At 43.9% G+C, this 1,130,839-nt stretch overlaps 76 protein-coding genes, 5 long non-coding RNA genes and 1 other non-coding gene across 198 annotated transcripts; 34 read left to right on the top strand and 48 right to left on the bottom strand.

Moving 5' to 3' along the window:
* Nucleotides 1-103,662: 103,662 nt before the first annotated feature.
* On the bottom strand, nt 103,663-114,962 carry LOC143369940 (adenylate kinase isoenzyme 5). Of its 3 annotated transcripts, none has more exons than XM_076814452.1 (12): nt 114,758-114,962; nt 113,683-114,208; nt 110,274-110,441; nt 109,927-110,037; nt 109,368-109,510; nt 107,899-108,081; nt 107,456-107,578; nt 107,127-107,286; nt 106,357-106,625; nt 106,029-106,193; nt 105,099-105,381; nt 103,663-104,876 (listed from the first exon to the last, which is right to left on the bottom strand). In XM_076814452.1, exons 2-12 carry the CDS (start codon nt 113,702-113,704, stop codon nt 104,617-104,619), a joined length of 1,887 nt encoding a protein of 628 aa, XP_076670567.1. In that variant the 5' UTR covers nt 113,705-114,208; nt 114,758-114,962; the 3' UTR covers nt 103,663-104,616. The 3 variants fall into 3 exon arrangements, with proteins under 3 accessions (XP_076670567.1, XP_076670568.1, XP_076670569.1); XM_076814453.1 differs by lacking the exon at nt 114,758-114,962 and adding an exon at nt 114,276-114,634; XM_076814454.1 differs by lacking the exon at nt 114,758-114,962 and adding an exon at nt 114,348-114,634.
* Nucleotides 114,963-120,527: 5,565 nt separating this feature from the next.
* LOC143369704 (E3 ubiquitin-protein ligase MARCHF2) lies at nt 120,528-125,989 on the bottom strand. Its single transcript, XM_076813980.1, has 4 exons — nt 125,690-125,989; nt 123,657-123,820; nt 122,464-122,705; nt 120,528-122,133 (listed from the first exon to the last, which is right to left on the bottom strand). Exons 1-4 carry the CDS (start codon nt 125,844-125,846, stop codon nt 121,893-121,895), a joined length of 804 nt encoding a protein of 267 aa, XP_076670095.1. The 5' UTR covers nt 125,847-125,989; the 3' UTR covers nt 120,528-121,892.
* Nucleotides 125,990-126,755: 766 nt separating this feature from the next.
* Nucleotides 126,756-169,468, top strand: L(2)37cd (general transcription factor IIIC subunit l(2)37Cd). Of its 3 annotated transcripts, XR_013085615.1 has the most exons (10): nt 126,756-127,017; nt 127,229-127,397; nt 127,524-127,700; nt 127,775-128,354; nt 128,477-129,052; nt 129,136-129,344; nt 129,416-129,599; nt 129,691-129,872; nt 132,490-132,610; nt 169,220-169,468. XR_013085615.1 is itself a non-coding variant. In XM_076815512.1 (8 exons), the coding sequence occupies exons 2-8, from the start codon at nt 127,254-127,256 to the stop codon at nt 129,852-129,854; spliced, it is 2,034 nt and encodes a 677-aa protein (XP_076671627.1). In that variant the 5' UTR covers nt 126,757-127,017; nt 127,229-127,253; the 3' UTR covers nt 129,855-129,952. The 3 variants fall into 3 exon arrangements, 2 of the variants coding, with proteins under 2 accessions (XP_076671627.1, XP_076671628.1); XM_076815512.1 differs by lacking the exons at nt 132,490-132,610; nt 169,220-169,468 and having other exon boundaries at nt 126,757-127,017; nt 129,691-129,952; XM_076815513.1 differs by lacking the exons at nt 132,490-132,610; nt 169,220-169,468 and having other exon boundaries at nt 126,926-127,030; nt 127,243-127,397; nt 129,691-129,952.
* Slf (C-type lectin domain-containing protein slf) lies at nt 129,943-147,771 on the bottom strand. Its single transcript, XM_076815518.1, has 4 exons — nt 147,615-147,771; nt 145,064-145,196; nt 132,906-133,085; nt 129,943-130,907 (listed from the first exon to the last, which is right to left on the bottom strand). The coding sequence occupies exons 2-4, from the start codon at nt 145,194-145,196 to the stop codon at nt 130,525-130,527; spliced, it is 696 nt and encodes a 231-aa protein (XP_076671633.1). The 5' UTR covers nt 147,615-147,771; the 3' UTR covers nt 129,943-130,524.
* On the bottom strand, nt 162,778-168,586 carry Stam (signal transducing adaptor molecule). Of its 3 annotated transcripts, none has more exons than XM_076815515.1 (10): nt 168,159-168,586; nt 167,306-167,466; nt 166,476-166,721; nt 166,090-166,165; nt 165,783-165,992; nt 165,548-165,667; nt 165,291-165,479; nt 164,988-165,214; nt 164,673-164,902; nt 162,778-164,293 (listed from the first exon to the last, which is right to left on the bottom strand). In XM_076815515.1, exons 1-10 carry the CDS (start codon nt 168,199-168,201, stop codon nt 164,179-164,181), a joined length of 1,617 nt encoding a protein of 538 aa, XP_076671630.1. In that variant the 5' UTR covers nt 168,202-168,586; the 3' UTR covers nt 162,778-164,178. The 3 variants fall into 3 exon arrangements, with proteins under 3 accessions (XP_076671630.1, XP_076671631.1, XP_076671632.1); XM_076815516.1 differs by lacking the exon at nt 168,159-168,586 and adding an exon at nt 167,697-167,999; XM_076815517.1 differs by lacking the exon at nt 168,159-168,586 and adding an exon at nt 167,704-167,997.
* A 2,972-nt stretch (nt 169,469-172,440) lies between the features above and the next one.
* LOC143370299 (uncharacterized) lies at nt 172,441-173,280 on the bottom strand. The gene is made up of 2 exons (XR_013085589.1): nt 172,996-173,280; nt 172,441-172,582 (listed from the first exon to the last, which is right to left on the bottom strand). It is a non-coding gene; the product is annotated as an uncharacterized LOC143370299 (long non-coding RNA).
* An 860-nt stretch (nt 173,281-174,140) lies between these two features.
* Nucleotides 174,141-176,375, top strand: Nd-51 (NADH dehydrogenase (ubiquinone) 51 kDa subunit). Its single transcript, XM_076815554.1, has 7 exons — nt 174,141-174,292; nt 174,469-174,536; nt 174,628-175,296; nt 175,372-175,604; nt 175,660-175,863; nt 175,932-176,126; nt 176,267-176,375. The coding sequence occupies exons 1-6, from the start codon at nt 174,244-174,246 to the stop codon at nt 176,116-176,118; spliced, it is 1,410 nt and encodes a 469-aa protein (XP_076671669.1). The 5' UTR covers nt 174,141-174,243; the 3' UTR covers nt 176,119-176,126; nt 176,267-176,375.
* A 120-nt stretch (nt 176,376-176,495) lies between these two features.
* On the bottom strand, nt 176,496-327,741 carry LOC143370429 (pseudouridylate synthase RPUSD2). 2 transcript variants are annotated; one of them, XM_076815546.1, is made up of 8 exons: nt 327,603-327,741; nt 326,600-326,815; nt 232,037-232,141; nt 224,845-224,932; nt 207,587-207,809; nt 186,552-186,639; nt 180,351-180,527; nt 176,496-180,035 (listed from the first exon to the last, which is right to left on the bottom strand). In XM_076815546.1, the coding sequence occupies exons 1-8, from the start codon at nt 327,654-327,656 to the stop codon at nt 179,283-179,285; spliced, it is 1,704 nt and encodes a 567-aa protein (XP_076671661.1). In that variant the 5' UTR covers nt 327,657-327,741; the 3' UTR covers nt 176,496-179,282. The 2 variants fall into 2 exon arrangements, with proteins under 2 accessions (XP_076671661.1, XP_076671662.1); XM_076815547.1 differs by lacking the exons at nt 326,600-326,815; nt 327,603-327,741 and adding an exon at nt 293,771-294,435.
* A 237-nt stretch (nt 327,742-327,978) lies between these two features.
* On the bottom strand, nt 327,979-330,278 carry Nesd (SHC binding and spindle associated nessun dorma). Its single transcript, XM_076815548.1, has 5 exons — nt 330,006-330,278; nt 329,028-329,945; nt 328,761-328,965; nt 328,416-328,679; nt 327,979-328,339 (listed from the first exon to the last, which is right to left on the bottom strand). The coding sequence occupies exons 2-5, from the start codon at nt 329,930-329,932 to the stop codon at nt 328,079-328,081; spliced, it is 1,635 nt and encodes a 544-aa protein (XP_076671663.1). The 5' UTR covers nt 329,933-329,945; nt 330,006-330,278; the 3' UTR covers nt 327,979-328,078.
* Nucleotides 330,279-330,407: 129 nt separating this feature from the next.
* LOC143370444 (ADP-ribosylation factor-like protein 2-binding protein) lies at nt 330,408-331,573 on the top strand. Of its 3 annotated transcripts, none has more exons than XM_076815584.1 (6): nt 330,408-330,533; nt 330,670-330,756; nt 330,817-330,923; nt 330,991-331,076; nt 331,163-331,259; nt 331,330-331,573. In XM_076815584.1, exons 1-6 carry the CDS (start codon nt 330,515-330,517, stop codon nt 331,420-331,422), a joined length of 489 nt encoding a protein of 162 aa, XP_076671699.1. In that variant the 5' UTR covers nt 330,408-330,514; the 3' UTR covers nt 331,423-331,573. The 3 variants fall into 3 exon arrangements, with proteins under 3 accessions (XP_076671699.1, XP_076671700.1, XP_076671696.1); XM_076815585.1 differs by having other exon boundaries at nt 330,429-330,537; nt 330,689-330,756; XM_076815581.1 differs by having other exon boundaries at nt 330,442-330,533; nt 330,646-330,756.
* Nucleotides 331,487-334,903, bottom strand: LOC143370424 (nuclear pore complex protein Nup93). The gene is made up of 7 exons (XM_076815537.1): nt 334,545-334,903; nt 334,130-334,310; nt 333,090-334,053; nt 332,692-333,016; nt 332,270-332,626; nt 332,087-332,204; nt 331,487-332,007 (listed from the first exon to the last, which is right to left on the bottom strand). Exons 1-7 carry the CDS (start codon nt 334,769-334,771, stop codon nt 331,696-331,698), a joined length of 2,484 nt encoding a protein of 827 aa, XP_076671652.1. The 5' UTR covers nt 334,772-334,903; the 3' UTR covers nt 331,487-331,695.
* A 195-nt stretch (nt 334,904-335,098) lies between these two features.
* Nucleotides 335,099-340,143, top strand: Cyld (ubiquitin carboxyl-terminal hydrolase CYLD). Of its 2 annotated transcripts, none has more exons than XM_076815543.1 (11): nt 335,099-335,867; nt 335,950-336,091; nt 336,160-336,396; nt 336,930-337,105; nt 337,182-337,298; nt 337,375-337,598; nt 337,684-337,856; nt 337,929-338,225; nt 338,389-338,400; nt 338,471-338,687; nt 338,767-338,906. In XM_076815543.1, the coding sequence occupies exons 1-10, from the start codon at nt 335,388-335,390 to the stop codon at nt 338,665-338,667; spliced, it is 2,055 nt and encodes a 684-aa protein (XP_076671658.1). In that variant the 5' UTR covers nt 335,099-335,387; the 3' UTR covers nt 338,668-338,687; nt 338,767-338,906. The 2 variants fall into 2 exon arrangements, with proteins under 2 accessions (XP_076671658.1, XP_076671657.1); XM_076815542.1 differs by having other exon boundaries at nt 335,106-335,867; nt 338,285-338,400; nt 338,767-340,143.
* Maf1 (repressor of RNA polymerase III transcription Maf1) lies at nt 339,130-342,258 on the bottom strand. The gene is made up of 5 exons (XM_076815580.1): nt 341,258-342,258; nt 341,029-341,169; nt 340,543-340,824; nt 340,313-340,432; nt 339,130-340,227 (listed from the first exon to the last, which is right to left on the bottom strand). Exons 1-5 carry the CDS (start codon nt 341,338-341,340, stop codon nt 340,158-340,160), a joined length of 696 nt encoding a protein of 231 aa, XP_076671695.1. The 5' UTR covers nt 341,341-342,258; the 3' UTR covers nt 339,130-340,157.
* Nucleotides 342,259-342,414: 156 nt separating this feature from the next.
* Wdr59 (WD repeat domain 59) lies at nt 342,415-347,772 on the top strand. Of its 6 annotated transcripts, none has more exons than XM_076815533.1 (21): nt 342,442-342,642; nt 342,771-342,820; nt 342,913-343,048; nt 343,117-343,330; nt 343,397-343,530; nt 343,634-343,783; nt 343,857-344,016; nt 344,088-344,167; nt 344,238-344,304; nt 344,379-344,587; nt 344,647-344,910; nt 344,987-345,137; nt 345,203-345,396; nt 345,468-345,601; nt 345,685-345,894; nt 345,961-346,087; nt 346,482-346,511; nt 346,612-346,650; nt 346,956-347,119; nt 347,223-347,469; nt 347,550-347,772. In XM_076815533.1, exons 1-21 carry the CDS (start codon nt 342,589-342,591, stop codon nt 347,679-347,681), a joined length of 2,946 nt encoding a protein of 981 aa, XP_076671648.1. In that variant the 5' UTR covers nt 342,442-342,588; the 3' UTR covers nt 347,682-347,772. The 6 variants fall into 6 exon arrangements, 5 of the variants coding, with proteins under 5 accessions (XP_076671651.1, XP_076671648.1, XP_076671646.1 ...); XM_076815531.1 differs by having other exon boundaries at nt 342,445-342,642; nt 347,223-347,476; XM_076815534.1 differs by lacking the exon at nt 346,612-346,650 and having other exon boundaries at nt 342,445-342,642; nt 347,223-347,476.
* A 713-nt stretch (nt 347,773-348,485) lies between these two features.
* Ahcy (adenosylhomocysteinase) lies at nt 348,486-352,310 on the bottom strand. Its single transcript, XM_076815566.1, has 6 exons — nt 352,028-352,310; nt 351,174-351,364; nt 349,788-350,129; nt 349,306-349,521; nt 348,976-349,202; nt 348,486-348,861 (listed from the first exon to the last, which is right to left on the bottom strand). Exons 1-6 carry the CDS (start codon nt 352,053-352,055, stop codon nt 348,564-348,566), a joined length of 1,302 nt encoding a protein of 433 aa, XP_076671681.1. The 5' UTR covers nt 352,056-352,310; the 3' UTR covers nt 348,486-348,563.
* A 51-nt stretch (nt 352,311-352,361) lies between these two features.
* Trnal-caa (transfer RNA leucine (anticodon CAA)) lies at nt 352,362-352,481 on the top strand. The gene is made up of 2 exons: nt 352,362-352,399; nt 352,437-352,481. It is a non-coding gene; the product is annotated as a tRNA-Leu (tRNA).
* A 706-nt stretch (nt 352,482-353,187) lies between these two features.
* Hecw (Hecw ubiquitin protein ligase) lies at nt 353,188-360,543 on the bottom strand. Of its 3 annotated transcripts, XM_076815530.1 has the most exons (10): nt 360,334-360,543; nt 359,518-359,662; nt 358,388-359,442; nt 357,929-358,219; nt 357,662-357,860; nt 357,027-357,562; nt 356,603-356,940; nt 356,327-356,527; nt 355,302-356,261; nt 353,188-355,203 (listed from the first exon to the last, which is right to left on the bottom strand). In XM_076815530.1, exons 2-10 carry the CDS (start codon nt 359,618-359,620, stop codon nt 355,092-355,094), a joined length of 3,795 nt encoding a protein of 1,264 aa, XP_076671645.1. In that variant the 5' UTR covers nt 359,621-359,662; nt 360,334-360,543; the 3' UTR covers nt 353,188-355,091. The 3 variants fall into 3 exon arrangements, with proteins under 3 accessions (XP_076671645.1, XP_076671643.1, XP_076671644.1); XM_076815528.1 differs by having other exon boundaries at nt 358,388-359,662; XM_076815529.1 differs by lacking the exon at nt 360,334-360,543 and adding an exon at nt 360,081-360,276 and having other exon boundaries at nt 358,388-359,662.
* A 1,160-nt stretch (nt 360,544-361,703) lies between these two features.
* Nucleotides 361,704-362,845, top strand: Rpl32 (ribosomal protein L32). Its single transcript, XM_076815586.1, has 4 exons — nt 361,704-361,841; nt 362,077-362,201; nt 362,309-362,461; nt 362,645-362,845. The coding sequence occupies exons 2-4, from the start codon at nt 362,109-362,111 to the stop codon at nt 362,801-362,803; spliced, it is 405 nt and encodes a 134-aa protein (XP_076671701.1). The 5' UTR covers nt 361,704-361,841; nt 362,077-362,108; the 3' UTR covers nt 362,804-362,845.
* An 81-nt stretch (nt 362,846-362,926) lies between these two features.
* On the bottom strand, nt 362,927-374,819 carry Esp (Epidermal stripes and patches). 2 transcript variants are annotated; one of them, XM_076815544.1, is made up of 11 exons: nt 374,260-374,819; nt 366,860-367,038; nt 365,859-366,112; nt 365,537-365,738; nt 365,241-365,461; nt 364,842-365,013; nt 364,566-364,733; nt 364,317-364,478; nt 364,094-364,234; nt 363,875-364,020; nt 362,927-363,795 (listed from the first exon to the last, which is right to left on the bottom strand). In XM_076815544.1, exons 2-11 carry the CDS (start codon nt 367,035-367,037, stop codon nt 363,439-363,441), a joined length of 2,001 nt encoding a protein of 666 aa, XP_076671659.1. In that variant the 5' UTR covers nt 367,038; nt 374,260-374,819; the 3' UTR covers nt 362,927-363,438. The 2 variants fall into 2 exon arrangements, with proteins under 2 accessions (XP_076671659.1, XP_076671660.1); XM_076815545.1 differs by lacking the exon at nt 374,260-374,819 and adding an exon at nt 368,388-369,022.
* A 2,547-nt stretch (nt 374,820-377,366) lies between these two features.
* Nucleotides 377,367-403,405, bottom strand: Axn (protein axin). 4 transcript variants are annotated; one of them, XR_013085618.1, is made up of 9 exons: nt 402,771-403,401; nt 383,061-383,216; nt 382,002-382,806; nt 381,448-381,612; nt 380,426-381,105; nt 380,002-380,312; nt 379,580-379,878; nt 378,922-379,502; nt 377,367-378,845 (listed from the first exon to the last, which is right to left on the bottom strand). XR_013085618.1 is itself a non-coding variant. In XM_076815538.1 (8 exons), exons 2-8 carry the CDS (start codon nt 383,146-383,148, stop codon nt 379,376-379,378), a joined length of 2,475 nt encoding a protein of 824 aa, XP_076671653.1. In that variant the 5' UTR covers nt 383,149-383,216; nt 402,771-403,401; the 3' UTR covers nt 377,367-379,375. The 4 variants fall into 4 exon arrangements, 3 of the variants coding, with proteins under 3 accessions (XP_076671653.1, XP_076671654.1, XP_076671655.1); XM_076815538.1 differs by having other exon boundaries at nt 377,367-379,502; XM_076815539.1 differs by lacking the exon at nt 402,771-403,401 and adding an exon at nt 391,643-391,787 and having other exon boundaries at nt 377,367-379,502.
* Nucleotides 403,406-403,817: 412 nt separating this feature from the next.
* Nucleotides 403,818-410,463, top strand: Hs3st-b (Heparan sulfate 3-O sulfotransferase-B). The gene is made up of 4 exons (XM_076815292.1): nt 403,818-404,554; nt 405,706-406,326; nt 406,807-407,297; nt 408,908-410,463. The coding sequence occupies exons 2-4, from the start codon at nt 405,821-405,823 to the stop codon at nt 409,030-409,032; spliced, it is 1,122 nt and encodes a 373-aa protein (XP_076671407.1). The 5' UTR covers nt 403,818-404,554; nt 405,706-405,820; the 3' UTR covers nt 409,033-410,463.
* Nucleotides 410,464-411,217: 754 nt separating this feature from the next.
* LOC143370318 (UNC93-like protein) lies at nt 411,218-456,706 on the bottom strand. The gene is made up of 6 exons (XM_076815287.1): nt 456,097-456,706; nt 440,395-441,128; nt 435,843-436,062; nt 417,839-418,001; nt 415,445-415,712; nt 411,218-414,174 (listed from the first exon to the last, which is right to left on the bottom strand). Exons 2-6 carry the CDS (start codon nt 441,110-441,112, stop codon nt 413,855-413,857), a joined length of 1,689 nt encoding a protein of 562 aa, XP_076671402.1. The 5' UTR covers nt 441,113-441,128; nt 456,097-456,706; the 3' UTR covers nt 411,218-413,854.
* A 3,419-nt stretch (nt 456,707-460,125) lies between these two features.
* LOC143370319 (lipase 3) lies at nt 460,126-468,590 on the bottom strand. Of its 4 annotated transcripts, none has more exons than XM_076815290.1 (8): nt 468,476-468,590; nt 466,318-466,577; nt 464,544-464,724; nt 463,944-464,058; nt 461,866-462,109; nt 461,617-461,775; nt 461,315-461,542; nt 460,126-460,409 (listed from the first exon to the last, which is right to left on the bottom strand). In XM_076815290.1, exons 2-8 carry the CDS (start codon nt 466,435-466,437, stop codon nt 460,257-460,259), a joined length of 1,200 nt encoding a protein of 399 aa, XP_076671405.1. In that variant the 5' UTR covers nt 466,438-466,577; nt 468,476-468,590; the 3' UTR covers nt 460,126-460,256. The 4 variants fall into 4 exon arrangements, with proteins under 4 accessions (XP_076671405.1, XP_076671403.1, XP_076671404.1 ...); XM_076815288.1 differs by lacking the exon at nt 468,476-468,590 and adding an exon at nt 468,176-468,306; XM_076815289.1 differs by lacking the exon at nt 468,476-468,590 and adding an exon at nt 468,141-468,263.
* Nucleotides 468,446-473,597, top strand: Rig (gem nuclear organelle associated protein rigor mortis). The gene is made up of 15 exons (XM_076815286.1): nt 468,446-468,765; nt 468,841-469,199; nt 469,278-469,601; nt 469,673-469,928; nt 469,998-470,226; nt 470,304-470,388; nt 470,462-470,834; nt 470,920-471,238; nt 471,325-471,558; nt 471,638-471,785; nt 471,864-472,121; nt 472,184-472,394; nt 472,464-472,670; nt 472,745-473,168; nt 473,247-473,597. The coding sequence occupies exons 1-15, from the start codon at nt 468,457-468,459 to the stop codon at nt 473,474-473,476; spliced, it is 3,966 nt and encodes a 1,321-aa protein (XP_076671401.1). The 5' UTR covers nt 468,446-468,456; the 3' UTR covers nt 473,477-473,597.
* Nucleotides 473,598-473,929: 332 nt separating this feature from the next.
* Nucleotides 473,930-475,373, bottom strand: Nup37 (nuclear pore complex protein Nup37). Its single transcript, XM_076815293.1, has 4 exons — nt 475,162-475,373; nt 474,796-474,993; nt 474,328-474,692; nt 473,930-474,246 (listed from the first exon to the last, which is right to left on the bottom strand). The coding sequence occupies exons 1-4, from the start codon at nt 475,309-475,311 to the stop codon at nt 473,994-473,996; spliced, it is 966 nt and encodes a 321-aa protein (XP_076671408.1). The 5' UTR covers nt 475,312-475,373; the 3' UTR covers nt 473,930-473,993.
* A 527-nt stretch (nt 475,374-475,900) lies between these two features.
* Nucleotides 475,901-483,611, bottom strand: LOC143370225 (ATP-dependent RNA helicase p62). Of its 3 annotated transcripts, none has more exons than XM_076815035.1 (8): nt 483,552-483,580; nt 483,299-483,394; nt 482,349-482,390; nt 480,986-482,011; nt 480,484-480,662; nt 480,345-480,404; nt 477,279-477,515; nt 475,901-477,163 (listed from the first exon to the last, which is right to left on the bottom strand). In XM_076815035.1, coding segments are annotated over exons 2-8 (1,644 nt in total). In that variant the 5' UTR covers nt 483,301-483,394; nt 483,552-483,580; the 3' UTR covers nt 475,901-477,065. The 3 variants fall into 3 exon arrangements, 2 of the variants coding, with proteins under 2 accessions (XP_076671150.1, XP_076671151.1); XR_013085579.1 differs by lacking the exon at nt 475,901-477,163 and adding an exon at nt 478,930-479,365 and having other exon boundaries at nt 477,375-477,515; nt 483,552-483,585; XM_076815036.1 differs by lacking the exon at nt 482,349-482,390 and having other exon boundaries at nt 483,552-483,611.
* Nucleotides 483,612-484,346: 735 nt separating this feature from the next.
* Nucleotides 484,347-490,561, top strand: Mys (position-specific antigen beta subunit myospheroid). Its single transcript, XM_076815034.1, has 10 exons — nt 484,347-484,557; nt 485,988-486,153; nt 486,218-486,518; nt 486,603-486,831; nt 486,937-487,021; nt 487,095-487,742; nt 487,829-488,140; nt 488,209-488,409; nt 488,495-488,998; nt 489,066-490,561. Exons 2-10 carry the CDS (start codon nt 485,989-485,991, stop codon nt 489,129-489,131), a joined length of 2,511 nt encoding a protein of 836 aa, XP_076671149.1. The 5' UTR covers nt 484,347-484,557; nt 485,988; the 3' UTR covers nt 489,132-490,561.
* Nucleotides 490,562-492,656: 2,095 nt separating this feature from the next.
* LOC143370226 (uncharacterized) lies at nt 492,657-496,837 on the top strand. Its single transcript, XM_076815038.1, has 7 exons — nt 492,657-492,848; nt 493,292-493,610; nt 494,899-495,024; nt 495,097-495,193; nt 495,336-495,486; nt 495,608-495,736; nt 495,886-496,837. The coding sequence occupies exons 2-7, from the start codon at nt 493,372-493,374 to the stop codon at nt 496,185-496,187; spliced, it is 1,044 nt and encodes a 347-aa protein (XP_076671153.1). The 5' UTR covers nt 492,657-492,848; nt 493,292-493,371; the 3' UTR covers nt 496,188-496,837.
* Nucleotides 496,838-498,080: 1,243 nt separating this feature from the next.
* LOC143370227 (tRNA methyltransferase 10 homolog A) lies at nt 498,081-499,593 on the bottom strand. Of its 3 annotated transcripts, none has more exons than XM_076815039.1 (5): nt 499,271-499,593; nt 498,857-499,166; nt 498,578-498,724; nt 498,416-498,521; nt 498,081-498,355 (listed from the first exon to the last, which is right to left on the bottom strand). In XM_076815039.1, exons 1-5 carry the CDS (start codon nt 499,456-499,458, stop codon nt 498,108-498,110), a joined length of 999 nt encoding a protein of 332 aa, XP_076671154.1. In that variant the 5' UTR covers nt 499,459-499,593; the 3' UTR covers nt 498,081-498,107. The 3 variants fall into 3 exon arrangements, with proteins under 3 accessions (XP_076671154.1, XP_076671155.1, XP_076671156.1); XM_076815040.1 differs by having other exon boundaries at nt 498,081-498,296; XM_076815041.1 differs by having other exon boundaries at nt 499,282-499,424.
* Nucleotides 499,594-499,828: 235 nt separating this feature from the next.
* On the bottom strand, nt 499,829-503,309 carry LOC143370223 (uncharacterized). Of its 3 annotated transcripts, none has more exons than XM_076815032.1 (3): nt 503,172-503,309; nt 500,974-503,082; nt 499,829-500,835 (listed from the first exon to the last, which is right to left on the bottom strand). In XM_076815032.1, the coding sequence occupies exons 1-3, from the start codon at nt 503,194-503,196 to the stop codon at nt 500,171-500,173; spliced, it is 2,799 nt and encodes a 932-aa protein (XP_076671147.1). In that variant the 5' UTR covers nt 503,197-503,309; the 3' UTR covers nt 499,829-500,170. The 3 variants fall into 3 exon arrangements, with proteins under 3 accessions (XP_076671147.1, XP_076671148.1, XP_076671146.1); XM_076815033.1 differs by having other exon boundaries at nt 499,829-500,577; XM_076815031.1 differs by having other exon boundaries at nt 499,829-503,082.
* Nucleotides 503,310-503,617: 308 nt separating this feature from the next.
* On the top strand, nt 503,618-507,061 carry LOC143369518 (tetratricopeptide repeat protein 17). Of its 2 annotated transcripts, XM_076813555.1 has the most exons (5): nt 503,634-504,085; nt 505,637-505,940; nt 506,046-506,306; nt 506,566-506,718; nt 506,860-507,061. In XM_076813555.1, exons 1-5 carry the CDS (start codon nt 503,793-503,795, stop codon nt 507,016-507,018), a joined length of 1,170 nt encoding a protein of 389 aa, XP_076669670.1. In that variant the 5' UTR covers nt 503,634-503,792; the 3' UTR covers nt 507,019-507,061. The 2 variants fall into 2 exon arrangements, with proteins under 2 accessions (XP_076669671.1, XP_076669670.1); XM_076813556.1 differs by lacking the exon at nt 506,860-507,061 and having other exon boundaries at nt 503,618-504,085; nt 506,411-506,709.
* A 482-nt stretch (nt 507,062-507,543) lies between these two features.
* LOC143369519 (NECAP-like protein CG9132) lies at nt 507,544-510,388 on the bottom strand. The gene is made up of 3 exons (XM_076813558.1): nt 510,136-510,388; nt 509,250-509,646; nt 507,544-509,151 (listed from the first exon to the last, which is right to left on the bottom strand). Exons 1-3 carry the CDS (start codon nt 510,219-510,221, stop codon nt 508,900-508,902), a joined length of 735 nt encoding a protein of 244 aa, XP_076669673.1. The 5' UTR covers nt 510,222-510,388; the 3' UTR covers nt 507,544-508,899.
* A 952-nt stretch (nt 510,389-511,340) lies between these two features.
* Nucleotides 511,341-520,713, top strand: Sa1 (stromal antigen). Of its 6 annotated transcripts, none has more exons than XM_076815493.1 (20): nt 511,341-511,484; nt 511,810-512,015; nt 512,219-512,385; nt 512,450-512,628; nt 512,720-512,893; nt 512,960-513,164; nt 513,239-513,568; nt 513,655-514,260; nt 514,331-514,673; nt 514,751-514,984; nt 515,062-515,254; nt 515,337-515,523; nt 515,596-515,900; nt 515,991-516,202; nt 516,284-516,450; nt 516,912-516,963; nt 518,935-518,970; nt 519,175-519,351; nt 519,444-519,528; nt 519,907-520,713. In XM_076815493.1, exons 2-20 carry the CDS (start codon nt 511,837-511,839, stop codon nt 519,922-519,924), a joined length of 3,849 nt encoding a protein of 1,282 aa, XP_076671608.1. In that variant the 5' UTR covers nt 511,341-511,484; nt 511,810-511,836; the 3' UTR covers nt 519,925-520,713. The 6 variants fall into 6 exon arrangements, 5 of the variants coding, with proteins under 5 accessions (XP_076671608.1, XP_076671607.1, XP_076671609.1 ...); XM_076815492.1 differs by lacking the exon at nt 511,341-511,484 and adding an exon at nt 511,492-511,683; XM_076815494.1 differs by lacking the exons at nt 511,341-511,484; nt 519,444-519,528 and adding an exon at nt 511,492-511,683.
* Mud (mushroom body defect) lies at nt 519,570-527,647 on the bottom strand. Its single transcript, XM_076815490.1, has 11 exons — nt 527,475-527,647; nt 527,117-527,205; nt 526,981-527,042; nt 522,308-526,899; nt 521,939-522,237; nt 521,682-521,854; nt 521,449-521,603; nt 521,265-521,354; nt 521,128-521,190; nt 520,936-521,049; nt 519,570-520,811 (listed from the first exon to the last, which is right to left on the bottom strand). The coding sequence occupies exons 1-11, from the start codon at nt 527,505-527,507 to the stop codon at nt 520,740-520,742; spliced, it is 5,742 nt and encodes a 1,913-aa protein (XP_076671605.1). The 5' UTR covers nt 527,508-527,647; the 3' UTR covers nt 519,570-520,739.
* A 579-nt stretch (nt 527,648-528,226) lies between these two features.
* LOC143370255 (uncharacterized) lies at nt 528,227-528,743 on the bottom strand. Its single transcript, XR_013085582.1, has 2 exons — nt 528,636-528,743; nt 528,227-528,430 (listed from the first exon to the last, which is right to left on the bottom strand). It is a non-coding gene; the product is annotated as an uncharacterized LOC143370255 (long non-coding RNA).
* On the top strand, nt 528,731-530,220 carry LOC143370253 (uncharacterized). 6 transcript variants are annotated; one of them, XM_076815130.1, is made up of 4 exons: nt 528,731-528,859; nt 529,570-529,774; nt 529,854-530,003; nt 530,080-530,220. In XM_076815130.1, the coding sequence occupies exons 2-3, from the start codon at nt 529,574-529,576 to the stop codon at nt 529,992-529,994; spliced, it is 342 nt and encodes a 113-aa protein (XP_076671245.1). In that variant the 5' UTR covers nt 528,731-528,859; nt 529,570-529,573; the 3' UTR covers nt 529,995-530,003; nt 530,080-530,220. The 6 variants fall into 6 exon arrangements, with proteins under 6 accessions (XP_076671245.1, XP_076671242.1, XP_076671243.1 ...); XM_076815127.1 differs by lacking the exon at nt 528,731-528,859 and adding an exon at nt 528,934-529,081; XM_076815128.1 differs by lacking the exon at nt 528,731-528,859 and adding an exon at nt 529,074-529,206.
* LOC143370252 (thioredoxin, mitochondrial) lies at nt 530,217-531,624 on the top strand. The gene has a single exon (XM_076815125.1). It carries the CDS (start codon nt 530,217-530,219, stop codon nt 530,643-530,645), a length of 429 nt encoding a protein of 142 aa, XP_076671240.1. The 3' UTR covers nt 530,646-531,624.
* Nucleotides 531,625-532,025: 401 nt separating this feature from the next.
* Nucleotides 532,026-542,030, bottom strand: Pcx (pecanex). The gene is made up of 16 exons (XM_076815119.1): nt 541,910-542,030; nt 541,591-541,818; nt 541,003-541,246; nt 540,569-540,844; nt 540,119-540,471; nt 539,896-540,039; nt 539,617-539,828; nt 539,266-539,522; nt 535,834-539,138; nt 535,301-535,762; nt 535,087-535,231; nt 534,754-535,012; nt 534,321-534,674; nt 534,135-534,247; nt 533,768-534,042; nt 532,026-533,639 (listed from the first exon to the last, which is right to left on the bottom strand). The coding sequence occupies exons 2-16, from the start codon at nt 541,741-541,743 to the stop codon at nt 533,358-533,360; spliced, it is 6,834 nt and encodes a 2,277-aa protein (XP_076671234.1). The 5' UTR covers nt 541,744-541,818; nt 541,910-542,030; the 3' UTR covers nt 532,026-533,357.
* A 218-nt stretch (nt 542,031-542,248) lies between these two features.
* Nucleotides 542,249-553,665, top strand: LOC143370250 (mitogen-activated protein kinase kinase kinase 11). 2 transcript variants are annotated; one of them, XM_076815120.1, is made up of 13 exons: nt 542,249-543,255; nt 543,356-543,590; nt 543,683-543,900; nt 543,992-544,332; nt 544,429-544,609; nt 544,712-544,860; nt 544,953-545,125; nt 545,419-545,665; nt 545,744-545,863; nt 546,510-546,713; nt 550,684-551,095; nt 551,182-551,517; nt 551,590-553,665. In XM_076815120.1, the coding sequence occupies exons 1-13, from the start codon at nt 543,074-543,076 to the stop codon at nt 552,314-552,316; spliced, it is 3,525 nt and encodes a 1,174-aa protein (XP_076671235.1). In that variant the 5' UTR covers nt 542,249-543,073; the 3' UTR covers nt 552,317-553,665. The 2 variants fall into 2 exon arrangements, with proteins under 2 accessions (XP_076671235.1, XP_076671236.1); XM_076815121.1 differs by lacking the exons at nt 550,684-551,095; nt 551,182-551,517; nt 551,590-553,665 and adding an exon at nt 546,798-549,506 and having other exon boundaries at nt 542,254-543,255.
* A 2,949-nt stretch (nt 553,666-556,614) lies between these two features.
* On the top strand, nt 556,615-558,630 carry LOC143370254 (galactose mutarotase). Its single transcript, XM_076815133.1, has 9 exons — nt 556,615-556,684; nt 556,742-556,924; nt 557,008-557,156; nt 557,227-557,454; nt 557,525-557,689; nt 557,752-557,852; nt 557,921-558,029; nt 558,101-558,301; nt 558,399-558,630. Exons 1-9 carry the CDS (start codon nt 556,615-556,617, stop codon nt 558,489-558,491), a joined length of 1,299 nt encoding a protein of 432 aa, XP_076671248.1. The 3' UTR covers nt 558,492-558,630.
* On the bottom strand, nt 558,202-561,849 carry LOC143370251 (ATP-dependent DNA helicase DDX11). 2 transcript variants are annotated; one of them, XM_076815123.1, is made up of 6 exons: nt 560,918-561,846; nt 559,818-560,839; nt 559,524-559,747; nt 559,269-559,448; nt 558,985-559,200; nt 558,202-558,900 (listed from the first exon to the last, which is right to left on the bottom strand). In XM_076815123.1, the coding sequence occupies exons 1-6, from the start codon at nt 561,604-561,606 to the stop codon at nt 558,643-558,645; spliced, it is 2,589 nt and encodes an 862-aa protein (XP_076671238.1). In that variant the 5' UTR covers nt 561,607-561,846; the 3' UTR covers nt 558,202-558,642. The 2 variants fall into 2 exon arrangements, with proteins under 2 accessions (XP_076671238.1, XP_076671239.1); XM_076815124.1 differs by lacking the exon at nt 558,202-558,900 and having other exon boundaries at nt 559,070-559,209; nt 560,918-561,849.
* A 498-nt stretch (nt 561,850-562,347) lies between these two features.
* LOC143370270 (putative palmitoyltransferase ZDHHC24) lies at nt 562,348-564,161 on the top strand. Of its 3 annotated transcripts, none has more exons than XM_076815183.1 (2): nt 562,348-562,465; nt 562,545-564,161. In XM_076815183.1, exon 2 carries the CDS (start codon nt 562,643-562,645, stop codon nt 563,498-563,500), a length of 858 nt encoding a protein of 285 aa, XP_076671298.1. In that variant the 5' UTR covers nt 562,348-562,465; nt 562,545-562,642; the 3' UTR covers nt 563,501-564,161. The 3 variants fall into 3 exon arrangements, with proteins under 3 accessions (XP_076671298.1, XP_076671300.1, XP_076671301.1); XM_076815185.1 differs by having other exon boundaries at nt 562,350-562,465; nt 562,538-564,161; XM_076815186.1 differs by having other exon boundaries at nt 562,355-562,465; nt 562,551-564,161.
* On the bottom strand, nt 563,798-567,163 carry LOC143370266 (sulfhydryl oxidase 1). The gene is made up of 3 exons (XM_076815166.1): nt 566,496-567,163; nt 566,002-566,254; nt 563,798-565,923 (listed from the first exon to the last, which is right to left on the bottom strand). The coding sequence occupies exons 1-3, from the start codon at nt 566,767-566,769 to the stop codon at nt 564,534-564,536; spliced, it is 1,917 nt and encodes a 638-aa protein (XP_076671281.1). The 5' UTR covers nt 566,770-567,163; the 3' UTR covers nt 563,798-564,533.
* A 134-nt stretch (nt 567,164-567,297) lies between these two features.
* Nucleotides 567,298-571,347, bottom strand: Tra2 (transformer 2). 11 transcript variants are annotated; one of them, XM_076815178.1, is made up of 5 exons: nt 571,186-571,347; nt 570,118-570,624; nt 569,604-569,818; nt 569,410-569,504; nt 567,298-568,604 (listed from the first exon to the last, which is right to left on the bottom strand). In XM_076815178.1, exons 1-5 carry the CDS (start codon nt 571,198-571,200, stop codon nt 568,594-568,596), a joined length of 843 nt encoding a protein of 280 aa, XP_076671293.1. In that variant the 5' UTR covers nt 571,201-571,347; the 3' UTR covers nt 567,298-568,593. The 11 variants fall into 11 exon arrangements, with proteins under 11 accessions (XP_076671293.1, XP_076671290.1, XP_076671294.1 ...); XM_076815175.1 differs by having other exon boundaries at nt 567,298-567,904; XM_076815179.1 differs by having other exon boundaries at nt 569,410-569,501.
* A 549-nt stretch (nt 571,348-571,896) lies between these two features.
* Nucleotides 571,897-578,291, top strand: LOC143370267 (protein Loquacious-like). Of its 4 annotated transcripts, none has more exons than XM_076815168.1 (7): nt 571,897-572,096; nt 572,906-573,230; nt 573,484-573,604; nt 573,680-573,974; nt 574,542-574,691; nt 574,819-574,930; nt 578,155-578,291. In XM_076815168.1, the coding sequence occupies exons 2-7, from the start codon at nt 572,915-572,917 to the stop codon at nt 578,289-578,291; spliced, it is 1,131 nt and encodes a 376-aa protein (XP_076671283.1). In that variant the 5' UTR covers nt 571,897-572,096; nt 572,906-572,914. The 4 variants fall into 4 exon arrangements, with proteins under 4 accessions (XP_076671283.1, XP_076671285.1, XP_076671282.1 ...); XM_076815167.1 differs by having other exon boundaries at nt 571,898-572,096; nt 573,469-573,604; XM_076815170.1 differs by lacking the exon at nt 574,542-574,691.
* Nucleotides 574,772-577,547, bottom strand: Mthfs (methenyltetrahydrofolate synthetase). The gene is made up of 5 exons (XM_076815187.1): nt 577,377-577,547; nt 577,005-577,260; nt 576,859-576,906; nt 576,550-576,778; nt 574,772-574,954 (listed from the first exon to the last, which is right to left on the bottom strand). Exons 1-4 carry the CDS (start codon nt 577,485-577,487, stop codon nt 576,606-576,608), a joined length of 588 nt encoding a protein of 195 aa, XP_076671302.1. The 5' UTR covers nt 577,488-577,547; the 3' UTR covers nt 574,772-574,954; nt 576,550-576,605.
* A 9,016-nt stretch (nt 578,292-587,307) lies between the features above and the next one.
* On the top strand, nt 587,308-750,543 carry Dh31-r (Diuretic hormone 31 Receptor). 6 transcript variants are annotated; one of them, XM_076815801.1, is made up of 15 exons: nt 587,309-587,670; nt 589,389-589,978; nt 617,149-617,214; nt 637,531-637,601; nt 638,218-638,341; nt 684,288-684,398; nt 733,167-733,273; nt 739,371-739,462; nt 740,120-740,246; nt 740,741-740,967; nt 746,391-746,561; nt 747,252-747,375; nt 747,966-748,007; nt 748,094-748,177; nt 749,818-750,543. In XM_076815801.1, exons 4-15 carry the CDS (start codon nt 637,599-637,601, stop codon nt 750,004-750,006), a joined length of 1,401 nt encoding a protein of 466 aa, XP_076671916.1. In that variant the 5' UTR covers nt 587,309-587,670; nt 589,389-589,978; nt 617,149-617,214; nt 637,531-637,598; the 3' UTR covers nt 750,007-750,543. The 6 variants fall into 6 exon arrangements, with proteins under 6 accessions (XP_076671918.1, XP_076671916.1, XP_076671913.1 ...); XM_076815798.1 differs by lacking the exon at nt 637,531-637,601; XM_076815804.1 differs by lacking the exon at nt 637,531-637,601 and having other exon boundaries at nt 587,310-587,670; nt 749,799-749,990.
* Nucleotides 638,365-645,891, bottom strand: LOC143370529 (UDP-glucosyltransferase 2). The gene is made up of 6 exons (XM_076815796.1): nt 645,727-645,891; nt 644,572-645,200; nt 641,148-641,564; nt 640,419-640,650; nt 639,884-640,112; nt 638,365-639,425 (listed from the first exon to the last, which is right to left on the bottom strand). The coding sequence occupies exons 2-6, from the start codon at nt 644,974-644,976 to the stop codon at nt 639,128-639,130; spliced, it is 1,581 nt and encodes a 526-aa protein (XP_076671911.1). The 5' UTR covers nt 644,977-645,200; nt 645,727-645,891; the 3' UTR covers nt 638,365-639,127.
* LOC143370530 (UDP-glycosyltransferase UGT5) lies at nt 649,066-658,608 on the bottom strand. The gene is made up of 5 exons (XM_076815797.1): nt 657,572-658,608; nt 654,343-654,780; nt 652,276-652,507; nt 651,753-651,978; nt 649,066-650,857 (listed from the first exon to the last, which is right to left on the bottom strand). Exons 1-5 carry the CDS (start codon nt 657,971-657,973, stop codon nt 650,578-650,580), a joined length of 1,578 nt encoding a protein of 525 aa, XP_076671912.1. The 5' UTR covers nt 657,974-658,608; the 3' UTR covers nt 649,066-650,577.
* Nucleotides 662,787-678,900, bottom strand: LOC143370035 (uncharacterized). The gene is made up of 16 exons (XM_076814630.1): nt 678,837-678,900; nt 677,075-677,513; nt 676,429-676,848; nt 676,121-676,352; nt 675,747-675,972; nt 675,156-675,429; nt 673,600-674,058; nt 672,995-673,414; nt 672,688-672,919; nt 672,149-672,374; nt 671,290-671,563; nt 667,859-668,287; nt 667,046-667,465; nt 665,803-666,034; nt 665,397-665,622; nt 662,787-664,681 (listed from the first exon to the last, which is right to left on the bottom strand). The coding sequence occupies exons 2-16, from the start codon at nt 677,483-677,485 to the stop codon at nt 664,405-664,407; spliced, it is 4,758 nt and encodes a 1,585-aa protein (XP_076670745.1). The 5' UTR covers nt 677,486-677,513; nt 678,837-678,900; the 3' UTR covers nt 662,787-664,404.
* Nucleotides 684,495-689,522, bottom strand: LOC143370525 (uncharacterized). 4 transcript variants are annotated; one of them, XM_076815789.1, is made up of 3 exons: nt 689,127-689,522; nt 686,873-688,550; nt 684,495-686,842 (listed from the first exon to the last, which is right to left on the bottom strand). In XM_076815789.1, the coding sequence occupies exons 2-3, from the start codon at nt 688,517-688,519 to the stop codon at nt 684,905-684,907; spliced, it is 3,585 nt and encodes a 1,194-aa protein (XP_076671904.1). In that variant the 5' UTR covers nt 688,520-688,550; nt 689,127-689,522; the 3' UTR covers nt 684,495-684,904. The 4 variants fall into 4 exon arrangements, with proteins under 4 accessions (XP_076671904.1, XP_076671901.1, XP_076671902.1 ...); XM_076815786.1 differs by having other exon boundaries at nt 684,495-688,550; nt 689,127-689,514; XM_076815787.1 differs by lacking the exon at nt 689,127-689,522 and adding an exon at nt 688,970-689,113 and having other exon boundaries at nt 684,495-688,550.
* Nucleotides 690,381-701,467, bottom strand: LOC143370528 (juvenile hormone esterase). Its single transcript, XM_076815795.1, has 8 exons — nt 701,212-701,467; nt 695,709-695,997; nt 695,283-695,468; nt 694,762-694,958; nt 692,259-692,412; nt 691,676-692,002; nt 690,901-691,045; nt 690,381-690,774 (listed from the first exon to the last, which is right to left on the bottom strand). Exons 1-8 carry the CDS (start codon nt 701,350-701,352, stop codon nt 690,612-690,614), a joined length of 1,602 nt encoding a protein of 533 aa, XP_076671910.1. The 5' UTR covers nt 701,353-701,467; the 3' UTR covers nt 690,381-690,611.
* Nucleotides 750,544-750,816: 273 nt separating the features above from the next.
* On the bottom strand, nt 750,817-753,971 carry LOC143370536 (transmembrane protein 19). 2 transcript variants are annotated; one of them, XM_076815820.1, is made up of 7 exons: nt 753,851-753,971; nt 752,933-753,343; nt 752,728-752,838; nt 752,103-752,390; nt 751,899-752,003; nt 751,617-751,832; nt 750,817-751,539 (listed from the first exon to the last, which is right to left on the bottom strand). In XM_076815820.1, exons 2-7 carry the CDS (start codon nt 753,081-753,083, stop codon nt 751,385-751,387), a joined length of 1,026 nt encoding a protein of 341 aa, XP_076671935.1. In that variant the 5' UTR covers nt 753,084-753,343; nt 753,851-753,971; the 3' UTR covers nt 750,817-751,384. The 2 variants fall into 2 exon arrangements, with proteins under 2 accessions (XP_076671935.1, XP_076671934.1); XM_076815819.1 differs by lacking the exon at nt 753,851-753,971 and adding an exon at nt 753,493-753,750.
* A 5-nt stretch (nt 753,972-753,976) lies between these two features.
* Nucleotides 753,977-754,519, top strand: LOC143370545 (uncharacterized). The gene is made up of 2 exons (XR_013085653.1): nt 753,977-754,081; nt 754,234-754,519. It is a non-coding gene; the product is annotated as an uncharacterized LOC143370545 (long non-coding RNA).
* Nucleotides 754,520-756,981: 2,462 nt separating this feature from the next.
* Nucleotides 756,982-765,310, bottom strand: P5cdh1 (delta-1-Pyrroline-5-carboxylate dehydrogenase 1). Of its 2 annotated transcripts, none has more exons than XM_076815793.1 (7): nt 765,087-765,310; nt 759,698-759,911; nt 759,185-759,619; nt 758,330-758,740; nt 758,059-758,237; nt 757,805-757,993; nt 756,982-757,734 (listed from the first exon to the last, which is right to left on the bottom strand). In XM_076815793.1, the coding sequence occupies exons 1-7, from the start codon at nt 765,128-765,130 to the stop codon at nt 757,500-757,502; spliced, it is 1,707 nt and encodes a 568-aa protein (XP_076671908.1). In that variant the 5' UTR covers nt 765,131-765,310; the 3' UTR covers nt 756,982-757,499. The 2 variants fall into 2 exon arrangements, with proteins under 2 accessions (XP_076671908.1, XP_076671909.1); XM_076815794.1 differs by lacking the exon at nt 765,087-765,310 and adding an exon at nt 759,989-760,007.
* LOC143370544 (uncharacterized) lies at nt 761,095-763,199 on the top strand. 2 transcript variants are annotated; one of them, XR_013085652.1, is made up of 4 exons: nt 761,095-761,343; nt 761,422-761,560; nt 762,000-762,793; nt 762,867-763,199. It is a non-coding gene; the product is annotated as an uncharacterized LOC143370544 (long non-coding RNA). The 2 variants fall into 2 exon arrangements; XR_013085651.1 differs by having other exon boundaries at nt 761,422-762,793.
* A 2,124-nt stretch (nt 765,311-767,434) lies between the features above and the next one.
* On the bottom strand, nt 767,435-770,957 carry Prp40 (pre-mRNA processing factor 40). 2 transcript variants are annotated; one of them, XM_076815792.1, is made up of 8 exons: nt 770,805-770,957; nt 770,262-770,490; nt 769,794-770,187; nt 769,267-769,704; nt 768,715-769,183; nt 768,028-768,630; nt 767,782-767,928; nt 767,435-767,706 (listed from the first exon to the last, which is right to left on the bottom strand). In XM_076815792.1, the coding sequence occupies exons 1-8, from the start codon at nt 770,805-770,807 to the stop codon at nt 767,509-767,511; spliced, it is 2,481 nt and encodes an 826-aa protein (XP_076671907.1). In that variant the 5' UTR covers nt 770,808-770,957; the 3' UTR covers nt 767,435-767,508. The 2 variants fall into 2 exon arrangements, with proteins under 2 accessions (XP_076671907.1, XP_076671906.1); XM_076815791.1 differs by having other exon boundaries at nt 767,995-768,630; nt 770,805-770,956.
* A 381-nt stretch (nt 770,958-771,338) lies between these two features.
* LOC143370524 (uncharacterized) lies at nt 771,339-778,558 on the top strand. Of its 2 annotated transcripts, XM_076815784.1 has the most exons (10): nt 771,339-771,821; nt 771,962-772,049; nt 772,591-772,760; nt 772,834-773,175; nt 773,233-777,076; nt 777,154-777,470; nt 777,634-777,663; nt 777,832-778,134; nt 778,204-778,257; nt 778,439-778,558. In XM_076815784.1, the coding sequence occupies exons 1-9, from the start codon at nt 771,735-771,737 to the stop codon at nt 778,225-778,227; spliced, it is 5,205 nt and encodes a 1,734-aa protein (XP_076671899.1). In that variant the 5' UTR covers nt 771,339-771,734; the 3' UTR covers nt 778,228-778,257; nt 778,439-778,558. The 2 variants fall into 2 exon arrangements, with proteins under 2 accessions (XP_076671899.1, XP_076671900.1); XM_076815785.1 differs by lacking the exon at nt 777,634-777,663 and having other exon boundaries at nt 778,204-778,558.
* Nucleotides 778,559-778,654: 96 nt separating this feature from the next.
* On the bottom strand, nt 778,655-780,994 carry LOC143370539 (transmembrane protein 177). Of its 10 annotated transcripts, XM_076815826.1 has the most exons (4): nt 780,589-780,639; nt 780,038-780,482; nt 779,738-779,877; nt 778,655-779,661 (listed from the first exon to the last, which is right to left on the bottom strand). In XM_076815826.1, exons 3-4 carry the CDS (start codon nt 779,848-779,850, stop codon nt 778,881-778,883), a joined length of 894 nt encoding a protein of 297 aa, XP_076671941.1. In that variant the 5' UTR covers nt 779,851-779,877; nt 780,038-780,482; nt 780,589-780,639; the 3' UTR covers nt 778,655-778,880. The 10 variants fall into 10 exon arrangements, with proteins under 10 accessions (XP_076671941.1, XP_076671948.1, XP_076671946.1 ...); XM_076815833.1 differs by lacking the exons at nt 780,038-780,482; nt 780,589-780,639 and adding an exon at nt 780,868-780,994; XM_076815831.1 differs by lacking the exons at nt 780,038-780,482; nt 780,589-780,639 and adding an exon at nt 780,868-780,959 and having other exon boundaries at nt 779,738-779,905.
* On the top strand, nt 780,919-783,657 carry LOC143370533 (uncharacterized). Of its 2 annotated transcripts, XM_076815811.1 has the most exons (5): nt 780,919-781,344; nt 781,524-781,802; nt 782,372-782,729; nt 782,810-783,227; nt 783,292-783,657. In XM_076815811.1, exons 1-5 carry the CDS (start codon nt 780,919-780,921, stop codon nt 783,506-783,508), a joined length of 1,698 nt encoding a protein of 565 aa, XP_076671926.1. In that variant the 3' UTR covers nt 783,509-783,657. The 2 variants fall into 2 exon arrangements, with proteins under 2 accessions (XP_076671926.1, XP_076671925.1); XM_076815810.1 differs by lacking the exon at nt 781,524-781,802 and having other exon boundaries at nt 782,390-782,729.
* A 135-nt stretch (nt 783,658-783,792) lies between these two features.
* Fl(2)d (Pre-mRNA-splicing regulator female-lethal(2)D) lies at nt 783,793-790,265 on the top strand. Of its 4 annotated transcripts, none has more exons than XM_076815805.1 (6): nt 783,793-784,497; nt 785,231-785,597; nt 787,671-787,795; nt 787,885-788,063; nt 788,154-788,308; nt 788,396-790,265. In XM_076815805.1, exons 2-6 carry the CDS (start codon nt 785,366-785,368, stop codon nt 789,112-789,114), a joined length of 1,410 nt encoding a protein of 469 aa, XP_076671920.1. In that variant the 5' UTR covers nt 783,793-784,497; nt 785,231-785,365; the 3' UTR covers nt 789,115-790,265. The 4 variants fall into 4 exon arrangements, with proteins under 4 accessions (XP_076671920.1, XP_076671922.1, XP_076671921.1 ...); XM_076815807.1 differs by lacking the exon at nt 783,793-784,497 and adding an exon at nt 784,566-784,587; XM_076815806.1 differs by lacking the exon at nt 783,793-784,497 and adding an exon at nt 784,876-785,012.
* Nucleotides 790,266-790,781: 516 nt separating this feature from the next.
* Nucleotides 790,782-792,815, top strand: Sod2 (superoxide dismutase 2). Its single transcript, XM_076815838.1, has 3 exons — nt 790,782-790,963; nt 791,907-792,196; nt 792,276-792,815. Exons 1-3 carry the CDS (start codon nt 790,926-790,928, stop codon nt 792,602-792,604), a joined length of 657 nt encoding a protein of 218 aa, XP_076671953.1. The 5' UTR covers nt 790,782-790,925; the 3' UTR covers nt 792,605-792,815.
* A 172-nt stretch (nt 792,816-792,987) lies between these two features.
* Unc-104 (kinesin family member unc-104) lies at nt 792,988-828,306 on the top strand. Of its 17 annotated transcripts, none has more exons than XM_076815772.1 (29): nt 792,988-793,376; nt 809,001-809,173; nt 809,681-809,763; nt 810,210-810,288; nt 810,777-811,122; nt 811,230-811,485; nt 811,997-812,154; nt 812,488-812,627; nt 813,092-813,130; nt 814,901-815,035; nt 815,280-815,726; nt 815,812-816,014; nt 816,102-816,219; nt 817,037-817,188; nt 817,736-817,914; nt 818,533-818,670; nt 819,643-819,780; nt 819,889-820,007; nt 820,219-820,588; nt 820,676-820,766; nt 820,838-820,953; nt 821,090-821,645; nt 821,737-821,926; nt 822,280-822,527; nt 822,718-823,020; nt 823,602-823,889; nt 823,955-824,091; nt 824,161-824,262; nt 824,459-828,306. In XM_076815772.1, the coding sequence occupies exons 2-29, from the start codon at nt 809,074-809,076 to the stop codon at nt 824,559-824,561; spliced, it is 5,334 nt and encodes a 1,777-aa protein (XP_076671887.1). In that variant the 5' UTR covers nt 792,988-793,376; nt 809,001-809,073; the 3' UTR covers nt 824,562-828,306. The 17 variants fall into 17 exon arrangements, with proteins under 17 accessions (XP_076671887.1, XP_076671882.1, XP_076671886.1 ...); XM_076815767.1 differs by having other exon boundaries at nt 817,016-817,188; nt 820,222-820,588; XM_076815771.1 differs by having other exon boundaries at nt 817,016-817,188; nt 821,105-821,645.
* Nucleotides 828,307-828,681: 375 nt separating this feature from the next.
* On the top strand, nt 828,682-830,739 carry LOC143370537 (bifunctional methylenetetrahydrofolate dehydrogenase/cyclohydrolase, mitochondrial-like). 3 transcript variants are annotated; one of them, XM_076815822.1, is made up of 5 exons: nt 828,682-828,997; nt 829,081-829,135; nt 829,291-829,475; nt 829,573-829,941; nt 830,025-830,739. In XM_076815822.1, exons 1-5 carry the CDS (start codon nt 828,991-828,993, stop codon nt 830,372-830,374), a joined length of 966 nt encoding a protein of 321 aa, XP_076671937.1. In that variant the 5' UTR covers nt 828,682-828,990; the 3' UTR covers nt 830,375-830,739. The 3 variants fall into 3 exon arrangements, with proteins under 3 accessions (XP_076671937.1, XP_076671936.1, XP_076671938.1); XM_076815823.1 differs by having other exon boundaries at nt 828,683-828,993; XM_076815821.1 differs by having other exon boundaries at nt 828,682-829,135.
* LOC143370535 (glyoxylate reductase/hydroxypyruvate reductase) lies at nt 830,463-833,653 on the top strand. Its single transcript, XM_076815817.1, has 4 exons — nt 830,463-830,944; nt 831,069-831,389; nt 831,464-831,921; nt 832,563-833,653. The coding sequence occupies exons 1-4, from the start codon at nt 830,757-830,759 to the stop codon at nt 832,688-832,690; spliced, it is 1,095 nt and encodes a 364-aa protein (XP_076671932.1). The 5' UTR covers nt 830,463-830,756; the 3' UTR covers nt 832,691-833,653.
* LOC143370538 (mitochondrial thiamine pyrophosphate carrier) lies at nt 832,732-834,574 on the bottom strand. The gene is made up of 5 exons (XM_076815824.1): nt 834,496-834,574; nt 833,970-834,124; nt 833,734-833,886; nt 833,411-833,613; nt 832,732-833,346 (listed from the first exon to the last, which is right to left on the bottom strand). Exons 2-5 carry the CDS (start codon nt 834,087-834,089, stop codon nt 832,878-832,880), a joined length of 945 nt encoding a protein of 314 aa, XP_076671939.1. The 5' UTR covers nt 834,090-834,124; nt 834,496-834,574; the 3' UTR covers nt 832,732-832,877.
* Nucleotides 834,431-835,503, bottom strand: LOC143370541 (uncharacterized). The gene is made up of 2 exons (XM_076815837.1): nt 834,988-835,503; nt 834,431-834,880 (listed from the first exon to the last, which is right to left on the bottom strand). Exons 1-2 carry the CDS (start codon nt 835,465-835,467, stop codon nt 834,665-834,667), a joined length of 696 nt encoding a protein of 231 aa, XP_076671952.1. The 5' UTR covers nt 835,468-835,503; the 3' UTR covers nt 834,431-834,664.
* A 75-nt stretch (nt 835,504-835,578) lies between these two features.
* Frg1 (FSHD region gene 1) lies at nt 835,579-837,613 on the bottom strand. Its single transcript, XM_076815836.1, has 6 exons — nt 837,554-837,613; nt 837,289-837,479; nt 837,144-837,220; nt 836,768-837,060; nt 835,862-836,061; nt 835,579-835,777 (listed from the first exon to the last, which is right to left on the bottom strand). The coding sequence occupies exons 2-6, from the start codon at nt 837,366-837,368 to the stop codon at nt 835,630-835,632; spliced, it is 798 nt and encodes a 265-aa protein (XP_076671951.1). The 5' UTR covers nt 837,369-837,479; nt 837,554-837,613; the 3' UTR covers nt 835,579-835,629.
* A 348-nt stretch (nt 837,614-837,961) lies between these two features.
* On the bottom strand, nt 837,962-841,955 carry Shc (SHC-adaptor protein). Of its 5 annotated transcripts, XM_076815813.1 has the most exons (12): nt 841,683-841,952; nt 841,462-841,597; nt 841,042-841,400; nt 840,877-840,947; nt 840,737-840,797; nt 840,484-840,657; nt 840,231-840,394; nt 839,915-840,153; nt 839,685-839,837; nt 839,472-839,599; nt 839,275-839,385; nt 837,962-839,186 (listed from the first exon to the last, which is right to left on the bottom strand). In XM_076815813.1, exons 3-12 carry the CDS (start codon nt 841,138-841,140, stop codon nt 839,052-839,054), a joined length of 1,335 nt encoding a protein of 444 aa, XP_076671928.1. In that variant the 5' UTR covers nt 841,141-841,400; nt 841,462-841,597; nt 841,683-841,952; the 3' UTR covers nt 837,962-839,051. The 5 variants fall into 5 exon arrangements, with proteins under 5 accessions (XP_076671928.1, XP_076671931.1, XP_076671927.1 ...); XM_076815816.1 differs by having other exon boundaries at nt 841,042-841,167; nt 841,589-841,955; XM_076815812.1 differs by lacking the exon at nt 841,683-841,952 and having other exon boundaries at nt 841,462-841,676.
* Nucleotides 841,956-842,408: 453 nt separating this feature from the next.
* On the top strand, nt 842,409-845,017 carry Mus81 (mus81 structure-specific endonuclease subunit). The gene is made up of 6 exons (XM_076814451.1): nt 842,409-842,913; nt 843,007-843,314; nt 843,381-843,594; nt 843,671-843,875; nt 843,958-844,079; nt 844,727-845,017. Exons 1-6 carry the CDS (start codon nt 842,551-842,553, stop codon nt 844,970-844,972), a joined length of 1,458 nt encoding a protein of 485 aa, XP_076670566.1. The 5' UTR covers nt 842,409-842,550; the 3' UTR covers nt 844,973-845,017.
* Nucleotides 845,018-846,547: 1,530 nt separating this feature from the next.
* LOC143370181 (odorant receptor 13a-like) lies at nt 846,548-849,236 on the bottom strand. Its single transcript, XM_076814922.1, has 8 exons — nt 848,658-849,236; nt 848,391-848,507; nt 848,202-848,319; nt 847,873-848,137; nt 847,516-847,611; nt 847,336-847,426; nt 846,917-847,261; nt 846,548-846,840 (listed from the first exon to the last, which is right to left on the bottom strand). The coding sequence occupies exons 1-8, from the start codon at nt 848,760-848,762 to the stop codon at nt 846,787-846,789; spliced, it is 1,191 nt and encodes a 396-aa protein (XP_076671037.1). The 5' UTR covers nt 848,763-849,236; the 3' UTR covers nt 846,548-846,786.
* A 3,946-nt stretch (nt 849,237-853,182) lies between these two features.
* LOC143370183 (odorant receptor 9a-like) lies at nt 853,183-855,502 on the bottom strand. The gene is made up of 9 exons (XM_076814924.1): nt 855,350-855,502; nt 855,102-855,227; nt 854,909-855,026; nt 854,565-854,826; nt 854,149-854,265; nt 853,962-854,052; nt 853,754-853,890; nt 853,519-853,651; nt 853,183-853,417 (listed from the first exon to the last, which is right to left on the bottom strand). Exons 1-9 carry the CDS (start codon nt 855,383-855,385, stop codon nt 853,364-853,366), a joined length of 1,074 nt encoding a protein of 357 aa, XP_076671039.1. The 5' UTR covers nt 855,386-855,502; the 3' UTR covers nt 853,183-853,363.
* A 2,342-nt stretch (nt 855,503-857,844) lies between these two features.
* LOC143370184 (uncharacterized) lies at nt 857,845-860,743 on the top strand. The gene is made up of 2 exons (XR_013085569.1): nt 857,845-859,042; nt 859,124-860,743. It is a non-coding gene; the product is annotated as an uncharacterized LOC143370184 (long non-coding RNA).
* Nucleotides 860,744-863,622: 2,879 nt separating this feature from the next.
* On the bottom strand, nt 863,623-874,279 carry LOC143370182 (uncharacterized). The gene is made up of 5 exons (XM_076814923.1): nt 874,130-874,279; nt 864,993-865,110; nt 864,649-864,910; nt 864,233-864,349; nt 863,623-864,136 (listed from the first exon to the last, which is right to left on the bottom strand). The coding sequence occupies exons 2-5, from the start codon at nt 865,048-865,050 to the stop codon at nt 863,818-863,820; spliced, it is 756 nt and encodes a 251-aa protein (XP_076671038.1). The 5' UTR covers nt 865,051-865,110; nt 874,130-874,279; the 3' UTR covers nt 863,623-863,817.
* On the bottom strand, nt 872,215-881,745 carry LOC143370033 (uncharacterized). Its single transcript, XM_076814629.1, has 15 exons — nt 881,377-881,745; nt 881,167-881,289; nt 880,999-881,089; nt 880,797-880,930; nt 880,568-880,700; nt 880,454-880,500; nt 879,577-879,824; nt 874,377-874,561; nt 873,937-874,054; nt 873,612-873,873; nt 873,195-873,311; nt 873,008-873,098; nt 872,800-872,936; nt 872,564-872,696; nt 872,215-872,462 (listed from the first exon to the last, which is right to left on the bottom strand). The coding sequence occupies exons 1-15, from the start codon at nt 881,694-881,696 to the stop codon at nt 872,409-872,411; spliced, it is 2,193 nt and encodes a 730-aa protein (XP_076670744.1). The 5' UTR covers nt 881,697-881,745; the 3' UTR covers nt 872,215-872,408.
* On the bottom strand, nt 875,352-879,296 carry LOC143370178 (odorant receptor 9a-like). Of its 3 annotated transcripts, XM_076814919.1 has the most exons (10): nt 879,228-879,290; nt 878,974-879,135; nt 878,706-878,831; nt 878,517-878,634; nt 878,189-878,453; nt 876,642-876,737; nt 876,462-876,552; nt 875,933-876,069; nt 875,725-875,857; nt 875,352-875,648 (listed from the first exon to the last, which is right to left on the bottom strand). In XM_076814919.1, the coding sequence occupies exons 2-10, from the start codon at nt 879,076-879,078 to the stop codon at nt 875,595-875,597; spliced, it is 1,125 nt and encodes a 374-aa protein (XP_076671034.1). In that variant the 5' UTR covers nt 879,079-879,135; nt 879,228-879,290; the 3' UTR covers nt 875,352-875,594. The 3 variants fall into 3 exon arrangements, with proteins under 3 accessions (XP_076671034.1, XP_076671033.1, XP_076671032.1); XM_076814918.1 differs by having other exon boundaries at nt 878,189-878,634; nt 879,228-879,293; XM_076814917.1 differs by having other exon boundaries at nt 875,352-875,857; nt 878,189-878,634; nt 879,228-879,296.
* A 4,587-nt stretch (nt 881,746-886,332) lies between the features above and the next one.
* On the top strand, nt 886,333-888,875 carry Tfiis (RNA polymerase II elongation factor). 3 transcript variants are annotated; one of them, XM_076815451.1, is made up of 4 exons: nt 886,333-886,587; nt 887,139-887,316; nt 887,403-887,758; nt 887,840-888,875. In XM_076815451.1, exons 1-4 carry the CDS (start codon nt 886,519-886,521, stop codon nt 888,173-888,175), a joined length of 939 nt encoding a protein of 312 aa, XP_076671566.1. In that variant the 5' UTR covers nt 886,333-886,518; the 3' UTR covers nt 888,176-888,875. The 3 variants fall into 3 exon arrangements, with proteins under 3 accessions (XP_076671566.1, XP_076671568.1, XP_076671569.1); XM_076815453.1 differs by having other exon boundaries at nt 886,333-886,595; XM_076815454.1 differs by lacking the exon at nt 886,333-886,587 and adding an exon at nt 886,680-886,875.
* A 143-nt stretch (nt 888,876-889,018) lies between these two features.
* On the top strand, nt 889,019-895,023 carry Rubicon (run domain Beclin-1-interacting and cysteine-rich domain-containing protein rubicon). Of its 2 annotated transcripts, none has more exons than XM_076815448.1 (8): nt 889,019-889,669; nt 889,992-890,143; nt 890,228-890,411; nt 890,487-892,078; nt 892,156-892,338; nt 892,415-892,597; nt 892,673-892,796; nt 892,898-895,023. In XM_076815448.1, exons 1-8 carry the CDS (start codon nt 889,490-889,492, stop codon nt 893,096-893,098), a joined length of 2,799 nt encoding a protein of 932 aa, XP_076671563.1. In that variant the 5' UTR covers nt 889,019-889,489; the 3' UTR covers nt 893,099-895,023. The 2 variants fall into 2 exon arrangements, with proteins under 2 accessions (XP_076671563.1, XP_076671561.1); XM_076815446.1 differs by having other exon boundaries at nt 889,021-889,669; nt 892,673-892,826.
* On the bottom strand, nt 894,033-899,222 carry Cycb3 (cyclin B3). Of its 2 annotated transcripts, none has more exons than XM_076815449.1 (8): nt 899,083-899,222; nt 898,254-898,455; nt 897,335-897,589; nt 896,933-897,268; nt 896,302-896,748; nt 896,040-896,195; nt 895,668-895,948; nt 894,033-895,562 (listed from the first exon to the last, which is right to left on the bottom strand). In XM_076815449.1, the coding sequence occupies exons 3-8, from the start codon at nt 897,554-897,556 to the stop codon at nt 895,511-895,513; spliced, it is 1,494 nt and encodes a 497-aa protein (XP_076671564.1). In that variant the 5' UTR covers nt 897,557-897,589; nt 898,254-898,455; nt 899,083-899,222; the 3' UTR covers nt 894,033-895,510. The 2 variants fall into 2 exon arrangements, with proteins under 2 accessions (XP_076671564.1, XP_076671565.1); XM_076815450.1 differs by having other exon boundaries at nt 898,254-898,378; nt 899,083-899,218.
* Pex1 (peroxisomal biogenesis factor 1) lies at nt 899,146-907,097 on the top strand. Of its 5 annotated transcripts, none has more exons than XM_076815444.1 (15): nt 899,146-899,278; nt 899,845-900,060; nt 900,195-900,309; nt 900,481-901,462; nt 902,196-902,410; nt 902,580-902,736; nt 902,807-902,969; nt 903,276-903,435; nt 903,907-904,220; nt 904,291-904,355; nt 904,433-904,492; nt 904,565-904,751; nt 904,824-904,997; nt 906,751-906,863; nt 906,928-907,097. In XM_076815444.1, exons 1-15 carry the CDS (start codon nt 899,186-899,188, stop codon nt 906,998-907,000), a joined length of 3,087 nt encoding a protein of 1,028 aa, XP_076671559.1. In that variant the 5' UTR covers nt 899,146-899,185; the 3' UTR covers nt 907,001-907,097. The 5 variants fall into 5 exon arrangements, with proteins under 5 accessions (XP_076671559.1, XP_076671558.1, XP_076671557.1 ...); XM_076815443.1 differs by having other exon boundaries at nt 903,904-904,220; XM_076815442.1 differs by having other exon boundaries at nt 903,276-903,450.
* Nucleotides 907,098-923,853: 16,756 nt separating this feature from the next.
* On the bottom strand, nt 923,854-930,867 carry LOC143369517 (uncharacterized). Its single transcript, XM_076813554.1, has 2 exons — nt 929,942-930,867; nt 923,854-925,028 (listed from the first exon to the last, which is right to left on the bottom strand). The coding sequence occupies exons 1-2, from the start codon at nt 930,142-930,144 to the stop codon at nt 924,251-924,253; spliced, it is 981 nt and encodes a 326-aa protein (XP_076669669.1). The 5' UTR covers nt 930,145-930,867; the 3' UTR covers nt 923,854-924,250.
* Nucleotides 930,868-1,011,939: 81,072 nt separating this feature from the next.
* Nucleotides 1,011,940-1,039,646, bottom strand: LOC143369678 (uncharacterized). The gene is made up of 5 exons (XM_076813911.1): nt 1,039,156-1,039,646; nt 1,036,261-1,036,526; nt 1,024,451-1,024,645; nt 1,018,901-1,019,058; nt 1,011,940-1,014,393 (listed from the first exon to the last, which is right to left on the bottom strand). The coding sequence occupies exons 1-5, from the start codon at nt 1,039,158-1,039,160 to the stop codon at nt 1,013,848-1,013,850; spliced, it is 1,170 nt and encodes a 389-aa protein (XP_076670026.1). The 5' UTR covers nt 1,039,161-1,039,646; the 3' UTR covers nt 1,011,940-1,013,847.
* Between the last annotated feature and the right edge of the window lie 91,193 nt (nt 1,039,647-1,130,839).

Below are 1,130,839 nucleotides of genomic sequence, written 5' to 3'. Positions count from 1 at the left end.
ACCTTTTCCAGATCTTCGGCCGTAATCGAAAGCGATCGAAAAGCACGCCGGTTCCGTGCAAAACGCTCGCTCGCGGATCGGTACACGCCGGTGAGAACAGCGCCGCGAGTGCATCATCAAGTGTTCCCATGGATGCCGTGGTTCGTTGTCGGAAAAAATCCATAACGTCAGCCACTAGTAGGCAAAGCACAATCCTATTGGCTCTCTTCCCGCGGCTCGACACCCGCGCGTGGAGAAGGGGCACAGTGTCCAAGCTGAGGAGTCCATAAGCCAAGTTTTCGAGGTGCATCCAGACGTGGAGCGTTCGTGTCCGTTGTCGCATACGAGCAGGAGTGTTTCCACGTACGGGGATGACTCGGTAGACGGCCAGCGGACAGGGATCACCGTAGACCGCGGCAAGCACAGTTTTGTTATGAGGATCGTATAATATTCTAGTCAGACTTGCGGCTGTACAACGGGCATCGGCATCCGCGCGCTGAATGACAATTCGGCGGATCCGAAGCGCTGGGTAATTGCCAGTTTAGCCAATCATTATAACATGTACGGTGGATATGCTGCGGCGCTGACAGGCCTCGAATAACCGGCAGTTAACGGACGGTGGACAATCGTGATCTACGCGGATCGCTCGAGAATCTGACAAATTCGGGAAGGTGGGCCGTCGTGGATGGGACTTTTTAATATGCCGCGGACGACTCACGGCGCGGCTTTGAATTCTGTATTCGGAGGATTTCGGTGGACGTTTGTAGAGTAGATTTTCGCGAGAGAGGTGTATCCACTAATTGCCTCGCGGCGAGTTTAAGAAATTATTGCCAGAATGTTGAAATGACGTGACTGGAATTAGATTCATTTGATCCCACCCTAAGAAGGGATCGACAATCGCAATTGCATGCCTGAGGGCGAATCGGGACGCGATAAATTATTGCAAATAATAATGTCCTCGCGAGTCGAAGAGGGTGCTCGTTAAACAGAAGGCAGTACAATCGTGCTGCTAATGACTACGGAGCACCAGAGTTGTTTCTTAGCGTAACAACGCCAGCGACTGTAGATACTTCGTCACGTGTAGAGGATGTACGAGTCCTGGCGAATCATTAGTAAGGTATCCGCCTTAAAGGCTGGTGCTTTCTTCTTCTTTCTTAGCTCGACGTTTTTGCAGATTTCAATCCCTAGATCTGCGCGATTGCTTAAATAAGCGTACGTGACTCGCCCTTTGTAGTATAATTACAACATCTCATTTCCACCAGTCTCCTTCGGTAAACTGACCAAAGGGAAGACGAAAGAAGACGTTTTTCCTTATATAGACTGTTCCATAAATCATCTCTTGCAGGCTATTATTTAGGTCCGGGATTTTATTTCTATTTTCATTGTCGTCCTAATAGCGTAATATAATTGCAGAATTAAGATGATAAGAGTACGAGTAGAAGGAACAGAAGAGAATTAGAAATTCCTTCATTAAATTAGAAGAGAGAACGATTAGAAGTTGAAAGGTATCACTGAATTGATTTAAAATCCGAATTTCTGCTACACCCTTTTGGAGCCGATGGTCTTTCTATTTTTACCATCCACGCAGAAGAATGAACAATAAGCCCGGAGTATCCTGCATGAATTTCTGCAAGGGAACTGCATAACCGTTCAGCTCGCGTGGGTTATTCTCAGTATAAATGGATATTGACAAAACCATCTAATTAGACCTGTAGCGAATATGCCTAAGTGAAAGGTTTGTAGGCGTGGCAGGAAGTGCACAATGGATGGGAAACATGATAGCACACATTAAATATATATGACCGCGAAAACCTGGAGCTAAGAAAGTTACAATACCGCAAAAGGATAATTACTACGCGCAGCATTATTCTTACGGCTGGCAATGCATTTTGATTAGAAACCATGATATTTCCCTTGCACCGTTACCGAACGAAACTTTCCACTTCGACGCTGGCCCCGCGATTACGCTGAGCCTGCAAATTTACGCACGCCCAGGATTTAATTGCGCCCCTAAGTTATATTTAATATCGCGGGGATATCACCCGTTACTGTAACGCGCCCCGGTTACTGTAAACGCGATGCATTATGCAAGCTATTCTGAAACGTGCACGTATCGCGTGCTCATTAGTCAGAAAAATTATTGCGCCGCCCCAGAAACGATCGCGAGATCGAACGTATTAATGCGTTCAAGGAACGTATGCCTGTGTAACGTTTCGAGGCTCTGTTTCAGGAACCGTGCGACGTTTCGCGGAACACAACGGCTGGCAAGCGGCCGTCGTGCAAGCGTTAAAGATCTGACGCCACTAATGACGAAGTTTTGTGGCCACGTATTGACACTAACTGATCACGAAAAGGAGGACGAAGAAGTGTCGATGATTCGCCGTGTCATCCTGTCGGTTTGATAAATAGTCGACGCTAATAATACAATGCATATTTCAAACCGGAACGTGTGCACGACTTTTATTTTCACGCTCCTTCCCATTAGAGGCCCTTTTAAAATCGCTATCGCTTCATCCCCTTATCGATAAAGAACCGTTGCTAAATACATTCGTTACGACTCCAATCTTCCTTCGATCTCCGCACTTAGAATTCAATGATCGTTCGAATATACACTCAAGTTGTCATGTCAGTCGTCGCTGGCGAGGCGACTTCGTACAGGAATAAACTTTCCAGATAGGGTAACGCTGCGTTAATATCGCGCGGCAAAAAAGTTTACGAAACGACCTCCCAATTTCGGCGTGAACTGTCAATCAACTCCAACAGCAGCTACAGCGATACTTCGGCGAAGCCCCACGTATCCCGTTCGCTACCTGCGAAATCATACTCGATGAAAATATTCGCGCGTTCGTGTACCGAGAAATCGGGGCCCGGTACAAGAATCTCCGAACAGAACCGAACAAGGGCTGGTCGTGCAGGCGTTAGGGATCCGATGACGCTAATGACGAGGCCATGTGCCGGCGTATTGACGCTAACTGGACTGACCACGAAGAGGGAAAGCAAGGGGGATACGAAGAGGGAGAAGAAGAAGAAGTAGAAGATAAAAGGGGAAGAGGTGGCGATGCTTTGCAGTACCATGTAGACTGTTGCACGGAGGTAACGGAGGTAACAAACGTCTCCTCGAGGCTTCGGAAGGCAGAGAGAAGAGGGGTCCGTGGCAAAGGGCTCCTTCGAGGTGAGGAGGCCGTTTTTGAGCCGCGGAGATGATTTACCTTACAACTAACAATATCCCTCCTTACGGCCCCGCAGGATTTATTAGTTCTCTCTCTTTCCTTTAGGGTTTGTCCGTAGAAGGTGAGAGGCAGATCCTCGCGAGGAGGGTCGCGGCCGAGGGAGAAGGAAGATGAGAAGGCCCCAGGCTCGAACCCGGCACCTCATTACCCGATAATTTACTACGCGAGTAATTAACTGGGCACACAAACGGTGCCACGTTATATACACCCTTTGCGCATATATACGGCCCAGGAATATTCCGGGCTCTGCTCGGTTCTACAGGCTCATATATTACCGCGCTGCGTCCTCTCGCCGATCTATTTACCCGTTCGTTTGCGCGTGATGGGCATTCGACATGCGAATCCATAGATACTTTCGTGCTGCTGACAATAAGTACGTAAATGATATGGGATGAGTGGCGCCGTGAAAAGGACACAACGTTATATATGTACCTGGGCAACTCTCAGCTGGGCGTGCAGTATACTTAGAAGGTAATTAGTAGACGTCGCGGCTGATTGTAATTTGAAAAAGATGTTGAATACATTTAAAGAAGAATTTTCCTTCCATATCTACACACTGCAATTAAGAATAGAATTAATGTAAGTAGAAATCTATTTCCTCGTCAGTCTGAAGGTACAACTTTCGAAGCTGATCCTGTACGGCAGGATGCCAGAAATTTAAGAGGGCGCTCAAAGTAATATTCTATTAAAGAAATATCCTTATTCCATCTGTTTGCATTCGCTCCGCGATTATGAGTCCCGTTGGTCCGCGCGACGCATGAATATCCCGTGCTCGTCATTAGCGTCGAATCTACCGCGAGTCTCTGCGCCGATCCCCCGGCTTAGGGTTCGTAAATATGGACTAGATGGCTGAAAGCGGCCGTGCGCCGGCGAGGCGAGGCTTCCCGCGAAAGACGTACGAGAACTGAAGAAATCGCCATTTATAGGCGCTGCCGAGGTGGCTGTGTCGCTTGTTATTCGTACGAGCCCCGGCACGTTCCTGGATTTTTCATTTGATACGCATTTTACGATTTTTCGCGTGCGACTAGCCTAGCCTCGGCTTCTCTGTACGAGTCATCAGATCGAGGCTGGCTGCATGCTAATCGATCCGCCCCGATGCGGAGAGCTATGCATGAGGAATGGTTTGCCGTGCTAGGGCTACAAAATCGATCGGCCGATTTTCTTTCAAGAGAACCGAATGCCGATCGGGCCGGGGCTCGGCCCGTTGTCATCGTAATTTTCATTACTGTGCGCGCTTCTGCCGTGAATCAAGCCCTACGACGCCGGTATACTGATTCCGTTGGGAGCACGTGGACGTGATTGATAACAACGCGCACCGGTACTTTTCCTTTCCCACGTCGCGTCGCGGCCAATCGACGCGGTGCCAAACTTAATTTATTAAAGGTAATATGTTATCATTTTCTGTTAATAAATTTTTGCCACATCGGGCAATAATTTAACAGTGCCCGGGCAGATTAATTTAAACGCGCCGCGGCGCGGGTTGTTACGGGTACGATAAATATTCCCATAAATTTACGACGACAATGTAAACCATATTTCCGAATTTATCATCCTCAGCTATTAAACGAGGAATTCTAAGCAGACGCGGCCGCTGGTATTAAAATAAAAACGAAGGTGGCCATCTCCCCCCGCACCCCCATCCCCGCACCGTAATAAATTGCTCACAAACGGTGGACTCTCTTAGGAGACAGTAGTTTATTAATAACCCATGAGCACCACTGGCTGACACCGTGTTGTCCACCGACACGTTAGCGAGGAGGATGCATACGCTGCGTTGCAGAGGAGTTTGGTACGCGAAGAGGGCACTAAAATAATAATGCCCGCAACTATAGGACCCTCCGGGGGCTTCGTCGGCCATAGGAGAGGGCGCGAAGAGGCGAGATGCGTGCTTAGGCCCGAAGAAAAGGCGTCGGAGCTGATTAGAATGAGAATAGACGTGGGTGTGGATGCGTTGTTAAAGCCGAACGTAGAGGGAAGGAGGGAACGGGGGCCCCCGGTCGAACAGAGAGGGTAAGGAGCGAAACAGATAGCGGGAAAGAGAACGAAGAGATGAGAGATAGAAACGAGCAAACTAAATAATAACCCCCCACTTTGGCCGTCACCAGCCGTCCTCCGAAACCCGAAAAGACCACCCGGTGTAGCGCAAGAGGACGAGACGTTGCGCCAAGCCAACAAGTGGGCTCAGGTGAGCCGAGGTGAGCATTTGAAATGGTAATTACGGGCCCAAACCGACGATCGCTGATAAAACGATTTCGAGTGGTCACCCAGTTAGATGAAGTTTTACGTGCACCCTCCAATCGATAACACCTACACCTTGCTTTCACATGTACCGTGTTTATTGACTCAAACACCACGTTTACAGCCACCCCGATGCATTCCGTGCAACTCGCATTAAATTCACTTAATAGGCTATGGAACGTAAGATGTGTATAAGTCTTCTTCTGTGGATGCTGAAATTGATTCATACGGCAAGTTGAATGGATACATTGTCCATTAGGTATATATGCTAAGGGTTGAGAACAACCATGGGCGTTTTGATGCTCAATGCCGGAATTTAATTATTCTTTCACTCATGTTGCTCATCTTGGACACAAGGATCATCGGGCGTCGGTGCATTATGCATACGAGAGCCTGAGAGCGAGACTTATGAAGGGATCTGATTGAGTTCTGAGTAAATGGCATCTGGTTAGCCGAGCTGCTAATTAAACACCCACATGGAGCTCTGGCTCATCGTATCAGCATCGCCTCGACACAAAACCGAAGACTGCTTGGGAATGTTTTTTAAAATTTCTGCGACCGGAGAAACATCATAGTCTCCTTCCCCTTGTTCAGGAAATGTTCCTTCCGATCGCAAAGCTCCTTACCAAAATGCCGCTGAAAAATACTGTCACGAATTACGCTGTGGTGAAAAGAATGCTGCACCACGACGGCTCGTTAACTAAATTCCCAATCGCGGCGCAATAATGCCGTTTAATTATTCGGAGTATTCGTGGGCCTGGTTGCATCCATCGTATCCCGATATCTCCTCCTCGACACGCCGAACACCGAACGCCGGTACATTATGTATACGAGAGTCGAGAGAGGTGAGCTTATGAAGGGATCTGATTGAGTTCTGAGTATATGGCGTCTGGTTTGCCAAGCTGCTAATTAAACACCCGCGAAGAAGGCCCCGACACACAGGCACACAAATCACACACCGGCTTTGTCTTACTAGGCTGTCGCCCTCTCCTTCGTTTCGCATCTCCTCCTCCGTTCGTCTCGCTGTACCTCGAGCAGCACTCTCTTTCTCGCCCCTCTTCCTGCTTTCTTTGCTCTCGCTTCCGCTGATTGATATTTAAGCTTGAGTTTAACCCACCCATGATCTCCCTCCCCGGCCACCCTCATCCATGTCCTACGGGGTCGTTAGCGAGCTGCTGCTCCTGGTACTGCCGCTGCTGATGTTCCTGTTGTTGATGTTGGTGCCTGTGTCGTTGCTGGTGATTTCAGCACACCTGGCGAGGAGGCCTGCTTGGTACCAGCACGGCTGGTGCCACCGAAGCAATAGCGTATACCTCGATTAAATCCGTTTCGCTCGGCGAGGCCAGGCGTCCTCGCGATGGCTGCCTTCTGCTCCCCACGGCCTAAGTACTTATTCCAGTTTCTCTCACTGGCAACGGGATCGAAATGCAGATTTATGGAGGAGGCTAAGCTGCCTGCGTAACTCACGGCACGCACCGCGATTTCAATATAATTATTTACGAAACCAACGAAGCCGCGAAGGATCTCGTGGAGAATACTCGGGCGATTTTGTCGAAGCGGAAGGAACGTATATTACGATCCTTCTTTAGACACTAAAAATTCGATATCAAAAATACGAAATCGAGCGCCCCGACATTCGGACATTAATGAAACCCACCGCTTATTACAAGTTACGCTCTACCTTAAAACGGGAATTTCTACCGAGCAGCTATTAAAATACCTGCTGAATTCCGGGGACTTGAAGAGGTCACGTTAGAGATACAGTGCATAATGGAATTTTAACAGCGCTAAAGCCTCCTGCAAAAAATCCAATATACTCAAATATCCAGCGTGCGAGACGAGAGGTATTGTGTACAATTACGAAAGCCTTTTATGAAGAATATTACTTCGTAACGGTTCGATGGATTTCCAGAGGAAAGCGAGCGCGAAGCTTCGAAAATCAAGATCGACACGTTGAACCGAAGAATGGGCCGCGACCATAAATCTACATCGAATTCCCCAGGTCGCGCCGCAGCCTCGCTTCCAGAATGCGCCACGGCAACCGCGTCAGAAGGGTTATATACGGCTGGCGTGGCTTTTTACGGCAACGCTTTGTCCGAAGTAATTACACGTGTACGGTCGAATCCTCGCGTACGTTCGGCTACGTACGAGCGGCCGAGACAAGAGGTGTTCGAAGTCCAATAAACGGCCGAAGACACGTGTGGATTCTCGCCGCTTGGGAGTCACCGTGACTGGCCTTCGTATGTACACGTATACAGGGTTGCGTCAAGAGTGTAAAAGGTTGCTGTAAGTCGCTCGGGGAACCCCAGGACGATTCTCCTCGATCCTTCTTGCCGGACAGGCACGTATAAAGCACCTGTTGGTCGGTCGAATCGCATGCGTTCTTTGCTTTAACCGGCTTGTATATACCGTGCATCGCGCCGACCCTTTTTGCCACTGGGAACAGAAATATTTTCACAGCTGACCGAGCATCGCCGAGAGCGTACTTGGCACCTCGTGCCTGACGGACACACTTCGGCTAGATCGTATGCGAAATTCCTCGCTCCGCCTATTCCTCCATCCCCTTACTCTTCTAGGGCAATCTTGTCGGTCTCGCGGAAGGTCGCCGTTGAATTACAGGACGCGGAATACACCCACGTCGGTTTAGCTGTCGGCCAGCCGGGAGTATCGTAATGGTCCTGTGATATTCAGCTCGGCCGCGATGCTTAATAACGACCGAGCGCAGGACGATGAAATTTATCCGATAGGATACTTTTGTAACGATCCCGCGAGAATAGAGAAGTCGGCTTCATTACCGCGTAATACCTGCGGATTATGCGCAGTTATATACGGCTTTCTATTATCCAAAGTTTCAATTTACCGCACTTGTGCGTGCGATCGCCGCGTTCCTTACGGACCGGCCATTTAATTGGAGAAAATAGACGCGCCGCGGATCGTATCGCGCACACACGCTCGTGGCAGCGACCAAAAAGATGCGAAGTAACGTGTAATTATACGGTGGGTGTCTCTCGTGTATCCGCGCCCCAACTATCGTCGAACACGAACCATTAACAAGTTCATAATCGTGCCACCAGCGGTTATCCTTATACACGATACACCGGGTAATTGATACGAGATTTCGAGGAAGCGCGTATCCGTCCAAGAGCCGCGAGCTTGCGAGAAACAAACGAAAAAGGAAGAGACCGATGCCACCTCTCGTTGGCACCTTTTTGGCGCTGCGCCTCTGAGCCACCCGGATCAACGTCCGTGAAAGATAACCACGAACAGTCTAACATACCAACGGCCGCCGGAGGGTTCTCCACTCGAGGTGGCTGGTAATTTATACGTTTATCTCATTCCGTCAATATTTAAAGAAGGACGCGTTAAGGAAGGTACAGGCCGTGAGGAGCCTCCTAAAACCCGCCTCGGGATCCCATTTGGGAGAGGCCGCGGGGAAAGAGCTTTCGTCGCAGCAGTTGGATTTATGTCAACGTGTGCCGCGTGTAATTTAACGGTAATACGTGCATCATCGTTACGGCTTGGAAGAATTGCGCTCGGGTAGCGCTGATCACTTGCCTCGGAACGCTAACTGTACAGGTAGGTACTCTGTAAGCAGAACTGGAGACCCACTTTGGCGGAAGGAGTAAATCCGTGCAATCGTGTGCAACTATGTAACGAAGCGTGTTGATTAGCTAATACAGATATTCAGAAATACAGCGAAGAGAACAGCCAAGTGCGTGGCGGCGGAGGGGTGTAAAAGAAACGAGGAAATGCTTGTGCATTCGCGTGTCGTAATAGATAGAGGAAAGCATAGGGAACGAGAGGATCAGAAATGTATCTCGTCTCGTTGCAGATAGGGCTGCGGCAGCGCGATGTTAGCAAACTGTGCATTAGCATCACAAAGACTGCATCTGCAGCCTTTGCCAGCGCCGCGCGCCGCTTGCAGATCGCGTGTGACCGCGCGTGTGCGGCACGTACGCGTCCATGTACCTGCGCGTTAATGCCGAAATGAATTCGCCTATGCACCGATTTCGTGTCGCGCAACGGTGACAGAGAATAAGAGCGGGCAAGCATTGTACGGCCGGAACCGGCTCGTAATTATCCCTAAACACAGTAATTAACGTTGGTGGGACGAGTTCGGGGGTGTCGCGCCGGCGTTTTCACCCTTCTTTAACCCCTCATCACGGCCATTATCGTCGAGGTTGTGATTATACGACGGAGACACGGCTCGAGGCAGGAGAAAAGGAAAGACATTGAAAGTCACGTCAGACCAGACGCATGGATTAATTCTACTGGAATAATGAGCGCTCGCGCGTGTAGGAAATTAGTCGGAGGAAAATGCTCCCCGACCAGTGTGTGTCCACCCACTGTAGCTGGAGTTTCATTGTGACCATGCCTAACGTAACAGATGCACGCTCAAGTTTTCATTCTATATGCAGATATATGCACAATAAGAACCCATATTAGCAAAGTTACGTGCATTTAATTCATTGAACGACTATGTTGCTTCTATGATCGACGCATTGGTGTTCAGATAATACTTTGCAGAAACTTTTTCGCCGATCTCAGGTTGCAAATACTCCACGCGTTGTTACTGAAAGTTCTACCATTCGCTACTCTAACCTTCCAGCTCGCATATCGCGGTCGTTGGATTCATTGGCCGCAGTTATCGCGCGATCTCGTTGGTGCAGCAACAGGGGAGAGAAAAGAATCAATAAGGCTCCGTTGTATCCACCGTGGCGACTAAACGCCGGATTTAATCGACACCAGGGACGAATCGACAGTTGGCGGTAATCGCGGGACAGGCTCTGATGGAACAAGAGGCTCAGGCGAGCGCGGCGGGGCGGCAGAGTGGAGGGATGATTGTGCACAGTACCGCGTATAATTAGCGTAATAAGTAGTTTTTTGAGGCGGGGCCTGGTGCAGAGGGAAAACAAAGCGATGGCTGGAAGGCAGCTAATTTTGATCCAGGATCGGAGGACAAAAGGAGTTAAAGCGCGTGTGTGCGTCGATAGGGCAGAAGCAGAGGGAGGGACGGAGGAGGAGATGGCTAAAAGGAAAAAGCAGCGCCTGACGCACATCCTCCCTCGTCCATTCATTCTTTTTCACCGGGTCCGCTCGGTTTCGAATCAAAAGGCGGGGGCACCCTTTGGGTCCGCGAGGCCGTGTTTTTTTCTCCTTCTATCTCGCTCTTTCTCTCTGCACGACCCCCTTTATGCGCGGCCGGTGCCGACAAAAGAACGGGGTGCGCGCGTGCACACGAAGACAAGAGAGGCGTGTGGTAGGGGGGGACACCCGGTAAATCCCGACAATGAGCCAACCGGTGTACGAGCTGCTCGAAAACGGATTAATTACCGTGTGCCTCCGTAATTAGCCCCGCGGGAACGGCCTCTCGCAGGGCCCTCTATTTTTCGGGGCCAGGCCGCGTAATCGCTGTGCGCGCTCGGCCCGATCGGACTCTTTCTTCCTCTCTTTTCCTTCGCGACCACACCGCCGGACTCGTGTCATGAACGTTCACCAAACAACTGAACTACACCCCGTACACCTGTTACTAACATTTCACGGACCACGTGTCCCCCATCTGCGCTCGTAATGATACTTTACATCCTCGCATAACGGAATTTCGTCCACACGTGTGCCAAGTTTACGCTTCTCTATTGACTTACGAGCATTACACGTCGAGAGATTCTTCGATTTTTAAGCCAGCCTGCGACTGAACGGTTTAAACTTTAAACCGGTGACGAACCTCTTCAATCAGAAGCGAGCAAGCCGAAGCATTACGCGTCCCACTACACGGCCATCGGATAGAAGCAAACCGTGAAGATTTCTGCGAGATAACTCCGCCATCGAAACAGCAGTGCATGCTCCAGAGCACGCGATATCCGTCCGAATTTACGAGTCGCGCTAAAGACGTCGCGACATAAACCGGTAACGATCTTCCCGTTTTCGAGTGGCCGACGACAGCCAGGACCGAGGAGGGGGCTCGAGGAGGCGATACACGCATGCGAATGCAAATTGCGTAAACAGAGAGGGACTGTTAAGCCGGAATACCTCACGGACGAGCATAAACGCGCAACATGTGGATTATTGGTATCAAGCCTGAGAATAGATGGCGACTGTCATAATGCGAGAAAATAAACTCCCATCAACTTTGTGCACGGGCTCGGCCACAATTCTTGGGTGCATTAACGCCAACGGCGTCGGTTGGCTGTAACGTAAGATCACGTACCAGCCAGCTGCCTTTGATACCAGGAATTAGCATAAGTTTTAACGCGTCCCTGCTACGCGTATGTATATTCATTTCATCCTCCTCGAGAACTCGCGCATCCGCGGCGCAGGGAGGGAGCATTTGTCTTCCCTTTACACCCTCTAACGCGACGTATCTAAAGTACGCCGGGACGTTACGAGGCTCAACCTCGTCCGTGCCGATCCGAGCTGCGTGGCTCTCCTTCCCTTAACGCGATCGAAGGCAGTGTCGTCAGGCTGCGCGTGGATAGCTGACTAGGCCGCGATATCTTGTTGTATTAATGCCAACGGCCAGCGCAGCGCCGTCACGAGAGAGGGCATGATAATCGGGTAGGCAGTATACCTGGAATTAACCTGCCTCCGAATCATCGATTTTCTACTTATCGGCTATCTTCGGCATTCCCTCCACTTTCGTCCGGGCATTCCCTCGACGCGACCTCTTACCGGTCATTATACAACGTTCTGTTAGCCCGTGCTCGCGAAGCCTCTAACAGAGAGCTGCACTTAGCTGTTTGCCGCGCATGCACGCCGCTGTGGTTGGTGCCGATGATGAAGAAGAGGACGTTGCTGCTGGGCCTCGTCGACTCCCTGTATCGATACGCTCGATCGTGTTCGCATCGGAGATCGCGTGCCCATGCGCAACGGTTCCGCGAACGACCAGCTCGGGTAGCAGTCGTGAGTGATCGCTGATATAATGTGTGAGAATTTCGCGCTGACTGAGATTCGCAGCCTCGATGAGGAGTATCGAGGAGGAAGCCCGGGACATTGCATGGTGGCCTGCCATTGCTCCGAACACGTCGATCGATGTAAACATTTCATCTTGCGCCTGACTAACTGTTCATGGACCATTTCGTGCATCTAATTCTTGGCGCGGTGTGCATGCTTGCCAGCAGCGAGATTTTGTAGGTGGCGGGGCTACCATTTGGAGGGTTGATTGCAAATAAGCTTTGGGAAATTCAAGTTTTTAGGAAGAAGTGTTTATGCGAGGAATGGAAAACAGTTGAGCATTACTTATGGGTTCTCTTAAATTATTATTCAGAGACAAAATCTGGGATTCCACCTGCAACCTGAAGCCAGGAATCCACCTGGAAGCTAAGCTAAGCTAAGCTATGTTTTAGCTTGGCTTTTGGTGGAAACGATTCCGTAAGAATGTATTGAATCTAATTTTTTTAAAACGTAGCATGGCATAGCATAGCACCGCATAGCATAGCTTAGCTTCTATATGTATTCCCGGCTTAAGCTAAGCTTAGCCATGCTATGCTATGCTACGTTTTAAAAAATTAGTTTCAATACATTTTTGTGGAACCGTTTCCACCAAAAGCTAAGCTACGCGCTGCCATGCTGTGCTATGTTTAAAAAAAATAGCTCGATACATCATTTTTCACCAAAAGCTACGTTTCTGTGCTATTCCTTGCTGTTTTTCCGAAACATCAATCGCTTTTGGTGGAAAATGATGTGTTGAAGTTGTTTTTTGAAACATAGCATAGCATGGCACAGCTTAGCTTAGCTTTTGGTGGAAACGGTTCCATGAAAATGTATCGAAACTATTTTTTTAAAACGCAGCATAGCATGGCTTAGCTTAGCTTAGCTTCCAGGTGGATTCCCAGCTTAAGGGTTGCGAACAGAGAACTTCTTCTTTCTGTAAAACAGTTGAAGACGGTAGCATTGTACTGACAAACTCTTAAGTTTGTTTATTCGACATCCTTATTTTCAGAACAAGACATAATATTTAATATCTTGTTACTCCTAAGAAAAATGGGGCCAGCTACCACTTCAGGGCATTGTTACAGGAGGAACATTTTGCTGTCCTTGCCAATTATAGTAGACCAGTGGATAGAACGTTGCAGGTTCCAAGAATCTCTATAATTGGAGCACAATGTAAATGCACCTTACAAAACTTGTAACAACAGAAACATACAGGTTCGAGAAGAAAGTAATGCTTGAAGTTTGATTATTAGAGGGGGGAGAAGTGGTGAGCTCTTCCTGCGAGATAACGACCGCAAGGGGGGCCAGAAGAATCTCAGATCCTAGTAACTTCTGCTAAGAATATAACAGCTATAATTAAGAAGATGCCCCTTGGAATGAGAACTTTGCTAATAACTCCAGATGAGACGCTACTTCTCGGGGCTGCTCGTGCTGTGGTTCGCGTTCCTCAAGTTTGTTAACTCTCGTAAGCTTGCCGCTTGAAGAGGAAGAGTACCGGGGCGGTATATGGTGAACGAAATAAAGGGAGTTTCCCTTGCGTGGAGTGAGTTTTTGGTGATTAGATTAGACTCCGCTCGCCGATGGGCCCAGCTGTCCACCGGAATTCGCTCAAGAATCTGCCTAAGTGGATGAAACCAACGAGGAAGATCGCCCGCTCGATTCGCTTCGCCGTAATGAACGAACCATACGAGTTCCAGGAACTTCTTTATTGCTAAACTTTCGACCTGCACCCTCGGTGTAATGATCGGTGTTTAGCGGTAAGAGATTAAAAATTTATCGACAACGTTCGGCGTCTATAGAGAAAACACCCGTTGGGCGGTTCGATTTGAAACTACGTGGGAAAGAAAAATGCAGGATTTCGAATGATCCGGAGGAGGATATTCGAGCACGTTCGGCAACGTCAGCAAGTGTAACGAGGAAAGCCTATCTGAGAAAGTATGTATTTCAATTTAGGCCTAAGATTGCCAGAGCATGATCGAAGCGGCGCCGTTCGCTGGAGCCGAACAAATCGAGGAAAGAAATCGTGTAAAATTTTGTAATCACCGAGTCCACGATCGGTCCACGTACGATTCGAAGACCTGGCGGGCAGCGCATTCCGAAACGAGACCGAGAGTTAAATTTATTCGAGTGATTTCCATTGGTCGGCCCGAACGTACCACGAGTCGTCGCAATATCGGTCGACGGGGAAAGAGCCGGGCGGGAAGGGGGGCAAGGTAGGGCACGGCGATCGATAACAATAATAATGGGAAATGATCGCGACCGCAGTGGCACGTGATCCAATGACTATGCCCAGGAGGCGATGCCTCATTATTTCGATTTCCAAGCAACTAACCAGCGACCTTAGCAGCCTCACGAAATACGAACGCCTCGCCCCCCCTTCACCTACTCCATCTCCTCGTCATCATCTTCATTCTTCGTGCGAACCCAATCATTCGTCCCGGCCGATCTGTACGCCCTGATGCATTCGACCTCGAATATCTTACGGCCCAATAATCGAATGTTATAATTGCAGGCTTAACGACGATTCCTGTATCGATTTTTGCAAATCGGACGCTGCGAATAATGCCCCCGAGATTATCTCGAAATACACCCGGCGTCGGGGGAGAAACCAGCGTCCGAGCAGCCAAGATTGAAAACTGTTATGGAAGAATCGACGAAAGTGTAATACAAGGAGATATCTTTTCAACGCAGGCGATAATTAAACACGTTCGTTACGTTCAAAGGAACGTTTGCTTTCGCCACGAAATTCTGCGGAGCATTTGAAGGAGTAACCGTCGGTTTACCTTTGTCCTTTTTTCTCCCCGTCCGAGATCAAGATTACCCCAAGATTTAACGACGTGAAACATAATTACACCAAAGCTGTATTGCGAGAGTACCATCCTACCACGAAGACACCGGAATATTGACCCCGGCGCGGAGAGTGCACCTGCAGGGGCTATATGCAATCTTTGCGCATAACGACTCTACCGAGAGGAATATATTCTTCTGGAGTATTGCATTTCTATGCTGGATATATTAGAATAGAAAGATAGGGGCTTCGATATCTCGTCATTGCGCGCGGAAATAAGGCACCGGAGTCAAGAAAGAATCCGTAGGGGCAGATAAAAGTAGGAGAGACCAGAGAATGGAATACCGCAGGTGGAAGTTACCGCGAACGTGCTGTAGAAAAATGTCCGAAGCCGCCGTGTGAGGTGTAACTGTGTGGTTCTTTGTTCCAATACGGATAGACCGCGGGGTTCGAAGGTTATGGGGTAATTATTCGGGATAACGACCGTACAGTCCATTTCTCGGATACACCTTTTCCCACCGTCCAGAGACGCAGCTCGGGCCTCGCGGCGCTTTGTCGAGGGCATTCGAGGAATCCAACGGAAGAAACTGCGAAAGTCGACGTCGGTTCAAGTTTCATTGACCACGGGTACCCGGCACCGAGGCTCGGAATGAAGATTATATAATAACGAAACAACTTGCTCGGCCGATCACGGTCGAAAAGTTTGATAGCCAATGCCCCCCCCGTTTCTCGTTTTTTTTTTCTTTTCCATTCCTCCCCTACGAGAGACCTGAAAAGCCCGCGGGTCACGGGTTAAGCGGGCCTTCCCGTGACAAGGCCCTCGGGACGCGTTCCTCGGCAGGATGCGGCCCCGGCCGGGCTCTACACACCGAGGCCCTCGGTTCCTGTGATAAAGTGCTCATAATGTTTTTAACGAGTAAGCTGCGCGTAATTTTATAATTCGGCCGTGGCTCCGGCCCCATGGTATTTCGAGAGTGGATATAATGATTCGATGATTATGCGGCCATATCTCACCCACGGCTTCGTCCCAAGGGAGATACAGCCGGTGAGGAGATCGCCGTCCCGTCCGTCCGGATGGAAACAATGTCGGTGGACCCTCCCACGCCACGTACAGGGACTGTACCACGGCGAGCCGGAGTAATTCCCCCAATTATAAAATTATTATCCTGCGGTTGGCACCCCCGGGCAACACGCGGGACCAGCCTGGTCTCTACTCTCCTCTCGGCCTCGTTCGCCATGCTCCCCGTGTACTCTCCGCTCTTTATTCTTCCTTCCCTCTCCTCCGCCTAACGTCTTCCATCCGGCTCTCGCCGATCCTCGTTGATTCGCGGATCAGATGCTGCGCACGTTTGCCGCGAAAGATCGTCCTCCGCTCTTCTGCGGCCGATCCGGATTATTTTAAATTGATTAACCCAGCCCGCCCGTATTTGGCCCCGGTTTTTCACCGCTTTGCACGCCGATGCTTTCGGCCGTGGGACCCGTCGGGCGGATAATTAGCCCGATAACTATGCCGATTATGATCGAGAAACGGAAAACGTCGTTACGCATTCGGAGTGACCGATCTTTCTTTGGTCGAGTGCAAGTAATACAAGTGGTGCCTGAGGAAGAGGAGGATTTATTCGGCACGAATGTAATTGGGATGAGGATGCGAATACTATTACAAAATTCGTGTGTAACGAAAGGCTTGATGAAAGTATTGTTTGGACATTCTTGTTGCCTATTGGTGGGTAAAGTTAGTTGGGCATCAAGAAGTAGAGTAAGATTGGATTAAAATCAGTTTTATATCCGTAATGGCTTCATGAATGCGGGAGTCATTATGAATTCTGAACTATTGGTGGAGTTTTCTGGAAAATGGTACTGGGAATAACGATTCATGGCAGATCCAAGCGCAGAAGAAGAAACAGTAAGAAGGAAATCAAGAAATAATAAGATCTTCTCGTTTGTAATTCTCAAATCACTGAAGATGCCCTTCTTACATCTCTGCTTGATATTCTTTTTATGGCACTGCGGAATGTCGTTCTGGAACCATTATAGAAGTAAACTAGAAGGCTTACGCTCCTGCGAGGATCGCATTTTTCAATAAATAAAGAGACAGAATAACCAGGAATTAGCGAACCACTTTCCCGTGTCGTCGCCAAGTTTTCTTTCTATCCCGGAGAACTGGCAGTAACGTTGTCGCTAAGGAGCCATTTATAGGAGAATTTATACCAGCCGTTAGGGTAGAGAAGATCGAGTGTGGAAGGGTGAAAAATAAATAAATATAACTGGAGCAACCCGTGCACACGGGGATTCTTTCTTAAGTCGAGCTCGTTCATAATCTTGCCAGTAGCTGTTGGTGACTTTAACCGAGCAACGTCTCTGTGTTCCATCGCCCGTAACAACGTGTGGATACGTGCGTGAAATTTCGGCGAAACAGACAGGGCACTCGAAAAGGCGTTTCTATTAAAGAATGACAACCACAGGGCGAGCAAACGCGCGCACCCTCCTCGATAGAACAATTAATGTCAAGGGGAGCAACAACGGAGATCGACGTACGAAGTACTAAATCGCCAACTATTGTTTCAGCCGGTAGGAGAAGCACTGCCACGCGTACGCGCGACACACAGGCTGTTTAATTAACGTCTGAAAGAGGGAGAGGTTGGAAGGCAGGAAATGAATCTCGCGGAAGAAGAAGTAGAAGAAGGAGAAGCTTGTTTAATGTTCGAGTGTTCCACTACTGAATCAAGAGAACTTCGATAACCCACCGTCTTCCGGAAACTAGCGACCCGTGCTCCTCCAAAGGAGTCACGATCCGTCACGTTCATGAACCATTAGTCTGGTCGTCGAGGTTCCTCCCGTAAGAATGAACGACGACGAGGGACGGAGAAAGAAGGAAAAGCACCGATGGTAGGACGAGAGACGACGCTGGTCCCCGTGGGTGGGGTGCTCCCGCGAGTTAAAAGGACAAGAATGTTTGACAGCCATTTTTCAGTGATCACACCGAGTTAGTTATCGACCGTCGGGATCTCTCACCCCCTTCTCCAACCCACCCCCACCTCCCCGACACCCTGTACAGCGACCCAATCTCAACAAGCCAGCCTTCGTTTCCCTTCCTTTTCTATTTCTCATCGTTGCCAATGAAGAGAGAAGTTATCTCTCATCTTCTCCTTCTCACGTTCGCCAGCGCACACGGGCCTCCTCCGGCCCAACGTCCAAGGACCTTACGCGCCGGTCTCTTTCCCTCGCTCGAGCCACCCCCTGCTATCCGCGGTCACCGGGTCTGACGAGCGAGCCACCTCGGAAAGGGGCCTCCTCTCTCCTCTAATGCGGGGCATTGTACGTCTAGTTAACGGCGATCCGCCCAGCGCAACGTGATTCATTTTTTACTTCCACGAAAAGTTTTTTGATTGATCGGAAATTAGGGACTTTAAATACCACCCCGGGGCACGACACGTCCGAATGGAGATCGTAATCGATCCATCGGCGTGGGGCGAGGGGACCTGGTATCTCTTTGTGAGATGCCAGCAGCGTCGATACGAGAGACGAGTACACATAAATTCACTGCTCGTCCCGCGTCCATCGCGTTTTCGACTCCGCCGTAACGCTCGCTCCTTCTTTCCTGCCAATTGACGAGCGTGAAGGCTTCGCTGCTTTCGTGGACGATGCCCGCCGTAGACCCCTCGATTACCCATAAATCTGCGCTAAAGGTTTGAGACCGGCGACTTAAATGATGGACCGTCTTTCTTCCTTTCCTTCCTTCGGGTGATGCTCAGCGGCAGGATCACCTTGAGCAGCCGCGAATGGAACGCAAAGTGCCTCGGCCGATCCTGCGCTTTTACGGGTTCCTCGGCTCTTGGTAATTACTGGTATTCTTTAAACGCCGAGCATTTTCGAGGCGTCCGCACTAAATCATATAAAATCGAAACCGTCCCGTTCTATCTACAATCAAGGAATACCTACCTCGCGCGGACGCGGCTGCAGCGGGACGTCGGACGGGTGGCTGGAATCGGCCGAGTGAAAGAAGGTATTAGAGAACGAGTGTAACGCGTGCAGACACGCCGAAGACAGCCATTGAACAAAATGACAGTAAGCGTATGCAAATATTGGACATTCGCGAACACATTATTGAAAATGATTTGCAAAGTAACGACAGTGATGTAGCAGTTGTCGAAGATAATGATGTAAAGAAAACTCTTCGGATCGCACGATTGCTAGTTGAAAAATAACCGACCGACGTCTGCAATCAAACTGATCTGATTACAGGATCGAATGGTACCCTTCCGCGGAGCTTTCGATATGACTCTTTTCATTCCTTCGGTAACAGTTGAACGAGTAAAGTATTTCAATTCTGATCACTCTCGCCTCAGACGTTATTCATTAAGACACGTGAATTAATAACGCCCGCGACTCTCGCGACAAGTGACGTTCCCTGGCAGATAAGTGAAGTTTAAATATTCATACAGCCGGAGCGAAATAAACGACGAAACAGCTGTCAATGGATTCCTAACAATCGCTAAGGTCGCCGGACGATGCTCGAGAGATCTCACTCGATAACAGCTACGACAGTTTTGCAATAAATCTTCGTCGCTGGCCGTATCGCCGAAAAATCTTTTCAATTCCAAATATCCGCTGGGTGCCCGACCTATCTCCCACCTCTCTGCACGAACCGAGGAGAGTCGATCACACGCAAGGTCTCGCAATTAACGAATCAGATACGGCGCGACATCAAAAAGACAAATGACCCCGGCGAGATGGGAGCGGATAAATGCGTTCTTTTTCTTCCTTTTCTTTCCTTTTTTCGCCGTGCCCACCCCTCGCCTCCTCTCTTTTTCTCCCAGCTCACTCGCGCTTGACGAGTATGAATCGGGGATCTGATAACCGAAGAAACGGTTCGAGCGCTCGGGGTATGGGGCAGCCGAGAAAGAAGAGAAGGCGGCGGAGGAGGGCGGCGGAGGGGACGGGGCTGAAAGGAGGGAAAGGAAGGTGGATGAGTATGAAAATTATTCTTTGGATGCGCGTACGAGGCACACACTTGTCAAGATGGCGCATGGAATTAATTAAATTAAGCCTGCACCTCCCTCGAAGAAGATAACCTGACTGACAGAGATGACGATTCCCTGGTCGATTGGAGAAGGAGAGGCGAAGGATGCCGGCAGGGGGAAACGAAGACCGAGAGGGATCTTCGGTTCGACATCGAGTGCAAGTCATTCCAGTCATTGGCTGCCCCATAGGAATCTTAGCTGTTAGTGTGTACCCTCTCGGAACGAAAGGGCCATATATGCGTGTGGGTGGACGAGGTGTGTTTTGACGTTTGCCCTCACGCCAGGTATTCTCGTTCCTCTGACCCCGTCGTGTCGGAATTCGTGGCGTGCGGAACGCTCTCCTAACCAGTCTCATCCGCGGATTTCATCTAGTTCACGAGAGGACGCCTGTACATAATTCTTTTCGAGGGCAAGATGATCTAGACATTGAACGTTTGCTTCTCTATAGCGCTGCTAACTCTGCTATATTTTTTTTTTTAATTCTGTGGCTAATCCCCTATCAGATAATTAGGCTGCTCAAGAAACTCACAGTTCCTTGATAAACGTCACAGAATCCTCATTTCTATACGAGTCTATCGCTCCACTCAGAAAATTACCCAACACAGCTCTAACGCTCCACTCGAAAGAGTGACCTCAAAATGAGGCCTTTTTTAGCCTAACCCAGACCTCTTTGGTCCCACGATTTTGGAACTGAATTTTGTGCCATATGATAGCTTATGATGAGACATCAATCCCGATAACTTTGCAAGTTGTGGTGATAATTAGTTTCTGAGATATGAGAGGTGAATAGTTCGATGTGTAGAGTTTTATGTCATTCCGATAATTTAAACAATTATTTCCAGGGGTTTTGCTGACTGCTAATAACGAATTTGAACTTAGATTTTCAAAATTCACGAAAAAAAAATCAAATGGCCAATTCAACATTGTGGACGATATATTAAAAACGCACCTACTACACAGACATTTATATTTCTTGATTTCTTTTCCGTGAATTTTGAAAATCTAAGTTCAAATTCGTTATTAGCAGTCAGCAAAACCCCTGGAAATAATTGTTTAAATTATCGGAATGACATAAAAGTCTATACATCGAACTATTCACCTCTCATATCTCAGAAACTAATTGTAACCTCAACTTGAAAATTTGTCGTGATTGATGTCTCATCATAAGCTATCATTTGGCACGAAATTCAGTTCCAAAATCGTGGGACCCAAATAGGGGCTATTTCTTGGGTCACTCTTTGCAAGAAATCAAGGGAGAGCCAATCCTGGGATATTGCAGCTAGGAGGTACGTACCTGGGTAATGCAGGCTTGTTGACACTTGGCCCCTGGGCCGCTAAATCGCTTTGCAGTTAAGCATCCGAAGGGCTAAACGACTCTCCCCTGCGGAGCGGCAGAATAACGCGGGAAAAGGGGGGAAGTGGAGAACGGGTGGAGACCGTGGCTTCTCTTCCACTTTGGGCAAAGTGTTAAACAGAGAAATGCTGAAACAGGGACAGAGCGAGCGCGGGAAGAGCGGCGGGTTGCCGGGATAGAGGATGCAAATGCTCATGCCAGCCATCAAAATCTAATTAACCAGCGAAAGAACGGTGCCTGGGCGAAAGCCAAAAAGGTACGGGACGAAGAAGGTGGCCGAGGGGGTGGAGAGGTTTAGCAGTTCGAAGGTGTCGGAGACCGGTAAGGTTCCCTTATGCATATGCCAAGTCCTTTCCACCCACTCTGCTCCTATTGCCCCCCCTCTTGCACCGCCGCCTTAAACCTCCTCCTTCATCCGAGTCTACACGGGGCGAGAGGACCAGAACAGAGAAATCTCTATAGCAAACGTCGTTGCGAGCCGGGTTTATGTCGCTTGCCGCATATAACACCCTGCAGCATGAAATTCGTCGGCATGTAACGGGGGTCCTAAATTTCGAGTGTGTACTCCTGAAGGAAGTGTATGGAATCGAGTCATGCTTAAAGTTTATCTACGATGGCGCTCGTACGTTTATTTATCGGGGAATATATCTCAGCTTCGTCGTGTAAAATATGGCTGGGTTATGTTTCACACAATAGCGGCTATCGCGCCAGTTCCCCGGGAATAATTTATATTGCTTGGCCCTACGAGCTTTATCAGTCAGAGTGCGAAATCCTTGGAGGAAATTGCAAACAAAAGAGGGAAGATTGGAAACCACGTATCCTTGCGACTTTGTCAAATGGGAGAAAGAGGAAGACTAAATTAAGGCTATGTCCACGAGGTTCGTGTATCAGCGGTATCTAATTCATCAGATTGTTTGTGTAACACAATTCTTCTTCATCTATGCTTATATAATTGTTGTGTCACTGATTCATCACCGTCCAGCCCAAACCGCTGACCCTACAAACATGAAATTCGGAGGGTATATTCCTTTTGCGACGTAGGTGCTAGATAAGAAGGGATTTTTTGAAATTCCAACCCGAAGGGGGTAGAAACGGGTAAATGTGTTTTCACGGATTCCTTAATATCTCTTAGGCCCTATGAGATATCAACTTGGTTTTTACTTCGAAAGGTTACCCACACGAATGCCTAAAAACCAATTTCATGATTTTGCCCTAATCAACCTCTAAGGGGGTGGTGAAAAGGGGTGAAATGCGTTTTCATGGAGCCCTTAATACGGTACTACCTAGTTCGACCATTATTCTTCATTGCCGCATATTATATAAATTTGACCAGATTTCGAATCAGTAACCGTATCGTTCATCTACGATGGCTGGTTTGAAATTGTCAGAGAAAATGCAGCTGTAGACGAGAACTTGTGTCGAGGCTTTGTGGGCTGAAGCCTCGGAACTGGAAGATTCTACGATACCTTTGCACCGTACTACATGTTAGCATAAGTAGTTGTACCTTTATTAAGATTATTGATGCAAGATCAGATCTACAAACCGGATTAGTCAGCTCCTTCGTTTCTCTACTCTTTCTCTTTCCCCATCTTTTACCACGCGTGCTCCCCTTCTGCTTTGACCATTCTACTCCCAAATCTACTTAAAATTATTCCAAACGCTAACATCGTTGGACTAGACACGTGTATAATACTTTCACAAAGGATCGGAGACATTTCACCTTTCCTGTAACTATTGAACGATCCCAACGTTGCACTTCAATACTCTTCAGAAACACCAACAAGCCACAACAGCCTCTGTAACAACTTCAACTCAAGCTGCTATCTCTAAATTCGAGGACCTGATAGTCTCTCCATACAAATAAAGAAAAGAGAATCCACAAATAATTTTCGAACCGTACGATCCTCGCGCAACGCACAACTGTCTGACTCAAGTGATAATTGCATTTCTACAACGAATATAGGGAATTCGTTGGAAGAGACCCGGCGAACGAAGGCGCAGCAGCGACAACGGATAAATCTGCCTGTTCGCAGAGGAATCGTTCCTCAACGACGAAAGTTCACCTGAATTCTGGGACCATTTTGGATGCCGATCTCTGTCCAGCTGGACCACCGATCGGCAATCGAAGATCGAAGTAGTTTCCGATGTCAACGACTGCGACCTCCGGCGTCTACCGCGGCCTGTTTCCAAGGATAATTCGCGATTCATGTCGGCCGTAACTCTTCTTTCTCTTTCTCCTTAGCGGAGCTCTCGCACTCGCGTCCCTGCCCGGAATTACAGGCGGATTTACAAGGAGCGGCGAATTTACAAGCCGGCCAAGAGTGGCCTTTCCTGTTCGCCGATGCCCGCCGCCGAGCCCTGAAATCGTTGGAAAGTACCGAAAAAGCAGACCGCGAGAGAGCACAGCCGGAATGCTCCGAAGAAACCGCCTGGCGATTATTTCGAACACGCCCGGCCGCGATACAAAGTCGCAGGCGTGTGCGCTCGCGCCGCTCCGGCGATTGATCGTAAAAGTTCTGTAACGTCGCCGCGAGAGCGAATAGAGCGCGATATCCCTGTAATTGCTCAATTTATCCCCGTGATTATTGTAATTCGCCGCTGACGAGTGCGGAGGAGCGACGGGGGGATCGTGCCAGCGTCGGTTACACGCGGAGTCGAACAGAATCTCGAGGGGGTAACGAAGATCTTGCCACACCGCGGGCTTCTACGTGGGCGCAGGGGACGATTTTTGGGTGCACTTCGATCTACCGCGGTGATTATTGTAATTTTGAATACTAAATGCGGAGGAATCGGTATTCTTGTTTCGACACTTTGCGATGGAGGAGTGGACGAGGCTGTGAGAGCTAGTGGCAAGTCTATTCCAGGCTCTTCCGAGTATATGGATAACTGCTTGGAGAGATCCACCGTTGGATTACGGAGCATAAAATAAAATTTCACTTTCAGCCGCAATAAAAGCGCAAACGCGCCGGGGGGCTATGGCCCGGACGCGTCAGGCGCAATCCTCGAACATGAAAGGACATTAAAGCATCGAGACACGCCCTAGAATTTGGTCAATAAAGTCATCCTTTTTCCATGTCCCTGCCGTCGCCTCCTCTGTTCTCCGGTGCGCGATACATCGACATTATCGCGGCGGACACCCAGTATAGTCGCGGGCGTCCTAAAACAACAATGGAGGCATTAAGATGATCTACGGCCAAGTCGCTTGACCCTCTGATTCAAAAAAGGTGTTCGAATCCACTCGCCGGAGGAGGAGAGAAATAGAACGACCGAAGGATAGAAAGAAAGAGGCGGGAGGATTGAGCGGGCAAAAGAAAAAGAGAGACGACCGTGGTACGTTCGTGTGGGTGTCAGCTTAATGTTCCCGGTCAGTTGTGTTGGCGACCGTCGAACGACTCAAGTGTGAGTCCGGCCTTTAACTTCCTCTGTATGCGCGCGCGAGCGTATTTTTGGGCCTGATTAAATATATATTAGGAGTGAGAGAAGAGCTGGGAGAGGGGACTCGCTCACGGCGGGGGGTGTGGTATTTTTTCAACAGGGCGAGCAAGTGAGGGCCCCGTGGCCAAAGGGTGCGGTCCAACACTGGTACCAAAACCGTGAACGAACATGTGCCCTAACGATGCTTTTTTCTCGGTACCATTCCTGCGTCGTTATTTTTGCCGAGGAGACCAAGTAATCCCAAGTTAATCAACACACGGACGTATGTGCAATTTGTAGAATCTCTTATGAAAATACGTGGATATCATTGTGACTGAAAAATCTAAATCTTCGTGTTCTATATACCTTCATTTTGAATATATAATCATTATAGAGATACTATATGTATCATCGCAAAAAATTAAATCGTTGATTTTATGCGTAATTACTAGTAATCAGATTACTACACATAATCCAGATGAATGTGACTAGGCATTTTCACAAAAAATATAATGCTAGCTAGTAAGTTACTAGCTCTACTGCTCGGCTTCGCCCGAAATTTAGATTCTGATTTTATTAAAAATAATTTCATTTACTGTTTTTTTTTTTGTGAAAATAGTCACATTCATCTGGATTAGTTAGGCATAATGAGCTGGAACACATTTCGTGCCCCACAGTTTACCGTTCGAAAGTTTTTAGGCAACAGACAAACATTCAAACACTTTCTGCTTTATATATTAAGATGCCTAAGATGATGAATTACAATTGTTTTCGTTAATTCGTCAACTCCACAACTCTCTGTGTTCGAAATGATACAAGAGAAATGAATTGCCGATCAGCGTAATGGAATGGTGGAAAGAAAAGCTTCGAAGCAACAGGGGAAGAAATACCGAATTAATCATCAGCTGTTGTGCTGTCATTAAAGGGCAGAAGAATATCATTAGAAGGGACGATGTAGGTCAGCCTCGGCTGTGATTGTGCTTCTCTTCGTTTAGAAATATGAGGAAGGTGCCCTCCCAAGTAGCGATGACCGTGTCGCGTCTCTGAATTTATCTTCGGCTCATTAATAAGGGACGACAAGCATCGATAAGGAAGTAAGGACTCGGCTAGAATGGGCTAAAATGAAAGGAACGACAAACGACTGTCGGCGGAAACCTTACAGCAGGTAGCCTCGTCTACGAGTAGGTTGTAGCCTAATCGAGTTCCTTCGTCGTCAGTTATTAACTCGCTACCGGGTGTGCGTGAAAATGTTCAATTGCCTAATGAACCGATCGTAAATACCAAAATTTATCTCTGATAGAAAGCATATATCAAATGGCCCCAAGCTTTTCACAGAATTACTAATGGCGAGCAGGACCTTTTACTACCACTAAACATAATACATCAACATATATTATGATATTTTATGCGCAAGAACCTTAGACTTTTTAATAAGACGAATGAATAATTTTCTGTTCCTTAACCGTTTGAAACGATATAATAATATGCTTAGTTCAGTATTTTGCACTATATTTTTAGAATCTAAATGCAAGAGGTAAGGAATGATTGTTTCAATTAAAGAATGAATCAGAAATATGAGATTTACGCTTGTAGACATTTTTCAGTGCGCAAGCCGAAACGTCTTGCATTGTTTAACGATATTGCATTAAGGAGGATGTTACGTGGCTGGAGACGGTAAGAGGGAAAAGAGGGTGGAACAGGGAACGGTATTGTAGCGAGGTCTCTGGTCAGATAAGTCATAATAGTGGCTCGGCCGACGTTGTTAATAGTCAACAGAGGATCACGCCGAGATAGCGCGCTAATGCACGCATTTATTTGAAATATTAAACCTCGTGGAAAGGAGAAGGAGCGGACGGAGCCTCTTCTTGCTCTTCCCCCTGTTGGGGAACCAACCTCGAAGGGAGGAGAGACATGGGAAGGGAAAATTATAAATGACGATAATTAACGAAGATCTTAACCGCTCACTCCGTGACTTTGCAGTTGTGGCTGGTGCACATTCAGAGATTCTACATTGAATGCCTACTGTGTAATTCTTTGGTTTCCTGACTTTGAAGGACTTCCTATCAAATGCTAATGAAATTCTTCAATCGTAATAGAGTATACGAAAAATGCAGAGAAACTATGAGGATTCCTACATTCATATTTCGTCTACGATTTCGGCCAGAATTAAAAGGTGTTATAAAAATTCAAGCCTTATAAAATTTCCTGTTTAATAAACGAACCATCATGGTTGGTGAGAACGGCTATATTAATATAATTCATGTACAACTTTCTTTTCTCCGCAACGCTTTTTAATAATGCCATTCCCTTCATCTGCATCGCCTTCCATCGAGCAGAAGAAGATTCCCAGACAGGCTGATCAAATCGACACCGAACAACAGTGATACCGCCATTATCTCGCTCCTTCTCATCCCTTCCTGTTCCATCCTAATTATTAATGTGCTCGAACGAACGGATAATCCTCACAATCATCGTCCATGTATTCAGGACCCCTCTTTCTCTACCTCTCCTTATTGAATATGAGTGATTAATTAAGAACACCTCGCAACCCGCTGACTCGTCATCCGTCCCCACCCATGCTAAAAACAAACTTTGAATATCACGTCCAAGGATTCTCCAAACGAACACGCGAAGCAGAATTATTCCTTGTCAAGTACAAACCGTTTAAGCTTCAGAAAATTGCGAAAATTACGGTGGTTTACTTAATGCGAAATATTAAACGAAGCTCCATCCCCGAGCACCCCTATGACTATTCCAAGCTCAATGCTCTCTAAGGACATCCGTAAGGACCCTTTGTTTCGTAGTTGCATCCCAACGGTGTTCAGCTACATAGAGACCTTGTTACGATGACTCGGAAAAAAGAGGCGGCGACGAAGACAACTGATACAATATTCATTTACTGCTACGTGTGCCTATGTTTCATAATGTCATGGTGGAAAAGGGGTTCGGGGGTGGGCTGAGGGGAAAAGAGCAAAAAGAGACAGATGAAAGAGAGTTGCATTCAAATGAAGGAATGCCGGGGGCGGTGGGATGGGGGGAGGATAGGTGGGACCCCCGGATGACACTTCTCTTAGGTGATTTATACTCGTTGGTCGAATGACCATCATCTCGTGGAAAGATCTACAGGATCTCAGAGTCGCTTAGTTAGCCCGTGGACGAAGGATAGTTAGCTCCTAGGATGGCTCAGAACAGGGGGGGATACAACAGAGTCTTTACGCATAATGGGAGGCCTTATGTAACGTGAAACATATAATTCCGTGGCACTTTCGTTACTCTCGGGTAACACTATCATTTATTTAAGCATCGGCGTTCATTGCGCCGTTTACAAACCCTAAACTTATGTTTCCCTCTGGTCCAGCCGTATCTGTATTGACAGTGTAGCAGGCTGAAAAATCGCGAATCGATTATGCCCTTCATTTACATAGAAAATTCATTTAATGCCATGTTTGGCATCGAAATGGAGGGGCAAATCGTTGCAATAACAGCTTCGCTTACATTGTTACTGGGCAGTTTCGTTTATTGAACTGAGTTAAACATTTCCAAGTAATGGCAATCCTTCCGTCTTACTCTTGATTCCACTGCGCTTTCGCGTGGAACATTATGTTTAACGAAATCGTGTGTACTCAAAACTGAATTGAACGCAAACAGCGGAATGAAAAATGCGCGTGTACTTTAAGGCAGCCGGGGAATTAGCATACCAATTTGTACATGGTTTCAACGACCGGTACGGTGACAATGCTGAGTGGCATATTCGTCGAGGCAAATAGGGGTGAAGTAGCATGGGTATTATAGACAGACATTAGGTTCAAGCTACTTTTCCCATTCTTTCTTCAAGGTAAGTACACGAGCGAGTACTCGCATTAACTGTGTAAACAACTACTCGACTAACAAGTGGTTGGATAGGAATTAGTGTTTTAACGCCAGGAAGAGGACGCGGAAAGAAAGAAACGGAAGTGGCGTCGCCAGTCTCGAGTGCCACCAATCGGATTTTTGCTACTTCCCCGTCGACCATTTGCCGGACTTTTCCCCTGCCTTGTCAACGGACCAAAAGGAATCTTAGCAAAATTTCTAACGAGACGATCCATTTCGAAGGGAAGCGGAAGAAACTCGAGAAACGTACCTTGTACGTTTTGACGGTAATATTTAAGAAATTTACTGATTTGGTAATTACTGAATCCCGGTTTAAGTAGAAGTGTGCTGCGAGCAAATTGAGGATCATTAATGTTTAGAGAACGAGTGTAATGCAATCAACAAGTGTAATGGCAGCTTGCTGGACGGCAGAAAAATGTGGAAACCGTAGAAAGCGGTTTGTTTATTAGACTATAAAGTGGCCTGTAAATTATGTGGATTGCGAAAGTGACAATATCTCGGATTATGAAAGTTATAAACCATAGATCTTCACGCTCGATTTGTGACCATTTTTCGCCAGCGACATGCTTCCGTGATAATTCGTGAAAGTCTCGAGAAAGCTGCGAGAAATTAGAAGAAAATCGTTTTGCGGCCAGAATCGCTCGTTTGACTACACGCACCACTGATTATTAATTTCATGCCTCTCACGCTCGCTTGTCGTATTTCAGATAAGGCTATCAAAATTTCGCACTTGTCTAATTTATACGACGATTAATGGAGTTACGGATCAATAGGAGATAAGGGACATTTTTAATGCACCGTCCACGCGTAGATACATATATTTTCAATCCACCTTCGCTGCACGGAACTGCAATCGTTAATTAAACACACTGTTTACATTGCATCTGACGTCGATAATTACCAGACGAAGGAAGCTTGTGTATTAAAGGAAATGGTGAAATGATGTTCGCAGGAGACAATGGATAATTATGCAAATCAAACGAGGCAAACTGCAAAAAGAGAAGGAATAAAAATGGCTCTAATAGCGCCAGTACAAGCCACCCAAATAATTAAGTGGAATACACGATTGATGAAATACAGTTTTTTTTATTTTATTCCACACCTTAGTGTTATCAGCAAAGCATTGAAAATCAAGCAGATTCAGAAAATTTCATCCGGCATATAAAAGTTGTCTCACTGCGCATGGAAAAGGACGTTTCGCGTGGCAAAAAGAGAAGGTCTGATTTGACAGTCATCGGTGTGGGAAACACGTCGAGTTTGAGGCTAACGAAGCTGCAGGCATGTGTACACACAAAGTCGATGTCGAGGGTTCACGAACCGTGAAGCAGAGGAGGAAGAAAATAAATGGATGAGGAGGAGAAGCGGAGATGGAAGGCAACGCAGAAGAAGAAGAAGAAGAAGAAGAAGAAGGAGGAGAAGAAGGAGACGAAAAGAGAAGAACCGGCGCCACCCTTCGAAACGGAGCCTTGTCCTCGTCTTCGTGGTGTGCAGGCTCGCGCGCCAACTCGCGGGGGTAAACAGACGAAATTATATCGAAGAAAAATTACCCCGAGATAATAGTGATTAATGATCTGCTGCCACGCGCGTGTGCGTGGACAGGGCTGTGTGCGTGCTTGTCGGTACGTTGATGCCCGGTAAAATATGATACTTGGTAAACTCTGCACCGTTCTCCTTCCTCCTCTGTTGCTCTTCCTGCCTTTTCCCACTGGCAAACTGGCTTGCCATCTACCGTCCAGTTTGGCGACAGCGGAGGAACACCGAGGAACGAAGAAGAAGAGGAGGGGAGCGAAGGAATTGGCAGAGAGTAATCTTCTCTAATTAACACATTAAGACTAATCAGAGCCAGTTGGGTTATTCTCGTTCGAGGGCCCACTCGCCTAGATTTAACGTTCCACCTAAATTAATTCTAATTATTACCATGCCCGCTGTGAGCCGTATATTGGGATCGGCGTCGCTTTCGCCAGTCGAAAATGCCACAATTGACCTCGCATTAAGCTACTTTGTCTGCGAGGTCTTTGTTTCGAGAACAGCCTGCCCCTCTTTGCTAATTTTATCACCTCCGGAGGATTTCTGACTTCCAGCCTGCGAAAGAGATTTATAAATTCAGGATAGCGATAGAAGGAAGAGGAGATCTCACCATCTGCGTATCTTTCGCACCACCGTACGATCGAAATTATGTAAAGGCACCGACCCCAGCGGTGGAATAAACAGCTACTTAGAGGCAAACCCACTGTGCTCCGTGCGCGAGAGTCGCTACACGCGATAATTAATAATCGTCGGAAGATCCCTTTGTACAGGCGAACGAGTTTCCGAGAGGGGCCCTCGTGGACGAGCATAATAGCGACCATACGAAAAAATGAGAGCTGAAGATCACCGTCGAGATCTGACCCGAGATAGCAGGCTGGGCCTTATACATTCGAGCGTGCCGGAGGAGCGGGTATATCTCTACCTATGTAAAACACGTGCCCAGAAAATATTTAAACCAGTTCCATCCGCTCCCTCTCAACCCTCTTTTGTGGGCCACGAGGCACGAAAGGGTCAGTCATTGTCATTGACAATTCAGTCGCGGAACGTTTGTTTTTACCACGCGAAACGATATCTTCCTGCTGCGTACAGCTATTTTTGCTCGCCGCGAGATTTACCGTATGACGTGCTCGAGGAATTTAATTCTACTCTTCAGGAATATACTACGATTCGGTGGCAGAAGAACCATCGTCTGTGCATGTCACTCTGGGGGTTTTGGAATTATATGTACGAAATGAAACGTAGGACGAAACGTTCAAGTTAGAACAACGCACGGTTAAGTCGGCAGCGGTTTGCCCCAGGGTGCAAACCCTAACGCAGTATTTTCTATTTTCACGCATCGTATTCTGTTTTGTATTGCGCTTGTATCGATTGCGACGCATAACACGACGTGGACTATAGTTTACGTATTATGGCAACCAAGACAGAGTGTTATAGGGGTGGTCCAGTGTCTGACAAGGAGTACTATAGAGGGGTGGTCTGCTAGACACGGAACATCCAATTACGATGATCTGAATCTAATTATATGGAGATAGTTTTTAAACACTTGAATGGTTTCGTTCGACGAGTACAATGATAATTTCTTTTCCCATTCGCATTATCCTTATAGTAATTAAGGTAGCTAAGGTATCAATATTTATTCACTTTTTAATCATTTCCATCTAGAGTAATTAAAGGCTTTGGTTACTTTTTTAATTAACCATATGCTTGTTGAATACAATACTGGTGAATTTTTTAAAACAAAATCTATCTACTGTGATAAATGTTTCTTTGTAATATTGTCAACGGAGAAGATAATTGAATGCTCTGTTTATGGCGGGTCAGTCTATAGGTAATGGATATACGTATATAAAGTAAAACATAACAGATGTAATCCTAAATATGTGAATATTGGGGCACTTGTTTCTGTGATAAAAAACAACAATAGTTTCATAAATACTGTTACTATTGTACCTTTAATTTGAATGCAAAGTATGTTACTCGAATCAAAAGACAATCAGAAGGTTCTATTAACAAATAAAAAGTTTGCCATATTGCAGACGCCGGACAATTAGAACGACTGTTACATTTATGTTAAAAGATGAAAAGTATACAGATCACTCACCGAAATCCACGAAGTACCATCCATCCAAATGCACGAATTCTCCATAACGATCCTTGATCGGCTGTTTCTGGCGACAAGAGGACAGCTCGAATCTCACACTAGAACGATAACACAAAAGTTAATTAGGTTAAATATACAATCGTCACTCGAGTATCGAATAGATTTAATCAAGAATGATATCGTTAATATTGCGCAGGTGATTGATACAATTTGAATGATTAAGGAGCAACCTACGTATCTTTTCCAATCGACACTCATTAATTATCAACGCTGCCAGTCTAACCAAAGCCAATTATAGTTCCCCATGCATAGATTATACACAAGAAAATTGAAGAAAAGTCAACTCTGTTAATTAATTGAATGTACTTTTTAATCGTATCACATTTCGGAATAAAATCATTTTTTAACTCATTCAGAATATAATACCTTCTCCGCCAAATGATGCTCTTTCGATGACAATTAATTGTCTCTTATTATTTTCCACAATATAGATTCGTATTATAATTTTGACTAACATGGATGATCCTGGTACAACGTTTCAAAAAATATATACCTATATTTTTTTTATTTATTTAATTACTAGTTTTACTACTCGGCTTCGCCCGAAATTTAGATTCTGATTTTAAAAAAAAATTTCTTAGTGTTTTTATGTGAAAATGGTCACGTTCGTCTGCATTAGTCAGACATAATGAGCTGATGCACATTTCGTGATCCCAGAATTTATCGTTCGAAACTTTTTAGACGACAGACACACACACAAACATATAGAAGCTTTCTGCTTTATATATTAAGATTTAATGCCACATCGCCCGTTAGGGTATTAGTGACCACAAAAATATATTTTGCTGTCTGGTGAATTTCTATGCAGATACAAGATTTTCTACTTTCAAATCCCATCTATTCCCGCCACACACTGAACAATACAAATTTGAACGTGTGTCATGGATAGCAATTATTTGATTATGAGGTTATATATTCATTGCAAACGCTGTTCATCCTTTCTTGTTTTCTACCTGTATCAAGACTGCAAATCGAAGGTATTTGTGTAGCACTTTATCACATATTCGCACGGATATACCAATACATATGTAGACTCGGCACATTGTCGAATGTTTATTTCAACAAAAACAAAAGAAAATCTCACCTGTCACCGAACTGTTTCGCCGGTATTGCGATGTAATCCCGTTTGAAACATCCACATTGACGATTGTTGTCACCTCTGAATTCAAAACAGTTTTCCGTCGAATGTGACCTGTACATATTGTGGACACCTATAGCACAAAAGTATGTTGCGCGAGTTTAACGATTCTACGAAAGTCATTCTTACATTCTTGGAACAAATACGTATTTAACGATGTAACTGATATTTAAAATACTCATAAAACTCTGCAGTTGTAAGAAACTTGGGTATTGAAAAGTCAAGTACGTAGTTATAATTTGCATAAGATTTAAACATTTTCAACAACGAGTTACTATTGCATAGACTCCTTAGAATATTTTGTGTTCTGCATTTTAAACGAGAGGTAATATTGGTAGCTATTTAAATTTAATTCCATATTAGTAATAAATGTGTAAATTTTTTTGTGTGAATTTTTCTTCTATAAAATCAGAATCTAAATTCCGGGCGAAGCCGAGTAGTAAAGCTAGTATACAATACTGCCCTCTTTAGTTAAAATGTCCTATCTGACATTTCGAAACAACGGAGAAAACTAAAGTTTTATCATTTACTGTGTACCGTCCTTATTTACCTTCATTCAAATTAAAACATGTTTTCATTATTTCGTAACAGCCTAATATAATTGTTTGTAATAGGTGTACCGGCAGGTAATGTATTATTAACGTACCAATCAATTAATTGTATTAAATAAGATATTTTAACCGTTCGGAAAGAAGTTAGGTTAAATACATTAGACTGTTTATAGATCTTTACGAAGCACATCAAGTTTTCTAACCTTACTTGAAAGGTAAAAGACGCGTGGAACTTCAAATATTTCAACATATCTCAAAAAATAAAAAATGCTAGATAGGACAGTTTAATTAAGTAGAACGGAATAGATCTCAGAACTGTCTGTTTTGATTTCAAGAGGCAAACCTGTGTCGCATGGAACGTCGCGAATAGTTTAAATCCACTGAGCACTTTGATACCTCGAGAAACGTGTTTAAGCACAGTGTATTCGTGTAACATCAATCTTTCTAAGGATATCGAATAAACTCCGAGTATTTCCGGTACCAGGTTAGCATTAATAGCTCTCCTGCGAGTGTTGGAACTTTCGATGCATTTCACTGCAATAGGGTATTGCCTGCCATCTATCGGCTGAACTACCAACTGGTTTCTTGCACAGCAAACTCCATACCGCTTTTCAATTTGCCGCGCATTTAGTATACGGTCGGGAGTAAATACGTAGTGTGATTTGTAAGGATTGTTAGTTAAATATTCAATATTTCATAAACTCGTGGATTTTGGTATTTTACGACATAAAGGATGTACGAATGGTGTTCTAACCTCTGAAAGGTAAATATATGTTATGTAATTCTTTGTCTATTTTCCTGTTATTTCTTAATCACGAAGGAAGAGGCTGTATAGGTTATATTTTAAAGTTAAGAACTCGTTTGCTTTTACAGGTTTCGTCAAATAAGTACAGAATATTGATCCAGTACAACAATGAAAGATTTTTTGATACAATCAAAGTTTAACGAAACCGTCGTGAAAGGGTGAGTAGAATTTTTCTAATAATATATGAATATCTCAATGGAATGTACTGTGTTTATTCGGTTATGCCATATTTCGTAGTTCTCTGATATACGAATATGGCATATATCGTATTTTGTGAACAGAATATATTTTAATGTAAATATGTGAATACCTTTTATTAACTATTTACACTCTGCAATGATACTTCTCATTTGATATCATAATTAACATTAATCGAAAGGAAAATGTCGTTTCATTGAATACAATACGTTAAATCAAATTTGAAACAAGGAAGAAGCTAGCAAAAATAATAAAAAAAATCAAATTTTTCGATGTCTTTATTTTACGTGGAAACATATTTATTTGATTTATTTTCCTTAAATTATTTAAAGTGTATAGTAACAACCAAGTATTTTTTTATTCATAGAATATTTGTATGCAAAGGATTGTTTATTATTAAAAGAGGTAGAAAGAGTCATTAATATACAAAAGTAATATAAGGACAACACGAAAATTATATTTCATCCTAGAAACTTTCTACTATTCCTTTACCATTTTTTAAGTTTCAAATTTTATAATTACGTTTCTATAATATGAAAGTACAGGGGCACATAATTTGATGGAATCTTAAAATTAGAAGTTGTTTCAAATTAAACAACTTGTTTTCGAGAAAAGCAGCTCTAAGAATGAATTTTTATCTCCAAAACTTTGTAAAAATGTCACGAAGTTTATTCTTCTTTTATTTTAATTTACGTTCACGTTTATTCGAGTTTCACGACACGTTAATGATATGCATGATAGTGTGCACTAAGCATACAATGGGAAATATTAAGAAGTTCTTAATAAGAACCCTTTTGAAAGCTATTTCTTTCAAGCAGAGCTAGTTCTTTCAGCTTTTTAAAGCTCTGGGATATAACAAGAACCAGCGACGTTTCTGAATAATTCCTTGAAACCGCGAGGAATGGTAGGCTGCCATTAAGAGCTAGGACGCGAAAGACGTTTTACCCGGATAAATATTTGAAACGTTCCCTGACAGTCTTGAGAGGTTCATTACGAAGGATTACACGACTCATATCGAGGACTTAGAATTCTCCTTTCGCGCCAGGAGACATGATTACAGTCTTTGCAAACCTATTCGAGCGCAGAAAATTAGTTCGCTGAGCTTTCATTCTTGAACTCTCAATACTCTCTGTAATCACCCTTAGACAGTATTTTCAAAAACGAACGTTTCTTATTCGAAGTAATTTCAGTGTATCAGATTCTCAGCAATACCTTTAGAATATTAATAAATATTTGTACCTAAAGGAGTAACTACTACTCGACCTTTTCTAAAACTTAGGAAATCCTTCTTTTAGCATTTTAAGTAACTAGATTTCATTCACTCGTCCTTGAACTTTGCAGAAATAGTTGTGCTGTACACATGGATACATTTATTACAGCTTCCCTTATTTTTTCATCATAAAATTAGGTGACATTGAATTTTCATCTATTTCCTCAAAGTAGGTTCAATCCTTCTAGGTACACTTCAATTTAATATCATTTATTGAGCCATACCTTTCATCCAGTACAAGTTACAACTTCTTCCTCCTGTAACTTACCCTCCGCCACATAGAGCACGGTTCCCAGCGGTCGATACCCACGTGAACGTTCACCTTAAAAAATGAGTTATTTACGCGAACATATGATTCGCGTGGGTATTGAGGAGAACATCACAATAACGGGCGAGTAGTAAATTGCAGGGGAATCCAGCGAGTAGAAAACGCGGTTCGGAACAATGTAAATTAAGAATGCCCGAGCCGTTCGAATGGAACGACCGATTCGAGGATCCGCCGGTTGCCATTGCCCGTTTCCTCGGGTACTTTATTTCATTTTAGCCAGCCCTGGGAACATGTTAACATAATATTGTTCGGTAGGAATGTCCGAAAGTCTCGTCATTACACGATACCCGATGCGCGCCGAATATTTAATGCGTCCCCAAAACCATCCATTACCCCAGCGCACGATGTCGTGCGCGGCGTACACTTTTTCATTTCTCGAGATGTTGATATGCATGCCCGCTGCTGCATACACGAAGGAAATGCATAAGGGCACGGCCGAGCTGTACGTATAACGCGGGCTTCGAATTCGGTTCAGCTAAAATTAGCATCGGCGAACGCTATAGGACAACACCGTCTGGGTAATAGGCATTTAAGGCTTAATGTATGCATTGAAAACTATTAGGTATTCAAATACACGGATTGCATTACGCTACACTATAATACCCGACTTCCTCCAGCGGCTGGCTCCGACGAAATTGCCACTATTATTCTTATTATATTTTATTTATTAGCCACGCTGGCCTTAATCCATCGTAATGGCATCGATACAGGCGTTCGTGAATCGTGATACTATGAACTGCATAGGAGCTGTCCCCTTTAAACTACTCTACGTATACTCTTGCTACAGAATCCACGAATGCATCGGTGACGATTAAACGCACCGTGGAAGTCGATTTAATTCAACATACGTATAGCAGTTTGCTTTGGAATCTTTATAACGAGAGCTTCAGAGGGATTCTAGTGGGCTATGAATGTTATTCTGCTAACGTCACGTGATTCCCAATTCCCACCGAAAATGTAAGAGAAGTTGCGCTTTAAATTCGAGGGGATGCGGCATTGGGCCTTCATCCCGCGTATCGTGGTAGTAATTTTAATTAACACGTGTTGCCCAAGAAACCCTCGCGAGCTCTAATACGAAGGCCGCCGATTCTCGCGGAGGCCTTCGGTTCGGAGAGGTCTGATTCGATTCGCTGTTACAAAACTCGTTACACGACGGCCGGTGTACCGAGGTTTCTTACAAGACAGTGGCCGTGCTCGACGTTGAAGAAGGCGTTTCGCTTCATTAGCGATAAGCCCTTTTTCCTCTTCATCGCCGTACCGACGAGTTTTTCTGCGCCGCGCGTTTTTGACTTCACCCGCCTCGCGACTTTATGGGCCTACGCGCATTCCTCGTTGATCGTTCGAAACCAGGTGCGGTACTGTCATTAAGGATAAATCATACTTGAAGGATGTACGCTCAAATGTCCGCGATGATTGTATCGCAGCACCGCGATCTCGTTACTTAAGCCTTTCACAGTATCAAGCTGCTTCTCTTGTTCCTTGATAATCTTCAGATTTAATAACGAATCGTAGCATGCACGATGCACACATTGTGCTTCGACCCTGAATTTAGTTTTCTCCTTCGTGAAAGGCGATCGTTGCAAACTCGAAACAGCGAAAGGCTGCAAAGGTGCTTCCGTCAATATTTAATCAGTTAGTCAGCCACGGGTGATTCGTTAGCATCGATCCTGTCGTCATAAAGAGTTCCTCCACACAAATCCTTGAAGCTAGCTTCCACCGATCTAAATCCCCCGTGTTCTTCTACGCGAAAGCCGCTCCACGGGTGAGAAACGCAGGGAATCCGTGCGTAAAGCGTATTTTGCAAGTAAAAAAAGGGACAGGTGTCTTGGACGCCGGGATCAGTGGACGCTCCGGCCGAAGCCGGCAACAAAGAGCCGTATTTTTCGGTAAGTGTGTCGAGTGGTGTCGACAGTGAAACGGAACCTGGAGGCTGTCCGGCAATTAATTTCGCGGGGTTTCGGCGAACGGGTCAGAAGAATTGTCGGAGGGATTCCTGAAACCGAGAACCGATATCGGATCTGGCCCTTTTCTGAGAGCCGCTCTTTTCCGCCCGATGCCGATCTAATTAATAACGGATCGGCGCCTGATCCCTTGCTCCTCTCCCTCTTTTGTCCGGCTCCTTCCACCTCCTCTGGCAGCCCCTTTAGTGCCCTGGCAGAGTCAGTCCCGGTGACTGGACGGGTGTGCTTCGATTTAAATTGAAACGTTCGAAACAAAGGAACAGTGGAGAGAGAGCACGAAATTAAACAACCTGCAATATCTCGGCCAGGCTGTGCCACCCCACAAAGGCGTGTTCACACCCGATTAGGCACAAGGTCCACATGCTCGAGAGTGGGCGTCAGGAGGGGCATCCGATGAACGTATCCTATCGGTAACGCAGGAATGTCTAATAACGAGCGCGCCAGCTCTCGCTCCGGCGAGCCACCTCGTGCATCGACTTGAATTCACTGAATGAGATAGGGATCCCAATCCCACCGGGGATGCATGCGAGCGCTGTAGCTGGGGCAAAAATGTGGCACTTCCAGCCTCGTATCCGCCACTTGTATATACGAGCGGTACACTCGGGGCCAGATATGAATTACTTGCATCCCGCACGCGTGCGTGTGAATACGAGGAGGAATAGTGGCCGGGCTAGGGAGGACCGAGGAAAGATTCTTCCACGCGGCTTTACACGGAAATGGGAAACAGCTTGCCGATGACCGAGTAAGGGAAAGGTACGCAGGATGTGGGCAATTATACGGTTTAATGATTGCGCCGTGGCCGAGGCAAACATCCGCCGCGGCACACTCGTTATTTTGGCAATTACTACCTAATGCCACCCATTATTCCACGTACCGCTGTTAAATAGGCAACGAAGCGTGCACTGTTTCTACAGATTTTAATGCAATTAGCATCTTTCCAGCGGGGCGATAAGATCTTTCCACCCTTTGCTTTCGTTGCGTTTGCTCGACGTGTCCATCGGCTGGCCCGCGGACGTTATTGTAATGTTGTTTGTAAAAGCAAATTGCACGCCCACCGAACGTTCGGTTACATCGTCTGGAGTGGAATGGAGGCTTGAGAAATTAAAGCTAAGTCCGCAATCAATCCTGAAAACGCGCTCTCCGTCGCGCGTACCTTTGTGTAAAGAAAGTCGTTCTGAGAAGTGAGGATAAGAGAGGCCGAGGGTCGGCGGATGAAAAGGAGCCCGGGGGTGGGTCAGAGATTCCGGGGTGGTAGAGTTTTTAATCCGGCAGGCCGACCCCCGTGTAACCATTCCGTTTTTAAATTAAAGAAATAAAGGAAAGATCCCCGCGCTGGAAAGCTCGAGGCGGCGGCGGAACTCATTTGCACTTAAAAAAATGACAAGCCATAAAACTAACACCTGGAGAACGTGGAGGACCGACGGCGAGGGAGAGAGTAAATACGTAGGTTGACTGGAGAATTTTCAGTGAGGGGCAGCCGTTAATAAATGAACGCTTGCTTTATCGGGCGGAAGCGATTCTGATCCCGACCATTTTCTCGTTTAAATCTTTAATGCTGTACCTGCCAGTTTCTTTAATCGGATTTTTAATTGGTGCGATTTGCGCTACATTGAACCCCCTTCATCACCCTCTATATTTAGTTTTATTATTGCACCCGACGTCTTACGGGGTGGATTTCTCCCCTCCCTACAAGATTCTCATTACACTTTCCGCGTCTCTCGCTCCTGATTGCGTTTGTGCCTACTATCGCGCAAATGCTTCTTCTTCTCACCTACGTTCATTCCAGATAATTATGAAAGGATCATGAACTCTGTTACCAAAAGAATCTTCTTAACTTAGACAGTTAAGTCTAACCATTCTCTCTGCATAACAATACAACTGCAACTTCGTGACGGAGAGCAAGAAAATTCGAAACTCCAACTCATGATCTGTCGAAGGCCAAAAGAGAATTTTGACAATAGAAGGGGAATAAATCATTTTCTCCCACGATAGACTATGCAGCAAACACGAGTATGCAGAGTAAGGGACGGTCTTTAGACCGTTTTATCGTCGAAATACTAGAAGAGGAAGAGTACTGGCAGAGCGGATTACCAGCACGACGAAAATCGGTAGCATGCAACCCCCCTCGTCCTCCTCTGACGAAACATCGCCGGAACATTGACGGTAGTAATAATCGCAATAATCACAATCGCGCCAGGGCGCGAGCCAATTTGAATATGAATCCAAGTGCGAACAATGTCATCGCGTGGATGGGTGGGGGATGGCAGGGGTTTATACGTGCCGTATCTCCCCCACAGATCGACTCCTGCTCGGTACTTGCTAACTGTCCGGGACTGTTAGTTAGTTAACTGGCCCGCCACGATGACAGTCACGTACTAGAGAGAGCATTCGAATCCGGAACTCTCATCAGAATCAGCGCTCGCTACGTTTAACCCGATAATTAAACTCGCCGCCACCCTCTGGCTCGTTCCATCGGGAGAGGCCTCCCCTGATCCCCGCCTCTTTCGCCGTGCTCACTCGAACCGTTTCGACGAGGGAAATCGTGCGGTCCGGAATTTGCATTCGCAGATTTCGTTTTCATCGGCGAGCGGACGTGTTCGCGCCTCTAATCCGGATTATTTCTAGGGTAGTCACTTCGCGTCACTTGTGATTCATTACTCGGAGGGTGGAGGAGGCCCGATGGTTACACGGTGACGATTATTCTCTGATTACGGCAGAATCACGATCGAGGAACGAGATCGCGCAAAGCTATCGTGCAGGGGAATACGTAGAAATAAAAATTCTCGATTCGTTCGAGGCGATATGCTGCTGTAGGACTTAAAGGGTCGTGCTCAGTCAGGAGGTCGAAAAAAGGGTGGTCTTTGGAAATTTTTTACTCAAAAGCTATAACACATTTGTCAAAAAATCTTGTTTCCTTTTAAGGATTGCATCTAGTACCGTGCATCGTAATTCTTTTATTTAAAAATATTTATCAATAACTAAGTTATGGTCCATCACTCGAAGGTTCTCTAAAAATAAAGGCTTCTGTGGTGACCACTGCTGCTCGAAAGTCGATCATCTGAAATAAAAAATTCAAAAGAATTTACTTATTATATTATATTATCTAGTATTTATCTAGTATTATATTATATTATATAGTAGTTATTGATAAATATTTTTAAATGAAAAAATTATGATGCACGGTATTAGATGCAATTTTTGAAAGGAGAAAAGATTTTTTGAGAAATGTGTTATAGCTTTTAGGTAAAAAATTTCCAAAGACCACCCCTTTTTCGGCCTCCTGACTGAGCATGACCCCTTAAGGGTTTGAAATATTTCAAGTATGCTTCATAGTAATTACTGACTTTACTACATTTAATAATTGGTACGTTTTTCACTGCTCTTACTGTTGCTTTACCGTGATATCAGATACAAGTTTCAATCTCTGAGTTTGCACACTGTAGAGTCGAATGTTGAATAAGCTTCTAGCGAAAGTGCCTCGCTTCGAGATATGTAACAGAGAAACAAAGTTACGTAGTTAAAATTGTTCACGCTTGCTGTTTGTCAAAGTAATCGTCATAGTTTTAATAGGAAGTTGGAGAGGGTATTTCGTTCGGGTCGAACAGAGAGCCGAGTAGACCCTACACGAAGACCAAGGTTGTAGATCCCATAAAAGGGTCGCGTGGCTGAGAAACATTCGCGAATTGGATGGTTAGGCATCGCTAGGCAGTGGCGATAGTGGTGACTGGCCCCAACAATTACATCCGAATAAAAGCAAATAAAATCCTCCCTAAGAGGGAAGCCGGGGGTGGTTAGTCGTCTGAGTGGGATGGACGACTCACCTAGGGGGAGGGTGGACGGGGGTTAAAAACAAGGCTAGACCAAAATAATGGTTAGATCCGCCGTAGGAGATAGTTGCCAGGGGTAATGGAAAAGAAATCGTTTAAAAATAGGACTTTAGGTAGCTGATTCGACCGCGGTTCCGTGACTGCCACCGTTATGCCAGAATTCACATGCTTGATGTGTGTTGTTCTTACGTGCCCTTACCTGCATCGAGTACGCTTTAACCCTCGACCCCCTTCATTCGTGGCTCGTTCGTCCTGGGAGGATAATACTCTTCGAGTGCAAATGAAATACCTGTTACAAGGATGGCTAACCCGTGTTGTAAATGAGAAACGTCAACAGGTCTCCGCCTCTTTGTTTTTGGAAGCGGCGAATCCCAAGGAAGCTAAGGACGCCGAGTCGAGGGAGCTTAATAAAATACGCAGAGGCAATTGCCATGCAACATAAAATAGGTCACGGGCATTGAAAGGAAGTGATAAGCATGAGTAGATAAAGGACAACTCGCTACATCTGTTGGCGAATGCAGGAACTAACCAGTGGCCGGCACCCCCTCTGGTTCGAGCGATCAGGGGGTTGGTTGCCTCGGACCACTTCTTCGGGGCTATCGCGTTTTCTTTTTCTCCCCCGAAGGAACCAGCCAAACATAGCGCCGGGGCGAGCAGGAATAGGAGCAGGAAGGACCGAGAGGAGGTTTAAACGAGGGAGGAAGAAAGGCGCAGAATGTAGCTAACGTAGCGACGGCTAGTTAGTATGCATAGTGCGGGAGTTGGCTGGGAATGAAACGTCAACCCGAGACTCGTCATGCTAGCCTCGTGCTTTCGTCCTTTCCAACGACTTTCGTCTCTACGGTTCCTCCGTTTCTATCCCCGCTCGATCGAGCTACCCTTTGCACGCGTTTCCCCTACAACAACATCCATACCATTACGATTCTTCAAATTGCTTCCCTCGCTCGGAAAGTAAACCACTTCTGCGCGATTTATCATGCAAATGAATTTGTAATCACCACCCTTTCGCAATTTCCTTCGAATTAAAGGCTCTACACGTTTCATTGGTGTCTCTAACAGGCGACTCATTCAACATAGATATGTTGGAGGATTTTTGTCGTGGGTGCGGTGCCAGAAGCAATTAGGTGCAGGCTTTGTTTTTTATTTTGTTCCATTTTATATTATTGCATGTGCGTCCCTGAATCTGCAGAGAATGTTTGCTCATTTTTACGACGAATATTCTGTGCACGGTAAGCGTTACTTTCTCGAAGGGTGTAATCGGCTTTCGGATACACAGCAACAGCCATTGCAAGAGATCCTCGTCAATTGTGAAAGGGTTAGAAGGTCCCGCGAAGACGAGGGTGCGTGATCACTTGGTGAGATCACCATTACGTTAGCACGCCAATTAGGGGTGAACGAGGGAGGAGGGTGATGAACAAGCTGCAGGGCAGTGGATCACGCATCAGAGGGTGGTATCGCTTGAGTTAGTTGGTTAACAATGCTAATAATAACTCAGAGAGGCGATGAGATAGAAGAGAACCCTTTACCAAGGGTTCCGTTACGGTAGAGCAGAGCTCGCCCACTTTGCTGGACCATGAAAAATCATACTACTCTATTATCGGTAAAAGTCGACGAAGTCAATGGCCAGAAAGTCACCCGCGTAAAGGCGCACATGATAAACATATTAATATAATTACCCATAAAATGGTTTCCAGTTCCATTTCCACGACAATTCAAAGTTTCAACGTCATTTTTGTAATAATTGAAACTTAATCTGTATATTCTTGAGAAGCATCCCCTTAGATACACCGTGCAGTGTATAATGCCTGTCATTTGTAGGAAGAAAATTGCGTATATCGTTACGCCAGAGAACGAGACACAAAGCTTAATGACGTAGGGAACTCGAATCTCCCCCAGCTGGTTCGCTTTGTCTTTGAAAGTCAAAAGGCTGGCAGAATTTCGCGGAAGCTTCCGCCTCGGCTCTGCGAAAGGGGTTGATTATTGAATCCAATTAAACCTCATTCATGCAGGGCTAATTATCATCCCCGCGGGTTATGCATGACTACGTACGCGCGTATCGCGCCTAATTCGGCCAATCGGCACCCAACGGCGGGTCGTTAGCCGCTTGTTTCGAGTATAATGGCGAGGTCGCGCTGCGAAGCGCATTACGATCGTGCATGATTTTACACAGTTCGGCTCCATTGTGCCCGTGGTAATCACGTGATTTCGTTAGCGATCCTCGTTGTTCATTCCGCGCCCTCCCCCCGCATTTGTACGCGGTGCCCGCTGAATTTTCAAGTAACTCCCAGGGAAGAACATTATCTTTAGGAAGCGACGCGACGAAGGGACGGATAAAAGGACCGAGCGCTTGAAAGTGTCGCCGCGTACGTTTTTAATGTTAAAGATCGAAGAGGGTCCCATAATTTTCACAGATGGGGGACGATTTGCGCACAAACGGTAATCCTCTCTGGGCGAAGTCCTTCATGAATCACCTTGTAAGCCGGCAGAAGTGTGTGTGCACACCTAAAGAAGACCTCGTACTACATCTGACTGTCCTCCTGGACACCGAGGACTGATCTAGATGGGTGTTAGCAAAGGGGACATCGAAGTAGCAGGTGAAGGGGCGGGGATGGGGGACAAGATAAATTCAAATCCGGGACTCAGAAGTCTCGAACCTCAAATCACGTTCCACTCCTATATACATCGAGGATCATCTCTCTTTGACGCTGGCCAACCCCTTACACGGTTACACCCGTAGCTGTCATCCCCTTACTTATCCAATGTCGGCCAGAAGACGGCCAGGGCGCGTCCCAGACTCGATTTCAAAAGACACGCGAGATCTATGGCCCCTGTCCACTCTGAAATTTGCAACGACACATCCTGAATAAAGTGTTCGTGAATTACGAACGAGAAATTCGCCGGAGGATCGTTGAGCCACTTGGATCCTTGCTCTTATTCCGCCGGTGGAAATCGATGCAGCGCTGAAGATGAAGAATCCGGGGATCAACGACAGTGGAGTTTAAGGAAATTATTTCACACCTGGCGGCTGTTCCAATTAATCGGGACAAACCGACACGCCGAACCGTTCCGAGGCGCGCGAACACGGCGAGCGTACTCGAATACAGCATTTTTATCGCACGCACCGCGCTCCCTCCTGAACGATTTAAACGGTCATCTGCATTCCTTGCTTACACGTACGCGCGATCACATGCGCGTACGCGAAAAGAATGAAAGAAAAAAACAAATCCGCCATGTGGAACATCGCGCGCGAACGTCATGACAAATTCGGAATAAACAAATGCGACAGGACAGAATGGAAAATAACTCGGCTGACACAGATGGCCGTTGCTCAAGGGAGCAGATACGTGCACATGTACCGTATGCACGCGAATATGAAAGTGAGCGAGCAACGACTGCGTTACAGGTGCGTCAGGCCTGTGCTGTTGGCCCCGCGGAAGGATAAGCCTGCCTGAAAAGAATTTCGTGGCGCCGCGACCGCAGAATTCCTCCCACCGGAAGCGATACAAAATATTTCGAGTACCGTTACGAAACGTCACGCATGCACGCGAGTTCCTTTAACCTGAAGAAAAAGAGGAAGCCGGCGGGGAGTGAGGGAAGAATCGAACTCGCTGCAGTAACTATTCAATCTACCAGGAGGACGGAAGCAATTTTAAAATCGCCTTCTCGGCTACCAACGGCAGGGGCGGGTTGGTCGAAAAGCATGGCGGGCAAGAATAGCAAGACCGTGGAATAAATATTGGATGTTTCTGATACTTTAAACAGTAACGGATCACCCCGTATATAAACAGAAGCGGGCATGCACACGGAGAAATCCATATACATGGTGGAGGGGGTGCAATATTTAGAGAGCACGGGAATCGAACGCTCGCGCCGTGTGCTGTGCCATCAATATACATGATCTATACACCATTTCGTTTGACCGTGTGTGTGTGTGGTCCTTTCGCGCGGGTCTGCGCACACGTACGGGCGCCCGTGGGCGCACATGCGCGAGCGATATCCGCGGTTACCAAAGTTACGCGAAGCTTCATACGGAAGCTGCGCCCTCCCCCTCGCCACCCTATTTCCAGAGGGCCGAATTTGCATACATACGACGTCACACACGGCCCGCTTTAATATCTCCGGCCACGACTGGAAATTAAGTCCCGAAACCCAAGCCGATGCGCGCGGTACAATTGGACTAGCAAACGCCCGCCATGCTGGCATTCGCCCTCGCTTCCGCTGTTTCGCCCCGTAAACGCGGCTGCTAGAGCGATCGGCGCTAACTGATAACGCCACGGGAAATATTGTGGCTATCAAGCATCCTCCGGTTCACCGGGCGATTTATCTATTAATCATGTTCTTCGCACTTTCGCGTTTTAGAGAGGCCGTCGTTGTTTCAGTATTCACAGCGTCAGCTTTGTCTTCCCCCGGTATCATTGGCACACGGACGAGCCCGGATCGGCGAGATTGATGGTTCCGTTCCGAAGCCATATCGGTTGGTTCGTTACCGTTGTAAGGAAATTTCTTATCCGGCCGAATGAAAACGTACGTCTTTACGAGGTACTTAACGACCCCTCGGAGTCCCGAGCGTTCTGTCAGCCGCTGTTTCTTCTGATGCCATTCCAGTTGTTCGATGGAAAAATGCAATCGCCTCGGCAATAGTTAATGGACTCCCGCGGTACAAATGGCCGATCTAGATTCTGGAATGCTCTCGTATGACCGTGGCATTCTTTCCCGATGCGTATCTGCGTCACGATCTCCGTGGGCTCAGTGATCTCATCAAGGATACCGATCGTTTGTGCTTGGTTGATGAACGATTTAGATATCAACATCGGCTCTCGGTGCCCGGGAAGATTGATTATCGCCACGGCTAATAACCCTACGGTCAAAGAGAAGACGTCAGCGGGGACCTGCTCGGCCGTTTAGTCGCATAACACACATGACTTCATACAGTTATTAAGTCGCCGCGTGGCATTGAAAACAATGGACGGGTTAATACATCATCCAATCAAGCGATTGATCAAAAAATCCAGTTGACTGGCAGTGGAATCGAGCGGTGCCCGGCCATGATCGGCAATGAGATTTCTAGACCAGCGACCAATATTTCTTTGGTATTCCTTCCACGTACTCTCGCGGCGAGTCCGTAAATCCTGTCGCCACTCACCGCGTCCTCGGTTCCACTCGGCGAGATCCTAAATACCAGGACAACGAAGAGAGGGCCGCGGATCTCCAGCTGGGCCCCCGAAGGATCCCTTCGACCTGTGCGCCACACACGCGTAAAATATACACGAGCCTGTGCACGCGTAGGAGACGTAGCCGACGTATAGAAGGCACACGGGGCCCCAATGGCTACCATCACTCGCTTTATAATTCGCATATTCCTTTCCCCTTGCGCCCTCTTTCCCTTATCTCTCGTCGGGATCTACGGAGGGCCAAGGAGAATCCTCCTTCCAGCCTCCTTCCCTTCCACGAACGGTTCTCTATCTCCGCCACGTCCTTCCTCTTTCACCTCTCGCCCACCCTCCCGCCCTCCTATCGACGTGTACACATCGTCGCGCTGCCCGTTGTTTCTAATAGACGATTTGAATTTTTGAATATATTTCGGCTCCCGGCTCCGCTTTGTCCCAGCGATCTGTCCCCGTGCTCCTACCTCCCGTGTGCTCCCTTTCGGCTCCTCTAACCCTCCCCCTCGGTCACGTTATTATCTACCGTGCCGCTGCCGATGGTGACTGTCATCGTCTTTTCGGTGCCCGGCCGGCAAGGGAGAGGAGTCAGGCCACGAAGGGAATGATTTTGAAATATTTGTCGCCGCGCATAAATTTGGAGGCGGCGGTCTTGCATACTTAAATATGGACCGGACCTTCTCTCTTTCTTCTCATCGTGCTTTTCTTCTTCTCCTTCTCCGCCCGTGGTCCTCTTATTCCTCTTTTATTCCACATCCACAGCTCGTGCTCCGCGCTGCTGCTGACTCTTACCTCACCGCTTCTCTCCTTTCTCGTTTTTCCTCTCCTTCGTTTCGGGTCCCGACCTCCATTGTCTTCGGAGCGCTAATAAACTATCCCGGGGCCACCCCGTGCAGATACCCATTGTCGTTATTATTGTTCCTGCTCGCGAGTACGAGGAACGAATCGGGCAAGATTCGCCCTCCGCTCGTGCGTTATGGAGTTTGAAATTTTCAATTGCTTGACAATCACTGTCACTTCCTCGATCCTCTTCTATCTTACAGCCTCGAATCTTTTGGCAGATGGCAGACGATTGGAAGCAGAGAGACTAGCAGTGTCGCAAGGCAATAATTGCCATAGACCTACGAGACATAAACACAGTCACGTATGTGTAAGAAAATGTCACCTCGATCGTCTAACGTTATTCTATTATTTCAACGATCCTATTATGCAGATGATAGTATCTGTAACCAAAGGTGCGCACCCGGTCGTTCTCGATCCGACGATCTCATCGTCCACCTTAAGTATCCGGATAAGATTAGATCCCCGGAGGACGTTCCCGACGACGTGGTCTGTCGTAGAAGGCGTTTGCAATCGAGTCACACTTAAGAAGACGCGTTGGTAACATTATATCCACCCAAGTGCCTTGTAGGGAATCCGGAAAATTAAGATTACCAGATAAGGCCGGCGGAATCGGGGGCTTCGTGCCGCTACGACTTCATTTCGAATACACGCTCCCAGCTGCACGCAGCCGTAATGATAATCGTGTAATACTCGTAACGCTGATAACGACCGGTAGATCGGGAGAGTGGTATCTCGTTGGGCCGGAAGGTTAGAATCGAATAGAGCAGGGGGCATAGAGTAGGGAGGATGATACAGGAGTAAAACGGGAGCTGACTGTAGCGGCACGCAAACTTCTCTCTACATTGGCCTCCGAATAAAAAGGATGCCAGGTGTAATATGAGATTCTCGTATAGTAGTGACTAAGATCTAATCTGCTGTGTCTGTCTACGAGGGGAAACACTAGACACAGAGGGAACACTAGCGGACAGGCGGATGGGGCCTACCAAACAAGAATCTCGAGCTACCTTCCTGGAATAAGGAGTCTCGCGGGTCTTTCCAGGTCAGCATCCTCAAAATATTACAAAATTTTGCTCTTTCTCGTGTCCAACGATTCCACTGCGTTTAACATTTCTCTTTCAATCTTTGAACCTTATTATTTCACGCAATGTCTACGTCAAGAGGAATTACTAAAGTAACTACAGCCGTAGTTAATGAAATGATTGATATCAGTGTATATTTCTGAAGATGGGAAATATTATCAATAAGTTTCGATGGTTCTTTATTATTGAACAATATATACTGTCATATTGCACGTGTGACAGTGTATTAAAATACTGCGAGTGACCTAGAGTTCCAAAAATTTATTTAATTAACCACAGCAGGTGCGCCAGATTTACCTATTTACGGGCAGGTGGATTTCGTGCAATCGCTACACTGTCGTAATTCACACAAGCGTTACTTAAATTACCCGCCCAATTGAAATTGTAAATTTATTCGGCAGCCAGATCGTTCGCTTTCCAAATGTCGCGCTGCCCTTTCCGTCACAAATAAATTCTTAAATTGGTCCCTTCCGCTCACGGACAATTAAGCAACTGGTGACAAAGCTCGAACAGCAGGCAAGCGTTTCTTCAAATTTCCATGGACTGCATTCCCGTGACACCTATCTTCTCATTATGTAATTGCACTTGCTACGAAGTTTGTTATAAAAGTACAGTTCAATTTCACCTTACAATCTAACAGCATGCCAGCCACTATTTAAAGCATATCTCTTAGTTTCGACGAAGGATCATTGAAAGATACGATCAGTTCCTTCCGAGAACGAGGGGATTCTGTAATTTCGGAGTCCTCGACGAGTCCTGGAATTAGAAGCGATTATGTCGGCGAGTGTAAATGGGAATCGTGTCGATTAGCATATTTCGTTGACCGGCTGGTCATCGGGGCGCAACAGATCGTGGAGGAGGCGAGTAGGCTCGTTGCGCGGTATATGCTGGTAAGGTGTCAAGGGGGATGAATGGAAACAAAAGACCGATCAGTATCAACGCGCGCGCGGTACTCGTCACGGTTTCTGGCTGACCCTTTCCGAGCAGCCATGGGGCACCGTGCGTGTCGGTCCCTCGATCGTTATCTGTCGCTTGGATTGCGACGAAATTTCATGAAAGCTCGGTCTGCTCTTTTGTCACTGACAATATTCATTAAATCAATTGCTATGCAGCTACTTCCTTCGCGCAGAACTCCATTAACCTTCTCCGAGCACTTTCCTGCCAAGGTGAAGGTATTCTGTCGGCAGACTTAGCGTTACAATATTCACTTGCCTAAGAAGTTCAATCCCCAGTGTTCCTCTTAAGAAAAGATTATGAGAATCACGCGAAACGAAGGGAATTAAGCTCCCTTTGTTCTCGTTCCAATGAAATTTAAGCAAACAGGATATATACCAGATTTCATAAGCAAACACTCGCATTACAATTAACACGATAGCTGATCAGCTTCACCCCCAACACCGCACAGTTACTGGGACACCATAAATACAGTCTAACGTTTAAGAAAACTCAGATTGAATCGATTCCTATGGGTCCGAGTCGATTAATGTCGGCCGTGATATCGCGAATTTATGAAGACACCGTATATGCAATTACTGTATCGCGTGGCCACGTACGACGTCGCACAGGCGTACTTTCAGACATGGATGCGCACTGTTCTACGTGTGCCCAAGAAATTGTACATGCACTCGCGATATTGCACATGCAGGTACAACGTTGCACGTGCACGCACCTCGAGGTACATCATCACACCAACGTGAGTGCACGGATGCACCCGCCGGCAGGTCGCCGCGCTATGCAAGTGGGAGTTGAATGGAATGCTGGTAGGAATGCAGGGCTCCTCCCTGCAGGGCGCACGGTGCATTATAGAGTTACGAACTCTTCGTTGCAACGGGTGGGCCTGACGATTTCGAGGCTCTCCTCCCTTTCTTTTTACATTCGCGCGGCTTTCTGCACGTGCTCGTGGAATGACGACAACGGCACGAGGCAAACCAAGTGGCCTTTTTTATCAAGCCTTCGGCAAACATTCGCTGACACTTCGGAAAGTCACTTGTTATACGAGAAATCGTGTAATTCAAGTGGAGTGGAATGAACTTGTTGTTTAAGATAGAAATTTCACAGTTGTCACGGTTTGCACGCATTTGGGTAGGAACGCGGTGCTTTGTTGAAGAAGTCTCGAGGATTGGAGATTAATCGTATCGTCTAATCGTAACAAAAGACTTTTTCTCATTTTATTTCGATCGATTTAATTTTATAGATTTCTCGACAATTTTATATTCCTTTTTCGCAGCTCTGTCTCATTGGAACAGATCTTTAGAGAAATATAAAGTTCGTACGCGACACAGCTGTCGAATTGAGTATCCACGAGTGTCCTTATCAAAGAGGCGTGTTGATAAGCCGTCTCCAAGCTTCCATTTCGAAGGTTGCAAATTTCATTTCTAAAGACACCCGTTGTGCAGTGGTGAGAACAGTCGAAACGGAATGAGTATCTGGCCCGCAACAACGTCGGACTTCGGAGCATTTAAAATTAATTTGACCGAAACAAAGCGCGATCGATCAATAAGTATTGTTGGCACAGTCCGACGGGACGATCGACGAACGTCACGTTGCGAAGGGTCGGGATGAGAAGGATAGGTGTGGGGCGCCCCACGGGGTTTCAATTTTTGAATTTTCGGGCCATTAATCTCGCACGTCACCGACAGCGCCGAAGTGTGCGTGCATCAGGAACAACCATTGTTCTAATTCAAATCAGTCCGATCCGATCTCTAACGCTGGCTCACTTCTGGCCTTACCTCTTTCTCGCTCCGCTCTGTCCACCACTGTCTCTGTGTCTAACATTTACCCGTTCGGGTACGCCCGGACGTACGTACGCCCGTCCTGTGATGTATTATAATAGATTCGTTGCCTCGGAATCATGCATTTCCCCTCGAACCCCATTACGCAAAATGTACGGATTGCTAAACAAATCTCTGTGTTCCTTTCTGTTCCTTCCTCCTGACCCTCGGGCTGTCCTGCTGTCGTCGTTATCGGAATTTCAATAGACGTTTATGCAAGTCGATGAAGGAACCTTGACATTCGAGCGACTGACGCTAGAAGATCGTTGGCAATCGATACCCTTTATGATTCAAATATTTCTCGATCTTACTCGCCTGGAACTCCGTAAGAAATGAAGTGCTCACATCTCGAACCAGCAGGCTGTTTTCCGCCGGTTTCTGGAAATATAAACGATGCGCCGACACGTATCTTCTTCTCCAGCTAGCCCCACCCCCCCACCTCTCCCGGTCTTTCTTTATCGTCACATTACAAGCCGTATCGTTAAAATATTTTTCGGGACGGCTGACTCGCGGACGACCGCGAGATTGATCTAACCGTGGCAACAAAAGAGAGTTCTCGCAGCTGACATGCAAGCGGAAATATGAAACGAGCTAACGACTTTTTGGCCAGCTACGTTCACATGTTCTTATCGAAATCCTTCCTGGAAAAGGTCCTTGACAGAGAGTGGCACTTCGGGCCAGGAGTGATCCCGCGAGACAAGAGAGTGGTCCTCTCCTGTCCAGGTACTCGAAATTAACCGGTCGGCTACCCGTCATAACAGCCACTGATACGCGCCAAAAATCCGTCCGCCGTTCCGGAAGCGACGGTATAGGTGCGCGTCTGTTACGAGGTAGGCGGGAATAACGTGGCCCGACGTTTTAATTCAAGAAATTTTTGAATGGAACCGCTTCTGAGTTGCCGCGGAGCCAGTCGAGCTGGGCACTTAACAGGCATTTCGGGGCCTTCCACGCACCGTGGCCCCGCTTTTATCCATAATTTCATCTTAATTTCAGGCCAGTGTCTGCGGTGCCGCCGTCGCATTCAGGTTTATGAAATTCCCCGCGGCATGACAGATGGTTCCGGCGTCGTCGTACGTGATTCTCTCTCCTTTTACATATTTCCACTCTCGCCTAGCGTCTTCCTCTTTCGCCTCCCCCTTGGCCGCTCTCTGTATTCGCGCGACGCGCTCGGTTTTCTTTTCTCGCTCCCGCCTTTTTTTCTGATCGTACCAGCCGATTGCGCGCCTGGACCAGCTCCTCCAGTTCGGTCTTCCTCTCCACCTCCTAAGTTGACCGCCTTCTAACGCGGCGCCGCCATGAATGGGACCGAGCGCGACTCTTGTAATTCAAATATTTGAATTCATTAGGCGAGCCACCGCCGGTACCCTCGTCCCCCTACGAAGCGGTCTTACCATCCTCGTTCCGCCGTCCCCCGTTCGGTCATCTCCTCTCCTCCCGATGTTTCGCTCCGTCCTCGGTCCCTGGGCCGCGCATGTAACAGGCCCCCGCTATTAGTGGGGCCCCTCCCCGCCGTTGTCTTCTCGTAAGCACGTCCGTTACATGCGTGCCCGATTTCACGTTTCGTACAGATGGGGGAATAAAAAGTACGCACTTTTATGGTAACACGCCGTACCCTGGCATTCCCTGCCTCGTCTCGTATGCAGAGATTCGTTCGTATTCCGGAACCTTCCGTTTCGAAGGCTTCGTCTCGACGGGAGTCATTCGTAACGCCTTACTTCGGCTTTCCTCCTTATTTTTCCACAATTTACATTTCATCTCCCGACCAGGCCGCTGCTTCCAACGGCTAATGCATCCATTTCAATCGATGATTTCTGCGCTGCCGTAGCCTGTAACGACTCCTTGGAGCACAGCGAGCACTTACGAAGACAGAGTTCAGGGGGCTGATAATTCTAAAGAACGTAAATAAAACTGCACATTTTAGCAACACTATTAAGGGGGGAGCCCTATTTAGGACGCTAGGAATAAGGTGATTTTGGGAATTTTTTTTCTGAGAAACTGTCGAACAGATCTTTTCCAAACTTTCAGGGTATTTTAGTTCACATTCGAACAATAATAATTATTTTTTTCGTTACAAAGTGTTCGGTAGAAATGGAGATATAGGAATACGTTCGTTAGGACTCGCGCGCCGGAGTTGCAAATTTGCGATTGTAATGGTGGCCCAAATTCTTCCCTGAAATAAAAAAACCAAGGTGTTTCTTATTTCTAGTATAATTACATTGTCGATGGACCTATAACTTCGATAAATAAATTGAATTGAACAACTCTTTTTCCACAAATAGTACGAAATATCTTGGAGCAGAATCGTAACTTTTTCTTTCAAGTCCCACCAATTTGCCAACTTTTAACTTTTTTCCCGTTTGTTAGGTTCATCAACAATGTAATTGTACTAGAAATAAGAAAATCCTTGTTTTTTTTATTTCAGGGAAGAATTAGGGCCACCATTACAATCGCAAATTTGCAACTCCGGCGCGCGAGTTCTAACGAACGTGTTCATATATCTCCATTTCTACCGAACACTTTGTAACGAAAAAAATAATTTTCATTGTTGGAATGTGAACTAAAATACCCTGAAAGTTTGGAAAAGATCCGCATAGCAGTTTCTCAGAAAAAAATTCCCAAGAATCACCTTATTCCTAGCGTCCTAAATAGGGCTCCCCTTTAAGCAACCAGTTCCGGATCGTCTGAGAACGGATGCGAAATCCTCCTGTTCCTCGCAAAACATACGCGACAAGGGGGACTCACGCGGTTAAAACATTTATCGCTCGTAATATAACGCGCTGGTTCCGCGTGAAACTATCCCATGCATCTCGCCACCGTATTACGTTTGGTTGCGCGTACGTACGCCGAGGTACGTGCGAATGCAAGTGTACCGTTTTTTATGGTAACAAGTGCATTCCGTGAGTGCGCCCAGGATTCTGGGAGGCCGGGCATCGTGTTTTACCAACGATCCCGTCGGACGTGCTTAACGAACTAACGCGCTGATTAGAAAACTCTGCGCTGGCTGCGATCGGGCCGCATTGGCAATCAACCGATTGTCCCGATAGAAACGTTTGTCGCCTGGAAACGACGCTGCCGGGCGACCACCGGCCACGTCGTTCCGTCAAATGGAGCAGGCAGACACTTCGCGGGAATCCCGATGCCCTCTTCTTTATTCGAAAGCGAAGGAACACTTAGCGCCAGGTGCGATACAGTCCTAAGCTGCTGAACCACCGTGGACTTTACCGGTCGCTGTGGATTCCTGTCACGCGCACAGAAATCGCTCCAACCGCTGAACAAAAACGTTTGCGTAAGAAAGATGATGTTTCAATCCACGACACGGCTCGCACTTAAGAATTTGTTTCCAATAGCACGGCGAACGTGTACACTTCGGTCTGCAGCGTGTATTTTTGCCTCCTTCGGGTGATAGTAAAAAATGATCGTTTGTAGTGACGTCTATGGTTCCGAGAGGGTATTACGAAGGCTTTGTGAACTACGTACAATGAACTGCATGCGGTTCATTCTTTTCAATTTTGGGGTTAAAGAGGCAAGCTTGTTTGTTTAATTCCTTAAGATTTGCGATAGGTTTAGAATGAACAATTGATATCAAATGACTTTTCAAGTGGCAGTTGAAAGCAGGAGTCGAATGAAAGTGTTAGAATTTTAACTGTAATTTTATGGCTATTATTTTTTCTGTTTTCCGAGAAAAGTCTTGAAAAATGCAGTGTATTAACTGAAACTTTTATTCCATACATTTTCTGTAAATGAGAAACATTAATTTTTTTGAAAGTAAAAAAGTTCTAGTTGAACAGAGACTTATTCTACTCTGTAAAAGTTAAAGTTGTGACAACCAGATTTCCTGAAAATATTCTGAAGTTGAAACCTTAAACCTATCGGTGAAAATTATATAAAAATCACAATGTGCTTTCTCTTCTATATTTATCCTGCTCCGAATTCCTCAAATAAGGCTAATTAAAAAAATATTCCCAACTTCTATATTTTGCCGTTAAATATCTATTGAAAAATATATTATCCTCCAGAACTTTAATTAATCGAACATAAAATAACTGTTAAAACTGCACTCTCACATCAGGATAAAAGTGTTAATGTACAAAGTTAACTTGAAGCAGAAAAGAAACGATTACAAGTTAAAAGTGTCGATAAATAACTTTAATTTATAAAAGTTAACTGTTTCATTCGACTCCTGGTTAAAAGAAAACTGTTTAGTGTACTTTTCGAGTATGCATAGATACGATGGACTTCTGAAGTTCATTACTCGAGAACTATGTTCAATATGATAAGAATTTCTCGTCGCAGTTCTTGGTGATACCACGTACATATTTCGGCTCGTCCTCGACAGACACAGGTTCTGTGCATTTACAATTGTTTAAAACGGACGCTTCTTCGGAATATACCCACATGAATATCTTGCCCATTGTCGACCTGACTGCCTCAGAAAACAGATTGTGCATCGCTCTTCCACTCCGTCGTTGTTCTGTCGACTTCGTTCCCTCGACCCACCTGCGTTTTGTGACTGACTTTGTCCTGTAGGATCATGATGAATGTTCAACCTGGAAGTAGACATCTTCATGAAGATGTTAATGGTGATTGACGGATGCCCTCTGGTGGTACAGTCGGACGTAAAGATGAATCGAATTTTTATCGAATATCCCATAATGCATACATTACAGATACACGAAACTAGGAAGCTCATACTTCACAGTTCCCTATAAATTTACACACACGTCTGCCTTCCCTAGAAATGAACGGACACGCTTCCACTCGACTGGATAACAAAAGCAATCTATCAACGTATCCCCTGACTACATTGAATGAACTGGAAAACAGTGGAGTCCATCAATTGGATTAAAACGCGTCAAGGATGCTCCAATTTAATAACACTCCTTGCGTTCAACTTGAAGAGCTCACCGATCCCTGAACTATTAAAAGACGAGCTATTTTAGAAAGAAATTCAAAACAGAACAGCATCGTATACATAACTAATAACTATTTAGAAACTACTGGTTACCTTCGACGCTGATCCAAATGATTTCAAATTTTCCTCGTAAAGCGATGTCACCGTCGCTCCCAGCTCGGTATAATTCCGTGGACATAATCGATAGAACCCGGGGAAAGGGGCAGAACGAGGAGATGGCTTCTCGAATCTCTTCTCGTCAGCCGAACCGCTTCACTCGGGGAGATCTTACGTCTCGTTACACACGTCTGCCGTGTAACTACCGTGCGCGGCTATGGGGAGTCCTCCACGTGCAACAATCTCCAACACGTATCGGCGGGGTATGCATAATAAATGAGAGAGGTACGCGTCGGTTAGCGTTGGTACCCGTTAAGCACCATGTTTCGTTTTCTATCGACGCGGTCATCTCTAATTCGGCGTGGGCGATACACTTTTCTTCGTATTCCACGCCGAGAGACACGATGGGCACCTTTGTCGTACATGGTCATGTAAGAAGTTCGGGAAGGAATAGCTGCCCCATAGAGCGCGTCTAGGAGATTACGGCAATAATGAGGCCGTCTGAAAGCGTTCCCATTGCTGTTTATTGCTCCTTTCTTGGAATACATTACGGGGATGCATTGAATACATCGCATGCTCGATTTCGGGCTGGCCTGGGATCATTATTCGCAGAAACGACATTGTACCGGAGTTATTTGTGGGGTTAAATGTGTGGGTGGAATGGAGCAAATTATGTTTGTTTCGAGTAACGGGTTCTTACCGTGTGAAAGTCTTGTGAAGTAGTTCCGGTAGAGATGGACCAAATCCCAAAATTCTATTTACCTACTTACTTTCGCAGCTATTTATAAAGACATTTTGTTACAATCATGACATGTCCTAGAAAAGAAATATAGTTCACTACGAGAACTTCCAACTCTAATATTTAGTACTGTTAAAATATTTAAGTTCGATACCTTTTTAAAAACGTAATTCATTTTTACGTCGAGGATTATGAACTAAGTGGAGAGAGAATTATTAATAAGTTTCTATGGAGTCCAATTATTTTCAATTGAATTTTTATTCCATTATTAGCGCGTTCGCCTCGATACATTCCGAGCGTTATTCTGTAATAAATATATTTGCCTGTACATAGATATTTAGGTGCACGGGCACCTGCATTATTCAAGCAGAAATTTTAATCATCGCCCGCCAGTAAATCCTATTATGTCTTATTATGTCTGGCATTCCTGAGCCGAGCGGCCGGCGTTACCCTCCGGTGCCGGTGCATGCTAATGATCATTCGATGTGACACCAAGCTGAAAAAAGAGGTGCCGTACATTCATCGATAGCAGCGATCAACACTGCCGATATTCTCAATCCGGTACTGGCCGAAAAGAAGAGCAGCGAGCGCCTTGCGCTAATAACACACCTCGGCTGTAACATTCTCGCCCCCGTAATAATTGGTTGCCATGCTCGGTCGCCGTTCGAAGAGCGATGAAGATCTCTCCTCGTTTTTCTTCTCGTGCATTAATAACACCACTGGCACCGTGCGCGACCACACCGTGTGTAGCGTACGCTATCTTTTACGGGCACTGTTTTGGTCACGATGTTTGGCATCTAAAAGTGTCAGCTGATTTTCACTTCCTTTTTCCTAGCAGAGCACGTCGCCCCAGTATGTTAATATACATAAAAGTCTTCAATTATTTCATTTTATCGATGCCCACCTGGAGTTAGGAGTTAGAAGGAAACAGGACCAGAGAAACGATATTTTATAAATCAATATGTGTGTGGCATACTGTTCAACAGAACAATTATTACGGTTCGATACTTTGTTATAGAGTGCCTGTATTTCGCTTGAATACAATATAGAACGTTTCTAATAAATTTAGATTTTGTCATAAAATTTAATGAATTTTTAGTTTCCATAGGGTGGATATTTTGATGAACATAATTTTATAGTTAAAATTAGACAGTATAATAAATTTAGGATAGTAATAATTGATATAAAATTTATTGGAGGTAAATCCACTTTATTAATAAAGATATTATTTGAATTAAAATAATTATTTAAATAAAATTCATTTAATTTGGGGACTAATACGTAACTTAGTAAAGATATTGATATAATAATTATTCCCATAATTAATAACAGTTCATTAATTTTAATTTTAAGAGTAAAGAAATATAATTATTCTCCCCAATAATTGAAATAAAAATTATGTATAAGTAGATTGATAAATTTATTAAAAAATCCTGCGTTCCAAGCGTTTTAACACTGTGATTGAATCACTCTGCTTCTACATCTCTTCGGGTATACCTGGGTCGACATTTTAATGGACCTCAAATCTCGCTCATAATTCCTAGCAAGAATCGGTGTAAAGCTCGGCGACGTCACGAAAGATGGGCATTCTGAGTGGAGAGGTGTAAGTTAGCTGGGCGATAGGCGCTGCAGGACGCTCGCGGACTAATTTACAAAGATCTTATTAATGCGCGGAAACGCATGTGTCCAGGCCAGGGGAATGCCGAGTAAGGCCGACACCGCGTGAATTTAAATTGTCCTCTTAAACGAGGGCGCCGGTTGTCTAGCGGGAGGATCTCGCTCACGTACTCGGACACGTTTCTCTCGGGGACTTGTAGACTCGTCGGTATGGTTACGTGTACACGTACAGGAGCTCTGGTTAAAAGTGGTCAGAAACGGTTCTCCTTGTACAACGGACGCGATTGTCTGAGTATCATTCACGAGGACGAGCTCGTTTACGATAAATATGTCATTTGAATGACACTGGTTTCATATCGCCATAATCTGTCGTGAATTCGTGCAAGCAGCCTTCTTCGGGGCTCTCCTGTTTATCGCCACTCTGAATTCATAAATCAGCCTCTATCGTTGCGAAAGGGATTTCTTTTACGGAATGGATGATCATGAAATGGGTGAAGTTTTATATATTTACTATTGTACTCTGATTATCGCGTCTGATGCCTTGTAGAGAAGTTAGTTGATATCGTGGAATACAGCTTTGTTGTGAGATATATAGCTGGCGAGAATTTTAGGTTTGGATTGGACGTCATATATCTTTCTGATAATCCCCTTTTGTATTTATTGCAATACTTGTATGTACATGCACTCACAACCCGCATGAGTATCTGCTGCAAATTTTCACACGCACTTTACATATCAAGGGAATGACTTTTACCAGTATTTATTTCTACAATAACACGCTTACGAGCACGCGTAACAATTTCGTGACAATAAAGTCGCGTTATCGTCGATGATGCTCAAGTTACTTTTATTTCAAAATAAGCAAAATCCCATGCTGCCAACGAATGATACCGTGCATCTATATTCGGCATACATCTGTATCATGTTTCGCAACGTGGGCTTTATACAGGTGCTCTTTTACTTGCGAGAAAATACCGAAGAGTCGTACTCGATGTCGCACCGATACAGTGAGAAAAGTGGGTTCGCGTGTACATCCTAAAGAGATAAAGGTCTATCTACTTCACTGTTACAATATAGAGTGTTTCATGCCTATAGATTCAAAGTTAAATGGTTCGAACTGTTACTAAGTTCATAAAGAAAGAAAAAATAGTTTTAATAAATCTACCTAAATCTACAAATTCTTAGACGTTGATATTATCTCCTATTTCTACTTGCACATTCATTTCTTTGAATTAAATGCAAAATACGTTCCCAGGGAAATTGCTGAAATAAAGAAAATGTACAGGAATATCTCTTCAGTATTGTTTGGGAATGTTACGTCACCTTACTGTTAATAATTAGAACAATTTTTACGGGCGAAATTCAAAGTATATTACTTACTGTTAATACCCTGAACTCCCGTCACATCAGTCGCACTAGAATTCCAAAAACTATATTAATCAGTATCTTCCTACGAATCTGAAACACCCTGTATACGCAGCTGTTTCCCTCACAACGCCAAATTTCGCATTACCCGAATGAAAATGTTGGGCTTGCATACTAAATACACAAGCCTCGTTGGAATTGTCATTCCACGAGGAGCACCATTCTGCATGCATCGTCTCGAATGCGATTTCCCTTTTGTCAGCGATATTGCAGCGATGCACTTTAGGCGTGTGCGATGCAATGGCTGCCTAAAGTCAGGCGCTGCATCTCAAGTGCAACATTATAACAAAATGTTTCCTTAACAGGACGAAATGTTACTCAGAAGCTATTAAGCGACAGCTTCAACTATTAATGTTTACCGAATATTCCGACTATGCAGATGTACCATAACCGTTGTAATTACTACGCACAGTGTACACATTAATGAACTTTGCTTAACAAATTTCGCAAAACGATTCCGTCTTCGTGACGCCTGTAGAATTAAAGTAAAGCTACGTTTCCGACGCTGCAACGTCGAGCCATAATTATTCCCTTGCCGAGCGTTTGCATTTATCTACAGAATGATTAGGCGTTTCTGTTCGCGCCTAGCACCGCGACCGATTACGATTCCAAGGAATCAGTGAAAGAACCCGTGCTCTTACATGGTCGCTCGTTTCTCCCTCGGTCACCAACGTCTGAGGAAGGACACGAAGAAGGAGAGGAAGCCGAGTCCGCCGCGTACCGGAGAACCCGGGAGGCTGCTTAGCACACAAAGAAAGTTCGAAAAGTCCCTTCTTGCCAACCTTTTTGCCCTCCCCCCGTTCAGCTTGCTCCTCGACTTCGCCGCTCGGAGGAGCGAAGGTTTGTCCTCTATCCCGTTTCTTCCCTCTTTCTACATCCCCCCTCCACCAGGGTCCTTCTTTCGCTCTTACGCTCTCTTTCGCTGCCCTCCCGCATGCTAATGCACGCACGAAGCGCAACTGTTCTCGCGGCCCTCCGCTCCTCTCCTGCGCTCCTCCCCGGTTCCCCTACGTCTCTTCGTTTATTTGGCCAAATTTGATTCACCAACGAGATCCGATCTGACATCCCGATCGCTTCTTGTCCTCCGGCTCTTCTTTCTCCCTTCTGCCGGCCGACTCGCGTCTAGCGCGCTCTCTGCCTCTTCTTTTCGCCCTTTTATACCGCGTCCCGCTTCATCCAGATCGTCGTCGCCGTCGCCGTCGTCGTCGAGTTTTTCTCTCGACACCGTTCCAGCTCACCGCTTCACCGTCACTGGCTGCCTCCGATTCGGTCCACCGAATTAGGAGCTCGCTTTTTGGTGGTCGGCTGGCTCAATTTTTTTTGCCACCTTCTTTCGCCACCGAGCACCGCTTCGTAATGAGCAGGAATTTTCCTAGCCACGGCATGACGTCCCCGGGCGGATGATCGTCGCGGTGGAAAGTTTTTTAAACACCGTCCCCTGATATGGATTGCCCGTCCGTTCCTCTCCGCGGATAGTTCAACTTTTTACGCAGAAAAACAGAAGCTCGGACGTAACTCGCCTCATGCGCCACATACTCGCATTGGATGGATCAGACGCCAGGGCAATATCTCCCTTTTAAGTAATAAGTTCGGCTGATCGTTTGCAGCATGAAATAATTTAGTTACCGGCCGCTGGAGTAAATATTCCTCGGCTCTGGTGAGGCGTCGTTAATTATCATTAGACCACAGCGGCGTGCTGCGCTTCGATGAATTATTATGAATACCATTATCGGCGCACTACATTCGTTCCGCGCGGAGCGCAGCGTCGCCGGAGCTTTACACTTAACGAAGCCATAAATACCAGGATCGAGAGATACAAGCGATTGTACACGTGGTGCAAGTTCGAGGTAAAGATGGTGAATACCACAAATGCGCGCTCTTCGGTCCCCATTGTCCGCTACGTTTAAATTTGAATCGCGGGGAATCTGATCGTTTATTGTTTAAATTTGTAGACCCACTCTTAATTTGAATTTAAGATTATTCGCTGGCGCGTTGCGAGACGATTTGACTTGGTGATGGTCGCCAGCTCGCCTTCCTATACCTATCCTCTCCGTCTCTCATCCCGGGCTGCTCTCCTCCCTCTCTCGTTCTTTTGCTCTCTTATTCCTTCTATGTCTCATTCGTCCCTGCTTACATATACGCTTGCGATATATATATATATGGACATATATCGATGCGCTTCTGATTTGTTATACTTTCGCTTCAGCGTTCATGAGTGTGCGCTTCACTTTTTCACATTTAACACTCTCCTCAGCCGTAGCTCAAAGAATAAACAGATGGATGTATCTGCATCCGTTCGCGTTGATTCCCGGCTTCCTTTTATGGAGATTCCGCGTGCTACCAGGAATATTTACTTTAGACCATTCCACGTATTCCCTTTCCGCTTTGTTTCGTACCTAGCTTCTGCCGCGGACCAAGCGAATTTTGAATATTTAACCACTCGAAATCTTCGAGCCCAGAGGATCTTGCTCCTCTTGACAGCGTTGCATAATTGAGTCGTTTAAACGCAAATCCGGTTACGCACGACTTTCGAACGGGCAAAGGCATTCTGCTTCCTTGTATGGTTGCATAAAACCGAAACTTCATTCTTCACCTTCTCCCTCCTGCCCCTCATAACTCACTCCCCGCCAAACAGTTCAGCGATAAAAAATACGAATATCAAGAAAATCTTTGGAAAAAAAAACGGCACAATAAATCGTGAAATTTCGCTGCTACGCCCAGTGTCGCAGCACGTCCACTGCGAGTAATATTGCTGCCGACTTTTGCGCCGCGTCGAATTTTCCCGCGTGCGCGCGCCAGCCGTCGAAGGTAATAATGGATAAAATGCGTTACAAAATCCTTTTCTCACTCGAGCCGTCGAGCAGGAATATTATCGCCGTTGTTGCTCGGCCGGGGAAGAAAAAAGAAATCAGCGCCGAGAAAGGAATAGAACGAAGTCGGGTCCAGCGTACAGTCCCGCGTGCTCCGCGGGTATCTCTTGGCCGTGGAGTAGTCACGCGACTTGCCGGACGCTCCGGAGCCTTCTCCACGGACTGTACTTATCTACATGGCATACCAAATGGGGATTCACCATGGCGAGTCGCAGGATCTCGCTGACTGACGTTAGTCAATCAAACCGGGGAAAAAACGCTCACCTTGGCGGACGCTCCGCTGAATTCCTACCAGCGGTGCTCCAGTCACAGCACCCTCGTCAAAACGGCCACCGATACTTTGTATTCCGGCCGTGGCCAATTGCCGTTCCAACGGATTAACATTAAAACCGGAGCGTCATTAAGACATGCCGCGGCAACTCGATATCCGCGCGAATCCGTCAGCGGCCGCGCAACCGTGGATCCACGGGGCGTTTAGCGTGTCCCGTCTTATGATAATTTGATCGGGGTAATTACTAGAGAGAGGGCCTGATGGGATGCAAAACGGAGTGGAACGCCGGGGTATCCACCTGGAATCTTGCCGGGGCAATTTTTCAGGGCGCCCGGCATTATCTATTTACCATGTAGAAAGAAAAGAAGAAACCGGAGGCAGCATGACGAGCTGCCCCCGGTTTTCTTCCTAATTGAATTAAAGTTTGATCGCTCCACGGCCGTCCGCGGGCTTTATGCCAACGTCCACGCCGGAATAATGGAATAATGGCGGAATGGCGAAAGCTGGAGATCGAGATCGGGGGAGTCCTGGTGGCGCGGGCAGCAGGTGACGCTGTCTACCTTGCTCGTCCCTTTCTCCTTCCCTTTCTTCGTCTCTCTTCCCGTTCGATTGGAATAAATTTAAATTTAAGCGCGCGCATCTGTTACATCCCCCTGGCTGGTTAATTAAGAACGCTTAAACGGGGCTGCTTCCATGCATAGCCATTATCAGTTACCATTTATTGTGTAGGATAGAGCGCGTAATGCTGGGGAGAACGCGAGCCACGCATCCATTCGGTTTCTTTTAAACTTGCTCGTGATACAAAAAGTGTAATACAGAGTTAACCTATCGTTGCAGTAGGTGCAGCAATTGCGAATGGAAATACTTTCATCCGAACCATCGGATGATGGGGATAGAAATTTGCAACTTCGCCCGGCAGTGCCTTTTTTACGATTGGTTCGAGCGTGCTTTACGTATTTCACCGTTCCGGGGGAAAAAAAAGATGAAAGACTGTGGGAATGGCCAGTGGTTGCAGCCAGTTTTCTGCCGGCTCGTTTGATGCCGCCTCTCTTGATTCGGCGAGAGGAATTAAGCGAATTTGTATTCCGAATTATTCATAATTGGACCGAGCACTTTGTGCGGTGTTCTATGCTCGGCGGGACGGATCAAACGGCTCTTTTGCAGGCTAATTCGATTGCAGGGGAATTTGAATTTGAAATCCGCACGGCGTCGGGCCGGGAGGCGCGCCGATTGGACGAATGATTTTTCGCCGCTGTGAAAGTCAATATTTTTAAAATATGAAAAGGCCAATTTGGTAGTAAAATTTCAGCGACTGCTTCGAATTCTGCGAGAGGGGGGAAAAAATACGATTTCGTAACTGCCCTGTACCGACGAATAATGTTAGCAGGTCCATGGGAAGCGTTCCGTAAATTCCAGGAATTACACGATGCGTTTGCAGCCGAAAAAATTGTTTCCCTCTCAGTTCTGAAACCACCTCCGTTTCTAATTTTGTTACAAATACAGAATCGACTGTGACTTAACATCCTTTCGATCCTACGTTCGAGGTTTCCACCCTCTTTTGCTAGTCTATGCCGTAAGGTTATTAAAATGAGAGAAAACGAGGTACGGTTGCCAATTCCCCTGAACAAAGTGGCCCATCCCTTTTCATTAAGCTTCGCCATTCCTTCGTGCGCAGCGTTCCTCTGCTTTTTTTCGAAACAGCTATGGCCCATAAGTAGAGACACACACCTAGTTATTTGCCTGTATAAATATGCAGAGGTAACTCGGGCGCGGCGTGAAATACGACGTAATAAAAAGTACCGTAAGTATTTTCAGCAGGATCCACCCAGAGTTAGGTGGGAGCAGGCGACAGAAACAGGAGCGGACGCGAGCTGGAAGGGGCTTTTAAAAATGAACTCGGTAACTTTATAACTTTTTAGAGGATTACGTCATTAGGCTCCCAGCAGACGCGGCCCCCAGGTTTTAATAATTTAAACAAAATTACCCTCGCGCACCGCGGCCAGATAAATTAAGCTGGGAAGAAACGAGGCGATGCTTTTCTCCGCTCGCTTGCCTCGCGCGGCCGCATGAATCTCTACCTAATTTTCGAATCAGAGCGATTGTCCGTGATATTATACCAGAAATCTCTCGCCCCCCTTCGAGCACTGCTTGGTACACAAATTCCGCGATAACTGTCTACTTGTCGTCTGGCTATTAATATATCAAGACCCTTCTCTCTTTTGTTATGGACAATTAAATGCGCACTCTGGGACTTAAACTGGGAATTATCGTTTGCTTAATTAATTCCATCGCGTGGGAAAGGAAAATACTTTTCGAGAGAGGAAACACTTAACATAATCGTATTGCTGGGTCATAATTTAGCTTAATTGTACATTAAGCATTAAGGCAGAGAATTTAATAAGCATAATCTACTGCGAGGACATAACAGGCTTACAAAATCATTCATTTAGGTAATCGTAGAATTTGTTTATATAATTCCTTGGTACTTGAACAAGAGGAGTGTCAATAATTTGATACTGGACTGACGAATATTTAGAACATGAAACTGCATAGACGAAAATTCGACCAGAGCTCGCGTAGTAGAAGTAGAGCGCCTCTTGCGCGGCCAGTCTGTTCACCACTGTCTTTTTTCACTGCGCGCCGAGTCTGACTCGAAATAGCACGAGCGTCGTAGTTCGGAGATTAATCTTCCCTAGTGTTTCGTAGAGTACGTACATTCGTCGGGGGGGGGAAAAATGAAAAGAACAACAGTTCGGAGGTGTTTGAAATGTGAAATATAGTGGCAACGCCGGCGAGGGGGTCGAGTTCGGTTCCTTTCGTTTTATTCCGACGGTGGAAAGGGCGAACGTCAACAGGGTCGTTCGTCAACTCTCAGAGAAGTGCGGTAGTCTGGCAGAGGGGAGGAAACGGATTATGTTAGTTAGAAAAAGAAAAACGGCCATTGTTGGCCAGATGCGATACTTTGTCAAATGAGCTTCGCTTTTCCTTTATCGAAGAGCATTTCGTCTTTTCCCGCGGAGCTTTTAACGCTAAATAAACCGATGCAAACGATAGAATCCTCCTGCGATGAATCACAGTGTATAAATTCGATTTGTTCGTGTGATCAGTCTCGCGGATGGACATTCGAGTGGCGTTTAACCAGCCGAGAATTGTCCCCGTGTGCCGTTATTAGCGAAGTTACTATAATTAAATCTAGCCAACCCATTTTGGCGAGAAGTTTATCGCCTAACGGCCTCCTCCTTTTAAAATTCCAATTCCCCCCGCGGTGCTCGGTCTGGATACACACGGCGCACGTTTGTTACGCGGGATTGGATTTAATTAAGGATAAAATTAAAGCCGGGCAGAGTAATTGCGCGATTAGCTGTACCGTGCGGCAATCCAATCTGCGGATTTACCGTGTGGCCAATCCAGGCTCCTCTTGAAGACGCATTCGAGCAATTTGCATGGAATCTGCATGTCGATTCGATTCGCAACAAAGGAGACTGCTTGCGCGATATTACCAGCATTACCACTAGCAAACCATTAATTCTGAATAACTTTTACATACCCACCGAGTATTATAAAACGTTCATTAAATGCTCCTCCGTACCGCTTAGCAATGCTACCTGAGCTGACATTGTCTTCGACTCAAACTCTTCAAATATATGCCCGACGCTACCTCAATATTCCAGGGGTGAGTCTCCCCCAAACCATACCCCCAACATTGCACTCCTCGACGCCACCTGTACTCCCAATACTTTCCAGACAAATTCACCCCCAAAAAAACCGGACATTCCGTCGATAGGGGATGAAGATCCAAAAGGACCAGCATAATTCGCTGCCAAGGATCTGCACTCAGACCCAACGATGGAGGAAAGCCCAGAGTAACCTCCAATCAGACCGTCCGCCTTTGGCACTCCTAATTAATACCTTGGACGTCCGGACGGGGGTGAAGCGTGCCGGTGGAAACGGCGTGATATCATTTGTTGGTGGGCGTCTTAATTAATCCCCGAGTATCCGCCTTTGGTGGATCGGCGCGAAAGGGGCAGGGCGTGGCTCTCCAGTAGAAACAACTGAGCGAGTGCAGTGCTGCCTTCCTCTGCCCCAGTGACCCCCCTGTCCGCGCTCCCCAGACGACCAGGTCCCCTTTCTCCCCCCGGTTGCCGGCAAACCAACACCCCCCTTTCGCGTCCTCCTACCCTTCTGTGCCGCTCGTTCCGCCGGCACGGATGTCACGTGACCGGCCGGCAGCCAATCGACGCCCGCTAATGAGCACCGCTGCGCCGCAGTTTAATTAATTGCACGCGGTGCTGCACCGGTAGGCTCGATCCGCAGTTGCGCAAAATGCACCCGACGCCGGCGAGCGGACATTGGATCCGCTGGATACCGATGGGCTCTCGATTGGGCCGGTTCAAGGCCGTTAGGAAATTTGAAAATGCCTGGCCGATGATTGTTCCGCGTTATACAGGATGCAGGCAACGAGACAGAGGAGCATGAGGGATAGGATCGATCGCTTCCGTTGACAGCCTGCGGGATATAATTGTACGACGAGGACTCGAATCCATCCGATAGCTGGAAATTGTTTCGTTGCGTAGATCCAAAGTCAGCTCACAAGTTGATAGCGCTCCAAAATTAATCTTCTACCGTAGAAGCTCTTAGGTAGGCTGGTGCAACGGTCTCTCTACTCGAATTCAGTCAGACATTCAGTAGAAACAGTGTTACGCGGACAGACTTCCTTTTGCCTCTGAATTTCGTTCATTCCCCAAATTCGCGGTAGTTTCCGCACTTATAAGTTGATAATTATGAAAACCATCGAAATTCATCTCCACCCAGAGCGTGCTTGGTTTCACCACGCGCGACTATCCGCGTAACTAATATTCAGAAGCGTCATCGCGCTCATTTAACACAGAAGAGCAGGGCGTACGTGTGCGCGCATAAGCCGGCGCAACCTGACACCAGTGACACCTACGTCTTGTATATCGTGGGCGTCGCGTGATTCTGGCAAAAGAATTCTATCCGCGGCGAGAAATTCCAATTCACCGGGCAAAGAGGAACGGGTATAGGTACCTGCATCCCTTCATCCCCGATGAAACGCGAACACACGTGCCGGCTGGGGAGGTCCTGTGTGTACTGAGACGCGGCTGGGTGTGCGTCAGTTTGACGTGTATAAAGATACACAGGACCGGTAAAATCTACTTTCCTGTCCCGAGCAAACTGAAAATTGATCCAACAGCACCCTCCCCCCACCCGCGTCTGCGATACACCAGTAACCCTTATAAACGTAATGCCTGAAATTGCATTCGGTGATAAAATAAATTAATATCCGCTCGGTAATGCCTTAGGTTCCCAAGGGTCTCATCGATGACTCTTTCGGTTTACGTCCTATAATGGTCCAGGTTTACGATCCTCCTCGGCTGGCGTATCGACGGATGGAGCCACGCGCCCCGGAAACGTAACTGGATAGATAAATTTTAGATTAATGCATCACCAGGTAGAAATATACTAGAAGCGAACCGCCTGCGGGGCTCGTCAAGGGACGATACAATTGCTGGGAACGCGACAAAGCTGAAGAGGATCCTGTCACCTCCAACCGTTTCCCTAGCAGCCTCTAGTGCCGGCCCTGTAACACGTACACACGTTAACGGACACGCACACGGACGCCGGGCACAACCACGAGCGCATTACTACATACCGATGGTATGCATCGAGTGTCCTTCTATTTCCTTAAAATTCCGATGGATCGTATGCCCCCGGCCCCCGAGTGTGCTCCGCTCGCTGGCTCGCACGCGCACACACGGCCGCGGCGCAGCCCCACACGTGATCACACCGATTCCCATCCACACGGCCGGGCTCCGCTCGTTAGGCGTGTGTGAGTGGCGCATACAGGGCAAAAAAAGAAAGAGAGGTCCCCACCCCCCCCCCCCCCCGAGAGGAGAGCGAAGGGGAGAGAGTGCCGGGAGGACGGAGGACGAAGGAAGAGAGGAGTAAGAAGAAGGAGAAGAGGAGGACGAAGAAGAGGAAGAAGAGGGTTGAGGAGACGAGAGGACGACGCCGCCGCCGGTGGTAATGGTGATGGCGAATGGCGATGGTGGTGGCAGGACGCTTTCCTGTGTCCCTGTGTACGTGCCCCCGTGCACGTGTGCGCGCGTACGTGCGCGCGGATGTGTGTGTATAGGGATTCCAGTTTAAAAATACAAATGGAGTATCGAGCTTTCGAGGAACGTTCCGCGAGGGGTGTGCGGCGTTCGGTGGCGCTCAGGGGCGGGCGAGGACGTCGATGGGCCGGAGAGGTGGGGAAGATATTTCAAAAATCGAATATTGATCAGAGCTGCCAATCCTACCCTCTGTAATCCGTACGTGTGTGTTGGTCTTACGTATCCCTTAGGTGCAGCCAGTGTCTGCGCTCTCCCGCTCTCGTTCCTTCAACTTATGCGAGCCTGTGTCATCTTGCTGCGCTGATGCGCGTACCGGCGGGATTCGAGGCTGAATGCTGCGAATACGTACACATCGGCGGATCAGGTGGTTTTCATTGCGACATTTACTATCGATGGGTATGATCGAATAAAGGAGGGGGAACATAAATCGTATTATTTCGAAAAATTAAACCTCACGTCAGTGAAGGTCGAAGGAATTTGTGTCGCTGCTGGTGCCTTAGGTAGCACTCTGCTTAGCCATTCTTTTGGATCATTTTTCAATAGGATACCTACAGTTTTGTGCTACCATCATTATTCCTCAGTGTCAGTTCAGAGACAAAGAGCATCATTTACTTTTAAGGCTAATACATATATATTAAAAGAAACTCTACTTCCTCAAAGTCGGTGTGATACAGTTAACATTGAACTATCGTTTAACTAACCCCGCTTTAAAATTAAAGCTACAGAAAAATTTGATTTCGTGAACACCAGTCTAATTTATGCAGGATCTTTTGATGGGGAGTGTCTCATGCGTTGTCTCATTAGGGAACCACTTCTTCGCATTATAAACTATCGTATTCACGGCTTCGCTGATTTCACACCTCTCTGTAACTCATACACACTGGAGGTCACTCCGCTTTTCCGCGAGTGCCAGAGGGTTCTGAGTGTATTCGTGGACGTACGACACGAGGTCCGGATGCGAGCATGTAGGGGAAAGAGGAGAGTGAGAAGAAGAAGGAAGGAAAATAAGGAAGGAGGGGTGGTTCTCAGATTACTCACCCTTATATATGGGTGCCGCGGGCGAGAGAGGGAAGGGATGAAATCTTTTAATGGCAGCCATCCAACCGCTCCCCCTTCTTTCTCCTCCGTCGGCCACCTCCACCCGTTTCCCCCCCAACCGGGCTTTCCTTCGCCATTTCCGTATTAGCTATTCTTATGTCCACCGACGAATGCTACCCCTACGAAGGACACCCTTCGAGTAATCGCATTTTAAATTACCCGCGTAGGTATACAAGTGTACATGGGCATATATACTTGGGTATGTAAGGTGGAAATAGTCGGGCGGGAGATCGAATGTCAGTGTACGTCGCGGTCCATGTACAGGTCACGACGTACCACAGTGGGGAAATTTTACGATTTTATGGCCAAAACCACAAAAATAAATTTTTCAATTCGACAAAATAAATGCAAATGTCAATTGAAGAACTAATGTGAGCATCAAATGCCTCCAATTTTACTGTTAAATGTTTTAATACAAAGCTCGTGTAGACTCTCAAATATTTATGTTCATGTGAGGTTAGAACGATCGCAAAGAATTAATCTAGATTTTCGAGTTACTTCAAACATTTATATTGTACTATCCAAAGTTCCGAAAATAATTTGAATGCATGGATTCAATTCCTGGTGGTGCGTAAGATATCTTTTTGTCCTCAAAATAATTATGTTTCGGTTTTTAATACGCAATTTATACAATTTTTAAAGTAGTGCTTTAGAAATAACATTTTCATATAAGAATCAATTTTCATTACATAAAATACTTATAAATCCCATAATATCCTGCAATGATTTTCATTTCTATTTTACGTTGAACTATTTTGATTCTATAAATGCAATTATTAATTGTTAATAGTTGCTAATCTTGTAATTATATGCATTTTTTTAAATACTATGCAGTGTTTCTTGTCTGACACACGACATAACTGTGACCGAGACAGGTTCACATGTTATACATTACAAACCTTTTTATTCTTTTTTAAACTATTTAATTCCTACTTTGATACTCTGTTTGATTGTTTGTATTAATAGATTTCATGTTATTTTACAAGTAATATCAAGTGGTTACGCACTAGATATTAAAAAATTTCAAATATATGCTGTAGAAATAGCAAAATTATTTGCTGCATTATATCCTTGGTACATGATGCCTACTACTGTACACAAAATTTTAATTCATGGTCCTCGCATAATCGAAAATTCTGTCATTCAAATTGGACAGCTTTCAGAGGAAGCTCAAGAAGCACGGAATAAGGAAATTAAAAAGTACCAACAAAATTTTTCTCAAAATTGCTTAAGTGAAAAAACTATAGAGGATGTTTTCAATTGGCTTCTATTATCGTCAAATCCACAAATTAGTAATTTAAGAAAACTTCCCGATAAGATATTGAAAAGCTTGTCATCATAAGCGATAACCCTTCTTCTATGCCCTGTTGCACTGTAGCAGAGGCATGCTCTGACAAAGAAAAAAGCGATTCCGACTGGGAGTACTAGTTTTAAGGGCATATAATTTCACAGGCTTAAGTGTATAAATGTAAATAATAAAAAAAAATTTATCGTTCGTAATTTTTGTAAGTGCTGTTTTCCGGATAATTTATTTCCCCATATATCAGAACGTAAAAGTGCCGAATTTTATATATTAAAAATAAGTTTTCAGGTTTCGACCACGAAAATGGATATAGTTCTTCAATTGACATTTGCATTAATTTTGTCAAATTCGAAAATTTCATTTTTGTGGTTTTGGCCATAAAATCGCAAAATTTCCCCACCGTGCGTACCATCGAAATAACCATCTAGGTTATCATGAGCTGCGAATTTCAAATGCACCTGCATTAGTGTCACGAGTTCAGCTACAGTCTCTTCCCCGCAATGGCGTTACCCGTGTAAGTAAATCGGCGGGCATAGCGATAGAACTCCGTGGCCTTCCCAAGATCTTCCATTCGCCTCTACGCTCATAATCATCTGAGATCGTTAACGTTGACTTTCCACGGCAAATATAATTAAGATGCGAGTCATATCTCGAAAGCGCTCCCGAGACAATCCGCCATAAGGAATGCTCGCGTAAAGTGCACGGGAATCGGAGACAACCGTCCCCACGATTCAAACGTCTTCTGCCTAGCAGCGACGATTTATCCCGCAGACCGTCGCAAGAACCAAATTGAGAGAATCGTTTAAGGGTGCAAGAAAGCACACCATTCCGGGCTCCGCGCTTAACCAAAGCATTACCCCCGACCGGTTTCAACTTCGTCCCCACTATCCCTTCCTCGGCCCACACCCCGTCGGTTCTGTAACTTCTTTTCTTCGCGGGGAGACAAAACACTGGCGTCTCGTGTGACAGTGCAAAGAAAACAGTAACAAAACACCCCCTGGATTTCCAAGCCCCGTCTAACAAACGAGTCGTGGCGCCCTCCCCTCCCACCGTCGTCCGTTCTCCTGCTCGCATAATGGGGGTGACAGTGGTGCGTGTGACGTTACACGGGCCTAGAAGCATGCACACGTACACGCACGCACTCATACGGGAACGAGGATCCGCGTCCGCGAGCATCGAGCTCGAAGGAAAAGCCGAGGTCCTGGAGGAGAAGTAAATCCATATTTTACACCACCACCACCGGCAGTTTCATCTCAGCCCCACCAGGGCCAGCGGGAGCACTACCACCACCACCGCCACCATCACCACCGCCACCTCCGACACCGTCACGCCGCCTTCGCTTATTTCGCTAGCCCGCCAACCTCTCTCCTGCTCCCTCGCCGTCACCTCCACCGCCCACAACTTACATACATCCCCTTAAAGATCACGCGCCCGCTGGAGCCGCGGGAGGGGTTAAGTCCAGTCGCTCAAAGGGGTGTTCGGCTGCGTCTTCGACCGGACGCTCGTCACCGGACCATTTTTTCTCCCCCACTTTCCAGGGGGGGCAATAATGACGGAAGCGTTGTAATATCGCGCACGTATCGCTGGGCGAGGGTGGCCGTGTAATTTATGGAATTTCATGCGCTCGATATTGCCGGCGAAGTTTGGAAACGCTCCCTCGGAGTCGTCGAAGACGTGACTGCGAGTAATTGAGATCATCGCGCGCCTGATACAGCGCGGACTTATAGACGGCTTGTAGCTCGGATACCGGTAAATGTAGTGTAAAATGTTACACAGCCGTATATTTTTGCCGAGGTTATCGAGGAGACCCCTTGCAGCGAAATTGTCGCTTTGGAATTATCATCGCCAGTACCTCGAACACGTAAAATACTGCAAGGGGTCTGGCATTTATGGGGAGCGGGAATTACTTTGGGAAATGAGACACGAAATGTACTTTTATTTCGGCGAAAGACTGTCTAGAGTGTACAGTACGTTTCGAAACGATGGGAGTGAAAGTTGGAGAGTAATGTATAGGAGGAAATATCTTCAAGAATGGTACTTCCTTCAGCTATGCATGTATGATCATGAAACGCGCAAGAAAAATGAAATAGAGTTCTAATGTATTATAGACGAAGTATAAAACTCTTTGCGAAAGTTTCGCGAACTAAATATTCCACAATGTTTACAGACATTGTGCGATACTTTCTCGCGAAAGGGACACTGGTGGACAGCTATTGTCGCGATACAGTTATCAAACCGGATTACAAACGTCACCTATGCCCGGCATCGACATTAATTGTTAATGCTTTCTGTCAACATGGCCGTCGCGTTAGCAGTTAGTCCAGTCCCGGTGTAATCCGCAGTTAAAACAGAACTGGACACTGACCGATCGTTGCTAGACGAGTTGAATATCTGGTTGCCAGGGCCTAACGAGATTTCTAGATCCAGATTAATTACTTGGTGCCCGCGTCACTCTGGCAGAAACGAGATAAATCGCGACTGGCTACCGAGACCGTTACAGCGGAGGGTAATATAAAAAAGCAACGGCTGCGGGGCCGGTGATCGTTAAAACCGTAAAATCGACACATGGGGTCGTCGCAATCGGTCCCCGGCAAAGATCAATAATTCGATCTCGATATAAATTCGACGGCGGGGGAGGGGATCGTTTCTCATCCGCTGGGGTCGCAAACGTTCCTCATGGATGGGGTTGAAACCGATCGCCCTTTTTTTTTCATCGATCACCCTTCCCGCCCGATGCATCGCTTGCCACTCGCGTCTCCAGAATCTAATTTTACCGGCGGCACGTTGAAAGTATATCGAGAAAATGCGACGTAACGTCGATACTCCACCTTTTAATAATTTCTGTTTCATTCTACTGAAACTTATCGATTATTATCGCTTAGGCGTGGGTCTTCGAGACCCTCGGTCATCTTACATCGAACGATGCTTTCGAACGTGTTTTCTGTGCGCTACACTTTTTCGATAAATAATTAGTGTTAGCTGGTTCGTGGCATGGGTAGTTAGTAGTGTTAATACAGCCTTCAATTTGATGAGCCACTGTGTAGTTCTAATACATACGAGCTATTTTATAAATTTTTACGAGAAAAATTTAGTTTCACCGATTCTCTTCAAAATTACAGCATTTGTCGATAACCTGGCAAAAACAAAGTATGCTAAATTTCAACTGCCTATGTCAAATAGTTTCCGAAATATTTAATCTTAAAGTTTCGAAAATTCAAACAATATCGACTGACGCGTCATCACTTAAACTGTAATATCTCGGTCATTTTTAAAGATAATGCCACCGTCTTGGGTTCGTTTTAAAACTGAAGGAATGCTTTCTCAACACGTGTATAAAATATTTTGTTTATTGTTAATAATCTTAACAGTAATCGATGTCAAAGTTTCAAATCGTGATTTGACGTCGTTCCCACCCACGGTCCGGCTTGAAAAAAATACCATTCGATTCGTTAAGTCTTCAACTAATAAATGTCTTTTTCAAAAGAGTGGAGAGATTTTGGTAATAGTTAATAAAAAAATAAAACCTACGATAGTGCGCACCACTTGGAACTGCACGGATCCCATGGTCAGTCCGCACGCACGCGTTTTCAAAACAATAGCCTAGCGTAGGAAAGCATTTATATACAATGGGTTAAAACAAATTTTTCTTTCAGTGCTTTCGGTATTCTCGAGAAAAATAGTAGAAATATCTGCACACCATATAAAATATTAGCAATAGTGGCTCTGGGTTATCGTCGATGAACAGTAATTATACATTCTTCATCCTGTTGTGGTGCGACGATTATCATATTTGCGTGTCTGATTCAGCGATCTAAGCAAACCTTTTTGTAGTTTGATGCGCTAAAACTGATATTTTTTTCCACGCACGTCGGTGGTTCCTGGCATTACGAAAGTTTTCATCGAACTGTCGCGTGGCATCGCGACGGGAATACTAGAAATCGGATGAAGGTAGAGCACCGAGAATCCAATAGTCGTGAGCAGAACAATGTCGTCACGATGCTCAATAAAAATTGGCATGGTTTTATTACGCAGTCCAAGGGTTCGAGATACCGGGAAACCGTCTGATGAGTCGACTCGGAGATCCTCTGGGAACTACTCATCTTCGCCCCCTTGTTTTCCCATGCTCTTATAGCAGTTGTCTTTTCTACGATACACTGCCCCTCTGTCCCTCTACCTATTCCGAGCATCTCTTGTTCACGCGTTCGAGATTACTTCTTAATTAAGCTGGTACACAGCTGGCAGGCAAGTTGGGTCGTTTTTTATTTCCAGTCAATTGGATGAACCTTCTGCAAATGTATGTGCAAGGTAAACCGTAAATGAAACCTCGGTTTCTCAGGAAAAATTAGAGAAGTTGAAAATAAGAATTTACGAGTTCCATAAGCTGATACACTTTAACAAGACAAGATACTTCTCTATTAAATACTGAAATATTAATTTGTGATTTTCTATACTGGCTTAACACTATTCACTATGAGGTAAGTGACTTCTGATTCGAAAAAATGACTGTAGCTGTGGAATTCGGGTACACGGTATCGCGTCGACGCAGAGTTACTCAGTCGTTTCGTGGAAGGGACAAGGGGGTGGTTTCCACGAGGGCTAGGAAGATGGAAAGCAGAGCGAAGAGGGTTCCCATAAGAGGAACGAAACGAAACAGCTGAAGCTAGAGAGGTTTATGAAAGCAAAACGATAGCGAGACGTGCGTTGCGTATCTTACCCCAAGTAAACTTCCACCAATCCCTTGTTCCAGACGTGACGTCTGTTGCTCTACATATCAACTTCTCAATCATACGTGCGCGACATCACCCCCTTACAAGTTGATAATTTTACAACCCCGCAAGCTAAAAATAAGATTGTATGGAAATAAAGATTCGAAAACACCCCTCAAGAGATTTGTTCCAAACGGTTTTATAAAAGTTGAATCTTTCATTCTTTCCAATATCTTCGTTCCTCTGAGCAGGATAAACAATAATTTCAAATTACTTGCAAACTCACAATGCAGAATGCCCTCCCCTTTGTTACCGAATGTATCATTCCTTATCCATTAATAGGAAAAATATTGGAGCAGCACAATGGTAACACGTTGTACGAATTAGTCACGAGAGGCTGGAAACGTTTTTCGAAAAACTTCTCCTGCCGAGACACGTAGGGGACTACCATGGTCATCCATAAAATCCGAAGGGTACGAGCGACAGCTACCCCTTCTCCCTGCCGCCTCGTATCCCGAATAAACTCCCGGCACGAAGCTAATCATATTTTCTAATCCAGCGCTGAAAGTGGAGGGAATGGCGGGCGTAGGAGGAAAAAGCTCGCGTTGCCAGCTATCATATAATTTTTCCGACAAAAAGCACTTACGCTTCCTCGTCCCCTGCTATAACCTATCCACCCTCTTGGTAACATGTTTCGCGCCGGACGAGGACAGAAAGCCTGAAAGGAAAGAGGAGAATTTATATTGAATTCCGTGGAAAATTTTGCAAGCCCCGTAGACGTTCGACGCTTAAACTCCAAAGTGGCGTTTTGCTAATGCCAAAATCCTTTTACACTGCGAGGTCTGCGCTCCCACCTTCAACGCTCGGTTTAATAAAAAAGACGATTTCTGAGGACATGCGTTAAATTAGCATTGGATAAATCGCTATCGAAATACAACATAAATGTATTCTAGTTTTGCATCAGAATCGAAGTGTGAGGGGCGGATGTTCCTAAATACATTATTTATTAAACATTACTTAAGCTCAGGCGTTTCTATAATCAAATACGTGATAGCAATTCTCAGATAATTTCGCATCGTATAACCATATTGTACTTTTACGAGTCACGTAAAATTTGATTGTTCATGCGAGATCGTGGTGAATGAACACGAAGAAACACACGTGCCGCCATCTATGGACAAGTATGCCGCGGTGGTTTCTCTTCTTCGAGTGTGACGACCGTTCTCCAGTGTTGATCGCCAGCAAGAGCAGTTTCCACCATTCAGCGGAAGCCACCTTTTACGCTTCGCGGCAGAAATCAATACTCCAATATGCATCGCGCGTCCAATTAAGCTGCACCGATACCTGCGTATAACGACGTGCATACAAACGAGCGTTGAACAGTAGCGGGAGAATTGCACGTCTCTGAATTGAAGCGCAGGTGTCGCAGGCTGCCGTAAAAATTCGTCCCTAACAATCCTGTCGAGCGATCCTCCTGGCCCGCCGTTCGCGTCCTCAGAAATTAACGGGAGAAATAATCGGCAAACTCTGGAGACCTTTGAATCCCTTTCAAAGAACTCCACGAAGAAGAAGTTACCCCGTACCGGGCGCGGAACGTGTAACGAGCTGGCCCGAGGGTACGCGGGACGGAGGAGGGGGTAGGTGGCCAAGGAGGGAAATGTGTCGGAGGGGGTGGCAGAAATTAAGTCGGTTCCCCACCTCGACGTTCCTCGAAACGACACCTCTTTTTCCTCCTCTTCTTCTTCCACTACTTCTTCCTCTTCTCCTTGTCGTGCGCTGGATTCTGAAATAAGCTCGCTTCCTCCCCGCCCGGCTCCCCCTCGCCGGTCCCCCCCCCCTTCCAGTTTCAGCGACTTCGAGCACCTTTCCACACGAGAGCACACGCGTGTGGCGCGCCCACACTGACTCCTCGCGCTGCTGTCTCTGCGCCTGTACGTGTACGTGTGTCAAATCCCCTAGAAGGGTGGAGGACCTGCGCGCGAGGGGTAGGTGGTACCAAAATGGCCGAAGCCGCACCCACAACCGGCGAGTGGGGGCGATTCAGGGGAGTCCGCTGCGGGTGGGGAATTACACACGAAGCGACACACGTGCGCGGGAAGAGGCTGACGCGGGTGAACGAATGTGTGCGGGGGCCGGTGAACCGTGTGTGCGTGAACGGTGCAATGGTGTGCGATACACGCCGGTCACGATGTAACCCCGGGGATACCGAGTGGGAGGACACAGACCTGAGCATACCTATGCGCTACTCGAGAGGTGTGGCTCGGTTACTGCGACAATTAAATCGGTTAATTAGATGGGCTAATTAATTAAACGTTAATTGCACCTGGTTATTCAGAGACGACGATGCCTGGGAGGAATCGAAGCGCGACGGTTCCTTTCCAACGCTTTGCACGGGTTCATTCGAAGTCAGCGCATTCTCCGTTTCGTAGCAGTAGCTGCTGTCTGGGTAAAATTATATCAGTGATGAAACTGTTAAGATATGCACACGGACGAACCACGAATTTATATGTCCTGACGTAGGAGGGGTGGAAGAAGCGAACGAAATCTACGCCAAATGTATTTCAACGTTCCTATTTGCGACGAAATATTATAGTCTAACAGGCGAATGTATCATAAATGGAGTTCGAAGTACAGGCTGTTGCAAGACATATGTATCTTCAAATGCACGCAGCATTTCAAGGCCGTCACCGCGCGTGGAAAAGAGAAACTTCATGAAAAGCGTGTGACTTCGAAAAAGAATTGTATTTCCTTGTAATACCTGAGCAATAATATCCCCTGATCGTGAAATTCCCAACCTAAAGCCAACCAAAGGAGAATGCCTTTGAGACTCGCAGAACGGACGGCGTACCTGTTTATGTAATGAAAATCCTTTACAGACGCCATTCGCCGGACTGTCAGTAACAAACAACGTGGCCAAACTTAAATCGCGCTTTCCTCGAAGTCGAAGGATGCGATGGAAGTTTCGTTTCACGGGAAGGAGGGGGGCGCGGGCAGGCAGGGTAGGGGGAGGGACGATGAAGGGTGAGGTCTCGTCGAACCCCTGAACAATTGCCGCTTCAGCAATAGCACGAAGGCAATATCGTTTTCCCCGAGGAAGAAAAACATGCAGATTCGATCGATCGCGCAGGAGGTCGAAATTCCAGCGTGTTCTGGGGGCTTCCTGCGGCAGACAGAGTGTCCTTTTTTGTCGCCCTAAATGTCCACCCTCTTGCCGGCAAAAAAAGGACACGGGAGACACGCACGGGTCCTCGATGCTCGTAGGGGGATGGGGATAGGACGTGTGTGCGTGTGTTATTTTTTCCGAGGCATTAAGCTTGCTTTCCTGAGGGTAGGGATGCTTGTTCTCCGATAGGGATGAGGTATAGTTTAGTTTAGGGATTCCACACGAAACACAGTCAAGGACTCCGCTTCTGTAATACGCTCTCCTGTTCATCCCGCGACGGCCTCCGTCGTCTCGAAAGATTTGTCATGGGATTCAGCAACGTTAAGCGTCGGGGATTGTCCTCGTTAAAATGGAACGATATTCGAAGCTGTCGCCGCCGCCGGTGCCGGCTTCGATTTCCTTATGAGCGCGTTTTCCACGCGCAACGGTGTCCTTAGAGAGCCGCGCGATCTATACTCCACTTTCGTGCAGGGAATTTATCAAATATAAAGCCTTTAGAAGCAAATGTCAGTCGATTAGAATCGAGGTGTGTTCGTTTCTTATTTCAGCATCTTTTCAAAGGAATATTCAGATTCCACGCTAGTAATTCTGCCTTCAGCTATGATCTCTAAAATCATCTCACTTAACTTTCATTCGCCTGAATTTGAAGCGTCTAATGTGCGGTTGAAATTTCTTTACGAAGCGACAGAGCGCTATTGTTCCTCGTTCTCGTGCGACCCAGCCGACATCCATCCCTGAGCGAAATAATTCGGTGGCTCTTCGATCGTCGCACTCAGGCGAATTCGCGTCGTCGCGGAAAGAGTCGTCTGGAGAAGAACAGGACTCGGCGGATGGGCTTTTTACAATCACAAATGTGGCTCGGAGTTAACTCGGCGATTCGTTCTTATTGTTCGAGCGGCCGACGTAGGTTCGCAGACTGCGCCGTCGTGCCAGGCCGCTTGTCCAGACCCAGTGGGAGCGAGAAAGCCAGACTCGATTTCCATTCATTTATTTTCACCGCCATTTCATTGATTGCCACTGCTCCTCGTCGCGTGCCTCCTTCCTCCGGGTTTCCTTCACTCTAATTCCCGGCTTTACTTTAATCACCAGGAGTGCAGCCCTCGCCGTCTTGTTCCTTGGTCCGGGTCAAGTGCTTGGTAACCCATCCGACAGTATTTTGTCCCGCGGCCTCGCTCCTGTCGTGCAAATTCTTCTAGACAAAAAGGAAGTTGTCGTTCACTCGAGTATACTCTCCGGCCGATGCTTGCTCCTCAATGCGCCGTTCTTCAGGGAAATATGAAAGTGCCCCGAGACCATTCTGGCCACTTTTGTCTCTGGAAGATATGCAGGCCACGTCTTCATTTGCCGATGGAGGATCCCGCAATGTACATCTACCGCGCGGTTCAATCATTTCACGAGCTCCTTTGAGATGTTAAGTGTTATGCTCTTGGACTTTTTGTGGTAACTCCTCCGGCTCCTGCTGTAGGGTTAACGCTTTTTGTCTTCCCGGAGATTGCTTCCTTTTATTGCACTGCTGATTGATTTGGGATAATGAACCACACATTAGGCACGATGGGAGGATCGTGAAGTTATCATTGACGTGTCCGTAATTATCAACGTATCGCGTTGGTTGTAATTACAGTGACAAGTTACAAAGACATTCCTAGCGTAATTAAATCTGCTCCATAACTTCTTTCACACAGTTCTGGCAAGCTTCCTAGTGTCTTTTTGTAAAACCTCTAACATTCCTCCATCACACAAGCCACCGAACTCCATTTTCGTCTCTCTTGTCACTGCTTGAGCATGGATAAGCCGTTTGACCGAGCCAATCAACACGTCCCAGTTGATCTCGATTACCAGGCACTTCTGGAACAAAAAAGACAAAAACACTGGGGAGAAACAGAGAAGGGTATGTTGAGGGATCTGCGTTCATTAATAACTGGCCGGGGCGAAATGTGTTTTTGGCAAGGAAAGTCACGTATACCGAATAAATGGTCAGGAATAGGTGGGCACGAGTGGTTCGGAGGGTGGGCTTAGTAACTTCTGACGTTAATGGCAGAAGTGGGACGCATAAAGCACGGGAAATCTACGGAAAAAGGCAATTTATGGCGCCGTGCAAAAAATAATAGTATGATAATGAAAGAAACGTATCCCGGCGTGTGTGCACGTGCACGCGCGCGCGCGCGCGCGTTAACATGCATCCTCGAAGCAAGCGACGATAGGGAAAGATAGAAAGAGACAGGAGGAAGATAGTGGCGCCCTTCCCATTTTCTGCCAACTCGACGTAGGGGGTTGACTTCAGGGGTGGTCGAGCGTGGTCCACAGAATGACTAGAGCGGCACAGAGGGTGGGAGGGAGGAGGAGAGAAGACAGCAAGGATAAGGGCAAATCCACGCTTATGAGGCACGCCAAGACAAAAGCCTCCATTTCGGAAGAGCCAATATACGACCGGGCTGCAATTCGATATAAATGCATCTGAGCTGATCGTAACTTCCACGAATCTTAAGAGAGAAAAGGAGAAACAGATGCATGACGAGAGGGATGGGAGGTACAGGGGGTGGCTGAAGGGGGATTAGAGGAAAGTCGAAGGACGTCTTCGTTCGAACAGAAGGGTCCATCAATCCGCTATGTGGATTAATTAGGAGACCCAAGGATTATGGATTTTCTCATCCGCAGAAACAACATTCCGGTTTGCCCTGCACTTAGGGAAAACTGGGGAGAGAAAGGCACGTATAGCGATCTTCCTTTGCACATCGGATGTTCAACATTAACCCTTCCTAATCTGCGTACTATCGATATTACCAGTTATAAAGATACAAATGCTTTACGAAAATAATTGGAAAGGGTCCAAGTCAGCGATCCTTTAAGGGGTTACCGCAGTCAGTAAGGTCAGAAAAAGAACGATTCTTTGGGAATTTATTTCAGAAAGTACATGCATATTTTTATGCAAAGGTTTTTGTGTTCAGATGAGGGACACTTTAACTGGTTATTATATTATGTTTTGGTGTAAAAGTATTTATTTATTGCAAAATTACAACTGATTTCCCGGAAGCTGGTTTTAGATACACGTTTCGCGGCGACCAACATTATTCGGAACTGAATTATCTAAAATCAAAAAACGAAGAAGATTTAGGTAGTACAATAGTTTATCTAGTCGTTAATAGTTCCGTTTTATAAAATATTAATCTGGAACAAAATGGCGCATGTTGAAGGGGAATGATCGATTTTCGTAGAAAAAAAAACACTCATTTTTCATGTATAAAATGGGTTTCATGTATAAAAAAGTCTGCAAAAGTTTAAGCCAATGGATACAGTGGTTTCCAAAATATCTCGCTCACCGATATCAACACAGCTTTCGCGAGAATGGCTGTTATTCGTTCATTTTGTAATGTTTTTCTATAAAAAAAAAATACTGAGAGTTGCTGCATATATGTACTTTTAAAATAAGCGAATAGTTGTAATAAAAGATACAGTGGATATTCCGCAAAAAATTCTTGAAAATCGCGTTCGTTTTCGAAAGCTGACTAGGCATAACCCCTTAACGCGCACCATACCCGACAAAGATTACGATTTCATTCTTCCCTTACAAATTTCATACACATGTAAATACGTGGTTTAAATGGAGCATCCTTCACAGGAGTATCCTCGATACGAGACCGGGGTTAAACGAAAAATTTTGATAAATTCGTGCCAATATCAGCGTAGAAGGCGTCGTCTATTTTCGCGGGGAGAAGCAATTCCGAGCGTAAATCAATATACACTTCGACAATACGGAAATTCGAGCAATACGCGCGGCCACAGAGGAACCAATCTGAACCCAAAGATTCAACAATCACCGTCGCTTTCGCGTTTTGATCCCGGTATAAATCTAACGTCGCGACATTCCCAGCAGGTCGTGCGGCGCTGTGGCGGGAGGGCGGGGGGGTGGGTCAGCGCCGGTGAAAAATTCCACGCGATTTTCCCCGCAGTTTTTCGACGGAAGAGCCATTTTTGTTTGCCGCTTATTCCTCGTGGATATAAGTCTTTGCAGTGAAGCCAGTGGAAGCTAATCTAATCCTCGAGTGTATAGTCGGCTCAGCGTAGATACAGGCGTGCATCGAGATACACACACTCGCGGGGGCCGCGAGCAGGAGACACAAAAGTAGAGAGAAGACGTTTGTGTAATACCTGAGAGAGGTTTACTCATACTCGCGCGCGTGAGTCTTGAGAGCACGTTATACATGTGTTGGCTGGGTGTGTGTACGTGCGCGCGTGATGAGGGTGGCGTAGACAGAGGGAAAGGGGGGTTGGGAGGAAGACGTGGATCGGGAGAGGGTGGCGGAGCCAGCAATGGCGCCCCGCACGGGCGTTTATTATTATGATTATACTTGATATCCCCTGCCCAAAGCAGGGCCAGCCAGCCAGCCAGCCAGCCTGCGAAACTTTCCCTCCTTTCCTTTCCGATATTAATATTATTTTTGCCCGGGCGTAGCGGCCGCCATATATCTCGCTCTGGGCATAAAATCCATTCCCCGTTCCCCCAACCACCTATCCGGCTCGCCACCCTCTCACCCCCTTCGAGCTGGAACGAGAGAGAAGGAGAGAGAGGCAGAGAGGGAGAGAACGAGGAAGAGACGAGGATCGCGGAGGAGAGAACAACCCCCGTTTCCGTCTCCCTTTCGCCTTCGTTCCCCCTTTTCTGTCCTCTTTCTCGCTTTGCCAGCCACGACTACACTCGGTTCTATTATTAATTAATGGCGGGCCGGCCATTTTCTTTTCTCTGCGTCCAGTCCTTCGTCTGACTCGACGTTCCTTGAGAATTCCTCGGGGCTGATTAACGTGTCTGCCGCACGCCCACTCGCGGCAACGCATTTCTATGGTCCAGGTGCGCGCCGACCAATCAGCGCCAATGCAGCAAATCAGTTTATTAGATATGCGCGAGTAATTTCAGAGATAGCTTAAGATTACCGTGCCAGGGGTGTAAGCGCGATTGAGCGAGATCGGTCGCTCGGCAAGTCCTCCGATTCATACCCTAACCCCGAGGTCAACGACCATCATCTCGACTTCTCTGCTTTCCAATCTATCGGATAGCTTCTTTTCCATTTCAAAATTTTTCTATTTGCCTGCCCCCTATTGCCCACTTCCCGGCTATCATTACCGAGAGGTGTAGCCGTGCTGGTAACGGGGCTAAGAGGAGCTACGACTCCTCAGCGAGACCAGCGAAAAATAATTCGTCAGCAACGGTGGCAGGTCGGAGTCACCTTGGAACCGGGGCTGGACCGATTGGTGGATGAGCTGGTTGTCTTCGTGGAAGGGCGCGGGTGGTTTCCGGGCTCCGTGTGAGAAATTTTAAACTACGATCACCTCGAGGGTAACCCGACGGCGGTACATAGGAAAGAGGTAGGGGGTCGAGGGGGGTTTGTATGGCTCGAGATCGACCCAGAAGACGCCCATCGCCAGGTTCTACGTGCAGGACATCATAGGACACGGGGGTTGAGAGAATTGCTCATTTGTTCGCCATAGTGACGGGGCCGGAGGATGCCCTGTAATGTCCTACAGCCTCCTTCTACCTTCTACTCCTCCTACCACACCATCTCCCTCTTCCTCCTCTACTCCTCCTTCTTACTCTCCTCGTCCTCCTTCGCCTTCTCCTTCTGTACCATTCAACGCTCTCGCTCCTCCGTCGTGGCGGTGTTCGATCGAAATTCAATTTCCACCGGGCTACCCCTCTCACCTACCACCCCACTTCTTCTCTACGCCACCCTCTGTTCCCTTCTTCTTTCGCTTCCTTCTCTCCATTCGGGGAACCCTGAGGACCCGGGAAAGCAAGCCACCGGCTGCATTCCTTGCAATAAATTACGCGGCTCAATTATTCACGGGAATCTCCTGCGCCTCTGTTTAAGACGTGGATGTTCTTTTTTCGCATCCCCGCTAGGCCTTTTCTCACGAGAACGAGACACGAGGGTTGAAACTCTGCCTGGATAGCAGCGTATGGTAACTTTGGGATTGACACTGTCCCATATTCGATCATCCTTGAAGCATTGCTTTAATGTTTGCAGTAGTCGTGCAGATGGTACTTCTAGATTCTCAGTTCAATGTACAGTGGGTATCATAATTATTAGAACTTATTAAGAAATGTGAATGAATTAAAGTATCTCTTAAAACAGGCACCATTTGAGAACCTGCGATATTATTATTTTACATGTGATGAAAGTGGTTCATTTTCTTCCCAATTTATTCTATTCGTGATGAGACATTGTGAAACTTTCCAGATATTAACAGTAGAAGTAAAGTCAAGTGAGCATTAAACAGCTAATCTATTACTTAATTTACTAATTAGTATAATAAAGTTGTTCTAATTTCTACTATCTAATTGATAATTCTTCTTGCTACTAATATGCAGAAATCATAAAGATTTATTAACTTCTTTCTAATAATAGAACTTGCTATGAAATTGACAGTAAAGTATTTCCTTTTAATCAGCAGCGTTTATTTATTTAATAAAATACGTCGAAATCTACCGTATTACACATTCGTATGGCCGAGTGCTTTACATTGAGATGAAGCCATGGAGAACCGACCCACCATCAAGTCAACCCCACCCACTCCGGATCGTACCTATTTAAATAGCTTTTTTCCAAGGGGAGTTCGAATGAACCCCACCCTCTTAGCTTCCTCCATTTCGGAGCAATGCACTAGTTACTGCGAATTCCGGGACCCTTTCTAAATCTAAATTATGCAACTAGCAGGTCTGCCGCCATTTTCTGCGCATAGCACTGGTGAAATAAAATTGTTGAAGACAATTCTGGTTAATGAAGTAATTAATAAATAGATCCATGAATAGAAACAGACAGTTTATTTATTTTGTAAATCAACTTCATTGTCTTCGACGATTATTAATTCATTATATCATAAGTTTTAATATCCCAATAATGTCACGAACTTCTCCACTAATTACGTCCCTCTAATTCCTCCAGATTTGTAGACAGAAGTATGTGCATAATTCACATTCAGCCTGCGTCGCGATGGGCTGATTAACAAGATCTCATTCCACTAACACTTATTCCACTAATAAGTAGAACAAGTAAACGACTCCACACTTGACAGCAAACCCAGATAAAATCCATTGCTTACTCTAATCCCGAGATTAGGGAAGTATTGTACATCCACCCCTAACCTCGTTACCTTATAAATTACGGTACATACAACTGCCACGATTATCACTGCTCAGCCTTACCAAATATAAGGGAAGCGAAGAGTACATAGTGGCACTGAATTTTATGCATCATCCAGAGCGATTTATAACGAAACGCGCGGAGGTGCGCGGGGCTGAAAGAGGCGTCAAGGAACACAGGACGACGACGTCGAGCGGGGGAGAAGAAGGTCCTTTGCACACAAAAGCAATAACGGCCTGATATTCTACGCGGGATCGGAGCTCCGTTGTCTCGGCCATCCGTTTCGCCATCAGACCTTTTCGCGAGACCGAGTCTTTACCGGGGGCATACGAGGGTGGCCGCAGAACAAATACATTAATTTCGCTCCCCACCCTCCGCTCCACCCTCCTCGCGCCACATAAGCGCGAGGCTCTCTCGCACACTGTTGCGCGGCCCCGTTCCCGGCCTCTTCCGTGAACCGTACGTACGTGCACGCATACAGGGCCGCGACGCGTGTGCAGATCCACACGTAAAGGCCCGGGCTACCACCTCCATCAGCGGGCGCGCACACCGGCGCACACGTACAGACGCATACGTGCACATGTGCCAATGCGCGTCCTCTGGCATATAAGTAAACGGGGTGCAGAGTGTATGAGGAGGGAGGGGGTTGGGTAGAGGGTGGTGTGCGGTTTCCATGGAAACGCCCAGTCCCTCTCTTATAATTATATGGGGAAAAATGGCTCGCGGACTTTTACCCCGCGTTACACCCCCGCCCCCATTCGCTCTACTCTTTCCCCGCTGACTCTATCTTTTTCTCCCTGTCTCTCCCCTACCCTGGCACTCCGTTCTCTTCGTACGCTATCTCCGCGCTTTCCTCTCCAGCTCTCTTCTTTCGCGTCTCGTCCGTCTTCTCGCGCTTCCACTCTTCCTCCTTCCCCTTTGAATTTTTCTACCGCCACCCCAACCCCCCAGTCCCCTCCCCCAGCCCTCATCCGGTTTCACCTCGTCGTCTCATCGCGCCGCGGCACCTACTTTGCCCGCCTCGGGAATATTATGCTTGCACCTCACCGGGGTGACTGTGTAACTATCCTTAACTCGCTTTAAGGCTGACTGCTCGACGTCTCTTGGATTTCACGTTACTTCCCGGCAACGGCCGCCCAGCCATGGCTCGTTTCGAAATTCCTCGCCGAGGCTGAGCAACCCTACCAAGGAGTTTATGGGGGTAAATGAACGCGACGCTTCGAGTGGTCCGTCAGTGTGATTTTTTGGTACCTTCGGAGAGTCGCGGTGGCTCTGGGGTGAGCTTTGAAGTAAGCTCGATGCAAGTTGCTGACGGGTGCAGTCTCCTTGCACGTCTTTTGGAATTAATTAATTGGTATACACGTTGACAGACTGTTCGACACAACGTAGATGAATTATTCTTGGTTCTTTCACTGGTTCTTCCAAGTAGAAGAAGTGGTGTAAATATGGGCTAGTTGAAGTATTAGGTCATAGTGGGCGCTTCACTCCATCGGCAAAGGTGTAAATGTACGACTGAGAAAGAAAAAGAGCTGTGGGAAACAGATAATGGCTTACATTTGTTTGGTTAACACGTTGTGTTGCATAACGTCTGAAAAGAACGAACGAACGAATCTGAAAGTTTTATTTTTTTTTTTTAATAATCAGGTGAACTTAAAGTTAATTTGCTATGAGCAGTATATTGTTGACATTGTAAGCTTGTTTCCGCATAATTTTTGTAATGAACAGCACCGCGTAGTACTGACTTTTACCGCTCTAAGCGTCCATTAGCAAGTGGTCTAAATGCGAGCTACCAAGCTGAAGACGACTTCAGCAACGTTGAAACTTAAGGTAAAAGTACCTATTATGGAACGAAATTTCGGAAAGATTAGAATTTTCATCAAATTCGAGTTAATAAATTTACAAAATGTTAAAAATCTTTTAACTATATAAAAGGTCAGTTCTTTTAGAAATAAAAATGACTTTTTATAACTTAATCTAATGTATAAAATTAATTTTATTAACAAAATACTAATAGGACTCGTATGTACCTATTATGAAACAGTATTTCCGCACCTGTAACGCTGTTCCATAAATTATGTCCCCATTATGAAACAGGGGAAAACACGTAAATCTACTGCTTTTAAATTTACTTTGTTATTCGATTCTAGTTTTTAAGGGTTTTAATTATATAAAGACGGAAAGAACAAAGTGAAATTAATTCATAACATGCACCACATAATTAAAAAATGACGTATAAATTTATGACAATTATTTCAATTTTAAATCAATTTTTAAAAATTATTTGAGGTAGGAATTAAGCAAATAGAAAAATCGACGAGGATACGAGTTACAGGTTGTGCAGAAGACTTTTCTCTAAAGACACAGAGGGAGAACTTTTGGTGAAGTGTCTTCAGTGTTATATGTGGGCACACCATGCCTGTGCAGGCGTTGAAAAGTGACTACTAGACAGTTCTTCACTGTTCTTTTAGATTATTTTAATAGTAGCCCATATTTAGACCCCACTTTCAAAACTGAAGATTCGTACTGTTGTTTTAAATATATAATTTGAAACGAACATTATTTTTTTCACCTTACTTCAACTCCGTATCATAAAGTAAACATATTGAACATATAGATTCAAGTCTTGGATTATAAAAACCTTCAACAGGTGTTGCAAAAATCCTAAAATAAAAGTGGTAGCCCATATTTAGAGCACTTTCTCTACTATCAATCACGTGAGAAGTACCATCAACCGAAGAATTCAGTCAAACGAAATTCCTTAAAATTTCCAATGAGCAATGACTCCTGTTATTGATACTGTTAACAGTCGGATTGCAAATAGTTGCCATCAATACCAATCGATACTTCAACTAAAATGCAGCAGTGAAACCAGCTGCAAGGAATAGTAGCCCCGGGACGGGCTTATCCCGACGCTTTACTCACGCTTTACTAACGCGTCACGGTTAGCATTTAACGGCGAAACGTAACAGCGGGGCACCGATACACCGAGCAAGCCCTCATTTCAGGCTGGTCCTCTAGATAACGGGCATTGCCCGAAAGATAGAGGGTTGCGCCTGTATATTCCGCGTGCACACACGTGGCCAGAGCCGTGTCCACTCGGGGGTGTCTTCGGCGACGAAGTAGGAGGGTCAACTGCGGAAAAGAAAAAGAGAGAGGGAGCATATTGCTCCGAAGTAATCCTACTTGATCGCGGTTTTCGGTTTCTCCCGCGTGTACGTGTGCGCCCGTGGCCAAACAGCCCGTGTACGTGCCACGCACACGGTCGCCGCGATTCCCGTTGGTGTGCTCATCTTATAGAGGAGACTAATACTCGTGCGTGAGAGCTCGAAGGATTACTGCCTTAGGAGCCGCCCTGGCGTTCCTCTCCCACCTTGCCTCGCGAGCGAAGGACGAGGAGAGTCTTTAAATACCCTCGGGATGCGAGTGTCCTGGACGCCGGGAACGTGTCCTGACGACAAAAAATATAATTTCGCCTGAACGCCACCCACAACCCCTCCGCCGGCACCCCTTTCCGTGGCCTCCCAGGATCGAGGATTAGACGTGTTCGGTCGAAAGCTCGATACTTGCGGACTGCCAAAAGCGTGGTGTGTCATATATGGGGGCAGCTTCAAACAAGATTTTGCAAGCTGGGGTGAAATGGGATAAGGTGTTGTTATAATGACCCTTCTATCTATTTATGTCTTCCAAATGTTGCTAAAGTGTGCTCTGTCGCAATAGTTAAACCAAATCTAGTAACTGTTAGAGTTTCCCAGAGCTATGAATGTTGTTCGTATTAGTAGTAATGAAGACTGTGAGAATGGTACATTTTAAGCTATGCCTGTGAATATCGAGCAAGTTAAAATACGTAATATCGATCATCGGTTTTTAAGCGTTCGCCCATACTAATCTATCGAGAATCCTCTGTTCCGGTAGGCCATGCGAATGATTAGTCGATTTAATGAAATAATCCCCTTTGATCGACCTCCTTCTCTGACCTTTCCGCCCCCCTCCGGCCTTCCTTCGGGATTCCCTGGCATCCTCAAAGGGAAACACTTGAACCAGAACGTTTTAATTGCGAGGCCCGCAGCGATCTCACTGTTTCCACTTGGCCTGCGAGCGATCTACCGCGATAGAGGTAGGGAAATACGATGGAAACGCTTCTTAAAAACTTAGTGAAAAATCAAGGAAGGCGATAGGTTCTTTGATTGCGAGGAGAAGAAATCGCTCGCGTGTGTGCGTGTGCTCCCCCTTTGCTGGACTACTTTTTAATCATCTAACTTTCTCGATCTACCAAGTCGTTTCCCTTCTCCTTCCCACAAGCTTCATTTTTAATCGATAAATTTAATGTAGGTCGCTTGACACTTTTTGGCAACGCGAGCTGAACTCATAAATATGCAAATCAAGCCGTCGTGAATTTGAAAATGGGGATCCTTGGTAATGAAACTGCCCGAAAGTAGAGGATAATGAAAATAAAAAGTGGCTTAGCAATAAATTTCAAGGGGGAAGCTTTAATATTTTCCTTTCCTTTCAAAATATGTAGATGAAAAAGTAATTGATTGGCTGGGTAATTTACAGCGTACGTCGATAATGATATTACACAGGGAGGAAAATTGTTTATTCTTTGTGCGCATTTATTGCACTTTACATAAGCTTTCAGAAATATTTAAAGAAACATGTTGCTCAAGAGGTACCATTTACTATAACCGCTTCGCGTTACATGTTCAAGATCCTGTTATTGTGCGAAATTATACAATTTAGCTACATCGTAAAGACGAAAATGGTATAAAAGCAGTTTAAGCAACGCAGAGGAGAAATGAAATTCTAGAAAAGTCTGATCTCTGACAGTGCACGCATTCAAATGGAAAAATAATCCAAAATCACACAATGCAAACACCATTAGCATAATATATGACGAAACATTAAAAGACAACACTTTCTAACCCCAGAAATGAAATAAATCGACTCCGTAGCGATTCAACTTCGCGAAATTGTAAGGTTCACGCACGAGGACGGGTTTAGCAAAATTCTCTGGGCTACAGTTGAATGAATGATACATTACTATCTTGAAGAAGAGATATGACCCGTTAAAGTGCAGGAATACAAGGAGACCGGGGATTCTGAAGAAAAAGGGAATACAAGAATGCAAGAAAATATTAATAATTATGTTAATGTCGTAATGCAGGACTCGGCTGAAAAGCGGCGGAGGGAAGGGGTGGCCCTCGACGTCAGAATATCTCCTTAGTTCCCTCCGATGGGGCTGGCTCGACGGGGGTGTGTGGGTGGGGATGGACCTTCGCGTATTTTTATCAATATCTCGCGAGTTGCGCCTGCGCACCATCCAGCATCCCTTCCGACGAACCCTCAAGGTTCACATGTAGAAACAGGCAGAGAGAAGGAAACGAGACAGAGCAGAGTGGGAAGACAGAGACGCGGCGAGGGTAAGGGAGGAGAAAAAGGGAGAAGAAAGGTGTGCAGTGGTGTGTGCCACGGCAGCGTGCATACGTGCCAGCTCCTAATGAATGTGTGCACCATGGACGATGGTGTGTTGGTGAGCGTGGAGGCGCTTAAGGACCCCCAGGACAAAATGGAACCCGCTTATACTCCGTCGCCACTGCAAAGTGCATCCTTTTCCAAGATTCCCTTTCTTTCCCGCCGTCTTCCTCCTCTTCTTCTTCTTCTTCCTCCTCCTCGTGCTTCTCTTCCTCCTTTCTACTCCTTCTCCAACCCCGTCCGAGGGTTCAGGTATTCCCTCATGCGAATGCAAAATCAATGGAGCTTCTTGAGATAATTGCTACGGTGGATACTGGCGTATCTAAAGCGCCTTCGAGAGGGAAGTTTATTTCCTGGGCACTCCTCGAAGACGTTAACTCTAGTATCGATCCCGCTTATTTCGCAGTCCCGTTCGCGTCACTTTATTACCTCGGATTTTTAATTAAACGCGCGTAGATAGCAGCTGGAATTCTATCATCTTGTTAGCGAAACCAAGTCGTGCTTTAACGAAAATCAAGGATTCTCTGTTACTGGTCATCGCTACAAAGCACGCTCTGCTCCAAGGTTTCTAATGTCCCCTCTCCTTCTTTTCTTCTTTACGATCCTATTTGCCTTCCTTTCTCCCCGCTCATTCTTTCGCTTCGCTACCAGGTATTCCCTCATGCGAATGCAAAGTCGGCGGAGCTTTTCAGGATAATTGCTGCTGCGGGACTCGATTCCAGACATGAATATATTTCGAGCACTCGAAGAAAGATTTCCCTCATAACCGAGAGGCTGCACGCAGTAATCTTTTCTTTTCAAACATTCCTTAAAGTAGCATCTTGTTCGTTATCGTTCATGAATATACTTTGAGTCTTTGCAACCCAGAAGACAGTAATTTTAGGTACGCTTCTTACGGTGATATTCGTTTAGTGATTTATGGTGGAATTTAAACTCGATTCCCTCCTCCCGAAGAATCATAATTATTCAAAAAGTATCCTTCAATTCTTTTTTTCAATTTTACATTCTTCGTATTTCACATTCAAAATTATTCTGCTTTATTCCCTGACAAGTATACAATGCAAGTTAATTGCAGATCTGTAGATGCATGGAGTAGCTTCAACATTGTATTAAGAAATTTTAATTTCATTTTACAAATGCTCCCGATTATTCACTTATAATGCACGAACAGTACAATGTTTGGATGCCAGAAAAAATACTGCGGCCTCTTTCCTCTTTTCGTTGGTTACCTCGTTTTATTCCTTTCGCCGCCGATCGGTTCTTCGGCTCCTTAATTATGAATCACCACCGTTATTTACTTTTATTTATCGTTATACGATTCCGCTTGATTTATCTCTTCGAAACTTGCGCCTATTATTCCTGTTTTTGTGCCCCGCTTGAGATCTATTATTTCCCCGTGACAATCTGCTTTCTCCTCTCTCCCTTTCTCGGCGTTTCGGACTTTTTCCGACCGCGAGGCGTATGTGCTTAAGACTTCCAGACAAAATAATTCACGAGGCCCGCTCTGAAATCAATAGCTCATAAATATTCGCGCAATCGCGATTATATCGCATTCATAGATTCATCGAGTTACACTAAACGAGCCCCGGGCAAGATTCTTCTCCCGCAGAACCAAAATCCGTGCCACAGGAGAGATTTTTAACGTTCGCACAGCTTTAAGGACACTTGTCGCGAATTAAAAGCGACTGCACTTGGAAATCACGTGTCTCGTTAGGAGTAAGTTTGTATACGCTTCGTTTTAATAATGGGAGAAAGAAGCGAGGGTGTCAGAAAGAGCAAATGTGTAATATTACTTCACTGAACTGTTCGGCTTAATTCGATGGTAATTAAACAATTTCAGAATCTCACTTTTTACATGCTTCTAACCCTCGAGGTGGTAAATTCGTTGAATCATTCTGTATTCGCGAAACAGATTGAAATAATAATGAAGGCAGTCCCAAGGAATAGGCAGATGAACTGAAGGCTCCCCATCCAAGATTGGAATTTTTTTGTTCAGAACTTCAGTGTATCTCTGCAGGTTGCCTTTTGGCAAGTGCAGTTTGTGTCCGCTAGTCTGCTAAACTTGCGTAGCACACAAAGGTGTTGGTATCATTTAGTCAACTGGTGCAGATTGAACTTCGAACTGCATGGATCAGGTTGATTTTTCCACGATACATTTCCCTTAGAATTCTCAAATATGACGAAGAGACTCGTTTTTGTAAACCGAAAGTAGCAAACTGCAGACCTCTACTATCTGCCATCTGTGGCCCTACCACCTTTCGCGTGGCGGATGTTCAAGGCATTCACCTACATTTTCAATCTCTCCAAACCACTCTTACGTCACACGTTCACCCACACCGTCTCCCACAAATGATGTATGAATGCCTCGAGCTACTTCAGTAACTTCACTTTTAGCTTCAACGTCCCGCAGTACTCAATAACAGCGGTACATTAATTTTCATTTCACCGTGGAGCTTACTCTTAAATGCAATTACTAATACTTGCAAAAAGCCCACGTCATTGACTCGGTTATTCCTGCGAACATTCCAAACGCGTTGCGCCCACCGAGAGCAACGCGCGTGCTCCAATTACCATCAGCTTAATGAAATAGTCTTGATTCCATGATCATCGGGGATATCCCAGAAATTGCATTTCCTCCTGGAGGATATAACGCGGATATATCAGGCATGTATATACAAGTATATACACATTTCTCTCTCCCCTCACGGTTGCACTCTCCCTCCTTCCATTCTCAGCTGGTTCCTCTCCTTCGGGGTTCTCGCTCGCTGCTCGCAGGAGATAGATATTATTTTCAACGTCGTGGCGCGGGTTGGGATGAGCAGCGAGAAGGAGAGGGTTCGGCAAGGGGGTGGCCCGGGTGTTTTGCAGTGCGAAATACCCTCCATTACACCGTGGGCGTCGTATATAAGAGATTATTTTTCTTTTCTCTGGCCCCCTTCCACCCCCTCGCTGCCTCCTTGCTCCGCCACTTCTTTCTCCTCCGTGTTTACCTTTCTTCCCTCCCTCATCTTTCTCTTTCGGAGGCCACGTCGACGTGCCAGCAAGTCTCCGAGAGCGTATCGCGGGAGGGAGAGGAAGGGGATGAGTCTCGCAGAGGGTAATGTCCAGAAAAGCTGGCTCCTTGCTCTCTTCCCTTTTCTTTCCCTTCCACCTCCACCTCCGCCAGCACGGTTTTTGAGAAATTACGGAAAATTAGTTCCATGATGAGCCCGCTTCGTTATCTGTCTCATCTTGTCGCGAGGAAGATATGTCCTTGAAAGAGACGGTAAGCGGGGGCGAGGAGAAAGGAAAATTAACGTGGGGGGCACCGGGGGAGGGGCAGTATAAACGACAAACGAGTTCACGACTCGTTCGCGAATGTTTTAATCTCGGGAGACCGTGGAGAGAGGAAAAAAGCATTTTCTTTTTAATGAAAGGACAGAAAGGCGGAGGGTAGGCAGCGCGAAGTCGAATCTCTGATTCTCTTGGCCCTAATCCTGCATTTCGTTTCAGCTAGCCTGACGTCTATGGAAATTACACATTCTTCCTGAATATTTCCCGCGAATGCCATTAGCCGAACGGTATTGAATTTTTGGCATTTATTGAAGAGCATTCCTGCCCCCTTTCGTACACCATTATGGATTAATGCTTATGGGAAGGAAATATGCGAGTTTAGAGAAATGTGAAAGGAATAATCGGAAGTTGAAAGGTAATAGTTGACGAATCAAAAAGGAAAATGCCATGGATAATAAATTGTCCCTTAAAATCTCTCCCGCTAGTTGGAACGACGAGAACTACGCGTTGTAATTATTCTACACAATGATATTTTGAAACCAGACTTCAAAAGTTAAGTGTTCAATGAGATCGGAAATAGGAAAAAAATCATACAAACCAAATCTTGGTCTGCTGAATGAATACACACCATTATAACAATTATTTTATAACAAACACCACTACTCTTGCTTCTCATTTCACGACACTTTTAACACTGTACAACTGGTATTCCAGCGTTATATCATGAGCTGGAAAACTTTTTAGTAATCGACGCGGAGAAAATATAGAATAGGACGATCGGAGCCGGGATGAAATTTTCCAAACGCTCACCGCACCGAAGTGAGCCAGGTGAGTGACTGACTGCCTGAAAAATTTTGCTTTCCTAGCTGCAGGGGTACAGATGCTGGTCTATAAAAAAAGATCTCCACCCCAGGCACGGGTGCCCCCGAAATAAAAAAAACGCTCCCCTCTCAGGAAAACCCTTGTATAAAAACCGAAGGGGGTCACTCACCTACCCAACCTGGGTAGCGAGAGCTTCGAGGTGTTCACGAAATTTTCAGACCTACCCGTATCGCTGCAGCGTTCGATGAAATTATTTAACGATAGGATAAATTCTTTACTGAAAACTTCTCCCAACATAAAATAATTAATTCGACTCTATAATATTTAAAATACTTATATTTCACATGAATTCTTCAAATTAATATGTAATAAACGTATACATACTATTTCTAGTTCCTGCTTTGAAAACATAATTTATTGATCTTAAGGAGAATAATGAAACAGGAATAAGAACTAAACAAGTAATATTCGATTTTGAAGTTATCGAGGGAATCTTCGAAGCAATACTCGAACTATGTGTTCAATGTACATATTACTTTTTAAAATAGATAGATGGGGAATAATAAATTTTTCAAAGTTCGTCGTAATTAAAGTATTCAGATTGAAGGAAATAGGAATGTCACTCAGTGCATTAATGATCATGCATGTTTTTGCAGAGTGTATAATCGACACGGTAAGATATTTTTTAACCGCGGAACCGAGGCCCAGTTCTTTTCTGCGATTGTGAGGTATGCAACGGTACCCCCGAGAAGCGCGTGCCCTACGTTTTTTTTATTCTCACGTTGCTACCCCCTCAGAATTTACGAGCCGCTGGGTGGTTTCACGAGGCCCCACACTGGCCGTCATCAAACACTCGTTATTTCTGTCCATCCGGGATTATGGGATTTTCAGGATTTTTTCTCGAGGAAAAAGTCCTATATCCAAGTGTATCTCGATAGGATTACACGACCGGCTCGCCAGAAAATGACCACCATCCGTATAATCTTCGGTGGAAAAAAATTAGCGATCACGGTGATCGCACTCGAGTTCCAGGGTTTACGTAGGTATCAGGCAATCGTAATCCGTATGTTCCCAGCTGGACAATCGAAAAATATGACTACTCGGAATTTTCGAGAGAAGTTTAGTCGTTCGTCCACAAATATCTTTGCATTGATTTTCACAGCCTTCCTACAACTTGTGATCGTTATTTTCGCTTTATTCCTTCAATCCATCGAATTGCATAGAACATGCAGTACATGATACTAAAATCTTTGCAAGGAACTTAAGTGCGTAAAGTTGCACGTAATTTTGAAGCTATACATTTCTGTAATTCATGTCTAGGAAATACTTCCGCAGCAGTGATTTAATTTTGTGTATTCCCAGACCTACTTGCCAAATTAATTTATTGAATACCCAGTTCGAGTATGCCGGAAACACGGTTCTAACCTTTTGCGAAAGGGGAGAACACCCCTGAAAGAAAACGATCGGTTCAATGAGACATCCGTATGTGGAACGGGACGTGATCGTGTGCGCGCGAAGCAGCCGATCGGTTTCGGGAATTTTTTTTGCGAAAATAACGGCGTTCCGGCGACAGAGAAAAGAATGTGAAAAAAATGGGAAACATCTGTCGGTCCTCGATCTCTATCGAACGGTTCGAACCATTTCACTGAATACCAGCGTTCAGCAGCGCGTCCTTACCTAGAAACCAGCTGAAAATAATAATTAAAACGACGCTATAATCTAAATTAACATTACTTATCTAATTACTCCACCAATCAGTGAATAATTATGATACTTATCATTGAAAAATTACCATTAGAAATTGGTAAAAGAAATAAATTTACTGGTATACACGAGACATTCAACAACACTTTTATTTTATTACTCACTATTAAGTAAGTAATAAATTTTTTTCAATATCAACTTAAAACTTATTTAACCTCATTAAACATTCAGATAAGACGCGCACCCCAGTTGCACAGAATTCATAACCCTGGAACTGTAAAAATTGATCATGAAGTAGGTAAAGATCGATGCTGAAGTATTCGCACCGACAAATGCACAATATTTTTCTACATTATCCGTATAAATAGTGGAACCGCACGTGGCAATGGCGGAAATATTGTCCTGGAACGATGCTATCTCGTGGAAATGAACAATTTTCATGATCGGAGAGACGCTATCCCGTGAAACGCCGGGGGGTAGCGCATGAGAGAAAGAGGAGGAAGAAACTATTAGTTCCGGTGTTGCGAGGGGGTGCGCCTTTTTTTTATATACAACGGGGGTGGGGAGGATCGTCATCAGGTTCCATGGCTGGAGGTGGACGTGGACCTCCCTCGTAAGGTTTCACCCTCCAAGGACTCGCGCGTTGCCTTCCACGCTCATTTCATAAATTCTAATTTATCGTCCGCAGAAAATTGGATCCGACTAATCCCGACGATCGATGCCCGGCTACGTTCGCGTATCCTGAACGGGACGTCGATGCGAGTGATGCACGATTGTATCGGGGCACCTGGGTGGGAAAGAATGCTCGATTGTTTCCCGTCACGATTAATTTCGAAAACAATTAGGAAAGGTGCACTTCGGTTTCAGGGGTGAGCTTGGGACGTTGGACAACGCGCAGTAAATTTTAAAAATACTTGAGAAGGACACATATCTGTTACACAGGTTCTAAGCTACTGAATTTGTGTTTCGATGAAACTTCTGTTTGATAATAACACTGTTACCGTGTTGCCTGCTAATACTGCGTATTTAAATAGTTGCACTATCAGTTTCAAACCTCTCCTTCAAAAACTGACACTTACGATTAAAATTCCCCAATACAAGCATCGTGTTCTTCCTTTTAGCACCCTTCTGGTTCCAAATTATATTCAGTGGGCACTCCTAGGCGACACTTAACTGTGCCACATTCAGACTGACTTGTTCCTGCACACGTCATAATTCATACATAATTATATCGTAGGAATTCAAGAAACCCCTTGCAGTGCACAGCAGCGTAACGGGGTTAAGGATATTTAGCGCGTGTCCTTCGATTAGACCCTCTCCCCCCATTCCTTTCTGCATGTCCCAGTGTTTTTTTTTTCCCCCGTCTCATGCCGAGAGACAGCCGCCTGTTTCTCCGCGCCGGCCAATTTTCGGATGTGCAAACACGACCCATTGTCCTGGCGCACGCGCCCTTACGCCGATCTTTTTCTCTCTTCCACGCGGCGGATAACTCGGGAGCAACCCCTTTCGCGCTCTCGCTCCCGCGCCCATTTCTCTCTGTCCCTCCCCGCGGGATTTAAATATGCAAAGCGACTTTTTTTCTTCACCATCGCGGTGCGCTCCTTCCCTTGTTTGGTCCACCGCGCCCACATAATTACCGGGTGGCAGGAAAATAACGGGCAAAAAACGGCGGACCCGAAGCGGCGTGGAGAGAGACGATTCCAGTGGCTAGAAAAAAAAAACGGGAGTGAAAAAAGACGATATCGCAATTAGACTGGTTACAGGGGTGCATAGTATCCCACAGCGTGGCAAAAGGGGTGGCGCGCCGGGACTGTAAACTCCGCATTATGTTCGTGCGTTAGTATGCCTCGTGGGGGCTAATGCGTAGGCACTGAGCGTGTTATTATTTTTTTTTTTTTTGCCCAACGTGACCAACTTTTTCTCTAAGTACTTTTGATTTATGGAAACGTTGGAATAAAATCTACATTGAATAATGCATTGTGAACGATGCTTTGTAATGTTTTTATCATCCAGCAATAATATACGTTACATGCGGTACACTTATTTTAAAAGAATACTGGAAATCTCGTCACTTGTATCCTAAAATGTTGTATAGAAATAGGACGCTCGTCTGAAGCGTAGCGTATTATTTAAAATATCTGCCATTGCAGAATATTTCTGCCCGAAGCGTCACAGGCCGCGCTAAAAGACTCGAGCGTCGTATTTTCAGCGACTCATTAATCCGCACCCCTTGTTACGCGATCACCGTCGACGGAATACAATTCGTATCGGTAAGACTTTCAAGTGGTTGACTCGAGAAACGGTCCGTGCAAGGAATTAATATAAAGGGTGTGTCGGACGGATTAGTCTCATTATTATTCCCGGGCAGCTTCGGTAGCGCGCGGTAAGAAAAAAAAAAGAAGTGGAAGATTAACGAGCAACGAGCCCTTATGAGCCACCTCGACGCCTCGAAAATCACGAGAGACAGAAGTGAAAAACCGCAGAGCGGAGGAAGGAGAGAGTGGACGAGGAAACCCCCTGGCAGAGGGAGAGAAAAAAAAAGATGAATCGCGAGAAGGTACTGGATATCGCAATTAAACAAGCCGCCAACCCTACAAATTGGGGGTTGAATTTTTTTAGAACCTCTAGCAGGGGTCGCCGGAGCCCTTAAAACATCGTGGACCGGTCCTGACAAGGCATAGAGGGGCAAACACCGTAAGGAGGGTGGACGGGGCAGGGGGCGACTCGCGGTACTGAAAAAAATCCATAGGGGTCCCCTGACTTTCCCTCTCTCTCACCCCCTAGCTTTTCAGGCTGAAAAAAAAGAGGCACGGTGGTGCGGGTAGTGCGAAAGTTGCGGGGTTTTACAGCTCGACGGAGGAACGAAACTCTGCGAGGGTGGTGCTGATGGAGGTGGTGGACGCGTTAAAGGGAAAACAGAGGCAGCGCGACATTCTTGGACTCCTTCGAAAACATGGCCGCATTCGTGGGTACTGAGAGCCTGGCGACCTGAATGCTTCGGTTCAAGCTTAAACGCAGCGAATGCAACGGGCAAGAGAAACAAATCATAAGCTACGTAACATAATGTTATCCTGAGGGTAGAAGACGCACAGAGCTACAGTTTAACTTCAATTTAAATACACTCGTTGGTGGGTCATGATTTATAGTACACCATACTATTCTCTTAGATAGTGACACGTTCAAGATATCGATCCATTAAATTGAAATAATATTTGCATGTTAAGCTGGTGCTGAACTAATCGAAGCGGGTCTCGATCGCGTCTAGAGTTGGAGAGGGCACACGTGACTCTTGACATGCATTTGAATTTGTATGCTGCTCGAGGAATAACCGTTAAATATTCTACAATGATTGATGTGGAAATCCTGAACACGATCATTCGAAGGTTTCTTCCCTTCTAACGTGTACGAAATAAGAATTCGTAGGCCCGGGTACACTTGCTGCTTCCGGAATTCAGCGAGTATCGCGTTCGCAAAATTTTCAATATAAGGGCTGAATAATAAAACGACGCCCTTCCATTAAACTTTTAAACCGGCTGATAATTAAAAATTTATGCCCGGCAAATCGGCCGCATTTCTAATGGGGGAAAAAAATCCATAGAGTGCGACCGCGCCCATCATATATAATAGACGATCTTCCCTTCCCGTCTGCCTTCTCATCTCATCTGGACCGTTCGTCTAACCACCACTCCCGTTCTCCTCTCCGCCATCCGCCTTACGCTTCGGCCCACTCCAACCTACTTTCAAATCAATATTTAAAGAATTGCGCCTTAATAACCCTCGCGGAGTAGCGTAATGGCGGGGCTTTGAACTACCATCAACCACCTGCAGACGGGCACACAAAGTTCTCGATGAAGCTATCAAACGTATATACAGGAAGGGATTATATCGATAGACAATAAAAGGGTGAAGAATAATTTAAGAAAGGAAGTTTAGTTCTCTGTACTATCGACCGAGGGTTACGCTTTCCCTTCAAAAGCACAGACGAGGTATAGAATAGACCTACCAACACAGACCAGGTCTATACCTCGTCGGTGGTGTCGCCACCTAAACTGTGTTACCGAACTATAATTTTTTTTTATGGGAATACCACTGTAGACCAGTTCTGGTCCATTAGCTACAGCTTACCATATAGAAATGCTTTACATCTATGGCAGCATACAAGAATACAAAAATAGTTGTGTTCAAAGGAGGGATGCACCTGTCCCTACTTGTCCCTCAGCTAGGGAGCACTTTAATGTGCACTTACCGACCCATAATTTGAAGACCGAATGCAGCGGCATCTGCTCATGAACAGCGTCCAACTCAGGAAATACTCCGAAGTGTGTTGAAATGCTGAAAGGGTTGCGTGCTTGTACACGCGTGACTTGTTCAGAGCGAGAGTTTGACATGCCCATCTACTGTTCGTCTTGCTCCGCGGTTCGAAGCGCCCTCAACAGGCTGCTTTGCGCGAATTGCAGGGACGTCGAAATAACGTGAACCAAAAATGTTAAATGATCACTTTTATTGTTACATATTAAAAATTAAGATAAATTACCAAGAAATTAATACTGAAATTAAGTGTAAGAACTTATTCACTTAATACATAACTTTATTACGACATAATTATGAACGGCTCCTTAATGAAGCTGCCAAAGCAACTTCGATTCACCTCAAATTTAAATTATTCACATATAGTATACGTCGTAGGTAGATACTTAATAAAATAATAATACTCGCTTGGTGAATTCTGAAGATAAATAAACTTCGATCAGAAAAATAAACTTTCGTTTACGTTCTTCTCGTTTGCAACAAGACAAGGCAATTAATAAAAGTCCATCGTGTTCGTAATTACAGCCAAAATGGTCACACGTCAGATTACTCGATTAGAAGATGCTGCAGGCTCACTATGTACATTTCAGTAGAAAAAATCTTTTAAGGTACTTCTCCCGAGCGATTTGTACTCTCTGAAAACTTCGGTTAATCTTCGATCTTATCACAAACGAGCGATGTGATCTACCGTCGGATCAGATAACGATATGTATGTTAACGCCACTGTAACTTACACGTCTCACTATTTGTAACCCTATTTCATGCAATCGATGCCTAGAAAATAAATAATACTCATCCCTTTCGAAATACTCTTAAGCATAATTAGTCTCGAGATTCCCATGCCTCAGCGTTCCACTCGACATCTCACTTATTATAACGCTCGTCGCTAGACTCGATTACTTATTCTACCCCCGCGAATCCGACTTCGCGTTTGGCTCTCCTTAACAACCTCCATTAACCCTATTTTAAGTCGTAGTCGTCTCAAGGCACGATTCGAATTGTATAAGTTTTCGTCAGAAGGGACCTTGTGTGCTTTCCCAATTTCTCATCGGCTATCGGCGTCACCAGCGTTATAAAAAGACGGGGCGATATTAAAAATAGTTTGGACGCTTTGATTCTTATGTACGGTTACATGTGCAGGTTCTGCTGATACCCCTCCACTTCGTTGTACATCTTCCTTACAGCGTCCTTCGCGTTATTGGGCAAGTAATTCTGCACCGCCGGCGCGACCTTGTTGTTACTCGACGCGATACCGTTCGCCAGGTGCGCTACACCATTCTGCAACATGTGCGCCGCGCCGTTCGCGATGCCGTTCTGCACACGGGTGGTGCCATTCCTCTGGGTCTGCTTCGCGTTATTCCTCAACCCATTGGCAATTAGCGCTGCTCCTAAATTACAGAAACGACCATCAATCAGATTTCTTCGACGCACTCCACCTTTCAGCAATTTTTATAGAAGGAGCTTGATGATTCTTGGAGAAGTCACGAATGAGGGGGTGAAAGAGTTTCTTTTACAGATGATCATACTGGTTTGTAAAGGGAAGTGTCTAAAGGATATGTTTGCATTTTCAAGTTTAAGATTTATTTATTTTTTTTAAAAAAGGCACTTACCCCGCAAACTTAGTCCATTTAAACCTTCGGTAGACTTTACCGTTTTTTCGACATTGGACTTTCCCTCGATTATTGGCTTCGAAATGCCGTTTGCTATGATCGTTTGGTCTTCCTTATTGGGAGTCGCTGGGGTAGAGTTGGTATTACTCTCGGCTTCGTGCACTGTTGGTGACTCGGGGCCGTGTGGATCGTCCTCCTCGATTCGCCGCGATTGAGTCATTAATTGATACAGCGCTGCTGCAAATTCGTGTTGCACGCTTGGTACGTCTGTGTCACCATCGATCTGTATTCAAGGGTATCTTTGATTAGTTATTCGAAATTAGTGTGCTCTTATCTTTAATATAATAGAAAGAATAGTTTGTACTTTGTATAATACAATTTCTACAATGATCTGCGTTTAACTTCTAAAAATATTCTACACTGTGATGGAATCTTAAAATTTAATTACTTTCGCGTAATTAATATGGAAATACAGTGACAGATCTATTTCGCGAAGTGTTAGAAATGTTTTTAGTTCCTATGAAAAAGAATAATCGGATTGAGTATACATGTACTACTCGACAGTATTTTTTGGCGAATACATAATTAATTAAAAAATAAATACCCAAGAAAAGCCATGTACAATATTCTTAAAAATCACGTCAGAAGTAAGGAAGACAGGGAAAACAATTTGAATACGCGACGTACAACTTTGGAAAACTTATAACGAGGGCTAATTTATTGCGACACAGTTTTTTTTACGTTAAAGATTATCGCTTTCAACAGCCACTTATTTACCGATTCCTAAACTTGAAACAGTACGCCATCTACTTTCAATAACAGATAATTTACAGCAATGCCATCAGATGATACACTATTTACTTTCCACGAATATCTCTGATCAATCGATAAAAAATATAGTCGAGCAGTATATTTCCTGGCTATACTTACAATTGTTAAGCGCTTGCCGTTATCCAACGTTTTCAACATGGGCAACGACACCTCGCGGAAGAGATCCAATCTTTTTCTAAACGCTGAGACACTGTCGTCTAGCCTCCCCCTGCCAAGTTGCAATTTCGAACAATCCAATAGCACTAAAGGTGGCCGTTGACCGAACTAAAAGTCGAGATTATTTCAATTTGATGAATTCACTAAATAGTAAATTAAAATTAGTACAGAAACGTGAAAGTAACTGCGATTTTTATTTAGAAAATTACGTGAAATCGGTATCGCTAATAAATTTCTAGTAAAGCATGATTGAAGGCATAGTAGTAGGTACCTTATTTTCAAATTCTTGAACTTGGTTTATGTCTCTTGGATAGCCGTCTATTATTACGCCATCAGTGTCGCGGTTTAATATTATTTGTTGCTCCACTACTTGCATCACGAGGTCTTGTGGGACTAATTCCCCAGAAACAATAGCGTTCTTCACGATAGTATTCAGCGACGCCAGTGTTCTGAGCAACACACCTATGCTCACGTGGACCCAACCTGGCATATTTCGAACTGCTTGGGTGCATAACTTTTCTTTGTTACTTCCTGGACCACCTATTGGAAATAACATTCAAAATGATATGAATAGTACAATACAGTTTAACATTAAATAGTATTCATATTATGGGGTATTAAAAATACTGAAAACAAGTCAGGCGTAATTTTAAGATTCGATATTTCATATTTTCATATCGAATCTTAAAATTACGCCTGACTTGTTTTCAGTATTTTTAATACCCCATAATATTTCATATTCTCATATTAAGAAGTTGGAAATGTCAGATTCTTATTTTCCGAATTTAATTTCCGTGCTTCAATAGCTGTAGAATAGATAGAAAGTTACATTCAATCGGAAAAAATTGGGGAACGTTTATATTGCTTAGTTTTAAAGTAATCAAGGGAAATATATATGGCAGGTACTAGAATTATTTTTTTAGATAATCGGTAGATAAATTTCTGTTATACGTACAATGGAGTAAGCTATTGTAAATCGAAGAACTAGGAGTTGCGAACGAAAAGAGAGATACAATTGCTTTGCAATTTAGAAAACCTTACCTATAACCCAGATGAACGGAGGTAGTCCTTTTCTAGTTCTGTCTGCAGTTTTTGAAGGTTTCGTGTTCATCGGAACAGGTAGTTGAGGAACTTCCGCTACCTCCTCCTTTTTGTAGAGTGGTGATTTTGAAATCGATTCTTTTCTCCTTTCGACTTCCACCTACAATTTATTCCACGAGAGTTTGTATATTATTAAATTATGAATACACTTTTACTATTTTATATCTAAAGGTACTCGAAGGAGGTTTTATTTAAAGAAAGATGTATTTAAATAGTTAGTTCACTCTAAAAATAATAATCACTGGCGTTACTTTCAAAACACAACATACTTCTGCTTCTAATGACTGAGGAACATTATTTTCTTTCACTCCGCCACTCGATAGGCCGAGAATCTTGAAAACTGCTTCGCGAAAATCAACATAAACCTCGCTTGGATTTCTTTCTCCATTTACCTGCGGATAAATAATGATATTGCAATTACATGGATTATTAAACATAACAGTTACTTCGAATTCTTGTCTCGATTGAAATATTTTATACAGTACTATCGCGTAAATACTTATCTACTCAGTGATTTAGTTACTTATTATCTGAATATCGATCGCTATTATTTAGAAATAGCTGGCATTCTTATTAATATAAATAAATACGAATTATTTGTTAATAATAGTGATTGATAACTAACTAAATTATTAAGTAGATCATTTCATGCGTGATAGTACGATAATAAGATGTCCGAATTGATTAAGAATGCACGAAGGTGTTTAATTACCTCTAATAACATTCCATTCTGATCGAAATACTCCGCGACGGGCATAACGTTCCTATAAAAATTGTAAAGTTCCATTCTCGCTAGCTCGATGACGACTTGCCCAAGCTGCGCGCCAAAATCGATTTGCCTTTCGAGGATCTCCTGCCTCCAGGAGACGAGGATCACGCCGTTCACGATTTTTATCTGAAAATATATTTCTTCTGAATTCGTTTAAGCGTACGGGATATTTCGAAAACTGGCTTCAGAATTTATAGCGTAAATGGTATCCGTTAAGCCGACTAAAAAGCAAGAGCTGCAAAAATCAAACTGCTGCTCAAAGAGTTGAAATCACTCTGAAGGAAGTAGAGATTCTATTTTAAGATTTTCCGTTATAAAATATTACAACTTATCGAAATAAAGAACCTTCTAATCATCGTTGAAATTATTAACTCGAATTAGGAGGAATTTTGTCATAAGAGATAGTTTTAATGAACATTTTTCAAGCTATAGGTATCAAACTTTCCTCCTAATTTTTTTAAATTATTTACTATTTTTAAACATTCCCTTCGTTCTTAATATTCTTCGACATTTCTCTCCACAGTCGTCTTTTAAATTTTTCTGCCAACAAATTTGATCTGTTAGATAATTGGGAAATGTTATTTCTTTCATATACTCCGCAGTTATTGTACAATATCAACAAAGTGAATATTCTCGAGTTGCTTAGACCGTAGGAATCAATCATAATGTTCTAACATGATGCACGATCTGTGACTGACGTATACTTTATACGTGTTTGAGCAGCAGGTCAATAGAACAGGTCAGTCGGCCGTAGAAAGGAAGTTATACAAATTTTGCTTGGACACCTTCGATTCAGGTCAGTTTTTCTTCGTTAGAACAGCGACCTTGCGATTAAACTCTCGATTATAGGAACGTACGTGATAGGAAAGTTGCATTTATTGCTCTCTATGCACCTATCGCTTTAATCATTATCATATACATATAGTCAGACACTGAAGTTTCAGTCTCATAGTCGTAATTTTATTTCATAATTCTTGTTTTTAAAAAGAATTTAAAGAATTTTCTTGAATAAAAAGAATTTAAAAAATGGAGAATAATATGGTGTTGAAAGTGTGGGAAAAGATACTAGAAATGAAGGAAATTACGAACTTGACTAATGACAAAAAAGATTTTTTACTTATTTTCACTTTTCAACCGAACCTTCTTTTACAGTAGGAAAAAATATATGCGAAAGAAAAATTCCTTTAAATGTTTTAATAATCCTTGAAATTTAGAAAGGGTGATGTAACATTGAAAGCCTGTGGAGTTTTGCTATAATTTAATCAGGAGCGATGGATTTGTTGTGTCATAATTTGAAGTGTCTTTCGTGCAATTATTCTGATATTTTAAAAATTCTCAGAGGAACTTAAAGTACTTCATTACTTTCAAACTACTGCAAAGTGGATTGAGAAGTTTAATGACTAATGACTCACTTTTTCGGCGTATTCGACTACGTCCCGCATATTACGAGGATATCCACTGACGAGAAAGACTTTAGACCCTGGAGACATTTTTATTTCGAGCATGAGGACCTCTGCGACAGTTTTACTGCTGAGCTGTCCGAAATCTTGCATGTCTATAAAATAAATACATAATATTTAGATATATAAATATCAGCCGAAACAATTACGTGTAATTTTCAAAAAAGAATTATAATATTCTTATTAATTTTTAGAGAATACAAAATACTATGTATGTGCATATAATATTGTTTTTACTCGTGAACATTACCTATATGCAAACAGAAATAATTTGCATTTGTATATTATTTCAATTACCTATGTCCATTTTTATTTTCACTATAAAAAGTCACTATTTGCTCTTACAATAAAATTAACTGCTTAAAGACGCTTCATAAATTACAACTAATATTAACAAAGTTTTAAAAACTGTTTTTAATAACATATAATGTTGATAATTTTACGTCAAATGCAGATTTTTTTCATTAGGCTATTGGTTTATCGTCACATTATTCACTTATTGTTTGCATACCATTTCCTAACGCGTATTGTTGCAAGAGGTCCATCATGTTGATATGTGTTATGCCCTTCTTTTCTTGCATCAAATTATCGCAATGTGTCACCTTTCCACTACCGGGGCCGCCTGAAAAATATTAAAACATTGTTAAACGTAATCGAAGTGATTCGACACTCGTGCAGCAATTTTACTTAAACTTTCATAGAAACCTTTACAATTATATTTCAAGGGGATAAATTTTGAGTTCCCACCCTGTACTAAACTAAAACCACTTTCACTTAAATTTGCAAGCAACTCTGTCGAATTTTCGTTGGTGTTTTACATGGAAAACGTTTCTTAAAAATTAATAATCGAATACAAACCAAGCACAAATATGACTGGCACTTTTGGTACTTCGAATTTGACTGGACCAACGTTCTGTTGTGGAAAAGATCCATTCGGAGGGGTTGCCAAGAGGCCAGCCTCTCCCCTCCATTTTCCTGCACTTCGAGCATCAGCCTCCTCGAACACCTGCGATCCATTTTGTTGATCTGCAACCGAGTTTTCATTGTAAATAACTATTATCCTCGTGAATACTTTAAAATAATAGAGGGTGGGACACTCGAGCCGAAAATGTGCGCCTGAATATGCTCGTTGCGTACGAACATTCGAAGACGTGTGGTCAACACAAATTGCCTACTTAAGGGGCAAAGATGATAATGGGAAGATTACTTTCCACAATCATTGCTCCCAAGTTTTCTTAGCCACCACTGTTTATCTCCTTCTTTTTCAATGGTGTCGTGTTTTCTTTTACTATTTACTTATGTAAGGCAGGGTGTAATTTGGGGGATAATCGAAAAAGAGCGATTTGTACTGTAAAAATTAATGGCAAGCGTAGAATTAAATTGTTCCGCGCGAAGCTTCGTTTTCGAGAAAATTGATTTTACCGATTAGTCGTAAACACGCCTGGAAAAGAATGTGAACGTCGGAACTTTTTGTTATGGAACAATTAACTTTTATCGATCCAGCTTCTTTTCATGTAAAAGTGCATCTATCGAGGTGCGCGGGAAAATGTATCGCGTGCTCGTTGGTTCATTTAAAAATCCATAACTTTCTAAGAAATGCAGATTTTTAAGTAATATTCTAGAAAACTGATTCTCGAGAGGTTTTATTTTGAGAAAATGCAAAAGGGAAACAGAACTAGAGTTTGTCAAACTGTCCAGGTGTATTTAACCCCTTAAGCACTGAAGCTTTGAATATTCTACTTGAAGCTTTAATATCGTAGATCGATTTAGAATTCTTTGTAAACGTTAGTTAAAAGTGTTTATGAACGGGTGTTTTCTAATATCTGTGACACATAAATGAAAATTTCCAACGCTGCTTTTAAAGTGAACGTGATGTTGTCAAATCCATGTTTACCATTGATTTCCAAACAATTTTTTATTGAATAAAATGATTTAGTACTCATAAAAAGTACTCATTTAAGATAAAAGTACTCATTTAAGTATTTTAAAAGTAAGTAAATATTTTATTTAAAATAAACCGAACCGGTGCGCCGATAACATTTACTTTTAAGTTTTAAAATGTTTTCATTGAATCATTCATTTCCGTGGTAGCTGAGGGGAACGAGGAACACAACCATAACTGTAATCTAAACGCGTGTACAAAGGTTAATACGATGACGATACAAGTACCATGTCATAGTGTAACGTTACTTCTGCAATATCGATTAAAATGCACGTGCAAATTGTCCGCATTGTTCTTTTCACTCTACAGCCTACAGAAACGGGTCTGATGTCCGAGCATTTACATGAAGAAATACATGGTGGCAGCTATTCGATGAAAAATTGTTTCTACATAAGGAGGAAAGTCATCAAATCGTGACCAATGTGATTATTTTGCTATTAAAATTTTGAATTAGTTTAAACATTACAAACTTTTCATTGAATCTAAATTTAAATCGTGAAAATAATTGAAAGATAATATTCTAATAATACTCCGAGTAGTTGTCAGTATGTTTATAAACATTCAAAACTCAGTGTTAATTGACTAATAGTAATATTAGTAATCAGGGCATTGTAGCAAAAGTTATAATTTCATCCAAGTCAAAATTTTTTAACGGTTGTCTAAACAGTTACATAAGTACTTTTCTAATGGTCATCCACATTCCACACCAATCAATAAAAATAAATAGCTTTGAGTCTCCTCTGGGTAGGATTCAAAATTTTTATTCATCAACTGCTTTGATAGTTTACAAAGTTTTAAGTTTTAGTTTGGCATTGAGACCGTGGAAACTCAGGAAATTTATTGAATTCCGTGAGGACGCGCTACTTTTCAGGACTCTGCTTAGTATAGTTTATCGAGCCATCATTGCATAATGAATTTTGTAAAATATTTTGTAGCAATGTAACTGAGGTTATGCCCGGAGAAACTTTCTTCGCGCGGTCAAGACTTGGCTCCTTTGGTACTTTTTCCCTGTTCCGAAGCAACGGGTATACAGCACGTATGACTAGCTAACGACAAGTGTCGTGAAGGTACTTGCAATATTGATTCTGCTACATGACTCATACCAACAGAACTTTCTTTGCAGTCATTAAGATGGTTGTTTGTGTTAAAACTTTTGGCCCTATAATAAATTGCACTGCTTCTATACAAGAATTTATAATGAAGATAGTGGTCGATTACGTAAGTCGCAATATGTGTTTTAGTGTTATTAATTTTCGATTTATTCGACGATCGAGGTATTTCTAAGAATTGAGGGCTCATTTGCATCTCTGAATTTAGCAATAATATTAACTGTACGTAAAATGTGATTGGGAATCGGTTTGTAAACTGACAGAGTACCTGTGCTCTTTAATTTATAAAATGGTAAATTTTAAACGAAGAAAATATTAAAACTGAATAATAATGATGTTAAAAATAAATATTGCATTCCAGTTAACAGAAAAATGATTTTGAGAAACAGGGAGAAATGTTTCAATCTCGTATTCTTGAATTTTCAATTTTATAATTAACTATCGCCAATTGTGACAGTTAATATTAACCGTAATTTTGTTAAAGGAATTATTTCACTAATTAAACTGGTTGTGAATTACTCTCTACTGTCGAGGAAAAGCAAAAAAAAAATATTGACGATAAACGAGGATGAAAATCAAATATAAATGAAAGAGAAGGAAAATGTCAGTCTAATCTTTTAAATATATCCCTAAAGGCCTACTTATAATGCCAGCAGTGAAACACTCTGTGTGTAGATATTTTATATAAAATTACTTATTTTTTAACAGACAAATTCTGCTTGTTCATTATATCGACGTGTACACGTGACTTGATGTAAAGATGTGTTTCTATTCCTGTTTTGGGAAATCGTTGGAAGACTTATTGATCGAATAATATGTGTAATGTCAAGTACAAGGTATACATATGTGGGTCACACGTGTGTCTTGATATCACATCGTAACTTAACATTCTGAGGCGACACATCTTTCAGCAAAAATCGAGGGGGATTTAAAATAATGTCTCGAGTACTTGAATTATTTTACGATGTTGATTTGATAACAGGCTGCAAATGGTCGCTACTCAGTGTAGCGTAAGAAATCAATTCCTCTGCACAACTTTAAACTCTGACAAATCGCACAGTCGAAGATGTTATCAATTCGTGTTATCAATTCGATTTCTATTAAAATTGACACTGAATTTTCTCGCGAACGTCGGTAATTCGAGCCACGCAACTGCAAGTGCAATTAGCAAGTGGAAAGACATTTAGGTAGAAAAAAATTCGCAGTAGGTACTAACCAGTGTCCAGGCAGATGCCCATAGTAGGTCGTTCGAAGGATGGTAAGATCCTTTCACGGCCATTTACTCACATGCTTCCAACTAACCGATTCACTTTCCCGAACACGTTCCTCTGAGACTCCTCGAAGAACTACGTGGGTGTACTTTTCACATTAGAAGCCCTTGCGTCCGCGATACTTTTCGATACTCGTTTCTCCAAAGCGTTTGCACTCCCTTAAGTCCCTCCTCAGCCGCAGCAGCTATCGTTTTTTATATAACTGAACCATTAGTCGATCAGCCGTGAAATATGAGCTTAGGCCCAGGGTAGCGACGGCCCGAAGAAAATTCAGGCGGGATTCGCAGCAATCCGACGTGCACAAGGTTGAGCGGGCAAAATTTCCTCAGCAAAATCTTCAGGATGTAAGTCGACAGCAACAGGAACCACATGTAGCCGACGATTTCTCGCACATAATTTAGTATCCGTAGCCAAGAGCACGTTCACCTTCTCTACACCTCTAACACTTCCGCCAGCTGACCATCGAGGAATCTGCAAAGCAAATAATTCACGAATAACAGCATAGTAACGCCTCGCACTAGACGCAACAGAAACATACAACAAGCCTGACTTAAACCCACGCTGCTTCCCCCCCAACCTTCGATTATTTACACGGAAACATATAACCCACGTCTATCTAATTTCCCGAGGAGATCATTCCTGTTCACACGTTCCCCGGGGAGTGGCGAATTCCAGCTGCAGCGAGCTCGGCGGACTTGCAAGCTCCTTTAAGTTTCGAAGCACCCGGAGCGACAAGTGGCGTGCAAGCTCGTGGGGAAAACAATATCGGCCGATGTGTTGTATCGAAGAGAAATCGATCGAGTTTATCCTCTCCAGGAAACATAGCGTACGCGAGCGGAAAGATCACTCGACACGGGCAGCATATCACTCGGCTTAGAGCCTTGAATAATCCCTCCCTGTCGCGGCACGAATGTCAGAATTGTGTTTGCAGTTCCCTCGAGCCTGTTCATTGCCACGTAGAGCGGCTGGTATTGCCCGTGCCACCGCGACGTCGTTCACCGATGATCCGCGCGAACTTACATAATGAAAGCTCCTCGAGCAACGTTTATCCTCGGCCCCGAAAGTTCGCTCCCTTATTGGCGCGGCCGCGCACGGTGATCGGTCACAGAGAAGGAGTCCACTCGAATCCCCGTTTCGGTCGCGTGTCGTGGATACGTAAGCCGCGGCTGGTACCGCGAGGCTTCCGCGTCGGAACTTTCACGGGCAGGCTTCCTCGTCGCGGCGTGATAATGCTGTAATGGATTGGCAGAAACAACTAGAGGTCGTGGCAAGAGTCAATCGTCTCCATAGAGACGCCCATGCGCAGCTAATCCTTTCCACGGCCGTGCCTCATACATGTGTTTTGCATACATTTGAGGTAATGAGTACCTTTCCGCCCCGGCCGTAACGTTGCGCCGGTGTGGGTGCGTGGCCGGCAGGTTCAATGTCAAGTTCCTCTCGTCGAGACGGTTCTCAAACGTGGAGGGTAACTAGCGGGAAATGGATTAACCTTCCACGCGCAGTAGAGGCAACATTCTCTTCTTCTTCTTCTTCGCATTAACGAGACAGATGACGATTTCCACGCTCGGGACTAGAAGCGCTCTTCTTTGGGCAAAAGGAGGGTGGTAAATGGATGTAGATGGAAATTAGGGTTGCTTGTTGCGTTGTCTTGGTCTCTGTCGAGGTGCACGAAAATTCAGGAGTTAGTTTGAATCATTGAATTGGGTGTCTTAGGAGTGGAATGGGCGAGGATTGTGTAGAATGGGGTGGTTGGAAAAGGGGGTTGTATTTAGGAATTTAAAAGAGGCGAAGTAGTCAATGGGTTGCTTTAGAATTTATTATAGATGTTTATTGAATATTGAAGGGTCGGTGCCTGGGTATATTTTGATCCGTAGCGACTATTCTACTTTTAGACGACTTTCTTTTCGTTAGAGTAATTCATTTTTCCTAGTTCTGTCTTACTGTTTAATACAACGCTCGGCGGAGTTCCGCTTGGGTCCAGAAAGACCCAAACCTCGACTTCGGAGGACTAATAGAACCCCCCTATAATACCTACCCCTTTTGGAAAGAGGGTGTTAAGAAATGCACCTCTAAAGGGTAGTTTCTTTTTCCAGTAAGAAATATTTTCTTTCCCCGTATATATCGCTATAATAGATTTTAATAAAACGACGATGGAATACATGGATATTCCATTCGTTTTTAACGAATCGAATCTGAATATATATTCGCAACGTCTTCCATGCTTGTTATTGAACGCGGTATGTCAATAACTTCCATTGTATTCCACGCGCCTGGCCACACACGTGGTAATACTACTGGAGTCTGACACGTCATACCTCCACTGCGTCACGGTACGCTTTTCTTCATTCATTACGGCTAGGTTCCACGCGAAATAGATGTAAATTCGTATAGATATAATTCACACAGCCAGTTCCTTGAAAGCAAATATACATATTACCCACAAATATAAAACGATAAATTACACGTGCTGTTTGTCTTTCTTTTCGTAGTGTTATCCCTAGTTGTTCCCTTCGCAGACCTAATAGTGAGACCTGATAATTCCTTTACTTTATGTTTGCAATTAGCCAAATTATTATTAAAATTAACCTAAAACTCTAAACTCTATAATAATATGAGAGTTGATGCAGATGATAGCCTCCGATCTTACAAGGGATGTTAGGTAACCCCAAAATTCAGAGAATTATCAACTTTGTGTGCAAATGGAGTAGTTCATCCGCAAGACAACCCTATTTGTTGTTGCTCCCACAGTCTTAGAGGGTGAAGTCACCCTTAGAAAAAATTCAGAATTTTCTTTTTCGTGGAAATCAATCTTTTCAAGTTACTTAGACCATCGACCCTTAATTCGATAATTATTTTTACGTAGTTTTGTAGATATAAAAACTATGCAACTTCTGTTTAAATTTCCTTTTCACATCTGTCTCCGTTTACGAGATATTCCATGAAAAAGAAACTTCTGAACTTCTTTCTAAGGGCGAGTTCACCCCCTAAAACTGTGGCACCAACAAAAAATAGGTTTGTGTTACGGAGCAACTACTCTACTTGGACACAAAGTAGCATTTGCTGAATTCTCGAGATGCCTAACTTCCCTTATTAGATCGCCGGTATTATTCATCCCACTACGCAAACTTCTACGGTCTTCGGCCTTCGACGGAACTTCATCACACCTCAGTCGTCTGTCACTGTCTACCTTCATTCTTCACGCCCCAAAGCTTTGTTGCAAAGGTCATGTTACATACTTGCAAGGCTGCGGAGCACACGCCTACATACGTCAGGCGCACTTCGAACAGAGTCACCGTAGATTATCGAGCAGTATGTAAAATTGTTTTTCGCCCACTGCAACAATTTCGATCATGATCATACAGTGCTCGAAGCTGGTGGCATTACATTGAAAGCAGCAGGTGGAAAGGGGAAATGGAAGTATAGCATGTACTCATACCGCGAATCCAGTCCACGTAATTCTTCGTAACAAGAACTGTCATAAAAAAATTACTACGTCGTTCGTGGAACTCGAGTGCCTTGGATATCTGAGAAATATCCCAGACAAGACAGTTTGGGGGCGTAATCTCTAGCTAGGGGTCATTTCTTGTTTATCAAGTTTACGCTAATAATAATCGTAATACCCTTCACGGCAAATTACAATAAAAGCGAAGGAAACGTCAACACCATTGGCATCGATTAAATTATTTAACACTGTATCCATTATACAGCTGCTTTCGGTCTCACATGTCGCTTCTCCCATGCATAATTCTTACAAGGTAAGCCAGTTAGGTATCCACGCCCTTTTTCCAATGACATGCACCCCTGTGTGGCAAGGTATCACTTGTCTGGAAATCGTCCGCTGTAAATCTTCCTGCCTATCGTATCCATTGAAAAGATAGAAAAATATTTTGGCCCGTAACTTTTTATTTTCCATTTTTAAAATAAGATCTTTAAACACAGAGGCTTGAGACAACTTAAAAACAATTTCTTTCGTGCAGCAAACTAGCAATAACTCGTGTGATTTGTCACATTGAATTCCAAATCAAATCAATTCTATCAAATCATATTGAGCGCCAAATCTCCAAACCCTGTATCTAAATTGTAATGATTTTTAAGCAAATGAATGGTAAGAATTTCGACTGAAATATATTTTGAAAAAGTCGGCGTTCATTGCGAAATTGACTATGTTTCGTGAATGTAAAATTTGTGTAGCTGTTGATGCAGGAACAAAATGAAGAAATAACTTATATCACTTTAGAAATGTCAGGTGTCGTAGTAAAATTAATTTCAGGAATATGAGATGTGATAATATTATAAAAGAGTGTTATTTTGTGTCTTCAAGGTTGTAAGTGTATTTTTAAAAAGACGACTGTAAAATGAATCCTAAGGCAATAGGAAGGTTTGATTCCCGGACCTATTAAAAGAAGGCAACAACCAATTCAAAGAGTATGTGGCTAGAAGAGTTCGGGGATGTAGAACTTTACAACGAAACAGTAGCTTCATTTATTGTTTATGCATAATAGGATTATTGACGTTTCATTGGCTATGTAACGAGCAACCTTTGCTATTTTACTTAAGTCGAGGGCATCCATATTGAATATGAGTGTCGATACAAATTTCAGCATAACCAGTAACGTAGAGAGAGAATAATTTAGTTTCTAAACTAAAAACGAAAATATCTCCATTTCCTTTAAAGTACCTCTTTATGTGCAAATATTTTTAGACGGCAGAGAGGAAAATAGAATTTTATCTAGTTTGTAATAAAATTATACGGCAGACGTGAGACATTATACAATATAATAATAAATATTATTTTCTGTTCTTTGAGCAAAAATTACACGCCTCGATTCTACTCAGATAATTTTCTTTACATTTTTTTTTTAAATATTGTACGACCTTCTGCTTCTATGATTACATATATTTAAATCTGCATTCGCTTGATCGGAATATTTTAACATTTCCCTTAACCTTAATATCTAATCGCGCAGAAGACTGGCATTGGTATGCATGTTTCAAGAAGCATTAGAAATATTGATACCGTGTTTTCCTGTTTGGAATGTTAGGGTAACATTTGTATCGTCATTCTGTTCATGTGTGATTGACATAAATTAGGCTGGCGGCGTTCTAATATTTAGCAGCGTAGCAATTTATTAAATATAGTTGTTTAAGCTCTTTGGGTTAAATATTTTATAGACAGTTCACAATTGAAATTGTTGCATAATTAGTTTCGTGTTTCTTTCGTCTTTCGTTTAGCAATCCAATTTTTGTAAAATATTCGGATGTGGTTCATAATTACATTCAGAAGTTCCAATATTGTTTTCTTTTTTTGGAAAGTAACTAGTTTATTACTCGCAGTTTTATAAATACAAATAATTTTTTACTGTTTATCATTTGAACAATTTCTATAAATATACTATTATTATTTTTATTATATATTATTAGGCACAGAATTATCATTTTAATACAGAAAAGAAAGCAGGAGGTAGTCAATGTAATATTAATATAATTATTCAAGTTTGATACAACTATTACCATATTTCATGATTATTTACTCCGAATGTAGGCAATAATATAGTCCAATTTTATTACGTACTACATATTGCGTTCTATAGGAGTCATAGAATCTCTTTGGTAGTTTTTCTAGGAAAACTATAATCACACCACTTAGCGTTAAAAATTGAATTTACTGCTTTTCTAGAGGATCGTTTACCTATATCATTATATTGGAGGTAGAGCTCAGATAGTAACTAATCAATATATTTCGCTTACTTCCTATTACCATAATGTTATGTAACGTGTCTTATTAAGTATAAAACTTTTTTTTCAATTACGAAATAATAAATTATAAGATAATAGGACTCTATAAAACTGGACTTCATATAACGTGCATATAGAGTTAAATGACAATGATATGTATTTATATTGATATTTCAATTTTTGTCTCTTATTTATTCGAATTAATAAAATCATATAGATATTTCAAGTTAATTCTCAGAATTATTGTAATTCAAATTAATACATGTAAGTAATTTAATTCAAATAACTAAATAAATTAAGTTGGCATTATTTTAACAATTAAAGTGTTTCATCTTAACGATTACAAAATTATTAGAAATCCCAACACGTGAAGTTCGTATTACAAAGATATTAAAATATTTTGCTTTTTCAAAACTGAAAACATTTTGAACACTTCGTAGGATGTGTCGTCTTCGTCATTTTTGAAGAATTTTCATAATCCTATAATTTAGAAAATACATATGTTTAACTTTTTTTAGTATCTATTTTAAACCTTCGTTGACACTCTGGGTGTGAGTCACCCATAAGCTGATTTTGACGCTCTGTACCTTCTGTATGTAAAATAATAACCTACCTTTTTCCAAAGTCGACTAACTCTGCAGATTTTTAGCTTCTAATATTGGAATATGTAAAAGTTATCAATTTTTTTAAGATTTTCTTCCAGTTTTCTCGACACGTGGTAATCTAGATTTTTTTTACAAAAACTGTGATGAAATTTCAATAAAAAAAAACTATTGGAATACATTCTACAGACCTTAAAATTAACCCATGATTTTTTCCATAACGATTGGATTCTACAAATAAGAATGGCAGTCGTTCAAAAATTGTTCTGGGTGTGAGCCACCCAGGTATGTCAAAGTTGATCGAAAAAGGAGGTGTGTCAACGAAGGGTTAAAATAAAATGTACATATAATTTTATAAATTGTAATCACATAACGCTACAGCTCCCTTAACTTCACAATTAAAAATACGAAAGAATAGTGCAAGAAGATCGTAAAATAAATAGAAAATGGGGTAGTATAAAAAAAATCTTTATATAAATTATAAAATTACAATCACAATTATTGATGCTTCTATTCTTCGTAAACGTTTCAGCAATATCACAATTCGATGAACTAACATAATGCTTACGATATCGACGGTACAATCAAATCGTATAAGTAAATATTCTATAAAAAAAACCATCTATAGAATTCGAGTTACTCTTAACAGTCTCACTGAAATCCTTTAATATTCAATCGTTCAGCCCGAAGACGTTTATCTTAAAGGCATTTATACCCGTTCTATGCTTTCGTGAAACATATGCATACTCGTTAAGTACTCACTAGCAGTTCTTTGAGTGCGCGCTATGCGATACGAAAATAGTTCCCTTAAATATGTGTTACTAAATACTGCTTATTTGGACGCAACAGATGAGAATGCATTAATGAGAATAATATTTAGGATCACGTAACATTCGATTAAGCTTCAATACTGAGCTAAGATTACCTTTAAACACGAGCTTATTTTCACACGAATACACTGATTTAACATGAAATTTCAATTGTAGAAGTGTATCACTGCAAGTAAAAGAGAATAACTTTTTTATAATATAAAAGCATTCGTGTAAAGTTTACTTCGATTTTCCTTATGAATATCCCTTCTGCTTCAATTTTTCGAGCCAAGCGTGAACGTCAGTCTGACATTTAAATTTCCAGAAATCTCTAAGTACACTTTTCGAGTTACTATTTAGTGAAACTATCCGCTGTCTGTCACTTCGATCAGGTACTCCATCACGCGGGTGTCCGTTAACGTCGTTCATTACGTTATTACAACATTAACGCACCCTTTGTAAACTTAGTATGAAAAAATCTTACATTAAGTCGATCATCAAAATATTCGATAGTGTTGCGATCTGTTGCACAAAATATCGATCGATCACAGATTTGACCAGAATATATCAATCGCTTATTAGTAGTATATCCAGCTTTTAGTCGATTAAATTTCGATCAACTACGGAAAATATACTAGTAGATCTGCAATTTTAAAAATTTTTTTTACACACTTGAGCTTCTCCTCAAATTGACTTCTGCATTGGAAGGTTTTCAAACGCGGTGATTTAATCGACTTTTAATTGATTCTGAATGTACTGATCGTGCATATAGCGATATACAATATGTAACATCTACAAACAAACATCGCTCCTTGTTATAATAATATGTATCCTGATAATGACAAATTCTAGGCGATTTGGTCTGCAATCATGTCTCTCGAGAAGCTATTTGTGTTCTACGAATTCTCGTTAAAAATTTTCACGCAAAAAGATTCGTTATATTCTTCTCGCAAAGTTTCGCATTGTAGTCAGATCCTTATCGTTCGACTATTAATCGCGATATTTAATTTACACGGCCGTAGTTTGATGTTGTAAGGAACAAGATAGATCGTCGTTAGTAAACGAAGGGAACAGCCAGGCTGTAAATGGATTGCTATGTGATGGATTATTGCTGTTGTTGTTCTGACCCAACTTCCAAAGTGTTTTAATTTGCGACTCTGGACGCGACGATCCCTCAGACTTGTGTTTCACTATTAATTTCACGTCCTGATTTCTTGCGCACCACTGTTGCCAGGACTTCAAGTGGAACCTGTAAAGTATATTTGTATTAATATGTAATATTTTAATTTCCTAAAAATGGATATTTCCTAAATATTTTTTGTCAATAATTCCCAGTATTGTGCACACAATTTTGATGAAGAAGATAATTATTTGGAATTTGAAAAATAGACCGTATCCGCCATGCGACTGAACTATTCGCCATTTGAAACTTCGGTGTGGTACCACAGCTCCCTTCGATTACTAATTGCATTCTATTTTGTACAAAGAATAGGCACCACTGCATTTATACAGTTGTAATTGCTTTAATATCGAGATATGACATTCATAAATTCTTCCACCGAGAAACCATAAATCGTACCTGATTGTGACGATTAACCACAGAAAGTATGTGGCAATCAGCATGCAGCAAAGAATGGCCAAACCTGTGCCTTCCCAGAAGCCAAGCCTGGTGTAACCAGAGGCACCGATTCCACAAAAATATGTCGCTGCGACGCACAGTGGAGTTAAAATAACTAGGCATATCACATCGCCTGCTATGCCTTGTGGCCCGTGAATACTTCTGGTCGTCCACCACTGTCGAAAAGATTGCAACAATTTGTACTTCGTTAAAAAGCGAGCACAATATAAATTAGAATATTACAATCTATAGTTACTATGGCTCCTTCGCCCGCTCAAACATGTTACAATGCATTACGATGATTAATGTTCAAAAAGCATAGTTAATAATATCGTTCTCGAAAAGTGGACAGGCTAAAAAAACGTATACTGTATGCCTGGACTATGATAATTACAAAAATTCCAATTTGAGCGTGATTACTTTTTTAACGTTAAACGAGTATGTTTACAAATTGGTTGCAGACACTTTGAATGTATTTCTGCGTGATAATAAATAGATAACGTCGGGATATCAAAAGCCAATGCGATACGCACGACGGAACTGCTATTTCTTTATCATCGAAGTTAATATATCTTCACTGATATAAACATGGGTACAGGTAGCATTAAAATAAATCAACTTCCTCGAATTCCTTCAAATTAATCTCATTCGAAAATTGTGCTCGCTGAAGCACTCGGACCTTCTCTAGTAACATCTTTACTGGCACGAATATTTGTTCGAAAATTCCTAGGTCTGTGCTTGACAGGCATTTTCTACTTGCGGAAGAAAGATTCACTTTTGATAATACACTGGCGCATTTTATTTTTACCAGCAATATTACTATTCTTTTGTCACTGGAAAAGCATATTGCTAGCGTTATAAAAATCGAAAATCATCTCCGGATCTAACAAAGTTACTCTTTCGATCTGACTATATAATTTGTTCTCTAACTTCTGAACTTTTCCTTCTTTATTATTTTGTACACACATTCGATTAAAAAAATCTCTGTGCCTTCATCTATGAAAACACTATTTCAACCATCAGAGCTCCTTAAGTTCCTCTTAAGAACTGTTAATATTGTTAAAGATACAAGAGATATTCAACAGCGAGCTGTGCAATCTTACTAAATAACTAATATCTTACTAACAAGGCAAAAGATTTACATAGATCTTCACCTGACAAAATGGTTTGTTCTTCTTTCGTATCACAAACGAGTATTTACAAATCTCGCATCGATCTGTATTCGAGGTAGACAGCCATTTCTCCAAACAACTCGTGTGTATCAAGCCCAATGATCCAGAGCATTCGCAGGGATCTATTAACTCCTCCGTGCCTTCATCTGCGAAAGAATCTCTTGTTATCAATCATTCACTGCGATTTATTTCGATTACTTCAGTACAGCACTTCAATTCGTGCTAGCTCTGCTATATTTGCGATTGCTCCAATATCGAAATTTACGAATCCTGTGGATATCAATCTGGATAATCCTGAGATGTAAATCTGTGTATCCAAATAGTTTTACCTTGGTCAACCTTATCACACGACCTTCGGTGCACTATTAATATACAGATAACTCCACTATCGCGTAACAATAATCCACATATATAGTTTCGCTCGCCAGTTATGAAAAAAGTGTATCGAAAAGTGCTTTAATAACTGTGCCGCGTCGATTTTACAACTAGAGAAATCCAATTCACAAAATAATTAGAATTTCTCACTTATTTAGTATCGGCAAAATTATTCTTAAATAAGATACCGCAGTTGTTTATCATGTGTAAAGTTCGTCGCGAACGGATACATATAAATATTAACATCGCCGTTTGGTAGCATATGCATGCAACTGCACGCATATACTATATTTGTACTTTAGGTATGTATATTCTCACGTTCGTGGTAGTTCGTCGCTAATCCATGCTGCATATCGTTTCATCACGGAACATACCCGTGAGTCACTCGGAGTACATTTCGAGGCGTCAGTGGATTTTTCACATCGTAATATTGACTCATTAAGAAAGTACAAGTATAGGGAGATAGCGAAAGGTCGATACACCTGCAGATTCTACAACTAATTGGTCGAAAGTCGAAGTCAGTAATGATTGAAATAAGGCGAATGTCCCAATTTCTGCTCATATCCCCATTTCTGATCATTTCGTATTTTTCTTATTATTATATGCGTTACGTTTGCACTACAGTTGCAAGAAAATAATTCTAAATTACTTAAACATTTACGCGAGGGTTGCACGAGCTTGGGGCAATACATACATCGCTATTTTTCATGAGCAGAAATACGGACATTTAGAGCATTATATATTTAATGACAAATTACTAATAGTTAAACATCTTGAAATATCGTTCTTAAATAGTTTCTGAATTGTTTGATTTATTATTAAAGAATCAATCAATTACTCTGCAAATTTTCATCGCAAACAAATTTTTTACACTTCTTTTATGGCAAGGTACCTCTTAAATGAGCAGAAATTGGGACATTCGCCTTACGTAACTTATTTACAGTTTCACTTCCGTTTCACTTCTAATATTTACACAATCGTTAAAAGTACAAGCACGTATACAAATCAGAATTTTCTTCCCACTAAACTGGCATCGAACAAAATAATAAAAACGACTGGTGCAATTCCTTTAACACGTTTATTCCCGCTCGTTTAATTACAAAACACATTTCGCCACACGTGCCTCGTATTGACTGTGTGAATAACCTGATAGAGAACGATAAGAAAAGCAATTATCGAAACTGAATCACATAACGGAAGTCAACGTCCTTCGAGAGGGCCCCTCCGGTCTAATGTCACTGCTTCGTTTCACTTTTAAACACAAACCCTCGTGCCCCAACCTAAACCCGTATTCCGGACACACTGTTTACACTTTCACCTTCCTCCGTCGCTCCACGCTACACCAGCAATCAGATGCCACCAGATTACAGTAGAAACAAAAGCCAGCAAACACCACTACTTAGCAGGCGCTAATAAAACCTTCGCTACTTGTCAATTTTATTACAAAAATTATTCAGCGAAGCAACGAATATTCGATCACTGCCTAAACTCGTCAAACCTCACCGGCACTCCTTCCACTGACACCAAACGTGTTTATCTTCGAGCTACTCCCAAATTCGTCCACCAACGGTGGCCACGAGAAGCGCGAATAAATCGCGCGGCAAAGGAGAGTAAAAAGTAACCTGTAAGCTGGTGTGTACCTTCGTGGCAAATTCGACAACAAACAGAGCAGGCGCCCCGTTTATCTGGCGTCATGTTGCGCCTGTACAAGGGCGACGAGGAAGAGATTTTCGGCGTGTCGTTGGTCGCGGCGTCGCCGGACACCGCCGTCGTTGCACTGCTCTGTTGAAATTCCATGGGACAACGAGACCCGTTATCGACCTATTATCGAGGAATTATCGCCGGCTATACGTTTGTCGCCGGATGTCGCGGCAGCGTTGTTAGGACGGAGACCAAACGGCGCGGTGGGCCCAGGAGTCCCACCGTTACGCGAAGTGGGCTCGGTGGGTTTATCCTTGACATAGTCGGGGAATTGTTTCCCTTCCTATTCTGTCAGAGGGACGGATCGTACAGAGGAGGCGTGAAACCGAGGTGATCGGCGCGCTTGAAACGTCTGGAGGAGCAGGAGACTATGAAGCTGCTGGGTCCTAGTGGGCTAATGCAAAGTAGTTGCACGGAGGACTCAGTTGGATGATCATTCTTATAATTAGTAGTATATACTCTGTACTATTTATGAGCGGTGTAGAAAATCGGTACGATAAATAAAGGAAAAGTAAATTAATGATGAAGGCAGGCTTAATTTATTTACCAATTTTTACAATCATAGGGAAACTGTTGAATGAGTTTCTGAATTTCAACAATAGTACTGTATGGAAGCTTTAAATTTGCTATGTAGTGTACTATATGCTATATAGTATGCTTTGCTTTTAATTTAAATGATTTTTTAAATTGTGTTAGTTATATTTTTGATAAATTTAAAATACTATAATCGTTTGTTGATAATATTCGAATTGTTTAGTTTTATGGACGTAGTATGGGATTCTATAATATATTTCTATACTTTGAAGCGCGATATTATTCTCTTTTTCCAATTTTATTTTTACAAATACTTTATTACGAGTAATACACATAATAATTATTCGTAATACAATTTTTGCCAGTCTTAATGTACACGTTGAAAGAATTCTATTAAATATTAGTCGTTTAAATATTCTTTTTCGCATCTTTAGAGTTGCATACTTGCGTTTAGAAACGACCTGGGTCAAATTTAAAAAGTTTGTGAAGCCTGTACGTAGGCAATCCGGACTACGTATGTGTATCTTGCTCCACGATTCTTAACCTTAAATTATATATATATTAGTTACTCCGTGAATATAACCTAAAATGTGATGGACACAAAGTGTAGCGTTTAAAAGCAGCTGCGTGTTATGAAACATATGCATTTCATGAAATAATAATACTTCAACGCAAGATTAATGATAGAAAATAACTTGCACATGCTGTAATGAAATTAACCTCGTAATTATATGTAAGTATATATAGTACAACGTTATGACGTTCGAGCATTTAGGCGCGTGAATAAAATCAGATTATAATTATAAAAAAAGTAAAAAGTAATTTAACAATACACATAAATGCAACGTTCCATTTCAATATTCTAATATTTTCTGATTATACACGTTGACACGATAATGCTTGCAAGAATGTGCTGTCTGAAAGTCCAATCTTCTGACTTGTAGGGTATAAGTACAAGAAAAAAGTAATATGAGCGAACCAAGTGACACTAGCGACGAAATTTCTTATACACAAGATGATAAAGACGAGGATTTCAAAATCGAAGATTATCGTAAAGAGATTGATAGCGATGATTCTTACTGCGATATACCTGAGACTAATAACGATGATAATGTAAGATACCAAATGGATTTACATTTCTTTTCTTTGTTTCTTGTTAATAATACGTTGTCAATGCAACGCAGCGTACGATTTATTATCGCCGTAGTGGTAACAGCTTTTATAAATATTGTTGCGTAGACCTCTGAAGGTAATCAGGAAGAAGCGTGCGAGGAGCATGAAAATGATTATATCGGGCCAGTCCTTCCCGGCGGTCATAGGTTCGACAGAAAGTTTCTTTGCATTAAATATCCTGGAAACGTAATCAATGCGGATAAAGCTATACAGACATTGGGGGGCCTCGGCAGCATTACTACGGTATTGTCTTTTTGTGTGAGAAAAAACAAAGGTGTAAGGATTTCTAATGGCTGTTATTAATTACACATCACTAGGCAGTGAACACTCCGAACCGACGTTTGGAATTAAGGTTTAGACCAGATGATATGTACTGCAAACCGACTTGTGGCGATAGATATAATACTAAGGGATTCTTGCTCAGAGTCAGAGTTAAAAAGTCCAGAGTAAAGAAGGTAGAAGAATTCGAGGGGAAGAAAACGGAGAAGCAATCTACGGTTAACAAGAACACGGATAATGCTCAAAGTGACAATAACGTACAGAATAATGGGGATACGGTGCAGTCGCCAGATGCACAGGGCACTGAATCTCGCGACACCAATACGGAGAGTAAAAATGAAGAACGAGTTATGTCTGAATTAGCTGATCAAGTACACAGTTGCAGTCTTAGTAGCTTCGATTGTACTCCTGGCCCCTCGCATAAAAATTTGTTCCCTGAGGGTATTAAAGACTTCCAAGATTTATCAGTTGATAATGACACGAACTTTATAAAGAATAAGAAAAACATACCACCGACATTCGATCGTAATAAATACGAAGACCTTTCGGAAGATAAGGATTATGAATTGCCAAAATTAAAAGTTTTGGGGAGAGTTGACACAGAATTCAGATTCACAAGTATGCATTTCAGTTCACTTGGATAATAAAATAATTTACTTCTTTTCGTAAATATGGTTGTGTTTGATAAGATTCTCAGTACTACATAGCACGTTGTACATTCTGGTAATAATATGTTTTAGATCTCTGTGACTTTCAGTATTTACCAATGACTCAGAAAAAAGGAGACCCTAAAAGATTAGAGTGTATATACGATAAATTCTGTCCAACTAATATACCACATTACTCTTGGTTAAAGAACGACGTGCCTTACTTCTTTCCACCAGCTGCGTTCAGCAGAATGGATACGATACAGCAATACGTACCAAAGACCGAAGCCAACTCGTATCCGGAGAATATAATTGGAAAGAGTAGAAAACGAAAGTCAGGGTTCTCTAATTTCATTTACTTTTCGACTCCGGACGTTCCTACGAAACCGCCAGTGGGCATAGAGACAGCTCTGAAAGTGAAATTCGTTCAAAATGCACACTTCGACCAAATGCGTCAGATTTTCGAGGACCGGCCAATTTGGTCGAAAAATGCAATAATGTATAAGACTAAGTTTTCTAATGACCGACTGAAAATTCTACTTCCCTCCGTCGCCTATTACTTCATGACCGGCCCGTGGAAGATTATGTGGGTAAAATTGGGGTACGATCCAAGAAAGGACATTACTGCAAGGAAATATCAGACTTTAGATTACAGACTAAAAGCTATGCGTGAGTTCTTTTGAAATAACCGCTAGTTCGGACGAAACTGCGATTCTCCCTTGAAAATTCGTTTATTCGTCTTCTATGCATAGACGGTTTGGGATCTACTGTGAAGTGTAAGAGGAACTACTCAGAATACACGTTGCCATACAAATCAACGCCAGCTGCGAAGCAAAAAACAATTCAGCCGAGTGGAAGTTCTAGCCAAGAGCAGAGCCATAAAAAGGAGCAAGACTATAACGAAAACGTGTATATTTATCGGGAGGGAACGGTACCTCCGTCGAGGCAAATGTTTTATCAGGTTCGTACCAATTATCTTACCACCGTAATATTCATAAGTTTCGTTTGAAATTGAGTTTGAATTTTTTTTAGTACTGCGACGTCCTTGTAGAGGAAATACAAGAGATGTTAGCAAAATTGCCGGACCCCCTGCCCAGCACAAGGTGTCACGAGAAAAGGGGCTGGCTGCCAAGTGGCTTTGATGTACAATGCAGAGAGATCATTAATAAACAAGTTCGGTCTGTTTTGAGGAAGCAAATGAATATCCCCGAGGATCGTACGTATTGATAGTTTAGTTTAATGTAGGTTTAAGGAGACTGGAGAGAAGGAGCAAATTTATCTATGTTATTGTAATATTTCCTTTGCAGATCCCGTGTTCTTGCCTCGGAAACGTAAACGTGGAATTAAAATAAAGCTTAACAGACTGAAAGGTAAGAGAAAGAGAAAGAAGGTCGAATCGGTTTCCAGCGCAGAAGAAAGCGAAGAAAAAGACGATGAAATTAAACCCAGCGATATTCCCACGGAGAACTGATAAGCTTCATTGAAATGTGTAAGTTTACCGTTAAGTATGGTTAATTATTAATTTTCACGGTTCGTGAGATTCGGCAAATGAACGAGACTTTTTAAATACCTACGATTAAAGTTTATTCATAAATGTATACAGACTGTCAGCCAAATGTCTATTAATAAATATCTTTACACCATTAATTACTCATTAACGGGTACCGTAATTACAAATTAACCGCATCATAAGAATTATTACTGAATTCTGAAAAATGAGTGCATGGAGGGTGCAGCGACGAGACATATTCTATAGGTGCTAATTATAAACCAATCATTTTAATACTCGCAGTACACTTTAACAATATTCGAATCACAACCAAATGTCTATTGAGAAATTTATCGCGTTTGCCTTTGCACTTTACGTCGATAAACAAGTTCCTTCGTGCTACGTATAGTCTTCACATATTTAATCTAAAAAATTTCCTCTCTCGTTCACTGTTGTCTTATTGCTCCTTAGTTTTCTCTCAGCGAATAGAAACGTCTTACTTTCCAATACAGAATTCAAGGTGTCGTGAGTCCCAAACAAGTTCGAACATTGTTTCTGATTTTTCTTCCTGTTTGGTTGGTGTCTCGCCTAAGCTGCGACAGAGGCAATTGGGACAGGTGCTGATGACGTGGACTGTTGAATCGCGACGCCTTTAAAGGCGGAGGCCAGGGTTAGTACTGGCCACATAGTTCAAAAGCTCGTCGGAGTCTTCGCAGACGAATGGTTTCTGGTGATAGCAAGCCACGTCGTGCCACGTGATGCCGTCCTTGTAGACGTTGTTGAGAACGGACAAGCAGGACTCGTTGGTGCCGTTAATGTCGAATTCAGCGTTGTCAGGTTGCCTGACCTTCTTGTGGCCAGTCTGGGACCATGGATTGAAGGACCAGCCTTCGGGGACCTGGTTGGTTGGCGCCATCTTCTTCCTGTTCGCCGACCAGAACCAGCCGTAAAGAGCTTTGGGTTCAAGGTCGCGGCGATTCTCGCAGCCCTTGAAGTCACAGAGACGCCCGGATGTCCAAATGTAGGGAACATCATCTGTGGAGCAGAGAATTCATTAACGCAAACGTGTTGCCTTATTTTTTAGCAACAGAACGTTTACAAGATAGAGTCTGAAATTATTGGTGTTTGTAATTTGAAGTTATGGTAATAATTCAATTCGGAGTAGTCATAAAGTAAGTGTGAAATTCGCGGTAGTGTCTAGGTAACGGTGAAATATTTGGAAGTAAGAGTTTCATAAAAAAAAAAAATGAAGCGTGATAGTATACATCTCCGTACGAATCTAAGAAATTTTATGCGAACGAATCTCTTTCTATTTTCCATAGTTTGAGAAATAATTGCGTGAGTACAATTAAACCGGTCGTACCGTATAACTCAGATGAAATCTCTGATCGTATTGTTTCGTTCTTACACGCACACATATGCGCTCGAGAGATTGATGCGTTTCGTGATGCAACTGTGTGCACATATATAAAAAGATGAGATTCCTTAGCCTCAACCTACTTAGATCCTTCGTCTCACCTTGGGGATCGTGTCGTTAACTCGCTAACTCGTAGGTTCTAAAGCCTCGACGTCGAATAAAAATTGTAACTGTCCTTAGAAAGTCGATCGATTGTATGCAAATAAGAGATAGAAAGAAAAGCAGAAAACACATTCTCGGCTTGTACAAGCGAACGTTCTCGATGCTGAAAGAGAAGTACTTATGGGATCAGAGTATAATTTTCGAGATACCCGTCCGTGTGATAGGAGAATATCGACCCGGAGTACTCCTCTATCGTGAGGAAACATCGTGGCCAGAGATGCGATGTTGCAAATCACGCGAAGTGACGCTGAAGCGCCGCTTCGTGTCGGCGGCTCGTTCGTTTCGAAATTTCTGAATTATTTGCCTGGCGAGAATGAAAGTTACGTTAGGTAATAAATCGTTCGCGAAGCTGGCTGCTTCTGTATCCTCGATCCTTGTCGAACTTTCTAAGCCAGTTACGACAGGGCGAAATAAATTCATGCTCCTCTATGTTCCTCCCGAATTTATCACGCCTAATGATGCTTTTTACATGAAATTAGTAACTATCATCGACTTGGTTCTTTAAATTCCCACCGTCATTTCGGTTTCAGTCTAAGTTCCAGGTAATAGGTACTTCGGTTGGCTTTTATGATAGTTTGACAGCGAATTCGATGTAAAACAGTTTTAGAAATAATGCATCCATTAAACATTGTCCTTTTGAAATGTTTCAAAGTAGGTATTTGGATGCTATGCATATTCATTTGTATTTTTTAATTAATACGCGAGCTTGGAATCATTTAAAATTCTTGTGATAAATTAATAAACTACGCATAAACGAAACTCCTCTCTTGTATTAAAATCTTATAGAAAGGACATACTATGAATATACTCATTTATTCTTCGTTGCCATCGCTCAGAATCGATTTCACTTCTCGTCACTATTAAAATGTCTTTTTAACGTCCCCACTTATAAGATCGAAAATTGATAAAGTAGATTCTCTAAACGTAACATTCGTCTTATTAATGTATATTCCTTTAAACGCGTTTCTTTTCTCCGACTTTAACTGAATGAAACATTCAGTATTTTTCTAATCTGAATATTAATTATTATTCTCACAGTTTCGTGCGTTCTGAGGTACAACACGAAAGGTGCGGCCAGCCATTTGAACTTTCCGTTGTTTCTGCGATAGAGCCCTGCGTGAAAGGATTCTAACGAGCATTGCGAAATCGGAGTCATACGGTGAGTGACAATAAACATAGGAAAGATAAGTTAATTGCGATGCAATTAAGATATATGTACGCTCGATCTACGCGAGACTAAAAAGCTTTTGCAATCAGGTGTGAGTTATTCGTGGTACGCGTCCATGTGTCTCTGAATAATGAATCATTCTTATTCTCGCAATTGCTGTCGCAGGATCCTCTAAGAGCGAAGTGGGTCGCCCTCGTTATTCTTCGTGAATGAACGAACGGATGTGACGAATCCTTTACCTTTCGCAAAGTAAAAATAGCAAATTGAGATGTTCGGTTGTACTCACTTTGCTGAATGAGTCTGAAGATCACATTGTTCTTGTCTTGAGTTTCTATCGACACGAGGTCCATGCAGTATTCCCTGCAGATGTTTCTAGCATCCAACCAATCCACCCTCTGATTAGCGTGAGCTGGAATGTGCCCGCTGTAGAAGTAATTGCGGCCTCTGTAGTTGAATTCCTTTGGCCCTGTAGGCAGAACAAACGAAAGTTAATTCTCTTCTTCTGATCGAATCCATGCTCAACGTACTAGGACTGTAAAAGTCTCGACGTCTATGTTTCGGAATCATCTAACACCTTTTCTTTCCGTTACCTAATCTTGGAGAACCCAGGACTCTGCAAACAATTCAGCTCTTTTATTTCAAGCAGAAAAGCAGAGTAAACGATCCTCGTATCGAAACTACAGTGTAGTGGTCAGAAGGAACTTTAAGATCAGATAATTCCATTAGAAAGAATTATATCTTAATTACAGATTTGGGCCATTTTAACCGCCACTGTAAGCAATCACGAGACTGTTTTTGCTGGATTTAAAGTCATATAAAAAATGGTAATTACGTCCAAGCTGACCAGTTGTATCACGGCGTTTATGATGAAGCAAGAACAATTATAGAGCGTTTTTTGAAAGAAAAAAAAAACGAACGTCCCGTTCGCGATTCAATTATGTACATCTGCCGCGTACACAGCCGAGGCGGATTTGTAATCGGAGGCACGTGATTATCGTCCGCTTAAATGTCAATGGTCTGATACTTTTTCGCGGGTGTTTATGCAGGAATGCCTCTCTCGCCGGCAATTTACGACGCGTGTCTCGTTATGAGAACCTAACGCTACGGTTGCAAAACACCTGCTCCTATTGAATGGTGCTGCAGGACGCTTCTGCTTTTGGCATAAATTACGCGTGCTCTTCGTGACACGATTGATATCGCGACGTCTCCACTTGGCTCCAATATATTCTGGCTCCTGACACGCCAAGGCAATAGCGACTGACTGTTACTTCGATACCAGCACGTCTGCTTCGTTTATATATTATGTTTACTTATGAATGGAATTGTCAAAACTCGGGGCTTTTCAAATGCAATTTTAGAAAAGGGTCCACTCTGATTCAAATTCCACAGTGTTTGAAAATGCAATGGAATTTTTCTGATTAATAAGCAAAGTTAAATACTTGAAATAAATTGACAGAATGCTTTGAAAAGAAGAATATAGTATGCAATCTAAAATTGAATTTGTTTATTAACTGGGCGTCGTATTACAGTTTGCAAATTCTAGTATTAAGAGTACTGTGACTGACTCTTGTATAAGCTACGCTTTTAATTCGAAGCATCCACTTTTTTGCTACTTTCATTTCTGAATGGAAAATTGATTGGATGAAGCGGATGGTAAATAAATTGCTTATAGATGCTTATAAATACAGCATTAGAGAGATTGAAGTGGAACTGATCGATGATATCACAATTTTCAAGTCAATCGTCTACTTCACGATTGCCACCTACAGTGATTTCTAAACAAAGTAATCCTCTCAAAATTATTCTTTCCAAATGGAACTGGGTGTTTCATTAGCAAGCAGCAATTATTCGATCATTAAAGCTAAGCACTTTGTACACGGCGATTTTCAGAAAGCAAATGCCACTGGCAAGCTTCGTTTTACCTCGGGTTTCTATACGCTCGTTGTTCATATTTAGCAAATTGTAAGGTGCGAGTCAAAGTGAGACGCGGAGTGTTATTTAAAAGTCATCAGGTCCGACGCAGGTCGATTTCGCGTTAATTTCGTGTAATGGGGGAGACATGGTGTCGTGTGGCGTCGGTTCTTGTGCAATACGGTATCACCCATTATACAGAATTGATTATGTCAGAACCTGTTATTTCAGATGATACAGGAATAGTCGTGCCTTGCGCTCCTATCGCGTATTTATTACGCGTTTCATTGCCCATAGCGTTACAAGGGAACGTGTGATCAACGCTTGACTTCGGTCAAAGTAATCACACGTTACCTTAGCGCTGGGAAAAATTGCAGAAAAAAAGAACGGTTAAATTGCAGGTTTCTTCTCTGATATATCACGGAAAACGGAATCTCACGGTGAATGTCATTGCGTGGCTGCCTTCTGAATGATTACAAAATAGACGTCACTCTGCAGCTCGACGCTAGATACATTTTCCCTCAAGGATCATCCACGAGCGTTAAACTGTTTAAATAACACGTGATCTTAAAGACTGAATTTATCTACTAATACGTAGTTATCTACTAATATATGAATATATTAGATTTAACTACTAGTATATTTGTTTTATTTAAATTATTACTGGTAAATTTATGGGATATATTAAACTAAATTAATTAATAATTTAATTAACCCATAAGTAAAGGTTACTTGTTACTCATTATTCCATAAGTTTAACCAATGGCACTAAAATTTAATGATCTTTTTCATTCTCCACTTTAGTCTTCCAAACCCTCTGAGCCCTCAGTTCACATATTTTTCTTAACGAAGTCATTTCAGACGAGGCATGTTTCTAAAACAACGAATGCTTCAGAGGATAACTAGGATTGTTATTGTCAGATATATTTCTTCATCTTTGATTATAGCTTTTCATAGCCTTTTCAATGATTTCAACATCAGCCATTTCGTCACTTATAACCCATTACTCCTGTGTCGTAAAATTCGTCTAATAGTGCTCAAATTATACTGTTCGGTCAATCGAGCGTTTGATTAAGTGGAGATTCTACTGCACCAACAAATGTCGAAAATAATAGTCAAAATTTGAGTTGCTCGCTACTAATCTCCATACGAGCAATTTAGAAGGCGAGAACTGTTTTTAAAATAAGAAAAATTGAAGACTACTGTAGAGTATGGTTATTTAATGGACATTATATTGAAAGCAGAGGTAATTCGAGGATCTGTGGGGTGCCTTGACCAAGAAGAAACATGGTCTGTCTGAAGAATTGCGACATAGGCCAAACTCGTGATGCTCATTGCCAGAATAAATTTACAGAAGTTTCGACGAGAAACGGGGGAATCATTACGGTTACGTCTTGCTATTAAATAAACAACACGTCCTTGAATATTTTATATTCGATAGAGTTTCGTAGATTTTTCAATGTACATTGTAGATTTCCGATTAAAATCCTCGAGCCAGACAGATTTACAGATTTTACATTAAAACTCTTTTCCGGAGAACATGAAGTATTTGTATTTCTAAACTTAAATTAGCAACAATTCTTCTTAAAATATTAATCTTGTTTACTGACGGAGAAAATACTTCATATAAACTTGAGAATTTCTTATTTTCAAATTAGATTTTAAAACCTGCTTAATATTAATTTAATTCTCCATTAGTTAATTATGATTTAGTATATCGTATGCTTCTAATAATAAAATCAGGAATCACAATTTTTACCTCATCTTTACAAGTTACAAAACAACCAGTAGTTATTCAGTGCATGAGTAAAAAGAGTTAATTATTTCCTTTAGTGCCACACCAACCCTTAAAAGTACTTTGAATGTATGACCAGCGATGGAACGTCATTGAACGCGCTTTTCACTCCTTTCCGCGATAAATTTCCTGTGTGGAAGTTGTACAATGGATGTTCGTAACAATGCACGCAGGAACAATTATGGTATCGTGTTCGATCACGACTATTGTATGCCTCATAATATTTCAGAAACTATTTCCGTCCCCTGCAATCCGTATTTCCTCCCATTTCCCTTCTGACGAGTGACGATTTTCCTTTACTTATATAAATGATTGAATTGAACAATCACCCCTAATCATTTCTACCACCGCTCCAACCACGTTACGAGTTCTTGACCCAGTAACTCATTTTCGTGCCCTCAAACTACCGAGTCCGCGTTTACTTTGGTCAAGTTGATCGACGTCTAGACAACAGTTTACCCCTATTGCGACGCTGGCGCGTGTCCTCGGTGTATTTCGTTTAATAACGCAATTGCATAATTCCTTAAACACACAAGGATAGATTCTCGTTTCTTATGGTCAATTAAATACGCGCTTCTTCTCCCCCTATTGTATGCAGCAATGCGTACACGTCTCTTCTTTCACGTATGCAATGGAAAAAGCAACCGGCCTCCTCTCTTTCATTCCATCGTACACTCGCAATTTACGATCGTTATATCACCGTTCATTAAACATTTATGCGCCTTCAGAGGCGCTCGCACGTCTCACGATTGTGTCAAGGAACTCGCGATAATCGCCTTCGCGCGTGCAGTCCTCTTGCTCCAGAGCCTGCGTAACGGTTTCCCTCTTTGGAAATTGCTATCGATGCCTTTGTCGCTCTTACAATATCGATTTGAAATACGTCGAATGTCTGGTAGACGTATTAATACACGTTTAGCTTGATGGATGCACAATGGTGGAATGTTGTGATGGATCTACTTACTTAGTAAACAATAGTTGTGTACAGAAAACTTAGTCGGAATTGAAAATCAATGCAGTGAAATGCAGGGATGTTTTATTGTTTAAAATTGGGCCACTGAATGCTCGTTGTAAATTTTGAGTAGGGTTCAAGTAACTTTGAAAATGTTTATAATTATGTTAAAAGTGCTCAAGAGTCCCTTTCTACTTTTATCGTTCAGTGTTTCTAACGAACTCGAAGAGAAAATTATTCAACTTCCAATTAAGGGTAAAAATGATAAACAGTAAATAATTGTGATTATTCCTAGTGGCCAATGAATGATATTTCTTTAGTTGATCAGAATTACGTATATTTGTTTATGAAAATTCCTCTTGTAAGGCGAATAATATAAATTATATTGACAAATGTTCTTCTTTGTGCTAAAAGGTTTATAAGTATTGGCAAAAAAGACAGAACACTTGTCATTTATTCAGCAATAGCAAACAAAATTAATTTCTTCGCTTGTTGGTTCTATTCGAATATGAGTCGTCAATTTAGGACGAAGAAAGTGGACTTAATTAATCGATGGACAGTGGATATCTGTCACTTTTACATTCACTTCCGGCACGAGTGATCGACCACATTTCCATACTAGTTCTATTGTCCAATAGGTATGTGTATGCCAATTTCGAAAAGAGATATTTCATTTACTATCGATTTGGTCTTATGTCCTTTCCAAGCAACTAACAGCATTGATTAAAATTAATTTCTAGAACACTTAACAAAAGACTCGCAAAACGATCAGTAATTAATTAGAATTAGATTGTGATTTTTTTTTAATTCAACACCTTCATGACAAATGACACAATATTGCGTCAAAGTCAACGTTGTCATCACTGATGAAACTTAAAAATATTTGTACAGTAATCTTCAATTGTAAAAATTGTCAACTTTTCTATTACAAAAATGAATTTATGTGAAATGAATAATTAACATCATAGCCTTGGTAAAAAGCAGAGCTCTTAGAAACAAAATTGTGGGGACAATAGAATTATCACAGAATATTTCACAAAATACCCCAATGTAATATTTAATAAGACACCTAAAACGTAGACAAAAAAGTGAAGTTCACCATTAATTGACTTCTATACTATTTAGACTGTACAAAGTTTCTCACAATAATTATATACGAAATTTTGGGGAGAAACTCTTAACAGATTTATGCACAGCATCTAATGAAAAGAATTGAAAGAATAATGCCAGGAGGCTGACGCTGTTAAGATTGCAAAGTGGTCTTCAGCCACGATGAGCACCAAAGGAATGGAAAGTCCTCGCTTTCACGTGTCATTACCTGCACGTGTTGTTCCCCGGGCAGGTGTAACGACATCCGAATGTTTAAAAAGATATCCAGAGACGTTTAATTTATGCGAATGAAACAGTCAATATTTGCAGTCAGTGTTTGCGTGCACTGAAACGTGGGGTTTACATATGGCGTTCCTCGGAACGGAAAGAAGAAAGTGTGCAGCCCACTTTTTGGGAGTCGTTGAGTGAAAATATTTTCGAAATTTCAGTCTGAGAACTTTTAAATGAGAAAGTATACAGGCCAAGATTTTTTTTTATTTTTCAACACATTTTCAGACCACTCATTTAAAAATATTCCTTTAGTAAAATGTGAACAACGGTGATTCAGTAATGGTACTTATTTAAGTACAAACGTGTGAATAAACACTGCAAGTCTACTTTGAAATTTGCAAACATTTTTTTACTTGAATGATTATATAAATGAGGCACCAAATATTAAAGTACATCACTCACTGTTGTTACATTTAAAATCAACATTTAACATTTTACTTTTTTTCTTTGCATGTAATATATAAGAAAGCTGACTTGTTATTATGATTATTATCGACAGTCCTCCTACATACGCGAGTTTGACACGTCAAGTGTCGTTTTGTACAAAGAATACTTATAATTCATTTGCAAACTCATAAGCAAACCCTAGACACTGTAGAAGCTTCCTGGTTAAAGACGAAGCCAGAGGAAAAGAAAGCCAAGTCGGAGGTAAAAGTTTTTCCCGGCACAGAAGTCAATGCGTTAACTCGAATCGCCCCGCCTTCGAGGACAACTGGTTTCTTTTTCCTCCCCACAAGGGCGTCCGGAGACTTTTTTTCCCAGAGGGAAGGCAACTAGGGGGTGACGGTAAAGAAAAATATAGTAATGAAGAAACAACCCTGGCGACGACATCGACGAATTGAATTAAAAGGAGTACCCTTCTTGCTTTCTTGGACCCATTTTTTAGTGCCAATTTAAAACAGAAATATTACAAATATTCACTTTTTTAGTATAAACTTGATAAAGATCAGTTATTAAAAATAAGCGATTTTTTTTCAAAAGCCAGGGGAGGTAAACGCCCCCTTTGACCCCCCTTTCGGACATCTATGCCTCCCCATAACAACAAGTGGGTATTTTGAGACAGACACTTATCCGTTCTAATGCAATATTTCGTGGGAGATTGCTAGAAAATTTAGCAGCAGCGAGATTTCAAGTTCTTGTCGAAATCAGAGCACTCTTCGTCTAAACACTCGCACTTAAATGCATCGAATTGAGGGCTGAAGGGAAAGCGGGATTCGCAGAGAGATGAACGCGAGCTATCGTTAAAGACTGGTCGTTTTGCGCGCGTATAACGAGCGGCCGAGGAAGAATTATGTTGCAGGAGCGGCGTTGTTTCGTTTCGCAACAATTCTTGACATTTTCGTGGTGGCTGAAGATCGGCCTTTTGTGAGGTTGTCAGTCGGACTGCCTCGCGAGGAACACGTTGCGACAGCTGATTGTTCAGCCGCACTGTCATACGTTGCTTTAACGGTAATTTGATAGTTAAGGTCTCCCTCGCGTCGAAAGGGTTGCGCAATTTTGATTAGAGACCACTTAAGGTGCCTAGGACAAGCGTAGCTGACATGTGCGCAGCGAGAATCTTTAAGGGCATCTATGGCCACTTCTTGTGAGTCGTGAGCGGTACTTCAGATGTATTTACGTATTTGGTAACGATGACGTTGTTTTGAAGAAGGTGGACGAAGGTAGATGTGTGAATATGTACGGAATAACAATTTTATTGTAATGCAAAGAAGTGTTTCGTATGAAGGGGCCCACAGATTCCGTGGAATGTAAGTTGGGACTCTAAGATTGGATGGAATATACGCGGCAGTCCTTAGGTTTGGTGGAATATATTAAATTGAGGCCCTTAGATTTAATGGGATAGAGATTGGGTCTCTTGAATTTGATGGAATGTACGTGGGAGTTCTTAGATTCGATGGACTACAAGTTCAGGCCCTTAAATTCGATGGAATGTACGTGGGAGAATTTAGATTGAGCGGACTATAAGTTGAGGCCCTCAGATTCGATAGGGCCTTTATAAGTTGAGGTCTTTTCACACGGAACACTTCTGTGATTAAATACTGACATTTTAGATGTAAGTACTTGCTCATCCAGTAGAGGCAAAGTTCGTACATGATTTTTTTTTAAAAATATAGAAACTACATATTTTTAAAAGAGGGAATAAGTATGTAATTGATAATATAATTAAAGTTACCCTTTGAGAAAGATTTCTAACGAAAGAAAGTGGGAAGAATAAATCTCACAAGATGAATCTCATTAGATATTGTGTTAAATATGGGAAGGAAATGATGATTAAATCGTTCCAGTTATTAAGTCCCGGGGTTACCACATAAAAAATAAATCGACCGAAGTAATTCATAGTCTATGTACTTCAGCTACAACTACTTCACACAACTTCATGCTTGGAAACATTATACTAATCATAATTCTGTATCCTTAAATTACGTTTGTGAATATTAATAACATGCCAAATAATAGGTAATGTAATAAATAACACTTACGTAACACTGTATAATTCTCCAACTCAATTACTTAGGTATTATTCAATTATACGTATCATTACGTGATTGAGTTATTTGTGAATTATGATTGCATCATTGAATTATTATTTCAAAGAACTCTGTAGGCACCCATTTCTAAGGAAAGAAATCCACTTTCGATGATTTCATCAAATCGACACGTGACTCGTGTTTCTCATTGTTACCGAGCTAGTACATGGATGCAACTGCGTCACATCACTCTCCGTTGGATGATCGAACATTCCAGGAGTGCAAGCATGCAATCATTAGGATGTAAGATGATTGTGGTCGTATCCGAACATCATTACGTTGCTCCATTGCGGCAAAGGTGATTCAGTCCCACGGTCTACGTATTCGTACCTCTCGGGTGGTTAAATACCGTGGAAATGCGAGCATTTTGAAATTTTCTGATTATTTATGATTACAAATTTTATATACTTTTTTACACCAGTTAATTTGTTTCCCCGTTTACTGCAAGATATTTCGAAATAGACGTCATAGTCAATAGAATACACTTGTTATTGTAGAATCATTTATTTTGGAGAAAATTAATTGACCAGTTACTTTATATTCCTTTAAAAGAATGGGTTATTCGATCCCATTGAACTAAAGGCAACGATGATTCATTTTTATTGGGATATTTATTCCAGTAGATTTGTTTATGTAATTAATATCCAGTTCTGTTCGATGCCCAATTTTTTTTAGAGCCTTCACGTAATGAAAAATCATTTTTTATTGTTTACAAGAATGATGGGAATTTATTACTCTCACGCAGTGTGCTAGCTTCCTCGAGAATAGTATCTTTGTAGAACTATCATGTTCTCAGAATTTGTTTAACGTATTTCACAATGATTCTATACGGAAGATTTTAATAGACGCGTAGATGCTCGTTAGGTGGTCGAAGAATGGATTTTGAAAGAATACTGGATTTCGTTAAATATGAATAATTCGCGATGAATTATAATACGAGATCATTATACTCCTATTATAAAAAATCAGAATGAGAAGAAAATATAAATACGCATTAATTCCAGAATTACTAAACTGAATACATAATTTCATAAAAATTTATCTTGGGAACATGGGATGATCTTTTAAGCGTGGTGGTGGCATATTGGATTCCCTAAGATTCTCAAGAATAATTCTCAACAAATTCTTATATTAACTAATTAGTCTCACATTAATACTCGTTTTTATATATTCAATAATACCAACTCTGTGTGCACACTTTGCTCGAAACCCTTGTCGCAATAATGTGAAAATTGACACTAAATTGTGCGCAAATTAGCCTCTTCGATTGGAGAAGAAGCGGAGTTCAGTGTAAGCGGGAGAAAGTGCCTGTCGTTAACCGCATTTTTCATTCAAACTAAAAGGAACAATATCTCTCCGTAATATTTATAAGCGTTCGTCATTTCGAGCATTGCGTCAAGTAAAAGTCACACCGACTACTAAGATATTCGAAGGAATTTTAAACAAGAAATTTAGTGTCATTAAGCTACAAATCATCCTTTGTTCTCTGTGAATGATGCGAACAAATTTCTTTCCCGTGTACTATCAGAGAATCCATTATCCGATGTCGCTTAAGAAACAAATTGACGTTCCCAATATGTACGTCTCGACTCTTTGTAATGGACGAGGCGAAACACTGTGCACTCAGTATTACGCAACAGGAAAGTGTCGTCCCAGACTCAAATTGGTACTTTTTTTTAACCACTTGCGCTGGAAATGTCGGTCCATACAGTATCACTGGCTGTTGAACAAGCATCACCAACATATTTAAATGCAGTATTAACAGCATAACTCATCAACTCCATGAAATATAAAATTAGAAGAAAAAAAAATCTAAATTTCTAAGTTAGAATTAAAAAATGTGCAGAAAGTGGACTAATCAGATTGCCTACTCTGAGGATCAAATACAACTTACAATTAATTGCAAGTAAACTGATAAAGTAAATATCCCCTATCTATTTAAGTTTTAACTAAATTAATTAAAATGAATGAATTCCTTCGTATCAGTAGCGCACCCAGAGGAGACTGGGCAAGGGGACCTGGCATCCCTCAAAGAAGAGGGTTTGCAAAAAGAAAAGAATACTGGATTTTATTCTTTAAATAAATTTTCATAATCCTACCTACTGAATTTTATTGAATTTGCATTAAATGAAGTTGCATTAAATAAATTTTTCTCAAAAATATTTTTATCCGTTCAACTCGGCTCCCCCCAAGATTAAATCCTCAGTGCGCCACTGCTTCGTATTGTATATTTCAACTAGAAATTTGTAACAAACCATTTACGAGCCTACATTTAGATTTCTTCTCCATTTTTTATCATCGAACCTACCGACCCAGTTTCGCTGAGAAATCCTAGAGAATCCCTTGAAATAGTAATAACATTCTAAGAAGACATAGTGTACATTGTTGCCGATAGTGATCCACGCGGTTCTAAGGATCGTGGGACGCGGTTTCGAATTGACATAGACAAGTTTCACCAATTATGGCGCGCAAGAGGCCAGCACGTGTTCATGTGCACGGCGTGTCTTTCCATCCCGAGTGGTTCATTTCGTACCTTTGCGTATCCTCGTTAATTATCGCGGAGCGATTGCGAGATCCGTGCCGGGAGATACCTTTTGCATGCTAGTCATGAGAAAGTGCATCGAACGCGAACGATGGGACACTGGTTTTGCATTCGCCGTCGCCTGGGCGACCTGTTAACGAGTAGACAACGGGGTATATCTGGTGGAACAGATTTAGCGATGTCGTAAACACAGTTGGTAGCGAAAGTGATCGCATACTTGAGTTTCTAGAGTGGAGCCTTCCGCCGTGTGCGGAGAACGCCTGCGGGCGTTCAGCGAGTATGCTTAACGAGTAGGGTTTAAGTAATTCCGCACACGGCGTACGTTCTTTGCTTGAATCTCCGAAACCTAAAAGACTTGTCGCTCTCAGTGCCTGAGGCTTGCCTCTGGAGGTATGTTAAACCCCAGGAGCATGCCCTCAGGCCTGGAACTAGCGATCCCGGGTTCCCGAGCTGGCTCACCAGTTTTAACTAAGCTTATATTTTTTAATTATCAGATTCAACCGTTTAGCGTGCACCACGTGCGGAAACGCACCTGTTGTATTCGTTAATCATACCCCCTGAACGCCTATGGGCGTATTCCGCACAGATTGCCCGTACTGATCAAATGCTGTTGTAGTGCTGAGAATTGGGGTTAGATAATGGACAGTATCTAACTGTCTGCCTCACAGAAGCCTGTAAGGGGTGACTCTCCCGCTCAGCTTTCTCCGAAGAACCTCAACTCTGATTCGAATCACGCTTTGCGAGATAAATTTATAATACGCGAATTAGAATTCAGTTCCTGAATTCATCGCGGTGACCTAATCCCCAGTCAGCGACGGCACTCGACGGTCTGATTCACCGCTCCGGCGTATTCCTTACACCGATTCTTCCAGCAACTATGCACTCGTCAGAAGTGAATAGCCAGGTGCGTGGTTGCACAAGAGGCCGAGTAGCTCGTGGCACGGGCCCCCTTTTAAAAATACACGATCGTCAGAGATTGCGCGAGAGTCTTCTTAGCGCGTATCAGCCGCTTTAACCTCGATTTCTTCCAGTCACCCGGAGAACGTGCCAGTGCATCCAAATGTCCCGCGGTCGCGGAAGCGCGGAGGTGTCGTTTGGGCAGAACGTATCGCGGATTTCAGGGCATCGATTTCAGAAACGACACGCTCGGAAGCTCGGGACGCCTCGGCGTTGATGGCCACATAGTGGCTGACGAGAGAAAGTCTCAAAGGTGAACGACAGAGAAAATGCCACGATTTGGGAAGTGGCCATTTTATCTGAGCCTATGTCGCAAACAGCTGGGCTAGCTTCGGCTGCCCTAGAATGCACGTCGAAATTGGAGAATGGAAAGTCTACTTACGGTTCGAACACTTTTGCGGTATGGGCAGGGAGAGGAATCTTCCTGGTCTATTGCTCGGCGGCCGAACTTCGTTTATTTGCTGGGCGCTCGCGAACGCCGCGAGTAGTATCACGGCCAGTGGCACCAAGATCATCTGAAAAGCAAATAGACTTTTAGGGTACCTCGGGAAGATCACCTCTAAAAGCAGTAGCAGTTTATTTTTCGTCGGGAATTGGAATTGATTGTCAAACTTTGCTGTGTTTGAAGACTTTTGTAATTGGGCAGTCTTGATATTTATTCAGGCATACAAGCTGCCTTCATGTTCGAATATTGCAGCAGTTTTAATATTCAAAGACTGGAGCAGATCTGATATTTAAAGATTCGAGTACTTGAATAGCATACTCCATACTTGTATACCTGGAAGATCGCAATATTCGAATACTTATGATGTGTTTAAAATTCTATAATTCATTTAAGGGGTCATTCCGGTCAGACGGATTGAAAAAGCCGACTTTTTTTAAACATTTTTCGAAAGTAGGTACATGTCCTCAAGAATGTACTGTTAAATTTACATGGAAAAATTTCGATTATTTTAGCTTCCACAGAGGCATTTTGTAGGGGGTGTAGAGTCTCGACCTCCATAGATGAAAACTTCCGACGCGTTTTTCTCGAAACTTCATTTTTTCGCTTTCAAAAGCATTTCAAAAGCAATAATTTTATTAGTTTTATATTTTTTCTTTACTGTAGAACTGTAGTTTAACAAATAGAAAAAAGTTTTATTGCATTACTATAATTATTTTCGCCGCAATAAATTCCTGAAAATCGCTGAATTTAACGGCTCAGTAACCGGAATGACTCCTTGACATCTACTTGAGTACTCCTTTAATAATCGTGTTCCTTAAATATTCTTGATAATTGAAAAAAAAGCTACGGCATGTCACAGTATAAAGCACAGTAGATTTAGCTAAACAGTTCTGCAATTGCGTTTGAAGCAAAGATCCTACTATTCTGAATTTCGCATCGATTCCGGCACGAAAGTTCTACGATAAATTTTTTTATGAATTCGAAGCGGATCCATCGCGAGACGTTCAGGGTTGAAACGAACGTTATCCAAATTGGAATATTGATGAATCGCAGAACAATTAGGAGCTGATTTTAATTTTAAAGTAACGCGTCGCAGGAGTGTGCAATTTCTGTTACGTCGCGGTCAAAAGCTGGTGAGAGTTTTATTGGTTAAATGATAAGAACAAGAAGAGAAGGACATGACAGGAAGATAAAATCGTGACTCCGTGTATACGCTTAAATAGTTTCCTTAAGTCAACGCGAGTTTCTCTCAGCGAGTGTCAATATAACGATGCTGCGCGGTACTTTTTATTGATAGAGAAATGCGTAGCCTGCCTTACTCGCGAATTCTCGCGTTGATGTGATCACCTAACCGAACTCGATTTTTCTGCCTCTCAACTAACGATTTAATAGTGCCTCGTATGGCGTAAGGCGATGATTTTCAAACCAACGCGCGTGACTTCCTGGTTTCTCTGGATAAAAATAAGACAATGCACGAAATAGAAGTCTTGCTGCGTAAAGCAAGTAAAAAGCAAAAATTTGAAGAAATAAATTAGGAATGGATTACTCTATCGTGGAGGAGATTTTTATTTCAGCATGAAAATTTTAAACAGAGTGGGGAAAATCTGTATTATTCTTTTTCAGTAAATTCACATACGAAAATGAAAAGTTAAGGGCAATGTATGTTAGCTGGTGAAAATAATCTTTTTCATTCATACTTCTACTCAATTTTTTCATACGATAAACAAAATGCCTCTTCCGCCTCGTAACTCTCAGTCCTTCGAATTCTTGTACCTATCTCTATCCAAAAAAGTAATCAATTTATATCGAAACGGTACTTTTCGCACAAACATTTTAAGCGGTTCAGTTACACCCTAACAAAGGAAAGATATAAGGGCAATTTTATTTACAAGAGACATTTTACGGCTTGCGATTTGTATTTTCACCGAGTCCACACTTTTCCTAATTTTCTTTATTCTTAAATTTGCACTGCCTTAGCTGAGTGAACGTATCCAAAATATCAATCGCGAGCTACAGTAGCGTCTCAAAAAAAAGATCCTGATATTCCTGGAACAACGAATTCCTTAACTTTTTCTAAGAAAAACTTAGGAACTCTTCTGCATCAGACACTTTTGTGCCTCGCGATTGATATGTTCCATTCATCCCCTCCTATTTTTTTAAAACCATTGCTGTATTTTTCAACGGAATGCATCCAAGATACCAGAGAGCCACAAAACCGTCCCGCGTGAAAACGTCCTAACGCCCCGTTTGGAAAGAAACCCTACTCCGCAGAAGTCTAGCATTATTCGCCTTTGAGCTTGCCGTACAAGAGCAAGAAGCACTTGCTCGTCGCGAAACTCAGTTCTTGTCACGTACGTGTCCGCGCACACTCTCTAAAGCCGCCGTTTAGCACGCTGCGATCGACATTCCGCTGGCGAATCTCTGGATTCGCGAAGTCGAAGGGAAATGGAAGCGAACGCGCACTGCATTTCTCATTCTCAGCACTCACCTTGCGTCACTTCTCCTTTTCGCTCGATTCTTTCCACTGTCTGTTCTCTCCCTCTCTCTATCTCTCTCTCTCTCTCTTAATAAACGCGAATCGAACGAAGTGTCGGACGGTTAAAGAAACGTGGTCACTGATAGGATATGAAGAGACAGGCACCTTCGCCGTCGATTATATAGAAATGGTCCCCACCAGGCCGTAGACTCATCCCACTCTGAGTTACAAGGACTCATCCGAGACTCCTCTTCGCTTGACCTTACTCATAATTAGTCTAACAATTGGGGGGTTAGAAATCTTATTTTTCACGCATCTCCTGGACGGGACTCGGCGTTCATTCGCGGTGAACAATGAGGCGAATCCAGGGACGTCTTTTCGCCACTTAGACTTCGATCATTCATCGTTTAATTCGATTCCATTCGCGGTGTTTGAGGTAAGCTGGCAGTTGGGGGTGATATGATAAATTTGTACCAGTTAGAGGTGGTTTTAAATTACTTTCGCAGTGAAGATAATTGGAATGCAAATTTTACGCAGCATCCTATATCGACACGTTCGCCAGCTTTGCTAACGTTCGTCTTAAGTGAAAAGATTTAATGAGCGAATTGTTCGGGAGGGATTCTGTTTCTGTTTGTGCAAATAATGGAATAGACGATATTTGAATTCTTGCAGGTACTATAATTAGTACTAATTTAGCATTGTAATTCGAAATGGTAATAGATTTCTTATTGACTTGTTCAATACAGCTGGTGTACTCAAAGAAAAGTTTAAATGCATGGAATTAGATATGAAAATTGAACATTTTTTTCATTATTTTTTGCTGAATATTTCTTACATATTTTTTTTTTAATTACCATACCATATGAGTGTATAAATATCTAATTACTTGTGTAAGTAATCTCGTCAATTTTTATTTTTGTTATTTTTGTGAAGAATTATAAACTGTTTCATATATTCCTCAAGATACAGGTATTTATTTGCACGCTGAACTTGAAATTATTATCATTACAAAGGTAAAAGTTTGAATCTTGAGGATTTACAAAATGCATGATGGAAGCGAAATGATCCAGCAAAATTGATGATGGAACCCTTCAAACTAGGCTTGTAGGAGTAGTAAACTTGTTTTTGCATTATGATCACATGCTTCAGACATGTTTTTCTAAGAAACCTTATGAACAACAATTATAGAAATTGGAATTCGGTGACTATACATCTTCGAGAGAAGATTTGACGGTTCCTCACCGCGTGATACTATTAGTTGTCCTTGACGGTTGCCTGAAGAAGTATTCTCGGTCTTTTATTACTCTGTTTCGCGTGCTTTTAAGGCTCTCGTTCATATATTTATAAAGTAAACATACGCCTGTAAGAATATTATTCGAAACGTTATTCGAATACATCAAATCATGAATACCATTCATGAATATCAATCAATCCTTACAGGAGATTGAGCAATTAAGGAAAAATCGTTTTCTTGGTTGCAGTTTATTCTCTGGAAAGAAAAAGTACTGCAGGAACAAATTATATTCATTTGAAATAAACACAAATTCTTTTTCGTAGGTAATTAAAATTTTTACTTTGTGACTCTTTCGACGATACTTTCCATATTATATTGTAAAAAAGTTTGACTTTGAAAATTGTTTCACCTGGGTAGTATTAAAAATATTAATTGCATTTGAAAATATAATCCTTTGCATTTCTATTTCTAATGAATGCACCAAGTATGAAGAATTTTTCTTTTCCTTTTCGTTCGTTTGATTTTAATCTTTACTGGGGTAATTGTGCACTATTAAACCCTGTTACATATTATGTGCAGTAAAACATAGAATTATGAGATAATGCATAGTGGAGTACGTTCGTATAAAAGAGTTGCTGCAAGAAATATATTTAAAAAGTGGTGGTGTTGCAAGTACATACGAGTCTACGCTGCACTTTTATAGTTCCCTGGCTATTTGTTAGAGAGGAGTCGATAATTAACAGTTGACCTAGAAGAAAAGTATTTCCTCTGCATTCCACTGCATTTATTCCCAAACATATTTTCACACAAATTAAAGAAGTAAAAAGAAAGCTGCACGCAGCTTCTACCGGACTTTAACCATTTATAAATCTTGCAGCTATTCTTACTTCAGCTTTTACTTCATATTAAATATCCAAAAAGATAAACAGAAATTAATGCTTCACGGAATGAAGGATCAATGTTATGTAATAATTAAAGTGCCACATAAAAATTACTTTAATGCCATACGCGCTTTAAAATTGTCTTCCATGGTAATACCGTTATTACGTTGCCTTAGAAGCTTGTAATTGTAATTCATGATGTAATAATTTTCCAACGGAAGCATTTCAAAATTAATTTCCAACGTAATAAAATTAATCCAATACTCGGTGTGCGTAAATATTAATATAAACACGTAATCCTGCGCGTGGCTGGAGCTGTTACGCAACACCGCATCAGATTACATTTCCATTTCAATCGGTACACATTTTCGAGTACAAGCGAAGCTTATTAAATTAACCGTCAAAGGTGCTCGAGGCGTTGTCTTTAAATTTCCATCGCGATTTATATTATTACATCGAAGTGCATACAATGAAGTTTCTTCACCGTTTTAAAAAATGGTCCTTATGGAATTCTTACAAAGTCAAGAAAATTTATAACAAACAAATACCTCCATACGATAATGCAATATATATATATATATATATATATATATATATATATATTTCTTTCCAGAAACTTTTAATACCTTTGAAACTATAGAGCACACACAAAATATTTCTCTTCGATTCTCAGTGATTAGTACACTCAACAGTATTAAATTGTTAAGAAAGTTTCTATTATGCAATGAATTAAACTTATTATTTCGACGAACAGATACTTGCAAAGCGCAAAAACGCGGTTGCAAATTTTATGGATACCAAGTGACTGTTATTATGTAAGGTAAAGAGCCGAACGCCCATAATTCCCAGAGATCTCGTGAAAAATAAAATGGAATCGCGTCTGGTCCCGGAGCATCCGAATTTCAGAAAGGAGCATCGTTGACGTACAGCTCGAGCCTCTTCGTGGGTGACCTTGAGGATGCACCTCGTCGTTAACTTTCACCGGAGTAATCGAAGATACCGAGAGGAACAGGATCGTAGTCAATGTCAGCTGCAGTGCTGCTTCTAGTTCGGTCCAGGTGCGATTTTCTATATTTCATGGGCAGTGAGTAAACGTTTCAATCAAGTCGCCCCTATTCACTTAACAAACCCTTGTATCCTTTTTTCTGAAGTAGTTGTCCACTTTGACCCAGCTTCCATTTTCTACCTTTGGCCCAGCTTTTATTTTCTTCGTAGGTAACCAGCAAATGCTTGAATAAAATTGCTCGCATTCGCTTTAAATTTCGTGGTATTCTTCTTTCTTTGATCAGTTACAATGTGAGTCGCAAACAGCATTCTGACAATACATGTAAGCGACGATTCTTTTAGATCGTTTATTGAGATTAATTAACCTGGAAGTGCGTATTCTTCATTCATGGGCGTCCGCAGGTGGAGGGTGGCGCAAAAGGGGCAGTTGTCCCCCTGGCTTTTGAGAAAAAAATTGCTTACTTTTCAAAACTGATCTTTATTCAGTTTGTACTAAAAAAGGGAATATTTTAAATTTTTAATTAAATTAGCACTATAAAATGGGTTAAAAAAGGCAAGAGGGGTATATTTTTCTTCACCATCGTCCCAAAGTTGCCTCCCTCCTCCCTGGAAAAAGAATGTTTCGACATTGATGTTCCATTTTAACAGTATAGATGAGGTTTGTAGGATTTAAAGTGCGAAAGGGGGACAATGGAGTATGTAGGACACTCTCTGTCAGAAAATAGTTTCTAACACTGAAAATGCTGTTTCATAGTTCGTAAATTAAAAAGACTTTGCTAGATGTTCAGCGTTTACTAGGTATTTATAATGTTTTGCACCAGAGATACTTTATTGAATTCTTAGAAATATTATCATTCCAGAGTGCAGTTAATAAATATTGCAAACAGATAGGAAGTTTCGCTGCGAAGTCCTGTTAAAACGTAGAAAGCAGCATTAAAGGAAGCATTGTTGTAGTTTTATTACAAGTAGGCAATAGAAGGTACAGTAAAAAGTAGGTCGCTGGTTCATCGACTCTTCGGGAGCGACTCGATTCGAGGGATCAACGAGAAATACCTTCTTCAGCTAGCATTTTAGGTCTGGTCGGAAGTTTGTTGAACCTAAAGCGATGAGGTAATAAAAAAAAAATACAATAACACGTGGTTCGTCTATGGGAATGTTAATGCTTCACCTTGGGACCATCGGAGGTGGCCGCCAAGGTAACAAATCGCTAAGATTCGATTCCACATACATACACATACAAACATTTCCATAAAATGTGTGTTAAATGAAAGTTACGAGAGAATCCACGACCGTTGTGCAAAAAACATTCCTCACGAATACACTTCCACCACAAATTGATTAAACTGCAAATTCTCGCGTGGAAAATTTGTCAATTTATAGCTCAATTTTATAATATATAACTTTTATCGAGGATGACTAATAATTAAGAGTTATCGAATCATTGCCGCTACCACATAAAAATATATAATAAAAGTTATAAAAAAATTTCATTACATACATAATGTATCATTTTAAACACACCTTAAGGTTCCAGTGGCTCACCACATTAATCATCAGTGAAACGTCCTTTAAAAATATTTCTACACCCCTTGATTCAATATTAAACTAAAACCAAGGAAGAAATTTGCCTAAAGTGCAAAAAATTCAACGCAATCCATTGTTTTTATCAGCTTTTAATGTCCCACATAGAGCCTGGACTCCACTATGGCGGTCCACGATCAGCCATGCAATAAGGGTCGGCGAAAATAATTAATTAGCGGGACGATCCTTGAATTTTGTCGGATCCAACGGACGCCACTCGCCATCGGGAATGATAAACGAGCGAATCGGTGTAAAAGTTGGCAAACATCTTTACGGGTTCGTCTCAATCGGCGTAGGAGAAAGGCTTAAGGTCGCGGAATTGCGAAATTCCAGAAAGCATTTGTTTTCGACCCTCGTGCCGTTAAATGTCGCGGTACTTCATTCAGATTAAGTACGCCCAGCCGACAGGTACCTTTTATGCATCCTTGCATCGACGAAATCTCTGCCTTTTAAACGGGCGATCGCGATGCGTGCCGTCTTAAATAATTTCGGTTGCATTCTCGCTCCATACGTAATGATTTGGTAGTGATAAATTGTGATTAATTTTTCACTGGGCGCTCGTTGAGAATACTTTCTTGGCCTGTTATTTAATTCGATAGTGCGTAATTATCGTCCAAGGAAATATAGCGCGATTGTTTTTGAGTGATACGTTGACTTCTGTTTATTTAGAAATATTGAAGGGGTATTTCTTGTCTAATTAAATCGTATGAACGAAGCAAGGTGTTCTAATTTTATCTGAATCTTATTTCTTGGGAAATAAGCTTTATGAAAATTTTGTTTCATTCTTCGTTTTCAGATTTGTCGAAGTATAATTATGCTTGCAAATACGGGGAACTGTGCACTTTAGGTCTTTTTGTTTAAATGCACCTAAGGAAGTCGTGCAACTGTGTATTTGAATAATGCAAAGTAGCTCCTTGCGAAATACTAGGAGACTATGAGTCCATTTTTATTATGAAAGGGAGATTGTATAATTCACATACGAATCAGATAAATTTTTATCGCAGTCCGAATTATCTCAGAGATATCTTCCCTCCGAGACTTAACAAATAACGGGATGCACACAACAAGCGAAAGTAATAACACAGTTCTTTAAACCACTTATTACCTATCCTCGAGAAAGTTCCATTGGCTTTCGAGACATTCACTGGTTAAATTAAATTGTTTATCGTCTTAGCATATTTTTTGTTATAAAACGACTGTAGCAACACGAAATTGCGCCTAAATCGTTTCATCGCTGAAGCAAGTAACAAAGTACCTATAATTTCTAATCAAAGTGGAGGAAACTTTATGAACTTTGCCGACCAAAAAACGCTCTTCTGGTTTCGTCTTTTACCGATCAACGCTTTCGAAACTGAGGAAATCGTGGGGTAAAGAAACTCCCGAGGCAAACCTTATTTCATCAATGAAGGAGCACAGTTATTACAAATATGTGTAAGAGAAATTCAGTTAATTGTAACTCGGTTCGTTAGCTTCGCGATGCTGGCATTAATTCGGCGGCGACACTTAGCTTTATCGCATTTAAATATGCACGATTACCGAAAATGCACCGTTCCCGGCGAGTGTAAACTATAAATTATACTGATATGGAGAAATACTGAAGCACACTCTTACATAGCGTTTCAATATTGCATCGTGGATTTTGTTCAAGCCATTGCGCAATTATTCGTATTGCGAGACCGAGTTTCCTCCGCAGCACTCGTGACAAATCAGACTTTTCGCGTGCTGAAATTAAATTAGAAAAATTTGGAAATACACGAATAAAGTAGGTTTCGCAAAACAATTACGACTGAAAGAAGAAATTTTAATAAACATGGGAGATACGTGCCTGTTCCGCTTTTCAATTGCCTACATGGCGTTTCTCTATTCCCAACACTGTGAATCAAAACCAATGAAAATTTTTAGGGACTGTTTCGGAAGCTCTGAATCCTTACTAATATATCAAAGTGAAACGTTGTCTGTTTGTGTTTGTCCGTCTTTTACGCCTAAACGACTGAACGGATTTCAATGAAATTTTGAATATGCATTACGTACGTCCTAGATTAGATTATAGGCTATTTATAAATATGCTATCTAAAATAATAAATAATAATAATAATAGTAATTCCCGGGTGAAACCGGGTAACAGGTCAGCTAGTATTTCAATGAAAAGTGAAGCGTTCAAAATATAGAAGGCATGTCTTTATTTAGGAATTGCCGAGGTTGGACGATTAGAGTCCTTCTCTAGTATTTGCTGTCTTTGAAAAAGGATAATTTTTTAGTGCCTCGAGTGTGTTGCGCACGTGGGAACGGGGCTTAACACCGAAGTCATTTTCCTCGGATTTTTTGGCGAAATATGTAATAGAATTGCGTATGTAAAACAATAAACATTGTCTGAGGACAATGGTGTGAATAACTATGCATCTCGATAGCGTGATTCCGTCTCAGCACGCTAATTACGAAAGTGGCCGCTACAATTGTACGTTTCCTCTTTACGGAGAACCCTAAATCGCCTCGTTTTCCTCGAGCTTTGCGATGATAAGGCTCTAAAACTTTTATCGTACACTCTGTTGCACCGGACACTGAACAATTTGCATTTTTACATAGTGCTACGCTCAAGAGGAATGAGAAGGCGAATGACAGGGCACGAAGAATTCTTTTTCATTTTCATCCACAGTGGAGACTTTCTCTGCCTAGAAAACTGACTATATTGTTTTCTCCAAGCGTGTAAAATCGCTGCTATAGCACCTCTGTATGTATATTACCTCTAATTCTAAATAACTATGCACAACTATTTTCTGAATTAATGGAGGTATGGAAAAGTTACTGAAAAATTGATTTAAAAGTTCTTTTCTCTTGCTTTGTTCTTTTCTCCCTGTTTCTATTTGGTTTTGTTTCCTTTTTTCTCTCTTTTTTTTTGTTGTCTCTACTATATTGTACTTTCTATTATTCTCTTATCTTTATATTATTTAATAAATAAGTAAAAAAGAGGAAATATAACGAAACCTTGATCATGACGTTCCAAAATATTTTTAAAAACCGCAGTATCCTTGTCTCTTACTGTTTCGAGCTTCATATATCTCATAGCTGGAACAATTCTCAATGAAATGAAAACGCGAGTGGGTAAAAAAAGAACCAGGGTCTATAGTGCCTAGGGGAAAGGAAACGAGAACATGATTGGGTTAAGAAAGACCCGGGAAATGTATTAAGGGCAAGGGAATGAAAACACGACTGGGTCCAAAGAGACCCGGCGACCATAGTAGCTATAACAGCAGAGGTGGATTTAACAGGGCGGCTGATGAGCAGTTGCCGCCTAGGTCCCTGCACAGAAGGGCCCAATCTCCAAAAAAAAAAAAAAAAATTATGATTAGGTATAGGTATCCAAACGCTACATTTTTATTTAACTGTAGACATAAAAATGTAGCGTTTGAATACCTATACCTAGGCGGCAACTGCTCATCAGCCGCCCTGTTAAATCCACCACTCCCAAAAATTTCTTTCGTACTATTACACTTAGCCCGTTTTTTTGTAAACTACCTCTTCATCATTTCCCCCCAAAAATGGGCCCCTCGGAACGTTCGCCGCCTGGGCCTTTTTTCTTAAATCCGCCACTGTATAACAGTACTACAATAGAAAACAAAACGTATCAGTTTGCATGTTTCCAATCGCGTCAGGTCTTATTAGGCTCCTTCCCGTTTCCATTCTCCAATTAGCTGCGAGGCGCTTTTCTCACGGAAATGGGATTCCGCAATATGTACCTACCTGTAGCAGATGGAAACGCGCGCGCGCGCGAACGATGCTAGATGCACGAAACTTTCCAAACGCTTGCACTTTTTCGGCACGCATGCGCAGCGGTTGCCGGCTCCGCGGAGGTCGCCGTATAAATTAATCGAAAGAATGAACGTGTAAGTACACTGTTCTGCAAGGTCGTTGATCCCCCCGAGATCGCTCACGATCGATCGGTATCGTGATCGTTCAGTCATCTCGCCTGCACGTAGTACAAGTTGCAAAACAGCGCCGAACGCTGTTTTGCAAGTCCGTCTATCGCTGCGGTTTCGCAAGAGCCTGTGCAGTGCACGCCGCCATAAATCGAGGATGCACGTATTCCAGGATATCCCACTTTTACGAATCCCTCGCGCTACAGACACCGCGTCTACTGCACAGTCTACTGCGCACTGTAAAGGACTCTTTACGCGGAGTATTGACGAGCCTTTGCTTCATGCTGGTAATAAAACAGGCGACATTTTTTTAAATGCGAAGGAAGCTTTTATTATTAAATATGTGTAAAGGAGGAAACACGACGTATGCAAATGTTTGCGCGAGCTTCTGTACGAATGTTCGCAGCTCCCGATCATGAGTACATACACCCTTGGACTAGAAACACCAGGGTGAATTTAGATAATTTTTTTTTCATTGGAAATATATTTTAATTTGACAATCTTTACGCGTATATTAAAATACTTTAGGTAATGTAATAATTGTGTAAATTTAATTCGAAAACTAAGAAGATTGAATATTTAATAGCAATTTTCTTTGGGCAGTTTTTTCAGTACAGCTTCCACGGTAACAAATATATCTCTGATAGTTTTTATCCGAAACACAAAAAGTCTCTTAAAAGTTAAAACACATAAAAGAATCCAGTTTCTAAAAATATCAATTTTTCGCAAAATACTTGCCATTCGAATACAGATGTGTCATTTTGTAGCTAAAAATCGTCCGTTTTTTAATTTATACAAAATGAGATATGACGTTTCACAGAAGCCTATGACAAAAAGTAAATAATTCTATCGGTGCTCTAACCGCTGCTCCAAATTTCAACAGAATCAGCCCATTGGGATCTCGAGAAATCTTGGTTACCGTTTTTTAAAGTACAATGTAGAGTATAATTTATTAATGCAGTTTTTACCGCAGTAGCAACGTTATTGGAGAACACATCGATAACCACTTTTCGTATTAAAACACACTACATTGTTAACACGTGTTGAATTATTATGATCAGAAGAAGTTTCAATTGGGGAATGATGTATCCTGCGCAGGTAATGGAATATTCGAGTGGTGGTGGTTCCACTGCGTTCGTATTTCGATTTCGAGAAATAGGTCAGAGGTTGACGCGATTATCGTCCCTGAGTTCTCTATATCAGGGCAGAAGATGCTTTCGCAGGCAAGGACAGCTGAAACAATTACGAAAACCACATCTCCGTGTAACCGTTGGTTCTTGATGATGATCACTGCGAAAAAAAAAATGTAGACCAACCCGAGATACATCACGACTATATATAGTAAACGGACATAATCTGTGCCCAAAATGGGCAAAACACGAACTAATGTCTCGTTGGTACAAGCCTTACCTTTCTCTTTCACGAGATTCGTGTAAAAGTTATTTTATTCACAAGTTATGTAACTTTTTAAATTTTGGAGCGCGTAATTACTCGTGGGTGGGGCAGCGTAAAACATTTCCATGTGCAGGGTTCGCAATGAGGTTTTAACCCTTCGTGGTCACACCCTCTTATAATCACAAATTCGTCACACGGGGTTCACTGTACCCCAGCGACATTTTTTGAGTTACCATTTTCGTATTTTTGAATCTATTAACTTTTCAGTGATAATTGTACGTTCGTAATACTTATACAATCATGGTCTAATAGTCTTTTTCTAGAAATGTAAATTTTGATATGATAAAATTTGTAGTTGAAAATGAGCGATTTCTCCACGGTTGTGGGAAAAAAGCGATTTTTTAATTTTTTTTTTCTTGCGATAAATCCCCTCTGGAAGCCGTAAAGACACGACATTTTAACTCGAAAATTATTCTTGGGGTACAATACACCCCGCGTGACCACGAAGGGTTAAAATCCAGGTGACAATCATATTTGAGAAGACAGTAGGTACTCTTCCTTATTTTATAGGTGTCGCTGCTTGTTTTAACGAATACGATAAATTCGATTATTATTAGAGCCTTCGGAAATATATTTTTTAAGAAAGGAAGTACAAAAAAATGCTTCACCGTTTCCCAGAAAAAGGAAGAAGTAACACGAGGTTAACGATCGTCATTTAAATGATCGTCATATTTGACGCGCTTCGTCTTCGACCTTGTTGCTCGAGGGACAGGAAAAAGGTCTCTGTTAACTCGTTTTCAAGGACTCGTAATTTTGTCGGGCTAATGAAGACAGCCGAAAATTCTTCTTAATTATAATAGCATTGCCCACTGCGAAAGGTGGGCCCAAAATTAAGCTACGCACCCATCACGCATGAATTTATATTAAACGGTTTTTATCGAAGGTTGTACTCGGTGAAACGTAGACGAAAGGCCTACATTTTATGCGTAAAATTTAACGAGCCTGTGTTTATGATAATTTCGTTTCCCTTGACATTTTTAACCCGTCCAGTTTCTACAAAGAGCTCGGGTATAGAAAACGAGAAGTCAGATTTGCAATTTTTGTGAGAGATGATTCGTAGAATTTAAGTTTATTTACTAATTCGACTTAATAAATATTTCTTTAATTTCTAATGCAGGTGTGTGCTTCTACGGAACGTGAAAATCTGTAATAGATTTTGTGCAAGACTACCTTAGTTCATTTTTTTTTATTCTTATTTTGAATTCTTTCTACTTGTATTTGTCGAGTAAATTATGTTTTATTATTTCCATCTTGAATCCTGCAAAAGGTACTCAAGTATCTTCCATTGAATAAAGGAAATGCTATTTAGCTTGTCAGTAATTACAAAGTAAAATGAATCATCGAATGAAATTATGAATTTAACAAGCTTTCAGAGATGTACGTACAGAACGTTGCAGGATGCAGATAACTATGAGTCATTCGTTTTAATTAATCTGCTACATTGCGAGATGTACTCTGTAAGTACGAAAGGTAGCAAACAATGAATATAATTTTTCAACTGCAACACACCATTACGTTCTCCGCGTTTACGATTTGCAAACGTCCAGGTAGCAAATTATTTTCACGAGACGAATTTCATCTAGCTTAATTGGTCAGCCTTAATACGACAGCTAAACTGCGAATTAATTTTCAGCCTCGCGTGTCAAAGGAACCCCTATTTCTTCATTCGCAATCTAGTAGAATATGTAACACAATATTACGCAATCTCGTATCATTTTAATTCAATTATTCGTCCCACTTAGCGGTGTACTCAAAGAAAACAGTATCGAAATACTGTAACATTTAATCATTAACTTCCATCTGATTATTCAAAAATGTTTAACGCCCTCCTTTGCGTTTCGCTAATGCTAAAGTTATATTAATTTATTACACTTTGAGGACATCCTATTCCCAGTAATCGATAATTAACATGCCACATCAATTATTTGGAGAAAATAAGGAATATGTTCGAATAACCGATAATCAATAATGGCCACATAAACTTGTATCTAATCGTGAAAAATTAATAGTCGCGGAAATAAAGGATCTGGAATGTTAATGCCAAGGCTGTTTTGTTCATTGTCGATCCAAGAAATGCCACTGCCAAGGGAGGCTGCTCATTATGCTATCGATCTTCAGTCAGATTAACAATTATGACTACGCGTCGATCGATCAATAACGAATCAAATCGCCGATATCCTGATCCGCAACATTGCATAAGGGCTTTGATATGACACTAAACTTTGTAACAATGACCACCGTCGCTATTCAAACGTGATCATTGTCTTTAATGCCATCATTAACGCCTCTGCCTCTTTCCTTTCCCACGTTATTACTGTATCCAAGTTGTTTCCTCCGCCTGTAACGTCGACGCGATTATCTCCCCCAGTGTCTTTCCAAATACTACGTCTACCCAACCTACCTCAACTTTCCATTAATAAACATCCTTTGGAAACAATCACATACGACTTTTATATTTTCCTAAATCTAAATTTGAATAATTACACTTGTCACGAGAATTCATGATGATATATATTCATATCACTTGAGACACGAAATGAGCTGAACAAAATGTGTTACCTTTATTATCAAAATAAGTAATTTTTAAAAAAATTGAAACTGACTTAAAAAAAATACAACTGCACTGATAATTAAAAAAATAATGTTTTTCCTTATTTAATCTACGGCTCTCAATTTTTTTCAGTCGGCGCCCCATCATTTGCACTGTGTAAATCTGGCGTCGACTTAAAAAAATTGAGATCGTAGATTAAATAAGGGAAAAATTATTTTTTACTTTTCAGTGCAGTTTTATTTTTTTGAAGTCGGTTTTAATTTTTTTTAATTTTTTATTTGATAGGTTTATTTTATATATATTTAAAGCTTTATACAATTCATTTAACTCGGTTTCGGGAAAAAACTAAAACTACTTTTCTGGAACATAAATGATAGAATTTGTATTTAAAATTTGGTTAAACAATATTACGTAAGACGCTACCTGACTCCCCCCCTTGTAAGAAAACGTAAGAAATTCGCGACCCCCTCCCAAAAAAGCCTTACGTAATTTAAGGCTGACCCCAACCCCCTCCTTTTTGAAGTCGGTTAAAAAGCAACGTTAATGGCACCCATGGACGCATTCACCATTCGTTATTTTTACAGCATTAGAATAGATGCCTTTATACCTGTCCTCCGTTCTCCAGTCGTCATCGACATTTAACACTATAATCTATTCTAATTGCTCTGGCAAATACGATTGACTTTACTCAGAAACGCGGAGAAGGATGATTTATAACTGAATGCCATCAGGCGGTACTGCTTTTCTTCTTGTTTTCCTATATTTTCACAATAAAGTCACCGTTTAAGCGATCATAAATCTTGAGTCACGAGGTATCGTGCACGAGCAGACGGCGCTGGGTAACCGCGTCCAGGGAAGGAAGATGATGAGATTTCGAATGATTCCTGGGAATCGCGATCATTGTAAGAGGCGACGATCGTGGCCGCAAAAGTATCAGAAGGCCGGCGGAGCGTCGATTCGTCGATAAATAAAGAGAGAGAGAGAGAGAGAGAGAGAGAGAGAGAGAGAGAAAGAGAGAGAGAGAGAGAGAAGGAAATATGTAATAAGCAGCTTGTACTGTGTACATTAAGGATTTACAAATTAATGGATGAAGGGAAGAGCGACGTATCGGAACGTAAATTATGATCTGTAATTGGCAAGGATGCCAGCAATTAAGGCAGAAAGTCATGTGTCGTGATAATATTGCCGTCGGTCTCTAAAACAGGAACATAACTGCATAATTTTAACATACTATTATGCATTTAACAGGAAGAAGAATGTTCTTGGAATAAATCGCATCCCCCTTTCGCTTTTGTACTGCGTGTAAAAACGTACCAAGGACTTTGATTTCGCTACGTTTTCTAAGGAATTGCATTGAAATTGTTAGCTTTTAAAAATGTAACTTTGGTAATAAAAGCGTGCGTTAATCTTTCCAAGATTTTATAATTCTTTGGGGATTATAATTATTGGAGGATTTAAATCGTAAGAAGCGATTTTGTTCCCAAGAATTCTACGTTTGGTTCAAATAATTCGCGCGATATTATATAGACAAGAACGAAAGCTGGAGGCGCGTAAAAAATTGTTATGCTGACCTCTCGAAAACAGAAATGGAATTAGCAAACCGGAGATACTCTACTCTGTCGGTAGGAATACCGACAGAGGCAAGTATACCCGCAAAAACTCCTTCTTACCGATCCCGGGACGAAAGTGGAAAAATACGGTTCGTTTACAACATCGCGTATACGTACACGCTATTCCTAGCTTGTGTGAGCGCACGGGTAGTGGCCGCGATATGGGCACACAATCATTGCCACCATTTATGTAAATAATGAGAGTTTAATGGCAACATAACATATACAATTTAAATTACATCTGTTTTTCATAGGACCCGACCCTTTCTCGCTTTCCACAATTTTTTTCCTATCTCTCACACATTCTCTCCCTTTCAACCTCTTTGCGGGGTACATATACGAAGTACAGTACACAATTGTTACAAAAGATCTACGCGTTTCATATCTTCCTTCCATGTTTTTCACTTATTGTATCCGTAACCGACTTAGCTTTTAAGGATGTACTTATTGGACCTACCTTCAAAATGGTACCAAGTTGATGAAAATTTGTGATTGTTCTTTCTAAAAAATTTCATCAACTTGGTACCACTTTGAAGATAGGTCTGATACTTCCTTAAACCAACACTGCTTTAGAAGATTCCTACACGACCTTACCATCTTTCCATGCACAGTCAACAGAATTGTCTTTTGTTCAAGCTTCTGTCGAGCAAGTACATATTGTACTAGCCTGCCAATATGCCCTGCCTCTTAGCAAATAATTATACCCAGACCTTGTTTGTATTCTCTGGAAACTTTGAAACATATCGTCTTGTTAATCCGAGTTAAATGCTTGTGAAATTATTTATCAAGGTTGTCAGTAAGAAACTAAATTGAGGAAACGAGCAGGGGGGGAAAGTTGAAAAGAAATATATTCACGGAAAAGTTACCTCTAGCTAATTACCTTGTTAATTCGTAGAAGGTGTAGTTAAAAGTATAAGTTACTCCAAACCATGTTAACGCGATGATGTAGTATACGAGTTTTATTATCAGAACTATGCGCCTTCTATTACTATCTGTTAGGTAATATTCATATAAACAAACATAGAATCGTAGTTTCTTAAATTTTATCATTTCTCTGATTTGCTACTTTATTCTTTAAATTAGAAAATGCTTTATATAAGATACTTTTCAAGCATCTGTTTCATGCACCCACTGCGAACTTGTGAGTAAGAATGAACCGATTCATCGAGATTACCACTTTCTTTAATAGACCTTCATTTTCGTACTTCGATAAATCCTAAAACCGGTTCGATACTTGCTAACACTTTTTCCTTTCTTTCGACACTTTCGTGAATTTAGTTTCAGCTTTCTGAACGCAAACTTCAGTTACGAGTCACTTAAAATCGAAGGTCTACTAAAGAAATTTATAAGAGTTCCCTTAACCTAGTTCCAAGTCGCCTTACTATTACACCTTATTTTAATGTAATTTTAAAAGAATACAGTCGTCATTCTCATTTGTTCTCCTCTCGTTTTAACACGGCAGACTTCTCTCTGCGAACGCAACTGTGCGAGTATTATGCATTAACAATTCATAGAAAGCTTCTCGCAGCCTCGCTCAACAAACAATAGGAAATAGTTTTACTATACACAGTGGACAGACTAGACCAGGTTAAGACGTCTTGTCGCGATAATTGTAGATTTCCTTCGACAATGTTCGATGCGGCAGCTCTTAAAACCACCGCGATTGTATATCCGAAAGAAGATTTGTGTATGTTGTAACAATCGCATCTCAGGGCTCATTTAGATTCACTCGTTAAGAATGAATGACAGTAAAAAAAAACTATAAAATAAGGTGATGCTTTCGATACAGTCTCCACGCTTCGTGTACTATTGTAATTATTCCGCGAACGACAGTGCAGCTCTCATAACTTACGACAAACGTACAACGTTACAGAAATGATTATTAATAAGTGACAAGAGGGTCACGAGACATCTCGCCATAAACTTAAGATTACATGTCAGTTTGTAAGTCGACGATCCTATTCCACCATTTATTATTTTAATTTCACTGTTCGAGTACAACAATATTTCAAGTCGATGTTACATAGCGGTAAATCGCAAAATATAATATCGGACGCTAATTCGGCTAAAGGAGTACGTTATTTAAAGTTTTTAAAAAGAAAAGACTAATAACAGTTGCTGAAGATAAAGAAAGTGAATCACGTTCTTCTAATGTATTTCCGATCACTTTGCCGTGTATACCCTCTACATAATAAGCTTACACGATAAGTTCCAAATGCAAAACTTCCATCAAAAACCCAGTATCTTTGGCTACTTCGGGTATGTTTATTTAAATAATTATAATATAGTAATATTGTACAACTTGAGTTATAGTACAGGATGAATTTGAAACGTGTAGCATCCCTTTACATCATGTGCTGCCCGTTTGGCGGGGCATAATGAGTCTGTTGGTTTACCGGAGGTCCTGTCGGTCCTTGTGGACCATAAGGTCCCGATATAGAACCAGTTTGAGGTGGATATCTGTTACACACCGTCACGAAATGCACATTTATCAGTTATTCTTCAGTAACTATGCACGATATTCCAACGCAACCAGTTTCATTCAATAACATTTAACTATACGGAATATATACTAACGAATCCCTCAGATCTCTCAAATATAAAACTTGAAAAGTTTTCATTTCCAAAAACCTTTTATGCATAATAAGCACTAAGAAATTTTAAATCATCGTCAGGTTCTCCAAATAATAATGCAAAATGAATAGTTTCATGCAAGATCGAAGTTCTCATAATAATCTATGAAAGAATGTTATCACGAAAAATGTAGAAGAAAGAGTTTTTGAAAGGGAAGTATCACGTCAGACACAAATAATAATGTTACACTTATATTAACACATACCCTTGATGGGAATAAGGAAGGTTACTTTGATCTAGCACTGGCGGGCCTTGGGGATGTCCTGGAGCATGTGGATGTGGGCCTGATTGCACGTGATAATGCTGGGGTAATGTCATGTTCGGCATGCTCGCAGGCCCCATGTATTCATTGGTTGGGATGCTGGCGCTGTATGGCCCGGACGAACCACCTCCAACAGGAAAAGGCTGATGAGGTGGTGGCACCCCATTGTATATCTATCAAGAAATTCGAATACTTTTAATATAACCATTTACGAGTACCATTTGTTCAAAGGAAATCGGAAGATGCCCCGATCCTTACATGCGGCGGCGGTGGTCCCTGATTTTGAAACTGATACGGGTTTACGTGGGCTGGCATCTTGGGCAAGGTATAATTAGACGGTGTAGGAGGCGGAGGTTCTCGCATTAATGTGTGGTATAAATTAAGGGCGTCCACCAAATCAGAACTTAGTTGTGTTAGCTGCGCATGCCTCCTATCTACTTTTTCCAAAGCTGCGTCAATTAACGGCCCCATTGCGGTGACTTGTTCTGTAAGACATTATTTCGAGTCAAAACTGCTGATGGAACGCAAGATGAAGTGGACGTGAAAGTTGGCTGGCATTACCTTCTAACTCGAGCATTTCTTGCGGATCGGAATTGTCGCACTGGGGATCAGCTTCGTGTAACAAGTGTAGAAGTTTGTCCATTTTTCGTTCATCTATTTCAACCTCGATCACTTCCGGCTCCCTCTTCACCGTTTTCACTTCTACTTCTTCAGCGAACTGAACCATTTTTTTGTTACTGTGCTCTAACTCTGCGCATGGATTTATACGTAGCGTTTTACTATCGATTGTGCACAGTTTAATATATGTAGGATCTTACTTGTGAACTGTTCAGGCTCCACGGATAAATCTGCGGTAACAAAATTAGAGGGGAAAAGTCCCTCTCCTCTGTGATTACTGCCTTTCCACCAATTCGGATCAGATTCATCCAAAATGTTAACTGAAATTCAGGCGATAACTTCATTATTGTATCGTATATTATACTTGAATTTTCTGTGGCTGTAAGTAAAACGTAACACTTTCGGAATGAAATTTTAAATGGACTTGTATCGTACTTATTTCTCCAGCTAAAAATGTTAATTCATTGTCTTCGGCTGCCTCGAAATCGTACAGAGCACGGACTTTCCTGCCTTCTGAATTGCTCGAAGCACTAAGCGCCGAGCTTACGTTTGGATATAAACTTGTACTCTTTTTCGACGCTGGTGAACTATGCGAAGAAGATGCTTGGCTTTGTGCTTTAGTTTCTTTAAGCGACAGTTCTATGGCTACGAGCATGAAAGAAAAAAGGATAAGTTTAAATTTATAGTCGTGATACCATTTTATACTTTAAATCAGAAAGTAGTTTTAAATACTTAAAGGCACCTTTTGCGATATCTTCTTCTTCCTGTGAATTTGTTACTACGTTTGGATCTTTACTCAGAACACTTGTACGCTTCGGCTAAAAATAGATAATCGGTTCGTCGAATGTAATAGTTATTCAGGTTTAAGAACATTTTAAGTTTATAACACTTTAATAGGAAACAAGTATACACAAAACGTGATAAATGTAATTCTACACGAATATTGGTATTAGATTCAATGAAGTAATTACTCGCTTGACGAATGACTGCAGGAAAAACACAGCAGGACATCAATAAGCGATAGCCTTATCTTACTAGCAACTATTTGAACAAAAGACTGAATGCAGCTGTGCATATTTTGCAGTGAACGCAGATCTTATAAAGGGATTTATAAATTAGAAGACTTACCGTGTCCGACGCGGAACTGAAATCGCAACCTTCATTTTTAAGTTTATTATATAAGCTTGGAATTAAATTTAATTGAGGATCAGTTTTGAAGTCATTTTCAGCCCACTTCTTTAGCAGTCCTTTCATTCTATCCACAATCTTTGGCTGGGACTGGTTCATGAGTTTTCTTAGATCATTCTCAAAATCCCGTGAGGCAATTTCCAAGTGGAATGTCTTTCCACAATTGCTGACACATGCGTCCAACAACTAGATGAAAATTAAATATTAGCATAGCAGTTACAAATATAAATGTATAACAAAGTAACTAATCGTAGAGACGAAAAGCAAATGATTCTTTGCGTAAACGTAAATCGAATATGTGGAATACAGTAAAGATTCTGCTTAGATTTGTGATATTAATCAGACTCATATTGACCAGAAAATTGTTTCGAGCTAAAAGAGAAAAATCATGTAAGAATTTAGAAGATAAAAAGAACTGCATAATTTTAATATTTCCAATTTGTCGAGCAGAATCTAATATAATTTCAACAATTTTTAATATAGAAAAAGAACTAAGCTGCAACATAGAATAGCATATTATTCAAACCACACCACCGTCAGTATTTGCAACCACTAATGTAAAGATAGTAATACAGAGGACTAAACACGCTCGTTAAGTCGTAGTCAATCGCCTACGCCCCCGATGAGTCGTTGCGTTCAATTTTTTCAGAAACAAAGCTGTATAGGAACAAATGTATGCCACATTGTTTACTACACATTATGCCCCACCCTCTATTTTAATGACGTCCGTTACATAAGAAAAATTGATATATTTCGCAAAGTGTACTAACTGTTAACGCTTGCAGGACAATGTGTGGATCTGGAGAATAGAGTCTTTTAACGATCGATCGCAGGCAATCCTTTGCATGTTGGGGAGAGGTTCCTACTTTGTCGCAGATATCCATTATTTTTCCCCATTCTTCGGTCGTATTCTTCTCGCAGGTTGCCTTCTCTGTTACAACAAATCGTAATAGCAAAACCATGAAATACAATGAACAAACATAAGAGACTTAAATCTGTTTGGCACTGCTACGAACGCTAACTGCGGGTAAGAATGAAGCAGCTCGATAATATCCTAATACGCGAAGTCACCGGATTCCTATCGTACAGTACTCGAGTACCTTGGACATTAATTTCACACAAGCTTTTCCAAAGCGTAATCTTATTAATACTTCGACATACCGCTTACATAAAACATCCTACAATTCCACTAATCAAACTAGAATCCCCTGTCCCCCCATATGCGAGCTTGGAAAGAATACGTAATACCACAAAGAAGTTGAAGTCTCAAGTTTTTGCAGCACTCCTCTGTACATTAGAACATTATCATCGCGAATATAGATTTCTTCTAGGAGCGCTGTGCACAGATCATCGGTGGCGGTGGAAAAAGGAGGACGGAGGTAATTCGTAAAATCTGCTGTCTTAATTGGAGGTCAAATGTCAACAACCGCTTAATGCGTCCATGAAACGCAGAATTTCGATATCTCCAGTGGCGAAAAAACCGAGCAAGGTCGCGGGGGGCGGGTAGGGGACGATGCGCGAGCTCGTTACGGTGCTGTACACTAATTTCCGCGGCTGTGGGATCGGTAATCAAGAGTGATGGTTCTAAGTGAATTAAGGCTAGGGAGAACGTCTGCCACTCACCGACGTCAGCGTCGAAAGGCGAGGATGTCTGGAAAAGGCCCATTTCGCCGTGGATTCCACGAAGGGGGTCCGTTTCGACGGTTACGTCCGTTACGCGCTGTCACAGGATCGCGTTACGTTTCCCTCTGCGCATCCAGCTGATATTTACTCACATACGCGAGACCGAATGACTAATAACATTCTAATCTACCATCGAGGGACATCTTTCCTTTCGACCTGCCAAAAAAGCTCGATACTATCGAACCCGCCTCGAGTGTGATGTCAAACCCGAGCGCTTGACGGCGCGAGATTTACGGTGAACCGAACTGTTGGGCGCGCGAGTACTTCGATGCGAGGGGAATTATGCATGCTCGACGTTTGGTGTAACCGAACTCGTCGGAGCTATCAGAAATTTGCGCAGTTTAACTCTTTCGAAAGAAGACATTGAAATGAACATCGACAATCGATACATCGTAAGGTGGTTTCAGGTACCGGCGCCGGGCTGCCGCCATCTCAGGGTGGGTTGTGCAAGCGCTCCGTGGGAGTACTTACCGAGCGAAGTTAAAAGGAACGGGGAAAAGTATGAACATGTTGGGCGGTATTCTCAGTCGCTATTTATTCTTAAGCAGATGCTTAAGGGGGTAGACACGTCACGTGACCTAGTCAATTCGGCAGGTCGGTATTACAGCATTTTTTCCTACACAGAAATGGTAATACCGATAGATCGACGATTACCCGGTGAACGCGAGAGGGAGCTGTTTGCTATTTCTGTATTCTATTCTGAATAAGGAAAGAAATTCTCAGCTGTTCCGTTATACTTATAAAAATTTAAACGGAAAGTCGGCTGGTACTGTAAACGTAGAAAATTCATTGTACATTTCAATTACTTGAAATGTGCTTATGCTACACGAGAAGCGGCCAATTCAGCAACTACCTACTCTGAAATCTGTTGAAATGCTGTGCGTGTGTGCGTGCTTGTTATGTGTGACATGTTTAGAGTTTAAAGTGTGCCGATGCGATGTAATTAATCTCACATACTGTAACTAGAGCAATTATTAATCGTGTATATTTCTGCTTTACAGGTAAGGAATTTTTACATAGAAGACGTTAAACCGGCTGCATTTTCGACTGGGTTCATTGATATGAAATTTGCACAAGATACTGCTTCAGCCGAACCCAGACCTAACCCAGACCTTTTTTTTTTTTTACGTGGAGAAATCCCTAACGGTACCCCTAACCCTCCCCTAAGCCAGACCTAACCCAGTTACACTTGTAACATTTCATTGTATTGCATTTCACTTATTTGAATAAATTGCAGTTAAGTGGTAAAAGAGTTTTTTTATTTAACGAGCATTACTTACTCCTTCCTATTCCAAATCACATATAAAAGATATGCTAAAAAGAACACCTAAAAAGATCCTTCCACGCAGAGTGGTTTTAAAAATCTTCGCATTAAAGCACTACTTTAAATATGCCATTCACTACTCTCAAACTCTATCGACTTTCGTTCAAGGCTTCTACTTCTCTTCAGAGACATTACTTTGCGCTACCTCTTTCCACGTCATGTTATCCTGTTACGAAGCCCAATTTTGTGCATTCTGAAAATTTTTGCAGGTTTTGGCCCAGGTATCAGGAGAACATGTAGTGAAAAGAGGTATTCTGAATTTCAGCTGCGAAGGCATCCTCGACTCTCTCTCCGAAGACGTTACTTAGTGCCACCTCTTTCGACGGCATGTTCTCCTGTTACAAAGCCCAATTTTGTGCATTCTGAAAATTTTTGCCAGATTTTGGCCCAGGTATCAGGAGAACATGAAGCGAAAAGAGGTATTCTGAATTTCAGCTTCGAAGGCATCCTCGACTCTCTCTCCGAAGACGTTACTTAGTGCCACCTCTTTCGACGGCATGTTCTCCTGTTACAAAGCCCAATTTTGAGCTTTCTGAAAATTTTTGCCAGATTTTGGCCCAGGTATCAGGAGAACATGAAGCGAAAAGAGGTATTCTGAATTTCAGCTGCGAAGGCATCCTCGACTCTCTCTCCGAAGACGTTACTTAGTGCCACCTCTTTCGACGGCATGTTCTCCTGTTACAAAGCCCAATTTTGTGCATTCTGAAAATTTTTGCCAGATTTTGGCCCGGGTATCAGGAGAACATGAAGCGAAAAGAGGTATTCTGAATTTCAGCTGCGAAGGCATCCTCGACTCTCTCTCCGAAGACGTTACTTAGTGCCACCTCTTTCGACGGCATGTTCTCCTGTTACAAAGCCCAATTTTGTGCATTCTGAAAATTTTTGCCAGATTTTGGCCCAGGTATCAGGAGAACATGAAGCGAAAAGAGGTATTCTGAATTTCAGCTTCGAAGGCATCCTCGACTCTCTCTCCGAAGACGTTACTTAGTGCCACCTCTTTCGACGGCATGTTCTCCTGTTACAAAGCCCAATTTTGAGCTTTCTGAAAATTTTTGCCAGATTTTGGCCCAGGTATCAGGAGAACATGAAGCGAAAAGAGGTATTCTGAATTTCAGCTGCGAAGGCATCCTCGACTCTCTCTCCGAAGACGTTACTTAGTGCCACCTCTTTCGACGGCATGTTCTCCTGTTACAAAGCCCAATTTTGTGCATTCTGAAAATTTTTGCCAGATTTTGGCCCGGGTATCAGGAGAACATGAAGCGAAAAGAGGTATTCTGAATTTCAGCTGCGAAGGCATCCTCGACTCTCTCTCCGAAGACGTTACTTAGTGCCACCTCTTTCGACGGCATGTTCTCCTGTTACAAAGCCCAATTTTGTGCATTCTGAAAATTTTTGCCAGATTTTGGCCCGGGTATCAGGAGAACATGAAGCGAAAAGAGGTATTCTGAATTTCAGCTGCGAAGGCATCCTCGACTCTCTCTCCGAAGACGTTACTTAGTGCCACCTCTTTCGACGGCATGTTTTCCTGTTACAAAGCCCAATTTTGTGCATTCTGAAAATTTTTGCCAGATTTTGGCCCAGGTATCAGGAGAACATGAAGCGAAAAGAGGTATTCTGAATTTCAGCTGCGAAGGCATCCTCGATTCTCTCTCCGGAGACGTTACTTAGTGCCATCTCTTTCGACGGCATGTTCTCCTGTTACAAAGCCCAATTTTGTGCATTCTGAAAATTTTTGCCAGATTTTGGCCCAGGTATCAGGAGAACATGAAGCGAAAAGAGGTATTCTGAATTTCAGCTGCGAAGGCATCCTCGACTCTCTCTCCGAAGACGTTACTTAGTGCCACCTCTTTCGACGGCATGTTTTCCTGTTACAAAGCCCAATTTTGTGCATTCTGAAAATTTTTGCCAGATTTTGGCCCAGGTATCAGGAGAACATGAAGCGAAAAGAGGTATTCTGAATTTCAGCTGCGAAGGCATCCTCGATTCTCTCTCCGGAGACGTTACTTAGTGCCATCTCTTTCGACGGCATGTTCTCCTGTTACAAAGCCCAATTTTGTGCATTCTGAAAATTTTTGCCAGATTTTGGCCCAGGTATCAGGAGAACATGAAGCGAAAAGAGGTATTCTGAATTTCAGCTGCGAAGGCATCCTCGACTCTCTCTCCGAAGACGTTACTTTGTGCCATCTCTTTCGACGGCATGTTCTCCTGTTACAAAGCCCAATTTTGTGCATTCTGAAAATTTTTGCCAGATTTTGGCCCAGGTATCAGGAGAACATGAAGCGAAAAGAGGTATTCTGAATTTCAGCTTCGAAGGCATCCTCGACTCTCTCTCCGAAGACGTTACTTAGTGCCACCTCTTTCGACGGCATGTTCTCCTGTTACAAAGCCCAATTTTGTGCATTCTGAAAATTTTTGCCAGATTTTGGCCCAGGTATCAGGAGAACATGAAGCGAAAAGAGGTATTCTGAATTTCAGCTTCGAAGGCATCCTCGACTCTCTCTCCGAAGACGTTCCTTAGTGCCACCTCTTTCGACGGCATGTTCTCCTGTTACAAAGCCCAATTTTGTGCATTCTGAAAATTTTTGCCAGATTTTGGCCCAGGTATCAGGAGAACATGAAGCGAAAAGAGGTATTCTGAATTTCAGCTTCGAAGGCATCGCCTTAAAGTAGCAAACAAGAGCTACGCCTTTCATGGGCCTTTAAACAGTTCGCGGTTAATGTGATGCTTTTGGAAGATTCGAAGCTTGTAATTTCTGAATGCAAAATTTGTTCTGTTGCAAAATTTTCTTAAATATCGACTTATTAACAAAGGAAATCTATGATATTCTTAAGGAAATACCATAGATATTTGGAATTTGGATAGGAATATGTAAAAGGTATTTGTGAATAATAATACAGTTTGTTTCAAGTTTCTTTCATTTTATTTGCATAAAAGGCCTTTACAGTGTTACAATAAAGTATAAGGTATATAAAGTCACTATTTTCTTGTGATTACTATCAAGGTTTCCATCATTCCGTCAAAATATTCCGAAGTTAAAACCTGTAAGAAGAAAAATATGTTTAGTAACTTGACTTGTCTATTATTGAACATGGGAGAAACGTTACAACATAGTTACAAAATAGTCTTGGAGAAATGTAACAATAAATAAAAAAAATTTAAAGTGTTCCTATATCTACCGCGAATTACTTTTTTATTCCTGTTACTTTAAAAATAAATAGAATATTGAAGTGAGATTATTTCCAGTATTATTCCTTTCATTCATTTTTATATAATATCATTCAGTATAGTATGTCCTCCTCTGTACTTGGTTACAATAGCATGTCCAACTTCCAAGCATTATTGTCGAGTTATTATTATAATTTTGCAGATTCTAACTTATACTACTAATTACATACTTTCAGTGATACCTATATTACAATAATGCAAAAAGTATTTATGTAATTATAAAGTACCATTGAATGTTTGAACCTGTTTTTCTCAAAAACGCTAAAAGTGGACATACAATATGTGTGCACTAATTGTAAGCCATCGATGTACAATAGGAAATTTTTTTTTAAGGTAGGTTAGTCCGTTGTTGTTCTAACTGCCTGAATTACTATGACATAAATACGACAGCGATTTCAAGTGATGTATATGTAACGATAAAAGCGTTAATTTAGTAAATGTATACAATTCCCAGCAGTTCCTATGTCAATGTATGCCTAAAATGAATATAACCTAACCTAGAATCGTCTGAAAATGCATACATTGACTCCATCATGCTTTTATTGTGGCTCGTATATCCAGCTATCGCTTCAGTTTTGCTATGAATCCACGTTGGCAGTCCTCCCGAGTAGGCGCCATCTCGTATCTACTACCTCAACTAAGTTTGTCACGTGACTTGCTATGTATTATCGCCAATATGGCGGAACTCTGATTTGGGAATGTAGTCACGAGTTTTCGTTTTTCGTTCTTATACGAGCAGATTTTGGTCTGGGAGAGGTCTCATTCGAAAGAAGAAGATTCAATGCGGAGCGCTCTGCTCACCGTTTGAGTCACAAAACTCTTTTAGTGACCTAAAAATGCTTGGATTCTGCGGGTATATTTTGTCGACTTTTGCTTTACTTTGGACACTGATATTATTACATATCAACACAATCTCGTTGAACCATGAGCAGAGCGCTCCGCATTGAACCTTCCTCTTTCGAATGAGACCTCGCCCAGCCCCAAATCTGCTCATATAAGGACGAAAAACGAAAAATCCCGAACCCATGTTTCGGGCCAGATTGTGTCGGTATACAGCGCGCTGCATTACCCGTGTCTACCCCCTTAAGCATGCGGCATCCTCTACTAACCTAGTAGCTAGTGAAGGATGCCGAATGCTTAAGCATTTGCTTAAGAATAAGTAGCGATTGAGAATACCGCCCGTTGTTTCGATCCTCCACATTTCGAAGAGTCATCTTAGTTCAATAGTCTTAGGACTAGATGGCCATAGCGTCTTTAGTCCAAAGATTCTAATTCCCGTTAAAAAGCAATAAATTAACAAAATCGTCAAGCAATTTCGTGCATAACAGATCTCAATCGGCTTGATTGAAATGTGAGAACCATCGAAATCACGATTAAATGAATAAAAAAAATCGTTACTTATATACATATGATTGGAGAGGCCAGGAAGCTTGTAGCAAACTTCAGGAAGTCCAAAGAAGTCTGCAAACGGCAAGATGGCTGGTGCCATAGTGCGTTGTTTTCAGATCCCGAGGAGGCAATTGGGTAAGATTTCACGTTATTCTGTTTCAAACACACGCAGGGTCTTCGAAATATTCGATGTGAATGAGGGCGCGTCGAATGTCGACACTCCGTTGTTTCAACCCTTCCCCAGATTTTCGATATTTTGCGTTAGTATTAAGACAAGGTTATGTAATTAAAGGGACTCGTTCGCATTTAAGGTCTCCTTGGATCAACTTTGACCCACCAGCAGCAAAGAACGCTCGCCGATGCCGCGCCAGACGCGAAGGTGCGATCGTTTAATACTTTCTCACCGTTAACGTATTACGCGATGTTTTGACACTGTTCTGATGCTCCTCTCCTCTCGATTTCGTTTCCAGAAAAGGGGTGGTCCTCTGGCTGACCAGGACCGTATCTTCACGAACTTGTACGGCAGGCACGATTGGCGGTTGAAGGGCGCTCTGAAAAGGGGAGATTGGTATAAGACCAAAGAGATCTTGCACAAGGGCGCAGACTGGATCATCAACGAGATCAAGGTCTCCGGTCTGAGAGGTCGTGGTGGGGCTGGCTTTCCATCTGGCATGAAATGGTCGTTCATGAACAAGCCATCCGACGGCCGGCCAAAGTATCTAGTAATAAACGGAGACGAAGGAGAACCAGGCACGTGCAAGGATCGCGAGATCCTGCGCCACGACCCGCACAAACTCGTGGAGGGCTGCCTCATCGCCGGTCGTGCGATGGGAGCTTGCGCGGCTTACATCTACATTCGCGGAGAATTCTATAACGAGGCTTCCAACATGCAAGTCGCCATTGCCGAGGCGTACCAAGCTGGTCTGATCGGAAAGAACGCGTGTGGCTCTGGCTATGATTTCGACATCTTCGTGCAACGCGGAGCCGGGGCATACATCTGTGGCGAGGAAACAGCTCTCATCGAGTCTATCGAAGGAAAACAGGGAAAGCCTAGGCTGAAGCCCCCTTTCCCAGCCGACGTGGGCCTGTTCGGATGCCCTACAACCGTCACCAATGTCGAAACAGTCGCCGTGGCTCCTGTACGTATTCAGCGTCATTGAGAAACTTGTACGACTAGAGAGTTCTGTGTCTAAAATTAAAATTTCCTTGTATAGACCATTTGCCGGAGAGGTGGAACCTGGTTCGCGTCATTCGGTCGCCCGCGTAATCACGGCACCAAACTGTTCAACATCTCGGGGCACGTGAACAACCCGTGCACGGTGGAGGAGGAAATGTCCATTCCTTTGAAGGAACTTATCGAGAGGCACGCTGGAGGCGTGATCGGTGGGTGGGATAATCTGATGGGTGTGATTCCCGGTGGTTCCTCCACTCCCGTCATTCCTAAAAGGTACTGAACTGGCAAACAAAAATGAGTGCCTTTAATCATCTCCACAATCTTGCAGCGTCTGCGACACAGTATTATTGGACTTCGACGACCTGGTCCGAGTGCAGAGCTCCTTCGGTACAGCGGCTGTGATCGTTATGAACAAGCAAACAGACATCATCAAAGCCATCACGCGGCTAATCAGTTTCTACAAGCACGAGTCCTGCGGCCAGTGTACTCCGTGTCGCGAGGGTATCAGCTGGATGTACAAGATCTTGAAGAGGTACGCGAGCGGTTGATCTAGCTCCGCGAGACGCGGTATCGAAAGGTATTAAGTACGTGTTTCTTCAGGTTCGTCGAGGGAGAGGCCGAGGAGCACGAGATAGACATGCTGTGGGAGCTGACCAAACAAATCGAATTGCACACTATTTGCGCGCTGGCCGACGGTGCCGCGTGGCCAGTACAGGGTCTGCTCAGGCACTTCCGGCCGGAAGTAGAGGCGCGCATTAGGGAGCGCAAACAAGCTAGAGCGAATTGAAAATAAAGGTAGCGACCAGAAACAGCGGAATTTTCCACACTATTACGAGTTGACTGTGCGAAATTGGGGGGGGGGGCGGGGGGCGGGGGGCGGGGGACGCGTGCCGACCTGTATAAACCTGTAAGAGTGATTTTATATTTATTTTCAGTGTACATATGCGAATCCACTCGCGCGACGTAGTCACGTTTCCTATGTAATTCCGCCGGACCCTGGTTAAGTCTTGACGGTTCGGCGAATAAAACAGTTATTGAAAACGATACTCGTTTGCATTTCTGCGTGGGCAATTGGATAGGCCGCATCGTAGAACCCCCGAACTGAGATTTCGATCGTTGCTAGCGCGGCGAGCTTGAAATAAGGATAACTGGACAGGGGACACATACCGAACGATACTTTGCATTTATTCGTCCATTATACAAGAAAGAATTCTCTAGCGCTAACGTTCCGCTGACTACGGTACAGATAATAATGTCGCTCGGATACGGTACAATGTGCGTATACAATATATATATACATATATTGTGTATATATATATATCGTATACAATACAAATATATATACATACAAAAGCGCTCGCTTCATTTACAGACCGATGTTTTCACTCTCTCCCTCTCTCGCTCTCTTATACTGTGCCATTTAAGTCGGGGGACTGTCTTTTTAGAGTTTCGTTCCTCTTTATATACCTTTTTTTTTCATTTTCTTTATTCTCTCTTTCTCTCTCTCTCTCTCGCTCTCTCTCTCTCTATCTCTCTCTCTCTCTCAATATCGAGTTAGTTTACTTAAATAAAGTTAAGCTAGCCATTACAATTCGGAATAGCTTGTGATCACGACAAGGTATCCCGGTGAGTTAGTAAGCGCACACACTGTCTTTTATGATAGGTCCGTTGTTACGTTGTATCTCCCTCCTCTATCTCTATCTACCTAAAATCTCTGTCCACTTCTCTCCGTTTGCCTGTTGCTATCGAGAAGCCCGAGAGGGGGCCGGGAATTTCGCGCAAACACCATCGGCGGCGTCCCTTGCTCTTTATCGTCTCGTCGAACCGACAAATATACATTTTATTCGCGACTATTACAAAGGTTTCGTACAAAAGGTTCGCGTTCCCTTTCCGTGATCACGCTCGTTACGATCGATCTCGCTTGTTCCATGCAGCAGAGTGTTTCGCATGGTCCGTGCCCCTGTGCAATGGCTCCGCAGACGTTCTACCAACCGAAGCCATCGGCTACAGTTGGCCAAACTGCCATAAAGTACTGGCGCAGATAGCTAGACACGAAGACGAAAGATATCTTTGACCCGTTAAGCTCTTACATACCCCTGCCTCCGCGAAACGGAGGGATAGAAATCCTCGATTCCCGTCGCCCCTCGCGGGCACTCTCGGCGCACGATAAAACCCTATGATAATAGCCCCGCTAGAGGAGACGAACGTGACACGTAGCAAAATAATGTACGACGTTAATCTCGTTATTTCACTCGGTTTCGATTGTACTTGTTGCTATATACCATTCCACATAAGAGTAGACCTACGTCCCCACCGATTTGCAACTGATCCGCGCAGCTCCTACTACTGTCAGCGCACGCGATTGGTCGTAGCGCTTTCTCTGTCGGTTTTCGACCAATCAACAGCTTCCGGAGAGTCATAGTTGCGCGGAACGAGTCTACTCTTAAGTGGAATTCAGTACAGTCCTGCCGCGTCCGTTTCAGGACGCGCTGGAACAAGGTACACGATATGATTTCAAGTGAAGCTCTCTCTCTCCCTCCCTCTCTTTCTCTCACACTCTCGCTCTCTCTCTCTCTCTCTCTCTCTCGCTCTCTGTGTATCTGTTTCTCGCCGGACGCGCTCGCTCTTTGGCATGATCGTTGGCTATCCTCTGGCAAGATCATGCTTTTGTCGTTGGAGACCCCCGCCGCTGGACCTGCGCCACTATTTAGTGTCCTGTATATTTGTATACATATATATTATACGTATATATAGTACATATAATCAGCCATAAAAATAGACGCGATTCTATTGCGGTTCGCCTACGTCAGCCCCCTTTGCCTGCGCGGCTCTCGAGGATGATCATTGAACGCTGGTCGACGACGATTCTATTATGCCTCCTCGTTTCCTACTGACACCGTGGCTACGTGGATTTGACAGGTTCTAGGGAGCTGCGTGAGATTTCTGGAAGGTTTGGGTACGACGAAGTAAATCGGTACCGTCGGCGAAGGGTGAAGCTAGCAGCCGAATAGATGACGCTCGATGGCCAGTGGCCAACGCAATGCAACGCAATGGACTCCCTGCTGCTTAGTTTGTCTTTGTTGGCTTGTGAATCATGTGTGTAAGAAAGGTGGGAGTTTGCGCGGGAAGCAAATAAAGAATCGAGAACCTCTGAAACTAGCGTTAGCAGAGTGTAATACTTCCTTCCTCCGCTCTCAAAGAAAATCAATCCTCAGGACAGCCCACGTGTATATAGAGCGCTCCTTCTTCAAGATCAGAGGCCGTCGAATCGCATCCTTGACACGCGACCTCAGAAACAGAAAAGACGGGTAAGCTCCTCCGCCCCCAGTCCACGTGATCAATCAACAACGCGGATTCGATCCATCTGGGCGCCAGTGGCTGACAGTTGCATCAATCTTCTCTCGTGCGCTTCAGTGGCAGTGACTTTTCGACCGTCCCGTTTATAGAACCAGCTAGAATCGTTCCATCGCCTCGTACCAGGTTGGATGGTTCAATCGGTCAAACGACCCTGTCCCACCACGAGCCCGTCAGGATCTCGAGTCCGCTCTGGACTCCCGTCAAACGACACCCCGGTACCCGCGAACTTAGATCTCCCACCCAAAATCAGTAAACTAAAATCTAGCTACAAGCTCGACACCCCGTACGACTGCAACTCCACACAGACAGCAGGGGAGCACCTTTACGATTGAAAGGATAGCCTCTCCGAGGGGGGGGGCAGGTTCGCCGAGAGACGTTCTCAGAGCCTCGAATCGAGCGCAGACACCTGGGCGCGACGGCTTCTCGTCGAAGACCAACGTCGAGGTCTCACCGCGAGTCCAGCGACCTGGTCACAGGGGTGGGTACATGTACGATGGTCGAGATCGCTCGCTGGCGGATGGAAGGCACGGGGTAAGGATATCAAAAAGGGGTACGAAGGGTGGTGACAGCTCGACGATGGCTCCTGAACCGGAACTATCGGTCCACCTCGGCCCAGTCGCTGGCTGCCCACGCGGGCAGCGGGGTCTCGTACTCCCAGCCGGGGCCGCAGTAGCGCCACGCGTGCAGATACATCACGAGGTCAGAGGGCTTCGGGTCTCTGTACTTCACTTTGCACTCGTAGCAGTGCGGGTCGACCGTCATCTTGTCGTTCGCGAAGCTGGAGTCCGGCGGCTCCGAGCCGGTCTGGGTACCAACCGTCACCTTCAGCGACGGCTCCTGCTGCTGTTGCTGCTCCTCCTCGCCCAGGCCGGGAGTCGAGGACGGCGACGTGCCGTCCTTGTCGTTGCTCAGCACACGGTCCTCCATGTCCAGCTTCGGCTTGAACAGGCTCATCTCCGAGTCCCCGTCCATGCCCAGCCAGTTCTCCGCGTTGTGGATGCTGATCAGATCCCTCACCAGCTCCTCGTCGCTCTTCCCGATCTTCCCGCCCTTCCCTTTCTGCGGCCCGAACACCACGTGGTTGTACAGAGGGTCGTTCACCACCGGGTAGCCCAGGTACTGCAGATGCACGCGGATCTGGTGCATCCGACCCGTCTGCGGCTTGCACAGCACCACCGACGACTTGCCGTTGTAGCTGAGTCGCTTGAAACGGGTCACGCAGTCCTTGCCCTTCTCCGAGACCTTGCACACGCCGATCTTGTACGACACCACCTCGATCGGCTCTGAGCAGACCACCTCCTCCTCGGGGAACTCGCCTTCCACCCGACACACGTACTGCTTGTGGACCTGCAATCCGAAGGAAGGTTTCGGTCAGTCAGTTTCGATGAAAATTCTCCAGTTATAGGCAGCAGCGATTTAGACTTTCGATATCGCGAATATTTCCAAGATCGCTGGAGCTAAAACTCCAAGCGCGACTTATTAGCCACCAGACTTTCACGAGCACGCGTTTTATTAGAAGCCTCCGCCGTGTCTTCTTCTAATGCATTATAGATCCCGCGTACTCCCTTCGTCGACCTCATCACGACTGTTTAAGAATTCAGTAGAAACTGCCAATCGAGACCAGCCAGTTTCTCCCCCGGTCACTGGAATTGCGAAACGAACCTGTCTGTTTCTTATTTGGTGCTCCATCTGTCTCGCCTTCTTCGGCGTCCTACCGAAAAGGAGAATACCGCTGGTCAGTCTGTCCAGCCTGTGGATCGTCCTGAGGTTCTTCAGGTTGTACTCCTTCGCCAGGATGAAGACCACGGTGTTGTGTCGATACCGTCCGCACGGGTGCACCTGCAATCCCAAGATTAACTTGATTTATTTATCGTGGGGAGCAGAACGGAGCGGGGGGGCAGGAAGAAGCTAGGGCGGAAGATTGAGAGACATCGATAGAACATCTACCAACGATGCCGTAACTGGAAATACTTTGGGAGAAGAGGGAAGAAAGCTGGGAGATATTTCAGTGTTTGCGGCAGGCTTGCAGGTCGTTCCCAATAAATTCGATCTGATGGAATCGATCCTCAATGCTCCGCGTTATTGCATTACGTCGATTATTTTCAGCCCTTCTTGATGCTCGTTTCTAGACACCCACACTTTGCTTCCTCCTCATCGCCCACGCCAGAGACACTGCTCCCTAATCGAAGGGGACGCGATGATCCGCCAGGCGAAGAGACCGTGCCAATCAAACCCGCGGAACGTTTGCTTTAAAACGTTGAACTGCCACGAAAGGCGCGCTGCCGGCGCCCTGGAATGAAACCCGAGCCTAAGGCTCGATTCCCATTGGCCTATTTGTATATTACTCAGACGGACCAGCCTCGGCAGACCGCGTGACGCGTGGCGCAAGTGCACACACGCGAACGCACCTGCAAACACGCGATCACGACCCATTTCTCCCGGCCATTCGAAGTAGGAAATAAAAAGGAAAAGAGGAAACGTGATCCGGTCCGACAAAAGGGGAACGATTCGGCGGCCGCAGCGTTTGCTCGGCCGATGTTTGTGCTCGCGGTGTGGACACGGGGACTCTGATCCAGGGCGGAAAAAGCGACCGAACGATGGCCTAGAGCGGAGGGAGGGCCTTCCCCCGTTACACAGCGGCAGGGGTTTTAATAAATGTTTGTCCACTCGAGGTGTCGAACGGGCGAAACAAAGGGGTGGCTTTTTGATTGGCGTGTAATGGTCAGTGCAGGTTCTCTGTGACTTTAAACTGTCGGGAGGTTGCTGGAGGGGACAAAGGTTTGCTTGCTCTAGGTGCTTTAAAGTTATTTCGAGAGATAGAGTTAATAATGTGATGGATTGAATACGGTGGGCATGAAAATAAAAGGGAATGCAGCAAGATTTTCTGAAGAGTTAAGAGCAGATTTTCGCTAACAGCCCCCAAAGTAACTGATGTTTAAATTTTATTTTAAAAAACTGTTTGTCATGTTAGATTAAACTCTTTTGGGATATAAGGAGGCATCTTTGAACTTGCAGAAAATACTCTTTTTTTATGTATATCCTTCTTATTGTTTATTAATTATTGTGTAATCTTGTCCACCTCTTCGACGATGTAACTCCTGTTGACGGAATGTGTACCACGTATCACAGTCATCCGATTGCAAAAAAAATAGAAGTTTGTTAAAGTTAGATAGTTTACGCTGGGATTGGTCCACTTTAACGGAAAAAAGAATGAAAAATTGAAAGAGATATAGCGTGTGAGAGAAAAAGTAAGTTTTTTCCTTAGACAAATTTTTCACATTATTCTTCATATCGACGAAAAAAGTATTGCAAATAAACACTGAAATTAAAATTTTAGGTCGAGTCCCAGCGTAAATTATTTAACTTTAAGAAAATTTTCTTCTTTTTGCAGTCAGATGACTGTGATAGGTGTTACACCTGACGCCAACATCGTCGAAGAGATTCCACAATAATTAATTAATAAAAAATAAGGATCGACATAAAAAAAATATTTTCTGCCAGTTTAAAGATGCCTTCTTATATCCCAATAGAGTTTACTACAATATTAACAATAGTTTTTATTTAAAAAAATCATAAATTTTGAGGGCTGTTACACGAGAATCCCCCCTTAAGGTGCAAGTAGTATGGATCCGTTTGTGGCCAGGCAACGGCGACCCTGCTTATTATCGAAAGATAAAGGAAACCGTGATTCTAAATGTAGTGTTAATTTCTCTACTGTCCAATCTAAGTAGTCAGCCACATAAATTTCCAATGAAATTCCAATACCTTTTCCTCGACGTTAAAGTATTAAACACTCTAACCCCTTTCATTACAAGAATATATATCCCAGCGCTTAACAAGCAAAGTGCCACTTGCGGTCCAATAGCGCGCCAGGAACGTAGCAATAAATCCGAAGGGTTCGTTGGAACATCCCGAGTAGACGTTTCTCGAAGGAAGGTCGATAGGGTTGATGGGGCTGGGGACTATTTAAGGTGTAAACAGCGAATAAACGGGATAATAAACAGGAAGTAGGAGGTCGTAAAGACGCGCTGACAGCCGACTGACAACGAGGGCCACTCGATTCGCTGGATAATCCCATGCTTTATCCCTCCTCCCCTTTGTCCGCTCTATGCTCGACCCGATCACTGCGCAGCTCGAGGAATACACGTTGCAAACCCCCTGCCTTTCAGGTCGGACTATTTTTTACCACGGTTAAGAGGCTTTCGAGGTGGACTTAATTATTTAAGGCGATTGCATCGGGGATCGAGCATTGTTGCACGACGCGCTCTTCTATCTTTCCTTCCCTTTTTTCCTCTCTACCTCGACTCGAAGAGGCTCCGATGAAACGGTCGGCTCGAATGGCTCCGCGCCGCGAAATCTCCACAGGTGGGGTGTGCTTGAAATTTGAACGACGCGGGAGCCGTGTGCGGCGAGATTTACCGCGCTCGAATCGCTCGAGTTCGAGGTGAATTTGAGAATCTCAAACAACGGGACGCGGCAAGAATCTCCCGTTTTCCTTCGCAACGGCTCTGCGTCCAGTGCATTGCCCCTCGTTACAGAACACAGCCACAAACGATACGCGAGTCAAAGAGAGGCTAATATTAATTAAGCAGGCGAATGAAATTTGTATACTCGCGGAACAGGGTAGACGACCGCGGGACAGGTACGCCGTAAAACCTAACGCGCTTCCCCACGCGTTTTCCGCCCCGGGGGCAAAAGGCTGGGGAATAAAACCGACCTGGCCATTGTTCCTCCGTAATTAAATGATCATTTCGCGGCCACCAGAACGTTTTTGCGCTGATTAACTGAATCCCCTGAATGGTAATTAAGTGTCCCTCGATGTTTGGCTCGGTGTAGTTTTGGCTGCGCTCTCCCCCGTACAACCGGGAGGGTTGTAAATCGAACGGGACAAAAAGCTGGCTACGTGGAACTCCGCTAGCTTCGCGACGACCCAAGAAGCTTCGTACACTGCGCCATTCGCGGATAGTAACAAACCCGATCACTTTGCTCCGCTGTCTCGTTTAATTGGTGTTTGAAATTTAGACTCTATGGTTTCCCGGAGATCCGTCAGGCTCTCGAAGAGCATCGATCCTTGGAATCGTCGCGATGACTCCCCGCGATCGCTTGCGAAATAACCTCGGAGATGCTATCGCGCTTCGCAGAAAGCCTTCGACGGATAGAAAGTAGGCAATTTTTCTCTAAATTATTTTCCCATTAGCCTCGCGTCCAAGCGTTACGAAACCCTTAACGATCCTCGCGGTGACATTTCGCAGTGGCTGACACCGAGGCAGGAATGATTTACCACGCGGATCCAGCAGCTACGCGCGTCGCGTAGAATTCCAGCAATTTTAATCAGACTCATCGAACAGAGGCGCAATTTACGTCTGGCTGTTACGCGACCCCCAGCCTCCGGGGGCCTATAATTTTCAATTATAACGCGATTACGGGAAAGAAAATTGAAAATCGGAGACAAAGGACGCTCGGACACTGAGCCCGGCTCCGTTTCCAAGCGTCCCACGCTTCGTTTATCGAGCGTGCCTTCCATTCCCGTCGACCTTTAGCGAAAGATTACAGGTAGAATTTAATTGCGAAAGGCGGGGGATTTTTACGAACATCGCGTGCGAGAATGAATTCGAGTTTGGGAGTTCGAGGCACGGATCGAGGCAACGATACTTCATTGTACTCGCTGGCATTTGAAGGTACGGCGCCTTTCCACTGGTGTACCGACCTCTGGCATTTCCGAGCAGCCGTGCGTTTAACTGTTTTCACCATTTTTTGGAGCCCCGAAGCGCGGGGAGAGACGAGAGTTCGCGAGTGAATTTCGTACGGCTATATCTCGCTTGCGCCTTGCTGGAGGAGCTAAGGTACACTCGCTGGCTTTCGATTCTAGTCCCAAAGTAAATTCTGAAAACCTGAAACCATTGATCGCGCGTGGATTCGCGCGACTGTTAAAATCACCATCGGCAAGCGAGGATCGGTTATTTGCACAGTCGCGGAATCCTCGAGCGACGCATAAAGGAGGTTACATGTGCGGACGAGAGGAGACGTTCCAAGAAAAAGGTTGTTAGTAAAAGGAAAGCGAGGATGCAACGGTTGGAGGCGGGTGCGATGGGAGCCGCGAGGGGGAAGGGAAGAGTTTGAAATGAGCAGGTTCGGGGAGGCAGAAAAATAATGGCGATGGTGCGTGGGCGAAGGTGTCAGCGGGAAGAAATGCGTTACGAAGTTGCCGTTCGATTATTCATAACCGTTTTGTCACGTCCAGCCGAAGGTTGTCGGCGCTGGGCGATGAGTAACCAAGCCAGCTGGCGAGGCCGGGGATAGGAAAAATTAGTAAAAATGCAGAGCCTGCGTGCGGTTAATTGCGCGAAGCGGAGGAAAACGGAAACTTACCGTGACACGGAAAAAAAAAGGTGTAAAGGTAAGGACGCGGGGATATCAACGACGATCTGGCGCGCAGCGGACTCGAACGCTTCCTTCACCTTTTTCCGATCGTCTTTCTACATTACAAAATCGCGACGGATACCGCGGCTTCGCGGGGAATAAATTATAAACCCTTCCGGCTTCGGAATGACTGTCTGTCATCTGTTCCCTACTTTGGTATGCTAATTGAAATGCTTCGAAATTTTAGGATATTGTTTAGATGCTCTTCTGCCTGCTTAATTCTCCTCTTTACATTTACTGAACACTTGCTTCTAGTATATACAGTAGCAAACAAAAAGTTACCACTTTTTCGAACCACCCTACTTTTATTACCTTTCAATATCAACTCAAAACTGCAGTGTGCGCCTAATATACATATTCTGAAAGAGAATTGAAAGCTGTATAAAAATCAGTTACAGTTGAATTTATTTAACTGACAAACAAAAACCCTACGTAACATTTAACAAGGCAACGCACTTTTAAAGCCAACAGAAAGTTACCACTTTTGAACATTAATAAAAAAATCTAATACTTTGTGGAGGCGTCTTTTGCTTTTAGGACAACCTAAAAAGTTACGAAAGGTGGTAAGAAGAAGTTTAGGTCGTTGACCTCAAAAATGTGTTACCCCGTTCTATGTTATATAACACTTTGTGTTTGTCAGTTAAATAAGTTCAACTTTAACTAGGTTCTATACAGCTTTAAATTCTCCATCAGAATGTGCATATTAAGCCTACCAGTCCCAAATGTATGCTAAAAAATAACAAAAATAGAACAAATCGAGAGAGTTAGTGTAGTCCCTACACCCCTTCTACTTTCTAATTCTTTTATTAACTCCCTCTTCGTCCCTTTCACACTCCATTGCACCCGCAATCTTCCTCTACGTTATCTTTCCCATTTCCACTCCCTACACGTAACAATTCTATCCCTTCTCCCTTATCAACCCTCGTCCCATCCCTACTCTAGCATTCCCTTCCTTATAAAACTCCATTCGAACCCCTCTCCGCCCCCTTTCATCCACCCTATTCTCCTATCTCTAGCCTACTCCCCTTGCCTCCCCCGGAATCTGCCATTTTCGCCAAAGCAGCCTCCCCGTATCAGCGACTTATCTGGTCGCTAACTACCAAACGAAGCCCCGCGAACATTTCAGCCACCCCCCTCCCGGGTGACGGCGGGCAAGCGAACGGTCCAGTTGCGCTCCCGGGCTAGAAGCAGCGCTCGCAGCGATGAAATCGCGGACGATGGATACCCGGCGGGGCCAGGCGAACTCGGGGATTGATCGTACGGGAGCCTTCGGGCCAAAAATAATCGGCCAGGGCGCGGGAAGCGAGCTAGCTAGGCGTGCAAGCGAACAAGACGAGCAGGCGGACAATCGCGCGCGCCAGCGCGTACAATCGTCGCGACGGGATGCAGAACGAAGCGACAGAAGCGTTTTTGGCAGTACAGTCCTGGCAGTACACCACTTACAGGGATGGAGGCGGGCTTGTTGACCACGACGACGTCCTCGTCCATGTGTATCACCGTGATCGGCTCCGAGGTGACAGGCACCTCGTGTCTGCAACACACCAATCGCAACCAGCTTAACGTGGCTTTGTTCCTCTTACGCGTACCTCCTTTCTCTCTTCCCACCGTTCCAAATACCACGCTCTCTCGTTCACGAGAGTTCTCTCTCACACACACACACGCGCACACACGGACAGACAGACACAGAGACAGGGAGAGGTTCGAGCATCGTTCGTCCATGGGATGTTCGCCATGGACGAAGGAATGCGCTCGCCCCGGTGCTCGATTCATCGAGCATGCTACGTAGGCGCAGCCTGGGAGACTGGGCTACTGTCAACTGCGTATTACTTTGACGTTGCGAGATGCGATGTTGTCGGGCCAGGTGCAATTGTAACGGGACGTGCCAGGGTGTTGTATGGGGAATGGTACGCGAGTGCTAAGTGTCTTCGGGAAGGATTGAGAATGTAAGGTTGTTTGTATGCACTTCTCTTGAGCGTCCTGCGTGGAGGAAAGAGTACACCGTATGAGATGCGAGTGCTCGGTTACTTTAGCTGCTAAATAAACACCCTACAATCCACTTGAAACCAATCCTCACCCCGATCGTGAAAACCGAGCTCGTACTCCGCGCCGCTTCGCGTCTAGTTCCCCCGCACCGAGTCCCCCCCGGAAAATGAAGTAAAAACCTGGCAAAAGGGAGCGAGCGGACGGCTGGTACAGGGCCAGATGATTCCCCGGTGAAACGGAACGCGCTCGATCGAGTGTTCTCCACGGTTGAGAAAGTGGAAACCGCGTAAGCCGAAAGTGGAAACCGTTGCACCGTGGTGCAACCCTTTTATCTCTGACGGCCAAGCTAAACAGGTTAATGGGGAAACGCGGCGGGTAGGAGAGAAAGAAACGGCGGAAAGCTGGGGCGGGATGAAAGAGAGAGAGAGAGAGAGAGTAGACGCGGCTGGCGAGGGGGAGCGAATGAGGGACGAAGAAACACGACAGGTGGGCTACGTACATGCACACGCTGGCGACTCCAATTACACGTTCCATCTACCTAATGCATTCCACTCCGTGAAACTGCAGTCGTCGTCGCATGCACGAGCATTCCTGTCCCTCTCCAGCCGTCGACAATAAGGAAGCCACGGCTGGAGAGGCCTGGAGAGGTTTCATGCTTCCTCGGCGGCTGCCACGAGAATTTTCGAACGCCTCTGTTCATCCTTTCCCCCTTTTCTTTCCACCCTTCTCGCGTGTCTCTCCTCCGGGACTGTTCTTTCCCCCTTTGCGCGGCTCCTTTTCTTCCTTGACCGCGCCGCGGCCGGGCATTGTTAACGGGGAACACTCGCCGCGCTGGCTTTTCAGATAACTCAATCCCGGAGTGGAGAAAGTGTACCGAGTTCGCGAGTTTATTAAAGCTGCGAAGTGATTTCCGCGAGCCACGGGGCAGACTTCCAGAGCTTCGCGCGAGGATGTTGGCTGACGAGGGTGAACGGGGTTGGGAACATCGAGTTCACTCGAATTTTGCGTAGAATTAGTGTGCACAGTGGACGAAGTACTAATCTCGAGCACGAAACAAGTGAAAAAGCTGAAAAAACGTGTCCTCTCCTTAAGAGGGTATTCTACCCAAAAATTCTATTTTTTTTTATTGTAAAATATTTTAGGGTTTCGAAAATATGTCTCTAAAATATTAAGGTGAAATTCGAAAAACTCCCAGAGTTATAGGGGTTTAAGGCCGCAGCGTGGCCGGCAGTCGTTCCTTCGACCCTTGTATCTTGTAAAGAGGCTATGACTGCCAGCAGAGAAGAGAGAGCTGCCCAACATGATTTTTTTGAAGCTCAGGAAGGTTTCCTCTACGGTTCTGGTATACGAGATTAGGGATAAGTTACAGAAATTAGTTGTTATCTACCGCAACTTCAGTCGTATAGGTCGTACTGCATGAAACACTTTAAACGCGCTTTTCTCGAAACAATTTTTTTAGATCGGGCGCACATTTTTCTCAAAAACTACTGGACCGATTGAGCTAAAATTTGACACACATTCAAAGTGAACGTGTACCTATAGTCGGAACTAGAATTATATCAATAGTTTTGATACAACCTTCCCCACACCTTGTTTTAGCTCAAGAAAAGTCGAAAAAATCAAATATAAATTTTTAAACAGCTGTGATTTCGGTAACAATGTCCGGACTTGGTTACATCTAGTTCGGGCGATAACTACGCTCATATAGATTAAAAAAATCTTTGGTACTTTCGTTTCAGATGACTAGGACGGCCGCAATTCGTGCACCCAATGGGGCCGGTTTTTGATGACGTGACCCACGCTTCGGCGTGTAACTTGTACAAATTTCAATATAACACATTCCAAAAATTTGTGTTGATAGTTCAAACACTACTAAATATGTGTGCAAAACCGCTGCCCTGTAGGTGCGATAGGTTTTCCAGAATTAATTTTCAAATATCACCTTCAAAAACGAGTGTCTAGACTAGAATACCCCCTTAAATGTCTCTAACGTCACGCAGCAACTTTCACCGTGGAAACTTCATTGTGTCCCCGACATATCCCTGGCCATTCATCCGAGCTGGGTATCAAGACATCAATCTAGCATTACGAGCACGTAGCCCGTGGCTTCTGCGAGCAAGACGCGAGCATAAAACCGTTGTAATATTCCGCAAGAGCTTCCCCTGGCTGTCCTCTAACCTGCGCGAGTTGGGCCATAGTTGTTCCTGGGCTAAGCGCAGCTCGAGCTTCGGATCCGCTAGCCCGTTTCCACGATTAAAAGATCAACAATCTACAAAATTCCCCGCTTCCTAGAACCGCATAGTCGCAATTCAGCGAGAGTCGCGTTTTTGGCTGGATCGACTCTTGGCGTCCGAGCAGTCTCGGAAGATCGGCTTATTTATTATCCTTCGTCGCTGAATTTAGACCGCGGCCAGTGGGCACGCGTGACGGAAGCTTTACGGTCGTTAAACAAACGTCGCCACGACAATGTCCGTATCGAATCGAATCCCTGTACCGCGATTCGATTGCGCAACACTCGGGGATCAAAGTGGCGCGCTGGTATAAATAATTTCGGGATTCCTTGTCCTAGAACCGCAAGGTGATAGAATACACTTCGTCTACGACGAGAAATGCATCTCGCGCGAGCTTCTCAAGCTGTTTCTGCTTCGTGGTAACCAGAGGTCTCTCGATTGTCCTTTCTTATAATTGGAAAAAGACAGCGCGAAGACGCGGCAATGTTTAACATCCAATAGAATACGTGGCTAACGAAGGAAAAATTAAATCGCGTTTTATCCGCGGATAAAGATTGCAATTCGGAAGAGCTCGGCTTTCCTGCTGAATGCAGAATCAATGAGAAACCTTTGGAATTCATGCTCCACCCTACTGAGCTCTACAGTCGCCCGCGATTCTCGAAAGGGGAACTCGTTACATCGAAATCTTACTCTGTTAATTGACGAACAGATGGATTGCTTGTGGTTAACGGAGGGGAAAGGAAAAAGAACAGCTTCCACCCTTTCGTTTCGCGGCTTCAAACGCGCCGAAACTTCGACTCGCGGTTTTACGGGTCCGCGGTGAACAGGAATGCGAAACTCCAAGGAAAAGTTACTTCAGCGGCTGCATGTTTAGCGCGAAAATCCTCGAGGCTCGTTTACCGTCGGCTGAAAAATCACGGATATAATTAATCGTCGCTGAGACTCAACGACGGGTCATTAAGATCGCGTCGTACATAGTAATTGGCTTCGAGCTTCGATAAAAACCCTGCAACCCTCGACGAGCGATTAAACGTTACGCGTCTGAGAAAAAGAGGGGAGTAATGGATAACAACAGGCGTTCCCCATTTTTTTTTTAAGGAACTGCCATTTTTTTTATATTGCTGGAGACTCTTAAGGGTACTAAGTAGGCAGTCGTTCCTGTCTAAAATGAAGCATTTCTGTTACAATTAATTACAAAGAAACAAATTGAAACTGAGACTTGTTCTTTGGCATGAAGTTTATTAACATCGTAAGCTTTAAGAAGACTTGTTTGTTTTGTCAAAAATATGCATTATATATGACGCTACAGATGGATTTTTAAAGAGGCTTTTTAAAAAAAGTTTCTTTTGTTTTGCAGTGATAACTCAAAAATGGAGGTTCCAATCGATTAAAAACAAATTCGAGCATCTTCACAAAATGTGTAGTTTCGAACCGGACCTAAATTAAAGTTAATGAAAACTCTTATTCTTTATGAGAAGAAACTCAGACCTCATCTTTTGGGGCTTGAGAGATGGTAAAACCTCACCAATGGGGTTTTAGTTTCTTTTCATAAGGAATAAGAGTTTTCATTAACTTTAATTTAGGTCTGGTTCAAAACTACACATTTTGTGAAGTTGCTCGAATTTGTTTTGAATCGATTGAAACCTCCGTTTTTGAGTTATCATTGCAAAACAAAAGAAACATTTTTTAAAAAGCCTCTTTAATGATCCATCTGTAGCGTCATATATAATGCATATTTTGTATTAAACAAACAAGTCTCTTAAAGCATATGATGTTAATAAACTTCATGCCAAAGAACAAGTCTCAGTTTCAATTTGTTTCTTTGTAATTAATTATAACAGAAATGCTTCATTTTAGACAGGAACGACTGCCTACTACCCTTAAGAATTTCCTTGAAGGTGCGAATCCACGATGAGATTCTACATGAGACATTTCATGCAACTAACGACAGAATAATTTAAAAATAATAAACTAATTGTCCCTTGAGATTAAAGTCTCATATGAGCCACGATACTTTTGTCTCATCGTGGAATTGCACCTGAAGAGTACCTGGAGGCATCGACTGCAGCCACGTTCTTCAATCCGAAATCCATGAATCGATATGGAGACACCATGGAAGACCCTTCGCCCTTCGTTCAAGTACCGCGGCAACGAGAATCGCGCAAATTACCGTGTTCCTTGGCGAGCATAGTAGCCATCCTGGGGTCAGCGTTTGGGGAACTGGAAACACGACTTGCCGGCCGACCAACGACGATTCCACCCTCTCGGCTCACCGCCCCGAAGATAACCGCGGCGGAGTCTACCGCGAGCATCCCTTATCTCCCCAAGTTTCCGTCGGGAGGATCCTTTCCAGCCGGGGCTCGCGATCGCTCGAGTTATGACTGAACTAATCGAACTATCCATCCGTCGTCCGGCCCGTGAACTCGGCCGGCCACGATCGGAGGGCGAGAGCTCGAGGTTACTGGCTCGTTAAAAATTTCATCCGAGAAGCTAACAAGATACGGGCAAAGCTTCGCGGAACTTATATACAATAGCTGGCGTACAACGCCGCCCATTGATCGTGGACGCGGTTGGACGTGGAAGGCCAGGAACCAGCGCGTGTCTACCGCGAACCAGCGCGCCCGACGACTTATTTCGGGAGCCAGGCGAGCGCGATAGACAAGGCGAATTGCGAAAATGCTTTTTGGCTCTCAGGGACGGGGTTCGTTGTCTGGCGCGCTGTAAGTGGACAATTACCCAGCCGCCACTTTCGAAACCATTCGGGATCGCGAATAATTGGCCGACGATAGCTCGCGACAGAGAGGAAAGATTTAAGGGGGCCCTGTTTCCTGGCTACCAGGGGACTCGTTGTCATTCCCGTTGACATTTTGTTGGCGCCAACTGTCGAATGGGTCGACACGCGTGCCCGGGAAAAATGTCAAACAACGTCCGCGCGGCGGAAAATATTTTTAATCGCCCGTACCTCGCGGTCGATCCGAGGCCCGCCTGTCCACGTATATATAATACGTCCCCTCGGTTTAGACGGCGGCAGGTACGCGTGAAACAGCCGTGCATATTTCATCCGAGATGCGTGTCACGTCGGTATGTGACCCGCGTTAAATTTGGAAGGTGCACCGCGCCGTGACTACAACGCCACTCTCCTCTCTCTTCTGCGCCGGGTCTGTTGCACTTTTCAAATGTCAACCGACGCTGCTACGTCTACGTGGGTTTAAACGTCGGCTTCGATGGAAACTGTGCGCCTCCGCAGCGAGACCTGAGCCGTTGGCTCGCTGCTGGCTTCGATGCAACGAATGGGAGTGTTTCGTAAAGAGCGAGGAAGGGATGGCATTCGTTCGGTGGGTGCGGATTGCTTCTAAGGGAGGCTGGAAGTAGCGTAGCCAAGGCAGAAGACGAAGTGTTCTGGGATTTATTTGTTGAACTTCGAATTAGATGTAAACTAATGGGGTTGCGAGTTAGGGGTGGGATCGTAGGGGTATATTCCAGATCAATTCCAGAGGTCAGGGACAGGCTGGTTTCCCCCAGATTAGGTGCAGATTCGCTTTAGATTAGATCTAGATTAGCTTTAGATTAATTTTAGATTGGATCTAAGGCAAGCGCGAATTAGTTTTGGGTTAATTCTGCGTTAAGTCTATGTCGTGTCTGGGCCACCTTTAGATCTGGTTGAATTGGAGCAAGGCTGTGGATCAGTTTCTGGCTTGCTCTAGGTTCGGAGGAAACTTTATACGCCGCAATTGATACTGCAACGAAATATTCATGAGCGGGTAACTGTACATGGGCAAATGTCTCTGTGCCCACGTGCAGCGTGGAAGAAGATTATTAGAAACGCTAATTCGAGGCAGGAAGGCTCCTGCTCGTTCAGCTCGTCCTGGCAGGAGCGTCGATCCAGGGACGTCCTCGTACACGTCCCTGGTGACACGGGAAATTGGGTAGGATGATTCAATTAGCCAGAAGCGGTTCCGTAGGCGAACGATCCGCTTCCGTCGGACACGTCGCGCAATTTCGCACAAGAGTAGCCTTTAGCAGTGAATTAGAAACGCATTTACCTGGGTAAACGGAGGAGACCGTTCCTCAGTCCTCGCATTCCTACCAATAATTTATACAACCCTTCCTGTCTCCAGAACTTCCCTCGAAAAACCCACGAATAAATCCCACGATCGATTAGAAACTCTCCGAGACTCGCATCGCGACTTCCAAAACCAAAGAAGCGCGATTCGCCATTCCGTCGACTCTATTTCCATCGAAACTCCTACGATGCTTTGAGTAATGAATAACGCAACGAAGACTTCTCCTCTGAAAGTCTCCGTCGCCCCAAAGGAACGTTTACTCGATCGGATGCAACTCGAGCCCGTTTAAAACGGTTCCCGAACCGTGGAGCCCGTGTTTGCATAAAAATAAGCCGCCAGTTAGCGAATCCCAATTATTTATTCCACGACCAGCGAATAGATCAAGAGCCCCGGCCCCCGGGAAGCTGTACAGAGGACGGATAACGAAACTATGGAGATTTCAGTTCCTTCTTATCGACACTCGATTATCTTCGAGGGGGTCTAAGGGGGCTCCCGAGTGGCGTCTAACAAGATCGACGAGAACTACGAAAAGCTACGGCGTAACGGGTAATTGGAGAGGAGGATGAGGTCTTCCCTCGTAATTGTGACGGATAAAAAATTCTTCAGGCCCCCCCCGTGCAATTAAATGCACGCCAGGTCTGGGTCGGTGAAGGGACTGGCTTTGTCCTTTCGCCATCCACCGATGATCGCTTTGATCCAGCCAACCCGCGGGAACTCGAGGATCAGATTATTACTAGCTTTTCGTGGTTCGTGACTGCAGCCGACAGCCTCGTTCAGGCATTATACCTCCACGCTGAACGTTCAAAGAGTGCTCAAGTTCCACTCGAGCCGTATGCAAAGTGACTAGCAAGTTTCAGGATGAACGTCAGGTGTCTATGCTAATTTCCCTGCGTTTCGTTTCGCGCGAAAATTCCTGGTAAGAGTCGAAAGAAGACCCGGGAGCCCGCCGCTACCGCGAGGAAGTTCAACGTTTCGTTCGATGCTGCGGTTTGGGGGGTGACAGCCGGCGACGAGCTGGGGAAAATAGAGCCGAAGCGGACGGCGATAAATTCGTCGGATCGGAGACAAACTGCGCTTAGCCGCGAGCGTGTCGCGACGGAACGCGCGTTTGTGTGCGCGGCAAGCGAAACGGAAGCTGCACTTGTTGCTGGGATTGACGCTGGTGGATCGGTGACAATGTTTGGCGAAGCGGGTTGCCAAGAAATACAACCGGCCGTCGTCGTTTCTGCGGAAGAAGGGACAGCCCCGGAACGGTGGCCACGATATCTCACGACCCGTTACGGAAGTGAACTTGTTGCTGAATTTGGCAGCCGCGTCGGCAAGTTGCGGAACAGCGGGTCGCCCGGCTGAGTTGTCTTTGCACCCCTTAGCCTCCCTTAAATTTACACCACCTCGGCCATAATTCAGGGACGGGGCTGGAAATTCGTCGTCCCCCCCGGCCGAGGAACATTCGGCGACAACGCGATGCATTCGCGCGTAATCTCAGCCGTCTGGTGTCGCTGGCAAACAGTTTACTTTCGGCGTAATGCATTCTGTCAAAAAAGTACCGGGAATTGGTCAATGACACACAAAATATGTATTATTCATCGAAATTTATTGTATTACCTTCGAAGTAGGCCCCTTTCGAAATAATATATTTATGACAACGAAGAACCCAATCGTCAAAACATTTTTTGAACGCATTTTTTTTAATCAACTTCACTACTCGCCGCGAATTCTCTTTTGTGTCATCTATCGACTGAAAACGGGTGCCTCGAAGTGGTAATTTCAGTTTTGGAAAAAGAGAAAAGTCGGCCGGAGCCATGCCAGGGAAATACGGCGGCTGCTCGATAAGATTTGTTGAGTTCTTGGCCAGAAATTCGTTCGCGATAATAGCCTTGTGAGATGGTGCGTTATCGTGGTGCAACATCCATGAGTTTTCTTTCCACAAATCTGGTCTTTTTCGACGAATTTGCTCTCTCAATTGCCGCATAACGCTCAGATAACATTCTTTATTTACTGTCTTACCTTGTGGCAAGAATTCCCAGTGCGCAACACCGCGGTAATCGAAAAAAAACTGTCAAAATCACCTTCACTTTTGATCGACTTTGACGTGCTTTTTTCGGTTTCGGCTGAATTGGAAGGCGTCATTTCGAAGCTTGTTGACTGGTTTGCATGTCAAACTTGTAAAGCCATGTCTCATCACCAGTTGCAATGCGTTTTATGAATGTGGGGTCGGAATTGACTCGTTCTATCGTGTCTTCAGCGACCTTAACGCGATTGAGTTTTCGCAGAAAATTCAGGTCTTTCGGCGCTAGTCGAGCGGCAACGCGTTTCATGCCCAAACAAGCGTTTAAAATGGTACGAATTGATTCGTGAGACACAGAAATCTCGGTGGCTATCTCTCTCAGACTTAAACGACGATTTCCAGCCACCGTTTCCTTTACTTTAGCGATGCGAAGTTCAGTCGAAGACGTCGATGGCCGACCAGAGCGAGGCAAATCTTCCACCGCATCTCGACCGCTTTTAAATGCACTGTACCACTCATACGCGCGTGTTTTTGATAAAGTCGATTCACCGTAAGGCTTATGTAACATTTTCCGCGCTTTGGCGCACGAAATCCATTTGCAATGGAAAATTTCAGACAGATCCTTTGTTCGATATTTTTATCCATTGTAAAAATCGCAAAACGCACCTGAGATGAACGGACACAATGGCGCACTGTAAACAAACTAAACGACAAGTGACGCTCAAACTCCGCGTGAGTACAGAGGATAGTTGTGCCGACTTAGCGACAAAAAGAATTTCAACAATCCCTTTAAGCGAGCTTTTCAAATGATCGATTCCCGGTGCTTTTTTGACAGAATGTAGGGTAGTGTCCCATTTACTGTCAGTGTTCCTATTACTGCCACTTTATTTATTTCACTTAAAAAAAACGTAACGTATAAAGAATAGACGTACAAAGAATGTACTATAATAATAAGAAGAACAGTCCCAATTTTATGATAAATTCTTTTTTACGCTATTCCTTATACGTTGCGTGTTTATTCAGTAAAATAAATGAAGCGGCAGTAATAGGGACACTGGCAGTAATTGGGACATTTACCCTATCTCCGGATGGAAGTCTTCGGCAACGGGATTTTAGGGACGGTGTATCTTTGGAGGGACTCGGATCTGGGTCTTCTTTTGACAGCGTACTCGCGTGATTAAACAACGCGCCCGCTCCTGAAACCGTCGCCGAGCGATTTCCCAGCGCAGGCAGCGCGATACTCCCGAAACGGGAGCGTTAAGAATGGATGATACCAAGTGAAATCCGCCGATTTCATTCTTCTCGGCCGGTGCTTCCTTTTTCATCGGGCTCGCAGCCGATACGGGCGCGTTCCCGCGCCCTCCTTTTCCCCATTTCCGCGACGGGGGCCAGCCACCGGCTGGAGAAAGGGAGACAGATGGGTGGAAAAGTTGGCGAAACAATGCGGCCGACTTGCAGCCGGTAGAAAAACCGTGGAAATCGAAGGAGCGCGGCACAAAAGCGACTTAACCGGAAACCAGGTGCGGAGAAAACGAGCGCAAGAAGACGTGGCACGAAACGAGCTCGATGATACTTTTTAGCATTTATAAAGACGAGAAAAAAAGGAATCATCCTCCTCTATCCGTATCGAGACTCTTTGTAGGGGGTTGCTTCTTTGTGCTGCCTCGATGCCCTACCCCGTCGAGTGAAAATTGTTAGAATACGTGGATGCTGACGAGGAGTCCTCCGAGCGAGGGAGGAAAGAAGAACTGTAGCAAAAATATTCCCCCTGCTCCGAGGGGCTGGGGACGGGGGCGAAAGGTGCGGTTGGTGGCGGGCGATGAAGCGCAAGTGGCTCGTCGAGTCGGGAGTTTTGCGATTAAGAAGGTAGAAACGACGCGGCGGAGATTAGGGCTGAGAGAGATTGATGACGAGCTTGCAAGTTCGGATGGCTGACGAGACAGCAAAAATATTCGGCTGACGGTTTGCAAGGGTTTCAGACGTTCGCGGGGAGAGAGGGGCTCGAATCGGGGCTGCTGAATTTTAGACAGGAAGATGCTCGAGGGGGTTGATTCGCGACTGATAAGGGGAATCGGAAATTGTGAACGCTTCTGAGGGGGAGGATTCTTCCAGACCAGCTTTGGAGATTCTATGGCACACGATGGAGAGCGTTGTAATCTGAGAATTCATCTGCAATCATCTGCTAAACATAGAACTCTCGGCTCGCGATAATTCACGAATCCTTAACCGTGGAAACTCGCGTCCCCTCGTTCCTCCGAGATTCTGTAGGAACGGGGATCCACCCTTACTCGGAGATCACAATAAAATGCCAAGGTGAGGAACAGTGACGTAACAATTTGCTTAACGAAGCTGCCTCGAGCTGGTTAATCTTTAAACATGGAAGGCGCCCGGTGTGCAATGCAGTCGCTGCTTTAGTTGCCAGTCGAAAGGGGAGGGCGGTTTGGAAAGGAGGGGTAAGCGTGTTGCGGGTCGAGGGCGAAGCCAAAGCTCGGCGACAGGTTGATTTATTAGCTCGGACCTGGTGCACGATGATATCTGCAAGGATCGCAAGTCGGTTGTTTTCGGGCAACACGATATCTGTTACAGTCAAGAAGCAACCCCCTGCGGCTGGCCTAACTTTATCCTGCACCATCTTACCCCTACGTTCTGACCTATCGTACACGCAGTCCTGCACGCACCCCCCTTTCTCGAATCGATCTTCGTCCTAGTAACTTCCACCACCTCGCTCCCCGCAACGCTCGCGCCTACGACACTTTGCTCCTCGCTTGTGGGAAATCGAGATTCGTCGGGGGTTACAGAGGACGGTATTAAGGGCCGCCATAGACTGCAGACCTCGAAGGGCAAAAAAGTACGCGGGACATTTCAGGACTCGAGGATTAATTAATAATATCGCGAGCCGCAAATTACTGTAACTCGTGAGTCAGAATTTTCAAAACATAATAGCCTGGGAATTTGCAGGATTCGCAAAGTGCAGCGGCAATAATTCACGGAGGGCGTGCTAATTCGCAAAGCGTAGTAACACTAAATCACGGAATTACCGAAGAACATTAACGGCGAATCATAAAGCTCGCAAAGTACCGGCAATGAAACGAAATTCAGAAAATACGCGGCGGTTCGACGCATGCGTAACAAAGAGCCGGGTAGCGGCGAGCACTTCTCGAGACGGACGGACCGTCGGAGGAATTAAACACCTACGCGCACCGAAAGGTGGTCGAATTGACAGGCAGAATTGGAGGAACTTTTTTCGCTCCAGTCCCCGTCCTGTTTTTCGCGTGCTATTTCCAATCAGCTCGGTTCAAACGACATCGTCGCGGAAAGCCGCGCGCTTCAAAGAGTATTTCGAACAGAAACGGACGCTCGATCCGCGATCCAGGGAATAATTTCACTCCGCCCGCGCGATTTTTTTTATTTTCAATCTCGTAACCCGACTGAAACGTTCGCCGGTATTCAAATCGCTCTGGCGCGAAATATATAAATTATGAAAGGCCCATTCGTATTGGAAAAAGTGTCGCACGGTTAAATCGAAACTTTTACCGTCCCCGGTCACGCGCAAGCTTCAATGGACCCGCAATATACGTCTCGGGATCGATCAATCGCAAAGCCATATTTGTACGGTCGCATTTACAGAGAGCTGGAGCGGCAGAGAGCTACGATATTTAATTTTATTATTACAGAATTATTACGTCCATCTGACTCCATTCGCGATTGAAACGTGAGATATTTTTCCATGATGAAACCGCTTGCTATTCTTGAGAGATGATATTTCTCTAAGAAAATTAGCAAACACGTTTAAACCTACACGATAGAACGATAATTTTCTACAGAGTTTCTGCATGAAACAATCTCGTTCGAAACAATATATCGCACTTAAAAAAAGTATTGTCACGTACTCTTTGATCCTTTGAATATAAACGCCATTAGTCAATGCGCCACCATCTACAGCATCCTTCCCTCTGTCATCTCCCCGTTTCCTTCCTCCGCGTTTCTTTCCCGCCGCGTCATATAAACACAAGCCGACGAGGATGCACTTTCATCGCGAACACTCGCAAGGATTCTGTCAGCGACGGGACAAAGGCGATTCATCATCCGCAGGATAAACAGATTCGCCCCCGAAGTAATTAATCTTGCGGAGCTGCGCGCCACAATCTCGAGGCGGTTCGAGGGGTTCTTGTCCGTGGGCAAAGTTGATGCCTCGTCGTACGGTGTCGTGTGTCCATCCGATGGCCACCTAATGCATGCAGGAACTAATTCGGTATCCTCATGAAATGCAAATTCGCCCGGGACATCGTGCGGAATCGCGACGGACAGGAGGGTGTCGGGCCACGATACGGTCCCCTGCTCCTCGTTTGTTTTTAACCGAGGCGGGGGTGAGGCGTGACGAGCCAGGGGTTGTAACTTCTCGAATCTTCAGAAGTGGAGAGGAATTTCGGGAACGCGAGGTGATCCGATAGCTCGGATTTGCACGGTTTGCACCTCCCGCGTGGGAGTCTGAGGAAGTTGGGGCAACAGGGCTGATTCGGTTCGGCGAAGTTTAAGAAATTTGGAAATTCAGTCACGTTTAGGGTACCGAGTTACTGCGCGTCGATAGGGGAAGGAACTGCCGCATTAGAGTGGCCAGATTAGAGGCAAGTAGAATAGAATTAGAGCATCTGGATTAAAGTTACAGAGGTTTCCAGACTGAAGCTGCAGAGAGTGAAACCAGAGAGCATTTGCGTTTGAGAATGCTCCACCATCGCTATCCACGAAGCACGTTTCCAACCAGAGGAAAAATGTGCTCTACCAAATTCTGCGCTGCGTTTTCGATGGCAGAACTGATTCGATTTCAGCAGTAAATTCCAGTAAAAGTATGTAAATGCAAGGGGGAGTCGCGTTTATGGGGTCAATCCAATTCATGAGCCGGAGACTACATGCTAAATTTGGATCATTACCATCCCCGCTGCCAGTTGGAAAACATGCAAATGTTACACGTCAGATCACTCAGAATTCCATGTATTATTCCAATTGATTTCTCTACTATGAATCTTTTAAATACAAAGCTGAGGAGTCGAATCCAATTGGAACGCGAGCTCTCTCTGCCACGCGAGGTTTATGTTTGTTGAAAGCAAATAGAAAAAGTGACTTTCGACTGGAGAGTCGAGAAACGAAACGAAATGCCAGCGTGCCCTGGCATACGTCGAATCGCTATGTTTGGGGCGTTTAAAACGGTCGCTCGTTAAGCATCGCGCAGAATAATAAGCGTGGAAAGGGCGAGCTCTAATAAACTGCTCAAGGAACACTCGAAACGTGATTAAAGCGCAGTTGACATTTCGCCTAGCCTTGCACCTGTAGCTCGCTCCGTTTCAGGGGATGAACGAAATTCCGACTGCAAATGGACGGAATTAACACGACCCTCTCTCGGTACACAATCCTCGAAACTTTGCCCCTCTCCGGCCCCCGCGGCGCGCCGATGTTCGACAATTCCTTGTATAAACTGCCGCCTCCGTGAAATTCGTCATTCAATTACGCGAACGCTTTGTCTCGTAAAAATCCTCTCGAGGACGCTTCAGTGAATCACGCAAAAAGACGAGTGCAATCAACCGTGCAAGCGGCTTTTAAGCAGCAACTTTTCGCACGCCAACGAAATTATGTCCCAGGCGCTGCTTGGTTCCTCCTTTTATTCTGATTAAAATGGAAACTCCTACTGCTTCTATCGCTCGCACTAAACAATTACACAGAGAAATAATAAACACTGTGCACTGCAGTGTCCCCTTGAATCGCTGTTATATAAAATATCTGATAAAGGGATGGAAGGAAGATTGCTAAAAATTTTCGATATTTCCATTTTGTAGTCGCGCAAGGTTTCCTCTCCGCGAGGAAGAATTGTAGTAGTGGCTAAAAAGGACGTTACTGCCGCGGTGGCGAGGGCGAGCCTAATGCGCGATTAAAATTCAACGATCGAGGGGGGGGCCAGCTCGTAATTCGCGGGAATTAACGCCGACCGGTGTACAGCCGCGTAACTTTCGCCGAAAGCTTATCCCGAGAGTGGATGTTTGACAATTCGTTACGCAAACTACGGCCCCCTCTCCCCCATAGATCCCACGGATACGGCGACCGATTTCGTCGGAATATCATTTCCATAATCTCCAGCGCCGACTATGAAACGCCGTGGAGCCGGGACGTGATCAAAAGCACTATCGGGGAACTTGCGTAACGCGAGGGGATCGCTTTCGACAATGAGACGGGCATCCTTTCGAAAGACAGTCGCGGAGCATCGGTCGGGGAACTGATTCTTCTCGAAATTGAAGTACAGGCTGGTGCAGGAGAGGGAACGAAATTAGATCCTGCTGGATATAATTGGGAAATTGTCGCAGTGGACGCTCCCAGAACTGGAGAATGTGGAGATTTCAGATCTGAGGGACTGTGAAAATTCGCGAGTGCAGCGGCAGCAAGATATGGCACTCGAAAGGAGCAGATATTAATCTGCAGATTACTGGAGGAACGCAGTAATTTGCAAATTGCAGTACAAGCAAGCTCCGGATTGTAGGGAGCACAGTAATTGGTAAGTGTCGATACTCGGGGGCATGAAAACTCGGGAAGATTCAACGACTCGACCACTTGCGTAAGTTGCAAATTGCGGCAATCTCGAGTTGTAATGATCCAGAAACACATTTCCATGGTCGACATAACAGCTGGCTGGGTTACTGGGCTGGCGATACGCACACCGAGGCTGAGGCGCTATCAGCCGCGAGATATTAAAACAAACCGCTGGCAGCGTGTCAAGAATCTCAAGCAGAGCCCTCTCGTTGGGCGATATTACGTCAAACGGTGCGCCAAAAGCCAGGCAACAAAGGCTTTTGTCATCGGTACAGATGTTGCAACGCGAAGACACGCCTTGTCAAAGATACCAAGCCCGATCGATCGCGAAAGAAGCTATTATATCAACACCGGCATCGCCAGTCGTCGATGATCGAGCAAACTATCTTTCGGAAAGCGAGCAGAGACGCGGCAGTTTCGTTTCCCTCGACAGGGTAGTCCTCTTGATCCGCGATCGATTGTCCCCTGTTCTCGTTAGCCGATACATCGCTAACACTGCTTTGTTTCCACCATCAATCTTCCCCCCGCGACGTCGCAATCTCAATTCCCTAAGGATCAACAGAGCACACAGGTTCCTCCTAATAAAAATCAAGCATCGCGCGTATTTCCAAGCCGACAGAGATCCGCCAGGCCAGTCGAAGTCCTTGTAACTTATCTAATTCGCGAGGGACGCGAAAAATTAAAAGTTGCCTCGTTCCATGGGATTTCGAAACGTCCGAGCCTCCTGGCGGGGATTAAGAGCCCAGATAGCATTAACTCGAGGAGGGATATCGGGTTCGCTGAGCATTAAGCAAAGAGTATTAACCGAGGAATATTAAATTGAAACTCCGCGGAGGATTCTATCGATCGACGAATCTAGGGAGCGGGGCGGGTCAACGGTCCCTCTGATGATCAACATTTATCTTCGAGGACCGTCGATGAAGAACGCTCGACTTTTCTCGAACGGATCTTCCTCGTGGAATCGAGAGGCGGCCCTCGGTCGCGGCCTCGGCCATCGGGACGGGCAATTAATCCGCGGAACGTCACGGCAATTAATACTCTCCTTATCGCTGCAAGACGATCTCCCTGGCTGTGTCTAGGTGACGTCAGCATCCGCGTTTTATTGCCCGCCGCGAATCAGAGGCCGACCCGAATGATCTATTCGCGCGACCTTCACCCGTGGAAACGGGTTTCTCCCGGCGATCGAGGAGTCGCCGTTGCAAAATCCCGCACCAGGGAGACGATATCTTTTCGCCGCGGCCGATAGATCGCCGCTATTTACAATAAGCGAGCGAGGCCCAGTGGCCTGGATATTATGCGCAATGATTTCAATGTCGCGGGCAATTTAGATGCAAATCCACGGCGAACGGTAGTTAGTAAGGAAAGGCAGATCGTTGCAGAAACGAGATACAGGTTCTTAGTCAAGGTGGAAGAAAGAGGAGGAGCCTTGAGAGGTTAATTAATCAGCATGGATCCTTAACTGCGAATAGGGTAAACGCACCACTAAATGAACAGTTAAGGGCAGGTTCCGGTCTAAAAGTCGAATTTTTTTTATTTTCGGTTTTCGATTGTTCAACCTTTCAGGAATACGTGTTTAAAGAGATTTGTTGGAATTCGTAAAATTCCCGAAGTTATAGGCATTTGAGTAGCGGCAAATGCATGGGCGCAACAACCGGCCACTTGGCGCTCAGGTGAAACTTTAAACGCGTTTTTCTCGAAACAGTGTTCTCAAAACGCTGGGACCTGTATCTCCAAAAGTTATTAACCGATTCGACTGAAACTTTTTTTATTTTGAAGAGTATACTTCTGGATAGGAGAGAAACCAGACAAAATTACAAAAATTTGAAAATTTATAATTTTCAAAGGCGTTGAAAGACGAAAAATATAGGGGAAAAGCGATTTCAAACTTCAAGTGCAGTTATTTTCTAAAAAATGTCATTTGTAATTTTTTCTGGTTTCCCCCCTAGCCAGAAGTATATTCTTCAAAATAAAAAAAGTTTCAGTCGAATCGGATAACTTTTAGGGATACAGAAAGAAATCCCACCGATTTGGATCAATTTTTTGACGCCTTGACTTTAACGACTCCCCAGTGCCGTCTGCAGTGATTAATTACAAAACAAAAAATATATTTCTATAACTTAAGACATCCTTAATACAATGCAAAAAATTCCATTAAATTATATACAGTAGTTTTCCTTGAATTAATTCCTAAAAATCACCTATTTCTTGGGGCTCTAGACCGGACCTCCCCTTAAGGCTAATGAATGAACACTATTATAAAATTATCTTTGTAGCGCGATTGATCCCACGTGCTGCAAGAATTGCTTAGATATGAAGCAAGAAAGTAAAAGAAGTCTCTAATTAATTAGTTGCTTGTTTTAATAACTTATTTTACTCATTTTAATAAAAAATATCCACACACCGGTACGTGTTCATTTACTGGTGCATCCACCTTACTACTGTGCAACAGTACCTACGTAGGTACATCAATCCCTAGACGAAGATGATCTATTTGGAAAGTCTCCTAAGCAGAAATACTGTGCATCATACATTCAATTCGCAAGCCTCCCATACATTAAACATCGATTCTATTCTTCGAACTGTTAGCTGATGGTTCGATCAATCCACAGAAGCTGGCACAGTATCTCCATCGTTTTCGCCCAGGGATCAGCGAGAAATGTAGAACACGCTTGCCAAGGTCTCATTAAATTCACGGAAGAAGAAAGACGCGGTTGGATAGAGGCTGAAAGGAGACTCCCGCGGAATCACCGCCGCGACGCCGACGTCTCTCATTCTGTCGGCTATCCTTGGAGCGCGAGTGCAAAAATCACAGCCTCGTGCCGGTATACGATAACTGCGCGGCTGATAATGGGCGCCTCGTTGAGCGACCACGCGTTTAAAAAATGACGAGGATTCCTCTTGCATCCGTGCCAAGGATACCGAGCTCGATCGCGGCGGTTCCTCGACGAGCAGAACGAGGATAACGGGAGTCCCGTGTCATTCGCACTTGGAAACACTCGGTGCCAGTTGCTTCAGCACCGTGTCCCCTCGGTTTTAGTATTCCGCCCGAGCGGTTCGACTGTAAGTGATCCTCCATGGGAGCACTCAGCCGAATCCCCTTGGATCTCTGATTATGTTGGATTTCGTTAACTACGTTTTATCGCGGGCAGCTCAATCCCTGCGCTGGGTGCACGATAGTTTATTCATGGAGGACAGATGAAACGTTCGAGGGAAGCGATTTCAAGTTAAAGCCGAAGCAACTTGGAAATTACGTGAATTCTGTTTCACGAGGTATAGTTGCAATAAGGGAAGCGTATAAAGAGGATCGATCATTGCGTAGATTGGGATGAAGAAATTGATGAGTCTAAGGGCATCGAGTCGAAGCTAAAGAGTGACTTTGTGGAGTACTATTTTATGGAAGTTTCTTACGAGGGGAGGCCGCGACATCTGGGACACGGATTTTGATGAATCTCATATATGTTGTAGTGTAGGTGTAGTAGACCAATGTATGTCTCACATGTTGGGTCCACTACCCCAGAGTTTCCGAAATATTAATAAAAAAAGATGTTTATGCGTTGACGAACAGAAGCGACAGCGAAGTTTATTGTAATGATGAATAGCGGCGCTTGTAAAGGGCAGGTCTCGCACCGGAACTTTCACCGGTTCGATTCTCACTGGGATCATTTTTTTTCTATAAATGTATTTTGTATTGTTTTATCCCTCAAAAGATAAAGTACTATTTTTTACATTCTAAAATATGACATTTATCGTAAAAACAAAGGAAACAATAAAAATTCAGTAAAAGTACATTTTTTTGTTCTAATTTCAGGTGGAAATTGCACCTGATTTACATTTAGAAAAATGTTTCTAGTGTCTGTTAGCTTACAAGCATACCATGCGTACTGTATCATGTCAATATAAATTGGCGCTGATGGCTGGTTATGAATAATTAAATATAATGTCAACTAGAAACTAATTGTACAATTAAAAAATGTACCTGTAGCCATACATCTTTTATTGAATGTGCATGGCGTCGTGAATTTTATTGTTTCATTTGTTTCACGATAAATGTCATATTTTAGAATGTAAAAAATAGTACTTTATCTTTTGAGGAATAAAATAATACAAAATACATTTATAGAAAAAAAATGATTCCAGTGAGAATCGAACTGGTTGAAAGTTCCGGTGCGAGACCTGTCCTTTTCACGCGCCGCTATTCATCGTTACAATAAACTTCGCTATCGCTTCTGTTCGTCAACGCATAAACATTTTTTTTTTATTAATATTTCGGAAACTCCGGGGTAGTGGACCCAACATGTGAGACATATGAGCTGTTTATTTTGAAAGTGGCCTAAGTCCATTTGTCAATTGTTTTTTGTTGACTCTAGTAACTTGTGCAACTTGAAGTTAGTATTAAAAATTTATATACAAAAAATGTTTAAATATAAATGGACTTAGGCCACTTTCAAAATAAACGGCTCATATATTGGTGTGCTACACCTACACTACAACATATATGAGATTCATCAAAATCCGTGTCCCACATATCGCGGCCTCCCCTTGTTAGACGAACACCTCTGTGGGGCGCCGATCTAGTCGCGCGACTCGAGAAATAATTTCATCGTTTCGAACGGTTGGAAAGGATTTGCCACATCGACCGTTCCCTCTCTGTTTGTCAGGAGGAATAATATTACCGCGGCCGAGCGTTTGGCAAATTTGACGACGACGAGTCTGGTTACAAGCACGCGTACGACTGTTTCCCTGTGTGTGCGTGTGTTTTTTTTTTACATTCTCTGTTTGTACAGCTTTTTCGCGCAACGATCGCGTTCCCAGGTCTGATTTCTAGCGATAAAAGCTGCTCAGCATTCGCGCAGCTTCTGCGCCACTCTAAACTCTTTTTGCCATCTCGAATCCCCGCGGGGCGGGGATCAAGATCGATCGCCCCGCTGATCGTCTAACTTCAAGCGAATAATCGAGGCAGTTAGCAACTTGTTACGTGCCTATCCTCGTGGCGACGGAAAATAGTGGAGTTCGATCACTAATTCGGAAACAAGAGGTTTCGAGGAAAAAGTTCGACGTCGGCAACCACAGTGACCTCCTGTCGAGGTCTTTCAATTGCAAATTCGATAATGCCAGTGTCTAGCCACGAAAGGGATAGGATCTCGGTCACTTAAAATCACACTTAAAACAGACGCTACACTTAATTCACCATCTGTTGCTCTGGGTACAGATACAGACCACTTTCCACTGATTTCCGCCACCCACGTGATCTGACTTCGAGGAAAAAGACTAACGCGAATGTGTATGGTTCGAGATTCCTCCTCCGTTATATCTACGTCTAATTTATACGCGACATTCAATCATTAGAACAGACCCAACTACGCTCCAGTTCAATGGTTATTCAGACTTAATCTGTGGGGCTCAAATCACAATACGGCCTAACATTTACTTGACTACGTATTATTCAAACACAGCTTTATAATAGGGTTTGTTAATTACGAAGTAGGGTTTCAGTCTCGACAAGTTAATTAACGACTACTCAAGTTCGTTTGGCTTCAAAGGGGTCTGGCCGTTTCTGGCCGATCTGTTTCGCAACTATACTACGCATACGCCAAATGCTATCGCTTGGTTCAGCCTTACCTGTGAACGACGTTGGCCAGAAGATCATTGTGCCGTAATCTGTAATCGACGTCCACCTTCTGATAGTTGACAGTCAGCGTCCCAGCGCGGATGCATCTCTCGTACTCTTCCGCGGGATGCGCGCGAAACTCCCTCGCGAACACCTCGAGGATCTTCTCGCCCACCCATCTCCCTTTCGTGAAGGTGGTGAACGTGAAGTAATAGGGGTACACTTTGCGAAGACCTGCAAGAGAGGATGTTACAATGTGATTAAACCTATGCCAAGGGATGTTCCCTTTGATTATGATAATACGATGCAAAGTAGGGGGTTCCCTGTCGCCTGTGGCTTTCAGTCTCCCGAGATCAAAGGTAAAACTGTCCAGCACTGTCCTTAGAAATGCGGCAATTAGGTTCTAGCAGCGGAGAATGCTTTACAATTAACCGGTGCGAAGATCGAAGAAACTTCAACGAGATCGATCGTAAATAAAAAGGAAGCTCTCGTTACAGTTTCAATAATTTTAGAATTTCATTCTATTTGTCGAAGCCCTCCTGTTCGTGAATACAATCGATCATTGGGACCAATAGGGTACAGGTAGGTGTACGGTACTGGAGCGTTCAATAAAAAGTGTCTCGATTGAAGTGCATCGAATGCATTTCCAGCGAAACAACAGGTGCAGCATGCGACTGCATGTGGGATAATAAATGAGGGGCGATATGTACACCATGAGGACGAAACGCGATCGCGTAAGCGCAAATGGAGAATAAGAACGAAAGCACGAAACGTTCCTCAGTGGCCTTCTAACTCCCCTTATTACGATCTTTAAATAGTGTCCCGTGTTCGCGATTGTTTCGTAATTAATATCGAATTGGCACGACCGACCAGGCCAAGCGAGGTTCTCTGATCCGAAAATAGGCCTCCTCGCACAAATCGCGTAAATCACTGTAAATCCAGTCGGTGAGCGAGCAATTATCGCGATTAATCACTGAGGAAACTTTCACCCACCGCACGCGTAGTTCCATGTTGGATGCTGAACAAAGACGATGATATTTAATCGAAAGGAGAAGAGACTTCGTCCGAAGAAGACGAGACTACCGATCGCACGAGCGCCCCAGTTTCGCCTGGATGAAAACGATTCGAAGTACGCGGCAAAAGGAACGAGAGACGCGGCGACTTTTCGCACTGATAAGCACAGATGACTTACATGGAAGCGAAGAAAGGGAAGAAGCTCCTCGGCGGTGCCGTCGAAAGCCAGAAGCAAACGGTTTTTGAGGTTTCGCTAACGATTCGTGCGCGACTGCCGCTCGCAGTCCGTCCCCTCCCGCTCTCCACGCGGCACTGGCGCGTGGAAATTAATTCGACCTTTCAAGCCATCATCCCCATTCGACATTCACTCCCTCCCAAAATGGATTTCGATACCTTCCAATACAGGCAACTGTTTCTGGTTTCATTTCGACGAGGCTTCTATACAACGCCGGGAGCCGCGACTCGTATACCAGACGGGGGAGTGAGAAGAGTTTCAAAGGGACTAGACAGCCGAATATGTTTAAAAAATATGCTTGCCACATATGAAGGGTAAGGGGAAAACAGGGAATGTCACGAAGCAGGGTTATCGAGAAAATTAAGATTTAATTAGTCCATCAGTAAAGAAACAAGGTTCGATGAATTTAATTTTCTTATATCCCATTTTTTTCTTAAATAATTTCTTGTTCTGCCTTGGCGAGAGAAGCTTATGCTTATTGTTAGGCAAAGATTGCAGCATTTTGTATTTTGTTCCAGTGCAGAGTGGACTTTTCCTGTTTTTAACCAGTAGAGGCTAGTCGATACGTTATTCTGTTTTCAATTTTTTTCATTTGTATTTGAATTAATTACTTAATAACAAACATGTCAAAATATACTTTCGTCCTTCCTCTTTAATATATAGTAAGCGAAAACTTGAGGAAATACATACAAAAGGAATGAAAAAATGTTGTTTGGACGATCAATACGGATGTATCAAAACTATTTACTCTTTCTCTATATGAACGAAAACAGTTTAAAAACGATTGTTAACGTCAAGGTACGCATACGCACGCTGGATCGTAGTAAAGAATTGAACAACAAACTTCACGCATCTCGCTCAAGTGGAGGTACATATATACGGTGTCGAGATAATTCGTCTATTTCAACCTGCCCCTGTATCAACTAGCCCCGGTCTATCTCTCCCCTATACCAAATCTTTAACGTTATCTTCCTGGATTATTTGAACTTTGAAACCCTTCGTGATTCGACAATTCTGTAGCCTGAGTTGCCACCAACAAAATATGCTATAAATCGTAAAATCACGAAAAACAAACATTCCCTGTTTCCCCTTACCCTTCGTATATACTTCCAAACATCCAGAATCTCCACTTCAGATTCAGCCGACCTAACTTCTAATTCACCCGCCTGAATCAACTTTTTACCCGGGGAATAGAAGAAAGCCATCGTCACCGAAGAGCTTTCCGAAGCACCCGATCGTTGAACGACGGAAAATCGGAAATTACGTTGCAATCGATCGCGGGGAAGGAAAAGGACAGCGGCCAGGAGGAATCCCGTAACAAGGATACGGCTCCTTAGAGCGAGTCCCTTTAATCGTGCTCGTCGAAGAGCTTCCGATCCCGTCAACGATGAAATCACAAAGGGGAAAGGACCGTTGGAATCGTTCGGCTCCATTTTCGCAATTAAAATCATTTTAATTAAACACGCGGACAGGTTCGATCGGCTCGCTCGGCGGGGAGGGTGGCGGCTAAGGGGACCCCTCGCTGCCCCGCGGCGGGAGGAACGGGGCGAGGGGTCTTTTCCTTGTCAACGGCGGGCCGGAAGAAGAAAAAGATTACCCTGCAATTTATGGAGCTCGGCTTGAAGTGGGCGTGTCGCCGGAACGAGACCGTCCGCGTGCTCTTTAAAGCGCGAAAGAAGGAACTTTATATCGCCGTGAAAAGCCTTGTTCACGCCCGCTCCGCGCTTTAATTAATTGAAATACGATGATGAGCGATAAACGGACATCGGCCGGGAGATTTCCGCCAGGCGCCACTCGATGGTCTAACAAATTGAAGAGGCACGACACGGGGGGGAGTACACCCTCCGGGAAAGGGGGAATGTTAAAAATACTCGGCTGAAAGGGTGGCTTTTAAGAAAATGGTAAGCTACGATCTATTCTGTCCTCGTTCGATCGATACCAGATAGGGACATGTAGCAAGGTAGAGAGGGGAGGTCGAAGGGGAAGAGAAAGTCCGTGGGGAGGAGGAGGGTGATTGAACAAGCAAAGGGTCGGAGGTTGCAGAAAAATGGAAGGAAAAAGGCTGAGAGACTCCACTGAATTCCGTGGGCAATCGTCCACGGAATTACAGCGATCTGTGCAACCAGGAATTACTCGCGGAAACCAATCGGGTCCTTTTAGTCGACCGTTCGATCGGCTGGCCGAGGATACTTGGTGAATTAAAAGGAAACCCGAGCCGCAAATTTGGGCGGCCCGTTGGAAAACGAAGGGGTATAGAGGCGGAAGAAATTGCGAACACTGTAGAGGGCTGGGAAAGGGGGAATAATCGTCAAAATAAATTCAGAGATATTCTTCCTCGACGCGGAAACGCTTCAACGCTGAAACTATCGCTCTCCGAAGTGTAACCCCTGATTAACACCCTTCGCAATAGCAAAATCGAGTCCCATCGAGAAGCAAAGCCGAGGAAAGGGACCGATCTCCTCGAAATCCATCGCGATCTCCTTCCACTCTCTGATACCGTAAAATGGGGGAACATTGGCAGCAGGGGATTACATTGGCACATGCCTGGGTTAGGTACATTGGCACCTATACGCATGAACATATAAAGTCGCATTCGAGATCGAGATTTTAGGTACTCGATTGTTTCAACGTTTGCGGTTAGATATCCAATAATCGCCTGTCAAATAGGTAACTTTGTTACGTTATACGTTATATTGTTAATAACATTAGATCGCAATAATGCCTAGATCTTATACAGCGACTACCGGGAAGAGGAAGTATAAAGCATTTATAGATTCCGATCTTGATAAAGCTTTAGCTGATGTTAGAACTGGAATGTCTCAACAGCAAGCTAGTAAAAAATATAATAGATAATAGATTATAATATAATAGATTTTAGTTAAGATGTAAAAAATAAAATAAAATAAACAAATTTAAGTGTCGATGTATCTAAAGGTTGGAACCGACAGGTCCAGTAATTTAGTCGAGTAGCGAGTAATTTAGTAATTTACGATTGTTTTATTAAACTACTCGACTAAATTGTAATATCCACACACGAAAAATGATTAAATTATTTGCTAATCGACTAAACTACGGGACGTATCTGAACCAGTCTTTACTGACTTCAGAGTAGTAAAACTTAACCTGTTATTGCTATTTATATGATGCGCCAATGTTACCCCGTACCGGCTGGAATTTAACATGTATTAAAGAAGAAAATGACAAGAATTTTATGCATTTCAACACTTGTAGCACAATAACGAAACATGCAATGTTATGATAGGATACTTAAAGCAACTGTAAACATTTTAATTTTTACATTATACAACAAAATGTATCAAAAACCTGCCAATGTTCCCCCACTTTACGGTACCCCTCAATACCATCGAAAATCATACCCAGCGAATCCCTCCGTCGACCGGAGAGCCGCGTACGTCCCCGTGGGCGCAAGAATGCGACAAATCAAGCGAAGAATGCCGCGAGGCGAACAAAAGGGGGCAGAGAACGACGCGGAATAATAGAAGGAGGATCGAAGAAATCGGCCGCGGTGGCCGCTAAGGAATAAAGAGGGCGTCGAAACGAGCGGGGGCGGCGGTTGCGCGAACCAGCTAGGGGAGGGTGGTTTCAGAGGGTGCAGAACCCACTCCAGCGTGGATCTGGATTACGCGGCGGCCGCGAAACGTGCCAAGAGGCGCAAAACCGACGACACACAACGGGGGAAAAGGGGATTCCGAAGGTTCTTCAAAGATCGTCGGAAGGGTTGCGCGCGGGTGGGCGGGGCAGATCTCGTCGAGGAGACAATGCGTCGCGAGTTAAGCCTCCTCCGGAAACTTTGTCAGTTTCCTCGAGAAGGAGAAGGAAGCGCTTTTCGCCTACCACGCGCTCAAGTGTGCCTCGACGACTTTCCCTCGTGCTCGATTCGAGCCTACCACCCCGTTCGCGCGCTCGCGAAACTCGTCACCCGGGAGGAGGGGACCGGGGAGGTTGGGGATCCGAGCTTTGCGGCCCGTAATTACCGAAACTGTTATTAATCGACGCGATTCCAGCTGGCACACGCCACCGTTTCGTTCGACGTTCATTTTACTCGAGGATACATTTCACATCGGCGGGGGTGGCGGTGGTTTATGGGGCCGTGGGATTCGTGCGGTATTCGCGCGTTTCGTGTTTGGCCGAGCCGCTTCGCGGAACGGCGAGTAATTGGGAGTTAGAGGGCGCTGTTAGGGGAGATTCAATGGATTGTTAATATCGCTAATGTGGTTTCGTAATTTAGCCAAAGGGGGCTGCCCGATATTTCTTCCGATAATTTACGAATTCCGTAGCTGGTGATATATGCCTCCGCCGTGTAGGATTGTCTTTGGGCAACTACCTGTCCCAAATCCATTGAGCTTCCAAAACTCGTGACGTAACGCGGCCGAGCTATTCCACGTCAAAACGAATAGGTGAAAAATTTAGTTTCACCGACTCTCTTCAAAATTACAGCATAAAGTACAGTATAAAGTATTTATATACGATGGGATAAAACAAATTTTTTCTCAGTATTTTCGGTATTCTCGAGAAAAATAGTAGGAATATCTGCTCACCATATAAAAGATTAGCAATAGTAGGTAGCAGATATTCCTACTATTTTTCTCGAGAATACCGAAAATACTGAAAGAAAAATTTGTTTTAACCCATCGTATATAAATACTTTCCTACGCTAGGCTATTGTTTTGAAAACAGTGCAGTTCCAGACGGTGTGCACTATCGTAAGTTTTATTTCTTTATTAACTGTTCCCAAAATTTCTCCACTTTCTTGAAAAAGGCATTTATTAGTTGAAGACTTAACGAATCGAATGGTATTTTTTTTCAAGCCGGACCGTGGGTGGGAACGACGTCAAATCGCGATTTGAAACTTTGACATCGGTTACTGTTAAGTTTATTAACAATAAACAAAATATTTTATACACGGGTTGAGAAAGCATTCCTTCAGTTTTAAAATGAGCCCAGGACGGTGGCATTATCTTTAAAAATGACCGAGATATTACAGTTTAAGTGATGACGCGTCAGCCGATTTTGTTTGAATTTTCGAAACCTTAAGATTAAATATTTCGGAAACTATTTGACACAGGCCGTTGAAATTTAGTATACTTTTTTGCAAGGTTATCGACAAATGCTGTAATTTCGAAGAGAATCGGTGAAACTAACTTTTTCACCTATCCGTTTTGACGCGGAATACCTCAGCCCCTGGAGCCCCTTTACCTTTCATCTCAGGAGCGTTATTAGAGCATTACCAATAATCCCCATGGTACTCGGGTCGATCACCTAGCAATAAGAGGAAACTTCTACATCGCATCAGAATCGCGAATTTCCTAACTCCTGTTCCACCCGTCCACGAAAATTTCCAATTCGACTCCGTTACCTCTCGAGCAACAATTTGCCGAGTTCCCGCGCGATTAAAAACGACACCGAGCGATCCGAGCGTAGCGGATTGAATTTACAGGGCGCGCACCGCACGGTAATTGTTCGCGCCGATGGAAATTCAGCGTCGCTGCTTCGTCAATGGAATATGCCAGACGATGCGTAACTCCGCGCGCGGTTTCGTTGCAACTCGCCCCTCGCCCGCGAGTCCCTTGAATTATGCATCGGCGATCCGCGACGGAAAAACCCGCGCAAAGCGATTCCAGGCGAACTTTACGGTAAGAAGACCCCGTCCGCCGCTATCGACGAGATACGGAGAACAAAAGTAGGGGGATGGCGGAAGCCCGACGCGGACAATTACCGGCTGTAATCGATGGATCGCGGTACTGTAGACGGATCCAGCGGCTCGACAATTAGTGGAGGCATGCAGATCGCGCGGCTGTTTTGCCTCGCCGTGAATTTTCATGGGAGGATCTGGTTTCGGGGAGAGTTTGTTACGCGACCAGCCGGCAACTCGCTTTGGGAGGCTAAAGCCACGCTCCCACGTGTGCGATTGCGGCGCGCAACACTATCGCAGTCATGTTCTCTCGCGTGTAGCGCGCGTCCTGGGGAATATAATTCAAGATGAGCTTGTGTAGCGAATAACGTGGAACATTATTCTACACGTAAGCCTGCACTTTCATTGCAGGTTTACGTAGGAGATACCCGTTTAATGGGCGCTGTTCCCCGAGACTGGATCCTTTTAAGTGTTTCAATAGCGTTCCGTAACTCTTCAATCTTGCTAAGTACAACGTGAGCTTGCAAATTCAGGGAGGTTCCACTGGACGTTTAAATTGTTGATCGATAATGCTGTCGCTGCAAGATGGACGCCATAAGGGACAACAAAGACTCGGGTATCTGGCACTGGAATGCACTCCTCTGAGGCGGCCATGCAATTACCACCCTTCCAAAGACAGATTGTTAACACGGCCCGCGTAGATTGTTTAAGGATGATAGATGCTGAAACACCTCTGCCATCATACGCCCAAACTATTTCAATTTGCGCGCGGAAATTCGCAGCGAAATGTGCGGTTGAATTAGAACGTCCAACCGGCACTATCAATTCCCGCGCAACCTGTAATGTCGCAATAAATAAATTACTAAAACCGGGTGCTGTTTATCGAAGACCGACTCCATGGCCGCGCCGCTTTCATCCGAATATTCGTGACGAACCTCCCTCAAAGGAGAAACGAGGTATCCCGCGGGTTCCAGGTATCAATTAGAAACACACCGCGTTCCAGGTATTGGTTATCAGTGATCTATTCGCGGTAGCCGTAGATCGAATCGAAAAGGCGGGGTGCGTGAGATCGTCGCGATTCCTTCCACCCCGTTCATGCAAATGGCAGACATGCTTTACGACTTCTAACGAACCTCATTGCCTGGTAGTTTGAATTTTATTCCCTATCGATCCCCGACACTCTACCCTTTCCCCCCCCCCCCATGAAGCGGGAGCGAGAAGGAAATACACCGCCCTCTCGGGAAGGGAGAAAATTACACGACCCTCTTTCTCCCCCATCACCGCCAGGGCGGAGCAGAGCTCGGTCTGTTTCCCTTAAAAAATTAATTTCTATCGCGGCCTCGTCACTCGTCGCCAAAGGAACCGCGAAATTTATTCCAACCTCCTGCGAATTTTAAACACCGGCGTAACTTTAATACACCGAAGAACGTCCCAAAAGGTCTGGCACTCGCCGCATCTCCAGCCGCGGCTTGGAATTTTTTAATATCAACCCGGTCGCGTACTAATTCTCCGACGCTCGGGCGATAAAAAAAAAAGCGATAGCCCGGGGTTTATTGTAAATTAAAATAGTTCCCGTAGTTGTTTTTAATTTAGCTCGCACGGTTCGTTACGTAAACTTTATGACTGCTTTGACGCGATACGGGAATGGACCTGGGGCAAGAAAAAAATACCTGCCACGCGGCGCTGCGCTCTCTGTTACAATCTTGTCCCAGATATTCCGGATTATCCTGCGAATCATTTTTGTCGCGACCGGCACTAAGATAGCGAGCACGAAAGAATTTCCATAGAGACACAGCCGTGGCTCGTGCTAGGCGTCTGACTACACGCGGACCGTTTCTACTTGCATTCTTTCGTTCCCTCGCTTTTAACCTCGTTTACGATACTATTCCGCGAGCTTCCATTACAGAAGTTGCTTAGATTAAAGGATCCCTGGAGATATAGCTCTCCTTGAAATTTTCGAGTTCGGAATTTTAATAAGACCTGCAAGAAGTGGCCCTGGAATGCTGGAATTTGTCGTCCCCGCGATTAGCTTTGATGTTCCGAAGGGAAAGGAACAAGATGGCACGAGAATCGATGGACATCTACACTGCGGAGCGAAATAATTAACCAGTCGATTAAATATGCGACTGGAACCGGTTCAGAGGCAGACGGTGGCGCGATCGAAGTGGGGCACGACTTTAACCCCCGCCGGCTCGCCAAACGAGAATAATCGGCCGCGTCTGCGAAATTCATGAACGGCCGCGAGATATCGTGAAATATTTGCGCCCTGGTGTTATCGAGATACCCTTAACACGCGCTCGCACCACCGCTGACCTTCGAATTACACTGCGGATATGGAAGTTCGGTATTTTCCATTTTACCACCATACTCCACGTCTGTTGCGGAAGAGCTCGATGCACCTGCCACGCAATTTGCATTCCGTGTTTTTTAAACGAACAATCGGCGTGTGCTTGAAAATTGTCGCTTCTTATAATTTATTTGACGCGCAGAATAAAACACAGAGGGTCCTGGAAAAATGTTGAAACTAGCAGAGAAGTCCTCGAATAATCGATCTGGAGATAGATTTTAATGTATTTAGATTCCAATACAAAATTTTGCAACGCATTGAAGAGGATGAAAGTGTCAGAGGTTTCCACTCCGTTCACAAACGAAATAAACTCGACACGTACATATGAACCCATATTTGAACTGCCGTGTCACATTGTTCACCCCTGCTCCATTATTGCCCCGTGATGCATTATTTATCCAGCCAGCGTCAGCACCTATTTAATATTGCATTTTACAATCGAGCACTGCAGCATTGCCGACATGAAGAAGCACGTGTTCGCGAGAGGGGATGCGTTCAAGCCTTATCGGTGCGCCATCGCGGGCAAACCGATATCTCCTAAAACAAACTTGGGCAGCTCTTCGTACATTCGTGCACAGTATCAGGCCGGTGTAATAAGTTCGAGCCGTCGTAAAACCGGGCGATGTCGGATGAACACGTATTCGCGAGACGAGCCCTTTGGGGGAACTGAATTCGAGCATATTTTTATTTCCAGAACCGACGGTATTACTGAATAAATCGTACGGTCTTATACTTCTCGCTGAGCAGGATGCTTCGGGGAGTCGTTCGCGGCGGAATCGATTTATAATTCCATTGAAACTTAGTTGAAATAATTTCTTTACGACGAACATAGTACTACTCGATTTTACCTCCGTTTTCTATTCGATAAGAAATTCCGCGATTATGCGGGAGTGCTAGCGAGGTTGGATCTGACCAGTGATGGTGCGATTCCCCTTAATAAGTTGCATAAAAGGTTAACCCTTCGTTGACACTCTGGGTGTGAGCCACCCATAAGCTGATTTTCACTCTCTGTACCTTCTATATGCAAAATAAATACCTTCCTTCCGAAGTCGACTTATAAACAATTTTTTTTCTCAAAATATTATATCTGAACAATAATTCTGTAGATTTTTAGCTTCTAATATTGAAGTTTGTAAAAGTTATAATTTTTTGAAGATTTTCTTCGTTTTTTTCGACGTATGGTAATCTAGAATTTTCCCACAAAAGCTATGATAAAATTTTAATAAAAATTCTATTAGAATCCATTCTAGAGACCTTGAAAATGACCCATGATTTTTTTCATAACGATTGGATTCCTTAGATGAGAATGGCAGTCGTTCAAAAATTGCTCTGGGTGTGAGCCACCCGGGTATGTCGAAGTTGATCGAAAAGAGAGAGGTGTGTCAACGAAAGGTTAATCTTCCTCGAAACAGATGAACAGAGCATGATTGCTGGTGTATCGATTATTCAAAGTCCCGTCGTCATCGAGTTGCAATATCAGCGTGAAAAATGTAATCACGCAATCAAAGACATTTCACAACATTTTTCTATTTGCACGGGCGAGTAACGACATTTCAAAGGCAATATTTTATTACGCTCAACATTTCCCACGCCTGACTGCCAGACTAAAGCGACCCGCTGAATACGATGGAATTTAAACAAATACGTTACCGCAGAAGCCCCGCCGAATTGCACACACTCGCCCGCACCAGCAACGTTTATTTAAATTTCACGCTCGCGCGAGGGGAAAATAAAACAAGAATAACTCGTTTCTCCGTCAATCGACTGAACGAACTAACGAAATAAAAATGAATATATTTCGCGTTTAAGCCTGCACGCTTCAAACTAATCAAATACAAAAGAAAGCTGAGGACACCCCGCGTATGTCTCCAAGAGAAGTTACGTCGATATATTATTATTATTATTATTATATTCAACGGGAAATCCCTTAATATACAAAATATACACATAAAACAGAGCCTATACCGTCTAGAACATAAGTAAACATTAATTAATTCATTAATTAACCACACGTGAATTTGCTAAATGACGAAATAATCTCGCGCGAAAAGAGCTGAGCGAGCCTATGATATTAATTCTATTTAAAATTGTCTTCAGTATTAAATCCAATCCTAAAGCACGGAGGATAAAAGAGAAATCGAAAGCAACTAACAGTTACAGTCGACGAGAATCTTTTACTCAGTGATCGATAATAGATCCAGAAAAATCGTTGCACCCGGTATAAAAATTCGGCCTGAACGGTTAGCATTCTCACGCGTTATCTGAAACTCGCCAGGAACGGTGCAGAAATACGGCACCCTTTCGCCAACGTATCATTACGACCCCTCGCGACTCTAAATCGCGTGGTTGTATCTATCCCAGACGTTGCACCCTCTCCAGCCCCGAGGCTTATCTCCCGGCGAATTATACACGGCAGACAGAAGCCTCGGATTTATTGGTGGACGCGGGTGTATCGAGATTACGGTGGGATCGCGTGCGTTCCGACGACGATCCGCGTGACACCGCGGCCGTCTTCGTGGTGGCCGGTCGTTGGCCCGGGGACTGGGAGAAGATTCTCATGGAAATCGAGTGACGAACGAGTAGAAGTCGAAAGGGGGGAGAGAGCCTTGTTAAGCCTGAACGCAAGCAGAAACGAATGGATCGCTGGTCTGTGGGTACGGTAGGCAATAGCGGGCGACGGCGCGCGGTCATTCCGCGCGGAGAACCAGCGTCCACGGTCGTCAAAGGGTTGGAATCGCGGGATCGCTCGGAATGCAAAGGCAACGGACGAATCAGGGAGCGCGTCCGTTGGAAACTGGCCGCGGAAAGCCGGCTGGGATTGTCTCTGGTCGCCCCGAGGAGGACTTGACTCTTCGAATGAAGACGACGACAGCGACGATGGTCGGGGGCTTCCGGGCGGCACAATAAAACCTTGGACTGGATCTGGGGAACGGGGAGAATAGGAGAAGAGAACAGAGGAGGCGGAGGAGAAATATTTTTCCTAGATTCGAGAGTCGTTTGAAACGTAGAATCGACGAGGAGGAAACTTCAGGCCAGCAGGGTGAAAGAGACGGCGGAGAAGGGCGGGAATTTCGCGAGATTCGTGCTCTTCTGTGCACTGGGTGTCTCGAGAATTGGCCACTAATTTGGCATGTCTAATTGTAGGATAATTATATTATTAATTCAATTCGATACTAATTCTATAGATATTACCGCTCGCGCCGCTTTGTTTACGCTAAAGTGGATCATCCTTAGAATAACAAAGTTGCGTTCATTGTTCGCGAATATCGAGAATATTGGCTCTGTCTGAATATTGGTCACCGTTATTCTTTCTCTTCGACGTGGTATTTTCTGCCTGCAGAATGAAACGGCTTGGAGGAAACGTGTCAACCAATTGAAGAGACACCGCGTACATCTATAACCCGAGGACCGCTTCGTCGCAGCTCCCGCGACGTGTGACGACTGGCAACCCCGCCTACTTGTTCCACTTTAATAACAAGAAAAGGTTGAAAGAAAGAGTCCCTCCGCATCATTGTACCCCGGTTACAGAGAAAGTAATAATGGCCGGGTATTCCTGCCGCGAGGCTAGATAAAAAGATACACCAGACACCGGCGGTTTTCAAGGAAGATTAAGTGCCGCGAGATTAACGAGGAATTAAACGGCGCGTCCACGCCCCGCGGATCGATAGAAGTGAGAATGAGAAGAGTACTCGGCGAAGAAGCTGCAGGGACAGGGAAGGCTATGGGTCGTATAAAAACAGAATGCATCGCGAGTGGAACAAACGAAAGTTTCAAGGAACCTGGTGAATCGATGAACTGATGAAGAACTCCGCTGCCGAGGAGAGAAAGAGACAAAAAGGCAGACAGTTAACGACTCATCCACTGGAAGACTTTGCATGCAAAACTATGGAGCGAATGGAACTTCGGATCTCAGGATCTTTAGGATCCAATGAAGCGTCTTTGCCGTCGCTACTCACGATCCAAAAAACTGCCTGCAGAAACGAAGAGACACTCCCCCCTGTCGGTGCACGGCGCGGAAGAAAACGAGGAGTAGCCCAAGAACATCTGCAGGGACAGAAATACGAACTTCTGCAGCCACCTGCTGCCTTGAAAGCTCCCGCGAGCTTCCGACCATGAGGAAGACTCGGCTGAGCGAAGTAAGCCTGTTTAAAAGGGATGCCAAGAAACGGGAAGACAGACGGATAGGAGGGAGGAGGTAGAGAGGGATACTGTGTCGTGGGCCAAAGATTCTTCTGGCCAATAGCGCACTGTTGGCTCCTCCGAGCGTGATAGGATCGGATCTAGATTTGAATCACGTAGAAGCTCCTCCCCCTATCTTTGCCCTATACACGTGTATCAGCGATGTCGGGGCTGATCGCTGAGGCTCCGCAAGCGTGAACGTTGCACCCACGTAGCTCAGATAACAAGCCGTTCACCTGCAACCGATCCCGAGCATCGATTACGGAACCGATCGATATAACTGCCCTGCAAACTTCCAACGATTTCGCGCGCGTTAAAAAACCAGCCGACTCTCTGCGCTAACCGAAGCAGCTCCCGGGGTGTCGAGAAGTGATCGAAAGTGGTCCTAATTACGAATTTATATGCGCCAGGGTTATTCCATTCCTGGAATATTAAACTGAAGGGGAAGGCAGGATCTGTCGAAGACCCAGAAGAGTCCATCCGATCCGCGTACCAGTCCCCACATCCAATTACCCGATTGTCTTACCCTGCAAAGCCCGTCACACGGCGAGCGCGCTTTAAAACTACCACCCCGGGACAAACGAAACGTTCCCCGCGACTTCACCGTACCAGCATGAACTGACCGTCCGCATTATGAGGGCAGATCGTACCGCTCCCCTTTGAATCCGCGTCAAACCTCTGTGCGGCGCGATCACAAAAGAACAGCCCCCGAAAGCCGTCGCGCCGCAGCCGCAAAGTGGCCCGTCCTGGTCGTTAATCTGCGATCGATCCCCTCGAGGCGCGTAAAATCGAGAAGTCACAATGGGACTATCGGGGGAAGAGCGTGGCAAGTCTACCCCCGGTAATGGAATGCGTTTCTCGCGTTAAGGGAACGCCGAGGGAGGCGGAAGAGCGCGACGGTGGGCGTGTGTCTTTCGAGTGGCATTAATAGGTCTTTGTTTCGTTGGAGGAGGAACTGGAGGATGCCCTGGCAGCACGTCGTCAGCCGTGCGAGTCTATTATTCGAATGTGGAGCAGATATCGGTTGTCGATATGCCAGCGGGTCTAAATATTCGATCGATCCCTCGCCCCTCTCGCTCCCGCGCTCTCTACCTCCCCCTTTTCCAGCACCCTGTCTCCTCGAACCCACCACCCCCAGTCTTCTTCGCCAAGACGCCCCGGTCCTTACGTGCCTCGAGCACCACCTCTCCCTTCAGACTTCGCCGACCGGTCCTGTTATCGCGAGTGCGACTGCAACTTGCAATAATGAACTCCGAATCGATAGGTATCGCGAACCGATCGCGCCGGGCCGCGCGAACTTCGGGCAATTTCGCGCGGAGCCGCTGCAGTAAATCGCGCGCGACGTTGGGGAAACTGTGCGAAATATTTGATTGAGGAATAACCAAAAAATAAAGGACTGTCTTTGTTCGTACGCACGGTGCTGGTAAATTTTCAATGACCTCGAATATATGCCAGGGAATAGTTCGTGGAGGTCCCTGCACGCTACCGTCGGTCAAAAAAATAGAGAAGCATTCTGGAATTTCTTCCAACGTGATCGAAGCTCCAGGAATTTCATCGCTGGCCTTTTCTTTTTCAAATTTCCCTTCGCGTCTCCGGTCCACTGTCCTCCAAGGATAAAGGTTCGCTGCATACCGCTAATGAGCTCAGCCCCAGCCGCCGATCCGCGGCTGTCTATCAACCGCACAGCGTGGAAATACGAAGCGCGCCGTCGCCGCGAGGATGCGCTTTAATTACAGGACATATCGACACTCGATGGATCGACTCGAGGCCTCCTTTCACCGGGATATTAATTTAAACCCGGCCAGATTTCGCAACGTCCACGGCGCCCGTGGTACAGGGGCTCGCGTTTTCCCGCCAACGTGGATGCGTTTCCGCTAAACAACGTTTAACGAACGGAGCTAAATCGATCCGTGCTCGCGGACAATGCGGCCACCGGCTTCGATACAGCGACGGTTTTTAATTAACACCGACGCGGAATCGAAACGACACTTGTCACCCGCCGACGTACCTTGGCTCCGAGAATCATCGCCACGAATCGGAAACCCTGGAGATAGAGGCGAAGCGGAGGGTGGAAAGTGTGTAATTTTTCCCTCTGAAGGGGAGGCTGCAAAACGTTTTCCGAAACGATCGACTTTCAGCTTTTAACGCTGCGCCTTTCGGGTGATCGTCGATTTTTTTAAAGACTGAACGGGGGGAGTCGAGTGAAAGAAGATCGACGAGAAGGAAAAGGTGGAAAACAGGTGTCTTTTTGTCTCGACTTTATCCCGTTCGATCTCACTTCCATTGTAACTATGCGAAAGAGGGGAATCGTCGGCACCGGATTATTGTTCGGGTCGCGCCCATTCGCGGGATTATCCGCGATTACTTCGAAATAGCGACGGCATACCAGCGCTGTTACCGGTGTAGCGTCGGCGAGAATGAAAATGAAACGATCAATGGTAACGTGCTTTCCCATGTACCTTAGCTTTCGTTGGTGCAAAGGGGTGTTAAAATTACAAGCGAGGGTTGAAAATATTTTCCCCTGACAACTTGTGTTATGGACCAAACACGAAACAAAGGAGGTCATATATCCGCGTCGCTGAGAGAACTCCATTAAAGTTTAAGACAGTGTAACTGCAAATGAAAGTTTGCTAGTGTAATAAATTTTTTTTTAAAAAAGTAAAACCGACTTCAAAGAAATAAAAATGCACTAAAAAGTAAAAATAATCTTTTTCCTTATTTAATCTACGACTCTCAATTTTTTTATGTCAGCGCCCCAGCATTTGCACTGTGTAAATCTGGCACCGACTTAAAACAAAATTCAGAGTCATAAATTAAATAAGGAAAAAAGTTATTTTTTACTTCTTAGTGCATTTTTATTTCTTTGAAGTCGGTTTTAATTTTTTTTAATTTTGTTATTCTTTGCTTTTTAGATATTTAAGTTATATAACTATATTTATTTTTAAAAATATGGGTAGGCCTACAAAATCAGCTGCTCGTAAAAAGAACCCATTGCTAGAAACGGAAGATTAAAAAAATAAGCGGCTTGAAAAAGTGAGAATAAGGATGTCCCAAATTCGTTATATGGGTCTACAACTCAACGCGCGGAAGTTCTCTAAAATATGAGTATACATGAAATACAAATTACGTAAAGAGGTGAAGTTTAAATTAACCAGTACTGGCAAAGTACTGAATCAATATTGCTGCAGTGTGAGATGGGACCACCGGAGCATCGTCCTCTTTCGAATAAAAAAAGGATCATCAAAATCGGTCCATATGCTGAGCAGTTGTGAAGGAGTTATGCGCGGACAAACAAAACAAAAATACATACGGGTCGAGTCTATAACCTCCTCCTTTTCGAAGTCGGTTAAAAACGTAGAGTTCTACGGTGCATGCAGCTGAAGTCAACTCGATATTGACCCGATAAATTCTCCCTCACATCCCTTCAACATAATCACCGTCTTCCACTTGCGTTCCCAACAATAACCTACCCCCGCTGCTGAAACGAGCAGAACAGTCGCCGTTTGGCCGAGCATAGTTTAAAAACCAATCAGGTGCCCCGGTGCTCGAACTTCTCGATTCCCATATTCGAAAGTATCCATTAATTAGCCCCGAGCCTGCCCACCCTCCAGGGTCATCGATCGGAGATCATAAATCCATACTGTTAACTGTTAATTGCGTGCACGCGTCAAACAGCTCCGCGGGTGAAATGGTTGCAACGTACTCCACCCTGAAGCCACCCCTGCGGCGGGTCACCGCCGATACTTCGCGGGACAATTTATCGGATAATATCGAGTGTCCTGGATCGGAGCTCGCGCGGATTAAACATAAAACGGGGATCCACACAGGGGATAATACTGACCGTTCTCCACGTAATAGCTGGTCTCGTTGTACCGCTCGTCCGTGAATCCTGGCCTCTTCGCTTTCAGGGCTTTCGTTTCCAATTTCGCCTGGAACAAAGGGCGCGGCGGATAAGTGAACAGTATGGGCCAGCCAGGCATCGCTACACCTGACACACCGCTCGCCACGGGGGAGGGAAAGTAAGGAGGTAATGGCTGGGAATTAAAGGGGACCGGATCCCGCCGGTGCTTCTGACTCGAGTGTTCGGCTTGCCTGAGTGAATACCTCGATCGACTATCGTGCGCCTCGATTGAAATATCGGCTCGCCCGTTGTCAATCTCCACGGGGCGATTCTTTCGAGTGCATTACACGAGTTATTGTACCGTTCCTCCGCGGTACGTTGTTGCACGGTGAAAATATCGAGGGGGAGGGGAGGGGAAACTGAATACAGAGTGGCGAACAATGGGGAACAGGAGAGGCTGAATCTGCTCCGAGCGATGCCGAAGATAATTATTCAAATATTATTTCCTGCAAATATCACGTTGCTGGGTGAGGTATATTGCACGGGCGATGGGCAAGAAATAAAAATTTGTGTACGAAATTTTTATTTCAAATAATTGTTTGCCCATCTCTGGCGTGGGATTTACAAACGGGTAGGATATATATATATGTATAGCGAGGATATAAAAACTGTTCGGTTGAAACGGAATATTTGGAATTCTGTGTGGAAATAACGATGACGAGCAAATTATAATATAATAATATTTCATGTAACATTTACGTATGGATATCTGACGGTAGAATTATTCTCGCTTGGATTATGGAGGTTTATGATCCCAGTAGGATTCCCCAGTCCGAGCAAACGAAATTCGCGATATTCCCGGGGAATTCACGGCGGCGTTGGCGAGACCGTAGAGAACGCTGTAAAAATAGGGACGCCGGTCGAAGATAAGGCGGGCGCAATAATTCGGAACGGCATTTATCACCCGCGGTTAGTCATCCACAGTAGATAGTGACCGATGTGGTCGGCCCATGGAGTTCATGTTCCACTGGCTCCTAATACAGCACGGCGGACGCGGGGAAAAAGTATCGGTATCAGAAGGGACTCGCGATAAAGCGAGAACTTTCTCCGAACAGCAGTTTCCAACTCTGACTCCTCCTTTTTTATCGTTACACCGGGCGACAACTTCGATTGCGTTGACTAAGAGTTACGAGTCTGATATCTAAAAATAAATCTCCCACGTTCTTTCACGAATTTTCCTTTTATTTCTACGGCCTATTCTACTCGCAAGTCACTGACACTTTGCGCGCAGCACCCGGACAACCAATTATATCGACGCTCGAAAATTGGGCACCAAAAACTTTCATTTCCCATTCGATACACAGACGGTGCCAGTCGTCCTCTTCAAAAGTGGCGCAGAACGATTCAATAAAAGCAGAGAGCGACGCCAACGAAAACACAGGTAACAAATAGTTAAAGTATCCAGCCCGTGGCGGTATCGAAGTAGAAGTGACCGAAATTTCGGTAGCCGAAAAAAGGTTGTGGGGGGAAAAAAAAACACGGAATCGTGGACGCGTCGCGACCATTTCCGGGTTGAAACCGTGCCCTGACAAATCTCGACCCCCCCCCCCCCCTCGAACAGGAACAATCTTCCCTTTGTTTCCCGTGAATCGTGCAAAGCGACGCTGTTTCCAGCGCTCGGCCAGCCTTCAATTATAGCAGCTGCAGCGCCGCTCGGCCGCTCCGAAATAAATTTACCCGCGGCTGACACTAATTCTCTCTTCGATCCCGTGCCAATAATTCTTTCATTGCCATTCCCGCGGCTGCAGGCCGCCGCCAGCTTCCGTCCTCCAACAGCCAACTGCCAGAAAGACGCGATAATCGCCGTGTGTTACTCGACGGGGACCATCATAGACACGATAGATTAATCACGGCCAGTTAGAATCAAGGATTCCCTATGATTTAGCGATGTTTCACGTCCGAGGTATCGAAAATGAGAAACAAAGTTGTTAATATTGAGAGCGGAGTGGACAGTTTCTTGGACTGTAGTTTATGAAGAGATTCAAGGCTCGTAGAATATGCAAGCGGCAAATGAACAATCGAATAGTGGACGAATTAATTTAGGATTTCCCTCGCGGAGGATGTCGCAGGGCGAAATCCGCTTAATTCGAGGGGGTTCATTTAATAAACATAATCAATTAACGTTCCAGCGGTTTCAATTTAAGTATCTCCTCAGTGGGACCGCTTCCTTAATTCCTCCCCATGAAAAATCCTCTCATTAGGAATCCTTTTCCCATCTGAAATTTGCATACTTCGTTAAAATTTTCGCTAAATCCTCGCGGCATTAAAAATCTACTGCCTCGCGCGACAGATCTGGGTGATTAAATTTCAACTAAATCTCCAATCTGAAAATCCTTCGCCACGCGATATTGAAAATAGCGGAACGTTTAACGCGACTCCGGAACAAGCAAGTCCGAATTATCGAGCCCGTTCGCCAACGATTACCCTTTAGCGGGGCCTGGCAGAAAATCGCGCAGGCCCAGGTGGTTTTATTATCTGTTAATCAGCGCGATAATTAAAGCCGCGAGACGACAGCCGGATGCTGGATTTTCGGACCATCGTAACAAATTGCTCATTACATTAATGGATCCTAATATTCTCGTTGCCTGTACTCTCAACCGCGCGCGCACGTTCCGCGTTTTAATTAAGACAATAATTAGCCGAAACATCGGCCCGTACAAATCCGATTAGCCAGACGCGTAACACGAATTCGCGACGTGCAAACAATTCCGTCGGAACGATCGATATCCTGCGGGGCAACGGAAACGACGTAATCGGAAAGCCACCCCTCTAATGGAACCGCGATTCGCTTGATCAGCCTGGCCGTCGAATCATCGACACTTCGACGCGGACACGTGGGATGACGTTGGTAAAAGTCGATCATCCACTCGGCGAAAGTTGGCAAGCGGTGGCTGGTGGAAATTGAGTGTTTTATCTGGCGAAAGTTGGAAGATCTGGCCGATGCAAGTTGGAAGCTCTGGCTAACGAAGCACGGGGGTAGTTGGTAGGAATGAGGAGCATAAATTGATTGTCCGCGAGGCTCGCTTACGAATTTCTGTTAAATCACACGACGCTACAGGCAAGCTAAAGTTTCAGTATCCTTTAAGATGGTCCTCTCCAGAAGCCAACTACCAAGTCCACTAGATATTCCCGGTATATTAGAGATCGATAGCTTGCGAAAATTATGCGCATCCCTGATTATTAACTTCACCTCACTCGTCCCCGCGCTAATGTAAATTTAATTGCAATTTAAACGTCATTATCGGCCGACCGATTGTGACCGGGAAACGAGTTTTCGGTGGAATCGAATAAAGGGCGTAAATTCACGGTCGCGCGAACACGTTTAATTCAATCTGTCGCTGGCCAAGTGCCTACGCACTGTCATAACGAGGCGCCTGTATTAAATTAATAAACGTTGTTCCCGCAAGTGCCTCCGAAAACCGTCGCGCTACCGCGAAGTCCGTTCCCGGCGACAAAAAAGGTCCCACCTTCCAGGAGAAAAGTGTAGGATAGCGGAAGTTTATATCCGAGAAAGTATCCCCACGAGCCACCGTACGATCGCAAATACCGCAGCCGTCGCGGGGCTGACGCACGATACCGCCCTGTAACTAAATTCCTAACGGGCCGAGTTCGTTAATATTTCTCTCGCGACGGGAGATACGACACCGCAAAGCCCGGAGAACGAGCGGTGGGGCGGTGGGAAAAAAGCCCTGTTCGATCGGCGGCTGAAATAAAGTGTTCCGAGTTCCAGACACGATGTCGAAACTCGCCAAGTTGCGGCGGAAAATAAACGGGAACAAAAGGGTGGGGGCAAGAAACCACCCTCGGCTCCGCACACGTCCACCCTCTCGCACACAGCCGCGCGCGGCGCGCCGCCACGGCCGACTTATGTTTCCATCCGCACGAATTTTCGCGCCACTCGCCCCGTTCTGGACTTTCGGCTGTATCGACCGGCACCGAAGCCTCCCTTCGCCCTCCGGCAACCCCTCCTCGAGTCACGGTTTCTGTCTACAAGTCAATGTCTCCTTTCCACCATCGACCATCCTCCCCCTAGCCCCTTTTCCCGCCGCGTCCCGCGCCGCTTTCACTGCCCTAGGGCTTCTCCCCGTGGATTCTGAAGCCGCCCTTCTCGCCATTTAGGCTTCACCCACTTTGCCGCGTTTCGTTCCCTAGGTGATGAGATTTTTCTTTCGCTGCGAGAAATGGATGATCCCGCGTCTCCTTTTTTCGTACCAGCGCGCGGCCCTTTGAGACTGGCCCTTGGAAAAAAAATGGCCCGACCCAGCACCTTCGCGAGGGGTTTTGCATTGACGGTAGGAGTATTTGGGCGTTTCTGATTTATTGAAGGGTTTATGTGTTCCGATATTTGGACTTTTGTGTTCAAAGAGGAGAGAAAAGATTGTGGAGGGTGCTCGAGGAGGATCTTAGACATCGTGGTTCGCGTAAAAAATTATCCCAAAGAGTAAGAGTCACTGGAAGGTCTCCAGTTCTCATTACCCTCAGAGTTATTTTCAAAAGCTTAGGTACTCTGTTTTTCAGCTCAACAAGGAGCCTACAGGACTTCAAAGGTTTCTTCAGCGAAATCTTTGCCCGACATCCTGCCATTTAGGCTGGCGTCCCCGTCCGTCCTTTCTTCGGGGAACTTCCTTTCAACCGTGAAAGGACAAAGTTCCTCCCCCTAACAAGCCCGAATACCAACCGTACTACGAGTTTATTGAACGGTGGGTTAAAAGGATCTCCCCCGGGTCTAATCCACTCCGCTATTTTTACGAGGATCAATTTGATCGGTACAAACGCGGGAGCTTCGCCAGAATTATCACACACATTTGCAGAATCGAAGGGGAGTCTTTTCCAAAATCCAGATACTTAACTCACACTGCTCGCAATGAGTACTATTCCACTTCAACGCTGCAGTTCTCTTCTATGCTAGCCACTACTTGTCCCCACTTATAAATGAAATAGAGTAGTCACGACCTAAGCAATTTATAGATATAAAGAAGTCAGTCGCAGGTAATTTATCTCGAGAATTCGGGGATGGTTCAGTCATGCATCCTTCAACTCTTTCGACGGGAGGCAGAATTTTTCTCCCGACGATGCTTGGAAAGCGTCGACATCGTACAGCAACAGGCGGCAACAAACTGCTCCAGAGTTCCCCGACGCCGTAGCTGGCGGGGTTTCAACGTGTTAGCGCGACGCCGAGCGTCCTTCTCGCGTTCCGCGATCATCCTTCCCACCAACGGCATCCTGTTTCTCCTATTTTTAAATCCCACAGCTTCTCTATTTCCCCTCGGTTCAGAGGAATGCGATTTCCCTAGCGATCTTCCGCGCGGAAACTTGTTTGGACGAAATCGCGGGCACTTGGTACCTTCGCGAAATTCGAAAGCAACCAGGAACACTCAATTTCCACTTCCCAATTTCCACGACGATGATTTTCTTCAGTCATTCAACATCTCCGCTCTTCTCAAACGCCTTCAGACTCGAGCAATCTTCGAAGTGGGCGCTTAAATACCCCCGTGTTTTTTTTACCTTCCATCAGAAGTATTAGGGGCTCGACGAGATCTTCGCAACATTCTCAAACATCCTCGATAACGTCGCGAGCTCCTCGCGACTAAATTGCACACGAATCTGACAGCGAGAAGGGCGGAATGACCATTGGGCCAGCGAGAATTGTAGGCGAAGAACGATTCGGCGGGAATTTATTTCGGATTCCCGCACGTGTTTCCCCAGATTAATGGCGGATTAACAAAGTATTCCTCGCGCCGTAGTGCCCCGAGTTAAGACTTTAAGCGCTACCTTGAGCAATTAATTTCGAGTGGTTCTCGAGTCGGTGCTGGCGGGCGAGCCTGCAAACTTCCTCTGACATTGGAAAAAAGTACACAAGCGGCGGTAAATTATCCCGCCCGGCGCTGCTGCTGCGAGGCAATTACGTCGAAATTAGTGAAACGCCGCGATCAAAACGCTGGAATAGAAATTCTTTCTCCGGGAGAACATTACCGTAACATTAAATTCCAACCTGAATTATCAATTGTCCTCTGATTCGCGCGCAATTATACGGCTCCTGGTGTCAACAGATTCCGTTGTCTTTATTAAAAACGTTACGAACATTCTAATTGCAGAATATTTCCACTAGAATCTGGCGCGTCTATAAGAAGCAACCGCGACATGGATCGCAAAGGGAAAAGGAAGTGGAAGTATCGAGAAGCCAGTACCAGGAATATCGCACGCCATCGCGCGATTATGCACTCGGCGGCGTCGGCTTGGCCGAACTGGCGTCGGATCTCAAAAGCGAGGCGGTTCACGGGCGTTTATTTCGTTAATGACGACTGGCCGTTGTGGATTAATGAGGACGTGGCCCGTGACGGCGCCGGGATGCTCTGCGCGTCGAATATCGACGAGAACGACCGAGATACGCGACAAGTGGATGAAATACGCGCTCCGTTTCGGGCCTGTTATGCCGAATTCGGCTGGCTAAGGAGCCCTGCCGCTGGCGTCGCGAGTGCTGCGATTCGAAATAGACGTCAGAGAGGTTCATCGACGCGCCGCTGTTCCTTTCCTCGTTTCCCCCTGCCCGACCATGCGATGCTATACACAGCTAGTAGGACTTCGAAATGGACACATATTCTTTTGTCAAGCCCTGCTCGTTTACCCGAAAACGTTGAGAACGGGAATTATTAGCCACTATCAGACGCATATTCTGCGGACATTTTGGCTCTGCTTAACCTGTATGCGCCTATTGTTTCTCTAAGATCGAATAACTCCATTAATAGAATATGTAAATTAGCGAATCGTTACAGCGAACACGTTGATTTTTCTAACGGTACATTGGCCACCTTTAAATATCGTTTGCGGGCTTTGGCTCGCAGGAACGTCTTTGTACACGCCCGTTAATTTAAATTCTAACGTTAATTGTATTAGTTCGTTAGTTCCATTATTTTATTGTATCATGGTTCGTTTATGTACGTACTGGCTTTTCTTTTGTTTTCTCTTCGTTTACATTGTTTATTTGTTAATTGTAAACTAAAGGGTCTTTACCCGTTGAAATAAATAATAATAAAAATAATAATAAGTTTCCCGTAAATCTGCTAAGCTTCTTAACCTCAGTTAAAGCGCTACCAACACTAAGTATTTAATACCATATTCTTGGCATGCTCACCTTCTTCAAGTCCTTACTAGCATCGGCTTCCTCCGCTTTCCGTTTCTCCGAGATCTTCGGCGTCGGGACGGCGATCGTTGCCTCGCGGAGTGGCTTCAAATCGACCTGAAACAGAAAGCAAACATGCTCTAGCAACTGTTCAAACTGGAAGCTATTAAAGCGCTCCGCCATCCAGCCAGAAAAATGGACATCGGTTTCATTCACCTGGTACCCCAAGTTTGTCGAGCTACAAAGGAACTTGAGCCACTGTACAAGCTCTGCGGAAATGATTAATCTAAACTGTCTTTGGATCAACATCTCGAAAGCAAGCATTTACCATTAATCCATCGAAGCACAAAGGAGCGCACTCGCGGAGAATTCATTTTACCTTCGGGCACCATTTTTCTTGCCATTAAATGTATCATCGGTGAAGAATAGAAGTTCGATCTCATCGTTCCTGGAAGCCGGCTCATCGGGGTCGCAGTATCGGAAGCAGTGGACAGGCTCCGGAGCTATCAGAATTCTCCGAATTTAATCGCGGCTCGGCTCCCGTGATCTCGCGACGATCAACCAGACAAGACACCATCCAGCATTGTGCATCGTTAACGCGTCACGAAGGTCCCGGGACCAATCGATTTATGCTAATCGGCTTAACTCGTGCCTGCTTTACGCGCGGCCCTGCGCACGCTAATTTCTCGTTAACAGGACGGCCAAATAGAGAGACGCATGGCCCGCCGATTTAGTGGCCGGTAATTCGACCAGAACGTAATGGCGCGAATCGTCGAAAGGCGGGTTAATCGATGACCGCAAGGCCCGTGTTAATATAATTAGACACTGCGATCCTTGAAGCCCAATGTAGGGGGACCACGATCACGCGCAACTAGTCCTATCCAGCCAGCGAGCCCGACATAATTTCTATATCCACCTTCCCTACCGCTCTTACAGTATATCCGTAAGTTTCAAGTTTCAAATTTTCACGGCAATGCTGCAATAGGTCTGTAGACGTAGGGTGAACTATTCGATGCCGAAGTTTCTGCTACCCCTACAATTCCAACTCCCATCTACTCCCCTCTGCTCCACCGTTATATTCCAGAGAAGCATTTCTCCCCTTCCCCTGTGAAATAGTTCCGCCTACGCGGAAGGCACAGTTACGGCGCGAAAATTTCAGCGGAACTGAATCGCCGTGCGATGGACCCAGTCGCGAAGCCAAGGCTGCCGCGTCCACGAAAGCAGGCATGGTGGTCGATCCACCCTGACGACCAATTTACGATCCAGGGCCAGTTTTCAAAAGTTCCACGGCCCGCGAATGGCGGTAATTGGCTGTCGAAGTTTTAATGGTGCGTTAAGGTTTGCCCTCGGACAAGCACGGCCCGCGGAAAGATTAATGGGACGAAGATTTAACGGCCGGCCGCGGAGGGGTGCGCGGGAAGATTAAGCGCTGGAAATTAACTCGGATATTAAACTACGGAAAAGTGCGATTTCATTAGTAGGCCGCGGCTGCCGCGCCAGCCTAATGAAAATTTCATCGAACGGCTCGGTCCACTGGTAATTAAAGGGACCTTCATCGGGCACATTCGGAGATTTTCACCCGCCCCGGGAATGCTCTCCATGGAACGCTGCGCCGCAAGTTTGCGGGGACTTCGGAGGGAGGGCTGAATTTCACGGACTGGCGAGTTTAGATTTTGGAACTCCGGGGAACTTCACGGACCAACGAGCTCCTCGGGATCTCCTCGGGCTCGGAAGAAATCAGGGCGCGAGTAGAAATAGAGATCTGCACTTTGGAACGACTTCGTTACTTCGATTTTTAGACATCTGAATCTCCCGTCTGGACTGGACGTCGCGCGTTAATTTGCAAGATTGTCGTCCATGCATAATAAACTAATCTTCAAAGATTCCTCTTTTACGTTTTTTTTTTATTCTAGACTCGGGTAGGAAAGGATTTTGAGAAATAACTGTTGTTTACAGATGCGATAAAATATTGGCAGCCAGTGTCCCGTTAAATGGGAGATAAACTCTTTGGACGGGCGTGATTTATTTGCTGGGGGGGGGGGGGGTGCGTTATGATGATGACCAGGGTGTTGGTACACGGAATCGCGATGCGTTTCATCGTTTCGCGTCGCAGCTTCGTGTTTACGCGCAATCAACTGAATCCCTGGCCTCCCAGATTACGGCGTTTTACCGTGTCATTATGCCGCTGCGCTTTGTATGCACCGATGACTCCGTTAGCCGATGCTTTCCCTCGCTCGATTAATGCGCAGCAATTATTCCTGCTGCTTGCTATCTGTTGGTGCCCTGCGCAAATGGGGGAGTGCAAGGAACTTCTGCCAGTAGATCAAGGTCGATTCTGATTCGCATCTACCTTTGAGTATTTCGAGTTCCACGAGCCTCGCGAGGCCCTCGGATGCCTCGAGTTCCCGGAATTCTTCGAGTTCAACGAGTCCCGCGCGGCCATGGCTACGCGGAGCCATTAATTCGCAACGTTTCTACGTCACGGGGCTCATAATTTCAGGGAATTACCTTATCAGAATGCAGGCAAGATACGATTAAGCGGTCCGTTCCTTTGCCGACGAGCGACGGTTAACAATAACGAAGAAAAATACAAGCTGCCGCCCGATATAACGGTGGGCATGAAAGCCGGCGTAATTAACCTACTCGCGAGCCTATAATTTCTGGCGCTGCTTTATTGCGTCTAATCCTCCGCAACGAGCACCGATCATCGTTGCCTACTAAAAGTCCGTCTACCGTCAAACCTTCTATCGAAAGACCACGGGCAGACTCGAAGTTGCCCGCGCGATTCGGTGTATTATTAAAACTTCCTCAGGATCGACGGTCGATTCTGCCCGGCAGGTAAGTCGCGCTCCGCTCGAGTCTTCGGTCGTTTCTGCTGTTGCGCGAGCAGAACGCGTTCTGGAGCAGTTTTCGAATAGCTCGCTGCGACCCCAAGACCTCGGGAATGTTCAGCTAACTAATAATTACGCGGGGGTGCCAGCCAATATTTCAATGACCTGCCGCGAGCTGGATACCTTGCGCATACTTAGCAGGTTGAAAAATAATGGAGCTTCGATTTTTAATCCATCGAGGATCTTCTGCAGTTATATTTGCCTCCGCTGCGAGGAGGATTTGGGTTTCCTTTTTCTCTCTAAATGTTCGTGATTGTATGAACAGCGGAGGTCTACTATCCGGCATGGCTGAATTTCTTTCAGACTCTGATAGGGTACTTAACCTCTGATAACGTGAAAAGAGGGGTAACTTCGTTCCAGAAAGTCTGAATCACCAGTTGGGGCGGCGCGACGATCAATATCAAGAATCCGAATCCGCGGAGAACGGGACAGGAACTTCTGTAATATTTTCGGCTATATTTGGAGGCTCTATTCGCTACCTTTCGATCTGGGTCCAAGTGCTCCGAGCATCGCTGAAAGAAAGTGTAACATATACACCAAGTACGAGATTATTCCTGTTTATAATACCATTACACACTCGGCTGCTGTTATTACCAACCCCCATTTGGCAGGGGTGAAATGCTTCCTACGTAATCGGTAGAGTGGGATCAATTTGACCCTGATGAGAAAAGTAAGTGGATTATGTACTGCATCTACTCCAGTAAATAACTATATAGTTGCTCCGTAATAATAACTATATTTTACATCGTAGATTAATCGCGGCAACGAAACTGTACCACGCGAGAAATTACTGCCGAGCAAATTGAATTTTGCATACTGCTTGCTACGAGGATCAACTTCCCCGATCCATTACACTTTGCGTTACCACAATTACCGCTAATCCGCGCAGATCGAAATTAAGGAAACCTGAGAAGTATGTGCTCAACGAAATGGCGGTCTGTACGACAAAACGCTGAAAAGAAGACCGTCAAGCGAAACGAGAAGGCCAGTATCAGCGACGAGGACACCGTCGGCGCCGTTCAGGTGGCCGAGCGCATCCAGTCGCAGTCGAAATCGAGGATCGATAGGCTCGACGCGGCTGGCTATTATTTCGCGGCTGGAATCGCGGAGAGTTCGTTCGCTCGTTCGTTCGGCGCGAATCAGGGCTTACGGTCGCTAGGGTCGCCCCTGACAACGCCCTTGCCTGCATTGCGGTGCCCCTCGCTATCCACCCCCTGCGTTATCCTGCCACCATAACGTCTGACAATGGCCCGGGAAGGTCGACCGAGGAACGTGAATCCTTTATTCGCGTACACCTGCCCGCTGCGTTCCCTCCTTACGCGCGTACTCGCTTAATGATATCTGTTGCTTGGAAACCAGCTACCTCTGTCGCTCTGTCCCCTACCCTTGCCCATTCCCGGAGGAGTTCCCCGAGGGTGTGTTCCGGAGGCACGATAGGAGGTGTTGCCTGCTTTAAAATCGAAATAGCGAGGTGTATTGCCCTGGAAATCTTGGTACCGAGTGGAACAGGTAAACCACGATGGTCTATGGAAGATTGTCGATACTTCGGGAGAAGCGAAGGATGTGCTTGCAGAGAAGGAGGGGTGACGATTGCAATTGCAGAGTGTTTCGGGGGAAAAATGAGTGTCGATATTGGAATAAGGTCACTGGTGTTTGGCTTCTCCAAACCCGCCAGGTGGGGGGTCAATTTTCAAATGGCGAGAAGCGTCGCGCAACAGATCGACCACGCGAAAAGGCAATATTTATCGAGGCCGTCGTTGGAGCAGTGGTAATTAATAGCGCGGGTAAATTGCCATTTTCGGTGGCTGTACCGAGCGATTATTACTCCCTTGTTCGACAGCGAATTTATCATCCGGGCACACACGCTTTGCGTCACGCGAATGGCACGTCGTTAATCTCCAACCCCGAAAAACGGGCGACCGTCGCGTCATCGCGCTAATTTCGACGATCACTCGTTACTGACTGTCAAGCGAATAATCGACTTCGAAATTCCCGGCGCAAGGTGCCTCGAGAAACTCGGAGGACCATGACTTCTACTGCCATTCGGTTGCAACTTAACCCTGATACGCATCCTCGCCCCTTTGCGCGTAACGCTCGAGGCTCCTTGGAAATTATCATTCCACGGAGCAGCGCGCTGATACGGCCAGTCGATGGGTTACGATTATCGAGGGAAGAAAGTCGAAACGATGGAAACCGTGGTGTTTCACGGATGAACGAATACATGGAAATAACTGAGAAGGAACTCTGCTGCCCTATTTTCCTGAAATAACTGGAGCTGCGCAGTAGTAAGCGATAGATATCGATAGATTTAACTGTCTGGAATACGCGATCGAAGGTGGGCATCGCGATGGGGGATTCTTAAAAGCGAGAGAAAATTTCTGCTAATGATCGTGGCTCAGAATGCAGCTGGTCGGCTTGGCAGAGAGATCGCCGCTGAAATTTACGGCTGCACTCGGGTTTGTAGATGAGATAATTCGAATAATTCGCGGGCGAAAAGTGTCGCGCGGCGTGGCGGGAAGACAGTCGTGTCACGTAATAGGCCCGTGGAAATTCATTAAATATTCTTCGCTTTAACGGCGCAAAAGTGGAGCGCTAATGGGTGAGAAGTTTATGCATCTTGTTACATTACACCTTCATGGGTGCTGCATTTTTTCTTCGTCGCTTCGCTCGTTAACGATCGAGCAGGATAAACATCGGTGAAGATTCGAGGTAAACATATCGTTGAGGGTAGCAAAGACACTCGTGGCACTGATTATTTACCGAGTTAACAAAGTATTTGTCAATTACAGGGCTATCAACGAGAAACTCAGACATCGGAAAGCCTTGGGTATTATTATAGGGGAAGGTGGGGTAAAACGGAACGCTTAACTTTGGAGGGTGATAACTTAAAATCGGGAGGAGAAAAAGACACGAGACTTCAACAGGAGTCTTCAGTGGACCTTAGACTATAAGAAAATCAAAGCCACTGTTAAGGAAAATCTTTGGGAACGACGGAAAATGAAATTTACCGGAGGTATTGAAATCTTCCCCTCGTTCAAATGGTGGGGTAAAACAGAAACATTGGTGTTCCGTTTTACCCACCCGTTCCGTTTTACCCCACTTTCCCCTACCTACAATCGGAACAAAGATAATTGATCGAAGAAAGGTAATTGATCTTCCGAACCTCGCAGTTTTCCATTGCGATCAAATGGTATTGTACTGTGGTCCCTGTCAGTGCAAAGTTGATTACGGATAAATGATTGATCGCGGTATAATTAGTTACGATTACTCTTGTTCATTCGACAAGGACCATAATCACGTACGATGATCGAACCCCTCGGTGGACGAGCGTAATTGGCCAAAAAGTGCCATTGAAATCGCCCGGGCACCCGACGCTCCGTGTTCCCTCCGTTGCTCGGGCAGCTTACAGCCTCGACTGGAATACAAATCGATCGTTAACGCGATCGACGCGGAGGCACTACGTCCTCGAAATCCCGCCATTGAATTTCGGTTAATCGCTCGTTTCGATACTACGTGCGCCAGCGTGGCGACAACGAGTTGCATCCGCCGCGCAAAACAACAAGATCGCTGAGTTCGAGTGGAGAGGCTTGAAAATCGATTTGCCTTTCACCTGTGCTCGCTGCTCTCCGAGAAAAATATTATTAAACCCTTGCGTCTTGACTCTTTTATATTCGAATTAAAATTACTTCCAATCTATCTCAGTTTATTCCTTTCGTAATTAAGACTCGACGATTTGCTATTTTTGAAATTGGAACGTTAGGTTGCAAGCAGGATAGCGATTCTCCTGGCCACTCGAAAAGGATAGAGCTTCCGCGTCGTGAATTAAGAAAATCGTGAATCGGGGTGGAAACGATTAGCAACAAAGGCCCAGACAACTGTCAGTTTCTCGTGGGAAACTGGGCCAGCCATTACGATTCATCCATCTCGGCCACGTCAACGGCGATGTAATTGAGAAAGCATCCATTCCGACCATGTACCCCGCGCGAAACGGTGGATTTTTAACCCTCAAACGAACCACCCCAGCGTTCGACCGGCACGGGCAATTTTTCATCGCCCAAGTGACGAATCGTTCTTGTCGCTAGCAAATTACGAAAGTAAAACACCACCTCTCCCGAGCACGTTGAAACCTTGTCGCCGTAACTGTCCGAGATTTTAGCAATATTGATGGACATTCCTTCGAACTCGACGAGCACAATTGCAAAGCGTGGGAACTTGATCATTCGACGATCGAAAGGCGCGCGGTTGTGAAAGCTGTAAGTACTTAAAGACTAACTTTCACCGTTCTAGATTTTCCACCCCGGATCCACGCATCGAAATTCTCAATTTCCAATTCCCAACTCTCCAAATTCCACTTCTGAACTCCATATTCCTGTATCTGCAGTCCCACCCGCAGATATCGAAGTCCTCAAGTTTACCCTCCGAAGCTCTGCCCTCTCAGCTTTAAACCCGAAACTTCAAAACTCCCGGTAGATTTCCAGAAACCGTAGTTCTCGTTCTTCTATTAAAAACACACCGCGGCACCCTCTTCGCAGAGGGGTAGTTGGCGTGCTGCAAAAAAAAATACGAAGGGGACATGCGTATTTATTCAAACGCTATTTTTACTCCTCATTTTCCAGTCCATTTCCGCGCACTGCCGCGTAAACTGGCTCGTAAAAAGACGCGCGTCAGAATGCTCGTCGTTCGTGTGTTTTACGACTGGGGCGACGAAATTGTTTCGCGGGAATTAACGCCCACAGTCTGCCAGCGGCGGCCGGCGAATCGGCGGTGGGAATCGTTCGATACTTTTGCATAAACGTCCGAATTCCTTCCGTCGACCTCGATACAACCGCCCGGCGTTCCCGCAGAATGAAAATCAATATCGGTTGTAATTGGTCGGGGCGCGTGTTCCGCCGTTTTCGAGCCTAGACGAACACGCGGCGCGACGAAAAATGAGCAAGCCCGGGCCGGAATTGCGAAATTCTGGCCAGGAAACGGCGAACGGGAGGAATTACGAGCGGCGGGGATCGAAAACTACAATCCCTGCAGGCATCCAGCGCGAGAATAACAGAGAAAGAGCCACAATTTTCTGTTTTGGAATTCCGAAAAATCAGCGCCAACGAACTGCCATCGCAAACAACGATCGATACTGGGAGCTTTTTTCCTGCTCGCGGGTAATTGGAAACGAGCAGCCGGCTGCAACGTTTAATCCCTCGCGAAAGCTAACAAGATGGTGCTAAAACAAAATGGGGATGAAAGGGGGTTCGAATTTGTCGTGTCCTTTTGAGGAGCATGGGATTTTCCATCTCTGCTGTCTCGTCTATAAGATACTTGCAACAGGTACGCCGAGGTATCTGTATGATCTGCTTCGCTCCAATTTGTCTATGCGCTCTAGCGGCTCTATGACAACGAGACGCTGTTTTGATTTGTCTGTGCCGCACCATCGCTCTTGTAAATTCACTGCGTCCTTCTCCTACATATCTTCCTATTATTATAACCTCATTCCGTCTAATATACGTTCTCTGTCATCGTTTGCTTCATTTAAGCTGAGTGCTCGTTCTTTCATCCTCCCACGGTTCCCTATGTAAATGGCTTTCTCTTATTCTTATATTGTTCCTAGTTATTTTATTTTATTGAATTTAATGTTAGTCTATTTGTTTTCTTTCCTTTTCTTTTATCTCCCAACAACTTTTTGGGTTAGGTTGTAGAGCAGCTGTTAATGCTGAACCTCGCCTACTCGCCATTGTAATTTTAATTGTAATGGTGCAATAAAGTCATTTATTATTATTATTATTATATTCAATATACAAAGTAGAAAATCCCTGTGAAAGGTACGGGGAAGTTTTATATTCGCGCGATTCATTCTGTTATGGTCGATTCGAATCAATGGAGAATCGACTTTCCATGGTCCGTTGGCAAGCTTGCTGCGAGAGAGATTTGGCAGAAAGAAATGGGGGAAATTCAGGGAAGCTGGAAAGAGCGCATATGCGCGGTTAGCAATAAATACGGCGGCCTGACGCGAAAGCCTGGACATAAAACATGCCTTCCGAACTTTTAACGGCGGCAGGATTACTGCCGGTCGCTGGGCGAAACAATCGACGGACGAAGGGTGGCGAAAGGGAGGAAGAGGGAAAAACAACGGGAAAATGGGCGGAGATAAGCGGCCGTTTGAAGTGCGCGCTCCGCGGTGCAAGAAGGCGACAGGAGACGCCGAATTTACGGGGAAACTTTCCGGCCGTACGTGGGCCTGTACGGCTCTGATAAAATACGACGATGCAAGATGAATTTTAGACAATGCAGGCCAGCCGAGCGCGGAGTGGAAGACGGGCGGAATTGTGGGTGTGCGGAGACGTTAGTTTTGTTCGCAGGGATATTTGCAAAGGGGAAGTTTATTCGCGCATGGGCTGTGGAGGTGTCCAGTTGACAAGTGCAAGTGACTACCTCGTACTTTATTTACCAGCTCAATATTTAACGCTCGAGCAATTGACCGAGGGAAGATGGAGGGGTGACCTGCGACCCACGAGAGAATTGAGATCCCTCGCTCTCGAGAAATGGGGCAGAAAGTTATGGACAGTGGCCATGTCTCGTGGCGGAATCTTTCCACGATCGCTTTGGGTTCGATGAGATTACAATACCCAGAGAGGCACTTGTCGAAATTTTATTCCACCGGGAAGCAGGCTGCCAGAGGACCGGGTGGATTCGAGCTCAGCAGCCGTGAAAGCACATTTTTCCGTTGTCGTGCCGCGAGGAATGGGCTCCGTCTCTCTGAAGAGCCTCGTTTGCTTCTCGTTTAACGACGGATTCGGTTTAATTCCGCTGGCGGTCGTCGTTAATTCGCAAAGTGTCCGAGGAGATGCGGCGGAGATGGCAGAACGGGCGAAGGACTGGAAACTGGAAGGAAGAGGGTAGAAAGCGAAAGGAAAACGGGGGCGTATGATTTATTTGCGAGGGGGGATTATGGATTTGCAAGTGCGCGAGGAGCACGGCGGGGTAATGCGAAGGGATTGTATAAATATTTATGAGAATTTATGCGGGGGAGGGACAGTAAAGTATGGAAAAAAGATTGAATAAAGATGGCGGGCGAGTTTGAAAAAGAGAGGACCGTGGTAAAGTATACGCAAGACCGGGGAAAATATCTTGGAATATATATTAAAGAAAAATAACACGAAATATCATCATCCCCGTGATACGAAACCTACAAGAAAAAAGAGACAACAATTTCAACAGCGAGGAATATAAAACTGCGAACACAGCGAGAAGCCAAGACACCACAAAATTGGGGGTGCAAGAAAGCACTAGTAGACCTCGGGAATTCCCCTGGAAATCCTTAATAAAACGAAATGCGGGGGCAGAGAAGGAGTTGGAAATAAGAAAAAGGGTAAGCGAAGGGTTAAGAGGAGGGAGGCAGGAAACGTGAACTGGTGGGGAAAAAGGGAAAAAGTGAAAAAGGAAGGAACAACAGGCAGTGCCAGGAGAACCAGGGGACCAATTACAAAAACTCGTAAATAAAGAAAATAAAGCAAATGAGAGAGAGAGAGCGAAAGAGCGAGAGAAAGAGAGAGAGAGAGAGAGAGAGAGAGAGAGGGAGCGGATGCCTAAACGCGGTTGGGAAGAGGCACGAAAACTCGCAGCACGAAGGGGAAAGAGTCAGCGGCGCGCGGACACAGGGAGCAAGTAGAAAAGGGGCGGAATGGCGAGACGCGCTGGTTGAGCCCGCCGAGCGAGTAATTCCGCGCGCAGGAGCGAGCCGCTATGGTCTCGACGGTGTCGTCGTCGTCGCCGGCGTCCTTCCCCGGCGGAATTTCCGTCTGCAAGCACGGTAATATTTCAGAACATCGTTTTCACGGTAAATTACACGAGAATAATCAAAGAGACCTCCGCGGCTCGTCTTGGGAGAGGCTCGTGAACGCCCGCCACGGCGACAACTTCGGGCGGAAAGAGAGGACACGTGAAAAGGGGTGGGTGTCGGTGGTGGTGCGCCAGCACACAGCGAGCGCTGGAACGAGGAGAGGGAGAGTTGTTTCAAGCGTGTAGCCAGGCTAAGTGCGGCATTGCCACTCTAATGGGAACGTGTGCTGCCGGTTTGTGTGTTCCTTGACGTCATACGTGCGCACGGTTATTACTCCGCTTCCGCGAACGCCTTCCGTGCTTTTTTACTCCTCTTCCTCCATATCTCTCTCTCTCTCCACCCTATTCTCCCTTGTTTTTATTCGCTTGTTTTGGTTCGGTTTGATGGGGCGTTGGTCGCTGGGGCCTCGTTGAATCAGGAAGGGGGAAGATCGGCGGTGAACGAAGAGCGAAAATCGTCGCGGTTGCTTGATGGAGAGTTTGAAGTTGTACTTGATTTTATAGGCGACGCTTTCGATGGACACAGGGTACGATGGGATTCGAGGTTAATTGAATAAAGAGCGGATAAAAAAAAGGCGGAGCAGCCCTAACGATATCGCGACACGCGATGCTCTGATCGGTTACACACCCTTGGCGGTGTGTAGATTAGATTAAAGAAAGGGGAGAGGACGAGCCTTTCGATCCACTCTTGGTCGATACACAGTGGAACGCAGACGAAACTGTCGTGCTCCGTTCGGCTATTAGAATCTACTAAGCCAATCCGCGAGATCGGGATCGTAGCTTCCTCGACTTTCTGCCTCCTGTTGCACCCAACGAGATCCCGTAGTAATGTTACATGGCCGAAGCTCCTTGCTAAGGGTGACTTACAACCTTCAATTACGAATTTCACAGGCGGAGTTGTTCCGAATTATTTGGAAAATGGGTAGGACCGTTCCGAATTCAATTAGAAGGCTCGGCGCTTCGTGGCTGCACGAAACGAGCACGAAAGGAGGGCGAAACAGCGACAATCCTGTTTGGGGAAACCTTCGGGTGGCGTTGAACGAGGGTCGGCCAGCTGCGGCAAGGTTAGCTGAAACGCGAACGCAGGAGAAAGAGTTCGAAAGCAGGGAAAAAAGAGGGAAACTATCGAACGACACGCGACGTCCTCTGGATCTCGAGCCTCCCACTGTTCATCCCCTTTTCCGCGACTCTCCGCCCACGCGGCAGAAAATCAGAGGGTGAAAGGACGACCGAAAGTATTCGCGTGTCTGTTGCGAATGTACAGCACAATCTTAAACGGTGTGCAAGTTCGCTTCAGATACCGAATGTCGTACCCGTTTCTGGCCGATTTTTATCGCGAATCTTGGCACGAGTGCCGTACAAGCTAATTGGGGCTGATTAAGGGTAGAATAACGGGGCAGCTAATTATATGGAAATACTTAGCTCTAGCTTATTATTTCCCCGAGGAAAGTAACAAACTAGACACGCCCAGATCTTAAATTTCCAAGTAACTCGCGGCGAGAATGTTCAGAAAGCACACCTAAGGACTCCACTCGTAATTAAAATGATCAGACGAGAAACAGCGGGAGGGTCTCCCACTTCTGGGCCAGAAAATAATACATTAATTTTCAGCGGTGGCCGCGTCGAAGCAGCCGACGAGCTCGGGAATAACGAGGTAAAAGTGGCGGGCGGGTTAATTACGAATTAAGTAAGCGGACCGCGCACGTTTCATCCCCGAATATTCCCCAGTAAAGCGTGCACTCTCGTCCCGGCTGGAGCGTTTCGACGTGCAAGAGAGGATAAACTAGCAACAGGAATTCCATGACGGTGGTTCGACCACGGCCAGAACGAAATCAAAAGCCTCCGAATATCGTCGAGAGACTCTGCGAAACATTCGCGCGGTTTACGCGGGATAGGGGTGCGGCGAGCGGGGAGGGGAGGGGAGGGGGTGGCTTCCGTCGGAGTTAATTATAAGCCCGCCTTGATTCATCCACCCGCGATTCTCCAGCATCCATTTATCACCCGCATCGAGGGGGGTAGGAAAAAAAGAGAGAGAGAGTGAGGGACGGGGAAAGGAAGGCGCAGAGAGAAAGAGAGAATGGCTACGCGAAGGGATATCGACGTTCCATTCGCGTGTAGGGGTGGAAAAGTCACGAGTGCCCCTCGTGGAAAATATCAGGCACTTTCGAATGCTCGTTTCCCGAGGATACCGGGCTCTACTGCGATCCCACGGCATGGATCGCCACGATTTCCTTCTTCCACTCGACGCCAGCCGTCGTCCTTCCCTTTTCCACGGCTCTCGCATTCCGCGCACACCGGGGCGAACTGCTCCGGAGCAAGGGTGAACTTTTTTTCTCTTCGATCTCGAAGCGATTACCGAGAAATCGAACCACCCTCCACCAATGCTCGAGCTCGGACACGCGAGACTTTATAGGGGGCTGAGTTAAATTTGTATGCTTGCTTATTTAAAGGCTGATTTCGATCTTTGGATCACGAACACTCGTTCGAACGAAGTACGCAGCCTGATAAGGGATGGGGCCTTAAGGGGAGGTTCCGGTCTAGAGCCCCAAAAATAGGTGATCTTTAGGAATTAATTAAAGGAAAACTGCTTTATATAATTTAATGGGGTTTTTTGTATTGTATTAAGGATGTCTTAAGTTATAGAAATATATTTTTTGTTTTGTAATTAATCATTACAGACGGCACTGGAGAGTCGTTAAAGTCAAGGCGTCATAAAAATTTATCCAAATCGGTGGGACCTGTATCCCCATAAGTTATTATCCGATTCGACTGAAACTTTTTTTATTTTGAAGAATATACTTCTGGCTAGGGGGGAAACCAGACAAAATTACAAAATGACATTGTTTTAGAAAATAACGATACTTGAAGTTTGAAATCACTTTTTCCCTATATTGTTCGTCCTTTCCACGCCTTTAAAAATTATAAATTTTCACTGTTTTGTAATTTTGTCTAGTTTCTCTCCTAGCCAGAAGTATACTCTTCAAAATAAAAAAAGTTTCAGTCGAATCGGTTAATAACTTTTGGAGATACAGTTCCCACCGTTTTGAGAACACTGTTTCGAGAAAAACGCGTTTAAAGTTTCACGTGAGTGCCGAGTAGCCGGGTGTTACCCTTGCATTTGCCGCTACTCAAATGCCAATAACTTCGGGAATATTACGAATTTCAACCAATCCTTTTAAACAAGTATTCCTAAAAGGTTGAACATTCGAAAAATGAAATAAAAAAAAAATCGACTTTTAGACCGAAACCTCCTCTTAAGATCGCTGATGAATTTTCTGTAAATCGAAGTGGTCTGGTAGCTTTGAAACTTTGGACCCTCAGAAGCGACATAAAGAGGACACTCTAACTTCTAGCAAGAAGCAAGTTCTTGGGAAAACAGATTGTTGACTTTATGGGACGACGTGGCGGACGACCGTTTTACAAGTGAAACTTTAATTATAACCAGAGATGAGGATTATGGGCGTTCTGATACTGCGACAGCATAATGCGCGCTGCAACGGGGAAATTACAGAATTCCATTGCACAGTAAAATAACGGAGATCAAAGTTTTGTTGGCCTCTGAAATTCATAATAATCCGCAGTCATTAGCCCAGGCTTCTGTGAAGGAAGTTGCCTCGAAGTTGCACTCGACGGTGTGTAATAGTTCCAACTACCAGGCACTTTGACCACGATCTCAAGACAGTGGGTATTCCAAGAACAAGTGCCTCCCCTGCCGCGTCCCGCGCAAAAGTTCGCCGGAGCAGACACACGTACGAGTATCTTACACGTGTAACCCACCCTCGGAAGGGCGAAGATTAGATCGACCCCTGCAGAAACGCACGCGAGAATCTTCTCCGAGTCCGGGGTGACTCAGCGATGGTTCCCCATCCTCTGCCGTCGGGCTACTCGCGCGGCGTGTACGAGCCACCGTGCTGAATTAATTAACGTCGTTACGTTGCACCCCATGTGCACTGACGCCGCTATGCATCGCAGTGCTTTGATCGCGAAAACACGCACGCGTTCCGCTTGTTCGACGGTGTAGATTGCGCGTGTCGCGTGCGCCCTGGAAATCGCGATACGCTTTTCTCGGAACCGAGGCTGCCTGCTATTGTCTCTCCCTGAACTACGATCGGCTCGGGACACGTTTCACTGGGATAGCTACGTTACTTGGGGCCGAGAGGGTTCAAGTGACATGGGATCGAAGATTGTTTGATGCTGCTTTTTTTTCCAAGGAAAGTGTTTAGCGTGAAGAACAGAGCTTGCAAACTTATAACATCGATTTCGGTTCTCCAAACGGTTATGAAGAACCTTTATTCTGAATAACTGTTATGAAGAACCGAAATTCCCCACTATGTATTATTTTTTTTCGGATACGGTGCCTATTAATATATTAATAATTTATTATTATTATATTAATAATTTATTATTATTATATTAATAATTTATTATTATTATATTAATAATTTATTATTATTATATTTCCCTCCTCATATCGGTTCCATAACTGTTACTTTTTCGGTTCTATATCAGTTACGATACGGTTCCAGAATCAATTCTTCTATCAACTTTTCCCTAATTGATATCATTAATTATTGTAGCTGCAGATTACTGAAGAGGCGAAAAGTACCTAGATTTACTACCTCCTAAGCTTCTCCTCAAGGGAAATTGTTTTACATATCAAATTTCCAATTCCGTACAATTTTACCTGCACCCCTATCAATTTCCCCGCATCACTGGCGTATACACGCGCAAGCAGCGCGATTTCGCGATTCCAAACAGCACCCCAGCCGTTCCGACGATGTTTCAATTGGAGCAGGCCGCGTCCGACTGTCTTTTTAGGGCTGCGGAGGGTACATCGAACGCGGGTAATATTATATCATCGAGAATGAATCAAGAGCCACGACGACGACGGCAAGCGGTATTGAAAAACATTTTAATTGCCAGCCACCCCGGTTCCTCCCCCTCTTCAGCCTTCCTTCCGTGTTTCTTCAGCGTTTTTCCCTCTGCGCCCGTGCTCTACCAGCCTCCCTTACGCTCTACACCCCCTCTCCGCCCTGTACCCTCGTTTTTAAATAAAATTATCAACGCCCTCTCCCCTCTCGCCCGTGTGCCCTCGAAACGCGCAGGAAAGGAACGTTCTCCGCGAGGGGACGAGGAAAATAATTAAAGTGCGTGGTGCCCCTCGCAGCGAAGGGGCCGGAGGAAAAGAAGGGCACTGAATTCTGCCCGACAGCCGAGGCGGAGAAAGAGGAGCGCCGCGGCGGCGGAATAATCACGGCCGCTGGAAAACGCCTCTCGCAACCGGGCAAGCTCGCAGGGGAAAGTCTGAGCGACGACCACCTTGCGCCTGCTCCGCTCAAATTAATCGCTCTTTCATCCCTCCGCTTCCTTGCCCTCTCCCCCTCCGGGGAGGAAAGAACGATTGCTCGGATGTAGCTACGTTTCGATTCTGGCGGGCGAGTTCCCTGTCCTTTGTACGGTTTTACCGGGCAAGGGAAGGCTGATAGACCTGGGAATGAGTATATCCAGCAGAGTGAGAAGATGAGCGAAGTGAATGGAGCGAACCAGTCAGCGGAGTGAGAACAGAGAATAAAAAGAACGGTGTATAATTCGAAACTCGATAAACAATTCCAACAAGGTCGTTACACTCTCACCAATCGCTTGCAGCGCGAATCAAACGCAGCCTCTCTCTCTCTCTTTCAAAAAGTACACCGTGTGTCGGTTCAAGTAACCAAGAGATCCCAATTAAAGTTGAAACCCGGGGGCCCCGACAGCGACACGCCGCACGCTAAAGAAGAAAACGAAAAATTGCCCCGGCTCTTAATAAAAGCCTCCCATTTAATTTCGCGCCGACGAAGTAATTAACGGGCTGTCCGCTTCGCTGGCGATGCGCAGTAGCCCCGCTGTCCGCACCAGGCAAAAAACACGGTCACACAGACGACCACGTAACTAATAATAAACTAATAATGCAACTCCGAACAGACCGTGGCCCGTGACGGGCCGTCTGCGAGGAGTTTATTCTTGGTCCGTACCGAGATCATTTAGAGCGCTCCACCAGATGGACACCTTTAACGCACTCCTAGCCATCGTCGGCGAATTCGACTTGAAACTCGGACGACCGCGGTGCTCCGCACTGGAGGAATTACGTACAGACACGCTCGGCGGCGCTCGTCGCGGCGCCGCGTCCTCGTCCGCCGTAATTACAGTCCCCGAAATTTTCGTATCGCCCCCGTTTAGGCGAGCCGACTCCTACGGAGTTTAACTTGTCGGTACGCGGCGTTCGTGCGGCAGGATCGTTTCGATCGTCGAAGGACCCGGCTTCGTATCGCTCGCGGTTCAACCTTCTCGCGAGGAAGCCGCTCGAAGCGATTCGCCACGCTCGTGCATCGAGTCGAATCAATCACCGAGCGTTCCAATCGAAGCCTATAACACCAAACGGGGGAACAGACTTTCCATGCCATAGTAGTGGAAATACCTACAGTGGCTCGCATTAATATTCGAACACTTTTTAAAATCGCATAACTTTTTTAGAATTGGTCCAAATAATTTGAGTTTTTTTTAGAAGCTAGAAGGATTAGTTTGCTAACTGACGCGTTTCGTCGTTTTGAAAAAAAATGTATTTGGTTGGAATAGCGAAGAGAATAGTAAAGGTCGATTTTTAAACTTTTTTTCGTGAGCTTGTAATGAAAATTTAAAAAAAAACGTTTGTAGATTGCAGTAAGTTGTATACGTGCCTAAAATTTCATAAAAATCGGTTAACGTTGCTCCGAGCTACAAATGTTTAAAGATCGCAGAATAAGGTCGAGAATCGCGAAAATTCCCGAAATCAGCGATTCTCGGTAAGTAGGTTTAATTAATTGTAATTAGGCTTAGTTGATTGTAAGTAGAATTCTAGTTTTCTCCAGCACTGGTATAGTTACCGGTATTTAGCGTTTTATTCACAGCGATTGTACAATAAACCAGCACTTTGGAACCGCGCGTAACAATTCGAGAATGCCGTTGATTTTACTCACTGCTGTAGGTCGTGGAGAAAGAATTATCAAAATTGGTTAAGTAGTTTTGAAGTTACACAAATAATAAGAAACCTGTTTCATTAACCGACTTGATTATTTAAATAAATGTAGTCATATAACCTGAATAACTAAAAACTAAAAAATAAAAAAAATATTAAAACCGTATTAAAGAAAAATAAAAAAAGTAAAAAACAATTTTGTTCCTTATTTAAGCTACGACTCTCAATTTTTTTTTAAATCGGCGCCAGATTTACAGAGTGCAAATGATGACGCGCTGACATAAAAAATGGAGAGTCGTAGATTAAATAAGGAACAAAATTATTTTTTACTTTTTAGCGAATCTTTATTTATTTTTTTTTAAGTCGGTTTTAATCTTTTTTGTAATTTTTATATTGCAATAATATTTCCCTAGTAGATAGTAATAATAAGCGAGGTACCTATAAGTGATAACATGTTTATTCGAGCGATGCAATGAATATTTCCAATACTGTATATAAAATCATGGCAGCACTTCAAGGGCGTATGCTGTATTTGCTTCGCTGTGCCTTGACAAGTGAAACTGTCTTGCTTTAGATCGCAGATTTACATTCTAAAGGCAGTTTAATTAAACGTCGTACGTCTGAAGCTGAGACCCGTGATCGAAAGAACGTTGCTCGTCGACGTCCATCGTTTTTGCCACATGAAATTTGAATACTTTCATGAGAGGCAGGGGGGTACAAATTGGTTCGACACCTTTTAGGGGGCTCGCAGTCTTTTATGGAAACGAACGAAATTTTAAAGTCAAACTGATTTCGCGCAAACAACGTTTCTCCGCGCGGAGCGTTGGCCAACGTCGGCCAGCAAGCCGGGCGAGCTAAAAGGGCGGGTAAATCGAGCGCGGCCGCGGCGAGCTTTCCAGTTTTCTCACGTATTTTCGCGGGTTAATTCGAACGGACGTGTCGCGCCCAGGAAACATTCGAATCGCTGTTTAATCGAAGGCCGTGATCGAATTTAATCCCGACGCGACGGTCCAGCGACAAACGAACTTAATCTCCTGTATACAATTCCATTTACACGCGATTTAACCGCGCGAGGTATAAAACACAAGGGACAAACACCGGCGGCGATTATTAAATTACTCGCGGGAAAGGTAAACGCGACCGAAAAGCGGGAGTATTCCTTGACCCATCGACCCGACTCTTTATTCAAAGATTCCAAAGGGTTCGAGAGGCGAAGACCCAACGATCCCGAGGTGGAAAATGAATCCACGCTAATTAATGCCAATTAATCTCTAATTACTGTCACGAGGGAGCGGATAATTTCATTAATTACGGGTAAAGAGGTAGCTTCTCATTCAACGACGGTCACGTCGATACTCCACCGACGATGAAGGAGAACGTTTATTTGTACACTCGAGAGGCGTACTTATCAATTCGCAACGATGCCCCGTTTCGTTGCGAGAGGTAGTAAGGAAAATGGCAGGTTTAATTAACGAAATTGGGCCTCTTAGTAGCAGAAGAGAAATAACTGGAATAGGGACGAGAGAAGGGCGAGGGTGGATTGACACAGTACGTATCGAAATAGCTCTGACGAGCTCAACTAGAATTAATTCAGCGCGAAAAATTACGCGGCAAAATTACAAGGTGGCCCCCGTAATGGCGTCTATATTACAGCCATTAATTTTCTTCACAATGCCCGTTTAAACTTACTAGTCCGGGGTGTTCATTAACGCTTTCCGAGCGAGCGGCGCGGGGCTGCTCTGTCCCGCTCGCTCCGCCACTAACAAGGCAACTCCGCCAACGTGAAAATCCCGATTTTCGCGAAATTCCGACCGCGCGAACACGTGCAGCCCATTTGCATAATAGTGAAACGAGCTTATAAATACACGGGCCACTTTTTCGGCCACCCCTATTGTGTCCCCGGGACTTTGGCGTCTCGACAAAGTGCTTCGACGAACGTTAAATGCCAGATTTACGAATGGGACATTTAATTATTATTGCCTCGTAACTTCCGCGAAAACGCTCAAGCTTCTAGCGCACTCCATCAACAATGTCCGGCAAAAAGCGAACGAGAGAACGGTGAAGATATTTTGCAGACGGCTAATAAGTACGAAATTTCGCCGGGGTTTGAAAGCTCTCTGAAGCAGGATTGGGCGAAATTTTTACTCCGAAACGTGGGAACATTGACAAATTGTTCTTGCGCTGGCAGCGTGAAAAGAGTCGCTCGTACACACGAAAACGACGTCTCGTTAGGAATCTAATGCGAAAATACCAGACAGAAGGGCGTCTCGGCAGAGAGGCCGCCGCGGTACTCGTTAATCAACGCCTCTCCGGCTGAAACACCGGGGAAGAAACGCGAGGCACATAATTAGATGCGTTCTCGGCGACGAGACAGGGAAAAAAACACAGAGGAACAGAAGGCGATTAACACGGGGGCAGGGGAGAGGACAAATTTCATTCATTTCCTTTCGCTTTCCGCCGTTTCTCGTTCGGGCCCCGCCGCCGTGTTTGCTTTCATCCTATCGCCGCGCTCTCATAATGGAGATAAAACGGAAAGGTGAGGCTGAAGAACCGAACCGCGGTAGCGAAAGGGGCGGAAGAAATAAATGGCGCGAGCGCGAGGTAAAAGGTAGACTAGCATTAACCGAGCGGCTTCTGAATTCTCAAAGGGGAGAGAGAAGAAACATAAACTTCCCTCTTCAGCCGTCTTCCACCTCGGTTTTAACCTCCAGCCGGCGGAATCCTCGCGAACGTACAGTGGGGAAATTTTGCGATTTTATAGCCAAAGCTACAGAAATGAAAATTTTGAATTTTACAAATTTAATAGAAATGTCAATTGAAGAACTGTATTCATTTTAGTGGTCAAAACCTGAAAACTTATTTTTAATATATAAAATTCGGCAGTTGTACGTTCTGATATATGAGAAACTAAATTATCCGAGAAACAGCACTTACAAAAATTACGAACGATAAAGATTTTTTTATTCTTTACATTTATACACTTTTTTCTTTGTTAGAGCATGCCTCTGCTACAGTGCAAGAAACAGTGAATCGTGTTTAAATAAATGCATGTAATTACAAGATTAGCAACTATTAGCAATTAATAATTGCATTTATAGAATCAAAATAGTCCAACGTAAAATAGGAATAAAAATCATTGCAGGATATTATGGGATTGATAACTATACGTATTAAAAATCGAAACATAATTATTTTGAGGACAAAAAGATATCTTACGCACCACCAGGAATTGAATCCATGCCTTGAAATTATTTTCAGATCTTTGGATAACACAATATAAGTGTTTCATGCAACTTGAAAATCTGGATTAATTCTTTAACATAAACATTTTCGAGTCTATACGAACTTTGCATTAAAACATTTAACAGTAAAATTGGTGGCATTTGATACTCATATCAGTTCTTCAATTGACATTTGCATTTATTTTGTCGAATTGAAAAATTTATTTTTGTGGTTTTGGCCATAAAATCGCGAAATTTCCCCACTGTGGAATGATCCGAGCGAGAGTAGGTACGGGGGAAAGAGGACTGACCAGCCAACCAGCCCCTTGGAGCGGCGAAAATTTTCTAGACGCCAGAAAATAATTCCCCAGAGGTGCTTTCTGCCCGGGCTTGAAGAAAGGGGGCAGGAATTCGCGGTCACGTCTTCGATTCGTTCACGGTTCGATAGCCACCCTCCGAAAATTCATCCAGCTCGCCCCTGGGCGTACGGGGTCGGCTGGCCTTCGATAGCCCAGCTAGACGCTCGTAAAACCACCCCCGAAAGCAACGATCCCGACGATGCGACCTCTCTTCTTTCCACCCTCCCTCGCGCTTCATTTCGGCTTCAGCCGCACGGCGACGACGACAACGTCGACGGCGATGACGACACTCGACTCCCATGGAACGTCCGGTGGCCGCAGACACCGCTCCGAGCAACAGGCCCCCCCCCCCCCGCCCCCGCCTCCTTATCGACCGTGTTTCGTGCGTGTTCCACCCTCGTTTTCCTGCCAACCCCTCGTCAGTTCGATGCCGCCTTCAAGCCATTCCACGAGTCGACGGGGAACGCCGGGGTCGACCCGTTCCAACAGTTTTATTCCGCCTGGTGTTCTCGAGCCTGATATCGCCGCTCCCGGGGGTTGCGCGCTGCCGAGGGAACTTCGATTTCGCGCTGTCTAATGTCGTGCTCGCCCGTTGTGTTACGTAAAGATACGTTTCCATGGGATCGTGCATCCTATTCGCTAGAAGGATAGTCTTTTTGTAGTTCCCAGGGGGAGGATGGAGGTTACAGTGTGCTTGCTGATGAATTTGAATGGTTTGATAGTGGAAACTACGCTTCTCGGATCTAGTACACCTGGATTAGTAAAATTTCTTTGTTTCTTCCAATTCTTAAATTACATCCCTTACTGTCGAAACCAGTGGTAAACAATGTTACGACCTCCCCCAGCATGTGCCACGAACGAACAGCTACTTTACTCGAGTATTCTTGACTGCGGCGCGAGAAGGGTGGCCGCAGACTAATAAATCGTCCCTTCTCCCCTATGCGTGCTTCATTTTTGTTTCCCTTACTTCGCTCGTCTCGTGGAGACGCTGGCTTTACGAGCGGCAGACGCTCGAGGATCAGCCAGCGTCGAAGGGTAGAGGGTGTAAAGGACGAAGGTGTACACCCCGTCGGCAGGGGATCGGGGACGCGAGTTGTGATGCACAAGGGTAAAGGTCGAAAGCCCCTTTCTCGCAGCATCGATCCTGGTACGACGGCTTCGCCCTTCTCCGCAGAATCGCAAGGGTCACTGTCTTCCTACAAAATGTTCGACAACCTTTCGCTTTCCACCGTGAAACTTCTCTCAGCGTTCAGACGCGGCTGAATGTTTCCAACAAGGAAGGATCCCGAACCCGAAAATTTAAAAAATTCTGAAACAACGCAACAACGCAATTTTTGTTTGCTGCCCAAATTCACTCGAAGTGGGTGAAATTAGCCCCTGAAAATTCGGCTATTTTTCGATTCTGTGTTATAACTCGGGAGCTGTAAGAGATAGAAAAATAGTTTCGAGACAAAACTTACTTCTTTTAATTAGATCTATCATCTGGTAAAAAAAATTATTTTACAGTTCACGAGTTATAACAGAAAATCGGAAATAACCGGATTTTCAGGGGTCAATTACACCCCCTTAGAGTGAATTTGGGCAGCAAACAAAAATTCCCTTGTAATCAGGGGGAAATTCCCTACATATTCACGAAGTTTCAGGACTTTTTGAATTTCTGGGTCCGGGATGTTCCCTTGCAAGTCGGCAGCTTCGTTGTCAGTCCGGTACCAGAATTTTGCTATCGAAGTTATGAAGCACGAGTGGGAAAAAGATTCCACCGCGCGTGGTAGGTCGTTAACGAAAAAGATGGGATGTGTATTCGTGAACAGCGGAATAGAGTACCGCGCGAATGACGCGAGATATTAGTTTAGGCTTTACGCTACGCGGTAAGATGCTATTAACACGAATTAACCATCAGCCACGGGCAGCTCGATGACGAAATTTTTCCTTTTTTGTTACTTTTGCCGCGAGCACTAGCCTGGAGGCTATTTATATGCTTGCGTCATCGTACCTGACGAAACTACAACAATAATCGCGTTGCGCAATAATCTATGATCCGAGGATCGTGGCTCGCGCTCGGCGCGAAAATAATCACGGGGGATATTAATGTTCGTTGAGCAACGTATATGTTTCGCGAGAGCATTATCTGTCGCAAGATCAATATTTGCAGAGCCAACAGGCCGTTGCGCGAAAAGGAAGCTGACGTTTCCTTGGTGAATCAGTGGTATCGACACTGGCCGGCGGATCGATGGAAATCCGATCGCCGTTATCGAGGAGCCGAGGTATAAATTGCAGACGATATTGCCTGGAGACGCGATAAAATCGAACGAGCACTAACGCCGCCGATAATCGAGCGGGCAATACAAATTGCGGCCAGCAACAATGGCAATCGTATCGATGAATCGAGGAAATTGGGAGCGATCGGAGGGATCAATCGTCGAGGCAATCAATTCGGTAATCGCCGGGGAATCGACGAAACCAGCGGACAATTATTCGATCAATTAGATCGATAACGGCTGGCAATGATCAGTGGAATCAGAGAAGCTGGCGACAGCCAATACATCAATGAACGTTGTTCACGTGTCAATCAGCAGACACTGCCAGGAAGACACTTCACTCGAGCGCGACAGATAATTCCTAGACGACAGCCTACGAGGAGGCTCATTTGAATTGCAGATCGCCCTCGTATTCTTCCCTCGTCTCCTGACGTGCAGCAAACTTGCAAGGCGAAATGCAAATGCCAGGTATCATCTAAAGTAATAGCCAGGCTATGGAAATACGAGGAGAACCTTGAAATATCGAAACGTACCGAGAATATTGATGGAGGCACTCGATTATCATTCGATTCTACTGTCCCGCTGGAGTTCGAAACTTCGGATCATTGGGGGGTGGCGATGTAACGAGATCTGCTAAACCCAAAGAGACTTTAGATAAGAGTACAGTACAAACTAAGAGTGCACGATACACTCGGTGAAAGGTTTAGAATTAAAGTCGAAATTGAGTCCACCTAAAGCAGCCTTCTTTCTCTTCCACTGCGTCAAATGATGAATCGTGCATCGCGACTCGCTGTAAGTGATGTATGGCGTCAGCATTTGTCACTTAAGTAGACAGCGAGCAAAAGCACAGTTCGGGAACAAAGTTCCCTCGAAAATACCCGGGGAGCACCTAACGAAGCCTAGCTGAATTTCAAATTGGAGGTTGAAAAATTGCGACGGTAAATATCTGACGTTGATAGACACAGGATATCTCGAAGCAGCAAGTGAATATTTGAAAGCAGTAGGAAGCTCACAATTTCGCTCGTTGCTCCGCGAGCAGGGAGAATGTAATTTGCAATAAAGCATTTATGGAGTCGCGTAACGCCCCCGCGATTCTCCCCTTTCCCGTTCTGTAGGCCGATTTATCGGCTCCGTCCCGAACAATAAATGCCAGCAGCCTATATCCTTGATAGACAGGAATCCAGTTGCCGCGAGAAAGCATCGTGCATCCGTTTCTTTCCCAATAAGACGAGTTACCCCCCCCCAGACGTAACCATCAATCTTGCCCTCTTACGAGCACGTCGGGATTGCGGCTTTCCCTTCCACTTGGCCCTGCTTTATATTCATGAAACGCGTTTGTTCCACATAAACACTCGCTCGGACATTTAATAAAGACTTCAATCCTTACAAATGGGCCCCCTTTCCTGCCTGCGGCCGAACTAGAAATATTTTTCCGCAGACTGAGGAGTTGCACGAGTGTAGCCTTCGATCGCTGTGGATAATTGAAGAGTCCTTGTAGAAAACTCTGTAAGTGGCAAAATTAAAAAACAAATTTATCGGGAAATGTTCCACGTGCCAATAGTCTAATCAGTTACGGTTAGAGAGCGTTGGAGCGGAACTCGGAGCTGGAGCGCGGAGCAGTGGAACAATGGGGTGTTGCCCGGAGCAGGAGCGCAGCCGGAGCACGGAAAATATTTTCTTTGATTTTATAAAAGCAGATGAGTGAACTGCTTTAATAGATACCAATTCTCAATTTCTCACCATTAAAAAAATATATCGTAGGGCCGCGAAAATTAAGCATTCTTTATGAATTTTTTTCTACATGAAAATGAAAAGCTAGAAAGATGGGGTTTGTTGCAAATGAGAGATCACTATTTGAAAGTATTGTTGCGCCGGGGCGTTTTCACCGCAGGCCACCCCGACGCAAAGGAGTAGAATAATAAGACACGGACGCACACGCGACACCACTATATTTGATGCACAGGGTAATATCGGTTATAAAGGCGCGACCCTCATGTCCGAACGCAATGGCGTTCGGTTCAGGACCAGTTTTCTGGTCGGCCTCCCGATGGTCCTCTTGAAAGGAGCCGACCTTCTTCTATCTTCAGCTGCGAGCACCAGCAGGCTATGCGCGGGCCTATACCCGGTGCTCGCAACAGTATTAAAAGAATTTTTATTTAATTAAAAGAAGCAGCTAGAGCGAAGCAGGAGCAAGTATTTTGATATCGGAGCGGAGCAAATAAAAAATTGATCTGCTCCAATCCCCTGTTCACATTATTTTCTACAAGGACTCTTCAATTGTCCCGAGGACTCTCGTGACGCCTCACGTGACGCGTTAGTGTCCACGTTAGGTGCCTCGTTACTTAGAAGCCTTCGAGAAGCAATGTTCCTTGCGACGCCATTAGATCACCAAAGAACCTTAATTCCTCAGCAATGCAGCAAACTACTTCGCGCGCGTAAATGTCAGTGGCCAGACAATAATTCTGTCTGCAGTAGCCAGGTGCTCTAATTGGGCATAGCGATGTGCTGCTTTGCTACGCCGAACTACGAGAAAGTTGCGCGTTCCCCAGACACCGCGTTGCGGGCATTGAGATCGCCGACAGTCGGTCTGAAAAAAATGGACGCAAACTGAACGATTCCAGTCGGCCGTGATTTATGAACATACCGGGCAACGTTCGTTCAATAAACAGGCGGAGAAATGATGCTTGCGATACGTCAGTGCCGATTAAAAGCCACCGGTGCCCGATAAACCGAGAGAGGAGCGAGGCCGAATTACTGGCTCGCAGCGGAGCAGGTTCCCTCCGCGCTGGCGCAGGAATCCCGTCTGGATTCTGGCTGCAATTTCCAGTTTTAACGACGACCGCGCGCGTGCCCCTCTACGGAGATTGTCTGCATCGGGTATTATGCAACGGCCGGTAAAAATCGTCGCGGTGAACCGCTCGAATGTGATATAATAAGGTCTCTCGCGGTTGCTCAATGGCCGCGTAGAAATCGTGCACGCGTGCCTCGCGGAGGTCGCAGGTTCTCCGTGAAAATTCCACCGCGACTTTCACGACTTAACGATCCACGGGACCGCTAGACGTTCGTCGTCGAGCGACGATGAAGAGAGCAGCCGATAAGGTCGTTGAAATGTCGTGGAGTGCCCGGGGCGAGACGAAGGGTAGATAAACCTCCATCGTAGCGTTGAAAATTGTTTTACAATTCATAGAGTTATCGCTCCTCTTGGGAACTGAATATCAGTACACTCTCTCTCTGTTCCTCTTGTCTACGATCATCACCCGACGAATCCTGCTGCCGTTGCTTCCTCTATCGAATTTCCACCCTCGGATGCTGCGTTTTGTGCTTCCACAGCGAAAGCAACAGCCAGGACTCGCAGGCATTCGATGCATGGCAGCTTGCGCACGATGCATTCACGGTTGACACGGCCGAGTGACAGGCAACAGCGACTGGAAAACCGAAATTTCACCTTGCGCCGAGGCTGCGGTTTAACGGCGGCCGCCACGCCGCGATACAGGCCTCAGTGGCACCATTTTATTCCCTGTCGATAGCAATTATTTCGAACCGGGCCCGGGGGATGTTAATCTTCCTGCCCTGTCCGCGACCGCGAATGTTTTTCTCGCTGTTTGATTAACATTTATCGATGGTCGAGGGCTCCTCGCGCGTCGCTCGCCGGCTGTCTCTTTTGAAACCACCTGTGGCTGAGTGTCAAAGGGAACCGCGGTCGTGCCGCGCGAAACAGTCGTGTTTGGCCAGGAATTTTCGGCACTCCATTGTGCCTCGAATGGCATTTCTCCCTGACCATTGATTTCGGTGCTTTAATGCTCGCATCAGAGCTGCTTCTTGGGTATCGCTAGCGGTCAACGCGAAACAAATTTAGGCACGCGAAAGTGCGTGGAAATATAAGACAGCTAACGAAAGGCACAGTGGGAGAAATAAAGGGAAATATCGTTCGCTGCGATATGGGTTTGGGATTTTAATTGCCCTCCTTAAAAGTCCACTGCATGGAATTCTTGTTTCGGGGGGGATGAAACGTAGATGAAAGGCAAATTAGATCGTAGTTAGACTGAGAAAGGTCTCGAGTCTCCTAGAGGAGAGGTCTGCTTCAGAAACCCTCGAAAGGAGGAAGGTGGAAGGAGGAGAGAACAGAGAGAGAGAGAGCAAGCTGGCTTCAATTCTGTAGCTTCGAAGTACGGGAAAGTTGGTCGAAGCTACTTCGTTACCAACGTCGTCCAAGACTCGTTACCGACTTGCGAGAGCCAGCTTGTTGGAAGCTGCGGAACGTTGACGTCACACAGCAACGCTCTTCAGAGGCAGAGACCATCCGTCCACGTAACCGGATTAATCGTTATCCGGTCCGCGGCTCGTAAGACAAATTGCCCGAGATTCTCTCGTCGAGTCGAGCAGCCTCCATATCTCGATCATCCGAGTGTCAAGGTAAAGAGGGAACGATTTTCTTGGAAGCTGCGCGATGCGTTCCACGTGGTTTACTGGAGTTTAAGCATTTATGGAATGGCTGAATCACTGTTTCCTATGAAAATGGTATTGCTTCATGAGAGAAAAGAAGAGGGATAATTTATGTATCGCACACGTTCACTCCCATTCATTTTTTCTTATTGAAATTTCTCTGCATTTCATCCCCCAATTCCTTCGCTCTTTCTTCGTCCCTCCTCCATCCAGATGGCGAGTGAAACTTTTCTATTGAAACAGCTGCTATCCAGACTTCAATGCGCCACGTGATCTAACAATCACAGTGGCGAAGACTCGTTAAACAGAAATGATCGAGGCAATCAGTTCCATGTGAAATTCGGTTAAGCAAGCGTTCCTGTCTTCCAAGGGTGAACGACGCAAACTGCCTTCCTCAATTTTGAATAACTTCCCGGCAACTAATTTAACGGTATGTTAAACGAGGGAACAAGTTACCGTGCGTTTAAATACCGGCGTTTTCCGTGCCAGTTTTCCCACGATCTTCCTTCCATGTAACTAAACTAATTTGCGATTGTTCAGTCGCCAGCAGGGAGGATGGTAGAGAGAGAGCGCGAAAGCACAGGCGGCCTGGGAACTTGCGAAGTTTGTCGCGCGGCACGGTAGCTCTAAGCAATTACGGGAAATTTGCATCGATATTTCCCTACTCCGTCCCCCGTGCGCCGCCCGGCCGAATAATTACGAACGCGAGAAAAATTAAGCCGCGGACGATGTCGATGAAAGTTACGAGCTAATTTCACGCGAGAATATTATCGCCTACGCAATTAGCGATAAAACAACACGGGAACGTTCTGTCGGAACTAGAACCACGACGAATCGAAAATATTGCGCGTCGATGATGGCTCCAATTTACACAAACGATTTATCTTTCACTATGACCGCGTAGAAAAATTTAGAATAAAAACAGAGTAGACTTCCCTCGAATATTCGGTGTTATATAATACATCTGCTTGTGACTTCGTCTTATTTTTAAGTTCCAAAGAATACCTTGGACAAAATCGCGTTGTGTGCAAGCAAATCGTATTATGCTAATTAAGCGGCGACCTTGGTTAACATTTCGCGTCAACGCAGGGAAAAGTTCCACCGAAACGTTCTCCAGTTGATTTATCTTTTTTTATTTTACGAGTACGTCGAGCATTCGTCGCGCTCCTCGTTTTCCCGGCTGAGTACTTTTCGCGTGGAGACGAATTCCCTTTTACCCTGGAAATTAGGTAATGACCTGTGAGTATTGCCTGCGCAATATGTCGATCTATTGGCTACGATTGATTAAGCGTTTCTGCGTTCCCACTTGAAGCTCGACGACACTGATCCCCGTGGATTAATCGACCTTGTTCTCGACCTTTTAATCGAGCGATCATCCGCGCTTCGGTATTTTATTTTACCTCTCGAGATGACCGATGTTTCTTGAAAACAGAGGAAAGTTGATAATTGGTGGGGAACGATGCTTTAAGAAGCTTCGTTTTTACGAAGTTTAAATGATGTAGCTTCTGGCGTAGCGGCGGAGTTTTGGAAAGTAAACCTTCTAGGAGGGAGTTGTTAAAAGTGCAGCAGAATCTAAATTATATGAACACTGTTAAGTACAGCTGGAACTTTAAACGGTTTCAGCAAAAACACGGGGAGAGACAAGAGACGACGCGACGAAACAAAAGACGAGGATAAAAGTGCAAGGAAATATTCCTCGACTGCAGTCACATTGATTCGTTCCTCGATTCGCCTGGCAATTGGATGACGCCACACAGTGTTAAGTCAATAATCGTGGGGACGTGGAAGTGGAGTATCAATCGCGTTCCTCGAGAAGACGTTGAGCCAAATTCTACACGAGATTCGGCTGCAAATCGATGCGTTATCCACGAGAGATCGCAGCTACTCGTAAAACGATATCGGTTTAATGCGATGCTTTTGTAAACGGGCATCATAAAATCATAACCGACGCAATTTCCTCGGCCAATAACTTCCATTCAGCCATCGCAAACGGCCCCCGCGAAGGCTCACGGTGATTTTGCTTGGTATTGTTCTGGTTGATTCATTGTAGAAAGTTTTACGCTGCTTGGACCACTTTTGGAACGTTTAATGGGAGGTTTTCTGGAGGGTGGAGTTGAATCGGTGCTAAAAATTGAGGAAACTACTTAGTGGAGATTATTAGTTGGTACTACTGATGCAGCTGATATTTGGTAATTGAGGATTATAAGGGTTTAGGGTGATAGAATTCGGGGGCTTTGGAAGTTCGGAGCTAGAGAATTCGAGGGATATAGAATTCGCGGAGTTTGGAACATGGTAGCTCTAGAAATTGAGAGTTTTAGAACCTCGGTGCTTCGGAACTAGGGTGATCTATAGAATTCGGGGACTTTGGAACGTGGGAGCTTGAAAGCTCGAGGGATCCATGACTCAAGGGTTATAAAATTCGGGGGCATTGAATCTGAGGAATATAGAATTCGGGAATTTTGGAACGTGGGAGGAACTTGAAATCTCAAGAGATCTATGACTCAAGGGTTATAAAATTCGGGGGGGGCGTTGAATTTGAGGAATATAGAATTCGGGTACTTTAGATCTTGGGAGCTCTAGAAATCGAGAGTTTCAAAATCTCAGAGCTCCGTAACTAGGGAGATCGAAAACTCGAGGGCTCCGTAACTCGGGAGCTCTAGAATTTGAGGGATATAAAATTCGGAGAATTTGGAACTTGGGAGCTTGCGAGTTCCAGGGCTCCATACTCAGGGGTTATAGAAGTCGGGGGCCATAGAATTCGGAAAGTTTAGATTTTGGGGGCTCTAGAAATCGGGAGTATCAAAACCTCAGAGCTCCGTAACTAGGGAGATCGAAAACTCGAGGGCTCCGTAACTCGGGAGCTCTAGAATTCCGGGGCTATAAAATTTGAGGGATATAGAATTCGGAGAATTTGTAACTTGGGAGTTTGAGAGCTCGAGGGCTCCATAACTCGGGGGCCATCAAATTTGAGGGTTATAGAATTCGGGAACTTCAGAACTTGGTAGGCTCTAGAAATCGGGAGCTCCATAACTAGGGAGCTCGAAGACTCGAGAGCTCGATATCTCAGGAGCTCCAGATTGGAATATAGAATTCAAGGGGGTATCAAATTTCAGAAGTCCAGAATTCGAAAGTACCAGAACTTAGGAACACCAGAAATAAAAAATTACCAGGCTTGAGAGCACCATAGACACGCAATGTCAAGACCTCGAGGACCTCCGAACCGAGGAATCCCATCGCCCTGGAACCCTAAAACTGTAGTAAAGCCCCGCAACAGCCCCGATATACGAAAGCAAGCAAAACCCGCAGAACTCTAAACCTAATGGAATTCCCGCCATTCCAATACGGCCAGCACGAGCGATGTTCATCGGCAAACAAGCTCCGAAACGTAGCGAAATACCAGCCGATCCACTACCACCAGCACGATAAATATTCATCGACAAATAAAACAACCACCCCGCTCTGCCCCTCCATTCGAAATTCCTCTCGAAATACCTTTCGGCCAATTTACATTTTAAATCCACCTGTGCCGTACGGACCGTTCAGCACAGCCAAGTCCCGGGCACCGCCAATCGACACGCGACCAGCCATCTTACGCTGTTCCAGTGTATCACGAAGAAAAGTAATTCCGGGCTTTCGTACACGGTCGTTCCGCCACGGTGGCCCAGACAATACGACAGAATTAATTTAACAGCCCACGTGGCCCGACACGCTGCTTAATCGACGCCCTGAAAAATCCAACGAGCCATTCGCGTTCGAGCTGCGCCTCCTCGCGTCGCCGGCTTTATTATCCTGCCAGGCATAAATTTCACGGGACTTACATAGGTGTGTACGTGCACAGAGCCCCCGGGACCCCCAGAGGGGCTAAAATATCGACCACCAAACCGAGAAGAATGACCTTCCAATGCCAGGGAAGAAGGAATTGCTCCTCTACCGGGAGGGTAGCCAGAAAAGAAGCCGTTCCACCGCCTTATCGGCGAGAACTTGCATTTTCACGATCAACCGCGACGCTCCATCGCGATTACGCCGCGATACGAGGATTCGATTAAGCCCTATCGCGACTCTATGCCTTCGGGGTGCCAGAAGTTTACCGAAACCGCGCGGGGAAACCTAGCGACCGGTTCGAGTCAACATTCGACGCGTCTATTGGCAAGTTAGGGGTTCGCCTCTGATCCTCCGAGATGCCGAGGTTCAGCGGCGTGGACGTCGGGACGTTTACTAATCGGTTTCGGAACCTAGCAGTTTGAGGGACGCGGAAGTTTGCAGCATTCGCAGAGTCAGAAAATATCGGGAACGCCCTCAGGACTCATACCGATGGAACATGTCTCCAAAGGGAACTGTCTATTGTACCCACCATCGACCCTGATCCGAAAATCAGAATCCAATTCAAACCGCAGGAGCTCCTGCTAAAAAAATTACGAGATCGCTAACAGGATAACCTGCCTAACTCCCCGCAAATTCCACTTATTTGTCAGCTCGGCGTTTCCCCAAATTCCCAACTCCGGCCGCAATTTAAGCCCGATTCACCGGGACGCGCAGCCAAGAATCAGTCGCGTCGATATTTCGTGAAAAGGCCACGTCGACGTGATCGTAGCTCAGCCTCCGACAGCCTGGACCCTGCCGTATCTTCGGCGCGGCGGGACCCGACGAGGGCTGGGCGCATCAATTTCTTTTCCCCGGCCACGAAACGGCCGAGGCTCGAGGCCCCTCGAAAAAAAAAAAACGAAAAGCTGTCTTCGTACGGCGAACGTGATGAACGACCGTGAATTCGGATCGGCCGACGGCTTCTTCAGAAGCTGCTGATAATTTGCTTTTTCGGGGACGAGTGCTGACTCGCCGGCACCGATAATCGTGGCCCCAGCTGGAATACGGAGCACCGTTGTCAAATTATACGGTCCATCGTACGTTGCCCTGATTTTTAGCAGCTCCGCCTAATCAGCAGGTTCTAGGATCACGGACATCGCTGAGAACCGAGGCGTAGCTTCGAGGAGCTCGCCCATCCTGCGAATGTGACTACTTAGGTCTGATTGTTTGGACTTCAGGGATTTGTTATTTTTCCAAATTCTCTGCTCCGAGTGTCTAAAATTGAAATCCAGGTCATCATTGCTCCGCGGAGCTCTGTTCGGCCTGCAGAGAATTGGCTACTCTGTGTAGCCTCCGCTCCGAGTACTTTTTAACCGTGGAACACGCGCAAGATTTAAGAGAATGCGTTGCTACTTTCTTGAACGCTGTAAGAAAGAAACTTCTTCCCGTAGGTTTGTACCCTTAGTGCACTTTGATCGCAGGAAAGCGCAGGTTCGAGGAACCTTTGGTATCTTGGGCTCCGTGGAAATTCAATTGTTGCCCTCGGTTCTCGGTGCTTTCCGTGAGTGTCTTTTAGCAGAGGGATCCACGATGAAAGTCCAATGCACTGCCGGTTTCTTGTGCCGTGCAGACGTACTACTCTTCTTCATTCTACACTGTCACTTTCAATTGGCTTTTCGAGTGGAGGAGCTGCCCGAGAAGGGTAGTCGAGTCTTTGCTGCTTAGATTTTACGTTAGAGTTCCGTCGTATTTCTCCACGATGCATCGAAGATCCTTGAATATTTAACGCGAAGCTCCCGGTAGCTCCGCCAAAAACGGGTAGAGAAAGAGAAGGGACCAGAAGTTGTCAGCTAACCTGCATTTAGTTGCATTTACTTGCTGGGTGGAGGTAGCACAGAACCGGCAGAGCTCGATCGCGCGAGCTAATCGGTACAGTGCTCGATTAGCGAATTAGCAATAGCCCAGGAGAGTACTCGGAAGTAATCGCCCCTGGCTGGCTGAGAGGGTTGCTCCCCGTGTTGTCCTTCCCGCTCCCTTCCTTCGGTATTCCTATCGATCAGCTGATCGTGCTCCCCCAGCCAGAACGCAGATACGAGAAAAAGATAATTTATTACGCCGCACGGGCGGAGTTTCGCTTTCGCGATATATCGGCTTCTGGATTAAATACCGCGATAACGCGCGGAATTCGGAACACGACCACGCCGCCGCGATATTCTGCTGGACGTTATTTGCCAGATATTTTCGCGATAGAGACCGCTAACGAGTAATAAATGCGGTCTTGGATGGGCAGCTTGGGGCCTGGGCTTCCAGCAAATTTCGATGTACAACTTTCGGCTCTCTATTACTTTTCTCACAGTAATTTAAAAAAATAAACCCAGAAGACTCTACTTTATTAATCGAGGGAATCACAGCGAGAGGGGTGCAGCTCCAGTTTTGACAGTTTCTGAGTTACGAGGTGTAATATATGTAGAAAAAAATTCCATATCGCTTGGTGCACGTTTGATGCAAATCCGATACCAAATGAGCGATTTATTGCCAATTTCGAAGCTGCAATAAGGTGAATGTCCCAATTTCTCCTCATTTAAGAAGTAACTCGTCATAAAGAAAGTGTAAAAAATTTGTTTGTGATGAAAATTTGCAGAGTAATTGATTAATTCTTTAATAATAAATCAACCAATTCAGAAACTATTTAAGAAAGATATTTCAGGATGTTTAACTATTAGTAATTTGTAATTAAATATATAATCCTCTAAATGTCCGTATTTCTGCTCGTGAAAAATAGCGATGTAAATGTTTAAATAATTTAGAATTATTTTGTTGCAACTATAGTACAAACGTAACGCATAGAATAAAAAGAAAAATACGAAATGAGCAGAAATGGGGACATGAGCAGAAATTGGGACATTCACCTTATTTTTGTTTTGGTCAACTCCGTATTTTAGAATTTGCCAAAGTTTTATCTCTTTAATGTTAAGTCAAAGTAATAATTTTATAAACAGTTTTCTCTAATTTACTAGAAATTGGTAGAGAAGCTCTTGCTGCAAGGTCCTAGATTCTAAACACACTCTGTCATATAACACACGTGCAAAAGGGCTACGTTGCGAATCAAATGCGCGCGATCGACTCGACCGAATCCGTGTCGATCGAACTTCGCACAGCCGCAATTATCGACCCTTCACACTGCAACGAAGCTGATAAACAGCAGTGTATTCGAAATTGCATGCGAAAGGGTGGAACCTGGGTAACAAAACGCGCCGCTTCCGCGGGCAAATATTATTAGCGGTGTAATTAATCCAAGCCAGGGATAGAAGTTAATTGGCCAGGGCTTCTCTGCACGCGTTCCTATTGCAAGTGCCGGCTGGACGTTCGCCGATCGGAATTATCCTCGGTCCGTGTCCCGCCTGCGAACCGCGCTCGTCCGGGCGCTCTGGCAGCCGGGACACGTACGTAAACAACGCGCGGAAAATCGCACGCGAATCTCTTGTTAACGAACCCTTTTGTCGGGGGAACGAGACAGGGAGTGCTCGCGATGGTTCTACGCGTTTCTGCCGACTGTGCACGCCTGCGGACTGAATCGTAACTCTGTCAGAGTGGCCTGAAGTCACCACTGAAATGGTGGAGGGAAAGTGCACCACACTTGAAACTTGTAAAGGGTATGTAAGGTAACTGATTAATTGGCTAGCAGACGACTGTGTTACAGTTCTGAACGTTTGTAGACCTCCAGAGGGAACTCTTCCTATGTTACAGGGACATATTTCTAGTGAATTGATGTGGGCAACAAGTAGATCGTAAAACTACTTAGTTAATCAAGGCCCCAATTTTAGCCTAAGTTAATCTTATTTACAGTCTCAACAACCACTACGCACGAGAGCAACTGCCTCTGCTTAATCCCCACTGTATAACCCCTGAATAACCACCCTATCTTTATTATCCTTATGTTTATAAATGAAGCATCGTTGCCTATGGGCGACTGGAAAGGCTCGTTACCCGGCAGGGCTCGGTGTACCCAGGACTACCGTCAAGGACCCAGTTCCTGATCACTTAAGAGTAACTACCGCGGGTTTTTAAACGTGTAAAAGGAAAACTTAAACAAATTTAAAAGATTTTTTGTTAATTCAGTAAATCTATGTTTTATCTTTAATTGGGTACTAAAAAAGTGCACACATGATAATAATTATTTTATAATTTAAGTTTGAAAGTGAAAAATGCGAAGGGAGCAGTTTCTGATCACCTTCACACGTTTCACTATGAGCTATCAAATTTTGCGTATAAATTTCAAAATACTTCCTAATTATTTAGTAATTTGTTAGAATAAATTTGTATCACAATAAGCTTATTATTTGGTTTATTTTCCTAAACTGATCAGGAATTGGGTTCTGATCAGGAACTGGGTTCTGATCAGGAACTGGGTCCTTGACGGTATCAGCTGGGAACTCTGCAGTACTCTGGATCCACGGTTTAAACGGCGAGAAGCAAGGGAAGATTCTCAGACTCAGCTAGAGGGGACACTAACTCTCTTCCCTCGCTTCGCAATGGCTGGTCAAAGCTTCGCCAGCGCGAATACCATGTATCGCAACGAAAAAAGCCAGTGTTTTCTCTTTGCACAAATCACCAGCCACGCGGTAGCTTTCAAAGAGAAAAGCAGACCTTCTAAATTACGATTCCGCCGTCCGATTTGATCGACGATAAGGGGGCCAGCCCCGTACAGCCAACTCCTTTCCACCCAGCTCTAACAAATACAGGAAACCGATATTCCAGCTACCCGTAAAAAAGCTGACGTAACAGGAAAAGACCCCGTGCGCAGCGAGACGGGCAAAGAGCCCCGTCCGCGCGAAAGGAAATGAGAAACGAGACGATAGATCTCCGGTAATGCGTAATACGAAGGATTAATAGCGCTCGATGCCCCGAGCACGGTGTCCCTTTCGCCGCTGCACGATCTCCTTTTTGTCCCGCGGAGCGATGAAAGGCCCCCGATGAAACGCGACTCGGCTGGATTGCGCGCCGCGCTATAGAGAGGGAGCGCGCGCGTTCGTCGGCGAGGAACGGGTGAATGGCGGCAATAAATGCGCGCGAAACACGCGTACCGATCGCTGGACGGGAAGAATCAGCGGAGAATCGTGTGCCATTACGCGCATTCATCGGGGGAACAGTCGGTCCCTCTCAGCGGAAGGTTCGAGAAGGCCCGAGGAGGGAATGATAAATTCCAGCGATAATACGGACGATCGAGCTGGATGTAGTCGGGCCGGGCGGGGGGATGAAGAGGAGCCGAGCTTTTCAGCGGGAATCAAGGGAAGGAAATTGCACGGGCTCGTCGACGATGGAATTAATAAAGGAACACGCTTCTCCCGCGGCGGCGGAGGATGAAAGAAGCGGGAAGGAAGTCCTTCGGCGAAGGGACGGGTTTACCCAATTCACCCTCGACGACGCCCTCTTCGATGGACTTCCGTCGTTACGCGGGGAAAAGGCGCGCCAGGGAGAACAGGCATCGGCGGGACGAAACAATGGCGGGCTAACGAACGAGGCCGCGGAGAGGATGCAACAACGTCCAACGGCGAGTTGTCCCGTGAATGGGAAGAATCGAGCAACTAATGGAAAAGTATTCTTGCCGCTCGGTCGTCAGGGCCTCTTCGAAACAGCTGGGGAATCGCGTCGATTACGCCGCGAGTGGGGCTGAGAAATTTGGGGCGCGATGATGGAGACGACGCCGCGATGGGCATGCAGAATGGGAACTCTTCGATGACTTGATTCGAGGGAGTGTGATGGAATCGAGGGTCGATTAACGTTTCGTCGATTAAAATGGCAGATGGTGCCTCTTGGTGATCGGATGGGCTGAGTATTTGGGTCACTTCCACAGTTTCTGGGGAAAGGATGGCAGGGACGCGTGATAGATGATGAGGTGGGTAGTAGAGGAGAGTGTGTGCTCCTTTTGGAGAAGCATCGGTAATAAGAATTCCTCCAAGGAGTTCGGACTTAATTCTGCCAGAGGTTAGGGATCACCACGCTCTATCGCGCTAAAATATTCTCCAGTCTGGATGTCTTGCTTGCGTTTCTACGTCTGTCGCCGGGCGAGACAGCTTTCTGGGGGACGAAAGAAGTTGAAAGAACAGACGAGCTCGCTAGGGAGTCTAATTGAATCCCCACGGTCGCCTCGCATCCTCCAACAATTCCGACGCGACTGAAAGTTCCTCGAGCGGGGTCGCGGAGGGTAAAAGACCGCCGATTCGTCCCTCGCCGAGTCGTCAAAAGCGAGGGCAGCCAGGCTGAACTGAAATCGACAGGCGAAACGAAGGAGAGGGCGCGTTGGAAACGATCGCTTTGGCTGGCTCGAAGAAAGGCCAGAATTCAAACGTGCTCCCCTCCGCTCTGTCGATCCCATGTTAGCCGGTGCAAACGTGACACGCCGATCCACAAGGATTATTTGCATCCAGAGGCGGTGGAATCGCGTAGACAGGGATTACGTGCGTCCTGAATCTTTCATCGATCGTGGAACATTACCATGCGCTGGGAACACTGATTCCGAGACCCGCGATAACTTCAAACCCGGCTCCACTGGGTTGGAAGTTGTAGGTGATCGTGATGCAGTGTCTGAATTATTAGAGGATCAGATACTCGACAAGGTATCGTACGTTTTCGTAGGTAAATATTTCATGGAAGTATTGCTCTGCGATTTACTGTATTCACTTGAACTTGTACTCTTTCATCTTCGATACTACTTCAAGAATCCATAAGAATCAAAGAGACATGCGGATAACATAATGTACAGTTTAAATTGAACTGTGATTGAAATTTAATTGAATGGAACGATGTCAATTTTTCGATGTACTACTCACGTTAGCAGCTACTAAAAGAGATTCACGGTTGTTGTTGGCTTACCTGAAACAGAAAAGAAGACGTACGATTGTAGAAGGATATCTATTCAATCTGTAAAATATTTCGGAGAATCGCGTGCTGGTATAAAAAGCATCGTGACGTCTCCTCGCGGTCTGAACCCGACTTTACTCGCAACAATGGCCGATTGAAATCGGATTACCGCCGTTGAATTTCAACAAAGAACGAACAAATCGGATCACGGGGCATCCATCAACGCTTTGGGATCCATCACATTTGTAGCCTATGTAACTTAATTAAAAGAATTATCGTGTCGAACCAGCCAAAGCTTCGGAGCGTGCTCCACTTCGCCTGCACTACCAAACGGCCTACCGAATGTTTCCCAATTTTTTCTTAAAATAAACAAGCATCCATCATCCGTCCAAATCGGTGTTTTTTTTTCGCCTAACGAGCACGGCAGATGAGAGGGGGGAATCGTGTCGAGTTTCAGGAGATTATGCTTGTAATTTTCGTCACGTGTCGGTCTAGACACGCACCACTGTCACATCAACGTTGCTGGAGTCAACTGAGAAAACAGAAGCCAAGCAAAGACCTGGGTGAACGCGTAGCATAGGCTCGTTGGTTTTTTTCCAACGTCTCGTCTTGCCTGCTAGGCAGAAATCGACCTGCATTCAAGGCGACTCGACAAGACAGATGTATCTTTTAACCGGGACACGACGACGTCTGCGTTCTCGCCGTTCTATGATCGCGTCATTTCGGAATGCTGCGATATTATGATAACTTGTGGAAACTGTCACTGGAGATTGTTAAGAAGATGCGAGGTTTTGCCTTGGATCTAGATGAATTATAGTAGCTGGCGTAGGAGACGAGGTTGTTTGAGAAATATTTACCCTGTGAGGGAGTCTATGAATAGGGGGAGCGTCCAAAGTTAGGGACGCCAAGAGTTGAGGGATGCCACGAGTTGAGGAGCTCTACGACTTGAGGGACTTCACGTGTTGAGGAATCTTAGGAGTTCAGGGAGTCAATGAGTCCAGGGGCTCAACGAGTTTAGGGACCCCCCAAGTGGAGAAACCCCCGATTTGGCAAACCCCCGAGTTGAGAAACCCCCGAGTTGGCAAACCCCCGAGTTGAGGAATTCCCGAGCTGAGGAACCTCCGAGTTGACAAACCCCCGAGTTGAGGAAACCCCGACCTGAGGAACCCCAGAGCTGAGGAACCCCCGAGCTGAGGAATTCCTGAGCTGAGGAACCCCCAAGTTGAGGAACCCCCAAGTTGAGAAACCCCCGAGTTGAGGAATTCCCGAGCTGAGGAACCTCCGAGTTGACAAACCCCCGAGTTGAGGAACCCCCGACCTGAGGAACCCCCGAGTTGAGGAACCCCTGAGCTGAGGAACCCCCGAGCTGAGGAATCCCCGAGCTGAGGAACCCCCGAGCTGAGGAATTCCTGAGCTGAGGAACCCCCAAGTTGAGAAACCCCCAACTTGAGGAATTCCCGAGCTGAGGAACCTCCGCGTTGACAAACCCCCGAGCTGAGGAACCCCCGAGTTGAGGAACCCCCGACCTGAGGAACCCCCGAGCTGAGGAACCCCCGAGCTGAGGAATTCCTGAGCTGAGGAACCCCTGAGCTGAGGAACCCCCGAGCTGAGAAACCCCCGAATTGACAAACCCCCGAGTTGAGGAATTCCCGAGCTGAGGAACACCCGAGTTGACAAACCCCCGAGTTGAGGAACCCCCGACTTGGGGAACCCTAAGACTAAAAAATTCCACCAACTGAAAACCTTTACTCCCGCCAACACCGCCGTACAGCAAGTTTCAAAGCACGTTCCCTTCAGCCGAGTCGAAATCCAGCGAACAGATAATCCGACGAGCGAATCGATCCGCGTCGAAGATAATCCCAGTCGGGTCACGGCCTAACGTTTCAGCGTCTGAATTGCGTGTGTGTACTTGGCTCGACGATATCGTCACGTGCACCGATGCAGTAGGTATAAAGGCCTCCCTTAATAAGCGCAGGTACCCGGTGGCTCCCAGCCAAATGCAACATTGCTCGGTGCAGAAAACCATGCGCTTATTTTCGTCCCATTGGAGAGGGGCGTACAAACTATCCGTGCCCACGTGCTTCTTCTTCTAACGAGTTCCAAAGGGGACAAAATCACGGGGGACACGAGGTGAGCATACTATGCTACGCCATTGTAACGTGCCCCTAATGCAAACCTCAAATATGCACAACTAAACTACAATACGCTACCACTTCCCTCGCTCTCCGCTCCTATTCTGTTTTCTCTAAGAAAATACCATACTCCCCATATTTCTATGCATATTTATTCTACCATATTATTCAAGTACTTCCTGGACCACTGCCCACGATTCCCATAAAATTCCCAACCCATCTCATCGTCCTCCAACCGTAAAATTAATATCGAACTCGAATTCGATCGCCAAACGAACAAAAGAATACAAAATCGGTATGAAAAGAGGATCGAATACCCTCCGTACAAAGGACGACGAAAACGAGGGGACCTGGTGGGTTCGTAATTCACAAAATTAATAACGGACGACCTAGATCCGACCTAATATTCTAAACCTTCATTAGAACGTATCATCACTCTTTTCGCATACTAAAACTCCGGGGCTCTGCTGCATACTGACTTCCTGCACTATTCGCAATTACCTTCGGGGAATTTAAATTGCACCTGAAAACTACGACAAATCTCTCCAAGGAGGCTTTACACAGATGTGAATGCACGTTCGAGTCAAGCTCAAACGATACTAACGATACGTTCTCGTACAAGAAGAAATTGCTGCAAGATCCAAGGCACGTCTTTATTCGCGTTTACAACGGTTACTTTATCGAAAGAGACAGGGACGTTATTACAACGCAATGTCAGTGTGAAAAGGCGGCGCGGAAAACGTGGACCGGAAAATCTCGCTTTCCGCGGGGCATTCTGCCTCTCTTTCTCTCTCTCTCTCTCTCTCTCTCCCCCCTCTCTCTCTCTCTTCCCCCTTAACCACCTATTCCTGAGAATGATTCCTGGAGCGTGCACGATCCGACGAACGAATAAATCGGATTCCAGAGTAGGTCCTGCTCTCCGCGAGCCAGGCAGAGAATATTTCTACCAACATTCCCGTGCACGCTTACAGGAGGTTCCTTTTCCCTTTTATTTTCCCAGGGAATTCCATTTTCTTCGGGGAACTACGCTCTGGAGCGAACGCTCGAAACCCCGCCGACTCCGTACTCAGGCTTGCATGCACACCGGCGGCAGTTAATTTTTGGCTAATACTCGCTGGCAAATTTACTCCCATACTTCTTATGCTGACAACTTTCATTTCGATTCGCAACGACTCCCCGCGCGCCGAGGAATTTATGAATGGGAGAATGAAGATGCAAACCAACGGGGGACCCCCTGGAATTCGAAGCGCGGTCTTTTCTATATGACAAACTACATCGCCCTGAAATATAGGTTACCCTCAAAATTTTCGAAAATTGGTTTTTAGGGTGTTTGTTTTCTACGTATTTTAAGCGCGACCGGGCCCCGAAATTCCGAAAATTGAAGGAATTACAGTAAAAAATGTACGAGCCTGCGCGTGGGATCGGATAACGATGTCCAACTTTAAACGCGATTTCCCAGAAACTACGGTTTTCCAAAACGGTGAACATAAAATCTGGAAAACCGCTCCAACGATTTGAATGAAAATTTACAGGGAGCTGCAGGAAACAATTCCCCTCCATGTATTGGGAGCACATTTTCAATATAAATTCTTTAAAAAAAAAAAGATAAAAAATATTTTTCCTACAAAAATATTTTTCCTGCAAAAAATATTTTTCCTACAAAAAAGGCTAAAATCGGAAACATCAACATAAAAATTGTATTATTGTAGTATTGTATAATTTGCTTATCAAAATTTTGCTTCCCGCACAAGATGGAGACTGTCTTACATTTTATAAATATGCCTTTTGTGTTTTAGGTAATTCAAACGGTGCATCGCGTACACGCTCTCACATTTATATTTACAATTTTGTTCCCCACAAATATATTTAAAATTTTCTTTTTGCGCAATAAAGTCAATGAAAATGGCAGAAGAAGGGCCTGATTTAGGGCTGTTGAGGGTAACCTACCCCCTTAAGCAGTGGAGAGGTTGAGAAGCTTTCCCTAGCAATTGGACTGCTAAACACGTAGCAACACGCAGGTTCCAGGTTTCCCAGGGAAGCTGAGGAACAAGGTTCCACGCCGATCGATTCGGGGAGTCGATGAAGCTCCATCTTCGAGCTGCCCCGACGTCTCCCTCAGGAAATCTTACGTCACGGGTCCGAGGAAACGCGATGGTACCAACACCTGGTCGAGGCGCGCGATGCACCACGACTCATCGTCGTAATGCCGCCATGCGTCTGCCATGTTGGCTTCGACCTCCGCCCGCTTCCCACCACCCTTCAACCCCTGGGATATGATAATGCTGCGCCCAACACGAGGAAGACTTGCTCCGCGCGTTACTTTGCCCCAGCCGAATGACCTGACACGCGCGCACATTTCCGTCGTCTCGATTCCGCGAGCCATCGTAACACGAGCTGCGCGAATCGATGTTGTGCGCGGATTCGTTTGATCGCATTCGACGCCGGATCGAATTCGTAATTTCGCTGGTTCGATTCGACAGCCGACGCCGGTTCTCAACGGATCGTTAATTGATCGGAAAACTGCGAGCTTCGGGGCACTCGTTTCGGATAATTAAAGCGTCGATTAAGTCGCCGGTAACTGGGAAGCGAATTACGCTCTGTTTTCGCTTGTTTGTAGTCGAAGAAAATTCGACGACCGGTGCGCGCCGTTATAACGATGATTAGCGGCGTGTTCCTCGGAAATCGAATTCGAACTCGAGACCGCGATAATAAAAAGTCTGACGTTACATAATTTAATTGGTTTGCAACGTTGCGCTTGGCGAACGCTCTGCGACTGGCTCTCTTTTCGTAAGTACAATTGAACGTTACTCGCGAAATGCTGCCCTCCGATAATGAGTTTTCCCCGTTAAATCCATTAGAGAATCCACTGTCGGAGGTTTCATCCCCTTTCGTACCCGAAATTCAAAGCGCGACGCCCGGGGAACCGCGCGAAGTATAAATTGAATTTCGCGAGACGTATCACGGGACACATTAGAAGCCCGACATTAATCCTTATCACGAGGTACACGATGTACTGATTCATCGTCATAATGCCGCCATATGTCTACCTTGTCGGATACAGCCTCCGCCTCCTTTCCACCCTGTTTAGCCCCTGGGATATGATAATGCTGACCCAGGCCGAAGAAACCTCGCCCTATATTTACGCCGCGGTGGTGACTTTTCAAGCCAGACTATTCGAGCAGGGGGATTGCACGAATCACGTCCCCTGAGTTTCTTTCGAATTTCATCAAAGCGCGCCTCGGTCTCGACAATTGTGTAAATAAACGGAGCATAGCATCGGGGTGAATTATTTGATTCGAAGCGAACAAAACACCGACAGCAAAGCCGACTACTGTTCCTAGGAATAATTACGCGGGTGGCTGAAACGCGTCAAATAGGCTCGCAATAAGTACCAGAGATCGTGTTAGCGTGCAAGCATGCGGCGTAGTCAGCTCATCCTCATAACAGCGCTATACGTCTATCCTGTCGGCTACAAACTTCTGCCGCCCAACCCCCGACTACTTTGCACCCCATTTAATCCACAGCAAGCGTTGATGGCGCCAGTAGGGTGGAAAAAATGTTGTTATCGCGGTGAAAGGGACCGTGAACCGTCGAACTTCTCCCTTCGGGCGAGAACACTTCAAAATGGCGCCTCTTCTCCCCTTAATCTCCGCGTTTCTCAATATTCATGGACGGGTTTTTAAAAGCACAGAATCTCATGAAATCGTGAGCTGTATTGAAGAGACAGAAGGGTCTCCTTAAACTCCTAGGGGCACGAAAAAAAAAGTAGCGTAGTTCTAATCTGCCGCGCTAAAGCTAACTACCTAGAAGTTCTCTGCTCCAGAAATTCACAAACTTCCACCGTTCCCTTGTAATACCTCGCCCTGGTTGCAAGCACCTTTTTCTTACCCAGGGCAGACGCATCCCCGTAGAAGCTACGCCTTTGAAGACTTGTTGCCGGAGTAGTCGAGCGCGCCTAGACGCTGGATCGGGAGCGATACCTCGAGCGAAATTATGACTGCAGGACGAACCAATCTCGGGGTAGGCGCATCCCTCTGGGAATTGATTAAACCGAAAGCTTTGCATGCTCCACTGAAAACACTGATCAGCGAGGTCTCGCATTTAGCCGGATGGGAGAATAAATGCTAAGTCTCGAGGACGGATCCAGCTGAACTCTCCGACCGAGTATCGCGAAGTGGCGAAATGGTGTGGAGATTGATGGAATTACTTTCGGCTCGTTAGAGTGGAAATATCGAGGCAAAAGAGATGGTTATTAGGAGCGACGTAATTACGGGCCATTATGGACAGCTCTTTTTCGGCTCTCTTGCCCACTGGGAATCGTCCGTGACATCTGTCCCACCTGACACCGCCGAATCTATTCTTACAAACGCAGTCAATCAACACGCTTCGCCTAATGGCTTCTCCACGTGCTTGCACCCGCGCCGCACGCTTCACTCTCGTTTCTTTTAATTCGGTTCGCTGATAGTTGCGCGCCTGGTTAAAATATCGATCGAGGTACGCCCCCAGTGCAGAACCGAATCGAGATTCTAAAGAAAAAAACAGCCGGCAGAAATATGTCAGCATCGGCGAGGTCCGACGCGATCCGCGACAGCATTAAAATATTAAAAGCGACTTCGCGGGCAGCCGCGCGAGCCGGGGATGGAAACGAAACAAATGGAGCGTCCGAAATCAATGGCGACTTTATTTCCCGCCGGAATTCAGAATTCGCGTTCGCCCCATTCCAGCCGAACGACAGTATCTCCTCGCGATTCTGCCCGCGAGCCGGGAGAATTACGCGCTCCACGAAGACCACGGCTTGCGTTTAAAAGCCAGCTTCATCTCGACCTCCTTAAACTTCATTCCCCTATTTGTTCCCCTTTTTTGTGGCCCCTGCACTCAGCCTGGTTCCTTCGCACGGAACTTTCCTTGAATTCCCAAGTACAGGAAGTAGAATTTACAGAATCTCGAAGCCAACTGGATGTGCCACTCCACTCCGCGCTGGCTAACAAGAAAATTTTCGAGGAACATCGACAGAGAGCAACAACCCCCCAGGATTCGGGGATCCTTCGTAGCAAGCAATATCGTTTAAACTTTAAACGAACACACGACTTCTTTCCTCGTCCCTAGAGGCTTCTCTAAACGCAGGTCCAAGCACTTCGCGCAACGATCCTCTAATCGTACCCAGCAAACCCTCCAACGACGTTAATCCATCTTCCAGTTCCGCGGATCGCAGCTTTTCCTCGTTGATTTCCAGCTGCCCCGGCGCCTAGTTTCAACGAGATAATACGACCCGCGGGGAAACTCGTCCCTCGAAACCCGGGGACGGAAAGTCTGGACGGAAAGCCAATCCACGGCCGCGGATTTAGGCGTATTTACGAGGCGGATGTCACGGGGAAGCCTGTTAGTCGAGGGAAAGTTCATCCATCGGAGCGGGACGTGGCTCGCGGGAAACTTTGCCCATCCGTGGATGGTATCGCGGGAAAGCCAGTGTCGAGATTCGCGGGCGGACGGGAAATAAATTCGTTATTTCGAAGCCAACCAGCTTCCCCCTGTTCCCCCGCGGCGCCCTTCGACGATCGATCATCGCGATCGCGGCGCGCCTTGACCCGCAATTAATTATTCGCGATCGCAGTCTTCCGGCGAACGCCATTGGCCAGAGGAGCTGACCGCGTGCCATAATGGCGAGTTCGCGATTGCGAAACGCGCGAGGTGTCCGCTGGCCCGGCCAGTGCCAAAATATTTGTTGCGTAAATCTGCAACACGCCGGGCTACGTGCTGCGCGGCGGGCCGCGCCTCGCAAATGGCCCGTGATTGTCTGATCGCCTCGCGGAAACCTCTCTAACGAGCCCCCGCCCGCCCTAATTGCACTTTCCGCGCGGCTTTTATTCCAGCGTCGACTCCTAGCCAAGCGATTTGTCGCCGGTCCACCGAGCGGCGGAGAGGAGCGCCTCGAGCTTTTTCTCTCTTCTTCTTTCAACAATGTCGCCCGACACCTTCCACGAAACCGTTTCTGCTTCGATTTTCTGGAGAATTTCGTGGGATACTTTAAACGCTTCGATCGGTGCTCCGCAGGCCTTGAAACCGTTATTGTGAAGATTTCGGTTCTTGAAAGAGTTATTCAGAACCTTCATTCGGAATAACCGTTTTAAAGAACCTAAATATCAGACTGTATAAGTATAAGTATAAGTTACGGTTCCTATATAGCTCTATAACTTTTATTTTTTAGGTTCTATAACTTTTATTTTTTAGGTTCTATAATTTTTATTTTTTAGGTTCTATAAATTTTATTTTTTAGGTTGTATAACTTTTATTTTTTAGGTTCTATAACTTTTATTTTTTAGGTTCTATAACTTTTATTTTTTAGGTTCTATAACTTTTATTTTTTAGGTTCTATAACTTTTATTTTTAGGTTCTATAACTTTTATTTTTTAGGTTCTATAACTTTTATTTTTTAGGTTCTATATAAGTTACAAAGCGGTTATAGAACCGATTCTTGTAACGATTGTACAGAATTTTACAGTAAATGAAATCACAACATATTACAACTATAGATTACTCTCTGTAACCAAATTGTTTAAAAATTATTATAAATAAGTAAGCAAATATATATTATCTACACATTTGTACATACGTATATGTATACACTCAGCGGTATGTAAGCATCACTATAACCGCTTTGTAACTTATATACAGGGTGTCCCACTAAGGAGTGGACAGCGCGATATCTCTTAAAGTATTGTCGATAAAAATATAAAAAAAAATAGGGAATTGCATGGTTCGAGGGGGCCCATTTATTAGCGCGAACGAATTTTGTTTCCGATTATTATTTTAAAAGATACGATGGTCAAGTTCGGTTTTTCAAATGGAACTATTTTTTTTGAAGACCTGAGTTGATAGTGCGTTCCAAGACAAATTCAATAAGCTTTAATGTATACACTTTATTTCCACTGGTTTTTAAGATATTGCGCTTGCAAATTTACTGATTTTCACTGCAAGAAACCCCTCTGAAATGGCAAAAACCGGGGGCGGTCTTACTGACGCCACGGGTGGCACTGCCTGTTGAAATGGATACTTACCTGCCAAAGGTCTACGCCAGAAATGGCAGGCCCAAAGGCTGGACAATTCTTTTCCGTCAGAAATGCTACTTAGGTAGGTACATCTGCGGTATCGAGAAGCGCATCGTTACTTTTATTTCGCACTTGCTTCTACGCTCGGATGGCCGGTTCTTTTGGGAGGGATGCAAGTTGGATTGGTTAGCTTAGGAGGAGTGAAAGTTGCTAGACTAAATTTCAACCATAGGGAGCAGATTGTATCAGAACAAATCCAACTTGCATCCCTCCCAAAAGAACCGGCCATCCGAGCGTAGAAGCAAGTGCGAAATAAAAGTAACGGAGCGCTTCTCGGTACCGCAAATGTGCCTACCTAAGTAGCATTTCTGACGGAAAAGAATTGTCCAGCTTTTGGGCCTGCGAACCCTGTCGTAGACCTTTGGCAGGTAGGTATCAATTTCAACAGGCAATGCCACCCATCGCGCCAGTAAGAACGACCCCAGTCCTTGCTATTCCAGAGGGTTTTCTTGCAGTGAAAATCAGTAATTTTGCAAGCGCAATATCTTAAAAACCAGTGGAAATAAAGTGTATACATTAAAGCTTATTGAATTTGTCTTGGAACGCACTATGAACTCAGGTCTTCAAAAAAAATAGTTCCATTTGAAAAACCGAACTTGACCATCGTATCTTTTAAAATAATAATCGAAAACAAAATTCGTTCGCGCTAATAAATGGGCCCCCTCGAACCATGCAATTCCCTATTTTTTTTATATTTTTATCGACAATACTTTAAGAGATATCGCGCTGTCCACTCCTTAGTGGGACACCCTGTAGAACCTAAAAAAATAAAAGTTATAGAGCTATATAGGAACCGTAACTTATATTTATATAGTCTGATATTTAGGTTCTTTATAACGGTTATTCCGAATAAAGGTTCTTCATAACTCTTTCAGTCAGAACCTTTACATAACAGTTTGAAACAGTTATTTTCGAAACCTATTCAAGGCCTGGTGCTCCGAGATAGGACCGAGAAGCTTCTTTAACCCTCGGGCGGGCGCGCCAATGAGAGGTACACGAGCAGGCGCGTGGTGAACTCAGTTGATCAGTTGAAAATAATCATTTTAGCCCCCTTATATATTACACTTCAGAAACGGTTTCTCTGTTGACAGTGGTAACTTAAATTAAATGTGATGGGCAAATATTAGCAATGTGCCCAAAAATGCAGTAAATGTATTTAAAAACACAAAAATAGTATATGTAAAATATTTTTAACTTCAAAAATGAAAATCAACTGGCACAAGCATCATAGTATTCTTGAAACACACCACGATCGCGTGGAGAGAATGTTTGTCTTACCGAGACCTAATGAAGGAAGTACGCAGATCGGTGAACGGAGTCCACAAAGCGCGCCCGCTCGAGGGTTAATGTAACAAAGACTGCACTGATCTAATTTCTTCGCAGCTTCGAATCGCACTGCACCGCGACCAACATAAAAAGAAGTAACATATACCAGGATTATTACTCATGGAATACCGTTCTCGTGTCAAACGACGGCTCGAAGGCTGCTAGAGACCAAGAAAATGGCTGCACTATCGCCAGCCGATAGGCGAAAGTGTGTCAGGGGGCCCGGGACCGATAACACGTTTATTACGATTCCATAACGCTAATGTCCATTTTGGAGCGGGGATTTTCGCGTTGGCGTACTAGCGAAGGGGAGGCCCACCTCCCCCCGCGGGCCGGGAGAGAGACTTCGATGCTTGGAAGGAAAGAAACGCGACATTGGCGTGACCCATGTCACTAAAGCGCTGCACAGCGGGGGCACGGTGACAAATGGTATCTGCAATCGCGGCTAGGCGTGCTTACACGGCAACAGTCGACACGATTCCCAAGCGAAATAAAACTTATTAACCCAGAATATTATGCCGGCGAGAGTATTTTCGTCGGCTCCGGTCTCTATAAAAAGAAAAGGGACCCGGCGCCGTTCCCTTGCCGGCGAAGCCGGGCTCGCGTGAACCCGCGGCGGCGTTTATCGACGCGACATCTGCATCGCTGTTGCGTGGCCTGCGAGACTGCGCCACATTCGAATCACGACAATGGATAAACTTCGTAGCCTGATGCCACCTTTTTTTCGGATCGAGTGGCGGGTCGACAAACTGCTGACCCGATTAAGAGCGACGGAGATTATCCCTCCGAACAATCCTGCGCCACTGAGGTTCAACAGAACAGCCGGCACCGTCGCGCGCCCGCCCTCCGCTCGTCGAACCCCTCGAAGCAAAAGTGCAATTACCGGATAGCCGGTGAGTAAACGACAAACTCCCGGCGCTAAATGGCGAAAGCCACCGTCTCGAAGAAGACTAGGGAGAGCACGGAATCGACTTTCCCCCGTCGAATAACGTAATTACGTAATGGGGGCTCGCGGGGGTGCGAGCTTGTAACGGACAGGCTGGCGGCGGTGGGCACAGTGGATACTACCAGTCTATCGTTTCGCTGGTCGATCCTTCCGGTCGTATCCGTTCGCTTTCTGAAGTGCGCGGCGGGGCAGGCAGCGAGGGGGGTCCCTCTAACAAACTGGTCCGTTCTGGCAACGCGGCGCATCCGCATTAACCAAATGAAATTCCGTTTATATTGGATACACAGGGAGAGGCGGCCTATATTGGCTGGTGCAGCGTGGCGAGCCTGCCGCAATATGGCCGCCTTATAGCTGCGGAACCGTGTCACTCAAACGTCGCTCGTCTTTACCAGACAGCCACCCCTCCTCTGCCTCCCCCCAAGGGGAATAGGAGCTTTTTCGGGTGCCTAGTTCGCGAACTCGATCTCCTGGCACGTGTTTCGCGCGCTCTGAGCAAACAGGGAGAGGGAGGGAAATCGTGGCGCGAAGGGCTAGCTTGACGTGTGCCAAAAACCGAGACGCGACGCCCCACGATCGAGGGAACCCTGGGCGTCTTCAACCGGCAGCTGAATCGTCGCTCTCTAACGAGTTCCGACTGCTCAACTGGGATCCTTCTTTCTGTGACGACTCCAACTAACTGGGCGAATATTGTGCCGAGGGGAGACTTTGTTGTGCGAACTGACTTGCTGCAGCTGGTGCATTTGTTAAATGCCAGCTAGATATACACCACCGATATCCTAAATACACGACAGCGCATCGCGATTGGTCACCCCCGCAAAATCCTCCGTACAGCCATAACGAATTTAGTCACCATCATCGACCCCTGCGCCTTCGATAGTTCCTACCACGTCAGCCTTAGCCCTTCTTCCACAACTCCTGTATATATAATCCAGTCCCAATATCCTGTGGGCAGATCGTTCTAGCATCTAAGAGCGGAACCTCTGTCAAACCCGCCAGATAGAGCATTTAAAAATAAAAACCTCTTGTGAGACTTAGAAGTAATTAACGCGTTGTACTCGACTCCCTACTACGGAATCCAGCACATTCATTGCGACTTTGAACTGTTCACCTTCTTTTTCTTAGTATTACATTGCTGATAAAGTAAATTAAAGTAAAGTAGTTCTCGTGGAAAAAAGTTAATAAAAACTAAGTAATACTGTTTCCAAAGACTCCGCAAATTCAGAAGACCATCTACGCCAAAGTTTAAAGCTTCCTATGCCCACACGGTCAACGGACCCTCTGTCCTCCCAGTCGTGATTAATGGCGTCTTACGTAAGCGAGGGGCAAGGCGTCAGAAAAGGGGGAGGAAGAATGAAAAATCAAACGAACACGCCAAGCTCCATCCAATCTCCGTTTGGCAGCCGATCAAATTCCCGCCAGTGGGAGCGCGCCATCTGCCAAGAGTCGGGAAGTTTATTAATTTCATTACCTAAAAGCACATCGACGTCGATCGACGGACGACCCCCGAAGGGTACCGAGCAACACACAGGAACAAGTATGAACCCTCCGGATGGTCCACTGCGCCGCACAGGTCACCGTGCCCCGCCGCCGATTCGCAAAGGCATCCCACACGTATATTCCACGTCTTTCCCGACTTTCCGCGCCTGCGAGCGCTCGAGCCGCGTACACAGGGCCGCGGCCGTGTGCATGCACGCCCAGCCCTGACACAGGGAACATAGTTAAACCGAGAGGGACTCGGCCTGGACGGGGAACTAACTTTCCTCCGGGTCGCAGCCGATGAGCGCCGCCAGAACGTCAGTCGAAAGGGCAGGGAAAGGGGCTGGCAAAGGGGGAGAGAGAGAGAGAGAGAAGCGACGAGACGGGAAATGGCTGGAGAGACGCCGCAGAGAGAAATAGACCGGGGGTCTTAAGCGAGCTTCATGCGAGATTTTCTTTCGGGCACCCCGTCGTGCAACGTCATACTCCCATCGTCCACTGGTGCAAGTTAATTCTGGGGAATTATTAATTTCCAGCTTCGAGTCGCCTCGATGGGATCTTCAGAGTTTAATTGGGACTTGGGAAGTTTGAAGGCCTCCCGCTGTTTCTACTTCTTAGAAAGCTGTTTGCAGCGAAGGCTTGTTCTGTTAATAGGGAAATTCTGGGGAAGTGTGTGCGAAGAAGGTGAAGGTTGGGTGCTAAAAAGTGGGAAGTGGGAAAATGAATTTTGGGGGCAAGAATGGTGTGTGGAGTGAAAGGGGTCAAAGGGAGAAGATCCATGATTCCCGGCATCGCAATGGTTGCATTTCCCTGTGAAATCGAAGTTCGCGGAATGCACTGGGTCGCGCAGAGATGGCACAAATGGCTTGCTCCTCTTTCACCTAAACGGCCAAGTCGAGTTAAGTTCGTTCGCCATTGTGGATTGTCCGGAGAACACGCTTTGAGACTGAAATACGCCCAGGCACGTACCACCCGACGGCGCCACGTTCACGAGACGAATACTCGAAATTTGCTAGTCGACCCCGTCGAATCGCTATCTGCGGACCCTCCAATTCGTATTTCCCGTCACTCGAGTCGCTCAAAGTTAAATTTCACTGGGCTTTGAGCGTCACCGCTGCCTCTGTCTCGTGGACTTCGATGTTACATCTTTGCAACGGAATTGCCTGTATAAAGGAAACAAATGATCCTTCTTTCAGGGGATCAGAGCCTAAACTCTGCACTCGAGTGAAAGATCGAGTTTTACAATTATAGATCTGTTCCTTAGGCAACCAAACGATGTGAAATTCCAATGATATACAGCCATCAATTAGTCGATAAAGTATCCAATACCGAGTAAACCGAATAACCAAGTTCTTCCGTGAAAAATATATATCGTACTAGCTGACCCGTTATCCGGTTTCACCCGGGTATTATTATTATTATTTATTATTTTACATAGCATATTTATAAATAGTCTATAATCTAATCTAGGACGTATTTAATGGTTATTCAAAATTTCATTGAAATCCGTTCAACCGTTTAGGCGTGAAAGAAGGACAAACAAACAGACAGCGTTTCACTTTTATATATTAAAAGTGGATATTAAATAAGTGGAGGCATTAAAGGTCTTCGAAGACAATTGCCTAACAACTGCCGCCTATAACCGGCACCGCCGCGTTAGACAAATCCAAGTCGCATCGATGCGAGACCATCGTTTCAATTAATTAACCAAAGGCTAAGCGGCCATTAAGGCAGAACGAAATTACCAAAGAGGAAGATAGGTGTGGGTATCTCGAGAAGGCAGCGGCAGATTTGCTCGAGGCTGTGTTCCAAGCTTACGCAACCCTCGCAAAAGTCATTTCTCTCTTTCGTTACACGCTCGATCAATTATCTCGATAACGTCCAGGCCCCCGTTTCGCGGCTAGCTAGAAAATCGCCGAAGGAGGCCGTCATGCGCTTTCGGTATATAAATATATACACATAGATGTAACCTCGGCTCCTCCTGCCAACGGAGAAGACGGTTCTGTCATCTGTCAACGACGTGGAGGTCTATGGGTTACATAAGTCCCCTCTCTTCCTCTCTTCCTCTTCCCTGGTCCTCTCCTCGACACCCCCTTTCGCTCCGTCGTGCCACGCGGGCGAGACGGCGCGCGGCGCTCGCTCCGTCTCCGGCGATCCAGTTATTGTGCGAAGATAATTAAGCTCCCGGAATAACCGCAGCGGCCAACTAGCCCGCACGGGATGAGAGTTCACACGTGAACGTTCGCGGTCACGCGTCGGGGGATCAAGCGCCTCTGATCGATCGGCGCAAAGTGGCTGCCGAGGACGGCGAAAAAATGGCAAACCAGAGGCGAGACGCGGCCACTGGACCAGCTCGACGACCCTGCGCGTTAACACCTGGATGACCGAGACGTGGAACAGGATAGGGGATGGTTAAGAAAAATTGCGGTGACGTGGATTAGAGGAAGCTGGTATATACCGGTACGTCAGTACTCGTGGTGCGATTATTATGGCCCACAGAAATCCTTTAGCGGTTCCGTTTTCTTAATTCACCTGGCGGCGAGGCAAATAGACGAGCGCCGCGTGACAAGCGATTTAAATATATACACCGACGGTCAAGCACACAGCCAAAGGCTGCGACGCCTCCCGCGGTTAATTTACGCGGCCAGGACAAAGACAAACGCGGAATCGTTGACATTTTACGGTGACGCGAGCCTCTTCTTCGCGGCGCATTTGCGATACGCGGCTTTCCGAATGCCAGCCGGGGCTTATTTAATTGACTGAAATTTACCGCGCGTCACGGGAAATTAAGTGTCTACACGCCGGTGATCCGTATTTTCTTATCTGCCTCTAACCTCGCCGCGAGAACTAACCATCCCTCGGCTGCTATAATTGAACGCGCAACGGTGCCACTTTCCGCGGCAACGATACACCGCGAATCCACGGGGGGAGGGAGACGAAAATCGAGGCTACCTTTCTGAAAAATCCCCACTTCATCGACGCGCTACGTAGCAAGGGGAGGATCCGATGCCGGTGGCAGAAAATTATGCATCCATTATACAATTAAAATACAATACGTAGGTCTCCAAATACAATTAAATGCAATACTCAACTGAAAAGGGTGCAACATAGGTCTCTGCGGTTTGCAGAATATAAATTACACATTCACAGGCCTGTCTGGGATCATGATTTTGCATGATTTTTATGTTATGTTTTTGTTATCTATTATTATCTCTTCTTAATTTATCTTTATTATTTTATTTTATATTATATTATTTTATTTTATTTTATGTATATATTTTTTATTTCTTTCGCTTATTTTTATCTTTCTATGTAGTAATGGTAATAATTTTGTATCTCTGTGCACTAAAGGGTTTCCCGTTAATAATAATAATAATAATAATAATAATAATAATAATATGACAACGCTTTCTGCGCGCAGGACTGTAACGGACATGACCTTTCTTTTTAAGATCATAAAGAGTGAAATTAATTGTTCTGCGCTACTGGAACTCGTTGGTCTATCTATACGCTCCTACCAGATGTGTCAGAAAAAGGCCACCTTTCGTATACCGCAAATTCAAATCTAAATATGGGTCACTTGATCCAATGAAACGCTTATTGTTCAGTGCTAGCTCCTATGCAGACTATGTCGACTTCTTTTCCGGTAGTATTTCCTCTTTCAGTTGGAAGCTCTTCAGACTACTATTGTGTCAGGAAAATCCTATCACGTCGTTGTAACAGTGCTTTGTATTGGGCAATGCCCGTTTAATTTTCAATAATAATAATAATAATAATTTTCAATAATAATAAGACGTCGCCCAGAGAAATATTCGAATTGCCAAGGACACTCCCCCAATTTTCCCGTATGCAGGCGCCCGAGATCTCGCGCGCACACGGACGCACCTACGCGCGCGCAAAGGCAGCTGGTATACCTAGCGCGTAACGACAGAGTCGACGGCGGTTTCGGGGCGCAAAGTTCGCTGAAGATCTCGCGACCCACGAGCGTCACGGGGGTGGAAAGCTGTCAGGCTGGGGTGGCCGGGATCGATGCGCATAGCTGTGTCGATCGTGGGGCAGATCGCGCGACGCTCTACGACCCGTTAACGTTTCTCAGTCTTGCCGAGACTGGAGCGAAGCCGAGGTAATTAAGACGAAATGTTTGCGCACCGCGGGCGAAAGCGCCCGTTTGGATTATTTCGCAACCGCGATTAAAATAACGAGGCAGGGGGTTATTTCGAGGCGTAATGAAGACGAGGACGCCACTCGATCGGGAGAGTAAATATCCTGGTGTCGTACGAGGGAAATTGAAAGGAGTTTTCAGAGGTTGCTATTGGGAAATATTGCGAGAGCGCCATCTGCTAAAGTAAGCTCTGTAATCGGGTCAATCGCGTTACAGGACTACTATTGAAATATTGCAACAATGTTTTTGTCATTAAATAGTCTGTTAAATTTTACAAAATCGATCGTCAAACAGTCGAAATTCCCAATACTGCCAATTACATGTGACAACCAACCCGATTAGACTGCTTTAATTTTCGCCACCAGATGGCGTGGCGGAAATAAGAAGATGCCAATAGCGAGTAGAAGATGTATTCTGTTTCTTGCTCGCTTAAGGTGAAGCGAGCATCGCGTGGCCGTACGTTTTCCGTGGCATGGTAGGACCCACCGAATCGTTAATTTAATGGCTTCGCCTAGAAACCATCGAGATGCGACATATCCACAACACTTGGATGCATCAAGCTCCGACGCGTCGCGCTTCAGCGCTCAAGGAAAACACTTCCTCTCGAGAGCTGGCACGAAGATCGTTGGATTTTACCATTTTCCCGTCTTCGCCGGCAACTTCACCGCACTTCGCGCATTCTCCCCATCAGAATCAACCATCGAACCTCGAGGATCACCCATTCGAGCCGATTTTTCCGGATGGAATTTGCTCGGGGTAGCGCGAAGAGCGTCGCGTAGAGATCGATACGATTTTCTCGCCCGCTTCTCCCCTGGCCCGTTCCGCAGCCCCGCGTGAATTTCATGTTTTACGAATTACGGTAATGCGGACGCGACGCGGAGGAGGAGCGAGGCCGGCTGAAAAGCGGCAGAACGATGGCAAAGCGATGGCAAAGTGCTCGTCAAATTATAGGTATGCAGCCAGCGGGGACGTTTACGACGCGGTTCGAGCTACTTGCTCGATTCGAATTTCACAAGTAAGTGTTCTGGCCCTTCTCCTTCGGGCTTTTTAGATCGCCGCGCCTTTAACGACGCTGAGTCAACGAACTCTTCTTAGCGAAGGTGGTTCCTATGAAATTTAAAAGCAACGGGCGAGGATCTTTCCGCTTCGAGTACGAGTGGAAAAACAGCGTAATTTTGAGGACAACGGAACAGTGGTACACGCGTTCTAGCCGCAGTGAATTCCAGGGGTTTTGGAGAGGATCGTGAAGATTATTGATACGCCGGGTTACTGACATCGCAGCCCTGTACGGGGTACTCGGATAGTTGTCGCGCTGCGCCTCTCGATACACGACGATGAGCATTCTGCAGGTTATTTTGGATGCACTCGCCTCTCGCGATGACTATTTAGATTTCACCTCGCTCGTGGAAATGAGGAAAAAGCGAATTTAACGCGGTAGAGTCGCGTTTAGAGCCCCCGTATTTAAGGTTCCACGTTTTAAGATCCCATGCAGGGAATCTGTTCGATTATTAATTTTCTAATGTTCAAGCTACTCAGAATATTTATGTAATAGACTGTTCTCCACGGCCTCGCGGGAATTCCTATTTTTTTCACATTCTACGTTGCTTTCCACAAGCCTGTTTTTGTTCCTTAAAACAGCAAAGCCACCTTGTGGAAAACCTACATTTTATACTTGAAAAAAGAATTTAATTAAGTCGAGCTTAGATCAGTTTGCTAATAGCGAACACGTTGCAAGGCTGATCGACCTTCCATCCCTGCTAAATTACTTCTATCGCGAGAATATGTCTATCAACCGTGGCAAATATTTTGCTTAACACCGTGCCGCTGGCGGAACAAGCGTGGGCGGTCCATTTTTCGCTTCTTCGTTGTTACTCGTTAAGTTAAAAGTACACGTGTCTCTGTTGACTCCATTAAGCTCCGCGAAGCCTCCCCTCGCACTTTTCACCCTCTCACCCCCCGGTGCTTTCGTAGCCCGAAACCGGCGGATTTTTATAACAACGCCAAGCTGAAAAACTTGCGCAGACGTGGAAAGAGGATTTGCTCCCTTCACTGCGGGATATTGGAGAACAAGCGGCCGCTGCTTCTACTTGGTAATTGCTGACGGGGGAACGCGCGCGCATTGTGTTCATTAGCGCGAAGTAGCGGTCAATTAAGCGACTGTACCTTGGCGAAAAGGATTTTTCCTGTTCCGGTCCCTGTTCGCGTCAGCGCCGCATACTTCTGCTTACTATTTATACGTAATTTGACATATCTGCGTGCAACGGTATTAGAAACAGTTAAAATTGGAGCAGTTATTATAGGGGAAGCGTGTAATAGAGATACGCAGATATCCGGGCTCCAGAATTCGGGTAATCGAAGCTGCGATACACCCACGGGAACTGCAACTGCACTATTTATAAATTTGCCTAATAATATTTCAACCAAGTCGCGAAAATCGCAACGCCGGCGTGGAGAGACTGTCTCGTCTGAAAACGAAACACGACACTCTACGCTTCTGCACGCTATTGCCAATTCCGCCGTTCCAACTGACGCTGCGCAAGATGATACCAACTGGAAAATGATGTTGCAGTTGCTATCAACGAAAATAAACGTGCATCAGGACTTTGTGATCTCGAAATGGGATCGGCTTCTTTCGCGAGCGAGATGGCAAAGGGAACGTTAACCAACCCACCTGAGCATGAAAATCACGATAGAACTTCCATTCTCCACAGAACTTAAGGGGGTACATGGATATTTCCAGGTCAAAAGTCGTATTTTTTTTTTTTGATTGTTTATGGCAGCCGAAGTATTTTAAGAAAAGATTTCATTGAAAAAATCGAAAAATTGCGAGAGGTACAGTCTAAAAAGTAACAGGCGGACCAATGCAGGTAAACGCGCCGCGGCAGGTTTTAAAGCCGTTTTTCTCAAAATTTCTTGAGAACGGATCGATATTTTTTGTTGAAATTTTAACTGAACCTACAAAACACTTTTCTCCGCAATGTGGAACTCGCTCACTAAGATCGCGTAACTTTAACAACATTTAAGACAACATTTATCACAGAATTACTTCGGTAAAATCCTTCAAAGTTGATATTTGTTGTATAACTCCGTGAATTCTTCTTAAAATTTTTCGACCGACTTCAACATTGTAGATTTTGAGTCAAAGGATACTCATATACAGCGATTTTGCTTTTAGATGAGTCGGTGAATCGGAATCGTGTTCACCACATGGAGGCACGCATTACGCAAGCACTCACTTTGACGTCTTGTATATTAATTAATTTTTAATATTTTGTAAACATTCTTATTTGAAAATACGTCTTATATACCTAAGAAAGAATTGTTAAAAGAGCAAATGGTTTAAGTTATTACTGACTCTACAATCTAGCCCAGAAGCAACCGTTGATATCAGCTGTCCAATACCCATGTACTCCCTTAACCCTTCATGGTCACACTGGGTCCAGTAGACCCGCTTTTTAACTTTGGAGCTTGACACCGGTAAGTTCCTGGCTTTCCTTTCCGATTTTTTTGGTACACGTTGTCGTTTCATTTCTTACTAAAACGCGCCTATCCCATATTCTACAATGTTCAAACTGTGTATTATAATTTTTGGGACTCTATTGGACCACGAAGTGTAAAGATCTGCGCACACATATCCATTCCGTGTCAGTTCCGTTCCGACGTGCTAGTGATAAGAAGAAGAAGGGCGTAGAGTGTCTCTTCTTCTTACCACTGGCACGACGAAACGGTACTAACACGGAACGGATATGTGTGCGCAGACCTTTAAGCTTCTACATCCTCCAGCAACCTACACTGCACTCGGCAAGAGCAAATTAAACACCAACCCTGTTCGTAGGCTATCCAATTTTTACCAAAAACCTTTCCCATAAAAGTCCATAAATTTATTAGCAGATGTAGTCGCCGACGAGCGATTTTTCTCTTACTTCCCTGAATTCAGAGACGTCGAAGGTAATTCTTACCGACCCACCCTGTATATAATAGAAGCGAGTATACGAACCGAACATTAGATCTACGGTTGGGTGGTCGAAATCGAAGACAAAGCCTCGCTGCACGCCGATAAGTGCTCGAACATGCGAGACACGTGTTCGAAGCACACCTTGTGTGTCACACCGGCCTTATATTTCATGCGGTATCGGAAGCGCTCCCTACCTAACCGCCTATAGAAACCATAAATCCGCGCGAAAGAAATATCCGGAAAAGTCAAAGGACACCGGAAGGAGCCCGACCAGGATAATGGATAATGGCCGAGCCAGACAGCGAGTAGAATCCACTGTAAATCAAGGCAGAATTTCGAGGCTGCTCCCCTTATCGCCTGAATATTTCATCGCGTGATATTGAAACATCGCCCCCCACCCCCCTGCCTTTTAAGGGATCAAACGTAATTGTTGCCGAGTCCGGTCAGGCCGGCAATAAATGGCGCGGAGTTCCCATTGATGCGATGACTGGTGGGATAGAGTATCGGAGGTGGTTTTAGAGGCGAAGGTTCGCTGGCCACGAAAATTTTCGGTTTCACGCGCAGCGTCCAGCGTCGCTACGATCTGGGCCGCGAATTTCGGTCCCCTTAATTATTAATAGTGCAAATTTCAACCGTGACCGCCAACGGTCGCACCGCAAATGGCCCGACCGCGAACGATTTGACAGGCGTTCCGTTTAAATAAACAACGAAGCCGCGCGTCGGGTTGGTTGCGCGCCGTGGCTCAGAGATTTGATCGAAGCTTTCGGAATGTTTCGGTTGCTGACGGGGACCGAGCAAGATCGCTGCGTGTTAATTTTATTCCGCGTTGGATGAAGGCAGGGAGGTGGATTATTAGCCGGAGTATTTGTATAACTGCTTGGTAATTAAAAGTCTCTGGCTCGAGGCAAATAAAATTTGAGAGGCGAGGATTTGCACTTGCAAGGCCGAATTATCAGCCGTAGGTGTCCTTTCAACGCGACGCTTAAGAGAGATAAGACTACATACTGCGAATAAGTTGACATTTGACTCAATCTATGAGTCACTGCGTCTCATGCGCACGGCTGCTCGTCGAGGAGGAAAAAGATGAGCGAAGTGACGAGGACGGTAGTTCTCTATTTGCTTTCTGCATCCTTGGCAACTCATAAACCACCGTGCACGCTGATTAGCGGGATTACAAAAAAAAAAAAAAAGAAACCAACGGGAAGATGCCGCCATTATGCAAAAATTCAAGTAACACGATAAATCACGAGGATCCCCGAGGACAGGCTAAATTCGTGGCGAGTAAAAAATTATGTAATTGTCGGAGACGGCCTCGAAGGTGAAGCACGGCTAAGCGCGAAACTTTTACGAGCAATGCTAATAATGATTAACGCCTGTACGACGCGGTGTTTGGTTTGCCGAAGTGTCTTAACTCCTGACAGTTTCGACCTGCAATTATTCCCGTACAGATTAACGTACTGTGTTATTATCAGCCGTTGCGAAATTTCCAGCCGCGGCTGTGGAAAACTGTTTTCGTTGCGTGCCCTTCGGGGACGCTGTCCCGAGTCAATAACGTTATTCGAGCAAAGAGGATAGAAGAACATAGAGTCGCGATCCGTACGCGCGTGTAATATCGACACTTTTCGACGTCCGTGATCTAGCATATTAGTATTTATCATCTAATCTTCGTTCATATCGCTCTATCAAACAATTGATCGAGTTCTCAACGTCCAAGTTAGAAATTAAAAAATTACAAGCTTCCCTAGCACGGCTGCCCTCTAGTCCAAACGAGCAAGAAAGTATCCACCCCTACCATCAACTCCCAACCCCAATCTCCTTGCTACTCCCAGAGTCAACGAAATAATCCGAAATTCAAGTACAGCCCAATATCGGCAAAGAATCGCGACTCCTGTGTCACGTCCCCAGCAGAAGGGACCGACGATCCCCGACGGATGTTCGTCGGGATCGATAATCGTAAGAGAGGAGACGAATAACAGTGAACAAGCTGCTCCTACCTTTCGCGGTTCGGGGGCGTAAATCCCGGGCAGAGGCGCCAGCAGGTGGAGGCCTGGATTCGGGATACCGGAAGCGGGGTGCCCAGGCGGGATCGGCAGTGGCACCAGCTTCAGGCCCCAGGGTAGGTACCAGGGCGCCGTGTGGTGCATGATCGCGGCACGATCGTCGACGATTCCACTGTACGGCGAGAACAACGCGCCAGGGTTCGCGTACGCGGTTTATACCGTGCGATTCCTCGATCACTGGCCGCGTATCTGTTGCCGTGTCTGGCTAATGGGGTGGAACTCAGGTGGAACAATAACAACAGCCTCGGGGAAGGTGTCGAGACGATCTGGGAGTACGGGTGGCGATCACCTTGGCATCTTCCGGTGAATACGTGCTCTAGGGGTAACCGATTTCGAGATCGATCGTATTCACCCCCTGTAGTATCAGCAGGGTATCCCTTTGATCACACGCGTCGCGAGCACTTGTCGGTGCACACTGGCGTCATCGTGGAACGGAAGCTTGCGAGTGTTCGACAAATGTTCTCCTTTGTTTTTATTGCGTTTTATTTTGTAGGTTTTCGTGTTGATTCGAGCTGGTCGGTCACGAGAGACGGAGCAGCAGCTCCCGAAGGGGGGAAAAACGAAACGAAAACAGCCGACGTGTACTCCGTGAGCGCGCGGCAACGACTGATCGCCGATCGAGCGTCGACGCTCGAGCACATGGCCGCCCGCCTTTGCTCCCACCGAAGCGGCGCGGCGCGTGAGAGCTCCGCTTCTAGTCTCTAGGCCGCCAGACCCGAGCACCACACCCCCTCGCGAACAACCCCCATCCACCAACGTACCCCCGTGATAACTCTAGAATCGTTTGACACTGTTTCGTACCATTTCATACCGTTTCATACCGTTTCATTCCATTTTATACGTTTCACTCTTCCACCCCCTCCTGTATCTCCTTCTTCCTTTCCCAACACCCTTGCCTTTCATTCTTCGCACACCTTTCCACCTACTTTCACACCCCATCCACGCACCCTCTTGCTTTTATGTATGGATTTAACGAGGAAAGTACTTGGGTAAGGATTAATTGAGAAACTTAAGGGGCTATACCCGGTTGAACCCTCGGAAAATGTGCACATTTTGTGGATTTTTTTACAAGTCAACGGCTTGATGAAGACTTCCTGTTTTTTTACTATCTTTACATAGTATTATGAACTACTTTAAAAAAAAGTTTCTGTTAAATAACTATTGTTTTTCCGAAGTTATGCATACATATCCGAAAGCCTCTCGATTTTAGACAGCTAAACGGTGAGCCTAAAAACTCGCGCTATGTTCAACCAATTCACTTCCAATTTTGCATGCAGGATCGTAATAAGATTCCACATCCATCTACGATCCCTTTTTTTTATTCCGATTCCCCGTTTATTATTTATAAAGAAAAAAGGTGGCCTTTTCTCTGAGAAAAATGTAACTTTACCTTTGATCTTTCACCATTTCTATATTTTTCAAAATTTTCCAAATCGGCCCCGTTGGACGATAGCTATTGACATACTTTATAAGAAGATTTTATTGTTTTTGATTTCAGACACGACATACAGCTGTTTTCAGGCCCACCGTTTAGCCGTCTAAAATCGAGAGACTTTCGGATATGTATGCATAACTTCCGAAAAACAATAGTTTTTTAACTGAAACTTTTTTTTAAGTAGTTCGTAATACTATGTAAACATAGAAAATAAACGGGAAATCTTCATGAAGCCGTTGACTTGTAAAAAAATCCACAAAATGTACACACTTCCCGAGGGTTCAACCGGGTATACCCGCTTAAATGACAACGAAATCGCGACGATTATAGCCGCACTGCTTTCCTACGCGACCGAGACTCAATTTCCCGCGTGATTTCGCGCGAGACTTGCCCGCTTGTCCGAGAGAGCTCCGGCGGGTGAATTATTCGCGATATATAATAACCGCGTGCCCGATCGGGAATCGTCGCCGATTAAATTACTCGGCAATTTCATCGACTCGTTAGAAACTCGCGGCAGTGCTCTGCGGCGAATTATTTACATTCTCATTAAATATAATTACCGTCCGACGGGTGCAATCTAAAATTGGACACACGCCGTGGGATCTAACCGTATCTAACTTCGCCGACGGTGGAAACACTCGTTGACTATCAAACGAGATCCCATATTGCCCCGATCTCCCCTAACGAATCATATATTTAACAGCGGCTGGCACCTTGATCCGACCAACTTCGCCGACGAGCACGGTCTGAAACGTACATCGACGGAGGAGCATCGCGATGCACCGCGGTTCGCGGAAAAAGGACCACTGACGCGATACGAGCAACTGAGAAATTATAACCTTGCCCCATAATTTCGCGCGAGTGTTTAGTGCTGAAAGGGAATAGAATGACAGAGGAAGTCTTTGTGGAGCGCGCTTCCTCTTTACTTTGGCATCGGGAATTAATTCTAGAATATTCGGAATCTATTTCCGTTCGTCCCATCCGAAGCTGAAGTGATGACTGGCAGGGTTATTGATAGGCCAACGGTGATATCGAGCACTTGATGCCTTATGGATCGCACCTGTGCGCGAAACAGCGCGTGGAAAGCCGCGCGCACAGGTATTTCTTACAGTGGTACGATTCCTTAAGTCTACGGAATCCACCAGAGAGGGAGACGCATGGGAGGAGCAAGTTTTATCGAACAATGATGAATAGGCATCCTGCACTCGCTGATTTATTTGTATAAATTCAAAAGAATAATCGTGCAACTACTATGCTGCCTTCCATCCCCGATTTTTATACCTAATTCTCCTGTAGCGTACTCGAATTTCATAAAGAATCGCAAGCCTATCTTCCAGCGGGAAAAGGAATCTAAATTATCTCAGACAAGGCTGGCTATATATCTGGCTGACTACTTACAATCTGAATCCACCCGTGGAGGAATGTGCAGGTTCTGGAAAAAGCGTGGAAGCGTTCGCGCAATCCCCGGTCCAGTAAAGTTTGGTAAACATCGAGGAATCATTGGATCGTGATGTAACGATACTTTGGGCCGTCTGGTTTCAAACAAACCCGATCGAAACGAGCCCTGGACGCTATTAAAACCGACAGAAATGACAGGGCATCGGTAAACAGCAGGTGTGCACCCGCTACGTTCACGCAAATATTGATGAACAAACGTTCATTCGCCGCGAGACCAATGCCGAGTGTTAATATTAATGGGGGCGTCATTACACTTGCTGATCGCCTGCCCGGACTTTTCGCATAATTTCCAAAATTTACGGACTCGCGCCGAACTCGGCCACCGACCTTCGGTACCTCTCTGAAGACGAGATTCGACGAGGAGGTGCGTGCTACATGCCTAATTCAAATCTGTCACGTCGAAATTAGAGTTCATTGCGTCGAATTGAATCAAATGAGAGGGAATCACATTAAATTCAATCAAATTAGACCTGACAGGCTGCCAAAGGTACATCTTCTAGTTTCTAATAATTTCCAAAGCGATGCTACTCGAGACGCTTCTTTTCACCATAATATGAATGTTCACAAATTATACATTCAGACTCTACTAAATGTTACATCAGTGATTCCCAATCGCTGTGTCGTGAAGTGTTTTCTGGGGGGTCGCCACGGTTTTGGAATTTCTTTTAATATTATTAAGTTAGAATTATATTCCGAAATAACTATTTTTATGTATTTTCTTTACGTTATTAAATTTACCTTATATGGAGTCGCAGGTTATTTAAATATTATAAAACGGGATCGCGACTCCAAAAGGTTTGGAAGCACTGTGCTACACATTACCCTCCTCTTACCTGCTTTGGAACCAGTGTAATTATTAAATGTCCACAAAGAAGTACCTCGCGTCCTGCAAATCAGAGGCACTAGTCCCAACTAACAAATTGAACTGCAACAATTCCAATCAATCACCAAGCAGAAAGAGCCAACAAATAGGGCGAGCGGATCGCTAGCAGCATCCAGCGAGCCTAAATGAGAGAGAAAAACCAGCCCAAGAACAGCAAACACGGCCAGCGTGGAACGGTGACGCGGCCTCGCTTTCGCAAGTGGAACGAAGGCGACCAAACGTACGTACGTCCAACGAAGTCGTTTCTAAATAAAGTGTAAACATTAGCAGGCGCGAGTGACTTTCATCGTCCAGCGAGGTGTTTTCGTGTGGCAAATGCCGTCTGATAGGGAAACGGGGCTGAAAGATGCTCGCAAACGAAACCAGCGTTACTTCAGCGTGCCTGTGACTCGTGGAATTAATCTTGTCGAGGGAAAACTAAGGGGAAGAGGAAGGAAAGAAATTGTTAAGGTGGGCGCTCCCGCGAGGTCGACCAAGTTTCGAGACGGAACCTCGCGAAATAAGGCCACGCGTATCCCACCCCCCCTCGATATCATCGCGTTGAAACTTATTCGAAAGTTGGCCGTTTCGCGAAAAAATTGGATTCCCGCATCCTCTTTCGGCCGATAGGATTTCTTGGGAATGAGAAAGGCTTCCCGCCCCTGCTTTTTACGCGATGGGTATCGTGTTCGCGACGGATTGATCGCCACAGGGGTTGCTCGCTCACTCGACCGAGTAGAGTTGGTTCTTTGTTATTTCCTCGCTTAGCAGGCAGGTCTGCAATATTTCTGGTAATTTAGTCCCGACGATAGGGCTGAGTTTTATTTCGATACCGCTGGCACTTTGGTCGACTAGGAATGGAACTCGCTCGAGGAGATTCTAGCGGAGTACAGTTCGCTGATAATTTCGTTTATCATTGGAGGGACTTTAAACGAGGCTCCTTCTGTGTCTGCAGTTCTATTCAGCACGTAGGTTGCGCAATACGATGCACCAGAACGAACTCTTTACGGAAGTTAAGGAGTATATAACGCCAATTGCGTAAGGTGCTCGTTCGAAGCAGACGAAGTGGTTCCCAGCGATTACTGATAAGCCGTAACGCAGGATGGCCCGATAGAAGCGCCCATTTCCCGATGTCAAGAGCCAATTACCAATAAGTTAATGCCGCGACCAGAAAGTGGAAGGCTAAGCGTCGATCAATGAGAGTGAATTGGAGGAAAATGAACGAGTGAAACCGCGACCGATAAGTTTCTCTTCTGTCAAGGTTACAAACTGCAACGTCGATGAGTCAGTAAATCCTGCTGTCCAGGCTGCATTCAGTATCCATTACAATATAATTGACCTCCATTAAGAATTCAAAACTCCAAGATACGTATGAGAGAATTCTAAATCCAGAATCACGCTTCCAAAGTGCACTGGGATCTAGCTAGAAATACTATCGATTCAATCACGCCGTCAGAGTCCGAAACAATAGAAACAGAGAATCCTCCGTATCCACGTCAGATATCAGCAACGATAGCACGCAGACGTCACGGGGAATTGCGTTCATAATTCAGAATCTAACGTTGCGGGACGCGGTCGGAACCGGCTGCAACATCGTTCGCGCCGTATCAGAGCCGATATCTCCCTCGTCGGTTCATTATTCAGAGATCGAAGGATATCCGGATGGATAGCCATGCAGCATCGTCGGTATCGAACCGCGAGATTCCCAGTCATTGACACCGAGCCTCGTCGCGCGAGTTTTTGCGTAATAACGCCACGTAACGCGGCGCGACGACGTCCCTCGTCGCGGTATAATCGGCGCGTGAAATGGCGAGTTAAGGAACGGGGTCCTGTTTCGCAGGAGCTGCCAGCTCGACGCCTCCTCGGCACCGGGGAACCTTGAATTCCCTGGACGAAATCGCTGACGCGACGGTGACGCTACAGCAGCCGCCACTTCCGACGACTCCCAGTCAGAGAAATCGATAAATGAAACGGTTCCATCCGGGACTCGCTCGCGTTAACTGACGGCCGCGAAAGTGGCTTAAACGAGAGGATGAAACGGTGGGAATTTTCCCCTTATCGGTAGAAATTACGAGTGGAAGGTCCTCGGAAAGCTGGCGTCCTTCTGGGACACTGTCTTGCCGAGGACTCGTTTGGCCTGGCCGAGTTTAGTTTGCTCTCATTGGATTAGATGCAAACGAGCGCGAGGGAGTTGGAGTACACGAAGGTTTTAAGGGATGCTGTATCCGTTATAAAGTTCCCCTTGCAATTTTGATTAAGAGCACTGTCAAGTAGAGACAACTCACCGAATGCACAAGATATGATTGGCAGATTCGCGCCTCTGCTTCTGTATCGAAGGGAACGCGAAGTTCGACGATGCCTCTGTTGATCGAAAGGAGAACCGTCAAGGTTTCGCCGAGGAAATTTCGCAGGGGAGGATCGAAAAGGAGAAACGGCGGGTCGCGTCTGTGCCTAATGGTTCAAACGAGGAAACTCTGACCGAGGGAGCAAAAACGACGGGCGAGCAACGCGATCAGAAAGGAGGCGTCCTTTATTTTCGGGGAGAGGAATAGAGGGAGCGAGTGGTGGGTGGAGCAGCTCAAAGCGAAGCACAGTCGCCCACTGTATCTTCCGCGTTGGCCGGCGAGGACAAAGAGCCTGCACTCCAGGTAATTTGCTCGCGCGATATTTGTAAGCTGCCGGGGCAAGCAACGTTCGCGCCTGGATGCTGCGCTCCTCGACTCTCCGCGAGTTCTCTGAGAAACGAACACAGGGATTCAAGTGTCCTGAAATTAATCACCCGATTCGTCTACCGAAACCTGTAGCTTTCCAGCTGGGGTAGATGTTTCAATTACTGCCAGTGTCCCTATTACCTCCACTCTATCCATTTTGTTTAATAAAAACGTAACGTTTAAAGAATAGTGCACAGTACAAATAAGAACAGTCCCAATTTAATAATAAATTCTTTAGCACACAATTCTTTATGCGTCACGATTTTTATTAAGTAAAATAAATAAAGTGGTAGTAATAGGAACACTGAGTAATTGGAGCATCCACCTCAGACGGATTTTTCTGCCAACAGATTCGAACTTCCACAACACTTGAGCCCTGTTTCTTCTCCATCTTTGCAAATCCTCGCGAAGCCCCCAGGTCCTCCAAGAAGGCTCCTTCAAAGAGCCCGCGCTAATCCCAGACGTTGGACATACAAGTTTGATGGCAGAAATAGGGAACAGCAAACAGCGCGGAAGAAGGGGGGAAGAAAGTAGTTGATGGAGAGAGAAGCAGAGGCTTTGAAGCAGAGATGCAGGAGCAGCGTCCAGTAGATTAGCGCGACGGCCACGTGAGACGTCGCGATAATAGGAGGAAGAATCTGTGGTACGAGGGAAATGTACTCCCGTGTTCGAGGAAGGGAAGAAACCCGATTCTGCGGGGCCACCTGTCGACGATTTGTCATTCGGCGCGCATAGCTGAAAGGATAATTTATCGTGGGTACTCGAGAGGCGCGGGCATAATGGCCGCTATGATCCGCAATCGCGGCGCGCGGTGGCTGGCGGAACGATGAATGCACATTTGCACAAGCAGGAATCTCTTCGACGATACGCGGAAAGTCGAGCGGCACGGCGCTGCACCTACGTTTCACTTACACGTGCCATTTCGGCCGGACTTACGCAACCGCGGTTACGTCTTCCTCCATCTTGCCCTGTGTCCACCTTTATCGACTCGTCTCACGACCACCTTTTATGTAATTACACCTGCACGATCGTTCGTGATCAATCCCCATTAGACTCCAGTCCCATTTCGCGGTAATTTTCAATCCATTTTTATTACAAGGGAATCGATCGCACGGGGTCGTAAGAAAGGAACGGTTGCCGGTTTCCAAGGGGAGCCCGTGCACTTTTTAAACTCCGTTAAAGTTCACATCGAGCTTGCGTTAATGTTCATACGGAAGAATGATCTCCAACTGCATCGCGGTTGCGCAACCAACCGCGAAGAGTTTCGTGGTACGTTACCGATCACGGTCGTACATCATCTTTCACTTTCCCGCGAACTTTGAACTTTCGAGCTAATAAGAACGCCCCTCCCGAATCTTCGAGCACCCGCTGCGACCGAACGCGCCAAAGTGCATCGATACGGTTACGAGCGTTACCCTTCGATAGAATATGCAATTTAATCTGCCATCGGGGTCGCCAATTACGGTGAAAATTTATGTATCAAGCAATCATACAGCTCGGATTCGGCACAATGTAAAATGTGTTGTACGAGAAACATTTCACACAGTGGACATTCCTTGCGCGATGAGAGCTCGCCCGGAAGGGGAAGTTACGAAAGGATTCCTGCTGCTCGGCTTTGGCAATGATCGTTGAACGATTTTGGGCACGAACGACGGTGAATGGACCGGGCTTTTAGCTTCTACTATCTACACGAATGGTTCATTCATATGGAGTATAATTGGCAGTGATCGTCGAGCAGAGGATCGCGGACTTGGATTGGATTAATTGTACCTGGGAAGAACGAAGCTCAAGTGTGGGTAAATGAATGGTCGATAGCGATGTGATACGAAGGAGATGAAGAAACGCTTAAGCGAGGTGAAATACGGCGGCTAAAATTCAGGTACATGATTGATGACGTGGCGGAATGTAGATGAGGAAGCAACGTTCATTAGGGAACAGAATTTTTTCGCGCCTTCCACGGGCCCTTAATTGCAATGCAAAATTAACCAGACGCAACGAACCTTAATGCAAACACAGGGAGAATGAGACTCGCCCTTAAACCCTGTTTCTATGCACGCGGAGTCGAGCATTATTCAGGATGCTGTTGGAGACAAACGACGCCGCAGAAGCGCCGCGAATGTGGCTCAAACATTCTGCCGTAGGAAAAAAGGAGGAGGAAATTCTGTCAGGAGCATGTCCTGAATACCGGCGGCCGAGGGAGCAAGATCTTCGAGAGACGAGGCGGTACGGTTGAATGTGGGAACTGCAGAGGCGGGAAATAAAGTTTTGGGGCAACCCTGACACCAGCAACTCCCCGCTGCGACAGCAACTGTTCTTCCTAGATGAACGATGGCTGCTCGGTGTAGATGTCGAGGCGAGTGTTCGCTCTGATCTTAAGATCGCGTGGGCGGAGGCGCGCGTACAATGTTCGCGCGAGAATGGGGATGGCAATTAGGGTAAAATGCCAAAAACGTCGCGGCACCGGGACCATCATCCGTCAGCCGCCGCTGAATTATTGGGCGGATGTATCGCGAACGTCAAAATACGTGATTAGACGGAGCAGATTATAAATCACCCTAAGGACCATTAATATCTTCCGCTGTAATTGTGCTAAATATATAATTGCAGCCGCCAGCTGCGCCGAACAAGTGCATCATTGGTTGGACAATGGTAAGGGAAATTTGATTCTTCTTCGCGTTGCACGGTATTTTCAGTTTAACCATTAACCGGTGACGTCCCGCTTTGTGACATAAACGGTGGCGCGGAGTCCCACGCGCTCATATTTAATATTTTGATTTAAATTTATTACATATTTGAAACGATACTTTTGCATGTTTTGCTCAAGACCACTGAAAGTTCTTATGGAATGAAAAGAAGGAAAATATATGGTAAATAATTCTGCAGGGATTCTCCAGACTTGATTCTCAAATCAAAGATGGATTTTAACCCTTCGTTGACACTCTGGGTGTGAGCCACCCATAAGCTGATTTTGACGCTCTATACCTTCTATATGTAAAATAAATACCTTCTTTTCCAAAGCCGGCTTACGAACTATTTTTTCTCTGAAAATATTATATCTGAACAATAACTCTGTAGATTTTTAGCTTCTAATATTGGAATTTGTAAAAGTTAAAATGTTTTGAAGATTTTCTTCGTGTTTTCTCGACACGTGGAACTCTAGATTTTTTAAACAAAAACTGTGATGAAATTTCAATCAACAAACTACTGGAATACATTCTAAAGACCTTAAAATTGACCCATGATTTTTTTCATGACGATTTGATTCTTCAGATAAGAATGGCAGTCGTTCAAAAATTATTCTGGGTGTGAGCCACCCAGGTATGTCAAAGTTGATCGAAAAAAAAAGATTAAATAAATTTTCATTTCGATATTAACTTTCCTATATCCTTCTCCCTTATTGGCAACAATTACCACGCAAGTATTTTTCCATCAAGACATCAAGCCTCGCGCTTTCAAGCCTCAGAAGGATTCCTTGCGAATCGGTTCATCAAGCAAGCCGACAGCACGGGCTTCCCCTTTGGAGACTAATTATTCCACAGGGCCAACAGGATGGACCATGTCGTTGCGAGAGCTCAAAGGAGCCAATGGGAAGAGCTTTTTGCAAGCTTCGGGGGTTCTAAATGACGATCCTGCCGCGAATGCTCCCGATGCCTCGTGATCGGGGATATTTACGAGGGCAAGGTGAATAGCCGGCTCCGCTCGGATAATTTCTTTGATGTGTCGCTTGTAAGTTCTCCCGCCACGCTTTGCTTACACGAGCATCCGCGAGAGCTTGCACGCCGACGCGCGTAAAAGTTTTCACGTAAAAATAACGCGCCCATGCTGCAGCCAGATGCTGCCGCATCATGACCTACCTTCATCCAAAGATCCTCTTCTTCCTCGTCCGTCCAGTCACTGTGCATTCACGGGATCATTGACTCAGGGAGTTATGCACCCTTCCTCCACTGTTTTTCGCTCCTCCTTCGAGTTTAATCACTTCTGTGGCATCCTCGCCTTTTATTCTCGTCGACATTAATCGATACGTTTTGGATAGATTTGAGCTGAGAAATTGATTAGGATTTCTCGCGCCAAACAATATCTACTCCTTTTATTTATTCGAGTGGAATCACAGGGGTTGAAATTCGGGGACCCTGTCGATCGTTACACTCCTTCATTGGAATCGAAGCGTCAAGAGATTCCTCGAGTTTGGCTCTGGGAGCCCAGACAGTGACCTGAAATAGGACTTCTGACAATCGCCCGGTGAACCCAATTTTTCGTTCAATTTTCTCTAGTTTTAATTATGCAAATTGGAGCGCGGGAAGGACTGGCGCACGAGTCGGGGGTGCGATGTCTATCGCTGAAATTTTTGATTGAAACTGAGCGCCAAGATATACTCAGGGGCGACTTTACATAATAACGTTCGATCGTTCATCCCCGCCGGCGTGAGGAAAAAAAGTGGCGCGAAAGGGAGAAATAGAGAGTCAACCGGTAAAAATAACAACCAGTCGTCGAAGTAGATGCAACTGTGCATATGGAACACCGCGACCTACTCCAAATCGCGGTTAGAGAAGAGAAATATTATCGAACGATGCCTCATTTCCACTGCGACAATATTATCACATTTATCCGGATTCCACCCTTTTCAGCTTCGATTTCGAATGGACAGTGAAGAATTCGCCAGTTCGTTCTCGCCGCTCTCTAAACTTCCGTAAGGATGCTTCGCGTTGCCACGCTGGCGTCGAAAACACCATTCCGGATACTTCCACAGGGAATATCAAACCAAAATTTTACTCATCATTCAAAATTCAAACACACCATTCACCCAGGCATCTGAAAAAAACAATTCCAAATCCCCTAAAATCCTCCGAAAATTCTAAAGGACAGGATATCGACTAAAGGATCCCTGTAATCCTACTTCCACTATCTGCCACCGAGCGTCGTCCAAAAATCCAGCTGGAAAGCTGGCGAAATTTCAAGCATTTTCAATCTCCGAACCTGACACTGCTCGCGCGTGTCCCCGTTCGCCGCCTATCAGTGGCTACGGATCTGGAAATGTCCGAGAGGGTCCAGAGCCGCTGCGAAAAAGGATCGAAGGGGCGTCGTTGGATGAAACGGAGGGGGATCGAGACCACGGGCCGCCATAAACGACGACGATTTCGCGGAGCGTGTGCAGCCAGACTGCGGTTGGAAATTCAATGTTCTGCATTGCAGTGGAGAAGGGACACCGCGACCGAGAACCGCTTTGCAACGCACCGAGCTTAGAGCCTCACCGCGTTTAGCCCGCCGCAACGTATTTCAGTCCCGGCCGTGCAAGCGTCCCGCCATTTTTCATCGTTCGCGGAACAGCAGGGGCCAGATCTCGCGAAATCCCCGCAACGGCGCATAATGATAGCCTTGCGGCGACAACGACGAATTTCGCCGTGAAAAATCGGACTCCTTACCAGCCGACTTCCTCCACCGGCTTCTAAATAGCGCCGCGGTCGGAGGGAGATTGTCCGGAGGGGGGTCGTTCCTCCCTGCGATAAAAGTGCATGGAACGCGACCACGTATATTCGCTCGCGTGGCGCAAGGATCCTGCGGCACGCGAGCTCTATGAAAATTTAATTCGCAGCGTCGTCCTGGCAGACAAATCGTTGGGCCGCCAGTTACCGTACGTGGTGATTTTGCCGTGAATTTTCATCCCCTTTCGGTGTACTTCTATCTGCCTTCTGTTCGTTATCGCTGCGTGCTGAAAAAGAGGGCGTCGAAATGGCGAGAGGCGCAGAAAACGGAGACCTGTATTCCCATCCTTTTAAACACTGTTCGGGATGGGTTTTCCCCAAGAGGAGTGCCGAATTCCGCGTCGTCAGCTTTGATATTTCCACGACACTACTCCGAGAAGGAAAGGGGGAAACAGAGGGGTAGGAAAGTCGAGTAGAAGACGATCACTGCGACGGCGAATGGTGATGAGCATTTGATTCCGTCTGCCCTTTAAGGGGGTATTCTAGTCTAGACACTCGTTTTTGAAGGTGATATTTGAAAATTAATTCTGGAAAACCTATCGCACCTACAGGGCAGAGGTTTTGCACAAATATTTAGTAGTGTTTGAACTATCAACACAAATTTTTGGAACGCATTATATTGAAATTTAATTTTACTTTTACCCTAAAATATTTGAAAATCAAAAAAAAAATAGAATCTTTGGGTAGAATGCCCCCTTAAGCGAGAGGGTTTTCGCGCAATTTTACCTGCAGTTTTACTCGAATTTCATGATTTTGGAGGCTTCCGAGTACTTACTTGGGAGCCAGGAGGACTTAAAAATTGCAAATCTCGGCATCGTGGTTTCTCGGGGAAGATAAACAGTTTACGCTCTCGTTCTTCTTATCTGCATACACACCTGAACACCTATTTACATCTGTCCGCAGTCAATATCGCCCCGCTCGAATTCCATCGAACCTTTCCCTTCAATTTCACCGCGCGTCTCCGCTAAACCCTGCCTCCGATCCATCCAAATCGCCACAATAACTCTAAACTACTCCCCCCTAGAAATTACGACCGAATCTCATTTGGAAACAGCCGCGGACCAATAGAAGAGCGGCGCGAATACGTCCAGCGAGAGTAAGCAGCCGCGTCGTCAGCCCCGATACGTCCGACAAAAAAGGCCTTTATTTTGCCCAGCAAAACATCAAAGCCCCAGTGCCGGGCGTGCAAATATTGCCCAAGCGAGAGCGTCTGGACGGCCAGCCACGGTGAAATATCCGCAATCCTGACCCGTAATCCTGGCGTCCTCGGCGTGTCTCCTCGAATATCGTTCGTCGAGAGAGCCCCGCCACCCTATTTATTCCCCGGGACGGCAAGGGCTCGGACGATGCCCGCGCGGTGCCACCTCTTCTAGGCGCCGGGGGGAAGGCGCGGAGACGAAAGAGGAGGACGATAGGGAGGACGGTTATGCGAATAACTCGGGGCCTGGCACGGACATACTCCAACTCCACTATCCGAAACCGTCGTCCAACCCTTCGCGCCCCTCTCGCCTGCTCGCCGCTCGGCTCTAACATGCCACGGCCAATTTCTGTCCCGCCGCATTTGTCTCCCTTGCCAATTGCAAACGGCCTCGCGCGGGAGTCCACGGAGCACGGCGAGCCGCGCGCGAAGATGTGGCTGCAGGGGAAGCGATCGAAGGGGGCTGAAGAGGATTCCGAGACGGTGGATAATTCGGCACGGTCAACGATCGCGAGGAAAAGAGGAAATGGGTCTTCCGAGGCTGTTCGAGTTACCGATGGAAATTCTGGATCTTGGATAGGATGGAGCCGTTTCTAATAGGGCGATAGGATAGCGGAGTTAGCAAGCTCGGCTCGCGCTACCCGTGCTTCGAGTAACGCTAGAAAAATCATGGCGCCTGGCTCGGAGACCGGTTACTTTCCTCGGAAATGCAACACTGCTGGCAGTTGCTAAGGGATCGATCAAGGAGCACGAAAACGGCCACGGGCGCATTGCAGCGCGTAACGGGAAAAATAAGATGGCGCATTACCAGCGGGAAGGTGAAGATAAATCGCTGGGGACCATGGAATATACATCAGCCTGTCGTCGCACGCTCCAGATCGCGCGAAATCTGCCGTCTGAATCGTTTGAACCGAAATACCTTGAGAAGCCTATGCGACGCTGTCATTGAGACATTGTCTCTGCGCATCGAAACTGATGCCTGTCGGCGGTGATAAATCGGAAATGGAGACCCCACCGCACACTGTGTCGTCGTACATGATTTACCGCGTGAAAAATGAACGCGCCAGGGTGCGAGGGAATCGTATCCGCCGGTTTACCATCCCCCCGCGAACTCTGAAACTGGGACGGGCCTGGGTTAGGTAATTCGATACGCGTCTGTCCGTGTTCCCAGCGACTCGACGCGCGCACCGCGAACTTTCTTGGGATCCCGGCGGTAAATCGTATCGAAAACGGCCCTGTCCAGGAGGTAAGTTCAATGGAATCAACATCGACGCGCGCCACCTTCCTGTTCCTCGATTATGAAGAGCGACGCCCGTCCGAAGCTGTTCGTCCACCCTCGCCGACGGACGGACCTGGGCAGTGTTGGCTAGAACCGTGATTTGTGAGTCACTAATGATCCGATCACGTTCGTTCCCAATCACGGTGACTTTTCACAGTGATCCGTGATTTTCGTGATCGCTTCTGATTGGTGGAGAGCATAACTGCTCTTTTGTGATCTTTGCACGCGCCACATATTTAACCCCAATTTCTACTTTCCCTCGAAACATTCTCAAGTTATCACTGTTCTTATAGAATCTCAGTTGTATATTTTGAATCAATGCAATCGTTCTTGATCTATTTAAATTAACGAATACTTCTTCACTTTAGTTAAAGAGTATAGTGTATATGTGAATACTTTAGTCAATCAAATCAGTGCGTGCATACATTGACTATTTATGAATGTATATTCTATATATTAGCAGAATTGGCACGCTTTGACTGCAACACAAGCTATATTAAAGTATTTTATAAAGAATAATTCAATCAAGATCAAGAATTACGATCACAGTAAACAATTCACTCAGGTTAAAAAAATCACAATCACGGTCGTGATTGAAGTTAAATCACGACCGTGATCGTGATTCTGCGATCACTGTGATAAATCACTGTTAGTGATTTTGCACTCCATCGCTAGACCTGGGATCCAATAAACGAGAGGACTGCTGTTTTTCGTCGAGCCCGTTGGGTGAGTGTTGAGAAATTCTGGGAGGCTTGATGACGCCTGGAGGGGGAGGGAGGACGTGGAATCATAATTGATTCGCGACGCAAGGATTCACAATTGGTGTTTTAATTGAGATTGCACCGAAGCGAGTGTGTTTTCGTTATGCTTCGGTTGCGATTCAGTGACACAGAAATATTCCGCGGAGCTACCTTTGCGCTCGCAATTTTGCTATGCAAAAAGGTTAAGAAGAATCGATGAATCGCAGCCGTATCGAATCGGCGGGATCGATGCGGGAACACCGAGTACCAAGAAGCCTGTAGGATTTCCAAACGGAAGTCTAATTTTAGTCAACAGCCACGAGTGATCGTCGATGTTCGATTTTCGATACCCCTATACCTTGGAAGCCAGGCGACAAAGATTGTGTAACCACCCCGATGAATAAAACCGCGACGATTGCGTAACAAATTGGATTAATGCAACCTGGGAGCAACTGAATTCGCGTCCACCTTCCCAGTCCTTCTCCGGAGCGAGGAGAATTTAATTTCTGCAGGAAGCATTAAATCGAAATAACCGTGGAACGACCGAGCGGCATAAGCTCTAAGTACCGGAATAACGATTCCTGAGATGTGCACGATTGAACGGAGAGTCGATCGAATATAATCCAATCCGCGACGACAGTATTCCATCCCACTGCGCGCAACCCTTGTGAACTGGACACCGTGAATCAAAATTGAGTACGACGGCCTCAAACACCCCCTCCACTTTATCACAACTTCCCTCGACAGAAGCTTCAACACCACTCATATCTCAAAATCCTTCATCTGATTCACCAACTCCAAGCTCCCTGAATCAAACCGTTCCAACACAGCTCGATTCTCCATTCCTCATCTCCACCTCGCTCAAGCCCCCCCAGCTTTTATCAACAATCCCACATCCCTCAAAGTCCACGAGTCTCGAAGCCTCAGCGCGTCCGGGCCAGCCCACCCATTTTTCGCCCCTAAAGCCTACACAGACCGATCGCTCCTCCTCGATCACCGTTCAATTACCGCTAAAAGCGGAAACACGTTCGCCCCAGCCGCGATACAAATTCCTGAGCGCTCGCGGACCAAAGAGGACAGCCTCTGGTGGGAGGAGGAAGACAGTGGCCAGACGTTATATTTAGCGGGAGCACGTGGCCGGGCATATCTCCTCGGCGAAGAAAACCTTATGGCCGTGTATGTGTGGGTACCTGTTGCCCCTGGGGACGCCCAGGCGCCTCCGCCTCCTTCACCTTCCGCCGCCGCAGCCTCCTCCCCCGAAATCAGAAGAAACCCAAGCAACCGGGACGTGGACCCTCGAGCGACTGTGCCTTGGCCCCCAGCCAAACCTCGTGCCCGGTTTTCACGGCAAGCATCTCGCCGAGAGGCGAGAGGGCCGCGCAGCTCTTTTTACCCGCTCGTCACCATCCTCGCCAGGTGTACTCCGCACCACTCCTCCCTCCGAACGCGCCTGTTCCTCGTCAGACAAAAGGTAAAAGCGTCGCGGGAAGGGGAGATGGCGCGGGCAAATTGGAGCGATCGAGCTTTGGGGGGTGAAACGGTTTAGGTGTCTGAGTGGACGAGGAAGCTTTGGGGTGTAGTTTCATTTTAGCTACGGGACGAGAGAATGGGAGGTATACTTAGGTTGGTTATTGAGAGTGCCAAGGGAAGATTGGAAAAATTGTTTAAGGTACAGCAGCTAGGAGGGATATAGCGTGGTCGTAAAAGCTCCGGGTGTCCCAAAGTTGACTGGAATTTTTGGGAAGATTTCCAGACCTCTTCTTCCAAAACCTTAATGCTGTCAACTTTGGGACACTCCCAGCTTTCACGACCACGCTACATCTCCTTGTTACTGTACTGTGTGGGGTTCGGTTGATGGATGAAATAGAAGGTGACCTGAAAGTTTCAGCAACGAGTTTATTGAGCGTTAATATCACGCAGTGTCAGAAGGTTATTCTCAAAGTGTCCAAGGATACTGGCAACACTCGGGTCCAAAAAGGAGCGTCCATAAAAGATGTCTCCTCTGTGAAAGGCGATCGGTGCGCAACCACGTTCAGTCGAATGATACTTAATACCCTTTAAGGACATTATCGCGCGCTGGTTTCCATGCTCCACTCATGTCCCAGGGCGTCGAGCGACATTCAGACGCGGCTGAAGCTGATCTAACCCGCTGCTATAAATCAACCTTAATGTTCCTCGAGCACAGATCCTCCGCGAGCCTCCAGATATCCCACTCGAGAAATCTCGACGATCCTAACGACGTCTGCTACCAATGATCCTAGCAACTGGCCGTCAGAGAGTGGCTTCCTTTCGCTGGAGGCTTGAAGCCAGGTAAACAAACCTGGCCCACCTCGCCGTAACAGGTTACATCACGACCTACAGTCCTAGTTATGTCGATCGTCGGTGGAGCAAGAGCGCTCGGGGACGGGCAAAAAAGCTGAGTCGTTTTCGATAAGGCGGAGTGGCCGTGGAATTGGACCAACACGTGGCGACAGAGAGAGCAGCACGAGTGGCGCGATGCACGCGCGATGCACGCGCGATGCCAATGATCGATGGCTTGGGGAAGTTTCTGGTTCAAGGCCAGCCTCTACCACGCTATCGAGAATAAGAAAAAGAGAGAGCAGGTAGCCCGAGGTGGTCGTCTGCGAGGGGTTGCGCAAGAGCCGACGGTGATGTAAAGATCATTACTCTGGGATGAAGTTACGTGCGCCACGAGATGCCCACCAGCTGACTAATTAAGTGAAAGTGATTGCTGCGTGCTGCAGATAAGAGAGAGAGAGAGAGAGAACGTAAGGCAGCGGGTAACGAGCCTCCTTTCCCTTGTCACTTCGTGAAGCAACGGACCTGATAGGAATCGTTTCGATCGCTCTAACAACAAGGCGACAGAAGAGCCGAGGCACTTCTTTAGAGTTTAAACGAGAGTTAATCACCTGACGCGTGAACACTGCTTTCCAACGCTTCGATGACCCTCCACAGATAATTATAATACCACGGTACCTCGGCTAGCATCGAGTATGAGGTCACCGGAGGCTCATCCCGGAACAGATAGAACGCTTGATTCGATCCACGATAGAAATAATAGTTTGACCACCGCGTAATCAAACTTTACCGTTCCTATTCAGTCACGTGAGCCATTATCAATAAGCGATCGAGGCGAGGCAAAAGTGACCTGGAGAACGGCCAGTTGCACCCAGGAGATAGTATGATCGTTATGCCAGTTTCGTGGCTGAATTACCGGGCCGGGGAACATTCGCTTGCGCCGGCCGGTTTACGAGTGCAAGGTTTATACGGCCAGGTGAAGAATCCACGTGGCCGTGGCTCGCGTGGGGCCATAAACGAGCCATCCTGCGCTCGAACGCCGCAGCGATACGCTCAATGCCCATTCCGCAAAGGGAGCTCGACTTCCACCGCGTCAATTATTCCGAGCATCCACCTCCCATGGAACATCGCCGAATAAAGTTCGATCTCCGACGCCTTCTGCACGCGTCGCGAACAGATACCCACCATCCTGTGTCCCTTCTCCACCCCGTTACATCAATCCCCCGTGTCAAACGGTCCCGCTACAGATTCTCCGGGTTCGTTTGTTTTGAAATCCCCGAGTCAGGCGCTCAGAGCCGTCCCGACATTGTTTGGTACCGAAGAATCACGGCATTCCCGCGGTAATCCGCGGCGATTTCTCAAAACGCGGCCTCCGCGGCCCGTTAAATATCGCCAGCCAGTTGAATAGAACGGCGACGTTCGCCGCGGCCACGATTAATCCCGATGTCTTAACGCTGCCTCGCAGCCGCGACAAAAATAATTGCCAGATATTGTGGAGACCCACCCTCCGCCCGACGTATTGTTATCCCGTATACGCCGGCGTCGTTATTCGCTGGCTGTGCCCGATCCGCGGGCGCTTTTGTGTCCGCGTCGCCGCGGCTCAATGCGCGTTATCCGGCGAACACCCAATTTTAGAACTCGACGACCGTGTGTATCGCTCGGTTTTTAAAACGCAACAATTGAAGGCTCCACGCGCCGAGGACAAGCTCCTCCCTCGCCATCCGCCGCGGCTCCTGTTATTGTCCCATCAGCGTTTAAAGTCCAAAACAAACGGCCCTGCGGCTGCACGCACTCGAAACTGAGGGAACAAGCGACGCGGTAAATAGTGGATGTAAAACCGTTAACAGAGGGGTGGGTTTAAGATTGTTCGGGATTAATTGCAGGGGAATTTAGTAGTTTCGGGGGAGCAGACAAAGGTGAATGGCAGGCGAAGTTCCCAGGGAGAATAATTCTTACGGCTTGCTTGGAGTCAACAATCGACTGATTTATAGCGTACGTTGGATAGCTTCCGAATAGCTACGTATTTAACGACTTAGAGGGGATGTTTGTGGTTTGTTTCCTTGGGAAGTTTGGCTGAAAGACGCGAGTGGTCGTATAAGGAGCTTGACTCCCTCGTTGGGTTATTGCTAACTGGACTATTTGGAGATTCGTTAGATTACTGAGGAGATCCCTGGCTCCTGCTTCGAGTGGAGAGATATTCAGCGCGGTTTCGCAGGGAACAGTTAAGTCAGAGAACGAATATAGCACCTGTAGAGCAGCACCAGGAGAACAGGTAAAATTTGTACCGCTTTTCCTCCCGCCTGCCGATTTTTCCTCGCTCCCATCTCGAAGTTAGACCTGGTCAGCCTTGCGGCACTGCGTCACAGGTGAAAGTGGCCCGAGCCAGTCGCGGTCCACCGATTTCTGTTCATTTTTTCATTCTCGTTCGCAGCCTGGCTGGCGATACGCGAACCAGGTACCGCGAAAACGAGATCAAACGCCTCTATTTCCCTTTCATAACCCTAACACGCGATTCCTGGAAGTCTCCGGCGTAGCGGCCGCCGGTCGCATTTAACGAGCAAGTTCTCCTAAAATCGCGACAAATTCTAACCCCCAGAAGCAACTCGGAAATTCGTTACACCAGACTCGATATTCAATTAGCTGGTGGTTAGAGCGTGTAATAGCCCGTGAACACTTCCTACTCGCAGTTACGAAACTCTCGATCCCTCCTCAGTTGTCCATTATTTTCTCACGCGTTACATACCGAGTTTCAACCCCCCGCATTAATCAGCGCACCACGAAGGCTGTAACTGAATAACCTACAGCCCCGGACACCGAGATATTTAAATACCCATCTGAATATCTGTTAGTCAAGTGGCTCCTCGAACGTCCACTGAATTTCGTGGCGAAAAGTAGGAGGCACGGAGAGGTTAACGAAGACAGGGCGAGGAACAGGTGCGAAGCTCTCGCGGCGTGGTCGCTGATCGGGCTTACAAGACGATAAATCGCGTATCGATTGCGTATTCATCACGGCCTGCTTTTCAATTTCGAGGGTCGCCCTGAAATCCCGATACGGCCGCGCATATTTTATCAGTACTTCTGCACCCACTGCCACCGCCTACCCCGCGCCGCCCCCTTTGATTCCCTACTTCGCGGGTTGTCGAACAGTAGGGTTAACGGTCGATCGTTTCCCAGCATTATCGCGAAGGGAAATCAGTGACAGGGACCTCCATTTCTGCGTGTGCCGCTCGATAAGACACGATTTATCGTGTGGACGAACCAACTACGCCGACGATTTTGGCCAATCGACGCTCAACGGTGGAACTGCAGATCACCCGTGATCGCGAGCGCGATGCTGAGGAATTAACTACCCCTGTTGATTCATTCCCCACTCTGTAACGTTAATGGGGAGTGTATCTGGGAGAAACTGTTGCTGCGAGTGCTGAGACTTCATTGCAGCGAATATGTTACGTTAGAAGATTTTGGCACGGGAATTTTTGGGAAAGCTGAAGTGTTGCAGGGGTGTGATAGGGGTAAACTTTGTGTCCTGGGAGCTTCCCCTAACTTGACAGCCCCTGAACCGACGACCTCCGTGGAAATAATAATTATCAATTATAATAATTATCTTCGACATAACAGTAAAAGCGCAAGAGGTACTTAAGTCTCCTGAATCATGGAATCTAATAGTGAACACTCCCGAATGAAAACCAATGGAGACTCGCGAGGAGAGGTTCCCAGGTGTCCGCCACCGATTGCTTTGGATTTTGGATATGTTTTAGAGGACCGAAAAATAAGAAATACGTTGTTTTTTTATTTTGGCTCGTTGGCGTGTTTAGGGAGTGAAACCACCCCTCAAAGTTCATAAGGGATACAAAATTGTGTTGCATAAAACGATATAAAAATTTCCATCATAACTTACTATATGTTCTTGTCGTCAGTCACCGTTAATAGGAGGTAAACTACCTGTAATTGCGCCTACCCTTAACTGCGCATTTGAGAGACTTGAAATGTGTAAAAAAATTCATAAAATTCTTAACAAACCTTAGACATAAATTATTTTAGTAGTAACTTTGAGGGGTGGTTTCAACCCCTAAATATGAAAACGGGCCGCTATAAAAAAAACACGTATATCCTATTTTGCGGTCCTCTAAAACATATCCAAAAACCAAAGCAATCGGAGGCGGACACCCGAGAACCTCTCCTTGTCAGAGGAATGTCGATCCTAATAAAGTCTATTCCTAATTTAGCTAAGTAAACTTATGCAAATACGAAAGTGGAGGAGGAGCCCTCCTCCCCTACATTACCTCGAAATCTTTCGAGCTTGCCGTACGAGCGGAGTGTCGCGGTACCGCGACGCAACTACAGTGATAATTATAAACCGACGCGGAGCGTCGCGACACCCGACAAAAGGTACACCCCGCGGTCTATTTCGCGCCCCAAGGAACACGTTCTTTCTCTCCCGTTCCAACGCGCGAATCGACGCAATTAACGAACCCTGCTTTACGTCTCCGTTAAACGATCCACAGCCGGGTTGCGTCTCTTTGTCGTTATTTTTAATCCCATTACGCATTGCCGTACCGATCGCTCGACTCCTGCCGGCCAACGAGGCGAAATCGGATCGAAGCCAGAGCCCGCTGGAATTTTTAACACGCCTCGCAGTGTTGCAATTTGGGATTTTCTTTTTTATAAACACCACAGCACGAACCAGCGTAAGAATCTCGCTCCTCTTACGGATGTTTATTTACATGAATTGTCACATTCCCTCCATGTACCGTCTCAAGATCGTCGATCCATCGAGGCTACTCAGAGGCAGGCTTAAAGTAAACAATGTACCGGGCGTTACCTTCCCTCGAAAATACACAGTCAGTCTCTCTTCGTCATATATCAGCCGTTCGCCAGCGTTAACGTTATTTTACGTAGCAGCCACCGACAACCGTGCCCGTTGCCAAATTATTCGACCCGCGGACTCGTAAAATTCTACGCGAATCCTGGATTCTCACTACGGACAGGGCTGTCTATTTCCAGCCGCGCGCATGCTCTCCTTTTTGTGTACATTTCAAACAATGCAGACGCAGGGAACGTGACTGCTCCAATCGATACTCTGGAATTCCGCTGTCCTCGCATTAAATATAATTCTACCCGCGTAGCTTCGGTTCCCAAAAATCCGTTTAAACGGAGCCTGACTAGTAGCGCGACTATTCCACTTCGCCGCGAGGAAGATTAAGCCCCACGCGCACCAACACTCCCCGTGACGGTCGAGTGCTGTCAGTGTCGGTGCTAAAAAATATCGTCCCCCTGTTCCGCGATGGAGCGGTTGACACTTGTCCGTGTCAGTTAACGTCGCTGAAACAAAGAGACCGTTGATGTTGACGGCTCCGAACCGTCACGGAACTGATATGTGCGCGCAGACCTTTGCGGCCTCGGCTTCCGACGGAGACTCGATCTGTGGTTCTACCGTCAAGGACCCAGTTTCTGATCAGAACCCAATTCCTGATCAGTTTAGGAAAACAAACCAAATAATAAGCTTATTATGATACAAATTTATTCTAACAAATTATTAAATAATTATGAAGTATTTTGATACTTAGCTATATTAATTACATATCTCTATTACCCAGAACAGGCAAATTTCTATATAAATAATAAAATACGCAAAATTTGATAGCTCATAGTAAAACGTGTGAAGGTGATCGGAAACTGCTCCCTTCGCATTTTTCACTTTCAAAGTTAAATTATAAAATAATTATTATTGTGCGCGCACTTTTTTAACACCAAATTAAAGATAAAACACAGATTTACTAAAATAACAAAAAAATCGTTTAAACTTGGTTAAGTTCTCCCTTTACACGTTTAAAACCCCGCGGTAGTTACTCTTAAGTGATCAGGAACTGGGTCCTTGACGGTACGGCGGAGAATGAAGGCATTAAAGCGGTAGTGTTCCGCGCGGAACTCTCGAGTTCTCGATTCAATGGCCGAGAAGAGGATTAGAGTCGGCGGAGCCAGTTTGTGTATACACATATTATAAATGGCCGGCACGTGGTCGCGGTAGCTGTATCCCCGCGAGTCGTGGCGTGTTCAGGAAATGCTCGGGATTTTTTCCGCGATTCATCGTCTCTACGTGCCAGGCTAGGCTCCTATATTCGTCCGTAGCGGGCCAGGCGCCCGTTCCCGCCTACCGTGCAACAGCTTTCCCACGTTTCCGTGGTCGAGCGCCTCGAGATTCTCGTCGCCGACTTGCCGTCCGGCAAGAATCCACCCTCCAGAAGCCACTACTAATTCCCCGCCGATAATCCCGCTCGGTAAGGTCGCGGAGAACCGAGACCGCCTAAGAATTGAACCGAGCGGCGTAAAATACAATCCTGCAGACATGCTCAAGGCTCTGTCCCAAATCAGAGGCCTGACTCTGCACTCAAAACTTACACGTGATGGCCTGCAATTTGCTGTTTTATTCCCGCGGTTTTATCGCCAACCCCTCGAAGCCGCCCGCAGAAGTGCTCTCCGGCCGTAATTAACTTTAATTACCAGTCGTTTTTACACCCTACTCCCTCCTCCTCCGCCTTCGTCGCCCAACAAACCCCCACCCGTATCTCCCTCTGTGTCCATTACGATTCTATTTTTGAATTAGTTACCTTTTACACGGCACGCCAAGTGCGACTTATGAATTATTTAAGGAGGCGCGATGAATAATTCATGCGCGGAGAAAACTCACAATAAATCAGTCTTAATTGTATACCCGATACGCGGACGGATAAAACCGGACGCGTTTCGTCCTTATCGAAGGGCCGCGGCCGTGCCCAGCGGGAATGCATCGTGCAAGAAGCTGCCTCGTGACTCGATCTCGCGCTTAATTTCGCGAATAAGAAGGGGAAAAAACGGTAATCGAGGTCCCTGCTCTGTTCCCAGGAATGGCAGCCGTCGCGACACAGCAGCGCGAAGCGGCAGAAAGCTTCGGCAAAGTCAAATCGTGGAATTTCGCGCCCCAAGACGAAAGGAGCTTGAACTGCTCGTGATTCCTGTGGATCGCGCCGCGATTCTTTCCCCGGGACCGCAAACAAACGACCGTGCGAAAATAAGTACTGGTGTGGCGGAGATAGCTAAATGTACTATTTTAATATTTATTTCCCTCGGCACGTTGGCGGGGCGTAACGCAGGTATGAATGGACGCGATGATCTCCGTCAATGTCGCGTTCAAGCACTGTGCAATTCGAACGACTCCATTGCTTATGAAAAAGCAACTGCGAAACGAGGCGAACCGAGGTTCCTTTCGAATTCTGCTTCGTGTACTGACGAGGTAATATCAGGCTTTCGCGCTAATTGCAACAGATGGGATCTGTATTTCTCAGAAAGAATAGAGTGGAAGTGACACAAACTGTTCTTTCGAAGCGATCCGCACGATTAATTATACCGACTCCCTGTTTCAAACTTCGCGCATTCTATTTCTAAGGGGGGACTCGACGGAGCCACGGTGAATTGCGAAAAAAAATTCGCTTTAATCGTACAGATGGATTAGCTCGGACGGACCCTGTCCACCGTAGAGGGACAAATTAGGGGAGTCGAGGTACGAAATTCGGGGAATTAGAATGCGTACGGTGGCGTATTGCGGTCGATAACGACGGCTGCACAATTTTCGGTTTTATCACTGGGAAGCTTGTACCCGGTCACCGTGACGTGGATCGGTTAACGAAGTAGCCTGGCTCGACGATATTACCCTGCACCCGATCGACCAGGCCAATTTCCAATTACACTTTTTTTTTTTCAGGGTGCAACTGCGCCTCGCGGCTGCCCGCAAACTCTCCTCCATTCACTTCGGTCACGTAGAACCTGCTGACTTCTCGGTCACATTTTCTGGGGCGCGGCGTAAAATTTCGTGCATTCGAAATATAGATTTCGAAGCAAGCGGGGGCATTCGAAAATTCGATCGAAACCCGGGGTCGTTGAGAATAAACGCGCGAAATGTAATTAGAGGGGTGGTGTTTGAAAGCCTTTCGAAAAAGGGCAACTATGGGCTAGGATCTTGATAATTTATTAGGTCGGCGCGGAAGTCCGCGTTCGCTTCATTGTACCAAAGCGTTTATTAAAAGTAATATTATACCACTTTCTTTAATGCGATTTTATAATTTATTGCGACGAAAGTAATTATAGTAATGGAACAAAACTTTTTTCTACTTATTAAACTACATTCCTACAGTAAATAAAAAATATGAAAGTAATAAAATTATTGAATTTAAAAGTAAAAAAATTTAAAATGCTTTTAAAAGTGGTCTTGATGACATGTTTAAAAATTCAGAAATCCAAACAGATTCTTGACGAGTATGATTGTCGCTATCGCTAGGACTATAATTAGTGGTTTATCTTCAAAATTATCAAAATGGCGGGCAAAGTGCGAGAAAATTATTTTCGGCTTTTTTTCTTTTGCTATTTTCGATTTTAAAAGTAGGTTAGACTCGATGAAAATACTTGGTTGTAGTCCCTGCGAGAGTCACAGGTGTGCAGAATAAGCAGTAAAATTTATAAAGCAATCGATTCGATAAATTTTGAGATTTTATCATCACGATGTGCAAAAATGACGTTTCGAGAAAAACGCGTTCAAAGTTTTCATCTATACAGAGGCCGAGCCTCTGCGCTCCCTACAAAATGCCCCTGTAGGAGCTAAAATAATCGGAATTTTTCCATGAAAATTTAACAGTACATTCTTAAGGATATGTACTTTCGAAAAACGTTTTGAAAAAAATCGATTTTTTCAACCCGTCTAACCGGAATGACCCCTTAATGAAAGTATCTATTGCCACGTTTCTGGTAAAAGCGCAAGTAAAAGACATTTCAGTGCACCTAACAGTGAGGGAACTTTCGCACCGACCTAATGTTTAAAACGAGTCTTTACACGGGTGACAGTAGCGGAGCCTGTTTGGGATGCAATTTTAAAGCATCGAAGTTCGGTGGATCTGTCTGGATTATTAAGAAACTAGCTGGTGCAGGTTGATTCAGCCATAATCGGAGGAATAATCGAAACGAGAAGCAAGTACTCGTAGCGTGCATGGAATCTCGAATAAGTAATGTATACGGTCTGGGTCAGGATCGCTCGGTTTGCTGAATAATATCGCTGATAAGGCTGATGAATTATACGAATATAAAATTAGCCCCTAATTGATGAGTAATCGCGTCGGTCTTGACGCGCGTATATCGTGAATTACATATTCGTTAACGTTCCACGTAGTGCAATAAAATTGTTTTATTTCGTGCCGCGTCTCAGCCGCCATAACAAGGCCGAGCATGAACCGCGCCGAACTTTACGAGCCAATAAATAATCTATTTCTTCGGGTCTTAGCACGTGCATGCTAGTCTCTCTCTCTCTACGTTCCTTCTTCTCTCTCTCTCTCTCTCTCTCTCTCTATTTCTCTCTCTCTCTCTCTCTCTCTCTCTCTCTCTCTCTGAGACCCTGGTCTTTCTAGTTCTCTCCAGATCTCTTCTGCTCTCGCTAGATCGCTTCAGGTGTGGGTTAGATCTCTCATGTTCACCTAGATCTCTTCATGCGTGGATTAGGTCTCTCCTATTCCTTCTACATCTCTCAAAGTCCACCCTTAGACCTTTCTAAGCTTCTTCTGCTAACCCTAGGTATCCGTAGATCTCTCCTACTGCATCTACATCTCACATGGTCCATCTATACCAGATCTTTCCTCCTCCAGATCTTCCTCCCCATCTCTCGATCTCCCTGCCCCCTCCTCCTCCCGTCATCCTCTCCAGACACCTCTAGCTCTCCCCCGATCTCTTCCTCTCTTTGTTCTTGCCCGCACGCGCGAAAACGCGTGGGGATGACGAGAATGTGCCTCAGCTCGAAATAAGCCGCAGCTGGAGCTGTCTAGGCCTTCTTCCTTGTCGGTGGCATCACCGCTATTGATTTATCTTTTGGCAATACCCTAGGATTCAAACTCTGTCACGGCGCGTACTCGCATAACGAGCCCTGCCAGCTTAAAAACGATGATTTATATTAGCGAAGACAACCGTCGCGCTGTCCACGCTGACAATTCGAAGGACAAACATCGAGATTTGCCTCGGGTAATCGGATAATTCGAGGGACTCGGTTGTAACACGAAACGTCACTTACGTAAAACTGTTTGGGCTTCCATACACTACAGACTAGCAGGGGAAGATCCCGAACCCAGGAAATTCAAGAAATTCTGAAACTCTGTGAATATGTTGGGAATTTCCTCCTGATTACAACCCAATTTTTGTTTGCTGCCCAAATTCACTCCAAGGGGGTATATTTGACCCCTGAAAATCCGGATATTTTCCGATCTTGTGTTATAACTCGTGAACTGCAAAATAATTTTTTTCACCAAATGTTAGATCTAATTAAAAGAAGTAACTTTTGTCTGGAAACTTGTTTTCTATCTCTTACAGTTTGCGAGTTACAACACAAAATCAGAAAATAACCGAATTTTCAGGGGTTAATTTCACCCGCTTCGAGTAAATATGGGCAGCAAACAAAAATTGCGTTGTAATTAGGAGGACATTCCCTGCATATTCACAAAGTTTCAGAATTTTTTAAATTTTCAGGTTCGGGATCTTCCCTTGTAAGTAGAAAAGAATACTATAACGCGCTATCCAAAAGCAGAGAAGTTGCAATTGCCAAAGGATACAGTAGGGCTAACTCTACTCAGTGGCCTTGAAGGACCTTCGTCCCAACTATAGAGACTCCTCACGATCGAAAACGTGAGTACTTTCCAAATCCACGAGTGCCGATGCATTTTTACTCCCCCCGAAGATCACTGGATCCTCTCCAATATTGGACAACTTCTTTCCCAACCCATTGCACGCATCTGGCTCCTCGAGATACACGCACAGCAGCTCGACAAGGATCACCTGTTACATGGCGATTAAATATCCCCCCGTCGGAAGCCTCGAGAATGTTCGTTTAATAATTAGATCGGCCAGGTCCCCGAAACAGAGGACGCATTATCGTTGGCAACGCACAGCGGTCCGCATTGTCTTCCGTAGCCGCCGCTTCGATAATATATTATAGACCGCCTTGCTTTTAAAATTAAATTGCCTCGGACGGCTGCACCGAAAATTGCTCGCCTGTGAATATCGTGAATTATCCTGATGCGGGTCACGTCACTGCCGATGGCTCGGGTGTATCGCCATCCGCCTGCAAATTCGCGGCGCGGGCTACGCTCATAAACGTCCCTCCAGCCAGAAAAATACGCTCCTCCGTTATACGAGACGAGCCTCCTTCTTTCGTTCAGTAAATAAACGTGGAAGATGGTAAGAATTGGGCAAACAGGTGTTTAAAAGAGCTCCACTCGCAATCGACTCGAGCAATGGGATTAGGTACCCGGAATATTTCAAGTAGAACGCTGGAACGTGTGCCCGCAACCGGCGGGATTGGTTCGTTTCGAAGGTTCGTCAAAATAGTACTCTGACAAGCGTCGCGACGTCCCATCCGGGGCAAGCCCAAGGCTATATTTAGTCGAAGAGACGAGACGCGTCCCGAATGGCGAGGGGTTTCGCGTAAGTGCCGCGGGCAACAAATGCAAAAGTGTCCGAATTAATGGCAGGCTATTCCGGGGAATAAACGGGGGGATACGTTCTAGCTCGTAAAGCAACGAGACAGAGAGGAGGGTAGGTCCCGCGCCAGGATATCCACCCATTACGAATTTTGGCACGGGGCACCGCGGCGATCAACGAGATTTTGATCTCCCTCTAGAGTTTTCGAAAACACTGATATTATTCTGTACTTTATATCAGTCCGAACCTTGCTGCCGAAATGTATTATCTCTGTAGAAAAGGGCCCTTCCGTGCAAATCAATAATCAAAGCACTCCACAAAGTTTGCTCGCCTGATAAATTTTTGCAACCAATCGAAGAAACAAGGTGACACATCAATTCTACCTTTGGGCCATTTAACAGGGGATCTTCAGGTTTGGCAGTTTCAGAATATGTTGATGCTTGGTTTAGGCGAAGGTCTTTACCTGGACATTAATTTCCCAAAGCAGCAAGGCGCGCTTTTCAGCCAAATTCGAGAAAATTGACTTTGAAGGATTCAATACAAAGTGCGATTTTTCAAGCTAGAGATAATTTAAAATAGATTGAGTTTTTGATTGAAAATTATATTTAAATGTCTGTTGTTTCGTACAAATTTGGCAGGTCTTTAAATGAATAAAAAAAAGTATCAATAGTAAGACTATTTAGTCGTGAGTGCTATGCACTGATTTCAGAATTCTTCAAAGTCGATTTTCTCGAATTTACATGGAAATTATTAAAAATTTCACAGTGGCCGTGGGATTTTAATGGGTAAAAATCCCACACTGTAAAGTTTTATAAATTTTTTTTTTAACGTGGAGACATCTCCAAAAGACACCCTGACGCCTCCAGAAGGGAATCTCCCGCGGGCGCCAGGGTAGTGTGGGATTTTTACCCATTAAAACCCCACGGCCACTATGAAATTTTTAATAATTTACATGGAAATTATTAAAAATTTCACAGTGGCCGTGGGATTTTAATGGGTAAAAATCCCACACTATAAAGTTTTATAAATTTTTTTTTTTAACGTGGAGACATCTTCAAAAGACACCCTGACGCCTCCAGAAGGGAATCTCCCGCGGGCGCCAGGGTAGTGTGGGATTTTTACCCATTAAACCCCCACGGCCACTATGAAATTTTGAATAACTTCCATGTAAATATCTCTATTATTAAGGCCGATTGACTGAAACGCTAGGACACCTATTTACTTATTTTCGACATAGATCCATCGTGCCAAGGCTCGTCAAAATCGCTGTCTACCACTTGGTGTCCTCCCCTTGTAAGCATCGATATCTTCTGAAATTGCCAAACCTGAAGGTCCCCTTGTAAGTAAAAGTATTCAAGGGTGAAACGGAGTGGTAGCTTCAACGACTAAGAATTAACAGATGACGAAGAATTAAGAAGAAACTCGACAATGCTTTACACTCAGCTGCTCCCTTTAACTGAGAAACCGAAGCGTCCCTGGACTTTCTGAAAAATAATGACCCTTAAAGTTTCCATAAAAGGAAGAAAGCAGCTATCTAAGCTGCCGCAACAAGAGTCGCCGACCCGAGCATCGCGGAGATTTTCAAAGGGGGCCGGCTCCTGTTTACGAGGTCCGGCGTCGAGTAAATATGATAAATGAAACGGCGACAATAAAGCCAGCGGGCGGCGAGATAAAGCGTAGCAGAGGAGACACACAATGTGCGTACGTGGCCGCAGCAGGAATAACCTGTTCACGGGGCTGCATCGTCCCCCGGAGAGGGTGGACGATGGTTGGAACGAAGACGCGCGGATCCGCACGTACAGGGAAACATCGCGGGGGAGTGAAAGAGCAGAGAGAACTCCGGTGGAAGTTGGAGAAAAATGGCCGGCAGCCGGTGGAACGTGGGTCAGAGGATTTGAAGAAGAAAGGGCGGCAGGATGGTTTATTATGTTCCTTGAATGGCGCTCTCGAGGAGCCGGGGGTCGCGAACTCGCGCAATTTTTGTGATAAAGCAAACAATAAAGCGTGCCCGCGGGGCGAGAAGTGGGTAATACAAGAACTGTCAGCAGGGGTGTTCTTATGAAAATTATTAATTGAACCGACTCGAGCGGGCGCCGTTACGAATGACACTGAATGCAAGGAACGCGGGGGTAACGAGTTTCACAGTGCGGAGAAAAAAATATCAAGCGAAGTGACTTTTACAATAGAACGTTTCCGCTGTTGATTCTGTAAGTTCTTTGATACCGCCCCTAAGAGCTCCTCGATCAAAGCCGATCGAAGCAACGCGAGCGTTGAATGAATCCAGCTGAATGAAAGAACGGAGGGAGGGGAGCGTGGGATAAATTGAAACGAAGAGAAACAACCGACGGGGGTGATAAATAAACGTGGAAACGTGAAAGAGGGATCGAGGAGAGGGGAGGAGAAAAAAGGAGCGGAGACGTGAGCTGAATGGACTCGGGGAAGGAAGCCGCGTAAATAAAGGGGAAGAAGGCGGAAAGACGAAGAAGAGCGGCGAGGAATTAGCTTCGCCGAAGGCGGTGGCGAAAAGACGGTGCCGGGAACAATTAAAATTAGAAGTAATGCTGCGGGGGGGTTGGAGGGAGGGGCGACGAGTGAAATAGAGCGCGTGTCGCGGAAAATAAGAACGAGGGAGCAGAATGAAAGGGAAGAGGAAGAGAGAGACAGAGAGAACGGGCGACAAGAGAGCGATCAGTCATTGCGGAAGACACCAGGCCGCAAATAACTCTCGGTCAAAAGCATCGGCGGATGTGTTATGAGGCTCGTTCCCCCCTTTCTTTTCCGTCCACGATGTCTCGGGCGAACTTTAACCAGGCCGCGAGTACGCGGGGAAAGAATGATGGAGTCGTTCTGTGGGCCACGGAGGAGCCCTAAATCATCGGGGCTCATTAACGTCGCGTCACGGTTTTTCGCGCCCGATCCTTTTCTCTTCCAGATCGCCTACAAACGAGCCAGTAACATATTTTCGAGCGTGTAAAACGCTTAAACGTGGATCGCAGGGATTCTATCAAACGGAATAACGATACACGGGCGCGACTTGGCTCTGCTTCCTTTCAATTCTAACTCTGATTTGAATTTAATTTCTAATTAAAATCCCTGAATTCGATCTAGACTTTGCGTCGCTGGGTAAAGATCGTTTCGAATACGGCTGGAAAAGGCTAAAAGTTCCCTGTGTATATACAGAATTCAGCCGTTTGTTCCAAGAACGTCGCGGGGAAAACGAATGTTGAATTCGACGATAAATAACGGAACAACAAAGGGATTTACGAGGTCCGTGTGTGCCACGGAGAAGCCTCTACCTTTCTCTCGCCTCCGGTGTTGTAATTGTTAATCGTGCCATCCGCGTGAACGGTCCCTGCCAGAGGAGAACGTGGGCTTCGCGGTACGGTGAAAGTAACGGGTCGAGGAGCTGCCCCGTGGGAATCCAGTAAAGGGATGCAATTAATTTAAACGTTGCTCCTCGACGCGGCACACGTACACGTATCCGATCGCTGGATATAAGACGGTGGCCATTTAAAAGGAAAAACTACAGTGACCAAAAGGTAGCCTCAGCTATCTGCTCTTTCACTTCCTGCTACGTGAAAATTCTAATTAGTCTCTTCGCGAGGTCAGGCTCAATCTTTGTGAATTTAACGCACGCACACTTTGGAGCGAATGAGGCGTTTCCAGATCATTTCATAAATGAAATATTGTTTCTTCGAAGTCGCTTCAAGGCCACGTTAAGATCGCCTTGTAGTTTCTCAATGGCACGCATTGGCGTTCGATTCTTCACCGAGTCGTGCAAGTTTAACGTGCAGGCAAAGTTGAGCCAGCGGACTCACCTCCTCCCCGTCCGACGGTGGCTCCTCGTAGTCCGACTGCGAGCCCTTGAAGACGAACATGCAATCGGACGGCTCCAATTGACGCGCGTTGCCGAACTGCGTTTGCCGGTCGGCCAACTGCTTCGCGGTGGTCGTCTCCACCATGGCCAGGACTTTCTGGGCAGTGTACTCTGAGGAATATTGGGTCCTCTGGACGTTCCCCTTGATGAGAGTCTTCTGTAATGTTAAGTCAAAGGCTCTAGCGTGTGATGTTACAATTACATCGCGGTGTATTTATAGAATTACAGAATATCCCTCGCGAAGAACAGAGTTCCCTGAATTAAAGTTTACGAGTGCGCAACCATCGTTGTCCAGGACCAAGTGCCGTTCTATAAATGCATGTACAGGGGGGCCAAGAGGCCAACGACCTTGCTGCAGCCGGGAAATTGATAAACGATATCGCTGGTCAAGTGTTTTCATTCATCATCGGAAGTGCGAGTCGTTTAAATCACGATACTTCATTCATACGCGGGCACGTGATACAGCCACATGGCCCACGTCCTTACGGTTTCATTTATAGGCATCAACAGCCCCGGCCACGGTTTCAAATACGAATACGGCGATGAGAACAGTATGGATCGAATTATCGTTTACGTCACGGCAATGTACTGTACACGTGCGGCGTTATCTCTCTTTCTATATATATATACACGCGTCACCTACACGCGCGCCACGTAATAAATGTGGGATACGTGCGTGACGCTTGCTCCAAATGCTAATACGCTTTCATAGGTTAGGTTGGCCGGCTCGCACTTCTAGTTATAAATAAGCGAAACTCGATTAGTTCGGAGGAAGATTATGAAGAGAGACTTTGAACTGCTAAATGGCATTGTTGTGCGAGCGATGTTACGGACAGAAATCTCGAGGAAATAGTGCAGCAACGCGGTGAGGTCGGGACGCGAAGTGGAATCATTATTGAGAGAAAATTTAGTGACAAACGAGGGGCATACGATGAAAAGCTTACAACACAATGCCTCGGGATGAATGATGCTAATTTGCAGAAATCCAGTAACCACATAAATGAAAATTAACTTCACATTTAGAATTGAACACAACACGAAGCGCGAACGTGCAGCGGCGGGTCGCGATTCTGAATAGTGTCGCCACCTACTGGCGGCAAGCGAGATTAAGGTTCTCACGCAACTTTTGAACGCTCCCGCGGTTTTTTTTGATCAGTCGTTACTAATTAATGATCGTATTTTCGCGAGGACGTTGGATTTTGGCTTTTAATCGTGGTCGTAAAGTATCTCATCTTAAATTTGAAGGAACGAACAACAATCATTCTATTCTTTCATTTAGATTGTATCTACTACTGCAGACGCTAAACTCGTATAAAAAAATAAAAATACAAAATTCTTATATTTCTACAGAAGCACGATAGATACATGCACTTATATACTAAAAGCAGGAGATTCGGAATTTGGAAGTGATCGAATTACTTTAAGACTCCATATTCGTGGTTCTCTTTTGTTTTGTCGTCACGGGGAACTCTCTCCCCGGTTTCAGTAAAATATCTCCTCTGCCGTTGCCTTCGAAACTGCATTCGTTCAACGAAATCTCAGATATATTTTCTAATAAATCCGGGCCGCCGCATCTGCTTTGCGAACTGCGCAGATACTTTTGCGTTTCAAATCGAATGGCGTATTCTTTGAAACGTCCCAGGAAACAATTCCTCACTGTCAATCTTGCATTGTCATGGAGCTGTAAAGAAATTGCATCGACGTTACACGAAGCTGATAATTGTACAAATGTACGAATGTAGAAAAGAGTAACGCACCTGTATGCCTTCTGCGCAATTTCGGAAACTGCAGTTATTCATGAAAACTTCCCCGTTGCTGTAAATGACTAAAGCAGTTCCAAGACCGTCGAAAATTGTGTTTTCTATTATAAGCTTCGCATCGGGCAAAACCACAACTCCCAACTTGACCATAGTCTGATTCATGGCACATATCGTACAATTCACTATCTTCGTGGTTCCAGCTCTAACTATTACAGCTGCTCTGAGGTCATCCACATCCACGGTGATACTTTCTAACAAAACCTGCGAAGATAGGTTTCATGAGAAACAGGAGTTAGAATTATAGATATGTGGCAAATGCTTTTAGAAAATTAAGTGGCTTACCTCGCTACCAGAGAAATCAAGCAACGACGGCGCAGTCTCAGTATCTTTGACTGTGAGAATAGTGCGTTCTACATTATGAACTCCTCTGATTGTGCCTCCCTCTTCTAAGTTACCAGCATTCTTTATATGATGAGTTCCTTCTCCGATTATAATAATGTCTCTTGCATCACAGGCAAGCAGAGTCTCTTGCAAAGACCCCGATATCCTAGGTATAACATGTTAGAATTAAAAATCAATTAACGCGCTACCTATATCTGCCACACTTACTTAAAATATAACTCTGCAGGCAAGCTAGCTTGAACTTTGTCTATAGTATTCTTCATCTCCTCTAAAGAACCACCGAGCCACACAAAATGGCCTTCCATGCATCTCTCTTTGCTCTCGTGCCTCTTTATCTTGTCGTTAGCTAAGGTCGATGTTCTATTTTGCACTAGAATCTCTCTCATGGCGGGATTCTCGAGCACTTCCATCTCTCTTTTAATCTGTTGCAGCCGAAAGTGAAGCTTCATCAGCTGGCACGCCGTCCCTCCATCGACTTGCTGCAATTCCTCTTCCCCTTCGGAAATAGTATCTTCCAATCTCGATATCTTCTGCTGAACCTCTCGCCCTTCCCTCATCAAACTTCTAATAACGTCGCTAGTTTCTTTACTGACAGTGCCCCTTTTCATGTCGAAGAACAATCTGATCCTTGTTTCCAAATGCCCGGACACCCAATCTGTATTATCGTCGTCGTCTATGTCCCACGACATCCATAAATAATTGTAAAAGAATCGCAGCTGATCGATGCAGCTCGCTGTGCCCACCATGTCCAAGGCGCTGTTCTCTTGTTTATGGGTCGGGTATAGCTCCACTAGCGGTACGTCGTACTTGTCAGGTAAATGAATCTCGTCTTGCACAGCGGTAATCCTGACCAGCGCGGACAGATCGGCGAAGTCGACTTGCTCGACCTCGACCACCACTATGGTGGGGTAATGGATCTCGAAATCTTCGCACACCAAACGCGGTATCTTCCACAATGCCTGCCAGCCGACAGGCTCTATCACAAGGTCTACGTGATAAGACCATTCTGCCTGAATCTGAGACGCAGGCACAATTTCACCTCTGCTGGACAATATCTCAGTTAGCTCAACCAGTCTTTCTTGAAGGCTTTTGTCGAAAGTGTATATCTCCATCGGTGCATGCGACCTGCGACAAGGAAGAGTAAGCCTGTGGAATGACATTAATTCCGCGTGCAAACAAGCTTACCTCTCGGCCGCAAATTCGTCTTGCTGGATTCTTACGTAAACTCGGAGTCCAACGACCCGAATAACGGCGAAAGCGAAGGCACGACGGTCCAGTCAAACAGCAGAAGACAATCGCTCGGCTCTTTATCGAAACTGCCGCGAGTATCAATCAAGAACCGAGCTACAACTTCGAATGCACTTTTAATCTACAGAATAAGATCGTGACGCGGAAACGAATCGTAAATCAACATACTTTTAAACAATTACAACGCGCACTTTAAACTTTCTACCGCACATCCAGTAAACTGTCGTAAAAAATTTGAAATGTAACGTCTCGACGAGGCTGATTGGTCGGTTTTATTTCGATTCTCGTTTCTGGCGTTCATCGACCTATCGATGTGTACGGCGCGATGTTTGTTGGCCTATCGACCTATCCATATCGACCGTGGTCTGACAGATAATGTTCGTAGTATAAACATTATAAATACAGTGCAAACAAACAGTGCCTTACAATCATCATCAATTTGAACTATGTCTGAAGAACTAATGGGTTCGTTATATTATTGTCGCAAACAGTTAGACACATTTATATGTTAATTATCGTAGATATCCGCGTGATGCGTCAGTATACCTATATATATGTATACAAAGTGATATTTGAGATACTTGTATTTTAATGGATGCAGATAAATTTACGGTGCAGAGTTCTAAAAACTCTGTGGAAGACAATCTGTTTGACGAGATTATCGGCTATATAGAAGATATTCTGTTAGGTATGCCATTAATAGTGGTGTTTGAAGAAATCCCATTATTTAAATGAACTGCTTTTTCAGAAGATGAATTCCATGCCATCCAAAAGAGATTTCTGGACGACTATTGGGACGTTTTTGAACCGGTCGAGGAAAATAAGTTAATCTACACGGATATATTTAACGAATATGTAAGTGGTTTCATACAATTGCTCCGTTTTTCGTGTGTGTAACGTAAAAGTAATATCTGGTTTATAGAACAAGGCTGTGGAAAGTTACATTGTTAACTATTTACAAAGAGCTGTACCACATTTCAATATAAGCACATTCTTAGAGCATTTAAAGTAAGCATTGTGATTTCGTACATAATATGTCATAGGCGCTATTTAATAAGTTCCTTTTCTTGTTTAAATCTTGTTGAACGATCCAGTAATAAACGGAATGAGCTGGAAGGTGAAGTTTTCGAAGTATTATCAACAATCACAGACTTTGTGGCGTTTAAGGAAATGTTCCTCGATTACAGAGATGTAAGTATCGCGAAATCAACGGTGATGAAGCAAAATATGAGTACTAATAATCACGCGATATAATTCTCAGGTGAAGGAGGGAAGAGTCCAAGACCTCAGCTTTGGAATATCCGTCACATCTCTTAAATCGTGTAACACAAGCGACGATAATTCTCCTAGATAAAAATCAGTTTAAATATACCAAAGGAGTAAATTACGAAATATTTCATATTTGTACCACCAATGACTCTTAGACGACGATACGTTTATTATGTTTGTGATTTTTCTCGCTAAGTTATGGAAGTACAAAAAATATATACACCGCATTAATAATACTCTGAAAATTGTTGAAACCCCGATTGTTTCTGTGCTTCGCGGATTCAGTACTTGCACCAGGACACCCAGCGCAGTACTGTGTCTAAAATAGAAGGATAAGAAACGCTAGAAGTCTGATGGTTCAACACATGAGGATCTCCATTTGAACGAGTTTGCTGTTCGTCTCGTTTGGCATACGATACGGAAGGGTCCCGGCGAAACTGGTTAACGCTCTGGCTATTTCTCGCAGATCGAGAAGCTGTTGCTTCCTTGCTTCTTCGTCGCCTGGTTCCGTCGATCGTAACTTCTGATACTGGCGATAAAGTATCGTCATCGTTGCCAAAAGAACATCCGCTAACGTGCCGGCCACTTCGGGCGACACACGTCGCAGAGCACTCACCCTTTCGTCGACTTCTTTTACGTGTAACGGTAAGAGCTTCGACTCCGCGATGGTCTAAAATGAAATCGATAAAAGGGAGGGATTTATTATAAAAGAATGGAGACAGAGATAGTAATCGTCTTGTATCCCTCACCCTAAGAGCACTCTGGTACTGTTCATTGTGAAACTGATCGAAGAACACCATTAGATGTCTCAAAGTATGAAATGCCGATACTAATTCGGATGGCGCTTGTGTGTCGATACCTTGATACCTGAAACGAAATATTTACTTGCGCTGTTTTATAATAACGCTGACATTTTAGCCTTTCGATATTACCTTTCACTTATTTTATTAGCAGCCAACTGCAACCGGGGCCTCAACGAGTCCGGTGAAGACGTTTGGCTAACAACTTGCGCCAGCAGGGTGCACATGAGGCTAAGAACTTTCTCGTGATTCCCAGCGATGTCGTACATTGTTATGGCGTCTTCTAAGAGACCTTTCTTATACAGAGTATCCGCACTTATGTTTACCACGTCCTCCATATTAATTTGGAATTGATCTAAAATTCCTGGGATCCAACGATCCTTGTCTATCTTCCCGACTAACTGAGTTCTGTTCGCCGGCGAAGAGTCGACCACCATTTCTGCAGTCGACGCGACGAACATGTTACGATCATGTGGATCTTTCATGGACCTGAAAACGTAGGGAGATGTAATAGGATTCGGAGTCTGTGCACCTACTTATTCCGTCGTACAGACCTTAATAAGAATAGATAATGCAAGCACTCTTTTGGATCGGTGGTGTCGAATCTTTTGACGTACAGTAATATCAACCTAGCAAAGTTCAATCTTTTAGCTGGCGGCTTGTCAGCAGGATCAACGCTTATCAATGGCGCTAATACACTTTGACTGGCCCCCAGTAAATTATGCTCGTGCATAGCTGCCGCTAAATGCACAGCATGCGGCAAATGCCTTGCGCTTGCACCCCTTGCCAGAAATTCGATTGCAGCTTCGAACTGGCCAGTTAAAAATAGCATGGAGAAGTAGACAAATGGTTGCTCGTGCGCGTGATAATAAGATTCCCCTGTAATATTCGTGTAATGAATGAATTGTATCCGAATCGCGTACTGTGCGTATTAAGTAGAAATTTACGATACCGTATATTTCTGATATTGTGGTCTGTAAATAATCTAAAGTCAACTTGTTCTCCGCATCAGGTTGGTCTTTAACTTGACACAATTTCAGCCATAAATAATCGTCAGCTGTAGAAATTACATCGGAATGTAAGTCGTCGGGTTCGCAAGAAACTAACGCGCAATACGCTACTCTTTTATACGGGTCCGTAACCGATCTAACATGTTTCCTATAGTGCAGTTTCAGATTTGACTCGGCATAGCTACTGGAGTGCCGTTGGGGATCGTTGCAAGCTTCTTCCAGAGCCACTTTGAACTCCGGGAATTCGGTGTTACATTGATTAAGGCACTGCAATGCTGCTTTGTAGTCACCGACTCTCATACAATAATAGACTAAAGGCCACAATGGTTTGCCCTCGACCATAACGTCTTCCAAATCTCTGAGATTTTGTACTTTGACACTTACGAAACTCTTAACTAATGGCAGAGTGCCTGGAATGCCACCCCTCTTCGCCTGTGCCAAGTTCTCGCTAATGACAGAAGTCATGAACTCTCTGTATCTGTTTTCCAAATATTTTCTAGCTTGCAGCACAATCTTCTTCTCGACGACAGAAGTGCTTCTGGACTTAATTTGATCTTCCCTGGGAATCGGTGGAATGTCCACCATATACTTAACCATCTGCCAGAGGTCCACAACCTTCTTGTCATTGAAGGACTCTGCGGCTTTACAGAACGCATTGAACAAGTTTGGTCTAGTTATGCCTCTGAGCACATGGTCGTTGTAACTTTGTAATTCTTTAACATAAGCTACTTCCACGCTGGACAAACCACTGACCATCGACCCAGCTAACTTTGTCCGCTGAGGAGTACCGCGTAAATCCACTAGCTCCCCGGATGGGGCGGTCATAGCATTTATTATCTCGAATCGCATCTGCTTCCATTCCCCCAGCATATGTTCCATTTGTTGAGCTCTAGTAAGCTCAAACGTCTAAAACAAAGGCATAAGCTTGCGATACAATATTCTCAAGCACCATTTATCTGAAAGCCAAGGTAACAGCTCTTACATCCTTGTGGACTTGTTCAATGATCGACAGTATAGCATTTTCCTTCTCATTTCTGAGATAACTAACTACGTCTGTATCTGCGATCGGATCTAAGGGCTCAAACGTGCGCCTCGCACTGAGGGAACTTAACTTCTGTGATATTTGTGGTAAATCAACACCATGTGACCCGAGAAAGAGATGTCTGAAATAAAAACACATTACTCTATATTTGTCCCGAGTGGAACGTCGCTAAAAATTCAATCAACCAGACGAGGACATTTTGGCGCCAGAAATTTGTAATGCGTCCAGGTTATGTTACGCCTCGCACACAATTACCAAAAAGCAAATAAATCTTCCACTGCAAGTGCAGACTTTAAAGTAGCATGCAAAAATCGTTTCGAAGTGTTAGTACGATGACATGTACAAATTTTCTTACGCCTGAACTTGATTATCTTGGGTGCCGGTTTGGGTGACACGAGACCAAAGTTCGTTGGAAGCATCTAAGATTTGACGAAGGTTCCTCTCGACCTGAGGAAGTTCTTCGTTACCCTCTACAGCAGCAGATAGTTGTTCCGCCGATCGTAATAATTCACTAAAGCCGGAATCGCCCATCACTCGTGAGGAATCTGTGGTCAACATATCGGTGTGGCCAAGATCGCTCATATTTAAAACGCGAAGTCCACGGGTTCCATAACTCGCGGGGCCAGAAGCTGGAAATCGTAGTGACTTTTGATGTTGTCAGAGAACGTTGGACCCCTCTCAGCGACAAGTTCTCACTGAACTACAAAACGAATTATCCACAGATTCTCCGCCATTCGTACATCGATAGTACAATAAAATAATCCTCGTATCTCAACGAATACAAAGAAACTCAGTGTACAGGAGAAACCAACGAAATAAATTAATTAAAGACAAAATCATGAATGAAAATGTGCCTTTAAATACAACGCTACCAACGTTACACCTCCATTCTTTCACTAGAAAAGACCCTATGCAAATTGACAATCAAAGCGTAAGTTTCTGCTTGAATTTGATTGTCACGAATGTCTGTGCGTGTCCATGAACAATATTTCGTTGAATAATCTTATCGATTGTCCGCGAATCTTGGTAATACTTTAAGCTATGTGAGTACGAGAAGTCTCTTTCTCGGCTGTTTATTTCTAGAAGGGATACTGAATAACTGAACGATGACTGAGGTAAACGCTGCATTTCATCCGCGTGCTCTGCATTGGTCACGACTGACAAGTCACTTAATCCCGATGATCGCCTGCGATTAAGTATGGAAAAGCGGAATGCCAGCGGCAAGGAGGACCGTCAGGTCCTTCAACACTTCGTTGCCAAGGGGAATACTATTCTGATGCGTATCTCTGGTGAATGCGACAAGAACGTTAATACGTTGCGCCTCGGCATGCTCGTGGAGGCTGTCGAGGATTTAGGAGACAGTGCACTCAGAGTGCGCGTCGTCGATACTACGGGATCAGAGATCTGGCATGGCACAGAGTGGCGCTGCCACAGGTTCGACTTGATTCCTGTCACGCTGGACGTATGGAAATTCCTACCTGCGGTGTCGGTGCCCCAGGAGAGGGTCCGCTTGGCCAACCACAAGGTGCTGTGCAAAGAGCTCACGAGCCTGGGGACCAACGATAACGTCTGGTATTGCCCAGATCCCCAGGGTTACACCAAATATCTGGCTGTTATTAAATACATTGGACCTGTGCCACAGATTGGCCAAGGATATTACTTTGGACTTGACTTGTTGGTAATTTTGACAATGCATTCTTGTATATTCGAACTGTACGTATCGCAGATAGATCAATGTGGTTGTTCTACACGATTCATAGGAAGGTCAAGAGTCATCTAAAACAGCTCTGCTAAGTAAAGAATACTTCGTTTCCACTCATTCCGAAGGGCGATTCGCTACACTGAGCCATATTTTCCCGGTGAAGCCTGAAGGTCCTACAGGTCTCGGGAACTTTGATAAAAGTACAAGGATCTACTCTACTTCTTTCCATTCATGGAACACCAATTTATTAAAACACTTGTCGTTCTAGATTCGTTCTTAAAAACAGACGCTGGGAGCAATTATACGAGTGAGAAAAAGAAGTCTGTGTTGGATCCCGCGCCACCTGTTCTCATAGACAAATTTGCTACGTTCGATGACAATAAAAACAATAACAAGGACCAACGATCTCTGTCGAAGGAGTATATTCAGTCTGCGAAGTCAATAACGGTTGAAAACGATAGCAATGTAACTAAAAATACAAACGTCCACGCGTACACCCAGTCTGGTAATATTAAACATGTGAAAATAAATATTGAGCTTGACTTCTTGGTGAACAGGAAGCTTTGTTGGCTTTACTAGAAATCCCACATAGCATGCTTGTCTACTTGCCGGCACAGTAGAGGGAGTTAAGAATAACTGAGGTGGTTAAAAATAGCCAAGATCTTAGTCCGTCTCAGTGTTGCCGGCAAGTCCTTCGGCGTTGTAGATTTATTATAATTTTTATTGTAAAATGGCTACCACGTTGCAAAACATTCCTATCTTCGTGTTAGAGCACAAATGGAGTAGTGATATAGAATCAAACGTGTGCAGTGATATAGAGGAAACGCTTGAACGTTTGGATCACAGTAAGAAAAATGCAGGCATTCGCGTAAACTCTATATCGCACTTCCGTGTTTCGTGTTTATACACTCTGCCATGCTGCTTCACATTGCTATCCACATAATTTTCTGTCGCGCATTTCTTTTTTACCTTTAACGAGACACCTTCACCTCGACTTCGACGCACGAGATGGTACATGAATTTTTATTATTCTACCAGGTGGCACGCCAGAGAAGAATGAAAATAAGAAATTCGGGCGACTAGAAAACTCAGATTTAATTGTCGGTTCCAATGTAAAAGTGCTTTTAGACTCTGATGCGCACTATGGAGTCATTCGTTGGATCGGAACACCTCCTAGTATTACTCCTGGTAAATTAATGGCAGGTGTAGAACTGGTACGTTCAATGGATAAAAATATACAAATGGAAAGCGAAGTCCGAAGTGCAAAAGGTTTACTCGTTTTATTTTTAGGATGACAATCAGCCGTCAGGTACTGATGGAACGTACAAAGATGTGAGGTATTTCCACTGTCGACCTTACAGAGCAGTCTTCATTGATCTTGAACAATGTTCTCGTTATGACGCAATGGTAATACTCGGATAATAAATGTTCTTCACTGGTGTACTTTATTTCTGTGACGGGTAAAGAAAGAATATTGTTGCAGGCGAAAATCGACGATCCAGCAGCACCGCTAAATACAGATAATTTTGGAAACATGGAAAGCTCTGTGATCGTCGGGATGGTGCGTCCTATTTCCGTTAAAGGAAATTTGGAAAGTATCTGCGGAAAATATCGAGGGATTCAGGGTCATCATAATTCGTGTTACTTGGATGCCACACTTTTCAGCATGTTCACATTTACTAGCGTGTTTGATAATCTCTTATTTAGGTAATGATGGGGTATAACTCGATGTGTTATTAAAGATAATAGTTTCTTATTCGAAGTAAACATATTCCGGAATGATACTTTACAGACCACCGAACGAAAAAGACTGTCTACAATATGAAGAAGTACAAAGAGTATTACGCGAAGAAATTGTAAATCCACTTAGGAAAAATATGTTTGTCAGAGCAGATCGTGTGATGAAACTTCGTACTTTACTTGAAAAGCTGTCCTCCGTATCTGGGCTTACTAGCGAAGAGAAGGGTTTGTACTTACAATCCTATGTTAATCATTAATGTGTCATAGTTGGATTGAAATTATTTCGAATGTTCCCAGATCCCGAAGAATTTTTAACGTCTCTGGTTGCTCAAATTTTAAACGCTGAACCATTTCTCAAGCTAAGCTCGGGGCAAGACGCGTACCACTATCAACTTTTCGTCGAGAAAGACGATCATTTGAATCTTCCAACGGTACAGCAATTATTAGAGCAAAGTTTCCTCACAAGTAACATAAGGCTGAAGGAGGTTCCTTCCTGCCTTATCATACAGATGCCTCGGTTTGGAAAATCATTCAAAATGTATCAAAAGATCCAACCTACGCTGCTGCTCGACGTAACGGACATCATCGAAGATTGTAAGTAGCACTAATAAGTCAGAACCACAGTGCAGTATTTCGCAATGTTTTATTTGCAGCTCCCAGACAGTGTACTGTTTGTGGGAAACTGGCAGAGTTTGAGTGCAAAGAATGTTACGGGCAATGCGGCGTTGGACTCGAGAGTATTGCTTTCTGTTTGCAGTGTCTGGAAAAGGTAAACAGAGCGGGAAGGTGAACGCGAAAAAAGCATGAAGTTGATGGATTTTAGGAATGCATCGTTCCAGGTACATCGTCACGAACGAAGAACGAATCATGCACCAAAGAAGCTCGTAGTACCGATGGAATTCTCCATTTTACAAGAGCATTGCCCTGTTCCGCGATTGTATCTGGAATTATCAGCAGTGGTTTGCATCGAAACGTCCCACTACGTGTGTTTTGTGAAATGTGGTCCTGGTTCGGAAGCACCATGGTGTTTCTTTGATTCCATGGCCGATAGAAAAGGTGTGCCATGCACGTTTTATAATTTCGTTAAATATCTTACCTTCGGGACGCTACAGCGAGCTCACTTCTCTGGTTTCAGGCGAACAAAATGGTTACAACATACCAGAAATGGTTCCATGCCCGGACTTCCCATATTGGCTAAGCGAGGAAGGCGGAAATTATTTAACCGAATTAACAGACGATCGTCATTTACCGGAGCATGCGAAACGACTCTTGTGCGACGCCTACATGTGCATGTATCAATCTCCGGACGTTATGATGTACAAATAAGTTAGGTAAGTTAGGTTTAAAATCATTACTCGACGAATCTATGCATAATGTTTGCTTGCTGCTTTATTTATAATAATGTATAAGAACTGGTGTGCTCGAGAGAATCACTAGCAAGCACCTCCGCTTGTAAACGTAAGATGTAAAGACAAGAATGATATAAGGTTGAACTGTATCGATTCATAAGGTTTATTCAGATGCGGACAGACAAACGTGTAATCTTAAAGAAACTAAAGTTTTACATACATTACACAAATTACCACGGAATCACTGCTTTTAGTCAAAAATCTAATAATCTAATTCGAGCATAGTGCTTCCTTTTAAAGCCGTGAGGTATTATGTATACATGTATATATTCATCAGCGACATAAAATTAAGTATTCATTCTACATGGAAGTTTTGGGAAACTCTACCATGCTATTTGCAAAAAATCATGTATTGCGCGAACTATTTATAAATCTGCTCAAAATAATTTCGACGTATCGATATTCGCGGCTTGCAAAGACATACATATACGTGTAAACACATATTAATCATGTAAAAACACAGTTTTATACTGAATGTTATCCATATATCAAAAACATGTCATGATACGATTATATCAAATAGCATAAACAGTCGATATATCTTTTGTAACTTAAAAATATAGCTACGATTCACAAGTTAATGCTTAATTACAAAGTCCATTAAGCTTTCCGTTCTTGTATTTAAATAATGATAGACTTCTTCTAATAATTCAAGTAACTTGAATGTTCTATTTTTTACTTCGTGTAGAAGAGAAACATTTGTAGTCTTAGACTTACAAGAATTTAATTCACATTTAGCTGATTTATACACTTAAAATGTACCGAATGTGGAAATTTAAAATTATGGATTCCCACAGAGAGAGAGAGATAGAGGGACAGATTTCTAAAATCTTCCGGACTTGTTCATGTGTTTGATTCTTTGTTGGCTATGATTAAACGTTAATACTATAAAAAAAAAATTAATGAGCAAAGTACTAGGATTTTCTATCAAAGATATTGAATGCGAAACAAAACATCACTGCAAAAGAAAGATATATAGAATAATTGTAGAAATTAAGGTGTATCGTTGTACATAATAAGCACTTTATGTAATAGGTGAAATTGATTGTTCACTTATGCCCTTGTACGGCAGAACTAATAAAGATGGGGATAAAGTTTGTAAATATGTTTTGTAACTTTAGTATCTATCTTCATCTTCATCCATGGCAAAGTCACTGCCTACTCCAGAATCTAATATATAGAGGGGACTGTAAAGAAAAGCAGAGAGAACGGAGCATTTAGGAAAGTGCGATTAAGAAAAAGAATCTATCCCAATGAAATGCGTACACTTACTTTATTGCTCTGCATGTGAAAAACACAATGCGTTTCAACTTCTTATTGTAGAAGAAATAATTGAAAGACCACAAGCATCCATCCTCTCCAAATGGATCGCTCACAAAGTCTGGGTTGTAACTAAAATATTTTCGAATCCTTAATTCATTTTGTACGTCTTGCAATTTATTCTCGTAAGGTTCAAGGTGCTGGGCATAGGTTACAGGGAATATATCAAGTCGCGCGTTTACCTATAAATATCACATTCGCTTAATGATATTTCGTCGTCAACGGCGGCCCAAAGCGCCGTTCGAAGGGTGCGGTAGTGATCACCTGCAGTTGCACTGAGATTGCTGTCAACAGCGTTCATGACCCAAGTCAAACTTGGTTCCTTACTGAATTCGTGGCTCTTTGCGTCAGAGAAATCATAATCTGGGTGGAAAGCTGAATTCAAGGTGGCGATCAAATAGAACAACGTCTTTCTACTGATTGTGTCACACAGCGGGCCATCTTCGTCGCCGGAAACGCTGCGGCTATAGCAAAAACAAAGTAGGAGAAGGCTGTCAGTCGATCAATATACAGGTGAAGCATATTATCTAAAAGTAAACAGACATCTTATCATGACGTCACTTTGAACTTTTCCTGCTATTGTTCTGTTCATACTCTGCATCCAAGGAGATGATCTTTGCATCTGTACATTCATCCTTACCAAGCTATATTCTAAATGCATAAAATACCTCTGAGCAGGTGATGTCCCCAAAGAGGTTTGCGGTGGCGACAAAGCTTGAAGATCGTGCGGAGTGAATCCCTGTTCTGCATTGAAACGTTTATACAGTTGTTTATCATTACCAGCCATTTTGCACGAGTAACTCTCTATTCTGCGAATCAGAAGGAACCAACCCCCGGTATCATTCGGAAACATCGCAAGCTACAAAATCAGCTGAATAATCGACGGGATTATCTCACCTGCCTATTATCTTGCTGTCCCCAGTTTTAATGGACAAGGCACTGTTTATAGCTTCGAAGCGTGTACTCTCCAGCAGCTTCATCTTGCCGGCGACAATGGTATCCTCTTATGACGCGCGAAAGGCTGAGTCTCTCTACTGGATAATCCTGGTGTAGCTTCTAGCGGATAGCTGTTGCGCCATTAACCCTCCATCTGATTGGAGTCTACGACCTTTAGCGTGTAGCTTCGATGAAAACCTGACCTCGTTTTTCAGTCGTACGGCCAAGACGTTCAATAGAAACGATATGTTAAGAAACTTCTGCGACATCGAAGGCTTATTGAGTCCTTGTACATCTTTTTTATGTATATGAAAATTCCTTTCCTCTTCGAGTGCACGAAATTAATAGTGGACGTAATGATTTTTCCCGCGTCGCCGAGCTTGTACATCACAGATCTCTAATTAAAGATATCGAGACGAATTGTTACGTCCGCGGGCAACCCGATTTCGGCAATCGGTGTGTGTTCGAATTGGAGCTACGGCCCGTGACGAGCGGTCGCCTTGGTCGAGCTGCGCGAATGACGTGCGACACCCGTGCAGAAGAGAAACGGCCTAAAGGACGGGCACTGATATCCTTGGCGGAACGAAACGCGCCGTTTTCCCTGGGAAAAAACCCGCGCTAAACAGAAAGTCGCTGGCAAACTTGCCACGGAAATGTCGACGTAAGGGAGCGACCGATCAGGATCGATAATCGGGAGTCAGCCAAACGTACCGACTAAAACAAACTTCACACGTCCGCTACTGGCGAAAACAATCCATAATCACGGACATTGTTGTCACTATCACACGGAATTATCACGGCCACTGTTGACGCGTAACACCCGCGAAACTTTGATCAACCTACGATTCCAATTGATCGACGATCGACAAACTTCAACCCTCTTCGTTCCTGTTTTCCCACCGTTTACCAATTATATTTGCGTCTCTCGGTGTCAGTACGCCTGTATGCAACAACGAATATATGCGTCCTACGTGACAGAAATAGCGCACAACGAAGCGTCTTGAATTTCCCTCTCTCTCTGCCGCCCTATAGTCAAGCCCGTTCTCTCTCGCTCCCTCTTCATATCTCGCCCGCCCCACCACTTCTGACCGTTGCCCCCACCGTCGTCCAACGTTTTGCTTTCAGCGGGGATTCATGCGTGAGTTCCGTCCAGCCAATCACGCGCCGCCGATAAGCTAGTGTCTGTACGGACGCGGTGCAGTGCGTGTGCGTGCGTGTGCTGCTTGCTCCGCGTACTTCGGCTTAATTCTAACCTTGCAGAATGGTGACAGGGATTCGAATTTATTGGTAAAATGTCAAAACGCTGGGGCAGCGACTATGTGGTTACGGAACACCGCGACTTGCAGGTACGTTGTCCTTCGCGATACGATCGCAATTACGCGTTACTATCCGCGAAGAATGTGCGCCTCGACCTCGGGCACAATAATACCGAAATGTTTCCGATTGATAAACCAACTTTTTTTTTCATCTGCAGGCGAATACCATGGCCGTGGACGCGACTGGCAACTACGTGCTACTTGCCGGGTAATCGAAAGCAAATATTACTCTGTTTACCATATCTTTTTTTGTCACTCCCTGTGTCTCCAGTTTTATGTACCTTGCTTGTACGCCCGCAGACGTAGATGCTTCGCGGTGAAACACCTGGACGAAGCTGCGGATGCCTTGAAGAAGTTCCAACGACAAAGCAAATACGAAGTTGGCTCCGCTGAATGGAATCCCACTAGTCTGAACTCTCATTTGTGTGCTGTATCGGTTAGCATTTAAGGAGTATTCGTTTCAAACTCATTCTGGCAAGTTAGTTAATTGGATTTCAATTTTAGAGTAATACTCGTATCGAGATATTGTCCCTCGTTGGAGGCGGTGGCCATGAGTTACAAACCACAAACAGCCTTAAGGCGCACACCAGAGTGGTGAGCGACTTAAATTGGCATCCCAAAGAGCCGGATATTATAGCTTCCTGCAGCATTGATACGTTTATACATATCTGGGACATTAGAGACCAGAGGAGGCCTTGCTCGTCCTTCTCCGCAGTTGGTAAGATTTCTTGTTGGAATAGTGGTTTAGCAAGAATTTAGATACATGTGCAATTGAAATTTACAGCGGGCTCTTCTCAAGTACGATGGAACAGTTTGTCGTCAAACATGCTAGCCACAGCACACGACGGGGATATTAAAATATGGGATCAACGAAAAGGGAATAGCCCTATGCAGTATATAGCTGCCCACTTAACTAAAGTACATACAATCTATTTCATTCGACTCGATTACTTTAACGTTTGTTTGCTTTAGCATTCGACCATGTTTAAACAGAAACTTATAAACAAGGAAGTTATTTTAGATACATGGTTTAGATTGGTGCCCGTTTCAACAAAATCAACTGGCAACTTCTAGTCAAGATTGCACAGTGAAGGTCTTTGATATCAGCAATCCGCGTAGAGCCGAAAGTATTCTAACGACGAATTCACCAGTGTGGAGAGCTAGATATACTGTAAATATAATATCGTACTTGATAAGGTTGAAGTTTGTTAATGTATATTTAATATGATCTGAAACATTTACAGCCATTCAGAGAAGGATTAGTAACAATAGTGGTACCGCAATTGCGACGGGGAGAGAATAGTTTGCTGTTGTGGAACACAACGAGTCTCAATGCACCTATTTATACCTTTGTAGGACATACCGATGTCGTCCTTGAGTTTCAATGGAGGCATCAAAAAATAGGTATGTTTTATAAAAATGAGTTCTCGTATCGAGGAAAATACAATATTACGGAATATATGCATAATTCACAGAAAATGGCGATTACGAATTAATTAGCTGGTCAAAAGATCAGTGTCTAAGAATATACAAAATCGATCCATTTTTGAAGAAGGTATGTGTTTGCACGGATCTATGTACTGTTTCTTATTTGCACAAAAGTAAACTGAATGCCGCTTTTCTAGGTATGTGGGCATGGTATAGATGATAGTGCATCTATCTATACACAATATTCTGAAGATAATAATTTAAGTATGTATGCTTCCCTTACGAATACAACGCAATTGTTTATTTTCATTAAACTAATACATTCGCCATTAATATAGGAACGCTACAATCCGTCCAGCAATTGCAACTCAATGACGCTCAAAGCGACCGCGAAATAAATTGCATAACGACGAAAGCTGACGAGCCGATACTAAATCCCGAAGCAGACGCGTATATCGAGAACAATAAAGAAATATCATCCCCCACGCAACCGAAAACTTTGCAGCAGGAGTTCTCATTAATAAATATGAACATACCAAATATAGAGGTAACATATTAATGTAAAGTAGAAATCGACGAAGGTAAAATTCTTGTTTGTCATTCTAGGTCAATGCTATGGATGCCGTAGAACGTAGTTGTACTGTGACGGCATCCAATAAGAGTTACAACGTGATATTGAAAGTAAATTTCCCTGCAAATTATCCTTACAGTGCACAGCCTACATTCCAGTTCTGTCCTGGAACATCGATCGACAACGCAACAATGGCGAAATTATTAAAAGTTTTGAAGCAGACCGCTCAGCAGCGAGTTAAAAAAAATAGATCTTGTCTGGAGCCGTGTCTCAGACAATTGAATTCAACTTTGGAGCAAGTAAAGCAATTTATTTCTCAGTTTGCCCTCGCGTTCACCTTGAGCAATGTCTGACGTGCCTTCCCTTTGCCTTTAGACGTGTAAAAAAGATGAGAATGAAAGTAGCCACTTAGGGTACGACATTCAAGACAACGCAAACTTCTTAAGCCCCTCTAACATATGTACAAACTACCAAGACGCCTACATACCGTTCCCTAGAACGTCCGGCGCGAAGTTCTGTTGCGTAGGTATGTAAACAGACAATAAAACATCGATGCATTGTGTACTAGGACTCTGTTTAACGTTTCAATAGGTATTCTTGTATGTTTTGGTCGTGCTTCGTACACCAGAAGGACGTCGATGAAGCCAGAGAGCACAACGCCTCGAGCACTTTCCGCGTTAGGAAACGGAATTGGCAATGCGGAGCATTTCATGCATGTGTATCCGAATTCCTATGTACAATCGAGTGACAACATTCCTATTAGCTCTTTTTACTTTCAAGATCGTGTACGTAAACATATCTCTGTAAAGGCGATGTTAGAGGACTGATTACTTATCTCTCCTTAATTCTTTAATAGAAAATGAGCCGCGGACTGCACAATACCAACAGAATGACTCACAGGTCATGCTGTAAAAACTATCATTTCATGGTAATCACTTACGATGCCTCGTCATTGTTTTTCGTCAACAAAGAGCTCGCGGAAAAGTACGTGTAAGTACAAATAACAATTGATTACATCATTCTGGTTACCGACACCACTTTCGAGTAAGTAATCTTGTAATGTTTACCTCCAGCATCAATATCACCGATATTCCAGCGATGTGCCAATACAATGCAAACGTTGCCGCGCAATTAGAACGCCCCGATTTGGTTCAAGCGTGGTGTTTAGCTGCTCTTGTCATATCGCAGCCGGTTTCGAACGTTGGCCACAATTCTTGCCAATCGCCTGAGATAGACGCCCCTTGGCCTCTGCATCCTTTTGGTCAAAATCTAATTCATTCTTTGTGAGTAAGTCGTCAGTCTAATGCCGTACAGACAACGTCGTACACGAACTCTTCTTTGCTACTTAGGATTCAACATTATGCCAATCAGTCGGACATTCAGATGGCAGGCATGCTGAGCTGTGCGTTTAGTTATCGCTCGGAAAATCCAGACGTTGCGCAAACTCGACTAAGTAGCAAGTCTGTTAACGTTAGTGTAAGTATGCTAAACTCAGTAGTGTTAGATAAATATTTTAGCATGGTCTGGCACGAGCACTATGCTTATAGTATCATTGGTAATCAACGCGCTGTGTGTCTTGATCATACATATTGTCTTCTGTTCATAAAACGTACTAAACGTCGCAGGATCGGCCGTTTCGAAATGCAGTATATCACATCTTTCATACTTAGCACACATCTCTTTCTTCTGATGCACGAATAAGTATGGTTTTAGAATGTGAATGTTGATCCCCTGCGATACGGCGGTATAGTACTTGTAATAATAGAGCATACTATACCAGCGGTAGTACACACTTGTTGTTTCGTTTCAGTATTTTATATATACTTTCGAACACTGCCAGATAATTGATATAATATTATCTTTGTTATAGAGGCTTTCTACAGGAAAATGGTGGTTGAAGGTAAGGCATGGTTTTCGAACTTATGTAAGATTGTGCGTGTTTGAGAAGACATTGGTTCTTAGGGTTCTCTATCATGGTAATATTTGTTACTGCCTTACAGCATCGGAGTGGAAGTGTCGTGATGCGACAGAGCATGCAGGTTTGGCCATGCTTGATTTTAAAAACGCCAAACTTTGAATATCGTTGTTTAATCGTTGCCTTGTATCATGATCAATAACCATGAGAAATTTTGTACAAAGTATTCATAGCGATTTAATCGACGTATGTGATGTACTGTCTGTTGTGATAATTCCTAAGTTTCGCACAGAAGACAAACAGTTTTTGTGCAGAAAGTGATCACAGACATGTTGCCTTGTCTATTTCGTTGTATACTGTATTTATATTGTTGGCGTAACATTTCAAGATCCAGCTATATTTCACACAATGTTCGATGTATCCTTCTAGCCCGGTGGTTCGCCATACCATACGATCCATCTAGCCGATACCACGTTGGAACAAGGGTGGAACTTTCAAAACTTGAAGCAACATCGGTCCAACTCCTGGTCTGATTCGCTTGACGATTTGAAATTTATCCAAGACACGTTCGGCGACTCCGTGAAACATATTAGGTATACAGTTTCGAAACTATAAATCCTGAGATTCTACTTAAACATCGTTTCAATAAGACCAATTCGCGGTTGTTTATAAATTAATTATAGACTGATTACGCAGGTTACTTGACGAGAAGTACACAACGCTATACGATGGGTATAAAAAGGCATACGCCGAAGTGTTGCACAGGTGGCGTTTATTAGACGCTCGTGCACAAGTATTAAAGCACGTGAGCACAACCCATCTGGACACCCACAAGGGCGTCGAGTTTCAAAGCGAGTGCCAGATATGTACGAAAGTTAGCAGAGGTCCTCAATGTATAAGTTGCAAACGACTGGCTTTGGAATGTGTGATCTGCCACATCTCTGTGAGGGGTACATTGAATATCAATCACGAGTCTATGGTTCTCTTTCCCGTAAGCAAATGAATCGCACAATTCTCTTCTAGGTCCGAGTAACTTTTGTATATTCTGTGGTCATGGAGGGCACACTCAACACTTGGCTACATGGTTCACTAACGAAACGCTGTGCCCAACAGGCTGTGGATGTTATTGCTTGCAGGAAAGTTCTGCCCTTTTAAAAATGTAAATAAAAGAGAAGAGAATTGTACATAATCGCGACGATATTTAACTCATGTTACAAGAGGTTAATAAATATGTCTTTTTCTTTAATATGTTTACGATTCTGATACTTTCGTTGAGTCACTGTTTATTCAGAGGGGTGTGTTTCAAGCACTTTGTGGAACGTATTATTATCAGAGGAGTCAGTTTCAGGCACTTCGTGGAACGTATTATTATCAGAGGAGTCAGTTTCAGGCACTTCGTGAAATGTATCATTGTCAGAAGAGTCAGTTCCAAGAAATATTCTCCGCAGCTCTGCCACTTCAGCTGTAAGGAAGACACAGAGGCTTGTAAGAAAACGTACGTCACCGTAGCAGGTATTCAGGTATACCCTCATTGATTCGACGCTTTTCACACGCAAGGTACGCTTCTCTCGCAGGTTTATCTCTTTCTTCTTGTTCTCTCCATATCTTTTCCAGCGCTGCATATTTCCTCCGCTGAACGAAACCATAAATTACCCCAGAAATTAAGCAGCTCCATCTGACTAGCTAATTATACAGACGGTTCCACGGTGAAAGATTCCAATGCTTCGAATTAAGTGCTATTACCTTTATTAGGGGGCTAACTTCCAGTGGAGGTAGAGTGACTTTTTTGTCAGTCATTTAAACGAATTATGTTGGTAAAGAAACTGAATTTATTTAAATTATTTGAATACTATAACTATTTAATAAGATTCCCGATGTCTCTCAATTAGCTAGAACACGCGACATTCGCATTAACATAAACAAACGAGTGACTGAAAGGTGAATAATTGATAATCAAAATTCAAAACACTGTCGCCGCGCGTCTTTATTGTATCTATTGTATACAGAAGTACATGAGAGGCTTTGGGTATTCAATAATTAATATCGATAATGATCAGCCTTGTAAGGTCCTTCCACAGGTATACCAAGATATTTCGCTTGCTCTTCCGACAGTTTCGTTAACTTCACTCCCAGATGATTCAAATGCAGCGCCGCAACCTCTTCGTCCAGTTTCTTCGGCAACATGTGCACGCCGATCGGATAGGATTCTGATTTGGTCCACAATTCTATTTGAGCCAGCACTTGATTCGTGAACGAGTTGCTCATTACAAAGCTGGAGTGTCCAGTCGCACATCCAAGATTAACTAAACGGCCCTGAGCGAGGAGGATGATGTGTCTGAAACGGGAGAACCGAGTGTGAACGGAAAACTGACGAATCTAGGGAGCCTGCTGTATTCACAGTATCAGAGCTTAGAGGTAAGACGTCGCCGAGTACTGTGTAATTGCCCACCTGCCGTTCTTCAACTGATATCTGTCCACTTGAGGCTTGATGTTGACTTTCTCAACCGCATTCTTCTCGAGCCAAGTGACATCTATCTCGCAGTCAAAGTGGCCAATGTTGCAAACGATAGCGTCCTCTGGCATATTCACAAAATGCTGACCAAGTATAATATCTTTGCATCCGGTTGTCGTGACATATATCTGTCCTTTGGTCGACGCCTCTTCCATTGTTGTTACCTGAGAAGTTCATTCGCTCCTATTACAGTTCTTCAGAAAGAGCCCTCAATCGGAGGACTCTTAGTCTTTCGTGTGTAGCCTGCTTGAAACTTTCAATAATCACCTCGTATCCTTCCATGGCGGCCTGCAGCGCATTGATAGGGTCGATTTCTGTGATTAAAACACGTCCGCCCAGCGCCCTGAGGCTTTGGGCACACCCTTTACCGACATCTCCATACCCAGCCACGACGCAGACTTTCCCAGCGATCATAACGTCTGTCGCCCGTTTGATTCCATCGATCAACGACTCTCTGCATCCGTACAGATTGTCGAATTTGCTCTGCTCGGTAAAAGGGAATATTGGTTCATAGAAACTCCAAAGCTCAGTCGCGGTAGGGTTGCGGTTGTCTAAAGTTACCGCAGAGATTGTTACAGATCCTTCTTTATAACAGTCGAAAAGTGATCTAGTTGGACAACTATCCCAGAGTGGTTCATAGAAGATCTGCAAGAATCTCCCGCAGTAACTCATCGCAGTTTCTAATCCTAAGACACAGCTTCTTTCTGCTTCCTTGAGCTAAAGGACCTGGGATCACGAGTGCGACGAACCTTCGTTACTGAGTCATTGACGTTTATCGCAGGGACCTTAAGGTTGCCTTCTTTCAGCATGCGATAGAGATTGTGCACGCCGGTGGTAGTCTCCTCGGAAATGCCACGACATCCTTTCAGGTATTGCGGGAACTTCGTGTGGACCAGGTTGGTCAGGTCTCCGCCATCGTCGAGGATAAGGTTCAGGGGCTCGCCGTCTTCGAAGACGAGGGTTTGCTCTATGCACCAGAGGTACTCCTCGTCGGTTTCACCCTTCCAGGCATAAACAGGCACCCCAGTTTTTGCAATAGCTGCGGCTGCGTGATCTTGCGTGCTGAATATGTTACACGACGACCACTGAACCTAATGAATCAACAGCATCGATGCTAATCTCTGAAGTGCTACTTCGTATTGAGGAGTTCCCACTGTGTGAGTATTAATGAATGAGGTTTGTGTGATTGTTAGAGCAATAAATTCATCATGTTTCTGTTTTTAACGAAACATGTACAGGGCCATCAAGTAGCTATTATTATTTCAGTATCCCTGAACGAGAATCAGAAGAATGCTCCTTGTACACCAGCTGTATTTTCCAGATTGGATCATCGTGTTATGGTAAGGACTTCTTTTGAAATGAAATATAGTCGTGATTCTTTATATGTAATCGAAGATCAGGACTTTCATCATGGAGATCTGAAGTACTTCATAGTCAATGGAGCATGTTATAGTAATGATAAGTGATAATGGATTATTATCCAATGATAAAAGTGTTATTCTATGTAACAGCAGCAGATATAGCAGCAGTGTTACGCGAGAGGCGAAGTTCATTGCATCACAAAAGTTCAGGCTGAATAAAACATGTCTGTCTGTATGATTTTGAATGCTGCTAGAATGTGTTTTGTCACAATAGGGATCAACAGCCTAATACTTTATCTGAGGTATATCTACAGTTGGGGAGAGATCTGAAAGCTTTTCAACGTTTCGTACAATTGTAGGTGAATGTTGCGAAATATGCGAGGTCACGATCTTCGAGATAAGCTCGCATACATGTGTAAATGTGAACTATTTTCGCCATCTCTTCCGTTTTTGCTCCATTTTTGTAGAACGCATACAAACGGACGAGTCGCTATTCATGCTTTGTTAATACAGCTGATTTTTTTTATACGGATTCTTTTCAGATTATACAAAAGAATACTATAAAAAACCCATCCTTTGAAATCCCTTATCAATAAAATAACATGAATTGCGTGATACTTTATAACTTTCGTCGTTCCTCGAATAAAGATATTCATGATTGAATTATAAAATCTTGCTTTTTTGCGTTCGAATTCGGCGACGGAAAAAGCTGCACGCGGTCGTACTCCATTTTGGGGCTGCAAGTGTTGCTCGTAAAAATGTTAAACGACTTACCTTCGCTCCGAGTTCAACGAGGGTTTCAATGAGAACCGCGGTTTGCACTGTCATGTGTAGGCAACCGGCGATACGTGCGCCTTTCAAAATTTTCCCAGGTCCATACTTTTTCCTGATGGCCATCAAGCCTGGCATTTCGTTTTCCGCCATGGTAATTTCTTTTCGGCCCCATTCCGATAAAGATAAGTCAGCTGCGACAAAAAGACAACAATATCGTACATTAATAACCGACGATTAAATTATGCCTCCTCAAATCCGTTTATTCACTTTGTTTCCGAATCGTACCGATACGTGTACGTTGCCATGTAACATTCTAATACTCGAAAACACCTATGCTAACTGCAGAAGACTACATCTTCTATTTAAATTAACCCATATATTACTTTATTTCCTCCGTTAGTAATTAAAATCAATTTCAAATGTTATTTCTCGTTAAACAGAATCGGTACTGTATTACGAGTATTACGACATACTTCCGAACGTTTCGTTACTCCGATTCTGTACAACGTTGATCCAGCCAGATGATCATTGTCTTTTTGCATTCTATATCTGCTGTAATTTGTTTACGTCAAAAAGGAGTACTTATGTGCAATAGAGGAGACTATAATTTAACAGACATGTGGTAATGTATGGTAATCTCTGTACAAATATGTGACGTGTAATCGGAGCGTATGTTTTCTTTCATCTGCTTCCAACAATCGTCAGTTTTCCTGTAGTAGGAATCCTGGTCCGGTACTTCAAGAAAATATGCTGCTCTAAGTGCCACGAAAGGAGGTTACGAATTTTGCTCCAAAACAACGACCACGTGTCCGGCTAGAGTGGCTCCAAAATTTAGTTGCGGTTCTGCTACTTACCGACTTTGAACGCAGGCTTAGAAGACATTCTTGTCGATTAAAGAACGATTAATGGATTGATAAATAGTTTATGTGGCGAGTTCGAATCACGGAACGCGTTATGGAGCTAGAAAATGCGCACGTTTCCGCCGGCGTGTTGCGGTGAAACTACGCTTGCGGAAAGTCCGATGGTTCTACTTTGAACGATGTCGCTAGGGATCGTGACTACTTGCTGGATCACGTGAACGGGGATTCGAAATCCCGGCGGGAAAGAGATGTCTTATTAATCGTTACTTTCAAAGGAGGAGGAAGCCACTGACGTGAATTCAAAAAATTCAACAGCTGCTTGCACAGTGTCAGAATGGCCGAGCGGTCTAAGGCGCCAGACTCAAGGTTCGTACCTTATCAGTTCAAAGCTGATCCCGGGGCTTTCTGGTCCTCTCTGAGGGCGTGGGTTCGAATCCCACTTCTGACAAACTTTTTTTTAACTTCATTTTTCACTACTATATCCTCGTTTCACTTTAAGTATCGATACTATAAACTTATCGAATATTATAATTCTATTTTTGCTGGCCGCGATTGTTTAAGACATATGGTACACGTTTGATTGTCGATAGAATCAGAATTCTGAGGATTATTAAACAGGATATCATAAGAAAATGATAATTTACAATGTCATTCCAGTTATAAATTGAGGCATTGAGAGCAAAAACGGACTGACTCACATTGAGAAACAATCATTTTTCCTATTTTATATGAAAATTTCGAGGCATTTGCTCAAATCCTTAGAGAAAACAGTAAGGAACTTTACAAAACTGAATAAATTGATAATTATCATGATTTGCACTTACGTAAAGTGTTGATTACATAAGAAAAGGTTCGAATTTTATGAAAAAATAGCAAGATGAACGAAAATCATTGAAATTGATACTACATTGTAATGCGCGCCGGGCCTGAACTTCCCGGTCCTCAGCGGGTCGAACGCGCGCCAAAAAAATTATTCGGCATCGAATATAAACTTGTGACAGAAACGTAAGAAATTACTGAGTAACATGATTAGCAAAGATTGAAATGTACACGAAAATCATTGTTGAAAGATAACATTCTTTGAAACGACAATTATTGTCGCCGCTGTACTAGATGTAGAAAAAGTCGACGAATAAAAGTGGAAAACAACAGCGTTTAATGTAACATAACAAAAGAGGCACATTTTATTTTCTTTAACAATAAAGTAAAGAATGCTCTCACACAGTCATGGTTCATTGTAAATATCGTGTTATCTAAGATTAACATGCCTGTATCGTGGTACAGTACACACTAAATTCTACCACTTTGCTATGCTACATGACTAGTTTACAGACAATATAAAGTGCAACTTATGTTCAACAATCACATAATATTAGTATTTCCATTTAATAAATAGTGTCACTATTACTACCATCTCAATACTATTATTGTTATTCAACGACATCGTCATTATTATCGTTATGCAGGATCAAACAATCGAGAAAATGAAATATCTTTCGAAGGTAGAAATTTTAGTACCGCCAACACGGCGTCGTATCTTCTGCTCGACAATTGGTAGCGGCCAATGTTTCTATATATTTCACACTTCGATTCGAGTTCTATCCAGGCGCTTAACGGATTACTTCCGTCTAATATAAACTTGTTATTCTTCCATATAATTTAAAGATAATAAGAACAAAGTGACATCGTCGCTCATTCCTTCGCACGCCGTCAGGAACCTGCGCGTATATTCCATGCTTGTATTTCATTTTCAGGACAAGGACTAAACCATCGAGAGATAAAAATTTGTCGCGCAACAAGCCGCAGAAGCGAGATTAAAGTTTAAGAGGTAGAGTAATTCTTGAAGCGTAGGATCATCTAGGTGTCCGTCGATTCTTCAAGTAACGACGTTACAACAATTTCATTAACATACTCGCCCCGTTACAATTGCTTTTAAACGATTGTATAAATAAGTTGCAAAAAAACGCTCTACACACCGAGAACGATCCTGTAAAAGCGCCTACGTTAATACTAAACGCGAAAAATCAAACGCTGGGCAATAATTTAATTATCATTATTATAATTACTTTCATTGACTTCGCATCCCTCACACGCTATTCATACTTTCGTTGTGTATTCATTGACAGTTGTCATCTGGAAATTTGGTAAATGTTCGATTAAAATTTTGCTCGGCCTGATGGATTATGTAAAATTGTGAAACATACATATCGGAGAAATGTTTATAGAACACATTGAATATCCTACAGGAAGGGTGTCCCTATAAACGTGCAACTAAACATTCCGTTGCATAAACATTTCCCCCATTTTCTCCTGTAATGCATCTTAAAACTGATTACGGCGGCATTAAATAAACTGACATGGAATGTCTGAAAACATTAGAAAAATAGCTGCAAATTTAATATTTAAAAATATAGACTAGAAATGATCATCGTACCTATCAACTAAATAGACCACAGAATAAATTACGTACTACTATAGCCTGCATTCTATACACTTGTGAAATGCACATTGTTCGTGTCTCGAGTTCCATTAAAAATAATTCGCAAGAGTATTCTTGTAAAATGCGAAGAAAAGAAGCGCTTGTATAAATTACAATTCTCTTTTTTCCTTTTCTTTTTCTCTCTTTTTTTTTACCACTACACCTACGGCGACCTTTCAACGAGGCTCTAGAATCATAAAAATCTGAACGAAAAATGAATCGTATATGTCCATACCGAAATAGTCTGCGTAATGGTATTAAATCTCTTACTTTTATACAAGACCTGTATAGTGCGCGAGTTATTGTTCAGATTCGATATAAATAGATTACAGCAACGTGTGTACAATTATTTAAAATTTTCAAAATATGCGCAACCGTTTCTTTCCCCCTAGGTATTTACATTTTGATACAGTTTTGATTGTAGTAAATCTTAAAAATCCAATTACGAGTTCCCGGATAATTGAATACCAATGTAACATTAAATTCATTGAATGTGCTTCCTACACTTCGGATAACGCGAAACCCGATGCTATCCTCGCGGACATCGTATATCTGCTATAATCGAGTCGATGATTTATTTTATTCTATGCCGAATGTATTCGTCTCTTCTACGGCCAATAGTAGCTTCTCATATAAAATTTCAGGCGTAGGGTATGGTGGAAGATCCAAGCGATTAAAGCACGTATGAGCTCTGAAAAGATATATATATATATATATATATATATATACACTTCATTTGAGCAATACTTGTTACTATGTTCATCAATATTAAAGCAGAATCTGTTATACCTGGGCAAACTGTTTGGCCTTCCCCATTTCTCGATGCAAAATTTCCGCGGCCCCGTGGATCCACGTAAAGCGGCGAATCCTTCATATGGAATGCTTGACGTCCCAGTCACGAACTGCAGTAGCCTCAATCGCTGTTCATTCGTGAACCGACTTATGCTGCTCCAAAACCATTCCACCACCGGATGGGCATCGTGGTAGCCACTCCTGTACTCCGTATGCGTCCTCCAATCGTTAAGGTCAATTTCAGCTGCTCCAGCTATGACCAGCTCCAACTCCCGCGCGTCAAACACCGACACTAATCGCGGATCTACTACTTCGTAGAACCCGCGAACCAAAGATTCCGTCTGCTCCGCAACACCGCGCTCGAGCCTCCAACGTACAACCCTCTCCAGATACTCTTTCTTATTTTTCTCGGTGACTGCGATATTTCTACCCCCTGGCTTCAATTCTCGTTCAGCCACGCGCCCCAGCAGTTCCTCCGTCACCGAGAACGTTAACTCCAGTGGCTCGATACTGATATCCTTCTCCTTGATCCACATCAAACTCTGGTGAAACTCTTGATCCAAACTCTCCAAGTCGCTCAGGCTCGCTGGTATTCGTAGAAGTGCCTTGTAAAACGGTCTGGTGAAAAAAGCGTCGAGGAGGTACTGATGGACCAACGCTAAACCCAATACTCTGCCCGAGAATCTGAACCAATCGTGATAGTTGTCCACGAAGGCTGACATGGGCGAGACTTGCACGGTGTACGTGTCGTTGGCAGAGTACTCGAACAGCCCGTAGTAGGGGTTGAAAAGCTCGCGCGACAGATGGAAGAAAAATTCGCGTGACGGTCCGCCGTAGTCTAAGCCTTCCTCGTGATCGAACATCACCACCAGCTTGCCTTTCTGCAAGTCTTTCTTCGAGGCAGCCATGATACGAGTGAATGCGTCTTCCAGGAGATGCTCCCTTCTTATGTGTAATCTGAGCAAAGCAAACAAGGTGAGAGCATGTAAATGGATTTAGCGTGTCGTTGTGATGTTACTTACTTCAATTTTCCTGGACCTTGGCCATAGCCTTTACTTTCCAGCTTCCTGTAAAACGTTCGAAGTTTAGCTTCGAAATCTCTTCTGTACGGAGCTGGGGCTCTAGCAGAAGCTCTGGTTAAGCCAGGTGAAGCATGCGGGCTACCTAGCGGGGATCTGCCCACGTTCCCAGGTACGTACGACATAATTTCTTGCTCGAATAAGCTGCAACACCGGATCCAGTGTATTAATATTACTACTTCTTTCGTCGCTGTGTTAAAAGCCAACGTTACTTTATACCTTAGCAATAGAGCCAGGGGTACGTCGTGCCCCAGTCGTTGTAAAGCGGTAGTGCCCTCGATGCGTATGGTATTCACTTTCTCCCTAAGTGCAATGTTCTGTCCAAGTGCCGAGTGTCTCTCTTTCAAAATATCCATTATATTTGGCTGGCGTAAAAAGGCGACAACCTTGTCGTTATAGGCTACTGGTATATCAGGCGTGGTTGTGACAGCTGACTGTTGCGGTCTGGGTGGTGGTACGGGCGCTTCGTTTAATAATGTTCGTGCGTGCGCTGCCTCGGTCGGCAATCTTGGGTCAATGAAAGACGTGGCTTTTCTGGCGTGGCAGATGAAGAATCTCTGAAATCATATTAACAGGTTTAAAGAATTCTCCATTGTCGAGAAAGAATGCTAGCAGGCACGAGTAACCTCAAGTTTCGGCATACTTTGCCCGTTCTATCAAGCTTCGATTCGTAGCCCCTTGGAAGCTCCTTAGCAGGATCGGCGAAGAAATTTATTAACGCAACCAGATCCCTATTGTGCTCGTATCTTGGAAACGCTGTTATGTCTCTTCTGATTCTACTAATCATGTGCTTTAGACTGGGATTACGGTTGTACAACTCCATGGCCTCCGCGTTTGTGTGGAGTACTGTGAAGAAGTCGGGTCTCGTTAGAAATAATACTGGCGGACTCGTGCTCATATCAAACGGTTCGGACTCGTTTCTTTCGGCTTGCTCGTTCGGTCGTTCGGCGTTCTCCGAGTTGTTCTCAATTGCATGCTGAGAGCTGGTCGGCTCGCGATCAATATTGTCGGAGCGCGAAATAGTTCGACGAACGCTCTGATAACGTCTGTCTAATTGCTGCCTCCGAAGATCGCAACCTGTGTTCTGTGACGTCAAGCTGGGCCTCTGCCAAGTCGTGGTTCGATTAACATGATCAATGTAGAATACTCGGCCATGACTGTCGATTCTTGCTTCCCAAGCTGCGACAATAACACGTTTACTGAATGTTTCTCTTTTAGCAAATAATTTTTAAAGCCGATCCAATATTTAAAGAGGTCATCGAGAATGTTTGTTCTTACATGGAGGCAGGGGATCGTTGGAGTAGAGCATTAGATTTGCTGTTTGGTACATCGGCAGCGGACGCAATGGCTTCGGACGATGCGTAGGCGTCGGTGGGCATTCCAGTTGATTCGTTACTCCAGCCTCCGGTCTTTCCAATGGTCTGTGCGCTCTTGGCGTGCTCAATAATGCTATACTTTTCGTAACAGCTCTCCGCGACTGAAATATTATGTCAAGTACTTAGAAATCCAACGTTACGCAACACACGTATGCTGTACAAAAATTACCTTCGAATTCGAAGCTTCGTCAACGTCTACAATTTCAAATCCAAAGCAATCTTCGGGGTGCAATGGTGCAGGGTATTTCTGAACATGTCGTTTAGGTAACTCTGGTGGGCCGGATGGCAAAGCGTTACTTCTATGCAAAAGTTTGTGCGTTGTTCGTGGTGGAAGTGGTGGAGGATTCGGGTATAATGTCTCGTACAAACATTCAGGAGATGAAAAGCCTCCTGTACTCCGCCATAATTGATAATATTCCACGTCTTCTGTCGTTACAATACCATTTGTGTCGCATGGCCTCTGAAGTGAAATATATTCTATGAATTCTATTTCTAATATCATACAATGATCTTTGTACCATTTCGATTGAACTGTAACTTGTAAGCTTGAAGAGGTGTAATGTTAAAGTGCGAATGGGACCTAATACATAAATACGGGCGAATCTTAATGCGATCGAATAAACCATACCTTTTTGGTCCCACTGTGGCCTCGTACCGCCTGCTGCGATTCTGTATCAGAATTACTTCCGTCGCTGCTATTCGAAGAACGAGGCGGTTCCATGTCTATGCCTTGGGCTTCCTCCAAACGATCGTGTTTAGCAGAGGATGGTTCCAAAAGTGCCATAGCATTTTCTTCGAGCTCGGTTTGCTGGACACGAGCGGGTCCATGTAAATTCTCTAAAATTGGCAGTTTAAACGGCTTCCTTATAATATCGTTACAATGTACCAAGTCTGCCAAACTGTTCTGAGATTTCGGCACGCTCTTAGGCACATGCCCACTCGAACTACCAGCTTCGTTTAATTTGCTTAAATTTTCATTCGTATTCTTATTATTATTCTGCACTAAATACAATGATTTATGCCCCCCGATGGCATCGTTCCTATGCGCTTCGTTCATTGCGGTGTTCTGGAACTGTGACTGTACATCGAAGCTACAAGAAGCCAGACCTTCCAAAGGTAAACTGCAATCTCTTATGCCGTAATCCCTACTATTACCGCCGAATACGTTATCATCGTTGTTATTATGCTGGCCTCCTGCGTTCTGTTCGTATTGGGATTCTGTACTACTAGACTGTAAATCTTTGCTAAAAAATTGTTTCTTTCTGATCATATTTCTGGAGGACAGTGGCAACTGTTCCGAGATGCTAGCTATCTTTTCAGCGCTGTTATCGATGCCAGATAAGAAATACTTCTTCCTCGTTAAAATCTTATGGAACGACGGCTTAAGCCTTTGACTCGAGTTCTGTATGAATTCATTACTTAAGTTACTCAAGATCCTAGTACTATCTTCAATCTCGTCGCTGGATGTCGATGCATTGCCAGCGGCGGCTCTCAAAAGTGAGTTCTCTTTATTACATGTTAGCGAGGCGCATGCATCTTCTTCTTGGAAAGCATTTAATGCTCTAGTATTAACTACTTCGTCGCTTACTTCCGCCTGACAAGAAGACGCTTCTGTTTGCTGCAAACCATTTTCGATTGGCATAGAATTTGTCTCTAACGGTAAGGATGCATTCTCACTTTGTTCTATAAAATCATTTTTACTGTTACTCCTTATATCATTCGTTTCGACATGTTTCGCAGTAGCTGACGATTCCTTACTCGTCGTGCTAACTGTTAATAACGCAATGGGCTGCTCTTCGGATTCATCTCCTCCACTGTCTTTCCCAAAATCTGTATCGGCGACGTTAACCTCAGATGGCATTTTTTAAAGCATAGTACCAATCAGTTGTATCTCTTTATACCGCTGTAAAGTAGAATACATATTATCAATCCACTGGCAGACCGAAGAATGATCAAATTATGAAAAACCATGTTCGACAACGCAAGGTATAATCTATTAGCAAGATATTCATAATTTCTTTAAAATTCAGTTCCGCCTTTTAATCAAAGATACTTGTACACACAGATAATTCCAAAACCGTCCACGAAGGTACTCTTGTTCAATAATAAATGCATTGATGCGACGATGAAGGAAGTATGTCGATTAAAATTGGGACCACGTCTGACATGGTTTGTAGTCCATGAAAGATATTATACATAATTCGTCCAATGATTGTCTCAAAGAATCTGAACGCGTTACTACAGGTCTACTTAACGCATCTAAAACAGAACTTTCGAACATTCAAAATTGTATCAGAATATACATTAATGTGCAGCACGACCATTGCCAGGCATGTAACAGACATTAGGCTCGTCTTTTGAAACTGGTACGTCTTAAAATCATCCTCGATGAATTACGAAGCGAAGGATTTTTACGATCTCCGTTAATCAAACGGCACACGTTACGGTAAACATGTTGTACTTAATCTCTGCGGTACTGTACGTGTCGCGGAGTAACATTTTTAACGCTTTGAATTTCGAACGAGCCCGAAACGTCAGATAGCACGGAGACTTCGTCAGAGAGTATCTTTTTACCTGCATATGTTACATCTTCCCCGAGCATTTTAACTGAAAACCCCCGGTAAAGACATTTCACGTCAGATTTACATATTCATTTACTCGTCTCGCTCATTACACGGACATACATCAAGGAACGCGTTGGTTTGACAGAAAGGTATAGCAGACTCTATCTGGTAACTTTTCACAGTGTCACTTATATATGAACCGTTTTCCATGCGCATTATTGCGCGATTCCGTGGGGAATTTTAAATTAAACGGCGGATCCGTTCCCGTGGAGCGCTGAAGTACTCATTTCACGAGTTGCGCGGGAATTTCAATGAAGGAAAGAAATGAAATGAAACACTTTCTGGATAATTTCTAAGATTGGATTTTAATGGACAGCTCGATGTTGATTGTATTGTTAACAAGTTCGATTTGCCGTTTCTACAAAGTCGTTTCTCGCTTGTGCCTTCTGGGCGCCCTACTTGGACCTTCCTTCGCGCTTCTTACATTACATACACATCTAAAGGGTTGGTAAGCGCAACCCTCAGGGTCAAGACGTCGCCCGAACAAAGTTTATGACTTTATGACTTTCGACCTTTCCCGACCGAAGTTTTTACCCTTACAGGACACCGGCAATTATTGAAAGCAAAGACAGAATTTTAAGTGCCCGACGAAATTTGGCACGCAGATGTGGAAGGAAAAGTTAAGATATTTACTATCATCGTCTGGCCTAACTGTAGTTCTGGAAATTATTGAATGCAATCTCAGGCTCTTGTACGCCTTCTGAGTTCAGGTATTAGCTACTAATATTGTACGAACGCGTTCGAAAAACTGGCAAGCAAAAACCCTCGAGAAGCACAACGCTCTACGTGTTTATGAGTCCTGGCAATAAACTCTTCCTCGTCCTCGGTTTCGATCTCGCTTAAAACCTTCCAGATGTGCTGCTCGCTTCGAACCCGCCTGCCTACAATAAATCTTTCCGCTACAACGGATTTTGATATCCCTATGTCATATAACTAACTTCACATAACACACAGAACCGATAGTTGCACTGGTTGCACCTTATTGGCTGGCCGTTATCGAGTGCGCACGAATCTGTTTAAATACATCGTTCGATTATTCGTTAAAAGTAGACGTTCGTTAAAAGCTGTGCCTCTTCTCTCGTTTCTCCATACTTTTAACAGATCAACGTTACAATTATTGTGCAAGTATAGGCAATACGGTTGCGCGTTATTTTCTATGTGCATAGGAAATGCGTGGAAATGCGTAGCAGTATTGGGATCTAGAAGTCTTCCAGTAGATAACGCTTAAAGCAATGCAGAAAATGCAACTGATTTCGATTAGATAAGTCTCTCTTTGCAATACCTATAGAAATCGAAGATAATCAGCTGACTGGCTTCAATAGAAAGAAGAAAGATTCGCAAGTTCAAGTATTTTGCTCCTCCGCTTCACCGTCAGGCGGCGTTCTCAACGTTTTCACGCGACGAATTGCTACCCCTGTTCGAACATAACCTTTTCCGTTTGGTACGTAACGAGGGACGGTACGTGTTGTTGGAAATCTGTAATCTTCTCGAAAATCACTCGCGCATTACAAGATATACACATAGCTGCCTAGTTTAAAGAAATAAAGGAGCCTCGGGCGTATTGTATTTTTTGAAAGTAATCTAACGCCATGTTCGTACGAGGAAAATAATATGCCACGAAAATCTGTAGTGTTATTAATATTTCTACCACGAATGAACGTGAAATTAATGCGCGCTGTGTTTATGATTTCAGTTTCAGTTCTGTAATATATTAAGGGAATCAACATGGCTATTCGACCGGTGTACAGGCCTACAATTATCAAGAAGAGAACTAAGAAGTTCATCCGTCACCAGAGTGACCGATACAGTAAGCTAAAGGTACGATGCTTGTTCTATTGTTCCTTGCAATTTATCGGTTGTAATGTTTCGGAGGCTGAAGCCATCGAAAGCGTAGGATATGTTAACGGATCTAAGGAATGTTTCAGAGAAACTGGCGCAAACCGAAAGGTATTGACAACAGAGTTCGTAGGCGCTTCAAGGGCCAATATTTGATGCCCAACATTGGTTACGGAAGCAACAAGAAAACACGTCACATGCTACCAACTGGCTTCAGAAAAGTATTGGTACACAATGTCAAGGTAAAAACGAGCTTCTAATTATCTTCCATTCAATTTGGAGAGTTTGAGTAACATCAACGAACATCTTAAGTACTGATGAAGGACAATAATTACATATTGCGTTCTTTTTGTTCATACACATTATCAATTACGTAGAAAAGGGAACGAAATGTTATTTGTTTTATGTTTTGCTTGAATTTACAGGAATTAGAAGTTCTGATGATGCAGAACAGAAAATTCTGCGCTGAAATTGCTCATGGGGTGAGCAGTAAAAAACGTAAATCCATCGTCGAACGTGCTCAACAACTTTCCATACGCGTGACCAATGCCAGTGCAAGATTACGTTCTCAAGAAAATGAGTAAACTCACGTTTTTATTTGGTTTAATAATAAACTATTTAAAATATGCCTGGCATTCTTCTTTCCTGTTCTCCATTCCCTGTTAGTATGATAATTATTAGCTTTCCTAAAGCATCGTAATAATCAGTTGAATATTGAAAACATTTTATTAATTTACTTTATACAAATCACAGTATATACAGAATAACGTAAGATTAATAAAATTCGCAAAATTCTACCGTACCGAGGATTAAGTTCGCTGAAATCTCTTAACGAGTAACAAGTCTTATCGTTACTGCGTCGCTATTTATTGCACGGGTTGCAGCAACAAGCAATAAATAGTTAATGATGTTTCTAATGACACATAACGCGAGTGGTATAATTTACTTAATGTGAATGTAAGTACATCGATCGTAATGCATTTTTAAATATAAAATGTGATGAATGCTTAACTGGATTTGTTGAGAATCAATGAAAGGATTAGCTGATTATACAGAAGTACTTGTGTTGTACTTCTTGTATCTCTAGGATCAAAGATAATCGGGGGAGACGTTGTTTAACAACACTTTGTAGGGTTTAAAAAATTATCAGTTATACTACTGATATAAGGTACCGTGATAATTCACTTCGTAACGAGTAAATCAACATATAAATAACGTTCTATTTAATTTGCTTTAAGTACCCTCTTTCTTTTAGGAGACCGTCCAACGCCTCCTGATTATAGTATACCACGATATCGGTCGACGCGACACCCTCGAATACGGCATAGACGGAGGGTTTCAAATTGTAGAAAAACAGAGGTTGACCCTTCGATGCGAAATCCCTTATTAGACTGACAATTACGGTGGCTGCAGTGAAATCCGCGCCATAAATATGCGAGCAGTCGAGCACGACTGGAGTAGCCACGCTCCCCGCACGTTGACTGTACTTCGTTACTAAGTTCCGAACGTAATCCACCGACGGGAAGATTAAACACCGATCCGGCGTCAGCATGAGATACGGGATCCCATGTCGGCTCTGCAACACACGAGATATTTGTTACGTCCCCTATTGCAGAATACTGCTATCAAGGGAGAAGAGCGAAGGGTATACGTACAACGAGTTTCTCCACAGATATCTTTGGCCGCGCTGCATGGTACAGAATGAATAAAATATTTATTCCAATGCCGCATAGGATTCCAATTTCCAATTGCAACACTAAACACGCAATGAAGGTTCCTAATCCAGGAATCAAATCCGATTCTACGAGAAGAGAGAATGATAGCAATGCACAAATATTAATACGCTCAAAATCATCATGATCTTAAAATCGTACTTTTTGTTCTCCACATTGGTTTTACGACTTTAACTTCCACCATGAATATCACCGCAGCTATAATAATTGCTGCTAACGTTGCCCTCGGTATATAGCTAAAGTAAGGTGTTAAAAACAGAAGTGCTAGTATCACCAGAACACCTGGAATAAATTACGGATATATCAAGCTGCTAAGTTTATACATTAGGAGGCTCGTTGAAACGAAAGTGCCGTGAAAATTTACCCGTATAAATACCGCCCATCGGCGTTCTTACTCCGGAAGCATTGTTCACTGCACTTCTACTGAGAGATCCTGTACTAGGAAATGCCTGGACGAAAGAATTGCCAATGTTTGCCATTCCAATCGCCAGTAGTTCTTGCGTTGCATTAACTGACTTGCCGATTGCTGAAATAAAGAATGCCACGATTAAAGCCCGCATAACTGGTCAAGTAGGCCGGCTGTTATTCTGCGCAAGATGAACTGTAAACTTACCAAAGGCTTTGCAAATAGCAATGTCCTCCATTAACGAAATAAGTGGCAAAACAAGGACACCGCTTCCCAAATTTGAAATCATTTCAATAAACGTCACTGTTTCATTATTGCTTTTGGTATAGCCAAATGGTGGTATTTGTACAGTCGGCATACCTCCCGGAATATGTCCTACGAGAAAAATTCATCACCAACGTGCTCGACTTATAGCGTCATAACGCCAGCGTCTTCTTCCCCAACTTGGACTTTCAGCGGTAATATTACTTCATGGTTTCTTACCAACCAGTTTGAAGGGAGCTTCCTCGCTAAGGCTGTATCCCAAAAAGCCGCAGAGTATCACTAGAAATGCGTTCCGAGATGTACCGATCAACCAAATGAGTTTATTAATAGCACGATACTTGGTGGTTTGCAGCTCTTCGTCTTTAGGGCCAATATTGTACGATGCTAGAAGCTATAACAAGACACAGGGGGGTGCCATTCAATTGCCCATGATACCACAGCAGAGTTAAGAGGGTAATGGCACTGTAGTACTTGTGATCATACTTCAAGCTATGTACAATAAAGGCCTTCAAACAGATTTCGTATTCCATTCGCTATACTCGCGTGAAAAAAACTCTCAAAATCAGGCTGCCTTTCCGGGCTCTACAGTGCCATTACCCCTTAATATGAAATATTTACCCTGAGAAGTAAAAGAAACGCTATACAAGTGGCGCCGAGCGCAGCGTCCCAAGCTGAAGTATTATGCACCTGCCCGACAAGGCTTTTCCACATTTCAATGAATTGGGCTCCCTTGGCGGGGATGCCGAGGACGTCTTTTATTTGCGAGGTAACGATTATCAACGCTACCGCTGAGGTGAAGCCTGAGCTAACAGGTCCGGACACGAAGTCGATTAGAAATCCTGAAGCAGACGTGCAATTGTTAGAACCACTATTCCAAAGCGTTCCGTGGAGATGTTTAGAAATTTGATCCTTACCTAGACCGAATATGCCCATTACCAGCTCTATCACACCGGACAAGAAACACAGTAGTATCGCGTGTTGCACAGGCGCGTCAAGGTGGGAGACTGTTTGATACGTGAGTAAAGAAAGAATGGCAGTAGGACCCAACGGCGTGTCTTTACAGGATCCAAATATAACATAAATAAAACAGCCTAAAAAGCTACCGTACAATCCATACTGCAAAGTATACAATCCTATGTATGAGAAATCCTTGCTACCTTCGCTTTGCCTAAACGTTACCATTGCTTTGGCCATGCGCTCGCGAGATCGCGCAACGTTCTGGCGAAATTAACTGACCTGGGGCGGCACACCTGCCACATTAGCGTACGCTAACGACTGTGGGATAACAGTGAGACCAACGGTGACGCCGGCAACGAGATCGCCGAGCGCATCTTGCCCGCTGTACCTTGGCAACCAGCTCAAAATCGGTAGCCTCTTGTACATGGTCTTCTTTGTGCAAGCGGACCTAAAGCGTCGCCTGGTGTACTGTACCACCGAATCCAGGAGGCTCTCCTTCTGCTCGATAACGTCATCCCCGGGCTCTTCCACTACTGTGAAGAACAAACACGTTAACAATTTTCTCATTGTGCTTTCGTTTGTCTAATACAGACGGGGAATCCTACACTGACTAAACAAGGTAAAAGGATCAATTACTAACGACGATTCACTCGACGTTAACGAAGGATCGGCTTATTTTTAGATCGGAAATCATTTAACGGTGCCCCGCAGCTTATCATTGAAACACCCTGCGTGAGTCGAAGTCCAATCTTCGACGCCTTGATACACTTCAAAATTGTAAAATGCACTTTAGTGGATGCCTCTTTAATGATCCATCTGTAGCGTCATGTATAATGCATATTTTTAACTAGCCAAACAATTTTGTTAAAGCTTATGATGTTACTAAACTTCATGCCAAAGAACAAGCCTCAGTTTCAATTTGTTTCTTTGTAAATAATTGAGACAGAAATGCTTCGTTTTAGGCAGGAACGACTGCCTAGTACCCTTAATTAAGACTATCATTTGGTGAACAAAATTATTTTACAGTTCACAAGTTATAACACAAACTCGAGAAATAGCCAGATTTTCAGGGGTGAATTTAAACCCCTTAGAAGTGAATTTGGGCAGCAGAAGAAATTGCGTAATGCGTGCCTATATATTCTGTACATATCCGGGTTGCGGATCTTCCCTTGTAAGAAACGCAGGTATCTTTTATTTAGCAAAGAGCTCGAGGAATCGCCATTGAAGTGGAATTGAACCCTTTACACTCGACAGTGGATTCTCCATTAGTAGATATTTACAGATAAAATCGGACGAGCCCTGTATCGCTTGGTGACTGTCATAGGAGTCGCGCAGAATTTGCGAGTTGTTCGAATGGTCGAGGTTGAAGCTATCGCCGGATCCGCTCAGCGCGTGGTTCACGTACGCCCCGTTTCTGTTATCCCCGTTTCCATCTCCCTTGCCGTTCGGTTTGGTCATCCTGAAAGCAGAGAATCATATAGAAATCGCCCCGAATACACCATTACCTCCGATAGAGGCTCCATTTATTTCGTTCCTCGCACGCTCCCGATTACTCAGCCTCGTTGCTTCAAACCGGAGCCTTTACGGAGAAGCGTATCGCGAGTGTTTTTGTTGATCAATCTGGATTAAATGGTTCAATAGAAACACATGAATCGTGCACAACAGCACGTAGGCAACAGTTCTCGCGAACTATGTCGAATCAGTTTGTTTCCTGACCTAATAAAACGAACGTCATCTGTGACTACCGAATAATACCCACCCGATTCGACATCCTACTTATTACTTAGCCGCCGGGCGGAATTAGAATTGTGCCCTGTAAAATTGCGATTAATATCGAGATGCAATGTAGATACCGACGGTGTTATCAGGAGGAAGGGAAATTGGGGGGGAATAATTAGATCCCTATTCATGCAGCCAACTGTGCTTCTGAGGACCTTTTTCTGTCATTTCCATTTCAGCTGTTGCCTTTAATTAATCGCGTTACGAAACGCGACGTATGGTATCGGCGATGAATTATGCTCATCGGATGAAATTATGATTTATGACATTACGTTCGACGGTTCGTTTGCTCAGGTTCCCATTGATCGCTCAATCGCAGCAAATATTTGATAGAAATATCTGATCGAGAATTGCGTAACGTTTGAGCCGCGCGTTCCATTTGCGCACGAGCATAAATACATAAATAATTAAGTATATCGGAGGAAAGTTTTTAATGGTATCGGCTTTTAAATGTGAAACACTTCGAAGGACTATTTGTTTGTCGGTTTTTAAAAATCGGGTTTAAAAGCTGCTGTTTACTTATAAATTCGTAAAATTCGAAAATCGGTTTTTAAATTTAAAAAAAACGGGGTTTATATACTAGAATTAGTATGCAGAAATGAATTAATTATTTAATTAAAAACATTATCATTTTGACTTGAAATCGCCTCGGACACAAGCATATTGTAGTAGGTAACAGTTCACTGTAAAACTAATCTTCAAGAGTTCATATTTTCTGAAGAAAAATACTAAATTGAATAAAGATCTACAATTTGGCACGGATTTTAGTTATTTTATTTTCTCTTCATTTGGTTTCGTATGCAGTCTATTTTATTTTGTTACACTTTTGTAATTCCATAATATTAAGGAGACTGAAAATTTTTTAAATAAGTACAAACATTTATTTACTATTTTATTTATATCTTTTTTGTGAAAATTCGAAAACCGGTGTAACCCGGTTTTCTGGGAATAGTGGAATTCGAAATCGGTTTTTGTATAAACCCTAATTGTACCTAATAGATTCAGATTAAAAAGTTTGAGTCAAGTTACCTTCGTATTCCTATTCCTCATATTGAATATGTACTACGTTTGAACGAAAGCTTTCTCCAAATTAGGTGTTCATTTAGGCTCCCTTCGTTCGGAATTGAGACAACGAGCTCCGTTAATCGATCATTCTCTCTCGCGAGCATTTCGTGCCCAACATTGAAATATTTCTGCTCGATTCGCTGCCTTTCCAAATGCACGTTCGTCCGAGCAAGTGGAGGAGGCGAGCCGTTTTCGAGGCGAGCCGTTTTCGAGTCGAGCTGTTTTCGAAGCGCAGCAACGTATCGACGTGTACTAAAGAATCCATCTGACAGATCGGCGAAAACTGTAAGTAAATGTTGACCAGAGCTTCGTGTTTTCATAACTGTTTAGAAGCCTACGGTTCGAAATAGCCAGAGAAACACGGCCCCTTAACAATGGCAATCCACCGTAAAAGCTCATCGTGACCAGGCGCCCATCGTTACAGGGCTGCGTTAAAATGCGGCGAACCGCTCGCGTTGGTCAGAGATTTGCATTTGGCAGAACGGTAGCAACAAACCTCTTATCGCAATTACTATACGCCGACTACTTTTTGCTTATCGGTTTCAGTCCAAGTTGCCCGTGACACTTGCGGCCGATTCCGATAAAAATAGACAATTCGTTTCCCGATATTCCTCGCTCCAACACTTTTCAGTGCCTGAAAACGAGAATCGCCTGAGTGGTTGCAAATGAAATTAACACTCGAAACAAGCAAGTAAAAATACCACGCTGCTCCCTCGGTCTTTACAGAATTAAGAACCGCGAATTGGTTGGAGGTATTTATCGAACCAAAGAGTCCACGAGGTCTCCGCGAGCAACCTTGGCCATCGTGTACTTACGCTTCGAGCACCATACTGCAAGCAGAAGGCAAATGGGCCAAGAAACAATTATTTTTAAGTAGGGGTGGGTTCGAAGCTAACTTTTTAAATTCTCGTAACTCGAAGCCGAAAGTTCGCGAGGCTTCGAAACTCTCGAAGCCTGGATATGCTGATTCCTTAGTGGAATATCTTGCTCTAAGAACTGAAGTCAAGAAAATTTCTCCACAAATCCTTATCCACCATAGCAGTGGCGCACTCAGGATTTAATCCTGCGGGGAGCCGAGTTGCACGGATAAAAATATTTTCAATGCAAATTCAATAAAATTCATTAGGTGATTATAAAAATTGATTTAAAGAATAAACTCCATGTTTCTTTTCTTTTTTCTTGAATTACTTGTGTCGTTACATTAATATCCCTTTTCTTTGGGGGTGTCAGGCCTCCCCTGAGTGCGCAACTGGACCATAGTTAAAAAACAAAAACAATATAAACCTTCTCGAGGCACAGCTGCGAATTGATTTTATACTTTTCCTTATCTAGGCTCTGAGAGTTTCGAATTCTTGAAACTCAAAAATTTCCTTGGTTTTCAAGGGGTTTGGAGGCTCCGACGTTCCGAGGAACGTTGATCACTCCACCCATCCATCGAGCATATACAGAAACGGATGGATACGTGGCTTCGCGAGTAGCCGAGTAAATCTCCTAGATCGGGTATCTGAATCGTTCCCCGGTCTTTGCTCGAGGATTCAAGACCAGCCAGGCTAATCTCGATGCAGACACCGTTTCCACGAATTTCCTTTGTCCGATCAGACAGGCAAATATGTGCGGCGCGCGAGACTGCTCGGGGAAAGTCGATGAAACCTCGTGCGCGATAATTCGCGTTAATTTTGCAATCCTGATGACGCTGGTAAGCTCTGATCCTGGAATCGCCGGGCTCGTTATGCTCGCTGTGCCACATTCGCCAGGCGGGAGGACGGGCTCGATATGAAAACGAAAGATGGGAGGGGTAAAATGTGTATATTGAAAAGCGAAGGAAAAAAGATGTTATTACCAACGGGCGTGTCACATGACTGGCTCATGCAACCGGTCATCCCGTGCGCTCACGTGCTTCTGAATCAACCTCGTTCGCCGGTCACGCGGTTCCCCTTTACTCAGTCTCCCGCGATCGCCCGCCTCGTAAATTAATCCGTATCAACATTGCTTTTCATGCAAATTGCACGACACACTCGAATGGCTGCGCGACGCGTCTCGCCTCAATCTCTTCGCCCACAAATATACATATGTTAATCGGCTGAGCAGCTGAACTACAGCCATCGCCTTGAAAACCGTAGATTAGATGCATTCGCGGCCGACGATTATGGAAAGCTATGCGACACGGCCTATCGGTGGCTTCCAGGTTGCGACTCTTCTGCGCAAAAGTGGGCCGCCCGATTTGGAGCTCGAGGCGCGTCCGCCTTGGAGACATTAGGCGGACTCTAACGCACCGTCCACGAAGACAGAAATGATTATGAACGGTTTATCACTGGTGTAGGGCCTCGAAACTGGCGGAAAAGGGGTGTGCTTCTTAGATAGAAAGCAGCTCTGGAGGTGTATAGAAGTTTTAGGTACGAGGGTTGCATGAGTAGGCAAAGATACTCTGATTCGATATTTAACTCTTAAGTGGCCCTTTAATTTCAGTTAAAAGTTGGACCTCTGCGGCCTGCAATCATAAAATCACGATTGCTTTATAAAATAATAAATATAGAAATATAGTGTTAAAAATTTTGGAAACAAAAGTAGGCGATAGATATTCACGAGTAATATCGAACAGATAATACGCGATGGTCTATATTTACTTAGGAAATCCGTGAGACAGATCTCGTTAGTAAAAGCTAAACTGTATAAGCTGAATATATAAGGGCCGCAGCGGCCCAGGAAGTCCGACAAATCAATTATTTTATTTAACGTTAATTTTTACCGAATTGCTAAGTAGAAATTAATTTCCCTTTGCAGCATCAGAAGCGTAACTAATTACACGAATGCATACTAAAGAGTTATTAGTTTAAAGTCGAATAATCCACTTAAGGGTGAAATAATATAGGAGAGCCCTAGCTGAAGTTATGACAATATTCGTTAGAGCTGCTCCCTCGTAACGCAATATCTCGATATCGATTATTCGATAACAGGTACCCATTCAGATGCTATTCACATTTAGAAATTTCAATCAGAAGTTGCGTCATTGCGAGGTGCCGGATTTTTTTTCCGAGTCCAGTATCGCAGAAGAAAATGACAGCCTGCGCGTGTCGGGCGTAGGATTCCCATACCTCTAAGTGCACGGTGATTATTTCACACGGACGGAGGAATTTCGATTTGCAAAATAATCGAGCGCAAATGAATACATACGTGGCAACTTTTTCTATTACGAGTATTTCTGACTCGCTAAAAACAGCCGTGCAATTATCGCCGTTCACGTTCGCGTGCATCAGCAGCCAGTTTCTGTTACGTATGCTCGCCTATCGTTATTGGATAATTTACTGGCGAGGAAATTGTGGGACCGAGCGACATTCGGCCCAACGAAATTAGAGACAGAGGCGACCGAACACGTCTTAATTGCGAGCGTTCCTCGCCCAAGGATAATTGCCGGGGCTGCCGCGGCCATCCATATGCATGCTGCAGAAATAACGATAATGCATCCAGCCAGCGTTCTTTCTATTGCAAATACCCGGGCAATTTTCATGGCAACGGTACTGCGTCCTTTGGCTGAGAGATCCGCGCGCGTACAATAGAAGCTAATGTGCGCTATTTCGCGGCACGTGCGCCTCGGCGTCTTACTTACTTAAATGCTTAGTTGCAGGCGATTAAAAGGAGGTCTGAATACCGCAATAAAGTCATGTGCGGGGCATTAGGGAAACGCTTGCGTTTTATGTCCCCTTTCCTAACGAAAAGCTGCGATGTCACCGCGCAACGTTCCTTCAACTTTGGCTATCAGCGTGGGGCTGGTTAAGAGCAGGGATTTCCAGTGCTAATAACAGAGATAATAGCAAACGGCTATTTACTATAGAATTTCAGCTGGAAAAACTTCTTTACGCCTCTTATTTCCGTGTTTCAAACATTCTGCTCCCTTTTCTACTTTCGAATGCAACTACTTGTCCCGTATCCGTTTAGAAAAATTTGCGAAGGATGCAGATCGTGGCCACGGCCATTCGATCCCGCGGCGCGAAAAGGAAGAATAGGAAAACAACGCTCGGCGGAGTGGCGGCCGCCGCGACGCTTTGATTCAACTGCGTATTGCTCCGGCAGCGTAACGAAATTGGCGAGCCGATGGGCAGCAATTGATTTAGCATTAAACGATGCTAATTGCTCTCATGTGACAGCTATTTGTTGATGCGAGTCAATAATTTCGGATTTAGGGGCAACAAGTGAGCCGCATCCAGATAGCGACGGGCTATTGTAGAGTCAGGGAGGATCAGGAGGTCGGATACACCCGTGGTCTCTCGCAACGAGCTTCAATCAACGACGACGCTGCTGTTTCAATTTCGAACTTGATCTTTGTCCGACATTCCGGCGAGGGTTTAAGTTCGTTTGCAAAATTCGCCGCGCAGCTCCGTCCCGATTCGCCGGTAAGTCGGGGAAAGCATTCTAGCAGGTGCGGCGTAAACGCCGTTGAAAATCATTTGAATCCAGAGACATCGGATTGTGGAGAATGAGCCGAACACCAGGAAACGGAGGCGATACTCCGCCGTGACTCTCGCAAGCGAAGCTTTAATTATTCCGAATAGCCTGCCCCCTGAAAATAATTCCGTCGATTATTCCGAAACGATAGGAAAGCGTCGTGGGATTTATCGTTTAAGTTAACGTTTTAGAAGCGATAAACGCGCTTACGTTCTGCGTAACCATCGTAAACCCATTCCTGTAACGGTACACGCGTTAAGGAGCTGTTAATCACACGCCAGACTTTTCACGGGACAATTCAAGCAAGGCTGTTAGGCAGTGCCTAATGTTAGTCAAATAAACACAGCGTTAGTGGCATTCCAGGGCTGTTTGCCACGCTCCGAAGAGGAATAATAGTTCGACTCGTCATTAAGGAAGTGGCATCCAGTAAAGATAATCAATTGAATTGAGACTGACACGGTAACATTCAATATTTGCCTTTTGCGACGTCACGCGACACATCGGCACGGCCCAATAGCGTTTAGACTCGGATAAGTTCTCCTCTCTATGATTTGCTTTCTATTTTTTTTCTTTCTGCGATCTAGAACGGTTAGGATACTATATTTTAATTGTTTTAATTATTACAAGATGCAATCTCCTTTTAACAGACGCGTTATTTAATTTCGCTGATAACTGTCGTTTACTATCCCTTGGATGAGAGATAAGGATGATAGTGTAAGTTACAAGGTAAAGATACTGAAGCACCTCTGAAGTTTCGTTTATGAATTACCAACGGACATATCTGACTGTAATTTATGTAAACACTGTGCCGCGATTCTGTCCAGCACAGTGTTTTGCTCGAATATAATTGAAAAGGGCTAGATGTGTTTAGTAGACAAAGAATGGTCTGTTATCGGAGCTCGTATTGCACCTCGTATCGAATAAAACCGATAAGAGAAATTAACACAATTTCACTTGTCACTTCTGTGAATTTCTTTTCGTCAGAATCCTCTTTTTCCACGCATCTCGCTCTACCATTTCCCCTCGCCAATCTATTATACACTCGTCCTTCGTCCGTGTGCGAAAGAATATCCAATAAATGCGGTCACATGCGATTTTTCTGCGTCTTCCGCCGGAGCAACATGCTTCCCACAAACCGGTATCGAATCGTGGATCTCGTTTTAGGGATCGACAGGCAAAGGCCTGGTAAGACTCCCGCCGCGAGCAGTTCCGATGCTCATTGTTTTGCAAAGCAACAATTACGAGAATCCAACGTGACGATGAAAGAAGTGAATACGATGTACCGATTTATCGAAATATCTTCACGCCCCGCGGTGGGAACTGCATTTAATTCCTCGTCCCTAATGCCTCCCTCTGCCCGTGCTTGAAAAAAAAAAGCGAGAAGCAATAAACTCACCTAAAAGCTACGACGTGAACGGCGAGAATCCTTGTCCCACTTGTCGCTTCGTTTCCGAGCAATCTTCGGGGTGTCGAAGCCGAAGGGGGACGCGATCGGGGATCTCAGTCCGAATTTTTCTCTCGCGACGGACCACCGAGCGAACAAGAACCGGGAGCTACTTGTTCTTGCAGCCGCGACACATCCTACTCGCGTAGAATTAAAAGCAAGAAAGAAGAAGAAGAAGAAAACAGAAGAAAAGAGTGGATTAAGCGACGACCGAGGGTGCGGGGGAGGGGGAGGAGGCCGTAAGTAGTCGTCGATAGTCACAAACTGCTTCACTTTGGCGGGTACCTGCTTCCTGGCCGTTTCGAGCGACGATCTCGAAGGACGACGAGAAGGCGGCGGACGCGAGTCCCGTGACACTTTTCTGTGAGAAGTAGAATGACAGAGGTGGCCTGTGAGGGCAGGGGACCAGTGATAAAACACGTAATAGAATCCGGTTTCGTGAAGCCGACGACTGAATCCGCGGCAATACGCGAACGGCCATTTAAATGCTTCGTGGTTCTTCCGCCGACGGTTTCTGCCGTATATTCTCCTCCCCTTCTCCTTTAGCCGTCTTCCAGGCAATAACGTCACTGGAGAACAATCCAATCGGAGGCATAAGGACTCTGCATTAGGCCTCTCTCTCTCCCTCCCTCTCTCTCTCTCTCTCCCTCCCTGCCCGTCTCTACGTTTCCCTTGCTCTACCGAGCATTCTAGATCCGCCGATCGAAATTTATTTAATCGAACGGCCACGCCAGGCGGGCCCAACGCCGACGGTTCTTCCGCTGGCGGGAAGCTCGACGAACCGCCGGTGTCGTCTGTTATGTACAAATTTCGCGGGCAGCTTCTTCGAGACGAAAGGGTGCTGTTTGTATTTCGACGCGACCGGTTTAATGAAGGTGATCCCTGCTTGTGTATACACCGACGGAAATAAACAGAGGTGCAGGGACCGTACGGCTTACGAAGTTCGAAGCACGCTCGTGGACGTTGAGATATCACGTTCTTCGTATATCATCCTCGAATTCCATTATTTCCAGCAAGATGGTGCGACGACATTCTTGATTCCGAAACGCTGCGCTTTATCGTTTCGGCCGTAATCCATTGCGGTGCAGCAGATAAAGCATCTTTTAATTTGTTCCTAATCCATTTGCAGCCTGGCCGGTGAACCGCGCGTTGATCCGCCGTGGGCGATACCTTTGAGAATAAAAGTTATTTATTGCACTATTGCCTGCCTCGCTATCGACTTTCTCGCTCAGCCTAGCCCGCCGACGAGAAGGTCGAAGATGTTGGACGCCCTTGGAACTTATCGATAAAGAAGTTCTAAGAATTCTTACAATGATAGCGTACAACGTCGTTGTAATAAAGCCTTTGGTGGCAGTGCTTTTACTGGCAAGGTGTTTTTTAATCCCCGAGAGCTCAGAGCTGCGGTACGCGTTACATGGGTCATATATGATCGATGTTTACCTGTGGTAATGAACACGTTTAGATCGTAAGCTTTTTTTGCGCGTTGACAGGAGACTTCATCCGAGCTGACTAATTTCGTTTGAAAATTTACCTGCGCTGGCGAGGTCCTCGTGAAGCTAACGCAATTTAATAATCTGCAAGCATAGAATTATTGAAAAATCGAAATAAAAGGGTGCGAGGAATTGTTCTATGTTTATATCAATCAAAATTGAAATCTTTGACGTGGAAGGTTCTTTCAACCGCGAAAGGACGAAGCAGCATGTTCGTTCCAAAGTAATTGTGTAATTAACGTTAATTTCGTGGGCCCCGCATGTGCATTATTATCTGCCTTGTAACGCCGATAAAGCCGACCGTTGAGTCTGCACTCCTGAGGATCTGAAAACAACAAGGTTGCGTCCTAGAAAACCACAGTCCTATTTACATATTACATGGCACGTAGAAAAAAACGGGAAGGAGCTTAAAACTCCTCGTGAACTGTGCGGGCATTTCCATGGAAAAACGTAGCTGCTATCGAGGGGGAAATTAGAGTTGTGTGTAAAGATCTTAAGTCGTTAGATAAAGTGATAAAACCTGTAATCGGATGTACCAATGAATGAACGAAAACAATCCGGTCACTCGGATTTTTTCCAAAAAAAAAAAATAAGGCAGTAAAACAGTTATCGTTCAGTAAAGAGATGCACAAAGAAGTATAATAAAAGTAACATTAAATAAAATTATAGTGATATAAATAATTCTGTAGTCTTTGTATTCATGATACAATTTTCGGCCTGGCACGGCGTATGTGTAACACGTTATAACAGCTCTTTGAGAATACTAAAACTGGAGAGTGCGTTGCCCAATTCGCTGTGAGTTATGTTCCCGAAAGAGCTGGAATATGGTTCTGCCGCGTTGATTTTAAAATTGTAGCCACATTCAGGTACTTCTGATAAATTAATGTTACATTATTTCCTCTAACACTGATGTACATGGATAGATCTGTATAATTCTCATTACTCTTTCCCCCGTTTGCCGGAGAAAAAAAGAAATTAAGAAGGTGGTAGATTTATGTAGAATGCTATATACCCCGTCGTACCTAATGTTATTCGCAAATCTCTTCCACTCTAAAGTCAATCGACTGCTTATTTAAATTAAGGATCCGAAACTGTGCCTTCGAAATTGAGCATGACCGCATCCGCCGTTGCTATTGAAGAGGCTAGCCATAATCACATCCACCTTGAGCTAATCCACTTTTCTTATTTCTTTCGCGTAAAGAATGGTAAATGCAGTCTTTTCAACCTGTAATAGCCAGCGAACACAAGTAGCATGTAGTAAACATAAACGAATGAAACAAGTGACTAGCTACAACATAAGCAAATTTTTAACGTCGTTAAAGGTACCATGTGCGCGTAAAAGCTTGCCATTGTAGTTTAATATCCTAACTTAAGGGAGAAGGTAGATGATGAGAGCGCAGGATTGTCGATGGAATGTTTCTCTCCCATACCTTTTGCGCTTCCGCTCCCCGGATCCACGAGAGCCCTGGCAAAGTATTAACTACCTGAAAACAAGCTCGAGAATCGATAAAACTGTTCGAAGACACGGCCACAGGTGACGCCCGAAAAAATAACATGGTACAGTACATGTCATGTAATCCAGTGAAAATGGCATTATTATTCTCAATACTTTTGATATACAATAATAATCATTATTAATTAATTAGGTACAGGAACACTTTATCATTCGTGGTATTAATTAAAGATAATCAATTACATACAATAAATTGTTATCAGCCACGGTGCATCGCCTCCAGCCTCGGCGTCATTGAATTCATATTATTATTATTATTATTTCTTTTCGTTTCTCTCAATGTAGATACTACATTTTCTCCGTCTTCTTTCTGTCAAAATGTTTAAAAATCAGTTTTAGGAAGCGAGCGCCTACGACTATATAAGAATCGAACCAGTTAAGCGAAGGCCATTCGAGAAGATTTAATCACACGTTCGATTTTCATTTTCCCTTCGGTTTTTTCCCCCTTTTTTATTCTTTTGTATAATCCGACTCCTAACAGAGGAGTCGATCAATGTGAAAAATAAATGGACGATCGTACGTTATGCTGTGGAGAATTCGATATCGGAACGCAAGCGTTTAAAAGAACGATGCTGATAATATCCTTTAGCGTTAACGATATTAATGATCAAGCTTGCAATGACTACGAGATGAAGTTTGGAAAAAAATATATACAAAACGCTCGGTGTATCAAATTTATCCTCTCGATATTAGACCCGCTGGTCTCCAATTTATAAGTATCTCTTAACCATTTTTTTCTTTTTTCCTTAGGCTTACTTCGACCTTACTGCACTAAAAAGGCACAATTTTTCGCACCTGATAAAACATCGTTACGGTCTAGACACTAATGATTCTTTTTTTTTTCCCCGGCAAAGTACTTTGTCCCCCAACCCCATGTCCCCTCCCCCCTCCCTCCCACCCCCCGAATTGCCAATTGCATGTTGCGCGTACTATTTTTTCCAGTATGTGTGTTACAATGTTATGCACAGGAGCTTATTTTACAATGTCAAATGGATGATAACGATGGTACGACAAAACATGATTCGTATTCGTAATATACTTTTTTTTTTTTAATCGTTTCGCGGTATTTCGAATGCGCGATATATTACGTATATTAAACAGAGCGTGTGTATTTATAATGCACGTAATATATCCTCTTAAAAACTAATTTGTAATAATGTCCTTTCCTATGTAAATCTAGGGCCTATACAGACCTTACTAAGGCGATGAACTACGCGGGCCTTTGTACAGTCGTTTGGAAACTATGGGAAGTCTTTAAGAGGAAGAAAATTATTCAATCAATGTACAGTGTTCTTTTTTTCTCTCTGACGATGTTACAGCAGCTTTGTCCAGATTGATCGGTCGACAACCAAATTGCGATCACGTTGGTGTCCCGTTTCTGTGGAATCTATCTCTGTTTATTGAAATGAATGGTTGGCCTTCGTGAATATTCGGTGAAGTGCGCGAGGCCATTGCAATCCGGCCAATTTCGTCGGGCGAAAATGGCCAAACTGCAACCGCGCCCGTTTCTTTTGATTTCCCTAGCAAAACCTTGGCTATAAAAAGGAACGCTTCTTATAAAAAAAAATCATAGGTGAAATTATATACAATCCAGCGACACCAGATGCGTACCTTTCCCGTTGCCCAATTTCGCAATGAAAGTTCATAAAGGAACAAGTATGAATCACCATTGAAGATTGGAGAAACTGTTTTGTTAAAATTAAATAGATATAGGCATCGAATGAAATGCAAGTCCTGTAAGAAATATCATGAATTAAGGATTAATGTCCGATAAAATCTGTATTTATCTAAGCGTGGTTTTGTTTCTGTTCCCTTTCCTTCTGCTTAATGAACGTACGAGGGATTTGCTCGCGCGACAGATTTCTTTTCAACGATTAAAAGCACTTGCTCGATTAACTTAAGCGGAGGAAACCGCTTCGGCAGCTCTTCGATAAACTAACACCGAGTATCGCCTTATTAGTTTTCTTCTTATAGAATGCTGGTCCTCTTAAATAAAATTAGTTGCGGCACTTGTTCGAAGTTAGCACGTTCTTTTTGTTGATGAGAATATCCTTGTTTCAGTCTATCACTCGAGCGCCTTCACTTGCGCCATAACTTTACCCTCCCACAACGGTAAGACTTCAGAATCATCAGTTATCTCCTCTTGAATAACCTTCGTATCCAAGTCCTCGCACTCAGTTTTAAAGAAATATCTAGGAAGAAAGGAATCGTTCGTGAAGCCATAACAATCCCGAGGAACTCGTCGTAAAATAATACCACTTGTACCCACCGATAGCTGCCTTTCTTAGGAAGGTATTCTTTAAATTGCTTTAAAGTAACGTTGTGACCAGGAATTTTAGTCCTATAAGGAAACTGTTCATCACAGAAACTGAACACAACGGTGGTAAAATCTCCCACATCTTGCTTCGTCTTCTTTAACGTTGATTGGTTCGATTGGACATAAGATTGACTCTGCAATGTAGGCTCGTACGATGATTGCTTAGAAATATTAGAATGGCGCTGTTTACAACTCGAGCGTGCTCTATCTTCCTCGATTAATCTTCTTCTCGCTTCTTCTAACTGGGTTGCCTGTTGATAAAACAACGTATTCTTAGTTGTAACATACACACAATTTGAAATATCTTCGAATAATTATTACACACGAATTGTACGTTTATGATTGTTAAATCTGTAAGATTAAATGGTATTTACTGTGTGGGGTTGCGGTAGAGGCGGCATTCCTGGGTCAGCAACAAACGGTTGAGCAGGAACGCCCCACGTTTCCCTGTTTGTCCTCTCCAAAGAGCCACTGCGAGATCCGTACTTCTTCCCATGACGGCTGTGCTTGACATCTGCTTTCTTGTCAGTCTCCTTGAGCCACGATAAAAGACGAATATCTTTGCTAATGGTTGACGGTGGCGCATCACTTACAACACTTACACCACTGTCCGTTAATTCTGTCATAGACTTCTTCGTGGCTGATCTCCTGGTCATATCAGACCTTCGGAATCGTTGATCATGACCTAGAAGAAGGCATAATGTAATAATGGTTTAACAGAATGATACGCGTAGATCGAGCAATAATCTCTAGTTAATATTATATTGAAATATATTCTCTAACGAATCTGACATATACCTTGAAGATAGAGGTCTTGTTTATGGAGGGAATCGGCGTAATCAGATGGCACGGATTTAGATTTAGGCAAGTGAGATCCTAGTGAACTCATGGAGCCAGCTCCGACAAGATCGCTGCCTTCTTGGAAATCGTGAATATTACCGCTATCTGCTGAAAACGTAGAGAACACGTCCTTCTCTTTCCTCTGTTTGAACGGCCGTGGATAATTGTGCGTAGAACGTCTTCTCTCAGGCGAGTGCAGTCTTGGCGACGAAAGTCCAGGGGATCGAGAAGGCGTAAGATCGGACCATACTCGTGACACGTGCTGGTCCAGAATTGCTTGATCGTTATCTTCCTCTACCAAAAGCTTCTCCCTCAATGCATCGGCTAGAGCTTTCGGAGCCCCGCTCGGCATCTCCATAGGTGCATCCTTACTAATCGTCTCGCCCTCTTGCAAATGCCTATCAAGCTTTTCCTGAGATTCTCTTTCGCGTTTCACGTTCTCTAACTTCTCGATAAGCACTTGCGCGAATTCTTCGGGCTTTAGGGGATGCATGAGATCGCGCGGCACCCGTTGCGTTCGAGGGATGATAGAATGATGCGCCATTGGATCGCGATTTAAACTAGCTGAATCTTTCATGGCTCTACACTGTCTTATATACTGTTTCTTACTTCGTTGTTTACCCATTGACATTCCATCGCTGCAAGAAATTCGAAAGGCATGGATTATTTAAATGATTTGTTAATTCTCTAATATCTCTTATCTAGCGTATACGATTCCCTTGTAAAGTCTAGGTGTGTACAGGGTAAATTGTATGGAATAAAACACACAAGTTTCTTTCACTCTCTGATTTGCAAATTACGAGTAACACTTACAACAACAATCGACACATATACAAGCATTAAATTGTTATTTTAGTTATTTCAGGTCACCAGAGAAATCTGAACAAGCGATACGAAAATGAATTCATATTGATAAATGTGTTCTGTACAGTAAACGTAGTCCTATCTTTGATACGTTGAATAAAATAAAGAAAACTTACACTGATGAATCCGTGAGAGACAAATTATCTGATTCTGTTCGTGCATCACTGCTCAAGCTTTGAAGTTCTGAATCCTGTCTGGATACCGGGTTGTATGAGGAATATTGTGCGTGCAGTCTGGGTACGAGCACATGATATGGACTAGCTCCATGTTGCAAGTAAACGCTACGAGCATCACGCAAAACATCAAACCAAAGGGGAAAAAACAAACAAAACATTGGGAAACGTTTCGATGAAGATATTAAAATTTTAAAACATAAGAGGAACTTAAATCACTTAATAATATGTAATACTGTATAATATAAATGTACGATGCTTGTCCACAATGTTTTTGGTTATTTTGTAAATTTTTAGACACGCTGTACATATAGAATTTAGAACTGCTGTACATATGTATATGCAATATCATACGCTACAAAACATTGCAGGAAATCCACACAACAAGCTCAGAAATAATGCCGGCTAGATAAAGTGTTTAATGCAAATCTAATTTTAAGCATTCTAGGTAAGGAACATTCTAAATAGAAGCCATAATTATAGAAAAAATATATTACCCAGCATACGCCTCTGGCTTTGGCCGAAGATCCATCGCCCTAGTCTGTTGAGTAGCCATAAGCATATCTTTGGTCAATCTCAGCTCACCCCTCAATTCCCCAGGCGTTTCACTAGCTGAATGTGAGCTATGTACGGAACTAACAAATTCACTGTCTTCGTGGACAGTGGGCAATAAGCTTGGCCCGCAAGAAACAGACATCTCTCGACTGGATCCTGAACTTGGACATCCACCAGAGTCCGGGTTCTGGCAGGACTGAACGTACTGAAGATACATATCAGACCGAAGAAAGTTTGGATACGTAGTCTCATTAATAAGACGTTCGACTTCCAACTGTACAGCGTCAAACACTTTCTCGTCTGCCCTCCCTTCTTTAACCCGACGATTAGCCTCCTTTCGCACATCTTCTGGTATAGCTAACTGCGACTTGAGGAAGAACTTTCTGTAGATAAGCTTAACCAATTGGTGTATCCTTTCGGGATCATTCTGTTCCTTGAGACCCTCGCAGGCGAACCAGAAGTTAAGAGGATTCGCATGGGGCCTGCCTTCTTGATCCAGGTATTTTCTAAACAATTCCAAGCCCACTGGATCCTGCAGCAAAGAGTGCAGGTTCCTAGCCCACCGCAAGCAAGCAGGCGGTGAATCACTTTCCATAGTTGTCGAACTACAGCAACCTTCCGGTTCAAATCCCAAAGGTGCCGAAGCATCGCAACCTGAAGCCGTTGGTGTTGCGAGGGAAGAGCGCCTAGGGGTCAGAGTTGGACTCTGTGGACGGAACCTGCTGACGTAGTTTCCTGTTTCCTCTCCTACGATCAATGCATCATAACAATTTCTTTTCGTGTCTGAAGCGCTAAGCTTTTAAGAAAGTAACCTAAATTTTTTACATTCGGCAAATTAATCATATAATCAAGTAATACTAATGCGTATATATTTTTATCTGATACAACTGCAATATTAAATGAAGCTCGTTAACTATGAATGCAGAATTTTAATTTTCTTGTGCTACGTATAATACAGTATCAAAATGTACTTAAATATATATATATATAACAAAACTTACCAGGCACTGGTGGCCGTGGAGAGTTTTCATTGAAGCAACGTGCTTCGTTCTGTCGAGATCCACTCATCCTATCTATTATGGCCTTCATGTATTATTTTAGGTTCTATATTTAATTTAGGCCCACGACGCCTCTTAGTGGACATGGTTAATCCAAACCTACAACAAGAATAAATCATTGTTTTATATAAATGTCTCTGTATCTTCAAACAAGTATCATAAAGCATAAATCATTTTGAAAAAGCTTGGATATAATAATAAAGCTAACATTTTGCAACGTAGCTCTATTTTTACAACCTACAAAATTAAAAATGTCATTCAGGGGGACTGCATACTTCATCTGAAATTGTATAATCTTTTATACTGTAAGCTTTATATGGTCTGCGTCAAGCACTGGTTATTTCAGCGCGCAATAACATATAACGCAGAGAGCATATTCTGAATTCAGAATACTCGAACAAAAGACCCGAGCCGGGGATGCTGGATCGATCGAGCCCTATGGTGAGTCATGTACCAATTAAGCACCTAAGGATGGTTTTCCTATCCCGAGGAACTGTAAGGGCGGAGCCTGGCAGGGAAACCATAGGGTAGCTCCTGGCAGTCTGCGCATTGAGAGATTCCTCTCTATATATCTCTATTGGTCCGCGCAGAACATTTGTGTGGTATTGATCGACAAAAATTATAACGCAATCCATTGAACACTACAGTCAGCCCCAAATATGGCCGAGATTGTAAGCTAAAACTCACTGCAGAATGGGATTTTATTTTGACAGGGCGGATAGATATTAACAGTTCTATAGGGTAAGGTATCCCGAACAAAGAAGAGGCCATTATATCCCTAAGGTTCAGGCTTTTGTTACGATGAGCTATAGAAATATGATTTCATAAGGATCCCGTTACACCCATTTCTGTATTATATACTTGTTTACATGGAAAGCAGACTATAATATTACAAAACAATCATTTAAAACAATCAACAGTGTATGTTACGACAAATCACGCATTTCAAATATTTCTCTGTTAATTTTAGAGAAACTAAAACTAACAATTTTCATTCGGGGTAGTTCGAGTTTATCGATCTGAATTTCAATAATATTTAATTTGAAGCTTTCAGTGTTAAAAAGTAACGTTTATTTAGAACCGAATAAGCCAGTACTTTACTGTTCTTTGAACGAAGAAGGCGCGTGTAAAAATATCTCCATAAGAAAGCTTCTCGCGTTAAGATCGTTGTAAGTTAAATGGCAAAATATGCATTATACAATGCAGCGATACGTGCGTAGATATATCAGAATGCTTGTTAATAGATTTATGGAACATAAAAGTTCTACGCAACCATTGAAACCTGATCCCTGCCCATACAAGAGGGAAAATATGAAATGAAAAGCTGTCATAATGAATCATCTCACTTCACTGCACATTTACCTGCGTTAAGGGATGAAAAGGTGTGTACATACCATTTTGCCGGTGCTTCTCTACAAGCGACCTTGAAATCTCTACAGCCCGTGTAAAATCTATTATGATCTTTACAATTTTATCGACCTCGACCGCTAGCGCTTTCTAACTTCTTTTGTTATAGAACAGAATGAACATACGATACCACTGTCGACGCGTCTCTAGGCAAACTGAGCTAAGGCTGCGTCCTGACCAGGACCGACGCCACAGTGGTACAGGAAGGGTGGAGTAGGGATACAATATCTGATCGTGTCAGATTGTAAAGCGCACAGGTCTGATTGATCTGTCCGAAAGAACAGGCAGTCCTAATGGAATATAACATAGACATGGGAGAATTATATTCCTCTACTAGAAAGAGCATGTTCTCTTTGGAACAGATATAGATTTATGCGTCTCCGATACCTGAATCAATATTTTGAGTAAATAGCTCCTGTTAACTATTTAATATTTTAAACGATAGGGTAATTTTTCCATCACGCTCCAATTCTCATGTGTTCCAAACAATACTTGGGTCCTATAGTCTTTGTTTACACCTTTTGTAGTAAAAGAATCTAGGAATAATTCTACTACAATAAAGTTTATATTTCATTCTTTACACATAGTGCTTACAAACATTAAAAACTGGTAATAATTAGTTAAGTACAGAAGTAGAATATACTCATTATACGCGGTACTACTACATAACTCTGTAAATATGAATTTTCAAAATAAATCATTCTAACCAACTATTGAATTGAATTTGCTCTAGCATTTTGAGAAACTTTAATTATTTAAGAAAATAGACATCTTCGATTAATGAAATGTAATAAAAAGATCCAGTATTTTTTCATGCTAAAAGAAACTATTGCAAAATGTCAAGGAACATTTAAGTGAACTTTTTAAACTTCAGACAACTGTATAACAACGTTATAAAAACTGAAAGGTGATCCTGAAAAATCGTTAATTCCAGTTAGAGAAACTCTTTTGGATTAGCATTTTTTAAACGACACGAAACAATAAAGCACAGGTAATAGAGTTAAATCCTGATTTAACTCGTGGATTTATTCAATATTATTATTACTGTATCTGTAATTCACATTTAATATGTTAATATAACATTACAGAAGAAAAGGAAGATACGAAGTTGCAACCACCTGTAACAGCACGATGGAAGTTCGCGAAAAAAAACCGTTACGACTTTATTTAAAATTTTCGTTGCATCTGTACTAATAGATGGCACTAGGTACAACATCTTTAGATCATTGTGCAGCGTGCATCAGACCAAATTGTATAAAAATAGAGACAAATTCCTCTTTCTGCGTATTAAAATTTAGTACAATAGCAACTTCGTAATATTTATTAAACAAATTGAGAAACTAAATTTCCTCTTTTTCTTCTTAAATGATTTCCAAACAAGTGACACTCAAAGCATCATTTAAGTAAAATGAACGAGTATATCTAAAAACTGAATAATTTGTTGCAAAACTTACAGAAAATTAATACTCTCGTTAGATTAATGATCGTAGAACTTTAAAGCCGCTCGATTTGAACCGAAAATTATTATCGGCGTGCTGGAATGAGACGGTACGGGGTTCGAGCTTTTAAATAAAAGTACTCCACCGTTAATCATCAGACGAATATTCGAGATATAAGTGCTGCGAGAGCGATTCTCCATTCAGTGTAGGATACTTCATTAGGATCTTCAATTTTAATAATGACGAAAGTGCGAGAATAATCATTTCAGGTACGCACCTAACGCGCCCCTCTAATATCTTCTTCATTTTCTACTTGCTTAATGATGTCCGTCGTTATAATTATTCGAAGCGCGCCACCGTAAGACATAATTATATACGTAAAAGTGAAATATGTCGCGTGAAGAACTATTAGGGCTGTTGCCCATTACGTCGAACATTTTCATGCGCGGTGAAAAGCTTCGGTGAATTTCAATTTCGAATAAAAGCTCAAGCCCTCTTGCACGACGCGATTGATAGATTTCACGCGTGTCTTCCTTGAGCTTTTCAATAGCGCCATACCACTCATTGTCAGGCTATTGTTTCGAATTTTCGAAAGGGCTTCAAGACTTTAGCACTTGAAATATTTCAAGCGTTTATTAAAAACTTCCCTCCTCCTTAATTATTACATCTCGCAAACCGAGATTCTATCAGTACTTAAATATGCAAAAGGCATATTATAACAATACTGCAAATCTTTGTATAGAACTGACAAATTTGTACTTTAAATTCTGTTTGTACATTTATTCATACGATATTAGAGCATTAACATGTATATTTTTTAACAATCTTTCACGATTAATTGATAATAGTATAAATAAGGCTCTAAAAATATGTAGGATAATTCATAGAATTCGTAATAATTTCTGAAATATAAACGAATTACGTTCACCGTAGGTGACCGTTTTAGGTTAACCCCCCGGAATTGTATAGAAGCCATCTGGATACGATCAGCACGAAATTCATCTCCGAGCGACATGTGTATTCTCCTTTCGCTTGGTCGGTAAATGCTAGGATCGGCGTTACCCAGCATACCACAAGCTGCGTTTGATATCGACGAGCGAAATACTGAGAGCCCGCGCAGAAAGATATTCCAAGATATTGAAATTTTTTCGGGCGTGCAGAAATCTATCAACCGCGCGGGAATTTAAATCCCATCTTCTACACGTATCGTCTTTACTCGGCCGAAAACATTTCTCTGGCTTTCTTACGAATACTGGAGATATTAAAACGCACAATGCCGTGATATCCGCAACGGTATTCCGATGATCTCATACCAACGCGCGCCGTGACTTTATTCCAAATAGTTTCATCGAACATTACGTTATAGTAAATGTTTTCTTCTGATAAAGAATAAAGGCGATAGAATCGATTCAATCAACTATACGATCATTGATAAAACGCGAACAAAACTTATCCTAGTGACTCCATCGGTCGGTAAGGCATTCGAGACTTTTCTATCGATAGTGAATCGTTCTGTTATCAATTCTAAAGAACATAATAGAGAATGAATTTCAAACCGTTATTAAATTTCCTTTTGGTAGGTGTCTCCATATCGATTCTCGAATTGCAAAACTCGATACCACAAGAGATTTTTCAAAATCCCCGTATTACTGTCAATCACAAATTTCTCAAAGCTATCGATGATCAAAATCGAACAGGTTCCTATCGAATCCGAATACGCCGCACTGCACAGTCTTTTACGCGGTTTACCGTGGCACGTACACGCTCAAACTTCCAAATATACCGGGTGTACAAAGTCTCGCTGCTATAAGAATCGAAACATCAAAATCCAATCCCACTATTATACCATATTACTCTGTTATCAGCATAAAATGACTTCAAACTCCATCCTATACGTTAATGGATTTTAAAAATCTATCGATTTTTATAATCTGACTGTAGAGAGATGAAAGACAGAGATTGCAGATGGACAAAGGAGAATAGTATCCATTGTACGCATTCCTCCGAGCGCATTAACATTTCGAGAAGGCAGCGATAGTTTTCTTGCCGGGAAAAAGCGATCGAAGAAATGACAAGTATTTCGGAGTCACCGGTTACATGGCGAGGCGAGGGAAGGGCCCCAGCTCTCAAAGAGCGTGCTTCGCCGAGCGAGGCGTTCCGAAAACCTGTAATTACGGACCCGACGTACATCAAGCGGTGCCGCCAGCCGCCAGCCACCAGCCGGCGAGGTCTGTGTCTTCCGTCTCCCTTTTTGCCTTTTTCTCTCCTTCATCGCCTTCCTCGTCTTCCTTCTGCCTTTTACCTGTGCCGTCCCGTTCGTGGCTTTCTTTTCCACCGTCCCCCTTCTCTTTCTCTCCTACCTCTCCTCTTTCTCTCTAGCGCGCCCGCTAGCACACACGTTCGCTCCTTCCCTCTTCCTCCGTTTTCTTTTCCCTTTTGTCTCTCTTTCGTTCTTTCTGTCCACTTTGAGCGGCCTCCCGCTTCGACTCCGACAGCGGTCCACCTTATTTGACCCTTCCCCCTCCCCCGCCCCTCTCGCTAACCCCTCTCCGCGATCCGCGTCCAAAGGGCTCTCCGATTCCTCTTTTATTTTACCCTCTTACTTTACTTACTTACTCACTCTCGGTTTCTTTCTGCCTCCTCTCCGTTCCTTCATCCCCCCCCTTGTTCTTCTTTCCAACCGCCCCCTCCCGTGCCCCTCTCCTTCCTCTTTTTCACAACTTAGATCGCCGTGTCGGCAATCGCGACTCGCTACTTGGAATTGCCCGAAAAACACTGTACGGGAGGACGGAGAATCGAGGAGTGGAAGGAAGAGTGATATATCTCGTTGTTTTTACCGTTTCTTTCCTTCCTTCCCGTCCCCAGTGTTTCAACCTTGCAAGTTTTTCTGTGCCCCCGTTGTGCTCTACAGTACCGTCCGCGAACCTGGTGTTGCTCGGTCGGTAACGCGGCGTCGCGTACGAGAGGATAAGCCTCCACGAATATTCGGCGATCTTCCAAAAGAATTTCGAGACGTAGATTCCGCTGTTTCGGGGGCATACAGCGAGGGGCATTTGCTCGTTTAATAAGGCACCGGTAAATTGAAGTGATTCGCGGGAGATCAGTAGCGCAAAGAAATCTCAGTACGGCACTGGGCAATCCGGAGCTCCTCAAACGAGAAAAGCACACATGGCGCCCATTCAGCTAACCCTTTCAGCTCTCTCTCTCTCTCTCTCTCTCTCTCTCTCTCTCTCTCTCTCTCTCGCTCGCTCTTTCTCTCTTTCTCTCGTCCCTCCCGGTACCTGTAAGTTTTCTACCAACCCACCCAACCATCCTCCTCATGCGTCACCTTCTTCTTCCTTCTCCTGCCTTCGGGTCGCGCTGCTTCGACCTCGGTGAAATCTCTTTTACGCGGCGGACCGAGGGAACTCTGTCTCAGGCGACGACTCTATGCTTTTCTTACGACCACCATTTAAATTTCCACATGGCTTTGCAGAGCATAATTCGAATTTTTTATCTACCACGACTTTTTCGTTCGTTCCTCCCAACCGACCTTCCCATCTTTCCACGCAGACGGTTACGAAACTTTCGTTAACGCGGCCGCGGATATCTCTGCTCTCCATTTGGGGAGGAAAGGGGGGGGGGGAGTTTAAGGAAAAGTCTTCCTCGAAAGCTAGGCTCGAGAAAACAGATTGCACCGCAACCGGTACCGGAATTCTTCGAATATTTTTCTGTTCGCTCAAGTGCAAAGTGGATGTTGCGGAAATTGAACGCAATTAAGTTTGACTCTCTTCGAGGTGACGTTTAAAAATAATTGGAATCCCGGTGAACCGGCTAACCAATAAAAATAGATGATTCCAATAATTGATTGTCTTGTTCTTAAACGTCTTATAATCACTAGCAAATTTTTACAAATAATAAGTAGGTGTACGGTGCACGCAGAGCGGAGCGGTCCAGCACTCCGGACCCTCGGCGCTGATTCGTTAACTTTTTTGCCCCGCGAGTCGAGGGAAACCGGGAATTAATTTGGGAGGTCGTCATTACGACTAAATAAAAGTTCCTTTAGAGGCACCAGTGCGCGCGTTCGGTATCTACGATGTTTTCGCGACTGTGCGTACCCCCGGACAAGATTATGAATCAATTATCTTCGAAGCGAATGCGGAGGGATCCTCGTGTTTCCACATAGTGATCCGCGATTCTTTCGCGTGCTTCGGAAACGCGCGAGAAACATTCGGGGCGCTGAGAATACGCTCCGCTCTTCCTTCGCCAACGAATCCCCGGCGACAACAAAATACATCGCGCAGACGAACGAATACTAAGCCCGACCACTCGCAACGAAATTCGCCGAACGCGTTTCCCCACTTATCGATCCGACGCGTTCCTGCCTAATAGATGAGTGCGCGGGAGCTAAAAATATCGGTACGTTAGGGCTAGTCGGTAATCAACACCCGACAAGGAGTGAATTCTCCTTATCAGCCGGTATCGGGCACGAGAGATTCTTGACAATGACACGAAGAGGGCATTGATCAACCCTTGCCCTGTCTGAGGGCACTCACTCCCCTTGAAGCTAGGGTTAGGAAAGAAAAAAAGAAGAAACGCCCGTATAAAGGCAAGCTCGGAGCATTCAGTGAAGCAAAGCGTAGACTGTGCAATCTTAATACATACCATGTATCATGAAACGGATACTCCCGTTTGGATGGACGGGGGACAGGAGTTTATGAGGTATCGAGCGTCCATCATGGCGACTATGATTATCAATTAAACAATAAACTGGGGGGACGTTATCAGGTCGAAACGGAAACGATCCCGATCAGGCCCATAAACACCGGCTTCTAAAGTCTTTTGAAGCGCCGACAAGGATTTGTTGGTGAAAGACCGAGCGGAAACGGTCAAAGGCGTGTCACCGTTATCGCCAGATGACTTTATGTAGTGGTATTATGCCTCGCGAGCTGCGAATCTTTCAAAGAAACTTCTAAGGGACCGCTCGGCCTGCAGCTACACCGACCGTCGGTCGTCGACCGTCACGACCGCCGCGACCGTCGACCGCCGGCCCTCGACCATCGGGGCTTAGGAGAATGTTCACTGACGTGTCAAGATCCTCCGTCGCCCCGCCTTTCTCTTCTCAATTCCGACTGACCTTCATTCGTCCCACCCCGGATCAGACATATGCTTCAGATTATTCAGCGTTATTTTAACCCAATACATTCTTACACTTTAGACGAAATAGGCTACCTTTCAGCTTTCGCGAAATCAGAGAATTCTGGGTGGTAGACAGCACCTTCAGTGCTGCGTGCCGTACGATGAAGTAACAGAAACTATATGCGACTGGTGGAACTTTGAACGATTGAAAATGTTTTCTATATTAAAAGATATGCTTTGGAGAAGAATTAGCGGGACAATTTATATAGTAAAATAAAATTCGTGGCCCTGAAACTTCGCGTTTAGTTTAATAGTGATTTTGTTGCTAAAGTAACAAATGAGAAACTAGGTGTAGAGATTCCAATGCAGATGCATCGCGCCGACTAATTACTATAATATTCCGAGTCGAGGAATTAAAATAAACTTTTCCTCGATACTTCATTCATAATTCGTGATCCTATGCAAAAAGTATAACAGAGGCTAACCACAGAGCGTGTGCTATTTAATGTCCCTCTTGGCGCCTAGTTATTATCAACTTCCAAGCTTACTTTAAATTAGTACCTTGGTCCCGCAGCGATACATCGATACGTTCGTTTCACCGGGCATTCTTCTCGTTCACGTTTCATTTAACTATACGTATTACATGCCTCCAAGGCGAAGGTTCGTTTATATGTTACTTCGGATGTCCGCCAGCTAGGCGCGGATCGTTTCTTTCCCGAAAATCGAACCGCTCGCAGCACGGTCGATTCCAATATCCATGTCGGTGCGATCCGGCAGAGCGGAGTGGACGAATCACAATGTCGCGGTTCACACGCGGTGGGATTGCGTGAATCGGACAGGAACTATAGTTTTCTGGTGATCACGCCGGCAGGACGCCACGGAAACAGGATTCACCGGGCAAAAGCGTCCGCATTGTCGAGCGTGCTGCATGCTTCGCGGTAGCTCGCCTGTTTTCATCGGTCTGTTTACAGTTGCACATTTCATAGGGCACGCGAAACAGGACACGACACGCTTCTCCGCGATCACTTGCCGCGCCGAGTCCGCGGAGCCTTCCAGCGTACCATATCCCTCCGGTATTTTATGGAAGAGCCTCGGAATGTACAATACAGTTACGGTCGGCCACCTTTAAGCCCATAAATATTAAACATAAGAGTTCATAAAAATTCAGCGCTCCCGTCTTCGGTCGGTGAAAAATCACAATGTTCCCTCTGCGCCAAGGGTATACAGAAGCCGTGCTTTCGTTCCCGAAACATGGTGCATCATTACTTCCGCAGAATCTTAACTTCGGCACGTTGAGTCTGCTTCGTGGGCAGGATCCATGTTGGCGCGATTAATATTTCAAATTGATTCACATGTTCCCGAAATTGCCGCTACCCGTTCAAAGTATCTTCGTTCGTGGGGGATAATGCACGTCTCCAAACGTGTCCCAGCGTGCCTCGCAACCGTGGCTATTCACTTCCGCAAAAGATGGAAGAGATTGTTCGTCCTCCTCCAGGGGACCAAGAAATGCGTGTGGCTTGGAAATATTTCAGTGAGGTAAACCAGCAATCACAATGAATAATATATATATATACAAATGTTAGGGAAACAAATGGAAACACGTAGGCGCATTGGTGATTCGATTAAAAGTGTCCGTCGAGTGAGCGCGTACGTAATTCCCCAATCGTCGAGCGAAACTTTATTCCGTGGAATCTTTTTCGTTCGTACCGAATCAGCGAAACGAGCACAAAAACAGGGGCTGAAGGAACGGCTCGGTTGAATGTGAATACGACAAAGGATGCCGAGGAAGACCTGTGCCCCATACAACGTACACGGTAAGACTGAAACTACACAGTGACCGTAGAGCCAAGGGAGAGCGAGCATTATCTCTCTCCCTCGCTTTCCTCCTCGCTCTTACGCCGTCCTTCTTCGTCTTCTTTTCTTCTTACTCTGCCGCACCTCCCTTACGGCCGCAACTGCCTCTCTCCCTCTCTTTCTCTTTTCCTTACCGGGCCTCCCCCTCTCTCCCTCCCGCGGCCATGGTGGACGCAGGACAAAAAAGTGGTAGGGTCCAGGTATAAGGGCAAATTCTGAGCTATATATACCTATCCGTACTTTCAAAACTCTTACGGGAACGCGAGAATTTTCCACAAGTTGGAGCTAGTGCTTGGTTTCGACAATGGGAGCACCCGGTACATTGAAAGCGTAAAAATCGACGGTGAAATTTAAATTCTGGGAGCGACGGAGATTCGAAGGGTTTTGAGACAGTATTCGGTTAATTTTGGTAGCAAAATTAAAAGTTTGTATTAGAAAGAGAAATCGGCAGTGGCACGCCATCTAGCGTTGCAGGGCTTTACTACCACCGATCGACGCCATATTCCTTTTTTTTTTGCTCAACGTGCCTTTATTTCGAGCTTCGAGAATTTCGAGGGTTCACTCAACGTGACATGACGAAAAACGTATTACACAACACATCTCCAAGGAAACGTTCGCAATTACAGAGAATGCGGTTCTAATGCCCCCTTTATAGCCTGCAATTGAATACAGAGACACTTTAATCCCCGCGCGTTAACTCCGAAGCTAAATCGAATGTTTAGCTAAGCGCGTAAAAAGCTGAGCCGAGGAAGTTTAACGCAAAATGAGAAATCTCCGTCTGTCGTCAACCCGTGTCCGTTCCAGGCGATCCCTTTAACTATATGTTCAATGAAATCCGATTGAAGTCGCTGCCAAACGACTATCTATTTGCCTGCAGGTAAATTACAAAGCTGCTGCGCCCTGCCTTATCCAGCCATTTTAACCGCGAGCTTCTCCGCCGGTATCCCCGTTAATACAATAAACATTTCAGTGACGCTTCATCGCCCGTTCCCGTCCCGCGAACATTACGTTACAGAGGCAACAAGTAGCGAAATTGGATTGCAAAATTAGTGCGCGGCCCGTCCCTGCTCGCTTCCAAGCGAAACAGACGTTCAATTAAAAAGATGAGAACGTTAGTTTCATACACCTCCGTCCCCGTGCCGTTTCCCTTGATTCAAAGCAAACGCAGGTTCGGCTGGCGAAAGGGCTCGGCGGTGGACGGGAACTAAATTGATACGGCGATAATGAAAAAGGAAAAGAGAGGCAATGAGGTGGCCGCGAGCGGAACAGGAAATTATAAAATGAAAAGAGACGGTCGGAGGAACGGTCTGGCGAGCGGCTAGAGATAGAGACGAGTTACGAAAGGACCATTTGCGAGCAAAAGTGAGAAACTATATAGCAAATGCATCGGTATACCACTTGAGCTAGACGGAGGCCGGAGAGAGAGAGAGAGGGAGAAGGAGAAGGAGAGAGAGAGCGCGGCGGTGGCGCGAGAGAGACGCGGTGGGGGTCGCGCGGCGGAGCGGGAGGGGGGGAGGGAGAAGAGGGGAGAATTACGATGAGAGGGTATAAGAGAAGGAGAATCTCCGTTTGATCTTGCCGCCGCACGCGATCTCGCACACATGCACGCGTGTTTCTGGCCTCTCAATATGGATTCGCATGAATGCACCAACACATCGCGCCGACTTAAAATCTCTCTGTCTCTCGTTCTCGTCCCTCTCACCTTGCCGCGCTCAGTCCCGCTTCGATCGGCAGTGCAGGCCGGGGCACTCTGTTGCTCTTGGATGTGTATAATAAACACCGTGCGAGCCAACTCAGCCGAGTCGCCTATAATTTCTCGCGGAAAATTATATGTTAATGCGCCCTTAATGGCGTCGTTCGTTAACGGGATCGTTGTACAAGCCCGAGGGATAGAACCGTGGGCCGGAGAGCGCGATTCGATCCGCCCGAGCATACGGCGGCGTGGCCGTCATTCAGCGCTGCCCGCGCGGCTCATAGTTTCTTGTATTGCCTTTTCTTATCGAGCACACGTGCACGCGCGTGCACACACGGGCGCAACGGCCGCGCTTAGAAAAATCACGGGAAATATCCTTAGGGCTGATATTATCATTTAATGCGGCCGCGCGCATGCGCTCCGAGCATTCAAAATGCGCTCCACAGTGCGCGCAATTCAATGGCTACGTGTTTTCTCGGCTTGGACGGATAGGATTATTTTCTCTCCCCAGCTTCTTTTTTTTTTTATACTGTTATTAATATATCTGTTTCTGCAGGCTGGGAGAATTTCCGAGGTGCGAGCCTTGCGAATGCGAATTTAGCGATGGAGGATTCTAAAGTCGCTGGACTGCGCGGTTTTGGTATTATTTTTAAGATGGGATCGGAGACAGATCTAGGGCAAGCCGGTCATTGCTGTCCGGTCTGAAGGAGGCGAGTGCTCCCGAGCCCTGCGGAGTGTGGGAACCCGGCTAATGATCAATTATAACCATCGATTCCAATTAACGCCGAGAAACGAGCAACTTTAGAACCCGTGTCCGCGGAGTGCCCACATATTTCCTTGAATCGTGAAACGCAAACTGCCAGCTTTCGCGCGCAGCCCTGTTACGTTTGCACCGCGTGCAAAGCGACGCGCCGGGGGCGTCCGCACCCCGGGAGCAATTACGGGTGACACGCGGAGCCAGGAGGCCAATCGAATCCGAAAAATCGATTATCGCGATCGCTCTGTGCATGGACAGAGGGGTTGCACGCCCTGGCGCAGAAAGATGAGGACGGCGATACGCGGCGGAGCCTGCTGTAGGTAATACTCATGACTGTTTGATCGGCCTCTTCGGGCGGAGAGAATATCCCGTGGGTCCACGGTAGCGGAACAAAGTCCTCAAAGAATGAAGATCGCCCGGCTAAAAACGTGGCAAGAGAAGTGGCGCCTTTGACCCTCATTGTCTGCGCTCTTTGCCCGTCGCATGCACGGCCTAATGGACTCTGTTTATCTTTTTCGCTTTCTTCTCTCCCCCGTCGTCTCATTCGCGACAATACAGACATACACCCTCCCCTCGGCGCTCTCTCTCTCTCTCTCTCTCTCTCTTCCTCCCCGGCATTCTCTCCTACGCGCGTAACTAGACGCAACTGCACCCCGTTCCTTTCCCAGTCGCTCGGACCGATGCGATCCTGCGCTCCGCTTCTCCTTATCAATCTCCGATGCTGCTCGATGCGGAATATCTGAAGGGATAGGGTAAAGGGCTCAAATTTCGTCCCCCTGCGTTTCTCGATTCCTATGGTTGCATTTTCAGTGAACAGGGAGTTCTTGCAGACTTCAGGTATGATAGCACGTTGCGCGTAGAAGTGAATTCTATTCCGAATTCGAAGTTGTAGCACCTGTTCGGGCGTATCTTGTAGTTTCTCATACGCAATAACTTTGATGGCAATCGCTCGCGTGGTCTGTTAGAGCGATCACCATATTGAAATTCCGCGAATTCCAAATTTTGTGCCTAGCAGGTGTTCTAATTTCGTCCCCGGAAATCTGAAGGGAATTGAGATCGATTTTCTAAAAATTCGTTATTTGAAATAAAAAGGGCTGGACCTTGAACAGTTACAGGAGTGAATTATCTTTCATCGGTTTTCAAAGAATTTTAGTAGAAATGTTTAATGTTCCGTAGATGCCGAAAGAAGAGGAGGAGGAGTCCATGCGAAAAGAAGACGTTCATTTGCCGTGATTGCTTGCACACATATACTGTAAGATCACTTGTATCGATAAAAAAATTAATTTTTCAATTTACTTGCTGTTTTACAAATATTTTCTTTGGGGCCGAAATTAGGAGCACTTTTTTCAAATCTCACATTTTGCATGTTTTCATATTTTCTTTATTATCTCGCATTGACATGACATAATTACATTTTGCGATTCGTGGATACATAGAGAAACGTTCAAAGAAAATTCATGCCAAGTGCCAGCTCATTCTAACATTTTATACACCCTCTACAGGATCAAACACAAATGGGGGACGAAATTTGGGCCCTTTACTCTACTGTAGGGTTGCCAACCGTTCTATAATACATAGTACTGTACTATATTTTTGTCTAGTGTACTAAATACTGTTAGAAGAAGATATAGTACGCAAAAATACTATACTTCCGATACATCGATAAAATTCTACAATTTTTACTTATTTCTTTATTTTATGGCAACAATAGAGTAGGGTTGCCAGCTTTTTCTCGGGAAATATTTGCCAAGAAAAATCTGGCAACCCTACCCTATTGCCTGAGACAATACTATATCCAGAAAACAGTCTCCATCGATTACACAGTAGATATTCCTGCGCAGAAGGTGTCATTTACAGGAGTTAGTTTTAGAGTAGTTTTCTCGACTGGGGGCCAAAATCTAAGGTAAGACGAGTACCAATAAGGTCCAGAGCATTACCCCGTGGAAAGTGATACAGTATAAGCGCCTCGTATTAAATCAATCGACCATCTATCAACCCACTCTGCCTCATGCAAAAGGATGGTTCCCTCCCGGAGGATTCTAGCGATTCCGTTCGTCACTCTCGTTCTCCCTTATTAGCAATTCCACAATCCGCCGGATATCGCGACGCGGTAAGGTGGCAGTCCCAATTAAGGGGCAGAGAACGTAGTCGACGAGCCCGTTGTTTCGCTCCTCAGAGAATCGTCTCGAGCGTCCCGCGTGTAATTGCATGCAGATGTTTTCTGTGTCAGGCTGCTGGGGCACCAGCCACGGCACCCGTGTCCCGATATCGGCGGCACCGCCAGGTACACGCACGCCTACGGTCGCGTGGGAGATTGACACAGAAGTTGAAACGAACGATGCATCCGAGGAGCCGCGCGATAAAAGGGTTTGTGGCGGAGGAACGCAAGAGCAGAAGAATAGCGAGGAGGTGGGGAGGACAAACAGCGAGAACAGTGCTACGGACAATAGAGACAATTATTGCACGCAGACAAGGAGATGACGGATCAAACGCGGTGCCATTTCGGCGCCTCTTTATCTTCTGTCGCTTATCTTTTCTTTCCCAACTCTGCCCCCTTCGTCGATGCACGCGTTTCTTCTTTTTTCCCCCCCGCCTCCCTGCCGCCCCGCTATCGTAATACGCCCCGCGTTTTATTTTCGCCTTTTAGCCCCAGTTTAGCTTTGATACAGGGCACGCGAGACGCGACTCAACACGTGCGTCGCGCACCGAACCGCTCGTCTCCCTGAAATTACTGCGCAAACACGGTGCTTTCGGCGCGACGAACCTATCATTTAACGAAATAACGTATCTCTTTCGCGGTGTACCTGGAAGACACTTCCCGCGGAGCGTTTTAATGTTATGCGTGGATCGGCGAGCGGATCGTCCAGTCCCACCCCGTAGGCTTTCAAGAATCACGGAGGAGAGGCTGGTACGAATCTCGGATCGAATCGCGATCCGTGTTTCCCCAGCGGGGGGTGAAGGAAGCGCTGCGAGAATTCTGGAGCACCGCGGGACCTGGTGATCGCTGCAACTGCGCTGCTGAATTACATTTCATTGCGCGCCGGCAGCGAGAGATTTTAACGTAACAGAAAAATGCCAGTCGTCTCGTGTATTGTGGTTTCCCAAAGTACACAGCGACACTTGCCGTTCGAGAGTCGGAGTCCCCCTCTGGTTCGCCCCCACGTGCATCGAAAGGGTCTGGGCGGTTTGCGGAACAGAGGCCGGGGCTGCCGCTCGTGTCGATTGATCATTGAGACGAAACAAGGGGCACTTCCTTAAAACGACGACGATTTAAAGAGTTATTCCGTGTCATAGGGTTAAGCGAGCCACCCTGTATAAAAGGGAGCAACGCGCGAGCCACCCTCTGTTGTCGCGGCGCGCACAGTTGTGGGAATCCCCTAGCGTGAACCGAAGATCGGAAGAGTGGGCGGGACCGTTTCGTGATCGTGCCGTTTGATACCACGTGCTCCCGGTGTGGTTAAAGCACAGGGGAACTTCACGTTCTCTCATTTTGATATCAAAGAGCCTCCAACCCCCCCCCCCCCGTCCTCCCCCTTGCAAGGATCTCTAAATCGATGTTCTTTGGCCTTCACAAAGCTTTCGCCCCGTAACGTCCCTTCGTCGCCACGGCTCTTTCTCGTCTTCTGTTATTCTTAACTCTTGTTTCTCTGTGTACCCTCGGCCAGTACGTGCGCTGAAAGTGACTGGCAAAAAAGCTCTCACTTTATCGTCGATAATTGCACAATTGGAGGGGTTGTTGCTCAAAGAAGCTTGTTAGACGAGCGAAAAGATCGCGTCCCCGCGATTCCAGTCTGCCCGTGGCGTGCTCGGACGCGATGGGATCATTAACGGGCACCTTTCTGCGTTCCTCTCTTTTTTTTTTTTTACATGTAATTGGTCATGTATAATTACATCGATAACGTTCGGAGCGCGAAGTCTCGCTTCGGTCGACGGTTCTGGAATATGCAAGCTCCGATTGGATAGCGGCTGGCTTCTGATGTCAAGGTATCGATAACGCTGCGATAAGATGCCGGGTGTTACGTGTGGAGTAAGGAGATTTAAAGAGAATCCGACGAGGGCACGCCACGCTTTGACGGAAAGTAACCTAGGCGCCGATTGCGGATTCTGAAATCGAAAATGGTTAGGGGCTGAATGAGAAACGCGCCAGTGGGAGTTTACAACGAAAACAGCAAGGAAAGAGTTAGACTGTTGAAATAATCAAAGTCCCCTGGCGCAGGGAAGGCCGTAGGCAAGGATGACAATATTAAGAATGCCCCGAAGGAGCCTCAACCATAAAGGTTTATTGGCGTGAAGGAGTATGAAGCGTGTCTACATCAAAGCGACCGCTTCTGAACTCTATTCCCTTTCTACTTGAACCCCTCGCCCGTCATCTCGTCACCACCTCCACCTTCTATCAACTACCACCGCCGTCCGTTCGCTCTGCCAAGGTTGTGCACGCAACCAGACACACCACTCACCCCCGAATGTGGACTCCCCATCGCGTTTACCACGTACGCGAGTTCCTGCGCCGGTGGTTATTAACATCCATTACCATCTCAAACGAGACGCATTGCGACTACGCGATCGAAGTCGCCGTTTCGAATAAACCAGCTCTGATATTATTTTTTTCCTTCGCCCTCCCTCCCCGCCGCCGGTCCGCGCCCGCATCTGGCGCGTTAATTAGCGGAGCTGTCCGAACATTCGAAAGTACAACTCTCGTTTCATCGAGCCCGGACCGGGCACGCGATTATTCGGCCGATACTTCGAGTGGTGCGATTTTTTTTTTAAATATTCCAGCATTTGGATTAGGTTCGAACCGTCGAGGGTATCGGCCAACCTCGAGGTCTCTTTCTTCTTTTTTTTTTTTGGCAAATTTTTGGGGAGCTATTCTAGGTCGTTCGCGACTCGTTTTTGGGGAATTATAACTCACGTTTCGGAGTCGAGGGTGCACGGAAACCGTGGCTGATTTTTATGGGGCAGAGGGTTTCTGGTTTCACTTTGGTGGAGGAGTTGAGAACAGTTGTAGTGGGGTTGATGAGGAGTGGAGTGTGATTGTACTCTTTTTGCGTGGAAGGAGTTGGCTTTAGTTTTTAAGGATACAAAAGTGTGGACTGATTATGTCGATTACCGTCTCGACTGGATTGATAATTCCATTACTTTCTCCTCGTTAAGATAAAGAGTACGAGGAGAATTAAGCACGGTGAACACTGCATATTACAGGTGGTCCTCGGTGACGGCATAGTTCGTGGTACAACAAATCGAGAACGATTCTCCATGACGAAACGAGTCGAAAATGTGGAGTAAAGTTTTTTCGTCAGGTCCCTGCGTTATTTTTGAGAAAAAACCGCTTTGAAAGTTGCCGCGCGCGGCTGCCGCGGACAAACGGGTCGTAGTGGTTCTCCGTGCGAATCATTATTTCCTTTGGGGATATAATTTTAACAGGTTTTAAGGATCCGCTCGCATCGTTAATTGCAATACTGGTGAAAGTATTCTACCAATTATCTACGCTGTTGATCAAAGTCTGGCGTAATTCAAACATCCATCCCCTCGATTTACAGTCCAGAAAGTTGCATTCATGAAATTATAACGAGAATGCATAGTAAAATTGATCAATCCACGGAGTAAACGTCATTATCGTACGAGGTAAGTAAAATACTCCTATATAAAACATTGTAGTTTGTAATGCTCCGAGCGGAGAACCACTGAGGCACCTTTGTCGAGGGCATCGCAGAGCCAACAGTTTTCAAAGTCAATTTTTTTTCGGGACAGAAGTCTCGTACGATGGAAATGTACTCTAGAATTTTCACTTGTCCCCGGGTGCAGAATTGTCTTTCGCCTCTGTCACGTGTAATTCCATAAACAGAAGAATTAAACTACCCCCCAAAACGCGTGTTACTTATAAACTGATAACGAGGTTGGTACAAGCAAAACCGTCTGAACTACAGCCAGACCGATCTAACCTTCAGACCTCGAAAAGCCAACGCTCCGCTATCGGTCTATCGAATCAAAGAACTCTTACTCTCGATGGCCCAGCGGATAGCGGTGCCTTAAATTATTCGCCGCGGTTATTCCGACCGAAGGTTGATTACGGAAGAAAGCTCGATGTAATCAGTAATTCGCGGCGTCTCGGGCGGCCGTATATCTTGCTGAATAATTTATTAAAATCCAGCGATTGATATTCACGATTGTCGGGGCGCACGCTCGCCGACCCGACACAACATGTGTGCATTGTTTTGACGAGGACGCAGCAGAGCACATGTAGCGAGCACTGTGCACGGGAGAGAGGGACAGAGACAGCGGGACGAATCGGGGGACGGGAAATATGGAGGAAAAGAACGAACGAAACGGACGTGTGGTGGAACCGGAACGATCTCGCGGTGAGGTTCGCGAAGGGGAAGAGAGAAAAACAGAGAGAGAGAGAGAAAGAGAGAGAGAGAGAGAGAGAGAGAGTAAAAAAGCAGGTAGGGCACGAAGCGTAGGAAACGAAACTCCAGGCGACTGACGGCAGAAAAGCTCGCTGGAACATGGCTCGCGTGAGAGGGAGAGAGAGAGAAAGAAGAAAACGCACGGCTGCGTTCGTTCGGCGGTGGGCACGTCAAGAAAGAGAGCTCGATTCGTGAATACACGTTCCCCGAGACGCGCAAAGCTCTCTCGTGCGGCTGGAACCCGAGCGAAAGAGAAAGACAGAAAGGGAGCGTGAGTGGGAAGGAGAGAAAGATAGGTAGAGAGAGAGAGGGACAGGAGGACGAGAGGAGGGAGAGAGAGTTGATCCCGGTGAAAGAAAAAGGTGGAGAGCGGAGAGACAGAACGGAGGCGACGAGACGGAGACAGAGAGAGAGAGAGAGAGAGAGAGAGAGAGAGAGCAAACGAAAGGAGAGAGGCAGAAGGGAATAAAAAAGAAATCCGAGAGGGAGGGAGAGAGTACCGGCGATGGAGCAGGATAGAGAGCAAGGAGCCGTGTAAACACCGCGGTGTATTTTGGAGCGAGTAATTTTCGGTGTTACGCACGAGGGAATCGACGCCCGTTATTATCATCCTGTCTCCTCTCCTTTCCGCCGCGGTTTCCGCGGCGAACGTCCGAGGCGGAGATCGCGCGCGGTCCTGCGACAGGAAGAGGCGACGAACGGGAAAGGAAGCGGCGAAGAAGAAGGCGGTGGACGAGGGAGAACGGGACGAGAAAGAAGAGGCCGGGAAACGGCGAGCAGAGAGACAGAGAGAGAGAGAGAGCGAGAGAGAGAGGAGAGAGAGAGAAAGAAAGATAGAGAGACAGAGACGGGCATAGGGGAGCTGGAAGAAGCGAGAAAGCGAGCAGGGCTCGGGCGAACGAGTGAGTGAGAGGGGAGGATTTTAAGAAAGGGATCGTGGGTGCGCGGCCACCGAAAGAGAAAAGACGTCGATGTACTTACTCGGTATTATCCGACGTTGCCTTGTATGTTTGCTAGTGCCGCGATGACGATGCGTCCCTCCGGCGAGACCGACGTTCCATGCTCGAGTATGTCAACTCTTGATCGGGAAACGGTGCGAGCCGAAACGCAGACACATCGCAGCTCTCTTTCTCGTCCTTACTTTCTCGCTCTCTCCCAGAGACGACGATGATTCGGCGTGAACTCTCGACACTTCGACACGACGCACACACGCACCACACTCTCGATGGAATAATATACACAACGCACCGCACCGCCGGGCGATAAAGGCCGAGTTGACACGCGGATGGCATGCAACGCGTTTCGCGGTCGCATCGAGCGAACGGGGACCGACGGGGCAACGATCGACGGGGAATCGGACACTATCCGACACTAGGCATTTCGCGGCTGGCCTCTCGGGCACACATCTTGGTCGCCATCGAGATCTAACACGAGTGCGCGGGACGCGCGCTCTCGCGGCTCCTGGCCAAACTTGCCCCTTCAAAGGCCGGCCAATCAACGGGCCGCATGGCCTATGCCCTTGCCGCGAGCAGTCCTCTATCCGCTTGACGCGCCGTCATTCATTCATCTCTTGGGATTTTCTTTTCGCGGCACTGTTCACCGACGATCAATCTCTCCCTTTTCGAATCGATGCGATCGCCTGGCCCCTCGCTCCTATACTCCACCTGTCGAGGATCTCACTCGGCTCTCTCCTTCCCTTCTCCTACGGGACCATCAGTATGTAATTAATGTTACTACCGACCAAGTACACAAACGCACACGTACACAGATGCGCGCCTGTGTGCACGCAGCGCACCGTCGCCAGTCACGTATCTAATTGATTTAGCACCTCCGTGGCAGAAAATTTTTCGTAGAAGGTGCTGCAAATGTTTGGTCGGGCAAATTTTTCTCTGGATAGATGCCGCGCGACTTTAGAGACGAATGTGATTTGTACATTAATACTAATTCGTTGCATTTGATAATCTGAGAATTGAGATTTTGAGAATTTGAGAAATAAGATTATAGCGTATCAAGTTAATTTTATCGGGAATGTAATTCTAAACTCCATTCTTTATGACAGAAAATCTTAACCAATCGAAATTCTAATATTTCAAATACGAGTATAATTATACCGCACGTGAGCAAAGAAACACGCGAATTAGAATTAATACGATGATATACTAGAATTTTAAGACTAACACGTTTCACAATTACCCACCACGGTTGACGTCAGAGTTTTCAAATTGTTCGCGGCACGTCTTGAATCTTCTCTTTGCAATGTTCTTTTAATCTCCAAGTTCAGATCGGTCACTCGGTATCATAGGATCTAAAGCGCGCTTGACGCTTAGTTTCTTGACTATTCCGCGTTAAAGAGTGGCGCCACAGTCGCGTATTCTGCTACTCGGGGCACACAACTATGTTGGCGAACAGCGCGAGAGGGAAACGTTTACATCGCGCGCTATGAGATTAACAAACGCTGCACCACGTTCGGATCCAAACAAAACGGATATAAGCTGGCAAGGATGAGGCTGGACTTGGCCTGGCGTGATTCGGTTCGGTAGCTATGAAATCACATCATCGATACGCCTCGCGTTATACCACCGTTTCTCCCTTCTACTTGGCCCGTGTTATCGATTGTTACGAACTTGCGCCGCCTGATAATGCGTTAAATGTGCACTTCCTTTGACCTCGCGTTTACTTCGCCGAACGAATCGAGCACTGCGTCGTCGGAGTCATGCACCCTGTGGGAAATTAACGGGCGCCTTGTGACATCGTGCCGCATGGTGGTAAGTTTTAATACACAACACACAAACAACTCCTGTATTAATTTTCCACTGCATCACGAATATTCACTTTCACTATCATCTTCTGCGATGGTCTCTTTCGTATGCGTTTTCTATGCGTGAACAATATGTTTGATGCACGTAAGATCTTTGTCGTCGGCTATTAACGATACGAAAGCACATTTTCCACGTTTCGATGTTGGGGCTTCGTAATTAATTAGAGTATAGATTGTGCCACATGCTTTATTACTTGCATCAAAGAAAATGTACCTGTGTTCCTCGCATTTGATACAAGGGAGAATCGAAAATGCTAGCAGTGTGTCATACTAAGTAGTCAAAATACTTGGGTAATTATTTCTATAAACATCTTTACTGTTTATTACAATATTTTATAGCTCGAAGGCTTCGCCATACTGTGCAAGCTAAATATTTTATAAGAATACAATTGTTTTAAACGTGCAGAATATTTTTTTGAAACTATTTGGTTATGTTGCAGCGCAATACCATCGCCGAGCAGTAATAGAGTATTATAGGCACTTTAAATTTTCGCGCCATTTTCAAACGATCGAAATGATATAAATGCGCAGTGCCCAAGCACCCGTGGATTGTAATTCTGCTTTTGTAATATAGAAATGTGTTTTGCGCTTGTAATTAACTGTTACTGTTGAAATAAAAAGGTGAATACATACAAGGTGGTCTAATAAAAGCGAGTACTGTTATCTCTATTGTTATTCAAGCTTTCGCCACTCATTTCAATCGACAATTTTGTCGCATTATCAATGGTATCGAATTTTGCTTCCGAGTAGAATTATATTTCACAAATAAAATTCTTACTTAATTAACTATACACACCTGCCCCTTAATGACGGCAAACACTCGTCTCGCCCGTAATGCTGGTGGCCCGAACGCTGCAGGAAATTTCACAGCGAAAGATACTTTCTCCGATACATGTTACACTAAACACTGAAGCTATCAACAATTATTCATATTGTTCCAATCAATTAGCCAAATTATCATTTCGAGATTAGCCCCTATATAACTTAAGCTAAAATCCAATAGAAATAAGGAATGAATAGAACTATCAACGACCTAAATTTTCCCACAAAACTGTTTAAACATTGCCCACGATTCTCACACATGTGTACTTCTTGCAGATGCGATGCGAGAATATCCATCCCGACGTATCAGTATGGAAGTGAAAGACTGAAAGCTTGATTGCTATAATGGAATCCAGGATGCCAGTGAAGTACGACGATTCTTAAGTTCAGGATGGAAGTTCGAAAAGGCTCTTGGTCGAAGAAGATCTTGGTCCCGGCCTGCTTTTTGGTGATTCTCGTCTGGATCTTCCTCATCGACAACTCGCTGCTGCTCGCCGGCCTGGCCGGCAGGCCGATCTCGCAGAAGCCCAGGAACTCGGTCTCGTTCTCCCACGCGCAACACGACGAGAATCTCGAGCGCCTACATATCAAGGAACCGCCTTTGGCGAACGACGCCGAATCGCGGCACTCGAAGCTGTCTAGGGTGCAAGTAGTGTCGCTTTGGGCAGGCAACAGCAGCGTTAAAGGGAGCTCGGCCGCCCTGAGGAAGTATCAGGTGCTGAAGCAGCAAGGCTTGATGCCCAGCAAGCAATTGCCAACAGCGCTGATAATCGGCGTGAAGAAAGGCGGGACCAGAGCGCTGCTAGAGTTTCTAAGATTACACCCCGCCATTCGCGCGGCTGGCTCCGAAGTGCACTTTTTCGATCATCATTACGTCAAAGGGTTCCATTGGTACAGGTAGGCATGCGTGGATACGCTCTCGCTCGCGCGTCAATGGTTACCAGAATGCCATCAAACGTTTCAATTAATAGGGAGGGCCCTGATCCTTTTAACGTCGTACCTCGCTGCAGCTCTCTCTCTCTCTCTTCCAATTTGCCGTTTCTATTCATTTCCTTCCGCTAGATTGAACGCGGTTTGATGTTCGAAGGGACGTATGATTTCCGCGATATTGCTCACGCAGTTCCTTCGTAACTGCGTGCACTAAAATCTGATATTCGCAGTCGCATTTCATAGGTCAAGTGTGCTCGATATCACGCTTCGCTTAAGGACTTAAACCTTTCCCAGCTTTGGGAGTAGGAAGCTACTTGGAAATTTATTCTCACCCTGCGCTATAAATCCCTATTAACCACGCAGTTGGCTAAAGAACTCTGCCCCTTCTATTCCTCACAAGTGGATACGGAGGTGAGAAGTAAATATCCTCTGCTTGGCACGTTACAGACACCGAATGCCTCCGACTTTGTCCACGCAAATCACGATGGAGAAGACGCCGTCTTACTTCGTGACCAGCGAAGTGCCAAGGAGAGTTCAACGCATGAATCCCGCCATGAAGTTGATTCTGGTCGTGCGAGATCCTGTGACTAGGGCGATATCCGATTACACTCAAGTGAAGAGTAAACGGGCTAACATGCCGAGGTTCGAGGGCCTGGCGTTTCTGAATGGCTCGAAGATCGTGGACACGTCGTGGGTACCATTGAAGATCGGCGTGTACGCGCGGCACCTGGACAGATGGCTTCAGTACTTCCCGTTGTCGCAGTTTCTGTTCGTCTCTGGCGAGAGGTTGATCGTCGACCCGGTGGCGGAGATCACGAGGGTCCAGGATTTCCTGGGCCTGAAGAGGGTCATCTGCGAGAAGCACTTTTATTTCAACGCCACGAAGGGATTCCCCTGCCTGCTCAAGTCCGAGGAACGTCCTACTCCCCATTGCCTTGGTGAGTACGTTCAGAAGTAACCGTAATAGTTGTATTCTTCATATGATTTGTTTTTACGCGTGCTATGCAATGTTGTGTAATCTAATGAAAGATTGAGAAGGACGGCTTAAAGAAAGCGCTGGAGAGGAATTAAGCACTTTCGCGTAGTTCATTTCTTCTTGGAAAATGTGTGCGATGGATGCTAGTCTTATTGTTAGAGATGAAGGTTACAGTCTTCCGTGATCTTCAGTAATTAACTAGTTATGTAATTCTTTGTGCGTATCACTCTCTGGGCTTTGAGGCCAAGGGAAAGAGCAGGATGCTATAAACTGTGCAGGACCTTCCTATTTATTATACAAGCGTTTACCAAATATACATAGGAATATGTTTCATAAAATCGGAATTAAGGGGCTGTCTACCTTGACGGACGAAAAATGATGCGAACTTTGGGATTTTTTTATAACAAAACCATTAAATATATTTACTTCCAGCTTTGTGGTTTCATTTACCAATCTTTGGAGAATATGGAGGAAAAAATTGTATGCAAAAATAGTGGTTATATCCGGAGTTATAGGGCTTCAAATAGAACGCCTTATAAAAATCATACGCGCATTGTTAGCATGAAATCAGCCGTTGTAGTTGTCTGAAATGGAAAATTTAAAAATTTGCGTAATCTGTATGAGTGTGGCTATCGCCTGAACTAGATTAAATGAGAAATATTGAATATAAAAAAAAATGGCAGCATCTAAAGCAGACATCGATTTCTGCAAAAAGATTCGCTGGTTTTTTAAGTCGCAAAAGTCTAGTTTTGCAAACAGCGTCTTAGTTTTAGTACCAGCGAGAATGGGACGTCTACTGAAGATATGTGCCAAGTTTGAAGTAAATCGGATGATTAGTTTCTGAGATATCATGCTAACTAATTCGAAAAACATCATTTTGAGAAAAACACGTTTAATGTTTTAGGTACCGTTTTTTTTAAATTAAATTTATTTTAAAATGTGGCCTAATGTGTACAAATATATTCATAAAGTTTTCAATTAATATAATTTGGAATTTCTCTTTAAAAAAATCCCAAATACCGTGCTTCTTTTTAGGCCGTCAAAGTAGGGAGACTCCTTAATACCAGAAAGTATCTGATCAATTAAGATGATACATTGGGAGCTCTTATTTGAAATTTATCCCTCCCTATGTTAATTAGGGAACCCACATAATTAGAGAAAATTTGCTCCACTATCCTCATAGAAACTACTTGCGCTTCTCCTTACCTTCAGTTACTAAAAACTCACGATTTCAATAGTGGGTTTGATGAGGGATTAAAGTTACATACAACCAGTAACGAGAAATATTCGAGTTTCACATTTTCTAGTAATACGGCTATCTTAAATCTTAAACTATATCTCCCTTCTAGTCTTAGAATACATTCCCCATCGTCATTCTGATATTATTTACCTTCCGAAACACTTCAGTTGTCCCCGATTAGTGCTTCAGCACGCAAAGTGTTAATTTAGCATTGCGCTCGCTTCTTCATACGGTCGTGCATGAACGGACCCCGCCAGCTTGCCGATTTTTCTTTCGTAGCGCAATAGACGCCCCGTTACTCAGTGACTGAAACATCAATGTCTAATTTCAAGGTAAGAACAAGGGTCGTAGCCACCCTTACATAGACCCAGTAGCCATACAACGATTGAGAGATTTTTATCGTCCATTCAACCAACGCTTCTATCAATTGACGGGGATGGATTTCGGTTGGTTGTGAGATTTAATACGACGAGCGAATACATATCGACGATAGTCAAAGTAAAAGATAGTCAATTTTTATCGTGGTAAAGGTACCGCGCCGCGGCGCCGTTAGTTCGCACCAGATGTAAAATTATTTATCGACAAAGACGCAACGATGTAAACGCTTTCGTTCGTTGCCATCTGTTCTTACACCACAAAACATATCCTTCGTTTTTTTTGTTTTCTTACGCACGTAAGAGGGAAACGCGTTGTTCCAATGCGTTGACAATACTTAATATGCACACGAAAGGCAGACATTCCTGTTCTGGCTCGTGATATTACTTCTAGGCACACGAGTAGAAAGAAAACATAGTTGAATGTTACCGATTATATGTATAATTTTTGGTACACATATCGCACTATATTTTATACGTGATATTACGAAAAGGGGCACTCTTGAACGGCAGGTGAAACGCGAGGCCGACTGCTTAGAGATATTTCTTATTTATCGGGGGAGAGCTTTCAGCGGGGGTTGCCCATTACGGAGTTTATAATTGTATCTCCCAGTGAGATCCTGCGGCGGGCCAGTGCATTATTTATACAGTTTAATATACTTTAACATATCGTTGCCAATAGAGACATGTGATATTTTGCGTATTCCTTTTGAAGCACCTGCTATTAAGTTTGATTGTAATTTATCGAAGTTCCATTCAGGACTGCGAGCTGCTCCAAATGTTTCCATGGATTTTAGTACTTCCAATGCGTTTCGCGTGTCCATTAACGTTAACATTATTCAACACTAATGATATCGAACCGAAGTATGGCATTCCAGCGAGCGAGTAATTTTCGATCGCGATACCAAAGGGAGGAGAATGCTTTCGACGAATCATTCCCGCTTCGAATTGGGCGAAAATTCTCTTAAACTCCGAAACAGTGCGGAATGTAACTGAATTGAAATTTTAATTAGATAGTGATTAGTTATTTCGGTCCCACGCCCGAAGGACCACTTTGACAAACATACTTCGGTGAGAAATGAAGGGTAGAGATATTAATAACGTCAATTAGATATTTGTGCAAGTAGGCACAAGCTTGCACAAAATGCAAAACGAATGAACTATTTATATTTTGCAAACGTGCACGCTCACACACACACACACACATTACAAAGCGAGAGTTCGTACAAATTTAATTATAGAGTTTAAGTAAGTTTTCGATTGAACGCTAGTCAGTGATAATTGTTAATCATTAGAGTTTATTGCAAACGCGCGTTTGCAAACGATCCTCGGGTGACGGGGGCACTTCTGAGTAGTTGTAAATTTTTAAGTGACTCGTAGGTCGACGGATGGAAGAAGAGATTATATTGTCGACTTATAGTTTAAGTACGAGTTAAGTTACTTTGCTCAAGTGGCCTAACTAATCTATTCGAGTAATACAGCTCTGTAAATAAACAGTGATTTATAAAGCACAAGGTATTGCGTAATCTGTACTTACTTCATCTCGAAATCTCCATTCACTTAGAATTAGCAAATCCTCGAATTCCATCCATTTCCTGGATTTCTTTTCTCGCTTCTCGTCTATTCCTCCATCTCATTTCTGTACAATTTCCACACTGAAATGTCGGCGAAAGAAACGCTTTATTCATCTACTACGGACTTCTACGCTTGGAAGCAAAAAATATTCTTCAGAAATGTTAAGAAGACAGCAGTATTAATTCTTCTATAAATTCCTATTCAGTTTAATCGTAAGTTCTGTTATAATGTCCTATTCAGTTTAACTGTAACTTCTGTTGCAGAATTTATTGCTAAGCCTACAACAAAGTAAGAATAGAGTATTCTCGTTTCAGTTTAAAAATTATATTCTCTAGAATTTTTATAGATATCGCGTATTACCAACAAGTGAAACTTATTTGCGAAATCCTCGAAAAGATTTTTTTCTGTCCTCTTCGACATTCGTTTCAGCTCTATTTATGCTAGGAGCTCTGTTTTTTTCCTTATTGGTTGATATAACAATTTTTCAAACTCCAATTTCGATTTAGAATTACAAGAAGGCAGCTTATCCTTCGCTGCAGAATAAATCGAACTCGTATTGGTACCATTCTATTCACAGGAAAAAGCGATCAGCACAGGTGACAAGTAACAAAACGAAAGAAGCGTTCGCTACAGATTCTGTAACGAAATATCGTTTCCAAATGATCGAGAGAAAAGAAAGGACAACTCGACGCGCATGGAGTATTGCTTTTAATACTTCTTCCTTAAGCATCCGTTTTCGTACAGACATTCTAGGTGAAAGAAATACGTCTTCTCTCGGTCCATTTTCTACGACTATTGAATTATCAAAAAAAAAAAAAAAATAATAAAGAGAAGAGAAACAGTTAACAATACAGATCAATCTACTCGATGGAAGTGAGAAGTACCGTAACCATTTTGTTCGAGCGACGCCTCGCATTGTCGCTGGCGTGAGTCGTGCTTCGATTTCCATTAAACAAAAAAGGAGATCGAACATTTTACATTTTCAACATATTCCATCGAACTGGCAATGTACTACATATAAAAAAAAAGTGTGAGTAAACGTGACGCGTTACGGTTTTTATTCGGTACTCTAATCTTACGTTAAAGATTCTTGAGCAATCTTATCGATTGGCGGACGGAATACATATTGTTGAAAGTCAGAAAGAGAGAGAGAAAGAGAGAGGGAGACAGAGAGAGAGAGAGAGAGAGAGAAACGCTTTTACAATACAAAGTAGAGTCAGTATGTTCATCATACGTGATCGTCGAGGAATCGTAAAAACTAACGCGTAATACAATTCGATCGGGGGTAACGAATACTGATTCGTGATTCTAGATAGAATACCACCATCCTTCGGGATTCTTCTACGCACAACGATGCGCCTCGGTTCATCGCAGTAACCGATCTATGAATTTTCTCAAAAGAAAAAGAAGAAGAAAAGGCAAACATTCATCGTCTATATATAATATGTATATACTTCATCAGCTTCCCTTTTAAACCTAAGGGACAAGTGTGATCTATAAAATTAATTTCCTTGCGCACTTATTTTTTAAATTATCGACTACGATGTGTCCTTACGTCCTACTGCTAACGCTCCGCGATCTATCGATACTCTTCCTAACGCGAGGCAAAGCGCCTCCCACTTGCGCCCCCGCTTCTACGATTATCCGAATAACTTCGCGCTACCATTTTACGGCGCGCACAGCAGAAGAAATGCATCGGGACGATTTCCTTATCCCCTACGCCCGTAACATCGTCGCGAACTTGCGACACCATTCCCAATCACCATCGATCCTTGCACGGTCACGATTCCCCCGGCTTCTTCCACGTTCTACCTCGCCCATTAAAACGCGCAGACCCAGCCCGATCGGTCCCAATGACTCCGTCAGCGGTCCGGATCAGTGGAAGCAACGAAGCCTGCTTCTAACGATCTTCCGCCTCCAGCGCGATCCATCGGACTCAGGTCCGAAGCTCGATTCAAACTAACGCCCAATCCAGAGGCAGGCTTCGCCTGCCTGCCTTGCTCCTTCGTTTCCAGCCAAGTGCACCAGTGCTCCGCGGGAAGGAACACGCGAAATCGTCCCTGTTTTAGATGAAATCCGAGGAAGCAGGATCACGGAACGCCCAAGCGTGTTGCACCGCGCTGCACAAGTGTCGCTGTCCATTTCTATGTACACGATAAGCGGATTCGCGATCGAATTCACGCTCCACACGGGACACCCGATCCATGTCACAAAATCGAGACGCACGGTTCCGGTGAAGGCTTAAGTGGCAAGTCGCTGCGAGCCGCCCCCACACAGTGGCGGCGGAGGTCCTCGCGGGTTACCGCGTACACGTGCGTCACGGTGAATCGAATCGTTCTCCTCGGCCTCTCTCGGACATCCCTGCCCAATGTCCACACGCCGCGACAGTCGCGCACCCGCCGTTTCGCCAAAGCGGCGACCGCCCGACCGTCCCGATGCTCCTCGGCCCCGTTCGCTTAATCTTAAAACGTCGATTTAACAGGCTACATGGTCGCGCACGAAGACGAGTATGGCATCGGAACGCGCTTCTAGCACCGTTAAAGGCAACCGATTCGTGGCCATTCCCCGGCTCGCCTCCTTTTTCCTTCGCGAATGGAATCCGCCGCGCCTTACGCGCCCGCGAACCGATCGCCGATGCGCGCCGTTCTCGCCGGGAATACCCCTCGTGCTTTCCTTATCCTTCATTAATTTTGCATGAGTCCGGTGCCCGCTCCTCCGCGCGCACCTTTTTTTCCCCCCGCCGCTTCGACCGGCGACCTTGCGTCCTTGCAACTCCTGTCCCGCGCAATTCCTCGCGCGTCCAAGGGTGTTTCTTTTGCTCCTTCGCGTGAGCGCGGCGAACGCGCGGAACGGAGCGGGCGAGGTAGGAAGATGGAGACTGTCTACCCTGGATTCCGCGAGACTCGAGCGGCCTGCAGGAGGCGTATCTTGGGAACGGTGCGGATGAGGCGGTCGGGGTCGTTCGAGCGGTCCGGTTAGTAGGCGCGCTTCTGGACAGTGGTGTGTACGGATATCTCTTGGGGGATGAACGAGAGGGACGACGTTCCCGCGCGCGAGCTCCGCCGATCGAAAGCTCCGCTCTTGCGAGTCTTCCCGGAAGACGCGTCGCCGTTGTGCTTCCTGCGTTGATGCGCTTCTGCGGGCGGCATCTATCGGTTGCCCGTCGACGAGCCCCTGGATTACACGTCCCGCGATACTCGCCGCTGTTTGGACAGTTGGCCAGCGCTCGTCAACGGCGAGACAATGGGGAAGAATAAGAGGGGAGAGCCGATCGAGCCCCGGGACACTGGATCAGAGAGATTCCGTGGTCGGTTGAGGGGCGATGGCCGCTCACAGATGCGTGATTATGATATCGTCGTCGATATCATCCTTCTCGTCGTCCGTCTCGTCCACCTGGTTCGCCTCCGCCTGGGCCGCCTTCGGGTCCTCGGCGATGGCCTTGAGCCTCTTCTGTTTGCGCCTGTGCAACAGCTCCACCACGATGTAACCGGAGGTGCCGATTATCAGCACCGTCAGCATTACGTACAGCTTCATACGGGCGCACAGGTGGGTGCTGTACGCGTACGCTATCACGAAACCGACGCTCTCCCATAGCCTGTAGTTGGAGAACGCTGCCTCCTTGTTGCGCCTGAACAGGGTGCCGTACAGACCTGCGACCCACGAGGGGGAAAAGAAGAGTGGACAAATTAGTTTCCTCGTCGTATTAATAACACTGGCGCAACAACTGTGCTGCTATATGGTGATGCGGGACAGAGGGAGGAGCACAGATTTGTAGCGGAATTATTAACACGTCTTTGACCGGCAATTTTATGCAAATCGTGTCACTGGCTACTTCTCCATAATTGAATATTGAAACGCAGAAATCTGCATAACACGACTTAATTCGTGACCGGTCAGCGATGTGTCAAGATGCAGAGTTACGTAGGTGGGGGAAACTCGGACAAAACCGGGTAACGGAAATGTAAAACCGGGACGCGCTATTATCCTTTAAACTGCCTTAAATTTTTCGGCAAAATAAAACGGCAACACAAATTCTAAGTAGCTAGACTTTTCAGAAAATATAACAGTAACAGAAAATACTGAAAAACTTATGGATCCTCGAAACGAAGAATTACCATTAAGAAAACAATTAGAGTTAGCTATCGCAGAGAGCCTCCAAGAATTTAGTATCAACCAAGAAGAATATAAATTCCGGACTTTAACGTAAGAATTTCATATTTTTCAGTCCACCGGAATGAACCCAACATCCACTCGAAACGAAAGATATTTTTCTACAGCTTCAAATTTTATCACAAGAAAAATAAAAGAAACAGATTAAAAACCTACTTTAAAACAAAAAAGCAACATTTCGCTTTGCACAAATTCTGTATCAAATAAAAATCAATTATATTTAATATCCGTTTTTTCATTTATACAACTTTTGTGCAAATTAGACAAGAATGAACAATCAGTTAAAGTTTCCTCGTGTTTGCTAAATCAACATTATTCCAAAAATATAAATTCTGTAATATTCGTTTTCAATTTCTCGAGAATTCTCAAGAAGTATGATCTAACTTCTTACTTCTCGAGGAGGAAAAAAATATCGAGAAATCAGGAACACTAGTGACAGGTCCTATCACTGGAATGACTGTCTTTATCGAAAGACCGATCTCCTTGAGCAATTCGCAGGCACCTGAACCCAGAGCGCCCCTTTCCCAAAAGCGATAAGAAAAGAAGGGGCCGTTGAGTGATTTATGGTTCACGCACAATGCAGTGTACCTGGTAGGTGTATCCTCGTCATACCTCGGGTCATCGCGTATCAGGTGCAACCGAGGCTAATGAGATTAGAGGCAAGAGCCCGCGATAGGTTCGATTGCACCGAGAGGTCTTAACAGAGAATATCCACCGCTGGAGAAGGATCCTAATTGAAATTGTACGTACCATTAACTTGCGTCTGCCATACGGCGTCGCCGACTCCCCACAGGCCGGAAACTGTGTAAAAAACGTAGGGGTTGGCTGGGTTCGGCTTCCAGTGGAGTAGCACGACGATAAGGCTAGCGTGGACGATGGCGCCCAGCGCCATCAGCGGCTGCCTGCCGACGAATTTCATTAAAGAGCCGAAGACCAGGGAGCAAACGGCGTTCACCACTCCGAAGCAGATCATTACGTAGCCGACTCTGTGCACGCCTAGCGCGCAGGAAATGTACGCCTGGAAAAAACGAAAGGACGAACGAACGCTAAATGTAACGACGCCTCGATAATATTCCACTTCGCTGGCAGCCGGGTGCCATTGGCACGGTCCGCCGGCGCCCGGCAACTATCTTTCATAACCCGCAGAAACGTCCCGTCGTTTCCACTACTTGATAGAGGGGGGGGGATTCGATTAAAGAATCAAGCAAAGAACTATCATCGAACGGCCCCGGTTTTATGATCGCCAGCCACGGCTTTACGGCCCGGATAAAACGGGCTTATCTTATACACGGGGTGTCCGTGAACGAAGGTTGAAAGGGGAATAACATTGTGTTCCCCGATCACCCGGATCTTCTCGGTTTTTAGGGCTCGCCGTGTGAAGTGCGCAAGGTATTCGTAGAATTTTTGCAACAGTTTCTTCCTTTCTGCTTTTACAGTCGTCCTGCATTGTCGTGCGCGTTGATGATTGAATGGCAGGTGATCCCAGGTTCCAGGATCAGTGGAGATTGCCCAGCAACTGATCCCGCTTGGGAATTTCATTCCGCGAGGCAGGGGAGGCGATCGGTGTGATATTAGCAAGAGGAAAGAACGCGAAGATTGTCGGTTTGGGAACCGAAGAAATTTCACTGACGCACAAGCCGCCGCGAGGATGCACCGGATTGCGCGTCTATGCGCTTTCATTCGATCGCCGTGTGCGCACGCTTGAACGCCGTCGGCGCACGTAGAACGGCCACGGGGAAGAGAAGAGGAAAAAAGGGAGAAGAAGAAATACTGGTTCACGGGATTCCAGGTATGGAAGTGGTATCGGGGAATTGCTGCAAGAATAAGATTCTGGGCTATTTATAACATGTCGAACCAGCTGATTCAATGGGAGCCAGCGTCCCGGGATCGTCATTCCTTTCGGTAGCATTTATTTGCCCGATTACTTTATTCCCTGGCCATCTCGCGTGCATAAATATGTTTCGTCATCGAACTGGTTCCGAGGCGAGTTCGGCCACCCGAACTGCATCGTTCCTGGCCGTTTCGCACCTTCATATCTACCCGTCCTCTCTTCCGTCTCTCCCGTTTCCGCGCGGCGCAACCGCCGATCGCGGGCCATTATACAACTTATGATTCGTAACTCATTCAAACGGTTTTAAAGCGAGAATGGATGCGTGCTGCAGCCGATATTTCAGCGTATCTGTGATCAGTAGCATGTATTTCCGGAGAGCAATTGCCACGACCTCGCATGGCCGTTACGCATCATGAATCTGCCGTTCTGTATCCGGTTCGCATCCGGGTGATCCTAGCCAGTATTTTCCTTTTTATTATTCTTTTTTTTCTGCTGCATCTGACGAGGATAATCGCGGACGACTCCAGGACGCCACTTTTGGTTATCGGCTCTCGTTTCGATCACTGCCATCCCGTGCAAGGTTGCTTCTATCCGAGGGGGAGAGGACAAAGAGCAGTTAGCTGCTGCTTTGTGGAACGCCACGGGGTGGTCCCCCGTTTCACGTCGGTGGCTTTGGGCTTGTTGTCATACGGGGGAGAAAGATGCTGTGGCGTACGCGTAGGGTTGATGAATAATTGAAGGATTTACGTCTCGTTTGCATAATCCCAGTGCCTTCCAACGCAGGTACTGGTCGCTTCAGAACAGCGCATGATTGTTTAATTATCGCCGGAGTTTATCTCGCACTAGATCTACTTCGTTTTGTGGCAATAGGCGGATAAAGTTCTTCTTAGCATCCAACGCTTTAATTTCGGTTATTCCGAAGAAGTATTCTATTAATCTCCACCCATCGGACGGTTCGCCTTTCCATGCATAATCACGTGCCCGTAAATGATGCTTCATCGAACGAAATTTATACCAGCAACGTGCTTACTCATTTTGCGCTAAGTGTGGGCGGGTTGTTCGATTGTCATTGTTGCTCGTTTGTTCTGCCTCGCGAGCCGCGGAGTAATTACATGCGATTGTTAAGCAATGAGTGGGCGATACATTGTTAAATCCCTCGGGTATCATTACGCGAGCGTGGTTTGATCGTAGACCTCGCGACTCTAATACTCTATTGCAAAAATCCTACTCGAATGTTTCGCCACCGAGCTTTCGTCGGGGAGCTTTCCAGGGGGGGCGCTGGATTCTTGCTGTCCCCAATTAATATTCCTCACCTGTGTGAAGTCTGCTCCGATGAACGCCTGCTCCATGCCGATCCATACCGTGATCGGTATGAGGAGCTGCTGATAGGGCTTCTTCAGTTGATAAGCAGTTGCTGAGAGCAATTGTATACCACTGAGCTCCTGGCTATCGGCTCGACGTTGCTTCTCGCCGTACCTGAAACAACACACGCAGAAAGGTCAGACAGTGTCGGTTTATACAAGGTCCGACTGACGGGCTGCGCCTCAGAGTTTCCTCTATAGCAGCATTGAAACCAAGCAAGATGGAGTGAGCATTTAATCTCTTTCTAGGAGACCACCGTGCAGGCCACAGGGTGGACGGAAAGCAGAGTGAGGTCTGAAAGACCACGTCTTAATTCGATGGGATCACCGTAAGGAATTTTTGCTATTTGGCAGGCCATAACGGTCGCGAATTATAAACGTTCGCAACCGGGGAAACCTACCCGTACGCAGAAAGGTCAACCGAAGCTCCTCTGAAACGATCTTCGACGATCAGTGCCGATGGTTCATACTACCACGATAACTACTCATCGCTCGAATAAGCTCGCCAGAAAATATCAGGCTAAAGAGGAGAATTTTGGGCGATACCAAATTGAGAAGCTGATTCAGATGCTTATTCGAAGTTGCGCAGAAATGGAATTGCGGACTCTTCGAAAGGACCCAACGAAGCTCCAAACAGAAAGAGAGCCACGCAACGGTAACAAACGACTCGGATCGTTGTTCCAGAAGTGTCTGAATCCCTGATGGCTTTGATAATCATAATCAGTCGACGGGCGAGGTATGCCACAGAAAATAAAGGGAAGACGATACGCGAAAGTGGCTTCGAACCGTGCAATTATTTCGTAGAAGATGATTGATCGTGAATCACGGTGGCTGCTCGGGATTGCAGGCTTAACTGCAGCCTAATTGCCGATGGCGTTCCCGTAATATCGCGCCGCGAATGTGTACCGCAGCACCGTTTCGCGGTTTAATTTTCTGACGTCTCGGTTGAGGAAATTGAGCCCAGGGAATGGCGCCTCTAAGATCATATCCAGCTATGCGCCTGACTAATTCAGAGTCGAGTATCTCGCCGCCACTGGTAATATTCCGTGGCTACCAATTGACAACACCTCGCGAGACCCACGGAATATATTCACCGCGCAAGTTCAAAATATATTCCTTTCTGGAGTGTACTTCAGTTTCCTCTAGTCTCCGAGATAAAAAAAACAGCCATCCGTGCACCCTGAAAATCGACATTTGTCGTACAAATCGCATTGTCTTGAAGCTCAAGATCAGGGCAAACCCAAAGACACTTTTGCTAAACCATTGTATAATCAACCTCGTGTGGCGCCATTTGTAAATTAAATATATAGACAAAAAAAATATTTTGTTACTCTACGTGATAGTAAGAAACATTGCGTAAAAGGAATACTCGGTGCTTCCGTTTATCTCCTTGTAATTAATTCGTAAAAAATACCTGACTTCACGAGCGATTTGACTGTCCACTTACAACGGAAGATCCCGAACTCTGAAATTCAAAAAAATCTGAAACTCTCTGAATATGTAGGGGATTTCCTCCTGATTACAACGCCATTTTTGTTTGCTGCCCAAATTCACTCCAAGCGGGTGAAATTAACCCCTGAAAATTCGGCTATTTTCTAATTTTATTTTGTAACTCGCAATATATAAAACAAAAGTTACTTTTTTAAATTAGATCTATCATTTGGTAACTTACAGTCCTTACAGTTCGCGAGTTATAACACAAAATCGGAAAACAGCCGGAATTTAAGGGGTCAATTTCACCCCCTTAGAGCGAATTTGGGCAGCAAACAAAAATTGCGTTGTAATCAGGAGGAATTCCCCTACATATCCACAAAGCCTCTTATTTTTTTGAATTTCCGGGTTCGGGATCTTTCCTTGTTAGTCCCTTTAACAAACAAAGTCGTGAATGCGACACGATCTTATGTCAAAGGCACAATGAAGCACAGTGGGTGGCTTCGAAATTCGATTTTAAACTCGTGACATTACGGTTCCCAACGAGGAACCGACATGCTCTTGTAAAATGTTGACAGAGATCAGTGGTGAAAAATGCAGGGGGATGCATTGGAGGAATGCTTCCTGATCTCGATTGTGAATTTTCTGGATTTACCATTCTGGATTGAATTATAGTACCTACAGAATTCTTCAAATATTCGTCAGCTATACCTGCCAGCTGCAACCCCCCAAACCATCATCCCACTTCTCAACGAACATCTACCTACCACCACAAATGCTCCAATCATCCATCCCCGATTACGAGCTGGACTTCCCCAGCTCCCAGAATCGAAGATCGCGAATAAAGTCAGCGTACCACGTATCTGTTCCCGCATCTCTGGAGCTCGGCCCGATAATCACGTTTCCCCGCCTATAAGAGCACGCAAACCGGATACGCGGGCACGAGAAACGGACTACCGATAGCGCCGATCGGGCCCGGGTACATTTGCATCTCCTCGCGAAACCTCCAGCGAGAGACGCGAAGTTATTCCCCCGTTGAAAGTTCCCGCGGATGAGCAAGCAGTGTATCCCGGCTGCACTTCGTTTCACGAAGCCGCGACGCGTTCATTATACCCGTCCGCGGAACCGGTTCGAGCTTTTTTCGCCAGCCATTTCCCCACTCTTTCCTCTTTTTCCCTGTTAATTGCAAGAAAATTTCGAATTCAGGTCGACGGAGACCGGGTCGGGGCAGCCGTCGACGGCCCAGAATTTTCGTTCGGTTGTAAAGGCGGGCCCACGCGTGCCAGCCTCGAGGTGTCGACCGAAGTTGACGGCGCCGAAGCGTCGCGGGACCGGCACGCACGGATCCGCCTTAATTCGGCGAAGGATCGCGGAAGTGGAGGCTGAGGAGGAGCATGCCCGCCGCCCCGAGAAAGCGAGCGCTCTTAAAAGAGCCGTTCAGCAGAATCCGGTAAATTATCCTGCGCTAAATTTAGCCGCGCGCGGAGCAGTTGAATGCGATCTACCCCCGGGGGGACCAGGAGGATCAGGTCTGGAGCAGGAACGCGGAGCGAGAGAAGCCAAGAACCGTGGCGAGGCTTTCGGCTCGCCGAGGCGTGGGGCCGCGGGCGACGGCAGCGAATTCGCAAAATAAATCTTAATGGTGGCGTTAAACGACGATGCCATCCTGATGCTCCCAGCCCAGACGGCATTCCAAGGAACACGTTCGTTGTTTGAGTTTCCGCGGCGCCGATGCTCTTCGTGTCCCTCTTCGGAGCTCCAGGCTCACCACGCTCGGTCACCGGTTCGCCGCGGCGAAAAGTCCGCATGCTTCCACGGAAATTCGACGCTTCTCGCGCAGCATCCTTTTTCCTACAGTAGGACATTCTGATTTATTCAGTTCATTGCTTCGTTGGTAGTGAGCGTGGCTCCAATTTTACTCTTATCCAGCTGGGGGATTTGGTTTGTTAACCTCCTCTCTATTGTTTCTAGCGAAATATGAAGATTTTGAACAATTGAAGACTTTGATGGCAACTCAGGTCCTATCAGAAGGGTTCTCCAACTACAGCAGTGAGGATGATGGTCCCGGATCCACTTCCTGGTTAAATTATGCATTGCACAGAGCTCGAGAAAGTGTCGAGCCCAGCTTAGTTTCAAAACACCGCGAATTTGCTGCAGTATCTTTTGCTGGCCGGTAGAAAGGAAAAGAAATCGATCCAGATGGGGGAGGCGGCTAGAAGAAACGCGAGCATGATGAAGGCTTAACGGTGCATGGAGCTTGGCTTCGTTTTTAACGCCGCGCTTCGTGGAAAAGCGACTTAATGCGATTTTCTGAAATGAACGGGTGTAAATTAATTACATGGTACGCTCGGTGCCTGAGTAATCGAAAGTTCGCCTGCCCGAGGATTTACGTAAACTCGGTTACGCGAAAATCGTTACAAACCGCTGCATTGTTTCCCTCGTCCGATCTCATGGCAGCGCCAGCACGCGAAGCTAGCTCCCGTACGAAGCCTCGCAGCTGAACACATACCTGCTCAAGCACACAGATAACTTTATCGTTCGATCGCTCTAAGCATCATTAATACCATACTCGACGCCTAAGCTCCGCAGAATTCAATCACGATCGTGAAACGGAATTTCCAAACGATCCTAACCGAGGGAGCACAGAATGGTCCCCGTTTGCACGCTCGATGGCATTCTTCCGTTGAAGAAGCCACGCGTGTCTCGTCCAATCCAGGGACACCCTCGATCCGCGCGATTAGTGGATCCTCTTCCTAATAGCCAGCAGCACTTATTGACAAGCGATTGGGAGCCGCGGCGAACGTCAAATATTATCCAATACGGTGATTGCGCGCGGCCTGTAAGAGTGTGCGTCAATGTACGAGCGAGTCAGGCACGTGAACATTCTAACTAGAATGTGTCAGCCTGTAAACATTAAACAAGCCATCAGCTAATCCAGATACATAATTCAAGAATGTCTGACTCATAGTCCGGTACCGGTCGGTCTCACGGCACCCGGCTGCGGTGTACCTCCGTCCTCCTCTATCCAAACAGCGTCCGCGCGAGAAGGATAGGGGAAAAAAGGGGGACAATCTCTCTCGTCGATCATAAATATGTCGCTAGGCGGAATAAACTATTAGCCGTGGACCGTTAATCGATCGTAAATGTATGCACGAAGGCGAGGGAAACATTACTTGCGCAAAACCGTTCAGCGGCCGACGATAGGCAGAAGGCTTCTGACGAATTCAAGGCCGGCCCGGCCTGCCGATGGTTTATTAAGTCGCGGATTAACACTCGCGGTAATAATGGCCCGTGGCGAACGATTCAGCTCTGCCAAACATCACGTATGCAGATAAGCGAGCCGTCCAACCCTAGGACCCGCGATACGCGCCATTGTTCTCGCTGATAAGTGGCTTAAGGAAGATACGTTTGGTGCTCGTGGCAAATAGCAGATAATGTGCGCTGCTCTCTTCCTAGGATGTCTCCATTGAGTTTCTAAGAATGCTATTTTTTAGGGCGCTGGTATCGTAATATGAATTGGGATGGAAGAAAAGCGAGTGTTCTTTGTGAGTCTTTTACAGACAGTGGTGGATTTGAGCAAAGAGGCCCAGGTGGCGAACATTCTGGGGGGCCATTTTTGGGGGAAAATGAGGGGGTTGTTTACTAAAAGCAGGTTAAGTGTACAGAAAAAGAATATAGGGTAATTCCGGGGGAGATGGCCATAGTTTCGTTGGGAGTCTCCTATAGCCAACCTATTTGAAATAAAGCAACGAGCATGGCATAAAACAAAACTTTGACCTTTTGTCTGCATATTCCTTAATAACAGTAAACGAAAAATTATTATTTGATAGGCAAATTTCACTAATAATTGTCGTGGATCCAATAAGCACTACTCAGCTTAAATTTTAAAGTGGATTTACGTGCATTTAGCAACCTTCTGTTTCAACGATCTGAGCTGAGAATGCTGCTTTTCAGCGATACTTTGTCCCCACGTATAGGCAACGCAATCAGACGTTTCTTTCTAAGAGATAGAATAAAATTTTGTTCGTAGAATCCTAGGGGGGCCTTCTGGGCAAGGGCCCATTTTTCGGGAAAATGAGGAGGTAATTTACTAAAAACAGGCTAAGTGTAGTAGAGCTGAAAAAAAGTATGTATAGTGTTTGGGTAAAATCATAATTTTTGTTTTGAAAACGGGGGCCTTCTGGGCAGGGGTCGCCGTAAGTCGTGCCGTTATTAATTCTCATGGGACTCGCATTTCCCTCGTGAATTTCGTAGTTCTACGATCGCAGTCGCGGTTTCGCAACGCGTGTTTCAATTAACGAGAGATAAACGATGCGACGTGTAATGCGAAAAATGAGTAGGCATCGATGGAATGTTGGCTGCCGCTTCTTTTACAATCGAGCAGGGAACTTTCCTTTCGCGTCGAAAAAGCTAATCCCGGAATCCCCCCTCCGCCGACCTCGCACTTCCCCGTGCCATTAATTTCTCTGAAGGAGCAAGGAAGAAAAAAATGAAGGAAAAAAAATCCCGTTCCCACGTGTCCGCGAGCAGCGACGCGCACGAAATGAAAACGAGAGAAAATCCAGCCGTCATTAAGCGCCATTACCGTCATCCTCGATAGCGCTTGTAACAATGCGGCAAGGTCGGCCGTGGAGCGTTCTATCTCGCGAGGAAAGGATAAGAAACCGCGATAGATACTCGGTCGGTGGATCGGAAATGTGGTCGTCGCTCGTTTTCCGTTCCTCTCGGCGTGTAGGAGGGACTGGCCGCTGGAACCGTTATAAGCTCGCTTCGGCGCTGCTTCTCGCGTTGTTGGAATACACGAGTGTGTTAACTAACAGGGAAACATTCGCGACCCAAAAATTCTGATTTTTATGAAACTCCGTGCGAATATAAAGAATATTGGTGTATCCAAGGAGCCATTTTTTCCCGCGGAAATTCACTCTGGAGGGGTGAAAACAGCAATTAAGAAATTTATGATTTTTTGTTTAAACAACTATTGTTAATATTGCATTCAACTCTTTGGGGATATAAGAAGGCATCTTTAAATTTGCAGGAAATATTTTTTTTATGTCCATCCTTCTTATTATTTATTAATTATTGTGGAATCGTGGTAACCTCTTCGACAATGTTGGCGCCAGGTATAGCACCTGTTACAGTCATCCGATTGCAAGAAGAAAATTTTCTCTAAGTTAATTAATTTACGCTAGGACTGGACCTAAAATTTTAATTTTAGTTTCTATTTATAATACTTTTTTCATCGATATAAAGAATAATATGAAAAATTTGTCTAAGGAAAACACTTACTTTTTCTTTCAAACGCTATAACATTTTCAATTTTTTATTTTTTTTCTTTAAAGCGGACCAATACCAGCGTAAACTATTTAACTTTAAGAAACTTCTATTATTTTTGCAATCGGATGACTGTGATAGGTGCTACACATTCCTCTAACAGGAGTTACATCATCGAAGAGGTGGACAAGATTCCACAATAATTAAAAGATAATAAGAAGGATCGACATAAAAAAAATATTTCCTGCAAATTTAAAGATGCCCCCTTATATCCCAAAAGCGTTTAATCCAATATAACCAACAGTTTTCTAAAAAAAAAATTCTTAAATATCAGTTACTTTCGGAGCTGTTAAACTAAGAATCCGTCCTTAAAATCGCCGTGCCTTTTCTTTTTCTGGGTTGAGTTGGAGTTTCTCAACCCGTTTTAGTGTTCAATCCTCTCCATAGACCAGTGGCGCATCCAGAGGGGGCCCAAGAGTCCCTGTCCTGTCACCCCCAAAGAAGAGGCTTTTCAAAAAGAAAAGAAAACCTGTTCTTTATTCTTTCAAAAAAATGTACAGTCACCTAACGAATTCTATTAAATCTGCATTGAATAAATGTTTCTTAAAAATACTTTTATCCGTTTAACTCGGCTCCTCCTGATATTAAATCCTGAGCGCGCCACTGCGTGGACTACCTGGGGCCTGAAGAGCAGCGGTACGGTACCAGCGTGGTACACTATATCTAACGTGCTTTCGTATCCCTTATGTAACAACGTTCGCTATCTGGGCGCACGCAGACGTTACGAAGCGGTGCCCCAGAGACGGCTGCTATGAACGAAAGATTCGCGATACGCAACGCGACCCGTGCACCTTCCGCGACCATTCCGCAACTGCTGCACTTGCTATCGGGTGGCGCAGACGAAACGTAATTAGATACTGTTGCGCGTGCATGCTAATGCTGTATGCAACGGGGTGAGGCACTTGGCTGGGTCATGGATCGATGGGGGGAAATGTTGCAGGATCTATGGAATCCTACGTATTTGGTGCGTGCAACAGAATATGATCTTTTGCTACGTAGCTCGTAGATCGGATCTTCTCGTGGTTTCAAGAAGGAGAGTGTTTGGGCAGTGAATGCTTCGCGAGGCACTGCATGTTTTATGCCGATCATTAATCGTTAAGTGGAGAATGGTATTACGAACACTTTCCGACGCTTCCTTTCATGACTCTGAATTTCAATTCCTTTAATGGGAGAACTGGTTGGAAGCTTGGTCTGTGAAAAATCATGGGCATACTTCAGTGGTTAATAAAATCCGCAAGAGATGAAAGGAGCTTTTAATAAGCGAAGATCCCTCGTGGAAAAACACTGTAAGTGCCAAAATTAAAAGAAGAATATTTTTATCGAGAAATGTTCTACGCGCTAATGGCAATACTATGTTATGGAATTTGATTTTTGCCACTTACAGTGCCTTCTGCAAGGCCTCTTTAAACACAATTCCTCGGGTCGTCAGCCAGTAGTACTCTAGATGATTTCTCGTACCGCAGAGCGGCTGATGCATCTCGCGGGTTCAGCGTGTCGCTAATTAAAGAGCGATCGCGGAATCAACGTTTCATGAATATTGAATAGTAGATCTCGCTATGGATCGCCCTTCCGGTGTGTATTTACTATAAATAAGCGAGCATAAATTTTCATTAGTCCCCAGGAGCGTGATTACATCTACGTTTTTCCTCCTGCTGGCTAATGAACATTCATTATCGGGTATTAACGCATTAACAACACGCAGCCGCTGCAGCGGACCGCGAGATTAATCAGCGACCATCGATTTAGAATTCCCGAGGGTCCGAGTATCCTGATCGCGGCTTGGAATGGAAATTCCAAGGGGATCGGGAATTAAGTGGACAATGATAGCGCGAGATATGCGACAGACCTACGCGCAGGTATCGCGCGCGCCCATCGTTACTGCACAGGTGGATCGGCGAGCGATGAATTAGGTGCTCGTCGAGGCGCAAAATTACGGAAACCGAAAGTATGCGCGTCATGCGTTCGCGGCAGGAGATATATACCTTTCTCTCCTGTCCTTTAACGCCCGTACCACGGAGGAACAAAGGTGGTACAGGTATGCCTTGACTCTCGGGCCAGCTTCAGGTGTGCCTCTGTCTGCACAGTGGCAAACACGGAAATAACACGCGAACGTGACGCACGCACACACACACACAAGTGTATCGTGACGGAGGAAAACGACAATTTTTCTAACTGCTCCGATATTATGCGCTACAATCGTAAAGCCGACTACAATCATCATCAACACGAGGCTGCATATCTGGACGATCCTATGAATGAAGCTCCGATTCACGGTAATACCGTGCGCAACAGCCCCGCGGCTTACGTAACCCGCGAAGGTTCATAAAATCTGCATCCTAGTAATACTTTTTTATCCGCCACGGGGAGAGATGCCGTGATAAATAATTTATGGAAAAGAGGTAGGGTAAAGTGGCCGAATATGACGACCTCTGCTAATATCAGACCCTAGTTTATCTCTGGTACAAAACGCTTGAATGACCGTCATGGCGATGCTATTTCTTTACTAACTAATTGTATAAGTGTATTTGTTGTTTCGTCCGCACAGTAGCATTGTGATCAACTAAGCGTCTCGAGCAAGCACATATTTCTGAAACACGTTGCAGAATGTTTCTGAAGTGATTCGATTAAATAACAAATACCTCTAAAGTGGTAAGTGTATAATGATTGTCGTAAGTACTGTTGTACAGTGCATGCAACGGAGTTTAAGGCTTACTAGTTGTATATCATTAAATGATGAAGACAACTTCGAATGTGCTTAATAGTTGTCATGTTATTGTTTGCGAATATGAGACCCGTGAAAGTTCAACCGATGAGAGCGAAGAGGAAATTGTTCTGAATGATGAAGGTGATTAAGAAAGAAAATTATGATACAGAATGCTTGTTTTGCACAAGTATTTATTCTTCGGATGTGCTAGGTGAACAATGTGTACGTATAAAGTGTTATGACGGGCGTGTTGGGCCTACGAAGACTGCGGTAGTGAAGAAATAGATTTCACGTGCTGAATTTATAAGAAAAAAGGAAGAAAAAGTAAGTTTCAGGAAAATAATAAACTGGGTCTCATATTAGGAATCCATTTCTTTTATCTGCTTATTTGAATGACCCTCGTTTTTATTTTACTACTAGCGTCCCCCGTGTCGGCTTCGCCCGAGATATTACCGTGACTGCTTCGCGTTTATTAGAATTAATATATTTTAAGGAAATTAAGTATTTTGAAAAGAAGGCTAATTTCTTCATAATATTTCGGAAAAGATAACGTTCTCTCCTTTGCGAGATTTACTTTCCCTCCAGCGCAGCATATACCAGGCGCTTCTTCGCCGTGTTAAAATTTGAGAAAGATCGGTTGAATAGGTCATGAGTTTTGCGGGAACCTAAAAATCGGCTCTCTCTTTATACAATAATATAGATTGAAGAAACCGAATCTTTGTTACAGTACTTTTCAGTAGGTTGCTAAAGAATATATACTCTACTTTCGAAACGTGTATCGAATTGTAATAAAACTGTTCTTAGTCAAGAGTGCTGATGTTTTTGAGAAATGGGTCTACTTTATTCTACCGCGAGCGTGGCGCGATAAACGATCGATTCAACATAATTCGCGTACCTAACACCGGGCACCGCATAGGAGAGTCTAAAAGCCCGAGCCTTCGAATTTCAATAAGAAGCATGTGGGTCTCGTTAAATCCTCTTCTTAGAATGCCAACCCCCTCCCCGCTCGATTACTCCATCGCCTGTCCCCATTAATTCCGCGCCGACGCGTCGAATCGCGATCTCCCCGATAAATCCATAGATTAGGCGATAGGAGTGTTTGTCGCCGTTTCGTGATTTGCCACCATAGAGGTATCTGCGCGATCTGCCTAGGCGGAAGGTCAGCCGCATTAATTGTCAGCGGAACAGTGGATCTATGCAAATGTACGTGGCCAACGTCGGAGACGGTGTTACAATGGAAAATGATCGTTCCCGCGCGGGCCATTAATATTTTTAGTAACAGTGTATCATTAAGCGTTGCCAACGTCCGGATAAGCGGCCCCCGGGCGTCCTTGGTGCAGCCGGTGTCTGTACTGTTATAAAAGGCGAAAATACCGCCGCCGCGTATCGGCGGAGAGATTGAGATGCAAACGCCGCCGCGGATCGGGAAGAATTCTAGCAATCCCTGGCGCGTCTGCCCGTTCCTACGTCTCGATCACTGCCGCCCGCGATATTATATACAGCCTGGCCGAATCTCGCGGCGCCACTGGTCCTTTGACCCGGCCGTCACGAAATCGCCCGAAAGTAACGGTGCGCGAGGACGCGCTCGAAACTATTCACCTGAACGTCCCGTGCCCGTGCCGTTCGAAAGTTTGAAATTGAAAATAATGCTTACAAGGGGAGGACACCATGTGGTAGATATCGATTTTGAAGACCCTTGGCACGATCGATCTGTGTCGAAAATAAGTAAATAGGTGTCCGAGCGTTTCTGCCTTAATAATAGAGATATTTACATGGAAATTATTAAAAATTTCGTAGTGGCCGTGGGGTTTTAGTGGGTAAAAATACCGCAACTACCCTGGCGCCCGCGGGGATTCCCTTCTGGAGGAGTCGGGGTGCCTTTTGAAGATTTCCCCAAGTTAAAAGAAAAGAAATTATAAAGAAAATAATTTATAAAAAAGGTCTTTTTTTAAATGTGAAGATATCATCAAAATTCGGGTCAGGCATAATAACAGCGATGCTGAGCCTCGCCCCTTCTATACATTGCGTTTTCTAATTCCACGACGTTGTATTGATTATTTTATAAAGAATAAAGACGATTTATTATTATTATTATCAAAAGGCACCCTGACGCTTCCAAAAGGGAATTCCCCGCGGGCGCCATGGTAGCTGTGAGATTTTTACCCTCTAAAACCCCACGGCCACTGTGAAATTTTTAATAATTTACTTATTTTCCACGTAGATCCATCGTGCAAAGGCTCGTCAAAATCGATGTCTACCGCATGGTGTCCTCCCCTTGTTAGTTAGCCTCGGTCTACCTTCTGGCTGTCTTTCATTTTAATCGCGACCTCCGAGCAGGGACGCAGACCTCTGAGCAGGGACGCGACCGAGCACCGAGAATATCCGTGTTCACTGTTACCCGCAGGCCACAGTCGAACCTCGGAAACGAGAGGCGATCGCCAATGTTATTAAGCACCCGTCACGGGCTTTTGTGAAGTATTTGCAACGTCACACGCGGCGACACGAAGCGTCTTATTTCTGCCACGCGAATTATCCCGACACTTTCGACCAGTCGGCTTTGAACTGGACAAAAAATTCCACCCAATCCTCCTCTATTTCACCAGTGAAATTCCCTTGCGTAACCAAAAATACCCGGGCCGCTTTCTTCTCCTACGCTCCGCGAGGAACTACTCGCGGCTGGCTCGCGTCTGCGAATCCGCAAGCGATGGAACGTTTCGGTTAACACAGAAATCTGCGATCCACGCGAGGACGCTTTCTTGTAACTTCGTACCTCCATCTCCTGCTTCTGCGAACCCCTCGCGGTCATAACCGATCGCCGGCCTCTAATAGAGACACCCGCTCGGCTAGCGCGAGTCGTCTTCCGTTACAGCGAAATTTCTTACGTAATCCAGACTGCTGGACACCGCGTCCTTTCCCATGCAACTTGCCCTTTCTATTCCGCAAACAGCCTAGGCGCTAAATTTTCCACGCGTTACGAATAAACCCCAGTCAACCGTGACTCGCCGATCTTCGGTCCGCGTTGACTTCTTTGATATTTTAAAAACAATCCACGGTCTTCCTGCTCGCTAGAATTCGTGGAAGAATTATGCCGCCCACTTTCGCCCCACCTCGGGGCACGCGCGCCCAGGCGAGCGCCGGCGACTTCAATGCCGGCAACGGCCAGAAATTTATCGGATTTTAATAAGTACAAATTGCGGCGGGCGGTTGCGTAACCGCCGTGCTTCGATGCATCCACCGTCGGATGTACGCTATTTTGTAATCATGAGCAGAGCAATGTTTATAGCGATTCCGAGAGGGAGGGGATCGTGCGCGGATCTCGCGCGATACACGCTTATTAAGGCGCGCGTTTCGTAATGCTCCTGGAAAAAAACATTACTGTCTTTTTTCTCGCTCGTTTTTTTCTCTTCCGCCGGGCGGCCGGCTTTTCAAGAAGCGGCCCTGGCACCGGGAAGCGCCGTGGAAAAACGCGATCCGGCCGCGAGATTCCCGAATCCCCGCGCGCGGGGAAAGAGGGGCGATTTCCCGGGCAGGCTCGGCCGAATAAAAGCGACGCTCTTGGGCTGCTTCTTTCTAAATGATATTCGCCGTTGTAGATTGAAACGTGGCTTGCTGATCGTGAGTGTTTAACGAGGCGGCGCGCACCTCCGAGCGCCTCGCCGCTTTTTTCTTCGCACCTGCCCATCGGGAGGACGTGTATAATTTATTTGGCCGCGGGCTAGCCTCCATAATGAAAGCAACAGCTCGGATCATCACGCTCCCATCGTCGTCTAGCTGGGGCTAGAAACTTTTTGCCCCTTTCCTCTGTCACGGCCGTCAGCTTCTACCTTGCTTGATTTTTGCTTTTTTAAACGGGGATTCACTCCCCGCCTGGCTCGCTCGTCGTGCCTTACGCGTCGCCTAGCTTCGAAGAGTGACCTCACGCTTGTAAGATAGCGGGAACGTCTTGTGTAATTTTTTTTTTTTCCTCCGCTGAAACCGTTCTGGCATTGATTTCTAGTGTGGTGTCTATAGGCTGATATGCAGCCTACTCCGGGGGCCCGATCCGTGTTGTTTCGATTTCTAAAATTTTTTTCAACGGACACTGAGATGCTCGACGAGATTCGTAGGGACCGTTGGATCTTTGTCGGGAGACTGGCGAGGGTTTTAACGACAGGCTTGGTATTCCATAGTGGATATTCGCTGTCCTTGAATCGCGCGTTCGATTCTCTTCGGTTGAAGTCGTTTTTTTTTTCGCTAATGGGAAAAGATAGCGGGCTGAATTTCCATGGCATTTGCATTGGCTGATAAAATGAAATTTGTTACGTACACCGAGCTTAGCCTGACAGGTGTGATTCACTAACCAGACTGCATGTTCCTCGGGAATGTGTTATTTGTAATCTGTATTATTTTCCTTATCGGGTGGAAAAGAAAGTTCACGCTACTTTCCGGGGCCGTAAACAACGTTGGTTCGGGGATTTTAAACGAGACCACCGGGGAGATCCTGCTGTAGGCATCGCGAAAAGGAACGAAACGATGCCAAAGTGCGGCACGTAATGGACAAAAATCGAAATAATCAGCATTCGATTCTGATACAGTTATCCTGTATAACTATTAGTCTGTAAATAAGGAATATGAATGGAAAATATAATACCCCAAAAAAGTACTTAATACAGTAGGTATCGATAAGTATTATATGTTTGTTATATCCTAAAAACTAAAAAATTAATATTCTCCTGCGTTATTCGTTCGTGATCGTGATTTTTTTTAAATAATGTTTGTTACACCTCGAATACTTACAGATAATTTTAACAAAAGAATGTATAATTATAATTTAAAAACATCTTTTCTTTTTTAAAAAGGGAGTTTTATTAAATGGTTTAAACCATCTTGTAATTTTTATTGTTCAGTATTAAGAAGCTATTGTACCACATTGTCATATAATTTTTTGCTGCTACAAACTGCTACACTGAATGTTATTTATCTTTTTGTCAAGGAGATCTGTTCGTAATCGCGATTTTGTAGAAAATAAAATCAATAAAATGATTTCCCTGACAAAAAGGCAAATATATATATTCACAGTTTTATATTAAAAGTTGTTCTAATTAAGTTAACGGAGATTTATTACATAATTATAGTAATTTCAATACAAGTTATATTAAAATATATCATATATATGAGATAATTTAATATATATGAGATAATTTAATATATATGAGATATTTTAATATATATGAGATATTTTAATATATATGAGATATTTTAACATAACTTGTATTAAAATTACTATAATTATGTAATAAATCTCCGTTAACTTAATTAGAACAACTTTTAATATAAAACTGTGAATTACTACCACATTATAGACATATGTATTCTTTTATTTTTGCCCCAAATCCCCATTCAAATGCCGCACTGTGCAATGGAATCATTTGAAGCTACCTATTTAACTAAAAGTCTCTGACGCGATCGCAGAAAGAGGCTGGTTCAAACGAAACTATGTAACAGAGGACTCGCTGCAGGAAAAGATTATATTCGTCAGACACTCGCGGGTGTTTTGCAAAAAGCTATTCACGCCCGGTCGAAGACGAATGAAATGGGACGGTTAATTTTGTCCAAGGCTGAACATGAATTAAAAATTACATCGCACCGTCATTATTGACCGAGGGAATGACGTTTTCATCGGGATGTACGCAGAGAGGCCTTTGTTTACGTACAAAAAAGAGGATACATTAATCCTCCCGCCAAAAATGCTTAACCACCGACAGAACGATAATGTGCATCACAGCGCGCGAGATAATACACGCGAGTAAAATTTATTGCCCACAATTCATTGTGCAGATTGTGCACTTACATGCATAATATTACACAGCAATTGACACGGAGTGTATAAGTGCGGAGAGATAAATTTCATTCCTATTTACGATCTTGCTTTTCCTATTTTTGGGGATATGTTCGTCGTTTGCGTCAGTCGTCGGTTACGATCTTATCACTCTTCTCTTCCCTATCAACAGGTCTCGTTACACTTCCTCGAGCAAGCAAATATTGGCGAACGAATTTCCATTAAAACAGTGGAGATTAAATAAAGCATCTATCTCTCACTTAAATTTCCATTATCGACGTTAATTTAGGGAACCGCGTGGAATTCATTAAGGGGAAACATCACTGTGGCGGTCGGAAAAGTAAGCCATTTTTAAGAATTTTTTTCAGGAATAATTTACAGTTTTCATAGAAAATTTTTATTACCAACTTTTAGTACGCTGTCTTAAGAGACTATACAAAAAATTAAATAGAAAAACATCCATAAATTATAATATATTAATTAATCTTCTACGCCTCCCCACGCGAGCTGGTCGAAGGTATAACTATGGAACAGCAGGTCCGAAATCAAATTTGATTTTTTTTTATAAACTATATGAGTGTAGTTTCCGTTGTACGTACCGATTTCTTAAACAAATTATTTTTGTAAAAATGGTGCGCTTTAGAAGAAAAGTTTCGAAAATCCGCGAATAAGATGGACAGTTTTTCGAGTGTATTTAAAAAAATTTGCTCTCAATCAAAGAATCCGTACGTACAACGGGAACTGCACTCATATAGTTTATAAAAAAAAATGAAATTTGATTTCGGACCTGCTGGTCCATAGTTACACCTTCGATCAGCTCGCGTGCGGAGGTCTAGAAGATTAATTAATATATTAAAATTTATGGATGTTTTTTTATTTATTTTTTTTGTATAGTCTCTTAAGACGGTGTACTAAAGGTAGATAATAAAATCTTTCTATGGAAACTGTAAATTATGCCTAAAAAAAAATCTTAAAAAATGGCTTACTTTTCCGGCGGTCACAGTGGTGTTCCCCCTTAAGCAAAGGTCGTCGAACTCCGTAGAACTATAGGAGCATCGAATGGAGACATCGAATTTTGTAGTATCACATTAGGATTAGTAAATAGGAGGTCTTGTTAGCTACCAATGGTGTCTTGGAAACATAAGGTGTCACTTTTATCTCACGATTCAGCGAGCATCGCGCACGCGCGCGTCTCTGTTTGCGCACTCGTGTGCCTCTTGAATTTCGAAAATGCAAATGAGACCGGCGACGCACCTGGATTCACGTTCATTACGTTTTTCGCGGTGTGTAAACACGCAGGCCCGCGAGTTAATCAAGTTTGACGGCTCGAGTCATCCGTGGATAATTTCGTCTGCGAGATTGCCGTCAAATTTTACGCAGTAATCCACCGCGTCCTCGATAAAACCTACAGAAACACAAGCTCCCGCGACTTAGCGGGAGGGGACGCGCCGCGTCGCGTGGAAAAATGACGATAATGGGTGTCGGGCGAGCTGGACGATGGGTTCTAATAAACGGAAACGGAAAAGTACAGAGTTTCACTCGCGGAGCTTCGGCGGCCGTGCATTTCTAGCGAAACCGATGTTTGTTTAACCGTGAGCAACTATCGTGCCGGGCATCCAGCAGCCCCGAGTGTTTCCTTAACAATAAATTGAAGGCCGGGCAGGCGCTAAATGATACGGGCGATTTTGTGGAGTAGCGCGGGGGCGCCTTGTCGTCGTTACCAAATATTGGCGCTGAGATGAAAAGCGTAAAAGGCGAGCCGGGTGAAGACTTTCCTCGAAGCAGGTGCGTCCTCGAGCTGTTCGTGGTTCAAGCTGATTACGCACGCTTAATGAAATCTCCCCGGCCTTGCATGTTACAAGACGTAACGCATAATCGATCGTAACTCTCGTGTTTATTCAGCACTCTGTCCCGCATTAATCTGCAAACGGGTCATTGTTGCTCCGCGGCCTGTCGAATGGCTAATTAATCCCCCGGATCGTTTTAACGTTTCCTACACAATGACTATACTATGCGGAATCCCGATAATTTTCGCTCACGATTTATTAGCACTTGCCGGGCCGTTTTTCAACGTAATGGGTACGTGGAACTACTGCGTGACGATCTGCTAATTAAACTGTACAATAAACTCCCGGGGAGGGGTGCAGTGATTTTCAATGGAGAAGAGGGAGCATCCGCAGAAACGGGCTGTATATCACGTTAGTGTCATCCAGCCTTTGAATTATCAGCTACGAAACATCTAGAAAGCCAATCTTTCAACGTTATTATCTTTGCGCAAGTAATCACTTATTCCATGGCCGTATTGTCAGCCTCACAATGTATAAATAAAGCAATAAATACGGTTGTTACGAGCCGCAGCCGGCATTTGTATCCAGTATTAATCACCGATACGAGTGAAATGAAAAATTAAAGGTCAGCAGAGAGTGGAAAGCTGCGGTACTTGGTTAAAGGCTGATCGGTAGCGATGGGGCCGAGCACGGCGCGAGTGTCTCCGCTGGCCTGCCAGCAGTTTCGAGAGCGAGGCAGTGCTGGGCCGGTGTAATCGAGCTTTAATAGCACTTGCCCCCGAGGAGATTAATTGGAAGGGGGCAACGGTCCTTGTGCTCGTCTTCGTTGAAGCAAACGCTTCGCAGCCGCTTGTGGTTAGAGATGTTTACGCGCGGATTACTCACCTCGAGAGGGGATCGACGAAGAGAGCGACGATTATGACGGCGATGATCACACAGGTCAGATAGATCGCCGAAATTTCGTAGATCTCGGACTCGGGAGGCCGCTCCAGGTTCTCGTGGCCTCCGTTACCAAGGACGCAGAAGTCCGCTCCGCAGAGCTTGATCTTGTTGTAGCTGGTGGTGCTGTTCCCTCCGCCGCTGCCGAACTCTCCTTCGCTCAGCACTTGCAATCCAAACGAAACGAAGGAATTTCATTAACGCAACTGAGAGGCCTCCCTCCGACAATATAAAAAAAAGAAGAAGAGAAATATGGAAAGTAACCGTGCTCGAGGAACCTCCGGGGATTAAGCAAATCCAGCCAACCGACGCTGTATTTGCACCTCTACTTTTCAAGCAACAGTACAATCGATTTCTGTTGTTCCTCGGCACACCTTCTTCATAACAGAGTATCGGCTGTGTTGCTCGAAAGTTTCGCTTATCTTTGCCAAACAGAGGCGACATTTTCGTTTCTTATTCCTCGCTCGATTCCTGGCGCGAGCAAACCTCGTAGTCAAACAGCTGATGGGCAGAATATTGAAATGGGAATGCAATGTTTCTCAGAGGCCGATGTAGGAGCGCGAACAGAGTAATTCGCCCAGAGTGACAAATTTGGGGCGGCGAGAATCGATGGGAACATTAAAATCAGTAAAAGTGTCTACGTTGGTTGTTTATTGATTTTTCTAAATATTTTATAATAAATATTGTGTCTTGTTTTAGATTTAAAACTTGGTAGGTAGGTACCTACTTTCTATCTATATATTTCATTTTATTTTCTTACCGTTTCATTTATGAATATTAAATATTTTACGAAACAAAAGCCCGAATTTTTGTCCAAAGCGGTGGAAGGCTCTGTTATCTCTCCGAGTTAAAGTTCTTCAACTTTGGCGACTGATGTCGTTTCTAACGGCCAGCAGGGAGGAAGCACGATTCGATAAGAGGGCGAGAAGCGCGGCTCTCTCTTTCTCGCCGCGTTATTGGCGGGCGATCTCGTTCTTCGAATATGCAAATGCTGTGCCGAGCACCGATCGCGCGAGCACGAAACGTATCGGCATTCTGGAAATCCGTTGGCCAATCGGTGTACGCGGTCATCGGGCAGGGAACGACAGGAACTTTCACCGGAGCGTCGTTGATAATATCATAGAGCATGTTTACAATGTCTCCCACCATCGTTTCCGATTGTCCGCGAGTCCTACTTCTCGGCGTGCATTAATATATCCGTCCATCGCGCGACGGACGCGTGCGCCACGCGATTTTTCCCGCTCGACGGTGGCGAAGCTGGGGTGGCCGAGGAGCAGCCCGACGATTGCCCCCGAATCGTTTTGGGCGACGAGGCGTTTCTCAGTGAAATTCTCACGTTGATAAACGCCCGCGCGAGGAAACTAGGGGGGGAACGGGGAAAAGTTGACGGCATTCGAAAGCGAGTGATTCCGTTGAAAAGTAGACCGCGAAGATGAGGTAGTAGCGAGGGTGATTATAATCTATGTATAGTTCTAATAGCACGCTATCGATTTGTTTCTGCCTTTCTGACATGCTCGTATGCAATTGGTCATGGGTCTGTAGGTGCGTTCATCCGATTTCGATCTCCGCGGCTGGCGGTGTAGGTATATCGAAAAGTGTTAATCCGCGGCTAATTAGAGGAGCGTTTAAGTGTTTCGCTATTCGCTGACTAATGGTCAGTCTTGTTCGTTACGAATTTAATTACGATATAGAAGTTTCAGTTCGCGGGAGATGTTCTTAGATCCACGAGAATTGTTAGAGTAATGGGTAATTTATTCAAGATTACGTAAATTATTGCGAGAGTAGCGGAGTGTACCGTGCACGGGCGTTATGCAAATTAATACAATGTTGTACAAGTCAAATAATTGCGGAGGTAGGGTAATAGCGACATAGGCTGGAAATTGCGTTAAGGATTAGGCAGTAATGGTTCAAACTAATTACTGAATCACACGAGCAACGCTTTTCTTTGTGGCTACGGACCTGCAACTAATTAAACCCCGAAGTCCCGGCGAAGAAGATATCCAGTAACGTGACATAACACTGCTGTAAATATTCCTGAATTAGAATCTAAGTATTCCCTTCGTCGCTTCGCTACAATCCTCAATGAAGTCTCCAGAAAATGGACTCCCTAATTAGTGTGAATAATATGAGTGTTAATACTGCTTAAGAGGTACCTGCACGGTGTAAACTCAAGAAATGACTTCAAGGCAATCGAGATCCTTGGAAAGGAACATAGAGGCGCCAGGAAGGGCGACAGTGCCCATAAAATCCAGTCATCAAAACAACATCCGCATCCTGCAAAGAGTACTACCCTGGCTACCATAATTGCTCGAATGAGTAACTAAACTCATCCAGGAAACCCAGACCTAAAACCCCAAATTCTCCAATCAACCCTAAACAAGCCCAATGCACAAGACTCGCCTCACCAATTCACCTCGAATTCCTGCGCACAGATGATTGCACAGTGTGCTTTAACACTAACGCATTGACTGCCACGCTGTAGTCCCATGTTTCCCATTCGCTCAACTCTGTAGTATCGTCGAAAACAAGAAGTTCTTCATTTGAGAGACCCCACTCCAGATCTTTGCAAATCTAATTCTGTACTTGGTACAAGCATTCTACGGGGAGACTCATCAGTTTCAATGATTACATATTTAGAAGTGGACGCCTGGGAAATGGACGCTTTGGTCCCGTCTTAACTGTCCTACTACCCATACCGATTTTATTCACGTGTTTTTTCTCACAGCGGTAGAGAATCTGACTAACGTTACGCTTGGATCCAGAAAGACCCAGCACCGAGAGTTAAGGGGATGTTCTGGTCTAGAGTCCATACGAATAGGCGATCTTTAGGAATTAATTATAGAAAAACTACTGGATATAATTTAATGGGACTTTTTGCATTGTATTAAGAATGAATTAAACTATATATATATATAGAGAGAGTTATATATATATATAGAGAGAGAGAGAGAGAGTTATATATATATAGTTTAATTCATTCTTAATACAATGCAAAAGGTCCCATTAAATTATATCCAGCAGTTTTTCTTTAATTAATTCCCAAAGATCGTCGTTTTTTGTCACTTTTAATGGTATGTTCACTAGGGAGTTTCATGCCCTTTAATACTCGGGCATTTTTTTTTTAGCTCAATGGTTTAGGTGCTACAAGTTCCACCGTTTTGGATGAATTTTTTTGACGCCTCGACTTTAACGACTCCCCAGTGCCGTCTGCAATAATTAATTACATATATATATATTAAGTTAAAGTCGAGGCGTCAAAAAATTCATCCAAAACGGTGGAACTTGTAGCACCTAAACCATTGGGCTAAAATAAAAAAAAAATGCCCGAGTATTAAAGGGCATGAAAGTAGAATGACCCCTTAAGTCTCGATCACCGGTGTGCAACCCCCATAGCACCGAGCGCGTTGACCACGCTTCGAGCCGAAAATCCGAGCCCCCTCGGTGCGCATATATACCCCCGAACTACGCGCGCGCGTCTTAGCGTGAAACAGGAAGAGGACGAAACTGGGGTCACCGTGGCGCCGCATGCAACGCCGGTTGCCGGAAGGAGCGTCGCGGCTGTAACGGAGGTGGCTTCGATCGAAGGATCCGAATGGTAGAAAACGGTTAAAACGCGGCGTTACCACCACACGGTATCGGGGAATGCGTACGAGGTGGTACGGAGACCGCCTATCACGGGTTTATACCGGATAAATCTTGTTTCTCGCCGCGTGCGAAGCGTTCTCCGTCGCCGTCCCTCTACAAGCCCCATGCCTGCCCCGTCTTTCACGGCGAAGTCTCTCGCCCGGCGTTGTCAGTCAGACGAACCACTCGAGGCACCGGCGAGCGTCCATGAGGAACGCGTGCCACCAGCCTCGGCGAGGTTATTGCCGATCCCAGGGAAAGGACCCGAACGTTTTCACCCGTCTACCGGGCCGCAGACGCCTTCCTGCCTCTACACGCGAGAGAGCCTGTCGCAACGGTTGTTTACGAGCGCCGTGAAACAGCAGGATCTACGCGACGATTTCGCGTGACGTCCGCGCCGATCGGCGCGGATGGTAGCGCCTATAGCCTGTCCTAGGAGGGTGGCCGAGCCGCTGGCCAGATTTATGACCGGTGTCGACATTATTGACACCGATCCCGCGTCCTCGGGGGACTCTTCCAGGAACGATCCGACTATTTAGACTTTCGGGCCCGGGAGCGTCTCGAGGATGAAGAATTTTAGCTGAGAGGTATCGCCCGAAGCGATCCGGGGCATTTGCATTTTAAATGCTCCTCTCCGAGGGGATTTTTCGAACACGTGTTTCGGCTGGCCGGATTAATTTATGGGCAGCGGAGCGGGATGCTAGTTGGTCTCGAAAGCGGTTTCCTGGGAAAGGAGATGCGGACCGAGTGGTGATGGATTGTCCAACTGGATTGGGATATCACGTACCGAGGGAGTGTCGAAGCAGTGGGAGATATGAGAATTACTTATAACTCCCGGATCTGTAAATAAGCTGGAAATAAGACTGTCGCTTACCCAGGGAGGAGATCAGGTTGCCCCAAAGCTCGGCGGTCTGCCAGGCTAGGAAGAAGAAGCCGAAGAACCGCACGACGATGGCGTCGACGGGCTGGTCGGTGAGCTTGGCGTAGACGCCGCCGACTTGGGTGAGGTAGGTGGCTTTCGCTGCCCACATCGGTGCCGCGCCGAGGCCTAGTAGAACGCCGGCCGGCACCAGGGTGTAGAATTTCGGGTAGAACTGGGCGCCGATGTACGGGGCGTAGCACAGCATGGACACGCACAGGGTCCATTTCACGGTCAGCCTCTTGATGACGAAGGTGGGCACGAAGATGCAGGAGAGCACCAGGGCCGCGTATATAGCCGAGAGGGAGACCGTGCCCAGGCCGTCACTGGCGTTTATGGAGGACTGCAGGTTCGCCGTCCCTTGGAACGCGGTGAACTGCACCATGAACGCCACGGACACGGTGCCGATGTTCTTCAGGATCCGCCATTTCTCGCCGCGCGAAAGCTTGAACTTCCTGGACTGGGTGTCGTCGTCCGTGGACGACAACTGCGGCGGCTTATGCGGCTCGGGAGGTATACCGCCGTTACCGTCGTCTTTGTAACCCTCGTTCCTGTAACCGACCCCACTCACGGTCACCGTGTAAACGGTCTCGTCACCGCCACCGCCACCGCCGTCGCCGCGGCCGCCCCCGCCACCGACACTTCTGGTACCATCGTGTGGTGAAGCTACCATTCTACGTGGCTGCTACCTGAAACCCATAAACAAATTCAGATAATTAGCGTTTTTGGGTATTCGGTCTTCTGTCATTGTGAGGGGGAGATGAAATTCTTCGAAGCGAGGAGGAAAATCACTCTGAAGAGGTGCAATCAGCCCTTAAAATTATCGCGTTTTCTGTTTTTTTTTTTAATATAACTTTGTAACGCTGCGAGATGGAAGAAAACTGTACATATGAGAATTCTTCAGGTCTGTGTGCTCTATCGCGGTGTCAGAAGAAAAATAGAGTTGCACTAGAAGAAGGCGATAACTCTAGGCGCTGATCTCACCCGTTCTTAGCGAACTTTATTATTATTATTATTATTATTATTATTATTATTATTATTAGTATTAGTATTAGTATTAGTATTATTATTATTATTATTGTTGTTGTTGTTGTTGTTATTATTATTATTATTATTATTCGTTTATTACTTGACACATCCAGAGAAGAGAATATTACATAAAGACAAGCGAAGTAAATGGCGAGGCTGCAGTGCAATACTGTTAGAAGCCTAACCATAACTAAATAACTTCCATGGGAAGAGGAACCACCCATCGCGAAATCAGAGTTTCCTAGTGGAGGAGGGAGGTTTCCTTGCCGCGGAGGTTCACTTTTACCAACCTTCGTCCCCTTTACATTGAAAATCTCCCTCGGCAGGAACGATCCCCTCGAGCGATGTTCTCGACGAAGCCGAGGGGCCTCGATGTATCATACGGCTCGCGTGTACACGCTCGCGCCAGACGTAGCGCACAGGGCCCAGCACTTGTTCGGGTGGCAATTTATAACGGGCCATTCATTGGTATGAAGAGCCGCGCGGAGACCTCGTCACGAATCGCGACTTAAAAAGAATCCTTTCTTTTTTGTTTGGAAAGGCCTTATTGAAGGTGTTCGCGAAGCACGTTCCAGTTGCGCTTGTAAATTCGTTTGTCGTCGATGTAATCGATGGGAATGCGTGACCGGCCGTACAATGCTGTGACACGTGTCGCGCGGCGTGCATTGCAATTAACCGGCGCTCGCAATACCTTCACCTCCTTCGACAACCACGCTGCCCTCCCCTCCTGCCTATCTGCCAACCCCCCCTCGCCCCCTCAGACCCCACCACTCTGACGAATGTTGATTTCATTGGCAGCCTTTCTGAAAACTACTTTCTTCCGCGCCCAGACGGCCAGCCTCGCGGGTTTCAAACACACTCTGTTTACGGCCCAGCGAAGAAATCTGAACAGGCGGACGGCTAATTTCACCTGGCCGTGGAATATTTAATCGTACCAGCATTTTCAAGTTTCGTTAACGGACCAACGCCCCGGACCTGTCGCGATAGGAAATTCTATGGAAACGCTGGCGCGATCACCGAGCTAAGAATTATTATAGTAGAGGGGTTCGACGCGACGAGATCGCGGTACCTTTCGTGTCTAAACAGACGTGGGTAAGGTGAATGTCCCAATTTCTGCTCGTTTAAGAGGTTACTTGTTTTAAGGAAGGTGTAAAAAAAATTGTTTGTGATGAAAATTTGCAGAGTAATTGATTAATTCTTTAATAATAAATCAACCAGTCGAAAACTATTTAAGAAAGATATTTCAGGGTGTTTAACTACTAGTAATTTTTAATTAAATATATAATGCTCTAAATGTCCGTATTTCTGCTCATTTGAGAGGTAACTCGACATAAAGGTGTAAAAAATTTGTTTGTGATGAAAATTTGCAGAGTAATTGATTAATTCTTTAATAATAAATCAACCAGTCGAAAACTATTTAAGAAAGATATTTCAAGATGTTTAACTACTAGTAATTTGTAATTAAATATAATGTTTTAAACGTCCGTATTTCTGCTGACGAAAAATAGCGATAATATGTTACCCTTTCAGGTTAAAATAAGTTACATCTTTTATAGAGATGTTTCATAACACAACAGTAAAGCATAAAATAATGATAAACAAAAAATAAAATGCCTTCGAATAGAAATAGAGGTTACAGCATATATTGAATACGTCAGGTTATGTAGCTAAAATTTTGGTGAGTAGAAATGCGGACACGACGGTGATTCACTTGACCCTAAACCTAATCACCTGTTTTCTACTTAAAATAATCAAAAATAGTGAAAAATCTACATCCAGAGCACAATACGGTGTCTGTTTTTTTTAATAAATAAGAACTTTTACTACAAAAACTATTTTCTGCCCAATTATCGAATACCATTAGTGACCCTGTTCCTTACCACAACCAGCTAAAATACGGTCGAAAAATCACGTGTGTCTCATTTTAAAAGTTTTTCGCTGCTTACGCTGCACTTTGGTTACTCTCGCGTAAATGTTCAAATAATTTAGAATTATTTTGTTGCAACTACAGTGCAAACGTGACGCTTATAATAATAAGAAAAATACGAAATCAGCAGAAATGGGGACACGAGCAGAAATTGGGACATTCACCTTGCGTCTTTAAATCAGTGGCGCACTCGGGATTTAATTTGGAGGGTAACCAACGGACACAAATACTTTCAACGCGAATTCGATAAAATTCATTAGTCGATTGCAGGAAATTTAAAGAATAAAAGCCAGCTTCCTTTTCTTTTTACAAAGCTATTGAATTACTTCAACTGTGGCGACATTAATCTCCTTTTTCCTTTTTTTTTTATTCTGCCGCTCTCCCTCCGGGTGCGCCACTGCTTCGCGCAGAACATTACAAAAAGAGTAAGTACCTAGGATTGTTTTTTTTTTTTTTTAATTGAAAAGACAACTCGCGCAGCAGTATTGCGAAGGAAGCTTTAAACCGGATACTTGGAGGGGATTAAGCGACAGTAATAACAAAGCCACCGAGGAATAAAAGAGCCTTGGATTCGTCGCGATCGTTCAAGATCGGAGAATCGCGTGGAAGGCTGTCGCGTTCGATTGACGAGCGGCAAAAAGCGCGGTGGCAAAGGACTTTCGCGTGAACGCCGTCCACGGTTGCCAGGAAGTTTCGCTCGCGATGAAATTGCGGGCAAGACGGAGCGAGCCCGCGCGCTTACGCGGCGCGTCCTTCTGTCCTCTTCTCCAATTCGCGTCTGTGCTCCTCGCTGGACACAATGCCGCGGAAAAAACGGGACGAAAAGGCATATAGTAATAATCTTTTTGTTGCATAACAAGAGTGGCGCGCCGTACCAAGCGAGCGCGCGATACGGGAAAATTCTTCGTTTCGTTCTTCGAGCAAACACGTTCCGAAGAGAAAACACGTGGGAATTGTTATACGTCGAAGCGACACGAGTTTCGCGCGGCGCATTCCCCTCCCGCAGTTTTCAATCAACCGCCCGAAGAATTTAAAACAAATTAACCGGCGCGCTAACTCGCGAGACCTCGAGTCTCCGCGAGTATTTTACACGGGACCACCGAAACCCCCGAAATCGGAACCGCAAAGGGGATCGCGTCCGTCGAGCCGCGAAATGCGATTTATTAATTTTCCAGAGAAATCCCATATCCCCGTTGCGTAACGCACGAAACACTGTAGCCGCAACTGTAGAACCCGCGTCGGTCACGCAGCGATTGCACGCGGAATTCTTCGGCATGTCGAAAAATATCGCTGACCTCAGGAGAAATTTTTGCATCGCGGTTACATAACGCGCAACAATTCGCTGCGGAGCTAACGCACCTAACCGAAGTGCGATCGGGGGCTTAAGAAATCGTATCGGCTCTATATCAGCGCTGGAAGAATTCCCCTTAATCGAGGCGCGTCTCCGCGCGCCCCTCCCCATTGAAAGATCGCCGATTTCCTCGGCGCGCGGTTAATTATCGCCTGGCACCGAGATCCGGGCGATTCCCACCGCCAGTTTTATATTAGTAACACAGAAACACGGTTCCTGTGACCCTGACTTACTTGAATACGATTCGGCCGCCGAAGGTGTAGCGTGGCGCGAGCCGAATGCCCACCCTAACCAGTTCCCAACGACCTTCAACTCTGCTTTAACCGCGAATCTCGTTGTACTATTTCTCCTCTTCGCGCAAACAAACGGGGCGACACGCGGGGGCATCGGTGCCGAGTCGACGACTGCCTGTTTACAATCCCGATTTCGTAACGAAATTCCCAACGACCACGCGTTCGGCCAGTTCCTTCTTCGTCCGTTTCCCTGAACCGCCCCTGCCGGCTCCTAAAAACGATCCGTTCAACCCTCGCTCGAGGAAAAGTCGCGGGGGAGAGAGGATTTTTCTAGAATCGATAGCGAACGATTTTTTCTTTTTTTGTTCGCGGAACGGGGGATGGAAAAGTGGCGCGAAGGTGTCGCGGTGGAAGCTGAATTTTAATTAGCTTCCTTTTCGGGCAACGCGCAGCTTCGCTCGACAATGTTCGTGCCGATTCCGCGATTATCGGCGGGTTCTCTGTCGCGGCGGGCAAGCCTTTTTATTCCGAGAATCTCTGTAAGAAAATGGCACTTAAATTACATTCTGGGAATGCTGTAAAGGAATCTAATCGGCGCCGCTCGTTATCGGCCGCCGCGGAGAAGCCAGCCGGCGCTAATAACGCCTGAAAACGATTTTCTGGCGAGCCTTCGACCGGCATTACGTATGAAAACGAGGTAGCGAAACGTTATCAGCGGGCGAATAAACATAGGCTTAGCTGAAGCGTGCGGGGACTTGAGATTAATTGGAGTGCGAACTTGCACCGCGACGAGGTCAAGGTTCGATAAACGGCTTTGGCTGGCATTCAAAATTTCCCCGCGTTTCCTGGCGTTCGCCGCTCTTTTTATCGCCTCCTCGCTGCTGGCTGCGAGAGGAGGCTATTCCTGCGCGGCTTACATCACATCGGGCGGCAACGGTGGTTGTTAAACGACAAGCACCTTGGTGTTAGGTGGCTGGGGAATTCTTATCGGCTTCTGGATACGCTTAATCGACGGTGGGTTTATGGATCTCCTTCCGCTAAGAACTGCACGGGTGATCGGATATTCTTGGAGAAGGAGTAGCAGATATTACCTCCGGGGATTATTAAGCTGTGACGAAATGAGGAAAGAATGTTATGCGAACGTGAAATTCTAGATTTCATGGAATACTACTTAGGTGTAATTAATGATGGCTCTGATCGGAGCTCGATCTAGCTCTTTTGCCGCTCAAAAATCATTTTTGCTCAGATATATTATTACTTAGGTATAATATTTTTGATATTTTAGATATTATAGATATTATAGATATTGTAGATATTTAGATATTATAGATATTATAGATATTTAGATATTATGGATATTATAGATATTATAGATATTATAGATATTATAGATATTTAGATATTATAGATATTATAGATATTATAGCTATTATAGCTATTTAGATATTATAGATATTATAGATATTATAGATATTATAGATATTATAGATATTTAGATATTATAGCTATTATAGCTATTATAGATATTTAGATATTATAGATATTATAGATATTATAGATATTATAGATATTATAGATATTTAGATATTATAGATATTACAGATATTATAGATATTATAGATATTATAGATATTTAGATATTACAGATATTATAGATATTATAGATATTATAGATATTATAGATATTATAGATATTATAGATATTATAGATATTATAGATATTATAGATATTTAGATATTATAGACATTATAATATTTTAGATATTTTAGAATTTACAATATTTCACCAACATCACTATTATTAGTTCATATCATCGTATTTACATTTAATTATATATATTTAAAAAGTAACTTTACACAGTGAGCGAATTTTTTTGTAGGTATTTGTTCAACAACAAAGCCTTCTGTTTTATAAAAAATGTAATATTCATAAAAAAGCAGTAACGAAACTAAATTCGAGCTTGATACTAAATTGTATCACCTACTTTTTTACCACTTTCTTATTGATTTTAATTTTCTCATTCCTCTAAATTTGCCGCTCTGCTTGCGCCCCCTAGATCGCACCATACAGTCAGTATGGCCCGAAGCCTGACCTTAAGGTCGAAAATCGCTGATTTCGGAATTTTCGCGATTTTTTATTCGTTTATTTATTTAAACGGAAGCCGTTTGATAAATCAATATACAGCAGTGTATACACTGATAAATGAAGCATAGATTAGAAAATTGCATACATAATACGCAACATGGTGGCAGAATAAATCACACAGAGATAAGCACATAAAAGCCAATGTAAAACGAAATAACAGCTAGTTACATGTATGATTAATAACTCTAGTTCTAAATGCATGAAATGAGCAGTCGAAGAAACCGAGCACATTAGATACGGTGTTAACGTTCATACACATACGGTTTATCGGATTGTATTTACCCATTTAAGTACGACGATGTTCTACATATAAGAGTGAACGGTGCCTAGGTTTTTTAGGAGGGATATATAATCTTAAAAGTTGTAGAATTTGAGGACACTTAATAAATAATTTTCGACCTTATCCTGCGATCTTTAAGCGTTCATAGCTCCGAGCAACATTAACCGATTTTGATGAAATTTTAGGCACGCATATAACTAACTTCAATCCACAAACGGGTTGTTTGAATTTTCATTACACCCTCGCAAAAAAAAAGTTTAAAAAACGACCTTTACTATTTTTTCTTTTGCTATTCGACCAATTGTATTTTTTTCAAAACAACGAAACACGTCGCTTAGCAAACTAATCCTTCTAGCTTAAAAAAAACTCACGTCGTTTGGACCAATTCTAAAAAACTGATGCCATTTTCAAAAACGTCCAAACACTTGTTTTACTAACTGTAGCTCTAATTCACCCCTGGAAGTATGCGTGTAACGTTATTAGAGCCAGTTTATAAATGTGAACGGACAGAGGAGTAAGAAAGTATGAATTCATCGAGACTGGATGGAATGGAAAGAGAAAACCTATCAGCTATGTTTCTTGAAATACAGTTACACCAGGACCTTGTACTTCGAGTCACCTTGCCCGGAGCCTACAAGCACCATCAGCGAAGGCTACTACATACGCTCCTCTCTCGGTTTCGTCCGCCGTAAAAAAGAAAAAGATACAAGTCACCGTTAAAGTTACCTTGGCGCCTTTATTCGAACACGACGACACGTTGGTACGTACCCATTATCTGAATCGTTAATAGAACGCATATTTCGCCGAGGCTCGATCCGAGAAATGGCCGTGTAAAGTCACGAACGCACTGATATCCCCAAGGCGACAGCTTTCCACCCGGCGGACGCGCTGTTTCTCGAAAATTTCCGCCTCTGTTTCGCAACGGTACGTGGTCACCCGTATGCACCATTGTAAATACGGATAAAGCTGACCCGAATGATGCAACCGCTTTGGAACTGCGTTCTGTTGTTGTTGCGTCCAGGCAGCACAGTTTACAGCCGGAGCGAGCCCAATCGCCACGTGATAAAACGTGTCGAAGTCATTAAAAAAAATCCGTAAACGAGGCGTCTTCGGCATCTAAGATCGTTGGTTCGTCGCTTGGATAAGTCCACGCCTCGTTCCACTCTGAATCCAGGATCCACGGTTCCCCGGGGCTACTTTCAATCTCCCCCTTCGCTCTCGGTACCATTCAATTACAGCTGTTCCCTCCAAAACCACCGTTGAATCCCTCAATCGAGTAGACACACCGAAATAAACGTTTCACCGCGGGAACAGGTCCCTGTCTTGGCCGACATTCCGCCTGGTGGTATTCGATATCACGGTGCGTTATAAAGGTAGCCGTGGCGCGTGCTGCATTGGAACGTTAGCCCCTTAACGCTCTAAACTTTATACTCCACATTGAATGAATGAAATCTTTCCCAGCGGTCGCTTCTGCTGGAAACATTCCCCTGCAAAGCGGTAGAAAGTGAACTCCGAGCTTCGTCTGTGTTCGGAGCGAACGTTGGCTCTCCGGCGACACTTTCAATGCTTTCCAGCAACCCGTCTAGCGCGGTGGTACGGCGCGAGAATGCGGCGGCGCCGGGCGAAGCGTTCGGCAGCCGAAAACAGTGGCCGGTGACGGTGGAGGGCCAACGGTCGTGGAAATCGTTACGGGCCAGCGTAAGTTTCCGTTCAAGAGTCTGTCACTGGCAGCACGCGGGCGCACCTTGCCCTGGACACCCTGTATGTATTATACGGCGGATTAGAAAGTCTTCGGAACGATCGGCTCGTAAATGCTTCAATCGTTTCACAACGAAATGCTCCAAGGCGCAAGCGTGCCGCCGTGGTCGTCCACTATGCAGCCTTTACTCTGTACCCAGGCCTTGGAGTTACGGTCTCTCGTAACGAGGCGATCGTCTTTCGACGAGACGCCCCGCCGCAAAAAGCCCGAGGACCGCGTGGATCTCGGCCGAGGGGAGACCGGCGCGTGGATGATTTACATACGCCCGTGCTCAGGCATTTTAGGAACTTCGACACCTTTTTTGCCGGCAACAAACGAGACGCGCCCTCCGCGGCGCCCCGCTCGTCCTATTCTTCGCTCGTGCTCGGGCCGCGAGCTTCGGCGAATCTGTTGCGCAACAGACGCGGTCGGCTAAGATCGCTACGGTCGACGGGGCGACACTTGGACTGGCGCGAGGTTTTCAGGAATTTCACGAAAATCCGCTGTCCCGGTCGCTCCACGCGACTATGAGCATCGCTTGCTTACGAGGCGCACACATTCGTTGATAACGGGTGCTTTGATACAGTGGCTCGCATTAATATTCGGACGCTTTTTAAAATCGCATAACTTTTTTAGAATTGGGCCAAACAACTTGAGTTTTTTTTTTGAGAAGATAGAAGGATTAGTTTGCTAACTGACGCGTTTCGTCGTTTTGAAAAAAATTTATTTGGTTGGAATAGCGAAAAGAATAGTAAAGGTCGATTTTTAAACTTTTTTTTTGTGAGCTTGTAATGAAAATTTAAAAAAAAAACGTTTCTAGATTGCAGTAAGTTGTATACGTGCCTAAAATTTCATCAAAATCGGTTAACGTTGCTCCGAGCTACAAACGTTTAAAGATCGCAGAATAAGGTCGAGAATCGCTGATTTCGGGAATTTTCGCGATTCTGATTTTGATGAAATTTTGGGCACTTATACAACTTACTGCAATCTACAAACGGGTTTGTTTGAATTTTCATTACAAGCTCGCAAAGAAAAGTTTAAAAATCGACCTTTACTATTCTTTTCGCTATTCCAACCAAATACATTTTTTTTTTCAAAACGACGAAACGCGTCAGTTAGCAAACTAATCCTTCTAGCTTCTCAACAAAACTCAAGTTGTTTGGACCAGTTCTAAAAAAGTTATTAAAAGTTATTAAAAAGAATATTAATGCGAGTCACTGTAGGTACTTTGTCGAAGGAGGTAACTTTTGTGGGACTCGTCTTCTTTTCATTGTTCTTCGTTTCATTATGATGCTGAGATAGCAAGCTGCTTTTCCCCTCCCGGGATATTCCTCGTTTTCAGGCGATTTTAAGCGCGAGTCTGTCGCTGAGAAACGCAATAGGTGTACGGCTAGATCGATGTTACCTTTTAACGAGATCGTCTTACAAGGGAAGATCCCGAACCTGAAAGCTCAAAAAATTTTGAAACTTTGTGCATATGTAGGGTATTTTCACCTGATTACAACGCATTTTTTGTTTGCTACCCAAATTCACTAGAAGCGGGTGAAATTAACCCCTGAAAATTCAGCTATTTTCCGATTTTGTGTTATAACTCGCAAACTGTAAGAGATAGAAAAAAAGTTTCAAGACAAAAGTTACTTCTTTTAATTAGATCTATCATTTGGTGAAAAAATTATTTTGCAGTTCACGAGTTATTATACAGAATCGGAAAATAACCGGATTTTCAGGGCTCCATTACACCCGCTTAGAACGAATTTGGGCAGCGAACAAAAATTGCGTTGAAATCAGGAGGAAATTCCCAACATATTCACAGAGTTTCAGAATTTTCTGAATTTCTGAGTTCGGGATGTTCCCTCGTTAGGTGACTCGCGCGTATAAAATGGCTTTTTTATGCTTCGGTCGTAAATCCGTTTGAATGGTCCCTGGTGCGTTTTACTTTTACCCGCGCTCGTGTTGTTAGTGCCTGCGGTCTTTGGTCGGGCAACGAGGCGCAGGGTTAAGGGGTTATGCCTAGTCAGCTATGGAAAAACAACGCGATTTTCAAGAATTTTTTGTGGAATATTTACTGTATATTTTATTACAACTATTCGCTTATTTTAGAAGTACATATATGCAGCAACTCTCTTGTAATTTTGTTATAGAAAAAAACATTAAAAAATGATCGAATAACAGCCATTCTCGCGAAAGCTGTGTTGATATCGGTGAGCAAGATATTTCGGAAACCACTGTATCGATTGGCCTAAACTTTTGCAGACTTCTTTTATATACCAAAGACTAGTAGATGAACGAAGGATTTTTTATTTTAACAAAAACTGTATTTTTAATTAACGAAAAACGAACAATTCAGTCATCGGAAAAGCGTGGTTTTGCGTCAAACGGCCGCCATTTTGTCAAAAAACCAACTTTTTGTGAAAACCTTCGTTCATCTACTGAATTCAACGATATATTAACAGAATGTTTTTGAATTTTTAATTTTAGCCGATCCGGCTCGGAGAAAACTTGCTCACCGCACAGCGCTTTTATCAAAACAGCTTCCGCGAGAATGGCTGTTATTCGTTCATTTCTTAATATTTTTCTACAACAAAATTACTGAGAGTTGCTACGTATATGTACTTTTAAAATAAGCGAATAGTTGTAAAAAAATATACAGTAGATATTCCACAAAAAATTCCCGAAAATCGCGTTCTTTTTCGAAAGCTGACTAGGCATAACCACTTAAGGTTCTATTTTTTAAGAAGTGGCCAAAATTGGTACCATGCCTTAAAGTCTACCCTAACACGAAATTTTTGTCTCGCCGTGAATTTGATTTGCACCTTAATTCTTGACCTCGCCGAGAGCAGCAGGGAATAACGCGGCAAATGGGTTCCCCCCGAAGCGTCATAAACGAATGTAAAATAAAAGCCAAGCATCATTGTCCATGCAAGCTTTCTTCCCAGTTTCGCGCCGTTGATTTATCCCCTTCGAGTGTTTTGACGCAACCACGGATCGCCAAGTATTGACAGGAGGAAGAGCCTTGACACCGCTATCTGGAAACAATTAGTCTCCAATCGTACCACCTTTTATATGGAGTCTTTACGTCTGAATTCTACGAGCCGTAATTCCTCTGTCAAACTTCCTAATCACTTCTCTTTCCCCGGAGCGTAAGACCGCCACAAATCACTCCTAAAGAATATGCACGGGAATGGAAATTTTTCCGAGGCTCGTCGTGTTTGACAAACCGCTTGGCGAATGCCTATCGTAAATGGCGCAGCGTGAGTAATCCGAACAAACACGAATCACGCCTAGCGTGTACTTCACGGATCGCCCTCCATCGGAGGAATATTTTCGCTAGAGATTAGGGGCACTGCTCCGCTGCCGAGGAGCTTCTTCCTTGTTTCCTCAACTGTGCAAACAATTAAGCACATGGCCGTAAGTACATTGACAAATCGCCGGCCAGGGGGAATTGTTAATAAACAGAGGCGTCGAGTCTACTTGCCTGTGTTTGATTAGACGGAAGTATCGACCGAGTTGTCATTAAATTCCACGGGATTACGCTTCTCACCAGGAGAGTATTTTAGGCGTCCGCCTCCGATCATTTTGATTTTTGGATATGTTATAGAGGACCGAGAAATAAGAAATACGTGTTTTTTTATTTCTCCCCGTTTTCATATTTAGGGGGGTGAAAGCTGCGTTCAAAGTTAGGGTTGAAAAATCATTTTTGTGGATTTTTGAAAATCTGGCGAGTCAGTCGTATTTCGCATTCAGAGACACAAAATTCGTCCATTGACACTATTCCCCTATCTCTGATAGTTCTCGAGATATTCCACAAAAATGATTTTCCAACCCTAACTTTGAACGCAGTTTTCACCCCTCCAAATATGAAAACGGGGAAGAATAAAAAAACACGTATTTCTTATTTTTCGGTCCTCTATAACATATCCAAAAATCAAAATGATCGGAGGCGGACACCTATAATACTCTCCTAGATATTGGAATTGATGTCTCCAAGGAATTTTCTCGGTGGAATATAATTCTTTGGGGGATAGCTCAGCTGAGGTGGACATTAGAGAAGCAGGACAATAACGCTGCTCGTTTACATTCCACCGTTCTTCGTCATTTCGAAGCAGTTATGGGTTCTGTCAGGCGCGCGATGCGGCGGGGGTGTATTACGCGAAAGGAGCGATCATCGATCATAGTGCAGGATCTAGGTATAAAGAGCGAAACGTCGAGTAATCGTTGAGTAACCATTTCTTAATGCGGTTTCCAAAGCACGTGTTAGTTTTCGCTCCGCCGAGTTGAATGTAACGACTTCGGCGTACGACTTCTTTCGGTCGTGATACGAAGCGTAGGAAAGAGAACGCGGTTCTGTTGCGGGGCAAACGTAATGCCTGGATGAAGTTACGTTAGAGGGATCAAATGTAAGAAACATCGATAGATACGGGATAACATTGTTGATTAAACCCTCTCCAGTGAACTAAGCGACTATTCAACGAAGGAAACGTGTTTGGACAGTAGTACACCGAGAAATATATCTACGTTCTTTAAGGAGCTTCGAATCTGCGATCCGTATCATCCTACGCTTCGCTTGAAACCTCAATTGGGGACCTCGCAGCGATGGGGGTGCAGTTCCATCTTTACCAACTCGAAGTAAATTAAGGAAAACTGTTTTTGAAATTATTACTTTGACTTAACATTGGAAAGAGAATACTAATTGAAAAATATATTTTTTCACATAATAAGTGGTGGTTATTGAGTTGATAAGTTTTTGTTTCTATTTCTGGCGAAAAAATATTCTATAATAAATATTAATATTAATATTAATATTAAGGGGGGATTATCGTTTAACAGCCCCTGAAAGTTATGATTTTTTTTTTAAACAACTATTGTTAATATTGCATTAAACTCTTTTGGGATATCAGAAGGCATCCTTAAACTTGTAGAATTTTTTTATGTCGATCCTTCTTATTATTTATTAACTATTGTGGAATCGCGTTAACCTTTTCGACGACGTTGGCGCCAGGTGTAGCACCTGTCACAGTCATCCGATTGCAAGAAGACAATTTTCTCAAAGTTAATTAATTTACGCTAAGACTGGACCTAAAATTTTAATTTTAGTTTTTATTTACAACACTTTTTCATCGATATAAAGAATAACATGAAAAATTTGTCTAAGGAAAAAACTGACTTTTCCTTTCAAACGCTATAACATTTTCAATTTTTCATGTTTTTTCTTTAAAGCGGATCAATCCCAGCGTAAACTATTTAACTTTAAGAAACTTCTATTATTTTTGCAATCGGATGACTGTGATAGGTGCTACACATTCCTCTAACAGGAGTTACATCATCGAAGAGGTGGACAAGATTCCCCAGCAATTAATAAATAATAAGAACGATCGACATACAAAAAAAAATATTTCCTGCAAATTTAAAGATGCCTGCTTATATCTCAAAAGAGTTTAATCCAATACGACCAACAGTTTTTTCAAAAAAAATTCTTAAATCTCAGGTACTTCTGGAGCTGTTAGACGAGAACCCGCCCTTAAAATTTCTATTTTTATTTATTTTCAATAAATCGCCCATTTAGATTTTTTTTACATATACTACACTTCATAAGGGAAAAACTGTCAAAAAAGGAGCTGCACCCCGCTCGCTGCAAGGTCCTCAATTTTATTCCTCATTAACCGAGCGCTCTCGAAGTCCGCGCGCCGCGCATCGAACACGCCGTCGACTTTTAGCCAATCTTCGTTTCCTTGCAAGCCACTCGTAGCCATAAAATACATTTAGTACCGCTCGCGTTCGGCCATTCAGTCATTGTCTTCACTCGCGCTCGCGATTTCTCGCTTCATCAACCCCCTCTCCGTCGCGCAACTACGTTCTGCACCGATGCGTTTCCAAAATACTTCACCAACTTCGCGCTTCGATCAACCGAATCTGCCATCGAAAGTCGTCCGCGAAATTTACCACCGAATACATCCGCAAACCAGGAAATTCGGTATCGTATCTGTACCTCACCGAATTCCTCTTCCCAAGCGGCACGTGACACAGCGACCGCTCGGCGAAGCCGCTCGTTAACAACGCCATTCGCGAGCTCGCGTGCCGTTTCGAAAAGTGCCCGTCGCGATGGCTCTCGGGTTATCTCGCCGTTAGTTCTCGAATATTCGTATCCGCGGCGGGCAACGACGCCGCCTACTCGCGCGGCCCCGCTGATCTGCCGCGAGGCACAGACGGCAGGATAGGCGATGATAAATTTTCAATGAAAACCACCCGGCACCTGTAATGGGACACCGCGCCGCTCGGTATCGAGTTACCGTTATTCGCGTCGAATTCGGTAATCCGTGATCGAGCCGCGCGTATAATCCTCGCGGTAGCAACGGCCTTTTCGCAGGGGACACTTGAGCGCCGCGTGGTATTCGAGACGTGCTCGTTGGTTGGAGTGAACGTTCGTTCGAGGAAGGAGACGAAGAGACACCGGGGAACATTAAAAATCATGGAAACGCGTGGACGCGCGCGAACTACCAGAGACCCGTTCCCCGTTTGGAAAGTCTCCGGCAGGACGGGAATGCGAGGCAAGGCCCCGGCGCCTCCGCTAATCACACCCCGTGGGCCTTTAAATTCGCAGGGAGGAGAGCGCGTGCGGACCGATTTCACGGACGAGCCTCCGGTGCACGCGCTCCGCGGCGGAGTCGTGGCTGCGTACGTTTGCCCGATTTCACGCGTCGATGTTTTTACACCGACGGAATACCGACAGCCCGAAGTGAATGAGGTCGACGGCGATAAATATTAAATAAGCGTGGCGCATATGTAGCCGCGTTACGTGTGCCGAGCGATATGTTCGGCGAACGACACGGGGAACGCTCGGGAACAATGGTACCGCATAGAAAAGCTCGCTGCGGCTCGGCAGCCGAGGCGGCGTTTCTGCGTGCTGACCCAAATCCAGGAATCAATGGAAACGGCACTTATGATACGAGACTCACGTCTTAGCGATCCCGATGCCTATCTGCCAAGGTTGAAGATCCCCGTCCTCCGTTCCGCTCCGCTCGCTTCCGAATCCTTTCGATGGCTCTTGCTGCTGGACGCTCGTATTCCCCGTGGCTGCTCTGCCGTTGCCGCACGGTGGAACAACAGACTCGGCAGCGGTTCCGTCTTCGACCTGGAACGGGCCAGTCGCGACCCGGGAGGGAGTTCTCGCGGGCGAAATCTGTCGCCTCCTAACGAACGTATGGGACCAGCTGAGCGGGACGTCGCGATGCCACCGCGACGATCACGAGCGCGACGGCTATGGAGCACAGAACATCGACGAGGTTCGGCGAGGTGGATCGTTATCGGGAGGATGACGGGGAGAAGTGGAGGGTTCAGCTACATCCGACCTGTTCGGGGGTTCGGCGACAACTGAGCGTGCCGGCGGCGGACTTTGGAATCGGTGAGCGGTTCGGTTCGCCGACTCAACTTCTCTCAGGCTCGAGTCAGCCGTGCTCGTTGTTTTCTCTGTCTCTCGATACACGGTACACAGCAAGTGCACGAGTACACGCGCGCGTTCTACCTTCGCGCGACGAGCCTGACTTCTGTTCCTCCTGTTCTCCTTCTGCTCCTTTTGTTCCTTCTGACCGGTGGCTTCTCTGTATTGCCAGCCTCGCCTCGCCTCGCCTCCAACCGCGCCGCGCCAACCCGCCTAACAATCGGCCACGCACGTGCGTGTGTCTCGCGACTTTGTATCGCGCGTTCGCCAAAGGAATTAGCGCGAGCCGAGATCGGCCCCATAAACGGTTTCCCTAAATACAGGGTCATCCGTTAAAACTGCAACCTGCGCGCGCGCGAACAGACGAGAATGGCAACACCGCCTCACGGACGGAATCCACTGCACCGTGCAACCGGCCCGGCGTTCGGAGGGCTGCCAGCGACCGCTGGACAGCGGTGATACCCGGGCTTCGGAAATTTTAGGATGGTCTCTTTCAGATTAACCATCGCAAAGAGCCGTTGGAAATTTCCTGGCCCAGGTAAGCGAGCCGCGCGGTCCGCTTTTACGATCGGTTTACCACTCGCGCCCCAAATCACTGTAATGAGGTTTGCAAACAATGTCGAGTGGTTTTGAACCCGTCTTGGGTTAAAATAATTTAGCTACGGCAGGGTTGACCGCGGCGCTATACCCTTGTGCGGAGAGATTTTTCGCCACCTGCGTGTAAAAGCCACAATAATGGCGCATCGTTCCAAAGAATGACATTAACGAAAGCTAGTATAGGCGTGGCGCTGAGTAGCTAAAAGGTTAATACATTCAAACACAAAGATTGTAGAAAAAAATTCAAACACCGCTACAATCAAACACACGGCCTATTAGTTACCCGTTATGTCCGATCTATGCATGCACTGCGTTATGGATACAATTATAAAAAAAGAAAACCAGAACAATAGATTGTGAGGTTTTCAGAACTAACGCATGATTGAATAAAAATTTAATTTCTCAATTTATGAAAGTAATGATACAGAAACAACTAGCCTATTGTTTATCAGCATCATGAATTTTAAAAAGAGCATTAAATACAGTATCAAATAAACGGTTTGCAAAAGCTTTTCACAACAATCATGGTTAAAAAATTGATAAAAGAAAAATTAAGTAAACGTAAAATATTTTAAATTGCCCATCATTAAGAGGGAATAAATTTTCCTCATTTTTTGGCGCAAATTGCATTCCGATATCTTTTATAGTTCAACAGTAATACGAAAAAGGCCCCAAATTCTTCAGCCCGGGCCGGGAAATTTCAAATAGCTCTCTGCGACGTTAATTTGAAAGAGACCATCCTAAAAATTTCGAAGCTCGGGCATCACTGCTGTCCAGCGGTCGCTGGCAACCCTCCGAACGCCGGGCCGGTGAATGGTTGTAGTGGAACATAGACATGTATAGACGGAGCAGAAGCTGGGACTATCGGCGAGGGGAACGGTAGGCTTGGAGGGGAAAGGCAGGGGTCAGATACAGGCATGTCGGGTTAGCTTCGGAAGCATTCGGCATGCATACCCACTCCGTTATCCGATTTGCCTGTATCGCTCCCCTTACCGCGAATCTCACACCCCCCTCAGCTTACGCTCCGTCTATACATGTCATTGTAGTGGAATGCGTCCGTGAGGCGGTGTTGCCATTTTCGTCTGTTCGCGCGCGCTTAGGTTGCAGTTTTAACGGATGACCCTGTAGCTCCCGGGACGGGGCTCTGTGCGCCGTCCTAGTTGACTGCCGCTCCCTAAGCTCCCGCCGGGCGACGGTCTAAGTAACTGGCTGGCGGATAGGAGTTTCTGTTCGATCAGGTACAGAAGAGGAACCAGGTATAGGCACCTCGATTCGCTTCGCGCGATTGTTCGCCCCGGGAATGTTAATGGCACTGGGTGGCGAAGGGTCGTGGACTCGTGCAGAGACGCTTTTTAAATTTGATAGGGCTATCCCGCCGTTAATCATCGTACCGATCATAGGTTCCGTAATGATTGTGCACGCGTAAATAATGAAGGGTCGCGTCCTTCATTAACATGGGCGTGCAGTAGCGCTATGAGGCTCGTTATTAAAACGCCGGCTGTTTTGGTCGAATCATGGTGTTTTCGTTGCCGTTCGAAACTCTCCTTCGATCCCTGATGGCGTAAAAGCCTGACGTCGCTCGCTGACGCAATTCGAGAAATTGTCCTTGAACGGCCAATTGATTTTGTCCCGAATATAAACATCACTCTTCCATCTCCCGCGAGGCTTTGTTCAGACAGGGGAGTAGTTGCGCGTCATTAACCGATTCCGGAGTTAAAGCTTCGCTGAAACAGCCGCGGCCCACGTCAGAGCGGTACTATTGCGTTTAAGGCGGCTCGCATGATTATTATCGGCAGCGTCTGCGCGTGTGCTCGTTAGTATGACTCGCTTCTTATCGGTCGATCTGTTCGCGATCCTTTGGAATCCCGCATCGTCCATCCCCGAGGAATCATCGGCCGGATTTTATGGTTTCTGACCTGGAAAATCTTGTTACGGGGCAACTTTCTCGGCGAGCGACCTTGCCTTATTTTCCCCCGCGAGCCGACGAATTTTCCTCCTCCGATTCGTCGTCGGCCACGGCCGGTGGAAAAGCGATTGCGAACGATCCGCGGACGTATGCTTTTCGTTCAATGATGCAATAAGGATGTTGTCCTGGTGCGCATAATAAAATCTAAACGCCCGTATGTAAAGTTAATCCTTGGAGTATCCCTGACGGACCCTCGGATGCCATCAGTAATTTTCCATTGCACAATCGTCAGCAGAACGTATCGGCGATCACTCTAGAGCGCTCGTCCCACAGCAGCACTTGTGATATAAAATTAGGGACCCCTCGAAGCCGGCCGCAACTCCGGCGGGTGTGCGCAAGGGTCGTCGAGGTCGGAATTTAAAAGCCACTGATCTTCTTCGTGTACTAGCCTCGATAGGGGTGGATGCGCGCGGGAGGATCGATTGGGAGCCCGGGGATGGGCGTCGATGTCGCAAAAGTCTGGTTTATTATTCGATCCATCGATGGGTCATATTTTGTCGTCCGGAATAGAAATTTGCCTGAAATTTAACCAAGTAGGCCATGGCTTTGTGGGTCGATCCGTGGATTATGACATCAATACAATTTACGCAACGCCGGTGTGAACGACAAATACCTAAGTTGGGTTAATATTCTGGATGCACCGCCGAATCGATCCGTTCGACAGATTATTCAGGCCCCAAAGACATTTACACGGCCGATGTATCCACTGTGGAATAAAGGAACGCTCGAGAAACGGGCTGAATGTTTCCACTATTTGGACGCTGGGATCTATCGTTTAAATTTAAATATTGTTTAAATTAACATTCTTGGTAAGTAAGCCAATTAAGCAAAACTCTACATCGATGACAATATCCCTACTTCCGGTAATTCGCTAATTAATTATCATGCAGCACCGCGTTACGCTGATAAAAAATGTTTTTCATTTAACCTTCTACATGCTAGTGTGGAAATAAAGGTGGGGCGCCAATTTTAAACGAGTAGAAATTCAATTAAAAAAACCCGCGACACGGGTAGTAGAATTTTATTCCCTTTTCTTGCTCAGCTTAGTATGCTTTTTATAATTCATACTAAATATCTTTGTGATTCTATTCATACGCGAACTCTTTGCTTCAATTTCATACTTGTTTGCTCAGCATGTCCAGCAACTTTTTGTACACCAACTTGGGAGCATCTATGGCCCACAGGAAATCAATGTGATTGAATTTCTGGAATGGCACTTTGTATATTACTGGCGCGTATGGTAGCTCTTGGCTCAGCCTCATTACATCCTGAAAAAAAGCACTTGATTATTTCTATAATTGGCAAAGCAGATGCAATGAACCTTATAGCACAGGATAACCTTAAGTCGCGTCCCCACATGCGAAACGTAGGACACAGAAGGGAATAGAAATGCCTCTTCGACGTGCACTTCTTTTTAGAAAGACCCTTTCCAAGACCTCCAAATATGATTTGCGCTTTAAGGATGTATCGGAAGTACAATATTAGACAAAAGTATATGAAATTTAACATACTTGAATATCTACGTCTTGCGCATAGTAAATCTAGATGTAAGGAACTCGAACGACAGTCGGAGTCTTATTTTTACTCCAGAAAGGTATTTTTCACTTTACAAATGCCTTTTCAAGCATTATTTCTTGAACTTTTGGCAGTGAAAATGCCCTGAATTCACAATTTTCTCAATTTATAATTTATTTCTTTAAAACGGTGTAGTGAAAACAATTGAAACTCGTCAGATATTCTCATCTATCCATATACTACATGTACAAAAAAAAAATTGAAAACATTTGTACCATTTCCATTGGAAAATTAAAATCGTTATAACTCAGCAACCTTTTAGTGAATTCGTTTAAAATTTGTTGAACACAGCAGGCAGATTGAAAAGAGCAATCTCACAATTTTTCATCAACTTGGTACCATTTTGAAGATAGGTCCGATACATCCTTAATTGTGGTCCACACGTGGGGTCGTGACTTCAGGAGTCAGTGGCGCGCCCAAAGGAAGCCAAGAAGCCGTGGCACCCCCAAAGAAGGGGCATTGTAAGGAGAAAAGAGAACTGAATTTTAAAAATATTTTTATCCCTTCAACTCGGCTCCCCCAAGATTAAATCCCGAGCGCACCACTGTCAGTATCTCCTTCATCCACTATATTTAACATGAATCGACAGAATACGTACGACAGCGCTAGACAACCAGTCGTTGTTACCGCAGAACAATGCGATCGGCGTTGTGATCCTCGATAAATCGTAATCAGGAGGTTCGGTGCTATTGTAAACCTCCATATTTCGCTTGGAGCCATGGTCGAACTGCCTAAAACGGCCCGACTCAATCTCCTGGGCATAGTGGACCAGAGTCTTGGAGGAGGTGCCAGCTGGCGTGTGATTCAAAATCACCGGCAGTAACGTCTGCGAAACATTCGAGAATCGCCATGAAGCATCGGCTGTTAACGAGCGGGGGGGCCACGGATCCTGCTACTTACGTAATTAAATTGCGCTTTGTCGAAACCCACGATAACGAACAGCGAGCTGGCGCAGATCCTCTCCTCCAGGAAGTCAATGTAACACAAGTACTTCCCCAGATGCTTGATAACGTAATTCTGCGGCAGGAATTCACCCTCTCCGAGGAGATAGAAGATTATCTGTTTCAGAGTGGCAGGTCTTTACGATGGAGGCCGATAAACCGCGGCGCTACTAATCCAACGAATAATTAAGACGGGCCCTCGTTTTACCTTATAGTTAGTCGCGATCGGAGCCAGATACCGTAAAGGGCTCTGCACGTGCTTCATGTACGCCACTGGGGCAAGACTGTACGCAGATTTCAACAGCCTCGCTATCTGCGGTCGCTCGCTGGCCATCGCGTAAAAGCATGTCGTGCCCATCGAGAATCCGACGTACGCTCTCAAAATGTCAGCCTTCAGTTGCGCAATGTAGGTGATCATCGCTGGTAGATCGTAAACGCCGGACTCGTGCCAGCTGGATAAAGTTATCACCGTTTCCTGTCATTGCTGAAGACGTGCGACGCAGCTGAATATGGGTGCGAACTTAATTTGATGATAGAGCTCAAAAAAAAAAAAAGGGAAGAAGGAACGAACTGAGCTACTGTTGTGACATCCAGTTCCTTGGATATCACGCGTCGCACATATTTTCAGTTTCGCAATTGGTGGAGAATTCGCTTAGGATCTTAGAGCAGTGATTCCCAAACCGGTGGGTCGCGAGCAGGGGTTGAAACGGTTCCGAAAATAACTGTTTCAAACTGTTATACAGAGCCATCCATTAAAGCTGCAACCTACGCGCGCGCGAACAGGTAAAATGGCAACAGCGCCTCACGAACGCATTTCAGTCCAACCATTCACCGGCACGGTGTTCGGAGCGCTGCCAGCGACCGCTGGACAGCAGCGTTGCCAGAGCTTCGAGAATTTTATGATGGTCATTTTCAAATTAACATCGCAAAGAGCTATTGGGAAGCCGCGCCCTCCGCATTTATGATCGGTTTACCACTCGCACCCCAAATCACTGTAATGCGGTTTGAAAACAATGCCGACTGGTTTCGTACCTGTCTTAATTTAAAAAGTTTTAACTACGACAGGGTTGACCGCGGTGCTATACCCCTGTACGGAGAGATTTTTCGCCACCTGCGTGTAAAAGCCACAATAATGGCGCATCTTTCCAAAAATGACTAGCTAAAAGGTTAAAACATTCAAACCGTTCAGTAGCTAAAAGGTTAAAACATTCAAACACAAAGATTGTAGGAAAAAATTCAAACACCGCTACAGTCAAAGACACGTCCTATTAGTTACCCTTTACGTCCGATCTATGCATGCATTGTATTAAGGATAAAATTATAAAAAAGAAAACCAGAACAATAGATTATGAGATTCGCAGAACTAACACATGATTGAATAAAAATTTAATTTCTCAATTTATGAAAGTAATGATACAGAAACAACTAGCCTATTGTTTATCAACATCATGAATTTTAATAAGAACATTAAATACAGTATCTAATAAACGGTTTGCAAAAGTTTTTCACAACAATTATGGTTAAAAAATTGATAAAAGAAAAATTGAGTAAACGTAAAATACCTATTTTAAATTGTCCATCATTAGGAGGGATTAATTTTTCCTTATTCTTCGGCGCAAATTGCATTCCAATAGCTTTTATAATTCAACAATTATACGGAGAAGGCCCCAAATTCTTCAATCCGGGCCGGGAAATTTCAAACAGCTCTTTGCGACGTTAATTTGAAAGAGACCATCCTAAAAATTTCGATGCTCGGGCATCACTGCTGTCCATCTATAACTATTGAGGCTGTAAACGAAAATCTCTAAGTAAAACATGCTTTGTTCAAAATTGAATCACGAAAGGAACGAAAAGCGGCTTACTGAAAAATAGTTTGTTCTGGCGCGTGTGTCGTTAACCATACCGACCATTTGCACGCCAAATGTTCGTACTTAGTCGTGCCGATGGCCGCTACAATATTAATAACATTAATATTACTAAGTTAGATTCTAACTTACTAATATTAAAAAAAAAACTGAAAACCCGCAACCGCCCAGAAAACACTTCGATACTCACTTGGGCGTTGCAACCCACTGCACCGGTTGGGAATCACCGAGTTAGAATTATATTTTGAAATACCTATTTTTTTTACCTTATTAAATCTACTTTACCTTATATGGTGTGGGGGGTTCCAAGTTATTTGAATATTATAAAAGTGGATCGCGGCTCAAAAAAGTTTGGAACACACTGTCTTAAAGCCTTTATTAATTAATTACGGATTATCGTAATGGTGTGCTTTCCACATACCTGAAGTCCCAAAATTTCGAATCCGTATAGGAGAAGGAAGTGTGCGCCCTCGAATACGTGTTGCCGCGGAAATTCCCAAGCCACACGTCGTAGCCCTGGTCAGCCAATAAGTAAGCTGCAATAGCAATTGAAAACTCGTGACACGCAATGCCGATCGATATTTAGTATCGCATAGTACGTTACAGTAATTCAAGACAGTCTGAGATATAATTAGAGGCACAGTCGAGTCATTTTTAGGAGAGAGTTCGTGCCTCCGCCGACTGTGCCTCTAATTACAGCAAAGGCTGCAGAAAAATGGGTCACATTTTACAAGTAACACTTTATCCGCCGCTGTGACATGCGTGTAAGTCGGCGAGCTAGCTCTATTCTGGCGTCTATCTCTGGGAATTGAATCTTTCATCATTCGCCACTAGTAAAGGTCTTCGATCAGAATAACATGATGCTGTTTATAAAATACAGCGCTGCAAGTGTCCCGAGGAATCAAAGAATAACTTGAAATTTGAAAGAGATCTGTAACAGGTGCGAGCTTGCTTGGAGACACGCGACCGATGAAGCATTAGTTGTCTGATTACCGTACAATAAGCGTGCGTCTGTATATACCAAGAGCTTTGCCTTTCCCAAGCATAACCCAATCCGCCGAGCTACCCAATACACCGTGCTGCAAAAAGACCGCGGCTGATTTGCGATCCCCCGGGATCCGGTGCATCGTCAACAGGTAGCCGTCTTCCGTTAACACAACGTGCGCCTCTGCTGGATATCCCTCCTTTCTTATCATTTGCAGCTACGGAAAATAATTGGTCTTAAGCACCGATCAAACGTGTCGAGGATAAGGAAGCGTTAGCAAATATATAGCAAAGACTTATATCGCGTCTCTACGGGGCAGGGATTAAGGAAAAGCCGTGGCAACGCGCAGGCACGGGTGCGAGGCGGGTCGTCAACATTTCGGGCATCTTTATTTTGTCTACTGCTAGGGGAAGGAGTGAACGCTCCAGACGAAAGTTACATAGTTACAGTAATCGAATTTCTGTCTGATAGTTATCGAAGTCTTGGAGATTTGGCGCCTGTAGGTTAACAAGCATCTACCCCCTTTTCCGTGAAATATCATTAACAATTATACTTTAAAAGAGTTGAGGCAATTTTCAAATTAATTTAATATGATTAACTCGCATATGTGGTACCTATTGCTAATTTGCTATATGAAAAGAATGTGAATTGTTTTTAAAGTTGTCTCAAACCTCTGTGTTTAAACCCATCCCAAATTTTCTCGCCCAAAATTTACCGCCCCAGGCTGCAGCTTATTTAGCCTATGTGCAAATCCGCCCCTGCTCCGACTTAACTGTAAGAATTTTTAACCGGCTTCAAAAGGGAGGAAGTTATAGATTCGACCCGCATGGGTATTTTTTTTTAATGTTTGTCTCCTATTTTGATAATCTTCTTTTAATTCGAAAGAGGGCGATACCCCGGTGGTCGCACCCTACACTGCATCAACATTGGCCCAATATTTTGCCAGTTCTGGTTAATAATAAAGACTATTATCACCTAATTATTATTACTTTATGTACGTACGCTCTTATCTGTTCAGCATGTTGTGTCGATATATGTGTATAAAACCAAAAAGTTTAAAATAAAAATTTTAAAGAGAAATTAAATCCCGCTTCAAAAAAATTAAAATGCACTAAAAAGTAAAATATAATTGTTTCCCTTATTTAATCTCTCATAGTTTTTAAGTCGGCGCCTCATCATTTGCACTGTGTAAATCTGGGGTCGACTTAAAAAAATTGAGAGTGGTAGATTAAATAAGGGAAAAAATTATTTTTTACTTTTTAGTGCATTTTTATTTTTTTCAAGTCGGCTTTAATTTTTTTTTAGCACTCTAGGATCCCGCAGGATATTGCTCCTTGCAATCAGGAAGAGCTACCTAAGTGTGGTGAACAGCGTTCTCACCTAATCAATTTTTGAAATATATATTTACAATCAGCTACGATTATTGTATAGAACCGCGAAGTAAGAGACCCTTACTACATAGTCGAGAATAGTGGTGTGTATTTTATTCTAATAACATCTATTTTACACCTCGTTTTACGGAAAATGGAGATTCAGTTATCCATCCGCTGTTTCCCAGCTATCGGTAACCACTTATTGTGTCTCTTACAAAACAACGAATGCACTATAAAATTCTTCGTTGTTCCACGAACAGAGTGAAAAAGAAATTAATTTCATTCAACTATTTACAAATGGCGTAAAAAGCCAGCGAATATCTCGCGTGATATAAAAATGGCAACTTGGAGGATACCAGATCGTTTTCGATCCGATGCCCATTTATTTTGATACCGCCTGTATACGTGTATCGAAGAGTATGTACGGTTCTACTTACGGTGTCGAGCTCGTCGTTTGGATCGGGCTCCCAGTTGAAATCGAGGAAATTCATGCCGAGAAACGAAGCCGCAGGTGAAATAACGCAGAACAGTAAAAACGTGACGACGAGATCCTTCATTCTGCGAGTTTCGCACGGACGACAAAATCAGGAAGGAGGTATTATCAAATGTAGCAAAAAGTGTTGCGCGCGTGTACCCCGCCGCAATTATTTGTTAAGCTCCGCAGCAATGTGCTTCTAACACTGTTGGTCAAGTTTTTCTGGGCAAAGATACAATATATTAGTAATCGTTTGTCGCCTTCTTCGGCAGTGGTTGCATCGCTTAAACTGAGTTTAATATGCTATATATTAGTCACACGTATGACTCACACAATTGCCCATTTATCTCAATAACGATGATTAAAAATTCTCTCGTCCGTTCTTTGTTTCATATTTGCAAATTCCATCGCGCGCCTTTACGTCGCAGATAGCATACTGAATCGTGGAACTCTTTATTCGTTCACAGAAAAATGTGAAGTAGCAAAAACTCAGTAATATTTTAGTTACCATCTGATGCTCAAGCTGGGTTTACACCTGACGAGTGACTCGGCCGAGTCATCGGTCTGCTACTCGGCCGAGTGAAAATCTTCCCCGCCAGATTACTCGGCCGAGTACTGGAATATGCGTTCAGACTGAGCGAGTGCTCGCCCGAGTAATACGGCGGGGAAGATTTTCACTCGGCCGAGTAGCAGACCGATGACTCGGCCCAGTCACTCGTCAGATGTAAACCCAGCTTAATACTTAGTTTACACCTGACGAGTGCTCGGCCGAGTGAGTCCACTGGACCGAGTACTCGCCCAGTCTGAACGCATATTCCAGTACTCGGCCGAATCACTCGTCAGGTGTAAACCCAGCTTAAGCATCAGATTCTAATGTCTCTGATAATAAAATTAAGTACATAAAACTATCTTGTTCTCTATGTTGCGACGAATCTACTTTTATATTTATTGCTTCCCAGTGCTCTCCCCTAATACGTTTTTAGAAAACATTTTGATTTCCTTCCTACATGTCTGCAATATCTATACGACAGATACTTTTTGAAAACAGTTTATTCAAAGTAAACAGAACAGGATTACGTTTCTCCCGCCATTTTCTACTGCGACGCAAGATTCAAATCGTGTCGTATAACTCAATGATAACTGATAAGAAATTGCAGGAAGCAAAATCCCAATATTTTATAGAAAAACGTACGACCAGAATGTATCGAGCAAATAAACATATGTCTTAAACTGTTTTTTCTTAAGAATGCCATGTTTCTATATAGTTTTTATTGCGATGTAATCACTTACCCCGTTTAGAGGTTACGTTTCCGCGAGTTCGAAGTATACAGACGCAAATGGTTTTTGTTTCCTTTGTGTCCGAACTGAAGTAATACAATCAAGGCTGAGAGAATAATTAAAAGCACTGAAGTACAAGGGAACTAGGGAAGTAAAGGTCGCCACTCCCTTTCAATCAAGTCGTATGTACGTGAAACATTTATTTCAACACTGTTAATATTACGAGTGAACTCACGATACTAATAATTATGCGAATAATCAATGATAACATAACGACATTGTATTTTAAATATATTATTTGAACTAGTTTGACCGATCTAAGAACACAATTTAATAAGTATTGCACTTACATTTACTTTCGTTACATGTATTTGCTATAAAGTACTATATAGTTAAGAGTTTACTTTAAAGGGATTCACTAAAAGTTGTTCGACGTAGCGATGTATAAAACACTTGTCTTCGAGGAACTGACATGAAATAGAAAAAATTTGTAGTAAAGAAACGTACAATTCGAAATAATTTTATTTGTATATTTGCCGTACCAACATCATACACGGTTTTATGATCCTGGCAATTCTTCCTCCGTAAGTTTTCAATCGATAAGAACATTTGAAAATAGCGATATGTAAGATCTGTACGTATAAACGTTTATACAATCTCAGTGCAAGTTGTACTGTCAGCATTTCATGATTACGAGAATTGTAAACATTACGGAATAGCCGGTTAACCTCGAAATATTATTAACGTGGATGCATACTTTCTAACGTTTTATCTGAAAGTGGCTTTTATGTATATATATATATATATTTCAGCTTGACAAAAAATGAACGAAGCTACTTTACCTCCGTCGCCGAATTGGTACTTGAGTAGCATTCTGGCTTGTTCTTATACTGGGACCATTGCATGGGGCGCCAGGAATGTAATCGTTGCTGCGAAGCCTAATGAAGAAGAGAAGTCCTTGCAGTATTCTATCATTAAACACACTTATAAAACCAAAGTGACTTCTCTCGCTTTTACTCCTCCATTCGAACAAGTGAATAGTAATTTATTAGCTTCCACTGGAGAAGACAACACTATTAATGTATGGAATTTAGAGACATTGTCAATAGCTTATACTTATTCGTTGAAAGATGTAAGTGTACGCAGAAATATGCTATTTGAAGTAATCTACGATTGTTTTTATTGCAAAGGATTTGTATCTTACTAGGAGAGTCATACGATAGGCGTAGACTGGTCGTACAAAGATCCCTTCGTTATATATTCAGCAACCTCCAACGGCAATGTGTTATCATGGAACGCCTACTTTAATACAGTCTCTGCCGTTTCGTTAGGAAAAGTCGCACCTACGTGTATCTCTTCTTGTCCCCACGATTCGAACCTCGTGGCTGTAGGCTCTATTAGCGGTTTAGTCTATGTTGTGAATTTCCAAGGGAAAGGTAGGATAGTGTATAAACTAAGAGGGCACAACACGGAAATAATTAGTTTATCGTGGTGCCCTTCGGAAGAGAACGTTTTAAGCGGAAATGTTAATAAAGACCTACTGCTAGCTTCCGGAGGGAAAGACAGGTGATACGAAAAAGTTTTTATAATCGCATTTGTGGCATTTCTGCTCGATATTAATGTTCGTAAAATTTTAATACACAGATTGATTTTTATTTGGAGAGCTGGTGGAGATGGACGTTACGAGCAGACCATCTCGTTACCTGTTGGACCCATCGATTCTCAGCAACACAGAAGCAAATTAAACGCGTCCGTAGGTAATTGGATCACGGTTCATTGGGTGACACCTAAACTATTGCTTACAAGTTCTGTTTGGGGTGAATTAATTTCTTGGGATTTGTCAACAATGGTAAAGGGCAAACCTACTTGCAAGTTAATACATGCGTACCATAACAGAGGCTTATTTTGTATCGCACATGTACCTGATAGGCAGGAAAATATAATACAAAATTGGAGAATAAAAGAGAGGTTTCTATCTGACAGTTAACTATTTAATGCGATACGCAAGACGGCTATATATTGTTCTTAATAAATTACAGATTTACAGTGTGGACTTTGGCGCAAGATCGCAGAATTATCTGCTGCGAAGTGGAAGACAATAATGTGAAACTGAACTATGACATCTTCACGCAGGGCGGATATGTTTATTGTATCGCAGCTTGCCCATTGGATACTTCGCATCTGGCGATTGGCGGTGGAGATACGATGTTACGGTTGTGGAATTTATCGGAGGCACACAACACCTCTTTCAGTATAACGTTTTTATGGCAAAAGATTAAGGCGAAGATCCGTACGGTAAGAATAACGAAATCGATGTAAAAGAATCTATGTTTAATTAATTATCAATAATACTAACGAACGTAGATATCCTGGCATCCCGAGAAAGAAAATTTGTTAGCCTACGCAACTGCGGACGGACGAGTCGGAACGTTTAACACAAATTGTAATAAACCACCCACGTTGTACAGACAATACCATAGAGATACAGTATACACTATTAGTTGGGGACCGGGTCCAGAGAGCGAGCAGTATGTTTTATATTCTTGTGCCGAAGGGGAACTCGTATTCTATGATCCAGGAAAGCCAAATCAGGGTAACGCTGTGTATTAGTTAAATGATTGTAACGTTGTTACATTATACTAAACGTGAAACTACAATTTCTTCCCTCAGAACCTAGGTCTGTATTGAAAAAGGAATGCACCGAATTCTCGTGGAATCCAGATTGTTCTTGCTTAGCAGTGGGATTTCAGAATGGGTATGTTTTCAAGCACGCTATGCAATCGGATATACCGTTCACCAAAGTATTGATACTCACAATTGTTTTACAGATTAATTCAATTTCTTAATCGGAAATTCGAGGCGTGCGGGTACGTTAAACTTTCTTCGACGATGGTGCATTGTTTGGCGTGGCACCCTCACAGTACAGCAGCGGACTTGGCGTATTCTCCGTTGAAGAATTATCTAGCTGTTGCCTCTAAATCGTGCACAATAATGGTTTTGGATATGACCAATTTTATGAATCATTATGAAAAGTTGGGGGATCTTGCTGAGGATGGTAGTGCGGAAGAAAAATCTGATTCTTACAAAGTGCACGAAGTTGTAGCCACCCTAACTGGACATATTCACAGTGTCGTTTGTTTGGCATGGAGCCCATATATTAGTGGGCATTTGATATCTGGCAGCTACGACCATACTGCACAGGTATAAACATTTTTATTGTGTATAGTTATTTACTATTTCAATATAAGTATCGAGAATGTTACATCTAAGGATCGTTGCTTCTTAGGTATGGAATGTTGAAACGCAGGAGTTAATAGCTACTTACAAGGGACACTGTGGCCCAGTACTATGCTGCATGTGGAGTCCACTGGATCCTAATTACATTATAACAGGCTCTGCAGATTATACAGTACGAATATGGAAAATTGCTTCTAACAATGCCACTCTGCCCGAACAAAAACCAGACGAATCGCACAAGAAAAGTAAAAAGAAGCAGAACAAGGCGCATAAAGTGAACGACAATTTCGTTGAAACTAGTTTAACAGATCTGGCCAACTCTGTATCGGAATGTTCGATTATATCAGATGCTCCTCAAACCATACACAGTACGAAGCTAACATTCACGTGTCTACTAAACGTGATACTCTTATCGCGACAGGGATTATGAACCGACGTGAATCTTTCATTTTAGAGCCAAATACAGTACCTGGGAAAAAGAAGGCAGTCGAGCGAAAATCATATTTTACGAAAAGTACCAACACACTGAACGACAAAATCGTTTCGCTTAACTCTCTCATCAATGTCGTAAGAAGTACGAAGAGTGGCGATGTAAGCGTCGAAGAAAATAAAACAGATGCTTCCTGTTATATGGCCTCGTTATTATTTTCGGGAAAAGAGGATTTTATGTCATTTTTCGCCAGTGAAAGTAAGCCACTTTAATTAAGTTGAAATGTTACATTTCGTTAATTGTTATATCCGAATTTTTATTTCCTACGGCCGTGTAGAAAGTGCCCACAGCGTGGAAGGCAGGCATAATACAGCCACAGAAATGGATATATGGTGCGACAATCTTAAGCAGAACTTAGAAGAAGCCGCCCAAGAGAAACGCCTCAATGACTTTCTTATTTCACTCTCAGCTAGCCTTTCTATGAAGTACGTGATTCTACTTATTCATTCTACGAAGTGTAATTAGAATCGTCGTAAAACCAGCCTGACAATAATATATTTTAGGACATGGAAAGATATGTGTGAACTGTACGCGTATCAATTGATAAGCGAAGGCAACCCTTGCAAGGCGGCATCGTACTTCCTTTGCATACACAAAACTTACAAAGCCATAGAAGTATTCCAAGATGCGAATTTGTTTAAAGAGGCTTATGCTCTCGCAAGATGCAAACTAGACCCGAATGATGTAGTTCTAACGAACGTGTTGAAAGATTGGGCAAGATACAGCGCGCACGTGGGTGACTTTAAACAAGCTGCGTACATGTAAGTTGTATAATTACGAAGCGTAACTGTAAAACACACAATTTTATAATTCCCCTTCTCAGTTATGCTAAATTAGGAGACTTTTCCGAAACGGTGAAGTATCTTTCGCGCCGCACAGACGCAGCTACTTTAATAACTGCAGCTGAGATTGCACTTCTATGTGAGAATGAGATTAACAGCAAGATTTTAGCCGAGGAAGCAATAGTTGCAGCTTTGATGCAGTCGGAGCATAATTTAGCTCGAGATATAATCGCAAAGTCCCCGCATCTCAAGGTATACTTGCGTTGCATATCTTGTTCGTTTCAGATATTTCATATCCCTCGTAACACAATGGTATTCTAGTATCGAGAAGTGCATGTATCAGCTATCGAAGAGCTAAGAAAAATCATTGAAAGAAACGTGACGTTTGACGTGATCCAAACGTGGTTGAACGGCGAATCGAACTATGGATTGTTGCAAGCTTTAGAAGCAACTTGTGGCAATTGCAGTTCGTATTACAGTGATTTGTCCCAAAGTAACGTTTGCGATGCCTTGAAGAATGAGCAGATGGTAAGATCGATGGTGCAAGGCGTATAGCTTCTTAATGGATAAAAGCAGTTACCTTTAATAATTTCTAATTTCAGTTATTCTTGACAATCAGTCGCGAGATCGCAATGGCAGTGGCATCCACTGAAAAGGAGCAACAGTTGAAACATATTGTTTCTATGTTAGGTACCATCACTCAGTTCGAAACGTTGCATCGAAAGAATCATGAAAATCAGTATGCTTTGTTGATCGAAGTTGTCATGAAATTAGACGGTAGAAGTCCAACGGACGCAGAAAGCATTTATATGAAGACCGATTATCCTGTGTCGATTAGTTTACGCGCTTATTTATGCTATGCTCTGTTAAATTGTCTCGTCGAAAAAACCGTGAACACCGATTTGCACATTTACATGAATTTAATAGAAAATTTAATTGAAGATGCTTTAAATCAGCAAGCGGTAAAACAGTGGTCGATAACAAACGACATTAACAAACTGCAAAATCAAGTAGCTTCCAGTTTATGTAAGTTGTTCGAATATTATCCAATTTCTTTAAAAGAGATCGCAATAATGGGGCAAGTAATATTTATTCCTGTTCCAGGTAAAACGCAAGAAGGAAATGTGGACGAGCAAGATACAGAATCTCATATGCAAGAATTGAATGCACTAAAGTCTGAAAAGAAGCAGCTTCTGGAGGAATTGGTCTGTGTTCCTAATCCAGTCATGGTTTATAGTACAGCAAACGAATTATCCACCAAATTGTTGGACGAAACTCTTAAAACTAGATTTTTAGAGACTGTTTCCAAAGCGTGGGCAGCCGCTACATCATAAATGAAACTTATTTGCTAAATCTATTCCATCCTTGTATGTGTTGACTATAGTAGATGGACATTGTTTCTTGCATCGGTTATAGTCAACGATCATTAAACGCTAATCTTTTATTCATCTTTTACTTGTCTTGTTTCATTAATATAGGCATCAAGTTGGGTGATTGCAGAGATGGGCAAAATTTTTATTTAAATAAAATTTCGCGTAACGAATAAAAGTTAAAAGAAATTATTCGTCTTGTGTCGAATAAAGTTAACTCGGGTTTCTTAAAGTTAAAGTTACAGTTATGGTTAAAATTGAAAATCTTATTCGACGCTCAAGTTGAAACACTCGACGAATAAAAAAATCAACTTTATTCGGCGAATAATCTAAAGTTAAAGTAACTTTTATCCGATCCATTATTTAAATAATTTTTTATTTAGTTCATGCCCAACTCTGAGTGATTGTAGTTGCAGATCAATTAGAAAAGTATGAGATTTATTTATAAAAGTGAACTGCGAGTAGTAAAACTCGATTGTTCTTAATGTGACGTTACTCTCCAGAAACGGATTTCTCGGTCGCTTGCCGCGCAAACGTATGGTAACTTATAATGCCATGTCATACCACCTATTAGCTTCACTTGACCACAAAGTATCTCTTGGTCAGACTTTATGTTAGTAACTTTCAATAAATTATCCGGGCTGCCGATGCTTGCCACGAAATGGTCATAAGTGGGGGAAAATTTTACCATTAATCCACCTTCGATATGAAGAGGCTTCGAGTCTGGGGGTTCCCTAGAAGTAAGAAAGTCTTTTTTTTTAAAGATACAATTATCGATTAACTGGTTTGCTACCTTTAAGCATCATTTAAATTACCTAAGTTTATATTTATCCCAGAGGATCAACTTCCCAGCAGCCATAGCTACTACTTTCAATGGATTAGGCCCCCAATCGATCGACATTAAGGGAATATTATCCGCGTCCAACGACATAATCACCTGCTGGCTTCGCACATCGTACATGTGAATTAATCCGTTTTTCTCTCCGACAAGAAGCTTGCCAGACTTTTCAGGGTGGAAATGTACGCTCATTCCAGGAGATGTTAAATAAAATGTCGATATAGATTTCTCATCTTCTTTCACAGCCCAGAGCTTACACGTATGATCGTCCGATACAGAGGCCAATATCTCACCTTCGGTTTCATAACAAATCGAGTTTACGTAATCCTTATGCCCTTCCATCTTATGTTACAGAAGAAAATCCATCAGAATTACGATCAATCGACTATGCACGCTGCAATCTTTCATACAACAAATTACATGAATCGCAATTTTTTAACCTCACCTCGCATACAGTGTTCTCGTTCATATCGCTACTGTACAATCTTATTTTGAAATCCGCCCCAGCGACGCAGAACATCAGAACTTTTGGCACAACGCTCAAGGAGGTTTCCGGGCTCCAAGCGATAGCGTGTGGTCTAGTGTCATGACGGAATGTCCTAAAAGGATTATATGCAATGTCTTCTACTGCTTCGTCCTCCTCCTTAACACGTACAGGCAATAATTATTTTATTGGACCGTAGATTACTATCTTTTTTTAATGAAAGAGTGTAATAGAGTTGGCACGTCTATTTCCAGTGTTACTTAATTGCGAGGCAACTTATTGCCAGTTAACCATTCTCAGCGTGCCGACAATGTTGGGGAAGTTTACCTGGAATTTAACGGTACCGATGACAATTTCTTCGGCAAGTGCGATGCAGATTAAATGCTGAGACCATTCGTACGGGGACAATTCGACGCAATATATCTGTTTTGAAAAGTGCAATTGGAATGTAGGCGGTGTACCCTGCGTCTCGTTCATCGTACATTCGTATCGTCGCTGTCGATGCGAGACGCTAACTGATAAACTGATACTCTGCCGAGCAGCGCCAAAGAATCGAACTACCAACTGAAGCTAGCGATGGAAAACCGTCGATAGTACTATCGATATTATATCGATCTACAATTATCGAAATTAATTAACAAATTATCGCTCGCGAGCGCGTAAAGCATGGTAGCGAATCGATGTGAGTTCAGGCGTAACCTGAAATGTTTTTTTCCCAGGAAAAGTATAGAGCATATGCTCTAAGGGAAAAGTAAGAAGAGGGTTAGTATATATATAAAAATAACGGAGTCTATTTCACTAAATAACTTAACAAGGGATTGATTCCTAACAAAATTAATATTTATACGTTATTGGACACGAGCTTTTGAACAAAAATAAATTTCCGGCGTAAAAAAAGGTTTCCCCGAGTAAAAGTTTACCCGTAGTGTTTTATGCACTTTTTGAATTAAATATGAAAATATAAGCTAGTTCGAACTTTGCTACTACTTTTCCTCTTGGATATAACTAGAGTAAACGTCGCATCGTTATTCGCAGAGGGTCAGGTTTCTTAAATGCTAGGCATACATGGTTTTTTACTGTTTATTTTTCAATTTGAAATACGAAGTACAGAATTGTTTGCATTCATTAGGTGGGGTGTTACATTTATACGGCGAATAACATCAGGAACAGTACGTTTTGTCCTTAGTTTATTATCGAAAACTGAAGAAAATGTTGTACATTGACGTGCAATAATTTTTTTTTTCTTTAAAGTGCTTTAAACGGTTAGAAAGTACAGAATTAACGAAAATTATTTAAATTTAGAACGCTGATTCAAATGTCATGGCGGTTTTCGATAATCCGTCAGATCGATGGAAAGTTTCAGTCAAACTACAATTTTATACATTGGTAATCTTACTGAAGGGAATCGAGTTGTCCGAGATTTATATTTCTCGTATGGTTCGACCCGGGCTATTCCGCACCGGCGATATAAATAGAAGTAAGATATTCATGTAAGAAAAGTGTAGCTTCACAGTCATTTAACATTCAGTGCGTTCTCTCATTTCTTAGACGAACGAAACAACTTCATTGTATGACACAAAGCAAAAGTTGGTCGTATCAAACAATTGGAATGAATACTGATGCAGTTACTATGAACTCACAAAGTTATTGAGCTCCTACTTCTGAGACGCGCAAAGGGTCCGCGAACCAAAAGTAACTATACATATTTTACTTTGTTTATGATCGTTCTCAGTGAACTCGGAGATCCATAAAATTAAAACTGGCCATTGCAGCAAATCCCTAGTAAAACGGGGGCGTTATATAAAAATCCTTTTAGAATGAAATTTCACCACGAGATTGTCACGAATTGCCTAGCATTAACCACTTCCCGCACTTAATACTTCTAAGCTGTCCACTTACTCCTTTATGCGCGCCTCAATGGGTGAACAGAAATAGAACTACAATAAAACATTGTATAAGGAATTCACCAACATGTTTCTTGTGTATGTGATCTCTTTCTGAATTTTGTACTACTACGAACTAAAACAATACGATCATAAATAAAAATAACGTAAAAAAGGAGAAGTTAACCGAGCACATAACTGTCGTAGCGGCGTAACCTGCATGGAGATACTTTTCCTAAACGCTGATTTTAAATAAAAGAGAGAAAAAAAAGAGAAAAAAAATTGTAAGAAATTTTAGGTCTCCAAGAGGATTACTTAGTTAGAAATGTGATCGGATGTCGTAACAGATCAACTAGAATTATAACTGTAACTCCTTCCGGCGTCGAATCGTTTGTGAGTCCCCGAGAAAACGTTTTCTCTTCCACGGTTACCATAGCCCCAACGATCTGCAAATATCACATTAACATTTACATTCATTCCCATAAAACATGAGCATCTGGAAACACTGTTTAAAGATTTCTCTATGCGTTTCCTATGCTATCGCTGATTAGGGATACCTACTTCGGCCACCGTAGTTTCCACTTCGCTCTGCGAGCTCCGAAAGCTTTGGATTGACTACTTGGTTGGCTTCCTTAAGTACATTTATTAGATCTTTCGCTTGTCGACCATTCTGTGGTGTAAAGAACGCGTAACTCGTTCCTGTACTGTTCGAACGGCCCGTTCTACCAATCCTATGGATGTAGTCTTCGGACGACGACGGATAATCGAAGTTGATCACGTACTTTACATCGTCGACATCTAAAGAAACGGTATTGTTAGAACGCGACGCTATTACAGGGGATTAAATGCTTTTAAAATCTAGATATAGTTTTATGCATTGTTACGCTCAACAAAAAATACTAATTTCTTGATAATGCGTATAATACTGTGTTAAATAAACAAGAAACAAAATTCTTTTGGGGGGGTTCTCGTCGGTGTTGAGATTAAAACGCATACGCTCTCGTTCTCGTCAGCTATATATTCTACCAACAGTTGTAAAGAAAAGTGCAATATTACTTCGGAAATGGAAAAAATTTTCAGTTTTCATGTTCATATCTTGGTCGTTCAGCCCGAAATATACATATATGCAGCTAAGCCTATAATCATACACTAAACCATACTATCACGTTAAATATAGATTGTCTGCGAGTATCAAAGAAAGTGACGGAGACACACGGACATCTTTTTTTCTCTCATTCTGTGATTCTGATTCCGTTCTCATGGCATGTATTAATTTTCCCTATGCTTGGTTCTTCGATGCAAACATCTAGCAGATTTTTTGGCAGTAGATTATGAAGAACTGAATATTTTAAATGCATTTAAGGTATCTATAGTTAAACTGATAGTAGAGAAACTATTACAAATGTAACCTTTAACGCACAAATTTCTTTAGTGTCACAAGTAACAGACTTTAATCAACGAATTAGTTTGGTTTATTTAACGAAGAGTATGCACATGTAATTGTGAATTCATTAATGGAAGAAACAATCCTGTATTAAGTATGCAACATTTGTATGATAAAGGTTAAACGCTATTGTTAAAACTATTAGAAACTGTATTGCCCTAACTTTCACTTCTAAATGTTAGAAACATACGAAGAATGTTTTAAAATATACATCGATTTTGATGTAAGTCTCTTAAGCAGCGAGAGAATTGTCGCAAGTCGTTCGCTGGTTGCAGAGCGAATAGTGTGTGCATATCATTTGGAATATAATTGCACGATTTAGAGAAGGATAATGCTTGTCCCTAATACATGCATCTGTCGTAAACCCTTTTAATGTTTCTGTAACTTCCACTCAGGATCGAATGACAATGAAACCTTCGTTTTACAAGTTAAACACAAATTATGGTTCTCGTCCAGTAAACGAGGAAGCTTGTTTGAGAAAATTTCTTCGTTTATGAACACCAACCTGTGGCTTCTCTTTCGCAATACCGGTTTCAGTGTCTACCGTTTCTATCTGTTCTCTCAAATTAATTCTACAAGTCCGTGTCTATCTGTTTTAATGCTACCGCTGGCAGTCGGTGTTTCCTGCTCGTATTGCTTAAATTGATATATTCGCTCCATACGCCGTGCGGACGACTTTATGCAATGCGCATATTCGATCTCCCCACTCAAGGGTAGAAGTTAAATGCATATGAATGTAAGTTAGCTGCATAATAATTAAATACAAACCCTGTTACGGCTGAACATTGCATTCCATGTGACTGCATACAGAGCGCCCCGGGGGGTGTGCTATTCTTGAATGCAAGTTCACATCGCAATGTCGTGTCCTAAGCATCACACACCAGCGAGTAGCGATAGTAGCAAAATCAATAGAGATTGTTGTCTCTGAACACACCGGCTGAGCATTGGCTATGAAGTGTGACGGTTGTTTCCAAAATGCAAACCACGGTCTTATCTCACAACCAACCAGCGCGATAGCGGCATCACCCGCGCACCACTCTACTACTTTTTCGTGGTACACAGGCTGAGCACAGAGGCACATTAAGTACAATATTATGTGCAAAACAGAATTGCGCACGTACAGTGAGTGAGCCATGTTTATTTTTTCTTTATCGAACGATCGTTTTTCATCGCACACTCAACACAATTTGTGCACCATGTGCCTCTGAAACAAAGGACAACCAGACTGATTAACATAAATTATAAGATGCCCACACTTATTGCTAATACGACTCTCCTGTATTCCAATGTCTGTTTGCTCTCAATTCTTTAACACAAGCGCACCGAATTCAAACACTTTCTTATCCCTTTCGAATAAAATAGATTGCATTAGTGAATTTTGAATGAACCGCTGGTAAGGCACTTAAAACAGATAACGAAAAAAAAGAAAGAGAGAAAAAAAGAGGAAACGATTCTAAATCTATTTAACATACCTAATGTCACAGAGTAGAGAATTCAATAAACGTACAGACAATCTGAGACGCAAAAGAAACTCGACGCTCTCGATTAATAATGAAAAGAAACCATGAAACCCTGTTGCAAGAATTTACACCCGTTATTTGAATCCTGTTTCATTGTCCTATTATAAAGCACTATAGTTTCAACGAATATATTCAATACCTATGTGCTATTGAAAACATGGAAATGTAATTATGATTGCAAAGAAAGTCTGTGTCGGGGCACAAGTGATACAAATAAAGAAAGTAATAAAAAAACATATAATTGTACCAGCTAACTAATGCCGTCTATTTAGTGCTCTAAGCTTATGTAAAGGTTGAGAATGTGTATTACGAACATTTTTGGCTCAACGTTATCCTTTTGTATCACTTTATACGCATCCTATTTGCTCGATACCAAATACTACAGAGTATTGCGACATACTCTGGTGAAATATCATAATGATGCTTGTGTTCCTCTAAATCTTAATCACAATGGTAGATCACTTAATAATATCCGGAGCTTTTATTCTAAAAATAGTGAGGCATCACCTTCATATAACCAGTCTGTGCTACATCGCCACTTTACCCTACCCCTTTCTAAACAAGTGTAGATTTTCGCAAATGCAATTTATCTATCTAAAGGTCAATGCATTCTTGAAAGTCTAACATCTTTAAAAGAACAGAAAAAAAAATTATATTACATACCCAATCCACGAGCAGCAACGTCCGTTGCTACGAGAATCGAACCTCGGTTGTTCCTAAATTCTGCAATTGAACACAATTTTACGGATTAATATACGAGGCAATGAAGTACTATCGCGCCAGAGGAATAATATAAATATACCTCTAAGAACGTGATCTCTTTCCTGTTGCGATTTGTCACCATGCATGCACACGGCAGGCCATCCATAGCGACGAATATTTCTGGTGATATTCTCCACCTTTTTCTTTGTCTCTACAAAAATTATGGTCTTCCCACCGTCTTCGTTAACATTACCAATCTCCTGTAGAAGAGTTCCTAACCTGAAATTCACGAGGAACACGTGTTGTAAATCGAGCGTGTTAGGCGAAGAGAGTATTTACGAGGTGAATAAATAGGGGTCAGTTCTTCTTAGAGGAAAAATCTTATATGAGATCATAAATTATCATATACCGATATCATCACAATAAATAAAATGCAGAGTATGTTGGACTCAAGAGAGAATATTCAAACTATATAACAGATATCGTCACGCGTTACGAAGAGTAGCACGTTTCATTTTTTCTCACGGACAACTGCATGTAGAAAAAAATGAAACGTTGCTACTTTTCGTGACGCGCGTCGATATTAAACGCGTAATACATACTTTGTTTCTTTCTCGTGCTCTTGGCAGACGTCAACGATTTGAAGGATGTTGTGATTAGCTGCTAACGTTAACGATCCAATGTTCAATTGTGTGTAATTTGTGAGATACTCCTCCGCGAGATTCCTAACTTCCTTCGGCCAAGTTGCGGACCACATAAGAACCTGCCTATCCGGCCTGATCTGTTCGATAATTTTTCTAATCTGGGGTTCGAAACCCATGTCTAGCATCCTGTCGGCTTCGTCCAGAACCAAGTAGGTGCATCTGCGTAAATTTGTTGTGCCGCGCTCCAGGAAATCGATCAGTCGTCCAGGCGTAGCGATGCAGATTTCGACTCCTCGTTCTAAATCGCGAGCTTGACCCCCCTTCGGTGCGCCACCGAAGATGCAAGTGTTTCTCACGTAAGACAAGGAACCAAAATCCTGAGCGACGCTTTGAATTTGTTGCGCCAGTTCTCTAGTTGGAGCTAGAATTAGAGCTATTGGTCCATCGCCGCGGTTCAGAGGTTGCTGGCTGTTAATATGCACTATGGCGGGCAGTATGTATCCCAAAGTCTTCCCAGACCCAGTCTGCGCTATCCCGACCATGTTATGGCCGGACATCGCGATCGGCCATCCTTGAGCTTGAATAGCTGTCGGCTCACTGAATCCTTGCTTTCTAATACCCTGCATCACGTAGTCCGGGAAATTTCCTTCCTCGAAATGCTGAATCGGATTAGGAACTTTGTCTCCTTTCAATGTAATTTGGTTCTCCTGCCTGAACAAGTCCACTTCCCGTGGATGACGAGCTTGGACATTAGGGTGCGGTATGTAGAAATCCTTCTTGAACGGTTTCAGATTCTCGAAGCTCCAATTCGGTTTCCTCAAGTTAGTACCAGCACTGCCCGTAGAATTTTTGCTATTGCGGTTCCCGAACCGCCCGCCACCACCGCCGCCGTTACTCATGCTGTTAGTCCCATATCTGTTCCTCTGCACCTTCCCACCTCGGTAACTTCCATTGTGGTAACTGTTAGACATAGCTCCGTAAGTCCTAGAAAAGAAGACGTCGAGACACTGTCAGGGGCGATAGGTCTTACAGGGATGGAAGGTACATTGGAATGTTTCTGTGTAAATGTAGTGAACATAGAGAGTCGGCTCCAGACAGAGTGGTGTGGATTCCGAAGGCATGTTCACATTTCAGTTTCCCTCCCACAAGCATTCATGCTCCATCGATATACAAAATGGAGGCATGCCAAAATGAGAGGTTAATTTTCAAAAGTATAATTCCAATTATATTTTTATGAAAATTGTCAAGAAGAACTTCGCCGAATTCAATTCTTGGTTTACGTTGATATGTTAAGGTAATATGTTACTGCTTGAATACAAACCTAAGTCTGAGAGATCCAAAGGCACCAACTACTTGTCGTAACCTTTAATATCAATATCATACTAATGTAGCATTAATTTGTCAATATTAGACTAAAGCCACGCAGTTTTGCTTACTAACAGTCTGAGAAATTGTTTTTAGGCAAGCTATTAGTAATCATGACCAATTTAGTTTTCAAGTCTAATTACAAAGATCTTATGTGTGATTACATGTATGCAAAATTGCCTATTCGAATGTAGAATTACTTTTATTGAACGTCATAAAAGTCAGTGGGATCATGTAGATTAAAAGTATACATGATATTGTATCCTGTTCTCGAAGCAGTTTCGTAAGAACTGCTGATATTTGCAAAAAATCAAGATTAGCAAGCACATTGCTTCTGATCGTAGTTCTGATGTTGAATGCGTTACGTGGCTGACAAACAACAGTTACATATTCAAAGCATCTTTTTACAGCAATATCTTTAATGGTTCCAATTCCTATAAAGCTGATGTATTAACTTGGATCTTTGTACATAATATATATATATATTTATATATATATATATTGTATTAAATATATGTTATATTTATAGGAATCTTCTGTCCATTGATTATTTCAATTTTTAATAACCGTTTCTGGAAGTGTCTTTACATAATAATTTCCAACAGTTATTTGTACAAGAGTTTAAATCTCCAATTTTCATAAATACATAATGCAGAATAGTTTATACATGTTTTAAAACAGATATTCAAGCAGAAAGAAAAAATTGCATAATAGTACATCGATCAATTTTTCAAGGACGCGATAGAGGAAATGAGTAATAGCGACGCATTGCAGATATTCGCGTAATGGCCGACCACGATAGATCTTTGTAAGAAACGTGAGAACTGCCATGACGCGCTGATAAAAGCTAGATCTTAATAGCGATAGAAGTTTCACGTCATACTTTGAAAGGAGAATTCTACTCACATGTTTGATACCGGCGATGGCCTTTCAGTCCCCGATTAAATTGCTGTTTCAACGAGTTGTGTTGTACTTGATTGACTCGACAAGCGGCAAAGATATCTAAAATTAAATTTACAATCATTAAACACGCTCGACGAATCCGGCAAACGAGTAAAAAAAGAATAATGCGATAATCAGAAGCGGTGCGGCATACAATGCGGAAACAATTATTTGAAATAAAAAAGAGAATTGTACAAGTAGCGAACAAACATCTTACCAGAGCCGCTTCCAGGGACAGAAAGAACGATTTACCATGAACCCGGATGTGAGACATATATCCTTCAAAGATATTCAAAAGTGGGGATGCGCAGAGGGGCTCTAACGCCGCCATTTCCGTTCTCTGCGCAGATTATGCAGGTATTGATTTTCATTAAGCAAGTAAGCACGTACGACTTTGCACAATACCATGTATATTGTTTGTCACGTTTATATTTTGTTGAAGCACTAATCAGACATACGCATTTTCAAGTACATTTTCTGTATGCATTGTTTTAAGTTCTTAGACTATCGAAAATTGCACTTCCGGTTTTGCAATATCAACCGTTGGTGGTAGCTCGTTGAAAATGGTACTTAATTCTGCAGATTCTAATCGTAAATAATTCTATTTGCTTGAATAATTAATTCAATTTAAGAAATGAACATATCCTCTATGTATAATGATTGTGTACTCTTCGGATAATAACTCATTATATGCAATTATTATTTTGATCAGCATTTCCTTCTACTTCATTCACTAATACTTAGTTTAGTCCTTTACGTTTCTTTAGATCCACCTTTCGAGTTCAATATTTTAACTTATGAAATATGAAACGCAGCTTAAGTGCGATTGAAAACCATTTATCTTCGAAGGCTTCCTTCTTACTGGCGTTCAAATTTTTCCGCCACTTGGACGTCCCGAAAGATAGTTCGCAGAACGTACACTCGCGGCGCTAGAGGCGCAGTTTCGTCTCGCCCGGTCTGCGGTGTCGCGCCTCTATCTTTTGAGGTTAGTCAGTGGCGGTGCGTCCAATCAGAGTCAATCAGAGTTGATCAGGGGGTCTTGGGGGGTCTGTGCGAGTCCAACCTGGTCGAACCGCGGTTCTGTGCTGCAGTTGTTCCGTGGAGTGCGTGCGTTTGATGGGTTACCTTTTATGGTAATTCAAATTCAAGCAACAAGAAAACATCGATGAAACCTGTGATGTTCTAATAGCAGATTGAAAAAAAGGACCTTCTGAGAGCGAAAAGTAAGTGTCCGAAATCTCTCGCCTGACCCAGCCTTTTCGTTCGTTCTTTCTTCGTCGTTTCGACTTTCCCTTCGTTTGCAAAGTGATAGCACTTTGTAAATATAAAGATGACGGCATCGTCATGAATGAATAAGCGGCCTGTTTCACGCCGCGGATAATCATATTTCACGAGTGTCGGGCACACCTGAAGTGCGCCTGGAAATCCTTTCGGTACTTCGCGAGTGAGAATTTGTTTTCGTTGCGACGATAAGCGCTATGTTACTCAGCTTGAGGATTAAAGCGTGGGAGATCTCGCGTAGCCGCGCCTCAATTGCATTTCATTCCTCCGCTTGGGAAACAATTTAATTCCATCGTTTTAAGTGTCCCTTTTCCCTTCTTCTTATCTTTATCTTATTCTCCCTTGCGTAGCTATATATATCTGTTTAACATAAACACGAAACCGATCCGATATTCTAGTAAACGAAATTCTGAATTGAAACTGTTATATTTTCGGAGTGTGACCCGTGAAATTAATCGATTCAATTGTTTTATGCGAAATCCTATCCGAAATATTAAAACAACGTGACAGGTTGACTCAGTCATTTAAGAATAGTTTCCCTCTCAGTGTGCGCTGTATTTATAAACGAAGCTACTAGTTTGCCCCAATTTTAAACATTAATCGTGCCACATTGTTTCTGCGGAGGATGCTTCTACAGAAACATTGTGTAAAATAATTTCTCAGTGATACAATCTATGGATTATCAAGGATGCTTTGTTTTTTTTCTCTTTCAAGCAATTGTATCGAACAATACATCCTCTGTGTATCAACTTGTATTCACTACCAATTGTCTTATATCCCCTTGAACGATAAAGAGTATCTAATATTTAAATATCATGCTCCTGAAAGAAAACTGTACATTTTATTTAAGAGAAGCGAAATCTAATCTTGAGAATATGCAGAGAAAATAACATTTTACTTTAATACTGTCAGAATTCACATAATAAACGAGGAGGAACAGGTTTTTACCACTTCCTTATATCTGTTATCTGCAGTTGTGTGTAAGATTTATCTACAGGCACTGTATGTAAGACGAGTCATCACATATGTAATACCTATTTTTTCTTGGAAGGTAAAAATAGCCATTGGAAGCATGTTATTTAAGAATTTCATGAGTCAACAGTTACTGGAAACATTCTTATTTCCCTAAAACGTTTGCCACTATAATTATGCCGATGCTTAATAAAGGAGTGGCACGAATCAGTTGAATCGTCACCATTTACTTTATTAAAGTGTCTTTTGTATTTTTGTAATCCATGTTATTGATTTAGTTTAAACGAAGAGCCCTGTATTATAATTTAGTTTTAGGCATAGACTTAGTTTTACTTTAATACTCTTGAGCTTTTTGTTCAAATAGAACTTTCTATACTACAATTTGTGTTTATCTGCGCAGAATGTTTGGCAGCTTGGGATGGATCGTTACAATAGCGATTATATCATCGCTGGCAAAGGCGAATTACCCGCCTCCGGAAAGACTGACAGGAATGAATCCTTGCATTAGCAAACAGACGTGTCATGAATGCATACAAACACCTCATTGTGCTTGGTGTGCTGCACCAGTAAGTGTAGATCCCAATATTTTGCAATAATTTACAATATTTTACATTTTTATCTTTCTCGTAGAAATTTCCTGAAAAGCGGTGCTTCCTACCAAATATAAATACCAAAATATTTGCAACATGTCCGACGGAATACACATGGAATCCGGACAACGTTTTCAGTATGACAAGACATCGCAATTTAACGAAAGGTGGATATACCAGTGTTGGTGCTGGTGGTTACGAATATTCGTATATGAATTCTAGCTCCTCTAGCTCTAGCTCGCAGTCGCATAGAGAAAGTAGCAGTAGTATTAGCAGCAGCGGCAGAAGGCAAGAAGCTGTGCAAATATGGCCGCAGGAAGTTAATTTAAAACTTCGAATAAGTGAGTCATTACAGCCCCCATTTATTTCCGCATAATTTCAATAAAAATGGCAACCCCGATCTTAAATAATATCTGTATTTTTAGATGAGGCGCATAGAATGACCTTTGCTTATTCACAAGCAGAAGACTACCCAGTTGATCTGTATTATCTTATGGATCTCAGTAAATCGATGGAAGACGACAAGAAAAAATTATCCGACTTGGGTCAGCTTTTAGTAGAAAGTATGAGCAAAATTACGAGCAACTTTCGGTTAGGCTTCGGCAGTTTCGTTGATAAGGTTGTGATGCCTTATGTTAATACAATACCAAAGTCGTAAGTTTCCCACAAAGGTTTCGTCAATGTATAACATATAATAATGCTTTTACACGTCGCGCAAGGTGTGCATTTATAAGAAATACAGCCATTTCTGTATTCCAGGCTACTAGAACCATGCGATGGGTGTGCAGCACCCTACGGATACAAAAATATTATGACACTATCCCAAGATACTAGTCATTTCGCAGTGAGTAGATAATAACTTTACGTTCTAACAATCTCTTTGTAGAAGCTGTTATTTATTCCCGTTATTTCCGCAGAACTTGGTACGAAATGCTTCGGTGTCTGGGAACTTGGATGCGCCAGAGGGAGGATTTGACGCGATAATGCAGGCTATAGTATGCAGAGGAGAAATCGGCTGGCGTGAGAAGGCTCGTAGACTGTTGGTATTTTCTACAGATGCTGGTTTCCACTACGCAGGCGACGGCAAACTGGGTGGAATTGTAAAGCCGAACGACGGCGAGTGCCACTTGGACAGGGGTGGGCTCTACACGCACTCGTCTTTGCAGGACTACCCAAGCATCTCTCAAATTAATTTGAAAGTTAAACAGAACGCCATTAATGTTATATGGGCTGTCACCGAGGAACAAATAAACGTATACAAAAGACTGACTAAACACGTGGAAGGATCGTTCGCTGGCAAATTGTCGGACGACTCGAGCAACGTTGTAGAATTGATTCGAGAACAGTACGACGCGATTTCAAGCTCCGTTGAAATGAAAGATACGGCCAGCAGCGCCGTGAAGGTGAAATACTTCTCCAAGTGTTTGGGCGCAGGACCGCTTATCGAAACTTCGAAATGCGATGGTCTGAAAGTCGGGACGAAGGTCGAATTTATCGCAGAAATTGAGGTCGCAAGTTGCCCGGAAAATAGATCGGAATGGAATCAGAAATTTGATATTTACCCAGTAAGCATGGGAATATTTTATATTTCACGCACATTTCATAATAACGGGATTGTATTTTAATATGTTGATGCGTTAATGTTCTTCAGGTTGGTATCAACGAGACGCTTACAGTAAACTTGGAAATATTATGCGACTGCGAGTGTGAACGCGAAGGGTCTATGTACGAGCGAAAATCAGAGGAGTGCAATGGTGTGGGGACTTTGAAATGTGGCGTTTGCGAATGTTACGATGGATTCTTTGGGAAACGCTGCGAGTGTAGCCCCCATCAAGAAATGACCGGATTCGATATACATTTACAATATTGCAGGCCTGACAATACTTCTTTGGTAGATTGTTCGGGAAGAGGTACGTGTGCTTGTGGTCAGTGCGAATGCGAGGAAAGAGAGAATTCTGAAGAAGTAAGTATACCCGTGCTAAAGCTAAAGTCGCTTTGGAGCTTTTAATGTTACCCCCGAATTCTTTCCAGAGCATATCAGGCCACTTTTGCGAGTGCGATAACTTCTCGTGTGATCGAGATCAAGGTTACTTATGCTCGAATCATGGAACTTGCGAATGCGGGCAATGCGTCTGTAATGCTGGATGGACTGGACCATCCTGCAATTGCAGGTCCTCTAACGAAACTTGCATCGCGCCAGGAACTACGAATGGAATATTGTGCTCAGGACACGTGAGTTATATAAAAGCTCGTCGTATCTCGCGATTTTAATGCAACCTTTCTTGCGATTCTAAGTATATCCAATCATTTCATTTAGGGAGATTGTGTTTGCGGTGAATGTATCTGCCACGAAGAAGGCAACATGCGATATTCTGGCAAGCATTGCAACAAGTGTCCAACTTGCCCGAGCCGTTGCGAAGAGTTGAAGAACTGCGTGCTGTGCCAAATGTATGGCACTGGAAACTTCTCTGATAAAGAAGAATGCGCGAGGAACTGTAAGGAATTCGTTCCCGAACCAGTGGACACAGTGACACGAGACGTCGACAGAGACGAAGAGCTATGCATCGGCATAGACGAGGACGATTGCAAATACAACTTCGTTTATTATTATAACGAGACAAATTGTCTGAAAGTACGAGCACAGAAAGAAAGGGAGTGTCCGCCGCAAGTCTATATGCTGGGCATAGTATTAGGCGTAATAGCAGCGATCGTTTTGATCGGCCTTGCATTACTACTTCTGTGGAAGCTACTGACGACCATACACGACAGGAGAGAGTTCGCAAGATTTGAGAAGGAAAGGATGATGGCTAAATGGGATACGGTAAGCATCTTCTCTTTTTCGCCGGATACAATCATGCTACTAAGTCCTTTATTGTATCTTCAAACAGGGAGAAAATCCGATCTACAAGCAAGCCACTTCGACGTTCAAAAATCCAACATACGCTGGGAAATGAGAACTGCGAGAATGATTTGATAGAGGAAGTAAAACCACAATGCAGTAAATTATGTCTTTTTTATATATAAATTTTAAATTGGTAAATATTTAAATGGAAAACGAGAAACTTTATTATGCAGCAGAAGAAGCTTTAGCCGTAAATAGGGTAGTTTTTAACACTGTAACTCGTAAGTATTTAATGGAATCTAATGTAATATGAAATTTTCTCGAACTATGCATTAAGCAAGATATTATATTACTGCCATATAACTTAGACTGCTATGAATGAGTATGCGCGTATGTATGGTAAGTGTAATTTATATACAAGGGATAATGATTTCTATATAACGGGGGGGGGCTGTGGTGCAGAAATAAATATCTGCACGTAAACGCGCTAACAATAACGGTTCTAAGATTTTTACAGTCTACTTTAGCATAAATTTTATATGCAAGTGCCTTTTGTCTCCCGACAAGAAAGTTTATATAATGTTTTAATTATCTTTTTCTACCCTGAAATTTACTAGAAATATTAATCTCTTAGAGGGTTTCAGCCGCTCTGTTGGAATTGTTATGCAGGAATGCGAGGATGTCTTCTCTTAAATAACATGTCCACTCGGATTTCTCATAATTAATATATTCGGTGATAAAGATACAAATAAGGCACACTGAATATTGTGATATTGCAAGATCTAAAACGTTATACGCAAATGTGTATTTTAAGGAATGATGTTTAATTGTTCTGTTCTCGTGTCTTCCTTGTTCTCACATGTATTTTAAATTTTAAAAAGAATGATTTGAAAATGTATGTAGGGAATTGTATAAATGTATAAAATAACGGTATGCATAGTAATAGGTATAGATCATTTTGCAACTGTTAAAAACCTTAGTAATTTCACTTCGGAAACATCTGCACAAATATTACGTAGATAAGAGGCCGCAATATTTTATTGCCTATTATCTACGCTATACGATACGAATAAGCATACGTTTAACAAAAGATTAATGCAGCTCTTCGAAAGAGAGCTAAATCAACATACAGAATGTATTAAAAAACGCACTACTTTCGTAATAATATTAATCCATTTTAATTGTAATTAATACGACGTGTGATTCAACACTTTTACATTTTACTCGTATTAAAACGTTTAAAAATAAGCTCTCGGAATAAATATAATCAACGTCCAACTAAATTTTGTTCACAATGAATCTCGGCTACAATAATTTGCATTTCCGCGGAATCGCCTACTTTGTTTAAATCTTGTTATCGATAATGACAAACGAACCATCAACTTATCGCATCATCTCGTAAAACAATGCAAATACTCGCAACATTGTATCACCACGCGTTGACAATGTATTTATTTTTATGTGCGCATTTATACGTTGACTATTGTAGCTTTGTTCTCGCAAATAAACTATTGTACTTCTATATAAGTACACTTTATATGACACATAGCTTAATGTTACTCAACTCCGGCAGAAATGTAAAGTAACTAAATCGAACACAAAGACTTTGTGCAAATAAATAATAAAGCGATATACAGTAATAATAACGTTAATTGTAAAATCTGATTTTCTTTTTTTTTCTATAAATATACAATATAATCAGACTATCACGTCGCAAAAAAACAAGCTCTTCTGTTCTATTTGCTTTGTAAAGATTAATATGAAGCAATGTACTCTCCGTCGCGAGATACGACGTTGGCAACTTATTTGTCAATGGAGTTGATATAAAGATACCAATTTGTATACAAATTCGGTCGTACGATCAGAACGAATTTTACGATAAACAGTACAATTTTGCGCGACATGAAAGACCCTTATTCAACGGTATTTGATACAATCTTATCTTTGCAAAGAGATTGTTAGCGTCTTTAGATAAAAAAATGATAAAAAGATAAGCATAGAGAAATAATATATCTCTGCCATATTGACAAAGCAGCCGAGCGCACGTAGTGTGCGTACGTAATTCCGTGCAATCAAATCTAATTAACTATTTTTCAACGATGATGTGTCAGGTAGAAAACCTATATACAAATGACGAAAGTAAATTATCAATTTTGTTGGCGGTGCTCGATGCTGCTAAAGACCACTGTGAATCTACGTTACGTAATGCATCGCACGAGCGAATATGTAGATTGTTGATCGTTGTTTGCATCGATTCAGTGCAAATAACGTTGTACGAGAATGAGTTAACTTCCTGTTATTCGTAGACCCAACGAATGACAATGATCGGTTCGTATGAAGATGAAGAGTACGTGTCGCGACTTTTGCAATGCGATCAAGAGTCGGTAAAAATGTCGGGAAAGAACGGTTATTTCTACGTTGCCTTTGGCGACAGAATTTGAAATTCGTTTTGCCAAAGTTTAACGAAGCAGTCGGCAATGTTCAGTAATCTGTTAATGGTACAGGTCAACTGTGCGCGTTCAGCAAAATCTAGTACATACGTAGGTATGCAGTAGGACTTTATATAGAAACTGGGCTATTTCCAGGGACGGGGCACTCGATCATTTGCACCGTTACTGATATGGTAAAAGTGAAAACCTGAAATTGCCTCGACCTCGCGGGATAAGTAGAATGAAATGATGAAAGAACGACCTGTAACGACCGTAGAGCACAGGCTTTAGTATACTAACAAAACAACCATATGCGCGATCACCGGTTCGGCGTAACGCCGTTCGAAAGGCAACAAGGGAAAAACAAATTCGCTTCGCTGCCAGTTAGGCGAACCGTTCTACCTGCTTGCAGGTTCATTGAATTCCATATCTCATTTCGCAAAAAGAATCGTAAAAAGCATGCTATTCCAGGCTAATGTAAGATCGCGCAATATTTAAATGATAGTTCTTTCACTCTATAGATCCGCCAAGTGTTAAAAATGCTGACGCATGACCGCGAGGGGGGGGATTCAAATTATCGAGTCGCCTGAAAAATTACAAAAGCATTCATCTACTATTTCGTTTGATTCCGCGAAATGTAAGTGAAACACTTAGTTAAATATTCGTGTGCATAATATTTGCTACTGTGTCAGTTCGAATAGGTATGTGAGAAAATATTTCGCACAAATGTTGGTTGTTAAAAATTCTCAATTATATTAGAAGAGTAAAATTATGTAATGTTGCTGCAATTGAAGAGAAATCAGGGGCATAGTACCCCCATTCGTCAAGGGTAGTTCGCTAGCAGTTTCACCAAATAAGAGATAAAAAATAAGTTATCAAAGAGAAGAGTTCCGAATTAGAGATAAGTATCTAAAAGAAAAGAAACAAATAATGGACCAAAGTCAGCCGTGACAAATGGAAACTTAGAGACATCTGTAGACAATTTGCTATATCGACACATGAATGTTGACAATGGAGATGTGCCGTGTCTAATATTTAAATACATATTCACATTGTAGCTGCCTTAGCGTGCAGTGGGAGAATAACAATTAAGAGAATTAATTTTAAATCGTGCACGGTAAGACACGGCATGGCGTTCGATTACTATCGCGAAAGATGACTAAAATTTCCGGATTTACGCAGTTCCATTGCACGTTGTGCGCCGTAGAACGGTGTCTTGTGTCGCGGCCGTCACGTGTGTTGCAGAATAGACGGAGACAGGGAACGTAGAACAGCGTTGGAGCGCGTACGCAGCTACGTCAGTAACACGGTAAAAGACACGACGTTAACTGGACACCGGCTGGTGCTGCCGAGAAAAAACGCGAGAGGAGACAAAAGAAGCCCGGCGACTCGGAAGAAAGGTATCCGCAAAATCGACACAAGGGCGAACGCGAAATAACGCGAGGGTGTACAATCCCTTCTTCGTCCCTCCCTCGGTGATTTCGTATCGTTCCCTTCCTCTCTTTTTTCATCGTGTGCGCCTCCCCTCTACTGAGGCACGCGCGCGCGCGCTCCACACTCTCTGTCTATCTCGTAACGTTCTAATCGCTCGTTCCTTGTCAGTCTCTTCGTCGCAGTCTTCAGTCCCTGTCCTTTCGTTTATATTTCGTTCCGTCCCTCTCACTTTCTGCTCATTTTTTCTCTCTTCTGCCAGCCCTCCGCGTACACGCGTATCTATCTCTCTCTCTCTCTCCCCCCTTCTTGCTTCGTTGTTGGTGGTAAAGCAGAAGAAACCCCCGCGATCGCTCGTTCGTTCTCAAAAGTCTTACTCTCGTTGTCACGCGCTAAAAATACTCCCGCACAGTCTTCCGAGGGTGTACCATGCCAAAGGAGAGCGAGAATTAGGACGATAAAAGCAGTCAACAACACCGACCTGGAACTGTCATGGAACGGTTATCGAGAGTGGCATGTTATTTCCGATGGATGAGAAACGGTACACCTCCTGATACGAGCGAGGCGGCCGCGAAGGACGAGCGGAAAGCCGTCGAGCTCGAGCAGTGTCGGAATGTCGGGTGCAATTTCGAGGCATCGCGGCGGCTATGCGGCATTCTGGAGAGTATCCTTCTTTGGGAGAACTCCGTGAACAGTATCTCCGTCGTCATCGTGTTCAACATACTGTTTTGGTGAGTTCTGCCCTGCGGTGGGCACCACTGTGCGTCATTCCAGGCTTTGTAACGTTTATCCGCGACGTTCGATCATATTCCGCGATTACCGTTCGTCCACCGTGTAATGGATACCCGTTGCAGCTTAAATGTCGACCCAAGGGTCCGGACGGGAGCGACTATCCGCGGGATTCGAACATCGACAATTATCGTGCATATAGCTTTTTCTGTTATACAATTCGACGGTCGCGGGGGATTTGCCAGTGTTTTCTTATGGTAGAAGGCTGTTACGCTGATTTAAATAAGAACCGTGCGTTTAAAGGGCGCCGCGAGACACCAGCCAGCTGATCTTGTAACGCTTTACGAGTAATCCGCCTTCTGGGTCAAGGTTTGTTCGAGCGCGCGCGTGTGTGCGTGTGTGTATGTGTGGTGTGTTTCGGCATCCGACAGTCGGTTGTAAATAACAGTATCGATGCTTGTGCGCTCGGCGATCCTTGGCATTTACTCGTGCATTTTTCCTTCGCGATAAATGAATGAAGAACGTCAATCACATGACGCTATTTACGCATACTACGGGCATATTAGTTCGAGATACGTATAATCGGTCATTGATGGGTTTCCTCTGGTTACGAGCAACACACTTCGGAGTCGTCCCTTTCCCCCGCGATTGCATTTACTCGTGACACTCGTGCTCGCTTTGTCGAATGAATTGCATCTTCCCTGCCCTGCGTATTTTCCCACCGGACCCATAGTGCTGTTCTAGATGGCAGTACGTGTTATTGATAATTAAAAAGTATAATCGCCGCGCAATTGCCGATCGGCACCGATCGGCCTGTCGCGGCAACGGTTACTACTTATCGTTTTTACGAATGAAATTCTCGCGCTAATGAATATCATAGAAGATATGCATCGTAAATATTTTTTCCGCCGTTATACTTGATTCAACGGCAATCATACATTCAGTGCCCAATCGTTCATTCGCGCGTTTCACAGAATATTATTACTCATATAAGGAAAGATAGAATTAAGATAATTTTCTTCGGAAGTTTAGATATCATTCCCGATTATCGGCGCTTCCAAGGACCTCTCTGACTATTTACATAATGCAAGCTTAAACAAAATTAATATTCCAGAACCATAATTTTTTACTTTTGCTCTGCATTCAATCGTTCTGAATTTACAGTGCTATTGCATTAATTCTACAAATCGTTTAATCAAAAACTGTACAATATTGCTGTTCAATGACCAAAGAAAATACGAGGTATATAAATCACCGATAATGCCATTAATTTATGTATTCACTTTCCAGGGGAATTATTGTGCTTGAGGTCCGTGGCTTTGCCGCAGCCAGCAGTGCTGCGCTGGTCGTAGTCCTCTGCTACAGTACTTTAGAAGCCCAGGTGCGAAAAGAAAACAGAGCTGTAGATGCAGCTGCGTAAGTATTATAAGCTCGATTAACTCTCGTACTTGTGAGATTCCGGGCTGACCGAGATATGTATATTTCTAGGTCGTACGCAAAATCGGAGCAAATCGAAAAGATAAAGAAAAAAGTAAAATCTGCGATACACAGCCTGAAGCAGCTGAGAAGAGAGCAGCTAGGAGTGGTAAAGTTTCATTGATTGATCGTACATTAAATAGGGATAAACAGTTTAAACGTTATTAATGCATATCTCTCTTTACATCGTACGTACAATATTTATCATTTCCAAATGTCAGGCTAATCCTTAACATTAAAAATGGTTTTAGTTTTACACTGCTGTATGTTCTCTGTCTTTTGGTTTATGGACCATTGGTCGCACTATAAATGGTATACTTCTCGCATATACAATATGTATGGGCATTTTACTCGGACCTGCATTATTATTAAAGCTACCCAACAAGATGATATCACATAAAGGTGACTAATATCGCATAAAGCTCTAAAAGGTCTTGTGCTTGTTAACAATATAATAATAATATTAATGGCATGCAAAATACGTCGGGATTGACGTTTAATTTGACAACTTTTTTTTATGTAGAATGGGACAGCGAAATCGATGAATTTCTGCCAGCTGTAACCGAGGACAATCTTCAGGTTCTTACTAGAGCAGGAGAATCAGGGGATCAATCTCCAACGCCGACTAGCGTGTTGTCTGATGCTCAAAATGGTACGACATTAATTGTATTAGCATCTTTTATTTAAAACTCCATTCGTTTACAAAAAGTGATTTTGAAGTATGCTCTCTAAATTGCTCGCCATTTCTTTTTCTACGTATATTGAACTTACCGATGAAATAAATACTTCTTTTAACTACAGAATTCTTTGACGACGAAGATCTTATGGCTCTAAAAATGCCATCGCACGAAGATGGAAGCACTGACGGCGTAGAAGCCTCCGAATTAGAGCTCAGTGCCGAAGAAACTGACGTTGACGGTGTTAAGTTTCAAAGTGGTCATTTTCAGAAAGGGTCGTACCACAGAGAAACGCCGGAACTTGATCTTGATCTTGAACTGGACCCTCTATCAAGGAAATTAATTACAATTAGCCATAGTGACGAGAGTGGTAGCGAATTCGAAATAATTGACAGTCAGGAGATCGATGACTTAGACGGCGCATGAGAGCTGCGGACGCGCGAGCTGCGAAGTTATTATGCAGAATAAAATTAAAGGCAATTGATAAATTTAAATACATTTTAATTGAGCAATGATCTGTGTAAAATAATAGCTTCGATTGAATTTTAGCTAACCGTTCCAATTTATTCTACGAATATTCCCGCGAAGCTATGCGTGAGGATTTTTTTTCAGTATTGTTGCGAAAAGATCGTTTGTTTCTTGACGAAAGATGCCAAGTATTTTATTAAGCCCCTAACAGCTTTAAAAAATTTAACGATTAGAGCTAGACATGTTTTGACTTTGTGCAAATGATAGCTTCTCGGTAGTTTACTTAGCTTGGTGTATACTTACGAAATTCTACATATACGCGAGAAAAAAATTCTACCACCCCTGCTTTTATTTTCGACTTATGCAATTTTCGGTGCATACACAAAAACCCGATTGTCGTGAAAAGGGTGGGAAAAACGAGGATCGATTGAACAAGTAACATTTGTCAATTTAAATATTACTTTGACCTTCGTGGAGGAAAATGGTTTTGTCTATATGTATGACACATAGGAAATGTTTATCTGTAAATTATAATTAAGAAGTTAGAAACGACGATATCCGTTATACATGAGGTAAAAGAAAAACGAATAAAAATTATCACATCATCAGCTCTGTTTTTCATATTGCAAAAGTGACGTGTGAAAGAGAATCTATCAAAAAATAAATTTATATTTCATAAATACTCGGATGTGATTTTACGTTCTAATGAAGCTACGAATGGTGGTTTAATTCTCTCGAGTATGTTGAGGTACGAAACGGAGTAGAACTACATACTTTATTAATTACGGAGATCTCATAACTGAATTCTAAAACTTATATCAGAAGAATTGGTTACGACAATTGTAAAAAATACATGAACTTGGACAATGATTTATTGTTAAGAGAACAAATCGAAAGTTATGAAGTAGTATTACTTCAAAGTCGATTAAAAATTCTTTGCTGTAAAGCCACTATTAAAAATGATACCGCTTATGTAAATATAGTCTTAATGATAGTACGTACGTACGTAAATTTATACTAAATTTCGAGATATTATTCTATCAGTTTTACCCAAATTTTGCAGAAATTTCTGATTTCACTTTATATATAATACCTTATTCTAATAATTTATATAAAAAAAAGAGGATCAATGTGCACGAATTATTAATGCTACAAATTGCGGGAGGAATTAAGCGTCTATCGAAAGAATTAGGTGGCTTAAGAAATAAACATAAATCTTTAGTCTAATCAGTATCGGAAATAATCATTCTCTAGTCATAATAACCATATTGTTTTATTATACTTGTGACGCATTTGTAACTTATTCTTACAATCCTGAGGCAATCAATGTAAGTGAAATGTGTATGTAAATAGTACAAAAATACAGAAACTATATTTTTGAATTTTCTGGGCAAAATTTGAGAAAAATTGATCAATATTATTCGGAGAACGTAATTGAAATTTGCGTTTTACCTTCCTACTTTTATTCTGCATAAGAGATATCATGTTTAAAGTAAATCTGTCATAATTATTTTGAATAAAACATCGTTAATTTATTTAAATCATTTACTCTACGAATGATTATCGATTTTCACTGTAACTCCATTCAGATTCCCTCGTATATTTACGTGCACGCAATACATAATCTATTTAGAAGCAAAAACTCGTGTTTTCTCGTTAATATATTTTGCATTTATGCGTAATTTATTGGTAAGATTATTACATATGTATACATGGATCAATGTACACGTATGTTTCCTTTGCAACATATTGTGTGATGAGTACATATTATAATCAAACGATAACAATAGGAGAATGGCAAAAGATGTAAGAGTCATATTATTACGAAATTATGTACAATGCAATATTACATTTACTTTTTTATCTGCAACGTTTTTATTATGTACATATATTTTCTACATTTCCAAGTTCATTATCAGTTAATGGACATCTGTATTCATTAATATTCACTTCTGCTTCTAGCTCACCATTCATACTTAAAGCATTTTCCTCTTCATTACAGGCGCCTGACGTATCCTTCTCTCCCGATGATGAAATAGGTTGAGCATTTTTTCTTTCTGGTAATACCTGTAAGAATGCTTCCTGCCATGTTTTCCCTTCGCTAATTCTAAGCACAATTTCGAACACTGAAATATTTCTACACATTATTTGAATTCTTTGGGTTGGCTTTAAGTTTAAAGACGTACCATGGTCAATGGTTAAAACCTTCCTGGCTTTCATTTGTAAGAATTTGTCTAGAGGCAGTCTGCCGTGCCTTATTCCGGCTTGTATAGCTACTTTATGACAGAGGCCCTAAAATTGTAAGCGCTATATAAGAAAATTTATATGAATCGAGCGAGCTAGCTTACCTTACAACTATTATGATCAACAAGACCACCGATAACATACACACAATCATGTTCCAGATGGTTGATAACGTTCTGCGACTCGCTAGTCAGATATATAAGTTTGTCTTTCGGATAAACATCCAAATATGATTCCTCGTGAAATTTTACCTACGAAATGTATTTTGCCTGGTTAATGCAGACTGTGGTAGTTATATTTTAGAAGGATTGTTATAGTCTAGAAGACTCCGTCGTAGCAAACGGGTTGATGAAGCGATAAGAAGATTAAAAATGACGACGTACATCCCAATTTTCGTAGCCCAGATGCTTTTGCATATCTTCCCTTGATTTCCCATTGAAGCTAGTAAGAGAAAATTGCATCGGCGCGAGGGCCCTTCTATTTAAAGTGTAACATCTTAATATTTGCTTAGATAACTTTCCAATATCTTTGTCAATCATTAGATCGTCGAAAGATAGATCAATAGTCACTCCAACTTTACAGTCGCTATCTGCCATCGTACTTTTCTTTAATGCTTTCCTCGATGGGCCGAGGTCTATGTTGTTTGCACGGGCGAATGCTCTCTTTTGTCTTACTTTCTCTCGTTCCCTCATTCTGTAAAATCAAGTTTAAGCATTTACATTAACACCTGACTTGCCAACTGACCATCGTCGAATTTGTGTAAAGGATGTTTAGTAAAGATTTGAGGAAATAGGAACCTTCTCTCAACCTTTCCTTCCAACCATTTTGCTCTTCTCTGCACTCTTTTCATCTGACGTTTACTTAAGCTTGCACTTAATCCCAACTTGTCGTCGTCATTATGATAAATTTCTTCGTCACGAACCTTTAAACATTGCGTACCATCTTCTGCTTTCTCCATGGTATTCGCATCTTTTCCATTCTCCATGTTTTTATAAAAAAAAAACGGAAATAACAGACTCCTGTTTACGAGATACTTAAATACTGATAACTACTGAACTATTATCTATGCCGCTGAAGTAGAGTTGCATTGCCACGATAAATTTTTTAATGTATTTGGGCGCGAAAGTTGCAAGCATATTTTTAAAATGTTATAATATATAATGTGGTGGTACTTTCTTTATTCATTGTAAAAATATTAAATATTATTCCGCTTTATTTCAATTATTTTCATGGAAGAAGCTGGAAGCAGCTTAACTCTTTGATTGTACTAGCTAGGGAATTAAAATACTATTTTCAAGCTTGGCAAGCCTGTTTACTAGAATGGGTTTCTTGATTCTCGAAACGTCGAAATCTCGAAAGTCGAAACCCAAAAACTTTCGAGTTTCGAGAATTCGAATCTTTGCACTTTTTTTCGCGATTTGAAACTCTCGAAAGCCAGATAAAAAAAGTGTCAATCCTTGTTTACAAAAATTTCTTAAACTTAGAGTATTTTCGACAAAAGCCTCTTAATAGGTTCAGTATGGGATTTTTTATTACTTCTAAATTCTGTTTTTTGTCATACTTGCCTTAATTCTTTTTTTCTTAACTTTTAAATAAATTAATATTAATTTAGTATTATATATCGGTAATAACTTAAATAATACAACCATTTCTAGCTCTCAAAACCAATTAGCGCGAGTGTTGTCGGCTGTGTAAAATCATCTATATTTTCTTATTTTGTTTTCTCTACCTATCCCACTAATATTATGTTGTTCAAGTGATGTATCATCTAAAAAAGTAGAAGGAGCTTTTCTAACTTTTTCATATAATATATCACGTACCTTGTTCAAAGGGTTATTTCTGATAAGATTTTTTAAGTAATCTGTCTCGTTTCCTGCCTTATCAAAACAAAGATCATGCAATTTTTCGAAAACATGACAAACAGTAGCACCTGCTCCATATAATATTTTAGATAAATCTTTCGGTTTAAAAAGTTCCTTCTCAGTTAAGAAGTGATTTAAATAATTTTCTTTATTAAAACAAGATTCATGAAAATTTCTTAAAATAGAAGAGGCATTATTTCCCGCCATAGTTAATATATCGGATAAATTACCGGGCGTAAAGCCTGCATTACAAAAATCGCCTAAAAACTGTTTTCGTTCCCCTTTCTCATCAAAGCAACAATAGTGAAAATCTTTTAAAGCAGAACAATTATTAGCTCTTGCTCCATGCAGTACCTGAGATAAATTTCTAGGCATAAAACCTTCTCGTAAGAAACGCTGTAAATACTTTTTTGTTTCCCCTATAAAACAAAAATCATGAAATTTTTCTAAACTATCTACTGCTCCAGTCAGTATACTGCATAAATCACACGGCCTAAAACCTGCTTTATGGAAATCATTTAAAAGTTTTGTTCTTTTTCCTTTATCATTAAAACAAAGACTATGCAGTCCTTTTAAAACAGACGGAACACGAGCCCTTGTTCCACATAAAACACAGGATAAATTACTTGGCCTAAAACCTGCCTTATAGAAATCATCTAAAAGTTTTGTTCTTTTTCCTCCGTCATTAAAACAAACACCATGCAACTTTTCAAAGGCATCTTTAGCTTTAGCTCCTGCTCCAGTTAAAATACTAGATAAGTTACGCAGGGTAAAACTTTTTTCCTTATCTTTTTCCTCAACAAAATGATTTAAATGCTGTGTTTTGTTTCCTTTCTCATCAAAAAGTGCATTATATAGTTCTTTAAAAGCTTTTGCAGCATTAACTCCTGCTCCACCTAAAATACTACATATATTATTTAGACCAATTTTCTCTTTTTCTAGAGTTTTTAAATATTGCGTTTTATTTCCTTTTTCATCAAAAAAAGCATTATATAGTTCTTTAAAGGCTTTCGCAGCATTAACTCCTGCTCCACCTAAAATGCTAGATATATTATTTAGACCTATTTTTTCTTTTTCTAGAGTTTTTAGATATTCCGTTTTATTTCCTTTCTCATCAAAAAAAGCATTATATAGTTCTGTAAAAGCTTTTGCAGCTTTAGCTCCTGCTCCATGCAAAATATCAGACACATTAGATAGCTTTATTCCTTCCTTTTCTAGGCTTTTTAAGTATTGTGTTTTATTTCCTTGCTCGTCGAACCAAAAATTATATAAGCTTTTAAAAGTTTCCGCAGAATTGGCTCCTGCTCCACCTAAAATGCTGGATATATTAGATAGATTTATTCCTTGTTCTTCCAGAGTTTTTAAATACAGTGTTTTATTTCCTTGTTCATCAAACCAAAGATTGTGCAAGTGTTTAAAGGCTTTTGCAGCATTAATTCCTGCTCCATGCAAAATACTAGACATATTAGAAAGATTTATTCCATGTTCTTCCAGAGTTTTTAAATATGGTGTTTTATTTCCTTGTTCATCAAACCACAGTGTGTATAAGTCTTCAAAAGCTTTTGCAGCATTAGTTCCTGCTCCACCTAAGATACTAGACATATTAGATAGATTTATTCCTTGTTCTTCCAGAATTTTTAAATACAGTGTTTTATTTCTTTGTTCATCAAACCACAGGTTGTACAAGTCTTTAAAAGCTTTTGCAGCATTAGTTCCTGTTCTACTTAAAATACTCGACATAGTAGGTAGATTTATTCCTTGTTCTTCCAGAGTTTTTAAATACTGCGTTTTATTTCCTTGTTCATCAAAGAAAGCACAGTATAGTTCTTTAAAAGCTTCAGGAGCTTTCGCTCCTGCTCCATTCAAAATGTTAGACATGTTAGGTAGATTTACTCCTTGTCCCTCCAGAGTCTTTAGGTACTGTGTTTTATTTCCTTCTGTATCAAACCATAGGTCATACAAGTCTTTAAATGCTGTAGGAGCTTTCACTCCTGCTCCATTCAAAATGCTGGACATATTAGACAGGTTTATTCCCTGCTCTTCCAGAGTTTTTAGGTACTGTGTTTTATTTCCTTCTGTATCAAACCACAAGTGATATAAGTCTTTATACGCTGTAGGAGCTTTTGCTCTTGCTCCATTCAAAATGCTGGACATATTAGATAGATTTATTCCTTGTTCTTCCAGAGTTTTTAAATACAGTGTTTTATTTCCTTCTGTATCAAACCACAGGTCATATAAGTCTTTAAAAGCTTTTGCAGCATTAACTCCTGCTCTATTTAAAATACTAGACATAGTAGATAGATGTATTCCTTGCTCTTCTAGAGTTTTTAAATGTGGCGTTTTATTTCCTTCTGTATCAAACCACAGGTCATATAAATCTTTAAAGGCTTTAGAAGCACTAGCCCCTGCTCTACTTAAAATACTCGACATATAGGATAGATTTATTCCGTTTCTCTTCAGAATTTTTAATCTTTCTTCCTTAATTAAAAAATTTAAGAACTCATCGAAGCTAGGTGTATCTTCTCTACCGGCAACACATTTAGCAAATTTGAATTCCTCATTGTTAACGGTACTTACATCCATACGCGACCTCTTTGAGGCTATATTATCTTTGTCTAGAATAGAACGCCTCTGTTTTCTAGAGCTAGGACTAGCTTCGAAATTTCTCCTAACTGAACTCCTTGAATGACTACATTGTTTGGATGGTGTGGTTCCAGCATCTCTTAACGACTTCGAAGGCACTTTGCCTAACATAAAAATTACCTATAGTTTTTCATTATCTCTGTCTTATTATTACATGGTAGCGCAAGAAAGTAAGTTATTTTTTATAACTTACTGTATGAGTCCAGAGTATTAGACATAATACGTTAAAAGATTGCAATAATGGATATAAATTAGCGTTCAGTATGATCCAATAACTTTCGCTATCAATAAACTATTGGCAAAGAAAACTATTACCGCGGGAATTGGCGGGAATGATGGCGCTCGTGTCAGGGGTGTTCTAGTGATCCTCTAGAGAGTGATCGGTATTGGGAAATACTGTGAGAGCGCCATCTACTATAGTAAGCTCTGTAATCGGGTCAATCGCGTTAGAAGTGGGAGAATTCTAGGTAATCCTATGCGCCACCAATGTAACCAATGCACGCATTAACTGAAACGGCGCGTTGTCTATGCAGTTTATGCACTTTATGTGCGAAACGGAACGCACCCGATGTGACCCGATGTGACCCTCCCGAACCATGGAAGGGGGAGGCCGCGCGCGCGCAGTTTTCGTTTCGAATAATACTAGGGACATTACAATAGCGAATCAGAAACGTTGGTAGTTGATTCAATATTCCCTAGTGAAAGAGTCATCTAAATGAAAATCCAAATCATCTTTTTGTGGTAAAAGCAGACGATTTTTCTACGGCAGTTAGAGGCGCGTTTTGTGCAGCGGGAGTTTCTGTGAAGCGGGAGAATGCAAGTTGTTGGAGTCGACGGTCGTGTCGTCGGCTATTTGTTTTGCTTCCTAATCCTCCAGGCGAAGCTCACGAACTCAAGGACCTCTTGGAGGCTCAGCGCTGACAAAGTCGTTAAGACAACAGACTTCGTGAGTACAGTCGAGGATGAACCTATTTTCGATATCCTGGCGAGCAGCATCAGTGTTGGGAATGGGCAAGCTTGGAGCAGAACCGCTGTTCCTGATACGCACGAGAAGATACAGCCTTACTGTCAGGACTGCAAGACCGTTGTCCCTGGGAGCCATGAACGGTAAGAGACTACAAAGTCTGGTTAACCCCTGGGTAAGAGCATAGAGGCACGCCTGCCTTTCAACCATAACTTAATACTATCTGGCACGGGTTGGATAAAATAGCCTGCCAGCGCCATGATCAACGATGAGGATACAACTCATTAAACTTATGTTCTTTGTAGTTCGTATCGTGCGACTATTATGATGCGCTAATATCAGAATACGATACACTCCCGCGAGCTCATTATTGACGAGGGACGGCTGCGATCAGAGGGACTACCTTTCGGATAGGATTGGGCTCAATGTATAAGAAACAACGAGTACAAACAAATCCTAGAGTGCTAGCCGCTGACTGTCAGCTATTTTTATAAAAGACAGCTTTAAACATTTATTATTACGATCGTAAATAAATGTTTGAAACCTTCTTCCATAAAAATTGTTTATACTCATCGTCCCTTATATTTTGAACTTACAAGGAAAGGACACCATGTGATAGACATCGATTATTGATGAGCCTTGGCATGTTGGATCTATGTCAAAAATAAGTAAACAGGTGTCCTAGCGTTTCAGCCAGTAGGCCTTAATAATAGAGATATTTACATGTAAATTATTAAAGGAGATTCCCCTCGGGAGGAGTCAGGGTGCCTTTTGAAGATGTCCCCAAGTTAAAAAAAAAATTATTTTTTTTTAACGTGGAAACATGTCAAAAGGCACTCCGACGCCTCCAGAAAGGAATTCCCTGCGGGCACCAGGGTAGTTGTGGAATTTTTACCCACTAAAACCCTACTGCCACTATGAAACTTTGAATAATTTACATTTTATTATGAAGGCCTATTGGCTTATTTTTGACATAGCTCATCAAAATCGATGTCTATCACGTGGTCCTCCCCTTGTTAGTCTTATCCAAAAGGATACGTCACGATCGTAGACTTTCCTCGCAATAAAGATATTAAGATATTTAGAATGTTTAAGAGATCTTTTGTATCGTTTGTTAGGTTTATGTAAGGTATGCAATGTTTAGAATATATATGACAGTGTTAGTAAAGAGAAGTAAATAATATGATGATTTACATTTGCACTTTCTTTATTCAAGAATACATAGGTTCGATTTTACTCGTAGATGCAAGAATTGTAGTTGGTACTGCATGTTTTAAAGTTCAGTTATTGTTTACTTCAAATGTATATGTGTACACTTAAATTAGCTGTTGTGCATGTATAGTTATGGCGTATATTTTTCTTCTTCTGTTATTTATAAATAGATATAACAATGTGTTAAATTCTTGGATAGTCGAACCGAAGAATCAGATGTAAATTACACGAGCTATGCAACGCACATTTAGTATACAAAGATTTCTAGTTGATCTAAACAATCTGCCGAAACTAACTCACTCGTTTTTATGTACTTTATTTAATTAGAAGCATTTCTTTCTCTGTTATACTCGAGATTTTATTTCGAACGATTGTTACAATTAATCCGACGTAATTTTCTTTTTCTTCCTGTAGTTAGCATTTGTGTGTGGCTTACTGTTCTTTCAGCGTTAAAAAAGCCCTAACTTTGGTCCCCTTGGCAGACGATTCTCGTCATACGTGTTGAAGGATACACCGAATGCCACTGAGTCCTTTCCTCTAACATCTCAAGCATCAGGCGAACAAGTCATGTGTACTTCTGGTCAGCAATGCGAAGATGTGATCCTAGACTGCGGGAAGCCCGTCAACTTTACTTATTACGACAACTTGCTCGGCGTCGCGAACAGGGACAAGCACCCGCTCGTTCCAGAACCTAACGTAGCACTTATGTTTAAAAAGAACGGCGGGAAAACTGTGGACGTTGACATTGATTTGTTAGAGAAACGCTTAATAAAAGCAAAACGAGAGGTACGGCATGCCTGTTAGAAAATACTGTATGTTTGTAAAGGAGCGATTGGATGCCGCTTGTATAAAATTGTACGTGCAACATGTTTCCTTGAATTTCTTTTATAGAAACCGAAATCTGTTCAACTTTATAATCAAATAGGAAATTTCTGGCGTATAAAGGGAGATGCGCAAAGATCAATTGAATGTTTTCGAAGGGCGCTTGCTGTGTCGCCGCATAACGCGGAGGTTCTCTTAAATCTGGCTAGAGTGTTACTGGTTCAACAGTATCTGGACGACGCGACATATTTAGCGAGACGTTCCTTAGAGTTGCAACCTCCAGATCGCAACGCGTGGGAACAGTATCTTACTCTTGGTCAAATATTCAAGGTGATTAAACGTTTTAGTAAAATATTCTGGTTTGAATTACTGTTGTATCTTTGATATTATGTATTTTGCTTTATTTTTATTTTCTTTTTCATTTTTTTTTATAGAAGAATGTTACAAGAAAGAAAATATCCTCTGCATTTTCGTATTTCTATTTTGTATGTGCATCAGTTGCTTATTCAAACCGAACAAGAGAACAGATTCAATGGATATTAAAATAGTATCTTTCCGCCCACAATGCTTATCACCCGTCTTTTTGTAGGCGTATGGCCATTACCAAGAAGCAGCTATACACTTGCGACATGCTCTGGAATTAAAACCAGACCTTTCTGAAGCAGCCGAGGCTCTAAGCGCGGTAGAGTTACTCCCGACTGCGAGTATACACGTCTATACATTATTGATAATTATATGTTTGGTACGTTGAGATGAGAAAAAAAGCAGAATTACGTTATTTCATTGTAGATATTAATACATTTTGTGGTGAAACGAATAAGTACGAATAATTGATGACTTTTGATCTATAATATATTTAAAATATACTTTTAATATATTGCAGGTGCTTGGAGTACTCTTAGTAGTTCTAAACAATGTAGAATGCGACGAAGATTCTAGTTTAGTTAATGGACAACTTCAACGTCCGGTCCAACGTCATTTTAGTCGCGCTATGGCCATGCGCAGTTTACGGCTTAATGTTGCGCGTAACAAACGTTGCTGATTATTTACTAAAAAAAACTGATAATCTTGTGATAGAATGAAATTCCCAGCTACTGTTATCATTTATCTATCTACAAAGTATTATTTGTAATATGATTTTTAATAATCATTTAGTGTATTAATAATTACGCAATTTATTATAACTACAAATGATAATATACAAATGGAAAACAAATAGCATTTCTTCAATTTGCAGTAAAAATAAACACTATCCTCTATATATATTTATATATATATATAATATCAACACACGGATCACGTGTGTATCATATAATCATTTCTGTATAAGCTAACAATGAAAACGGAATGTAATCGGTGGAATTACAAGATACCTTTATAGTTATACTAAATATTAACATAGGTATTATTAACAACGTTACCCAGCATCATTTACAATTTACAATGACACTAGAGTATGTAAGTAATTCCTTTGCTTATTCTATACATACGAGAAAACCTTAGTTTTACATCTGAAAAAAATAATTTACAGTCGTACAATTTAGGATTTAATATCATCTTTAGATAGTTTATCTTTTTTAATATATACATGAAACATTAAACTTTCTTCACTCTGGCAAATAAAGATATGTAACAAATTTATTCTTTTATTGTTTCGAGTATAGATTAGTTCTCTATCTTCAGTGAATATAGTATTTCCTTAATTTTACATAACAATATCTTTAATTGCAAAACAACTGCGTTTTACTTTCTATTTTTTTTTCCATTTATAATGCATTCCAGCATATATTTTTTTTTACAGATCTCTTTTTCTAAATCTCTGTTAATCTAAAAAATATGAGAATATCATACAAAAATCTTATGTTTGATAATGTAACCGAGTGATCGAACAGAAACTGTAGTACCCCCTCTCCTCAGCCTATCAATACGAAACCGAATCGTAATTTAAAAACTTGATACATCCATAGATTTAGGCCCCACATCTGCATTAGCCTCTTTAATTTTTACTTTATGTACAAACACCGGAAACTAATATTAACTAAGACTGTATACACCATATTTAATTTATAGTCCTTTAAGGGTTTCAACAAAGTATGTATCCATGCAATAGAAAATATTCGGATCACTTTCATCGTATTTTACGTTTAATACTGTGAAAATAATGAAACCTTTTGTTGCTGACAGACTCTTACATTTGTAATACACTTCTTATTTATCTCGTTTTTACAATTCAGACTGCTCCACCTTTTCAAGATAAATCTGTACAAGGCACTAAACTTATTTGGTACCTACTTATATAAAAAATATGAGGTATCGCGCTCATTTTTTCTAATTTATTTAAAGAAGGAATGTAATTATATGTACATCTTTCTGCATTACTAATATAAATAGCGAAAGCCTAAGCAATACAAAGAAATTAGATTTCAATAACATTATAAGATTCTCGTCCCAACTGATCGCAACACGAAACATGTATAATGTAAACGTGAAAATATAATCTTGCACCTTTGATCTAGAAGGTAACGCTTTAAATAACTCAAATGAAATGTTCAACTCTTTAGGTTCAAATTATATTCATATAGGCTCCCGCTCAAATAAGCATTCGATTTCTCAGATCTCCGATTCATGCACTTGAACTTAGTGGTATTAGTCGTTCTGTCGTTGACGTAAATGAAAATAGAAATTTACAAGAATCTGTAAGTACTATAGTATGATACAGTAAGGATCCTGTTCCAAAAATATTGTAGTCCATTCGCTATGCACATAGAAACATCTTTGTCAACAATTACCCTTAAAAGATATCTATATGCGTACATGTCGAGGCGCATGTAAGCACGATGGACATACAAATTAATATTGTGTATGTATAGCCTACGATTCTACAGCACAGCTACACAAAATTTTTAATACAACTTTTAAGGAATTAGAATTGCACCCAACTGGCGTTGCCTACTGTTGATGGTTGTTGAGACGGAGGTTGTTGCGACGCGCTGGCGAACTCTCCCCACTCCGAACTTGGCTGGTTTTGATTCGGAACCGATTTATGCGCAGGCGACGAAGTCGGGGTTTTGGCAGGTGGCGGTGCAATTTTCACACCACCCGGCGGTGGTGGCAAGCCGATGCCTTGGTTCGCGCGCTGCTTCGCTTTGGAAGCGACTTCGCTGCCATCCTTTTTCTATACAGCATAATCGGGAGAAGTTTATAACATATCCTTTCGAGTCAGTATATTAATCTCTACAAAACAAGAGTCTATGAAGCAAATAATCATCTTACAGTAATTTTCATGTTGATCTTTATTGTTTCCCCTTCTTTAAATCTGAGATCTAATTCCTGCTTCGGTTCGTCTTTCTCTTTCTCTAACTGCTCTTGATTCTTGACCCATTTGAAATGGTCTTGAAGCGCGACATTTAAATCGAAACTATCCGACCTATCCAAGAACCCGACGCCGATGAAAGCGGACCTCCCATTATCGTCCTGAATTCTCAGAACAAAGTAACGAGAAGAATCTGTGACAGGTTCGACCGCAATTCCTGGATACGTTTCAATTGGGCATTTCGCAAATAGTTCACCGGTGACTTTATCTTCAAGTTTTATAGCTACTACGTTCCCCTGAGATACGAGGCGCATACGACCAGTCCACGAAGGCTCTTGGAGATTCCAATCAGCTGCTCTATAAGTACACATATAGGACTCATAATTGTCAATCGCTACATTGAAATACAGTGTACAATATTATTAGAAGCGCACTCTTGTAAAAAGAATTAATATTTTTTATATTCTTATAGAAATATATTTTCTCGTTTAACAGTGTTCAGGTATCTGACTACCATACATTCCGAAACTTTTCGATGCTAGCGGAGTTTCAATAATTAGAGCGAAAGTTCTGCAGACTTTTACGAATTACGAGGCAACGAAAATTTTACAATATTGCATTCCAGATGTAACAACGACGCGTTATTCCGTCAACAATTTCCGGTACAACATTTGCTGACGTATGAATTGTACGGGGCTGCGATTAGTGAGGGAACACATGGTACGAAGATTCCTTGACAATAGCGTGAGAAATGTCGCGTTATAAACATGCCTTTGCATACGCTGTTCTTTCATGAAGGTCTAACATTTTCGGTGGTAATACGTGGAAAGAAAGAATCAATCATACCGATAACCCCTATTCGTTGACCTTGGCGGTATTTTAAACACAAATACTTCGGACTTAACGAGCAATACACTCTCGTACGTCTCCATTGTGCTTTTGACAAACGCGTAGAGAAAGCGCGTACGTTTGAGAGCTGAACTTGACGAAGTGCTATTTGAAAATTCGTTTATATTTTGTGACGAATCTCCACCGTGATTTGATAACTTTATCTCTAGTCACGCCTCCCATCCCCACACAAAGCCATTAAACCACAGATTATTTCACTAGCGATAGTAGATTGTCTTCTGTTGCGCGATTCCGTGGGGGATTTTAAATTAGACGGAGGGTCCGTGTCCGTGGAGCGCTGAAGCACTCAGCTCACGAGTTTGCGCGGGAATTTCAATGATGGAAGAGAAATGGAATGAAACACTTTCTGAATACTTTCTAAGATTGGATTTTAATGGACAGCTCAATGTTGACTGTATTGCTAACAAGTTCGATCTGCCGTTTCTACAAAGTCGCTCCTCGCTTGTGCTCTTTGAGCGCCCTACTCCTTTGACTCCGGGGCGTCCGTCGAAGTTCCTCTTCAGGTCCTTTCGACCAATCAAAACGATAACATCCTTCAAGTTTCGAAGACAGCATTTTAAGTGATTTTACGAGACCAGTCGCTGCCCGCTCGACGAAATTTGGCACGCAATGCAGACGAAAAAGTTAAGCTATTTACTATCTTCGCCTGGCCTTACTGTAGTTTTGAAAGTTATTGAATGCAATCTCAGGCTCTTGTACGCCTTCTGAGTTCAGGTATCAGGTATCAAGGATTTTGAATTACGCTCTCACATCAAAACTTGATATCCCTATGTCCTATACTTACTTCACATAACACACAGATTCACACCAGCGGAGATCGTACACTTCTATCTAGCACGTGCACTCGCACAGTGCGAATCAAATGCAGAACGGGCCTGTTCCCATGTGCGCACGCGATTCTTTTAAACGGGACGTTATTTTAAGGCGACATCCAATGAGCGTAAAGTCGCGATGTTTATTTCAGAAAGGGAGAAGAGAAATAATAGAGAAAGGCATTAACTTTTCTTCAATCACTGATGTTTCAGTTAAATGATTTTGAAACTGTAGAAAATTCTCTGTAGGACGGCAACTGTTTTAACTTTTTTTTTTTCATGAAACGAAACAGCACTTCAAACGTCCTATTCATTTTTGTCGGGCGTTATTTTTTTGGAAGCCACGAGGAAAATACCGCGCATAAAATGTAGCGCCTTAAATATAAGTCGAAACATAAGCACGATGCATCCCGTTCTTCTTATTGGTCCGCTTTATTTTATATTTTGACAAGCAACCAATAACCATGTTTATTGGTGCGTATTTGTGTGCACCGTAAAGGCCAACTACGGATAGTCGCGAGAAGCCGGGGTTATTTGAAGAAATATGTCAATCTGTTTTTTCCAATTTTCTTAATGAGAGTCAGCATTCTGATTAAATGCAGTTGCAAATAATAGATACGTAGAGATCCGCGAGCATCCCTAATCCCCGCGCTTGCCGGGGAGTGTTTTGCAGGTTTGAAATAGACCAGAATTCCGCTTGTTTATAAACTCCGCCACGGAATGTTGTTTGGCGGTATTCCTCTGGACCACAGGCAACGATCTTTCCGATGATAAAGCTGACACGTTGTTTTCCTTTCAGGGATAACAATAAAAGAGAAGCAGCAAAATGATGCATAGAAGAGGAGGGAAGCGAATACGTATGGACGATCCAGTGCCACCAGAGTACGAGGCACCGATGACACCGATGACTCCCATGAATGACAATTCAGGCGGAGAAGCGAATGAGTCTTACGCTGCTTACGCGTCGTACAGTCAGGCACCTCAAACACCTATACATAATCCAACGTAAATGCATCCTTAAATACTTCTATACAACTAGAAAACTGATGACTCTGCGACTAGTCGCACGCGGAATTGCTAAATGTTCTATGTCATCGTTTTTGGAAACAAAGTTTTGGGGGAAAGTTTTACTGGGTGGCTTATATATTCCTATATTTAAGTATTACCCAGGACATCTATGTAACAATGAATTCGCTATGTACATTTAGTCCTGAACATTATTCGTCCGAGGGCTATAGTTCTCCCGGTACATCGCAACATCAGTACCAGGAACAAACGGGGAACTTTGAGAATCAGTCTCAATTCGAGCAACCAATGACGCCAGCGACACCAACCAATATGAGGATTACGAGGAATACGCGTGCCAGGCTACGCGGTATGTTCTGGAATGGCGTTTGTCTTTATTACCGACCACTGTAATTAACAATTATCGTTCGCAGGAGGAACAATACTACAACCAAAATACAAAGAGATAGATACAGACTACATTCCAGCTACCAGTAGTAGAGGCAGGGGAGGCGCTGGACGTGGACGGGGAAGACGGATACATCATTCCCACAGTTTAGAAGACGAGGCTAGTCTTTATTATGTCATCAGGAACAATCGGTCATCGCTAACGGTATGTCAGCCTGCGAATGTTTAAAACGAGAAGAAGTGACGTAAGAAGGTGATCAATTATTTTTGTACATGCTTGTTGCTTTCGTTTGTAGACTATCGTCGATGATTGGATAGAGAAGTATAAAAGTAATAGGGAGAATGCTCTTCTCATGTTAATGCAATTTTTCATCAATGCGAGCGGTTGCAAAGGCCGCATCACCTCTGAGATGCAAGCAACGATGGAGCATGTGGCAATAATTCGTAAGATGACGGAAGAGTTTGATGAAGTACGTTGAAATTGTTCCTCTAAATGAATATTCTTCGGCTTAATTAATAAGAATTTTGTGATATAGGAAAGCGGGGAGTATCCATTGATAATGACTGGGCAACAGTGGAAGAAATTTCGCGCGAATTTCTGCGAGTTTGTTCAGATTTTAGTTCGGCAATGTCAGTATTCAATAATTTATGATCAGTTCTTAATGGACAATGTGATTTCCCTATTAACCGGTCTTTCGGATTCACAAGTCAGGGCTTTTAGGCATACGGCAACGCTTGCTGGTAAGATCTAGATATAGGCTTATATACACAGCAGACTATTTAAGAATTCAATATTAATTATACATTGTTCGTAGCTATGAAACTTATGACAGCGCTAGTAGACGTTGCTCTAACGGTATCAATAAATTTGGATAACACGCAACGACAGTACGAAGCCGAGAGACAAAAAGCTAGAGAGAAGAGGGCCGCGGATAGATTAGAGTCGTTAATGGCCAAACGAAAAGAACTCGAGGAAAATATGGACGAAATTAAAAATATGCTTACCTATATGTTCAAATCTGTGTTCGTACATCGCTACAGAGACACGCTACCAGAAATTCGAGCGATTTGTATGGCAGAGATTGGAGTTTGGATGAAGAAATTTCATCAAAACTTTTTAGACGATTCCTACTTGAAATACATAGGTTAATATAATGTTATGCATTTTCGGCTTTTAGAAGAGACTTGTAATACTATATAATATCTATATAAACTCATTGTAATCCCTCAGGTTGGACATTGCACGATAAAGTTGGCGAAGTCCGATTGAAGTGTCTCCAAGCATTGCAACCCTTGTACGCTTCGGAAGAGCTGAAAACGAAGCTGGAGCTTTTTACGAGTAAATTCAAAGACAGAATCGTCGCGATGACATTAGACAAAGAGTACGACGTAGCGGTGCAAGCTGTCAAGCTCGTCATTTCGATTTTAAAGCACCACAGAGAAATCCTTACCGATAAAGACTGCGAGCACGTGTACGAGCTTGTTTATTCGTCCCACCGCGCTGTCGCACAGGCGGCGGGTGAATTTTTAAACGAACGCCTGTTTCGACCTGACGACGAGGCAGTAGCGGGCGTGAAGACTAAGCGTGGAAAGAAACGTCTACCGAACACTCCACTCATTCGCGATCTTGTCTTATTCTTCATTGAATCAGAGCTTCACGAGCACGGAGCATATTTAGTGGATTCCCTGATTGAGACGAATCAAATGATGAAAGACTGGGAATGCATGACGGATTTATTATTGGAGGAGGCTGGGCCCGAAGAAGAAGCTCTAGATAATCAAAAGGAAACGTCTTTAATCGAATTGATGGTTTGCTGCATAAAGCAGGCCGCTACCGGTAAGCGACACATTTTCTGCTCTTACAAGATTGCGTAACAAATGTAAACTTACCTCAACTTTTCGAATAGGCGAAGCTCCCGTCGGCCGGGGACCAACTAGGAAGATTTTGTCAGCGAAAGAAATGAAGCAAGTGCACGACGACAAGCAACGATTGACAGAGCATTTCATACAAACACTACCTCTTTTACTCGATAAATACAGAGCGGATCCTGAGAAGCTCGCAAACTTGCTTGCTATCCCGCAGTACTTCGATCTGGATATTTACACCAAGTCTCGGCAAGAGCAGAACTTGGACGCGTTGTTGAATAAAATTCACACGATCGTAGAGAAAATGCACGACACTGAAGTCTTGGATACAGCCGCGAAGACATTGGAGCATATGTGTGTGGAAGGTCACGCTATCTTCACCAGGTAAAGTTTTCTGGTACTATAAATCGAACGCCTCCGAGATGAGATAAACGTGTAATGTTCGATGTGCTTTAATATAGGTGTGATGTAGCACGTTCCACGTTGATCGATTCCATTGTAAATAAATACAAAGAAGCTATCGATGAATATAGAAATTTAATAGAGGGGGACGAGGAGCCGGACGAGGACGAAACATTCAACGTTATACAATCTCTTAAAAAAGTTTCAATATTTTATTCCTGTCATAATATGAATCCGTGGGGGATTTGGGATTCTTTGTACAAAGATATCGAAGATGCTAAGGACCCATCAAAGTACGAATATTCTGTATATTATACACAGAGATTCCGCGTACTTGTACGAGTGTTTTACAGAATCACCTTCGTTACAGGTGCTTGCCGCACGAGGCAGTTAAATATTGCATAAGTGCATGCTTCTTCGCGATTCTGTGGGGACAGAATCATCTCATGGAGTCTGCAGATTCTGGAAATCGAGGAGAAGAAGAATGCTGTCAGTTAAAGGAACGTCTGCATTCTTTTATGGGTTCCATGCGTCACTTTGTCAGCGGCGATGGGAGCGGCACGGTGATTAATATTTTTTCTATCTCGTTCTGTTAAATATATTCAAGGGCACGTTCCGTAATAATGTATCTTAATGCCTTTTCAGCCCTCTCCGCCAATTTTAAGAGAAGAAGCCTACAATACGATCTGCGATTTGCTGGTAGTGTTCTGCAATCAGTTGACGACACATTCTAATCCTTTAATGCACCAGCTAGTGTACGAACCTGACCAAGCGATGCAGAACATGCTGAATCGGTTCATACAAGAATACGTATTTTTCGAGGAAGAAGATGGTATGCGATATCTTTATTGCGAATGAAAAGCAACTTTGATTCATATAAAATATATATATCTTATGTTTCTAGACGAGCACGATGAGCATTCGAAGATTGAAGAGTTGCATAAAAGAAGAAACTTCTTAGCGGGCTATTGCAAGTTAATTGTATATAACATGATACTGACAAAAGCAGCTGCAGATGTGTTCAAGCATTATGTAAAATATTACAATGATTACGGCGATATTATTAAAACTACATTAGGGAAAGCTAGAGACATCAACAAAACGAACTGTGCTTTAACTATGCAGCATAGTTTGAATATTTTGTACAATGAGATAGTAGCTGAGAAAGGAAAAGTTAATAGAAACAGCGAAGAGTTTACCGCTATAAAGGTTCGCATTTCTTTACAGAGTTTATTATTATTTCAAAGTAACAAGTATTCATGTGCATAACGGCACGCGTAACTACCGAACATGTTTCAGGAACTGGCAAAACGATTTGCCTTATCGTTTGGCTTGGATGCAGTAAAGAATCGCGAAGCAATCACTGCTTTGCATCGAGCGGGCATCCTTTTTGCGGTCACACCACCGGACGGCATCGAACAAGATCCTACTGGTCCACCGCCTAACTTGTCTTTCCTTGAAATCTTGTCTGAGTTTACAAACAAACTCCTCAAGCAAGATAAGCGTGTCGTGTAAGCACAGCCCTTGTTCAACTTTTATATTAATACATTACATCCACCATTATTGTAACTGACGTCATATTTCTGTTGCAGACTGAATTTTCTCGAGAAAAGACTACAAGCTGGAATGCCTTCCTCGCGGGGAGAGGACTGGCAACCCTTGCTTTTGTACAGAAACAGTTTATTACACGGCGAAACAGATCAAGTCCCAATAACAAGTAAACGTGCATACACGAGGCGTAAAAAGGATCATTTAGCTGGTACGTTCGAACCTAATTTTTAAATACTCGAAACTCGAATCCGAAACTTCGCAAGGCTTCGAAACTCTAGAAACTTGAAGTGCTGATTCCGTTTCATAAGTGGAATATTTTGCTTTAAGTACCGAAGCCAACAAAATTTCTGCATAAATCCCTATTGATCATCAGTTAAACAAACTACAAACAGAAATATAGCAATATACGAATTCTCTAGGCGCGCTGCGAACGATTCATTGATTTTATACTTTTTCTTATGTGGCTTTCGATAGTTTCGAATCACAAAAAAAATGTGCAAAGTTTCGAACTCTCTATACTTTAAACTTTCATGGGTTTCGACGCTTCGAGAAACCCACCACCCATTGTCGCAATCTGATATTTTCAAATACATATTTCTATTTGTAATATAATTTCATTATTCTTTAACATATTAAGGCACACTTATTCATTGTTCAATGTTTTTTCAGAAGAGGAAGAAGTTGATGAGCCTGAAGAAGGTTCTGATCATGAGTTTTCAGGGTGAGTTGGATGTCCACACCAAAACTAATAACAGAATAACACATCCTTACATTTTATTTATTGTAACCTTCATAAAAGTAGAACAGTCGCGCAATTGCAAGTAATAGCTACACGTAGTACTCGATAAAAGTTTCTAACGAAGTCTCGTTAACCTTCAGTTTTAATGTACACACGCAACGGTGCTTCCTCTTTTCTTTTTTGCTTTCAAAATCTGAGTTTCTGCTTTGAATGACGAACAGTTTGGATAGTCGTATAAAAAGTATCGCAAACATAACTGCTAAATTTACACGCTTGCGTAGTTACTTTAATTTCTATGTAATAAGCACATTACTTCTGTTCTCAGTAGCATTGCACTTGTAATATCTTTGAATACTTAAACGTCTGTACTGTCAGTGTGATTGATCACTAACACACAGTATCTTCTTTGCCGTATTTTATTCTGTACTCTTGCTTAATTACACGCTTTGCTAAAATGTATTTGTTACTGTAAGACGTCATACCATTGCCAAGCATTTAAAACGTAAGCATCACTCTAAATTGTACATACAAGGTTTTTAATATCGCAACGCAAATAACGTTATCCAATCTCCGATACGCACTTTTACGAAAGAACAGTATTTACGATATGATTTGCAGTGCAGCACTTTAATATCTTCCATGTTTATTTTGTATATATTAATCTCCCATTATTTTTCAAAACTTTGAAGTGTGTATTTTTAAATAATTATTATCTACATTTCCATCCTCTAATTGCATGCTTGTGCTGTAATCTATTAATAAACGTTCGTTTACCATTGGCGTCTTTATGTAAATCACAGGTCTTTTGTGTTCGCATGGGTAGTAATCTTTTATGAATCGCTTGTTGCAGGCTACCTGATCGTTATTCAAGCTAAGAATTAGAGTTTTTAGCAAAAAAAAAATATATATATATATAATGTATGTATTCATATAAGGGGCAAAAATTGTATAAGGAATTGATGAGGTCTATTGTTCTTGGTGCCTGTTTTAAAATCAACTTTCAAGCTAGTGTAAGGAACTAACAGAAATACATATATATATACATGTAACATTGTCAGAACATATATGTGTCGAATCAAATTATCAGACATACATAAAGATGTAAATGACAAAAGTTGTGTGAGGAGTCGATGAGATCTGTTGTTCTTGGTGCCTAGTTTTAAAGCAACTCAACCTTCTATAGAAACTAGCGTAAGGAAAATAAGATAGAAATGCACAATACTGTTGTTGAGATAATGAATCGATATTTTTGGAATGCCTGACATAAAAAAAAAGAGAAAAGTCCATAGAGAACGATGTGTGTTTCGTTGAACCTAAGAATTTAAAAGCAAGTAAGTTTAAAATACTTTGTATTCTGTTTATATATTGATAATATACAAATTGGTGATAGATACGACGAATATGTGATATTAATTAAAATAAGACCCTCTTCTTTCCCACGGGTTCCTGAATCCTGCTTTTTTTTTTATCAAAATTTAACAATCCCGAGCGAATAAGTAATTGCTGCACCTTGTACAGCTTTTCCCTCTTTGAAATCTCGCAGGAAATGTTTACGGAATTAACCCATCGTTTTTACATTTCCTGATTTAACATCGAACACTTACATTTTATATCTTTTTAACACGCCGTTCTCTATAATCACCGCAACATTATAGAAATGTTTTTAGGTATTTTTTTCATTTCTCAATACCTGGGTTAATTCTACCAATTTTGTTCGGGTACTTCATCGTTCCTTCGGATGTAGCGATGGAATGCAAATAACACTTATGTACGTGAGGTGTAATTTTGCGATATATATACACATACCTGTACATATACATATATGTGTGTATATGCTCGTATCACATGGTCCACGTGTGTGAATATACGAAGAGTTACATGAAATTTTTGTCCCTTTGCTTATTGAAATTATACCTGGGATATATTTCCACCAATAAAAACTTTTTCTTTCAGCAAACACAAGAAGAAACGAGGCCCACGGAAACACCAGTGAGTAACTTGTTTCATTCTGTTCCGCTATATCATTTCTTTCGTAGCAGACTGCACTTTAAATTTACATATTAATTTGATGAAACGATTCTGTAATGTATCGAAGAGAACATGATCCCAATCGAGTAGCGAGAAAGGAACGATGATATAGATATGAACGTTCTGCATCCTCTGTAGTACCATTAGCTTGAATCTTCGTTTCAGATTAGCCGTTACTAAAGTATCAATAACTCGTGGCTCTAGGGCCGCCGGTTTTTATGAAAGCATCAACGACGGTACTCAGATGCAGACGTCTCCGTCACCAATCATCGAAGACGCATCGACCAGTCCTTCTCAAGACATAGACAATAAACTTAAGACACTGCAGATCCAATCGAGATCGTAAGTAGCCAATTTCTCTCCTTTCCAAACGGGTTCAAAATACTCTTTTATCGCTCACGAATCACTTGTAACGAAGTTAGTCGTGCTTTTAGTCGAAGAAGTCAAGATCACTCGGAACCAAGAGAATTAAGGAGAACCTCTAGAAATTCTGGTCGCTATATAGAAGGACAATATATGGTAAATTGCTATAATTAATAATTAAAAGAAACACGAGCACATAGTCTGTAGAATTTATATATTATGATAACCATACATTAGTTCTTTGTCATGTCCATGTTCGTACATGTAATTACGTTTAAATAAAATCGTTTAAAAAAGATCGGTATCATAAACTCGCGATACAAATCCTCGATCACTAAGTATCGAACTGAAATTCATTTTTTAAAAAATGTGATACATTAGTACCTTTCTTTTCATTAATATTTTCCTTGGAATTCTAACGTATCGACCCTCCGGATAGCGCAAAAGTTAATAATTAAAAATAATTTCGAAGTTTAATATATTTGTATGTCGTTATAGCGACTCTGTTAATATAGTAAAATATTTTTGTTGCAGGAATCTGATTCCGAATAATGGAGTAGAATAGGGAAAACAATAGCGACGACGGTAGAGAAATAGTGAAGTTGTAAATTCGACACAGCTATGAACGAAAGTATGTATTGACTGGTAGGTCAACATACTGAGACCTTATCGAGGGCCACATAGCGGATCCTCAGTTCGAATTAATTTCCATCGATCAGTTAGATTCGAAGGCTGACAATTGGTCTTTAGACGTCCGCTGGGCCGGACACATAAGACTTGCTTCTGTTCTGTGGATTTCCTTCGTTTACAACTTCACAATTTCTCTGCCCTCGACAGCATACCGCATCCAAAATGGAAGTATTCCGGCAGGAGGTAATTTGTGATACCTTTGTAATACATGTGTCAGATTGAATAGGTTTTAGTTTGTATAAAGAAACTTATTCAATCGGTTACAGTACTAAGCGAGAAAACGTCTGATCATTGACTCGTAGTTTCTATCGCGAAATTACTGTAAGTGTTCTTTGAACCATTTTTATACGATATTTTTGTTATTCAGAATCACATTTCCTCTTGAGCCCAACGTATCGTAGTATATATTTCATAATATCGACGTTTTTGTATCGACAAAATTTTCGAATATTACTATTACTATAAAAGTATTTAATGAGAAATGTCTAAATAAATGACTATAATGTATAAATGATGAATATTTTTTTGTTGCGTATTTGTATTACGCGCTGTTAAAAAATATAATTCTACTTCTGACTGTACAATTCTTATATAACTTGATATGAAAAGCTTAATGAAAATACATTTGTACCTGTACAATTACGAATACCACCCCGTGTTGCATACGTTGTCATTTTTCATCTGTCATTCACGCGATGCTTGCGGAAAATACTGCTTCTTCTACGACCTCTTGGTGTAATTGCAGTGTTCTGTTAAAATAATATCACATATAGTTTTATATTTAACATTCGATTTGGATGGTCTATCAATATATACAGGGCAACTAGGAATTAGTTTTAAATATTACGGATAGATAATATTCTTTATTCTTACCTCGTCGTGTCGCTTTGAACTGAAGAGGCTCTTCAGCGTACGCGGCGTAGTTGTTCCTCTGTCTTTATTCCTCTCTCTCAATATTCTTGAGCTCGGGCTCTTTAATTCATTACCCTTCAATTATAAAAACGATATAAGAGACAGATATTCGAGTCAAGTGATTTTTACATTTGTATATCACTGACTACTCACCTGTAACGATAATCTTCCTCCATTCTTACTCGGTGTTGGAGGACCGGGCTTTTTGTATGACGTCTATAATGATTTGCAGCCCATATCAGTTTAAGAATATAAATTCTAATTACGAAGTTAAAGTCTAGAATATTTACCTGAGTTCTATCTCTCTTTTTGGTTTTTTGTTCCGGAAGCAAACTCTGACTTAGACTATTATTGAATACGTCGTCTGGTACTGAGCCTAACTATTATTAAATTTAGAATTTCATGTATCAATAATATAAACGCGAAACATTCGAGTTGTATGTGTATATATAATGTTTTATAAATCTTGCTCACTTTTATTTCTTCTTCCGTTAAGGACAGTGGATGAAATATCATTTCAACAGGATAAGACGATTTCAAATGAGGTTTGCAAAGAGCATTTCTTTGCTGTAGGATTGAAACTCGGTCTGGTTCAAGTCTCAACGAACAATGACCATTCTTCATGTCGGCTAGTAAAGTAAATTCATCTCGATGAGTTGATTTTAGAGTTGGGGTTGGATTTACTTGGTAAATGTCCCTTGATTTACCTAAATAAGTATTATCGAAAACTTCTTCTTCATCTTCTGCGTTAAATGCATTTCCCATTGACTGTATGCTTCTAATACTGCACCTTCTTTCGTACGTAGTTTTCTCCTGTATCACTGCAACTTTGTGTAGAACTTCATCGTTTTCTCCTGGTAATAAATGTCTTCTTTCGAATCTGAAGAAATGGATTTAGCAGAATGTATGCGAAAGAGCAGAGTCAATTCTTTAGTTCTCATTTATAGTAATAACATCAACTTACTTCGAGGTTTTATGCTCTACAGAGGAAACTGTTTGCTGATCCAAATTTTGATATTTAGCTTTCAGTTCCATTAAATCCTTCCGTAATTTTTCGTTTTCTTGTTGTTCACTTAGAAGCCTCTCTCCAACATTCCAAATCTGTGAACTCATGCCAGCAACATGCGACTTGTATTTGCTTAATTCGTCTGCTTGCTTGCGACACTGTAGCTCCATTCTTCTTTGTAGCGACTCCATTCTTTCCTGCACGCATTGTTCTTGTTCTCTGTTCAGCTTTGTTATTTGCTCATTATATGCTGTTTTCTGCAATATGTGTGTGTTACAGGAGTAAGCGGATCGTAATGATTGCGAAAATAATAAATATTATGCCTACCATATTCTGTTTAATTTCATCATATTTAATTTTATATTTATCATGGATTTCTTTCAATTGTTTATCAACGTCCTCTTTCTTCGGTCGCTTATTTAACTCATCCTTTTCTTCTTGTAGCTTCATGACTTCTTCCTTCGATTGCAGTATCTCTTTCTTCAAACTTTCCGCTTCTTTTGACGAAGCTGCTTCTAATTCTTTTATCTTGTTCCTAAGTTCGTCGATATGACCTTCGAATTTTGCATTCTTCAAGCGCGCATAGTCCAATTTGCTTCCTAAATCATTCTTCTGTTCTGTCAGCTCATCGATCTGTAACTGTAGCTTTTTCTCTGCCTCGGATTGAAATTTTGTTTCTCCACAATTGAAGCTACTCTCAAAAGAAGCGACTAAACTAGAAAACTTATCGACTTCATTTTGAGACAAAATAATATCTTGTCTCAGAGTTATATTCTTCTGCAGCTCTTCTTCGATTAATGTCCTCGCGTCTGAAAAATCATCCAAAGATATGCCCGAACTTTGTTGATCGTTTGTCGGATTCAAATAAGTATCTTTTAATCTCTCTTCGGTCCACAAAAACTTTTGCCATAATATAGTCTGTAAAGGCTTCATGTTTTGTAAATGATGAAGATTATACTGAGACAAGGTACTTTCAAGGTGTATTTTTTTAGCTTGTATATGCTTCAGTTCGTCGCATACAGATTTATCCATTGCAAAAGTGTAATGGGATTTTGTTAATAATCTGTCCCATTTTTGTTTTACTTCGCTTAATAGCACATCCAAACCTTCTCTTGATCTTTTAATATTTTGCATGTAATCTCTTAACGATTCCTTATGTTTGATAAGATTATTCACATGTTCCATGTGTCTTTTCCCTACATTTTTAAGTTCCTGCACTTCATTATTCAGTGACTTGATTTCTTCGCATTTCGCGCCATAGTTATCAACAACTGCTTTTTGATTGCGCAAGGTTTCATTTAAGTTTGTATTTATATTAGACAGATATAAAATTAATTCACGCGAAGCACGTATTTCATCAATGGAACTTACTATAATATTTAAAATATTGCCACTTTCGTCGTCCTTACTTGTACATATTGGATAGCGCATATCAGCATAAAAGTTTTCATTCTGTGGACACGCCCTTACTATCGTTAACTTCAAACTATTTACTGAATATTCTAATTCTTTACAAATAAGTGAAATTTCTAATTTCTTTGAATCTTCGGCTTTGCAGTATTCTTTGCTTTTGTTAAGTTCCGTCCTTTCTTTTTTCAATACCTCCTGCAATTTTTCTATAGTTTCTATTTGATTGTACGACTGAATTTGTAGCTCGGAGTTTGTGCTTTGTAAGTTTTGGCTCAACAGTTTTTCATCTTCGAGTTGCTTGCAAAGCACACCCTTCAGTTCGTTAAATTCTTTCCGCAGCTGCTGTATTTGTAAGTCCTTCTCTTTTAAGGCTTTTTCTTGTGTTGTTAAAACAGCGCCTTGATTGGTTCTCACTTCTTGAAGATTCGCAATTAGTTCTTTCATTTTCATTTCAGAAACAGTTGCCTCTTTTGATAAATTCTCAAATTTGTTCTGTACAAGTTGTAATGTTTCTTGTTTCAATTTTACTTCTGTATTCAATTGATCGCAACGATATTGTTCTTTGCTGAAATTATTATACATTTTTTCATAAGCATCTAAAGTGTTTTTAATAGTTTCTTTGTTTTGTTTCTGACACTCATTTAACTGATTTAATACATCCTTCTTTATTAAATGAAACTCTGCAATAAATGCTCGAAGATTGTCCTTCAATATTTTTATACCTGCTTTGAAAGAGTTTAGTAACATGTCTTTTTCATTCGTTTCTGCTTTAAGTACATTCAAATCTTTTTCTAAAGCTTGTTTTTCAATTTCTATTTGTTTTAAGTATGATATTTGTTTTGAACATTGATGTATAGTAGTAGTAAGTTCATTCAAATTTGTTGCATTTAATGCGATAGTTTCTTCTAGCTTCGATATGTGTATAATATTCTGTTTATGTATCCCTTCTAATTTAGAGATTTCTGATTGATAATCTTGCTCCTTTAATTTCATTTCTTCTATTACACTATTCAATGATTCAACTTTCATTCGTTTTGAAACATATCTTTCGTCAAAATTATGTAGTAATATTCGAAGACATTCTACAAGTTCAATAATTGTTGCATCGTCTAAATTATTGTTTCCAATATCATTAGCTTCTGAATAATGGAGCATAATTTTCTTTAAATTTTGGTTACAATTTTCAATGTTAGTTTTGTGTAAATTATTTTGCCGTGTTAAATCTTGTATACATTTAACATTTTCTTGTACTTCCAATTTTGTTTCTGTAAGAGCGGTATTTAATTGTACATTATTTTCATTTTCCTTGCGTAAAGATTCCTCTGTACTCTTCACTTTTTCTTTCAAAGTAACCACTTCAGTATTTAGAATGCTTTTAGCTTCTTCAAGTTGTGACAAAGATTTCTTCTGAGAGTTGGATAAATCTTCTAAATCTCTATTTGTATTTATTACAGATGTTTTCTCTTCTTGCAAGGCTTCAACCTCTTGAGTTAATTTATTTAGGGCAGTATTTAATTGTACATTATTTTCATTTTCCTTGCGTAAAGATTCCTCTGTACTCTTCACTTTTTCTTTCAAAGTAACCACTTCAGTATTTAGAATGCTTTTAGCTTCTTCAAGTTGTGACAAAGATTTCTTCTGAGAGTTGGATAAATCTTCTAAATCTCTATTTGTATTTATTACAGATGTTTTCTCTTCTTGCAAGGCTTCAACCTCTTGAGTTAATTTATTTAGGGCAGTATTTAATTTTACATTATTTTCATTTTCCTTGCGTAAAGATTCCTCTGTACTCTTCACTTTTTCTTTCAAAGTAACCACTTCAGTATTTAGAATGCTTTTAGCTTCTTCAAGTTGTGACAAAGATTTCTTCTGAGAGTTGGATAAATCTTCTAAATCTCTATTTGTATTTATTACAGATGTTTTCTCTTCTTGCAAGGCTTCAACCTCTTGAGTTAATTTATTTAGGGCAGTATTTAATTGTACATTATTTTCATTTTCCTTGCGTAAAGATTCCTCTGTACTCTTCACTTTTTCTTTCAAAGTAACCACTTCAGTATTTAGAATGCTTTTAGCTTCTTCAAGTTGTGACAAAGATTTCTTCTGAGAGTTGCATAAATCTTCTAAATCTCTATTTGTATTTATTACAGATGTTTTCTCTTCTTGCAAGGCTTCAACCTCTTGAGTTAATTTATTTAGGGCAGTATTTAATTTTACATTATTTTCATTTTCCTTGCATAAAGATTCCTCTGTACTCTTCACTTTTTCTTTCAAAGTAACCACTTCAGTATTTAGAATGCTTTTAGCTTCTTCAAGTTGTGACAAAGATTTCTTCTGAGAATTGGATAAATCTTCTAAATCTCTATTTGTATTTATTACAGATGTTTTCTCTTCTTGCAAGGCTTCAACCTCTCGAGTTAATTTATTTAGGGCAGTATTTAATTTGGTTTCTACATTTTGTGAGATTAGTGTCTTTTCTCTCAACAGTTCTGTTACATTTTCATAGTCTTGAGTTGTAGAATCTAATTTCTGCTTTAAAATATCAAGCTGAGTTTTCAGTGAAGCAGATTCTTCTTTCGCTTCCTGTAACTGAATCTCAATCACAGAACTTAAAGCTTCGCTATTATTGAAGTGTGATATACTTGAATTTAAAGGTACTACACCCTCAATTTCAAAACTTTGCTCTTCAACGCCCATTTTGTTAAGTTCGTTCAAATGCAGTTTTAATTCTTCATTAGCCGCTCTAAGATTCAACAGCTCTCTATCTTTGATTTCTCCCTGAATTTGCAAGTTCTCAAAAGCCTTCTCAAAATTCACTAGTTTCTCCCGAAAGTAGACGCATTGCTTTCCCGCACATTTTACTTTCTTTGACAAGGTATCGTTATCTGCTTCGAGTTTATCTACCTCGCTTTGTTTCTGTAATAATCGATCTTCCAAGCAATCTATTTCCCTCCGATATTGCCGTTCGTAATCTACTGTACGTTTATTCTTTTTACACGACTGCGGAGTATTCTGCCTTATTCTTTCATCTCGTATGGCTTTTATCTCTGCACCTTTTTCCTGCAACCGTTTTTGTAGACTCAGAACTTTGTTTTGCTGAATTTTCAGATCCTCTTGCAAATCAGCTTTCTCGAATCTCTCTACTTCCAGCTCAGTCTTCAATTTTCTTAACTCCCGATACTTACTGCTCAACAGTTTATAACTCTGTGCAGATCGTGCGACAGGGGAATTAAAAAACTCCTTCAGACTTGGCATTCCTGGTGTTTTCGGTACATCCTCTCCTAACTCAGTGATTACTGTTTTCAAAGTTTCCCTGGTTATGTTTTTCCCGTAAGGGATGATCATTTCAAGAAATGATTTAATTTTAACCTGCGTCTCGTGCTGTAATCTGTTACACATTGGCTGATGAAACAATGCTTCTTGGGATGTGTGTAATAAGAATACAGACGCGATGTATATATGTTCCACTTCTCCAGTGAGTTCATCGTTAAACATAAACTCGGGATATTCATCTGCATAAAATGTGTACCATATTATATTTGGGTCATACAATTGGATAATACTCGTAACAATTATCTATTACGTTTACGTACCTTGTAAAAAGTTTGTAACAATACTGTTTGTATTTAAAATATCTTTTGCACCTTTCCATGAACTGTAAAGAAACATTATTAATAATACTACACCACTATTTCTACTAACAAATAAATATAATAGGATGCTACTTACAGTAACTCTATCAGCTTTTTGTAAAACTTTCCATCTTCTAACTCTGTTAAATCTTTAATATTCGTTTCTAAGATATCCAAACAATTGAGCTGAAAATATGATTAACTTTATTATCTGTCATGTAACGATACATTTCAGTACTCATATTCAGGATGCGCAATGTATGACAAGGTAATGGATTTTACAAAACTTGAAAGCAAACTTTTTACAATTATAAGCACATTTTGTTATACCTGCAAAGTTATGGTTATACACATAAGAATTAAAACTTTTCGTTCATTCGTTTAATAATGATGAATTGGGTGATATGAATTTAATTACTCGTACGATATTAAATTTACATAACTATTTGACTTACCCATTCTAATATAATTTGGAGCCATAGTTTCATGATTTTCTATAAAAACAATTCTTAGTATACCTACAACAATGGGAAAAGCTGTAAATTAAACGCAGCTTTTTCGAGACGTATAAACTCCTAGCGTTCCATGAAAGATACGTTTGGATACGTTTAATTTCAAACAACTACTGCTCCCTTTACTTCGCAGGGAACAAAACAGTCTCTAACGGTATAACATAAATGTCCCTATGTCTCCTTCAGTGTTACCACAACATACATCGTGAACGTCCAGCATAAATAATTCGTTTTATGGTTCTAGGGAATCGCTATTATAGAATCGTCAAACGTTATTGTTAAAGTGATGACAAGAGACAACAATTGAGACGAGGTAGTAATAGGCATCCTCGTCTGTGATATTACCGATGTTACTAATCTTCCGCTTCGTGTTCTTCCTGTGTAAAAACCTTTTTAATATTATATTCTAAGTACTTATTATATAGTTATTATTAATTCTTAAGCATAATAGTGTGAAGTTTTAAATTCCTTCGCCGCTCACTTCAGGTCGACTTGTCGAGCTACAAAGAAGGGAAGCTACACAAATTTTTCTTTAAATTTTTAAAGTCCCCTTAATTTTTTCACTCAGTATGGATATAACGTTCAGGATAAGTTTGAGATTTCATTTTAGGTATCCTTTTTAACATGTCTGTTATATATGTTTGGAATAGGAAGGAATAAGTAGTGGAAGAAGGGCTCGTTAAATAATAATACTCTTTTATCACTTAGCTGCATTTTATTGAAATAAGTGAAACGCAATACAATCAAGTCTTACAAAAGCATTCGTAATATACAAAAGATAACCGTGGTGTAATTCATAATTCAGATATAGTAACGTCTTGTGCGATTTTCATATCCATGAATAGTCCAAAATGCAGCTGGTGATTGCATTTACCGTCTTTTATGTAAAAATTCGTCACCTATAAAACGGTCAATGTAGTCACTGCTACGTTTCACAAGTGACTGAATACTCATTACAATTATTATACAGCCCGCTGGTATTTTAACCTCAAATCTATACTATTTCCATAGAATTACGTAATTTTTTAAGCAACTACAACCCCTTTCGACTTAAAATCTATATGATAAGTATGTAGACTTTCCAAACAAGAGAATCGTACTCACTTTTTTCGAAATAGTTAATAAAACAAAACATTTAAAGAAAAATGAGAATAACCCCCACTTTTTTATAGCTCGAGCAGAGTCGAACGTGAGTCGCGCCGCGCGACCCGCGCGACTAAAGATAGCGATGATTTGAATGCACAGTTTCTTTAACCCGCGCTGTTTGCATGCGTGACATACAACAAAATCTGCATTGTTAATAGGGACACAATATGATGTTCACGCAGGTGAGAAATAGGTCTGCTTTAATGATACCAGATTGTTTAAACTTTAAACATGTAAAAATTTGACCAGTTGAAAGAATTGAATACTATTGCAGTATTGTTAAAGAACTAACGAGAATCGATTGCTTCTGGTAGCCCTCTGTTGTTAAATTTGCGAAGCATTACTTCTAGTTCTAATTAAATGCAATAACATTGAATATGTTTGCAACAGTTTATAGTTAAGAGGTATGGTTTGTACCACAATTTTGTGTAGAATAATATAATGTGCGGCAAATATAGTTCATACATAGTTTTCATGAGTAAAATGGTGTTCGATAGAAACCAGCAAAGTGCAGATTAAAAGGAACAATGTAATTTATATTTCATTTACCGAGGAAAGATAACTTTTATAGAAGTATATGTAAATAGTTTAATAAAGTAGTAGATTTACGTACGGAAACAGAATAGAAATTCCAAGATATTCGATAACAAACTATGTATCCCAAGAATCTAATTTTTTAGACACTCATTCACACTCGTTCTTATCTTGCCGCGATTGTTATCGTTATCGTTATCGGCCTCTACTCGTTTTTACTCTTAGGCTCGTACATTCTACATTATTTCACAACTTTTCTGCTCCTCCGAGTAACTGACAGAGTCGCGTATTAAGTATTTATAAGACCCTGTAAATAAATACTAAATTGATGGGTGAACGTTTGAATTTCCCTTTTTAGTGGCATGACTAATGTGGTATTTGGAGTCGGCATAGGATTATTGCTTATTCTAATTCTATGGGCCCTGGCACTATTCATATTTATTGTCTCCTTACGGATTGAGAAGAAAATCGGTGCTATAGCTATATTTATCGTTAGCATATGCACAGTTATTTTAATCGCTTTGCCAAGAGCATCAGAGAGATCTACCTCCATTGAGAATAAGGTACGCAAACAGTAACATAAATAGTATACTACAACCCATTCTGTAGATAATAAACAATATAAATTTACTTTCTTTACAGATATACGATCATTTGTTTATCTGGCGTATTCTGCTACTCACGTTGTTAATTGTGTCTTCTATTATCGGCTTGATAGGATATATTAAATTTGCATTAACCGACTCCGTTAGACCAATTCGAATAACTAACTGGATCTTTTAGACATTTACGGTAAGTGTCTTCTGTTGTAATTTTTATATAGGGAACGATATACCATAGGAATTTTTTATTCTCATATATCTTTCAGAGCCCTCTGTAAAATAAGAATCCTAACGCAGTTCCTATCGATTATGTGTGGTGACTAGAAAAGAGCGACTTAATTGTCCTTCTAGTTAATCGATCTTTTATTGCTTGTAATATAGACAGTATTTATAACATTAGAAAATGCTACGAAACACTACTAAGCTTTCGTCAGTGTTGGTGCGAAATGTCTCTTTATCCCGCCAGAAGAATAAACGATTTGAAATAAACAATAGTAGTGAATTTGTTAGTAAGGTAATGAATAGCTCTGTACCCGTAATTGTAAATTTTCACGCAGAATGGTGCGACCCTTGTAAAATACTTACGCCTAGATTAATAGACCTTATAGAGCCCATGGACACGTTGGATCTCGCCATCGTAGACCTAGAATCGAATCCGGAATTAGTGCACATCTTCGAAGTAAAAGCTGTGCCAGCTATTATAGCAATCTCGAGCGGGTTGGTTGTGGACAAGTTTGTAGGCCTAGTCGATATAGGTATGATAGAGGATTTAATACATAAGCTCACTGACAATCCACCCTCGAATCCTGAAGGTGATAAGAAAGAAATTTAAAATGCGTGCACGCTATGACTGTATATTATGTAAAATTGTTGTAATTATTACTTGCAATCTGTATTGCGCTGTATAATTTCATTTCAGTTTGAATTGTCTATGAACTTTATAGAGAATTATACCTCTGGTGTCAATCATGTCTTAAATCTAATCTAGAAACTTAAATGGAGAATTTAACTATATTAGAGAATTACATTAGATTCTATGAAGCAATGTAGAGATCTATAAACAGGACCACAATTCAGAGGAACAGAATCATATGTATACTATCATAGATTATAACTAAGACTTAGAATTTTGTATACAACTTTAAAATGCCAACTCGAGTTTCTATTGCAGGCACATGCTTTCGACTTCCAATCAATAAAATAGTAGGGTAAAGTACAAGACATTGTTTCTAAAAAGATAACGTATTCTCATTTATTATTTATAATAGTTATAATAATTTGTTAATTACTTTACAAACTTTTGGTAATGTATTATACCTTTTAATAATATTATAACATGATTATAAAATGATTTTTTTTAGACTGATTGTATATTACATAGTATAATGTGTTGTAGTAATTAAGATTAGCGGCCTTTTTTAATCTACGACGTCCTGATACTAGCTGTACTTACTGAATTAATCCTAATATTAAAACTGAAGTATATTTCAAGGTACTCGCTTTCTTTGCATAATTGTTATCGCTACTCAAATATCTTTTAATGGGATCCAGTTAATAAGATTAATTTTATTGATCCGAATGAAATTTACTTAATGCTCGTTACGTAACAGAGCCAACCACGGCTTATTGTTGAATAGCAAGTACAAACCTAAGGCATTAAATTCACGATCGTTGTAATGATATACGAACGAATAGTAATTTAACTTTTAGTTGCATGTCCATCTTGAATCGCAAATAATTCTGTACAATTTATGTAAAAAGTGATATCGATAGTAGGTCAGAAACTTAATAAAGATCGTTTAATCCATGTATTCCCCAGTGAAAGAGATTTTCGTCCCTTGGCAGCAAGCGATACGTAACATGTATACCAACGGTTAAAGGACTAGCTAAAATTTTCATTATCAGTCGGGTGTTTTCAAGAGACAGCGTGATAAGGCAATGCTGTGATTCCTTGGTTACTTGCAAAATCTTTCATGTCTCACATTAAACGCATTCATTCTCCTTCATTTAATCTTAAACGTAAAGGGAGTATTCTACAATTTTGCAAGCAACCCCCTTTTTTTTCATTAGTATTATTTTAATAACCAGTACGTGTGCTTAAAATTTCTATTAACAGTTCCGACGAAACGAATAGATTGAAAATTAACTTATACGACTATACATACTACATATATATTTATAAAACTAGGAAAAAACATTTAATAAGTCTCTCTTTAAAAGAAAAATTATAATCGATTTATTTTTCTTCTCTAGATAAATATCATGGTGCGTTTACGCGTGATAATCTTTCGCACGGAATTTGATTCCCTATCGCGATACCGTTTTATTAGTTTAATATCTCCTAGTTACGATGAAAATTTTAACGAGAGATATATCAAATGTAAATACACCACTGTGTTCATCATGATTTTCCGTACAACGAAGATACACAAACCAAATTGTTCGAGTTATATATATATAACACTGGTATCAGTGCGCCGATATGTTCTGCAGATGCGATTTTGTGGCCCCACAAAATTACACGTTCAGTAAATACATTTGGAGGTTTAATCTTGCAGAAATTTTACGCGTATTTACAACTTATCTATATCAAGTAGTTTTAAAAAAAACGTAACAAAATGTAGAAAAACACGAATGACATTATATACAAATTTCTATGGATGCTACTTGTTGTTGGGTGCTTGACAGTAACAACGCCTAAAACATTTCTATAACATTTTCTAATAAATAACACAATCGATGAATGTTTAATGGTAATCTAGTTCGTTTTTAGAGACTCCCCGTGAATGACATCGCTACAAACTTCATGATGAGAATACAAATTGACGTAGCTTTTTGTACTTTGTAGGTTTTAGACTCGTCAGACTTTTTTCTTACACTGCAAACTATTGGGACTTGAACATACGTAATAATGGGATCGTAAATCGATGAGAATAATAATTTAGATTGTTAACAACAAGTAGCATCTAGTTTCCATTACTAGTAGATCATCTAATAGTTATATGGTACATGGTATAATACAACATGATACAATATACATTGCATTGAATAACTTGGCGATTGGCATTAGTCTTCTCACAATCAGCGAATACATAAGTAATGTTTTTTATCATAATTATGAGAAAATATCAGCTATCATTTTGCGCAACCATTTAAAGATTAATCGTTTGAGAAGACCCCGCCTATCGAACAATAATCGCGATGAAAGAACAACACAGGAATGAACGAATGAGAAAAGAAACGTTGGACGAATGAAAATTTCCAAAACAATTACGCAGAGAAGAGTATTTTCTGACTATATATTATATAATGTAATTAGGAAACTAGTTTTAAAATTCGTCGGCTTTCATTATATACAATTTCAAAGAATAATCTTTCATCAAAAAATCGTATTTGTCAATTTATAGTTGGAATGAATCCTTCATTTCTAACGCATTCGTAATAATTCGTATAGTTAACGGCGGTGCGCAATTCCACGAACGACTGTACGAAAACTGCCGGGATGCGTATTACTTAACTAGAAGGTGATATTAAAAATACTTTTTCACACTTCTACCCCCAAGTCTCGTACACCTTGTTCTGCTATCGGCACGTATCTATCGTCAATTTTGACGAGCAAGATAACTTTATCCACGTGAGACCGCCGATTAGGATCGCGATGATTAGGTGTCCAACAGTGAACAACACATCCTTCCATACCTCTTTCAGGCACCCAATGCTGCCATCCAGACCTTCCACCCTGTTGCCTCATTCTCTCGTCAGGCCAAATCACATCTATCCGACGACCCAAATTGATAGCATCGTATACCTGATTCGGATCTATGATCTGGACAACAAATAGAATATTACTCGGGGAGGTTTAAAAATTGTTGACTATTAGAGAAATATCAGAATTTATGTACCAATATATCCGTTCTTAAACTTTTCCTAAAATAAGAATTCTTCTCTACTCACGCGAACTCTTTGGAGAACCTCCTCTTTCTCGAGTTTACTGGAGAAACTTGTTTCGCTCTTGGTCTCAGTTTTAATATCGCTGTTACTAAGAAGACCAGCTAAACTAGCGAGTGTCGAGCTGGTGGGCTTCCCAACTGAGGCCAACGAACCTCTATTACCACCTAGAGACCCTGTATTCGCTCTCCCCAGGGAACCACGTCCAGTTGACCCGCCAATTTGACACCCGGATTCCATGGATTGCGAACCGGACGTATTGTGCCCCGTTTGACCATAGCCTGTGTTGACAATTAGCATAATAATTATTAGTTATATACTATGAAGTAATTAGCACACATCAAGACGCATAGGTGGCAATAATTAAAAATACCTGAATGAATATTATACGTAGTCATTGCGTACACTCCATCATTTCCAAAACCACCGTCGTCCTGAGATCCTGTCCCGCCAGATGAACAACCTTGGCCACATCTTCTTCGGATTCTAAGAACAATAGTTTTAATAATGATAGATTGGGGAATCAGAGTTCACAACACTGTATGATAGAAAGCCGTACCTATGCCACAATTTCAACACGTTACTCTTAATCACACATAGGCTCAATGGCCCTCCAACTATAGAACACAATTGTTCATTGGTCTCTGCGTAACTGGTTGTCAACGGCGAGACATAAATCGGATACCCAATCGGCTGATCGCAGGAGCTATTTATTATATTCCTAAGAACTTGCTTCGCGTTTTGTATAGAGCCCCTTTCTGGATTTCTGTTTCTCAAATATACCAACTCTTGCTGCTGCCCAGCCCATAGGCCGCGCACGCACTCGCGATTCATTTTAATTACTCGAAAGCTCAGGAGACGTTTGTTAAGCATTATGACTTTGTATTCGTCAATGCCGTCGTCGAGTACGTGTCTATAAATGGAAGATGAAAAGGATAGTGACAATGCAATAGCATTCCCGTGTTTGGGAGGTAGTGCCGATATAGAAATACCTAAAAGCCAGAAGACTCGGTGCGCCATTTAAAACAGCATTCCTCCAAAGTGGATCCCCTTCGTGACTAATCACCAGATTTTTATCGTGACTGTCTATAGCATCGTAAAGCGCGGATGGTTCGACGTATTGCTCTGGGCTCGTAAAGTGATCCTGATGTAATTTCAACGCCATTTTCACACCTTTCGCCACCACTCTTCGCAGCAAGTCAACATCGTGCAACACCCATTCGTCTCGGATCGATGTTACGCGAAAATCACCTGGATGTAACAAATTCACTCAGTAAACAATACTTTTTCTTAATATTCCGTTTGTTATTTAATTGTAATTATACCTTTGAAAAGAGCATGTAATCCATATAGAAAAAATTCAACGCTGGACACAGTGTTGTGAGACGCAGCTCCCAGAACGCGCCTCCCCAAGAGACTCAATGCAAGGCATAGAGATACCAATGGCGAATCCCTTGTTCTATCTAATGTCTAAAACCATTAGAAAGTAACAGCGCCTGTATACGTGTTTAAAAGTAACTCGCGTGTTAAAAGAATTACCTTGTCATATTTAATAACACAGAATTGTATCCAATCCAAATAGATATTACAAAAGCTACTTCTTGTAATCCCGTTGGCTCGGAAATCAAAGTCCTCGTCAATGTTCATGTTGAAGACGGGGTCCAGGTCGACGAAGTTCTTATCAAGAGTTATCTTAAGGGCCTCCGAAATGTCGGAGTTCTCCAACCAATATTTCAGCTTCGGTGATTTGACAGCATAGAAGACAATACTTTTAACGTAATAGGTAACCAATACTTTTCGAAATTCGAACATTTGGAGCATAGACCCCGCAGAATTATCCGAGATTGAGTATCCTTCTAAAACGTATTTGGCACTTGCCACTTCCCAGGCTAACCAGCGCTGGCTAAAAGCTGCATTTACGCTCAATACATTCGAGAAATGCCCCATTTCGCAGCAACAGCAGTTATCATTATCTTCAATTCCTTCAGAGATCGCTTCAACCTAAAGAACAGAATTATGATTTTCAATCGGGACGATTGGCAATTTTTAATATCCAACAACAGATTACATACTTCTCTCTGCTGGCAATAAGTTCCTCTAAATTCAAGACCTCTCAGTTGAAAAGTTACCAATCCATTGCCTAATTGAACGATGTGCACCAGACAGTTCAAGTAATCGGATGCCAGTAGAAAACAGTCGCCCTGTTCCACGTTTCCCCAACGACCGAGAGCGAGGTCCCCATAAAGGCTGTGCTGCAGTGACCTCGTCAATTGCTCATAGAAGATCGAGTTCAGGTTATTATCGTCCGCGCCTAGATTTCTATCTAAATGCGAAGACATCCGCGTATTCGAATGATCCACTCTTCTCGTTTTGTAGTCCCGCTCCCAGAATTTCACTGGCCGCACGTACGACGATATAAAAATTGCGCTACCCAAAAGTGGATTTAAAGGAGTACTTAAGATCGCAGAGATACCCGCCTGCAGGAATAGCATAGCAGAGTGTGGAACAGAGAATGGTTGAGCAAATGCATGGAACGCGCTGCCCCAAGTGATTTGCCAAGGCGCGATGTACGTTACTACAAACCGTATCTTCAATAGTAATTCATAAATCTTTGCGAATGCTATTCCTATCACAAAATAGTCCACTAAAAACGTTTCGCTGAGGTCTCTAAAGTCCAGTTTGAAGAACAGCACCGCGAATATCACAACTAGGTAACGCGTCGATGGATCAGAGTACGTCGATCTTAAAGACTTCAGTCCACATATCACTATGATTAACGCGCCCATGCTCTCTCCGAATTTATTCACTATTTTCGACGAACATTCTGTGAGCGCCCCCAGAAACATTACCGGGTAGAGAACATTCCTTTCTAGGAAGCAGAGGCAGACGTACGCCTTCTCGAACCACATAATCCTCACTGGTTCGCGAACTTCAAATTGTGCATGCTCATGGCTACGTAGAACTGGTCTTGACAAGCACAGCCACGGTAACTGTTTTCTAAGCTGCGGCACGATGTAGTGTAATAAGAATCCAAGGCAGCTCGCGATACCCCATAGCACTGGATTCAATTCTGGTTGCAATGCTGTGAACACGGTCGAACAATGGATCCCGAATGACAAAGTACCTATTACCGCGCACACTATCAAATCATTCTTTAATCTTGCGTTCACTGTTTCCCTCAATTTCTCGGGCAGAGGGTCCACTAACTCTGTGTCCGACATTTGCTTGCCAACTTTAATCCTTACGTGCTTCTTCCTTCCTGCTTTCAGTTTCGCTTCTTTATACGTTGCAGATAGATTGTACGCGCAGGATGTGTTCTCAATAATTTTAGCCTCTTTCTCTTCTGTATAAATATCCGGCGGCCATAAATTCGTTTTAACAATGTCCCATATAACAGTCGGGTCTGACGATGATCGGCTTAAATGATACGATATAGCAACCAGCAATCCCGCGAATATAGAGAATAGAATGTGCTGCGATGATTTGGGCTCTGTGAGCGCTCCGTAAGCGAATCCATATAGTATAACAACGGTGACGATGCTGCGACAGAGACAATATATTGAAGAGACTAGACTGGTGCTTGCATTCCCGCCGAACAGATGAATGTCTATGTGTTCGCAGAGGTACATCAGAAAGGTATTGATTTGTGGGAATAAACCTAATGAGAATACAATTGGAAAGCAGAGAAGGACAAGTAATAAAATATTGCGTACTTGCAATATAACGTCGTAATCGGCGACTCGGAAACCGTATATTCGAAACTCGGACGTTTTAAAGTTCCTCAGGGATTCGTTGAAGATTAATATGAATCCTGAACACAGTATGTAATATACAGGCCGAGAAAATACTATAATGCGATTAAATCCGTGCGTCGGGGAAGCAGCGTCCGGCTGAACGGATTTCAATAACGAATACTGGCACCCGGCCGTTACGAAACAGAATATGAAAGCGAATATATCTCGGTACAATCCTTGCTGAAGTATAACGAGGCCAAGTCCCGCGACAGCGACTGCCAGGAATGTGGAAATGATCGTCTCAAAAATTGTCAGATTTCTGTCCAGCAAAGCCAATAGAAATAAACGATCGAACCGCACTTTAATGTGTGGCAGCTTGCCGATCTTCCACTTGTAATAGTGCCTTGTCTGTTTAGGTTTAGAATCGGACCCGTTCAAGCCGCCAAAAATGAATTGATCCCACGATATAGTCTCTGTTAGCTCGATCTCTCGGTACCTAGGTAAATTTAACACCGGCATTCGACGATTGGCGTCCGACGGATACAGGTTCAAATTGAAATATCCTAATAAGCTTTGCAGTCTTCGATTTGTGTCCATCATCGGCTCTATGTCTAATATATCCTGATGGGGCCGTACTAGTTCCAATAATGACATTGGTCGGTCAACAGAATTGCCGGCGTTCTGCTGGTCTCGTTCCGAAGTCTCCACTGTAGAGTGATTAGTGCTTTCGGTGTTCGAGGAGACCACATTCGATGACAGAGAATTTTGCGCCTTCGTTTGGTTGCTCTCTGGGCTGGACAAGACGGGCGGTGTGTCTATTATAACGCTCAAAGCAGCCGAGTTCAAAGATAAGCTGCTGTAACTGTCGCTCAGAGAATCTGTTATATCCGAGTCCATGCAATCCTGAATGAGCTGCTGGCGCAATAAAGCATGTAACAGTTTACTCGTATTGACGGAGGGAACTTGTACAGTCGCAGCTACGTCGGATGCTTTTTCATCCGACTTGTAAGGCAGCCAGCGGCCACTTTCATCTCGTAAAGAAGGTACAGCCACTTCCAAGGAGTGGTAGCGATTCGCAACCGAATGGCACTCTTCGATCGACAGTAGTCCTAATAACGCGGTGAGCGATTCAACGTTATCTTCTCGATTTCTATCGCGTGGCACGCGGTGCGGCCTTCTGATCGATCGTTTTAAGGGGGCCCGTCTTGCTCGCGAACGTCGGTTCTCCAAAATACGACTCAACCGTGTTTCAGAGACAGTACTACATTGGCCAGGCAAATCTCGGCCAGACGTCAGCAATGTGGCAAATAAAGAGGATGTAAGACTAAGCGTACTTAACTCGTTGTTTGAACCACTAGCTAGCTCCGATCTATCAAATGTACCAAATCTTTCGTCCCATCTTCTATCCTTCTGTTTCCTCACTTGTAACGTTCGTTTAAGTCTCGGCCGGGTTTGTTCAGCAGTGGTAACATTATCGTCTGCGGATTCTACTGCAGCTTTTGGACGGCTTTGTTTGGGTATTGCCCCTTGATGTCGTTTATTATCCGTTTCTAATGGCGGAAGTAACGTTCGTTTCACTTCGTTCTCTATACTCAAAGTCGTTGTACTAGACGAACCAGAATCTGATTCTTTGTTATTCGGATCTATTTAACAGAAAGAGAAACGATAAATTTCAATCGGATTGTGACGTTTCCCGCAAAACTCTTTGCACTGTTTAATTAGAAGGGAAACTATCTATTTAATGGTAGTTATTTGGTAATTGCAACTTACTTTTATTTGCTCGGGACTCCGTTGCACAATCACCGCCTTCAAACAATCGATCTATACCCACTATGCTTCCAACATTTAATGGATCATCGATATTTTTCGATTTCTCTTGCTTGTTCTTGGGTCTCTCGCCATCCAAGAATTCATGACTGCTTTGGCTTGCATTACTGTATCTCCTTTTAACACCAGGCATCGCTGCCTCGATTAATGCATCACGGGACTTTGCAGAATCGTTATCTATTCCACCATCTCCATTAAATCTAAGTAAAGAAATCGATTTGAAAAGAAATCCTTTTCTATTCATACGTGGTTTATTTAACAATTCATCAACTATTTTCATTATCTGCAAGTTACCTAGAAAATCTGTCTTCGAATCTACTGAAATTTCCGCATTTCTTTCGAGTGAGTAATGGGCTATAGGAGTCCCAGAGGCTGCATCCTCCACAATTTTCATTAGTAAATTGTTCATCGCTTTGTTCTGCTATAGGGTGAGCAATCTCCGATCCGTAACTAAGATATGGTAATAGTTGTAGCTGGTTTTTCTTTAACGTGTTCTGTGGCAATCCCTTTAAGAGTAACATGCATATTTAATAAAATATTGAATGTAATGCTGCGTATATACATTAACACTACCTTTTTACTATTAATTGTTTCAAGACTCTGAGGATGAAGAGGTAAATTATTGTCATCTGTAGTGTTTGTAGTTTTACTAGTAGCACCAATCGTTTCAAGACTTTGCGGGTGAATAAGTTGTTGATGTGGCTTTTTTGTAATAACCTTAAGAGAAACAAAGGCATTCACGCTTATATCGCTCGCTGCTCGTTTTCGTAAAAATACAAACTTCTTAATTCTTTACCTCCAAAGATTGCGGATGTGATGAGATTTTATTTTTATCCGTATCCTCCTTTTTTGATATAAGTTCTAAACTTTGCGGATGGTCGTTCATTAAATAAGTTTCCATCAGAATCGAATTGGTATTGGGACGTCGAACAAATTGATTAGACTTCCAATAAGGATATTCATCTCCATGGAACTCCAACTCTAATGAACTTGTTTGTTTTATCTGACTTTCAGAACCTGTTTTACCAAGGCTACCCTGCTTGGAATGACGATTTCGCGAATCTTCTGACACTTGTCTGTATAACTTCCTTGATCCTTGTCGTTCCTCTTCGGCGATTACGACGCATTTCTGACGCTTCAACCTTCTTTCTGTGCACATTTAACGGAGAATCCCAGAATTAATAATGATATGCAAGAAACTAGTCGTATCAGAAAATATTTATCATAAAAAGTAGAAAATCAGTACCATTTATTGCCCCTCGGAGACGCGGTTCGTGGTAGTGCGCAGACACCGACTCTGCTTCGTGCACGTTTATACTAGGTACCATTGGTTTAGTTAGCTGGGCTTCTTCCGAACTTTCTGAACTATTCTTTCTGTGAATTTCTACTTTCAGGTCTATGGTCGAACTAGGCTTATCACGATTGTATTCAGATGTTATACTATCCGCATCTGCGTTCTGCGCGTTCGACTCAATAAAAGAGTTGCGCGATGAGCACTCCACAGGTGGTGTATCTGTTTTTCCTACCAAAGAACAACATTCGAATAATGGCAGAGAACAGATAGTTGTTACAGCTTGAAAGCAGACTACGCATCCATTTAAAGATTATCAAACTTATACATACTATAATCGATGAAGTAATATGATGGATTTCAAATACAATAAACGTAATTCATCATACCATTTAAAACTTGTAATTCTATTCCTTGATCTACTTCATCTTGTGATTGTTCCCTGCACTTATGCGCCGTGCGTCTTTTCTCACTTTCTAACCTTTGTTGACTCACTGTTTGACCAGATTCTTCCAGGCACTCAGTTGTATCATACATACAGTGAAGCGCATGATTGACGCATTTTATGGTACCAAAAAGTGCTCCGATCGAAGAGCAATATGCCAGCCATACGTATAACGTCGGTGGGAAATACTATAAAGAAAGAAAGGAAGATGAATACTTCAAAAGGCGACAAACCAGGGCAGAAATAAACAAGTTGAAAATACAGTATATTTGCCACTTGTAGCCACCGATCTGTTCCCCACCCTGTACAATTAAATGTATCAATTAGATAACTATGTAATCGCAAAGGGCTGAAGTATATAGTTGTACCAATCGGCAAATAACATAATGTCAAATGCATGGGCACTCGAAGGTATAATTATGTACGTACGGATGTACATGACAACGGAAATGTATACAGTTTGTGTAAACACTATCGCGTCTACAGTGAACGGCATACGAACTAAAACTGACGCATATATAAGTCGACTTACGAGATACATGGTAAACGGCAGGCAGAGCAAGAAAAGCCAAACATAAAGGTGAAAGGTGTTTGAAAAAATGTCGAGATGTGGATCGTAAAACCAGCCTCCTGTCAGGCTCGCCCAGACGCCTTGTCTCAAAATTTCCAGCGTTTGAGAACCCATACCAGCGGCAAATGTGCTCCCTCACCATCTTCCCATCGCTTGCTGTCCCACAGCTTTATTCGTGGCCTGTCTCCCCTATTTGGAAAATCGTGCGACAAACAATAAGGCGACTCATTTTATCTCGGCCTTATTTAATCAATGGATTTGGCGCACACACACGACTTACTGGCTCCGCAGCCATCTTCACTTCTCAGATGATTTCCGTCACGAACCATACAGTCCCATATACGGGCAGCACGCTTATAAATTTCATCAGAATCATCCCGCAGGCAAGCTCGCTAATATCGAACTATATCGTTGGAAAGAGAAATTAATACAATGGCGAGAGTCATGCCACCGCCAATAAAATAATATAATATTTACAGTTGAGTTAGAAGGGTAATTAATTGATGCCAGGAAAATAGATGCTTCGCTGGGGGAACCGAACGGTCGATGTATTGTGAACGAGCCTTAAGTGGTTGTGCGACGCGAGCGGCCTTTCAAATGTCCTCTCCATGAATCGCGGTCCAATATATCATCACGTCAACGGTGGGGCCGTCAAACGAAACATGGCGTCCGTTAGGTTATTGGTATGAGCGCTGCTCCGTTTTCTATCGTTAAATGTGGAATCGTCGCGCGTTCTGCGGGCTGACGCGAAGCGTCGTGCCCTCCGGGAGGCGAACACGTCGCTTTCAACTCCGCACGAGCCGCGTACATCGATCCTAGTGCCGATCCAATGAGGAGAATCGGCCTGGTCAACAGTGGCTTGTGGGTATACACACCCCGACGCGAGACTCCCAGAGTGGTTTTACGGCATATCGAGCACTTGACCACTGTTTTGAAATTCAGCACCGCGGCGATTACGGCGGGAGCATGACGGTCGGCGTAGAATCGTGAATTCCTCACGCGTTGCTGCCGAACTCGCGAATCAAAATGCCGGTCACCGTTAAAGTGTTTTTATGCACGGGGTGTTAGCGGTGGTGATCACCTCCTCTCACCCCGCATTTTTTCACGCGAAACCTGCGCGTACCGTTTAATCACATTGCTGGGCCATCGAGCAACGCTCCTACGTTCACGTGCTGATTATGGTCCCGAGGGACACATGTGAAACTTCTGTGAAACGTGCAAAGATCTGTGTACAGTGCTGAGAAAGCCAACGGAGGGTGTACGTAAAACTCTCTGCGACTCTTGGACGCGTTCTGTTTACCTTACGTCGTCCGAAGCTAAAGGCAAGAGCGGAGCGTTCTGTGTTAATGCTGGTGATTAGACGGATATGGTGTCGCGCAGAAGCTGCAAGACGAATGAGGCTTAATTTCCAGGGGACAGAAGAATACGGAGAGTGTCGGGCCATATGCCGCCAGCCGGGCTATCGGCAAGAGGCTTGTCTACCTTGATGGACCACGGACAACCGGATGCTCGTCATCGGAGCGAGCGGTTTCTACTTCATCCAGAGAATGGCTCCTCTAACTCTAACACGGCCAATTCATCGCCACGATATCAACATAATAGTAGGACAAATAATCATTCCACGAGGTACTATACACTATGTTTGTTTACCCGTGTTCTTTGATATTGTAACAGGTTTCTGAACGCTCTGACTGAGCGCCTACCTTATTCGAATTTTTCTTTTTAGTTACGCATATTTATATGGACGTACATCTAGCAACAATATGTCTGATAGTAGTGTTTCTGACACGCATAGCGGTGGTACGGCAAGAACTGTTTCTCAACAGACTAGTCCATCTCATGGTACACATTCCTCTTCTCAGTCAAGACAAGACAATAGTTCAACATTTTTCACAGCGTTGTTCGATTATGTCGCCCAAGGCGAGGATGAGCTGTCCTTGCAAAGGGGTGAAACAGTCGAGGTAAAGCAGCCGCTCTGGGTATCTGTAAAATTTGATCCGTCGGTTAATACAAGGAATGTCATTACACACGTTTGTTCTCTTCGGTACATCAGGTCCTGTCCAAGGATTCAAAAATCTCAGGTGACGAGGGATGGTGGACTGGAAAAATTCATGGAAAAGTTGGCATTTTCCCGGCCAATTTTGTCGCAGAAGCGGAAAGTATCGATAGGGTTTCAACGGTTATTGATAAAGTCCAACCAATTGAGATTGATTTCGAGGAGCTGCAATTGGAAGAAGTGATAGGGGTTGGTGGATTTGGGAAGGTTTACAGGTACATGAGAATGTTCTGCGACGTCTCTAGCAGATTAAAGTTAAACGCATATTGTTTGGAATGACATTCATGATCTGTAATCATATTTCAGAGGATTCTGGCAAAAGCATGAAGTGGCTGTCAAAGCAGCCCGCCAGGATCCAGACGAAGATCCGAGCGTTACGCTAGAAAATGTTCGACAAGAAGCGAAATTATTTTGGCTACTGAAACATGAGAACATTGTGCAATTGGAAGGGGTTTGTTTAAAAATGCCAAATATGTGTCTCGTAATGGAATATGCACGCGGCGGTAGCTTGAACAGGGTTCTTAGCGGTAGAAAAATCAGGCCTGACGTACTTGTTGATTGGGCGATACAAATTGCTCGAGGCATGGACTACCTTCATAATAAAGCTCCCATAAGTCTTATTCACAGGGACCTAAAAAGTTCTAATGGTAAGAGAGTTTACAGGATTGATTGCAATAGTATTTGCATAAATATTGCTGTATTTTTATATGAATAAGTAACCCACCAATGTCTGTTGATAACAGTTCTATTAAGCGAGCCTATAGAAAATGATGATCTACAATATAAAACGTTGAAGATAACAGATTTTGGGTTGGCGAGGGAAGTTTACAAGACAACTCGCATGTCCGCAGCAGGCACGTACGCTTGGATGGCACCAGAGGTTATTAAAAAGAGTACTTTTAGTAAAGCCAGTGATGTTTGGAGGTCAGTTTTCAAGTGTCTCCTATATCGTGCTCGTAAACTTTTACTTTCGTAAAGCGAAATTATTTTCTCCCTTTCATTGATGCATCCTCAACGCATTTGCAGTTATGGCGTGCTTTTATGGGAACTTTTAACTGGTGAGACACCTTACAAAGGTATAGACGCTTTGGCAATAGCATATGGCGTTGCAGTAAATAAACTTACGTTGCCGATTCCATCAACTTGCCCTCAGCCATGGAGATTTTTAATGGAAGGTGCATTATTGTATCATCGTTGATATCAAACAGATCATCGTATATTTCCCAATCTGACATGCAAAATTAAAATTCAACGTGTAATTATATAGCTTGCTGGGCATCGGACAGTCATTCAAGGCCCGGATTTGCAGAAATCCTGGTAGCGCTGGATGAAGTACGCAGTGCGTTTGCAGCAACGCCACACGAGTCGTTTCACACGATGCAAGAAGACTGGAGAGTCGAAATTGAACAAGTTCTTCATGGATTGCGCATGAAGGAAAAGGTACCCAAACATTGCTCTTGTACGAAAGTAGTATCGCGCATTTCTTTGATTCTTAAAACTTGTAGTATTCGAATTACCTATATCAACACGTAATTAACGTTTGTAATCGTTCTTTTAAATGCTATACAAAAGGCATGCCGCTCCTTAGAAGAGGTAAGATGACGTGTAGTTATTGAAATTCACAACTATTTCCGATCTTGACAGCGATAGTATTCACTCTGTCAAATAATAATTCACAAATTCGACGGAGAATTATCTATTTTTATGTGGCCGAATTTCCGTTTGCCTGTTAGGAACTGCGCTGTAGAGAGGAAGAATTGACAAAAGCACAAGTGCAACAGCGGCAACATGAAGAGAACTTGAGGCAGCGGGAACAGGAATTGGCTGCCCGAGAAATAGACTTATTGGAACGCGAACTCACCGTGATGATAATCCAGCAACAGAATACTCCCACACCAAACAAAAGGCGCGGAAAGTTCAAGAAGTCGAGATTAAAATTAAATAAGAAGGAACCGGGAAGTAACATTAGTGCTCCTTCTGGTAAGTGTGTCGTAATGTAATTCACATCGACGGCATTAACGTCCCAGTAATGGTAACCGGTCACACGTTTCTGTTCAGATTTTCGTCACACAATAACTGTTCAGCATACAGCATTGGATCGAGGAAAAGTGCGGAATCCATCGAGACCGAATAGCCCACCAGGCTCGCCTAGTATTCCGAGACTTCGAGCGATTGCATGTGAGTGATTTACTTACAAGATTTTTTGTTCAGTAGCTTACAATTCTGATTAAGTGTTGTCCGACTATGAATGATTTTGCCCTGACATATTTTTCAGTATTTTTGAGAAACTTGAATCACATTGTTTGCGCTTTGTAGTCACGTTGTATTAATTTTTGATATTTGATTTTTATTAGCATGGTGTGAATAATTGAATATACGCTCTTATATATTTTTGAAAGTTACGTACGTACGTATGTATATATATACATCTGTATGTATATATGCATACAGTGTATTTTGCTTTTTCATTTTACTGTACTGTTCAAATAATTAAAATAATTTCATTTTGTATCATAATAGTTGATAATTGCACAGTTAACGTCATTTGATACGGAGGGCAAATGTGACCGGTTCTATTAACTACATAAATTACGACAAGTGCAAACTCTCTGATATCAAAGTATGTGCACTTTCCTTGCAAAATTTGTCATTCGAAGTCACTTAACGCTGAGGAAAAGAGATATGTCTTAATGCTGAGTGATCACTGAACAAAGCATCTTTATCTTTTTGAAAAGCGTTGAAAAGTTTATGGGAGGCTAGGGTAGGAGGGAAAACCAGTATGGTAGTGAGTAGTAGCGTTTTGTTTTTTGTGTTCCTCCTATAGTACCAGCAGATGGAGTAAAGGGTAAGACTTGGGGACCATCCACACTCCACCAACGCGAGCGTGGGGCTATTATCACACAGCCACCGAATCCTGCATCTCCTGGTGGCAAGCGGTGGTCTCGTTCTGCTCCGGATCTCGAAAAGACACCCCTGCGTACCGCCCTGTTGGCAAGCGCGCACCGCTCCCCGCTTCTTCAAGAAATAGGTAACCCCTCCTCCAGAAAGTTGTACTCCTCAGCAAATAATTTGATAGACACTCAACCAGGATATAGCTATAACAACATTCCAGAAAATTCTAACAACATCATGCAAAGCACAGGCTGCCCTCCTTGCAATATAGACGAGGACTCGGTTATCGTCGACAACGATATTTACGAGTCCGTGGTGTTGCATAATAAATCGGCGAGCAATCTTAGAACTCACTTCTCGGACGAGCATTTGGTAGTTACGGACAATTACGGGAAGCCCGGAACTAGGAACGCTTTAAAGACCTCGCCCCCAAAGTGCCAGAAGCATGTAGCCGGTGACTGGGAGCATTCCCCGTATTCCTCCAACTTCGTGCAGAATGTGACGTTTAGTTTGGTCGGTACTGCGAAACGCGTGAAGAAGAAAAAGTCTCGGGAGAGGAGTAAATCGAAGGAATCGAAGCGGAGAGACAGCTCCGAGTCCCGATTAGCCGCGCTAGCTGATTTCTTTCGGTCCCCGTCCGGGTCGAGGAAGAGCTCCTTGAATTCTCCGCACAGTGCCGAGCGAAAGAACTCCGTTACCATTAAAATCAACGACACAGACGGCGTAGAGTCCAGTCCTGAGAATTCCGTGGGCAAAAAGTCACAGCACAAGTCGAGGATGTCCAAGAGCCCGTTGAGAGTCTTTAATAAAATGAAGGCCTGGGGAAGTCGGGACGCCCTCGACGACAAAGCCGCCTCTGTCAAAGTGGAATACAATGTTCTGAACAATGCGATATCTATACCGCAATTTAATCGGCGTGATTCCGATCAAAATAGCACAGTACCAAAATTCTTGGCCGCTAACTCGCGGGAGGGGATAGATTTCGAAAGTCTCGAGTCGGAGCTTTGTAATTTCGATTCGGAGCACTCGAACGACAGTTCCGTATCTAAGAATTCTTTAGGATTGTTTCACGAGAATAGGCCCAAGAAGTCCCCCACGTCTTTCGATTCTGTCAGCGGCGTATCTGACGCGTGTTTGAAGCAGCGCTCTCCGCAATTATTAGATCAGAGCTTCGATTTGGATTCCTCGTCGAACGAAAAGTCAACGAGTAGCGAATATCTGCGTGGTTGCGAGGAAGATCATCTCGATAGTGTGAATTTGATTATTAATCCGTCTGGATACAGCCAAGACTGCGAGCGTCAAAATTCTTCGATTAATTACGGACCAAAAAAGAATTTAGTCGAATCGGTTAGAGACGTCCCTTCCCATGGAAGCTCCGAGGATGTGAACGCAATTTCCTACGGGTCCTCTAAGACCGCTGTTGCCGGCAAGTTTTTCAAAAAGAATGACAAATGACGTGGCATTTCATGAAGATAGAGATGTACGTTGTAGGGGATTGTAGAGCTCGTAAACGCATTTCACGAATGTATCTTCTTTTTGTTTTATATGTTTCTTAGTAACAATCCTATATTTTCTTTGCCGCAGGCCTTTCTGAGGAAAGCATCTATCCCACTCGTAAGTCTCTTTACCATTGCTGCGCAACTGTTTTACACTTTATAAGAGACTTGACTGTTTCTCTCTCTCTCTCTCTCTCTCTCTCTCTCTCTCTCTCTCTCTATCTCTCTATCTATCTTTATATCTATCTATCTATCTCTATCTCTCTCTTTTCTATATCACAGTTAGCCTCAGCAAATGATGATTTACTTTTGTGCATTGATAGCGAAGTAAAGATCTCAGATGGACAGTGCCTTTTTATGTTTATATTTAAACGTTTTCTTCTCTTCCCCCCTTCTATTTAAGTAGATTGTGCTTAAAGTTATTCCCGTAGGAGTGCATGAATACGCCATTCAATTAGACTTCCTATATTCACTGATTATCCAGAAGAAAGTGCCCCGATGTGTTTGCATATATTTTAGCAATACGTTGTACAGTTGCAAACATTTAATGTTAATCTATGTTGCCTCTTCTTCTTCTTCTTTTTTTTTTTACATCGATAGTGCTGTGTTTAAGATTATTTTATTTGGTTGAGTTGTTTAGAAAGATACGTATCGTTACTACGTATCTCGTAGGAAATGGTTTTAAAATTTTTACCAGGGACTAGATGAAATATCGAAGATTATTTTATTCGCATCAATCGGTATGCCTGTTAATTAACTAATTGTACTAAGATACAAATGTCTATCAAATTACGTAATGAACATTATATTATTTTTAGAGTATTTTTAACGAAGGGTAACTTATACCCTGCAATAATTAAAAATTATTTATCCTAATTTAAACTGATAAGAACTTCGTATTTTGAGCTGTAATTTAATGACTACATAAAATGTAAATGCAGTCTTTCTGGTGTTGGTTCTTTTCTGACGTTATTTGGAGTACATAACACTCTAACAAAGCAGAGCTAACAGCCCACTACTATGTGAACAAAAAGATATCATATGCTTCTGCCATTAAAACAAATTTTTTTTTAGTTTAAAAGTATTCCTCTTATTTAGGAGCGTTTATCAAAAGGTGTGTCTTTACGTACTTGTAATTTTGAGGCTTGCAAATCAAAATCAAGATTACAGATTTATTATACAGAGTGTCACGTTTCAATTGCGAGAGTAGATTTTGTACTGACTTCTTTGTTGCCTTACACGCATTTAAATCAATTTGAAATTTTGTTAATTACTTAGCCCAATTTAACAGCGATTTCATTTTTTGTACTATCATAGACTCTTGACGTTTTTTAGATTCAGAAGTTTTGCACACATCACATACAACACATGGAGCGACACGCACACTTGTATTTAGAAATAGAAATTTTTTCAATAAAACCTTTTCAGTTGGACACGTTGAATTTTGTTTTTTCGTTTTCTGAATTTTTACGCTCGGTTTGTGGTGATCTATCATTACGTAGGAAGCATAGAGCAAACAAACTGTGTATGTTAGTAATTACAATTACATACATTTCACATTTAAGAAATATATGCGTTTGAAATATTTCTCATTTATTTGTTTTAAATATTTATCATACTAACTAGGAAGTCAAGTAAAATATAATAGAATGGTTTCTGTTATATCTGCTCGTTACGCATCTAAATTTGTCGAAGTACTTTTTGCCGATAACTGAGCGTAAAAAAATCCTTTTGCATGCTTCCAGTAGGATCCTAACTGTTAACGTCAATTGGGTTTGGTCCTTTTTTTACCCTACAATTCCAATCTCATTTATGAACAAATACTCCATTAGTTCTTTAATATTCCTATTTCACTTTAATTCTAGTAGAGAATATAAACCACAGTCTCCTCTTTAAAAGGAAAAGTATCATTGTATATGCCTTTTTAATATGTCTCATATATTCGTATAGTTTTACAAAATAGACGGTTAAAGACGAGAAATAAAGAGAAACCGAGACGAAAAAAAGAAAAGATTCTAAAATGAGAGAAGGGAAATTATATGGGGTAAAGAAATCTATTTACGACTAGTAACAGTAAATGCTTATTGTCTTACAAATACTTTTCATTTCTTCCTTTCTTTACACTCTGCTTTATTTTTAAAGTCCTAGTATTCTGGCACATACTTAGTTTTTTTTTTTTTTTCAACGATATGGGTTTCGTGCTTATATCACAATTGTATTTTACAGAAAGACAATACGTAAGCTTTGTGAGAGTTACTAGTAGCGAAGGATAGTTAAAAAGAGAATGTGGCATGTAATGTTTTAATATGATGCACGTGGCACATTGTGCTTTTACACACAATTAATTGTAAGTAATTTAATAATAAATAAGCATGTCGCAACTATAATATTAAACTGGTACGTAACATTCATAAGAAACCACTAAAAACCGCTTATGAAGGTAAGAAGTGCAAAAATATAAATTACCATGAACGAGTATCTCTCCTAATTCAGTGCTGTAAAAAGAGAAGCAAAAATTTCGACTGATACTTCCTGATTCTAAGTATCTGATCTTTACGCATATGTAGCAATACCATCATTATTATTGTAGAAATCTGATTGTTTGTATAGATTATACAGCCTTACCCCCCGATCTCTCGACTGACTGGGTGGCAACGGAGTATCCTCTGAAGCCTGGATTAACTGGACCTTACATCATGCCAATGGCTGTACCAATGCCAACTCTTTACAATGGAGAAATGAAGAAACCAAAGTTAAGCATAATAGAACTGGTTTTGTACAATATCGCAGCTATGCTAGCTGGAGTAGCTACTGGATACGATGTAAGAATGTCAAACATATCTCCAATTCATCCAAGATTGTACCCGCGGCCTGGTGAATGTGAAAATGAACCTCCACGATGGTGGTTTCAAGCAGATACAGGATCGAATCGTAATTCTGGTTATCTTGGGCCCGACTATGAGTTTAGTTCAACTAGCGGTTATCCCCATAATACGTACCATGGACCAGCAAGACATTACAGGTATAAAGCCAAAATAACGAGTCTATTTATAACATACGTTTTATCCACATCTATTCGTTCTCAAACAACCACCGTTACTATTGTAGGCCATTCTTAAGCAACATGGGTGGTATAGCACCAGGCCTTCCACCCAGCGTGATGCCTGACAAACCCCTGAGATTCACGGATTCGCCACAACACTACGCGAGCAGTACAGGCTCTAACGCACCGACCCCGAGCCCTAGGAGGAAGAACAGTAGCACTAGTAACGAAGACGTGTACGCGCATGACGCAGGGAGAGCGGATCGCCTGGAAAGAGTACCGACGATATACATGGGCAACGTTGCTCCATTTCCAGACTACGGACCTCCAGTATATACGGTTGTTCCGCCGGAATATTATAGGCCACCAGAATCAACATATTTCGTGTCTACAGATTATCAGTAAGTGTTTCACCAGTATCAAAGACGGACACTTGTATATCATAGTAAAATTATATCCTTCTTCTACTTTAGTGATAGAATGCTCGAGTGCCCTGAATTTCCACATGCTTATGATAATCCGAGCAGTATAAGTAGCCCAGCTCGGCCGGTGTCGAGGCTTCCTCCGTACACCCATCATCGCACCTCATCAAACGTTTCAAACGCGAGCACATCGAGTCAAAGTAACATTAACCCGACGTTTCGTTTAGAAGACGGGGACGATTATTCGTTATACTCGCCCGGTCACTATTATCAACGATCGCCGAACGTTATCTCGAACGTAGGAACGTACAGCCCTAGTATGCTTAATCTCGATTATGGCTCGCAATTGCTGACACGTCAGAACTCGCACGATTCGAATTCGAACTCGGGGGAGAGACCGAGCAATTTAGAGGTGGTTAGCCGATTACGATCCAGTTTAAAGCGATCCAACTATTCGTACAATTCGCCGAACAAAAGCGTAAGCAAAAACAATTCCGGCTCGGGCACACCGACGAATCCAACTCCGCCGGACTCATTGACATCGGAGGACTCGAGCTACGTCTCGGCCAAAGATAGCCAGATTTCGATAAGCAGGGTCCGATTCTCACCGGTGACGTTCGACCGCGACAGTATCTCGCGCGATCATAGAGAAACTTTACTCGATATTCCTGTGCACGGGCAGAGCCAGGATATCACGGTACCGTTGCAAGCTAATCGACGACTGAACAGAAGTAGGAAGCCAAGTATTTCGGAATTAGAGAGAGAATTTTTATCATAGCATTGGCTTATTTAAGATAACAAAGATGATAGGGATTAGTTCGGGTCCGAGAAGTTTGTCAATGTTGAAAGTAACAGTAAATTAATAGAATCACAACACGAATCAAAGAGTATCTGACGCGGCAGAAATTTATCAAACCATTACGACTAGACGACACTTGCGATGCACGCTGTCGAAGCACTGCCTCCTGCAGAACATTTTTTTCATGTATCAATGCAGGTCATCGAATATGGTAAGAGTTTAACATTCCATATACATACTATATATACATGTAATATCGAGACATCCTTGTAAGAGACTCTTATATTCGATCAGACTGTTTTTAATTCGATAAAGGACTGGTATGTCTCGTGTACGTTCTGTAGAAATAGTACGAATGCCATAACTGTAATTCTTACATTGCGCATTCAACATTTATGTAACGTTATTTGAACTGTATTGTATGTATTACTAATATTTTAATCATACATTCCACACATCTTGCGTCTGCTGTTGGTATTGAGCATGTAAATACTATGTATTTCTATTATTCACAACGGGCACTTAAAGCATTTAAAAAAGAATGAATAGCTTCGTTCGGATGTCTTGAAAGAGAGCATTATGTAAGTCGTTAAGACTCGTTAAAGATGATATTATTTTCTTTCTCCGAATATTAAGAATCCAATTCTGTATATCTACTTGTTCACCAAATGCCACAACGAGACTTCATTGCTCCTTTAATTATACAACAGTCTGCTCACATTTATTGGAGATGTTTGCGTTAACAGTAATTCACATTCCATTGAAATTCTTTACGACTGACAGAAATAGTTGAATGCATAGTATAGTGGAAATGATCATATAGCCAGGAAAACATTGATGATCCCCATACAAAATCATTCGTATTCTTTCTCGCCGTTACTTTCTGACAATATACATACGTATACTCGTAGGCAAATTTTCTATCGCGAGGCATAGATGATAATAACTTTCCTAAAATCATAGTGTTTTCCTGCATATGCAGTTTCTTTTACATAAACATTATAAAATATAGATACCCATCTTTTTATTTCCAATTATTTGTCGGGTGTCACGCATTATTTCATCTTCGAATCTTTATACAGATACCATGGCACTAGATACACGTGTGAGAAATTTGTACAGTAGGGATTCTAATGCATTCGTGAGCTACCAGAGTGATAGATCTAATTTAGTATACCATGTGCAGTTAAAACACCACCTCTTTTATATATAAAGACAGTATGCATTCAAGTGATTGGCGTACCTGTAGAGAGGTGTTCGACATACCTAATACATCTATGAAGAGTATATGTAGCTGTCTAAGGTGTGATATACTTACAAAATTGTTTTAGAACAAAAAACACTCCATATATACATAATCAATGCTGTACATATATAATTATACATTGGATAATTACTATCTGTTTAACAATGTAACAGCGGTTGGTACATTCCTTTATATAGGTCACACTGTGTAAAGTATGTCCGAGAGATTTCTAGGATATCTAAATGCACGTGTGCTCTACAAATTATTTTATACATAAAGTGCTAATATGTGATCAGGATACTGTGTGTTAAAAAGAAAGATATATTTCCTTTCTTTCTTCAAACCACCTGAACAAACCTGGAAGAGAGAAATATAGTCACGGCAACTTGCATTCTGATCTGTATTCTGTATCTCTTCGATTACTAAAAAGGAATTAACCGAACTTGATTTCTTATGTGTGAATGCGTCTAATTTATTGGTTCGATAATGTATTATAACTAACGTATTATTTAGATTAAACTTACACAAGCCAATCAAAACTTATTTACATGTTGCGTATGTCCTACGCCGTATTCTTTATTCGATCAAAATAATTCATGCATTTCTTCGGCCTCGTTTAGAATGTTAAACATGGAAAAGCGACACATGATTTCTGTTTCACAAGCTATATGTTTCTGCAATGATTTCCTGAACGATAATCAGTATTGTAGGATATGTCGCAATGTACATAAAATACGGTAGAATTAAAACAAGGGAGGATAGACGAACTGAAGAAGTATTTTTTTGGTGGATTGTAATATTTAATAGATTTGTAACGTGCAGTTTTCTTTCACACGCGTAACGAAAATTCTTTATCATCGGAGTATTCCATTCGATTGCCAAGAGATTGTTTAAATGTTTCACCAATAAAATTCTTCTCAGAGTAGAATTAATTGAGCATTGAAGATGCATTTAAATGTTTCTTAAGCAAGAAAAGTGAACCCATTAAATTGGCATATTTGCGGAAATTTATTACACACCTTACAATGTCAGGTATCTCATCCGATTTGTACTCATACTTTCTGGAACTTCGATTTTTGGAATGTTGCACATAATTCAGAATAATTAATCGGTTGACTGAAATATTTATGACGTTATTAGAGACCTACAGAGAAATATTTCATGGGTATGCCTTTCTATGCTGTACAAAGATATTCTACGGTGCTAGTATCATGTACTTATTAATATGTTAAGGGACACAGAAAGAAAAATTGAAAATGCTTCCAAGGTAATTGAGAAATATTTAATGAAGTCTTAGAATGCTAATATCAATAATTGTTGATAGTAACAATAATTTACTTATAAAAAATATAATATTAGGCAGCTATCAACTATCAATTGTGTAATGGCGTGTGATCGCCAACAGTGCTAGTCTAAGCTATATTTATTTTTTATATATTACAACTTCTTTAGCTTAAAAATAAGAAGAATCGAGTTTTGTATTTCAGTACAGACCATTTATAGATAATATGTTCCATCGATTACACAAAATTTATGAAGGAACAGTGTTCAGAATAACTGCATAAAAAATAACACTTCATATATATATTAGTAGTAGTAGATCCATTCTTACATCCATATATGTTGAAAGACTTGATTTGTTCACGTGAATAGCAAAAGCATTTGAGAAACACTTTCCTTTCCACCTGAGAGATCTAATATGACCAAATATTGTTATTCTGAACGTGTTTCTGTCTATATAAACTAAAATTGTAAATATCTCTTTATTGAAGTTACATTAAAACTGCATGCTACTTACAGATTAGTAATTTGTACAATAACACTTTATGACCAAGAGGATAATTGTAAAAGGAGTGTGCTCTCAACGTACGCAAAGTATTTACTGTGGTACCTCCTCCGTTCTTTGTACGTTCGTTTGTTGCGTAGAATATGTTAAAGAATTTTACTTAAGCGACATTTGAAGGCATCGGCATTGGGGAGTTATCGCAGTCGTTTGATTACTTGGTATTTATGTGTGAAATTAATTATGTTGTCAGTATTTCTTTGTAATATATGAGCTTAGAGGGAGTAGAATGTACCGCAACCCGTAAATCCGTAATCATTGGCAATTTATTTAAATTTAAAATTACTCTGTAGTTGTAAGAGTATTACTAATAAGCTAAGTGCAATGTGTTCCACGTGTATTTAAACAACAAATGACTGCTTTGGTGTGCGCCTTAAAAGTAATGAAATGCAGAACCCAAAGCTTGAGAATGAAATCTTTTGTGTATAATAACTTTAACGATAACTGTACGAAGATGTAGGGATTTCTGAGAATTTTCTGTGGTGGATATAGTTTGCCAAAACGAGATACATTGGGCACTGCATGACCATCAATTGTCTGCGGGCAATGGAAAACAGAATTCATACAGTATGAGAGAAAAGAAAAAAAGTGGCAGCAAGTATTCATGAATTGCAATATATGATATGCAAAATTGAACGAAGTGGATTCATTAAAGAAATGCAATAACGAATATTGTCTTCGAATTTTTTACTCGACAGATTTAAATGTAACGGAATATACACAAAATTTGAACGGGAGACGTATCGATGCGGTGTCTGATTTGCACTAAAAATTCATGTATTTTTCCAAGCATTGTACATTACTCTATAAATATTGATTATATAAATTATAAATAGTAACTGGAGTATATATTATATTAATTATTACAATTATTGTAACATTAAAGCATCACGAACTGTAGGTGATGTTTTATTATTATTAATAAATCATTTCAAATAACAGCAGAAATGATACAATACTTCTTTTCTCGCAGCATTTCCAAAGAGCAAATTGCTTCGTAATTTCACATTTAATTTTACTTATTTGAAGGTCGAATGTTTTTCTATTGTTTAAACAAAAAACAATATGTTTTTAATTCCTTTATGTTTTAAGATTTAAAATTAATGTACCAGTTTTAATATTACAAGCGCTTTATGCATTGAGTATTATTTAAATTTTATTACAGTGACCAGAATTATGCCACTAAACATGGACTTTCATGGCTGCAGTTGCAAAAATATAACAATCACAGAGGGAATATTTGGAGAAATCTGGGTTGGTAGGTTTCTCGATTACCCTCTTACACGGTATAAAAATAATAAATTACAATAATTAGACAGCAATGATGATCAAATTTTTACCGAGCCCGTACCAAAGATAGTAAAATCGTATACTATGATAAATGCTAATCGAATGGAAGTTATTGTTATTACTTGGGGTGCTACAATTGTGTCTTTAAAATGCCCTGATAAATATGGACATTCTAGTGATGTTGTCCTTGGGTTTGAAGATTTGAAAGGTGTTAAATCACTCAATTTCATGCTTTTCTCATTAAGACAATAAAGTTATGTTAACGCTTTGAAACGCAACTGACTCTTACAGGATACATGAATCCCACGACGAATCCATTTATCGGCTGCATATTGGGCAGATGTGCAAACCGTATTAAAAATGGACAAATCATCATCAGAGGCAAAGATTACGAATTGACGAGAAATGATTTCCATGGAAAACACCATCTGCACGGAGGAGTAAATCTATTAGACGTGTTAACAGTAATTATCTAACTAGCGAACAATTCCTTTTGCACTATTTCGTTAGGTAAATGGATTTGGTCGCAAAGTTTGGGATTCATATATTGCTGGATGTTCAGTTGTTATGAGTTATTTGAGCCAAGACGGGGAAGAAGGCTACCCAGGCGCAGTGTTAACTACGATAAGATTTAAATTAACTATGGATAACAGATTAGATATATGTATGCGAGCAACAACTTCGAAGCCGACAATAGTGAACTTATCGCATGGTTCAATGTTTAACTTGGCTGGCCATGTAAGTAGTAAAATATTTTAAAGTATATATAACTTTGGCAAGTAAGTTGATAAAATGTGAAATTCAACAGGACGCCGGAGAAGCAGAATTAAGAAATCATAAAGTGTTATTGAATTGCGATCGATGGACATTCGCAGATTATACAGATCCAGTTCCAACAGGTGCGATACGGGGTGTGGGTGGAACAGTTATGGATTTTCGAATACCAAGAATTCTAGGACAGTATATGGAGAAGGTATAAGAATACCAAATATTGTTATACCTTTGACACACAGAAGACATGTGTCTAATTAATAGGTGCCACCCGGAGAAGGCTACGATCATAACTTTTGCGTCACAAAAAGTGAAAAGTCCGAAAGTGTATTTGTTGCAAAAATTTGGCACATGAAAACTGGACGGTACTTATAAAAACTACATATACCAGATCTTTATTAGATAATATTCTTTCAACTACCTCGGTATTTAGTGTACTAGAAGTTTACTCGAATCAGCGCGGAGTACAATTTTACACTGGAGGCCGTATACCACCGCAGATGATTCCAGAATTTTCATCCAGTTATGATTTGTTGGAAACAGTGAATATTACAAATTTACTTTATATATTTCAATCGGTAACAATATTTTACTTTTCTTCATTCCCGTATAGGAGAATGAAACTACCGAAGAGGGTGTTGAAAGTTATAATAGTGGTGGCGAAAACGAAGAAGAAATGATCGAAGGACCATGGGAGAAACCAACGCCCAAGCCTAAGAGATTAGAATTTATTTCAGGAAAACGCGGAGCTCGTTATAAAAAATATTGTGGTTTCAGTATTCAGCCACAAAATTACCCGAACGCAATACAGTATGTAAGTACATTTTTTAAACGCGTAATTAAGGTATTAACATTTAAAACTCTTAAAATAAAAATTCTAAACATTCGTATATAAAATGATTTTTCTTCAGTCACACTTTCCGTGTTCTGTATTATATCCTGGCCAAGTTTACTCCCATGATCTGACGTACAAGTTTGATGTGCAGCTTGCAAGTTATATGTAGTATTCCCGCAACTATCTTAATAAGTATTCCGAAAATATTTTAACTTTGTCTCAGTATCTTTTATTACAATTATTTGTGAAAAAATAGTAACTTCTGTTTAGTAATTGTAACAGTATAAAAATATAATGCTTTTCCTCGTCGGCTGTATCAGTTAATTCCTTCCACTGTCGTTTTCATTTCGTTTTTTAACAAAGAATTTAGCCATACTACCAATCATGTTGCCAAAAGTGTTGTGGACTACCGCAGTACGTTGAATCCACTGCGGAAGCGCTTTTACTTTATGGCAATAGCGTTTGTCAAATAACACGACTGTTGAGTAATCGTTGATATGTCGAATAGCTCGTCCGATACATTGATTCACTGCTTTCATACATGAATTTTCATAAAAATTCTGTCCAGCTTCCGGCTTCTAATAAACACCAGCAAATATAAAGTTTAAGCTACATCGTATTACATGATATGTATAAATTCTTAAAGAGTAAAATATACGTACAACATTTTCATTCAAATGCTTCATTTTTTCTTGTAGTTCCAACGATTTAATATTTGGGTATGGCATTCCTACAACTATAACACATCTACCCAAATCGTCAGAAAAGTTTAATCCTTCGCTTAATTTACCACCCACCACACTAAATAATAACGACCCATTTTGCGGGCTTTGTGGCTTTTTCACATGAAGCACGTATTGCTCCAAAATTTCGTTTACCTAGAAAATCTATAATTTATATGAAAATTTCATTGAAAACTTACTAATAAACTAAACGAGAGCAGTACCTGAGAAGTTAATTTAGGTTCTCGAAAAATACGCTTCTTTGCAGAAATCTTTGCTATAATACCAGATTTATCTAAATGTTTGTACACTAATTCCTCAAAATTGTAAGATGGTAGAAACGCTACAATTCCAGCTGGTACGACATTACATAAGTTCAATAATGCTCTCCCCAGCTCGTCTAACTGAAATATTTAAAATGTAAGAAGTCATTCAACAGCAACTTATAATATTAAAAGAGTATTTAACGAAATACCTACCAGTTTTGGGTTCTGTCGATTATGAAAATTAAATTCAAATTCTATACCAGTTGGGCCATGGGTTATAATACTGCACGCTATGTTCTCTCGGGGAATTACATGATCACATGAAAATGTAACAATTCTCTCTGGCGCAGCACCCGCTGCCGTAAATAATTGCTCCGTAAATTCACTCATAGGTGCCATTGTCCCACCAGCTAGAATCACAGCTCTGGCGTCTTGTACTGGTAATAAATATACATTAAATTCGTATAACTAGTAATAAACGGTATATTTCCAAATCTTTATTCATACCGATATCGTGGAAATGTGCTGCCGGATTTAGCAACAGAAATTTTATAGTACTTTGACCAATAGTTGGACCGGGAACAATAAATATACGTCCATCGGCACAGCTATTTTGCAAACATTCTAAGAAGCTCACAATTGGCATTAATGGATTATTGGATTGTTTTCCGTCGGACGGAGTGTCTGTAACTATAGGAGCCACATCCACCGGGGCTTTGGTTTTAATAGAATTCAAAAAATGCGTTATGCCAGATGTTTTTGTATCGCTCTCATGAATTTTCACATTATTTCCATATTGTTCTACAAAGCCTTGTAGTTTATGAATCAACCGAGAATTCTTAATGAATTTCAACAATTCAAATACATTCACTGTGTCGATCTCTGTCATTACTTCAAATTCTTCTATTTTATACAATTTCGGAGATGCTTTAGTGTTCGTATCATCAGGGCTCGACTTTGTAGTAGCCCCGAAGATTGTTAAAAGCTTTTTCAAACAGAAACTCAACTGGCCTAAGCTCAGAACACTTTTAGCAGAGAACAGAGCTTGAAATCTTTTCTGGTACTGTGAAAGTTGGCTGTAACAGTGCAATAAGTTTCTACCTGTGATCATGACACTATGCATTCTTTCAATAGCATCGAGTAAATTATGAGCCTCGTCAATTATTAATATATTTCCTTTTAAGTTGATTCCTGAACTGATTCTAGTGTTTTTATGCAATATAGAATTGTACGGGACTAATATTAGTTGGCCGTGTGGAATAGCCTTCCGCGATGCATAATATGCACAAGTTTTAAGGTTTTCTCCTTTTTGAGCAATCTCTTCGACATCCCGAATCTCTGTTAAAGCTTCCCCTATCAGTAAATCTTGATCGCCTGGCATGAAAGGGCAACTAGTCGCGACTTTCTTCCTTTTAATGTCTTTCTCCTCTTTAGCAGTTGTTTTCTTCTTTTGCAGTTGCAAACAGAGCTCATTAATCATATTCAACTGTTTCAGTCTCCTTACCTTCTTGTTGACGCAATAGCTTTGCCTAAGATTGTTAATAAATCTTAATAAGAAAGTTACTTCGAATCAATGTTAATGTGCATAATCTTTTTCGCAAAATTACCTAGATGCCAATGTTACAACCGATACATTTTTTGAATAAGGACTCTTTCTGACTTCGCCTATGAATTGCGATAATTGGGAGTGAGTTCTAGAACAAAAAAAGATTTTCCTGCTTTCATAGACTTCCTCCTCGTTGTCTTCGTCTTCAGAGTTATCCGAACGCTCTGCTATTTCTTCTAAAAGTAGTTCCTCTTCGACGTTGTCTTCTTTTGTGTTTACCTCATCAACATTATCTGTTTCTTTCTCTTTTTTATGTTTTGCGCAATCCACTTTGATCCGATTGTACGATTTCTTCTTATTCTCTGCATCTTCCACCGCCTTCTTCAGAGCACTTTTCTTACGTTCATGCTGAAGGATACTATTCAACTTTGCTTGAAGCGCCTGCCTCTCACGATTCAACTCTATCTGCTCAGTCTGAACGGAGAACCAATTGTCAGAAGAATTAGTACACTTCTCTATTCGTTCGTTGAGTTGAGAGATTGCAGTATTCAATTGTTGCTTCTGCAATTCTTCATGATCAATCAGCCACTTTAAAGCACTGCAAATAATCGACATAGATTTACCAGTGCCTGTTGGACTTTCAAAGATCCCCAAATTAGCATTTTCCAGACATTCGTACAATTTCTTCATAAATTCATTTTGTATAGGATATGGTAGGAATGGGAAGGGAAATTCTTCGGTGGTTTGCATGCTATCTAACAATTATTTCAAAGCTAAACATATAATAATTCCCTTTGTTAAAGGGCTGTGCAGCTCCGACAAGATTAACAATAAACTATTCCTCTTAATAATATGATGTTTAAGTATACTCAAAACTAAACCCATTCACGGAATATTTAAAGAAACATCAATCGACACAATTTACTACTTTAAACGTTTTGCATGCATCACATTTGAGCGGCACATTCAAAATTAATCGAAGGAGCAATACCAACACTAGGGTAGCTCTTATTTTCGACTTTTGAATTTTCTTCGGGGCACCCTCCAGAATAGTTCCAAATATTTAAAAAAAAATCCGTGTAAAGTATCAGCTCGATCGCATAACGGGAAAGGGTGCCCCTAGGCCCTTAAATATTTAAATCATTATTTAACAGCTCGCGAAGTAGATTTTATATAATATCCTCCAAGTTATTAATTAAATAAAAAAATGTGTCAAACAATAGTTGTAGATCCGGACAAGAAGCATCTTTAATGTTCTATTACTTTTTCTCGTGCGACAAACGGTTTTTGAAAAAAGTCAGAAATTCGCAAAAATATCGAAGATTACCTATATATTTCTGACTTTAAGGGCCCAGGGGCACCCTTTCCCGTTATGCGATCGAGCTGATACTTTACACGGATTTTTTTTTAATTATTTCGAACTATTCTGGAGAGTGCCCTGAAGAAAATCTTGAAAAAATTTTTTACCAAGAGTAAATAAGAGCCACCCTTACCAACACCTATGAACAGTGATGCGTATGAAGTTGGATAGTATTGGATAAAATGGGGTAAAATTTATGAATAGCGTGATTTATCTACACGTAGGGTAATGAATTTAACGGAACAACTGGTAAGTGTATTCACACGCGGCACCAATAAATGATATACCGCAAGATTTCTGAAAGGAAATCATAATTTGTAGTCTTTAGTTTCAGGTTATAGTAAGATAGTATGCATTGGTAAAAAGTTGCTCAGTGGCTGCCAAGTAGAATCACGTGTCTGAGGAGAAGACAAGCAGTCGTGAAACATGATCGTCCGAAAAAGAATCTGGCCTCGTACCTTCAGCGACTTCTTTTCAATGACTTTTATATTAATGATAGTCCCTCTGTTGTATTGGTTTGAATTATGGGTGGTTTTACCGTCAGTGTACGAGTTCGGATCATTCCCATACATCTTGCACTTTCTCCTGGGAAATTTTATTATGTTGAACGTAGTTGGAAACTTCACTTACATCGTTTTCTGCGATACCAGTACCAGGAGAGATATCATGCCAATAAGCGCTGCGAATACTAAAGATGGTTGGAGGCTGTGCGCCTCTTGCGAAACGCTCGCACCCCCACGTTCTTGGCATTGCCCGATATGTGATATTTGCATTTTAAAAAGGGACCATCATTGCATTTTCACTGGGTGCTGCATAGGTCATTATAACCATCGATACTTCATCATGTTTCTTTTATATTTATTCATAGCGGCGACGTATAGTTTCTGCTTCAATAATATCTTCATTTGGAATAGAATTCGTTTCGAGTTTCCTATGTCGATCATAAAGATTATCTTTCCGCTAGCAATATTTGTTTTCGGATTCGATGACTCTATAGATCAATTTTACTTGATGATATACATCGTGTCTGTGGTAGGAATGTTGTACGTAGGAGTTCTGTGCATTTATCACTTTAGTTTAGTGTTTAATGGGAATGTAGCTATCGAAAGTAATAAGAGAATTCGTTTATATAATTTAGGTTGGAAACAAAATATAAAAGAAGTATTAGGTGAACGATGGTATCTTACGTGGTTACTTCCTTATACAACATCTCAATTGCCGCATAACGGTGTAATATGGGACACGTTAAGCTCGTGGCAATACTCAAATTCTAAGAGCAAATGATTACTTACACTAATTATTGTGTAATTTTTTATAAAAATATATGCAAACGTAACAGATATAAATGCATTTTCGATACAAAAGTATAAAATGGAGTGGCAAAATTGTATAAATTTTATAAATTATATATATATAGATTGTTAAACTTGTCAATGTTTATTGTATGTACTACAAAGCATATGTGATTCAATTGACATTGTACATTGAAACGTATATTGTTGGCAGAAATTGATACAATTTTTCATAATTAGAATTTACTAATATTTACAGAAATGTAGATTTGAATATGTATGCACTGAATAATCTGCATTTATTTCTTACCTTTATTGAACAATTTATATGAATGTGAATGAATATTACAATAGATATGTTTTTAGCACAATAGTGGAAGAATTTGATTTCAATATTTACACATAAATGTCCGAAAACATTTGTGTGAGGATTGCCATTTCTACATAAGTTCAGAACTATTTAAACGCACGATATAGTATAACTGTACATCGATGAGACTAGTTCAAAATTATACTCCTTTTCTCAGCGTTACTCGATCAAATTAAATATCTCTTATCATATACTTTTTACTGAACACAATAACTTCAAATGTACCATATCTGTACAAAACTTTGAAACTTTATATTTGCGAGTAAATAATAAACTGTAAAAACGCTTGTTCTGCGACAGAAACGATGTCATGAAATTTTATATATTAAACTTAAATAATTGTGACCTGTGGCATGTTCTTCACTTTACTACGCTAAATTTTAATATATAAATGTTTGTAGGAAACGAGTATACCTAAATACAAACTACAATAACTTATGCATAATAATTTTAGTTCACAGCATTAAAAAAAAAACAATAAAAACTCCATACTCTCGAATAGTAAATTCTTATAAAAAAGACAATGTTGTAACGTAAAAGTAACAGAGTATTTACAATATATAAACATAGCTGCTGCCCCATGACATTCTTATTAATTTCTCTTAAACGTATTTCCGTTCTAAGTTCCACCAATTTCGTTTAATAAAAATAAGAATCATACTTTGCCAAGTAAGCTGACGTAAGTTCTTTTTCTGTACGTTCTTTTGACTGCAAATTTTATGCAGACTAATATCAGTATGACGGCAGACGTAACATACAGCACAACGCAAATACTTATGTCAAAAATTGTAAAATCCCATCCTATCTTTTTACTACTCGCGTATTTATTTGACACTAGTCTCTCCTGCCTTATTTTCATTTTATTACCATTGTCCTTACGCTTGTCATTTGAGCCATAATAATTTATACTTTTATAACTGTACTTCGTTTTGAGATACTGCGAAATATTTTCCTCGTACCAAGTACCATTCCCGTGTCTGCAACTCGGGCAATGTTCCGCTGTTGGATATTGAACTTTCTTATGTTTCGGATCTTCCGTAGAGTCTCCCGATAATCTTCTATTTACTTCATTATGAGCAGACCACAACCATAGGATACTGTCATTGGCACTAGATACATCGAACAGTTTATTCTTCGCAGCCATTTGTATAAAATGTTGGGCGCAATCAGCGCACCCAAAGAAATGCTGTACGTATCCGTACATCGTTTCCAATATTTTCCGTGGCTCCTGTTCGGCATTCTTATTTTCAAGAGCATAGTTGACGGTCAGCATGTGAAACATTGTCCAAAGACCACAAGGATATCCGCGATATCCCTCTTCGCTTCCCTTGCATCCAACCCACTGCGAGGGCCCGGAATATACCGGCGACATTTCCTCTTCCGTAGATTTCACTATTTGAATAAATTCTTCCCCCGATATATTGTCTCGTCTCTTCACAACGTCGCGGATAGTTTCTAAGAATATGTTATTGGGTCTTAGAGGGAAATATTCAGCTAGTACATTCAAGTATTTCTTTAATGCGTCCATCTTCTTGTCCTTTATTACCTTATGCAGCGAAATTTCGTGAGTCATGGAATATCTTAAAGTATTCTCCAAATCAAGTTGATACAGATAGTCGCCACTTACAGCGGTACCTTCTGGTCTTTCCGCTTCTTGCGAGGGTTTTGAACTACCGGTGCTCGATTTATGATCTCCCGCTTCAACGAAATGACTCTTAGGGCTTTGCTCATCTATCTTCTCTCCCTTTGAAATCATGTATCCTCTGATGGCGTTATAAGCGCCATCTCTTGTAGGTACTCTGATTTTCAGAGACTTTTGCGTTTCGTTACGGCCGAAGACTATCAAACTTGGAAAATTGGTGATTTTGTTTGTTTCGCATAACAATTCGTTGTCCGATGTTACTCGTCTTATCTGTAATGTTGTTATTTTGTGCGTATCTAATATAACTTCAGCGCCCAAGTGCGAGTCAGTCTTTTCAAACAATAGAAAGAAGTATTTCACTGTGTTCGGTACAGCTTTCCAGATATTTGTTGCTTCATAATTTCTATAATATTAAATAAGGAGTTAATATATTCGGAAAAGTATGTACATACATTGGAGAAAATTTTAAATACCGATATACCTGTACGGTGTAATATTAGGCCATGAAGTACCACGTCCTTCTTGTTGCTCATTCTCTAACACCTTGATCAAACTATGTCTAAGCTCATTTACACTGTCACGTTTCTCCATCAATAATCCTAACGACGATGGATGCGCATTTATAGAAAAATATACAAGCATCGGATACTGCATAATCTCGTGATCACGACAGATTGGATTATTATCATCATCCGCGCAATCTATCGCGGCGACCACTACGATATCTTTCCATGCTAAAAAAAAAAATCATGATAAATGATCTGTGCCACGTTTGATCTTGTGAGTAACGTATACTTTAGTAGTACAAGTATTTCGTGCACAAACTGTTTGCAAATGAATCTGATGAGAGTAAAAGAGAATGGAGTCTATCAATTAAAGTACGAATGACCCACTCATGTGCCGTAGTGAAATTTCTCTAATCTTTGTCATTGTACTTTTAACAATCTTGTGCTTTGAAATAAATAAGGTACATACCATAAATGTCACTAGCAAAAGTTTTCCATAGCGGTGCAAATCGAAAACAAAAGCCGCACCAACTATTATAAAATTCAACTAACCATCCTTTGGTGTCCCCGTAAACAGATTGCTTAAAATTAGTAACGTTTAGGATAATTACACTATCACTTGCGTTATACAATCCTTGCGCAAGATTCTGGTACGGTTCTTTAGCTACCGCAGCATTGCAATTCACTGTTATTATACCAATTAAATAGAGTTTCAACAGCAAACAAATACCAAAGTGTTCCATGTCTTGCTATCCTACTTATCCTAGTCGCACCTGGACGTATCGTTGAGTGTTTCCGAAACACAATAATAATTCTACGTCTCTATGAGGGCGCTTTAATGTTATACTAATGTTTGCATATTGGGTTTATTTTCATGAAGACTGTTACATGGGAAGTTGTCTTGAGAATCGTGACGTCGCTTAAAGAGATAAATGACGGTTCCGTTGATTAACGTAATTGTGTAATGAACTATGATGACTCTCTGAAAGGCTTAGAACCTCACGCCGGAAACAAACGAATAGAGCAATCATTATACCGTTTAATCTAAATTGCATAATAAAGTACAATGTTCATATTATGTCATATCTTTACAATTCGAAATTATACGATTAGACAGCATATTGTATTTTACCCGCTGGCAGCGAATACGTAGAAAAGTCTATCACGCTAAAGGAGTTACTCTGGTGCGCCGTTCCAAAATTAAAATTTCATTGTTCCATATTTAACAAAGTCCGTATAAATAAGTGCTAGATAATTAGTCATTTATATTAAAAAACACTGTTTATTAGCCGTTTCAATATGAATCCGCTGCTTATTCCTATATAAAATGAAAACAATAGGACATCACCCTTAAGGAAATAGGAGGTGTTAGGATGGTGGAGGGAAATGGGGAGGGGCGACGGTATATACGTTTATTTATTTTATAAACACCTAATTACGGATATACCATGTAACCAAACCAACTGATAAAGAATATGATCAGTATAAACCTTGGAGCACCTTACGCTCTCTCTTCCCTACTTAGAAAAGATTTTCGATGCTTCTTGAACATTTTCTGAAACACGTTCGGCCAGTTTCACCCCCAACCCCACTGGCTTGTCCAGGTCGGGGGCCTGACGATCAACGATTTCTTACTGTCTTGAGGCTTGCTTTTTACAGAGTGCTTGCGGTTCTTCTAGGCTTGAGACTTCTCAGCCGGAAAGTGAATGCGATTCGGATCATATTCTTTGTCACAAGCGCGAAAAACCTTCAGATCTTCAAAATTCGAGCAAGACAAACATCTTCAGATATCTTGTCTTCGACTTTTCAAAACTTTCATTTTTTCATGAGTGAAACTTCAAACTTCCCTCTATCATCCAATACCTCTTGATTCAAAACCTTATAAACAAACAAACAGGTTAGAGAACTTACTTCTATCTTTTTTTTTAAATTTTATTTTTTTTTTGTTTTGTTTCGTTTTCTTTTCTGTGTGTAATGTGTTTCGTTTACTTTTCTATTATTTCATTCTTTCTCTTTACTTTTGTAAATATAAACATTTAAGAATACCACATTTTTTCCAGATGCAATACCACATTTTTGCCAGTGTGATATTCAATGTCCAAATGGCTGGAATACAACTTATAAGCAAAGCAATTAAAATTATCAAAGGAAATTAGAAACCTCAATTATATTCCAACCTTCACATTATCATCATATCGATACAATTACGCAAACCTTATCTTCATAATAATAAAAAAAAAGAATTGTTAGGAAGCGATAGAAACGTTATGAAAATAAGGTTTTCCGTGCCCATTCTAACCTTACTGTTTCATGCAAAGAATATGCTACACTCCTTTGCATTAGCAAGCTATCTCATTAATTGATATTGTACAATATCGTAATTTAAATGCCGTATATTAATTGCATGATGATGCAGAATTAGGTAAGGTAAGAATAGTAGTGAGAATGTAGCGTTTGCATTTTTTTTTGACCCGGTACAGTATTGTTAGAAGAAATTTGAGGTCAAAGGGTCAAGTCACACAAATGGTCTCCCAAACACCTGGCCTCTCGCATCACACTCGTGTCACTTAATACCGACCTGAAATTCATTAAGCAACAAAAACTATGATTGTTTGACCCAGGTTATGGGCTACACTTAGTTACTACCGTACGATTTATTGGATGCATTCCTTGATGCTCCCGTCTTCCATTCTTGCTAATTTTAACTACTTATTTGTACTTAAAAACATCTTGTCTGAACTAAATATAAGCGGTCTACGAAAATATGAATCCAAATTAAGAATCTCCGTTTCAAACGCTACGAAAAATCATTGTAACTCGAATTTACAAAGAATACCATTTTGTGTGTCATCTGTGCATATATGTGCATACTACATACATACGCAGGCGTATGCATTTAATGTTTCCAGTTCTCCATTTTGTGTACACTTAATCATTCTCATTACCCTTATCGTTTTTTATAAGTTTATATTTTTATGATGCATGAAAAATGATAAATTAGTACAATGTTCCTATAGAATATTATCTTATGGCATTACTTTTTTAATAAACATATTTTAGGTTCATTACAAGTCTCCGAGGTTCTACTTAAGGATATTCAACCTCGCATAACTCTGGCGAAACATCGCAAGAATGTTCCGCGTTGGAGGTGTATTGTTACATAAAATAATGTACTTGATATTGTGTTTTTAAACCTTAAAAAGATGAGTCTCGGCGAATTATACAATATCAAATCAATGAGTTTTTTTTTGTATTGCTCTATATGTGGAAATTTAAGTTCAATATATGCTGCGTAATATAACTGTAATATTACTTCAAAGGAGACACATATCCATGTAGACTGCTTATATTACGTGGTGTAACAGAATGGAAAGCACACTTACGTGGCGAATAAGAGCGTGATCTAGATCTGTCATAGCGTGAACGCCGGCGACTGTAGTAGGGACTTGGTGAACGTCGATAGCTCCCCCTGTAACTACTATTATTCGAAAACGAAATACAGTTAAGCGTGGTGTTTATTCAGTAAGTAACAAACTACCACGCCGCGGAAAATACAGAGGAACAAAAATGAACCTACTCTCTACGCCTGGGGCCATCCCAGCCTCTGTCGTGTAGGTGTGTGGGTTTTCCCATGTAAATTCCAGGAGTGGGTGTGTGAGCTCGCTGTGTAATAGAAAAGTCTACCCTTATTCGCCGACCGTCAATTTCCATTCCTGTGCACTGTTCTTTCGCTACCTTGGCATCCTCAGACGATTCAAAATATACAAAGCAGAATCCTCTGGATCGCCCAGTCTGAAACACGAATTATACGCTAAAATATATATTAACACGTAGCATAATTACAATAGATATTCCTTTCTTCTCTGTATTCATAAAATGGAAGACATGTGACCAGAGGCCTTTAACGAGTCATTTAAACTTAATGCATGAACCGTTCTAAATCTCTGGCACTTTTTTATTCCCCGTCTTACGACAATTTAGGGGTAACTTTATCAAATAATAAGTCAACATTGCCGCGTCTTTCGCTAAAAAGACTCGCAGAATTTAGACAAAATAACATCGAAGTACAATATATGTAAACATTTAAATACCTTTGCGTCGATTACAACTTGCACACGCTCGACAGGTCCGTATTTGGAGAAGATGTGGTGGATTTGTTGTTCGGTTGTGAAAATAGAAAGTCCAAATACACCTAAGCACCGGGAGGGGCAAGGGTTGTCCCTGTTACCAACATGACGTCGTCTAGATGACATGGGACTGCGTGAGTGTGAACGATAGATGTTCCTGTCACGTTCGCGAGAATAACGGGAACGAGAATATGAGCGAGATCTGCTTCGTGAATACCTCCCACCCCTGTAAGGAGAACGACTACGACTGCGACTACTACCACGATGACCTGCACTGGCATACTTGCTGCTCCGATATGACTTTCTTCCTCTGGACACTGAACGGCTTCGTGATCTTGAATATTCTTTTACTGGTCTATGGGTTTCTTTACGTTCTCGTGATTTGCGTGATCTTGAGTGTGAACGCGAGTCTCTCAAGCCTCCATCCGCTGTTCTGGGTCTTCTGGGACTCGCGCTACGACTACCGCTTCGCTGAAAGTGGAACAATTGAGCATTTATGCAGAGCTATCTTAATTTTATTGTAAGCTGATATTCCCCGGCTATTCCTCTCGATTCTTTACAATTCACAACAAGGTTAATTTTCAACAAGAGCGAGCAAAAAGAACACGCATACTATAGTTTGTTGGGCAATATAAAGCGATAGGCTTTGAAACGCCCTCCTGTTTAACAGGAAAACAAAAAAATACAAATACAAAAAAAAGAACACGTATTAATGCACTCTACCAGTGTGCAAATACGTATATCTAAAATTTACTCGCAAGCTTAACCTTGCAATCAATGATGAAGGTACTAGATTCGCGGTCATTAATATATCTTTGAAAATGGAGAAATTAGGAATGCATCTTTAACTAAATTCCGCAAATTATTGGATACCGAATAATGATAGAAAATCATTAAAATCACAACACGCGTAAAATACAGCCGAACGTTGATGGATCGATAATGGCTGTGGTCAGCCGCATGTCGCTACAAATGTAACGCGCACAAAATTGCACGAAAGGCTGCATTTTTAAATAAAGGCGTAGAAATTACCTCAATGTCACTCATCGTCGTACTTCTGCTGTGAATAAATGCGATGAAAGGTAGCGAAAATCGGCAAAAACGTTTGGGATAATGCACCGCAGCGTCAGCGTACGATAATGGCGTACAATCTTTGGGCCGTTTCAGCGGGTAACAACCGGAAATGATTCCAGGTGGTATACAAATGCGAAATACACCAACATCCGGTGTTGCCAAGAGACGGACTGTTAAAATTCAAAATGGCGACGGTCTGTCGAATGGCGCTAATTTCGATGTAAAACAATCTCGTGAATCGTCACACGTCACTGTAGTTTCGATGTTTCTTCCATTACAACTTATTCGTGAAATTTACTTAATGAATATATTATTATTTACGTATATGCTCGATACAATACAGCACGAAAAGCAACGAATACATTCTGTCTCGACATAAATTTATACCATTAAGGGCATTAAATTCAAATTCATTCTGCTTCGAAACGTCCAAGTGTTTAAGAGATTATCGAAAATGGCAACATTAGAGAACCTTGCATCCGGTCGAAACACGTTAAGTGTTTAAAATATCGGCGTTAGTAATAAAGCTAAGTGAATTGTAGGGTAGTATTCGAGCGTTGTACATGGAAATATTAATTTATATTTCAGATGCGATAGAACGGGCGTCTGTTTCTATTAAACCGCCAGTGATGCACCTGCGCAGAAGGATGCGCGTGCTTCTGCGTCGCGAAAAGCTGCTCACATCGCATACTGCGGCAGAGCCAGAAACGAGGAAGATTCTCCGGTAGCCAGCGAACCATTTTTCTGTCGTCAAACGGATCAAGCTTTTTGTGAAACTTGGATCGGTCACAAAAAGCGGGATTCGCTTTTCGCATAGGAATTGGCCTGTTTAAGGAGCCAGGTTATTTCACATTGAACGTTTGAAAATTGTGAGTAAAGGTGGTGACTTGTTTTTTGATTTCATACAGCGGACGATACAGTGACCGGTCGGTCTGTTGCGCTTCTTTGTCGTCGTTTTAAATAGAGCCCTGTCAATGATTAGAGCCATCGCTGGCACTGTTCTCCCCTGAATCACAATGAAACTTAACCTTTACATTTCGCTCCTGTATTTTCTATGCTCCACATACTAGAATTAATCAATGAATTTTATAACAATCATGGCCGCCAGCCGGTTTTCCTACCGCCTTTATACTGCATAGATGTTGTATTCGTCGATAACCGGTTGACTACGATAACGCTGTAGCTTTACTGTTATTCTTATCGGATTATGATTTCACGCGTCGGCCGAACACTTTATTATTTTACTTTCCGTTGGTCACGAGTGTCTCGTGAACGACGAATCGATGAGATGTATACTAATTAACAGCACGGTTTGTCAAATCATCGGAATTTTTATTTACTCGCAGAGATGATATAATTAAATTGCATTTTAGCAGTGTAAACTGTCACTTGGCGAATTAGATAAAATTTTCACCGATGAACGTATTTTTTTTAAACTGATCAAAGTGTTGGATTCAGCCAAGGTTTAAAATACAGTTTAATTTTCATTAAAAGAAACGATAGGAACACATTTTTGAATATTTCACGCTTCTGTTACTTTTATTTTGATTTCGAGAACTTTCTTAATTGTTTAATTAGTATCCAGAAGCTATACGTAGCTTTAATGGCTGTGTATAAGTTGTGGCGTATTATAGATATATAATTTTCAAAAGATGATATAGTCCATTTTTATCTGTAGATTACAAACATGGAAGAAATGCATCAACCGCAGCAGGTTGGGCCTAATATGATGGCCAATGTAAGTGGGGTTCCAAACCACTCGAATAATGTTAACAGGCGCAGCAGAGTTCGATTATCGCTGCACAATTTGATGGTGGAAAAACTTCCAATAAACGAGGCTGTTCAATTGGAGATGAAATCATTGTGCAACAAAACGCCAGTTTCTATTCTTCAGGAATTGCTTTCTCGTAGGGACACAACGCCAAAGTATGAACTAATACAAGTAGAGGGTGCTATCCATGAGCCTATTTTTCGTTATCGTGTCACTGTTGCTGATATCGTTGGTTTGTATCTAATTTTGATAAAATGTTATTAATTCGTTTTACCATGAAAGTTTGAAGGTATATTTTGAAGCTGCAGGTATACCTGTTTGTTTGTTAAATCTAAGCAAAGTATAGTTTCAAATGAAAGACATAATATCATAAACATTATTCATTCGTTCATCCATTACCTACAGAGATTAGTTATTTATTCTCCGTCGAATCTAAGTGGTAAATGATAAAAACTTGGTGATTGAAGCAGATCCAATTGTTTCAGCAATGGGGACTGGAAAATCCAAAAAAGAGGCAAAGCACGCCGCTGCACGAGCCGTGTTGGATAAGCTGTGCAGATTAAATAGCGACGCTCCAGACTCTCCGCTTGCAAATAACATACCAGAGTAAGAGCTATACGCGTCTTTACTTGTCAACTTGTTTTAGATAGAAGATTAACATAATCGATTGGTTTCATGCAGTTCCGAGAATCTACAAGAATTACCTGGTTACGGAGAAGAGAAAATAATCACGAACCCGATTGGCGCACTGCAGGAGATGTGCATGTCGCGTCACTGGCCCCCACCGAAATATTCAATGGAAAACGAGGAGGGTCTGCCGCACGAAAGAAAGTACACCATTGTTTGTTCTATTTTGAAATATCGCGAAGTTGGCCAAGGGAAGAGTAAGAAAGTTGCTAAGAGGCATGCGGCTCACAAAATGTGGCAAGCGTTGCACGATATGAATACCGAAAGTTCTAATGTAGACGAGGACGAGGTAAGAATATGGTTTCTACCTGTATTTTTCAAATATTTGAATGATTTGAATGATTTGAAGTTAAACGTAACTGTTTCTCATGTAAGCGTAACTTTTGGTACTTTAGAAAAACAGAAGTACTTGATTTCTTATTTCGCTGACACATTTTTCTCTTTTCACTATATATATCTCTCTCTCTCTGCGGTGTATAAGAATAATATTAACACTCATTGTTCATATAATTTGCTTTTGTGTACTATTATGTGTACAGTTTTTGTTGTGTATGTGTGTATGCTTAGTGAAGTGGAAGTGATTTGGCACTGCAGGCAGTACTACGAGGTATAAGCTACCTTTCTGATCACCCTTAATCTATAACGGATAATTTTCGAGATTGTAATCTGTATGTATATATGTGTTACATGTACTTATACTAAAAATCATTTACACAGTAGCATATGTTTCCAACAATAAACACGCTTGGATCATTTCCACTTCATTTTACTCTTAGTGTAAGTGCAGTCATTGGTGAACAGTCTCCAATGATTAGCATATAATTAAAATTTTACATATGTTAATTGTCCGTTATAGGTTTTACAAAGAAATGCAAATGTGAATGCCCGTTATGCCGATCTGAAAGGTAGCAAAATCTCAACACTAACAACTATTCATAGCCTTAAAGTTTCACAATTTCATAAAAGTCTGAAGTCATCGACTGGTGTTAAGCTTTTTGAATTACAGGTTTGTAATGTATATTACTTGGAGCTATGTGCTTCTTTTACACTGATTTAAGGACATTTAATAATCAGCAACTTGCTTAATTGTTTTCTCCGTATTAAATTTCCTTTATTCTTCCTTTCTGTTACAGAACACTTGTTTGAATGATGGTGATGTAAATTTGGTACAATTTTTGCAAGAGATTGCCTCGGAACAGCAATTCGAAGTGACTTATGTTGATATTGAAGAAAAGTCTATCAGTGGTAAGTTATCTATATCAAACTAGTGATTATTATTTATTTATTTTTTTATTTATTGCTGTAATCTTTGCCTTTCGGCTTAGGATGCCTCCCGTTTACATTTTCTTAAAAACTTCTCCTCGCTTATTTACATTTGCTTGTCGTTTACCTATTCCCTTGCCTTTATCCTTACATTACCTTCGTTACATTTGGTCATCAGTCTTATCAGTCTTATAAACCCTTACATATACTTCTTATATTTTAAATGTTAAGTGAAACGAACTGAACTAAACTATTAAAATTAAAAACTTAAACTCTCCCTACTATGCTACTTTGCTTTATTTTCTTTACGCCCTTTGCACTCTATCTTTCGTATACTTTCCCGACTAGACACCCGTCATCAGCGCCCCCGTCCTCCTCCTCTCCTCCTCCATCCTTTCCCTTTCCTTGATGATCCTCTTCCTCTCCTCCAGTCCTTCTCCCGCATCTCCCCCCTCACTCAAACTTTCCCCCTCTCGGCCACACTTTGCAGTCCTCCTTTTAGGTGCAATTTCATGCTGACGCTCAACGCTCGTTTTGAGCGTCAAAACCAGTTACGTGATCGACGCTCATCCAACGAGCGAGCGAATCAGAGTGAATGGGCGTCAAGCGGAAAAACTGAACTCGGTTTAGTTTTTCCGCTTGACGTTGAAAGTCACGTGGACCGATCACCTGATTGGTTTTGACGCTCAAAACGAGCGTCGAGCGTCAGCATGAAATTGCACCTTTTCTCTCGTTCCAGTTTTACCATATGCCATATGTTGTCTATGCATATTTTCTTGTATCTTACCGTTGTCATTATCCCCTTCTCCCTATTTCCCCTTGCGATCGTCCTTAGCTTCCTTTGCACTTCCCTCTCTTCTCTGGTCAGGTAATCTTCTATGTATATGCCCGCCTTCAACTCTCTCTTCTTTCTCATCACTTCTTTTTTATCTTCCCAATTTCCTAACCTTGTCACCACTATATCTTCTCCCCTGCTCTTCATTCTTATGTTCCGTAACTCTTTCACCTCCACCTCCACCTTCAGGTTCTCTCTTATGAAAGCTTCTACCTCCTTCTCTCATACTATATTCTTCTTTTTGTTTTCCCTCTCTCTCCTTTTCTCTCTCATTTCTAGCTCTCTCACCCTCTCTCCAGTCTTTTCCTCTCCGTCTCCCACTCTGCCCTCTCTCTCTTCCTCTCTTGGTCCCACATTCTTCTCTCCTCCTTCATCTCTTCTCTCCATTTCTCAATTTCCGCCATGTACTTTCCAAACATTCTTTCCATGGCCCTCTCCATATCCCCTACGATTTCCTTCCTTATCGACTCTCATTCTCCACTCTCTCTACGCGCTGGCGTTGCTTTCCCACACTCCCGCTCCGCTACATACTTTTCCATCCTCCATTCCTTCCTCCCTTCTTCTCCTTAGCACTTCCAATTCCTACCCTAAATTTTCCTGTTTTCTTATCTCCTCCACTCCCTTTTCTCGTCTGCTTCCGTCTCCTACCCTCTGGCTCTTCTCTCCTCACCAATTCCACTCTCCCTTGCTAGTCTTATCCCTCACTTCTTAACAGGCAGTCTTACCCTTCGCACATTCAACCGGAATAGTCCCCTATTAAACTAGAAATTAGGTTTCATTGATTAGGAATCTTTCGCTCCTTCGATTCTTTATCAAATATATTTATTTTTCTATGAGTACAAGATCTAGAGGTACATCACTTTCCGATGTGGGTATATCTTCCCCCAATTGTTCATTAAATGCCACTCCAATCAAGTGCGGTTTTTGTTGTTGCTTCTTCAAACAGGTTGCCAAAAATTTATCATAGTAACCCATTCCATGTCCTAAACGTTTCCCTGATCGGCAATGTAAGATATAAAATTATTTCAGGCTTATGAATAATTTTCAATAAGTTGCTCATATTAAAATTAATTACCATCAGCAGTAAATGCAACACCTGGTAGAATTATTAAATCCAATCCACCTACAATAAACAGTATTATTATTCTGAATTTGAAAGGGTAGTCCATACATGAAAATTTACTGCTGAAGACTATATAAATTAATTATTCAAAGTCTTACCAGATTCTAAAGCATTTTCCCTAGGCTTGTTCCATTCCGGTTGCTTAATGTTCCATTTAGTCAATGGTAGTGTCTCGTAGTCTTCCATTGAAAATAGTTTAACCATTTCCATTTGCTTACCCTGATACCTCGGGACAAAAACTTCTTTCTTTGTCTCAAACAGATTCTTTAATATTGGCATCGTGTCGATTTCGTCGTTTGTACTCAAATATACCGAAACCCTTCTACTTTCTTGAAATTGTTTCAAAGCGCTTAGCTGTACAAATGCAAACACAGTTTACAGTGGAAAAGTTCATTTCAATCTTGGAAACAAAATGTAACATAACCTCATATGATTACTCTGATGAATCAGTTATTCCTCTGTATACTTACTTTCTCAAATACTTTTCTTGACTGTCTTTGTTTCTCCTCAGATGTAAGTTGTCCAATAATAACTTTCATCTTTTTACGTAAAGTAAGTTTGGCATATGTTATTCCACACATGATTCCTGTGTCCTTGCACCCCAGCTTCCAGAGAGAAAGATTGTCCTCTGTACATATAGCAGGGTTATGTAAGGGGGGAGCAATATGTTTACTTCAAAAGAAAAAAATAGACTGACGTGTGACACACTTGCTAGATTAGTTATCATATCTAGTCTCTAATTATGTTTTCTACGAAGTAATTTATGTACAAGCATGTTTGTATTATTTTCCATCTAATAATTTTTTATTAATCTTTTCCTGTTTCCAGTAATCACTGTTATGTTAAATACAATGTTGGGGACTAATATTATTACACATATTTTGTTATTCGTGATTATGCGTTCAACATAGCTTCACGATGCTACAAGCGAAAGTTATCCTTTTTTAAGGGGTCATTCGGGTTAGCGCGCCGATAAATTCAGCGATTTTCAGATTTTACGTTTACGAAAAAATGACATTTCGAGAAAAACGCGTTCAAAGCTAAAATAATTGAAATTTTTCTATGAAAATTTAAAAGTACATTCTTGAGGATATGTATTTTCAAAAATATTTAAAAAAAAGTCGATTTTTTGCAAACCGTCTAACCAGAATGACCCCTTAATGGTTGGGAGCAATCCGTGCCGAAATCGGGGATACTTTCATCCCAGTTTGGGTTCAGATTAAGGGAATATTTCATTGACTGTTACAGGTAAATGCCAGTGCCTTGTGCAGCTGTCTACCTTGCCAGTTGCAGTCTGCTATGGTTGCGGTGTTACTAGTAAAGATGCTCAAGCTAGTGCTGCTCAAAACGCTCTGGAATATCTGAAAATCATGACCAAAAAGTGAGCCAGCGCTTTGCTCCTGCCAGCCGTCACTATCAATTGTAAATCACACAACAGTTTGCTGTCGAAGAATCAAAACAACGCGGACGCTAAAATTTTATCAGCGAATAATCAAGTGTCGGACAAGGGTAAAAGCGGTCAGAAGCTTGACCACGTGGGGAACAAAAGTCGGCTATCCAAGCTATCGATCAGAACAGTTAACGCTGGAGTAGGAAACAAAGACGCCTCTTTAAGCACAATTACCGCAACGTCGGGTGTCGCGGTGCCCGCCAGCAGGATAAACCCGTCTATAAAGAAGAAGAGTGGAAATAACGACAACTTGATATCAAACCAACAGTTATCGAAGAGCATGGTACCCTCTAATCAATCCAGTTCTAAATTCAGTAGTGTAAGAAACGTTGCAGCCTGCGTCGGCGGCAGTGCCCCTCACGAGAACGCGCCCAAGGATTATTCCGTGAAAAAGTATTCCGGCGAGATTGATTCGAAAATGAAGAACCATCAGATGCAGCCAGACTACAAGGACTCCTCTGTGAACAATCCGGATTACAAAGGGAGGAATAGCGCAGCCATGAACAATATACCATCGAGGTACGGGAATCAGCCGTCTGTTCAAGCGCTGCACAGGGAGAACCACGGGACATCCAGCGCCCATCATTCTCGGCCGGCATCGCGAAACGACAACACAGCCTTCGCCGTGGCTAGAAAGGCATTGGAGCAGCAGAATCCGGCGTCGAAAATGGCACCGATCAATTTCCCCCCGTTGCGGGCTCCTCAGAGCATCGTGAACGTTCGCCACCCTTTCGTGACGGAGGCGCGAACCAAGCACAACGAGATCGGCGGCCCGAGCTCCAAGTCGAAGCTGAACGTGGGGAGCCCGCTGCAGGGCAGCGTCAAGGACCTGGACCACGGCAGGCAAACGTTCCATGGCTACGGCGCGTCGCAGATCGCTGGTATACCGAATGTTCAGAGTTTGGGCAACGTGACGGCGAGCATGTCGCCTTATCCAAGGCCGGACAGCTTCCCTCAGCCGACGGTCGCCAGCGTGCTGTTCCCCGACACATCGCAGTTCCCGCAATCGCCACCGTTCAGCACAACGCAGATCGGACAGCTGAACCAATACCAGACCTACGACCCCGGCAGTTTCGCGACCACGCCGGTGAACGTGAACCCGGTCATCCCCCAGTTCTCCGCAGAAAGTTCCATTCCGTATCCCCAGTACGACAATACCCCGCAATTCGTGCAACCAAATCACTACCCGACGGCGGATCTAGCCAACAGTCAGTACCAATATCAGGCAGCGAGCGTGGGACAGCTACAAGACTCGCCAATGTTCATACAAAGCTTGCAGAGTCCGATCGCTGTGACCGATCAATACGCCGCGCCGAATTACGCGAGAACGGTCAGGACAGAACTGATACCGCGGTTGAGGAGGCCGCCAAGGTTCAACAAGTAAAAATCATTTTTTTGTTTTTGTTTTTGTTCTAATACTACCGAACGAAAGTTCATAGCCGTAAGTAGAGGAGGGGCAGAAGAGGAGGAACGTGTGCCCGCGGGCAAGTTCGTCGATATACTTGGTCGGATTGTCGCGGGAGATGTGGTAAAAGTTATTTCAATTTCTGATCCATTTTGAAATGAATTTTAGCCAGTCTGCATGGATCCACGGTCGGTGCACGATGGTCGGTGGTATTTTGACGGAATTGCGTGGATACACGTTAACAGGGATCGTATTAGCCGCTCGATTATTCTCTCTGTAATGGTTTTATACGTATACACATGTACAAAAAAACGACGAGACACATATATACACACGCACGAAAGGAAGGGAAGGGAAAGAAATCATGTTCGACTTGTTCCCGTCGCTCGATGTGACATGGCAGGGCACAGTGAAGGTTGAGCTCGATTATAATTTTATGACGTAATTTATCTATTAAATATGGAGACACGGTGGGAAGGAAGGAGGAGGTATTAGACGATCGCATCCAGTTTGTTAAATTGTACATAAATTACGACTGCTGATAGGGATAGTATCTCATTTCTATAAATAATAGGAACGTAAAACACGGTTCTGGAACAAATTTGTTTTCGTCGACGGTCGATGAGTGAAAGCAAATTTGCTAACAAGTGGAGCAGAGCCCACAGTCATTATTGCACGTTATTAAGAGAGAAGGAAAAGAGAGAAGGAAGAAGAAGAAGAAAGGGAAAATCGATAAATCTGTGAAATAATGTGAGAAGGAAAGGCAAAGCAACTGGATTATAATTAATAATAAGATAAGTCCTAGTTTTTAATGAATGGTATTCTACAAGCTATACTTTGCATAGAATTAGTGGAGGTTTTCCAATATTTGCATATTACTTAGCTTTACCGCTATGTTTTTAATGTGCTTTACTATCTATATATGGGATGCCGGTGTGCGACGATGTTCATCGCAACGGGACGTACTTTTTATAATTAATTTAGAAGAGCAGAAAGAAGCGAAGAGAATTTTCGCGCCCGTCTCGGCTGCTCGGTTAATTTGAACATCGTTGCCTTCGCTGAGCGTGTGCGCAGCGCAGTCGTAGCTTTTTTCGGCGACCCGAGTATAATAATGGGCGATCGCGTTAAAATAACGATATAATCTTTCAGTGGGTGTATGTTTTTCCTTTAGTAGCTCATAAACTCATAAGCATCATATAATTAAATACGGCGTAAGGATTAATCGTTAAGGACACCTCATTAAGTGCACATCACGTATAACCCAATTATATACTCGTGTGTATTTTGGAGTTTCAATTTTGCCTATGTGCGTCAACCTCACCGGATCAGACGTTTATAACTAAATGGAAGAAAGGAAAATGACCAACATCGCGTGTGGACACCCGGTAGCGCCGAGAGGACACGATCACCAACGAAATACACAGCTAGAAAGAAATAAAGGAGGAATAGAGTGGTGGCGCAAAGATGCGGCTTTCGATCCTAGACCACCACACCTCTTCACGGGCGCACGGATCATGGAGAAGATCCAGGGAAGAAGTAACAATGTACCAATAGGATTAAAGGAGGTCGCCCACTAGGCCGAAGCGCCGCGACCACGCGTCGCTCATATCATGGAACAGCAGCGACCACGCATCGCTCATATGATACTTTGGTCGCCGCTCTTCGGCCTAGTGGGCGACGGCCTTGACGTGGCCGAAGACTCGTCGTAAACATTAAAGAAAAATGCGTCGCTTCTCTTCTCCTGCATCCGATAACCGGCCCCGCGCAACTGGAATCCGCGTGCGCGGTTTCGTCCAGCGGCGATTCTCTCGCTACACCACAGGAAAAGAGACTCGTTCATCGGCGATCTTGTAAACGTCAAAAGCGCGTATTTTATTTGTTCGGTATTCGTGCATGCGTAATCGAGCAAGCTCACTCGCATACAGGGTGTGAAAGAAGTAGCGCTTGCATTTCTCGTCGACAATTCTATTCTGAATCGGTGGATATTGGTTCGAAAGGTCTCTCTTGAAATTCATTTTAACGACTCCAAACCGAAGCGTTATCCGCAGATAAACCGGAAAACCATCGAAAAGACAATCTTTAGTGGAGAAACTATTCACTTGCGATATATGGTTTGTGAAGTTTCGCGCTCTCGCTGAGGAATGCGCAAAAAAATATTAAATTAGTAAAAGCAGCGTTATCTTCTCTACGCCCTGCACGTCGACGGCGATATTTGTTCCATTAATGTTTCGCCCTAGAAAGTATGCCAGTGAGCGAGAGTCGAAAGGGGTAAAATGCAAATAAACCGTGAAACTTGCGCGTAAAAAGTCGTGTATGTATACTGCATTAGTCGTCGACGGCGACGCAACGGATAATGACACGTGGCCGCGGTACCTTGACTCATCTCTCCGACTTCTATCGATAGTACAAAATATTTCCTTTTTTTTTCTCACACTGTAAGGCAAACGGGACCGCGAGTCAAGGTATCGGCGGGGGCGCGTCTGAACGAAGGACAGTTCTGAAACGACCTTGTCGCCCCCCCTCGTTGATTATGCCGAGGAGGAACGAAGGGGAACGAACCCATCGACGACGCCCAATGATGTTCTCGAGGGCCGCGGAGTAATTCTTCCGGTCGGAGTATATTTCATACATACTTTTGGAAAATAGGCATTACTTACATGCAAAGTATAGAATGTGTATGCGTCGTAACAGAAGTACATTGGTAGGTCGATACTGTAGCCAGTTGCTTCTTTAAGCGTAGAATGAGAGGAGGAGGAGATTTGAAAGGGAGCGAGAGAAAGGGATGATAGAGATATATTGATACATATATATGTATATATATACAGAAAAACGAAACGATTCGAGGCGAGCGAATCGTTGCTGTTGTAAATCGAATTGGTTTCGATCGAGTTAACCAAGGCGTAATGATTACTTTGCTGCTGGACGATGATTATTCATGTAACTATTATTTATTGCTCCTCTCAGAGCTCGGGGAACCGGAAGCGCCTTCCCCGCGTTCGATTCCGCGCCACCCCCCGAGTTCCGTTCTCGTTTCCCATTTCAGCGACCGTAGAGCGCCGCTTCGCGCGGCGAGAATAGCGTAGCTTCGACGTGTATCCTCCATCTGCGAGTAGGTTCTCCTATTTTTTTTCTCTGCGAACGCCGACACGATTCTGTATTCAGACGGGCGAAACGAGATGCGATCGACCGGACGGTGTTCTCGAGCACCGAGACACGCGACGATAGTTTGTCGAAACCCGCCAGCTTTCCAGAAAAGGGAGCACAACGGCCGTGATATGTAAAATTAGGAGAAAACGGGTGTGCTGGCGAACTCTCCGGATCGTAGTTTCTTTTCTTTTTCTCGATGGTTACGCCGATAAGCTTCGGAAATATATGTAAATCAGCTTGCTCTTCTTATTTTCGTTTACCATTTTGTTTTGTTCTTAAGATTACGGCAGTCTCGATTTCATTTTGCTCTTGGACGCGACACGATTCGCGCTTGTAGAACGGGGCGCAGCGAAGTATTCCTCGAACCGCCGATCGGAACCGGTGCCTCCCCTCGTCGATCCTTGCTGGCACGTGCGCCACGGTGATCCTCGAGGCTGTTAATCGGAATCGTTAATCGGACGTGATTAATCGCTCACCGAAAAGGAGGGATGATAATCGACATGTTTAATTGAGTTATCGTACCCCAACGACGCCGATATTCTCTCGCTCAGGGTGGCGAACATTTCGAGTGGAATAAGAATTTGCGAATGACCGGGTCATCGGACGGCGAACGGAGGTACATGAAACATTGTGATGCATAATGAAATATTGTAATAGAGAGAAAGAGAGAGAAATAATAGACTTTTCATCTGTTTTTCGCGGACGTAGAAGTTGCTTCTTCGTGGACCAGAAGTGAAATGCGAGAAAAGGAGGCGAGAAGTTTTCGATTCGATCCACGAAAACAGTCGCCGACGCGACGCGCGTGCTTTTATTCACCGTTCCCGCCGATCGTAACGCGTGCATCGTTTTCCTTTTCTCGTTCGCGTATCGTTCGAGCCACGGGGGGCTGTCCTCCATGAACAATAAGAAGAAATAAATTCCCAGCGACATGTACGGATGTAGCATTCTCGAGCGAGGTCCTCGAGTCTCGCGTGTGGCGCGAACAAAGGCGAAATTAAAACCACCCCTCCAAACCCCCCACATGCGACCATCAAACGTCCGCGTCGCAGGATTCGCCGATCGTACTGCTGTTCAGAGGCGTCTGAAACAGTCGTGAGGGAGAAAAAGTGTTAAAAAAAAAAAAGAAAGGGTTTGAGAAAGCAGAACGATGATGATGAATTTTCAAAGAAGTCCCGCGATTCGGATGCGTTTCCTCGTTGCATCTGTGCATGCGCCGCGGATCTCCGCAGCTTCTGCCGCCCGGGCGCCGAAGTATGATTGTACAAAAGGACGAGAAGCAGAGACGAGGCATGTCCATCTGCTCCCCTTAATCTTCCCGGTACGATCGGTATTGTTTAGCTGAGCGCGAGCGAAAGGGCGAGAAAGAGACAGACGGACCTTAGAAGAAAAAAAAAAAGTAATACGTTTATCTGCGATAAGAAGAAGAGATGAGAGATAGAAGAGAGCCGTTGAGGCTCTGATTGTCGACGGGTAGGCGATGGTTGACGATTCCCGTTCCCTTCTGTGCGACATTCAGAGCCGTTGGACAAGATCGTCTACCTATTATATTAAAAAGAACACCAACGTATAAAATTTCGACGATTTTACACGGGAAATGTAGATATCCGTTCGTTCCTTGCCGCAAAGAAGTTAGAAAAAAAGAAAAATGGAAAAAAACGATACGTAAGGAAACAGTTTTATAAGATGTATAATATAAACGGTCCAGCGCGGCTGGATATAATTTGTAATTTTTATATGTGGAGGGGGGCACATTTATCATTTTTCGTTTCCTTTTCTATTCAGTTTCGACCACCTTCCCTCCATTTCGCTACCCGCCCCCCTCCGGCCCCTTTGCTACACCCCGGCCCTTCTTCGTCGTCTTCATTTACTTTGCCTTCTTCTTCTTCCCTTTTCTGTTCATCGTAAGTTTAAATCATCCTGCGTTTTGTAAAGTAATATTGGTGCCGAACTGCACGACGGTGTACTCTGGCACACGACACGGACATGGCATACAGATAACGACTTAAGAAACAGTATAGCGCGGCCCCGTCTCTGTAAAACGAAGGGGCATAAATATCTATAATCGAGGTTGTTTTATGTATGATTGTGCGTGTAACATTGTTAATAAACTAACGATGCTTATGAAAGTTCTTTCGCGCCTTGTGTATCTCGTTCACCTCGCCCGGATATCGGGCGGAATAAAGTTTCATTAGCTTTGTGAGAAAGGTAGACGTTTGTTAATGGCGAATAAGTTTTTACTTACTCTCCCCGGTCTTCTAATTCCTTTCCCCGGTTTAATTTCCATGATCGGACTCGCGACGGTTTTGAATATGCGCGTCGTTTCGCGGTTCCACTTCGCAGTGGTGCGGCTGAGCGCGCATGCGCGACGTGTACGCGCGATTCGCGGCTTAAACGGACAGCCTGCGAATCTCCGTGTCTTTTTAAAGGTCGGTGATGCTTATTGCAAATTTCGAAATCTCGCACGGTATAAATTCAATCGAAGTTACGTGTTGGTAACAACGTCTCTACTCAGAAATCGAATCTAATAAACAGCACGCGCGCTGCAACGCCGTTCCCGCTCTAGGTAAAATTTAATTGCCCTCCCTTCTCCTCTTATAATGGTACTCTGTTATTTAGAAAATGATGTCGATTCATTATAGCCGGCGAAAAAGATTGCCGTTGTTCACGTGACTGTTAGTAGCACGCCTCACGTGCTCCCGGTAATGACAGGCGGCTAGATTTGACAGTAACGGCAACGAGTCGACAATAAATTATGCAGTTAAATTGCTACCCTCGAGGTCGTGCGCTTGTATGAACGCCGCCGCTTAAACGGGCTCTACGACTCGACAGCACGATACACTTTCCCAACCGCGGTTTAAAAAACGATTACGCGGGAGGGAACATGAACGCTCGACCTGTCATTAAAATGCAGACCCAACGAGTATATTTATTATGAATTAGAACGCGAAACTAGATCGTCTCTTTTTTCCGCATTCGCGGTCTTAATTTGTAATTTTATCATCCGCCTCGAGTCTTCTTCGTGGTCGCGATTATTAGTATCGATTTCATCTCGACTCTCTCGATATTTTAGTATCGCGTTTTCTACTTCCGGCGTGGCTCGCGTAGCGCAGGAAGCGGATTTGCACGGGTCACATATTTCTTCAGAAAGTTTCAGCGACTGTTTGGACGCATCGTTAGATTGTATTCCTTAATGAAGTCGTGAGATTGATTAGTTTGCTCACGTTTAATATCCAGGTGGTCAAGCGATGGAGAAGTGGACGCCAGCCGACGAATCTCGTCGAATTGCAATACGCTGGTCGGAATTTCGAGTTCCTACAAGGATCACTGTCTTTCTCCGTAAGTACATTTTTTTTTAGTCTATTAGATATACTTTCCAAGATAACCGTAGCTCACAGGTATTTGCTATTGTCAATTTCGAAGTTAGGCGAATATAATTGCTAAAAGGCAAGAAGTTGACGGTATAAATGTTCGTGACGATTGTTTGACATAAGTGCGTAGGTATTCGACAGAGTTCCCGCTATTTTCTCTAGAATTAGGTTATGGCAGAAGATATCGCGTATACAATACATAGATATGTATAGACGGAGCAGAAGCTGGGACTGTCGGCGAGGGGAACGGTAGGCTTGGAGGGGGAAAGGCAGTGGTCAGATAGGCACGTCGGGTTAGCGTCGGAAACATTCGGCATGCATAACCACTGCGTTACCCGATTTGCCTGTATCGCTCCTCTTACCGCGAATTTTCCACTCCCCTCCCCCTCAGCTTACGCTCTCTCTATATATGTCTATGATACAATAGAACACCGCTAATTTTCAAAGTTTGTTAGGGGATACGAAAAACATTAGAATCCTGCCGCGCGGAGCGGCTTGTTGCGCGGTGTAAACGGACCCCTAAGCCCCGTTCACATTAGTCGAGTAGTATTTCAAGGCAAGCAAAGTTGAGGGAATCTCTACTTTGCTCGAGACTCGAAAGAAACCGGAAAGGATATTTCAAGTTGTAAGAACCGAGAACGGTGGGATTCTCGCGAAGCGTACGCCGCGTCGACCGTAGGGACGGCCTGGCAACAGGAAAGTTCGAGACGGCACGACACTAGTCGCCTGGCCGCTGTTGTGTGACCAGCCGAACTGTTTCCTTCTTTTTCAGATATACATGCATACATCCATTTCAGTCTTGCAAAAGTGTAGTCACGTAGTGACCCCGTGGTAGCATCCAACCTACAAAGTCAACTAAATAGCAGGCTCACGGTGGTAATGCAGCTCCAAGTTACTTGAATTCGAGCGACTTGAGGTGAAGCAACTAATGACTAATGTGAACGCGGCCTTTGCGTAGGGTAGGGTAGGAAAGCAGTGGCGCCGCCGTACCGGTACCGGTTGCGCGCGCACTTCGAGTCACGTTTCCAGCCGTAGAAGCGTCAGTTGCCGCCGCGCGGCCGCGTGATTCACAGTTTTTGAAGTTCTCCTTCGGAAAAAGGTCCCTCGGTTTATCTTGTGAATATTTTCCAGTTGTATCGCACCGAATGCCAAGGAATACGAGTCTCGTGCCCTTGACCGATAAGACGTAGAACCAACCGTGTGCTTTTTAATTCATTCGACGACAACAGTGAACAGAATTGGCGAACAAATCACTCGGCTGTCTCCCTAAAGCGACAATGCGTCTCGAAGTAATCGTCTATTACATTACATCGCGTTCTTTTATTTAATACGAGGGGAAGCAGCCAAAGACTACAATTGACGGGACCGCGAGCGTGGATTTCGATACTAATCAAGTAAGATTTCACAAACGTTTCCATTAGAAATTTCACGGATCGTTTAGGGTTAGACGCAGTGTTGGGTGTCAGAAAGGGTCTTGAGGCAAAACTTGTTCCTGCAAAGCAGAGTGACAGAGAGGCGAACTGTTATTCAGTTAGAATAGCGTCCACCAGCCAATTCGTGGAAATGTAACGCGATACTTCGTTAAATCGGTGCGTCGAAGCGTGCGTTCGCAAACACAGCGATTTCCAGGCGAAAAATGCTGTTTACGATCGTCGTTGAGAGAATCTTTTTCCGGTTCGGACACGTTAACGTTCCGAGTAATAAACAAGCATGATATTTCGCGGTGGTTCGAGGTCGTACGCCGAAGGACGAAGCTCTCGCGGAGTGGAAACAGAAAAAAGTTTCTCCGGTGAAGTGCACGATCTCGATTAGGTTATGTACTTCGCGTTAGTCGTCAGGGAAATGATCGAATGTGGAGATCGAAAGGAGCCTATCGCGTTCACGAAAGCAACAGTTGTCTCGGGCACGTCACTACGGATCAACGTCTAGCCAATTCGTTTGACTCGTCGAAACGTTTCACCCACGCTTCCCGCCATTTCTTTCCAGAGATTTATTTCAAGTTCGGACGCATAACCTTCATTGAAGTGCAACCAGACGTGCGTACTTGGCTTGTCTGGTATGAAAGGAGAGGTTGTGTCGCGCAAATAAGCGTTTAATGCAGATTATGAGAAATCTTAATACGGAGGTTCTAGATGAGTGAAATAATCATTAAATAGTAGAATATACGAAGGAAGTGTGAAAAGGTTATTCAACATTATTCTTTACGCGTTACACTGTTTAAAGTTTTCCAAGATCAATTCATGGCCATTTTTCTTAAATTGTTCATCTTGTTGGGAGGGGGGGGGGGGCACCACGGTAATGGCTCGAAAAGTAAAGGTATCTTTGGAAATTTGTTAAAAGCGAACTACGTAATGAATCCTGTTTAAACTTTCAGGATTTTTTATTGGATATTTAAGTTACACGAATATCTTTTTTTGAATTTATTTCAAGCAGATTTACAGGCTGTACAGGACCAGTAACTTTGCGCTGCAGAAAATCTGGTTGACAGTTTTCCGACGAAACGGTGCTTCTAAAATCAATAAACCAAAGTGTTTTAGAAACTATACGCGGATGGCTATGACACGCCGGGAGATTTTTTTTGTCAACGAAAGAGGTTAATTTACTAGAACCAAATTTCACAATTCTTTTTCAGAGGTTCTCCATCTTGTCATTTTTTCAAAATTTTCCAAATCGAATCTGTCGTGCCATAGCCATGCGCGCATAGTTTCTAAAAGTGTTCGCTTTTTTCATTTCTGAAGAACCGTTTCGTCGGAAAACTGTCAACCATGTCAGGGGAGATTTTTTGCAGGTCTGATACATATACCGGTCCTGTACAGCTTGTAAATCGCTTAAAATAAATTTAAAAAAATATATTCGCGTAACTTAAGTATCCAATAAAAAGTCCTGAGAGTTTAAAAAAGATTCATCCCGCAGTTTGTTTTTAATAAATTTCCAAAGAAACCTTTACTTTTCGAGTCATTACCGTGGCGTGGCCCCTCAAGTCACACGATTCTCGAAGTGCAGCCTTCAGAAATTTGCATCTCGAATGAAAGACTCTTCGCGTTGAAAAGCGATCCTCTGTTCAAAGACACGCACGGCGAAGTAACTTAAAGATTTTTCATTTCGCTTACAGCCGTCCAATTTGAACGACACAGGAGAAAGGAGGCAGTGCTCGCGAAGATGCAAGAGTTTTACAAAGGACGCAAGCTTCCCCCGATCGACGTTACCTCGAAATTGCCTGGGCACTTCTCGTGGCTGAAAAGGGTGAATCCTTCGATCAGAAGGAGAAACTGTTACACATAATCCCTGCGCTGGGTCGGCGAGAACGTGGCTCTCCAGTTTGGACACCGCGCAAGATACATTGCTAATTATAAGGTTGAAGATAAATGCTGCGTGTTGAGTCGAAGCAGGGTGAAAGGAACATCCCCTGGCGCTTGAAGCTGTTCCCCGGCGGGCAAGGGAATAACTTTGGAGTTGGCGAGGGTGTTGCTTGGTAGGGAATTGAAGAAGGATAACGTGTAAAAGGAACACGTGTTTTATGGACGACGACTACCACTTGCTGTTCGTCGCGAGAAGTTACGGCGCTGCGAGGGCGATGAATTCGGAACGACGCTGTCTACAGAGTGATTGAATTCGTTCCATCGATCACGATAAAACGTGCGCAGTTATCAGCTCAGGCTTTGGTCCACGCTTCCGTCGCGAGATACGGCGTCGTAGTCCTCGGTGAGTGCCTCGTCCTATTATTTCTCTCGCGGAGCCGGGCATTAGGGGTGTTCGATTCACCTCAAACAATCGATTCTTGAATCGATTCAAAATTGAATTATAAGAATCGATCCTACTAAAACATCTGAACCAAAGAATCGATTCTGGAAGAATCGAGATGAAAAGAATCGCCATGAAACTTTTTTTCCAAAATTAATACATGTACATACATAGAAGTCGGATTTGATTAATTTTGAAAGAATCGATATAAAAAATACTTTTATAAGAAACAATTTGGGGTAGTTGTTGAAGGGCATTGTATTGAATAGAAGAAATATTTTGCCATTCATTTTGAATATTTTATTCATCATGTAATTGTCATTCTTTCATTGATGAGGAATTTAAAAACAATAATTGCTGTAAGTGTTCAGGTGATAAACTATTTCTGTGATCAGTTAAAATATTTCCGGCTTTGGTAAACACACAAGGCAGGAAGAAAGAATGGTAAAGAAAGATCCAGAGTCATCCAGAACATAAGAATCGTTTATAAATTTGGCGCTAATCCTGTATAAATTTGGCAGGAATCGCGTATAAATGGCGGGAAACGTATAAGACCAGGAAAACCTACGCAAAAAGTAGTTTGGTCCTTTCACTAGTGGCAATTAATTCCCCCAGACGGAAAAAAAATCGATTGTCGATTCTTACATCGAAGAATCGATTCTGGGGAAAATCGAATACCAAAGAATCGATTCAAAAGATCGATTTTTAAACCAAAAGAATCGATTCAAAAGATCGATCTTTTAACCAAAAGAATCGATTCAAAAGATCGATCTTTTAACCAAAAGAATTGATTTTCTGATGAATCAAATCGGAATCGAACACCCCTAAGAAGCATGCGGTCCTAGCTACCGTTTCATTCGTCCACATCAATATATTCGTGCGCGCTCAGCCTGCTCACCGTACACTCATTCAGTTCTGGACCCGGCTTTATAGATCAAACTGTACAGCTTCTATTACAAGCGTGACCTTTATTCCCGATGAAAATATTAGTCGCGATCTGCACGGTGCCAATCTACCGTGGAAATCGAGAGTCGGGTGTATCCAATTGAAGGGAACACTTTGCAGAACGGGATCGATAGCTCCAATGCCGTTTATTGTTTCCCGAAAAGGAAAGTTCTCTCTCAACGTTCACGATTGTAACTTGGCGTGCATTTACGCGGCTGCAATTGATGCCTGCTTAGTTAGGACATCGCCGAGGGATGATTGAAATTAAGAATCGAGCTGCGGCCAGTTCACTCGACGCTCTTCTTATTCCCCGCCTCCGTGCCCCGGCGCTTTTGTCATGCAAATCGTTTCGTGCATGGAAATTTAAATGTGCCGCCGCGCAATCTGAGACCTCATGCTCGCTGTGCTCTCGTTTTGGTGATTTCTCATCGCGGCAACGATCGTTTCATTACAAAACGGCCATTTATCAACTTCATGCAACCGGCCGGCTCCAGCGCCGGTGCACTTTGCGCGTAACACTTTGCAGCGCGGCGTGCTAGCTGCGCGGTGCTAGCCAGGGCGATGTCTTAATTCGATAAATTCGTCTAACGATCGCCGCGATGCCTGGCTAGTGATCAGGACCTCGCGCGCCCCGCTGCAGGATCTCGTTTAGATTCCACTACGAGCAGCGATATGCAGAGGGAGAGTGTAAAAAGTTTATTGGGGAACTTGGGGATCGCGTGGTTCCCATCGGGACAAACAGGGGCAGCTCGGTTAGGTTGCCCCTTAGAATTGAAGGTGCGATAAAATGTTGGGACGCTCGCTAATTTTACTCCTTTTGGTATGCTAACTAAGTATTGTAGTAGGCAACCGGCATTTAGGCAACGGCCTATGGTGTGCGATGAGGCCCATAGGTGGCGGCGTCCATTTATGAGGAGTTCGGAAGACAGAAACTAGGCCATTAACCGAGCCACAAATTAATTATTCATCTTCGTGAACAGAATATAGACCAGAGTAAATCCAGTGCTTTTTATAATCGTATTCTATCATCTTCTCACCGGATTTTACCAATCTTCGGCGCAAGGGTTCATTCCCTAGACACAAGGGATTGAATTTCCTCCGCCCAACTTGTGGTGCGCACTCGAGATCGCAATGGAACTAGAAACTTTAGTCACTTATATTTCGAAAACGAAGTTTCGAATTGAAAAGCAGTAAAGGAGTTTTGGGGTCAGTGGCGCACCCAGAGGCTTTCTAAAAATAAAAAAACTGGATTTTATTCTTTAAATAAATTTTTATATTCACCTAATGAATTTAATTGAATATTATTTTTACCTGTTAAACTCGGCTCCCGCAAGATTAAATCCTGAGGGCGCCACTGGAGTTAGTAGTTCTATAACGAAGAATTTGCATACGTCTGCTTGTCACATAAATCAGAGATATCACAATTCTGGATAAGTCTTCGTCGTTTTCCCGTCTCTGAAGCCTCGCGTCAGACGGCTAGGCTGAATAAAATTGGACGATTGAACGAGCGACGTTAAACATTGCAATAGAGCACGAGTCTTAACACGTCGCGTTATCGTTTAATGGGATCGTGGTTAAAGATTTTATCGTGATGCAGTCTGGTGTACCCGTAACACCAGATGAAGCCTGTTAAATATCTTCGCGGCAATAGCAGCCGCCCACATTTATCTTCATAAATCGGCCGCATAATCCCATGTTCGATTTTACGTCGGACGCTTTACTCGCATCGCGAAATGCCGCGTCTTGTTATGCGTGAGAGCATTTAGGTGTTCTCTAATTCGCGAAGGACGGGGGATGAAACGCAAGGGCGAGAGTGGAAATTCATTTTTTTCCACTGTCCAGAGACGCGCAACGAGGGTTCAGCCCGTTTCCCGAGGTTTTCTTTGTACGAAGAAAAGTTCTCTCGGGGTTCAGTGAATTTTAAATGGGTCACGCTGATCATAGACAAGAGTTACTTCCGTATCGTTCGTAGATCTGTGCTCTGTCGCGTGCACTTTCTTATCACGGATCTTTAGCTTTTGTTTCTGTTTCTTCTTACGTTTTAGGAATCCCGCCGGCGTGAAATTAGCGAACAACGGGGAACTTTCTGGCGAATAAAATATTTAAGCGTGCCTGCAGCATTAATCTTCCTCTTATAAACAACGTCCCCTTTGAACCGGGATTTACCTAGGTGAATCGTTTGATGTCAGGCTTTACATTCTTTTCGAAAGGGGAGCATAGCGGTCGATTCGTTTTAACACTATTCCTACCATGACCGGTCAAAGGACCGTTTTTAAAATTTCGATTAGAATTTCCTATGTACAACGTAATTGAATCGCCTTTAAACTTCACGACTTTTCCGAAAATATACGTATGTTCATGATATACTTCTGAATAAAAGAAACTATATTTTTATACTGCCAAATTGGCTATTATCTTCATTCTGTATTAAAAAATATAAGTTGCGCTAAGGACCGGTCATTCGACCGGTCGTGGTAGGAACGGTATGCGTGAAGTGTCGGTAGGAATAGTGTTAAGTAGAATGCTGCGTTACTGGCCAGCCACTGAGAATTGAACTGATCTGCGTCTTGATTCCCGCGTTAGAAGCTAGCGATTGTCGTGATTTTAAAAACCATTTTTTTTTTAATTTAAAAACCGTTTTTTAAATTTAAAAACGGTTTTTTTTAATTTAAAAACCGTTTTTTTTTTAATTTAAAAACCGGTTTTTGAATTTTACAAATTAATTTAAAAAAACGGTTTCTAAACCCGGGGAATAGTGGAATTCGAAAAGCGGTTTCTTCAGAAGTAGGTTTTTGTATAAACTCTATTAGAAGCTGAACTACATTAAACACTTTGATATTTAATTATTAGAAATAGCAGAGAGATAATATCTTTCCATTCCTAATCGAATGAGAGTTTAAAACTGAGTTGAAAATTGCCTCTACGCGACACCTCTAGTCGAATTTATTTCTATTATTCTTCGCCTCTTAACTATCGTGTATTATTCGAGTTTTACTGCTGCAAATCTGCAGGAGGTTGTCTGCCCTTGATTGGATCTTGGTCAGGCTCCAATTAGTCTGCAATTGCCTCTCGATTAACGTTTGGTCGGATCTTGGTTAACCTCCAGCCAAGTCTTTGTACTTGAGGTCCTGATTAGATTCTAGTCCAGTTCCACTTCATTGCGACTCGCCACGTTGGTTCCCAGAAATCCCGTTCGTTTCACGCTCGCCCGTTAACCAAAATCATCCAAACCCTAACTAGAATCGACGCTTCCTCCTAATCAGCGGCCGTTCGTTTCTTCTCGCCCGCCGTTACACCGACGCGAACTCCAAGCGAATTCGTAATCAAAGGATTAATCAGCAGCCCCGTCCACATAAATCGCGCCGAGTGAAGGGAAATTGGAATTTATCCACGACACTGTTCCCATTGCTGTGCAACGTACATAAGCCTCCGCCCTCTCGAGACGGTAAAATTTCCAAGCAGCGAACTCTCGTCAAACTCGGCAACGTTTAAACTTGCAGCGTAGTTTGCACTTGTAATCTGGGCGTTCCGAACAGAAACTTGATCCAACTTTTACGCGCATGAATACACTGTTCAGAATAATTGGAAGATCATCTTACTTAAACAGCTCCGCCTAGGAAGACGGGGCCATTTTAAAAGCATCGTACACCCCTCAGCTTGGCACACTTGATTAAAACGTCCGCTGTAGTAAACAACTGCCATTCCCTTCTTCCGGTTCCACACGAGCCTATCCGAAGCCTTCCCTCAATTCGTTCCGAATAATTCTGAAACGAGACACCCCTGACCATTCCACGAGCCATGCAAAAGTTGGCCGAGGGCTGCGCAATTATCTGTGCAATGATTAACTGTACTTTGAAAATAATTGATCCAGTGCCAGGCACTGGCGAAGCCTTTCGTCGGCTCTCGTAATTAATCGAGGGACCGTTAATCGACATGGCACTGTGACTTGCACAGGGTGGCGGCAGCAGATTGCCGGTATGGAGAGGGTTGGCTCGGAACTGCGAAATTGGGTCGATAGACGCGAACCACGTTTATTTTGACCACAGAAGTACGCGCGCTAGGGACGAAGACGAAGCAGGTCAACGAAGGTCGCCCGATAATGCTCCCTCGGCGTGGCCATTAACTATGCGACTACCTGGTGCTCTTTGCTATGGTGACGCACGTACGGGGTTGCATCGTGTGCAGCAGCCGCGGTGCCTCTGAAATGCCCTTAGCTTTGCTAGGACGCCGTAGCTTGTCGATAAGAAACGCTTTGCTGCAATCGGATTCCACATTTTGCCGTTGGACGCATTCTGTTGGACGCTTTCCCGTAGAAAGCCCAACGCTTGGTCCTCGAAGCGCACCTTCGCGGAGAACTAGGGGTTGGAAGTGGTTGTGTTAGCCCTTCGTTGACGCACCTTCTTTTACGATTAACTTTGACACACCTGGGTGGCTCACACCCAGAGCAATTATTGAACACCTGCCATTATCATCTAAACAATCCAATCGTTATAAATAAAATCATGGATCAGTTTTAAGGTCTCCAGAATATATTCCAATAGTTTGTTTCATTGAAATTTAATCACAGTTCTTGTAAAAAAATTCTAGATCACCACATGTCGAAAAAAACGAAGGAAATCTTTAAATAGTTGTAACTTTTACAAATTTCAATATTAAAAGCTAAAAATCTACAGAGTTGTTGCTCGGATATGATACTTTCAGAAAAAAAATAGTTCGTAAGTCAGCTTTGGAGAAAAGGTATTCATTTTGCATATGGAAGGTACAGAGCGTGAAAAGCAGTTTATGAGTGGCTCGCACCCAGAGTGTCAACGAAGGGTTAAAAGTTCGTCGAGGGTCGTGATATTAGTTTCCGGGGAGGGAATGCGACCTTTTTCAAGCAGTTGAGAGGCTAATTGGGGATTAATCTAGAGTGAAACACGTCGATGGCGGTAATTAGAGGATTCTGTGGCTGGGAAGTGAAGCGGATCGGATTGTAGGGGATGATGCATGATTTCCAACGCATATCTGGCATCAAACGTGCGCTGTTTGTTTAGGCCTTTCGGCGGCTAGAACGGGCTGCGTACAGAAATCCCCTAATCGTGTCTGCAGCCGCAGTCGGTGAACCTCTATAGGCATTCACAGCGACCATTCGCTGCACGCTTATCCGCGCTCGCGACAGGCCCAGGGATTGATGCTGCAAGATTTCTATTCGATAAGTAGTTTCATATGGCACCGGTTATTTTCGCGATATTTGTACTCGACGTCTTCCCGAGTGACCCTTCAATGGCTCCGTCACCTTTCGTCCTCCTGGGAGTGACGGGGATAGCCAAGCCATTACCAACCAGTCAATACCCTATTCATAACCGGTGTCAGTTAGGCGCTATTCTTTTCTCCAAGTGTTTTCAATCAATCTCCACGGCACCGGGCGAAAATAAATCGAAGCCTTTGACGCCAGCAGTGCGAGAAAAGATCGAGAATATCGCGGTTGAATCTTGCCAGGAAGCACCATTAGGTAGATCAAAACGTAGACAGGAGTGAGTAACGTGGAAATAGATCTCGTAGGGGTAATAAATCTACGAAAATAGGTTGCCACGGACACAGGGGGTATGTGGAAGTTCTCGAACCGCGGGGGGAATAGGGGCGGGGGCAAGGATTAACGAGATGATATCATGCAAGGGACCTCGAATCCCGGCTATCAGCGGGATTTTATCAATTTTTACGTCCATCGTGAGTTATACGGCAACTTGTGTTTATCGTTGGCTCGATCGCTTAATTAACTGGCAAGCTCCGTCGGCGATGCGACAGTTCCACGCGAGACTTAGGCGTTAAACGCGATTAACGGTCCGGGGATCGTGTGTCGTGATTCGAGACGAAACGCCTCGGACCCTTCCCGCGGATTTATTGGGTCATCGTCCAACTGTCTTCGTTACGTCGTGTATAATTCGATCGGATGTTTATTAATAACGTGTCGAGAAGTGTCCGCTGTCGAGCTAGTCGTCTGTGTCTGACCCGGATGTACTTGATCTACTTGCAGCTTGCGATCGTTCCATGGGAGTTTGTAGGGTAGACTGGGGGCGGTAGTAGCACTTTGACTTTGGAATACGATTACGCAAAATCTATTACAGTTACAACAACAATTTTTTTTTTTACGAAATGTTACTTACCTGACATTATTTGAGCCACAACAGTTTCGCTGTATGTCAAGTAATATTCCGGTTATTAATAAAAAAAATGAGTAGTTTTTGAGATACCTTGCCCAACGTTTTTAAAAAGGCTTCTTGGAAGTCATTGTATTTTTGTTATAAACGTAAATATTTTTCCACGAAAAAATTAGCAAATGTTCTTTGAATGTTGCTCTTTTAAGTGCAAAAGGTTCCGTAAAAATATGTGCTTTCGCTTTTTCAAAAAAAAATCACAAACATTCGCCTCTTTTCCGCCTGCTGACTAAGTATAACTACTATAACTATATTTAAAGGCACGCGGTAGCTAGGTCGCTCGAAATGGATCACGAATATAGGTTCTTCCTTTTTTCAAACACTGTATCTGCCGCGTGTTTCCTTCCCGACTTGGTTGAACGGATTTGTTGGCGACTGTTTATGGCGAGCACATATCGCCAGCCCTGCGAGTGCACATTGAAATCGAATGCTGCGGTACGATAGGAGGGCGAAGCGACCATCGACGTTCTCGTTCTCTTCCACTCGACTTGCGACGATAAGGAGTAGATTTATTTACCACCATCCGGTCCCCCAACCTTGCGCCACACACCACCAACTTTTCGGTTTATTCACCTCGTTTAATACAGTTTCATACACCCCTCGCGCTTCATTAGCCGAGCTTGCGAATCTAATACTCCTACATCCAAACAATACCACGAGCGTGCAGATTTCATAAATCGCCCACGACCAATAGATTCACTTGCAACTGCAGCGCAAAGGAGGATACGGTATCCGGCTCTAAAATATTTCGTTCCAAGGCAGCGTAAAACACGCTGATAACCATGATCCACGAATTCATGGGAAACGAAGCGGAGAAACTCCCGTTCGACTGTTCGATACTCCGCATAGATTATCACCGCTCCCCACTCCCAGGGATCGCATAAATCGAATATAAAATTCCCCAAGCCGAGAAAGCATCGTGTTCCCATAAATTCCGGGCGTTTCTGTCCCGTCTAACAGATTTACTTTTTCACCCGAGTATCATCGAGTCACTTCGCCGAGCTATTCCGCGCCGGCAGCAAGGAAGACCTCGAAATAAAATGTTCCCAGCACCGCCTCTCGTTTCAAAGGAACCCCTTTCCCGTGCCGAAGGGTAGGAATCGATCACTACTTCCCGATGAAGACACGCGCGTACGTGTTCCTTCACTTTTCCCAGACGAATCTTAATCTCAGGGCTCCCCTTGGGCCGTAAGACCAGTGCTCCCCCGGATTCGGCTATCGGAAGTGCAGTTTCCTTCGTGCACACAGAGTTAATCAATAACCTGGCTTCGATACCATTGTCGCGTGTGTGCGGTCGCTGGATTCGGAATCAGGGCGCGAGCGAACGGAGAACCCTGTTCCTCGAGGAACCCTCTCGACCGCGCAAGAAGCGGCCCCTCGCGTGTATCGCCGCGAGAAAAAGGAGCGAGGCCCTCGATAACACGGCGGGAGAGGCCATGTACACTTCCTTTATTTGCTTTCGCCAAGTCTCGCCCGGTCATCTAACCATCTTTCAACCGCGGCGGTTCCATCGAATAAAAATAAACCGCGGCTGCCGAGCAGCCTCGTCCCGCGGATATTTCTCTCCCGATCGAGGATTTATTTATTTGAACTTCGAGCCACTTTCGGCAGTCGATACGGGGACGCTCGAAAGTTCCTCCCGGCCCAGTGGCTGAACGACGCGCAGCGAAAATAAAGCGGGGGCAATTTTTGCGATTCGTCATCCTCGCCGAGTAGACCGCTTGCCGCTGTTATTATGGCTCTCAGCTTCTGTTTCACGATCGGACAGCCGTAAGTGTAGCCACCGCGAACGAGCGGCGCGACCGAAAACGAGCCGGCTTTACATGCAAACGCAAATCGAAAATGTGGGATAAGATCTTTTTATAGAAGCCGCCGTGTCCGAGGAAACGGTGGTTGGAAATGTGTCGGGCAAGGATCTTTCCCACTTTCCGAACGAGAAGCTATTCCACTATTTCGACCGAATCTTTTTACGAGCACTTAAGGGGCCGTTCTAGTGTGACGGCTGAGAGAGCACTTAATTTTTTCGGGAATTAAAAAAGGAAACAAATATAGTGCAAATCATTTTGCACGTTTGTAGCTTTATTTCTGTGACGTTTTAAGAGTAAGAAGAAAAATTGTGAGGAGAAATATACATTTATAGCGGAATAGGAGCATCGTGAAGAGAACAGTATTCTTCACAGAACTGATTCCTAAAAAAATCAAAAGTCGTGATCCTGTAATGGACGCAAGGATAATTGAAGTACCGTTTATGAATAATATTTATGAAGATATTTATTCAGCTAAATTAAAGATATTGGAGATTCAACTGTTTCGAACGTAACTGACAAGGGAAGATCCCGAACCCGAGAATTAAAAAAATTCTGATACTTTATGAACATTGTAGGGGATTTCCTCCTGGTTACAACGCAATTTTTTTTGCTACCCAGTTTCACTCGAAAGGGGTGAAATTAGACCCTGAAAATTCGGCTATTTTCCGATTTTGTGTTATAACTCGGGAACTGTAAGAGATAGAAAAAAAATTTCAAGACAATAGTTACTTCCTTTACTTACATCTAAATATTAGTTTGAAGTCTCTAGAATGGTATGCAAAGGGTTTGAAATATAAATATAGCTTACAAGGGAAGATCCCGAACCCGAAAATTAAAAAAAATCTGAAACTTTGTGAATATGTAGGGTATTTCCTCCGTATTACAACGCAAATTTTATTTTCTGCCCAAATCCACTCGAAGGGGGTGAAATTAACCCCTGAAAATTCGGCTGTTTTCCGATTTTGTGTTATAACTCGGGAGCTGTAAGAGATAGAAAAAAATTTCAAGACAAAAGTTACTTCTTTTACTTACATCTAAATATTAGTTTGAAGTCTCTAGAATAGTATGCAAAGGGTTTGAAATATAAATATAGCTTACAAGGGAAGATCCCGAACCCGAAAATTAAAAAAATTCTGAAACTTTGTGAATATGTAGGGTATTTCCTCCGTATTACAACGCAAATTTTATTTTCTGCCCAAATCCACTCGAAGGGGGTGAAATTAACCCCTGAAAATTCGGCTATTTTCCGATTCTGTATTATAACTCGCGAACTGTAAGTGACAGATAAAAAGTTTCAAAACAAAAGTTACTTCTAATGAGATCTATCATTTGGTAAAAAAAATATTTTACAGTTCACGAGTTATAACAGAAAATCGGAAAATAACCGGATTTCCAGGTGTCAATTACACCCCCTTAGAGTGAATTTAAGCAGCAAACAAAAATTGCGTTGTAATCAGGAGTAAACTCCCTACATACTCACAAAGTTTCAGAATTTTTTGAATTACCGGGTTCGGTATGTTCCCTTGTAAGACTGGTGGCTTTTGAAATAGTAATGCTCATGAATAAGGGAATGCAATGGTGTTTTAAAGGTTTAGGAATGTAAGAGAGGGGATGACGGGATAGGGCAGGACTGCAGGATTTTGGGTAGGTGACGCATTAGCTAACATGACGATGGGTCGCAGTGATGACGCAGTGTTTATATTTACGCAGCAGTAGTTTACATAGCTCAAAAGCAGTTACTTTGATTCATGTTTGCAGAGATAGTCGGATAAGTAAAGGGTCAGTACATTAAAATCCACTTCAAACATATCAGGCGTACTCAGTAGAAGTTGCTTTATCCTTCCAACTAGAATTTTGCAAATATTTGATAATTTTACTAACTAATTTTTATTTGCCATAATCTTAAAAGGCGATAGAATAAAGCTACAAACGTGCAAAATGATACGCGCAATACTTGCTTCTTTTTTTAATTCCCAGAGAAATTAGGTTGCCTTCAGCCGTCGCTCTAGGAAACTAGAAAAAACGAGGGCTTCTGCGAAGATCCTTTACTACGCTACACCTCGAGGAGCTTTGGTCTATCGATTCGCTGCGAGTGGGGAAAGGAATAAGTTTTCGCGGCTGTCCCTTTGAGCATCCGGGCCGTTTGGCTCCGTGCCTGGGAGCGAAGTTTATTAAACTTATTAAGGCTCGCGTGAAGTTTACGCTTTAAAATATCGTTCATGCCACGGCGAGGAACGCGACCGGGGCACGGAACTTCTCCTGGGACGGTGTTACGCCGTTTCAGGGCTGTGCTTCGGCTGACACGGAACAGTTTGTAAGGTATTATTCGAGCATCACGATACTCGAGCAGTGCAGAGGCGGCTGATGATTGATAAGGGTAGACGGTCACGAGATCGGAAGACCGCGGTTAAAGTTGGGAATTAAGAAACCTATGGTTTGCTCGACGATGCAAAAGGGGCACGACCAAGGGGGGATATACATTTTTCGATTCCTCTCGGCCCTCTTAGCTCAGCTGCTAGTGCTCGTCTATCAGAGCACAGCTGCGTGGAATTTTTAGATAGAAGCTTCAATATGTAAACGTTATTATTGCTAGGGAATAACGGGTTTCGAAGAAGCGATGCGTTTAGAGTATTCGAAGTACATTTTCATGTTGTTGTTCGAAGAACTCTTTCGTTCATCTCAGCTACTTAGTTTCGCTTGGAAGCGAGAGAGAAGTGGGGCCTGTAGCGCAGCAACGGAAATAGGTCTGTAGTCAGACGCACTCTGTCACTTTTTATACACGCGTTGTCTAAAAGATTCTTTTAGGAAGAATGCAGCTTTGAGAGGCTTCTTCACAACTCGAAGTTTAACAAAAGAAAATCTATGATATTATTCATGTATCCTTGGTAAGCTATTTGCATCGTCGACTAAGTCTTATAGATTCTTAACGAAGAACGAGTCGTTAATTTTGCATGCATACTGTTAAAGTTGCCGAGTGAATGGGAGGTCTCCTCCGCAGGTGCTTTCTATTTGCATCTGGAATTTATCTGGCGCGAAGACTCGATTACGAAGTTTCTGAGAGCCGCGGAGGGTTTTTCTGCGCGACGATCCGAATTGTCGCGGTAAATATCTGCACGCGTGGCTGAAACCGTCGGTCCCCTTGAAATACACAAGAAATACAGTCTAGTCGGCGATATACAGGGCGATGCGCGTGGAAAGTCTACCGCGAGCGGGAACTTTAATTAAACCGGCTATGCTCGCGGAAGCGTTTAATTTAATTCGAATATTTATGCACCACTCGGCGGAATTCTTGTCCAACCGCGGCGAACAATGGTCTATTTTAAGAGCTCGGTCATGATCAAAAGATTATCGGTCGTCCGGGGAATGATTGATGAAATGAAAGTTAATTTCGTTGCTGGGAGCGTATGAACGCGTGCCGCTTGATCGATGGAAATTAAATTCAATTAAACGGGAAACGAATCGTGCAGAATTATTCGAGCAGATCTCGGCCACGCACATTTAAAACGGGCCCGGTAATGTTGTTGGTTAGCTGTTGATTTAGAAGCATCGATATTTAATTCGTACCGCGGTTTACATGTTCGTTGGGGAATTAATTCGCCTTACTGTAGACAATATTTTGCCATTGGAATAATATAATAATATTAAGTGCTTTATTGTGAAGGTGCTTGTTATTGCTGGTAGTGATAGCCGAGTGAATTATTTTTGTAATAATTCATCTGCACGGCTAGAACGCACGAGGGACGGTACAGTAAGAAATCAAGTGAAAGTGGACCGTTTATGGTCAGACGCCGCGGTATCCAGGCGCACCTAGAACTGTATTTCTTTATAACTCTTTACACGCGCATTATTTTGAAGATCGTTTCCAGTGAACCTTATGCAAATGAAATTTAACAAATCTAGCAGCAATTTTTTTAAAATTCTCAAATTACACCTTCGTTTTCCTCTTTAACGGGATGTTCCGGTCTACACCGTAGAATAGGTAATCTTTAGGAATTAATGAAAGGAAAACTAGCGCAGATAATTTAATGCGACGTTTTGCATTGGATTAAGATCGTTTTAAACTATAGAAATATATTTTTTCTGTAATTAATCATTGCAAATGGCACTGGGGAATCGTTGAAGTAATCCCCTAGTGAGCATAGCTTTAAAAATGACAAAAACATTTTTTGGCAAAACAACGCCACTTGAAATTTGATGTCACTTTTCCTTACGGTTTTCGTCCTTTAAACGCCTTTAAAAGATACAAATTTTTCAACAATTTTAAAATGTTTGAGGTTTCTCCACTGCATGTAAGTATATTCTTCAAAATAAAAAACAGTTTCAATCGAATCGGATGATAACATTTCGAGATATTTACCGATTTAAAGAACACTATTTCAAGAAAGACTCGTTTAAAGTTTTACGTGAGCGCCAAGTGGTCGTGTTGTCACTCAACTTCCTATAACTTCAGGAATTCTTCGACTTTCAAAAAATCATTTTAAACACGTATTCTGAAAGGTTGAACGTTCGAAAAATGAATTAAAAAAAAATCGATGTTTCGATAGTTTTAGACCGAGACCTTAAGGGAACTAATGATTATACTCGGTGTCCCCGTTGCAGCGGAGTTAGCGAAACATCTATACAGCGGCGTAGTTGATGGAGATATTAATTGCAAAATCGATGGCAGGCTGTACAGTAAATTTCATTTGTCACCGGTCAATCGGGTAGTTGATTTCTGGCAGACAGCCGGACGCAAACCAAATTGATTCGATTGCTGGGAAGCGTGTTCATCAGCGCAACGATGTTTTCATTACTCGTGCTTACGTTTCGTTTGACACTGCGCAAGCTGCCGTTTCGTTCTCATTACACGCGTTATAAACTGCACGCCGAATGCGCATATCTACTTGGTTACAGAAGAAAAAAGAAAAAAAAAAAAAAACGACTGCGAAGCATTCCGTTGAGATTTCAAACTCGACGGGAATAACGTTCGTTCGAAACAATGGGGAGCCTGAATATCTCTTCCGACGCAGTTGCTCGTCGACAAAGCAACGTTTTGTTCGTGTTTGATGCGTTAAACGTGTCTGGATGGAATCGTTGTCGTGAGAAATAGGTGTACAACCAAATGTCTCTCTGTCGCCGGTTGATATACGTGGCACGAAAAACTGTGCTTCGCGATAAAAGTGTTATCACCGCGTGCCGCGAAGTAAAATATCTGGAGTTTCAATTCGGCACACAGAAATACTAGAAATACTGGTTAGAAGCTCCTCAATAAAACGAGGCTCAAGGAGCAATAAAACGTTATCTGAGAAACCTTTAATTCTTCGATCCTGCATTTTAAGTCTCCCGTTTTCGGACTCTGCTTTCCAGATGTTCGATGCATACAGGAATTCCTCTTTCCCTTCGAACTTTCATATATCCGTACAACATCTGCTCAGCAGAGTTGGGCATTATCCGAATAGATTTTTATGCGTATAATTTCGAATAAGAATTGCATAAAAGAATTGAATAAAAAAATAAGAATCGCGAATAAAACGAAGTTACATAACTCCTCTTACATAATATACAGCTTGCAAATTTACAATCTCTAACTCGCAATCTTGTTCCTCCACTCATCAGTAGATACTATCATCCTCTATTTAATCACGAAATAATAAAGCAACCTCGAAACAAGCGTTCCGATCGAAGAAATAGATAACTGGAGAGTTGCCGCGATGGGCGACGAAAATCTCGGCCTGTAATTGAGCGTGGTGCCGGGAAATTAAATAGATTTCTGAGAAATTGCAATTTCACGGGGCCGCGGATGGATGTGTCGCCCGGTTGAATTACGAGTGAAATATTTCACGATCAAAGCGTCGCTGGCTAAAATGCAGCGAGCCCCGGCGATCGCTGGTGAATTCAGTGGCCCCGGGCTCGACGAGATGCATCTTGGAGGCTGCTGATGACGCGATAAATCCGGGAATTACAGCCGTTGACGCCTCTCGGCCGCAGCTGAAATAATAACACCGGTCGGTGGTATGTTTTATCCAGCTGATAGGTAAACATTGATTTTCGAATCGACCGACGCGGTGCCGTCTGATTGACGTATTCGACGAGGTCCCGCGATCTTGTTTTATCGCCTCGCCTCGTACCGTCCGCCGCGCCGCTCGATGGGACCCGAGCACGTCGATCAAAGTTTCGCAGGATGTTTATCCCCGCGCGTGTTAAGGCCGCGAGGCTTTGAGAAACTATTCAACTTTCCTGCTTCGTTTTCTTTTCTGTTTTCTCATTATTTTTACAGCACTTGGCGGAGCTGAATTTTTACGGCCACTCCGGACAGTCCGTTTCGCCGGGCAGGTACTTTATTTGAATTTCAGGGGCTGCAGCTCGCGTTGTATTTCATTGTTGATCATTTTATTTCCGTTTCCAGCTTTCGATAAGTTGCACGCGGCGTGTACGGTTTCAATGGGCGGCAATAAAATTCATTTCACCCGCGCGCAGGCTTTCGGCCAATTTTTCCGAATGCTTTCCCCCGAACGACGGGGCTCGAAATTTATTTTACGTCGAACGTTTGACGTTCTGACAAATCCGCGCTGTCGCGTAGAGACCGGCCGAGTGATTAATAGCGATCGCAATTAGGCAACTTTAATTATTCACGTTGGATTTGGGTCGCTAAATTCGAGCTATTAATTCGATGTCACTTAAATTCGAGGATCTGTTGAGTGATCATGCATGACTGGACTTAAAGCTTCTTCGTACGGTATATAAATAATTCTTGGTAATTAACTACGCTTCGTACAGTCTGTCCTTTGATGGGATTTAATCTAGTACTCTATTACTGATGCAGTCTAGTAATAGAGAGTTCCTATTCTTCCCTTTTAATTACAAGATTCATTACGACCCTCCAGCGCGAGGAAACGTCACTCGGTGAGTTGGAAATGAAACCGTTATGGTTTTACGAGGCACAATGCTCGCGGAATGGACGCGTCCAATCGGCGATAATTATTTAGATGTAACGAAGAGTTTGTAGACAGGTGAAATGCTAGATAACTCGAGAGGGCCGGTGCTCCAGAGGCAAATATTTGTCAACGATGTAATATGCGGTGTCCCAAGAGGGTGATAGTTTACCGTGACGAGCTGTTTCGTAAACGCAAATCAATTTACGTTAGGAATCGTGCATTACCCGCCCTCTGGCCATTCGCTTCCGACCCACCACGATTTAATTACATACTGTCCTCCGTGAGACTCTTCAGCGACCACTTGCACCGATATGCATCTAATCGTTGGGATTCACACGCATACAGTGCAATCAGGGCCTTCTTGTCTCGCCCTTTTCTCCATTTTCACTCGGTTGGGTGTGTGGAAAGCTACGGAGAGGCATGTTGGATCTCAGAGTCTGTCTGACCTAAAGGTCCATATTCCCTTAATGCACATTGGGTTTCTATCTCGCGTATGTGTATTGTAACGCAATATATGGAATCTCCTCCTGATGCCAGAAGCGTCGTAGGTACTCTCCCAGATCGGCAGCTCCAGCCCTTTGATTAATGCTACCCCTGCTGAATGTGCCTCAAGAGGCCTAGAGGGGAGTCAACTTGTGAATCAGAACAATATACATTAGTGAAATTTTAGATCGATGAAAGCATGTGCAGGTTTATTAGCCCTACAGTGCACACGTGAATTAAAATTGCGTCATTGCAAACGTGGTCCTCACTGGCTCGTATCTAAAAAATCTCAGAATCTAGGAATGCATGGATATTTGAGAAAAAATATATTTAGACTAATCTATTGCAGTCAATCTTTATTAAGAAAAATATTTATAGCAAAATGAAATGAAATCTTTTTCCTTTGTCTTCACCTTTTTGTTCACTTCGGCTTGTCAGGACCACGTGTGCAGTGTAGGGTTATTCCATCGTCTTCATAATTAAAAGAAAACTTCCTACAATAAACATTAACATTTCTACTGGCTTTCCCGTGTTCCCACGCCAAGGGAATCGACTTTACTTTCAACACAAATCAAACTGACTTAAGGGGTTACACTATAAATACTTTTACACCAAAGCATAATATAATAACCTGTTAAAGTGTCCCTCATCTGAATACAAAAACCTTTGCATGAAAATATGCATGTACTTTCTGAAATAAATTCCCAAAGAATCGTTCTTTTTCTGACCTTGCCGACTGCTGTAACCCCTTAAGCCCAACAATTCTTACACTCCCTGCGGTTTGTTTTCACCGATCCTTTCAAGATCGATTCCCTTCCGAAAGATCTGCCCATTCAACAAATATCACCAACACTCAAACTGTGATAAGAAGATTGAGGTGGTCCATTTGATCCTCGAGCAACGCTCCAACTTAGTCAGCTCCATTTCCACCTGACTATCGATCCCTCCCCCCTCCCCTCCGCCCCATGTAATTGCTGTTAATCCAATCTATTCGACATTCGCTAACCGCGAAGCAGTCGCGACTACCAATTTTCGATTAAATCGCTGCGCTACTCGTACCTCTGGCGGCACACCTCAATGGGTGAAGTTTGATACGTTTCGCTGGTAGCACGAAACTCGCCCTTCCCGCGAGAAGGTAGTTGCTTGGAGAGGGAGAGTGGTGCGCCCGGGGTGACGACGCGTGCCTTCCATGGAGATTTCTTCATCGATCCCCGTGCAATCGACGATCCTCTTCAACTACGCGCCACGTCCCCGGATGATAGATATTTTTTTTTTTACCGCGACGTGGCTGAGGGGATGAAACGCGTCGAGGGATTAGATTTAATTCAGTGGCTCGACGCGTCATCCTGCCTTTTCAAGGGAACCGGGGTATTTCTGTTACGTAAACGAACAATTGCGAGCAACCGGCGGCGCGCAAATGCGGCGAATAACGTGTGGGCAGCTGCGCCGAAACAGATAGAATTGTTCGAGTATTTCGAGCATCCACACGCCATTGTTCGATCGTTCCGTTGCTGATAATGTAACGCTCAGCTCCAATTAAACGGGGAACACGCTCGTGCGATCGCTCGTGTGTTCGCTGGAATGCTTTTCAAGCATCTTCCGAGATAAACGTAGGTAGTGGCACCGACGCCCCGACTCGTTTTAATTCCTCCCACGCTTTTCTTAAGGGGTTACGCCACCCTTAGGCGCTCGAAACAGCACTGAACTAGACGAATTTTTTTACTGATACCATGAGGTTGAAAATTATTTATTTTCTTCTTATGGGTAGAGCATGTATTAGTGCATATATTGTACAAATACTGTACAAAAATATTAAAAAATGACCGAGTTATTCGTTCTCCCGCGAAGCTCGTCCGCCGTTACACGCGTGACTAACCTAACAAATTATAACGAACATGTTCGCTCTGAAATCAAAAACCCGATGATTTTCGTGTTCCTTAATAAAATACCTACGACGTAGCATAGGGATTTGAGAAAAAAAAATTTATCGCACAAATGAGAGCAAAGTGAAAAAACTTATACGTTTTCACATGAAAAAACGAATTTAAACCATTAATTATATACGAATGGGGGTGTAGGATGGAAAAACTGATATGCTACATCGTAGATAATACCATTAAGAATATGCGTGCCAAGTTTGAACTCAATCGGACAAATAGTTTTGGAGATATTTGACAGGTCATCTTTGAAAATGTAGTTTCGAGAAAAACGCAATAGAAGAAAAGTAGAATGGTCGCTACCTGCTGCGGAATATCGACATCCGCGCCTCGTTGCAAGCCTACAACTCGGCTATTTTGGGGAATTTTTGCGTCTACAATGACTTAAATTATTCTTAAAACTTCACGTAATAAGAAAATGCGAAGAAAAAAAAATCGTGTTTTCAAAACCTTCAGGGTGGCGTAACCCCTTAACCATTTTGACAATTTACAATTTAATTCGCGCTTCTGCGTTGACTCGCGACTTCTGCTCTCAGTTCCCACTTGCATCCGAACTCGCCTCGTCTCGGTTTTGCTCCACCTCAAGTTTTCAGCCTCGGCTCAGATTTTTGGTCAGTCGCTCGGAGAATCCACTGCCGGCGCAAGTTCGAAACGGGACTCCATTAAGATTCCACGCGATGACGAGATCAGAATGGAGTATTAATGAAAGTACGGGGTAAGATCGACTCTGCGTTCGATGCTTGATCAGACTACTCGGCCGAGGGTTGAGCAACCGATTCACTTGGTCTCAACTATACCTGCACACGATTAACACGTGACGCTGCAACTCTCGCGCGATGCATAATTACACACCGCGGTATCAGTGTTTTATGAGTACACTGCCTAATGGGATGGAAACATGGCGGTGGGCGTCGAAGTAATCGCCGTCATCGATTCAGGGCCCGGTGTGAATGCAAAGCGAGGGTACAGCCAGAAACAATAGCGATGCGCGACTCGCGGATATCAGAGATGGTCGAGCGTTTTGGTGAAGCGCGGCGAGTCGAAGAAATTAATAATAATTAATTAACTGTCGCTGCGCTTCGGTCATCAATTGCTTATAAACTTTTCGCTTCGTATCGCCGCGCTTCACTAAAATACGCGACAGACTTTAAGGGGACAATCCTATTTTATGGGCTAAAAACATAGGAAAATTTAGGAATTTTTTTTAAGAAACCAGCATTTTTTTTATTCATTTTTAATAATAAATGTAGGAGTTATGCACCACGCCGCGCAAGACTCGTCGTCCGCTGGTGTGCATGATATTTACCTTCCAGGTAATCTGAAAGAGAAAAATGGAACAGCGTTTTACTTTGTACGTATGTAGCTTCAAATTGATCTTCCACACTTCTTTTGTTACATAAGAAAATTGCCGCGAAATTGGATCCGGAAAATTAAATGTTCAGGCATTTCAGGTTGAAAACTCTCCACGCTGCTCAATAATTTTTTTCTTTCAACACCTGCATGAAATTGGGTGTTTCTTACGCCTGCTGAGCGGTAGCAAAGTGGCCGATTTCAGACGTAATCGCGTTTTCTACTTTTCTCCCAAGAGAAAAAGACTTCACGCGCACGCGTATTCGCAATCTTTTACTTTGCTCCCAAGGAAACTGGAGTTTGGCGTTACCCTGTGGCATGAAGAAGCAATTGTCCGACTAATCGTTATCGATCACGTGTGTCGCTCAGCAGGCTTTCAAAAACACACCTCTCATGCAGGTGTAGAAAAAAAGTATTGCGCGTGAGAGACGCGATTCTGCCTCGCGTGAAACTTCACGCTCGTCGAAATCGCTTGCTTCTCTCCCTTGTCACGCAATGCACCCCTGTTTTTTGCTGGTTCATCAATTTCAAGCTACATATGTATAAAATAAAACGCCGTTTCATTTTTCTGATTCAGATTACCTGGTAGATAAATATCATGCACACCAACGGACGGCGAATTTTGCGCGGCGCGATGGTCGATCATGCATAACTACTATATTTGTGGTTCAAAATTAATAAAAAAAAACCTACAGCTTCTTCGAAGATGCATCAAAGCATGGTCCAAATTTCAGATGATTCGAAACGCTGGATTCTTAAAAAAAAAATCCCAAATCTTGCTATGTTTTTAGCCCAAAAAGTAGGACTCTCCCTTTAATATGAACGCGCGTCGACCGTAATCGGCGACGATTCCATCTTTCACCGAGATCCTTCGCGACTAATGTCGGTCGATCGGAGTGGGCGTCAGAATCATCTTCCCCCGAATTGGTGTGGCCGTGAGCTGGAGGTGTCGATACGTCTGCTCGGAACGTGTTACGTACCTACCACGTTCAACCCAGTGGCTAATTATTATTACTGTACAGTCATTGCACAGTATGTAACATTAAAAGTAAACACTCTGCTACGAAGTTGCAGTAATATCATTGAAAACTAACCCCGATAGGATACAAAACACTGTTTATTTATAGCTGGTTATGTTTTTTTAATTAAAGCAGCCCCGTTAGAAAGAGTCCTTTAAGCGGCACGCTTAATTAGCGTTTGAATAACAAGGCCGGGGATTAGGAATTTCAAGGCGGGGTCATTTAATTAATGGGATTAACACAATACCGTGCGCGTGTGGGGAGTGCATAATTGGGGCCGTTAACGTTTCATGGGCAAATTAAATGAAATTCGGATGGGGCTGTTAAAATTTCATCGCAGACCTCGTGCACATAAAAATGTGTTTTATGATATATTTGAACGTTTATTTTTCATTCGACCGCAGCTGCTGTTTCGTCGGGCACGGCGGGATCTTCTGATGCTAATGGAATTTTGATTCCATAGGAACGGCACAGTTTTGCTTGAAAGCTTGTCGATAAATAGTTGATCCCCTCTTCGCGGATTGCCCACGAATATTTGAAACGTTCTTTTATATCCTTAATCGACATTTCTGTGAAACGCCGAGGCTTCTCTTTAAGTTTTCAATATCGCTCCACATTTTCTTCCGCGGACACTGAATGGACGTAGGATTGTTGTCTTACAATTCAATGAACACTGGAGCGACCACTTTGTTCTGCTCTTTTTCTCCGAGCGCTTTATAACCGCCCTGTTTCCATCGGTTTTATTTTCCACGAATATCCCGCGATGGACGCCAATGAATAAATTAAATTGATGAAGGAAAACAAATTGAAAGAGCGAAATCCACGGTTGATTTATGGGTAGTTTACATGCAAGTTTTCCGGCGCGCGGGCATAATTTATCACAGGCTTTCCTGATCACCGAAAACTGGCGCTGACCCAGATTTTCACGGAACCCGGACAACAATGACTTTCTGTAATTTCCATTCGCTATGGTATGATAATTTTGTGCAGCAGCATATTACAGCGTAATTACCGAATGATCATCGAGGGATATTCCCGTCTCACTTTCTCCAAACAGATGTGCAATTAGTAGAATTCTCATGGCCAGCATATTTGCGTCGCACACGTCCCGGTTGCCGACGTATCTCGGTATTAAAAGCACCACACTGCTAGTTGCAGTCTATCCAATTAGCTGTCAAATTTAATGAGCATAGCAACACTTTGGTTTTTCAATTCTAAAAAATTGCCCACCGAAATGCTCGAATCACGAAGCTCGTAGGCCTCTGCGAGCACTCTGGTTTCCTAGTGCAGCTGTTGCTATAAATCTATTTTAACAGATACACTCCGGACAGTCATAGAAGAAGCAAACTCGCGAGATCTTTTCCTCCGAAGCTGCTTTTCGTCACTGTCGTTCGCGGAATCATGTTTAAAATTTTTGTGGCTTCTACGAGAAGTCTGGTAGTTCGAGGTTCAGTTATGTCTCTCCACGTTCCGCTGGTGTTGATGCTAGTGTTAACGGGTGTCTTAGAATCCACTGATATTCATTGGGGGCGTTACAATTGAGGACCTTGCAGCAACAGGGGTGCAGCTTCGTTTTATCAGTTTCTGAGTTGTGACGTGCAAAAAGATATTAATATCAATATTAATGCATTTCTATTTTTGGCGAAAAATATTCTGTAATAAAAATATTGCCAATAGAAATAAATTATATTAATTTTAATATTAGAAATAAATTATATCAGTATAATATTACTATTTCTATTATAGCAGATTTATTCGCCAAAAATAAAAATAAAAACTCACATCAACTCAATAACTACTGCTTGAATATATACATTTTTCAATTAGCGTTCTCATTTTAATATTAAGTCAGAGCAATGATTTTATAAACAGTTTTTTTTCTAATTTACTTAAACCATTGGTAAAGCTGGAGCTTCGCAGTTTTTACTGCAAGGTCCTCGACTGTTATACGATAGTATGATATCAGTATGATAATCGCGCGATACTTACGCGGCAGTGGCGCGACACCTACAGCACACGTCGCGTTCCCAACAAAGACATACCGCGATGCTGAGCGAAATGTCGCAACACGCCCAACCTTCTCCCCGCTTCCCGGTGCCATGTTTCCCTTGCCAAAAAATAATAAAACAACAGATTCAAAGTGATACATCGCTGGCCACGTCCCGGGGAAGCAGAGGCTACGGAGAAAAAAAAGCGTGACGCGAAAGTTCTCCAGAGCGAACGCGAGGCATTATCTTTCATCCTGTTAAAGTTGTCGACAACGATGTGCGCGCGAAAGAGAATAGAATGGAGCAGAAAGTATTTGCGGAGTGGCAGCACTGCCCGTGCAAAATTAACGTGTACAACGCGGAAGGCCGACGTGTGCCCCCGTAAAAAAAACTGTTCAGCCCAGCGGTAGTAGTTTCGCGTCAGCCTCAGCTGGTGATGAATGAGGCAGATTGGTATTGGGAAGCTGTGGTCAGTGGTTAACTGGTCGGAAGCTGGCGCACAGCCAGACGCGAAACCCCCAACGTCGACGGCTCCGTCGATCCCGTTCCCTTCTGGATCCAAGATCGCCGCGCGTTCCTCGGAGCATTGTGAGAACTGCACTGCTATATCTATCTTCGAGGAAAAACGCGGCTTCCACAGGGGCTGAGGCTGAACGTCGAACTTCTGTTTAAACGCGCAGGGGTAAGTCTTGATTTAACATTCCCCCTGACCAGGAGGGGCACAGTGGCCGGGTTTTAAGGGGAACGCGTGGACTTTGCGATAATAAATCTATCTTTTTAACCGTGAATTGGCTTCGACGAGGAATCTTTGGACATGCTCCGTGATAATATACGCGGTATTTGCGTGGGTATTTTTACAGCACTGTAGAGTTATTTGTTGCTCCGTGCATGGTGTTAAATGCAGGAAGGCGGAGTGTCGCTATGCGTCATGAAATATTTTTTCCTTTATTTGTGCGTAATAGAGCACGAGCGCAGCAGACTTCCGACGATAGTGAGTGGCGAGGTCGCGGTATCAGAGCCAGGCTGCTAATGAAATGCGAATTAAATAGGAATTCAGTTCTTCGACGAAACCCCGATTTTGGAATATGAAATAATCGTAACTTGGGAAAATCGGATGTATTAATTCTATGATGCGTTTAATTAATTTCATCGGCTCCCAGGCAAGCGTAGGAATATTTATTTCTCGTGCCTTTTCTAGTGACTAGGAGAAGTGAATTTTATAATTCCTTGGATTTATGAATTCAATCCAAGGTTTCTGACAAACCGTTTACATTCGCTGTCGCGTTACCGCGCTATCGACGAATTTGCATTTTTTATCGCTTCCAGCTCGACGCGGAGATCACCGCGATAAGGCCAACTATTATATTATCAGGCTTTAACGGTGTGGGAGAAAAAATCGCACCTCCATTCGATAACAGCTGCTGCTTGTTATTTCATTTCTCATTATATCCCGCTCGTGGTTATCTATCCCCTTGAAAAATAGCGCGCTGGTGATTTAAACAGAACATTGAATTTATTTCGTTCTCTTGTCAAGGGTGTCCCTTCGAAATGGGGCTCGGTAATTCAATGATCACAGACCACAGAGTAATTAAAAGAGTAGTGGTCCCGTTCGAGGCCTTTGACGGGAATTCTTTGAATTCACCAGCGCCTGGGCGAAATGTCAATATCCCGGGGACTGATATTGAATCGCGAATTGGTGACACAGAGGCAGGTACAAAAATAAAATCACCCGAGAAAAATTGGACCGAGCTTCTCTTCGCGGCGGCCAGCAGCGTGAAAAGAAATATCGAGCGTCTCGAAATAAATCGTCGTTCTTACGAGCCGGGGCTTACGTAACGTAATTCATTTTTAAGAAAGACTCTTTTATAGGGATCCCCTTATCGCGTATTCCCCGAAGGTTGGCAAGTGCGAAGATACAACCTGAAGCTTAATTTTAGCGCGTCTATAAAGAGATAGGAAACAGAGCAAATACATCTTTCTATTTCCAATCTCCACCATTTATTTTTAAAAGTCCTTTGATATTCTCGCGACCTGGTAGTCTCGAAAATCTTCCAATCTCCTACCACAATTTCCTTCCACAATTTCCTTCTTAAACACAGCACCATCGAGTCCCACTTATCACACGATATCCTTTACAGATTTTCGGATTTCATATTCTCAGAATTAATTCCTCACACTGGACTTTATTCTCGTACACTGCTGACACTAAGTGTATTTAACGTCGCCACATAATCACTATCGATTTCCTACGCTGCAGTCACATTTCCTCCCTTCTTTTTATTATCCCCGCCACCCATTTATTTTTGCTAATCCTTCGGCACCGATGCTCCAACACCTACCCACCCCAAAGTACATTTATTATCCCCAGACAAACTTTGGCGTCCGATTGCATTCGACCTGACTGCAACGCTTCTGTCCCTCCTCCGTCCTTCCTTCTCCCTTCAGCCTCTTCTATTTCCGGAGTTTCTAAGCAAACACTTCAGCCGCCGAATGTTTAAATAACATTCGGGGAATGGATCCGCCGGTATCGCTGGATTTTTCAGTCGGTTGCCGAGGGAAGCGGGCTTTTTTGTACGCCGCGGGTTTCTTTTACCGCGTGGACGACGACACGTGTTTGGTCGCGGATCCGCGTGGCAGTGTTTGCTCGCCGATACGATCGCGCGATTTCGGGCCGACGAAGCCGATACGCGGAGCGTCGCGCGGCGCGTTCACGAGTGTCGGAACAACGAAAATAATCGTGCAACGTAATTACGCGGTGCTCGCCTCGAAGTTTGATTAAGTTCCGGGCCACACGCGCCACTTCGATATTCGAGCCTCGCCCTCTCGAGTGCCATGCATACGTGTATTAGCGCTGGTGCTTGTAATATCGCCCCGGTAAACGCCGGCGGAATATGTTTTCCCAGCAATGAAAATGTTCCATCGAACAGTCGCCGGGGAATTGGTGGGACGACGCTTCAAATAAACCGTCCATCTGCTTCGCGTCTGTGTAGAGGACGTTAAGACGCGGAGGGACGTGGACATGCCTTTAAACATCGCGGGCAAGTTATTTTCTTAATGAGAACGTGACGGCTGAATTATGCTGGGATCCTCTGCTTGGGAATAGAGACGCTAATGGCGGAGGACGAAGGTGAACGGCGCGGCGTGATGCAATTTTTCATAATATTGCTGTTTCGCCGGGAGCAACGTGCAGTTGCGCTGCCTTCCTGCGCGGGGATGCATTGTGTCTTGCTTCGCGAGTCGCGTCGGGTTTCTTAATGAAGCGCACGCTTTGTCGCGGATGTTCAATGCCTAGGTGGTGTTCGTTGGGCGACGAAGGTGTGGGAGGTCGGTCGAAAATTTCGGGGGCTTTGGAGAGATCCCAGTCGCGGGGGGTGTGCGTTTTTCGCTTAAGGGGAGGTTCCGGTCTAAAAGACGATTTTTCTTTTATTTCATTTTTCGAATGTTAAACCTTTTAGGAATATATGTTTAAAAGGATTTTTTGAAACTCGTGAAATTCCTGAAGTTATAGGCATTTGAGTAGCGGCAAATGCATGGGTAAGACTCGGCCACTTGGCGCTGATGTAAAACTTTAAACGCGTCTTTCTCGAAACAGTGTTCTCGAAATTGGTGGGACCTGTATCTCCAAAAGTTATTATCCGATTTGACTGAAACTTTTTTTACAACTAAGTGAAATGTTAATAAATACGTGTGGATAATGCTCATCGGTGAAAACTGTGTAGCTTCTTTGTGCATCGCCCCTAAAGAAAGGCAAAGAATTGGCCTTCTAGGCAAAAACACTGCCTTAAGGGAAATCCTACTTTTTGGGGCTAACACAGCAAAATTGATCATTTTTTGTTTTAAGAAACCAACGATTCGATTCATCTGAAATGTGGACCACGTTTTTCTGCATCTCTGAAGAAGTTGCAGTGTTTTTTTATTATTATTTTTCCTATGTGTAAGTTTTATAAGGTTCCTTGAAAAAAGTCCCAAATTTTGCTATGTTTTCAGCTGAAAAAATAGGGTTGCCTCTTTAAATTGGGAGTAATGTCGTTGGCAAGCGTGATAAGTAGTTTTCAGATGAAGAAATTGCAGGTTTTTGTCAGCAGCGGAGACTCGATAGAGATCGATGGAAGCAAGCTACCCCGGCGATCTTCCATCGATCTCCCTTTACACGAATCTTCCCCACGAAAATTGAAACTGCTAAACCAAGGAGATATATGGGATCGAATCCCGTAGATCTATGTCCGCACAAATCTTGCAGCCGAAAACTTTGACCATTAAGCTAAGAGAATCAATGGAACCAAGATGGAGACCGCCATCGATCTCCGCGTTACGAATTAAGATTTCTGGGCGTCCGGACTGCTGGAATTATGCAAAGTGCAAAAGAAGAGGGGATTGGCTAAATGTCTAATTTACTTCTCCTTGAAACAAAGAACTTTTAGTTTTACGATTATGGGAATAGAATTCTCGAAAATATGAAATGATGAAAACATTTTTATATTCTTCTGTTGCAGAAGCAGTCACGGTTCACAGACGATCTCCAATTTTTAGAGATGGCTAATATGGACACGCAGACCGAGGTGAGCGAACCTAGCAAACTCTTCAAACTTTCCAAACTCTGTGTTTACACGTTAATTCACAATCCTTCGTGAAATTCAATTTGCGAGGTGTCTTAAATCGTTTTTAATATTCGTACCGCCATCGCGGGGCTGTGTTTAAGTTCCTGTTAGCTGGGTATTAATTGCCTGGACCCCTGATATTGCACGCTGGATTGAAACGAATCGAATCACGCCGTGGCGCTCCTGTTTCTCAACTAAGAATTACGAGATTTCGAGCTCGGATCTCCACTGTCCACTGCAACGATAAAAACGTAAAACGAACTCTTTGTTCCCTAATTCATTAAGCTCGTAGGAAGTAGATAAAGGAGCATGCAAAGCTGGGAAGAGAAATGGATTTGGGTAAAAATTGGGAAGTATCATTTCGCGAAGAAAGGGCCTTGGAATTTATTTTTTCAATCTCACGTCGATTGTCCAAGACCAAGGCCCTCATTTCCATTCCACAGTTTAACCCTTTCTATTATAAGCAGCAACAGTTCCCCTCGAATATTTGTAAACATTGTCGTAAAATTAGTCGTGCGGTTTCATTGGGAGTGAGTTCCTAAGAGCAAAGGCTGCTCTGCTCCCGGGGAAAACAATTAGCGAGTGCTCTCGCGAAACAATAGATCCCCGAGTGATGCGCGCCCTCGTCGCTTCACGTGCTACGTCGTATTTGCGATAATTACGCGAAAACGGTTCGCAAAACGTGCAGAAGATACTTTCGCGTGTTGCCTACTCGGTTTACTCCTAACGCTAATGCAAGCTTCTCTAATTACCAGGCAATCTTAATTTAATTTCATTATCATCGCTCGCCTCGTTCCGTTCGCCGACTTGCAATTAGAGCTGTTACTTTTTGACCCGGCTACCCGAAACTACTTCAAGTAATTGCATGTTTTACTGTCTGCGGTATTGTTTGATGTTAGAGAAAAATGATCGAACAATACCACATTCAATGGCTTGTAGTGAAATTGTTCCAGGTAGCTGGGCACCCGACGGGTTAAAAAGTAACAGCTCTACTTACAATATTCAACGAGCAATCTGGCACTGGAGTCCTTAAAACACGTTCCAAAGAGTTTAAAAAATTTTAAATATAAAATTTCAATTACCAGAGTTGTATAATTCGATACAAAATAATTGTCTCTCTTCCTTGGTCTTTCATCGTCGAAAACGTGTCGATTTATACCATAGAAAAGTTGATTCTGCATTATTAAAAATTTCATAGTGGCCGTGAGGTTTTAACGAGTAAAAATCCCATACTACCCTGGCGCCCCGGGGATTCCCCTTTGAAGGAGTCGGGGTGCCTTTTGGAGATTTCCCCAAGTTAAAAAAAGGTTTATAAAAAAATAATTTATAAAAAAAATGAATAAAGTTTTTTTAACGTGGAGACATCTTGAAAAGGCACCCCGATGCCTCCAGAAGGGAATCTCCCGCGGGCGCCAGGGTAGTGTGGGATTTTTACCCACTTAAAAATTTCATAGCGGTCGTGGGGTTTTAGTGGGTAAAAATCCCACACTACTCTAGCGCCTGCGAGAGATTCCCTTCTAGAGGCGTCGGGGTGCCTTTTCAAGATGTCTCCACATTAAAAAAAACTTTATCAATTTTTTTTGATAAATTTTTTTATAACTTAGGAAAATCTTCAAAAGGCACCCCGACTTCTTCAGAGGGGAATCCCCCGGGGGCGCCAGGGTAGTGTGGGATTTTTACCCATTAAAACCCCACGGGCGCTATGAAATTTTAAATAATTTCACATGGTGTCCTCCCCTTGTCAGTGGAAAATTAATTCTTTAATAATGTTAGGATTAATGTTTTCGCAAATGCGTGTACGTGTATGCTTATAAGCTCGTTTTAAACACGCAGAAAAAATTGGAGTTAAAATACCACATTTATGACTGATTTATCCGAAAAGCTAAATGGAAAAGAAAACCAAACGGAAGTCTCTAAAAATTAATTTCTAATTTTTTAAATGAATTACATTTTTCGATATCTGAACGTGCATAATTATCATTCTTCATACATACACTTATTACGTCACCAAAATTTGTAAATATATTCCATTGTTAAAGAACAAATTAAGGAAGCTCATTTTTCCCCGAGGCTCACTTTACCCCGGTCTCCCCTACCCACGCGTGTTAGCCCGGACAACAAATATTCTGCCGCAGCGTGAAATTCATTTGTACCTACAGATAGAACAATAATAGAGCGTTCCAGAGTCGATTAACCCTTTGTACACGGGGATGAATGTTTCTGTGCGCAATATTATCGTCATCCATGGTTCTTGCATGCGCAACGAGCGTCGGTTTCCGGCGCACTGAATCGTGCACGGTAATTACGCACGATTGACGAAGACACCGATGTATTGTTATTATAGCGAATGATCGCGTTGCAGTTTTCGCGTTAGGAGCTAAGCAGGCCGCGATAAATCGGCCCTGGCGATCGTAAAACGCCACGATGTCGTTGGAACAGTTGCTGTGTCTGTGAATTATATTCGCTGGGAAATGGGAAAGCCTCCATGGCGTAAAAACGCCCGAGGATATATCATTTTTATTCTCGCGAAGCGCTATTCAATTTTCGAGCGATGTTGCAATAACACGAAACGGTGTCAGTGGTAAAAAATGTCGTCTCCCTGTTTTGGGATAGAGAAGTTCACAAGTAACTGGCACAAGAAAGCCACCGAACCGTCACTGGATTGACATGTGTTGCGCAGACCTTTACGTGGCGCAAGGTTTTGAAAAACAGCCCTTTAATACGATCAGGTCTTCGTACAACGAAAAGTTTCGTTCAGGGACCCTTGAACAATACTTTCAATCATTTTCAGAGGGTTGAAGGTTAGTTACAAAGTGTGATTATTTCTCGTGTGGATATTCAGCAGGAGGATCTCGAATAAATATTGCAACTCGTTGAGTTCACCTGTGAGAAATTATCGCAGAAAACGTCCGATGGTTTAGCTGGAAATGTATCTTACTGGCGGGTTGCGGTTCCAAGGGGCAGAATGCTAACGAGCAAATTCGTCTTCATTCAAGATCCTTAGCGGCTCGCTTTTAAGTGCAATGAATACAAGCTGCGCTATCAATCTCCTGCTACCTGCATCTTCCATGATACCACCGACACGATTTCTTTCCTTGGCGTTATGATTACCCACGTCGCGCTCGTCCTCTGAACGTCCAGTGGCAGCTCTTGTGTCCCGTTTGGTAATTCCATAAAACCACAGAGCCAGCTTCAACGTTCCCCCGTTATTCAGAGTTTTGGGGGTCGAGGGGTATGTCGGATTGAGAATTTCATCAGCAGGAGTTTCCATTTCCTTCGTTTCGCGTATGGCATTATGCAGGAGTTCGTAAAGGGGGAGGGAATGGGTGGGAAGCGTACTCGAGGATTTCTCCAATATTTCTGAAGAATTTCAGTTCCAATATTCTTTGCGCGGGGAATGTAATAATTCGCCAGCGTTTAAGTGTGCTTTATAAATCACGTCTTCCTGAACGGAGTGCACATTTCGCGAATAATGCCCCTTGGGCGTATTGTTCGCCGAGTTAAGGGTAGCTGGACGATGATCGACGTTGATCGTTGACAAAATTAACGAGGAACCCCCCTCCGCCGACCCCTGGTAGGTATGTCCCATTAATTACGACATCGGCGAAGAATGGCCAGCCGATGTCGCGCTCTGGGAACAGTGTCAGAAGTGTCGGTATCGGGCAGAATATTCGGACGTGATCACTCGTTAACAGAGAAATTTCTGATGGGTGGGGATAATGCTGCGTAATTGCATCCCCGCGCCGAGCTTACGCGAGGGGAGAGGAGGCAATCGGCAAAATCTCTCGTAACCGAATATCTATTTGGGAATTCAAGCCGCTAAAACTTGTATTACCAATGAATTCGCACGAGTCGGGAACATGATATATTTACTTCGATATGAATTGTTCCAAGCTGTTATCGCAAGTAAAATAATTCACCTGGACAATGTCGATTTTGATTTAATTCGAGGGGCATTGAGACTTTGAAGGAAAGCTGCATTGATACCTATCTTATTGTTAATTAATTAGTCGACCATTCGAAGTGATAAGTACCTGCGAATGCAGTTATCATTTTCAAATTCAGGATGCTATTTGTAACGACAAAACGGGCGAAGCAATCCTCCCACAATTATTACTCCAGCAAACGAGCAATACCTACAGTGGCTCGCATTAATATTCGGACACTTTTTATAATCGCATAACTTTTTTAGAATTGGTCCAAACAACCTGAGTTTTTTTGAGAAGCTAGAAGGATTAGTTTGCTAACTCACGCGTTTCGTCGTTTTGAAAAAAAATGTGTTTGGTTGGAGTAGCGAAAAGAATAGTAAAGGTCGATTTTTAAACTTTTGTTTGTGAGCTTGTAATGAAAATTAAAAAAAAAAACCGTTTGTAGATTGCAGTAAGTTGTATACGTGCCTAAAATTTCATCAAAATCGGTTAACGTTGCTCCGAGCTACAAACGTTTAAAGATCGCAGAATAAGGTCGAAAATGGCTGATTTCGGGAATTTTCGCGATTCACAAAAAAAAGTTTAAACATCGACCTTTACTATTCTTTTCGCTACTCCAACCAAATACATTTTTTTTCAAAACGACGAAGCGCGTCAGTTAGCAAACTAATCCTTCTAGCTTCTAAAAAAAACTCAAGTTGTTTGGACCAATTCTAAAAAAGTTATGCGATTTTAAAAAGTGTCCGAATATTAATGCGAGTCACTGTATTGGCACGGCGGGAATTGTAATTGAAATCCAGCATCGTTAGTCGAAAGCTACCAGGCAGATGTTACTTATTAGCTTCGCCTATGGCATTATCCCTGCAAAACAGCTTTCACCTGTGAGCAGTCTGCAAGTTTCAAATAAACGTCGAATATAAAGAGGCTTCTTAGGAAGGGCTCCCTTCCGTATGCAATTGTGTCTGCTCTGTTTCTATTCCTTCCTCCGCGGAATAGAAACGACTGAACCGATGGAGATTGTCGGAGGAGAACTGCCACGGTAAAATTTCCACGAGCCGCGTTCCAGCTCCATTAGCGTGGATCACGCGAGGGCCTGGAAGGCAAACGTTTAGGTGGCGAAATATCGCCTTCATATTTGTGTTAAGGACGCGTTATCGTCCAGGACACGTGGGAGAATTGACTTTTATTGCTGCCCCGTCGTATTTCCCCGGGCTGCGTTTCGCCACCCTTAATCGAGTTCGAGGCGCGCAGACGTTGTCGCGCGAAACGTATAAAAGGTTTTATTCCCGGTGGCTATAAAACGCCGGAAAAAGAATGGATCCTCGACGAGGTATATACGATCGGTGGATTTTCAGCTGCGGCCTGTGTTTCCATAAACAACGGCAGGAAGCACTTACCTCGCCGGCTCCTGAAACATCTTGATCACTCTCCTCTCTGTTTATTAAGCGTTAAGCCAAAGCGTTAACGCTAAGCCCGCTTCCGCTGGTCCGCGCTCGGTGTTAATAAAACCTTATGGGTGATCGAGATTCCTCGCTTGGCATTGATACGCGGTCTGAAGGCTCGAAAGTTGTAAAGTGATGCAAGTGTTAGGAGTGAAAATTTTTAGGAGTTTCTTTTCAACCACAGCAAACGTTGGTACTTGAGATTTTAGCTCCGTCTCGTGAATTTAAGTTTCTTTTTTTACTTAAAAAATAATTCTTATTACGCGAAAATATATATTTTTCAATTAGTGTTATCTTTTTAATGCTAAGTCAAAGTAGGCAATAATTAGACTGCGGATGATTATGCAAATATGCATTTTTATAGAAAAGGACTAAACAAGTGAAACTTTGATAGAAATATGTTTCGTTATTAGCGGATCTTCAAAATATATTTTTTATTTCAAAAAACGTTATGTTTATTTATTTCTAGCATATACAGAACTTAGTTCGAGTAGGGGAGACCGGGGTAAAGTGAACCTCGGGGTAAACTGAGCTGCAAATGGCTGCTAAGAACCGATGCGCAAGTGATGCGCGCAATATCCTAACCTGTCAGCTGGCTAGAAAACCACGCGGCGTGGTGGAACAGAAACGAACCCAAAGAAATGAAAAATCTGTCACGGTTTTTGACAACCACGGTGCAAAAAAGCCAGAAGCTGCGGTGCTAAACATGTCATTCCAGCGCAAGGGGTTAATATTTACCTATATCCTTAGCTAAAGTTCTTATTCTGTTGCATCTCACTTTGCCCCGGATAGGAGTTCACTTCACCCCATACATGGGGTAAAGTGACACCACATGCATAATTTTTTTCAAGTTGAATTTTAATATACTCTAAGTTTATTTTAATTATTGCTATTCGTCATTTATCAACAGTGATGCTTAAATTATATTACAAATCTATTTCCACGCATTTTTATTGAAAGGAATAAATTTCATTCGACTTCAAACTTTTTCGGGCTCACTTTACCCCGGTCTCCCCTATAGTAGCGGCCATGATATAGTTTATTCGATTTTATTACAATAGGGAGGTCGTAATTATCGTAATAAATATAATACTTGCATAAACTTCCGCCGTCTAGTAATAATTGTATAAACAATTTTTTCTAAATTATTCGGAGTTGATAAAAATGGAGCTACATCCCTCTTGCTGCAAGGTCCTGAATTCGTCGGAATCTTTGACGATTATTTTCAAGCAATCATCCCCCTGCACTCGGGTACATTTCAAATTTATCAGAGCGGCGGGCCGGAAGCAGTCTCCGCTAGGAGAATAACGAGATCCTCTTATCGTAATTCTTCCTCGAGGCTCATCATCCGTATGACAAATCGCGGCTGTTCCGCGTAAAAAATTCCGCCTCGAGGAAATTACAGAACAACCAAGACGCGCTCTGACGTTGGCTCCCTCGGTTCCGCTGGCATAAAATACGGCGACTGCAGCTTCGGGGGACCCGGGGACCTTAGCGGACGGCCTCGCCGGAAAGGTCAGTGGTTGGGAACCGGGACACGCGCTTCAGGGGCCAGGATTTTATTTCGAACGTAAACGATATCTATCCTGGCGGTGGAACTTCATAAATTCGTCCAGAACTGTACAGCAACCGAGGAGAAATTTAAAGGCCGCCGTTCCACCTTGACAGAACCAATTTTCTTTCTCGAACTCCTCCTTTTTTCTTTTCGACGTGAAATATCGAGCCTCTTTGTTCCCAGCACTGTTATACACCCACTTTACGAGATAATTGGAAATCCCAACAGCCACCCTTCCGAGCAGGGGTGGCTCATCGAATGGCTACAGATTATTTCCAGGGAATCGCGGGGAATTAAGAATTATGTGCACTGGCAAGAGTCTCCATTTCACGTAAAGCGATGCACCTGTCACAGGAGTCTTCATTGTAAATACGAAGTGTAAGGTGACAAAATCCGGAATGTCCATTTCTCGTGATTTAGGATTTATAGCATATTTTGTTGGTGGCAAGTGGGATTACAGAACTGTCCCCTCAGAAAGGGTTATAAACTTCAAATACCCTGTAAGACAACGTTAAAGATTCGTTATACTGGTTAAAAATAGGAAAAGTCCACTCTGCACTGAAACAAAATACGGGAATGTCCCCACACTTTGCCTAAGCACAAGCTTCTGTCTTCAAGGTAAAGCAAGAAATTATTTAAGAAGAAAATTATATAGGAAAATTAAATTCATCGAACCTTCTCTTTTTTTCTTACCGATGGACTAAACTATTAAAACTTAATTTTCTCGATAACGCTGTTTTGTGAGATTCCCCGTTTTTCACGCAGAGCTTTGGCTTTTAGCGGCTAACCTTCGAGACAGTGTCGAGGGTGTCCGATGAAAGTGGTAGGTGTACTTTATAAAGTGCAATTAACGAGCATTCCCTTGAAAACTTATTATATCACCGCTTAACGCTTTCCGACGGATTTCTCGATGTCGAACGTGTAACTTGGATTTAATGGCAGCCCGGTAAATGCAGGAAATCTCGTTAGGAAGAAAGTTACTTGCGAACCGTTCGAGCTGTCGACTTAAGGAAGAAATTCTCGATTTCTGTTCGACGCTAACGAGACCCCGCGTGATTCCTTTCTCGCGGCAGCGGGAACGAACAATTAGACACGGAATTTGAAAACGTAGCTCTTTCTTACGTCAATGAATAAGCGGGGGGAGGTGTTCGAATGGAGGAACGAAGGCGTTTAACGATACCGGGGATAGAACCCGACGAAAGGGCGAGCTTGTGGTTGCTGGTGCTGGGAGCGTGGGAAAATAAAGCAAGCGAGGGGATACCGGGGCTATCGCATATCCAAGATTCTGCCGGACAAAGAGCGGAGGAAAGGAATGACGAAGTTTACCTAAGTAGTTTCGAGTAATGGAATTTTCCTTTGAAGTAGCGATAACGTTTTCATTAGAGGAGGGAGCAGAAGGGGCAGGGTGCGAATAAAAGTGTTGAAAGGGACCTGGGCTAGGTGAAACTAGGGTGGTAAACGAATAAATGGGATTCGTTTCTGAACAGTCTTCCTTTTATTCGCCTATGAGGAAGGTGCGGTGCTTCGCCGCCTCGCAGCGTCCCTGATCGTCCGCGATGGTAAAGGCAGATGCAAGGGAACAGGCGAGATATGAGAGGGTCGATAAGTCCAGTTAATAATGCCCACTTGCGACCATCCCCAGATTAATTTTCCGGGCCATGAATCAGAGGGTGGCGCGCTCGAAGCCTCTGCGTCTATAGGGGAAAAAATCGACGACGCTGTTCTTCACGGCAATCCATCACTGCTGGGGATCGATGCCGCAGTTCGGTTCCGTCTATGTGCGCTGGAAGCCACGATGGATTCTTCCTCCTGTCGTTTCTTGCTCCGGTTTAACATCTTTTGTCACCCGGGGGAACGTGGCTCGGTGGTCCTTTTTCGAGCTGCGCGGCAACGATCCCGTGGGAGCCACGTCGAAGAGCATTATGCTTCCTAAAGTTTAGGCGATATCCGCGCTTTTTGCGTCTCGCGTTGCATCGATCATGCTGAAGTTTACACCGCGACGGAGGCACGAATAGAAGAATGAGACGTGGCTTCCTTGGCGCGGGGAACAGTGTAGTGCATGGGTGTCCAGTCTTTTGGCTTGCCTGGGCCGCATATAAATATAGTATAATGTAGTTAATAAGTAATAAAACTTCCGTTATATTTTTATATATTTTATTATGATATTAAAAAAAGGAGGACAATATAAATATTAAACTAGTTTACTGGTGGGATATTTGACCTTGTTTTTGTGAAATTAATTTGACGATCTTGTTGGATACGCCTGGTGTAGTGCTTCATTAGCTTGAACAGTTAATAGTTTCTTCAGTGCTTCGAGTCGTTCTTCTCCAACTTCGTTTAAGGGGTCATTCTACTTTGATCGGTCGAAAAATTAAGCTATTTGTAAAGATTTTTTTTCTCGATAAATACAACATATAATGATATAAATCTTTTTGGTATTTATTAAGCTACTCTTATATTATCGAACAAAAATTTAAACAGAATTGTTTTGATTTGTTTTAATGTTTTTTTTACAGCGTCAATATGACACCTAAAACAAAGGTATGTTCATGACATAGGTAATTTCCCGGCTCAGGTTCATCAAAACAAAAAATTCCAAAAGATTCTTAATCTGTACGAGTGTCGCTATAGCCCGTAGCTTAATTAACAATTTTTGCCGAGAAATAACCGAGATTTTTCTCATGGAACACCCGAGGATACATCCCCTTGGGTGTTTTGTGAGACTTTTCTTTTCAAACCGGCGCCATTTTGGTACTTTTCAACAAGAATTGTTAATCGAGCTATTTCGGCATTCACCTACGCCGTGAACATACCTCTTTTTTTTAGGTGCCGCATTGACACTGTAAAAAAACAATTAAAACAAATTGCAAAAATTCTTTTTAATTTTTTTTGTATACTATAAAAGTAGCTTAATAAATACCAAAAAGATTTATTCCATTACATGCTGCATATGCTGACAAAAATATCTTTAAAAACAGTTTGATTTTTCGGCGGTTCAAAGTAGAATGTCCCGTTAAACACGAGAATATTCGGATGTTACATATCGTTGGATAATCGGTAGAAGGTTAACTAATCCCGTGAGGATAATGGAATAGCGAAGTGGAACGATAGAGGGGAAGACATATCGGTCTTGAACGACCGTTTGATTTTGTTTCGACTTGAGGAGCATGGAAAAAGTCGGGCGTAAGAGATCAAGGGGAGACTGATTGTCTGTGGTCAGACGTGCCTCGCGGACCAATGGCGCTAGATATTTTCGTAGCTCTCGATTCCTTCGTATTTTAGAAACTCCATCGAGTTCACAACATCGGGATCGGCTAGGATTAAAGATTCCCCAGTGTTCTCTGATCTTCAAAAGCTTACGTTATTTATCTTTCTTAAACGAAATTAGCTCGAGTGTGTGCTCCGGATCTCCGGCAAAGTTGCCTTTTTGTTTTTTAAATTTCTCTCAAACTACGCGAGGACGTGTGTAAATTGAACGTCGCGCGCAACGCGTCCACAGATCCTCTTTTACAGGCTCGAGCACTACACATATCTCCGAGTCACGCGGAATGCCTTTGCGATCCAAGAAAAAGCTTTGCAGCTTTCGCTTTGTGCGTGGCCGCTTTTAATTAAAATGAAAAGTCAAGGTTCGGCCGGAATAGGGACAAAGGGGGGTAGGGTATTCTAAAGGAATCATAACGGGAAACTTTGCACGGCTTACCTTTTAAACAGTGCGATTAAAACTCTTTGAAATGAGGTCGTGATACACGGTCGCGACGGCGAGCATGAAATCGAGAGAAATTTCCCTATTTACCACTTTCGCCGCGTAATGGACACCGCGGAAACCCGTAGCTATCGGGACGCGACGTTCCCCGCGTCATTATTAAAAACCCGCGAAACGATCGGAACAATGTATCGCATAAAATAAAAATTCGTAGAAGCACGATGGAAGGCAAGGTAGGAGAGTCGTTTCTGCGGGAATAAAGAGAACATCTCCGGAGAGCAAAAATCCTCTGCGCAGCGAGGAAACTTTTTCGAGGAGACAGTAGGACAGACTTACGCGAAAGATAGGAATTAATGAAGCACGTTTGCACCAGGGTACAAGGTTCTTAGTAGTGTTAGCGTTGCATTGGTGTTTCTTAGTTTCTTTTCAAGCGATCATCATCAATCCCCGTCGATCGTCGGATTGGCTCGTCAATCACTTCTGATCCTGGAATGACCCGAGGAACGAAGTAGTGGGGAGAGAAGCCAAGTTCCCGTAGACGGGTCTCGTTTTAATCGAACAGCCTCGATCCTTTTCCAAGCGGGGAGAATTCTGGCACGCGACGGGACGACGTCGTCCTTCTTTCCCTCGACCGTTTGATCCCTTTGAGCGTGCGCCGTTCGCGGGCCGTTTGCCATGCAAATCGGCCGCGCAAAAATGATATTCAATTACAAGGCGCAGCCGGTAGCGTTCGTGCGAGCGCGTCATCATCAATATTAATACACCACCGTTTCGGGATGCCTTCTTCGGTTACCAGTCGCATGTAAAACGGAAACTGGACGCCCTCGAATGCCGCTGCTTGGTATTCAGCGGGCTCCACCTTGTTAAGTGGACTATGGTGATATAATGGGCCCCGCGAAGCCGATTATTGCGGCGAGCAATAGCGACCGCGAGCTCGCTTTATCGACGTAAGACCGCCGGCTTTGGAAATTTCACTTCGCGGCTGATTCGGGGGATTCTAAAGGTGCGAATCTACGATCGGATTTTACGTGAGACGTTTTTTTTTATTATTATTATTAAACGTCTTTATTGCAAGCAAACAAACAAAACACAGCGGATAGCAAAACAGAGAGAAACACGACAAATGCAAAGGCGGGGTTCAGTCAAGGAGTGTTTTTCAACCCAACCTAAAACGTGAACTTAACCTAGGCTTAAAATTAGTGCAAGAAGAGTAAAGAAAGGAAAATAAGAGAAACGAAGAGAAGACGAACCGACCAGATCGCAAAATATGATTTGTAGAATAATTATAACGGATGAAGCAGTAGGAAAGATTTACAAGAACATTCGAAAGAGTACTACCCTTTGGTACAAACATGAGTAATATAATTTGGAATTAATTATTGATAACTTATATACTAAGTAGGTAAATGGTCGTCTATTAAGTTAGCTATTGCGCTCTAGAACGTATATAGGGATCCGAAAAAAAAGTCAACCAGAGGTTCAACTTTCTTAGCAGACTTGCATAGTCTATTGATAATGATATCATTACTGAAGGTAGTTTTAAATAATAAAATACCTAATTAGATGATTTTCTTACGAGCAGTGGCAGATTTAACAGGGCGGCCGATGAGCAGTTGCCATCTGGGCCCCTGCTCAGAAGGCCCTCCAGGGCCCCATCCTTAAAAAAATTACGATTATATAACCCAAGTATATTTTTTTCTGTATTATTACACAGAGCCCGGTTTTACTAAACTACCGCTTTATTTCCCCGAAAAATGGGCCCCCCAGAACGTTTACCACCTGGGCCTTTTCTCTTAAATCCGCCAGTGCTCATTAGATTAAAGTCTCGTGTGAGACGCGGTATTTTTGTCTCGTCGTAGATCTGCAGCTTAGAGGACGAATCGTTGAAATTGGCTCCTGAGAGTCTATGATGGTCTCCCGGTGGCCATGGACGCCATTTTGGTCCCTCTTAGCGTCGCCTTAGTTTACATCGTAGCGCGTTAATTACTCCCCAACGTGGCGTTACTATTGGACTGCTTCCAGCATAATATGGTCCCCTTTGCTATATACTTTGATAAATCTGCTACTTCATCTTGGATTTCTGCTGGAGCTTCCCAGCCATAAATAAAGGCGAATTATTTCGAGTTCAGGTGGAAACAACGGAGCTTGATATTTGGGTACTATTTCAGTGCCCTGCTTCTCGCTCGAATTCCCTCTTGCACTGGTAATTCGCCGGGCATCCGCGGAGAGCCAGCTAGTTAGATGGCCCGCCGATGCTTTCGCTTCCCAAAACGACGTACGGGAAAACAGAAGAGGATTAACGTTCCCGGCGAGCAGAGTTACCGATCCCCAAATTCAGCCGGATCGAAAAAGCAGCCCCGACAAGTTACCGGTCCCCTATCCCCGAGCAAGGATCAAGCGGACCGTTCTCCTTGGAACTTCGCGCACCACTTTCCAAACTTCTCGGCGCGACCATCCAGCTTTCCTTTATCCGAAATAATCCTATTAACCGTCTGAATATAGTGGATGTCGCGAGCGTTTCTGAAAATCAGCGGACTGCCTAATTGGAGGAGAAACGGCACGGTAATTACGATCTACCTTATTGCTATTCCACCGTACTGCACATCGAATGAAGCTCCCCGTTTATATTAAAACTCAGCGCTTAGAACGTAATGAAACGAAAGATGAAAGAGCAGCGTGGAATAAATAACAGAGGGGTTACGTGCCTGCTCCGAGGTCGGGGGATGATATTCCTCTGTTTCGCCTTCTTCTAATAACGAAACGCACACCTCCGTCGGAAGGTGTAACGAGATCGTAGATACGTTACCGTTTCCCGTGCAGTCGCAGAAATCTCCGTAGGATTCTGTGTCTCGCCACGCTCCGTCGGCGTTTATTGCGTTCGAAGTAGCTCGAGCACCGAGCAGACTTGCATACGCATTCAGAATGGGAGTGCATCGATCTCCGCTGGGTCAGGGTGCATCGATGCAGTGCCATCTGCTTGGACAAGCAGGAAAATTGCAACAGGTTATACGCCGCATCTGTTGCTCCGGAGGCTTCGATTGCCGGTGCTCGCGAAAAATTGGAACAGAGCCTGGTATCGATGGCGAGGCAGGCTACTCTGGAGAAGTAATAGATTTCAGTGATACTCAGTGTAACGCTGCTGAATTCCTGCCCCGATCGCTTTAAGGCTCGATTCAACGAGCTCCGAGAAACACTTTAAGAGGACTTTTTCTTTGCGAATTAATTACGAGGAGATGAGTACGAATTGTTACTAGTACCTTTAGGCCATGTTTGTCAATACTATAAACAGTATAAATTATTTTTGGGATAATATATACACGTATGTGACGGCGCTACAGTTGTTTGATGTGTAACCATATTTTCTGTGGGTTTGCAGTGATTACAAAAAAAAACGGAGGTTCGGATCGACTTGGAATTTTTACAGCAAGTTCACAATACATTCTTTTCTGCATTAAACCTTAACATTAAAATGTAAAAACTCTAGTTCCCGAGATATAAAAAACAGCCATCTGTGTACCCTGAAAATCGACGTTTTTCGTATAAATCGTTTTCTCCTAAGGTTGATATTTGAATAATTTCGGTTCAATACTTTTTCCGAGGTTCAGAGTGAAATTACAGGTTCTAGGAGATACATATTCCAAGGAAACCGTTGTATCTTTATTTTTAAGCTCAATATCAGTGCAAAGCCAAAGGCACTTTTTCTAAAACAGTGTATAATCAACCTCGTGTGGCGTCATTTGTAAAATAGATACATATAAAAAAAAAATATTTTTTTACTCTACGTGATAGTAATAAATATTGTGTAAAAGGAAAACTCCGTGCTTGCTTTCATCTCTTTGTAATTAATTCGCAAAAAATACTTGATTTTCAAGTGCTTTGACTGCCCCGTTCATTCGTTGCGTGGTATTCGAAGGACGCACGCTGAGACCTGACGCTTTTGAAATACTGCTCCGCTATTTTGCTGCTTAATTATTTCCATAATTTCGCTGTATACACATAGGGAGACCGGCGCAGGTTGATACAGAGAAATTATCTCGACACTGTGAATACGTAGTTCCATTTCAGCGGGATATAAAACAAACAAACAAAAAAACAAACAATATATTAAAGAGGAATGACCAAAGTATATTTTAGCATATTTGTTATTAAGTGATTAACTGAAATAGAAATGGCAAAAGTTAAAAACTGAACAATGTATCATTTTGCCCTGGTTTCCCCTACTCCCTAGTAGAATATCCTTCTTGTCGTCACGCCGACTTTCCTAAGTGTCTTACAGAAACTACCAACCGTTCCCTACCACAATAAGACTTCCTCAGCAGGCAAGCATCTTCCTCTGAAACTTAACTTTCGCGAGCTCGGACTCTCGAACAAGTGCGACACCCACTTCGAGGCGTCTCGCTCGGGCGATTCGCGAAGAAACAAGACCGTGGAAGCGTAAGTTGTAGCAACATGAAGTTACAACTCCTTCGAGTTTGTCCCATCGGCCGTTGAACCGCAATTGAGATCAAGTTGCTCGAAAAGCCGCAAGCCAGTGGCTGCTGTCGGCACCATCGTCCTCAAGAGATCGCCAGAACTCGAAACTTCCATTTCCCACGCCCTCTTCCTCGTCCCGGCAACAAAATATTCCAGCGGTTCGACGGCGCTCGGTCCATTGGACCCGCGGCTTCGTTACTTTCCTGAATTTGAATGTTACTTTACAAGCAAGCCTCTGGTTCGTTTATTCCAAGACGCCGGGGGCTGGAAATGTGATTCCAGTCGGGTTCGCGGCTGGTTGGAGTGGCGGGCAGCTAGGAATAAAGGAGTTTGTCGGTGGAACGGATTATCGGGACGCGTTGTTGCGCAATTCGATCTCGCCTACTGATGTCGGACATTTCTTGCGGCACATGTTGCAGCAGCTTTGAAAAGACTTCCAGAGACTTCGAAAGACACCCCGCGAGTCCGAATTAAATTTCGACGGTTTTCAAAGGTCTGAGGGAACGTTCTTTACTTTTCCCCTTCGAGAATGACATTCTGGCTTTAAAGGAATTACAGATCTTGTAGTTGGCCCAAGAAACTAAGTAGTATAGCGAAGAGAGTTCTAAATTTGAGTTTTGCGTTCAATACACGTTCAGAGTGGTACGATAGACGTTCAATACAGTTTCAAAGTGGTACGATAGACATTCAATACACCTATGGCGCCAGTACCACTCTGAACATGTATTGAACGTATATCGTACCATTTTGAACGTATATTGAACGTCTATCGCACCACTCTGAGCGTGTATTGAACGTCTATCGTACCACTCTGAACGTGTACTGAACGCAAAACTCAAATTTGGGTTAGAACTCTCTTTACTATACTACTAAACTATTTTACTCAGGTCTCACTTTTCAGGAAGAATAACTTCTGCGCTTAGTGGGAGTTGAAGTCTAGCCAAAATTTAAGCGAACTACACTTCAACTTTTACTAATTGCAGGAAGGCTGGGTATTCGCGTGAACTGAACTCTAGAGTGGAGTCTAGTAAAGGTACGTCTACGCGATGACACTTTTTGCGTCTATATCAAGCGTATACGACACTCAAGAAAAATTCCGCAAGATTGGAAACAGCCTAGAGTAGTCCGCGACACTGAATTTGACCTATCGACGCGGGAGTTGCAGCTAGAGCTAGACTGAAGACACTGCAACTACATAGCTCCAGCTAGACACAAAAGGCACTTGATCCAGACATAAAAGTGTCGTCGTGTATACGCACCTTTAGAGCAGTCTGAACTCTTAGTACTTTGTTTCGTAGGTGTTCAGAGTTGAAGTTTATTATTCCGCGAACGCAGGGGAGTACATTGTGTGCCACACGGTTTTACACTCGCCAGTTCGAAATTATAATCATTAGGGTATCACGTCTGCAGCGCCCGTTCAATCGACGCTCATCAGGAAAACAACGCGGCGAACGTAGCACATCCGTTTCCGCAGTTACACGCGCCGGAATGGTGGAAATCAGATGAAACGAGGCTGTCTGATACGGCTACATCGAATTCCCCGTATGCACACGGCGTATGCAAATGACGTTCACGTGACACGTCAATGCTGGTATCGATATCGCAGCCCTGGTAAACGCGGACTCGAATCGATCATGTCAGTTATACGGAAAACTCTGCGGATGATTTTGATAAACGTCCCCCTCGCTTAATATCAATTTACAGTGATTCCAATAAAACAGAGCATCCATCACTCCATCTGTTGCATTTACGCACTTCGAATTACTAAATTCACCTTCAGCTTTCCATTTCACTTCGAATCAATTGCACCCTGACGTTCTTTTAGTACCTTGGCTTTAGTTCTTAGTCTCAGTCAGAGTTTGGCAAAATGTAATCTAATTAGAAATTATAAATTACGGTTGAAATGTAATTGTGTAATTGATATGTAATTAGATTAAATTTTGCCCAACTCTGGTCTCCGTTTTAGTATTAGTTTTCAAGGCTAGGTGTAAAGGATATTGCACATATTACACCCTTCTTTATCTCTGTTATACTTATATTCAAACTACTGTCTCGGTAGTAATGGCGTTAATAATAATATTAGTAATAATCCACATTACAAGAACTGGGAAATTTCATGAAGATACTAGTCAGTTTTTAAAGACGATTATTCACACAGAAATCGGCAAGTTTGATAGAAACAAATAAACTACTCAACAGGTAGATACCTACTCTATTACTCACAAGGTCATTACCCGAAAATTCTGAATGTAGAGCATATTGGAGCAGCAGCGCACTCGGGATTTGATCTTGTGGTGAGCCGAGTTGAATGGATAAAAATATTTTTATAAATCTATTTTACATTTATTACACAAATTTATTTAAACAATAAAATCGAGTTTTCTTTTCTTTTTACAACGCTCTTGAATTACGTCAGTAGTGGTTACATTATATCTCCTTTTTCCTTTTTCACTGGGGGATGTCAGGTACCTTTGCCTCCCCTATTGGTGCGCCACTGTATTGGAGTGTGCAAGGAGGAATATTCTTTTCCACGGAAATTCATTCTGAAGAGGGTGAGATCAGACCTTAAAGTTATCTCGTTCCTTCGTGTTTCTTATATACCTTTTTTTCTTTCGATCATATGATAGAGCACGGAACCAAGCAATTCTTACATACAAAGTTCCTTCCACCCCGCAGCGTGACCAAGTTATATAAAAAAAGAGGAAAAACCGCCAGAACTTTAAGGGCTGATTCCACAGGAAAAAGGAATTGCTCCTTGCGTAATCCAATATGCTCTACATTCGCACGAAGTCTCGTCGAAATCAGAATTTTCGGGTTGGGTAACGTTCCCTTGCCAATTGCATTGTGCATCCAATTGCATCGAGCAGATGGGCCCGGAGATTTTCATTCTGGCCGGCCCTGGGCATCGCGTCGGTGTTCTAGGAGTTGGAAATTCCACGATCATTCACCAGGAGATCCGCGAATCCACTTATCCGCCGGTTTGCCAGGCATCTAATCGCGCGGTCAATTTATACGTGTCGGCGATTCGAATCTGCGAATCGCTGCGCGACACGCGTGTCTTCCGCAGTTGCTGGCCAAGTGCAGGGCCATTTGCCGCGCGCCGACTGGGTTGAAAAGCTGATGCTGGGCATTTCTCGCGTCGCCCTCGGATGTTTACTAATGGGAATTTATAGCGGGCCCGCGGATCTCCGGTCTCCGGGATAGAGCGATTAATTAATCCGCGTACGTGGAGTCTGTACATGCATGCGGTCGTGTTGCCGAGGCATAATGACACGACGTCGCCGGCATAATAACGAAATTGGAGCACATGTGGCCTACAAGTGCTAAAATAAAGCCAACCGCGCGTTCAAGGTGAGCCATCGAGCATTTCTGTTTTATGCAATGGACGGCTGCGGCCTTTTTCCTTGCGTCTTTCTTCCCGTCGGCTTCGTTTCGGAAGCAGGGGAATTAGGAGCTTGTCGTCTTTCTTTCACAGTCAGCCATTCCCCCCATTCGTTTCCAGTACCTTCGGAGCTTCTATCTTCTGCGAGAAGGCAGAGTCAGTCAGCTTTTACCCAATCATGGAGGAGAAAGCAAAAACTGGAAGACGCTGCTGCTCGTTAAGGATCTTCTTTTGCGCTCCTCCGGCTCTTAGATCCTTTCTTTCCTATCATTAAGCGCGATACTTCGCTGCTTGTTCCCAGTGTTTCTCCATGCAAATGGAGCCGTTGTGATCCATGGGAGACGAACGTGAATAGGTATTCGAACTGAGCTATCATGTGTACGATCTATCAGACGATTATACTGTCGGAGTTTAATTAATTGTAATTAAACTTACGACCGTGTTCTCGGCGACCGCGGAATGCTTGCGCGGTAGCACGCAGAGCGGCTCGATTAATTGCCGGATTATTGGCGCGGCGACAAATTAATTAGCGTTTCGCGTATTTCGTCTGACCGAAAAGCGACTCGTTTGTTTACTCGGGGAGCCAGAGCCCTGGCAGTCAATTATCCGTCCCGTTGCTTATTTACATGGCACTAAATATTCATTTAACTCTTCGTTAAAGAGTGAGCAAGCCCTTTTTTGGGTCCCACGATTTTGGAACCGAATTTTGTGCCAAATGATGAGGCATCAATCACGGCAAATTTTCAAGTTGAGGTGACAATTAGTTTCTGAGATGTGAGAGGCGAAAGAAGTGCAAATTCATTAACGAAAATTCATAAATGTCTTTTATGTCATTCCGATAATTTAAACAATTATTTCCAGGGGTTTTGCTAATAACGAATTTGAACTTAGATTTTCAAAATTCACGAGAAAAAAAATCAAGAAATATAAATGTCTGTGCAGTAGGTGCGTTTTTAATATATAGTCCACAATGTTGAATTGGCCATTTGATTTTTTCTTTTCGTGAATTTTGAAAATCTAAGTTCAAATTCGTTATTGGCACAAATTTCAGTTCCAAAATCGCGGGACCAAAAAGGGGCTAAAAAAAGCCCTCAATTTGGGGTCACTATTTTCCGACTAGAGTTCCGTTTTTAAAAGTATCATTCCCGTAAAAATTCCGCCGGATGCATCCGCTTTCTTTGGAAAAGTACATCGCCGTTTCGAAGCGGCGGTTCAACTCGATCCCAGTCTCTAAATGTTCCCATTCCAGCGAAATGCTTTCTTTCTATACGGCGAACTCGAGCTGAAAGTCCGTTTCCCCGAGTTTGCGTTGCTCTTCTCGCGAGGCTCCCTCACGAATAATGGTTACGACCGTTTCGATGCTGGGCGTTCCCGCGGCACGCACGGAACCCCGAGACTTGTCGCGAAACCCCGAAACTTGTCGCTCGATTTTAGCCGTGCGAGTTCGCTGTTTCGTGTACGAGACTTGCGTCACACCCTGTAGACGAGTGGAGAAGCGAGTTCGGAAGCTGGTAACTGAGTTAGCTGGAGCATTGCCGCCGCGCTTTAAAGGTGGCTTTAACAAGCAGGCATTATTATTGGGGCAATCGTGATCTGAATAAGGGGGTGGAATTTTATCGAAGTCGCGGGGACGTGCATCGTCCTTTCAGTGGCAAACTAACGCACAGCGTTCGCGCTGGAATCGCCAATAAATGATAGTATTATTATTATTCCGCGTCCAAGTTGAGGGATGTTGACTTCGAGTGGAGGAAACGTTTTAATATTTCTCGTTCTCGTTCTCTTTTCACTTTCAGTTATTTACCATGGGCTTACGTCTACTGGATACATAAGTGATCAAACGGTACGACGAATTATTTGTTCCATGGTAATTTATTCATATTTTTATGTCGTTCCCTTTTCGTGGCATTTCATGACACATCGCGCGATAAGAAGTTTTTAAACGCGTTACTACGAAGCCTGAAAGTTCTTGGGCTTCCGAGTGTAAACTTTATAAGTAACGTTACGAGTGAAGGATGAGGTAACTGGACGCGGAGAATAAAAACCTCCCGCGGAAATTTAATGGTACATTTAACCACGTTAAATATGATAGCTCGCGGGCAAATATTTGATTTGATCTTCGAGTTGCACATATCCCGGCGATGTGCTACGAGAGCTGTAATATTTGCATTTCCTCGGAACACTCGCCAAGGAATAACTTGTTAATTAGCGAAGCATGGCGGTCAGTGAAACTGTGTAAAGTCCCATTTGCTGAGTTTAAAAGAATTTTGGAGTGCCGGTTTTATTATTCGTTTAGTGAAACTGCTGAAATATAGAGAACTTAAATTCCACTTTGCTCTATCTATCCTTATTCCAAAGTGAGAACTAGATTGCCGCCAGGCGATTATCGCGAATTTGTTGTTTCATAAAGCATGTTCTCTCAGCTCTCTGCTTCGGGTGAGGTGTCGTGTGAGGAATGATTCGTTAAATGTTTTATTTAACAGATGCCTTGGAACGCGACAGCAGGCAGCACGCTTTTCGAAGAGGAGCGGCAACGTATTCTACTGGAAAGGGAGCAGGAGTGCATGGAACTGGAGCTGCAGGCCCTGAATTCAACACCGCTACCAGGTAGGACTGTTACCGTGCATGAATACATAACACTCTCTTGAAACTTTTATTTCCGGGATTCATTATTTACAATGCAACGTCGCATAAGAGTTTGCAAATGGCAGAAGCGCCGAAATTAGAGGGCTTTGTTTCGCCGATGAACCGTTAAACAATTGTAAAAAGGTAACGAAAGTGGTTCGCGAATCATTGCAATATGCAGGCGACTCTTAAAAAACAGAACAGATTTCTCTTTAACAAACATCCCAAAACCGCCGCTAAATTATATAATGTAAATTAGGCACAGGTACACCATTTCTGAAATATGTATCATTGAAATAGATGCAATTCCCCTAAGTAACGTTGCATCTGACACATTCGGTATGTACAAAAATAGGAAAATATTCCAGCCCGATTCTATTTCTATTATGCGTTATGTACAGTATATAACAAGTATCGTACTGGCAGAAGAGTACCGATAACTCAATACGTCCGCATCGAGACCTCGCAGCCATAATGAGTAACAGAACGGTTCTGCTGATGAGAAATCTGCTTCGTTAAATGCATGATTGTCCTAAGATCCTTCCTCGTATCGTGTGCAACAGAATTTTTCTTGAGTTCCCATCGACAGGCAATAGCCTCTTGCTCAGTCAAGATACTGTCATTACAACTAATAACGAGCGCAAACGGTCCTCCTGCATCCACGCCAGATTTTCGCGACGAAGTGATATTATCAATTGAGATGCGCGCGTTAAACACGCTCGGACTTAACTAGGTCCGCACTACACGCACAAGTGCACCGAAGGCGGCTCACTTGTTCTTCTTGCTCTGCGAGGGTTTGCTGCTCCTCTTGGAGCAGGACTTGCAGCCGATAAGCTGATTCTTCAGCGTCCGAAGAACGTAGTACACGGCGTAGAGCGCCGCGGCAGCGCAGCCCAGCAGGAGGCCATAAACGTCGACGAGATTTAGTTGCAGCCAGTTCAGATGGACGGCGGCCGACTGTAGAATTTTGCCGTGTCTGCCCACGTATTCCACCCAAAAAACTGCGGTCTGCAAGGCGCTCATCGGTCTGTCTTTGTAGATTTCGGAGACTTTCCTCATGGACTTCCTGGAAGTAGGCGATTCGAGACGGTAAAGTGACGTTTGGGGGGTTCGAGCAACGAAATGGGAAGTTGCAGGAAGAGATATAGGGACGTAGGGTAAACCAACCAGTAATTGACCGCAGTGAATGACCATTAGGCTATAGGGAAACGTGTGACAGCAGTCGAAGTAAGAATAATAGAAGAGAGATGGAAAGTGGAGAAAGAGGGTGTAAGGGGGTGGATGGATGGGTGTAAGGGGAACGAGGAGAAATGGATGTGTGGCGATGAGAAGGAGCAGTGGGTAAGGCTCGCAGTGGGCGTAGAAAGTCGGGGAATATGAGATGGATAATGGTAAATGGAAGAAATAGTAGGTTGACGACCTCAGAGTGGGCGAGATTTTCCGCTGAATTTGAGCACACTGCTATGCGGAGGAACAGTGAAAATTATAAAATAAAAGAGATTATGCGTTCACGTATGTACGTACCTATACGTATCGTCGTGCAAGACCAAATTAATCGCGTTGGTCAGTGTTTCTTCAGTGACGTTGTGCACAGAGCCAAGGTTCACACCGAGCTTTTTATTGGCAACGTTCTTCAAGTTCGTGGGTTGATCGCCGAAAAGGGGGATCCCGATCATGGGGATGCCAAAGTAGATCGCCTCGTGGACACCCATCAGGCCACCATGCGTTATGAACGCCTTCGTGTTCTTGTGCTCTGAAATAGGTACACACGCCCACATTCGTAAGCCTTGGAAGTTGAACCCCTCGGAAGAACCACAGCATTAAAAAGCGCAATTTGTAATTTTTCTGCATATTTTATGGCACCCCCTGTGGCTTTGAATATTCTTCTGGATAATAAGACGATGTGATGTATCAATTACGTTGAGCGGTTTATTAATTAACGAAAGGAAGGGAAGGCAGATTTTTAGTAATCCTCTCTAAAGAAGGCGTTTGAAGAACCCCAGCTTCGATTGCAATCTTCCGGAGGGATGATTATTAAAAAAGTTACTTAATTACGCACTGAAAACAGACACTTGAGGGAACCAGCTCTGGATCATCACGTTCTTGGGCAGTCCCGGCAGCAGATCCTCTTTCTTTGCAACCTTCATGAGCACTCGGACCGGTGCGATCTTCTCGAACACTTTGTAGAAAGTTTCCATAAGCGGTTTAGGGAACGTCTCGATCCTCACCATAGACCCGAACGTGAAGAATATGCAACCGTCTTTGCTCGCGTCCAGCCACTTCTGCATCTCCTGTTGTTTCACGAGCAATGACTTTATTATCGTAAAAAACTGGCTAAAGAGTTAGCAGATATTACGCAATGAATTTTCTATTTCCATCCCTTGATTAACCATCGTTACTACTTAGAAAATAGCGAGAGTGATCCAAAGTTCACGAATACATAGAATCAAATTTTCTTCCCCTGCGATCTCACATCTTAATATGTAAAGCAGATAGCGTTTGTGTGTCTGTCGCCTAAAAACTTTCGACTGATAAACTCTGGGGTCACGAAAGGTGTCCCAGCTCATTATGCCTAGCTAAACCAGATGAATGTGACTATTTTCATAAATAATTTTTTTTTTATAAATTCAGAATCAAAATAAAAAGTAGGGGAAGCACCAATCGCGTGCCTGGTCCCGGTCCCAAGGCGCCCTTCTTTAGTAAATTCGACTACAGGCAGACACCCAATGCTCTTTGATCCCTCACACCGCCTCAAAGGTGTGCATAACTAGAATATATATGTACTCACCGGGCTTAGGGGGTCTCCGTTCTCCTTGATATGCAAACCACCGACCTCGATGGTCCCAGTCGAGTATGGTTTCACCCCGTTCACGCTGTGGTGCGAGTTGACCAGGACGAGCGCCAGATCCTTGTACAGGTCGTCAATAGTCGCGTCGATGCCGAAATGCTCCTTCACCATTTTGCTCTGTGCACCCACGTAGTAGTTGACTTTTATGTTGACGAGGTTCGTTAGCACAGTGTTCCGCAGCCTGTCCCAGAACGTCATTCGCGGAACGAAGTCGGAGAATAAGCTGGGTATGAACGACGGATTGTTGGGGTTTCCGGTCTTGTCGCGAAGCCAGTCGTGGAAGTCCGAGGTGATAACGCCCACCAGGGACGCGTTTAGATGGCGACCGAAGGCCAGGAAGCAGGGTGCCACGAACAACTGGAGGAGAGACGGAGATGTTAGTTGAATTTAATTATTCCTTCTATTCCTTGCTACCCATTTTGACTACCCATGGATTCTTGGGTGGGTCCCAGTGATTGCTGCGGTTATCCGTTGCGCGCCCACGTTGTCATTGACTTCTGAGCTCCCCTTCCGCGCGGCTCTGGTAAACATTATGGGGCCCGGGCCCCCAATGAATCCAACTGGCCCTCGCTGCTCTATATAGAGGTTAGAGCTCTGCAACGGGCGGGTATACCGTGGGTCACCCCGCCCGTTACCCGATCGTCTTCTGACTCACCCGACCCGGCCCGGCCCGCGTCGGGCAAGACGGGTTAGCGTTCACTTCTATCCGCCCGCCAAGCCCGAAACTGTTGCCAGCCGTGCGACGTATCCGACCAGTCTACGTCCGTATTTGTAGGGCCGGTGCGAGGATGGTTGGCACCCTCGTGCAGGAAAATGTTTGGCGCCCCCAAATTTCATTCCTTACATTGATTTGTATTTTAATTTCTGCTATTTGCATATAGCTGATAAGTATAATACACGTTAATAATAAAGAAATCGTCAAGGTTTGACTCTCCATTCGAGGCTAACAATAAGTCAGAGTGAAAATCGGGTGAAGCGCGAGAAATGCCTCGTGTGAAAGAGCTGGCACGGGCGGAGCGGGCGGGTATGGGCTGGTTGGATTTGGACAGTCGGCGGGTCCATCGAGCTAGTGACGATTCGAGTGCGGGCGGGTTGAGTACAACGAGAAACAGGGCCCAACCCGCCTGTTGCAGAGCTCTAATAGAGGTTAGGCATTACAGCAGCTTCAGCTGGGCCTCACCTTTTCATTATAGACAATGATGCAATAAAGACGGAAAATAAAATAAAAAAATAAAGCTACTATTCCATGTACAGCCGCATGTTTTATGCAACCGCTTGCCACGCGCATCGATTCACAAACCATTCGCGCTGCTTGCTGCCGGACGTTTACAATAGCTAATGCATAGTCTCTCCGTGTAAGAGGCTGATAATGGGTGTGGGTAGACTAATTGACCCACTGGCCTAATGAATCGCCGTCTTGGAATTTCGTGCAGTGATGAACTACTGAGAACGGTGGATTTTTTTGCGGGGGAGAGGTGCAAGCTAGACACTGGATCCGTGAAGAAGTTTGGTACAGTTTAATACGGCTGTGGAATGGTTTAATAAAGTGATTAGTGGGTTAGAAGTATTAGGATATTAATGCAGGGAAGTACTGAAAATGATTCGTAATCGCGTAGTTGTAAATTCAATTACACGGTAGTGCTAAGACTACTTAGTTTCGTTGGTTATCGATGAGCCGACCAATCGAATATCTTATCAAAGGCTTGTTGAACGCCAATAGTTTCATACGTTATAATATCCTATTTACGAATATTTTATCAGTAGAGCACGTTGCATGTTATCGTAGATAAAAAAAAAAGTGTTGCGTAAATGTCATATGCGATTCAGTGAGTGATTCGCGATGAATCCACCTTACCTATTGCCAATCATAGAACCACTTGACAATGACTGACGAGCACGAAGTGATTATCACGTTAGATACACATACGTGTCACGTTTGCTTGCCTTCAACAGCATGTAATCGCATACTAATTCGCGTATTTACTGTGCGAGCTGTGCTGAGAAACCTAGTATTACCGCACACCAGAGGAAATGGAAGCAAAGAAATTCAGGATTCTAGTCGAGAAATTGATGAAAAGCTTCTGCTTCTAAGTCCCCGCAGCGAAGAAACCCACCGAGTTTAGTGGATTTCTATAAAAGTACGAATCGAGCACCTTCGTTTTACTACTCAGAAATGGAAATCGGAGCGTGCCCCCACCAACATTTTTCTCTCTATTTTGACTAACGTTACGCTGGGGACTACTTCCCCCCACCGTTTCACCTTCGCCTGGCGGATACAGGCTCCACTTGGACCGCTTTCCAAAAAAGATGAGCATTTTGGGCAGAGTTTGGCGTTAACTAAATAAAAAAGTTATTTAAATAACGGATCAAATAAAAGTTACTTTAACTTTAATAACTTAACTTTAACTTAATTTTTGTATTCGGCGAATAAAGTTAATTTCTTTAAGTAGACAAATTTATTCGACGCTCAAGTGGAAATGTTCGACGAATAAAAAGAATAGCTTTATTCGTCGGATAAAGGTAACCCGGGCCAACTTTATCCGACACATGACGAATAATTCTTTCAATTAACTGTCATTCGCTACTTGAAATTCATTTAATTAAAAATTTTGCCCATCTCTGATTTTGGGTCATAATAAAAACGAAATCTAATACCTAGAGGAGTTTATTCTGGCGTGGATTGAAGGATGCTACGAATGAAGATGCATCATTGATCAAAATAAATGGTCGACAGGCAGTGCATCCGCCATTCAATAAAATATAATTGAGGACCTTGCTGCAAGAAGGGCGCAGCTCCATTTTTTACAGTTTCTGACAAGGGTAGATCCCGAAGCCGAAAATTCAAAACAATCTGAAACTTCGCGAATATGCAGGGGATTTCCTCCTGATCACAACGCAATTTTTGTTTGCTGCCCAAGTTCACTCTAAGGGGTTAAAATTAACCCTTGAAAATTCGGCTATACTCCGATTTTATTTTGTAATTCGCAATCTGTAAGAGATGGAAAAAAAGTTTCAAGACAAAAGTTACTTCGTTTAATTAGGTCTACCATTTGGTAACTTGCAGTTCTTACAGTTCGCGAATTATAACACAAAATCGGAAAGTAGCCGAAATTTAAGGGGTCAATCTCACCTCCTTAGAGTGAATTTGGGCAGCAAACAAAAATTTACTTTGCAATCAGTCGGAAATCCCCTGCATATTCGCAAAGTCTCAGAATTTTTTGAATTTCCGGGTTCGTGAGCTTTCCTTGCGACTTATGACATGTAACACATATATGTAAAAAAAAGTTACTGTTTCGCGCGATACGAATGCACCCCTCTTGCTGCGAGGTTCCCAATTAGAAGTGCCTCTGAAGGACTTTATTACCTCTACGATGACAACGTCGTACGGCGGGTCATTCGGAGGATTCTTTATCAGCTGCTGTATGTTGGGCAAACCGAGGAGGTTGCACGTTTTGACGCCAGCTGTTTGAATCATGAGCTGCATATTATGCGCGTTGAACTTGGTGACGTTTTCCGCCAACATGTTATTCACCACGGCCTCCAGGCTTCCCGCCACAGAGATATCCGTGTAGTTTGGTACCGGTTTCTTCATGGGGAAGTGCGTGACAACGTCCACTTGGTGGCCCCGTTTCGCTAAGCTCGTCATCAAGCTTTCAGCCATGACCCAGTGGCTCTTCCCATTAAGAGGGAACACGCCAAGAATTCGCAAGCCGTTTGCGAACGAGCAGCAGAGCAGCGCTGCTAGAACAACTGGTAGCAGAAGCCTCATACTGTGTTGACGATTTGTGGCACCTTTGTCCTCCAATGTCCTGATGATCAACTCTAACTCGAAACCTCTCTGTAACCTCTTTTGAGTTTAACTTCTTGCAGGCTGAGGTGCTCTTCTACCTGCTTGAGCTTCTAGACGAGAAGGTTCCTCGATGCTCGCGGTACCAAATCAAGTCAACAACTGGCACGCCGCTGGCGTTGGCTAATAGTCATCTCACCGGTTGTCTGCAGAGAATTATGTATGTCGTCAGATAATAACTAGTCGACTCATCGACGTCGCGGCACATTTCATTACAATCTATCTGCTATCGGAAACTAATTCGAGAAGTTACGAAACGAATGTGCGGCCGGATCGTCGGTTCACCGAAGTGATTAATTTTATTCTTTACGGAGAATCGCGGGCCACCCTTATCAGGGCGAGGGATTCTTTCGGAGAAGTAGAGTTAGTACGATTGGTACGAATGGCGGAATTGGCTCCGGGAAATTAGTGGAAATTGGATACTGATGGATCGTTTTTAATTGTTCAATGGATATCGGTTTTGTAAACTCGAAACACGTGTAATTCCTTCTTGAGAGGTTCCCCGTTCTGTAGATTGAATGTTAGATTTGAGAGGCGAGACTGTTCCTGTTTATCAGTAGCCATCTACGATTCAGCTGATCTCGTTGTAATGACGTCGCATTCAACAAGTGTACGATTAGAGTGGCCCAGTCACGCGGTTCGGTATCACACGCCCGGTTTCTCCTCACCCACCTTTTCGATTCCAGTTGCTTGGCGCTGTGGAGCGTGATGAAAAGTGATCTGTTCTTCAGATGCAAGACCGATGCACCTGCTGACGACACTCACTGTTATCAATGCTAAACAAGCCGGGCGACACGGTTCAGGCGCTCTCGCGTGCTCTGCTCGTCAGAGACAGAGACGAACTGGTCCGTGAATTCAGTTCACTAGCTGTTCCAGACCGTAAAATCTATTCGTGTAGCGGTAGGAGAACAAGATGGATGGGGAAGGCTGGCTGGTTCGTAATGTTTCCTCTCGCTGGATTGAATGGCCCTTACCGTTATTTGATTCGAGCAGAAGAATCCTCTATATCCGCGCAGGCGACGAATGCGATGAAATTAGAAAATAAATTGTCTACATTCTGAGGGGGCTGCTAGGGGGATCGAATGGAACGTCGAAAGCTTCGGATTAGACTGCCTTCAGAGTTGTTCTATTCGAGGAGAAGAATCGTCTTGATTTGGGGAGATGAGAAATTTTGTGAAATTAAAAGACCGATTGCCTACTTTTTTTGATAGGGGAGTGTAGATAGTGCAGGCGGGAGAATCAAGTGGAGCGTTGAAAGCTGTGGAGGAAATTGAATTCCACGGTTTCTATAGAACAAACTTGCTCCCAGAGTTTATTTTCAGGTTTTATTTCTATGGATAGCCTGAGCTGCGAGGTTTCAGAGCGTCGAAACACGCGGTAGGGGAATTTTCACGTTGCAGAGTACACGTGGAGAAACGAAATGGTTTGGAATGTCGAAGCGAAGTGTGGAAGATCGCATACGATTTAAAAATTTGGTCCAGAGAGCAGGAAACGCGGTGTATCGCCAGGGCAGAAGTTGATTAATTCTAGGTAGAGTTGAACCGGTTTCCCCCGCCTTTCTTGGAACACGCAAAACCTAAAAATTTGCAAGATGCAAGTCATTCCTCGGTGAGGCATTCGACGGTGTTTCTTTTGATGAGTCGGGCTGCGTCGTAATTTAATACTAAGGAAACGTATCGAAAAATTCTGATAACTAAAAGATACGAGAGGAAGGATGTTGAACGAACCGAGCTATCTCTTCAATTTTAATTTTCGCAGGAAATCGTACAGAGTAAACATTTCATTTTATACCTTGAAAATTTGAAAATGAACACCGAAGCAATTTAACAGTGCTGACAGGAAATTAAAAGGAATTTAGCGCTCAAACCACTTTTACACTGTGGGCCAATCTAAAAAATTTCATTTTCTGATCTGTTCTTTTATCAGCCCCAAGATTTTCATTTGATTCTGATGCAATATCGTCAACAGAACGCGGAGTATATACCGCGACTAGTGGAGAAGCACCAACACTAGCATCGCTATCATCGATTCTATCAGCGCACGTTGATTCTACAATATATTTCGATCTTGAGATTTCAATTATGACCCTTATTTCTGCATACCTATTTCCTACAGTAGTGCTGTCAAGTGTCGAAATTCATTAGTCTCTTAGAACGATAGAAGACACTAAACTCGATTAAAAGTCTTCATTGTTACAGTAATATTTTTAATATCGAATATCGATCATTCGACTAGTTCTTTCACCTATCTCGGTTTCTGTTTCCATTCCCAGATCTTCATTTCGTCATTTCTTCATTTCCAAATTTCCTCCTTTTCTCATTTCTTCATTTCTTCACTTCTTCATTTTCTCATTTCTTCATTTCTTCATTTCTTCATTTCTTCATTTCTTCATTTCTTCATTTCTTCATTTCTTCATTTTCCCATTTCTTAATTTGTTCAATTCTTCATTTCTCCATTTTTTAATTTCTTCATTTCTTCATTTTATCATTTTCTCATTTTCTCATTTCTCCATTTTCTCATTTCTCCATTTTCTCATTTCTCCATTTTCTCATTTCTCCATTTTCTCATTTCTCCATTTTCTCATTTCTCCATTTTCTCATTTTCTCATTTCTTCATTTCTTCATTTTCCCATTTCTTAATTAGTTCAATTCTTCATTTCTTCATTTCTTCATTTCCTCATTTCCTCATTTCCTCATTTCCTCATTTCCTCATTTCCCCATTTCTTAATTTGTTCAATTCTTAATTTCTCCATTTCTTCTTTGTCCAACAAGTACGTGGAAAATTTTGCTCGAATTTCAACGTTCCTTGCACCACTGGAGACCTGGTTTCCCGCGCTTTTTCTCACGCCTCCACGGATTCCGTTTCCCTGTATGTTTCGTTGAATGGATCGTGATTAATGGAGGGACGTGTACGTACGTTGGCAGTACAAGGCCAGGTCCATCGATTCAGCAAACACCAACTCAAACGCGACTCTAGACCTTGTGCGTAGAAATTCATCGCGATAGCTTGCTATCATGGATGTCCTCTTTAATGGCTTCCGTCGCTGAATCAGCCCGCCTTCGTTCATACCCATCGGATTTCGAAAGGAAGAATTTAATTGCTAAATGACTATAGCAAAGCAGAAGTACATTGGTGGCAAATAGCAGAGGTTTGAAATCAATATTCAGCACCAAACATGCCAAACTTCTCGTGTAAGCTGCTAACGTGGTTCTATCTACTTTCCCAATTTCCACTTTTATAGAATTAGGAAGATTTCCAGAAGTCGGATGATTATTCCAGGATTCAAAGATTAACTAAGTGTTTGCTAAGGGTACCTATCTTTTCTCCAATTTTTATTACATTTATTCCAAAGAGAATAGAGTCCATTTTAAAATTTCCTTTTCTCTATTTCTAATTCACTTCTCTATTTCGCACTCCATTAATAGAATTTTGAGTACACACGGATATCTGCCATTCTTTGAACAGATTGGTGATCGAAAAGGTTCGGCGAGAGGATTTATTAAAAAAATTAGAGCTCGATTATCAGTACGATTGTGCAGGTCGTCGCGAACTTTGTTAATTATATTGTTGATAAGACAACGATCTGCCCTGAATGCGAGACACGGCCCAAAATTTATTCAGTTTATTAGTACCGGGCGTGATTTAATTCAGGTAGCAAAAGTTTATCCCTGATTTCTTCTCTTTCAGCGAAATTTGCAATGGCCGAATGGAACGAAAATAAAGAGGGAAATGGGGAGCGATTCGTGCCGCGTCGCCGCTGGGTGGAAATGAATTTTTCTAAAGTGGTCGGCGTTGAATTTTCGGACTTTTCGCGCTTCACCCGACACGTGTCACAGCCAACGGCAGTTTTGATGGCTACGTCCGTTGCAGAAGATCCGTGCTCCGCGACAGATTGCTGGGAACGAGTACTGTTTCGGGCGGCCTTCAATGGGATTTCGAATCCTTGACATTCGCACGCCGCTGGCTGCTTAAAATGCTCGAGGAACTGTGTCATAACTGCGAACCGATAACTCCAGTGATTCATCTATATTCTACACTCAGGGTCGAGAAATACAGCGTAATGAACTTAATGGCAGCGTGCTTAAGATGTATTTATTAAGATAATGAGCGAGCTTGATTTCTCCCGATAGTGTCTGTATTATATTGTTTGATAAGTATTAGTCGCAGATAAAGTCCCCAGTAGATAACACTCCGCTTTTCATAGTTGTATTTCTGTAAACATTTAACAATGGACACGTGGTGGTGATAAGAGGCGATATGTATGTAGGTGACTCACAGTATCGACATTAAGCGAGCCAGTGCGCCAGCTCTTTCTACCCTTTAGTATTTCACACTTTCTCTTCGAACTTTTTTTTAAGGGGGTATTCCACTTTCAGCAGTCGAAAAATCAAGCTGTTTTTAAAGATTTTTTTCCTCAGAAAATACGACATATAATGAAACACATCTTTTTGGTATTTATTAAGCTACTCTTATATTATGCCAAAAAATTAAAAAGAATATTTTGTAATTTGTTTTACTTGTTATTTCCCAAGCGTCAATATGGCATCTGAATAAAAACAGTCGAAAACAGTAGTGTTCGTATGATCGTGGTGATTTCCCAGCTCAGGCTTATCTGAAACCAAAAATTCGAAAAGATTCTTAATCTGTACGAGTGTCGCTATCGCCCGCAGCTCAATTAACAATTTGTGTCGGAAAATAACCGAGATTTTTCTCGGGGAACATTCGAGACAACACCATTTTGGGAAACTTTTTTTCAAACCGACGCGATTTTGTTATTTCTCAACAAAAATTGTTGATTGAAATACGGGCGATAGCCACATTCATACAGATTAAGAATCTTTTCGAATTTTCTGTTTCAGATAAGCCTAAGCCGGGAAATCACGTTTCTGTTTAGCTGTCGTACTGACGCTTTGTGAAAAACAAGCACCTGAAACAAATTAAAAATATTCCTTTTAATTTTTTGGTATAATATAAAAGTAGCTTAATAAATACCAAAAAGATTTATTTCATTACGTGTTGTATTTACTGAGAAAATATCTTCAGAAATACCTTGATTTTTCGACCGTTCAAAAAATACCCCCTTAATCAACTCTCGCGAGCGTTCCCCGAATATTTCCCGCTTCGCATCCCGTTTCTAAAAAGGATCGTAGAGCCTCGTATTTCCATTCATCATTTTATTTCGTCTTCGACAAACTGAAACATTCAAAGCGCGCGTACAATTGCTCAGCAACCGACACATAAATTATTATACCTCCATATGGTTCTACTATCTTCCTAAATTGCTTCACTTCCTTTGCACCAGTCGACAAAATGTTTTTCGAAATTTGTCATTTAGTGACAAATTTATTGCCCTTATTATTTTACTGATACAATAGCTATCCTGTACATTCTATGAAATACCAGAAATTCTTTACCAACTACAGTGCCTCGTTGGACTTGGAAATAAGAGATAATGGGGAGTAGAGCCTGCCGATAAGAGTAACGACGGTGTTAACGCTCAAACGTCGGCAGGAAAGAAGGTGTTTAAGAAACTTTCTTTTTGGGAGCCACGGCGTGACTGGAATTAAGTAATGTGTACAGGAGTCGTGGCACGGCGATTAAGAGATAAACCGAAAGGATCGTGGCGAGTAGGAGGAACACGTAAATGTCGAGCAGCTCTAGCTGCCACCACGGGAGATCCATGGCTGGTGATCTGAGGGAGTCTCCGCCGTGCTTGATGATGTATTCGATCCAATAAATGGCTGTGTTCAGGGGGCTTAGAGGCCGATCCCGGAACTTCTTGGAGATTCTTTGTAGCGTTTCCCTGAAAAGGATATGGTAGGTTTTATGTGATCTTTCTTCGATTAAATGAGGCTTTGAGAGCCATACGGACTATCCCACATTTTTTGTGAAATTGAGTTAGTAGCATTAATGGAGAAAATAGGAAAAATTAATTTTTTTCAATGTAGGTTAGTCCGTTTTCGCTCTTAAGGACCACCCTCGCCAGGTCAAGAAATATCGCATCTATGGGAATTTATTTCTAAGTAAGAAAAACACTTATATCGATAAAAAATTTTCAATGAAGATAGACACATCTCTGAATAATATATATAATTTTTTTTCAAATATTAAAACATTCCGAACAGTTTAAATGCGTTTTTCTCGAGACCGTTTTTTCCGAAACGGTGCACGCTGTAATTTGAGTAAAACTCTATGGATTTTTATATAATTTTGCACAGATGTTCTTAAATGCATTCTCTATCGTCCGACCGAAAATTGTTTCGATTCGTTGAAAAATAACAAAATCGCTGCGCTTTGAAGCAAAATACTCATTTTCGTGTGTAAGAAAGTGGACTTTAATTACGCATAAGTCAGGTAAAAAATAAAGTATCGAAAATTCTGAGTAGTACATCAAGAATCTAAGTAGTTTATCATTTGGGCTCTAGTTTATCATTCTTTATTTAAATATTACCTAACTCTTGTAGCTACGCCTTTCATTCAAAGTTTAAACTTTAAACGAAGTTACGCTTCTTTCCTACGTGATCTTATAATATCGTTCTTTAAAATTTTTCTAATCTCTGAACCGGTATTTTGGCATTCGTCGTGTAATCGTATCGTTAAGACTGTCTAGGGAGCTCGAGATATGAAAGAATCCTTGACAGAAATGTCGCTTCAGCTGGACTCTATTGACGAGTAATCTTAAATGAAAAATGTCGTACCTGTATTTCGGATCGTGCAAAATGTCATTTATTGCCCTGTCCATCGCCTCCTCCGTCAGGGTGTCAACGTCTAATCTCACCGCAATGTTGTTCGCGGCGTAGATGTCGACATTGATGAATTGATCGCCAAACAATGGTACACCAATCATGGGTACGCCGTAATGAATCGATTCTTGGGTGCCCATGAGGCCACCGTGGGTGATGAATGCTTTTATGTTTGGATGCTCTGCAAAAATAGATATTCGATATCAATCTCCATTCCCCCTAAATTTTCAACCCATCAAACTTCATCAGTTGAGAGAAACAAAAATTCTGGGCAATGCCTTTTCAGCTTGAACCTCGTAACCAAATCATAGCCATTAATTTCGAAATTCTCCATTCTACGCCCCTTTATCTTTCGTTGACTTTGTTTCACGACATCAGACAAATATTGGCCCTATCCTCGAGCGACGCGCTCCCGTAGTTGCCCGATCCTATCGAACTTCGGCTTGTTTCCAACGAGCTTTCAACAAAGACGACTCACTCAGAACTTCGACCTGCGGAATCCATGGTAAACTGTAGATATTCTTCGGCAAGCCAGGCGGAAGCGCGCTCGGTTCCGCTACTTTCATTAATACCCGGACCGGTGCTATCTTTCCCAGGGAGTTGTAGAATATTTTCAGATGGTTGGCGGGGAAGGATTCGATCTTCACCATCGAGCCGAACGAGAAGTAGAGAAACCCGTCCGTGCTCTCGTTCATCCATTTCTCCAGGCTCTGAAAGCAAGTGGTCGTTGTGCTGTATAATTCTGTCCAACCCCTTGGCCTTTTATCAAATACTTTCTCCTTGCACCCCCGGGGTTCATTCCCAGCCGAATCGATCATTTGATCCGGGATTTGGATGAAACTGAAGTATGATGTAGTCCAAGTAAAGTTAGGAGGTGTTTAAGTCATCATTTTGCAATTGTTGCATAATTATTCTACAGAGGAATTTTCATCCCCTGAACTATACATCGCGCGATGTTGCTTCTTCTTTCGTTTCAATCGGGAAGGATTGGCCTCCCTGCGAAAGTTTGCGAAAGAACGCAGAGCAGTGCTACCTTTGACGGCGTGTGGTTCTTCAACAAATTCGATAGCAGCGAAATGATGACTTAAAGGGGTATACCCGTTTGAACCCTCGGAAAATGTATACATTTTGTGGATTTTTTTACAAGTCAACGGTTTGATGCAGATTTCCCGTTTTTTAACTATGTTTACATAGTATTATGAACTACTTATAAAAAAAGTTTCAGTTAAAAAACTATTGTTTTTCGGAAGTTACGGATACATGTCCGAAAGTCTCTCGATTTTAGACGGCTAAACGGTGGCCCTAAAAACTCGCGCTACGTTCAACCAATTTACTTCAAATTTTGCATGCAGAATCATAATAAGATTCCGCATCGTCCAACGAAGGCTTTTTTTATTTCGATTCCCCGTTTATTATTTATAAAGGAAAAAGGTGGATTTTTCTCTTAGAAAAATTTAACTTTACCTTTGATCTCTCACTATTTCTTTATTTTTCAAAATTTTCAAAATCGCCTTCGTTGGACGATGTGGAATCTTATTATGATTCTGCATGCAAAATTTGAAGTAAATTGGTTGAACGTAGCGCGAGTTTTTAGGGCCACCGTTTAGCCGTCTAAAATCGAGAGACTTTCGGACATGTATCCGTAACTTCCGAAAAACAATAGTTTTTTAACTGAAACTTTTTTTAGAAGTAGTTCATAATACTATGTAAACATAGTTAAAAAACGGGAAATCTGCATCAAACCGTTGACTTGTAAAAAAATCCACAAAATGTATACATTTTCCGAGGGTTCAAACGGGTATACCCCCTTAAACACCCCCTAATTCCCCGCGGACTACATCGTACACCAGTGTCACCAAAATCCATCGACGTGTTCCCTTGGTGTCTTGTACTATGCACGCGAAGTTCCCGAAGTTTCATTTCAAACGAATCCTTCAAAGCGTTCCAAACATCGACTAGCCTCGAACAGGATATTTACGAGTGCTGGGGATGACTGGCAGTAGCGGTAAAGATAGAACATTATACAAAGGCCGCTGTTATTGTAACCCTGAGTGAAAAGGATAAAGTTGCAACGTCAGCCAGATAACCGTAATTCTGATAACAGAAACTGCTATTCCATAACGCCGCAACAGGATGAAAAAATACAGATAAGATTGTGCCACTCAGTCACGGCGGATCAAATCAATTTAACTCTTCAAATCGCCACGATTATTGCAGGCATTGCATAAGACACTCGCGACAGAATCGCGTATCCTGTACCCTCCCAAAGCCACCCCGCGCGCTATAAATCCCCCAAATGCGGGATCTTTCACTGCACTTCTGCTCCTTATAAACCCACAGTCGCAAATCTCCGCGATGGAACGCGAGGCAGACACAGAGCATAGCCAAAAGTGGTGGCGAATTTCGCATCCGACCCCGTTGGCTCCTCGTTCAAACAGACTCTACTTCCTCGGATCGACAGATCCTATGCTTTTAAAGAAATAGCAGAGATCCGTACTCTTAAAGAAGTAAATAAAGGAAACGAAAGGATTGCAAAGATAGTTACAGCAGGTAGTGGCACCGCGTCCTCTTGCATCTCGTCCGCCGTCTGCACGTGTAGCCCCCCGACTTCGATAAGGGCTGGTGTTATCGGTTTTACACCGTTCATGGATAGGTGACTGTTGGCGAGGATCATCGAGATGTTGTTCTCCAGCTCCCTGATGTCTGGAATCTCCGGGCCGAGGTGTCTCCTCATGATCTCGGTCTGCTTCGCGGTCAGGTAATTGAAGTACCATTTGTTGTGCATCGCGTGCACGAAGTTCCACATTCTCTGCCAGAAGTTCATGCGCCGCGGGTAGGGGAGCAGGTTGTTGGGCGCGATGGCTATGTTCTCTGGGTTGCCGATCATGTCGTTGGCCCATGGATAGAGAACCGCGGAGCTGGCACCCACTACAGGCACTTTAAGCACGTAACCCAGGGCGGCGTAGCAGTGGGCACCGAATATCTGAAAACGATTCGGGAGCATTCATTAATCATTTCATCCGCGCCGGGTATATTCGACGCAGAGTATCAGAGGATCTCTGATAGATCGAAATCGCGGGCACGTTAACCCTTTTTTAAGGGTTCGAAGGGTCGAATATTTTTAATTTGCCGAGTTCCTTTAGCTTATCATTCGATTAAAAATAAACTTACTGAAATAATTACTAATTACTTCGTTATGTCTTTATATTAATTATTTATATGAACTTTATTTTTTTATTAGCTCGCGTAGTAGAGTTTCTGGAAGTTGCTGTGTAGTCACTCGATATGGGTCTGCCTTGAAAAATAAGATAAGTGCGAAGTGGGTGAAGGGGTCAGTCCACTGTGACGGTTTGCAAAATTAAGCTATTTTCAAAGATTTTGTTTCTCCGTAGATACAACATATAATGCAATAAATCTTTTTGGTATTTATTAAGCTACTCTTATATTGTACCAAAAAATTTTAAAGAATTTTTTTAATTTGTTTTAAAACTTTTAACAGGATTATAACAAAACAACATTTTTTCAGCTGGTGCAGGTGGTTTAAAAAAAACTATTTGACCGATCAGTCTGAAATTTTTACACGTTATTCAGCACATCAGCGGCTATGGCCGGGACCACGGAAATCTATTTTGTTTAACCATTTCATACTTTTTACAAGGAAAAATGATTGAAAAATCCATCGTATTTCGACACTTAAACTTCAAACCTACGCTATTTTGTTAATTTTTTATCAGTAAAAACAATCCTGGTTCCGGCGACAACCACGCTCATAATACAACACACTTCGTATTTCTTGCTTGAAATGCGTCGTTCTCCCGGAATCACCTGCGCCAGCAGTACATCGCTTTCTCTTCGCTCGCATCAGTGCGATATATATTTTTAAAAAACTGTTAAAAATTTAAAATATATATATTTTTATACTGTCAATAAGTGTATTAATAAGTAGACAAAACATTATTTACGTTGGACATTCGGTTTACTAAAAAATAAATCCTAAAGGATGACAATTTTTCACGACTTCACAGTGGACTGACCCCTTAAACAGATTCGGTGGCTGTGGGTCGTTTTTATTATCGGCAGGGTTAAGGAGGATCTCGATGGAGACGCTTTCGAAGTAAGGTTTTGCTGAAAAATTGTAGTCCTAACGTCTCATTAAACTATAGTTGAATTTTGCATATTTGTAGCATAATCTCGGTACAAGTTCACCGAGGTGGTCCAACGGTCGCCCTTGTATCACACAATTTTTACGCAATTTATCTCTAAAATAATTATTTATTTTAGGCATCTTGTGACACTATCGCCTGCCGATAGCCGCGACGCGATTTTATTTCGCTCTGTTCACCGTGGAAAAGTAGAGAGGCTTCAATGGGTCCTGGTTCCTTACTTCAATAAATGGGTCAATTTAATTACGAAGGATCGACGTAATTAGATGGGAACGTTTCAATCAAGGGCTGACTTGATCATTGCTCGAGCTCTTATTAGAGCCATCGGATATCGCGGACAATGAGTATCGTATCTTCTGCCGAGTTATTTTAAACCAGCGGCTGTACTGTATATATGGCACCATTCATGAATCTCGTAACTTGCGAAACTGGCAGCCTAAACAACTGGTAGCCTAAACACAGCATCAGCCGTACTGACAACGTAAAGATTAGGATATCGTGTCTATTTCGTCATAAGTCAATACACTTTCCTATCGTTTTTAACCGACTTCAAAAAGAAAGAGGTTTTACGTTCGATGTATATGTATGTATGTTAGTACGTATTATGTTTGCCCGCGAATTTCTCTGTAACTACTCGACCGATTTTCGCGAAACTTGTTGCATATAGTTTAGCTTGAATCAACTTAGGTCACGGAGAAAGAATTGTCGAAATCGGTTAAGTAGATTTGAAGTTACACCAAAAATAAGAAATCTGTTTCATTAACCGACTTCATTATTTAAATAAATGGTTATATAACTTATATAACTAAAAAGTAACAGATAAAAAAAAATAATAAACGACTTCAAAACAAAAATAAAAATGCGCTAAAAAGTACAAGATAATTTTGTTCCTTATTTAATCTGCGTCTCTCTTTTTTATGAGGCGACGATATTTACCGCAATTTTATTCTTCTTTTTTTAAGTCGGTTTTAAATTTTATTTAAATTTTTATTGTTGCCGAATCCTGCTGGTCAGCAGCACGCGAATGACAATTCTCCCAAAAAGTACTGTAGAAAGTGGAGAGAAAAATACGCGAGAAACTTGATTGTCCTATAGATTCGGATCCCAAGAATTCTACCACCCTTTCACAATTGAGGGGCTCACAGTAAGTGGAAAATAGGCGCGCGCCATAAATGGAAATATAACGTAAGAGAAATATTAAGAAATATTGGTAAACAGTGTATACATCGAAATAAAAAGAAACTTAATCAATTTTTCAGCTAAAATTTGATAATAATTGTCATTCATCACCTAATTCAAGTACCCTTTAAAATAATTACAGTTTCGCTCCGAATTTCCTGTGAAAATAATTTCTCCTTCAACTCGATCTCCTCTAAAATCATAAAACAGTGGCATGTGCCAGTCCCCCCACAGCCACAGTGACTGTTCCACTATACACTATTATATATAAGTACATATATAAGTACATATACATTTTATTAAATCAATCCTCCGATTTCTGAGTTTATCTCCACTCACTACCACACTCAGCAATCTTAAGCCCGCGTTAAAGGTTAAGTGGAACGTCTGAAAAAATTTCCGATCAGACCTCCGCGAAATCCACATACGTACCTCTATGATGACCAGGTCGTAAGGTGGATCCTTCGGCGGATTACGCACGAGCTCCTGTATCTCCGGTATAGCCAGGCGCTCGCAAACGTCGTTCCCTGCTATCGTGGCCACAGCGTGTGTCACGGACTCTTTGACGAGGGTGTTCATCAACTCGTAGGTAAAATTGTTAAGAAAGGTCAAACCCGCCGGAATAATGGCTAGATCCGTGTAATTCGGGTACGGTTTCTTCTGGGGGAACGAGCTTATCACGTCGACCTGATGACCCTTCTTGGCCAGGCCCTTCATCAGTTTCTCGAACATCATGAAGTGGCTCTTCCCCTTGAAGGGAAATGCTCCCAGTATCCGATACCCGTCGCATGCCGACACCGCGATAAAAATGAAAAGGATCGGCAGCAGCTTCATCCTGGTGCCGCGGTTCCTCGACGTTCGCTCCTCGATCCCAACTTAATCCACCCTCCTAACTGATCGCGAGTCACTTCGCGGGCGTCGACAGAGAAGATTGTTCGCTGGTCCTAGGATGAATTTAGCCACTGAAGACACGTTCTTCCCCGGTCCTGGTGTACGGAAACTTCGGGAAGCACAGTACTCCCTGGCGTCGATTCGAATCCCAACTCGAGACGCTGCTCAGAACACAGGACTGTGGCACTCGGTCGTTCCAATCGGCATAGCGCGGCCTATCAAGCCCCTCGCGTTAAATTGAGGAAGAACCGTTCGCTCGACTTCCACTTTCTTTCGCGTCGACGGGCCGGCGCGAGTTTCGCAACGATATCGGGGGGCACTTCAGCCTACTGCCGAATGGAGCTCCGCTCCCGTATGCCTGAAGTACCGTAGATAAATTCGACCTTTCGATACTTGGCCTGTGTCACGATACGAGAGCCAACAGCATCATATTTACGTAACAGTCGCGCCGATATCTACCACCGCGATCGTTTCACGTCCGACGCTCGACCGCCAATGGAAAAAACTGGTAGCCCGGCCGAACTTCGCTTTCCATTCCTTTCTTCCTCCTGGCACGCACGGCGATGGCCACCGCGCGGGGCTCCTCCACCTGTCGCATCAAACTTTCGTGACGCATTGCCGACGGTTTTAATGAAAGGTTGAAATACTTTCGGATAAGGCCGGGCGTTACTTGCAAAACTTTTCACAATTATCAATGCTACCACTTTCGTGTCGTTATCATTTGACGCGTATGACTGGCGGTTTCGTAAGTGCATTACTCTCGTGTGCTGCTACGTTTTTCTGTCACGATATCTGCGAACAGTGACACGCGGTAAACGTTCCACGTAACTAAGGAGGATCGTAACATAAGATACCTCGACCTTCAATTCATTCGTGATAAACAAACCGAGGTTTGGGTCCTATGATTCGTGAGATTCAGTTCGCAGCTGCGAAGGGAAGGGGGTTACTTTACAACAGGGCCAGGTATCCTTACTCCCTCTCTTTGTTCAAACTTTCGCAATATGAGTAATCCGTGTCCCCCTCCTCCAGCGGTATGCCCCTTCCTGCAGGTTTTCGAGTCAGTCGCGGTGTAGAGTCTACATTGTAGACGCGACCGGCGGTGATGCCCACGGGCACTACCCCCACTCCACGACCAAGCGTACCCCCTCCTAGCGCCTGTACCGCATCAAACAAGCATATCCGTCCGTCCATCTGTGTGCCGTACGCGCTGCCTGGCCGGCGCTCTCCGGCGAGAATTCGTTTTACAGATATTGAAGCGCCTGGCTCGCAAGCGAAAAGTCAACACTTCAAATCCCGGTGCGGATATTCTACCTTTTTTTGGTTAAATTATTTTCTAATTTATCTTTCTATATTCTCAGGAGACTAAAGACTTGAAAACTGTTAATTTACAATGTACGATGTTGCTCTTCTGCCTCTTTATACATAAACAGAAATAAATCTTATTTATTTATAATATTAAATCTCTGTTTATGTATAAAAAACGGCAGAAGACCAACATCGTCATTAGCCAGCCGCGAAAATGCTTTGTAAATTAATAGTTTTCAAGTTTTTATTCTACTGAGAATATAGAAAGAGAAACTACAGAATAATTAATTTAAAAAAGTAGAATCTTCGCATCGGGATTTGAACTTCGGAGAAATGAATTCTCGGTGGAGAGCGCCGGCCAGGCAGCGCGTACAGCACACGGATAGAGAGACGGGTATGCTTTGTAGCGCGGTACATGCGCTAGGAGGGGGTACGCTTGGTCGTAGAGTGGGGGTAGCGCCCGTGCACGAAAACCCACGGTTCTGGCATCACTGCGTCGACCGGTTCGGTTTTAGTGTACTGCCACTTGTGGCGAGTGGAAGGAGGAGGTCTCTGGCCTCGAGCTGCTGAAACATCCTGCGCGAAGTGTAGCTGCATTTGCGCTTCCTTCCGTATCAATGGGTTAAGCGGAACGCGAGCGAGCTGGCTTTTAATCGATGGCGAAATATTAGATTTATTCTAAATTCTCGCGGTTCGAGCATCGACCGCGAGCCTCGGTAAGCAGGCTAAATCGCTGAATCAATTATTGTTATCATCCTCAAGTCAGCCAGTTTAGATCCAAGGTGACACGGGTCACTTTGTACAATGGCTGCGTGCGGTGTAACACTGCCCCGCTTAACAAGCTGATGATAGCAATTCCGCGTCTAAATTACATTTGGAAATCTGAACACCGGAGGGTCGTTTCTCTATTTTCCTTCGTTTAAGCCAGTGTCACTCAAAGCGAACGTTATTGCCCCCACCTCCCGGGCGTTTCAATTATCTGGAGGGACATTAGTCATTAAGGCGGCGATTAGGATCTTTATAACACGTGGTATCAAATGATTACCCAGCAGACTTCTTTAAGCGTGTAAAACTGTAAACACACACGCAGATTTGATTGTATCAGTAGAATAATTCTTATATCAATTTTACAGCATTACCGTCGTAACACACGATATCGCTTTGCGGTAGTGCGGTCCTAAATGTTAGGAGATAACTGCTCGGAAATATTAAAATGGAATAACTGAATAGAACTAAGCGGCGGTGGCTTGATAAAGTTTGAAAAATATTGGTTTAAGGGGGGAAACCACTGTAAAAAATCGGAAAAATCGATTTTTTTCTTTTTCACATTTTCTGAAAGACGTACAGGTTTGAAGAATGCTCTCTGCAAATTTTATGAAGACATTTGCAAATTTGACGGAGTATTTCCCGCGAAGCGGTGTCAAGCGCGCGACTAAACCGAGCGGAACTTTGAACGCGTTTCTCTTGGAATGACATTTTTCAACCACGTTGACAGTTTACAGAGAAAATTATTCGTCCAATTGACTTTAGCAAGGGCATTTATTCTACGAAAAACCCGCCTCTATTACCTGACGATCAGTTTTTTTTAATTAACGACCTCCTTCTATTTTTTTATCAACATTTCCCCAATTTTGCTCCCCAAAACATGATTTTTTTCAGTGGTCCGCTATTTTGGAATTTTCGGGGATTTTGACTTTTTTTGATCGTCACGTAGGCTTCTAGTTTCCGAATATTTTTGTCCTTCTGAATTCGGATTAACCATATGGCCTGGGCACTGTCAAAACTCGACAAGCACGATTTTGCCGCAGCGCACATTTTGACGAAGAGTATACAGGAAACGGATTTATGAATTTGATTGAAAAAAAAAATTTTCACCCTTCAATATGTACATATTAACTATACTAAGCAATACATTGATTCACTTGCGTTGTTTGGTTGAAATAAATTCCCAAAAACACCCTTACTTTTCGGACCATTACAGTGGTCTCCCCCTTTCTTGTGATTTTGTGTGGTAGGGAAGTAGAGTTTACGGAAAGATTGCACCGATGTATCCCGAGGGGGACCGGGGTTTGATTAGTGGGTGTTCATTTGGGTTACATCGTAGATTAAGGACGAACAAGGGCAGAGATAAGGAAACGACCGCTATGAATTGCCAGAACGATCGGTCGAGGTTGACCATGCATCTGTGTTCTTCGGGAGTAATAGGAAAGTTTTAGTGGAGAGAACACTTTGCGCTTGATTTCTGAGAACGAGCTGTTGAATATTTGAAGGTGTAACCCAGATATCGAAATTGCTTCGTAAAAGCTGCGACAGCCACTTTTATTAGCTTCTGTATAGGAGAAGTAGGACTTGTTCATTGTTGCGAATAAAAGGGACCGTAATCTAGAATAATTGCGCAAAAGTCGCGAAGGGGAGGAATTCGTCGTGAATGGTCGAAGAACGCTGGCTGAAATGGGTTTAAAGTTTTAATAAATGGTGGGGGTTTAATTAGAAACTGGGGAAAATTTTACATGCATTGTGTTGCAGCTTTTGTCGTTTTAATTGTGCTGTCGCAACATCAGCGTGGAAACCTGTCGAGAGCTTTGACGCAGCTCCTTGGCTATTTAATCTGCAGCTTGTTATCTTTAAAATTCAACTTTCTTCATTAAATTTCTATTCCGTTCACTTGTGCTTGTATTATTGGCGGAAAGTATATCAATAATTATTAACAAGACAGACATCAGGGTCCGCTGTTGATTTGCTTTATTTCCAAATTCTGGCAGATAAGGCTTGGGAAATTTTACAAGCCCCTCTCAAGTATTCCAGCTGCAGAATCGATAATCGGATCGCGATAGATTCCTTCTGTTTTTATTAAGAATCGTCGCTCCTTAATAACCGCCCTTTCTAGTACCGATTAAAACAGTTCCATTAACTGCTTCGAGTCGAGGAAATTCCTTTCAGTGCACGTTTCTTTCGACCCGATACTTTTATCGAATCGACCTTCGTTCGATTATCGTGGAAGGAAGCACATCCTCCTTCGTTTAAGAGTGTGATAGTCGACCTTTGCACTTAATTATCGGCAGACACTCGCTGATTGCCGTTATTATTACTCCAACTTAAAAGTATATTCACCTCAGGCTTCTTCCACGATATCAGCGAAGTTTTTGTGAGACGTAGATTTACGAGTGTGGTGGCAAAGTGCAAATGCCTAGTCACGGTAGCGAGTAGATTACGCGAGCACATTTTTGTGGCAGGGAGAGCAGGGAGCTATGCTTCTTGGGCAGGATTATCGAAAGGATCTCGAGAAATATTTGTTATTTATGATTGAAACAGGAAAAGCGTGGGAATTTCAGTCGCCAAAATTGTTAGCTTTAGTTAGTACAGCTTACGAGGGAACATCCCGAAGCCGAAAATTCAAAAAATTCTGAAACTTTGTGAATATGTAGGGAATTTCCTTCTGATTACAACGCAATTTTTGTAATTAATTTTGTCTATGTCGATACTTAATATATTACAAAATAAATGGTAGATTTCGCTACAACTATTTACTATTTCCCTATTTATACTCATTTTACAAATGTGCAGCTGTGTCTTTTAATCACAAAGAATTGTGAACTTGTTTTTACGGCGGTTTCGTAATGACACGTTAGTGATAATAGGTATCTATACGTTCTTGGATGGAAACAGATGCAAATAAAATTTATCTTGAAGTCCATCGATCAGTCTGTCTATTTTAAAAATGTTTACGAACATCTGATTCAATTTTGTGATTAATAGTCACTCTAATTAGTCATATAATCAGCCAGTCTCGTTAGTAGATACCGACAAGCACAAATTTGGGTACGTAAACAAAATTATAATACAATTAGGTGATTTGCACCGGAAATCAAGAGGTTGGCTCGTGCCTGTAGATCTTGCTTTGCCGTAGATGTAACGCCTGATGTTTTGTGCTCTTTTACTTCGCGAACTGTGTGAACCTGACGCTGATCATCACAGCGGCGTCGACACAGTTTAGCGAAACTTTTAATGACGAACGACACGCGTGGCGTCGGCTCGCGATTATTAAACTCTAATTAGTGCCCTTGAAATCAAGCTATCGCGACCGAGTCACGTAGGTATGTCACGTCGCATCCAGCTATGACTTACACAACTTCAATTACAATTTATTTTGACACTTGTGCCGATCAATAAGTAAAAATCGGCACGCAATTTTAATGGCTGATAGTGGATTAACGAAGGGCGACTTGATGAAAACGTGATGCATGTAATTTACAGATAACATAATACTTGGACATGTTGCAACATATTTTACAACTACAGTAGCGTGGAAACATTCTACGATACTTGCTTTTTCATTTTTATTTTTAAAGGGTATAAGAAAAAACATGTGGTAGACACCGATTTTGACGAGCCTTGGCACGATGGATCTATGTCGAAAATAAGTAAATAAGTGTCTGAGCGTTTCTGCCAAAGAGCCTTAATAATAGTGATATTTGCATGGAAATTATTACAAATTTCATAGTGGCCGTGAGGATTTAATGAGTAAAAATCCCATACTACCCTGGCGCCCCGGGGGATTCCCCTCTGAAGGAGTCGGGGTGCCCTTTGAAGATTTCCCCAAGTTAAAAAAATTATAAAAAAAAAAAATTTATAAAAAAATAATTAATAAAAAAAATCTATAAAGTTTTTTTTAACCTGGAGACATTTTCAAAAGACACCCCGACGCCTCCAGATGGGAATCTCCCGCGGACGACAGGGTAGTGTGAAATTTTTACCCACTAAAACCCTATGGCCACTATGAAATTTTTAATAATTTACATGCAAATATCTCTATTATTAAGGCCCATTGGCTAAGACGCTCGGACACCTAATTACTTATTTTTGACATAGATCCATCGTGCCAAGGCTCATCAAAATCGGTGTCTACCACATGCTGTCCTCCCCTTGTAAGTAGCTGTCCTCAGCATACTTTCAATCATATCATTTGAAATTCTAAGATCCGAAATAAGATTACTTATTAAGAACTGTCTAAGATCGACGCGCTAAAATGATCGCAGTATATAAATTCGCCTAGCAGTTTCGGTTTTGGTTCACTTCGATTTCTTGTCAAACTTAATGTCGTTGTTACGAAACTTCCTAAGCAATAATCTACGCAGAGACACTAACAAACAGACGATCATTGCGAGGCCTGTTATTAAGAAACTGAAAACATCGACTAAGTATAACTTCCACCACGGCATATTTGCTACCGGAGTCCTCAAAGAATCCGGACCATTTCTGATCACGTACTCTATCCAGTACACAGCACTGTCCATTGCACTCATTGGTCGGTCGTGGAACAGTTTCGACGCCTTTTTTGCAGATTCCCTGAAACAGCAAGCAGTACACATTTGCTGAAGAACAAGTGCATACATTCGCAATATTTGCATTGCAATCTGCAACACTAACAAATTCCGATTTTTTTTAACTCTGCAGGTTTGTAGAGAACCTCGATAGAAGTATCTGGTAATTTTTCGTCCGTGCTCATTATCGATTCTTAAGGGTGAAAACACCCCCTAAAAGTTAATGAGTGTGATCCTATTTTCCAGTACATCTGAACTGTAGCGGATAGAAAAAAATTTATAAAGAAAATTTAATGCTTTTTTATGGCGTATAAAACTATGTAATTCATTTATTTATATATATAAAATTATATATAACACTAGAGGAGTGCAAAAGGCGAGGTACAGCTGTTAGCTGTTATTAACCTTACCATTTAAAGCTACTTAAACCTAAAGCTAACACAATAGAGTACACGAAAAGTAAACGTAGACGGCCAAATAACATAATCGAAAGTAAGAACTAACGTCATATGCGTGTAGTTGGAAAATGGCAAAAGTAAAAGTTAATAATTAATTGTTAATGCTGATTAGCAAAAAATAGTGTCACTGCATGCTTGAAGGAACTTGAGGTAATTCTCCTTGCATGAAGGGAACCTCTCACAAAGAACCATTCGACGCTCTTTCAAATACTGCTTCAGTGAGTTGCGAAAAGTAAGATTCGAGTGGAGGGGCAATAGCAACGTAAGGAAGAAGGTACTCACCTGTACTTTGGATCGTGCAAAATGGCCTTCAACGCAGCGTCCATTGATCGTTCACTAATGTCATCGAGGTGCATTAGAATCGACATATTCTTAGCAACCAGAGCCTTTACATTTTTCAATTGATCCGCGAACACCGGTATCCCTATCATGGGTACCCCGTAGTAGAGCGCTTCCTGGGTTCCCATAAGGCCACCGTGCGTCATGAATACCCTGGTGTTTCTGTGTTCTTAGAGAAACAAGTCAAAGGGTGTTTGAATTTAGTTCACTCCAGCCGCGCGGGCTATAAGCGTCTCTACAATCAAATCTTGGATTATCTCGTGGGTCTGCCACGCGAATTCGAATCTGTCTATCAGGAGCTAGAGACACTACGGGGGAGAGCGAGAAAGCGTGAGGGTCCTTCGCTTACTGAGCACAGCGACTTGAGGTATCCAAGGCGACGTGATGACGTTACTGGGCAGGCCATGGGGCAGCTTCGTTGTGTTGGCACACTTCATTAGAACCTTGATTGGCGAGATTTTCGCGAACGACGCGTACAAGTCGAGCAACGTGCTCTGCGGTAGCGTTTCGATGGTCAACATCGAGCCTAGCGTGAAGTACACCATCCCTTGGTCCGCGGAATCCAGCCACTCCTTTAGTTCCTATGGCACAAAACGAGGATATGCAGGTGCCTGCTCGTGCAAACGTAAGCCGAATATATGGAATGAGATCTGTTCATATAAAAGCGAAGGTTGATGAACATTTAGAATCTGATTTTCTAGAAAAGGAAGCCTTAATAAACAAATTTCATTTTTATATTTTCGATAGTGGCGGATTTAACAGGGCGGCCGATGAGCAGTTGCCACCTGGGCCCCTGCACAGGAGGCCTCCAAGGCCCCATTCTTAAAATAAATTATGATTTTATCCAAACTATGCTTTTTTCTGTATTATCAGACTGAGCCCGGTTTTAGTAAACTACCGCTTTATTCTCCCAAAAAATGGGCCCCTGCTCAGAATGCCCCCCTAGGGCCCTGTCTTCAAAAATAGATTCTGATTTTATCCAAGCACTATATTTTTTTCTACACTTTTCTGTACACTTGCCCTCTTCTAGCAAAGTAGCTCTTCAGTTTCTCGAAAGAAAATGGGCCCCTGCTCAGAATGCCCCCTAGGGCCCCGTCTTCAAAAATAGATTATGATTTTATCCAAGCACTATATTTTTTTCTATACTTTTCTGTACACTTGCCCTCTTCTAGCAAAGTAGCTCTTCAGTTTCTCGAAAGAAAATGGGCTTCTGCTCAGAATGCCCCCCTAAGGCCCTGTCTTCAAAAATAGATTCTGATTTTATGCAAGCACTATATTTTTTTTCTATACTTTTCTGTACACTTGTCCTCTTCTAGTAAAGTAGCTATTCAGTTTCTCGAAAAAATGGGCCCCTCAGAACGTTTGCCACCTGGGCCTTTTTTCTTAAATCTGCCACTGATTTTCATCTTACTTTTGATTATGGAATCACCTCTTTTCCTGTCGTAGCACGAGTTTAGAAATACGCGGTGTATTGCTGCAATTTCTCTCTAATCTGTTCCACTTTTTACACAGAACGTACTTGGTCGGTAGCCGACACCGTCGTAAATTATTCACACTTGTAGAAACTCGGTGGATGATGTTCGCTAGCTTACCGTTGTTAATTCTGATTTATCAGCTTCCACGTGTAGTCCAGCGACCTCGACTATTGCTGGCGTCATGGGTCTCGCCCCTTGCATACTGTGGTGGCCATACGTGAGGGCCAACGACACGGTCCTTTCTATCTGGTTAATATCGGGCAAATGCTGGCCCAAATACTTCCTCATTATCTCGCTCTGATCAGACGTGTAGTGGTAAAATAGATGCAGCTCCTTGAAATTTAACAGAAAGTTCCACAGCCGATCGAAGAAAGTGTCCACCACGGGATTGTCGTAGTTGCACCCCGAGTAGAATGCGTAATTATTAGGATTGCCCATGAAATCGTTGATGGCGGTCATATCCGCGAATGTGGCGGCAACGGCCACTGGTACATTAAGAAAGGGGCCAAATCCTAGGTAACATCTCGATCCGAAATACTGAAAACGAAGGAGTGGGGTTGATAAGGTATAATAGCGCACTCAGGATTTAATCTTGGAGGGAGCCGAGTTGAACGGATGAAAATATTTTTAACGCGAATTCAATAAAATTCATTAGGTGATTGTAAAAATTTATATAAAAAATAAAATCCAGTTTTCACTTCGCAAAGCCCCTTCTTGGGGGGTGGCAGAGCCCCTTGGCCCCCTTCTGCGTACGCGACTGACGAACTACAATCTGAATATTGATAGAATCTCTAACGTATATATTTAATACAAAATTTTCCTGAATAAGAATACGGTGACTACGAATCTCATAACTCTCGCACAGTAGCTACGAAAGCATTGGCGGTAGGTATTTATTATTATGTCGTCGGGAGGACGTTATGTGTTTACCTCAGTGATGACGAGATCGTAAGGCGGATCGCGTGGCGGGTTACGAATAAACTTTTGCATCCTTTCGCAACCCATTAATTCGCATAGTTGCGTGCCAAAGGTTGTTGCAACGTAATATGTCCCCGAACCGTTGAACTGCCTCCCCACGTCAATAGTTAGGTTATTAACGATCTGCTTCCTAGTCCCAGTTAAATCTACGACGTCTGTGTAATTGGCGATCGGTTTCTTCGTTGGAAAGTGGCTGATCATGTCGATCTGGTGGCCCCTTTTTGCCAATCCTTTGCACAGGACCTCGAACATCCTGAAATGGCTCCTCCCTTCATAAGGAAACAGGCACAGAATCCTGTAGCCTTCGTTCGATCGTACAAAAATGGTGAACACCAAGACGAGCAGTACTTTCAGATACTTCATGTCCTTTCCCTTCCTTCCCTTCTAGTATCTGCGAAGTTCACTCTTCTCCTTCGAGAAACCTTTTTTACCGTAACAAATTCTTCGAATTAATTCGCGGCTATCGCGATTGCTTCTTCAACTTCGCACCTGCACAAGCTTGGACGCTGCTATCACAATCGACGAAATCGATTTAAGCGTTTAATTAGTCTTTAATTTATTCCGATTATGAGAAGTGCCATTTCCTATCCGCGTGTAAGTACGAATGATTCACCGTCGGTTCGATACCGGTCCCGCCGATGTATCAGCAGGTAAATATCAATTGTAACTCGGGAGCTTTAGCGGACAGGATTCGCGCGAGTGGCTTTTGAACGAGTAACTTGAATTTCTGAATTCTATGTCGCCAGTTCATTGCGTTTGCTAGGAGTAGGGGAGTGGGAGCTAATAATCTTCCAGTTAACTTATGCGCCTTCCATTGTAGACACTCTGTCACATGTGAGAAATGATTGCAATGCTTTAAACACACGATGAGTTTCCAGAAATGTACTCTTCCGCCTTTGCACGCATTACGCCAGGATATTATCAACGTAGGAAAGCTGTTATGCTGTTTATAAATGATAGTGGAATTTTGTAATAGGTACTGCTGTAGGAAAGGAAGGAAAAAAAACAAGAATGACTGACAGATTAGCAGTTTAATCATTACGAAGGGAATACTAGAGATATTGATAGGTGGAATGAGAAACAGAATTATCTGATGTTCCTTTAGTTTTTGCCAGTGTTTGTACATAGAGCAGATACACATACGTAACTAGGAATCACACGATTCGTTCGATAAAGCTTAAAAAATAGCCACTTGAAGCGAAGAAGCCTTCAACGTTTTACCATTTTTTCAAACGACCCTGTAGATTACTCTTAATCAGACGGAAAATAAGCGTGGGATTATTATTAAACACAACGAACCTGGCACACTCCATAATTATCAATTATGTTTGTAAAAGGTTCACAGGGATTATTACGACCATCTTTTGTGAAGAAAGGTTCATTAACATTCCACGTTGCATGCCCTCCGCGTGGCCCTTTCTCCTCGGCTCGTTAACATCGCTCGTTCCACTACATCGGAGGAAGGAATAAGCACGTAATGTTAAACGGAGAAACGGTGATCCAGGTCTTTGAAATTTTCTGTGCTTAACGCTCATCTCGCTGTACGACGGCACTCTTAACGTCGCCGAGCCTTCGTGCAAGCCATTTTTTTTCACCCCAGCCACGGTAATGAAAACAATTCGAATGGCCCAAGTTGCGGCTCCACCCTGTACGGGCGCCATAATGGCCCCTAACTCGGGGTAAAAGCATTACTGCGAGCGGAATAAGTTCCCTGCGGACTTTAAACTTTAATAACTCCTCGGAGCTTGTCAAACGTTCTTGCACATTTTTAACAGAATTAAGCGTAGTTCGCTGGGTGTTCGATGGACTTACGGGTGACTCGGTAATTCGATTAAAAGTACCCGTCGTTAGGATCGTGTCGTTGGCTTTCCGTAGCTACTTTAAATCTTTATCCCCTCGTTCTCCCAACTAGCTTTACAATTTCATCGAGATCTCAAGCTTTCGGTACCTAACGTGTAAGCTCACGCAACAGGCAAACCAACACTCTGATATAATTAAAAACGTCACATCGCGTTGAGGCACGAGGCGGACACTTCCAATATTTATTTAATCACCCAATGTTTATTTAATCATCCAATATTTATTTAATCATCATAACTCGAAAAATAAGGTGTATACGAACCATGACGTTTTTACTTATAGGTGAGACCGGGGCAGATTTTAACGCGGGGTAAATTGTAACATAAGTAAAATCTTTTGAACCACAAATCTGGCAACCCACAGCATCCGAGAGCTGCTTGACGATATCAGCACCGTCGGTTTTAGTGACACATCTTGCTACTTACTCCGCTCTAAATGGTGATAAAGCAAGCTATTTGCTGACACACCAGAAAAAGATGCTCTAGACGCACAAGAGAACAATCGAGAATCCAAAAAGTATAAGAAAGTGTAAAGACAAAAGTAAAGAAAGCGAAGAAAAAGATTTTGATAGAATCAGACGAATAAGCAATTATAGTTTAACTCATGTATATCAAATGTTTAATAATGATATGTGCTTTCATTTATATCTTCTTAGAAATGTTTATCGGTGTTCATATTTGTATTTAAACAATTAAAATAGATATGTTACAATTTACCCCGGGACTGGGTCACATTGTACCACAGCTAGATGTCCAAGTGTCCAAGATTTTGTCACGTACTTTCACGCAATCAGTTCACCACATATATAAGTAATAAACCACGCAAATTATTTCCTGATTGAGGAAAACACTTTCGAGAGAAAACTGTGAAAACATTTTTTGTTACAATCTGCCCCGGTCTCCCCTACCAGTGTGTAGATTCACCCCCTGAAATATTGACATCATTCACGAATCACTCTGTATGCATACACAATATCGAGCATGTTACTTCATTTATTCCGTTTTTTTTACGTGCATTGGTCTAGCCGTAAAGAGAATTTGCAAGAAACTGGGAATCAATTATTTTAAAGAGTTTTTAATAAGTTCGTTACCTCGAAGCAGTGGCTGTAGATATTTCCACTTGTTTACAGAACTTTTCAATTTTCTACTGTCACGTAAAGAGAATTTGCAAGAAACTGGGATTCAATTATTTTAAAGAGTTTTTAATAAGTTCGTTATCTGGAAGCAGTGGCTGTAGTTATTTTCACTTGTTTACAGAACTCTTCAATCTTCTACTGTCACTATTTTTATTGCTACTTTCCAAAGGGACAAAGTCGCTCGCTCGTGTCACTCCGAGCAGGGTGAAACTGTTCTCTGTGTCCTCGAGAAGAAAAACAGTTGCAGTATATCGCAGGTCTTTTACATTCCATATTCTTTGAAGTGTGGAAGCCATCCAGAGGCATCCTCCTCGAAAGGTTCCCTGCAAAATCGTCGGCGCAGTCGTGTTCCCTGAATCGTTTCAATCGTTGAGCTTTCCTGGGATTATTTCAATTTCTTTTTCTGGTGGCTGGCCTTCTTGCAGAGTCTCCTGAGCGCGAGCCTCGATAGGGCTGTTAAGAAATAAACGCCGAGGGCCAGGCAACTTATTAAGAAAGCAGAAACATCGATCATGTTCAGCTTCCACCAGGGCATGTCTACAGCTGGTGACTTCAACGAATCTGGTCCATTTCTGATCACGTACTCGGTCCAGTATGCAGCAGTGTCCATTATACTCATCGGTCGATCTCGGAACAGTTTCGACATCTCCCTTGCGGACTCCCTGAAAACGTCGGAAACCAGCCTCGATTATTCCTTATTGATCACTTCTGAACGTTATTTTATGCTAATGCCCCAGCGCTGTCTAGAAACAAGAATAGCCGAGCGTCAAGCTCGCGCACGTAACTCCTAAATTATGCATAGCTTGAAAAATTCTTGCCTACATACAAAGTGTGCAAGGTTTAAGGGGGTCATTATGTATGCACAATACTTTCCTCGTAGGTGGAAGCGTTTCGAAGAATCATCGGTCAACTTCGTTCTTTTAAATAGAATGTATATTCTGCGTCGACATTTGTGAGAATATCGAGTTCTAAAGAAAGCTGTTTCATTTCTAAATTTAATAGCTAATGAATACCTAATGACATACTTGGCTTCGTTTATCGAAAGTTCGTTTCGCATCAAGTTAGATTCGTGGCAGGAATTTTTACATCCCGATAAACGGAGCAAAGTACCTGCGTCGGGTCCAATAAACGTCGACACAGTTTTATTCGTAATTCGACGTTCCCTCGAATTTGGACGCTAAACACGAAACGTCCCGTTTAAAGAGACGAAGCTCTCGAAGCTTTAGAGTTTTAAAGACAATCCTCACCTGTATCGTGGATCGTGCAGAAGAGCGTTGAGCGCAGCGTCGATGGAGCTTTCGCTGATGTTATCGACGTGTATCTGAACCGCGACATTTTTATGAACCATGAGGTTGACGTTCTTCGTCTGGTCCGCGAACACTGGTATCCCTATCATGGGGATGCCATGGTAGATCGCCTCCTCGGTTCCCATAAGGCCGCCGTGCGTTATGAATATTCGCGTGTTCCTATGTCCTGCGAGAAATACGCCCCCGCAGCCTTTTAATTTAGCTCACCTCGACCCACCAATTACCATCGCGTGGTCTCGGGGACTTCGCAATCAAGCTCCATAATATATTCCACATTAGCCATGCAAGTTCATGCCTATTCATAACTAGGAGATACTGCTGCAGAGCGAACAGCGAGGACAGGTGAGCGTGCGAGACAAGAAGAAGAAAAAAATGGGGGGGAAAGAAAGTGCGCGAAGGAAGCGAAAAATGCCAGGGGTTCAGCGGAGGTAACGCGGCAGATTAATATTTAAAGGAGCGAAATTTGATTCGTCGCTTACTGAACACAGCGACTTGAGGTATCCAAGGTAGCGTGATCATGTTACTGGGGAGGCCGGGGGGCAATCCCGTTGCGTTTGCACACTTCATTAGAACCTTGACGGGGGAAATTTTCGCGAACGACGCGTACAGGCCCAGGATGGTGCTCCGCGGCAGGGTCTCGATGTTCAGCAGTGAACCGAACGAGAAGTAGACCACCCCATGGTTCGCTGAATCCAGCCAAGACTTCAGTTCCTGTATCACGGAGTGGTTTTGATGAAACTTAAAATTAACTCAAGTAGAATTCATTAATTTCCTCCCCCAACCCACCGGTGTTAATTCTGATTTATCAGCCTCCACGTGCAATCCGCCGATCTCCAGTATACCCGGCGTGACGGATCTGATCCCGTGGATGCTATGGTGTCCATACATAAAAGCTAGGGAGACTTTCTTCTCGAGTTGCCTAACATCAGGCAAATCCTGGCCCAGGTACTTCCTCATCGTTTCGGTCTGGCCATACGTGTAGTGGTAAAACAGCTGCGTCTCTTTGAAGTTTTTAACAAAGTTCCATAGACGGTCAAGGAATGTCGTCACGACTGCGTTCTGATTCTGTGCGCCCGAGAAGAAGGCATAGTTCATAGGACTGCCCATAAAGTCGTTAACGAAAGGCGAGTCGAGGTAAGTTACGCCTATAGCCACTGGCGCCTTCAGAAACGGGCCGAAGCCTAAGTAACACGTCGACCCAAAATACTGCAAGCGAAGAAGTTTTTTTTTTTAGAAATCTAAGTGTTAAGTGGGAAGTAAACGGATAGCGAGCAACAAGACTGGCAAGCTGTTTCTGGCAGTTTATAGCTTGTTAGAATCATCGTTGATCGGGCTCGTGGAAGAATAGAACTTCTAAGTTCTTATATAAAATAATGGAGCGCCTTAATTACCTCGGTGATTACGAGATCGTAAGGTGGATCGTTCGGTGGGTTGTTTATAAACTGCTGCATCCTTTCGTGACCCATTAACTCGCACAGGCTACTACCAAAGTCTTTTGCGACGTAATACATCAGCGCCGATTGCAACTCTTTTCCGTACTGCACCGAGAAGCTGTTCACCACATTTTCCCTAGTCCCGCTTAAATCGACGATGTCCGTGTAATTGGCGATCGGTTCCTTCGATGGAAAATGGCTGATCACGTCGATCTGGTGTCCCCGTTTCGCTAATCCTTTGCACAGTGCTTCGAACAGCACGAAGTGGCTCCTGCCATTGAACGGCAACACGCAGAGGATTCTATAGCCCTCGTTCGATTGTATAAAGATCGCGATTGCCGCGAGAAAGAGCAGCTTCGCGCACTTCATCTCTTCTTCTCTTCCTTCCACAACTTGGTGTCTGTAAAAATTCCTCCGTCAAGACGCACCGTGCTGTTTCGTTTAATTTTTTTCGAAATATCGCACTATTCACTTTCACTCTTCAGTTCCATCAATTCGCAACGGGAAATGATTTACAAATTTCTAAGGGGCGCACAAGCGAGCGGACTCTGGTTTAAATAGAATCAAATAAAATAGCAAGAACGTTGCGGGTGATGGATAAAGTTAGCCGCGAGAATTTAGAGAATTGAAAAGTCCTTGTAGAAAACACTGTAATCGTCGAAAATCAAATTCTCTAAATATAGTGTTCCGCATTGGCGCGTAGAACAATTTGCACTAAAAAATTTTTTCCAATGTTCTCTGACACAATGTTCTCTACTAGGACTCTTCGATTCACCTTCGACTTAAGTACCTAACGAATAGAGCTGTGGACACTTGGATGGGCTCTTCTAACGATAAGTTCGGAGACTGCTCTACGGAGAATACAGCAGCCTCGACTTGTACATCTCTGTTTTATCATTTCTTCGTGGCGAGAAGGGAATCTTAATCGACAGACTGTTCTTCTTTTAAAAATAGTGTGGTCACGTAGTTCATGTGTCGTAATAGAAGCTGACGGTGGAAATCATGTTTTTTGGTCGTGTTAGTATGTAACAGCATTATAAGTATATCAGAAACGAAGCGGTTTTATCTACTATAATATAATCAAAGCACGCGCGGGGATAGATATTACCCGAAGACATCAGTTACGCAATCAACATACATGCTTTCCTAACGACAATCAGATCGTTCGTTTATTTCCGTTTCGCAATGATGAAGATACATAATTAAAAGGATAATGAAACTGTACAGGACATAAGTGTGCGCGTGGGATGTTACAATTCAATTCTTCTGAATATAAACACTCTGCATCGTGCGTATTAATAAGGTGCATATCGTAGCCACTAGACTTGATCGCCAAATTTGAGGAGACAAATCGTCCACTGAGCAGTGATCCTGGCTCGCCTCTCCAAAGACAGAGCGTGGCAACAGATTCCATATCTGTGGGATTCTATGTTCCAAGGAAGGCAGCTAGTTATCCAGAGACATTCCCCCCTTCCATTCCAAGTTATTCCAGCAATTGCAGGCAGTTCGTATCAGTTGTGTTTCTTCTCCCGTTCAATCGCGCCTTTGTGCAGCCCCTTCAGTAAAAGTTTCGTCAGAGCGATTAGCAAGTAGACAGCGAGCGCGAGGCAACTTGTCAGGACAGCGAACACGTCGATTAAGTATAATTTCCACCAGGGCATATCTACTACTGGAGACCTCAAGGAATCTGGACCATTCCTGATCACGTACTCGATCCAGTACACAGCTGTGTCCAGCGGGCTCATTGGTCGGTCTCGGAACGCTTTCGATAATCTTTTCGCAGATTCCCTGAAACAGCACATATATATATAGCGAAGCGTGAACTCTTGTGCCTATTTTACTATATTCTATTACACTTTTTCATCATATTAATAAACTTGTTCTTCATCTTGCGATCCCTGTGAGGTAGCTTTAATAATAAAAAGAATCCTACATATATACTACAGAAGATATTCCGAATATTAGTATTACAATCGAAGGGACCCTGAGAACGGAATATGCGCACAAAACCATTCGACACTCCTGCAAGTATTGCTCCACTGGGTTGCGAGAAGTAAGCCTCGATCGGAGGAGCAGAAGAAACGTAAGGGATAAAAACTACTCACCTATAGTTTGGATGGTGTAAAAGGGCCGTCAACGCAGCGTCCATAGATGATTCATTAATGTCATTGACGTTTATTCTAACGGCCACGTTCTTAGCAACCAGAACGTTCACATTTTTAAACTGATCCGCGAACACCGGTATCCCTATCATGGGTACCCCGTAGTAAAGCGCTTCCTGGGCTCCCATAAGGCCACCGTGCGTTATGAATACCCTCGTGTTCCTATGTTCTACGAGAAATAAGGGTGTTTGAATTTTATAAGCTCGGCCCTGAATCTCAGAATATCTGGGTCTGCCACGCGAATTCGTATTCTGCCTATCAGCAGGGCTCGATGTACTACGGGGACGAGCAAGAAACCGCGAGGGTCCTTCGCTTACTGAGCACGGCGACCTGAGATATCCACGTGGACGTGAGGACGTTGCTGGGCAGGCCCTGGGGCAGCCTCGACGCGTTGATACACTTCATTAGAACCTTGACTGGCGAGATCTTCGCGAACGACGCGTACAAGTCGAGCAACATCTTCTGCGGCAGAGTTTCGATGTTCATTATCGAGCCCAGCGTGAAGTACACTAACCCTTGGTCCGCTGACTCCAACCAGGCCTTCAGCTCCTAGATCGCCAAACGTAGACGCGAATGAGCGTTTTTGCGAGGGAGTAGAATTTACCCGAAGGCTTCTCGAACTTACCGGGGTCAGTTCGGACTCTTGGTTACCGACGTGCAGCCCCCCAACCTCGACGAAGGCCGGTGTGATCGGTCTTACTCCGTGCAGACTGAAATGCCCGTTCACCAGAGCTAAGGACACGCTCTTCTCCAGCTGCCTAATGTCAGGCATACGCGGGCCCAAGTATTTCCTCGTGATCTCTGTCTGGACCGAGGTCTTATAATAAAACTGGTGCATCACCGTGGCGCTTATCAGGAAGTTCCACACGCGATCGAATAACGTCTTCACCACAGCGTAGTCGTTGTGCATGCCTGAGAAGAAGGCGTAGTTCATAGAGTTACCCATGAAGTCGTTGATGGTGGACCAGTCGTGGAAGGTTGCGATGATAGCCACAGGTGCGTTGAGCAGCCGGCCAAATCCTAGGTAGCACATCGAAGCGAGGTACTGAAAATGGGTGGACTCTTTTCAGTGAGGGATCTGCGCTACTAATTTAGAGGGGCGGTGTTTCTCTGACCGGCTCCATTCAGACGTTTATATTTATGATATATAAATTATTTATATATCAGGAGATAATTATACAAGAAGCTTATTAATATATAAATCAAAATTTATCTACTGATATACCATTATCTATAAATAAATCTTTCGAAGTCTGCCAGTTTATATTCACCTCTGTGATCACCAGGTCGTACGGCGGATCGTTCGGTGGGTTCTTAATAAACTTCTGCAGCCTATAGCTGCCCATTAATTCGCATATGTCACTGCCGTACGTCGAGGTTAATACATCCAAGCCCTGTCTATTCAGGGTAGCCGCCTCAACGACACCTAGGTTACTGTGCATCAGCGTCCGAGTGCCTTTTAAACTGACGATGTCCGTGTAATTGGCGATCGGTTTGGTCGATGGGAAGTGACTGATCACGTCCACTTGATGCCCTCTGCGAGCTAGCTCCCTGGCCAAGGTGCCGAACATGACGAAGTGGCTGGTTCCTTCGTAAGGAAACACGCACAGGATCCTGTAGCCTTCGTTCGGTCGTACGAGGAGCGTGACTGCTAAGAGGATCACGACCTGTAGGTGGCACATTTCAATCGCTCCCTTGCACGTTCGGTGCCTGAAACAGCGATTCGTTTAAAAAATTGCTCTGCACTTTTATGAGTAACACGGAGGATCAGGCTCATTAAGGGGGGAAAGGAGACACGGTTCGAGAAATTCGATTTTTTTTTTGGTGTGTTTTCTTAATGTTTGGGAGCCCCGATTATGTGCCCTTAAGGGGAGGTTCCGCTCTAAAAGACGATTTTTTTTTATTTCATTTTTCGAATGTTCAATCTTTTAGGAATACTTGTTTAGAAGGATTTTTTGAAATTCTTAAAATTCTCGAAGTTATAGGCATTTGAGTAGCGGTAACTGCATGGGTAACACCCGGCCACTCGGCACTCACGTAAAACTTTAAACGCGTTTTTCTCGAAACACTGTTCTCAAAACGGTGGGATCTGTATTTCCAAAAGTTATTAACCGATTCGACTGAAACTTTTTTTACTTTGAAGAATATAGTTCTGGCTAGGAGGGAAACCAGAAAAAAAATACTAAAATTGAAAATTTATAATTTTCAAAGGCGTTGAAAGGACGAAAAATATAGGGGGAAAGTAATTTCAAACTTCAAGTGTCGTTATTTTCTAAAAATGTCCTTTTTTAATTTTTGCACATATTTCTGAAATACGTCGCAGAAAGTTTTTGAAGTGGTTCGATTAAATTACAAATACCTCTAAAGTGGTAAGTGTATAATGATTCTCACAAATCCTGTTGTATAGTGCTTGGAATGGAGTTTAAGGCTTACTAAGTAGTTGTATATCATTAAATGGCGAAGCCTTAACTTCGAAGCTACTTAATAGTTCCGAATATGAGACCCGTGAAAGTTCAACCGATGGGAGAGTGAAGAAGAAATTGTTCTGAATGATGAAAGTGATTAAGAAAGAAAATTATGATACAGAGTGCTTGTTTTGCACAGGTCTTTATTGTTCAGACGTGCTAGGTGAACAATGGGTTACGTGTACGTATAAAGTGTTTTGATAGGCGTGGTGGGCCCCTGAAGACTTCGGTGTTGGGCCCACGAAGACTGCGGTAGTGAAGATATAGATTTCTCATGCCGTCTTTATGAAAAAAAAGAAAGAAAAAATAAGTTTCAGGAAAAAATAAACTGTGTCTCACATTAGGAACCCATTTTTTTTATCTGCGTATTTGAATGACTTTCGTTTTTATTTTATTACGAAGAAACCGAGTCCTTGTTATAGTACTTTCCAGTAGGTTGTTCAAGAACACATATTCCACTTTTAAAACGTGTGTCGAATTTTAATAAAAGTGTTTTTAGCCAAGAGTTACGACGTTTCTTAAGAAATGGGTCTCATTTTCGGCTACTTTACCCTAATAGTGAAGTCACCTGCACTGTTTGGGAGTTGTTCGTCAAATAGTTACTTGACGAGAACTGTCAATAGCTACTACACCACTAGTCTTCTACTTAACCCTGTTGTCAGTGGAATTATGCTGATATAGGCTTCTGATGAACTAATGGACTTGATATCGACGTATACTTGAAAGTCTCACTTCGAAAATGCTAAATTGTCGTAGATAAAAATGGCGTTTTGTTTTGTAATATATTCGAATATTTTGTATCTAGAATTTGCAAATTGCGAACCAGTCTATTTTGAGCTCGCGCCAACCTTCCACGCGATCATACTGTCCCCAATCCCGCTCCCTTGCCCGTGGAATCAGAATATATCGATGAGGTCATCCAAATTGAAATCTTTATATCGTGCAGTTTTTCAGCAACCGTGCAGGATCGTGGCTCTAGATCCGGCGACAGGAAAGATAGAAATGGAGACAGAAGGAGAAACGAGACGATACTTTATAAATCCTCTCGGAAATGTTCTCGCGCTCCAAACAATATTGCCTGAAAATTCTGTCGACGTTGTCGTAATACGTTTTACGCTGAAACGAAATTACCTATTCGCGCGTATTTTTTTTTTATGGAATTTTTCGCGATACCCATTATCAGTAACGCGATAGGAATAATGTTTTGCGGATAGGCGTCTATCAGCAAGGACTTCTGAGAACCTGTTGCAGATATACGAAAGTTTAATAAAATACCCTGGGCGATTACTCATCTGTGACACTGTGTATTTACCTACAGTGCAGATACTAGGCGATTCACAGAAATTCCATATTCAATTACCATAACATAGCAATCGTACAGCTTTGCTCCACATAACATATTCATGAAATGAAATTGGATTGTACCGATATCCTAGAATTCCCTTCTATAGAGGCTTAATTAATGAAACTCTGGCGTTTGCCAAGTTCAATCTCGATTATTAATTCCACGCGAATATAAATCATTTTCTTAAAGGACATTTTTACCATACTTATCCAATACTTCGTTCCTAAATTCGTGGATTCAAAATGGTGTGAACATATTGTCAAGTGGGAAGCTTTGAAAATATAAATTCATCGTTCAGGAACAATAGGAAGAGAATCCATTTTCCAGCTGTCTCCATTCAGGGGTTTAATTTCCTTGGTCTGGGATCTTACGATCCAAGCTACGACAGATCGACGGTCCTCCAAGAATTCGTGCCCCTTCGTTCGCGATTGTCCAAGCGAGCATTGGTTGCCGAATGAAAGGGAATTCATTGCTTTGGCCTGGTCAGAGGACCCGAAGGGATGGGGTGCTGTATTCGGTGAATTTCAGCTTTACCAGCATCCGTGGACTCGGTCGTACGTCCACGGACGTCTACTTGCCAACGCGCACCTTGACTCATCCCCAGAGCCCAACTGGATCCAGACACACCAGCACACTCTGCGGTTCTCTTTGAACGACCAGCGCTTTCGGATCGAGATCTCTCGTGATTAACCCCCATGGTCAGCAGTTCGACGAGCTCCCAATTTGCCATTCCAATCCGAGCTTTTCGGCAAGGAAAAGTAATCGATCGTGCAGCACGATCGACACCCACGTTTCATCGATTCCGGCCATTGTCCAATGGTAGCGAATAAAGGCGCAATTCTATGAAAGTAAAAACTGAATATTTAGAAAGGGTGTAGCCAGATAAGCATAGTGCCCACAAACCAAATTGAACTTTGTTCGTGGCAATCGATAGGTTCCTCTAAGAAAACTATTTCTGCCAAGTTTCAACCCGATACCCCTACTACTAGGGTAGTTACAGGGTGAAACGTAATTTACAGTTTAAGCTCCATTACTTTTGTTCTATTGAATAGAAACTTATACAAAAAATCAGAGGCCTCCTGCCCATTGATACGCGTGTCTGTGAATTTTTTCAGAATTTTCAGTGGCAAAACCGAATTTTAAAAAATTCAAAGATATTAAAAATAACGATTTCAAAGTAAAAATTTCAAATTACAATATTTATATTTTTAGAGTTTTTGCGTCGTTGTATGGTCATTAATGTCTAATTTTTTCAGATTTTTCGAAACGGTGGAATGCAGTCGCAAAAATCAAAAACTGATATTTTTGCAATTCTGCAAATCTGTTTGTGAATTTAGGATCAAAATAGCTTGCTTTCTCATATTTGTATAAATATCGATCACCCCTAAGCCAGAGGTGATAAAAATGATTCTCAGTTATTCTCTACTGTGATCGCATCCCTTAAATTTCAGCCGCGGCATGTATAAGAAACGCGTAGTTTCTTGTTCACTGCTCTGCAAATCTACAGAAGCCCTGCGAAACTTTCCTGTAAATCCTGCGCGCGTGTTCGAACATCTTCGTGAGATGTTACAAGTTCTGTACACTGTGGCTTGTCGATAAATTGCTCTAAGTCTGATCTGTCTGAAGAGCTTAAGCAGGTGCTCGGAATCCTGTGTATTTCAAGAGACTGACTAATTGCCGTAGGTTCCCTTGACTCCGGAAAGCCGAGGGAATGCTCCATGCATCTCCATATAATAATATAATATTAATATACGACTAATAAGCCTTCCCCATTAACCTAGAGAAATAGTAGAAATATGCGTTTTAAACAGGGATCGAATGAAGCTGTTAAAATTTCAATTAATTATGAAATAACTCTGCTTTCTATTATACTATAATATTTCTATATTCTACATCCAGCTTCCAATTCCTTAAACAATATATACTAATTAAAAAAATATTCCCAACTTTTATATTTTACATTTTAAACTATACGATGATCCTCCAGAACTTTTATTAATCAATCATAAAATCACTGTTAAAACTGAACTCTTGTAACAGAGTTAAAGTGTTAATGTCCAAAGTTAACTGAAAACTGAAAGGAAATGATTTAAATAGTTTGATAAATAACTTTTATTTATAAAAGTTAATTATTTCATTCGACCCCTGATCTTAAATCGGTGGTCAGGGTATCCATTGAATACTTTCGCTTCAATTTTTGCAGGCTATTAAAGAAATATCAAGGTGATCACTTGAACATAACGTAACCCGTTTTTTTTTAATTCTGAAGTCAAGTTTCGAGGCGATTTCTGAACAGTGAGGCAGGCGTCCAGTTATGCAGTTGTGAAAATAATACGATCGTTTTCGTTGTTTACCACGTCCGCTCGGTGTAGCCATTATTCAATCCGAAGATATGTTAAAAAGTGGAGTGCACACGAAAGTGTTCCCCTTTCCCCGAATCATCGTCATTGTACAACTTGCCTCGAGGCTTCAGCCGCGAAAGCGAGCGAAAGTGAACGTCGTGAGTCATGCCAGAGGTATACCCACGACTGTTTACACGTTTCCTGCTTCCTTGAGCTGCGTGCGTCGAAGTTGAACGGGGATGGAAGGAGAATAGCTCGAGCCATCGTTCTCCAATTACAAATCCCAACTTTTGTATTATTCCGAGCGCTCCTGGGAAATAAATCTCGCAGCAATCGGGACTTGATTAGACGTGAAATTACTCTCGAATTAATTCGTTCCAAGGGAAATCGCGTCGGCTGGCAAAAAAATAGAAACAAACACGAGCAATAAGAGGAGTTGCTCGCGAATTACAAAGTTCACCGTTGCACGTTGGCGGGATTCAAAGTCGCTCGGGAGAGATTTATCGCGCCGCGGATGAAATATTTCCATTGGCCGCGGAAATCCTCCAGGAATCTTTCGCCTTTCGTTCCACAGAAATATTGCCAGCTCGATGACGGCGTTTCTTTGTTAGCCGACGTCGTTTGACGAATCCGACGATTAAAATTCAGTTAGTAACGACCACTGAAACGTGCCAGAGCAGCGCAACTACCTTTTTCATTCCCTTCGATTCGACACAATTTAAAACAGTTCAGATGGTCCCCGCGATTCCTTAAAATTAAGATTAAAAATCCTCCTTCCTCGATTCCAGCAACATCGCGAAACGCTTCTCGCGGCGACGCAGAAAGAATGGATCGTGATTAATGAGGGACTTAATCGCGAGGGGTGGACAGGGGGGTGGCAGTAATTCAACGAAATTTCCTGGTGCCGGCCGTCAGAATGTGAAGGCTCGGCCGACGTCGGTACTTTTTTTATTTCGAACGCGACTATCTCCGTCACGTCTCGGAAACTCATCAGCTTTCCGGTCACGTTAATTGCGACAACCTTCAGCTCGCAATTTCTGTCCGCCGCCGCGTAGGACGGTGCCGCGCTCGGCAAGTGCATCCCGGTGTAATTTAAGTTACAAGTGGAGCACGCGACGTTTACATTAATCAGAGACACGTGTTCACATGTCAGGCAAGCCCTGAAGTATCGCCTCTACCTGAGAGTTTTCAGCAGCGCGCCAACAAGTCCCAGGCAAACGAACGTGTCAACCTAATTGATGAAAAGGTCGGAATTAGGGAAGAGCAAGTTACCCTAATGGAGACGTCGGTGAAAACAACATTCATTTCGGGCGAGACGTGGCGAGGGACTTCGTTGCATCTTGACTTCTGGTATACATACAGTTTCGAGCGTTGCGCCGGGAACTATTCAGATTTCTAATGGGGCGCACTACCTTTGGCCGCGTAAAAGAATGGGTTAATTTCAAATTTCTTTCCTCAGGTAATTTTTCAGCGAACGAGATGTTAGTCAACATTTTATCTTTGTTTTATTTTCATACATTATTTATTAGGTAGTTAAAGTTTTAATATAGCGGAGTTATGCAGCACTGTCTACTTTCATTGTTATTCGTATTTCAGTTTAACGAAAAATAGATTTTCTTTAATGTAGCGTACGGGTTTTATCGTATTTTAATTTTTTCAATTTTTATAAACCTTCAAGGCCGGACTGTTTCAATGAATAAAAAAAAATTCTTTGCGAAGCTGCCGTTTCCTTATTTTTGGAAATTCTTCAAAAATCGTATGCTGCGTTGAAGAAGATCTATTTTTGTTTAAGTTGAAGTGAGAGTTTTTTTATTTGTAAAAGATGTCATATTAATTCGAGAAATATCTGACCAATCTCTTCAGCTGCATAGCAACTACAAAGATCACTGTTCCCTCTCAGGAAGAATTCAGTATTTGTAGATGCTTCGTTCAAATTCCTCCCTCCTGGACTTTGTATTTTACCAAAGTCGATTCCAGGGCTGAGGTAGAATTCGGGTGTCTTCAATTTTGTATGCGCATTATTCAGAAACGAATTGGCATAGATACATAAATATTTTATTCATCGAGGCTATTCAATGCGACGGGAGCCTTCGTGGAAAATAGTTGAAATAGTTGCACAGCGGTAACCTTATTAAAATTATTAACCTATTACTTTTGAATTTTCACTATTCTTATTTAATGCTCGACGACTCAGAAGCGACTCGGAAGCCGGGCATATTTTTAATAAAACCGAATTGCGCGTCACTGTCAAACGAAAGTGAAGTAAAATGTTACAGTTTTCGGTTGCCTCTGGGTACACGCGTTTCACCGCGGACTTCTGTTTCTGTTTCAGAGCCGTACTGTCGGATAACTTTTGACGGATGGTCCTGTTGGCCCAGCACACCAGCAGGAGCAACAGCGTACGCGCCATGCCCAAATTTTATCACCGGTTTCGACGGCTCGCGTGAGTAACTCCGATGAAACATTTACAATTCCATTCCAATCCAGAGCTACTCTTAGCCACGGGGGAAAGGGTGGACGGAGGAATCACACCGCAACATTCTTTGCATAATTTCAGCGTTTAATATGCTTCGATACAAAATACGTAAGAAATCGTAAAATATGAAAAAGCAACACAGTCTTCTTTTGGTGCGCGTATCAGCCCTACCATATATAAAATATATATATATATATATATATATATATATATATATATATTATTATTTAACGTTATCCCTTAAGTGTGCAGCAAAAGCCCTGCACTTCGCACGGTAGAAACATTAAAAAAGAAAAACAGTAGCAACTCGTAATGTCCATTCGAGAATTCATTCGGTTGCTCGAGACGCCGCCGTGTAGCTCTTATGTAATTATAAATGCCAACAGTTTGTCAACGTTCGTCAGACGATTCTGAAAAGTAGAGCAAAGTTCCATCGGTCGACCATCCTGACTGTTTTACTGGCCGAAATTAATTCACGCCATATCCAAGCTGTTAATGACGTCGCCGAGCGCGCTCTTGATCGCCCGGTGATCGTACTTCCTGAACTGCTCCAGCAAGCTTTCGTATCTACGTTTGTTCGCGTTGCTCATGGGCCCGGATAGCAATTGCACGGCCATCAGAGTGGCCTCGAGGGACCCAACCTGCATCAGTCCTTCCATGACACCCAGCCGCGTACTCTCCTGGTCGTCGTCCTTGAACGTGTTCGTACTCACCAGATATTTCATAGTATTAACCATAAATGATACGAGGAACGGCGAGAAGATGCCCACCAGCTCGGGCATCCTCTGGCCAATTTTCATCCCGAATTTCTTGGGCGTCTTCGAGGCCATCCGTTCGTTGGCGTACACCAACAGCAGATAAGGCCTTGCGGCCATCTGGGGCGTCAGGACCGCGAGGAAGGCCTTCAGCATCCCGTCGATCAGCCGTGGCTCCACGTCGGCAAGAAGGACCGTCTTGGTCAGGTTGTCGATGAAGTGGTGGACCGCGTAATTGATGGGATAGTACACCGACGTGTTCGGGTGCGGCACGTCCCAGCCGCTCTTCACCTTCTCGGCGAAGATGCCGGCGAAAGTCTTCATCCGCTCCTCGAATACGTCGTGCTTGTTGAGCTTAGCTGACTGTAGATACGCGGTGATGGCAAAGTTTCCGGTATCTCGGGCGATGTCGTCGTTGCAGTGGAAGAGGAATCTTCTTAACAACTCCTTGGTGAATGCCTCGGAGACGGTATTGCAGATGGCGGGCGTGATCTTTCTCAGCAGAGAGCTGATGTAGGATTCGATAGTCTGCTGCGCGACGTCGGCCTTCGCAAAGTCGTCCAGCGTCTTCAACAGCAGCTTCATGTAGTCCTCGACGTACTCGTCGGGAACCACGGCGACGTTCCTGATCAAGGTGGGCAAGATCGAAGTGTCCTTGGTCTCCATGGTGGAGATCATTTGCTTGATCAGGGACCAGGTGTGCCGGTCGGACTCCGCTGTGAACATGTCGCTGGCTTTGGTTAGCAGGACCTCCCGAATGGAGTAGTGCTTCTCCGCTTTCCATTGCACGAGAAGGAAGTCGCAGAGCTGTTTGCGCGACGCCACCAGGCACATGATCCTTATGCCGTGCTTTCGAACGGACACCCTCTGACTGGTGATGAGCTTGGCGAACGAGATTACGTCCATGGCCGAGGTCGTTCTGCAGATGTTGGTGAGAATTGACAGAGCCAGCGATAAATAGTCGCCTTCGCATAGTCTGCCTACCAGTTGCAGGGGGATCGGTGGATTAGCGAGCCTGGCACTGGTGATGACGTGGTAGGTCATATCGTAAATGACCTTCGCCTCCTTTCGCTGAATGTCGATGGTGTTGTCCGTGGGGATCAGCGGTTCGATGATCCTCACTAACGTCTGCCCGTGGACGAGGAGAGCTAGGATTTCCAAGGAGACTCCACTCTTCTCCTTGGTTAGATCCTGAAGGCACTTTTGGACGAACCTCACTGGGATCTCGTTGTACCAGCGCGTAGCTCTGACGAAACGTTTCGTGCTACCTTGCGACCACTTATCCTGGCAGGCTTTTAGGTACTCTTGCCAGTTTGCCAGGATCTCTTCCGGAGCTTCGTGCAACAAGCTGAGAGCCTTACCTGTCTCGATATCGTCCACGATCGTCTTGTGTTTCGTGGAATCCGCGCACAGACGCTCGTAGATGTCCCTCTCGTGCTTCCGCAGCGTATCCCGGAATTCCTCGATGACGTAGACGTTGCGTAGGTCGGTGTCGGTCGCGGTCAATATCTTCTCGACCTCCTTCAGCAGCCAAGGATAGTTTTTGATCGACATGCGTTCTATTCGAGAACTCTTGCTCACGTGGTTTTCGTTGAAATGATAGATGGACGAAGTCAGGTCGTAGAGGATCTCGGTCTTATCCACGTGCAACAGGCCCTCTTCAGAGTCGTACCTCTGCGAGACCACGGCCAGGCAGGCTTCCAGGCACATCCTCTCGTATTCGGGGTACTTTTCGAGGATGTTCCACGGCCGAGAGTATCTCTGGGTCTTCAGGTCGACGAAGAACCCGATGAGCTGATCGATGGGCTCGCCGTGAATGATCTTGAAGTGGATGCCCGCTTCGAGGATCCGCACGCTGGTGCTGATCGATGCTGCCAACGAGTCTCTGACGTGAGCCCGCACGATGATCTCCATCAGGACCGCCCACACAGCCTCGCTCGCCTGCGCGAGGTCGTAAACCTCGAGCAGGCAGTCGAACACCCTCATCAGAAACATGGCCTGCTCGTTCCTGTGCCTGTCCCTGAAATACGTCAGGACCCCCAGCAAGGCAGCATCGTCGTTGTTCACTCTACAGCAGTACACCATCTGGCACAGCAAACCGACCCTGTACTCCATCACCGAAGTCTTGGCGATCTCGTCTTTGATCTGCGGCACGGTCTCGTCGACGGGCAGGTAGCACCTCCAGGTGCGCAGATAGTCCATTATAGCGGACGGCTTGCCCTCCAGAATCTTGATCCTGGCCATTCGGATCCGCTCCTCCGCGGGTAGCAGCGTCAGCAATGTAACCGTAACGTTGCGCGTGTCCTCCATAATGCTCTTGCCGTAGAGCTGGCGATAAGTATTTAGCAGGAGGTCCAGCTTCTTGTCCTGTGGGTAGAACTTCAGGTACCCGAGCATCTGGTCCGTGCCGAAGCGCTCGGGATTGTTCGGGAACAGTTTGGGGAATATAGCCTCCATACGGGTCGCGCTGATTATCCTCAAGGGTATCAGCTTTATATACAGACGGGGCTGCCGTTGGAAGTGATCCCATCCCTTCTTCAAGAACGCCTCGGCAGACTTGTTGCTCAGTGCCACGGACGGGGGCCGGTCCTTGTTCATCTCGTACAGCTCGACGAACGCCTCGCATCTCTTTTTTATGAGCGCCACCAGGATGTCCTCGGCGTCGTAGACGCTGTTACACCACGGGTTGCTTTCGAGGTCGGTGCTGCGCTTGCCCAGCCTGAGGTAGCGCACCACAAAGTCTGGATTCTTGCGGAAGATCCTCTTGACGAGGCTGCGACTCAGGACTATCCTTCTGTTCACGATCGTGTCGTACATGTAGGACTCCTTGCAGGAGAGCAGCAGGGGCAACGCCTGCTTGAGGCCGTAGAGCTCCGCGATCATGGCGAAGAATTGTTGAGCAAGAGCCGGGTCCTTCGGCGCCAGGCGATAGGCCAGTTTCTGTATGATGCGCCTCCTCGTGCGCAGGGAAACGTAGGGGAATAAGTGGTCGACGAAATAGTCGCAGCTGGTAATCTCGCTAGTGCCGTCGAAGAAGCTGTCGACCTGCAGCGCCATCTTCACTATCGTCGTGTCCTGCGACTTGAGAGCCTCCGCGATCGCCCTGTAGTTGCTCTGGTCCTTCGGGTCCCTCTTCACCAGCATCGTCGCGGCCTGCACCTGCACCAGCGGCGCCAGCAGCCTCGGTATCTTGTCCGACTCCATTACCTCCTCGAGGCTGTTGCATTCCGATATCCGTTCCCGTATCAGCTTCGCTAGCCATTTAAACTTCTGACCGGGAGTGTTGCCAGGTACGGCGTGAATAGCGTCCAGATAAGGCGTCTGTACGTCCATTTTTCTTTGGTCGAGGTTGACTATGTAGGCGCTGTTCGAAAAATCAAGACGAAAGTTGTTACACTCGGGCAGATAGAATCTCGTCGGCGAGTGCCCGCCCGTTCGGTACGCGCAATATTAATTACGCGAAAGATTAAACCTTCGCGACGAGGAAAATAAGATTACACTGCCAGCTAAGAACGAAACACAGTAATTCGATTAGCAAGTGTTCAATCTCATCTTTCTTAATTATCGTGCGAGATAGGTGGGCAGTTTTAACAAACACGACACTCGCCGAACACGGATCCAATTATAAGTACACAAAATCGTACGCAACTCGATGTATTTAGAAAGAAATTTGCAACGAGTCCTGCCTCAAGATACGTCAGACTTATTTCCCCCCCTATCTCGGACAAACAGTTGCCGAAGCGAAGCAGACTGTGATGTACCATTTAATATTTTCAACCCAACCTGTGCGCGACGCCTCGCCGGAGTCAGCGGGAGGTTAACGCAGCCACATCAACGCGTAAATAATGCGAACGACGTAACGCGATCGCCGCTTTAAGCCAGAAGGGAACGCGTGTGGCTCGTAGACGCCGATAACCAAAGAACAATATGTCTGGAGTACCTTTTATCTGTCTTAGCGACGATGGCCGATGAGTGCCGTGGACGGAGAGGGAACGATGGATCTCCGATCGAAGTCGAATGAACGAGAGTTTCGCCGGACTGTCGTGTACGGAGCACTTTCGATTTTGTGCGCAAAATCGGCCGGGTCTTTTGAAAAGGTGCACGGCGAATTTTATCCGTCCATACTTCGAGATATCGCACGTGACCAGGCAGCGACAAAACACAGGTCTATTCTCGCTGCGAAACAAAACCGAGTCATCGTTGACTAATCTCAAACGTCACTGGCGTGTTTACCCGGCCGGTTAGGTTAGGTCTTGGTTACGTCTGCCGCATCCGCAGGGAGCTGCGAGCGCTTCCACGCGTGCAGACAAGTTTACAAGTGTCCCATTAGCCTGCAAGCATTTAAGCGATTGCGCCCGTGGCTTCTACGCGGCTCTCGCTACGAAATTCCTGCAGATTTTCCAATCATTTCGTTCTGAAAAGCCGAACGCAGGCTTTCTATTATACACGCATGCGTTATTGGCATGCACGAGCCCGATGCCGATATCGTTCGCTCTCTCTCTCTCTCTCTCCTCACGCGTAATCGATAAACAGAGATGGCGCTGTGCGGTGTATCTGAAATTCGTGGGATCTGTTGCGACACTGAGATTCTTTGTGCCGCGTGGAATCGAAAGGCTCCTTACCGTCCCGCGATCCGAGGCCCCGCTTCCGAGATACGAGGATATTGGGCACTCCACTTCCGCGGCGCGAAATTTAAACGCCGGAGCGCTCGAGGAAACTTTGATTGCTTGTAGCTTAGAAACGGGGCCTCGAATGGAGAAACGATAAGGGACTTTTCGATTCTGTTTGCCAACGGGAATTTGCCTGTCTCGGTTTTTTTATTTCACAATTTCGAGATCCCACCTGCTGATCGTTGCGACGCTCGACAATTTGCATTGCGATATTCCAATGATCTCATTATTTATAATAATGATGATAGTAAAACGTCTTTATTACACCAGGAAGAAAAGAAAGTATAAAGAAGAAAAATTAATATGCAACAGAGGAAATAAGAGTGGCGAAATAGGCGAGGCTCAGCGTAGCTGCTATTAGGCCTGACCTGAGGTTAGCTGAGATTCAGGATAAATTCCTCTATCGCTTCGTTCTGGTTTATACACTCGCAGAGAATTCCCTCCGACAATCTCGAGAATATTTAATAAGAATCGGGTGAAAGGGAGGCGAGAATGGGCAGAGTGGAAAGAAATTTATAAGTAGCTTAGTGATAAAAAAATTCATATATTTATGTGTTCGGGAAATAAGGTGGTTAGAAAGAATCGTTGGAGGATCCTAGAAAAACCGGAGGATGCGAAATCGAGTTAAATTCACGAGGATAGTCCTGCTATCTTGCATTCTGTTTCTACGAACAAAGATCACTGTACTTTTGCGGAGTAAACGGTTTAGGGAGATGTGGTATATACGTATAAATACTATTCATTATAGAAATTAATCATAGTTTGTTTTTCATTCTCTTCCACTCGAAGGTCTGCTCGTCCTTTTTGGCAGATTCCATTTTCAGCGTCTTGCCGATGTTCATATAATCGTACGCGTCCCCTTTCTGCACTGGTTCCCAAACCTCGTCGACCGCGTCCGTGGGTTTTGGGGTTGGATTCCTTGAATAAAATCAAGCACATTCTCAATAATCCCATCGACTCTTCCGGCAATAGAAATCATCATTCGCTCCTAGCTCGCGAAACTGGGCTCGCGACTATTCGGAATCAGTTCCGCAGGGTACGCACCCAGTTTTCGCGAAGTCCGTCCACATCTGAGTGAGGTACTGTATGACTTTATATTTTTCGCTTCCGAGCCTCGGTGGGTCCAAGCTGAATTGCTTCATTATGTGCGGGTAAAAGAGATACATCAGGTCGTCTGCATGCGTCGCCCCTGCAAAGCACGCGAACCTTAGCTCGTTAAATACATTGTCACGCGATACAACTCTTCCACTGTGCTTCCAAGTAATTAACTCGCACATCGCAATATTAACCCGGGCGACTTTTCTTCTCCGCCAATATTTCTGTAAGTCCTGAGACCTTAGTATTACATTTAAAAAATTTGGCGAATTTTAACGAAAAAAGAAGTTGCCTTTTTTCCACAACTATTTTCGCAACTGCGAATTTACGTTTGTAGAAAAAAAACTATTACAGCATGATTCTACGAGTGTTACAAAGATTCGATTATCACTCGACAGTTAAAAGCTGGGAAAATAGGAAAATGGTAACTCAAAAAGCACGCTGGGGTGCAGTGAACTTCGTATGACTAAATTGTGATTGTAAGAAGGCTGGGAGCCTTTAATTATCAGAGATCGGTTGTTTCCTATTTCGATCTCATTTCAAGCTGTAACGTAAGAATTTCGGAGGCTCTGCTAGAATTAAAACGAAGACACTTTAAGGAGCATTATTTGATCACTCGAGAAAGGTGTGTCGTGGCTTCTCTTAATTTGCATCCCCACTGATTGGGGACTGAAAAATACCCCCCACGACTCTGGAACAGTGCGCAACGTTCGATCGTGCGTACCTGGTAGAGTGACGTTGAACTTCATTCTCGCTAACGAATCTGGAGCGTCGTAAGTGAACTTGTAGAGATACGTGTCTTGGGCGCCAGTCTGGATCTGGGCCTTGACCACGTCGAAAATACCCTGGACGAACATCATGTCGCTCATGTAGTCCGCGTATTGCTGCAACGTTTCGCGGGTGAAATGTTTATCGCCAAAGTAGATGCGCTTCAGGTCCATGGCCGAGATGTCGTCTCTCTTCAAGTCATCCAGCTGCTCTGAGTGGAGGACCGTGTTGAAATTGGCGTTGATTTTTGGGATAATGTCGTAGAAGGATGGCCCTTTGAATCCTGCCGGCACGGAAACACACCAATGATCAGCCGTCGCGTCGATGCATTAATATCGTACTTCTAAATTTTATAATAATAAATATCTATGCACAGGGCCCCGACAAAAATTTACGATAAGCTCCTCGTCGACCGCGGAGCCTTTCAGAGAAATTTTATAATAATAAATATCTGCGCACAGAGCTTTGATTTGACTTTATTTGATTTCTGAAGCTGTCGACGAATTTAATGAACGCGCAAAATGAACTCGCTACCCTACCTATGAGCACGCTGGCTTCGTTGGCGTTGTAACCCAGCAGATAAGGCACCCTGACGCCTGCCTGCAGCATCGCTTTCGGATGCTTCGGCAGGAATGGTGTCGGTGACTTGTCGTCGATGCCTGGGCCGAAGCGTGAGAACAAGATATAGTCGTCCTGTAAAGAGAACCAAAGAACGTTACCGAACATCCAGTTGCACCCCTTTCGAGTGGCGCGAAATTTGGAAAAAGTCCCCTTCGAGTCAGCCTTCTAATAAACTGACCCTTGTCAGGACCCTCGCTCGAACCGTCTGACAAGGAGACTAAACGACGTGAACCGAGAGTGAGTGAAACAGCGCACCAGCGGGAGACCCTCGGTCGACGGCGAATTGAGATTCAGTTTTGAATATGAAAATTTTCATATTACCGATTACATTTTGCTGAGAGTATTGCCGATGGATTGTCGAGTTTATGTCGACGAAAGTGAGGCTGCATTTAAGCAATCTTCGGCAAACACTTTACAATTTGACGAAGTCGTTGATATTCTCCATTTAAATTCTCTTCTGCATTATTACATAGTGCGTAATAATTTTAAAAAGGAGACACTTTCCAGCGTGTGAATTACAAGATTTAGTGAACGTAGTGACGTTCGCTAAAAATGCACCGAATTTCTCTATATTTGAACTCATTTTCATTGGGAAATCCTAAAAAATCTATTAGTAATACTTTCATCAACATTTATCGAAAATATGAATATTTTATTTTTCTCTACTGGGTATTTTACCTGACCCAACGGTTTCATTGCTCTCGGCAGTCAACGGGCGGTCTACCCGGGACCGAAGGCCCTCGCTCGCGCCGAGGAAGCAAAACTGTGGGTTAGGTGAGTCTTTCCCGATGATCCGGGGAAAAAAGCATGACAATAATCCGGGTATCATTGTACCGGGCAACACCTTGGATGCTTTTAATCTTCGTGGTCACACCTTATAATCACAAATTGCTCACGTGGGCTTCACTGAACTCCAGCGTGATTTTTGAGTTACCATTTTCCTATTTTCGAATCGTTTAACTGTTCAGTGATAATTCGTACAATTGTAACACTTGTAGAAGTATAGATTCGTAGTTGAAAATATCGTTATGGAAAAGAAACGATTTTTTGGTTAAAATTCATGAAATTTTTAAATTGTAATATTACAGCTCTAAAATCTGAGGTCTGATAAAAATTTACAAAAAATTTGCCGGGGGCGCGATACACCCCATGTGACCACGAAGGGTTAAAAGGCTACCGACGTGAAGCACGTGAACGCCACCCAAAGTGTTCGATGCCACGAAGATGCATGATTCAAGCGAGCACTTGCGCGCATCAAACGGAATGTAGGATGTTAAACGGGTGTCAGTTTCCGTGTTAATCGAATAGCATCCATTCATCCTTGCGCTGGGCCCTTCGCTATAAGCGTACGACTACCCTCGAACGTTTCCACGATTTCCATAGGAAAGCGGCAAATTAGGAGCGGGGATTTACTCGAGTGGATTTTATTGGCGCTGTAAATATCCTCCACCGATACATGGTTAACGTTTTCCGTTCACAATTCAATCGAAAGGATATGTGCCGCGAAGGACGACGGGGACCGCTTTGCAAATTGTGTCGCTACTAATGGCACTCGTAAAATCACGGTATCGGGACGGAATTGTATATCGGTCTGCGCGACCGAGAGTGATAAAGCCCCGCTCGAATATGTTGACTCTAGCGCAGCGCTCGTACGCTTCGTATCAATTTAACGTCGGGGGAGCATCAGGGGTGAACAGGAAACAGAATTATAAAACTTCCTGTCGACCTGTGGCTATTATTAATCACTCTGCACGAGTGTTCGAGAAGATTCTGATAAATCCCCCATGAAACCCGCTGCTGCTCGTAATCCAACGTGAAAGTAAAGCAGTTTGTTGGAATTATTCAGTTGCTAATGAGAAAGCTCATGTCTCCATGCAAATCTGCCTGCTCTCCAACGCAAAACCGAACGATCACTTTATACGTCGCGGTTGTTACGTTAATCCGCGTTGCTGCAACTACATTTTGCGTAATTGGCTTCGACAGCGGTAAGAATCCACGTCGCAAGAAATAATGGGGATAAAGACGAAGCGCAGAGGTTTGAAATGCGACTCCAGCGGAGCCAAATTATTTTTGTCGTTATTTTTCACTTATCTGTTCATTTGTAAATTTTCCGTTCAACTAGTTTATTATAATCCGGAAAATATTAAGGAGATATCAAGAGCACCTGTATTTTTACTTACAGAAACGAGCAAAAAATGATCATAAATAGAGTAGAAAAGATATTAAACATAATAAATGAGTGAATACTGTTAAAGTCTAGGTTCTGCACGAGCAGGAAGAAATAATGACAAAGATAATTTTGCTCCGCTAGGATCGCATTTTGAACCACTGTGAGCCACCCCGGAAGCTGCAGCTCCAGCTTCCTCCAGGTCCAAAGCGATTTTACGCGGCGGTCATTCAGCCCGCAAGCTTTATCTCTACCTTTAAAAGCTCGTTCTCGGCACTGACGATCTTCAAGGGTTCCACGGTCCTCAGGAACTCGACCACAGCCTCAGGGTCATTTGTGTCTTTGCCGAGGCGGGCGGCTAATTGGTACGCGTACTTGCTGGGGTTCTTGATCACGTGGGCCCAGGGATTAAGCGCCACTCCGCTCTGCGATATCGCCTTGTGGAACAGCCCTGGAAAGAAACCGTGGACGAGCTCGTCGAATCTTTCGTACACCGAGGCTAGTCCGCGGGACGGGGCGGGAAGGTAAGAACGAAACGAGTCTCGACTTCAGCTGAATGGCGCTGACGTAACTGCTTGGGGTCCAGGATAATGAAGCTAGAACATATCGGAGGAGAACGAACGGAGAACGGTGCAGATAGGACGTGGCCGTTTAACGGAGCCGTTGGATATCGCCGAAATTATTTATCCGCGCCGAGAGCCGTCACAGACAGAAGCTGGGGGATTACGTACGCACGGGGACGCTGAAGAAGAGACACGTACGTCATAAATCGTACCTTGAGCCATGGGAGAAATAGTGAGATAATTCACTGCGGCCGCGCCAGCGCTCTCCCCGAATATGGTGACGTTGCTCGGGTCCCCGCCGAAATTCGAGATGTTCTCCTGAATCCACTTGAGGGCCATCACTTGGTCCTTCAGGCCTTGGTTGCCTGGGGCGGTCTCGTGCTCCAGATTCAGGAAGCCTGCAAGGGATTCGTCGTGAAATCGAACGGCTACCACTTAACGAAACACGGGAACTTCGTCCCTGAAGCTGGTAGCGAGCGCAACGAGGGCGTCTTAGCCTAAAGGTGGCTGACTGCTCCGATAAAAACAGCGCTCGGGATGGTATGTACCATGGTCGTGGGAAACGGGTGACGACGCGACGCGGCAATAACATCGAGGGGAGCATGCGACACGGGCTCCTGTCTATAAGCGCTACGTACCCAAGGCGCCGAGCCTGTAATTCATGGTGACCAGAACAACGTCCTTCCGTACGAGATAATCAGGCCCATAAATTGTGTTGTCACCAGAGCCGTGAATGAAGGCACCCCCGTGTATCCATACCATCACCGGACGCTTCGATAGCTTATCCAGCGACGGGGTGTACACGTTCAGGTACAGACAGTCGTCGCCGCCAATTAGCTGATGAGTGAACAGGTCCTTCTGGGCAGCGGTACCGCCGAAGTCTGTGGCATCCCTGACACCGGCCCATGGCTCGGGTGGCAGGGGATCCTGGGTAGAAGAAAAGGGAAGATCTTCCTTAATTCCTCAGGTATATACATTCGTGCAGGAGGAAGGGTTGGAACGTATACGGGAACTCGAGTTAACCCTCGTCCTAGTGGACGCAGGGGCCATTTTGACCCATTCTAAATAACGAACTGTATGTGTTAGATATTGTTAGTATCACTTGGAGGAAATAAGGATTTTGCTTGGTAACAAGATCGGATTCGAACGAAAGAAATCATGGGGTAAGGAAGGTGGATAGTGGCGGATTTAAGGGTCCATTCTACTTTGAACCGCCGAAAAATTAAGCTATTTTTAAAGATATTTTTCTCAGTGAATGCAATGTATAATTAAATAAATCTTTTTGGTATTTATTAAGCTACTATTATATTATACAAAAAATTTTTTTTTAAATTTTTGCAATTTGTTTTAATTGTTTTTTTACAGTGTCAATATGGCACCTACAAAAAGAGTTCGTGGCGTAGGTCAGGGCTGCACGGGGTGCTGTTTTCAGCGCCGGGCGGCGGACAACCAGCCGTGCGTCGAGCTGTCCCGTTGCTAAGGGTAGAATCAGTGAGGAGAATTGCAGTAGTGTACGTGCGTGTTCGTAGGCGCGCGTTCGCAGCGGCTTTTTGTCGTTTTCGTAAAGAATGCGAGTGGCTGCTTTCAAGTCGTTTGGATTCGCACTTACACTACTGCTGTTCTCCTCACTGATTCTGTCCTTAGCAACAGGACAGCTGGACGCACGGGACGTTGCTCGCCGCTAGGCGCTGGAAACAGCACCATGTGCGGCCCTGGCGTAGGTGATTTCCCGTCTTAGAATTATCCGAAACAAAAAACTCCAAAAGCATCATAATTTGTACGAGTGCCGCTGTAACTCCTAGCTCAATTAACAATTTTTATTGAAAAGTAACAAAATGGCGCCGGTTCGAAAACAAAGTTTCACAAAACACCCAAGAGGCTGTATTCTCGGGTGTTCCATAAGAAAACATCGGTCATTTCTCGGGAAAAATTATTAATTAAGCTAGGGGCTATAGCGGCACTCGTACAGATTAAGAATCTTTTGGAATTTCTTGTTTCGGATAAGCCTGAGCCGGGAAATCGCCTGCGCCACGAACATACGCACCTCTCTTTTGTAGCTGCCACATTGACGCCATAAAAAACATTTTCAACAAATTAAAAAAATTGTTTAAATTGTTTTTGTGTAATATAAGAGTAGCTTAATAAATTCCAAAAAGATTTATATCATTATATGTTGTATTTATTGAGAAAAAAAATCTTTAAAAATAGCTTCGTTTTTCGGTCGATCAAAGTAGAATGACCCCTTAACAGGCGGCCGAGATGAGCAGTTACCGCCTGCGCTCCATTTTCCCGCCCCAAAATATGATTTTACCCAAACATTATATTATTTTACCCAAACATTATATTATTTTTTCTGGTTCCTATAATTTTCACACCACACGCGCGTAAATTTACTTGTAACTCTGTTATGTATACAGGGTGTCCCAGATCGTTTGCCACCTGGGCCTTTTTTTCTTAAAGCCGCCACTAAAAGTGGACTCTGCCGAGTGTCGATCTTCTAATCCTTTCGATTAAGAGCACGCGATATTTCTATCTTGGTGTCTGATAGGACTGCCGTTTAAGTCCCTATTTGATGAATTGCGTAAAGTTTGTTCTTTGATAAGTGGCGGATGACGGTGCGGTGTTCTAGTGCAAATAAGAAACTGCATTGTGGTTATGGAGTACTAAGTGGCAATAGAGTGGTGCCGCCCATCTTGTGCTCCAGAATAGATAGCGCCTATCGATCCGCGTTATTCTCATCCGTAAAAACGGAATGCACCTTGTAGCCACAGAGAATAAGTGTGGATTTTTACCGCGATGGACTATCAAGTCCCAGCAGGTGGGACGTTTCAAGTGTATTCCTTTAGGAAGCTTTTACAGCAAGCTCCGAACAACCACTTTCGATCAGGCATCGCATTCACGTAACGTGCCTCGGTCGAAAACCTCGAGCATCGAAACTTCAGCAATAAAATCGTAATTAGCATTCGGAACATTCTCAGTGGTACCTATCGTCGAGATAAATATTTAGCGGGTCGTACATTTTCTCACGTCAACGAGCACACAACGGCCTACGAGGTTAAGCGGCCACGAAAGTCATTGAATATTTATCTTATTGTCTTCCTCGAGTGTTCTCGGTTAATTTATGGAAAACAGCTCGTTTGCATTGCGTAACCGTGGAACCCTCCGTCTCCCGTAAAATGATTGTTTGACATCGCTAATCACATGCTCCGGCGTCGCATTTATCGGGTGTGCAAAAAAAAAGGAACAGAATCCCGCTATGGAAGGCTTCGCCAAGCTCGTTCCAAGTGGACCTACGTTGTGTAAGATGATTAATGAATCGCGATCTTGGGTAATCGACACTTGGGTTAATCGACGTTCCAGATACGCTTTCCGCGGAAGAACGCGATGTTACGTTACGCGCTGGAACGGCACATTCGATCAATTAGCCACGGATTAATATTTCCTTTGGGCGCCGGCGTTTAAATGCTCGTTGGCAAGGGCCGAATGAATTTATGCAAGGGACGCTGCACCATAAATTTCCATCGAGCTTATCTTCGACGCCATCCCTACGCGTCACCGGGAATTTATCAGTGTGTAGTAATCAGTCTGCCGGTTATTAATCGACCGGGCGGAATAGTCACGTACCGAATCTTTGCCAGTCATGATCATGCAGTTAGTCGACTTTGGACTAGAAAGTCTATTCTAACGCGTTATCTCATAATCGGCAGACTTTCGATTAAACGTTACATTCCGAGGCGCAATCTGTTTACAGCCGGTTGCACTTTCATCTGGATACTTTCATAATCGATCGATTGTATGATTAAAAGTAATCAACCGCACAGTGGAAATTTATCTACCTTGTTATTCCACTGGGAATTATTGTCTCAGGCTTCTCAGTGCCCTTGGGAGTGCCTGACCGACTGATAATAGGAAATCGTGCGGCTACTGATTCTACTTGGGACTATTATTATTATTATTAAATTGTCTATTATTAATAAGGTGTCCCCGATGACACATAATCGGTAGCTTAAAATATAAATTAACGAAACTGTTGGAGAGTAGTGGCTAAATTTTTGCTTAGAAGGAGAATTTCTGTTTCAAATGTGGTACCGCAGAGTGGAAATTTATCTACCTTGTTATTCCACTGAGAATTATTGTCTCAGGCTTCTCAGTGCCCTTGGGAGTGTCTAATCGACTGATAATAGGAAATCGTGCGGCTACTGACTCTACTTGGGACTATTATTATTATTATTAAATTATCTATTATTAATAAGGTGTCCCCGATGACACATAATCGGTAGCTTAAAATGGAAGTAACGAAACTGTTGGAGAGTAATGGCTAAATTTTTGCTTAGAAGGAGAATTTCTGTTTCAAATGTGGTACCGCAGAGTGGAAATTTATCTACCTTGTTATTCCACTGAGAATTATTGTCTCAGGCTTCTCAGTGCCCTTGCGAGTGCCTGACCGACTGATAATAGAAAATCGTGCGGCTACTGATTCTACTTGGGACTATTATTATTATTATTATTAAATTGTCTATTATTAATAAGGTGTCGCCGATGACACATAATCGGTAGCTTAAAATATAAATTAACGAAACTGTCGGAGAGTAATGGCTAAATTTTTGCTTAGAAGGAGAATTTCTGTTTCAAATGTGGTACCGCAGAGTGGAAATTTATCTACCTTGTTATTCCACTGAGAATTATTGTCTCAGGCTTCTCAGTGCCTTTAGAAGTGTCTAATCGACTTATAATAGGAAATCGTGCGGCTACTGACTCTACTTGGAACTATTATTATTATTAAATTGTCTATTATTAATAAGGTGTCCCCGATGACACATAATCGGTAGCTTAAAATATAAATTAACGAAACTGTTGGAGAGTAGTGGCTAAATTTTTGCTTAGAAGGAGAATTTCTGTTTCAAATGTGGTTCCCTTATCTGTTCGACATTATTCTACCAGAAAGTCTCCTTGGGTTACACATTTATCGTGAACTTTAGCAACGAGTAGGAACGAGATACCGATAACTCGCTGATAAGTTCCCACACGCACGTCGATAGTGCCGTTAAAATTTCACGTTTCGATGTAGTAGGAAATAGAAAGCAGCGCTATTAAATAGATTAAGAATTTTCGCCCTCGAACTGTCCCGTCACGTGCGAGAGACACGTAGTTTGTACAGTCTGTTTAAGAACGGAAGTGTTCGCGACGGCGCGATTAACTTAATTGATAGTAACTGACTCGAATTCCGTCCCAGCAATCGGATCAGTTGCGATTCCTCCCCGCTCTATGCCACTTTTTTTTCCCGCCTATCAATCCCAACTATGTCGTTGAACTATGGAGACTCTACTTCGCTTTCAGACGTCAGAAGAATTATCCCAGAGAATTATCCCTATCACCCCACAACCTCCGTGTACCTTAAGCATTCAATGCCATTAATTATTCGCCCAATGAAAGGCGGCAAGTGCCGCGTAAAATCGGATCGAATTCAATCGGTGTCACACGGTGTACGTTGAACTCTCTCAAGGAGGAGGTTCATTAGTAAACATCTGCCACGATCGTTCCAAACAAGATGTCCCAAAATTCCATCCGCAGCCTTTCACGCGTTCTCTTCTCTATCCGCGCGCCTCGCGTCTGTCGCGTACATACAGTGGTGGTTAAAAGAAACTTTGAAAATCGTATTCCAACACATCTGCGTACCAACAACGCCGCAATTACATTTACAATTTCAACATATCGCTAGCTTAGTAAAAAAATATTCTATGTCCACTTTCTCTCGCCATTTGAGTATTAATATTTGCAAAAAATATTTCCTGACTGTGTTTTCGTGCTGTGCCAGAATCACACTTAAGTCTGCTTCATAAATTTGTCGCAAAATAATATTCTTCTCCATTCTACGCCCCCGGAGCTTACGCACCATTGCACGCCGCTTAAACTCGTTGCTCTCGAGAACGCTAAGCATGGACATGCAATATTTGTGCACCAAGCCATCGATATAATCCTGTCCGAGGAAAAGGTAATCTACGTTAAACCTTCTTTTTACCACCATTGTGTAATCCTCCGACTATGTTGGAATTCGTCCGACCATCGTGTATCCCATACCGGCGTTATTCAACGGAGAACTCTGTGGTCAGAGCCGCGATACATGACTGAAGGGAAATTCACCTTGAACCTCAAGGGTCCGACCGGCGGTTTCGCGTATGGGACCCCACGGAACGAGACGAACTTGCCTCCGTAGATGCCGGTCTCGAGCAGGCCACGGAGCTGGCCCTGCTTCACGCTCACTGTCGGATTCTTCGACGCCATGTGCAAAACGGAGGCGACTTGCCCGAGCAACGATGAGGACTGAGCTGGCAGCACGCACGGCACCGACGTTCTAAACTTCTCTGCAGCGTCGAGCTGCGGGACCCCGTAGTGGGGAGGGCACCAAACGATGGCACCCAAGTCACCAAACGCCAACGTATCCTGTGCTTCTTGCGAGCGTGCGACGCGGGCGGGGACCTTGCCGAATAATCGGACGGACCAAGGTCGACTAATTTCGCGCGGCTCGAGCACGAGGAGGATGGCCTCTTCAGCCACCTGGGCGCTTTGGTCTCTCGGTGCTCCGAGTCGAGGCTTGAATTGGGCGTGCTAATGTTTGAAGGCTCATTGGGGACGGACGGGCCACCTGAGGGTCTGAGTGTGCGACGGAGTACGTAATTGACCGGTACCTGTTTCGCTACCTAGTACGCACCAAGTGTTGGAGTAGGTAAATGCTTGGGAGTGCTGCTCGAGGCTTGTACGTTTGATTAATTGTATCAATGATTGTATATTTACGTGAATGCAGGAACTCGGTTGCTTTGGGATGCGGGAACTATTCACACGCTTTTAAAAAATATTCTGGTATCGAAGTCGTTGAATATGCAACGACGAAAATCTGTTAAAGGGTTACATACATCTAGGACCGTGGAAACAGCGAACATTACATGAATTTTTTTTAGATACAAGTAATTTCGTTGAGGGGGTATTCTCGTCTAGAGGACCAATTGTTTGTATTTCTTTAGGGACGTTGCACAAGAAAACTACACAGCTTTCACCGGTGAGAATTATCCACGCGTGTTTATTAACATTTCACTTAGTTGTAAAATAATTTTAGCTATATATAATAATAATGAATGGAGATATGGGTTATCTCGTAAAGCGTGGGCAAAAAATGTTGCCTCATATGGTGCATACGATTCCGGCTGTTCCGCTGATACAAAACAAAACGCCAAAAGGATTCTTAATCAGTAAGAGTGTGGCTATAGCCGGTAGCAGATTTATGGGAAAAAATTAAGAATTCACAGAATGGCGGGACTTTGAATTTAAACTCATATTTTGCGTGTTTTTTGTTTTCGTTTTTAAACGGCCGTAGACTTGTGAAAAAAAAACTATTTCGCCTTGATTCTGCTACCGGCTAGAATTATATGTTCTGAAGGTGTACGAAAAAGATGGACCAGATTGGCCCACTAGAAGTTGAGATATCGTGCGCGCCGTCATGGAAAACTTCGTTTTGAGAAAAACCCACGTCTCCATTAATTATTATTATATATGACTGAAATTTGTTTTACAACCTACTGAAATGTGCTTGTCGGTAAAAATTGCGTAGTTTTTTTGGGTCGTCCCTAAAGAGAATAGAGGATCTCGTCCCTTGAGACGATAAAATCCACTTAATAAAAAATTGTCATATGCCCTTGATAGCTTATAATTTTAAGAATATTTTCAACAACAAAAAATGACGATAATTCGTTTCGTTTGCCGTGTAGCTGTTGTTGAACAAAGCAGGGTCGTCACGTAAGGAGTTTGCGGTTGCCAAATATATCTCTCCTGAGGGTCGTCAAAAAGAAAAAGAGAAAAATGTCCCTTGAAGTATGTAAAAGGAGCTAGTCTTTATCATAAGCTATTTTTTTTTTAAATTTTCACTTTTAAAAAAAATGTAACCCCGTAATGCAATTTCTCAGACAAATTTCGTCAGATTTTTAATGACTAAAACCAAATTGTGGCGATTACAAAACAATCCGTACGATAAAGACTAGATATTGATATGAGAAATAATCGTGCCAAGTTTTTTAAATATCATTGGCACCGATCTGAGAAACGTAGTTTCGAGAAAGCAGCGTTTAAAGTTTAAGGTACAGGTTAAAGTGAGATAATTTTTTTTGTTGAATTTATAGAATTGACCTTTCTTTGATGTCGCAGCTTCTGCGAATTCATTATTGGAAAAATCGATTGCTTCGACCATTCTAGGTGTAGGTATATAATCGATAAACACTCACAAATAATAAATAATTACAGTATAAATAAATAAATGCAGTCGTGGTCGACGATCCAACCTATCAGTCGTTATCTAAAACAAATACGTGACACAGCTCGTCAACACATGGCAGAAAAATTAGACGAGCTCGCTGATAAACAGATATAAATAGACAGGTGCAAACGAGCCAGTAGGAAGCACCTGGAATAGTTACTATCACAATTCACCACGATTCATATTCTAACATAAAACGAGCTTAAGCATCCATGCCGCGTCCACTATAAAATTCGTCGAGAACTCTGTATTCCCAAGCCCCGTGGACGTATAAAAATCTAGTGCAAACTTGCGGGACGTAGATTGATTCATAGGGATTGAAATTCGTATGGGTTTTGCCCGGGGCCATTCTCCTTGAAATAAAACCGTCTCCTCGGCCACCGGGGAAGTAGTTTTTTTTTTTAGAAAATTACGTGGCAGTTGAAACGGAGCAGATTAATCGTTACCAGCGGAGGATTAATCGTTAATTTATTGACAATTTGATAACCCTGGATATCTTTTCTGAGAATAGCGAAATGATGAGTTACTGAAAATTACGAGGCTCCGCGGTGTTGAAATTGCGGATCAAGATACACTTTGTGCTATATATCACAGCTTAAGTTGTAAAGCCGTGACTGCGGACGGTGCCTTCTATCCAACGTTCGCGTATAATAATTCCACCACACTGGGGCGGGATCCTCCGTGGAAGTTGTGATACTGCGCGCAGCGAATACGTCGCCTCCCCCGGGGTTACGGAACGTAAGCAAAATTTGCTACGGTAATCAGTATTTCCATGCATTGCGGCCACTTGGATCGACAGTGCGCATACGTAATATATGCACCTGGATTAACCGAGAACTCGTAAGGGTGCATCTTTAACTGCAGTTAGGGAGTTATTGTTGATTTGGCGAAATGGTGGTGCGAAGAGGCATTCGAAGTTTGTAATTATTTGAGAGCTATGGTAGATAGCATTCTAATCGCTGGAGTTATAAAATTATGGGATAGTATTAAAACGGTAGCTTTGCTGGATAACGTAACTGCAGGGTGGGATATAAAACTATTTTCTTTTCAACCGGATTGACTTCAATTTCCGCGTGAATATCACTCACAAGGGAACATAACGAACCCGGAAATTCAAAAAATTCTGAAACTTTGTGAATATGTAGGGGATTTCCTCCTGATTACAACGCAATTTTTGTTTGCTGCCCAAATTCATTTTAAGGAGGTGTAATTGACCCCTGAATAACCGGTTATTTTTCGATTTTGTGTTATAACTCGTGAAGTGTAAAATAATTTTTTACCAAATGAGACAAGATCTAATTAAAAGAAGTAACTTTTGCCTTGAAACTTTTTTTTATCTATTACAGTTCGCGAGTTATAACACAAAATCGGAAAATAGCCGAATTTTCAACAATTTCAGACTTTTTTTAACTTTCGAGTTCGGGATCCTTCCTTTGTCAGGAATTCTGAGAATTTTATATACGAAATATAATAAATGGAATATTGTATATGTACATTTTTTGTTTCTTTCCGTTATTCGTTGGTCTTCCGCCCATCAATCTTTCGTTGTGTATTTTCCGCGAAGCTGGAACCCCGCATCAACAGACTTTTTCCCCCGTACATCCCTAATTGAAAATCAGCGTAATACCCCATCGTTGTTGCTTCCCACACCCGAGTAAAAAGCTTCCCCCGGAGAAGATATAAGCGGGGAGAGGAGAATTCCGCTTTGAGGAAGTTTCTTGGCAATTAGATCGTACTATGATTTTAATTAAAAAAACCACTCCAGCTTCAACGCACGGTGCTTCGATCGAGCTTTTCAAACCTATCGATTATATTCAGTCCAAAATAATGCTTTCACTTCGATCCACTCTGTTCCCCACTATCTGAGCCGAGGCAATCATCTCGCATTCCTAAGCATCAGAATCATCCCAACAATTTTATACTTCAAAGAAGATCCACGCCTAAAAGGATATATAAATTCCTTGCCATCCAATTTCATTGTATTCGCGAAACTCTGATAGCACAAAACATCTCCTTCGACTCCCCCAGTAATCGGCACCATTGACAGACACTTCGTCCAATTGTGAAATACTAGTTACCATCCGCGCTCGCAGAAAAGAGCAAAGCAAACGGCACGCTCTACTTTCTGCTGAGAACGAAAAGGCAGACGTTTCGTTACGATCCGGCGCAAAGAAGGCAGCCAAGCGTCAAGCGTCTCCACCAAGAGACGTTAATCCTTGTCGCCTCTGAATTACAAAGGACAGCGAAAAGGCATGAAAAATTTTCGCCGCGAGGGTGACAAGGCCGGTCATAGCCAGCGACGGGTCTAAACCGATTTTACCTTCGGCCTCCGCCCCGCGGAGAAAGCGTATCCGCGAAAGCTGTCCGGAAGCGACAAGCGCGCGCGGTTTTTTCGCGAAGAAATGTCAGGGGTAGAAATTGGCGTGCAGCGAACGGCCGCGGAGGAGATCGATAGATACGCAGCGTGCAAACGAGAGAGCGAACCTATTCGTTTCCGTATTCGTCGATGTATCGCTGCTTCCTCCCCTCTAGATGGGAAATCATTCGCGATATCACGTGTCGCGTACACTATCCTCCGCCGAACGTGGCCGGGAACCTCGAAAGAAAAATTTCTGGCAGCGTGTTATATCGAAAACACCTATCCAATTTCACGACCCCAGCCTCGTGTCTCCAATTATATCTCACCGTCGATCGATTTTCATCTTCGTACGAATAAATTTTAAGGGAAACGAAGTTTCATTAGTATTTCATTTCTTTAGACGCGTAGGTGTCTTACTAAGTTTATTAGAAGTTTCTGAGGAAATTCTGAGGTCTGGGTTCGGGGGAGGAAGAGTGTATGGTTCCCTTGAAAGTAAGTTTTTAGTCGAAAACCTCAGAATTTCCTCAGAAATTTTTAATAAACTTACTTGTGGGGGAGAAAGAGTGAAAGTAAGTTTTTAGTCAAAAACCTCAGAATTTTCTCAGAAATTTCTAATAAACTTACTTGTGGGGGAGGAAGAGTGAAAGTAAGTGTTTAGTCAAAAACCTCAGAATTTCCTCAGAAACTTCTAATAAACATACTTGTGGGGGAGGAAGAGTGTAGTATGGTTCTTTTAAAAGTAAGTTTTTAGTCAAAAACCTCAGAATTTCCTCAGAAACTTCTAATAAACTTACTTGTGGGGGAGGAAGAGTGAAAGTAAGTTTTTAGTCAAAAACCTCAGAATTTCCTCAGAAATTTCTAATAAACATACTTGTGGGGGAGAAAGAGTGTATGGTTCCCTTGAAAGTGTAAATAAAGAGGTGAATTTAAAAGCTTCAATGATATCGCTGGAAGTTTCTAAACTCTCCGTCGATTGGAATGATTTTTGTTTGAAGTAGCTTTTTAAACAGTACACGCGTGCAAAGTTACAGGGAGATGTGCAGATTGTTGCGTTGGTTTACAACTCGCGGCTGACCATACACGATCCACTTTCCCTTTCGCTTCCGCAGTTCCATTCTCCCCCGCGCTCTGATTTCACACGCGCCGTTTGAGAATTATTTCAACTTCAATTTACTTACAATTAGACGAGCATAAAGTTGCACGTCCCGTTGGAAATTCCTAAGTCACGTCGCCGTTCATTCTGATAAGAGGATTTGAAATTTGTATCTCCTTTTCATACGAATCGAGAGGAGCTTCTATCCGATGACATTTCAGAAGGAAATTCATTCCGACTTCGTGAATGCATTCATGAAAATCCTTTGAACTAAGATAGCGAAACGATTTGTATGCAGGATGTTTCTGAAATAAATAATCCACTCGTCCTCTATTCGCTTCAAAAAGATCGAATGCCAGGGATTGGGGATTAAATGGAGTTCCGGGTGCGAGCGCGAGAAGGGGGATCGTAAAAAGTGGAACGCAAAAGACAGTCTGCGAAACGAACAACGATATCCGATGGTAACTTTCTTTGGAAGTAAAGTTTCATAAACGGGATCAGGTGCATTGAGTTATAAAGGACAGTGGATTCAGAAATTGAAGGGAGAAGAAGGTACTCGGCAATTTCGATACTGCCCCGTGGTGTAGCTTCGCCCATCCTCCCGGAATTGGATTTGAACTTTTCAAGCGAGTCCGAAGAACTGTTTACAGGATTCGCTGGCAGTTCCCAATCTAGCGGTTGCATTAATCGCGTTTCGGCTTATTATTTCCCGAGGAGTAAGGCGCTTCAATTCTGCCAGTGTTACCCGAGGCAATTTCCCCGATGCCACGGAGCCTTTCTGCGACAGAAATCCTCGCTGATCCGCGAAGAAAGCTTCATAATAAACAGACCTAACATTTCGTCCCTTTAAAGCATCGAATCGTACGAAATAAATGGAATTTTCCTGTAATAATAAAATCGAATAACGAGAGTCTAGTATAAAAGGAGCACGGCGCTGCAGGATCTAATAAAGGAGACAGAGGCACAAGCCGAGGCGATAGGACAAGAAGATAACGAGGAAAGGAACGGCGAGAAACGCGAAAAAGGGCAGTAAAAAGGGAAAACAGGGCGGCGGAGAAATAACTAGAGGAGAGCGAGGGAGGGGGGGGGGAAGAAGTAAGGAAAAACGGAGACAATTCCGAGGCATCGGGGCGAGTGGAGGCAATCTGAATAGTGTGAAGATGAAGAAGTGCCATTAAGCGAGAAAGAAATGCCCGAGGAAGGTGACTCGTGGGAAACGAAAGGTAGAATAATTTCTAGAGACAGCGTAGCCAGCACACGTTGCCGCGCAGATAAGGGGGAATACTGCTGTCACTGTATCGAGAATCACGCGAGGTCTCGCACCGAGAGAAACAAGAGCTGCAAGTACCCGAAGGATACGGGGGCGAAACGAGGGACCCTGCCCTTCCGCGGCGAGCTTTTTACGGATCTAACGTGCCTCACACACCCGAGGGGCAAATTTATGTCCGCCCCAGTGTTCCTCCATTTTTACTCGTTTCCGTTCGATTGGTCCCGCGAATTAGTCGAATCGACGCCGCGAATTCGGGGCGTATTTCACACTTTCCCCGAGGGAAATTTTTTCGATAATGAAGACCGGCGGCCGCTGCTGCTTCCGAGGGATATTTACGATATGCACGCCGAACAAAAGCCTCTTTCTCCGCCGGGCTGAAGCGAGAAATAATTAATTCCACCCTGGTTGATTCTCGCAGATAGATTACACCTCTCGCACTCCATTCGCCGAGTGCTGTAAATCTGCGGGTCTCCCTGCAGATGTCGAAGGGATGTTCGTTGATTCGTTGATAATTCTGACTCGTCCTCGATTAATTGGGCCATTCTCTGTCTGGTGGGAAAAGTAGAATGCTCCTCGAGACGGCGCCAGTTTGCGCCCCCACCCCCCTCCCCCTCCCACTGTTAGCTTCGATTAACGAATCGCGACGCCTAGAGCTGCCCTCGAGGAGCTCTTTGACGCTGGCGTTCCCCCCCGCGGAGGAAATGCTGAAAGCAATTTGCAACGGTGCTTGTAAAGACTAAATATTTGCCGATCACTCCCTCGCTCCCCTGGCCGTTCGATTCCATCCACCGATGGGGCACGATCAATAAGCAGATCCGGGAATTTTTTACGACCCAGCTTTTCTGGCCTTTCACGACACCGCGATAAGGTCGGCGTGGTCGGATGGTGATAATTCGCGTTTATTGTGCCAATGCGGAATTATATTAAAGTGGAGGAACAAGTCCGGCTCGGACGCAAGCAATCTTTGGAAACGAAACATGCGTGTCCGTCGGCTGGATGACTCGGCTGTAGATTGCACGGATTTTATTGGTTGACACTCGCAATACTGCTCCCAGGCGAAGATTACGCGAAACCGTTGATTCACAGTGTCACTGTAATTTTATCAGCAAAACTTTAGATTTTTTCGTTTCCCCTTGCACCTTTGCAGAGGGTTTGTCTTACTCGTTTGCAGCGGATTAGCTGAAATCGTCACTTGCAAATGGTTACGCGTACTTTTTTCCTTATTATTCATGGGATGTAACAATTTCGATTCTATTGTGCAATAAGATATTCCCTCGAAAGCTTGCTTCCAGGGAATAATAAACAGAAGATACCTCACTCCAAGCAGTCCCTGTCTTACGAAAGAAATCTCTCCACCGAGACAATACATCTCTCTTTTAAACCACCTTTTTCTTTTAATATTATACATAGAATAACAAAAGATATATATATATAAGAATATTAAAAGAAAAAGGTGGTTTAAAAAAGAGATGTATTGTCTCGGTGGAGAGATTTGTTATTCTATGGATAATATTAAAAGAAAAAGGTGGTTTAAAAGAGAGATATATATATAAATAGGGGAGACCGGGGCAAAGTGGGGCGGAAAAAGTTTGAAGTCGAATAAAATTTTTCCCTTTCAATAAAAATGTTTGGAAATAGATTTATAATATAATTAAAGCATCACTATTGATAAATGACGAATAGCAATACTTAAAATAAACTTAGAGTATATTAAAAATCAACTTGAAAGAAATGATGCGAGAGGTACTTTACCCCATATATTACACAGTGCACGCTGCATAACGCAATGATTTTGTTTGAAACCACTTGTTGCTTCGCAAGAACAAGGTAGGCTCCGAGAGGCTTGAGCAATTAGAATGGAAGCCTATGGAGCCACATTCCCACGTGCCCAACGTGTGATAGCGGTTACAGATAGGGATGGGTTCAAGTGTATCGCAAGTAGCATCAGAATTCGATGACTCGCATTCGCGACAGACGCGATACTTGTAAAAAATAATAGCGCCTTTGCGTTCAATCTACACAATTGAAATTGCTTTCGATTCGCACAATATTAAAGCTTCTATCTCTCTGTTTTCCACGAGCAAAACTTTATCCTTCATTTCTGCTTTCCCTGGCTGCTTTTTTTTATCATAAATGCACGCTAAATAGAGGTGCTTCGGAGAAGTTCCCGGACTCCGAGCTTAATAATTTATTGCGGTGGGATGAAAGAAAGAATGGCACTTTCGCAGTAGACGCTGCGAGTGTCCGCTGTTTTCTCGAAGGCATAAGTTCTTCAGCCAAGAACCACGAAAAAATTATCAAACTGGGAGTCTGGGAGCTTTCCACGCATACTGTACACGTGGCTCAAACGATTGCGGCCGTTGAGATTCGGTAGTGAGATGCTTCACGTGGTTAGCCTCCTTTTTTTCGTCGCTAAGATTTCTACAATTTTTCGTGAACAAGTAAAACAAGTATAATAATTTCGGGTCAGGCATAATAACAGCGAAGCTGAGCCTCGACCTTCCTATACTTTGCGTTTTCTAACTCCGCGACGTTGTATTAACTATTTCATAAAGAATAAAGACGATTTATTATTACCATTATTAGTAAAAACGCGTAGAACAAAGAAATACGTATTTATTCCAAAATCTACCATCCTTTCACTTCGTGTTAACAAGTAGGAAAGTTTACACAACCAAAGCAATGAAAACTAAATAATTTCGACAGTAGGTAATATTTCCCCGCGAAATAGAAGTGTTCTATACAGTGGCTTGGTTAAACCATGTTCACGAAATACTGCAGAATTCTTAGCAACGAAAAAACAAAAATCTCGACGGCCACAGTGTTTTGAGTCACGTGTACAATTTCGTTGTTTATCGAGTCGTGCGTCCGTGTTTCGCTTTATGCTTTCCGCGCTAAAAAGCCTGCATTCAATTTACACGAATCGGAGCATTCATGTGAAATTCTCGATCGACCCCGTATGATATAACAAATCGACCGTATAAAGAGTGATGAAAATTTCCCATATCTTTTTTAAAAAAAAAACCCCAACGATTGGGCATGATGCGTTTCCGCGCTGAATCACAAATGAAATGCTGTCGTCCTAACTAAAACGCTTTGGTCCAGGATTATTGAACGATCCTCTGCAAAGTCACGTTTGGAGCGTGCGCGCGAGGAATGGCAGGTACATCTTGCCCCGAGCCTCAAATAACTCGCCCTTAACTTTACATAACACCGATACAGAAAGAAGGGAGGATTACGGGGGCATTGAAAAGCACGGATAGAAGTGGAGATATTGCTTCGCTACGCACGGCTCCCAGGCGAGTTGTGTTTCGTTGAAAAATTCAAACGATAGACGCGCCCGTGGTGCATTTGCGAAATTACCATTTTTTACGAGCCTCGCCGAACCGACGCGACTGTCACGGCGACGAATTTGTGCGCCGCCCTCGGAATCGACGTCGCAAAAATCCCAGTGGGTTATGGCACGCGAGCGTTTGCCAAATCTCGAAACGAAGATTTAAGTCTCTCGAAATGAAACGTCCCACCGTGTTCCCGACAAACTTGGACAGAGAAGCAGCTAGAGTGAAAACGTCCCGGACGCCAGCCCCAACCTCGCGGCGAAGAATCGTCGCCCGGCGTTGAAATTACACCCAAAAGGAGCCCCGAAAATTGTTTACACGCCGCTGGGAGTGTTTTAAAGCCACTCGATGGCGATGCATTGGCGATATGCAATCTCGGGGAAGGTTCGCCGGGTGCTGCGCTCCGTGCCCTTGGTCCCGTCTGCGGCGCGGGTTTTTTCGAGGATCGCGAAGGGGCTGATAAAATTCTTGAGGGGCGCCGGACGGGGTGAAATACGAGCGGCCGGGATATAAAGCGTCGCTTGTGTACGGGAACAACGGGCGCGGTCAAATCGCCGGCCAAGAAAGTTTATCATAACGGGAATGTTTCGGGCGATTTATCGGCGGACGTGTGCTCGAAAGCAGCGCGAGAATTTTTCAACTTTCGATGGAATCGGGCTGGTACATGGGTGACAAACAAAAAGTGGGAGGGAGCTGGCTTGAGTTTTTGGGTTAATCAGGAACCGCGAGCGTTTCGAGAATTACTCGGGGCCGTCCCGAAATAAGTGGAATTTTATTCCTCCGGGGAAGAGATAAGAGGGGGTCGTGCAGCTGAGATTAGATCCGAATAGCGAAAGTTGAAGGGGATAGGAGGGTTTTCTTTGCCCGGTAGGGAATTACAGTGGGGTGCTCAAAATTCTTTGGAAGCGGCCTGATCCTTGACCTCGATCTGCATGAATTTTACGCTTTCTTCCTTCCCCCTGTTTGATATACAAGGGAAGATCCCGAAAATTGAAAGAATTCGGAAACTTTGTGAATATGTAGGGGATTTCCTCCTGATTACAACGCAATTTTTGTTTGCTGCCCAAATTCACTCGAAGGGCGTGAAATTAACCCCTGAAAATTCGGCTATTTTGAGTTGTAACTCGCAAACTGTAAGAGATGGAATAAAAGTTTCGAGTCTAAAGTTACTTCTTGTAATTAGATCCAGCATTTGGCGAAGAAATTATTTTACAGTTCACGAGTTATCACAGAAAATTGGAAAATAACCGCATTTTCAGGGGTCAATTCCACCTCCTTAAAATGAATTTGGCCAGCAAAGAAAAATTGCGTTGTAATCAGAAGGAAATTCCCTACATATTCACAAAGTTTCAGAATTTTTTGAATATTCGGCTTCGGGATGTTCCCTCGTAAGCTGTACTAACTAAAGCTAAAAAATTTGGCGACTGAAATTCCTACGCTTTTCCTGTTTCAATCATAAATAGCAAATATTTCTCGAGTTCCTTTCGAAAATCCTGCCTCAGAAGCATAGTTCCCTGCTCTCCCTGCCACAAAAATGTGCTCGCGTAATCTACTTGCTACCGTGACTTGGCATTTGCACTTTGCCACTACACTCGTAAATCTACGTCTCAAAAAAACTTCGCTGATATCGTTTCAGAATTTTTTGAATTTCCGGGTTCGGGATGCTCTTTTTGTAGCGCGTCTGGTGGAAAGGGTGCTTCGGTGCACGTATGTTGCTTGTGTCCTGTGAAATAAAGCGTTCACGCGGTTTTCCATCAGTGGTCGATGGTGATTTATAACCTTGGACGTTGTTCGCGAATCAGGCGAGCTCTGATCTTGCATTAGTGCTCCAGCAGTCATTTCTTATCGTCCGTCGGCGGTCGTGCCCGAGATACCCACGATTTATCGATGAATGCGATATGAAGACGTTCACGAGGCGAATAGCTGCTTCTTCTCTTTCATATTCGTAAATACTCCCAGTGAATCGATCCATGCTGGAATTCCGGTCGAATTCTTCGGATTTCTTGTGTCAATTGCCTTGTAGTAGATGGAGGATTAATATTTATTCATTACAAACATAACGGCAGGATATATTATCGATCTACATCACTGAACGTAACGTGGCAAGGGGAATAGGTCTGTATTTATACAGACACAAGTGGAGCTCTGTAGCAGAGTTGGGCATTATTCGAATAAATCTTTAATAAATGTTTAAATTTTCTAACAGAGTCTGTAATAACTCTGCAATAACTCTTCCTACACGCGCTACATCACAAATACTATTAAACATAAATTATTCAGATTAACAAGCGCTCTCGTCGCACACGCAAGCTGCTCCATTAATTCCATTTAATATCCCCAAGTAAATCAAATCAAGCCCGATCCTCTTTAAAAAGAGAGATATGTATTATATATTCTCACTTCCATTGCGTCCCTAGAATCGTCGCCGGGGTTCTAAAATCTTCCAAGTTAACAAAGAGCTGCTCGCGTAGAATGTCGAGATATATCCCGGAGTGGGAAGAAGGATACTTTAGAAGCCCACCGAATTTAGCGCATCCGAAAGTATGCGTGCGCATCGAAATTTATAGCGGCGGGAAATGCACAGTGCGGGTGCTCACTGAAAAATGCATCGTCCACAAAATGACGGTAAAAGGACTTGGTACTGAATGACTCCGCATGGTGTGCCATAATGTCGACCATAAAAGTGATCTACCGCCTGCGGGGAGTGCACGCGACACGTACACCGACGATTCCGTGCCGCTCAGCGGTCCGCATTCAAACATTCTGCAGTTTCCAATGATCCCACCGCTGGCTAATGGCTGTGGAATCTAGATGAAGCATGGCTTGCAGATAAAGCGGAGGGTGGCCGGGAGGTGGGCCGAGTTTTTCCGTGGAATTACCTTTGCCCCGTCGGCGATAAGGCCAGGATGTTGCGTCGGCATGCGTGCGCCACTTTCAACCTGGATATAATTCATACACCGAAGAGAAATCCTTTGATGCCGAGATTGCGGCAGGATATTCTTCGCGTTTATTCGAAGGATTCTAACGGGGGAACATCCTGACCCAGGAAATTAAAAAAATTCTGAACTTTTGTGAATATGTAGGGAATTTTCTCCTGATTACAACGCAATTTTTGTTTGCTGCCCAAATTCACTTTAAGGAGGTGCAATTGACCCCTGAAAATTCGGTTATTTTCCAATTTTTTGTGATAACTCGGGAACTGTAAAATAATTTTTTTACTATGTGCTAGATCTAATTAAGGGGTGATGCTCAGTCAGGAGGCCGAAAAAAGGGTGGTCTTTGGAAATTTTTTACTCAAAAGCTATAACACATTTCTCAGAAAATCTGTTTTCCTTTTAAGGATTGCATCTAGTACCGTGCATCGTAATTTTTTTATTTAAAAATATTTATCAATAACTAAGTTATCGTCCATCACTAGAAGGTTCTTTCAAAAAAAGCCTTCTGCGGTGACTACTGCTGCTCGAAAGTCGATCATCTGAAATAAAAAATTCAAAAGAATTTACTTATTATATTATATTATCTAGTATTTGAACGTAGGATTCTTTTCATATTTCATATTTCATATTTCATTGTTGAATTTGTTTTAAGTATTTTTATTATTAGTATAGGGGAGACCGGGGCTAAAAGTTCCGGGGGTAAGTTGTTCCGACGGCTCTATCTTGAAAATAAAAAGAGCGTTGTACTTTAAATTATTTTTTCCGTGTGAGTTGATCACGCCACTCTGTCCCCCACTTTAATAGCGTCCGCGACAGCGAATTGTGTGGTTGTAAGCAAGGACCTATTAGTCGCGTACCAGATAAGTAAAAATTTTTCTATCATTACTTTTTGGTCTATTTCAATTATTTAACGTAGATATTATAGATTGAATCGTTCTTATGGATCAAATGACATTTAAGAACATGGTGCAATAGTGTTTATCGTTTGAATACATGTATAAGCAGAATAATCTTTGAAATTGCTACATGTGTCGGTAGGGGCTAGTTGTTACCGTGACTTGGGGCACGTTGGTACCGTAAAAACTTGCCCCGCCGCAAATAGGTCTGTGAAGATAGCACCCCCAAATTCGATTTTTTAAAAAAACTCAACGGCATTCGTTTGTCCTTCGTTTGCCCACGTTTGCCCATAAAAATTTTTTTTTTGCCCACCCTCCAAAAAAAGTTATGAACAAAATAAAAAATTTGTCTTCATCACCCACGATGAATACATTTCAATTTTTTAAAAGAAGGATACGAATATACCCGACCTGGCCACGTTTGCCCACTCTCAGATTTCATTTGCCCACCCTCCAGAATTTAAATAAAAAATAAAAACCTCAAAAAGAAGGGTACAGGTGAAGCGATCGCGTTGAAGTTCGATTTTTCTAGAAAATATTATCAAAATCGTTCTTTCAACGATGCAGTCCATTAGTTTAGATGTAGAAGAGATTTGCCCATGCATTAATTTCGTATGCCAACCCTCCAGAATCGAATTATTAACAAAGATAGCCAAGAAGTGCGTCGTTGGAAATAATTCGAGAGTATCGCCAGACATCTGTTTACGTTTCGGCAGTGGCACTCGGCGCTGCGCCCCTTTAGTTAGGGTAGCAGCGCTGCGTGTCGTCATCGAACGTGCCGAAACGTAAACAGATGTCTGCGACACTCTCGAATTGTTTCCAACGACGCACGAAAGTCAGTCGGTCTACAGAGTTCGGGCGCAACTCTTGCGAGATCGTGCGTTCATTTACGGTTTGTGAAGTAACTGTGACATTATATTATTTTCCGTTGTGCGATATCATTGCGGTAATTAGTGAAAAATGACTAGAAAACCACTCTGGTGTTATTCTGCACATGCTGCAGATGTGTGAAAAGTGTGAAGTGTTCGATGAGCGATACAAATTGAAGTGTCGTTCGAATAAAGTGAGAAAGAAGTGTGTGCAACATTTCTTGGATAACATGTCACCAAACACCTTCAACCTTTACGGTAAGAACAATCGATTTTGATAATTCATTCGGAAAAAAAACGAACGGAAAGGTATTCGGTTCAACGGGCACCGCACTTCTTGGCTATCTTCATTAATAATTCGATTCTGGAGGGTGGACATACGAAATTAATGCATGGGCAAATCTCTTCTATGTCTAAACTAACGGACTGCATCGTTGAAAGAACGATTTTGATATTATTTTCCAGAAAAATCGAACTTTAACGCGATCGCTTCAACGGGCACCGCACTTCTTGGCTATCTTCATTAATAATTCGATTCTGGAGGGTGGACATACGAAATTAATGCATGGGCAAATCTCTTCTATATCTAAACTAACGGACTGCATCGTTGAAAGAACGATTTTGATATTATTTTCCAGAAAAATCGAACTTTAACGCGATCGCTTCAACGGGCACCGCACTTCTTGGCTATGTTTATTAATAATTCGATTCTGGAGGGTGGGCATACGAAATTAATGCATGGGCAAATCTCTTCTATATCTAAACTAACGGACTGCATCGTTGAAAGAACGATTTTGATATTATTTTCCAGAAAAATCGAACTTTAACGCGATCGCTTCAACGGGCACCGCACTTCTTGGCTATCTTTATTAATAATTCGATTCTGGAGGGTGGGCATACGAAATTAATGCATGGGCAAATCTCTTCTACATCTAAACTAACGAACTGGACCGTTGAAAGAACGATTTTGATAATATTTTCGAGAATAATCGAACTTTAACGCGATCGCTTCATCTATACCCATTTTTTCGCGGTTTTTATTTTTTATTTAAATTCTGGAGGGTGGGCAAATGAAATCTGAGAGTGAGCAAACGTGGTCAGGTCGGGTACATTCGTATCCTTCTATTAAAAAATTGAAATGCATTCATGATGGGTGATGAAGACAATTTTTTTATTTTGTTCATAACTCTTTTTTGGAGGGTGGTCAAACGAAAATTTTTGATGGGCAATCGTGGGCAAACGATGGACAAACGAATGCCGTTGAGTTTTTCCAAAAATTCGAATTTGGGGGTGCTATCTTCACAGACCTGCCGCAAATGTATAAATTGTTTCCGCTGTGCTTTAAAATGCGAACATATGAATGAAAGGCGGAAAGGGACACGACTTCGATCGAAGATATGCGTAAAGATAAATAAAAACTGTCGCTTTTGGTTTTCTTTTAAAGATAATACATTTTTGTTGGTCCGAACGTTCATAAATAACCATTATTAATAAAATTCTGCTTTATTTCATTAGAAAATGAAATATTTCATTAAAAGGCAACTCTTATATCATAGTAACAACTTACCCCAATGCGATAACAACTTGCCCCATATAGGGGTAAGAAGTTCCGCTTCGATCAGCCACAAATAAATTACGTTCTATGGGAAACCTATTACAATATATTAAACACAAGCTTAAAATCAGAAGATATAATAAATTTAACAAGAAATTAGTCAATAGCGAAGAGAATAACTACATTATTTTCCAGTCATTTTTTATGTTTTATCGAAATCGGAACTTTTAGCCCCGGCCTCCCCTACGTAGTACTAATTAATGTTTAGTTTTACGTTATGGTTAGGCCTATTAACCGTTTATACCGCGGCCTCGCCTTTACTCGCCTTTACTTTCTCCTTACGTACTGTACCTTTATTTTACGAGTAATAAAGACGAAATAATAATAACAATAATAATAACAATAATAATTTACTAAAATCCACAAACGAGGTTTTTAAATTTTCATTACAGGCTCAGATAAAATTGGGAAAAGCGATCGTCCCTATTTTTTTCCCTATTCCGACCAATTACAATTTTTTTCCCAAACAACGAAACACGTCACCCAGAAAACTAATCCTTCTAGCTTCCAAAAAAAATACCTCAAGTCGTTTGAACCAATTTGAAGAAAGTTATTCTGTTTTAAAGGGTGCCCCGACACTTTTGTCCTCCACTGTATGTATTTTTTAAAATAAAAACCTCGTATGGTGCGTTGTTAGGAGTTCTTTTCCACTCCGATGGGTATCGACTTTTCATCTTACAGGCTTCAATTTGAACGTAGGTAGTTTTTGTAGTTCATCGTAGGCACCATCGAACTTTATAGCTTCCCGCTGACGTTTCTACGCGCAGCTTGGATTCATTTCGACGGAATCCGGTGGCCGTGTTTCGGGATCCTGGGGCTTGAAATTTTCATAAAGAGCCCAGGGTTGGCGAGGCCTCGCTGGAAGGCGAGTGGAGCCGCGGGGACGCGCCTCCTCGCTGGCGGGATCGCGTGGAAAGGCACGGGAAATAACGTATTTCCTACGCAGGAAAGTGAGTTTCGACGGGGGGAGGAGGAGGGAAATTTCTCAGGAGGAATTCTCGCCTTGGTCTTTCGATTCCGCAAACCGAGTCCTGGGAGCTGAATTTCACCGTAGCACTGCTGCGAGATAGCAGATACTTGGGAACGGGGGCGAAGTTTCCGCGAACAGTTACCGTGCACTCGGTATCTTGCATCTCTCAGGATTCTGATCGATCGGCGCCCGTTCTTTCCTTCGATAATTACGCAAAAATCGATCGTCCCACCAACTGAAGCTTTGTCGTTGACGACCAATAATCTATGAATCCAGCTTGGTGTCATTTCAGCAAAACTGCTCAACATCCACCACTAAGGGTACGTTCATGCTGGAGCTGCGATAGAAATTATAAGAGCGTCGATTAAACGGCGACAGAAGCTGCTCAAAAATATCTCCTTCCTGTGTGTTTATAGTGGAGCTCTGATAATAATCATACAATTCCAATCGTTTAAGGTTTCGCAAAAATTAGCCATTTAAACATGAGTGATTCTGAAGAAGAATTATTATTATCTCCGAGTTCCATAAAATGGTACATCGAAAGATGTCCAGGCAGTACCTAAACGAAAATATTGTGTCGTATTTAAGTTAAGGGGACCTTTCAGTCTAGAGCCCCAAAAAATAGGTGACACTTAGGAATTAATTAAAGGAAAATTACTATATATGTCTACCACATGGTGTCCTTCCCTTGTAAAACAAATCTAAAGTGGTGAAAATCTGTTATATATCAACGATAAAAACGGCGATAATAGCAAAGAAAAAGTAATACTTGCTTCTCGACTCCTTCGGTTTAAACACTTCCATTATAAAACTATAAAATGTATTTCGACGCTTCGCTGTCATCACCGCTCCGATCGTTTATCGCAGCTCCAGCAGAAGCGTGCCCTAAGCCACTGAGCAAACTAAAATAACTGCGGCAAAGCAGGAAATTATATAAATACAGGAACCGTGAAAAACTATCCGACAACTTGAACCGAGTTAATGCACATTGATCGAAGGGGAAGATACACGAGGGTGAGTTTGAATACTTTAAGTATTCGAGGAGATTAATAGCGTTGGTGGATAGAGGGTGATCGACGCGTTCGTCGAGGGGACCGTCCGACACGGAAACCAGCCGTGCCGATGCAAGAACACGCTCCTCGAGTGTTCATCAGGTGGTTAACCGTCTCCGGTCGATACGCTGGGCGAGTTTCGAAGACGCGATAACCAGCCGGGGGTTAATCGATCGACGGATTTCGAGGGGATGCTAATGCCGTGGGTCGTCAGCGTCTTTGTGGCCTGGTACGCAGGCCGATATCAACGGATCGGCGGATTAAGGGGTTAGCCCTGCGCGTTAATAAAATAGAGGGTTTATTGCGACGGGCATTATCTGAGGGAGGGTAAGAAACTCGTCATTTACGAGTGCAGGAAATCACCTCCAGCGTGTAATCTCGAGAGTGCCCTTTGCGTTTAAACGGCGATAGGAAAACGCGACGGGACATTCGGCCTTGTATATTTTTCGGGGGATGCGATCGGACGCCATAAATCTCCGTTGTTTCACCAATCATTTGTGGAATATAATGTTTCCCGCGTGACTAGTGCTCCTTCTCGAGAAAGTTTTATAAATGCTTATTTCTTATTTCTCAGGAAATACTATTTTTCTCGAGAAACTTAAATCTTCGAAAATTATTAGAAATCTCATTTGTTTTCGGAATTTAATTTTTAGATAGTTCAATTTGTATATTACTAGTTAATCGCGAACGTATAAACACATCTACAATTTATAATAAATCTTATTAGTAGCATTAGAACTTATATGAATTACAATAGAAAATCTCAGTAGAGAAGATTCAATATTATTGACTGGTGAAGGCGCTCTTAAATTCTTATTTAACAATTTAGAAAAATGGTATACCTACTGAATTAATTAATGAGTTTCTTGCGGCTATTAAAGAAAGAATATTGAAAAGAAGAGACAAAACTATTGTATCCCTTATAAAATTGTTGCAATGGTAATGGAGAATCTCTTCAAAAAGATTCAAAAGACGCGTTTGTCATTTAATATCCACCACAGATATGTATACAACGCCAAAACGATTTTTAAGGAGCTAGACTTTTCGAGAAATATAACAGTAACCATGGTTCTCCTGAAAATACTGGAAAATTCACGGGTCCTCAAAATGAAGAATTACCATTAAGAAAACAATTAGAGATAGCAATCGCAGAGAGCCTCTAAGAAATTAGTATCAACCAAGAAGACGATAAATTCTGGACTTTGATAAAAGAATTTCATATTTTTGAGTCAACTGGAAGGACTCCCAATTTAACATAACTTTTGGATCTGCTACATAGGATCCAGTCAACATTCACTCAAATCGAAAGAAAGTTTTCTACAACTACAGATTTTATCACAAAAAAAAACAGATGAAAAATCATTCTAAAATAAAAAAGTAATGTTTCACTTTGCACAAATTTTGTATTAAATAAATAAATATATAAATTATATTTAATATCTGTTTTTTCATTTACACAAAGTTTATGCAAATTAGACAGGAACAAACAATTAGTTAAAGGTTTCTTGTGTTTTCGATAGATATTATCAACATTATTCCAAAAATATAAATTTTCTAATATTTCGTTCAATTTCTCGAGAAGTATGATCTGATTTCTGATTTCTCGAGAAACAAAAAATATCGAGAAATCAGGAACACAGAAGGGGATGCGATGCACGAACGGGGGCGCTCGATTAGGCTTGTATCAGTGTTACACGAGGCAACAGAAATCACTTGTACGTTTTTACTCCCCTTTTCGTCTTTCACTCTATTATTTTATTGGACCCTTTTATCCAATTAATTCGACCAGCTCGACCGAGGAATTCGAATATATCGATAGCCTGTTTCCTATCGGGGGGATCCCGGTTTTATCGCGATCGCGTCGGAATCGATTCGATGGAATTTAATAGGAAAATAATAACGGAATTAATTTCGGTTAATACCTAGCTCCTGGTGGAATCCGAACGATTCCAGCGGAGATCCGAGATTATCCCGTGATTGCAGTGGAATTACTTTTTAGAGACTTCTCTCTATCGCTTGTACAAAGATGCCTAGGGAGCAGTTATATTTTTTTTTTTTCCAAACAAACAGTGACAGATTTTCCGCCGCTGGAAATCCCCGCCCGGAAATGCATTCCCGGTCGGAGGAGATTCCGCGAAATTTGTCCATCCTATTGGTTTGTCGCTGCGTGACAGCTTTGGCAAAGCCAAACGCTCAAACACTGGAAACAAACGATGGCCATCCGCCAATAAAACACGTCTCCGCGTCAGTTCTGTCGTGCCGCCGCGGCGAAACTCGCTGGCAGGGGAAAGAAGAATAACAGCCCGGTCGAAAGCTGCGGCGTATTTTCCATTTAAATATCTAGTAAAAGTGAAACATTTAAAGCCAGGAGGAGGTAGCTCGACAGACGCGCAAATATCTGACGTCAAGCATTTCAATCAGGCGAGCCGCAGTGACACAAAGCAATGCCAAGGCGGCGGGCAGAAATGAGATGTAATAAACGTTTGACGATGCAATGAAAAAGCGGGGGAGGGAAAGTAAACACTTTTGCCGATCGCCCTCTTGTTACGCTCCGGTCTTCGCCAGGCACAATGACACCGCCAAGAACGAACGAGCCCCAGCGAAGCTCCGCTTTCTCGGGCAGAAAGCGATGGAAAAAAGGCTAAAGCTGCGATCGAAGGGGCAATTAATCAGTGAAAGTGTCGCCGGGGGCTGGAACTATTCAAAGGACAAATTAAATTTCTCCCCGCCCGCCCCTCCCCTCGGCGTGGATCGAACTACCTCGTAATTGGGTTCTAATGAATTTCGGATTGAAACTCGGGGCGATGACTTAGAAGACAAAGGATTATTCTATCCCGTGACCGGAATCGGTGCAATTTCCAGCTGACCGTCTGCTCGCTATTAGTCGGAGGACTTTGGAAATGCCCGGGGCATTTACAAGGAATTCCTCGTTCCGGGATTAATGGGACGTCGATAATGGGGGAGTTCTTTTGGTAAACTATGCGAATGCCGAAGAAGTTAAAAATGATTCTTTCAGTGGAAAGGGATGTAAACTCGCGAGGGGAGGACAGCATGTGGTAGACATCGATTTTGACGAGCCTTGGCACGATGGATCCGTGTCGAAAATAAGTAAATAATAGAGATATTTGCATGGAAATTATTAAAAATTAATTAGTGGTCGTGGGGTTTTAGTGGGTGAAAATCCCTCACTACCCTGGCGAACGCGGGAGATTCCCTTCTGGAGGCGTCGGGGTGCCTTTTGGAGATGTCTCCACGTTAAAAAAAACTTTATTCATTTCTTTTATAAATTATTTTTCTTTAAATTATTTTATTTTATAAACTTTTTTTTTAACTTGGGGAAATCTCCAAAAGGCACCCCGACTCCTTCAAAGGGGAATCCCTCGGGGCGCCAGGGTAGTATGGGATTTTTACTCGTTAAAACCTCACGGCCACTATGAAATTTTTAATATTTTCCATGCAAATATCTCTATTATTAAGGCCCATTGGCAGAAACGCTCGGACACCTATTTAATTATTTTCCATATAGATCCATCGTACCAAGGCTCGTCAAAATCGGTGTCTACCACATGGTGTCCTCCCCTTGTCAATGGTAAACACTATAAGTGCCAGAATTATGTTTTGCTGTACGTATAAACATTGAAGATCGCATAAAACGCTTATTTAATGAAGCAATTCGACGTATAAGTTACTCTGACACGGAAAAAACGACGAAAAAATCAGTTTTTAATTTTTTTAACTGCGGCGCGGCAAATTGAAAATCTGAAAAAAGTCAGGACAATAGTAACAATGATACGTACTTACAGTAAAAATATAATTATAGTGCCAAGACTGCTTCGATACACAATCGGCATTTTTCAGCATTTTTTGGCGTTTTTTATTTCTCACAGCTTGGTTTTTCAATTTAAAAATCTGAAACAATTCTCTAATATGTGCCCCGATAACAGAAACGCCTCTGATTTTTTTCAAAATTTTTCATCCCCTAGTATAGGAGAAATTCGGCAAAAACCTGATTTCCTATTTTTGCCCTTTACTACCCTCCGCGTGGAGATACGAAGTTGAAAATTACCAAAAATGTTTCTTTTTTAATAAGCTTTCGAATCTTAACCGTCTACACCCTTTCAGCGTACATCAACGTTCGAATACTTTATCGGAGGCGAGCGATTCGCGCGTGGTTTTATTATTCGCCCCCACACACGCCGTTGCGAGAGGGAGTCTTGTTAAAGCTACGGTCCCGCGCAGAAATCGTGGAGGGCTGTAAAAGAGGAATTTCTAAAGGGGGCTGTATAACGGCGGCCGTTTTAAGGCGATCGCACGATTTATGTTCCCACGCGCAAGCACGGGGCTGCGAAGTTGCCGCGAGTGCGCGACGGTAATAAAACAGGGTGGTCTACGTGTCAGGCTTTTTTTTGTTATCTAATTATTTTGCCGGCATAACAAGCCCTTCGTGCATATTTCATTATGAAAAATGCGCCAAGGGATTGCCGCGTTATTTTATCCTTGCACGGAGGGAAAAGGGGGGGCGTGCTCCTTTGATATATTATTTTCGCTATCTGCGCGTGCTCCGTCGCGTTTCAAATTACACCCCGGCATTATATAATACATACCTGGGCGCTATTTGCCACCGGCGAGATAATGGAGAATCGCGGAGCTGGACGCGGCCCCCTGAAACTGAGTTGAAGCTGAGAGGGAGCTCGACGAGAGGAGTCCTTGCGAAGGGGTGGTAACAGCAATCGAAGGATCGACCCCGAACTCTTCCCGGGCCACTTAAACGTTCGACAGCTGAGTCCATCGAGCAACGAGAACCTCCGAGCAACGAGCACTTATTTGTTTCCTCCTGTGTGCAATAGCCGGTTCGCGACGAGCCCCTATCGATTTCAAGGCAGTTACAAGTTCCCCGATACTCGGCCCCGGTGTAACCGAAGAGTCCCGAACCCCTGCTACCTGGCAACTCGCCTTACGTAACTGACCGCCGAATAACTTCGTCTTGCAAACCAGTCTCCTCCGTTCACCCTGCAACTCCGCCAGCCATCTGTCGATAGAATTTTCGTACACGGTTCCTCGTTTCGCTGAATGGGCCACTTGGGCGCACACCAGTGTCGTAATACAAAGTGGTACATAAAAGTGGGTCGACTTAGCAATTCCACAGAGTGGGGAAGAGAACTCTTGGTTTCTTTTCCAATGGTAGCATTTATTGGAAGAAGATCTGCGAACTGCGTTTGCAAGAGCACTGAGAATCCGTGACGAGCTTGTAACAGTTTATGTACATACTTTCCCACCCTTCCCTTTCTCCGAGCACCCAAAGTGAGATCGCCGCAGAAACGTGCCAACTTCGGTCGAAATTGCCAGGGATGATGGATGGAAAAACGGGTCGCGAGTATTTTCCCCCGCAGACGATGGCATTTAGGCGGACGGCCTTAATACGTCAATCATCCCCTTACTGTATCGTTCCCCGAAATGGGAACGGCATATCGCATTACCTTCGACGAACCTTCCCTCTTTAATGGCCCGAGCCAGCCCCGCCGTTCGGCAGGGGAAAAGAACGAGAGGAAAGGAGATCGAGAACGACGGAGACGTTGCGTGGTAACTGGAGCCAGAAGGGAATCAAAAGCGGCGAGCAACCCTTAACAATTGATCTGCAATTTCGAAAAAAATATATGTGGTGGAGCTACGAATTGCCTGTTACGTGCACTTTGGAACATTCAAATATCTTAAGGCGTCATGCTCAGTCAGGGGGCCGAAAGAAGGGTGGTCTTTGGAAATTTTTTACTCAAAAGCTATGACACATTTCTCAGAAAATCTTTTTTCCTTTCAAGGACTGCATCTAGTACCGTGCATCGTAATTTTTTTATTTAAAAATATTTATCAATAACTGTGTTATTGTCCATCACTCGAAGGTTCTCTATAAAAAAAGGCTTCTGCGGTGAACACTGTTGCTCGATAGTCGATCGTTTAAAATAAAAAATTCAAAAGAATTTACTTATTATATTGTATTGTCTAGTATTTGAACGAAGGATTTTTCGAAATATTGATTGGGGAAGAAATGGCTGATGTTTAAAGTAAGGGTTTCAATTTTTATCATAAATCGTGCCTGATTTTCGTCAATTAAAAGAAAACTGAGCATCGGATAAAAAAATCCTTCGTTCAAATACTGGATAATATAATATAATAAGTAAATTCTTTTGAATTTTTTATTTCAGATGATCGACTTTCGAGCAGCAGTGGTCACCGCGGAAGCCTTTTTTTAGAGAACCTTCGAGTGATGGACAATAACATAGTTATTGATAAATATTTTTATATAAAAAAAATACGATGCACAGTACTAGATGCAATCCTTAAAAGGAAAAAGGATTTTTCGAGAAATATGTCATAGCTTTTGAGTAAAAAATTTCCAAAGACCACCCTTTTTTAAGTAGTTCCTAAGAAAAAAAATGGTAAAGTTTAGGGTTGTCATCCCCATATCGCCCTAACGAAAGGGGGTGGAGATCTGAAATTTCTCTCAGTGTTTCTTTAGACAAAGGAGAATTTTTGGGACGCATAGATGCTAAAATTGGTGCTGGGGAAATTCTCCCTATGCTTACCCGGCCAGACCCTTTCTGCCACGTGTTCCTCGATCAACCTCAAAACGATCCGTTCCGTTTTACGGGCGTAAGTACGTGCCTGCGGCGAATACGTACGTGGAGAGGAAAGATTCCAACTGCGGACTGTAAATAGAAGCTGCGGAACGATGTGCATAGGGACGTTGTAAATGGGGAAACGGTGGTTTGCCCAAGCATACCGCAGACGATCACCCGCGGAATAGTAATGAAATAGGATTGGGCGTGACTGAAAAATGAAGTTCCGAGGGAGCTGCAGGTACTTAAGGCCCCCGAAACGAGGCTGCTCGTACGTCTTCGCGAAAGTGCCCTTAAAAGCAGCTTTCTCCGGCTCTTTGAGACCTTCTGTCCTTTAACATTCTTTCACCTGTGACGCTGACGGATTACAGTGTATTCTATGCGTCGACCTCAAGCTCTGCTTGACTTTTCGTAGAACGGGGATAGTGAAACTAGTCGGGGAATAATTAAACCCCCCCTCGCTGCCGTCACTGTTTCATTTTACTGATACAGAAATTGCGCTCCGTTAAGAGTCCATGAGAAATTGTATTCAGGTCGGATTGCAGTTGCCGAGAAACATAAAATTATACGAGACGCAGTAATGCCCCCCGAAGGACCATTAACGCCACATCGTCAACAGTCAAGTCATTAATAGAAGTGGACGAGCTATCGTTAACACTTCTTTCAACATAAATAAGTACAGTGACGAGCTCCGGAAAGCGTGGATAATACATTCTAGGCCGCGATAAATAGATTGCAATTTAACTACGCTAGTTTGTCTCCTTACCGCCGTAATTCGACAGTATTTCAAAATTTTGTGGAGGACGGAGGAGTCGGTTACTTTCCCTTCGACCTGCCTCCGGGACTTTCTTCTCAACGGCCGTTCTGCGAATTACAACAGCTCTGGAAAGCGTTTACGAGCGTGCGATAGATTCCGCATGCAATGCGTACGCATTGACTCGTCGAACTTAATCGCCGGATTTATTCGCGCTCGTCGAACTTACAATTAGTCGCCATTAGGTCTTCTTTCGGTGTTCGCGAGACTGAAACTCGCGCACGTGAGGCGCAACGTGAATTTACAGTAGGAGAGCCACGTGAGCGTTGCTTTTCACTTCTCACACGTTCTCCTCGCGTTAAGCCTCGTTCCCACTTGCGCAAAGTGAAACAGCTAATTCTCAAAATGCACTTCAGCCCCTCATTCTTTCATTAAACCACCTACCAAGAACTATCGTTACTCATACAAATTTTAAAAAGAACGCGTTGCACATTTATCCTTAAAGGATTTTTAATGCAACTCACAAGGGAAGATTCTGGATCTGAAAATTCGAAAAATTCTGAAACTTTGCGAATGTGTAGGGAATTTTCTCCTGATTACAACGGAATTTTTGTTTGCTCCCCAAATTCACTTTGAAGGGGTGTAATTGACTTTTGAAAATTCGGCTATTTTCAGATTTTCTGTTATAACTCGCGAACTGTAAGAGATAGAGAAAAAGTTTCAAGGCAAAAGTTGCTTCTTTTAATTAGATCTAGCATTTGGTAAAAAAAATATTTTACAGTTCCCGAATTATCACTGAAAATTGGAAAATAACCGAATTTTCAGGGGTCAATTTCACCCCCTTAGAGTGAATTTGGGCGGCAAAAAAAGTTGCGTTGTAATCAGGAGGAGATCCCCTACATATTCACAAAGTTTCAGAATTTTTTGAATTTTCGGGATCTTCCCTTGTCAGGCGTATTATGCTATTTCTCTTGCCTTTGCATTAGCTTCCTCCCGCGTAATTCGCAGCGCGGAATGGACACGGACCTCTGTCTCAGCAAAGAGTGCACGTGAGACGTGCTGGGCAGGAAGGAGTGATTCTTTTAGAGACGGCTTGCGTCGAACGTGCACTTGACACGCGTCCGTGGAAACGCGACTTTACGCATGGAAAATTATTCGATGAATGCGTCGCGGGACAAAAGCTTCCCTGACAATGGCATCTTCGCTGATGCTCGTCACGCGCGTTCCGTGCACGCTGGAAATGGTATTTTCCGCGAATAATGCGATCGTCATCAGGCAACGAAGTTCTTGAATTTCGGTCGTTTATTAATTGTCCGTGCAGCAGTGTACGTTTACATATCTGTCTTTTGCTCCGCGCCTCTTTCGCCAGAGGTGACGTACCGGCGCAGAAGATCTCATTTAATTCCAACGCTGTAAATTTCGGTATCAAATCTCCGTTAATAACTACACTTTAGCCAATGCGATGCTGCACCGGTGATGTAATAGGAGAAAGGTGGGATAGTTGATGACAGTTTTGCTTTTTTTATTCAAAATAATAATAGTGGTTTTGCTTTGTTTGTATTTAATTATTTAAGTTGTGATTCGTAGAGTATTCTCAATATACTTGTACAAATTTCAGAGCTGAACACTAATTTTAATGACCGAATTTAAACATTTTCCGGCAGTGACGTTGTGCACAAGCATCCCCCACTGAAGACTTGATCAGCGAACTTTAAGAGTAAATAACACATTCATTTTCTAGAAGTATTTATTATCTTACAAGGAAAGATCCCGAATCCGGGAATTCAAAAAATTCTGAGACTTCGTGAATATGTAGGGGATTTCCTCCCGATTACAACGCAATTTTTCTTTGCTGCCTAAATTTACTCTAAGGGGGTGAAATTGACCTGTTAAATTCCGGCTGTTTTCCGATTTTGTGCTATAACTCGCGAACTGTAAGAACTGCAAGTTGCAGAGTTTTAGTTTTACTAAGCGTAGAGTATGTGTACCGTTTGTGGCCATTGCACTGTTTTTGCCCATGCTCATAATTATCTTATTTTTAAACTGCTTGCAGATCATTATTACGCGGAGAATTTCACATCATATATATCCTGTTTAGTATACCGCCAGAAATATAAGCTTACATTTATTGCTTACACGAAAAAATATTATATTTTTGAATAAGTGGCCAAAACTGGTACTTTTTGTCGCGTTCCTAAAGAACGCGAGTGGCTGATTTGAAGTCGTTTGGATTTGTGGTTATGGGTTACATTTATCGATGACTGGGTAATTTTTTCACCCGCTCGGGGTTAATTTTTGTTTTAAATATCGTATTGTCATCCAAACTACGCACGCCTGCAAAGTTTTACGACAATTGGATAGTTGGAAGTGGGTTGAATTTGAGTTGCCAGATAAACCATACATACATTAAACAAACAAACAAACATACAAACAGAGGATCGAAGCTGAATAAAATCGTTTAAAAACTTATGCGATCATGCATCCCCGATGGCCAGCTATCCCACCTTTCCCCTACACGTTTCGAAATAAAGAAGAAACCCAATCATTTCTAACCCAGAAAAAGGCGATACTCGTTGAGTTTACGGGGTTAAAGGATTGCGACGTATCGATCCTTTAATGGTGGCCGGATTATTTTGCGGGGCGAATTGGAACGGTCGGGGCGCGGAGATTGAAACTCTGCCGAGAGCCTGGATGGCAACGGGCGAATCGGAATATATCATTAAGCTTGCCCGAGTGTTTTGGGACAGAGGGAAGAAGACGCGGCTGCGAACGAGCTCTTCCCTCGGCGAGCAGGCGAACTTGCTGTCTAACGTGTTCTGGTAAAAACTTTTCAATTTCGACCGGCGCCGCTGCCTGTCGCAAGCTCCTCGATGTGACGTTTATTGCGAGAGTGAACGTGATCTACGGTGCTCTCCCGGCCGGTGGCTGTGCTCTCTAGTATCCTCTACTTTACACCCCCTCGCTCTATCCGCCTTATTGGAAAGCGTGGAAAAGAGGGCGACAGGTCTAAGTACTTCGCCACTTCTGCATCGTCCGCGCGCCTCTCCCTTTGAATTTCCCCAGTCCAATCATGGATCGTGGCGTCTCGATGCTCTAGCCACTTTCGCCCTTAAACGTGCAGCAGGGTGCCAGGGAACAGTTAAGTCACGTCGATCCGTAACTGGGCTAAGATCGCAAAGATTTTGTGAAGAGGCTCCCACCAAAGATTCCTTTAGTAGCTAGGGGAGAGCAGGGTGAAATGGAACGCTTAACTTTGGAGGGTAATAACATAAAATCGGAGGGGAAAAAAGACGCGGGAATTCAACAGGAGTCTTACGCGGACCTTAGGCTACAAGGAAAATCAAAGGCTTTGTTAAGGAAAATATTCTGCAACGAAGGAAAATGAGATTTACCGCAGGTATTGAAGTCTTCGCCTCGCTCAAGTGGTAGGGTAAAGCGGAACACTTGAGGACCATGTAAACGTACAAAATCTTTATTTTTATGATTCTAAAAGTATTCATTTATCTGAAAAACTATGAATATATGTTTTAGGAATAAATATTACAAATAAAATATAACAAAAGTATATATTATACGCATAAGAAAGAATATTTTACCAGATGATGTAATGTTGTACCCAGGCAACGCCCAAGCACGCGTATTATACACACTACTATAGATTATACATATTATATTACCCAAGAACGTTTCGAGACGTTTCTAAGCTAACAAGGGGTGGACACCACGTGGTAGACACCGATTTTGATGAGCCTCGGCACGATGGATCTATGTCGAAAATAAGTAAATAGGTGTCCGAGCGTTTCTGCCTTAATAATAGAGATATTTACATGTAAATTATTAAAAATTTAGGGTTTCAGTGGGTAAAAATCCCACACTACCCCGGCGCCCGCGGGAGATTCCCTTCTGGAGGCGTCGGGGTGCCTTTTGAAGATGTCCACGTTAAAAAAAAATTAATAGATTTTTGTAATATTTTTTTTACAAATTATTTTTTTTATAAATATATTTTCTTTTAACTTGGGGAAATCCTCAACAGGCACCCCGACGCCTGCAGAAGGGAATTCCCCGCGGGCGCCAGGGTAGTTGTGGGATTTTTACCCACTAAAACCCTAAATTTTTAATAATTTACATTACGCCAGATCCCCTACCAGGCCTGCGAGCCATCACGCGGGGCACAACAATAAAAATTACTGACAAATAATCAAATACACATGGATTTTTACATGAATAATCAATATCAACACGTGCATGGAGAATTTTTTTAGATTTTAGTGCATTTTAAATAAAATTGTTCAACTTCAAAATGTATTTTTGCATATTTTTTTATTATTTACTTTTTAGTGTCTAAGTTTTGATTTGTGGCTAGAACGTGTAAACACGGAGGAAGCATGCAATGGGCGAAAATGTAGACGGCGGTGGAAAGAGTAAGACAGACATAGGGGACACCCTTTCTAGCGCCAGGGGCGACAGCATTTTTTTTATTGATGTTAAAAATCTTTCTCTTTCTACCGCCGTCTACATTTTCCTTTAAGCATATACCCTAACACATTTTCGCCCACAGCATGCTTCCTTCACGTTTATATGCTCTTAGATTTGTGGTTATATGTATGCTAATTTCAAACCCATTGAATTGATTGGATTTGTGGTTACAGGCTGGTTTCACGTCGTTTGGGTTTGTAGTTATGTGTTACATTTATTGATGACTGGGTAATTCTTTCACCCCTCCCGTTTTTTTCACAATTTCGTACTGTCGTCATAACTATGCACGCCTGCAAAGTTGCAAGACAATTGGATTGGTGGAAGTGGGTCAAATAGGTGTTCCGCTTTACCCCACGCAAAAGCGTCCCGCTTTGCCCCACATGCGGTAATTTAGTAAACATTTATATTTACTCTTCAGCGTGTGGTAAAGAACTGGGTAAAAATTTAGCGAAAGGACTATAGAATGCAACACTGTTCTTAGCGTTACAAAGTTTCTAAAAGCAAGTGAAGAAACGTGATCGAAACTTCGATACCGAAAATGTTTGCAACACTGTTAATCGAAAAGTAACGTGTGCACTTGTCAATAGTCCGTCAGGAAATGCTGTCAGGTCCGTTTGGTCCTATGTCACGCGATGCCAACTGATTCGCAGCTCTCATCTAAGAGAAGCATTGATGCTCCGCTTTACCCTGCTCTCCCCTACACGTTAGTGGCTGTTGTATAAAACCTTCGATCCACAGGTGTCGAAGGCGAAAAACGTATCGAGCGTGTTCATCCTTCGCGACACGCGAGAAGAGGAGCGATTTGTCGGATCGGTCCTTTAAAAATATCGCACGCCACTGGCAAGAGGATCCCGCCATCGATCCACTTGTCAGTGGGAGTATCGAGGTCCCCGCGGCGTTGATAAAAATGGCACACTCGATGATTATATTTGATTATAAAATTGGCGCAGCGGTCAAAGCTCCTTCGAAGAGAGACGTCGTTTTTGCGAACAGCGGAACAATGAAGTAGCCTGACAGTGGAGTTACTCGTGCGTGGGCCAATTAGCCGCACCACCGTCGACGTTGATTCCATTCTTCTTCCTGCTGGAGTATCATTCTTGGAAGGCGGTACAACTTTTCTTGGCACAGAGCAGGTTCCTGTCACCCAGTTGCTTCCGCTCATATTTCCACCCCGAAGGGATGAAACAGTTCCGCGTCTTGCTCGGTCACGCGTCGCGGTGAAACGTCAAATGAGAGGCGAGGATTTTTGTCGTTTACCCGCCGGGATACGGAAAACAAGAGAAGGGTAATAAATTTCATTCATTCCTCTCATCCGCCTCCATTCTCAAGATAAAGAACGTCCAGCTTTGTCTCCTGTCGTATTTCGTACGAGTGCCATGGAATTAGAGTTGCGTTATTAATTGAATTATTAGTAAGGCGAGATCAAAGGATTTCCGTAAGCAAATTGGGAATGCTGTTTCGGAGATCATTAGCCCGCGCGTGAACTGAACACCCACGTCGACTTCTACTTGAAATTCTTCGCCGAGCCGCTAACGAAAATGGCCCTTTGTTTCAGTGACGGCGCACAAGCACTGCGAGGCAAATGGCACCTGGTTCCGACACCCCGAGTCCGATCAAGTCTGGAGCAATTACACTACCTGCGTCAACATGAAAGACCTCAGTGTAAGTGGACTTGATTAAACATTTTACGAGCTAATTTCAAGTAGCAATTAGCAAGTTTCTTGCGTGAAAATGGAACGGGGGGACATTTCCCATGCATACGATCGTCGGAGGTGCGACTGGATTTGTTTAAAAAAAAAATTGAAGGAAACAGAAAAAAGCAGCTATTCTTGCAAGCAGTATTCTTATCATTCAAGTTGGATATGTAGTAGGTATGTTGTACATACGTCAGACTAAATTACAAGTCTTAATTCCTACCTGGGACGATATTAAGGGGGTATTCTACCCAAAATTTTGATTTTTTTTTTTTTGATTTTATAATAGTTTAGGGTTTCGAAAATATGTCCCTGAAATATTAAGGTGAAATTCGGAATACTCCCAGAGTTATAGGGGCTTAAAGCCGCAGCGCAGCACGTAATCGTCCCCTCGCGCTTGTATCTAAAGAGGCTATGACTGCCAGCAGAGAAGGGAGAGCTGCCCAACATGATTTTCTTGAAGCTCAGGAAGGTTTCCTCTACGGTTCTGGTATAGCAGATTAGGGGAAAGTTACAGAAATCAGTCGTTATCTACCTTAACTGCAGTCGTATAAGTCGTAACTGCATGAAAAACTTTAAACGCGTTTTTCTCGAAACAATTGTTTTAAATCGGGCGCACATTTTTCTCAATAACTACTGGGCCGATCGAACTAAAATTTTACACACATTCAAAGCGAATGGGTACCTATAGCCTGAACTAGAATTATATCAATAGTTTTAGTACAGCCTTCCCCACATCTTGTCTTAGCTGAAGAAAAGTCGAAAAAATCAAATATAAATTTTTAAACAGCTGCGATTTCGGTCTTTTACAAATTTCAATATAATGTATTCCAAAAATTTGTGTTGGTAGTTCAAACGCTACTAAATATTTGTGCAAAACCGCTGCCCTGTAGGTGCGATAGGTTTTCCAGAATTAATTTCCAAATATCACCTTCAAACACGAGTGTCTAGACTAGAATACTCCCTTAATGGATAAAGTAATTGGTACCTGTTCTTTGAACGTCCACGAAGCTTGGTCGTACGGTAGCCCAAGCAGAGTAGGATTGATGCCGGGGAAATCCTGCCCTTTCTTGAATATCGCTGCCATACGACAGCTCAGGTGCAGAGGATTACCCTCGCAGTGGTGGACGTGACTTCAATGAGGGAATAAAGTCTGGGATCAACTGGCAAGGCTGTCAGAGTGATGGCTGAAGAGAAAACGTACCAGGGCGCCAGGCAGAGCGCGTGCGATAGGTAGCAAAGGGGTAGGGAGCGACAAAAGTGGAGTAGAGGTGCAGAGACAGAATAGAAGCTGTCAGACTGAAACGAAGAAGCGTAATAAATATGTGAAAACAGCAAATGGAAGCGAGGAACGTCTTCTCCTTTTAAGCTTCCCTTTCCAGGGAAGTGAATCCAATTTTGGGAATAATTCTTTAAGGGGCTAAAAGAAGAAATTAGCATAATACTCTTGAAGCGCCCTTCAAGGGTATTACCCTAAATTAATTACTGAAATTTATTTTAGGTGTTAGGAAGCAACTGAAAGCAATATAAATAGGGAAATATAAATATTAATTGTTAAGGAGCGCTGTATCAGTCAGTATCGAAATTGAGAATAATGATCAGCCTCGGTGCCTCGTTAAAATAAAACACAGTCGATTTAATTGCACGTTCGCCCGTTAATTGTAAGAGGAAAATTATTACAGTATCCCAGCATCGTTTAAAATTCATGAACAGGCGCAGCTAAGAACGCTCCGGCAGATGTTTTTGTTAAGTGAAACTTTTAATGGAACCTTAAGTTTTTTTTGATATTCTATTAAACATCACGCAGTCTCCGAGGGATCTTTTCGGATAATTGAAAATCTGAAATTCCCCTGCGTATTGGATCATTTTAAAAAATTTTATTCCACTCTCTGGGGTTACGTAGCTTATAAACATTTCTGGGGTCTCTCCATTTCCGTGTTGCGCGACATTGAAATGTTTCGCAACATCGTCCTCGCCACGATCTTCTGGTTCATTGTGTGGCGAACGATTTCCTGTTCCTTGTAATAAATAGATAAGGAATACATTCTGAATTAATGGACCGAGGATCGTTCATATGCATCTTTCCCGCTACACCTACCTACGTAATAAAACAACCGCACCCCGGATGCTACGCGTGGCATAACATTGTATTGCCCACGGTGATCTTAATCCCCACTAAGCCATAAAATTCTGCTTCCTAAGGGGTTAGACTACTGTAAAACGGTCGAAAAATCGTATTTTTTTCATGTTAAATATTAGTTTGAAGTCTCTAGAATGGTGTGCAAAGGGTTTGAAATATAAATATAGCTTACAAGGGAAGATCCCGAACCCGAAAATTAAAGAAATTCCAAAATTGTGCGGGGCAAAAGAAACGCATTTGTATCGTACTTCTAAATTTTGTAATAACAAATATCTATGCATGGGGCCCCGCAAAATTTACAATCAGCTTTCGGGGCCTTTTAAGGGGTCATGCCTAGTTGGCAGACGAAAAAGAACGTCATTTTCGGGAATTTTTTGTGAAAAATGTGATGTATGTTTCTTAGAACTATTTCCTCATTTTAGAAGTACATATATTCAGCAACCCTCAGGATTTTTGTTATAGGAAAATATTAAATAATGAAGGAATAACAACCACTATCGCGAATGCTGTTTTTATAATGGCGCTGCGCGGTGAGCACAATTTCTCCGAACCGGATCATCTGAAATCAGAAAGTGAAGAAGATTCTGTTAATATATAAGTTTATCTGGTTCGTGAACGAAGGATTTTTCAAAAAAATGATTTCAGACAAAACGGCGACCGCTTAACGCGAAATCATGATTTTTCGATGCCTGAATTGTTCGGTTTTCGTGAATTAAAAATAGAGTTTTCATCAAAAACAAAAATCCTTCGTTCACGAACTAGATAAACTCATATACTAACAGAACCTTCTTCACCTTTCAATTCCAAATGATCCGGCTCGGAGAAATCGTGCTCGCCGCAAAAAAAAATAGCTTCCAGAAAATTGGCTGTTATTCGTTAATTTCTTAATATTTTCCTATAACAAAATTACTGAGAGTTGCTGAACACACGTACCTTTAAAATAAGCAAATAGTTATAAAAAAATATACATCAGACTTTCCACAAAAAATTCCTGAAAATCACGTTTTTTTTTTCGCCTGCCAACTAGGCGTGACCCCTTAGAGGGAAAGAAGAAGCTCCGTCCTCCGACAGCGACGATTCAATGATTAAAAACGGCTGGAGGGTCGAGCTTTACGCTGGAGATACTCTTGCAACCTGTTCGGTATCTTTGGAAACGTAGCAGAATAAACGAAGGCGAGGTATCCTCGGAGTCGAATGAACGAACACGAAACCCTCCTCTCCCTTAACATTTATCTTGGGGCTTACTGCAGGTGAATTCACTTCGTCCCGACTTTGCATTGTTTTCATACACTCCGCCGGCTCTCGGGGAGGGGGGTGGGACCCTCGAAAATGGCTCTCGCAAAACCGAGTCGTTAGCTTCTGCATCTGTGCGTGCAGAGCGATCGTTTATTTCACGGTGGAACGCCAAGGAAAATTAGGGCTTTTTCTCACGGCAGTCGGTTGCTAGCGAACTAGGTGGGTACTCCGAACGGTCGTAGCTCTCGCGTCAGAACCACAGATTTCCCTTCTTAGCTCCCCCTCCTACCCTATTTCAAATTTGCATTCCTGTTAGGCAAGCTTGTCAACCTGTCCGTCGTCATAGCCAACCTGACATCAATTGTTAACCCATCACCGCTGACAATCCGTCCTCCGCCGTTGCAATTCTCGCTACCTCGCGCAAACTCCAGGTAATCAGACAGAGGGACCAGCAGAAGCTTGGCGCCAGAGATCCGGGGAAGTTGAAGTTCGCATAGAGATTACAGGGCTGTAAATTATAACAGAGCTGTAATTTATAAACGCGTGTAACAGTCCGGGCAAAGTATAACGCCATCGACCCTTCGCGCTGCGACACTCCACTGACTTTTACATTTGAAAAAAGCTCGCTCGCTGCCACGATACATTCGTTGCCCGGCCCGGGAGCGTGGCGTTTAAAAGGCCGTTTAGTCGACGCGCTGGGTGCAGTTGACGCGACAAGGGCTTTGCATAAAATCGCCATGAATCATTCGGCGCGTCAGGGGAGACAGGCCGAGAGTGTCGCCGGTCGTGCTTCGCGTCGGGATCAATGAAATTTCCGGGGACAAAGGGACAGGGAATGTAATTAGACGTCGCGGAAGTTGACGCGAAGTTCATCCAACTGCTGCGGCCGCTGGCTGCAGTGTAGCCTTCCCGGTCGGCTTTAATGCGATTGCCCGTTTACAGAGGACCCTTTGCGTTCTCTGTACAGCTGATCGAAGTTCGCCACTGCCTGCACGATTATTTCCGTCGTTTTCCCCGGTGGTAATCTGGCGAACAGCGTGCCGAACAATAACGGGCACTTTACAACAATGCCCCGGGGGAATAGTTCGCAAAATGGCTAGTGTTCCAGGGTGCTCGGGCGTTTAGACTCCGTAGACCTAAGGGAAGATGCTTCTAATCAACGGGAAAGTGCTCCTTCATTGGGGCTGATTTCAGAATGGAATAGAATTGATTTTAAAGATAGAAATTGAAAAAGGTAACAAAATGCTTTTCCCCTTGACTTCTTATTTTTTTAACGACGACACTAGCTTAGATTTCTGAAATAAAATGAAACATCTGCTGTCCAATTTACCTAACATCGAAAGTGAAGGGTGTCTTTAAGGGTACCAGGCAGTCGTTCCTGTCTAAAATTAAGCATTTCTGTTTGAATTAATTAGAAAGAAAGAAATTGAAACTGAGACTTGTTCTTTGGCATGAAGTTTATTAACATCGTAAGCTTTAAATAACTTGTTTGTTTATTCGAATATATGCATTATGTAAGACGATACAGATGGATCATTAAGGAGGCTTTTTAAAAAAAGTTTCTTTTGTTTTGCGGTGATAACTCAAAAACGGAGGTTCCAATCGATTAAAAAAAAATCGAGCATCTTCGCAAAATGTGTAGTTTCGGACCAGACCTAAATTAAAGTTAATGAAAACTCTTATTCTTTATAAAAAATAAACTAAAACCCCATTGAGACCCCACTGTTGAGTAAAGCTGGAAGTAAATATATTTAATGGTTTTGTTCTAAAAAATTCCCAAAGTTCGCATCATTTTTTGTCCGTCAAGGTAGGGAGACCTCTTAAGCATATTTAGCTATCAAAGCAAATTAAACTTCGCGAATAATTTAAAGTCAGTGAAGTTTTTTCTCACAGTGTTTTCTACAAGTTCTCTTCAATTTTAAAATTGTCTCATCTCTTTTAAAGTAAAATAATTGACAGTATTCCACGAAAGGAGCCCTTATTAACCTAAGGGCGTGAAATCTCCATATCCACCCCTATTAACAGTAAAATTATAGCTCCCAATTTTATCAAACCATACATCCCCAGCGATGCACAAGCTTTGGTAGTTATATCCTGAGTACTTGGTGTAACAGCAGAAGTTTAGCAAAATTTCGGTGCTCGAAGAAGGATAATATGCATCCAATTAATTTCCATCTAAATCTCATCTAATTCTCCAGATAGAAAGTCTCTATTCCCGTGTAATTTCCATCCCGGCGTCTCACCGCACAGCGAATAATATGGGGCGATAATCCGGGAGCTCGAACAAATTTCAGAATAATAGAGCGGATCGAGAAGCCGTTATCTCGCGGATCCGCTGACGGTATGAAAATCCTCGGCGAGGATATATCCGCGATTGTACTCGTAAACTGATGAATAATGCATGGCCTCCAGACCCACGGCCGTTCCTCTAGATATCGGGACTAACGTGCGTGCACGATCTATATGGCCGGCGGAAGATGCTCGAGCAATTAAATAGCATCTACGCCTGGCAATAATCAGGCTACCTTCAGGTAACGATTAACTTAACAATTAATTTCTTAAGTTTCGACTCTGTGGCGACGACAACCCAACCCTCCGCGGCTCAAGTCGTCCCGTGATATGTTCGTTTCAGCTACTTATCGGTAGCTGGAAACGTTGGAAGGTAAAAGGAAATTAATTTTGGTTCCAGTGGCAGCAGGGGATTAATGGAATTTACGAGGCTGGATACGCGATATCGCTGGTGGCGTTGCTGCTCTCCCTGGGCATCCTCACGTATTTCCGGTGAGTGGATTGCGATACGGAGTCCGATTTCGGGGGATTCTTGAAATTCCTAAATGGACAGGATCGCGGGAAATTTTATACCCCTTCGCCGCGCAGGAAGATATGTCATGTTGTAACTTTGAAGTTGAAGGGGTAGCTTCCTAAAATTGAGGGCCTCGCAGCGAAAGGGGTGCAGCTGCATTTTAGACAGGTTTTGAGTTATGACGTGTAATATAGATAAAAAAAAAATGTAAAATTGATGCAAATCCGATAACAAATGAGCGATTTATTGCAAGTTTTGAACCTGCAATGTTTTTGCTTTCGGGCAGCTCCAGATTTGAAAATTCGCCAAAAATAGAAATAAAAATTTATCAATGCAATAACTACTACTTATTTCGTGAATATATATATTTTTCAATTAGTGCTCCCTGTATAATTTTATAAACATTTTTTCTAATTAACTCGAAGTCGGTAAAGATGGAGCTGCACCCCTCCTGCTGCAAAGTAGTCAATTGGCAAAGAAAGCCTCGATTTCGCTTCGAATAAATATTCTAAAATTATAATCTAAGTTCGTTTCGATCCCTGCCGGCTGGTATTTCGCCGGAAGGGAGTGAAAGACCGCTGGGAATTCTGGGGCGACGTTTTATCAGCAAGTTTATTGTCCCTTTCTGAATACAGCTCCCTGAGATGCGCAAGGATCACCCTCCACATGAACCTGTTCGCCTCGTTCGCTGTAAATAACGCTCTCTGGCTGGTCTGGTACAGATTCATCGTCGCGAACACGGATTTACTGTTAAACAATGGGGTACGCGCAAAGCCATCCTTCTCCCCTGACTCTTCGCTCAGCTCGGCTACAGTTGGCACAAAATCAAACGGCCCCTTACAGCCACTGTACTCCCACGTGTTTGAGAACAAAAACTCAGTTTCTCTTCTCGTTACATTAAAAGTGAAACTTCGTTAAATTCAATTCAACCTTTCTTTCTCCGCACTAAATTCGGACGAAGTTAAATTTATTCACGCAGAAAACCGAGACCTAATAGTCTTTAGTATAAAACTTCGATTAGCCAGTGAAATTGTTGTGGAATTTATAAAAATCGAAGCTTCAAATGAAGAGAAGACGAGGATATAGCTCTTCTATGTCCAAGCAAGTGATACAAGTCAATGATAGTTCAGGCTAGTTCTGCAAATTCGTGTACAGAGACTGTTGTTGCGATATAAGGAGACTGAGGTGATCTATGCTAATATATTTCAGCCTGTCCCTGCTAAACAGCCTGTAAAAGGAGAGCCCGCGATTTTCAGATAACGTGCCGCCTCTTGCACATCGTCCTCCACTACTTTCTCCTCACTAATTACGCCTGGATGTTGTGCGAGGGTTTCTACCTTCACACCCTGCTCGTTAGCGCCTTCACCAGCGAGCACAAGCTAGTGAAGTGGCTGATGGCGCTCGGATGGCCTGTGCCAGCAATCATCGTCACGATTTATGCTTGTTTGAGGCTGACGAGCGACGATCCCGAGGACACTGCGCAGTAAGTGTACGAGAAATCGTTCAAGTTTCAATGCGAGCAACCCCATTCACCACTCCTCGGTCATTGGCCACCAACCCTCAATCGTGAAACTGTTCCCTCGAAGAAACATGCTAAGAACAAAGCGTTAACCCTCTCGCTACTACGGGCGACTATAGTCGCCCTCCGCAAAACGCGATGTACAGTGGCTCGCATTAATATTCGGACACTTTTTAAAATCGCATAACTTTTTTAGAATTGGTCCAAACAACTTGAGTTTTTTTCAGAAGCTAGAAGGATTAGTTTGCTAACTGGCGCGTTTCGTCGTTTTGAAAAAAAATGTATTTGGTTGGAGTAGCGAGAAGAATAGTAAAGGTCGATTTTTAAACTGTTTTTTGTGAGCTTGTAATGAAAATTAAAAAAAAAAAAACTGTTTGTAGATTGCAGTAAGTTGTATACGTGCCTAAAATTTAATGAAAATCGGTTAACGTTGCTCCGAGTTACAAATGTTTAAAGATCGCAGAATAAGGTCGAGAAACGCTGATTTCGGGAATTTTCGCGGACCGCCGTAGCGAAAGGGTTAAAAAAAATTCTGAAAATCGAATTCAACGGGGCTAAACGAAAGAAATGAACGTTCGATTACTATTATCCATTGGAATAGATTCTCTTATCGATCCCCTATAGAATGTGGCGCCTATACGTGGATTTTTATTTCACCCTTCGAGCGAGCTGCAGTCGCAACACAATTCGAATTACCTTTTATTTCGGGCAGCGCATGAAAGGAAGGTGACCAAAATTCAATTACACCCGGAACATTTAAAAATCAGGCGGCGCATGCACGGTGTTATTTGCATGCCGTTTAAACATTCAGCGTCCGACTTCCGGCTAGGATCTGGATACCTTCTGTTCGCCAGGAAGCCCGGGGCGGCTTTCGAATAACATAAAACACCCCAGCCATTAATTAAGCAACCATAACAGCGTGGCCACCGTCGGTGCGCTGTAGTCTGTCGCAGAAAATTTCAATCCGCACGTGTCACTCGCGATGACGAAATTCCGCGCTCTTTTTTATAATCAAATTCCCGCGGGGAGCTATGCCGGCAGAATGCTTTGTCGGATATTCGATACGAGGAAACACTCTGAGCTTTCGATACATTCTGAAGCGCGCCGGGGAAATATAGAGGCAGACGGACTCTGAAAATGAAAGAGGAATGTGCTCTCGAAGGACTAGCGTAAAAGTCATCGAATTTGGATAACGAAATAATATGTAAACAACAATTTTATGGTAAACGATTTCATTAAATATGTGGTAAAAAGTAAATTAAAATGCACTAAAAACTATAAAATAATTCTATTCTTGTAGTTCAATTTTGATGGTGTTAATGTCACTTTAAATAAAATCGTAGGGCACGATATTTTATAACAGGATATGAATCACTTTGATACTTCAACTTCTGGTTGCACATGGTGCCCCACGATTTTATTTAAGGGGAGGATCCGGTCTAAAAGTCGACTTTTTTATATCATTTTTCGAATGTTCAACCTTTTAGGAATACTTGTTTAAAAGGATTTATTGAAATACGTAAAGTTCCCGAAGTTATAGGCATTTGAGTAGCGGCAAATGCATGGTGAAACCCGGCCACTCGGCACTCAGGTAAAACTTTAAACGCGTTTTTCTCGAAACAGTGTTCTCAAAATGGGGTGATCTGTATTTCCCAAAGTTATTATCCGATTCGACTGAAATTTTTTTTATTTTGAAGAATATAGTTCTGGCTAGGGGGGATACCAGAAAAAAATAATAAAAATTGAAAATTTGTAATTTTTAAAGGCGTTGAAAGGGTGAAAATTATAGGAAAAAAGTGATTTCAAACTTCAAGTGTCGTTATTTTCTAAAAAAATGTCACTTTTGTATTTGTTTCTGGTTTCCCTCTAGCCAGAAGTGTATTCTTCAAAATAAAAAAAGTTTCAGTCGAATCGGATAATAACTTTTGGGGATGCAGGTCCCACCGATTTGGATCAATTTTTTGACGCCTTGACTTTAACGACTCCCCAGTGCCGTCTGCAATGATTAATTATAAAACAAAAAATATATTTCTATAATTTAAGACATCCTTAATACAATGCAAAAAGTCCCATTAAATTATATATAGTAGTTTTCCTTTAATTAATTCCTAAATATCACCTATTTATTTGGGCTCTAGATCGGAAGGTCCCCTTAGAGTGATATTAACACCATCAAAATTGAAGTACAAGCAAATAATTATTTTTTAGTTTTTAGTGCATTTTAATTTAGTTTTTTACTACATTTTTAATAAAATCGTTAAACATAAAATTGTCTTTTATATATTTTTTATTTTCTAGTGTTTAGTGTTTGTGGATTTACATTTCGCAGCTCAGACTTCTTTACAAATATCTTTTATTGCTGTACACAGTTAAACAGTTTGCTTAAACGTTGTAGTGCTACAGTCACTAAAAAATAATTCTTTTCTCGTACTACAATTTCAATGGTGATATACTACGAACGCCTGGAAAGTTTTACTTCTACTATTCGTACATACATGACGGATCGTTTCTCGATAAATTGTATATTTATTTTTGTCGTTTTCGTAAAGAACGCGAGTGGCTGATTTCAGGTCGTTTGGATTTGTGGTCACGGGTTATATTTATCGATAACTGGGTAATTTTTTCACCCCCAAGTGTTAAATTTTTTTTAATATTATATTGTCATCCAAACTACACCTGCAAACTTTCAAGACAATTGTACAGTTGGAAGCGGGTTAAATTTGAGTTGCCATATTCGAAGCATACATACAAACAGCGAATCGAAGCTGAATAAAATCGTTTAAAAAAGAAAAAATAGACAGGGACCGTAGCTCGCGGTACGAAAGCGTGAGAAAAAAGAGGGTACAGGTGAAAATACGTTTTCCGGGACAATACTTGACTGGTTAGATTAACCGCGCTGGATATAAACCGCCGACACAAAATGCCAGGCGAAATTATGCCTTTTGACACGATATCTCTCAGCAGCGCAATCGGGTCGATTTTTGCGAGGCGCGAAGTCCACTCGATGTCCGGAGAACCATCCGGGCAACGTAAATCTATTTGGGAACAAGCAGCGAGCTCGGGAAGAGGTGTTCAAACGGGGCAGTCGCGTAAAATGAAAAAAGGATCTCGCGCTTCGCATCGACACTTTACTGCCACCCTCGTGGGAAATATGTTAGAAATATTCTCCAAGGTTCCACCGAAGCAGCGGGGAAAGCCACGCTGCCGGCCGCCAATCGGCAGCGGGGTGCCCAACGCGCTTCATCCCTTTCGAACCGTCATCGTGCGTCGGATAAATCACGGGCGGCGGCAAAGTGGCCTTGGGCAGGTTAATTAATAAGCGGCGCTCGGAATCGCAGGGAACCGCGGCACTGCGGCGACCAAGGGGCGGCAGAGCCGAGCTGCCGCGTCGCGCTAATTTGCCGGTCGCGTCGGGTCGCGCAGCGGACGGAGAGAAGCCGCGTGCAGACGTGACGGCGTTGCAGAGGCGTACCGAATCACCGCGCACTGGATCAAACCCGGGGCAATTGAGTTACCGTCATTTGCCCCGGAGGACGACTCTCCCCCAAATCCATAATGAACAAAGAGATCCTGCCGGGGCAAATTAATGAGCGGCAGGACATGCCCGCGGAGGCATCGCGGCTCTCCTCGTGGGTAAATGACCCCTGCGACGACGCCGAGTGTATTACACTGCGGCTTCGGATTTTTGGAGGACGTCAAAGGGGATGTTGGGATAGATCGACGAGCTTGAGAGCGAGATTGATGGGTGGAGAATTTTAGGATTGATTTGGAAACTGGCGAGGATCAAAAAGGGAATTGGAAACGGAGTTCGGGGAAATTTAGGGAAGGGATTTGAGAGGTTTCGTAGGTCGGATGGGGTGCGTCGAGTTTCATTCAGAAGCTGCCAGTGCTTTGGGGAATGTTTCACAGTTTCATGGAGATTAGGTACTGTAGGGATGCTAGGTGATCAGGGCAGGAGCAAACTGCACACTGGTGGAAAAGTTAAAAGCTTAGTTATTGCGAAGAACAGGTTCAGGCGACGATGCCTCTCGTTCGACGCAGTCTGCAGGACTGACTTCATCCACTCTTATCTTCTTGCGCTCCCCGAGATTCACCCTTGTGTCGTTGAGGTAACTCTGATTTAATAAGTACTGGTTCTTTGTTATTATAACTGGTACGATTTAGTAGTTTTTACAGTGTCGATTCGGAACGGCGTTGTGACTTGACTAGTCTTAGGTTTACGAATGCGCTGTCCCTTCGTTTGGGACCGGTATTTAACTTGGTTTTTGGAGGGAGTGGGAGGTGAGCTAGGCGAGCCACCTGAGGAATTTGGCAAAAAGGGGGTGTTTGGGAAAAGTGATATCAGGAGGAGTCATCTTAGCGATGCTCGGAGTCTGGAAAAAGGGGTGTTTGTGAAATCTGGTATCAGGAGGAGCCATCTTGGCGACACTCGGAATTTGGAAAAGGGACTGTTCTGGAAATCAGGATATTGTTAAAAGGGATCTATTGTTCGGAGGGGTAACTATCTTGGCGACACTTGGAATGTGGCTTTCTCTTACTGAATGGTCGAATTTCCGAGCGGACCCATCTCGCTGGGTCCGTACAAGGGAAACCCATTCGTCTAATGGAGGGGGGTGGTGAATTGGCGACTATCGCGATACGTTCGACAAACTCTGCAGGACTGACTTCATCCATTCTTATCTTGCGCTCCCCGAGATTCACACTTGCAACACACACTCTTGACACGCGCTCGGGTCACCCAAACTCTCCCTTGCATTCGACGAAACCATTCGAGCCTCACACCCCTGACGCATTCGACACTCTACTATAAACATCCGCTCTCGATCCCAATCGCTCTGGCCCAAACATACCTTGCCAATCGAACAGTCTTCGCACTCCCACAGTACTGGAGAAGGGAGGGATTACTTCCTTTTTTCTCGGTGAAATGTGGACCAAAGTGATCCATAATAGAAGAGACGCGAAAGTTTAATTTATGCTCGGTTTACTCTACTTGATCAAGGAGCGCACTTCGCGTGGGCGCGATATCAGCTTATCTTCACGATGTGGACAAATGACGTTCCGAGAAAAACGCGTTCGAAGTTTTCATCTATAGAGGCCGAGCCTCTGCGCTCTCTAAAAATCGCCTCTGTAGAGGCTAAAGTAATCGGAAGTTTTGCATAAAAATTTAACAATACGTTCTTGAAGATATGTACTTTCGAAACATTATTTAAAAAAAGAATCGATTTTTTCAACCCGTCTAACCGGAATGACCCGTTAAGTATGAAAGTGGTGGCTTAATTAACTTATCAACTGAAAGTATTAACAATATAGAGGGAAAGTTGGACTTGCATTGATTAGCAGAAGCTATCAGAAGCTATCAGAATACATTGCATCGTTAATGAGCGCAGATGCTGGATCAACGAGGGCAACTACATGAACGTGCTGGTCTATCCCGTCTGCGTTTCCACCCTGCTGAACCTGATGTTCCTCTTCAACATCGTGCGCGTCTTGCTGATGAAACTGAGGGCTGGTCCCACGATCGGCACCCAACCTTCGAGGTCCATGCGCCAGGCATTTCGGTAACTAATGCATCACTGTTCTTCTGACACGTTCTTATTTTAACAGCAGCGCGGCAACTAACAGTACAAAAAGAAAATTAAAATCAATAAAAAACAGTGAAACTTTTTGGAAAATACAGTCAAATACATGTTTGAGTTTAGTATCAAACGTATAAATTGTTTTTAAATCACCCGTATAATTGCTAATATACTAGGACAGTGGTTCCCAACCTGTGGGTCGCGAAGTATTTTCTGGGGGTAGTCACGGTATTTTTTAATATTATTCAGTTAGAATTATATTCTTATATTTTTAACGTGTTTTCTTTACATTATTAAATTTACCTTAGCTTATATGGGACGGAAGGGGTGGCAGGTTATTTGAATATTATAAAAGGGGATCGCGACTCAAAAAAGGTTGGGAAACACTGTACTAGGGCAAGGTGCGTACCTATATTTAAGATCTTAACGAAAGGTTTTCGTTATTCAACAAATACCTACAAAAAATTCCACTCACTGTCAAAAATTATATTACAGAATAATTGTTTATAATTAAACGTAAAGGGCGGCAAAAGTTCAATATAAAGGGCGGCCTGCCTCTAACGAACACATTCTCAGACAGAGAAGAAATGAAGAAACTGTTATCTCTTCTGAATATTACATGCACCAGTTGCTTCGCTGGAGTTAATGGTAATTGATTCCCCATTACCGCAGGGCAACGCTGCTGCTCGTACCTCTTCTGGGCCTACATTACCTGGTCATCCCATTCAGACCGCCAAAGGATCATGCCTGGGAACACTTTTACCAGATCCTCTCAGCCATAACGGCCTCGTTCCAGGTAAACTAACTCGATACTTCCGCCGAGAACCTCGATCCCGCTTAAGCAAATTCTGCCCGCGCTGAAACCTGACATTTCAACCCCCCGGGAAAGGAGAGCCTTCTCATCTTTGTGAATGAAATATAAAAGATAGCAATATAGTGGTAATAGTGATGCTATCTGAGATTCGGTTTAGCTTCTCCACCGCAGGCTTCTGCGCGCCACTCTATTTGAGCGTCGATTACCACCGATTCTGGCGTTTAAAAAATTTAACGGGGGAGCTATATAATATACCAGTGGTGCATATAATCAGCGGCGCACTCAGGATTTAATCTTGAGGGGAGCCGAGTTGAACGGATAAAAGTATTCTTAATACAAAATTTATTTAAGGGGGGATTGCGCCAAAAAATAGGTAATTCTTTGTGAATTTTTTGTAGAAAAACGGTTCGACGAATTAATTTGAGGTTTGCCAGGCTGCTCTATTGAATCTTGAGCTGTTGTTCTGAATTTTTGTGTATATATATATATATAACTAATTATATGTAAATAAAATATAATTATATGTAATTAATTTCTACGGTAATAATGATCGAGTGATTTTTCCTTTGCAGGGTCTGTGCGTCGCTACTTTGTTCTGTTTCTGTAACGGCGAGGTGAGTCACGTTCGTTGCTGCATTCCTAATTAGACGGAACTTGCGGGGAGCAGACGTCTTCATTAATAAACATTACTTTTCTTCAGGTAATAGCGCAATTCAAGAGGAAATGGGAGGGCACGGCTCTGCTGCGAAACCGCGCCAACTCTTGCACGGCCACTACCGTCTCGGTACGGCAAATTCAAAAGACACAGAGCCTTCGCACGGTTCCGTAGTAATGAAAACGTCTTAATGAAACACCATCCGCACGCTCATATCCCTCCACCTGTCCCGCGCCCCGCTTTTGCCGCGATCTTCCCTCGCAGAGATGTTCGAATCGCTTCCAGGAGTGGATGGGAGCAGAGGTGCCAGAATTAATTCGAATCCCCTCGAATCGCGGGAAAGAGACCACCACTAAATAATTACCTGAAACAGTTTGAAAATCTGTGACATTGTCTCTGCGCACCATTCAATAAGCCGCGAAAATTGCTTTGTTCGTACCCATTGCATTATTCTCGTTGCATCGAGCGCACGTCACAGGCGCCCACTTCGTACATCTCCAAAATCCATGAATTCGCGTGGGAAGAATGGGGCCCACGGGGCCCACCGATCGTTACGAACGTCCGCGTCTCTCTGGCAATATTTCCGTTCGGTGGACGAGCCGCGCAATAATCGCACAATTCTCTTCTTCGCGCAACAATAATTCTGATGAGACAGTAGTGAGAGGAGTATCAACACGCCCTTTCAATGCCCTGCTTCATTCAATGGCCCCTGCTCTCGTCTTTAAGGGGCAGTTCCGGTCTAGAGCCCATAAAAATAGCTGATCTTTAGGAATTAATTAAAGGAAAACTAATACATACAATTTAATGGGACTTTTTGCCTTGTATTAAGGACGTCTTAAACCATAGTATATTCTTCAAAATAAAAAAAGTTTCAGTCGAATCGGATAATAACTTTTGCAGATACAGGTCCCACCGATTTTGAGAACACTGTTTCGAGAAAAACGCGTTTAAAGTTTTGAGTGCCGAGGGTCCGAGTGTTACACCTGTCTATAATCGGGAATTTTACGAATTTCAACAAGCCCTTTTAAACATGTATTCCTAAAGGTTGAATATTCGAAAAATGAAATAAAAAAAAATCGATTTTTAAACCGGAACCTCCCCTTAAGGCCCTCGCGGATCAAGAATCAGCCAGTTAATGTCGTCAGAGACAAAGAAACGAAGGCAAGACAGAGAACCTATTCTCTAATCAAACTGAACCTCCTTGCGGCCAGAACAAAAGTCAATTAACCCTTCAGAGCCTTCCACGAACTGCTCCCGTCATGCACTAGCGACCACCTTCGAGAAAAAAGGTCGCGCACCTTTCGAACGCAGACAGAACCTATACCCGTGGTGATCCGCAGTTAAATTTCGTTTCGATTATAGCCTGAAAGTGGTCTCGTTAATTCTACGCCAGTCCCTGGCTAGCACCACCCACTCGTAGTCGATCATCCTGCACTAAAGCGATTTCGAGCATCAGCGCGGACAGCGTAGGGAACACGAGCCGCGGTAGAAATAGGAATTGCACGGCTGGTCAATGGCGCGATGCGGACTTGGACAGGTCCGGTTGATTGATACTAACACGTCGGCCCTAAGCAGCGCGCTCTGACGAAGGAATGATCTACTAACGTGGTAGCGAGTGGGTAGAGAGCGAGAGAGAGAGAAAGGGACAGATAGAGAGAAAGAGAGAGAGAGAGAAAGAGAGATTGTCCGTGTCGCGCCAATGACAAAACGTGCCCGAGTCAAGTCCATTGTGGGACGTCGACTGTTTCAGTTTATCCGCTCGACCGCAGGTCCGATGGCGGGAGAGGAGAAGGTGTGACTATCAGACGTCCGGGCAGCTGGACGAGAAGCCCTTAGGCAGCCGGCAAACTGTGCAGCTGGTCGCCGGCCATCCTGCCGCCAATAATCTCAACAATCATACCCAAGTGCTGGTCAGGTCTCAGGACTCTGTAAACAATTACGAGCAGACGCAGTGTTGATGCTCCCTAGGTGAAGCTGGCGTTCCAAGGAACACGGGACGACAGGGCACCGGCTCGTTGAAGATCCGACGTTGCCATTTAGAGAGGAACGACGGATCGGATGGAAGGCGGTCGTCGGAGGGACATCACGGAAGATCAAACTGTGATTTTTTTTTTTAAACGAATGACGAGTAACACGGGGGACTCCGTTGAGATGAATTAAATATTTGTAAAGGACAGAAATAGGGGAATAAGGGCTCGGGTGAAGGAGCACTGTAACTTTGAAAGTGGGAAGTTTGTTAATTTCAGATTAGTTGTAATTCGAACGCTTAAAGAATTTAATCTTTTGTTTCCTTAAGATTGCCGTCAGTTGCGGCGACGAAGAGGGCAATGGTATTGAGTTTGTAATATCGGTGAATAATAAATTACTAACTGTAATGTATATGGTGTAGCGTTTATGGGAGAGTATGAAAGAAGAATGGCGAGGGTGATCTGTCCGGGAGTTCCTGGGAATTTCGGTCGGAGGGCGGAATAAAACAGAACTGAATTTGTCCAGAGGATGGTGGTGCTTTTTATTTGGTAAAAGAAGAACAATACGATTCGTATGAATCGCGTCGCGTAATTTTTTATATGAAATAGTGATTTTATGGAAGGTGTTCGTCGCGAATGCATTTACCGTCGATGCACATCTAACTAAATGTGCAAGCAACTGTACGAGTCCTTCTAACATATAAAGATTTACAGCTCAGACTGGTGATAGAATTAATATCGCCCCGTCCCGTTCGCCCAGTTTTACCGTCAGGGAAAGAAGACAAAAGAATTTCAGGAACATACGGGGGACTAGTAAGTTCCATATATTTTACGGAATATTACAAATAAAATTAATAGGTATCTTAACGATATGATTACAAAAAGCATTTTAGTCTTGATGAATACATATTGTTATGTGGACGGTTGAGAAGCCGATAGATATTGCGTACCTTTGTTCGGTTATAATGATAAGAGATACATCGTAAAGTTATAAATAATTTAAAATAACAGAGAAATTAATCTAAAATACGTCAGATGCATCAAAGTGTTCTGTCTTTGTATATTTAGATAATTAAGATGTCTCCTGACTGTGGTCGCAATAAAATAATGATTAAAACTTAGAATTACAAACGCATATAAAACTATTTCCAAAAGTAAACACGTATTGTATTTACACGTTTATATATTATATATATATATATGTATATATCTGTGTTTAAATGAATAAATAAATACGTAGATTCAATTGAATATTTAGTTGATTAAATATTATAGCCTCTGTGCATTTAATTAAGTAAATATTTCACGAATGTATGTATTTATTTAAATATCTCATTAAACATCGATGTGTATAATTGAATGTATATGTTTAAGGCCAGATTATGTTTGCTATCCTCGGCAACGTAAGGGCGATAATAACGCTCGATAAAAGATTCACACTGTGATTATCCAAAATTTGCCTACCGGAAATATGTTTTACACCTTTCCCGGGGCGTTCCACGACTACTCCTTTCTCATTGATCCCTGCGTGAAAAGATCAGGCGATAAATCTTATTGCGTAACGCGGAATCCATGTTGGAGGACAATAGAACACAATTTACCAGAATATTGTAAAGTAGCTCCTAGAACAGAGTCCAAAATACTTCCGACGAAACCTCCAATTCCTCCGACGATAATGATAGGCCACTGTGGCGCTGCTAATTGAAGCACAGCTGTGTCTACAGTGTACAGTACGGTTAAATAATAAAACAGACCCACTGTCAAACCTCCGAGAGCAGAAACGAAAAGACCTACCCAAGAGACACCACCGTTTGTTCCTACAACCATGAAAGAAGAATGGCATTAACATCTTCTTAAGATGTAAATAATATTAATATATCTACCTCTTGGTACTCTCTTTCTCGATATAATCAGAAACGGATCTCTACTACCAACGACCGATCCAATCTCCGAAGCCCAAGTATCTCCGTTACAACAAGCGAAAGCTCCTGAATCATAATAAGCGGGAAACATTTAAGTATCGCCACCGAACGGTATCATGCGAATTCTGAGAACAGAATACTGATAGTCGGTTACTGTAAATATACCTAGAATCCCTATCGACAGCCAGGAACTCCTGTAACTCTTATCGAAATCAATGGGTCTCTCTCCGCATCCTATGTCCAGTAGGTAGAAAAGCGCCAACTGCGTCGCCATGCCGCCGTTGCACAGAACTTGAACCCAATTCCTTTGGCCACCCTCTTTAAATTCTGCTTCCAACTTTCTCTTTTTGTGAGAACGAAACTTTGTCACCTTAGAGGAGGTAACAAAGAATGAGAAGAGACAAGCCAGATGAGTGAAACTTGTAAGTGTCAGAATAAAACCCATGAATAATCCTGTAATGTAACATTCAGTAGCTACATTAAAACATGTATGAGCGAGCTAAGCAGAACCCGCGTAGAATAAATGCTGCGTACCTCTTCTCGAAACAACGCAACATATCTCATTAAACACTAGCGTTTTACATTACATTTCCGACGCGTCCACTGCCGCGTCGGACAGCGAACGGAGCATCTACGCAATCATTTTACCCGAGTCGTACAGATAACTAACAATGGTCCTAATCAACTTTACGCGGCGCGTTCTTTCTTTTTTTTTCTCTACAATATACAATGAAATTACATTCGACCTGATACCGTATTGCATTTTAGAATCGATAGGGCATTTCATTACCAAGAATGGCGCCGCTGACGTCTACGCTTTTCTTTTTCCATCCCCAGAACGCCATGAAAATGGGAATCACCACCGAGGCCAGCCATCTCCATGGCGATACCACCAAGTCCTCTGAAATAGAAATGCTCGGTTGTGAAGACAGTCAGGGTGGAGCGATGACGAAGCGATGAGCAGGGTGAGCTGCGTTTAATCTCGTTGCACGTACTGTCGAAGTGATCCTCGGGGTCGGGGTGGAAGGTGGAATAAATCACATTCACGATCCAGAAGAGCATGGAAATTGGAATTGCACAGGCAGTAAGGAGAACCGGCACTAGCACGTGCGATCGTTGATTTTCTTTGTCCTTCATCAAAATCATGCCTAAGGCCTTGATAGGCGATTGGTGGACTTAATTGTTACAACCCTGTTTGCTCGATCAAATCGAGAATTTAATTATAGTACTTAAAAAGGCACTGTGCGTACGCAAATGTACACGTTCATTTGCGATCCCCCATTTCGTGCTCGCGTCATTACTGTACGCAGAAATGCATACGCTTTGCGTTAAGTATCAGTCATCGTTTCTGAGTAAATAACTACGATTATACAATTACGTATATCTTCCTTTAGATAAGATACAACCTGAAAGTCACAAGAAAGTCACCGAATATCGGTGTAAATATCCATAAATATCGAACTTAACAAACACGATAACGATTGGTGCACACGCGAAGTACCGCTACATACAATTAAACTTTAAGGGCAGGTAATTGTTTAAATTTTTCATTTACATTCACTTGGGTATAGTTAGCATATGGGTAATACAACAAACGAATATTTGTAAGATTATTTTAATGTGAGAATCATTTACGTTAAAGTAACCATCGGAAAATACTGTATCTGTCTCTGCGCGTGTTTACTTTATTTTTCTGCCTATTCGGAACATTTCGTAATTATAGTGTTCTTTTAATTGTAGCTTTTGTAGTAATTGCGTTTGTTCGTTGAAGAATTACATTATTGCGTGCAATCTAAACCGGCGATCATTGCGCTCTAGACAGCTTCAGACAGCTCAATGCCGGCGATAACCCGTGGACAGATTCTTTTGGATTGAAATGATTGTTTGGTTAATTGATTTAATTCTTTGTTTACTTGCAATGTGAGGATGTTGCCCTCTTGTACAGGCTCTACAGACTATTATGCAATCATTTTTAACAACGAAATTCTTTATTTATTGCCCGAAAAAGCTGTTTGAACATTTGCGCAGTTCGTGGACCCACAAATGCTAGAGACGCGTAGCGGTGAACAAGAGAACTAACATATGAGTACTTTTCTTCGATTGGCGTTGGCGTGTTTTGACGCCCATTTCTTGGTATGCTTGGTGTTTAATAATTGCCCATAATGTAATTAACTATAACTGGAATAGTCACAAAATTCACAGAAAGAAATCAGAAGGGTCTATACTTTCATATAGAATACACAAAGCACGTAAATGCATTGTGGAAAAGCTACATTTTCGAATTAGACGAAGAGAGTTCACTTAATTATCAAAGTCACCCTACAACTGATCCGCGATAGAACTCTCTCGTTATCAATAATTACGCCCACCTTATCGATAAATCATTCTATAATTAAATATAAAAGCAATTGTTAATTACACAGACCGGTCTCAGATGGACATTTCAATCCGCAGGAATAAATGGGGGCAGGCAATAACGAGGTGCGTTTCGTTCTGGAATTCAACACCGCACACGTCTAAGTGTATAATGTTTTATTGCTATGGTACACTTAAAATAAATTACAATATAACATCAGCCACAATATCTAACGTGTTACTCGTATATTTAATCAGTAATCAACTCTTAACTTGCAAGACGCGCGTTCTCAATCACACTGTCAACAATAACGAGTTTAAAAAGCGTAAAGTTCAGGAAACCGGCAATGTGGATGGGGGTGGGAGAAAGACGAAGAATTTAGTGATAGACGGCTGTGATGTAACGGTACCTGATTAGTCGCACTGTAAAACGGTGCTCGAGAAGTATAATATTGAGCTTTAATACAGTACAAAGAAGGTGAGGAATGAATGGAGTATGAGGAGAGAATGCGATACAGGTTAAGGCATTGTAAGAGAGGATGGTAGACGAGGAGGGGATGAGTGAGAGAGAGGGAATGGGCAGGGCTTTATGCCCTAAAAGAGGAGGGAGAATGAAGTCTGTAGTGATGTAATGTTCGTTGGGCAATATACGACAATGTCTTGAAGCGCCATTTCTTTTGTATTAATTGCACAAGGAATAAATAAATAAAAAAAAAACCAAACAATAACGAGTGCCCGAACAATCGACGGTCGGGCGCGACAACATAACTTAAGGATGTAGCGTGCAGAAAATAATTTTCGAGAAACTCCGACCATCGGGTCACCGACGAAAATGCCCTTCGGGGATTACCCTTACTACTCGAAGGACATGCAGCCACCTGATGGAGAGGCGTCAAATCCACCGTGACGACCTGGAAGGAGGCAATCGAGCTGTTACGTGCCACCTTCGCGCCCGGCGACCGGCGTACCAAGTTTACATGGAGGTATTCCGCCACGCGCAAGACCTGAAGACTCCAACAGACCAGTACATCAGCAGAAAAACCCTACGCTTCCACTTGCGTGAGCGAATCGGAGCGAATGGAGGATCGGAGCTTTCATATGTGCGTCGACTACAGACGCCTGAAGTGAGACGACGGATAGCGGTTCAAACCTTGTCAGCATCACAGATCCACTAACCCAGAGGGACACAGAGACCACCTGAGAATGGCCCTCGCAGCAACAACCAACGTTCGACCACATAAAGAGGCCCCGCAGATCCTACACCCGTCGGACTGACGCTAGCAGCTACGCCAGCGGAGCAGCTCTTCTCCAGGAGTAGGAGACCCGGAGCACGCCAGCAGAGGAGACTATCCCACTACGAAGCGAGAAGTTCTCGCCGTGGTACTGACCCCATCGCATCGCAGCTCTCAGCCTGTACGCTGGACCACGGAACCAGACACCTGAACCAGTGGTGCCAGTCCGGCTAACCCAGACCTAACCCAGTTCCAGAGACGACTTCTCCACCTAGGATCCTGAACTACTCATCGGGACGATTTCGTGTCCAAGCTTCGAGAAACTCCGACCATGGAGAAGTTTCCCGAATACGCTTGTAGGAGGCCGCCCGTGAGCAGAGACGTACGGGCGCGGAACCGCTGTTGATTTCTGCGGCCGTAGATAGCAACGATCGGATATAAATTAGAAGCCCGCAAAGGCATTTCCTTATTCGCTGTTCTGAGAGAGAGGATGAGGTAAGACCAACCGCCGCTCTCGGACAGCTTAGGGACTCCGGCAGGGGAGTTCGGCGATAATGCCTGGACGCCTGCTGGAGGGAGTACGCACTAGAGCAGGCCCGCCCAACTTTTGCTCTTGCCTTCAAAGGGCAACCGCGGATGGTTGCGAGCGAAGGCAAGAGTGACGGTTGGGCCCCACCATTGGGACTTTTCGCTCTTGAGGGGCGCGAAGGGCCTGGCTCAGTGCCTTCAAGAGCGAAGAGCAGTTCGCGGTTGCTCGTGCGAGCTAATCCCTGGACAGGCCTGCAGTAGAGTCTGTTCCTGGACGCTCGACCGATATGGAGAGTACAGCGATAATACCTGGACGCCTATCGGTCGAGAGAGTACAGAGTATCTCGTTTGAAAAAAGAAGAGAGTACGGGAGAATAATCCTGTACGTCCGTTCGATACGGAGAGTTCAGCGACAATACCTGGACGCCAATCGAACGGGAGAGTACAGAGTAACTCCTGGACGCCTCATTGAAATAAAGTCAAGTGCCATATGCACATTAGAATTCCATGAAATTGTATAAACGCAACGTCTGAATCCTGAAATTTGTAGCCCCATCCTCTCAACCAAACCATGTATTCCTACCTAATCCGAATAAATATTGTCTGTCCAGAATTTTTCCTTGTTCCTATCCACGAAGACAACAAGGGTAACTTCTGCATTTTACTGTGTTCGTCCCGCATCTACATACATATATATTGTCTCATAAATTACACAGTAAAAACGAATGTTCAGGCTGCGCGTTTACGGACGTACATAATAACGGCCGTGTAAACGATCTACATATGAATATAAAAAAGTGAGGTGAGAAAAACACAGCGAACGGTTCCTTTAACTATGGTACGCATTCATCACAATTGTCCAAACACACCTTCCCCCTCCTTCCTCCCCGCGTCCCTTGCCCCCTTCCACGGAATAATATGTTTGTCGATCGCATCGATCAATTTATTAACGGCATCGTATTTCAAATAATTCCGTTGCAAGAGCTCATGCATCACTGCAAAAATGCGCTACCAAAGGAAAGAAAAGAAATGCCTCTTTGTTTGCGACCGTGTATAGTAATTCCTGAGATATGAAAATATTATTATTGTACTGAATACCGACGCTAAACGAGAGAGAAATTATATTAACGAGCTAATATATCTGATGCCGGTCAGTGACATATTCCTCTGTGTGTTGTGTAGTGACGGTGTGTACAAGCGTTTCGCTTTGCAGTAAAAGTTCCTACGAAGCGCGAGGTACTTGCGCAGCCTGGCGCACATAACGCCACTTATGCGGGCGAATTCGAGGAATCCGCGAATGGAAAGAAAAAATGCATAGAGATACTTGACCGGTTTCGTCCGTCGTCTATGAACAGCAGCGTTTCGCGGTTCGCAATAGAAGGATACTGCTGCATAGTATATACATGGTCACTTGATTACTGCAAGCTGTTTAACGAATTACTTAAGCCTAACATCTCATGTACGGGTAGTCGTACTTCCGCAAAGGGACGAACGTTTCTTTGATCGCCTGCGCCGATGCCCAGCGAAGGGCATAGTGGGGGCCGCCGGCTTTGTCGTTTGTGCCGGACAACCGACTTCCGCCGAACGGCTGCTGACCAACAACCGAACCCGTCGATTTGTCGTTAACGTAAAAATTGCCAGCCGTGTACTTGAACTCCTCCAGCGCTCTTCTCGCCCATTTCCTGCAAATGGGGATACGATACGATCAGATAGGCTCGGATGAGAGATTCTGTGGTGAATAGGAACACATACTCGTCTTGTGCAAATATCGATCCGGTTAAAGCGTAAGGCGTCGAAGATTCTACTAGTTTCATCGTCTCGTCCAGCTTCGAATCTTTGTAAACGTAGATCGACAGCAGAGGGCCAAATATCTCCTCCGTTATGATCTTATCCTTGGGATCTTTTGTTACTACTATTGTGGGATCAACGAAGTATCCACATCTGATGGAATGAACAAGTTAAGAGACGACGACGATACTTATCGAACCGTGTAAAATGAAACGTACGAATCGTCGTATCCTCCACCACCAATAATTTCCAAGTTTGGCGATTTCTTGGCGTGCTCGATGTAACCGGTGATCCTTTTGAATGCGGCCGCATCAATGACGGCTCCGGTGAACACAGTGAAGTCTCTAACATCACCAATCTTAAGTTTGTCGCGAATCGATAAGAGACCTTCTTTCACCTAAAACCGATGACATTCGGTAATGAAACGGAGTTCTTAGAAACCGCTGTCACGAATTTCGGGTGCATCTTGGAAAATGATACCATACGCACCTTAGGCCACAGCGATTCCGGAACGTACATTCTACTGCAGGCGGAGCACTTCTGGCCGTTGTATTCAAAGGCGCTCCTTATGGTCCCGTAAATAACTGACTCCACGTCGGCGCTCGAATGGATAAAATGATAATTCTTGCCGCCACATTCGCCTATTAATTTCGGGTAGTTCTTGTACTTATCCACATTTTGGCCGACTTGCTTCCACAAACGATTGAACGTCGGTACCGAGCCGGTGAAATTAATTCCCGACAAGTAAGGCGAAGCTGTTATGCTGTCGCCAAAGACAGGACCTTCGCATGGGATAAAATTCACTACGCCTGGTGGTACGCCCGCTTCTCTGCATACCTTGAAGATCCACCAGTTAGAAAGTATAGCAGTGTCGGATGGCTTCCACAGAACCGCATTGCCCTGCAAATAGTTAAAGGGATGCAAAATCTCTGTGAGCTACTTCTATTGGGATCTGTATGCCAGACTCGAATCAACCAATACTTAAGGGGTTATACCTAGTCAGGCGGCCAAAAAGAGGCAAATGTTTGTCAATTCTCTCCGTCAACCTGAGGATATATTAATATACTAACGAAATCTTTGTTGTTTTTTGATTTTAGATAATCTTATGGTTCCGAATGACAGTGCTCACCGCAAAACCAAATTTTTAAAAACGCTTCTTGGATGTCGGTTGTTACTTTATTATAAACTTAAATATTTTTGTATCAAAAAATTACCAAATGTTCTTTAAATGTTGCTCTTTTAAGCACAAAAAGTTCTGTAAGAATATATGCTTCCACTTTTTCAAAAAAAATTCACAAATATTCGCCTCCCCCTTAATCTATAGAATGATAATGAAATGCGAACCATTAGAGCAGGTGTGTAGCTAAGATTACCACCAATGGCAGTGAAGTTGAATGGCGATACAGCTGCGACAAAACCATCCATTCCACGGTACCTCATCGTGTTTAAAGTTTCTTTACAATCGGGTGAAATCGGATAGTACTTTAAAGCCTCTTTAGCGAAGTATCCATGGATTCTGAAGAAATCGACCAATTCTGCAGCACTATCAATTTCCGCTTGGATAACTGTCTTGCTCTGTCCGAGCATCGTGGCAGCGTTCAACTGTTGCCTGTACTTGTTCGCTATGAGGTCTGCAGCCCTCAACCAGATCTCTAAGCGCTCTTCGAATGGACATTTCTCCCATTCGCGCTGCGCCTTCACAGCCACATCTATTGCCTTTTTGACTAGATCGGGGGTTGCCCAATAATACTTTGCAATTTTCGCTTTGTGATTATGCGGCTGCAAAATGTTCCATTGTTATTGTCGACACAAAGTCCCCTACTGGTACTATTATTATTATCATGTTTTATATCTTACCATGACTTGGTATCTACACAAATCTGACTTAATTTCCTCATCTCCGATGACCAATGGCACTTCTTCGCACTCACAGGACATTTCATCCAGCGTCTTCTCCAACTCTGCCCTCTCCGGGCTACCCGTCTTATAACTGAGAACAGGTTCATTTTGCAGAGGGAATTCAGGAAGGTTCGGCACTGGTACTATCGTACCTAGACACCTGGCACTGATTCTGTTCAAACAAAAAGTATGAAGTGTATGTAACGCTGGGTAGGATTCAGTTCTTAGATAACAAAGTTCATTACACACTTTCCACCTGGATATTCGTGAACACATACATATGTTTATGTTTACTAATATGTAACAGATAAAGAGATCCTACATGAACAAATATTAGTCTCCGAGAGCTTGTGCACCTCCTATCATCACTAAATATTTGTCTGTGTACTTTGTATTAAGAGATAAATCTACAATGTTATCTTCAACCTGAGATTTCAAGGTTTAAACAGTTTGCTTCCTCATAGTCATATATATATATATATATGAGAAATGCGTACAATTATGTCCATCTTTTGTGATAAATGATAGTAACAGAAGCAATGGTGACTGAATAAAAATATGTAAAGAAAATTATTTATTTAAAAAACAACCCGACTGCGAGTATGTTTTAAAATAATAATTAATTAAAAAAAAAACTAAAATGATAAAAACAAGTCCATACTGTAGGGAAGTTAGAATCAAAATTGATCTTCATACATGGTAATCCAATAGTTACAATTTTAAAAGGGAGGTTTATTAGAAAAAAATATGTATTTTGTTTGATTGCAGTCGGGTGCCAAATAAACTGTCCAAATATTTCTGTATAAAGCCGGGTCCACATTTGTTACAGCACCCTGCTCTGTTACCGCGACCTGTTACCTATGTATCTAACGATATTCTGTTACTGCATACTGTGACTCGTCACTTGGTTCGGCCGTTTCAATTAATGTCTCGGAATCGTCCGATATCATCAGACATCGTCTACACTTGTTACCACGCGACCGATCAGATTGGTGACAGGTCGCGGTAACAGAACGCGATGCGGTAACAAATGTGGACCCGGCTTTATAAAGTAAATTCTTGTTATAGGTTACATGTTCGAGGCTGGCGGTTAACATACAACGAATTGCGTCCACTATTCTGAGCTATATTGTAAATTTGGCACCCGACTGCAATCACAATACATATTTTTTCTAATAAACCTCCCTTTTAAAATTGTAACTATTGGATTACCATGTATGAAGATCAAGTCTGATTCTAACTTCCCTACAGTATGGATTTGTTTTTATCATTTTAGTTCGTTTTTTTAAATTAATTATTATTTTAAAACAGTCCGACCGACCGACAAACACAGTACGCACTAGTTATAAGCCCGTTTCTACCATGCGTTGTACGCCCGTCGACTATCCCCACCATTTCTTGGAATCCTTCGAACGAGAGTGAGGGAACCCGAGAACGAGCGAGTGCGAACGGAAGAGTCGAAGGCAACTTCGTGTCGACTCCAACTTGAGCCGCCAATGCCGCGAGTGAGAAAACCCAAGAGCGAGTGAGAGGGAACGAAACAGTCGACACAAAGTTGCCGTCTGTTACGAAAGAGAGAAAACATGATAGGCTTCGTCGTTCACGTGCGTACATTTTAAATATGTAGTTGCACACATGGTTCGAGCTCGATTTTAATTCTATATAGCCTATGTCACTCACAGTGTTAAGACGAATCTAATGCTACCGCATTTGTCAAAATCGGTCCAGCCGTTGAAGCTCTAGCAGGGAACATGGAAATCTGATGGATACAAACATGACAGTCAAACACATTACCCTACTTCTCGGCTGCGCCGCAATCGGGTAAATAGTACAAGTGCTATCTCTACACATTTTACATATTTTAAAACAAACCAGAATTAACATATTCGTCATTGTTTAGAAATATTACATAAGATATGTTTTTGCAAGTATCGCGAAAAAAAGGACGCGTGCGCGCGTTACATAAATGTGAAGGTCTACTTATTTCGAGGGGGGAAGGACGTTATTTTAAACTTGCCGCATGTGTCACTGTCAAACCAATACCATGGTCACAGGAGATTATGTAACGGAGATCTCAGTGAACCATGCTATTGGAGTTATCGCTTTGTTATTAATTACAAGACATAAAATTCGATAACAACAAACGATGCTAACTGAATTAACCCGGCTAAGGTCTAAAGTATCAGATTCGTTAGACCATGAAACCCCGCGAAATTAACGTGTCGACGTAAAGGGAGTGCGCCCGCCGTTTCGATTACAGAGCTGTCAATCAAATCTCAAGGCAAGGGACTTAGCCGCGCAATGGCATGGTATCGTTTCCGTTTCGCCGATATCGAATTTGATTTTCCCTCCGTTCATAGACAGAAATGTGAACCGAGCACAATTAAAATGGCTGCCAGATAAAAAAAAAAGGGATCGCATATCGATCGGCAAATATTGGGACAATCGTTAAAAATTCCGCTGTGTAATTTACACATTACGAACAGGCGGCAAAATAACGCGTGCCGCAACACATGGTACTAGCTATAACGGTGTATGGGTGCACAGAAATATCTCGTTTCAAGGTCGCACGTCTACACGCAAAGAATAAGGCTATTAATTTGAGGCAGACCTCGTGAATACATAACGTGGTTCCATGAACCCTTAGAAGTGACTTTCCAAAAATTGCTTAACGATTAAGGTTGATATACAGGCGGCCACAAAACTTTCCGTCTATTCGGTGGAAATAAAACGAAGGCTGGCAAAATATTTATCTAGATAAGAATTATGAATGACTAGTGAAAAATGCCAAAATTCTCGCCCGCTCCTTCATCGAGGAAAGATAATGGAAAGATGTCCAAGCCCTTTAAATATCGAATAAGGTGAATTGCCTTTTATTCGATTCTTTATTCGAACGGAATGCCTATCGATTTACCAACCATGGAATAGGATTTTCAAAGGCGCATCAGTTGTATAGATATTTTTATATTAGGCATACTCAAACGTATATCTACTTGTAAACTCGTTAGTTTCGCAATGCGGCAGGCCGATTTGAATTTGCGAGAAACGGCGACGGTACGTGTGTAGGAACCAATAATGTCTGAATTCGTTTCAAAATTTCTCAGTTAGAATTTATCATTTACTATAGGATACTCGTAACCGTGTCACAGAGGCGTTCGTTCAGTGTCATCGGAATAGACCTTCAAGACACCCCGTATATGCATGTGACATACAGGGCTGGATTAAAGGAGAGCTAGGGAGGCTGCAGCCCCGGGCCCCGTTCTAAGGCTTCAGTTCTAAGCAATTAGTTCGCTGAAAGATACAAGATTTTGCAAAATTAAAATCAAGAAAAAAAATTTTCAACTAACAGTTCATTTTACAATATTTTTCCGATGTTTGTCTTTTAATATTATTTTTCGTTATGAATGTTATTTAATTTTATGTACAATAAATTTCCATTTTGGAAAATTTATGCACTTTATTGTATGCTGTACGTATTACAAATTTTGTTTACACCCCGCTTTTCAACCACGGGGGCCCTCGAAGGTTTAATAGCCCCGGGCCCCAACAATCTTAGCCCGGACCTGGTGACATAATACCACTGCTTTACAGCATACTTAAAAGCCAGTGGCGGATTTAAGAGAAAAGGAGCAGGTGGCAAACGTTCTGAGAGGCCCATTTTTTCGGGATAACGAGGAGGTAGTCTACTAAAAGGGGGTAAGTGCACAGAAAAGTATAGAAAAAAAATAGTGCTTGGATAAAATCATAATTTTTTTAAGACAGGGTCCAAAGCAGTAGTTGAATGAAAACGGGCTCAGTGTAGTAACACAGGAAAAAAAATATAGTTTGGATAACATCATATGTTTTTTTAAGGATGAGGCGCTGGGGGCAGGGGGCCAGGTCGCAACTGCTGAACGGCCGCCCTGTTAAATCCGCCACTGCTAAAAGCCTGTCGATTATACAAAGTGTATGACAAACACAACTATGTATTACTTAAATGCAAATTTTAAACTACTAGTTATCCCGTAAAATTTACACACTTTCAATTTATGCCACTCTATGCCATGCTTAAAGCTTAAAAGTTTATAGTCAGCTATTAAACTGAATACTGAATCATACTGAATAATAGTGGACAATGCACATACAATTTGTTTACATTTATTGTTGTTTGTAGTTATGCCACTATCAACGTCAAACAGCGATACGTTTCCGGTAAAATAAACAATTCAGAAGTTTCAGAATGCAAAATGTTCGGTTGCCTTCGTGGTTTGTGCATAAGGTTACCACGCGTACTTTAAAATAAAGTATCTCACGTTATTATACGTAAATGTACTCTATACTTTTGAATAACAATAAAGTATGCGAAAATACTTTATTTCGCGAAATGATATTACGTAAAACTTAACGCAATATTATTGTACGTAAGTCCCAAACGTACCGTGATCATCTCAAAGTAATTTCTTATCTTCTATTTGTTTCTGCAACCTCAGCATTCACTAAGAAAGTTTTCTTTGCCACGAATGTGATTTGGCGGGATGAGAGAAACAAGACCACCCTTAATTTAATAAAGAACTAATTACAGATATATTTTAATATGAATATTAAGGGCAATGATGCCATTGAGTTAGTTAAAAGTGATAAAAAGTTACTCAGTAATGATAAAAGCAATAAGAAATATGTTTGGAAGAAATAAAAACTAATAAGATTAAAATGTACTTTCAGTTTTTTCGAGGGTACTTATTTTATACTTCGCGAAAGCAAATTTACGTTATTTTCCTGTAAAGAAGTTGGCAACCCTATTTTTGCACCTGACTTGCGATCGAAGTGGTATTAGAGACGTCGAGCGTCGCTGTATATACGCTTGGCAAAGCATAAATGAAAGATTCATGTGAAAGGTAAGACGTGCAGATCGAAGTATACACATGGGCAAGATCGTTGGTTTGAAGGTGGTCTAAACGTAGACGGTAGAGTAATAGAGAGAGAATCGCGTTGCCAAAAAAGTTGGTCAACGAACTGTCAAACGGCACCTTTCACGTCCATGTGGCTTTACAGTGGAAAATTCCGAGCGGCCCAGGAAGGAGCCTAACCTTCTCCTATTTAGACGAGGACGGAGCGATAGAAGGACAGGGGAAATTAGACGAAGAAGACGAATCAGGACCAATAACACACCGATAAGCTGAGGTTCTATATGCACGCGCGCTCCTTCGTTTACGGCGTTGCACGGTGCGTGTGTCAATGCGCGAAAAATAATCAATAGACTTCGCAAGGGCTAGATAAGCTAGAATAGAACAGGCGATTACGAAGTAGAGGATTTATATTCTAATCTCCCTGTGTACGTTCCCGCCCGTGTCACATTTTCAGTACTCACTTTTGACTATTAGCTATTAACGCTTGACGGCAAAGGCTCAACATCGTTCTTCTGTTCTGTTCACTTTCTCTTCGTAACTTCTGGCATGTACGCCCTTTCACCTATGTCGAGTAGGCTTTACAGGGCTAGCAACGTGCCTCGTCCACGACAATCACCGCAAGGATCGACCGAGATGCCGAATTGTCGAAACTACGACGACCGCCACCAGTGATGCCAGAATCGTGGGTTTTCGCCCACGGGCGCTACCCTCACTCCACGACCAAGCGTATACCCCCTCCTAGCGCCTATACCGCACCACACAAGCATATCCGTCCGTCCATCTATCCGTGTGCTGTACGCGTTGCCTGGCCGGCGCTTTCCGGCGAGAATTCGTTTTACCGACATCGATGCTTTTGGGTCACAAGCAAAAAGTCCAGAGTTCAAATCCCAGTGCGGATATTCTACTTTTTTTCTTTAATTATTCTCTAATTTCTCTTTCTATATTCTCAGAAGACTAAAGACTTGAAACTGTTAATTTACAAAGCATTTTCGAAGCTTGAACGCCTTCTGGCTTGTACCGCACCACACAAGCGTACCCTACCATCTTTCCGTGTGCCGTACGCGCTGCCTGGCCGGCGCTCTCCACCGAAAATTCATTTCACCAAGGTTCGAATCCTGATGCGAAGATTCTACTTTTTTCAATAATTATTCTGTAATTTCTCTTTCTATATTCTCAGTAGAATAAAAACTTGAAAACTATTAATTTACATCACTGACCGCCACTACCATCGAGCAAATACAGGGTCATCCGTTAAAACTGCAACCTACGCGCGCGCGAACAGACGAAAATGGCAACACCGCCTCACGGACACGTTCCACTACACCATTCACCGGCCCGGCGTTCGGAGGACTGCCAGCGACCGCTGGCGGCTGGACAGCAGTGATGCCCGAGCTTCGAAAATTTAAAGGCACGATTACATGCTGATGTTCGACGCTCGTTTTGAGCGTCAAAACCAGTCACGTGATCGGTCCATGTGATTTTCAGCATGAAGCGGGAAAGCTAAACTCGGTTTAGCTTTTCCGCTAAACGCTCGTTCACTCTGACTTGCTCTGACTCGCTCGTTCGTTGGTCAAAAGTTCCATGGGCCGATCACGTGACTGCTTTCACGCTCAAAACGAGCGTCGAGTAGTGGATCCTCCAGGGAGTGATCGGCATAACCGCAGCCATTTTGGGGCAAAACCGGAAATAAACTAACCCTGGCGTAGCTAAATTTTTTTAAATTAAGACGGGTACGAAACCAATCGACATTGTTTTCAAACCTCATTACAGTGATCTGGGGTGCGAGTGGTAAACCGATTATAAAAGCGGAGCGCGCGGCTCACTTACCTGGGCCGGGAAATTTCGTCCAGCTCTTTGCGACGTTAATTTGAAAGAGACCATCCTAAAATTTTCGAAACTCGAGCCACACTGCTGTCCAGTGGTCGCTGACATTGCTGGCAGCCCTCCGAACGCCGGGCCGGTGTATGGTTGTAGTGGAATGCGTCCGTGAGGCGGTGTTGCCATTTCGTCTGTCGCGTGCACGTTGGTTGCAGTTTTAACGGATGACCCTGTACGTGAGCCAAACCTCCCCTAACCCAGACCCCCCCCCCAACATGGTTCCCACCCTCCGCCAATTCTACAACGAAACAGGGCCGTAATCAAGCCACGAAAAATAAGGTGTACGGTAATCAGATTTAGTATTTCTTCGATGTTGGATGATCTTGGTTTCAGGATAGATTAACGGGTCTTGAATTATTTTGCTTGGAAGTACAATGGTACGGAGAAAAGTGTATCTGCACTAGAGCTGATACTTTTTGACCCGTCGAGTACCCGGCTACCCGGAAGAACTTCAAGCTATTGAATGTGATATTGTTATGTTCGATCATTTTTGGCTAATATCAACCAATACCACAGACAATAAAACATTCAATTTCTTGAAGTTGTTTCATGTAGCCGGGTAGGTACTTGACGGGTCAAAAAGTAACAGTTTCAATCTGCACAGAAATCTGTACATACATTTCATTGGTTTTTCATATTTATTTCAATTTCTTGGGTATTATTATTATTCAACGATGACAATGAATGTAATATTGTTGGGCCTGATAAGATTTTTTCAAAATTGACCAGTGAATTCCTGAAACGTAACGAATAAACTTATTTTTATAAAAAAAAATGTATATCGAAGGTGCACGCTCCAGGTGTATGTACACGCGTTATGTAAGAGAATCTATTTTGGCGGATTTCTAATTTCTTAGGTTTCGGGAACACTTAACTTTTAGTTTCTTTTTTGAAGGAACTTCGTTGATGGATTAATCAAGTCGGGGGACACTGCAGTTTGTACAAAGTTTAATAATGTAATAATCTATTAAGTTACATAAAGTATTATTAGCGAACGAGGTCTCCTCAGTTATCTTCCTGTTGCATCTGCAGCTCGCGTAATAATTGCGCTCTTTGCTTTTCTAATTCATCCTCGGAGAGTTCATGATGCTCGGCGTTTTCAGTGACAGACCCTTCGCTGTGAGCGGAAGCTCTCCTGTGCTTCTCCTCTTTTCGTTTCCTCTCTGGCGATTCTTCGGAAGATGGAAGCCTCGAGTGTGATCTCTGTACGAAAATATGACGATTAGTTGTCGGTGGATTTATTGCAAACAAAAGAGTATCAGTCGTATCTGCACTTACAGAGTGACTGCGACCTCTTTTCTTTTTGCTCTTCTTCCTTTTCGCTTTTTTAGTGTCGGACTCGGAACTATCCGATTTACTGGGAATGCTAGGTGAACGAGACTTGTGCCTCTTTTTCTTCAAACCTTTATCACTGCCCTCAGAATCCTACGAGAAAGCAAAATACAATTAATTATCGGGAAATAGTCTTGTAAAATTGTGTAATGTACTTACACTATGCGATCGAGATCGTGATTTTCGTTTCACCTTTTTGGTCTTCTTCTTTTTACTTCTGATATGATGATGACTACAACTCTCCTCGAGTTCGTGCTGATACTCCTTGAAAATTCTAACTCTTTCACTTTCTAGCGTGATAGCTTTAAAGTCTGGTTCCTCCTCGATCTTACTCCGTACATCTTCCCACGTCATTTGATAATCGACATTGAGGGTCTTCAGTAAACTCTTGAAACCCGTCTCTAATTTCTTAAACTTCCTAGTCTCTTCCTTCACGCGCTCTTTCTCTCGCGCTTCAGCTTTCTCAAGCAACAAATTGTACGTCAGCTTTACATTGCCTGCATCCAACGTCGCAGACTTCCTGTCCTCGCATACAACGGTTGCAAACTCTTCGAAAGTCGTGTTAACTTGAACTTCGAAGTTCTTGTCTTTTAGGATTTCTCTTATGATTTTCTTCTCGTCGTGGAACCTAGACTTCAGATCCTCCACGTAAAATTTAAACAGATCCAATGGAGTTGATCCAGTTTGGCCTAGCATAGCTGAAAATCTTAGGTCAGCGGACAGCATTGGATAAAGCTCTACCCAAAGTGACATCGATGTTAATTTTCCTTGCTCGTGGAGCTCGTCAAGTAAACTCTGAAAGACAATCCCATTATAGGAAACCATTTACATAAATTGAATATTAAAAGATCGGCAGTATAAAGAGTTTATGAAACTTACTATAAAAGCGTCCCTGTTTTTTCTCTCCTGTCGTTTCCTACGCTTCTTTTCGTGTTCCTTCTCTTCTTCTTCGTCCTTTTCTAACTGACGTATGTGATTTTCAAACACAAGCAGGGCGTCTTCCTTGTCCATTTCCAATAAGTCTGCATCTTCCGCGAAAGCTGCATGTTGCAGAAGCAATGCTTGTGCTTCCTGCCAAGTGGTCCTGTACGTAACATCAGTCATAGTATCTAAAACTTGAGCTAGTCTCTTAGTATTCCGTTTCTTCAGCTGTTTCGAATCCTCTTTTTCACGTTTAGCCAAATTGAAAATAACATCTTCGTAAATGTCTCGGCGGTCCGAGTCGCCTACAGCTCTCCACACCTCCAAGTTACCGTACATCTCTTCGCACTTATAATATTTTGTCGTACTCGTCATTCTATCGTTCTCCAACAGAAATTGTTCCAAATCCTCCTTAGCTTTCTTCAACCTGTTTAACACAGTATATATTACTCCCTCCGCCTTTTACGCTCAAATCCTGTTCACCGTATAAACTCGTGTAACATCACTTACCTCAATCGTTCTTGTTCGCGCTCCTCTTTAAGCTTTTGTGTCTTATATGCATTGAACGCTTGCTTACGCTCATTCAGCTTCTTCATTTGCGGATACCTAGGGTCGCTTTGAATTAATTTCACTGCCTGTTCCCAAGTAGCGTTTGACGGCACATCTCTTTCTCTTAATAACTCTTTGAACGCTTCGATTGCCTCTTTCTTATCTTTGAATTGCATTTTCGGTTCGGGGGTACTGGTGCGGCTATCGTTCGCCGATCCCTTGGCAGAATTGCTATCCTCGTCCGGCTTCGCAGGCGGAGTAGGAATGTTTATCGCTGCGAGCGTAGCAGCCATAGCTTGCTCAATCGCGGACTTTCCACCTGGTTCTGGTGTGCTAGTCTGGGACGCATTTGTCATTGCGATATTTGGGGATAAGTGTTGCATGACTGCAGGAACTATACTGAAAGACCAGGACATTGGTAATTACACTTCTATCTCACGCTTTGTCCTTCATATCGTCGAAGCTTATAATCTGTAACATTTACTAACGTGTTTGTGGCACTCGCAACAACCGCTGCCGCAGTAGCGGCGGCTTCTTCGGCTGCGATTCGCGATTTCAGTTCTTCCAATTCGCTAGGGATAGTCCACCTAGATTCCTTAGTTGTTACGTTATGATAGTATACTTTCCCATTCTCGGATTTATATTCTTTCCAAGGGCATTGCGATAGAAGCAGCTCGCTAGGCGTTTTTAGCTCGTCAGGTTTCTCCCACAACGATTGCTTTGTGATACCATTATAATAATACGTTCTGCCGTCCGGAGCTTTGTGCTCTGTCCAATCGCTCTTCTTGTCTGACGCTGCAATAGGTTGAACACTAGATGCGGCTTCGCTCGCTATAGGTGCTGGGGGAGGAATACCTGGTGCTGTTATTTGAGGAGGTGCTGCTAAAATATAAGGAATATTTGAATAAAATATACTTTTATAAATTAATGGACATGTCGTAAGTAGAAGTATTGACCTATAACTCCAGCATCGGGTAGAGGAGCAGCATTTATTGGAAAACTAAAACCGGGAGGAGGGATGGAGAATTGTGGAGGCATTATACCCGGCGGGCCAGGCGGCAGGCTAGGGGGAGGTATGAACGGTGCGGTGGGCATAATAGGGGGTACAAAACTAGAAGCGATATTTGGAGTGGCTGGTGGAAACCCGGGTACCGCAGCAGGTGGTGGTATACCATCATTCGAAGCCTATAACACATTGTAAAATAAAAATGAAATGTAAGACTTTCAAATTATATATCACACATAGTTAGAAAAATTATTTCACTTAGGAAACTGAGGAATACGCAATCGTTCCGTGATTATTAAATATTCCCCGTGTATCGCTAAGGGCAACGAGGAAACGTTACAAAAGCAACACAAATCATAAAAATGGAGACAGTTTTATCTCAAAATTATGTCCCTGAAAATTATTACAAATCGTAAGAAACAGATTATCAATGAAACTCGGGAGCAAGGTTACTAGCTGTTAAACGCTTATTCTATGTTAAGTAATGGCATACCATTTTCTTAAGAACAAAGGTATCCTCTTTTCGAGTCAAATCATTGAAACCAAAAAGTATCTCTTAAAAATCACCACGTTTAATTGTTTATAAATCAAACGATGTAGGCACACACTACCTCTCAGCATAAACTATACTAAATTGTATTCGATAGTATGCGATAGCACGAAACTATAGTAAATCACGCGTAAACACAGGGTGACCGTAAAATCTTACACTTACTTCCCTTCCCCGTACCAAGTGTCCCGTATAATTACACTCGAATTAAATATACATTGTAATATATATCTCGATTAATTCAACCCTATATATTACATCCCGCGAAATGTCACGGAAACATGATATATCTCTACTAAATTCTTCTCGATAAACTCAGATCTCAAAGTCACCCTATATAACACATCACTTTTCGTACTTATCGATAGAGTATAATTTTCAATCGCTTAACATTTAGCGTTTACATATTTTCCAACGAAACACATGGGCGAAAATAAACGATTGAAAGAATTGTACGTAGCGGGAAATCAAACGTGAGATGGATAATGGATTGAAGACATTTCTATACGAACAAGCTTTTTTGACAGCTCTGCAAAATCATGTGTGACAACGATCTACTGACATCGGCATCGATGGCAATAACTGTGCCTACGTATGCGTACATACGTGGTTTGCGTACGAAAATCTTAATATCGCGTTAAGGACGTGTTATCTGTAAGGAATTAGAATATCACGTTTGATAACCGATCATTCGTACAATTTTCTGACAATGCCTTCTTAAGCACCGTGAAATAATGCTTCAGGCCAGATTTGAATTCCGACTATTATCGCCCATTATCCCAACCTAATTCTAAGTAAACACGTTCATGAAAGGTCGTGTAATTTAATTGAAAAGAAAAAAGAGACAGCGCGGGACCGTAACGTTTTGCAAAGATGTTCAAAAAGTTCAAGGATAAGCTCGCGGAGGAGATGAAACAATCGCCTGCCAGGCTGCAGGCAAGCATGCAGCAGCTAGCACAGGTTTGACATTTCATGCAATACTGAGATATAAATTCAGGGTTAATGTAAGATTAAGAATGACAAGATGTTTCAGCCGGACAGACTCGTTTCCCTCTGCTCTGCGTATCGTATGTGTATTAATAAATGTTAATTTAATTTAGGCAGTCGTATCCCCTGCTCTGTCCAATAGTTCGATACAAGAATTATCTACATCCAACGATAATTTTAGCCTGACAGAGGAAGGAGATGGTAAGTTTCCGGTTTCGCACGTGTTTCCTTGTGATAACGATAATTAGAACCTGTTTGTCTTACATACATACTATTAAAATAAACTGACCAGACGTCCCACATTTAAGCCCTTTGTCCCGCATTGAAAAGTGTCCCGTAAAGTGTCCCGGATTGGACATGTAACCTTTTACATTTTCGCAGTGACATAAAGTTACTGTTTCCTCTAATTTTTTTGATGTGATAAAAGAAATATTTTTAATTTCGTTTCAATGTATCATTTTATAATCACAAGTATGTATTTTTAAATATATTGTAAATGCTTTAATAAACTACGGAAAAGATCTCCTCACGGATCTGTTAATCCGTTTTTTTTTTGCTTGCTTGCTTGTCCCGCGTTGGAACAGAAAATATCTGGTCACTTTATATTAAAATTACCTCTGGTGTATTTAAAAGTATAAATTTAGAGCGAGCGTTATATACAGAAGAATTTGTAGTAAATATCCATATTTATTTTGCATCGTAAATATTCCAATTCGGTAGTGTTAAATGTATTCACTTTCAGAGACTCCCAAGAATAGCCCAGCTAAGCATGGTTTCCAAAACGTGGACTTGATGTCACCCATGTCAAATTCGATGGGTATGTCTAGAAGATCGTCGATTAGCAGCGTTGCCAGCGACAGCTCGTCTCTTTTCCCGATTTATGAAAGCCCCGCTAACTTGTATCACTTGCAGGTGAGTCGCTTTGAAAGCGTTGATCGCCGGCTAAGCAAATGCGAGTAACTGTTGACTCTTCTTTCCTTTGCAGTCTGATATGGATCAGTCGGCCAGCGAAATAGATGAGAATATAAGTTCGCAGTTGGATAAAGTTACGAAAGATCAGATATATACGGCGTATAGAAAAGTACAAGCGAAGTATCATAAATATCGTGGGAGATACACCGATTTAGCGACTCATTATAGAGAGTTAGAGAGGGTGAAGGGCAAGCTGGAGTCAGTTTTAGTTGAAACTCAGGATAAAGTGTTGAGACGTATTGCAGATTTGAAGGAACAGTGTCAGTTAGAACAGCAAGCGAAAGCTCATTTAGAGGAAGCATTGAGAAATGATATCGAAGAGAAGGATCACATAATAAATGCATTAAACACAAAGGTAAGGTTTAAAACAATTGTCATCGTCTAAGAAATTCTATCGGCACTTTTATTACAGATAAAACTCCTGCAAACAAATGGATCCAGCTTAGAAGGCGCGACGTCAGACGCTGATGATCGCAAAGAAACTGCAAAAGATAATCTCATCGATTTAAATGTTGAATCGCTTAACAGTTCTAATGATAATGCGTTGCTAACGGAGAATGCACAGTTAAAGGACAAGCTGAAGAAATTGGAGAATGTTGTTCTGAAATATAAGGAGTCTTTGAAACGGAATAAAGAAAAATTCACCGAAGTGCAGACTGAGAAAAACGCGTTAGAATCCGATCATGAAGTATTACAAAATTCTTATGCGGAGAAAGAGAAGGAATTAAGTAATGCGTGTACGGAAGTAAGAAGCTTAACCGATCAAGTGAATGTTTTAAAGAAACGCGAGGAAGAATCTGTTATATCTTTAGCGGAGAACAAGCTTACGATACACAGGGAATTGGAAGACAAGGAGGAGCAGATCAAGCAGCTCCGATTAGACTTGAAACACATGACAGAATCTAAGGACAGCCTAAGCGAAACTATCGATAAATATAAAGTGGAATTGGAGAAATTGCAATTGTTACATAGTAGTCCGCAGTTAGATTCAGACAAAACGGAAGTGATACAAGATATCTCGAGAGGGAAATCCGAAGCTCTGAAACTGATGCAGCAAGAAATGCAGCAGAAATTAATAAACTTGGAAGAAAAAATGGGGTTGAAATATCACGAAGAAGTCGATCGTAATAAGGAGCTATTGAAAAAATTGGAGAAATTTGAAAAAGAAGATACACAGGGACAGACGTCAAACGTTGACGACAGTAACGTAATTCAAGAACTGAAGTCCGAATTGCGTGAGAAGGAAATTGAATTGCAAACATTCAAAAATAAGGTAGAAGAATTAGGAAATCTTATCGAGGAGTACCAAAGTGATAAGGACAAATTGTGTATGGAACTTTCAAATTGTAAACTGATGTGTACAGAGTTGAAGAAGGAGCAGGGTGCGCAGAATATCATTATAGAAGAAAGGAAGAAGGAAGCGCAGTCAACGATCGAAAAGCTACAGGCAACTATACAAAGTGTCGATAAAGAATTAGAGAATATGAGGGGTGCTTTAACCGACAGAGATAAAGTGTGCGAGAATTATAATATTAAAGTTCATGAATATGCAACGAAACTAGAGAAGGCTAAGGAAAGATTATTCGCCCAGGACGTGGAAATAAAAGCTCTTAAGGAGAAAACGCAGGATACTACGGAATTGAACAGATTAAACGAAGACTTAGAAAACAAGAGCACTGAATTACTTGGAGCATACAGCGAACTTAAGTCTTGTAAATCTGTTGTCTCTGATCTTAAACATAAACTTCACGCAGATAATTCTAACATTGAGTTACTTCGTAAGGAAAGGAGCAATTTAATTAAAAATATATTGAACTATAAAAATTCTATCGACACGTTGAAAGAAGACAAAATGTACATTAAAGGCAATGTGATGAAACATTATGCGGAATTTAATAACGAAATGTCTATTTTGAAGAATGTGCTTGCTAGGTGTTTAGAAGAAAACGGCACTGTCCAGAACAATGAGATACAACATTTGCAAATTAAGTTAAATGAATTTGAAGAGCTGAAGCGGAAATATGACGAGCTAGAGGCAGAATTAAGAGACACTGTATGTCTTAAATCTGATTTAGAAGTGGATTTAGAAAAGTGTAGGGTACAGTTGAAGGAGATGTCGGAGAAGCTTGAACAACAGAATGAAGTTCATCTGAAAAATTCGAAATTGATAGCCGAAATTGATAATCTTAATTTCAAATTATACGATTTAAGATACCTACCGGAGGAACTGAAGTTATTAAAAGTGGAATCTGAATCTTTAAAAGAAGAGCTTAACAATGTTAACATCTCAAATCGGACACTTTTCGATGAAGCGTCTGATTTGAAGACACAACTTGAAAGAGCAAATCAGAATTCAGGTGAATTGGAAGAATTGAAACATAGGTACTTGGAGGCCACAGAAATTATCGCGTCGTTGAAATCCGAAAATTCCGATTGCAATAAATTAGAAGAGAAAACAAATGTGTTGCAAACAGAAATAACATCCCTGAAAGAAGATTTATCTGAGAAAGATAAAGAAATATGTACTCTTAGCGAAGAATTAAAGGTCAAAGAAAACTACGTGATAAGATTAAAAAATGAAGATGATAACCGCGTAAAGTTGATCGAAAAGCACGAGAAAAAAATTACCGAGCTTATGGATTCCAATAAAGCATTGCAGAAAACGGTGCAAAAGAAATTAGGGCAGCTGGATAAATTGAAAGCTGTTAAAGAACAACAGGATGTAACGATGCAGAAATTAAATGATGAATTTAATCAAGCGAGGACTAGGAACATTGAATTATTAGAGCAGTTAAAAATGTTAGAGATTGAGATGGATGCATTGAAATCTGAAAACAGCCAGCTAATAACATTGAAACATAATAATTCAATTATAACTTCGGAATTAGAGCAGTTGAAATTAACCCACAATGACATCAATTTAGAAAACAAGAGTCTGAAAGATAAACAAAATGAATTTCAGAAGTATAATCAAGAATTGCACGACTCTAACGAGCGGTTAAAAGAACAAATTTTGGATTATGAAAAGCATAGCCAACAATTGTTAGACGACAGCGCGCGATTCCATAGGCTAATTGAAGCACACGAATCTAAGTTACGCGAACAGAGTTATAAAATAGACAGCCTACAGAATGATAACGTAACGTTAAATACAGAATTGAAGAGCAGAAGTGAAGAGTTAAACTCAGAAATCAGAGAGCTGTCTTTACGCGCGAAACAAACGGAAGAAATTAAAGAACTTCTTGCAAAGGAGAATCAGGCATTGCATAATGAGCTGTCGGATTTAAAGTTAGCTTTAAGGGATAGTAAAAGTATGGAAGAGAATAATAAAGAGCTTGTAACGAATCTAGAGACACTTAAGCAGGAACTTACGAAACTGCAATCTGTTGACGCAGACAACAATGCATTGAAATCAGAATTGAATAGCTTAAAGGAAGACAGGAGTAATTTAGAAAAAATACATTCACAGAATATTGAACTAACTAACGAGAAGTTATCTTTGCAGAATAGAATTACTGAATTAGAAAGTGTGAGCTCTGTGAATACAAAGCTTCAGTCTTATGTAAATAATTTGGAATCTAAGATATCCAGTTTGCAGCAAATAGAATCTAAGAATGTCGAATTGAAAGCCGAGCTTGATACATTGAAAGCTGTAAACACAGAAGTACTATCTCAAATAAGGACTATAAATGTAGATAAAGAGCAGTTAACAGTAGAATTAGATGAATTAAAGCTTATAGTAGATGAGAAAGTAGCAGAATTGAAGTTGTTAGACAATAGAAATACAGAGTTGTTAAGGGAAATTGAGAGATTAAAATATTCAACGTTAGAAGACGCAGCAAGAGAAACGGAGGTATCGAAAAATACTATTGAATGCTTAGAGGAAGAAATCGCCAAACTACGGGCAGAATCAGAAATTCTTAAAGAATCAAATATTGTGCTACAGAGGGAAGCACAAAATGCTAATAGTAATAAGGACATAGGCGAATCCCTCAGAGAAGGGAGTGGCAGGCTAGAAGAAGAAAATAAAAAGTTAGACGCGCAATTGGACGAGGCATTAATAACATTTCAGGCGAAAGAATCGCAGATGCAGATTGTTAATGATGAACTAAAGAGTCAAGCGGAGAAGTTGCGAGAAGAATTAAAAACTAGCGAGGAAGAGCAGAGCATGAGATTAAAACAATTAGTTAAAGAATTTCAGGCTCAATTGCAGGATAAAGAGGAAGAATTGCATGCTGCGCTGGAAAAACGGTTTGGTAAGTTACAGACTTGTAGAATCTCTGAGTTATGTGAATATAAAAGTATCGCAACTAACGGTAACACCTTTCCGTAGATCGCCAGCAGAATTACGAATCGAATCTTATCCAACAATACAAAGAACAGCTGAAAGACTTCCAAGTGGAGTTGACTGCAAAATCTGAACAGATTGAAAATCTAATTTTGGAAAATAAGAATCTAATGGCGCAGAAAGGAAAGGACATAAATCAGTTAATGGAGACGATTGCGCAAATAAAGAAGGATCAGTCCGACGAAGTCAGGGAAACTGAGAAGAAATGGAAATCGATTATACAACAAAAAACTAACAAGCTAGAAGCGAAACACGAGGAAGAGATTAATGAATTAACGACAGAATGGCGAAACGAGAGGAGGGTAAGTTAAAACAATTTTAACCCACGTTAATCCTTTTTGTAAAATTGATTTTTATTAGAATTTCATTTCAACCACTCGCTGCTATTATTTCCATCATTTTATTTACGTAATAATTATATTTTAAATTTTTTCTAATTCCATTTCCATTTATGTTTCTTTCCAGCCCGATATACAAACTGATTTGCTTGCTAAGGTAAAACGCTTTGCTCATTTTGTTTCTTTGTATCTAACAAATTTTAGTTACACTTTGTTGCATTATTCTTTATTGCATATATATAATATGCAGAGACAATTCAATTCGTGTAATATATATGTAGGTAAGGAATTGGAACTAATTGGGTACCTATAAAATTTTTTTCAGGAACTAGAAAGCACTTCGCGAGTTGCTATGGCAGCAGTACAGTCCAATACTGGCTCCTTCCACACTCTTCAACAAACATTAACAGCTCAGAGGCGAGAATTAGCCGAGCTTAGAAAACTGGTAAAGTTAAGACACGATACACTAGAAGATTCAACAGAAATCGAGTACCTTAGGAATATTTTATTTGAGTACATGATGGGAAGAGAAACAATGGTGCTTGCTAGAGTGATTTCTGCGGTGGTGAAGTTTGATCAAGAGCAAACAGCAAAAATACTTAAGAAAGAAGAGGATAAGATGACACTGGTAAATAAAATCAGGAATTGCATATTATAATCTTAAAATGTGTTAATTCTACACCACTTGATGTTTCAGCTTGGTTCTCTGGGTCTCGCATAGTGCAGAATATTGTACATAATATAAAATTGTGTAAGTACTTTTATATATTAGGTTGTAAGTATCTTGTACTTATTTATAGGGCATAGATTTTTAAAAGGAACTGCTACGTTCTATCAAAATTATACGTAACATGTAGGGAATATATAATGTAAAAAAGTTTGCACAATTTACTGATAAGTATATGACGAGGTATGATTGTTTCGCTTTCTAGTATATCTGCTACCATACAAGGATAAATATTAACTGTTCAGCTATAGATATGGTATGTTCATATTAACTTTTATAACTATTTATAAATTTATTAATAGAATAAACATCTACTGTTACAACAGTCGCCTGTAATTTATGCACATAGCTTTCCCTGAAACTCATACGTGTCTGATAGATCATAAAGGTACAAAGAATCGTGTAATATTTCGCAAGATAATTCTGTTCCATTACTTATATAACTTTATTTCGAAAAAGGTAACAATCATTAAGAGTAATGTATTTTTAACATGTACATAGATCATGTAATTAACACAATAATTGATCAATAAAATTAAGTTGGAAATTGTATTCCATTGCTAGTAGCTGCTACTATGTAGTAGACTACACTACTCTTATGCACACCGTTTATATTACTTGGCTGAGCAATCATTAGCATAATGCTGTTACACCAATTGCTGAACATCCTCTAGTTTCGAATCAAAGAAACTTTTTCTGTGAAAAATTGGCGCACTTTTTCGGAATATCATATAATTCTCATTTCCATTTGCTGTGAACAATTTTTTGCCGTCTTCCCCTAGAAGAGTTCTCAAGGCGATGTTTCTGTTCAATAACTTTTCATAAAATTCTTTTCCACCTTGAGTGTAAACAGGGCCCAGATCAGATACTTTTTTATCGGAGATAACGTCGGTCTCGTAAGTTAGCGATGCTACTGTTCCGACCCAACTAAGAATTCCTCCGCCAATAAAAGCAGAGTTAACCAAATATCGAACATTTTTTTGCCTTGTAGGAAGCTTCATTGTTATTCTAATCACAGTATATATTATATACACCAGTCCAATGTGTAGTACATTATGCATCAGCCTTATGACTGGATCGTCTTGCTGTATCTTTACAATCTCTCGAGCCATCGCGAACTTCTGAGCGTTCTCGGAGAGCACCAAGGAATTTAGGAAGGATTTCGCAGCTCGTTTGTTCCAATCGATGGGTTTATCGTAGATAAATACTTCGTCTTTGTTTATATTCTCCACATTCTCGTAATTGAAGTGCATCGGTACTCCAATTACCGCGCCATTCTTTGTAAAATGCGATCCACCGTGATACACGTTATAACCATAAGTATGAAAGAGTTTGAATTTTTTCTTTTCCGGTATCCCCAGATCACATAGTACTTTCTTAAATCTTTCCTGAAGTTTCTCTTTAACAGGTTCTTCCGTCTGATCCCATCTGTTTTTTTAACATTCAATGCAATTAATGAACGCTGCGTGGTATAAAAAAATCTTCAACGTGCCCAAATACTCACTGATACTTAGCGTTCAACTGCCTGAACTTTTCTAAGTAGACAGTTTCAGGTAATAAAGTCCCCGTAACTACAACAGCAGTGGCACTAATCACTGCCAAGTGTCTCCGGGACATTGTGGAAGAATTTACTCTTCACAAATTCTACAATGAATAAACTTGGTATGATGAACTATTTAAAGTAAAGAAGAATAGAAATAACTCGGACAGCAACGAATTACATACGACAATGATACCAAGGCGAACAAAGAAAATTAAATTACAATTCGAAGAAATTAGAAAGACAGTTTTTATTATGCGCTACCGATACATAAATATAACCTAGAAATAGCTTGATAAAAAGTATATCAATGATAACGATACTTTCGATTTAATTGGATGTTCGTAAGAAAATGTAGTATTTCAGAGCTGAGATACTAAAAGTATTCTAAATAATGGAGAAAAGACTTGCCAATGGATATACACTATTCACGCTTTGTTATAGTTGTAACGACTATCAAAAATGTTTCCAATATTCCGAACAAAATATTATGAAAATAACAGTCCAACAAATCTTTTAGATTCTTACATACTTTTCGAGTATTATTTTATAAAATAAGTACCGAAATCGACAGCACGTGTATTGCGTGCTTACATCACGTATTATCTATATCTATCAAACACCTACCTAAATAGATACTGATAGCATACAGTGCACATACAGAATTTTAGATTTTCATTTTTAATCCATCATGCATCAAATTTCATGCCTGCAAACAAACGTTTACGTAACATTCGCAACAGTGTGCGCTATGTTATGTTCAATAATATTCATCTTATTGCGTTCATTCAATATCCAACCCAGTACTTTCGTACCAAATTTAAACTCCGAACCATCGGGCAATCTTGAAATGCAACGTAGCGTAATCGAGCAGGCAGAAATGGATCTGAGGTGTTCGTATAACACGTAACGAAATTCAAGAAGGGATGGTAGGTACATCAAACATTTAGCGCTTTATCTGACGATCTTGACTCTCCATTTCCCCTGTTGTTTACTGCGCACAGCGCGGAGCTAATATGTACGTTTACCGCCAGCGATGTGTTTATTAGTAACGAGCACGGTCACTGATAGTAGAAAAAAATTCGAACACAAACCCGAGTCGACAGTTTGTTGCCGGCATTCTTCAGTTTGTGCGTCTCGTCGAGATGGATATCAGCACGTGTTCTCTCAACGGTCAAAACGTCCCTCAGTCCGCGGCGCAGCGAAAATTTGACCAGTGGGTGTTTAAATGGATAAACGGCGTGCACACGGAATCGAATATAGGGGAGTCGCGTGACGTTCGAAACCCGACGAAGCCGGACGTACCGACGCTGGCTAGTTTTCTGCAAGCGATCGGTTTTAAGCTCGTATCGTTCGAAAAGCACAACGACGCACACGTTCGAAATATTGACGAGGATGATACCACATCGGCGTCCAAGACAGGGGTCCTCAAAATCGCGATCGACTGCGGCACATCGAATATGAGAGCGATTTTGGAGTTAGGAGACATTACGTGCCAATGCCCTAATCCCAATCATGTCAAGGACGCGTCCTTTTGGAGCGTAAGTGGCACCGGTCCAATTGGAAGTACAGTACGTAAAAAGTAACCGTTTCTACTATGTAATTCAAGCGGGATTCTTCTAAACTGATTATCGTAAATTGACAACTCTGCACAATTGTTTTCAATTGATTTTAATTCGCCGATAATGTATCGTTCAGGAAATCGAATGATGCTTCCTTTTACCAGTATCTTGTTCAATATTTATTTCAGGACAACATCGTGCAAAAAGTAGAGGAGACCGGAAGTAACTTGCTACCCCGTCTGTCGAAGGATGTTACCAGAGTTTTGCACGATGTATCGTACAGACTGTTCGAGGCGATAGCATGCGAGCCGGATGTGAATCGTAATATCAGTTTGAATGCCTCGCGCTCGAGTAGCACGTCTTGCGAGCCGAGAGCTAAGGAAGAATTTTCGAAGAAGGAGGTTGGAGTCGTGAGAAGCCGCACGCAACCGGAAATGCGTTTCCGTCCGAACAGTTTGAATTCAAATGCGAGTATCTTATTTATGTAAACACGATCTATGCCTTTGTGGCACCCAGAGAGGCATAGATCGTGTTTACACATATAAAATCGTACAAGATTTTACGTACAGTACTTCTAATAAGATCGGTGCCACTTATGCTCTAAATCCTGCTTGAATTACAGTACAGACGGTTACTTTTTAGTCTGTGCAATCAGACTACACTGCGTTCCACGTTAGAGCTTACTCGTTCCGCGCAGGTATACACTGTTGATTGGTAGTAAACTGGCAGGGAAAGTGCTACGACCAATCGCGAAAGAGCTACGACCAATCGCGAAAGAGCTACGACCAATCGCGTGTGTCAGATCCGTGGGAGCTGCGCAGATCGGTCGCAAATCGGTAGGGGCATTGGTACGTTCTTATATGGAACGCAGTGTAATCACGATAACTATTTCAAATTATATATTAAAAGTAAACACTGCATATCAAATTCTTAATTGAAAAATATTAAATTAATAAGGGCGGCAATATTGATTTTGCACCTGGGCGGCCAAAACCCAGGAACGGTCCTGGAAACACCTGAATATTTTGTAAATTAGTGCTTCTCCAAAAATCAGGAAAGAAGTGGCAGTGGTTCTCAAGCTCCTCGATGTGGGAATGGATCCCCGACGTGCCCTCGCAAGCCCGTTTTACAACGTCAGAAAACATGGGACATTGACATTGAAACCGGAAGCCCAGACGGAGAGCCACGACCAACGCCACCGAAACTCACCAGTTCCCCTTCAATTGCCGCTGAATTGTCGATTTCCTTGGGACAGATTTCCTTACAGGGCGAGATCGAAAGCCCCAAGAATGTAGCTGGATATATCATGGGGGCGCAGCTGAATTTGGAGAAGGCTCTTAAAATGTTGTCACTCAAGAAACCAATTATTTTAAACGGACTGTCGCCTAATCAAGGTAATCACTTTCTAGATCAATACCATTTTTAACTGTCGCATATTTATTATCCGTTGATCTTTTACACCGTTCTATGCCAGATAATGACGGAGTATCGGTGAAGTCTGCACCGGCGATCATATCCCCAGCTGCTGCTATTAGTCCGTATAAACCGACTCGATCGCGCACGATCGACAACAGTAGGCCGCTGCCGAAATTGAGTAACGCGACTCACGAGCAGCTATTGGCGAAACCGAATCCTGGGCACGCAATGATAACGCCGAAAGCGCGTCGCAGTATAGAGCCGACGCTTTCTAAATCCGTCGCGCCGAAAAGCACGAAAAACGAGCAAGAAAATTTGAAAATCCGCCGTCGTAGTTTTTACCTACCTTCGTCGACTAATTCTACTTTCTCGTTGCCATCGAAACCACCAGACGCGGGGCAAAGATTGATGGGAAACGGGAAGTACATCGCGATAAAGACCAATAATGTCACGGGTGAATCCGATTTCTTAAACAGGTACGTGTTATTTAATTGGTTCCCCTTTTTAGTCACTCGTTACAGTCTTTTCTTTTAATTATAGAACTTGCGTGCAAGCCAGAAAGATTATTTCACCCGAGCCACGAATCGGTGCCCCTCATTTGGAAACGTTCAACACAACGAACGCGCGTACATCGTCGATGATAAAGCCGCCTACAAAAATCTCCAAGTCCATACCTATCAAAATAAAACCGATACAAGCGTCGAAGATCGGCACAGGGGTCGCTAAGAAATCGAGGATGAGCATGTCGAAAGAATGAATGGTCTTTTTATTTATATTAGATTTAACTAGTAAGCATTTTAACACTGTATTTAAAGAGTTTGAAACGAAGAATCATTCAGATATCTTATTACTATTATTATATTTAAATAATGTATAACGCCTGATAATATATTACGTGCACACACATTAATTCGAATTCGTTATCGCGAAGGGAATCGCTCTTTTGTTACGCGACCTGTGCGTCCTGTTCTGTAATTCGAAAATGGCGGGCTTTTAGCTCTTGCCATCTTGGAACGTTTTAGATCAGTTAGAACATCAGAACGATATCTCTGCTCGGCCACGGAACTGCACAGAAGTCTGTGATTTGGTGTTTGAAGCGTGTGTATATATACTTCGCGTGCCCGTACTTAAGATGGCTGTGGTCTAATAAAGTGTACGATTAACGTTTAATAAGACTGTGGAATCCTCGAGGAAGCCGTAGCCCGTGGGATCTGGCGGGCCTCTCGCCGTAGCGTTGCTTTTCACGACTTTTGTGCGCCGTGCTCATTCACGATACTTATTTGGTACATTTCTATGTCAGCGCTGTACGTTGGACAACTCGTGATTTGGAGCATGCGCCGATACTCGTTTCCTTAGCCATTCTGTTTCTTGGGGTCGGCGGTAATCATTGCTCGTGATTAGTTACACTACTGTGCTCGGTTATAGAGGCACGGTCTTTGAAGGATTACGGGGGATACGTATCATGTGCGCGTATTAAGTATCGCATTCGGAATGCGCGGGACAACGGGACGGACTCTACGTGTAACATTTGCTCGCTTCACCGATTGATCGATCGAGAAACATTGTAACAACCGTGGTTTTTTAGCTGCCTCACAAGAGGATTACGAAGTTACATTCGCGTGTATATATATGTGTGGCTATATGTACGTATACACATATACGGTGTCGCGTTTCATCGGTCCACGGTACACGGAGCACAGGATACAAACAGTCTTCAATGGAATGAGAGGCGTGTCACAAGATCAGGTATGCGGACCAGCGAAGAGTAACGTTACACAGCGGGACATAACGATGACTGTAATAATCTATATTAGAATAGCGAACATCTGGACGGTTGTGTGAAACATAGATATATTTTCTATGCAGATTACGTCGGATCTAGCAAATAATCCGTGTGCGCGAGCGGCGTTAATGATGCACGGAGCGGGGCGAATAGAGATTTCAATGTTATGCCGCGAAATTCTCTTTCATGGCAGACATGTCGACATAATGGCGTCAATGTTCCCTTCGACTATAGATAACTGGATCCTACATTCCCTCTACCCATTCCTTGCATGTCGCAATAAAACATTAAACGGGCCACGTGACCCGCTTGAATCACGTGGTACGTTCTAAAAGCCGGGTCCCCGAACCTGCGCTCTGAAATATTGTTTTATTCCAGTTTATGACAAATGGCAACGACGGCGAAACAATCATTCCAAATCACACATGTGTACATCACAGTTTCGCCTCGCAGAGATGTGATAGCAGCTTTAATAACAGTAACTTCGCGTTTACCGTACTCCGAAATTTCGGTTTCTTGTGGTAGAATATCAGACGTGATGTATCACTTTCTGATACATTGTCTTAGTCAAGGTTTCGATGCGTGATAGTTGAACGTTTTGTTGCAAGGGAAATGGATAGGATTGTACTTCGACACGAAATAAGTTTACGCTGGAATAGCATTATTATTTACATGGGTGATTTATTATTCTTGCAGACAAATGTGCGCTAGCACTAACAGCATATCCTCAACTCACTGGTGTCGCAGTTAAACAGCTAAGGAAGAAGACGAACCTCGCGAAATTTTACTTAAGGCCCGTGGCGTGGTTTTAATAACATCTCGCAAAGCAAAATGGCAGAAGAGTGCAGCGACGTTAAGTCAGCGGGTCCATCTTCGCCGCGAAGTCCGCAGAACAGCAGCTCGGGGGGGAAACCCAGCAGTCCGCACTCGCCCAGGCAGCCGAGGCGGGTGAAGTTAACGCAGCAACAATTGGACAGCATGACAAAGGACGAGCTAGCAGCCAAGTGGCATGAACAGGACTTGTATGTGGAGTGTCTAGAGGCCCAGGCGGCAGCCCAGGAAGGTACTGAGATCACATGAGTGAGACCATCTCACTCGCCACATTTCTTAAGCGAATTTACGAATGCCAGAACACAACGGTCTCTTGTATACGAGACAAGACTCTTATAGGGACGCTAAGATTAGGGACTAAGCGTTTCACTCGTAAAGTGTTTAGGATAATAATGACACTAAGTTTCTATATTTTAAGATTGATAAAAGTCTCGAGTAAGTAAGTAGCATACTAACATAGGTGAAATCATTAAGAACGTCTCTTACGACATTGATATGCGAAATTCGATTGTAGAAAATTTATGTATCCGTTTAAGTATTGGATTGATCGGTTCGGCAATATATCTCTTAGATACAGGATAGTGATACTACTAATATTGTATTAACTTTCAAAAACTACATCTGTGATGTGTAGTGCGGGCAATTAAATTAACGCCAGTATGTACAGTGCTTGAAATTTTATCGGTGAGCAGAAGTGGTGTGACGGTTACGTATACCGCCTATACGAGAGAGTCTATTACAATATTATATAGAAATGACGCACATCCCTATCATCCGGTGTTAAGTTGCGCCACCATTGATATTAAAAGAAATTCCTTAACACGGAAAGTAAAGTGCTCTATTGGAAAAGAAAACAGTGATATTGTGTGACAAGAAGAGATGATGAGGTTTCTTTGAACGTGTTTGCTATGAATCACTCCTTTCGCCGCAATAAACGCGCACAGCTTACTTTTAATATGATCTCGTAAGTGACTGTGCAGTGCGCGCGTATCTTTCTACAGTGTAGTAAAGTCACACTGGCTAAATAAGCAAGACAGTGCGTGTGTGTATGTGTGTACATTGGATATCGAGATTCCACTTTGCGAGGATTAAATGAAATACAACATCCTTGCTGGCTCTGAATATACAGCTTGGCAGAGTAAAAACAGAGGCCCTATGTCATCCTTTGGCCTACAAAACACTGTGCCAGGAGTGCGTGAACCTAAGTCTTGGTGAAGTACGAAACCTTTAATTGATGCAGTTACCATCTGAAATTCCAGTTGCTTTCTCCGATCCTAACATTCTTATCCCGATCTATATATCTTTAACAATGTCTTATGTTTACATATATCTCATGAAACCGAATTCCTTTAATTATGTTCCTAGACACCTGTCCCTGTCTATTCCCATTACGAACGCAATTCATGCATGCATTTGTACCTGCACCATAACTTCCCCGACGTCCAAATACCAATCTGAAAAATACAAAGCCTGATCGAATAAGGCCAGGGAGGTCATCTTGTGACAACATCTGTGTCTGCAACAAGTAGTCTGTCTATTCTCGTGGAAGAAAATTAACGTCCACTCTTGGTCTCGGTGGAAGCACAGAGAATCTCACAAATGGCACGATGCAACGACTCCAAACTCAAAGTATGCGCTAATTAAAAATGTCAGTTGTCGGGCAGTCAATGTCACATACCTATAAAAACATATTTTGTTTATGCGCACTTAGGGCAAAACAGTATGTAGTAGATTTTCACCACTATGCTTTATTTCACCAAAAAAACATACAATTACGAAGTATACAGAAAAGTGTACAGAGTATTCTGTACCATTAATATCATATATGTACATATATTATAAGGTTTCAAGCTCTCTATGTGTCTCATAAATTAGTACGCTGTGAGAAATAGTTAAAAAAAAAAGTAAAAAGTTTTAATTTTAAGAAAGAGTTATTTAAAATAAAAAAAAATGAGTAATCCTTACATCTTTAAACATAAATCCACGAACTTAATAAAAATAAGCTGATATATCATAATTTTGAACTAATTAAAATAAATACTGCTATCATAATGCAAAATTAAAAAAGTTCAAGTTATAACTAAATATAGGTTTACGTTATATTGAATATAAAATGTTTGTTTACGAGTATAGAAAGCAAAATCCTGTACTGATAAATTGCACTTGGATGTCTCACACATTTAAATACAATTACATTTCGCAACGATAGTGACAATAAGCGTACAACGAATTGACGAAGCACATAGACAGCTTTAAACAGTGAAAGTTGAATTGGCAGAAGAAATGATGTAATATTCTTTTATAGGTGAACTAACTTCGTTGAGAGAGTCTGAAAGCAAATACAGGCAGCAACATGCAGAAGCATCTCATAGAGAGAAAATCTTAGTCAGAAGACTTGCTTCTAAAGAACACGAATTACAAGAATATATTGTATGTAGACATCGTACCTTTCAATATACCGAATGTGAAAGTTTTCAAAAAGACACTTAACACGAGCGTTTCACTCGGATCTATTTTAGAATCAAATTGCTGAAATGAAAGCCGCTAATGCTCCGTCCGCTGCCGCATTAAGATCCGCCCTGTTAGATCCAGCTGTTAATATTTTAATTCAAAAATTAAGGCAAGAACTTGTCACGACCAAAGCTAAATTAGAAGACACCCAAAACGAGCTTAGTGCGTGGAAATTTACACCGGACAGGTAAAGAGGCTTGTTTCACCATTCCCTTACGATTTTTTTCCTCGAATTTAAAGAGAAGTAAACATTTTCACTTGTCATTTACATTTCTAGTAATACTGGGAAAAGGTTAATGGCGAAATGCAGATTATTGTATCAGGAGAATGAAGAATTGGGTCGCATGATTGCCAGTGGTCGAATCGCCAAGCTCGAGGGAGATCTTGCGCTTCAGAGAAACTTCAGCGAGGAGATGAAGAAATCACAGTCAGGTATCATTTCTTTTCTCTCATTTATTAGCGCAAAGTGTGTCCCGAGGCAATTTAACAAATACTGTCTTCTCGTGTCCTCTGCTGTAGAATTGGACGAATTTCTGCAAGACTTGGATGAGGACGTAGAAGGGATGCAGAGCACGATTTATTTCCTGCAACAGGAGCTGCGTAAAGCGCGTGAATCGGTAACGTTGCTGCAACAAGAAAATGCAGCACTGAAGACGAACTCCAGTGAGAATAACTTAACGAACGGCTTGTCTCCGCACACGCCGCCGATCAAGAAGGAGGAATCCGACGAGCACTCGGTGTCGGACACGAAGACTCTGAAATCGATGGAGGATAGTGATGTGTGCAAAGGTGCTAGGACTCCGCCGTTATCATCCGGACGGTCGCCGCAGTGTGAGTTCTTGAGTACTGAAAGAACAGAACGGGTCGAACGAAAGCCTAATCAAGCGGACCATATTGACGAGAGCTCCAGTGATTCGGCCGCTCTGATTATTAAAGTTGAGAACGAGGAATTGAGTGATAGGGAGGAGGAGCATGAGGAAAGTCGAAGTAACAAAAGGATATTAAGGAGCAAAAGTCATAATAGAAGTAACAGTAAAACTAATGGGGAAGAGGCGGTGACTAGGACGACAAGGGGTAGGGATAGGACCAAAAGGGACAAAAGTGCACCAGGTAGTGACGATGAAAGGACACACAAGAAAAAGAGAAGAGAGAGCATACTTTCTCTCGATTATAACGAAGCGGACGACGATGCATTAGTTCTAACTAACGGCGAGACACTTCAAAGCGATCCAGAATGAATCAATTTTCTAGGGTGATTTTATACATATAACATTTGTTACATACGAACAAGGGGCTTAGCGTGACTTGGTATAACAGTACAAGCTAAATTTAATATCCCATGTTTCTTTGGTTGTTCGAAAATTATGGAAGCTCATTAGAGATTGTCGCATCATGAACAATTTCTTTTTATTATTTTTTTCGCGAGATGTATCTGTAAATAGGTCCCTTATTTGAATATTTATGAGTCACGTTAACGCCAGGAGAGCTACACACGATTACATGCAATTATATGTACACGAAGTAACGTGGGCGTTGGAATAAAGGTGTAGGTAGTTAAAACTATTTTTCTTTTGCAATTGAATCGCATTGAAATTTCTAATAAGCAATCATTATTACGTAAACAGGTCCATCGACGTTTTTAAAGTGGCTCTTTGTGAATTCGTTGAAACATTGATAGTGAAACTCATCTTGTTAGACTTTTTGATAGAATCACAAAGGATACGAATAACGATAAAAAAAAAACAATAATTAAGGCTATGCCTTTCCCATTATGTAAATACACAAATGTTAATATCTGATATACGACGACGCACATGCGTAGATTTATACACGATTATGTGCGCAATAATTTGTATGTATGTAATGTTTTTTCCATTGTGAGATACGCGTGTAGGCATGCGTTACTCATGCATAAAATGTGCTTTTAATTGTGTATAATAAAATTGAGGTCTATTTGTTAGATTTATTGAATACCTGTAAATTATGCGAAATACAAGATGAACATTAAATTCAGTAAAGCTTGCGGACTGACCTCGCACGTAACGAAACATCACATTTATATCTTTAGTTTCTTCTTTCCAAGGACAAATGTATATATTATTTACATTACTATTTTGTATTACCGATACACAAGAAACACACGTGTTTTTCTTCTCTTCTTTTTCATATCGTTTCTCTTATAAAAGTGTAATTTCTTTCCTACTCTTTTATAATTTTGGTACATACTATTCAGTACGGTATGTAAATATATTCCGTGCTGGCCATATAATTTTTTAAATATAATGAACAATACGATTAATACGCAACTCAAATTGGAATATATCTTTCATATAAACTGATTGCTACTGTTGTACAGTGTGACTTATTAATTAAAAATCTCGTTATGGAATACAGATTCAATTATTTAAGATAATCATTGAATACCGAACGAAGTTCCATTCCCTTGTTTATTTTAATTAAAATCCTAGGGAATTGTGTAATAGTTAAAATATACCTTACACGCAATAATACCGCGATTTGAAATATTAGTAAAAAAAGACGCGTCTTTGCTAAAAAGGTTATTCTTCAATTAATAGTAAAATCTTCAATTATAAATAAAAGTTTATTAAAATGATCAAAAGTTAATGCGACTTGAAAATCAATTGTCTCTGAATTGTAACACGTTTAATTTAAACATTTTTTTAGACATAAATCTTTTAACGAATTACATAAATGATCTTTTCAAAACAATCCTTCACGATGAAAACATTGCGTGTGAAATGAAATCAAAGTACTGGAAATACTGTATAAATAGAACGAAATTATTTTAAGACGTGATTATTTCCCGCCAATGGAACAAAGTTGCGGCGTAATCTAGATGATGCTCGCGCAACTCGTACAGAACAGACCCGAGCCATTTTCCGGCATTCACGCACGTTCACGCGCATTCAGGTATCCGCAGCAATTCACAGCGGGTCGCAAAATCTCGCCGATTGACGTTTATATGCGTACGTGTAACTTTTCAAAGTGATTTTCAAAGAAACCTGATTAACACGTTAAAGTGTCAACAATGTTTGCAGCACGACGTGCTTTGCTGTCCAGTGCAATGTAAGTCTACTTTATCTTTCATTTAAGATCACTGTAAAGTTGATATTATATAATTTCTAACCTAACATCTGATCCTGTTCATTGTCATTATGAAACTCCTGACTTACACCGGCATTTATATTCCGTTTCGTTACATTCGCAATCATACAGAGAATTATATCTATGCTTTAATATATGATTATACTAAATGTCTTAAAAATTGAGGTCAACAGTAGTTCGATGCACCATTGATTTCTATCGTTAATTTAATATATAATTTGATTCGCGCAAACGTTTATATAAGTCGATCGCCCTTCAATGCAATATCTAATTTTGATTAGTCGAAGCTATAGTGGAAATGTATCAGTAACATTTCGCGATGCCTACTGTGTTCGTAAAATTTGAAAAAATTCGAAGTTTTGTTAAAGAGTACTAATTGTCAGAAACAATGTACCTGCGTTTTTTAATTTTTTAAATTACGAATATGGAAATACTAGCAAATATTATTTGACCTCTGACATGTAGATATATGATAGCTGAGCCCCCTTTTAATCTGATATTTGAATATCAATGTTATTCAGACTGAAATTCAAAAAAAAAAACACTATAATCGCACTCAGGATTCGCATATCGAAGAAATAAAAATATTTTTCGCTGTAAATATGATAGTAGGTGTTATCTACAAAAGTTCAAGAGAATATTATTTTTATTATATAAATCAGTACGAATTACAAGCCTATATCTCTGTACAATTTGTTTTATTACATTTTATGGCATGCAATATCATTATCATGAAGCAACAAGAAGAAGTTCAAATTATCAGCATGTTTTCAAAATGTTGATTATTCAATACAAAAAGAGATAGTAGGGCTTAATTAGTATTATCAAATTGTGACTGATAAACTTTTAAAAACTTATGTTGAGAATGTACAAAGTTCTAACATCCTCTTCCTTTTCTCTGCAGGAAAGATGGATTTACAAGGGCGAAGCACACACTTCCCGATTTGCCCTACGATTACAAGGCCCTGGAACCAATCATATGCGCTGAGATTATGCAGCTGCATCATTCTAAACATCATGCGACCTATGTGAACAATTTGAACGTCGCCGAGGAGAAGATGAAAGAGGCTGTGGCGAAAGGTGACGTTAACACGCAAATCGCGTTGGGTCCGGCGATCAAATTCAACGGTGGCGGCCATCTGAATCATTCGATCTTCTGGAGTAATCTCTCTCCGAGCGGTGATAAACCGGATGGTAAATATTTTGCCTGAAAACAAGCCAGTAGAAAATACTACTTTGGTTCGGAACATTAATTATGGAGTTTTTCTTGCAGCCGCTCTCCTTAAACAGATCGAGAAGGATTTTTGTAGCCTGGATGAGATGAAGAAACAGTTATCCGAAAGTACCGTTGCCATTCAGGGCTCCGGCTGGGGTTGGCTAGGGTACGATAAAAAATCGAAATCACTGAGACTGGCGACATGCGCTAATCAGGACCCGCTGCAAGCTACAACAGGGCTGATACCTCTGCTCGGCATCGATGTCTGGGAGCACGCTTACTATTTGCAATATAAGAACGTCCGACCCGATTATGTTAAAGCGATCTTCGATATTATTAACTGGAAAGATGTTAACGCTCGTTTCAAGAAAGCCTCTGGATGTTAGAGTGAATGGTCATGGATATGATAGCGAATGATAGCAACGTAAGCGATAACTATATACAGTACGAATCTTTTCCCGGTAAACTAAGTTCGTACTCTCTTCTTTGATTCACCTTAGAGAAGGCGTTTTCGATTTTGTACAGCCACGTTTCATACATATTGTAAACGTTATATGTAATAAGGAACAAATGCACAGTAAAATATGTCCAAGAGAATTTTATCGCTGTTCCTTTAAAGTGTGAACGAAGGAATCGGGCAGTTTTGCATTGCTTTTTACATTTTTAAGAAACTATATTTTACGCTTTTCACGGGAGTCCACCTTTATAATCTCCTTCTAATATTAACGCAACGAATTCACGGAAAGTGGGAACACGTGTCTAAAGGCCTGCTACAATAGCAATACAATTTCCCTGTGGACGAATTTGAATATTGCCGCGCTTGAGTCGAAGCGCGCAATTCGAATTATCATACACCGATAACCATTGCGCATCTGTTTTATATTTGCCACGATATAGGGAGGGCGCGATCAAATATTGCGCGAGCGCCCCGCAAGAACGGAACGGACATCAGCGCCATACGCTGGTTAGTGAGCTACACGAGCGAGCGCCGAGAAAGAAGAAAAAGACGCTTAACCCGCGGCTTCGATAATCGATCGGTTAGAGTCGCGTCACCTCGCGTCGCGACGCATACACGCCGTGTCTCGGGGAACGTCGCGGAACTAGAACCAGTATGGCCGAAGGACCTCAGCTGTTTTCACGTCACTGCCTACGTATCTGGTGAGTCAAAAGTAGTCTTGTCGCATTAACCGTTCACGCTAAATAGCACGTACGTTATTATCGCGCGCGAACATGCAAGTATCTCCGTAGCCGTTGTAGCTTCGCTCGTATATAATACGTCACCTATCGCGACAGCCACCGGGCGTGAAGTCTGCGTCACAAATTACTTATTCCCCTTTGTTGTAGTTATCTCCGATGCATATGCAGTTTCACACATTTTTTCTCTATATCTGAGCGTTCTGGTTTTCTGTTTCAATCATCGCTCGGTGTTTCGTTTGTGTCGTGGCTCTACTGTCAGCAGTTCGAGAACGTACCGAGCAGAAACTTCGTAACGATTTTACGAAACAATTGGGGCACGATTAAGTATTCTTTCGAACAAAGGGGGTGTCTTAATTCTTGCTCGCGTTTCAAAGTCTCGTTTCACGAATTCTGTCCAATAATTTTCGTGGATATTTATGTGTATTCCATCGTGGCAATTAGCCTGCATATTTCTATGTTTGTTAAAAAGTGTGCGTGGGAAGGTTTTCGTGTATACATGTTTCCTATCGCTTTGCGAGCATTTGTATGTGCATTGAGTATCGTAGAGTCGATAGATGCCACTTTATGTAAGAAATCGCGAGATTAGACGAGCGGGAGGCATGTCTGCGGCATATTTCGAATTATTCGGAACGTCTGCTATTACCAGAAGTGTTAATTACGATCGAAGGTGGCGCTTTCGCCCTAGTCAACACGCGTTGCAATCGACTCGTTTCTGCTGCAAGACTTTTTTTTCTCAGTAAAACGCGAAGCTACCTCGTGGTATACTTTTCCACGAACACGTATAGGTCGTGGATCGTTACAGGGGGGGGGGGGGGGTGAAAACTGTAACACGCTTCCCCGGGGAAGTTTTTTTCTTCAAATTAGAGTATACAGGTGCAACGTCGCGGAAGGTTGATGCTGAAAAGATCACGGGGTACGAATTAAACCTACCTCTACCGAGCTAAGTTAGATAGGGATGTGTTAATGAAGATAGACCGCGGTGCATCTAAATGAGGACGTAATGAAATGAACCAGGTATTAGAAAATTTAGGTTTCTTCTCTTCGAAAGCAGGGAAAGACTAGGCACCTACTAATCCAAGAAACAGACAAAATTCCATCAATCTAGAAGCGTAAAATCCAAGAAGTACATATTTAGAGTTTACAAAAGCACTTTTTACTGGGTCGTAAATTGTGGATGTTTTTCAATTTAACGTAGGAGGCAAGACGTTGCATTACGATTAGAAAAATGTTGTTTGTTCCTCTATTCGTCCAAATGCGATTTATTCTCGCGAACCAATAGGGGGATTATGGCACTGTAGCAGGGTCAGTGCTAAGTAGTCTGCTGATTAGTTCAGTGTCACATTCGCTACTTTGAATCCTGTGCAAGCATTTTTTCGCAACTCTCCGTTCCCTCCGTTGAATCTTAAATTAAAGCGTATAATTATGTACAAGGGATATTACTATCTCCGCAGGATGTTAATTAACTTATATTAACAAAGTTTTGCCTACATAATTAAAACTCGTATACGTGTACGTTGCGTGTACAAATACATTTCAACCATATGTAGTTAAAATGTTCAACGAAATTCGTCGTTGAAAGTCTGTTTCCATTCAAAATTTGGCTTCGACGCAATAATACGTAGAAGCACAATAATTTTAACTCTCCATAGCAACTTCTGCCAACTTTGCTGATATTACATTCAACCATGCATCTCTTCGAATAAAAATTTAAAACTCCACCGAATGGAGATGCTAAAAAGAAATCGGATTATCATTTTAAGCGTGAACAAAAAAAAAATGACAAAGCCTGGTAGAGGAAGTTACTATTCCTTTATGACGGGGAGCCGATGTCCGAGCCACGTTCCCGAAATGGGAGCTCATAAAATATGGGCGTACGTCATCGGGCACGTATAACTTGCCGTGCGAAATTACAGAGCAGTAACTCCACACGACGATCTCGAAACAACGGCAGAATATCGCACCGAATTCGTGGAAAAATTCTCAGCGACAATATCGACGCGTTTCGGCCAGCCGGTGAAGAGGTTACAGCGTCTCTCATCCCGATTACCGATCATCGAAAGGCGTGGTGCTGCGTCTCGATTCGCGATCGAGTAACAGAGGCCGGAATAAAGATACGTAGGTGCTCCATCGCCGACATCGTGGATATCTTTACTTATTGATTGCTCCGTAGAAATTGGCCGGCGCCGCCCGCGTCGCATCGGTCGATCGTGTCGGTCGGGCTGCAGGTTGACGTCACTCGTGGCTCCTACGCCTATTGATTTTCTCCCCTAGTCGCGGCGCGATTGGTCCATAAAACGGAGAAAGCGGGCATGCACGACCCTGGACCACGATGTCGATCGGCGCGCGCACCCGACACTACCGGCCACCATATTGCTTTCGACGAGTCATCTACCCACCGTGCGCTACCGGTTTCGATTCCCTGCCTCCGCTTTCGACGGTGAACTCCTGCCGTGCACGCAGCTTCGATCGATCGATTAGGCCTCTTCCAGGATATGCTTGGAAATTCGGATAATTCCATTGCGTTTCACATGGCCCGAGGTCGTTTCACGTGAACGTACGCTGATTGTATAATAATGGCAGGAATAACGGTAGGCGATGTCCCTCGGGAGACTTTTCGCTGCCACTTCTCGCTTCACGGTGGTAGTAAGCCTCGTCCACTGCTTCGTTTGGTACTGTATAATTAATTTTTGCGACAGAGAGAAGAGATGTACAAAGTGGAAAGGGAATCAGATGTTCGGTTAGATTGATCGTTCCCTATATAGGTTATCGATTGGCATTGATTGCTGCTTGTGCTGCACAGGCTTTTCTCTCAGCCTTCTTTGCTATTAATCACCGCTGCTTTCGATTGGATATTGTTGTATCGATAAGTTATTCTCTTCAATTATCTCCATTTATCATCTTCTCTTTGACTGTCACTCTAGTTATAAACGCTGGTTTATTTTCTGTGGAATTCAGATAGATGGAGTTTCTGGTCAATTAGCTGTTCCTTCTCCGGCGATCCGTGAAATGTTTGAAGACACACGAATTGGAAGAGGCGTTGAAACACGCGGTGCGCTTCCCTTTTCGTTCCCGAAGCTGTCGTGCCTGATTTTGTGCTCCAGGTCAAAGATATTCGCTGCTCGTTAAATTGTCGTCTGGCGGACTTTCCTATCGATCGAGTCCCGGGGAATTTTCATTTAATTGAGGCTTAACGGAATAATTTATATAACGTTCTTCTATAAATAGATAATTTCGACGGGACTTATAATATTCGTTAAAGAGACATATATTTTAGGTCGAGTATTCTACGAGTGATTGGCCGAAATTTTATAAACGGTACTTTTTCAATTAGAAGCAACTCTTGAGCGTTATATTACATTTCTGTTTCGTCGAGAAACCGTGGTAAAGTACTGTCGCGTTGGTGGACACATGCTTTACCCGGATCACTTAAAAGTGAAAGAAACGCTACGGCAGTGATTCCTTGAAAGCGAACCCTCGCCAGTGATAATCAGGCCTGATGTGTTTACGATCAATTTGTCATAATTACACCGGCGCTGCCCCCTCCCCGAGCAGAGGGGGGGGGGGCAAGGAATTATAGGGCAGGAAATTAGGGCAATTGCAGTGGAAAAAAATACTACGCTGCGGACATACTTTTTGTCTCTCGATATGGATATACATCAACGATTGCTATCTCGCAATCTAGGCCGATGTTTATGGAACGGAGTAATTAATTCGAACGGGTTCCCGCTGAGAAACGAGCCGTGGGAAAATATCGTGGACGGAAAGAAAGAAAATAATTTAACCCTTAACTGGTATACTGTTTTTGGCAAACGTGGCTGGTATACTGGGGTCGTGGCAGACCCCAAATAAAAAAGGACATAGAAATTTGTAAAGTCGACACTAGAGCAACCACTATGAATATTTTGTTCTTAGGTAATGTGTAAAATAATAGAGACCTAGAAAGTTAAACTATTATTATAAAATTAATTAGAAAAACAGTTTACAAGCTTAGACAAGCAAACATTTTGCAGCGAACTTTGCGTGCCTGGGGTCACGAGCGACCCCAGGATACCAGTTAAGGGTTAAGACGGAATTTTCACGCAAGTCTGAGATCGCAGTCATCAGCATCACGCGGATTCGATTTCTCGGATATCTCGCGTTATAATTCATTCGAGTACCTAGTACTTCCATTCTATCTGGATCGATCGAATTTGAAGCGATACAAATTTGGCTCATGCTTCCTCCTTTTAAATAAGAGCTACACTTTTCCTTTTCAATATCTCCGTGGCTCTCGGTTCCAAGTAGGCAGCACCTCGCAGTGTCATTAAAGTCCATCGAAAGAATGGAGACTAGAAATGCTTCAGGGGAATAGGGGATGGAATCCATCAAATATCACGAATGGAACAAACATCGCGATTTTTCGCGCAGTACCGAATGCGGAGTGCCGCGTTGAACGATATCGTTTCGACGTTAACTAGAACGAGTACTGCTGATAAACGAGGAGCGAAAAGAAAACAGGGAGAATTAAGGGGTTATGCCTACCTGCAAGGTCTGAAAACGCAAGTATATTCGGGATTTTTTTTCTTCAATTTGAAGACTTTTTTTTTAAATTAACGGTGGTATATTCGAAAGTATATATTTTAAAGTTCTTGTAGTTTTTTTTGCAATGCGATAACTAAATAAATAATGGAATTATAAGCGATCTCCCGACAGCGCTTTTTTTATTACGGTGATCACTATAGCTACGACCTGCTTCATCAGAAATAAAAAATTCGACCAAATTTAGTCAGTATATTAGATTAGCTTGTCCTTAATCGTGGGTCTTTCGTTTCCGTTGGGTAGTTGTTATTTTACAGATGGAAAATTATGAAACATGAGCGCGATTCTGTGGTGAAAATCGATACTTTTGGTATGAGAAGTTGCCATTTTGTAGCAAATTAATATCTTGGGATATTAAACGATTAAGGACAAGATTATCCAATATACTAACTAAATTCCCGCGAATTTTTTATTTCAGATGAACCAGGTAAGAATTAGAATGTTCACCGCCAAACTACTGACAAAAAAAATCGCTGCCGAGAGATCGCTAATTTTTTTTTTTATTTGTGTATATTTTCCATCGCAAAAATTACCACAAGTAGTTTAACATGTACACTTTCGAATACATGAAGGTTTATTTAAAAAAAAAGTCTTCGAGTGTCTGAAAAAAAATCCCGAAAATACTTGTGTTTTCAGACCTTGCAGGTAGGCATAACCCCTTAAGCAAATAACGCGAGAGACAGTTGTCAGGAGAACGTATCTGGCTCGCCAATCGAATGCAATCTTCGACGAATACGAAATCCAATTTATTATCAGCAGAAACGCCTCTTATCGGTCATCTTGCGTGAAAACAGAGGCGCCTCCGCGCCCACGAACTACGTCGCTGGACACTGTTCTTCTAGAGATTGTTCCCAAGGTTGAAACATACGTACAATACGGTGCCACGCGTTATTGAAGCACCCTTCCATACGTCAGACCTACGTTTTATGAAAGCGTGGGTTTAGGGTGTTAACGACACTTACGCATTCTGACGTCATCGGTGCGCGTCACCCTCTTCTCGGAAACTTTCCTATGGTGTATGCACGTACAGACACACACAGGCATGTAGGGTGTGAAATGAATTTTAGAGAAATTTACTACTATTAAACTAGACCCACTAGCCGCCATAAGAATTCTCTATAAATTCTCTAAGAAAAAGGGATTTTGTTGAAACTCTGTAATTGGAAGTAACGGATTCTGTTTGGCACCCTCGCGGCAATCTGTTGTATAAACAGATATTAGATAGGTTTACTAATAGGGGGTGGGTGCGCGACCTTCGTTCCTCCCCCCAACCCTTCTATCTCCTTCGTTCTTAGGGATTGATTTTTATGTAACAAACGATCGGATAGAAATCTGCCAGCAACTCGAACGGATAAATACGTATCGAGCAGGTATTGTGTTTCAATGTAATTCATCTCCTTGGGAAGTCTGCTGATGGGATAGGGGCGGCCAATTCATGGGTACTTTCTGTACAGACATTTCATTCCTGGACTCTGTAATATGATCGATGCGATTCGATATATTTTGGGTTCAGATTGAATGGACATCGTGGGACCACCGAATCCCAATTGCCTGATAGATAATTTAGTACGCGGAGGGCAAGGGGAAGAAACAAGGAATGTCGCGAAACAGCTTTGCCGAGAAAATTAAGTTTTAATAATTTAGTTCATCAGTAAAGAAGCAGCGTTCAATTTCTTATATAGTTTTCTACTTAAATAATTTCTTCTTTTACCTCGACGACAGAAGCTTTCAGCTTATACTTGCAAGGAAAGATCACGAAAAATTCTGAAACCTTGCGAATATGTGGGGGGATTCCTCCTGATTACAACGCGATTTTTATTCGCTGCCCAAATTCACTCGAGGTGGGTGAAATTAACCCCTGAAAATTCAGCTGCTTCCCGATTTTCTGTTATAACTCGCGAACTGTAAGAGATGGGGAAAAAGTTTCAAGACAAAAGTTACTTCTTTTAATTAGATCTGTCATTTGGTAAAGAAATTATTTTATAGTTCGCGAGTTATAACAGAAGATCGGAAAATAACCGGATTTTTCAGGGGTCAATTAGGGGCCCCTTAGAGTGAATTTTTAGCATCAAACAAAAATTGCGTTGTAATCAGGAGGAAATTCCCTGCATATTCACAAAGTTTCAGAATTTTTCGAATTTTCAGGTTCGGGGTGTTCCCTTGTTAGGCAAGGAGTGGGGACATTTCGTATTTTGTTTCTGTGCAAAGTGAACATTTCCCGTTTTTAACCAGTAGGGTAGATGCACCATTTGTGGCAATTTTAAGGTAAGGTGAATTTCCCAATTTCTGCTCATTTAAGAGGTAACTCGTCATAAAGAAGGTGTAAAAAATTTCTTTGTGATGAAAATTTGCAGCTTAATTGATTAATTCTTTAATAATAAACCAACCAATTCAAAAACTATTTAAGAAAAATATTTCAAGATGTTTAACTATTAGTAATTTGTAATTAAATATATAATGCTCTAAGTGTCCGTATTTCTGCTGATTTAAGAGGTAACTCGTCATAAAGAAGGTGTACAAAATTTCTTTGTGATGAAAATTTGCAGCTTAATTGATTAATTCTTTAATAATAAATCAACCAATTCAAAAACTATTTAAGAAAAATATTTCAAGATGTTTAACTATTAGTAATTTGTAATTAAATATATAATCCTCCAAATGTCCGTATTTCTGCTGATTTAAGAGGTACCTCGTCATAAAGAAGGTGTATAAAATTTGTTTGTGATGAAAATTTGCAGCTTAATTGATTAATTCTTTAATAATAAATCAACCAATTCAAAAACTATATAAGAAAAATATTTCAAGATGTTTAACTATTAGTAATTTGTAATTAAATATATAATCCTTCAAATGTCCGTATTTCTGCTCATAAAAAATAGCGATATAATAATAAGAAAAATACGAAATGAGCAGAAATGGGGACATGAGCAGAAATTGGGACATTCCCCTTATTGTACTAATTTTTTCGGTCACTTCTTAAAATATACAATATTTCCCCGTGCAAGCAATAAATGTAACCTTATATTTCTGGCGGTACACTAAACAAAATATTTATGATACGAAATTCTCCACGTAATAATGATCTGCAAGCAGTTTAAAAATAAGATAATCATGCACATGGCCAAAAACAGTGCACCCCACCTACCTATACCAAATATTTAACTTTATCTTACGGGGCTATTTGAACTTGACCACCTTTTGCGACTCAGCAGTTCTGTGGCCCCACTTGCCACCCCTAAGAAAATATCCTATAAACCGCAAAGTGACGAAAAATGGACATTCCTCGTTTCCCCCATTACCCTTCACATATTAACCCCAAGGATTACTGTTTTTATTTAGGCTCTACTGTATTTTAATTCTTCTATTTTCCCCGACCAGAAGCGTTCCATCGAGGCGCGTGAAAGAAAGAGAAAAAATTTACACTCAAATACGTGTTTCGAATATGCAGGCGAATTATTTCTAGAGCACGTGCAGCGGCGACGACAAAAATTCGATTCGCGTTTCCCTGCGACGTTTTACGCTCGGGGTACGATTATCTGGATACTTTTTACGGCCAGACCACTCGATAAACCGGGGGAATAAAAAATTCCCGCTAGGACGTCGAGGACGTTCTCGGGAAAATGGCCCACGGCGTTTACCCGGCGTCGCTCGCTGCAAAGATCTGCCTTTTGCAGTTTGATTGAATTCACCGATAATATCAGCGGCTTTATCCCAAAAAGCTCGCGAGACACGTAGGTGGCAGCCCTCGGAGGTCGCGGAAATGTCGAGTGATCGATGGTTGCTCGAGAAAAACAGCCTGCGACTTGGAGCTCCGCTTGAATCAAGTAGCGCTGGTCAACGATTCGCCCGACCATTAAGTCCCGCTCCAGGTTTATTTGATCAGCCCGTCGCAACGGCCACGCAGTTGACTCGCGTTTAACGGCGAAAGGAAGTCGGCGAAGCCTGGTTTAATGATTCCCATAAAACGATTACGGCTGCTCAATCGGACGTTGCGCGAAATCGATCGAATCCTCCCTCTTACGACAGTGCTAGCTAATTCGAACACGACCGGGCGACGAATATCGCTGATTCGCGATTGATACGGTTGTGGTGTCAACGGAGCACGAGTCTGAATTTATAAATCGCCTTGCGGCGCCACGGTGCCGTTTTACGTAATTGCGTCTCGGATCGCAGCGGGTTGCACGCCTACGAAAAGGGCGAAAGCCCGAGTGCTTCGCCACCGGGCGAAAGCAGGATAAGCGCGGAGAAATCGAAGGGATCCCGATCGATACGTAGCGTTACTTGTGCGAAATCCTGGAAGGGAACTCATTTATAAAATGGTCAAGTACACCACAAATGTGGCTCGAAATAGATTTCTAATCGATAGCTATAATTGGGATTATTACGTAGCTGCCTTTTCTTGTTATACTTGCTTACAGCTTCTAATAAACAATTACTGGTATGAAAGAAGGGAACGAATTATTTATAGGTGTATATCCCCAGGGCAATAGACAAAAGACATTTACCTAACATGGATTCATAAAGGAACATTAAATTCGGTATACTTGCAATCCTTCATAAAAGCGGACAGAAACCGTAATCTACTAACTCGAGCTTACAGATTTAAAAGAATCGCAGGAGGCAAAATGCCTGCGAACAAATTGGTCAAAAGTATTAATCTAATTACGCCTGATTTAGGACGCTTGAATTTTAAAATCAAATCTACTTAAATCCCACGATTTTAAATTAAATGTCGATTTAAACTGTTCGAAATATATATATATATATACAAAAGAAAAAGAAATTGGAATTCACCCGGAGACGCGAGTAGTAAAATCATCCGCGGGGATGAATTCGAATTAGACGGGGTCGAGTTCGAGGAACATCCGGTCTGTGCGATGTGTGTGCACGGTAGTAATTACCAGGTGACCGCCAGATGGCGCCTGCGCGTTAACTCGGCCATCGGCTAATGGACGGCGCAAACGGGGATATGCGCGCAGGCGCCTCGGCTCTCCCGGTCGTTTGCAGTCACTCGACAACCGACCGCGGCACGGACGTGTCGCAGTGAGCCGCGTCTTCTCTCTCCGGGCAGGGTGGTTCGCGCCTATCGTGTGCATATGTGTGTGTGAGAGAGGTGTGCGCGCGCGTACACGCTCGGCCGTGAGCGATACGTGGGAACACGGATGCACTATAATGCCCGCGTACGTGTCCCTTAAGAGATTCGGGAATCGTCGAGGAATCGCAAGTGCGACGACATAGCGACGCCCGCCGAGTGGTTGTTTCTTGCAACTGCAACGCTGACGCGCCAAGTGTCGCGTCCGCCATCGACCACTGTCACCGTTCTTCCGTGCCACTCGTGAAACCCGAGACCAGCTCGAGTCCGAGCCGAAGGTAAGACTGCAACAATGCTTCTCCCGTTCCAGCGCCGCGGATCGATAGCGAAACGCAACGTACAGGTACGGTTATGTGCTTCTTTCTTACGTTCGCCTCGGAGTGCTCGTTACACGTACACCGCGAGAGCCCCCCTGTCGGTATCGATTACGCGGTGTCAGCGGTGTTTTCGCGTCTGCGACGACGGGGATACGTTCGTTGGATGCACAGGCCAGTCGCTCGTTGTTGACTGTCTCCGAGACGTTTTAACGGGCGACATTTTGTGCGCTACGCGCGCGTTCAGAGACGAGGCGATGCGGCAGTTTTTCTGGGGAATCGTCGTCGCGGGAATAGAACGGGCATGCATCTGGACTGAAAGGTATGGATCGCTGTGAGTCATCGGTTCCTTTCGAGATGTTGGCGTCGAGGGGCAGCAGAGGAGCGTGTTCATACATGAATCCGGATGTCGAAGGGCGGGGAACGACGTTAATCCAATTGGAACACACGCCGCCACGTCGATCCAGCTCGGATCGATCCCAGATGATCGAGTTAGAGGTGATCCGAGCGTCGGCTAAACGGTGATACGGAATTTCGTTGACCGGAGTCGCCGTGAAAGTCGTACTCCCCCGTTATCGATTGCGCGGCGGCGATGTTTTCACGTTCATCCCCGTACACGCGCAGCGGTGAATGTTTTTGTAAAATTGCAACGTTCCGTTGCCCCAGCGCTGCTTCGAAATTGTATGCACAGCATCGGTCGGGAGAGAGTTCCTGCCGCGAACGATAACGAAAATCGGCACGGTTCCATTGGATGGAATCATATGTTTGAATTTATATCGCATACACTTGAAGGTCGCCACAGAATAGGCTACCGTTGCCAACATAATATTTGAAGCCGTTCAGGTTAAGTATGCAGGCGTTGCAAAATCTGAGCTTTAGATTCTCTTCTGATTAACCACTGTATTTACATAGATCACTGTCAAGCTTCTTCTCGGAACTGTAGCATCTTCGTGGAACCAGGAGAGGAGACTTTTTATGTGATAATGCACCGAGGATTAATTCGTGGATCGATTTCACTGGAATCGATATTTCCTGGTAATTATGCGAGGCATACGGGGACATAGTAGCTCGATTGTACCGAAGCGAAATGTTCAGAGCGATGCACGTCCCTGCATCGCGTATTCTCGATGCGTCCGCCCTATATACAACAGATAACGATTTTCTCTTTTAAAGTGGGCGTTGAAGGATTCGAGAAATCACCAGCTCGGGCGAATATTGTTTGAGAAGACATCGTCGTTGATTTAGACTTGCGTGCGTAGTTCGTCTTGTGCGATGTGGAAATATTTAGCAGTAGCCATTTTTTTTTAAAGAAGAAAGAGGGGGGACTTAAGAAGTCTGGGTTACTCTGTGGATGGAGCGGTGCGAAGATGTGTGTAGTTTAGTTAGCGCGAGGGGACATGAATAGGTGGCCCTTAAAAATTCAGGACTCTAAATTTAAGTTAAAAGTATATTTAAATTACTACGTTCGGGTAGTAACGATGTTCTATGAGATACAGGCGCGGTCGATAGGAACAACGTGATCGCGTAACTGTCTGGTACATAATTACAGCGATTTCAATCGTGGCTCGTTAATGTAAGTAGATTAGCAGCGTACTCGCGCGGACTCTCCAAGTGATTCGTGTCAGTGCGTAGTCAGACGGCATGCCAGTTGCGGTCCGTGACTCTTATTGTTAGCTGGGACTATCGATTGCACCGATAGCAATGATACCGTCATTCCCGTGCCAAGGATACACGCATCGACTATCAGCTATTATTTCTCCCCGCTCAATTACCGTATTTACGCTTGATAAACAGTGTTCGTAACCCCCCATCTGCGCCTACAAACAACATTCTCTTGCTCTACTTTCTGGTGAGAATCTAAGCTCCAGAGCACAGCTCTTCTCTCCTTAGAGGAACGTGTGTTAGAATAAATTTAGAATTTTAAATTTAATATTCTCGCGGTCGTGAGAAACCACTGTTCACGTCAAGATGAAATCTTGTTTTTTTCTATTATTCTGTGGAGTTGTAATTAATATTTGTTGGTACCCAACTCGTCGGAGCTCCTTTCGAATCACCTTCCCTTCTCGCTTCACAGAAACAGCACAGATTACCGAAACCCTATAATTTATATTACATAAGATCGTTAGAAGGGTGTAAATAGAGACTACCACACCCCAAAACCAGGAGACAAAGTGTACTCATTCCTAAATCAGGGCTACATTATTCAAGGGTGCAATTGGAGCTAAACAGAGTTATATTTGCAGAGTTATAATAATTAATTTGCTCCAACCTGTAGCCCGTGTTTAATTATTTCTGGCATTGCCACCTTCTGAAACGGTATTTCAAAGACCACAGTTTTTTTTATAGTGGCGAGCAGAAGTTTATGGGGAGTTTAGGGGGCCAAGTTGCAAAAGACTGTCTTCATTACGCGCGTTTGAAAGAGCTCCAGTTGAATCCAGGTAATTACGAGGGACGAGTGTTTTAAAAGTTGACGAAGGCAGCGCAAATATATACCTTTTGATTTGATGCCTGCCTCCCTTCGATATTCAAACGGTGAAAATAGGGTCGAGAGGTAATAATTACTGTCGGTGGTGCCATGTTGTATCGAGTCCTCCTCGAAGGAATATTCAATTACAGAGGAGACAGTATTGTTAGAATCAGCTTCCAGAGCTTCCCTCCTCTGAATGGAACTTATCGATCCTTCGACAGTGATTCAACGACTTGCTCCGCCTGCGACAGTGCTTTTCAGGAAGGTTTACTCGCAACAGTACTCTGAAACGAATCTAAGAACCCGAAGATATTCCTCGACAGGATATTGCAGGCCGTTAACTCCTTGCTAGCTATTACAGTATAATTAATTATAATAATAGATGGATAAAGGTACGACATCCTCGCAAACTTTCAAAATTATCTGCTATTTATGTTCGAACTTAATTGCCGCGCGATAAAGAGCATGCTCGGTAATCGCGCGCGTTTTCAAGGATAAACGTTACACAACCCTTTCGCGGAAAGTCGAACGGGCGAAGGGATTTCACAGCCGCGTAGGTTGTAACGATCTCGAGAACTAATTTTACAGCCGATACGTGCCGTTCCCTGTGGCTGAATGTGTAGAGAGGAGCGCGAGAGAGGACGCCGATGGGCTTGCAGTGGAACAAGTCAGCCATTGATCAGACAGTCTATAGGACGAATACTTGATGCGTACGATATCTAAAAATATTTCTTCGCCCGGCGATCGAATTCCTTCGGACGTATTTCCACTATTATCTGACTGGATCAGCGCAATTATTTATGGAAGTTATTTATTAAACGACGAAAGCTAAGAGTTCGCGATATAGCGCCGCAGTAATGATCTAGGGTTGAAGATAACCGCTGAAACGGTGCAGTTGTTGGGAAAAATTTGGTCACTAGGATAATCATTTCTATTTTCTTTCAACCACGGAAATGTATATACAATGTTGTACTATATTAATGATTTTTTGAATTTGAATTTTTTTATTAACATCCTTAAAGTGTTTTCACGAAACTTATAAATCCACCTTCTGTCTATTATTAACTAGCTTTACTACTCGGTTATGAAATTTAGATTCTGATTTTATAAAATAAAATTATTTATTTATTTATTTTTTTTAGAAAATAGTCATATTAGTCTGGATTAGCTAGGTATAATGAGCTAGGACATATTTCGTGACCCCAGAGTTTACTGTTCGAAAGTTTTTAAGCGACAGACAAACACACAAACACTTTCTGCTTTGTATATTAAGATTAATCGTCATATTATTGAAAGTCTGATGAAGTTTTCAACAGAAAGGAGTAGAGCCTGGAATTGACGCGACACATCTCCAGTAGTAGAGATCAATATGCAGCTGGCATCACGATCTTACAAGGGAACTTTTGCCGAGACTGCGGATTTGCAGAATTGTGAGAAATATTTGGCACGTATCTTTCCTTATCGGTAATCGACCATGCTGAAGGGGTGAAAACAGCCCCCAAAGTTGGGGGTTGAAAACATATTTTCTGGAATATCTCGAGAACTATTTAGGCGTGGGAGAAATTTTTATTTTTGAAGTGTGAGTAAAATTTTCGATGGAACCGTGTCTCGTGAACGGGCGTGCTCCCCATGACTCATTCCACATCGAGGAGACGCAAAAGTTAATCGTATTCACGGGGACACGGCGATCCGTATGCTCCTTTTGTTCGCGCGTCGATTCGACGGGTGTTTATTGGCCCGCCCATCGATTGTTCCGCGAGTGGACGGATAATTATTCTCACCCCGATCGACGAACCTTTTGTCGGCGTGCATATCGATCTTATACGCCGGTTCCATGCACCAGTTACTCCCATTGGCCGAGTAATTGACGGCGCCACGGAACTCACCGAGATTCGATCATCCCCTGGCGAAATACACCGTGAAATTCTATGGAACCTGTTACGGGAACTTTATTAATCTCCAGGATGTTAGGCCAATATCTCAGGGGATCATAAACGAAGGGGGTTCTTCTAGTTTCTGGTTCTCACAAGGGAAGATTACGAACCCGAAAATTCAAAAAATTCTGAAACTTTGTGAATATGTAGGGGATTTCCTCCTGGTTACAACACGATTTTTGTTTGCTGCCGAAATTCACTCGGAGGGGGTGAAATTAGCCCCTGAAAATTCGGCTATTTTCCGATTTTCTGTTATAACTCGGGAACTGTAAGAGATAGAAAAAAAGTTTCAAGACAAATTAATTAAATTATTTTACACTTCATGAGTTATAACACAAGATTGGAAAATAACCGGATTTTCAGGGGTCAATTAGGGGCCCCTTAGAGTGAATTTTTGAAGCAAACAAAAATTGCGTTGTAATCAGGAGGAAATTCCCTACATATTCACAGTTTCAGAATTTTTTGAATTTTCGGATTTGGGATGTTCCCTTGTCAGTCAGTAAAACTACTTCCACCTTACACATTGTCACTGTTCTTTAAAAAATAGGTTGCACATTTATTTCTACACTAGCTTTGCTAGCTTTCACCATTTGGATTTAACATAAAATTATTTAATTTTTAAACCTCCAATTAAGTCTTAATATAATTTACATAAAAATATTTGCCTAATCTTTACTTTTCAATTAAATTTAACATAAAATTATTTGATTTAATTTTTTATTTTTCGGGGTGAAAGTAATCACATTCATCTGGATCAGCCATTCCGTACACAAATTTTTATTTCAAACAATTTTTTCCCCATCTCTGCCTCAGAGTTTACCTTCCGGAAGTTTATAGGCGACAGAGAAACGCACAAAAATATAAGCTTTCTGCTTTACTTACCTATATATTAAGATGTCCCCATTGTCTGTAGTCGAAGAATGACCCTACACCCCAAGGAATGTATCCGAGTGCATACATAATAATTGGTGCATCGTTAGTCGTTTTGTTGGGGAATTGCGACGAAGATGCTGCACGATTCTTCTTCGCGAGACACATAACGGTGGAACGGCTTCGCCGGATGAAATTGTTGCGGGATTATACGATTGTTGAAATTAATCCCGAGGGATGTGCGACTGAATGTAGGGAGGAGACGTGGACCGCGTCGCCCTGTGTTGCCTGCTACCGTTAACGATGCCATTTCCCTCTGATTGCTTGCAGAGAAACGAGGTAAAAGTCTATCGCCAGCACCGCCGCCGTCGTGACCTGACGTTGAATTAAAAACAGAGGGAAGATGTCGTCGGTAAAGGTGGCGGTGAGGGTACGGCCCTTCAACAATCGGGAGATCTCCCGCGAGGCGCAATGCATTATCGAAATGACCGGCAACACCACTTGTAAGTATAATTAATTCTGCCCGTTGTCACCCTTTCACGAATGTTCACTTGAGCATCTCCTTCTTTCCTCCTTTCATTTTTCTTTTATTCGCCCCTCGTGGCTTGTGCCCGACTCGTGTTTTAATTAAAACCGGACCACCCCCGAACGAGAATTAAATTCCACCTTCTGCTTCCACCCGCGAGATGGTTTAAGTTCCTAGAATTTGGGAATCAATTTTAAACGAGCAACTTGGGGGTTTGTGATTCGAATTACCGTCAAGGAACTACGTTCCTGATCAGTTTAGTATATAAATACCAGATAATAAGTTTATCGCGATAAGAATTTATTTAAAAAAAAATACTAAATAATTATTAAGTAGTTTGAAGTTTATACGTAAAATTTGTTAGCTCGTAGTGAAACGCGTTTTGATAAAAAGAATATTTAAGTAGCTGGAAATAAATTAGTCTAGGAGGGTGGTACCGCTCTTGATTTCTCCGATTACTGATTCCTGTGTTTGCGTGTTGCAGCGATAATGAACCCGAAAGCACCACCGGGCACCAAAGACGCAGTGAAGAGCTTCAACTACGATTATTCCTATTTTTCCATGGACGTGAGTAGCAACGGTTAAATGGATTTCTTTCGTACGCCAGGGCAATTAAAAGAAGTCGAATCGCGCGCGTGTGCCGCTCGAAGATGGAGTACAGAATGAATGTATAGATCTGTATCAAGTTAGTTAAGGTCAGGGATCGATGCGAGTTGCCATTAAGCCGAGCTTAACGTGCCGCTTTACGGCCTGTTGGTCCTTGAGTTCTTTGTTCCCCATGAATTACCTTCGAACGGGTAACCGAATCTGTGGGGCCGCTAATCGATTTCACCTACCGCGCGCAGGAACCTACAATCATAATACTCGAGCCTCAGTTATTCATCTGAATCGATTATATCAGTAAATTTAGAATCGTACGAGCTGGCAGAGCAAGAATTGCACATTAATGCCCCCCTCCCGGCAACCTATTTCTGTATAATGGAGATAACCAATGGCCTCTGTATTTCCCGCAGCCGAACGACTTAAATTACTCTACGCAATTGATGGTCTACAAGGATATCGGCGAAGAGATGTTGCAGCACGCTTTCGAAGGTGAGCAGTCTCGAGAGAAGAAGGGAAAAGGAATGGAAGATCCACCGTTTCGCAAAGAAATCCTTGGGCGATCGATCTCCCTGTCGAATACTATGGACGGAGGGGTTCCGAGATTCTTGCGAGCCGCGGAATTTACCTACATTTGGGACTCGGCACACATGTTCGCATACCGTCCGGGCAGGAATCGGGTGTTCGAATTCTCATGCTATTCTTGGCACGTATTCGTGACATGTGGGTGGGGGTCGTGGACAGAGATAGGGGGAGAATATTAAACATTTCTGGGGGAAAGTGGGTTACATAAAAGTCGCTTGCTTTCCAAAGGGGCGTAGGATGGGTGGGGCGAAATCTTCGCAGGCGCCGCCATGTTGAATGCTCGAAGATCGCCCTTGGAGGAGTCGGGCGAATTTTGGAAATTTCAAATGAATTCAATGAACGACTCGACGTTGAGAGCTGTTTATCGCTACGTCCTTGATTTTCTTTGCACGCAGGGTACAACGTGTGTATATTCGCGTACGGGCAGACTGGCGCTGGTAAATCGTACACCATGATGGGCAAGCAGGAAGACGGTCAAGAGGGGATCATACCCCAAATTTGCAAGGACCTGTTCAGGAAAATCAGCCGCAATTCAAGCGAGTGCTTGAAATACTCGGTGGAAGTCAGTTACATGGAGATCTACTGCGAGAGGGTGCGAGACCTCTTAAACCCCAAGAACAAAGGGAACCTCCGTGTGCGGGAACATCCTCTTCTTGGGCCATACGTGGAGGATCTGTCGAAATTAGCGGTGATGTCTTACGAGGACATCCACGATCTCATAGACGAGGGCAACAAGGCGAGGTGTGCAAACATTCGGGACAATTTTCAGTTTGAAACGAAAGGCATCAGCTTACATAATTCGTAAAGAAGCTGTAATTAAATCGTATCGTTCGTGTCTTCCGTTTCAGAACCGTGGCAGCTACAAACATGAACGAGACGTCGAGCAGATCCCACGCCGTATTCACAATTTTCTTCACACAGCAGAAACAAGACTCAGCAACTGGTCTGGTGACAGAAAAGGTCAGCAAAATCTCGCTGGTCGATTTGGCGGGCTCGGAGAGGGCCGATTCTACTGGGGCGAAGGGCACGAGGTTAAAAGAGGGTGCCAATATCAATAAAAGCTTGACGACCCTCGGAAAGGTGATCAGTGCCCTAGCAGAAATTGTAAGTAAATCTCTTTCTTTAAAAGAATGTACATTTTGTGGTTCAACTAACTCTACACGGTTCTGAACGTTTCCCTATTAATCCTGTACCGCGCGTCAAAGGCCGGATTCCTTCTCAAATCGGACAATCTGTTCCGTACGACATACTTGCGTGCTCTCTGATCGTTCGTGCTCGCGTTAGATAATACACCGTTGCGCTGTACAAAAGTTACGCAACGTTTAACGTTCCAAATCTGCCCAGATATTGCCTAAAGTTTACATTAACGTAATCCGTGTCTTCTGTCTATTTTGCTGCCCGATTTCACCGTGGCTTATTAGGCGGTAAGTTCTTAAATCTTTATCCCCTTTGTTCAGTCTAAAGCGTTCTGCTTATCTACATGAGAGATGTAACTTGTAAATGTTTTAGTAAAGCTGCTTTAACGTAAACTTTTAATATCGTTCTTGTGTATTCGTCTCCCCCGGAAAGTGTAATGGCGCTAATAACTCGAGTCTGCTTATTGTGATTCACTTAGGCGACGAAGAAGAAGAAGAAGGCTGATTTCATCCCCTACAGGGATTCAGTTCTGACGTGGCTGTTGCGAGAGAACCTGGGCGGGAACTCGAAAACAGCGATGATCGCGGCAGTGAGTCCTGCGGACATCAATTACGACGAGACCCTATCCACTTTACGGTATATTTATCCGTTGCCTCTGTAACTGTACTCCTTCGTCTCTGTGCTCATTAATTGGCTCCCCTAATGCATGCAGGTTTCGTAGAAACTTACACGATGACCTGAATAAGTCAGGCGTAGTCGCCGTTCGTTTATATATGTCGTTCATAAACTTCCAAGAATCTCTGGCGTTAAAGCTTCCTTGAATTAGAAACTTTCTCTGAATACACGTCACTGCGATATTTGTTCCGAGAAAGTCCCTATTTCCGCCAGTGGATCTGATAAATAAAGGGTACAGGTACGGTTCAACTCCGAGTCGCGCTAAACAAATCCTTTTGCTGCTTTTGGTCACAGATACGCGGACAGAGCGAAGCAAATAGTCTGCAAGGCCGTGGTTAACGAGGACGCCAACGCGAAGCTCATCAGAGAGCTGAAGGAAGAAATTCAGAAGTTGCGGGAACTCCTCAAACAAGAGGGTATAGACGTGCAAGAAGGTGAGCCAGCTTCCCCCCCGTACAATTCGGTTCAATTTCAGAGTTTTGCTCTTCCTTTCCATGCGCGCATAGTGCGCCTCATTTCAACTCGAAGCGATGCATTAGAAATCTGATGGGATTATTAAACCAAAGATATGGCGTGGTTATATATTCGATCAGGGAAGAGATTGTATTTAAGATTGTTCACTGTACTTATTGCTCCCCCAGCCAGTAAGAACTTCCTTTCAAATCATTCCCCCTTTATTGAAAGAAAAAGAAACATGATTCGTTGCGATACGTACATGGGAAAGGGAGAAATGGAAGCACTATTATTATAAAATGTTATTCCACGGTTTAAGGGCAAAGAACGATAAGAAAAAATAAAATGAAATTAAAAGCGAAACGTAAGAGAAGTAGCGCGCGATAGGCAAGCCACCATTTACATAGTACATTATTTTTCTTTGTTTCCCTTATGCTTGACGTAGGGCCAGATGGCAAAGTCACATATGAAAAGAAAGAATCTAGTAAGTAAAATCACGACAATCCACACACAGCGATAAATTCTGTTCAAAGCCAGGCAATCGATCATTCTTTTGTGCCTGTTCTCTCTTTTTAAACGTCCGCTTATATCTCACGGCCAAGTGCATTAATGCCTATCATCTGTGTTTTTGTCGATTCCCCCGGCAATTCTTTACATTTGCTTCGCGCGAATCGCATTCTGTTTTTACTTTTGATACACACAAGCGTATCAGCTGCGATAGCCAACGCCTAATGAACATTGTTCCCTTCCTGTTGTAGGCGGCATAATTAGCAGCTTTTATATGGGTGTCTCCTATTTGAAAGGAGACGAAAGTGGAACGACGCGTCAAGTAGCATCTCCGCTGTAGTGATATTTCTGTTATATGTCCTATCAAGACTGACAAATTGTGACAGAGTTCCTGATGGGTCATGGCTCTTATCTTTTACCAAACAGTCACTTGCGGAACGAATGATTAAAACCACGGTCCTTACTAATTGTTCCAATCGACAAAAACGAATCATCGGTCTGAGCTAGATAGAACTCGATCTTGATCAACAGCTCACAGAAAAGTAAGATGATTGTCTTTGAAGTGAAATGTCTAGGGAGGGACACGTTTAATTTCACAGTACTCAGACTGTGCAAGTTTGGAGGAAAGAATAGCAGCGTGTATCTCAAAACGATTAAATACCTATAAGTGAATTTTGGAGCCAGTTAAATAATACGAAGTACTTTGCAAGTACATGAAACGAAAACTTTCGTACTTGATAGAATATAGTGATTCCATAATCAGTGGATTAATCTGATCAAGATCGAGATCACCATCTAGTAAGTTCTGTTAGCGTCGCGGAAAATTTTCCAACAGATATAGACATAATTCATTTCACATCAAGTGCTCTCAAATGAATTCAGGCTTTATAGCTTCTCTGTTTTGTCGAAAATCCTTTCCAGTAAACACGTGTTGTTTGCCTCGCTTATTATCCACTTAGACCCATCACTTTGTCCCCTTAAACTGGCCTAAAACCTGAAACTATTGCATGGCACTCGACAGCGGACAATCCAAACGCATTTCGGATGCTATGATGCGAGCACCATTGATTAGAATTACATAGAAGGAATTTTTACCAACATCTGATTCCAGTAATAACATTTGATTGAGCCGCTACGCTTAATTTGTACAAATATAGAAATCGTAGGACATCACTGGCTTACTGAAAGTTATGTGTTCGCGAAACTTGGACATACATGTATGTTAACTTCGGTATCTCGAGCTCTATTGTTGAAGCATTCATTTGTCACCACTGTGAAACGTATTACGGAATTTGTTAAGTGTTCGCGAAGCGTGACTGCTTTTTACTTGAAAGAATATTAGCGTATGGTAATCGGAACACGTGCAAAAAGTAGACAGTGTTTAAATTCGTTCGCTGCGTTGATTCTTGTAGAAGAGAAATGAATTAGTAAATTTAGAGGATCTAATTGAAATGCTTTCCAAGTAAGTCTCTTTGACGGCTGTACAAATGCAGTGCAAGGCATAGCTCTTACTTTCATAATTACTATCTGAATTCATTCAATCAATTTCATTCTCCCTCTTCAACGAAAGACATGTACTCGTTATAACACGGATCGCAGGAAAAAATTCTCTCCTTCACTTACGCCACCGCTTTAGTTATGGCTTTTGATGTTTCTGAGACGCGTGTTATATCCCTGGCTGACTCGCCACATCGAATTCTGCTTGCCCGACTTCCGTGTTCTCTATCCGATCTCTTTTGCCTTATAGGAGACGAGATCATCAGAGCAACGAAACGAGAGGACGACGTGAAGGAAAGTCGATCGCGAATTCCGTCTCACGCGACCTCGACCATTGCGGAAGAGGCAGTGGATCAGCTGCACGCTTCTGAGAAATTGATCGCTGGTAAATATAGGACAAGATCACATTGTGCTTTCAAATATAAATTTTAGTGAGCTCGAGCTGTGCCAGATCCAAGAGCAAGTCAGTTCTTATTCTCACTATAGTTAAAATAATTCAAGAATGTTTATATTTCTGAGCGTTTGCTGCTGCGAACCCAGCACGAAAGCATTCTACTTTAAATGATTGAATTTAAAACATATGAGATACACAAAGAAAGAAGTAGAAGCACTTAGTTGTCTACTTTCAGAATTGAACGAAACATGGGAGGAGAAGCTGAAGCGGACAGAGATAATTCGTCTTCAACGCGAGGCGGTGTTCGCCGAGATGGGAGTTGCCGTGAAAGAGGATGGTGTGACAGTCGGCGTGTTCTCGCCAAAGAAGACCCCTCATTTGGTGAACTTGAACGAGGACCCTCTCATGTCCGAATGCCTGATCTATTACATAAAGGACGGGTTCACTCGTATCGGTAGCGCCGAGGCTAATATACCGCAGGACATTCAGCTCTGCGGCCCGCACATATTAAGCGAGCATTGTGTCTTCGAGAACCACGAGAGTATCATTACTCTGATCCCGAAGAAGGCCGCTCTGATTTACGTGAATGGACGCGAGGTCACTGAACCAATTGTCCTGAAGACTGGATCACGTGTCATTTTAGGGAAGAATCACGTATTCAGATTCAATCACCCCGATCAAGGTATGTAAACATGTTTATCTTGACATCAGTTAGTAATCGACAGTGGTAGTGTTTAAAAGCAGAGGTAAGATAAATGCCTGCGCAGTTCGCGAACGGAGGGAGAAGAGTTCTCCCGCGGAGACACCTGGGAATGGGGAAACGGTCGACTGGAACTTCGCACAGGTGGAGTTGTTGGAGAACCAAGGGATCGATCTGAAGGCTGAAATGAAGAAGAGATTGTTGGTGCTTGAAGAGCAATTCCGCAAAGATAAGGAAGAAACTGTTCAACGATTCGAGAAACAAAGAAAGGTTAATAGAAATGGAATCCTTGTGTCTAGTATAGCTGCTGATATAAATTAATCAAGCGTTACATATGAATATTGCTATTGCTCGCAGAGTTACGAGGCCCAGATAGACGCACTGCAAAGGCAAGTGGAGGAGCAGAGCATGACGATGTCTATGTACAGCAGTTACACACCGGAGGACTTCAACAACATAGAGGAGGATATCTTCGGTGAGTACCACTTATCGAATGATCCTTGGAGTTCACAATTTCTTTAGCTATATACAATGAATTTGCATCTTTCTAATTTTATATGATCATTAAAGTTCACATGGGCAGAGCTGCACAAAAATAATACTGATACTGTACATCCGATGCATTGTAAATCTTTCGAGTTCATTGCCTTTACGAGATCAAGTAATATGTTTATTACGCTTGATTAATTTTCGATTGTTGATTTTCGTATCAAACTTTTTACACAGCTCTGCATGCAAGTGAGCTACGATCGTGTGTAAATTGTACTACGCCTTCGTTAAAGGTGCTGGAACTTCTAATGGGCGTGTGTGCGTACATGTACTTTATGCGTACAGGCGAGTGCACCGAGGGAAAAAAGATACGAGAACCGAAGTAACAAGAACAGATAACGTTCCATTATAAGTTCCAGAGACGTACTGATCTGTGCAAGACACAATCAGATGGTGGTGCATAGAGAAATGTTAACAAACATCTTCTAAGTGTACGTTCATTGTTCGACTTTATCATCCCTGTGACTGCGATGCACGCATGTGGTTATGTGGTATAATGTTACATCATTCCCTTCATCTCGTTAATATTACCAGTCCACTTTGAAACATGCAATTGCCACTTGTATTGCGAGATCGAGCCCTCGGGATCACATTCGTTAACGTGAATAGTGCATCATCTGATCGTGGACAGAAACTCAGTGGCTTCTTTTAACGAAGGAACCGGTATCCACGAAATGCTTGGCTTTTCTGACTGTTTCGCCTGGTAATGGCTTGCATTTCAGTCAACCCCTTGTTTGACGCAGAGAGCAACTGGACGGAGAGAGAGTTCCAACTGGCCGCTTGGGCCTTCCGCAAGTGGAAGTATCATCAGTTCACAAGTCTTCGGGATGATCTCTGGGGCAACGCTATATTCCTCAAAGAGGCTAATGCCATTTCTGTTGAACTCAAAAAGAAGGTACATCCGTGGTTTATTTCTGAGAATCAGATCTCGATGCAACTCTTGTCTATTGACAATCCATTCACATTTATAATCACACGTCTCGGCATTTACCCCTTCGCGAACAGTTTAATCGTAATCACTTATTTTATCAGCTTCTCAGAAATCACGAAATATGCCTATCGCACATTAGACGAGCAAATGATTTCTGCTTAAATTGCTTTATCATAATGGTACTTCGTGAAATCAATATCTCGAGCTAACTTTCACGTTATCTGGACTACATTCACATACCCCATAAAATAGGTACCCCCTTTTTGATGTTCTATAATTCGAATATATACAGTTCTGATATTACTGTAAGCACACAGTAATCCTACTTTTTCATATTTCGTTGCCTGGTGTAACATGTTCAATTTATTAGTGATCGTTTCGTTAATCGATTACTTCTTTTGAAGCTCTCGTTTCATTGATCGTTTCACATTCATTTATGTATTTCCAATAAGCTATTCTTCTGCACATTCGTTTCAGTAGGGATTTAATACATTTTGGTCGTTCGCAATAGGTGCAGTTCCAGTTCACTTTGCTCACGGATACACTTTATTCACCACTTCCTCCCGATCTTCTGCCTGCTGTGGATGAAGAGGAAGAGGAAGAAAGACCATTCCCGCGTACGATAGTGGCCGTAGAAGTTCAAGACACGAAGAATGGTGCTACGCATTACTGGACGCTTGATAAACTTAGGTTTGTTACCAATACCATGCCTTGCATAAGTCATGCATTACATTATTTACTCTTCGTGTATAATAAGGTATCAAAATGAGATGTCAGAAATACTGTTTCTTTGTTCTGTGATAGTTTCTCAAAGAGCACGTTAATTGTAACTATTAGAACTTTGATGGGTGTTCATCTTGAATTTCTCAAACGAAAGTGTACATTTTCCCCCTGTACTCGCGTATGGGCATGCAGAAGCAGATGCTACTAAGTGTTACAAGCTGAGTACTTCACAATCTCTAATATTGTAAATTGTTGGATACAATTGGGCGATCTGATACAGATACAGTTTGTAGCACTCTGTGTAGATGATTCTGTATATTTTCTTGTCAACTTGATGGCATTGATTCTACTCCTGGAATATCACGAAGAAATGTTAACAGAAAGTATTGGATCTCTTGCTACATATATGCAGTGTATGATCACAGAGCAGGCATTCGAAGAGCTTTAACTTATTGTGCAATTTAATGATCACAACAAGAGCGCAGAGAACAATGGGTAGTCTGACCACTTGTCGCTTTAATCAGATCGTGCTTGGATAAAAATTGCACAGGGACACTCACGCAAGTAATACGTGTTAACTTATAGACAGCGCTTGGAGCTGATGCGACACGTGTACAACGAGGACTCGAGCCCCAGCACCCCGGAGGCCAAAGAGGATATATTCCAATGCCTCACGGTCTACTCTAATCCGAAGTTCTCGCTCGCAAATCTTTTGCCTTCGAGGTTGGTGCTCGAACGCGCGAGGCTCTCTCCTCCTTTTATCGCCACCACGCTTCACGCCCACCCTTTCAACCTTTAATTTCAACGTACCATGTCTCCACTGTTTCGATACACACTGCCTCGATCCGAGCAACTTCCCTTTCAGAGACTTTGCTTTGTAACTGTGCTGGATTCAACGAGATATCGATGGGAAAAGATCTTGCATGGCCAAGTGTTTTTCAAATCTTTGACGTTGTTAATCAAAGTAGAACGAACTCTTCTGTTTTATAACAGGGAAGAACCATCTTCAGTCTTCTGGTCTCTTTAATTATTATAGAAGCAACATGGAATTGGAAAAATGAAGATGGTAGCGGTAGAGGGGTCCTTGAAGGGTTTTAAGTCCTTTATATGTTACTCAGTTGTGTCTCGCTGAACACGTGCGCTCCTTGCGGCTGAAGTTTTGTCACATTCTTGCTTCGTGACTTCATTGTGCACGTACCGCTACACCGCCAACGAATTACACGAATTACAATATTACCAAGTACCAGAAACATGTAGAGTTTGTACTTCGACAGCTTAGATGCTGTACACTTCCGTACTGTATTTTTTTTTTTACAGCGTTACACCCTTCGTTTGTACGAAAGTACGGGGCAACGAGAATCCTGAGAAATGTTGCCCTTGAGATTATGAACGTTAGCTTTGTCAGAATTAATTCAACGAGACTTGTAACTAGCACAATGTTGTATCTTCACGGCCAGCATTGAAAGAGGCTTTCATGTGTGCCACGTATCGTCCCTTTATTTGTGTCTACACATTTACATGAATCTCCTCGTACGATTTTCTGAATACACATCATGCACACTTTAAAGATAAAGTGAATGTTGTGTGACGAGCGTCTTTCACTGTGCTTCTCGACAATGTTCGACCATGTCTTTATCAATGATTAACGAACCAAGTGAATCAATCTACAGAACGGTCGTCTTCATTTTTGCGCAGACAAAGACTCGAGCTGATGCGAGAAATGTATCACAACGAGGCCGAACTCTCACCTACATCGCCAGATTTTAATATCGAATCCATCACCGGCGGGGATCCATTCTACGACCGTTTCCCGTGGTTCCGAATGGTTGGAAGGTAAAGATCGAAGTATTGCTGTATAACTTTCTCTTATCAGGTCCACCGGACTCGTCATTTTAATACTTGACAAGCCGACTGACAAAGCAATCTTGTGTTTCGTTGCAGGTCCTTTATATACTTGAGCAATCTCATGTACCCCGTGCCATTGATCCACAAAGTAGCGATAGTCAACGAAAAGGGAGACGTGAAAGGCTACCTGCGTGTGGCTGTGCAGGCAGTCGTTGGTACGTAATCAGTGTCTGTATACATCTCTTTCCACGGAATACATTTAATCCTCAACTGATAGAGCCTTCGTTATATGATTGGTAGGGCGAAATCAATAGAAGATTATGTCGTGCACTTTATATTTCTCGTTCATTCCCGCCCGGTACAATATTCTTGAATCGCTCGACAAATACTCCGGCGTAGGATTCTCGTAACGAACCCTTCTTCCAGAAGAGGAAAACAGTGAGTACTCAAGCGGCGTTAGACAGTCTGCTAGAATCTCCTTCGAGGACGATCTGTTCGGCGGGCACAAGCAGAACAAACGCAACACCCTATTGACCCAGACGCTCGAGAAGAATCGGCAGATCCTCATGCACGAGGAACGCGTCGTGGAGGGTCACACCGAGCAAAAAGACGCGAAGGATGAGGACGATATTGGCGACGCCGACAGTGGCAGAGGAGACAGCTCGGTCTCCAGCGACATGAAGGAAGAGGATCTACCGGATCACTTGCAACCTAGTTCCGAGTTCACATTCAGGGTGACCGTGCTGCAAGCTATAGGCATTTCCACGGAATACGCCGATATCTTTTGCCAATTCAAGTATGTTCTGATTTATGATACGCGTATAGAAACACCTCGAGTACCATAACGATTAATTAATCCATACGATTGTCACCTTGCGCACAGTTTCTTGCACCGAGACGATGAAGCCTTCTCAACGGAGCCAGTAAAGAATACAGGAAAAGGAAATCCACCTGGATTCTATCACGTACAAAATGTAAGTTAATGGTTTACGTCTTTAAGAAGTAAATTAATCAATTGCAATGATTTTTAATTCTGTTCATTTAGATTACCGTTAACGTGACGAAGTCATTCCTGGAGTACCTCAAAACTCAGCCAATCGTCTTCGAGGTGTTCGGACATTACCAGCAGCATCCTCTACATAAAGATGCCAAAATGGAATAGTGAGCGTTGAATTGTTTTCGTAACTCCTGTCTAAGAACTTTTTATTTAATTCTTTTCTTAAGCATAATTGTAGGAATTCCACTTTAATTACCTTGTATTCATCACCATCTACATGTCCCAATGTTCTTATTGTTGCATTCACCCAAGCAGCGTGAGACAACCACCGAAGAGGATGCTGCCGCCGTCTATACCGATCAGCCAACCCGTGCGCTCGCCGAAATTCGGGAGCGTCCTACCGTCGCCGAGTACGTCGCACGTGCACGCCAAGTACGACGTGTTGGTTTGGTTCGAGATCTGCGAATTGGCGCCGAACGGCGAGTACGTGCCGTCCGTGGTCGACCACAGCGACGATCTACCGTGTCGCGGGCTTTTCCTACTCCACCAGGGAATCCAGCGTCGCATACGCATCACCATTGTCCACGAGCCGGCGTCCGAGCTGAGATGGAAGGACGTGAGGGAGCTGGTGGTTGGGCGTATCAGAAACACGCCGGAGCCGGAGGAAGAGGACAACGATTCGTCGGTGCTATCATTGGGTCTGTTCCCTGGCGAATACCTCGAAGTGCCTGGGGACGACAGAACCATGTTCAGATTCGAGGCAGCGTGGGACAGCTCCCTTCACAATTCGACCTTGCTCAACAGAGTGACAGCGTACGGGGAACAGATCTTCATGACTATCTCGGCGTACCTTGAGGTGTGTTCCTGTCTTATTGTAATATTATTCTTCGATACTTGACTGCCTTTTAAGAATATTCCATTTATAACTCTACTCCCTTACTTTCCAGTTGAAGAATTGTGGAAGACCAGCAATTATTACCAAAGATCTGAGCATGATCATCTACGGAAGAGATGCCAGAGTAGGAACACGTTCTCTGAAGCATTTGTTTAGCGGAAGCTACCGCAATCAGGAAGCTAATCGACTCAGTGGGGTTTACGAGGTGGTGTTGCGTCGTTCTTCGGAAGCAGGTAGCCCAGGTTTGTCTTGTCTACCCTTAGCGTAGCCCCCTCACCCACCCACACCCTTGATCCTTTCCCTTCTGACTGATATAATAGTCGTTCGTATATTTTGCTTGTACAGTGCGTACGTATTACTCGCGCACTACCTTGCAATCGCTTTAAAGTAGCATGTATAATATTCAAGGTGGCTATTATATCATGGTACCGACTAATTGGCAGTTTTATTGTTTTGCCCTCCCTATTGAGTTGCTGAACATAATTATATTCGTGAGAAATTGTCGAATTCTTCCGACACAATATAATTTCATAGTTTCTGTCGCCTCATTCTCTCTTCATCGAGTACCCACCCCACTTTTGTAATTACTTTTCAGGCGTTCAGAGGCGACAGCGTCGCGTGCTGGACACGAGCTCCACGTATGTCCGAGGCGAAGAGAACCTTCACGGATGGAGGCCCCGAGGAGATAGTTTAATATTCGATCACCAATGGGAACTCGAGAAACTAACAAGACTGGAAGAGGTAGAAAGAGTAAGACACACGTTACTGTTACGGGAGAAGCTCGGCATCGACAAAGTCCCGTTCTGCAATAAGATATCGCACGACTTTACGAAGAGCGAGAAGGTAAAGTCATCGACATTCTCAAAATCTAGAGAAACTTCGTATCATTGGTGTATCTCAGGGAATCCTCCCGTCTTTATGTGACACGATTAAGCGCATAGCCCCCCCTCGTAATCGTTTACCCTTTTAAATTTCATCGCCACCGTAACTATGCTGAATTACAAACACTTGCTTACCTGATTTATTCGTGCAGGAGGTTTGCAATATGATGGCGAAAGCAACGAATGAACCGCACGCCAGCCCAGTGAAACTCAAACGCTCGAACAGTAAAGAGGTTTACGAGCATTGCGAAATGACCGAGAGGGAGAACGAACTAGTGATGAAGTATATAAAACTGATACAGGGTCGAATCCCAAGCAAAGAGCCTATCCTGCTCTCGGACGTCTCACCCGGAGAAGACACCATGGCCGACATGTCGGCGTCGATGATGTCCTCGGTGATATCGTCCTCGTCCCAAGAGTCAGTATACGCGAGAGCTAGCGATTACTTAGAGCAGGTAACCCTCCCCGCATGCCTGAGTGCTCCTGCTAGTAGCGGTTGTCCACGCTTCGTCGCATCGTATTACTTTGATGGCAAAGATAGATTTATTGCTCTCGGGATTCAAAGGAAAACGATACTCCCTTCGTTCGCTCGTATCACTCGGGTTCGTGAGAAGAAAAGATAAACGTCTACAGAAAGACAGTAATACAAGCATTGAACTAATAGCAAAATGACGAGCGAAGGGAGCGAGGATTCGAATTCAGCTTGAATACCGAGGAACCTCAGTGTCTCGAATCGGACTCGAAGTCGGCTCACCTTCTTCACATAGCTTGCAAGAATCTCGATCTGGTCTACGATAAATGGAAAGACGTTTCTAAGTCACTTCCGCTTATTGAAATTGGGGAAAATTTTGTCATGCGACTTTAAATAGCTATGCTGAGCGACAGGCGCGCTTCTAACGCAGTCAAGCTTCCAAGAACTGCTTTCTCTTGTCTACTTGAAAATTAGTAGACGATGGCTCGAGATGAATTGAGTCAGAGACAACCGCCCCCAGCACGATTGGACACGGTCAGGGTGATGCTGGAGTGTTACTTGCAGGCCGCTGGTATAATAGTATGGAGCAGGTCTAAGTCGTGCATCCTTAGGTTGAGTTCACCGGAGAGGACTAGACTGCAAGAACTGCAAGACAGCATATTGGCAAGCGAGCCGAACAACCAAACATGCACCGTGGCGCCGGCTCCCTTAGGCTCCTCCTCCCCATCCAAGGAGATTTTGGTGCTCTATGTACCGGAAGTGGAAGAAATACGTATTAGCCCAGTGATCGCTAGAAAGGGATATCTAAATGTTCTCGAACACAAAACTAACGGTTGGAAGAAGCGCTGGGTGGTACGTACAAATTTAATAGATTTCAAACTTGTCTACTTTCGGGTAACATTTTTATTGTTTCACAGGCGGTACGGCGACCGTACGTTCTGATCTTTCGGGAAGAGAAGGATCCAGTAGAGAGGGCTCTTATTAATTTAGCTACCGCTCAAGTTGAATATTCCGAAGATCAATTAGCTATGGTGAAAGTACCGAATACTTTTAGGTAAGCCGTTGAATATAAACTGTGGTTGAAAAGGAGGCAAATATACTTAACGGTATCTTGTTCGTTTAGCGTGGTTACAAAACATCGAGGATACTTGCTGCAGACCTTGGGAGATAAGGAGGTCTACGACTGGTTATACGCTATTAATCCTCTTCTCGCTGGTCAAATTAGGTACGTGTATCATTCCGGATTAAATTAGAATGTTCTCGAGTCAGATGCCTCTAATACAAATCCGCAAGCTCTGAAACCTTTTCAGGAGAAAATAAATGGATCCTGAAGAATCTAAATTCTGAACATAAAGTGTCTCACTCGTAAGAGTGCTTGATACAGGGTAGGGCAGTAAATAATTGGCTTTGAATTGTTTTAGGTCGAAACTAGCGCGCAAAGGGCCGACAGCCGCGAATCTGAGCAACGCTTCGCCCGTTGGTCTTGTTCCGCCGATAGATCAACAGTCGAACCAAAACAAGTGAGTGGCCGACACGTTGGCCGAGGTAACGGGCGTTATTGCGAAAGCCTCCGAGAAGATGCTGACCTGGTCGCACTCGGCCTTCGAGTCCCATGATCTCTGTAGCTTTCGATTTCCGGTAGTCTTCGATTATTAAGCGGCTGGGTGAAGCGTTATCGATCGGCTACCAAGCTTCGATGGCCGCCGATTAATATCCTCGCGCGTCTAATTTCTATCGATCATCAATTCACCGGCTGACGATTCAGAATGAAAGAAAGAAAGAAAGAGAGAGAGAGAGAGTGAGAGAGAGAGAAAGAAAGAGAAAGAAAGAGAGAAAGAGAATACAGGAATCACCGAACAACGACGGATTCGTTTTTCGATGAAAAGTGTTACCCGCTGTTCGATTTGCATTAAAAAGTTATAATCTGTATCGCGAGCCTCCACCGTGTCAGACACCTCTCCGTTCGTTTCGACGTGCACAATTTTGAAACGCTTTCAACGTGACGAGGCGGGCAAAACGCGAGCTCGCGACACCCCCTTACGTCGTATTTAAATTTCTCGATATTAGTCGGCCGTGCGAAGCGATTCTCTTTAAGCGCGGAACCGCATAGGACGAGGAGGAACGTATTTATGCCTAAATAAAACATTCCTAAGACGATCATAGAGAGAGAAAGAAAGAGAGAGAGAGAGAGAGAGAGAGAGAGAGAGAGAGAGAGAGAGAGAGAGAGTGAGAGAGAGAGAGAACGAAAGATACAAGGCAAGAGATACACACACGCGTACACTGCAGGTATGTATACTCATGAGTGAGAATATGTGCGCGAGAGGAAGCAAGAAAGTGAGGGAGAGAAAGAGAGAGCGAGTCGGTGGAGCGTAGTAGAGAGATTACGAATTTCTGCGTGTTCATGTCTCCGAGGTTTATTGTGCCCGAGGATCGGCGCGAATTATTTCACGCGGATCGACACGGTGATCGTTGAATAATTAATAGTGATGATTTTAGTTAACGTAATTAAGTTTGCCACTGCAACCGTCATCGAAGTATAATCCTTTTCCTGCCTTGTTTCGCGTCGTGGCGACGTCTTGCGCCTCGGATAACGAACAACCAAATTTCTGCGATTCGAGCTTCTTCCCTGTAGATCAATTTTTAAACGAAGCTATCGCGGAAAGTTTCTTTTCTGTTTCAAGGAATTCGTGGTTCGCTCTTATTAAGAGCGGGCAATTTGCAGTATTATTTAAGTAAATGGAATCGTCGATTTTAATCATACTTGTTCCTGGCGAATCTAGAGTGAATATGAGCAAACACGCGTTCACGCGCTTGTGCAAATACGCGTTATTCACAAACGTTGTCTAATGAATGGCTTTGGTTACCCGATTACCGTGTCCTGTTTCAGGCAATCAAACATGTAACATTAAGTATATTCGCGATTAACGCGTGTTTTTGTAAATGCTTAGACAAGTGTCTGCTTATTTTTAAGGTAGATACGCTAGAAACAGTTTGGTTGGAATGGTCGGTGCTATTACTGTGATGTCCACTTAGGGCTTAATTTCATGTACAGCTTATTTATCATTCAAAGAATGAAATGCCGTTTCTAAAATATCGAGGATCTCAAGATTCTTGCGCTGCATATTGAAAAGTTCAGAAAAGCAATTACCAAGATGTTATTCCGGTGATGTGCCCCCATGCAAATCCCGAGGCGAATTATTTTCTCGGTCGTTTGTATATGCGGCGGCTTACGCGAAAGCGTGCCACGCTCCTGTTATCGTTTTTCCTCGCTGACTGTTGTAGAGTCTGATAGTTTTATTTTGTTAACGATGACACGCGTATCGACGAAAAACGAGAGACAGTGATCGTGTGGATAATAAGTTGTGTGCATTGAACGTTTAACCCTTTGAAGCAAGAATCTAGGCAATTACGGATCTAGTCACTTCGTTTTTAGCGTGCGAACTTTGCTTTTTTAATATTAATGTCGCGTTACATTTCTCGTAACAGTATAGATGCATTTCAAATTGAAGTCTCCATTTCGAACATGATCGTCGCATTATAGCGATCCTAATTGTAAATTGAAATTGTGATTGTATTTACGTAGCGTCGCCAATTGTGTATGTATCTAGTAGTTACAGATGATTGCGAGCGTACATATTATACGACACAGAGTGTAACTATGTATTATTTGGCACTGTAGTGCAATGGGGATGTTCGCTCGAATTCAATCAAACGTTTGATTACATTTCTCGAGGTAACAAGGGTACAGAAATCAATCTGGCTTTCTGAATTAAATTTATTACTTGTATATTTAATTATTTCCTGGCAGAGACTCCAACTAGAAGAAATACGTTTAGGTGGTGGACAATACTACCGTAATGAGATTAAATGATCGTTTTGTTGAGATTTGTTATATAAAGGAACCGCGGGGGAGATAATTATACACTAATTTATGAATTTTAATGATGTCTCGTCCTTCTGAAGAAAGAGGGAGAACAGTGCAATATTATTTGCTCCGGCTTAATATTCGTCTATCAAAGAATAACTTGATATTTCTTGTTGTTAGATCGTTGCTCATATTTAAATGTACCAAAGAAGTTCCATACCCTGTTGAGAATGGGAGTGGAAGAAGCCCGTGTAAGATAAATATAAGCGAAGTAGTCATGGAGGGCGCGAGAAGGGTTTTTCACGGTAATGTTTATAACTTCTCTCGCAGACACAGAAATCTGAACCTAAGGATATAAGAGGCTTACTCTGTGTACTCCTATTTTCAAAAAATGTTTGTTGTACATCTACGAGCTACAACAGATTTAGGATTAAAGCGAATAACTTATTACATGCTTTTTTACACAATGTAAAACAAAAGTAATCTACATTCGTAATTAAGCTGCTCCTTCTCGTTTTCTCGAGCAACGGGAACTCTACAAACTGTACAATGGTATAAGTATTTGCGAACGCGTGATACATTTATTACTATTACTTATATAGTATTTATACTTTAATCTTATTATTTATGTATAATTTATTTATTGTAAACTGTAAGGTGAAATTGACGAGAATTAAATTAACCTGGTTATGTACTGTGACCAAATTGCTTCAGGGGGTTAAAGTCTTAATTTAATAATAGAAAAGGAGAAAAAACGAGATCGGCAAGTAAGCGTGAAAGGGGAGAAAAGATGGAAGACAATGAAACTGGGTGAAAGATAAAAGAAAGGCGATACGAGTATTGCAAGTAAAAATGCAAGTCGCCGTTGGTAAGGTTAATAATCATATTGTTGTTATTAGGAGTCAGAAATATGGATTTAGAGAGAAATGAGGACGGAAGAACGAAAGAGAAGACGTAAAATGGAGAGAATGAATAAGCGCGTGTGGGCGCGCGCGAAAGAGAGAGAGAGAGCGAGAGAGGAAGAAAGAATGTGTGAAAGAATATGTTTGCTTATATATATAAATATACCTTATACAGATAAAGTATATTATATAAATATATATAAATAAATTTAATATTAACGTAAGCATTTTGTCAAATGTCAAAGATCATCCGGAGGCGTATGAAGAGACGTGGTTAAACGATGATTTGATCTGTACCAAGATATGTAAGTTCATGTACTTATTTGTAAGGTAACTAAAGAATCTATTACAAAAACGTTTTCGTTTTTGGTCGTTTGCTATGAAAAAACATGCATCGATGCTGTAACTTGTATTTATTATTATTATTATTATTAAATTTTCGCTAGGCTCACTGTAAGTGGTAACGTGTAATAAATCGGTCAATAAAAAGCTTACAAGCTTAGCGAGTTCTCTTTACGCCGCACCTGCTTCTTCAATTGCGTCGCTTGTGATGATGGAATGACTATACCTAAATAACTAATCCCGAAGTGTCCCATTCTTTATTGTTTGATTCGTCGCGCTGAACTGGTGAGTGACCAATTAATACTTTATTTAACGCTTAAACTTAGTTGTTAACGAAATAATCTTAATAAATTTACTATATTCCAAAAATAAGTACCTAGTTCACAGGGTGAATCCAAATCGATACACATTTGCATTTTTCGTAGCAATTTTCATTACATTTAGTTTCTGTTCTAACCGCTAGTGGGATTGCATTGGAATTCCACTCTGAATTGATAACGTTGCGTGCTACACGGAAATGGTAAGAGGTAAAATTACATTGGATGATAAGTCTATCGTCTATCTTACATGTACTTCGCCTGTGGTGGAAGCAACGAAATGAATACATATCAGCGAATTGTTATCATGTAACTCACCAAGGAAATGAGAAAGAGCCCGCGAAACTCGTTTGAAAAATAAAAAGCGACACCACCTTTCACTAAACTACTGTACTAGATATTTGAAAGGAAATTGCACCCAAGCAGGCGGTGCACTTTCACATTATAACCGAGGGCAAAGCTGCAATATCGCGAATTCAAATTACAATTCACAAGAAGTAGAATATTAGTAGAAGCTTGAAAATTTCATGGCAAGTCTGTAGGACATTTATTAATTCCTGTATAACCGTGGCACATTTCTAACTACATCCTGAATATAATGTTCTCCTGGAAAAAAGTTTTAGCAGCTGCTTCCCAGTGGCCTTTCAGGCAACTGCATACTTCAAAAGTTCTGTGAGTAATTTACATCGAGTACTTGAAATATTTAACAATATCGAAGAAACATGGGACAGCAATAATACTTTGCGTAGTTCAGTGGAATATTTTTATTAAATTTTCTCGAAAAGTTTTTATACTTTTGAAGATGCAAGTCTTGTCGTTCCTTTCAGGCAAGAGGCCGTGATAATAAACGGGAAGCAGGTAGCTAAAGAAATTCAGGATGAATTAAAGGCTGTTATCACCACTTGGATGAATCACAGTAGGAAAAGACCAAAACTAGTGGCTATATTAGTCGGCAATAACCCGGCCAGTAAAGTGTACGTTCAAAGAAAAATGAAAGCTGCGAACTCGATTGGTAATATATTACTGGGACTTGGAGATCTCTTGATTCTGGAAATTTCATAAATGAGAATAATAAAGCAGTAACACGCCTTCTTTGTTAAATGTTTTAGGAATTGACAGTTATACCATTCATTTAGATGAAAGCATAACGCAACAAGAGCTTATTAAAGAAATTAATCACTTAAATGCGGACGAAACTGTGGATGGTATACTAGTACAATTGCCATTAGTAAAACATATGAACGAACATGAAGTATGCCAGACAATAGCACCGAATAAAGATGTGGATGGTTTTCACTTAGAAAACCTAGGTAGCTTAACATTAAATAGCAGCGGTATTGTCCCCGCGACTGCTTTAGCTGTAAAAGAATTAATAGTTAGAAGTAACATAGAAACTTTTGGAAAGAATGCAGTGGTTGTTGGGAGATCTAAACACGTTGGCCTACCAATCGCGTTACTCTTACACGCTGATGGTAAAGGTACAGAATTTTACGAATATTACAATTTCACACATTTGTGTAAGATTCCAGATACGAAGTTCTAATGGTAAATCATCTCGTAGATAAAACAGCTGCGTTAGACATGACCACGACTATATGTCATCGTCATACTCCTCACACTGAATTAGAGAAACATACGAAACTAGCAGACCTGGTGGTAGTAGCGGCTGGTATTCCCGGCTTGATCACTAAAGACATGATAAAACCAGGGGCGTGCGTAATCGATGTTGGTATAACGAGGGTAAAAGCAGGGGATGGATATAAATTAGTAGGAGACGTAGATTTTGAAAATGTGAAGGAAGTTGCTGGACACATAACTCCTGTACCAGGAGGTGTAGGTCCCATGACTGTAGCAATGTTAATGAAAAATACAGTTTCAGTCGCTATGAGGAATTACCAGAGCGTGAAATAGCGGGACTTTAATGAAATTGAAGCTTCTATTCATTGGTGATGTAAGAACTGATAATGTTAACTCTTTCAGTGCCAATCGTAAATTGTTTAACCGTGTTCACAGATTGAACTTCTGCGTTCATTGCACATATGTACTTAATTTATTGACTAAGCACTTTAAATATATGCAGCGCTAAAGGGGTTAATAAATACACAATAGGTGATCAATGAAATACCATTGTTTAGCACGCACCCATTTATTTCGATTTTAATATGATAACCTTTTGCACCGAAGAGTATTCAGACGATAATAAAGTAAGGTTACACCTCCGATGCCAGCTCGCAACTGGCAAAACTTGTAAATAAAAGACGTTAAACAACCTTTAACGTTTCTGTTAAAAACAATGCTCCTACCCAACTTCGCTCGATTTTGTAAACAAGCGCAAAGTTCCTCACTCTCAATCGCTCTCAAACTTCCATCGTACAACGACCTCAAGTGTTTTGCACGCGATTCAACGAAAATGAGTCGGCCGAAAGTTTTAATTACCCGCCCAGATATTCCGGCTGCAGGATTAAATTTACTCAAGGAACAGTAAGTGTACTTAAATTGTTTTAAAAATGCTGGATATTTTATACTTCTTTACGGGAAAGAGCGTGGTATTGTAAATCACATGGTCTATATACATTTTCAATAGTAGTTCCTCTGTTTATCATAGATGTGATACTATTTTATGGGAGAAGCCTGAACCAATTCCAAGGTCTGTGTTGCTATCGAAAATACAGAATGTAGATGCAGTTTACTGCTTTCTAACGGACAGAATAGACGATGAAGTTTTAAGTAAAGCGGGGCCAGAATTAAAAGTCGTTGCTACCATGTCGGTGGGCGTTGACCACTTGGATCTGAAAGCTTTAAAAGACAGGAACATCAGAGTTGGTTACACACCTGGGATTCTAACAGATGCGACGGCTGAATTAACCATGGCTTTACTATTAGCTACGTCTAGACGACTCATAGAAGCCAACAGAGCTATTTACAAGTACGGAACAAAGTAGAAACGTGTCGAGTATCGAGTAACTTGAGCTTGCGCCTAATGTAAAATATAATTCATAGGAATGAATGGAAAGCATGGGCACCTACTTGGATGTGTGGCCCAGGATTATCTGGATCTACAGTCGGGATAGTGGGATTAGGTCGTATCGGCAGCCAGGTGGCAAAATGTCTCAAAGGCTTCAACGTTGCTAAAATATTATACACAAGTAGAAGCATCAAGCGAGAAGCATCTGAATTTGGAGGAGAACATGTAGAATTTGATGTATTACTGCGAAACAGTGACTTCGTAATTGTTACAGTAGCATTAACACCAGAAACAAAAGAAATGTTCAACCAAAGTGCATTCGAGAAAATGAAGGAGTCTGCTATATTCATTAATGTTAGTAGAGGAGAGATTGTCGACCAGCCAGCGTTAATGGATGCTTTGAGAAACCGATCAATCGGAGCAGCTGGATTAGATGTCATGACTCCTGAGCCTATTCCATTAGATAGCGAACTGTTGACATTGGACAATTGTGGTAAGTGGAGATGGTAATGCGTTCGTGTGTTTATGACGATTGTACAAAATTTTACAGATATACTTCCGAAAAGGACCGGTGGCCGATCGAAGTGAGGTTTGGGGGGACGGGTAGGAAGGGGGTGTGAACCCTGAATCTAAAATTATAGCTTTGGGTATTTATTAAAAAATTGTTCATTTTTTTTCGGACGTTGGTGCAGACCTCCCTACCCGGGAGCCTTTCCGTCCCCCTATTTACTATTTTTGAAATTTTGTAACCACAGTCTCATTTTTAGCATCGCCAAACTCACATCGGTTCGCTACCATGCTTTACGCGCCCGCGGGCGGGCGCGCGCCCCCCGTACTGATCTAGCCCCAACCAATACTAATACCCGGGACAAGTTGGAAAGTGGAATGCGTTGTGTCCGTATAAGTCAACAGAAATATTGTTAAGAGGGGGACCGCGGTAAAGTGATTAAAAAAGATCGGTAAGGTGCACCCTTTTATGCACTATTACCCCTGTATCTTTTGAACGCATTAATTGCCGAAGCTAAAATTTTATATTTTGGGTCCTTCCACACCCCTCGTAATGCCCACCAAGTGTCATCTCGATCGGCCACCGGTCGCTTTTGAAAGTACAGCCAATTTTACTTCTTATTCTAGTGGTGCTGCCCCATATCGGAAGCGCTACTACGGAAACGCGAGAAGAGATGTCGAGGGTTACCGCCAAGAATATTTTGGCAGTTTTAAAAGGAACGCCGGCCGAAATGCCCTCTCCGTTTCAATTATAAGCAGAAATTGTGTAAAATACCAGAAATAGTTACAAACACGATTTATGATCCGAGATCATTTATTAATCATATATAATAATATCTATATATTTACAAAATGTGCATTTACCAATATAAATTTATTCGAGTGGCACCGGTTCAGGAATACACATACAAGATCTATTATTGGCTAGCATTGCGATTACTTTTATTTCTCCGAATTATAGGATCTCATTGCCATTATCATGACCAAACTTTGCTGATAGACAGTGAAATGTAAGGCTGTTGTTACAGCAGCTTTCAACTGGCTCGGTACTAAACCTTTAAACAGCCCCTTCGTTCCTTCTACTTCTACCGTCAACTTTAAACAGTCCACAAGTCCTGTGCAATGAAAAAAAGTGCCGAAGCCTTTTCTGCCATGCTTGAATCCTTGTATTTGTAATCTCTTTCTGCTAAGATCGAGCGGATAGATCGCAGTTTTAGCTAGCAAGCCAGCTGCGCTGCCAGACAACGTGGAATTGAGAAAACTTATGTCAGTTTCGTTGCAATACGTTTTATACATGTCACTGAAAAGTCCGTAAAACGCAAATTGCAGACCGCTCTGCGGTACAATTTGTAATAAAGTTGGTAATAATCCCTTGAAAAAGGTCTTTGGGGATTCGTGTTGAAGGATACATCTGAAATTACATTTTATAAGATAACACAATGCAAAGTAGGCTCCTCGGTTTTCCAAAAACTTGCCTGCAAGAATGTACTAGTCCGTTATACACTTGATGGTTATTCGATTGCGCCACTAATCTGGTTCTCATAGTATCAAAAGGGAACGATACGGTCGTAGCTATGAAACCAGCGCTCGACCCTGCCACAAATTTCATTGAATATTTCCATTCACTTAACAACGAGAAATTATCAGATGCTTTCATAAACATATGATACGGATAGAACTGTAAAATATTAACAATTATATATTTCTGTATGCTTTTTCACGAGGCAAAGAATTTCAGATCCCTTTTTTCAATCAATTATCGTCGAGCGTGTTTTAATTAATCAGGGTACATATTCACCTGACCCATACCGTACACGACCGAAAGTAATTGAGCAGGAACATGCCCTTTCCAAAATGCAAAAATACCCTCTTCTTTCAGTATCAAGAACAACGCTTGCGTCAGAGACCTATATTTACTAACATGATGATCGCCGATAGGTTCTACTTGTAACTATAATAGCAAAGGCTAATTTTAAACATAACGCGCACAATATTGTTAATGTTGTATTACTTTGAACTTTATTCGCTTTGTACCTGAAATCTAATTTTTACAACATCTAAGGGCTGACAGGCGAATCTTGTTACGAAGCCACTAATAGCACCTGCCACAGCATGATCTGAATTATGACTATCTGCTTTTTGCGAGGTACCCATTGTTTTTCTACTTCGTGCATTTCATGTTTGAAGTACTGTATGTACAAGCAAGAAATCACGAGGCCAACATTAAGTCAGAAATAGTTTGAAATAGAGAAACGACTGCAAACGATTTACTCTTCTACCGTCAAAAGCTACAAGAATTTATTTAGCTTCTTAAGGATCGAACTAAAACGTAATTCAAACTATAGACGAGTGTAAACAAACAATATTACACGTGAGATGACGCAATTGTCAAAACCTTCTTTTATTGCGTTATAATCGTAGAGGTTTTAGGTTAGAATGGGATTTGGGATGGTACTCATCGATAAAGGAAACGAATAAACATATGTACAAATATAAAAAAAAACACAAAATGCAAAATTTATAGACATGATACAATTCTATCGTATTTTCGGAAACACACGCAAGATTAAAGGCTTCCCTATCGAATAGTCTGTCATAGTATCGTTCCATACTGATTACACGAACTATGATACGCACATAGATAACGTATTACTAAAAGCACAAGCATTTCCTTTTCTATTGTAGTTCCAAACGGTTACGATTGCGTAAACAGTTAGCGTTTCATAAAATCATTTAACATTGTATAAGTTAATGTGCTGTATAATTTCGGATACTGGAGAATAATCGTCGAAATTACATGGGTATTTCAGATTACAATAATCTTTTGCTAATGCCGCCAAGTCGTATCCCCAGCAACTTTTGAGCACAAACTCTATGTTTAATTTCGATGGGATATTTGAATGACCATTCCTGGATATTAAATCCAGTTTTTCGATGAAATTATGCTGCAAAGAAAGTTCATTAGGAATTACCTTTTTTCACAATTTCCATTTCGCGGTCTTTCATAATTTTCGGTATGCTGCTAATATTAGCATATATTCTATGTGCTTACGTAATTTTTCAATCTCCACGTGTTCCATAATTCGATATATAACTTATGCAAATCTAAAATCATTGTTTTATACATGTTAGAAGCATTTTCGAAGTTATCCTCGATCGTTTCGAATCCTTCGTCTCTTAAGGCGCGGTCGTCCATCTTTTTGGAGTGCCATTTTTTAAAGAATCTCTTGGTGCCGTTTTGCACGTACAGACATTTAACGTTCGTTATAATTTCCGAATTGTCGGTAAATATATCGTTACAGAAGCGAAATATTTCGTATTCCGACGCTTCGAGTATATGAATTACGAAATGGGAATAAACAAGAAGCAGTCCTGTAATATGCTGCGCCGATTTTTCTTTTATCGCGATATCGAACAATCGTATAGTATGCGCGCAACTTGTAATTTTTGCACAAAAAATAAGTCTACACAGATTAGACCTTCCGGTTTCTCGAATGTGATCGAGGACTGATTTTCTTACTGGTTCTTCCATTTTTCACATGTTCGTTTGATCGATACTACGCGCGGTATATAAGCTCGAAGGAAACGGAAATTTAAGTACACTATTATAATCGCACGTTTGTCACAAGAAGTTGGTACACACTTTAGAAATCAGTAATTTATTATAGCTAGAATATACATCTGTTATACAAAATTATTTACAATATCTATCCGCTTTCATTTTACTTCTTCTGTCTAACAAAGTTTCGTGTAGGTTTCCGTCTTTTTTCGCTTTTTCTAGTTCAGAACGATCCGTTTTGCATATCTTCAACTTTTTGTCCTGAAACTTCTGGAATTTTCTCCTAAAACAACATTATCGTTAAGCTTTGCACATACCGCAGATAACTTCCAAATTATCTTTCCTATACGTTGTGTCTATTACTTACACATAATTCACCTCAACATCCTGAAGAGAGCCTTGCTCTTCTTTCGGAATATCTTTAGTCGGATCCTGAGCTTTCTGTGTTATGCTTCTTATCGTACAAAATTCCGAGGGTCCGGCACTTTTATTTCGGCAAACAATGTCATCATCTTCCGTAAGCGACATGAAGTAATTATTGCTATTTAAAATAGCAAGTTTCTTATCCTGAAAGTACCGCTAAGTTTTCAATCTGTTGTAACTCAGCCAACGACCGAAAGCAGAGTTCGGAGCGATGGAGCTGCACTGATGGAGGGGGAAACACCTACAGGAGCGGTGGTTATGCGTGCATGAGCTGCGCCTGCGTCAGCCACGCACCCATAACCACCGCTTCTACACCCACCGCTCCTGTAGGTGTTTCCCCCTCCATCACTGCAGCTCCATCGTTCCGAACTCTGACCGAAAGTTACAACCACCACGCATTCCGATGTCACGCGCGAGTGTCAGAGCGCAGGCAACAACCCGCGAACACTGTCAGCGTTTCGACGAAAACGCCGAAGAGCGAGCCGAAGGCGGCGACACCCTGGTCCCCGCTTCACCCCGAATTAGCTATAAGATCTTGTACAAGCTACAAGCGAGACACCCTTTTGTTATCAGAACACACCCAATACAGTACGCGCTTCTAAACTCTCAAATAAACTTGTTTCTTACGGTGAGTTCCAACTCTTTAACTAGCAACGATCTCCTACCTTCGGCTTCCAACCGAACATTCCCTTCCCAGCATTATCACCCAAACCTTCGGAGCCCATTGGACGACGACCCGGAGCATGCCGAGATTCTCAACCAGAATCTCGACCCCAGGCGCCTTGGTACAACAAATCCATCCACGTATATTGCTTGCAAATTCCTGGCACTAGTTGTAAAAACAAATTACCTGGAAAATTGGTTCCCATTGTTCGATCATGCCCACTGCGTCGCTTCTTCCGATAACAATGCCTTTCTTGTCGACGCCTAAGTACTTTCCATAACCAGATTTCAATGCGACTTTACTTTCGCTCACTGGGAAAGCCGTCAGAATCTCTTCTGGGGAAGGTCCATCGCCTTCGTCGTGGGGCGCACCCAAAGTGAATAGTCCGTTGTCTAAAGCTTTCATGTAAGTGTTATTTCCAAATTCGATAGCCACTGTTCCTGTGACTTCTGACACCTGCGTAGCTTTCCACCATCCACCTATAAAGCGCACGTATTAATTGCATGACGGTAGATAGGCTACACAGTACTATTATAAGTGGTATCTTCAAGAATTCAAATACCATGAGCTGTAGTGTCGTTATCTTCGGTATTAGTAACATGTTCTTTCTCCTGCTTTTTCGACTTGCGCTTTTTCGATCTGTAGAACGCGACAGATTACAGCATAAACATTAAAACGAACAGATTAGCTACGAGGTTAACACATACCTTACTTTTTCGCCTTTCAAAACAAGCTTTCCAGTTCTTACTTTATCGTACTCTGACATATTTACGCGTCTCGTTTGCATTAATTTCGGAGCATTTAACTCCTTGAATAATTTTATACGTTTTATCGTAAATACTACCGCATCGTTGCGCAAACGGAAGTATGTTTTCTTTATAACGTATATAGGTGTTACCTAAACAACAATCGTATCAATTAACAACTATTTCTTAAACATATTACCTACGTGCTTCTCTAGTCAATATTTACAGAAAAATCCACGCAGCGACAGAACAACAAGCAGAAGCAGAATACAGAAAATAGGTACTTAGTTATTTTTTAGCAATTACGTTTCCTATATTGAATTTCGAAGTTACTAGCAAAGCGCTAGTACTATTTTGTTGCCCTGCTTCTCGATTTATTTTAAAAGAAACTTCAAAATTCGGTATACGGAATAGGCTGGGTAGTATAATATATATTCTTCGTGTTAGTTTCTTTATATGCAGAATCTTTTGTAATTCATGATACAATTGGAAAGGTTTTCGATTAAAAAAAGTAAGCTGAAACTAATGATATATGTCCTTGTATTTGAATTTCAATTAAACAAATAGAGATAGACATCAATTAATTTGCGATATAGTTGAAATATTTTTGCGATCAAGTATAAAGAGTAGAGAGTTAGGTTTAATTTATATATTTCCAGATAGAAAGCAATATAAATATGGAATATCATATACATTCTATTAAAATCGAGATTACAAATGGAGATTATCTTATAAATATGGAATAATCAAAATATTATACAACGAGAAAATTACAAAATTCGTAAAAATATATATAAGTATATATTTTTGCACGTTGACACTGATATGGGCCCTACACGAAGTGACTCGAAGATAGAAAAACATTTCTCATGTAAGCCATGATCTACATGGTACAAATTACATATAAAATTAAAGATATATTTATATTCTAGTCAGTAGCGAGTACCGAATTGTTACTAGAGAATTGTGGCACACTTTGAGGTGTATGAGTTGCACGTACGAAAATCGGTTCTCAGACTTATGTAGGTAAATGGAGCGGGCAAATGCAAATAGTAATTATAATAAATCGAGCAAAACTGTGGCAATTTTTTAGAATGAATTTGGGATACTTGAAAAAATTGGCGTTCAAATAAATTGAAAGTGATTATACATTAGCATTTTGCATTTGGAAATACATGAAAATGATTTCAAGGACTGGAAAAATTTGAAGCTAATAAATATTGGAAATAACATAAATACTGATATGTTAAACAATATGCACGTCGTTCACACATATAATTGTTTAGAAAATCCACTGATACAGGTAGACATCTCGTCGCGAAGTTTCACGCGTCAGCCAATTCTTACAAGTGGCCAACAGTTCTTAAAAGTATGAATATAATTCAGATTCCTCTTTGTGCATTTTGACATTATTATCAATAGTGGGGTGATATTTATTAGCCCTTTCATCATTTATAAGATAGTAACGATTCTTCATTTTATTAAGAATATAGAGCAAAACTTCGAAAAGTATTCTTCAGCACAATTATAATTTGAAACAGTCATGGGATCGAATTTTAATTATATTCATCATTTATACCGATTGACGGGTCTTTGAATTGCATGGTATTGAAAGCATCGTAGTAGGCATGAAATTTTCTTTACATCGAGTATCGATACGATCAATCGGTACTTTATGTAAATCTTGCTCGTCCTTTCGGGCACTATTATAATCTTTCTCAGAGTCAATTGTTCGTACGTCTAGGAATTGGATATCGAAGTACTAAAACACTGTCCGCTGATATAATTGGCAATACATTGTCGCAGTGATGATTTACTAAATGACTTACGCTATCAAAAACACGATCTTTTGTGCGAACCTGGAATCGAATTAAGTTATTTATGTCGCTTTACTTTATCGATAAGTATCTTGTAGCATAAAAATATCAACATTGCCGCGATACTTACCACGCCTTCTGGATCGATTAACAACAAATGTTTTGGTATACCATTATTCAAACCCGTAAGAACATATTGCCCAAGCGAGCCTTGAGATTCTCGTACCAAAAAGTCGCCATCCTATGGAGATGAAATATTGCACTCTAATAGCTTACACTACCGTACGTACAACCTCGAATACTTTCATATATTAATTTCGGTCTTACTCTCGTCAGCATGGATTCTGCTTCGGCACGACTCACGCTGCCGTGGAACCATATCTCTTGCTTCAGCTGCTGCTTCTGAGAATGAGGACTTAGTCTATTCATATCCGATATTGCAGAACTGAACGGCTCTGAAAGTTATACCCTCCTTACGTGAAGAACTCGCGTTACGCGGATTGATTAAAACGCATAATATTAATACGGCAAACGACTTACGCATGTCAAATACATCAAAAAGCGATGTTTGATCCCGATGGCTTTCTCTGCTTGCTGCTATCACACTATCGTTCACGTAATTATGTTCAGGGGGCATATCGAAATTTGCAGTAGTCGTTCCGTCGGAATTCAAGTCGATTAAGTTACCAGTCTCTGTAAAGTCAGAAGTATTTATATTCACTGGTAGACGAAATTTATAACTTGCGGCGTAATTATAAATTCTTGCTCACCTGCCCATTGTTGATGATGTCTATCAGAATTAGATGAGAACGAGTCGTGCAGGGCAGAATTTTGCGCGCTACTCCGTGATACGTGATTCTGCCCAGAGTGATGGTGTTTCAAATTGGGTAGTGTTGACGCTGCAGTTGGCAAAGGCGGCACTGGGGGAGGACCGATATCTGGCGGCACTTTGCCTGGCAGATCGTTATAGTAGTCCCGATCTGCTTCCCGCATCCCGTTTAGCATAGGACTGTAACAAAAATGGAGGGAAGTACCGAGTAAATTTAAAATCATATATACACGATGCGATATACAGGTCGTACTTACTGTAACGAAGCTGGTTTCGTCAGGAACTCTTTAAATCGCAGTTCAAAAGCTTGCCCAATAGTGGATATAACATCTTGCGCCAATCCTCCTCCACATTCTAATACATAACAAGCGCGCCACTCTTGCATATTCTTTGCAACGTACGCCACGAAATCCAGTATTTCCTATTACAATATCGCGACTATTTTATACTTGGAAAACTATGTAAAATACTGGCGCGAAATAAAGAAGCAATAGGTAAAATATAATGTACCGTATCACCACCCGAAGCGAAGGATATACGCGGCATTTCGTGTTTAGCAATAATATGTCCATTTTCTACGCTAGTCAAACCTAAACTGCAGCTGCTAATAGTCAGATTTATAGTAGCGCCTGTATGCTCCATGCGAGGCTTATCCGCTATCGCTCTCAGCACTTTTCTGTCCACCTAGGTAAATGTAAATAGAAAATATTCCAATTAGAATATAAAGCTGAAAAGTGAAAGCAAGAATGTTGCGGATAAGTACCCTTCTCTTTTTGTCTGCAGACTTTAATCCAGCCGCCTCGCAAACTCTGTTTATGCATTCTCTGAAAAGTACAATTTCGCTTTGAAGCTGTGCGAGAATACATGCTTTGCGCGCCGTTTTATGTACATCGGAATACTTACTTGGCAACGCATGATCTCGTCTCGAAGTCTAAGCTTTTCATAGAGGTGTATACTTCGAGACATCCTATATACTGAAAGATTCATATGGGAGGCAAAAGTTTGGTAAAAGTCGATGTCACGAGTGCTTAAGATATTAAACTGAGTCTCAGGAAATTGCACACTTACCTTAACGGTGTACGTGATTCCTTCCTTACTCACTAAATGGTCTGGATGTAACCATCCTCTGGCTGGTTTACTTATAAAACTACTACCTCCAGTTGCCATTATTAAATTCTACGTGCATACATATAACTGTAACACACAGGCATGCCAGCGTTATATAAAACTCTAATCATGCCCTTTCTTTGACAGTCGAAAGACTCCTATATCTTTTTCTAGTCAAATCGGCCAAATTGTTAGTTCACATTATTCAGTTGTATATCAAATACTTTGCTGCCTGTCATTTCTTATGTAATGTTGACAATTTCGATTATAACACAGTACTGACAATGATAAGGGAATGCAAGTGACTGAAACATTTTCAACTGCGAAAAAGAAATTTTTTTTGTCAAAGTACGTATGATTTACCAGGAAATGAGATCATACCTTGCGGACAGTTCGCTGGGATCAAATGCCCACAATGCAGTTACACTCGCTCGATCTATTAATCATTTCGTAGGAATACTTCGTAGTCACTTCGTATAATGCGGTATTACGATAAATGCGTATTCACCTGGATTGTCTGCCAAACCAGAAATATCAGATGCATTCGCGGAATTCCATAGGTATCAAACATGAATTATCGATAATTAAATTGTCTTTCTCACCGACCGTACCGCAGTTCTTATCAGTTCTTATTCCACTTTTAATGCTCGATGCACATGAAATGTCCCCTTTCTTTCAATCAAATTTCAAGAACATAATGCTTTTTTGAACGTTGATATATGTATTAAGTTAAATAAATAGCTTTTATGCGAATCCAGTGAATAAATTAATTAGCTTCACTCTTCGAATTTTAGATAGATATAGGTATTTCTTTTTGTATGATTTGTGGAACCAAAAAAAAATAGAATTTCTGTAAGAAATTAAGAGAAGTAGATATACTCATAATGCAAATTTCTAGATGTTACATTCCTGGTAGAATTATTCAGTCATTAGTATATCTTTCGATATAAGAAATTACTATGAATTTATGGAGCGTATAGTTGCTCCCACGGTGTAATAGACACCGTGGTTGATCCTATAGTACATATAGTGATCCTCTAGGCAGTGATCGGAACAACGTGTATCGTCGCTGATTGGTTGCCGCGATTTGTGGCAAAAGCGGAAGTAGACAGAGAAAGAAACTGTAAAAAAGAAAGAGACTAATACTGATAGAAAGAGATAGATAAACGTTTAGGTTATGTTTATTTCCGGTTTTGCCACAAATGGCTGCGATTATGCCGATCACTCCCTGGACGATCGGGGCACCATCGCGCGCATGCGTGGAGGCTCCATGATTCGATTTCGAACCATTTCGAACCGAGCAGAACTGACCAGAACCGAGTGTTGTCAATTTTGTAATGGTTGTCGGTTGTGGAGTTGTGTGGTGGTTTTGCCGATCGCAGTAGTGCATCGCAATGTAAACTGCATGAAGAATAATTTGCAAAATGTGTCATTACATAAAACCGTGTGATATGTGTAGGTTATAACATTATGAAGAGAATAAAACTTAGATCGGAGAAACCAAATCCGTTGTTCGAGCAATGGTTACAAGAATGGAGGGAAGAAGCTGCCTCCAGAAATTCCGATTTACAGCGCAGTTTTTCGAAGGCACTCGCATCTCTAAAAAGATATCCCTTACCGCTGAAATCCGGAAAAGACTGTATAATATTGCAACATTTCGGAAAAAAATTGTGCTCGATGTTGGACAAAAGATTTGAAGAGTACAAGGCTGGAAATAAAGATTCAACGAGTAGCAATGAGTTTGTCTGTGTACATTGTGATTACAGCAAGGAGCATGTATCCAGAAGGAAATTCCAGCAAATTGTAGCGGACATGGATTACACGAGTCAAAGGGTAAGTGCATTTAAGCATTGCGTGGTTCTTTACGCTATCGGCTCGCAAATAGATTCCGTAACGCATTAATTTAACACACTGTTTTATTTCAAGACAGAACTGGCAGCATTGGGCGACAATGGCGCAAGTACATCTTCACAGATTCATAAGTCGAGGGATATAGAGGTAGTCACCAGCAAAAAGAATGTACAACAAGCCGATGAGTACACTGCGAAGCAGAAGCCCATGCAAAATAATGTCCACTCAGAAAAAGCGGAAAACACAAAAACTGTTGATAAATGCGCATTAAATAAAGCAGGAAATAGCAAGACTAATTCCACCGATGATCTTCAAAAAGATATTTATCTAGAATCGTATACATTTGATGTAATATTGTTAGTAGATACACAGGAAACTTGTGGGTACGATTGAATTCATTAGTTTTTCATATAAGTTTACCACAAAATTCAAGAGAAATCATGTTTTAGGGGTAAAACAAAGCCTCAACACGATGCTACATTAGTGGAGCTTTCCCGACTTGGTGTAATATTCGAGGTACGTCACTTAAAAGTTGGCGATTTTACATGGATCGCCAGATGTAGAGCTACGAACAATGAACTGATCTTGCCGTATATAGTAGAAAGAAAACGAATGGACGATTTAAGTGCAAGTATTACAGACGGAAGGTTTTATGAACAGAAGGTAATATAATAATTGAATTTTTGATTTGTTGTACTTATGCATCCTCGTTTGATCATGGATGTATATTTTTATACAGTTCAGATTGAAGCAGTCTGGGATCGAAAATCTTATGTATGTAGTCGAGGAATATGGTAAACGACAAAGATTAGCAATACCACATGCATCATTGTTGCAAGCTTCTGTTAATACTTTAATACAAGATGGTTTCTCAGTAAAGTATACCAAGCATCATAAAGATTCTATGTTTTATTTGTCATCATTAACGAGGATTTTAAGCAAAACTTTCAAGGCACGTAGTTTTCTTTGAAAAATATTTGTATTAACTTAAGTAACTTATCGTAGTTGATGTATAACGTACATTACGGTTCCAGGAAAAAGATTTAGTAAGCTGTAGAAAGGAAAATGTCGGTCAAGTGGATCTTTCAAATAGTACGCTTAATCTTATGGAATTCCAAGATTTTAATAGAGCAGCGTCGAAGCAAAAAGTGTGTATTAAATTTACACAATGTAGCAAATTATATTAATGTTCAAATACTAGGGCTTGAAACCGTTATTATAGAGATTTCGGTTCTTGAAAGAGTTATTCAGAACCTTTATTCTGAATAACTGTTAAAAAGAACCTAAATGTCAGACTATATCAGTTTAAGTTACGGTTCCTATATAGTTCAATAATTTTTTCAATGATTTTTTAATATGTTGTCAGAATCATGGTCCTGATGGTGAGGTGGACCCTCATTGAAAAAATGAACTTGACAAGTAAAAGTTTCGATCTATGGTAATAAATATTTATTGCACTTTTTGCTATAATAATACACAGAATAGATATTATAAATTATTATAAATAATATAATTAATATTATAATTAATAATATAAATAATAATTAATAATATAAATAATAATTTATAATATCTATTCCGTGTATTATTATAGTAAAAAGTGCAATAAATATTTAATACCATAGATCGAAACTTTTATTTTTCAAGTCTGATATTTAGGTTCTTTATAACAGTTATTCAGAATAAAGGTTCTTCATAACTCTTTCAATCAGAACCTTTATATAACAGCTCGAAACAGTTATTTTCGGAACCTATTCAAGCCCTGTCAAATACACGAGCATCTTTTTCTTTTCAGGTGTTTAAGGTAAGCGAAATGTTTATTCGCCAACTATTACAGTTAAAAGGGATATCTGTAGATAAAGCTACGGCAATCGTGGAACGGTATCCAACCCCGCGGATCTTGATCGACGCTTTACAACGATCTGATTGCAATGGGGAATTATTACTGTCGAGCATTCAATTTGGCGATAAAAAACGTCAACTTGGATCAGCGATTAGTAAAACAATTTATCAGTTATATACAAAGAAAAATTTAAATTGATAAATGATATTTTATATAAATAAAAATATTTTACACCTTGAAGAAGTATTGAAGAATGGTTAGCACTGCACGTTTTGAATTACTCGCACACCCCTGCCTAGGAGAATGATCAATTATTAAGAGCGGAGTGTCGGACATAGGGAGATTTCCTTTATGGTGTCCGATAAAAGAGAAAACAATGGGCGGTATAATGATAAAGTAGGAAGTATTAGAGTGTTGATGATTGCATGCGGGATTCCCGATGTCAATACAGCATATTGCTTCCCGTAGGTTTACCGCTGCGCTCATCCGCGGTGAAGCAATACGTATGTACGTACATCCGTCAAAACGAATGCAAACATGCCGTCTAGTAGTCGCAAAACTTCACGTCCCGTGCGAACTGCCTCATATAAAACATGTTATGTTTTACCGCGGCGGCGCAAAAGCTTGTTCTGAATTGCGGTTCCCATCTTTCAAAAAACCATTCGCATTCAATATCCTTTTTTTTTCACGGTTGCACATCAAATTGAACGATTGAACACGTACGTTTCATAATATGCTTCTTTTTGCAGCAGCATTAGAAAGTCAATTCTATGCAAATCGCACAAAACTGGGTAGTTATGAGATTCTTAAAATACGTAGGTACGCGACGCACTCTTGTACATGAAGAAGTTATCCAGTGTGTTATTTGTAAGCACAGTTGGGAATTAACTAAATACAAAATTATTTAAATAAGGATTCAAACAATAAGTGCCATCGACAGAGAGTGACTTTCCAGTAACTATTAACGGTATTAAACCTTGCAGCGGTCCTCATTAATACCCTATATAAAAGTGACAGGTATAGCCGCTTGGCCGCTGCGAGTACCGCAAGGCCCGAGCGACCAGTCGAGCCGGTGTGATTTGACGCAGCGTTACATTCAATTACTTTTCATTTGGCCAATTTTAAAACGTCCACGTTTTTCAAAACATGTCCATAAAGAGGAAAAACAGGGCTTTATCTCATACTAGTGCCTTTGATTTCGTTATATAATTTATTCGTCAAAGGTGAAGCTGATTAAACGTATAGCCTGAGAAATCTTCCAACCCATTCGGCTGCAGTTGCCGGGTGGAGCCAAGAGAAGTAGTTGCCAGCAAAGAGGATAAGATAGAGTAGAAGCAGAAATATGCGATGTAAGCGACACCTGTCTGTTCAGGCCCAATATTATTCAGTTTGCGGGTAGCAGAGTGGGAGGTGAAGAAGCCAAGCCAAACATGACACCTGTTTGTAGCCATTGGTAGCCGTTTGTAGCTGTTTGTAGGGGGCTTGGGATATTCGTAGATTTAAAATTCGTTGACTTATTGCCTCTTTTATCGAAATTTCGATGGCCTGAAACACCAAAGGGCGCTGAATCTCGTATATTACTTTTTAACACGGGCTCTTATGGGATGCTTCCACTCTATCTTATCCTCTTTGGTTGCCAGTATAGGAAAGATACCGTGACGAGTGAAAAGGAAGAGAAAATGGAGAATAATCAAACACGGTAACTGTCTTTCTTTGTGTTGCAATTGAAAGTATTGCTCTCTGCGGTAGTTCTGTAGTATTCTTTTGGGGAAATCAATCGGGCCCATTGACATTTAACCGAATATTGTCGCAAGGAGAGTATACATGCCTTCGAAAATATTAAGTAACCATGTAAAAGTTAACATAGAATTATGATGTCAGTCGTGTGCTCGTCATTAGCCGTTTCCATTAATTTCCAGTACCATTTACTACTATCTGCCCAGGGTTCTACTCATTCGTATTCTTAGTACACGTAGCACAGACTATAGACAGTTTCCAGTGACGATGAAAAATCATTCCCTTAGGGACGTCAGCATCATAAAATACGACACGCAGGATTTAACGATCTTAAAATTAAAGACTGCTGGTTATTAAAAATTCTGTGCACGCCGTAACCGTTTGGTTATTACTTTCAATACACACCATTCCGAAACTCTCTATGTTCATCTGGTACAATCCCCCCGCGGTTATCATGCACGGTCTGCTGGACTTGATCTTCATTACGTAGAGCATCTTTTGTATCTTCACCGGTGTCTGATACCATTTAGAGGCGTATCTGTCACGAAACACGTGAACGTAAAGCATTAAAGGTCCTTCCTTCTCCTGCGTCGCATTCGTATAAAGAACGTACATATCATTGGCTAATCCCAAACTGTAATCCACGAGCGCCTGTCCAGGCAAGCTAAGCACCAGCAAGTGAAATTTCTGAGCGCTGAAGAACATACCGATCCTGAGAACTTCTCCCAGGTCGTCCAAGTGCAGTAAAATCTGGCAAAGGAAAACGTTAATCTGGCTCTGGAGCCAGCATCGTAGAAATAGTAAATTGCGTTTATTTTCCTCACTTGAACGGCCGTCACGCTAATGCCGGTCATGTTCAGTCCAACCTGAAGCAAATAACTGTTTCGGCTGCTATTGGCAATGAGCTCGTAAAGCCTCGAAACGTAATAAAGGGACAAGTCAGTTGAATTTTGTAAATTGTTCGCTACTTTCGCCTAATTTAATAGGATTTAGGTGCTACAAACTGTATGGCTCTATTGTGGCTGATCGCATATTGCTTGAAGTGTTGGTACAAGTCGACAGTTCCATTTGCACCCTCCGTTGCCTGTTTAATCTGATATCTGTATTCAGTGGAAGAACTCACACCATGTAATAAAATATCGACAGACGAGTCTGTTCGGTTTGGATAAACTCTGGCAGACACTCGCCAGGACATTATAAAGAAGATCAACGAGTATCTACGATGCCTTACAGCAGGGCTGCGCAAGGAGCTGTTTTTAGCGAAATACATATACTTACGCTACGCGCTACTTAGGCGCTAAAAACCGCTCCACGCGCAGCCCTGCGTTACAGCTTTGGATAATAGATAGACAAACATTTACCCGCATGTGGCGAACAATCCACAAGTGTGATGAACGAATATCATGTACAACGAATCGATGGCAATTATAATCATCACTACAGTACAGGAACTCCACACCATATGGAGATATATGGGATAAAAACATTCGTCGGTGTCCACGAAGATGTAATTTAGCTGAAATATGTGACGCCGCGGTCGGGTCTCGTTCAGTGGTCGAACGACATTCAGAAAAATGGGAGTCAACGGAATTAATAGGAAAAACGCCAGAAACGACATTAAAGTACCTGGAAAGTTCACTTCGATTTTAAGGAGAGAAACCCCAGCGAGAATTACGAGAAGAGTACTCACCCCTGTATAGTACAGCTGCTTTATTCCCCCGGTTGGCAATCTGATTTAGAAGTTTTAGTTCATTGCTGAACCTTAGCGATTCCCATTCCCCGTGCACGAATTGAAACAACTGTTTATACTGCAAAGTAGACCCGCATGATTTTTCACTGAAGTAGTAGAACTCCTTTGTATAACGCAGCGAATAAATACTTTCTCTCTGTTCATGTTGTGGTTCAACAATTTTATCGTACTGACGAGAATCGTGACTGAGACCGGGATAGAATCCATCATTCCATCTGCATCGTTGTCGCGTAGAGATTTAATAAACTGAAACAACTATCGAATGGTACGTTTCTGCTATCATACGTTTTTGCTGCTCTGTTTCGTGGAGTTCGCCGCTTTTGTATCGTTCCTCTTGTTACTTTAACAATCGTATCGCGAGAAGAATAAATTACACGCTCGAAGCATCCCACTTACCGATGGTAGTAAAAGACTTATGTTACTGATTATAAGCACAGCAAATCTGATCTTACGGTCTCGGTCCGATTGTAAAGGGGACTGGCCCACGATTGACATGTACATTTCAAGCGTCTTGTAACCGGGGACTTTCAGTAAGTCAATCTGTCCACCCTCGGTACCCTGAAACACTGACCATTCTACTCTCAATTCGGATCGACGAAGTAACGATCAGACGTAATCAAGGTGTTACGTAGAGGAAGTGGTTTAAATATGGGCTAGCATTTTTATTTCAGGATTCTTTCCACGTCTGTTCAACATTTTTATGATGCGACAGTTGAATCTACATGTTAAAAATGTTGGCCTTATGATATGCAATTGAAAGAAATTGAATAAAAGTAACATTTCTTTTAAATTCAGAATCTTCGTTTTTGAAAGTGTGGTCTAAATACGAGCTACTATTCAAGTAATCTAAACCAACCGTGAAAACTGCATATATTCGGATTTAATTTTTTTAAAACATGACCAAAATGCTAATAGAAATAAACTCCAGATGCTAATGGTCTATTTACAGTAGTCACAGATGTATATGTCCTTTTCAACACCTGCACAGGCATTGTGCGCCTGCAATGCCTGCATATATGTAACACTGAAAACACTTCACCAAAAGTTCTCCCTCTGTGTCTGCAGATGAGACTTGCTCATGAACGCGTAGAGCGGCGAAAGTCTTTATTACGCGACGCTATTCGGTACAAGAAATCATGCTAAAATGCGAATTACTTCACTTCCTCTAAATGCAGTGCACTGTATAATAATTGAGCATAGTTATTATAACAGCTGAAAGATTGTAGTCAACAACAATTACTGACGCATGGAGTTCGACGATAACACTGTCCACCGCGCATTGAAATCACTCGAGCAGCATTTCTATCGATGTCACGTTTATCGTTATACCACATTATACGAAGATTAGCAAAAATACGAAACTTTCGTCGAAACTTTAACGTTCCGCCGTAAAAATTACCAAAATACATTCCATACATTTAGCACTTAGAGTGTGCGTAATATCATCTTCCAAGGATCTAAGGTAGGGCCACGCAAGGAGCTGTTTTCAGCGCCTAGCTGCGAGCAACCACCCGAGTGTCGAGCTGTCCCCCTCAGTGATGCCAGCTCCTTGCGCGGTCTTGATCTAAGGCTTGTTTCTGTTTTCTGAATTCTTAGAAGCTGATGAGCACACTCGAAGTGTTAAATGTACGGGATGTATTTTTGAAATATTTGATCACACTCTACGAACATGTCCCATGAATGTTATTAACTAAAAAAGGAGGAACACAAATACTTTTCTCACCATTTTTCACCATGTTTTAATTCCTTTATTTAACATCCTGCAAAATATAAAACCTGCTGTGAACCTGGTCTGCCAGGTATGTGACGGTCTCTTTATAAACGCAAAAAGAAAATTCATCTAGCGAACGCATTTCAATCATTTATGAGCAACGATGTCTCGGGTTTACAGTTATACAAGGAAATATAGGTTGTCATGCGTGACATTATATAATTGACACCCTACCATCATTCATAATGTATCCCCTATTGATTTACTTGGGCAATCCCTTCTTCTGTTTTACCAGCTCGTTCAGTATTGCTGTGAATATCGCTGGAGTATGCGGTGTGCTACAGACGTTCATTTACCTCTACACGATTTCAAACAAACAAAACTCAGAACACGACGCACTTTCTTTTGCGTATTACAAAACGTGCAAATAAAAGAATAACATCGGTAACTATACATCTTGCTTCTATTTACGATCAGCACGAGTAGTGGTGGTTGATTTCTCCTCGATCGCTGATTGCAAAAACAAACTCACCGGCCAATATATCTGGCCCCGACCTTAGTCGCAAAACTTCGCGTCCCGTGTGAACTGGTTCATATAAATTTATGTTTTGCCGCCGCGTCAAAAATATCATATTCATTGGTTTTCATCAACATTACTATGAAAAGCCAGTTCGGAATTGCATTTCCTATCTTTCAGAAAACCATTCGTTGGGTATTCAGCTTCCATTTCTTTTCACAGCCATACAGGGTCAGCGTTTAATCCTGTAACCCACGCTCGCGCGAACTTGTAAAATGGCAACAGCGCCTCACAGACGCATTCCACTACTACTATGCACCGGCCCAGCGGAGAGCTGCCACTGGCACCAGTGATGCCTGAGTTCCGAAAATTTTAGGATGGTCTCTTTCAAATTAACGTCGCAAAGAGCTGTGCGGAATTCCCCGGCCCAGGTAAGTGAGCCGCGCGCTCCGCTTTCATGATCGGTTTACCACTCGCATCCCAGATTACTGTAATGAGGTTTGAAAATAATGTCGACTGATCTCGTACCCGTCTCAATTTCAAAAATTTTAGCCAGACAGGGTTGACCGCGGCGCTATACCCTTGTACTAGCCTATTGTATCAAATAAACTGTTTGCAAAAGCTTTTTACAACAATTATGGTTAAAAAATTGGTAGAAAAAAAATTAAGTAAATGTAAAATATGTTAAATTATCCCCAAATTTTTCAACCCGACCGGGAAATTCAGAATAACTCTTACAAGGGAAGGTCGCGATCCGGACGAGCGCTTTTTGAACGAGACCGGGCTCAAATTATGGGGGCCGATGGGCATTAAAAAAGTGCAAAACATTAGGGGTATCTCGCTAGCCGTTTTTATAAAAAATGGCTTTAAACATATACAGGTTACTAGATATAAGAAAACAATCAAATTCTTAACAGAAGCTGTTGTAGCTGCGAGCGTTACGCCGCAGGTTCATGTTCTAGAGGTCGTGCGTTCGAGACTCGGCAATAGAAGTTTTATATTTTTATTTTTTTCCAACTGCATTTCTATTTCTTATTCCTTTTTTTACTCACTGCTATATAAATAATATATAAGAATTATAAAGTATAGGATGTGGACTACAATTTTTAATAACACGTTTTTTATTAATCAACTTATTTTTTTATTAATAACAAGTGTGGCTAAAGCGTTTATTAAAATAAAATTCGCTTTTTAATAATTATGTATTTGGCTACTGAATATATATGTGCGCAGAAATTGCAAATAATATAGATGTGAACATAATATTATAATGAGTACATGCAATACATAATACAGCAATAGTAGAAGTAAACATACAAATGTATGGGATGTGGCGTATTTTTTCAATATATTATAATGTAAATACCACAACATATAGTACATTCCATGATACTGGAAAATAATAAAATACCGCCGACATTAGTATTAACCGATGTGCACCACGGGGAGGTTGTCAGTCGGTTTTTCACATAATATGAATAACGCCACATGTGATGCAACATGAATCACGCAACATGTAGTATACCAACAGTAAAAGTGCGCATAGATTGTAACGTCTGCAATAACAAATAAATTGTAATATCGTGAAATATTAGAAAATATTATACACAATTTACTTGTATTATATTATACGTGTTATTAAAAATTGTAGTCCACATCCTATACTTTATAATTCTTATACATTATTTATACAGCAGTGAGTAAAAAAAGGAATAAGAAATAGAAATGCAGTTGGAAAAAAATAAAAAAATAAAACTTCCATTGCCGAGTCTCGAACGTACGACCTCTAGAACATGAACCTGCGGCGTAACGCTCGCAGCTACAACATCTTCTGTTAAGAACTTGATTGTTTTCTTATATCTAGTAACCTGTATATGTTTAAAGCCATTTTTTATAAAAACGGCTAGCGAGATACCCCTAATGTTTTGCACTTTTTTAATGCCCATCGGCCCCCATAATTTGAGCCCGGTCTCGTTCAAAAAGCGCTCGTCCGGATCGCGACCTTCCCTTGTTAGCGACGTTAATTTGAAAGAGACCATCCCAAAATGCTGTCCAGCGATCGCTGGCAGCTCTCCGAACGCCGGGACGGTGCATGGTTGTAGTGGAATGCGTCCGTGAAGCGCTGTTGCCAGTTTACCTGCTCGCGCGAGCGCGGATTGCAGGATAAGACGCTGACGAAAAACAAATTGACTGATTGAATATGTTTCCCAATGTGCTCCTTTTTGCAGCAGCATTAGAAAGTCAATCAATTATATTCAAATCGCACAAAACTGTGTAATTATGAGATTGTTAAAATGCATACCGTATACTGGGGGAACATTAGCGGGTTTTTGCAACATTTTGTTACATAATTTAAAAATTAACATGTTCACATTTGCTTTAAATATCCTATCATAACATTGCATCTTTTGTGATTGTACTACAAGTGTCAAAATGCATACAAATTTTTTCCATTTCCTTCTTTAATAGATGTTAAAAATGTTGGTGTACCTGGGTAACATTGGCACATCATATAGATAGCATTAACGGGTTAAGTTTTACTAATCTGAAGCCAGTAACATTTATTGACACTTAAATTTGTTTATTTTATTTTATTTTGCAATCTGTCGTAAAACAATGTAATTCCAGGGTATGCCAATGTTACCCCGCGCCGCCAATGTTCCCCCAGTTTACGGTACGCGACACGCTATTAAATAATTGTTGAAGAGTCATATGTTATGATAACTTTACTCGTGTACATATCAAAGATGTATATAAATGTCTACTAAAATATTAATATTTTCTGAATTAAATATACCACGCGAAGTACTTGCTGTTAGTAGACATAGTACACGTTCCTTCGTTGAAATCATTGTATAGAATAATGACGATGAATCAGTCCTTCATTGAGAGTAACATCGTAAAATACGACATGCATGTTTTAAAAGCCTTAAAATTGAAATATATGGTTAATTACTTGTCACTTATGTCACGATGCGACGCACAGGCTTGTACTTAGACAGCCGTATTATTTCTATATTATTTTATACCGCTCCAAAATTCTCAATGTTCATCTCATACAATCCTCCTGCAGTCAGCTGGCAGGGTTTGCTAGCCCTCAGTTGCATTATATTCATCATTCTTTGCATTTTCGCTGACGTTTGGTACCATTTGGAGTTGTAGCTATTACAAGATCCTCCACGAATTACACTTGGTTCATTATAATTATTGCCGTAGTTAGTAAATACTACGCCCCCCTACTCTGTTACGTAATTGAAAACGTACATATGGTCGAGTACTTCTGCGCTGTAATCCGAGAGTATTTGTCCGGGTAAACTGAGGAAGTACAAATGAAATTTCTGTCCGCCGAAGAAAAGAGCGTATCTGACGGCTCGTTTCATGTCATCCAGGTGCCTAACCGCCTGTGAAAGAGAATTTCAGTGCGTTCATCGGTTCCCCGCTGTCGGCATTGCCCCAGCGAATCGTCTCTTACTTGAAAAGCTGAGACGCTAATGCCGATCATGTTAAATCCAACTTGAAGCAGGAAATTCATTCGGTTCGTTGCATCCAGGAAATCGAAGAATCTCGAAACAGAAAGGAGCGAGCGAATTAATTGAATTCTGTGGCATCCATCACTGCCTTTCGTCGGTTCAATTTAGTATTAATCAATCGGTACAAACTGGATGGCTTTATTGTGGGCGGCCACGCATTCCCTAATTTTTTCGAGGCCATCGTCCATCGGGCCGCGTCCCACTGTAGCTACGTCGTTGCATTCTGTTGCTTTGTCGATCATAGATCTGCGTTTATCACAATTACTCGAATGAACAAATGTTTTCTGTATTTTTTTGGGAATGTAATGAATATCGTGGTCGACCGATTTCATTTTGAAGGAACAATTGCAATGAAATTAACGATGCGCGCGGAATGAAACGTCGATTACTAAATGTTAAATGCGTTGAAGGAACATTTGGATAAGTTTGAAGATCAAGAGACGTTAGATTTCGGTTTCCCCTCGGCCTTCACTGTTCATTTGTATGTATAAAATGCATGATGCATTGCCACACAGTGGTATTTTAAGTTGCAATATTATATGTACCCGCATATGGCGAACATCGCAGATGCATGATGAGTGATGATCATGTTTAAGGAATCCACCGCCACTATGCTTAATATAGCGATAATGGCACACCAGGCTGAATGCAAATATATCGCGTAAAAATACTCATCGTTGTTCACATAGTAGTAAAGACTAAATATCTCTTCCCGTGATCGTGTTTTGTTCAGCGGTAGAACGATATCTAGCATTGGATTGACCAGTGGGATTGCCACGAATGATACGAAAAATGTTAACAGAATTCCTGAAAAGTAACACGCGGTAACTGATCCCGAAATACTTCTCACGAACATTTAGTGCGAAGACCTCCAGAATAAAGTACCTACCTCTGTACCGGTACGCGATTGTGCTTCCTTTCCCGGTTATTTCCTCTAATATATCCAGTTCCTTGCTCGCTAGTTGATTTTGCCAATCACTCTCCACGGTGAGAAATACTTTTCTAAACTAAAATATTTGGAACTACTATGGTGCCGCGCGTTTGACGATCGTCCGTTAGTAGGTACAGCATGTTGTACGTACGTTTTCTCGGTTAAAATGCAGGCTTAATAATTTGATGATACAGGCAGCGCACGTAACAAATTGTGGTAGAGTCTCCAGGGCTTCGTCCACATTCTTGTTGCGTAATTGTACATAGAATTGCAATATCTACCAAATCACAGACCACGATCGTGCGACAATATTGTCTGATTATTATTCACTTGTCCGTTTTGTTTTTTTTTTATATTCCATCGGCAACATACAGTAGCGAAATTGAAATGTTCTCTTACCGTCGGTATTATGAACGTTATGATACTACCCACCATCACAATTACGATGGATTTGTTCTTCAAGTCCGTTTGAGACGGATATTGTCCAAGAAGTACTAGGTACTTTTTCAGTGGTTTGTAATGAGAGACTTCGAACGCGCCGCATCCTTCCCTTCCTCTCTGAAGCACTGGATGCCCCGAATGCCCTGAATTCGATTAGGCTTTCGATTATATTTGAACATTAGAATACATTATTGCAGCCTTACTATAATAAATGAAGACACGCCAGAATCTGATTAAATAACGGCTAAGAAATAACGTGGCATTTAGGTACATTTCATCATTGGTATATCAGCACATCAATTTAAAAAATAAATAAAACCGTGCTTCCGTTTCAGTTACAGTAAGTTTACGATGAGATTCTAGTTGTAATTGAAATATGATTGTACTACACGTGGCATGCTTTCATCTTACTATTCATATTCCAGGATCTTTCGCTGGCAATCAACACACCGAGACCAACGCGAATGGTTTTACCAAAACTGTCCTGTTGCTGGTATGAATTAGTTTTATACGGCTGAGGGGGAAGATGGGTCGCGTCAAACGGAGCGTTCTTCAATTTTTGATGGCATCATATACACGTGCGAAGCTTGGAAACGCAGCATATGGTGTAGAAAATAACACGTTGTCACAGGTGAGAGGTCGATATCCTGTATCGCCTCGTAGTAGCCCTTTTAATATCATTGTGTAATTTATTCGTCAATGTTGAAGGAAATATCATTACACGTATATATAGCTTCAGAAATCTTCCAATGCTTTCGAGTGCAGTTGTCGATGTCGGGTGGAGCGAAGAAAAGTAGTTGCCAGCAGAGGACATAGACCGTGACGAGTGAAGAGGAAGAGAAAATGGAGAATAATCAAACACGGTAACTGTTTTTCTTTGTGTTGCAATTCAGAGTATTGCTTTCTGTGATAGTTTCGTGGTATTCTTTGGGGAAATCAATCGGGCCCATTGACAGTTAACTAAATATTGTTGCAAGGAGAGTAGACATGTCTTTGAAAATATTAAGTAACCATGTACAAGTTAACATGAAATTATGATGTCACTCGTGTGCTTGCCATTAGCCGTTTCCACACATTTCCAGTACCAGTTACTACTATCTCTCCTGTACTCTACTCCATATTCTTACAATTAGTGTATGTTAGCGTCACCAAATTTATGGGGGCGGCCGAGGGCCTTCAGAGATTTTATAGCAGGGACTTGGCCTGTGTGCGGTCCTGATTGTAGAGGGTACGCGAGACTAAACAGTCTTGACGACGGGCGATGGCTGGTGACCACGTTGGGTCTCCCAGCTATCGGGTGTCGAAGAATTGGTTGTTTAGAATGAAATAAAGAATATGGGAATGGCAAGCGGCCCGACGCCGTATTACTAAAAAATAGGAACTCTGTTCCTGGAGGATCTGGCCACGGAGTGGGGAAGGCTATGCCTTTGTTGGAGATCCGTTTGGTTCTTGTCAAAGAGCACGCTCTCTAGCACTTCACCCTGTCTTTATTCAATAACCATTAGAAAGCGTGAGGCTGACTTCGACCTTCGTTGCCCAAACCCAAGGCGAGTCGATGGGGGGCTCGAAGTGTCTTTTCGGTTTTTCCGCAAGGGCTACCTGCTTGTAGGACCCTCGAGGGCAGTTGGATTCATAGCTTCAGACAGTACACAGCGTCTTAGCAGTTACAAAGCTAAAATTATATTCTCCGTAAACTCCATGTACTGGAAGAGTTTTTACTTTTAAATAAAATATCGTTTTAAGTTTTTTGGAACGAGTGTTTAATCTCCTGGTACACAACACCTTTTGGTAAGAGGACTGTGATGAACCCCAGAACTGTCCTGGAGCGCGTATCGTTGTAGCCCTTGCCGCGCCTAAAAGTAGTGTTTCTGACATGTACATAGCATAGACTATAGACAGTTTCCAGAGAAGATGAAAAATCATTCCCTTATAGTGACGTCAACATCATCAAATACGACACACAGAATTTAGAGATCTTAAAATGAAACCCTATATGCTACAGTGCGAAGTGATTAAACCAGCGAAGTCCAGGTGGGCGGTCCGAGGGCACTAGCATCCATAGCGTCTTCTACGTACTACCTGGAAGTAGGTACTCGGAGCCAATGAAGCGACGGGCATGCCACGGATAGGGAAAACTCTAGTAGCGCGCCCTTAGGCCCTAAAGGTGAAGTTCCCCGGCGCGTGCTCGGCGAGTCGGCTCGGCTCGCCCAGGTTCGGCGAGACGGCTTGGTGGGCGCGAGCTGTGATGCCAGATCGGGGACGGGTTCCCTCGAGAATTTCCCCCACCCCGCGCATACTACGCCGGAGCAGCGTGTTCGTGAGCTCGGCGGTTCGGAGTCCAACTCACGGACACGTAGCTCCGGCGTAGTGTGCGCGAGGTGGGGGAAATTCTCCAGGGAACCCGTCCCCGATCTGGCATCACAGGGCGCGAGTCGGCGAGCCACGCGCCGTGGAATTTCACCTTAAGGGTACGAGCCTACACGCGCATTACTAGTTTTCCCTATCCGTTGCATGCCCGCCGCTTTGTTGGCTTCGAGCACCCCCTTCCGTGCAGCACGTAGAAGACGCTATGGATGCTAGCGTCCACGAACCGCCCACCTGAACTTCGCTGGAATATATTAACCGGTTTAATGATAGTGTTGGAAAGTACATAATCTTTTGAAAATTTTTGATAAAATAATTTTCAACTTTATTACAGATATTTATTAATAAGTATGTACAGCAAAGTTAATATTAATTCTTTTATCGTAGTTTGGAATTCGTCAAGGCGAAACTTCGGTCGATTTCCGATATGGCGGTCATGAACACCTACTTGAAAAACACTTATATTTTTGTTATTAACAGTAATACATGTACTGTAGCGGTATTGCTCGATAGAATAAGAGTTATTTTTTCAGAGAAACAGTAAATCAGTCGTCTACATTTTAGTTTTAATTTTTATTTCTCACCGCAGTATTAGGTGCACTACTTGACACCATGTTCATGTATTACTGCGGACCTACGACTGTATTCACTGACGTCTTGGTATATACCAATAACCTGCAAAATACGAAACGGTGCGTATAATCACGTGTAATTCTGTAAGCATGCCGAGAAAAAGTTCAAGTGAAAATAAGGAGTCAAGAAATAAAAGAAAAAGCCAACGGCTGTGTTATTTAAAAGAACATTTATCTGTTGCGCTGCTAGAAATACGAAATGGGAAACGAATTTCTGAAGTGTCGCGAAAGTATAACATACCAGAAAGCACATTAAGAGCTAAAAAATTAGGCATTTATGCCGATAAAAAACCTGGTCCTGCACCTGTCCTCACTGCTGATGAAGAAAACGATTTAGTCAATTGGATTTTTCATTGTTGCGAAAAAGGTTTTCCAGTAACAAAGGCGCAATTATTGGAAAGTGTTCGGGTGATATGCGTAAATTTAAAAAGGAAGAATTCGTTTATTAATAATACGCCAGGCAGAAGCTGGTATGATGGATTTTTAAAACGACATACAGAAGTTGTTAAAAGAGTGTCTGAAAATTTGTCATTAAATAAAGCCAAAGTATCAGATTATAGTATACGTAAGTGGTTTCAAGAAGTTGGTGAATATTTTATTGGTGAAGGTATTATGTCGATTGCGCCCAATAGAGTTTTCAACTGTGACGAGACAGGTACTAACAATAGTTAATTAAAAAATAAAATTTATTTAATGTTGCTTCATTGCTTTCTAAAAAAATGTGTATTATTCATAGGCATTTCTCTAAATCCTGTACCTTCATCAGTGCTTGCGCCGAAAGGTTGCAAGAATGTATATAACATAGTTGGTAATAATGAAAAAGCCAATATAACAGTTTTAGTCACAGCCAATGCTGCTGGCAATCTTGCTCCTACATTCGTCCTCTTTGCTGGAAAATCTTTACCACAGAATGCTGCAGAAATGGCACCTCCTGATTTTGCATTTGGATTTTCCGAAAATGGATGGATGCTTTCCCAAAACTTTTACGAATATATTGCCAATATTTTTGAGCCATGGTTGACAAAAAATAACATTAAACGTCCTGTAATTTTATATGTTGATGGGCATAGTTCACATATGACATTACACTTGAGCAAGTTCTGTTCGGACCATAAGATAGTTCTTGTAGCGTTGCATCCAAATGCTACGCACATTATGCAGCCTTTAGATGTGTGTGTGTTTCGAAATTTAAAAGCACATTGGCTTAAAACATATCAAGCATATTGTAAAACATCAATTAGTGTTGGCATCCATAAATACCAATTTGCTCCATTATTGAAAAGAACATTGGACAGTATGAGGATGGAAAAAATGTTAGAAAATGGTTTTAGGAAATGCGGATTGTACCCTTTTGATGTTAATGCCCTGGATTTTAGTAAGATAATGAGACGGATCCCAGATTTACCTACCACATTGACAGACGATTCTGAACCTCAAACAAATACTCATGAAACAATAGGAAACAACTCGTTGAAAGTATTTGAAAATTTTTTAACACCAAGTCATCTTGAAGCATTTAGGTTGAATACAAACCCTATATGGGGAGGATTAAAAAAAGATGAAGGGCTCTTCGAAATATGGTACAAGTTATCGCATCCTATTCTAGACAACTCCTCAAATGACCTCGATAGTGTACACAATGACACAACGTTCAATCAAACGGAGTTTCGCAATAGCGGTTTCTAACGAACAGGTTTTAAATAATATTGTCATACTAGCGGAGGATGACCAGATAGCCCCTTCTTCGTTAGAACCCCTTGATCTGACAACTAACAAGCAATCAAGGACGGATACTTTCAAGGAAGAGATAGGAGAATGTTCTAGTCAATTGTTAACGAAGAATCCCCTGCATGACATTACAAATTTAGAGGAACAAAAATCAACAACTGGATCCATACAAAAACTCTTGTATTGGCCTGATGATGCTATGTTACATCCAAAAAATAAAACAAGTGTACTTCGTAAAATCAAAACTCCAACTGTTGTCCCTGGTACTCAATGGCAGCAAACCATAGAAACTAAAGAGAACGCAAAGCGTATTAAGATTGAAGAGGCAACAATCAAAAAGCAACTGAGAGTCGAAAAGCAAGTGAAAATGAAAATAGAAAAGCAGAAAATTAGAAAGAAGAAAGAAAACGACAAATTTTTAACACAGCAAAAAAAGATTAAAAAAGAGAGGCAAAAACTATTGAAACAACAAGAATGAAGAAAATTGAAGAAAGGAAAGAAGCCAAATCATTAATGTTGTTGCAAAAAGAATCAGCAAAAAAGTTATAGTGAAAACTTTATTAATGACACATTGTATTACCTGAGCTGTTATTAGTTATAATATATTAAATAATATTTATAAAAAAAACATTGTACCTGATAACATTAAATTTACTATTCATTTAAGTACGGATGGTGCAATAAATACAACTATGTACTACTAATTACTAAGATTTAAATTATTACTCATTCTTGCTGATTTTAGTAAATAAAGAAAGTTAAATAATTTTTCTAGATTAATACTTAAATATATTTAGGTATGTATAACAACGAAACAACTGTTTCAATTGCATTTAAATTTATTTTTCTTGAAAATCTATAAATGTAATTACTTATTCTTGTCATAATTTTTCAAAATACGATTATAAAATGTAAAGCATGTAGAAGCCCAGTTACTGGTTGGTTTACCCTACAAGTGATATTTGTACCAAGGTTATGATTGGCCTGACATCAGACCGCAGTAATACATGCGCAGTAACTGGTGTTTCGTTAGTAACTGGCACGCAGTAATACATGCATGTCCGCAGTAATACATGCATGTCCGCAGTAATACATGCATGTCCGCAGTAACTCGTGCAATGACATTGATCGACAAATCTTTTTGTTTTTAATTAACTGTGCTTATTACCCCGTCCTTATATTTTTTTATGGAATTATTAAGGTCCCACCTTTCTTTTAAAAAAAGAAGGAGGAACTTTCATTCATTTGAACGCCGTATCGAGGGTTCTAAAGTTAACCTACCTTAAAAGTCCGCAGTAATACCCACATCTACCCTATGTAACTATATAATAATCATTACTTTACATTGAATATTTTCTTTTCTATTTGTTATTGATACTATTTTTAGTGGAGGTACGATTTAAGAGACCGGTGGCCTAAATCGTTGGGGAGATCGGGGCTAGTTGACTAATTTTTAACATCTCTAATTTTTATAAATAGACCATTGGTACTTTATTGACTTGTTAAACAGCAAAAGTTTACAAATTTCATTGGGTAGGTATACAGGCTTAATTTTTAAAATTGTTTTAATTGAGTCGAGATCGTAGTTTTCATTATATTTAGAATAGTGAGACGAATAAGTCAACAAACCCCTGCTGTGGGGTTTGTTGACTTATTCGCCTGCGTAGTCGTAATGAGGCAGCGTGCTCGTTGCACGTGCCACCACAACTGTATTTTTCTCCCTATACTCTGGTGCTTGCTAAGTTCTTCCTTAGATATTGTCGGACATAGGGAGATTTCCTTCATGGTGTCCGATAAAAGAGAAAACAATGGGCGGTATAATGATACAGTAGGAAGTGTTAGAGTGTTGATGATTGCATGCCGGCATTCCCGATGTCAATACAGCATATTGCTTCCCGTATATGTTATGTTTTACCGCGGCGGCGCAAACGCTTGTTCTGAATTGCGGTTCCCATCTTTCAAAAAACCATTCGCATTCAATATCCATTTTTTTTTCACGGTTGCACATCAAATTGAACGATTGAACACGTACGTTTCATAATATGCTTCTTTTTGCAGCAGCATTAGAAAGTCAATCAATTCTATGCAAATCGCACAAAACTGGGTAGTTATGAGATTCTTAAAATACGTAGGTACGCGACGCACTGTTGAATAACTGTTGAAGACTCATATAGTATGATAATTTTACTCGTGTACATAATAAAAATGTATATACATGTTTACTATGATATTAAAATTTTCCGATTTGAATATCATGTGAAGTAAATACTTGCTGTTAGTAGGCACAGTACGCACTCCTTCGCCGAAATCATAGGGTAATAACAAAGAATCATTCCTTCATTGAGAGTAACATCGTGAAATACGACATGCATGTTTTAAAAGCCTTAAAATTGAAGTATATGGTAAATTAGTTGTCACTTACGTCACGACGCGACGTACAGGCTTGTAGACAGCCGTATTATTTCTATATTATTTTATACCGCTCCAAAATTCGCTATGTTCATGTCATACAATCCTCCTGCAGTCAGTTGGCAGTTTTTGCTAGCCCTCAGTTGCATTATGTTGATCGTTCTTTGTATTTTCGCTGACGTTTGGTACCATTTGGAGTTGTAGCTATTACAAGATCCTCCACGAATTACACTTGGTTCGATTGTAATTATTGCCGTACTTAGTAAATAGGGGAGAGCGGGGACAAAAGTAACATTTTTTTACATTTGGCCTAGCCTATAATTACCTTTCATAGCATTTTTATTTGAGCCCAGATTCAGCCTTACGTGATAAGTAGTCAAAGGGTTGTGGCAACTTTCCGCAGTGACTGTCACTGTTACTTTTGTCCTGCAGGGGTAGGACGAAAGTAACATACGGTGGGGGCGAAAGTAACGCTAATTATTTTGTGGAGAATTAAGGAAATCACTTCTTCTAACGCAAAATAGAAAAAAAAATATTTAAATACACATATTTTAAGTAACGATTAAAACAAATAAATTTTAAATAACGAAAGGTAGAAAGCATAACCAGCTTCGGACATTTATTAATACTTGAATGATAGGTATTAAATTTTACACGCTCCGAATTAAAATTATGACATACGTAGGGAAGATCACCCATAGTGCAGTCTTCGCGGGACTAACCGGTAAAGTTAAAGTCTAGACATGGGATCCACTTCTCTCTCGAACAGCTTTCACTAAAAGGTTCCAAACGAACCAGACATAGACAATCATTATCACCTGAAGAATTTCTATCCTGCATGCTATTTTGCTCGCCCAAGTAACATGTTACATTCGTCCCCATAGTGACGTGTTACTTTTGTCCCCAGCCATGTGTTTCAGAATAGATCTGTTATAACGTACAAACTATACAAGACTTGTTGAAATCAAGTACAGGAACTTCTAAAGACATTATCTAAGAATGCTCTAGCAAATAATTGCTTTAATATTTATAGTTTAACTATGAATATGAACAAAAAAAAAAGAAAATCGGAGAAACTTACCTGAATGATCTAAATAAGAATTTTAGCTTGCCCACAGTATACGATTTATGTCACTGCTCAGCGTCACTCAGTACAATAAAAGAGACACTATACATATGTAACTGTGTAAAGCAAACGTTTCGGAAATGTCTGTGGAAGGGGGGAGAAGGTGTGCTCCTTTCATGACGCCGTTACGTTTGTATCCGCTCTCCCCTACCACGCCCTCATCTCTGTTAGGTAATTGAAAACGTACATATGGTTGAGTACTTCTGCGCTGTAATCCGAGAGTATTTGCCCGGGCAAACTGAGGAAGAACAAATGAAATTTCTGTCCGCTGAAGAAAATGACGTATCGGACGGCTTCTTTCGTGTCATCCAGGTGCCTAACCGCCTGTGAAAGAGAATTTCAGTGCGTTCATCGGTTCCCCGCTGTCGGCATTGCCTCAGTGAATCGTCTCTTACTTGAAAAGCTGAGACGGTAATGCCGATTATGTTAAATCCAACTTGAAGCAGGAAATTCATTCGGTTCGTTGCATCCAGGAAATCGAAGAATCTCGAAACAGAAAGGAGCGAGCGAATTAATTGAATTCTGTGGCATCCATCACTGCCTTTCGTCGGTTCAGTTTAGTATTAATCAATCGGTACAAACTGGATGGCTTTATTGTGGGCGGCCACGCATTCCTTAATTTTTTCGAGGCCATCGTCCATCGAGCCGCGTCCCACTGTAGCTACGTCGTTACATTCCGTTGCTTTGTCGATCATAGATCTGCGTTTATCACAATTACTCGAATGAACAAATGTTTTCTGTATTTTTTTGGGAAAGTAATGAATATCGTGGTCGACCGATTTCATTTTGAAGGAACAATTGCGATGAAATTAACGATGCGCGCGGAACGAAACGTCTATTACTAAATGTTAAATGCGCTGAAGGTACATTTGGATAAGTTTGAAGATCAAGAGACGTTAGATTTCGCTTTCCCCTCGGCCTTCACTGTTCATTTATATGTATAAAATGCATGATACATTGCCACAGTGTGGTATTTTAAGTTGCAATATTATATGTACCCGCATATGGCGAACATCGCAGATGCATGATGAGTGATGATCATGTTTAAGGAATCCACGGTCACTATGATTACTATAGTGACAGTGGAACACCAGACTGAATGTACGTATATCAGATAAAAATGCTCTTCGTTGTTCACAAAGTAGTAAAGACTAAATATCTCTTCCCGTTCTCGTGTTTCGTTCAGCGGTATAACGATATCCAGCATTGGATTCACCAGTGGGAGTGTCACGAATGATATTAAAAATGATAACAGGAAATCTGAAAAGTAAAAATTAGTAACTGATCACGAAATATTTCTCACAAACATTTAGCGGGAAAACGATCAGAATGAAGTACCTACTTCTGTACACGTGCGCGATTCTGCCTCCTATCCCGGTAATTTCGTCTAATATATCCATGTCCGTGCCGAAAATTGGATGTGCCCAATCACGTTCCACGGTGAGAAATACTTTTCGAAACTACAATATTTGAAACTTCTACGGTCCCGCGCGTTTAATTTAATAAAACAGCAATGTAAATTGTACGTACGTTTTTTCGGTTGAACTGCAGGCTTAATAATTTGATGAGACCGGTAGAGGTCGTAACGAAATGTGGTAGAGTCTCGATGGCTCCGTCCAAATTCTTGTCGCATATTGATACATAGAATTGCAATAACTACCGAATCACAGACCGCGGTCGTGCGACAATATTATCTGATTATTATTCACTTTCACATTTAGAGCTAATTTTGCTTTTTGATATTCCATCGGCAGCACAGAGAGGAGCGATTTTGAAAATGGTCCACTTACCGTCGGTATTATGAGACTTATGGAACTGCACGCCAACGCGGTTGTAATGCACTTGTTGTTCAGGTCCGATTGACTCGGGTATTGCCCCAGAAATATTAGGAATTTTTTCAGTGGTTTGTAATGAGAAACGTCGAACGTGCCGCTTCCTCGACGTCCCCTGCTATCAACCACTGAATGCCATGAATTTGATTAAGATTTTGATTACATTCGAGCATTGGGATAAATCATTGCGGTATTACTATAATAAATGAAGGTGCGCGAGATTCTCGTGAAATAACGTCTGAGAAAAAACGTGGCAATTATGTCGCTTCGTTGCATTGTTTCGTATCAGCACACCAATTTCAAGAATAAATGAAACTGCACTTTCTTCCCAGTTACAGTAAGTTTACGATGCGATTCTAGCCGTGAAACTAATACGATTTTACTACACGTGGCGTGCTTTCATCTTACTATTCATATTTCGGGATCTTTTGCTGGCAACCATACGCCGAGACCAACGACAATGTTTTGAGCAAAACTGTCCTGTTGTAGCTATAAAAATAGTTTTGTACGGCTGAGGGGGAAGAAGGTGTTCCGTCGATCAGACGAGTGCGCTTTAATTTTTCATGAAGTGACATGAACGTGCGAAGCTTGGAAACGAAATATATGGCGTATAAATGACGTGCTGTCAGAAGTGATAGATCGATATCTTGTGTCCCCTCATACTAGTGCCTTTGAGTTCGTTATAATTTATTCGTCAAAGGTGAAAAGGTTGATTGAACGAACGTATAATCTGAGAAATCTTCCAACACATACGACTGCAGTTGGCGGGTGCAGCCAAGAAAAGTAGTTGTCAGTAGAGGAAACAGACCGTGAGGATTGAGGAGGAATACAGAGGTTTGTGTGAATACATATTCTACTTTTAAGACGTGCATCGAATTTTAATAAAAGTGTTCTCAGTCAAGAGTTATGATGTTTTTAAGAAATGGGTCTCATATTCGGCTATTTTACCCTACGTATTTGGAGCATTCGAATTCGAAATACAGAAGGGCACGTAAAGGGACAAATACGCATGTGCGCATTACGTGCATTAGGGTGGTCCTTATTTTTCAACTTCCGTTTTTTTCTTTTGGTCGCACCCCCCTAAATTGTGACACTTGGCGAGAAAATGATATGTGCAATATTTTAAAGTGATTGAACAACGGGAACCCGTGTCGCACTTTAATTAAAGTTATGAAGTTTTAGCGATTTTATGTCAATTTTTTAAATAATTCGATTCTGCCCTATTATAAAGGAATACTTAATAGTTCCTTAAGAACTATTGTTTTTTTTCTGATACGTATAATAATGATATTTAGACACAACTTTAAATAATTTACTCAAAAACTTGTGTCGTAGATTCCCACGATCACGCGGATTTGGAAGTTAAACTTGATATACATATGATGCTGCGGTTTAGTTACTGTATGCAACTACGTGAAGATTCCAGGCTTTTCCCTGTGAAAATGCTTCTAATGAAAGAACCTTCTAATATCATAGAAAACAATCGTTACCTGGCAATCGTGAATATTACCGCGTTTTACTTGGTTATGGCGGATTGTTTGGTTCTTCCAAACCAATTTTTTTAATAGGTACAATACACCTACAGACTTTTTAGGAAAGGACCCTTCATTGTGGAAGAATAACTTATATAAAAATATAATAATCTGCTGACAAAAAATGAGGAAGAAAAATAATATATTTTACAAATAATGGAAGATTATATGAGACTTTACCCTAATGTAAGCAAAGTTACAAACACAGAATATATATTGAAAAATACATAGAATTTAATAACATGCTAATTTATTTCCTTCAATCTATAACTTAAATTTCAATAGAGTATTTCGTTTACAACTATGTAAAAAAATTTCATTCCTAAGTGCTAATACTATAATCATTATTACAAAAAGAAGTAATAAACTTTCTGTGCACCAAAAGAACTATAATTTGACTCGAACAATCACCCGACTGCGTACAGTAGCTTATACGCTGCGTTATATACTAATTTTAAGAGATAAAATTCAAAGATTTCATATATATTTTTGTAAGTAACATACGTATTATCATTATACATCTAATAAATTGTGCTTTTATTAAAAAAATATTCACTGATACTTCAAAAATAGCCGAAAACAATTATGTTCGAAACTGACAAGAAATCACTAAAATTTCAAAACTTTAACTCAAATGTGGCACGGGTTGCCACTGTCCAATCACTTTGAAATTTTGCACATATCATTTTCTCATCAAGTGTCACAATTTAGGGGGGTGCGATGAAAAAAAAACTCATAAAAAAATGTTGACCCCTATAGCTAAGGACCACCCTAATGTGCATTGGCTGCCCCTTGTTCGATTTATAGTAGTTGATGCATGCATCAAGCGCTAGAAGTTGGAAGATTCTAGGGAATTCTACGAAGTAGGTTTTGCAGCCTGTTCACTCACCGTATGAACTACCAATCACCATTGCCTGTGTTACGCTATCGCTTGAACGTGGCTGGGAAATTGTATGTAATGGATATATAGAGTACGTAAGCGCGAGATTTGAAAACAGGCATCTGCGTATGTAAGCGCAACCCTCAGGGTCAAGACGACGTCGCCGGCGCAAAGTAAAGACTTTCAGCCCTTCCCGAACTGAGTTTTTACCCTAACAGGACATCGGCAAGTATTGAAAGCGAGGACAGAATTTTAAGTTGTTTTACGAGACGAGCAGCTGCCCGCTCGTCGAAATTTGGCACGCAGATGTAGAAGGAAAAGTTAAGCTATTTATTATCCTCGCTTGGCCTAACTGTAGTTTTGAAAATTACTGAATGCTATGCCAGGTTCTTGTACGCCTTCTGAGTTCAGGCATCCTACTAATATTGTATGAGCACGTTCGAAAAACTGGCATGGAAAAACCCTCGAGAAGCACAACGCGCTCTACGTGTTTACGAGTCCTGGCGATAAACTCTTCCTCGTCCCCGTTCCAATCTCGCTTAAAACCTTCCGGATGCGTTGTTCGTTTCAAACCCGCGTGCCTACAATAAATCTTTCCGTTCACGAAGGATTTTGAATTTCGCTCTACATCTAACGTCGATATCTCTATGACTTATAGCTAACTTCACGCAATCACATATATTTACATCAGCGAGCATCGCAACAGAAACACCACTGTGGCACCATCTGCCGATGATTGTCATAATTATATTAATCTGCACGATCGGCTCTGTTCGCGATGCTGCAGCGTAAATGACACCAAGAATAATTGTCAAATGACTTTTATTGCAATGAACCTCAAGAAAAATCATAATAATTTTGACACTATGAACGATAAACTTGTAATGCCCAAAGTAAATAAATAAAGCGGGATGGTGGGGTAGTAAGAAAAAGAATGGAAACGAAGGTTATGTATTTCGAAGAGATGGCAAGGAAACCAGAATACTGAGATGAATAAAGTCTTGTAGTATTTTATTCATAGCAGTCTTCATAGATTAAAATCTAACCGAAGCAATGTAAATTAAAGTTTTTGGCAGCCTGTCACTGACAGGACCAAGTGAACGTGTCATATCAGATGGCGTCACAGTAATGTTTCCTCACGAAATAGAAATGTTCTAGACGGGAATCGCTGACTTCACAGTGCCCTAAACCATGTTCATGAAATACTGTAGAATGTTAGCGATGAAAAAAAGCCAACCATGGTAAGCTGTTCCACAATCGAATCTCGATCGGCCACAATCGCTTGAGCTGAGTGTACTTAGCCTTGTCAAGTGCAAGTGCACCCCCGAGCGACACGTGCGGAAGAGGCCTGTGGTGGAACTCAAATGGAAACCGACAACCGTTATCTTCCCCATAAATTCTTCCGGGAAAAACTTTGTTTATATTGGCGGGCCTCTCCTTGGAACCCCCAACCGTTACTTCCACGTTCTGGACACGTGCACCAACCACCATCTCGTTGGTGGAGGGGAGATGGCCAAGAGACAGCCCCATAGACGTAGAGGAATGCGCGAAGGGCCAACCACCGACGAAGCTAGGAGGGCCATCACCGTCTTAATTGGACAACAGCGGCTGCTTGGAGACAAGGGCTCCGATGGTCTACGACCCCAAGGACCTTCGGGGCAACTAAGGCGCATGCGCAAGTAGTGGCCTGTGTAAAAGCCAAAGGATATAAAAGAGACACGCGTGGAGGCCCAAAGAGGAGATTCAATTTCATTCTGTCGCCAACCAGCTTCTTAAACAGTCTAAAACAAACATCACAGCTTGACTTAGAAATTTCTGTGTACTTGGTATTATTTTGAAACACCCGCACTCTGACGAGCAGAGCGGCTCAGCGGGCCACCGGCGATAAACCCGCGTTCGCGTTTCAGTATCACCGCTAAAATACGTAACACTTGAAATTTACGTTTACAACCTAAATTTACGTTTTATCCTGCAACCCGCACTTGCGCGAACTTGTAAAATGGCAACAGCGCCTCACAGACGCATTCCACTACAACCATGCACCGGCCCAGCGGAGAGCTGCCAGCGACCGCTGGACACCGGTGACCAGTGAACTTTTTTTACTGTTAATGACATACATTCAAAATACCTATATTTAATGCAATTATCTGAAACAACAGAAGTCAAAGGAAATTCTGAATCACAAATTACTGTATGTATGTCCTGATTAAATTTTGATTTCACTATCACAATAGAATAAAAAATAAACTGTTTTAACTGTTCACAGTATTTACTCATTTTAATGAAAAAGTAATGGCCTTGCTTATCAAAAACCATGCTGACTAAATCTTTATGTGCCTGAGCACTAACTAATAAAACGCCATAGTAATCTAATGGTATGCTCTTTTTAACATAATTATCGTGAAATTCATCCAGCATATTATTTAATAAAATTTGAGCAGTGGGTGGTTTATAACCAGGCTTTAAATATTCCACAAATTTAAGAAAAGAATTTGAGTTAACTGTTTCAAATTTTAAATTGTTAGTTATTAAATAACTAATTAAATTTTCATTAATTTTCGAATATTCATATGAATTAGTACAATCAATATAGGATTTCTGTGGTACTGGTTTTGTGTGCTAGTTTTACAGACCTCAAAAGACATCTGCTAATTCAAATTAAATACAAGTTTAAAAAGTTAAATAACATCATACCACTGGATATACAATAGACTGAATACTGATTACGAAGTATGCAAAGGAATAGATTATTACCTTTGAAATATTTATACTCTTTTCTGTTTTAACAATTTCAACTTCTTCATTAAGATTGTAATTGGATTCCATATCAGTCCCATTTTTACTTCGGATTCTTTGATTATCTTAAACTGTACCAATCCCTTAAACTTACATCTCGCGCGACGTTAGCTAGCGTGGTGTCGCTGTTCTCCCCGCTGATTGGTTCGTTGGTCTGCTACGAAAATTACAGTAATTTACGTGTATAATACGTACGTATTATACGTTGCGTATTTTACGTGCCCGTCACTGTTCGTGGGTCTGCTACGTAAATTACAGTAATTTACGTGTATAATACATGGTGTATAATACATACGTATTATACGGGCATTATACGTTGCGTATTTTACGTACCACGCGATTCGAAGCATCGATATCCAGACAAATCATCTCGAAGTATCCAGAAAGCAAAGGTAATTATGGAATTGAATAATTTCCAATTATCTACGTCGCGGAAATCGAGATTCACATTATCTGCAAGACAGAAAAATAGGGTTATGCGTGAAGTGCGAATGTTTAGCGTCTTGTTTCGTAAATAATAATTTAACACATGTTTTCTTCTAAATGTTAATGTTCGCGGGAGCATGCATGATCGCCTAGGGTATGTACTGTGCGGAGATGAAGTTGAAGTAAGTATCGCATGTATCCTGTTTATTCATACGTTACGTTTAACTTTATACTAATGTTCTATTTGTTTTCAGCGTTAACACAATACGGAATATAGAATTGTATGGTGATTCTACACAAAAAAGAAGTCGAAAGTATAGAAAATCTTCTGATATCGCACCTAATATGGTAAATGTATTGTGATATTGTGATTTGTAAATGTAAATATTGAATGTTCTTCTTCGAATTCATTTGCGCTACTTATATTATTCTGTAACAATTGTTGAGAAAGAATAAATACTTTTGGAAGTAAGTAGAATTGATTATTTAATGAACTGCACATTCTGCTGGCAGGTTATATAGGGGTAGGGATACACCTACAGCAATAACGGTACATTTGTGTTGGTATGTAGGGACTGCCATGTGACGTCACGCGTCGGAAGTTGTTTGGTAATTCTGGCCCTCAGATGGCGCTGTTGGCTGTGCCAAGCAGATGGCAGAATCTGCTGCGGATCTGCTGACGATCTGAGATCAGGCTCTGCACCTCAGAATGTAGCCAAATGCGGACACAGACGACTACGGTTCTGATGTCAGATTCTGCTGCCCAGATCTGGCTATCAGGGATGTTTACATTTGCTTTAAGTATCGTATCATAACATTGCATCTTTTGTGATTGTACTACAAGTGTCAAAATGCATAAAAAAAATTTCCATTTCCTTCTTTAATACATGTTAAAAATGTTGGTGTACCTGGGTAACATTGGCACATCATATAGATAGCATTAACGGGTTAAGTTTTACTAATCTGAAGCCAGTAACATTTATTGACACTTAAATTTGTTTATTTTATTTTATTTTGCAATCTGTCGTAAAACAATGTAATTCCAGGGTATGCCAATGTTACCCCGCGCCGCCAATGTTCCCCCAGTTTACGGTATGCGACACGCTATTAAATAATTGTTGAAGAGTCATATGTTATGATAACTTTACTCGTGTACATATCAAAGATGTATATAAATGTCTACTAAAATATTAACATTTTCTGAATTAAATATACCACGCGAAGTACTTGCTGTGAGTAGGCATAGTACACGTTCCTTCGTCGAAATCATTGTTTAGAATAATAACGATGAATCAGTCCTTCATCGAGAGTAACATCGTAAAATACGACATGCATGTTTTAAAAGCCTTAAAATTGAAATATATGGTTAATTAGTTGTCACTTATGTCACGATGCGACGCACAGGCTTGTACTTAGACAGCCGTATTATTTCTATATTATTTTATACCGCTCCAAAATTCTCAATGTTCATCTCATACAATCCTCCTGCAGTCAGCTGGCAGGGTTTGCTAGCCCTCAGTTGCATTATATTCATCATTCTTTGCATTTTCGCTGACGTGTGGTACCATTTGGAGTTGTAGCTATTACAAGATCCACCACGAATTACACTTGCTTCGATTATAATTATTGCCGCATTCAGAAAATACTGCGCCCCTCTACTCTGTTACGTAATTGAAAACGTACATATGGTCGAGTACTTCTGCGCTGTAATCCGAGAGTATTTGCCCGGGCAAACTGAGAAAGTACAAATGAAATTTTTGTCCGCTGAAGAAAAGAGCGTATTTGACGGCTCGTTTCATGTCATCCAGGTGCCTAACCGCCTGTGAAAGAGAATTTCAGTGCGTTCATCGGTTCCCCGCTGTCGGCATTGCCCCAGCGAATCGTCTCTTACTTGAAAAGCTGAGACGCTAATGCCGATCATGTTAAATCCGACTTGAAGCAGGAAAATCATTCGGTTCGTTGCATCCAGGAAATTAAAGAACCTCGAAACAGAAGGGAACGAGCGGATTAGGTGAATTCTGTGGCATCCATCACTGCCTTTCGTTGTCTCAGTTTAGTATTATTAAATCAGTACAAACTGGATAGCTTTATTGTGTGCGGCCACGCATTCCCTAATTTTTTCGAGTCCATCGTCCATCGGGCCGCGTCCCACTGTAGCTACGTTGTTACATTCCGTTGCTTTGTCGATCATAGATCTGCGTTTATCACAATTACGTAAATGAACAAACGGGTTCCTGTAGTTTTTTGCGAAAGTAATGAATCTGATGGGCGGTGGATTTCATTTTGAAGGAACAATTGCAATGAAATTAATGATGCGCGCGGAATGAAACGTCGATTACTAAATGTTAAATGCGCTGAAGGTACATTTGGATAAGTTTCAAGATCTAGAGACGTTAGATTTCGGTTTCCCCTCGGTCTTCACTGTTCATGTATATGTATAAAATACATGATACATTGCCACAGTGTGGTATTTTAAGTTGCAATATTATATGTACCCGCATATGGCGAACATCGCAGATGCATGATGAGTGATGATCATGTTTAAGGAATCCACCGCCACTATGGTTAACATAGCGATAATGGCACACCAGACTGAATGCATGTATATCAGATAAAAATGCTCTTCGTTGTTCACGAAGTAGTAAAGACTAAATATCTCTTCCCGTTCTCGTGTTTTGTTCAGCGGTATAACGATATCCAGCATTGGATTGACCAGTGGGATTGTCACGAATGATACGCCAAATGATAACAGAACTCCTGAAATGTAACACGCAGTACATCAAACATCTAGTGTGAAGACCACCAGAATAAAGTACCTACCTCTGTACCGGTACGCGATTGTGCTTCCTTTCCCGGTTATTTCCTCTAATATATCCAGTTCCTTGCTCGCTAGTTGATTTTGCCAATCACTCTCCACGGTGAGAAATACTTTTCTAAACTAAAATATTTGGAACTACTATGGTGCCGCGCGTTTGACGATCGTCCGTTAGTAGGTACAGCATGTTGTACGTACGTTTTCTCGGTTAAAATGCAGGCTTAATAATTTGATGATACAGGCAGCGCACGTAACAAATTGTGGTAGAGTCTCCAGGGCTTCGTCCACATTCTTGTTGCGTAATTGTACATAGAATTGCAATATCTACCAAATCACAGACCACGATCGTGCGACAATATTGTCTGATTATTATTCACTTGTCCGTTTTGTTTTTTTTTATATTCCATCGGCAACATACAGTAGCGAAATTGAAATGTTCTCTTACCGTCGGTATTATGAACGTTATGATACTACCCACCATCACAATTACGATGGATTTGTTCTTCAAGTCCGTTTGAGACGGATATTGTCCAAGAAGTACTAGGTACTTTTTCAGTGGTTTGTAATGAGAGACTTCGAACGCGCCGCATCCTTCCCTTCCACTCTGAAGCACTGGATGCCCCGAATGCCCTGAATTCGATTAGGCTTTCGATTACATTTGAACATTAGAATAAATTATTGCAGCCTTACTATAATAAATGAAGATACGCGAGAATCTGATTAAATAACGACTAAGAAATAACGTGGTATTTAGGTGAATTTCATCATTGGTATATCAGCACATCAATTTAAAAAATAAATAAAACCGTGCTTCCGTTTCAGTTACAGTAAGTTTACGATGAGATTCTAGTTGTAATTGAAATATGATTGTACTACACGTGGCATGCTTTCATCTTACTATTCATATTCCAGGATCTTTCGCTGGCAATCAACACACCGAGACCAACGCGAATGGTTTTACCAAAACTGTCCTGTTGCTGGTATGAATTAGTTTTATACGGCTGAGGGGGAAGATGGGTCGCGTCAAACGGAGCGTTCTTCAATTTTTGATGGCATCATATGCACGTGCGAAGCTTGGAAACGCAGCATATGGTGTAGAAAATAACACGTTGTCACAGGTGAGAGGTCGATATCCTGTATCGCCTCGCAGTAGCCCTTTTAATATCATTGTGTAATTTATTCGTCAATGTTGAAGGAAATATCATTACACGTATCTATAGCTTGAGAAATCTTCCAATGCTTTCGAGTGCGTTTGTCGATATCGGGTGGAGCAAAGAAAAGTAGTTCCCAGCAGAGGACATAGACCGTGAAGAGTGAAGAGGAAGAGAAAATGGAGAATAATCAAACACGGTAACTGTCTTTCTTTGTGTTGCAATTGAAAGTATTGCTCTCTGCGGTAGTTCTGTAGTATTCTTTTGGAGAAATCAATCGGGCCCATTGACATTTAACCGAATATTGTCGCAAGGAGAGTATACATGCCTTCGAAAATATTAAGTAACCATGTAAAAGTTAACATAGAATTATGATGTCACTCGTGTGCTCGTCATTAGCCGTTTCCATTAATTTCCAGTACCATTTACTACTATCTGCCCAGGGTTCTACTCATTCGTATTCTTAGTACACGTAGCACAGACTATAGACAGTTTCCAGTGACGATGAAAAATCATTCCCTTAGGGACGTCAGCATCATAAAATACGACACGCAGGATTTAACGATCTTAAAATTAAAGACAGCTCGTTATTAAAAATTCTGTGCACGCCGTAATCGTTTGGTTATTATTTTCATTACACACCATTCCGAAATTCTCTATGTTCATCTGGTACAATCCCCCCGCGGTTATCATGCACGGTCTGCTGGACTTGATCTTCATTACGTAGAGCATCTTTTGTATCTTCACCGGTGTCTGATACCATTTAGAGGCGTATCTGTCACGAAACACGTGAACGTAAAGCATTAAAGGTCCTTCCTTCTCCTGCGTCGCATTCGCATAAAGAACGTACATATCATTGGCTAATCCCAAACTGTAATCCACGAGCGCCTGTCCAGGCAAGCTAAGCACCAGCAAGTGAAATTTCTGAGCGCTGAGGAACATAGCGATCCTGAAAACTTCCGCCGGCTGGTCCAAGTGCATGAGAATCTGGCAAAGGAAAGCGTTTCTGGGTCCCATTAGGCTCGGTGCAGACGAGCGATGCGGCGTTGCGATTTCGCACCGGTGACGCTGTGCGATTCGGTTGGTTTATATTTTTATGGACAATTTCTAACGATGTAAGGCACACAAGCGTGCGATTTTGCTACTATGTTGCAAACGAATAACGGAGGGGTGCACCCAGTATCTTCTGTTATTTACTTTCAAATGTATTTGTATAATTAATAAGCAAAGATCTTTTGCTCTTTGATGTCGTCGACTGTGGATTGCAGCGATCATTGGCGCTTAATCGCAACGACGCCGCGTCGCTCGTCTGCACCGGGCCTTATACCTATGCCTCTCGAGTTAGCATCGCAGGAAAAGAGAATTTTCGTTTTCCTCACTTGAACGGCAGTCACGCTAATTGCGACCATGTTCAGTCCAACCTGAAGCAAATAACTGTTTCGGTTGCTATTGCCAATGAGCTCGTAAAGCCTCGAAACGTAATAAAGGGACAAGTCAGTTGAATTTTGTAAATTGTTCGTTACTTTCGCCTAATTTATTAGGATTTAGGTGCTACAAACTGTATGGCTTTATTGTGGCCGATCGCATATTGCTTGAAGTGTTGGTACAAGTCGACAGTTCCACTTGCACCCTCCGTCGCCTGTTTAATCTGATATCTGTATTCGGCAAAAGAACTCATACCATGTAATGAAATATCGACAGACTCGTCTGTTCCGTTGGGATAATCTCTGGCAGTTGCACAGTGGCGAATTTGCTCGAAGTCATGGTCAAAAGTTAAAAAAAAAATTCATTTCGAAAAATCTGTGAATTATACTTGATTTCTGAAATAAGAGTATGCTTTTCCATTAAAATCAATTTTTAATCTGCAATACTCTAAGAGATATTCAACTCCAAACTTAATAGCGTTGGAAAACGGATTTTGTCAGTTAAAACTAGAAATTCTGTTACAATTTATTGTCGGGGTAACAAGATAAATAAGCTGCCAATGTTGGTATTATCTAATATGCTTGAAATTCATGTTTACATTAATTTTATTTTTTTTAACTCTTTCGCGACCAGCGCCGGTTATATACGGCTTCCACTAAATGCTTCAGACTAGCTAGCGCCGGTTATATCCGGCATCGCGCCCCGTTTCTGGAACGAGTAAAGTGTTTTGCTTCCTATCTTTTTGTGGATTATCATAGTTAAAAGTAAGGTAATTAATCAGCAATATCAACGAAATCCTATCAGATTTTATATGGACACATTGGGAGCTCCAAAAACGCGAGAAACTCTTAACGTGTACGGTGTACGCTAATGGCACGACGACGCGAAAAGGTTAATATATTTCTAGAGCTGTGGTAGATAAAAATAGAAGACCTATATATCTATACTGATACCTATATACTAATTAGTGCATTTTTATTATTTTTTTTAAGTCTAATTAGTGCATTTTTATTTTTTTTTAAGTCTAATTAGTGCATTTTTATATTTTTGAAGTCGGATTTAATTTTTTTTTAAATCTTTGTATTTCTTGTCTTTTTAGTTTTATATATATTGATACAACATTCTTAAGTAGGAGATATGCGTGTACGTACATAACATAATAACAATTAGGTGACAATAGTCTTTATTATTAACCAGAACTGGCAAAATATTGGGCCAATATTGATGTAGTGTAGGGTGGGACCACCGCCCTCTTTCGAATAAAAAAAAGATTATCAAAATCAGTTCATATGCTGAGGAGTTATTTATGCAGTGACAATAAAAAAAAATACATACGGGTCGAATTTATAACCTCCTCCTTTTTGAAGTCGGTTGAAAAGGGGTTGGTATGTTATTGCATATATTCAACGTACATTGTATTATCACAGTTATTATTTACGATTAAATACCAAGTAGAATGTGTTTTATATAAATTATAAGTGTATAATTAAAAAAAAATTATTAAAAAGGTACATGATTATTTTTCCAGAGTCAATGATTTAATTTAGATTTGAAGATATTAGTTTTGGCCACGGTTTCGCGCAAATTCGCCATGTGGCCCGATCGCCAGGACATTAGAAAGAAGATTGACAAATATTTATGATGCCTTACAGCTTTGGATAATAGATAGATGCATATTTACCCGCATATGGCGAACAATCCGCAAGTGTGATGGACGAATACCATGTACAACGAATCAATGGCGATTATAATCATGACATTGGAAAACGTACTCCACGCCATATGGAGATATATGGGATAAAAACATTCGTCGGTGTCCACGAAGATGTAATTGAGCTGGAATATGTGACGCCGCGGTCGGGTCTCGTTCAGTGGTAGAACGACATCCAGAAAAATGGGAGTCAACGGAATCAATAGGAATAACATCACGAACGCTAACAAAGTTCCTGCAAAGTTCGCTTCGATTTTAAGTGGAGAAACCCAGCGAGAATTACAAGAATGGTACTCACTCCTGTACAATAGAGCTATATTAGACCCTTGGCTGGCAACCTTATTCAGAACACTTATTTCATTGCTGAATCTCAACGCTATCCATTCCCCGTGCACGAGTTTAAAGAACCGTTTATACTGCAATGTAGATCCGCATGATTCCCCATTGAAATAGTAGGCTTCCTCTGTATAACCCGTCGAATAAATACCTCTTCCCTGTTCTTGTTGTGGTTGACCAATTTCGTCATACAAACGATAAGCGTGACTAAGACCGGGACGCAATCCATCATTCCATCTGGATCGTTGTCGAGTAGCGATTTAAACAACTGAAACAACTGTCGAAATGGTACATTTCTACTGTCATACGTTTCGGCTGCTCTGACTCGTGGCGTTCGCTACTTTAGTATTGCTCCCCCTGATACTTTGACAATCGTATCGCGAGAAGAATAAATTACACGCTCGAAGCATCCCACTTACCGATGGTAGTAAAAGACTTATGTTAGTGACTATAAGCACAGCGAATCTGATCTTACGATTTCGGTCCGTTTGTAATGGAGACTGGCCCACCATTGCCATGTACATTTCAAGCGTCTTGTAACCGGGCACGTCCAGTAAATCAATCTGTCCACCCTCGGCTTTCTGAAACACTGACCATTCTGGGCTGAATAATTCAGATCGACGAACGAACGATCAAGTTGACAACGTCAACTTGGCATGTGAACACATAATACACAGTTATTATGACAGATGAAAAATCGTAGCCATCGACAATTGACACTTGGAGCTCGACAACACTGTTCACCACGCATTGAAATCACCCGAGCTGCGTTTACTATCGACACACTTGTGTAGGAGTTAAGGTTACAGATCTGCATTGTTCTTTGTTTCAATACGTTCGTTACACCTCGCTCTTACTCGTCGCTCGCGCGCTCTTTCTCTCTCGTTTTCTTTATGCTCCTTAGAGTCCTTAGTCCTTTCGCTTCTTCGCTCGGTCTAGAACTGTCGCACCGCGGTGTCATGCGGTTTATATACCGTGGTGTACCGGTGCCCGGTGGTGAGCAATCAGAGTGATTAGCCCACCTGTCGAACCGTCAGGGACGCACACACTCGCGCACACCCGAGCTATCGGCACGCGATACAAGCCGCGCGCGATCGCAACGCGAGGCTTCTCTTGGTTAACACTTGCGATAGCTGTAGCCGTTGACCCATCGCAAACGTTTAACTCTTCGATCTTGGAGCCAGTTCCATTTCCTAAACCCTTAGAAGGTGATAAGCACGCTCTAAGTGTTAAATCTATGGAATGTATGTTTGAAACATTGGAGCCCACTCTACGAACACGTCCTAGGGGTGTTATTAACTAAAAAGGAGGGTCAAAAGTATATTTCTCACCGTTCGTCACCATGTTTCAATTCCTTTATTTACAATCCTGCAAAATGTTGAGCCTGCTGTGAACCTGGTCTGTCAGGTATACGAGGGTCTCTTTATATACGCAGGGAGAAAATTCATCTAGCGAACGGATTTCAATCATTCACGAGCAACGACGTCGCAGGAACCGCAGGTACGCAAGGGAATACAGGTTGTCATGCGTGACACCCGCAATTAATATTTACTTTGCTGTGACATTATACTTTTGACAACCTACTATCACCTATTCTACAGAATAGCTACAGCTATAGCTCCTATCGATCTACTTGATCCGTTTCCTTTTGTGTTTGAACAGTTGGTTCATCGTTGCTGTGACCATCGCTCTAGAGAGTGTATAGACTCTGAATTTAGTACACGGACATTTACCTCTACATGATTTCAAACCGCAGAAGACTAGCAACACGATACACTTGTACACCCTCTTTTGTGTATTATAAAATAGATACAGCTCCCTGTTTGTATTTATAGCAAACACCTATATATGACGATAATTACTCTTCGTGTTTATTCTCTCCATAAATAAGTCGCCTACTCCAGCGATGCTAGAACCATGAAGTAAGACATGGAATTTTGAACGACCTTGAAAGAAAATGAATAAATCTGTCGCTCTCATTCGCATAGGGTATCGTCGTGTTGCATTTCTTACCATGCTGAAACTCTCCATGGAGAATACGAAGATCTTCCCGGCTGTTAAACAAGAGGGGATGTTGGACCTCTGCAGCAGGAACAACAACATTCTCTGCGTATCCTTCGGTATGCTGTACCACTTGCCACTGTACCTGCGCGAGAAAAGGGATTGATTGGAATACTGTTTCAGGAAAATCGAGCATATCAAACGATGCAATGCGATGCGCGTTACTGCGAGATGTGCTTACACTCTTCTGGAAACTTCAAGACTATGGTCTATCAATCTTTGGCTTTGATAGCTAATATAAAGCAGATGGAGCAATTGGCCGACGCCGTACAGTATGTACCTAAATATTTCTAACGAGCCCAATAACGCCACTACCTATCAAGAGAAACGAGGGGTTAATTTACATTCGGGGAGATGCATGTATCCGCGCGAGTGCCACTTACTCTCACCAAAGTGACGCTCAAGCAGATCACGTTTAAACCCAATTGTATAAGCTGGGATATCATGAATGTCGACTCCAGGAGGCCAACTAAGCTTCGAAGAGAAAGAACTGAATTTTACCCTGGCTGCGCGTACCTTGCCACGCAGGTGTAATTATTTTTAATACTAACTCCAATGCCTTACGATGCGAATGAACGCAGTGCCCGACATAACGATCGCACACTTCTCTGTCGCGATCAGAAGAAGCTCTGTTCGCGCTACAGAGTTTGTAGAGCGTGAATTCCAGTCGGTGTCTAAAGATAATGATTCCTTTCAATTTCCAGTTGCGGATTATTAAATAAAAAATTCCTTTCGCCGCTAAATATTTTTCAGCAGCTTACCCAACGATGGCAAGCATGCCGCATATGTATTGGACGTATATGATCAGCATCGTGTCGTTGGCAATCAGGACAGTGATTCCGAAGATGGATGTCAGAATACTGACAAACGTTATCCAGACGAAGTACTTCTTCTCGTCGATGAAAACCTCCGCCGGATAAAGCATTTTTAGGGGGCGAGTCTCGTTCAGAGGTGAGACAATATTAAGTACATGTGGCTCAAATATGAAAAGAATAAACGTCGCCAGAGTGAGGTACATAAAGTCTGAAGAAAATCGTTGAGTGCTTTGTTTATGAGAATGAGCGCGTACACGTGGGAACATGCAGGGGCGGATTTGTACATAGGCTGAGTAGGCTACAGCCTAGGGTGGGAAATTTTGTGGGAGCGGCAACCTATGCATGTACCTTTTTGGAAAAGTAAACCATTTTTAAGAAATTTTTTCAGCAATAATTTACAGTTTTCATATAAAATTTTTATTACCTATCTTTAGTACAATGTCTTGAGAGACTATACAAAAAAATGAATATAAAAACATGTATAAATTTCAATATATTAATTAATCTTCTAGACCCCTCACGCACGCTGGTAGGATGTGTAACTATGGAACAGCAGGTCCGAAATCAAATTTCATTTTTTTTTTATAAACTATACGAGTGTAATTTATAGAAAAAAAATGTGTAACCAGATATGGAACGAGAGTAGTTTATAAAAAAAAAAATTGATTTCGGACCTGCTGTTCCATAGTTACACATGCTACCAGCGCGCGCGAGGGGCCTAGAAGATTAATTAATATATTAAAATTTATACATGTTTTTCTATTCATTTTTTTCTGTGTAAGGCCGGCGCCACATTAGCGTTTCGTCATTATAAGTAGCGTAATAAATGAAAAAAAGTTTACCATTGTTATTCATTGTATTCACTGCGAAAAAAACCTGAATGTTGCCTAATTTTGCGGCGTGATTATAGGAATCACCCCTTAAACATTTACGATGAAAAACGCAATGTGAAAACATGTAACTGAAGCGGTTGGTCCGCCCGTTTAACCGCGAGGACGAAACGCAAACCGGGCTAAAGGTAGATAATAACAATTTTATATGAAAACTGTAAATTATTACTGAAAAAAAATCTTAAAAATTGCTTACCTTTCCGGCCATCACAGTGGTGTCCCCCCTTAAACGTAATTTAATACGAAGGACCAGGTTTTTATTTTGGCTGTTTTGACAGGGTGATCTTTAAACACAGAGGCTTGAGATAATTTTAAAAACAATTCACTGGTTTTTCGCGTAGCAAATTAGCAACAACTAATAATTTTAAAATTGCCTCAACTCATTTGGATTAAAATAGTTGATGATATTTCACGGAAAGGGCGGCAGATGCTTGTTAGCCTGGGGAGGTCGAATTTCCAAATCCTCCCCTGGGAACGTGGAAATGAAAAGAAAAATTACATAAATTACATACAGGTGTACACTGTTGCGTACAGTTTCCCTTGGCTCATGTACCTCGCCATGATCTCGATCTCCTCCAAATCCGTTCGCTTCTTCGAATCGTCGTTCATTTGATTTAGGAACTTCTCCAACTACGAGTCGGTACCGAACAATTCAGTTGGCAGACAGATTTCAATACATTCATCGGCAACAATATACCTTCTTCCTATTTACGATCAGCACGAGTAATTTCGTGAGGCAGACTATCGTCGTTATGATCGGGGGGATGCACTCGAACATATCCAGATCTCGAAAAGATCGGATCATCTTTACGAGCTGAAAAATGTTCACGCGCGAGTTTAGTACACCACTTTGCGCTGTGAAATTATCGCGAAACACCTCGAGTGCTGTCTCCGCACCCCTACAGTGTTGTGACTTTATACTGTCGCATAGAAAGTAGGGAACGGCGGGAACATACTATTGAAACGCCGCGCCACCCGACGCGTCCACCCACGATGCAAACTGTGCACATGTGTAAATTACATGTGGCGTGGCGTTTCAATAGTACGTCCCTGCCTTAATAACGAATATTCAAATTCAATCCTAAGTATTCGAATAATTTCTTCGAATATTCGAACGTTATTCGAATAATTAAGAGCATTCGAATATTCGGAGCGATCGAATTCCGGATTTTACCGAATAGGAATCTCAACATGAAATATTCGTTTACACTTTATCGTGAAACTAGCTTTACTGCTCGGCTTCGCCCGAAATTTAGATTCTGATTTTATAAAAAATATAACTTTATTTTTGTGGGAATATGTATCTGGGTTCGGATCCCTGCGGCGTCGAGTCGGACACCTCGACTCGAGGTCCTCGAGCCCTTCGCGATTTGCGTCGCCGTCTTGATGACAGCATTTGTTTATTGTTAGATAAGAACGCCCGGTCCTTAGCGCGTGACTCGCCGCCGAGAGATCGAGAGGCAGTCCGGTGACGAAGTGTAGTCAAGTAACATCTCGGAAATTAAAAGTAATTAAACAGACACTGTGGGTGTTGAATTCGGCTTTGCCGTTTCCCAATTCCTATCTCCCACATTTTAGTTTTTCTTTTTTGTGAAAATGGTCACATTCGTCTGGATTAGTCAGGCGTAATGAGCTGATGCACATTTCGTGATCCCGGATTTTATTGTTCGAAAGTTTTTAGGCGACAGACAAATACACACACACACACATATATATAAGCTTTCTGCTTTATATATTAAGATTATTTTCGTACTGACCTGTACAATTATTTGTTTTGCAAACGATAAAATTGAAACTTTATTCATCTTTGGGAAATTTATAAATTTTGTAACGAAAATAATATTCGAATACTCCTAATTATTCGAATATTCGAAGAAATTATTCGTACCTATTCGAAGTTATTCGAAGAAATTATTCGTACCTATTCGAAGTTATTCGAAGAAATTATTCGTACCTATTCGAAGTTATTCGAATATTTTACGAAATTATTCGAATATGCGACGAAATTATTCGTACGTCGAGAAGCTCCCTGGCACTTTTATTAACAGACGAAAGAATTTTACCTGCGCTAAGAGCACGGAACCAATAATGGTAGTCGCATATATGGATCGAATTTTTCTTTGTTTAACTGTCTGATACGGCCACTGGCCTAGGAACACCAGGAGGGTCCTACTACGCCTGCAGTAATCACCCTCTGTGAAGTCCATGCCTACCAAGCTAACACTGACCCTCGTAACGTCCTCTCGGCATTTCCACACACCCTGCTTGCTACATTTACCATTTTGCCCGACAGAATGATGCCTCTCTTTTTCTCTATTTCGTCGATTGCCGACTGTCGTTGTTCTTCGATCGGCCAACTGACAGGACACATATTACGCCATTATTTTCGAATTATTACATTATATTGCGACTGCAATGGTGGAATAGGAAATGAGAAATTTCTGCGGGCGGTCGATTGCCTTCTTCTTGGAAACCGAAGAGTTCACGAATCTCTTGAAATATTCAGCAGGTGGATTGCCATGTCCCGTCCACTGCAAGTCGTAAGCAATTTAATAATGAGCACTTCTCCGACATCTCAAATAGTCGTCGGTATCGTCAGAATTATTGAAAAGGAATACCCCGATAAGTGCAGGAGTCGAGGAGCGACAGTTTGCTTGAAGACTCGGGGCGGAATCTTCCTGCGAAGGTTTCACTTGTACACAGGGCTTGAATAGGTTTCGAAAATAACTGTTACAAACTGTTATATAAAGGTTCTGACCGAAGGAATTCTACACGCCCAGTAAAAGTTTCAAGTGAAAATATTCAATGGTTTTGAAAATAGTGTTTCCAGAAAAACGGCTCCAAAGTGAAGTCTCCTATGACGGTGCACACAATCACGTTCGCCGCTGTAACTTCTACAATTATTTGAATTTCTTAATGAAATTTTGTTTAAAACGTTCATAAAGGATGAGACTTTCAGAATGAGTAAAATAAAAATCGATTTATTGAAGCTGAAATAGTCCACTACCCCCTTAAGGGGGGAGCCTGGTGTAACTAAATGAAAATCGAGGCATTTTTCGGGATTTTTTTTTAAAGAAAGTATTTGATAGATCTTTCTGAAACTTTCAGGATATTGTATTAACAGGTTAAGGTATATAACAAAAAAAAAAATATTAAAAAAGAGCGGCAAATAACAAAGTTATGCCCAGTCCGTTGGCGACGCAAATATTGCACTGCGGGCAACGTAGCGTCTTTTGGTTTCATCTGAAACCAAAAATCGAACAATTTTCTTTTAGTTTATGAGTGTACGCACAGAATGAAGTAATTTGAAACTTAATAGATGCAAAATGAACAAATGGCGGCCTCTTGAATAAAAAGTTCACTGTTTCCAACAAAATTTTGCCTTAAATGTCTAAAAAAAAGTTATTTATTTAAACAATATCATTATACCAATAACTTAGCTCTGTGAAGAAAATGTTCACAAATATCCGTGCACAAGGCCAAGTCGATTGGTTGAATATTTTTGGAGTAATATTGCCCGCAAAGTGTGAAACTGTCGTTTCGAGAAAAACGCATTTAAAGTTTTGTGGTAGCCTGGCGCTCCGTAGCAAAACCGGCTATATCCGCTTTAATTTTTCGAATTTCGTTTTGCGGCTTTGGGAACATATTGTCGTGATGTTCAACTATTGATTTATGCAACAAAAAAAAAATCGATTTCTTCGATCCGCTACACCAGGCTCCCCCCTTAAACATGTGACTTGAACATTCGCATCGTTTAAGGCTATTCAAATAATCCCTCGCATTTCAGTCTACCTTACCATTGGAAGATGGCGCCATGGTATATCGCGCGCGACGTTCTGTAAATGATGATAAGCGAGAAATTTTCCTCGGAACTGAAGCAACTACCTGGAATCTGAACGCATCCGATCTAAACCCAAGTAGTACATTTTCGTACGAAGCGATTTCATAAGTTAGGAGCCTGGCGTTGGGGAAACCGAGAATCCGTAGTTGCAGATCGTAGCCCTCTACAGGCTAGCAAAGGATGTACTTCTACGCGCGCCAGTTGCGGCTTTAACGCGTCGCGAGTTACCGCTCCAGTATCGAACTCCGCATCGCAAGTCACGGTTATAAACGTACTCGGGAGTTTGTTGTTCCCTTGCTCGCTGTGTTGTATGTGTTTACCGCGGTTTTTTTGTGTAAAACCTAACAAATCTTCACAATGAGTGCTGAGGAAGAGGTGCTACGGATCCAGAAGAAATTGAACAAGATGTCGAGCGGTGACGGGACGGTGAGTAAGTGAGTAAAATAAAGATACTTGTGTATCGTTCGGCACACACCGAGGCCGCTCACCGAGAACGAAGCTCACTTTCTCAAGCTAAAGCACGATCATCGCGATATCGCGCGAACGTAGATCGTCGTCGAGTCTATCATTGTTGGAAGCTATCGAAGCAGAAACGCTCGTTTACACCAGTTTGTGTACGCTCGGCGTTTTACGTTACCCGATGTACCCACCGTATCGTTTAGGGCTCGAGTATCTAGCAATCTAATTTTAACGCCTTAACGAAGCTTCGCAAAGGTTCGATCTTCTCCGTGTTATAAAATGTAGCAGGGCATTCTCGGCGTACTTTATTATTCGCCGTAACATTGGATTTATTGTCGAGAGCGTAAATTATGTTAATTTAGCGTTTAGAGAAGCGTAGTGTGTATAAGCGTGTGATAGTGTCTGAGAACGTAACAGAATGAAGTAGCATATGGTGCCGAGTATTAAATTACAATGGTGTAGGATACGAATGATTTACTCGTTTTCTGTACTAATTTGAACACTTTTTGTTGTTGCAGGGTCAGGAGCAAGCATTGGACTTACTTAAAACATTGCAGAAACTACCCGTTGACTTAGAACTTTTGACTAAAACACGTATCGGCATGACAGTAAATGCGTTGAGAAAATCGAGCAGAGACGAAGAAGTTATATCCCTGTCTAAAACTCTAATAAAAAATTGGAAGAAATTTTTGTCTGGTAAGGAAATGATCTTGTTGGAACGAAGCTTGAGACGAATGATCCGCGCGAATTAAAGCTATGTATTTGTATGTTCTTTCGTGTAGGGTCCAATAAAGAGAAGGATTCTACTTCTTCGAGCAGTTCGAAAAAGAGGGAGGATAAATTGGAGAAGAGTAAAGATGACGGAGATCAAAAGAAGGACAAAGATAACACGGATGGGAACGATGTTAAGATGAAAGAAGAGAAGCCTCATAAAGATATTCAGAGGAAACAATCAACGTTCCCTGCTCCTACTACAACAGACGCGGTCAGGCTTAAGTGCAGGGAGCTACTAGCAGCGGCTTTAAGGGTGGACGGGACCTCGATCGACGGGTGTGCCTCTCCAGAGGAACTGGCTGAAGAACTGGAGGAAGCGATTTACGCGGAATTTAAAAATACCGATAACAGATACAAAAACAGGGTATGCCTCCAGTTTCTCTGTATTCTATGTATTCTCGCGCGCGTGCGTAATTTTAATTTAAATGTTTGTTTAATTGCTCAGGTACGCAGCAGGGTTGCTAATTTACGGGACGCGAAGAACCCTAATCTTCGGACCAATTTCATTGCCGGTGCTATAACGCCCGGTCGACTTGCTGTTATGACTGCCGAGGAAATGGCGAGCGACGAGATAAAACAATTAAGAGAACAGTTCAAAAAGGAAGCGATCAACGACGCGCAGCTAGCCACCGTACAAGGGACAAAAACGGATCTATTAAAGTGCGGAAAATGCAAAAAACGCAACTGCACTTACAACCAAGTACAAACGCGCTCGGCCGACGAGCCTATGACAACTTTTGTGCTTTGCATCGAGTGTGGAAATCGATGGAAATTTTGCTAATTATTCTCGCCCTTCACAGAGGTTTTCGATCAACACGGAGAGAAAGATGTATTTCGTTCCAGACCTACCTATTAATCAATACGTATTAGAATTAATGAGACATTATGAAAAATATATTGCATAAAATTTACGAGTCACGGACTGTACATTGATCGCTTAATGGTCTTAAATCTCTTCGCAAGTCTCGAAGTAATCAACCTCCATTCTATTGTATATACTGAAATTGTAATTTACTAGGCCTCGGTTTTATAGACTTAACATCGAACTTGAAGGAAACTTCGATAGATGAAATTGATCGGGTACCTTCATTTTCATTGATGCAACATCTACCATGTGAATAATGTTAAACCTAAACGTTTCATTTTCCATTGTACAAGTTTACACAATACTTCACCTATAAAGGAGAAAGTTCTAAATTGTGGGTACAGTTCTGAAATACATGCATGTAATTAGAGTGTAGCATTTTTGCAATCCTTTGCGACGGTATGAAAGTCGAAATTTCGATCTCGAAAGATTTAGGAATGTTATGACCGCCGACGTTTCGTTATCAATTGAATTGCAAAATTATTTGTTTCTTAACTTCAAAAATTTAAAAGTCCCGCACTAAATGATTGGAGCTCGACTATGTTCAAAATAGAAGTGTTTCAAATACTGTTTCCTGCGCTGGATGTGTTCATTTCAAATAAATTATTTCAAATAATGTTTGACTTTAGTTTATAACGACGCCAGATTAGGAATAAAGTGAGTTAATCGAACGGTATATTTTATCGAGGTGTTTGTATTCGAATGTTAGCGAATAAGTTCGACAGTTGTTGCTATTCACCGTGGTGTGCCGCCACTACGTCTCCATACTTCTACATAGCAATTTAGATTGCACAGTTCACGTCGGTTAACGTACTTGTGCTTGTACACTGATTCCTAACCTAATATCAATCAGTGTCATTTTGTGTTACTCGACGTTCATGCGGTGCACACTTCCAAATGATTTTCAAATTACGTGGGGCTCGTTAGTAACATTATGTAAGGAGATGAAGCTGCGTGGTTCCACGTGCGTCAAATGACACCGTAGGAGTACATAGCAGAGTTCGTCATGATGTAACTTCAAAACGAGGTATTCCGATGAAGAAACAGAGGCGTCAATGGATATCCGCGATAGTACGAGTTCACGACTTTTTGGTACCGCTTAGTAACTCCTGCGTGGCACAGGGCGGCCGGCGATTCTTCTCGAAAGGTATCTCACGTGGGCGGGAAAAGTAAATCGTCGATTAAACGGTCCATTCAAGACCCTACTTAGCGGGATTCCCAATCGTCATTATGTGCGAGGACGCCCATATTAAAGAGCAATGGCAATTATTACAAAGCCTTCGCACCACCGTAGAAGGCTTATTAGTCGACGGTATTTTAAACGTATGGAACGTTTACGGCGGTTTAAATCGCCTCCACAGCGTAATGGAGCGGATATTCAAGCACGGATGTCGGATATTTAATCGAAATGTAAGATAACGTTTCTCATCCGTTTCAAGTTTACACGCAATGCACACCACCGTGACAATATCTCTAGCAATAATTGGCACTGCTGTTATTGCTTTCTTATGTTACTGGCGTTTTGTGACATTATCAATAATGTTGTTTTGTTTCCATTGAAGGTGTTCCATTACTTACTTTTCTTCTTTTTTTTTTTATATCTGATACCCCCGGTAGTTTTATTTAGCGTCATCTGTACATGATAAACTGGTATAGCTGTAATCAGAAGGAACAACATTATTGCGCGATGCTGATATCGGACATAGTCGAAAATAATGAAATTTGTTACAAGGGAGAACCAGATTGTTGGATTTTTATTCAAGGATTAAATTGGTTGCAACCCTCTTTAGCGATATCGCCTGTATTATCTGAAATCGAGGATTATTTGTCAAACTTGCCGGCACGAATAACATCCCAGAAAGACATGTTATGGCTGTATAAAAGGTAATCCGTATTGTTTAATTAATTCCATAAACGATACTGTTCGACGATACAATTCTATGTTTACATTCGTATAATTTAACACAGCTTGGAGAATCATTCTTTGTCGCACAAGCTTTCCTGGCTTTTGTCCGACAAGGAGCACTTGCTCTCCTGCTTCGAGCCATGGGCGTTTTTGTGTCAAGAAAATTTCTCCGAAGCCACGCTGTTATGTTTGAGGGCGGTCGAGCGAAATCAACCTGTGCTGCTTACAGAAATCGATCCATCTCTGGTAAGTCGTTCAGGCGAAGCTGTGCTTGATCCGTCGTGTCTGTCAGGCCTTTCATCTGAACACTTCTGTTTTCAGTACCTGCCCTCTTGGATTTCTCCCAAATCGAGTCCTAGAAGGCATAGACGATCCTCCTCGTACCCGATCAATTTTCCTACTACGAATTTTAGTGCGTCAAGAGATAAGAGCATGCACATTGGAATATGTCAATTAGAATCATTGAAAATAGCTTCGGATAATACGGTTGCGCAACGCAATGATGCAGAGCCTGAAGAAAGTAATCATAAAACGGATTTGAAAGACATTAACGATATACCTTTAAAAACTTGGAACAGCCTGTCTGCGCTGACTAAAAATTGTACAGTTTCGGGAACGAATCCACCGGCACCTTCGTCAGCTGTTGCGGACACTATCTCGCATAAAAGCAATGATTCAACTTGCTCGGTCGAATTGTCAAAGATAATTAATGTTAACTACGCCGAATTAAAGCAGTCGGCGTCTACAATTGTGGGCAATAAGTTGCATGCGAAGCCAAGAACTCCTCTGAGGAAAGCGAAGAATAAAGTGAAGATGAGACAGAATCAGACTACCAACAGATCCGGGGAGAGCCCTGTCGCGTTGAATTACGAAGACTTGACGAACACGGTAACGGAATATCGTATTCCGTCTCCCGTATCAACTGAAACTGATGGGAATAAATATACACCGGAGCCCGCGGGAATCGACGTGTCTGTAAAGCCGAGGAGGAAGAGTTCCTTTTTGCCAGGGTCGGCACCCGAATTCACTGGGCCATGGAGTTTAGAAATCGAAGGTCAGAAGGATATAAGAACGCCGAAGAAGAGTTTCATGGAGGATGGAGGAAGCAGCGTTCAGCCCATGGCGATAGGATACTTTCCTCGTCCGACGGAAGGTCAGAGCCTAATGAGCTTCTTAGCTTCCGCACAATTTTCTAGAGCTAACGCCGAATTGGACAGGGAGAATGCGCACTTCAGTGTTTCTGAAGCCATGATAGCTGCCATCGAGCAGGTGAAATGTAACAGGCAGTGGCGACTGATGGAAGAAGCGGCCGAAGAGAGCGACGAGGAGATAAATAGTTTAAAGCAAAGGATACGATTGAGGCGCCGCCAGCGACAAGAGGAACGATGCAAAGGGAGAACATGGAATCGCGATTTGTTGAGCGACGGGAGGACAGACACGACCACCACTGATCAAAGTATTAGCCCTTTGTCAACTTCATCCGATGCACCGTCCGAGAATATTTCTACGGATGACGTAGAGGATCTGGAAGTGGACGATGAGCGGAACGTAGTGAAGCTCAAGAATGCCGCTTTGTCTGTGTCTATGGCATCGTTATACTCGGAGGCAGCAGATCTGTTTGAATCATCTCCCGCGCACGGAACGGAGTCCACGCTGACTGAGAGCAGTATGTCCGCGGAAGGTGTAGCTTTGTCGCTGATCAGCAGGTTCAGCGAGAAGCAATTGCCAAGGGCTAGTGAATTGCAATGGCTTGTCTCGGAAAAAGACGCGCCGCAGAGATTGTTACCGTTACCGAAAAGTTGGCCGGTCAGTCCAGACGAGGCGGAAAATTCGCAATCGGTTTCGCTGCGTGGAACTACGGAATGGGCGCCGCCGAGACCTCAGATTATTTTCACACCACATCCTCCTCCCGTGTAAGTTCAGAAGTTTCAACGCTATTATGTATAACACACAAGAACGCGACTACATGTGAGCGAATTTGCTTATTTAGGCGGCGGACTCTTATAGCTAAACAGAATTATAGGTGCGCAGGCTGCGGAATGAAAGTTGCGGTAAAGTACGCGAACAAATTTCGTTACTGCGAATACGTGGGCAGATATTTCTGTACCGGGTGTCACACGAACCAAGTGGCATTAATACCAGGAAAGATTTTATCTAAATGGGATTTCAACAGGTATGGGCGCATTAAGAGGCACGCGTAACGTATGGCATCACGTGGGATTATAAGCGTTTATTATTCTCTGATTTAGATATCCTGTATCGAACTTCTCGTACAGATTATTAGATCAGATGACGTTAGATCCGTTATTTCAAGTGAGTGACTTAAATCCACTGCTGTACAGGCGTATAAAGCAACTCGATCGGACGAGATTACTGCGTACGCAATTATTTTTCTTTAAAGACTTTCTATTCACTTGCCGATTTGCAACGAGGTATGGATTCGGATCACTTTCTTGAATTATTTTAAGCCACGTGAGTGCGGTCAACGTCTACCTTTATATTTCTAGCGTTCAGAAGCTATTGAAAAAGGAACCGAATTATATACTGAGCGATCCCCATGTCTATTCCATTCAAGATCTAATGCACGTTAAGTACGGCATTCTACCTATGAGATTACAAGAATTAGTCCAGGTCTGCAACATGCATATTATAGGCTGTGAGGTAATATACTAATGTTGCGTTTACGCTGTCGGTTCGTAGTTTTAATGGAAATGGATTCTTATATTTTTCAGTTATGCCAAGCCAGAGGATTCCTGTGCGAGTTATGCTGCTCCAAAGACGTTATATTTCCGTGGGAGTTGTCGAAAGTCAGTAGGTGTGAGACCTGTGGTGCATGCTTTCATAACGAGTGCAAGCAAGACTTCAACAAAACAGACTGCCCGCGTTGTATTCGTTTACAGGCTAGACGGATGTCTAGGGAAGGGAAATTTTGACACACAATGAGATCTTATATTATACGTTTGTCTATGAAAATCGAATTCGCGCTTTGAAATGTGGCAAATGGAACGCGAGTCATTGCTTTTGAAAGCCTATATTTTTTAAAACTGTAGATACGTTTAAATTTCTATTTATTGCGTTCAACGTGTAATTGATAGGAGATTTAATCAGAGATCTGTATATGATATATACATATATGCAACTGCACAGATTATATTTTAATTTTTGAAACTTTAATATATTTATAGACTCTTAAGGCGAATCATTCGATTGCTTGAAAAGCATTTCGTAAAGGCGAAAAATTTATTTCTATGTAAATTTTACATGTAGCAAAGACTGAGAAAATGTGATATTTAAAAAAAATTATAACTTTATTTCGCATAAAGTAGTCCCCATTCATTTCTTGTTCTACTTGTTACGTAATCGTTCATTTAGTATTGCGTAAACTGTTTCCGTACAAAAAAACAGATACTGGTAATCTGATATCTATTTGTGAACTTTTAATTTCGAACAATATAATTTATTTCAATACTACTTGGAAAGTAACTCGAAACGATGTCACGATTATTTTGCATTTCTTTCATTTTTCTAGCTATGAATGCTAGCTCGATAAATTTCTAAAATAATTCATTATTAGAACGCGTAAATTATCGCATGTTATTCCTTACTAAATGTAAAAATGGCAATAACGGTTCGAGTACAAATGGGCCAGAAGAGTATTATCTTTGTACCGAAGAAGCTTCGTAACAATAGTTTTTCGTTATTTATAAAAGTTGTTAATACGATCGAAAATTATAATAAAATGTTGTGAAAAGTTTATGCACTTTTGTGATTTAAAATCACTTGGTACGTTACATTATGGGATAAATTATCATTTAAGGGCATCAAGGTGCTATGGAGCGACCTAAAAAAGATACCACGCACAAAGAATTAAAAACCATTATTTGATTTTATTAAATTACATTTCTCTTACAATGGTTCCACATACACACGTCTTATAAAATAATAGATAACAGTACATTCAATGACGGTAAAAAAATATAATGACAATTATATACACCACCTAATTTCAATAAATCTTAGAACTGTATAGTATTCTTATCCGTAATGGCTTTCGATAGAAAGAAATCGCTCTAAATTTGTCCTAATAATGTTTAGAAAATATGTACACGTCCATAAGTGTGACCAAGTATATACAACTATCTTCGAGCTGATAATATATATCTTTCATTTTTCTCAATAGTAGGTCTAACGAAACTAGTTTGTTAGCGTACAAATTGCATAAATATTTCTACGTGAGGGAATTTTGATGCGTTTGATTGTACCCGAAGTTTTGAATACATTACTTCTATCACAGGTGGTATTTTGTAAGGAAGAGTATGTCATGTTTATTAAATAGGCGCAATTAGCAGATATGGCATCGGTGAAGGTCTGAAGAAATAGATATTTCCATTACATTCAGATTATACGCGTAATCGATCGATTAATAGTATTAAATAGAATTTTCATATAGAATGGAAATTAACGAGAAACGACATTCTCTATAAGTTACATATATATATATTTGCATACTTGAATTTGTTCGTTTCATGCAACTTGTTGATATAAATTAATTTTTCTGTTAAATTCTCTTCGACTCCAGTTTTATACCGTGAATTTTATACTGTGCGATGATTAAAACCCTCATCATACTCGCTGGTACTTCCTGTTAACTATCTTAGGAGCATACAGTTTATCATCAGTCTATAAAATGCAACAACAATGCATAACAATACGCCACACTCTTTACACGGCTCGTTAAAACGTAAGATGCCGCATAAATTTCGATTTACTCATACACGTGTATAATATGTACCAATTCAATCAACGGCAATGACATAGTATTCTAGTTAGTATATATATAAAGAGAAAAATAGTAAAAGATTAATCTCAATCTTTCCATGCATACAAAAAAGAGTTTGGACATACCAATTTCTTATCAGAATTATCGTGGAGTATAAAGCGTGGCGCTAAAATAAATTTCTCAACAAAAAAAAAAATTAAAATAACTTAAAAATACTGAGATTGTAGAGGAATATCGTTTACGAATGTTGTATAAATAACTAAAAAAAGAGCGGGGAAAAAATCGTAGCATTTACTTGTCCTTTTGAATATGTATAAAGTTCAAACCGAGATTCGTAGTCATTTCATTGTTGCTGTCTGGATAATCGGTAATTTCAATTTTGTCTCGTTACGATCTCATTAAATAAACTAAGGTCGTTGTGATTTACATACTTAAGCTCGCGAGTATCCTACTAATTCATGAATTTCATTACAAGCTACCTAACAATAATAATTAGGCAGTTCTAAGTGTTATTGTCAATCGTGTTTTTTTTCCTATTATCTATGCGTTTCCTTTCTTAAATCGCTTATATATCTAAAGTGTCTTTTAATGGCAGCTTTGCTACTTCGAAGAATATCCTAAAATATGGAAAAGCGTTCGTAAAGCTTGGAAAGAAAAAGTATCGTATGCTTTTTGTAGCAAGGATTTCGTTAGTCGAGGCAAGAAAATGTTTCTATACTTACTTATGGCTGTATTTGTTGCGTACTGTAGTTAGAGCCTCCTTGTGTTTTCGATGTAGTCCTTGGTTTAACAAGTTCACAATGTCTCTTATGTCGTCAACTTTGTAGCCGCTATAATATTCTAATGTGGGTGTCCATCCTCCTAGATCTTTCACTTGTAATGCAAGAAGGAGCGCAGCCGCAGCCATTTTACTATCACTGAACATTATTGTCGAATAATCCATCAATGAGTACTCCAAAATATATCGTGCTAATGTTAGTGTTGGCATTGAAACTTTCGCGCACTGTTTGAAAAAAGAAGAAGGTTGCTTTACTACAATACGGCGGAAACAGTGTAAAAGAGCGGAATGGAGTTGAGTTATTAAAGTAACTCACCCTAGCGTATCGTCTAAGGAACCTATAGGAAAGAGGTACACCAAGATCGAAGTCCACTACTTTTAAAACGCTCATTTCCATTCTAATTAATTCTCTTTGCGTGTAAGCACCGTCACATATATACAAAAAATCTTCAACCATCGGAGGTATTCTCTCCTACAGAAATCAGAATTTTTCATTAATCAATGGTGCATTACGTTTAAAGAATAAATTTCTCTCTTTTCTCCGCTGCGAATTGCGCGCGCAAATGTTCCATACTTACGTCGTATTTACTCGCTATGAAAAGACTCGCGGCACCCAACAATTGTAATGTTTCTTTGCCGACAGTGACTTTCGTTAGGTACAGGTCAACCAGCTTCACAGCCAAATACAAAGTTTCGTGATTCAGTTCGAAGGATTCTTGAACTTCTACCATCCAGTCCACTAACAAGGATCTCATCCATCGTGAAAGGCACACTTGTCTCTCCATGTAATCTCCGATAGGAAACATGCGCTCCCTATCTTTCAAATAATTGAAGATATTCATGGCATAGTGGGAGACCTGAAACGGGTCCAGCCAATTCTCCGCATCGAAGTCCCATTGAACTCCTTCTGGCAATTCTCTCTCTGGAACAGCGTCCAAACGGGCAGCTATTGATTTCTCTTCGATTTTCACTGGAGCCTCTTCGATAGTTCCATTTTCTTTCTCTGCTTTCCCGATTTCCGCAGCCTGTGCAAATATCGATCGCAGCGTTTAAAATTGCGCGTGAAAATATCGCCGGCGTAAACTACGCCGAGGCGTTTAAACATTGCGTGTGAAAATATCGCTGGCGTAAACTACGCCGAAGCGTTTAAAATTTGCGCGTGAAAATATCGGCGGCGTAAATTACGCCGTAGCGTCCAATACCGCTCACCTGAGTATTGCTCCTCCTAGACCGTTTCGTACTGTCGTCACCCACATCCTCTAACGCACTTACGTACAAGGAGCTGTCCTCTGATTTCTCTAAGTCTAAACTACGTCTTACATTTACAATTTTACTAGGTATTTCGGTCTTCTCCTCGTCCTTCTTTACTGGCTTTACACGAGGCAATGGCTTTGGTCTGGCGTGTGCTACTTCTGACTTCGTCGCAGCTGTGTCAAGCGTTCTAACAGAACTTGTCTGGGTAATAGGTTTAACTTGAGTAATTGTCGCCTTTCTTAGTGCTTTCTTTGGCTCTTGCTGGTGAGTCCCCAGTGTCTTCCCAATGGCCTGTCGGTTTACAAGATATTAGAACGAACATAAGGACATCGTTTTCTAGCATTTTGAATAACCTACATTCGTAATATTCCCTAATGCGGATCTCTTTGTTGTTTTCTCCTTCGGCGGCGATGCTTCAGCTTTCCTCTTAATGCGGGGGTCTCTTCCGAGAACCGGCGGCTTGAGCAGAACATTACTTAGCACGGAACTGTGACTTCTCGTTGTTATTCCTTTCCTCGCAGTTATGTTAGTAGCACCTTGCTTGTTCGCATTTAAAACTTTTGGTGGTGCCATTCTCATAAACGATTAAAATTTAAGATTCCTGGTTTTTCCCTGTACAAGGAGAAACTGGATATTAGTATATTCTTTAAAAATTTACGTATAATAGTCGCGAGTTACAGGGAGACAGAATTTCATCTGTGATACATCTGGCGCGAAATATATACAGTTTTCTAACAGAATATATCATTTTACGACCTACGGTAATAATTTTGCGAGTTGCTGTAACAAGAAGGAGAACGAAAGTTCGAGCGAATATTTCACGTAAATTCCTTCGTTCCTCCGCGCGCGAGCATGATTCTGCACTGCCTCGTTATTTGCCCGATCGACTCGTATTGAAATTGAAATGATTTTCTGTGATAAATCGAGACATTCGCCCGCTTTTGTCGGACTATAGTTCCGCCCGTTAACTCGATTCATGGGACATCGCATTCACGAGGGAAAAAACGCGGGAACGCGAAGCAAGGACACATTACTGGAATAAACACTCAGATACTTATCCTTCGAACGTTAGATATCGCCGATATAAGCCTCGAAAGTGGCTTCGGGAGGGCGAGAAAGTATGAAAACAAATGGGGAGGAGAAATTGTTGGCGACTGCCATGAAGACAAGCGTGATCGCGGAAGCAGTCGAAAACAATCGGATTTAACCAAATGGAAAGCGAAATATTCGTGGGAGAAGCAGGCCTCTTAACAACGAAGGAATTATAATAATTTACCTAAAGTATGCTGGTTAATATCGTTTGTACTCTGGTACGCTGGAATCTCTCATTTATACAATTCTCCTGCCACTAGTACGTTACTGTAGTGTCCATTCGTCTCGCCAGAGTAACTGAAGTTGACGCTGGTTCAAAATATCACAGTTACTGTTAGCGCCTCCTCCGATTCGTCAGCTCAATTTCGGGGATCTCCAATCGAAAGCTTGAAAAAAAAATGCGCACGCGCCACCTGATGATGGAACTCCAAATCAACAGCTACGTTTATTCAAACCGTATCGGCTTTTCATATTTTCCACGATCAATGGCATTCATTTTGTGCGTAGACCAGACCGGAGAATTTCAATATCGTTAAATGCCTAACATCTATCGCGTGCAGGTCTCGTATCGTCAAATTTTAGAGAACCTCTATTACCGAGTCGTTACCTGACCGAACGCGCACGATTTGTGCTCGTCGCAGGATAAATTCCAGATGTATCGCGCGATCGATTTATGTCTCTCCTGTTGTTTACCCTATAACGTATTCGACACAAGAAATCGTCCACTACTCCGATTATTCGGCGAGCTTCCTGCTAGCACCGCACGCGATTATGCAGGGCCGCGTAAATGGCGCGCACTAAATACTTGTAATAAACAATTAACCTTTGACCCTGCCTTCAGTGATCCCTCGAAAGCAAAGGAAAGCAAATGCTCGAAAGTCTGAAGGGGCCAAAGGCAGAACCTTGGTCGATCGGCCGCCGCGGTGACGGAAAGCGTTTCGATCCGTCGGTGCTCGTTAACCTAAGTCGAACATAACTCTCGGACTTATACCGCGGGAATCTGTGTTACGTACCGATAATTTACTCTGTATTCTCGTCGTATGTGCGCGTCCCCGCGTGTAACATCCTGAGCTTGAATCTCATTCGTTAGTGGGTTTCTATGATAGACAATCGAGGATGCAGAGCGAACGTCTCGTGGTCAAGTACATAACAGTGAACAATTGCTTCGCCTATTTGTCAGACACCTGGCTACGTAAATTGGAAACTAAGGTTGGTTCTGTATGCCACGATATGCCGATATGTTATATTGCAAAAGCATGTGTTACGCGATACAACGATAGATAGAAAATGTGATATGCCAAAACGGGGCACAGGCTGATCACAGCTGATTCTTAGATCCACCGACATCGTATTATCCCGCTAGATGTCGAGACTCGTTTTTTCCGCAATCGGGCCGATAAAACAGAGAGCCTTTAAAATCTTGAACTATCTTATCTGTTCATTATCATCAACGATCTTGTTAATGAGTAATTGCGCTGAATCTGCCACTTTACTGTTAACTTGTCTTTGAATACTTATACCAATAAGATACATACTTCTTTGTCGGAGATTCTCGACGCATGGTAACACGTCTGCCTCTCGATTATTGCTAGTTTATCGACATAATTTTACGGATATCTTTTTTACGCTGCATAGATACATTCGCCATCTTTACAGCCTACACGAGGAAGTAGAAGTAGATTTTTCGAAAAGTAATTTATAGTGTTTTTATTGATATCCTTCGATTTAAGGATACGGAGTGATGACTGAGCAGTGAAATTTATTAAAAATTACAGGAGAATGTTATTGAAATAGTGCACAATGGCAGGGCGTATTACGCGTCCTGCAACACAAGACCAAGTCCCAATGAAACTCTGTGTCTCGGCACAACTTTTGCCAGAAGTTTGAGCATCGAAGAAGGAGACGACGTATTCGTGTCTTCCGTGAAAGATGCGCCTCTTCTGACGCAAGTGAACGTCGCGCCTCGTACCGCAGACGATAGAGAGATTTTGGTAGGACTCAGAAACAATTTTATTAAGCTTCTCTTGCGCCGAATGAAGATTTTTGAAACGTACAAACGTCTTGCAAGAAATTACTAATAAATTCCGTATATCGAAATAAAACGTGGGGTGGGGGTATTTCGCAGGAACTGCAAATGGAAAAGTTGCAATCAACGCTGCTCAATCAAATACGAGTAGTGGCCAAGGACCAGCAGATCGTCGCTTGGGTGTCGAAATTTTCTTCCGTCACTTTTATCGTAGGCAAGTTATATTCTTCCAACGAACCATACACCTCGAGTCAATTAAATAATAAATAGTGTCCTTCCCAATCGCATTACAGTATTAATATACCACACATCCCATACTTACCACACATCCCATCAGCCCACAAACTGCTTTTAAAAACAAAATAATCCTTTTTGTCTCGCGTAGAATCACTGGAGCCAAACTTTGTCTACGGGAAGCTCGAGCAGTTCACAGAGATACACGTGGCAGACACGGTAGCGACCACGAAAACAGAAATATCAAACGACGACCTTAAACGATCCTCCACTCTCTCGAATCGCTTGCTGACCGCGTTAAGAAAATTCCTACCGCTCGAGATGGAACGAATTGACACAAAGTCTGAGGAGGACGAAGCAGCCAGGAGCTACGAGCTGCTGCAGAGCTTTCGCAGCAGAAAGAAACCAACGATATATCGTGTCCACCCGATGCCGAAAGTCACGCTCACCGAAGGGGACATCTTCGACGAGGTATTGTCTTCTCCCTACCACGTGCTGGTGCCAAGGAGTCAGGCCCCGAAGTTCACTGGCAGCTTCGCGGTTTGTCGGGTGAAGAAGGTAGCGGAGGACAGACAGCACGTGAGCGTGACCAGCACGAGTTTCCTGACGAAGGACGATTCCCCTGTGCCGAAGCTGGCCACGGAGCTGATCGTGAGGCTGTTCGTTGTAGAGGATCTGCTGGAGAAGTCCTCCCGGTTGGACAAGGGTCACTTCGACATCAGCCAGATCCACAAGACTGTACACGTTTCGGATAGCTTGAGGGTGACTTTGGACCTCAGAACGGGGGCGAAAGTGAGCTTGTGGCAGGTGGAGGCGCCTGAGAATGCTCGTCCGTCCTCCATCGAGCTGTTCTCCTGGAGGAATTCTGTGTCCGAGGAGGTTTTTGCTAATTACGTGAGAACACGTTCGATTGGTGGAGGACTGTTGGTGAACTCTTGCGCGGCAGTCGTTTTGGACGATGGTAGCCTGTGCGTCGTGAAGATTTCGCCGGAGAATTGCACGTCTGCCGTGGTGGATGGGGCTGATTTGGAGAACCTGGTAATACACTCGAGGTCTGTGAACGAGATAAGCCACTTGCGATTGTCAACGCGGCTGGACCAGGAGCATCATCGTCTGGGAAGGGTCTCCACTCGGTAATGATTTGGAGATTTGGTGTCCCTAGGCTAACGCGTCTGCCGCCCTTTCCGCGAATTATCATGAATTATTTTAATTCGAAAGAGTCGAGAGCATTTCAAAATTAATTCAATATGGCAACTGGCATCTGAGTCATTGCTAATTCGTTACATGAAAAAAAGGGAATTGTTTTTGAAGGGTTCTCAAGCTTCTGTGTTTAAATCTTCCCTAATTTCTTTCGCTCAAGATTGGTCGCCTTATAAAATTTGCCGCTCCCCAAAATTTGCCACTTCCCGAAATTTAGCGCTCCTCAAAATTTGTCGCTCCTCATATTTTGCCGCTCCCAAAAATTTGCCGCTCCTCCAAAATTTGTCGCTTCCAAAAATTTGCCGCTCCTCAAAATTTAGCGTTCCTCAAAATGTGTCGCTTTCTAAAATTTGCCGCTCCCCAAAATTTACCACTCCCCAAATTTTGCCGCGTCCCAAAATTTGCCGTTACCCTTAATTTATCGCTCCCCAAAATTTAGCGCTCTCCAAAATTTAGCGCTCCCCAAAATTTACTGCTCTCAAAATTTTGCCGGGCTCCAAAATTTTTCGCTCCCCAAAGTTTATCGCTTCCCAAAATTTGTCGCTTCCAAAAATTTGTCGCTTCTCAAAATTTATCGCTCCCTAAGTTGCTCTACATGCCGTGTATACGAGCCGATTTCGTATTTTTCCCTTTTTCCTATCTGCATAAAGAGCGTTTCTGTTTCAGATATTTAGAAACTGTTCTGGCAAAATGTTACCTGTCGCTCGACCTTAGTCTCGGCTTGCGTACGCGTCTGCATTTCGAATACGATCGAGAAAACATCTTAATTTCTGGCGAGGTCGGCTCAGGGAAGACTACCGTCTGCAAAATACTTACCGAGTATCTGCGTAGCGCACCCTATTTCGTGCACACCCATAGCATCGACTGCAGATCTCTGAAAGGTGATTCTTTCAATTTCTTAAATTTTCATTCGCGGTACTTGCTCGATTGAAAATCTTCTTTAAACATGTTCGGTACTGGCCAGCATAAACTTTCATAAAAGATTGCACACCGTTCTCGTATCTCGCTCTAATTGAAACATTAAACGCGACACATGTGTTTCTTTTCAAGGAAAAAAGGCCGAGATCTTGCAAAAGACGCTCACAGCTGCTCTAACCGAGTGCGCCTACTACCAACCATCCGTATTATTCCTGGACGATCTAGAGTCCATCACAAATGCGTCGATGAACGACGAAGAAAATAGTCCGGACGCCATAAATGCCGCCAGGTAATTCCCCGCGTGGTTTCGTAGTTCTCTAAACGGAGATTAAAGAGTTCTCGAAATATTCTGCCGCCAGGATCGCGGATATGCTGGTGAACACTGTGACGCAGTATCAAGAAGCTCATTACGTATCAACCATCGCCACGTGCGCCGGCGTTAATAGGATCGGCCAGAAATTAAGACCAGCGAGGGGGTCGCACTTTTTCAGGACAGTTTTATCGATCCCGAATCTTGAGAAGGTACTCGATTTATTCACATTCGAGAAACATCATTTGTATATAACATCGTGGATGTCGAGCCGCGACTTTTACCATTACTCGGGAACGATATATTTATCCGTCCGAAATAATTACTCGCTCCCTCATCAAGATCAGCGAAGTCGTTTTACGCTCTAACGTTGAACGACTCACCCCTGTAACACAGCCTGGCTCAGGCAGCCAGGAAACCGTCGGGCGAGCCATTAGACAGATTAGCGAATCGCGAGCGCGTCTGCGATTATTGTGCTGATCTCTGTTCACCGTGTAACCCGTGCGCTCTCTAATCAGGTGGATAGAATCGATATTTTGCAATTAATGCTCGGGGACAAGTTGTACGTGCTTGGAGACGTGAATTGGGATTACTATGGAAACAAGACCGAGGGATGGATGGTGCAGGATCTGGTGGATATGGCTGAGAAAGCCGCGTTCGCCGCTTGGAAGCGTCGCGGTAACGGAACTTCAAGTAATTACCTGCAATCGGGACTGTAACTCGGTCGTATCGACTGTTACCGAATTTAAAATAGAAACCAATATTCCTTTGCGTCATTCCAAGCGTAATGAGATAATAGAGGATTACATAAATCGCCAATTAATGACATCAATACATATTAAAGAATTATTAGCTTAAAGTTACACAGGGCCACAGCGGCTCCAATAATCCACCTAAGGGTTAATTAGCGTACAAACGCTGAACTGGAGTTACGCTTATGGTTATTAGCGACTAACGCGTTCACTACTTGGCGTTCAAGTATCTTCAGACAAATGGAGCTTCCTTTTCTTTGCTTGGGGGTTAATTTTGCTCGATATGTTTCCCGCCTCTGAATATATTCTTGATCTGGGTTGAAATTTCTTTTTCGTCTGGATAATAAGTGCTCGGTAGTAATCGCAACGGTGTTGATTTTCTCGGGAACAAAAGCAGCCTCGCGGCCGCCTATCGTTATCGAGGAAGAGAACGTGTCGGTGGCCCTGAAGAATTGCACCCCGATGTCTTTGCAAGGCATACAATTGTACAAAGGCGCTGGCCACGTTTGGTCAGATATTGGGGGGCTAGCGGAAGTGAAAAGCGCCCTCGTTGAGATCCTACAGTGGCCGTTGAAATACCCGGAGATATTTAAGAATGCCCCCATTAAGCTGCAGAACGGAGTGCTGTTGTACGGTATGCCAGGAACGGGGAAGACGATGCTGGCCAAAGCGATCGCAAACGAATGCGGTGTGAACTTAATCAGCGTCAAGGTATGCGCGAAAATCATTCGGCTTTAGCTCAAAAACGGACCCTCCGTACACGTACGAATTTTCGTTTTAGGGCCCAGAGCTTCTATCGAAATACATTGGCGTCAGCGAGGAGTCTGTTAGAAACGTCTTCGAAAGGTGTGTTTTCTAATTAAACCTGAAGAGCGGTGCTTCATATCTCCGGATGCGAAAGAATATTTCTTTGTAATTTCCAGAGCCCTTCGTGCCAAGCCGTGTGTCCTATTCTTCGACGAGTTCGACAGCCTCGCTCCCAGGTGACGCACTCGTTAACAATACTGTGATCTCTTGTCGCATAATAAAAATACGTTTCCCGCGATTGATTTCAGGCGAGGGCACGATAGTACCGGTGTAACCGATAGGGTAGTGAATCAATTGTTAACACAGATGGACGGAGTGGAGGACAGAGAAGGGGTAGCGGTTGTGGCAGCGTCTTCGAGGCCAGACTTATTGGATCCCGCCCTTTTGCGGCCTGGACGTCTCGACAAGGCACTGTATTGTCCGTTGCCAGACGAGGTATACATTTTTCTAAACATTGAATCTCGCATTTCTCCTCTGATCGATTCTATTTCCACGCCGTTCACGCAGGCCGACAGGGAGGAGATCTTAGCCGCCCTGTGCAAAGCTCAGAACGCAGACACGGCGGGCTTGGATCTGAAGGAACTGGCGGCGCTCACCTCGGGCTTCACCGGAGCGGATTTGAACGCGGTGATCACCCAGGCCAGGCTGTCGGCATTCGAGGACGCGGTTGCTCTTGCATCGGTAAGCGAGCAGGTAACTTTTGTTGAAAACAGGAAGGATAGAGGACGGAAGTGTTGCTCCATTTTATAACACCATCCTTAACGTAGCCATCGTCCGTCACAAACAATTCCCAATTCGCTGCAGCTCCTCTAATCAAAGCACCTCGTCGCGAGGTGGCGGGGAGAGAAGAATAATGAAACGAACGCCACGTTGAATACCCGGCTAGAAAACGTCTCTCCCCTGTGTCCCTAACGATCCTCCCGTTTTGTTGCGCGCCCCGTCGTATCTCTCTCTCGCAATAATGAAAAGCATTTTAGCGCGACTCCGGCCGAGAATCATTTGTAGGGAGCTTCCGAAGTAAGATAGTGCGTAATGATGATAATATCGTTAGGTGTATACCGACCCCCCGTCCCATCGCCTCCCCCCTTCGTGTATATAGAGTGCCCGAGCTAGGTAGGCGGGTAGGTGGCGCGATATAACTGAGGAAACGTAGACCAGGTTTATTAGCGCACGCTGCCGAGAGCACCAGCCAACCCCCCATCTCGCTCCACTTCATCCTGGCCTACGCCTCGATGAACGTCGAGGGGGTTATTATCTTATGCGTTATAATGATACACGGTTTAGGGCCTGCAGCGGTCCTGCAAAATCGAAAGGCAGACATCCGTCGGTCCTTCGTAGCCTTGCTCCTGTATCGAGGATGTCGGGTCAGGTGTGACCGTGTGACCGATCGGAGGGTTGTCTTCTTTATTGTGAAGAGTTGGGCTTTCAAAACGGTAATAAATTAGATCCGGTCGTTTACAGTTTCGACGATAATACTTTGCAGACAATATTTGAGAGGGATCATTGGAATATCACACTTTGTGTCAGTGGCGCACACAGAGGGGTGTGGCAAGGGGCCCTGGCACCCTTAAAGAAGGCGCGTTGTGAGAAGAAAAGAATTTTATTTATTAAATAAATTTTTATAATTATTATTACGTCTTTATTACTCCTTAATACATATAGAGATAGTGGAATTAGAGTAAAGACGAGGTAGCAGTAGGTAACCTTAGATTACCTAATGAATTTTATTGAATTTGCATTAAAACTATTTTCATTCGTTCCATTCGGCTTGCTCCGAGATTATATCCTAAAGAAAGATATACCCTTCTTGTTTTTTTTTAAATCCATTTTATAGTGGCAATTTAATTAAAAATTTAAAACCAAAATTTAAAAATATTCCCTTTTTTAGTATAAACTTAATAAAGACCAGTTTTGAAAAAATAAGCAATTTTTTCAAAACTGGTCTTTATCAAGTTTAGCAGAGTATACAAAGCAGTGGGACCCCCCCCCCCCCGGACGCCCAAGCGCCACTGCTTTGTATACTCTGCTAAAGTCTCTGAAGAAGCAGTGAAAAAGTTAGAGGAACTCCACAACAGAAACACTGTGTAAATGGTGAGTGCAAGTCTGAGCTCAAGATATCGCTTTGCGGTGAAATAGATTTACGATATATCCGTGCTCGACGCTTTATAATCGGTTCGACGGGCGCGCGCGATGGGGAGCCCATTAATTAACTTCCCGCGGAAGAAAACGAAGTTACGTCGGTACTTACCTACCGGAAGAACACGAATATCCAAACTGTACGTCTAATTAGAGAGCGAGTTTCCTGAGCGCGACGCGTTCGAAGAGGAACGCGTCTCGCTGATAAGCGATAGTATGCCCGTGGATAGACCCGCCCCGGGTGCTTCCCCCGTTCAAGCCAGTAATTAACGCTTTCGTTCTTTGAATTCGATCGCAGGATGGAGAAATCGAGGCGGCGGACATCAAGCTTGCCCAGAGACACCTCGTGGACTCCATCGGGACCACTCATCCCTCGCTGTCCGCTGTCGAAAAGAAGAAATACAAAAGAATGTGAGTGCTTCTTGAGACTGTACACCTGGTCCTATGTCTCGTCTGACGTTCGTTACGTTTGCAGTTACGCTAGATTCGCGAAGAGCGAAAATTTCACGGAGGACATGCTGAGGAATCAGAAGGCTACCTTAGCGTGAATGCAAGCAGCACTTCTATTTCGTTAGAAGCGATCGCAGGAATCAGTGTTCATGGAGTAGACGGGAATAAAGGCACCTATTTTTTCATTGAACAAAACACCGCAACGAAACAATTTCTACTTCTATACCCTTCAGGTAAAAATCTCAAGTTCTTTCTCAAGTTGCTTTCTCCTCGATTCGCTGCTCGTGTCCCTGCCCAATTTCGTCCCCTCAAAATAATCGACGCGCCTTTCCGTATCGCTCCGTGTATCACGCTCCGCCAACAAAAGTACAGGCAACTGTGGAGAGCGAGTTTAAATAGCAGCCAGCGTGTACACGCGTACATGCAGCTGGAGAAGCTAGATGCGGCAGGGAGGAGAGACGAGGGCACCACTTTTCCTCGTTTAGCCGAGTGTAAGCGTAATCCGGATGCCTGCGTCTCTCAAGAAACTCAGCCACCCCCGCTGTTCCCGTGCCAGAGCGAAGCTTAACAGCGGCATGGCAACTTTTCGTATTAATAATCGGTATAATAATTAGTATTTTCATGCGCGACTTAGCAGGAAGGACGCGAGCTCGCGGCAGGAGGGGGTGGGGAGAGGATCGGGTGGCGGGTGCTCTGAACTTCGGTGGATCTTGATTTTAAGTTCGGGCGAAGGAGGCGCATATTTCACCGCGCTAATGTCCCGCCAGATAAACTACAATATTAGCTGCCTTCGCCCGTGATTTAATTTAACTTTGCCCCGGCGCGACATCCGCCTCTAGCTTTCGGCTGCCTCCTGCTTCAGCCTGGTTAACCGCCGTCCTCCCGCCACCCTGCCCCCACGCCCCTCGACATGTGTTTCTGGTTTATAGTTTCGGGGTGGTCGGATAAGCGGATTCTAAAGAAATTACATCCCCCGCGAGATAACGACGTCGATCTTCTTCTCTCTTTCAAATTACGTGCGTCCAGACTCAGAGAGCAAGTGGCATTTGAATTTTAAATCGCTACGTCTTCGTTGATCCTCCGTCGATCGTCGCACAGAAGCCGCGCCATCAGAAGGGCCTGGGGAAGGAGGCAAACAAACTTGCACTCGCGATTATTCCCAAGAAGAATTAGGATGGCATTCAGCCCCGTGGAAATCATGGCGGCATTGTCGTGTATCCTTGAAGCGCGTAGAACCGATGCTTCCGCGTTCCTCTCGCTCGCCGGGGCTGTTCCTCTTCTTCCTCGAAGAAAACCCGGCGGAACGGGGGCCTCGTGGGGAGGAGACGCGGCGCAGTCAAGAGTTTCCGAATGTCAAGGTAACGAGATTAGCGACGGACGAGAAACGGTAATCAGGGATAAAAATGCTACAACCGACGGCATTTACGCTAACTAATCTTCTTCAGGAGGCGAGGCGCTAACGGAGTTAGGCGCCAGCCAGTCCGGGCGCGTTTCCACGGGGGTTTTCGTCGCCCGGCCGGCTTGTTAGCCGGATAATTGGCCATTTTTATGCTAAGCAGACCCGCGGCTGTTACGACAGCCCGCATTCTCGGTCCTCCCTTTCTTGCAGCGACTCTTGTTCCCGACCGATCGTCCGCTGGGGTGTTGTCCTTCCGATGAAACGCGAACGGCTTCAAAAGATTCTTACTTGTGTGCGTCGCACACCGGCGGCTTTAAGGGGGAACACCACTGTGACCGCCGGAAAAGTAAGCCATTTTTAAGATTTTTTTTCAGGCATAATTTACAGTTTTCATAGAAAAATTTTGTACCTACCTTTAGTACGCTGTCTTAAGAGACTATAGAAAAAAATAAATAGAAAAACATCCATAAGTTTTAATATATTAATTAATCTTCTAGACCCCCACACGCGAGCTGGTCGAAGGTGTAACTATGGAACAGCAGGTCCGAAATTAAATTTCTTTTTTTTTTAAATAAACTACACTCGTTCCATATCTAGTTACACATCTTTTTCCTATAAATTACACTCACATAGTTTATAAAAAAAAAATTAAATTTGATTTCGGACCTGCTGTTCCATAGTTACACTTTCGACCAGCTCGCGTGGGGGGTCTAGAAGATTAGTTAATATATTAAAATTTATGGATGTTTTCCTATTTATTTTTTTTGTATAGTCTCTTAAGACAGCCTACTAAAGGTAAGTAATAAAATTTTTCTATGAAAACTGTATATTATTCCTGAAAAAAATTCATAAAAATGGCTTACTTTTCCGGCCGTCACAGTAGTGTTCCTCCTTAATTCTTCAGCCTAGCCACATCCAGTCGCTTCGATGTCCTTTGGAAGCGTCGTCGATTCGTCGCTAACAAATTTATTTCACAGGCAGTTGTACATTCTGATCAGCGTACTCTTTCTCCACCCCTTTCGCCCTCTTTCTCTCGCGGCTGGTACAAGATAAGGCAGAAACGGCGCTCGGCGCCGCGGTAAGGCGATTACCGAATAGTGGAAATGCATTTCTCTGGTCAAAGTACGAGTCCACCTTTGTGGCGAAAGCCGTGCGGAAGAAAGGGCCGCTGGCGTTTGCGTCGAGGAATCTACTCCGCTCCATCCCCAATTATTCTCGATTAACAGACCGCGGTTGGCCAGAAACGAATTAAATCTTTGGAATATATTAAATTCTTTAATCATACAGCAGGTAACAGTTGCTCTGATTAAACAGCCGGGTTTTCCAGTCTTCCTCTCTCGTTCTCGCAAAACTTCGAGATTACAGAGAACCAAGCGGGAAGATTGGAATTTCTGAATCACGAGATCACATTCGCGGGTCGTGACGCGAAAGGATTTCTCGACGTTGGCCGCAATTCGATCCTGGAATTATGCCGGCCGGAAGCGGAACAGGGTCGTGTGGGCGGGCAGCGCTGGAAAAATACAAGATGGGAATGCAGAACAAGGAGGCAAAATCCATCTAGTGATTTCACAGGCAATTATGCCGTGCCTCCGCGCTGGCTGGGTTACTCTTATTTAACGCCAATGTGCACCGGGAGCACGCCTCAACGCCCTTGCACCGCGATCCCATTTGCGCGAAATTGTCAATGATAGAATGGCAGATTGAAAACTCGACATTCACCGCTTCCCCCGCTCCTATTCTACTTTTAGCTTCGTTTTTTCTTTCCCCCACCAGGAACAGCCTCCTCCTCGTTGTCATCCCTCATCCTCGTTGACTATAATATTTCGAATCTTTCTTTAAGAAATTAATTGCGGAATTGAGAGCAAAAATGGACAAACCCAAATTGGAAAAAAATTGTCCTATTTTACATGATTAGTAAAATCTATTGGAATATATTATTACTACTGACAAGGGAAGATCACAAACCCGAAAATTCAACAAATTCTGAAACTTTGTGAATATGTAGGGGATTTCCTCCTGATTCCAACGCAATTTTTGTTTGCTTGCCAAATTCACTCGAAGTGGGTGAAATTAATCCTTGAAAATTCGGTTATTTTCCAATTTTGTATTATAACTCGCGAACTGTAAGAAGTGGAAAAAAAGTTTCAAGACAAAAGTTACTTCTTTTAGACCTATCATTTGGTAAAAAAAATTATTTTACAGTTCACGAGTTAGAACACAAAATCGGAAAATGGACGAATTTTCAGGGTTAGTCGCTTGTGTCCCTAAATGTGGGTTACATAGTCCCTTTTCGTTTTAAATACCTCAATTAATTTCTGTATTATGTTATATCGTCAAACTCCCTTCCACTCGGAATACTTTCTTCGATCGTCATCCCTCTTCGAAGCGTCGACGTATTCTGTGCCCAGAAAACCGGAATTATTACGAAAGGATAAATATTGGCGGAGGGATGGATAGTCGGAAACATCGAGGCGATCACAGAGGAGAGAATCGCGCGTTCTAAAGTCGTGCTTGGAGAACAAACGTTCTCCGCAAACACGGGAGATTCCGTCTCCGAAGGGTGGCGGGGGCGAGACTGCCGATATTTCGTCACGAGTAGTTTCTCTAATAAATTGCACTCGAAGCGTAGCCGATCCCTCGGAAGTGCCGGCGACACCTCTCTGGGCGTCGGTTGAATCGAATGAAAAGAAAGCATCGATAACTCGATTATCAGATACCCGGATAAATAGACGGCGGCCAATGCGATTCCACCGAGAACGATTCTGCCGGCCACTCGAGCACACGTCCGAGCCTCCGGATGCTGCGTTACAGAACCGTCTTCCCGCTGCTCGTTCCTATTGTAGCGATCACTCCCTTCCCTCGTGCCCTGTGGGATCGTTGAACCTTGATTGCGAGCCGCGCGATCTCGGAATTTAAAAATACAAATTAGCACACTGAAATTGCACAGTCCTAAGTAGTAAAGTCCTTCGAGCGTCCTTCACCCTTCTCCAACCCCTTCGAATCGCTCTATCCATCGTCCAAACTACCCCGCGTTACCCTGAAAATCGAATCCCCGCAATCATCGAAACAAACCAGCCGAAGGATCCGCCGCGTTTACAAATCGATCATCCCCCGGAACAGTGGTCGAACAACCGTGCGGAAAGATCGTCGAAGACGTCGTTGGTTGTCGTTGGACGGTTGCCACCCCTTCAGCGCGCCCCCGCTCGGCCCCCCGGAGGCTGCAGCCGATCCCGAGGATCCTTTGACAAGGACAGAGGGCAGTTGTGGGCGACGCTTTCGGGGTGTCTCTCTCTCCACCGCGATATTTACGGGGCGTCGAGGCGTGGGTAACGCTGTTTGCCGCAATTTCTTGTTTCCATTAGGTTGGCCGGCCTGCGGGGTAAATTCCACCCTCCGCTGGCCCACCTACCCTTCCTGCGGGCTGGGTTGCGCAACTTCGAAGGCTGGGGGGGTGGAGGGCGAGGGAGACGAGGGTGGGGTGTGTGTGGATCGGTCGACAACGCTGGCAGGAGGGAAATGGTGCACACACAGGGCCTCCGCTTCCACTGTGCGCGATCAAATGACGCGCGCCAGCGCCCACAATAACTGCCTCTTCACGCTTCGCTCCTATCCTATTCCGGCCTCGAACCCCGTGGCTCTGCGAGTGTTCGACGATCAAGGATCGACAGGATCGCTCGTCGCCGAGGAACACGGCTCTCGCGGCTTGTTCCCGCGGAGCAGCCTGTTTACCGAGGGGGTGGTCGGGTTTTTTTCATGTGGATTTATGCTTCTCGGGTGGTTGCCAGGGCTCTTCTCGCTGATAAACGCGAGGCAGGCTATTAGAATCTTGGGGAACGTGTGTTTTTATGTAAAGGGTGCCATTCAACGGTGAGAGAATCTTGCTTTAAATCTGGAAAGTTGGAGGGTCAAGGGTTGCTTTCATTTTTTGTAGACTGTCGTGTGAATAAGGTGAATGTCCTAATTTCTGCTCATTTCGTATTTTTCTTATTATTATACGCGTTACGTTTGTACTATAGTTGCAACAAAGTAATTCTAAACTATTTAAACATTTACGCGAGTGTTGCACGAGCTTGGAGCAATGCATACATCGCTATTTTTCATGAGCAGAAATGCGGACATTTAGAGCATTATATATTTAATTAGAAATTACTAATAGTTAACAGTCTTGAAATATCTTTCTTAAATAGTTTTTGAATTGGTTGAATTATTATTAAAGAATTAATCAATTACTCTGCAAATTTTGATCACAAACAAACAAATTTTTGTACAAAAGCTATAACACATTTCTCAAAAAATCTTTTTTCCTTTTAAGGATTTCATCTAGTACCGTGCATTGTATTTTTCTTATTTAAAAATATTTATCAATAACTGGGTTATTGTCTGTCACTTGAAGGTTCTCTAAAAAAAGGCTTCTGCGGTGACCACTGCTGCACGAAAGTTGATCATCTAAAATAAAAAATTCAAAAAATTTACTTATTAACTGTTATTGATAAGTATTTTTAAATAAAAAAATACGACGCACGGTACTAGATGCAATCTTTAAAAGGAAAAAAGATTTTCTGAGAAATGTGTTATAGCTTTTGAGTAAAAAATTTGCCAAAGACCACCCTTTTTTTAGGCCTCCCGACTGAGCATGACCCCTTAAATCAGCAGAAATTGGGACATTCGCCATATTATAGTATTCGGAGTAGGCTTATCCAATGCAAGGAGCAGTTAAAAAATTTCTGCCCGCTCGTTCAGGTGCCAATCGGGGGTCGCGATGAAAAGTCACTCGGCGATGGGTAATACCACCGACGATGGCCATAATTTCTGTTTTTAAATCTCCGGCCACATTTACCGGCAGTAATTGAATTCTCAGTGGCGAGATTACTTTAGCTTTCGCCATTTACTTCAGCCGTAGCATCTTGCCAGCGGAGCTCGACCGTTGGAGGACGCTCCTTCAGCGACGGCTCAACCCCCGCGGGTTATTTAAGATAGATTATTATTCTCTCGGTGAGCCGAGCGACGGAGGGCATCAGCGAAAATGAAAACGCTATCGTTTACAGGGACGATTAATTGCCGCGAATCACTTTATCCCCGGTTGCTACCTTTCCACACCCCTTTCTCTCCGCTTTTCTCGAGGCGGTCGCACGGTGCCTCTTGTTGCACGGTGTTTGCCGCTGTTTCAGATTATTCATTCCACGTTAAACAAGCACGCTTCCTTCGCGGGGACCTTCGTTTCTTTTTGTTCATTTCATTTTGAAGTCGTGCTTGCGACTGTTTTTAGGTATTTCAAGTTTCTCCCTTTCGTAACGCGAGTTTGAACGCCACGTGTTCCACGCGATGCGAATTGCTAGCATTATCCCGCGCAGGTGGGAGAAGTGTCGATGTACAAAATATACGGTGCAGGCTGCGTCGATGCGCGGAATATTAAAAGCACGCGTCGAAGGTATACGGACGGGCGTAAATATGCGCGCGAGCAAGAATAGCATTACATCAATCGACGAGCCGAACGCATACGCTCTCGTAATGGGCTAAAAGCTTTACAAAGCGCACGAATAGACAGGTGAAGTGGGGAGGGAAGGGGGAGGGGGTAAGGTTTTGTCGACGGCGGAGCTTCGCTTCGCGACAAATCCTTCCTTTGTTGGCTCCCTCATGGGGAAATAGAAGAGCGCAGAGAAGAGAAGAGAGAAGAGCGAACGGTTGCATTATATTTTGCCTCAGCTGCATATCCATTGGTGCATGGATTCCTGAGCTTGTACAGGGGAGGGGTGTTGTTGTCACGTGAAAAATAATTTGCGAACGCGACCAGTCCTTGCAGCGAGGCACACACTTTTCCACCCCGTCTTTAGTTTCGCTTCTAAGACGTTCTGCGTGTCTCTCCCGCCATCGCGAGAACAGATCTTCGTTTGTCACTTGGGAATTATGCTGTTCGATTAGCTTACTGGCATCTAAGTGCCGTTTTCTTCTACTTTCATCCCCGGGGTGGTAATCATCAAAAGTTACGAGTTGGTTATTTTAGAGTAGCGACCTTGCTGTGGATCAATAATGCAGCACGTCGTATAACACTGTATCTCATAAGCAGTTAAATCCCACGAGAATTTGGGCAGCGCGAGGTACACGCCGTTCCGCAAAATTGTCAGTGATAGACTCGGTAAACGATTGGTAGCCACTTAACCATTTGCATATTTATGACGGAGTTAGCAAAAGTGGGTCGTCACGGAAACGATAATGACAGGCAAATCTCCTCGAGTTTACGCGTTTGTCAAGCGATTGACTCGCGCTACTGGCGCCTTCCAGTCCACGTCAGTCATGACGGCGACCATTTCGAGCTTCCATTGCCTTCGAAATCTATTAGAATTCCCTCTGCGGAGCTCGAGGAACTCGAATGCCTCCTGTTAATACCATCCCTTACTCCGTTTCTGCCGCAAAGAAAGTGGCGATCGCAGCAGCGCCCTTTAACCGAGTCGCAGAACGGTCGAACGCTTTCCAAAAATCGTCCCGAAATTCAAGAGACACGGGGCGAGATATCCACCGGCGATCAGATAGAATCGTGCTCCCCCGAAAATCGAATCCCCTCTGGGAGCTTCGCTCAGTGTTGCCAACTCAGATTTTTGAAAGTCCGTAGAGAAAAGTTCAACATTCCGTAGAATTCCGTAGATCCCCCTTTGAAAAATCCGTTGATCTACGGATTTTCTTCGTAAGTGTTAATTATTACATGTATGATGGAAGCTAATTCCCTTGCTCATGGAAACCGTCCTTTCCCAAACCCTTTCTAGAATTATTATATCTCGACCCTCCCCTAACATCCTCAAAAAAATTATTTTCACCACAAAAATTCAGAAATTATGAAAAAAGTTCACGTGCAAAAGTTGTGAAATCCACTTTTACTAATTCCGCTTCAGTACAAGAGCTTTTCCCAAGAATAATGTTTCCCTGAAAGTCGTTTTCGCCAAAGCCTTCCGTCTCGGCGTAAATTCGCGAAAAGGAATTAAAAAGGTTCATGTGCAAAGATTCTGAAATCAACTTTGCTAATTCCTATTGTACTCGTTCAAATAAGCTTGAATTCCAGCGATTAAGTGTGACCAAAAGCTGTTCTAGTGAAGTGGAATTTAGCTACCCGCAGTAAATCGGCGGTTTGATCGTAAAATCAATGGGTCAAATTAAACAGTAAATAATTTCTTCAATCAGAATCAGAATCTTTTGTTTTATCAATTTCGAGTTACCTTAGTTTTAAAATTATACATATTAATAGTATTAAATAATTTAAGGTAAAAAATCCGTAGATTTCAGTTTGCAATCCGTAGATCCGTAGATAAAGTAAAAAATCCGTAGATCTACGGAAAAATCCGTAGGGTTGGTAACACTGGCTTCGCTTATTTCATGCGGCCAAGGGAGATCGGAAGTGGCGCGCAGAACAGTGGCCCGATTTTTCCGCCGTCGGGAGAAGGAATTGGCTGCGGCGGGGCCCGAGGTTGCGCCGCGATAAGCCGGGTCTGCTGAGAATCGCCGAAAGGAAATAAAATCAATTCGACGCCTCGGCCGCGGCCAGAAATCGCGCGCTGCCGGCGTGAAAAAAAAGAAGAAAGAAAGAAAGGGAGGGAGAAGAGGTGAAAGAGAAAAAGGGAGTCGCTGTTAGCGGCGAGGGTGGAGGAGCTACCGGTATCTGACGTCGTGGAACCGGAAGGAGCGAGGCGGTAGAATGATACTGGCGTTGCCGATGGGTGGAGTGCGGAGGGTAGGCGGAGAGAAAGAGCACGGAGAAAGAATGTGTGTACGGCTGCATCGAGGGCCACTTTCGAAATATCAATTTGAAACAGCCGCGGGTATAGGTATGCGTCATACTTTCCACCGGCCATTATGGCCGGCTTTCCATTTTTATTTATATTTACCGCCGCAGCGAGCCCCTGCGCCAGCCGCGATTTTATATCCGTCGCTCTCTGCTCACCCGTTACAACGCGTCGGGAACGAGCGGCGAATCGAGGGGGAGGTAAACGGTGCGAAGCCCTCCACGCCCGATATTTTACGACATTTTGTTTCCAATCCGCGGGAGAAGGTGTCGGGGCATCACCGGCGTCGGGCCTTATTCCACTTTTATGGCGTTAAATCGTGATGAAGTGTCCGTGGAATGGCTCTTCCTGCAAACCTCCACCATCTTTTTTTCTCTCGCCACCTTCGGACAGGACGGCGGACCTGCACGCGATTCTTCCTAGTCTCTGGGACATGGGTTCTTTCCCGAGGAGTAATCACTCTTGCGCGATCGATTTTCTTGCTTTCGAATTTTGCCCACGGTTACGTTTCTTTTGGCGAATATTCCATCGTTTTAAATGTAATTTTTTGTAATGCATCAGGCCGTGTTTAAGGGTGCAAACTTTTACTAATTTCAATGGAGCTTCTCGGGCGAAATGAGGCGCACCTCTCCTTAAAAATTAATTCATCTCCGCGCTGGATATTCTAGGGCGTCCTAGCGAGCACCCCTTATTGCGATATCAGTTGGAACCCCCGTCGATCCATCGATTTTATTCCCGTGATCGCCCACCCTCCGGCGGTCTCGCTGCTCATCTTGGCCGGAAGTCCGCCCGGTCGCTTTCGGTTTTTCAATTTCGCATAATGTCTGGGCATGGTCTATCGGCGGCCCGCTGGAAAAGCGTAGCCGTGATAAGATAGCCGGTGGCCAATACCAGGGAATTTACGCTCGGCATAAGTTTACCTTATATATGAGCGTCCACGGGAAATGCGACGATGGTATCGGCCCGGGTCGTGGAGATCCGTCCGTGAAATGTTGCCCTGGCTAGTATTTTACTACTTCTCGGGGCAGCTGACACCCCCCGAAAAGCTGGCGAACGAATGGAGATAAACTGTCTGACCGCGTCCGCGAAGGGGCCTCTCTTAAAACGTAATTTGTTACCAGCAGCATCTCCGCGATCGGAGGGCCATGGATTTCTCAACTGGTATTCGCTGGATCGAGTTCTATTCACGTCGCAGATTTTTAAAATGCGCCGGTGCCGCGTGCATGCACTCGAACTTTCTGGTCAATCAAATTATTCCCCATCGCGATTATACCCCTATCTTCGTCGATGAAATTTGGGAGGAACGATTGTTGGGCGTCGTCGAGAAGTCGACGAGCCTGTACATTAAACTGCGAGTCGACGGGGATCCCGAAAACCCTCGGATTGTCTGCGCCACGGCCTGAAACAACAATAACCCCATTCAACGGCGGTGGCATTTGACAGTGGGGTCGGAAACAATGAAACAATCAACCCCGCGCCCACCCCCTCCTCGAACGATTCGCTGGGCGGGCGTGAAGAGGCCCGGAAGTCAACAGTACCGGACAATGTCGGGCGGCGTCTGACTACCGTTCCTAATTAACCAAGTTCGCCAACTTCGGCCGGACTTGACGACCCTTGATGCATAATTATACCCGGCATTCTGCTCGCGGTAGCCCCCGAACGCGATCCACGGCCAGGCCTCCCCCGTTGTTTTCCACCGATCGTCGTACCTGTTACCCAGTTTGCAGCCGAATATTCCCTCGACCCAGTTTTCCCAGTTGATTCGACGCGGAGGACACGCGTAATCTGATGGTCCCTGGTTGCTAAATTAATTGGAGGATCATTGGAATGCTCCGTGGGCGCGAGGCTTATTGTCTTAGTCAACGTCGAACGTGTTTAAGTGGCGCTTGAGGATTACTGTGTATTTCGGAATAGGTTTTAGGGATATTAATTTCGATCGGGCTGATGGAAGCCTTTTCCTTCCCTCGTTTAAGGATAATCTTCAGTGACAATCTTAGCCAAAAGTTAATCCACTTCCAAGATATTAATAAGGCTTTTTCCTGTGATGAAAACCAGTCAGAAATGGTAATTGTGTATTTTTATCGCAAATTCAGTTGAATTCGCTCTTATTTTTTTTATCTTATTTTGCTAATTTATTGAATATTTGATGATTTATCATTAACTTGTTTGATGGAATGTACCTGAAATGCAATTGCTAGAAATGAAATAATCAAACTATAATTTTCCTTTGCATTGCAGACGACACTGGGGAGTCCTTAAAGTCGAGGCGTAAAAAAATTAATGCAAATCGGTGGAACCAGTAGCATCTAAACCATTGGTCTAAAATAAAAAACAATGCCAGATTATTAAAGGACATGAAACTCGCTCGTGGACTAGACCAGAACGAATTACAAAATTTTTTTATTTTCTCAGAAACTGTTTTCTGAGAAAATAACGACACTTGAAGTTTGAAATCACTTTTCCTCTATATTTTTCGTCCTTTCAACGCCTTTAAAAATTATAAATTTTACTGGTCTATCCACGGGCCAGAAGTATATTCCTCAAAGTAAAACAGTTTCAGTCGAATCGGATAATAACTTTTGGAGATACAGGTTTCACCGATTTGAGAACACTGTTTCGGTAAAAACGCGTTTAAAGTTTTACGCGAGTGCCGAGTGGAGTTCCCCATGCATTTTCCGCTACTCGAATGCCTATGACTTCTGTATTTTTACGAATTTCAACAAATCCTTTTAAACATGTATCCCTAACAGGTTGAACATTCGAAAAACGAAATAAGAAAAATCGATTTTTTGACCGGAACCTCCCCTTAATAGAGAAAGTGGAACACATAAGCTTCAGGAGCATATCGCGAACGACTTTGGAGTCGAAGAAAAAGGCTGCAGGTTCCATCATGCGGCAGCAACGCTATTAACAAACATCTCGCCACCCTGTTCCCGCCCCTCCGTTGCAGCCCTAGTTTCGCTGCATTTTGTTATTCGCATAATCGGATCTGGGACGGCGATAGCGCCGGTGATTTCGGGTTTGTCTACGGTAACGCAGTTGTCGGCCCGACAATGCCACCCCTGAATGCCTCATTGTCTGCCAGGACCGACGCCCACTCAAAACTTCCACTCGCGCCATCGTCGCCCGTCATTTTCCGCAATCAAACGATTCGTGCGCTCCAGCCCTCTCTGTTTCTCTCGAAAGCGCTTATATAATTGCGCACCGACGCAATTAAAATGTCCAGCGAGGCGCGTACCGCCTCCTTGCTCTCGAACCGTTCGGCTCCACGAGAAGCTGTGACGCGGCTTAGGGATCCTCGAGGAATCATCTTTGGGGGAGGAATTTTTTACAAGTTTTAGGGATTACTCTCTAACCAAGGGAACGCAACAGCTTCCTCTGTACCACCCCGTCTTTATTTTCTTTATATTACACGTACACGCAAAGTGAATAATTCGGAACATGAAATCTTTGCCGTTTACCGATCCGCGCACTGTTAAGCAGCGCGCCAGCAGCGACCGTTTAAAGTCTCCACCGAAAGCGTGAGGAACGACCGGAAGTGCGGAAAGAAGCGAGTCTCGGGGGAGGAGCGCGCGGGCGGGTCGGATGGTTCCGATTCGAAAGTGATTACATTCGACTTGGATTCGTGCCTCCTTACCCGAAGGCTGCAGTCTCTGGCTAGGTACAGAGCTCGGCAACGAGGACATTCTTCCCCGACAATACCTGCCACAATCGAGCGAGCAGCACTTCCGCGCATACTAATGGAGAGCGCCTAGACTTCTTCGGCCAGCCGCCAGTCGACGCCCCGACCAACCCCCTTTTCGCCCTTTGTGCGCGCCGCGGAAAACTTCTCCCAGCGCGAAGACAACCCCTTCCCACCGTCCAGGCGAGAATTCCTCTGCGACTGGATGCGGATTTTTCCAGGGTGTCCCTGTCGAACGTTCGCATTTTCATCCCCCTGTGCGCCAAGGTAAACGGGGACGCGAGAAATCGCGGGGATGTCTGTGCGGGTGTTCCCTTGTTTGAAAACTCCGGTGCGATTCGGAGACAATTAGCTTATCGTTAGCTTCGTTTGGAACAGAATTTTAATTCGATCCAGCTTTTAATTTACTTAATCGTGAATTTAATGGGAAATCTGGCTCGAACGTATGGAAGGCTCCGTCGCAGGAGGGTGAATGGAGGGGTGGAGATCGGTCTTGGTTCGTTCCGAGGGCAAGCGAAGAGTTATAGAATCGTGGTGAAACTCGCTCGTGCGCACGGAGACGTTTCTGGCTCTCCATTCTGCTGTTATCTCGCCGCGAAGAAAGCGTGATTGCCTTTATGGGGGAAGAAAGGGTCCTTCGCGGTGGCGATAATGTCCTCGCCGCGGCGACGGAGGCGTCGCTATCAGAAATAAAACACGACGCAACCGTGGAGGGTGGGTGGAGGGTGGGTGGAGGGTGCAAAGGGGATGGCGGGAAGGTTCCCTCCCTCTCGTACCCGAGATTTTCCTCCACGACGATTCCTCCACATACCACCCCCGATTAGTCCTACCAATTCGTAGGTGCCTCGCTGGGAATGCTCGACCTTTTCTCCATCGACCCTTGCCTCTTTTGGGGTCGCGGGTCAAGGACTCCTCGCTGAATCTATATTTCTGAATAGCGCGAAGTCGATTAACGACTCCGGATTTCTTTTCTCTCGTCGAGGAAATGAACAAGCGAAGCCTTCGATTAAGATTCAGTTTATTTACAAACGTCGCGTTATATTACAGCAATAGTTAACAATAATTGCGTGCGTGTCGCTTCGGGGAAGGTTAACGCAGCCGAGGTTAACGGGAAACTCGACGGATTATACGATCGCTACATTCTTCGTCTTCGTTTACGGCAAGAACGGTGGCCGAGGAACTTACGTACTGTATATACTGTAAAGATATGTTTCTATCCTTTAGATATGCTTTTATATTTTATAGTTACCGCGTGCCCCGCTGTACAATCCTGCTACGCGACACGGGGCACCGCGATTTCCTACGATCGTTACGATTTAGTATACATTCTCTATAGGTGAAAGTGTCCCGTTGGAAATTAGCTGCCATTCTGGTCTGCTGACGCTCGGGCGTCGATCGCCGCCGTCGACGGTAAGGTGAATGTCCCAATTTCTGCACATTTCGTATTTTTCTTATTATTATAAGCGTCACGTTTGTACTGTAGTTGCAACAAAGTAATTCTAAATTGTTTGAACATTTACGCGAGTGTTGCACGAGCTTGGGGCTAATCAAAGTGCAGCGTCAGCAACGAAAAACTTTAAAAATGAGAGACTCGTGATTTTTCAACCGTGTTTTAGCTGGTTGTGGTAGGAACAGGGTCACTATTTGTATTCGATAATTGGGCAGAAAATAGTTTTTGCAGTAAAAGTTCTTATTTAATAACAAAAACAGATACCGTATTGTGCTCTGGATGTAGATTGTTTACTATTCTTGATTATTTTAAGTAGAAAACAGGTGATTAGGTCCGAATTTCTACTCACCAAAATTTTAGCAACATCACCTGACAATTCAAAATATGCTGTAACCTCTATTTCTATTCGAAGGCATTTTAATTTTTGTTTATCATTATTTTATGCTTTACTGTTGTGTTAAGAAACATCTCCATAAAAGATGTAACTTATTTTAACCTGAAAAGGCAACATATTATGCGAGCAGAAATTGGTACAAATGGTGAGTAGAAATACGTACATCGCTATTTTTCGTGAGCAGAAATACGGACATTTAAAGCATTATATTTAATTAGAAATTACTAATAGTTAACAATCTTGAAATATCTTTCTTAAATAGTTTTTGAATTGGTTGATTTGTTATTAAAGATTTAATCAATTACTCTGCAAATTTTGATCACAAACAAATTTTTTACACCCTCTTTCCGACGAGTAACCTCTTAAACGAGCAGAAATTGGGACATTCACCTTATCGAGATTCCGGGGGTGAAAAACTAAACTAATTCCATTAAAACGATCCCAAAGTCGAGCTTGATAAAGCTACGAGAACGCCTCTTCCTTACGCCCGCAACGAATTCAAACAATCCCCTGCAACCCTGGCGTTTTAAATTTCGTTGAGGAATTAAAATTCCGTGTCAACGCACGAGAAGCTACAGGCTTTGAGCCCCGCGTCCACATATCACAAACGCTCCACCAATTTCCCCCTCCCCCAGAAATGTCCACGCTAACCAATTCACTTAGCGTCCGTCCCCTGATAATCCTCGCGCGGCGGCGCAAGCAATTACAAGGGGGTGGAAACATCTGACAGGCGGCGGGAAAAGGAAGGGCAGAAAGGAACAGGCGAAATATTGGAAAAAGTTGCAGTATCGATGCGCGCGACGCCGGCCACCGCGACGCAATGAAATCATCTCGCGGGTAGGGGTGGGAAAAAGGGGGTGGTATAACGCGTGCACACAGGTCCATCGTCGCATCTACGTTAGCATTCAGAACGTTGTGGCTTATTTCGCATGGCCGGCTACCAAAGAAGAGATTTGCCTCCGCTGGAAGAGGTTTTTTTCTCTGCTCCCGTACGAGCCTGGCCCCCGCTCGCGCTCTCCATCCTCGCGCGCTCTGTCCTCTCGTCCCGATGCTTTGGCTCGCGGTAATATGTGCCACGAGAGGGTTGGTTATCTCATCAAAATCGGACTCTCCTGGCATCCTGTACGCGCTCCGACAGAAAAGGACCCTTTCGCCCGGCATCTCTTTGTGGGATTTCGGCCGTGGCGAGTTATCGATTCGCCGCTGCTATCCACCGACGGCTCGCGTAACGAATTCTTTGCGACGATTGCGCGACACTGGGCTTCCTCTCTCGCTAGCAGTTCGATCTGGCGCGAACGAGACCGGGCGTCCCTTCTCCTCGACGTATCGCTCGCGACGCTCGACTTTCTCGTGGAAAAGACCGACGCTTCCCTTTCAAACTCTTCGGGGATTTACGAGGGCTCACGGAGTCGAAGCTTCGACCCAGAGCAGTCACTAACTTGTCAATGATGAAACCTGGCTTCGTTCTATCAGTCGGTACAGGGCACAGTACACCCCGTGCCGATTTAACCTAACTCTCCCTCCAGTTATCGCGGGTGGAATGCAGCGAGACACTCTGACACGCAGCCAATCCCTTTAAGGGTTATACCTAGTCAGGAGGCCGAGAAGAGGCGAATGTTTGTGAATTTTTTTTTGAAAAAGCGGAAGCATATTTTTTACGGAACTTTTTGTACTTAAAGGAGACATTTAAATTTGGTATTTTTTTTGTAGAAAAATATTTACGTTTATATAAAAAATACAACGGCATCTAAGAAGGCTTTTTAAAAACGGCGAGCAAAATATCTCAAAAACTACTGAACCAATCTTTCTGAAAATTGGTGGCCTTTTTTGTATATAAAAATCTACTGAATGATGGAGGGATTTTTTTTAACATATAGTTTCGATGTTATCAACGAAAAACGTCCATTAGTGATAACCATGAAGTCATTTTTCGTTGATATAATCGAAACTATATGTTGAAAAAAATTCTTCCGTCATTCGGTAGATTTTTATATAAAAAATAAGCCCACAAAATTTCAGAAAGATTGGTGCAGTAGTTTTTGAGATACCTTGCTCACCGTTTTTAAACAGACTTCTTGGATGTCGTTGTATTTTTATTATAAACATAAATATTTTTCTACAAAAAATTACCAAATGTTCTTCAAATGTAACTCTTTTAAGTGCAAAAAGTTCTGTGAAAATATATGCTTCCGTTTTTAAAAAAAAAATTCACAAGCATTCACCTCTTCTCGGCCTCCTGACTATGTATAACCACGTTAATGTATCAATGCCTAAGAGCGAAGCAGATTATCTTCGCTGCAATCCTTCCACCCCCGATACTTGCAGCGTCTCTACCAATAGTCACCGTTCCCGAATCTGCGGGCACTGTTTTCAACTGACCAACGAAGTCCCACTGCTCAGTCATCGCTCATGTCCGCGGATCACTGCACGTTGGCCATATGTAGGCTCCTCGACCTAGCCGCGGCGGAGTTCCTCTGCTGCTGCTCCTCCTGGAACTGGCCCTCGTCCTCCTTCGCCGACGTGCTCAGGTTCGTGACGGTCGCCTGGGGGATCGGCGACAGCATCGGCGGGATCCTCCACCAGTCAGTAGTCGGCCATCCGGCCGGTACCAGGTTCCCCCGGAAGTTTAGGTCCGGGAGAACCGGGAGCGGCCTTCATATGACGTGGCCGCGATGAGCGCCCAAGTTCGAGCTGGAGGAGGTGAGATTCTGTACCGAGAACGCGCTCTCGACCTTCGCGGTGGCCGTCGGCGTCGTCGAGGACACAGTGCTGGCGATCTTCTCCGTCTGATCGATCGGGGACGAGGACGAGGACGAGGAGAATCGATCCTGGGACCTGTCCTCCTGGTGTCTGTCCACGGCGGACGAGAATCCGTCGTCCTCGAGCTTTCTGTATCGCGGCTCGTCCCTGCTCGAGTCTCTGTCCGACGGGAAGCCGTCGTCCTCCGGCTTCCCTGGGCTGGGGAACGGTCTCTCCTCCAATTTGGCCGGCAAGTAAGGCCTCTTAGGGTCTTTCGGTGGGCTGGGGCAGCCGCAGTTCGGTTGGAGGCAGGTGGACGTGGACAAGCTTGGCCAGGACATGGTCTGGTGGCTGGAGTAGAAGGTACTGCCGCCGTACAGCGCCTGGAAGGCCAGATCCGCCGCTAATTTGCCGCTGTTGAACTCCTCTCCCAGCTTGTGCTGGATGGGGTAGAGCGGGTACGGGAACGGCGGGAAGAAACGGGGGATCTTGAGGTCCTCGTGGCTCATGAGCGCGTGATGCGAGGGGGGCGCCAACGGCGGCAGCAGGCCCCTCGATATATTGCTTAGGGTTTCACCTGAGGACATCAGGGGCGATATCGAGAAGCCGAATTTGTTCTCCTTCTTCACCAGGGACTTGGGCTTCCTGCGGGGACGGTACTTGTAGTCCGGATGCTCCTTCATGTGAAGGGCCCTGTAAAGAAAATATTGCAATCTGTTAGTAGCTTTTTGTCGCTCGATTTACGGGCATCGTCAGTCGAACGATAGGTTTTGTATATATATTCTAATTTTTATTTCCATATTCCCCGAAGCATGACCCCTTAAGCACCTTAAGGAGGAACACCACTGTGACGACCGGAAAAGTAAGCCATTTTTATGAATTTTTTTCAGGAATAATATACAGTTTTCATAGAAAAATTTTATTACTTACCTTTAGTACGCTGTCTTAAGAGACTATACAAAAAAAAAATAAATAGGAAAACATCTATAAATTTTAATATATTAATTAATCTTCTAGACCCCCCCACGCGAGCTGGTCGAAAGTGTAACTGTGGAACAGCAGGTCCGAAATCAAATTTAATTTTTTTTTATAAACTATGTGAGTGTAGTTTCCGTTGTACGTACCGATTTCTTCAACAAATTATTTTTGTAGAAATGGTGCGCTTTACAAGAAAAGTTTCAAAACTCCTCGAATAAGATGGACAGTTTTTCGAGCGTATTTCAAAACATTTGTTTTCAATCAAAGAATCCGTACGTACCACGGAAACTACACTCATATAGTTTATAAGAAAAAAATGAAATTTGATTTCGGACCTGCTGTTCCATAGTTACACCTTCGACCAGTTCGCGTGTGGGGGTCTAGAAGATTAATTAATATATTAAAACTTATGCATGTTTTTCTATTTATTTTTTTTCTATAGTCTCTTAAGACAGCGTACTAAAGGTAGGTAATACAATTTTCCTATGAAAACTGTAAATTATGCCAGAAAAAAAATCCTAAAAATGGCTTACTTTTCCGGCGGTCACAGTGGTGTTCCCCCTTAAGGAGACACCCGTGTTATCTCGCTCTCCACGAGCTGGGCCTCGAACAAGCTTAGACAATGATCTCCACCTGGTATCTACCTTCGATAATCCAGGGGAGCGCGTTATCACGCGAAGAATCGCACGGCAACGACGACGACACTTCAGAATTCAGTAAACTTTGCTCTCGACACCGTTATCCGTACAAAGGGACGTATTATCGTGGTGCTAGAACACGATACGGGACCACCGCGGGTATTTGTAGTAAATATCTTGTACACACACCCCGGCTGGAGGCGCAGGCGACGGCTCGGCAGGGGCTGCTCAAGCAGCGAGGGGGGAGGAAGGGAAGAGTCAGAGGACCCGTGGTATCTGCGTCGCATAATACTCCATTATGTGTCCAAGAGGCGCACAAACGCAGTCCTTATTTATGCCTCGCCTCGCGTAGATAAAAGAAAGCGAGAGAGATAGCTGTTTCACGGCCGCGGGAACACTTTTTCCCTACCACCGCGAACCGTTTCGCGGGCAATCCTAGCGGAAACGCCTACACAATGTGGGGGAGAGAACACGCGAATTATTTCGAGCAGTTCACGGAGGGACTCTCCGCCAACGTTCTCGGCACGTCTCCATTTCCCGATGGATTTGCGAAGTCAGAAGCAACGAGAGCTTTCCCAAAAAATGTTGCGTTAATCTTCGCGAGAACACAAGCGTCCGCGACGCGGAGGATTTCTTTCGGGGACGATCGAATCGCGTGGATCTGCGGATCGCGATCGAACCAGCGTTCCGGTGGGGATCGTGGGGCGGAGGGTGAGAAATTTTCCGATCCGCGAACGAAATCCCGAAATTTCGGCGCGCTCTCGGCGAGAGTGACGCAGCGGAATAATAATTCCGGGACAATGTGTCCCGGCAGATAGCACAAAGCGTAAATCAGCATAAACATCGGTAAAGCCCCGCCGACAATAATTCAGCATAAATGCATAAACATCGGGCGTAATCTTTACAATTCGCTGGGAGCCCTCCACCGCCATCACCGGGCGACCACCATTGCCGGGGCAGCATCGTTGCCGGCAACACCAGCACACCGTCGTTCGCGGAGCATCACCGCTCCCAACCGCGCGATAAACAACGCGTTATATCATATCGGTGGACATAAGCCGCGCGGTAGCTGCGCTCGCGGCCCCCGCAACAAGAAACAATAACAATTAGTCACGATTGTCCGCCGGTGCTCCGCGAGCGTCATTAGTGTAACGATTCGTCATAAATGTCATTGTGCCGCAACGATCGGGCGGCCTCCCGCGATCCCTGCTTGCCGATCTTTCCGGTGAAATTCAACCCTTTCGCCAACTAGATTATTCGCGGCTCGACAATCGCGGTTCCTCGCTCCGAAATACTTTTAACGCTACTTCCGACGTCGGAGTATTTTTCTTACAACTTCCACTTTCGTCCTCCAACCCCCGGCTGGGCGCTCCGCGAATCTCCTCGGTGCCGTTTCCATTCTCTCCGGCTCTCCTTGGCCATCGTCGCGAAAACGGGCACGAAGAGACAACGGCCAGGAGGAGCCGGTGAAAAGAGGGTGGCGGAGCCGAGGGAAGAATCGTCGGACAGGCAGCAGCAGTGGCAGCGACGCAGCCAACGAACAGCCGCGGGTGCGAGGGTCTAAGGGGGTGCGGGGGCGTTGGAGGAGGGCGGGAAAAGGGTAGGGGCCGGCAGAGGAGCCGCGCAAATCCTTTTAAATCCACACAATTGCGACAATGGGGCTTTATTTGTTATCTCGGGGGCCACATTGTGAGTCGCCGTGAACGAACGGACAGATTACGTCGGGCCAGTGACGGCTCGGCTCCAGGGGAACCCGCTCCTACCAGAAGCGCGGGCTCCAGGGGAACGACTTTTATCGGGGCCCCTCTCCTCTTTATTTTACGACCGTCCGACCTCCCGCTACCCCTCTTCCCGCGCGGAGCCGTTACCAAAGTCGTCAGCGATGCTGCCATCCGCCAGAAAAGCGGATTCGCCGTTACACACCGTCTCTACCCCCGAAATTTTCACTCCCTCTGTCACCGCGACCGCTCTCTTACCCTCCCGGCGCCCAATCCACCCCCGCGACCCCCTCTGAGATACGTTTCCTGCGGAGCAAATGAATATCGGGGTTGCAAGGCGGTTCCTGGCCACTCGGGGAGGCTGTCGATTTTGTATTTACTTTGTTCCGCGGCTGGCGATAGAGGAGGCTGGTTTTTGCGGGAGATGGTCGAGGGAGGAGGTTAAAGTTCGAAGTTTTCAAGGGTCGTGGTGCGGTGGAAGAAATATGGCTTCGAAAGGGTGGGTTGCGTTTGATTGAAGAATCGAGGCATAGAGAGCAAAAACAGATTCACGTACATTGAAAGAAATTAATTTTTCCTATTTTATTTGTTTGATTAGTACATCCTATTGGGGTACATTATTGCTACTAACTCAATTTCGCAAACAAATGTGGGTTAGTCCGCTTTTGCTCTCGATTCGTAGATTCCTTCTCTAGATCCAAGCGGACAAGGATACCTGTGGCGAGCATTTCGAAGGAGAAACGTGTTGTGATCGAAGAGGGAGGATAATTTGTGTGGAATTGTTGAAGCAGTCTTTTTAAGGTAACAAGGAACTGGGAGAAACGTAAGCTGAAAGGTCGACAATGCAGCGCCCGATATCCGATAATTCGGTTCAGATATAACGATATTTTCTGTACAGCAGTTGAAACGCAAGCAATACGCGAAACTGTGCTAGGTTTCGAGCACAAAATTGTTACGGATCGCTAGAAAATGAACGATGAATGCCACCCACCCGGCTATCAACGGCGAATTTTCTTTCACTTTTTTTTCCGTAGATTCGATCGCGACCATTGACGGAAAAACGGATTCAATGTTGCGTTGGTTTGGTATAATGGACTGTCCTATCTGACTCTACTGTTCTCCTTCTCCTTTTTTTTTCAGGCATCGAGTAAAACGGACACTTGGCAATTGAAAGCGAATCGGCGATGAAGCGCTTTGGAAGAATCGAGTTTATTATCCCATTATTTATTTTACGAGCTCCACCGCCGCGGCGGCTGATTCTTCACTAGAGTTTATATTTCACCACAGCCTCCTATCATGCGTCTATATTGCCATTTTCTCGAAACTCGAATTTTCTCGTCCTCTTTAAGCATCGTACTTTTAAATTAATTCCTATTTCACTGTTTTTCTCTTTCTCCAGTTCCCTTCATTTTCATTTCCCTTTTACTATGCGATACGTCGTGTCATAACTGCTAATTTCAAAGAGAATTGACTTGAGAATTGATTTCCACTCCAATCTTTAAATTTCCAACTCTGGATTTCAAACAGAAATATTTGGGATCCCTGGTAGTTGTTGCTCTAGCAATTTTCCTTGCGTATTAACTTCGCCATCTCCGCCGACGAGAAGCGTAATTAAAAAGTAACGATGAAAGCTATTCATCAATAGAATCTCTTCGACCTGTTCATCATTCGTCCAGCTAAATAAACTCATAACAATGATTAAATATTCAGGGACGGTAATAAAGAGGCTTGCCCCCTTCCCGGCTCCGTAAATACCACTTGCTTCGCCCTATTCCACCCCTTAGCTTAGCGCAGCACGCCCTTAGCTTTAGCAACAATGTACCGTATTATGAACTACGAGGTCCCCTTTCTCGTTTTTGATCCCCCACCTCATCGTTTACTGCAGATACGCTTCGATGCGGTAATTTTCGTTCGTGGGGTCACACGTGACTAAAGAGCAATTAGCGCGCGAAGAAAAATCGTGCGATCAGAGAAGAATTTTAGAGAAACGAAGTAGAGAAGGAAGTTCAAACGATGCAACGGAACCTGACGAGTGAAATGTAATTTAACTCTTATGTTAAAACGAACGCGCATCAACCCCTGCCTCCAAACCTTTGCAACTTAGAAAATATACCCCGGGCAACGTATGATCGTATAAAATTCTTCTTCTACATCTGTCACGTGAACGTGCACCTCGTACTAGCGTGGAATTGAAAACCACCCTCTACAGAACGATGTTCGCCGTCCATTGCATCCATCAGGGTGTCATTTACAAATCGCAATTATTGCTCACCTTAATCTCTTCGCCTCGTCGATGAAGGGCCGCTTCTCGCTCTCGCTCAGCAGCTTCCATTCGGCCCCGAGCCTCTTGGAGATCTCGGAATTGTGCATCTTCGGGTTCTCCTGGGCCATCTTCCGTCGCTGCCCGCGGGACCACACCATGAAAGCGTTCATCGGCCGTTTAATGTGCTCGTTGTGCAGGGTTTTCGACGACATCTCGACCTGCCTCTCAATCTCAAGCTTCCGCGTGACAATTACCACCGACTCGCCTCTAATTACTTCCCTCTAACGGAGTCATACCTCCGCGTCTTTCCATCAACAGAAAATCCCCCACCCCTTCACTAGCCTCTTGTCTCATCCTCCTCGAATCGCCTGCAGACCTTTGCCGAACATCCAAACGCACCTCTTACTAACCCCTGCGACGTCCAATCGCGTGGGCCGTGAAGATCGACGTTTCCCGCAGCACACGGTTCAGCGATTTTTATACTTCGATCACAGTGAAATCAACTACATTGACAGCCTCCCAGCGCCCTCGTTCTTTCAGTAGCCATGGTCCTCTCGCTCCAAGCCTCTCAAGCAGATCATCAACCCCTTTAGTGTTCTCTAAACGGCCGCTCCTCGTGGTTCTCCAGTCGCCGCTCCAAAACTCCCACCGTAACCAACCCCCATCGTTCTGGGTCTATCAGCCGCTCACGAGATCGTCCCCCCCCCCCCAGTTTCGATTCTCAGCGAACGTCACCAGTGATTCAGCCAAGCCTCCGGGTCCGTTCAGTGCTCGGGTGGACGTCTCACGTCGCGTTCCAGCTCGCGTGGCAAGCAGGCAGGGTAGCACAGAGTCGAAGAACCAAGGAACCGTCTCATGGGCACTGTGACGAGGACTGTGGCCAGGATCCGTCAGGACCTCTGCGACGTCGGGTCTGGGATGAAGACAGGGTGGAATCGAGAGCCGCGGAGTAGCTGGAGGCTCGTGGGACGCGGTGGAAACAAGGATCGGCCAACCAGGAATCTTCCTCCTCTCCCACCATGGTCCACGGCTAATGGACACCCACGATTGGCTCCTTCGCCGACATGGCGGACGGAGGATACAGGCGAGTTCAACAGGTGGAGGTGTCTCCTCTCTGTTCCTCCTGCTCCTCGTGCTCCTCAATTCTCTCTCTCTCTCTCCTCGCCGTTGCTGGCTTTCGATTCCGGGAGAAGGGGGTGCACACCGGTGTGTCTCTGTTACGCAGATTATCGTACTACCGTTTTTCTGACCTTTTCGGCGATCCCCGACGGTCAGGCAGCATCCGGGACATTGGTGGGTCGTGGTAGACAATACGTCCAGGATTGATTCTCCGGCGTTAAGTAGAATAGGTCCGTCGTTGCGCGGACGTGATCCAATTGCGCGATCGATGGGCGGCTTCCTATAAAAAGCATCTTCTCTTCCGCTTCAATATCTTTTTATAAGTCGTCATTATATTGTTTTAATGACGCTTCATTGTGATTCGAAGTATGTTGGTTCAGGGTTATGAATTTTCTTAGGATCACTCTTTATTCTTCTAGAAATATAATTCAGATTGATAACACAATATCAGGTGGCATTAATTTTAAAGAATACTGCGTTGCTGTCAATTCTTTTTCCTCGTATCCCCGCGACACGTTCCCTCGTGACAATGCACCGCGGTGTGCACAGCAATTTCTCCCCTCCCACCCCAGCTTTTGTCCAGCCAATGCAGAGCACAGGCAGGGCCACTTCTCGAAATAAATGTTATCAGCTCCGGCAATGTCTTGCCGGGAGAAACGGCCGGAGGGGGAGGGAACGGGGGCAGGGTCGGAGCTGAAGACGTCGCCAGTGATAAGGCGATAAAGAGAGGTGGTATAAAACGAGACAAGAGGACTGTGTGCCCGGTGGTAACATCAAGGTGAATCCAAACTTCCATAAAGAAGCGACTGTGCACGGCCCTGCCATTGAATTTCCGGAAAGTTTGTAAATATCCATCGGCCGCTGAAAGGGTGAGGAATCGCGTGGAAGATAAATGCAAATAAGAAAGAGCTTTCGAAATCTTGCAGCATCTTCTGGATAAATAGAGAACCTTTCGCTTTTTATGCGAGCCGCTTCGAGGAGCAGAAAGAGTCTCGTGGAAAAATGTTCACAAGGGGAGAAGAGACTGCAGGCGGATCAATGGGAGGGTGAACGGGGGAGCAATCGAGGGTTCCAGCTTCCGCGGAGATTATCGAAGGCAATCAGCTATTTGTTCTGTTATTAACTCGATCATAAATTCGCTACACGACACTGGCCACGTTCGACTGTCATTCTGTCAGCGTTCCTTTATCACCGCCCCCTCGTTACACATTCGCCCCGTGGTTCGTAGGGCGTGAGCGTGATTTTTATCGGTCATCGACGAGAATAAAAGCCACGAAGAGGGGTCCCCGTGCCTCTTTTCACGCTCTCCCCCGGCGCCCCACGAAACCCTTATCTGTAGAGTGACACTTTCAATTAGTCACTATCGCCCTGGCAAACATCGCGCCTCTTTTCGCGAATTCCATCCCGCTGAATTATCACGGGTACGTTCACGTCCCAAACCCACGACCTGCACGAATCTAGAGACGCGGCAGCGTCTCGACGCCAAGTACATGAAAGACACCCTGTATATGTCGACTGTCGCTACCGCTATCATTTACTCGTCGCACGGCTATTCGGACCTAGCCTGAATCTTATTTCATTAATATCTCATCACGCCAGCAATATTTTCTAAGTTTAAAGGCATTTATCTTATGTAAACCGCATATAAGCTTTCGAATAAGACCAATTTCAATAAAATCGGTCCACGCATAACAGAGATATCGTAATATCGTCTCACGAATCAGTCGGAAACGGTAGGATTTTTCTTCTGATTCTTCTTCTTCTTATTCTCCAACGAAATTTTGTCGACATAATACGTATACGCGTTACACGCACACTTTCAGCCGAAAAGAAACTAACACACGTTTCGTTCGTCAATCGCTATCTTCACTATGCAATCTACTCCAAATTTTGACAGCTTACCGTCAAGTTATAACCAAGTTATAAACGTGCTTTGCGACATATTTGAATATCATCAAACTGTTTTTAATTTGTAACTAAACTGAGGATTTTATTTATATATAGATAATCGAAGCGTAAAATGATGCTGTGACTGGATTTATCCTTAATTCTGTCCCGTGATAATTTGTAAGTTATAATACTCAAAATTATCTGAGGTCATTCCCTATGCAAATTATCTTTGTAAAAAGAAGTGAGATCCCCATAAAAAAACATGCAGTTGGAAAGCATCTTTATGTACTTGCAGCTCATTTTGATTTCACATCTTTTTTTATATGCTAATTATTACTATCTTCTATTCTTTTGCGATTTATTTGATTTCACGTACTTGGCGTAAGTTTTTTACTTTTTTGAAGTTTTTTATGGGGATCATTTCAACTCCGGCCCGCGTGAACATTATCAAAAAATCTCTATTTAAAACACCGGTGCCGTTAAGGCCACTCTTCCCAGCCTGAGGATCCAGTATCCCGCGGGATGAGGCGCAAACTGCCCCCGCACAAAGGGACAGAGGAACTAAGAGAGAGAGAGAAGAGAGTTGGGAACGGGCGGCCAGGGGGTGGAAGGAACGTTAAGTGACTTTTCCACGCTCGTGTTTCTTTCTCCCTCGATTTCGATGATAGCGAAGGCACGGGACGGCGGCGGGGGGAATTTCTCTATCAGCTCTCGTTCTCTCTTCTCCTGGCCCACCTTCCGTTATCGTCTCGGTCGCTCCCGAGGGCGACGGGGTGCCACGCGACCGCTGATTATACCATTCATCGCGCGGCGTGGTCCAAAAGAGGGTTGCCAAGCGGACTCGTAAACGTCGTAGCGTCCTTCGCCTCCCCTTAACCACCCCCTCCGCTGCCCACTTCGGTCCCGCTGCCTACTACGGCCTTGAATGCTCCCTCATCAATGAAACAATCCAGCTTTCCGGCGGCCCGCCGCCGACGGCTCCTTAATTTCGGGATACTTGGTCGCTGACGCCACCCTCTTTCCTCTCCGTACACCTTCTTCGATCAATTACCACTGTTTGTATTTGTTTCCAAGCTGATTTCGCCTATTTCTCTACGAGGCCACCCGCGTGCAGGCTGCTTCTCCAACAAGTGGACTGTCCAGAGTAGAGATTTCCGCAATCCTCGTTACACTGGTGTAGAAAGAAACATTTTACAATATTAAGGGTGGAGAAATAATTGGAAACCTGTCCATGACGAGCGTTTGACTCCTCGATTAACCAGGAATTCTCAGCCACAGTTAATCCTGAAGTACCGAACTATTTCTCTCCGTTTAGTCGTCGCGATATACCTGCCAGACCGAATCTGTCCTTCGCGCGATGCGCATCGCGAGGCCTGTGTTGCGGGACAAAGGGGACGAGGCATCATCGTCGCGATTGCTGAAGCGACAACAACGGTGGCCCGCGATGCTGAATGGTAAGAGGCATAGGGGTGTGAAGGGAGTGGCAATGGGTGTGTCGAAAAGCTCGCTGATTACTCCATTGTCGAGTCGGTTGTTTCAGTTAATCGCGACGCCCCGTGCCGTTTTGTTGCCCTTTTATCGCCGCCGTTCGGCCGCATCCAGCTCGGGCACCAGTCGGGTGCATCGCGAAATTCAAAGAAACGACGAGACGGCGTAGGCTTCTCCGAATCTCCGTTGGCAAGGGAATACGTACCGATGGCAGCTTGACTCGAGATTAAGCACTCAACGAAGGAAGAACGAGCAAAATTTTTCAAGTTACACTTCATTCGGTGCATACACTCGTGATACTCCTAGTAGATACTCGGTTCGCCGTTCGTGCCAAAAGTATCAGTGCCGTGAAATGGAGACTTTGAATCCCCGACGGACCACTTCACCCTTTAAAATCGACCCCAGCTGAATTAGAAAGTGCACGCGGCTCGGGTATATTTGTGGTGAGTATTGTATTTGAAGGGTAGGTAAGTCCGGGACTGTCGGTTGACCTAACATAAAATGGCTATTCAAGCTAATACCGATGTTATTTATTTGATTCGGAAAAAATGGCCGCTATTTGTTTTAAGACAGTATTTGCTGAAAATCGGGTTGAAAACTGAAGTCATGACATCTGAATACCTCCCCCGAGGTGCCGGGGGAAATGCTTTTCGTCGTTGGCAGAGACCACTCTAAAAAATAAGAAAGAAGAAAGCAAAATTATTTATGAGTAGACTGCGGATGTCTATGTGAATGCATATATTTATATGCAAACATTATTGTGCATATTGCATATGCTTTGCTAAATGGCATATGCACATATGTATCAACAAATATACCACAACGCTATTGGAGCAAATATAAAAATGCACCCGTCACATTCTGTGATGTGGAACGTTCATTTTCAGCATATAAGTTAATCTTAACTGATAAACGGCAACAATTACGTGTTACAAACATGGAAAAGTTACTAGTAATTTATTGCAACGCTTTTATAATGTTTTTAATTATGGCGCTTCAATAATGTTTTTAATTATGGCGCTGCAGCATAAATGGATTATTAATTAAAACATAATTAATAAATAATCTCGCGTATTAGTTCAGATAATGTTGCATGCGACAGATATGCGATATTTGCATATGCTTTCTGCATATATTAGGTGCATAAACATCTGCAGTTTATTCATGAGTGAATTCTACTACACACAGATTTATTGATATTAAATTTGTTACGCTAAACGAGTTCAGAACGTATGAAACAAAAAGTGAACTACCAACTGGCGATTAGCAAAGCAAATGAATACAAAAGTGAATAAATAAAATAAACAAAAATAATAAAAAAATAAAAAAATCATAACTCAGGCATCTTTCCTTTCCGCAGGGGGAGATGGTCTTCTCGTTAGCTTTGAACGGAACAGTTAATATCGTCAAATACTTTGTCTGCATTATCCCTGAATACCTCTACTATCTTATTACCCAAACCTTCAACGAAGATTAACTTAGAAGTAGGTACCTATATTTTAAATACAATCCTAAACACTACTGTTCAATAAAAAATGGCAAATGTAATCTGAACTTACCTTGTACAGTCTATAAATCCATCATAACACAGAAGGAGGCAAAATGACGTCATTCATTCAACTGTCTGGCTCCTAGAGAAGCTATTGTTCTGTACCTCAACGCGCTCTTACGTATAGAGTCTGAAGTATAGAAGTCTTGACCTACCCCGACTGACACTCCCCGACTTACCCTAAGTGAAAATCACCGAGGGACACTTGGATGTTGCTCACAGGTGACGCGGTGCGGCCACTTGAAAGATAAAGGGACAGGATCCGCGGAAGGGCGTTCCCCGTAAACGAGACTCGATTGTCCGTATCGCGCTTCCACGAGCGTTCCTCGAGGCCCGGCAAAATCGAATTCTACTTTGTTTGGTCGAATACATATACACACGGGCATTCGGTATTCAGCGTGCGGCCGTCAGGCCAGGCGTCGCCGTATCAAAATAGAGCGCGCTACAATAACTTATTCGACCGAACAAAATCGCGTGGAAGGGTAGTATTTTATGGAGTCCCGTTCGGGTTACATACGGTGAATACATCGACAGGCCGGGGAGGCACGGTGGGGCTCGCCCGTATGTGACTCGAATGTATCATAAACGCGGCTACGGGAGAGGGGTGAGCCACCCCCGTTCTGGCACGCACGTATACTTATCTCGCCATTTGGCTAGGAGACGATCCTTGGAAGCGTTCTTTGATATTCTTGAGGACGCACGATCGACGGCCGAGAGACTACCCTCTCCCCTGATTACCAGCCGATCGTGGACGCGAGTTCTCGCTGGACGTTTCTTGTCCGATGCTCTGGTTCGCGAGGGTGCCTTTCCAGCTTCAAGGTCTGTTAAACAATCGACTCTTTTCAAGCCTTGCGATGGGAGATTGAAGTTGCGAGAGGGTTGAACTACTGACAAGGGAAGATCCCGAACCCGAAAATTCAGAAAATTCTGAAACTTTGTGAGTACGCAGAGGATTTCCTCCTGATTACAACGCAATTTTTGTTTGCTGCCCAAATTCACTCTAAGGAGGTGAAATTAACCCCTGAAAATTCGGCTATTTTCCGATTTTCTGTTATAACTCGCGAACTGTAAGAGAAAGGAAAAAAGTTTCAAGATAAAAGTTACTTCTTTTAATTAGATTTAGCATTTGGTAAGGAAATTATTTTACAGTTCACGAGTTATAACACAAAATCGGAAAATAACCGGATTTTCAGGGGTCAATTACACCGCCTTAGAGTGAATTTGGGCAGGAAACAGAATTTGCGTTCTAATCAGGAGCAAATTCTCTACATATTAACAGAGTTTCAGAATTTTTTGAATTTCCGGATTCAGGATGTTCCCTTGTAAGTAGGTGTAAGTATGCGGCATTTTATTCAGAAAAGATATTTCGGAAAATGCAATAAAACATCGATTTTTCGACTGCCTAGTCCACTTAAGTAGAATTCATTTTCCGTGGGCATAGCTACGCGAAATTTTTGGAATTGTTTGGAATCATGCAATACATACGAATAAGTGAAGTAGTTCTTGGAGTAAAGGGGGGGTGCAGTAGATACCTACTGTTATAAACCTACGCGTTAGAACACAAAACTAAGAATGGAACTAAAACTAGTACAGATAAAACGAAGTAGAGTGACTGGCACACAGTTGAAGCGCAGGTGATAAGAATTAATCTCGACTGCAACATGGACTAAGTAGGACAGGGAGGAAGGAAAATGAAGAACTAGAATTGACATGTTAAGGGTCGGTGGATTTATTTAAGACCCGCGTGTTTAAATGTCTATGCTATTGCCCCTAGACAGCAACGTGTAAGTCCTAAAGAGACCTAGTGGCTGATTTCACCGGGCCCATTACCGATCCGTTCGCATTTCCCAGCGATTGCCAGTTCGATCCGCAGTTTCACGGCAGCGTCGCGTAAAGAGCATCTTCACGAAGGCTAATACCGAGGCCCGTGTACTTGGAGCAGGCATGCATATATCGTCTGTCGAATCAGCGATCGACATCGCTCGACGCGAGACCATTCCTCACAATTAGCGGCGATTCAGGTGCCGTTTTACCATCCAGGCGAGCGGGCCCTTCCATTCGTCCGTCCACCACGGAACTCGTCGGCCCACGGATAATTATTTTCCGATTATGATTGATAATCCGGCGGCACGATACCCGTCCCGCGGTTATCTATCACCGTGAACGCTGTCAGCAGAATGTTAGTCACTGAGCCCAGCCACGCTCTCAATAGAATTTTCGTGACTTGGGAATCACTTCGGAACGGATCCAGTTGGCCGGTGATAAGGTCTGTCCCTGTGTGTAACAGTGTAGGTAACATCTACCGTGGTTCATGTAAAGCTGGTCTTTTCCTTTCGTCGCCAACCAGTTGCAGTAGAATTAGAATTTTGAGTTTCGTTTAATTCGAAAGTTTGTAGAGGGTGATTTAGGGTAACTCGGGGTAATATGCCACCGCAGGTAATATGCCACTTCTTAATAAGTTTTTAAATGATGCACACATGGCGTTATATTCGCACTAGTTCGTTCCGTTCAATTTAGCGTGTATAACTGCTAAGACGACAATAGATTTTGGCTTTTACCTTCTCTTAAGGGTAGGTTCCGGTCTAAAAGTCGATTTTTTTTTTATTTCATTTTTCGAACGTTCAATCTTTTAGGAATACGTGTTTAAAAGGATTTGTTGAAATTTGTAAAATTCCAGAAGTTATAGGCATTTGAGTAGCATCAAATGCATGGGTAACACCCGGCCACTCGGCACTCGCGTAAAACTTTAAACGCGTTTTTCTCGAAACAGTGTTCTCAAAACGGTGGGACCTGTATCTCCAAAAGTTATTATCCGATTCGACTGAAACTTTTTTTACTTTGAAGAATATGCTTCTGGCTAGGAGGGAAACCAGAAAATAAAACAAAAAAATGAAAATTTATAATTTTCAAAGGCGTTAAAAGAACGAAAAATATAGGGGGAAATGATTTCAAACTTCAAGTGTCGTTATTTTCTTAAAAAAATGTCATATTTGCATTTTTCTGGTTTCCCCACTAGCCAGAAGTATATTCTTCAAAATAAAAAAAGTTTCAGTCGAATCGGATAATAACTTTTGGGGATACAGGTCCCACCGATTTTAATCAATTGTTTGACGCCTTGACTTTAACGACTCCCCAGTGCCGCCTGTAATGATTAATTATAAAACAAAAAATATATTTCTATAATTTAAGACATCCTTAATACAATGCAAAACGCCCCATTAAATTATATATAGTAGTTTTCCTTTAATTAATTCCTAAAGATCACCTATTTCTTTGGGCTCTAGACCGGAACCTCCCCTTAAGGCTGGAACAGACACGTCCAGTAATTTAGTCGAGTAACGAGTAATTTAGTAATTTACCATTGTTTTCATTCGAATGGTGAAGGAGGCTCGTACTACAATATAGCACAAATTTTTAGAATGTACATATTTCTTATGACCATTCGTCTGATGCAGAAAATGTGCAACTACTGTGCAATATGTCAACTATATTATTACGATAAAAAAGGACCTAAACGTGACTGGGTAAAAACTACTTGTTGCAAAAAGTGGACCCATGAAGACTGCGTAGAGATTGGAGACCGTTCAATTTGTAAGAAATAGCAATTTTTTCAAATATATTTTACGTTTCATTGAATTCAAATATTTGTTATTAGTTACTAATACTTTGAACAGTTTAAAATATTGTTGATTCTCAAAAATTTGAGCGATTAGTTCGCACTTCATAGCTTGTGGCATATTACCACAGACTTTGTATCATATTTACCCACCATTTGGGTAATATGCGTCTTTTGAGGACTTTTACACTTGTACGTTTCTTATTGAACTATAAAATCTACATATCTCTACTTATTATTCAATACACCGAATTAGTTACACTTTCATATTATTTTACCTTTTCCCCTGTATCTACTTATACCAGCGAGTTATCGCGTCTCAAAGTTAACTGTGTCATATTACCACGAGTTATCCTATAATAATCAGCCACAAGTGCCACGTGTTACCGATGATTTTAGTCTCGGAATTTGTGAAGCTATCGTTCGCAAGTTATTGTAGTCGTGGGTTAATCGTGTCTCCCCTTATCTCGCACCACGAACTATCTCACTACTTGGGGTGTCAGTGTTGGATCTGGATTTAGTCCTTTCCCTTATCACGCTCGACAAACTGTCTTACTATTTAGAATCCAGAGCTTCAGGTATGGCTCATATCAGGCGAAGAATCGGCTCACTGTATCGTCTAGCTATTGCCCGATATTCGCTTCGCACGGGACTCAGATCCAACGACTTCCCTCGCCAAATACAACTTAATTCTCCCGCCCGGGCTACAAAAGCGGTGATTGCTTTCTCGTCCCCGCCGACCACCGCGCGAAAGGAAAGCTCTCGCCCACCTAATTACACCCGGAGCCCCTTCGCGGGCACCGTGGCCCACGGACGGCCGAAGAGCCGTCGCGTCTTATCGTCCGTCAGGAATTACAATAACGTCTCGTTATCCGCGAGTCCATCCAGCGGGCAAGGGAAAGCCGCGAGGCGCACGAATTCTTTCTCGGCGAATAGGTGTCTGGAGCGTTGTTGGATAGCCCCCGGGCGACGTGGAGGGCGAGCTGCGACGCGAGGGGGGCCATTGTAATTTTGACGGGGCGCACGACAACAGGCGCGGTGGCCCCGTGGAAAATAAACGACACCCGAGGAAGAACGGCCGAGGGAACGATTAAACGTCCGTCCGATGTCCATCAATATCGGCGGAGCAACGAAGGACGCTCGCCGGCGAGCCGAGATTGCGCCGAGGTTTTGCACGCGACCGGCAAAGATATCCCGCACAGCCAATGGCGGACAATGCTGGACTGTCGGCATTATGGGGGACATTGTCGTGGGCTTGATATGAGCCCTGTTGCCTCGGGTATACAAGCTGCAATATCGTCATCCACCTCCTTCTCCTCCTGGTCTCTCCTTTCCCGTCTCCTTTCGCCCGCTCCGGAGCCCTGCAGCTGGCTGGAGGAACCGATGCTCTTGTTCCGGGCAATCATACGGCCATTCCTGATCGAACCCACCGTGGCAGGGACCTTGGGGGTCCGTTTTATCGTAAATTGCGGGTTGTGCGAGCAGATTTCGTTGGTTTTAGGGTGTCTTAACTTTAGAATCCTCGATTGCATACCGAGTTTCCGTTCTTTTTATTTCGTCAGGATTTGTCAATTAGTCGCTCCCGGTATCGTTACGCCGGGGTGCACGCACACACTCGCGATCACTGTTGGGCGCGAATCTTCCGGCGGGGGTGTGAATAAGCCTTTTATCTGCGTGACCCTGTCCGCATTATACGCGCATTGCAAGGGGGTATCTGTGACTGGTTTGTCGCGACAACGGCCCTTTTTCCCCAATTATCCGATTCGATCAGCCCTTTCCTTCTGACCGAGCGCGTAAAAAGGGACTACGAATCCCTGAAAATATTGCAGCGCAATTTACATTCGCTGGGAATCGGTCGTTGGACAACCGCGCGACAACAAAGTCGAAATTGGGTTCACCATAGACTGTGGGGTGTTGGAATTGATTCGGTGAAAAGGTAATCGAGGAGTGCCTCGAATAAAAAATTCCTACGAACCCTTTGTACAGATTCTCGTAAGGATTTAGAACATCGTTGAATTGCATCTCGGTTGCTACGAAGCTCCCGAGTTCCGCGGCGTGCTTAGAATTTAAGATTACGATTGCAGAGAGAAATATCTGTCTGCTGTGGAGGGACTTCTGAAAACTCCCCTATCGCGCTCGTTCCTCCTACCTTGGCCTTGTGTAATCGATTTGCGGAAGTGCCGATAAGTAAAACGTTATCGCGACTCCTTCTGTGGGAAAGATAAACGTCCCAGCAGCTTGTCTTTCTTCCTTATAAAAAGAGACCGTGGGGCGAAGGGGGATTGTCGTGAACGGAGGCGTTCTTCCCTCGATGAAGCCTCCATCGCATTCGATCCAACGCACGTTCGTTATTTGAATTCCGTCTGTCCACCGAGTGGTGGGTAATCATATTTAAAGACCGCTAGGTGTGAGCAGCCCTGATGCTCCTAATTTCACCCTAGACAGTTCTGTTACTTCCTGGGAGCCTGAGTACCTACCTTCAAGAGGAATCGGGTACTCGAAGAGAAAGATCGCGTGGCTGAGTCCCTCCAATTATATCGAGCGATCCGGTGCACCTAAAATTCCCCATAGCGACTTAATTTTGAATCAAGTCGAAGCCTTTCAGCGCCCAAGTCAAAGGCTCGTTGCTTGCATTTACACCCCCGGCGGCATTGTGCGCGCATTAAAACGCATCGCACTGACGAAGGATAACGAATAGTCCTGACAGGGGGACGGTTACGCGCGCTTTTTCACCCTTTCATGCCGCCAAGGAACTCGATCGCGATCTCACCTCGGGCCGCGGTTGTTAGATCGATTGTTTACCTTCCGTTTCTACTAACTAATATTAAAGATCCTCCTCGTTTGCGCTCATTCAGGGCCCGCTGCCATCTGGCTGCGACTGACAATGCCCTCGGCTGACGAGTCGAAAAAGCCCGCTCCCAAAGGCTTCTTTGAAACTATTAGCCCCGATGAATAGTACATTCGCGTCTGATTTAATCAACTTCTAATAGTCGAAGGAGGTGATAATTCGATTTCGAGATTGATACGGTGCCGCGAAGAAGCGAGTAATCTCACAGGGTGGTGCAACGTCTGACATCGTTTAAAACCACTGATACTGTTTCTTTTCACTCGCGAGCTCGTTCGAGCAGCAAGTGGAAAGACGCGAAAGTAATCACGGACCGATGGAAGACCCGTGATATTTTATTAATCTCCTGAACGCCGCAGGAATTCCAGCGGCTAAGCTCGTTTACAAATAAGATCGCCACAATGGATTCCTATTACGAAACTTCAGCTGCCCCCGGCGCAATTATCGCCGCCATAGATTGTAATAAGACTGATTCTTATATTTAAGCTCGTACGGCATTATCGTAAGTTAAGGTCTCACGAGGATAACGGAAATGGAACTGTCGTAGGACGTTCGCTTCCGCGCGTTTTACGAACTTAATTGCGAGATCCCGCCCTGCCCATTCCGCGGATTGTTGAACGGCTCCTTGGATTCATGCATACGTTTCCATTCCCAAACCCGGTGGGTATAAACCCCGTTGATAATTGGGTCTAGTTGCGCAGAAAGCTACCGACCCTCAAAATCACCGAAAATTAGTTAAACCGCGGTATGGATTCCCTAATTTCGCGATCTTTAATTTTGCGAAGAATTACCAGCACATAGAACAACTCTTTCGTTATACATACAATTATTAAAACTACCATAGTTGCATTTGAGACGCAAAGAACCAAAGCTACAGAAAATTTAGAATAATACTAATTATACTGCTCGCTATTAAATAACCCATTTAAAGACATTGTAAATGAATAACAAGGAATAAAACATACCCAATAGAATTAAAGCTGCGTTTGTTTAACAATTAGAATCTTCAATCCAAATTTGCCCAGTTTAAGATCAGTTGGGGTTGGTAGCTGACTGCATAAGTAGGTCCAATTCTCCTTATAATTGCCTACGAAATTACCAACGCATATCAGGTGAAACTGCGCATTATTAAGAAATCAAAAGGTCGCAGAATCCCGCGAGGAAGCAGAAAGTTCTCTGTTCTCGGAAAAGAGCGAGGCTGTAAATGAACTTTCAACCGAATCCCTTCGCGATAGGGGCGCTCTCATTGCCATAGACGCTTGTACGTACGTACGCCAGATAATATGATAATCTTCGGGAGAGCGAATTTTCACGAGCTCCGCTCCCGCCGCCGGTGTATATATATATATATAACGCAATAATATAAAATTGTCTGCCCGTATCCGGGGAAAAAGGGAAGTCCCTGCGGATAACGCCGCGGCGGCTTACCGCGACGCAGAGGAACGCGTTTTATTCTCGGCGGAAGAATGAAAGAAGGCATGGATCCCGATGAGAGAATCGAGTAAGAAGATTTGCCGAACGATCCGGGCGAATTGACGGGCGCGGCGGGACGCCTAGTCGAAGCGACGGAAAGAATGGTAAAAGGGAGGAACGGGAAATTCAAATGGAATTTCTCCACAGTTTCTGAGCGAACTTGTGTGAAGTTAACGATGATACGACCACGCGAGGGTTGAAAGGAAGAGCTCCACAGGTTTCGCTGAATATCGTTTGCGTTTCGTTAGTTGCAGCTTCAGATGGTTAGGTGTCCATTATTAGACGAGGCAAGTTTGTCTCAAAATTCAGATAAATTAGGTAGTCAGGGAATTGATAAATAGAGAGTTTCTCTATCCTGCATGCGAAAGGGGGGTGAATCAACATTCGCTGCAAAGAAAACAGGGTAGACGAGAAGGAGGAGTCTAAGGGCGGGTTTGCGCGAAAGGAAATCGTCGCGAGGAGGTCGAACCACCTTCCCATATCTTATTTTGCTAAATTGCAGAGGACCATCTGAATATAAGCTTGGGACTATAACAGAGGAAAAAGTGGAGGCGGGCGCACGGTGGGCGAGAAGAAAAAGGCCGGGGTTGCCGGCACAGGGGCAGATAAAGTTGCATCGAACAGGAGAAACTGGCAGCGCGTAAATGTGACCCAGCGGAACGTGTTACGTTGGCGTCGGCGGAAATGAAGCAAATCGGTAGATACCATGCAGGAACATTAGAGTCGCTATCTAACAGCGAGGCGCTTAGAAATTACCAGACAGCCATTTACGACTGCGCGATGCTATCCTCCCCGGGGCGATTGCTTTCGTCGTTTCTACTCGCCAATTGATTGCCCTTTGAGCGAAAGTATATTCAGCGATTCAGTTTATATTTCTCTTACGGATGCACTTCTCTTGGATTATTTAAATAGATGCCTGCGCTCGGACTTTCTATCCTCCAAGCCAGTGGATTACTTTAATTAGAATTTTTGTAATTGCGATAGTTGGTGGATTTTTTAGATTTTTTAAATTCCGATTTAGTAATTTGCACGGAGGATTTTTAGTCGCGCGACAGAGCGTGACTCTTTTCTTTCAGCGATGGAATCGGAAATATTTCCGTTACATGGAATAGGAAATATTTTAGTCGAAGTGTTATTATGTAAGAAGAAAGGAAACGGATCGGTAGAGTGAAAAGAAAGCCTGTCCTTTTCCACTTGGCTTTCCCCACTTTTGGATAAAATATAATCAAGGTTCTCAAATCCTGTTTCGCTTCATCGTCCGGCCGTCGGTCAACCCTTCGTCTTCTCAGAGCAGAGTCATCCCTGTTTTCACCCCCATGCTAAGTTCTCGCATCGATCTCCACCCTTCTGAGCTGTTCTGTGGCAGTCAGTACTGCACAATTCCCTGTCAGAGACTCGCGCTATCGATTCAGAATCCACTGCAGTATCGGCCAACGAGGAATTATCGGCACTAGCATCCTCGCACAGACGAGGTATAGGATAGACCTAACACCTTATGGATGTCGGTATCGCCAGCCAAACTGTGTTACCGACCCATAATTTGAGGTCTGAATGTAGCGGCATCTACTCATGAACAGCGTCCAACTCAGCAACTACTCTGAACTGTGTTAAAATGCTGAAAGGTGTGTGCGTACTTGTATACGTGTGATTTGTTTAGAGCGAGAGTGTGACATAGAGGGTAGGCTTTTGCTGCGCTATGCTTTGGCTCGGTTTGTCAACGACTCACGCGGATATTTTTACATAACTCCCTGGACTTCCTGAACTTGCTGGGGACCTGGTCAGGGTTTCCCTAAATTCTACATCTAAACCGAAGAGACCGATGGAACTTTGTTTCCATCCATCTCTTTGGTTTAGTAGGCTTCATGTACAGTCTAACAGAATCATTTGTAAATCGCGGGTTTCGAATGACCTAGTTTTACCCGTGTTGAATTCTAATTCCTACCGCGCGTAGCGTTACAATCTGTTTCGAGACTTCACCGGTAACGTTGCACGTGACACGAAGTCGGTAAGGGGACTCCCGAGCCCCCCCGAGCGTGTGACACAAAAATACATTGCGTGGTAGATCTATCCTATACCTAGTCTGTGGTTCTAGGACCCCCCAAACTGGTGTAAGAGAAATGCATTAATTAATAGGTCTATTCGATACCTAGTCTATGCTACTACAGATTTCTACCTGACCATGCGGGACCTACCTTACTCGCTGATACCCTACTTTATCCACAGTGGTAATGTCAAAACCCCCTCTATTGCCAGCAGTCGATACAAGATTATTCATTGCCCATTTCAAATAACCGTGCGAAGAATGTAAGCTTTATTCAAGCTTGCAAAGGTCACACTTCAATTACTATTTACAAATTCTAATTACAATCACTATCCACGATCGATCCCGCATCGAGACAGTAGAAAGGAGAGTGTGGGAAAGGGCAACATACACGATGGAAAACCGATCGCGTTTTCCCGCTTTTTAATTTCGGTCGCTTTTGGGGGACATAAATGCCAATCCAGATTTGTGGCAGTGTTGTCGCTTTAATTGTGATACCGCAATGCCAGCCCGCTTACAATGTGACAAGCTTATCACGCTTAGAAGTCACACGAGCGAAAAAAAAAACTGTGCACCGTGGTAGCGGCGACTGGCGCCGACTGCAGTTCTTTTATTTTCAAAATGGTCCGGACCACCGTGTCAGTGTGTCGACGCGCTTAATTGGCTCGTTATATTAATTGAATTTCATTACACGCCGCCGAGACAATAGGGCGTCGTTTGGAACACGCGAGAGATTAAACGAACTGGACGCAACGGAGGCGCTCTGGAACATCGAAAAACATTTCACGGTCGATTCGAAAAAACGCAGAAACCATTCAACCGGCAGCGATCGGCTACGCGGATCGCTATGAAAAAAAAAAAAGAATTCCGACGTGCACGGTCGGAATGTTTCGTTGGTTCCCGCGGGATTTCACGCCGAGGTTCCTTCGCTAATTAACAGCGATCTCGCAGCGGCCGATGACGCGAAATTTCGATCGGCAACGATCGTCAAGCCACCGCGCACTTTCGCTTTCCACTTTCGGAGGGCGAGTTAAGTTTTAGGGTAGTGTTAAGGGCGTCAACGTCTTTGTAGAATAGAAACGGTACCATTCAATGGGAAAGATGCACACTTCTCAACGCGCGAGGCTACTTCATGGGAAAAGTAGCGAATACTTAGCAGCATACGCTAGAATTCATTCATACCCACCTTGCATTAATAAGGGAGAGTTGGGGAACTGCGAACGCGGGGTAAACCCGACCGTTTCATTTGTCCTGTTCTCCCGCGATATTGTTACAGGATGTAATTAGCTATGTTTAGTACTAATGGAACTGTCGCGATGGAAGGCTGCGCGCAACCGCGAAGATAAGGGTCGTGAAATGTTTTCGTAGCTTTTCTTATAATTTTACGCTCGAGTATTTTGCGTCTGTAGTGCATTCAAGCTACGCTACCGCACAAAGTATAACTTTTTCGTAGTTCGGTTACTTAATTCGAAATAAAATCACCGGATCACTTTGTATACATACATGTTCGTATTTGTTTTTTATTTGAAATTGCTTAACATCCACCCATTTGGGGTAATTACGACGTTGGCATCTACCGTTTTCTCTTAACATTTCGAAGTTTTTATGTGTCCAGTGCCTCGGAATTATATTAGGAAGAATATACGTACATATTCGTTGAAAAATCTTGTGAGATACCCGTGAAAGAGTTTAAAGATAGATAAAGGTCAGTCCGTCAGGCAAAAAATAAATATTCAATCCCACGAGCAACCAAAGTTCGATGAAACAAGAAGAAAGACTGTGCCAGACTCACAGCGTGGAAGGAAACCAGTGTTTTCCACAACCTAGGGATCTTTAAGCAACCGTTCGCATTTACCCCGCTAGCTACGGGTAATTGCGGACAGAAAGCGTTTCGTTTTTCTTTCAAAAAATCATTTGTTTATTAAAGTATCTATAATTCTTTGTGTTATCTTTATAGATAATGAAGCAAAGTTCATTTGTCTATAAAGTAAATCTGGTTGGAATCGATACTTTTGTTTCAATTTAACTTTACCCTTAAGGGGTTGTGCCCACCTGTGAGGTCTGAAGAAACATGTATATTCGGGAATATTTGGGGGAAAAACTTTAAGGCTTTTTCAATCAAACCTTTATGCATTCGAAAGTGTACATGCTAAATTACTTGTAGTAATTTTAGGGATGGAAAATATAAATAAATAAAAGAAATATCAGCGATTTCCCGGTAGCGAATTTTTTATCAGTAGTTTGCGGTGACCACTCTAATTTTGATCTCATGCATCTGAAATAAAAAATTCGCGGGAATTTAGTTAGTATATTGGATTATCTAGTCCTTAATCGTTCATTATCCCGAAAAATTAATTTGCTACAAAAGGGCGGCTTCTCATTGCAAAAGTACCTACCGATTTCCGCCACAGAATCGCTCTCATTTTTCATCATTTTTCATCTGTAAAATAAAAACCACGCAACGGAAATGAAAAAGCTAGATAATCGAATATACTAACTAAATTTAGTCGAATTTTTTATTTCTGTTGGACCAGGTCAAAGCTACAGTGGTCACCGTAATAAAAAAACGCTGTCGGAGATCGCTTATACCTAATTCCATTATTTATTTACATATTGCATTGCAAAAAAACTACAAGAACCTTGAAATATATACTTTCGAATATACAACGGTTTATTTAAACAAGTCTTCAAATTTAAAAAAAAAAATCCCGATAATATTTGTGTTTTCAGAACTTACAGGTAGTCATAATTACTTAAGTGTTCGTAATTCCCCTAGTCTCCCCTACCAGCAGTGTCCAGCACTCCAAAATTGAAAGAAGAGTGTTTCATTTCTCCATGAAATGAAACACCCAAAAACTTAAACCCACGTCGTTGCACCCAACAAGTGAATAGACTGGATGCACCATTTGTAGCGACTTTAAGATATTGTACCAGTTTTGGCCACTTCTTAAACAGCATAATATTTTTCCGCGTAAGCAATAAATTTATACTAATAAACCTTATATTTCTGGTGGTATACTAAACAAAACATTTACGATGTGAAATTCTCCACATAATAATGATCTGCGAGCAATTTAAAAACGAGATAATCAAGCAAATGGCCAAAAACAGTGCAATGGCCACAAAGGGGTACATCCACCCTACCACTGTTCACAAATCCTGCGTGCAAGCTGCTCGTCATAGGAACGATGCTTCCGAATTATCCCCGGCTATCCGCAATCGGCTTGCAACGATTCCTAAATACATTTCGCTGTCGTCCACGAAAACAGGCTGCAGACGCTCGCCGATTAAACGTCCCACCCCCCTCGTGCGAGCAGCGGAAAAAAGCGCACGATCCTCGACAGAATTCACCAACGATCGCGTCGCAAGCGCGTCCATGCGTGAGTCGTATTTTTCCCGGGGGTCTCCCCGGTCGGGAGCGGCGAGGGGGTGCGGTGCACGTGAACTGCGAAAACCGCGGCGCGCCGGCGTTCCCAATGCAGCGCGCCACCTTCGAGCCGTTTTTCTCGAAATTGATTTATGCCCCTGACAGCTAACGCCGGCCATTGTGCCTCGCCCCGGCCTGTCATTGTCCATTCAAACAAATTGACCACCGGCCGCGCGCATTGTCGCTCCATTGAACAAATCTGCGGAGAGAACAGAGAGAAAAATGGCGCCGCGCGTCGGCCAGATGCCGGGGCGGAAGAAAACTCGCAACGTTACGCGGCACTGTCCGGGCCCGCTGCCAGGCGATGTCCCTTGTCTTGCCGCGGACTTTTCCCGCCCGAGAGGCTCGTAAATCCTCCACGGCTAGACGACCGCGTGCCCCAGCGACGCTTGGAACGCAGATGTCTCTAAGGACTACGCCTGTTGAGACGCAGCATGGCCTGGGAGGGTGGCTAATGATCAGAACGCGGATAGTCGTCAGGTGTAGGATGAGCGAGAGGGTTTGGAACGGTGGCAAGCGAGCGATAAAAGGAATTTACGTTCAGGGGGGCTGGTCACGTAGTGGGGGTGAAGGTGCCGTTTGGTAACTAGCCCGCGAGGAACCACGTGCCAGTTACCCCCCAACCGCGAAACCGTAAACGTATTTCTGTGGGGAAATCCGCGCTGCTAGTAATTGAATTTAATGGATCTTAGAGACTGTGGTTGGGATCGTGTTCGGCGGTCAGTGGTGATTTTATAATGTGATACCTAACGGTTTAAGTACTCAAGTAGGATTCTACGAAAAGGTTCCATCTTAGGGGATTTTAAACGAATTGAATATTAGATCGGACCTGATTCCTGCTGGAAATTACTTACAAGTTCCGAGGCTGTTACAAATGGTGAAGATCTAGCGTCTCATAGATGCTTTACGCAACACCCTGAATTTTGCAAAAAGCAATCTAGACAGAGAACCGGAGGTGTCTCGCTGAGTCCCACCTGGCGAGTCGCGTGAAATTCGTCCAATTCTCGATCCTTATTAGCGGAATTTAAATGGACGTGACACGGCAACATGTCCGCTTTTTTCCCCCCCTGGAGAAACGTTGGATCAGGTGTCCACCATTCTGTTCCAAACGAGCGGCTCTGGAAGGGCAGTTTTTGTCTCTCGGCGAAGAGGAACGCGATCCAGGAGCCAGTTCGAGCGGAGGCTCCGATTGGACGGCGGTTGGATGCAGGAAATAAAAAGGAAAGGTGGCTGGAGCCGACCGCCCAGCGTGGCCAAAGGACGCGGCAGTAAGTGATTCTCCTTGCACGTGGCCGGTGGTCGCCATATTGGTCTCACAATGCCTCTAACGATAAGAAGAAAGGCTTGTCCGACTCGTACACGTATACACACCAGCGTCTCTTGATCCTCGCATCATTTTAACAACCATTAGAACGGGCCAATTGCTGGTTCGATCATCTTCTACCACGGTTTCGTGAAACCGAAACATCTCGCGTTCTCCCCTTTTTTTTTTAATCGCTAGACGAGTCCACGATCCGTGACCGAATCGAAGGCCCTTGCAGTGGACGAGATACCGAGCCGGATTGCGAAACATATTTTCGGATGGCGTACTCTCTGCCATTCTATTCCACCTCCAGCGCAACCAGCATTTCGGGTCGATTAGCGGGAAGCTAATAGAGGTAGAAGCCTCGCGATACTGTTCTAGCCCGTTCTACATCCGCTGATTGTAAGCTTTTCGCTCCCATTATCGTGTTTCCCTACCTCCCTCCGCTCATTCTACTCCTCTCCTTCAATCTGTATTTTCATTCTACCCATTCTTCCCCCTTTTCACCTTTCAGACTTCAAATTCTTTTCCTCTCCCCTCCCGTGGAATTCTGCCGCCGCATCGACGATCTGACTTCTCTCTTCTCTGCCTTCGTCCTACGCCCCCGTTAGCCCGCACCCCCCCCCCCCCCCGCCCCACCCTCCTGCTCTGTGTCCCCAGTTTTCCACTCGACTCGTTTCTCTTTCTGCTGCTGCGTGGTACTTCCACCTTCGAATCGGTCCTCCTCTTTCTTCCCTATCGCCCTGACTTCCTCCCTTTTCCCAGTCACGAAGCCGCCGTCTTTTTCTTCCCCGGGGCTGCTTTAGAAGTCGACAAAAGAACATCGCGGCGGAGTCAAGATGGCGGTCGGGGATCCCGAGGTAGCAGAAGCAGAGGCACCGTTGCTCTCCTCCTCCTCCTCCTCCGCCACCATCCCCCCGAGCCCCGTTCGGCCTCCGCGCTCTTCTTTCCTCCCTCTTTCTCAGTAACCTTCACCTCCTCCACCCACAGCATTGTTGCCACGAGCAGGAGAGACAAAATGAACCCGATTGTTAGTCCGGGAGGCATCATAATGAACGCCCATTCACCAGGAGACACCAAATGAGCTCCCGCGTCTTGTTCCGCGGCTTTGTCCACGATACTTTTAATTCTCTGCTCCCCCTTTGTCTACCTTCTGGAAGCTCCTCGGCTCGACCTGCTATTTTCTTTCTTCCTTTCCTGCCGCATCCCTGTTAATATATCCCTCTGTGCCTCTCCGCGAGACTTTCATTCCTAGCCCGCGTCTACCTTCGAGTTCCAGCGTCCCTCCGCGTGTCGTTCCTCCGTTGCTTTCCCAATCGGTTCTCTACTTTTCAGCTCCTTCGTGTCGGAGCACTGCAAAAGGGAGTCACACCCCTTGGTGCCTCGAGTTAACGTCGCTTTTACCTGTTTGAACAATTGCCTACCTACCTACACCTTATCAGGTGTTTTGTAAATCGACCAGGTTCGATTTAAAAAACAACTCCACAGTCTCTGTTAGTTTGCTTTCTATGAGCGCGCGGTGCTCCCGGCTGCTCCTTCGCGGTGGCGTGTACGATCGCGCGCGGCCGGGAAAGGCGAAAGGAGAAGGAAAATATTATTGCTGATCCGCTTGGCGCGCGCGTCATGCATAAATGCATCGATCCGCGGAGGCAGGCTCTTCCTCTCCTCCTTGCCACCTCTCGCGGCTGCCGGCAGGCGGCTGTACAAACAACGATATCCATAATGTTCGAGTTACAAGCAACCGGATTAGCAACCGTGCCCAGTCTCGCGCGTATACGCTTCTTTCCCTGCTCCTCTTCGATCGGAGCTAGCAGCCTTTGAAGAGGAAGCGCGGGTGAACTGTCGATTCGAAGCTCTTTGGGAATTACATATGGCATGGATCGCGTGAATTGAGGAGTCTTTGTAGCAAACACTGCGAGTGCCGAAATTAAAAATAAAATTTCATCGGAAAATATTCTATGAGGCAATCGCGATGCTATGGTACAGAATTTTAATGCAATTTTCCTTTGTAAATAAGTTATCAATAGTGCCGAAAGATGGTAACTGGTAACGCTGGTATAATTAACCAATTAGCTAGGGACAAACAGGATTGGGACTTACAGTGCTTGCAAATTTAAAAATTTTATATACACCTGTTGATAAAAATACTATTTTTGGTTCTTGAGATTGGATTTTTGAACATGCTTTAATATTTGGAGTGGAGCTTTCTTTGGAATTTTCTTATTGAAATGTGGTACTTAGTTGGCATAAGTAAAAAAAGATGAGTGGAACGTTCAATTCTCTTTACAACTAGGAGGTGGCACACACAGTGTTTTCTACAAATACGTTTTTTCACGAAGTTGAACTATACTAATGGAAAAAATAGAAAATTTTCTGATGCAATTGGGTTATTGTATACTCAAGCGCACTTAGCAATCAAAGCAAATCAAATTTCGTAATTAATTTAAAGTCTGGGAAGTTTATTCTCTGTCCTGAAAAATTTGTTTTTGGCACTTAGAGTATTTTCTACAAGGACTCTCCAATTATTGATATTATTGCGGAGCATTTGGATTCCCAAAGGATAGAAAGCTTCGGGTTAAGAACCCCTACTTTGAAGTTGCGTTATGATTGGGAAGCGCAGAGTTCTCGCGTCGCGCTTCATTTTCCCTCTGCCAGCAAATTATAATATACACCACCCTGCCTTCGAAACAGAAAGGAGAGGCAGCCTCTCTTCCCCTCGATGCAGCCACTTTTTTTCAGAAGCCCTCCTGCGTTGCCCCATGACCTTTATCTGCGCGAGAGCGAGGAACGAAAGGAAAGCGTCATGAATCCGAAAGTTTCGGGGCTGGCACCGGGCAGGAGGGACTTTCCCTGTGCCTGCGTTTCCACGGGACGCATGCACCGTGGCTAATCGCGTAAAATCGAATGGGAAGTGATCGATACAGGGTCAATGCAGCCACGAATGACCGTGAATTGCCTTCCATCCCTCGTGATCCTCGACGGAGGGAGAGACGCGGCCGTGAAGAGACAGGGAGGGAGACACGGGGACCTCAACAAATTGACATTGTTCCCACAATAGCTAATAAATTGTTTTTCACGGCGTGCCTTTTATAACGTCCGTCAGGAACGTATCCCGTGAGCCGTTCATGGCTCATCGGCTTCCCCGTCGGTCCCTCAGGTGAGAAAGAATCTTGCGCATGTTGGAAATCCGGGAACACGCTCCTCAAAGCTTCTTTCTCGTTGATCGTGCCTCTTTGTCACGTGGGGGAAGCCAAATGGGATATTGTTTGGAAACACCGAAGGAATACGCGCTACTTTGCTTTCTGCTGATCTTAGAAATAGCGTTGGATCACCCAATAAGCAAGTGCTTAGAGCATCAGGAGAAAGGGGGGCACCATAGAAATTTTCTGAATTATAAAATCTACCCTTTGTTAGAAACACATTTTACTGAAATTATTAGAAATGCCTAGGAAATCTTACGTCGCGTTGAAGTGATCACCCTGCATAACAAGTAATGTGCTTAGGGCCTCTAGAGGTCCTGATCCGGACCTGCTTAGAAACCATCGAGACTCCTTCGAACAGTAACTGACAATCCCCGGTAAAGATTTCAGAAAAAGAGACACCCACGAGCACCAGTTTGCGTGATCAGTCTTGGACGTAATTCCAACGGAATCTTTATCTTCTTTGGACGCCCCCCCGTCGTCATCGACGTCTCCTCGACTCCTTCGTTCGTTACACCCGGTGTCCTGGCCGAGGTGAAGGGGTGGAATCGGGAGGAAAGGGGCTGGAGGAAAGGACGAAACAGTCGCGTATCGCGAAAATGTGTAGTCACGTTGTTATATTGGCTGGTAGCTCGCGCGGAGCGCAGGCTCTCTCTCTCGTAGGCAGCGTGGCGGCTTCTATAGCGTGATTGATTCTATTTACCTGGCGGCTGGTGCACCGGCGGATACAGCCGTGGTATAATTTATCAGTTTGTCGGGCCTCATTGTCGACCGCGGCGCTCGTTGCTAATAGTCGGCCATTCAGGAATCGAGGGAACCCATCTATTCTTATTACGGCCGCCGTTGTACGATGGCTTAAGACACCAGCGTGTCCCTTTTCCCTCCCTGACTCCAAGTCTGTCTGTCTTTAGATCATCGTTGCATCACTGCCCACCCCGAATGGATAGGGGTCGGGCTGACGTTTTGGGGGAAACGAGGGGAATTCTCCGATAGACCCTTCCTTTCCCACAATCTTTCGGAGTGGACACTGAGGAAGGGTTGATGTACTGTATCGGTTCGCGCGGAAAACTACCCTGACAGTAGTGGTGGAGAATTATCGACGGTCGTGACTATCGGTGGTGGTCGATAGTAATCGGTAGTTTGATCCCTACTATAGATAATTAGTGATTGTTTGCGTAACATAAATCCACTATCATGCATGTACCTACATGTTACAAGCGATACTTGTAAGAAACTGTATGTACCAAAGAAAAAATTAAACCTAAACCTCAACCTATATTACAAGCGTATAATAAGCGTCATCTTTATTGGAAAAAATTAGCAACAGTTGAATATAATTGATGTTCACTGCCAAATAGAAAAGAATTCAAATTGAAGAATATAGGAAGTTTAAAAAAAAAGAGTAGTGTACGAAAATAGCCATTGATTTTTATTTAAAGAAACGATTAAGTCAACATTTTTTGCTTTTATTCTGGACCCCCTCTCGGAAATTATTTGTTGAGTTTTACTAAAGATTCTTTCATATCCTTGGTACATGATGTAGTAATCTAAGAAAAATTCCCGATAAGAAATTAAAAAGCTTGTCATCATAAGCGATTCCGACTGGGAGTACTAGTTTTAAGGGCATATAATTTCATAGGGCTAAGTGTATAAATGTAAATAACAAAAAAATCATTACCGTTCGTAATTTTTGTAAGTGCTGTTTTTCGGATAATTTATTTTCTCATATATCAGTACGTAAGAGTGCCGAATTTTATATATTGAAATTAAGTTTGCAGGTTTTGACCACGAAAATGGATATCGTTCTTCAACTGACATTTGCATTAATTCTGTCAAATTAAAAAATTTCATTTTTATGGTTTTGCCATAAAATCGCAAAATTTCCCCACTGTGCAACGGTTGAAGTTCTTCATTTACTTAAAAACATTATTATTAGTTATTACTTTAAAACATGGCTGTCGCTGTCTAGAGTGTCGAGCAATTATCGATAGATATACTATCGATAATTCTCCACCACTACCCGATAGGTAACCGACACTGATAGAAAGAAATACGTAGTAGGTATTGGTTTCAACGTTTCGGCGTTTCAACCCTTTGACGTTGGTTGCGCGAAACCGGAAATGGGAGGCGAGCGCGCGCAGCTTCGCGAAAGGGGTGGACGGCGCGACTTGCTTTCCCGCCACTTGGGCCATTAAGGGAGGCCCATAATCGATTAGGACGCGCACGTATGACCATGGGAAGATTTACTGGCTGAAACAGATGGGGAGTTTCGGACGATGTCACCCCTTGTCTCCGGTAGTCATTAGCCCCGGCCATTGTTGATACCTGGGTGAGGGGCGAAGGGGCGTCGATAGGCATCGATACAAATCGATACTCATGGTTGATCGACTGCTGGCCTCGCTTTTAGGGGACACTTACGCATCCGTTTTGTTCACACCCGATGTGAAATATGATATTCGACGGAAAGCCACCCCTCTGAACCATTCAGAGGCTAAAGTCCCTAATTCGTTGATTAACATCGCCTCCTCTGGATTTCTACATCTCGAGCGATCCCATCGGATTAACTCCGGCGCGAATATCTTTGCAGGAATTAGAATTATCGAGCTCGCCACGTTATTATCGGCTGCGAGCATTTTCAGGCGTTCCTAATCAATGGTCTCGAAACCGAGCTAACTTTCAATTACTCTATTGCTCCGTTCACAACTCCGGTTGAATCTCCGATGCGACGCGCACAGAAGCGAAAGGGAAGGGGGACGGAATAAGGAGATAGGGAGAGAGAAAGAAATATATGTATATATATATATACACGGATGAAAGCAGCTTTGTTTTCGCATCACCTTCGTCGCTTCCACTGTGCGATCCCGCTACTTTCGCCATTATCATCATCCGCAGCCTCGTTTCGCGTCCGTGTACGCGCCCCGGCAGAATGCATTGAATCCTCGCCAGGAGGCCCCCAGCTCATTCAATCGTTCCTGCGATTTTTTCCCCGCGGGGGAATACCCGAGGTCAGAGGCCATCCAATCGCGATTCCGAAAGCAGCGTCGCCGGCGAATAATCAGGCGGCGCGCGGAGGAATCCCAGGCGGATTAATTGCGGAGTTTCGGCGACGGAAGACACCGAGGCGCGAACGAGAACGGGCTACGAACAGATATCCACGCCCGACCAAACGCGGGGACCTCTTAAAGGGGCTTGGAATAAATGTCGATGCTAGACAGCGGGAACATTCGACGATTTATAAACCAAGCTGACGAGTCACGACAGTGGGTCCATTTATGGATAAGAATGCTCCATTGGTACGTTATGATAGTTTTGGTTCTTCGCGTTATTTGAATTTTAATGAAAGGTTCGTGCAACTAGGGAAATAAAACAGCAGTTCTCACTTTGTAAAAATAATAATTATATTACGCGATGCCTTAGTTTCACGTAAGAACTCATACTTCATAATAGTGCGAATTTCCGACCGTTCCATTTTCAACAAAATTAATTTTTAAAAAAAGTTTTTAATATTCTGTAGTGCTTACAGTGATTTCTTTAAACAGACGAGATATATAACTTCCTAAAAAAAAACAGAACCATAAAATATTAAGCCAATGTCAAATAGTAAACTGTAAAAGTTGGCAATATTCTTAACTACAAATTTCATCCTTGCCAACCTAACAAATTAAGTGCAGCGTAGAAACTTTATAAGCTGACAATTGATTGCAAGAACATATCTATTTAAACGCTGGTTTCTCGATTCGAATATGGTTAGAGGCTGCGATCGATCCCTGTCCTCTTCGTCACTCGGCATTCTTTCTCACGGATTTCTGATTGGAGGCAACGGAGCGTGTCGCACGGACGAGAATATGATTTAAGACGCGACTCGTTCCGAGCGGGTAGAAGCGGCCAGGCTCGAAGGCTCGGGATGATCGTGCAGAACGATCGTCGCGAGGATGAAGAGACGATGACGAGATGGAAAGCCGACTTAATGAAGAATTCGGCGCAGTCCAGGCAGGTGCTGGTCAGAGAATCACTGAATCGATTTATTTTCTGAATCGATCTAATCATCGTCGCCGGGTCCGAGCCCGATTAACGTGGGGTAGCGTAATGCGCGTTTATTAGCGCGGATAATTATGGATTGCCACGGGACGTCGCAACGCTCGCACGTTTCCAACGATTGCTTTCGATCGTGCGTACCTTTTTTCAAAACTTTTCGATGACCACCTGCGATCCCACAAATTCATTCATTACGGTCTCGTACGTTAGGTGAATGCATTACACTTCTCGTCCCAGTTTCGCAGAAGGGACTTTAAAAATCCTCTCCAGTTCGCTTTGAATGGGAAGCAGGGAGTTCAAGGGGAGCACGCAGTTACTCGGATGCTCCACGCATCGAGATGTAATTAAATTTCCTTTAGCCCGAGAATTTATTCGCGCTCGCTCGCGACATCTCTTTAAACGAGAGTAATTTCGCAGAGTGACATTCTACTTCGAGCTTTCAATGCTCGGCCAATTAATTCACCACCCACGGCTATATAAAATTCTCCCATTTGATTGGCAAGCACGTGACTGGTCTAACACACTTTCGCAAGGAGCCCAGCGAGAGCCGTTGTTTCTTCAAGCAACGCTCGATCGACTTCCCACGCACTCGTCCCGCGACGATCGGGCCTTTACACTCAGCATCCTTGATCCGCATAAAACGACCGCATTCAGAAGCATGTGGGTCGGCCCCGAAGCCACCGCATTGTCCGTGAAAAATTACCGAAACACGCGCATAATCCATTCTTCTCCAGAACCGCTATATCCGCGTACTTATAATGGAAGCATCCTCCACCCCTGGTCTCGCGCATTTTTCCATCTTTTTCTCCGCGCCCCCCGTTCCCCGTCTCTTGGAGCTGTCTTCGTTCCACCCTCGCGCTGGCCCACCCACCGGTGCCTCCTCTCTTTCTCTCACTCGTCGGCCCCTTTCTCCTACCGCCACGGTAATTTATCACCGCTCATAACAAGGAGTCGCAAGTTTGTACATATTTCAGTCTCGCGTCCGCCACCCCCTCTCGCTTCTGCCTCCTTCACCCACCCTCCAATCTCTGTCAACCATCCCCCCGGTTTCTCTCGTTCGCCCCGCGGAAACAGCGGCGGAGGAACGAGGAAGCGCGCCGCTCGAGGGTGGAGATGTGGGGCGGAGGGGCGAGCAAAGACGTTATTATTTATACGAGGCATTATATGTCAGACAGAGTCGCCGGAATATTGTTCAAGACGTCCCGCGCATACATTACGCAAGAGGGAAGGGTGAAAGGGCCCCTCCCCGTGCGCTTTTATTACCGCGACCACTTATTTGTTAACATAATATACACATTACAGGGCGACGGATACGAGGCAGCACGCGCCACCCCGGGTCCTCGCTGCGCCTCGCTCTGCGTGGATAGCCCGACATCGCGGAGGGGATGGGCTTTTAGACACGGTGGACGATTTTTCGCGAATCTCAGCCACCCTCTTCCTTCGTGGCGAGCTTCTTGGGTACCCAGGAATCACGGTGAACAGCCACTTAGCTCGGGGGTTGCGATTCGGGGGTGGATTTTCCGTGCATTGTGCCCTGATCGCTCGCGTGTTTCTAATGGGACCGCGGCGATTGTGACTTTCAAAGGCCTGAGCATCAGCATTTCTATCTGTGTCGTTGCACCTGTGAGGCGTTCGAGCGCCTTGGTTACCCCTTGCCAGAAAAAGGTTGCATAATTTCTGGTATGTAGCTAAGGTACTTTTAGGATGCTTGAATTTTCAGTTAACATACAGTGGCGGACGATAGAAAGTTTACAGCTTTTAAAATCGTATAACTTTTTTAGAATTGGTCCAAAGGATATGAGGTTTTTTTCGAGAAGCTAGAAGGATTCTATGAATCGCTGATTTCAGGAATTTCGCGATTTTCGACCTTATCCTGTGATCTTTAAGCGTTTGTAGCTCAGAGCAATGTTAATCGATTTTGATGAAATTTTATGGATGCATACAACTTACTTCAATCTACAAACGATCTACAAAAAGTTTAAAAAACAACATTTACTATTTTTTTTTTGCTATTCCGATTGCAATTGCATTTTTTTTCAAAACGACGAAACACGATACTTATCACACTAATCCTTCTAGCTTCTAAAAAAAAAAAAGTCATACCGTTTGGACCAGTTCTAAAAAAGTTATGCGATTTTAAAAGTTGTAAACTTCCTTTCGTCCGCCACTGTATTTGTTTTTCAAGAAGTAGCTTCAGACAGTGACTACTCGGTGACTATTCGGAGTAAAAATGTGATTGTTATTCTGGAATAACTTCGTTCTATTCGAAATTTGTATGCGAAGATTATAAGAATTCATTCGAATAGTGCCCAACTCTGTTACACACACACATTTCCACTGTTCAAGTTCACCTGATGACTCGAATAAGAGATATTGCAAAAAAAAGCGTAGAAAATTAAGCCTCAAAATTAATTAATTCACCGTAACGATACTGTTTCCCCTTTTGCGAAGTGCCGCTGCTCTCCTTACCCCACGCTTCTTTCCCTCCCGATCGGTGCGTGTATCGGTAATACGAGCAGCTTGAAAGCCGGCCTCTCGATTAGCGGAACGAAAAGAGTGACCCGAGCACGCGAGTGGACCCTTTCAAAACTGGCATGGCGCACGTATCCCCGGAATGTAGGCGCTCTCGAGATTCCCGGCTGAAAGGCAAAGCCGCGGGTAAGCCGCTTTGTAGCCTTAACCGTGGCCGCTTAAGAGGGTGGAAGTATATTATGGGCAATATCACGGATGAATGCCGGGCCAGCGCGAGAAACAGCCACTTGAGGGCGATAATCTCGTTACCGCGGGGGCCACCGTCGGGTCTTGTTTCTGATGTCCAGGCCGCAGAGTGTCCTCCGTGGAATAAATAAAAAAAAAAAATGAAAAAAAAAAGAACGGTGAAGGGTGGCGGGCGAGGTGTGGTTGAAACGGGGCAAAGCGAGACGGGGCGGAAATTATGAGGTAGAAACGGAGCGGGGGAGTGAACGAGCGAGAGAAGGAGAGGAGCGGTTGACGCGCGGTGGACGTAGGATGGAAAATGAGGGACCGCGAAGCGCGGAGGGAAGGAGAGAAAATTTCAGCCCGCCCGTTGGTCTAATGCCCGATTACGAGGACGTGAATGCGCTTGTAAGTGAATCACAGACGTGATTATCCGAGAATTATTGGTTGGAGGGTGATCGAGAGGGTAATGTCTGTCGGGACGAAAGGGTAGGATGATTGGTGTGACTGTTCCTCGGAAATGCGTCGCTTTCTCTCGATTCAAAAATTGGCCGAGGTTATACGCGTTACTCGAAATCAGTGTCGGACTCGACCACGTTTATTACCATCCGAAAAATGACCGCCCCGCGATTTCTGCGAAACAGGGGATCGCAGGGACCTCCGGAGCAGATGCTTCGCACCCTCGTCGCGTTATTCACGGTCCCGCCACGAACACGCGCGCGAGCCGCTTTAATGCGGATGCAGTAATATGGTAATAAAGCGAGCATGCGATTCTCGTTAGATCCTGCGACCCCTTTTCCGCCCGGCGGATCCAGCCGACCTATAAATCGGCCGTGACTGCCTGGGGCGGCTGGCTCTCGCTACAATAATCGAACGAGATCGAACGTTCCGGAGGCCGCGGTGATCCGCGAGGGGCCCCACGGTGCGCGGACCAAGCGTCGGTTGTAAATCCGGATCGTAAAGATGTCCGTAGTCTTGTAGGAAACGGGGTGAAAATGGGCCAGACAGTCGGTGCAGCGACACGCTCGGTCCCATTGTCTGTCGGCGATTTACGAGCTCCTTTTCCCTCGGCCACTCCTCTCGATCAAGCCCTCCCTGCCGTGGAATCGACATTTCGCGACGCTGAGGTCTCTATTCGGCCCTGTCATAAATATAGAGGCGCATTGTGGAGCACACGGGGCGAACCTCGGGGCATGGATCTCGCAATCGCGCCAAGGGAAACAGATTTTTGCACGGCCCTATGAGAGAGACGCAGAATTTATGTGTCCTCGGTTCGGGACGGCGGGAAAGCGAAGGAAGTCAGATACTGTGGGCACGTAACGACTGTTTCTTTGGGTAGAGACTATCTTGCAGGAGATTCAGTGTAGAATGGTAAAAGCGCAGTAGAGAGTTTGAGCTAAAAACATAGCAAAATTTGAGATTTTTTTTTTAAGAATCCAGCGTTTCGATTCATCTGAAATTTGGACCATATTTTGATGCATCTTTGAAGAAGCTGTAGGATTTTTTTTATTAATTTTTAACCACAAATATAGTAGTTATGCATGATCGACCATCACGCCGCGCAAAATTCGCCGTCCGTTGGTGTGCATGATATTTATCTACCAGGTAATCTGAATTAGCAAAATGAAACGGCGTTTTATTTTATACGTATGTAGCTTGAAATTGATGAACCAGCAAAAAACAAAAAAAATTATTGAGCAGTGTGGAGAGTTTTGAAACTGAAAGGTCTGAACCTTTAATTTTTGTTATACAATTTTGCGCCAATTTTCTTACGTAACAAAAGAAGTACCATTCCATAAACATTGCCAAAACGTTTGCTTTACACAGTTACATATGTATGGTGTCTCTTTAATTTTACTGAGTGACGCTGAGCAGTAACACAAATTGTATACTGTGAGCAAGCTAAAATTGTTATTTAGATCATTCAGGTAAATTTCTCCGATTTTGTTTTTTTTGTTCATATTCATAGTTAAACTATAGATATTTAACCAATTATTTGCTAGAGCGTTCTTAGATAATGTCTTCATAAGTTCCTGTATTTGATTTTAACAAGTCTTGTTTAGAAAAAATATTCCCAAGAATCACCTTATTCCTAGCGTTCTAAATAGGGCTCCCCCTTAACAGTGGCGGATTTAACGGGCCGCCAATGAGCAGTTGCCGCCTGGGCCGCTGCTCAGAAGGTCTCCCAAGTCCCCATCCCTGAAAAAAATTATGATTTCATCCAAACTATATTTTTTTCCTGTACTACTATACTGAACCGTTTTTAGTAAACTACCTCTTCATTTTCCCGGAAAATGGGCCCCTCAGAACGTTTGCCACCTGGGCCTTTTTCCTTAAATCCGCCACCGGCTATTAAGATACTTTCGAAGCTTCTAATTACACCCTCGAAGGTCACCATTACCCACGTTTATCAAAGTACAAAAGTTTACCCAGCAACCGGGCGCGAATTTCTGACGTATCTCCAGCGATCCCTCTCGAGGGACGTCTCGATTCTCTCCCCGCCTTCTGTCGAAATAAAAATCAATTTCCAGCCAGCTCTCGGCGACCTCCGTCGTCGATTTCAAATTACTCCGGCCGACATTAAACGGCTCTTAACCGATCCGCGATACAGCGGGAGCCGGGCTCTTGGAGATCTGCCGCTTTCCCCCCACAGAAAGGCGAAGCGGGTAAAAGGTGTGTACTCCGAAATCGAGCCAATATTTATGTAACAGAATCATGTCGCCCCGCGACACCGAAGCCTCTCCTTTTCGAAAAGTAAATAAGGATGGATCCTCGGCTGCTTCCGCGTGCCAGAACGAGAAAGAAAGGCGGGGGGAGGACGAAGAAGGAGAAAGAAAGCAGGGTGAAGGGAGGACGATGGGTATTATGGAAACGACAAAGGGAGAGAGGGGCCTGAAACTAGTGCACGCTCTGCTCGCGCGAAAGGGACGGGGACGGTGGTGTTGGTGGCACAATACCGCGTTCAAATTAAATTTAAAGTGTCATCCCCCCCGCGGCACGTCATACGAGGTGGGCATTGTGTTGTCGAAGATTCGGGGACGGCAAGGGGTGTCCGTCGGGGGGTTGTTCCTGTCGAACCGCGAGGCTCGTGATTTAAGAATGCGAGACGCTCGATCGAACTTCCCAGGAGATATAGACGAATGTATGCGAACGATTTTCGTTTTCTTATCTTCTGTTTGCCGCGGTACACGGGCAGCTCGATGCGCGCAGGGAAGAACATCGAGCGATTTGACGCTTTACGTCCGTCGAGCGATTCTCAACGCGTAGGAAAAACGGGGCGACCAACGCTCGATCGATATGGCGAGCAATCTCGGGGAAGAAAGCGATCGAGGAGGAGGCTCGGAGATAAAGTCTCGGGGATTAAAAACAGAGACGAAGGAAGAGGCAGAGGGTGGCCGCGCGGAGGTGAGAAAGAGAAAAGGGGGTGGCGGAAGAAAAGATCCAAGCTCGAGGAATCGCGTCGGGGAGGAGGGCAGAGACAGTGGGTCCGAGTTTTTTAACGACATTCTTATTTCTCCAAGTTCTCCGCGACAAAGCGAAGGCCGTTTCTCTGGTGAATGCCTGGGGACCGGAAGTGCACGGGTGCAGTGGACGAGTCTGCGATCTGGAGGCGCGAACTGAGGGAATGGTGTCGCGGAGAAAAGTGTTACGAGATTAAATCGAACGCCCTTTGATCTGTCAGCGATTACAGAGCGTAGCGAGTGCGCTTCGCGAGGTTCCGTGGAAGAGATGCCGTTTGCTATTCAGGGCTGATATTCAGGAAAAAGTTTCGTTCAATTGACGTTGTTGCTCGGCCTCCGAGGGAACTTCGTTGTTTAGTCGCGGTAGCGACTACTGTTTCGGCTTGGTTGTAAATTGGAGAGCTCGAAGGTAGGAGAATAACGCACTGGCAAGAATAGCGACGTGAGTTGTTTACGGTGTGAAATTTGAGTTCTTATATGCAAGAAATACTTATTGACTGTTTCTTTATTCTTATACAAATCACATTGATATCTACTTCATAAGTTTGTGAAAAATAATATGTTCCTTCTTCGTTTTCTTCGTTTAAACTTATTTCCCTCGGAAATGCTAAAAGGTGGACATACAACGTTTGTGCACCGAGCCATCGATATCTCCCTCCTCCGAATCGATAGGCCCCGTCGATTCGAGCGCCCCGTCCGTCCACAAGTGTTCCTTTCTGCCAGAATGGAAAGCGACGCGCATCCAGCACACCTGCGATAATAAAGCAGCAGCAGCAGTCGTTCGCGCAAAGTGCATCGAACTCGCACGCAGAAGCGTGCGGACCAAAAACAAAACGGGAGAAAGGGAAAAAGAAGAGGGACAAAAGGAACACGTAGAAGAGGAGGAGGAGGAGGAGGAGGAGGAAATAGACACACAGTCGCAGGAAACGGGACGAGAAAGGCACGGAGACAAAGGGGTGAATGGGGAGGGAAGAAGGTAGGACAAAAGGCGAGAAGAATTGAAGCGGGAGAGGAGAGACGCGAATAAACGGAGATGGAAACGCAAGACTTGGTGCTGGCAGAGAGAGGAGAAAGAGGAGGATGAGGTGGGCGGACAGGGAGGAGGGGGGAAGGCAGAGAGAAATGAAGAGTGGGCGGAGGGGAAAAAAAACAGGCACTGGAAAAAGTTTTCCACGGATAAAGAGAGAGAGCGAGTCGCGGGCGGCACTTGTGTCAATTGCCGGTCGCTGTTAGCTTAACATTTCCATTGTTCCTGAAAAGGAGCGTGGGTCGAGTGCTATTTGCTTTCAGACGAGGACGGGCGCACTTCTAATTTCACTGAACAGAAAGCGTGTGACCCTCCCTCTGCCCCTCTTTTCCATTTTCCCCGGCGAGGTCGGCGGCATCGATGCAGCCAATGCTCACTTTGCGCTCCACTCGCGGGCGAGTTGCGAGAGTGGAAAACAAAAAGGGAGGAACGAAGGGACGCGAGCGGTACGCGTCTTTCCGAACGTTGTTGCTCGAGTGTAAATATCGCTGCACCTTTTGTCGCGGGATCGTAACGACGTAACGGGGCGCATAATAGGGTTTTTTTTTTTCGCGGGGCAGGCTGATGGCATTGGGCTTGTTAGCGGTAATCGCAAAGACGCCACGCAGAATGGCCATTGTTTCTGTTTTATGACGGAGTGGAGGGCTTCCGGTGGAGCATACTTCCGAGCGCTGCCGATGCAAGTGCCTCGCTGTATGTAGATGAGATCGGAGGGTTTGTTCGCGGATCGACTCGTTGGCTGATCGTGGGTGGTATTTGCGGCTGTTCCACTTTCCGAGCAGCTGATCAGGATCTGATAGGGTTCGGATCAACCGAGATGAAAACGCGAGTTGCGATACGCTAAATTATACGCGCTACTTTAAACCGTGCATTGCTACCCAAGTCCCAACGGGATTGTTATTCCGAAGCTGCTTTTGAGCAACAGTGGTCCGAGGTTTTAGGCAAATACCGAATATTCAGCTGCACTGTACCTACTCGCTTACGATTCAGGATGACGGTAATATCTGCCCAGTGCTGCTTGCGACTGTAAACCCAATCGTAACCCGAAACAGTCGACGAACCAAAGAGAATCCTGGATGTACATAGCTAACCGAAGAAGTGTTCCTTCTACTGTACCAGGACGCGGTCCGTTGCTTGCGAATCGACGCTCCCCTTCCGATTCATCCCGGGTCCTCAGCTGGACCAGTGATTATCGAAGCCCTTCCCAACGAATCCTCGAGCAATCGGAAACATTTCGGGTGTAAACAGGTGCGAGATGGTGCAGCTCCTCGATAGTTGGTTAAGTCCGAACAGAGATATCGCCTTGGGGTGGGTTTCGTGGGCTCTATCCTGCTTACAGTTGTCTCGCAGCTTTCCTACAGGAACCCCCGGCTGTCTGACGACCTGGAGTCGCGTTTGCGTGTATTCTAGTCGCGAGGAGGAGTTACAGAAACGCGCTCGAGAGGGATGAATGCGCCCGGCGCACGAGGTATTTGGGGAAGCGTGTCGCTGGCATGTATGGAAACGAACGAGTACATTTCGGCAAGTTTACGCGAGTTAGGCCGCTGGAGCTAGAGGGTGCTCTATCTTCCTTCGCCCTTCTTCCCGCGTAACTGGTGCATTCCAGTTTGCAGGCGGTTCCATCTCATACGAGAGGCGTTTGAAAGGATCCCTTTGGGGGTTGGTTATGGTGGATGTTAGAGGGTATCGTGGATGCAACGACGACGACTTCGTTCGACTCGAGCGCGCTGGAATTAGGCGGTGGGCTTTCTTTCATCTGGTAAGCTGTAGGATCCCGCGAGGAAATCGATGCGCCGTGTGGCGCAGCTTATGAGCGTTTCGAAGCTATTCCAAAGTAAACGTAATCAGAGTATCCTTCGCACCCTCCACTCGAGTCGCTCTCGTAGCACGCGATAGGCCTCGGTAACATCACTCGAGGCGACCACTTGGAGCTAAAAAGAAGCGTGTCGTCCCCTTGCACCCTTTAAAATAGGCGACGTTCTTACGTCAACGACGGACATACGTGGCAATGGGAAGTAGGTACAATATGGACGAGCACGCATGACAAAAACCCAGGCTCCATGGGCTTCTGTTTGCACATCCCTGCCTGAACAAATACTGGCCCTGCCACATGCCACGCATCCAGCAGCCCGGGTACATGCAAAACGCAAACATTTATTATCAATCGAATTAAAGGGAGCAGCGCACAAAAGCCTCCCGAAAAACTTGCGAACCATCCTTAGCCCCCCGCGAACCATTTTCAAGGACCCGATGTCTCTATTAACCCTCTAGTGCATACATTTTTAATTCAGTAGGAAAAATTAGACTAGTCTAATTCGGGGATGAAAAGACCGAATCCGAAGTCTGTTTTCAATTTGGAGGAAGTCTGGGCTCCCCAGGGCAGCCTTCTGGGTCACCGCCTTAAGGCAGGATCATGTAGCAAGTACAAAAAATATATACTGTTTTTTTATAAAATAAATACTTTATTCTTAATGAAAAACTATGAAAAAATGTTGAAAAAAATATAAATTTATGATATAATAGAGAATTATTTTATACCGCCTTAAGGCGGCTACCGGCCAAGCCTCACTTCACAGGTGTAAATTATTTTCTGCTTTCAAAACTTTATTCCATTCGATAGATCACTACACAAACTACTTGTCAATAATTTTTTTTTTAGCTGCACGGTGTCGGGAAGTATTTTAGGAATAAATTACAATTAATTGTCGAGTTATTCGGTGCGCTTGATTGCAGATTTGCAGAAGGTTTAGGAGCTCACTGACAAGTCGGATCATATTGCCAGTCCACCCTTCCGGCCCCCTCGCCATCCATTACCAAGCGCTGGCAGGCTTTCACCCTCGCCGCAAGAAGGTTAACAGCGATCGAACGTTTCACGGATGACAGCGCAACGTCGCGTGTACATGCGAGCATACGTCGCGGCTCATTGCAAGACGATTGCACTAATGGGGGGCCCAGAAGTCGCTCCTCGCCACGTGGCCGACCAGTTTCGAGTTGATATCGTTATGAAGAGAAAAATGTCCCTCGAGGATTCAAGCTCGCTGATGCATTCAAGTAAATCTATGTAAGCATTGAATAGCACAAGACATTCATTAGATCATTAGGGTTCATTGGATCGTCAGGAACTTTTGTGTTTAGTGTTCGAAATCTGCAGTAAAATTTTCTTCGGTCTAAAGCAACGAATTGAATTTTTTCCAACAATAATTCTGATAAACCTGCAATCGAGCGATACAAACCACAAATTAGGCATGGGCAAAATTTTCATTTAAATTAAATTTCGAATAACGAATGAAAGTTAAAAGAAATATTCGTCACGTATCGTTAACTCGGGTTAACTTTATTAAACTAATAATATAAAGTTAAAGTAACTTCTATTCGATCCGTTATTTAAGTAACTTTTCATTTAGTTACTGCCCAACTCCGGCACAAATTAAGCGACCACTTCGCGATTACATATTGATACTTTCATTGCCGAGGACTCTGTCACAGAAAAGATTTCTACTCAGCGCGGAGCGCCAGATTCCTAAGCTCGCCGTAAAAAGAATACTTTTTCAAGACACGTTAAAGTTGCCGGCGATAAAAGAGAGGCGCACGGGTACGCATCGCGATCCAGATGCGCCCACTGAACCGAGATCCTCCGCGATAGAACAGGTATTCAGGTGATTACAATCCTACACCCACGCGGAGCCACACGCTGCGCCCATATTACACGTGCACACTAATCGGAATACGGGCATTATACACGCGCGCTCTGGAATAGGGACATTAAACACGTGCACGGGCCCGCACGAATAGGACTCTGCCTGGGTGTTGCGGCCGTTGCTACAATCGCGATACGAATTACACGGAGCAACCGTGAAGAATGCGGATGCAACGTCTTTATAGATCCCCCGTCTGGATGCGTCGCGGTAGTCCTGCCGCGATTCATCATTCCCAATCTGGATTATTCATTGTACCAGATAATTCTGACGCGGTTTAACGCGATCTGAATTAAACGTCTAAACGCGTCGTTGAAACCCGGCCGCGTCTTGAATAGTCCCATCGTCGCCCCGAGGTTCCTCCCTTTTCATCTTCTTCATCTTTTTCAAGTGGACGCGTAGGATAAAGGGACAGCGGAATATTATGTTACACTTCTTAAATTGTCATACGTATATCTTCCCTGTCTGTCTTCCTTTTAAGCTGATACTTCCAGCGTCCCTGCTACTTCGTAGCTCCTCAAAGGTATCCCCTAGTTTCACTGGATCTTCTAAACTTCTCTTGCCTCCACTTGCTTTTCTTCAATTCTTTCTACATCCTCGTCTCTTCAGCTCCCCCATTCACGTCTTTACTTCTCGCTACCCTTTCTTGGTTTTCGTGGGTCTTCTTGATTCTCTTGGTCCTTTGTCGGCTAACTCTTTTGTTCTTGGCTTTCTTCTGCCTCCCTACGCCTTGCCCTGTCTCGAGAAACCTTTCAGACTTTCTTCTGGCGCAATAGTGCTGATTATTCTCTACTTCCATACAATTTTCTGTAACCCTTGATCTCTGCCACCCATCGTTACACGCACGTCATTTCAAACAGGATTTTCTTTCCGCGCGAGAGGCATCAGGATAGAAGCAATGAATCGACTCGATCGAAGGAACTGGATGAAAAATAGGAGAGACTCGTTCCTAAGCCTTCCTCGTTCCTTTCCGTCGATCGATTAGACAAACCTGATAAATTATGCGGAAGCTCTCCCCGGGGCAGCTGCATCTTCCCTTCCCCTGCCCGTCCTTTTCACCCTCCCCCTCTCTATATCTATACGATGGACGACAATCGACAAAAACTGACGGCGGAACGACCGGGGCCATTGTAGGTCGCGGAGTGGAGACAGTAAACAGCCATTGTACGGAGCACAATGCGTTACTACGTCGGTTCGATTCCTTTTTGCGCCAGAATCGTATACCTGTCCTTTCCCTTCGTCCCACACACCTCCACCCACCGCTGCTACACTGATTTTGTCGTCGGGCAGAACGATCCTTTCTTGATAACGCGCGCTCCCTTCCTGTCGGGCCAGAGACGGAATTATTTCGGCGCACCGGACGCTAATACAGCGCGTCCACTCAATTCCTTGGGTCGTCTGCCGTTGTAATCAGAGCGTGCCGGAATTTCTTGGGACGCATGGGACGTTTAATTAATTGAGGATCGCAGGGAAGGAGGCTGTGTGTTTTGAGTGGAAAGGCTACTCGATGGCGGTGAGTTTCTTGTGAAGATTGATAATTATTGGTTAAAAGAGAGAGACTTTTGAGGAAATTCTAAGTGCAATTGATTTTCTAAGGAGTTATGGATAGATGTGAGCTCCAGGGAAGTTAGGAGAAAAGGAATGTCGTGGTCAGGCGAGCTTTTTTAGTTTTTAGTATTATCAAAGTGGCGAGGCAATTTTTAACTGTTTAATTTCTGTTTGATTATGTGTCTATACATTGCTCTACTAAATTTACACTGATTTTTAATGCAACCATCAAATTTGTAGTCTTAATTGAAGGAACTTTATAGACCGTTGACTTGTCTGACTAGTAAAGGTGTTATTCCCCTTGCTCATAAGACGAACGATATGTAACAGAATAATAATACAAGCATATTTTCGATTATACAGAAACAATCCCTCGAGAAAATTGTCCGTTTTCATCAACTTCACCCGTGTCTGACCAGTTACGTATGGTACTACTTAATCCTAACCAGGGCTGCTGTCCTAGTTGCGTAATCATGACTTCTACTTTAACTCTTTCTAATCCAGAGTACATTCAACTTCAGATTCACTTACTGCACGGGTCCATTAATCCTGTGTTCACAGAAAGTACCCAGAAGCTTGATAACTTTTCCTGCAACTACTATCTACTTTCTAAAGCACCGCTCTAATTATTTTCACGGTACGCGATACCCTCGTACGGTGCAACGTTTCCGCCAAGTCAACTCGAAATCAACCCCAACTTCTACCCCCCAATCACGCCACGATTTCAAAAAAGCCTACGCCCAATAACGGAAAATCTCGGCCCATCCACCGAAGACCATGAAATTCAGTTTTTAACCGGAGGTCTCCCCGGGGGAGAGCGATGAAAATCGCGGAGGGATCAAAACACTCGACGCAGTGAGAGCGGTGGCAGGGCTGGCGGCGGTGTCAGTGGCTCACAAGGATCACGACGCAGCCATTCGTTATCCTTGCACAATGGCCCGTACAATGGGGACTGGTTTTCGCGCACGCTTATGACGTATTACGGGAGAGGAGCGGAAACGTATGTTTTACCCCAGTTTCCCCCGTTTAGTGGGCATTTAGTTCGCTCCACTGGTTCGTATTTATTTTTTTTCTCCCCCACCACCGACGGCCCAACTCACCCTTACGCTCGTCTATCCACCGTTTCTCTCCTTTCGACCAAACGACGAGGTGTCTGTCTTCCTCTTTCACCCGCCCTCCCCGGCACCCCTCGTGGCACCGCTTCACGCTGACATTTATCATTCGAGAATACCGTTGGCATCGTGTCGCTCGATATTATGGCTGTTAACGTGGACGTAATGGCATTATCTGGCGATTGTTCGACGGAGGGCACAATGGGGACGGGAGCAGGGTGGCCCGCCGGGGGTGGAGGAGCAGCTAATTTGTGAAAATCAGACCGCCAGCGATCGTCGATACCGCTGTTATTTTAGTAATGACCTTCCGGGGGCGGGATTTTCGGCAGCATTGTGCTCCTCGTCGCGTAAAAATAATGGAACACCGGTGTACGGGGATTGGTGCGTCGGTTTGCGGTGCGTGGACAACGCGACGGCTCGCTTCCGATGATTATTTATTCGAATATCGTTAAGGGTGACTCGCGGGCTTCTGCGTGCACTCGGCTAAATTCGCAGTTGCTCGATGGAGAAGTAACATTGCCGCCCCCTCCTTATCACGCGTCACGTTCCACCATCCAAAAGATATCCGAGGCTACGATCTAATAACCGCGGAGGAACAAGGGGGAAAGATTTTGGCCAGTGTCAATTAACGTAGCGGCGGGGTCATTCCACGCGAAGTCGGACACTTTTCGGAGTAACATTTCGGATTTTGGCGCAACTCGGATATGTTGTAGTCTTTAGGGGTATATAAACATATCTCGAAGGATTTTTCGAAATGTCAAAAATTGTGGATGTTACAGTAAGAGTTTTCCTCCTTCAGTTTTTTGCAAATACTTACCATTTTCGAGAATCCTGTATAAGAATATCAGGTATAGCCGCTTGGCCGCTGCGAGTACCGCACGGCCCGAGCGACCAGTCGAGCCGGTGTGATTTCACGCAGCGTTACATTCAATTAATTTTCATTTGGCCAATTTTAAAACATCCACGTCTTTCAAACGATGTCCATAAAGAGGAAAAACAGGGCTTTATCCTCCTATTTTTTCCAAACTTTTAAAAAGGTGCCTTCAACTATAAAATTGCATTTGTTTAGAACAATTACTAAATAAATGGTCAAATATTCGTTTTTATTAAGTGAAATAATTTGTATTAGGTACTCTCATATCTGCACTGTAAGCACCCAAAAGGTCATTTTTATCAGTTTATTAGTTCAACAGTTATAATTTTTGGAAAAATAGTAAACACTATATTTCAAAGAGCTGTAACATCCACAATTTTTGACATTTCGAAAAATCCTTCGAGATGTGTTTATATACCCCTAAAGACTACAACATATCCAAGTTGCACCAAAATCCGAAATGTTGCTCCGAAAAGTGTCCGACTTCGCGTGGAATGACCCGGCGACGAAAGGCGCAGCAAGGGAAAAGAGTTTCGGTTGGTAGCGGCGAACTTCGACGAGGCCTCGGCGGAGCCCTGGCCAGAAAAGACAGAGAACAATGGCAGCCAGCGCGGCGGTACAAGCCACTAATTATAAATCCATTGTTGAGGCCGTTTTTTTTTTCGCCAGCCGTACTTCCTGCCCGCTCCTGGAAACGCGAGAGAGAGAGAGAGAGAGAGAGAGAAGGGGAGGGGAGGCATTCTCTCTGTGCTGGCTGGTAGCCGTCGTAATGCTGGCATTGTCTCGCCATTGTCGCGACATTGTCGCACGATAAAGCGCCAAGACAAAACCAACCCACAAAGGTCCTGCCTCGCGTAACAAGCAGTCTTTGTCTTTCCTCTGGTAGGCCATCCTTGCTCTTCCTTCTTTTTACCTCCTCGCTACCAGCTCTGACCCCAACCCACTGTGCTTATCGAACAAGGATACTTTGTTTTCCCGGGGAAGGACATTCGACGGAGTGTTGCTCCCTTCGTGATTAATTGCAAGAATCTTACGAGGACGGGGAATCGTTAATGGGGAGGTATTGGCTCTAAGAGAGAGAGAGAGAGAGAGAGTGAGAGAGAGAGAGAGAGAGAGAGAGGCGAACAGAGGCTGCTGCTGAAAGTAGAGTAGCTACAGCTTTGGTACGACAGAGATTCTTATGGTAATCGTAATGCAACTCTTCAATATCATGACTTAAAGTACTTTGCAATATCATAGGGGAGAGCGGGGACAAAAGTAAAATTTTTACATTTGGCCTAGCCTACAATTACCTTTTATAGATATAAAAATGACAATTATGCCTTAAGATAGTTGTTTCTTGGTCTGTCTTTTGAGCCCAGATTCAGCCTTACGTGATAAGTAGTCAAAGAGAAGTAGTCAAACCTGCTCTCTCCTACTTTATTTTATAGCTACAGTCATTTATCCTGAACAAATACTTGCAGCCTACTTTGTGGGTTTTCTACCAGTGGCGCACACCGCCGGGGCTTTGTAAAAAGAATGGAATAAATAACTTTTTATAATCACCTGCTGAATTTTATCGAACTAACTTTAAAAAAATATTTTCATCCGTTCAATTCGGCTCCCCCCAGATTAAATCCTAAGTGCGCCACTGTCTTCTACAATAGACTTTCATCTGCTACATAGTTGCATCCTAATTCTACTTCTTGGAATCCACTTTTTTTTATCCTCTTCGGCATCATTTATCCCCGGCCAAATTCCATCCGTTTACCAGCTGTTTACCCTGTCCCCCGTGCATGCGAAAGCTGCCGGGCGCAGTCGATCATTCTGATATAAAAGATAAGTTCACGGGACAGGCAGCGTCGCTGGGAGTGAGGAGTATCGGCGATGGTAGACATGGGCTGCCGCCGCGAGAGTGCCCGTGTCCCTATCAGCCCGATAACGAGTTAGCGTTCGCAGTGTTGTATGGTTGGCTTCAATGTGTCGCGACAATGTAGCCAACGTTCAGGCATTCAGCGATAGACAATGCGGGGAACATAATGTCATAATGGAGCGGGGCGCTCAGCAGGATCCACCAAGAACACAGCGGAGAGAAGGAACGGGAGAGAGTCGGAGGAGATAGAGAGGGACGGGACGGCGAGGAGGGAGCGAGGCAGATGCCGAGGAGGGTTGCTTAGTGGCAAGGACTGCCGCAAGTATAGAAAAAGGGTTGCCAGGAGGACGAATAAGGGCGGATCGAGTCGTCCGGGGCTGGGAAAATTGAGTTTCGTTAACTGTCCATGATCGAGGACACTCGTCCTCGCTTCCTGGGCTCTCAGAGAGGGAGGAGGTTCGAACGATCCTGAGGCAATATCTCGATCCTCGAAGCCATTCAACCTTTCTATGAAATATTTTTCCACAGCATCGATAGGTTCGAAGATACAGAGGCTCGTATCGATCGAAATGGCACACCCTGTATTAGAGAGCCACTCCGCGAGTCCCCGCGGCTTCGTCTAATTGTCATTGTCAGTCGTTAGGTAAACCACCCTCTGTCGAAGACCGATAAGAGGGTTGCCTGCTGACTGCTAGCCGCCATTAGCGATCCACCGTCGATCCCTCTCTGCTCCCCTCTCTCCTCCCCGCACCTACACCCTCGATCGCCGATGGAATCGGGGCAACTAAAGCGGGCTGGAATCGTGCGACGTCGACGTCGACGTTTACGGATCCGCTTCTATAGCGGTCGCGTTCGCGGGGGTGTGCTCGATGTATGTATACAGTCGGCGTGTTACGGGTATAAAATGGGGGATGATTAAAATAACGAGGCTGCGAGAGAGGGTGTCCTCTAGAGATCCCCCTCGTGCTCGCCCAGGGAAGGCGAGCGAGGGAGGAAAAGGAGGAGGGGCGAGTCGCGTTGCGAATCGAGGTGGTGATGGGAACAGGGTTGGTGCGGAGGGGAAGGGGCTGATATTGTGCTGAAACAATGTGGCGCCCGACACCCCTGTCGGTGGTACCTCGTACTGGCGAGCACAACATCAATTGACGCCCTTGCACTGACTCTAAACCTTCAACCCTCCCGTCCGCCTCCACCCAGCGTCTTTCCAAGGCAGCTAGACACTGATGGCTGGAGAGCCTGGATAAGGAGGATGACGTTTCCTGCGTCAATGGTCACCTCGCTGGCAGACTTGGAACTGTTGCTGCGATGATTTCGACGAGGTGGTTGAAAGTACGGAGTCAGGTCTCGCGGAGTGTAGCATACGGTGGAGAAAGCGAAAGCGGCAAGAATAGGGTGGTGGTTCGTCGAGTGGTCGTTGAAATTAATGCTGGCTCTTTGGAATCTGTGAGACTAGACTGGATGAAGATTCTTATCAAGCATGTACCATCCGGGGATTGAGGAACTTATATCTACTTGTTTCCTTTGCGAGAGCGTATGAAAGGTGTTCTGAATTTTGTATCAAAGATCGTGGAAATTTATCAGATTAGGGAGTTACGGACTGCCTGATAGCGAACGCTCTCAATTTTGTATAGATTGTATAGGAACCGTTTCTTGAATAATTCCGATGGTTCGCGCGGCTATCGCGTAATTAAAGATTCTAACAACTTCCGCTTGCAAGCCTCTAGCTAGATATGATCTCGCGTTCCTGGTAGTTCCCTCGAGTGTACACGTCGAGTAGGTATTCCCGAGCCATTTCTCTCGTGGAAAGTCTCATTACGTTCGGCGAGATGGATGAATCTCGTTATGACTGCGAAAACTATGTAACTGGGGGGGTCGTAAATAGATTAAATTCGACATCCTGAAATTCCGGAGGTATAATCTGCGAGGGCCGGCTGGCTTGTTAAGATTACATTGATACGAGAAAAACCTGTCCCTCTCCTTGATCGATTTTCAAGCAGATAAAAGGTATCCGTGACAAATACAAAATCTTCAACCCCCTGTTCTCCATTTTTTTTTTTAACAAATCCTAGCTTCATTTCGTTACGCGCATTCAGAACTTCGCCCAACCTTCTCCACACCTTTACAGCGCATAGTATTTCCAACAATATTATATTCACGACTAAAACGTAATGCTTTCAAACGAATCTCCATTCACCCCGATAACATAACCCCCAATTGTATAGTTCTATGAAAGCTTGCCACATTGTAACAGTCAAAACCCACGTATAATAAAAGCAATTCAACACGTGCCTCCCAATTAACGATTTTCGAATATATCCTGAACAGACCTCAGTACCTACATCATATCGCTATCTTTTTCAAAAAATCAATTACACCACTGTTACCAAAAACAAAGTGAGAATTCCCTACAATCCAACCGACTCTACTTCAAGCTCCGAGATTCACATCGCCTTCCAACGCCCCCAAACATCACTCCCTCATCATCGTCCGAGTGAAACACACAGCAACAAGTCATCCACCAGGATCCTTCCCTCGACCCAAACACAATTTGCCAAATACTTGACGAGCAACCTGCAGCCTCGCTGTCCGAAAACCATCCCGTTCCCGTTAGCCTTCCAGGGTGTCATTTCTCAGCCCTGGAACGTCTCATTACGCTTGGGGGTGAGACGAATGGGATCTCGTTACGATTACAGGGGCGAGCGAGGGGGGTGGCGATCGTCGTCGTCGTCGTCGCCAGGCAGAATGGACGACGAGCGACGTAACCAGCGTTATTTTTTTCTCCCTTGCTCCCGGATAGAGGAGCCACCGGGTGGTGGCTGCGAGGGAGAGACGAGGAGATCGAACGACGAGCAGCGGGGAAAAAAGGGAGAGAGAGAGAGAGCGGAGGGGGCAGGAGAAATAATTTAAAAGCTGAATTGAATTTTTCGTCCTCGGAGTCTTTCGTTCGGGCATTGGGAGGCGGACAATGGCTCAATGGCGATGTATCAAGGAAAGTCGACTCGCGGGAGAGGCCAGCATTGTATCGGCCTTTCCTCGTGCCTCCCTGCCTCTATCCGAGCGGCACACATTCACCCTGACATCCACGATTTCACTCACACCGACGCCTTCTTCGTCGGTTCCTCGATGCAGGTCCACTGCACGCCCACCCTCCCTCCCTCGCCTCACCTTGATCCCGCTGGCTGTGCTACATCCAGATGTATCCTGCCGTGATGCTCGGAGCGCGCGTACGCGAGCACGGCGCCGCGACACAGGCACTCCGGGCACAGTGTCGCAGGCGATTCCGTTGTACTAGCGGCTGTATAATATCCAGATAACGACGCCCGTTCGCGCTCGTCTCCGTCTCTACGCGACGAGGGCTGGCGTTCCCACGTGGAGGAATCGTTCACCCTTGCACACGTGGTGGCAGCGTCAACGTGGAACGTCCTCGGATTAGAGCGACGCGAAGGAAGCGTAAGGTTGCCCCGACGTATTTTGCTAACGTATTAGGGGTGGTTTTCCACGGGGTGCGAGTCTGTTTCGTTGGTAAATACGAGCGTCGAGAAGCTGGTTCGCGGCTGGGGTGGAGGGAATATTGGAGCATAGGAGACTTCGGGGTGTACGGGAGGAAATGAACAACTTCACCCGGTTTTACTTAATATTATTTATTCTTTTAGCTGTTCGATACAAATTGGATAGAAAATTTTTACACTGTTCGATTATTCAACGATGCACCGCTGAGGTTATAGAAGTTTCTAAGCAGAATACCCCCCAGCAGTGGCATCCTCTTTAAACACACTCGGAGCAAACATCGACGCAGCCATGCACCGTTGGAGCTCAGTCCTCCTCGCGATTCAAGGAGCCGAATAAATACTGCCAGTACATCCTGCGATTCTTCTTGGGCAGAGCTGACGGAACTCGAGCCTCTGGGCATGTCGTGGCAGCCAACTAACCCCGGTTCCGCCCTTCGGAAGCCGCGGGGGAGGAGAGGCCGGGGCCATTCGTCTTCGTAGAACAAAATGCGGCGATCTACTTTCCTGACCGAATGCGAATCCAATGCAAATCCTACGGCGGATCTCGACAATGGGCGACCTAGCGATATGGTAATGTCCTCCTACGTCGATTCCAAAGATCGAGCGTGTGTGCGCGGGCGCGCGCGCCTGCACGCCAGACCGATGTAGTCCACGTTACGCACACGACACTCTCCTGTTACGTACTCGTGAGAAGGGTTTGTGGAAGAGATTGCGAGCGCGATACCCGGTGGGCGTACGTGAATATTGCGTTGCATTGATAATGCGACGGTCGCGTAACTCTTGCACGGATACGCGCGATGAAGATTGTCGACGCATTCGACCGCTTCAGGAACGCGCGTAAAGCTCGAATGCGGATGAATTGATGAAGAGCGAACCCCTGGTTCGCTCACCAGGAATTTGGAATTCTTTTCCTTCCTGCGGGAATTAGACTCCCCATCTGCGGGCACTTGGATACTTGCTGCGACACACGAGGTCCTGAAAAGACGTAAGATTTCGAGATCGAGGTGTCGTAGATTACGCTTAACTTACAATTTATATGTAATTGCAAGTTATTTCAGATTCACAGTGATTAGAAATTCACTTTAAATGAGGAGAGAGTAATTTTAATGACTGGGATAGATCTACGACGTATACGTTTTCGGTTTAAATAGAGAAACTACCCCTAACTCGCAGTGAAGGGGCGAGAAACGGAAAATTCCTGCAATTTAATTAACAGTTTCTCGCATTACCCTGGAGACTCGGGGCGGAACAAAGGGGGGCCAGAAAGAATTACAGGAGCATAACTTTTCATTCGATCTCTCATCCCCGCCCGTCGCTGTCCCGTTTGTCCTTTTGTCTCCCTCTCTGCTCTTCCGCCGGTTCTTTCCCTCTTCTCGGGGTCGTCTCGCGCCCGCGCGAAGAGGCGAGAGATCCGGCCACCGAAAGGTACAAAGGGTGGAGACAAAGGGAAGCGCCGCCCTCGAGATACTAGAACAATGGAGGCCGAACAAAGGGCTGATGCTGGAAATTTAACTGATGATCGAAAGTGTCCCCCTTGAACCAACTATTTTCCATCGAGCCTGTTCCCCGCTCGATAATGCTCATTCTTCGGGACACCCAACCCCCTCCGCCTCGCCTCTTTTTTTCCCCGGGAATAATACGCCGTGGAACTAATAGGCCCTCCGGATCCGGCGAAAGAATGAATTTACGTCACCATGGTAATTATTCTCAGATTCCAAGACTTCTGTAGATCAAATTCTCTCGCCGCCTCTCTGGCGAAGCCGAGAAATAATTACCGGGTGGAAACGCGAAACGTTGCCCGTGGAAATTTGTTTCTTTGCTATTCAGAATTATTATAGAAATGCGATACTTATGCGATATTTAACTCTGACACCGATTCTCTATCTTTATTCACTCTAATACACTTTAATTCCCAGGTCTCTTGGCATCTGGTTTCCTATGCAGAAATTGCCGACGGTCAGACGATTTAGCAGAACAAGCGTGAACTTTGCGCCCCGGGAAAAAGAGTTTCGCTTAATTCTTCCGGGAATGTGGACTCATCCGTGGTAGATACAGTGAACAGAGAGACGAGTCGGATGTTGCGATAGTCGAGTATCGGGTAGCTGGTCACTTCCTTGAAAAGAGTCAGTTTAATGGAGATCGAGTGTTTATGAGAGGGCTCGCGCGAGAGGGTCCAGGGAGACGGAGAGAGAAAGGGGAGAAGGAGGGAGGATACGCGTGGCAAAGTTGCCCGTCGAACCGGAACTCAAGAGCATACCCCGTTGCTCGTGTACCGGCTGGTTCGGAGTCAGTCCGATAAAAACTGTCAAACCTACAGTGTACTCCTACGTACAGGGTGTAAAAAATGGAACTGCTACGGCTTTGGCGGGTGAGCCGCCTATTGATATGAATAGACAAAACTGCGCACAATTAGAATCGAAGCAGAAGCATTAAGAGCAGAACATCACAGGAGCCTCGACAGTTGCACGGGAGAATGAAGAGACGTGGAAGAAGTTCAACGAAGAGAGAAGATAATAGTCTCCTATTAATTTCTAAATAGCTTCTGCACTTTGCAAACATATTTTCTACTTTATTTGTGTATTTAATGTACAGAAAAAACTAGATTCGCTGTATCACCAGAGACGCAGATTTTCATCCTGCACCTGCAGGAGAAGCTTTTATACGGCCTGTAAATTTGTTGCTGCTGCAAGAGAAATAAAATTTCGGTTTTGCACGATGTGCGTTACTACGCAGCGAGTAAAATCGATTTGTAATATCATGTAAATATCGTGGGGATGGTATGGGAGTGATGTGGAAAATTTTGTTGCGAAAATTATGTGCGAAAGATGTAGAATAGTGGGGGAACTGTGTGAGAATGGTGTGGCAGAAGTGTTGGAGTAATGCAGGAGAGGTTTAAGAGTAGTGTAGGAGTAGTGTTGGAGAGGTGTAAGAGTAGTGTAAGTGTAATGTTGGAGAGGTGTAAGAGTAGTGTAAGTGTAATGTTGGAGAGGTGTAGGAGTAGTATTGATAAGTCATGGAAATAGTGTAAATTATGTTAATAGTGAGATACATTAATAACATAAGGAATACAAACACATGTACGAATGAACAGGTCACTTCCAAACTGTAATATTATAAATAAATAAACACATACAATCATTTAAAAGCTGTTTTTTTATTGCCAATACCTTTGCTTTTAACACACTTGACCTAAGTATTCCATTTTTTAAAAATACAATCTTAAAGACAATAAAAGCCACTAACATTTCACGCACAGTTTCCTGCCACACCGTCTACCGAGGCTAAATTCTAGCCAGTACCCATCAATTCCCTGACTATTCTAAATTCCATACACTGCCGCGAATCTTTCCAAACATTGCGAAAGATTATTACTGCCTCCGATGGAACAGGAGGACGCGTTGAAATGATCAGTCCCTATCAAACGACCATAAACGGCAACCTCCTCCTCGGGTTAAGCTCTCCCCGCGAGACTCAGCCCCTGCTCAAGTAACGACATCATCCCCCGGGGAATCCGGCTGGGAAGAAAGCGGCCTCGAAATCAAGTCCGCGGTCTCGTTGCTTCCAAACACGGGAGGTCTCCGAGCGAAAAAGGAGGCGCCCCTCGTGATTCCTAATCAGAGATCAGTCCACCGGCGCGGCTCGGCTCGGCGCGGCGTCGCGGCGACGACAACGTGAACGACAAAGCGTCGACAATGCCGGGTCGAAGGACGACGAGGGCCACCCCGTGACGTCGCACGGGGGTTGTGTGTGTTCGTTGTACGGGGCGCGTTTGTACAAATGCAAAGGCGGGCAGGCGAACACGTGAAATCGATTTCAAGCAAATAATCGGATACTCGGGTTCGGGGGGGAGGAGGAGGCGGGTGGGAGGGAGGGAGGGAGGGAGGCGGCTACGAGGCTACGCGTGTGTATATAGTACGTGTGTGTTCGTGGAAGAAGGTGGAGTGGCGGGTGAGAGTGGGTGGAGGTAGAGAGAAGGTTGGAGGAAGAAGAGAAGTCGCGCTGGGAGGACTGGGGAGAAACGGAGGAGGAAGAAGAAGAAGTAGGAGGAGGAGCGTAGTCGCATAATTCAGAATCGACAAAGCGGCAGATTATGGAAATAGAGTCCCCGACTCGGAGCCACAGTTCTCTCTCTTTCTCCTTCCTCGTTGCGCCACTCGCTCTCCCTCTTTCACCCTCCCTCTTTCCACCTTCTTCTCCTCCACCTACGAGCCCTGCTCTCCTCTCTCTCGCACCTTCCGCCGGCGTTGGAAGCCGTACGGTGTTACCATGACGACCATTGTGCCACTCTCTCTTCCACCTCCACCTTCACTCCACCTTCTGGCTCCCCCCTTCGTCCACCCACGCTCCCCAGCTCCAACAGCGCCTCCAACATCCCCCTCCCAAGCCGGCGACTACAGCGCCGCCGTCCCCGCCCCCCTCTTAGCCGCCCAACAACCGATCCAGCAACCCCACCGGTGTGTACCTCATCTCTCTAACGACTTGTTGTTAATGTTGTATCAACTCACCCTGCAAACAGGCCCTCTCTCGCTCCTCCACCCTTCCCAAGCTGTCTCTCCCTTCCTCCTCCTGGTGTCTTCCCTCAAACCCCTTTCCCGCTTCATCCTGCGCCCGCTGTCTGTAACCCTAGCGAGCGCTTCTGTTGAGCGTGTGCACCAGGAACAGGCGACGAGAAGGTGGATATGCACGGAGCGGGGTGCGCTCTTTCCAAGGAGTGACTGGTGTTCGAATTTTTCTGCCGTTACGTTTCCCTGCTTTCACGGCCTTTCCCAGATCCTCAGCTTCTCTTTGGGCTACGTTCCGTCGCGCTACCTGAAAATGGAATTGCTTCGGATTTCCTTGCACAGCGCTACTGCCCAATTCGTTCTATCCATTTTAGCCACCCATGTGCCCCCAAAGGGTGGCAAAATTTCCTGACGCAAACTTATTTAGCTGTACTTGCAATTTTGTTCGTGTCTATCACTGTCCTCCATTCCCGCAGATCGTCTGCCTCGTACATCCTCGAGCTTCCTGTAGCAGAGCAAAACGTCGCTTCAGGATAAACAAGGTCCATCATCGATTACATCACTCCGCTCGAAAGGATTCGTCGGGAGGCCCAAAGAATAGGACGCGACACCGCATGATTCTGCGATACCGAGCTCCGGTTGCAGAAAATCGAGCTCGGTGGAGGGAAAAAAAATGGTTCACGGCACGTCACTATAATTAATGACCCGCCCGGTTGTTTCATCTCTGGCAAACGGAAGACGGTTCTTGCAACCGGTCCACCGGAAAAACATCGTTTACCGGCGTGACGTTGGCAAAAGAAGTCTCTTTGGTCTCACAATCGGGCACGCGCGGGTTGACGAATATTCAAGGGTTCGAGTAACACTCAACTACCACTTATCCTTGTATCACCTCTATCTACCCTACTACATCAGTCAAACGACTCATTAACCCCGTTACATTAACCCTCAGCATAGATTTTTAATTCAGTTGAAAAAATTAGACTAGTCTAATTCGGGAATGAAAAGACCGAATCCGATGTCTGTTTTCAATTTGGAGGACGTCTGGGCTCCCTAGGGCAGCCTTCTGGGTCACCGCCTTAAAGCGGGATCACGTAGCAAGTACAAAAAATGTAGTGTTTTTTTTTATAAAATAAATACTTTATTTTTAATGAAAACTATGAAAAAATGTTCAAAAAAATTATAAATTTTTTATATAATAGAGAATTATTTTATTGTGCATTGTGAAATTTAACAAAGCACAGAAGAAGCGCGAGAAGCCATCGCGAGCCGGCCTAAGGTCAGTATCAGATATATTGGCCGGTGATTTCATTTTCGCGAGCAGCGATCGAGGAGAAATCAGCCACCACCATATGATGATCGTGGATTTGTCAACTGGAGTTGCGTGGTTCCCGGAGGGTATGGTGAAGTAACGGGAACTGTTTACAGGGGCTGTTTTTTATTCTGAGCGTAATAGTTGTGTGCCTTACGAAGGTATGCGTAAACCAATACGAGATGAAAATATCGAGAAAGAATCAATCCGCTGAGCAATAAAACTCCTGAATTTTTTCGGAGCTTACGCACACCTATTCTGATGAATGTATTTCTACGCTAAGAACTCGGTGTGTCCTACACGCCAGGAGCTCGGCGCTATCCCCACCACTTCTGATTCACTCTTGTTCTGCGAAAACGAGAGCGAGATGGAGCGAGAGCGAGTCAGAAAACGTTGAGGAAAGAGGCAGGTAAGCGGTATGGTGGGAGAATATCCCTCACGAAACGCACCGGCCAATATATCTGATACCTACCTTAGTCATGACTTCTTTATGTACACACCATTTGTTATACAGATTAATTATATTTTACATCGTAAAACATAGCCTATATCCCTTCTTGTTGTTCAAGGATACTGTAGTTAAAATTTCGTAATGATTTGTTCAGTACTTTCTGAGACTTTTGTGAGCATACAAACAAATGCTGTGGCTTTATTATAATAGTATGATACGATATATGTATGTATATAGGTACCAAATTTCATGAACAAAGAGCTAAAAGGTGCACAAGTAAAATTTTCACGCATCAATTATTAGGGTGATAAAATAACACCCTAACTATAACTTAGGATGATCCACTAACACGATACCGCCTTAAGGCGGCTACCGGACTCACTTCACAAGTGTAAATTATTTTTTGCTTTCAAATCTTTATTCCATTCGATAGATCACTACAACAAACTACTTACCAATAATTTTGTTTACCTGCACGGTGTCGGGAAGTATTTTATTTGATTCTTTTACTTTCACAAATAATTTTCGCAGCATGCTTAGCTCAAAAATGCACTTCAAACTAGATTTCTGTCAACTCGAAACGTCAGATTGACATGCTTCTTAGGCTAATATGTGCGGTGTGGCAATACTTTTAAGGCTGGCAACTGAGAATTCCGAAAAAAAAATTATAGGCGCCCAACTCCTGGATTAAACAGGTGCCCGCCTTAAGGCAGGCGTATGCACTAGAGGGTTAAACAAAAATTCCAATTTCAAATCCATCAAAAGCCGACTCGATTCTTCCTGAACGAACCTAATCTCCACCCCCTACGTGCTCTCCCGAAATTATTACCACGAAGACCATCCAACAATAAAAGATGTATCTCCTCTTTTCAAACCTTCTTCTCCCATTTCACGCGTTCGACGTTGATCGCGACGCGTTCCCGGGCTTTCTTCTTTCTGCTGCTCGAAGAGAGAACACGGTGTATCGAGCCGCGTCCGGATGTACGTAATCTCGTCGACAATGAGCGCAGTTAGCGTACAAGGTGCGCATATATCGGGACGCGGTAGACGCAGCGCGGGGGTGCGGTCGGGGCGTCGTCGTCGCGTTCCATTATATAACGACACAGAACGGATTAATCCTAGCGTCGGCGGTGGCGTCGCGGCGGCAACTCGGCCAGCATAATAGATATGCTCTTTCTTTGTTTCGTGCGCTCATAATGGCCGCGCCTCGCAAGAAAACGCGGAACACGGGGCATTATGCAGCCCGCCGACGACCAACGAGAATAAACCGGAGTCTGAATGGCTCTCTGAGTTTGTTTCCTTCCCTGTCCCCCTCTGTTCCCACCACCACCCCCCTTTCTTTCTGCTCTTTCCCTTTATTCTTACGCTTTTGTAGGAGAGATGCGCCGCGCTGACTCCGTTTTCGTGCCCCCTTTGTCTCGCCGGGTGCAGTCCCGGCTAGCGGAGGTGATCGGCAAGACCGATCGAGAACCGGGGGCGGTTCCGTGCTCTGATTCGCGATTTCGTGTCTCGGTGTCACTCGGGGGAACAGCCTCTGTTCACCGATATTCCGTTTCGGGATGTCTCGGTTCTGGTGCAATTGACTTTCAACCGATTTTTTACTATCGACGCTTCTGTCGAGCATCCATCGGGCATTTTCCCAGCAGTATTTCAGACAGGGGTTCGTTCGCGGATGGAGGGACGCGAGGGCCGTTTTCGAAGTAAGTCGACAAGCGCGACGATTTATGTCGGCCGTCGTAGATATAGCCCGCGCAGGAATAGGCATAAAAGTCCTGCGAGAGACGAGAGCTGGAACGCGCGCGGCCCTGCGGAGGATTAGGTGGCGCGTGAATGGGAGAAAATGCGAATTGATACGGTCGTTAAGAAGACCCTCCTTTGAACCGTAGATCCGCATGAACGTACGCGTGCAAAGGAAGAGTCGCTGGGTGCGGGTCCACTTCGATCCTTTATTTTCCATCCTCCCCCTCCTTTTTCGTTTTTAGAGCGCGACCCCTGCGCGATTTATCTCGCGTTTACCCCCAGCCTGCCTCTACTTTACGATTACACGGGGGGACAGGTGAGTCTCGCGATGCGAAGCTACCCTCCTCCCTTTTTCCTCGCGAGCCCATCAACGTTAGAATTATTCTGTGCGTGCTGCTTCTGAGAATGACCGAACAGTTGCGCGAAAACAGTAACTGCGTGGCTCGACGCGCGGTGCCAAAAACGCGGGATAAGGTGAGTGTCCCAATTTCTGTTCATGTCCTCATTTCTGATCGTTTCGTATTTTTTCTTATTATTATATGCGTTACGCTTGAACTATAGTTGCAAGAAAATAATTCTAAACTATTTAAACATTTACAAATTACTAATAGTTAACAATCTTGAAATATCTTTCTGAAATAGTTTTTGAATTGGTTGATTTATTACTAAAGAATTAATCAATTACTCTGCAAAGGGTGTAACTGGATAAGCATAGTGAAAAGTGCCCCCAAAACCAAATTGAACTTTGTTTGCTGCAATCGATAGGTTCCTCTAAGAAAACTATTTCTGCCAAGTTTCAACCCGATACCCCTACTACTAGGGTAGTTACAGGGTGAAACGTAATTTACAGATTAAGCTCTATTACTTTTGTTCTATTGAATAGAAACTTATACAAAAAATCAGAGGCCTTCTGCCCATTGATACACGTGTCTGTGAATTTTTTCAGAATTTTCAGTGGCAAAACCGAATTTTAAAAAATTCAAAAATATTAAAAATCACGATTTCAAAGTAAAAATTTCAAATTACATTTATATTTTTACAGTTTTGGCGTCTTTTACAAGATTAGCAACTATTAGCAATTAATAATTGCATTTATAGAATGAAAATAATCGAACGTAAAATAGGAATGAAAATCATTGCAGGATATTATGGGATTCATAACTATTTTATGCATTGAAAATTGATTCTTATATGAAAAGCTTATTTCTTTGCGATCGGTCTAACCTCACATGCACATAAACATTTGCGAAAATTGGTGGCATTTGATACTCATATTAGTTCTTCAATTGACATTTGCATTTATTTTGTGGAATTCAAAAATTTATTTTTGTGGTTTTGGCCATAAAGTCACGAAATTTCCCCACTGTGCCTCGCCGCAATTGGCGGAGATAGGGGCGAGGGAAAGAACTTGCGGTAGCCACAATGGGCCGCGATTTTCAGGAAACTTGGCCGAACGTAGAGGATACGCGTAAGCCGAAGAAATAGTTTCGTGCCCCCGTTTATCCCCAGTTGAAAGGTATGCAGGGCTGAAAGCCAACTTGGACCACGCGCGCTCGTTCGCTGTTAACTCACGGAAATGATCCGGAAGATCCGCGCGCGCGAACTCACCCCCTGCACCTCCGGTAACTGGGACGAGCTTCCCTGTAGGTTTTTATGCGAAAGAACCGTCCAACTTTCCGTTTCTCGTCCCGCCGCAGCGGATCGGAGCTCCGCAACGAAAATCGCGCTCGGTCCTCCTCTCGAGACTAAAATGCCCTCGTAAACAGCCTAATCGAGTGACTCCGGCTGGAGAGGGCGGAGAGTACACTCGAAGTACCTTAGAGTACCTTCTCTCCCACATCGGGATCACGACCGGGGATTGTTGCCGTTCTTCCGCCGGGAAACTTTCGAACTTTTCGGTCGCGACGAAGAGAGTTCGACGGTTAGTCGGTGAAATAATGGGCACAAGGAGGGTGGAATTGCTACTTCTGCTATTCGACAAACGACTGTTAGGCTTCTAGGGGAGAATAAGGTTAAAGTCTAGAAGAATCTAGCCGCTACTCCTCCCCTCTTGTCAAACTGCCCGGAGACTAACGCTAACAATAAGCAGGAGCAGAAAAGTTTCGAGCGCTGGGCACCCCCTTCGAAGCAAAGCATCGCAAATTAGAGCTCCCCCTGAATCTCTAAAGCGAGCTGGAAGAAACAAAGCTCGAGTTACCAAATTGTCTCAGCGCTCCTCTCTCCGCGGCGCGGCTAGGCGAGCCAGAAAAAGGGATAATTAGAGGCAGCCGAGATTCTCGAGACCGCGAGTGTAAAGGGCACATCGCGACGGAAGGCGGCAGACCGGCTTAGAGGGCACGAGGCTTCCCAGGAGCAAGTGCCAGGAACGATGGCCTCGGAGCCAGGATAATGGGTAATTACACGTCTCCCTCGTGCTTGGAGGGATGAAGGGCGCAGGCGAGGGCTGCGCGCGTGCCAGTTTCCGACGACGGCGGGGCCCATTTAAATCCAGAAAATATGTAAATCCGCCGTTTATTAAGCCATACGTCGCACAGTGGGGAAATTTCGCGATTTTATGGCCAAAACCACAAAAATAAATTTTTCAATTCGACAAAATAAATGCAAATGACAATTGAAGAACTAATGTGAGTATCAAATGCCACCAATTTTACTGTTAAATGCTACGTATGACATTAGAATTAAATATATGTAGAATAAATCTGACTGCGTTTCTAATATGTATATGTTTATGTATTTTAGATCGTAAGGGAGTGATTGTAAATTATTAATACGAGGGCAATTAACATATTTCTGTTTCGCAGCGCCAAGTATTTTGAATAAAATGTTTATTCGTATTAAAATATTTATTTGTATTTATCATTACCTTTATGCACGTGCAGCTCATTTTGATTTCACACTTTTTTTATTTTATAATTATTATTATCTTCTATTTTTGTGATTTATTTGATTTCATGCACTTGCCGTATTTTTTTTACTTTTCTGAAGTTTTTTATGGAGTACGACATAACTGTGACCAAGACTGGTTCACATGTTATACATTACAAACCTTGTTATTCTTTTTTAAACGATTTTATTCAGCTTCTACTACACCCTGTTGCACTGTAGCAGAGGCATGCTCTAACAAAGAAAAAAGTGTGTAAATGTAAATAATAAAAAAATCTTTATCGTTCTTAATTTTTGTAAGGGCTGTTTTTCGGATAATTTAGTCTCTCATATATTAGAACGTAAAGTGCCGAATTTTATATAAGTTTTGAGGTTTTGACCACGAAAATGGATATAGTTCTTCAATTGACATTTGTATTAAATTTGTAAAATTGAAAAATCTCATTCCCGTAGTCTCGGCCATAAAATCGCAAATTTCCCCACTGTGCGTCGAGGCTCGCCGTTCTCCCTGGCCGCGGGAATGGGGCTGAAAGGACGGGAAGGGAGGAAGACAAGTCGAACGAGTTGCACGTAGGCGCGTTAAAAAGCTACGGAAACGTCATTCTTCCGCGGGGACGATTGTTAGACGGATTCGTCCAGCCCGAGTGTGTTCCTCGCCCCTCCTTGGGACATTTTTCTCTTGCCCCGTCGAAATGGGGCTCGTTTGCGTTAACACCGCGTGCCCGCGTGATAACGCGACGGCTCCATTGTCCCCCCGATTCTCGTCCCTGGTAAATGGATCTTGCGGGGCTGTGGCGGCGCGGATGCGAGGGTGCAGTAAGACGGAAGGGTAGTTTCGCCCGGTGAATATGGTGCGCACGGTTCGCTGCGACAAACGCGGCATAATGCGGCCCGAAACAATGGCCGTTTGTCGGCGAATTGTTCGTTCGATGCGTGCGACATACATTTTACGTTATTTTATATGCAAGGCGTATATACAATCGGGCTTCGGGTTTCGCGCACGCGAAATGAAACGGGCAAGGGGGATGGAAGCGCATTGTCCCCGTCCCGCGGTGACAAAGCCATTGAAATAAGAACGGGGAGCGGGGATTGTGTTACATTGAAAAATTACATTGCCCGGATAAAGGCTCGCGCGATGTTGTGGGCTCGTTTCTGTTAGCCGCCAGCTTTATTTTCTTCTTTCACCGCGCTCCGTTATTGCTGCGGTCTTGAGCTGGAGCGCGAACACCGGGCGAGGAGTTGTTACCGCGGACAAATTCGCGCAGGTATTTTCGGAAATATAATAAATCTTGGAAACGGCGTACTGCGAAGAGACGAAGGATGTACCGGTTCGTCTGCTTTGCGTGGGTAACCTGTGCGTCTTGAGGACGGTACCTAATCGAAGTGGAGCCGAGTTATATAGCGCCTGTACTCTTTCCTTTCAGGGAATCCTTGACACAGAGCCATAAAGGGACACACACGCGGAATATCCGTGACCGTGCGTGAGAATTCCACGCGAAACGCAGAACACTTGCAGCGAAAGGGGTGGCCGCGGGAGAAACGGGAGCTGTCGAAGGGACAAGAGGGACACCATGGACGATAGACAGACCCATATCGAATCCGCATGCCAAAACCACCGTCTCCCTTGGATGTCAGCAATACCGAGGCCGATTCGTATAACGCGGTGGGCTCCTCTTCTTTACTTGGACGCAGTCAGGCGAGCATCGCGTGCAAGGGATGAAGTTTGTCGCGTGCTGGATAGAGAATAATTCCATTCAGCGAATTTTCCGACTGACCGACCGCTCGCTAAAGGGAGCTTTCGATTCCCGTTCCAAGGACTGCGGCGGAAAGTATAGAAGATTCCAGCGATCCGCGGCTTCCATCGTGTGGTCGAATTCTCCGCGTGCATTATCGCTGGGAAAGCCTCTTGCAACTATCTGAATAAAAAAGCAACGCGACAGAACAAGATTAATTACTGTATTAAATACCGCCCTGAATATCATGTTTCCGCACTATACGTTGATTCCCGCTGGCTCAATGTGCGCCAGAGGTGGATCCTCCATCTGCGTTGTCTTGTTCACAAAAGTTCCACGTAAGAACTCATACTTCATAATAGTGCGAATTTCCGACCGTTCCATTTTCAGTAAAATTTATTTTTAAAAAAAGTTTTCAATATTTTGTGGTGCTTACAATGATTTCTTTAAACAGGCGAGACATGTAACTTTCTAACAAAAAAAAAACAAAAAAAAAACAGAAGAGTAAAATATTAAGCCAATGTCAAATAATAGCTGTTTAAGTGGGCAATATTCTTAACTACAAATTTCATCCCTGCCAACCTAATAATAGTATAGATATGCATGTACATATGTAAATGCAATAAAGGCGTAATAATAATAATAATAATAATAATAATAATAATAATAATAATAATAATAATAATAATAATAATAATAATAATAATAATAATAATAATAATAATAATAATAATAATAATATCACATTCTTTCTTAAACGTTGTAATGATTTTCCGGGGCGTTAAAATGCTCGCGAGCCACTGGGTCGACAGTAGCCTCTCTCTCCGCGAGTTTTCTCCCAAATTGAGGGAACACGATGGAACAAGAGGAGCATCCATGGCGGGGCAAGCTCAACACCTCGCGGCAAGCAAGAAGGAGCCGTCCCAGCCCCGGCGACTTATTAAGTCGAAAACTCGCTACTCCCCCTCAACCAGGGCTGAACTCTCTCTCTCTCTCTCTCTCTCTCTCTCTCTTCCAAGGCCTGGCCGCCTTATCGCTGCTTCGCTTTCAATTTATTACCACTCGGCAAATAATTACCGACAAGAGCGGCGACGGCTCCTCTCCTGGCCTCCTCTCCTTCTCCCGCCGCCGTTCGAATAACGGCCGCGCCAAGCTCGCCTTATTGAGGCGGGGAATGTATTCAGAGGCAGCAGCAGCAGCAGCAGCGTCTGAATCGTCGGCTAGAGAAAGGGACAAGGAGAACGGAAAGAGAGGAAAGTCATTCAGGTGCGAGTTAATAAAAAAGCATTTCGAGGCGACGCCAACGGATGCCAAGTGGCTGAGTTGCGCGTCGTTCGGGGATCTCCTGTATAGAGACGTTCCGTTCGCTCGTTCCTTCGTTCCTTGCTCACCGATGCGACCGCGACCGATATTTTTCCCCTCTTGCTGGTCGCTGGAACGTGAATCGAGTCGCTGGGAAAAGGACAAGTCGGTCTCCTTTTGCTTCCACCGAGGGATTTCCTGAGGGAAACGCGACGACGAACGGGGGAGGGGGGGGGGGGGTTGGGGGTGCGTTTCGGGGCCGCGTGGGTTCGGAGGGAGCGTTGAATTTGATGGAAGAATCGGGGGATTAAACTGAGAGCCCGAGAAATAGATGCAGAGGACTGTATTAGGCCGATGGCAATGAAATTCGAACTTGGATTTCACGTTGAATTATAGACCTGGGTTGTTTCTAGACCCGGAGTTTCAGCCCTCTACTAATCGTAAATAAAGTAACTAAGAGGAGATTCTAGGAGATTCTACTTCGAATGTCCCAAATTCTGCTCGTGTCCCCGTTTTGCTGATTTCGTATTTTTCTTATTATTATAAGCGTCACGTTTGTACTGTAGTTGCAACAAAATATATCTAAATTATTTGAACATTTACGCGAGTGGTGCACGAGCTTAGGGCAATGCATACATTGCTATTTTTCGTGAGCAGAAATACAGACATTTAAAGCATTATAAATTTAATTAGAAATTACTAATACTTAACAATCTTGAAATATCTTTCTTAAACAGTTTTCGACTGGTTGATTTATTATTAAAGAATTAATCGATTACTCTGCAAATTTTCATCGCAAACAAATTTTTGTACCCCTTCTTTTCGACGAGTAACCTCTTAAATGAGCAGAAATTGGGACATTCGCCTTACTTCTAAACACCGGTGACAAGGTAAGCAGCGCCTTAAACTCAACGCAGAGGCAAAATGCTATCTCCCGAAGCGATATCTCTCCCCTCGCTCGCACCCTCCCATCCCCCGTTCCCTTCGCCTATCCGATAAATCCGGAATAAAGAGCAAGAGTTTCGAAACGCTAGCGTAAACAGCGCACAGTCCCGGACAATAAGCCACGCAACCGGCTACTTTCGCCAGCGCTGTTTTAATTCACTTCGGAACATTCGCGTCTCCGTTCGCCGAGAAGAGCGCAATTTCATTGTTTACGCGACATGCATGCAGCGGGCGTGTTTCACTCGTTTGTCGGCCCGGGCAGGCTAGCTCCCTCGAGCGTACCGCTGCCTTTGTGGGGGAAAAGCGCTGGCGAAAATTCGGAATTTCGCCCTCTCCAAGTCGTCAGCCAGTCTGAGGGAGGCGGGCGGGGCGGGGGTGGTTCGCAGGCGAAGTTGCAGCGGCGCGTGCACACGTAATGCACATTTTTAGGGACGACGAGAATTCCTCTCCTCGATTCTTCTCCCTCTCCTCCCCCGCAACCCTCTTTTTCACGAGTCGCGTAAAATTCCCTCCTCCATCCCCCGTTGTTCTCTCCTCTCCCCAAGCCTCCCTCTTCCTTCGGCTTTTCCTATCGCGCGAGCGTTGCTCGACTTTTCGCTCGCCGCCCGTCGCCCCCCCTCGACGTTAAAATAATTCCGTTTCTCCCGGTTGTTGTCCGGCATTGTGCGCGGTGTATCTGGTTGGAGCGATAATTCAAACGTCGTAACAACGACGCATTGTCCGGCCGGTGGAAGAAAAAAGGAATGGCTCGGGCATAGAATGCAATTAGGGAAACAATCCCGTCCGTTTCTGTCGCGCGGTGTCGTTGTTCACGGAACGGCCGCCGGTTGCAAGGAAACGGACGTTAAAGCGCGACAACTTTCGAAACGAGGAAAAGTATATTTTTTTGTCGGGATATAATAATTAAACGTGGCCGGACAATGGGGCGCCGAGCCGCCCGCGAATGCCGAGCCCTTCGAAGGCTTTTGTGGCCGGCCGCATTGTGGCCATAGAGGCCGTGATTTATAATGCGTTAATTGTGGCAGTTTTGTGCGGGCTGAGTGTGTATATTTGTATTGAATTATCGGGCAGCAGGTGTACGGATAACGGCGGGAGAATATCGCTTCGCTGATAACGCGTAGTTTCCGAAGACGCGAGATCAACCATCGGATACTCGGAAGGGGCATTTACGAACGATGACCAGAAGCGGTGGTTGAACGAGTTCGTTCGCCCGTTCCCGGTCTCGAGAGGCTCGGGCAGACGCACAGTGGGGAAATTTCGCGATTCTATGGCCAAAACCATAAAAATAATTTTTTAATTCGACAAAATAAATGCAAATGTCAATTGAAGAACTAATATGAGTATCACAGTCCACTAATTTTACTGTTAAATGTTTTAATGCAAAGCTCGTGTAGACTCGCAAATGTTTTGGTTCATGCGAGGTTAGACAGATCGCAAAGAATTAATCCAGATTTTCAAGTTGCTTCAAACACTTATATTGTGTTATCCAAAGATCTGTAAGATATCTTTTTGTCCTCAAAATAATTATGTTATTTATATTATTTAATTATATTAGGTTTTTAATACGTAATTTATACAATTTTTAAAGTAGTATTTTACAAATAACCTTTTCATATATAATCATTTTTTTAAACACGATCCACTGTGTCTTGTCTAACATACGACATAACTGTGACCGAGTCTGGTTCACATGTTATACATTACAAACCTTTTTATTCTTTTTTAAACGATTTTATACAGCTTCTGCTATGCCCTGCTGCACTGTAGTAGAGGCATGCTCTAACAAAGAAAACAATGTATAAATGTAAATAATAGAAAAACCTTTATCGTTCGTAATTTTTGTAAATACTGTTTTTCGGATAATTTAGTTTCTCATATATCAGAACGTAAAAGTGCCGAATTTTATATATTAATAATAATTTTTCAGGTTTTGACCAGGAAAATGGATATAGTTCTTCAATTGACATTTGTATTAAATTTGTAAAATTAAAAGATTTCATTTCTGCAGATTTGGCCATAAAATCGCAAAATTTGCCCACTGTGAGCCGTAGCCACGAGGCGAGCCCCTCGCCACCTAATTTATTGAAATAACGCTAATTTATCGCGTGCCCCGCGGCCCGCTCGGAACGCCTTCCAGGAATCCACGAAATCTATCGAACGGTTCCCTCCGTGTAATGCGCGCCGGTGCTCGGGGGACGTCCGTCGAGAATTAACTCGGCGTGACACACGCCTCTATATAAATTCTCCCAGAGTGGCCATTATCGGCCGCAGGTGCCATCCAATGTACCGTCGCAGTTTCACGCTGATGTACAGGGTGGCCGGCTCGATTCCCGCATACTTAATTGCGAGCACAGGTGTGCCGGGCGAGCGTGCATGCCCGCAAATTTGCTGCGCGCCGAGCGAACGAGGGCCCGAGCGCAGAAGCGAATTGTAACAGAGGATGCTGAACCTCGAACAATGGTGCCGCGGCGTGAAAGCGCGATGGCACCGACGGAAGTTACGCGACGAACAGGGAGCCCAGAAAAAAAAAAGGAGTAGGTGCCTACACCGAAATCGCCGGGAAATCAAAAACTCAATGCGTAAATGGAAAAGCGGAAAGGTCGAATAATCAACGGGAGCCAACGGCAGAAAGCCCCAGAGAAGTCGAAAGAAAACGAGAAATCAACCGCGGACAAACGAGCGCGGGAAAAGCGCGACGCTGGCTAACGCAAGGGCAACCGGAGCCCGGCGAACAAACCACGGCGTTTTAAAAATCCAATAAAACCGAAAAACAAATCGCGCGAGGTGGAGGGCTGGAAATTAAAAAATCAAGCATCAGTCGAACGCGAGGAACCGGGCGCTCGCGCGTTGGGATTTCAAGCTTCAGCTCGGGGGAGCCGGGAAAAGGGCGCGAAGGGCGAGAGATGCGACTGTGCTCTAGCGAGGGCACAGAAACTGGAAAAGAGGAAATTAAAAATTCCAGTTGCAGGGTGAGAGAGTGGGGGCAGGCCGGTGCACAGAATTAAAGATGGAGGGCAGAGGGCGACGGCGGAGGAAGCGAGGCTGGAAAACGTGGGATGGGGGAGGAGCTTTAATTTAGTGTCCGAATGCACGCGGCCTCGGTATAAATATTTTTATTTATCCGAGGGCGAGCGTCTGGCCGCGCTGTGTACGCCGCGCGCCGGTGTATCCGCGGAAATAAGCCGGTAATTTACGTCCAACGGGGCGGCCACGGGGAATATGCCCCCGGTGGGAATTTTCGGGCGATTTATGGGATTCTGGCGTCGGCCACGAAAGTGGAGAATTAAAGAACACATTGTGCCCGGCGTGTCGTGGCGGCCCTACGCGTACGCGACGCTGCACGGACTGGCCTCGATAAAAACGCGGATTAGAGAGAGGCTGCGCCCCGCTCGCGCGCTTCCTTCCACGCTTCCAAGCTACCGCGTTGCATGGAAAGAGAAAGAGAGCAGACAGGGAGGGTTCGCCGCGACTATCGCCGATCACCCGGTGTATATTCGGCGCTCGATCATCTCGGGGAAATTCTGACTCGCCCCTTCCTGTCCCGGGGCGAGAGAGACGGGGGAGGATATGCATTTTTATGGGGACGTTAATCAGTGGCTAGTGACGATGGACTGGACTGTAATTATATTGATTCTTTTGGTTTGTTTCAGAGCACAGTGAGGAAATTTCGCGATTTTATGGCTAAAACCACAAAAATACATTTTTCAATTCGACAAAATAAATGCAAATGTCAATTGAAGAAGTAATATTAGTATCTAATGCCTCCAATTTTACTGTTAAATGTTTTAATACAAGTCATACACAAAATTTTAATTCATGGTCCTCGCATAATCGAAAATGCTGTCCTTTTAATTGGACAACTTTCGAAGGAAGCTGAAGAAGCACGGAATAAGGATATTAAAAAATACCGACAAAATTTTTCTCGAAAATACTCGAGGGAAAGAAAACATGGAGGATGTTTTCAATTGGTTTCTATTATCGTCAGATCCACTAATTAGTAATCTAAGAAAACTTCTGGATAAGAAATTAAAAAGCTTGTTATCATACGCGATAACCCTTCTTCTATGCCCTGCTGCACCGTAGCTGGGGCATGCCCTGACAAAGAAAACAGCGATTCCGACTGGGAGTACTAGTTTTAAGGGCATACAATTTCATAGTATAAATGTAAATAATAAAAAAATCTTTATCGTTCGTAATTATTGTAAGTGCTATTTTTCGGATAATTTATTTTCTCATATATCAGTACGTAAAAGTGCCGAATTTTATATATTAAAAATGAGTTTTGAGGTTTTAACCACGAAAATGGATATAGTTCTTCAATTGACATTTGTATTAAATTTGTAAAATTGAAAAATTTCATTTCCGTAGTTTTGGCCATAAAACGCGTTAATAAATTTTCACTTCTTTCACCTCTTATATCTCAGAAACTAATTGTCACCTCAACTTGAAAGTTTATCGAGATTGATGTCTCATCACAAGCTATCATTTGGCACAAATTTCAGTTTCAAAATCGTGGGATCAAAAAGGAGCTAAAAAAGGCCTCATTTTGGGGTCACTCTTTACAAATATCTAATTTACGCTTTGAAACTTACCTCTTCCCAATCCCGTCTCTTTTCTCCCCTGTTTTACCTTCTTCTACCCCCCTTTTTAGCGGAGCGAATGACCGCGAGCGTGTTGACACCTTTGCCGGCTGAAACACGCTGGATTATTTTGCCCGCCCCCTTTCGCTCTCTGTGTTCCTCCAGCGGCAACCCTTTCTCTCGCGTTTCTCACTTATAAACAATTTTCAGCAGTGAAACGGCGAACATTCAAAGGAAACGCGCCGAGTGGGGCGTGCACGAGTTCCCTTAACTTCGTGCTAATTCACGTGTGACGACGCGATAACGAGCTGGAGCGCGTTATTAGCTGGAAATTCTAGTGAAACCCCGTTGAACGGGGTCCAACGGGGGGCACCTCAGGGAGGAAAGAGAGATGGAGAGGGAGAAAGGCAGTTAGCAGGTGGGCATAATGCAGGTAATAACTCTTGCGCTCCTACGGAACGATTTCTCTGATTGGGAATTACCGTTGATTGCCTTCCAATAAAATACAGAGAAATTCTTAGTAACATGCACCAAGAAATTCATAATATTGCTATTCACACCAGTGCGATTAACGCCAAAACATTGGTAAAATGACACACGTCGCACAGTGGTCTAATTCGCCAAAAAGCTGGCCAAAATGCAATTTTCAAAGTATAAAACAGCGTTTTGCTACTATGGCACATTTGTTATGTACATTGCAATGTAACAAATACTGTTTGAAAAATTAAAATACAGTAATCAGTTATTATTATATAAACCTTCAAAGTTGGCTTAATTTCTTGGTCCTTAACGTCTTGATATTTCTATAATTTTTAATGTATCACACAGAGTTTCATTGAAGGAATTCATTTGTGAAATGTTTTACCATTAAAATATGTGTTATAAACATTAAATTTGCATAGCAGGGGTCCAAAATATTTGTACATTTACCCGTGTATTTCCCTTCCCAATATATCGTACATCTTAGTCCTCCCTTAATAAAGAACGAGGAAAAAAATAATGTTATACGCTTTTATGCGCAAAGAGAAGAAATTCTTCATTTCAAGTACACTGCCTAGAAGGATATGCAACTGAAAAATTTTCCTATAATTTGCTACTCTATAAGATATTTGCATTTAAAGTGCTTAAGAGGGTCTTCTACAGTTATAGACAATTTTTTGCATTCTCCGGAATTTTTTTATAACGAAACTATGAAACTTCTTCCATTGACGTTTTTTTACATGTATTTGTTCATTTTTCAACAATACTTAGAAATTTTTACAATGAGAAATAATCAAAATTGGTGGCAGTACAGAGCCTCGTACGCAAAAGGGTGTACCGAAAGGATATTCTCATTGCTCTCATAAAATCTCAAGATCTACTTAACCGATTTCATTCAAATTTAGTGTGTATCTTCAATACACATGTTGCTATAGCCCGTACTAGAATGAAGTCAAGATTATTATTATTTTTCTACTTTTCTTTACTCTGGAAATGTTAACAAAAATTTCGAAAATTGGTATTTCAACTTCAAAATACCACTTTCTCTAATTGTCAATGTTTAATGAAAACAATTTTTCTAAGCTAAAAATATGCCATTTAACGCCTATTGAACGAATAAATAATTAAACGGTCCATTGATTTTCGCAACATTAACACGTTTTACGAAAAAAATACGTAAAAGACAATATTTATGCAAGCGGTATTACATTCTCCATTATGAATTTTATATTTTCGATGACAGATTTGATATCAGCGACCACGAAAACTCTAAAGTACTAGGTGTCTGTTGAATTTGATATTTTTATCAGGTACTCGACCACCATTTATTTTCTTCTTGCAATTTTGACTTCAGATTCTAAATCAGCGCCCTCGAAAACCCTTGTGTACCAATTTTTCTACAAATCGGAGGATGCCTTCATATTTTGGCCAGCTTTTTGGCGAATTAGACCACTGGCGTCGCCTCCGCGAGAAATGGTAAATTCGATTGAAACAGCTAATCTGTTCACCACTGAAGCGAATTCTTCGATTCTGTGTAGGTAGTGTGAACGGGCCAAACACGCCGAGGCCCGAAACTCTTAAAGGAAGAGGTCCAATTGAGCTTCCGGTAGCGGGGCAGGCACGAGGGAACGAGGAAGCAGGACTTGACACTACCTGCTCCGATCGGGTGCCCTTTGTCGGTCGAATCTCATTGTTGCACGCCGATGGAAAAACGTTCGATGATTCCGTTCCGATCAATGACACGTCGGGGAGCCCCCTGGCCACGATCGATTGAGTTCCTTTTTTCTCATTCATTGCCCCGAATGCGTATCGGGCTACGGGAGAGCAACAGAGAATCGAGCCAGAGGGGAGGGATCCAAAAGGGGGCAGAATATTATTACCTTTCTTCCTCTCTTTTTTTTCCTCCTCGATCAAACCCTTTCCCGACACGAGGGGCGTCGTCCGGGATTCTCGAGATAAACAATCCGCTCTCCGTCGCGACGGGACTTATTCCCCTTTCGTGCGGAAAGGAGGCAGGCCAGTTTCCTTCAGTTCGTTACAGCGATCGGATAATCGATCGGGTAATGGCAGACGCCACGAGTGAGTTTCGAATTTCGTTCTCCATTTGACGAGGAAGTATGGAGGGATCGCGAAACGCGCCAGTCGATCCTAACTCCGCGGGGACAGCTGTACGTTTTCGAGCGACGATCAGACAAATTTCCTACCGATGGAGATCCTCGCGCGACGAGAGACAAGAACCACAGACGTGGCTCGACGAACCTATCGGCTCTAATCTCGACGAGGGAACCGCGCGGAGTTCGAGCGCGTTTCAGAAATCCCGTCAACGTCTGAACGAGGTATTCGCATTGTCCGTCCCGCCGTTAGAAAGGAGCGAGTGGAAAAAGAACGGGGAGGAATTGGCGCGGGGGGAAGAGGGCGAACCGATCGAAAGATTGTTTAGCGGGACGCGAAGAACGAACGAGTCGAAGATGGATATAGCGTCGCGAATAGATTCGCCGGCTGCGTTCATTAATCAGGAAAGCCCCTTTTGTATCCGCCAGTGCCATAGAGATATCGATTGCCTCGGTTCAACGGGCTCTATGCAGCTACTTAGTTCGCCTAGCAGCGCCTCGAACGCGTCGCGTCGACTCCGCGCCGGATTTCCAATGAACGTCATTAACACTCGCCAGGCTGTGCGGGAATCCGCGGGATGCGTGAAAACTCGCTGCTTCCAATGCGGGGGGGGGACTAACCGCGAGTTCGATCGAGCCGAGGGACGGAGAATCGTGGACGTTAAGGGGGTATTCTACCCAAAAATTCTATTTTTTTTTTGTTTGATTTTCAAATATTTTAGGGTGTCGAAAATATGTCTCTAAAATATTAGGGTGAAATTTGAAAAACTCCCAGAGTTATAGGGGTTTAAGGCCGCAGCGTGGCCGGCAGTCGTAAAAAAAGTTTCAGTCGAATCGGATAATAACTTTTGGAGATACAGGTCCCACCATTTTGAGAACACTGTTTCGAGAAAAACGCGTTTAAAGTTTTACCTAAGTGCCGAGTGGCCGGGTATTACCCATGCATTTGCCGCTACTAAAATATATGCTACTTATAACTTCTGGAATTTTACTTTTTTCAACAAATCCTTTAAAACAAATCATTTGAAAAGGTTGAATATTCGAAAAATGAAATAAAAAAAAATCGACTTTTAGACCGGAACCTCCCCTTAATCGGCTCCGTGTGTCGGCTTACCGACTTCGAAACTCTGCAACGCGGGGATCGAGGCGCGTGAAACTTTTACAGGGGACGGAATAAGAATCCTGTGGTCATCGAAGGTGCGCAGCTCCGAAGGGGTAGATTCCGGTAGATAATCTAAATCTTCTTGTTCCTGCAATGAAACTCCCGGCACCAGAGCTCCTCGCCAGATACCCAAGGAGGGGGAAGAATTTTAAAGTAAAAACCCTGAAGAAGCTCGCGCTTATTGTGGAAAGGGTTACAAAGCCTCGCAGTCCTTGATCCAAGGAGAGTGTCCATCGATCGCCAGGACAATCTTGGGGTCTACGAATCGCCCGGACGTCCCCCTCGCCACCCACCCACCCCCCTCGCCACCCCGTCCAAAGGCTCGTCCGTAGTTTTGCATTATCCCCATTACTGCTGATTCACACGTCCTCCTTTGTGGCCTTTGTGCGCAGCGACAATGTGGGACGGGGCTCCTCTTCCTCTCTTTTTCAGGCGCTTAGAAAACGCGAACGTCCCGTAAGAGCGAGGCGGATGACAAACGACGCCACGCCGTACCCCATCGACCAGATATAATATCGCGACTTCGGCCCGGAACGTCCTTGTAGCACCGATCCTCTCTGCCGATCCTCTTTTTTCGCTCCGAGGCCCTGTGTCCCCGAGTGTCTCGGGCCCCGAATTAATTGCGATTAGGGGGCGGTTCTGGTTGGCCATCGAATCTGGACTTGACAAAGAGGAGTCCTTTGGATATCTCCTGCTAGGCACGCTCGGTTCGCCAGATTTCTATGTAGCCTCAGTAGTCTAACAGTTTAGGTGCTACGACTTTTTAATTGTACGACGCTGGGTCTAATTAACGCACGAGACATTAATGTCACCACCAAGGGAGTAAACGAAGGAAAGGACGCGTTATACGAGAGGCGACGGCGCTGCAAACGTTCGCCGGCGTCCGACGGGCCCAATAACAGGCGCTATTTGCTACCGGCTCCGGCACAGGTGGTCTTCCAGGGCAATTTCGGGCCCGGCATCCCCGACAATCGAGTATCGTTAAACGCTGGATTCGATCGTCATCCTGCGAGTTCCGTTTCTTTAGCAGCGGCCTCGTTTTGTGCCTCTCCCCGCGCCCATAATGACAGCACACCCCCTGTCCTCCTTCGCCGCTACCTCCGCCCCTCTCTCTCTCTCCCTCTTTCTCTATTTCTCTATTTCTCTCTTTCTCCGCTCATTTTCTCCGCGCCTTTCCACCTCTCCTTGCGAAGCAATCGTGACTCTGCGCTACGATTGTTCGGCGTTCGATCGCTCCCAGGTGGCCGACGACCACAAACGATACGCGTTTACGCGATTACACCCCTGGCACGCCGGGAACGAGAGACACCGGGGGAGAAAGTTCACCTTCACGTGGCTGGCCGTGCCTGTATCGGCTCTCCAGCCTTTTTCCGCTCGGTAACGAATGTGTCCTCGGCAACGAATCTCCGCGCGAAACTAATTTCTTGTTTCTTCGCACTCTTGCCGCGTGAGCGAGATAATGGGAACTTTGTAGGAGACTGCAGCTTCTCGGAAGGAGAGCGTGTCTGGTTACTGAACTTGTTGAACGTCGATGAGGCACGAGATTGAGATGATCGAGAAGGACTTACAGTAGGTACGTAGAAACGAAAGGGTGCGCAGACGATATAAAGGAAAAATTACTGTTCTTTGTATAAAGAACATCCGAACTTGTGAGATAACACCTTCCACTCTCCCCGCTGCGTTCTAATTTACATCGACTAACATGGGAATCCAGGCAACCCGGAATTCAGAACATTATGCAACTTGGTGTGCAAGTAGAGTGGTTCGTCATTTTTCGTGGAGTATCTGGAGAACGGTGCGAGATATGGAAAAGAAGTTTAAACAAAAATTGCATTTTTTATATCTACAAAACTGTGTAAAAATAATTACATACCTCTATAATAAATTAAAATTAGGGAAATTTGTGTGCAAGTAGAGTAGTTCATGCGTAAAGCAAACATATTTTTTGTTGGTGCCATAGTGCGGTTTTAGGGGGTGAAGTCACCCCTTGGAAAAATGCAGAAATTTCTTTTTCGATGAATATCTCGAGAGCGGTACGAGATATCGAAAAAAAAGTTTAAATAGAAGTTGCATCTTTTTTTAAATCTACAAGGCTGCGTAAAAATAATTATAGAGTTAAGGCTTACCTCCAACACCAATCCTTAACTCTATAATTATTTTTACGCAGCCTTGTTGATTTAAAAAAAAGGTACAACTTTTATTTAAACTTTTTTTTCGATATCTCGTACCGCTCTCGAGATATTCATAGAAAAAGAAATTTCTGCATTTTTCCAAGGTGCGACTGCACCCCCTAAAACCGCACTATGGCACCGACAAAAAATATGTTTGCTTTACGCATGAACTACTCTACTTGCACACAAATTTGCATAATTTTCTGAGTTTACAGTTTGCCTAACTTTCCTTATAAACAAATTTCCCTACTTCCCAATCCCAGAAGCCTTTATTCCGAGGTGTGGAAATCAGGTGACTCCTGTCCCCCGTCCTCGTCCGAGGATCCTACAATTTCAATCCATTAATCGATCCCAGAAACGATCCCAGCGTCCGACGGTTCCTGCAGCGGCGATCGAGAGCGTTAATTTACCAAGCGTGATTCCACTCGTCACCTATCGGGCGTATCAGGGATCACTGCTGGGCCCCGGGGAACAGAAACAGAAGCCCCATTTTTCGCGGGGGCCAACAAAAGCGGTCCGTGGTTGGACGTGAAAAGGGACCGACGGTTCCCTCTCTCTGTTCGGCCTGCGTGCGTCGGATAGCCGCGCGGCAACCAGCCTTCGAATTATCGGCCTCGACGAATTTGATTACGGCTTCTGAAGGTGCCGTGGCGGCTCCGTACGGATGCCGGGTAGAGATGGGTGACGCGGCAACAAGCATTGTACATCGTTTAATAACTCCCAGTGGGTGTCTAGCGAAGGCCACCGGTGTTATTCGGGCCCGCTTTCATTCCGCCCTGGGAGACGCGGAATCCGAAAACCGACCGCCACGATTCAAAAGGGCCGGCGCTGGCCGATCGATCCACTCACGATTCCGTGCTACCTCGATCCGACCGCATAATAGGAGATCTTGAATCGTAATTAATATCGGCTGCCCTCGATGTGTTTATAGAAACGGAAGGAGAAGGCAAGGAGGAGTGAAATCATCAGCAACACCGGCTGATTGAGAAACTTGGCCACTGAGAAATATATGCTATGGATTTTGGTAAGTCGCAGAGAACGTGGATCGCTCTACGCTTATTTGTTTATTTATCTAGAGACGCGGTAGCGTCTCGACGCCAAGTACAGGAAAGAAAGTACAGGAAAGACACCCTGTATATGTCGACTGTCGCTACTACTAGTCGCCGGGCTATTCCGACCTAACCTGAAACTTATTTCATTAATATCTCATCACGCCTGCAATATTTCCTAAATTTAAAGGCATTTTTCTGATGGAAACCGCATATAAGCTTTCGAATAAGACCAATTTCAATAAAATCGGTCCGCGCATAACAGAGATATCGTAATATCGTCTCATGGATCAGTCGGAAATTTTAAGATTTTTCTTCGTCTTCTCCAAGAAATTTTTTCGTCGACATAATACGTATACGCGTTACACGCACACCTTCAGCTAAAACGGAACTAACACACGTTTCGTTCGTCAATCGCTATCTTCGCTATGCAATCTACTCCAAATTTTGACAGCTTACCAAGTTATAACCGAGTTATAAACGTGTTTTTACAAATATATACATAAATGAATTTCTTTTTAATTTAAATGATAAAAACCAATTTAAACCGAATCCACCAATCCAATTGTCTTGAAGCTTTGCAGGCGTGCGTAGTTTGGATGAAAATACAATATATTTAAAAAAAAAACCCGAGGGGATGAAAAAATTATCCAGTCCTCAATTAATAATAAAATAATAATAATTTATAATATTGACAATTATCTGAAGTCATTCTCTATGCAAATTATCTTTGTAAAAAGAAGTTCTCTATAAAAAACTTCAGAAGTAAAAAAATTACGCCAAGTACATGAAATCAAATAAATCACAAAAAATAGAAGATAATAATAATTATAAAATAAAAAAAGATGTGAAATCAAAATGAGCTGCACGTACATCAAGTTAATGATAAATACAAATAAATATTTTAATACGAATAAACATTTTATTCAAAATACTTGGCGCTGCGTCCCGAAGTTCAAATAATTCTTATAGATTAATTTCGCGACAGCTTGGTCTTATTAATTTCCGAGGCACCCAGCCTATCCCCGGTGTCTCTTTTAAAATTGATTTTCGAGGGATGCTTGCGGTCGCTAGGCACAGAGGATGCGCGATAAACAGAGACCTCCGAAGCGCCTACCCTTCGAAAATTCGTTTCCTACGAGCCACCCCCAGGCAGATATCGTCGCGTCGTTGTGCGAGCGATTGAAAGGAGGGTGTCATTGTTGCCGCGTCCGTGTGAGCAGCTTTTAAATCGCGCCCACCGTCGCCCGCGAATTCAATAAAGTAACGATTCACAGCGTTATCTGGATCCCGCAGATTGGGGTCCCAAAGCGTTGATCTGCTTGATACGTGTGGACGGATATAACGAGGAGCATCGCGCACTTACGCCCCCCTTGTGTGCTCGAAACAAAACGGGGAATCGCGGGTGGCCCTTGGACGAGACCAAGGGGTGGATTTACGGAAACAAGGGAACCGCGCGGGACGATCTAACAGTCCAGCGAAGCGACCCCGTTGGTGCAGAAAATTCCCGAGATTTATACTACTATTAGAAACCCGCGTTTCGATAATTCATTGATCCATCCGTCACCGGGATCACCTTGGTAGTTAAATTGACACGAAACACTGCTTCCAGGTCCGTTAAAAAGGGACCTAATCGCGCCGTAAATCCAGCGACGGGATATCTCGTCCCGGGACATTAATTTCCATGTAAATGGACACCCGAATTAAGACGCGATAGGGCACGGGAGGCTGGAAAGTACGGAGGGAAACGGAGGACTAACGCGAAGAGGGACCTTCGCCGGTGGAATGCAGCTGGACAATGCAGCAGGTTCTCCGACGACACACGAGCCTTGAATCTATATTAAATAATGTAACACGTGCGTGGAAGTAGGCCGGTGTAGCTGGGCGATAGGGATTCCGTTCGATAGCATCGGTGGAATTAATTCTCGTTGCTGCAGCACGCTGTTCGCCGATAGTAACACGACGAACTGAGGGGTGGGTACTGATTAACCCTGATCGGATTAAGGGGTTAGGCCACCTTGGACGGAGCAAAATTGCAGTCACTTTCGGCTTTTTCTTTAGGAAGATAATAAAATAAACAGAAAATTTAATATAAAGCCTGTTATTGTACAACTCTCGCCGGAAAAAATCATATTTTTTTTTCCTGCAAAATGGCGACGGTAGAGCAGTAATTCGCAAGATCTTGAGGAGCGACGTTTTCCACGGTGTTCAATCTCACGGCTATACCGTTTGACCTAGAACAAAAAACCTAAAAGTTTTATTTTCTACATGACTGAATCTAGAGAAGTACATAGCGGTTTTACGATATCTTGAATATAATCTTCGCAATTGACACTTTTATAAAAATAAAACCTGCACTTTTTCTCCCCATGGTAACCATTTCGAGACAAATTAATATTTCTGGATTTCCCTGCGTACTTCACTAGATTTAGGCATGTAGAAAATAAAACTTTTTGATTTTTTGTTCTAGGTCAAACGGTATAGCCGTGAGATTGAACACCGTGGAAAACGTCGCTCCTCAAGATCTTGCGAATTACTGCCCTACCGTCGCCATTTTGTAGGAAAAAAAAATATGATTTTTTCCGGCGAGAGTTGTACAATAACAGGCTTAATATTAAATTTCCTGTTTATTTAATTATCTTCCTAAAAAAAATGCCGAATGTGACTGCAATTTTCGAACCCCTTAAAGCAGAGACGCGCCAAACGCGTCTTCGTAAGATGTTGTAAACGCAGCTCGCACGATTTCTTTGCGCGCCACGCGTTCGTTATCTTATTGCGCGTGCCACTCACTGATTGTATGGAAAATTCGAGACAAATCGGTGGCCCGAGCACCGCGCAACGTCCTCGTCGACGCTACCGCCGTCGAATTCTGTGTCCCAAGGCGGGGCGAATTGCGAGCGATCTGGAAGGCCGTGTCGAGCAGCAAAGTGCTGTGACAAAATGGAACGGAACTCACCTCCGAATGGCGGTGGGACGCGGTGTCTCGGTGGAAGGCATCCACGTACGAGGATCCGTGCAGCGGGAGGCCGCGACCAGGTGTACGGGTGTGAATAGACCACCGGCTAATTTACATACACCGAAACCGTCGTGCCGGCTTCTCGATGGCCTGGAATTCCTGCCAACAAAGCTCCCCCGTTTAATCCGGCGGGTGTATCTCTCTGCCGGCCGCCTGGAAAAGAAGAAACTCACTACCTGTTCCCCTCGACGAGAAAGCACCCGCGAAAGAGGCGCGCTCTCCTCTTTCCGGCCGCAGTGGGACTCTTGTCGCGGGAGTGTCTCGAGCGCCTGCTTTACACGCCTCATCTGATAAAGAAATTTGTCAGCTATCGAGCTTCTACCGTCTGGGGTAGTTAGGGGAGAGTACTCGCGATATCCGTGCCAGATAACGCGAGTAACGCCTCGGCGGCCTTGTTCGCGGAGAAAATCGAATATCGGGCGAAATTCATGGCCAGGTGTGTCAGCCAAAGAAATTTATAGCCAAGGATTTCGGACTGGTTTAATTTCAACCGGAAGACAATACTCCCTGGCGCCTACAATGCGCGTACAAACAAGCAGAACGATCGCATTGTCCGCGAAAAACGTCGCGCGGTGAAACGCTGTACAAAGCATCAAATCTCGATCCGTCAGGCTTTTGCTAACAACGCGAGGAGCGGGATTTATTTCTGAATCAGGTGGACGCTCGCAATTCGCGGCCATTCGAGCCCTTTTTTCACGGATTGTTCACGGTCTTTGCCCGACTCGAATTGTCACGCACGTGGCGGAGATCTCGCCGCCATAAACCGTAACCTCAACACGCTCGTTTCAATGCGCGCCGATAAAAATGGGGGCGTATGCAAATGCGCCCCCGAGAAACCTTCTTCTCCGCGCCTGGATTTTATATCGCGCTTCTCTCCCTTCGAACTCTCGTTTCTCTCCTACAATCTTATATTCAAAAACCAGCTGCTTAATCAGAAATACGAAATCTCCGTTTCCAATTAATCGCGCGCTTCTCTGTTTCCCAAGATGGATCCACCTTCTGGGGGAGGAAATTCTAAATTCCCAGTGTAAAATCCCGACCTACTCCACCTTATTTACCACAGACTCGACCGTGCAATACCGTCGATGTAATTCCTCTAGGTGCGCGGCACCCCCGTTTCGCTGAAAGGAGCCGGTGAAAAATAGAGGGAGGAGGGAAAGAGGCCGCGTCGATTTTCGAGTGCGAGCAACGAGGTTCCCGCCAGCCTCGAACAATCATCGACGATTAATTATGCCGTTCGCGGCTGGCACGGAGATCGTTCGTGTAAAACGAAGCACTCCAGTCATCGACAAGCACCAATCAAGATATTACGCGAGCAAAAAGGGCTCGGCTTTTGTGGACCGCGGAGCAGGTTGCTCCGGGAGTAAGTGAAAATACTGCCGGTGGATTCTGGGATTAATTTCCGTGCGAGGAGTCCTTGATTCTCTACTGTAGAAAAGATAGCAGTGCTGGCACAGGAGCGTCGCTAACGATTCGATTTCGAAAAGGAAAATATAAATCTCAGGTTTTCCAAACTTCTTAACGTGGTGCCTATTAATATCCGAATCAACTAATTACTCACTCCTCCCTGAATTTATTACGTCCCGTTCCCTCTAACGAGAAGAATATCAATGCATTTTAATCCCTGCGTGTAATTGCTCACGAAGTCAGCTGAAATCTGGCGGAGCACTCGAGAAAATACGCCGCTGCATCGGAACCGACGAATCTGACGCGATTATTATTATAAATTTCCCGTCTTGCTGATAGCCCTCGTAGACGAGTCGCGCTGCGCCGTGTCCCGCGCTTCCCGAATTACGCCCATCCGGAGAAGTAATTAATCCTTTCGGACGGCTGAAAAAGGCTCGAGTCCCGGTTTGGAAGGGCGTGCATCGCGGGGCAAAATCGTCAACCGGAAGTAGAGATATCGTCGGCACAGGGAACAGGCTGGATGATGGCTGCCGGCTGCTGCCGGTGATGCTTCAGAGACGCACGAAAGCCAGGCTTCGAGGCTCGAAATTCCAATGGCGGAACTACGCTAATGAAGGCACCGCGAGATGGTGGACGAGGCAGCGACTGCAACCGATTTACATTCCGGTTAAGTGATTTAAGGCAACCAGCGAAAGGAGCTCTCGTCGCTGCTCGTCCTCCTATAATGAATTTAATGAGAAAACGTCTGTAGCGTCTTTCGAACAGCGGGGAGAGCGAGGCGAGGAGAGAAGATGCCGAAGCCAGCGCCTGTCAGACGGCTTCGATCTTCGTTCCGGAACGAGCCGACGGGACGTGTAATTAGTTATTAAATTATTCCAGCGCCGGTAGCCGAATCTAGACAATCGTGCGAGCCGATTCGTGGCGATGTACAGCGGGGGAAGAAAGTGAACGGTCGCTCGGTTCGGTAGAACCTGTTCCGTGGACGATGACGTTGTCGCAATGTCTACCTTGTTGGACTTTGCCTGCTCGAGTCTCAAGGACTTCTGCCGTGGTTACGCTACTGAACGTCAGCAGGTCGTTTCGACGATTCGAAGGATTAGCTTGAACAAAGCGTTGATTAAATTCGTAAGGTCGATCCGCTATCAACGCCTCAGCAGCATTGTGACTATTTCCCATGGTATCCGGAAATTCTATCGAACGAAAGCTTCACGATTCCAGAGACAGCTGAGGGGAAGCAAAAAAGCCGCTCGAAATGGTGAAAGCCCACGATCCAGCATCCTCGTCGCTAACGCTCCCTATAACGAGGCCCCGCGTGGACCACTTAAAAGTCCATCGGCAACAAAGGGCCCCCGGAATCCCCTCAATCAAATCCCGATCAGCTCTTCGCGCCCTCCCGAGTCTGCCGCGGCCACGAGGAATCAGGAAAGCCACAAAAAATGAAATCCAACGGGGCCAGCGCCTCCGGGAGGGCAGGGAGAGCGCGGGTCCTCCGAGCGGAGCATTCCAAAGTCAGCAGGTACTAATGAAGTCGTGAGAGGTTGCCAGGAACGGTGCAGCGAGGTTGAACGTCCGCTTGGAAGGCTCGTCCATGGCCGAAGGATGGAGAAGGAGGGCTGCTTCCACGGGATGATTTAGATTCCAGCTAAACGATCTGTCTAACCGTGAGGCGAGGCGAGGCGCGGCGGCTGACGGGGCCCTGTTCGGCTCGAGTTCATCGCTGCTCACTCGGTATAATGGATTTAATGAGAAGGTGGCCACCTCCTCGGCCGTGTCCTTACCGCCTCGAGGGTAGAAGCGTGTCGTCCCTTGGCCGTGTAAACGCGTACGAGAGCGCCGCCGCGCCCCGACGACAGCATAATGGCCCTCCGGAGATCAGAAACAATGGCGCGCGGCACCCGGGAGGATAATGACGGGTGAAAATTGTCAGTTTGTCGCGGGCGGAGAGGCGTGCACGAGTCGGTAATCACCGTTCTCACGAGCGGCGCCTCGTTATCGCTGGGCGGAGGAAAGCGGCGTGCTGCCGTGCGCGTTGCTCTTTTTAGCGAGTTAGCAGCCGCGAACAAACGAGGCTGGTGCGCCAGCAACGATCCACGGATCCCGACAGACCCCTGCCAGCTCGTCTAACTGCTCGTTACCTCTTTTCTTTTATATCCACGGGGCACCGCGGCGTCATTCCTCGCGCTTTGTGGCGGCTGGACCACAACTTTCGACACCCGTCCACCGGCCGCAGAGAACAGATTCGGAATGACAACTCGTTTCTCACGGGTCCTCGCGTCGAACGGACCGGCAAGGCCCACTTTCATCGTCACGCTGAATCCAGCCGAACGTTGAAACAGTTAAATATGGACGAGTTTAGGTGTCCCGCTTCCTTCACGGTGGCTCGATTAGGAGAGTTCACGATACCAGCTGGAGCTCCTCCGTATATACCGATCTTTTAAAGGGACTGCGGGGTACCCCTACCCGCTGGAAACTCTCTCTCACAAATCCGACGTTCCTTTTACTGGCGACGGAATCGTGCGACTTCGAAGGCGGCTCATTCAGCTCCGGGGAAAAATGACCGCGCTACGTTCGCCCACAGGGAGCCGAGTGTTTTCACGGACACGGGGGCTGTCTCGTCGAGGTGCGAACGACTGAATGGCACGGATCACCGAGAATGCCTGTCCGCGATCGCAGCTGTCGCTTTTCCAACTTCGACAATGAGCCACGGTCCAGGATACCTTCCTCCGTTTTTTGCTCCTCCGCTTCGCACTTCGACCGCGTGTCAGATTTCGACGGACATTGTGCAGGAAGGCGAGTTAACTTGGCCGAACGGCGAGGCGCGGTCTTTGTTTCCGGGGATTTCGGGGGTCCAGGTCGCTCCTCGAATACCGATCTTGGATTTCGCGAGCATTGTTCGGACCTCGTGAATCGAGAGCGAGACGCGTCCCGTCGAAATTCGTCGACGTGGCGCTCCTGAAATGCCGAAATCTCGCGGTGCATAAATGGGAACGGAGTCAATTGGCCCCTTGACGTTTAAACGCGCGCTGGAAACTCCCCCCTCGGAGGGCGATTGATTTCGTTCTGATTAAGGGAGCTTAGGTAGCGCTGAAAAAAAAATATACAAAAGCAGTAACGAAAGTAAGAAACCAAGTGGAATATTGATCGAAGAGTGATCGAAGAGCGAAGAGCAATGAAAAGTAGGATCGTCGAGAGCGAGAACGCTGAGAGGATTAAGTCGTTCTATGAGAATAAAGATCGCAAGCAGAAGCGCTGAAGAGAGAGAACAGGTTTAAAAGCATCCGAAGGCATAGATAGATGTAGAGGATCTACGAAAAGAAACAGAGAACAGAAAGAAGCGAGGGAAAGCGAGCTTGGCAGCGAAATGAAAAAACCAAGCGGGGATCGAATGAGCAATTTACACGGGTGTTCGAGCCAACTTTCGTAGGATAATACTTAACGTTTATTTTGCTTTCTCACTTACAGTACAATATTTATAGGTTACTTCTGCCGCTTTAAGTGTAATTACTCGAATAATCGGTACAGTTTAAGACTTTATCGTAACGATACAAATAGAAGGGTTGACACACGTCGTTACAGCGAGACGTGGACGTTTCGCCAAAGCTCACCTGATCCTTCTGTTAAAACACTTCCAACATTTCTTCTCTCTCTCTCTCTCTCTCTCTCGCTCTCTCTCTCTCTCCCTCTCTCTCTCTCTCTCTCTCTCTCTCATGCGCACACACTTTCGCGAAACGTCTGTAAAAGCTCTCTTTCTCGCATGGCTGGGAGGAGTCGTTCAAGGGAACGACACGCGTACACGAAAACGAAACCATGAGAATCAACTCGTGGGGTAACAAGTACTTGGTACTTTCGTGGCGGGAAGAAACAGAAACGAAGAAGATGAAGAAACAAGCGACGGGCTACAGGGAAATAATATTTTACAAGCACGTATCCTGTTTTTGGGCGATTCGCAGCAATCGCCGGTTTAACAAACACTCGGGCATTCCAGGCCCTCGGTGGTTCCTCGCCAGCTTGTGAAACGAAAAGTTCGTGGAATTATTCGACAATAAATAGCTAGTCGGAGGGAAAGTCGTATGCTCGACTGAACCGAAACGGGGAATAAAGGTTCGTACCCGAAGGCCGAAGATCGATCGAAGAATCGAACGATCGTCTTCGATGTCCTTCGAAAAGAAGAAACCGAGAGGACAGGGACGCGACATGCTCTTCCGACGAACCAGTGATAATATCTATGTACAGCAATTACGGTTCGAACGAGCGCGCGAGACATGCGTTCTCCTGTTCGGGGCGTCTGTCGCGCGAGAATTCTCTACCAACCTGCGAGTACGTTCGAGAACGTATCACCAGGGACTTAGTTTCTAAGACTACGGGTAAGGGACCGGTGTCTTACTTGTGCTTTCGACTGGTCGAAGCAGGAGTCGAAGTAGAGAGTGTCCTGTGCCACTGAGTCGAAACGGGTCGGGCGTGTGGGGTGCTTCTTCGCGTCCTCGGGTTAAGAGGGAAGAAACGGAACGGGGCTGAAGGAACACCGTTTTCGAGCGTCGTGCGCGATAACAATCCTTGCTACGCTATGTACACGGGGACTATGTACAAATCTGTATAATTCCGCCTGGACGGGCGAAACCTATGTGATAAATAAAAGTCAGGCGCCTGGGCGCCCGGGGATGGGGTAGAACTGAAGCGTTCCGATTTCGTTGTTACTCTCAACGATCTGCACCGTTGCTGGCCCTGGTCTCACCCCGCAACGGGGGTGAACGCGTTCCATCGCTGCTGGGCCCAGTGACGAGGTGCTCGTTCTTTCGGGTGTTCCTCGATGGGTTCGATTCTCAAGGTGTCACGGAGATTCTTCAACTCTTGTTCACGATCTACAGCGGGAGGCTATCTAGCGACACTTTCTTTAATCACACTGTACCAACGCTCGGATCTAGTGAATCTTGGAAAGAGCAGACTTGTATCAGGGCTTGAGACTACCTGTCAGTTCCAGTCAAACATTTATCCTCAAACTACCATTTGCTGGCTATTCCACTGTTGTAACTTTATTCCATATTCAACAACTACCGTCCCAACCACAATAAAACTTCCCTGGTGTCCGCAAACAAGAACAAGGAATCCTCCCTAAAGCCTCGTCGTTTTCATGAACATGCCGCACTAACAGCTTCCTTGCTGCCGCGAAGCCCGGCTGCTTTCGTTGAATACAGCCTGCAGGTCTTCGACGACGTGGACACGTTTCATACCCAAACACCGCCGGAACGTCGCACTTTCGGACTGGACTCAGGGCAACTGCTCCTCGAAGATGGATCAGAGCTACGTTCGATCGGGTCAGAAGATGACAGTCAAGGGTCGTCGGAAGGACTCGTTGCCAGGTGCCGGGGCGGTTTGGTAGCCGCTGTACTGGCCCATCTGTGGTCCCAGCAGGCCGCTACTTTGAACGGGGCCAGGGTAGTAGGCGGGTAGACTCGCCCCGGGGCTAGCAGCCGAGGACGTGGACGTGGAGCTGGCGCTGGACGAACCCTGCTCGGTCCTCTCGTGCTGTTTGCTCATGTCTGGCGACTCCGCCGCTGGCGACCTCGTCGAACCGCCGCCACCGACCACGCTGCCCGGGCTGGACTCCTCGTAGAGCTTGTGCTCGTAGCTGGGTCGGTTGTAGTCGGCTATAGAGGGCTTCTGGTCCATGTAGAGCTTCGACTGCTCGAAGTACGCCTTCGCCGAGTCCAGGTAACTCCGGTCCAGGTACGACTTCGGACTGGAGTCGAGGTACTTGGGGTCCGAGTACATGCTCATCGCCAGGGTGCTCGGCGGCATGTACGCCGCGCGGTACTTGTCGGCCTCCATCGAGTACTTCATCGCGTCCATCGAGCTCACCACCTGCAACATCGAAGAGGAACGGAGGAGTTGACTAGAGTCGCTTGCAAGGACGCGCCTCTTAATTTTTATGCTTATTAATTGTTTATATTAATGTTACAGCAAAATATGATCAATTTGATTGTATGAAATGGATTTCAGTCACTTTGTTAAAAAATTGTTTAAACAAATTATTAATAAACAATTATACTAACATTTTTTTATGTCAATAATCTTTATTTTCGTCTCCGATAACTGTTTCATGGTTAGATTAATCACGTATTTGCAGTATTTGTCGCGGAAATGATAAAATTAGTAAATAATGTTTTTTTTATTGTTAACAATAATTTTTTAACAACTATTCAGTAGAATATCATTCTATAGAGCGTGATGCACATTTATGGATTCATAAAATATATATTTATAGCTGTAGGTTTAGAATAAACAACGTGTTTCGTTAATAGGATTCGTATTTTTCCAGTTTTTGTCAACTTTGAGCGGCCACATTGGATCCGCCATCTTCTTTTTCAAAAAACCTGCAACGGATTCGTAATCAGCGATACCTAATACCCCAGTACACCAAGGGTCGTTGATTTTCCTTTCGATTTGGCGTGGGAATTAAATTTTGACGCCGACTGTGTCATTTTCGACCACTGTGCGGCGGTTAGAGCAACTTCGCAAAATAGGAAAAGACTCCCGCCTTCCGCGAACTCCGGTTGCACTGAATACAAGGTAATTATGCGCGACTGAATGGAAGAACGGAATCTAAATTTATCCAAGACGAACGGTACCATTCTAAGCATTCACCTTCTCCCCGTCCCGCTTCGTATCCCGCTCCCCCTTTCGAGCTAATGGAACCTCTGTCACCGTAACCCGTCCGCCAATCAATTATAATAAATCCATACGATATTCGTATGGGTCAGGTTCATTCGTGTTGGGGAAAAAAGAAGCTACCCGAGCGTCCCACAAAGGAAGGACACCAAAAGGGGTAACATTCGACTCGGTTCGGCTCGCAAATCGCGAAATCGGCGGATCCGCGACGGCCACTTTCTGGGCCCCTCTCGAAGATTTGTTCTATCCGGGAGGACAAAGCTGCCAATGGCTATAAATTTCGTGACGTTGTCCCGCCTAAAATCGCCGCGAGCCCCGAGGTGGACGGTCTCCCCGCCCGCGTGCAGCCGCGACGGTACTTAAAAAGGCGAGAAAGGGCCCTGCGGGAGGAGCGCGTATTCCCGATTCTATAATTCGTGGACGAGCGCGGGACCCTTTGTCGGATCGTTAAGCGGCTTTGTCCGGATGATTTACATCCAGTCTTAGCCGCCTCGCTCGTCTCTCCTCCCGGCTACGTCCAATTGATTACCGCTCGGTTCCTCTCGCCTCAAAATCCGCCTGCGAGGCCCCGCGAATCGGACACCTCGCCGCGATGGATCCGGAAATTAAGTGTTCCCCTGCATTCCACCGCCCTTTGTCCGCCGATGGGAACACGAGGTTCCGGGCTATTTATAGAATTACAGATGTCCAGGTGTTATTAGCCGTTCGGTTTAGCGGTCAAGGCTCGCGGTGTCCTCGACATATATCCCCGTGCGAGCCCGTTTCTTTCAACCTCGTCAACAGTTGCCGTCGTTCACGCGCAACGTGTCTTCAGAGATATCTGTCCCCGAGGAGTCGTCCCATTCTTCCACCCATATCCGTGTTTTCTGTGACCCGGGGACAGTAGCTAGCCACACCGAGGACTCGAGGTCTCACCAAATACCGTTTGGAAACGTGACTATTTCTGCCCACAGCATCTGTCCAATCTCCATTCGTCAGCGAGAGCAAAGTGAGCCGAGAGGTTACGCAACGCGGCTCAGTCAGCATCGGAATCGTTACAAGGTTCCCAGCGAGCAGGAGCTCACCCAGCAAACTTTCAAAGTACCAGCAAGGGAGATTACTCCCCCGAGGAAGTTGCTCGAAGCTGCGCGAGAGGGTGGTCAGGGCGCGCATAAATTCCAAGAACAAAATCCGCGTTTCAATCGTCCGGACCTTCCGTGACGACGTGACTCCATAGCGAATTCGTAAGGACGCGATGTAGGTGAAATATCGACGAGCCGGTGCAACAATGACCCCCGGTCGAGTTTCTTTCCCCGGCCAAGCTTCCTGGCCGGAGAACGGGGAGAAGCCATTTCGAGAATAAAGTCTGCCCGTAGCGAAAGACATTCCGCGCGTTTCGCTCGCTCCTCTCTGCTCGTCCCTTCGCCTCTGACGACACATGGCAGCGCGGAGAATAGGCGCTTTTGTGAATGAAAACAGAGGAGAAACGGCACGACGCGCGTTATTGTACGCTTGAACGGCGACACCGTGGTGGTGCAGGATAATTAAGTCTTGCTAGGCGAGGGCTAGACCACGACGAAGAAGAACGCAACTGGCGTTTTTTATACAGTCACCACTGTTCCACTTGGGTGGTCGCGGAGTTTATCCGTCGAGGTGCAGGACGCTTTGGTGCGAGCTGCAATTATTCTAGCCAGTTTTTCCGGGGGTTTCCAACGAGTCTGCTCGGAGACTCGGAGCAGTGTCTTGCGTCAACTTGATCCTGAAGAACCGAGCTCTACCGCCGAGTCCCTTCTTCGTCGTTCGAGTCGCCATGGATCCTCCCGTCTTAAATGGACAGCCAGGCAACGACGGTCCCGCGACGGCGATGACGATGCCGGTTTCGTCCCAAGGGACGATGATAACAGCACCGCGTTGGAATTCTTCGCTCGTGCTCGCTGGGCTCGCCAATAATAGTCGCGGCTGTATCGCGTCGGTGCGTCGTTCCAGACGCGTCGGCCATTCAGCCGTTGAATGCAGAAATAACTAGCTATCTGTTTGTCTCCCGTACCCAGCTGCGGAAATTCATACACAGACCACGGTCTCCGGTTTCTGTTTGCGAAGCCACCCGGGGGCCCCTTTGTTGCGACAACGAATGAAACGTACCTACGCTCTCGCGTCCTCCGCATCGTCCTCCTCTTCTTTCTCCTCTTTCCTATATCCACCTCTCGCCGCTGCTCCTGCTGCTTCTCATCAGCGATCTATCTCCCCTTTTTTTCTCCCCTAACCCACCTCCCGAGCCGCCGCGCCCCCTCGCCCAGCATCCTGGACCCCACGGACGATCTAGCGAGCGTTTCGGAGCGCAGAGGAGGCGCACGATCGAACGGCGATCGACGAGCGAGCCGAGCCACCCTTGAGTCTGTTTGGAGAGTTTCCGCGTGGATGATTTTCTGGGGATGTTTGGGGATTTGTGTTGCTCTTGGGGGTAATCGGAGATGCGGGCGTCCTCTTTGCCTGATTTCGGTGACACTGACTTATTATACTTACTTGTTGTTAGTCACGCTTCTCTGATTCACAGTGAATTGAGATTCTGCTTTCATCGTGGTTTCCCCTTGGAAAATTCTAAATTAAGTTGGAAGTATCGTCGACCGTGAATCTGCGCGACATTTATTCTCGGACAAACCAGAGGATTCGCGTTCGAAAGAGGGGTTAATAACACTTTGCTCTTCGGGGAGAGGCGATCCCGAAGAGACGCGTGAATACAGCGATAAATCTCGAGATTCCCCCGATCGGGTCTCTCGATGTCAAATTCCGCTGAATAGGGACACGAAAGAAATAACCGCGTGGGTGGCTCTTTTCCTCCGCCATCTCGATAACGCTCGTCCCAGCGACCGTGTCTCACGCATTTTTCGTCCCCGACAAATCGCAGTCGTCGATGCTCACCCTTCTCGGTGGATCGACTCCCTTTCCTAATTGAACCGCGCATTGTCGTCCCGTACGCGATTTTCTCTTTCGATCCCCGCGGAGTCGTTCGCATCGGCCAACGAAAAGTTCCAACCGTGAAACTGCTGCCTCTCTATTTACAAAATTCTAGGAATATTCGTGAGAGCCAGCTGTCGCCAAGAAGTGAAATTTATTCAGAAGTCTGGTGTAACGTAATGGCATGCAACAGTCTTCGGGACTTAAGAAACTGACTCGCATTTCTACGTGCTGTGTTTGGAAAGAAGAGCGCGTCGAATGGTGTTCGTCAACGGAAGTACCACGCGGCTTTCCCATTTTCCACGACGCAACGGCACCGGTAAGCCACCGATTGTGCAAGACGAACGTGCCTCTGCAGGGAAACGCAACGTGGCCCGAATCCGAGCACAGCGCGAACTTCTAACGCGGCGTTCGCTTAACAATGCGTAATTAGAATTCCGCGCGACTCCGCCCGCTTTGTCGCGATCTCCTGGAACCGCTGTTCCACTGTACCATCGAGCATCGCTGGCACTCGTTCAAGGAAGAAAACGCGAGCCGCACGCGGCGTCCAACTTTCGTTTCGCCTCGTGTCGCGAACAGTGATCGTGATTGATATGGAAATCGTGACGCGACCGATTTCGAGATAGCCAGCGGCCTTTCGCACGCGCGCTGGACGCGTTCCGGGCGAGCGAGGCTGCGGGGTTTGCGAGGATGAAGCGTCGGGAATATTGCAAATGGTTCCCGCCGGGGGAAACTAGCGTTTGTTGATAAAAAAACGTCGACTCACCTGAGCAGGTGCCGCGAGACCTGCGGACATCGCCGCAGCAGACTGCTGTGCAGCCGCGGCCGCGGCTGCGGCCATGCTCGCCGCGGAAAGTGAGCCGTAAGCTGCCGCGGGACCGTAGTACGAACCCATTCCAGCCTGTCCCATGCTCCCAGCCATCCCTGCAACAGAGTATTTAAAGGGTTATGAGAAAACTCGGTGGTGGAAACTTGGACTGGGGAAATAAAGTGTTCATTCAAGTGAAACCTGTTAAAGTTACTGCAACTATCAGCTTATCACTCCAACGAGTTAGCAGCGAGTCACCTTTTAAGATATTTAAATTATTCGCAGAATCCCAGTCTTTGGCCTGGGAGAATCTCCTAAAAGCCACCCACCACGGGGCTGAAAATGCGCGCATCGAGCGCGAGACAAAGGCGGCCGGTTTTCCGTAAACGTGCCGCGCCGGTGGCGGACAATGCCGCAATCGGCGGAACCGATCGTTCCGTCATCTTCGATTTCAGCCTGCCGACGATCGACAATGCCAATGATTAACCGAACAAACGAGCGTTTTCGTCGAGATTAATATCGTTGGAGGGGGGCCCCGCGCGTAAGAAAGCGCCGGCTTATCGATCATCGTCGTCGAACGACGGAAACGCGGCGAAAGAATGCCTATAGCTACGGAGCCGGCCATTGTCGGCGCGTCGTGGATCTGCAGGGTGACGAAGAAACGTCGCTGGCCGGTCCACGGAAGAAGGCCGTGGATGATTGGCGGCGAGATTTATGACCGGCAACGAGGAATTCACGCGCATCCGATTATTAATCGCGATTTTGTAACCGGCACGTCCTGCGGCCTTCGCTCTATGGAATTAGCAGCGGAGTGTTCACGTTCTTTTTTTTTCTTCTCGCTATTCGAAAGGAGCTGAATTCCTTCTATCCCGTGGTATTCTTACTATTCGCGCAGGAAGCTTTCACTTATACCTGTGTTACTGTTCCCTGTTAAGAGCCTGGCACAATACTCCCGATAATTGGACACCCATCGCCGCTACGGAAAAGGGTAAAAAGATAAGGCAGCGAATGGGGAAGCAGAGGGCGCCGCACGTAACTTCGCTGACTGTTGATTTAAAAATTAAAATGACATCAGAAGGAAATTATAAAATATTGTAAAATGTTTTAAATTTTTTTAAGCCAAAGTTGACTTTTAATATCTTTTGCTTCTTTTACCAGGTTTCACCAGATGCAAATTTATTTTTTGTATCTACGTAATTAATAATAGCTAATAATAATAACAATAATAATTATAGATACATGCACTTATTATAGAAATGCTGTTTATTATATCTATCCTGCTTTATTATAACTCTCTCCCTTTGGAAATTCGTTCTCTGTTCTATATCCCTGCTTTTCTGCCCGCTCTTTTATTCTCGTTCACTATCCGTAACTTCCCTTGTCTTTCGGTTCTCTCTCTCACTTTTCTGTTGTTGTCTCGCTAGCTTTATATCTGCCGGATAATGTTTTGGGGTTAGGTTGCAAAACAGCAGTTATGCTGAGTCTCGCCCATTTGTCACTTAAATATCTATGTAATTTTGTGGTGAATAAAGACGAATTATTATTATGATTATTATTATTATTATTATTGTTATTACTATTATTATTATTATTATTATAAATGGAAATTAAGAAATAAAATAAGATAATTTAAATAACCTAAAACGCCGATAACAGTTGCAGTCAACTTCAGTCAGCTTTCCCATTAAGGGAGGATTCTGGTGTAACAGCCCCCAAAATTTATAATTTTTTTTTTAAAACTAGTGCTGTAGTATTTCTTTCAATTTTTCATTTCTTTTGTTTAAAGTGGACCAACCCCAGCGTAAACTACCTAACTTTAAGAAACTTTTATTTATTTTTTTTTGCAATCAGATGACTGTGACAGGTGCTACACACCCCGCCAACAGGAGTTACATCGTCGAAGAGGTGGACAAGATTCCACAATAATTAATAAATAATAAGAAGGATCGACATAAAAAAAATATTTTCTGCAAGTTTAAAGATGCCTCCTTATATACCCAAAAAGTTTAATCCAATATGACCAACAGTTTTTATGAAAAAAATTCTTAAATATCAGTTACTTTTGGGGCTGTTACAATAGAATCCCCGCTTAAAGGAGCATGGCTGTCGCGTGATAGCAACTTTCAATTTTCAAACAGTCGAATGTGTACCGACAGAGTCGATGCTTCAACTTTAACAAAGTGAAAAACGTAATATTACGTCACTGATCGCGGAAGCGCCCCTTATCGGGGGCAATCGACCGACTCCCCTTTCGCGGAATCGTCAGTGTCAATCGGAGTCAGGCGCGTTTTAATTACAAAATCGGCATCTGTCGGATTCGATCGCCTCGTCCCTTATCACCGTTCGTCGTAAAGTCTCCCCGCGGAATCACGGGAACAGATGTTCGATGAATCGCGCGCGCCCGGCGCACGGACCCCTTGCCCCTTCGGTTTGCACAGATTTGTTTGACGTTCCGGCCTCTCCATTGTCTTCATTGTTTCCCGCCTCGTACTGGATTACGTAATTCTGAATTTCTCCGGCGCGGGCGAGTCAAAGAAAAACGGAGCCGAGCGGCGGAACAATCGCGCGAAATGGGCACGGAGGAGGGGTGTCCAAGGGCGTAACGGGCGGCGGACGAATATTCGATGCACGAAATTTCCATTTAGCTGTCGCGGGGCAACAAATAGTTGGCGCGAAATCGATGCCGCGACCGGAATATTTCGGATCCGACGAATTTATCGAGATTCCGGGTGATTGGTTTCGCTGCGTGTCAGCGCGAATCGCTTAAAATTGCTCGCCTTTCGCTTTTCCGTGGACTTCGACATCTGTACCAGAGAAACTGCACGTAAGGTGTAGCCAGAGAAGCGCAGCCATGCGGGATTACGATTGAAAGAATCGGGTAGTCACGCGATGAGTTCTGCGTTTTTTTTGTTTTTATTTTCTCAAAAAACACGGGTCAAGAAGGCATCGCGCCAGCCGGTGTCTCGACCTCGGTATCGAGCCCCGAAGGGCTCGAGATATATCGTCGAATAATTCCCTTGGGCGCGGAAGGGCAGCGCTTCGTGTCGACGATTCATTGGGTGTATGCACGCGAGAGCATAAACATGTCGCTTGCTCATTATTTATCGAATTGTCTTAGCCCCCGCGCTATTACGCACAAGCTCTCGCGCGATTGCGCCCGGGGCGCACTCGACGGAAGCACGTGACCGCCCGCGGGCGGGTTATAAATCCATGGTTGAGGGAAAAAAACGAGGGACACGTTTGGGGGCGATCGGAGGAGAGATTTGAAGAGTTTGCACGAGCACTGTCGTGAAAAGCACGAGAATTCCATCTGCATACTTTCTCTGCCTTCGCCCAATAATGTAGCTTGGTCGATAGTAACGACACCTCCCCCCAGCATGTTGCAGATTCGATAGATATTACTTTAATATAAGGACAACTGCTGCAAGATACACAAGAGTATGGAATAGTAGTGAAATACTATTATGCAGAAAAGTGGTATCAAGCGAAGAAGGGATGTGGGGAACAGTTTCACAAGCGTACATACGTAGAAGTGTCTGCAAAGTCCACGTTTGCAACCTTTGGAATAACTGGACAGAAATGTGTCTCGAGGCAGCAACACTGTTTAATACGAATAAGGAAGGATGTAAGTAGAAAACGGGGCCGAAAGTAGAATCGGCGTTCCCCCTTAACTTACGTCCTTAAGCTCGCGGCTCGCTATCTGCGCGAGCGGAAACCGCGGTCAGAAATTCCAGCCTAAGCCGATAATTTATCCCAGCCACCCACGCACTTGTCTTATGCGCGTGCCACCGTGCGAGGACGTGCTGGCCAACCTGGTCAGCCAGCGGAGAAGGAGAAAAAAGGGTTTATGTAGCAGAAGAGGGTGGGAGAGAGAGAAAAGGGAGTAGAATCGGTAGCTGATTCCCTTATCGCGATCTCAGAGTTCACGTGGCACCTTTCTCGCCCGCGTGAGTCGCCGTGCGCACCGGCTAGCAAGATATTTCGAACGACGACAAAACGTCCACAGGATCTGCGGAACTTAAGAAACCGAACCTGCGTATTTGTAGCAATTTCTAAGGTGCTCCGCAGCGTCACGTATTAAACGTGCTAACCATAACGCGCAAATTTCTTGCCGCCAGTCCGAAGCGAACTCGCGAGACAAACCGCGTCGCTCGGAAGTAGAAAGAGCACGAAATAGAGAGGAAATAAAGGAGGGAGTAAAAAGGTAAGACGGGAGGACGTAGAATACGACCGATAAATCGAGGATTACCGATCACCGATCGGGGAGTTTCGCGGTGTCGCGTGGGCGGCGTGATAAATTCTAGCTTTAATCGGGCCGTTGCCATTGCGGGAATTAATAATTTTGTCCTGTTATGGCACCGGGTACCATAGTGGAGGGAGCGTGAATGAACGACGGATACCCGGTTCCGAAGAATATCCGTGCAAGTTACGGGTTTCCTCGATCCTTTCTAAAGCTTTCTGGAATTACAACCAAACAGTAATCCTTCTGTAGTTGTGGTTACAGTTGCTCCTAGACGATCGATCTCTAAACGGGCAATTAAATAAGCTACACGACTTGGCTCTTTCGTGTCCCTTGGAGCGCAGAAAATTTTGCTGCAGAATGCGCGGTGGATGAAATGCGAGACGCTCGTCAGACGGCTATGCGGCTAGCCTCTTGATCGCGAAGTAGTGGAGGATGGTCATGAACAGACAGACGCCTGTCGGCGGAGCTGACCAAACGCGACGACATTGATGAATGCAGCGCGGTCGAAACGCAGGTGCTCGTCGGCCGACTGTTTGTCCAAGTGCATCGGGCACTGGTGGCGATAACTGGATGACGAAAACGGGGAAAATACGGCGGTGGAACGCGGGCCTTTGACGCGCAGCGGGCGACGCGCGAACCATTAACGAGACGCTGGAGAAAATGGCAGAGGAAACGAGAGTCGGGCGGACCTCGAAGAAATCGCCATTATAAGACTTCCGACCACGGATTCCCGGGGGCATCGCCAGGCAACAATGCGGCTGAAACGCGAGCCGAAAAGATAAGAATATCAAAGCCATACCAGACGAACTGTTCTTTCCCCATTGTGCTCGGCCGCAACTCGCGCAACACACACCTTCTCTCCGTGGCAGTCCCTTTGGATCCGCAGGGATCGATTCCACCCTTGTCTTTTCGTACCATAATCGTATTGTCTCCCCGGTATCGCGGCGGCGGGCGAACCGTCGCGGGAGAAACAATTAAACGGGACTTAAGAACCTCTGGTTACCGTGGTCTTGAGAAGTTCCAGGTAGAATTGAACTTTCAAGTGTGTGCTCGCATGGGAGAAGTGGAATGTTTTTGGGGAACGTGGGAAACTCAAAAGAAAGCGTTGGAATAACGAAGAAAATCAAGTGGTCACTCAGGGGTGCTGCTAAAAGAATCTACCCCATGCATGTTATGATTCGGTTTTCACTATTTTAATAAATTTTAGATTCTAGTGGACCGCTACTGCATTCTACTAATTTTAGTGGGTGAGAAGGTTGCCTCACCTGCTCGGAGCGCATCCATAGGCACGCTAGGGTACGGAATGCTGTAGGGGTAGCCTTCCTTCCGCAACGTTTTCGGCTTTCTTCTAGGCCTGTACTTGTAATCGGGGTGTTCCTTCATGTGCTGCGCCCGTAACCTCTTCGCCTGATCGATGAACGGCCGTTTCTCGTCCTCCGTCAGGAGTTTCCATTCAGCGCCTGGAACAATGAGTCGTTTCGTTAGTTAGAATCGACGAATTAACGAGTTCGAGTGCTCGAGTGTCTTGGTTCCGCTGAATCACTCCAATTTTTTTTTACAAGACTAAAACTACCGAGGACTGTGGAAGCATTCAATGGATGAATCGAATATAGCACGTCGAGGAAGCAATCTTTCTGCTTGAATAAAATTTTCGTATGCGTAATAGCGTGAATTTACCCAAACGAAATAGAATTTCGGAAAAACTTTGCTGTGCATTTTTTATGTATTCTCGACTGCGGAATGACTGTTGGATGGCCAGCATAGCGATCGATCATCAACAAACCCGGTAGAAACGACTTTTACAGTCGCTCGACGCAAGAAGAGCGACGCGTCGCAACCGGGTGGGCTCTTTGAACCGCGCGTTTGCGGCCCGTATAAAGCAGTTTGCAAACGAACGATAGGCACTTGGATAACGCGTTCGATCAATGAGTATAAAAGGCATTCGAACGCTGTGTTTACACGGTGAAAACGGCCGTGTTGTGTGCCACCGCCGGCAGAACCAGCCGTTATGGCTGAATTATCGACGAGCCGTAATCGCGCCTCATTTAAATCCGCCTTGTCCGCGATCGTCCGCGCGGAAAATTGCGTTTTTATTCTCCTTCGTGAAACTCCCGGCACGATCTCCGTATCACTCGGTAGATACGATTGTTTCCTCCTCGCAGCGATCGCGGTTACTTGAAAAAAGTCGCGATTACGAATCGACTGTAATCGCAAAGCACACAAGAATCTGGTTATGAATTCTCGGTTAACGTTTCGTAGCTCTTGCAGGATCGTGTCTGAAAAGAATCCTACAAGGCAAAAGCAGTCTTTTTTTTGTGGAATAACATCAAGTAGAACTGGAATGAAATGTACAGATAGTCAAATGGAGCGCGTAGCTTTTGGAGTCAGCGAGAATATATTACATCTCTCACCGCAAACTTCTTAGATTATCCAGGAGCAGTAGGTATATTCTGAAGTTGTACATCTCCAGTCAGTTATTCAAGAAACTTCTAACGCGTAGAATTTTTCTGGAGAAGTAGATACATACACCGATGCGTAAAGAAACCTGTTACATTTGCCTCGACGAGCCTGCAGGGCCCAAAGATTAACACTTGTCAACTGCGCGTTCGACGAATTGTAAATATCCTCCTAACTAGGGCTGTGATATGAAACAGCGCTTAATAAAACACCGTGGAATAGCCAGCAATCCAGCGCCCCCTTGCTGAACACTATTCGAATCTGCCATTCTACCGCGATTTCATTTAAATTCGGGAGCCCGTGCACGGAGAAACTACCTGAGCTGTACCGAAACTTGCCCGGAACAAAGCGGAGACGTAGGAGCGTCGGCACAGCATGCCAGGCCACGTTTCGAACAACAGAATTTCACGTTTAAACTGTTTTACGAGCGAGCGGGTTGCCTCGAAGGGAGGACGCGGCGCAGAAAAGGGAGTCGTTTGCGCGAAACAACCAATGTTTTCGCGGCAAAACGCTTCCGCGTCCCGCACCCTTCTCCCTCTCCTCTTTGGCGTGGTTGTTCCTTCAGCGGTAGCAGGTCGATTGTTTCCCCGGAGAATTAATTACCACTTGTTGGGCTGCTGGCTGCGGCTGTGCGGACACAAAGAGCGAGGCGCTGGCATCCTGGAAACGGAGCTCGGTTTAAAACGACGCCACTGCGGAACGACGACGACGACGAAGCTGACGCTGAGGCCGCGTGAAGTCCGTTCTTCGCGGTTCCAGGGACGAAACAAAGGGCGCAGAGGTTGCACCAAACCTCACGGTGGAACAATGCCTGCCGACGTCGAGACGCCGGCCGTCTTTCGGCGTCGATCTTTGATACCGTGTACCTCGGGGTGCAGGAAACTGTACGTAGCTTCGATTGGATGATATTTGATACGTTTGATTAGCGACAGAAACGTTAGATCTTTGGTGCTGATTGGGGTTGTGTAACGCTGGCGCGGTGTTACCTCGTAAATGGGATCACTTCTCCGAAGTTGCAGGATTGGACAAAATTTTGGACCGCCGAAGCTCTTCCACTTAGGGTTAGAATTAAATCAAGGTGGATCCAAAGGAAGGAAAAATCGCGAGAGGCGGGGGCAGAGTAATATCAAGAACGAGCGCGTTCCAGAGGACACAGAAGCGAGAGGAATCGCTCAAGGGGGATGAAAGTTCTCGATACAGAGGAGGAGATACACTAGCGGAAATTCGAGGCGCACCGGAGCAGATACGAGCCCCGGAGAGAGGATGGGATTCACGTTCGCCCGATGGATCTTTTACTCTCCTCGTTATTGTTGCTGACAGCAGGCAACAACAATGGAAAGAGTTGCTTGGTATAGTGGAGCGCACCGAGAAAGGGAAGAAAGGAGTAGAGCGAGCTAAACAATTCGGGCACGTGGTGCTTCACAATGAACTCTTCCAGGAACGTCGGGAGGCAGAGGGAGAAAGAGGAGGAAACACGGAATCCGAGATTTTTGTCTTCCGGGACAATGCGGAGCGCTGATAACACATTCGAGTCTCGAGTGGTTGGTGTTGGACCATTCTTAATCCCTTTCCAAGGCATTCTGGGTACAGTTTGCTACAGAGACGGGCACCCCGTTTCGAGCTTCGCTCGCGTACATCGGATCTACAATAAGGATCAGTAACGATCGGTTAATCGACCGCAACCACTACTCGCGCTTTCATCTCTCCCTCGACGAATGACTCCTCCGCCAAACCTCCTTCGCCCGCCGAATCTACTATTTCAACCGCCGACCTGCTGGATCCCAAGAAGCAAGTGTGGCGCGGGCGTCGATCGATCCTCGAGGACGTCCGGTCGCACGTGCAACGAACCAACGAAAAGGGGGGTTTCCTTCGCCGCTATTTACATTACAGCCTATCCAATCGATACACGTTTTCCCGTCTAAAAGGCAGGTGGCACGGAGGAACAAGGGCCGGGGTGGAAGGACGGGGCGAACGGGGGTTGGTCTCGGGGGTGGGACGGCGTATTTGTTTAGAACAATGGCTTGCCAGCACCGACGGTATTAGTAGGTAGGTATTCTCGGCCAGTACTCCTTCCTTCTCTTTCCGTGCTTTCGGAGGGGGGCCACGACCACGACGAGGACGTCGACGCCGACGTCGACGACGACGACGACGATGAGGACCGAGCTTAAAGCACAATGGCGCCTGCTTTTCAGTCCTTTCGCTGGCGGACAATGCCGTTTATTTAACATCGTTTAAAAGTACAAAGCCTGTTAATTAATGGACGGGGGACGGGGGTGGGGGGTCGGGGGTCGAAGGAGAGAACTGAAGGCCGTGGAAAGAGGAACCGGAAGGCGGAGAGGACAGCCATGGCGACGGAGGAGCCATTGCCAGTGCGGCTTTTACCACACCACCGACGAGCTATTGCCACGGCATTACTATTTCTGAAGGCAGCCGGTATTAGTCCGCCGCTACCAAGCCGCTGGCTGCCTTTCCACCCCTTCGTGCCCCTCCTTTTTTTACTCGTCTTCATTGTCACCCAGGGGAAAACTGGGCTACTACCGCCGCTACTACCGGGCCACTGTTTTTTTTTCTCCTCTGCTTCTTCGTTTTGTCCCTTCGCTCTGCATTTTCTTCCACCCTTTCTCTCGCGTGTCTTCGTTGCCGGAAGAATGGGGCGTCCTGTGCGCGCGCGCCAATGTCTGCTTGACTGAATGTCCCCGCGTGTTTGGGCTTTCGAGTCCGAGGGGAAGAACCACCCCTCGGGGGTTTTAGATCGTTAATTAGTCGGTGTAGATACTTTCGTCTGATAAATATTTTGTTGCACCTATCATTCTTAGACAAAACATAGCACCTGGACAATGTCCTAAGGGATGGTTGGAATATAATCGACAATGCGGAGAAACGCGATTGAGAAGAGGATCGTACTTCGAAGAAAACTTTCCGAGAAACGAGCTTCTTCTTTATGACGCAAACATCAGGCATTTCGCATCGGAGTACTCGCAAAAGGACAGTCACTGGTTTTAAATGGAGTTTTTTTTTTTTATTCCAGGGGTAGGTCTTTCTATAAAATCGAAAAAACAAGCGACAGCGAAGCGTGTCGCTGGAGCGGTTGCTGCATTGTCGATCGATCGGCAGACCCACTCTACCTGGGAGCACAGCCTGTTCCCGACAATGAAACGTGGAAATTGGAAAACGTTTCCTGAACTTCCTGCCTGCGCGGAGACGCATCGCCGCGTCTAGGAGAAACGAAATTATACTCGGTGCTGTGCCGCTGAAAAACTAAATGCCGCCCTGCCTTCTCGTGTAACTCCGCAGCTGCGAAATGATATTCCAAGTCCCACTGTATATTGTCAGTCATCTGAAATAGATGTGCCTCTAAAATTGGAGGAGCTCGTAATCATTTCCCGTTTGAAACGAGAATTCAGACAACTTAATGCGGCCCCGCGCTCGCATTTTTCCCTGGCGCAGCACGCACCTAGTCGTAATGTCGTATTTGCCAACGGAAGCCAGACAACTCGTTAGAATTAGATTCTTTGTGTACCAAGGAAAACTACTCTGTTACGCGGATAATACCGCAACCTGTTAATCTACGGTGCATGGAGCTCATTAACACAACCAACATATCTTTCATATCGAATAATAGATCGTTAAGGTCGATAAGCAGGGTATTGTTCCTCGCCAGCGACGCGAACCACGTGGACCTGTCATCGAGATAACGTTCCTCCGGGCGCTAATTTACGCGGTGCAAAATTTCTGACGCGTGGATGACGCATAAATTAGAAAACCTGCCGCTTAAAGCGATACCAAAACGAAGAACCAGTCTGGCGACAAAGTGGCAGCTAATTTCTGTTCTACAGCACGATTTTCTGTTTACCTTGTAACGATTAACAGACTCTTTGATCGACTCGTCCTAATTAAGCTTTTACAAACAGGAGAAACCTTCACACGTGGAAGCAATTGTACTCTTTTATCCAGAGACGCGGTAGCGTCTCGACGCCAAGTACAGGAAAGAAAGTACAGAAAAGACACCCTGTATATGTTTACTCGTCGCCGGGCTATTCCAACCTAACCTTAAACTTATTTCATTAATATCTCATCACGCCTGCAATATTTCCTAAATTTAAAGGCATTTTTCTTATGTAAACCGCATATAAGCTTTCGAATAAGACCAATTTCAATAAAATCGGTCCGCGCATAACAGAGATATCGTAATATCGTCTCATGGATAAATCGGAAATTTTAAGATTTTTCTTCGTCTACTCCAAGAAATTTTTTCGTCAATATAATACGTATACGCGTTACACGCACACCTTCAGCCAAAACGGAACTAACAGACGTTTCGTTCGTCAATCGCTATCTTCACTATGCAATCTACTTCAAATTTTGAAGTAGATGAATAAGAATTATTTAAAAACGCAAAATAATGAAAGTGTATTCATATTGGCAGAGTTTTAAATTGACAAATTATTTGAAAGCTTGTGAGAGGAAAGGTATCGGTGTCGATGAATGATCTTAGAATTATTTTAAAACGCAATATAATGAAAATGTACTCATATTGTCAGAGTTTTAAATTGGCAAATTATTTGAAAGCCTGCGAGAGGGAAGGTATGCGTATTGATGATCTGAGAATACCTTGCCTGGCCACGCCAAGTATTTGACTTCCAGGCCGCGGACATCTAGGCAAATGTCTAGATGTTACATTTTACCTTCGCATTATTAAAATGTCCGCGATAATGGAATGTATGAACACAGCATTTTAGCTGTGTATATGTAATTGTGTCATCTTAAGCGCAGTTGGAAAGCACCTTTACGTACTTGCAGCTCATTTTGATTTCACATATTTTTCTTATATTCTAATTATTATTATCTTCTATTCTTTTGTGATTTATTTGGTTTCGTGTACTTGGCGTAATTTTTTTTACTTTTGTGAAGTTTTTTATGGGGATCTGTTCCACAATGAATTCCTACCTTCCGAGCAAAGTATCACAGCCCGCGAACAATAAAATAACGCACCTTTAACCGAAGGGTAAAAGTGTTACACGCTCGGTGAGCATAGAGAAACTACTAACCAACGATTGCACGTTGCGTCACACCCTGATACGTATTAGAAGCAATTCACACCGACGAATATTCCGCCAAGGACACTCCTGCGCCACTTTGCAGAGACATCTCCCCATCGACGGTGCACGATCCGCGCCAAGTCGGCCGCGAATCAACGATAGGCGTGGAGATCCAGCTCGCAGGAGGAGAGGAGCTTTCAGCCTCGGGAGCTTAAAGCTTGCACGGGGACGATCATTTTTAATCACGCGGAGACAGAGAACGAGAGACAGAGGGAGGAAGGGTAGGAACGGGAGAGAGTGGCGGCGCGTGTACCTGTGTGCAGGCGTTTTGTGTTCCCTCCTTTGTCGCGACGACGCCATTGTTCCCCGCGATTCTATAGGATCGCGCAGTGTCGGGGTCCTCCGCGAATTGTTTTCTTCGCGAGTCTTGCGCGAGATTCCCTCGGTGTCCTAGGCACGATCGTGTGTCCACTTTCTTCGGGATTACGGGGGGACCAGCCCCCGAAAATCTGCCCCGTGGCCCTTTTGTTGGTGCCTCGTCGTTGCTCGCGGTATTCAATTCAATTTTCCAGCCGTTAAGGGAAGCCCTGCGTCTCGCGCTGCCGCGCTCCCGAGCGGAGTCGCGACGGGAACAATTGGCGAAGTACGCGGACAGATGTAAACCGAGGCGAACGGAGATGTAAATTGAACTCGTTTTCATAGCTGAGAGACTGCGCTCTAAGTGGTGTCTAACCGCGACGGATTTTTCTAATGGAATAACTCATGGATATATACCGAACGCATCTGTAGGAGAAGAAAGTGTCGAAGCACCCCCACGATCTTCCTGAAACGATCCTCGCGACGTTATTCCGTCTGCCGGACTCAATTACTCAGAGCTGAACGCGAGGACAGCCAGACGCGAAGCGACGATCCAGCCTCGTTTCGTACCCAGCATCGATCGCGCCGTAATTCCCCTTCACGCGCTGGTGTCCGTCCTTCTCCTCTTTTCCTCGCCCATCGTCTAAAATACCCGGGCGCATTGTTGCCCGGTAAAAACGCACGAGTAACGCCACGCACTCTTACAATGCAAAACAGAGAGCGAGAGGACGCGTGCACGCACACAGAGAAGCCTGCGCGGGCACGTCGACGGAGCGAAGAAAGAGGAAGAAATGGGGTAGGGGGCGAGGTAGAAAGAAAATCGACAAAGAGGAGGAGGTGGTGGATGCGGCGTGTAGGTAAGCGCGGTGTGTACAAACACGGTGAAACAGGGATGCAGAGGCATCGCGAGGGCGGAGGAGATAGAAAGGGATGGGAGGAGACTTGAGAAGGTTGGAGTGAAGCTTTCATCGTAATGAAGTATTTCTGCCCGGTTCCCGTAGCCTCTCTCTTCGTCCTCGGAGGTTCTTTCGCGTGCGTTAAAGAAACGACTTGTCGGTTTTGCGCGCTCATCGACGTTGAAGCGAATAGAGTACGCCGGGGGGGAAGGGAGGGAGGGAGAATATTCATCCTCCCGCGAGGCGAAGGACAACCCTATTTAACCCTTCGAGGCCGTGGTACCGAGCGTTTTCTGCGCGCTTCCCTCCCCAACGGAGCCGCGTCGATTTCTCTTCTTCGCGCGTGCAAGCCAGCTTCCTCAAGCTTTCAAATTGATTCGTCGTTTTCTGGCTTATCTCGTTAAACCGAGGGGCACGGTGTCGAAAGCATTTCGCTTTTGTTTTCACATTTTCTAAGCGTCGCTTAATTCGGTGCAGTCTAAACATCCCCCAGAGCGAAGCAAGAACGAAGGGAAGAACTAAATTCATTTACCAAAGGATAAATCTAAATTGCCCAGCAGCGTGCAAGTCGTCATGCAAAAGCAGCCCAATCGATTCTTATTCAATTAACAGCCACCCCTAAGTCGTCTCGCTGGAAATACGACAGACGAGACCGAACAACCCCTCCCACTCGTCGAATCTACTCCAAGGAACGAGAGTCTCTCGGCGAGTAGAGAAAGGGCGCCGAGAGGATCGAGGAAGTTTTCGAGCACGGACGCGTCGGTTACAGGAACATCCAATAACCAGATTAGCTTCGACCATTTCCCAATGGACCGCTTACCCGACGCAAACCCTCCGTAGATGCACCCTCAATGTCGGTTCCGTTACAGTTTTCGCTCGGGAGGATCGTGAAACGTGTCCGACTACCCGGCTGCAAGATAAACGCGGACGGTCATCTGCTAATCGACGTCGTAAAATTGGCATTGGATGCGCGGCTATCGCTGACGTTCCATCAGCACCGTCCACGTCAGAGGAAGTCGCTCGGAATTGCACGCGCGTTTCGCGCGACGTATCGAGTCGACGAGGAAGAGTACCTGGCGAGGCACTGACGCCTTCACTGCAATATCAATTATGGGTGGTGTTTGGTTGCATTGATTCTAGGCTTGGAAGATAGCGTGGCTCGACTTGGACAGGTAAGAATCCGTTCTGGACGATGGAAGGTTCATAGCTGTTGCGATGCGAGTGCATTTATTATTTTCATATGTAAAAGCGTGAGTGCTAGAGTCCTTTTTCGAGTCCAAAGAGCTACCTGCAATGTTGGCGAAATATAGAAACGCACGTCCCAGAGGCTCGCGTCTGGAATCGTCGGACAGTGTAAACTTCATTTTATTTGGTCTTCAATAACGTTATATTAGGTTGCTACGAAAGCTGTGTCCGTTTCTAACTACAGGCGAGGAATTCCTATCCTGGCAACGCGTTCTACTCAGAATTAAATTGTATCCCGACCGGCCAGACTTCCCTACACTTTGTAGACAACGTTCTGCAGCAGAAGTCGCTTTCAGGAGCGATAAATTCGTTACTTTATATCCAAAGGGATGTTGGTGGACGCAAAATTCTCTAGCAGAATTTTCTGCCCAACAAGAAAGCTTGAAATTACCATTTAGAAGCCGTTTCAGACCAGCTCATGACCGTCCGTTTGCTCAGGCTTGGCAAACACCGTCAACTTTCAGGCGGCCGACTGTTCAGTTGGATCGGAACCGCGCGTGCATTCAACTAGTTAGTCGGACAACTAAAAAGTTTGCACTCCGTTGCAAACCGCGGACAACTAAATGCTCGGTCAACCGCGCTGCAGCATTTGGATTTGAGCGCCTACGCGTGTCGCCGGCGCGAATAATAATGGAGCGGAGCACGTGTCTCGCTACCGGGCCCCGTGTAATTTCATCGCTAGCGATTCTTAATAAGTTAATCGATTTAAAGGCTCCCCCAAACCAACGCGAATATGCGCGGCGTCAGCGAACATTTTGCCGCGATGGACACGCGGCAGTTTACTATACGTGGCGGCTTATGGGCAGGCGCAGCAGAAACCTTTTCGCGTTGGTCTGAACAACCCCATAAGCCACCACGTATAGTAAACTTATGGCCAAAACCACAAAAATAAATTTTTCAATTCGACAGAATAAATGCAAATGTCAATCGAAGAACTAATATGAGTATCAAATGCCACCAATTTTACTGTTAAATGTTTATGAGCAGAAATTGGGACATTCACCTTATGTTTTCAAGCTCTATATAGTTACAATAGAATAAATGTTAAGGGACTATTTTAAAGTTTGTTTAGTAGACGATCTATTGACATAGTATTTTTGTTTATACATAAATAATTGAAGGTTATATAGATTATTGAAGTCAAAATGATCGGCCGGGACTGGTTGACTAATAACGTTATTAAGATTGTTATTTTGTTATTCAGAAAGTGATTTTTATTTTCTGTTTAAATTTCACTATGTTATAAACACATTATAATTAATGTTTAAGTTAAAAAAATCTTCAGTTTATTATTAAAATATGAAGGAAAGATAATTAATATTTTATAATGAAACAACTCTTGTGACATTGTGTTATTGTATTACCACTGAGATAAGTTGCTAATCACATTTTTTTAACTGATTGTACCTATAGTCAACCTACCCCATACTGTAAGTCTATCAACCTCGATCATGGGGCTGGTTGATCAGCATGGAAGGTATTAGAAAAACATTACAATACCTTGATTGTTGTCACATTGAGTCAACTTTAATAACTTAATCAGGTAGCTAAATGTATGCCCTATCAAATATACTAACTGGTTTAATGATATTTCGTCCACATAATTTATTAAAAATCAAACACTGAAAAACTGGCCTACCAGCCCCGATCTCCCCTACCAAGTTTCTACGAAATGAAAATAACCAAACAACGAAGGTACAATCCTCAACAACTACCTCTCACGACCAAACACCCTATTTCCACCAAACTACAATAAGCTACACCCTCTCGCGTCTCCAGCCCCATGCGTCGGCGCGGAACCCTCTCGCGAGTTAACATTTCTCCCCGGAAACCGCGAGAGGAGTGACGGAAGAAAGCGGACCACGGCATTCCACGCGAGATTCCAGCGAACGAGTCGAGAGTGCTCTCTGCAGAGTACATCGGTTCCTCGGATCCTTTTGTCGACGTTCGGCGACGGGGGTGTGGGTGGCGGAGGGTGGACGCGCTGGAGGAAGGAGCGGTCGCGATGGAGGAGAGTCGCCGAAGAAGGGAAGCGGGTTGGTGGGTGTAGCGGGGTTGCAGGATGAAATTTGCAAATGCTCGTACAAGCCAGCGACGAGCGGGGGTTGGGGGTTATAGGTATATATGAAGCAGAAATATACGCGAGCGCCAGGGATATGGCGGTAAAAGAGCGACGAAAAAGTGTCGCTTCGACAAAGGGTGCAAGCTGGAGAAGAGAAAGGGGGGATGGCGGAGGGAAAGAGGGAACACGCGAGGCGGGGGGTGGAATCCCGCGGCGGAGGGAGGTGGGCTCGAGCGTGCGCGCATCATTTTTGCCAGGGAGCAGGCACTTCCCTTATTCGTCGTCGTCGGGGGAACGGGAAACGGGGGTAGAAGAGCCGTGGCGAGGAAGAAAATGACGGATAAAGAAGAAGCTCCGTGGGGCGAGCCGCGGGAACCGGGGCTTTGTCGATTCCCGGGTATTTAACGGAAATACCGGCCGGAATACCTTCGTCCCCGTTCGTCTTTATCCCCCTTTCTTTTTTCCCTCGGTACACCCTGTCTGTACACCGCGAGCAGCGAATAATTCGAGCGTGTGCCGAGCCGCCGGACGGCGGCGCAAAGCCAGGAATTTTGAAAGGGGAATGAATCGCGACGAGGAACCTCGCGGAGGCTGCTATTTCAGATTAAACGACCGTGCGCGTGTTCGAAACGGGATCATCGTCGCGTTTGATCGTTGCAAACGCGATTAACGCTGCGTTTCTTTCTCGCCCACCTTTCTGGCGAACGAGCATCTGCTGTTTGTAAGGGTACTGTTTGATATGCCTATAAACTGTATTCGAATTGTGTTGGAGAGGCTGAGAGTTGAGCGTGTTAAGGAATAAGACAATATTTAAATGGTCGCAGTCGACTTTCGTATACTTAAAGTTCGATTCACGCTCGCTACATATCCAATTAGGAGGCGATTCCTCGTGGTAAAGGAGCAGGTAAAGACTATCTGCGCACAGAGTAAACAGATGCACCTTCCACGAGGAAACACCAGCCTTCTAGTTGTGCCTGGATTTACTAGGCAACCTGTACAAATTGAAAGGGAAGACTCACCGAGCCTCTTGGAGATCTCGCTGTTGTGCATCTTCGGGTTCTCCTGCGCGATCTTCCGTCGCTGGAGCCGGGACCAGACCATGAACGCGTTCATCGGCCTCTTAATGTGCTCCACCTGCGGCTTCTTCGAGGTCGGGCCGAGAGGGCTGCCGAGGCCAACCCCCATGGGGCCGACACCCGCGCCACCAGGAGGCGAGGTACCCGACATACCCTGCATACCGCGCAGGGTCTCCGTGAAGGAGCCGTCGCACATGTTGCCGCCGGCTCTGTAATTAAACGCAGCCACCAATTAGTAACCCCAGCGGGCACGTTAATGGGACACGCCCACGTGAAAACAGCCCGCGACGACCTCGAGTCCGAGTGACCCGAGGAGAACACACCCCGAGGGCATCGTCGAGTGGTCTATTGTTTCGACACACCGAGAGTCTCACGTAGCAGCCGCGCATGCCGTCGGAGACGGACCCGTCCAGCCCTCTGATTTACGACCTCGACGACGTTATCTGGGATACTTAGCCTCCCAACTGTAAATCGTGGGAGCTAGTGGACGCTGAACATCCTTCGCCAGGTGTAGTCGAGATCGTTTTCGAGATGGGGGTAGTTTTCTGGGATTAGATTGGCGGAGTGCTTGCGGGATTACGGGGGCTGTGTGAAGTTGGAACAGTTTGATGTTGGAACGTAGTGTTCGTGTTCTTGAATGTTTGTTGAGAGACTAAAGAGTGGAGAGCAATGTAGCTACTAAATTAATCGTGTTCAAGCAAGAATCAGTCAAGGGGAAAGATCTGATAAAATGTGTAAAACGTTAATGAAATACTCTGCAAAGTGCAAAGTTCGTTTACGTTATAGTCTCAAAGAAGTAGAAATTATGGTAGAACAATCTGAAGGATTCCCTATAAACTTCTCTACACAATAAGATCTCCATGTACTACGTCAATTAAACGCCCGATGAAAGCACTATTCTACCATGGAATTAAAGTAATCTCAGACTATCTTCACGATGAAGCCTGACCTCCCAATTATTTTGATCCCCTCAATTACCCGGACAATTTCCTGCCAGCGAAATCCTGGCGATAAAGTAAATTTCAAGCGGTCGCATGCTGATTTCCATAACGCACGCATTCCTCCGCCTAGGGGTGGCTTTTTAATTGTGCGCCAACGACACGCAGAAGAAGCGAGCGAGGGCACTCGTGCAGCCACTCCTCACGGTCCCGGTAATTGCTTATTCGTTTGCTCTTTGATTCACAAGCAAATTAATCTTATCCTTTTCTCGTATCAAAGCCATTAACCAATCTCGCCACGTTCCTGCCCTCCTCTCACTCTTTCGCCCTCCTCCTCCGTCTTTTTAACCCTAAATGTCACCCTTCGTTTAGGGTTTCTCCCTCTTTCGCCATTCATCCTCCTCCTTTCCTTCCCGGAACCTCGGCTCTCTCGTTCTCCGTCTACGTTTCTCCTCTCGAACTAATACAATTACGCGGATCTCTCCTTGAGCATTCATTAAGAAAAAAAAACCTGTAGTGGTTGAGGGAGTTAACCCCCGGGGGCGGTAGTTACGATTTTGTAGGGTTAGAATCACCCTCGGGCCACCCTCGAGTGTCATTCAGCCTGGATTAATAGATACGTTGGTTAGCGACGATGGTGGGGCACGAGAGGGGGTGGGTGGAGGGTGGAACACCAGCGTGGTTGCTTACGAGAGACCCCAAGGGTGCTCGGGGGTGGTTCACCGTGGAGAAAGAGAAGATGCTGGAAGTAATGGCTGTTGACAACGAGCGACGGGGGATTAGGAAGTGCTAATTGAATGTTTAGGCCTCGGCTCGAATGGCGCACGAGCCTGCACGCAGCAATTTATTGCTCTCCATTCGAGGATTTCTATCGTGACATTACGGCCGACGGGATTCGAAGGATTCCTCCACGGTCCTTGAGAATAGTCCTCGGCGATTTGGGGGGCTCAAGCGGGCAGGAACGTGAGAATAAGTCGCGTTACGTTTCAAATGGAATTGGGGGTGGCGAAATCAATGCAGCATCTTTGGTGGAAATAATGACGAACGCGGGTAGTATCAGGTTTAAATTGTTGTTGCAACATCAGTTTTGGGAAGCAAAACTTGCGAAGAAGCGGGAGGAAATTCGTGTTAACATTGAAAAAAGTTGTTTCTTTTTAAATATATCAGGGGAGAATGGAATTTTTGGTAGCCAGATAACTACGAATTGATTTTGCCGTAATATTCTGTGCGGTGGATTCTCTGAGCGTCGACGAAGGAATTTTGGAGCAACGATGTCACCGACGATGTTGATAAATACCTAACCGTCATGTTTACACTCACAAGCGAGGATTGAACTGCTGATATTCTACGCAATGTCGTATTTTGGAGCAGTGGAAAGGCGAAGATAAGGAAATCGGTTGAAAATCTTACAGGCTTAGAAACTACGATTACGCTGATGTTGAAAAGTAGGTATTTAATACTAATAAAGATTTCTTATATTTACTCTTCATGATCGAATGGGTGAATTAATCGATCAAAGGCCAAAAAGTAAAAGCACATAAACGTTTGCCTTCTAAATTAACCGAATTTTGTAGACCAAACTATAACGTTCTAATAGGCGTTCAAATACACTTCACATATATATGCTAACACCAGTAACTGTCAAAATAATCAAAGAACATTGTCAGCCGAATCGATTGCTAACTTCTCCCCTCCCTAACCCTCGGATAAAACTACCACTTTGGCCCAAATTCAAAATTCCAGCTCTCCAAACTGAACACAATTTCACCAGCCAGGAATTCTCGCCAGAAACAACTCCCAACAGCAACCTCCCACCTTCAAACATTCAAACTCCACAACCCACCCTGAGGATTCAACAAGTATCCCCCGAAAAAGCAGACATCCAGATGGAAAGACTCACCTCATAAAGTGGCCGGCGGCTCGTTGGTGCAAGTCCAGCTCAATTTTGCAGCCGTGGTTGAGACTCTCGTCTCACCAGGTCCTGGACGATACCGCGAAGAAGGTGCGAGACGCGGCGAACGAGGGTCGAAACGAACAACCAAAAACAACAGCAGGTCACTGCACTGTCATACCAGCCGATCCACTTTTTGAGTCTCGCTTTTATCACTGTGTTCCACCGGGCACTTTTGTCGTACGGAGCTAGGGATCAGACGTCCGCGTCGCGAGACCGGACCCGCTCGGACGACGTCATCTTCGTGGGAGCCAGGGCTAGCGTCGGCGACGAGGGTGGCGGACTCGCATGGAAACGGAATAACCAGGGTGTTTCGCGATCAAGGGCGACACACGAGGACGAACACGGCACGGCGCACAGCGTTCAATGTGCCTTCGCGGACGATAGTTTTGGGAGTGTGCACGCACGACCCGACGCCCCGAGCCGATCCACGGATTCCCTCGCGCCAGCGTTCCCCCTCTGCCGCAGTCGAAATGAGAAAAGAGCGAGGGGGCCAATGGCAGGGCTCCGTGGGCGGTGGGTACGAGGTAAAAGCGGTATCGCTCGGCTCTCCGATTGGTCGGGGACCCGAGGCCGTCGATAACAAAACCGACCTGCGTTACCTCACCACCCCTCGCCCCGATCAATCGCTCCGTCTCCCTCTGTATCTCGTTTTTCCATCCCGACTCCTGTCCACCCTCCCGCGTTTTCCTTGTTTCGCCATCCTCTACGCGAATTCGCGACCACCCCGCGAAACATCTTCCGATGATAAGCGATACATGGTCTCTTTCATCATCTTGCCGCTGTAAAAGGCTTCTGGAGTCATTCGACAGCGATTTTTTTGGAGCGACTCTTTTGGATGATTTTTGGAGTCCTCACGGTGAACGTGGATAACGGAGAGCGTGGGAGATTTGAACGAGACGTTCGTTACACGCCTTCAGCTCAGAAAACGTTTCAATCCGGGGGTGCGTTGTCTCAGATTTGGGCAGATGTTCGATAGTCCTGGGAAAATGTATTCAAAGTGTATCCTGGAACGAAATCCTTTCCTGATCTCTTGTAGAAATAGAATCAATTGGCGGTCAGAGTTAAGTACATTGGTTCATCGACACTTTGCCATTTTGCATTATATAGTAGCCTATATAAGGATTGGAGATATACGAAGGTAACCTGATCCTACTCCAAAACAATCAGCAGTTCGACTCCGAAATTCTGGAGAATCACCGCGAAGAAAATGTGGAAAGGATTCCCGGACCACTGTCCTCCAACCCCCACTTTGGCAGCGCGCGACAAGTCGAATTTCCCAGCAATAATTTCTCCATCCTCCGCGATAATGGAGCCCGGCCTGTTCGCGTCCATGTAATACACCGCGTTGCGTCGCGCACCAGCGGATACTCGTTGGGGGTGGGTCATGCCTCCAAGACGAAGAGGGAGCGAGAGGAGGAACGCGGGGGTGGGCGAGCTAGAGCCAGGTAGAGCTGCCACCTCCACCACCGACCACGGATACCAACTGATCCAGCCCATGCGTGGTGGGGACGTAGCTGAAGAAGGTGGGACGTCGCGAGATGGTGGCCGCTGGTATTGCCGAGTCGAATTCGAAAGAACGCTGCTAAGAATGGAAATAAGAAAGTGACTTCTCTCTTCGATACCACTCACTGCTTTCCCCTCCACTGCAACCCCTCTCTCGTCCCCACCCCGCCGCTACCAGCCGGGCTCCTCTTTCCCAGCGGTTGTTACCTCTCGCTTCCACCAGCAAGAGGACATTGTGCTCCACTCCTGTGCAAAATGGTAGCTCGCGGCGTTTTGCTCTTTTAAGCGGCTAGATGGGGGGTGAAGCAGAGCCCCCACACTCCGTGCACCCCCCGCGGGGTTAACGTCGATAGGTGGTCTATGAGACGCGCTAATTCGCGGAAACGCGCTCATTTGGCACGAGTGATGCAGCACCTGTTCGCGACTCCGCACGCCGGCTGCCTTCTTGGGGGTGATTTCGGGGGTTGAGGAGGTTCCTCGGTACGGTGGCTTGAATGGGCAACAGTCTCGCCCGGGTAGGAAGGAGCAGCTTACGAGCTGACGCGATTTTCGAGCAGCAGCGCATTTATTAGTTGAATAATTCTATCGCTCGCTAAGTCGGGTATTTCTCTTCGCATATGAATCGAGTGGCCGGGGATGTAAACACTCCGAATGAATTTCAATTTCGATGTCCAGACGGCCCAAGTGACGGCATGTACGATCCATCGATTCCGCCGTTTCCGCGTACCGGTGAAAAGTGGTATGCGCGTAAAATGGCGGTGATTACAAAAGAATTCATAGACCGTCCGGTTTTCTCTATAGACACTCGATTACACCCTCTCTCGACCATCGATCGCCTCTTGTTTATTCTCAAGTGGCAATGAGGGTGCTGGCGTGAACGGGGGGGTGGGTCGCGTTTCGGCTGGCCCCTCTAATCTGATAATTCCATCGCCTCTGGTCGTTTTCCGCGCAATCGACGTCGCCGACGAGTCCTCGCAATTTGCACGGTCATGTAAATACAACGATTTTACTTGGAACGAATTACACGCGCGACGGATTTCGATGCATTAAACGGGATGAGTCGCGAGTTCCCGACGCACCGAGTTAGCCAATATGCTCTTTTATAATATACAAGTGTAACGCTTCGTGGACGGTTTTTTTTCTCGCAACGCTCCACGCGCGTATCGCGGCGTAAGAGCATAATTTGCTTGTAATTCCGGTGGAAAATTGCTGCGCACCGCCGTTGGCAGCGACACAAGCGATGGCCATTGAATTGTTTGCATGGAAGTAATCGCGTCGCGGAGTGTGCGTGGACGTTAAATGAATTTCAACGCGCTTACTCTCCTTCTGGAGCGAAGCGGACGTCCAAGAAGACAGTTTGGAGTCGTCCGAGGTGAAAGGCTCCTTTTTAAGGAACGAGGCTATTAAAATAGCAGAGCCACGTGGAAGAAGGACGAGTGTATTTTCGCGCTGATGAGGACACTCGGTCTCACTGTTTATCGCTGAGAAGATTTATTTCCCCCGGGCTGAGTCGCACGTGCTGACTCCCCGTGCACCGACCAGGGTGCGTCGATATTGTTGTACGCGTCGTGGAACATGTAACGTATGAATATCTAATGCACCCCATCCACAATTAAATTCGGACAATATGTTTTGTTTCGGGGAGGGGCACCACCCTCGAAACAGAGGGGTCTGCCCGGCCAGGCACTCCCTGCTTCACCCCTCGGGATCCTCGACGTTGAATAACGCCCTAAGTGTAAATCTCACGCTGTACACGCCGATATGACGAGAGGCGATAATAACTTTCGGGGCGAATCAGGGCAGACCGCAGCCTCTGCCGCTCGTCGAGTGAAATTCAACACGTCGGCGAACGCAGAAGAAGGATATCCCTCTTATTAATGGCCCCGCTTGGAGCCTCAAGAATGTAATTTATCGCCGCGCGAGTTCCTGATAGCGTGGAGTAAAAGTGCTCGAAATGAATCGTCGGGGAATTGATGCATGAGATGAAGCTTCTCGGAGTGGAATTCGGGATGCTGGGAGGTAGCCCTGATATCTAGGGATCTGCGTTACGGGAATAGTAATAAATCGAGTGGAAGCTGTAGACGGGACTAAGGTGAATGTCCCAATTTCTGCTCATTTAAGAGGTTACTCGTCGGAAAGAGGGTGTACAAAAATTTGTTTGTGATGAAAATTTGCAGAGTAATTGATTAATTCTTTAATAATAAATCAACCAGTCGAAAACTATTTAAGAAAGATATTTCAAGATGTTTAACTACTAGTGATTTGTAATTAAATATAATGCTTTAAATGTCCGTATTTCTTTCTTATTAAAAATACCGATGTACTTACGTATCTCTACTCACCATTTGTACCAATTTCTGCTCACATAATATGTTGCCTTTTCAGGTTAAAATAAGTTACATTTTTTATGAAGATGTTTCTTAACACAACAGTAAAGCATAAAATAATGATACCTAATCACCTGTTTTCTACTTAAAATAATAAAAAATAGTACAAAATCTACATCTAGAGCACAATACGGTATCTATTTTTGTTAATAAATAAGAACTTTTACTGCAAAAACTATTTTCTACCCAATTATCGAATACCAATAGTGATGGATACCCTGTTCCTTACCACAACCAGCTAAAATACGGTCGAAAAATCATGTGTCTCTACAAACGTAACGCTTATAATAATAAGAAAAATACGAAATGAGCAGAAATGGGGAGATGAGCAGAAATTGGAACATTCACTTTACCCGGTAATTAGGAACTGATAATCGAGGTATTGATGAACTGGAGGAAGGAAAAGATCACCCTTTTATCGCTAAGCACCATGCCAATCGACTCCGACAATGTCCACGGCAGCAGCCGCTCGGTCCCAGATACATCACCATCCCTCTAGACTCTAAAGACTGTTGCCTCACCTGGCGGAGGCTCGTAGATAGCCGTGGAAGGTGGGAACAACCGTGTCATCCCCAACTGATTGTCTCGAACGGTTCCTGCAGATTTGTGGTGATGAGTCGGATCGTAAATGCGCGCCTGCTGCGACACAAAAGACGGCCACCAGCTTGTGCAGCAGGCTGATCTCTTTAAACGGGCCGGACTGGAGATCCAACTGCGACGGGGCGGGAGGACTCTGTTTAAGGGAAATGAAAGAAAATTTTATTGGCCCCCGGTGTCGGGCGACTTAAGGGTCGGAGCGGGCCGAAGGGTGCTAGGAAACAGCGGTGGAAATGGTGGTCGGGGCTCCACCTTCGTCGGCGAGCAGCTGATCTCCCTGGAATCGACGATCGTCGTCTCCCTCCGACGGGTACGGCCTTGCCTTTCGGCATTGTCTTTCTGTTTTGCAGAGGAGCAGGTGTCGCGAAAGATAAGCACAATGGACGACAATGGGCGGCCACCGGTAAAACTTTGCTCGGCCAAAAGGCTGGTGGGAATTGTCGGCGCGCAGCGGGTCGTCCTTTTTGGCCTATTGCCGACCGGTGGCTTGCTTGTTTCCTCCTTTACAGAGCCCGCGAGCGAGTAACTTGGGTGGGTAACAGTTTAATAAAAATGAGCGGTTTCGAGAGTTTCCTTGCGAAACCACGGCCCCTGGGGACAGGGAGCTCGGTGGCTCGGCCACTTTGAGAAACCGTGGCATTTTCAATTTCAGTAGGGACTTAGCGGACACCTGTGGTTTGGAGTTAGCAACCGTTAACGATGCGAACTCGCCCGACAGCTATGAATATTCTAATTCCCACTGTAATCCGCTTAAATGCTTCCTAATGGCCATCAACTCGGCTACACAAGCCTGCAACGGGAGCCAAGTAAATTGTTTAAATTCTTTCTGCCGAGCACCAGGATTCACCACCGCGTCCATCGAGGTCCAAGCATCCACGTGCATCAATCATAGTCCATTCGCGAAATCTCCATCAGTGTGATCGTCGGCAATGCTTGCAACCCGTCAGATTGACGCAATGTAACCAAACTGAAAGGCCGGGGCCGGGTCATATTGTTTGCAGAAAATCACCTCATTGTCCCGGTAGCTGGCTGAGCCGTTGTTCAGCAACGGCAGAATAATCGTGCTCCTCGTGGCCTACAGGTGTTCCGGGGCTCGTGGCCCCGGCAAAGCCGCAAATAATTAATAACAGTCGAGCGACAAATCCCGGGCGCAGCGGCGTGTAGGCATCACGCTGGAACAAAACCGAACAGGAGGGCTAATGCCCGGCTAATGCTCGCGCTAAGCCCTTTAAAAGCGTCCGACGGAGACCCCGGATCCACTCTGCCACCTACTTACATGCGAATTTGCACCTACAAAGGCCACGGCCCCCCTCCGGTGCCGCCGTCGCCCCCGGGGATCGAATGTTGACGTGTTTTTCTCAAGCACTCCGCGGGACACGAGTGGATCGTTAAAGAGGTCAATCTGCTGGAAGGGAACTGTCGCCATTATCCCTATTATGACGGCCCTCCAATTAATTCTGCAAGGAGAATCGTGCATAATGGCGAGCGGTTTTCCGAGCGACGAGCCTGTTTTCGAGGCTCTTACTTTGCCGTCTGAAAGGGTGGGAGGTGGCTCTTCGGGGAGGTTGGAGGGGGCAGTGTATTGGTAAATGATGGGCTTCGAATTGACGTGGCTGAGGTGCTCGGCAAGGACGCCAGATTTCGAGTACCGGAGGGAGTATCGCGAGACTGGTCTCCAGTGTTATCAACCCTACGGATTTTTCCGTAGATCTACGGATTTTTTACTTTATCTATGGATCTACGGATTGCAAACTGAAATCTACGGATTTTTTACCGTAAATTATTTAATACTATCAATATGTATAATTTTAAAACTAATGTAATTCGAAGTTGATAAAACAAAAGATTCTGATTCTAATTGAAGAAATTATTTACTGTTCAATTTGACCCATTGATTTTACGATCAAACCGCCGATTTACTGCGGGTAGCTAAATTCCACTTCACTACAACAGCTTTTCGTCACACTTAATCGCTGGAATTCAAGCTCATTTGAACGAGTACAGTAGGAATTAGCAAAGTTGATTTCAGAATCTTTGCACATGAACTTTTTTAATTCCTTTTCACGAATTTACGTCGAGACGAAAGGCTTTGACGAAAACGATTTTCAGGGAAACATTATTTTGGGGAAAAGCTCTTGTACTGAAGTGGAATTAGTAAAAGTGAATTTCACAACTTTTGCACATGAACTTTTTTCGTAATTTGTGAATTTTTGTGGGGACAATAATTTTTTTGAGGATGTTAGGAGAGGGTCGAGATATAATATTTCTAGAAAGGATTTGGGAAAGCACGGTTTCCATGAGCAAGGGAATTAGCTTCTATCATACATGTAATAATTAACACTTACGAAGAAAATCCGTAGATCAACGGATTATTCAAAGGGGGATCTACGGAATTCTACGGAATGTTGAACTTTTCTCTACGGACTTTCAAAAATCTGAGTTGACAACACTGCTGGTCTCGCAATTGTTCGCGGCAGGGCCGTGGTTGTTCGAAGGACTGATTGCCAAACCATCTCCAACCACCCCGTGTATTTCTACAGAAAGAGATTACGGAGGATTAGCCGAAGGATCGCGGTTCTCGCCAGCAGAAGAACCATCTCCTATTACCGAGCAGGATAGACGACAAGGAATTCTCGTTTCCCCTCATCGGTCCCATTTTCCTCGCGTTTCGACGAAAGGGTGGGCGGACGGAGGCGGCGGAGGCAAGTTCACCTATTTTCGCGGTACGGTGCGCGAAGAAAAGGGCCCTGCTTGCATCCCAAGGAACACAATGCGGACGTGAATAAACCAGACGAATGGCGACGACGACGGCGACAATGACGGAAAAAATCTTCGACTCCCCCGTTCCACCCCCTCTCTTTCTCGCCCCGCGCTCTTTCGCGATACGTGGAATTGATGGATGAGAATACCGACGACACGAATACAGAATACACCGCCGGTTGGTATTCCCAGCGCGGAATACACGACGGCTCTCAAGCTTTTAGCCCAGGCAAATAAATCGCGGGTTGCGAGGAGGCGACGTTCGTGGATAAATTCCCGTCTCTCTTCTCTTCGGCTCTTCCACCCACCTTTCTCTCCCTCTCTCCTTCTCCCTCTTCCGCACGCCGCGACACCTTACGGCCCTGACGTGTGCCGCCTACTCGAGAAGAATTCCACATTTGTGTATGCCGAGGTGGCTGGATCCATCCGTCGGTGGTCCGTCGAATTTTCCGCGAGAAAAGCTTTCTGTGTACCGAGGGTGTTGCCGCCACGCGACGCTTGCGAAACTTTCTCTTTTTACCCGAGCCGAATTCGGGGCGTCGCGCGACGACACCGAGACGCGTGGCGTTTACGAAAGCAGTTTCGGCAGCGTTCGGGTGACAGAGCTGCTGGATGAGTAGGGTTGGAGTCTTAAGAATCGAGGGGGTGTTCTAAGGGTAGAGTATTGTGAGTAGATTATCTGATTGGTCCGAGTTACTTGTCGGATCTACGTTCCTCTCGTTTGGGGTAGCTTGAATGAAAGTATAATGGACTTTGTGTCGAGACTCGATCAGCGGCGACAGTAGTTCACAGATTAGAGACCTAGGGTTTCGTACGCAGCTATCTCTCGTTTAACCAGCGAATTATCCCCAAACACCTAAACTCGGAGTCTGGAACTTGAAATCCAGTAGCATCATCGCAGAACGATTCCTCTATTTCGTGGTATTTAACGTCTGTAAGGCATGGATTTTCCACGTGCAGACTCTTTCACCAATGCACCCAGTCCACGCCAAGCCTGAACACTGATCAAACCGAATCTAAAGCCACGCATCGCCGACAAAGACCCAACCTCGTTAAAAATATTGCCGATCATCTCACAATTCCAGTCAACAATCACGCAAGTAGAATCCTTCGTCTACGATCCTTAGAATTCCCATAACTTCACCGTCATTATCCAAAATCCAGGTCCACCTCCGTCGGTCGATGCGCCGTGGACAACAAACTTGCTTCGTCGAGGTCGATCTCGATCGTTCTCACGATACGCACCCCGGTCGATTTCGCTATTCCAACGATTCCTACCGAATTCAACGGCGCAAACATCGGAACACAGCTTGTTTCCTTATGCATCCCGTTCACCGAGGGCTCTGAGGCGCGGAATAATAAAAGATCCTCGCAGATAAACAAGATAATGATAGCGTACGCTTCTCCGTAATTTCGGCCTCGCTGGCAAACAACCAAGAGAAGGAGAGACGAATGGAGGCTCGATGCCACGGATCATTGGACGTGGATGGGAGAGAAATCGGTGTCCCTTCGCGAGCAGGTGTATCCCCGTGCATTCACGTCGAGCAGACACGCGCGAACTCCGGAAAGAAATCCCGGATAAGCCGAGTTCAGGGGGCTGCTGGGGATGGCTTTCCTCCTCGTCCATCGGTCACTGGTTCGAGCTCACACGGGGAACCGCCGTCGGAAGTCCAACGTGTGTCCGTCTTTTTGTACAACGACAGTTTCCAGGGATCCCCTCGCTCGAAATTAAGCTCGATATCCGACGGGATCCTCTTACCACATTATCGAAACCCGACTGTTCGCCTTGTCCCGCGAACTTCTATTCCCCTCGGGTGTGTTCTTTGTCGTAGCGACTGTATTCCAAGGACACCGTTCCTTGGTTCCTTCGACTCGCGGACGGCGAGGTGCTAGTACGATGCAGAGGTCGAGGACCTACAAAACAACGCGGAAAATGTTCGATGCATTTCCTCGACATCGACGAACACCAACATCCGCGTGGTAGCTGCTGAAAGTACACGGTCCTTTAAGTACGCAGCCACCGATACAGGCAACAACTCGAACAGCCAGGCTACGAATTAAAAATGCCGATTTTTTGCCGTGCGTACAATGGGGCAATTCCGAAATATCCCGGCTGCCGAGCGAGGAACGGTGGAAATGCAAATGGCAGTGTCGCTCGGACCCAACTTTTCCGCGGTTCGCGGCGTCGTAGCGACGAACGGGGAAAACCGACGGTGGAGAGTGCATCGCGGCTGCATGACAACAAAACCGTCCCGGTTTTACGCTTTCACCGGTTCCGTCCACGTTCGCGTTCCCTATTTTTTTCCACCCTGGATCGGGGAAAATCCGATTCAAGGGGCAGGGCTCTGTGTGCGCGCGCGTGTGCGTGTGTGCGCGCGTGCAAGTTCGACGCATCTCGGGACATCTCATTACGCCCGAAGAAAGGAAGTCGAAGCCACCGAGAGATCCGCATCACGGCGGTAGCTGAAGGATCTCCCACTGTTATTTAGCCCGTGCACAATGGACGGGCCGTCTGCTATCCGATTGTTTGGTACATTTTTTTTTTCCTTCCCACAAAAGGAGAGACAGGAGGGAGCGGTGCACGCCGGCGAACAAGGAGGGAGTCAAGCCGAGTCAGTCGATCGCCAATTGACTGACGTTATCGGGCCATCTTCCAGATTAGGAAGATTGCTTAGGAAAAGGCTGCCCTAGGATATACGGTGTCTTGCCTTTATTCCTGGAAATCGGGCTATTGCTTCTCGATCGTAATTCGAGGCCAAGGGGGCACGACGAGGGGGAAGGTGGCTGGGAGAGATTCGGGGTGCAATCTGGGAGTATTCTTGGGGTACGTTGGAAATTCTATCGTCCGAGCCGATGGGGAGACAGGACAATTTCGATAATGGAGCGCTCACTGTTCTCGAGTCCGTCGTTCCATATTTTAGATAAAGAAACGCATGATGGAGAATCTCAGGATAATTGGTTTCTTTGCACGCCGAAGAGATTCTTCGACGCAAGCATTTGTCAGTTCTCACTGCTCGATACGTTAAGGGGGTACACGGGTATTAGACGGTTAAAATGAACGGTTCCTTTTGGGCTGGATTGAAGGACAACTAGTAATTTATACTATTTACACGGTTTACAATACTTTACTGTGGATATAACACGCATTTTAAGATCAGGAAAGCTGAAAAATATTAAGAATTAAAGGAATTACACAGCGCCAAAGTGGGCGCTGCGCAATGCACGCGTTGAAACGGTGAACATCGTGACTCGAGAACGGATTAATATTTTTAGTTGAAATTTTAACTGAACCTACAAAACACTCTTCTCCACAATGTGGATCTCGGTGGAAAAAATTTAATGAAAGTTCACGGAGTTATACAAGAAATATCAACTTTGAAGGATTTTACTGAAGTAATCCTGTGATAAATGTTGTTAAAGCTATGCGATCTTATTGAGCGAGTTCCACATTGTGGAGAAAAGTGTATTCTAGGTTCAGTTAAAATTTCAACAAAAAATATCGATCCGTTCTCGAGTTAGGATGTTCACCGTCTTCAGAAACATAGTTTTGAGAAAAACGGCTTTAAAGTGTACTCCCTTAAACTTTCGACCGCTCTAACGTTGAACATTTGGAACTCTCAGCATCGCGTCACGGTGGAACTCGCTTGGTCGCGTGATTTCGACCAGGGAAACAAAGCTCGTCGATAGCGTCGGTTAATTTAACGCGAAGAAAGCGCGCGAAACGGCGCGTCGCGAATCGAGTCGCGTGAAAATCCGCGGAAGTAAAGGGATTATGGATTGGATCTTGAACGTTAACCCGTGGATACGGGAGCTACCGATTAAAAAGCGGCAAGGAGAAAGCAGGAGGGGAGTAGGGGACCTGGTGAAGTTTACATGGAAAACGGTGGGCGTCGAGGACGATCTCCGACAATGGCCCCGCGATCGGATTATCCGGTACATACGTTTGTTGCGTTACGCGTAACTTTAAATCGCGAACCAAGGGGGCATAAGCAACCCCCGAGGTACGGTCGCTCGACTCGCCACAAAGGGGAAGTTATTCTCTCGTAGATCTCTTATCTGCTTCGATCCTACGGGAAAAGCGTGCAACGACCCGGTAAAGTCTTCTCTTTTGCGGCCGCCCCTTTGTGGCTCTACTCGCGGTCTCACCCCCCTGCTCGCTCCTGGTTTTTCTAATTTTACTTGCCGGGGGATCGGTGGTGATCGGTCGATACGTTCCTCCGTTCATGGGAATGGAAAGTTTGGTGGACAGATCGAAGTTGAAACAAAGGCACCGTGAATTACGAATTTGGAGAAGATGGCTCGAGAAAGGCCATTACCACCCGTCTCGCAGGCATAGAGATTGGTTTCCACATCCAAGAATATTGCACCAAAAGCTCAACAGCTTCTTCCATCTCGTTATCAGAAGATATACCACTTAGAATCTAAATTAAGATAGGAAATAATTACATCATCCGCCCGATTGACTCCTTTTCGTGAGATAGAAGGTTGCTGTATTCCGACGACAAACCTCGGGAACCTCGAACACCGAAGATAGCCACCGAGTTAGCCGCTCGAAATTCCATCATCGAGGATCACAGAAAACATTCGTATCCGTGGAATCTCGGCTCCCCAAGCGTTTCGATAGAAATACCTGTTCCATCGAGGCGTTAACAATCGGCCCAGCGAGGCTGAATGGCTGGACGGCGTTCCCGCCAAAAACGAAAGAAAAGAAGAGGAGATCCCGAAGGCGCCCAGCGGTCTCGCCGAGCGGCCGATGGAATCCGGAATGCGCGTGGGTTTGGATTTTCAGGCCATTAGGCTGTTTCTACCGACCGTAGGACTTGCCTCGTTGGACCAGCCACCCTCAATGAAACTTGACGCCTTCCAAGATCTCTCTTCCCTTCCTTCTTCTCTGTTCTTTCTTTCTTTCTCTCTCTCCCTCTCTCTCTCTTTCGAGTCTGAAACACGCGCGTAAAACGTGTGCCCAGGGGATGAAAGAGAAGGAAAGACAGCGAGGGAGACGGAGAGGCGAGATTCCGTGCAGGTAGATCGAAGAAGTTCGAGACACAATGAAAAGGCGTTTCGTGTCACGTCGAGAGGGCAGGTGTTAGTCAGCGCCCTGACACCCTCGCATAGAAGGCAGGAACGATGCCTGGACACGATCCAACGATTAATTCTTGCCCCGTTTTGCCTTCCATTTCGATGGTTTCTCGATGGGATCTACACTGCGTTCCACATTAGAGCATACTCGTTTCGCGCAGGGATACACTGTTGATTCGTTTACCAACCGGCAGGGAAAGTGCTACGACCAATCGCGTGTGTCAGATCCGTGGGAGCTGCGCAGATCAGTCGCAAATCGGTAGGGGCGTCGGTATGCTTTTATATGGAACGCAGTTTAGGCTTGTGGATCTCTCAGATTTTAGGCATTTATGGGGACTTTCTGAACGCGAAATTTTTCTAACAGGTCATAAAACAGATATGAAGCATTCACATCCTTTCATATCATATTCGCTCATTCACGTTTTCTCTCTCTCTCTGTTTTAATCCGCTTCTCGATAATCCCTGTACGTATTCTCCGGTTATTCATGGACTATCGAGTGGGTAATGTTCTCACAATTAAAATCTAATGTAGCAGGTAAACAGGTGGAGGGGCACTCGGATGCTCACCGGGGAAAACAACTGCGAGCGGTAAAAATGGACCGAGGAAAGCCATGGAATCACTGCCCCCATACTGGCGTGTTCCGAATGGGAAGGACAGAGATTTAGTTTTGTATGTAACGTGGCAACAATAAATTCGTCGTGCTGTTAATAAATCCCATTGCCAGCGAGAAGAGAGATTCTGAGCCGCGGCACAAAGGCGCGGATGAACGAGAGGATATAGAGGGCGGCCCCTTTGCAGCATTTATTGTAGGAAGCAAGCTTAAGTATTGTTACCTGCTGCTACTGGCATTGTCACTCCCCCTTCTCTCCCCCTTTCCTTAACGGAATCTCTCCTTTCCTCCATCCTGGGCCTCTTCTCTCTCGGACCGCGGAGAGAACTTTCTTTCACGAATCCGTCGCGGAAGCTCGCCACGGACGATCACTGCGCTCGTTATTTTCACGTGGCCGGCCGTTGTTGCGTGAGAATGCTAATTTCCTTCGGCGAAGTGACGCTGCTGAATCCTGAAAATGAGGAGAAACATAAAGTCCGGCAAAGAATGGTCCAGGTGTTGAAAGCTGAAGCTTGTCCGAGCAAGAGATTTATTAAAAACAATCTCTCTGTCATCGAGTGGTGCGCTATGCCCTCGGTGCATTTAAACAAGCAATTAAGTGAAATTCCATCGTAAACCACCCTTCGCGTCAGAAATGGAAAGAGAGCATCGACGGCCCACGGCGCGTAATCGCTCCAGAAGGAGCTTCGAATATCTATCTTTCAAAACGATTAACCATATGTCCATAACCATATCGGAGCTAATCGTCCACAGGCGACCGATCGAACAACGTCCCTTCACAGATAGGCGAACAATGGCCGAGCCGTGAGTGTAAAATCGGCGCGAAATTGGCGCGGTTCGAGTGATTTGACATCGTCTATTCTGGCGATCGGCGCAGCGTGTGCCATTTCGATGTCGCTTGCACGGGGCCCTGGTCCACTGTCATGCAAAACCGCGACACAAATCTCGAATCACGATTCGATTGCCATTCATCGGGAGCCGGGTTAGCGACTGGGGTGGCGGCAGGCGAAATCGAATCGAGGCGAATCGATGTTTCGCAGCCCGTGGCACCTCCGATGCAAATGCATCGATCCTTTCTTTCCTCTTTTTCCACGCCGATCGCTCTCCTTCTCCCTCTGCACGCGCGTCCTCGTCCCTCCAAGTGTCCTTGCCCCCAGCGCATATGCCACTTGCCCTCCGCCACAAAAAGGCGAGAAGAAGGGCCCGCGAGAGCCGTGAAAAAAGGGGGCTTCCAAGCGATATTAGAATTTAGGCGCGCGGAAGCAGGTAACGCGCACGCTTGCGACCGACGCCGGCACGCCGACGGACCCCGTCAACGACGCTATGAATAATTTCTAATCGGCCGTTAACGTTTCGCCCGTTCCTCGGTAATTCGACACGCGCTCCTCTTTTGGGGTGGATCGAACGGTTACGCCAAAGTTCCATTTTTTTCTTCTACTGCCTCTCTCTCTCTACCCCTTGACTTCTGCTCTTTTCGTTACATGCTCTAGTCTCGTTCTTTTTCCAGCTGAGCTCTTGGCGCTGTCGAACGAATGTACGGAACTTCTAAAAACAAGTCCCTTAAAAATGCGGATAATTTCAATGAATGTTGATTTGGAGAAATTCAAATGCGAGCATGGTAGCTGGTTGCAGTACCAGGGATATCAGTGTAACTGACATTCTCAACCGCCTTGACTCGCGACCCTTTCACCCTCAAGGGGCCCGATCTTGCAAATTGAAATTAATTCGACCGCCCCGCCAGTGCGCAGTGAAATAAATTTATTTTTCCATTCTATGCTAACTACCGCCCCCCGTTAATGCATAAATAGATTGAAATGAAACTCGACAAATGCGACTGCGTTTCGCACACCGGTCGCAGGGAAATCGATATCCGTCGAACGAGACATCTGGTCGGGCGATTGGTGCGCGTTGCGAATATAAAATTCATAACCGATTGGCCATTTATCGAGAATTAAGTCGCGCGGGATAGGGTTCGTTGAACGACAGCAGCCCGACGACTCAATCGATCTCGCCGACCTGCGAAACACGCCTACCGATAAATAATCGTTTATTAGCTGGCTGGCGACTCGAGATACGCCGTTGCAGCCTGCTACGGGGCCACGCCTCGATCGCGAGCGCGGAAAACGGTCGCGGCTGGATTGATTTCGCATTCTGCGCCGGCTAATAAATCGCCCCGAAGATCACCGCCCATCCAGCCACCGTGCCTCCAATTCGGATGTTAATTCCTCCATTCTGGGATCGACGCTCGTATGGAGCGCGCAGCAAATAATAAGTCGCGCGACGGCGGCGACTTTGAATTTCAATGAGAGCAATTTTCCTAGCGAACGAGAGGAGTCGGGCTTTGTGCGCCCCGAAACCCGTATCCTTCCTTCGTTTCGAGAGAAATGTAACGTAAAAGTCGGTCGAGCGAGATGGGATGTGCAGCAATATATGAGACGTGTATGTTGTTTGGCAGATGAAATCTTGCGTGGAGATCGGGCAGCAAGGGTTGAAATTGGGAAGGGGTGAGTGGTAAAGTGTAATGGGGAGGAGCGCTATGTGGTAGCAATTTTCGTGAAATTTTATGGCGTCAGGACTATAGTTGCGAACTTGCTGTGTTCCAGTGAAGATTTCAAGTACTTGAGAACCTCGAGGAATTCTTAAGGGGGAACACCACTGTGACAGCCGGGAAAGTAAGCCATTTTTAAGATTTTTTTTTTTCAGTAATAATTTACACTTTTCATATAAAAATGTTATTACCTACCATTAGTACAATGTCTTGAGAGACTATAAAAAAAAAATGAGTAGAAAAACATGCAGAGATTTTAAGATATTAATTAATCATCTAGACCCCCCACGCGCGCTTGTGGAACGTGTAACTATGGAACAGCAGGTCCGAAATCAAATTTCATTTTTTTTTTATAAACTATACGAGTGTAGTTTATGTTGCACGTACCGACACGGATACGAGTACACGCGCCTTTTGCTTACGCTACGCTTCTCGCTTCTGTTGCTCCGCGCCTTGCTTTTCGCTAAAGATTATCCATCTGCTGGATACTCTTGCTTTCGCGCTTGACTGCGTGCTATAGCTTTTGTTAAAATAACTGTGCCTTACAGTTGCTTGAACATTCAAACATTTGTGTAAATAGTTGTTTATTTAACTGTGCGTAACCTTTGTACATAATTCTGACTAATAACTGTAATACTGCTTGTCGCTTCTTTAGCACCGCTCCGTTTGTAACAAAAATCTATGCATGTTTTTCTACACATTTTTTTTTATAGTCTCTTAATATATTGTGCTAATGGTAGGTAATAGCAATTTTATATGAAAACTGTAAATTATTACTGAAAAAAAATTCTTAAAAATGACTTACTTTTCCGGCCGTCACAGTGCTATTCCCCCTTAAAGTTAGTTACCATGGAGATTCCTATTTCCTTGTTTCATTTCCTAAATCGAGGGTGAAATTCTCCTTGGGAAATTCAGAAGAAAGATTTGCATGTCGCCGAGGAGTGTTCGTGTCGCGTTACAAGCGAATTCGATAGAACGTTGCTGGGTCATTCCCGAAGGGACGAAAAGCTGGTCTCTCCCAAGGGGACGTGTCCTTTAATAAGCTGTCCGCCATTCATCCCCGATCTCCCTTTTTCAATTTTCATTGACGCTCGTGTGGAGTGTGTCACGGACCATTAGCACCGTAAACCCATTGATGGATTTTCCTTCCCCCGAAGAAAGCAAAAGGGAAGACGACGGGTCAGCGGGGACGATTATCTTGCACCTGCACTTTTCGCATGCTATTCTGCGCACCTGACCTGGAATTGCCGATATGCAAATACGGGAAATTACACTTGAACCACCGAAGCCTGTCAAACTCGTAGCGCGATCACCCTCGCAAGCTCGCAGCGTCGCCCAAATGTTTTCCTACCTAATTTCCCAAAACTTCCAACCTTCCCAGCCCTCCTGCTGCACGGATCCTCGGAGATCCTCCCACAATCCTCGTTTCCTGTGCCCCCGGTGACCGAACAACCGCCCACCACTTGACTTCCACGGTGACATTTGAAATCTCCCAAGACACTGGTGCCTTCGCGGTACAACCGTGCGACGTCCATTATTCGCCCCGGGATCAGAAGGGACAGGGTCCCCTCGACCCGATAACTAGGTGCACGCGTGACAGAAAGCTGTTTCTCTCTCTACGTCCGAGCGCATTCGACGGCATTGTGGGCGCGGAGCGTTGTTGCGGCCACCGAGACGAATTCCTGAAAACGGGCTCATCGTGGCTGGAGGAGCAGCGACATTGTTGCGCGCCTTGTTACGAGGAAGCCGACAATGCCGGAAGAAAGACCTGGCGACGACGTTAAACGACCCTGGGGAGGAGGGTTGCGACGCCGAGGAAGAAATAAGAGGGAGAGAGCCAGGGCGAGCTGGTCCAAGGATGCGCGCGGCCATCGGTGACGAAATCGTCCTGGCTCGGGACGTGATCCTCCATTCATCGGAGCACGGACGGGAAACGGTGAATGGGAACGGCAGAATGGGCAGAACCGGGACGAGTAATAATTTCGCGTTTTTGACTCTCCCCGCTGTTGGAGCTGTTGGTCCTTTCTGGGCCTCTCGTAATATCCTTTGCTTCGGGCGCGACCAGATTGCCTTCTCAGCCACTCCACGAGGTGGAGAATATTTCTCTCCTGGTGCCTCGAAAGGTTTGTTCCTTATCCACGAATTTATGAATACGCGAAATCTGGAATAATGGTACCTAAGGGGGGTTCGCAGAGAATACGTGCTGGTAGAATAATCGGCGTTGAGGATTTTTTTATGAGAGCTGCAGATGTGCTGGCGAATGCTTCGTGGTGCTCGAGGTATCGGAGTGTCACGAATATGGTGGAATTTAACTGTGTCAGTAATCGAGGATTGACAAATAATTCCTGGGTGTTGCAGGTTCGAGGTTCGCCGCGAAACTATGGTCCCGGTTCGCATTTAAGGGCATCCGCTGGTAAAAAAATCGTTTTTTGCATATTTTCATTCAACAACATCTGAAAAATGTCCAGTTAAAATTGTGAAGCGAAATTCCTAGCGGTACAGATTTTACAGGCAAATCAGGGGTGTCAACAGTGTGACGGCCTTAAAAATAGGTGTTTTTTGAAGATGGATTGTGGCGCAGGTATAATAGATAGATATGTTATTTTTCTTTTAATTAATAATACATTTAATGATCTAAAAAAGGAATCAATCTTTGTTTTAATCGAATAAACGCATGGAAAATAGGACGCTCGCGGGCAAGTCCCTATCACTAAGTAGTCGAACGCGCTTGGTGTCAAACTTCAAGTAAGTACGTTTTTCTCGAAACAATTTTTCACGCAGTATCGCCACGATAAAAAATTCTTGATCGAATCGAATATTCAAAAGGGATTCTACTCGTAATTCCACTGGCTTCCGCGCTACCCTCCATTGCGAATTTTCATACACTCAATTTTTTATACGAAACATTTTTGTGCGAAAAATCCCATGTTTCGGGGACCCTGTCGTTTAAACATTTGGCAATCACCGCCCAGTTGTTTCTTAACACTGCCTGAGGGTAGCGCGATAACCACACATATGTAATTAAGGAATATATCTTTGGTTTTTTGATTTTGGATGATCCTGTCTGAAGTTATTGTGACGATACTGCAGAACAGTTCTTTTTTTTACAACGATGGAGCACCCAATGCATATCAGAGGCAGGGGTGGGCAAAAATGAAATAAAAAAATTGCTTTGTACTCTACATTTGTAGCAGAATAAAGTGCAAAAAGTTTCAGACCCATACATTGTATACTTTTTTCTAGAAAAATTATAAAAGCCACCTACGTTTCCGCGCGATTTGACCGAGGGATGCCCTTAACTCATTAAATATTCCCCTCACCTGTCGATACCATACATTTGTATCTCATTGAACTTCAAAATACCTCGTTATATTTTCAATTCAACTTTATCTTGTAACATTCTACGCGTTCTTTCATTGTCCGCCGAGCGCAATTTGCCTTAACTGGCGAAATGCCGCGGCGCCGGTGGTTTCCAATTTTGAAAATGCAATTGCACATGGACGGAGGGGGGGATGGGGAGGGGGCGTGCATTGTGCCGCGTGTATCGGCCGGCAGTGTGCGTCGTTGTTTTTGTCACTCGCCATTAAATTTCCCCCGAAAAGCCCGGTGCTCGTCAAACGAGGCAAACAAACGTTTCAATTAGCGCTCGCATCGCGCACTTCTGCGAGCGGAATACGCGCGGGCCGTTTCACGCACTCGAAATACACCTGTTCGGCCGAGTTTTATGATAAATTTTACTGGTACGACCCGTTTGCCAGCCACTGTTCCCGCATTTATTATACGCCACGTCTATAAATTATAGTCTGTCTGCTAAATTCCACACGAATATGTCACGACCGCAGCAATTTCAGCTGCGAAGGAAATTTAAAAAGGGAGGGTGTTTTTCAAGCTTGAAATTGTATCGTACAAAATGGGATTGATCGGAAGGGCTAATTCCTCTGTAATTATATACTCGGTCTTTAGAAGTAATAAATAACGCTACTGCAGCAACGCACCGTAAGAGACCACGAACCAATGCAATTTATCAACCCCCACCTCGGAATCGGAATCCCCAATCTCCGCCTCACCGACGCGATCCGATCGTTTCCGAATCTTTTCCCGGATTTCCTTCGAGAACCTCCCCGAACTATGGCAGAATCACCAGCGAGGAAGGCCGATGGAGAGGAGGAAAGACAAAGGCGCGCGCGATTTAAGTATCGACGCAAACAACATTTTAATTTAAACCCTCGCAGTGGCTGGATCCGCCATTGTCACCGACTGGATATGTAAATAGACGGCCAACCAGGCCGTCGGATAATTATCCGTTTTTCCACCCGTCGACTTGTTTGTCGGCCACTTCTGGCCTCTCCTCCGCGCTGAAGAACCAGCACGATCACTTTTATCGGCGGATTGGATCGTCCGCCGAGGGCGGGGGGTGGAAAACTCCGTGGCATTGATTAAGATATTCCGTGGCTCCGCGCGTCGAAGCCACCCCTCGATATGCCGGTTTATTTTCCCTCGCGCCATCTTCGACCGATTGTTCGCCAGGCTTCTCGTTGCCACCCGCGAATTTGCATTCGAGATTGATCGAACTGACGAGCGAAAGAAGCCGAAGAAGAAGACGCCCGGCGGAGGAGGGAGGTGGGGGATGATCTCCTTCTTCTGATCGTCGCTTCTGCTTCCTCGTCGAGGATTTCTGACGGCGTATAATCGCCTAAATTCGACGTTTAATCTGCTCTCCACGGGAGCTGGTATCCTCGAGCGCGACACCGATTACCGGTGGCAAGTGATTGCTGGCCCTCGAGGGACGAGAGTGATTCGATTCGACGACACCTTCCATCGTTGAACAATAAACGAATCTCGCCAGGGTGAATGGGGGGTGAGATCCTTGGCTACGATCCCGATCATTCCGAAGATCGTGGATCTGCTCGTGGAAACAGGAATTTGTTTATGGGGGTGGTTCGAGGGAACATGGCGCATTGTGGTGGCTGATGGGCGTTCTGAGAGTTGCTTGAATTATTGGCGTTGCTGAACAGCGACGTCGTGTCCAATTGCACGTGTTATTGCGACGTAAAAATTGGAATTTTCCAACTGGGATTCGGGTGGTCGGGGATGGAGTCGTTGGCGTCGGCTCGACGAGGATGATCTCCTAAAACAAGCAAGCTGGCTTGCTTGAAAGCGACGATTAGCAGGTGGATACCGGGACATTCGCGACGGTATTATAAGGCCCGTGTATCCGGACCAATTTCGGCACGGTGACATCTTTAAAGTAGCGCTCGAGTACGGGAGCACCATGGTGACACGTGTTCCTGACACTTGTATACTCGCGTTCCCTGCACCACGTATACTCCCGTATATACGCGGAGTCTAGAGAGGGTGGCGGGGCCGGGCGGTTCGCCTCGAGACTTTCGACACCCTTATTTCTTCTCGCTTTTTCCCCGCTTTCTTCGCGGAATGATGGCCCTGACAGACCTGGTTCCTCTTTCTCTCGTTCTTCCACTTGGAATCGGCCTCGAATTGTGTATACAGCTCTGGAAAACGTTAGCAGCCGATTGCGACGCCCTTCGACGCCCATTGCCCTCAGAACCGTTCTTCGGGTGGTTGTCGGCGACGAGGCTCAACTTCGTTCGAACTTCGTTCGCGATCGTGTCCGTTGCCATTCTTGGGAACGTTACCATCTTACTCATTCCGATAATACACAACGTGAGACAGAAAATCAAAAGACGACGTTGTATAAAACGATCAGAACTACCGAGGAATATTTCTAACGACCGTCACGGGAAAGAAATCACCATTGTCTGGGAGATACTCCGTACAGAGGCTTCCGAAATAGAATTTCAACACCCCCATACCCGAATTTATATGAAACCATTGGCGACGCCGCTGTCTGAAGGCAGCCAGAGTCAGAATGCCACGATAGAAACGATGAGCGCGGATTGGAACGGCTGAAATCTGGGGGTTTGACGAAGCCACCGCGCAAAGAGGGGTAGAGAGAGAAGGAGGGATAGATAGATAGAGAGAGAGAGGGAGAGAAAGAAAGGAGTTCCGCGTGTGGGGGTAGGAGCGGGTTGAAACTTTCGCGAGGAATAGGAAAGATATTCAGGGAGCCGCGGTCTAATTATGAGTTCGCGGGATAAAGCTGGCATTATGAGGACGCGCTCGTGCAGCGAGAGCGGGAGCGGAGCGAAAGAGAGGAGAGACAGAGCTTTTGCCTGCTGCTGGAAGCATAGAAACCGGTAGAGACTTGGAATTTCTGCGTATCCAGTCGCATGGACGGATGGATAGGCGGATGCAGCACGCTCGGATGGATGGTTAGGAGGCGGCGAATATATACGCGGCATTGTCACGGCATATATGAGCGGTTAGGCGCGTTTCTGGCTAGGGGTGGCCGGAGAAAGAACGGCAGACGCGCACAAAAACCAAAATGTTATTCGTGATATTCATCGGTGGCGCGGTTCCATGGGTGCCTCGGATAATACCGACACGTACGCGGAGTAGGTACCGCTCGTAATTACCCGAACGACTCTGCATGTCGGGAGAAACGAGAATCATATTTTCGGTACCAAAAGAATTCATTAACGGGGGATGATTTAGGACAATTTAGGACGCTAGGAATAAGGTGATGCTTCGGATTTTTTTTCTAAGAAACTGTTAAGCGGAGCTTTTCCAAACTCTCAGGGTATTTTAGTTCATATTCAAACAATAAAAGATAATTTTTTCGTTACAATCTGTTCGGTAGAAATGGAGATATATGAACACGTTCTTAGGGACTCGCGCGCCGAAGTTGCAAAGGGTGTAGCCGGATAAGCATAGTGAAAAGTGCCCCCAAACCAAATTGAACTTTGCTTGCGGCAATCGATAGGTGCCTCTAAGAAAACTATTTCTGCCAAGTTTCAACCCGATACCCCTACTACTAGGGTAGTTACAGGGTGAAACGTAATTTACAGTTTAAGATCCATTACTTTTGTTCTATTCAACAGAAACTTCAGACAAAAAATCAGAGGCCTTCTGCCCATTGATACCCGTGTCTGTGATTTTTTTCAGAATTTTCAATGGCAAAACCGAATTTTAAAAAATTCAAAAATGTTAAACATCACGATTTCAAAGTAAAAATTTCAAATTACATTTATATTTTTACAATTTTGGCCTTTCGAAAAATCTGAAAAAATTAGACATCAATGACCATACAAAGATGCCAAAACTGTAAAAATTTAAATGTTGTAATTTGAAATTTTTAGTTTGAAATCGTGATTTTTAATATTTTCAAATTTTTTAAAATTCGGTTTTGCCACTGAAAAATCTGAAAAAAATCACAAACACATGTATCAATGGGCAGAAGGCCTGTGATTTTTTGTACAAGTTTCTATTCAATTTTTATCCATCTTGTGCAGGAAGCAAAATTTTGTTAAACAAATTAATTCAATTTTCATGATCTTTCTGATTTTATCCTTTTTGTAGGAAAAATATTTTTTATCTTTTTTTAAAGAATTTATATTGAAAATGTGCATCCAATACATGGAGGGAAATAGTTTCCTGCAGCTCCCTGTAAATTTTCATTCAAATCGTTGGAGCGGTTTTCGAGATTTTATGTTCAGCGTTTTGGAAAACATAGTTTCTGGGAAATCGCGTTTAAACTTGGACATCGTTATCCGATCTCATGTGCTGGCTCGTACATTTTTTACTGTAATTCCTTCATTTTTTAGAATTTCGAGGCTCGGTTGCGCTTAAAATACGTAGAAAATATGTAGCTAGCGCAATATGCAAACATCCTAAAAACCAATTTACGAACATTTTGAGGGTAATCTGCCCCCTTAAGAAGCATCGATTGGGTGCCACCGTGAATGACTTTTGGCTCAGGATAATTTCATCGAGGAGAAACGAATAATTGCAAAACCGAAACAATGCCTGCCCAATATTACTCCGCGGTGAAAGGGTTGATACGATAATGCCAGCAACGCCAGTATATGTATATCGTAATTATAGCCAAGTCTCCATACCTCTGCATAGACTCCGTTCAGTAGACGCGAATACCAGCTCCCGTTTCTCTCCCTGCGCACCCCTTCGACGTCGCAGCTACGGCTGGCGTGCCCTCTCTGCCCCCTTTTCTTCGCTGTACCGAGCTCGTTTGTTCGTTTCTTTTCGCCTGGTTCACGTGCCCTTGCGCGCCACCCGCCGCGATATACGCTTTTGGCCGCGTCTCTGACGCCCCCCGGCGGGACAAAAGCGAGTCGCTGACGACATAACGCCACCTCTGTCTTCCACCCCCGCGATGGCAACCGCGAGACCGCGGCCGCGACTAACGAGAGAACGGGCGGAGAAAGGGACACGGCGACGCTGACAGACCAATAGAAACGTTAGATTCGTTTCAATATTCCCTTTGTTCGTATTTTGTCCTTTCTCGGGGTATCTCGCTGTTTCGCCGAGCGTGTGCGCGCCCACTCCCCCCTGCGCGCCGGTAGAAAGAGGCTTCCTCTTGGATTCGCCCGCGGATTCTCCGCCGGATGAAAGGAGGACGGAGGTGTGGTTTCTGTGAAGCCAGCGCGAGACTGGCACGCTAATTTTTCTGCCGTTCAAAGGGCTGGCGTCGAAAATCTGCGCCTCCCCTCATTGACGATCCGCGATTATTTATAATAAACGGCCCTTTCGCGGCCTGCCTGTCTGTTGACGATTTCGCCACGGGCCTCGCCCGTAATTACGGACAATCCCTTTGGCGACTGACGCTTGTCTCTGCACAGACGCATCGACGATGCAAGATTTACAGGCTGATGAAAGCCGATTTGTACTCGTTCGTTTCGTTCGCTGGCGGGTGGAGGAAAATCGCGGGGGTGGGATTCGATGTTACGAATGGGGATGGGGATGCAGAATTCCATCTCGCGGCGCAGCTCCTCCGCGATCACAATTGCCGCAGGATTCCGCTGCAAGTCATTCCCTGGCCCGAAAAAGGAAGAAACTAAAACAATATCCTTTGGCCAGGAGGGGCGGTGGGTGCATCGGGCGAGAGTATGGTGGCAGGGAACAATTTCCAATCACCGGGCAAATCGTCCCGTCATTCATAAATTACCCGTTCGTTATCGATAACCCGATCCACGGGCAATCGGTGATTCCTTCAGCGGTGATTACCACGTCGAAGAATCGCCGTGGCTGCGATGACGCGGAGTCCAAAGGGGCCACACAGAGTCCTAAAGGTGTCGGCTCGACACGTTTCGGAACTGTTGCCGCGCTAACGAACGCCCATAAATAATAACGTTCCACGGGGCCCTTGCGTACCTACGTGGAAAGGTGGTCGGTTGATTTATTGCGGCGAGCTCTCGTCGGACGACGTAGCTGATTGGTGCTCGCAGGTGTTTGCTCCACGAACGATGCCACGCACCGTCACGTCAACGTGTTCCTCCTGTCATCCGAATCATCATCGATTGCCCCCCCCTCGCCCACCTCCGCGATATTTCTCGCCCTTTGGGCTTCGTGGATGGTAGCCCTGACGGATGACCGATTCGAGAGACGCTCCGGAAGTTGAAATCTTTGGGATTCCGAAGTTGGGACAGAGAAAGCATCGGGACGCGTGCGAAACTCTTGCGGATCTTGAAATCCTTAGCTATCTACCTACCTCGTCAGATGTTTTCAGCCACCACTCTTTAATCCCTTATGAAGCAATCACCTCAACTATCCCAATCGTGCATCTACCAAGCTGAATGCCGTCTTGGATATTCACTCTTCCCCGTCTTCCTCCGTCAGACGTCCCTCGGCAGTGACAAAACTGTCCAAAAGCAGCGACTCGTTTAGCTCCCATGACGAGGAACAAGGAAAGTCCCGTTCAAGGAGCGAAACTCGCGCGCACGGTGAGCAGATCTGCCGGTAGGCTGGCAACGGTGCCTGTTCAGGGGTCAGTTTGATGGCTCCTCCAGCTGTCAGATACGTCAGGATAGCGCCAGATCCGATCTCCCCCCGCGGGGAAACGATAGTTGCTAATGTACGTCGCGGTGAACAAGAGGAACCACCCAACGCGCCCGATAGGAAACGATCGTTTCATCCAGCCTGCCGTGGACCGTAGCCACCACCATCGCTATGGCATGTCTATCTAGTTAAAGGAACTCGACACGGAGATTTCTGTCGAGCTGTCCGTCCATCGACGCGATGCGAACGACTCCTCGTATAATCACGATGATTAGCTGGATGCAGCGCATTCTGCTTAGAACGGGCGAGCAGCGTAGGGATGGATAAACTGATTCCGGAGCGAGAGGGATGGGGCTTTGGTCCTTCGATTCTGATTAATGAGGCTCCAGAGCATCGGAGGGAAATGTTTGCAAGTGTAGTACGCATTCTCACGAGACTTTGTACCTTCTTCGCACAATAAATTCATTTTACCTCGGAAAAGTTTAGAATTCTCATTGTTGGTCCGACTTTTCGCGAGCGTTCTGAAAACATTCATCCATCGAACGAAATAAATTATACTAAATTCCCGGAGATCCCTGACAAGGACCCAGTGAACCCTCGCACCCATTCCACGGACGTCAACGTCGAAAACCATATCGATTTCCCTTCAATTCATTCCGATTCCATTCGCTCATAATTCCGACGCTCGCATATATGATTCCTCTCATTGTCGAGCTGTCTGGCGAATGTTACAAAGCTTCGTGACATCGTGACTCCACCGGTGCGACACAGTCGGCCATGCCGATCGCGCTTCTTCTTCTTCTTCTTTTTTTTACGAGCGTTCCAGGCGAACGTTTCGGGAACCCCCTCGTGAACCGTCGATGTCCTTTTCTTACCCCGCGGTCCGCCGTGGCACCGTGGATTGAAATAACATCGACCTATCGATACACAGCGGATCGTTTGCGCGCGGGCACGGGGAACGCTGGAAAAAAGGGGGGCCAGCTAGGACGCACGGAAGGCAATAGGAATTCCATACAATGCTAATTAAGGAAAGGGTTTATTCCCGGCCAAAGGGCACGAAAGGGAATTTGTAACACACGTGGATCACAATAAGAGCGTTTATGGGGCACAATGTCGCCCCGTCGAAGGGCTCTTCCTTCTTCTGCGTGCACCCCTTTCTCGGAGGCTCGCTCGTTTTTCTTTTTCTCCGCGGACGATCGACCGATCGACTCCAGAACACCGGCGCTCCTTCTGTCCCGCGACAATGCGATTTCTTCGTCCGTTGTCGCGTGATCCTCCCGTCGCCTCGCAAGCGGAACCCTTCAGGGCCTACACCTGAGTCGATCTGCTGATTATTAGAAAATATTATTTCTGCATAATCGATCCGCGATCGAACCAGCACGGGGCAGATGTCGATATCTAGAGGAACTGTGGCGACAAAGATCAAAGGAAATCGGTTATTCGGAGGAGCTCGGGCCCGTGGTGTCGTGTTACGACTCGGTTTCCCGTGAGAACGATAGCTGAATTTGATTGGAAATAGTGGATCGTGGCTGTGGAATCTAATGGCTCGATCGCTAATTGATATTCATCGTTTCGTAGCCCGATACTCGGTGGGAACGGGAATTTTAATGAAATCTTTCGGTCCGCACTGTCGACTTTGGATCACTGACACGACGTTGAGCGAATTCCGTCGACAAGGGTGAGAAAGTACCTCGATACGTTTGTGGAAGTATTGTAAACGAAGTTTCAACGTTATCTAACTTTACTAGATTAGAAACTTTTCAAGTATGACGTTGCATTCTTCGGACAAAGAATTATTCTGTAGTCCAGTTTAGATGCAACGTAATTCCATCCGGCCTCTGAGTCTCGATATCGAATCGACCAGCGCATTGTTGCAATCTCATCTCTATTTTCCTCCGATTTCGCAGAATCTCCATTCGATACTTTCCCATTACTCGACGAATAGCCAGGACTCGTTATACAGTCTAGAGCATGGGAAATACAAGGAAAGTAAAAAGCGAAAGATGACTGTGTACTACTTTGCCCCCTACGTTTAGCTACTCCACAAATCCTGCACCCAATTAACATGACAGCTTAAGTAATCGGAGATGAATGTGTCGAGAAAAGTGCAGAGACCTTGTGCACGTAGATCTTCCTCAAGTATCCCCACAACTGCCTCTTAACTATCCACTCCAGAGAAGTAACGAGACCACAATTAGCGCCGTGGCTTCTGGCCATCATACCTAAATCGACGCACAGTGGGGAAATTTTGCGATGTTATGGCCAAAACTACAGAAATGAAATTTTTCAATTTTACAAACTTAATACAAATGTCAATTGAAGAAGTATATCCATTTTCGTGGTCAATACCTGAATATTAATTTAATTTTAATTATTGAATATAAATTACGTATTAAAAATCGAAACATAATTATTTTGAGGACAAAAAGATATCTTACGCACCACCAGGAACTGAATCCATGCCTTGAAATTATTTTCAGATCTTTGGATAACACAATATAAGTGTTTGAAGCAACTTGAAAATCTGGATTAATTCTTTGCGATCGGCCTAACTTTGATACTTATACTAGTTCTTCAATTGACATTTGCATTTATTTTGTCGAAATGAAAAATTTATTTTCGTGGTTTTGGCCATAAAATCGCGAAATTTCCCCACTGTGCGACGCTGCAAACCCATCGTCCACTCTCCCTCCGAAAAGAGAGCCCATATCCACGCCGGTCCATTTCGATCGCGAACGTTATTTTTCCACGCGCTGGCATCTGGAAATCGGAGGGGCGGAGCGGGGGAGAAACGTGAGAAAGAAGGCGAACGGGGGATGACTATTAATTTCTCTCTGGCACTTGGCCGCCGATGGTATGCATTAACGGCTGATTCGTGCCTTCGGACATCGAACGTCCGACGAATACGCGTTGCCTATAGATAGCGGCAGGACGAGAGAAAAGGAGGAGGATAGGGGTAGCTCGGACGGCCAGAAAGGGAGGTGGCGGGCCAGAGGGCAAGGGGCCAGGGAGGGAGAGTCGAACGTGGCGTTTGCAAAGATTGATAGGACGGAATTCTACCGGTGGATTCGTAATGGATAGCCCGTGTCCGAATTCACCGATACCCGGTCTCTCTATCGTTCCTCATGCTCCCTCCCCTTTTTCTCTATCTCTTTCCGCGTGTACCCAATACCTTCTAATGGAATCCCCGATTGTGCTACCTTATCAAAGGGCTGCTCGAGTAGCGCGCCTCTGGCCATGCGATCCCGAGGGCGTCGATCCATTATTGCGCGGAGAGCTCTCAGGACGAGATAACTTATTTTCTTCCGGTTACACCTACGCGATTTTTCCGCCAGAATCACCGACACTTTCGCGAGGGTTCGGCTCACAGGCGTAACTTGCAAGTAGCAAGCGCGAGCTTCCGTTTGGGCGGCAGAGTAGGAAGGCATTTTAGTTCTCTTTTAGGAAGAAGTGACCAGCTTCTCGCGAGGTCATTTGAATCTCTGGCACACGTTCCTCGCGAGACAGTCAACGACGAGTGACGCGTCCTCCCGAGGATGAACGACGAGGGGAGGGAAGCAGACGTGTTCTAAATTCGATCGAAATAATAAGGGTCTCGCGGCAGAAAAATCGTTGAATCGCTCGCGTTCCGCTTTCCCCTTATTACTCTCGGGCCAGCGCGGCGCACCAATCATCCTCGGTGACTTCGAGCTTTTTGCCACGGCATCGTGGGCACCGTTCACCCTCCGTCGCGGCCGTAAACCCTTTAACGCCTCGAAAGTTGAAAGTGAAATAGTTTAGTGGCGCGCGAGCGAAAGGGCCCTGACAAAGGAGCGTTCTCCTTTATACCGGGTGTCCCGCGTGAAAAAGAGAGACCACGTCGTCGGGAGGCTCGTAAACTACGAACGAGGCCCTCTCCCATTGAAAGCAGTCCAGCCGTGATATTTCAGGCCGCGGCGTGGCGTTTCGCGCCCTCGCGCCCTCGCGCCTCCAGCGTGTACACAGCGCCGTACCGGGCCTTTTATAGGATTCGTATTATGCAAAACAGCGCGGAACGTATCGTCTGTTGCGAATCGCGCCTCTCTGTACGCGCACGCCGGCTATTTATCCTTTCGGCCGATGGGCATATATTTTAGGTCTAATTGCCGTGACGCCGCGCCGGGGACCGCGGGCCACCTTTTCTCCGCGAGTGGCCAAGGCTGATGGGAGGAAATGTATCGGTCCGCAGGTAGAAATTGTTTGTAATGTTTATGGGGGCAAGTATCTGTTAATTTTATTTATATCCACCGGCGGGGGGACGCATTACTCGCTGTCCGAAAGATCGATGGAAGCGAACCGGCGTAAGCGCGAAACGCACTTGCGTGATACGTAATCGTGGCCCGATACCTGGAGGTGGTGGATTTCGAGCATAACACGAGGAATAGTAGGTAGGTGCACGAGGGTGGAGTGCTGAAGGATTTACTTCCGAGGTATCCCGAGGTAAAGCAAAGTGTATGAAAAGTGGGATTCAAGAGATTTCTTACAATACTCTGGAATCAGCGAAACTCGTAACGGTTAGCGAACTCGACCCTCTGGAATACTAACTCGATCAGGTGTAAGTCACATCCACCACCACAATTTCCATCAGCTCTCTCTCTCTCTCTCTCTCTCTCTCTCTCTCTCGTTTTTCAAAAAAGAAACTCCACGTACGTTGGTCGCCTTTCAACAAGAATCCCCCGTTCCATCTGTCGGGCAACAGTGCCCCAGTTTCCTCGAATTTCCTTATAATCGACCGTTTGCGCATTTCCCCGCGAAGGGGAAAGGGTTCGTCGCGTCTCAGCCCTCGGAAATCGCGCCGGCGACGTCTCCAACCCCTTCGTTCATCCCAGCGCAGACAAATCCCGAGAAAGGCCCCCTTAATAACGGTCACTACGGGATCAGCAGGTGATCCCGTGGAAATATCCTCAGTCGTTACCCCTTTTTTCCCGATCCGTGTGAAACTCCGGGGCAACCCTTCAACGGGACACTTTTTTGCGCGCCTCTTTCATCGAAATCGGCTCGGTGGTTCACGGACCCATGAGAAACCCGCCGTGTTTCGTTAAATCTACCCACGGGGAGGCTGCCAAAAAGCAATCCTACAAACGTTAAAAAGCGACACTCGCGATACAGCTATTCCAGGTCAAAACGAATAGGTGAAAAATTTAGTTACACCGATTCTCTTCAAAATTACAGCATTTGTCGATAACCTCGCAAAAACAAAGTATACTAAATTTCAACGGCCTATGTCAAATAGTTGTCGAAATATTTAATATTAAAGTTTCGAAAATTCAAACAAAATCGGCTGACGCGTCGTCACTTAAACTGTAATATCTCCGTCATTTTTTAAAGATAATGCCACCGTCTTGGGTTCATTTTAAAGCTGAAGGAATGCTTTCTCAAAACGTATATAGAATATTTTATTTATTGTTAATAAACTTAAGGGTAATAGATGTCAAAGTTTTAAATCGTAATTTGACGTCGTTCCCACACACGGTCCGGCTTGAAAAAAATACCATTCGATTCGATAAGTCTTCAACTAATAAATGCCTTTTTCAAAAAAGTGGAGAAACTTTGGTAACAGTTAATAAAAAAATAAAACTTACGATAGTGCACACCGCTTGGAACTGCACGGATCCCATGGTCAGTCCGCACGCACACGTTTTCAAAACAATAGCCTAGCGTAAGAAAGTATTTATATACGATGGGTTAAAACAAATTTTTCTTTCAGTGTTTTCGGTATTCCCGAGAAAAAAGTAGGAACATCTGCTACCTACTATTGCTAATCTTTTATATGGTGAGCAGATATTCCTACTATTTTTCTCGAGAATACCGAAAATACCGCAGAAAAATTTCTTTTAACCCATCGTATATAAATACTTTCCTTTTCACCTATCCGTTTTGACGTGGAATAGCTCGACTAATGTATTCTTTTCTAGTAGAAAGAGACCGCGCGCGATCAGGATCGTTCAGCATATCCAGGCGTTTCTGCTGAAAAACGAATAGCCGGAGAAATGAACCGTTCGCGCGCGCTATTCACCGCGAGAAAAGGCTGAGAATGAGAGACTCGAATGGGAGGGAAGAGAAAGGTGAACTGGGCCCGGATAAAATATTCGTGCGTGCCTGGAAGGAAGGAAGGCCGTCCAAGGAGGAACGGAGGAAAGGAGATCGATGCATGGAGCAAAGGATCGGCGAGGAAAGGGGAACCGTGGCGGGGGGCTGGCCGGTGATTTTATTCGCGGGAGGCCCAGCGGTCAGCGGACCGTTTTCGAACGATTAATTCGGTTTTATGGTCCGCCGCGAGTTACGACAGAAATCGTGTAAATCACGACAGGGGGGTGGACACGAACGAACGCGCGCTCTGCGTGCAACACCCACGTGCACGCGGCTAATGCATACCTGCTGCACCGGTGCGCACACACCAGTGTGCGTGCACAACACTGGCAGTGCGCCGACCTGTCGAGAGCGCAATAAATTCCACTTAACCGTTTTTGCACGCGTTAGCGTGTTCCGACGCGTGCACGCGTGCAAGTGACACCGCGGCGCCGCTACGCTCAGCGACGTCGCGAACTCCTCGCCGGGGCTTTCCCTCGGGGGAAACGTCATGGTCTGAGAGAACAGGATTGATGCGGAGGGAGGCTCTGACGCTAGAAGGCGGGTTTCCAATTAGTCATCGTGTTTACTGGTTTAATAACGATGGCTCACAAGCGTCTGTATCTTATCACGTGAAATATACGAATTATAAAGTGGGCTAGATACTTGTCGAGTGTATTACACAGCGAACGATCCACGGTTGCACCCTTCGCGCCCCTTTCGCTCTGTGCTCGGTCAAACGTCTTCGGCCCAACGTCGGTCCATTTTCCGCGGTGGCGAGGGAATAATGTATTCCACGGCGAAGGGAGCGCACACAAGTGACAATGATGGTAGAGAAAGGATGGAAGGGAGTCTATCCATTGACCGGGAGAACAGACTTTCTCGTCCGGAGGCAGAGGAGAGAAAGAACGGAGGAATAATCGAACGTGGCAACCGCGCGGCGCGCTCGGTGCCACACTAGATTAATGTTATTTCAATGGGGGCTACGGGGTATCGCCATAACTGACCCCGATTTGCATTAGAATCGGAGCGGAATCGCGAAGGGACGGCCGAGGTACGACGCGGTCGCCTTTGGGAACGCGCCAAACCGTGTGCGTGTTGTCCGAAACACATACTCCGCGTCCGGTTTTTCGCTGCTACAACCCTCCCTGCGCGCCACCATGCAGCCAGTTTCCTTTTATCTGTCGTCCTTTTCGTCTGCCTCGCGTCAGGATTAAGATCCACCTCGTGCTACGGCATACAGAAAACTTACTCGCTCGAAAGAGGATCGCGCAACCCTTCCCCCCCTCCACGGGGGCATAATCGCCGTTGCAGGACATTGTTTCCCTGTAACTGCTATTCAAGACCAAGTGGTCGCGAACCGACAAAGAGTTCGACATCGATACACCGAAGGAGGAAGTCGGACGGCGAGTTTGCCAACCGAACGCGCACACCGGGGATGAATGAGACTGTTTCCTTTGGTCCGTGGACGAAGTAGATGGCAGCTTTCGCGACGCTTGGTATGTAGATTGATTTAACGCGGATATGAAAAGAACTGACAACACTCGCAGGCGAAAAGAATTCCCTCTATCAATTGAGCCTGCAAAGGAATTTTATCGCGTCGTTTAAAGAGGAATGTAAGATGCGAGCACTAAAACCGTTAACACTTCGCTAATAAACCTAAGTGTGCTTTAATCTTCGAGGAATATTTTTATCGTTCTCTAGATGGACACATCGATTTCGTGGGTATCGTGTGCCGACGGAAGCGACCATAAAGCTCTAAAAACACGCCATAAACTCCTTTCAGCTACCAGGGGAGATAAGGGTCTAATGCGATTCTATCTACTAAATGCATCCGAGGAGGAGGCAGCATTTACGTTTTGTCTGACAAATCAATTCCGACGAAAACGGACACATAGGCCGAGGGACTTATCTACATCTGCCAAACAACGGAAATACGATAATAGCTCGGAGGAATCATACCTCCCGGTGGATCTAAGATGAGTCGCTGAAATAAATGGTTAGCATCCCGTAGAAGGACCATTGATCATCTCGCAACTGTTACTCTCGACTCCTGGATTCTCAATTTTTTAATTAATGCTGCGTCTACATAGGGAATGGAGGGCGAGAAAAAAAGACGCTGGCGATCACAAAAGAGGATTCCGTGGAGGTACGGCGCGGGAGCAGGGGCGGAAGTGACTGGGCGAAAACCACCATTATCCGCGTAAGTTCCAGTAAATTGGAAACAGCAGTTTCGAGAAAAGAGGGCCCCGTCACGCAACGGTTTCGCGGAGGCGAGCTCGGCGGTGGTCGATGGCCCGGAACCTCGCATCGTTAATATCCGGAAAATCATGTCCGGCGGTCCGTCGTACCTACGCGACGCCGGGCGTCGAAAGTGGAAGACGCCCCCGTTCATTTTTCATCGGCCGCGGGAGAATACTTGGCAGCGGCGCGACAACGACGACGCCCTCGTTAATTCACGTTGCAGCCTCAATGGAATAATGCATGTCGACAACGGGGCGAGCCTGGGTTCTCATTAACGATAAAGACGGCCATTACGCGCCACTGAACGTTTTTCACGCCCACGAGATCATGCAAAACCCGGAAATTGGAACGATTTCTCGATCCATCTTTTTGTCCCACAACTCTGCCGCTTGCGATAGGAGGAACGGAATTCTTTGATAATGCATTAGATGATGGCAAGTGAATTCTGTTCTGTGGGTATCTGGCTTCAACCCTGCTTTAAGGGGTTACATACCTCCAGCTGTGGCGAAAATCAATGATTTCAGGAATTTTTTACAGGTTCTATTAAAAAAAGTAAAAAAAAATATTTATTATACATGATTAATTGGTCCATAATGTCCAAGAAAACATTTATTTACAATAATGCAGGATTGTGAGTCCCTACTATATACTGATGACCTTAAGCTATATATCCGTATTTATTTATTTATTTATTTATTTACACACATGAACGGGCAGATACCCATTTAAACAAAAAGAAGATATGAAAGACCCGAGTAGAGGCACATTGTTACAGCACCCAAATACAACAGAAGAGACGTCACAAAATAAACACAAATATAAGAATATAAAGTTATGTACAAAACGTGACGTATGTCCTATATAACATTAGATGAAGTCGCTCTGTAGACGCTAGCTTTGAAGGTATTTCGTCACTCGCTGACGCTCGTAAGCTTCAATCAGCACTTGAACGATTGGAATCCTGGTGTACTGTTAACTTAATGACTACTAACTTATCAAAGTGTTGCTAGTGAGATTCTCTCGTCGAGAAAGAGTGATATTCTTTCCATATTCACTTATGGGTCCTGTTCTTCCAGCCGTCGACACCATATGCGATCTCGGGGTTCATTTTAACAGCCATTTCGATTTTAACGAACACATTAGCCATATTTGCGTGTACAAAATTAATTAAACAAAATATAAAGAAAATGGCCCGGGAGACCATAATGGCAACATTATTTTACAAGCACCTCATAAAAATCACTCATGTCCGCCGCGGCTGGAGTTACCTATGTAATCCCTTGACATTAATGCAGGAGACTTTTTTCTAAATTCAAATCAATTAGAACGAACGATTGCAAGTGTTACAAGAAGCCGGAGTTACAAGTTACAACACACGTAACGGGCATGCACATCCCTTTCTTTATTTCTCTCTGTTTGCGCGTGTACGTGTACCTTCGCTTGTGTAAACACGCGTGCATGTGTGCTGGAGAGTTTAACGCTCGGCGCACGGGTCACACAATGCCATGTGTATGGACACTATGGGCATTGTGCGAAGCGAGAGCGAATGAATATGCGCGCACGATGCATCAAAGAGTTAAGACTCAATGGCGGACCACACAGACCCCGGAATTGAGAGGACAGTCAGCTTAACGGTTAACGTATTATTATACGGTTGCACGTTATAGCCGGCCATCGGAACGGTTATCATTGTCTATGAGCCTTTCCGTGGAGAGAGGTGGCCAGGGATACGTCTCTGACCTTTGGCCCCGAGGGGGATCGTCCAAACGATGCCCCGAGACGTGATTCGATAATTAAAGCGTGGATACATCTGTCTGATACGCTTTTAGTCATGCCTTCCACGAGCTTGGCTCTGATGTCTCTTTTAAGGAAGTTCACCCTTTTGTCGAAGGGGCAGCGAGAATAGGGAATTAAATTTTAGTGGTGATGATGCACTGTGAGCACTGGGGAGATTCCTCGGACACCTCGGAGGCTAATTCCACCAGGTGAGCCCACTTCTGGCAAAGAAGCTCGCATGGCCTGTACTTTGTACTCCCCTTCGCAGTATTCTGCATTCATTCCCTCGCGCGCAAGAGTTTGTTATCGTTTATCGCACATGTTTTCGCACGCATGTTTCTTCATTACATAAAAGCACCGTAGCCACCAAGAAGGCAAGAAGATGTAAAATATTATTCCACGCTATTCATCGTCGTTTCCGAACCCACCCTCCCAGTTAAATCCATCGTTCGACCGTTCCGATGATCTCGCTTGTTACATTCTTATGTACATACTCTAGTATCTTTCACGAACATTTTCCCCGCGAGCCTCGGTACACATTCGATCACGGCAGGAAAGGGATATTTATATAGTCTGGTGCAGGGCATCGAGTCTCGTTTCATCGTTTTCTTTTCTCCTTCCTCGGCCCGTCGAGGGTGGAACATTGTTATCGTAATGGCGTCAAGAGGGACGAGCAACAACAGTGACCGGTAGCTCGGCGGATTCGTGTCTCAAACTGTTGGAATTATGCGGCTTTGGTGTCTATAGGCCACGAACAAGTTGTTGGTATCCGTGGATAAAGAAGGGGGAAGAGAGGCGAAGTTTCAGGCAGAGACATCCGAAGAAGGTGAGATTTCTCCCTTGGAAATCGAAATTCCAAAAATGAAACACTGCGGTCTCCGAAAGGAAAAGACCGACGACCACTTTGTGGATTTTGTGAAAAATGTGATGTATGTTTCTTACAACTATTTCCTTGCTTTACATGTACATATATTCAGCAACCTTCAGTAATTTTGTTATAGGAAAATATTAAATAATGAAGGAATAACTCTTGCGGAAAGGAACGGTGAGCACGATTACCTCCGAGCCGGATCATCTGAAATCGGAAAGTGAAGAAGATTCTGTTAATATATGAGTTTATCTGGATCGTGAACGAAACATTTCAAAAAAATGATTTGACAGTCAAAATGGCGGCCGTTTAACGCAAAATCGTGATTTTGCGATGTCTGAATTGTTCCTTTTTCGTGAATTAAAAATAGAGTTTTCATCAAAAAGAAAAATCATTCGTTCGCGAACCAGATAAATTCATATACTAACAGAATCTTCTTCGCTTTTCGATTTCAGATGATCCGGCTCGGAGAAATCGTGGCCACCACTAAAAAAATAGTTTCCGGAAGAGTGGCTGTTATTCGTTCATTTTTTGATATTTTCCTATAACAAAATTACTGAGCTTTGCTGAATATATGTACTTTTAAAGTAAGCAAATAGTTGTAAAGAATACATATTAGATTCTCCACCAAAAATTCCCGAAAATCACGTTTTTTTCGCCTGCCAACTAGGCATGGCCCTTTAAATACCTGCAATGTTAGTGGAATAAGAAGGGAGAAGCCTCTAAAATGTCCACCAAGAGTGAAATGAAAACAAGCCCCAACTACAAAGCTACAACGTGATCCTCTTATACCACGTATCCCGCTGGATTTGGCCCATTGTATAAACAAAGGAACAAAAAGGATAATGCCTCCGTTCCCCTCTGGTCCACAATTAAAGAGAGAAAAGGTAACAGCCTGCTTATCGCCGCGTCCATCGAGGATTTCCTAAATTGAGTTTTCCAAGTCGTTTAACAATCTCGATATCAAGCCGACTTGGTGTACGACTTCATATATACGAGCCTGCTGGGAACAGCGAACAGAGGGGAAGCCGGGGGGTTTGAAAGGGCCGCGAGGCAGCCCTGTGGCCGTGGCCCAGCAGGGGGATGCTCTTGGAGTATCGGCACCAAGCTGTCTGCCGATGCAGCCTCGAAAAACCTGCCTGGACCATCCGGGGCGTTCTCGTGTCCGTGGACACCCATATACACCCGTATACACCCATGGGCCGAAGATAGACACGGGGAGAGCGACGAAGCGCCTACCTTCACGAACGTCCATGGGTCCATAGCGCTGCTGGGCCCGGTGTAAAAATAGAAAAGCCAACCCGGGAACCCGTCTAACTGCATATTACTTCGGACATCGGAATGCACGAGCCCTGTGACCGGCCGACGTAGGGACGCACGTGTGTTTTACGCCTCCCTCTCTCGCCGTGGTCCTCCTCGTGGCCTCCTCTTCCTGTCGCTTCGACGTGCCATCGAATTCTACCGGCGAGAAAGAGAGATCGGTTGAGCGTAACGAAAGCAAAATGGCAACGATCGACTTCTATTTTGGGCCCTGGGCAAATCAATCGGTAGCTTTGTTGGTGAATTTATGGAGGATTTCCAATACCAACTAAGGATGTTGGATAGAATTAATTTAATTAGTGTAGAAGAAGGAAGCGTCACGAGGGGATGATGTAGTGTGGTACTCTAACAGAAGGTCTCCATCCCGTCCGAAGAAGGAATAACGATGAAGCGGAACGAGCTAAGGCGATCAAAGGGACCTCTCTATTTTCGTCTTCATTTGGCCGCGGCGCGGGTTTCAAAAATCGCCGACGGAGCCCCATAAACGGCGCAGTAAAAATCGGACCGCGCATTCGGCCCGGCTTAATGGCTGATTCAGCAGGATCTCGTTTGTCGTCCATTATGGACGCGAGCCGATCGACAGTATTTTTCGGGTAGCATTGTGCGAAATTCTCCACGCCTGCCAATCGCCATCACGGTGCGAGGCACGGTCCTCGGGTGAGACGCTCCGCACCCATCTCCTCTCTTCCTCTCTCTCTCTCTCTCCCCCTCTAGTCGCAGCCAGGAATATAATCCCACGAGCCGCAAAGGAAAACAGAATTGCCACGGGGATGCACCGATTATGCGGCCCTCGGATGGAAAGACCAGGATCCGGGGTTATTCAGCAGGCTCGCTCGAGCGCGAGATATTAGATGTTTTGGAAACATAACGTGGAAGGGTGAGAGCGGAAAGTTACCTTTGGATTTCTTCTACCGATCAGTTTCCTCGGACGGGGATGAAAGAGAAACCAGAGGCGCGCCAAAAGCACGCGTGAATGGAGCCTGAAGTGAGCCTGGTAACTGCCTGACATCTGGTTCGCCGAAGAGAAGGAACCACGCTTCGCTAGCAAGGACTCGCGGGCTCGTAAAGGAACTTTCCTTGGTCGAGCAAAAAATCACGGTTTCGTTGCGGCTGAATTTGTAATTAAGGTATCGGTGAACGTGGCGGATCCACGGGGAGTGGATCCCTGAATCTGAACCCGCCTTTGGCCCTTATTACTTCAAAGCGGATGAATTATCTTGAGCCAAAGTTGCATACATACTCCGAACTGGATATTTCGTCCGAGCTGCGCTATTGCTTGCGCGGAAAAAATTGGGGTACGTTGTTAAGGTACGTCGAAATTCTCACGGTGGTCAGAACAATGCGTCGCCCTTGAAATTTCTGCGAGTATAAAAGGCGCCACGCATTCTTCTCCGTGACGGGAGGAATTTAATACGCTCGTGGACCAGTTTGATCCGCAAACAGAAGATCGAAACGCGGCGCGATGGTAGCACCATAGGTAGCCGGGCAATGATGAGCCCGGTACAATGTATCGGGTCACGCGGAGATGTTATCTGGCTTTGATCGCAGGAAGGGTGCGCGTATCCAACCCCTTCCTCGAGTCTGGTAACGAGCCAAGCAGCCCCTCTTCCACTCCTTTTCCATTCCAATCAGTTTCAAAAGGAGGTACACGCTACTGGGTCCTTCAGCCTCTTCCAACACGTTGCATCTCTCGTGGGATCCATGGTCCACTGGCCCGGATCTCTCTCCTTTTTGCGGGGTCCCCCCGATTCTCGAGAAAGTATCATGTATCGGCCGCAAAAAAAAAGTCGCCGCATTCATACACAGATTGTTACATCGAGGATATCCTCTTCTGGCCGCGACAAGGACGCCTCTTCTGGATCGTTGCTGTACGACCCTGCACGCGGTTCCTCCACTTGGCGTCGGCCCGAGCGTGAAAGACGGATTAACAGGTACGAGGGGTAATAACGAACCCATGAGTTGCGACGGTGTGTATTTCCTGGACAGCAGATCTGTCTATGGCAAGGGAAGACGGATCTCTCTATGGCATTGTTGCCGGAGTTGTAGCGCTTTTTTGCTAAGGACCAAATTCTTTGGACCGAAGAACTTTCATCTAGCTTAGGCGTGGTAAGCTGAATTATGAATATGAATTCATGTTCGAGGATGTGATCTATCTAATAGGTAGTTCAACAAGGAATGCAGTCTTCGTTCAGAAATCTTCACCTATGTACCTACTTGATAATCCTAAATAGAGGAATTTATCCGCTGGATTTCAAACGGTTCGTCTCGCACGAGACACTTGCCACGACCGTTTATTAGAACCTGCGGAGCTCTGAAGAGTCTAGGACCCCTAGGGAAACTTCGGACCCAGCGACACCGTCGAGGCTAAAATAATCCGAAAAATAAGAGACTAGAGCGCGTCGAAGAGATTTCTTCTCGGCTCACGGATCGGGGTCGGGGGAGATGAGATCGCGATACTGTCTTCCTTAGACGAGAAAGCAGCCATTGTCTGGCTTATCTCACGAAGGTGTCCCACACGAGTGAAATCATCCAACGAAACAAAAGGGGCGACAGGGTGTCAGGAATGGCGGAGACCGTCGTGGAGATGTGCCCGAGGCACAATGCCAGGTATCCACCCGGGGGACGTGGCATAAATATATAATACATTTATGTGGCGGTGTTCCTTTTCAAGGTGTTCCGCGACAGTCTTTTATTTTCGACCTTTGAGCTGGAGCTAGCAGGCCCATTGAGAGAATGGAAAGGACAGATCGGGCCCGGGGATCGATGTATCTTTCATCCGTGGCGATCGATTTGTGCGTAGATCGCATTGTTTGCCGCGACAGCTCCACACGGGGCTTAGGAACGATCCTCCTCCTTCTATTTCCAGTACGTGTCACTGCTACCAAGATTACGATTCAATGCCGTTTACTCGGTCCAAAGGAAAGCTTATAAAAGGACACTTCGGGCCGATAAAGGGGCCTTCGAATAAAATATGTTCCATTTTCATTCGCTGACTCGTATAGATCCGGTAGTGTTACAGAAGCCGACGTGGCTATTACGGAAACGGCCCTCGCGTCGCAATTCACCGACTATCGAACATTGTCCTTCACCGACCGAGATATCCCGGACGTTTCGCGTGACGTTCGCGGATAATTCGAAAGCGAGGATCGGCACTCGTCGTGCCAGCGAGCATGAAAGGAGATGCAGCATCGCGAAAAGGAGGTCTTCTCCCCGCATTCATCCCTTATCCAGAAAAATAGCCGAGTGGTATTTCCTGCTGGTAAAGTGCGCGTGTGCCTTTTTCTCCCCGGAATTCTTCCTCTTCCGGTAACCGACATTATGAAGTAATTGGTGGAACGGCTCAGCCGGTGGAATTCCTGAAAGGAGGCTAACTCAAGTGCCGCTTCACATCAAAGCGGCCCCTTTTATCCGCGATTTTCCTCGAGAAGCCGCGGTTAGCGTCCTCGCTTTCCACCAAGGAAAACGTTCCTCGATCCCGATGTAATAACTCTTTAAGCGAACCCTTTTATTCCGCGAACGCGAGACGATTGAATGCACCAATTAACCGTGGCCCCCTTCTTCTTTCTCGTCGAATGCGAGCGCCCCGATTCCGCAGGCACACCTCTGCGGCCTCTAGCCAGGGCTCCTCGGTCCCACACACCCCAACACTCCATCCTCTCTGGAAACTATACCAGATCCTAGGTGTATGGTGTCGGGAATATTCGAAACCAGAACGAGGAATCATAGTTTGCCTGTTGCCTGGCGGGTTCGGCTCGCTCCTTGCGGTTCCTTCTCGCCCTGAGCAAGAGCCGACGTCCTTGGGGGACTCCCCGCTGGCAACATACGTAAACCATGCACGCTGGAGGCGAGAAATGAAAGAGAGATAGGAGCGCGAGCGAAAAAGGGTGTTTAACGAAACTAGCCTTCGAGAAAGGCGTTGCGGTGGACTCGAGACCGCGGTCCCGTACCTTCCACGAAGGATGCCTGGCGACGAATTGTTTATCGGCGATTGCCATGGAAATTCTTGATTCTTTGGGTGCCCGTGTAATCCCTGAAGCCCTTCGAGAGTAGTTGGTACAAAGTTGAGGAGCCTAAAGGGGTTGAAAAATAGGATTTGTATCTTTTATGAAAAAAGTCCTCTATAATTCTGGGTATCAATGAAGAAGATGAGATCTGAGAATGCAATACGAGGGTGTTTTAAGCATGCTGCGAAAATTATTTGTGAGAGTAAAAAAATCGAATAAAATACTTCCCGACACCGTACAGCTAAAAGAAAATTATTGGTAAGTAGTTTGTGTAGTGATCTATCGAATGGAATGAAGATTTGAAAGCAAAAAATAATTTACACCTGTGAAGTGAGGCTTGGCTGGTAGCCGCCTTAAGGCGGTATCATGTTAGTGGATCATCCTAAGTTAGTCAGGGTGTTAGTTTATCACCCTAATAATTGATGCGTGAAAATTTTACTTGTGCACCTTTTCGCTCTTTGTTCGTGAAATTTGGAACCTATATACACACATATATCATATCATACTAGTATAATAAAGCCACAGCATTTGTTGTATGCTCACAAAAATCTCAAAAAGTACTGAAAACAAATTGAAAACAGACATCGGATTCGGTCTTTTCATCCCCGAATTAGAATAGTCTAATTTTTCCAACTGAATTAAAAATTTATGCACTAGAGGGTTAAATATTAAGCAGAAGAATATTAATCGCAAACGTAATTCTTCTAAGATTAGTCAATTTTGTGCCAAATACGTGTTTGAAAAGAAATTGTGTAAAACACAGGTTGAATAGAAGGCGAACAATTCATTCCTCATCTACGTTATATCGACCGGCGTTTTAACAATTTCAGCAGAGAAAATCCCAAGTCCGGGGTCTGGTTTTGACGGGGTGAATCGAGCCCCCCGTGCGATCGTTGTTGGTCGAACGATCACAAACTAATGTCACTTATCGCGGTTCGCCCAGAGTCCCCGTTTTCTCTCCTCCCTCGATTGGCTTTGAGCCCTAACCAACAATTTGCGGACCCTTCGAAAGCTGGCCGACCGCGAATCGCCAGGCCACCGTGAATAAGAACGTATGCTGCGTGCACTTACCCCCTTGACTTTATGGGGACACATATGCGTCGGGCTTAAACGCTCGCACGGGGGGTGAAGTGCTGCGTCGAAAAATGGTCGAAGCTATCTTCTGTGCCTGGACCATCCTTTATATTCCAAACGCATTATTACCAACAACGAGCGCCGATGCAAACGGTTGAAACACGAGAGGAGCAATATTTCTGAAGTGGGTATGAATTACTCGAGATCGCTATTCCACCGAGATTATATAGATTCAGTTGTCTCTGAGTTACGTTAGGAAAGCTGCTAGCCATACGGGGCACACGTTGACCTGTCCATGGCTGAACAATAGCCGATTCAACGTTGCGAATGCTGAAAATGTTGACCCATTGTCCACGAGCGGACGTACAAAGGAAAAACCTACGAATGGCATAGGAAGTACGGTCGCGTAGCGGCGTTTCTCACAAGCGAAGGTCTACCGCCACTTGTGGGAAACTCACGAACTTTCCTTCCTGATTTGCCCTGCCAGTCCTCGAGTCCCTTCTTCAGACAGAGGTCCACGAATCTTTCAATGAATCCCTCGATTCTTTGCGTTAGAATACTGCCCAGCAACGTAGGAATTAAAATTCGATTAGTGATTCCAATGAAGCTAGCACAGAAGTTTTGAAAATTCTCGATGGTTCCACAGTGTCGCCTCGCTAAGGGATGTGTTTCGAAGATTTTTAACGGATGCTCGTCGAAACAAGAGATCAGGCGATCCCTTCGGAATGCACTATGGAAAATAGAGAGCTAGGGTGGCCTGTTCATTGATAGCTAGGCCCGAGTACGCTGGAAATTGGTAGGAATAAAGGGGACTCGGGTACGTGTTGGGGGGTGGAGTCGGTCTCGACGGGGTGCCAGGAATTTTTAAGATGGCCTTCGTTACGTTTCCTTTGCTCCGGGCGGAAAGCGTTTTCGAGGGGGAGTGGGAGGCTGTCTCGACCAGACAGACTGGCACCAGCAACTACATAGGCGTAGACTATACAACTTTTTCACCCTGGCCATCCTATCCAACCGTACTACAAAGCAAAAGTGTCGAGCCCTTTCAATTCCTGTGTCAGGGGAATTGCCCGGGAGGAGAAGCAGCAACCCCTTTCTGCACGATTTTACCCAGGCGTGTTTGCTTAATTTTTGTAGGTTTTCATTTAAGGGTGGATCAAAGGCTAACTCGAGTCCATTGTACCGACTGCGGAGAATGTTCGGTGCACAAGATTCATCGGTTCGTGTGTTCTACCAGTTTTAATTCTCAATCTCTCACATTCAGTGGAAACACACGTATCGACACTATTGACGGTCTACTTGAGGAAGCCCTCAGCTCACCACCCACGAAAGGGCATACGCCGTGGTGTATAGGTGTATCCGCGGCCGCTTATCGATTCAGCCGACGAAGACACGGATCGAAACGTGCGGCACACCCATGAACACATCCGTGGCAACAATAGGTTAACACAGGGGCCAGTGGCGCAACTCGCGTAATGTAATTATGGTACACGAAGCGCGGAAGGTAGTCACCGCCATAATGGGCAATTGTCCCCGGCGAACGGTGTCACAATGGCGGATTTCATTGCCGTTAACAACTGACTGTCCAAATACATCGTGCAGCCCGCGCCAGGACAATGAACGACCGCTGTCCGGATCAGGTTCTCTTTATAGCTTGGACGTTGTTTATCAGCATCGCCTGGACGATGGTCCTTCTCTTCCTTCTGTCCACTCTATCTCACTCCCTTCTCCCGTCTCTGTTACCCGTGATTCTAGTTTTTTGACGCTACCACCCCTCTGCGCGCCTTTCCTTGCCGCGAAACAACCCCTTGACAAGCCTTCAGATTTGTACGAGGATTATGTTGACCTTCTGCTCGCATCTATTGCCTCCGACAGGGGACGACAGGTTCTGGCGTCGAGTGGATGGCAGCGGTGGGGACTTTTGGAATCCTGGATGATACAAGTTTTACGCCTCGCTGTGATCACCTGATGCTATCTTTCCCTATTTTTTTATATCGATGCTATCGTTCCAAATGAGGGGTATTGTAACGTCGCGGTAGAACGAGAGGAAACTCCTGATCCGTAGTTGCTTCCTCCGTTTTGGAAGCGTTCGAAATGAACGATCATTACTCCCGCAGTGAACGAAGAAGACTTCGCCAGATCCGAGTAGCAAGACAGTGAGGCCAGCCAAACTACCGGTGCACAGTGGGGAAATTAGACCGATCGCAAAGAATTAATCCAGATTTTCAATATAATGCAAAAAAATATAAATGCAATTATTGTAATTATATATGCATTTTTTTAAACACAATCCATTGTGCCTTGCTAACAAAGAAAAAAAGTGTATAAATGTAAATAATAAAAAAATCTTTATCGTTCGTAATTGTTGTAAGTGCTGTTTTTCGGATAATTTAGTTTCTCATATATTAGAACGTAAAAGTGCCGAATTTTATATAAGTTTTGAGGTTTTGACCACGAAAATGGATATAGTTCTTCAATTGACATTTGTATTAAATTTGTAAAATTCAAAATTTTAATTTCTGTACTTTTGGCCATAAAATCGCAAATTTTCCCCACTGCGCGGTGCACCAACGTTCCCACAGCCGATCGATCAGGTAACCTTTCCTCGGCTCGCGAAATCGTGGAAAAATTTCAAGTACAGAGGCAAGCTGCCTGCGAAGCCAATCCCAGCGAGCGGACTGTTTACTCAGGACGTTTCCGCGGTCGGGAAAATTCAATGGCATCGCGGCACGATGCTCGACGAGCCGTTCAAAGTGGCGTTCGTACGACTACTATGGCAGAACGATGTACCGCGGTGCAGTTTGTCGAAAATTCATTGCTACCGGATTTCCCTGCGGCCATTGTGCGGCACCGAGGACTCGTCGTGTGGCACGCTCGTCCTCTCAGAAGGATCGTCCTCGCAGAACTCGTTCGCACCCTCGGTATACCCTGCGCCGTCGCGAGTCGACACTTATACTCCCATTAAAAGAATCCCCGTTTATTACGACACTCCACTGCCCAGCCATTCTATTTTTTCCTCGGAATTTAATGGCCAACGTGCCTACTGGTCACACGCGAGAAGCCCCCGAAAGGGGAAGAGAAGTGGACGATCCGTGGCTGACCGATCGGACGAGTTTGTACCTCGGAATAATCGGCGGTCGCCCCATGCTCGTGCCTAGTTTGCGATCTATAAAAGCGCGGGAATGATTTGTGAGGGCCGACAGATGTTAGTCCCTCGGAGATGTTCCCTTGTTCCATCGCGGGTTCATCCTCTGCACCGGCCGTGCCGCAGCTACTCTACACTATCCAGGCTCATGCCCGCTCAATTGAGCGTAAAGAATCCTCGCAAACATTACTGTTTAGGCCCTATGGAATATTCAGGGCAAATAATAATTTATTCGCAACAAAAGAGGCCCCGAGGATGCCGGCGAGCTTGTAAACAGGATGTTCACAAACATTACGGATGTAAACTAGCGCCGGTGGTATTTTCAGCAAGGAGAGACCGATATCCCCGTGTTGTGTAATTTTTCGGTGTATTGTGTGATCTCGAGGGCGTCTTCCCTTCGTCGATGGTACTCGCGTTTCTCTTCTTTTCTTTCTTTCATTTCTGTAGCTAGGGTATAAGTAGTACATATACCGTGGGTCCGCGTGTATTCTACTATTCTTTGCACTTGTTTACTCTGATACACAAATATCTCTGGTGCCATTTCGTTCTGTGCACCTTTCACCCCCGCAAACATCACAGTGCCAGCAGTAGGTAATAATAATTCGCGCAATTGATCCGAAATCGACCCGTGAACAATCCGTCCACCCCCTTTGGATTCTGCGATTTAACCACGACATAGAGGCGCGTTTCGTCGCTATTCCAAGCAGCCCCTGTGTCTCTCCCTCTTGTATCGCCCCGCGAAAGGAACTCGCTCCGCGCTACACACATATCGCCCCGGTTTTAATCAACTTCCTCCTAGCGAACGGCTGGCCGCCCCCTCGGCGCGCGCTCGCGCATAATGAAAGGAATAAAAGGCTCCTCGCTCGAAGACCGAGTCTTATCGGGAATCGAAGCGATCGAGCCGAGGATAATTCGCACGGGCGGACAAAACCCCCGCGATATTCGAGCGTGGCATAGGTGAGCGTAATTATATCCTTTGAAATCGGGCACAATGGCCTGCCGGGGGCAGTCATTGAAAGTCGAGTACCTGTGCCTCTTGTGAAGTTCCACCGGTGCGGCGGCCGCCTCTGTATAAGGCGGCTTCAGCCCCGCCCGTTAAGAGGGACAGAGAGGGCGAGAAACGGGCGAGGTGGGACGCGTTTAATGCGTAATTAAATTCTGTTCGCCACGGCTACCTAGAGCCGAGTCTTCGCTTTTTAATCCGCTGCGAAGCGTCGATGAGACGCGCGCAATCACGGCCTGTCCCGCCCGAACAGCGCCGCGATTATGCTCGTTTTTTCGGCTGCCGAGCGCCTGGCTTCCTTTCGGGGAGCGCGAGCGAGGCTGGAATTCACGGAAGGGTAGCTCCATCGGAAGAATTCAGTTTTCCGCGCGCGAAGTACCGGGAAGTTTTTCACTTTTTCATTCGCGGAACGAACGACTACCGAGAATCCGCTTGTCTTCGCCATGATTGTCCGGTTTTAATTAGCTCCTGACTTCGAAATTTTAATTACCGAGCAAGATATGCTGCGGGGATGCGTCGAGGGGGGCGATCGGGGACGATGACTTCGACAAGGAACGCGACGGGAGGTCGAGAACGCTTGTGCGGGGGGTGAAGATCGCAGAGAAATTTCTGCTCGCGCGAAGTGATCGGAATTGATCTGTTCAGGAGCGGATTTAATCGGTCGATTCTTGAAATATAAGCAACTAATTAGATGTGAAATGGAGGCGATCGACTTGATGCAAAGGGAGCGAACGAAAGCCCCTATTTCGGTGCCCTTAATTCCCCTGCTAAGGTGTCGGTGAAGCACAATGATCGGCTCGATGGCACTTACGTCGCGGAATTACTCGGCCTCTCGTCTCGCATCAGTAGAATCGAAGCCAACAGAAGAACCACAATGGCATTATCGTCGTCTCTATTCGTCACGCGAGTCCTACGAATGGACTGGAGGACCTCTACTCGTCGGTCCAAAAACCCAGCCATTTTTCATCCCTCTTCCGCCGCGAAGGAGCGACGGACGAGAAATAAAGGAGGTCCGCGAATAGATCAGTATCGATGGAACACTGTTTTTCATCGCCCTTTCTTGCCAACCCTCCGCTGCCCTCTCTGCTCGTAACGCTGACGAACGTCTATGTATACGCGCGGGCCCATTGTCCACGCAAATAAGGGCATTGTGATATCACTTAAATGGAAGGGCGCCGAATGTACGTTAATGACTCGCGAGACGGTGAGGCCGAACGTATTGCGCGTTATTTCATTATTTCCTGCACGGGCAGAGGAGAAAGGGGTTAAAAAAATCGAGAAGTCGAGTGGCGACAGCCTCTCCTCCAGTCGGTTAATAGAAATCGAGAACAGCTTTGTCCATTTGTACGGCCCTGGCTCGCCGAGCAACTCGAGCATTGTACGAGGAGCCGAGTTTGTTCTATTCGCATCTCAGATCGAGATCTTAATAACATTTTTCCTGTGCCTGGGTTCAGCCTGAAACGGGCGAGGGCCGAGTGATCGATCTCCTCCCCTTGGAGGTTTCAGTGAAAGGGGTTGGTCCTCCTCGCGGGAATACCAATGTAATTCGACATTTTTAACCAGGAGTCTAGGACAATGAAATTTGTAAAGCATTTCGAATGGCCGTGACCAAATACACAGGGGTCTCTTCGAGCTCTGCTCAAGCATCCCCACTAAAAGTAACAATACCGCAGGACCAGCACCTCAAGTGTAAAGGGATGAGACGCAAATTAGCCACTCGGTCTCCTCGGCGAACGTGACTTCGGGATATGTGAAAAAGGACGATTGCTCGTAAATAACGAGGTGTTTATACGAAATTGCGCTTCTCGGAAGCCTCCCCCGCCTGTTTCTTTCGGGTTTCCGTCGAAATTTACGACCACCCCGAAGTCGCTGCGTCCAAACGCGGCAGGCTGGACGGACACATTCAAGGAGGTGAAGCACGAGGATGACGAGGAGCAGAAGTAGCTGAGGACTACACCGACGTAGCCATCTGTTCCTTGTATTAATATTCCTGAAAGAGAGCAACGACCACTGGTATTATGCGTGTTCATCGTTAACTAGACGACCGGCATTAAACTATTGTCGAACCTGACGAATGGACTCGAATCAACTTTGACAAGGGACGAAACGTGATTCGTGATACCGCTGCGGACACGTGCGGGACCATTGGAGAACAGTCCCTGGAGGGAAAGAGAGCTGGTGCCTCTTCACTGAAGCACGTGCACGAGTTTCATGGCGATGGTCTAGTTTCTAGTAGTTGCGGAGAATTTGGAGTGTTGCAAGTTGGGGATTCGTGACGCAAGGGTTTGCTAAATTCCGAGTGAAAATGCCGATCCGATAACTTCTCTGCGGCCTTTAGCCGCGATTCACTAGCAAGCGGAATGTATCTTCTAAGTAATAAATTCAAAATACCAGATTCTTCCTTATTCTGAAAAAAACCTGCGATCATTCTTCCACCCTCGGATAACCGATGAATAGACCTCAGATGGAGCGATATTTCTTCATCTAACAATTATAACGATCCCGCGGCTTATCTCCATAAATAACGAAATAATACGGTCAATTCGAGTTCTGGAAACAGTGAAATCATTCATTTCACAGAGAAGCGATGCTTATGAATGCTGGCAGTGGTGCGCGCACGGCGCGAGTCCGCCTGGCCAGACTGTTTGGCACCATCGAACAATGCTAGCGCCCCATGCCCTTCGGCATGGGGTCCCATAAAGATTCCCAGGACCGAGAACGAATTCTTCTGCTGTCCCAGAATAGTAGGCGCGCGGCTATCTTTCATTCCGTTCGACAGTGGCCGCTTCTACAGAAATCGTGGACGTTGTGGAAACGCTATTTTGACTCGGCAATAGGCGATATTATGTACCATTTTAGGGGCTGCCAGTGAAAGGGAATTACGCGTCCGCGGGGCACACCTGTTCCAGCGCGCAGGTGACACGACTGATCGTACAAAGTAATTAAAGGATCGCCCTTTGAAACGGGATAATAGAAATTTTGGTAGCCGCTCAGCGTAAGAATGGCAACGATTTGAAATGGAATCGCGCTGTGGCTCGTGCCCGTGGAATTCCACACGTAATAAAATCGGACGGATGAGGTGGGTCGAGGTCGCCTCATTGTTCGCGGAGCGCTGGAGACAAAACCGCTTCGCTGCAACTGTTTTCGATTGAAATCGATTACCGGACGTGCCTGTTGTCGGTATCGCTCTACTAAAAGTGAGTAACCATTTCCTCTCGCGTTCTAGTGTCTTCTAATCGATGGCGCCAACTAGATCGGTCTTCGGTTAGGGCGGCGAGACGCTTGCGGCCCTGGAACTTTGGTTAAACGCCCATGAATTCCGTCGCAGTGTCATCGTCTTCGTCTTCTCAGAGGTGAATCGATCCAGCAGTTCCACAGAATTCTTCGAAAGCAACGATCCACAGGCCCCATCGAAATGGGAAGTCGAAGCTCGGGTCTCGCGCTCCGATCGGGCTAACGAAGTCGCTGCTTTCTTTCCGCCCCACAAAAGCAACAAAACGCCACCGCAGCAGCGTGAATTCGGGAGGCAACGTAAATTCTCTTTCGTGAAGAAGGACGAGATATGAAGAAAGGAAAGAACGAAGGACCATCGGCTGGCCAATGTTTTTGTTATATCCGCCAACTCATTGGCCGCTCGTGGGAACGTCTTTGTGGCCAGCAAACGTGGCCCACAATGCGTGAATTAAAAGAAGCCAAGAAGCGGCTGTTTTCCTTTTGCCCGCCCGGGCACCGCGTGCGCGAGCTATATTTTTGTTTCCGAAATGATTTCCGCGCAGTCACTTCCTGCCCCGATACGTTCGAAATTACATCGATTCACCATCGACGCCGCGCATTGTCCGGCCACGCTTTTGTTCGGCATTTGGTTACCATTATTCGGCTCCGTGTTGCGTGCAGCGCCAGAGAGACATTGGTTAAACGTGAATATTAACTGCTACCTCCAGAGGCCAAAGTTTAATCGACACTTTTGGCAGAGATCCCCTGCGTGGCTTTGGGTGCCACAAAACTGGCAGGTGCATACGTACACGCACTCTGTATCTCAGAAGCCTAATACCGAAGAAATCTGCGCGTACCAAGGAAAGCAAGCACAGCAGAGCCGAGCATGCGAGACGCAGCTACATTGAGTGATACCACGAAACACGTTTGCAGTGACGGGCTGAAGTCATCTATCCGCTTGGCACCTTGATGGTCCGCGCGCGAGCCCGCGACTCCAAAACGACTCTCGAGGCGGAAGACACGGTTGTCTCGGGCACGAGCAACGCGAGTCGCTTAGAAATGCAACGAAATCGTCGGTCGAACTGGCACCGGTGATCGACTCGCCACGGGTGGGCCGTGTGGCGAGCGAGAAAAAGAAAATCGAGCGGCCACAGTCAAGGAAAGAAAGAAGCAAAAGAGCAGCAGCAGCAGCAGCAGCAACAACGGCAGCGAGAGCATTACTCGACTGGACGCCCACGGGATTGTTCCAGTATTATGCACGTTGGCAGGTGAGCCTTTATGCCGAATGGCACGTCATTTCGGTTACGACGAAACGATTCGACGAGTAATTGAATTCTCTTTTCCGACAGGCAACGAAAAATCGGCTCCTGGGATACGCCGCTCTCTCTCTCTCTGCCGGCCATCCTCCGGCATTCGCCTCCCTCTGTCTCCTTTTCTCTGGCCAACCGGCGAGAGGATCATTAATTTTACTTTCGCTGAATAAATACGTTGACGGTGCGTGGAACATTTTGGCTACACGCTGGTATATTCTATTATCGATACTTTCCGAGCGGTTGGCTAGATTGTATGCCACAAATGAATAATACGATAACTGTGGAATCCTTGTGCTGTTGGAACCTAACACACGAAAGATCGCGAAGTTTTAAGCAGCGGATAATAATCCAGGATTGTTATTTCGCGCGGACTTTGAAACTAACAGTGCGAAATTGTGTGGTGAGTAATTACTTCTGACAGTTGGAGTAATACGAGAATCTACAGTAATCTGTTTTTGACGTTAAAGCACACTTTGACCGATTCGCCAGGAAGTGCGGGTCAGCAAGAGGGGACTTGAGAATTTTCTGACGCGTCTGTACGTAAACGTATGCACGAGAGGAATAAAAGGTAGGATGCAAAGTGGTCACGGCAGGGCGAACCTTTCGCAGGTGAAGCGAAACAATGGATGCTGATGGTGTTTGATGGATACGACCCCGTGACCCAGCTAATAAGCCGCGTGAAAATAAAGAATCGCGATCGAGGACCGCCCTCGGGTCGAGCGGTCATCGTTAGGCAAGCGAAAATAACGAGAAGACAATTGCCACTTGGATCTCCAGGATCATTTTTCCTCGTAGGATGATTGACAAAATAATTACGTTGTCTGCGCGGACAATTAATGGACATTAGTCGGGGATGCGTCTCCCAGAGACACGGGCCTGTCTTTCGACGAGAGGATTGATATATGCCCGCTCCGAGAGAAATGTCAGCGCGCTCGCATATGTTATTGGAAAGCCTCGGAAGCGTCGAAATGCTCGCGAATGATTGCTTGCACGTGTTGCAATGAAGTTTTCTACGGGGATACGAGGACAGTTTGCTTCCTTTTGATTCATAGGTTAAGAGTAATGCAGTAACTTGTAGGTCTATTCACGCGAAATCACCATATTTACTCATCAAACTTATATCGGCACTTATACTGGATATTTTCCTCTCTTTAAACGCGCCAAACCAGTCCTTTCACAAAGTAGGGGAGACCGGGGCTAGTTGAACAACGAGGTTAGTTGACTAATTTCCTTTAATTGTTGTATTATGTTATAAATTATTATGAATTAAGTAAATATTTTTGTTTCGACTATTTATGAATTTTTGTCGACTAAGTACTGCTTGATGTTTTTTTCATGAATATTTTGTGGAAATCTGATACATTGACTATAATTTAGGGTATTTTATTTTATCCGGTGCGTGAAAATTTTGTACGTACGACCCTTAACATGTCGACTATGTCGGACGGGGTTACTTGAGTAAGCATAGGAATACCACTAAAAATTGCACTTTTTATCCTCAAGATGCAGTCGAGGCAAAGAGTTTAGCTGCTTAAATCCACTTCCCCCACCACAAATCCCTCCAAACTCACCACTAAATATAACAAAATAAATATAACAAAAACTACGACCTAGACTCAATTAAAACAATTTTAAAAATTAAGCCTGTATATCTAACGAAATTTGTAAATTTTTGGTGTGCAACAAGTCAACAAAATACCAATAGTCTATTTATAAAAATTAGAAATCATACAAATTAGTCAACTAGCCCCGGTCTCCCCTACTGTAAAAAAAACGATACGAATTATTCCAGTTTATAAAGGAATCTTTCTCGCGAAATTCTTGAGTAAAACACATCTCCTCGCGATTCCATCGGTTCAGCCGTTGCTATGTCGCATCCAGCGGCTGCATTTTGCAATATTATCTCCAAGTGCAAGCACATCGATCCGCTCCCTCTTTCTCTCCCTTTCTCTCCCTTTCTCTTCCACCCCCTTCCGTCCAGCGTTCCCTCGTAGAATCGTGGCTTCGTACCTTAACCATTCAATCTTTGAATCACAATAACAGCAGCGGTGATGTATAGCAGCGCGACTCTGCATTAACATAGGATCCAAATATGTAATCCCAGACATCGCTGGCGGCCATCTGATATGTTCATTATATATTATACCGCGAGATAGAGAGAGAGAGAGAGAGAGTGAGAGAAAGAGAGCAAGAGCAAGAGCAAGAGCGTGTAGCTCATGCACCGACGCCGCGGAACAAGTAGGTGCACCCTCCCCCCTGTTCTTGTATGCACCACGCTGCAACGCGTCTAGTTAGATGCATTTCAGGTGCGCACACGTGCACACGAATACACTCGAGCCTCGCTCTCTCTACTCGTCGTACTTTCAGCGCGCAATAATAAAGGGAAAAGGTGCAAGCCCGCCAAGGGATGACGGTAGAAATGGGAAAGGGATTAATTATTGTCGCCCGCGACCAGCGAAATTTCCAAATTAAACCGCGCGACGGATTCTTCCGCGAAAAAGCATGGACACCGTCGCTGCACCGCTGTTTACTGACGTACATTCTTCCCCACCGATCCTCTACTTTTCATTCACCTCTCCTCGTTTAACGACTCGCGGATCCCAGTCGCGTAATTTTGGAATCGAACTTCGCGTGATCGTACCGGAAATGATATAATATGATTTACCGGGACAGTTCGACTAACCATCAGTGATACCATTACCGCAGAGAGGCCGAAGCAGATTTCATACGACGGTGCAACGCGATCCAGCTTTCCGCGACAATGGAGAAAGTATTAAAATCGAGAGGCATTGTGAGCCGCCCGTGGGACTCTTTGTATGGAAATCGGGGATGATTTTCGGCAGGATTTATTTTAACGTTACGGGCGCGATATCCGCCACGCGGCGTTTTCCATCGTTCGCGCGACCCGGGGGGAAAAAAGCGTAAACGACGAAGGAAGGAATTGTGGCCGCGCCGATGGAACCACCATCGCGGACAGATCATCGGGTGTGGGCGCGAAATCGATCGCCCCACGTCCCTTTTATTATTAAATCTGTTTCATCGTCACGAAATAGTAGGCGCGAGGCTGCACTTTAGAGACATCTCCCGAGATCGTAGGATAAGTCTCGGCCGACGCGCCGCCAGATTTCCATCGGGCGATCGGGGCCCGGCTCGCGCGCGAAAAAATCAAGCGGCTCAGGAATGCTTTTAAAATGCTAAAATGATCGGTGGCGAGCGATCCACCGCGAAGGACACACCTTCGCTCCTAGTCCAGCCAGACCGACGGAGCAGAACAGGATAACCAGTGACTATCTGCGGTTTAACCTGGGCCGTCGGTGGTTTCAACCGCTGCGCCTCGGACGGCAGAAGGAAGACGTTAACGATTGTTAGCCGAGGAGCCAATCTTCCAACGGATCGATGTGTTTTTAATTCTACTCCAAAGTGCAGCGGGAGATTTGCTGATTAGTAGACGCAGTTTGGCTTCAAATGATGATCCATCTTGGACCTCTTAGGTTCCTTTGATTCCTTTAGCGTAGTTATTTCTAGTTTGTCAAACGTCATCGGACTCACGAAAGGTGCAACGGTGTAACGTAACCAATGGAGCAGACTGGGTCTCGAACGACCCGTCCCTCCGACCCTTTTGGAGACACGATTCTTCGTTCCTGAATCGAGCACGAGAAGGGGTTCGGAAGCCTTAATTCACACAGGTGGCACATACATATTTGTATTCGGTTAAAAGCCCGGTCCGTGCACCTTTTTTCCTCCGCTGTCTCTCTCCGGCGCGGAGCGATAGAGCCTGTTCCGTCGGGAAGCATCATACGCCCACCTCGTGTTAGATAGGATCTTTTCAGCAGCGACCAGGAGCAAGCAGCGACGGAACAGGGGCGAGCCACCCGGTGCGAAGCAACGCGGCCATCATCCATTTCGCCCGGAATAAAAGTTTCATGGCGTGTGAGAGCGTTTTGTTGAGGCATCTCCGAAGTGTCGGCAGACAATGTGACACCGCGCCACACCGGTGTCCCAAACGATCCGATATATTGCGTTATCACGCGATTACGTAACACGGGAGACGGGCGCAGTGGCTGTCCTTTTCATGCAAATGAATAATCGGGGATCCTACTAGATCCTACGGGCATGTAAAAAAATATTCATTGCGGCGGAATTTAGTGGAGGTCGTGAATAGAAGCCTTGAGATTACAGTGGAACGTAAGGGCCGACAGGGTTCGAGGCGGTGGGTGGTAAGAATTGTGAGTGAAGGTGCTTCACCTTCGGAATTGCGTAATCAACTTGGTTCTAATGCCTGTTAATATATTTTCCTTTCCAGCTACGAAGTCAAAGCGTGTATGGAACGTCATCCGAGCCTCCAGAAGTTCCCGCGCAGCTTCCATATTAGAACTTCGTATCCGTAAGTTTTAGAATTTAGATTTCTAAGATGAACGGCTCACCTCGTCATCCAACGCTTCTACCGCGAGGCTATCAGCCTCCCCGACAACAAGAACACCCAGAAACTATGAAGCCTCGCGATCGAAGAAAAATAATTCCCCCTGTGAAGAAGGAGAAGAGGAACGACCGTATCCCCATTGTGCCGACGGAATCGCAAGATCGACGTTCATCACTGTCCAAGGTACGATCTGCCGGTCGGCCGACAATGGGCACCAATCAGTGGAAACCGTGGTGTCAAGTCGCCTCTAATTGTGCCATCCTGACAATAGCGAAAATGACATGGGCGTGCGCTTCAACTTAAATCGTGGTCTGGCCTCGGTCGACGGTGGCGTCTAATGGGTTTTGTATTTCGTCGATTAACGTTTGCGAATGACATTCATAACCCTGCTCCCTCCCCGCCTGACCCCCCTCAGGACCCCTCCTGGCCACCCCGAAGTGTCCCCGTTCTGCAGCCGGGAATATTCATGGCTATGAGGCCTGTCGTTGGGGTCAGGCGGTGTTGCGGTACTCCACAGTGTCCGTGAACACCGACAGGACGGTTCTCCACCCTGAGAATGGGATGGAAGGAGACCGAGGAGCGATCGAGAGGGAAGGAAAGCCGCGGATAGAAGCCAGGAACGCTCCTCCCAGATACACCAGAGAAACTGGTTCCATCCCTCTTTTCCCCTGTTTCCAATGTTTTTTCTTCCCTTTCCGTCTCCCTCTCTCCTTCTACTTCTCTCGCTCATGCTTTCCTCCGTTCCAGCTACGCCGATGGGTTACCTTTTCGAAACCCGAAAGGCGAAAAAATGAAGGGGTCTGCGGGGCTCGGGAACCCCGCGCGCTCCTCACAATGAGAATTGAGTTTCATAACCGGGGCCACGCGGGGCACAATGAGACGAAATTGCGTTACAACGAGGGTTCGGATTTATTATATCGTTGGTCCGCGTGGTGGTGGGTTTCGCACTGGTGGAACATGTGTTTCCTTCGCTGTCGCGACCAGGGGAATAATTACCCCTGGCGCTGCGGCGCAGTGGGGAAAGGGGCAAAGAGAGACGGAAGGGTATCGATAATGGCCCCATAATTTCGGGACACCGACGTCTACGGTCTGTCACGCCTCGAGTCGCGAGAATTGAAAAAGAACGCCTGGAGACATTTCCGTCATGGACCCCGCTTGGGACATTCTGCGGTGCGTTATTCTGCCGTCAACGTTTCGCGTTTCGGCTGACGGCTGGGCGAGGGTTGGCTGTATGGACCTGGAATTGCCAGAATTCTGGCAGTGAACTAGCTTCGAAATACATAAAAGGGGCATAATGAAGATAATGGAGTACGTTGAACGAGGTGATAGATCCTATCTGGTTTTCATCTGGATTTTATAAGGCATCAGGCAGTTCGTTAAGTGGACCCAGGGGTGACAAATTATACCGTGCGAATCTGTCACACTGCCGAACAACAGACCCAAGGCCAGACCCACCTACTTCCAGAGCGGAACTATCGCCCATTCATAGCACAATGGTCATCCATTCACAGACACTGTTGCGATCAATGGTGTACCGTTACGAGTAACATTTCCTCGTGGTCCCTGATTGCGTGGGAAAACAAACTGCCATCGAGCAATTGCGAAAACCATCGATTATTTCAGGAGATGGAAAAGCAACCTGTGAATCTAGAGACGCGGTAGCGTGTCGACGCCAAGTACATGAAAGACACCCTGTATATGTCAACTGTCGCTACCGTTATCATTTACTCGTCGCACGGCTATTCCAACCTAACCTGAAACTTATTTCATTAATATCTCATCACGCCTGCAATATTTTCTAAATTTAAAGGCATTTTTCTTATGTAAACCGCATATAAGCATTCGAATAAGACCAAATTCAGTGAAATCGATCTTTGTAAAATGAAGTGAGATCCCATAAAAAACTTCAAAAAAGTAAAAAAAATACGCCAAGTACATACATAAAAAAGTCGAGGACGAAAATGAGTATTATCAAATAAATCACAAAAAAAAATAGAAGATGATAATAAATATAATCATTTATATTTATATAGACATTTGCCTAGATGTCCGCGGCCTGAAAGTCAAACACTTGGCGTGGCTAGGCAAGGTATTCTCAGATCATCAATACACATACCTTCCCTCTCATTAAAATGTCCGCGATATGGGTAATGGAATGAATGAACACAGCATTTTTGCTGTGTATATGTAGTTGTGTGATCTTAAGCGCAGTTGGAAAGCATCTTTATGTACTTACAGCTCATTTTGATTACACATTTTTTTTATATGCTAATTATTATTATCTTCTATTCCTTTGTGATTTATTTGATTTCATGTACTTGGCGTATTTTTTTTTACTTTTTTTAACTTTTTTATGGGTTATATTTACAGACTATAAATAGCTCGAATCACACAAGCGTCTACAAAGAATTTATAACACACCCTTCGCTTCAACCTCATCTTACCCTCCAAAAAGTAGCCCATCCCAGAATAATCAAACTCCACCTACACCCATCAATAATCCATTCCCCACGAATATAAAAAAAAACCCACTAAAAACTTATCCCTCCATTCACCGCCAATTTCCCCCGAACAACCATCAGCTCCATGGCAAACCTGAGAAGAGATCCACCCCCCAGAGTCTCATAGCAGCATCCTTCCTCTTGAAACCAGTGCCGCCTGCCCCGAATCACGCCGCAACCGCACGACAACGACTCGAGGACGAAATAATCCGTAAAATCGGTCAATTAAACGTCCCGTTCGAGGAGGCTGAGAGTGGAGGGCCACGGGATCAGCGAAAGTCCGCAGGAACGGCAAGAAGGTTGTGCCGGGTCCTTTGACAGCGTCGTTAGGGGGCAACGACGCGTGCAAGGATCGTCCTCCTGGTTACGCTGCTATCCTCGTCGACGAGGAGACGCGTCCCCCGTGTGGAAAAACCGCGAAAAGTAGGAGGCAACCAGGGCAAACAAAGCAGAGACACTGGCTGCTAGCGAGAGAATGTATGAAGAGGAGCGGAATGGAGGAGAGGATCGTACTAATTCGAGGAGACAGTGATCGCGGTGACCTCGTGAAAAGCGATACGTTGTCCAGGGGTGGAAGAACGATTGACGACCAGGCGCATTCGTGTGTTACCCATCTGCGGATCATCCTACGAACCGATGGATAGGGATCATCGAGGGTTTCTAGGGTCATGGACGGGGGGAGGAGGGAAGAAAAGCTGGCAGGAGCAATGAATGACATAATTGAATTTCACGCAGCGCTGATTCCTCGGGTCCAGGGCCCAGGGCCGCGATCGTACGTAACCACGGACTCCCAGGAATCCTTTCCTGCCTCTGCAACGAAGATTTCCGAGGGATTTGACTTTCGGGACCCGATCAGAGACAGTCGACCGGGGGATTCTTCTTAATCTCGAATGCCACCCTAAAGTTCGAGCTACGCTCTAAGAGCGAATCTAGTTGACGTAGAATAATAATTCTGTAATTTTAAGGAGCTTCGGTCTAGATTCTACATCTTTAACAAGTAATACCATGAAAAAGGGAACCTCTGCACAGTGCGGTTCCGAGATCGATGGAACGTTCAATTCTCCCCGTAAATCGAGGAGCCGTTGACATTGTGCGCGCATAACGGTCTTGTAGAAAAGTCAAAAGGAGTTTTCCCTATTCGATATTAAGAGAGAAAGAGAAAGCGAGCACGGGGAGAGCAGCGAACGAATTGTTTACAACGACGTCAGGTCCTACTCAGGCCGTATTGCTTTCCGTGGGATTGAAGTGCTCGTAAAACAAACCCCCCTTGAAATTAGAGCAGTCCTTGCGGCGTCCATAGAGAAATATACACGTACGCGTACACCCTGCGTGCCCCTCCTCGCGCGATACAATGTCTTCCCTCCGCCTCAGCCCCCTGCCCCGTGAAACTAACACTGTGCATTACCATCACAATAGCTAGATTAAAAAAGAAGGGGAGTGGATACGCACCCCTGGTTCCTTACAGGAGGGGGGCTGTGGGGCAAGCGACGTGTCTGACACCGTACAGACGAGAGGGATGGAAAAACAGAACGTTTTAGATGCGGCCGAAACTTGCAGCGGGGTGCAACCAACCCTTTTCCTCTTTCAGGTGAACCGATTGCGCGCGTAATCCGCCCTTGTTGCTAAGGTACATATAAGGCGAGGAGAAAGGCGACCTGTGAGTCGCATCGATACACCTTGGTCCCGGATTATCGATTGCTCTTTGATTATCTTGGCTCCTCTCGAAACATACCGATCACTACTGCGCCCCTCTTTGCAGTCTGTTTGGTAATTTCCTGCCGGATTACGAAGTTGGTGGGTAATCGAGTTTAAGATAGAATTTTCAGCGATGCTCGAGGATACAAGGGTACTCCAGGACTTATCTGATTCTACGGAACTATCGTTAGGCATACGCACTTTGAAAAGATTTAATAAATCACCTCGATGGTACTGGCATTGTCCACCAGGTGATCCACGCGGGCAAACGATCCTGAGATCGCTCCGAGGGGGAGAAGAGAAGAGGAGCCGCGCGCAATTTGTTCAGAAATGTTGTGACTGGTCGGGCCCGCTTTATTTAGGGGAAACGAGGAGAGAAACGGCTGAATGCCGTGCAGGTTGACCCCACAGTCAACAGTTAACGATTTTCAATGGCGATTGGATGTCAGCATCACTCTCCGCCAATCAGAGAGTGATGCTGACATCCGGACAAACGGACAATGGGAAAGCGCTAAATGCTCACGGCGCGCGTTCAATCCGGGTGAATACGAGCGGCGTCTATTGGGGGTTCCACCCCGCTATTACAGTCAATGATGGAACATACGAAACACTATTCATCCGACGCGCGTTTGTTCCTTACACACATCGTGTAAGTATAGAGAATCGCGCAGCCTCGCTGGATGTAGCTGCGAGCGAGCGTATGGTTTGCGAGTGACGCCTGTTTGTAAACCTTTCGCGCGATTTTCACCGACGAAACTCCGTGGATTTGTGGCGCGCGGTGTTAACGGGGTTAACGATGTTAACGCCGCTCTCGTGTCCGCGGCGAAATTGCGCTTCGCCCGGCTAAAAATACGCAAAGGGGTTGTTTTCGAGCGGACGTGCCTGCAAGGTTGGCGGCGGTCGATTATCCACTGGGTGTCAGGTAAATAGAGGTACGTTAAACTAAGTAGGAGTCAGGAGATACAATGCAAAGAAATGTGGAATAAAACCTCGTAGTAGCACTAACGCAATCTTCTAAAATTTCATCTACCTTGGAACACAACTATCTAGAACGCGTGAACGAAGAATGTTAGATAATATCTACGTTGTTACTGATAGCCTGAACAGTGACTCTCAGGGCATTCATCAGTTTCAGCGACGCCGGAGACAAAACTCGAGTGTTCGCGGCGGTGAGAGTAAGGGGTGGGCGAGGGCCAAAAATCGGGCGTTAAAAAGCACACCAGGCGCCTATACGAGTCGCCACGACAATGGACTGTGCGTGGAAAAGTGTCCATAACCAACAGGCATGGGCCGCGACAATGGGCATTCGAAGAAATGTATGTTTGGGTCGCACAATGCCGGACAAAGGAACGATCTAAGTGCCTACATGTTGCACACCAGCGTCGGCTACAAATACCCGGATGTGTGCCCAATGGATCCTGACGGGAGTCGCATCACAGCGCGTCTCTGGGAGCCGTCGTCGGCGATGAAAGGAGAACGTTTCGCTACCAGATGACCGAAGAGAGGAAGGTATCGCTTTTATGGAGTAAATCGCCCCTTTCAGCGGTGCAACTTGCTCCTGGGGGAAGGGCGAAGATTATCGAGTTCGAACAAACGCATCCTCTTTGTGGGATTACACGATTTTGGATTTCCGATTGCAGCCTGCGAGGTACACCACACGCGTGCGTTAGGGAGAGAATGCAAAAGTAACTTGGCTAGTTTCTCATGCGAGCACTATGGAATTATCTACAGAGAGACACTGCGAGACAATGACTTATCAACTGCAGGGACCAGCGAAGTGTATTCCGAAACAGTAGAGTACTCAAAATGTAATTTCACGAGTCGGGGAAGAAAAGTGTAGGAGAGATAATCAAAGATCTTGTAATTATTCAATCAGCCGTCCTATTATTTACACAAATAGGTACGATTAGCCTTGACTCCTAATAGGAAAAGCCATCTTTGTCCAAGCGTCGCAAGCATGTCCAATAAAACCCTCCCTTTTACGGTTCAATTAAATCGGAGAAGCATGAGTCTGGACCCTTGATTCTTGCCTCATTAACACGGCCCGGTACAGGACGAACGCGGCCTCTCGCCGAGAGGAACAAGCCCGAAACAGAGGGCCCATTAGTGTATACAACGGTCGCGCAGGACGAAAGGTAGAATGGAAACACTCAGCAGATTTATGGTGTCGACATAGCCAGGGGAAGACGGTCACGGGAAGAGGCACGCCGTCCTCCCGTTTCGAGGAATCGCGGCGAAACGGGCCACAATATGGAAATATTACCTGATCGACGTCTTAATGGCACAACGTTGTAAAACCGCGCTGTAAACACTGTTGTTCGGTGCTGTAAACACCCATCCGCGCTACCTAGAGCCCATGGGTCACCTCCGTTCTCCCTCGTGCTCCGCAATAAACGGCCCCGCGCGTGCGTATTTCGCTTCGTAATATCCTAAGTGGATTTTCGTCCGTTGACTTCTTGACGCTTGGACACGCGGGGGCTTTACGACGGGACTTTTTGACGCTCCGGACCCACCGGAATATCCCTGTCGGCGAACGAGATAGCCGATCTGGGAGCGAGTACCTTTCACGGTAAAAACTCTGCCCTCGGATTTATAGAGGGAGTCCTGTTTTGGGCGCGAGTTCGGAACGACTGCCAGACGTGCCACCCTTAGATAGTATAGTGACCACACCTTTTCCCTAGCGACTGCGAAATAAATTTCGAAAGAAAACGCCTGAAATTCCCTCTGCAAATCCGTTGCCGAGAATCCAACTACGGAGCCAGCCACTGGACGACCGCGAGAGACGCCTCTGTCAGCGAAACCTCCCCTGGTAACGCGCGAAGCACGGGAAAGGCCACCCCCTTCTTCCGCGGGAGCCGCTTTAATTAATTACTCGCTAGTTTTGTGCCCGCGACAGTCTCGCTCCCTCTACGCTTTGAGGCCCGCGAGGCGATCGTCGAACAGACCTTCAGAGGCTCGCGGCTTCTCTCTCGCGAAGGAGAAGAAAGTTAAGCTAGAGGGGGTGAGAAAGGGCGCGCACGTTAAACGGCCAGGTATTTACAGAGAGGGTCGTCCCGGTCGAGGTACTTAGCCTATCGTCACCACCTTTTTTCAATGCCAATTAGCGTCGCCCACGCTCCGGTTAGTCTGACTGCGCGTAATTCCTGGCGAAGGAAGGTGAAAAAAAAGAGAGGAGAGAAAGACGGCTAAAGGGCGAGGAGCAGCGGGACCGTTGAGAGAAAGAGCCGTCACTTCCACCCTGTGGAGCAACCCGTCGCTTTGTTCCACGGCGATAACGACGAATTATGACGGTGAACGATGGCTACGTGTTCACGTAACCGCGAAACGATCGTCAACGCACTCTGACAACGCTGACGCGCCATGAAGAGAGTTGCGAGGATTCAGATATCAATGATTCTGTGAAACTTACTGATTTTAGCAAGTTTCGGGGGCATTGAGAAGATGGCGATTGAAAAATGGAAGAAGAAAATGTAGCTTTAGGTAAAACCATTGTTGATTAAGGGGTCATGCTCAGTCAGGAGGCCGAAAAGAAGGGTGATCTTTGGAAATTTTTTACTCAAAAGCTATAACACATTTCTCAAAAAATCTTTTTTCCTTTTAAGGATTGCATCTAGTACCCTGTATCGTATTTTTTTTATTTAAAAATATTTATCAATAACTGAGTTATTGTCTATCACTCGAAGGTTCTCTAAAAAAAGGCTTCTGCGGTGACCACTGCTGCTCGAAAGTCGATCATCTAAAATAAAAAATTCAAAAGAATTTACTTATTATATTGTATTGTCTAGTATACATCATTTTTGGAATTTATTGGTGCTTTGAGGTGCTAAAGCAGCGAATAGATTGGGTCTACTTTTCATTGTCATTATTTTTATAATTACCATCGCAAAATAAGCATTCCGCATCATCGTCGTCTTCGTCATTATCAACTTCATCTATGTTACTCGGTATGTTCCATATTACGTACACACATGTTCCGACAAGAAATTAAGAATTATACTAAGAAGAAAGTAACTTTATTGGTAAACTATTGTTGAATAATTAAGAACACACATATTTAATGATAAATTATGTCAAAATAATACTTTGTAACATACCTTCTGTTTGATGCACTTTTCAGAAACTTTTACACCCCACGAAAAATATACACGGTTCTCTTTTAATGATGGATGCTAGACTGATGCTCAATTGTTAGTATCATCGTCTATTGTGTCTAGGGATCTAGTATACACTATTGCTTGAAGAGTTCGTTATTTCTTTATCGAAATTTTACGAAGTTCCATGTTACGTGCCGTTCCATATTACCTGCCTTTACCCTATACTTCGGTGCGTTTCGAGAACATTCTCTGTTCTCTTCGCGCGGCACGGAAAGGAGCGCATTCGAAACGTTTCATCATTGAAACGCAACGCTTGTTATGGCCGCGTTCCAGAATCGTGGCCGCTAACGACTAATTTTCTCTCATCCGCGGAACCTTTATCCACGTGACTGAAAACAGTATCCCAGGAGTGCCTTACGCAGTCCAATCATCGAGGCCCCCTTTTATAATTTCCGCCCAAAGAAGGGCCGCTAATTTCTCTAATTTGATTGCGGCAACGGCGGCTCGCGGCTCGACGCTTCAACCCCCAGGAAAACACCGGCGCGTTATCAAGAGGCGCGATTTCGCGATTCGAAACGCGCCGACCGAACCGCCTCCCGCCCCCTCCCCCCTGGCTCGTGCAGATTTTAAAATTCCGCGTGGCGCGCGTAACAAAAAAAGAAAAAATCGTGCGCTAGTCGTGCGCGCACGAAAAGAGTGAGAACAGGAGCGCGCCAGACTTCAAAGGGCTCAACGCCAATTATGGCCGAGGGGGGAGGGAAACTGAGAGAGGGGGTGAGGGGGTGGAGGAATTTTGCGAGAGAACCCTTCTTCGACGAGGCATAAAGCCGTTTCGCGCGACTGAAAGAAAAAGCCCTGACGCGAGCCAGCATTCGCGTTTACTCACGCGAACGCCTGCGCGCGTGCGCGTTGCGACTTATTAACTTGTTAAGCCGCCGCTCACTTGCTCCTGGATCGTTTGTTCTGAGCGTGTAACATCGAGGGGTTGAGAGGGAAGGGGGAGAGGAGTAATTGATGAAACGCTGGATTCGTTTGCTCGGTGTTTCGGGCGGGAGAATCTTTTGGCTGTCGAGGATTTCGGTTTGAGTGGCATTCGTTTGGAGTTTCAAAGTCTTCCTTCTTGGAGCCATGAAGAGACTTGTAAAAATTCGAGTGGACCTCTGTGCGTTCAATAAATGACCGCGTATGATGTAGTTTACAGGAAATTTGGACCAGTGCGCTGGACACGGTGCACTTCCCCGATTAGTGCTCACTACGCTAACCCCGAGATCCTCAAAGTTGGTCTATCCGCACCAGAACTATTCCACGTCAAAACGAATAGGTGAAAAATTTAGTTTCACCGATTCTCTTCAAAATTACAGCATTCGTCGATAACCTCGCAAAAACAAAGTATACTAAATTTCAACGGCCTATGTCAAATAGTTTTCGAAATATTTAATGTTAAAGTTTCGAAAATTCAAACAAAATCGGCTAACGCGTCATCACTTAAACTGTAATATCGCAGTCATTTTTAGAGATAATGCCACCGTCTTGGGTTCATTTTAAAGCCGAAGGAATGCTTTCTCAAACTGTATATAGAATATTTGGTTTATTGTTAATAAACTTGACAGTAATCGATGTCAAAGTTTCAAATCGCGATTTGACATCGTTAAGGAATATTTGCTCACCATATAAAAGATTAGCAATAGTAGGTAGCAGATATTCCTACTATTTTTCTCGAGAATACCGAAAATACTGAAAGCTGTAATTTTGAAGAGAATCGGTGAAACTAAATTTTTCATCTATCCGTTTTGACGTGGAATAGCTCACCAGCATCTACTACAATTTGGCGAGCCTGTTTGAATTTCACGAGTGCGACGCTTCCAGCACGAAACTCCGGGCGCCCCGTGTACAATTCCTGTAATCCTCAATATTAATAGAATAATAACTAATAAGACCCACGCGGTTGAATCGACGTTTTAGAGGGTAGAAGAGGCCTCCGGGGGTGCTGGGCGTCTCCACAACGCCACAAAGAAGGATTGTTCGTCATTGGCCGTTCTCCTCGTGCGATAATTAAGCGGAGCGTTCGCGCGAACGATCCCTACACCGACTAATAAACATCCACCCCGTTTCGCGCGAACGCGGCCGCGTATTAATGAGCCAGCGGCTCCGAAGCAGCCAGCGCAGCGGACGCAAGAGGAGCGCGCACGGAGGGCTGAAAGAAAAGCGCGTGGCGCGTGGAGGGTGGTCGCGGGCGGCCGACAAAGTGGCAGGTCGTCGTACAATTAGAGTTACACGGTTCTCGCCTGCTTTCTGACGTCTTAACAGAGGCAGCCGCTTCAAGTGTCGGGAAGAGGAGACGCAGTCGGAGTCGGAGCCGGAGTCGCGCCTGAGATAAAAGGGAGGGGTTAGCGCGGGAAAGGAGGCGAAAAAGGCAGACGCGGCCAGGAATATCTCGTTCCCTCTGATCTTCTTCCATCGCTGTCCTCCCCCGACTCTCATCCTTCTGCCTCCGCCTCGTTTCTTCCCTTTCTTTGCGCGCTGTGTGCGCGCACACTGCGTTTCACAGCTCTCTTTCTAGGTTGACACCTTGCGATTCTTGCGTGGCTTTCACGAGCGCGCCGCGCCGCGTGCAGCTCGCTCGCCTCTGAAATCGCCCGGCTGAAAGCATTTAATTAAAGCGAGCCACCCGCTGATGGAACGGGGAAAACTGGGCTCCCGGGAGCGAGAACCACGCCGGGAAAACGTTGGGGAAACGAGGATCCGGCCGGGGGTTGGAGCAGGAGGACGATAGGTGGCTGAAGGTGCGCGGCGAAACAGAGACGAAGGGTGGTGTTAAACGTACGTTTCTATCTCTGTGTGCGCGCGTGTTTGCGCGCGCGTCAACGCGGCGAAAGGGGTGTTTTGCGAAACTGCAAAACATTGTCTCTCTCGCCGCAGCGGCGCGCAAGCTGCCAGGCATTTACTTAATTAGAGGCCAAACCGTGCGCTCGCGCCTGCCGTTTAGAGGGAGAGAAAAGCCCCGGGGGAGGAAGAAAGGTGATTGAGAAAAGATGCTTGCGGCGCTCGTCCTTTTTGCGCGGCCCGTTTCAAGGACAATTCCGCGAATTAGAGTTCATCCAGAGCGGAGGAATTTGTTTCGCGAACCGTTCGTCTAACACCCCCTATTACAGCCGCTAAATTCAATGGAAGGATTCATTATCACGGGTACATGAATGGAACGCGTCTGTACAGTGCACGCCCAACGGAGATAAATTTTAAGCAGCGGGTCGTTCCATAATCCCCCGTCTATGCTTAAGAATCGAGTAGATTCAGATGTCCCTCCGCAAACACCGCCCCAAGGAGCCGTTCCATTAAACAAATTCACCTCCGCGATCAATTAGTCGGCCGAGACACCAACCGGCTTTGCAGCCGCCTTCAAAGAAGCGGCCAGAAAGTTTCCGTTCCCCTTTTAAACCGCCCCGTCGCCTTCTTCTTCAAAGAATATCCTCCCATTGATCCTATCCTAGGTCTTTTCTCGGTCGTTTGTTTGTCGCTTCGTGACAATGCATCGCGAATACCGACGCGCGTGAACACACACACACAGATACAAACAGAGCCTTCGACGCCCGCAGCGAGTGGACATCAGCATGCTGGTTGCTGTCTACGAGAAGAAGGAGGAGGAAGAAGAAGAAGAAGAAGAGGCAGAAGAGGAGTAAGAAGAGAAAAAGAGGAAGGGGCAGCGGAGAGCACCTGGCAGAGATTCCGCCACCGAGACTGTGCACCGTATTATATTTGGTGACAATGGATGAAAAACATGGCTTCGCACAACTCGCGCACTCTCCTTTTCTGGACCTCCTTTATTGCCAGGGATAATGTCCCTTTATCCCTTCACAGGACCTAGGACTCGTTTCGGCATTGTCAGCTGACACTTCGCTGGAGCCTCGAGACAGAATCTATCCACCGGTGAGCTTTTCTCTTCCTCTCTTCCTTCCACTTGCTCCACCAACTACGCGCGCATATTTCGAATCGCGAACGCCACGGTAATTCCAGGCTTCTCTTGCGAAACGACTGCTCCTTCCTACCCCTATCGATTCCAATTGCAATGGATTTGGTGGAAGCGCGCGCTGACCAGGTCGAACAAGAGAGGCCTGGCTTGAGTTGTACTACTTCGAAATTTCATGGTCGAAATCGGGTGTTATTCGGTCTGTCGAAGCGATTTCACCGTGGTCGTTAAATCACTGCGTGGATAGAAGAAACGCGCGAAAGGGTGGAGGAGCGGAACCGTGACCGAGAATTACAACCCTGCCTAAGGTACACCCGAATATTGCTTGACCTGTGCAGCCCATTCTTCAGGCGTATTTATCCTGCGAATGATTCGACTGATGAAAACTATTAAGATAATAAAAGCGAACGGTACGGCTGGTGCATTGTAAGGAACGGTGGCCGACGCTAGACAAACGCCTACGACTTTGTAGAAACATTTGCATCCGGCCTATTGTCCGTCGAATAGGCGGCAATTTCGTTTTACTATTCCGCGCAAGTGGATTAGGGCAACTGCCATTTACGACACGAGGGGGCTGCTCTTTTTCGACCCTAATTCACGGTCGAGGAAAAAACATCCATTGTGAAAGCTGGAAACAGTTAGAAGTTCGAAGGCCATCGACCATCGATGACGGTTGACTTCGAACTCACCTATAAAATGTAAATGGAACGTAGGTAGATGCTTCTACCTCTTCAAAAGTTACTACCAACTTTCGGCAAACGTCCTCATAAACCCTCCCCGAACAATTTCCCCAGGAGACTACTCATTTTGCCAGCAAGCTTTACAAGAAGACATCGCTAAAACTATCGCAAAGTTCTCTGAACAACGCGCAGGATTTCGCGAGCTCCAGCTGGACGCACCCCGACATTCAGAGACGTGAGCCGCAAGAATGATATTTCTACTCGGATCGAATCGGCGTCAGGGATTTTTTATTATGCCACGTACGCTGGTGTCCGGCGGACAATGAATACAAATTCTCGGATAGAAAAGAACGCGCGCGAGCACAGGAGTGGACGTCAACGGCGGTGAAACAAGCGCGGCGCGGCGGTACAACCCCCTTTACCGCCCGTCCATCCCTTTCCGCCAGGTTTCCCTGTCCTGTAGCGCGCCATCGAAGGAGAGGGCTGCCCGATAATGCCGCACAATGACGCCCGCCTAACCACCCCTCTGTCTGCGGCCACGGCGACGACGGCCGCAGCGTTCATAAACGGGGAAAAAGTCGCGAAGCTGGTGGTGCACGTATGTCAATGCTGCTAACCGTGCATGGATGAAAAGCCACGTATCTTATCGTCGTCAATCCGCGCACGAAGGCATTCAACGGCGCCTATTCTATCGTTGGAAGCGGGGAAAAATGCAGGACAATCCGCCCCGGCACCGGTCTCTGCTCGCCAGCTGGGGACACGCGTGTACGTACATCCCGACAAACCAATGTAATTAAATGCACTGGGATATTCCAGATTCTCCGTTCGCCACGGAATATTCAGCCGCGGGAGAATAAGGGTAGGGGCCACGCGTAGGATTGAAATTTCCCGCGATCCTGAAAATACTTGACTAATTGGGTGGAACAAGAGCGTGCGTTCGCGGGTGCGTTGCTTTGTGGGCAATTAGTATGGGTCGCGAGTGTGCACACTTCGATTCCAGGCCCGACAGGGGGCTATAGACGACGCTATCACGGGGCAAGCTGCGAACTGAAGAGGCTGATTGACGATGGATTCGGTTACGACACTGTGGTGCTCCAATGGCTCGTGTATAATTCGAAGCGGAAAGAGCAGTAGACGAACGTGCTTTCTTGCTTGGTTCAAGAATTCAGGGGCACTTCACTTCGGCTACCTAGAAGACTACCCTCGAATCCTCGAAGCAGGGAAGCAAACTATAAACTACATACAGCCTATTCAATCTCCATGCGAGTGAATCCATCGCGAGCTATCCTCCTCATTACCAACGGACGAAGAGGACATCAGTAGCGGTTCGGTTCTGCTCGCCGCTGGTCCACACTTCCGAAGCAACCCCCCGGCGCACAGTGGACCGGATTTAAAATTTGGCGCCTTTTGGGTTTTTTTTTAAGATATCGGAATAAAAATTGCGCCAAAAAATAGGAAAAAAATATTCCTTTCTAATGATGTATAATTTAATATTTTTTACATTTATTTATTTAGTTAGTTTTCAATTTTTTTAACTTATTTGTGATAGAAAAAAATTAATTCTGTTTATTTGGTACCTTATTTAATGCCCCTTTCAGTAGTTTAAATGGAATGTTCGGGAAACTTGTGCCTACAATGTAAACAGATCCTTACAAGTGTTTCTGAGTTTCTCGCGGAGTCCCTATATCGGACGCGAGCGCGTCGCACGACGCGCTTTAAACAGTAATAATTTGTAAAGTAGGACGAAGTAGGATGTGGTTTTTACATAATCGTGTAGAGGAGGGTTTACTGAAATTATTCCAATTGGTTGGAAGTTGGGATTCGTTGGGATTTGACAGATATTCTTTGTCAATTTTAAAAAATATCGGAAATTTCCTCACTATATTCAGAATTATTTTTCAACACATCATTTACATTAATTACTAATACAAGATGATGTTTAGCGCAAAAAATTGGTCTTTAATTTAAACAAAACGATATTTGGCTGCATTCATTTATTATTCGACTTTTGCTTGTAACTTGGAAACGAAAAGTTTCCCGAACATTCCATTTAAACTACTGAAAAGGTCATTAAATAAGGTACCAAATAAACAGAATTAATTTTTTTCTATCACAAATAAGTTAAAAAAAATGAAAAATAAATAAATAAATAAATGTAAAAAATATTAAATTATACATCGTTAGAAAGAAATAATTCTTTCCTATTTTTTGGCGCTAATTTTATTCCTATATCTTAAAAAAAGACCTTAAAGGCGCCAAATTTTCAATCCGGCCCACTGTGCGGCGTGCACCAGCACGAGCCCGCGGCAGGCTTAGCTCGCGATAAATTCGAAACCGAAACTATCGACAGGAAGGACGTAGAGCAGGACGAATTTAACCAGCGCAGCCTTTGTCGCGGGAACGAGCCTGCCTCTGATGAGTGGTACGTAACAGGGGAGGGCCCGAGCTGCTCCCGGTGTATACACCGTTGAAAGAAGTCAACGTGGCTGGTTCTTGGACGTTGTTTTGGACGTTCTCCAAAATGCCGATATAGGCTTGTGCCGGCCTTCGCCGCATCGGGCGCGCGCGGATGACGATGCCGTAGATTCAAAACGAGCCGACGGAGGAGTGGAAGGGGTTGGCGGTTCGGTACGAGAAGGGTGGGGGCGGAAGGGTGGTGGTGGCATTACAAAAGCGCGGAGGCCTTCGATCGACCAGTCATCTAGGCAACAATGCGACTGACAATGGGCAGCGGGCCAGCAGTGTTTCATTAAAACATGCATTGAATTCGAGAGAGAGCCAACGAATTGGCTCAAACCGAGAGAGCGGGGACTCATCCTCCCGAAACTCTCTCGGCGACCGCTCCTGGACCGGGTATCAGAGCCTCGCTCGAGTGTACGAACGACGGTCATGTCTGATTGAAATGTCGAAAAGTCCGTTTCTCTGCCTCCTCGCCCTGGACCACGTCCTCTCCTCCTCCTCTCCACCCCCTGTTTCGGCCGTTTGTTCCCGTCGTCGTTGTTGCTGTTGCCGTTGTTGCCTCGTTGGTAAGAGAGAAAGGACCACGGGCAGGACAGTGGAGAGATCGAGGTTCGAGAGAGGAGAGGCCCGCTTGCCCGGGTTAAATTGGAATTGTCATGTGAGGGAGAGCGAGGCGAATCAAAAGAAAAACAACTTGTATAGGATTGAGTTTAATTGTGACCCATCCATCCTATAGAACCCGCCACCCCTCCGTCCTCACTCCCCCCACGTTCCAGCCCCTTCTGGGCGGTATTCGCCACCGTCATCGTCGTGGACCAGAGAGTTGGCGAAAGCTAACGAAACGAACGGAACCGAGAGCCGACTGTGGCTCGCGGAGAAAAAGGAGGAGCAGAATGAACCAGAGGCGAGGAGGAGGGTTCCGGTTTAGGGTGGAATGGAAAGGAAGGCCTATCGGAAACTGCTGCCGATAAACTGGTAATTACAAAACCGTTGTCTGCTGCTTCTAAGGAGCGCGGCCATTCACGGCCCCCCCGTGCATTATTTGACGCGGAGTTTGGTCATCTTCAACCTCCAGAGGGGTAGTTTTGCTTTTCGACTCTGTGACCTCGGCATGCAAACGAACTCTGCTCGTTAATAAATTCTTTCCCATGTCCTGCCTTCCTCGAGCGTAATCCAACAATTTTGCAGGGAATCGCGGGCCTCGGTTAATTAAATCTTTACAATCTATGGACAACAACGGCTAGAACGATCGAATTAACGCTGCAACCCGGCGATTAAGGATCGCAATCAAAGTCCCGACAAAAGATTAACACCGTTCTTGCGTCACTAATCGTAAGATGAAGCCAACCCCGACTACTCCGTGGCCCTTTCTAAACGGTCGCTGTGTAAAAATCGTTTTCTCAAATCCCCGAGAGCTTTATCGATAGGATCGATATTCCCGACTGTTGACGCTTGACGTGGTCGCATTGCCCCGTCTTTTTCTCTCCAAATGAAGTTCTTTGTTGGCTCCGTCCGCAAGGACAGCCCTCAAGACAGTTTAACAATGAGCTCTCCCTGGACACAGCAACGCCACCCTCTCCTTTTCCAACAGCCTCGATCTATCTCGTTCTACCGTTCTTCACCGGCCTCGTTCTATCGTTCTCCTCTCTATTTTCGACATAACGTACCACCACTTATCCGTCTCTATCGTTCCCGCGGTACAATCGGTCCTCTCGACTCCCCGGCGCAATTTTGTTCTCAATTTTGTTCTACATCGTCTTCGGCCCCGACAATCGGCAATAAGCCGCCCAACTGAGATCCAATTTAAACCGTTAATTACCACAGAGCCTGGCTCCTCGTCCCCTCTCCCACATCACTTCCTACCGCCACCCTCTTGTGTCCGGCCACCCACTGGCCCCGCGCCACCCTCTCCTCGCCCCTGCCGCCATTCACCCTTCGTACTATCTCTTCTCTACCACCCTCATTCTCCGCGGCACTGTATTTTTCCAATTTAAAATCCTATCTCTTAATTTCCTACGTGTCACCGCTACGTCTGGGGATTTTTATGGAAACGATGCTATCTCCTCTTTTCACTGTTCCTATGCGCGAGCAGCGCACCGATATCTGGTCGGCCGATTCTATCGATGACTCTCTTTTTTCCACACCCCTCCACCGTCGCGTACCCTCCTCCAGTGTTTCGCTCGCGACTCACTCTGCTAGCACGAGGGAAATTGCGCGGGACAGTGATTCGATCCGCGACTGAAATCGACATACCCGCCGCTCGTCATTATGCCCCGCCGCGCGAACGCGTTGATCTCGGTCCTCCTCGCGGCGACCGAGCGCCGTTTCGTCCGTGTTCCCGTCTGGCCCGAACTCGAGGAATCGCGGACGTTATGCTCGAGAGAAGAGCTTCTTCGTCCTTCTACGGGATCCATGACGAAGAGAAAATCTGATCGCAGGCGGATACTCGAAAAAGAACGAACGATCTGCGGCGGAATGGTTATCAGGATCGCGGGTGACCACGTTTCCCCGTGGAATCGGCCCTGGGGGAAGCAGTGTGCCAACGTCGGCCAGAGCTACCACCATCGCAGCCGCGAACGAGCCAGAAGCCCTCGGTCTCCGCCCGGTAATATCCACACCAGCAACAATCACGGATTAATGCCATTGTCCGCGCGTATCTACTCGAAATGTACGGGCGCGCAGGTCTATGGGTATATACGCTGGTGATGCATCGACAATGGGGAGAGTGGGTCTGTTCGGCGACCCAACGAGGTATTACCGACCGAACAAGCATGCAGTTTGTCCCCCATTGTCGCCTCTCGATACAGTGGGAATAACGCCCACCCGCTGTATTTGCAGTATTCGGCACGGTTTCGTCCGGTTGCTGTTTGCCGTCGGACCCCGTCTTACTCGACATTATATCCGATTTGAAGGACGCCCATTGTGCCGGCATTGTGCGGCCCGGCGATAGGTAACGCGATCGGTGCACCGGAGCTTGGAAAAGAGAATACGGATCCACGGAATTGTTGCGTCCATTCTGCGGGATGGGGGTGAGAGACTCAAGTACAAGTAAAGGGAGATGCCCCATCGTTATCGGGGGAAAATTCTTCCTCGATGGTGCGGCCTCGTAATGATCTGATCGTTCTACGTACCTAATCATCTGATGTTTACGTAAAGTGAATGTCCCAATTTCTGCTGATTTAAGAGGTAACTCGTCGTGAAGAAGGTGTAAGAAATTTGTTTGCGATGAAAATTTGCAGAGTAATTGATTAATTCTTTAATAATAAATCAAGCAATTCAAAAACTATTTAAGAAAGATATTTCAAGATGTTTAACTAGTAGTAATTTGTAATAAAATATATAATGCTCTAAATGTCCGTATTTCTGCTCATTAAAAATAGAAAGGTATGTATTTCCCCAAGCTCGTGCAACACTCGCGTAAATGTTTAAATAATTTAGAATTATTCTGTTGCAACTACAGTACAAACGTAACGCATATAATAATAAGAAAATTACGAAATGAGCAGAAATGGGGACACGAGCAGAAATTGGGACATCCACTTTAGTGGATTTTCTCCCTTGAACCTTGAAATATGGATGCAGAAGATTGCTAGGTAGACAGATACTGGCTCAACTTCGAATTAATGACGTTGAACGCGATCACCATGCTGTTCACATGAGAAAAATATTTGTTGGAGGAATATGGGATTTTCAGCGGTCGCGAGGGAAAATCGGGAATGGGAAGCGTGGTGCACGGGCACATGGAAGCCAAGGGGGAGGTGAGAGGAGAAGGAAACACGAGGATGATCGCGTGCAGTAGGCAGAGCGCGGATTTGGCGCGGACCGAAGCGCATCTGCCTGTAATCCGTAGTGAGACCGCTCGTTGTTTCGCTGATCCCTGCATTGTGACGTCGCTTGTATACTTCATTGTTCCGCATTCGGCGTCCATTGTTCGCAGATTGTGTACACCTACCAACACTAAAGTCCCTCACCATTGCACTGGTCCACGCGTTCACGCGTGTACACGCGTTTCTCTCTTCCTACCGAGCTCTGCATTACTCATTTTACCTTTCTCGATCCTCGTACGTGGCGTCTGCATATTTCCTACTATTTTATTGTTAGCTCGCTGGGCAGGTCGCGCGAAACTTCTCCAGTACTTTCCTTCCAGTATAATTGAAAGAATTTCCAAGGTTTGCCAATTTGTCAAAACTCTCTAAAAGCAGGGATCCGACGCAATTGTCTTCATTCGACAGCGCCAGATGGATCTGCCTTCACAAGATACCTACGCGAGCAAAATTCGTTCTGCGCTCCGACAATAATATAGCCCGAACCATATTCGGTCGGAGCAGCCCCAGGAGCTTCTCCTGGCGCAGCTCCTTTTAACTCCGTCAAACAAAGAGTTAATCTATCCGCCAATCTATTCATTTCCTACATCCCCGTCCCAGTCTCTTTCATTTGCCCGATGCATCCCGAACTCGTGGGATTAGGCAGAGGTGTTCCGAGCGCCGAAACGAGTCGTCTCGATCTGAGTGGATCAGCCAGAACTGTTTAGTGGCTCCTAATCGTCCCGAATCGGGCACAATGGAGGGATGCTGCACCGTGCGACACATGCCCCTTTGTAAACGCACGATATAACGCACCCCCTGCGATTCCCCGCTGATTCCTGACGACCGGGATAAGACAGCGTCGATTCAATCGAGTGGAAGTTCAACAGGGGTTCGGTTAACGATAGTTTTTTTTCCCCCACCCGTGGCACGAAGTGCTGCTCAACGAGCTGGTATACAATCGATTCCAATTATTTCGAACACCCTGCGCGCAGGACGCGGTTATATGTACTTAGAAGCGAGCTTCTTCTAACTCCAAGGAGGCCTGAATCTTCTGAGGGAAGCAGAGTCACTCGAAGAGGGAGGCTACACGAGAGTGTTTCAGAGAAAATCTACGCGGCGCACAGTGGGGAATTTTGCGATTTTATGGCCAAAACTACAGAAATGAAAATTTTTAATTTTACAAATTTAATACAAATGTCAATTGAATAAGTATATCCATTTTCGTGGTCAAAACTTTAAAGCTTATTTTTAATATATAAAACTCGGCACTTTTACGTTTTTATATATGAGAAACTAAATTATCCGAAAAACAGCACTTACAAAAATTACGAACGATAAAGATTTTTTTATTATTTACATTTATACAGTTTTTTCTTTGTTAGAGCATGTCTCTGCTACAGCGCAGCAGAGCATAGCAGAAGGTTATCGCTTCTGAAGACAAACAAACATACATAATACAAACAATCAAATAGAGGATCGAAGCTGAATAAAATCGTTTAAAAAAGAATAAAAAGGTTTGTAATGTATAACATGTGAACCAGTCCCGGTCACAGTTATGTCGTATGTTATACAAGACACACTCGATCGTGTTTAAAAAATTCATATAATTACAAGATTAGCAACTATTAGCAATTAATAATTGCATTTATAGAATGAAAATAGTCCAACGTAAAATAGGAATGAAAATCATGCAAGATATTATGGGATTGATAACTATTTTATGTATTGAAAATTGATTCTTATATGAAAAGGTTATTTCTAAAACACTGCTTTAAAAATTGTATAAATTACGTATTAAAAACCGAAACATAATTATTTTGAGGACAAAAAGATATCTTACGCACCACCAGGAATTGAATCCATGCCTTGACACTATTTTCAGATCTTTGGATAACACAATATTAGTTCTTCAATTAACATTTGCATTTATTTTGTCGAATTGAAAAATTTATTTTCGTGATTTTGACCATAAAATCGCGAAATTTCCCCACTGTGCGGCGGTAATACAAGCTACACCTCGCGACGCTCGCCAAGCTGAACGCGACCCGAGGTCCCCAGGACCGAGGTCCCAAAAGGAAGAGAGACTCGGAGGACGAGACAGGGGATCGCGGCTCGGACGTAAACCACGAACGTCTTCTTCGCCATAGGCGGATCAATAGGCCCTTAATATGAAATTTCGCGCGGACGCGCGTCCCGATGGGCGACTAATCCCCCCCTAGCGCCTCGCCCCCTCCGGGCCACCTATTTTTTCCTTTGTCGCTCTTTCTCTCTCCGTCTGACCGGGGCGCAGAGAGGCCTGAAATATTCGCGAATGCATAAAGACGTGAAATATGGCCGCATGAATCAGCTGGTCTTCCCGCGGAGTGAACGGGTCCGCAGGAGGGTTTGACAATATCCTCGCGGCGGCATTCTGCGCGGATTAGCGCCTCCAGGTTTTATGGCCCATTTTGTTTATGCACAGACAGGGCAAGGTTGCCCTTCCACACACCGGCGAATCACGGGGGGAAGCGTATGTGCACGCGAACGCGCGAGTAGCCTTTGTGAGGGCACGGACGACAGGCAGAGTCGCGAGGAATTTCTTTTGGAATTGGATAGCTTTCGATACTATGTTCGCCGTGGCGATCTGCCTTCGCGCGGCGAACGTCCTCGCGCCTTTCAGGAATATTCCTCTCCGTCCACCAGTGGAAACTGAGAAGCGGAGGAGTCGAGGCTGGGCACGGTGCATCGCTAATGGGACCCACTCCAAACGCGGCGTCAAGGTGTTTCGGGGCATCGTTGTCAATTGGATGAAAATTTCCATGGTGTCCCCTCCAGTACGGGGTCCCCGGTGCAATCGGCGTGGAATGTTGTTTGGGCCTGTAAACGTCGCACCGCCACCCGAAAAATGTCCCTTAAATGGCCACGGGAAGGGAGGTCGCGAAGTCATTCGTTCTAATGTAATTCACACCAACGTGTAACATTCGTCACATGCCGAATGATGACAGGACAGTAACCATGGGATCTCGGCTACCAAACACGGGCTCCCCTACACTGGGAGCTGGACAGTCTGAAAAATTCGAGGAACCACGTCCCCTCGTCGGGGCGCAAACTAGATTCTCCGAGAAACCAATTTAAGTCACTTCTGATCTAAGTTGCTAACGTGTATCCAACTTCTTTGCTGGGAGAATCTAATATTGCTCGATTACTACGACGATCCAACGAATACCACTAAAATCCACACGCGCTCTGCACCGAGACCGCTCGGTTAAAGCCGGAAGCAATCAGCATACTAAACAGTGAAACGGGCAACTTCTCGCTTATGATACTCAAAGTCCAAGTTCCCCCGAAGTCTCTTTCGCTGGAATGTCCTTAAATGGTCACCGGGCAGTTGCCGACGTTTGTCACCAGAACCAACGGAAAGTGGAAAGCAACGATGAATACACGCAACACGCGAGTACGTGTCGTATTAACGAAGGAACAGTCGCAGGGTACACACGGGTTTAGTTAGCTAGGATAGGTTTACAAAGCACTAGCCACTGGAGGAGCCCCTACACTTGCAACCTATGCAAACAAGGTGGCGTATCCTGGGCCGACGGTGGTGGCACGCCGTGATGTTTGTAAATGATAATGACCATTAGAACGTCGTGGCTGGTTTCGTTCTGCCACGATGATTCTTCCACTTAGCCATCGGCGGACGTGAAGAGCTCCCGTCTTGTGTTTGCTCGCGTACAAAGAAGCCATCGCCTTTCGGGGACCGCTGCAAGAACGGGGCTGCTCGATCGTGCTCGAATTTTTATCGCTGGACCATTGTCGAGGGCCCGTCCTTTAGAAAAACGCTAGAGTTTACCGAGCACCAAGGGGGAGACAGAATTTGAATTGTAGAACTCACATCTACTTGCCTCTGAGCAGAACTTATGTGCGTCGCGAGGAGATCCATCAGTTTCTCTATTAACAAGCGATATAAAGCGATTCGATTCGACCGAAATGTTAACCAGACTGATTTGTTAAAGGGTTAATGAGGCCTGTGTCTTGGACAAAGAGTGCCCCATGGAAATCAGTCACGCATTGTCCCGCTAATACTTTACGAGGCAACCCGAGCGTGGGCCAGACGACTGACAGTCATGGCTGTTCGAAACGACAGCTAAGAAGATTGCTTATCCATTCCCGGTTGCGTCCTCATCGACTCGGCTTTATCGCCCTGACGAACGGGAATCGCGGAATTACACAGCTTCCATTAGCCTCGCGGACCGTTCGTTTCGTCATCCGAGTAACGACGTAATATCTCGTACGGGTGATAAAGCTCAGCAATCAGATCTCGGGGGCAAAGTATCGATCATTACGGATAAGCCGTTTTATTTCTTATAAATCGGGGCTAGCCTCCAAGACGTAACCGTCTCCTGCCAGTCTGGCGAACGAACGTTGCAAATAAATTGTGGGATTATGAATATTATATCGGGTTAGAGTACTCGCCGAGATTGTGGCGTTGCACTGTTGCCGGCCATTCGTTTCATTTGTTAGATTTCAGTTTGCGGTCGTTGCAGTATTTGCACTTACGATCTCTGCTACCGCGAGCCGTTCCTGTATCGGTATTTTCATTTTTCTACTGGCGGATTGCACGATAAAGACTGGAGCATAAATCTTGGGGCGATCGACGTGAGTTTTTGCGATATTTATGGATATTCAGCCGAGACCAATGCGTTTGTACATGCACTGTTCAGATTAATTGAATCTCGTTTCTGGAGATGACTGACAAGGGAAAATCTCGAACCGGGAAATTCAAAAAATTCGGAAACTGTGAATATGTGGAGAATTTTCTCTTGATGACAACGCAATTTTTGTTTGCTACCCAAATTCACTTGAGGGGGGTGAAAGTTTGGCTATTATCCGATTTTGTGTTATAACTCGCAAACTGTAAGAGATAGGAAAAAGATTCAAGATAAAAATTCGAGATGTAATCAAATCACACGCAACAAAATACAGAAACCGAAACTTAAACCACCAAAATCATCTAGTCAATGACTTTTCAATCCAGCATATCGAAAGAAGACTCAAGAAGACCTGGCCAGAAGACCTCACTAGATAAGCTCGGTTAAACCGTCGATGGATGGTTTCCGACTCAAGCCACTTAATATTCAACGCATTTACTCATTACTCTTATTTATAAATAATGCAGAGTAGATTGTAAATTTGCAAATAAATAATAAAAAAAAAAATAAATAAAAGTTACTTCTTTTAATTAGATTAAGCATTTGGTAAGAAAATTATTTTACAGTTCACGAGTTATAACACAAAATCGGAAAATAACCAGATTCTCAGGGGTCAATCTCACCCCCTTAGAGTGAATTTGGACAGCAAACAAAAATTGCGTTGTAATCAGGAGGAAATTCCCTGCATATTCACAAAGTTTCAGAATCTTTTGAATTACCCTTTGTATTAGTGATGGGATGAAGTATATTGAAAGTAGTTTCGAATCTGACTGTATAGTTTCGAACAGTTCACGAGTACTTCGGAAGAAAAACACTACTTTCAAGTAGACTCGAACCTTGACGAGAAAGGTTTGAACTCTCTATAAGAACTTTGAGAAACGTCAGCGGTACTTGCAAGTATAATCGAACCCTATTTATAGATTCGAACCTTTTAACTAAAAACTATACCTAAAACATCAAGCTACAATACCCAATATTAACTTGCGTTCAATCCAGTACCAAATACGAAATACAACGAAAAATATCTTAAGTGCTCAATTCTCAGCTATGTAGATTTTTGTCTTTCAGGGTTCGAATTCTACTTTTACGAGATTCGATTCTTTCAAACGTCGAAGATCTTAGAAGTACATCCTCGAACTCTTCCGGTACTTTTTCTGAGGTTCGAAACCGGCTTCCCTTTTGAAGTATATAAAATGGAACGCCAGCTCTTATGAGTAGTATTCGAATCCCATGAAGTGAAACTTTTGTATTGGAATTGACTCGGATTCATGAGTACATATTGAACTTGATCCCATCCCTACTTTGCGTTCCCTTGTGAGATGCATATACTCGAAATTATTGGAAAATTACTTATTCAAACAACTCCATACTTCGAAAGTTGCTCATACCACAGAAATGAAATATTCGTTAAGAAATACGCGCAGAGAGCAAACGAGTAACATTCGAACGAAACAAAGCGAGAGTGTAGATGTTTCGTGTTTCACACATACTGAAGTTAATGTTCCCTTTGTCAGGACCATGTCGTTCGTATTAATGGTATTAACCACGCACCACGTGGAAGGTTGAAAAGTTTACGAGATTGAGCCTGTACCCACGAGTATTTAGATTTATAAATCCCGTGGCACGAAGGCCCAAAGTCATAAGCAGCTGTACGCCGTTACATATGTCATACGGTCCATTATATTCGGATAATACCCTGAAACGTTTGTTTCCGTAATCTGCCGACGATACGCTCTGTGATCTCCCTCCGGAGACAGTCTATTTACCAGCGACACAATGCCCCGAATACGCTTTTCTTAATGTAGCCGAACGAATTAATCTCACGGATTGTTGGCGAGCGAAATTTAATGCGCCGTTGTTCGGTAACGCGCGTAACGAATTTAATTGCGAACGAAAGTATACGTACTCGGTGTGCAGAATCGCCGGAGTCAACCTCTGCGGTTTAAACGAAAATTACTTCACGACGGCGTCGCTTGTCGCCGAGTAAGATTTCGTCGAATAAAGAAAGGAAGATTTTTATGGACGTGTGAGAGCGCCGAAGCCGACGAAATTGTTAAAGAACGCGAATTGGAACGGCACACTTTATTACTTAACGTCGATTACCAAGCACTTGGATCTCGTTAACGTTCTATCTCTTCGTTCTCGGTAGAAGGCGCAAGGTCCTTCGAGGAAAACGGTAGCAGGGGACCAACATTTGCCCTCTGTTCAGGAAACTGTTGGTGCCGGCTTGTAATAGAAAAATAAACACCGCCTGCGCCGACAGCTTTTCCATAGAGGATACGTGTGCGTGGGCAAACAATGCTGGCCTAACTGGTGAAAACGTTGCTCGATAAACAAATACAGCCAGGAAAACCTGCATTTACACTTGGCCCCGCGTCAATGGGACAGTTCGAAAGAATTTTGATGACCCGTGACAAACCCACCTTTATCCTCCAATTCAACCGCGTCCCCTTTTCCATCTTTTTTTTTTAGCGGTGTTGTACCAAACATTCGCCTGATACATTATGCATGCGCGTTAAACGTCGTCGAACGTCGCTCGAGAAAAATAGAACGAGGAGTGAAAATTTCTACACTTCATGAATGGAAAAAGAGACACTGCGTTTTGTAAAAAAAACACGAGCGATTCAATTGGTTATGGGACGAGTGAACATGAGGTTTCAGAGTTGTACAGAAAGGTTCAGAATTGTGGGTAGGAATTTAAGTGGTCAGTAAAGCTTTTAAAACGAAGTAGCAACATTCTTGATAAATAACAGCGTTCAGTTTGGAGCAATTACACATGGCGATGCCAAGAAGAAATACAAAAAATCTACAAGCACGCTGAGCACCGTAGAACCAAAAAAAAACAAGCCCCTACAAATGAAATTCAGATTTCAATGAAAAATATTAACAAACTGTAATCTACGTGTATTAAAACATATTTACTCCCCTCGAATTTAACTCACAATGGTCATACACCCTGCACACCCCTTTTTCCGCAAAGAAGCCCATTCTCCGCGATTTACCGCAAATCACATGTCGCGTAAGTCTTTCAAAAAAGAGAAGCGACGGAGAGAGCGAGAGAGGGCGAGCCCCGATACTTCATAGCCACCACTAACGGCCGCAGAGTAAATATTAAACGGCGGAACGAGTCGGAAAATTGTCGTCAGAATCGGCTAATTAAATTAATTCGCGCGTCAAAGCCGCGCGCGCGGAGGGGGGTAGGAAGTAGAAAGCGCGCTGATTTTCCTAGCGTCGGCCGCCATATTAGCCACACGAGCGATACCGTTTATTATTTCCTTCGCACTCTTTCCCTCCCGACGCCCTGTGCCCCCGTTTTCTGCTCCCTTCGCTTTGAACTTCGGATCAAACGCGCGACTTTGTCGCCCGGGGAAAAAAAGGTCGAAGCCGCGCGAAATGAAACGCGGAAGCAGCGCGACTGCGGCAGACGAACCCGTCGCGCACAATCCCGCAGATAATTACGACGTCCAATTAGCATTAATTACTGACCTCTTTCTAATTAGAGGCGCCGGCTGAAATATCGCCGATATATCGTTCCCTCGGCGCGCGATTCGAGTGGCCCCTTCAACGTTCGCCGGGGCCCCCGATGGTTAACTATCTGTCGCCACCCTATCCGATACACTTCCAAGCATCCGATTTCGTACTTTTAAACCCGGCCGTGTTCCTCCGCCGCCCTTCCGCCCCAGGATTTATCTCTCCGCGCGATTTAGCGTCGTTCGATCGCGAGCAAGGGGGTTAATAATTTTATTCCCGCCGAGCTCCGCATTGTACAATGCCCAGACACGTTTGATCGGCCTCCAGGGGTGCGCCGCATAATTCGCTGATTAAAATCCGAGATACGCCGCAGATCGGGGGTAATTACGGGAAATAAAGTCTCTGTTGTGACTACCGCAGGGTGGGGAAAAAAGCCTGACGGCTCGGTGAAATTCGCGACGTTTAATGATACCACCTTTGATCAGCTGATTCCTCTGTCGTTGGTGTTTTGACGATTGTGAGGCGAGTTTCTTGGATTCTAGTGTGTCGCCTGGCTCGTTAATTCGGGCTTACTGATCTTTTGCTGATCGAAATGTTAGATATTTCCGTCGATATGGGTTTGAGATTGAGATACGAGACCTTGCTTATGTTTGCACGGGATTCTAAGGTGCTTTTGATTTATAAGTTTCGTGTTAGATACTGGATTAGAAGCTTCTCTGATGAAATTGTTGAAGGGAGAATTGGAATGCCTAGGGTAAGGTGAATGTCCCAATTTCTGCTCGTATCCCTATTTCTGCTCATTTCGTATTTTTTTTATTATTATAAGCGTCAAGTTTGTACTGTAGTTACAACAAAATAATTCTAAATTATTTGAATATTTACGCGAGAGTAATCAAAGTGCAGCATAAGCAGCGAAAAAGTTTTAAAATGAGAGACACATGATTTTTCGACCGTATTTTAGCTGGTTGTGGTAAGGAAACACTATTGGTATTCGATAATTGGGTAGAAAATAGTTTTTCCAGTAAAAGTTCTTATTTATTAACAAAAACAGATACCGCATTGTGCTCTGGATGTAGATTTTGTACTATTTTTGATTATTTTAAGTAGAAAACAGGTGATTAGGTCCGAATTTCTACTCACCAAAATTTTAGCAACATAACCTCACAATTCAATATATGCTGTAACCTCTATTTCTATTCGAAGGCATTTTATTTTTTGTTTATCATTATAAAAGATGTAACTTATTTTAACCTGAAAAGGCAACATATTATGTGAGCAGAAATTAGTATAAATGGCGAGTAGAAATACGGACATTTAAAGCATTATATTTAATTACAAATTACTAAAAGTTAAACATCTTGAAATATCTTTCTTAAATAGTTTTCGACTGGTTGATTTATTATTAAAGAATTAATCAATTCTTCTGCAAATTTTGATCACAAACAAACTTTTGTACACCTTCTTTCCTACGAGTAACCTCTTAAATGAGCAGAAATTGGGACATTCACCTTACTGTCGAGAAGGAACGCCGTCAGATGTTCGAAGCAGTCACGCTGCACACTGTTAAGCTTTTGGACATCACGCGTAACCACCATAAACCTCTCTGGCTGCTTTCTCGTGGCGAAATATGTTTCCAAGGACGTCACCCTTTGACGAGAGGGCCAGCCCCGACTGTCGTAAAGCCGAAAACTAAGGTCAGTTTATTAACCGGCGGGTCGTTACCTCTGACCTTCGACAATGGTCGATGTTTCTGTCGTCCTGGTCGGCCGGGGAAAAAAAGGGACGGGCCGATAGACAGTGACGTTGTGTACAATCTCGTGACCTCACGAGAGGCAACTCGAGGGCTGCGCGACAATGGGTTGCCACGTTGTATAACGACCCTCGAAGTAATGAGATTACTCGCAGAAAACAGTTACGCTGGAGTATAAACACTGGGGAAAGTCGGGACACGGTTTTACTGCCCATTTCTACTGTCTTTACCTGGCCGTCCGCTTTTCTGGGCTACACGTGGCAGGGGGTGGGATTATAGCGGGTTTGAACGGTGCGTCCACCGATATCCGGGGGTATAATTCATTTGGAAATTAATAATGAATATTCGAAGGTTTGGTGCCTTTGTGAAATTACGAGCCTAGAGTGGGCTAACGAGATTATAAGACGGAGGAGCCGACCTTTTCTTGGTAATTGAGGAAGCATTCGCTTCCGTTGCCGGGGAGAAGATTAGAACGCTCTAGGCAAAGTGTTGGAACATTTTTAGCGTCCTCCAGAGTTTGTTGAATTCGATTCATGTTTCTTCTTGCACGTTCATGTTACCAAGAGAGAAGTATAAAAATATCTATGTAAAGGGGCTTTGACGCGGACTTGAAATACCTTTGGAAAATATAATAAATCCTGCTGATCCTCTTTAAGTTTCTTGCTATTCAAAGAACAGCGTAACGGCCTTTGAATATTCAGGATAACAAAATAACGTGGACATTTTCTGTGTACGAAGAGGAACATGCTCGAAGACTCGGGAGGGGAATGCAAGGGTAGAAGACTGGTAGGTACAAACGGCGGAACCACTTCACGCCAAGTCGTGCTCTTTCTCTCTTATTGTTTATGAATTAATCCGAGACAAGAACCAGAGAAGGGCGGATCCCCAACAAATCCGGTCGTTTCAGAAGAAATGGCCAATAAACCGAACGCCCTTGTAATAAGCCAAACAGCCATAAATGGACATTATATTAAAGGTCGCATCGCTGCAGGCCATAATCTTAACTGTAACTTTATGGGGCGTCTAGTTGACTTTTCCCTGGTCGTAGATAATTGCAGCAGGCAATCCGGAAATAGCAAAACGGTCCTTAGTTCGATGGATTAGGCGCAAGAATCTATTCCCGAGCATAACTTTCTTTGCAAAATTCCAATATTAAACAGAACAAACGAAGACTTTTACCCAATACAAACTTAACAATCTACATTATATTAGCCAACTTGCGAGCGACACAACACTAAAATTACATCAGCAAACTCCAACGTACGCCAAGAACCATTTCTCATCTCGCCCCTGCTCCAATCTGCCCTTCAAGCATTTCCACCCCTATTACGGCAAACCCTTGAATCTGGCCCGCGCAAAAAAAAAATCTGTTCGACCCAATCCTCCGAAACATACCGACGACTTTCTCACATCCGTGAGCCGCGAGCCGCCCGCCCCGACTCGAAACGCATTAGCGCGTTAATTATTCATCCGGATCCAACAAATAAAGACGGCAACAGCCGCAGACACGATCGCCCTAATGATCGCGCCGGCAGAAACAAACGTTCCCCGAGTAATCCTAATAAGTAAACGCCGTAACAGAGTTATTATTCATCCCCGGGGCTGTTGTCTATTGACCCCACCGAAAGCGTCTCTAATAAAATACCACTAACCGCATCATCAATCATCGCCGCACAATTGGAGACAAAACATACGCTTTTACGGTTCCGCCTGTCTCTCCCTACCCTGCCTGCCCTCTTTCTCTCGCCCCTGCCGCGGTCCGCGCCGCTCTTTTCCTCTCTCCCTTCAACTTGAGCCGTTCGCCATACAACCACCGTGCCATCGTCATCGTACGGCGCCCGTTTATTCGCATTCAAACGAGCGAGGAGACACACTGTGTCATATACATTTTTTTTATTCCACCAAGCCGGAGAGCGGAGGTAGGGGGTCGACGGCAGTAAATCCGCGCACTGATTCGATTAATTTGTCCGGCGTTGACAAGCGGCTCATTGTTGCGCGCCCCCCACCAGCGTGGGCCGCGAATTTTCACCGAACGGCAGAATGACGATTTTCGATAAATCATCGGTGGCCCCGGCCGGGCAACGTACAATGCCATTGTAAATTGTGCAGGCTTATGGACAACTAGTCGCCAAATATACCGGGTATTTTTTCACATCCACCCCTTCTACGGGCGAATATTTTTCCCTGGCTTTATTAATGCCTGACTCGCGACCGCCCGATTAATAATGGCCACCGGGCAGGCAGACTGGGCTGATTCGAATTTTTCCAACGGGATTCCGGCCTGCACTTGTCGCGCAAATTTACGGAATAAAGGAGTGGAGCAAATGGTGGGATAGGTATTTGAAGAATATTAGAAGATAGTTAAATGGTGATTGAATGGGCAAGAACAGAAGAAGTACCAGCGACAATGTAAAGAAGTTTAGAAATTTAGCTGGGGGAGAACAGAAAGTGTGCAAGGAAATTTTGAGAATTCAAACGCCTTGTTTATCGAGCGACTTTACTGCAAATCGTTTCATTTAATAGCGTGCAAACACCACAGCGTCAGTAAACACACGCGTCACCTGAGACCTGCGCAATTAGAATCTCGTTCCGTTATTAACTCGACGAAGTCATAAAGTACCTTAAAAGGGGACGATTAATTTTGCCACTGTCGTAATGACGGCTCCAAACAATACTCGACCTCGATACCTGACCTACTAAATTGAATTTGAATGCGCCGAAGGGTGATTAACCAAACCACTACAGGTATAAAAGTACCTCAGGAATGAGAACCCTGATTGCTTCAACTTTCATTTCCCACACCACGCTGCTCCTATGCCTTCTAGTTTATTTCTGTAATAAATTAATCTTCCTGTAACCTTATTATCAGCCAACGTATGTATTCACAAACCATAGATTCAAATAAGCAAAACATATGCAAATATGTGCAAACTAAGTATATAGAATATTCAAAATGAAAAGTACGTATCCAGTAATCTTAAGAGAAGTATTCATTCACACAAACATACGCAGTTGGACGGCCAAACCTAAGGGCGGCCGCAGGCCGTTTATTATATGTAAGATTTTGATTAATAAGAATAATAATCGAAACTCTTTTCCATGATAACTGTTTAAAATCGCGTATGTATAGATATAAAAGTAAACACTGCATACTAAATTCTTAATAAGTATATAAATATACATTTGTGTTAAAAAAAACCTGAGATAAAGTTTCTTCAAAATAATAACGTAGAAAAGTAGCAATTGTAATCCTTAGTTTTCATTAAATTGTATGAGGCCGTCCTTAAATTACGAAAGAGTAATTTTGGCGATTTCTTACCCCCTCCCTCCACCAGTATAAGAATTCGTAAGATTTAACATTGCAACCCCCTTCTTACGTAATATTTTTTATATTTAATTTTTTCAGTTATTCAGATTCTTTTAAAGGTTTACATAATTCATTTAACTCGGTTTCGGGAAATTTAAACTAAAACTACTTTTCTGGAACATTAATGATAGAATTTGTAAGAAAACATAAGAAGTTCGCGACCCCCCCCCCCCCCTAAAGGCCTTACGTAATTTAAGGACGACTCCTATCAGCCGAATTTCTCTATTTCCAATAGGGAAATTCAAATAATCAAGGATTGTAGAAACAAATACGCATGCGCGCAACGACTGCTTCTCCTCTGAGTTTCTGAGTTTGCTGCGCGCTCGCTGCACCGGAAGTGAAAGGATTCTAGGGAATTCTCTGCAAAAACGGAACGGTTCTCTGCACTTCATGCGCACTATGCGTGAATCGGAACGCACCCACAGGCCGTTCGAGAAACAACGCTTACGGTCCTGATTGCCGTCCCAGCGGTTTCTCACCGCGGCGATATTCTCATTGTATCGCGTTTTCGGGGCGGCAGCTGGCAAATAAATGCAGGTTTACGTTGCCGCCGGTGGCTGGGCGCGACAACAATGGCACCGGGTGCGAAAGACCACGGCTGGTACGATTATATGCGTGCAACGCACTTACCCCGTGCGCACGATGTCCCGTGCCCTCCCGCAACAACGTAGGCGGAGTCGTTGATTTTAACCGCAATGGATAAATCGTTGGCCGCGAAGCGAGGGGGCTGCCGTCTCTCCGCTCCATTCACCGTCGCCCCGTCGTTATTGTTCGAGAGAGAGTCTGCCTCTAGCGCGCGAGAGCCACTTCTAATCATTATTGTCACCAGCAGTCACACGCCGCACGCAGAACGCAACACTCTTTCTGCTCGTATTCACGGAACTAATGACCTTCCGCGGGATCGCTCCGAGCGATTTACGAACGGCGTCACCACGTTTCCTCTCGTTAACGAATCGAAACGACCGAGAGACTTGGAGACCCGCCGAACGACTAGCTGCACAAGCCACCGCAAGTCGGCGCTCCCACACGTCCTGTTCCCGCGTTCCGCAACCTGTCAATTGCGGTGATCGAAAGATCAGTTTGGTTAGATTAGTATCGATCGAGATCGAGAGTACACAACGCGAGCAGGACGAAGGCATACCACGCGATCCACGGTGTCTGTTTAAAGGCCGGATTACCTAGCCGCGATCGGCCGCGGCGAGTCTACTATCATAACGAAGACACAGATGCATACTTCTCCATGGCACCAGTGGGACCACCGCCGCGGCCGATCGCGGCTAGGGAATCCCACTTTAAGGTTACGGAACCTTCGACGCGATGATAAAAGGCCTCGGTGATTTGCGTAGCCACGATGTTTCCATTTAACGAAACAGATCGCCCGAGGTAATCGAACCGCGTGAAGTGAGCACTTACGAGTGACGACACAGTGCCAGCGCCACCATGCGTCCTCTTCGCGCGCGCTGTAAACGGTCAGTTGCAATAATCGGACGGACTGAAAACGGTGATGCACACCCATCGCGATATTATAAATTAGGAATTCTTGTGCGAATGTGAGAAAACGTGCTGTACAGTACACGAGCATCTGTAAGTAATGCGAGAGGATGGATCTGACGACAACACGTGGACTGCAGAACGATGTTTTTATTTGCAATCGACCGAAATAATCCAGCAGCCCGAGAGTCCAGACAACACGTGACGTCATACGACAACGGAACTGCTCGTCCCCATCAAGCGCGGCTAATTCAAAATTCAAACAGGCTTCAAGCGCACCATTAACGTTAGTGTGAGTAGTTAAATGATTAAAAGTAAAATGTACGAGGTTTTTAGGAACTATTGGTACCATGTTGAATGAAAAAACAAGTTTATTCTAGGGAATAAAGGCGAAAATTGATCTCACGATCAATAGTACCGTTTCGTTTCTTTCTACGCGTTCTGAAACACTTTTATGCACCGATGGCAATGCCGAATAGCGAAAACTCAGGGAAACGGGAACCAAAATGTTGCTCGCGAAGGGGTTCCCTTTTGGCACTGTAAAAAGTTCGACGTGCTGACAAAAGGGTGGTATCAACAACGATGGAATGGTACCTCTCCATAGAGTATGACCCACTCGACGTGGAAAAAAAGGGACCCCCTCGCGTTTTCATTCGCAGGGGGCAAAGGTCAATGCCTGCACGCACTCGACATCGCGAAACGTAAGAACGAGACGCATAATGGCGTCCGTAAAAAAAGGAAGGAATCAGAAAAGGAGGCGGAGGGGGGGCTGGGCGGAGGGTGAGAGAGGAGAAAGAGGGGTAAGAACCCACGGCCCACTCGAAAACCTCGGTCATATTATGCCAAAAGCCCGGGCAGAATCTTGACTCGCGACGATATTTTTCAAGTGCCGAGGAACCAACCTCCCTCCGGCTTCTCCCTTCCTTCGCCGAGCACCGATAATACTGAAAGAAACATTTATGCGCGAACCCTCGAATGTTTTTCCAAAGCTTTATGCGGCTAAAGGGCGATCTTTGCACAGTGCAACTCGTCAACCACGCTGGTGCCGCTTTACAAAAGCTGATCTCTAGTTTCTCTATAATTCAACTACCGTCGATTCCTCCTATCGCTATTTAGTTTCCGAATCGAGCATCCCTTATTCAGTACCGTAAAATGGGGGAACATTGGCAGGTTTTTGATACATTTTGTTATATAATGTAAAAATTAAAATGTTTACTGTTGCTTTAAGTAGCCTATCGTAACATTGCATGTTTCGTGATTGTACTACAAGGGTTAAAATGCATAAAATTTTTGTCATTTTCTTCTTTAATACATGTTAAATACCAGCCGGTAAGGGGTAAGTTTGGCGCATCATATAAATAGCAGTAACAGGTTAAGTTTTACTACTCTGAAGTCAGTAAAGACTGGTTCACACACGTCCAGTAGTTTAGTCGATTAGCAAATAATTTAATCATTTTTCATGTGTGGATATTAAACTTTAGTCTAGTTTAATAAAACAATCGTAAATTACTAAATTACTCGCTACTCGACTAACTTACTGGACCTGTCGGTTCCAACCTTTAGATACATTGACACTTAAATTTGTTTATTTTATTTTATTTTTTACATCTTAAATAAAGACTAATCGTCATCCAGACAGACTGGACATCCATAAGAAATTGTTTCGGTTCCTCGATTACAAGTTCCGCAATCCCACTGACGACACGTTATGCATTGCACCCAGTCAAGTCCACCGTCAACATTGTATTTACTATAACTTTTTCTTCATCAGTGCTTAAAGTAGTTGGATGCCCCACACGCTTGGTACAAGAACGTTTCAAATGGTTTTGAATAGTACCTCTACTTAT

Source organism: Andrena cerasifolii, chromosome 6, assembly GCF_050908995.1.
Source record: "Andrena cerasifolii isolate SP2316 chromosome 6, iyAndCera1_principal, whole genome shotgun sequence".
Lineage (NCBI taxonomy): Eukaryota > Metazoa > Arthropoda > Insecta > Hymenoptera > Andrenidae > Andrena > Andrena cerasifolii.
This window is presented reverse-complemented; position numbering and strand designations above follow the sequence as displayed.

What these genes read in the sequence shown, in the direction of transcription:
- LOC143369940 (XM_076814452.1), bottom strand. Translation starts at nt 113,704, where the DNA reads ATGGGCATCTGCCTGGACACTG. An exon ending in AGAATGGAATGTTATTAGAG is followed by an intron (nt 107,579 to 107,898) that starts GTAATTAAACAC and finishes ATTTATCCGCAG; the next exon opens with GTAAATGGAGAAAGAAATCC. An exon ending in CTCAGTCATTAGAAGCAGAA is followed by an intron (nt 107,287 to 107,455) that starts GTATGTTGTGTT and finishes AATAAATTGTAG; the next exon opens with GTGGAAGTCGAAAGGAGAAA.
- LOC143369704 (XM_076813980.1), bottom strand. Translation starts at nt 125,846, where the DNA reads ATGGAATTTCAACAGAGCAGTGCAACGACGGCGGTGTCCGGCGACGCC. An exon ending in TTGTCGAATTTGCCACGAAG is followed by an intron (nt 123,821 to 125,689) that starts GTACACACCAGC and finishes ATTCTTTCGCAG; the next exon opens with ATGAAGGCACGGAGGAGTTA. An exon ending in TGGTTAATCGTCACAATCAG is followed by an intron (nt 122,134 to 122,463) that starts GTACGATTTATG and finishes TATACTTTACAG; the next exon opens with GTTCCACTTGAAGTCCTGGC.
- Slf (XM_076815518.1), bottom strand. Translation starts at nt 145,196, where the DNA reads ATGATCTTGGTGCCACTGGCCGTGATACTACTCGCGGCGTTCGCGAGC. An exon ending in ACCGCAAAAGTGTTCGAACC is followed by an intron (nt 133,086 to 145,063) that starts GTAAGTAGACTT and finishes TTCTGCCTACAG; the next exon opens with GGCCAAAGGAATTCAACTAC. An exon ending in CTTCAGACTCATTCAGCAAA is followed by an intron (nt 130,908 to 132,905) that starts GTGAGTACAACC and finishes TCTGCTCCACAG; the next exon opens with ATGATGTTCCCTACATTTGG.
- Stam (XM_076815515.1), bottom strand. Translation starts at nt 168,201, where the DNA reads ATGGGCCTTTTCCAGACATCCTCGCCTTTCGACGCTGACGTCG. An exon ending in GGAGCCTGAACAGTTCACAA is followed by an intron (nt 165,480 to 165,547) that starts GTAAGATCCTAC and finishes ATCCATGCGCAG; the next exon opens with AGTTAGAGCACAGTAACAAA. An exon ending in AGGGACCACCGCCGCCGCAT is followed by an intron (nt 164,903 to 164,987) that starts GTAAGGATCGGG and finishes ATTTCTTGATAG; the next exon opens with ATATACAATGGGGTGCCACC.
- Nd-51 (XM_076815554.1), top strand. Translation starts at nt 174,244, where the DNA reads ATGGCTGGTGCCATAGTGCGTTGTTTTCAGATCCCGAGGAGGCAATTG. An exon ending in ATGCCGCGCCAGACGCGAAG is followed by an intron (nt 174,537 to 174,627) that starts GTGCGATCGTTT and finishes TTTCGTTTCCAG; the next exon opens with AAAAGGGGTGGTCCTCTGGC. An exon ending in ATGTACAAGATCTTGAAGAG is followed by an intron (nt 175,864 to 175,931) that starts GTACGCGAGCGG and finishes GTGTTTCTTCAG; the next exon opens with GTTCGTCGAGGGAGAGGCCG.
- LOC143370429 (XM_076815546.1), bottom strand. Translation starts at nt 327,656, where the DNA reads ATGTGGTTACTGGATTTCTGCAAATTAGCATCATTCATCCCGAGGCAT. An exon ending in ACAAGCCCGCCTCCATCCCT is followed by an intron (nt 180,528 to 186,551) that starts GTAAGTGGTGTA and finishes TTGGGATTGCAG; the next exon opens with GTGCACCCGTGCGGACGGTA. An exon ending in ACCAAATAAGAAACAGACAG is followed by an intron (nt 180,036 to 180,350) that starts GTTCGTTTCGCA and finishes TTCGGATTGCAG; the next exon opens with GTCCACAAGCAGTACGTGTG.
- Nesd (XM_076815548.1), bottom strand. Translation starts at nt 329,932, where the DNA reads ATGGAGATATACACTTTCGACAAAAGCCTTCAAGAAAGACTGGTTGAG. An exon ending in CCTGCAGAGTTATATTTTAA is followed by an intron (nt 328,966 to 329,027) that starts GTAAGTGTGGCA and finishes TGTTATACCTAG; the next exon opens with GATATCGGGGTCTTTGCAAG. An exon ending in TTGATTTCTCTGGTAGCGAG is followed by an intron (nt 328,680 to 328,760) that starts GTAAGCCACTTA and finishes CTATCTTCGCAG; the next exon opens with GTTTTGTTAGAAAGTATCAC.
- LOC143370444 (XM_076815581.1), top strand. An exon ending in TATAGAAGATATTCTGTTAG is followed by an intron (nt 330,757 to 330,816) that starts GTATGCCATTAA and finishes CTGCTTTTTCAG; the next exon opens with AAGATGAATTCCATGCCATC. An exon ending in CGGATATATTTAACGAATAT is followed by an intron (nt 330,924 to 330,990) that starts GTAAGTGGTTTC and finishes TCTGGTTTATAG; the next exon opens with AACAAGGCTGTGGAAAGTTA.
- LOC143370424 (XM_076815537.1), bottom strand. Translation starts at nt 334,771, where the DNA reads ATGAGCGATCTTGGCCACACCGATATGTTGACCACAGATTCCTCACGA. An exon ending in TTGAACAAGTCCACAAGGAT is followed by an intron (nt 334,054 to 334,129) that starts GTAAGAGCTGTT and finishes CCTTTGTTTTAG; the next exon opens with ACGTTTGAGCTTACTAGAGC. An exon ending in GCTAATAAAATAAGTGAAAG is followed by an intron (nt 332,205 to 332,269) that starts GTAATATCGAAA and finishes ATTTCGTTTCAG; the next exon opens with GTATCAAGGTATCGACACAC.
- Cyld (XM_076815542.1), top strand. Translation starts at nt 335,388, where the DNA reads ATGGAAAAGCGGAATGCCAGCGGCAAGGAGGACCGTCAGGTCCTTCAA. An exon ending in TTTGATAATCTCTTATTTAG is followed by an intron (nt 337,599 to 337,683) that starts GTAATGATGGGG and finishes GATACTTTACAG; the next exon opens with ACCACCGAACGAAAAAGACT. An exon ending in TTCCATGGCCGATAGAAAAG is followed by an intron (nt 338,688 to 338,766) that starts GTGTGCCATGCA and finishes CTCTGGTTTCAG; the next exon opens with GCGAACAAAATGGTTACAAC.
- Maf1 (XM_076815580.1), bottom strand. Translation starts at nt 341,340, where the DNA reads ATGAAGCTGCTGGAGAGTACACGCTTCGAAGCTATAAACAGTGCCTTG. An exon ending in GACAGCAAGATAATAGGCAG is followed by an intron (nt 341,170 to 341,257) that starts GTGAGATAATCC and finishes TCTGATTCGCAG; the next exon opens with AATAGAGAGTTACTCGTGCA. An exon ending in GGGACATCACCTGCTCAGAG is followed by an intron (nt 340,825 to 341,028) that starts GTATTTTATGCA and finishes TTTTTGCTATAG; the next exon opens with CCGCAGCGTTTCCGGCGACG.
- Wdr59 (XM_076815531.1), top strand. Translation starts at nt 342,589, where the DNA reads ATGTCAAAACGCTGGGGCAGCGACTATGTGGTTACGGAACACCGCGAC. An exon ending in CTCGTCCTTCTCCGCAGTTG is followed by an intron (nt 343,331 to 343,396) that starts GTAAGATTTCTT and finishes TGAAATTTACAG; the next exon opens with CGGGCTCTTCTCAAGTACGA. An exon ending in GACTCCGTGAAACATATTAG is followed by an intron (nt 347,120 to 347,222) that starts GTATACAGTTTC and finishes CTGATTACGCAG; the next exon opens with GTTACTTGACGAGAAGTACA.
- Ahcy (XM_076815566.1), bottom strand. Translation starts at nt 352,055, where the DNA reads ATGTCTTCTAAGCCTGCGTTCAAAGTCG. An exon ending in TAAGCCTGCGTTCAAAGTCG is followed by an intron (nt 351,365 to 352,027) that starts GTAAGTAGCAGA and finishes TTTTTGTCGCAG; the next exon opens with CTGACTTATCTTTATCGGAA. An exon ending in TATCAGTTGAAGAACGGCAG is followed by an intron (nt 348,862 to 348,975) that starts GTGGGCAATTAC and finishes CTCCCGTTTCAG; the next exon opens with ACACATCATCCTCCTCGCTC.
- Hecw (XM_076815528.1), bottom strand. Translation starts at nt 359,620, where the DNA reads ATGCCATCTGAGGTTAACGTCGCCGATACAGATTTTGGGAAAGACAGT. An exon ending in AGCTTGATAGAACGGGCAAA is followed by an intron (nt 356,941 to 357,026) that starts GTATGCCGAAAC and finishes ATATGATTTCAG; the next exon opens with AGATTCTTCATCTGCCACGC. An exon ending in AGGCCAAACAGTTTGCCCAG is followed by an intron (nt 355,204 to 355,301) that starts GTATAACAGATT and finishes ATATCTTTTCAG; the next exon opens with AGCTCATACGTGCTTTAATC.
- Rpl32 (XM_076815586.1), top strand. Translation starts at nt 362,109, where the DNA reads ATGGCTATTCGACCGGTGTACAGGCCTACAATTATCAAGAAGAGAACT. An exon ending in ACCGATACAGTAAGCTAAAG is followed by an intron (nt 362,202 to 362,308) that starts GTACGATGCTTG and finishes GGAATGTTTCAG; the next exon opens with AGAAACTGGCGCAAACCGAA. An exon ending in TATTGGTACACAATGTCAAG is followed by an intron (nt 362,462 to 362,644) that starts GTAAAAACGAGC and finishes TTGAATTTACAG; the next exon opens with GAATTAGAAGTTCTGATGAT.
- Esp (XM_076815544.1), bottom strand. Translation starts at nt 367,037, where the DNA reads ATGACCAAACCGAACGGCAAGGGAGATGGAAACGGGGATAACAGAAAC. An exon ending in AGCTCCCTTCAAACTGGTTG is followed by an intron (nt 364,734 to 364,841) that starts GTAAGAAACCAT and finishes TTTTTCTCGTAG; the next exon opens with GACATATTCCGGGAGGTATG. An exon ending in ACCAATGTGGAGAACAAAAA is followed by an intron (nt 364,021 to 364,093) that starts GTACGATTTTAA and finishes CTCTTCTCGTAG; the next exon opens with AATCGGATTTGATTCCTGGA.
- Axn (XM_076815538.1), bottom strand. Translation starts at nt 383,148, where the DNA reads ATGAAGGCCATAATAGATAGGATGAGTGGATCTCGACAGAACGAAGCA. An exon ending in AAGCCAGAGGCGTATGCTGG is followed by an intron (nt 381,613 to 382,001) that starts GTAATATATTTT and finishes TGATGCTCGTAG; the next exon opens with CGTTTACTTGCAACATGGAG. An exon ending in CTCTACCGCAACCCCACACA is followed by an intron (nt 379,879 to 380,001) that starts GTAAATACCATT and finishes TTTTATCAACAG; the next exon opens with GCAACCCAGTTAGAAGAAGC.
- Hs3st-b (XM_076815292.1), top strand. Translation starts at nt 405,821, where the DNA reads ATGGAAGTTCGAAAAGGCTCTTGGTCGAAGAAGATCTTGGTCCCGGCC. An exon ending in AAAGGGTTCCATTGGTACAG is followed by an intron (nt 406,327 to 406,806) that starts GTAGGCATGCGT and finishes GGCACGTTACAG; the next exon opens with ACACCGAATGCCTCCGACTT. An exon ending in TCCTACTCCCCATTGCCTTG is followed by an intron (nt 407,298 to 408,907) that starts GTGAGTACGTTC and finishes TCTAATTTCAAG; the next exon opens with GTAAGAACAAGGGTCGTAGC.
- LOC143370318 (XM_076815287.1), bottom strand. Translation starts at nt 441,112, where the DNA reads ATGGTAGCTTCACCACACGATGGTACCAGAAGTGTCGGTGGCGGGGGC. An exon ending in TTCGTCGATCCCCTCTCGAG is followed by an intron (nt 418,002 to 435,842) that starts GTGAGTAATCCG and finishes GTGTTGTTTCAG; the next exon opens with GTACGGCGAGAAGCAACGTC. An exon ending in ATGGCAGACGCAAGTTAATG is followed by an intron (nt 414,175 to 415,444) that starts GTACGTACAATT and finishes CGTGGGTCGCAG; the next exon opens with GTCTGTACGGCACCCTGTTC.
- LOC143370319 (XM_076815290.1), bottom strand. Translation starts at nt 466,437, where the DNA reads ATGAAGGATCTCGTCGTCACGTTTTTACTGTTCTGCGTTATTTCACCT. An exon ending in TGGGAAAGGCAAAGCTCTTG is followed by an intron (nt 464,059 to 464,543) that starts GTATATACAGAC and finishes TTGCTATTGCAG; the next exon opens with CTTACTTATTGGCTGACCAG. An exon ending in ACTGGTTGTCTAGCGCTGTC is followed by an intron (nt 460,410 to 461,314) that starts GTACGTATTCTG and finishes GCTTTTTTTCAG; the next exon opens with GATGTAATGAGGCTGAGCCA.
- Rig (XM_076815286.1), top strand. Translation starts at nt 468,457, where the DNA reads ATGAACGAAGCTACTTTACCTCCGTCGCCGAATTGGTACTTGAGTAGC. An exon ending in TCCAGGAAAGCCAAATCAGG is followed by an intron (nt 470,227 to 470,303) that starts GTAACGCTGTGT and finishes TTCTTCCCTCAG; the next exon opens with AACCTAGGTCTGTATTGAAA. An exon ending in GTCATTTTTCGCCAGTGAAA is followed by an intron (nt 471,559 to 471,637) that starts GTAAGCCACTTT and finishes ACGGCCGTGTAG; the next exon opens with AAAGTGCCCACAGCGTGGAA.
- Nup37 (XM_076815293.1), bottom strand. Translation starts at nt 475,311, where the DNA reads ATGAACGAGACGCAGGGTACACCGCCTACATTCCAATTGCACTTTTCA. An exon ending in TCGGTACCGTTAAATTCCAG is followed by an intron (nt 474,994 to 475,161) that starts GTAAACTTCCCC and finishes GTACGTGTTAAG; the next exon opens with GAGGAGGACGAAGCAGTAGA. An exon ending in ACGAGAACACTGTATGCGAG is followed by an intron (nt 474,693 to 474,795) that starts GTGAGGTTAAAA and finishes CTGTAACATAAG; the next exon opens with ATGGAAGGGCATAAGGATTA.
- LOC143370225 (XM_076815035.1), bottom strand. An exon ending in AAGAGATCACGTTCTTAGAG is followed by an intron (nt 480,405 to 480,483) that starts GTATATTTATAT and finishes GTTCAATTGCAG; the next exon opens with AATTTAGGAACAACCGAGGT. An exon ending in TGGAAACTACGGTGGCCGAA is followed by an intron (nt 477,164 to 477,278) that starts GTAGGTATCCCT and finishes TGATATTTGCAG; the next exon opens with ATCGTTGGGGCTATGGTAAC.
- Mys (XM_076815034.1), top strand. Translation starts at nt 485,989, where the DNA reads ATGTTTGGCAGCTTGGGATGGATCGTTACAATAGCGATTATATCATCG. An exon ending in TAATTTAAAACTTCGAATAA is followed by an intron (nt 486,519 to 486,602) that starts GTGAGTCATTAC and finishes CTGTATTTTTAG; the next exon opens with ATGAGGCGCATAGAATGACC. An exon ending in AAGATACTAGTCATTTCGCA is followed by an intron (nt 487,022 to 487,094) that starts GTGAGTAGATAA and finishes TTATTTCCGCAG; the next exon opens with AACTTGGTACGAAATGCTTC.
- LOC143370226 (XM_076815038.1), top strand. Translation starts at nt 493,372, where the DNA reads ATGGAACGGTTATCGAGAGTGGCATGTTATTTCCGATGGATGAGAAAC. An exon ending in GAAGAGAGCAGCTAGGAGTG is followed by an intron (nt 495,194 to 495,335) that starts GTAAAGTTTCAT and finishes AAATGGTTTTAG; the next exon opens with TTTTACACTGCTGTATGTTC. An exon ending in CAAGATGATATCACATAAAG is followed by an intron (nt 495,487 to 495,607) that starts GTGACTAATATC and finishes TTTTTTATGTAG; the next exon opens with AATGGGACAGCGAAATCGAT.
- LOC143370227 (XM_076815039.1), bottom strand. Translation starts at nt 499,458, where the DNA reads ATGGAGAATGGAAAAGATGCGAATACCATGGAGAAAGCAGAAGATGGT. An exon ending in TTGATCATAATAGTTGTAAG is followed by an intron (nt 498,522 to 498,577) that starts GTAAGCTAGCTC and finishes TTACAATTTTAG; the next exon opens with GGCCTCTGTCATAAAGTAGC. An exon ending in GGTTTTAACCATTGACCATG is followed by an intron (nt 498,356 to 498,415) that starts GTACGTCTTTAA and finishes GAAATATTTCAG; the next exon opens with TGTTCGAAATTGTGCTTAGA.
- LOC143370223 (XM_076815031.1), bottom strand. Translation starts at nt 503,196, where the DNA reads ATGTCTAATACTCTGGACTCATACA. An exon ending in TAATACTCTGGACTCATACA is followed by an intron (nt 503,083 to 503,171) that starts GTAAGTTATAAA and finishes TTTTTATGTTAG; the next exon opens with GCAAAGTGCCTTCGAAGTCG.
- LOC143369518 (XM_076813555.1), top strand. Translation starts at nt 503,793, where the DNA reads ATGCAAGTTGTTGGAGTCGACGGTCGTGTCGTCGGCTATTTGTTTTGC. An exon ending in TAATAAAAGCAAAACGAGAG is followed by an intron (nt 505,941 to 506,045) that starts GTACGGCATGCC and finishes TTTCTTTTATAG; the next exon opens with AAACCGAAATCTGTTCAACT. An exon ending in CTCTTGGTCAAATATTCAAG is followed by an intron (nt 506,307 to 506,565) that starts GTGATTAAACGT and finishes GTCTTTTTGTAG; the next exon opens with GCGTATGGCCATTACCAAGA.
- LOC143369519 (XM_076813558.1), bottom strand. Translation starts at nt 510,221, where the DNA reads ATGGAGACGTACGAGAGTGTATTGCTCGTTAAGTCCGAAGTATTTGTG. An exon ending in TCAACGAATAGGGGTTATCG is followed by an intron (nt 509,647 to 510,135) that starts GTATGATTGATT and finishes GTGTACTTATAG; the next exon opens with AGCAGCTGATTGGAATCTCC. An exon ending in AGATCAACATGAAAATTACT is followed by an intron (nt 509,152 to 509,249) that starts GTAAGATGATTA and finishes TATGCTGTATAG; the next exon opens with AAAAAGGATGGCAGCGAAGT.
- Sa1 (XM_076815493.1), top strand. Translation starts at nt 511,837, where the DNA reads ATGATGCATAGAAGAGGAGGGAAGCGAATACGTATGGACGATCCAGTG. An exon ending in CATAAAGCAGGCCGCTACCG is followed by an intron (nt 514,261 to 514,330) that starts GTAAGCGACACA and finishes CTTTTCGAATAG; the next exon opens with GCGAAGCTCCCGTCGGCCGG. An exon ending in AAGAGTTTACCGCTATAAAG is followed by an intron (nt 515,901 to 515,990) that starts GTTCGCATTTCT and finishes AACATGTTTCAG; the next exon opens with GAACTGGCAAAACGATTTGC.
- Mud (XM_076815490.1), bottom strand. Translation starts at nt 527,507, where the DNA reads ATGAAACTATGGCTCCAAATTATATTAGAATGG. An exon ending in AAAAAGCTGATAGAGTTACT is followed by an intron (nt 527,043 to 527,116) that starts GTAAGTAGCATC and finishes GTTTCTTTACAG; the next exon opens with TTCATGGAAAGGTGCAAAAG. An exon ending in ATGAAATTAAACAGAATATG is followed by an intron (nt 522,238 to 522,307) that starts GTAGGCATAATA and finishes CACATATTGCAG; the next exon opens with AAAACAGCATATAATGAGCA.
- LOC143370253 (XM_076815130.1), top strand. Translation starts at nt 529,574, where the DNA reads ATGACTAATGTGGTATTTGGAGTCGGCATAGGATTATTGCTTATTCTA. An exon ending in CTACCTCCATTGAGAATAAG is followed by an intron (nt 529,775 to 529,853) that starts GTACGCAAACAG and finishes CTTTCTTTACAG; the next exon opens with ATATACGATCATTTGTTTAT.
- LOC143370252 (XM_076815125.1), top strand. Translation starts at nt 530,217, where the DNA reads ATGCTACGAAACACTACTAAGCTTTCGTCAGTGTTGGTGCGAAATGTC.
- Pcx (XM_076815119.1), bottom strand. Translation starts at nt 541,743, where the DNA reads ATGGGTTCTCAAACGCTGGAAATTTTGAGACAAGGCGTCTGGGCGAGC. An exon ending in TGCCGTTTACCATGTATCTC is followed by an intron (nt 541,247 to 541,590) that starts GTAAGTCGACTT and finishes CTTTCTTTATAG; the next exon opens with TATTTCCCACCGACGTTATA. An exon ending in TACGTATAATATTCATTCAG is followed by an intron (nt 534,043 to 534,134) that starts GTATTTTTAATT and finishes TTGTCAACACAG; the next exon opens with GCTATGGTCAAACGGGGCAC.
- LOC143370250 (XM_076815120.1), top strand. Translation starts at nt 543,074, where the DNA reads ATGCCGCCAGCCGGGCTATCGGCAAGAGGCTTGTCTACCTTGATGGAC. An exon ending in ACAAATAATCATTCCACGAG is followed by an intron (nt 543,256 to 543,355) that starts GTACTATACACT and finishes TTTTCTTTTTAG; the next exon opens with TTACGCATATTTATATGGAC. An exon ending in GGACCTAAAAAGTTCTAATG is followed by an intron (nt 544,333 to 544,428) that starts GTAAGAGAGTTT and finishes TGTTGATAACAG; the next exon opens with TTCTATTAAGCGAGCCTATA.
- LOC143370254 (XM_076815133.1), top strand. Translation starts at nt 556,615, where the DNA reads ATGGACTTTCATGGCTGCAGTTGCAAAAATATAACAATCACAGAGGGA. An exon ending in AACACCATCTGCACGGAGGA is followed by an intron (nt 557,157 to 557,226) that starts GTAAATCTATTA and finishes CTATTTCGTTAG; the next exon opens with GTAAATGGATTTGGTCGCAA. An exon ending in TGGCACATGAAAACTGGACG is followed by an intron (nt 557,853 to 557,920) that starts GTACTTATAAAA and finishes CTCGGTATTTAG; the next exon opens with TGTACTAGAAGTTTACTCGA.
- LOC143370251 (XM_076815123.1), bottom strand. Translation starts at nt 561,606, where the DNA reads ATGCAAACCACCGAAGAATTTCCCTTCCCATTCCTACCATATCCTATA. An exon ending in AACCTAAATTAACTTCTCAG is followed by an intron (nt 559,201 to 559,268) that starts GTACTGCTCTCG and finishes TAGATTTTCTAG; the next exon opens with GTAAACGAAATTTTGGAGCA. An exon ending in AGCATTTGAATGAAAATGTT is followed by an intron (nt 558,901 to 558,984) that starts GTACGTATATTT and finishes GGTGTTTATTAG; the next exon opens with AAGCCGGAAGCTGGACAGAA.
- LOC143370270 (XM_076815183.1), top strand. Translation starts at nt 562,643, where the DNA reads ATGATCGTCCGAAAAAGAATCTGGCCTCGTACCTTCAGCGACTTCTTT.
- LOC143370266 (XM_076815166.1), bottom strand. Translation starts at nt 566,769, where the DNA reads ATGGAACACTTTGGTATTTGTTTGCTGTTGAAACTCTATTTAATTGGT. An exon ending in TTTTGCTAGTGACATTTATG is followed by an intron (nt 566,255 to 566,495) that starts GTATGTACCTTA and finishes TTTTTTTTTTAG; the next exon opens with CATGGAAAGATATCGTAGTG. An exon ending in CCTAATATTACACCGTACAG is followed by an intron (nt 565,924 to 566,001) that starts GTATATCGGTAT and finishes TTAATATTATAG; the next exon opens with AAATTATGAAGCAACAAATA.
- Tra2 (XM_076815171.1), bottom strand. An exon ending in AAGTTGTAATCGACGCAAAG is followed by an intron (nt 569,819 to 570,117) that starts GTATTTAAATGT and finishes TTCGTGTTTCAG; the next exon opens with ACTGGGCGATCCAGAGGATT. An exon ending in GATGGCCCCAGGCGTAGAGA is followed by an intron (nt 569,505 to 569,603) that starts GTAGGTTCATTT and finishes TTCGAATAATAG; the next exon opens with TAGTTACAGGGGGAGCTATC.
- LOC143370267 (XM_076815167.1), top strand. Translation starts at nt 572,915, where the DNA reads ATGGAAGAAATGCATCAACCGCAGCAGGTTGGGCCTAATATGATGGCC. An exon ending in CACTGTTGCTGATATCGTTG is followed by an intron (nt 573,231 to 573,468) that starts GTTTGTATCTAA and finishes TGATTGAAGCAG; the next exon opens with ATCCAATTGTTTCAGCAATG. An exon ending in CTAATGTAGACGAGGACGAG is followed by an intron (nt 573,975 to 574,541) that starts GTAAGAATATGG and finishes TGTCCGTTATAG; the next exon opens with GTTTTACAAAGAAATGCAAA.
- Mthfs (XM_076815187.1), bottom strand. Translation starts at nt 577,487, where the DNA reads ATGTGTGGAATAACATATGCCAAACTTACTTTACGTAAAAAGATGAAA. An exon ending in CAAGAAAAGTATTTGAGAAA is followed by an intron (nt 577,261 to 577,376) that starts GTAAGTATACAG and finishes GCATTTGTACAG; the next exon opens with CTAAGCGCTTTGAAACAATT. An exon ending in GGAAAATGCTTTAGAATCTG is followed by an intron (nt 576,907 to 577,004) that starts GTAAGACTTTGA and finishes TGTTTATTGTAG; the next exon opens with GTGGATTGGATTTAATAATT.
- Dh31-r (XM_076815798.1), top strand. Translation starts at nt 617,188, where the DNA reads ATGGCTAATATGGACACGCAGACCGAG. An exon ending in ATATGGACACGCAGACCGAG is followed by an intron (nt 617,215 to 638,217) that starts GTGAGCGAACCT and finishes TTTATTTAACAG; the next exon opens with ATGCCTTGGAACGCGACAGC. An exon ending in GAATTCAACACCGCTACCAG is followed by an intron (nt 638,342 to 684,287) that starts GTAGGACTGTTA and finishes TTTCTGTTTCAG; the next exon opens with AGCCGTACTGTCGGATAACT.
- LOC143370529 (XM_076815796.1), bottom strand. Translation starts at nt 644,976, where the DNA reads ATGAGGCTTCTGCTACCAGTTGTTCTAGCAGCGCTGCTCTGCTGCTCG. An exon ending in ACGACGTTGTCATCGTAGAG is followed by an intron (nt 641,565 to 644,571) that starts GTAATAAAGTCC and finishes TCTCTCCTCCAG; the next exon opens with TTGTTCGTGGCACCCTGCTT. An exon ending in TTGCACGACGATACGTATAG is followed by an intron (nt 639,426 to 639,883) that starts GTACGTACATAC and finishes GCCTACTTCCAG; the next exon opens with GAAGTCCATGAGGAAAGTCT.
- LOC143370530 (XM_076815797.1), bottom strand. Translation starts at nt 657,973, where the DNA reads ATGAAGCTGCTGCCGATCCTTTTCATTTTTATCGCGGTGTCGGCATGC. An exon ending in ACGACCTGGTCATCATAGAG is followed by an intron (nt 654,781 to 657,571) that starts GTACGTATGTGG and finishes AATCGTTTTCAG; the next exon opens with ATATTCGGTGCCCACTGCTA. An exon ending in ACGCGGTGCCACTACCTGCT is followed by an intron (nt 652,508 to 654,342) that starts GTAACTATCTTT and finishes ACTTGCTTTCAG; the next exon opens with AGCCTGGAGAAATGGATGAA.
- LOC143370035 (XM_076814630.1), bottom strand. Translation starts at nt 677,485, where the DNA reads ATGTGCCACCTACAGGTCGTGATCCTCTTAGCAGTCACGCTCCTCGTA. An exon ending in ACGACCTGGTGATCACAGAG is followed by an intron (nt 676,849 to 677,074) that starts GTGAATATAAAC and finishes ACCCATTTTCAG; the next exon opens with TACCTCGCTTCGATGTGCTA. An exon ending in ACGATCTCGTCATCACTGAG is followed by an intron (nt 667,466 to 667,858) that starts GTAAACACATAA and finishes CTTCGTTTTCAG; the next exon opens with TATTTCGGATCGAGATGTTA.
- LOC143370525 (XM_076815786.1), bottom strand. Translation starts at nt 688,519, where the DNA reads ATGGACGTACAGACGCCTTATCTGGACGCTATTCACGCCGTACCTGGC.
- LOC143370528 (XM_076815795.1), bottom strand. Translation starts at nt 701,352, where the DNA reads ATGGCGTCGAAGAATCCGACAGTGAGCGTGAAGCAGGGCCAGCTCCGT. An exon ending in TCGGACCCTTGAGGTTCAAG is followed by an intron (nt 695,998 to 701,211) that starts GTGAATTTCCCT and finishes TCTTCTACCCAG; the next exon opens with GATCCCCTGCCACCCGAGCC. An exon ending in TATTTCTCCCATGGCTCAAG is followed by an intron (nt 694,959 to 695,282) that starts GTACGATTTATG and finishes GTTTCTTTCCAG; the next exon opens with GGCTGTTCCACAAGGCGATA.
- LOC143370536 (XM_076815820.1), bottom strand. Translation starts at nt 753,083, where the DNA reads ATGATTTTGATGAAGGACAAAGAAAATCAACGATCGCACGTGCTAGTG. An exon ending in CGTCAGCGGCGCCATTCTTG is followed by an intron (nt 752,391 to 752,727) that starts GTAATGAAATGC and finishes GTTACATTACAG; the next exon opens with GATTATTCATGGGTTTTATT. An exon ending in AGCTACTTTACAATATTCTG is followed by an intron (nt 751,540 to 751,616) that starts GTAAATTGTGTT and finishes CTTTTCACGCAG; the next exon opens with GGATCAATGAGAAAGGAGTA.
- P5cdh1 (XM_076815793.1), bottom strand. Translation starts at nt 765,130, where the DNA reads ATGTTGAGCCTTTGCCGTCAAGCGTTAATAGCTAATAGTCAAAA. An exon ending in GGTGGAGGATACGACGATTC is followed by an intron (nt 757,994 to 758,058) that starts GTACGTTTCATT and finishes TCATTCCATCAG; the next exon opens with ATGTGGATACTTCGTTGATC. An exon ending in TCGATATTTGCACAAGACGA is followed by an intron (nt 757,735 to 757,804) that starts GTATGTGTTCCT and finishes CCCCATTTGCAG; the next exon opens with GAAATGGGCGAGAAGAGCGC.
- Prp40 (XM_076815791.1), bottom strand. An exon ending in AAAACAGGGACGCTTTTATA is followed by an intron (nt 768,631 to 768,714) that starts GTAAGTTTCATA and finishes ATTGTCTTTCAG; the next exon opens with AGTTTACTTGACGAGCTCCA. An exon ending in CACGATCTCGATCGCATAGT is followed by an intron (nt 767,929 to 767,994) that starts GTAAGTACATTA and finishes GCTTTCTCGTAG; the next exon opens with GATTCTGAGGGCAGTGATAA.
- LOC143370524 (XM_076815784.1), top strand. Translation starts at nt 771,735, where the DNA reads ATGTTCAAAAAGTTCAAGGATAAGCTCGCGGAGGAGATGAAACAATCG. An exon ending in TGCGCTGGAAAAACGGTTTG is followed by an intron (nt 777,077 to 777,153) that starts GTAAGTTACAGA and finishes ACCTTTCCGTAG; the next exon opens with ATCGCCAGCAGAATTACGAA. An exon ending in AAACTGATTTGCTTGCTAAG is followed by an intron (nt 777,664 to 777,831) that starts GTAAAACGCTTT and finishes AATTTTTTTCAG; the next exon opens with GAACTAGAAAGCACTTCGCG.
- LOC143370539 (XM_076815833.1), bottom strand. Translation starts at nt 779,850, where the DNA reads ATGTCCCGGAGACACTTGGCAGTGATTAGTGCCACTGCTGTTGTAGTT. An exon ending in CAGTTGAACGCTAAGTATCA is followed by an intron (nt 779,662 to 779,737) that starts GTGAGTATTTGG and finishes TTAAAAAAACAG; the next exon opens with ATGGGATCAGACGGAAGAAC.
- LOC143370533 (XM_076815811.1), top strand. Translation starts at nt 780,919, where the DNA reads ATGGATATCAGCACGTGTTCTCTCAACGGTCAAAACGTCCCTCAGTCC. An exon ending in CGAACAGTTTGAATTCAAAT is followed by an intron (nt 781,803 to 782,371) that starts GCGAGTATCTTA and finishes TTTGTAAATTAG; the next exon opens with TGCTTCTCCAAAAATCAGGA. An exon ending in CGGACTGTCGCCTAATCAAG is followed by an intron (nt 782,730 to 782,809) that starts GTAATCACTTTC and finishes GTTCTATGCCAG; the next exon opens with ATAATGACGGAGTATCGGTG.
- Sod2 (XM_076815838.1), top strand. Translation starts at nt 790,926, where the DNA reads ATGTTTGCAGCACGACGTGCTTTGCTGTCCAGTGCAAT. An exon ending in GCTTTGCTGTCCAGTGCAAT is followed by an intron (nt 790,964 to 791,906) that starts GTAAGTCTACTT and finishes TTTTCTCTGCAG; the next exon opens with GAAAGATGGATTTACAAGGG. An exon ending in GAGCGGTGATAAACCGGATG is followed by an intron (nt 792,197 to 792,275) that starts GTAAATATTTTG and finishes TTTTTCTTGCAG; the next exon opens with CCGCTCTCCTTAAACAGATC.
- Unc-104 (XM_076815765.1), top strand. Translation starts at nt 809,074, where the DNA reads ATGTCGTCGGTAAAGGTGGCGGTGAGGGTACGGCCCTTCAACAATCGG. An exon ending in ATTCAATCACCCCGATCAAG is followed by an intron (nt 815,727 to 815,811) that starts GTATGTAAACAT and finishes ATGCCTGCGCAG; the next exon opens with TTCGCGAACGGAGGGAGAAG. An exon ending in GATTCTATCACGTACAAAAT is followed by an intron (nt 820,767 to 820,837) that starts GTAAGTTAATGG and finishes CTGTTCATTTAG; the next exon opens with ATTACCGTTAACGTGACGAA.
- LOC143370537 (XM_076815821.1), top strand. Translation starts at nt 829,062, where the DNA reads ATGTTCTCCTGGAAAAAAGTTTTAGCAGCTGCTTCCCAGTGGCCTTTC. An exon ending in GAAAGCTGCGAACTCGATTG is followed by an intron (nt 829,476 to 829,572) that starts GTAATATATTAC and finishes TAAATGTTTTAG; the next exon opens with GAATTGACAGTTATACCATT. An exon ending in CTTACACGCTGATGGTAAAG is followed by an intron (nt 829,942 to 830,024) that starts GTACAGAATTTT and finishes ATCATCTCGTAG; the next exon opens with ATAAAACAGCTGCGTTAGAC.
- LOC143370535 (XM_076815817.1), top strand. Translation starts at nt 830,757, where the DNA reads ATGCTCCTACCCAACTTCGCTCGATTTTGTAAACAAGCGCAAAGTTCC. An exon ending in TTAAATTTACTCAAGGAACA is followed by an intron (nt 830,945 to 831,068) that starts GTAAGTGTACTT and finishes TGTTTATCATAG; the next exon opens with ATGTGATACTATTTTATGGG. An exon ending in GCCAACAGAGCTATTTACAA is followed by an intron (nt 831,390 to 831,463) that starts GTACGGAACAAA and finishes TATAATTCATAG; the next exon opens with GAATGAATGGAAAGCATGGG.
- LOC143370538 (XM_076815824.1), bottom strand. Translation starts at nt 834,089, where the DNA reads ATGGGTACCTCGCAAAAAGCAGATAGTCATAATTCAGATCATGCTGTG. An exon ending in TTGTAAAAATTAGATTTCAG is followed by an intron (nt 833,887 to 833,969) that starts GTACAAAGCGAA and finishes TTGCTATTATAG; the next exon opens with TTACAAGTAGAACCTATCGG. An exon ending in TCGTGTACGGTATGGGTCAG is followed by an intron (nt 833,614 to 833,733) that starts GTGAATATGTAC and finishes AATATTTTACAG; the next exon opens with TTCTATCCGTATCATATGTT.
- LOC143370541 (XM_076815837.1), bottom strand. Translation starts at nt 835,467, where the DNA reads ATGGAAGAACCAGTAAGAAAATCAGTCCTCGATCACATTCGAGAAACC. An exon ending in CGTGGAGATTGAAAAATTAC is followed by an intron (nt 834,881 to 834,987) that starts GTAAGCACATAG and finishes CTTTCTTTGCAG; the next exon opens with CATAATTTCATCGAAAAACT.
- Frg1 (XM_076815836.1), bottom strand. Translation starts at nt 837,368, where the DNA reads ATGCAAACGAGACGCGTAAATATGTCAGAGTACGATAAAGTAAGAACT. An exon ending in AATGGGAACCAATTTTCCAG is followed by an intron (nt 836,062 to 836,767) that starts GTAATTTGTTTT and finishes CGGTACTTTCAG; the next exon opens with GATAAGAAACTTGCTATTTT. An exon ending in GATGTTGAGGTGAATTATGT is followed by an intron (nt 835,778 to 835,861) that starts GTAAGTAATAGA and finishes ATGTTGTTTTAG; the next exon opens with GAGAAAATTCCAGAAGTTTC.
- Shc (XM_076815816.1), bottom strand. Translation starts at nt 841,140, where the DNA reads ATGGCAACTGGAGGTAGTAGTTTTATAAGTAAACCAGCCAGAGGATGG. An exon ending in CTGCAGACAAAAAGAGAAGG is followed by an intron (nt 840,658 to 840,736) that starts GTACTTATCCGC and finishes ACATTTACCTAG; the next exon opens with GTGGACAGAAAAGTGCTGAG. An exon ending in CAGAATCCATGCTGACGAGA is followed by an intron (nt 839,386 to 839,471) that starts GTAAGACCGAAA and finishes TCATCTCCATAG; the next exon opens with GATGGCGACTTTTTGGTACG.
- Mus81 (XM_076814451.1), top strand. Translation starts at nt 842,551, where the DNA reads ATGAAGAGAATAAAACTTAGATCGGAGAAACCAAATCCGTTGTTCGAG. An exon ending in TGGATTACACGAGTCAAAGG is followed by an intron (nt 842,914 to 843,006) that starts GTAAGTGCATTT and finishes TTTTATTTCAAG; the next exon opens with ACAGAACTGGCAGCATTGGG. An exon ending in AACGAGGATTTTAAGCAAAA is followed by an intron (nt 843,876 to 843,957) that starts CTTTCAAGGCAC and finishes AACGTACATTAC; the next exon opens with GGTTCCAGGAAAAAGATTTA.
- LOC143370181 (XM_076814922.1), bottom strand. Translation starts at nt 848,762, where the DNA reads ATGTACATGTCAATCGTGGGCCAGTCCCCTTTACAATCGGACCGAGAC. An exon ending in AGCAGCTGTACTATACAGGG is followed by an intron (nt 848,138 to 848,201) that starts GTGAGTACTCTT and finishes TGAACTTTCCAG; the next exon opens with GTACTTTAATGTCGTTTCTG. An exon ending in AGCCACAATAGAGCCATACA is followed by an intron (nt 847,427 to 847,515) that starts GTTTGTAGCACC and finishes TTACGTTTCGAG; the next exon opens with GCTTTACGAGCTCATTGCCA.
- LOC143370183 (XM_076814924.1), bottom strand. Translation starts at nt 855,385, where the DNA reads ATGGTGGGTAGTATCATAACGTTCATAATACCGACG. An exon ending in TAACGTTCATAATACCGACG is followed by an intron (nt 855,228 to 855,349) that starts GTAAGAGAACAT and finishes GTGATTTGGTAG; the next exon opens with ATATTGCAATTCTATGTACA. An exon ending in ACATTGAGAATTTTGGAGCG is followed by an intron (nt 853,418 to 853,518) that starts GTATAAAATAAT and finishes TTCAATTTTAAG; the next exon opens with GCTTTTAAAACATGCATGTC.
- LOC143370182 (XM_076814923.1), bottom strand. Translation starts at nt 865,050, where the DNA reads ATGGATATATTAGACGAAATTACCGGGATAGGAGGCAGAATCGCGCAC. An exon ending in GCGATGTTCGCCATATGCGG is followed by an intron (nt 864,350 to 864,648) that starts GTACATATAATA and finishes TGATAAACGCAG; the next exon opens with ATCTATGATCGACAAAGCAA. An exon ending in GCCCACAATAAAGCCATCCA is followed by an intron (nt 864,137 to 864,232) that starts GTTTGTACCGAT and finishes TTCTGTTTCGAG; the next exon opens with ATTCTTCGATTTCCTGGATG.
- LOC143370178 (XM_076814917.1), bottom strand. Translation starts at nt 879,078, where the DNA reads ATGTACATGGCAATGGTGGGCCAGTCTCCATTACAAACGGACCGAAAT. An exon ending in TAAGTCTTTTACTACCATCG is followed by an intron (nt 878,832 to 878,973) that starts GTAAGTGGGATG and finishes CCATTTCGACAG; the next exon opens with TTGTTTCAGTTGTTTAAATC. An exon ending in ACAACAAGAACAGGGAAGAG is followed by an intron (nt 878,635 to 878,705) that starts GTATTTATTCGA and finishes TCTACATTGCAG; the next exon opens with TATAAACGGTTCTTTAAACT.
- LOC143370033 (XM_076814629.1), bottom strand. Translation starts at nt 881,696, where the DNA reads ATGTTCCCACGTGTACGCGCTCATTCTCATAAACAAAGCACTCAACGA. An exon ending in CTTGAAGTTTCCAGAAGAGT is followed by an intron (nt 880,701 to 880,796) that starts GTAAGCACATCT and finishes TTTCTCGCGCAG; the next exon opens with GTACAGTGGCAAGTGGTACA. An exon ending in AATCGCGTACCGGTACAGAG is followed by an intron (nt 873,874 to 873,936) that starts GTAGGTACTTTA and finishes GTTACATTTCAG; the next exon opens with GAGTTCTGTTATCATTTGGC.
- Tfiis (XM_076815451.1), top strand. Translation starts at nt 886,519, where the DNA reads ATGAGTGCTGAGGAAGAGGTGCTACGGATCCAGAAGAAATTGAACAAG. An exon ending in TTGGAAGAAATTTTTGTCTG is followed by an intron (nt 887,317 to 887,402) that starts GTAAGGAAATGA and finishes TCTTTCGTGTAG; the next exon opens with GGTCCAATAAAGAGAAGGAT. An exon ending in ATAACAGATACAAAAACAGG is followed by an intron (nt 887,759 to 887,839) that starts GTATGCCTCCAG and finishes TTAATTGCTCAG; the next exon opens with GTACGCAGCAGGGTTGCTAA.
- Rubicon (XM_076815446.1), top strand. Translation starts at nt 889,490, where the DNA reads ATGTGCGAGGACGCCCATATTAAAGAGCAATGGCAATTATTACAAAGC. An exon ending in CAGAAATCGATCCATCTCTG is followed by an intron (nt 890,412 to 890,486) that starts GTAAGTCGTTCA and finishes TTCTGTTTTCAG; the next exon opens with TACCTGCCCTCTTGGATTTC. An exon ending in ACACCACATCCTCCTCCCGT is followed by an intron (nt 892,079 to 892,155) that starts GTAAGTTCAGAA and finishes TTGCTTATTTAG; the next exon opens with GCGGCGGACTCTTATAGCTA.
- Cycb3 (XM_076815449.1), bottom strand. Translation starts at nt 897,556, where the DNA reads ATGAGAATGGCACCACCAAAAGTTTTAAATGCGAACAAGCAAGGTGCT. An exon ending in TCATAGCGAGTAAATACGAC is followed by an intron (nt 896,196 to 896,301) that starts GTAAGTATGGAA and finishes TGATTTCTGTAG; the next exon opens with GAGAGAATACCTCCGATGGT. An exon ending in TCCTTAGACGATACGCTAGG is followed by an intron (nt 895,949 to 896,039) that starts GTGAGTTACTTT and finishes TTTTTCAAACAG; the next exon opens with TGCGCGAAAGTTTCAATGCC.
- Pex1 (XM_076815441.1), top strand. Translation starts at nt 899,186, where the DNA reads ATGCAGAGCGAACGTCTCGTGGTCAAGTACATAACAGTGAACAATTGC. An exon ending in CTGGGAAGGGTCTCCACTCG is followed by an intron (nt 901,463 to 902,195) that starts GTAATGATTTGG and finishes TTTCTGTTTCAG; the next exon opens with ATATTTAGAAACTGTTCTGG. An exon ending in TTCGACAGCCTCGCTCCCAG is followed by an intron (nt 904,493 to 904,564) that starts GTGACGCACTCG and finishes GATTGATTTCAG; the next exon opens with GCGAGGGCACGATAGTACCG.
- LOC143369517 (XM_076813554.1), bottom strand. Translation starts at nt 930,144, where the DNA reads ATGTCGTCGAAAACCCTGCACAACGAGCACATTAAACGGCCGATGAAC. An exon ending in GACGAGGCGAAGAGATTAAG is followed by an intron (nt 925,029 to 929,941) that starts GTGAGCAATAAT and finishes TTTTCTTTACAG; the next exon opens with GGCCCTTCACATGAAGGAGC.
- LOC143369678 (XM_076813911.1), bottom strand. An exon ending in CGAGATCTCCAAGAGGCTCG is followed by an intron (nt 1,024,646 to 1,036,260) that starts GTGAGTCTTCCC and finishes TCATTGTTCCAG; the next exon opens with GCGCTGAATGGAAACTCCTG. An exon ending in GTCTCGCGGCACCTGCTCAG is followed by an intron (nt 1,014,394 to 1,018,900) that starts GTGAGTCGACGT and finishes TCGATGTTGCAG; the next exon opens with GTGGTGAGCTCGATGGACGC.